At 48.8% G+C, this 1,080,462-nt stretch overlaps 368 protein-coding genes across 368 annotated transcripts in view; 180 read left to right on the top strand and 188 right to left on the bottom strand.

Annotated features, from left to right (window-relative positions):
* The window catches only part of N7498_007901 (glycosyltransferase family 32 protein), a gene marked incomplete at both ends in the record, with an annotated part of 1,088 nt that extends 813 nt beyond the window's left edge, over window positions 1-275 (top strand). The window contains one exon of the mRNA XM_058454963.1: window positions 1-275. This exon is cut by the window's left edge and continues 262 nt beyond it. Within this exon, the coding sequence (XP_058307212.1) occupies window positions 1-275 (275 nt within the window).
* A 1,467-nt stretch (window positions 276-1,742) lies between these two features.
* On the top strand, window positions 1,743-2,637 carry N7498_007900 (uncharacterized protein; the record flags this gene model as incomplete). The annotated part of the gene is made up of 4 exons (XM_058454962.1): window positions 1,743-1,857; window positions 1,905-2,056; window positions 2,125-2,385; window positions 2,578-2,637. The coding sequence occupies 4 exons, from the start codon at window positions 1,743-1,745 to the stop codon at window positions 2,635-2,637; spliced, it is 588 nt and encodes a 195-aa protein (XP_058307211.1).
* Window positions 2,638-5,546: 2,909 nt separating this feature from the next.
* Window positions 5,547-6,700, top strand: N7498_007899 (phosphatase PAP2 family protein; the record flags this gene model as incomplete). The annotated part of the gene is made up of 2 exons (XM_058454961.1): window positions 5,547-5,611; window positions 5,695-6,700. The coding sequence occupies 2 exons, from the start codon at window positions 5,547-5,549 to the stop codon at window positions 6,698-6,700; spliced, it is 1,071 nt and encodes a 356-aa protein (XP_058307210.1).
* Window positions 6,701-6,982: 282 nt separating this feature from the next.
* N7498_007898 (C2H2-type zinc finger protein) lies at window positions 6,983-8,045 on the bottom strand (the record flags this gene model as incomplete). Its single annotated transcript, XM_058454960.1, has 4 exons — window positions 6,983-7,544; window positions 7,606-7,685; window positions 7,743-7,934; window positions 7,992-8,045. The coding sequence occupies 4 exons, from the start codon at window positions 8,043-8,045 to the stop codon at window positions 6,983-6,985; spliced, it is 888 nt and encodes a 295-aa protein (XP_058307209.1).
* A 1,317-nt stretch (window positions 8,046-9,362) lies between these two features.
* N7498_007897 (uncharacterized protein) lies at window positions 9,363-11,470 on the top strand (the record flags this gene model as incomplete). Its single annotated transcript, XM_058454959.1, has 8 exons — window positions 9,363-9,596; window positions 9,649-9,677; window positions 9,732-9,771; window positions 9,819-10,098; window positions 10,155-10,268; window positions 10,316-10,644; window positions 10,695-11,090; window positions 11,141-11,470. 8 exons carry the CDS (start codon window positions 9,363-9,365, stop codon window positions 11,468-11,470), a joined length of 1,752 nt encoding a protein of 583 aa, XP_058307208.1.
* A 6,131-nt stretch (window positions 11,471-17,601) lies between these two features.
* On the bottom strand, window positions 17,602-19,366 carry N7498_007896 (uncharacterized protein; the record flags this gene model as incomplete). The annotated part of the gene is made up of 4 exons (XM_058454958.1): window positions 17,602-18,614; window positions 18,689-18,890; window positions 18,952-19,206; window positions 19,319-19,366. 4 exons carry the CDS (start codon window positions 19,364-19,366, stop codon window positions 17,602-17,604), a joined length of 1,518 nt encoding a protein of 505 aa, XP_058307207.1.
* A 4,260-nt stretch (window positions 19,367-23,626) lies between these two features.
* On the top strand, window positions 23,627-24,052 carry N7498_007895 (uncharacterized protein; the record flags this gene model as incomplete). Its single annotated transcript, XM_058454957.1, has 1 exon — window positions 23,627-24,052. One exon carries the CDS (start codon window positions 23,627-23,629, stop codon window positions 24,050-24,052), a length of 426 nt encoding a protein of 141 aa, XP_058307206.1.
* A 353-nt stretch (window positions 24,053-24,405) lies between these two features.
* N7498_007894 (uncharacterized protein) lies at window positions 24,406-25,653 on the top strand (the record flags this gene model as incomplete). The annotated part of the gene is made up of 1 exon (XM_058454956.1): window positions 24,406-25,653. The coding sequence occupies one exon, from the start codon at window positions 24,406-24,408 to the stop codon at window positions 25,651-25,653; it is 1,248 nt and encodes a 415-aa protein (XP_058307205.1).
* A 3,359-nt stretch (window positions 25,654-29,012) lies between these two features.
* N7498_007893 (uncharacterized protein) lies at window positions 29,013-29,854 on the top strand (the record flags this gene model as incomplete). Its single annotated transcript, XM_058454955.1, has 3 exons — window positions 29,013-29,133; window positions 29,185-29,493; window positions 29,541-29,854. 3 exons carry the CDS (start codon window positions 29,013-29,015, stop codon window positions 29,852-29,854), a joined length of 744 nt encoding a protein of 247 aa, XP_058307204.1.
* A 2,417-nt stretch (window positions 29,855-32,271) lies between these two features.
* N7498_007892 (uncharacterized protein) lies at window positions 32,272-33,306 on the top strand (the record flags this gene model as incomplete). Its single annotated transcript, XM_058454954.1, has 3 exons — window positions 32,272-32,353; window positions 32,503-32,743; window positions 32,814-33,306. 3 exons carry the CDS (start codon window positions 32,272-32,274, stop codon window positions 33,304-33,306), a joined length of 816 nt encoding a protein of 271 aa, XP_058307203.1.
* Window positions 33,307-42,351: 9,045 nt separating this feature from the next.
* Window positions 42,352-42,830, bottom strand: N7498_007891 (uncharacterized protein; the record flags this gene model as incomplete). Its single annotated transcript, XM_058454953.1, has 3 exons — window positions 42,352-42,355; window positions 42,403-42,614; window positions 42,666-42,830. 3 exons carry the CDS (start codon window positions 42,828-42,830, stop codon window positions 42,352-42,354), a joined length of 381 nt encoding a protein of 126 aa, XP_058307202.1.
* A 3,007-nt stretch (window positions 42,831-45,837) lies between these two features.
* N7498_007890 (uncharacterized protein) lies at window positions 45,838-46,638 on the top strand (the record flags this gene model as incomplete). The annotated part of the gene is made up of 1 exon (XM_058454952.1): window positions 45,838-46,638. One exon carries the CDS (start codon window positions 45,838-45,840, stop codon window positions 46,636-46,638), a length of 801 nt encoding a protein of 266 aa, XP_058307201.1.
* A 7,704-nt stretch (window positions 46,639-54,342) lies between these two features.
* N7498_007889 (uncharacterized protein) lies at window positions 54,343-55,018 on the bottom strand (the record flags this gene model as incomplete). Its single annotated transcript, XM_058454951.1, has 3 exons — window positions 54,343-54,738; window positions 54,781-54,867; window positions 54,944-55,018. 3 exons carry the CDS (start codon window positions 55,016-55,018, stop codon window positions 54,343-54,345), a joined length of 558 nt encoding a protein of 185 aa, XP_058307200.1.
* Window positions 55,019-56,618: 1,600 nt separating this feature from the next.
* N7498_007888 (uncharacterized protein) lies at window positions 56,619-56,957 on the bottom strand (the record flags this gene model as incomplete). Its single annotated transcript, XM_058454950.1, has 2 exons — window positions 56,619-56,862; window positions 56,923-56,957. The coding sequence occupies 2 exons, from the start codon at window positions 56,955-56,957 to the stop codon at window positions 56,619-56,621; spliced, it is 279 nt and encodes a 92-aa protein (XP_058307199.1).
* Window positions 56,958-58,377: 1,420 nt separating this feature from the next.
* Window positions 58,378-59,169, bottom strand: N7498_007887 (uncharacterized protein; the record flags this gene model as incomplete). The annotated part of the gene is given in 3 exon segments (XM_058454949.1): window positions 58,378-58,637; window positions 58,688-59,131; window positions 59,151-59,169. 3 exon segments carry the CDS (start codon window positions 59,167-59,169, stop codon window positions 58,378-58,380), a joined length of 723 nt encoding a protein of 240 aa, XP_058307198.1.
* A 2,674-nt stretch (window positions 59,170-61,843) lies between these two features.
* On the bottom strand, window positions 61,844-62,626 carry N7498_007886 (bZIP transcription factor; the record flags this gene model as incomplete). The annotated part of the gene is made up of 2 exons (XM_058454948.1): window positions 61,844-62,409; window positions 62,464-62,626. The coding sequence occupies 2 exons, from the start codon at window positions 62,624-62,626 to the stop codon at window positions 61,844-61,846; spliced, it is 729 nt and encodes a 242-aa protein (XP_058307197.1).
* A 700-nt stretch (window positions 62,627-63,326) lies between these two features.
* On the top strand, window positions 63,327-65,647 carry N7498_007885 (uncharacterized protein; the record flags this gene model as incomplete). Its single annotated transcript, XM_058454947.1, has 4 exons — window positions 63,327-63,434; window positions 63,480-64,117; window positions 64,169-64,362; window positions 64,410-65,647. The coding sequence occupies 4 exons, from the start codon at window positions 63,327-63,329 to the stop codon at window positions 65,645-65,647; spliced, it is 2,178 nt and encodes a 725-aa protein (XP_058307196.1).
* A 2,675-nt stretch (window positions 65,648-68,322) lies between these two features.
* On the top strand, window positions 68,323-69,372 carry N7498_007884 (DUF3431 domain-containing protein; the record flags this gene model as incomplete). Its single annotated transcript, XM_058454946.1, has 4 exons — window positions 68,323-68,402; window positions 68,498-68,569; window positions 68,634-69,215; window positions 69,276-69,372. Coding segments are annotated over 4 exons (831 nt in total), but the record flags the coding sequence as incomplete, so codon positions are not given.
* Window positions 69,373-72,180: 2,808 nt separating this feature from the next.
* Window positions 72,181-72,411, top strand: N7498_007883 (uncharacterized protein; the record flags this gene model as incomplete). The annotated part of the gene is made up of 2 exons (XM_058454945.1): window positions 72,181-72,242; window positions 72,285-72,411. The coding sequence occupies 2 exons, from the start codon at window positions 72,181-72,183 to the stop codon at window positions 72,409-72,411; spliced, it is 189 nt and encodes a 62-aa protein (XP_058307194.1).
* Window positions 72,412-74,392: 1,981 nt separating this feature from the next.
* On the top strand, window positions 74,393-75,217 carry N7498_007882 (glycoside hydrolase family protein; the record flags this gene model as incomplete). The annotated part of the gene is made up of 1 exon (XM_058454944.1): window positions 74,393-75,217. One exon carries the CDS (start codon window positions 74,393-74,395, stop codon window positions 75,215-75,217), a length of 825 nt encoding a protein of 274 aa, XP_058307193.1.
* A 9,461-nt stretch (window positions 75,218-84,678) lies between these two features.
* On the bottom strand, window positions 84,679-84,939 carry N7498_007881 (uncharacterized protein; the record flags this gene model as incomplete). The annotated part of the gene is made up of 1 exon (XM_058454943.1): window positions 84,679-84,939. One exon carries the CDS (start codon window positions 84,937-84,939, stop codon window positions 84,679-84,681), a length of 261 nt encoding a protein of 86 aa, XP_058307192.1.
* Window positions 84,940-94,363: 9,424 nt separating this feature from the next.
* N7498_007880 (uncharacterized protein) lies at window positions 94,364-94,828 on the bottom strand (the record flags this gene model as incomplete). The annotated part of the gene is made up of 1 exon (XM_058454942.1): window positions 94,364-94,828. The coding sequence occupies one exon, from the start codon at window positions 94,826-94,828 to the stop codon at window positions 94,364-94,366; it is 465 nt and encodes a 154-aa protein (XP_058307191.1).
* A 1,933-nt stretch (window positions 94,829-96,761) lies between these two features.
* N7498_007879 (uncharacterized protein) lies at window positions 96,762-101,859 on the bottom strand (the record flags this gene model as incomplete). The annotated part of the gene is made up of 6 exons (XM_058454941.1): window positions 96,762-97,637; window positions 97,689-98,381; window positions 98,436-99,056; window positions 99,112-99,774; window positions 99,852-100,671; window positions 100,733-101,859. 6 exons carry the CDS (start codon window positions 101,857-101,859, stop codon window positions 96,762-96,764), a joined length of 4,800 nt encoding a protein of 1,599 aa, XP_058307190.1.
* Window positions 101,860-103,314: 1,455 nt separating this feature from the next.
* On the bottom strand, window positions 103,315-103,581 carry N7498_007878 (uncharacterized protein; the record flags this gene model as incomplete). The annotated part of the gene is made up of 1 exon (XM_058454940.1): window positions 103,315-103,581. The coding sequence occupies one exon, from the start codon at window positions 103,579-103,581 to the stop codon at window positions 103,315-103,317; it is 267 nt and encodes an 88-aa protein (XP_058307189.1).
* Window positions 103,582-107,899: 4,318 nt separating this feature from the next.
* Window positions 107,900-108,906, bottom strand: N7498_007877 (uncharacterized protein; the record flags this gene model as incomplete). Its single annotated transcript, XM_058454939.1, has 2 exons — window positions 107,900-108,545; window positions 108,593-108,906. 2 exons carry the CDS (start codon window positions 108,904-108,906, stop codon window positions 107,900-107,902), a joined length of 960 nt encoding a protein of 319 aa, XP_058307188.1.
* Window positions 108,907-109,239: 333 nt separating this feature from the next.
* N7498_007876 (uncharacterized protein) lies at window positions 109,240-114,889 on the bottom strand (the record flags this gene model as incomplete). The annotated part of the gene is made up of 3 exons (XM_058454938.1): window positions 109,240-109,730; window positions 109,791-113,386; window positions 113,436-114,889. 3 exons carry the CDS (start codon window positions 114,887-114,889, stop codon window positions 109,240-109,242), a joined length of 5,541 nt encoding a protein of 1,846 aa, XP_058307187.1.
* Window positions 114,890-120,951: 6,062 nt separating this feature from the next.
* Window positions 120,952-121,593, top strand: N7498_007875 (uncharacterized protein; the record flags this gene model as incomplete). Its single annotated transcript, XM_058454937.1, has 1 exon — window positions 120,952-121,593. One exon carries the CDS (start codon window positions 120,952-120,954, stop codon window positions 121,591-121,593), a length of 642 nt encoding a protein of 213 aa, XP_058307186.1.
* Window positions 121,594-125,590: 3,997 nt separating this feature from the next.
* Window positions 125,591-127,225, bottom strand: N7498_007874 (ankyrin repeat domain-containing protein; the record flags this gene model as incomplete). Its single annotated transcript, XM_058454936.1, has 1 exon — window positions 125,591-127,225. The coding sequence occupies one exon, from the start codon at window positions 127,223-127,225 to the stop codon at window positions 125,591-125,593; it is 1,635 nt and encodes a 544-aa protein (XP_058307185.1).
* A 2,756-nt stretch (window positions 127,226-129,981) lies between these two features.
* On the top strand, window positions 129,982-130,770 carry N7498_007873 (FAD-dependent oxidoreductase; the record flags this gene model as incomplete). Its single annotated transcript, XM_058454935.1, has 2 exons — window positions 129,982-130,000; window positions 130,034-130,770. 2 exons carry the CDS (start codon window positions 129,982-129,984, stop codon window positions 130,768-130,770), a joined length of 756 nt encoding a protein of 251 aa, XP_058307184.1.
* A 2,311-nt stretch (window positions 130,771-133,081) lies between these two features.
* On the top strand, window positions 133,082-136,335 carry N7498_007872 (DUF3723 domain-containing protein; the record flags this gene model as incomplete). The annotated part of the gene is made up of 4 exons (XM_058454934.1): window positions 133,082-133,499; window positions 133,559-133,857; window positions 133,918-134,849; window positions 135,366-136,335. 4 exons carry the CDS (start codon window positions 133,082-133,084, stop codon window positions 136,333-136,335), a joined length of 2,619 nt encoding a protein of 872 aa, XP_058307183.1.
* Window positions 136,336-143,901: 7,566 nt separating this feature from the next.
* On the bottom strand, window positions 143,902-144,690 carry N7498_007871 (uncharacterized protein; the record flags this gene model as incomplete). The annotated part of the gene is made up of 3 exons (XM_058454933.1): window positions 143,902-144,161; window positions 144,212-144,367; window positions 144,468-144,690. Coding segments are annotated over 3 exons (639 nt in total), but the record flags the coding sequence as incomplete, so codon positions are not given.
* Window positions 144,691-147,551: 2,861 nt separating this feature from the next.
* N7498_007870 (uncharacterized protein) lies at window positions 147,552-148,107 on the bottom strand (the record flags this gene model as incomplete). The annotated part of the gene is made up of 2 exons (XM_058454932.1): window positions 147,552-147,827; window positions 147,892-148,107. 2 exons carry the CDS (start codon window positions 148,105-148,107, stop codon window positions 147,552-147,554), a joined length of 492 nt encoding a protein of 163 aa, XP_058307181.1.
* A 144-nt stretch (window positions 148,108-148,251) lies between these two features.
* N7498_007869 (uncharacterized protein) lies at window positions 148,252-148,836 on the bottom strand (the record flags this gene model as incomplete). The annotated part of the gene is made up of 2 exons (XM_058454931.1): window positions 148,252-148,573; window positions 148,646-148,836. 2 exons carry the CDS (start codon window positions 148,834-148,836, stop codon window positions 148,252-148,254), a joined length of 513 nt encoding a protein of 170 aa, XP_058307180.1.
* Window positions 148,837-149,143: 307 nt separating this feature from the next.
* On the top strand, window positions 149,144-149,608 carry N7498_007868 (uncharacterized protein; the record flags this gene model as incomplete). Its single annotated transcript, XM_058454930.1, has 1 exon — window positions 149,144-149,608. The coding sequence occupies one exon, from the start codon at window positions 149,144-149,146 to the stop codon at window positions 149,606-149,608; it is 465 nt and encodes a 154-aa protein (XP_058307179.1).
* A 2,175-nt stretch (window positions 149,609-151,783) lies between these two features.
* On the top strand, window positions 151,784-152,405 carry N7498_007867 (nucleoside phosphorylase domain-containing protein; the record flags this gene model as incomplete). The annotated part of the gene is made up of 2 exons (XM_058454929.1): window positions 151,784-151,946; window positions 151,996-152,405. 2 exons carry the CDS (start codon window positions 151,784-151,786, stop codon window positions 152,403-152,405), a joined length of 573 nt encoding a protein of 190 aa, XP_058307178.1.
* An 832-nt stretch (window positions 152,406-153,237) lies between these two features.
* On the bottom strand, window positions 153,238-153,752 carry N7498_007866 (uncharacterized protein; the record flags this gene model as incomplete). Its single annotated transcript, XM_058454928.1, has 2 exons — window positions 153,238-153,440; window positions 153,542-153,752. 2 exons carry the CDS (start codon window positions 153,750-153,752, stop codon window positions 153,238-153,240), a joined length of 414 nt encoding a protein of 137 aa, XP_058307177.1.
* An 835-nt stretch (window positions 153,753-154,587) lies between these two features.
* Window positions 154,588-158,468, top strand: N7498_007865 (protein kinase subdomain-containing protein; the record flags this gene model as incomplete). The annotated part of the gene is made up of 7 exons (XM_058454927.1): window positions 154,588-154,811; window positions 154,858-155,100; window positions 155,144-155,724; window positions 155,781-155,815; window positions 155,863-155,887; window positions 155,961-156,593; window positions 156,646-158,468. 7 exons carry the CDS (start codon window positions 154,588-154,590, stop codon window positions 158,466-158,468), a joined length of 3,564 nt encoding a protein of 1,187 aa, XP_058307176.1.
* A 9,203-nt stretch (window positions 158,469-167,671) lies between these two features.
* Window positions 167,672-169,388, top strand: N7498_007864 (WD40 repeat domain-containing protein; the record flags this gene model as incomplete). Its single annotated transcript, XM_058454926.1, has 3 exons — window positions 167,672-168,208; window positions 168,349-169,033; window positions 169,063-169,388. Coding segments are annotated over 3 exons (1,548 nt in total), but the record flags the coding sequence as incomplete, so codon positions are not given.
* Window positions 169,389-173,768: 4,380 nt separating this feature from the next.
* On the bottom strand, window positions 173,769-175,010 carry N7498_007863 (uncharacterized protein; the record flags this gene model as incomplete). Its single annotated transcript, XM_058454925.1, has 2 exons — window positions 173,769-174,721; window positions 174,773-175,010. The coding sequence occupies 2 exons, from the start codon at window positions 175,008-175,010 to the stop codon at window positions 173,769-173,771; spliced, it is 1,191 nt and encodes a 396-aa protein (XP_058307174.1).
* A 4,655-nt stretch (window positions 175,011-179,665) lies between these two features.
* N7498_007862 (uncharacterized protein) lies at window positions 179,666-179,896 on the bottom strand (the record flags this gene model as incomplete). Its single annotated transcript, XM_058454924.1, has 1 exon — window positions 179,666-179,896. One exon carries the CDS (start codon window positions 179,894-179,896, stop codon window positions 179,666-179,668), a length of 231 nt encoding a protein of 76 aa, XP_058307173.1.
* A 746-nt stretch (window positions 179,897-180,642) lies between these two features.
* N7498_007861 (uncharacterized protein) lies at window positions 180,643-181,450 on the bottom strand (the record flags this gene model as incomplete). Its single annotated transcript, XM_058454923.1, has 3 exons — window positions 180,643-180,871; window positions 180,925-181,217; window positions 181,271-181,450. 3 exons carry the CDS (start codon window positions 181,448-181,450, stop codon window positions 180,643-180,645), a joined length of 702 nt encoding a protein of 233 aa, XP_058307172.1.
* Window positions 181,451-182,089: 639 nt separating this feature from the next.
* On the top strand, window positions 182,090-184,734 carry N7498_007860 (ATP-binding protein; the record flags this gene model as incomplete). Its single annotated transcript, XM_058454922.1, has 8 exons — window positions 182,090-182,502; window positions 182,559-182,662; window positions 182,713-182,831; window positions 182,882-183,719; window positions 183,766-183,952; window positions 183,999-184,071; window positions 184,116-184,535; window positions 184,585-184,734. 8 exons carry the CDS (start codon window positions 182,090-182,092, stop codon window positions 184,732-184,734), a joined length of 2,304 nt encoding a protein of 767 aa, XP_058307171.1.
* Window positions 184,735-187,147: 2,413 nt separating this feature from the next.
* N7498_007859 (uncharacterized protein) lies at window positions 187,148-191,318 on the bottom strand (the record flags this gene model as incomplete). The annotated part of the gene is made up of 7 exons (XM_058454921.1): window positions 187,148-187,422; window positions 187,471-188,029; window positions 188,082-188,209; window positions 188,388-188,754; window positions 188,809-190,079; window positions 190,155-191,122; window positions 191,176-191,318. The coding sequence occupies 7 exons, from the start codon at window positions 191,316-191,318 to the stop codon at window positions 187,148-187,150; spliced, it is 3,711 nt and encodes a 1,236-aa protein (XP_058307170.1).
* Window positions 191,319-193,219: 1,901 nt separating this feature from the next.
* On the top strand, window positions 193,220-193,780 carry N7498_007858 (uncharacterized protein; the record flags this gene model as incomplete). Its single annotated transcript, XM_058454920.1, has 1 exon — window positions 193,220-193,780. One exon carries the CDS (start codon window positions 193,220-193,222, stop codon window positions 193,778-193,780), a length of 561 nt encoding a protein of 186 aa, XP_058307169.1.
* Window positions 193,781-202,230: 8,450 nt separating this feature from the next.
* N7498_007857 (uncharacterized protein) lies at window positions 202,231-203,635 on the bottom strand (the record flags this gene model as incomplete). The annotated part of the gene is made up of 2 exons (XM_058454919.1): window positions 202,231-203,255; window positions 203,311-203,635. 2 exons carry the CDS (start codon window positions 203,633-203,635, stop codon window positions 202,231-202,233), a joined length of 1,350 nt encoding a protein of 449 aa, XP_058307168.1.
* A 6,314-nt stretch (window positions 203,636-209,949) lies between these two features.
* N7498_007856 (glycoside hydrolase family 18 protein) lies at window positions 209,950-211,408 on the bottom strand (the record flags this gene model as incomplete). The annotated part of the gene is made up of 7 exons (XM_058454918.1): window positions 209,950-210,057; window positions 210,113-210,207; window positions 210,246-210,647; window positions 210,697-210,766; window positions 210,814-210,873; window positions 210,926-211,300; window positions 211,355-211,408. 7 exons carry the CDS (start codon window positions 211,406-211,408, stop codon window positions 209,950-209,952), a joined length of 1,164 nt encoding a protein of 387 aa, XP_058307167.1.
* An 8,563-nt stretch (window positions 211,409-219,971) lies between these two features.
* On the bottom strand, window positions 219,972-220,332 carry N7498_007855 (uncharacterized protein; the record flags this gene model as incomplete). Its single annotated transcript, XM_058454917.1, has 2 exons — window positions 219,972-220,234; window positions 220,317-220,332. 2 exons carry the CDS (start codon window positions 220,330-220,332, stop codon window positions 219,972-219,974), a joined length of 279 nt encoding a protein of 92 aa, XP_058307166.1.
* A 905-nt stretch (window positions 220,333-221,237) lies between these two features.
* On the top strand, window positions 221,238-222,575 carry N7498_007854 (glycosyltransferase family 31 protein; the record flags this gene model as incomplete). Its single annotated transcript, XM_058454916.1, has 1 exon — window positions 221,238-222,575. The coding sequence occupies one exon, from the start codon at window positions 221,238-221,240 to the stop codon at window positions 222,573-222,575; it is 1,338 nt and encodes a 445-aa protein (XP_058307165.1).
* Window positions 222,576-226,679: 4,104 nt separating this feature from the next.
* Window positions 226,680-227,447, bottom strand: N7498_007853 (RlpA-like double-psi beta-barrel domain-containing protein; the record flags this gene model as incomplete). The annotated part of the gene is made up of 1 exon (XM_058454915.1): window positions 226,680-227,447. The coding sequence occupies one exon, from the start codon at window positions 227,445-227,447 to the stop codon at window positions 226,680-226,682; it is 768 nt and encodes a 255-aa protein (XP_058307164.1).
* Window positions 227,448-235,460: 8,013 nt separating this feature from the next.
* On the bottom strand, window positions 235,461-236,078 carry N7498_007852 (uncharacterized protein; the record flags this gene model as incomplete). Its single annotated transcript, XM_058454914.1, has 1 exon — window positions 235,461-236,078. One exon carries the CDS (start codon window positions 236,076-236,078, stop codon window positions 235,461-235,463), a length of 618 nt encoding a protein of 205 aa, XP_058307163.1.
* A 2,472-nt stretch (window positions 236,079-238,550) lies between these two features.
* On the top strand, window positions 238,551-239,003 carry N7498_007851 (uncharacterized protein; the record flags this gene model as incomplete). Its single annotated transcript, XM_058454913.1, has 1 exon — window positions 238,551-239,003. One exon carries the CDS (start codon window positions 238,551-238,553, stop codon window positions 239,001-239,003), a length of 453 nt encoding a protein of 150 aa, XP_058307162.1.
* Window positions 239,004-239,843: 840 nt separating this feature from the next.
* N7498_007850 (DUF3435 domain-containing protein) lies at window positions 239,844-242,349 on the bottom strand (the record flags this gene model as incomplete). The annotated part of the gene is made up of 5 exons (XM_058454912.1): window positions 239,844-240,868; window positions 240,919-241,307; window positions 241,359-241,681; window positions 241,754-241,988; window positions 242,060-242,349. 5 exons carry the CDS (start codon window positions 242,347-242,349, stop codon window positions 239,844-239,846), a joined length of 2,262 nt encoding a protein of 753 aa, XP_058307161.1.
* A 14,771-nt stretch (window positions 242,350-257,120) lies between these two features.
* On the top strand, window positions 257,121-258,448 carry N7498_007849 (uncharacterized protein; the record flags this gene model as incomplete). The annotated part of the gene is made up of 3 exons (XM_058454911.1): window positions 257,121-257,238; window positions 257,305-257,460; window positions 257,553-258,448. The coding sequence occupies 3 exons, from the start codon at window positions 257,121-257,123 to the stop codon at window positions 258,446-258,448; spliced, it is 1,170 nt and encodes a 389-aa protein (XP_058307160.1).
* A 3,104-nt stretch (window positions 258,449-261,552) lies between these two features.
* Window positions 261,553-262,209, bottom strand: N7498_007848 (uncharacterized protein; the record flags this gene model as incomplete). The annotated part of the gene is made up of 2 exons (XM_058454910.1): window positions 261,553-261,938; window positions 262,065-262,209. 2 exons carry the CDS (start codon window positions 262,207-262,209, stop codon window positions 261,553-261,555), a joined length of 531 nt encoding a protein of 176 aa, XP_058307159.1.
* A 272-nt stretch (window positions 262,210-262,481) lies between these two features.
* On the bottom strand, window positions 262,482-262,679 carry N7498_007847 (uncharacterized protein; the record flags this gene model as incomplete). The annotated part of the gene is made up of 1 exon (XM_058454909.1): window positions 262,482-262,679. One exon carries the CDS (start codon window positions 262,677-262,679, stop codon window positions 262,482-262,484), a length of 198 nt encoding a protein of 65 aa, XP_058307158.1.
* A 5,042-nt stretch (window positions 262,680-267,721) lies between these two features.
* Window positions 267,722-268,705, top strand: N7498_007846 (uncharacterized protein; the record flags this gene model as incomplete). The annotated part of the gene is made up of 1 exon (XM_058454908.1): window positions 267,722-268,705. One exon carries the CDS (start codon window positions 267,722-267,724, stop codon window positions 268,703-268,705), a length of 984 nt encoding a protein of 327 aa, XP_058307157.1.
* Window positions 268,706-269,121: 416 nt separating this feature from the next.
* Window positions 269,122-270,450, bottom strand: N7498_007845 (uncharacterized protein; the record flags this gene model as incomplete). The annotated part of the gene is made up of 3 exons (XM_058454907.1): window positions 269,122-269,420; window positions 269,565-270,254; window positions 270,417-270,450. 3 exons carry the CDS (start codon window positions 270,448-270,450, stop codon window positions 269,122-269,124), a joined length of 1,023 nt encoding a protein of 340 aa, XP_058307156.1.
* Window positions 270,451-280,079: 9,629 nt separating this feature from the next.
* N7498_007844 (cytochrome P450) lies at window positions 280,080-281,475 on the bottom strand (the record flags this gene model as incomplete). The annotated part of the gene is made up of 2 exons (XM_058454906.1): window positions 280,080-281,232; window positions 281,291-281,475. 2 exons carry the CDS (start codon window positions 281,473-281,475, stop codon window positions 280,080-280,082), a joined length of 1,338 nt encoding a protein of 445 aa, XP_058307155.1.
* Window positions 281,476-282,094: 619 nt separating this feature from the next.
* On the bottom strand, window positions 282,095-283,601 carry N7498_007843 (uncharacterized protein; the record flags this gene model as incomplete). Its single annotated transcript, XM_058454905.1, has 3 exons — window positions 282,095-282,456; window positions 282,507-283,508; window positions 283,565-283,601. The coding sequence occupies 3 exons, from the start codon at window positions 283,599-283,601 to the stop codon at window positions 282,095-282,097; spliced, it is 1,401 nt and encodes a 466-aa protein (XP_058307154.1).
* Window positions 283,602-285,020: 1,419 nt separating this feature from the next.
* On the top strand, window positions 285,021-286,777 carry N7498_007842 (sugar porter family MFS transporter; the record flags this gene model as incomplete). The annotated part of the gene is made up of 5 exons (XM_058454904.1): window positions 285,021-285,352; window positions 285,460-286,058; window positions 286,119-286,270; window positions 286,329-286,390; window positions 286,453-286,777. Coding segments are annotated over 5 exons (1,470 nt in total), but the record flags the coding sequence as incomplete, so codon positions are not given.
* Window positions 286,778-287,864: 1,087 nt separating this feature from the next.
* On the top strand, window positions 287,865-288,558 carry N7498_007841 (MFS general substrate transporter; the record flags this gene model as incomplete). Its single annotated transcript, XM_058454903.1, has 3 exons — window positions 287,865-288,011; window positions 288,189-288,251; window positions 288,331-288,558. The coding sequence occupies 3 exons, from the start codon at window positions 287,865-287,867 to the stop codon at window positions 288,556-288,558; spliced, it is 438 nt and encodes a 145-aa protein (XP_058307152.1).
* A 129-nt stretch (window positions 288,559-288,687) lies between these two features.
* On the top strand, window positions 288,688-289,130 carry N7498_007840 (uncharacterized protein; the record flags this gene model as incomplete). The annotated part of the gene is made up of 3 exons (XM_058454902.1): window positions 288,688-288,710; window positions 288,793-288,826; window positions 288,852-289,130. 3 exons carry the CDS (start codon window positions 288,688-288,690, stop codon window positions 289,128-289,130), a joined length of 336 nt encoding a protein of 111 aa, XP_058307151.1.
* Window positions 289,131-289,796: 666 nt separating this feature from the next.
* On the top strand, window positions 289,797-292,342 carry N7498_007839 (C2H2 finger domain transcription factor; the record flags this gene model as incomplete). Its single annotated transcript, XM_058454901.1, has 3 exons — window positions 289,797-289,905; window positions 290,007-290,447; window positions 290,496-292,342. The coding sequence occupies 3 exons, from the start codon at window positions 289,797-289,799 to the stop codon at window positions 292,340-292,342; spliced, it is 2,397 nt and encodes a 798-aa protein (XP_058307150.1).
* An 84-nt stretch (window positions 292,343-292,426) lies between these two features.
* Window positions 292,427-293,686, bottom strand: N7498_007838 (alkene reductase; the record flags this gene model as incomplete). Its single annotated transcript, XM_058454900.1, has 3 exons — window positions 292,427-293,031; window positions 293,084-293,414; window positions 293,468-293,686. The coding sequence occupies 3 exons, from the start codon at window positions 293,684-293,686 to the stop codon at window positions 292,427-292,429; spliced, it is 1,155 nt and encodes a 384-aa protein (XP_058307149.1).
* A 417-nt stretch (window positions 293,687-294,103) lies between these two features.
* Window positions 294,104-297,467, bottom strand: N7498_007837 (uncharacterized protein; the record flags this gene model as incomplete). Its single annotated transcript, XM_058454899.1, has 10 exons — window positions 294,104-294,985; window positions 295,036-295,346; window positions 295,391-295,757; window positions 295,808-295,982; window positions 296,031-296,102; window positions 296,246-296,400; window positions 296,445-296,501; window positions 296,558-296,918; window positions 296,961-297,114; window positions 297,455-297,467. 10 exons carry the CDS (start codon window positions 297,465-297,467, stop codon window positions 294,104-294,106), a joined length of 2,547 nt encoding a protein of 848 aa, XP_058307148.1.
* Window positions 297,468-298,509: 1,042 nt separating this feature from the next.
* On the bottom strand, window positions 298,510-300,316 carry N7498_007836 (cytochrome P450; the record flags this gene model as incomplete). The annotated part of the gene is made up of 4 exons (XM_058454898.1): window positions 298,510-299,127; window positions 299,181-299,239; window positions 299,294-299,654; window positions 299,708-300,316. The coding sequence occupies 4 exons, from the start codon at window positions 300,314-300,316 to the stop codon at window positions 298,510-298,512; spliced, it is 1,647 nt and encodes a 548-aa protein (XP_058307147.1).
* Window positions 300,317-301,946: 1,630 nt separating this feature from the next.
* On the top strand, window positions 301,947-303,582 carry N7498_007835 (purine-cytosine permease family protein; the record flags this gene model as incomplete). Its single annotated transcript, XM_058454897.1, has 2 exons — window positions 301,947-302,399; window positions 302,455-303,582. 2 exons carry the CDS (start codon window positions 301,947-301,949, stop codon window positions 303,580-303,582), a joined length of 1,581 nt encoding a protein of 526 aa, XP_058307146.1.
* Window positions 303,583-305,491: 1,909 nt separating this feature from the next.
* On the bottom strand, window positions 305,492-307,199 carry N7498_007834 (uncharacterized protein; the record flags this gene model as incomplete). The annotated part of the gene is made up of 6 exons (XM_058454896.1): window positions 305,492-305,723; window positions 305,780-306,088; window positions 306,136-306,148; window positions 306,667-306,843; window positions 306,902-307,079; window positions 307,143-307,199. 6 exons carry the CDS (start codon window positions 307,197-307,199, stop codon window positions 305,492-305,494), a joined length of 966 nt encoding a protein of 321 aa, XP_058307145.1.
* A 972-nt stretch (window positions 307,200-308,171) lies between these two features.
* On the bottom strand, window positions 308,172-308,819 carry N7498_007833 (uncharacterized protein; the record flags this gene model as incomplete). The annotated part of the gene is made up of 3 exons (XM_058454895.1): window positions 308,172-308,354; window positions 308,410-308,586; window positions 308,658-308,819. The coding sequence occupies 3 exons, from the start codon at window positions 308,817-308,819 to the stop codon at window positions 308,172-308,174; spliced, it is 522 nt and encodes a 173-aa protein (XP_058307144.1).
* Window positions 308,820-309,462: 643 nt separating this feature from the next.
* On the top strand, window positions 309,463-310,907 carry N7498_007832 (SGNH/GDSL hydrolase family protein; the record flags this gene model as incomplete). The annotated part of the gene is made up of 4 exons (XM_058454894.1): window positions 309,463-309,546; window positions 309,586-310,061; window positions 310,112-310,222; window positions 310,295-310,907. 4 exons carry the CDS (start codon window positions 309,463-309,465, stop codon window positions 310,905-310,907), a joined length of 1,284 nt encoding a protein of 427 aa, XP_058307143.1.
* A 2,572-nt stretch (window positions 310,908-313,479) lies between these two features.
* On the bottom strand, window positions 313,480-314,910 carry N7498_007831 (uncharacterized protein; the record flags this gene model as incomplete). The annotated part of the gene is made up of 1 exon (XM_058454893.1): window positions 313,480-314,910. One exon carries the CDS (start codon window positions 314,908-314,910, stop codon window positions 313,480-313,482), a length of 1,431 nt encoding a protein of 476 aa, XP_058307142.1.
* Window positions 314,911-316,244: 1,334 nt separating this feature from the next.
* N7498_007830 (uncharacterized protein) lies at window positions 316,245-317,547 on the top strand (the record flags this gene model as incomplete). Its single annotated transcript, XM_058454892.1, has 2 exons — window positions 316,245-316,563; window positions 316,625-317,547. The coding sequence occupies 2 exons, from the start codon at window positions 316,245-316,247 to the stop codon at window positions 317,545-317,547; spliced, it is 1,242 nt and encodes a 413-aa protein (XP_058307141.1).
* Window positions 317,548-318,497: 950 nt separating this feature from the next.
* N7498_007829 (uncharacterized protein) lies at window positions 318,498-320,981 on the top strand (the record flags this gene model as incomplete). The annotated part of the gene is made up of 1 exon (XM_058454891.1): window positions 318,498-320,981. The coding sequence occupies one exon, from the start codon at window positions 318,498-318,500 to the stop codon at window positions 320,979-320,981; it is 2,484 nt and encodes an 827-aa protein (XP_058307140.1).
* Window positions 320,982-323,516: 2,535 nt separating this feature from the next.
* N7498_007828 (glycoside hydrolase family 28 protein) lies at window positions 323,517-324,914 on the bottom strand (the record flags this gene model as incomplete). Its single annotated transcript, XM_058454890.1, has 5 exons — window positions 323,517-323,778; window positions 323,837-323,921; window positions 323,984-324,113; window positions 324,173-324,595; window positions 324,663-324,914. The coding sequence occupies 5 exons, from the start codon at window positions 324,912-324,914 to the stop codon at window positions 323,517-323,519; spliced, it is 1,152 nt and encodes a 383-aa protein (XP_058307139.1).
* A 7,665-nt stretch (window positions 324,915-332,579) lies between these two features.
* On the bottom strand, window positions 332,580-334,183 carry N7498_007827 (glycoside hydrolase family 76 protein; the record flags this gene model as incomplete). Its single annotated transcript, XM_058454889.1, has 4 exons — window positions 332,580-333,155; window positions 333,263-333,712; window positions 333,765-334,012; window positions 334,081-334,183. 4 exons carry the CDS (start codon window positions 334,181-334,183, stop codon window positions 332,580-332,582), a joined length of 1,377 nt encoding a protein of 458 aa, XP_058307138.1.
* Window positions 334,184-337,213: 3,030 nt separating this feature from the next.
* On the bottom strand, window positions 337,214-337,866 carry N7498_007826 (uncharacterized protein; the record flags this gene model as incomplete). The annotated part of the gene is made up of 4 exons (XM_058454888.1): window positions 337,214-337,256; window positions 337,321-337,536; window positions 337,588-337,649; window positions 337,705-337,866. The coding sequence occupies 4 exons, from the start codon at window positions 337,864-337,866 to the stop codon at window positions 337,214-337,216; spliced, it is 483 nt and encodes a 160-aa protein (XP_058307137.1).
* An 818-nt stretch (window positions 337,867-338,684) lies between these two features.
* N7498_007825 (putative MFS transporter) lies at window positions 338,685-339,499 on the bottom strand (the record flags this gene model as incomplete). The annotated part of the gene is made up of 3 exons (XM_058454887.1): window positions 338,685-338,855; window positions 338,933-339,175; window positions 339,236-339,499. The coding sequence occupies 3 exons, from the start codon at window positions 339,497-339,499 to the stop codon at window positions 338,685-338,687; spliced, it is 678 nt and encodes a 225-aa protein (XP_058307136.1).
* Window positions 339,500-341,067: 1,568 nt separating this feature from the next.
* N7498_007824 (fungal specific transcription factor domain-containing protein) lies at window positions 341,068-343,063 on the top strand (the record flags this gene model as incomplete). Its single annotated transcript, XM_058454886.1, has 3 exons — window positions 341,068-341,837; window positions 341,921-342,189; window positions 342,672-343,063. 3 exons carry the CDS (start codon window positions 341,068-341,070, stop codon window positions 343,061-343,063), a joined length of 1,431 nt encoding a protein of 476 aa, XP_058307135.1.
* Window positions 343,064-343,868: 805 nt separating this feature from the next.
* Window positions 343,869-348,695, top strand: N7498_007823 (putative ABC multidrug transporter; the record flags this gene model as incomplete). Its single annotated transcript, XM_058454885.1, is given in 13 exon segments — window positions 343,869-344,072; window positions 344,137-344,181; window positions 344,232-344,394; window positions 344,445-344,692; window positions 344,757-345,807; window positions 345,869-346,816; window positions 346,864-347,039; window positions 347,095-347,188; window positions 347,247-347,554; window positions 347,613-347,855; window positions 347,868-348,042; window positions 348,100-348,539; window positions 348,597-348,695. 13 exon segments carry the CDS (start codon window positions 343,869-343,871, stop codon window positions 348,693-348,695), a joined length of 4,194 nt encoding a protein of 1,397 aa, XP_058307134.1.
* Window positions 348,696-350,276: 1,581 nt separating this feature from the next.
* N7498_007822 (uncharacterized protein) lies at window positions 350,277-351,349 on the bottom strand (the record flags this gene model as incomplete). Its single annotated transcript, XM_058454884.1, has 4 exons — window positions 350,277-350,561; window positions 350,617-350,847; window positions 350,896-351,104; window positions 351,166-351,349. 4 exons carry the CDS (start codon window positions 351,347-351,349, stop codon window positions 350,277-350,279), a joined length of 909 nt encoding a protein of 302 aa, XP_058307133.1.
* A 518-nt stretch (window positions 351,350-351,867) lies between these two features.
* N7498_007821 (uncharacterized protein) lies at window positions 351,868-353,419 on the bottom strand (the record flags this gene model as incomplete). Its single annotated transcript, XM_058454883.1, has 7 exons — window positions 351,868-351,961; window positions 352,032-352,272; window positions 352,325-352,389; window positions 352,453-352,832; window positions 352,887-352,960; window positions 353,015-353,246; window positions 353,318-353,419. The coding sequence occupies 7 exons, from the start codon at window positions 353,417-353,419 to the stop codon at window positions 351,868-351,870; spliced, it is 1,188 nt and encodes a 395-aa protein (XP_058307132.1).
* Window positions 353,420-353,674: 255 nt separating this feature from the next.
* Window positions 353,675-355,390, top strand: N7498_007820 (glutathione synthetase; the record flags this gene model as incomplete). The annotated part of the gene is made up of 4 exons (XM_058454882.1): window positions 353,675-353,755; window positions 353,808-353,894; window positions 353,957-354,502; window positions 354,557-355,390. The coding sequence occupies 4 exons, from the start codon at window positions 353,675-353,677 to the stop codon at window positions 355,388-355,390; spliced, it is 1,548 nt and encodes a 515-aa protein (XP_058307131.1).
* Window positions 355,391-356,146: 756 nt separating this feature from the next.
* Window positions 356,147-356,389, top strand: N7498_007819 (uncharacterized protein; the record flags this gene model as incomplete). The annotated part of the gene is made up of 1 exon (XM_058454881.1): window positions 356,147-356,389. One exon carries the CDS (start codon window positions 356,147-356,149, stop codon window positions 356,387-356,389), a length of 243 nt encoding a protein of 80 aa, XP_058307130.1.
* A 244-nt stretch (window positions 356,390-356,633) lies between these two features.
* On the top strand, window positions 356,634-358,574 carry N7498_007818 (putative MFS quinate transporter; the record flags this gene model as incomplete). The annotated part of the gene is made up of 5 exons (XM_058454880.1): window positions 356,634-356,911; window positions 356,982-357,171; window positions 357,234-357,291; window positions 357,377-357,447; window positions 357,498-358,574. The coding sequence occupies 5 exons, from the start codon at window positions 356,634-356,636 to the stop codon at window positions 358,572-358,574; spliced, it is 1,674 nt and encodes a 557-aa protein (XP_058307129.1).
* A 249-nt stretch (window positions 358,575-358,823) lies between these two features.
* On the bottom strand, window positions 358,824-359,492 carry N7498_007817 (uncharacterized protein; the record flags this gene model as incomplete). The annotated part of the gene is made up of 1 exon (XM_058454879.1): window positions 358,824-359,492. The coding sequence occupies one exon, from the start codon at window positions 359,490-359,492 to the stop codon at window positions 358,824-358,826; it is 669 nt and encodes a 222-aa protein (XP_058307128.1).
* A 603-nt stretch (window positions 359,493-360,095) lies between these two features.
* isn1 (IMP 5'-nucleotidase ISN1) lies at window positions 360,096-361,719 on the top strand (the record flags this gene model as incomplete). The annotated part of the gene is made up of 8 exons (XM_058454878.1): window positions 360,096-360,120; window positions 360,173-360,183; window positions 360,242-360,262; window positions 360,309-360,323; window positions 360,387-360,534; window positions 360,586-361,380; window positions 361,436-361,575; window positions 361,630-361,719. The coding sequence occupies 8 exons, from the start codon at window positions 360,096-360,098 to the stop codon at window positions 361,717-361,719; spliced, it is 1,245 nt and encodes a 414-aa protein (XP_058307127.1).
* A 566-nt stretch (window positions 361,720-362,285) lies between these two features.
* N7498_007815 (ATP-dependent 6-phosphofructokinase) lies at window positions 362,286-364,951 on the bottom strand (the record flags this gene model as incomplete). The annotated part of the gene is made up of 4 exons (XM_058454877.1): window positions 362,286-362,332; window positions 362,488-363,631; window positions 363,690-364,151; window positions 364,211-364,951. 4 exons carry the CDS (start codon window positions 364,949-364,951, stop codon window positions 362,286-362,288), a joined length of 2,394 nt encoding a protein of 797 aa, XP_058307126.1.
* A 1,762-nt stretch (window positions 364,952-366,713) lies between these two features.
* N7498_007814 (uncharacterized protein) lies at window positions 366,714-367,578 on the top strand (the record flags this gene model as incomplete). Its single annotated transcript, XM_058454876.1, has 3 exons — window positions 366,714-367,060; window positions 367,122-367,351; window positions 367,403-367,578. 3 exons carry the CDS (start codon window positions 366,714-366,716, stop codon window positions 367,576-367,578), a joined length of 753 nt encoding a protein of 250 aa, XP_058307125.1.
* Window positions 367,579-367,926: 348 nt separating this feature from the next.
* On the bottom strand, window positions 367,927-368,261 carry N7498_007813 (uncharacterized protein; the record flags this gene model as incomplete). Its single annotated transcript, XM_058454875.1, has 2 exons — window positions 367,927-368,099; window positions 368,147-368,261. 2 exons carry the CDS (start codon window positions 368,259-368,261, stop codon window positions 367,927-367,929), a joined length of 288 nt encoding a protein of 95 aa, XP_058307124.1.
* A 922-nt stretch (window positions 368,262-369,183) lies between these two features.
* N7498_007812 (NAD(P)/FAD-dependent oxidoreductase) lies at window positions 369,184-370,800 on the top strand (the record flags this gene model as incomplete). The annotated part of the gene is made up of 3 exons (XM_058454874.1): window positions 369,184-369,205; window positions 369,314-369,858; window positions 369,910-370,800. The coding sequence occupies 3 exons, from the start codon at window positions 369,184-369,186 to the stop codon at window positions 370,798-370,800; spliced, it is 1,458 nt and encodes a 485-aa protein (XP_058307123.1).
* Window positions 370,801-371,238: 438 nt separating this feature from the next.
* N7498_007811 (mediator of RNA polymerase II transcription subunit 17) lies at window positions 371,239-373,253 on the bottom strand (the record flags this gene model as incomplete). Its single annotated transcript, XM_058454873.1, has 2 exons — window positions 371,239-372,922; window positions 372,985-373,253. 2 exons carry the CDS (start codon window positions 373,251-373,253, stop codon window positions 371,239-371,241), a joined length of 1,953 nt encoding a protein of 650 aa, XP_058307122.1.
* Window positions 373,254-373,539: 286 nt separating this feature from the next.
* Window positions 373,540-375,422, bottom strand: N7498_007810 (glycoside hydrolase family 1 protein; the record flags this gene model as incomplete). Its single annotated transcript, XM_058454872.1, has 4 exons — window positions 373,540-373,626; window positions 373,731-374,638; window positions 374,695-375,178; window positions 375,228-375,422. The coding sequence occupies 4 exons, from the start codon at window positions 375,420-375,422 to the stop codon at window positions 373,540-373,542; spliced, it is 1,674 nt and encodes a 557-aa protein (XP_058307121.1).
* Window positions 375,423-376,885: 1,463 nt separating this feature from the next.
* Window positions 376,886-377,804, bottom strand: N7498_007809 (SDR family oxidoreductase; the record flags this gene model as incomplete). Its single annotated transcript, XM_058454871.1, has 4 exons — window positions 376,886-377,071; window positions 377,124-377,280; window positions 377,333-377,440; window positions 377,494-377,804. 4 exons carry the CDS (start codon window positions 377,802-377,804, stop codon window positions 376,886-376,888), a joined length of 762 nt encoding a protein of 253 aa, XP_058307120.1.
* A 468-nt stretch (window positions 377,805-378,272) lies between these two features.
* On the bottom strand, window positions 378,273-379,489 carry N7498_007808 (phosphatase PAP2 family protein; the record flags this gene model as incomplete). The annotated part of the gene is made up of 3 exons (XM_058454870.1): window positions 378,273-378,778; window positions 378,837-379,357; window positions 379,413-379,489. 3 exons carry the CDS (start codon window positions 379,487-379,489, stop codon window positions 378,273-378,275), a joined length of 1,104 nt encoding a protein of 367 aa, XP_058307119.1.
* Window positions 379,490-380,315: 826 nt separating this feature from the next.
* Window positions 380,316-381,583, bottom strand: N7498_007807 (zinc-dependent alcohol dehydrogenase; the record flags this gene model as incomplete). The annotated part of the gene is made up of 4 exons (XM_058454869.1): window positions 380,316-380,434; window positions 380,490-381,062; window positions 381,114-381,404; window positions 381,463-381,583. The coding sequence occupies 4 exons, from the start codon at window positions 381,581-381,583 to the stop codon at window positions 380,316-380,318; spliced, it is 1,104 nt and encodes a 367-aa protein (XP_058307118.1).
* Window positions 381,584-382,161: 578 nt separating this feature from the next.
* Window positions 382,162-383,657, bottom strand: N7498_007806 (glycoside hydrolase family 76 protein; the record flags this gene model as incomplete). Its single annotated transcript, XM_058454868.1, has 3 exons — window positions 382,162-382,731; window positions 382,790-383,493; window positions 383,549-383,657. The coding sequence occupies 3 exons, from the start codon at window positions 383,655-383,657 to the stop codon at window positions 382,162-382,164; spliced, it is 1,383 nt and encodes a 460-aa protein (XP_058307117.1).
* Window positions 383,658-386,370: 2,713 nt separating this feature from the next.
* Window positions 386,371-387,549, bottom strand: N7498_007805 (uncharacterized protein; the record flags this gene model as incomplete). The annotated part of the gene is made up of 1 exon (XM_058454867.1): window positions 386,371-387,549. The coding sequence occupies one exon, from the start codon at window positions 387,547-387,549 to the stop codon at window positions 386,371-386,373; it is 1,179 nt and encodes a 392-aa protein (XP_058307116.1).
* A 391-nt stretch (window positions 387,550-387,940) lies between these two features.
* On the bottom strand, window positions 387,941-389,612 carry N7498_007804 (putative carboxylesterase; the record flags this gene model as incomplete). Its single annotated transcript, XM_058454866.1, has 2 exons — window positions 387,941-389,317; window positions 389,364-389,612. The coding sequence occupies 2 exons, from the start codon at window positions 389,610-389,612 to the stop codon at window positions 387,941-387,943; spliced, it is 1,626 nt and encodes a 541-aa protein (XP_058307115.1).
* Window positions 389,613-389,932: 320 nt separating this feature from the next.
* On the bottom strand, window positions 389,933-390,320 carry N7498_007803 (uncharacterized protein; the record flags this gene model as incomplete). The annotated part of the gene is made up of 2 exons (XM_058454865.1): window positions 389,933-389,998; window positions 390,051-390,320. The coding sequence occupies 2 exons, from the start codon at window positions 390,318-390,320 to the stop codon at window positions 389,933-389,935; spliced, it is 336 nt and encodes a 111-aa protein (XP_058307114.1).
* Window positions 390,321-390,971: 651 nt separating this feature from the next.
* On the bottom strand, window positions 390,972-392,479 carry N7498_007802 (uncharacterized protein; the record flags this gene model as incomplete). Its single annotated transcript, XM_058454864.1, has 2 exons — window positions 390,972-392,329; window positions 392,386-392,479. 2 exons carry the CDS (start codon window positions 392,477-392,479, stop codon window positions 390,972-390,974), a joined length of 1,452 nt encoding a protein of 483 aa, XP_058307113.1.
* A 355-nt stretch (window positions 392,480-392,834) lies between these two features.
* N7498_007801 (aldehyde dehydrogenase family protein) lies at window positions 392,835-394,343 on the bottom strand (the record flags this gene model as incomplete). Its single annotated transcript, XM_058454863.1, has 2 exons — window positions 392,835-394,241; window positions 394,302-394,343. 2 exons carry the CDS (start codon window positions 394,341-394,343, stop codon window positions 392,835-392,837), a joined length of 1,449 nt encoding a protein of 482 aa, XP_058307112.1.
* An 896-nt stretch (window positions 394,344-395,239) lies between these two features.
* On the bottom strand, window positions 395,240-396,731 carry N7498_007800 (amidohydrolase; the record flags this gene model as incomplete). The annotated part of the gene is made up of 3 exons (XM_058454862.1): window positions 395,240-396,011; window positions 396,059-396,303; window positions 396,360-396,731. 3 exons carry the CDS (start codon window positions 396,729-396,731, stop codon window positions 395,240-395,242), a joined length of 1,389 nt encoding a protein of 462 aa, XP_058307111.1.
* Window positions 396,732-397,059: 328 nt separating this feature from the next.
* Window positions 397,060-398,163, bottom strand: N7498_007799 (glycoside hydrolase family 88/105 protein; the record flags this gene model as incomplete). Its single annotated transcript, XM_058454861.1, has 1 exon — window positions 397,060-398,163. One exon carries the CDS (start codon window positions 398,161-398,163, stop codon window positions 397,060-397,062), a length of 1,104 nt encoding a protein of 367 aa, XP_058307110.1.
* A 508-nt stretch (window positions 398,164-398,671) lies between these two features.
* On the bottom strand, window positions 398,672-400,033 carry N7498_007798 (uncharacterized protein; the record flags this gene model as incomplete). The annotated part of the gene is made up of 1 exon (XM_058454860.1): window positions 398,672-400,033. The coding sequence occupies one exon, from the start codon at window positions 400,031-400,033 to the stop codon at window positions 398,672-398,674; it is 1,362 nt and encodes a 453-aa protein (XP_058307109.1).
* A 758-nt stretch (window positions 400,034-400,791) lies between these two features.
* On the bottom strand, window positions 400,792-402,005 carry N7498_007797 (uncharacterized protein; the record flags this gene model as incomplete). The annotated part of the gene is made up of 6 exons (XM_058454859.1): window positions 400,792-400,861; window positions 400,919-401,204; window positions 401,269-401,408; window positions 401,456-401,611; window positions 401,662-401,818; window positions 401,870-402,005. The coding sequence occupies 6 exons, from the start codon at window positions 402,003-402,005 to the stop codon at window positions 400,792-400,794; spliced, it is 945 nt and encodes a 314-aa protein (XP_058307108.1).
* A 1,483-nt stretch (window positions 402,006-403,488) lies between these two features.
* Window positions 403,489-404,691, top strand: N7498_007796 (uncharacterized protein; the record flags this gene model as incomplete). Its single annotated transcript, XM_058454858.1, has 3 exons — window positions 403,489-403,647; window positions 403,707-404,305; window positions 404,355-404,691. The coding sequence occupies 3 exons, from the start codon at window positions 403,489-403,491 to the stop codon at window positions 404,689-404,691; spliced, it is 1,095 nt and encodes a 364-aa protein (XP_058307107.1).
* A 480-nt stretch (window positions 404,692-405,171) lies between these two features.
* On the top strand, window positions 405,172-409,557 carry N7498_007795 (putative RNA helicase/RNAse III; the record flags this gene model as incomplete). Its single annotated transcript, XM_058454857.1, has 6 exons — window positions 405,172-405,306; window positions 405,358-405,386; window positions 405,445-405,493; window positions 405,552-405,952; window positions 406,003-408,695; window positions 408,746-409,557. The coding sequence occupies 6 exons, from the start codon at window positions 405,172-405,174 to the stop codon at window positions 409,555-409,557; spliced, it is 4,119 nt and encodes a 1,372-aa protein (XP_058307106.1).
* A 207-nt stretch (window positions 409,558-409,764) lies between these two features.
* N7498_007794 (uncharacterized protein) lies at window positions 409,765-411,063 on the bottom strand (the record flags this gene model as incomplete). The annotated part of the gene is made up of 3 exons (XM_058454856.1): window positions 409,765-410,695; window positions 410,753-410,988; window positions 411,040-411,063. 3 exons carry the CDS (start codon window positions 411,061-411,063, stop codon window positions 409,765-409,767), a joined length of 1,191 nt encoding a protein of 396 aa, XP_058307105.1.
* Window positions 411,064-412,104: 1,041 nt separating this feature from the next.
* Window positions 412,105-413,229, top strand: N7498_007793 (uncharacterized protein; the record flags this gene model as incomplete). Its single annotated transcript, XM_058454855.1, has 1 exon — window positions 412,105-413,229. One exon carries the CDS (start codon window positions 412,105-412,107, stop codon window positions 413,227-413,229), a length of 1,125 nt encoding a protein of 374 aa, XP_058307104.1.
* A 504-nt stretch (window positions 413,230-413,733) lies between these two features.
* fphA (putative sensor histidine kinase/response regulator) lies at window positions 413,734-418,007 on the bottom strand (the record flags this gene model as incomplete). Its single annotated transcript, XM_058454854.1, has 2 exons — window positions 413,734-414,042; window positions 414,093-418,007. The coding sequence occupies 2 exons, from the start codon at window positions 418,005-418,007 to the stop codon at window positions 413,734-413,736; spliced, it is 4,224 nt and encodes a 1,407-aa protein (XP_058307103.1).
* Window positions 418,008-419,302: 1,295 nt separating this feature from the next.
* On the bottom strand, window positions 419,303-421,077 carry N7498_007791 (uncharacterized protein; the record flags this gene model as incomplete). Its single annotated transcript, XM_058454853.1, has 7 exons — window positions 419,303-419,503; window positions 419,554-419,961; window positions 420,011-420,380; window positions 420,427-420,585; window positions 420,632-420,756; window positions 420,807-420,900; window positions 420,950-421,077. 7 exons carry the CDS (start codon window positions 421,075-421,077, stop codon window positions 419,303-419,305), a joined length of 1,485 nt encoding a protein of 494 aa, XP_058307102.1.
* A 615-nt stretch (window positions 421,078-421,692) lies between these two features.
* N7498_007790 (M20 family metallopeptidase) lies at window positions 421,693-423,049 on the bottom strand (the record flags this gene model as incomplete). The annotated part of the gene is made up of 3 exons (XM_058454852.1): window positions 421,693-422,050; window positions 422,100-422,899; window positions 422,957-423,049. The coding sequence occupies 3 exons, from the start codon at window positions 423,047-423,049 to the stop codon at window positions 421,693-421,695; spliced, it is 1,251 nt and encodes a 416-aa protein (XP_058307101.1).
* A 756-nt stretch (window positions 423,050-423,805) lies between these two features.
* N7498_007789 (uncharacterized protein) lies at window positions 423,806-424,795 on the bottom strand (the record flags this gene model as incomplete). Its single annotated transcript, XM_058454851.1, has 1 exon — window positions 423,806-424,795. The coding sequence occupies one exon, from the start codon at window positions 424,793-424,795 to the stop codon at window positions 423,806-423,808; it is 990 nt and encodes a 329-aa protein (XP_058307100.1).
* Window positions 424,796-427,127: 2,332 nt separating this feature from the next.
* Window positions 427,128-428,684, top strand: N7498_007788 (uncharacterized protein; the record flags this gene model as incomplete). Its single annotated transcript, XM_058454850.1, has 5 exons — window positions 427,128-427,167; window positions 427,217-427,678; window positions 427,825-428,011; window positions 428,190-428,488; window positions 428,605-428,684. The coding sequence occupies 5 exons, from the start codon at window positions 427,128-427,130 to the stop codon at window positions 428,682-428,684; spliced, it is 1,068 nt and encodes a 355-aa protein (XP_058307099.1).
* Window positions 428,685-429,042: 358 nt separating this feature from the next.
* Window positions 429,043-430,471, bottom strand: N7498_007787 (uncharacterized protein; the record flags this gene model as incomplete). Its single annotated transcript, XM_058454849.1, has 4 exons — window positions 430,249-430,471; window positions 430,024-430,039; window positions 429,581-429,852; window positions 429,043-429,522 (listed from the first exon to the last, which is right to left on the bottom strand). Exons 1-4 carry the CDS (start codon window positions 430,300-430,302, stop codon window positions 429,043-429,045), a joined length of 822 nt encoding a protein of 273 aa, XP_058307098.1. The 5' UTR covers window positions 430,303-430,471.
* A 553-nt stretch (window positions 430,472-431,024) lies between these two features.
* On the bottom strand, window positions 431,025-433,458 carry N7498_007786 (anoctamin family protein; the record flags this gene model as incomplete). Its single annotated transcript, XM_058454848.1, has 5 exons — window positions 431,025-432,284; window positions 432,331-432,762; window positions 432,817-433,105; window positions 433,171-433,324; window positions 433,377-433,458. The coding sequence occupies 5 exons, from the start codon at window positions 433,456-433,458 to the stop codon at window positions 431,025-431,027; spliced, it is 2,217 nt and encodes a 738-aa protein (XP_058307097.1).
* A 394-nt stretch (window positions 433,459-433,852) lies between these two features.
* N7498_007785 (RTA1 domain-containing protein) lies at window positions 433,853-434,774 on the bottom strand (the record flags this gene model as incomplete). Its single annotated transcript, XM_058454847.1, has 2 exons — window positions 433,853-434,523; window positions 434,696-434,774. The coding sequence occupies 2 exons, from the start codon at window positions 434,772-434,774 to the stop codon at window positions 433,853-433,855; spliced, it is 750 nt and encodes a 249-aa protein (XP_058307096.1).
* Window positions 434,775-435,724: 950 nt separating this feature from the next.
* On the top strand, window positions 435,725-436,126 carry N7498_007784 (uncharacterized protein; the record flags this gene model as incomplete). The annotated part of the gene is made up of 1 exon (XM_058454846.1): window positions 435,725-436,126. The coding sequence occupies one exon, from the start codon at window positions 435,725-435,727 to the stop codon at window positions 436,124-436,126; it is 402 nt and encodes a 133-aa protein (XP_058307095.1).
* A 1,509-nt stretch (window positions 436,127-437,635) lies between these two features.
* On the bottom strand, window positions 437,636-438,860 carry N7498_007783 (palmitoyltransferase YKT6). The gene is made up of 6 exons (XM_058454845.1): window positions 438,805-438,860; window positions 438,673-438,731; window positions 438,590-438,613; window positions 438,152-438,521; window positions 438,009-438,101; window positions 437,636-437,957 (listed from the first exon to the last, which is right to left on the bottom strand). The coding sequence occupies exons 1-6, from the start codon at window positions 438,823-438,825 to the stop codon at window positions 437,922-437,924; spliced, it is 603 nt and encodes a 200-aa protein (XP_058307094.1). The 5' UTR covers window positions 438,826-438,860; the 3' UTR covers window positions 437,636-437,921.
* Window positions 438,861-439,157: 297 nt separating this feature from the next.
* On the top strand, window positions 439,158-445,187 carry N7498_007782 (RNA helicase SLH1; the record flags this gene model as incomplete). Its single annotated transcript, XM_058454844.1, has 1 exon — window positions 439,158-445,187. One exon carries the CDS (start codon window positions 439,158-439,160, stop codon window positions 445,185-445,187), a length of 6,030 nt encoding a protein of 2,009 aa, XP_058307093.1.
* Window positions 445,188-446,574: 1,387 nt separating this feature from the next.
* N7498_007781 (uncharacterized protein) lies at window positions 446,575-447,669 on the top strand (the record flags this gene model as incomplete). Its single annotated transcript, XM_058454843.1, has 3 exons — window positions 446,575-446,966; window positions 447,035-447,148; window positions 447,201-447,669. The coding sequence occupies 3 exons, from the start codon at window positions 446,575-446,577 to the stop codon at window positions 447,667-447,669; spliced, it is 975 nt and encodes a 324-aa protein (XP_058307092.1).
* A 1,018-nt stretch (window positions 447,670-448,687) lies between these two features.
* N7498_007780 (uncharacterized protein) lies at window positions 448,688-450,170 on the top strand (the record flags this gene model as incomplete). The annotated part of the gene is made up of 2 exons (XM_058454842.1): window positions 448,688-448,765; window positions 448,845-450,170. The coding sequence occupies 2 exons, from the start codon at window positions 448,688-448,690 to the stop codon at window positions 450,168-450,170; spliced, it is 1,404 nt and encodes a 467-aa protein (XP_058307091.1).
* A 1,627-nt stretch (window positions 450,171-451,797) lies between these two features.
* On the bottom strand, window positions 451,798-453,203 carry N7498_007779 (uncharacterized protein; the record flags this gene model as incomplete). Its single annotated transcript, XM_058454841.1, has 4 exons — window positions 451,798-452,424; window positions 452,483-452,749; window positions 452,817-452,921; window positions 453,030-453,203. 4 exons carry the CDS (start codon window positions 453,201-453,203, stop codon window positions 451,798-451,800), a joined length of 1,173 nt encoding a protein of 390 aa, XP_058307090.1.
* A 930-nt stretch (window positions 453,204-454,133) lies between these two features.
* N7498_007778 (uncharacterized protein) lies at window positions 454,134-456,140 on the top strand (the record flags this gene model as incomplete). Its single annotated transcript, XM_058454840.1, has 6 exons — window positions 454,134-454,420; window positions 454,506-454,619; window positions 454,692-455,155; window positions 455,216-455,239; window positions 455,303-455,628; window positions 455,703-456,140. The coding sequence occupies 6 exons, from the start codon at window positions 454,134-454,136 to the stop codon at window positions 456,138-456,140; spliced, it is 1,653 nt and encodes a 550-aa protein (XP_058307089.1).
* A 1,860-nt stretch (window positions 456,141-458,000) lies between these two features.
* N7498_007777 (fungal specific transcription factor domain-containing protein) lies at window positions 458,001-460,430 on the bottom strand (the record flags this gene model as incomplete). The annotated part of the gene is made up of 6 exons (XM_058454839.1): window positions 458,001-458,527; window positions 458,881-458,991; window positions 459,040-459,313; window positions 459,374-459,945; window positions 460,004-460,116; window positions 460,360-460,430. 6 exons carry the CDS (start codon window positions 460,428-460,430, stop codon window positions 458,001-458,003), a joined length of 1,668 nt encoding a protein of 555 aa, XP_058307088.1.
* Window positions 460,431-460,729: 299 nt separating this feature from the next.
* On the bottom strand, window positions 460,730-462,490 carry N7498_007776 (alpha-keto acid decarboxylase family protein; the record flags this gene model as incomplete). The annotated part of the gene is made up of 1 exon (XM_058454838.1): window positions 460,730-462,490. One exon carries the CDS (start codon window positions 462,488-462,490, stop codon window positions 460,730-460,732), a length of 1,761 nt encoding a protein of 586 aa, XP_058307087.1.
* An 814-nt stretch (window positions 462,491-463,304) lies between these two features.
* Window positions 463,305-465,186, bottom strand: N7498_007775 (uncharacterized protein; the record flags this gene model as incomplete). The annotated part of the gene is made up of 2 exons (XM_058454837.1): window positions 463,305-464,258; window positions 464,323-465,186. 2 exons carry the CDS (start codon window positions 465,184-465,186, stop codon window positions 463,305-463,307), a joined length of 1,818 nt encoding a protein of 605 aa, XP_058307086.1.
* Window positions 465,187-466,641: 1,455 nt separating this feature from the next.
* Window positions 466,642-467,945, bottom strand: N7498_007774 (bZIP transcription factor; the record flags this gene model as incomplete). The annotated part of the gene is made up of 5 exons (XM_058454836.1): window positions 466,642-466,678; window positions 466,807-467,130; window positions 467,184-467,696; window positions 467,754-467,808; window positions 467,885-467,945. 5 exons carry the CDS (start codon window positions 467,943-467,945, stop codon window positions 466,642-466,644), a joined length of 990 nt encoding a protein of 329 aa, XP_058307085.1.
* A 655-nt stretch (window positions 467,946-468,600) lies between these two features.
* On the top strand, window positions 468,601-469,845 carry N7498_007773 (uncharacterized protein; the record flags this gene model as incomplete). Its single annotated transcript, XM_058454835.1, has 2 exons — window positions 468,601-468,876; window positions 468,943-469,845. The coding sequence occupies 2 exons, from the start codon at window positions 468,601-468,603 to the stop codon at window positions 469,843-469,845; spliced, it is 1,179 nt and encodes a 392-aa protein (XP_058307084.1).
* A 2,476-nt stretch (window positions 469,846-472,321) lies between these two features.
* Window positions 472,322-473,044, top strand: pfy1 (profilin; the record flags this gene model as incomplete). The annotated part of the gene is made up of 5 exons (XM_058454834.1): window positions 472,322-472,349; window positions 472,416-472,431; window positions 472,533-472,617; window positions 472,707-472,841; window positions 472,913-473,044. 5 exons carry the CDS (start codon window positions 472,322-472,324, stop codon window positions 473,042-473,044), a joined length of 396 nt encoding a protein of 131 aa, XP_058307083.1.
* Window positions 473,045-473,571: 527 nt separating this feature from the next.
* N7498_007771 (uncharacterized protein) lies at window positions 473,572-474,277 on the bottom strand (the record flags this gene model as incomplete). The annotated part of the gene is made up of 4 exons (XM_058454833.1): window positions 473,572-473,874; window positions 473,993-474,045; window positions 474,114-474,140; window positions 474,247-474,277. The coding sequence occupies 4 exons, from the start codon at window positions 474,275-474,277 to the stop codon at window positions 473,572-473,574; spliced, it is 414 nt and encodes a 137-aa protein (XP_058307082.1).
* Window positions 474,278-475,003: 726 nt separating this feature from the next.
* Window positions 475,004-475,576, bottom strand: N7498_007770 (uncharacterized protein; the record flags this gene model as incomplete). The annotated part of the gene is made up of 1 exon (XM_058454832.1): window positions 475,004-475,576. One exon carries the CDS (start codon window positions 475,574-475,576, stop codon window positions 475,004-475,006), a length of 573 nt encoding a protein of 190 aa, XP_058307081.1.
* A 253-nt stretch (window positions 475,577-475,829) lies between these two features.
* On the top strand, window positions 475,830-476,323 carry N7498_007769 (DASH complex subunit DAD4; the record flags this gene model as incomplete). The annotated part of the gene is made up of 5 exons (XM_058454831.1): window positions 475,830-475,855; window positions 475,913-475,969; window positions 476,032-476,076; window positions 476,133-476,217; window positions 476,280-476,323. Exons 1-5 carry the CDS (start codon window positions 475,853-475,855, stop codon window positions 476,321-476,323), a joined length of 234 nt encoding a protein of 77 aa, XP_058307080.1. The 5' UTR covers window positions 475,830-475,852.
* Window positions 476,324-476,693: 370 nt separating this feature from the next.
* On the top strand, window positions 476,694-479,171 carry N7498_007768 (actin-related protein ARP5; the record flags this gene model as incomplete). Its single annotated transcript, XM_058454830.1, has 5 exons — window positions 476,694-476,889; window positions 476,948-477,268; window positions 477,317-478,257; window positions 478,307-479,083; window positions 479,142-479,171. 5 exons carry the CDS (start codon window positions 476,694-476,696, stop codon window positions 479,169-479,171), a joined length of 2,265 nt encoding a protein of 754 aa, XP_058307079.1.
* Window positions 479,172-480,763: 1,592 nt separating this feature from the next.
* N7498_007767 (MARVEL domain-containing protein) lies at window positions 480,764-481,528 on the top strand (the record flags this gene model as incomplete). Its single annotated transcript, XM_058454829.1, has 4 exons — window positions 480,764-480,910; window positions 480,993-481,096; window positions 481,163-481,285; window positions 481,366-481,528. The coding sequence occupies 4 exons, from the start codon at window positions 480,764-480,766 to the stop codon at window positions 481,526-481,528; spliced, it is 537 nt and encodes a 178-aa protein (XP_058307078.1).
* A 698-nt stretch (window positions 481,529-482,226) lies between these two features.
* On the bottom strand, window positions 482,227-486,826 carry nte1 (lysophospholipase; the record flags this gene model as incomplete). The annotated part of the gene is made up of 2 exons (XM_058454828.1): window positions 482,227-486,469; window positions 486,528-486,826. The coding sequence occupies 2 exons, from the start codon at window positions 486,824-486,826 to the stop codon at window positions 482,227-482,229; spliced, it is 4,542 nt and encodes a 1,513-aa protein (XP_058307077.1).
* An 809-nt stretch (window positions 486,827-487,635) lies between these two features.
* Window positions 487,636-491,414, top strand: N7498_007765 (putative vesicle-mediated transport protein (Imh1); the record flags this gene model as incomplete). Its single annotated transcript, XM_058454827.1, has 4 exons — window positions 487,636-487,758; window positions 487,809-488,262; window positions 488,328-491,322; window positions 491,372-491,414. 4 exons carry the CDS (start codon window positions 487,636-487,638, stop codon window positions 491,412-491,414), a joined length of 3,615 nt encoding a protein of 1,204 aa, XP_058307076.1.
* A 268-nt stretch (window positions 491,415-491,682) lies between these two features.
* N7498_007764 (GNAT family N-acetyltransferase) lies at window positions 491,683-492,275 on the top strand (the record flags this gene model as incomplete). The annotated part of the gene is made up of 2 exons (XM_058454826.1): window positions 491,683-491,722; window positions 491,791-492,275. The coding sequence occupies 2 exons, from the start codon at window positions 491,683-491,685 to the stop codon at window positions 492,273-492,275; spliced, it is 525 nt and encodes a 174-aa protein (XP_058307075.1).
* A 597-nt stretch (window positions 492,276-492,872) lies between these two features.
* N7498_007763 (uncharacterized protein) lies at window positions 492,873-493,975 on the top strand (the record flags this gene model as incomplete). The annotated part of the gene is made up of 3 exons (XM_058454825.1): window positions 492,873-493,018; window positions 493,066-493,350; window positions 493,402-493,975. The coding sequence occupies 3 exons, from the start codon at window positions 492,873-492,875 to the stop codon at window positions 493,973-493,975; spliced, it is 1,005 nt and encodes a 334-aa protein (XP_058307074.1).
* A 76-nt stretch (window positions 493,976-494,051) lies between these two features.
* N7498_007762 (zinc-binding alcohol dehydrogenase family protein) lies at window positions 494,052-495,274 on the bottom strand (the record flags this gene model as incomplete). The annotated part of the gene is made up of 3 exons (XM_058454824.1): window positions 494,052-494,640; window positions 494,690-494,948; window positions 494,998-495,274. The coding sequence occupies 3 exons, from the start codon at window positions 495,272-495,274 to the stop codon at window positions 494,052-494,054; spliced, it is 1,125 nt and encodes a 374-aa protein (XP_058307073.1).
* A 611-nt stretch (window positions 495,275-495,885) lies between these two features.
* N7498_007761 (cupin domain-containing protein) lies at window positions 495,886-496,331 on the top strand (the record flags this gene model as incomplete). Its single annotated transcript, XM_058454823.1, has 2 exons — window positions 495,886-495,911; window positions 495,965-496,331. The coding sequence occupies 2 exons, from the start codon at window positions 495,886-495,888 to the stop codon at window positions 496,329-496,331; spliced, it is 393 nt and encodes a 130-aa protein (XP_058307072.1).
* Window positions 496,332-496,792: 461 nt separating this feature from the next.
* Window positions 496,793-498,446, bottom strand: N7498_007760 (uncharacterized protein; the record flags this gene model as incomplete). The annotated part of the gene is made up of 2 exons (XM_058454822.1): window positions 496,793-498,173; window positions 498,229-498,446. 2 exons carry the CDS (start codon window positions 498,444-498,446, stop codon window positions 496,793-496,795), a joined length of 1,599 nt encoding a protein of 532 aa, XP_058307071.1.
* A 3,209-nt stretch (window positions 498,447-501,655) lies between these two features.
* N7498_007759 (MFS transporter) lies at window positions 501,656-503,340 on the top strand (the record flags this gene model as incomplete). The annotated part of the gene is made up of 5 exons (XM_058454821.1): window positions 501,656-501,947; window positions 501,998-502,327; window positions 502,379-502,586; window positions 502,636-502,997; window positions 503,051-503,340. The coding sequence occupies 5 exons, from the start codon at window positions 501,656-501,658 to the stop codon at window positions 503,338-503,340; spliced, it is 1,482 nt and encodes a 493-aa protein (XP_058307070.1).
* Window positions 503,341-503,753: 413 nt separating this feature from the next.
* Window positions 503,754-505,199, bottom strand: N7498_007758 (uncharacterized protein; the record flags this gene model as incomplete). Its single annotated transcript, XM_058454820.1, has 1 exon — window positions 503,754-505,199. One exon carries the CDS (start codon window positions 505,197-505,199, stop codon window positions 503,754-503,756), a length of 1,446 nt encoding a protein of 481 aa, XP_058307069.1.
* A 1,260-nt stretch (window positions 505,200-506,459) lies between these two features.
* On the top strand, window positions 506,460-507,304 carry N7498_007757 (putative short chain dehydrogenase; the record flags this gene model as incomplete). The annotated part of the gene is made up of 2 exons (XM_058454819.1): window positions 506,460-506,745; window positions 506,796-507,304. 2 exons carry the CDS (start codon window positions 506,460-506,462, stop codon window positions 507,302-507,304), a joined length of 795 nt encoding a protein of 264 aa, XP_058307068.1.
* A 255-nt stretch (window positions 507,305-507,559) lies between these two features.
* On the top strand, window positions 507,560-508,644 carry N7498_007756 (zinc-binding alcohol dehydrogenase family protein; the record flags this gene model as incomplete). Its single annotated transcript, XM_058454818.1, has 2 exons — window positions 507,560-507,896; window positions 507,944-508,644. 2 exons carry the CDS (start codon window positions 507,560-507,562, stop codon window positions 508,642-508,644), a joined length of 1,038 nt encoding a protein of 345 aa, XP_058307067.1.
* A 464-nt stretch (window positions 508,645-509,108) lies between these two features.
* On the top strand, window positions 509,109-510,652 carry N7498_007755 (purple acid phosphatase family protein; the record flags this gene model as incomplete). Its single annotated transcript, XM_058454817.1, has 2 exons — window positions 509,109-509,244; window positions 509,298-510,652. 2 exons carry the CDS (start codon window positions 509,109-509,111, stop codon window positions 510,650-510,652), a joined length of 1,491 nt encoding a protein of 496 aa, XP_058307066.1.
* A 328-nt stretch (window positions 510,653-510,980) lies between these two features.
* Window positions 510,981-512,063, top strand: N7498_007754 (alpha-ketoglutarate-dependent dioxygenase AlkB family protein; the record flags this gene model as incomplete). Its single annotated transcript, XM_058454816.1, has 1 exon — window positions 510,981-512,063. One exon carries the CDS (start codon window positions 510,981-510,983, stop codon window positions 512,061-512,063), a length of 1,083 nt encoding a protein of 360 aa, XP_058307065.1.
* Window positions 512,064-512,324: 261 nt separating this feature from the next.
* N7498_007753 (DUF3431 domain-containing protein) lies at window positions 512,325-513,401 on the bottom strand (the record flags this gene model as incomplete). The annotated part of the gene is made up of 3 exons (XM_058454815.1): window positions 512,325-512,382; window positions 512,459-513,028; window positions 513,088-513,401. The coding sequence occupies 3 exons, from the start codon at window positions 513,399-513,401 to the stop codon at window positions 512,325-512,327; spliced, it is 942 nt and encodes a 313-aa protein (XP_058307064.1).
* Window positions 513,402-515,199: 1,798 nt separating this feature from the next.
* N7498_007752 (fungal specific transcription factor domain-containing protein) lies at window positions 515,200-516,414 on the bottom strand (the record flags this gene model as incomplete). Its single annotated transcript, XM_058454814.1, has 1 exon — window positions 515,200-516,414. The coding sequence occupies one exon, from the start codon at window positions 516,412-516,414 to the stop codon at window positions 515,200-515,202; it is 1,215 nt and encodes a 404-aa protein (XP_058307063.1).
* A 1,223-nt stretch (window positions 516,415-517,637) lies between these two features.
* On the bottom strand, window positions 517,638-519,368 carry N7498_007751 (metal-dependent hydrolase family protein; the record flags this gene model as incomplete). The annotated part of the gene is made up of 6 exons (XM_058454813.1): window positions 517,638-518,007; window positions 518,067-518,268; window positions 518,323-518,506; window positions 518,558-518,618; window positions 518,671-519,085; window positions 519,146-519,368. The coding sequence occupies 6 exons, from the start codon at window positions 519,366-519,368 to the stop codon at window positions 517,638-517,640; spliced, it is 1,455 nt and encodes a 484-aa protein (XP_058307062.1).
* Window positions 519,369-519,700: 332 nt separating this feature from the next.
* On the top strand, window positions 519,701-520,210 carry N7498_007750 (cytochrome b5-like heme/steroid binding domain-containing protein; the record flags this gene model as incomplete). Its single annotated transcript, XM_058454812.1, has 1 exon — window positions 519,701-520,210. The coding sequence occupies one exon, from the start codon at window positions 519,701-519,703 to the stop codon at window positions 520,208-520,210; it is 510 nt and encodes a 169-aa protein (XP_058307061.1).
* A 536-nt stretch (window positions 520,211-520,746) lies between these two features.
* On the top strand, window positions 520,747-522,519 carry N7498_007749 (bifunctional fumarylacetoacetate hydrolase/alpha/beta hydrolase family protein; the record flags this gene model as incomplete). The annotated part of the gene is made up of 1 exon (XM_058454811.1): window positions 520,747-522,519. One exon carries the CDS (start codon window positions 520,747-520,749, stop codon window positions 522,517-522,519), a length of 1,773 nt encoding a protein of 590 aa, XP_058307060.1.
* Window positions 522,520-523,344: 825 nt separating this feature from the next.
* Window positions 523,345-523,809, bottom strand: N7498_007748 (uncharacterized protein; the record flags this gene model as incomplete). Its single annotated transcript, XM_058454810.1, has 1 exon — window positions 523,345-523,809. One exon carries the CDS (start codon window positions 523,807-523,809, stop codon window positions 523,345-523,347), a length of 465 nt encoding a protein of 154 aa, XP_058307059.1.
* Window positions 523,810-526,222: 2,413 nt separating this feature from the next.
* Window positions 526,223-527,491, top strand: N7498_007747 (uncharacterized protein; the record flags this gene model as incomplete). The annotated part of the gene is made up of 1 exon (XM_058454809.1): window positions 526,223-527,491. One exon carries the CDS (start codon window positions 526,223-526,225, stop codon window positions 527,489-527,491), a length of 1,269 nt encoding a protein of 422 aa, XP_058307058.1.
* A 1,221-nt stretch (window positions 527,492-528,712) lies between these two features.
* N7498_007746 (acetate uptake transporter family protein) lies at window positions 528,713-529,642 on the top strand (the record flags this gene model as incomplete). The annotated part of the gene is made up of 4 exons (XM_058454808.1): window positions 528,713-528,905; window positions 528,965-529,101; window positions 529,164-529,497; window positions 529,560-529,642. 4 exons carry the CDS (start codon window positions 528,713-528,715, stop codon window positions 529,640-529,642), a joined length of 747 nt encoding a protein of 248 aa, XP_058307057.1.
* Window positions 529,643-530,049: 407 nt separating this feature from the next.
* On the bottom strand, window positions 530,050-531,027 carry N7498_007745 (Rab family GTPase; the record flags this gene model as incomplete). Its single annotated transcript, XM_058454807.1, has 2 exons — window positions 530,050-530,915; window positions 530,982-531,027. 2 exons carry the CDS (start codon window positions 531,025-531,027, stop codon window positions 530,050-530,052), a joined length of 912 nt encoding a protein of 303 aa, XP_058307056.1.
* Window positions 531,028-531,636: 609 nt separating this feature from the next.
* Window positions 531,637-533,310, bottom strand: N7498_007744 (putative MFS monosaccharide transporter; the record flags this gene model as incomplete). The annotated part of the gene is made up of 2 exons (XM_058454806.1): window positions 531,637-532,513; window positions 532,568-533,310. The coding sequence occupies 2 exons, from the start codon at window positions 533,308-533,310 to the stop codon at window positions 531,637-531,639; spliced, it is 1,620 nt and encodes a 539-aa protein (XP_058307055.1).
* An 848-nt stretch (window positions 533,311-534,158) lies between these two features.
* N7498_007743 (uncharacterized protein) lies at window positions 534,159-534,578 on the top strand (the record flags this gene model as incomplete). Its single annotated transcript, XM_058454805.1, has 1 exon — window positions 534,159-534,578. The coding sequence occupies one exon, from the start codon at window positions 534,159-534,161 to the stop codon at window positions 534,576-534,578; it is 420 nt and encodes a 139-aa protein (XP_058307054.1).
* A 2,114-nt stretch (window positions 534,579-536,692) lies between these two features.
* Window positions 536,693-538,290, top strand: N7498_007742 (L-lactate dehydrogenase (cytochrome); the record flags this gene model as incomplete). The annotated part of the gene is made up of 3 exons (XM_058454804.1): window positions 536,693-536,801; window positions 536,851-537,164; window positions 537,214-538,290. 3 exons carry the CDS (start codon window positions 536,693-536,695, stop codon window positions 538,288-538,290), a joined length of 1,500 nt encoding a protein of 499 aa, XP_058307053.1.
* A 536-nt stretch (window positions 538,291-538,826) lies between these two features.
* N7498_007741 (Zn(II)2Cys6 transcription factor domain-containing protein) lies at window positions 538,827-540,272 on the top strand (the record flags this gene model as incomplete). The annotated part of the gene is made up of 2 exons (XM_058454803.1): window positions 538,827-539,048; window positions 539,124-540,272. The coding sequence occupies 2 exons, from the start codon at window positions 538,827-538,829 to the stop codon at window positions 540,270-540,272; spliced, it is 1,371 nt and encodes a 456-aa protein (XP_058307052.1).
* A 542-nt stretch (window positions 540,273-540,814) lies between these two features.
* Window positions 540,815-541,883, top strand: N7498_007740 (uncharacterized protein; the record flags this gene model as incomplete). The annotated part of the gene is made up of 2 exons (XM_058454802.1): window positions 540,815-541,166; window positions 541,225-541,883. The coding sequence occupies 2 exons, from the start codon at window positions 540,815-540,817 to the stop codon at window positions 541,881-541,883; spliced, it is 1,011 nt and encodes a 336-aa protein (XP_058307051.1).
* Window positions 541,884-542,055: 172 nt separating this feature from the next.
* Window positions 542,056-545,104, top strand: N7498_007739 (fungal specific transcription factor domain-containing protein; the record flags this gene model as incomplete). The annotated part of the gene is made up of 7 exons (XM_058454801.1): window positions 542,056-542,415; window positions 542,476-542,531; window positions 542,812-543,202; window positions 543,257-544,502; window positions 544,551-544,807; window positions 544,872-544,958; window positions 545,018-545,104. 7 exons carry the CDS (start codon window positions 542,056-542,058, stop codon window positions 545,102-545,104), a joined length of 2,484 nt encoding a protein of 827 aa, XP_058307050.1.
* Window positions 545,105-545,603: 499 nt separating this feature from the next.
* N7498_007738 (O-methyltransferase) lies at window positions 545,604-546,299 on the top strand (the record flags this gene model as incomplete). Its single annotated transcript, XM_058454800.1, has 1 exon — window positions 545,604-546,299. The coding sequence occupies one exon, from the start codon at window positions 545,604-545,606 to the stop codon at window positions 546,297-546,299; it is 696 nt and encodes a 231-aa protein (XP_058307049.1).
* Window positions 546,300-549,485: 3,186 nt separating this feature from the next.
* N7498_007737 (putative alpha-L-rhamnosidase A) lies at window positions 549,486-553,468 on the top strand (the record flags this gene model as incomplete). Its single annotated transcript, XM_058454799.1, has 6 exons — window positions 549,486-549,541; window positions 549,600-549,654; window positions 549,715-549,916; window positions 549,972-550,527; window positions 551,437-552,538; window positions 552,599-553,468. 6 exons carry the CDS (start codon window positions 549,486-549,488, stop codon window positions 553,466-553,468), a joined length of 2,841 nt encoding a protein of 946 aa, XP_058307048.1.
* Window positions 553,469-554,447: 979 nt separating this feature from the next.
* Window positions 554,448-556,161, bottom strand: N7498_007736 (MDR family MFS transporter; the record flags this gene model as incomplete). Its single annotated transcript, XM_058454798.1, has 2 exons — window positions 554,448-555,785; window positions 555,835-556,161. The coding sequence occupies 2 exons, from the start codon at window positions 556,159-556,161 to the stop codon at window positions 554,448-554,450; spliced, it is 1,665 nt and encodes a 554-aa protein (XP_058307047.1).
* A 2,850-nt stretch (window positions 556,162-559,011) lies between these two features.
* Window positions 559,012-560,829, top strand: N7498_007735 (uncharacterized protein; the record flags this gene model as incomplete). Its single annotated transcript, XM_058454797.1, has 5 exons — window positions 559,012-559,196; window positions 559,251-559,510; window positions 559,566-559,902; window positions 559,961-560,182; window positions 560,235-560,829. 5 exons carry the CDS (start codon window positions 559,012-559,014, stop codon window positions 560,827-560,829), a joined length of 1,599 nt encoding a protein of 532 aa, XP_058307046.1.
* A 1-nt stretch (window position 560,830) lies between these two features.
* N7498_007734 (GIY-YIG nuclease family protein) lies at window positions 560,831-562,081 on the bottom strand (the record flags this gene model as incomplete). Its single annotated transcript, XM_058454796.1, has 1 exon — window positions 560,831-562,081. The coding sequence occupies one exon, from the start codon at window positions 562,079-562,081 to the stop codon at window positions 560,831-560,833; it is 1,251 nt and encodes a 416-aa protein (XP_058307045.1).
* A 1,996-nt stretch (window positions 562,082-564,077) lies between these two features.
* Window positions 564,078-565,181, bottom strand: N7498_007733 (metallophosphatase domain-containing protein; the record flags this gene model as incomplete). The annotated part of the gene is made up of 1 exon (XM_058454795.1): window positions 564,078-565,181. The coding sequence occupies one exon, from the start codon at window positions 565,179-565,181 to the stop codon at window positions 564,078-564,080; it is 1,104 nt and encodes a 367-aa protein (XP_058307044.1).
* A 469-nt stretch (window positions 565,182-565,650) lies between these two features.
* N7498_007732 (serine/threonine-protein kinase) lies at window positions 565,651-567,647 on the top strand (the record flags this gene model as incomplete). Its single annotated transcript, XM_058454794.1, has 5 exons — window positions 565,651-565,865; window positions 565,931-566,748; window positions 566,801-566,882; window positions 566,928-567,162; window positions 567,210-567,647. The coding sequence occupies exons 1-5, from the start codon at window positions 565,702-565,704 to the stop codon at window positions 567,645-567,647; spliced, it is 1,737 nt and encodes a 578-aa protein (XP_058307043.1). The 5' UTR covers window positions 565,651-565,701.
* Window positions 567,648-568,271: 624 nt separating this feature from the next.
* On the bottom strand, window positions 568,272-568,790 carry N7498_007731 (MGMT family protein; the record flags this gene model as incomplete). The annotated part of the gene is made up of 3 exons (XM_058454793.1): window positions 568,272-568,446; window positions 568,497-568,623; window positions 568,676-568,790. The coding sequence occupies 3 exons, from the start codon at window positions 568,788-568,790 to the stop codon at window positions 568,272-568,274; spliced, it is 417 nt and encodes a 138-aa protein (XP_058307042.1).
* A 189-nt stretch (window positions 568,791-568,979) lies between these two features.
* cwc26 (putative cell cycle control protein (Cwf26)) lies at window positions 568,980-569,978 on the top strand (the record flags this gene model as incomplete). The annotated part of the gene is made up of 1 exon (XM_058454792.1): window positions 568,980-569,978. One exon carries the CDS (start codon window positions 568,980-568,982, stop codon window positions 569,976-569,978), a length of 999 nt encoding a protein of 332 aa, XP_058307041.1.
* A 457-nt stretch (window positions 569,979-570,435) lies between these two features.
* Window positions 570,436-571,896, top strand: N7498_007729 (putative nuclear envelope protein Brr6; the record flags this gene model as incomplete). Its single annotated transcript, XM_058454791.1, has 2 exons — window positions 570,436-571,497; window positions 571,546-571,896. 2 exons carry the CDS (start codon window positions 570,436-570,438, stop codon window positions 571,894-571,896), a joined length of 1,413 nt encoding a protein of 470 aa, XP_058307040.1.
* A 2,683-nt stretch (window positions 571,897-574,579) lies between these two features.
* On the top strand, window positions 574,580-575,896 carry N7498_007728 (uncharacterized protein; the record flags this gene model as incomplete). The annotated part of the gene is made up of 2 exons (XM_058454790.1): window positions 574,580-575,667; window positions 575,719-575,896. The coding sequence occupies 2 exons, from the start codon at window positions 574,580-574,582 to the stop codon at window positions 575,894-575,896; spliced, it is 1,266 nt and encodes a 421-aa protein (XP_058307039.1).
* A 563-nt stretch (window positions 575,897-576,459) lies between these two features.
* N7498_007727 (trehalose-6-phosphate synthase) lies at window positions 576,460-578,120 on the top strand (the record flags this gene model as incomplete). Its single annotated transcript, XM_058454789.1, has 5 exons — window positions 576,460-576,751; window positions 576,812-577,181; window positions 577,233-577,606; window positions 577,656-577,998; window positions 578,051-578,120. 5 exons carry the CDS (start codon window positions 576,460-576,462, stop codon window positions 578,118-578,120), a joined length of 1,449 nt encoding a protein of 482 aa, XP_058307038.1.
* Window positions 578,121-581,466: 3,346 nt separating this feature from the next.
* Window positions 581,467-583,432, top strand: N7498_007726 (amino acid permease; the record flags this gene model as incomplete). Its single annotated transcript, XM_058454788.1, has 8 exons — window positions 581,467-581,647; window positions 581,696-581,807; window positions 581,859-581,985; window positions 582,035-582,192; window positions 582,242-582,421; window positions 582,471-582,565; window positions 582,617-582,988; window positions 583,038-583,432. The coding sequence occupies 8 exons, from the start codon at window positions 581,467-581,469 to the stop codon at window positions 583,430-583,432; spliced, it is 1,620 nt and encodes a 539-aa protein (XP_058307037.1).
* Window positions 583,433-584,216: 784 nt separating this feature from the next.
* On the top strand, window positions 584,217-584,650 carry N7498_007725 (extracellular guanyl-specific ribonuclease RntA; the record flags this gene model as incomplete). Its single annotated transcript, XM_058454787.1, has 2 exons — window positions 584,217-584,231; window positions 584,285-584,650. 2 exons carry the CDS (start codon window positions 584,217-584,219, stop codon window positions 584,648-584,650), a joined length of 381 nt encoding a protein of 126 aa, XP_058307036.1.
* A 1,457-nt stretch (window positions 584,651-586,107) lies between these two features.
* On the top strand, window positions 586,108-586,905 carry N7498_007724 (class I SAM-dependent methyltransferase; the record flags this gene model as incomplete). The annotated part of the gene is made up of 1 exon (XM_058454786.1): window positions 586,108-586,905. One exon carries the CDS (start codon window positions 586,108-586,110, stop codon window positions 586,903-586,905), a length of 798 nt encoding a protein of 265 aa, XP_058307035.1.
* Window positions 586,906-587,017: 112 nt separating this feature from the next.
* On the bottom strand, window positions 587,018-587,653 carry N7498_007723 (WW domain protein; the record flags this gene model as incomplete). Its single annotated transcript, XM_058454785.1, has 2 exons — window positions 587,018-587,112; window positions 587,167-587,653. The coding sequence occupies 2 exons, from the start codon at window positions 587,651-587,653 to the stop codon at window positions 587,018-587,020; spliced, it is 582 nt and encodes a 193-aa protein (XP_058307034.1).
* A 944-nt stretch (window positions 587,654-588,597) lies between these two features.
* On the bottom strand, window positions 588,598-590,857 carry N7498_007722 (uncharacterized protein; the record flags this gene model as incomplete). Its single annotated transcript, XM_058454784.1, has 3 exons — window positions 588,598-590,004; window positions 590,051-590,796; window positions 590,854-590,857. 3 exons carry the CDS (start codon window positions 590,855-590,857, stop codon window positions 588,598-588,600), a joined length of 2,157 nt encoding a protein of 718 aa, XP_058307033.1.
* A 2,440-nt stretch (window positions 590,858-593,297) lies between these two features.
* Window positions 593,298-593,760, top strand: N7498_007721 (uncharacterized protein; the record flags this gene model as incomplete). The annotated part of the gene is given in 2 exon segments (XM_058454783.1): window positions 593,298-593,633; window positions 593,653-593,760. The coding sequence occupies 2 exon segments, from the start codon at window positions 593,298-593,300 to the stop codon at window positions 593,758-593,760; spliced, it is 444 nt and encodes a 147-aa protein (XP_058307032.1).
* A 574-nt stretch (window positions 593,761-594,334) lies between these two features.
* N7498_007720 (2,4,5-trihydroxytoluene oxygenase) lies at window positions 594,335-595,619 on the bottom strand (the record flags this gene model as incomplete). Its single annotated transcript, XM_058454782.1, has 5 exons — window positions 594,335-594,366; window positions 594,427-594,536; window positions 594,587-594,831; window positions 594,897-594,974; window positions 595,176-595,619. The coding sequence occupies 5 exons, from the start codon at window positions 595,617-595,619 to the stop codon at window positions 594,335-594,337; spliced, it is 909 nt and encodes a 302-aa protein (XP_058307031.1).
* A 582-nt stretch (window positions 595,620-596,201) lies between these two features.
* N7498_007719 (fumarylacetoacetate hydrolase family protein) lies at window positions 596,202-597,331 on the top strand (the record flags this gene model as incomplete). The annotated part of the gene is made up of 4 exons (XM_058454781.1): window positions 596,202-596,396; window positions 596,490-596,826; window positions 596,902-597,022; window positions 597,088-597,331. 4 exons carry the CDS (start codon window positions 596,202-596,204, stop codon window positions 597,329-597,331), a joined length of 897 nt encoding a protein of 298 aa, XP_058307030.1.
* Window positions 597,332-598,594: 1,263 nt separating this feature from the next.
* On the top strand, window positions 598,595-600,577 carry N7498_007718 (cytochrome P450; the record flags this gene model as incomplete). Its single annotated transcript, XM_058454780.1, has 7 exons — window positions 598,595-598,770; window positions 598,823-599,107; window positions 599,174-599,333; window positions 599,382-599,845; window positions 599,972-600,006; window positions 600,062-600,242; window positions 600,319-600,577. The coding sequence occupies 7 exons, from the start codon at window positions 598,595-598,597 to the stop codon at window positions 600,575-600,577; spliced, it is 1,560 nt and encodes a 519-aa protein (XP_058307029.1).
* Window positions 600,578-600,998: 421 nt separating this feature from the next.
* N7498_007717 (magnesium transporter CorA family protein) lies at window positions 600,999-602,166 on the bottom strand (the record flags this gene model as incomplete). The annotated part of the gene is made up of 2 exons (XM_058454779.1): window positions 600,999-601,584; window positions 601,634-602,166. 2 exons carry the CDS (start codon window positions 602,164-602,166, stop codon window positions 600,999-601,001), a joined length of 1,119 nt encoding a protein of 372 aa, XP_058307028.1.
* A 2,177-nt stretch (window positions 602,167-604,343) lies between these two features.
* On the top strand, window positions 604,344-606,738 carry N7498_007716 (anoctamin family protein; the record flags this gene model as incomplete). The annotated part of the gene is made up of 4 exons (XM_058454778.1): window positions 604,344-604,431; window positions 604,483-604,636; window positions 604,685-604,979; window positions 605,044-606,738. 4 exons carry the CDS (start codon window positions 604,344-604,346, stop codon window positions 606,736-606,738), a joined length of 2,232 nt encoding a protein of 743 aa, XP_058307027.1.
* Window positions 606,739-607,265: 527 nt separating this feature from the next.
* Window positions 607,266-608,732, top strand: N7498_007715 (uncharacterized protein; the record flags this gene model as incomplete). Its single annotated transcript, XM_058454777.1, has 1 exon — window positions 607,266-608,732. One exon carries the CDS (start codon window positions 607,266-607,268, stop codon window positions 608,730-608,732), a length of 1,467 nt encoding a protein of 488 aa, XP_058307026.1.
* Window positions 608,733-608,991: 259 nt separating this feature from the next.
* Window positions 608,992-609,632, bottom strand: N7498_007714 (uncharacterized protein; the record flags this gene model as incomplete). Its single annotated transcript, XM_058454776.1, has 3 exons — window positions 608,992-609,076; window positions 609,144-609,366; window positions 609,428-609,632. 3 exons carry the CDS (start codon window positions 609,630-609,632, stop codon window positions 608,992-608,994), a joined length of 513 nt encoding a protein of 170 aa, XP_058307025.1.
* An 834-nt stretch (window positions 609,633-610,466) lies between these two features.
* On the bottom strand, window positions 610,467-611,967 carry N7498_007713 (uncharacterized protein; the record flags this gene model as incomplete). The annotated part of the gene is made up of 2 exons (XM_058454775.1): window positions 610,467-611,236; window positions 611,298-611,967. The coding sequence occupies 2 exons, from the start codon at window positions 611,965-611,967 to the stop codon at window positions 610,467-610,469; spliced, it is 1,440 nt and encodes a 479-aa protein (XP_058307024.1).
* Window positions 611,968-612,563: 596 nt separating this feature from the next.
* On the bottom strand, window positions 612,564-613,224 carry N7498_007712 (uncharacterized protein; the record flags this gene model as incomplete). The annotated part of the gene is made up of 2 exons (XM_058454774.1): window positions 612,564-612,883; window positions 612,942-613,224. 2 exons carry the CDS (start codon window positions 613,222-613,224, stop codon window positions 612,564-612,566), a joined length of 603 nt encoding a protein of 200 aa, XP_058307023.1.
* Window positions 613,225-614,254: 1,030 nt separating this feature from the next.
* Window positions 614,255-616,789, bottom strand: N7498_007711 (threonine/serine exporter family protein; the record flags this gene model as incomplete). Its single annotated transcript, XM_058454773.1, has 1 exon — window positions 614,255-616,789. The coding sequence occupies one exon, from the start codon at window positions 616,787-616,789 to the stop codon at window positions 614,255-614,257; it is 2,535 nt and encodes an 844-aa protein (XP_058307022.1).
* A 1,011-nt stretch (window positions 616,790-617,800) lies between these two features.
* N7498_007710 (fungal specific transcription factor domain-containing protein) lies at window positions 617,801-620,246 on the bottom strand (the record flags this gene model as incomplete). Its single annotated transcript, XM_058454772.1, has 4 exons — window positions 617,801-617,869; window positions 617,938-619,545; window positions 619,608-620,148; window positions 620,215-620,246. 4 exons carry the CDS (start codon window positions 620,244-620,246, stop codon window positions 617,801-617,803), a joined length of 2,250 nt encoding a protein of 749 aa, XP_058307021.1.
* A 404-nt stretch (window positions 620,247-620,650) lies between these two features.
* N7498_007709 (MCT family MFS transporter) lies at window positions 620,651-621,977 on the top strand (the record flags this gene model as incomplete). Its single annotated transcript, XM_058454771.1, has 2 exons — window positions 620,651-620,965; window positions 621,018-621,977. The coding sequence occupies 2 exons, from the start codon at window positions 620,651-620,653 to the stop codon at window positions 621,975-621,977; spliced, it is 1,275 nt and encodes a 424-aa protein (XP_058307020.1).
* Window positions 621,978-625,799: 3,822 nt separating this feature from the next.
* On the top strand, window positions 625,800-628,696 carry N7498_007708 (glycoside hydrolase family 55 protein; the record flags this gene model as incomplete). Its single annotated transcript, XM_058454770.1, has 3 exons — window positions 625,800-626,308; window positions 626,359-627,007; window positions 627,065-628,696. 3 exons carry the CDS (start codon window positions 625,800-625,802, stop codon window positions 628,694-628,696), a joined length of 2,790 nt encoding a protein of 929 aa, XP_058307019.1.
* Window positions 628,697-628,944: 248 nt separating this feature from the next.
* N7498_007707 (uncharacterized protein) lies at window positions 628,945-631,209 on the bottom strand (the record flags this gene model as incomplete). The annotated part of the gene is made up of 15 exons (XM_058454769.1): window positions 628,945-629,120; window positions 629,190-629,309; window positions 629,362-629,436; window positions 629,496-629,635; window positions 629,690-629,777; window positions 629,839-629,892; window positions 629,957-630,011; window positions 630,068-630,237; window positions 630,292-630,329; window positions 630,383-630,448; window positions 630,502-630,579; window positions 630,650-630,696; window positions 630,753-630,780; window positions 630,834-630,927; window positions 630,993-631,209. The coding sequence occupies 15 exons, from the start codon at window positions 631,207-631,209 to the stop codon at window positions 628,945-628,947; spliced, it is 1,446 nt and encodes a 481-aa protein (XP_058307018.1).
* Window positions 631,210-631,446: 237 nt separating this feature from the next.
* N7498_007706 (TPR domain protein) lies at window positions 631,447-634,092 on the bottom strand (the record flags this gene model as incomplete). Its single annotated transcript, XM_058454768.1, has 4 exons — window positions 631,447-631,526; window positions 631,785-632,614; window positions 632,676-633,380; window positions 633,458-634,092. 4 exons carry the CDS (start codon window positions 634,090-634,092, stop codon window positions 631,447-631,449), a joined length of 2,250 nt encoding a protein of 749 aa, XP_058307017.1.
* A 1,634-nt stretch (window positions 634,093-635,726) lies between these two features.
* Window positions 635,727-636,272, top strand: N7498_007705 (putative GPI anchored protein; the record flags this gene model as incomplete). Its single annotated transcript, XM_058454767.1, has 1 exon — window positions 635,727-636,272. One exon carries the CDS (start codon window positions 635,727-635,729, stop codon window positions 636,270-636,272), a length of 546 nt encoding a protein of 181 aa, XP_058307016.1.
* Window positions 636,273-636,568: 296 nt separating this feature from the next.
* On the bottom strand, window positions 636,569-638,670 carry N7498_007704 (uncharacterized protein; the record flags this gene model as incomplete). The annotated part of the gene is made up of 5 exons (XM_058454766.1): window positions 636,569-637,349; window positions 637,397-637,624; window positions 637,673-638,160; window positions 638,211-638,420; window positions 638,467-638,670. 5 exons carry the CDS (start codon window positions 638,668-638,670, stop codon window positions 636,569-636,571), a joined length of 1,911 nt encoding a protein of 636 aa, XP_058307015.1.
* Window positions 638,671-639,029: 359 nt separating this feature from the next.
* N7498_007703 (putative GABA permease (Uga4)) lies at window positions 639,030-640,994 on the bottom strand (the record flags this gene model as incomplete). Its single annotated transcript, XM_058454765.1, has 8 exons — window positions 639,030-639,229; window positions 639,280-639,664; window positions 639,710-639,796; window positions 639,849-640,381; window positions 640,428-640,575; window positions 640,623-640,670; window positions 640,731-640,870; window positions 640,925-640,994. The coding sequence occupies 8 exons, from the start codon at window positions 640,992-640,994 to the stop codon at window positions 639,030-639,032; spliced, it is 1,611 nt and encodes a 536-aa protein (XP_058307014.1).
* A 950-nt stretch (window positions 640,995-641,944) lies between these two features.
* N7498_007702 (uncharacterized protein) lies at window positions 641,945-643,103 on the bottom strand (the record flags this gene model as incomplete). Its single annotated transcript, XM_058454764.1, has 3 exons — window positions 641,945-642,354; window positions 642,419-642,719; window positions 642,768-643,103. The coding sequence occupies 3 exons, from the start codon at window positions 643,101-643,103 to the stop codon at window positions 641,945-641,947; spliced, it is 1,047 nt and encodes a 348-aa protein (XP_058307013.1).
* A 1,982-nt stretch (window positions 643,104-645,085) lies between these two features.
* fhpA (flavohemoprotein) lies at window positions 645,086-646,345 on the top strand (the record flags this gene model as incomplete). The annotated part of the gene is made up of 1 exon (XM_058454763.1): window positions 645,086-646,345. The coding sequence occupies one exon, from the start codon at window positions 645,086-645,088 to the stop codon at window positions 646,343-646,345; it is 1,260 nt and encodes a 419-aa protein (XP_058307012.1).
* Window positions 646,346-650,965: 4,620 nt separating this feature from the next.
* N7498_007700 (uncharacterized protein) lies at window positions 650,966-651,950 on the top strand (the record flags this gene model as incomplete). The annotated part of the gene is made up of 2 exons (XM_058454762.1): window positions 650,966-651,223; window positions 651,273-651,950. 2 exons carry the CDS (start codon window positions 650,966-650,968, stop codon window positions 651,948-651,950), a joined length of 936 nt encoding a protein of 311 aa, XP_058307011.1.
* Window positions 651,951-654,844: 2,894 nt separating this feature from the next.
* N7498_007699 (uncharacterized protein) lies at window positions 654,845-656,637 on the top strand (the record flags this gene model as incomplete). The annotated part of the gene is made up of 4 exons (XM_058454761.1): window positions 654,845-655,051; window positions 655,134-655,391; window positions 655,450-656,005; window positions 656,057-656,637. 4 exons carry the CDS (start codon window positions 654,845-654,847, stop codon window positions 656,635-656,637), a joined length of 1,602 nt encoding a protein of 533 aa, XP_058307010.1.
* Window positions 656,638-660,346: 3,709 nt separating this feature from the next.
* Window positions 660,347-660,598, top strand: N7498_007698 (uncharacterized protein; the record flags this gene model as incomplete). Its single annotated transcript, XM_058454760.1, has 1 exon — window positions 660,347-660,598. The coding sequence occupies one exon, from the start codon at window positions 660,347-660,349 to the stop codon at window positions 660,596-660,598; it is 252 nt and encodes an 83-aa protein (XP_058307009.1).
* A 420-nt stretch (window positions 660,599-661,018) lies between these two features.
* On the top strand, window positions 661,019-661,941 carry N7498_007697 (uncharacterized protein; the record flags this gene model as incomplete). The annotated part of the gene is made up of 2 exons (XM_058454759.1): window positions 661,019-661,336; window positions 661,393-661,941. 2 exons carry the CDS (start codon window positions 661,019-661,021, stop codon window positions 661,939-661,941), a joined length of 867 nt encoding a protein of 288 aa, XP_058307008.1.
* Window positions 661,942-664,565: 2,624 nt separating this feature from the next.
* On the top strand, window positions 664,566-666,243 carry N7498_007696 (putative amino acid permease family protein; the record flags this gene model as incomplete). Its single annotated transcript, XM_058454758.1, has 2 exons — window positions 664,566-664,722; window positions 664,781-666,243. The coding sequence occupies 2 exons, from the start codon at window positions 664,566-664,568 to the stop codon at window positions 666,241-666,243; spliced, it is 1,620 nt and encodes a 539-aa protein (XP_058307007.1).
* Window positions 666,244-667,417: 1,174 nt separating this feature from the next.
* Window positions 667,418-669,277, top strand: N7498_007695 (S53 family peptidase; the record flags this gene model as incomplete). The annotated part of the gene is made up of 2 exons (XM_058454757.1): window positions 667,418-667,526; window positions 667,581-669,277. The coding sequence occupies 2 exons, from the start codon at window positions 667,418-667,420 to the stop codon at window positions 669,275-669,277; spliced, it is 1,806 nt and encodes a 601-aa protein (XP_058307006.1).
* A 1,053-nt stretch (window positions 669,278-670,330) lies between these two features.
* On the top strand, window positions 670,331-671,333 carry N7498_007694 (uncharacterized protein; the record flags this gene model as incomplete). The annotated part of the gene is made up of 2 exons (XM_058454756.1): window positions 670,331-670,586; window positions 670,654-671,333. The coding sequence occupies 2 exons, from the start codon at window positions 670,331-670,333 to the stop codon at window positions 671,331-671,333; spliced, it is 936 nt and encodes a 311-aa protein (XP_058307005.1).
* Window positions 671,334-671,764: 431 nt separating this feature from the next.
* Window positions 671,765-673,280, bottom strand: N7498_007693 (uncharacterized protein; the record flags this gene model as incomplete). Its single annotated transcript, XM_058454755.1, has 4 exons — window positions 671,765-671,842; window positions 671,903-672,273; window positions 672,333-673,159; window positions 673,243-673,280. The coding sequence occupies 4 exons, from the start codon at window positions 673,278-673,280 to the stop codon at window positions 671,765-671,767; spliced, it is 1,314 nt and encodes a 437-aa protein (XP_058307004.1).
* A 750-nt stretch (window positions 673,281-674,030) lies between these two features.
* On the top strand, window positions 674,031-675,916 carry N7498_007692 (putative MFS monosaccharide transporter; the record flags this gene model as incomplete). Its single annotated transcript, XM_058454754.1, has 6 exons — window positions 674,031-674,156; window positions 674,216-674,546; window positions 674,607-674,806; window positions 674,885-675,535; window positions 675,590-675,679; window positions 675,764-675,916. The coding sequence occupies 6 exons, from the start codon at window positions 674,031-674,033 to the stop codon at window positions 675,914-675,916; spliced, it is 1,551 nt and encodes a 516-aa protein (XP_058307003.1).
* A 1,075-nt stretch (window positions 675,917-676,991) lies between these two features.
* Window positions 676,992-678,856, top strand: N7498_007691 (uncharacterized protein; the record flags this gene model as incomplete). The annotated part of the gene is made up of 4 exons (XM_058454753.1): window positions 676,992-677,067; window positions 677,141-677,703; window positions 677,761-678,414; window positions 678,773-678,856. 4 exons carry the CDS (start codon window positions 676,992-676,994, stop codon window positions 678,854-678,856), a joined length of 1,377 nt encoding a protein of 458 aa, XP_058307002.1.
* A 3-nt stretch (window positions 678,857-678,859) lies between these two features.
* N7498_007690 (uncharacterized protein) lies at window positions 678,860-681,017 on the bottom strand (the record flags this gene model as incomplete). The annotated part of the gene is made up of 5 exons (XM_058454752.1): window positions 678,860-679,301; window positions 679,703-680,498; window positions 680,554-680,610; window positions 680,658-680,956; window positions 681,013-681,017. 5 exons carry the CDS (start codon window positions 681,015-681,017, stop codon window positions 678,860-678,862), a joined length of 1,599 nt encoding a protein of 532 aa, XP_058307001.1.
* A 521-nt stretch (window positions 681,018-681,538) lies between these two features.
* N7498_007689 (uncharacterized protein) lies at window positions 681,539-681,769 on the bottom strand (the record flags this gene model as incomplete). The annotated part of the gene is made up of 1 exon (XM_058454751.1): window positions 681,539-681,769. One exon carries the CDS (start codon window positions 681,767-681,769, stop codon window positions 681,539-681,541), a length of 231 nt encoding a protein of 76 aa, XP_058307000.1.
* A 27-nt stretch (window positions 681,770-681,796) lies between these two features.
* On the bottom strand, window positions 681,797-682,024 carry N7498_007688 (uncharacterized protein; the record flags this gene model as incomplete). Its single annotated transcript, XM_058454750.1, has 1 exon — window positions 681,797-682,024. The coding sequence occupies one exon, from the start codon at window positions 682,022-682,024 to the stop codon at window positions 681,797-681,799; it is 228 nt and encodes a 75-aa protein (XP_058306999.1).
* A 398-nt stretch (window positions 682,025-682,422) lies between these two features.
* Window positions 682,423-684,403, bottom strand: N7498_007687 (uncharacterized protein; the record flags this gene model as incomplete). Its single annotated transcript, XM_058454749.1, has 7 exons — window positions 682,423-682,740; window positions 682,790-683,165; window positions 683,213-683,268; window positions 683,320-683,715; window positions 683,762-684,112; window positions 684,159-684,211; window positions 684,259-684,403. 7 exons carry the CDS (start codon window positions 684,401-684,403, stop codon window positions 682,423-682,425), a joined length of 1,695 nt encoding a protein of 564 aa, XP_058306998.1.
* Window positions 684,404-690,668: 6,265 nt separating this feature from the next.
* On the top strand, window positions 690,669-692,060 carry N7498_007686 (ferritin-like domain-containing protein; the record flags this gene model as incomplete). Its single annotated transcript, XM_058454748.1, has 3 exons — window positions 690,669-690,936; window positions 690,991-691,592; window positions 691,719-692,060. The coding sequence occupies 3 exons, from the start codon at window positions 690,669-690,671 to the stop codon at window positions 692,058-692,060; spliced, it is 1,212 nt and encodes a 403-aa protein (XP_058306997.1).
* A 2,672-nt stretch (window positions 692,061-694,732) lies between these two features.
* Window positions 694,733-695,938, top strand: N7498_007685 (uncharacterized protein; the record flags this gene model as incomplete). The annotated part of the gene is made up of 1 exon (XM_058454747.1): window positions 694,733-695,938. One exon carries the CDS (start codon window positions 694,733-694,735, stop codon window positions 695,936-695,938), a length of 1,206 nt encoding a protein of 401 aa, XP_058306996.1.
* A 713-nt stretch (window positions 695,939-696,651) lies between these two features.
* On the top strand, window positions 696,652-696,978 carry N7498_007684 (uncharacterized protein; the record flags this gene model as incomplete). Its single annotated transcript, XM_058454746.1, has 1 exon — window positions 696,652-696,978. The coding sequence occupies one exon, from the start codon at window positions 696,652-696,654 to the stop codon at window positions 696,976-696,978; it is 327 nt and encodes a 108-aa protein (XP_058306995.1).
* A 1,586-nt stretch (window positions 696,979-698,564) lies between these two features.
* Window positions 698,565-700,661, bottom strand: N7498_007683 (GNAT family N-acetyltransferase; the record flags this gene model as incomplete). Its single annotated transcript, XM_058454745.1, has 1 exon — window positions 698,565-700,661. The coding sequence occupies one exon, from the start codon at window positions 700,659-700,661 to the stop codon at window positions 698,565-698,567; it is 2,097 nt and encodes a 698-aa protein (XP_058306994.1).
* Window positions 700,662-701,512: 851 nt separating this feature from the next.
* Window positions 701,513-703,616, bottom strand: N7498_007682 (fungal specific transcription factor domain-containing protein; the record flags this gene model as incomplete). The annotated part of the gene is made up of 4 exons (XM_058454744.1): window positions 701,513-701,965; window positions 702,017-702,093; window positions 702,394-702,786; window positions 702,836-703,616. 4 exons carry the CDS (start codon window positions 703,614-703,616, stop codon window positions 701,513-701,515), a joined length of 1,704 nt encoding a protein of 567 aa, XP_058306993.1.
* A 921-nt stretch (window positions 703,617-704,537) lies between these two features.
* Window positions 704,538-705,224, top strand: N7498_007681 (uncharacterized protein; the record flags this gene model as incomplete). The annotated part of the gene is made up of 1 exon (XM_058454743.1): window positions 704,538-705,224. One exon carries the CDS (start codon window positions 704,538-704,540, stop codon window positions 705,222-705,224), a length of 687 nt encoding a protein of 228 aa, XP_058306992.1.
* Window positions 705,225-706,115: 891 nt separating this feature from the next.
* N7498_007680 (Oligopeptide transporter) lies at window positions 706,116-706,559 on the bottom strand (the record flags this gene model as incomplete). The annotated part of the gene is made up of 2 exons (XM_058454742.1): window positions 706,116-706,262; window positions 706,317-706,559. 2 exons carry the CDS (start codon window positions 706,557-706,559, stop codon window positions 706,116-706,118), a joined length of 390 nt encoding a protein of 129 aa, XP_058306991.1.
* A 3,917-nt stretch (window positions 706,560-710,476) lies between these two features.
* Window positions 710,477-711,685, top strand: N7498_007679 (uncharacterized protein; the record flags this gene model as incomplete). The annotated part of the gene is made up of 1 exon (XM_058454741.1): window positions 710,477-711,685. The coding sequence occupies one exon, from the start codon at window positions 710,477-710,479 to the stop codon at window positions 711,683-711,685; it is 1,209 nt and encodes a 402-aa protein (XP_058306990.1).
* An 837-nt stretch (window positions 711,686-712,522) lies between these two features.
* N7498_007678 (NAD(P)-binding protein) lies at window positions 712,523-713,587 on the bottom strand (the record flags this gene model as incomplete). The annotated part of the gene is made up of 1 exon (XM_058454740.1): window positions 712,523-713,587. One exon carries the CDS (start codon window positions 713,585-713,587, stop codon window positions 712,523-712,525), a length of 1,065 nt encoding a protein of 354 aa, XP_058306989.1.
* A 388-nt stretch (window positions 713,588-713,975) lies between these two features.
* Window positions 713,976-715,057, top strand: N7498_007677 (cytochrome b5 reductase family protein; the record flags this gene model as incomplete). Its single annotated transcript, XM_058454739.1, has 3 exons — window positions 713,976-714,279; window positions 714,363-714,440; window positions 714,495-715,057. 3 exons carry the CDS (start codon window positions 713,976-713,978, stop codon window positions 715,055-715,057), a joined length of 945 nt encoding a protein of 314 aa, XP_058306988.1.
* Window positions 715,058-716,120: 1,063 nt separating this feature from the next.
* N7498_007676 (NAD(P)/FAD-dependent oxidoreductase) lies at window positions 716,121-718,064 on the bottom strand (the record flags this gene model as incomplete). Its single annotated transcript, XM_058454738.1, has 5 exons — window positions 716,121-716,524; window positions 716,581-717,120; window positions 717,200-717,628; window positions 717,766-717,890; window positions 717,940-718,064. The coding sequence occupies 5 exons, from the start codon at window positions 718,062-718,064 to the stop codon at window positions 716,121-716,123; spliced, it is 1,623 nt and encodes a 540-aa protein (XP_058306987.1).
* A 678-nt stretch (window positions 718,065-718,742) lies between these two features.
* On the top strand, window positions 718,743-720,594 carry N7498_007675 (major facilitator superfamily domain-containing protein; the record flags this gene model as incomplete). Its single annotated transcript, XM_058454737.1, has 4 exons — window positions 718,743-718,961; window positions 719,015-719,090; window positions 719,143-719,453; window positions 719,509-720,594. 4 exons carry the CDS (start codon window positions 718,743-718,745, stop codon window positions 720,592-720,594), a joined length of 1,692 nt encoding a protein of 563 aa, XP_058306986.1.
* Window positions 720,595-720,946: 352 nt separating this feature from the next.
* Window positions 720,947-721,657, bottom strand: N7498_007674 (class I SAM-dependent methyltransferase; the record flags this gene model as incomplete). The annotated part of the gene is made up of 1 exon (XM_058454736.1): window positions 720,947-721,657. One exon carries the CDS (start codon window positions 721,655-721,657, stop codon window positions 720,947-720,949), a length of 711 nt encoding a protein of 236 aa, XP_058306985.1.
* Window positions 721,658-722,192: 535 nt separating this feature from the next.
* On the top strand, window positions 722,193-723,201 carry N7498_007673 (metallo-beta-lactamase domain protein; the record flags this gene model as incomplete). Its single annotated transcript, XM_058454735.1, has 2 exons — window positions 722,193-722,327; window positions 722,407-723,201. 2 exons carry the CDS (start codon window positions 722,193-722,195, stop codon window positions 723,199-723,201), a joined length of 930 nt encoding a protein of 309 aa, XP_058306984.1.
* A 268-nt stretch (window positions 723,202-723,469) lies between these two features.
* On the top strand, window positions 723,470-724,654 carry N7498_007672 (NAD(P)-binding protein; the record flags this gene model as incomplete). Its single annotated transcript, XM_058454734.1, has 3 exons — window positions 723,470-723,701; window positions 723,762-724,102; window positions 724,157-724,654. 3 exons carry the CDS (start codon window positions 723,470-723,472, stop codon window positions 724,652-724,654), a joined length of 1,071 nt encoding a protein of 356 aa, XP_058306983.1.
* An 826-nt stretch (window positions 724,655-725,480) lies between these two features.
* nscA (non-reducing polyketide synthase nscA) lies at window positions 725,481-730,986 on the top strand (the record flags this gene model as incomplete). The annotated part of the gene is made up of 4 exons (XM_058454733.1): window positions 725,481-725,848; window positions 725,910-726,210; window positions 726,269-729,709; window positions 729,769-730,986. 4 exons carry the CDS (start codon window positions 725,481-725,483, stop codon window positions 730,984-730,986), a joined length of 5,328 nt encoding a protein of 1,775 aa, XP_058306982.1.
* A 546-nt stretch (window positions 730,987-731,532) lies between these two features.
* Window positions 731,533-733,375, bottom strand: phoD (phosphate:H+ symporter; the record flags this gene model as incomplete). Its single annotated transcript, XM_058454732.1, has 3 exons — window positions 731,533-732,242; window positions 732,296-732,795; window positions 732,861-733,375. 3 exons carry the CDS (start codon window positions 733,373-733,375, stop codon window positions 731,533-731,535), a joined length of 1,725 nt encoding a protein of 574 aa, XP_058306981.1.
* Window positions 733,376-733,716: 341 nt separating this feature from the next.
* N7498_007669 (uncharacterized protein) lies at window positions 733,717-734,103 on the top strand (the record flags this gene model as incomplete). The annotated part of the gene is made up of 1 exon (XM_058454731.1): window positions 733,717-734,103. One exon carries the CDS (start codon window positions 733,717-733,719, stop codon window positions 734,101-734,103), a length of 387 nt encoding a protein of 128 aa, XP_058306980.1.
* A 493-nt stretch (window positions 734,104-734,596) lies between these two features.
* On the bottom strand, window positions 734,597-735,998 carry N7498_007668 (SNG1 family protein; the record flags this gene model as incomplete). The annotated part of the gene is made up of 2 exons (XM_058454730.1): window positions 734,597-734,745; window positions 734,795-735,998. The coding sequence occupies 2 exons, from the start codon at window positions 735,996-735,998 to the stop codon at window positions 734,597-734,599; spliced, it is 1,353 nt and encodes a 450-aa protein (XP_058306979.1).
* A 1,428-nt stretch (window positions 735,999-737,426) lies between these two features.
* N7498_007667 (uncharacterized protein) lies at window positions 737,427-737,792 on the bottom strand (the record flags this gene model as incomplete). Its single annotated transcript, XM_058454729.1, has 1 exon — window positions 737,427-737,792. The coding sequence occupies one exon, from the start codon at window positions 737,790-737,792 to the stop codon at window positions 737,427-737,429; it is 366 nt and encodes a 121-aa protein (XP_058306978.1).
* Window positions 737,793-739,193: 1,401 nt separating this feature from the next.
* On the bottom strand, window positions 739,194-740,625 carry N7498_007666 (uncharacterized protein; the record flags this gene model as incomplete). The annotated part of the gene is made up of 3 exons (XM_058454728.1): window positions 739,194-739,694; window positions 739,747-740,104; window positions 740,162-740,625. 3 exons carry the CDS (start codon window positions 740,623-740,625, stop codon window positions 739,194-739,196), a joined length of 1,323 nt encoding a protein of 440 aa, XP_058306977.1.
* A 1,376-nt stretch (window positions 740,626-742,001) lies between these two features.
* Window positions 742,002-742,681, top strand: N7498_007665 (uncharacterized protein; the record flags this gene model as incomplete). Its single annotated transcript, XM_058454727.1, has 2 exons — window positions 742,002-742,209; window positions 742,350-742,681. 2 exons carry the CDS (start codon window positions 742,002-742,004, stop codon window positions 742,679-742,681), a joined length of 540 nt encoding a protein of 179 aa, XP_058306976.1.
* Window positions 742,682-743,104: 423 nt separating this feature from the next.
* Window positions 743,105-744,839, bottom strand: N7498_007664 (uncharacterized protein; the record flags this gene model as incomplete). Its single annotated transcript, XM_058454726.1, has 2 exons — window positions 743,105-744,279; window positions 744,338-744,839. The coding sequence occupies 2 exons, from the start codon at window positions 744,837-744,839 to the stop codon at window positions 743,105-743,107; spliced, it is 1,677 nt and encodes a 558-aa protein (XP_058306975.1).
* A 1,748-nt stretch (window positions 744,840-746,587) lies between these two features.
* On the top strand, window positions 746,588-748,375 carry N7498_007663 (uncharacterized protein; the record flags this gene model as incomplete). The annotated part of the gene is made up of 2 exons (XM_058454725.1): window positions 746,588-746,660; window positions 746,757-748,375. 2 exons carry the CDS (start codon window positions 746,588-746,590, stop codon window positions 748,373-748,375), a joined length of 1,692 nt encoding a protein of 563 aa, XP_058306974.1.
* A 446-nt stretch (window positions 748,376-748,821) lies between these two features.
* N7498_007662 (GNAT family N-acetyltransferase) lies at window positions 748,822-749,551 on the bottom strand (the record flags this gene model as incomplete). The annotated part of the gene is made up of 3 exons (XM_058454724.1): window positions 748,822-748,848; window positions 748,908-749,348; window positions 749,408-749,551. 3 exons carry the CDS (start codon window positions 749,549-749,551, stop codon window positions 748,822-748,824), a joined length of 612 nt encoding a protein of 203 aa, XP_058306973.1.
* Window positions 749,552-749,969: 418 nt separating this feature from the next.
* N7498_007661 (putative ribosome associated DnaJ chaperone Zuotin) lies at window positions 749,970-751,428 on the bottom strand (the record flags this gene model as incomplete). The annotated part of the gene is made up of 3 exons (XM_058454723.1): window positions 749,970-751,016; window positions 751,067-751,207; window positions 751,276-751,428. The coding sequence occupies 3 exons, from the start codon at window positions 751,426-751,428 to the stop codon at window positions 749,970-749,972; spliced, it is 1,341 nt and encodes a 446-aa protein (XP_058306972.1).
* Window positions 751,429-751,759: 331 nt separating this feature from the next.
* On the top strand, window positions 751,760-752,293 carry N7498_007660 (LYR motif-containing protein; the record flags this gene model as incomplete). The annotated part of the gene is made up of 3 exons (XM_058454722.1): window positions 751,760-751,832; window positions 751,923-752,099; window positions 752,199-752,293. The coding sequence occupies 3 exons, from the start codon at window positions 751,760-751,762 to the stop codon at window positions 752,291-752,293; spliced, it is 345 nt and encodes a 114-aa protein (XP_058306971.1).
* Window positions 752,294-752,537: 244 nt separating this feature from the next.
* slt11 (Pre-mRNA-splicing factor ECM2) lies at window positions 752,538-753,741 on the bottom strand (the record flags this gene model as incomplete). The annotated part of the gene is made up of 2 exons (XM_058454721.1): window positions 752,538-753,548; window positions 753,601-753,741. The coding sequence occupies 2 exons, from the start codon at window positions 753,739-753,741 to the stop codon at window positions 752,538-752,540; spliced, it is 1,152 nt and encodes a 383-aa protein (XP_058306970.1).
* Window positions 753,742-754,306: 565 nt separating this feature from the next.
* Window positions 754,307-755,551, top strand: erg6 (sterol 24-C-methyltransferase; the record flags this gene model as incomplete). Its single annotated transcript, XM_058454720.1, has 3 exons — window positions 754,307-754,510; window positions 754,568-754,602; window positions 754,657-755,551. The coding sequence occupies 3 exons, from the start codon at window positions 754,307-754,309 to the stop codon at window positions 755,549-755,551; spliced, it is 1,134 nt and encodes a 377-aa protein (XP_058306969.1).
* A 1,188-nt stretch (window positions 755,552-756,739) lies between these two features.
* On the bottom strand, window positions 756,740-757,807 carry N7498_007657 (uncharacterized protein; the record flags this gene model as incomplete). Its single annotated transcript, XM_058454719.1, has 1 exon — window positions 756,740-757,807. One exon carries the CDS (start codon window positions 757,805-757,807, stop codon window positions 756,740-756,742), a length of 1,068 nt encoding a protein of 355 aa, XP_058306968.1.
* A 1,877-nt stretch (window positions 757,808-759,684) lies between these two features.
* N7498_007656 (putative acid phosphatase) lies at window positions 759,685-760,987 on the top strand (the record flags this gene model as incomplete). The annotated part of the gene is given in 3 exon segments (XM_058454718.1): window positions 759,685-759,876; window positions 759,931-760,446; window positions 760,460-760,987. 3 exon segments carry the CDS (start codon window positions 759,685-759,687, stop codon window positions 760,985-760,987), a joined length of 1,236 nt encoding a protein of 411 aa, XP_058306967.1.
* Window positions 760,988-761,323: 336 nt separating this feature from the next.
* Window positions 761,324-763,126, bottom strand: N7498_007655 (MFS transporter; the record flags this gene model as incomplete). The annotated part of the gene is made up of 1 exon (XM_058454717.1): window positions 761,324-763,126. The coding sequence occupies one exon, from the start codon at window positions 763,124-763,126 to the stop codon at window positions 761,324-761,326; it is 1,803 nt and encodes a 600-aa protein (XP_058306966.1).
* Window positions 763,127-766,469: 3,343 nt separating this feature from the next.
* Window positions 766,470-767,249, bottom strand: N7498_007654 (VOC family protein; the record flags this gene model as incomplete). Its single annotated transcript, XM_058454716.1, has 1 exon — window positions 766,470-767,249. One exon carries the CDS (start codon window positions 767,247-767,249, stop codon window positions 766,470-766,472), a length of 780 nt encoding a protein of 259 aa, XP_058306965.1.
* A 414-nt stretch (window positions 767,250-767,663) lies between these two features.
* Window positions 767,664-768,660, bottom strand: N7498_007653 (serine/threonine protein kinase; the record flags this gene model as incomplete). The annotated part of the gene is made up of 2 exons (XM_058454715.1): window positions 767,664-768,367; window positions 768,423-768,660. Coding segments are annotated over 2 exons (942 nt in total), but the record flags the coding sequence as incomplete, so codon positions are not given.
* A 631-nt stretch (window positions 768,661-769,291) lies between these two features.
* On the top strand, window positions 769,292-773,756 carry N7498_007652 (uncharacterized protein; the record flags this gene model as incomplete). Its single annotated transcript, XM_058454714.1, has 3 exons — window positions 769,292-769,826; window positions 769,875-772,334; window positions 772,381-773,756. The coding sequence occupies 3 exons, from the start codon at window positions 769,292-769,294 to the stop codon at window positions 773,754-773,756; spliced, it is 4,371 nt and encodes a 1,456-aa protein (XP_058306963.1).
* A 651-nt stretch (window positions 773,757-774,407) lies between these two features.
* Window positions 774,408-775,769, top strand: N7498_007651 (bZIP transcription factor; the record flags this gene model as incomplete). The annotated part of the gene is made up of 2 exons (XM_058454713.1): window positions 774,408-774,513; window positions 774,589-775,769. 2 exons carry the CDS (start codon window positions 774,408-774,410, stop codon window positions 775,767-775,769), a joined length of 1,287 nt encoding a protein of 428 aa, XP_058306962.1.
* Window positions 775,770-776,696: 927 nt separating this feature from the next.
* On the top strand, window positions 776,697-777,764 carry N7498_007650 (alpha/beta hydrolase; the record flags this gene model as incomplete). The annotated part of the gene is made up of 1 exon (XM_058454712.1): window positions 776,697-777,764. The coding sequence occupies one exon, from the start codon at window positions 776,697-776,699 to the stop codon at window positions 777,762-777,764; it is 1,068 nt and encodes a 355-aa protein (XP_058306961.1).
* Window positions 777,765-778,359: 595 nt separating this feature from the next.
* N7498_007649 (Zn(II)2Cys6 transcription factor) lies at window positions 778,360-780,002 on the top strand (the record flags this gene model as incomplete). Its single annotated transcript, XM_058454711.1, has 2 exons — window positions 778,360-779,124; window positions 779,175-780,002. 2 exons carry the CDS (start codon window positions 778,360-778,362, stop codon window positions 780,000-780,002), a joined length of 1,593 nt encoding a protein of 530 aa, XP_058306960.1.
* Window positions 780,003-780,063: 61 nt separating this feature from the next.
* On the bottom strand, window positions 780,064-780,997 carry N7498_007648 (oxidoreductase, short-chain dehydrogenase/reductase family; the record flags this gene model as incomplete). Its single annotated transcript, XM_058454710.1, has 3 exons — window positions 780,064-780,304; window positions 780,356-780,392; window positions 780,445-780,997. 3 exons carry the CDS (start codon window positions 780,995-780,997, stop codon window positions 780,064-780,066), a joined length of 831 nt encoding a protein of 276 aa, XP_058306959.1.
* Window positions 780,998-781,609: 612 nt separating this feature from the next.
* On the bottom strand, window positions 781,610-783,223 carry N7498_007647 (aldehyde dehydrogenase family protein; the record flags this gene model as incomplete). The annotated part of the gene is made up of 5 exons (XM_058454709.1): window positions 781,610-781,720; window positions 781,784-782,201; window positions 782,249-782,721; window positions 782,771-782,933; window positions 782,985-783,223. 5 exons carry the CDS (start codon window positions 783,221-783,223, stop codon window positions 781,610-781,612), a joined length of 1,404 nt encoding a protein of 467 aa, XP_058306958.1.
* Window positions 783,224-783,425: 202 nt separating this feature from the next.
* N7498_007646 (type 1 glutamine amidotransferase) lies at window positions 783,426-784,262 on the bottom strand (the record flags this gene model as incomplete). Its single annotated transcript, XM_058454708.1, has 3 exons — window positions 783,426-783,722; window positions 783,770-783,993; window positions 784,040-784,262. The coding sequence occupies 3 exons, from the start codon at window positions 784,260-784,262 to the stop codon at window positions 783,426-783,428; spliced, it is 744 nt and encodes a 247-aa protein (XP_058306957.1).
* A 382-nt stretch (window positions 784,263-784,644) lies between these two features.
* On the top strand, window positions 784,645-786,196 carry N7498_007645 (glutamine synthetase family protein; the record flags this gene model as incomplete). The annotated part of the gene is made up of 3 exons (XM_058454707.1): window positions 784,645-785,065; window positions 785,121-786,111; window positions 786,166-786,196. The coding sequence occupies 3 exons, from the start codon at window positions 784,645-784,647 to the stop codon at window positions 786,194-786,196; spliced, it is 1,443 nt and encodes a 480-aa protein (XP_058306956.1).
* A 1,008-nt stretch (window positions 786,197-787,204) lies between these two features.
* Window positions 787,205-787,808, bottom strand: N7498_007644 (MARVEL domain-containing protein; the record flags this gene model as incomplete). The annotated part of the gene is made up of 3 exons (XM_058454706.1): window positions 787,205-787,441; window positions 787,502-787,723; window positions 787,773-787,808. 3 exons carry the CDS (start codon window positions 787,806-787,808, stop codon window positions 787,205-787,207), a joined length of 495 nt encoding a protein of 164 aa, XP_058306955.1.
* A 1,089-nt stretch (window positions 787,809-788,897) lies between these two features.
* N7498_007643 (uncharacterized protein) lies at window positions 788,898-789,628 on the top strand (the record flags this gene model as incomplete). Its single annotated transcript, XM_058454705.1, has 2 exons — window positions 788,898-789,312; window positions 789,381-789,628. 2 exons carry the CDS (start codon window positions 788,898-788,900, stop codon window positions 789,626-789,628), a joined length of 663 nt encoding a protein of 220 aa, XP_058306954.1.
* A 415-nt stretch (window positions 789,629-790,043) lies between these two features.
* On the top strand, window positions 790,044-791,447 carry N7498_007642 (D-serine ammonia-lyase DSD1; the record flags this gene model as incomplete). The annotated part of the gene is made up of 4 exons (XM_058454704.1): window positions 790,044-790,214; window positions 790,273-790,389; window positions 790,446-790,938; window positions 790,996-791,447. 4 exons carry the CDS (start codon window positions 790,044-790,046, stop codon window positions 791,445-791,447), a joined length of 1,233 nt encoding a protein of 410 aa, XP_058306953.1.
* A 212-nt stretch (window positions 791,448-791,659) lies between these two features.
* On the bottom strand, window positions 791,660-792,593 carry N7498_007641 (uncharacterized protein; the record flags this gene model as incomplete). Its single annotated transcript, XM_058454703.1, has 4 exons — window positions 791,660-791,835; window positions 791,905-791,975; window positions 792,024-792,182; window positions 792,247-792,593. The coding sequence occupies 4 exons, from the start codon at window positions 792,591-792,593 to the stop codon at window positions 791,660-791,662; spliced, it is 753 nt and encodes a 250-aa protein (XP_058306952.1).
* A 1,658-nt stretch (window positions 792,594-794,251) lies between these two features.
* Window positions 794,252-795,842, bottom strand: N7498_007640 (dienelactone hydrolase; the record flags this gene model as incomplete). The annotated part of the gene is made up of 3 exons (XM_058454702.1): window positions 794,252-795,057; window positions 795,111-795,548; window positions 795,596-795,842. 3 exons carry the CDS (start codon window positions 795,840-795,842, stop codon window positions 794,252-794,254), a joined length of 1,491 nt encoding a protein of 496 aa, XP_058306951.1.
* A 1,135-nt stretch (window positions 795,843-796,977) lies between these two features.
* Window positions 796,978-798,807, top strand: N7498_007639 (putative MFS transporter; the record flags this gene model as incomplete). The annotated part of the gene is made up of 3 exons (XM_058454701.1): window positions 796,978-797,170; window positions 797,223-798,447; window positions 798,501-798,807. The coding sequence occupies 3 exons, from the start codon at window positions 796,978-796,980 to the stop codon at window positions 798,805-798,807; spliced, it is 1,725 nt and encodes a 574-aa protein (XP_058306950.1).
* A 955-nt stretch (window positions 798,808-799,762) lies between these two features.
* N7498_007638 (uncharacterized protein) lies at window positions 799,763-803,005 on the top strand (the record flags this gene model as incomplete). The annotated part of the gene is made up of 3 exons (XM_058454700.1): window positions 799,763-800,698; window positions 800,759-801,609; window positions 801,661-803,005. 3 exons carry the CDS (start codon window positions 799,763-799,765, stop codon window positions 803,003-803,005), a joined length of 3,132 nt encoding a protein of 1,043 aa, XP_058306949.1.
* Window positions 803,006-806,591: 3,586 nt separating this feature from the next.
* On the top strand, window positions 806,592-807,131 carry N7498_007637 (uncharacterized protein; the record flags this gene model as incomplete). Its single annotated transcript, XM_058454699.1, has 1 exon — window positions 806,592-807,131. The coding sequence occupies one exon, from the start codon at window positions 806,592-806,594 to the stop codon at window positions 807,129-807,131; it is 540 nt and encodes a 179-aa protein (XP_058306948.1).
* A 1,576-nt stretch (window positions 807,132-808,707) lies between these two features.
* Window positions 808,708-810,420, top strand: N7498_007636 (putative phthalate transporter; the record flags this gene model as incomplete). Its single annotated transcript, XM_058454698.1, has 6 exons — window positions 808,708-808,913; window positions 808,964-809,003; window positions 809,055-809,183; window positions 809,233-809,350; window positions 809,398-810,223; window positions 810,297-810,420. 6 exons carry the CDS (start codon window positions 808,708-808,710, stop codon window positions 810,418-810,420), a joined length of 1,443 nt encoding a protein of 480 aa, XP_058306947.1.
* Window positions 810,421-810,961: 541 nt separating this feature from the next.
* Window positions 810,962-814,210, top strand: N7498_007635 (glycine decarboxylase subunit P; the record flags this gene model as incomplete). The annotated part of the gene is made up of 2 exons (XM_058454697.1): window positions 810,962-814,085; window positions 814,155-814,210. The coding sequence occupies 2 exons, from the start codon at window positions 810,962-810,964 to the stop codon at window positions 814,208-814,210; spliced, it is 3,180 nt and encodes a 1,059-aa protein (XP_058306946.1).
* A 994-nt stretch (window positions 814,211-815,204) lies between these two features.
* Window positions 815,205-816,849, top strand: N7498_007634 (uncharacterized protein; the record flags this gene model as incomplete). The annotated part of the gene is made up of 2 exons (XM_058454696.1): window positions 815,205-815,523; window positions 815,573-816,849. 2 exons carry the CDS (start codon window positions 815,205-815,207, stop codon window positions 816,847-816,849), a joined length of 1,596 nt encoding a protein of 531 aa, XP_058306945.1.
* Window positions 816,850-818,169: 1,320 nt separating this feature from the next.
* N7498_007633 (putative serine peptidase, family S28) lies at window positions 818,170-819,920 on the top strand (the record flags this gene model as incomplete). The annotated part of the gene is made up of 3 exons (XM_058454695.1): window positions 818,170-818,370; window positions 818,416-818,630; window positions 818,678-819,920. The coding sequence occupies 3 exons, from the start codon at window positions 818,170-818,172 to the stop codon at window positions 819,918-819,920; spliced, it is 1,659 nt and encodes a 552-aa protein (XP_058306944.1).
* A 307-nt stretch (window positions 819,921-820,227) lies between these two features.
* Window positions 820,228-821,894, top strand: N7498_007632 (cytochrome P450; the record flags this gene model as incomplete). The annotated part of the gene is made up of 3 exons (XM_058454694.1): window positions 820,228-821,335; window positions 821,383-821,649; window positions 821,722-821,894. 3 exons carry the CDS (start codon window positions 820,228-820,230, stop codon window positions 821,892-821,894), a joined length of 1,548 nt encoding a protein of 515 aa, XP_058306943.1.
* A 456-nt stretch (window positions 821,895-822,350) lies between these two features.
* Window positions 822,351-823,773, bottom strand: N7498_007631 (putative MFS monocarboxylate transporter; the record flags this gene model as incomplete). Its single annotated transcript, XM_058454693.1, has 4 exons — window positions 822,351-822,504; window positions 822,554-822,651; window positions 822,699-823,692; window positions 823,742-823,773. 4 exons carry the CDS (start codon window positions 823,771-823,773, stop codon window positions 822,351-822,353), a joined length of 1,278 nt encoding a protein of 425 aa, XP_058306942.1.
* Window positions 823,774-824,146: 373 nt separating this feature from the next.
* Window positions 824,147-826,282, top strand: N7498_007630 (Zn(II)2Cys6 transcription factor; the record flags this gene model as incomplete). The annotated part of the gene is made up of 1 exon (XM_058454692.1): window positions 824,147-826,282. The coding sequence occupies one exon, from the start codon at window positions 824,147-824,149 to the stop codon at window positions 826,280-826,282; it is 2,136 nt and encodes a 711-aa protein (XP_058306941.1).
* Window positions 826,283-826,587: 305 nt separating this feature from the next.
* Window positions 826,588-827,490, top strand: N7498_007629 (uncharacterized protein; the record flags this gene model as incomplete). The annotated part of the gene is made up of 4 exons (XM_058454691.1): window positions 826,588-827,147; window positions 827,209-827,225; window positions 827,282-827,286; window positions 827,341-827,490. The coding sequence occupies 4 exons, from the start codon at window positions 826,588-826,590 to the stop codon at window positions 827,488-827,490; spliced, it is 732 nt and encodes a 243-aa protein (XP_058306940.1).
* Window positions 827,491-828,030: 540 nt separating this feature from the next.
* Window positions 828,031-828,603, top strand: N7498_007628 (cupin domain-containing protein; the record flags this gene model as incomplete). The annotated part of the gene is made up of 1 exon (XM_058454690.1): window positions 828,031-828,603. One exon carries the CDS (start codon window positions 828,031-828,033, stop codon window positions 828,601-828,603), a length of 573 nt encoding a protein of 190 aa, XP_058306939.1.
* Window positions 828,604-828,728: 125 nt separating this feature from the next.
* N7498_007627 (DUF427 domain-containing protein) lies at window positions 828,729-829,193 on the bottom strand (the record flags this gene model as incomplete). Its single annotated transcript, XM_058454689.1, has 4 exons — window positions 828,729-828,760; window positions 828,821-828,901; window positions 828,951-829,056; window positions 829,113-829,193. The coding sequence occupies 4 exons, from the start codon at window positions 829,191-829,193 to the stop codon at window positions 828,729-828,731; spliced, it is 300 nt and encodes a 99-aa protein (XP_058306938.1).
* Window positions 829,194-829,697: 504 nt separating this feature from the next.
* On the bottom strand, window positions 829,698-830,738 carry N7498_007626 (uncharacterized protein; the record flags this gene model as incomplete). Its single annotated transcript, XM_058454688.1, has 1 exon — window positions 829,698-830,738. One exon carries the CDS (start codon window positions 830,736-830,738, stop codon window positions 829,698-829,700), a length of 1,041 nt encoding a protein of 346 aa, XP_058306937.1.
* Window positions 830,739-831,727: 989 nt separating this feature from the next.
* Window positions 831,728-833,130, bottom strand: N7498_007625 (isopenicillin N synthase family dioxygenase; the record flags this gene model as incomplete). The annotated part of the gene is made up of 6 exons (XM_058454687.1): window positions 831,728-831,805; window positions 831,878-832,049; window positions 832,111-832,247; window positions 832,316-832,735; window positions 832,805-832,912; window positions 832,975-833,130. Coding segments are annotated over 6 exons (1,071 nt in total), but the record flags the coding sequence as incomplete, so codon positions are not given.
* A 500-nt stretch (window positions 833,131-833,630) lies between these two features.
* Window positions 833,631-835,537, top strand: N7498_007624 (uncharacterized protein; the record flags this gene model as incomplete). Its single annotated transcript, XM_058454686.1, has 2 exons — window positions 833,631-835,247; window positions 835,448-835,537. 2 exons carry the CDS (start codon window positions 833,631-833,633, stop codon window positions 835,535-835,537), a joined length of 1,707 nt encoding a protein of 568 aa, XP_058306935.1.
* A 73-nt stretch (window positions 835,538-835,610) lies between these two features.
* N7498_007623 (GMC family oxidoreductase) lies at window positions 835,611-837,597 on the bottom strand (the record flags this gene model as incomplete). Its single annotated transcript, XM_058454685.1, has 4 exons — window positions 835,611-835,819; window positions 835,868-836,518; window positions 836,570-837,144; window positions 837,206-837,597. 4 exons carry the CDS (start codon window positions 837,595-837,597, stop codon window positions 835,611-835,613), a joined length of 1,827 nt encoding a protein of 608 aa, XP_058306934.1.
* Window positions 837,598-837,993: 396 nt separating this feature from the next.
* Window positions 837,994-840,330, bottom strand: N7498_007622 (uncharacterized protein; the record flags this gene model as incomplete). Its single annotated transcript, XM_058454684.1, has 1 exon — window positions 837,994-840,330. The coding sequence occupies one exon, from the start codon at window positions 840,328-840,330 to the stop codon at window positions 837,994-837,996; it is 2,337 nt and encodes a 778-aa protein (XP_058306933.1).
* A 1,612-nt stretch (window positions 840,331-841,942) lies between these two features.
* Window positions 841,943-842,386, bottom strand: N7498_007621 (RICIN domain-containing protein; the record flags this gene model as incomplete). The annotated part of the gene is made up of 1 exon (XM_058454683.1): window positions 841,943-842,386. One exon carries the CDS (start codon window positions 842,384-842,386, stop codon window positions 841,943-841,945), a length of 444 nt encoding a protein of 147 aa, XP_058306932.1.
* A 1,198-nt stretch (window positions 842,387-843,584) lies between these two features.
* On the top strand, window positions 843,585-844,236 carry N7498_007620 (Acyl-CoA N-acyltransferase; the record flags this gene model as incomplete). The annotated part of the gene is made up of 2 exons (XM_058454682.1): window positions 843,585-843,975; window positions 844,022-844,236. Coding segments are annotated over 2 exons (606 nt in total), but the record flags the coding sequence as incomplete, so codon positions are not given.
* A 1,296-nt stretch (window positions 844,237-845,532) lies between these two features.
* Window positions 845,533-847,925, top strand: cat1 (catalase catB; the record flags this gene model as incomplete). The annotated part of the gene is made up of 5 exons (XM_058454681.1): window positions 845,533-845,820; window positions 845,884-846,109; window positions 846,156-846,571; window positions 846,628-846,792; window positions 846,846-847,925. 5 exons carry the CDS (start codon window positions 845,533-845,535, stop codon window positions 847,923-847,925), a joined length of 2,175 nt encoding a protein of 724 aa, XP_058306930.1.
* Window positions 847,926-848,499: 574 nt separating this feature from the next.
* Window positions 848,500-849,148, bottom strand: N7498_007618 (uncharacterized protein; the record flags this gene model as incomplete). Its single annotated transcript, XM_058454680.1, has 2 exons — window positions 848,500-848,969; window positions 849,085-849,148. The coding sequence occupies 2 exons, from the start codon at window positions 849,146-849,148 to the stop codon at window positions 848,500-848,502; spliced, it is 534 nt and encodes a 177-aa protein (XP_058306929.1).
* Window positions 849,149-849,901: 753 nt separating this feature from the next.
* Window positions 849,902-851,431, top strand: N7498_007617 (beta-glucosidase; the record flags this gene model as incomplete). The annotated part of the gene is made up of 1 exon (XM_058454679.1): window positions 849,902-851,431. The coding sequence occupies one exon, from the start codon at window positions 849,902-849,904 to the stop codon at window positions 851,429-851,431; it is 1,530 nt and encodes a 509-aa protein (XP_058306928.1).
* Window positions 851,432-852,239: 808 nt separating this feature from the next.
* treA (alpha,alpha-trehalase treA) lies at window positions 852,240-855,663 on the bottom strand (the record flags this gene model as incomplete). The annotated part of the gene is made up of 4 exons (XM_058454678.1): window positions 852,240-853,457; window positions 853,512-853,799; window positions 853,855-855,594; window positions 855,652-855,663. The coding sequence occupies 4 exons, from the start codon at window positions 855,661-855,663 to the stop codon at window positions 852,240-852,242; spliced, it is 3,258 nt and encodes a 1,085-aa protein (XP_058306927.1).
* A 1,928-nt stretch (window positions 855,664-857,591) lies between these two features.
* Window positions 857,592-859,073, top strand: N7498_007615 (MFS transporter; the record flags this gene model as incomplete). The annotated part of the gene is made up of 1 exon (XM_058454677.1): window positions 857,592-859,073. One exon carries the CDS (start codon window positions 857,592-857,594, stop codon window positions 859,071-859,073), a length of 1,482 nt encoding a protein of 493 aa, XP_058306926.1.
* Window positions 859,074-860,914: 1,841 nt separating this feature from the next.
* On the top strand, window positions 860,915-862,157 carry N7498_007614 (aldo/keto reductase; the record flags this gene model as incomplete). Its single annotated transcript, XM_058454676.1, has 4 exons — window positions 860,915-860,970; window positions 861,026-861,167; window positions 861,221-861,595; window positions 861,648-862,157. Coding segments are annotated over 4 exons (1,083 nt in total), but the record flags the coding sequence as incomplete, so codon positions are not given.
* A 746-nt stretch (window positions 862,158-862,903) lies between these two features.
* Window positions 862,904-863,887, bottom strand: N7498_007613 (uncharacterized protein; the record flags this gene model as incomplete). Its single annotated transcript, XM_058454675.1, has 1 exon — window positions 862,904-863,887. The coding sequence occupies one exon, from the start codon at window positions 863,885-863,887 to the stop codon at window positions 862,904-862,906; it is 984 nt and encodes a 327-aa protein (XP_058306924.1).
* A 1,056-nt stretch (window positions 863,888-864,943) lies between these two features.
* On the bottom strand, window positions 864,944-866,076 carry N7498_007612 (non-structural maintenance of chromosomes element 1 family protein; the record flags this gene model as incomplete). Its single annotated transcript, XM_058454674.1, has 3 exons — window positions 864,944-865,207; window positions 865,265-865,890; window positions 865,959-866,076. 3 exons carry the CDS (start codon window positions 866,074-866,076, stop codon window positions 864,944-864,946), a joined length of 1,008 nt encoding a protein of 335 aa, XP_058306923.1.
* A 513-nt stretch (window positions 866,077-866,589) lies between these two features.
* N7498_007611 (putative C2H2 finger domain protein (Kin17)) lies at window positions 866,590-867,733 on the bottom strand (the record flags this gene model as incomplete). The annotated part of the gene is made up of 4 exons (XM_058454673.1): window positions 866,590-867,255; window positions 867,309-867,311; window positions 867,371-867,561; window positions 867,616-867,733. The coding sequence occupies 4 exons, from the start codon at window positions 867,731-867,733 to the stop codon at window positions 866,590-866,592; spliced, it is 978 nt and encodes a 325-aa protein (XP_058306922.1).
* A 419-nt stretch (window positions 867,734-868,152) lies between these two features.
* On the bottom strand, window positions 868,153-870,317 carry N7498_007610 (uncharacterized protein; the record flags this gene model as incomplete). The annotated part of the gene is made up of 3 exons (XM_058454672.1): window positions 868,153-868,712; window positions 868,766-870,134; window positions 870,198-870,317. The coding sequence occupies 3 exons, from the start codon at window positions 870,315-870,317 to the stop codon at window positions 868,153-868,155; spliced, it is 2,049 nt and encodes a 682-aa protein (XP_058306921.1).
* A 519-nt stretch (window positions 870,318-870,836) lies between these two features.
* On the bottom strand, window positions 870,837-871,683 carry nctB (negative cofactor 2 transcription regulator complex subunit NCB2). Its single transcript, XM_058454671.1, has 4 exons — window positions 871,554-871,683; window positions 871,464-871,490; window positions 871,063-871,322; window positions 870,837-871,006 (listed from the first exon to the last, which is right to left on the bottom strand). Exons 1-4 carry the CDS (start codon window positions 871,573-871,575, stop codon window positions 870,887-870,889), a joined length of 429 nt encoding a protein of 142 aa, XP_058306920.1. The 5' UTR covers window positions 871,576-871,683; the 3' UTR covers window positions 870,837-870,886.
* A 681-nt stretch (window positions 871,684-872,364) lies between these two features.
* N7498_007608 (SDR family oxidoreductase) lies at window positions 872,365-873,293 on the bottom strand (the record flags this gene model as incomplete). Its single annotated transcript, XM_058454670.1, has 4 exons — window positions 872,365-872,398; window positions 872,458-872,828; window positions 872,890-873,203; window positions 873,254-873,293. 4 exons carry the CDS (start codon window positions 873,291-873,293, stop codon window positions 872,365-872,367), a joined length of 759 nt encoding a protein of 252 aa, XP_058306919.1.
* Window positions 873,294-874,605: 1,312 nt separating this feature from the next.
* On the top strand, window positions 874,606-875,295 carry N7498_007607 (zinc finger CCCH domain-containing RNA-binding protein; the record flags this gene model as incomplete). Its single annotated transcript, XM_058454669.1, has 2 exons — window positions 874,606-874,906; window positions 874,967-875,295. The coding sequence occupies 2 exons, from the start codon at window positions 874,606-874,608 to the stop codon at window positions 875,293-875,295; spliced, it is 630 nt and encodes a 209-aa protein (XP_058306918.1).
* A 1,546-nt stretch (window positions 875,296-876,841) lies between these two features.
* Window positions 876,842-877,895, bottom strand: N7498_007606 (intradiol ring-cleavage dioxygenase; the record flags this gene model as incomplete). The annotated part of the gene is made up of 2 exons (XM_058454668.1): window positions 876,842-877,121; window positions 877,168-877,895. 2 exons carry the CDS (start codon window positions 877,893-877,895, stop codon window positions 876,842-876,844), a joined length of 1,008 nt encoding a protein of 335 aa, XP_058306917.1.
* A 493-nt stretch (window positions 877,896-878,388) lies between these two features.
* On the bottom strand, window positions 878,389-880,125 carry N7498_007605 (pentachlorophenol monooxygenase; the record flags this gene model as incomplete). The annotated part of the gene is made up of 3 exons (XM_058454667.1): window positions 878,389-879,421; window positions 879,480-879,785; window positions 879,920-880,125. 3 exons carry the CDS (start codon window positions 880,123-880,125, stop codon window positions 878,389-878,391), a joined length of 1,545 nt encoding a protein of 514 aa, XP_058306916.1.
* Window positions 880,126-883,842: 3,717 nt separating this feature from the next.
* Window positions 883,843-884,246, top strand: N7498_007604 (CVNH domain-containing protein; the record flags this gene model as incomplete). Its single annotated transcript, XM_058454666.1, has 2 exons — window positions 883,843-883,987; window positions 884,056-884,246. The coding sequence occupies 2 exons, from the start codon at window positions 883,843-883,845 to the stop codon at window positions 884,244-884,246; spliced, it is 336 nt and encodes a 111-aa protein (XP_058306915.1).
* A 1,179-nt stretch (window positions 884,247-885,425) lies between these two features.
* N7498_007603 (uncharacterized protein) lies at window positions 885,426-886,756 on the bottom strand (the record flags this gene model as incomplete). Its single annotated transcript, XM_058454665.1, has 2 exons — window positions 885,426-886,058; window positions 886,133-886,756. The coding sequence occupies 2 exons, from the start codon at window positions 886,754-886,756 to the stop codon at window positions 885,426-885,428; spliced, it is 1,257 nt and encodes a 418-aa protein (XP_058306914.1).
* Window positions 886,757-890,384: 3,628 nt separating this feature from the next.
* Window positions 890,385-891,457, bottom strand: N7498_007602 (acetate uptake transporter family protein; the record flags this gene model as incomplete). Its single annotated transcript, XM_058454664.1, has 3 exons — window positions 890,385-890,693; window positions 890,849-891,023; window positions 891,081-891,457. 3 exons carry the CDS (start codon window positions 891,455-891,457, stop codon window positions 890,385-890,387), a joined length of 861 nt encoding a protein of 286 aa, XP_058306913.1.
* Window positions 891,458-892,265: 808 nt separating this feature from the next.
* Window positions 892,266-893,418, bottom strand: N7498_007601 (Cytochrome P450 E-class group I; the record flags this gene model as incomplete). Its single annotated transcript, XM_058454663.1, has 3 exons — window positions 892,266-892,441; window positions 892,493-892,569; window positions 892,625-893,418. 3 exons carry the CDS (start codon window positions 893,416-893,418, stop codon window positions 892,266-892,268), a joined length of 1,047 nt encoding a protein of 348 aa, XP_058306912.1.
* A 2,370-nt stretch (window positions 893,419-895,788) lies between these two features.
* On the top strand, window positions 895,789-896,668 carry N7498_007600 (phosphotransferase family protein; the record flags this gene model as incomplete). The annotated part of the gene is given in 3 exon segments (XM_058454662.1): window positions 895,789-895,948; window positions 895,960-896,221; window positions 896,269-896,668. The coding sequence occupies 3 exon segments, from the start codon at window positions 895,789-895,791 to the stop codon at window positions 896,666-896,668; spliced, it is 822 nt and encodes a 273-aa protein (XP_058306911.1).
* Window positions 896,669-897,617: 949 nt separating this feature from the next.
* On the top strand, window positions 897,618-899,336 carry N7498_007599 (uncharacterized protein; the record flags this gene model as incomplete). Its single annotated transcript, XM_058454661.1, has 1 exon — window positions 897,618-899,336. The coding sequence occupies one exon, from the start codon at window positions 897,618-897,620 to the stop codon at window positions 899,334-899,336; it is 1,719 nt and encodes a 572-aa protein (XP_058306910.1).
* Window positions 899,337-899,490: 154 nt separating this feature from the next.
* Window positions 899,491-901,137, bottom strand: N7498_007598 (MFS transporter; the record flags this gene model as incomplete). Its single annotated transcript, XM_058454660.1, has 1 exon — window positions 899,491-901,137. One exon carries the CDS (start codon window positions 901,135-901,137, stop codon window positions 899,491-899,493), a length of 1,647 nt encoding a protein of 548 aa, XP_058306909.1.
* A 986-nt stretch (window positions 901,138-902,123) lies between these two features.
* Window positions 902,124-903,192, top strand: N7498_007597 (aromatic alcohol reductase; the record flags this gene model as incomplete). Its single annotated transcript, XM_058454659.1, has 2 exons — window positions 902,124-902,192; window positions 902,248-903,192. 2 exons carry the CDS (start codon window positions 902,124-902,126, stop codon window positions 903,190-903,192), a joined length of 1,014 nt encoding a protein of 337 aa, XP_058306908.1.
* A 328-nt stretch (window positions 903,193-903,520) lies between these two features.
* On the bottom strand, window positions 903,521-904,451 carry N7498_007596 (uncharacterized protein; the record flags this gene model as incomplete). The annotated part of the gene is made up of 3 exons (XM_058454658.1): window positions 903,521-903,661; window positions 903,695-904,331; window positions 904,384-904,451. 3 exons carry the CDS (start codon window positions 904,449-904,451, stop codon window positions 903,521-903,523), a joined length of 846 nt encoding a protein of 281 aa, XP_058306907.1.
* A 1,012-nt stretch (window positions 904,452-905,463) lies between these two features.
* On the top strand, window positions 905,464-906,206 carry N7498_007595 (uncharacterized protein; the record flags this gene model as incomplete). The annotated part of the gene is made up of 4 exons (XM_058454657.1): window positions 905,464-905,503; window positions 905,581-905,635; window positions 905,694-906,000; window positions 906,072-906,206. 4 exons carry the CDS (start codon window positions 905,464-905,466, stop codon window positions 906,204-906,206), a joined length of 537 nt encoding a protein of 178 aa, XP_058306906.1.
* Window positions 906,207-909,216: 3,010 nt separating this feature from the next.
* Window positions 909,217-910,257, bottom strand: N7498_007594 (DUF2985 domain-containing protein; the record flags this gene model as incomplete). The annotated part of the gene is made up of 2 exons (XM_058454656.1): window positions 909,217-909,908; window positions 909,960-910,257. 2 exons carry the CDS (start codon window positions 910,255-910,257, stop codon window positions 909,217-909,219), a joined length of 990 nt encoding a protein of 329 aa, XP_058306905.1.
* A 544-nt stretch (window positions 910,258-910,801) lies between these two features.
* On the top strand, window positions 910,802-913,558 carry N7498_007593 (glycosyltransferase; the record flags this gene model as incomplete). The annotated part of the gene is made up of 7 exons (XM_058454655.1): window positions 910,802-910,841; window positions 910,908-911,595; window positions 911,644-911,801; window positions 911,853-912,216; window positions 912,265-912,615; window positions 912,682-913,313; window positions 913,365-913,558. 7 exons carry the CDS (start codon window positions 910,802-910,804, stop codon window positions 913,556-913,558), a joined length of 2,427 nt encoding a protein of 808 aa, XP_058306904.1.
* Window positions 913,559-914,540: 982 nt separating this feature from the next.
* Window positions 914,541-915,078, top strand: N7498_007592 (FAD binding domain-containing protein; the record flags this gene model as incomplete). Its single annotated transcript, XM_058454654.1, has 2 exons — window positions 914,541-914,736; window positions 914,867-915,078. 2 exons carry the CDS (start codon window positions 914,541-914,543, stop codon window positions 915,076-915,078), a joined length of 408 nt encoding a protein of 135 aa, XP_058306903.1.
* Window positions 915,079-915,586: 508 nt separating this feature from the next.
* N7498_007591 (acyclic terpene utilization AtuA family protein) lies at window positions 915,587-917,835 on the bottom strand (the record flags this gene model as incomplete). The annotated part of the gene is made up of 7 exons (XM_058454653.1): window positions 915,587-916,137; window positions 916,211-916,350; window positions 916,416-916,619; window positions 916,695-917,332; window positions 917,403-917,581; window positions 917,649-917,723; window positions 917,778-917,835. 7 exons carry the CDS (start codon window positions 917,833-917,835, stop codon window positions 915,587-915,589), a joined length of 1,845 nt encoding a protein of 614 aa, XP_058306902.1.
* A 674-nt stretch (window positions 917,836-918,509) lies between these two features.
* On the top strand, window positions 918,510-920,389 carry N7498_007590 (CoA-transferase family III; the record flags this gene model as incomplete). Its single annotated transcript, XM_058454652.1, has 3 exons — window positions 918,510-918,520; window positions 918,577-919,441; window positions 919,604-920,389. 3 exons carry the CDS (start codon window positions 918,510-918,512, stop codon window positions 920,387-920,389), a joined length of 1,662 nt encoding a protein of 553 aa, XP_058306901.1.
* Window positions 920,390-922,639: 2,250 nt separating this feature from the next.
* Window positions 922,640-923,785, bottom strand: N7498_007589 (C-3 sterol dehydrogenase/C-4 decarboxylase family protein; the record flags this gene model as incomplete). The annotated part of the gene is made up of 1 exon (XM_058454651.1): window positions 922,640-923,785. The coding sequence occupies one exon, from the start codon at window positions 923,783-923,785 to the stop codon at window positions 922,640-922,642; it is 1,146 nt and encodes a 381-aa protein (XP_058306900.1).
* Window positions 923,786-924,878: 1,093 nt separating this feature from the next.
* N7498_007588 (glycosyltransferase family 4 protein) lies at window positions 924,879-933,617 on the bottom strand (the record flags this gene model as incomplete). Its single annotated transcript, XM_058454650.1, has 8 exons — window positions 924,879-925,532; window positions 925,581-925,791; window positions 925,840-926,299; window positions 926,347-928,111; window positions 928,161-931,456; window positions 931,521-933,348; window positions 933,396-933,485; window positions 933,549-933,617. 8 exons carry the CDS (start codon window positions 933,615-933,617, stop codon window positions 924,879-924,881), a joined length of 8,373 nt encoding a protein of 2,790 aa, XP_058306899.1.
* An 800-nt stretch (window positions 933,618-934,417) lies between these two features.
* N7498_007587 (spherulation-specific family 4 protein) lies at window positions 934,418-935,621 on the top strand (the record flags this gene model as incomplete). The annotated part of the gene is made up of 3 exons (XM_058454649.1): window positions 934,418-934,662; window positions 934,781-935,132; window positions 935,292-935,621. 3 exons carry the CDS (start codon window positions 934,418-934,420, stop codon window positions 935,619-935,621), a joined length of 927 nt encoding a protein of 308 aa, XP_058306898.1.
* Window positions 935,622-936,142: 521 nt separating this feature from the next.
* On the top strand, window positions 936,143-937,014 carry N7498_007586 (spherulation-specific family 4 protein; the record flags this gene model as incomplete). The annotated part of the gene is made up of 3 exons (XM_058454648.1): window positions 936,143-936,222; window positions 936,296-936,653; window positions 936,709-937,014. 3 exons carry the CDS (start codon window positions 936,143-936,145, stop codon window positions 937,012-937,014), a joined length of 744 nt encoding a protein of 247 aa, XP_058306897.1.
* Window positions 937,015-938,292: 1,278 nt separating this feature from the next.
* Window positions 938,293-939,552, top strand: N7498_007585 (NAD-dependent epimerase/dehydratase family protein; the record flags this gene model as incomplete). Its single annotated transcript, XM_058454647.1, has 1 exon — window positions 938,293-939,552. The coding sequence occupies one exon, from the start codon at window positions 938,293-938,295 to the stop codon at window positions 939,550-939,552; it is 1,260 nt and encodes a 419-aa protein (XP_058306896.1).
* Window positions 939,553-940,307: 755 nt separating this feature from the next.
* Window positions 940,308-940,997, bottom strand: N7498_007584 (uncharacterized protein; the record flags this gene model as incomplete). Its single annotated transcript, XM_058454646.1, has 1 exon — window positions 940,308-940,997. The coding sequence occupies one exon, from the start codon at window positions 940,995-940,997 to the stop codon at window positions 940,308-940,310; it is 690 nt and encodes a 229-aa protein (XP_058306895.1).
* Window positions 940,998-942,013: 1,016 nt separating this feature from the next.
* N7498_007583 (uncharacterized protein) lies at window positions 942,014-943,044 on the top strand (the record flags this gene model as incomplete). Its single annotated transcript, XM_058454645.1, has 2 exons — window positions 942,014-942,128; window positions 942,197-943,044. The coding sequence occupies 2 exons, from the start codon at window positions 942,014-942,016 to the stop codon at window positions 943,042-943,044; spliced, it is 963 nt and encodes a 320-aa protein (XP_058306894.1).
* Window positions 943,045-943,621: 577 nt separating this feature from the next.
* On the bottom strand, window positions 943,622-944,985 carry N7498_007582 (uncharacterized protein; the record flags this gene model as incomplete). Its single annotated transcript, XM_058454644.1, has 5 exons — window positions 943,622-943,642; window positions 943,716-943,996; window positions 944,100-944,291; window positions 944,343-944,429; window positions 944,490-944,985. 5 exons carry the CDS (start codon window positions 944,983-944,985, stop codon window positions 943,622-943,624), a joined length of 1,077 nt encoding a protein of 358 aa, XP_058306893.1.
* Window positions 944,986-946,347: 1,362 nt separating this feature from the next.
* Window positions 946,348-948,401, top strand: N7498_007581 (uncharacterized protein; the record flags this gene model as incomplete). The annotated part of the gene is made up of 5 exons (XM_058454643.1): window positions 946,348-946,422; window positions 946,509-946,897; window positions 946,956-947,160; window positions 947,224-948,159; window positions 948,210-948,401. 5 exons carry the CDS (start codon window positions 946,348-946,350, stop codon window positions 948,399-948,401), a joined length of 1,797 nt encoding a protein of 598 aa, XP_058306892.1.
* A 968-nt stretch (window positions 948,402-949,369) lies between these two features.
* N7498_007580 (MgtC/SapB family protein) lies at window positions 949,370-950,203 on the top strand (the record flags this gene model as incomplete). The annotated part of the gene is made up of 1 exon (XM_058454642.1): window positions 949,370-950,203. One exon carries the CDS (start codon window positions 949,370-949,372, stop codon window positions 950,201-950,203), a length of 834 nt encoding a protein of 277 aa, XP_058306891.1.
* A 211-nt stretch (window positions 950,204-950,414) lies between these two features.
* Window positions 950,415-951,593, top strand: N7498_007579 (DUF4419 domain-containing protein; the record flags this gene model as incomplete). Its single annotated transcript, XM_058454641.1, has 1 exon — window positions 950,415-951,593. One exon carries the CDS (start codon window positions 950,415-950,417, stop codon window positions 951,591-951,593), a length of 1,179 nt encoding a protein of 392 aa, XP_058306890.1.
* Window positions 951,594-952,066: 473 nt separating this feature from the next.
* N7498_007578 (uncharacterized protein) lies at window positions 952,067-952,375 on the top strand (the record flags this gene model as incomplete). The annotated part of the gene is made up of 1 exon (XM_058454640.1): window positions 952,067-952,375. One exon carries the CDS (start codon window positions 952,067-952,069, stop codon window positions 952,373-952,375), a length of 309 nt encoding a protein of 102 aa, XP_058306889.1.
* An 847-nt stretch (window positions 952,376-953,222) lies between these two features.
* Window positions 953,223-954,107, bottom strand: N7498_007577 (uncharacterized protein; the record flags this gene model as incomplete). Its single annotated transcript, XM_058454639.1, has 1 exon — window positions 953,223-954,107. One exon carries the CDS (start codon window positions 954,105-954,107, stop codon window positions 953,223-953,225), a length of 885 nt encoding a protein of 294 aa, XP_058306888.1.
* A 935-nt stretch (window positions 954,108-955,042) lies between these two features.
* N7498_007576 (class II aldolase/adducin family protein) lies at window positions 955,043-956,068 on the bottom strand (the record flags this gene model as incomplete). The annotated part of the gene is made up of 3 exons (XM_058454638.1): window positions 955,043-955,246; window positions 955,307-955,710; window positions 955,768-956,068. The coding sequence occupies 3 exons, from the start codon at window positions 956,066-956,068 to the stop codon at window positions 955,043-955,045; spliced, it is 909 nt and encodes a 302-aa protein (XP_058306887.1).
* Window positions 956,069-958,351: 2,283 nt separating this feature from the next.
* Window positions 958,352-958,678, top strand: N7498_007575 (uncharacterized protein; the record flags this gene model as incomplete). Its single annotated transcript, XM_058454637.1, has 2 exons — window positions 958,352-958,544; window positions 958,605-958,678. 2 exons carry the CDS (start codon window positions 958,352-958,354, stop codon window positions 958,676-958,678), a joined length of 267 nt encoding a protein of 88 aa, XP_058306886.1.
* An 889-nt stretch (window positions 958,679-959,567) lies between these two features.
* N7498_007574 (DUF1996 and WSC domain-containing protein) lies at window positions 959,568-961,256 on the top strand (the record flags this gene model as incomplete). The annotated part of the gene is made up of 3 exons (XM_058454636.1): window positions 959,568-959,917; window positions 959,970-960,522; window positions 960,576-961,256. 3 exons carry the CDS (start codon window positions 959,568-959,570, stop codon window positions 961,254-961,256), a joined length of 1,584 nt encoding a protein of 527 aa, XP_058306885.1.
* Window positions 961,257-963,602: 2,346 nt separating this feature from the next.
* Window positions 963,603-964,412, top strand: N7498_007573 (putative allergen; the record flags this gene model as incomplete). Its single annotated transcript, XM_058454635.1, has 1 exon — window positions 963,603-964,412. One exon carries the CDS (start codon window positions 963,603-963,605, stop codon window positions 964,410-964,412), a length of 810 nt encoding a protein of 269 aa, XP_058306884.1.
* A 673-nt stretch (window positions 964,413-965,085) lies between these two features.
* N7498_007572 (putative cytochrome P450) lies at window positions 965,086-966,527 on the bottom strand (the record flags this gene model as incomplete). Its single annotated transcript, XM_058454634.1, has 2 exons — window positions 965,086-966,365; window positions 966,419-966,527. 2 exons carry the CDS (start codon window positions 966,525-966,527, stop codon window positions 965,086-965,088), a joined length of 1,389 nt encoding a protein of 462 aa, XP_058306883.1.
* A 1,454-nt stretch (window positions 966,528-967,981) lies between these two features.
* On the top strand, window positions 967,982-969,019 carry N7498_007571 (uncharacterized protein; the record flags this gene model as incomplete). The annotated part of the gene is made up of 1 exon (XM_058454633.1): window positions 967,982-969,019. One exon carries the CDS (start codon window positions 967,982-967,984, stop codon window positions 969,017-969,019), a length of 1,038 nt encoding a protein of 345 aa, XP_058306882.1.
* A 773-nt stretch (window positions 969,020-969,792) lies between these two features.
* Window positions 969,793-971,275, bottom strand: N7498_007570 (putative cytochrome b5 reductase; the record flags this gene model as incomplete). Its single annotated transcript, XM_058454632.1, has 2 exons — window positions 969,793-971,096; window positions 971,146-971,275. 2 exons carry the CDS (start codon window positions 971,273-971,275, stop codon window positions 969,793-969,795), a joined length of 1,434 nt encoding a protein of 477 aa, XP_058306881.1.
* A 708-nt stretch (window positions 971,276-971,983) lies between these two features.
* Window positions 971,984-973,690, top strand: N7498_007569 (cytochrome P450; the record flags this gene model as incomplete). The annotated part of the gene is made up of 2 exons (XM_058454631.1): window positions 971,984-972,116; window positions 972,165-973,690. 2 exons carry the CDS (start codon window positions 971,984-971,986, stop codon window positions 973,688-973,690), a joined length of 1,659 nt encoding a protein of 552 aa, XP_058306880.1.
* A 2,131-nt stretch (window positions 973,691-975,821) lies between these two features.
* N7498_007568 (putative MFS transporter) lies at window positions 975,822-977,383 on the top strand (the record flags this gene model as incomplete). The annotated part of the gene is made up of 4 exons (XM_058454630.1): window positions 975,822-976,222; window positions 976,281-976,754; window positions 976,804-976,945; window positions 976,994-977,383. 4 exons carry the CDS (start codon window positions 975,822-975,824, stop codon window positions 977,381-977,383), a joined length of 1,407 nt encoding a protein of 468 aa, XP_058306879.1.
* Window positions 977,384-977,816: 433 nt separating this feature from the next.
* N7498_007567 (phosphatidylinositol-specific phospholipase C/glycerophosphodiester phosphodiesterase family protein) lies at window positions 977,817-979,019 on the top strand (the record flags this gene model as incomplete). The annotated part of the gene is made up of 2 exons (XM_058454629.1): window positions 977,817-978,007; window positions 978,056-979,019. The coding sequence occupies 2 exons, from the start codon at window positions 977,817-977,819 to the stop codon at window positions 979,017-979,019; spliced, it is 1,155 nt and encodes a 384-aa protein (XP_058306878.1).
* A 232-nt stretch (window positions 979,020-979,251) lies between these two features.
* On the bottom strand, window positions 979,252-981,170 carry N7498_007566 (uncharacterized protein; the record flags this gene model as incomplete). Its single annotated transcript, XM_058454628.1, has 10 exons — window positions 979,252-979,369; window positions 979,416-979,500; window positions 979,555-979,824; window positions 979,881-979,977; window positions 980,027-980,156; window positions 980,201-980,331; window positions 980,386-980,471; window positions 980,517-980,610; window positions 980,662-980,992; window positions 981,049-981,170. The coding sequence occupies 10 exons, from the start codon at window positions 981,168-981,170 to the stop codon at window positions 979,252-979,254; spliced, it is 1,464 nt and encodes a 487-aa protein (XP_058306877.1).
* A 341-nt stretch (window positions 981,171-981,511) lies between these two features.
* Window positions 981,512-982,413, top strand: N7498_007565 (uncharacterized protein; the record flags this gene model as incomplete). Its single annotated transcript, XM_058454627.1, has 2 exons — window positions 981,512-981,670; window positions 981,733-982,413. 2 exons carry the CDS (start codon window positions 981,512-981,514, stop codon window positions 982,411-982,413), a joined length of 840 nt encoding a protein of 279 aa, XP_058306876.1.
* Window positions 982,414-982,544: 131 nt separating this feature from the next.
* Window positions 982,545-984,547, bottom strand: N7498_007564 (3-oxoacid CoA-transferase; the record flags this gene model as incomplete). The annotated part of the gene is made up of 8 exons (XM_058454626.1): window positions 982,545-982,679; window positions 982,737-982,958; window positions 983,017-983,166; window positions 983,222-983,301; window positions 983,352-983,647; window positions 983,697-983,883; window positions 983,935-984,219; window positions 984,271-984,547. The coding sequence occupies 8 exons, from the start codon at window positions 984,545-984,547 to the stop codon at window positions 982,545-982,547; spliced, it is 1,632 nt and encodes a 543-aa protein (XP_058306875.1).
* Window positions 984,548-985,094: 547 nt separating this feature from the next.
* N7498_007563 (Zn(II)2Cys6 transcription factor) lies at window positions 985,095-987,559 on the bottom strand (the record flags this gene model as incomplete). Its single annotated transcript, XM_058454625.1, has 7 exons — window positions 985,095-985,786; window positions 985,836-985,909; window positions 985,963-986,039; window positions 986,089-986,227; window positions 986,278-986,802; window positions 986,850-987,332; window positions 987,381-987,559. 7 exons carry the CDS (start codon window positions 987,557-987,559, stop codon window positions 985,095-985,097), a joined length of 2,169 nt encoding a protein of 722 aa, XP_058306874.1.
* A 305-nt stretch (window positions 987,560-987,864) lies between these two features.
* N7498_007562 (uncharacterized protein) lies at window positions 987,865-989,097 on the top strand (the record flags this gene model as incomplete). Its single annotated transcript, XM_058454624.1, has 3 exons — window positions 987,865-987,990; window positions 988,157-988,725; window positions 988,788-989,097. The coding sequence occupies 3 exons, from the start codon at window positions 987,865-987,867 to the stop codon at window positions 989,095-989,097; spliced, it is 1,005 nt and encodes a 334-aa protein (XP_058306873.1).
* A 1,207-nt stretch (window positions 989,098-990,304) lies between these two features.
* On the bottom strand, window positions 990,305-991,681 carry N7498_007561 (uncharacterized protein; the record flags this gene model as incomplete). Its single annotated transcript, XM_058454623.1, has 1 exon — window positions 990,305-991,681. One exon carries the CDS (start codon window positions 991,679-991,681, stop codon window positions 990,305-990,307), a length of 1,377 nt encoding a protein of 458 aa, XP_058306872.1.
* Window positions 991,682-992,932: 1,251 nt separating this feature from the next.
* On the bottom strand, window positions 992,933-993,660 carry N7498_007560 (putative SNF7 family protein Fti1/Did2; the record flags this gene model as incomplete). The annotated part of the gene is made up of 2 exons (XM_058454622.1): window positions 992,933-993,523; window positions 993,616-993,660. 2 exons carry the CDS (start codon window positions 993,658-993,660, stop codon window positions 992,933-992,935), a joined length of 636 nt encoding a protein of 211 aa, XP_058306871.1.
* Window positions 993,661-994,060: 400 nt separating this feature from the next.
* Window positions 994,061-995,360, bottom strand: hacA (transcription factor HAC1; the record flags this gene model as incomplete). Its single annotated transcript, XM_058454621.1, has 2 exons — window positions 994,061-995,111; window positions 995,164-995,360. 2 exons carry the CDS (start codon window positions 995,358-995,360, stop codon window positions 994,061-994,063), a joined length of 1,248 nt encoding a protein of 415 aa, XP_058306870.1.
* A 2,781-nt stretch (window positions 995,361-998,141) lies between these two features.
* Window positions 998,142-998,339, top strand: N7498_007558 (uncharacterized protein; the record flags this gene model as incomplete). The annotated part of the gene is made up of 1 exon (XM_058454620.1): window positions 998,142-998,339. The coding sequence occupies one exon, from the start codon at window positions 998,142-998,144 to the stop codon at window positions 998,337-998,339; it is 198 nt and encodes a 65-aa protein (XP_058306869.1).
* Window positions 998,340-999,088: 749 nt separating this feature from the next.
* N7498_007557 (uncharacterized protein) lies at window positions 999,089-999,573 on the bottom strand (the record flags this gene model as incomplete). Its single annotated transcript, XM_058454619.1, has 2 exons — window positions 999,089-999,325; window positions 999,394-999,573. The coding sequence occupies 2 exons, from the start codon at window positions 999,571-999,573 to the stop codon at window positions 999,089-999,091; spliced, it is 417 nt and encodes a 138-aa protein (XP_058306868.1).
* A 1,632-nt stretch (window positions 999,574-1,001,205) lies between these two features.
* On the top strand, window positions 1,001,206-1,001,817 carry N7498_007556 (uncharacterized protein; the record flags this gene model as incomplete). Its single annotated transcript, XM_058454618.1, has 1 exon — window positions 1,001,206-1,001,817. The coding sequence occupies one exon, from the start codon at window positions 1,001,206-1,001,208 to the stop codon at window positions 1,001,815-1,001,817; it is 612 nt and encodes a 203-aa protein (XP_058306867.1).
* Window positions 1,001,818-1,001,999: 182 nt separating this feature from the next.
* Window positions 1,002,000-1,003,816, bottom strand: N7498_007555 (snoRNA-binding rRNA-processing protein ENP1; the record flags this gene model as incomplete). Its single annotated transcript, XM_058454617.1, has 3 exons — window positions 1,002,000-1,003,065; window positions 1,003,119-1,003,372; window positions 1,003,430-1,003,816. Coding segments are annotated over 3 exons (1,512 nt in total), but the record flags the coding sequence as incomplete, so codon positions are not given.
* Window positions 1,003,817-1,004,467: 651 nt separating this feature from the next.
* On the top strand, window positions 1,004,468-1,006,309 carry N7498_007554 (SPRY domain-containing protein; the record flags this gene model as incomplete). Its single annotated transcript, XM_058454616.1, has 1 exon — window positions 1,004,468-1,006,309. The coding sequence occupies one exon, from the start codon at window positions 1,004,468-1,004,470 to the stop codon at window positions 1,006,307-1,006,309; it is 1,842 nt and encodes a 613-aa protein (XP_058306865.1).
* Window positions 1,006,310-1,006,598: 289 nt separating this feature from the next.
* Window positions 1,006,599-1,008,249, bottom strand: N7498_007553 (glutamyl-tRNA(Gln) amidotransferase subunit HER2; the record flags this gene model as incomplete). The annotated part of the gene is made up of 3 exons (XM_058454615.1): window positions 1,008,105-1,008,249; window positions 1,007,720-1,008,044; window positions 1,006,599-1,007,655 (listed from the first exon to the last, which is right to left on the bottom strand). Exons 1-3 carry the CDS (start codon window positions 1,008,238-1,008,240, stop codon window positions 1,006,599-1,006,601), a joined length of 1,518 nt encoding a protein of 505 aa, XP_058306864.1. The 5' UTR covers window positions 1,008,241-1,008,249.
* Window positions 1,008,250-1,009,117: 868 nt separating this feature from the next.
* N7498_007552 (enoyl-[acyl-carrier-protein] reductase) lies at window positions 1,009,118-1,010,427 on the top strand (the record flags this gene model as incomplete). The annotated part of the gene is made up of 2 exons (XM_058454614.1): window positions 1,009,118-1,009,329; window positions 1,009,383-1,010,427. The coding sequence occupies 2 exons, from the start codon at window positions 1,009,118-1,009,120 to the stop codon at window positions 1,010,425-1,010,427; spliced, it is 1,257 nt and encodes a 418-aa protein (XP_058306863.1).
* Window positions 1,010,428-1,010,602: 175 nt separating this feature from the next.
* N7498_007551 (metallophosphoesterase family protein) lies at window positions 1,010,603-1,012,507 on the bottom strand (the record flags this gene model as incomplete). The annotated part of the gene is made up of 2 exons (XM_058454613.1): window positions 1,012,326-1,012,507; window positions 1,010,603-1,012,274 (listed from the first exon to the last, which is right to left on the bottom strand). The coding sequence occupies exons 1-2, from the start codon at window positions 1,012,493-1,012,495 to the stop codon at window positions 1,010,603-1,010,605; spliced, it is 1,842 nt and encodes a 613-aa protein (XP_058306862.1). The 5' UTR covers window positions 1,012,496-1,012,507.
* A 349-nt stretch (window positions 1,012,508-1,012,856) lies between these two features.
* On the top strand, window positions 1,012,857-1,014,221 carry N7498_007550 (pyruvate dehydrogenase (acetyl-transferring) subunit E1 beta; the record flags this gene model as incomplete). The annotated part of the gene is made up of 4 exons (XM_058454612.1): window positions 1,012,857-1,013,104; window positions 1,013,199-1,013,322; window positions 1,013,393-1,013,679; window positions 1,013,750-1,014,221. 4 exons carry the CDS (start codon window positions 1,012,857-1,012,859, stop codon window positions 1,014,219-1,014,221), a joined length of 1,131 nt encoding a protein of 376 aa, XP_058306861.1.
* Window positions 1,014,222-1,014,554: 333 nt separating this feature from the next.
* Window positions 1,014,555-1,015,273, bottom strand: N7498_007549 (putative C2H2 finger domain protein; the record flags this gene model as incomplete). Its single annotated transcript, XM_058454611.1, has 3 exons — window positions 1,014,555-1,015,136; window positions 1,015,188-1,015,214; window positions 1,015,265-1,015,273. 3 exons carry the CDS (start codon window positions 1,015,271-1,015,273, stop codon window positions 1,014,555-1,014,557), a joined length of 618 nt encoding a protein of 205 aa, XP_058306860.1.
* Window positions 1,015,274-1,015,510: 237 nt separating this feature from the next.
* Window positions 1,015,511-1,016,564, top strand: N7498_007548 (uncharacterized protein; the record flags this gene model as incomplete). Its single annotated transcript, XM_058454610.1, has 2 exons — window positions 1,015,511-1,015,718; window positions 1,015,780-1,016,564. The coding sequence occupies 2 exons, from the start codon at window positions 1,015,511-1,015,513 to the stop codon at window positions 1,016,562-1,016,564; spliced, it is 993 nt and encodes a 330-aa protein (XP_058306859.1).
* A 365-nt stretch (window positions 1,016,565-1,016,929) lies between these two features.
* Window positions 1,016,930-1,019,140, top strand: N7498_007547 (tRNA (guanine26-N2)-dimethyltransferase; the record flags this gene model as incomplete). The annotated part of the gene is made up of 1 exon (XM_058454609.1): window positions 1,016,930-1,019,140. One exon carries the CDS (start codon window positions 1,016,930-1,016,932, stop codon window positions 1,019,138-1,019,140), a length of 2,211 nt encoding a protein of 736 aa, XP_058306858.1.
* Window positions 1,019,141-1,019,448: 308 nt separating this feature from the next.
* On the bottom strand, window positions 1,019,449-1,025,216 carry N7498_007546 (trifunctional fatty acid synthase subunit FAS2; the record flags this gene model as incomplete). The annotated part of the gene is made up of 3 exons (XM_058454608.1): window positions 1,019,449-1,019,643; window positions 1,019,710-1,024,646; window positions 1,024,706-1,025,216. The coding sequence occupies 3 exons, from the start codon at window positions 1,025,214-1,025,216 to the stop codon at window positions 1,019,533-1,019,535; spliced, it is 5,559 nt and encodes a 1,852-aa protein (XP_058306857.1). The 3' UTR covers window positions 1,019,449-1,019,532.
* Window positions 1,025,217-1,026,251: 1,035 nt separating this feature from the next.
* N7498_007545 (tetrafunctional fatty acid synthase subunit FAS1) lies at window positions 1,026,252-1,032,572 on the top strand (the record flags this gene model as incomplete). Its single annotated transcript, XM_058454607.1, has 2 exons — window positions 1,026,252-1,032,044; window positions 1,032,102-1,032,572. The coding sequence occupies 2 exons, from the start codon at window positions 1,026,252-1,026,254 to the stop codon at window positions 1,032,570-1,032,572; spliced, it is 6,264 nt and encodes a 2,087-aa protein (XP_058306856.1).
* Window positions 1,032,573-1,032,878: 306 nt separating this feature from the next.
* N7498_007544 (transcription factor IIF subunit TFG1) lies at window positions 1,032,879-1,035,181 on the bottom strand (the record flags this gene model as incomplete). The annotated part of the gene is made up of 4 exons (XM_058454606.1): window positions 1,032,879-1,033,102; window positions 1,033,161-1,033,401; window positions 1,033,465-1,033,758; window positions 1,033,847-1,035,181. The coding sequence occupies 4 exons, from the start codon at window positions 1,035,179-1,035,181 to the stop codon at window positions 1,032,879-1,032,881; spliced, it is 2,094 nt and encodes a 697-aa protein (XP_058306855.1).
* A 352-nt stretch (window positions 1,035,182-1,035,533) lies between these two features.
* N7498_007543 (uncharacterized protein) lies at window positions 1,035,534-1,038,831 on the bottom strand (the record flags this gene model as incomplete). The annotated part of the gene is made up of 8 exons (XM_058454605.1): window positions 1,035,534-1,035,596; window positions 1,035,656-1,036,487; window positions 1,036,559-1,037,069; window positions 1,037,121-1,037,274; window positions 1,037,326-1,037,685; window positions 1,037,740-1,038,095; window positions 1,038,162-1,038,220; window positions 1,038,299-1,038,831. 8 exons carry the CDS (start codon window positions 1,038,829-1,038,831, stop codon window positions 1,035,534-1,035,536), a joined length of 2,868 nt encoding a protein of 955 aa, XP_058306854.1.
* A 422-nt stretch (window positions 1,038,832-1,039,253) lies between these two features.
* Window positions 1,039,254-1,040,581, bottom strand: N7498_007542 (protein HGH1; the record flags this gene model as incomplete). The annotated part of the gene is made up of 5 exons (XM_058454604.1): window positions 1,039,254-1,040,072; window positions 1,040,130-1,040,243; window positions 1,040,302-1,040,405; window positions 1,040,454-1,040,499; window positions 1,040,561-1,040,581. 5 exons carry the CDS (start codon window positions 1,040,579-1,040,581, stop codon window positions 1,039,254-1,039,256), a joined length of 1,104 nt encoding a protein of 367 aa, XP_058306853.1.
* A 324-nt stretch (window positions 1,040,582-1,040,905) lies between these two features.
* N7498_007541 (inositol monophosphatase family protein) lies at window positions 1,040,906-1,041,892 on the top strand (the record flags this gene model as incomplete). Its single annotated transcript, XM_058454603.1, has 3 exons — window positions 1,040,906-1,041,023; window positions 1,041,072-1,041,153; window positions 1,041,220-1,041,892. 3 exons carry the CDS (start codon window positions 1,040,906-1,040,908, stop codon window positions 1,041,890-1,041,892), a joined length of 873 nt encoding a protein of 290 aa, XP_058306852.1.
* Window positions 1,041,893-1,041,994: 102 nt separating this feature from the next.
* Window positions 1,041,995-1,045,188, bottom strand: N7498_007540 (lipase ROG1 family protein; the record flags this gene model as incomplete). The annotated part of the gene is made up of 2 exons (XM_058454602.1): window positions 1,041,995-1,044,902; window positions 1,045,004-1,045,188. 2 exons carry the CDS (start codon window positions 1,045,186-1,045,188, stop codon window positions 1,041,995-1,041,997), a joined length of 3,093 nt encoding a protein of 1,030 aa, XP_058306851.1.
* Window positions 1,045,189-1,046,429: 1,241 nt separating this feature from the next.
* On the bottom strand, window positions 1,046,430-1,046,763 carry N7498_007539 (uncharacterized protein; the record flags this gene model as incomplete). The annotated part of the gene is given in 3 exon segments (XM_058454601.1): window positions 1,046,430-1,046,445; window positions 1,046,458-1,046,473; window positions 1,046,535-1,046,763. The coding sequence occupies 3 exon segments, from the start codon at window positions 1,046,761-1,046,763 to the stop codon at window positions 1,046,430-1,046,432; spliced, it is 261 nt and encodes an 86-aa protein (XP_058306850.1).
* A 283-nt stretch (window positions 1,046,764-1,047,046) lies between these two features.
* Window positions 1,047,047-1,047,796, bottom strand: N7498_007538 (ATP-NAD kinase PpnK-type; the record flags this gene model as incomplete). The annotated part of the gene is made up of 1 exon (XM_058454600.1): window positions 1,047,047-1,047,796. The coding sequence occupies one exon, from the start codon at window positions 1,047,794-1,047,796 to the stop codon at window positions 1,047,047-1,047,049; it is 750 nt and encodes a 249-aa protein (XP_058306849.1).
* A 929-nt stretch (window positions 1,047,797-1,048,725) lies between these two features.
* Window positions 1,048,726-1,052,701, bottom strand: N7498_007537 (inositol polyphosphate kinase VIP1; the record flags this gene model as incomplete). Its single annotated transcript, XM_058454599.1, has 4 exons — window positions 1,048,726-1,048,810; window positions 1,048,872-1,050,219; window positions 1,050,314-1,050,558; window positions 1,050,717-1,052,701. 4 exons carry the CDS (start codon window positions 1,052,699-1,052,701, stop codon window positions 1,048,726-1,048,728), a joined length of 3,663 nt encoding a protein of 1,220 aa, XP_058306848.1.
* A 998-nt stretch (window positions 1,052,702-1,053,699) lies between these two features.
* Window positions 1,053,700-1,057,073, top strand: N7498_007536 (rRNA-processing protein UTP21; the record flags this gene model as incomplete). The annotated part of the gene is made up of 5 exons (XM_058454598.1): window positions 1,053,700-1,053,819; window positions 1,053,878-1,055,371; window positions 1,055,437-1,055,706; window positions 1,055,767-1,056,405; window positions 1,056,468-1,057,073. 5 exons carry the CDS (start codon window positions 1,053,700-1,053,702, stop codon window positions 1,057,071-1,057,073), a joined length of 3,129 nt encoding a protein of 1,042 aa, XP_058306847.1.
* Window positions 1,057,074-1,057,340: 267 nt separating this feature from the next.
* Window positions 1,057,341-1,059,101, top strand: N7498_007535 (uncharacterized protein; the record flags this gene model as incomplete). The annotated part of the gene is made up of 2 exons (XM_058454597.1): window positions 1,057,341-1,057,556; window positions 1,057,692-1,059,101. The coding sequence occupies 2 exons, from the start codon at window positions 1,057,341-1,057,343 to the stop codon at window positions 1,059,099-1,059,101; spliced, it is 1,626 nt and encodes a 541-aa protein (XP_058306846.1).
* A 548-nt stretch (window positions 1,059,102-1,059,649) lies between these two features.
* Window positions 1,059,650-1,060,510, bottom strand: N7498_007534 (rRNA-processing FCF1 family protein). Its single transcript, XM_058454596.1, has 4 exons — window positions 1,060,410-1,060,510; window positions 1,060,288-1,060,341; window positions 1,059,869-1,060,231; window positions 1,059,650-1,059,816 (listed from the first exon to the last, which is right to left on the bottom strand). The coding sequence occupies exons 1-4, from the start codon at window positions 1,060,478-1,060,480 to the stop codon at window positions 1,059,735-1,059,737; spliced, it is 570 nt and encodes a 189-aa protein (XP_058306845.1). The 5' UTR covers window positions 1,060,481-1,060,510; the 3' UTR covers window positions 1,059,650-1,059,734.
* Window positions 1,060,511-1,080,462: the final 19,952 nt, after the last annotated feature.

Below are 1,080,462 nucleotides of genomic sequence, written 5' to 3'. Positions count from 1 at the left end.
ACCTGGAGAACCTGCTTTATCGTATTATGATGGACGACCGGCCAGGTGCCGAGCCGTGGATCTTCTTTACCCAGGAGAGGGGAGGCTCATGGAATAACTGGGATAATCGCATGTTCCTGTGGATTGGAGATCACCTGGCTCTGGATATTATGGTAGGGGTTTCATGTATTGGGCTGCTCTTGTGGTGTTTCAAACAATGTGCGCGCAGCTGTATTCGCAAATGCCCCGTCCAGAAGGATTGTAGCAAAGTTCGGAGTGTGGAGTTCTTTGCATGACGATCTTTCCAGAACATCGCCATTGCGTTGGGAGGAGTATATCCTGTGCATCAAAGTTTTCAGAGGAAACAAAATCTGGCAGTGAGCTCAAAGCTTGACGTGTAGTGGACTCATTGTATATCCCTTGTTCTAAAATTATTCCAATCCACCGCCCGAGATATTCTTTCCCCTTCGATACATCACCGAGTCGGGCAACGACTCCGACATATCCATCATGCCGAGCACTAGCGATTCACCCGGTTTAGATCCACACTATAGATATTGTATCGATCACTCAGAACTGGAACAGTATAGAAGGGCCTCTTTTCCTGCTGCTTCACACACTGTGATATCATCAAATTCAAAAGACTGATTGATTCGCGGATGCAGGGGTATATGGTCGATGATCGAGGCAGATAATAGTATGCATTTGAGACTTTGATGTGCTCGCGCACCACATGCCGACCTGGGAACCAGTTAAATAATTAGAACCCACCTGGCCCACTACCCAACCCAACCCACGATGGGCTGGGTTATGGGCCTAATTCTTCGGCCCACCGTGGGTTATGAGTTGAAATCTACAGCCCGCATCAGCCCAATCGGCCCCCAGTGGGCCAAAACAGTGCAAAAATAGACGATTAGCTGTATAATTTATGCAATGTTACCTCATAATTTTGCTAGAACCTCCTATGAGGAACCTTCTGGGGTATTTGGGAATACGAGTGAGGAACACAAGATGATGCCTTGACCATATAAATGGCATCGGGATTATATTTAGACTAGTCGCTTTCTTCACAGTGGAAATGATGGGAAGAGAAGCGGGGTATCTATCACAGTGTAAGTATTTTATGACAGGGAAGTAAGTAAAATAACAAAGAATCTGGGCATGAATCATATTTAAGAGCAGGGTTCTGTATTTTGGGGGCTAGGGCTCTTACCAAGATAGCCATAGTATTTTGTGAATAATAAATGACCTTTATAGTATATTGAAGTTAGGACACTGTACCCAGTTCGCAATGGAGAGATGGGTTGGCTTCACAAGCCAATAAATAATAGGTGCCGCAGAAAAACGGTTCGGGCAATCAGAAGAAGTTGCCCGCCCAGCAAAACGACCCTCTCTCAGAGTAACCTTAGCCGCTTGCACGTGGGTCATCACAAGGCATGCACTCAGAATACGGTTCCCAAGTGACGGTAGCCGCATCGACACAATTTCTCGTAGACTGCAGAAATAGGTGATCAGAATTGAGACCCCAGCGCGTGATATCTTCTTCCTTGATACCCGTGGGAAGTCCATTTCGAGGCTTGAAGACACCTTACCCGCAAATCTGAGCTTCTTCAGGAACGAATATTGAATGATTTCTGGTAGCATCGTGTTTGGAGAATGAGTGACCAGCGAATTTGATACTGTTTGACAATACAGAATAATCCGATCGCACAGAACTCTTGCAGAAGATTTCGCCTGTTCAGTTTGAAAAGCATCACGATAACATGAAAGAAACCAGAACCCCTGGCACGGGCGAGTGGTTGTTACAAAACCCGGGATTTCAACGTTGGGAGGAGACCAACCCTCCGGTATTTTCTGGCTTCAGGGATCCCGTAATTTGTTGACAAGTTCCTCCTTTTATTTCAGGACGTGCTGACCTGAGCTAGCCGGTGTTGGCAAGACATACCTCACGTCCCGAGTCGTCGACCTTATCAAGGACCAGATGGAAGACCTGCCGAGAAATGAGGGATCTGCGTTCTTCTACTGCAACCGAAACGAGAAGAACCGCAGGGACTCGCTCTCTATCATCAACAGCTATGTGCGCCAGCTCTCAACTTCAGCAACCCCGATTCAGTGCGGATCAAATTGAAGGAACTGTGCAGGCAGGCCGAAGAGTCTGGAACCACGTTGAGCTTTGACGCTTGCCAAGAGCAGATTCTGGCTTTGTTGAATCTTTACACCAAGTCTACGCTTGTGATCGAAGGTTTCGATGAGTGTGATCAAGGCTCGCGTGATAAATTGATTGAGACTTTCAATTCTCTTCTGGCAGAGTCAAATAACACACTGAAGATTTACATCGCGAGTCGCCCGGATCCAGACATCCAAGCCCAGATTCAACAGGAGCAAAGAATCAGCATCACAATTCAAGTGAGCCAGAATGCACCAGACATCCAGTGATTCCTTGACCAACTGCTGGATAAGCTTGCCAAGAAGCCTGCTTTCATTGGTCGCATAAAAGGCAAAGTCGTGGAGAGACTACTTGAGCGCTGCCAGGGAATGTAAGCTTGAAGTCACATTATACCTTTGGATCGAATTGACATGATTGCTAACTTGAACCAGGTTCCAATGGGCATCACTGCAAGTCCACCAGATCACACGATGCAGAACCGAGTCGAGTGATTGGAAGCGACTCGAAAATTTGCCAGAGGATCTACAGAAGGCATATGATGCAATTTGGGATCAAATCGACAGCCTAGAGGATCCTACCCAGGACCTTCGTTCATCGTGCCTTCAAATGGGTTATGGCGACAACCAAGTCCCTGGACAGCAAGTGCCTTCTATCGGCCGTTCGCGTGGGCTTCCAAAAGGAGGGTGCTATACAAGTTCAAAACGTAGGATTTCGATCAAAAAGTGGCTGCATCTTGAGAGATGTGCATGCACTAACCAGAACAGGTGTATATAACAATATTATATTTAGATGAATCATCATTTTACCCAGCCAAAAAAGGGAAGACTGGGCAAATTTATGTAAATCAGGATCTAAACGGATTGATCCCAATCCGCCCTACGTAGAACCGCGGTGCGGATCCGGATCCAATTCTTCGATCCGGCAATCCGGTGGATCAGGATCAGGATCCAACTGTTGAATCCGGATCCGCCCCATTTCGAGGTCTACTTCGGACATACCACAACACAGAATGAGATATAAATGATACATGGGGAGTATACAGCATGAAAAATGAAATAAAAATGGAAAGCTCCATGGAACATATGACGGGCTTGACCTCTCGTCGAATCCCTTTCCCTGGGAATGATTCCTTCGGTGGGGCCATGCTGGAAACGATGGCGTAAGTGGGCTTGTATATCGAAACTCCATGACAGAAAAATGCGCTGCAGAGATTCAGGAGAAAAAAACACACCGCACATCACAGTACGCAGGGACGTCAGAGAAGCAGTCATCCGTATGCGTTGCATACGAAAGAGAGGGATCAAGAAAATTACGCGGGGAAGTGGTCGCAGTTGCGAATACACTGCAACCCCCTTGCCTGGCATTTTTCCGAGAGATGATGTAGTATACTCCCGGTGGGGGCATGAAACTTGCATCCGTGGAATAGTAGCTTACCCCTGGAAGATGAATAAAGATAAAGATAAAGGGTCTCTTTGGTCTGCCTTTATGAGAGAAAGGTAGTAAGAGAATAATTCAGATGAAAGCTCTTGTTTTATTCAGTCTGGTTTTTAGGCCATATTTATAGACAGAAATATTAAGTTCATCTAGAATGAGTGTGCTGATTGCCCAAGGTCATAGACGTCATAAAGTAAGGGGTAGGCCTAATAACCTCTGGTTATGTAGGCTGACGTAGATAGAAAGCATAGTGAAGGCTGAAATGTGAGATAATTAGAAGATCAGATGAAGGCGGTGAGATATGGCAGAACGGGAACATCAACTGGAACTTTCCATGTTGAATTGGAAACTCTGGAAATCTGCATGTATGAATCCATACACCTAAAATCCTGACACTAATCCTTAAGAAAGAGAGCTTATTAATTATAAGAGAATGCCTTTTATTCCTTTATGCGGTCACGTAGCGTTCGCTTTTATGTAGGTTCGCGGGAAACCCTCTTATGTGGCTTCTGATATACCTAATTAGGCATCTGAATTGCCTTATGTTGTTTAAGGGCCGTAACATTTGGGCCTCATTTTCTGGTGATCCACGTTGGACTGCCCTAATTCCTTTATTTGGCCATCCGGATTCACCGCGAGGGGGCGTGAATAGTATTCATATCCTCGAAACCTACCAACAGTGGTTACCGACATTAATATATGACCGATCTAAGGCTATATTTATGCATGATGGTTCCCGAACACATACAGCGCATCGCGTCCGCAACTGGCTAAGAGATGAAGAATTCTTTGTTATGGATTGGCCAGCTTATTCTCCGGACCTTAACCCTATAGAGAATCTATGGGCGTTATTAAAGGATAAATTATTAAAGATGTTTCCTGAGCTATATCATATGCCAAATACTGAAGAAACACGGTGGTTTTTAATATCAGCTGCCCAGACTGCGTGGTCTCAAATAGACCCTGATATCCTACACAGGCTGTCTGAGAGCATGCCTAGACGCGTGCAGGCTATTATTGAGGCCGAAGGCTGGTATACTACATATTGAAATACAAATATTTAGATTCTGCTGGCAGAAAATTATGTAATAAGGTGTGGGTGGGGACGGGGGTTTTCAGACTTCCTGGGACAGACTGTATGCACTCTTCCGAGCGCTGTGGCTGGAAGCATCCCTGGTCCACCAAAGATAGAAGGCGGTATTCGCGGCGAACAAGAGCGGTGTAAAAGGGGGTTGGGGACTTTAGCGGTGTCCACTTTATAGTGGTATGTAATTGGAATTACAACCAGGGTCCCGAGCAACCGTGACCAATGAAATATCCTTATCTCCCCACGTGCATGGCCCGCTCTTGATCCTTGTTATCCTATCAGTGCATCCCCTGAAGCTTCTCTTCCTTCAATTTCAATCCCTAAGCGCTTAAAGCGAGAGTCTTGACCATCCATGATACCCATTTGAACTCCGATAATCTCTCAGCATCAAATCAACAGTTATATTAATGCAGCAAAGGGTATTAGCGTGGGATGTCTCTATCTCGTTATCTTACAGCGGCGTCCTGATTAAAGTTCCGGCTGCCACTTCTTTTATATGTGACCAGTGCGGGGAGGCGATAACTAGCAATTAATAAAAGCCTAATTCTTATTAGTCAGTACAGGTTCAAAAATGCCACGTAACTGGTCCTGTTTTGTATCTATTAATAAGAAATTGCATGCGGGGTCTTCCCCTTTGTTACGTACTCCGTATCGTGGCTCAGACTAGTCTGGAAAATTGGAAAAAATTTCTTGGGGTCATCACGCCCTGTCTTCCCCAGTCAACTTGGTCAGGCGACAGTGCTGTCGGAATATCTGTGCGCAAATTTCTTCTGTAGTAAGGTCAACCTCGCTTCTTGTTCTCATTTTCATCAATCACGGCCACCCCGCTTCATCGCGGAGTTTGTCGGGTTTACTGGGTCGCTTCCAATTATGAGATACATGTCGGACAATGTCGAGGTTCGTCTGCTCCACATCAGGCAAACCTCCAAACGTTTGATATCTTCGTACGTGTTTGACTGGGTAATTATTATGTTTGTGCACCTGTATCTATTGAAAATCCCTTTCCCTTGCTAATTTTGCTGTCAAGTTTGGTCGCTGCTGCGGGTGGTGTTCTGTACAAAGTCACCGGTTACAAACATGCCTTTTCCATTGACGACCCGGCAATATCCTATCCGCTGGCTGCCGACACCGTTTCCATCACTATCGTTGGCATAGTCGCCTGCGGTATACCTGCTGTTGTCATCTTGGTTCTTGCTCTTCTCATCCCTTCTTCTAGTATTGAAGCTTCAGGGAAGCTAGGCACAGAGGGCACTTGGAACCGTCGGTTGTGGGAATGGCACGCGGGATGGTTAGGTCTTGGCCTCAGCCTGTCAGGGGCATTCTTTATCACTTCTGGCCTCAAGGATGTTGTGGGAAAACCTCGTCCTGACTTGCTTGCTCGCTGCGACCCTGATCTTTCCAATCTCGCTGCTCATTTGGTCGGGGGTCTTGGCCTTAAGGAAACATCAGCACCCATATTGGTTGACACTAGCATCTGCCAGAACCCAGATTCAAGTGTAATTAAAAACGGGTTTGCTGCTTTCCCCTCTGGTCACTCTTCCTTCTCTTGGGCAGGATTGCTCTACTTATCACTCTGGCTCAGTGTGAAGTTTGCTATCACTTTCCCGGTTCCCTTTCCAATGCCTTCACGCACCGGACAGGGAGCCGCACAGGCCGGTCTCGTTCACAATGCCAATGAAACAGGATCTTTTCGCTCTTCGGCAGCAGCCCCGCCACTTTACCTCCTCCTACTCGTTATCAGCCCGGTAGCTGCGGCTCTTTACATCTGCGCGACCCGCTATGCTGATTACATGCACGCTGGCTGGGATATACTGGGCGGCAGTCTAATCGGCATGGTTTTTGCTTATATGGGTTTCCGTTGGTATCACATTCCATTCGGTGATGGTGGATGGGCTTGGGCACCGCGGTCAGCACAGGGGGCGTTCGGGCTGGCTTTCGGGAGCTCAAATTTTGCCGGGAATGAAGGACAAACCAGGGACGTGAGGAGGAACACAAATGGGTACGAGGATTTAGAGCTTGGGCCTGTACGTTAAAGGGTATCAAAATGCAAAAGCATAAGTTCATGAAACGTGATAAACTGGGTTTGATTAAATGAGGCTAGACATGCTCCAAAGAAAGACAATAAAAGTGAAAATCCACAAATATCAAAGACCACTCGACACTGGAGAATAGAAGATGATATGCGAGGATCCTCGACTACCTCCATTGAGGAATATAGCACCAATGTCCGTTTTCATTAAAGGAAATCCTGTTACAGTTGAAGACGGGCATTAATGGCGTGAGATTCTCCAAAAAGATCAATGCGAAGTCTCCTCTTAGCCTACGCCCAGAAAGGCCCACTCAGTCCCCTCCGGCTGGTTCACAGTCCGGTTTGGGAGTTGGTACTGGAAATTAGAATGGTATCCCACCATCAGGGGCTGTCCTTCTAGCAGCTGCTGGCTCTGGAAAGACAGCTGTTCGGGCTGCAGATATTTTGAGGGCGGATTGACGCCGTAGCGCTGCTGCATCATCTGCAAATATTGCGGGTACGGGTGCATCCGTGGGTATTGCTGTGGCGTGGGCGGCTGCGGAGCATGTGGAATGTTCATCGCGGATGTGACGGGGAAGTTCTGCGTCACGATCGGAGGCCTGCCCTCGTGTACTGGCACGGAGCCCATCTGTGGAGAGTAGAAATCATCGCTTGGCGTGGCGGAACTCGGGTAGTAGGGCTGCTGAGCGACAAGGCACTGCTCGTTCGGACTTGGGATGGAGACGGTCACTGGAGGCTGGTGCTGATACGAGTGCTTCGAAGTCAGGTCTTCCGAGGATGGTCGAAGCAAGGTCCCCGGCGGATGGGAGCGGTTTTGGTGTTTTGTGAGACTATTTTTGCGACAGAAACTAGAAACGACAGCGGAGTGAGCTTGCTGATTCAATGTTACAACCATATGGTGAGTCTCACCTCTGTTCGCAAGTCGGTTCTTGACAAACATATGGTCGTATGCCCGTATGGATTCTTCGATGACGGGCCATACTGGAAGACTGTCGCTGTTGTCAGTGAATGGTGACGAGAAACTAAAAATTCGTTGCTGTGCTTACGTCTGAGAAAGCTTTCTGGCAGGTCTTATAGTCACAAACATGCGGCTTTTCCCCGGTGTGAGTCCGCGAATGCACAGATAAGGCACTACGCTGGATGAAGCCTTTTTTGCAGTCCTTTACAGTACAAAGATAGGGGCGCTCATTGGTGTGTATGCGATAATGGCGACGGAGGTCCGACTTGCGATTGAAAGACTATAGGGACGAGGTATTAGATGGGGGCCGGGAACCATCAACGACAGCAAAACATACCTTACCACAACTTTCCCAGGAGCAGTTGATATCACGCCCACTCCCACGAGCCATGTCGAGGTGATCAGCAAAGAGGTCACGGTTGCGGAGGGAAGAGAGCGGGGTGTCAAATGCAGGCGACAGCGTCGTGGTGATAAGCGTCGGGAAATAATGTCAGCGCGTGCGCGCAAATAAATGAGGATATACACGCATAGAGTTCCCTTTCTCTAAACCCACAAACTCTGTATCCACCAGATTACACCAAGCTCGCCTGTCAAGGACTCTGTAGAAGGATTATCACGTCGGGAGGGGCCAGGTATTTTCAGCTGGCGCTGGACTCTATAGAAGGATGGTTGGCAACCGAACTTAAGTGCCAGGGAATTGCGATTGCCTTGAAAAAGCAAGGACGCAGAACCCCACAGGTCTAACTTGACTCGACCAGGTTTTAGCCTCTTGACCCACCTGGGAAAGCCGGATGATAGTGGTAGGCTGGTCCGGCCTTGAAGCACCGGGATACGAGGTACATCGGTGGTTTTCAGCGGAAATAAATAGGAAATGCGGTGTTGGATCTCCTGTACTGATGGTACTGTCCTGTCACCATGATACGCACTATTCATGCACTATGTAGAATTAGACCTGTAAGACCTGTAATCTAGAATACTGGGTCGTGACCCACAGAACTCCATAATAATACAACCAACATACACACGCTACAAGATGGGGCGGACGCGGAATAAACTAGTCCTGGAGAGGAATAGTGGTAAAGCCATCACTCTCCATCTTGACACCAAGTTTTACTTGGCTATAATCGCATAACCCAAATAGGTAGCCCGTGGCGGTTTAATCGATCCATAGGTTCTTGATTTTTTTTCTATCCAAATCGCGCAGCCGTCCGATTCAACTAGCATGGGTCCTTTTAGTCAGATATCTGGTTTCTAGTTAATAGGCACGTATCACCGCCTTACGCTATAGCAGCAATGATGTGCACGGGTTTATAGAGCTCTCCTTCAATACCTCACTCGAAAGGCAAATTATTACCCCGCAAACATTATATTTCGATCCAACAAATCCCATCGCCTTGTGTGAGACTTTGACACTCTTACGGTAATATATGGTAACGGGTTGTCCATATACCAATACGGAAATGATAATCACCTCCTAATTTGTAATTTAGATTGGAGTGGGTGGGAATTGCTAAGGACACCCCCAACTTTCCTAGGGACACCCCTTTCTCTAAAGTTCCATTGACCCTAGTTCTTGTCATGGCTTGGGTCTTCAGCTGACTCTTTCGCCCCCAGCCCCTGATCCTGATCGCTTAGCGTGACAGCAGTCCAACGCGCACGTAACTACCCCCTGTCGCATGAAGCGCAACTCTTCAAAGACTCAAGAAGCATGGCCGACACGCTGCTGCTGAATCCGCAGGAGTACTACTACAGCCTGTCAGGTGACAGTCCCTCTCTGAAAGAAAAATTCCATGATATCGACGACAAGACCCACTTCTACAATGCCATGAACCGTCTGGAGGACCCGCACACCCGGAACTTTGTGCTGGACTTTGGCAACGAGGATGCCTGGAGCGGCGCCGATCTGGACACGGAGGAGTTGAAACTACTACTAAGCAGACCGGTATGTTGTTGTCCATCTCGGTGGTTTGGTAAAGAGACTGACTGGACCAAAGAGAGCAAGATGTTTTGGCACCCGGTGGATGTAAGCTCCCATAAGTCCAAAAGATGGTTCCTCGACTGACCATCGTACCCGCAGTAACATCTGGGCGCCAGAGGAACAGAAAGATACTATCAAGGTGTGTTAGCTTCTAATCTTTGGACCTTCAACCGCTAACTCGCCCAGGCCCTCACCACACACTATGGAGTTTCAGAACGACTACAGGGGATGATGTGCACAGAACCAGTCGTGGCTCTCCCAAAGCCCGTCGCATTACCGAAAAGAAGACATACGCGCGATTTCGACCACTCAGAGAAGCCAACGGGCGATGTTAAAAACGCAATTTCCCCCAAGGACCAGTCAGATCCTGATACATTACGGGATACCGCATCGTTCAAGAACTTGACCTTTTCTCAAGTCACTGATCAAATTTGGCATTTCTCGTCCGTGGATCATGGCCCTCGATGTACATCGTTGCCCGTGAGCAGAAAAAAAGACACAACGAGACTAACTCTTGAGCAGACACTTGCGTCGGCTACAATACGCTATTTGTGGTTCCGCACGTGAACATGCCGAATGGCAAAGACCTACCAGACGGGAGACGACTGTGGTCCTGGCTAATTCTTTGCGAAGACGGTTTGTGTCAATTAGATGTTGTGTTGTTAGTTTACTGACTTTGGCAGGCACTGTCATTTCAATCCAGGAGAAACCGTCCTTAAGAGCACAGACCCAAGAATCTATGGAGGACATGAAGCGCGTTCTCGAAATCGTGCGCCGAAACGTCCGCTTCGTCTTCGCGGGCGTGTCCCGGCAGTACCTTGCCATAACCGAGAGCGACTCGCTGGTCACCATTCGAGTGCGCCATTTCAACGATTTCGGTTCAGACCAGTCAAATATCAAGCAGGAGGATGGGCCTAGCCTGCTGTTCTACTATATTTTTGATGACTGGATGTCCAGCTATGGAATCATTGCAAAACGAGAACACAAATACGGAGTTGCCCTTGATCAAATGGTAAGCGAAGCTACGCACCGTGCTGGCATTTGGCTGATGTCCACACGCAGAGAGGGAACATGCTCAAGCAACCTGAAGTCGACTTGGTGGATGAGTTACACTGGCTAGGTCGCCGGCTGGCAGTCCTGAAGCGGCTCTATCAAAGCTACGGGCTAATCATGCGGCGTCTGTTACAGCGACAGCGCATGCTCCGCGACGAACTATGCCAGGTCCATCCGCCACCGTTATCGTACGGCGCCACATTTGGGGATATCGAGTTCCCCGACCTGCGGCAGGCGAACCTGGTCAGCAATCCCAGTCAGCCCGGCGCCAACGATAAGCCCGTCGGGGTGCATCTGAGCTCGGCAGCCGTGGCGCGCTTTGAGCGGCTGGCGGATCGCATCAATCTGTACTGCCTGAGCGAGATTGACAGCTGTCTCACGGAGAAGGAGTCATTGACGTTCGTGGTAAGTAGCCTGTTTTCTTGGTCATGAAAATCGCAATCTAACCGAGGCAGAACTTGAACTTGATCGCGCTCAAGGACTCGCAGGCCGTGGAGAAGTTGACACGAATCACGATCCTGCTGGCCAAGGCGACCATTATGTTCCTGCCGGTCAGTCTGATGACAGGATACTTCTCGACGCAGCTGCAGGGCATTAAAGGTGGCAAATACTCGGTGACGGAATACTGGGTGGCCTTTGCGGTGATTCTGGTGGTGTCCATTTTACTGCTGATGATTTTTGGGGTTGCCAGCGACACGGTGGAGGGCAAGACGATCTACCGGTCGTTGGTGAGAACGTTCTTCCGGACGTCACGCGAGCGTATGCAGCAGCGCCGGGGCGGATGATGATATACCCTATATGGATTTAATAATAGTCGATCCGACAGTTGTGGCGCAGGCCGTGAGCCCCCAACGAGTTTAGTTGTGTTGAATATGAAAGGATCGCAGAAAAAAGACTGGACCGATAAGTGTAGCCCATCAAGGAGAGATTGGCGGTCCCTAGCTGGAGCCGGGTACGGGCAGCACGGTGTCCTTTTCGGGATGGGGCGATTGACCAGGCAGGAATTGAGCCACCACCAAGCAGAGCAAGAATAAGGACACAACAACGGGTACAGTAAAAATTGGTCAGAGTCAGCCGCCGAGGACCAAAAGAGCGGGAAAAGCCAGATGGCCAAGTCACGGGCGGCCTTGTAACGGTGACGGATACATACTAGCGAGACCGTGCAAATTTTTGGTTTGGTCGGGTCGCACTCCACGATGCTGCGGTTGTTTATCAATGCATATCAATCATCTGTTTGCTCTAACGTTCTTTCTTCCCTAACAGTGCTTTCAGGGGAATCCATCTCACTAGTGCAGGAGGCATAACGGAGGCTGTGTCTTCGACGAATTCTTCAACAAACTACGAAAAATATCCTCCGGAAAAATGCAAGAGGAACTCATATACTACAGTTGCTTTTTGTACCAATTGCTGTAAGCGATTCGGGTATCTCATGATGCTAATATACAACAAATAATCGATGTTGTACGCTTGGGATCGTCACCCGAAGAGGTCCGAAATGCGGTTTGCCAACTACTGAATGACAACCCGCTCGTCTGGACTGCTAGCCGACTGACGCACGGAAATGACGTGAATCCATAATTATTACAGAAAAGTAACGGTTTCCTACTCAGGCGTTGGTCTGTCGATAGCAAGCTTAGTTGCCAATGTGCGTCGTGATTTGAGTAAAATCATTGGATCCACATGCCTGTTTGATGAGCAATTGCTTAGCTGTTCACTCATATGCCCATCTTTGAGTGATTACTTTTCTAGTCAATATCGGATCACTTTGTCGCATTCCCTGCCTATGCCACTGGTGTTTCAGCTAGTAAAGCTCTAGCATAGGTTTGGGGAATCCTCCAATATTATTATCAAATGCAAAACTGGCGATCGAGATGAAAGTAACCTCGTCAGGGCAGGTTACAGAACACAAGGGATATCTCCCTAACTTTCGGGTTAACCGAACGAGGTTTGGTTTTCCCGGTCGCAGGGAACTGTGGAACGGGCCCGGCGAGATAATGAATGGAACATGAGGCCCGAGAGGAAACAAGTCGGACTGGCGAATGATAACAGGGACGGCAGCCTAGGCTCACAAACTAGGGATACCCTAGTAGGAACACTCTTCTCTGTCATAGAACTCGCGGAGAGTCAAATGATCGACTGCCTCGCGTAACAAGGCGGGTTAAGGCGAGGAAAAGGACCAAAATGTCTGAAAATGAGGTTACTGCCCAGAGCCCGCCATGAGATAGAGACAAGAAATCAGACGGTTTGCTGGACTCTTTATGTTCCACGGCCGATCATGGTTTTAGGTACAGATACACTCCCACCTAGGCATATCGTATGTCCTTTACTCCTCGTGTATGCTCCTTGTATATCCCTGACATACACCCTAGGAGCCTAATATATCTTTCCTGGGAATGCTAATACAGTCAACTCCCGCGAGCTGCACACCCTCGGAGGTTTGGGTTTTTGCTTGCACACACCGGATGTGTGCAGCTCATGGGTTGATGATGTAATGGTCATATTGATTAGCTATATAATATATACACATGAAGCTTTTCCTATTTAGGTTTAAATCCCATCTCCATCAATGTCTTCTGTTTCTTCCCATCTACCTCAAGCTTCTTGAATGCACTGGCCAATGCCTCAATCGAGGCCATATTATCCTCTGTGCAGCCCTCTCTATGTGCAGCCCTCTCTATGTGCAGCCCTCTCTATGTGCAGCCCTCTCTATGTGCAGCCCACAATGATAGATCTGATAGATGCCGTAGAATCATCGCGTCGGATGGAATATCTGGTCTTGGCCCATATATATATTCCTCATCCGGATCAGGTAAACTGTCTTCGGTATCCTCACCACCAAAAGTCATGATGATGTCGTCCAAATCGAGCTCGGAGGTATCAATATTTTCATCCGATGGGTTAAGAAATTCCTCAAAAGGTAGTATTTCTTCCGCATTTGGTTGACTTGCAAGCTTTTCAACCACCTGATAATAAAGAGGCCTCAATCTAGGATCCAATGTCGGTAGGGTATCCTGTTTAGCCTGATCGTGATCAGATGTACGACGCCCAGGAACAACAGTACTCTTAATATAACAGTTCTGAATAGTCTCATGGCTGACGTTTGTTCGCCACGCCTGGGTTAACCAACGAAGTGTGTAGTTTAGACTCATGCGATCTCGAGGATCAATCCCCCGGTCAAGCATACCTATCATCCAATACATCCAGCTCTTGCGATAATAATGCTTGAGGTTTTGGATAATACCCTGATCAAGGGGTTGATAGAGAGACGTGGCGTTCGCAGGTAGGAAGACTATCCTGATATTAGATGGTGGTGGCGCCTTTTCAAGGGCCAGAAGATGTGCACTGAAATTATCCATCAATAGAAGTACACGTCTTTGCCTACCTATTCGTAGGTAAAATGTGCGTAACCATTGTTCCATAATCTCATGTCGCATCCAGGCCTTCTTGTTATAGCGCCACACACATCCAATAGAAGCCATATTCACCCCCCTTAATGCGTGGGGTTGTTTTGCAGTTCCAATGATCCAGAGAGGTAATTTATCCGAGCCTGTCGCATTTGATGCAACGACGATAGTCATCCTTGTTTTATCCCTCTTTTGACCGGGACGACCTTCAGATGTAAGACCACCGTTAGGCATACGGCGCCAGAAAAGACCGGTTTCGTCCATATTATAGATATCCTCAGAAGGATATGTATCGCATATAATTTGGATAGCTTTCATCTCAACGTGGATAGAATCAGATACCGAAGCGGCTTCACCATGAAATATATGCCATTTAATTGAATGTCGATGTTTGAAGCGATTGAGCCAGCCATCACTAAAGACAGGCATAGGATGATCTTTGTACATTGGTATTTTCTTCCAATATTCAGTAGCTTTTAGGCGAATCAGGGGGCCGGTAATTGGAAAGCCCCTCTGAGTATGACGTCGTTGCCACTCAAAGAGAGCCTCATCTAGCAATGGCCAGTGTGCGGTAGGCTTCCTCACTTTGGCCCTAGCTTCGCCGTGATCCAGATGGTTATATTGAGATGAAAGTATACGCGAGACGGTCGTGCGGTTGATCGTCCGGTTGAATTTCTCTTGAAACCATTTAGCACAAGCTCTCTGGGTAGGCCGGGGACGTGTATCGGACGCAAAGATACGTAGGGCTTTCCTCTGAATGTCGGTAATACCCTTATTTGGTTGTCGTGGATAAGGGATATGCGTTGAAAGCGCGACCGAAGACCGGGGGGCCCGGCGACGGCGAGGTGGATTGCTGCATCGTGATTGGTCGGTTATGCTGAATAAGCGAAGATAGAAAAGTGTGCACACAGTGGATGGTGCAGGTTGCGGAATTCTTATATGTAAAAGTGGAAATTTACTAGGCGGGGCAAAAAAAAGGGGTGCAGCTGACGAATGTGTGCACTAGGTGGGGGAGCGGCTCGCGGGAGTTGACTGTACGGGATGATATGTAAATTTGAATGGCACGCGTCAGCTCGCGCAACAAATTAGAGACAAGATCAATCCTTAGGCCACCGCTCCACACGGGCGATTGCCTAGAAATAGGGATGCGCGAATACCGCTCAACGCGCACAAGCTCGACGATCGGCCGACTGATTAATGCGTAATGCCGGCATTGGCCATAAGATACAGCATTGACCGAGGCCAGTGGTGTGCGGTATTTTCGCTATTGGCCTATATCACTGGGCTCTGCTTTCAAATATTTATCGACTGGATGTGGATGAATCGGAGAGACCGACGAGAACGACAATTGAGCGCCACGGTATTCGTGGCTAGGTAACGGAGAGCCATTCTGTGACGCCGGGGCTGTGCAGTGCAACCTTAGATGGGGCGGATGGGGCGGGGCATACGGCGTTAATAGTATGACGGCAATTTTCAGATATGAAGGAGGCCGGCGGAATCAGAGACGAACAAGGCACACTAGCAGACGTGACCTAGATAGCTTCGTAGCATGGCGCACAGTCACTCCCTTGGAGAAGGAGAAGGGGTATCGACCCAAAGTACAGTGACGCAGCAAAAGTATTAACACCCCCTGGACCCACGCCTACACCGCCCTCTCACCGCCTACCTAGGAACACGCTAGTAGTAGCTCAATAATCTCGCGTTTTTGCGCGTTATTCTGTTTATACCTCCTGAATCTCCTTATTTTGCTATCTATTATGGCACCGCGGTCTGAATTGACACCTGCGCTACGTGAGCGTATATGTGAGCTGTCCCAAGCTGCGGGATGGGGCTATAAACGTATTCAAAAGCGCTATCCTTGGGTCTCTCTTTCTAGTATACGCTATACTATTAAAAAGGACCGCGAACGACTCGATGGTGTCTCTAAACCACGCTCTGGACGCCCACGGAAGCTTGATGAAGCTGATCGTGAGCGTTTGTTAAACGCTATTAAGGAAAATCCTAAGATTACCCGCGTTGATTTGCTTACAAATGTGTCGAATAAGGTTAGCTATATTCCTTTAGTTTTAAATGCTTACTGACCTAAATTTTTGGTTAAATATGACTCGATCCGACGCCTTTTAAACGCCGAGAATATGCGAAAGTGGCGCTGTAGCTGGCGGCCCTATTTGACCGAACAAAATGCGCTAAAACGGCTTCAATGGGCGCATCGCTATCGACACTTTATTGCTGAAGATTAGGCTCGTGTCTATTGGTCTGACGAATGTACAATTGAGCGCGGTATTGGTGTTCGTCGTGAATGGACTTTTATTCGCCCTCGAGATCAGCCTAAGGAGAGACAATGTCAAGGTCTTCCTATAAAAGGAAACCAAGTTAAGCAGATGTTTTGGGGGGCTTTTTCTGGCAGCACACGACGCACTGGCCTTATCCCTCTATTTGGAAACCCTGAAGCACCTCGCGGAGGCGTTGATCGCTTTATTATTCGAGATTTATATCTCCGAATGCTGCCTACATTAATGAATCATGAGGGTGGTATCTTTCAGCATGATAATGCGCCTACACATACTGCACACGTTGTCCGCGATACTCTACGCGAGCTAGGAATTGAGGTAATGGAATGGCCGCCTCATTCGCCTGATTTAAACCCTATTGAGAACCTATGGGCGCTCTTGAAGGCTAAAATCTATGAGTTACGGCCGGATCTTATTGATATGCGTAATAATAGCGCGTCCTACGCTATTCTAGTGGAGACAGCACAGATAGCATGGGAAGAACTAGAAATACAGCACCTAACGCATCTATCTGAGACGATGCCGCACCGGGTGGAAGCTATTATTGAGAGCCAGGGCTGGTATACGCCCTACTAGATAGAAATTCATGGAGTTTTAGGCCGGCAGAATATTAGGTAATAAGGGGGGGTGGGTCTAGGGGGGTGTTAATACTTTTGCTGTGTCACTGTAACACGATGCCACCTGTGTGCTGGATCATCCCGGTGGTTCTGCTCCTGTGCGGGTGCCACTCTAGGTCAAGGAGCGAGAACGAGTCGGATCGAGCGGCATCTCCGGTAAGATGAAAGGGGCAGTGGGTCGGGCTGAAGGCCAAGGCGCAGGGGTCGGTGGGGGCCAGAGTGTAAGAAAGGGGGCGGCGATGAGTGCAAGATAGAGGCGTTGAGGGGAGGGAAAAGAGGGAGAGAGAGGGACAAGCGGGGCAGGTCGGGTCTATTATGTCGAGGCGACGGAGGGAGCGGTGACAAGACAGTGTATTGAGGCACTAGGCCGGTCTAGTAAATAACAGGTCCCAATATTACACTTCCAATCTAAACCTCATAATACAACAAGATAATTATACATAGAAGAAAACGTACAAAGGTCTCGCATTTCAACTCCAAAAGAACCATAAAATCAAATAAAATCAAACGCTGCATATAAAATGAAACCCTGAGCATAGGTTTCGCCATCTCTGAGGAGCTGAGATCGATTCGAAGCCCAAGGAACCCACTCAACTGCCGTCTTTCAAACAGGGTTGCTCAAAAAGCTAGGCTTCTGGCTCACTTGATACACCAACTTATCAGTCCAAAAGTGGGACAGTACAGCCTGAACAGCTGGAACAGGTCCATAAATAGTACCTGCCACAGGGAATATAATGCGGTCAAGAAGACAACCACGGTCCCAACTATTTCGGAATGAAAATCCGGCATCAACGACTCCTGCATCCATCATATCCATAGAGCGGGTGTTCACGCATAAATAGTGCCAGTAGTCATATACAAACATGCAGATATTCATCATGACAAAGGAGCAGACACGCAGAAGTGCAGTGAACTGGAATGCCCAATCTAGATCTGGGTGGATTTGGTTTGGCGGCGTAAGTGCGGAATAGATCGATGAAATAATCAATATTATAGTCAGAAAGCACGGAAGGAAGTGGGCCTCCCAAAGAAGGTGTGCTAATGCCCACTGCTTTCCGCGGAAGAAAAGTCGCCAATTAGGGCGCGAAAGGTTGCCAAAACTTTTTCGAATGGCGAATCCCGTATCTAGAGCACCCCACATATGGCGTAGAGCCTGAAGATAGCGGGCAGCGAGGATATCCGTAGTCCTTCGCCAGCCAAGATTCCCGTCGCTCGAGATGTTGCATTGGCTGGCTGCACTGTATACTGCTCGCGTGATGATATCGCCATTCGTGCCGAAGTAGCACTTGAGTAGCATATGCATGTCCTCGCCAATGGCGGTAGCATCACTATCCCAGCCACCAACCATCTTTGCCAATTGCAAGGGTATAGTATATACCGAGGTTGGAATCATAATCGGGGAACTGGGGTACATCGCCGAGACGCCAGCAAATCCCCACATCAGATCCGCACAACGGACCAAAATTGGTGTTTTAGACGAGTTTCGATCGAAGATGATGGGACAACAATAGAAAGACCGCTCGGAGCTGGCGATATTATCGAAGTGAAGGCGTCGGATCTCACAAAAATAATCCTGCAGTAGGTGTGTATCGGCTACCAATTCTTTCATCAGCGGGTCTGAAAACGTGTCGGATAACGGGGCTTTTTTCATAAAATACCGTCAATAACCGTGATCAATGTATACATCATACCGTCCTCTTCATCCCTTGCGTGTGTGTTGAGGATATGCCGGGCTGCAAATGCAACATTGGAGCTCTTGCCAGCGATTTCCCCTGGCAATCCGGCTGGATGGAAAGTAACTCGGACATGAGCAAAAGCCGTCTCAAATGTCGAGATCAACTCGGCTGCCTTCGTAGCTGCTTCCATTTCCTTTTGTTCCATGGCTAGGTAGATCTAGGTTGGGGTAAGTACGGGTCTCTCTCAATCATCTTTCAAAGATTCAAATGCAACGGACTTCATATTGGCTGGATGCCCTTGGATGGCTAGCCAAGACATGAAGGGTGGTTCTGAGCGTGTCGATATCCTCCTTGTAGTTTGGAAGAATAATTGCGTGAATGACCTCTTCACCACCGAGAAAGGATTTCGACTCCTCTTGGGACGAATTCACCCGAAGAACATCTAGCGCAAGATCGCCTCCCAAGACCTGTTCACCGTCCTCCAGCAGCTTGGAACCCGTTACCGAACGCCGCTGCAGCACCTTCTTTGACTCCTTTGATATGTATAGCAACGAAAAAAAGAGAGACGTATTGCGAAACCGAAGGCATTGAGATGAACGAAGATCGAGAGACCCATGAATATCTTTTGAGGCAGCGGAAGCGAACCCGGTCTGCTCCCTGAAGGGTGTACGTGACCTGGTGGTGGTGGGCCATGATACTGAGGGTGATTCTGGAGACGAAGAAAATACCCAACGTCAGTAAATGCCAGAAGGGAAAGCGACAGCAAAGCAATGATGCTAAAGCCTGGCACACAACGGGAGGCCCATTGAAGCATTTTCACCAGAGGCTCGAGACGTGCCCGGGAATAAACTATTCTAGCGGGCTGAAGATGTGTTGAGAAAACGAATGATAGATGTGGGAGTTCTATAGGAGCATCACAAAAGAATCCAGAATCTTCAGGAGAAATATTGTAGCCTATTGGGTATAAGGATTAAAGAAAAATACCCCGTAGCAACATGTGCCAATGGCTCCAATTGCCGTGCTTAGCTGCGATCCACCGAATCCCTATTTCAGAATCCTGGTAGCCCCACCCCGTTACTGTGCAAAGGGGTCGAGCTTACGACGCACCAAACCCTGTATTGCATGTACAAAAATGGGGACCATGTGGAGTGGAAAGAAAACGCGCCTTCGTTTTTACAGTTTGTTGGACCCCGTCTCCGTAGTTTGTCCAATGCGAGGGGTCTACAAGATACTATTCGTAAAATATAAGTATTTTTGCCGAAGTTACAATACTGATATGAACCTATAACCTATTGGAAATTTCCAGTGGGCTAGTGATGTTAAATACCGGAATTGGCCCACTCATTGCGAAATCCTTGAAATGTCCATCTGTCTTCCTTCACGTGGGCGATGAACGCAATTGCAATATAGGGTCGCGGTCCATTACCGACCCGCGTTTAATTTCACGCTTTTTACCCGGTATTTCCATTTCCAGTAAGTATGTGCGTTTCCTAAAATACCATTATGGAATATGCGTTGTAATAAAAGTCGGATAAATGAAATTAGCGAATACGCCGGGACCTTGCATTGGCAAAAAACTTAGTGCGGCAGAGGTCTTCCTCTATCGTATTGGTAGTCTAATGAAAAAGCTAGCAGCAAGTCAACGTATTCACAGTCTTTCCTGGTGGGCAAGTTCATGGTGGCGCACCTTTCCCCGCAGCACTCGACATCAAGATGAATAAACAGTATACGGCATGATAATCGCTTCCATCTGGCGGATGGCATCATAGCTGTGGACTTCCTAGCTATATTTAACATTTCGACCTCAGTACGGCTGGAAATCTAGCGATGGGGCTCTTGGTGTGACCTAGGTTTTTCGGATCTGTTACTGCCACTATCCTAGTCCCTAGTGCCTTCTTGGCCATTGATTTTTCTGGAGTTGGTATCGAACTTCACCGGACATGGTCACTGCGACCCCGGGATCACTTTAGCCGACTTTGGTTTGAAGTGATTATTCTTGCTGCCTGGAACAGAAATTGTGATGTTCAACTGCCTTCAGCTCCACCCACGCTTTAGCGTGCACAGACCCCGATCTATATAGCCCGTGTGGAGCGGTCTGGTAGGGGCAATCGGCAGCAGCAGGATTAATGAATGGGTTATAGAGACTATGTCTGTAGAAGCTAAAGTGTATCCTCTAGGAACCGATCCTCCATGTGACAGGCATGCTCAGGGGAGCGCTACCGTGACTTATATCCGGATTAGAATTGCCAGGTAATTCCAGAGATGTATCCACCCTCTGCAAATGTTCAACCTACAATCTAATTATAACCTACGTCATTCATGTGGCAGTGATTTAATTTGTGCCCTCCTACCTGAGTAAGTGCTCTGAAGAGAGACCTAGGCAGCGTTTTTGTCTCACTTTTCTTTTCTTTTTTTCTTTCTATTTCTGAAGATAATGTATAGGTGCTTGCACTGAGTTTCGACTCTGTCTTACACGCGATCGCAAGCCAGATCCATACTAGATATGATGCAACACTTCGGAAAATGCTTGCCCTACGTCGCAATTTTTATGATAAATTCCATGGATACTCTAATATTTCTTTCCCATGATCCACCGGAGGCTCCATCCACGTGCGATAGTTGGAACGGCTCATTGGTTTAGCGGGGCCCTTCTTTGTATGGAGGGTTTGCGGCGTTTCCCCACAAATTTTACTCCGTCATCAGCCGGAAGGCTTTGTGATCCATGATTCGATATCTGGTTTTGTGGAGTTTTGGTGGAGGAAACCGCTTAAGTCGGCATAAGAGCGGGGCCAGGCCCCACATGTCAGCTCTGTTTGGTGGGGTTAGGTAAGCCTAAGCCTTTTTGGAAAATCGGGTACAACAAATGCCCACGTGGTCAAGGTCCGTTGCTACCTCTATAATCGGCAACCATGGCCAACCTCCGGGAAAATACCGGGGTAATTTCGGAATTAGCAGCAGCATATCACGCATTCTGGAGTCCGTCTTATCAAAACTTACCTAACCCATCGGTTTCATCCATGGTTAATCAGGACTCATTTCGCGGATTCTATATTATATAGCGGGCGGTTATCTACAGTGACAGTCATGTGGTCCCGAGGACTCCCAGTTCTGTCTCAGATGAATCATGTTCAGCTTATTACCCGCCTGCCTCCAGGTCAGTGCACCACTTATGGTGAAGCATTTATGAGGCTAGCTACCTTCTATTCAAAGCTTCGGGCTTCCTTTACAAACTTGAAATCTGTGAAACCTGCTCACAATAAAATATTATGTCCACATACACCCGATTTCAGCGTAATATATAGCAATGGGTTTTCCTGTGATAAATACTATCACTGAGTATCAAGGGTATCAAGGGTATCAAGGGTATCAAGGGTATTAAGGTTCTTAATCATTTTTAGCAGGATTTGTTCTGAGCTAGCTCTTGCTGTATTTATATTCAAAAGAGCATCTAGCTAATCGCTCCTTGATCCTGAACTCCCTTAGTGTCGATAACTTAATGTATCAACGGTGATAATATCTACACCTTCACGGACGAGTATACGCTATATATAGTTTCGCAACTTACGAGGCCAATCTAGTGTACCTATATATCGGACTTTAAGGCTAAGCCTATAAGCTACCTATACGTATTGACGAACATCGGCGAGCTACTTATCTATAAATCTATTAAAATCTATATTCCCTATTACTATGCGAAAGTCTGCGGATATATAGTAGCTGTTTTGAGCGCTATAGTTTGAGTTTTAGGGGAAGTCGTTTTCGTAAAAGGTTAAGAGTTCTAAGAGCGGAGCATCGTAGAAATATCCCTAAAGGTGCTTCTTTCTAAGATATAATAGAATAGTATGTTTCTAGTAGTAACGATTATGATCGGACCTTATACGATCGCTAATCTATTAAAATAGGTAAGGAAGCTAGCTTCCCGAAGAGGCTTAAGCTATAGAATTAGCTAAGACTATACTCGCTCTAGGTTAGCGTCAAAGTTTATTAGTAGTATAAGGCTTTATATTAGATTATTAAGAAATACGCTTAAAAGCTTATTCTTATATAGATATACTTTATATAGTAAAGTTTCTAGTATATAGTTATATTTTTGAATTATTCGTAATAGAGGATTAATATAGAGATCCTAAAGGTTACTTACTCGCGATAAGATCTTAGGACTTAGCCTAACTAAAAGCTTATTTTTAGTAGGGAAAAGGGTCATTTTAATACTTATATAGCCTAAAGAGATCGCGGATTATAATAGGATATAATATCTATAGTTATAATATAAATAATAGGTGATAGGGATTATATTATATCCCTAATATAAGAATACCGAGAATTCGTTCTTAAGGATATTAAAGAACTTAAGGGAAGCACCCTTATACTCTCAAAAGAAAGCATTATTAGCCTATTAAGTATAGTAGAGAAGCTTAAAGATATCGCTAAATTAACTAAAGAAATTAGTTATATTTAGTATTCCACACGACGGCAAGCGGGGCGCCAGAAACGGCCCCCATTAGCCCGTCGCTCTGCCGCCTCCGACCGCCTACCAATTTCCGCCCTGCCCCTGCCCCTTCTAGCCTGGCGTCCCCTGCGGTCCCCCTATCGGACTTAGCGCGGCACTGGCCGCTTTTACCGTCCGGCTCCTCCGCCTTCCCTCTATAAAACACCGCTCGCCCTCGTCCCTAAGTCTCCCACGCACTTTCACCTCTCTTGCCCACCCTTACCTCTCTTTCCTTCTCTCTCGCCCCCCATCGACTCCCGCGCTTGGGCCTTTCAACCTGATGCACTGCCCCTTTCATTTCACCGAAGATGCCGCTCGATCCGCCGCCCAGGCTGTTCCAGCCGGCGCTGGCGGTGGCACGCTCTAGTCGCCCAGGGACAGAGGTCCTGGGATCATGATCCAGCCTTCAGCTGGTCGCCTGCTATCCCATATTCATTTTTCCAAGAGAGACGAGCAGAGGTTACATGCGACGAAACTGGCCGAATCGCCCTCGCTTGGAGCTCTTTGTCGAGCGTCTGCTGTTCCCGTTTTCGCCGACCTCCTTCGCCATCGCAAAGCCCCCGGCTACCATCCTCAAGCCCGGACACCCCGGTCTGTCGGCCCTGTCGTCCCCGTCTGAGGTTACATTGCACAGCCCTGGCGTGGCGATCCTCGGGTTGCCTACTCACGAATGCCTTTGCGCCCCGCTGGGTACATCGTCAGTCTCCACGCTCAACACCGCGTCGAGACAAGGAGCCTTCGATACCACACCTCGATGTTATGATGAGCCAATAGCGGAAATGCCGCACATGCGCCTGACCCTTTTATTGCATCATGCGGCCAGTGCTAACCACTACGAGACCCGACGATCACACCGACTCCAAGCGAAGCGAGGAAGGCTTGAGGACTAGCGTGGTCTTGAAGGTGGCGTGATCTATGGCCAGAACTATAGCCCTTGGTGATTTGAGCTAGTTTCAGTCGCGTCTTTGAGGCCGTGACCTGGGTTGCAGGAGTTGATTGGGACTTTCTGGACTGGGCCAAAGGCAGGATTGGCCTCGCAGGCAATCATAAAGGTATAAAAAGAGTGCAATGCCTCTCGAATGGCAACACTAAAATTCACTCGCTCCAAGTTCTCCCCTCTGCTCCCTCCCCTCCCAGCCCTCAGCTCCCCTCTCCCTCCTCCTTTCCTCCTGCTATCTGCCCTGTCTATGAGTTCTACTCATCGCCACACCCCGAAACCTTTCGGCCCCCTCTTGCGCACAATATGTCAAGCGCTACTTATCGCCTGGAGACCTTTCGGTCTTGGAATCCTATTCAGGAGAAAGCGCAGCCTTCGTGGAAGCCTCTCGACACCTGTCGCTACCCAAGTCCTGTCTCGATCATGACCACGCCATCTCCATCCAACCCTAGGGAGCCTCTTTTAGAGAACCAGAAGATTTATTCTCCTAGACCTCAGCGGCATCCCCTTCCTGTTCGTCCGCCGGCGGAGGTTTGCTTACATGGCGGTCTACAACCGGAGACACAAATCGCTCGAAGCGAACCGGAGGTTTCGGGGCGACCGTCATCCGTTATTGCAGGAGACATTGAGACATTCAACTTGGAGGAAATCCTACACGTGCAAGATTTACCAAGCTCTGGCAACGTTCATCATACACCGATTTTCGATGATATTGGTCGTGATTCTGAATACCAACTCCCCAGCTTTGAATCCGGCGACCCAGGGTTCGATTTCACTGCCGGTCAGCACTTTCAAGTTGGACCTCCTGAGAGCCCCATCCAGACTGGAGATCTTCCAGATGATGTATCAATTGATCCGGCCATTTTGGACAATTATCGTTTCCCGGATGTTGAGGAGATCCAAGCGGTAGAGCCTACGCCTCATGTTGCAGTCGGGCCAGCCAGACCATCAGCTGGTAAATCTCGATTTTTCGTTAAAGATGCCTGTCACCATAACAAAAACAGACCACACGGCTCGCAGAGGACAGTGAAATCTGGTCGGCAGTCCTCCAGAATCAACAAATTAGCAGTTGTCGTGAAAAGTCAACCCAAGGTTGAGACTGATCGATTCGCTGAAGGGCTTGGCTGCAAGAACGTTTCGTTTTCCACGGTTCGTGCTCAATTCTCTGAACTCTCAGTCGATGACCGACTACAGTTCCTGTCCTGGCTGTTTGAGAGTGCCTTGTATCATTGCGCTCCGGTGACAAGCGCAAAGGACACATCTACGTCAAGATGCATTTTGAAACATGAAAAAGACGTGGCGCCTACGCTTAGCAACTCAAGCACGAGCGGCAAAATGGGCGATACAGAGTACATATGTCCCTCCAGGAAAGGCCTTCCATATTCTGTGGAAGAGGATCGCCTACTGGTGATGCTTAGAGAAGAACAAAAACTTGCCTGGTCAGAAGTGACCAAGCGGTTTGCTCAAAAGTTCCCCGGGAGGAATCAAAGCTCCATACAGGTGTACTGGAGCACGACACTGAGCAAACGACTATCTTTAGCGAAAAACTCCTAGGAAAAGCCATCGATTTGCTGATGTAGCTCAGGAAGTTTGTTTTTTCACACGTAGACTCCCAAAACTTGGAACATTCAACATGGGAGATTTCTATATTTGCTTTGTGATTGTCTTCTACCTTACTTGAAAAATGGCCATTCTTCCAGGAAGATCTAGTTTTCAAAAGCAACACAGCCGCTTGAGTTCACAAAGCTGGGTACAGTAGAAGTTGGCTCACATCGCCCAACCCTGTTATGAAAGAACCCCATACGCAAAGGATTGGCAGCCTTGTAGCCACTCTGAGCTCCAGGAGTGCTCCAGGTGAGCTCCAGGAGTGCTCCAGGAGAGCTCCAGGAGTGCTCCAGATGAGCTTCAGGAGCTCCAGGTTAGCTCCAGGTTGCTGCAGGAGTATACTTCCAGCTCACGGGCAAATTCCGGTCCACAGTTCTTTCGAACAGCGGTCAAGAGTGACGTGATGTGTGTCCTCTTGAACATATCCGGCGAAATAACAGGATCGTTCAACATCTTGTCGACTCGGTCTTTTGTCCTGAGACTGAGAACCTGATTGGGATACAAATCTGCTCGCTTGGTTTAGGATAGTTAATAATTGAAATAGTATAGATCAATTACAACCGAGAATATGGCTAAACAACTCATGAAAAAGGTTGAGGTCCCAGTATTTGTGCTCTGCGTACATATCTTGAGTTGATTGCAAACGCTCTTGTTGACCTTAACCGCGTGAAGCCCAAATACACGGGCTCGTTGAGATCTTGTAATGCCAAAAATTCTCCTAGACCCCCGTTGACCTGCTCAGACCTATAATCACATCAATGGACGTTGGGCACGCTCCAGCACCCCGCGCTCCGGTTCTGCGCGAGCCGAAGCTGTTCAACAACAGGGCGCATGACTGCACGATTGTTCTTTTGGGCTAATGTGACCTTTTCGAGTTCAACAAATCTACGGAAACGACTAGTGCGATCCACGTAGAGAAAATGAATCTTGCAAGCCTGACTGTGCGGAAGATGTTCAGGTTGGGCAACCTCTGCACAGGAATCTACGGGTAGCTGGTCAAGCGGGAAGCGGGTTTGAACGTTTGCATGCGCTGTTAGCTTCAAAATAGATCGCAGTTAACATACAGGGGTGTCGTTGAACTAAATCTGTTTGCCTCGTCCTGACTAGTGGTTCCTTCGTGTTCACCAATGCCAGCCTGACAGGCAAGCTTCTTGCCAATGGGTTTCCCAGACTCAACATCATCCACCGGTGAATTCTCACATATCTCCGGTACAGAGGATGATTTGATAGAAATGAACACTTTCCTAGTGCGACGACATCTCGCTTGCGATCAGTTGAAGCCTTATCGCCTCGGTGCGTCTTAATGTCACCCCGTGTAAATACTCTAGATCTAGCATCCTTATAGCCAGTATAATGTAGAATGCTATTTTGAGTTGCTCGGTTGTTGACCATACCATCTAGCTCCCGCTCTAAGAGAAAATGCCTGCCATGGTCTGTAGAGGAAGTTCAACTATTGTTGAAGATCCGAGAAGAAGAATCAAATTTTGCTTGGCCGGAAGTGACGCAACGCTTTTCACAGCGGGCGTTTTGAGCGAAGAGTGGAAAGTGGAACCTTGCGAGTGATGGATGTCATTGAGAGACTGATCCTCTACGCAATAACTGACATGTCACTGGCAGTCTAGGCGCCATGAAACATTGATTCCTTAGATATACAATAGAATGATCATTTTTGGAACGCGAACTAGATAGCTTTGCCACCTTGTATAAAAATTCAAAGGTAATTAGACTTCGACTGTGTGTCAGGCTGCTTGTGGTAGTTTTGATGTACTCTCAGCCCGCCCGCTTTTTTGAATCTCTTTCTACACAGGCCAATATCACATACATGAGGCAAGTTCAAGTAATCTGAGACCTGCTCATTAGGTCCTTCGGGAATTTCTCCTGATGAAATCTAAACAAAAAAATTTATTAGACCATCCTGAAGGATTTGAAGATTGAAGCCTTGGAACAAACATCTAGAAAAGCAGAACATTTCGCTTTGGGGGTTTCTCCAGTCTTCTCTAACGTCTCTTGGAGATGATCTCGAGATGGCTTGAAATATTTTGTGACCATTGGAGATGATAGCCTTGCTGCCAACAGTAGAAATTCAGCTTCAACAAGAAAGTAAATGTGAAAAAAAAAGGCTTACAAGTCCCATTACTCCGATCAATTGGCTCTTCGTTAAGAAGCTCTGCAATCTTCTTAACCCTTCGAGGAGGCTCCCCGAGGCAAAGCGGTGAAATATGTGTCGAGGACGTCTGAGACATGAAGATTCGTCAACAGTACGTCCAAAAAATGGCAGGGCGGCTCTCATGTGGTTCTTTTGTACTTGGTGGCAATATTTGAGGAATGTACGTGAGGTGAGAGAAATATATAAATGACTATCTGGAGCTTGACATAATCCACTCCGGGAAACTCTTATAACTACCCAGGATAGATCCTGGCCAAGCTGTTCCACCAGGTGGGTATGGACTAATCACAAACCATGACTTGAGTTTCGTATCTATCGCATGTTCTTTATGGGGAGATATTACCTGTATTAGCACTCCGTCGGACCTCTGACGCACTTTCGCAGATCAATCCGTATTTAATTGAATACAATTTAAAAAGCGAAATGTAACATTACAGCTAACCATGTCCTGATTTCTCCCCCGTCTCTCCCCCGTCTCTCTATGACACTCTTCCGGTGATCTTCAGCTACTCTGACATTACTCGTCGGGGGGTGGGAAGAGGGTAGCTCTTACAACCTTCTGACACTTGTGGATGACAGTGATTGCGGTTGCAATTGTCGAGTGCTGTAGCTTACACTGGTGCATCGCATGATTATTCAGGCATCTTCGACTGACAACGCTGACCATGAATAGGAAGGAACGTCTTCCTCCTCCTCTTCTTCTTCTTCTTCGGGGCTCGAATTCAGCAATCTGCGCATAGTTGGAAATTTATTTGCTCATGTTTATTTGGCCGAAACATTACTGGGACCACACAGGATCGCTTAGTGAGTCAGTAGCTTGATGTACTTGAACTGTGCTTTAGATTAAAGGGGCAAACGGACCGTGGTAATCTTATCCGTATGTGTTAAGACGTGCTTCCCGAAAAGGAAGGAAATTTGTCGCTTATGCCCCACCTAAGCGGCGGTCACGCGAACTGATTACATAAACGGCCTTATGTCTGCGGAACCCCTCTCATTAGCTTCAGCCCCCATAAATGCAATGGCGGACTTGCGCACACTGTCACCACCAGGCCGCTCTTCTCGAAAGTCTCGCAGAGTCACATTTGATCCAGATCCTCGCTATACTCTCATAGAAAGAACCAGCGTCAAAAAGCATTTCACCATGGCATCACAATTCTACCAGAGTCTCACCGCAGAGAAGGTGACTGACGACATGCTGGCCGAAGCTGCGCATCTTTTCGACGAAAATTATGGAATTTGGGGGCCGCAGTCCCATAATCCGGGTGAGACAACACGATTCTACTTCCGTGGACATCTCTAATTTTCCCTGGCAGGTAATCCCGTTAAGCTGAGTGTGCGAAGATTGCGAGAACAATACCTTCTCCCACGCACCGACCAGAGCGAGAGTCTTTATATCCGAGTGACCGTTGATGGCGGTCTTGTTGGAAATGCATTTGCTTGTCGCTGGATGTGCAAGAGTCAGACTGTTTGTTGGATCACTCAATTAGTGGTCGACCAGCATCACCGCGGAAAAGGACTTGCAAGTGGTCTTCTGCGAACACTCAGGCAAGATTCTGATGACATGTACGGCATTATGAGCTCACACCCAGCTGCATGCCTGGCTGCCGCCAAAGCTTTCGGGAGTAAGTCTCACTCGGAAGTTAGATTGTTTAATTCTCATTTTGAGTAGAAAACATCGAAAAAGTGGATCTTGACTTCATTAGCAAGAATGCCAGTGAAGTCATGTCGAATTCACCAATCCCTTATATCCGTGATGCTGAGCTTTGTGGAACTATATTCGGTGCCGATGATTCAAATGGGATTGTTTCCGGCGTGAACACTAATTTCTTTGTGGACCACACCGAGCCATTAGAGGCGTTGGCCATAGTTGAGGGTGAATGGCAGTGGCCACTGGGTAAGCTGCCAGATGGTCATGAATATCTTCTCATATTACCAGCAAAACCGCGGCGTTCACGGTCGAGGTCGGCTGACGTTCATCGCTAATCAAGTTGGCTTATTCTGCCTGCAGCCGCGCGAAATATATTTCCGATCCGGTCACTTGATATCTCTAGTAAAAACCACGCGACAACTATATTTTTGCTATAGCTAAATGACAATCTATCCATCTTCACTCAAGTTTTCATATCGAGAGACGAAAGTTATTGATTATTCGCGGATGCTGGCTGCTCCTTCTGGACTATGCGCCGTACCCTGGAGTACCTGATCATAAATATAGGTCCCCACTCCCGGAATCAAAAATTGCCGATATCTCCTCCGAGATATTGCCGTTGCCCTGCGGAGCTTCTCAAAGCTATCAGTTGTATTTCCAAGGGCATTCAAGGCATTCGATATAGCATGATATGCGACGCAACAAGTAAAAACCTCCTCCTCTAGTGGATTGTAAAATTTGTTCCATGCCAGAACATCTGACCATCTTCGCACTGCATCCTGTGCGGACACTGACAAACGTGCGAAGGCAATCAGAGTCCTCACGTGTCCCAAGCGATCCACAATGTCAATCTCGCCCAAGTTGCCATAAATAGCTAATAACTCCGTGACACCATCGCTCGCCTCGCGGTAATGCCGTTGCCTAATCTGAGCTTCAACAAACGAAAGAAGCAGTCGCCGGTACCCTCTAAGATGTTGACGGGATGATCTCCTCAATTGTTCAATAGCCACCTCTACCATCTCGACCGCACGAGGGAGAAATGAATTGCCCGGCTCCTCTGAGTAGTCTAACTCACAATAGAGATCGGCAAGATTGGATTTGATAAGAAAAGTCTTCGTATCACGTAGCCCAGGAGATTCAAGACAAGTCTCGAAACAACGTTTAGCTTCCATGAACCGGCCCTGCCCTCGCAGGATTCGACCTATGCAAGATATTTGATCCCATAACAACTGCTCCTGTTTACCTGGAATATCTTGAAATGGTAACCATTTCTTGATCTGTTCGTGGGCTGACGAAAAGTTAAATTGATAGACATAATTGGATGCCTGTGAAATAAAGAGCGCCGCGACATGGGGGCCAGCTGAATTGTCTTGAAAGCCTGATAAACAGGCTTCAATAATTTGCTGAGAGCCCTTGATGTTGCCCGCCAGGCGCAGTACCACGCTCTGACGAAAAGTCACTTCGGCCTTCAATCGAAGGGAGTGGCAGTTTCTGGCAAGGTGCTGTGCCATGTCAAGGATGGATTCGCGGCCGCTTTTTTTCCAGCATTTCGTATCAGGAACCTTGCTGTTCAGCAAGTCGCGTTCTGCAGATGGCATCGGTCGGGTGAGATCAGCCAAATTGCGGCTGGGGGCCATGATCAGCAGCTCGCCGGTGACTGGGGCGGGCAAGTTGCTGGGCGCGCATGGGGGTAACGCTTTTCGTCTATGAGACTTGCCGAAACAAGAATGTTTGTATCTGTAAATTCTGTGACATATTTCACACTGCTGAGGAAATCGGATTCGACGAATGACAGGCCCGCTGTCCGTCATCGTTCGTTTGAAAGAAAAGGTTGGTCAGTGAGGTGTTGGGCGATGGACGCCTTTGGAATTCGGACCGGGAAAATGTTTCCCCAAGCACTTGGCTCTGCTTTCTCCACATCTGATAGGTGGGGCCATGAACTTTACCTAGATAGGCAAGAATTATGTCGCAGTACTAGATTAGTTACACCAAGGTCTAATCTTTTGCCCTTAGCCGTAATACTGGTAAAAAAAAATAGATCACCCCCCTTCTTTCCAAATCTGGCTAGGTTCATCATTCACCTAGACTGGCGATGAGTTCACGCGGCTGCACGCCACGCATTTTTTCTATTGGACCTTGTTTCGAGCGAAGTTATTATTGCAGGGCTCCCTTCCCCATATCGTGAACAATTTGAAATCATTCTATCTTCTCGACAGCATGCTTGTGCCTTACACATTGACCCCTTAGGTGGCGCTCGTGCATGGGACCTTTCCCATTGGGTAGTAATATCTACAGGGTCATAAATAGGAAGCTGTGACCCTGTCGTCTGGAGTACTTTGTTTATCCTCCGCAAATCTCTTTGGTTAAACATACACAAGCCGCTGAACCGGTTCATTGAAAGATCTCGAAACTTCTTGCTACTCCTTGTTTTCGCGCTGCGATATACATCCAATCTCTATTATTTCTTCAGACATCAATCTTCCACAATCGCTTTAAAGGTTCAATCATAGCGGGTAATACATCATGCACAATCGAAAATATCGGAATATTTTCCCTGGTTAGTGAAGTAGTGTGCGCTTCGTCACTTTTATTGACCGAAAGCTAGGCTTTCTCCAACATCCAGAGACATATCCCCACTGGGACCCTGCTCAATTCCATAATACCCCCTCCAATCCAGCGAGGTATCCTCAGCCTAGTCACCAGCCTCAGTACTCAGTGCCCAGCGGATGGCCATGTTCACAATACGGTTCAAATGAGAGTTCTATTCCACCAGGCTATGATCCCAATTCATCAAGGGAACATCAATCTGGATATCAACATCCACATCTTCACAGGTAAGACGGCGTGTCTTGTATTCCACTCTTTACGCTGCGATGAGGCTTAGCCCTAAGCGACTCATGATTACCCCAAAGCTTACGATCACGAAATTACAGACAATACTCTTTCAGTAAATCTGCCAGAACACCGATTGAGTATCCAATAGGATCCAGTGGTCTAGTATACCCCTATCTGCCATCTCCAAATCCCGAATTCGTGTTCAACCAAAACCCCCATCTTGTCAACTATCCGTCTCAAATTTCCGTCTATCAACAACTTCGATGTGAGCCGAAAGCTGCGAAACAAAACAGCATTTTGCCTTGTACGACATCATCCAAACCTCCCCAAGGAGTACGTCGCAAAACCCCACCGAAGGGGGAACTAATAGCGCACAAGAGGCACAAGAGGTACCGAAGCCTACCAGAGATTTGACCTTTCACTTTGATTAAGCAACTAAGAAAATACCCTTTCATATAGAGACATAGGTCCCACGACTCCCGGATCTGTATACACGAAGGATCGTGCACCTGCCAATACATCGCCTAAGCAACAGCAACCACCTGAGGCGGATACTAAAGTCGCGAAGGCATCACTTCCGGTCCATAAAGTCACGATTTTGCAGAATGTGAAGGAGCGCTACAAGGCGGTGTTTGAAAGTTTGTCCGGGAGGGAGGCCTCGGGGCTATTAGGAGGATGGATGAAAGATATGAATGACGGTGTATCTGTGGCCTTTGACCCCCCTGATTGTTGGCCGGAGACAGAACCGTTTGACCTCCCCGAGTATCTGGAAGAAGAAGCCCCTGGAGTTATAATCAAAGTTCTCCTCCATCTGGTTTGCGGTAAACACTGCCGAAAGGTTACAAAGCAGAAGCTCGATCAGCTTCGCAACACGATGGGAGGTCTTGACATTCAACAAGAAAAGAAGTCAGAATTGGAAAAGGTTATGGATTTGCACAAGGCAGCAGTATGAAGAGTCAAGGGTTCAAATGCTTTGCAAACCCCCCAGGGCTACTCATTTCCTCCTTATGGACGATCTCACCCTTTCAAACGATTTCACATCTTCCGCTTGTCTCACCTAGTACGAGATATTCCATGAACAGCAGGATCACGCAGATTGGCAATAAATCCAGTTCTTCAGTTACTCCTGTTTGCTTCAGGTCTATTTTGTCAACCCTCACATGCATCGATATTCTTGTTTTCTTGAAATCCTCCTATCTCGCTTCTTGTCAGCGTCCAAAGCCCGTGCTAAGCCGCTCTTTGTCGTTATTATTGATAGTCTTTTCTTATGCGTCTTGGGTGTATCTCGATCGATTTTGTTTCTTCGTCCGCAACTTCGTTGGGCTGACAGCACCACGATAGGTGCAAAAAGGATATAGGAGGAACGGGACTCGGAGAAAGGAACAAGGCATCTCTTGAGATGTTAAGCGCTTCTTAAGTCAGCAAGGTCTGCTCCGTACTGCCTCATGCGTTCTGGCATGCTCGGTATCAGTAGCTATATTTTGAGATGTGTGAATAAGGAGGAAGCTGTTTTACCATTCAATCTAGCAAGCCATCACTACCTTTCACGTCGCGTCATCATCAGGCATATGTGAGATAGCGTGTTGTGGTGAGGATGATCTGCTTAGAACATAAACCAAATCGTAGTTGTTTAGGTAGGTAGAGACTGTCGTGGGTGTGTGGGTGTGTGGGTGTGTGAGAGTGTGTGGAAGTGCGAAGGAGGAAAATTGGGAAGGGAGAGGAGGGCCGCTGGCTCTCTGCCTTCCGGCAAGGCCGATTTGTCTTTCTGCGCTGCTCTCCATCCTCAACTATCACACTTCCTAAGTTTCAGACTTTCTTTTCACACATTCGGCCTTTGTGCTATTCTACAGCAGGTTTTGTCTATCTCCAGCATAAAACCCGAAAGCTCCCGCTTTACTCCCAAGTAAAGCAGCAGCGTTCACAGAAGGCCCTTCGAAGGTGAGAGCTCCCTTGACGCTGCCATTATGACTGGCCCCCTAACAATATATTCAGAAACTAGGACTTCCAATGACAGGATCGATCTATCTTGCTTCGCCATTCTTCACCGTGTTTCGCATTACCACAGGGTCGAGCTCGTTGTCCTGACAAAATCCCCACGACCTAGGCCCTTCATTTTTATAAGTGGTCAACAGTGCAATGTTGCTTGCTTCAACCTCTTTGCATTCTTCAACAAAGGGCTCTCATTTATATCTTGTGGCATTTACTGGCTTGCTTATATTAGCACCGAAGGCCTCTGACAAGCCTCGCTACTTCTCCTTGTCCTCCTGACGAAGCTGTGTTTATCGTCATCGGATCACTGAGTCGAATCAGCTTTAAATAGTCTGAAAAAAGGAATAAGAAGCCAGCATTTGGTAGATCTTCAAACAGACTCAAATGTAGCATCTCAGGAGTACACACCAAGATGTTCGGACCTTCGTGGAAAGATGACCTTCCATATCACCGGTCGCTCATGGGTATCGTGACCCAGCTTTTCCCCTAGCACGGATATATTTCTCATGCAGAATATATGTTGACTCACAACACACTAGATTAAGTCAACTTCGGAGATATAACTCTATGTCATATTATATAGTTGGTAACAAAAATGCGACCCATTTGCCTAGCGGTGAAATCACCTGGTTTTATAACGACGGTCAATGCAAGGGGTTTGATGACTCAGGTCAGCGGTCAGGTGAGCTTTGCGAGATTAATAAACGGAAGTGGAACCTCAATCTTCCTTTCACACCGACGATTTCCAGACGGGACTTTCCAATGCCTTCTAAGAGGGTCATACTGCGACTCCGCGAAAGTGAATTTCCAGACATTGAACCCTCGGAGATTGTGGCATGTGTGCAGGCGCTCCTGACATCCATGAAACGCTCTGCTGAGGAGACACATCAAGGGATGCATTTTTGGCACTTCCACCCCTCAACCGGGAAAGCAGATGCGAGGTTTCATATCATCATCGACATCGATAAAGTCGATCATTCAGGCCCTATCAAGGAGGTACCTCACGATATCTATCGTGTCATAAAAACCGAAAATGAGATGTGAGCTAATATGTCGTCCTTGTGAAATGTGAAGAGCATAAACTGATAACTAGTCACAGACAGATAGCTAGTTATCGCCGCGAAGCAGTGCGGGATTATCTTTTGCGCACGATCCGCTCCTACTCTGATGCTTTTTATCCCTGGGGGCAGTGCCCGGATTGATTGTTACCTATAGGAGTAATTGTGTAATGGACACCACCCCAGGAGGTGGCTCGCATGGTATCATCACTTTCAAGATTGAAAAGGGGCAGGATAACTTTTTGCTGGAGCTCTGCCCAGTATTCTGATTACTATTACCTTTTGAGGCAGAATATGGCGACCGACATCAAACCTAGCAAATAAGAAGGCTCAAATTTGGTTACGGAAAGCGCTAGGAAACAATTTAAAGCACCCAGCGAAAAAAATTTTGATATCTGTTTCTTCATTCTCGCAGTAGAATCTGGATGTCCTGATCGAAACCTACATAACATGATCCTGCACCGGCTTTGTGCAACTGCTTTTTTGGGTTTATCCTGGTAGATTCAACAAGAAAATTTTACCTAGTTACAGTACACGACGCTTATGCGCCAATTTCCGACGAGTTGTCTTCGGACCTCCCTATACTTCAAGGTTCTCAAGTTGTTTGCGAAGAAGGCGGGGGTGGAGGCGGGAGCGCTAGTGATTGCGGGACGCTACGCGTTTGCTAGCTAGTCACATTAAACACCAGCCCCGGGCGATATACGGCGATGTTGTCATCAAGGTCAGAACACCCCTCTTTAATAGCTGAGTCATGCGCACATCTTGTCATCATATGTATTGTTGAGTGGTCTTAACATATCTTTTTCAAGGTCTTTGGGGAAAAGGTCAATGCCCTAGAGCATGAGAACGCGTATACGAGCTTATGCGATGTGAAGTCCGCTCATGTCCGCATAAGTCTGACTGGTGCTGGGAGGACCCGAAGGACAAGAAACATTACAAACTCAGGACCCCATATCTACAGTAGAACGGCTCATCGACTATGTCGATGACGGTGGCATCCTAGACGGTCATGGCGATGTTCCCAGTGATATTCGTCGAGATCTTACCTTGGAAAGCCAAACAGGAAGAAAGCCAAAAAAAGTTGATGTGTCAACAGCGGGACTTATGTATCCTCCGACAATTGTCAATGTTTTACCAGCACAAAATGGTAGTACGCCCCGTGATTACCTCATCCCTACCTAAGCCCTCATCTGAGGGGCGGCTGATAATCGCTGGGTCTCGTGAAACAGCTGTGAGAGAATATTGCAAATGGCTGGAGTCACGCGCCACTGAAGAAACCTATAAGGCGGATTTCCGTAGAATTTACCAGGTGACTTTGGAGAATCACCTAGATCTTGAACTGATCCTCGAGGACCCCGACTTTGGCTTCTTCGTTCAGCAAGGAATTCGGATTGGGACTGCTCGTCGCTTCCTACATGACATAAGCGAATGGGCCGAGGCGATGAAATCAAACGCACCTTGTGACCTGACTGCTGAATAAACTCTCAACGGTGCCGAATGGACTTGATGTCTGTTCACTTTCCAGTACCCTAAGTGTGGCTGGCTCCACAGAGGGTTCGTGGCATCATCATATTTCTTTGGATCCAGGTATACTGTACATCTTTTTGCGTGTTATGTAGTTACAGCACTGTGGCTTGATTTTGAGGTTATTTGTTTGTTAGAGAAACTAGGTGGTACGATCGGAACTCGGATAGTTTGTGTTGGTGGAAATCTCGCAGTTGAGGGTTCTGTTCTTGAGCTTACTGTCGAGCTGTCTTCTTGGTCCAGCCAGCCCGAGAAAGATCACGCTGGATGCTGGATGACGATGGAAATATATTGAATTCGTCCCATAGGAAATTAGCCATCTCGTCGACATACATGCCGGGTCTTTCAGCGAGGCGGTCACAAAGGGCGTCCAGCATCACAGGAGTGACGCTTGAGAGATAGTGGGGGGATTGGGACTGCCAAATAACCGCATCTTCTTGCGTATGTTAGTGATAGAACGCTCACTACACTTTGCAAGCTTGGCCATTTGTGACGTGGTGAGTCTGTTCTTGCTGCATATCATGTGTAAAATCATCTTACGCTGCTAGGTATTCAGGTTTCGTGCCATCTTGTAACGGTATAGGGGTTAATTCTTGTCAAAATTAGGACGCTTGAGTTAGGAAGATGACACAAGAAGTGGTTATTTTTAGATACGTAATAATACATAGCATTACAGGTTTCGTCTGTTTGGATTTCACCGCTCAAAACCAAAACATGATCTAAAGTATGGAACTACCCCAGCGTGATGATCTTGCCCACCACAGCTCCTAGGATCGTCTTGGACGACATGCCACGCAATTTCCGCAGTCGAAAAGCTAGTGGGACATGCATTAACCGAATTAGGATTAGTGCCATCTGAGTAGGGTGCTGAGAAAGAAAGCGTATGTGTCTAGGGGGGTAAACTGTTTTCGAATTCTGTATTCTTACACTAGGCCCCCATTTCTGCCCCGCTGCACGAACAAGTCCCTCCATCTCTCCCTCCACCTCTCCCTCCACCTTAGATGATCTATCGAGTGATAAACCGACAACCGTGCACGAGTTGAAACTTGAGGGTACTAATGGTATATATAGCCTTATGGATAGCCAACTTAAATGTAGTATGAAAAGTTCTTCAGGCACCTTCCCGACGAGATACTTGAAATCTTTCCAGCACTCATCGATCTACTGTAAACAAAGACGTTTTCTTAGAGGTATTCATTCGGATTTTCAGTCCTTCTCTTCAAATGCCATTCATTTAACTTTTAAATTAGATGTGTTCGTTACGGTATGCGACATTCAATGGTGCGAATGGCTGTGGGTGCACCTCCTATATTGGGATCCTGCGCTGCACTCTTGCCCAAGAGCGTCCAGATCAAGCCTTTTGCACGGATGAGAACGGAAAACTGCGAGATCTTGAACGAAAATATCGCGCTCAAGACAAAGGATTCCCTGGCAAATGCCCAGCATGCCGTGGCATCACTCCTAGCAGCTCTTGGGATTCCGAATTTGGAGAATGATGGAAACGGTGGAATTTCATCGGCGTTGTGCGTATGACTGTGAAAAGCCTCATCGCAATATTGCTATTCTGATTTTGGACCATTAAGTTAGTGGCAGAATGTGTTAGTCTCTGTCATCGTTGAAGACTCAAGCTCATTTCTGTTACTCGAGCATGTACCTGATGAGAATTTTACACAAGCCTGCGATCATACATTCAAAACACGACCGACATTGCTCTAGAATGTAGCATCTAGCGGAACTTGTGTGAGTCCTTAGCCTCAAACACGAACCATAGACTTAGACAGATTGAGTTCGTGTCTTGCCCACCTCAAATAATAAAAGACAACTTGAATGGCTTCTCACATTGGCTTCCAGTAGTTGCTGCATAGTTGTGAAGTATTGATAGTGAATAACGAGAAGACATCGTCTGTCGTGGACCGCCAGTCTCGATTCCCCCCCATCTGAGTCTCGTCTTTTTAACCGTAACACTTATGCCCAGAACCAAATATTCGTATTCGTCACTACCATTTAAGGGGTTTCATGGCTGGGGTATGATTGATTTCAAGCCTTGTCCATTCGGCGAGGACGGTGATGAGCCTCTTTTAAGATTCCAGCACTGCATGATTTGAGGAACTCTCAGTCGGCGACGGCTAAAATGACACGCCGTACAGATCCTATTAAAGATGTTTGTGTAGTGTCGTGTCGCTGCACTGGGTGTGAAATGGAGCTTGAGACGTAACAGGGGCTACCTGCCAGGACGATGTTGAATGTGCAAGGTCGATGAAGAATGCAATGCGAAAGATGAAAGCTTCAAAGCGAGTTTCATAGATCTAAAGGGTAAGTTGGGTGTGTGAGGAAGTGAACTTGTCGGCTCGAGGAAAGGGAGAGAATTGGCATCGGCTATTCGTCCGCCTTCGGTTAGGCCGATTTGTGTAGTCTTCACTGCTCTCCGTCCTCAACCATCTCGCTTCCTCCACCCCAGACCACTTTCTCACGCTCTTGAGCTTGAATATGTTATGCCCAGAGCATTTGGTGCCCACTGTGCACGATATTTGAATCTTGCGGTTGTGCTCCGCATCAAAGTGATGGTGTTCGCAGAAGGTCGTGGAAGGTGACAGCCCCCTTCACAGCAACGTCATGGTTGGGACATTACTATGGAGGCACCCACAACCAACAACAATTTTTTTCAGACTGTAAGTTCATTGGTCTGGTGTGCACGCTCTTATGCGTCGAAGTCACGGATCGACATCCGAGAAGAGGCCCTAACGAATGATTACGTGGGATCAGCATCTCGGCGGCAAGGCTCTGCGGTGCCAGCGTTTAGGGGTTCTGGACCGCCCCAGGTAAATCACTCAATCACTAACCTGCTTGATCTTGCTGGTCTCATGGTCCATCAGTCGGGGTCTCGACTTCAAAGTACATGTGTCTCTTCGGGGCGCTGTATACCGTCCGCTTCACTTTCTGTAATTGGTAAACACTGCTATGGACGGTATATTCTTCCTGGCCAAGGAACAGTGATTGTCATCAAGGGCAACAACCAAAGCAGGGCTCAGGTATATCTGGAGGATCGTCCTATTTGAAATCTCAGAGCCTCTAATAGAGTGTATATGTTGCAAATATCCAACTTTGGATTAACCATCGGTTGGCAAATGTGAGGAACTAGGAAGGCAGATGCTTACGGTACGGGAATGCAATTCAAGCTCAATATTATACGAACGTTTGTGCAACTTCTAAGTCACGATAAGTAACCCTGATTAAATCATAGCGATGTAAAACATACATTCAAAAGAGCGGAAAATTATAAGGGAAAGATAACGTGAGTCGAAAAGAGGGGAACCGCGACAAACACTTGGGCTGACATTAAATTTGCACCGTTTTCAAATCGTAATATGAATGAAAGGTTATTTGCATGAAAAATTTTCCGTAGTATACTGCTGGATTCACTAGCAGGCACTTCTTTAGTATTGCGAAGAACTGAACGAATCGCAGGACTCAAAGTGATACAGATGTTTGGAGGGTAGATACTTTGCCTAATGGGGTTTCTGCGCATATATGCGCAGAAACCCCATTAGGCAAAGTATCATGATCGATTAAAATTGTCGCACTAATCAAATGACCTCAGCTCACGGCCCTCCGATCTAGACATAGCCTGGTTCCAGGCTAACCAATAGTAGAACCCCGCGACCCCCCCCCCCCCAAACGAAAATGAGACACCCTTGCCGCTTGGTGTGATTGTGCAGCAGACTGCATCGGCCGTCACATGTGTGCATCGTTCCGCTCTAAATGAGGGCACAACGGCACCTTATATTCGCCGGTGCCGCATTGGGACTTTTTGATTTCCATTTTCCTCCGTTCCCGGGGCAATGCAACGGTCATGTCTCAGACTCAGCGTGCGTTCCAATTTGACGGCCCCGACAAAGACTACATATCTTTTCTTGAGACTCGTCTTTTGGCTGCATTGAATCAAGGAATTAGCCCGACCGTTAACAGCTCAGCGATCCCGCTGCCTGGTGCTTTCGCGTTAACATCATCAGATTCGCTGCCCAGCATTTCTGAAAACACCTCTGATTCTGAACATAACACTTTTACAACTGACTCTCTAGATCCTCAGCCGGGTGATTGTGATTCTGTGCTCCAAGCTTCTCATCCAACTGCTCCTAGTCGTCCTCGGCCGACCACTCAAGATCATCTCAAATTTTTTTACTATGACCCGATTAAAGGCCGTGACATCGACATGTCTAGTGAAGATATCTCCACATTGCCATCCTTCAGACAGATATCGATTGTTGAGCCCCAAGGCATGAAGGAGCTCAGGCATTTCATCGAAGAAATTACAGAGAATGCGCGTTGGGGGAAACGGAAGACAGAACTCGGATTGACCCGTCCAGAGGTCAACAAAGATACGATTGAAGCTCTATGTGGTCGGTCGTTGGCTTCACACCTGCGAGAAGCGCCAAATTCGTACCCGGACAATTGTCCATCAGAAAGAACGGCCTTGGTTCTGCGCGGGTGCGACTACGGTGCATTAGCAATGGAAAGAAAAATACAAGGAAACTTACTCCTTCACATTGCAAAATATCAACAGCTCATATTTGTATCATTATGTGTCGTCATGCTTGAGACTGGAACCCCTATTGATATTGTGGATTGGATGATGCGCCATTTTGTCAGTGACAGTAGCTCAGAGAGTCTTCGACGACTTCGATATGGGAGTATTTGGGTTAATCGCTGCATATCCAAGTTGTTGGATCAGAACTGGGGATTCCGAAGCTGGGAGCTTTTCCTCCTCTGTTGGTATTGCCGTCTAGAGTAGCTACCAGGGGCTGACTTTCTTAAGTTCCTCGAACCGTTCAACAATACGGAAGATTTGCGAACACAAAATACAGCTATGAAGTCTTTGCGACAGATACGGGGAATTCCGAGCCAACACTTCCCTTCACTGATAATGGGTTTATTCCATATTGCATTCCTTGTTTCATCAAAATGATCGCCGGCGATGAATTACAGTATGTTGACCACATGAATGCAGGAAACTGGCTAAATGGAACAGACTAGTCGATATTTGCAATATTTTGGGCTATAGCATTTTACACGTTTCTCCGATTTACGAAAACTACTTCAATAACGCCCCCCTGGACTTCGATCCCTTCATACACGCATATAGCGTACCGGTGGTGAATTTCAACCCTTTCACAGATGCACATAACCGACCTATGGCGGACTTCGATCCATTAAATAGTGCTTTTTCGGGCGGCGCAGGCGACTCGTGATTCGAAGAGGGCGATTCGAAGAGGATGACTCGAAGAGAAGCGGTGGAATTAGCCTACCAGCCGATAGGGGAATGACGAGAATCGGGATAGTTGTGGAAAGTATCTGCAATAAGAAGGAAGCCGTAAAAAGAGATTGCAAGGTAAAATTCGACATATGATGATTAAACTGTCCGTATGCGATCAACTTAGATGTGTTAGTGAGGTCAAGAATTGACCAGTTTGACTACATACCTTGAGATAGGGGGTACCGCAAAAATGGCCGCGAGTCTTGGCACAACGGTAACCTTTCCATCGGTTCGTCTCATCACGCCATACTTGAAAGCTCCTCCTGGTTCGCTTCTCGCCGAGTCCGATATGTTGCAAATGGGAATAATATTGACAGGGGCAGGTAACTTCTCCCATTTGAAAGATGTGTGCCACATCCACACCGTGAATTTCCAACCCTTAAAAACCGAATTAGCGGGGTACCTATCACTACAATTTTCCAACCATACCTTAAGGCCAACTGCTTCGAGAAGAGGCTCGACGAAAGGGGAGACTTGTTCGTGATCGAATTTTAGATTTCCTTTCCCATCATCTTGAGACTCTAAGCTAGAGAGAGCTTTCGCAAGTTCGTCTAGCAGCTTTTTTGCTTTATCGCTTAGGGACGAGTCTGTCATACTGAGCCGCGTCAGTGCGCGATGGACACGACGAGTGACGTGTGTAAATTCTGGCGGAAAATTGTAAGCACTTGCACGTCGAGCCGAACAAAGCGATCAGAATACACAACTGAGTGTTCTTAAGCTTTCAGGCTGGAGAAGTTCAGAGTGACCGAGGCGGGGACAGTAAAGAAATTACAATCACCTGAAGATGATCGTGGGGTAGGCGGGCATTTTAGTCTGCCACGTGACTTTTGCTGCCCGTCGTCCGCGAGTCCTCGTCAAAGTCGCAACCCGATCAGTTGGCATGTTATTTGCATGCCAGGCATTTGTTCGCATCTCTAGCATGTAAAGTGAAGCAATATATATATATATATAATTGACACCCGTAGACTTTCTAAAATAATTTTCCTTGATCACAGGGGGCCAATAGGTATCCCACAGCATCGATGAAACATGCCTCGGGCTTGGGCAACCGCTTACGTGATCCATTGTTATCTGCGCGTTCGCCACCGAGTGGATCATCCACCCACTTTTTCGCGTCCTGACGCGTCCACCTATCTTTAACCGCCCACCATGCCACCAAATCGCCTCGAGACAGTTTTTCCAAGATAAACCGCTTCCCGCTCCATACAATGGCTCAATTGCCTCAACTCTGAGAATGATAAGAGCTGTTTTACCTCGTTCACACACACTCTTTGTCATATGACGACTTGATTCTTTTTGGCTTCGGTTCCAAACATACAGGTGTGTCTTCCAAAATTCAGATACGGATAATCAACTATGATGGAGCCTGGCCCTGCCACACAGCCTTCTTCCCGTGATCGTTTGCAGGTACGACCCCTTAGATATTCTCAATTTTGAACCACTTTGAGACAACTCCAAGATATACTCTCCCGCAACCAAGATGATTGGCACCCACAGATCGGCGACGAAAGATACCCCGATATGAAACAGAGAAGCTGGCACGCAACAACCTGCGAGACACGTCAAGACTGGGAAGATATTTTAGCGAGTACCTGCTGCAGCAAAATCTGATCGATCGCATGATATCGAGCAAAGAGATACGCGGACATCTTTGCCAATCTCTTTGCTCTATTGAACAGATATCAGCGCAAGGCCTTAATGTGCTTTCAACCAGAGACTATTCCGGATATACTAAGTGCGGCGTTTTCCGAGAAGGCAAGCTTAACCCTGGTGTGTATCAGTGTATCTGTGAATGCGACGCCAGGTGGAAGTGTTTCTCTGGGGTCATTGCTCCACGGCCCTGGCCAAAATCTTATCAGAGAAATATCCTCGCAGCTACGTGCATCACCTTTGTTCCGGGATGGGATTTCGTTGCATAAATTGTGGGATGCATTTGCGTCTGGATATGGTATTTTCCTCCGGAGTGTACAGTGCTATGGACGGCGAGCCCTTCTCCGCAAGGCCTCCCTACGATCGGATTTCGAGGGTTGTCATGAGCAAACAAGAAAGTTGGACATATCGGTATGAATTTTCCGAGACACAAGAGGATATGTCACACAGGATCCACACTAGTTTGCGCGTCCTATCCCCAGAAGGAATCTCTCGTATAATCTTTTTCCCACTGTAATGAATTGCTTGTCCGGGGTATTATGACCGTGTAGGAAGCCTTGTGACGCCCTTGGGCACAGTCCCCTCACGGTGCATACAAGACCAGGGCCTAGCCTTGTGGAAACAAACAAACCCTTTTTAAATACGAGAGCCACTCCGGGAGCCGTCGACCCCTGAAGTCGGTTCACAGATCAAATGCCGCCCCAAATGAAGCACAACCAAAATGAGACAAGCACCACTGATGCATAGTTTGATGGCTATGCCCGATTATAAGATTAAAGACCCAAATTGGGTGTTGCATATGCAAATATAAGTGGGCTGCGATTAATCGCAGAGTTTAGGATGAGTCTCAGTTCTTCTGTTTCTCATATAGAGTCTTAGGGAATTTCGGCGTGTGAAGAGGCCGAGAGTATTTGTATGAGATTTCCATTCATACCAACGACCGCCTCTGTGCCAAGCTGAATGCTTCATCTACCGAGGACTTCTCAAGGCGTGGTGAGGCCCGAGCTCCCAGTATTCAACCTGCAGCCAAGTGTCCGTCAGGATCTCGGTGAGTGCCCTTCAGCCGTAAGCTCAGGTTTGACCCGCAATTCTATAAGCCTTGCATTACTGCACGAGCTATGTAAAAGGGAATTATTGACACATTGCAGGTTGCCCTCCAGCGCCACCGTAAGTTACCACTAATGCAGTTAAACCCATTTGTCTAGATCCACTGGAAATTAGCGCGCCAGCAATCCTCGAGCCTATGCGTTAGGCTATGTGATAGCTCAATAACCTTTCAAAACAGGAACATTGATACCAGCTCCAAGTACGAGCGGTGCACTATTAAATTAAAATGGAATCGCTTAGAATCAGAATACTCCTAACAGTCCTTTCTTGAAGCCTTCAACAGATCCCCCTCAGCCAAGTTTTGCCTTTCCAACATGGATCTGTTTCCGCCCAACATATGGATCCAAATCTCCGAGTACCTCATTGATTGGGACCATTTATATAGTCTGGCAAAGGCGAACAAAGACTTGCTAAAAATTCTGACTATTGAAAGGCGTCTGCTTTGTATTCATCAGGTCAGTGATCCGCTCGCAGGAAATTTGGTGCACTTGGCCCTGATAGAATCAAGATTCCTTTCACAGACGAAGAAGAGCCTTTCACGGACGAGGTAATGCAACGGATAGAGGCTAAAGACCTTTCAAATCTTGATAGTTTCTGTGGACTTTTTGATCTCACGGGCTGCCGACCTTATGCCCTCGCTAGACCATACATACGCTTGGTCGATGGGGTCCGCTGCATCTACAGAGATGACCATATATGCCGCGGAAACAATGGGACAATTTCTCTGTTTTCCGTAACTGAAAGTGGAAAAGACAGTCATCATGAAAGCACTCTCTATGTGATAGGGTTTCGCCGCCGTGCTCACGATGGGTGCGAGTCCCGGGAGACGGCAAGTGTGCAGAACATGAGTCTTCTCTATTATAGCCATTCCATCGCAACCTTTTGCTACCAAGATGCACAAAGCCAATACTTCACCTCGGTAACTCACGTGGATGGTGACTTGAAAGTTGTCTGGTCTCAAAAGCTAGGCCTCGGCTACAACAAGCACACAATCCGCAACGATGCGAAATGGCTTGTGCATATTTACGCCGATGACTCGCGGTCATACTTTCATTCTTACTGTTTGAACGGCAATTGGCGATCAGACATTTATCATCTCCGAACACTTCATCTTGGGGATATGGGGCATGATTCATGCTGTGAATTTCTGGGCTCAGTCTGTTACATGTTTAACCGGAAAATCAACAGACTAAACGGATCTAGCCAGTCTGTGGTGAGCTACTATGGAGCTGCCATGGGCGACGATGAAAATGAGCGCAATTCTCTTCGCGTGGACATACCCCATGCCTTTGTTGTCGACGGCACTGTTGACATTGCCGAAATGTCTTTACAACAAGACCCGCAAACAGGTTCTCCTGTCCTCATCGATGTGATTGGGGTGCAGATCGCCGGTTGTGCAAAACAGCACGAAAATATGCAGTGGTTATGTTTCTCTCAGGGGCTTAATCGCTCGCCACTAGGCAGAATGCTCGATGGTCCTGCTCTTCTGTTATATGTTGGCCCAATGTGCGAGGCACCGAGCCAAAAATGCCACACTTCCGCTCAGGCTGGGATTCCAGGAGGTACCTACAGCCAACGCAAAATACAGACAAGGAATGCTCACTCTCGACGATACCCACGAGCTGTGCGTCCTTTCTACCAGTAGTTATTATCACGGGAGGGCGTTGGTTATATTTGGGTCTACGTGTCAGCCTGCTGGTACGGGTAAAACTGAGAGCAGACATGTTCAATACATACAATTGGACCACTGGTTGTGAGTGACATCTGTATTGGGAAACGACAAGGAAACTTTACTGGATCATTGAGAGGTGAAAGGTTGAACTATCGAGGATGATCGGGCTGCGTAATGCGAGTTTACGCTTTGAACAAAACAGGCTTTTGTCCAACAAGTGAATAGCTCTTGTCCTAGCATTTTCGCCGAAGGTGTGTCGGAGCGGAAGAAACACATTCTCAATTTCTGTACTATGCAAGCTGAGTATTACATCGATCAACAGTGAAATAGTAGCCTCGAAACAAAGTGTGTGTGTCTAAGGGGTAATCTGTTCTCGAATCCTACTGTAACACATTCCTCTCCAGGTTTTCATTCTCGGGGCCCGCTTTCAGAACGAAACCCCCTTCATGAGCGCATGCTTCTTCATGTAAATGATATCCGCTGCAGATTTCAACCTTTCCAAAAACCCTCAGGCACTGTTCCAGCCACAGGCCGATGCACAAACAGCAGAGGCCCTACTCTCTCAAAAGGCCCTCACTGGCTGCCATCCCTGCTGCCATCCACCCTGTATCATCTCCCTGCCATCCCCACTGCCAATCCTACTGCCACCTACTTTTGTGACATGGAGTTTGGAAAGATCTTGTAACTACGCTAGGGCGCCGATCGGGTAGCTATGCCCGGTACGGGGCATCTGAATGTGACCTGTAACTGTAAATCTAAGCCAAGCATTACAGGCACATGACAGCGTATCATGGGTCAAGGTCAATCTCTCTAGCGGCGCTCTAGATGGACCGACCGGGGTTCACTGGCCGAAGGATTAGTCCCCCTGTAGGTTCGGGGCTCGTGAGCCCAGCTCTGGTGGCAGGCGATGCTTTCTTAGGGCCGACCCAAGCCGGCCGTCCTAAGCTGGCCGTACGTCAACATATAATGATTGAATCCCTCTTCCTCTTCTCAAGAGCTCGTTTCGCCATCTTTAATAAAAATTGGTCTGAACATGAAGTACAGAGAGGCGATTGATGACATCGAGGCCGACCAAGAACGCAGGCAAGGTATGTTTGACAACCAAGCTTTTTCTCTCCCAAAAAATCAACGCTCTAAGCTGACCACGTCTACTCAGAGCTGGACGGCTCGGCCTCATCTTGCAGTACTTTTTTAAATAGTGTCGCATTATCCACTACCCGTCAACGAAGCGACGTGGGTTGGACCATGAAGGCTGATGTATCTTTGTCCCTCTCATGGCCTTGGTCATTGCACAACGAAGCCAGTGACGCTGGGTCATTTCCCTCCAACTGCTACCTCTGGTCTGAGACAAACGACGAGCCCCTGAAAAGAGGTATTGAGGTATACCCAAAGTCAGAACGGCTCAGCGGTCCGCTCCACTGCGACACCCAGCCCGTCTTACGGTGCAGTGCCGCCACCGCCATTTGGATCAAAAACCAATCTTCCCTGATGATTTGGAAAGCATTGAAGGCTCAACACGGATGGCACAGGGCCGTTGTTGCCTTCTGGATCAAGAACAACTCTTTAGTGATATCACAGACAGCATTGAAGACTCTACACGCTTGGTTCCTGAGTGGTGATGAGCCTTTGGGAGCCACACGACAGCAACATCGACGACTTGATGAATTTTCAGACCTAATCAACATCTGCCGAGCCCTAATCAACACCTGCAGACTTAAAGAGCATGAAATCATTGACAAGACCATGCGCAAGACCTTGACGAGAAACCGACTTCTCCACCGCCATACAAAAGAAATGGTATTGGATTTCCAAGGAAAAGCCCGCATATTACTATCGCTTCTTGCTTGGCACTTTGACCCAAAAATGGCCTCAGTTTCCCACGGGCTTCTCCGTTTTTTTGACCATCCCCACGCGCAATTGGACGCTGTCTGCACAAACATATACCCAATATACAGCAAGCTCCATGAAGTTGAAAATGAGGAGCGCCTGTGGAAAGATTTGGATCGTCTCATAAAGCTGCTGCGATGGGCTGTTAGTGAGCCATGGGGTTTCTACTAGCCCTTCGTTAGCTACTTATCCATGGACGCTATTGGTGCAGTAAGCCTGAATCTGAAAGCAAAGTTTCATAGTGGAGGGTTCCTACGTGTACACTGGAATTCAGACGCGCGCGAACTAGGGCGCTTGGCATATATATTGATTTTTCTTTACATTAGCCACCCAAGCAATGGGCCGGATGCACTTTTGTTAGTAAAATCAGTTTATTTTTTAGATATCTTGGTTTTTTAGTATGCTTGTCTTCCTTTCACGGGAGCAGCCTTTATGCTATTGGTTCAGTCACCCATGGCCGAGGATTATCTCTCTTTTGATAGCGTCCCGGGCCCATCTTCTCCCATTCATGGCCCCGATTCCAGGCCAAGAGGATAACATTATAATCTCTCGAGGGATTAGCCTTGTTTTTGAAAAAGGGCCATTCATCTCCATCGCCCCTCTTTCTGCCGAACGTATCCACTTTATCAATACGGTACTCCCACTCAGGCCTGAGCTTCCAGTCGGGGTAAAAGATTTCTTTGTCGAGCTTTGATTGTGGAAGGTTTTCAGAAACCTTAAGAGTGAAGTTTTGATCTGGCAGAGAGTTGCTTCGATACTTTTTATTAGCGCCCGCTCGCCAAGCTAGAATCAATTAGTCTTATGGTCAAGGAAAATGAGACACGGTATCCTACGCATTATAATATGTAGAAATCTTCCCATGTCGTAGTGGTATATATCGTTCGGGAAGGGGAAGACTGAGCCTTAAGTGTGCTTTGGAATCGTAGACAACAAATTGGGATATAAATATGTCGTTGTAGGCACTGCGAGCGAGGACAATTGTAGCATATGTTAGAAACGGCCTTATTAATGATTTATTCGCGAAGAAAGAAGATAAGACTGCTTTTGTGCTGATAAATTTTATTGCCAGGTGGCAAATACTGGCAATCTGTTTAACTGCTTAATCCGTCGCACGCTCTTTTACAAAATTGTGAGTTACAGAAAATTTAACACACCCCTTCAAGGATAATGTATGGAAGTAGGCGATCACATTTCTTTGAACTGTCTTGCGCGAGCCCTATTTTCGCTCCATTCCAGAAAGATGAAAGTACTTGGCTATTGGCCATTGCAATATTTGAATTCAAAAAGGCCACCCCGACTAAAATGCCAAATGTTAGACAGTACCCTCTGAGAGGTCTTAGCAGCTACAAATTTCTTTCAGCTGCTTGAAAGCATTCTATCGGCGCTTGCAAATTTGTTGTTGCTGCGTCCGCTTATTTTCCCGGTCCAGAGCAGTTGTGGCCCTCGGCACCGGCAGGTCTGCAGGAAACCCCTTCATGAGCGCATGCGCCTTCATGTAAATGATGTCCGCTGCAGTTTTCAACCCTTCCAAAAGCCCCCCAGGTACTGTTCCAGCTGCAGGCCCGGTGCACAAACAGCAGAAGGGTCAACTGTCCAAAACGGCTCCCCTTGCTTTCTCAAAGGGCCCTCTTTTCTCACCTATAGCCACCGCACGGATTTTCGGGCGCCTGGTGCCTGTTCCCACTTGTCTATCCAGTTCTGTAGTGCCGCCGATTGACAGGCCTGGCTATTCTGCAGTGCTGCATTCAATTTCCTGGCACCCTTTAAAAGAAAGCCGCGGTTCACTGTCCCAGAATCTTGCTCGGACAAGTAGTCCCGCAAATATGACTGGGATTGTGACAGCAGCCCTCGAGATACCTGCGTAACGGCCAGCGCCAGTTCATCATAAAGATCAGAACATGCCCCGTAGAATTCGTTCTCCCACCGAATGCCTGTGAGTTCATCCAAGAGATATCTGCCACTCATGATCCGAGCTTGGCCGGTCTTTTTTGGCGATCTGCACTCGGCTGGCAGTGGACTCCAAGGCCGTGCTAAAACCGCGGGCATCCCCAATATGGTGGTCAGCTGCCGTGATATAAGGGCAGTCTGGCTCTGGGGGGACGTTCGATCCGGTTCGCCTGTGAACCGGAGGACCATGAATCTTGACGACATCGGTCGACTGACTGTACACGATGGAGCTCGCGGAAACAAGGAGCGTTAATCCAGGCTTTCTTGAAACGACGCTCAAATAGCCCACCAACACCCTCAAAGACCGCGTTAAACCGGCTTATTAAGGGCTGTCAGATCGCTATGCAAAACGGCATATTACTTGAGCAAGAAGTTAAGGAATTACGCGCTTCCAACGCAGTGCAGAAGCAAAAGCGCGCACGGGATAATAGATTTATAGCTTACGAAGCTGGTATGTCAGTGCAGGAAGCTCGGGAGTATTTACAAGCCCGTGAGCGTATTGTACAGCCTACGGCACCGTCTCTAGCAGCACCCGGGCAGCCTATTCAGCAGGCGGTAGCACCAGCCCGACGACGTCAATACACCTGCGGTGAGAAAGGGCATAAGTCCCCTACATGCCCAGTTAGGTAGAATGATTAATATAAAGGCGTTTTAGTTGAAAAAAAAATAGGGGTAAAATAGGAAGTAGTTGGTTAGGTGGCCGAGTGGGCGGTGTGGCCGAGTGGGTAGTGAATCACGTTAGCCCAAATGAGAATTAGAGCCCCACTTTCAAGGTCTTCTAGACTCAAATCTCCCGATGCAGGCTTTGACCAAAACTGCGAACTATTTCGTGCATAATTTCTCAATATCTCTTCCAGCACTCTGTAATTGAATATCCGCCTTCAACCCATTAATTTGATCCATTGTAGTAAGCCTCTCATGATTGAATTGGAAATCCCGCTCAAGATCCTGAGATTGTTTACTTGATTTGGCAGTGCTTTCTATCGAATGAGCTACAACCGAGCTAATGAATCATCGTCATGTCAATAGATCCAAGGGCACGTTATGATACAAAGACTTTTGCCAAGCTTGGGATGTATAGGCGCACTTCAGTCAAAAAAGTGAAGGCCTTTCAATGCGTAACATTTTGTCCCTCTTGACGCCCTTCAAGTCCTTCCATGGCACCAAGTCCTTTACTTCGATAATTTTCAAATGTAGCCGAAATAAATCAGATATGCGCCTTGGTCTTCCATGAACCCATGAACCGCAACGCACGATTTCATGAGTTCCGTTATGATACAAAACTGCAAGGAGTATATCCGGATTGTCAACAGTATTGTGATTGTACATCATGCCTCCAAAATAACGGAATTCCTTCACTTCGGCCAACAGAGCTATATTTAAATGAGTTATCTAGCGAACCATTAGAGATAGCCTTGATGCGGTGAGGCAAAAGAAAGGACATACTCCAGATCCGTTGACTTTGCGTTCTCCTGATGGATATTCAAGAAACGAACGCTGTTTGGAGGGCGTCTGGTCCCGACAGAAATCATCTTCGTTTGCCTCTATGAATATTCTTCCTCTGATACGAAAAAGAATACCTGCAGGTAAAGAGGGAAGCTCGACAATCCCACTGTCTATCATCTCGTCTGATTGCGAGGTGGCGGCGTGGTATCTGCTTTTTGAGGCTGCGGTAAAGTGAGAAGGCAATATCAAACAACTTGTATTCCGCAAAATAAACCCACCGGAACTTTGTTCAGCTTGGCGAGGATTTGTACTTTTACTCCATATCTGCTTTTCAGGTTCATTCGGGGAAACTGCGAGGACTTTATGTGCCACTTCATACTTCACGGTACTTGGTCGAAACATTGTGACTTGTATCCAGGGCCGGTGCACTGGCCAGGTTTACATGCAAACGTAATGAGAAATCAGAGGACAAAAAGAGACAAGGAGTTTCTGAAGCTGCCACCAATCTCGTAAGTTGCAATAGGTAATGTCCTAGGCTGACGAGAGTCACGCAACTTTGCTAGTAAAGTAGAGTCGAAACATGAATAAATCGGTTTCTCTGTTGCATTAAATAGGGTCAGAAACCCCTCGAGAAAGGGGCGAGGGTGCCCTTTTGTGACAGACAAGGGTATACGAATGACCATGACCCGATATCCTGAAATGGTATAGCTTAGAATGCATACCCTCCTCCTGTATCTTGAGCCAATTTTTATTTGTCACCAAATTCAGTACTCTGAATGTGGGATGCCCGCTCCTTCCCCAGTCAAAAGCCTGTTTCACTGCACATTTTTCTCTTTCCGGCCGCATGGTAGATAAGCCTTGGTTTGGTATGTATTAAGAACATAGGCTGATACAGCAGCTCCCTTGACTATTCAAAAATTGGCCCAAATCTTTCCACCGCTTCTTTTCCACCGTCAAACTTTTCAATCTGTGTATATTTCATCCACTTCCGTTCCTCTCTCCCTCCAGATTTAGTTATAACAAGAAGGCTTGCGGAACTCAAATCAAATTTCGGATACTGGATAGTCAATACTTTGATCACTCGTGTCTTTTGTGCCTTATGATTATTTGTTTCCTCTTGCGGTGAAACGAAAGGAGCTTTGACAGATGGCTTTGAAACTTTGCTCCGAATTGACTCCCTGCTAGATTCCCCTTGTGTTGCTGCCCCCTTGCACGCAAAGTGGCCAGGAAGCAATTTAGGATAAATCATTCCTGACTCAGAGTTTGGTCCCTCCACAAGGAAGGGATCTGTCGACTCGGTTGGATTGTTTGTAGCCTCGGCCTGAAATGTCAGTCTGCGTCTGTCAAAGAACATTTGAACATACCTTTGACAGCCTGAAGCATGCAGTTATTAACGCGAACACATTGACTCCAGAACTCTTCGCAAAGATGTTTTCCATGGTCGATATTTTCCATGGTCGATAAGCCTTTGGGCCTGAAGCTTCCTGGTTCGACCGAAAACGCGTGACTTATATACTAAAACAATGATCCCAAAGAGATCAGCTTCTAAGGGGAATGCGTCTACTGTCACACGGTCTGAGCAGGCCTGGGTTCTGATCAATCATTTCTTTGGGAATGCATTCTATCCTATACCCTTTTGGTTAATCCCCCAGGCTTCTGAGTCAGCCGCACGGGAAGGACCCAAGCCGCCTGGGTACGTTGGTCTCCCTCCACCTTCACATATCGATAATGCCAGCTCGCCTCAACCCACCAGTCACTGCAGGGGGTCTGCTTCATGATATTTCCCCTCAGATGGAACTTTTTTTTAAAGTTTTTGGAAACTGATCTCACCTCAGCTATCGTGGAAAACAGCGCAACCAGCGAAGGTCCAGATGTAGTGGATTTGATTTCGCATGCGGCGAGCTCACGCCCATGGATCCTGAGACTACGAACCATTCTCTGGTGGTCCTCCCTAGCCTTAGAGGAGGAAAAATGGCTAGAACTGCAAGGGTTGGACCGGGCATTTCCAGGTAGTCATATCCGAGGGGTCTGGACGATGCCGTCTTTCCTTCCACACCTAGGGCTGTCCAATGATCATAATGTTCGCAGTGGCCTTCAACAAGGCAGGAAGCTCAGGAGATTTGAGGGTAAGGTTGGCGCAGGAATTGCGCTTCTGATAGTCCCGGTTTTTCCTATCTTTCGACGGTTACCCTTGCGAGGAAGCTAAAGTCACACAGCTCCTGGAGACCGACTATTCTACCATTATTCTCGAGGCACGAAGGCTTCTCAATTTAAGAATGGAGTATCAGTTATTGGTAACTAATCCCGTTTTTTGTTGCTTCTCGTGACTAAGTCCATCTTGTCCCTAGGTTCCGCGTCCGATGCCTCCGATGCCGATGCCTTAAGAGTGCGAGCCGCTTAAATCGCCATGAATTCGAATATCTCTGAACCGTGTATGTCAGATCCTATTATATGATGACTGTTTCCTTGCCAGACAAAGAAACCCCCTGAAGGAATTTCTATCTTGAATCTGACCGATCCTTTCACAAAAAGGATTTCATCTGGGAGCAGCTTCCGCACAACGGGTCGGGTCTCAAGCGTTGTTTCTTTCGGTAAGTCCTGGGGATAAAGCTTAAAAGTCACTCTTGTTTCTTCGGTATCTGAAAGGTCTCGAAAGATCGACACCCCATTGCGAGATGGGTGCGCAAGTCTAATACCCCACTCTGAGTGGTTTTCGATGGAGAGAACAATAACGGGTCCCTGGCGGAGGAGGAAACCAACGTCACCGATGGCCTCCTGGATCTTTTCAGAGAACTATGTTCTGTCAGTCTGGTTCGATCCAGTTCTCTGGCATACCCACCGCGTTGCTTTCTTCAGTCCCGCATCGCAAAAAACGCTCACATGTTTTTGTGTTTCCCCTCCCGTAGACAAGGGGACCTTTTTCTATTTTCGGACTTGCGTACAGACACCGATTCACCGCCGAGTTTGTATCAGCATCATTAGATTAAGCCGAAAACACGATAGAGCCGGTGATCTCCATTTCCGACGCGTGGTGCTCAGCGTAACGAGGCGATATGATCTGCGCTGTTGTCATGTTTGCGTCGCTGTATGATGTCCAGAAGCTCTAGCTTGATTGGGAATAGTCTCGGATAAGAAGTCAATGGGAATGAAAAGTTGGAGGACTTCAACAGCGACGTTCAGAGCTTTATACTTTCTGACAAATTCATACTGAAAATTCTCCGCTCGGCTGTAGTCAATCCACATTTACCTCTTCGATGTCTAACATGACTCTTCTATTTAAACGCATATGTAGGCATTAGTCTCTGACAGAATCTAACTTTCTTAATTATTGGTACCTAATTGTTGAAAGCGATATTTGAAAAAATATAATCGCATTAGAATACATGTAGTTATTATGCTCCCAGGATCTACAAAGCGCCTGCCGAACGGGCCATATGATATACCTAGCTGCTAACGCACCCTTTGTTCTGCAGTATCAAGGGAAGCCATTGAATAGCTTTCGTCATAATGAGTGTCTAGCAGGCTCGACAGGCTTTTTTGTTTGGCATTGTTGCTAGAGATTGCCGTTAAATAAAGATGAAGCAATGCAGTGGTGAAAAAATTGATAGAGAAGTCTGATTGTTTTGACTTGGAGTCTAGACTCGAAGATCTTTATACAACCTAAGCAATCTTCAAATAACACAGGAGTAGAGAAGCTTATGTTTCCGCAGCTCGGCGCTGATGCGTCAGCATTACTTTGGCGGTGGAGGAGGGGCGCCTGGTTTTATGACCCCTGTCGTATCATATGCGCCACGTTTGTCACGGCTATAAAAGGTTAGCTTGGTTTTGATGTTCGCTGCCAGGAAAATGGAACCTACTCCATATTGAATGAATTCTCTTCACGATGTATCAAGATCAGTCTGTGCGCTTCGAGTGTTTGACAGATAGCGGTTGGTAAATTTGATCTATATCGAAGGACTTTATAAGAAAGATTGGTTCTTCTTTCTCAGCGATAGAGTCCTGCTAGTTATATAGATGAGGTAGGGGCTTACTACAATTTAAGGGCAAGGTATCACGTTCACTACGATTGTTCATATAGGGTTTAGACTAAAATAGTTTGAAAAGAGAGGTTTGAAGTTAAGTGTTAATGTGACAGATTAACGCTCTATTAAAAGAATCTTATAGATTATAAGCAATCTTTGACTGGTTGATGTGAGGGACGAGCCAAGCTATGCGTGAATTTTTAGTAAAGAAGCCTATCAAGGTAAAAGAGATTCTTTGCCAGCTAATACTCCCAACATGTTTTCTTGGCCTTCTTGGATCTGATATTGAGAAGGTGTGGTCTATTATTGGAACAATAACGTTTATCTAGAGCAATGGAATATATTCCAAGATTCTGCATCCTACTGCAAGAGGACATTTTATACGCAGAGGTGACTCATCCATTTATCCACCTAGCCAGTCTCTCATCGCGGCTAGTAATAGCTCCAAGGAGAGATTTGTTATGAGGATTAGTGAAGGAAATGAAAACATAACACAGACTGTTTGGGGCATATTGTATCGGGTGACTTGTGAGGTAGTTCAAGTGATGCCTTTGTGCGAATAAGAGCTCATCTCGAAGGTCTGTTCATAATCATTTAAAGAAATGGAGAACTTATTCCGCTAACGTGTGGATGAAATTGTTTGTCTTATAGCTACCTCAAATCCTTCTGCTGGCCTGGCAAACTCCTGTCTCCGTAGACCCTCCCAACAACTTGCTTCATGATCTCAATTTGGTTGTTATGGTCCACTCTGTTCGCCATTTGTGCTGTAGCGTAATACGGCTGTCCGTAACTTGATGTCCCGATGAACCGACAAATGCTATAATTTTTGGCCTGCGGGATAGTCTGCAGGTTGCCCTTCGTAAGAGCATCGCCGGCCGCGGAGAATTCATGGGCACTGGGACCTATGTCAAGACGATTTGTCATTTTGAAGGGGTCTTTGGAAATACATATTTACCGCAAAGCTTTCTTCGACAAGTCTTGGGATTCCATCTTGTGTTTTTGACTAGACTCCGTATTCCCCCTCAGGTATGAAGGTGCTTACTTTTCAGTATGAGGTGGGCGTTCAGGGGAGTTCTTCGATTACAAAGAAGCAGACCGGGAGAAGAAGAATGAGAGAACTTCAGTCAATGCTTTGATATTTAAGGTGCTGAATTGTACAGTCATCTGCACCATTTCCCAGGTCAGATATAGATGAACAAAAATCGGCAATGAGAACCCGAGACAAGCCCCTGATCTCTTCGAACCTAAGCGTGAATGGACTGATTTCTGTTAGCAGCCTAAATCGTTTCCAGCAGGGCTGAAGTTCGGTGCGCTCAATCTAGACGCTTGAACTATTGATTTTTAGTCACTCCCCTTTCTCATCGGAGATACTAGGCGAGCACCCGACTCGGAGGATGCAGAACCGTGACTAAATACTGATAATTCATTGTTCCATGAGTCGGTACAATAAGAGATGTCCTTAGAATGAATAGGTATGTATGAATCCAATATGTAGGATGGAGCAGTAATCAAGATTTGGCGAGGCCTTGGAGCAAGCTGCAATTTCCCAAAGGAGTAAATCTCTTGGGCAAACAAGACATTTACTCTTTTGGGAAAGTCGGGTGGGCCGCGAAGCTTTCCACCAATGGTAGTGGGCTGGCCATGCAGCAGACGGAGTCTAGGCCTTTGATCTACTTATGATCTCTCGCCACCAAAAGCAGAGCCCCTGCCTAATTGCTATCTTCGCAATCATTGATGGTACATCTTCAAGTGACGAAATTTAGCTTGCTAGACGCTTGGCGCTATCGCATGCTGGGCGCTCCGCCACTACTTTATTGTGTTTGAAGACGCGTAGTTGGCCTCGCCGTTGCTTCGGAGTAAGGCTATCGATCTTGGATAGCTTCCGATGGTTTTTTTCGGGAGCCTGGATGCTCTTCGGAGGTGTGTTTTTGACGCTATAGGACGAGAGCGCGGTCGGAGGTTGGTGATGGTGTTTTCTCTCCAAATGGGCGAAGATCAGCTGCTAGGAGCACTGGTAGGTCTATATTTGGCTAGCGAGCTTCTCGATAATAGCTCTACCGTCTGGTGGCCAAATCCCTCGATCTATCCACAATCCGGGTATTAGTCATACTGATGGCTTCCATTATTGGTTTAAATTAGTTATGTGCATCTTACGACTCATCAATTCAACTCTTTACTTACGCGTTGCTATCTTACCACCCACTTCTTCTCATCGTTTTAAGACTGATGCACGCATAGCGCGCGTCTTCCAGTACCATACAGCCCAACAAGGATTACTGGGGAAGCACTAAAATTGGACTAGTGCGGTTCAAGCTAGGGTTCGGGAATGAAGGTCTAAGAGTGTAGTGGTTTATCTGATTTCAAATACTACTAACACCTAAATTATGAAGCAAAACGGATCCGCTCCAACCTATTTTCTGGCCCTCTTGATCAAGCATTTGGATCTTCTGGGGTCAGAAGAGACGCCCTCGTCGTCTGCACATTTGCGTTTCGTTGATTCTCGATCACAAGAATCTTGCGATGGATCCCTCACGGTAGATATGTCAGTGCCGTATGGTCTTTCCTGCGTTCCAAATTGACCCTTCATAGAGCGGGTATCAGATGTATTGCAAACCGGTGTGGGCTCCTTGGCTTCGGGTAGGATGCCTTGGATCTTGCTTTGACCGTTTTCTACCATTCATTAGCCTAGAAGTGATCAAGGGTAATAGCCCAAGCCCTACCTGCTTGACTACTTTGAACGTCCCCAAGTACAGCAACATAATGATCCTCCGAGGCTTTGACTGTTTTTTCCTTCGTTGCTTCATCAGCTAAGCGAAAACTATCCACGGATGACTGTCCCAAAACTCCAAGCTCTTCTGGGTTCTCGCAGGCTGGTGGAGTGAAATCCTCCCAAAATTCGGGCGTACTCATGATGTCGGTGTCGTCACCAGAGCCAAGCTGTTCTGCCTCATCATGGCACCATTCCTCGTCATCATATATCACAATAGGGTTGGAAGCCGAGCCTAATGGAGCAGGATCATCTTCAACCACTATGGGGTTGCTCTCCGTACCCGGTTCGGGCAAATCAAGAACCTCGCGTACAAATAACTTTGCGGAGTCTGTAGACTCCCAACTACTGATTGAAGGTGATGCTTCGTGGTGTTCAGTAAGCAAAATTATACAAACTTCAATGAGTCCTCATACCTTGACTTGCTCCAGCCATGCCGAGACGAAAGTTTCCAATGGCTAAATCGGACAAATGTGATGGGGAAGATAAATGCTTCTTGCTTCGTAACAAAGGATAAGTCAAGAGAACGAGTTGGATTGAGAGCACGCGGCCTGCATAGCTTTATATGTTTTGTCCGGCCTGATATGCCTCGCTCAGGCTCAGCGTGGAAAGATAAGCCCCCCAGAGCAGAGGCTACCGCACGTAAGGCTCGCGTGCTCATCCATTTACTTCAATATCCATACCGCATTGACATTTCTATTCTCGGAGGATGTATATCGGCGCATTGTCTGAGCCCGTATCGTCATCGCCTTCTGGACCGATTGAGCTCTACCCGCCAGTCTTTTATGGTCCAAGTCCGAAGACGAAACGAGCAAGATGGGACCATCACGGAGATCAATACCCCCTCTTCTACTTCTAGTCCGTACGAAACTCTCGTTACAGGAGTAGAGCCCTTTCCAGACTCTTTGTATGTTATCACGCATACCATTCGATCGTGAAGTGAGCAACGCAATGTGGCATAGGGCACCTGGGAGGACAACGGTCGGTGCTGCATAAACTTCCGGGGTTTACGTGCTATCTTCATCCACGGCACTCGCGGGTGAACAATATTTGCGTAAGACCTGGATAAAAAATGGTCACTATTATTGGTGCCACTGGGCCTCGCTGTGCGACTTGAATAGTCAGAGAGGCGTCAAACACAGGACCATTGGACATTATTAGCGACGGTATGGAGGTAAATAGTGTAGCTTCGTATTAGGAGCAGCTGGTAGCCATTCAAATCCCCAGATCATACATTTGATGCCCCCCAATATTGACATGGACTCGCGTAATAACGACACAGCCGGGTGAAACTTTTTACAGGGGGCGATTGATAGCCACGTTGTAAAATATCGCATTTATTTTAGTGTTTCGTGGTGCGCCACTCGCTTGGGAAATACGCTGGACTCCATGAATGAGATCATGGGTTCTTGTGCGCAATAGCGTATGAATGTAATATTTAAGAGGAAGGTTGATTGTTATGCTTCAAAGCAAATAAGAGAGGCACCTGTGGATTCAACCAAAATATCAAGTCAATTTCCGACCGACTTTGTTCTTGGTATTTCCACAAAGATATCGGCATTCATTTCCTCATCAGCTATCGCCTGGCATCCTATCTCGAGAGCAAGAATTGTAGAAAGTGAAGCTCCGGTAATGGAAAAGAAGAGCGTAACAGTCTTGTCAAGTTGCGTAGAACCAGCCCCGTATGATGCCGGGCTCTAGAATATAATAATATAGCCAATGAAAGCCGATGACTCTATTTTGCGGAGGATCTGCCAATCGGATTACGGAATGGTATCCGAAGGTGGGTCTGCGGGTTCTTTGTTTGCAATGGCTGAACCTGTCTAGCAAACAAAGAGAACTGTGAGCAAGGATGTGAAAGAAAATTAAAAGTAAGCTGAAGGATTCCCCCTAATCTCTGGGCCTCACTATTTCCCTCATATTTTCTCATGTTCGGGGCGCGCTCTCATCTAAACCTCTCCATCTAATCCCGCGATGCCGAAGAAAAACAATCTGCGCCAGCTCCTACCTCAGGATAAGGCTTTCAGTGCCCAACCCCCGGAAACAGATTTGCCAACAAAAAAGCGACATAATGTTTCTTTGGCCTGCACCAAGTGTCGGAAGAAAAGATCCAAGGTCATCATCATCATCGTTCACGCATTAAAGATAGGGCTAATATATTCACTGTAGTGCTCTGGTGCGATCCCATGTATGAAATGCGCGACCGAAGGACACCAGTGCATTTATGATCCAGCTGGTGATCGTAGACGCAAGGCTCATACCGCCGAGCTTTTGACCTTCCGTGTCGCTTTTCGCCAAATGCTTGCCAAGCTGCGCTCTGGAACGCCGGAGGAGATATTATTGTTGATCTGGGAGATCCAAAACTTGCCAACAGATCAAGACGCGGTAAATTATCTTGTTCATAGATGCTGAATATATAGCCACTGGGAGATTTTTTACGCATGCTCATTCTTGGAAATCTAATCCTGTCTACAATTGAGATAGGAAAGAGCTTTAATAGTAGTCAAGGTAGCTAGCGCTTGTTGGAGAACGAAGCCCTCATCTGAAGGCAACAATCCGGGTCGGCATCTCTCTGTCCCGATGGCTGCTAATCGGTCAGCCGAAGCCCATGAAACTAGTTATTCGGAACTGGGCTGCAGGGTATGCAGTTTGCTCATCTACTTCACGTTCTTAGGGGCTCTCTACCCAGCCCCTTCATGGGTCACAGAGTAGCGGTGTGAAAGAACAATTTTATATACATTTCCCGTAGAAAATGGTTCTCAGAGAGAGGATATAAATATCCCCCTTGGAACGACCAGAAAATATTATCAGAATTTACAGTCAATTATATGTCCATTCTCTTTTCATCTGATCTCCCTTTATTTCTCAACGGCGCTTAGAGAGTTACCATATACAAGGGGAAGGAACTGGTGATTGCATTTCAAAAAGTGTTAATATATTCTGGCGTCAAGGGGAAAGTAAAAATCGACGTCTCGGGGGACGTCGAAACCGCGCGCTGATCATCCGAATAAGCGTAGGAAAGCGATGGCATCTGCAAGCAGAACACGAGAGATAATTAGCTTCTGCAGCCGCTTTTTTCTTTTTTCTTTTTTTTTTGGTGTGCGTCTTTTCAGCGAGGAAAATGTACCGAAAGACAAGGCTCCGGCTGCGACGGCTGCGGACAGATGTCGATGCCTGCGATCGAGGCGTAGCTCATACTGAATGGACTGATGATGTCCTCGTCGTACGTCGGTTTCCTGGCGCCTAGTGTGGACCCTGGGATCACCGGTACCATGGAAGGTAGTGACTCGCCGTATTCTGTGGGGTAAGACATCACATCGCCGTACGTGCTGGGCACGGTGTGATAGACTGGAAGCTGGCCGTATGTTGGCCGATAGGTATCGTACGTTTGCAGGGGTGGGTATGAAAACACCGGCAGTGGTGATGCAGAGAGTTGGCGAGTACATTGCTGGCCGAACATAGTTCGCTCATCCGGTGTGTAATAATCGTACGACGCCGGTCTCTCTGGCTGCGGGGCGTGCAACATGTGTGATTTAGCATCCGACTTGTTGGCTCGCTGTTTGGAGCGATTCTTGGAGGTGACTTTGGCAGGCGGTTCGGCATGTGACTGTTCTGGGGATGGGGAGGAAGCGGCGCGCCTCTCTAGGTCTTCCAGGCGGCGCTTTAGTTTCTTGCCTGTTGAATGAGTTAGAGGCGCTTCCAAGACGGTTCAAACCGTGCAATACTCACGATAGTTGCGCTGGGCAATTCTGTTCTGGATGCGACGGCGTTCCGCCAGATCAGAGATCTTGGTCCAGTCCTCGTTGGGGTTTGCGTTGGGACTGAAAACGCTGCTGTTGCTGTGACTGGAAGAACGCGAGCCCGAACGGGCATCGTACGTAGAACGATGCATGATTTGGGATAAAGTGTGTGTGAAGGTATAGAGGAAAGTGGAGTGAAGTCAGAAGGGGAGGGGGCCCCGGTGTTTAGATTGATTATATACTCGGGGTCGGAGATGGGGCTCCTAGTCCCGGACGATCTGCTTTGGACGGGCCTTGCAGACTAAGCCCCCCAGTCCCAAGTGAGTAGCGATAGCGAGAGTGCGTGGAGTCGAATGCCATGTGTATTTTATTCGGGAGCAGAGATCATTTTGGGCTGTTCAGCCTCGACTGAGAGTGGGCCCAAACCACCAATCTGGGCCACGTTTTGAGGGGCTTGTATCACTCTGGCACGGACTCTGGAATAGTGTCCTTGGATAGATTACTGGGTCCCCAACGTGGCCCCTTTCAATGCGAGCTTCGGTGAGCCGGTCGGTTGCGGGATCGGTTAACTCGCAGGGGCTTTTCATCCAATTATCTGTGGTTACTGCCGAGCGGCCCGTGCCATGATCAAGTTAAGAGTACCACTAATGAGCTAGGCACCAGTGAGCGCCGCGGATCCTTGGCCGCAGCTTTTGTAATCAATATGCATCCAATTCCACGTGATGGTTCCGGTGGTAGCACGCCTCCCCCTTCACCCCTGTTTTCCTTCCCTTCCCCGAGCAGTGCTCCGCCATATCCTGCGATTCTTCTTTACTACTAAAAGCACTATTTCCAAAGGGTGTTTTCCTCAGTATGGGTCTTTCCGAGAGTAAAGTGATAGCCGAGACTTTGTCTAGCGCTTGCCGCGACGCTGAGAATTCTGAGATGACCGATGTCGCCATTGATCTTTCCGACACTAAGGTATGCCGCTCACATAGTGTTGACGCACAATCTAAACGTTAATAGTTCCTCGATTCCCTTCGGAAGGTTTGGGCACATGTCCCAGATGAAACCAGAAAGCACATCAACATACGACCAGAGACAACAAGCTCCAAGCAGAAGAAACGCTCCCAGCAAAAGAAACGCTCCCAGCAGAAGAAACGCCTCCAGCAGAAAGAACGCTCTAAGCAGACGCAAGAGGCATTTCAAGGGCCGAAGATAACGGTTCCAGAGAGTCTGACGTCCATGATAAACCGTTGGAGTAGCAGGCCAATGTCGTTCTTTCGAGAGGAAGATAAAAACATCGAGCTAGATCTCGAAAGTTCGCCGATTGCTAACGCGTATAAATACCTTCAGCAGCTGGACACACGGAAAGATGTCGATATCATTCGCGAGCGCCTATTGATGATCGTCTTTCACCGGTTGAAGCAGAGACTTGGTCTACATTACATGCGCTCAGACGATGTTAACTATGTGGTGAGGATTGTACGGAGTTCTAAATTGATTGGAAGTGACACGAACCGCATTGAAGGTAACTTTGTTAAGTGGGCAGATCAAGGAGAGAGGATAGACGTATTATGTCGAAGTATTGGGAATCCTTCAGAAGGGGACAACACACACCTCGGCAACCTATTCTGTTTCCCGGTGGAATGGCATAATGATTTGTGCGTTACTCAGATCAAATATACTCAGAGAGCATCGCTGACAATTTAAAGCATAACACATTCAGTGAAGAAAACAGAACCAGTTTGTGAACAAGATGTTAAGATGATCAGGGACCGCGGCATATTGAAAGTGCAGGACAAGGCGAGGCTGGATAAACTTGCAGCCGATATCTTTCGTGATCTGTGGAATCCGATTGAAGAATGGCTGAAAAATGACCTCACCCAATCACCGGAAACAGGTTCAAGTGAGTAATAGCCCTCGGTCCGAAAACTCCTGCTGATAAAGCCATAGGACAAGGAATATATCCACATAACATGGGCGTTTTCCGAATAGAACCACAGCCCCTAAGAGATGCAACAGCAAATAAGGGATCCTTACAAGAATCCGACGCAAGTGAGAATAATATGTTTATCAATTTCCAATCACCTCTCCACACATCCAATCACTCTGCAGCGACCATTCGCCGTGATCTGCCACCGACCATCGCCCCGCTACAAGTGTCACATAGCCGTCCATTCGACAATAGTATTACCCCTATGGACGGAATTGAACCTCATAACGGACAAATATTATCTGATATGAGGAATCTCGCTGACCTGCACGGTATACTCCAACCAATCTTGCCGGTGCAAGATCGGGATTCTGTTCACGGACAAGTCCCAATCAGCATGGCCAATACCGACGTCCACGACATGATCCTACCAATCATTCCGTCTTACGGCTTCGCCTCGTCGAATGGGCAAACCATAAGTGATATGGGAATGGCCCCTGGACTGCCCACAATCAGCATGGCCAGTACCGACGTCCACGACATGATCCTACCAATCATTCCGTCTTACGGCTTCGCCTCGTCGAATGGGCAAACCATAAGTGATATGGGAATGGCCCCTGGACAGCCCCCAATCAGCATGGCCAATACCGACGTCCACGACATGATCCTACCAATCATTCCGTCTTACGGCTTCGCCTCGTCGAATGGGCAAACCATAAGTGATATGGGAATGGCCCCTGGACAGCCCCCAATCAGCATGGCCAGTACCGACGTCCACGACATGATCCTGCCAATCATTCCGTCTTACGGCTTCGCCTCGTCGAATGGGCAAACCATAAGTGATATGGGAATGGCCCCTGGACAGCCCCCAATCAGCATGGCCAGTACCGACGTCCACGACATGATCCTGCCAATCATTCCGTCTTACGGCTTCGCCTCGTCGAATGGGCAAACCATAAGTGATATGGGAATGGCCCCTGGACAGCCCCCAATCAGCATGGCCAATGCCGACGTCCACGACATGATCCTGCCAATCATTCCGTCTTGTGCCTCTACGCCTTCAAGTGAACAAATCAGGAACCATGTAGAAATGGCTAAATTGCGCTATACAATTCAGTACACACCACATATGCGAACAGGGTCAGCTGGTAGCCAGGTGCCGACAAGGGATTGCTCCCATGTGCCAACGACCGATTCTCAATCCATATATGTCCAGGATCATTCAAACAGCCCATTCTCCCAACCCGTCTTCGCCTAGGGGGCTGGGAGGGCCGAACTGGTCTATCAAGGAGAAGAGACATAAGACTAAGAAAGGGAGAGTGTTGACATTATCATATGATCTCACTTGGGTACAAAGTATATAGCTGCCGTTTGGGAATTAACCTCTGGATCAGTAGTAGTTTCAACATAGAACCCTTCCTGCGACGGTTCGTCTTGTGTCCATTCGCGTAATGTGTTCTCGGAAAGTGGGATAAAAAATCCTCTCTTTCTTGCATTTCCGACCGTCGTGGGAACTACAAAGTAAAGCAGGCGCCAACCCCAGTTCTAATCATGAATTAGTCTCACATTCATATCAACGAAGATCTTAACACCATACTTGCGGATCCGGGATGGGCAATTGTCCCGAAAGAAGAGAAATTTGCTCCGCGAGCAAGTCTCCTCCATAAGTTTTATTTCCATTCTTGTCTACGTTCAGAAGCTTCAAACTGCTTCCAGCTGGCTGATGTGACAGTTCGGGGATCATTTCCTTTATTTTGAGTCGAATAGGTTCGGCGGGGGGTGGGAGTTGTCGTGCATTCATCTTGACGAGAGTTGGGACAACGTGCGCCTAATCAGTTAACGGAAGAAGACCACTTCCTAAAATAGGAAAGAAGTACACACACCTCTGACACAGGAAGTAAGGATCGTATGGCGCAGTCCAACTCGTAGTTAAAAGGCGACGAGAGGGAAGGGTGAGAGGGGGAAAAGAAGGTTCCAGCGCCATTAGGCACCATAATCACGTGATGCCACCCCACCCTTTTTTTGAAGAATGTCTTTAGTGGCAATCTTACCAAAGGGTGTCAGAGGGCATTAACATATTCAGGTTATAGAAAATATAGATGATTGCGGAATAGAGTTCGAAATAACCACAGCTTAGTAAAGAGGTGTTATCTAGCCATTGACTAAACAGCTAAGTACTATCTCGGGCGCTTCGCGAAGCAATAGATATATTCAAATGAAGATATAATAATAATCCATGAAATATCAGCAATAGCCTTTTGACCACAGAAACGGATACAATTTGACTACGAGGACTGTATTTTAAGCCACATTGCGTTCTTTGCTGCTTTTGGGGACTATTTAATCAGAAAGCAGAATCTCTTTCAATCAATCGCCATGGCAAGCTATGATTCCTCAAGCGATCGTTTGCATTACCCTTGCCTTCACTACTAGCCTGGTCCGTCTTCTATCTCAATTGCGATGGACTTTTCTAATTGTAATGTGCTATAGATATCTAGCCTGGCAATTCAAGCAGCCCCTCCTGAAATATGAGGAAAGAATACGGTAGAAAGTCCCCTGAAACGGCTCTTCGAGACAAAAATCTTACCCGACAAATTAAAGATATCCAATGATGGCCAACCCGGCAGAAGTCCTGTCAGGCTGATGTCAATAAATCGGGAGCCAGGTAATCAGTAAAGATAAAGAGAATTGATCTCAACTGAAATCTTCCAGGTTCCAACCCGGCCCTTCACGGGCACTTTAAGACCCTCAACAAAAAAGAGGCATGCTCATAAACATCCTTAGGCTTCGATAAATGAGTCCATATATCCACTAGTACAACATGGTGCTCGAAAGCAACACCCGTATTAATTAGTTCAGTAGCCTTAGGTTTTTTATGCTTATACAGCAAGAGATGTGACAACAATAAGCTCAATTCAAATGAATATGCCGGAATTTTATCTAAAAGTCTCTTCATAAATGTCGAATGGTGCATTTTCAAAAGAAAAGCCTCCCAAGCGACGATTTACAATGTACCTCAATTGAATGCGGCACACTCAATGATTGAGTGGCGCTAAAGAATAAGCGATATATAATTACGCGCTGTTTTCATGATCTGTGAAACACGAAGGGAGAGGCCGGGGAAATTTACCCATATTTAGGTCGTTAGCTCAATGCTGAAAACATAGACGCTCATTTATGAGTGTCTGTCGCTGACAGTAAAACGCGAGATCCGCTAGAATGGTCCGTAAGCATTATGGAGGTTTTACACTTATGGAGGCGTACCGAAAACAGAGCACATGCTCTCAAGGCCGTTAGAAAGTGACAGGATTAAAGACTAAGACCAGAGTCGATAAGCTCCTTGGGGCTGGACGCACTCCTTCAAATGTCGATCTCGGAGGTAATATTACTTTACGCACGTTTGACGAATAAATGCCGGACCCACAATAATATACGAGTACAGACGAATCCTTTGAGGGGTCAAACGCACTTTAGTTTGCAAACAGGGTATCCGACGGAGCTACTTTGTGTGAGACCTAGGAACCTATTGACCCAAAGACTCAGAAATAAAAGTCTAACGGCATACTTGAGCTTTCTTGAACAGATTCACGTTATTCATACTGGGCATATTTAACCTGCATCAGGCTCATTCTTGGATGAATCCTTGGTGTTCATTGATCACACCGCAGCGCATCTAGGAGCATTTTCTTCTTCACACCATTCGAGTTGGTGCACCCAGTTGGCATTTGCTGAGATATTTCCCTGGACTTCAGTGAGCGGAGGCCATCCATTTATCATATTTGGTGGTAGCTCTACAGTACTACCTTCATTCAAGCACCCAACCATGAACTATTCAAGTCACTCTTGGACGGCTAAGACTTTGTTTCTTGCTTTGAGTGCAATAACATTGTTTCTTTTATACGACTTTTATGTGACTTATCGCTTCTCCACAGTCCTGCAGCATCTGTCAGTGACGCAACCGAAGGCAAGAACCCCGAAGTCACCTACGAAGTTGAACGGAAATGGCGACAACAGTATGTGGTCCCTAACATGTTGAGAACGACGTATAATCCATAACAGAAAGTGCTTTCCATATTGAAACAGGACTGATTCACCACCCGAACCCCAGAGATGTCGCCCTTGTTGTCGCAAAAACAGCCGAGGAATCAGTTGACTGGATCTTTTCGTACTGTGAAAATTAGTAAGGTTGTTCCCAGCTACCATTATTCAGTGCATGTATCCTAACAAGATACTTCCGCCATCAGCGGGTGTACCCCATACATCTATTCGTTGGATGATGAGCCGGAAGAAGGCTTCCTCATTCCATACACAAATAGGGGCCACGAAGCAGGTGCTTATCTTTCCTACCTCACGCAATACTATGATAGTCTCCATGATTACACCATATTCGTTCACGGCCGAGAAGAACATTGGCATAATGATGTTGCCGGGCCCAAGACCTTGAATCAGCTCCTTAATTTACGCATGCAAGCGGTCCAACACTTCGGCTATGTGAATCTACGCTGTTTACGCCGACCCGGTTGCCCGAGCAGTCTCCGCCAGGATATTATTGAGCAATCCGACATTGAGAATCAGAATCTGGTCGATAATTTTGATCTAATTTGGACCGAAATTATGGGGACTAGGGCTGGCCCTCCTCCTGACGATATCGGACATAACTGCTGTGGGCAATTTGCTGTTGCGAAAAATATAATTCAAAAAAGGCCCATTAATGATTATGAGCGATTTGTGGATTGGGTTGCTAAAACTCAATGGTCGGAGAATTATGGAATAGGCTGGATGATGGAGAAGCTATGGCATATCATTTTTCAGATGCCTGCTAATCAGTATGTATTTTTTTTCGCCCACTGTCGACGAGAGCTTGAACTGATACAACGGCTTCTTAGCTGTGCTGACGAGTTGCAATGCCGCTGCGACCTTTATGGGTGGTGTGGCCCGAACCCTCTTACTGAGGGTGTTGTCTTGAAACCTGTCAGCTCATAGTTGGTTATTTCTCTCACAGTAGTATTCGAAATCAGATTTACCACTACACTTTAGACTTTCATTCCCGAGCTCTAGCTTGAAATATATTGGTCTAATTTTAGCCATTCCCCAGTCATCACCGTTAGATTCTATTGTAATTCCCAGTGACGATGGATGAGTCATTGTTATAATACCGTAATTCGCCTTGGCATCTCCCTCACGTGACTATCTCCCCTCGTCACTTCATGGCAGCAACTTTCAGGAAAGCAGTAAGGTGATGCCATTGCGGTGCACACAAAAGTATAGACTCGGTTCCAAATTCTCCCAACATAAGGTTACGATGCGTAAGTCGTGATTGAACACGCCCTTGTTGACCATGGCCGTGTGAACTCCAGACCCGCAGCCTTCTTAAACTCCTATTGGCAAGCTTTCTCCTGGGCTATCATTGAACTGCTCGCGCGGATCTATGGATCACTTCAATGAACGCTGAACACATTATGGTCATCTGCGCAGGGTGTGGGGAATGACAGGGTGTAATCGTTCAACCGTGGCACGAGAGTAATCCCACTTCGATCCACAGTGGATGAGTGAGGCTGCAGAGACGGTGTTAGTGGGATTAGGTGCAATTTGCGGAGCTGTATGGCGTGGTCGACGAAATGGTTGGAATTAGCTTTCCACGGATCGCAGCTACGTTCGATTAAGAACGTATCAGTTCAATCGCGGCCCAAGCGGCATCCCACTTGATCAGAAATGAACGAGTGAGGCTAGAGAAACTACGTTAGTGTGATCCAAGGCGCAACTCACGGGCTGGCAGACGTGGCCGGGCTGCAGTAGGCAGAAAGCACCGCGGGAACCGCAGGAATGACGTCAGACACTGCCATCTGACCCAGCCGCTGCAAACTCTACACAAACAAACGTACAAACACGCAGTTCAACATAATATTGAGGGTTAACCCTCATCAATTGCTTATCCAAGAGCATCTGTCTTCGTGTCCAACACACGTCAACACAGCGTCCGGCGGCTGTACGTGGGAAGCAACTGTGTTGGTTCCTAGGCTGAATCTACATAAATGGAATACATTGCTACACGTGCCAAGTTGCTTGGCAAGTTCAAGTTCCACACAGTAGATTCATGGTTCACGGTCTACGTAAATGCCCTCACGGCATTGATAAGCCGGCTGATCTTTGAAGATGATTACACAATAGATCGAATTTTGTATCGAACAACTTCTCAGACCATGCAACTGCTGAGGTTGAACTTCCAGGCAGTTTTATCCTAATTTAATCCCGAACGCGGTTTCTGATAGCTGCGGGCCCGGATTTGAATAATTCGATTCTTTTTCTATTCATGTCTACAAAAGAAAGATTTTCTCTTACTGATTCAAGCTGTTGGAAAACTACCTGCCTATAATTGTTTTTGTCCATCGGAAAGGGATCCCATAAACTCGAAAGGAAAAGAAAATGGACCAGCACAGCGGTATATTTCTAAAATTAGATGAATCAACGTTGTAAGACTCAGACTGGCTGACGCAACTCTCTAGGAACTGATTCAAAGCCAACCGACGAGCAGGAGCAAGCCGTGGGTATTTCCCAAGAAGGTTTTAATTCAGATGAAGACTCTACATGGGATCAAATGAAATACTCCGAAGAAGATGACGACCTATTGAATATATGGGAATATGCATGGGACCTGAGAGATATGAGCAGCAGGGCATCCTCGGTATCTCCAACAAGCTCAAAGGTATTTGTGAGAGACGAAGAATTTTCGGGTGACTTGAGAGAGGTAGAGCAAGTCCGATATTCCTCGCCATGCTATGATTGCCATTTGACGAATGAGAAAACTGAGGGTAGGTTTCGTTTGCGGCTGACACAAAGTTTAACCCAGTTGAAACCAGTTGGTAGAGACTGACACATTATTGAAGATAGAGCAGAATTGATGCTTGATGGTCTTCCTTGGCTTTTGCGGAAACTGCAAATGCAGCACTCCGGGCAGAATGCCGTTCCAGACCCTCAAAGTACAACTACATTTGAAATGAGCCAAAGAGACATACTGCAAAATAATCCACCAGAGAACGGATCTAGCAACAGACCAGTTGTGGTCAGCTTTCGCGGCAAAAAGCCGCGTACCTCACGTGTAGCATGGCCGAAATAACCCCTTTCATTCATTCCTCGTTTCAGGGCATTAAGTTTTGACAAACAAGGGTAGCCCTGCGGGCGATAGTAAACCCTTCCTCACTTTGTTCGTTTCAGGGCACCGGTCATCACGGTGGAATTGTCACACTTGCACGGGGGCAACACCGAGTGGTGACCGGCGGGTTCTTCTGAGCCCGATTGGTTTACATAAAGGAAAAGTCAAGGAATGTGTCACAACTACTCATCAATGTAGACTAGGTTGTATGACTCAAATACATGAGGTTGTTGTAGCATCAGAAAGTCATCCCATAGAAAGGTAGCCATCTCCTCAAGTTACAGACCTGGCCTTCCAGTAGGTAGTGACAGAGCACTTTTAGCATTGTTGGTGTTAGGCTTCGTCTCCGATTGACACGGGTTGGGGAAGCATGGACGTGTCCAAGCAACATAGTCGGTGTCACCATCCTTCTTGCTCTTCCGCTTTTCTATCAAGGTGTTGTCGCATTTTCTTGGGATAGGAGCAGACCAGACCAACAATCGATTAAATTCAGAGTATAGTACTGCGCAGAAGCTTGCGCCTCAATTTACGGATTACGTGTAGCACAACCACTAGGACAAAAAAGGGAACAATAAAACTATTTGACGACCAAGGGCTGGACTGTATGCGAAGCTTAAAAGTAACTTTCCGTTTGTTCCAAGATGGAGGCCCCTAGCCGTGACCTTCTCATTACATCTTCAATCAACCCCTCAAAGGTCTTATCGTAATTTCAGAGCTTGAACTAACTTTCGTATTGCTGTCACAGACGCTTCGCGGTTCGTAATCTTTATAACGTCACTATCTTCTGGAAGGAAGACGGACAGATCCAGGCCAGCTTGTTCCATTTGTCTCTTGTCTTCCTCGCCAGTGGTCAGACTCACGGTCTCCAGTGAATCCGGGATTTCTTCTGAGAAGAGAAATGGGAGGTAGCAAATTGAGTCTTCCAATTCGATTGATTTCAATTGTGACAGGAACGCATTTGAATTCGCGGTGGATTTTATCGTACAATCCTTAGCTTCGAATGCTTCAAGTTCAGGTGCCAAGCGTATTATACTTGACTGAAATCTCTCTTCAACGTCAGAACAGGTTAGAGAGAGATATTTCAACGATTTGGATTTTCCAAGTAGTATCAAATTGTCGGCTTCCAAGAAACAAACATTCAGACGGGAGAGCCTTGGTAGCTTTTCCAAATGCACTGCCACCAGGCTGTAATGTTTTGAGGAAACTCTCCACGGGCCGTGATAGAAGTCCACTGTAAGAAGCCTGAGCGCTGGTAAGCCCGGAAGTGCCAATATATCAACACAAGAGTCTTCGATGACCAACTCCTGCAACTGGTTCCAAGAACGGAGAGAATTTTCCTCGCATATATTACCGCCAACGTACAAGCCTCTGTAATAAGCTTCGGTAAAATGCTTTGGCTTAACTACTTGGCTGCAAGCGATTCTGGGGCTAATTCAACATATTAGAGATATCAAAGGGATGTAGGTGATGGACACACCAGATACGCTCTAAAAGAGGCAATTGACGTAAGAATTCTAGCGCCGTGGGCCGAGATAGAACTTCCCAACAGTTAAATCCCAGATCTTGTATATGACCAGACCAATCTTTCAAAATGCGAGTTATTTCGGCTGGTGGAAGCTCGTGTCCGTTTAGTGTGCAAGGGACTGTAGACTCGAAAGAAATATCAAGGGTGAACTTGAGACGACTTGAGACCCAGAAACGCAAAGCTGTGCAAGTATTATAAAGAGACCAAATATCTCCGTGGTCTGAAACCTGAGAAGCGTTAACAATCCTCAGAAATCCTTTCGTAGGAATTATTTTCTTACACAATCCAATATTAAAAGCAAAACGTCAAGAGAGATATGGAGCAACATGTCCACTTCTGGACCCTGTGGGGAAAGCGTGAGCTTTTTCTATGGCCGTGGGCGTTTTATAAAAGGTGGCCCACGGGACTCCATAGAGCCAATTTTCGGAGGCTATATTTTGTCTTAAGCAACTTTTTGATTGTTTGATTGTATTTATTGAAATATAGAATGACGGGCCTCTAATAAAGTACTACTAATGTAGGAAAAATGACCGATACACCGTTTTGAACTTAGTTGAAACTTGAAATTTGCTCATCTGCCACAGTCTTTTTTGTGTTACAAGGAAGAGGATGCCAATCAATAGACTCGTGACTTTAAATATATAGCTAGGGTACCACATTGAACGCAAGTTAATAAAAAAAATTCCCAAAGCTGTATCTTTTAGACTGAACAAGTCATTACCCTTCAGGGTATTTTAAAACTGAGGAGAAGCTTTGTCTCGATGTATTGCTGCTCATAATCATCTTTGGAGGTCAAGATATTGTAAATCCTAAAGGTGAGCTACAGGTACTTTTTTTCAATTTCCTTGAATGTAGTTTAATTTGGTCAATTACACTTCAGTCAGCTGAGTATAAGAACAAATTTGCATTATGATCCTCTGCCGAGACAAGACAGGCCGTCATCAAAGCATGCCTATCAATATTATCAGCATTTTCCGTCAGTTATTTAGCTAACCATTTAACAGCCCTAAGTTTGCTTCTAAATGCCATGTTTGGAAGAGATAACACTATTTTTCAGTCACAATCTTCAGGAAATCCTCTATGGTTCATCCGGGTCATGACTATTCAATGCTGATAATAACATCAGAGTTATGTTCCGACAAGAGAACTTTACTCCAGCAGCATCAAGCGTCAATTGATAAGGCATATCTTAATATTTGAGAAATAGTTATGACCGGGCCTTGGGTGATAAATATATTATGAGATTACCTTGGACTTTGGTTGCTTATAAGGAAACCGAAAACAACAAAGTCAAAAAGAAAAAGCTTCTTCATTTATGTTTAGCAACCATGTTCATGATCGCCAAGGTTGTGATACTTGTTAGCTGCATGGTAACCTCGGTCAGAACGATGCTCCTTTCGGACAATGTTCCCAGGCTACAACAGGTTTCTAAGAAGCGTGGCATCGCCTATAATGCAGCATGTCTGGTGGACGCCTTGGTAAACAAAAAAGCTGATATGGTCTCGTGGACGTACAATTGGGATAGCAAAGCAAACAACGAGATGCTTCTTGATCTGGAATATGTACCAATGCTCTGGGGGAAAAAGGATTTCAGTGGTTGGAGAACTGCGGTAGAAAAGGCATTGTCAGGGGGTAGTTCCCATATACTTGGATTCAATGAGCCAGACTTAATGTCACAGGCCAACATGAGCTACTCCGACGCTGCTAAGTATTACAAGGAATTCATAACACCTTATGCTGCAAGGGCTCAGCTGATCAGCCCAGCTGTCTCATCTTCCACTATTAAAGGCCTAGGTCTAGATTGGTTTGAATGCTTCATCAGAGATTGCAAGGACTGCAGTATCTCCGGTCTTGCAGTGCATTGGTATGGCAACTCTGTCGATGAGCTCAAATCGTTTGTCTCAGATGTTATAAGCACAGCTTCTGCACACGGAATTTCTGAGATCTGGCTAACCGAATTTGCTTTGATATCTGACACCAATGGGGTTTCTGACGAAACCAAAACGGCCAAATTCCTCAATGAAGTTCTTCCCTGGCTTGACTCTCAGCCTGAAATTACTCGCTATGCGTATTTTTACTGCGCTAACGGCTATTTGGTTACTAACGATGCAGAAAACTTGATTGGAGAGATTTATATCTCCTCTTCTTCGTAGTCGTGAACACCAGAAGAAATTAATTGATTCATGTCAGACGTACGCATTGCTAGGCGTGGAGGGTGAATAGTCGAAATCTGCTGATTTTTATCGTCGATCATTTCCCCTTCTCTCGTCATTATCCGTTTGAGTATTGCTTTGTTTCGTAGGTATTTACCTCCAATAACTACACACAACAGACAAAGTAAGCATATTTACGCAGCAATAAGTTTTCCCTCTTCCTTTAGTCTCTTGCCGAAGCGACCGGCAGCTGACCATAACTGGGTGTCTTTAGACATATTCGTACATTAGACTGTGCCTCTTCCTGGGAACAATCTTATATTCCTGTTCCCGTTGTTAGATTTCCAGCAATGACATTATGACTGGTGCAGATCGCCGCCCTATAGTCATCACCTGGGTGGCAAGCGAGCTTGAGCTGGATATCGGACGGAATGGAATCATGGGTTAGGTATTGGGCCAAAAGTTTCGGCTCAATTATTTGTTACGGCGCAGTCTCTCCTAGAACCGCGATGGCCGCAGTACCACATAAATGGTTCGTGATCCCAGCACTATTATGCTATCGACCAAATCATCTCTAATTTCTATAAGAATACATGCTAAGCTATCGAGTATACTGCAGAGACCTTGATAGAATTTAGATAGCTAGTACCCGATGGTCTTTATGATATAGAGATAGGAAGAGCTTTGTGAGATTTATCGTGCACTCCCACCCTTGACAAGGCACTTTGGCTTGAAACCATATCTTATCCTAGTCCATAAGGAGTCAAGTCTGTTTATACCAAATCTCAGATATCGAGAAGAACTAAATGTAAAAAGCTTAGGATTCATCGTATTTGCAAGGATTTATGACTTTTTATTATTGTGTTCACAATATAGGGTCATTTGCGAAGCTTTACTGGCTATACTCGTTCGTACTTTGGTACTCTATCTTCATCTGTATGCCGTTTGCTATTCCTGTTAATGTTTAACACCGAGGCTAGGTGGCTTCAGTACCCTCAGAAGATCAGCAGTATTTTACAAGCAAGATGTCGAGCTTGGTTGAAGAACAATAAAAATATAAAAAGGAGAGCGCTTTTGCAGCTTCCTGCGTTGTCAAGCAGAAAAGTGGTAAGTCAACCATCTATTCATTTACCACATCTCTGACCAGGAGTGGATATGGCTTTGATCCATTGTGTGTTCGTCGCATGAACAAAAATATGACATGACTGATGATTTCGTACGGCTGCCATAAACCCTTGATTTCCAGGACTCTGATGATATTGCAATGACAAAAAAGCAACATTAAGCAGAAATTCGATCATCAACCGAAAAAGACGTGTCAGAACCGAATATATAAGCGTGTCGTGGAATACTAGTCAGACTTGTGACAAATAAGGAATGAATTGCAACCAAAAATTCCTCTGACTGCAAAGATGATGACTCAAAATTACTAATCACTACCGAAGCGAAAAGCCAGTTTCATAGATTATTGTTTCGATCCTACCTATACTAGCCTTCTTTCGTTAGACCATATGCTTCAGACCGTTGTCCGTTTCTCTCCGTACATTCTATTATTAGCTTCTTCTATTCTATTATCATTTGCTGGAATAGCATGTACGCATGCTTCAGCTCCTCAGAGCCGCGTTTTTTTGGTGAGAGTGCAATCAACAGTAGCAAGCCCATCAGAGTCTCTAAATAATGCAGGCAAAAATCACGACCTCGAACAACTTTGTTAAGATGCCACGGTTGGATCACATTTTACTCACGAGCACCGAACCTGATCAAACCAAGATCACTGGCGGCAATGTGTCACGCTTTAGCACTGCCAGTTATCCCTTAAGTGTTATGCCTACTGCGATAGATGGAAAGAAAGGAGTCCCTTCTCGTTACTCTGAGCGATCCATCTCCGCTGTTCCAGATTTTTATTTGATTGGCCTCTGGGGTTATTGCGAGGTCTGGTCTAATGCTTCAAGCTGGATCGTTACTCGTTGTTCTCCTCCGAATTTTCAATTTTGGTTTAATATCACGGCCATTCTCCCCTGGACAGAGCTACCAACTTCAAACTCGTTGTCGAAAGCTACGGAATTGTACCATATAGCATCGATATGGATCAAAGCAGCTTTTATCATTGCGTTCATGACTAGCAGTGTAATGGTAAGCGTCGGCATGATGTTTGGGCTTACAGTGCACAATGCTCCGAAAGGTAATCTTGTTATGGGCATAATCGCCAATGTAAGTGGTTTTGGTGTCTATAAAACTTTAGGTCTGACATTTGAGAGGAGGTGGCAGCAATCTTCACTTTAGCCTCCACAGCATTGGCAACGGTAGTATTTACTATTCTCGTGAGGCAAATAAATGCCATATCTGCCCAGAACGGGATTGAAGCATCCATAGGTCTCCCCGGTATTATAACTATGTGGCTCGGAGCATTATGTTCTTTAGTTGCTGGAATCACATGCATGTTTATCACCCGCTTCTCGAAGTTTAAGGTATTGCATTCGAGTTAGTGAGAGAGTATTTCTTATTTCATGATGACTATGGGCTACATAATATCCAGGTAAATATTTAATTTTGCTCCGGTTTTATAATGATTGCAAAAAGATTTTATGAGAAGAACTATCGTACAGTATCTATCAAGTCCTGTAGCTTTGAATACTTCCAGTCTTCCACCAACGCCTGATGCGGTGTATTGAGTACGCACTAATTTAACTATAACCATCCTTATGTAGCTCGGGCACCACTTTTCCTTCTAGAGAAACGGCGATCTTTTTTCATTTCCTCAGTATGGTTCTAGAGGACTCATGCTTGACAAACTGTACCTGACTAAGCCGTTCTGTATTATTCTCCGAATTGTGTGGCTGCTTTAATGAAAAGGGAAGTTTATTTGCCGGTCGACAGCCGATCCGAACTTATAGTGACGTCTAATTGTCACTTCTAAACAGGCATCTTGTAAACCAATCTCAGATCTAAATTAAAGCCGCCTCCAGGAACAAGATGCAGGTACCGGACGGCTCTAAAGGGAGCATGATCAGGAAAAATAGAGATTGAAAGAAGAACATAACGGGAGGTTTAGAATTACGTGTACAGTAACAAGTTAAATAGAATTACCCCAAATTCTAGATAGAGTTTCAATCTATCGAAATTAGTTGGTATTTCAGTATGCGATCATGAAACAAAATTTACAGAGCACTGAATGTGTGGTACAGTACAATATGAATGCTCCACCAGATACAGTATTATAGTCGTCTTCTTCGATCTAAGTTATTTCAAACACATGCTCTCAGCCTGAATTTGATTCCAATGCCAACTTACAGAGACACGACCTTGATCAAGATTGGCGAGCTGCTGGAAAACGCCAGGGCTGACATCTATAAGTAGATTGTTCTCGCTGTTTATACATAGCTCATCATAATAGGAATTTCTACAGAACCTGTAAAATCATCTTCGTGACGCCTTAAAGATGAATTAAATTTATGAACCTGTAGGTTCAGTTCGTTCAGCTCTTGATTTTCTTTGTGCATAGCTCAGATTACTTGCCTTAGAGGATAGGCCCTATTTTCTGCGTTCACCTTATCCCTTTGGACTTGCGATTGATTATTTCTTTTTCTCGAGAGTTCGCTTCATGCCTCACTCGCTTACCGATTACGTTAGGCCAGGCAGAATTTTAGGTAGTTAATGATTCTGGCGGTGAGAATAGCTCTATTATATTTATTTAAAATCTAGAACGCTCACTTGATTACCAACAAAGAAGAAGACTTGAAAAATGGAGAATTTGGAGGGCTTACATCTCACAAACCGACTTTAAAATCACTCTGAGGATTCATCAGGCTTCCGCTTTGGTTTAAATTGTGCCATCCGAAGATTGAGTAAGCTCAAGCCTGCCGCAAAAAAAAGAACATCTATTGAACATAAGATAAGTGGCTTCGCATATGATGATTGATATCGAGTCGCATGCGTTGTTAAGCTTGCATAATCCTTAGTATATAAAGACTAGAAACCCAAGTTGTTCTCCTGGCCGTAGTTTGCTTCTATTTCGAAGCCAACGAGTCCGGGTAAACAGCAACTATGGTTGAGATAGAACAGATCGTTAAGGAAATCGGTCGCTAATAAAGGGAAAAGGCGTACTAGCGCACATGTTACAATCTTTTCAAGCTATTACAAGACTTAGTGGCTCAATCTTCAGACGACTTACTTTGCTTCATTCTTATGGCCACTTATCGTCCTCAAAAGAAAGTCAATCCGTTCATTAAATCGCAGAAGCCCTACAACAGTCTATTAAAGATATTTACGACCGTGAGAATCTTGCAGAGTCAGATTTAGAGAATTTATATCCTTGCCAATTTTCGCGCTAGACATAGATGCATAATTAGGCCAATTTACCCCCATTTACAATTAATCCTCTTAAGCCGCTATTAGATAAGCCGTAGTTCAAGCAACATGGCATTAAGTAAAACCCTTGCTCGCAATCAGGTTTTGTGTTGAAAAGAAGTTACAGCACTGTACAGTAGCATCTTGTCAAATCTGCAAAACTATTTCTATTTCCTGTGTCTATCACTTTAATTCTAATGTTCAGATATGCGGATAATTACTGTACCAAAGACGAGATTAGTATCATATCATCCACTCAATACGAAAAATATGATATCTCTGCAGTTCTGGCAGCGACTGCCGTATCTGATGTTTATCTTTATAGGATGGCCTTATACTACAGTATTGTACAGATAGCGATGTCGAGCCTGCGTAAAAAGACAACAATGTTGATGTTGCTAACTATCGAGCCAGCTGACTAAATCGTGTTTCTTATCACCTCCTTCAGAGAAGAACAAACCATTTCTACAGAACCTGGCCAGCAATTTGCAAATGCCATGTGCTTTTGGTGCTATGATCATACAATATTCCGAAAGCATAGTAGTTGGCAAAACGACATGCTTTCATCAGTGCGCTTGTGTGATCGATAAGCTGCCCGCAATCCAAGTAGATCGTCCAGTCATTCTGCTGATAATCAACAAACTGCTCAGACTTTGAGTTTAGGATCAGGCAATACTTACGTCATTGCAAAAGAAGAGACCTGAATCATCCACGAAGGCAACTCGCGTGCAACTCCTTGGTGCCGCAACACACTGAACATCTTTCAAAGCATCAAGATGTTTGATATTTTCATTTGTGGAGCTTACGTAAGAAACGCCATGTGTCCAATCGCATTGGGGTAGATCGGACTGATGGTTGGTCAATTATTGTCTATGTACATAGGTCAAGGATAGCGGAGATCAACAACATCACGCTTTTTTATGAGAACATCATCAGAATGAGTGGGAACAGGGAAGCTTGGAGAATCAATGACCTACTTCACGATCAGTATTTAAAACCTTTCCATCTAACGGGTTTCCGACTTACTCCTCTTGGAGCTGGATGGTGCAATCCATGACTGACAGGCGCAGGCCCAGCAAGCTTTAAAGTATTAGCATGATATCCTTCACGCCATGATCTCTACTCACAACTTGCGCACCAAGAGCACAAGAGACAATGATTGCGTGGATGATAGCCATCTTTATGAAACGATTGATTCAAGAATTTGAGTTACTAGGTCTAGTGAAAAAGAATACAGTTAAGACAGGCACACCTCGATGTTTATATTTTATCTCTACCAAACCTGATTCAAAAAAGACTAACCACTGTTAGACTCAACAAGGAAAAAACAATGCAGATTTGAAAGCAGCGATTTATTCTGCTGCGAGGGTATAAATTGATCTTTCGTCTACCAGGAAATGATAGACTGATAGTGGAGGGGTTGGTTAATTTATTGAAACCGTCAATTACGGAGACCAGCCTTGTCATTCAAAAATGAGGTACTTTTTCTCTAATCAGCAGGGAAAAAAGAGCCTCGACTCAGGAATGCGTATCATATTTTTGGGGATCTATCTATGTTTAATCATCAAAGAATTATTGGCTTTTCTTCTTCTTTTCCTTGATCATATTTCTCTCCGTTTTCATGACCGTGTTAAAGTATATAAAGCGAGTTTTCCAGCAGTTTGTTCGCCTTTTAGAGTATTCAAGTCCAAAGGTGGTTTTCCATATTCTGTTAAAAATGCTCTTAAAAATTCTTCTCCTCTCCTGGGCTGTTATCATCAATGCAGAGACCCAAATTTATCAATTGTCTGAAAGTACCTGTGGGTTATTAAACATATGGAAGGGAAAAGGTTACAATGAGAGCTCTGCCAAGTATGTACTAGCAGGGCAGGAAGAAACGGTTTCTCTCTCATCCGATTGCAAGCGGCGTCTTGAGACAGCTATATCTAAATGTAAGCTTTATTAAAGATTTCACAACACCCCGACTGACGTTTTACAGGCTTGACCAGCTCTGAAGGAAATTGTAGCGAGTTTTCGCTGTTGTGGGCCAGCTCTACAGCAGCCAACCAGAGCCTCAATAGCGGAAGAGCGGTCAAGAGATCTCAACCCAGTCAAGGAAATGCTAGCTGTTCATGCGTAGCTCTTAAGTCATCTTCCACTGCCGCCTCGTCTTCCACTCCCGAGCCGTCTTCCAGTATCGTCTCGTCGTCTACTTCCCAGTCCTCCGCAACATCCATCAGCAATCTCCAGTCAAAAACCGTATCCACTACACCAAATTCTGTGATTTCATCATCTACAGCAGTTTTTGGTGGCAATAATTCCGGGAGTGATCCTGTCTGCATAATCAAGTTAACGGACTTCAATTCAGAACCTCGTGGAAGGTGCTATTGTTCAGACAACTCATGGAGAGAATGGGAGCTTGGCATTTGCGAAGTAGTTTCATGATAAACGGTGATAATATGCCTATTTCAAACAAAATGTTCGTTTGAATTGCAGAATTGATTTTCACTGATGAAATCTCGGCTCAGAATTCGAGCCAGTCAATAACGCCACCACCTCCTGGATCTGGTACTACACACTTCTAATTTCTGTAGATATAAGCCTTTTTTGATAGTGGCTATTGGAACTTGTGCGTAGGTTAATGTTCTATGGTCATGCTCTGTACATGGACGCCTGGTTATAGACCTGCGAGAAATGACTGGCTTTCTCAGAAAGGTGCTCAGTTTGGAAGTCCCAATAAGTTTGACGTGATTGATCTAACCCGTTTTCCTTAAACAATTTTCTTCTAAGTCTTCAATCAAGGTAAAATCAATCCACTTTTTCGCATTTAATAGCTTAAATAAGATAAAAGAGCACTCGATTAGTTGACGTATAGATTAATAAATATACGCTGATTGTTGTGAGATCAAATAATTCCTTATAAGTCAGAAAATTAGAGACATTATGATTTAATATTGTCCTTGTAAAAATATGTACTGCATTTTGAAGTTTTATACATATTTCCGCACTTCTGACGACAGTTTTGATCAATATTAGTTTTTACAACCCTAATACTGTAATATCATACAGTCTTCAAAGCAAAATATATAATATTACTGCTATTTATCAATTAGAAAGCAGACCAATTTCTTAATCTTTCATAAGGGAAAGAGGGTTCTTTTAGTTAGAACCACAGAGGTGACCCAAGAACCCATTAATGGCTGTTATTTTTATCAAAATTACTTCCCAAAGTGTTTTTATGTCCTGAGAATTTATTCAGGGCCACTGTTGACCTTCAGATCATGGATACTCTGGGTTGAAGTCAGAACTTGAACAATCCCTCGCAAAAATTTTCAAGGAGTCGTCTGTAATAAAGGCCTTATTGAAACTTCTTCGAAAACTGTTGAATACGCTGTGCAGCTTAATTAATACCTAAAGTCGCTCGATGATGTTGACCGGACACTTAATAGCTTAATAGGCATCGAGATACCTCAAGGCTCTATTGATGGCCCTTCTCCTCGCTATCTTCAGTGGTCCAAGCAGACGGCTATTTAATTCTCAGACCCTCCCAACATTTTTCTTTTAACACTTACAACTCATTCTAATAGTATGGCTAAGCTCTTTTCTCGTATTGCTCGGAAGCTCGGCTTTGTGGGTGTCCATATTACGGTTGTACGTCAACGCCATGGCACATTTAAAGTGATTGAATCTGCTTTTCCTTGTGAATTTGCCCTCAGAGTTTGTGAAGCCCTTCTAATAGGTGCCCTGTTGAAGCTGGACTGAACTGGCGCAATAGGTTGATACACATCTTTCCTTTCCATACGAATGCCAGCCTCTTGGCAAAATCGACCATGACGTTTCTCTAGAGGAGAAGAGTTTTATTTAAATAGATGCTGACTTAAGAACTATGATACGATATATGTATCAGGCATCAATTCAACGGCTGCAGCGAGTCCTATTGCGGTCCAGTTGACTTATTGTCTGTTAGCGCGTGGAATACAGATAATTGAGGTTCCTTATGCGTATTCACTCAGTAATTCATCTGAGAATTTCTGGTTCTGGAATAAGCAAATGCGGAACCCTGACATCGTTACACAATTCAAACTTGGGTCCGGGCTGGTAGAGCATGTGAAATATTTATGCTTGGCTAAATGGGCAGCAAATAGAGGTCTTTGAAGTTCAGAAGCTACATATGTACAATTCACAACGTGCACCATTTGGTAGTTTGACTTATACTAAATTTACCGTCCTTGGACAGGAAAATCTCCGCGGTAGGTGAATGCATTTCGGAAAAGGACAACATCGAAGGTTGTACGACCTACATCAGCCGAATGGGCATCGGTGACTGAAAGTGTTTCCGTATATGAGATACTACAAGCTTGACTAGAGTCTACAGAAATACTGTTCAGCACGAAAAGGTATAAAAAAGCCTGAATTCGCGTTTTTTGATATTAGTCGGTTAAAGAGGCAATAATCGATTCAAACCTGGGAAACTTTAAAATTGCATCGATGTCCCTGGTAATTACTTGCTCCATAAAAGTCTTTTTAACAGTATAAGAGAACGCAGAAACCTTATAAAAGTGACATTAGTGATAACTAATCGACCACACAGGATCACCGTGCTTCCCTATGTTCAGCGTTACCGCTTGTCACTCGAAGCCTAGCCCGACGACAGTTTTCGGCACCAGGTGAAAGTGTATTTGTCATGTCCCTTGTCAAGCTGTCACCATATCCTTTATACCGCTTTTTCCCCGCGGACAAAAGACCGAAGTTTTTGATCTACCGCGCCGGCCGAGGGGCTCTGGGCCGGCTCGCAAATGCGTGATTCACCTGGTCGGAAACTTCCTTGGTCCATGACGTGAGGTTCTCGAGATAATCGTGATTGCTGCCGATGTCGCGCTTAATCTGACTGCGCATCCGACCGCACGTGGTTAACAGACAGATTTGCAGGGTTTAGGATATAGAGGATGAGGGCCTAACTTGCCTGAACTCCTTTTGTTGTCTACCGATACGCTGTCAGTGAGGGGGTCTCCCTGTAGACTGAGCAGACTTACTGGGCAAATAACTTTTTGAGCTCGCTGCCGTACAATGTGAGTTTCGGCACGCGATGAACGGTAAAGTACTGACTCAATCTCTACTTGGCAGCTATATCAGGATTAATGACCCATCTTCTGCGGAGTGTCAGCAGATGTCCCGCACCTCTCCAGATTTTGCATCACTTGGTGAAGAGGCTCGTCAATCGTGAGACCGTTCGCGCTTTTATCTGCGTTGCTCGGGGTGTGTGTTGCTTCTACCTGGGTCTCATCGGCCTGCCTGGTGGACACTGTCAATGCTTTTCCCCATGACATTTCCTGCGGGGTCACGAACAGGGCTAAAGATAGCTGGTTTGGGCGTATACTGTCCTGTCCCAACACCATTGTGGCTGATGGAGGGGCATAGTCTCTAGTTATTCGGGAACCGGCGATCAGCGGCCCATTTAGCAGCGGACTGGCGCTACTGAAGTCGTACGCACTTCGATTCGGATCTTGAAACCCTACATAATTGATCATCTTCCAGGGGGTCTGCTAGCTCAAGCAGTTCTTCGCAGCTGGGATCCAGCATACTGATCGCGCGGAGATAACACAGCCACGCATCCGAATCATCAGGCTCCATTAGGGGATATATGCTGGGCTTTTGCCACAAAGTACTGGAAGATAAGCAATCTATTGCACAGGAATTGCTTCTTCGTGGGAGAAGAATGAATGATATGATATTAGACGCAGCTAGAACCAAAGATTAAATAGACAAACGCGCCACCATAAAGCCGGATATTTATCTTTGCTGTAAACTCTCAAGATTCTCCTGCCAACTTTCCTCACCATTGAACTGGTTGCCGGAGGAAGAGGGTAACCCATAGGGGGCACTTGCTGGTTGACGCAGGATCGATTTTGCTGGATGAACGGCATGTTGCCCGCGGGCTTCGGGATCACCGGAAACTGGGACGGAGGCGGCCGGTACCCATCCATTGGTCCAGCTTGACGCTGGTCAAACGGCCAGTTCCCAAATCTAGCTGGATCAAGTTTTTTTAACGGTCTATCCCCTACGACTAGCTTAGGTCCAAGAAAACATTCTGCGGAAGCTTACTCCTAGTTAAACCCTATTTGTATAAACACAGCAATTAAAAAAGAGGTTAGACTACAGTGAATTGAATGCTGTGAAGATCCTGTTGGGTATTGGAGCAAGAATTATTTCGACCGATGTCATCCATCTATAGCACAGAAAGATCCACGTGATCACAGGGCGGGATGGCCGATCGCGTCTAGATAGATTATTGACTCATCCAAGACCACGATACCCTTGCGGTAATTGCTATTGGGGAACTTTATCATAGTACCCCCTATGATTTTCCTGTCGGAGTGATAACTGGGCATCGGCAACCATTGTGATCAGAGGATGGTGGCAAAACTTATGTCAGCTTATCTCGGCTCTCAGTAGAGGTATTTCACTTACAGAAGCGTTTTACTGTAAGTGAAATACCTCTACCAGGTGTTGTAGGGCCATTTTAGCAAGAGGAAGTATGACAGTGTTTCCAATTCCGTCTAATTTCGTCTTTATCTACAGTATACATAGTGTACAGTAGTGTTCGAAATCAGCTATACCTCCACACTCTTCCAACTTGATTGCCGGAAAGTATACCCGGTAAACGCTAAACCCTTTTGGAGCACCACTCTGTTTTGCTGGCAAAACGGTAATGGTATTTGCTTTGCTAAAATCGATGAGTCATCGTCTTAGCATGGCATGGTATCATGTCCCACGGTGGTAATGTAAGTTACAGATACTATTTCGGCAAGCGGTCTGAAAACCCAAGGTCGGTTATGGTATCCAATCAGGGCTCGTTACCCTTGGAATTAGTTTCCGACAATTAAGTCATAAGAGTATAGAGGTATAACTGATTTCGAAAACTACTGTACTGTACCACAACTTCACTCCAATCGATTTCTAAACCCGAGAACCTGTCCTTTCCACCAAACCCACACTCACAATGGAGGATCTTCACGGCCAATTTAGCCAATAAACCGTCACCTTTTCAGCTCGAGACTAACACAAGGAAACGCTCCGCTAGCCGAACTCACAACAAATCCATATCCGCAGCAAAGTCATTGTCCAGATTCTTGACTTCGGCATTGCCCGCATTCTCGCGGTTCCTATCACAGCAAATGCGGACACTTGCCGTCCGTCTCATTCGCAAATTCATTAAAACTGCCCCACGAGGGTAGCCTAATATCGTAAATGGTAACAAAATCACGACCGGCTTTATCGGATGAGACTCGAGGTTCACCGTTCAGGAAGCTTGGAACAAATACAGTGGGTCTTCACGTATTTACAAAATTGTTGTAGCTTGCATAACGCTTGCAGCGAGGGGTCAGGGTAAATGATACACACACACACACAACCTGTACCCCGAGAACACAAGAGGAACAGAGTACCGCAGGCGTGGTTGTGTACCGAGCAGGAACTAACCAGAGCCGCGTAGGAGACATACTCATTGATGGCATCAGCCATGCAGAATGCCAAGGGCATGTTGAATGAATCGGGGTGGTCGAGGCCAGGGATAATTGGGCTCGCGTGCGTAAATCGTGATTGAACACGCCCTAGTTGACTATGGTCGTGTGGACTCTAGACCCGCAGCTTTCTTAAACTCATGTATTGGCAAGCCCTGGACTACCATTGAACTGCTCGCGCTGATCTATGGATCACTTCGATGAACGTTGAACACACTATGGTCATCTGCGCAGGGTTCGGGGAATGGCAGGGTGTAATCGTTCAACCGTGGCACGAGAGTAATCGCACTTCGATCAACAGTGGATGAGTGAGGCTGCAGAAACGGTGTTAGTGGGATTAGGTGCAATTGCGGAGCTGTATGGCGTGGTCGACGAAATGGTTGGAATTAGCTTTCCACGGATCGCAGCTACGTTCGATTATGAACGTATCAGTTCAATTGCGGCCCAAGCGGCATCCCACTTGATCAGAAATGAACGAGTGAGGATAGAGAAACTACGTTAGTGTGATCCAAGGCGCAACTCACAGGCTGGCAGACGTGGCGGGGCTGCAGTAGGCAGAAAGCACCGCGGGAACCGCATCCACTTATAACGTTACAAACAAAAGTACAAACACGCAGTTCAACATTATATGAGGGTTAACCCTCACCAATTGCTTGTCCAAGAGCATCTGTCTTCGTGTCCAACACACGTCAACACAGCGTCCGGCGGCTGTACGGGGGAAGCAACTGTGTTGGTTCCTAGGCTGAATCTACATAAATGGAATACATTGCTACACGTGACCAAGTGACTTGGCAAGTTCAAGTTCCACACAGTAGATTCATGGTTCACGGTCTACGTAAATGCCCTCACGGCATTGATAAGCCGGCTGATCTTTGAAGATGCGTACACAATAGATCGAATTTTGTATCGAACAACTTCTCAGACCATGCAACTCCAGAGGTTGAACTTCCAGGCAGTTTTATCCTAATTTAATCCCGAACGCGGTTTCTGATAGCTGCGGGCCCGGATTTGAATAATTCGATTCTTTTTCTATTCATGTCTACAAAAGAAAGGGTTTCCCTTGCTGATTCAAGCCGTCAGAAAACCACCTGCCTATATTTGTTTTTGTCTATCGGAAAGTGATCCCACAAACTCGAAAGGAAAAGAAAATGGACCAGCACAGAGGTATATTTCTAAAATTAGATGAATTAACGTTGTAAGACTCAGACTGGCTGACGCAACTCTCTAGGAACTGATTCAAAGCCAACCGACGAGCAGGAGCAAGCCGTGGGTATTTCCCAAGAAGGTTTTAATTCAGATGAAGACTCTACATGGGATCAAATGAAATACTCCGAAGAAGATGACGACCTATTGAATATATGGGAATATGCATGGGACCTGAGAGATATGAGCAGCAGGGCATCCTCGGTATCTCCAACAAGCTCAAAGGTATTTGTGAGAGACGAAGAATTTTCGGGTGACTTGAGAGAGGTAGAGCAAGTCCGATATTCCTCGCCATGCTATGATTGCCATTTGACGAATGAGAAAACTGAGGGTAGGTTTCGTTTGCGGCTGACACAAAGTTTAACCCAGTTGAAACCAGTTGGTAGAGACTGACACATTATTGAAGATAGAGCAGAATTGATGCTTGATGGTCTTCCTTGGCTTTTGCGGAAACTGCAAATGCAGCACTCCGGGCAGAATGCCGTTCCAGACCCTCAAAGTACAACTACATTTGAAATGAGCCAAAGAGACATACTGCAAAATAATCCACCAGAGAACGGATCTAGCAACAGACCAGTTGTGTTCACCGACAGTGGAAAAGACATAGGAATTGACAAAGGATAAATTATGTCTCACGTATTCTAGCCTTTCACTATTTTTCCATACAATACGTCAACTTTACATACAGTGGCTGATGGCCCCCTCCTCAGAAATCCTTGCTTGTACCATTTTATCGACAACGGTTGCGTCATAGGCTCTACGGCGGGGCAAGATCAGAAATGTCGTCTAACTGGTTTCCTGTTGAAATTTCATAGTCACATCTTTTGGCGTAGCAGTATGCCGACCTACTCTTGCTTCTTGATTCGGAGAAACTAATTCCGACATCCGCTGTGCACAGCACTGTAACATTACAGTACATGGAACCATTTAGAATTGTTCTGTGAGTGTAGAATCCTCTTCGCAGTAATCATGCGCCATCTATAATCTACACGAGTCTTCTGTATCAAGACTTGCTCCGAGGTGATATCATACGCTTGCCTCTTTCTATTAAAGTATTTTAATTAGCAATCTAATCCAGTTGCACCTTTTCTACCTAATGATAACGACCAACGGCCCCACCTCCTTTACAAGCTTGTGATTATAGCTCTAACAGCAATATACGCATGTGCTCGTCAGCTTCTGTCGAAGAATTTCACAAATTACTTACCGTCGAGGAAGCAGACCAGATCTGCCACCAATTCTATGGCGGTCAGTGGCTACCAGAATGCCAGGTCCTGTGGAGTGGACTACGCCGCCAAGTAAACAAAAAGTCACAGTCGCTGACCACTGAGCTTTCATCGAGCCAAGCCATCTGGGTATATCACCGAATTGGTACAATAAGATTAGGTTTCAAAAATGATTCATTTGCTGCCTGTCGAGGCACTGCAAAATAATGCGGGACGCAAAAAACATATTCGTCTTTCTTTCAACTTTCCCCACTTGAACGGTCATGCCACATCTGTGCTTTCGGTTTGGTTTGAGATTGGTACGGTACTCGGCAACGCATGATGAGCTGGCTCTTGGTTCCTGCACCAAAGTGGGGCGCTAATAGGAGTGGCCACCGCCTGCGTGTAAGAGCTTGCAGTAGATCTCTGTGTAAGGCATCAGATGAGGAACGGTCGCTCGAATTGAGAGTTGTGTCTTATTTCTCGTAGGGATGCGTTGACCTATTGGGGAACTACTTATTAGTGGCATCAGCCATGAAGAAAGTTCACGACGTGTTGAACGACTCAGGGTGGTCAAGTACCGAGATACATGAGCCCACGAGTTATGCACGCGATTACATACGCCCTTGTTGACCACGATCATGTGAATCCTGGATCTATACTTTTGTTGAACTCCTGTATTCGCAAGCTTTCTTCTAGGCCCGCGTTGACCGCTCGTACGGATCTATAGATCATATTAGTGGGCATTGAACACGAGATGGTTACCTGCAATCCAGCTGCGGTATCGCACGCAGCCGTTGGCCGACACAGTGAGTGACAGCAGGGTCGGCGTGACTGCATGGTTGACCCTGACTAGTGGACTATGTTAAGGTTGGTCAACCACGCACGGGAATGCACAAATAGTCCGTTGATCGAGCGGCGGCGCTGAACAGCTGCATGCGGCGTTCGCTTCGGCATCGACTGCGTTTAACGTATAAGCGAGTCGTTGAACTAGGACTTCTGCATCGTCTTAGCTGATGATCCCGTGTTCACCTATGCCAGCCGTACGGACACGATTCGTGCCCAGGCCCATATTTACCCGCGAGTAGATTTTTGCATCATTGCGAGGAAGTCGGTTGAACTGCCGAGGATGTTTAGACTGCGCTAAGCAGGTTTGTCGCATGGACGAGAAATGACCTATGTTCAATGGATGCGAGACTTGTGTTCTAGTGGTTTGGACCGCAGGTCAATGGAAATGAGAAGGTGTATATGTTCACTGCGCCGAAGCGGAGTCCAATTCGATCAACAATGGACGAGTGAGGCGAGAGAGACAATATTGGTGGGATGTTGGGTAGAGTTGTGGGGCCGGATGGCTTGGTTAACGCCGAAGTGGTCCGAGAAAGCATTCTACGGATTGCAGTTACGCTCGATCGAGAACTTATCAGTTCAACCACGGCCTAAGCGGTGTCCCACTTCGATCACCAACGTATGGGTGAGGTAGAGAGACTATGTTGGTGTGATCCGAGATGCAGCTATAGGGGCCGGGTGGCAGGATCGGGCTACAGCTGCACTCGACCGGGAGGATCTATGTTCAACTGCGGTCCAAGCGGGATGCAACTTGAACTTTGTTCCGGTCACAAATGGACCAGTGAAGCGGACGATAGAGTGTTGGTATGATCTCTACATGTAACTGCACTGAACCGGGAATGTCTATGTTCAACCGCGATCCGAGCGGAATGCAGCGCGAACGTTATCCCTGATCAACAATGACCCAATGAAGATGAAGATACGGCGTTGGTGTGGTTAGAGGTACAGCTTGCGGGGCTAGATGGCAGGGGCAATGACCAGGTCGTTCGAAATAGCATTGAACATCTACTAGACCCAGCTAACCAGATTCAAAGCATCTTTCTTGAACGGCGGCCCAAGCGGAACACAATATGAGCGCCACCCCTGGTCAACAGACAAATGAAGCTAGCGAGATAATGTTGATGTGATTGAGATGCAGCATGGGAGCCAACTTAGCCGATCAACCGAAACGCAATTTGAGCAGGTATGCTTTCGGTTTTGCGTGGGTCTACACTTTTGCGATGCATCCAACGCCCTCATGAAGCCCAAAGGATTTGGTGGCATATTCTGCACAGCACGGTAGCGACATCGATCCTGAAAATCCTATAGTTTACACCCAGGTGCGTTTTCTCACATGCACAGGCCCCCCTCAACCGTCCCACTCCTCGACACTAAGTCTTCGGCTAAGGGGCAGTTTGTCTCCGGATATCATATCCCACAGCCGACCCATCATAAAAGATCCATTGGTGGACAATTTTATTCTGCGATGACAGGGCCTGGAGCACGACAGCCGCTGTAAGTAGCCTTTCCGGGAACGCCCTTCGCCTCGCAGCGCAAGCCAGCCGATCCCACTGAGGACACCCTGAAAGTACTGTACTAGATCGACTACGCTCGTGTCTTTCTGCCGGATGTGCTTAGAGAGGAGGATACTACGGCATCGCCGCTCACTGTAGTACTGTACGTCCCTGGACTCGTAGACGATCATGATGGGCTACGGCAACGACGTCTGGAGCAAGGCAGGTTCCATCAACTAGGGTGTCAATCCCACTGCTCGCTGGCATGACTCACTCATATGCTGTGAGTGGTTGGCTCCGTTCCTCTACAGGACTTTGGTCGTCCAGAGACCCGCCTTTTGGCCCCAGACCCCGCTCTCTCCTCTTGCCCTTAGGCCTTAGATGGACTGGGATCAGATTCTGCGCAGTCCCAGGGCAGTTTCGCGAGCGACGCCGCCATTTGTCGTTCACTCCACATTCACCCTGTGCCTGTCTTTGATCTCTAATCTCCTCGTAGTCCCGTTATAAAGTGGTAGCGCCTAAGATTTAGCGTGCTATAAGCGACGCTTAAGCGCCTCGTGACGCACGCGTCTAACATCTTCCGAGACCTAACTGCGTGAATAGTTAGCTCTCTCGACCACGCCAGGGACGGCCTGGACCGCCGGCGCTCGTTTGGCCGATCAGAGATAACAGGCGCTGTGTATGGCGCACATCCCTTCCCACTAAGCCGGATCGGGTACGATCGTCCAGGCTCGCTCCGACGCGCGCCACCTCGGTACGGTTGGACTCTTGACAACTCCAAGTATAGTTTCCAACGAAAGCCACAGACGTGCACGGATCGCGAAAAAAGTCCCATGATTGGAAATCAGGCAATCTCCTGGGATACGTTGCGTGCGCCCTGTTCGATACCGCTGTTCAGCTGTGAGAGATACAGGGATCAATTGAAGCTCGAACGGCTGCCTCTCTACGATGCATTTGCGCGGCGACGGGGCAGTGCAGCTATGGCGAGGCACATAATACAGGCGTCATGCGCTGTAGATCATGTTCTCTCCACGACGAGCCCCTATCCTTGTCCTATGTCACAATACGCAACTACGGCACCGAAGCCTCTAGGGATGCGAGAAGTGCTCGTGCCTCATCAACAGACTCGAATTTAATTCTGTTGATTTACCAGTCACTATGGCAAGTCACACTAGATGCTGTGGCAATCACTCTTTCCCCTTCGAGCTCTCACCCCTGGCCGCCAGGATTACCATCCAATTAGAAGGCACGACGAAACGCCACAAACTACAGTATCTCTTTCGTCTCCTGGACCACAGGAAGAGGCTCTCAAAACTTGATTTAGGGTCTCGACCGCACCGGATCAGCGGACCTCCGTTATGCTTAACTGTACCGCCTACCGCTCGAAGCCTAACCCGATGCCAGGCCACGGCGCTAGACAAGGTTTTCGTCGTCATTTCCTATCACTCTTATTTTCGCTAAAGGAAGTTCGTTCTCGGATCTACCGTGCCGGTCGAGGGGCTCTAGGCTGGCTCGCGAATGCGTGATTCACCTGGTCGGAGACTTCCTTTGTCCATGACGTGAGGTTCTCGAGATAATCGCCGTCGCTGCCGCCGTTGCGTTTGATCTGACTGCGCACCGACCGCACGTGATTAGCGAACGGATTCGCGCGGTGATGAAAAGAGTGAGAGCGCAACTTGCCTGAATTCCTTCTGCTGCCTAGGTAATATAATATCAGTACGGAATCTCCCTGTGAACCGAGCACGCTCACCGAGCCAATAACTGTTTGAGCTCGCTGGCTCGCAACGTGCGCTCCGGCACGCGAGATAGACGGAAAAGTGCTAACACGATCTCTGCTTGGTAGCTGCGTTTAGGAAATAGTGGCCCATCCTCTGCGGGGTACCGGCGGGAGTCTCGCACCTCTCTAGCCTTTGCGTCACTTGGCGAAGACGCTCGCCCTTCCTAGGCTTTTCTGCGTTGCCGTCTACAGTGCCGTCTGCCTAGCTCGTGGTGTGCGTTTCCCTCATCTGGGTCTGATCGGCGTGTCTAGTGGACACTGTCAGTGGCTTTTCAACGACATTCCCTGCGGGGCCACGAACCGGTCCAAGGACGAATATATTGAGCCAATTGTTAGTGTATCGGCCTACGGTTCTGGATCCTGTCCTAGCACCGACCCAGCTGACACAACGGTATGGTCTCCAGATGTTCCGAAGCCAGCGATCAGCGGCGGCCCCATCTGGTGTCAGTCTCTTCAGGATCCGGCTAACCCTATCAGAATCGTACCTACGTCGATTCGGATATTGTCACGTGGAATAATTGACAATCATGCTCGGAATCTACTGCCTCCGGCAGTTCTTCGGATCTAGCATTCTGATCGCCCGGAGGTAACCCAACCACGCATCCGAGTCGTCCAGCACCATTGGAGGAGATGTTAGGCATTACACAGACTACAAGACGACCGGCGATTTATCAACAGGAAGTGTTTTTGTGACGGAGAAGAATAGACGATATGAAATTAAATATAGCTAGCACCAAAGAATAAGTAGACAAGCGCGCAAACGTGGAGCCAGATATTTATCCTTGCAATAAGCTCTCAATGCCTTCCGCCCAACCCTCCTCACTATCGAATTGGTTGCTCGAGGAATTTGACGGTTGCTCATAGTGGGCGTTTGCTAGCGAAGCCAGACCTTGGTTCTGCTGTATGAGCGGCAGGTTGCCCACGGGTTGCTGGGTCACCGGATGTTGGGGCGGTTGCGGCCAGTACCCGTTCATCGGCCCCAAATGATTTGGGTCAAACGAATGGCTGATGAACGCCGGTTGTACCTGGTTTGTCTGCGGGTTCAGTCCCCACGGTTGGTTCGGGTCCGAGATCGCGTTCTGCGGAGGCTGGCCGAGCTGAGACGTCGACTGTCTGTTGTTGTTGGCAGTGGAGACGGGGCCCGCGAGCTGATTCGGAACAGAAGGTATACCTATGCTCATGGTGGCTCGCTGCTTACCGAGCACTTCAGATGAGCTGCCATTCAATAAGTCGTTGACCATGGGTGGCGGCGAGCCCCCGCTGGTCTCGAATATAGGCGACTGTATCCCTAAAGCCTTCAATTTGGCGCCCAAAAGGGGATCCACGGTACTCGTAGACCTAGCTGCTTCGAGCTTCCTCAGGATCAGGACGCAGGCCTGCGTTGCTATGCGATACTTTCTCACGCATTCCCGGTGGCTTCGGAGAAAATTTATCTTGACGCGGATAAAACGTCAGAAATGGATCCCCCTGAAACGACTCCAGACTCACCACGTTTTCTTTTCCTCCAATCATCGAGCTTAAGTCATTAAGAAATGCTTCTCTCTGAGGAGAAAGCCTTTTTCCAGCTCCCGGTGATCGATCAGCCCGTACCATGCTGCGATTGGGCTGGGGGCCTGCAGTGTGAAGCAAGCTCGGGGAGACAGAGACTGTAGGTTCAATACTCACCTGCACGGGAACCATGCTCATTACGATGCCTAATAACCAATGCAAAACGTGACGCTCATAGACATTGCGTCCCAGGTGAAATTGCTACCCCGCTCCTTCTGCCAAGGGTCTTCATGATTCCGAAGACCTATTCGGTCTTGAGCTGGCCAACTGTTGGACGGTACGACGGGCTCGTGGTCAAAGCGCATCTGGGAACCCCCTATGCGATTGCGTGTTTGTGGCGCACATGTTGACCTAAGGCCTGGCAAATGAAAGTACTTCAGTAAGCGCCGTTGGTGTGACTATGTATCGTTCAAAATGAACCAGAGTAGAGCAGTTCAACACAGTGCGCCTTCAACGGTGACTTGATCTGGTGACCCGATGTCTGATTGAGGAGTTCCCGGGGACCTTGAGCTAGAACCTCTTTCGCCATCATATTTAGAATGCTCCCTCCTCTTCTACCCTATCGTGCTGGTTTCTACCTCGCTTGCACGCTGAGAAAACGTTCAAGTCCCTCCTTTTCTGTTTTTGCCATACCTTTCCAACGTTCCCGATCAAAAATCTACGAGAGGTGCTCCGTACAGAACGACCAGCTACAATGAAGCAGTGGACCGCAGAGGAACGAAGAGATCTGAAACCTTTTATCGAGACCACAGCTCAACTCTCCTGGCCGGAAAAAACCAAGAAATGGAACCGAAAATTCAACACTGGAAGAAGTAAAGAGGGGATTCGCGGACAGTGGAACCGAGAGAAGCTCAAGCTGGGCGTTGAACCTACAACCACGGCTACGAGGGCACATGTATCACCAGCACCGAAGTGTGGGCGAGTGCAAAAAACAAGACCGCGGGTATCCCGGCAAGATCACCGGCGCCAACGCACCAGCCCGTCAACTGCTTCTTTGTCCGGGCCAATGTCGGGTCTGCGAATTGACGATGCTGGGGCTGAACCACACAAGCCAAGAGATGGGTGGAGCTGTTCCCTGGATACGTTGAAGGCTTTCATGCTTCGTGAGTCATTTGCCATTCAAAATATCATGGGAAATTCGCCTAACCAGATTGGCAGTCATTGGGGCGACCATATAAATGAAGCCTGCTCAAAGCCCTGCCTAAAATTGCGCAAAAGCATCTCGCATGGAGAGTAGTCTAAGTCGGTTTTCATGTATTGACATATCTGGTTTATATCCATTTGTCACCCTATTCCCTTATCTTTTTGTTACACACACACACACACAATTCATTAACGCCCGGCGGCTGAGCCGAAAGGGCAACTATCACTAATCTACCAGTACATGCATGTTTGGGTATAAGCCGTGTCTCCTTGGAGCACATACAGTATTTCCTTCCGTATTCGCCATTTCAATTTCCAATCTCATAGCAGGTCCCTGTGGGTTAGTATTGGTTAGTAGACTGGCTTGAAGGCGCTTCTTCAAGTGTTCAACATCCTATCTTCGGCAGTTGAAGCGCGTCTACCGTCTGTCACAAGGGGTTGGGGTTAGAAAGAGGAGGGGATTTTGTCCGTTCGTCGGCAAGGCTAAGTGGCCTCAAGTCGGCCCGTAGCGATGGCAAACCGTACTGAGGCTCGCACTGCATCCAAATTGGGCGTCCACTTCTGGTCATCGGAGGGCGATTTTCCACCCAAGAAGAAGGAGATATTACTTCGGTGAGTGTGGGTACATTGCAGCATTTCCGTCCGGTGCGCGGTCCACTTCCGACATCGAAAGAGAAAGTGGTCCACCGTCTCTCTTGCTTGTCCACATGCACATTGATCTGTCTCGGCGGCATTGATTCGAAAGAGATATCCATTGAGTCTTGCCATGCCCGTGCGGAGCAGGACCAGCACGCTCGCCTCTTTCCACGATAATCGGTCATACAGCTGTCGCGTGTGTTTTCCTGGAAGGGCTTTATCCAGTCGTCTGGAATGTTTTCCGATGCTCTCGGGGAGGTCACTGCTGGGGATCGCTTGGGCACGCGCAATCTTTAGAGTCGTCAATTTCATATTGGGAACCTGTCTTTGCGGGATAGTATCTTCTTGCGTCGCAGCTCTAGCTTGATCTTTTGCGAGACCTAGCAGTTTGTTGTCCTCGCTAGTGGGGATCCACCGGATGCTAATATGATTTCCATGCCTCTGCAGTCGTCTCACAAGCTTGTAGATTTGACAGACAAATTCCTGGCCCGACTGTTGTCGAGGGTTCGTCAACGTGAGAGCCGCCGCTTTGTTGCTCGTGATCAGTGTGATCCTAAAGCCTTTCAATTCCACGAGTGTCTTGAGTGTATGCGCCATTGCCGCCAGCTCCGCGGAAAATGGATTTTGCTCTGTTCTCGCACTCAACGTGACGGACATGGTCTTCAGTCTCACTTTCCGATAGCGGGGTGGTTGTTTCTCGATCGCCACTCCAAACCCGACCAGCTAATTCCGCGCCGAGCTGCTGAACGCGATCTGCATTGATCCGCCTGGTACAATTGATCCCTCAGAAATAGGCTTATCAGTCTGCACGCGTGCTTCCCATGGGGCCAGTGTGAATGGGTTGATGGTTTCCAGTGATTCCATCGCGATGTTTTTCAGCGCGTCCGCTACTTGATATAGTGGCGAGCGGTGGTATCTCCTGAACTTCCGGATCCGATCTGTGTTTCTGCGAAGAGGATTGGTTTCTGGCAGTGTGTGGAGATCTGCCCACATCTTCACGGCTCGTCTCCAGAATCGGTGCTGTACTGTGGCAATATGGGCCTCGGCCTCCGCTACGCTGGTCGCAAGTGTGAGGAATGTTCCCACAATTGCTTGTGCTCCTACCCTTTGCACTCGGTTGATCGGTCCGATGTTCTTATTCTTGAATGCATGCATCCAAACATTCGACGCATAATCCACCACCGGAGCCACGGTCGCTGTGAAGAGCTGCCGTGCAGTCGCTGGGGAGAGGCCTCGAAGCCGTCGTAGCTCCATCGCGGCCTCCAAGCCCCTGGATGCTGCTCTTGCAATATGCTCCTTGTACTTCAGTCGCGTCTCCATCAGGACCCCCAGGATTTTGACCTTGTTCTTAGGCTCGACCGTCTGTCCCTTGACAGTGAACGGCTCTTGATCCACTTTGCGAGCCTTGGGTGCGAACTGTATGATCGCCGTTTTGTCTGCTTCAAAAGTTGCTCCGCTCCTCTTCTCCTAGTCGAGCGCTTCGTTGATGATGGTTGTGATACCTTCCCGATTACTCCGCACGGTTGGCCCTGTCACCCACGCGGTAAAGTCATCCACGAAGGCAATTGGTCCTCCTTGGCCGTCGATTGGTCTCTGCACGAGGTCGGCGTTGAAGAAGAGAAATAGGATTGGAGACAGGGGCGAGCCCTGAGGCAGTCCAGGCTGTGGCAGGTCCTGAACCTCCGACAGTTGCCCATTGATCTGGATGGTCGCCGTCCGTTCAGAGCAGAACGCCTCGACCCAGAGGAGAAGGCCGTCCGGTATGCCTCGTGCCCTCATCCTTTGCAGCAGTCGCTCTTTGCAAACCCCATTGTAGGCCCCTTTGACATCGAAGCTGATCAAGCTTAGGACCCGTCGGCCTCGCCACGCCGCGTAGATTTGCTCTTGCAAGAGCAGGAGTGCCTGCTCCGCGGACCGCTGCTTACGAGCCCCAAAGTGGCTGGTTGGGAGCAGGCCGTGGGTCTCCACTGCGTGCGAGATCCTTTCTGACACCACTGACTCCAGGATTTTGCCTAGCGTCGCGAGCAGTGAGATTGGCCTCCATGCCTTGGCAATGGTGTAGTCTTCCTTGTTCGGTTTTCTCAGCGGAATGATCTTTGCGTGTCTCCACTGTTTCGGCAGCGTGCCTTCTTCCAGTGACGCCTGGAAGATGATCGAGGACCCGGTGTTTGACCGTGGGCCAGGTCATCTTCCACACTATGGCTGGTAGGCCATCATCGCCTGGCGCCTTCCAAGACTTCGTTGCGAGCAACTGCCGCTCTACCTCTTCCATGGTGATGGTCGGCATCTCTACCGCCGCTCTTTGTGGCCTGGTTCCCTCATCGTCAATGCTGTCCGGCAGCGGCGGGAAGAATTTGGTTAGTAGTTCTTCTGCCTGCTCCCTATGATCGGTGGTAACCGTTCCATCTGCTCTGAGGAGCTGCGGTACCTTCCCGAAGGCTGTATCTTCCCCTGCGTTCAGATACCTGGCAGCTTTCCAGATGTTGTCGTTGTCGGCCAGAAACTCGTTCCAGTGTCTCTTCTTTTGTTTCCGAATTGCGTTATGGTATTGCTTCGCGGCGCTTGTGGCCATGTCCTCTAGCTGTGGCACCTTTCGTCCTGCGCGTCTTTCCGAGCGGGCGTGGTTTCTCCAGTATGTGTATATCTGACGGAGTTGCGTCAGGTCCGCCGTCCACCATCGCTTTGCATGCGGTGACGGCTTGGCCTTCGGCGTCAACGCACGAACCGCTTCCGACACCGCGCACATAAGCCGATCGGTCTTCTGCTGTACAGAGCCTTCCACCGGAGTGGCAGCTAGCGTCCTCGCGATTCTAGCATTGATCTCTTTCCACGGTGCATTCTTGAGTAGCAGTTTGTCCGTCTGCGTTGGAGCCGTCCAAGGCGCATCAAAACGGTCTCAATGGTGCCGTGATCTGAGCCGTGCTCCGTTCCATGGACCGCACATTTGATCATCGAGTCCGTCAGGTTTTCCGAAGCGAGAGCGAGGTCGATCGTCGACTCGCAGTCCCCCGAATATTCTCCGCCGTGCCATGTCTTGGTGCCTCGTTTAAGCAGGCTGCTGAGTCCAAATTCATTCATAAGGTCGATGATCGGATCCGCTTCGCCTTGCCTGGCCGGGGACATCTCGTCTCCTCCCCACAGTTGATCATGGCGGTTAAAGTCTCCCATAATCATGGTGTCCACCACCGTTCCCGAGTCTCGCCGTACTTTAGTGATTGCTTTTCGGAGGTGATCGTATGCATCGTCCAATGCGGAGGCGTCCCCTCCTTTTACATAAACTGATGCGATAAAAATCCGTCGCTCGGGAAGCCGAATAACGGCCGCCGTTAAGTCCGGCGACTCGATCCGCACTTGCTCCGCTTCCACATCCTTGTTGACCCACAGCATGCTTCGGATCGCCCATCTCCCTTCCCTCCACGTGGAGGGAACCATCTTGGTCCATTTATGATGCCCCATCGGGGTGGTCAAGAGCCGGCCTTGAATCCTCCTCGCCTGGGGTTCCTGGATCGCTAGTGCCACTGCGTCCTGTGTCTCTTCATCGTTCATCAAACTGTCATGCACTGCACCCTGTTTCCTCACATTAAGCCGCATCACTCGGAGCGTTTTATTCATTGCGTGGCGGGTAGAGCTTCCGACAACTCCTGCTGAACGATTCGTGAGGGCCCCCGCATAGAACGCACTTCGGAACTGTCTGGTCGCAGCTACTGTGGCGATGGCCTTCTGCGGCGCACTTTGCGCATCTCTGGGCATTCCTGCACTGGAAAGCCTTGTGGCCAATCTCTTGGCAGTTGTAGCATTGCATTGGCCGCGGCCGATACTCGAAGATGCTGGTTGTCCCGGATTCTCCTCCGACGTGGAAGTACCCATCAGCCAGGAGTCTCCGCGCGTCAGTTGATTTCGTTAGGTACACGATCATCGATCCATAAGGCTTCGTGGCTTCCTTGCTGCTGAGCCATGCGATCTTGGTGACCGTGGTTTCATTCTCTTCGCCCAGGGCTACCGCCGCTCCTGCTAAGACATTGTGGTTCTCATCCAGTACTGCCGCTCTCTTGACGCTATCGACCTTGATCGGGTACAACTCGTCCCGCAGCACCCGGGCTCCTGCCCCGATCTTCGTTTCTGCCACTTGTTTCACTAGCTGATGTTCGTCTTCATCACGGCAGGCGATTCGGATTCGGTTAGTATTTCTTGGATCCACCGTGACCGCGCGACAGCGCCACTGAGTGTGATTTTCCATTGTCCAGACATTGGTCTCGATTGTGGTCCTAATCAGGCCCGCGGATATTTTCTCGTTGTTCTCCTCCATCATCTTCGAGGTGTCTATCGTACAGTACAGCGTCTCTGTGAGAGTAGTTGGTCTTGTGTTCCGCGCTGGGGGAGCCCGTATGTTGTTCGGGTGGCTGAGCGGGGGAGCACGGGCAATCGCTGCGTAGGACGGGGAACTCGTGGGCGCAGGGACGCTAATTTCCTCGCGCAGAGTCTGGATCTCACGAAGAACCTCGTCATGATTGTCCCGAGAGCATGCCTCAGGGTGGATTTGTGGTATTGCGCATGTGTCTGTCAGCGTCTGTAGCTCCTGCCGAACTTCTGCAAAGGCGGCACTGAACTCTTCTTTGACCTTTCGAAGTTCTTCCTTGTGCGATTCGTCTCGTTGTCTGATCTCTCTCCTGAGTCTTACCAGCTCCTTCACGATACTGGCGATGCTCAGGTTCTCATCCTCGGCCGAGGAGTCGCCCGCAGTTACCGAGATACGTTCTTCTTGCTCGATTGGCGTCTTCTTCTGTTGGGAACGCGTCTTCCTCTGTTCGATATCAATTTCCTGCTCACGAGCGAAGTTGTTCGGTGGTCGGGTGGTGCGTTTCGGTCTCGCCAGTCGCGGTGGCGAATCTTCGCGTTCGTCGCGGTCGGGCGGTTCAGGGGTTCGCATCGCGGCCCGTCCCGCCATTACTCTCAATCAATACAGGTAGACGGTATTTTCGCCACGTAGCAACAAGGCAGTACCGGTTTGTTGTACAGTGAGTCCTCGGCTCGGATACTCGGGAAAGTACAGTACGTCCCGAAACTCTCTTTTTGTTACAGTACTACGGTCACATTTTGAACCTAACGAGATCTTCGGTGCCGAGAGCAATCTTTCGGGACCGAGTAGCATCAATGCTCCGATTGGACAGCACGTTACTGTATCGCGTAGGAAACAGTAATTTTGCGATTAGAAAATAAATGAGCAATTCTTGAAGTCAGATAATGCTTTGCACTTTCACAATTTATTTTCCCTACAAATAATTGAATAAGGTATTTTTGAAAAGTAAATATCGAGCCTTTTGAGACAATTCAAGTATCCGAACACGATTGATCGATGCAAATTTTCATTTTCACTCCCTTTCGGTTTCCATTGTCTTCGTTTCCTATCTAGGATTTTATGTACTAGGGGGATTTGTCTTAATGCGTTTCTGCAGAGGAAAATATAGTTTCCTGGGGATATTCAATACAAAATGTGTGGGCGATATACCAATTAGTTCGTGAGAGCATAGAAAATTCTAGCTATAGAAACAGAGAAACATTTTTGTCTACTAGGTTAGCTTGACAGAAAGAATATAAGCGCAGCTTCCGTATGCAGTAATGACTAGTGAGCTTAATACGGAGTCTACAACACACGGGAAGGGCTTACAGTACAGACTTTTCTGTCTGCCGGGGAGAAAGCAGGCCGGCGACCATGCTAAATCGCCCCTAGGTTCTACCAGATTCTATAGGGCATTACGGTATTATAACTATGACTCATCGGTTAGTTAAGACCAATACGACTACTGTTCTGCCAAAGTTACAAAGCGATAGTCTTAAAGCGGATTAGCGCATTTACGAATTTTTCCGGGAATGAGGTCGCGAGAGTGTGGAGGTATATCTGATTTCGAAAAGTACTGTATCAAGACTCTCATTTCATCACACATGAAAACAATAATGAGGCTTACTTGAGGCCGTAAGAAAGGACTGACCCAAATTGCAATTTCAAAGCAGGTTTTATCAAGCGGGATTCTTTCAGTCAGGTTTCAGTCCGATATCGAAACCAGTTTTCGCCATCCAATATTGAGTATATTAGTATAACGCTGTACAACTGGTCCTTCGCTCTGAGTTTTATCACTGCTCCGGCTTGCTATCGTGCTTGATATTCATGAATATTGGGTTGTTTTTTAACATAGCTCATGGGCTTAAGAGCTAAGAATAGAGCTCAGAGCTCAAATGAGAATGTTTTGAATTCCCCAATGTTAAGGTTGATATTCAAGCTCAATCATCTCTGCCCGATGACCTAGATACACCCGCATGATTTTTCGAAGCTCGTCTTGGAGATTACTGGTCGTGGAGGCTATGAAGTGAGACCTATCTTCAGCGCTTTCCCAGTCTTATAAATTCATGTAGTCTCACCAATCAATAGCATCCGGCCATTTCCTGCACCTTTCCCAGCAGATGTTTCGATGTCTCCCTTCAATACTTCAGCTTCAATGACACTCTGATAGTCTGGAGCGCCTCGATTGAGGATTGCCCGTCCATTTTTCCCGAATGGCACCATTGACGCATCAATACCCTCTTCGACGTGGATGGAAATGTTAAGAACCTGAAAATGCTTCTTAGTCATAAAGAGCGGGTACCACAGGATAACTAGCACTGACATAGCCATTGCTTGGCATATCATCTTTCAAAAGTCCGTTTACTAACTCTTTACCCGATTTGACATATTCTGTTGCTTTTAGTCGGCATCATGCGGGCTCGAAGAAAACAAAACGCTCACCCAACGACTCGGCATGCCAAACCAACTTCACGTGACGGACATTGGATGTGCGATTATCGTAAGCGTGAATTATTTCTTTTGCATAAGGAATAACAGCCGCAATTCCTGCTCCGCTCGCTACTAGCAAAATATTTTCGTATGAGCCCACTGGCTGGTTGATACCATGAGGTCCAGTATAAAAAGCAGGCAAAGAAACGCAATTTTTACCTGCTCCTTTTTCAAGAAGAGCGAGGTTTGCGGAAAAAGCTCCATTGGGGTGAATTATAAGATCAAGGACCTTTTGCTTTTTATCTGGCGACCACGATGTGACCATAAATGGGTGCATTTGTGCCCACGACCATAGACTGAGTGTAGGCAGCCATATTTTAATGTATTGCCCTGGCAGAACGTTGATTGGTTTGGGTAGAACTAAGCACATTCTGGTAAGTCTTTCACTTTGCGGTTGTATTTCTGTGACACTATTGCCGTGTTCTGTTGCTTGGTTATCTATTTCACTATTACCGCATTCTGCATTCGCTAGAAGAGCGCGAGGCCTACCGTGGCCAGATAATATACCGTTGCGATAGACGAAAATGGCTGTTTGAATAAGTGACGTGTACGCCAACCCGCCGAGGGCAATGTACAGGCAGGATCTGGAAAATACGCTATGTTTGGGGATATGGCACCAAATCCCATAGAGGCTTGCAGTTGTCAATGCCTGGTGAGATCGTAAGAAGAACTTATATGAAAGCCGCCTGAAATAAGGCAACGCAAGTATCGCAAGCGCACTCAACGAAGTGGCAACCTATAAGACTATGTGAGCAAAGAGCAAAGGTTTTTGGGGCATTATTCGATATACGATTATTTTCGCAACGAGTTGATCGTTGCTGCCAGTTGCATCGCTGCCAGTTGCATCGCTGCCAGTTGCATCGCTGCCAGTTGGTATGAGTGCGACTGCAACATGGAATATCAATGAAGTAACGACCATCCAGCCTACAGCCCGGTGCATGCGCTGACAGTTTTTGAAAGATACACCTAGAATATCGGCCATATAGCTCAAATGCGTAGATGATATCAGAAGTATGAAATTAATCATAGCAAGTATTCCCGCCCTTCGGCTGGAGTCAACTAGCGATAAGAAATGAAAGAATATAAGAAAAAGATTGACACCAGCGTAGCTCATGTGCAATACAATGCTGGCCCGAGTCCATGGGCCAAAAAGTCGATGGCGGCTAACCATATAAGGGTAGGTGAAATGCTGGGAAAGAAAAACATTGATCGTGTAAAAATGAGGTATGAGGCAGCGAATGGCAATTAAGCTTCCAAAAATTGCCCCCATTACAATAGCATAAATTGCGAGAGTATCCATGTTACTTTTTGGCAGTGCCTTTTGAGTTCAGAGCAATGGCACTATCTCTTCCAACGAGAACATAGAGGTGGCACACTGCAAGAGGCTTGCTGCCATGGAGGTTCTTTCACTAATATTACAGGTAAATCTGCAAAATATCTGAAGAGGGAGAGTGAATGACTGCAACAGCAAACAACTCTACACTCTCGACTACCATCGCACTTTATGTGCTGATCAGAACTCCTTAATAACATACCTGCTCACCAGATGCTTTTAATTCTACTAATACGAGTTGCGATTGTTTACAGAGTCTCGCCCACCTTAAATTTGGTCCTCATCTCCACATTATTTCACGCAAATTCAGAAGCTGAAATTATCACATTTTCACATGGCGAAAAGTGGCACTTCAAAGAAATTTCTCGGAGCCCTTAACATTGAATTTGGTAATTCAACGCATAATTAGATCTCTCATTTCTTTCCCGAAAAAGCGAACAATCCAATCCAGAGACACATTCGTATAACCCAACTTTTTCCATTATGAACATAATACCTATGCCACCGAAACGAGTCAGCTACTAGAATACCATATTAAATGCCACTTATTTATTCCACTACAGTATTAGTTAACCACAAGGAACTATTCTTATTCGAATTTCAGCACATTAGCCTTTCCAAATAGAAAGAATAAGATGTTCAAACTTTTAAGCCATTTAAAGCGCTATCTTATCACCTTTCCATAAAATACAGTTAGCTTAAGACTTCCCGTTTCGATGCTTGCTCTCATTCGTGACATGATACAGTAGAGAGCTAGTCTTTTGCAAACGCTAGAAACGGCGTGTTCTCAAAACCTGACAGTTCCCTCCACTTCGACAATTTTCATGACTGACTGGCCAAAAGCTGTGCTCACTTTCTTCTGTATCAGCCATCTGCTATTGAAGGAAAGGAGAGAGGGATTACAATTGATATAAAACTTACGGCTGTGAGCCTCAAATCCCGCATAGATGATTGGTTGATATGGCCTCAGAACTAAGAGCTGAAACCAAGTGCCTTGAGAATTCCAGTGCCGCGCTCATCATCAAAACGTGCGCTACAAAAGCGCTGATCTTGAGTTGAACACCGTAGCCCAGCCGCTCAGGTATTTGAAGACAGCGAACTATCCCCCCAAGGGCATTCAACAAAGAATACTTGACGTATTCTTTGGCAACAGCGTATCGACAAGCTGACGGCTTTGATGTCGCATACAGTGCTGGCAAAAGCACGAAGAGTCCGAGCATACAGCAGGAGAATGCAAAGTTCCAAGGCTCGTGTATAAGAGAAACAAGCGACAGACTCCAAGCAAATACCAACGTCACTGCCAGCAATAAAATGCACAATAACAACTTCGTATGGTAGAACTGATAATAAAGAAACGGCAGAGAGGAAGCCCAAATGAGAGCGAGAACACCAGCATATTTGATATGTCGCTTAACACCAAACGCAGAATAGTCGGAGATCGTGGCAGAAGAATGATTCAAGGCTCCGAGGAAAAAGCAAACGATAGGCAAAGTATCTAATACTAGGTCGCTCGCTTGGGACATCCTGGTTTGGAAACAGTCAAATATGACACGACAAAGAAGTAGAATAAAATAAAGGACAGTTATTAGATGAACCAGAACGACCAAAGTATTTCCAGGTGAATTCATTGTTTGGAGCCAGCTCATTTTGACTTGTCGATCACCTGATTCACGGTCGTTAAAGAAAGTAATTGGTTTTCTTTGATAAGAATTCTATAGAAGTATCGGCGGAGGAGATGCGAGGTCAAATATAGCACGACGAGTGCACGGGCCTCCTCAGCTGCAAGATTGTCCTCAGTATTTGAACAGCCCGTTCATTTTTTTGCAAAAATGATCACTTACCATAAAGCACCCTGTTCAACTGAATTTGGTCAGCCATATAGAGCCCAAACATTAACTCCGGTTCGAGCAAAAATTGTGAACAAGGAGGAGTCAAGAGTTCCCTTGGATGTATTGGCCTGTCCGATTAGTTATCACTTGAACCACTTTAAGAAATGGTTTCACCAAATACAATCTGCGTCACAAATCCCATGACCCATGACCCATGACCCAGCACTCCGGCCAAAGCAGTACGCTTCAAAGCTGGTACAGTGCGTCCCGAAACTGGCGCAACCACTTACACTCTTCTATTGTTTCTCCAGCCACAGTGCCAAGACCAGCTAGTAAGTTTTGGGAGTTCTGCGGGTACCCCCCTTTTAACTGGAAGACGCGCGCAGCGCGCGCATCGGCCCTGAAACGATGAAATTGAGTGGAAATAGAAGGAAAGTAGAGGGTGATAGAAAAGGTGAGTCGTAAGAGTCTACATGGTGGCATACACGGTAGCATACTCCTCGCATTGTGATTCGTTAACACTGCCGTGCGTGCATGACTAGCCGCACGTGATCTGCATGGACGGTGGTCGTTATCTAGATAGGGTCTGGTTAAATAATAGATTTCTTAAGTTGCGGTTTATCAGAATGCGCGGGGGATATATTTGTGCGCTTCTAGAATTCTTCGGTCTGTGAGTGATAAACAAGGGGTATTTACGGGAATCCTAGATGAAAAGATGGTGTTCAGAAAGAATCACAGTCCTCACGGTGAACACGAATAGAATATTTCTAGGAGGAAGTAATGTTTGTTTGCTGAAATTGTCATTTTCCCCTTTGAACTGTAATGAATGGATAAGGTAAAAAGGGAAAGCGAATGGGAGGTTCTCCAACAATAAGTTGAGACAGAACATAATGTATGTGAGTAATGAGGTGAAGTTGTTCGTAGGACTGAACCTGGAAGAGAGTATGAGGTGCGAATTGGGGAAGAGGTTTAAATTGTTGAGCTTTGAATGAGAAGGTTAGTTTCTGGGTCTTTTTCGTGATCTCTGGGAACGCGGCTCTGGTGTAGGAGTGCGAGGTTGTGGTAAGGGTTGACCATCGTCGGTCGTGTCCGGCCAGGTTATTAACGTTCCTTCGCCGTCATTGTTCATGGAAGTAGTTCCTGTGGGGCTGTATGACTGTCGGAGGGTTGGGATCGAATCATCCTCCAACACGGGCGCTGGCTTGAGTGGAGAACCAGTATTAGCCCTTTGGGACCAGCGGTCCTGGCGTTTCCGTTTACTAGCTGTCGGAGATGGTGTGGATGGCAAAGATTGCGGTTGGGTTGGAAGGAAATGTATGTCGTCCGTAATCACAGCTAGCTGGCGATTGTTCTTGGTGATGCCGAAAATACGCCCTGTCAGAAAAATGTTGGTGTTGATGCTCAGTGGTGGGAAGTTCACCCAACGTTGCCCGTTCTTGAAGTATGCAGTAAGGGGGAATGTGTTATGGCTCCGAGTCGAACTGTTGTAAACTGTAGATTGGAGACGGTAGTGTAGGAGAGTTGTGCCAGTATTTAGTTGACCTTCACGCTCAAGGACAGTCGCAAGGACGGTTACGACGGGCAAAGCCGCTTCAGGGCAGTGCATAAAATATGAACTAGTATCTTCTTGGTCGCCCGGGTGCCTAGTGTGGGTCAATTTGTGTGCTTAGTGATTGTGAAAATTACTAACCTCTCAACGCCATGAGCATGGAGAAGGATGTGGAAGCCGTCACTGTCAGAGGAGGTGGCGAGAAAAGAGCCCCACGCATAAATAAAAGCGTTGGATTGGTAGAGGTCCGGTCGGTTCCCTTCATTGAATAATCGAATTAAAGTGGGAATGTCGTCCTGTTCAACATCGTCTGATTGTATATCTTTGTCCGGTATATTGAGTGATACACGTAACTGCATGCATAGGCTTTTACCGGGGCGTGTTGGATCTTGTTCAACATGGTCGATGAAATCGCGAATATGAAGAATGGCTGGGAAAGAGCCTTGGGAAGGCATAATGGAGATGGACCGGTTTTGTGGGGGTTTGATAATCTAGTAGGATGAGAAGATATCGGTTATATGGGTTAATAGTTGAATAGAAGACGAAGATAGGAAGACATAGACGATAGTCTATATTCGTGTAGGTAGCTATATGGGTGGATCTGGCAGGGATAGCCCGGTCGATACTGCGATAGTGCATGAACATAAGTGCAGATACGAAACATTAGAAGGAAAGTTTCCTCACCGCTTCCCTTAGGAAGGAGGTAGGCACAGAAGAGACAGGGATAGGCCCGTGTTTATTAACTTTATCGCCTATATACGCAAGATACGGGAAAAAATGACTGGGCATTAGGTGAGGTATCTCGAGGTATCAGATTGCCATGCAGCAAGAGTGTTCAGTTCCAGTGCCCGCAGCCTTTGCATCTCACCGAGCAATTGAGGATCCGGGGCGTGTTGTAGGTCGCTCATTTCAATTGGTTGTAGGAGATGAAGACCAGCAAGTGAACGAAGACGGGATAGTTGCACGTAAGTAGAGCAGAATCTCCGGTGGGCGTCTTGGCCTCGAATTTTGCGATCATTCTTGAGATCCAGAATGGCGGATTCGAGGGTCGTACCCTGAATTTTATAGTCGGTGAGACAGAAGGCCGGGCAAATAGGGACCTGTCGCCGACGCACCGAGAACCCCTTGACAGTTATAGACGCCTCGAGTGGAAAGATAGGTAAGACATTTTCACTTAAAGAAGGAAGAGAAATCGATTTCGATCGGCTCGGTTTGAACAGGAGACACGCTGGAGGCTTTGTACAGAAGGTGTACAGTTCATCAAGCTCGTGGAAGTCCGCTAAACGCGAACGAGTCCTATAAGATAAGAAGCCGCATATATTAAGGGGGGTTGACGTACCGTCCGGGTCAACCACAACGCCCACAGCCTCTCCAGTCGCACCATTAACTAATCCAGCAGGCGTGCATATGTTTGTCAAAAGCATTGTCGGCATTGAAAGTGTATAGAGAATAAGTCCCGGAAAAGGGATCTTTGCTCCCTGCTCGGGAAGCCCGAGTAGGTCATCCGCGTGAAGCGTTAGATCGGTCGGCGCAGAGGACCTTGTGCGGGTGTGAAGCGCGGGGAATATCAAAATTCTCTGACGTTTTGACCGAGCGAAGCGCTCGATCTGGAAACGATTTATGATATGTCGGAGCGCGTTTAGTTTAACGACTGCCGTCGTGGCATGCAGACGCGGATCGTCGAGTGAAGTTATAGCCTTTGAGTTCAACACCAAAATATCATCGTGTGTAAGTGTGGCAGTCCTCGCACGAGTAAGTATGTTCCGATATGGTAAGTCCTCCGCCTGGCGCATCTGCTCGTCGAGGATAATGACTTGTTTAAACTGATTCCAGATAAGCTTCCCATCCTGTTCGGTCTCATTTCTCGGAGGTTTCCATAGGGGCTGGCCTTGGACAGGAGGGAATTGGTAGAAATCCCCCATAAGGATAACCACAGGTAAACCGCCAAAGAGGTCCGGCGATGACCTCTCAAGAGATCGGGCGATCTTGCAGTGGGTGTTGATGATGCTAAGCGCGGAGAGATCCACCATGCTCACCTCGTCTATGAACATAATGGTTTTTTGCGTCCATAGCCTGCGAACCCTTTGCCCCACACCGGTCCGTCGATACCGGTTCAGAGAAATGCCAAGAGACGTGTGGTAGGTGCTTCCTCCAATAACATCAGCGGCAGCTCCTGTTGGGGCCATCAGGATGATCTCGTTCTTGCGGTGAAGCAAGTCCATAGCAACGGTAGTTGCTTTAATTATCTGGCTTTTGCCCACTCCGCCTTCACCTCCTACGTAGAGGAGTGTCTGTTTTCGCTGTGAATGATCATACGGATGGTCAGTGCAGTTGAGGATCTCGGTCAGGACTTTTTCCACAACGATGCATTGTTTCTCGTTCAGGGGAATAAGCTCGCGTACGAGTGAAGTTACTGAAAACCCAGTGAGATTTTGTCCCACTCGCGAGCGAAGATGCAGCAAGTCAGGGAGTGCATCTGACCCAGCGAGTACAGGCAGTAAGACATTGTCGATAAGGTCGATATTGGAGTCATCAAGGTCTGGGACAGCGGACGTTGACGATGCAGTGTTTGGATCTTGGGTAGTGAGCCTCGTAAAATTCTTAATCTGGTCCTGCCATTCGTTCAGAGTGGACACCGGAAAGAAACTGAGACCAGACGACTGATATAATGTGCTGTCAGAAATGTGGAGGGGTCGGAGATTTTGTAGCTGAAGGGTTAGAGTGAAAGAAAATGAGGCGAGAGTGGTGATTTGGCGTTGAGCATCTTGGGCCTCGTTCGTCCAGCGTCGACTTATCGCCAGAAATGCAGCCAGAAGGGTTTCTTTGGTCAGTGAACCATCTAGATTTTGTGGCAGATGCGGATCCTCATTTTCTGAACCCGATGCGGGGTACGGAGGACTACCCAGTTCTTGGTCGATTGGGCTCGCGCGTTCATTAGTGCGGCTGCGAAGTATTGCATCAGCTTGGCAGTCACTCTTTGATTTGCGCAGGAGCTCAACGTTTTCCGCAAATGTACGAATATGTGGTGGAAGTGTTGGTTCAACACATGTCCAAACATGATGAAGAATATCATGTGTTGATGTGGCAGGAGGATGTGTTTGTTGAAAAAGTGAGGGCAGATTTTGCCAAGGAATGAAAAGTCCGAGGAGGATCTCGGCAAGATCGTTCTGAATCGCTGTGGTTGTGGGATTTCCATCTGGGACGGAGTCCTCCGAGGACTGAAATTCTGTCAGCTCGCCTTGTAGGGTTACTGTGGCCGTCTGAAAAGGAGACTGAGCCAGTCTCTGTATATGGGTTCGGTGTCTTGGATGTGCATCCTCGAAGGGGATGTCTTCTGTCGTCGCATCCTGGAGTCTCTTGGTGCGCACTACCATGCAGTATTCGAAGATGGACAAGGAAGATAAATGACTACCACGCAACTTATAATTGTCGAATATATTTGCCGGTGCAGTTGCGGTTTGCTCATAATTGCATGGCTCTTCTCCAATCGTATCTGATGGCAAGGTATCTCGACGAGACTGTCCTGGTGGAATTAACGAACGAACGTACCGTCTGAGCCACCAGAGATTAATGCGAGTAAAATTATAGTTGAGTGTGTAGTAGGAGGGAAGTTGAAGTAATGTGCTCGCCACTTGGACCCCGCTTATTTCACGATCTTGGGACAAGCTATTGAAGCAGCGGAGGGCAAACTTGTCCATGCCCCTTTGACGGAGTCTTATATCTACCGTGCTAGGAGTAGGAGCGGCGGCGGCATGTTCAATCATTTGTTTCAACAGCGCCGCTTTTGTGACCATGTGGCACGGCGAAACGTCATCCTTGGTAGCGTAGTTGGTAATGTAATACAGAAGGGACAACGACTTGGACACGGTCGGAATCCAGGAGATGTCATGATTTGAGCGGATGCAGGTGGCAATGGAGGGATTCCACGGATTAACCCAAGCATGGTTACGAGCAAGGTGAATGATGCCGTACTCGTCTACTTTTGCTGCGTCTAGAAGATCGCGAGGCATACCGAAGCGACAGACATGGTTGTTTGATCTTTGTGGGCGGTATTTAAAGCAAGTTGCCGTATGTCGCTTGGAGTGAAGTTGTTTCGTACGAGCAACACGGTTGCTATCGTAAAAAAGTTTCCGCATGAATTCCGAGTCTGTTTCTTGGCCAGTTGATGGAGGAGCTACGTTCGAGAGGGTTGATTCATCGTCCTCGTCAGAGCCATGTAAGCTATGCATCACGACAGTCCCCAAGAAGGTGATCATTCGATTTGCGAAATCACCGTCTGCGAGGACACGGTCACGCAAGCGGACGAAACCAAGATTTCCTCGAGTCCACACCAATGTGTGGAGATGTAACATGCCTCGTCCATTACTTTCCACCACGCCAAAGTAATTAGAAACGTCCCCAAGGATCCCAATGTCGGCAGTTTTGCTACCGAGAAGACCGTTAAGCACCGCCTTGCATGTGCAGTGGAAGAATCTCGCCACAGCCACAGGGTCAGACGTTGCTGTCACGGATTGGATGGCCGATGTCACGTTAGCAGGGAGGTCAGATGAACACTGGACGCCAGCAAGAACCAGAACAAGAGGATTCTGAAGATCGGAAGGGTTGATTGTTAGCCAGAACGCTGGCATACCTTCTCGAACGAGAAGACCTCGAAGTTCTGCCCGGATCTGTAATTTTTGGAAAAAGGATCCTGGTACTTGTACACCGATGGCAGTGATGTTCTTGAGTAGCCGTCGGATTAGCGGATCCGAGGTGGTTTGATTGGTGCTAAGCTCCTCAGCTGCCTTTTGTAGGCGATCGACATTAAGTGAGTCTAGATCCCTAGCTACCGAGGTCCACTGGGATCGTTTGATGAGAAGAGAGTTGCCAAGACATGAATTCCGCAGCTGTATGATGTCGTATAACAAGTACATGAACGTCCTGTGACGAGCGAATCTAAAAAATTAAGCTAACAGTTTGCACGGATAGCCGGAGAACAACTTACCTCCGGCTATGGTGACGAAGTGCCCAATTTGCGAAAGCAACAAGGGATACAGTTACAGCACGATCATCCAGATGACCTCCAATCCCTCCCGGGAAAAGCGTAGGGAAAGCAGATGTGAGATAATGAGGATCGTCCCATTGATTTAGAAGCGATACTTGGCCATGTATACGGTATTCGATCGTAGGGACCCGTTGATGAGCGGTAGGTTGTTGAGAAGAATGGCTTGCGTGGCTGGTGGGGGCAAATTGAGGTTGCGTTTTGAGCGGCGGGTCATTGACAAGGGTAAACACCGTGTTCAGCAGACGCAGGTCAGGGTTCTGCCGATCTCCATTCAAGTCAGTAGTAACAGAACCAGTGACTGGAAGAGAATCGTCGATGAACTGGTGGTTGTCCTCTGCAGCTTGCCAGTCGTTTTCGTAGTTACCTTCTTGCAAATTAACACTGTAGCCCGCCCGTTCGTGGTGATCCGTGTTGTCTACACATATTACTTGCTGCTGTATGTCTGAAGGTATAAACTCATCGGGCCAGTGATTGACAGCAGAATGATCAATAGTAACGTTGCCGTATAAAGGATTATGTCGCACGAGATAGCGAAGAGCAGCAAGCACCTTGTGCTTACGAACAGTGAAAAATGGCTGCAGATCAGCGGTGGTCGGGGAAATTTTCCCCAGCCAGAAGACTTTGATGAGTTCAGCGAAGTGCAGGTCAGGGCTTGGCAATATTCGAAGGAGAGGTTTTGGGTCTTGTGGTATAATGATAAAGTGGCCGCGTAACGCATAGTAGCTTGCTGGCGATGATCGGCCTCCAGGGCGCAGCTTCAATACGACCCCCACTGGATGGGACTTGGCAATCAGGTATTCTTCGGTAAGAGTAAGATCTTTAAGAGCCTCGGGGTAATGCTGACACAGAACAACGTTGATTTTGTTACCGGCGGAGAACTTCGGAACAGAGCCGCGTAGGAGTGGCGCATGGCATCCTGAGCATAGGTTCCAGAAGCCATCAATGTAGCCGCATCGATCGAGGAAGCCTGCCAATGGCTCCAATACAGGATCTCCATCAAGAAATCGACGCGTGTCATTGCTAGGAATAAGCATGCCGCAAGTGCAACAAGCAATATCTCGGCTGGAGACAGCCATTTCCTTCTCAAATCGAGCTATAGACTGGCGCACAAGTGGGGTGGATATGTCCTGTGGAAACATCCCCGAAGCACGCACGCGAGACTCATGTTCCTGGAGCAGGAATTCAACAGCCCGGTCGATAATGGGAGACCGACTTGTCGATGGTAGACCTGGAGGTATAGATCTTCGACGCTTGGGTTGAGGGGGGTGCGCGGGTGTTATTAGTGGAGGAAAAGAATTTAGGTTAGGGTCAAAATATATACCAATAGTCTGGCGAAAATCGGAGGGACGCTGCACCACATTCGATCTCCTCAATCTGCAGTTACGACAACGCATAACACCTGGTCGAGCGGCGAATGGAAGTCGACAGTCATAGCACGGACTATAATACGGATTTGAAGAGAGTAAAGCCTCGCAAGGCATGCAGCGAATATTTGGAGAATCCGCGGGAATTGGAACAAAGCAGCGTAAGCAGGGGCGTGTTTCCCGTATAGGTGGGAGCAGGGAAAATGGACAAACGGGACATGTTGGCGATTGAATAGTCGTAGACAGACGTACTTGACGCCCACAGCCAGAGCAAAACCGATTAGACAACATTCAGGGAGACGTAGACAAAGGGAAAGTGAGGGGCAACGGAAAAGACAGCGTTCTTTCTATTCGAAGAGGACATTACAGTGGCGATAGAAAGCATAGGGTTGCAATAAACTGGATGGCAAGAAGCAGATGATGAAGCAATCACAGTAGCGGGAGGTGCATAATTATGCAGAGCGAACCCTACAACCCTAAGCCAAGACGATCTAATCCGAAGAAAGCGACAATAATGCAGGTACGCGAACAGGCAAGGGCGAATGACAGACGTGCGTGGCAGAACAAGGCATATATAGTCAAGCCACCTCTTTTCGCAACGTCTCGCGCACACGTACATCCGTGTTGATTAAAACCCTTCCTCTCACTACGTTCGTTTCAGGGCATTTGACGTATATCACTGTGTTGTAACATGTGTATTTTGATTGTATTGTTATGGAGTTCTGTGGGTCACGACCCAGTGTTACAGATACAGGTCTAACCCTAATGCATGAGTAGTGCGTCTCAGGGTGACAGGACAATACCATCAGTACAGGGGATCCAACACACTGGTACGGAAATACAGATATTCCGGATATATTCCAAATTTAGACTAGTTTGTCTCCGTGTTATGGCTGGAAAACACACAAAAAGCGTAAGTGGTTGCACCGGTTTCGGGACGTACTGTACCTAGTTTTTAAACACTAAGCATGATCTCTACTATAGGCCTACAATATCAATGCGACCGGTAAAATCGACCCTTTAATATATAAGCAAATTCATTTCTTATAATTACCTAGTGGGTGGGCTAAATAAGTAGTGATATAACTTTGTTTAGACCAAAACATATTAAATAACAGTATATAACAGTATCTAATTAAATGAACCAGCTGGATTATGTACAGTACACCAAGACCTGTTTTTAATGCAAAAATGGGCTGAGATGGGCTATAGATGGTGCCGAATATCTCGGCCCATCGTGGGTTGTGGGTTGTGGTTGGGCCGTGGGCCTAAGGTTTGGGCCCATTTGCGGGTTTTTGCGCAGTCTACTAATATTATAAAAAGCTTGTATATATATCTATCTTTTGATATAATAGGCTAAATTAATATAGAGAGATAATATGTGGTATTATACAATACAAATGTATAATTTATCATCGTTTTACAATTGCGAAGACCTTGGTTTTATGTAGAGTTGGGTTTTCCTGGGCCCCAATGGGTACCCAGCCTGGGTCCTGCGGAAGCCTACGTGCACCTATCAATAGAATCATGCAGACAACCCCTAGCAAAGCTTGACAGATCTTCGTCAGATGGTTCGGTCATATCGCACCATCCTCGGTTGTCTACGTCAGTCATGTCTAGTGGTTGCAATACCTCGTCATAATCCAAGCCGCGCACTGTTTGCAACCATCTCTCGCTGATTGTCTCTAATACCTGCACCTTCTTCAATAACAGGTTGGCAATGTTGTTGAAAAAGCCAAGCACCCTTCGGGAGTCAGGGAAGACATTAATTAAGAAACTTGCGGAAAGCCGCAGCATTTGGGAGGAAAACCCGCTTTTGTTCCTTAGTTATAGCATTCATTAGAATGCGGAAGACCCTTCCAGAAGGAACACATACTCACAATTGGATATCCATTTCTTTATCGCACGTGACAAGTATTCCTGGGCCTAGATATATCATCATCTGCACCCATCGCTTCCCTCTGGACTTTTCTGTATGAAAACGTTGTCGGCAAGCTTGTTTCATATGTTCGTCCATTTTTGGCCAGTCGGTATGGAAATTTTGGAGCATGTAATCTACCGCCATAGAACGAAAATTGACACCCATATTTCCATGATCAGGTTGGGCAAATATATTCCTGCATTCCTCATACAACGAGAACAAGCGAACCCGCGCAAGCCTTCGTAATAATCGTAGAGTCTCTGGGTTGAAATTAATACCAGCACATATCATATCTGTAGAAAAATCTGCAAACAAAATGGACGAGGTTTCTGGTGACTGGGAGCTTCTTGGCCATAATCCACCTTGTAGCCAACATGACAGATGGTTGTCGATGAACAACTTGATATCTTGACGTAACCACCCTAGTCCTGCCTTGAATGTCATTAAAAGCTTGTCTTGGTCTTTCAATTCAACACCAGCGGCCAGATATTTTGACATTACAAAGTTAATAGAAGCATGATATTTTGGGTCGAGGTCATCTTTGAATGGGTTATACGCCTGGTAGTCAAAAAAAGCATCGAATGGGCTCTGGGAGTGCGCTTCATCGTTATGGTGCGACGGGCTTGAGGAAAGGCTTGCATATCTTCTTGCTGTGGGATTTACTCGTTGAGCGGAAGTGTGTGCCCTTTCAAGCAATGAGCTGGGGGGTACATGAGGTTTTTCTTGAAGTGGGGCTTCCGTCCCAGTGTCGAACTTTAGAGAAAAATAATGGCAGTGGCTCTGTAAGTAATGCGCTACTGCGGCTTTTGAGCCAGGCTCTAAACCGTCAAGGTGACAAACAAGCTGGATTAATTGGTCTGCGATCTAAAACACTGTCATTATCAAAGTATGCTAGTACTAGCTCGGAACATACAGTTTTATGTATGGGATCGGCGTCGGTATTGCCATTATCCGAAGGCGGTATCTATCGTGCGTCAGCGCAATCGAGGAAACTAATGTTTTTAGATCCTACGGATATTGTGAAGAGTAAGCTAAACATTTCAGTATTGCCTGTTGTCGTTATCTGACAGATAAAAAGTCAATATATAGATCAGAGGCGAGCGTTGATATCATCATTCACAGATATACTCTGAATGAAGGTAATCTGAACCATTGATGGGCTCTAGATATATTTATTTTGATCTTTGCGAAAATAGACTGTATTGTAGAGACCTTTTGGGGAAAGGTGAGAATTTGAGACACTAAATTAAGAAAGACGTTCAAATGCTTATTGACATTTCGCAATTGCAGAAGCCCAGAGTCTCTTGGTCATTCTAGGATTACATGTACTTCATTTATTACCTCAACTTTGTTGAACATCTGAGAAAATATGCGGGAAAGTTGTTCATTTCTTCGCTCGTCTTGATTTACACGGATATAGGTGAGGCTTGATGCCGGACAGATTAAGAGGGGCCATGTTGAGTCAATTAGTCATAGTATAGCCATTCTCGAAATCGGCTTGAGCAATGCACTCCGAGTAACTCTTCTCTGGCCCCGCCGCCAAGGCTTTAGCGCAGATAATTTATTGAGCGAGCCTCATCAAGATGAGGGCTGCAGTATTTTGCCATCTGTATTGGGGCGCCATATTGGACAATGACCGTTGAACTTACCGATCAACGTCCAAAAAGTTAAATTTGATTGCACGTGGCAGATTATACAGGACCATACTGCATCATTTACCACTTGCCCATCAATTTTTGAATCCGGCTTGCTCAATATTTTATGCGCGCTAAAGCCTTGGCGGCGGGGCCAGAGAAGAGTTACTCAGTGTGCATCGGTCAAGCCGATTTCGAGAATGACTGTATCACATTCTTTTGTTGCTAAGCGTATTGAAACCTTAACTTAATCGGCCTTTCAAAGTTTCTAGCATAATGATCGATCAAAAGGTTTCTATTATCCGCGAGATAGGACGACAACGTGCCATCAACAGATATTACAGGACCTGTTATTCTCTCCTACAAGAGCTGCAAGACACTGTCGCCAAGACAGCCAGCACCTTGCTTATGTTACATGAATCAGACAGCACCCAAAATCTTCATTGTCATTTTGAATCTCAAAAGATTATTCATGAGCTCAATTTGATAATCCAAATACTGCAAGAAACTGAAACCCAAGCTCTTGCCGCATGGAAAGCCATTGTGGACAAATGCAAAAGAGATAAGACCGACATTCCTCGATAGAATGTCCGAACAAGCATCTGTTAGTTGTTCCGCAGGAGGAATGGTTTCGGAGCTCCTGCTGATCTGACATCGCATAAACTCTTTCCAGGCTACGCACGTCAATAAATTAATTTATTGGCCTTTACAAATGTTGTGTTTTACCATTTCCAGGACGTCTAGAGGTAGTTTCACAGTACAATTTCCAATTTTGTCGGACACTCGGAGCCAACACATTTTACGTGAAATTAGTATTAGGACTATGTTTGCAAGTTACATCTATGTACAGTAATTTTCGAAATTAGTTATACCTCCAGACTCTTAAGACTTATTTATCGGAGACTAATTCCGAGGGCAGCGAGTCCTGATTAGATACCATTACCGACATTGGCTTTTCAGACCGCTTGTCGAAATGGTATCTATAACTTTACATTACCACTGTGAGACATGAGGCAATACCGTGCTAAGACGATGACTCATCGAATATTGTAAAGACAATACCATTACCGTTATGCGAGGAAAACAGAGCGGTCCTCCAAAAGGGTTTAGCGTTTACCGGGTATATTTTCCGGCAATCAAGTTGGAAGAGTGTGGAGGTATACAGGGTGACCAAGAAACAAACGTCCTTCTCCACAATAATTCTGCCATCATTTTGAAAATATTTGATGTATTTAGTTTGTATCATACCGCGTATATCCAGCTGAGTTTAAAAAATAAATGCGTTACGTATAGTAATTTCGTAAAGCGGTATGTAAGGAAAGCGATAAGGCGGTGAAAAAGAGGACGTTTGTTTCTTGGTCACCCTGTAGTTGATTTCGAACATTACTGTACTACACTTGAAAAATTCTTTTTGCCACTAAACTGCATTTTCAATTGTCGCGAAACGTGCGACAACGCTCGAGAATACCACTTTCGATGATTGTAGGTGATACTGTATCAGGGATGAACAAGCTTAGAAGGCGAGTCTTGGAGCCATGTCGCCCGGACTAACAACGGTGGTGCAGGAAGCCATTGTGCAGGAAGTGCTGATTGTCACGAAAGGAAGAGAGGGGCGATGTGTTTGCTCATTTCGTGTAAAATACACCACCCATGGTACTGGAGGCGTATTGTAAAATATATGGACTATTGTAGAAGCGGTCTAGATCAAAGTGTTTAAATTAACATCCAATCAGAACATATTTAGGATTTATCTTTTGGGAATCAAGTCTAAAGAGTGAGAGGTCAAACTGAATTCGAAAACTACTGTAGCCAGGTATGTTATTGAGCACTGTCGGAAATTTTATTGGAAGTTTAAAGTTCACCGATAATGCGGTGCATGTCGGACAGTCTACAGTAGTGTAACACTAACATGGGCGCTGTGATTCGTTCCTATCGGCAAGCGAGCTCAGCAGCGGGGTCGGAACCTGTCCTATAGACTTCCGCGTTAAACGAAAGTTTAATAAAAAGCACATGCGGGTCTCATGATGTTCTACGTCATGCCAAGCGCGTAATATTTGTATTAGGGTGGTTGTTCAACAAGGTTCCACCTTAAAAATTCTCCAATAAAGGAAAAAAGGCTAAAAAGACATAACAACAAACGAAAATTGCAGCCAGATCCGAGCTGTTTTACTGGCTTTTGCGTTGCACGTGGTCTCGATTTGGATGGAGTCGATAAGTAAACCCCTCAGTTCAGCACGGTCATGAACATTGATAAATGAGTGGCCCACTACAACCCTCACTTCTGGTGTTTTATTTACTAAAAGCCGACTTTTTTTTCAAAACATCCCTAGCATTGATATCGAACTCTTTAATTCTATTAGACGAACATGTCACAAGCTAAAAATCAACATATTACGGCCAAGCAAGAGGTGCAGCGTCAAGCAACAAAGATACTTGACCAACTAAGTCAAGTTATGGGTGGAAAAAATAACTTGGTAAGTCATGTTGGGAATTTCAGCTATACCGGTCGACTCCTGACCCCTACGAACCAGCAAGATATGTTGAACAATCACACACGATGCAATAAGGTCGTCGAATACCTCCTCAAGATCTGCGAAGATTGCCTCCGACGCCTGGAAATAATTTCAGGTGCAGTAGGCTTGGAACGCGAGCTAAGTGAGACACTAAAAGAACTGGGGATTGAGTCGCCATTACTCTGCCAAATAAGTGGTGTTGACATTGGGAACTCTGCGGAACAAGCCCATAGAAATGACGATCGGTGTGAGGGACTGGCCAAACAACAGTCTCGACCGACAGTAGAATTACCCTCTTTCATTACTCAATCCCACGCGCCCGCTGCCGCCAACAACAGACAGATACTGTCTCAGTTCAGCCAGCCTCCGCAGAACGCCATCTCGGACCCAAACCAACCGTGGGGAATGAACCCTCAGATAAAACAGGGCCAGTTAGAATTCATCAACTGTTCTTTGGGCTCAAGTCCTTTTGGGGCGATGAAAGGATACTCGGCACCCCCGTCCCAGCCTCCGATCGCTCGGCAATCCACTGGCAGCATGCCGTTTGTCCCTCTGAATCAAGGGTTTGCTCGTCCAAAACACTTCGGGGAACTCTCGAAACCCCCGAGCAGCCAATTCGATATTGGGGAGCTTTGGACAGAGGAGGACATTGAGGGCTTCTTGTGAACATAACTACGGCAGCGTGATTGTCTACTTCAACTGTTTGTTCTAGCTAAATTTAATTGCATATCATCGATTATTCTCCTGCACAGAAGTACTTGCTGTAGATTAGATCGACGGTCGTCTCGGAGTTGCGGTAAAGTCTAGCATTCCTTCCCCCGGTGATGCTGGACGGCTCGGGGTTTCTGGCTTTTTGCCGGGCGATGATTAAGGGGGATCCTAGCTGCGGGGACCTGTTCGAGGCAGCAAACCCGAAATTGACGACCAGTTGTTCCTTACACCGATATCGAATAGATAAGCGTACAACTCAATACTGTTACCCAGCTGCCGAGAGAGACTGATGCCAAATGGGAAATATGATCGTTGGATTCGGAACATCAAGGGACCATACCGCCGTGTCAGCCGGATAGTGCTGGAACAGGACTCAGGATCGCACGCCGCGTCTGTATTTGTCCGTCCATCTCGCGTGCCGGGGCTCACGTTCCGCGCTAGGGAGTAAAGCAGTGAGGTCCTCAGCCCAAAGGGAGATATCTCGATAAATCATCTTGCCCAGGCAGCAAAAGACGTTCAGTCAAGTTGCGCTCTCACCCCCTCTGTCTATCACGGCGCGAATTCGTTGACTAGTAGATGAACGGAATTTACTTGAGTTCGATTAGGCTTGAGCATTTCTCGCGTTCCCAGTGGCTTCAGTGCGGTAGTTGGGGTATTGTGACACAACGCAAGGACAAGGGCTCCGCATCAAATGGGGCTCCGGGGCGTGGAGAAGTCAAGATCCGCGGCGCATGACGTCTGCATCATGTGCCTCGCCGCAGGTGCACCTACCCCTATCGCCGCGCAGATGCATCGTAGAGTGGCGAGGCAGCCGTTCGAGTTTTAAATGACCCCTGTATTTCTCTCAGCTGGACAGCGGTATCCAACGTGGCGCACGCAACGTATCCCAGGAGACTGCTTGAAAATTTCCAATCGTGGGAGTTTTTTCGCGGTCTGTGCACGCCCATGGCTCGACTTGAGCTGTCAAGAGAAAGTCCAACCGTGCCGAGATGGCGCGTGTCGGAGCAAGCCTGGACGGACCCGGACGATCGTACCCGATCCGGGTTGGTGGGAAGAATGTGTGCCATACACTGAGCCTATCGTCTCAGGTCGGCCAAACGGGAGCCGGCAGTCAAGGCCGTTCCTAGCGAGATCGAAGGTGTTTGAGAGTCGCTTACAGCATCCAAATCTCAGGCGCTATTACTTTAAAATGGCACTACGAAGAGACCGGAGATCAAATAAAGGCACAAATTGCGAACGTAAAGGGGGCGACAATTGGCGGCATCGTTTGCGAAACTGCCCCGAGATTACGCAGGTGATGGCACAGTCACTGCGGCGCAGAATCTGATCTCGTCCATCTGTGTGAGTCCCACGGGGCAGGAGGAAGGGGGGCTGGGGCCTGACAAGCGGGTCTCTAGGTGACCAAAGTCCCGTGGCGGTTACATTCTCCCACGCAGTTTGGGCAGAACGGAGAACATGCTTGGGGCCAGTTATTTGCGCCCAGCAAGTGACAAATAGGATGCGATGATGGCGCAGTGACCATGAAGTAGTCTTCCCTAGATGCTGACGAGCAGTGAAACGGAGCCAACTACTCACCGCATGTGAGTCACGGCGTCCAGCGGTGGGATTTACACCCTGGTTGATGGAGGCCTTTGCGCTCTGGACATCGTTGCCCATTGGTGGATCATATTATTCTGCGTTGACAGGGCCTGTAGCACGACAGTGTCTGTAGGTGGCCTTCCGGGAACGCCTTCGGCCCCGCCGATCCCGTCTGCGGAATGGACCACCGAAGCCTTGCGGCGTCGTGAGGCCATTCAGCGGGAACGTCGGATGGCTGCAATGTGTCAAAGATCGAGGCCGACGGCTAAACCGTTCGCTACCCGGGCGTTGGATGCATCGCGAAAGTGTACACCCCAACGCAAACCTACTACTGCTGCCCCATTCGCGCACCAGTTCGAATAATTTTTTGATAGTCATATGTCAATGCGATCTCCCATTGCTGCATCTCAATCACATCAACACTATATCGCTAGCTTAATTTGACCGTTGTTGACCAGGGGTGGCGCTCACGTTGTGTTTCGCTTGGGCCGCTGTTCAAAAAAGATGCTTGGAATCTAGTTAGCTGGCTGGATCTAGTAGATGTTCAACGCTATTTCGAACGACCTGGTCACTACCCCTGTCATCTAGCCCCGCAAGCTGTACCCCCAATCACACCAACGCCGTATCTTCATTTTCATTGGGTCATTGTTGATCAGGGATAACGTTCGCGCTGCATTCCGCTCGGATCGCGGTTGAGCATAGACATTTCCGGTTCAATGCAGTTGCATGTAGAGATCATACCAACACTCTATCTTCCGCCTCACTAGTCCATTTGTGACCGGAACAACGTTCAAGTTGCATCCCGCTTGGACCGCGGTTGAACATAGATCCTATCGTAGTAGTACAGTACCACCACAGTCTATGGAGACCGGACTATTGGTTGATCCGATGTAATCATTTCTTATGTAATCAGTAACCCCCATAAATTGCTGGCCAGATTCAGGGGTATAGCAATACAGAGTTCTTTCCACCGCTGATTGGCCCTTATATTACGTGCTCTGACAGATTGACTTTCGTGACCCTTACGCCAAGATAAACTAGTCTATATTGGGAGTTCTTCCGGCGGTCGCGTGAGCATAGCTTGTCAGCCATGGGAGCTGTGTTGAAGGAGCCTTCTGATCGAAGCATGGCACGTACGTGTTGTCGTAACCACCAAAGATGGACGCGCACGAAGTTATAGCTATCGTTGTAATAGGAAGGAAACTGAAGAAGCGTACTGGCTTTGGACCCCACTAACCTCGCGGTCATGGGCAAGTTTGTTGAAACAACGCAGTACGAAGTTGGTCGCCCCCTTCTCTTGAAGGCGAAGGTCTGTCGCGTTGGGGAGCTCAGCCGTCTTTGCGCTCTCAATGGACTGTTTAAACAGGGCCGCCTTGGCGATTATTTGCCACGGGGAGACGTCATCGTTCGTGGTGTCGTTGGTAATGTAAAATATTACAATGATTTGGAAACTATAGGGATCCAAGAATTGTCATAATTGGATCGAAAACAGCTGGCAAGCGCCGGGTTCCACGGGTTGACCCAGGGATGAATGCGGACGAGATGGATAATGCCGAACTTGTCAATTGCAAAAGGAGAGACCAATTCCCGGGGCATACCGAACCGACCAGCTCATCCCAGAACCGCTGGGCTGGTATTTGAAACAGATCGACAAATGGTGTTTCAAATGTACTGTAACTGTTTCTTTCGAGCTACCGCGCGTTACAGTACGATATCAACTAGTCGTGCAAAGAACGCCTCGTCAGGCTCAGTTCCCCGGGCGAAAAGCGGCATAGACAGGTCGTTAGAATCGGACTCATTTGGAATTGTGCTGTCGGTGCTCTGGATAACGATGGATTCAAGATAATGGATCATACGGTTTGCATATTCGGGATCAGTGAGTAGGCGCTGGCGCAGCGAGGTGAAGACTAAGTTCCCCAAGAGCCACACCAGGGCATGGAGGTGCAGCATGCCTCTGCTATTTGTCTCGACTACACTAGTGGTTGGAGACGTTCCCCAAGATTCCCAAATCTCCACAGCCACTAGCTAGGAGCCCGCTCAAGACTGAGTCACCGACATGGTGAAAGAAGTTTGCAACTGCGACAGGGTTGGAAATGGCAACGGTCTCCCGAATGGTGACATTAGCACTGCTCAGAATGTCTCCAGCATATTCTACCCCTGCCAGAATGAGCACCAAGGGATTTCGCAAGTCGGATGAATTTATGGTGATCCAGAATGCAGGCATCCCATACTGTACAGTACGATTAAACAAGGTTTGCGTACACCCATAAGCTCGCAATAAGACAGCTGATTGGATTTTCTAAGAATCCAAGGCAAATAAATGCTTAATATCCGTAGCAAGGCCAAAGAATATCGAGTAGTGGGTAGATAGAAGTCAAACGGGGTAATGGCGGAGAAACAGGCGTTGAGTCTCCGCCCAAGGGCCAGCAGGTACCATATCATAAGGATATTTTCCATCATCAGACATGGCGCATCGATCGGCGCCAGCATTCAATAAATCTCCAGCTGTCTCCCATATCCACTCCCTTGCAACAGCTCTATGCAGTGGTGTATAACCAAAATTATCACGGGAATTCACGTCGGCCCCGTGTTGGATGAGAAGTGCAGCAAATTTTTGGACCATTGAAGCAGAACCAAAATTTGCCTCGGCAATGTGATGAAGGGGGGACTTTCCTTGCTTGTCTCGCGAATTAACACGAGCTCCGTGTTTGAGTAAGATGTTTGCAAGTTCGACGGAGCACATCTGCGCGGCAAGAGAGAGAGGGGTCAGCCGATCAATATTTTGAAAGTCTACATTAGTACCGAGTGATAGAAGAAGTTGAACTTTCTCCGCTGCTTTTGAACAAGGAGAGCCTCGCATCGCATAAAAGAGTGGACTTTCGCCATCCCTACCGCTGGAGCAATTCACATCAGCTCCACTTTCCACAAGCAGGCTTATCATATTGGAATGGCAGCTGAATGACCAAGCAGCCAGGTGTAGGACACTTTCTCCAAAATAATTCTTTACCGTAATGCTTGCACCGTATTCAAGGAGTATTTGAGCTTGCTTGGTAGCTCCCCGGGAGACCGCATATAGTAGAGGTGTCTCGTGCGCATAGTTGCTAGAGTCTACCGGCGCACCATGCATGATGAGAGTTCGAATGATGGTTCTGTTATCATTTTTCGTGCTTTTGGGTTTCAAAGCAAAGAACAGGGCAGTCCATCCCCTCCAATATTCACTCATATTTTTGAAACTTGCATTGGCGCCGTATTCCAGTAGTTTCCGTACAGCACGTATACTTGAATGAGCCACTGCCACTTGTAACGGAGTTCTCCCCTGTCTGTCGAGAGAGTCCACATACAGCCCAGCATTTAGTAGCATCTTTAGAATTGCCGGCGCAACATTCTTTGCAGCCGCAATATGCAAGGGACTCATTGCTTCTCGGCCATTCAAAATGTGTATATCGGCCCCATGCCTCAAAAGCACCGCTACCTTGGCTGTCTGGTTTGAGCGGATAGCCTCCACAAGCGGAGCACGTTTGTCAAATGCAACCGAATTCACCGCGGCTCCATGATCAATGAGCAGCTCAGTAATGAATGTGTCGCTACGGCCCCTCGTCGCCAAAGTCAAAGGCCTCTCCGAATAGAGATTTGCCGCATTTGGCAAGGCTCTGTTTTTGAGGAGGATTTGCACGATCTCAACATGATTGTAACGTATAGCTTCCAGGAGAGGTGTTGACTGTGCCCGACTTGAGTCTCGAAGGTTGGGATTTGCGCCGGCAGTCAGCATGTTTCGAACTCCTAGTCGGTACCCGTTTCTCGCGTACCACACAAGAGCAGATCCACCTTCGGACTTGACATTTCTCTCGTAAAGCTCGCTGATGAGGAGACTGTAGAGCTTGCAACTAGCTCGTAGAAGACTGAAAATATCCTTCGACGACTCCAGATTGCTTGTTATCAGCATGATAATCTCTGTTGGAATGGAGACTAAAGACATCTTGTCAGATTTCCTCCAGGTTGGATTGACCATGAAGGCTTTGAGGGTGGGGTTAAAGCTGTTGTTATGTTAGTAGGTTGTCCACGTGACCCATAAAGACAAATGTAATTAGCCTAACCTATGAATTGACGCTCAATGCGAGCAGAAAAAATTGCTTCGATAGCAATCCCTCGGTTTATGGATTGCCCCAGAGGCGCAGAGGCGCTTTTAAGTCTATGGAATATTTGTCAGATCTCAAGTTTAAGACTCCGGGTCAACTACTTAATCTATATTGCTCTAATTTGATGGAGAACTTTCACGATTCTATAGCCGCATAACAGCTAGCTAGCCTCTAAATCTAACGCAGGATTCACCTGTTCATAAGACTTCGAGAATATGTTGAAAGAATCGCTAGCGTGGGAGATTTGACTTTCTATTGTTGTTCAAACATGACTCAAGCTTATGAGAAATGATGATTTACGCTCAACACCAGCTCTATGCTAAATAAAGCATATGCATAGCCGCCTCCCTAGCAGATCTTTTAATGCCTATCAAAAGAACTACAGCTCGTCCGATGAGCAAGGCGAAGGATTGTTAGTCCATTCTTGCTATTCCCAATCGCAGTTCTCCAACAGCCTCTGGCTCAGCTATCCAGGGTGAGCGATCCGCGGTATAAACTGGTTAAATAGCGGGACAAGCTTCAGATTTCGAGAAGATGAGCGGCTTATGAATATTTGGATATCTTGCATAGCCAGATTAGCCATACTCGAATCCAGCCAACCCAGTAGAGACACCTGAACGTCAATCGCTGACAGAAGCGCCCAGGATGACAAAAGCATTAAGTATCGGATGGGCTTGGTCCTTGCACTACTATCTACAAACGCTTCATTAAAGACTGGTCAACTCGTTATCTAAGGTCAAATTCGAAAGTGTCGCTCTGTTCAACGATTGACCAGAGAGGTACATACAAGGCATTTTGTAGCGTCATTGCAAATGTACCTATTGGTATTCAACTACAAACGGATTTTCGCTTTGGTTCAATCCAATTTAACGATTGCGCTGACTGGACCCAAGCTACACATATGGGTGGGTACCTTTAAAAACCGGATGTTACAGCGCGGATGCTTTTTCATCACGACTGGAGTCTAGGAAGGAATCTGTGACAAACACAGAGACAGATTTTAGTGATCGCGGTCAATACTTCATGACCCAAACATGTGTTTCATGCCACGATATTACAAGCATAGACAGATCTTGGCTTCCTCAATCTCGTTTGGATTTTGAGTACTAAACTCCAGCACCACGAAAAGGTGTCTGCCAGTCGCTGAAGGCGGGGGAGGCAATGGTCATCCCCCATCCTAAATCCTGGTAACCTGGAAGAGAAGACAAAAGCCATTCCCGGGGGAGGCAATGGCCATCCCGAGTCTTCAAAAGATGGATAATCGTGGGCTTCTATGTCCTCACGCTCCCGAGCAGATAATTTTCACATGCAGTTCTGAATCCTACAGCAAGGACTTTTTCCGTAAACGGTTTCGTGAATGGTTTCGTAAGTTGCATGTGTTCACCATCAAGAGGTAGGCCCCTGTGGACTCCCGTTCAACACTCTACCGCTAGCGAACTCTCTGTGTATGGCTTCATTATTGAGCGGACGGAGTCGGCTTGAATGTGATTTATTCTTGTTTTAATTCTGGCGGGGCGAGGTCAGCAAGATAGGGTACCTAGTTCTTCGCGATACAGTGCGAGTACGACACGTGAACTCTGACTGGAAGCCTGGATGTGCTCAGCACTACCCTAACCCCGCCCCCTCCTGAAGCATCCCTCGACCAGCGCTTCGCACTATCTTCCTTTCTCCCACGTTCCACAAAATTGAGAGGCTAGTCATTACAAGGAGATTGACGCTCCCGCTGCTTAACGGATCATTACCCTGCGAATGAAAGAAACAAAGTTGTGAGCGAGCACAACGCCGAATGCTGCGACCACCATGGAGCAAGAAACTACAAAAATAAATCGTATTGTATTGTGATATGTACTGTATAGTTTGAGGCTGGTGTACAGTATATTATATCAATCACGTGGCTTTTCCATGGAAATTAGACAGTGTGTTCTGCCACGTACCGGGTCATGTCGAATATAGCGTCTACGGGAGTTGTCTTTATCCAAGAGAGGATGGACTGACGCGTGACGCCAACAGGAATGCTTGAGATTTACTGAATAACTTGAGGGAATACAAAAAAGCAACTTGATTAAGGAGATTAGCTCAGTCCGCTCTCTTCCTTCCTCAGCCTATACATAGCTGATTTCGAAAACTACTGTACAGTATCTTCATTGTATTGTTGTGAATCCCCACTGACCTAACCCCCCAAGCTTGGAAGGTCGTGATTTTCCAACTTGTCCGAGTTTTCCGACTTCCGCATGTGTCACATGCCATGGAAACTGGAGCCCTGACCTATCCGCACCCTCACCCAGTCCGCTTTATTTTCTTGCTTCCACGCTGTACTCACCAAGCAAACTTTCATTGCCCAATATCACTCTTTCATCCTCATTGCATTTTCTAATAGTCATGAATGAACCACTGCCAATATTTATCGTCGGCGCAGGACTCGGTGGGCTTTGTTTGGCTCAAGCAAAAGAAAACCGAGTACCTTTCAAAGTCGTCGAAAGAGATTCGATGAGAGCATTTCGGTTCCAAGGATATTGAAATCGCCTCGCTAGGGAGGGAATTCGGGCTTTGAAGTACTGCTTGACGCCAGAGCTATGGAATCGGTTTGAGCAAACCTGCGCAGAATATCCTAAGCAGGGAAAGCAGCTTAATGCAACTCGGAAGTTTTGGTCCGCCACCATGAACCCACAAATCGTACACAGTTGACCGATCCGGTTTTCGTGAGCTTCTCATTAACGGCCTTGACCATGATGTCTTATTCAACAAATGCTTAGACCATTACATGACATCGGACGGTAGCATAACGGCATACTTTACCGACGGATCAACCCTCAAAGCATCTTTATTAGTAGGCGCAGATGGTGCGAACTCCCAAGTTTGCCAGCAGTATTTGGGCCAATTCCCGATGATAGGTGCCGGAAGAACAATCATTTGTGGAAAAACGCCACTCGGCGAGGACCTCCAAGCTGTCATTCGTGATAGCGGGCTCGAAGGTTCTTCAATAGCAGTGGAAAAAGCTGCCGATCAAAAGAATCAGACTTTGCTTCTCGAAATAATTCACTTTGGACGGGGAGAAACACTCGGAACATTTTCACCTCAAGACTACGTGTACTGGGTGCTCATATCTCCCTCGGTCCTCAAGAAGGCAGGGGAAGGATTGCGACTGTGTTATGAGGAATCTGCATCCTTGTCACTCGAGTTGACTCAAGGTTGTGCATCCATATTACGTCAAGTTCTTGAAATGCAGGATAACAGCCAAACTTCAACTCTATGCATCTCTTCATCGCATCCCGATCTGCCTATTCGGACGTCTTCTGCTCGAGTCACCATGTTCAGAGATGCGATTCATCCAATGCCTCCTACAGCTGGTCAGGGTGCCAATACTGCCCTTCGTGATTCAGCTGAATTTAGCTCACATGATTATCGCAGCAGCAGATAACATGCATAAGAGAATAATTGGCCAGTATGAAGCGGATCTTAAAGAATTCGCTAAAAAGGCCATATCAACTAGCTGGGCCATTGGCTCAAAGGTTTTTGGCTTCCCTCCAATTGAGCAACGTGAGCAATTTCATATTAGCCACCTACTGTGGTATATGCTCTAGTCTTGAAAAACCTGTGAAACCGCGATAGAGTGATTGATGGTTGAGGATGCGAGGTTGCTGACCGGGCTGGGAAGAGGTAGCGCGTGTATAGTAGTTTCGTGTAAAATACATCCGTCACAGTCTTATACCCGCCCCAGGGGCCCTCATCGCTTTCCACGGTTCGGGCCCTCCCTGGTCTAATTATCACCCGGGTCTAATTATCATAAATTCCATTACTGCCCACCAATGAAGCTATTTACAGCATCATACCCTGTCTATCTATACAATACTCCTAAGAATCAAGGAACTATTTGCGGTTACACTAGGATTTGGGCGCAATCTCATGAAATAATAGAGCCGGCGGTGATCCAACATGCTTTGGTACGGCTACATGGCTGTCTGTGACACGGTAATTTGAACGTTACCCGGAGCTGCGGGAACATACTAAGCACGTATTGAAAATGAACGCACACTGGTCAGTAAATTTTGCTCGCTTAACTGTCTTTGCCAAAACAAACTCTTCTATAGACAAGTATGCTACAGTATATGGGAAATAACATAAACTACGATCTGTAGATATCCGATGCTCAGCCTGGTTTTGTGTCGCTACCCTCCATAAAACTCAAACTTCGGTTGTTAGAAGTCTAGAGAAACGAACATCGTAAGCTTTGATCATTTATATAGAGGTCTTGGCCAAACGTGATACTATTGATCTGATTTATAAGCATAGGAACAAAAAGTCCTTGCAGAGATGAGAGCAAACCACGCCAAACCGGTGAGTTCACTTTTGCACGGGAGGTTTTTGCTAATCAACGGATGCTGGACAGTGTGTCACAGAGAAATTCAAAATATCATGGATTTTTCCGGGCTTACCGCTTTTAGTGCGTCAATTGAATTTGCAGAGGTTGTGGTTGAGAGAAAGTCCACAGCGAGAGAGTTTGCGGGCCAACGCGTAAGGTTGTCAATACCAACTGCGTCCTTTTTGGCGTATTTCTGCAGAAGGACCATCAAGATCTTCCCTATGGAGTCAATCTCTGCTTTCTGCGATGTGTCTGGCTTTTTGCGTTCACAAAACTCTAGTCGCGCTGAACGCTACGGTGAGTTACTCTGTAATCATGAAAAGACTGTCAAAAGACGTCTGGACGTACCAATCTTTAATGTCCCGTTCAATTTCAACAGGACCCCAGAGCAATCTAGCCGGCTGTGGCTGAGACCTTGAGACAAGAGGAATGATAGACCATTGATAATCTGGCAGACGTCAGCTCAAAATTCCATCTCAAATCGTAGGCAGGAATCATGACCTGGCTCATGATGACCGCCAACTGACGCTCGTCAGGAAAGGCTGGACATGCAACAATATGATTCAGAGTTAGTGGAATGTATTCACCCACAGTGAAAAACATATCATCACTGCGAAGGCAACTCTGCAGGGAAACTATGTTTTCGTTGTTGACGGAAGAACCAAGCTTTAACATCTCTTCGGCTTGCTGGCTAGGGTACCCGCGTAGCGAAAAAAGCCCCTCCGCACTGGATCCTTTACTAACTACTGTCATCTCACCAGCGATATCACATTGGTAAATTGCTTTGAACGTTTTCCAGGGGGATTCGTTTCGGATAGAGATTTTTGATTTCCATTGACGGTCAAACTCGCTTTTGCTGGGAATCGACGTCTGCAGATAGCCCGAAGAGATTTCCGAAGGGCGCAAAGACGTCGGTGAACTTCTTTTCCTTTTGACAAAGCGGATACCTTCTTGTGAAACATTCCTGTGTGAAGTATCTTTGGGGGGATACCGGTTTGTTGCTGCCTGTGCTGCCTCCACCGTCTCGGCCTTTCCTGTTGCCCTTTTTTCTGTTGTCGCTCCACGTTTACCTGTCGTAGGAAGAGTATTAAAATCAAATTGTGTGACACGCTTTCCTCTATCAGCATTGCTTGAATTCATGCTCAAAGATTTAGAGCGAAGAAAATCAGCTAAGGGACTTCAGCGACTTAAAAGAACAATCTTTCTTGGAAAGCTTTAGTGTAATACGTGTTCAACGGCCTGAGTTCAAAGGAGCGCCAAGTTACGGGTTGGTAGTAGTTGAACACCAACACGTGAGATCTGGATCTTTCCGATTAAAAGGCTGCTCTCAACCCCTGGAACCCTTTTCATACTCTCTTTATCACACCCAATGCAGCGTAACGTGTTCACCGACGAGGAAGTGCAACTAGCCTCAGAACGTCGTTTGAAATACCTAGGAACAGCGAAGGTGCGACTAAATGAGATTATGTTTAATCCTCCTCTTCCAGAAGACTTGGATCCCAAGAACCTAGAACGCCTTCGTGAGATATTTCGAAAGCACCGCTGTCGTCGACTGGACATTGAAAACCATGTGCCTGCTATAGTATCTCGCGAAGGCTTTGAAGAAGCCCTTCATAAAGCACATATCTCAGCAGAGGACCTCTCCGCTAGTTCAGCCAATACGTTGCCTTTACTTCGATTCCCAGCCGGGGAGTTAAAGGGTCTTCATGGCCGGCATCGTGCGCAGGTAGGATCAGAAATGTTGGCCCCCGTGGACCGCTGGTGGATTGTGGATCTTTATCTGAACGGTAAGACTCCTAATGGTCAAATGGGGGTTTTTATAACTGATTCGATACACTTTGTGCAGATATTTGTGGTAATCTCCTGTCATCCTTGATTGAGGAATATGCCAATCAAAAAGCTCCAAGTGACGGAGAGATTTACCGAAAGATTCGTCAATACGAAGGTGAACAAAACAATCCATTCAGACAAAGATGGTTCGTACGCCTATCAAAAAATAATCAAGAGCGTCTGGACCAGCTCGACAACCGGAGAAATCGTCTCCTTCGGGCTGGATTTGATAAATTGCTTCAAATTCCCGGACTTTGGCTTCATGGTTTGAGAATTAGCATGCTACACCGCGTGATTGGCTGTGCATGTACAGATGTAAGTTCAATATCTCAATCAAACTACTTATCCTGCCTGGTTTGCCTGACTCTTTTGTAGGAAGTTCTGCATTATCTCGTGGAGCACATCTTCGGGTCCTGGTTCCTTTTTGTCGGTGGTGACCTGATGTCGCTCAAGAAAATTGGACCTGACACTGTTAAATGTCTGCAGTTACTAGCTCCGGGTAGCTCAAAAAGTGATGCGAAGAAAGCACGTGGGGCTATTCTCAGTGGCGAGGCTTTTGCTGAATTTAGTGATCAAGAACGCGCCGCAATCCTGAGCAGGGTTGAAGCGTTCAAACCTTTGATACCCTCATTATACACCTTTTTTGAGGATTTCAAATACCTCGAGAGCTGTAGCCAATGCGTCAAAAGACTCTTTGAGCCCTCTGACAAGACTATGTGGGAGTCAATGAGTCATATGTTTTCAATTGCCGAAGATTCAAATAATGGCATTCTGATACAGACGTCCGAATTTTCATATCGTCGCCAGAATGCAGAAGACTACGATTGCCTCAATATGGCGTATCGACAAATATGGCTTTATGCTATGCGACATTACCCTTGCATGCCAGCGGACTCCAAGAATGATGATGAACTCCTGGCCAAACCAAACCGCGCCAAGGCTGACGTATGTGCAATCTATGAGATGGCCGATCTGGCTAAACGACTGGGTTTTAGCTCAAATAAGATAGATGAGCTAACAAAAGAGTTACCGGACTATCAAATTGCTCGCGCGGCACTTTTACAAGCCCGGAAACCGAACCGGTTTTACTATGCGGAATCTACGCTCAACGATCTCATTAAAAAAGTTGCAAACTGCTTTTCAGCTGCAGTCCTGATCGAAGAAACGGACAATGCTTACGGCAGTGAACCGCTTCTTGCAGTATATTCCCTGAACCTCAAAGCTCGTTGTGGCATGCCACAGATGAAAGCCCATAAACAGGACAGCAAAAGACTATTTCTGGATGCTTTGCACGATCCAACATCTGAGTCAGAGTCTATCACGACATTCTTTGTTCGACGTTGCGTTTATTTTGCTTTCTTTGGAAATGCATCTTTCCCCCCTCCCACTACAAGAGCATCATCGCCATCTCCATCTTCACGAGATGCTTCACCGCTTTTCGTGCCACATGAGAGCGAGAAGCTCCCAACCAACAAAACAAGTAGCAGAAGATGGTTACAAGCACGCCGACAGATAACGAGGATGCAGCGAAGCAATGCCAAAAAAGCAAAACCAAAGTCCGAAGTGCAAGATACGCAAGATATCGCAGATGCTCGGAAAAGACGACGCACTGACAATGGCTTGCAACCCATCGACCCATTTGATGATATTATGTTGGAAGCGGGAATAGAAAGGCTTAGAAACCCCCGGAATGCAAGTGAGCATCAATCTCCGGAATGTCCAACGTCCGACGATATCGCACTCCCGATTGGTAACTCTGCACAATCAGATAACACACTATGTCGATCAAAAAGGAGAAGGTCCCGCTCACCTGGTACAACTAGAGAGGAGTCCCCAGTCAACATCGCTGAAGGTTCCGTTGAAGAGACTTCCGATGCGGAGCAGCAACCAACACCAAATGCTGGTTCGCTCGGATTGCCAATCATTGTCTTCCCGGAAAAACTAGATTATGAACGTAATGCTACATCTGACCCGGGAAAATCTGCGGAAGGTGAGTCAGAATGCTTGCGCGCAGATTTAATTCGCACCGCCCAAAAAGCCCAAGAACAGATTAATCTCCGCTCTTTGCCATCACCCACACCGAGAGCGCATGATTCTGCATCGCTGCCTGGCAGAACACAATTTTCCATGCCACAATACCTAGAGGGGATTGAAAAAGCAGACAGGGAACAAGAGATTTTAGACGAGAACATCGCTCGGGAAAGGCTTCAGCAAGAGTTCAATTTGCCAGACACGCACCTTTCAGATGCTCATGCGTCGTCGCCATCCGGCGAACAGAGTGACTCCAATGTCTTGAACATAAATTCCGATACGCTAACTGTCGACAAAAGCACGTGGCGAGACTACCCAATCACCTCATTAGACTCGGCGAGATTGCCTGAGATTCTGGCACAAAGTTCCAGCCAAGAAGATCAAAAAGAACAATATAACTCATGGAAAGCGTCCACAAATGCGGTGATAAGTGATCCTGTTGGAACATCCGCCCTAAGCGAAGTCAGTTTGGACTTTTACTCCTACGAGCGCGGACGACTGAAAGTCGTGGACCATGTCAAGGTCCATCCATCAGATACTTCCCGAGTGGAGTATATTGCACAAAGGTACTTGATGAGAGACTTCGGGCTATACGATAATAATCTGCAGGGACTTAGTGCAGACCAGTGTTACCAAGCTGCAACCGTGGACGGGCACAATGCGATCTTGGTTCTTTCCACGGAAGAGGCCAGAGCACTAGACACTGCGGCAGGGAAAGAAGCTTTGACAAATGTACTTAATGGAAGTATCTTTGAAATTTAAACTATGTATCTCCCACAGGCCCACTCTCATACGGCATTTGCTCATTTATAGCCTGACTTGTAGCCATCATAGACATAACTCAGACTTCGAATTAAGATTGAACTTCTATACCATGCGTAGGAATATGATGAGCTTCTCAACTAGGCCGTATAGATGAAAATCAAGATTTAAGTAGTCCTCCTTGAAATATTGAAAATGGGACTAGCGCCACAGCCTAAACGGGCCGTGAGAGAGTTTGACCTGGATAAAACAATCTAAAAGTCATCTCTTATCACCATCATGCTCCTGTGAAATCCCTCTTGAGACGGAGAAAGTCACATGGCAATCGGCATACGAAATCCCTCTTGAGACGGAGAAAGTCACATGGCAATCGGCATAAGAAATCCCTCTTGAGACGGAGAAAGTCACATGGCAATCGGCATAAGAGTTATGTCTCATCTCCATGATTTCCTTGAGTATTTCAACTTCAGAGGGGAAAGGGCACATGGGAAATGAGATAGACAATTGCAGCGCATAGGCAGAGATAATTCCTGGGAAGGCGGGTACATCTGCATGACCAACTCGGAAACGCTAACACAGTACTGAATATGCCACATGATTGAGCAATCAGATCCGTGTAAGCTTACTGAGCATTTCGATTTAGTGTACTCGCAATTAAGAAGAATACCTAAAATTACAAGAAGAATTTGTATAATCTATGCAACCAAAATCTCTAGCATGTTCGTCTTGTTTATTACCCAATTGGGTACCCAGCACTGAATCAAGATTTTGGACCCAGCCGGGTCTGGGTCTGGGTTGGGTCTAGGCTGGGTCCGGGCTGGGTCCGGGCTGGGTCCGGGTCCCGCTGGGTCGTGCGGAAGCCTACCTCTTCATCATTTTCTCAGAACTGCTTAACAAGGTCGACATGCTACATGTACTGAGAGCGTCACCGACCTTCGCTCAAACCTCCCGTCGCAGATCCCTCAGGTCTAGACAGTCCAACAAAACATGTGATGCTCTCGAGGTCTAGTTCCTTACAGTGGTGGTTGAAACCAACTTTTGTGAAAACATAACATATTTAAACTTGGTGAAAACAGTATACTAGAGACCATGGCTTTACATCCCCTTGATTGTTTTCAATCCACAAATTCTCACAATTCAGATAGATAAAACTTGATCACAGAATTGGTTGACAAATACTTTCTTCCGCGACTTTCAGGTACGCAAGTATTCGTGTTCCAAATGTATAGATGTTCTGATGGCAGATTAATTCCCCGCCTTTGTTCCAGACCTTAAACTGACCCGTCGCTCAAAGGCGGTGATAGCTTGAGCCACCTCAGCTTCCGTCTCTATGTCTTCCGGAAGAATAACTTGCATGAAAAACTTCCCAGTCGCGCCTCCGGTGATCTTACATTCTGTAGAAAACTCGCGCAGTTGAGATACAAGGAAAGCTTTCACTGGCTCCTCGGTAGTTCTACATCTGTGTGGTCCGTACCATTGTTTCTTCATGTTCGTTCGACGAACGGAACCTTGCGGGTAAGGAGAAGGAGGCCGCGACTTTCTTGCACAAATCCCTGGAGAAGGTTTCCTTACCCTTCCAAGCTCTTTACTTTTCGTGAGCGTCGGGGCGGAAGATCGGGTAATTGCCATTTTCAATATAGTTGTGTCTGTAATCAACGACTGAGGTAATTTCAAGACTGTTTCTGCGCAGACAACAACCACGAAGGTTGAATATATAGATCCACAATGAAAAAATGATAAATTTAGCTACATCGCGCATTTTAGATGCAAATTATATTTTTACACTTTCTGATATCCATCGCCTACTTTTTTTTTGGATTGTTGCTCAGGTGATTTATGTTGACAATGAGCGATTATTTGTCTTGCGACTTTTGAAACCCTATATTTAACAGTATCCCTAGGCCCTTTGATTATTGCAATAAAAAGTATTGAACATCAATGTACATTTTTGGCCTTGCATTTCAATCTCTACTTCTTGTATTGTCTATTGTTAAGAGTGGTGAACACTGGAAAGAATGTTTAGAACCATTTCATTCTCGGAATGAAGAGATAATTACCCGTCCACTTCAGAGCTCTTGAACGCGCCCCACTAGGGTCATTTCCAATGAGTTTTGAACTTGTTCAAGTCTTCTTGCAAAACACCCACCTGCTTTCTTAACGTAAGCAGAATTATGTTCAATAAAACAAGCTGGCGTTGCGTTACAAGAAACAAAATAAGATAGTACTCTACATGAGTATATTTAGTTAAAGATTGTCTACTTCCATTTTCTGACAGTACGTTTATCCCTGGTTCGCCAAATTCAAGCACAATGCGCTGTATTTCAGGGATTTGGTTGTGGGTTTGGTCAAGGTATGTCGAAAAAACCTTTCGCTGTAAATTTACTGATCTGTCTGAAAAGAAGACGAGCAAACTTTGGGTTGAAGGAAACAAACATTGGTCAAGGAAGTCCACAAGCGGGGGCTTCTTATTCGAATTTATTCGCTGGCCCTATAATGGACTACCCGCCCGCTTATTCCGATTGTGTCCAGTCGGGACCGAATGGATACACTTTGCGGTGCAACATGTGCCGGAGAAGACGATCTAAAGCGTATCATAGATGGCATGCACTCGACCCTTCCAAGTTCCCCCTAGGAACACCCTGCTCTCGCTCGAGTTGTGTGGCTGAAAGGATGGGAAATGGGACAGTGCATGAATTGCCAGCAATATGCGAGGTGTACTAGAGATTACTAGGCTTTCGCTTTGAGTACGACTTGAAAGCTCACTGAAAGTGCCTAGAGCTCTCGATAATTGTTTCGCGTTTTCTTTTAGGCTATATGACCTCGCCCAGAATTCATCATCCCCGTCTTCGTATCACCTCTTGGGTTGGAAGTTCTCAACTTATCTTCTCACACTTTTTGTGCGTGTTCAGGAAATACACATAATCCCAACCTATATATGAGCAGTATGCAGGGCACCTTTGTCAAGCTTGTTGTATATAACCTCTGTTCGACAAAGGAATGATGTATCATATTCCTAAAAGGCACGATTGTTACAGTTTGGCGAGTCAGCTTAAATTACAGTAATTTCCTTTCCTCGGAATCCATATGTTGAAAACACGCGGCGGGATCAATCCTTCACCGCCACGTTCACCGCAATATACTCTATTTTCCGTGAGACTTGCAATGATATTGAATGGTTGTGTTGAAGACTGGAGCCTAAGGCACCAACATGGGTCTGCCTCTCGGCTGCTGACTGGTCAGCCAAAGCCCATGGAGCTATTCGGAACTGGGCTGCTGCTCAGCGCCTGGTTATGCAGTTTGCTCATCTACTTCACATTCTCCTCGGGTTGCCGCCTAATCTTTCCATGGAACACCTAGTAGTGGTGGGAAAGAACAGATTTGTATGCGTTTCTCCTAGAAAACAGGTCTCAAGAAAGGATATAAATATGCCCCTGAGAACGACAGAAAACATCATCAGAATCAGCTATAGAGATCGAGTCAGGCCGTTTGGCGGCCTAGAAATTCTCTGTTTAGCTTATTAATGGCTTCAATTACGAAAACTCTAAAATATTTGATGTGGTCAACCATAGCTCTCGTCAGTCATGACCAAAGTACCGCCGTGGCTACCTACGTGAAAGTTAGTTGCCCTACAATGTGTTATCCCCAGACCTTGAACTCTGTTGGTTCCTTAGAAAAGGGAATCGTCACAAGCAAGTTGTGACTGCGGTTGCTAGCATGCCTGTACCGAAAATAAACAGTTTGTCTTCACTCCTCAACTATTACATACTCCACAAACTCAATCTAAACCTGTCGAATGTGGCTTGTTCTCGCTGTATTCCAACATTTTCTTGCTTTGTTTCTATTGACAGCCTCATGAATATATATGAGCACAGCAGGTCCTGGCTAATGCTCGCTTGCGCTTTATGCCAGATGATACAGGGAGTTTTTCTGGACTATCCTCCTTTCAGTCGAGCCTGGCATGTTGCTTAGCCTTCCCCTGGATCTATTCCTTATCCTGTTGGATTATGTAAGGGCTCTCGCTTTATCTTGAACATGCATCTTACTGACTGATTGAAGTTTCCAGACTCGAGGGACAATTGGGCACTTTTCAATACTTCCAGGTCCTTACGCCCTCTTATTGGGAGCCGTCTATTTGTCCAGATTACTATTTCATTTGCGTCATGCTCCTGCTGCTTTTTGAATGGCAGGAGAATGGGGCTAGGCAGCCTAACGCGCATCCTGAAAGATTGGTCTTTCTGGGTACAAAGCATATCTGTTGACCATTATGGTCGCGTAGCAGAGCCCACTCAGACCTTCGTCGCAGATCTCGAAAATGATTTGCGACATATCTGGTAGGTTGAAAGCCTAGCCCGAAGGAATTCAGGAAAGGAATTATCACAAGAATTCTGACACAACCCAATTTAGCCCTGCTCATCTGGGAGGGCCTGGCTCAAACTATAAATTCCCAAAAACAACGGCAAAATTTTTCTCTCAATTTTCGCATTACTCTCTGATATTTGCTCATCTGCCGCGACTCAAGAATCTTTCAATCAACTACAATGCTGATTCTCGCCGATATTTTTCACCCACCGCGTATTCAACATCCGTTGAAGTGGACTTGAATAGTCTGCCACAGTTATCTTGCCTCCAAATTGAGTGGCTTGAAAATGACAATATCAGGTTTTCTGGAGAATCTCATTCTTTAAAGAGACTTTCATTGTATTCTTCAATCGTTCAAGATGGTTTTGCGTATTGTGTCAAAAATTTGACCTCGAACCTTGAAAGACTAAGTGTCTACCGTTCAATATTGGCTCTCCAAGAGACGAGCATGCCTTTTCTTGCGCTCCCTTGTCTCCAAAACCTTCAGTTGATTGACTCTGTTTTTTTTATTCCATTCCTTTTTTCTTCTAGCATTCCAACCACTTTGGAAGAAGCAACGATCACGATCGGATACCAAGATTGCCATGAATTGCAAATTTCTTTGCTAGAATCGCTTTCCCTGATACCTGGGGGTCAATGTCAGATCAAAAAGAAGAGTCGGAAAGAGTGTTTATTTTTAATCCAGCACCTTCTTACATCTCTTCAAGCTGGATAAACGAAACTTACCATTGAAGCTGAGTGAAGTTACAGTGATTCATGAAATCCCCTTAACCAGTACACACTGAGAAACTCCTTGCTGGCCTCAATGCCAAGACTTGAGTGTATATCGTTCATTGAGCCGGCCACACTTAGTTGAGGGCCGCTGTACCATGCACCTTTTATGATGCATTTGTCAGATTATATCAGACACTGGGAATGTTGGTCGGTGAGCTTTGATAGTCGCTGTACTGGAGAAGCTGCATATTACGGCAGCCCTCAACTTGGCGTGACCCGCTCAATGAGCGATCTAGGCTAGGGTCTTGGCAGTGGACTTATTCCGAACGCCGATTATAATCGCTTCTCGAGGATACCAACACATAGTGTATTCCAGCTTCAGTGGGCAGCATTCTGCAAAGGTACATATAATATGTCAGTTGAAATAGCCTTGTCATTATTGGGAGATCAGATCGATTTTCACGAAAAGAATGTATCTTGCTGCATTTTTATGAGGTCGTGTCGCAAATGCCTTACAGAAGAACAATTTGCTTACAGCATCATGGATGTCTTATTTTGTTATATATAAGGATTCAGAGCACACCTCTCATAACCATTACTGGAGGAGTCTTCTCGAAACGAATTTAACCGCTGCATTTAAGAGAGACAACCGAACTGTGCGAAAGTTAAAGAATAAGCGAGCGCAAATCTACCACATCTCTCAATGAAGTTTCTCCACAGTAGAATAGCTCTCCGAACTTCAACAAGTGAAATGAGGGAGATAGAGCAAGAAAAGGGCCTCCATAAAATCTCCAGCGCGAGAACTAGGCGGGTTTCGAGACATGTCGGCAAGTGCGCTCTGTTATTAACTTCGATCCTTAGCTGATAGAGCCCAAGGTGTCACGTTACAAATTGTTATTGAAGCATGGAAAACGCAGTATTTTGGCTGTAATAATCCCTCCGCGATTCAACCTGAAGAATATTATGCCATTTGTTGGTTTGTCCAGAAAATTCTTCACCTTTCCCAAACGAGTCGAGCAACATTACTCATTGCTCTTTACTACCTTTACAAATTTGCATCACGCTGGCAAACACGCGATATAGAGCTGAACAGCTTTGGCAATAGTACAAGCTCCGCCTGCCGCTTGTTTCTGTCAGCATTAATGCTAGCGTCTAAATATCAGGAAGATTACACTTTTAAGGCTGCTTCTTGGGCGGCTATTTCAGGATTCTCCGTCCTTGAAGTAAATCAAAGCGAAATGATGCTTTTGGAAGTTTCTGCCTGGGATTTGCACATGACCACTGATACTTTTTGGAATTGGGCCCGACACTTGTCAATTTAGGCGCATGGTGCGGAGATACTGAATGGCATTTCAATCTCCCACCGACATTTTCCATCGCTGGGGAAAGTTTCTTCGGCAATTTCATGTAATGAAATACTAGTGATAGAAACAAAAGTGAGAATAATCCAATCAAGCTTCCTTGTATCTCGTAGAGATTCCAACGAGATTTTGGCATCCTATTACCGGAATCACGTAATGACTAGAATATGCTTCCATATATCTTTTTATTATATAATATCTCAGCAATGCGTTTGCATAGAAAGAAGCCAATAATCAAACCCCAGTATCAACATCAAGTCTTGTGTGACGTTTCCGATCTACTGGTTTCATCATATTTTTTAGTGCCATCTGCTAATCCACTGCCTTGAAGGCCAACTCTTGTTTCTTGCTTATGAAAATTTATTACCTAGATAGGAGATCTACCTATACCATTTGTGAGGGTCTGTAACCCGATTTGTTTGAGTTTATCGTATTTTGAGATTGTTTAGCTATCCTATTGGTATTGTAAGGAGGAAATAAAAGTTCAAGATGAGCACATGTTGATCTTGATCAAATACTAGATGAAGTGGCTTAATGTCAAGCGCGATTTTGCAGCACAGAACTCACCCCGCTCGCGATTTTGAAAGCCAGATTTTCTTCCTTTTATTACCACCAAATTTCACAATTTCGCTCCCTTATGGCTCGATGTTTTAAGAAAATAGAAAATGATCTAACAGCTGATTACGAACCGCCAAAAGTTATGCTAATTTTACTTATACAATTAGGGAATTGCCACGTAGCTTACCGCGTGCAGCAGCGAGTGTCCCTCGATTGTACGTGCGCATCCGCAAAGTCAAGCAGCTTGTCTACATTGGACGTTTTAACGTCGCGTGGTGTTTCTATTGCAGACTTAGGACGTCCCATACTCTTAATTCTTACTGATTTTGGTCACCTAGTTATTTATACTTTGCTTACTTACCATCCTCTTCTTTTCATCCTCAGGGCCGATGCGCCCACGCGCGTCTTCTAATAAATACCATACAGCCCAACAAGGATTACAGGGGAAGCACTAAAATTGGACTAGTGCGGTTCAAGCTAGGGTTCGGGAATGAAGGTCTAAGAGTGTAGTGGTTTGTCTGATTTCGAATACTACTAACACATGAATTATGAAGCAAAACGAATCCGCTCTAAACTATTTTCTGGCCCTCTTGATCATGCATTTGGATCTTCTGGGGTCTGAAGAAACGCCCTCGTGGTCCTCATGTTTGCGTTTCATTGGTTCTCGATCACAAGAATCTTGCGATGGATCCTTCACGGTAGATATGTCAGTGCCGTATGGACTTTTCTGCGTTCCAAATCGGCCTTTCATAGAGCGGGTATCAGGTATATTGCAAACCGGTGTGGGCTCCTCGACTTTGGGTAAGATGCCTTGGATTTTGCTTTGACCGCTTTCTACAATTTATTAGCCTAGAAGTGATCACTAGTGATAGCCCAAGCCCTACCTGCTTGACTACTTTGGCCGTCCCCAAATCCAGCAACATATTGATCTTCCAAGAATCTGAATGTTTTTTCCTTCGTTGCTTCATCAGCTAAGCGAGAACGATTCACGGATGACTGTTCCAAAGCTCCAACCTCATCTGGGTCCTCGCAGGCAGGCGCTATAGCGGGCCCATGCAGACACCAACTCAACATCTGCAGGATCGTCTTCTGGGACAACGAGGCTCTCGTGAGTGAAAGCCTCCCAGAATCTGGGCGTACTCATTATGTCGGTATCGTCACCAGAGCTAAGCTGTTCTGCGTTATCATGGCACCATTCCTCGTCAACATGGATCACAATAGGGTTGGAAGCCGAGCCCAATGGAGCAGGATCATCTTCAACCACTATGGGGTTGATCTCCGTACCCGGTTCGGGCAAATCAAGAATCTCGTGTACAGATAACTTTACGGACTCTGTAGAGTCCCAACTATCGATCGAAGGTGATGCTTCGTGGTGTTAAGTAAGCAAAATCATACAAGTTTCAACGAGTCCTCATACCTTGACTTGCTCTAGCCATGCCGAGACGAAAATTTCCAACGGCTAAATCGGACAAATGTGATGGGGAAGATAAATGCCTCTTGCTTCGTAACAAAAGACAAGCCAAGTGATTGAATTGGACTAAGAGCACGCGGCCGCACAGCTTTATATGTTTTGTCCGGCCTAATATGCGTCGTTCAAGCTTCAGGGCAAGGCAGACATGCTCAAGTAATTCTCAGATGCAGGCGGTGGAGTTCCGGGCAGCGTGCATTGGTCCAAGAAATAGCTGCCAATCGTCTCCGTTGTTCAATGCATATTGCATAGAGCTACCGCACGAAAGGCTAGGTAGCTCGTCCACTCTATCCATGGCCACACCGTAAAGGACCGGTGCTATTCGGGAGAGCTGTGCGTCTGCATATTATCCGTGCCTAGTATCATGCCACTGAATCTACTAAGCTCTGCTCACCAGTCATTCCATAACGGAAGACAGTAAATGAAACACTCAAGAGGGATCTTCTTTTTACTTCCTCACGCGACATTATATAGCTTCAGTTGACAATAGCCGATCTTAGTACCAGTCATTGATTTGGTGACACTTTCTACCTCAATATATGAGTCCCGCATGGGCAGTAACGACACGTTAGGTCCTCTCAAACTGCGTCGTTACACGAAAACACCGCAACTCGCGCACTGCTTTGCTTATTTCCTGCACAACAGGAGAAAGACCACAGGCGGCAACCAACGAGAAGCGAGAAAAGGCCCTAAAATGGGCGAATCAGATGCCAAGCGAAGAGGCAAGTTTGGCAGGGCAGCTTTCGCGGCAAAAAGCCGCGTATCTCACGTGTAGTCATGGCCGAAATAACCCCTTTCATTCGTGCCTCGTTTCAGGGCAAGTTATACACTCTTTCTCCCTTCCCCCGGCCCTGGTGGGCAGTTCTTACTCCCTCCACCGTCTGCAGTCAGACAGTTTTGTTCCAATTCGCACAGCTTGAACTGGTATTGGGTGATGGCCTCAGGATCGATTGCAATCTCTTGCCTCACAAAAACCGAGGCGTTGAACTGAAGCGCACTCTTTTTCGCTTCAAAAACACCCTCCTTGCCACACATTGTAATCCCCCCTACATTGTCAAGGCCTAGCTATTGTTTTGGATTCGGTTTGATATTGGGGACACAAAAGTGAAATTGAGAAACCAAGGCGCATATTGAACCTCCCCATCCTTTTTCTTTACCCGCAGTTCCCATTACTAGAGAAACACATCACGATATCGCTTGGGGCATTAACAAAATAGCGACAAGCTTCTTTGGAGACATTGCTGGAATCATGGGTGGGAAAGCTTTTTTTGAGTCTTGAGATGGAAAAAGGTATATATCACAAGCGATTAGACAGGGGTTTATTAACTGTTGACCCTACACTAAATGTTTTTACTCACTGAACAGTTAGTATCTTTTCACCATTAACGACGGCACCGAAGGTTAGTATATAATTCATTAAGTGTACTAAATTCAAGCGGGTTAGATGTTATTTCAATTCCGCAATTAGCCCTTCTCATATCTCTTCATATCTCAAGCAAAGGCCAATGGATAATGACTGCGAACAAAAATCATTCTGTGTTCCAAGTGATATCCAAGAATTTCCAGAGCCTGACAGTATAGATATCGAGTTTACTGATAATGAAACTGAGCCACCGCTCTCGGAAACCGAGTCTGATAGATTATTTGTCGTTCCAGACGACATTGAACAAGGAGCTTCTGAGTCAGAGTCAGAGTATGAGCCTCCGGACTTCGAAATCCATCAATTATCGAATGGCACAGATGAAACCGAAGTAAGTCTTATTTGCAGCACCACGTTTAGAAACTTTGCTTAAATTTCAACCAAGAATGACACTTCAGAGCCAGAAATACTCAAAAAGAGAGTGATCTATCGATCGTCAGGCCCCGTTGTCCAGTATCAAGTCAGATTCTGGACTAACAAGGACCACCTAGAGCTTCTTTTTGATTGGATTGATGCAATTCAGGAAACAAATGATTGAAATGAGAGTTAAAAAGAATGATCGATAGGGGTAGAGGACGTGATGTGGTGAAAATGCTCTCTTGTTTCCTTCACCGTTATTTTTAGGCAATGGTAAATGCGTTCGAATACTGCAATATGGATTACTTGCACTCCTAACTAATCCGAGACAATTTTTGCGCGGTAAATTTCAAGTGAAACTGTAGTACATTGCCCATATTTAGAACAAATTTTATGAATCAGAGTCAAGTATAACCTGCCATGGTTTGTATATACATCAGGGGCGGCAATAGACATTTTCTTGGGTGTCAAAAGTGTTGAAAAAGGGATCGGGAAGTGAGATGTCCAAATCGTTTTAGTTTCGAAGTGGTTCCTCAATCAAGTGATTTGCGGCCTATCATCCAATGAACTGATATAACATCTCTTCCATTAATGGTTACACTAACTTCATTACCACCGGTATACTCAAATTTTGTGTTTCCAAGGGATACAGTACAGGGCAGATGGAACCCGAGTCCAACAGGGAATTAGGGAAGATTGATGGAAATTAAATTAATACTTCTTGCAATTGTAATCCATTTCTGTAAAGACACAGCGGCTCTAAATGGCAAGTTAAATTTAACGACATTGGACTAGACCTATCTCTTTACATTCACCGCCACTTCTCGTACCGCAAACAAACTGAAATACTATATTCTCCCACAAAAAGCCATAGATAGAATGATCCAGTCGGCTTGTGGGGCAGGGTCTGCCACTGTCTTGGGATTTGCGAAAAGCGCCGATAAGACTTGCAAAGTATCCGACCGGCAGGGCCTGGCGATTACAGGAATTGAGAGTGGCCGCGAGAAGGCAGGCCCTCGTCTACAGGAGCATGTTCTTCTTTCACGGAGCCACAGCTGGCTGTGTCTGTTTTGCTAATCTGACACAGAGGGGGAGGTTCAGGAGACTCCGAGACTTTCGAAGAACCATGACCATCAGCGCAGTATGATGGGCGTTGCAACGAAAACACCGGTGGGCTTCGCACGAACATTCTCCGTTCAGCGTCTACACAGTAGTCCACTGGGGTCTTTCGAATCACCGGTAGGCTCCGTGCCTCCTGAAAGGTGAAACGGTGGTCAGTGGATTTGAAACGTGCGGGAGGCCTACCACTGTGCACTCACCAGGTCAGCCTCGCCAGGTCGAGCCCCTTCGTCTTTCGTAGCAAACGTGTAAACCCACCCGCTCGGCATCTGCATAGTCATCCAGATATCGATTCCGTAGCGGTCATTAAACTCCTTCAACCGCTTGAAAAGATTGTGCCGACGCTTGCGAATCTGCTCTTGCTGTGCCCGGTCATTTACCCGGATAGGGGCATTTTCGGGCCTTGGCCTCGGCATATTTGCAGATGATAAAATCCGTTATTTGCCTTCACGAGCGCATGCTTCTTTTATGTAAAAGATGTCTGCAATAGCGTTCAACCTCTTAAAAATAGCCGGGGCACTGTTCCAGCTACAGACCCGATCCATAAACAGCAGGAAAGGTCAACTGCCGGAGTAAAACAGCTCCTCTGCTTTCTCCAAAGGCCCTCCTATCTCGACTAATACCCAGCGAACGGATGTTTGAGCACCTGGTGCCTGGTCCCACTTGTCTATCCAGTTCTGCAGTGCTGCCGTTTCGCAAGCCCGGCTATTCTGCAGTGCTGCATTTATTTTCTTGGCCCCTTGTAGAAGAAAACCGCGGTCCGTCGTCTCAGACTCCTGCTCGAACAAGCAGTCCTGCAAATGCGACTGCGTTTGTGACAGCAGCTTCCGAGACGCCTCCGTAACGGTGAGCGCCAGTTCTTCATACAGACCAGAACATGCCCTGTATAATTCGTTCTCCTACCAAATGCCGGTATTCTCGTCCAGAAGAGCTATCTGCTACTCATGATCCGACCTTGGCCGATCTTTGTTGGCGATCTGCAACCGGCTAACAGTGGTTTCTAAGGCCGTGCTTAAACCGCGGGCGTCCCCAACGTGGTGGTCAGCTGCCCTGACATGAAGGCAGTCTGGAACTGGAAGACCGTGGATTTTGACGGAGCCGGTCGACCGACTGTACACACTAGAGCTCGCGAAACCAGCCGACATCTTGCAGGGCCGCGGAATTTTTGAAGGGTGTAGGAATAGTGGCGCTTTTCAGAAAGGATAAGGTATTAAAAGGAGGAGACAAGGTGCGAGAATCAGAATCAACAGCTGATTCAAAAAACACCACAACGGAGAGGCATTCAGGACGCTCGTGGTTTGAGGAACAGAGAAACAGTGAAACGTCCGGTCCAGCAGATCAATATCAACTATATTACCCACGGCTCACTTGCTGCCCCAACGAGCGTGCGCATCACACAGCGTTGCACCCTCGGGTAACCTTCGCCAACACCATCGCCCGTGACATATGGACATGTCGCCTTTTGGTCCTTCCACCGCGCCGATCTGCCATGGGGATGTTCTGGGCTCGCACGAGCCTGCGCCGTGGCGAGCTCCCGGTTCGAGCATAGGAGAGAGTAGTATACGCTCGTCAATCGACACATACGAGCAATGCTATGCTACCCTTGCCGCCGAACTGAATCGGTCCGCCGTCGCTTTGGGTAGGCTGGCGCCGGTGGTTGATGCTCTCGTTACGAGTCTCCCAGGACCGTTCTCGGCGATACCGGCTCTGGAGCAGAGCCTCCAACGCACTCGCTCCGACAACGCCTATCTGCTCGACTTTGTCCGTAGGCAGCGCCAGACGATCGAGACCCAGAGCCAGGAGGTCGCCATCTTGTCGCAGGAAGTAGCCAAGTTGCGGAATCGGCGTGTCCAACAGGCAAGCAGGGAGGCCGACGCTATGCACAGTCTCAACCCGAGCGAATCCGAGATAGAGTAGCTGACCGATGGGCTAGAGTTGTGAATGAGGCTTTTTGTTCGATTCCGTTTGTATGTTGCTTTGGTGCACAACAAGTTTCAGGGCCTACAGCGTGCGTCAGCGCGCGTCCCCTAGTTGTACGTGTGCGCGAGACGTTGCAAAAAGGGGTGGCTTAACTACGTATGGACTGTTCTGCCACGCACGCTTCCCATTCGTCCTAAATTGCTCCCGTTCCTGCATTATTGTCGCTTTCTTCGGATTAGATGCTCTTGGCTTTAGGGTTCCAGGGATTCGTGTCCTGCTCCTTGCCTATCGGTTTACTGCAACGCCCTGTTCCTACAGCCGGTGTCGAAACCAGATTCCCGAACCATATCCCCAAACAACCTAGTTTATATTTGATTTAGCCGCAGATATTCTTTTTCTAAGAACAGAGACTCATTCTTTAGGATGGTAATATATCCTATAATACTACAATTTATAGAAACTCTCATATATGTGCGAACTCCTAGGTTGTAGGCATCTCTGCCCACGCATCTGCGCAGTGTGGTACCGAGACTACCTACCCTTACCCACTTTAAAGCTATATATCATTCGTGATATAATGTAGAGCCGGTCACTAACTATATCTCAAGTGGCCAAATAGCTAAATACTAGAGATCACCGAGCTGTAATCACAGTTTTCTATAAGAGACCGTCGAGCAGAATCATTATGCGGACTAGGAAGATAGTAGCTTTGTCGCTACTATTTGCTTTTTCCACTTCCGTGAGAACCTTATAGACGCTAACTTTGTGCGACCATATTTGTCTCTATATTTAGCTTCAACATCCTCCCTTTGCACCAGCAGCTCCATCACAGCTTGGTGTCTTTCCATAGCTGCCCATGATAAAGGCGTGCGACCATCTTTGTCTTTAGAATCAGCTTCAACATCCTCCCTTTGCACCAGCAGCTCCACCACTGCTAACTTGTCACAGCTAGCTGCTATTGATAGTGGTGAATCGCGTGGACCATATGAATTTTTTGCAACATCATCCCGTTGACTTAGCAGCTCCACCACTGCTAGATGACCATGCCCAAAAACAGCGGCGTGCGATGGCTATCATCAGTTGAATCTGCGTCAACATCGTCTCGCTGCACCGTTGTCATTCGCGGCTGGGAACGGACATCTTGCAGCGGTAAAGCTTTTAGTAACGACCAAAGTCTTCGGGTATCCATCTTCCCCCTGCGTCTTGGTCGTAATCTTCCGCATCAGCCTTGATATTGTCTTATTGTAGCAACAGCTCCACTACTGATATATGTCCGTGTTCGGCAGCAAATAACAGCGGTGTGCGAAGGTAATAGTCTTTCGAGTTAAGATTAACATTATCTTGCTGTAGAAGCAAATCCACAACACGTATATGCCCATGTTCGGCAGCGAACGACAGCGGCGTTCGATCTTCATTATTCATTAAGTCAGGCTTAAGGTCATCTCTATCGAGCAGCATTTTCACAATGGAATCATGTCCTTGTTTGGCAGCCCACTGCAGAGGAGTCGATTTATAGCGATCAAGTTCATTGAGATTGACACTAGTGTGGGCAAGGAACTCCGTCCTTGATGTTTGTCCGAACGTCGTAGCCTGATCTAATTGTGTAATATCCTCATGTCTGACGGCAGATACACCAATTTAGCGAGAAACATTTTCATCAGTTTCTCATATCCATCCCTTGCAATAAGATGCAAAAGTGTTTCGCCATTTTCGCCTTTAATGGCAAGGGGATGGAATGTGAGAAGTTGATCAAGGCTTTTCGCTGCTTGCAAAAGATTCATAATGTCATCGGGTTGTAGAAATATAAAATCAATTCAATGGGGATGGAAATCGCATCTCTTGATACTACCGGCATATTCGATCAAAGTAGCTATGTCGAGGTATCCTAGTCAATAAACAAAACGGAGGTGCAGAATGAAGGGAATGACTCACGAGGTGGCAGGCCAAGTATCCACGTGACCAGATCTTACTAATTTGGTTAGTTCCGCTGTGGTCTACAATTTCGGAAGATGCGGTGTGAGGCGACGGGAGGGCACAAATACGATTCTCCTTTTCTTTGGTCTGTTTGCACAAGTAATCTATAGGTTTCTGCGAGGAATAACGGTACTATAACAATGACTCATTCGTAGTTACTAGTGCATACGATTACAGTTCTATAGGGATCGCCTGCCGATGGACCAAAATACATATATTCTTGGAAGTATCGGGGAACACAACATCGTTATTGCTAGCCTACCGACTGGCGGATATGGCAATACATCAACTGCAACGGTTGGAATGCAGTTGCTGTCTAGTTTTCATGCCATCCGCTTCGGTTTTATGGTTGGTATCGGCGGTGGAGTACCAAGCAGCTTACGCAGACATTCGACTAGGGGATGTTGTAGTGAGCCAGCCGACTGACACTTCTGGAGGCGTGATCCAGTACGATTTATGGAAAGCGCTAAGCGGCGGCCAGTTTAAGCGAACCGGGATGCTTAATCGGCTTCCTAAGGTTCTGTTAACCGCTCTCGCAACTCTCCAGGCACATCACCTCACAGAAGATAGCCGGATCGTCGGCTTTGTTTCCAACCTGCAAGCCAAACTAGCGCCCCACAAAGCCACTAAATTTACGCGACCGACGCAAGAGGACTCCCTATTCCAGGCAGAATATGATCATATCGCATTCGATACGTGTATAAATTGCGATAGGTCTAAATTATTTCCACGACCTCCACGCGAGCACCAAGATCCAGTAATTCACTATGGACTCATCGGATCTGCAAATCAAGGCGATTTGGAGAATGACTGTAACTAGTATTAACAGAGACATCTCCAGTCTCATGCGAGGCCACAGCAATATGGGCTTCTCAAAGCGATATTTTGCAGATGATCCCAGATGCCACCTTGGCCCAAGATGGCAAGGTAGAGCAACCGCCTGCTATAGGGCCGCTCGCTACAGTACAGTACATACCGGCAAAAGATATCATCTACGTGCCAACAAGTGTTGAGTCGAGCCCGGAAAATGAAGGGCAGGGCGAAGAACATAGTCCAGCGATGCGAGCATGTGGATAACACGGGCTTTTGCTCGTCCACTGGAGAGCACTGACACCCGGGATGCAGTGGAAGGTCTGTTGAGAACGGATCCAAGAAAACTATGACGGCTATCAGAGCCTACCAAGACGGGATTACCGAAGATGTAAAGCAACATGGCATAGAAAAACAGGCAGAAATGTTCATCAGCTGCTGCAATGACGTTCGCATTGGGGTTGCGAGATGGCTGTATGAAGTCCCGTCTAGTACTTACGTGGAATTCAACTTGAAGTTTAATGATTTACAACAGTCATCATATTGAAAGATACTTGAGTCTGAAACAGGAATAACGGAAGTTTCCATCAATCTGGACCAGAGTGCGGTAATATACGGACCCATGCAGACCCATGCATCTCGAGTGACGCTTCTGATAATCCTTCTATGCGCGGGAAGCTTCATTCTGAATTTTCCGCTGGCTTTTAGTCCTCCATCGGCGGTTGCATATATGATTGAATGAAGGATACGCGGCAGTGCAATCGATTTCGTCGGGATATGTCAAGCGGAAGGCAGCCTCTCCAGCCAGTGAGAACGGGGTTGATAGGTCAAGGTTGTCGGTTTCAGGGCTGGATTGATGGACGCTCACACTCGGGGCTGGACATATACTTCTCATAAATGCAAATGTCCTCAAGGCGCTCTTGCATCAATGAATTTAACTGGTTCACTTCTTCGAAAATGCAAGCACAACTTCTTTCCAGCTCTTGGCAGTACGATTCGACCCTTTGAATTTCAGAGACTATGCGCTCCTTCTCTTGCTGAAGATCTTGAGAAGGTATATGGTTAGATTAATGCTTTTCTCATCGATTTGGAGGACAGAATCTCGTGCATGAGATTTCATGTCTTTTATTCAGTCGACGAACTCACCCTTTGGCTCTGCCGCGCCTTCACGGTTGGCTCTATAGCGGTCGAGGTCTTTGTAAAACTCTGCCGCCCATGACTGAAGATCACCGTCAATAGGTTGTAATGCAGCTAGTAATGCCTCGAAGTCCACACGAACTTCTGAGCGGCTCACAAAGTCGATCTTCTTGATCCGCTTCACGGAAGGCGAAAGGGTGTCATCGAGCATGGGATTCATGTCTGTGACGATTGAAGCAGGTATTGAGACTCGTTCAAAACAAATCGATAGCAAAAAGGTTCGTGAAAACAGGTTCGGAGCTCTGAGATGATGTTGTGCGAGCGGAAGGGAGGAAAAAAGGAATTTCCTCCCACCAACCCAGAACTTTTTGAGCAGAGCCATGTGACCACTGCCCGCGTATACAAAAGTACCCAACGGAGACCTCGGGCGCCTTTGTTACGTAGTGTCTATGGCGTGGGCGTGCCACGCAATGAGCCTTTTTACGTCGTTGTCGTATTTCATGCGCCGGAAGAACGTTCTAGACAGGGTTCTCAGGGATTAAAAAGGGCCGGGGCAACCTACAGTAGCAAGTCTCGTCCTAGAGTCATCTGCATTCAAGGTGCTACAATGGTATTGTGTAAGCGGCTTGGTAGATGGTAGGAGCGGACCGGGCCGGCTTGAGTGGGAATCATTATTGCTTTGACTTTGGTAAAGCGAGGACAGCAAGATAGGGTACCGAGTGTGGTGGAGGGGGCGGCGGGAGCCACGGGTACAACTGGTTCTTCTACGGAACAACACAGGTACGCCAGGTGAACTCTGACTGGAAGCCTGAAGGCCTGGGTTCAGCCTTACCGTAACCCCGCCTTTCCCTAACGTATCCCACGACCAGCGATTCTCAAGATCTTTCTTTCGACTACGATCGCCACATATTGATAGGCTAAGCATTACAAGCAACTATCTTACTGTTACATTGCCAGGGCTCACTGTTGATGCACTGACTGCTCAACGCCTCATTACCTTAGGAACAAAGGAAACAAGGTTGTGACTACACACGAGGCCGAAGGCTACATCTACCATGGAGCAGGAAACTACACTGAAGCACGGCGGCGAGCCAAACCCAATTGACACTACGGGCCTTTGCCTGCTGTCCCTGGATGGTGGTGGCGTCCGAGGCCTCTCGTCACTTTACATCCTGAAAAGCATCATGGACCGATTAAACCATGCGCGGCAGCAGATCAAGCTCCCTCCGGTGAAGCCGTGCGAAGTGTTCGACCTTATCGGGGGCACAAGCACGGGTGGGTGAGTGGACATGTCATCTTTGATGCGACCGCTAACTGCCAGCCAGCCTCATCGCGATCATGCTCGGTCGGCTTGAGATGGATGTCAACGAGTGCATTGGCGCATATAGCGATCTTGCAGCAGCAGTGTTCGGTGAGAAACTGAGATCAGTCCCTATCAGCTTTAAGGGTGATATCACGGCCCGGTTCGACTCAAAGAAGCTGGAGAGCGCGATTCAAAAGGTGGTCGAAGACAGTCGTGCATCCAAGCAGGAGCTGTTTAATGATGGCACTGAACGTGGATGCCGAACGTAAGTGCGTCGCTGATCGGTTTAATATGTCTAACCTAGCCAGCTTCATTTGCACTGCCGACCGCCACACAAAGGACATTGTCCGCCTCCGAAGCTACAGCCTCCCTCACGAGCCAAATATCCGCGCGACGATATGCCAAGCCGCCCTCGCGACATCTGCTGCGACAACGTTCTTTGAGCCTGTCAGCATTGGAGACCGCTCATTTGCTGATGGCGGACTAGGCGCGAATAACCCAGTCGACGAAATGGAGGGCGAGGCGTCGAACATATGGTGCTCTGAGACGGGAGACCTGAAGCCACTGGTCAAGTGCTTTATCTCGATCGGAACAGGGAACCCAGGCAAGAAGCCGTTCGAGGGCAGTATAGTGAAGTTCCTCCGGCAGACTGTGGTGCAGATTGCAACTGAGACGGAGAACACGGAGAGGAAGTTCATAGCAAGATGGGCAAGACATTTCGACGAGAAGCGGTACTTCCGGTTTAATGTTGAGCAGGGTCTGCAGGAGATTGGGCTAGAGGAGTACAAGCAGAAGGGAGCCATAGAGGCGGCAACGGAGGGCTACCTCACGCACATAGCACAGAAGTTCCGGGTGCGGGACTGCATTCAGAACATGAGGCTCAAAGAGAGTGTGTATCTCGAGGACTTTGCATAGCGAATAATAACATTTCGCTGATGTTTGCAGACAAGACTGGATCGGATTTTTCCACTGTTATACACGTATGTTTATCATTGCCCTCTAGCCTGTTCCTCGCTAAAATGTACAGGAACATATCATTCCGTGGCAGTCAGGTACGAAGACCATGGGCTGGTAATGCTGTCGCTAACTCCTCGATTCACCGCTAATAGTCTTTTACGTGTATAGCTCACCGCTTCGATCTACCATTTGACCTTACCACTGTGCCGGTGATTGAAAATTTCCTGGGACGACAAGACGAGCTGGACCAGCTGTGGGAGCTTTTACAACCAACGGGTTCCCAGTCACGCAAAGTTGCGATACTCCATGGACTTGGGGGAATAGGAAAGACGCAACTAGCGATTCGCTTTGCACGAGACCACAAACACGATTTCACTGCCATCTTTTGGCTGAGTGGCAAGGATCGAGGCACCCTGTTGCGATCTTTGAGTTCCATCTTTCCCCGAGTGCCAGGACCGTCACAGAATACCGAGGCGGTCAATGAGGAAGAGGTAGAGCAACGAGCCAGGCATGTATTACATTGGCTCGCATTGGAAGGAAACTCACGTTGGCTTATCATCTTTGACAACATCGACCAGTACTCTCCCGTCAATAGCGCTACTGGTGACGCATATGATATCGGCGAATTCTTCCCTGCTGCCGATCATGGCTCCATTCTTATGACATCGCGACTCCAAAGGTTGACTGAGCTAGGAAAGTCTTTTCCGATCCACAGGCTTCACTTTAGGGATGCAATTCAACTACTGTTGCAAAGCTGCTATCTATCGCAAAGTACCATCGGGGAGCTTGAGAGCAATTCAGGTACAAAGGCCTTTGATACACAGATCTTTATTGATGATACTAATGTATGTAGATACTGTTGCTCTTGCAAGTCGTCTAGATGGACTTCCACTGGCAATCGTCATTGCCGGGGCGTTTATGCGTGAAACTGGAACCAGCATCACTGATTACTTGCATGATTACCAAGAATCTTGGTCTGAGCTACAGCTGCAATCAAATCCTGAACGCCATCACCAACAAGGTAACATGCTACAAACATGGATGATCTCATATCATGAGATTCAGAAACGGGACCCGCACGCAGCAAAATTGCTCCTTTTACTTGCACACTTCGATAATCGAGATATTTGGTATGAATTGATAAAAAGCAGCCAGCACAGCTCAAATGCTCCTGCTTGGCTTGAAAAAATTATATCAAAGGGACTCGCGTTTAGAACCGGCGTCAAAACTCTCGTCGGGTTCTCTCTGCTTGAGACCACAGAACAAGGAGGAAGTTATACGATGCACCCAGTGGTACAAGACTGGTGCATTCATCTTTCTAGCACAGACAGAAATGTGGATTCGACCCAGCTAAATAGACTGGCACTGATATCTATTGGATACACTGTTCCAAGTTCAAGTGACCGAAATTATGCGGGCCTTCAGCAACGCCTTATTCCACACGCGAATCATGTACTTCATGGGAATTGGTCAGGTGAAAACGTCGATAACGAAGTATGGGGAGCATTAACTCAATTGGGGAACCTCTACTCTGATCAGGGGAAGCTGAAGGAGGCAGAGGAGATGTACCAGCGAGCACTGGCAGGCAAGGAGAACGCCCTCGGTCCAGATCATACGTCCACCCTTGTTACAGTGAACAACCTTGGTGTTCTCTACGGAAATCAGGGGAAGCTGGAGGAGGCAGAGGAGATGTACCAGCGAGCACTGGCAGGCTACGAGAAAGCCCTCGGTCTAGATCATACGTCCACCCTTGATACAGTCCACAACCTTGGTCTTCTCTACGGAAATAAGGGGAAGCTAAAGGAGGCAGAGGAGATGTACCAGCGAGCACTAGCAGGCAAGGAGAACGCCCTCGGTCCCGATCATACGTCCACCCTTGATACAGTGAACAACCTTGGTCTTCTCTACAGAAATCAGGGGAAACTGGAAGAGGCAGAGGAGATGTACCAGCGAGCACTGGCAGGCTACGAGAAAGCCCTCGGTCCCAATCATACGTCCACCCTTAATACAGTCCACAACCTTGGTGTTCTCTACTCTGATCAGGGGAAGCTGAAGGAGGCAGAGGAGATGTACCAGCGAGCACTGGCAGGCAAGGAGAACGCCCTCGGTCCCGATCATACGTCCACCCTTGATACAGTGAACAACGTTGGTGTTCTCTACTCTCATCAGGGGAAGCTGAAGGAGGCAGAGGAGATATACCAGCGAGCACTGGCAGGCTACGAGAACGCCCTCGGTCCAGATCATACGTCCACCCTTGGTACAGTCCACAACCTTGGTGTTCTCTACAGAAATCAGGGGAAGCTGAAGGAGGCAGAGGAGATGTACCAGCGAGCACTGGCAGGCTACGAGAAAGCCCTCGGTCCCAATCATACGTCCACCCTTAATACAGTCCACAACCTTGGTGTTCTCTACTCTGATCAGGGGAAGCTGAAGGAGGCAGAGGAGATGTACCAGCGAGCACTGGCAGGCAAGGAGAACGCCCTCGGTCCCGATCATACGTCCACCCTTGATACAGTGAACAACGTTGGTATTCTCTACTCTGATCAGGGGAAGCTAAAGGAGGCAGAGGAGATGTACCAGCGAGCACTGGCAGGCTACGAGAAGGCCCTCGGTCCACATCACAGGAAGACGAGTTGGGTTAAAAAAAGATTAGGTAGGCTAAGAATTTTCAAGTGAAAATGTGCATTACCCTCCATACAGGAAATGTATCTCATTATGATCGTATTGTTTCCAATCTATTACAAAATGATGTTCTTGGATAGGTTGGGGGAGATCTGAACTTGCTAAAGAAAGGTCGCAATTTTGGAAGATCCATATTATACACGATAAAGATTGTAAGTTAGTCACTCAATATTATTAAGAACATGATCAAATAACTAGGCACCAGGAGACCCTTACGATGTTTACTGGAGATCTTTGCATTTCCATGCCATTCCACAAGATTCTTGGACGTATCATGTAATATAACTGAAAATACCGTACCATACACCGTCCATCTTATGATGTCCCTCAATTTTAATGCGGCCAGCTCAATAGATGATCCGCGCTAACGCCTTGGCAGTGGGCCCAGGAAAGAATCTCTCAGTGTATATTGGTCAAGCCGATTTCGAGCACGACTGTATAGCACTTTCGCGTAAAATACATCCTCAGCTGTCAAATCACGGTATTATGAAAAATACCTACTAATTCAGGAGGCGGTCTGCAAAGTGGAGCCTCCGAGGTCTATCCTATCAGGACCCACAGCTGCCGGGTTTATTTTCCGGGAACCAAGTCACAAGAGTGAGGTGGTATAACTGATTTCGAATACTACTGTAATGATCTAACTCATTTCACATCCTCCCCCATCGTCTTCGCACGGTATTGCCTCATGTCTCACAGTGCTAATGAACTATGGACTGCTGTGCGTTCAATGATGAATCCACTCCCACTCAACGGTATATACATCGCCACACTTGATCGGAAGCTCTTGGATACGCTGTTCCGTCTTGATCTCCTGGTTATTCTTCCAAACGCACTTTATGTGGCAGTCTTTGATCCGATCCCGGCTGCACTGCAAGCCCTTCACCACCCATTCCTCCGTCAACCCTTGCGGAGTGAGCCAAGGCCCGCAAACATGATCCATATAAAACCCCCGAGGGTCCTCGAACCGAACAGCAAATTTGACACCCATGGATTGCCGTTCAGTGTGTCTTGCTTTCCCCATCCTTGACCAAAAATACCGAGCAGCGATTGACGTGATCTTGTTGATTATGGAGACGTTGATTATGGAGGGCGGTGGCGGGTGTCGGACGCAGACGCAATTAAAGGGTAACGCGCAGTAAGGGTGTACTACACGAAGCTCGTGTGACGCTCGGGTTGATACGGATAGGATTTTGTGCAAGACAAGAAGGATTGTATGGAGGTTTCGTTGCGACGTAGAATGACGGTCGATGAAATCGCAGCTTTCTGAGGAAGGAACGAGAGACCGCGGAAAACGGGAAGGATGTCAAGACTCGTTGAAAGGGATGTTTAAAGATTGTTAGTGGAAATAATGATCCGAGGCAGGGGGCCCCTCTTTATAACCGATCTGCGTCCTGTCCTTGGACGCCTCATAGGAGCTAATTCCAGCGTCAATGCAGTGTGGCTTCACCCCCCGGCTGCGCGCGTATTGGGACTTGAATGAGCAAGAAATACTTTACCTGATGAGGATTTTAAGCTTTTCTTTACAGACCATTATGCACAGCTCTTCCAACTTACCGTCATCGCTGTTGCTTCCTTGAATTTAATGTGGTAGGGGGCATGTTACAACCAAATTTGTCATTTTGAAAAGGCTCCTAGGATGCCCAGGCAGACCTCTGACTTGATGCAGTGCTCCCTGCCGCTTCCGATGTCATTATTGAAAGGTTGATCTTTACGGCTTAGATTGCAGCTTGTCTTAACCAAGACAGACTAGGATTCATCTTCCAGGGCCCCTGTGCGATGTCACAGCATGATTGCGTTAAAGAAGAACATAACCAGCAAAAACTATAGCAATGCCAATTGTGTATAAGACTTGTGTGACATACATGTCAATATATATCAATGCCAATGCCGTCAAATAAGCGATGCTCAGTTATTCGCGAAGCCTTGCGCTCTTTTCTAGGTCTTCACAGGGTGTTAATTGGGCTTTAGATGACGCCCCTGGAACCGGAGCAAATAACCCGGCAGCTGGGTCTTCGCTTTTAGTCCTTATGGCAGTTTCAGTGCTGCTCTGGCGCTCGTAAGATGTCGTGACGGTTACAGGCATCCAATAAAGGTTTTTTGGTTTCAGTGTTCCTTGCACTTGAAGAGTCCCAACGTTGTCGTAGCAAGAAACGGTAGTCCTTGACCCAAAATTGCAAGACAAGAAAGCAGCCCCTGAAAGATTTTATGTACTGTATGTATAGGTTGAGGCTGGTAGAGATACTGTAAGGAACAAAGCGTGCTATCGGAAAATTCCGAGATGCCCATACGAAGAACCAAGTTGATCGGAAATCAACTAGATCTTCTCATTATTTATGTATAGTATAGCTTTCTTGTTTCTTCTGGGGTAATAAGCAGTCTTCCTCTTAATGATAACAAAAAGATAAGGGAATAGGGTGACAAATGGATATAAACCAGATGTGTCAATACATGAAAACCGATTTAGACTCTCCATGCGAGATGCTTTTGCGCAATTTTAGGCAGGGCTTTGAGCAGGCTTCATTTATATGGTCGCCCCAATGACTGCCAATCTGGTTAGGCGAATTTCCCATAATATTTTGAATGGCAAATGACTCACGAAGCATGAAAGCCTTCAACGTATCCAGGGAACAGCTCCACCCATCTCTTGGCTTGTGTGGTTCAGCCCCAGCATCGTCAATTCGCAGACCCGACATTGGCCCGGACAAAGAAGCAGTTGACGGGCTGGTGCGTTGACGCCGGTGATCTTGCCGGGATACCCGCGGTCTTGTTTTTTGCACTCGCCCACACTTCGGTGCTGGTGATACATGTGCCCTCGTAGCCGTGGTTGTAGGTTCAACGCCCAGCTTGAGCTTCTCTCGGTTCCACTGTCCGCGAATCCCCTCTTTACTTCTTCCAGTGTTGAATTTTCGGTTCCATTTCTTGGTTTTTTCCGGCCAGGAGAGTTGAGCTGTGGTCTCGATAAAAGGTTTCAGATCTCTTCGTTCCTCTGCGGTCCACTGCTTCATTGTAGCTGGTCGTTCTGTACGGAGCACCTCTCGTAGATTTTTGATCGGGAACGTTGGAAAGGTATGGCAAAAACAGAAAAGGAGGGACTTGAACGTTTTCTCAGCGTGCAAGCGAGGTAGAAACCAGCACGATAGGGTAGAAGAGGAGGGAGCATTCTAAATATGATGGCGAAAGAGGTTCTAGCTCAAGGTCCCCGGGAACTCCTCAATCAGACATCGGGTCACCAGATCAAGTCACCGTTGAAGGCGCACTGTGTTGAACTGCTCTACTCTGGTTCATTTTGAACGATACATAGTCACACCAACGGCGCTTACTGAAGTACTTTCATTTGCCAGGCCTTAGGTCAACATGTGCGCCACAAACACGCAATCGCATAGGGGGTTCCCAGATGCGCTTTGACCACGAGCCCGTCGTACCGTCCAACAGTTGGCCAGCTCAAGACCGAATAGGTCTTCGGAATCATGAAGACCCTTGGCAGAAGGAGCGGGGTAGCAATTTCACCTGGGACGCAATGTCTATGAGCGTCACGTTTTGCATTGGTTATTAGGCATCGTAATGAGCATGGTTCCCGTGCAGGTGAGTATTGAACCTACAGTCTCTGTCTCCCCGAGCTTGCTTCACACTGCAGGCCCCCAGCCCAATCGCAGCATGGTACGGGCTGATCGATCACCGGGAGCTGGAAAAAGGCTTTCTCCTCAGAGAGAAGCATTTCTTAATGACTTAAGCTCGATGATTGGAGGAAAAGAAAACGTGGTGAGTCTGGAGTCGTTTCAGGGGGATCCATTTCTGACGTTTTATCCGCGTCAAGATAAATTTTCTCCGAAGCCACCGGGAATGCGTGAGAAAGTATCGCATAGCAACGCAGGCCTGCGTCCTGATCCTGAGGAAGCTCGAAGCAGCTAGGTCTACGAGTACCGTGGATCCCCTTTTGGGCGCCAAATTGAAGGCTTTAGGGATACAGTCGCCTATATTCGAGACCAGCGGGGGCTCGCCGCCACCCATGGTCAACGACTTATTGAATGGCAGCTCATCTGAAGTGCTCGGTAAGCAGCGAGCCACCATGAGCATAGGTATACCTTCTGTTCCGAATCAGCTCGCGGGCCCCGTCTCCACTGCCAACAACAACAGACAGTCGACGTCTCAGCTCGGCTAGCCTCCGCAGAACGCGATCTCGGACCCGAACCAACCGTGGGGACTGAACCCGCAGACAAACCAGGTACAACCGGCGTTCATCAGCCATTCGTTTGACCCAAATCATTTGGGGCCGATGAACGGGTACTGGCCGCAACCGCCCCAACATCCGGTGACCCAGCAACCCGTGGGCAACCTGCCGCTCATACAGCAGAACCAAGGTCTGGCTTCGCTAGCAAACGCCCACTATGAGCAACCGTCAAATTCCTCGAGCAACCAATTCGATAGTGAGGAGGGTTGGGCGGAAGGCATTGAGAGCTTATTGCAAGGATAAATATCTGGCTCCACGTTTGCGCGCTTGTCTACTTATTCTTTGGTGCTAGCTATATTTAATTTCATATCGTCTATTCTTCTCCGTCACAAAAACACTTCCTGTTGATAAATCGCCGGTCGTCTTGTAGTCTGTGTAATGCCTAACATCTCCTCCAATGGTGCTGGACGACTCGGATGCGTGGTTGGGTTACCTCCGGGCGATCAGAATGCTAGATCCGAAGAACTGCCGGAGGCAGTAGATTCCGAGCATGATTGTCAATTATTCCACGTGACAATATCCGAATCGACGTAGGTACGATTCTGATAGGGTTAGCCGGATCCTGAAGAGACTGACACCAGATGGGGCCGCCGCTGATCGCTGGCTTCGGAACATCTGGAGACCATACCGTTGTGTCAGCTGGGTCGGTGCTAGGACAGGATCCAGAACCGTAGGCCGATACACTAACAATTGGCTCAATATATTCGTCCTTGGACCGGTTCGTGGCCCCGCAGGGAATGTCGTTGAAAAGCCACTGACAGTGTCCACTAGACACGCCGATCAGACCCAGATGAGGGAAACGCACACCACGAGCTAGGCAGACGGCACTGTAGACGGCAACGCAGAAAAGCCTAGGAAGGGCGAGCGTCTTCGCCAAGTGACGCAAAGGCTAGAGAGGTGCGAGACTCCCGCCGGTACCCCGCAGAGGATGGGCCACTATTTCCTAAACGCAGCTACCAAGCAGAGATCGTGTTAGCACTTTTCCGTCTATCTCGCGTGCCGGAGCGCACGTTGCGAGCCAGCGAGCTCAAACAGTTATTGGCTCGGTGAGCGTGCTCGGTTCACAGGGAGATTCCGTACTGATATTATATTACCTAGGCAGCAGAAGGAATTCAGGCAAGTTGCGCTCTCACTCTTTTCATCACCGCGCGAATCCGTTCGCTAATCACGTGCGGTCGGTGCGCAGTCAGATCAAACGCGACGGCGGCAGCGACGGCGATTATCTCGAGAACCTCACGTCATGGACAAAGGAAGTCTCCGACCAGGTGAATCACGCATTCGCGAGCCAGCCTAGAGCCCCTCGACCGGCACGGTAGATCCGAGAACGAACTTCCTTTAGCGAAAATAAGAGTGATAGGAAATGACGACGAAAACCTTGTCTAGCGCCGTGGCCTGGCATCGGGTTAGGCTTCGAGCGGTAGGCGGTACAGTTAAGCATAACGGAGGTCCGCTGATCCGGTGCGGTCGAGACCCTAAATCAAGTTTTGAGAGCCTCTTCCTGTGGTCCAGGAGACGAAAGAGATACTGTAGTTTGTGGCGTTTCGTCGTGCCTTCTAATTGGATGGTAATCCTGGCGGCCAGGGGTGAGAGCTCGAAGGGGAAAGAGTGATTGCCACAGCATCTAGTGTGACTTGCCATAGTGACTGGTAAATCAACAGAATTAAATTCGAGTCTGTTGATGAGGCACGAGCACTTCTCGCATCCCTAGAGGCTTCGGTGCCGTAGTTGCGTATTGTGACATAGGACAAGGATAGGGGCTCGTCGTGGAGAGAACATGATCTACAGCGCATGACGCCTGTATTATGTGCCTCGCCATAGCTGCACTGCCCCGTCGCCGCGCAAATGCATCGTAGAGAGGCAGCCGTTCGAGCTTCAATTGATCCCTGTATCTCTCACAGCTGAACAGCGGTATCGAACAGGGCGCACGCAACGTATCCCAGGAGATTGCCTGATTTCCAATCATGGGACTTTTTTCGCGATCCGTGCACGTCTGTGGCTTTCGTTGGAAACTATACTTGGAGTTGTCAAGAGTCCAACCGTACCGAGGTGGCGCGCGTCGGAGCGAGCCTGGACGATCGTACCCGATCCGGCTTAGTGGGAAGGGATGTGCGCCATACACAGCGCCTGTTATCTCTGATCGGCCAAACGAGCGCCGGCGGTCCAGGCCGTCCCTGGCGTGGTCGAGAGAGCTAACTATTCACGCAGTTAGGTCTCGGAAGATGTTAGACGCGTGCGTCACGAGGCGCTTAAGCGTCGCTTATAGCACGCTAAATCTTAGGCGCTACCACTTTATAACGGGACTACGAGGAGATTAGAGATCAAAGACAGGCACAGGGTGAATGTGGAGTGAACGACAAATGGCGGCGTCGCTCGCGAAACTGCCCTGGGACTGCGCAGAATCTGATCCCAGTCCATCTAAGGCCTAAGGGCAAGAGGAGAGAGCGGGGTCTGGGGCCAAAAGGCGGGTCTCTGGACGACCAAAGTCCTGTAGAGGAACGGAGCCAACCACTCACAGCATATGAGTGAGTCATGCCAGCGAGCAGTGGGATTGACACCCTAGTTGATGGAACCTGCCTTGCTCCAGACGTCGTTGCCGTAGCCCATCATGATCGTCTACGAGTCCAGGGACGTACAGTACTACAGTGAGCGGCGATGCCGTAGTATCCTCCTCTCTAAGCACATCCGGCAGAAAGACACGAGCGTAGTCGATCTAGTACAGTACTTTCAGGGTGTCCTCAGTGGGATCGGCTGGCTTGCGCTGCGAGGCGAAGGGCGTTCCCGGAAAGGCTACTTACAGCGGCTGTCGTGCTCCAGGCCCTGTCATCGCAGAATAAAATTGTCCACCAATGGATCTTTTATGATGGGTCGGCTGTGGGATATGATATCCGGAGACAAACTGCCCCTTAGCCGAAGACTTAGTGTCGAGGAGTGGGACGGTTGAGGGGGGCCTGTGCATGTGAGAAAACGCACCTGGGTGTAAACTATAGGATTTTCAGGATCGATGTCGCTACCGTGCTGTGCAGAATATGCCACCAAATCCTTTGGGCTTCATGAGGGCGTTGGATGCATCGCAAAAGTGTAGACCCACGCAAAACCGAAAGCATACCTGCTCAAATTGCGTTTCGGTTGATCGGCTAAGTTGGCTCCCATGCTGCATCTCAATCACATCAACATTATCTCGCTAGCTTCATTTGTCTGTTGACCAGGGGTGGCGCTCATATTGTGTTCCGCTTGGGCCGCCGTTCAAGAAAGATGCTTTGAATCTGGTTAGCTGGGTCTAGTAGATGTTCAATGCTATTTCGAACGACCTGGTCATTGCCCCTGCCATCTAGCCCCGCAAGCTGTACCTCTAACCACACCAACGCCGTATCTTCATCTTCATTGGGTCATTGTTGATCAGGGATAACGTTCGCGCTGCATTCCGCTCGGATCGCGGTTGAACATAGACATTCCCGGTTCAGTGCAGTTACATGTAGAGATCATACCAACACTCTATCGTCCGCTTCACTGGTCCATTTGTGACCGGAACAAAGTTCAAGTTGCATCCCGCTTGGACCGCAGTTGAACATAGATCCTCCCGGTCGAGTGCAGCTGTAGCCCGATCCTGCCACCCGGCCCCTATAGCTGCATCTCGGATCACACCAACATAGTCTCTCTACCTCACCCATACGTTGGTGATCGAAGTGGGACACCGCTTAGGCCGTGGTTGAACTGATAAGTTCTCGATCGAGCGTAACTGCAATCCGTAGAATGCTTTCTCGGACCACTTCGGCGTTAACCAAGCCATCCGGCCCCACAACTCTACCCAACATCCCACCAATATTGTCTCTCTCGCCTCACTCGTCCATTGTTGATCGAATTGGACTCCGCTTCGGCGCAGTGAACATATACACCTTCTCATTTCCATTGACCTGCGGTCCAAACCACTAGAACACAAGTCTCGCATCCATTGAACATAGGTCATTTCTCGTCCATGCGACAAACCTGCTTAGCGCAGTCTAAACATCCTCGGCAGTTCAACCGACTTCCTCGCAATGATGCAAAAATCTACTCGCGGGTAAATATGGGCCTGGGCACGAATCGTGTCCGTACGGCTGGCATAGGTGAACACGGGATCATCAGCTAAGACGATGCAGAAGTCCTAGTTCAACGACTCGCTTATACGTTAAACGCAGTCGATGCCGAAGCGAACGCCGCATGCAGCTGTTCAGCGCCGCCGCTCGATCAACGGACTATTTGTGCATTCCCGTGCGTGGTTGACCAACCTTAACATAGTCCACTAGTCAGGGTCAACCATGCAGTCACGCCGACCCTGCTGTCACTCACTGTGTCGGCCAACGGCTGCGTGCGATACCGCAGCTGGATTGCAGGTAACCATCTCGTGTTCAATGCCCACTAATATGATCTATAGATCCGTACGAGCGGTCAACGCGGGCCTAGAAGAAAGCTTGCGAATACAGGAGTTCAACAAAAGTATAGATCCAGGATTCACATGATCGTGGTCAACAAGGGCGTATGTAATCGCGTGCATAACTCGTGGGCTCATGTATCTCGGTACTTGACCACCCTGAGTCGTTCAACACGTCGTGAACTTTCTTCATGGCTGATGCCACTAATAAGTAGTTCCCCAATAGGTCAACGCATCCCTACGAGAAATAAGACACAACTCTCAATTCGAGCGACCGTTCCTCATCTGATGCCTTACACAGAGATCTACTGCAAGCTCTTACACGCAGGCGGTGGCCACTCCTATTAGCGCCCCACTTTGGTGCAGGAACCAAGAGCCAGCTCATCATGCGTTGCCGAGTACCGTACCAATCTCAAACCAAACCGAAAGCACAGATGTGGCATGACCGTTCAAGTGGGGAATGTTGAAAGAAGAAAGACGAATATGTTTTTTGCGTCCCGCATTATTTTGCAGTGCCTCGACAGGCAGCAAATGAATCATTTTTGAAACCTGATCCTAGAAAGTCCACTCTCAGTAATCTCACTATCGAAGCTTTTGGATGTTCCTGAAAGGCTGATACATCTTCGTCTAAACCAGCTGCACTCCGTACTTAAGGTGCCAGATAGCGAGGCAGTTCCAGTACGCCTTTTTCACCTGTCATTCCGTGACTTTCTTCTCAATCCGGAGACCCGCAGCAAAACACCTTTGGGGGTGAATGAGACAGAGATGCACTATAGGCTGGCCAGGCAATGTCTGCTGATGTGTCAAAATCTTCGGAAGAATATATGTAGACTGCCGAGTGATGGCACCCTACGTGCTGAAGTTGATCGTCGGACAGTTGATGCCTACATTCCCCCTGAGTTGCAGTACGCCTGTCGATACTGGGCATATCATCTAGATAAATGCAGGTACTCGAGTGATATGGTTTATAATGCTCTGTTATTTCTCCAGAGGCAATTTTTACGGAAACATTTTCTGCACTGGGTGGAAGCAATGAGCCTACTTGGTCTCACGTCGGACATGTTAAGTATTCTTGATCGCCTTCAAATAGCCATATCGGTAAGTTTGAAGATCGTCATACACAGGATTCACACTGACAGCTTTAGGGCAACAAATTTTCCCCAATTTCGGACTTCTGTCAAGACGCAAGGCGTTTTTTTTTGAAATATCGCCAAATAGTTGATCAAGCGCCTCTTCAGGTTTACTGTGCCGGACTTATATTTGCACCCCAATCGGCAATAATTCGTAGAGATTTCAGACAAGAGCTCCCTACTTGGATTTGCCAGTTTCCACGAGTTGAAGAAAATTGGGGTGCAGAACTACAGGCACTTGAAGGCCACTCGATTCCTGTTGAGTCAGTGGCCTTCTCGCGTGACGGCCGGCTGCTGGTGTCTGGCTCTGGTGATATGACAGTACGGGTCTGGGACCCAGCGACAGGCGCACTCATCCAGACACTCGAAGGCCATTCGGATTCCGTGCATTCGGTTGCCTTCTCGCCCGACGGCCGGCTACTGGCATCTGGCTCTGAAGACCAGACAGTGCGGCTTTGGGATCCGGCGACACGCACGCTCACCCAGACACTCGAAGACCATTCGGGTTCGATTCGGTCGGTGTCCTTCTCACCCGATGGCCGTCTGCTAGCCTCTAGCTCCGAAGATCAGACAGTGCGGCTCTGGGAAATAGAGACAGGTTCGCTTACCCAAACGCTCAAAGGTCATTCAAGTTTGGTTGAGCCGGTTGCCTTCTCGTCCGACGGCCGTCGATTGGCGTCTGGCTCCTATGATCAGACTGTACGGCTCTGGGATGCGGCAACAGGCGCGCTCATCCAGATACTCGAAGGCCACTCTAGTTGGATTGATTCGGTTGCTTTCTCGCCCGATGGCCGTCTTCTACAAGCTCTGCTGATTGTACAGCGCGACTCTGGGACACAGCGACGGGCGCCCTCACGCAAACTTGGAATATTGAAAATTTCTTCACTACGCTAGAATTTTCTTACGACGGTATTCATCTCTATACCAATTTCGGCGCTCTTGAAATAAAATCCAAGTTTGACATTTCAATGTCACATCCACCTCGTGCAAATCTGGGTATCTCTATTGAGCATGGGCAATGGATAAAATTAAACGGCGAGAGGGTTCTCTGGCTACCTGTAGAATCCCGACCCAGGTGTCTTAAGACAAACGGCAATACACTTGCCATGGGGCACACATCAGGGCGGATTTCCTTTTTCCGGTTTTGTATGGTAAATGATTTTTGTTTCCGCTCTTTCTTTCTATTTTCGAATCTCTGTATGAATTAAGGGCCTGCGAGAAAATGAGAATTTACTCGGCTCTATCCTGCCTATTGAATATTCCATAAATTTGCAGTACTTACGCTTAGAGTAGCAGTCAATGTGACTATATAGGTGGAGACTCTCCGCATGATTCGCAGAGACCCACCATCGGCTTCCATGGAATTCCATTGAGCTCTCTACGCGTGGTGTAAGTTTCCGTACAGTAGCAAGATACGGTACCATACATGGTGCATTTTACGTTGCTCCTCGATTTAACCTGGCCCCCTCAATAAATGATCGGCACTAAGGTCCTTGGCTGTGGGGCCAGGAAAGAGTGATTGAGTGTGCACTGGTCAAGCCAATTTCGAGAACGACTGTAAGGGCCAGGAAAGTCAATCGAAGAGTGTAGTGGTTGCACCAGTTTCGGGACGTACTGTATCATAAGTTACCTACTCATGTATTGTTACAGCTCTAGAAATAAACCACGCCCGCCCCATTCAGTTCCCAGGAACTAGGGACCAACTCTAGTCACCACCCGAAAGAATCCTACATTTATCAACCAGGACACATATAATTAGTCTTGCTTTATTCTTTCTCTTTGATGTGATTTTCATGTGAACATGGGTCATCTTGAGAAGCTACCCCTGGAACTTTTTCATCTCATAACGCTAAGCCTGGATGTCTACGATCTTTACCATCTCTTGGTCCTTTTTCATACACGCGATTTGTACGACCAGCTCCGCCGGGCGTTGTCGATTCAAGGACACCTGATAGCGCTACTCTATGCAATTCACCTAGGGAGCCTAGACCTCATACAACAGATTCCTAACGTATCTCAGCTCATCAGGAGGTTCGATGACTATGCACGCTACGCGGAACATTCCGACGAGAATTCGTTTTTTGGCGGCCATGATTCGATGGCCCAGAAATTTGCGGCGATAAATTTTCGAGGTTACATCAATCCTTTAATTATCGCGATCAACGCAAGATCAACCGACCCAGACGACATTATTATTCAATTTCTTCTACATAAGGGCGCCCAGCTAGATGTCCCTGACAAATTCCATCGCCGTTTCCCATTATACGTTGCAACAGATAATGGGGACTTTCATGTCGCCCGGTTGTTGCTTAAACACCAAGCACCTCCGAATTTGACTCTCGGCCTGCACTGTCGCGTTTCACTCGACGCTGCTGTTGAGCGAAACCACGTGGGATTGGTGAAGTTGCTTCTTAATCACAAGGGTGAACTCTGGTCCCACCCTTTCCATTCTCCATATTTACAGCGCCGCGAGAAATCATGCCAGTCAATGAAAATCCTGAATATACTTCTCACGAATGGAGAATACGACATGAGCGATGAAGCGATTTTGAAGGTATTGAGATGGAGATTCACTTTACCGAGCCGACGATCAACGAAAACGAAAAGAAACCAGAGGCCAATAGTTTTGACCAACAACGCTGCCGTTGCGCTAATAGATTGTATTCGATCTGAACATTTCGACACGTCGTGGCATAAGTTGTTGCAGCTTCATTCTCTAAATTGTCGTGGAGCGTTCATCGAAGACTTTTGTTCCGACAGCTACTCTCGAGTCGTGTGATGTTTTGAGTGCTCTCCTTTTGCTCTGCAGTGATAGGCTCGTAATTAATATATGAAAGATCATCAAGTAAATGATTCCAGGGAGGCTTGAGACTCCTACTGTGAATGAGGGCTCCCTTCTCCCAGGGTTCATTTCAGACTCGCAGATTGATACTGTAGCTCGCGGTCGAAATTTCAAGTCAGAGGGTCCAAATTCTAGACCCTGAAACTAGCGAGGGAACAACAGCGTAGAGGCGACGACAAGAAGAGCCGCGGAGCAGTAGTGCGATCACTTCGGTGCGGACGGGCTCTTCTCACGAGCTATTTATTCATATGTAGGACAATGAAAATAGTTTTATGAGAAGGATGGGGATAAATCTGAAGGCACAAGTCCGCTAGGATTCCCGACGATCGCTGAATTTGTCCTTGCCCCAAAACGCCAACAGAAGGTGCGGAGCAGGCACCAATCCGCGTTGAAATTCATTTCTGGGCTAAGGCCCCTAGAGAATATTTCTCGGGCTGGCGCGGTATTCTATCGAGATGAGATGCAGTAAGAGAAAGTGCTGCTGATCCACTAACAAGTCGGAATCTATTGGCTGTGTCATGAAACGAAAACCTTGGCCTTATGACCCGTATTGAGGAATTTCCCAAGAATGAAGATACTACTCTGCGCAGAACGCTATGATAGCAGGAAAGACCACTTCTTGCCCAAAGTGGCCCTCCCCCTGCGTGGTAGCGCAGCACTAGTAAACGTGGCCCATGAGAGGGCTCGTGATTCAACCCCATTGTGGACAGATGCAGCCCACTCAGGCTCCCTCCAGTCACTGGGGTCCGAGAAAGCCGACACGGCCTAGGTTCGTATGTCTTGCGCACATAGCTCCGGTCATACCGGCCCGGACTCACTAGTTCCAAGCCATTTTATCCATTGGCTCACCATGTCCCATCACAAAACGGAGGGTGTACTTTCCGCCTAAAGTCCAGGTCATTTGATCGGTAATGCTACATACGGGCCTTTGATCAAACCCAAGGCCTGCGACATTACTGGGTACGCGTAACTTATCGACACCCCGTCATTACCGATGCGGCCCAAGCTAGTAGAAATTGATTTGGGCGTATTTCTTGCCCTCCCTGGAAAACCTCTTCTCAGCCACCCCAATCTCCTCATATACCCCTCTTCATCTGGCGTTTGAAGTCTCATAGCCCCTCATTGTACGTGTACTTTCTATCAAACTAGCCCAAGGCGCAGGAGTTACAGTGCAAAACCAATGAAGATTGCGGTGTCTTATGAGAGAAGTAGATAGTACGGTGCAGTTAAATCTTATCTTTTTCCTTTCTATATTCTTCATGGTGGCCTTGTGTTGGCGATAGCATGATTGAAGCTCTAATAGAACACCAATTAGGGGTTTGGAGAGGCCGAATGGTGGCTAAGTAGACGACTGAAGGCTAATGGATTTTCAATCGGTGTTCTGGCAAATTCGCTCGAAGAATATTGTCTGAAATATCATTACTATTAGCTTTGGGCAATCAAGAGTTGACGATGCTTGGTTCCAGCGTAAATAGTGGAACGCGGGATGATTGGGCCATGGTGTTACGCGTTGCTAACTGGTCACGGTGAGTTGGGGGTGCGAAGGTATACGTACCGGGTGGCGGTAGATATTCTATTCAAGTAAAACACTTCTTTTCCTTCGCTCTCAACATTGCCGCTGTAAAAGAAAAGAAGGGGCAGTTAGCCCAATGCTAATGTAAACGGCGGACATATGAATTGCCTCGTCAGGTTTAGCGCTCCAATGCACTGTCACGTAACCTCCTCAGACCGCCCGACATAAAAGATCCGACCTCTCCCTCCGATTTCTCCAATTCTCTTTCCTCCTCCCTCCGTCCCGTTTATTTTGCACTCATTGCTGCGCCCCTTCATTTGCCCCCCAGCCGGAACACTTGTCCGCCCCATATCCCTTCTTCGCCTCCCCTTTTTTCCCGGTCGCAAATTACGGCTGAATCCTGGTTCTCTCCACTTTTGCAGCTCTTGCTACGCAGGTGACGTTTCAGGAGAATGGTCGGGCTTTGGAAGAGTCTTTTCACGAACAACGTGGTACATTAGTCTCACATTCATCTAGCTTATCTAGTCCCCTCATTCCGAACTTGGTGCTATGTTTCTTCAATTCGATAATCTACTCTTACCCTTGCGCCTGAATTTGTTCTGGTGCCACGTTCATGCGACCTTTCTCTTCAGCTATCCTCGTCGTCACTGCTATGTTCAGTCGCAGCTCGGTTGCCTGATGACCGCAGGCGCTGCGCCCTCTCGCCCCTATTCAATGGCCTAAATACCTCACTGAAGATCGTCTCAGGCAGACGTCACACCGGAGCCGTGTAATCAACCTCGGAGGGGCGGATATGAGGCAGGCGTACGGATTTGAAAGCATTAGCACCCGATTGTCGTCAAATCGGTTTTGCTTGCCTCTCTTGCATGACACAGATGCTCCGTGGCATCTCGGTAGCACCAGCCAATGGCGAAAAACCGCGCAGTTGGCCTGTCTTCAGCCGATAAATCATGCTCAATTTCTCATATGGGTCACGCCATCAACTCGCAAAATGAAACCGTCTCTCGTTTGGAACTGGCCTGATCTCGCGACTCATGCGCAAGTGTGGATTAGAGGAGCTGGTCAGGATAATTTTCGCCGAGCAACGGGCGAAGTTTGCCTTACGGTCGACCTTCGCCTAACAAGGGGAGTACAATTTCAGTCACATGGCAAGCCTATCATGATCATTCAACCTTAGAGACTGTGCCTATACCAATCGAAAGTGAATCCAATTTCCTCAGGCTCGCCCGAAGAAAGCGCATCAAGAAGTCCACGTTTCTCCAGGTCCTGACAGAACTCCTTTTTCAAAAGGAATTCTTCTTCCAAGCAGGTTTGATCCACAACATCACGATTATCGCCACTAGCTCGCCTGACGATTCTTGCCTCGCCGTGGACCCTCTGTAATAACGACCTCCACCACACTCCCAGGCCAAAAAATATTCCATGAATTAAGCGACCCATAACCATACGCCATCGTTCACTGAAAATCTTTTTGACAAGGGGTGCCACTTCGCTACTTTCCCTCTTTCTGCTTCCATTACTTTCCATCGGATCGGTTCTTTCGTCCAAGAGTGTTTTCGTGTGTGTGGCTAGTTCTGAAACTTTGACATATTTATTATGCCAACATTTGTCGATGATATCGTCAATCAGGGGATTGCCATCCAATCTCGGAAACTCCATATTCTGTAGTAAGTCCACGACCTTAGGACCATGTTCGTAAGGATCATCGGCAAGACAGCGATCGCCATAAACCTCAAAGCCGTAGTTAATCAAATAATACAAGGAACCAAGGGCGAACTGTTCTGTTCGAGGGCCAAGAAAGCCAGAAGTTCCACATTCTCCTTGGTCTGACTCCTCGTGATTGAGTATTCTGCCATACGGAGCCATGCAAGCTTCGTAATTTGTTCCAATTTTCGCCGTACAATCAAAATCGGATAACTTTAGTCGGTTGCGGTCAAGTAGAACATTTTCAGGTCGTAAATCACCATGAGCGAGGTTGAGGGATTCCAAGAAAGCGACGGCTTGAGCGAGGTCGTTCATCCATTCTAGTCGTAGGTGTAGAGGTTCCAACTTTTCCACTCTAGTAACCACCATAGTTTGCTGGTCTCGCGTGTGATTGTTTTGAATCCTAGAAGAAAGTGACATATCTAGGGAGGCAAATTAGTAGACAAGCTTTTAACTTCCAATAGGGGTCGCACCTCTCATGTACTCGAGGAAGATGCCACTGCCGGAAAAGAGAAAGCACTGCACAATAGAGGGACAAGGCGGGTTTTGCGAGAATACATGATAAATCTCGAGCTCTTTATGAAATTGTTGCCTCTCGAATTCCCCAGACTTCGGGACTTTGACCACGATGCGAGGGTGGACCTCGTAAACGAAAGAGATGCCTCCGCCCCAGATCCAGTGGACACTAGGATACTGGCGTTGAATATCCATGGTTGAGAAACATGTGAAAAGGAGAAGAAGGGATAGAAGTAACGTTCATGTATTTAAAGAGGAAGGGGCGAAAGGAAGGTAGAGGAGGGAAGTAACTAATTATTTAAAAAGGGGTGTGACATAATCAATTATGATTGGTTCTAAATTAATTAACTAGTTATTCATTAGTTGTTAACTTAGTCATCACCTCTTTCTGCCTTTCGTTTCAGGCAAGAAAACAACCGGCTTACAGTGACTTAAGTTTACCAGGGAGAATTTTTCAGTATACGAATAGAGAGACTATGTAGGTTTTGCATTTGAATACAGTGATATTCGAAATCAGATTTACCTCGATATTCTCTCTTGTGATCTCACAGCGCCCCGCTTTTCCATATTGGGTTAAGTTCCTTTAATCTATGTAGCCCTGATGAGTCATGCTAAATTACCGTAATTACGTGTCTCGCATGTGCTTCTTGCTCATCGGTCTAAATACCTCCAGTTTCTTGGCTTTGCACTGTACAGTGTCGTTGCAAAAGTTTGCAACCCCTGGCAGGAAAAGGGGATATTTATCCTACTCAAGTCTCAATAACAACAAATGAGTTAGCATGTAAATTAATAAATGAAATACACCTAACTTAGTAGACGGTAGCAAGGGCGGTCTCTGTGCGAAGCCTTGTCTTACGAACATCCACAAGCTGTATATCTAGGTGATCGGTCTCCTCCAACCGTCACTGAGTCCTTTACGTCGACGCAATCTTAGCTCTGCTGTCATTGCCTCATGGGGGCCACTAGGGGTTGCTCCTTCTCTAAGGGCTCTCTCCAGCCCCTTTAGATGATAGCGACAAGCTTGACGTGACCTTGGCCTATGACAACCAGAAAAATCGAATACCACTCCAGCTAAAACATCTAAAGACGCTCCTTTCGAGAACAGCCAGCGAAACTTCTCAAAGTCGCCCTGCTCGAATGCTTCGCAACAGAGCCTATCGATACCCCCTTGAACCTCTCGAAAAGAAGCACCGTGACCAATCATGAGAGTCAAGAGCATTTTGTAGTTGCGGGAACGAGCTGCGTGCTCAACCATATCGCCAGAAGGATGCTTCAAAGAAGCTTTCAGCTGCACTAGATCATCCATCTTTGGGACGAGACCATTCTTTCGATAAGCCTGGGATAAGATATGGCCTCGCGATATGTAATGGCAATCCTCGCACCGCACTTCCGAAGTATCGTTTTCAAGGGTCTGGATATTTTTCAAAATGGGTATAAGAGTCGAACAGCCGAACAAAGACCATGTCGTACAACAAAGAGCACGGAAATGTAAGTAATCAGAAAGGTAAAGATTCATTGCGATCGATTCCAAGATCTCCAGCGGGAGGTCGTAGAAAGAAGCCTTCCTCTTCTCTGTATATTCCATATTGAGGCTTGTATATGATATTTCGTAGTAAATGACGAATGTAGGTGATTTGGTCTTGGCTCAAGGTTGAAAGATGGGAGGCGCTCGAGTATCACCGAGTTCCTGGCGGCCTATTACTCCAGATCGTGGTGGGACAAAGCGGGTTATATCCAGCAATATTAGCGCGCTTGGATGTGGTGAGTTGTCATGCTGTACGCTATACGCTAGGGCAGGTTGGGGATGATGCGAGGAAATAATAGAATCTATGGTCTTAAAGGTGGGAGGAGTGGCGCTTTTATGTGTCCGAGAAGACGGAACGAAATGGCAGAATCCTTTTACTTGTTGAAGCAGCTGGGCTGGACAGACCTTCAGCAGTCGATTACTAATATTTTAGATGGGTGGCCATGGCGTAACGCCCAGGTGCGATTTACAAGCTGGATCAAGTGAGAATAGATTTTCAAACATCGCCTGAGCGTTGGGTTTCGAGGTTGATTCTCCATGTAAAACATGAACGCCATTTCGAATCGTGGTCAGTCTTAGGGTTTTTTGCCCAAGCTACCAGGGGTTGTATGTTTGGCTGTATAGTCAGTTCTCTCTTTTAAGCAAAGCAGTCTAGGCAGATGGGGGAAAGCATGCGTGAGACACTTCCGTTACAGTAATTTATCATGACTCATCAAGGCTACATTGTTTGTAAGGAACTTAACCCGATATGGAAAAGCGGGGCGCCGCGAGATCACAAGAGAGAATATCGAGGTAAATCTGATTTCGAATATCACTGTACAACTCCTGAGGATTCGAGTTTTATCGAAAGATAATTCCATAGTAAGCGCAAGGAAATATGGATAAGGTTCACGAAATTGCGCGAGACTACTTCCTATGAAGATTGCGAAACCCAAAAATCCACTAGGCCCTCTTCCAAACCCCATTGCTCTTCACATAAATACCATTGTCGATACAGTCAGGGCAAGGATCCCTTTTCGTCGTCTTGCCGAGGTGCTCTGTTTTCTGGATGATGCCGCAATTGTTGCAGCCATTAAGTTCCCTGATCCTCCCAGGAGAATCAACTCTATGCCTGCATAGGTGCTCGATTGTCTCAATGAGCTTCTGACACATGATGTCTCTAGATTTCATCCATATCAGCTAAAGCGACATGATCTAGTGATGATCATTGATACTCACTTGAAGATAAGATGTTATGTGGGGTTTACAAAAAGATTCCTCGTTGGAAGTAGAGGGTACCGGAGGAATGTGATTGTTGAGTGCTGATTTCGAAGCTCGATGAGGATGGAAAAAATGATCGGATAATATTGACGAAGACATTTATAGACTTTTCGGGGGGCTTGAGCGCTCATGATACGTCTTGGTCGAATACTCGCTCAGTGACCGAGCAAGACAGTTTGCATGCTGGCGACTTTCTCCGACCATTCCATGAACATGTTACCACTCATAGCGGCGTACGGCCAATGTTCTCTTAGCGCCCGACCCACTGTGGGCCAGCCTCGTTGACCTTGGTTTCAAGATCTACCAGGCTAGAGCCGCATCCTCGGATGGTAGAGCCAAAATCACCATTTATGATTGGCTTGAGAACGTCCGAGGTTAATGGTTGTTGATGACGTGGCCTGCACCTCGCGGTCTTGCATATGACCCGCCGAGTCAGAAATAAAGACCGGGGCTACATACCGTCTCATTAGTCATGAAACTACTTCTGTCCTTCGGACTTTGCTACTTTTGAGTCTCGATTTGCGGGTTTTCTGACCCCTTAATGTGCCTGCCTAATACTTCACCTACCTTCGACAGCCATGGCGCTCATTAAGGTCCAAGTGTCCACCAAAAGTAATCGAGGGCCTAGAGCAAGCGCAATGCTTTAAAAGTGCCTACGCATGAGGGATATCAACGAATGGTTTGAAAGGCAGTGTTGACCTGAAACAATATCTGCCAATGAAGGTTACTGTAGTGTCTGCATTGCGCTCTTTCCGGCAATCTCACCTGCAAGATTCTAGCTCTGCTTCCGTGCACACTCTTGGGCTTGTTACCTAATATAGTAGTGACCGGTTCCAGTGTAATTGCCAATTTTGGCAAGTAATCAACTATTGGGAAATTTCCTGTTTTGTACATTGCCGCTGCATGACGAAGTTACTGTCATGATCCTGGTCATTGTCAATGCCTTTGGGGGTTGGAAGGCATAAGGGCGATTAGACTAACCAATGTCAGATTGATTTTCGGGCGCGGCATGGGCGCGGGGTAATGTCTACTAGCTAACGTAGCCATCGTCCTCTCCAATCAATGAATACCACACATCTTCTTCTTTTGTCGGGTAGAAATACTTGGACTAAGTGTTTTTGGGGAGAAATCAGGTCTATTCATACATAATTCACCACCAAGAGAACGATTATTCCACATTCGGCTCTAGCTTCATTCTTATCGCTGCTAATTTTCAGGGTCCTGAAAGCATGATCTCCCATACGAGTCAGCATTATGAATATCATGACCAGGGACAGCTATATTTCTGGAATAGTTAAACATACTCGCTCAAATTTCATCCGGAATTTTTCCTTCTTTTCTTCCGTGGAATGATTTTTCAGAAAGCGCTCGCTTGGTTCCGCCATAACCGTTGCATTTGGGGCAAATAGATGTGCCAACCATCCCCTCGTCATTGCATTCAGAGCATTTTGGCATGCTTTCTATTCTTGATTCTTCTTCTAAGAGGCAGTGGGCCAAGAGGTGCCGGTACCAGAGAGAAAGAGAAAGAGAGAGAGAGAGAGAGAGAGAGAGAGAGAGAGAGAGAGAGAGAGAGAAGAGGCGTTGAAGGTGGAGAAAGGAAAGAAAAAAGAGGGTATTTATAGCCCGCCCCATTCGGGTATCCAACTATACCCAACTGGTTGGTGCGTCCCGTGGCAACCCGCGCCCCCTGTCGGGTGTTGCCACAGGGCAGTGCTCCCCAAATGACCCCGCCCGACCTACCGACTAGGCTCTTACATCTTTTTAACTCTCTGCATACCTAACGAGATGCAAAACACTCTTCATCGATTTGTTGCAGTCGACCCAAGTCGAAGAGTTGAATCGAAACAGAAGACGAGAAAATCACAATGCCAGACTTGTTTCGGTTCATTCGAAACACAACAAGAACTGCGCGACCATATTGCAGACTATCAGGCCAGTCAAGTCGTAAACCTCGATTTCATCTACTGACCTAGATTTATAGTTGGAGTTCCAGCTCTTGACCGCACGATTACTTGAGGTTCAGGCACACTTGCCCCGTAAACACCATAGTCCCGAACTCGGCGATCTACAGACGGGAGGTAATGAGGCAAATCGTATTGTCAGTGACTTGGACACCGAGGAGGAGAACGACGACAGCACTGAGCTCGTACAAAGCGGATACGGCGCCGAAGACAAAGACGAAGTCATTCCAAGCGATCAGGATAACGGGGCAAAGAAGCTTAGTTCGACGAAGTGCCCTCACCCAAGATGCCGTCACAAAGGGCGCTTCCTGAAGAGAGCGGGTCTTGAACGCCATTTTGAGTCACGTACGAGATTTGGAAGAAGCTGTTGTATTTTGATGCTAAATTTCACATTCCAGATGTTCAATGCCACGAGATTTGCATCTATTGTCGCCAGTTGTTTCAACAAACACGAAAATACATACGACACACGTGCGCCGCGAAGCAAAACGGTGAAAATGAAGCGAGGGAATTCTACAGAAAAGAGCGATATGCACAGCTCAAGAGAACTTCAGCCCAAAATTTAAGCTGGATGCTTGGAAGCACAAAGCACCAAAGTAGACGGCCCAATAAGCGAGGCACTGAATGTTGTGATGACCCAACAACCAGCCCCCGGAAACTGCAGAAGGGAAATGCAACGCATGAGACATACAACACCATGATCAGTGAGGGATTTGATGGTATTTAAACTCTGCGTCCTACTGGATAAGTATTAACCACTATCGACAGTGCATCCTTATGCAGGAGATGTTCCGCAAGCACCGTTCATCGCGCCACGTAACCTGAACTCGCTCCCATACCCAGCAGATCTTCCCAACATGGCTTTTCCATCAAATGCCCCCTCTACTGAGCATATGCAACACTCCTACAATACCCTCGTGCCACAGCCGTACGCGCCAATATTTGAGGATATCACTATCACACCGTGCTATGATTTGGTACAAGAGTCATATGCATTTTCGTCAACGCTGCGGAATGCTACTTATCTAACAGATAACAATGAGAGTCATAGCACTTTGTCAACTTCCGGGGAAAGAAGGAGCTAACCAGGCGGCGGGCTGACTTCGAGTGCTTGAGAATCATGTCTTTCATCGAAGTACGTAACGTTCATACCAAAATTGTCTCCTTCCATGTTGCTGACTACTGTTTGGAGTGACCTTGGAAGCTTCATTGGGGCCCACCATTTTTTCAGCACGTCTTCTGAGGCGATTCCAAATGTAATAGCACTTCCTTCCGATACTTCGACAAAGAGGCGGGTGTCACGGATGGAACTATTTGAAACGATCAGATATGTATCACTGGAATAAATCAAAATTTCACTTACAAACCTCCGTTCTCAAATGAAATCTCAACAGGCTCAAGGCCAAGCCTAGAAAGTGCCACACGAGGAGCTCTCCACAAATTATTTTCTCCCTTCATGGTAGCCACCTGCTCAAGATGCGAACCTTTCCAATAAGTAACCCTCGATCCCTTTTTCCAAAACTGTATCAGGAGTGATTCGGTCTTTGAGAATGGATCGCTCTGTCGAAAGGCATAATCGCCGGGCATGGCTCCGAAAGTTCGATAAAGCCCAAGTCCAAACCACGGGAAGCAAGAATCAAGGACCTGTCGTTTGCGCTTTGACATAATTAGCTCTCGTAGGAAAACAAAAAATACCATACGGCAAATACCGTGTCGTCGAGAACATTGCTTTTATAGAAATGCAATCCAGCTTCTGATGCAAAAGGTATGAGGTTTGCTTCCATCTCCTCGACTTGCTGCCCTGTCCCGGCATCTTTCTCGAATATGTATCCATCTTTGATGAAGTCATTTTTGTAGATTAAGCCTGACGTTGAACCGAGAGCTGCCATCGACTTGGAACGCGCCCCCTTTATGTTTGACTAACAAGTTCTGTCGCGAGGAGGGGTAAGGGAGAGAGGTGGGGGTCGGAAGTTGAATCTTCCGATCCGAAAGGAAGACCCGGTCGCCAGAGTGAAATCACGTGAAAAAAATTCAAAGGCCCTTCCAACTATTCCTAATTTGGAAATAACACGACAAACTTGACTTTCCTAATAAAGCCAAATCACAGCTTCAGTAGTAGTAACCGAATTAGGCATGACCCACAATTTTGTGCTGATTTTCGCACCAGATTGTTTCGAAAGTGCTGCCGCAGGGTCGCTCAAATCGTCGTGGGATCGTCATGAGAATCTTACACAGTAAGGTCTAGCCATGCTGAACGAGAGATAATTGGAGAGCTATTGTGGATAACGTATCCAATATCATGCACGTTACTGCATGAACTAATTTACATGGATAGGAATATGGGAAGTACGGCCCAAAACAGAGAATGAAACTGGCATGGGCTAACATTGCTACGAAAATATAAGAAGGCGCAACTCTCAGGGCTCTCACTGATTTTATACTTCATCATTGGCATTCCAGTCTCTTGAAACGACTCAAACAGGCTTCCCGTATTGCACTTATATTTCTCAATAGTTCAACTGCACAATATGGCGTTGGAAAAGACATCCTCTCCCTGTCACCAAGGTTTGACGCCTCCGGATAGCCCAACGAAGGGGTTGGATACGCCTCAAGCTACCTTGAAGGATTTGAATCACCTCTCTGATGTACTTAGAAGGGTGCTACACTCTCTCACCTACCATGAGCCTCCAAATACCCCAGTTTCCCAGGACTATTCTCAGCCAGGGCCCGACATGGTTCAGCTCAACCAGTTGCTGGTGAAGCTCGTCCACGATGCTTCAGTGAGATCCATTTTGGCAACTGATACCAGCAATAGGCAGCAAGGCGACGTTCAGGCAACAGATAAGGTTGATCTTAATCAACTGATTTGTACTACACCGGGTGATTTCAAGTTGTTTGAAAAGTGGGCATCAACACCGCAATTCAAAACAGTTATGGAAACGTATGAGCTATCCACTAGACCTTTTCTTCTTCGGATATTGCTGACATGGGACTTAGTTGGGACAAAGAGGCATGTAAATACAAGATATGTGAGCCGATGGAGACCAGCAGTGGCCCAGATGACTATGCTGAATATGCATTCGTCGTTCGTGAACGTGTTGGTACGAGGTAACTTTCCATGATGGACCTAAAAATACTAAAGTATGATTAGAACGGAATTCCGAGAAAGTGACTCCATACATTGATATCAAATCAGAAGGCCTGCGTGACATCCTGCGTGGAGAGCTGGACGGCATCAGAGCCGTTAGTCTGATGGAAGACAAGCCATCGGTAACCGAGACATATTGTTCCCTTGAAGGAGACTGCTGACGTGGATTCAGATCGAGCAAGATGTGCTTTTTCATTTCCTCCCAGGGCTTGACAGATGCGCTTATGTCAAGAATCACAATCCGGACTGCGGTCCTGCCTATGTTGAGCATCTCCGCTTGCTCATCGGCCACCTCAAGAACGTCCATGCTTCTACCTCCCAACGTCTTGGTTCAATGTTGCGGCACGGAGAAATTACCTATGACCTTCTATGGGCTCTTTTTAAGCCAGGGTCTCATGTTTTCACCACGTGCTTCGGTACGAATGAGCCTCGATGTGTCGTATTCGATGCGGGAGAAGAGATGACTCAAGAAAACATGACCTGGTATAACCTCGAGTGCCGATTTCTTGACTGTAACGGGGAGGTCTTTGGAGAAGCTGGCGTGTTTCTGCGTGTGGCAAAATTCAAGGGATCGAAGCCAATTGAGTCTCTGGAAGCCTTCCCTCTCCACCACCATCCTCGTTACGAACAAGTCAGGAGAGAATTGATTGAAAGAGGACAGAAGTTCCATGGCCTAGTAGGGTCGCACATTCAGCATTGTAGCGGGAGTGCATTCTTCATGAACAATGGAAAACCAATCAAGGTTAATATTGACAGTCGAGTGGGTATTGACGCCGCATTTTTCCATGCAATGCAACCAAATTACTCCCGGCCCACACTCCGTGAGATCTGGGCACAGAATAAAGATGGTATTTCGGTCATTAGCATGGACACACTGTTCAGCAGGGACCGTGAGCGAGAGAAAGAGAGAATGCAAGAGAGTTGCATGGAAGTACAAGAATTGAGGGATGTCGATTTCTTGATCGCTTGTCCCACAGTGCCCTGCTTCAGCTTCAAGGAGAAAATGTTCCGTGAGTTTCACAAGTTAATCACCATTTCTTTGCTGATTTGAGCTAGTGGAATGTGCGGTTGGTGCTCTTAAGGATGTCCACTGGTCTCCTAAGTCATTTGACTGTCTGAGGATTCCGCCCAAAACGAAGAACCTCCTCACGTCCTTGGCGAAGACCCGTTTAGATATAGTACAAGTTGTGCCATTTGACGATGTGATCGATGGAAAGGGTCGCGGACTCAATATCCTTTTGCAGTAAGCTGGGAAGGCTGCCCTGTTGCTACCTTTCTAACTCTCTTAGTGGTCCACCGGGAGTCGGAAAGACCTTCACCATCGAGGCAACTGCAGAGCATTTCAATCTGCCTCTTTACTCCGTAAGTATTGTGTATTCTATATGGGATCTCACTAACCTGCTCAGATATCGGCCGGTGAGCTTGTTGTCGACCACGGCGATTCCAACGCACTTGAGCAACAACTTGAAACTATTTTCAAGATTGCCAAGCACTTCAAGGCCGTACTTCTATTAGATGAGGCGGATGCGTTCATGGAACAACGTACATCTTACCACGACACTCACAATCGCCTCGTGACCATTTTCCTCCGGAAACTAGAATACTACCAGGGCATCCTTTTCCTGACAACGAATCGAATGATCCAGTTTGACGAGGCGATCATAAGCCGAATCCATCTGACCATCAAATACGACGGCCTGACAAGAGATTTCCGCCGAGAGATCTGGAAAAATCTATTATCCAAAGCACGCACAGCTCAAGGACCTGCCATGGTTAAAGACGATGAGTTAAAACAGCTAGACGGTCTTTCTTTGAATGGGCGAGAGGTTAGTTCCGAATGACCCGACTTATTTTTCATTGGCTGACCTAAACCAGATCAAGAACTTGACCTCTATTGCGCACGCTCTTGCCACTGTGGATGGAGAGCCAGTGAGCTACAAACATCTAGAAAGAGCGGCGGAATCGAGTGAAAAGCTCTTGGAGAAGTTTAACCAAGACAGTCGAGTTGGGCAAATGTATACCTAGGGCTGATGATCAGTCTTCTGGGATCTTTTAATGCAGAATAGTTTAATACACGACAGTACCAGGAGGTTTTGGCATAATGAAATGGAATTATTCGGAGTTTTGATATTCGCCATTGTCGAAAGGAAGAAAAAGACCTTGAGAGCTCAGCCTGAAGGACTGAAGGGGAGTTGATGAAGTAAAAGAGCGCATTTTTTGCCAAAGCCGTAGCAGTAAATTGACTTCAGGGCGCTCTGAACAATTGAGCGACAGAAAGCTAAGTTGAACATGAACCGAAGCAAAGCTTTCTTGGTATGTTTTCGCATGTCCAAGAAAATCCAATATATTATTTAAAAATAGACGAAAACTATCAAGAGAATACGGCGGACAGGCTGTGCCGTTGAGGACTTCTCTTGCCGAATCGAGGTCCATAACTCGTTAGTGCCATCGAGAACAAACTTAGTGTGGACGGAGAAGCTATTGGTTCCCCGCAGGATCAGAGTAGAGGACGCGAGCGTACGGTCAAGGTCAAGGCAAAGCCTACAAGCGATAGCGTATTGGTCGGAACAATTTCTGATGATAACGATGTGGCTACGGAGAGATTGGATTGTGGAATCAAAGTACCGATAGAAGAGGCTATGATGTCATTCTTACGTATCTGAGCTTCCCCATATTGTACTTCTAGTTTTAGCGAGAACATTGTATCTCGAGGCTGTTATGGTTATAGGCTGGGGGCTCAGCGGCATTGGCGTCCATCTGCCCGATGCAGTCGAGGCGTCCGGGTTGACTAGTGAGCCGGAAAACGTCTTTCAAACATACGGAGCCAGCAACCCTGTCCGTACGGACCAGCCACGAGCAAATTCTGTCATTAGTGATTGAGAAAATAATTGAAGATTTTGCATTATGGTACTGTACAGTACAGTATCTACTCGGTAATTTGTTCGCAGATCCGCCCATATATCGAATTGGATGGCTTCATCTAGCTCAACAACCTACAGATGGATGCAATAAACTGAATGACCTGCCATTTCCCCTTCATTTAGATCAGCCCGCCAATTAAATGTGGGTTGTTCGTAGCGTTGTTCGGCTTGTCTGGAGATCTGCCGACATGAATCTCAGAACTTGACTATACCTAACCCCAAATTCCGTCACTATACCCACTGCCAGCTATTTCGTGCCCATCTATTTCCTTTGAAATAATTAGCTTTTTGATGAGGTTCTCTGATCTAAAACGCACATTCACGGAGGTTTACCGAGTCCGCTTTCATAACATCTTCCCCAGCCATCTTCAAATCTTGGTCCGTGATTAGATAAGGAATTGGATAGTAGGAACCCTGGGAAAGTTAGCTTTTGTCGCTTGCCCAGTACCTGGCAGCGTACTAGTTGCGATCTGAGGAAATCCCAAAATCCTGAAGGATCCGCTGATAGGATATAGACTTGACCCGTCTCACGAAGATGAATCCCCAGACAGACGTCTGCTTCACACATCTTACTATATTCACATGCTTTTTTCATCAGATTAGACTTCCGACGGCTTTGCTTTTGGCGCAATAGGTTCTATATATAGTAGTTACGTAAGATATATTCCGTCATTTTCTTGATTCCTATATACTTATGTGTAGGTATATTATAGTGGCGTCAAATAACTTCTTTCCATAACGCCCGTGGAATATATATTAGTTTGTGGATTATTAGGAGTCCATTATTAAGTTGCGTTGATCTATTTCTCTATATATCTCCTAGGATCCTTTATAGTAGTTTTCGAAATCAGTTATACCTCCATACTCTTATGACTTAATTGTCGGAAACTAATTCCAAGGGTAACGAGCCCTGATTGGATACCATAACCGACCTTGGGTTTTCAGACCGCTTGCCGAAATAGTATCTGTAACTTACATTACCACCGTGGGACATGATACCATGCTATGCTAAGACGATGACTCATCGATTTTAGCAAAGCAAATACTATTACCGTTTTGCCAGCAAAACAGAGTGGTGCTCCAAAAGGGTTTAGCGTTTACCGGGTATACTTTCCGGCAAATCAAGTTGGAAGAGTGTGGAGGTATAGCTGATTTCGAACACTACTGTATGAATACCGACGGACCTGGAACACTCTATAACGGAGTGGGCAATGGCAACTGGGAGAATGGAGTATGGGATTATAAAGACTTGCCTTTTTCCGCTGCGCAAATCAACTTCATGGAAGAACCCGTCGCAAGCTTCAGCTTTGACCCAGTCCAACGTATGATGGTCAGCTACGATACACCGGAGTCCCCATTTCGACGCGTCCAAAGATACCGAGTCAAGATGTCGTCTGAAATTGAAAAGCTACGGCGCAAGCTAGCAGATGCTTAAAAGCAACTTTTGGCCTCCCAACAGCAATCCTCGACTCAGAAAGTGACAATAATTGGGGCTACATAGAGGATTAATAACCAGTTCAGTCTGGTGTGCCACTCTCTCCTTCCTTTAATCTCTTCACCATGAAGGGCTGTTCAGGAACGACATCACTGGTGCTCCTGCGCCGTTTCTTGATTTGCTGTCCACTTTCCCTCGTAAATTGAAAAATAGAAGCCCCGGCATGCTTGCTTATACACGATGGTAATGATCTAAGCACTTCATCGTAATCCCTGGCTTGTATGCGGTCAACAATCTTAGATGGAAAACCTTTACCCCGCGCAAGCTCTTTGGCTTTGTTCTCTTGATCAGGTTCCACTGCTGCTATCAGTCTGTGCTTGAAAAATGCCAAAGTTCTGAACTTACCACCACTATTCTTGGGTAGGCTTTCAGTTTCTTCAGCACATTGGCAAGGACCGATAGTCATGTCGTCTAGAGCCTTGGCTTGTGGACCATGCTCCATATCGAAGGCCGGCCTCCATTGCGCAGATTCTGCTAGTTCCGCGGCCATTTCATTCACTGACTTTGACTGAAAGTATGCAGGGGCAGCCAAAAGATATATTATGGGGACGCGCTTGTCTGGTTCGATTTCTGCGACAACAAGTCGTAGTTCAACGGAGTATCTCTGGCCAAGTAAGGCCAATATAGAGTTGACAAGGTCTGAAATATGAGTATTCAGTACTATCGAATGCAATTCCAGGAAGACAAAGTCTGGCTCTTGTAGAAAAACGCTGTCAAACAATGCTTTCAGTTTGAGAGGAGCCAAAACCTCGTCAGGCAATATGGTGAGGCTTGAAAGGGAATAATGGTCGTTCGGCATTCCTGAGGCTGCAATAACCAGAGGCGCAGTGGATTGTGTCTCATTCAGCACTGAGTCAATAAATTGCGTTGGGGAATCATAAATTTCAGCATGCGGATGAAACCTCTTTTTTATGTTAGTGGAACATGTTCATCATCTGCCAAGGGTTGGAACGTACCTTCCAAGCATCACTGTGACCGGAACAAAAAGCAATCCCTGCTTTTATATTACACCCTGCTTCTGAAAGCCCTACAGAAAGGCCAACGTCTGTCGGGGAGAAGTCCAGCACGTCGGGCGCAGAAAAGCCTGTGAGAGGTCTAGATAGATTTGCTCCTTTCTCTCCAACGATATTGGGGCTGAGGGGGCTCCAGCAAGCATATCTTTCATCCGTATCTCTCCGCATCGCATAACGGCAAAAATAAGACTTGAAGTCATCTGGAACCTGATAAGTTCTCAATTCCAAAACAAAAGATATAAGCCTTACCTGGAGCTTTTGCGGTGTGTTCAATAGCTGGTGATGACTTCCAAGATGACATATCTTTCATCAAGATGAGCTCTCCGTCCGCCGATTTAGACATGAGATTGAAATCATTAAAGTGAAGCAACAACTCATTGTTCAACCAACTTGAAGATGACCCTTGTCGTAGATCAGCATTATCGCAAAGAAATGTATACCTTGAAGCGATGAGATAAATCGCAGATTCCGAATCACCGTCTTCCCTCACTAGTATATCATGGATATAAAAGACACATCGGCTCCGAGGTGAGGGATCTTCATAAGTTGCCTCAATGAAGGCGTTCTTTTTCAGATCCCCAATTTCATCACATCTCTGGAAAGGCCCTTCGATAGGCTTTGGAAATCAAGTCAGTCTGTCATTCAGGTGAATCAAATGGTGGTATCTTACAGTGCATGGACGGCTTTGAGATCGGAAAATGTTGAATTTGGGATTGAACGCATCAATTCTGTGTCCTTTCATTTCTTTCTTCCAGACACAATATCCCTCCGCTTTTGTGGTCTTGCAGTCGTCCACATTGATGATACTTTCTTCCATGGCTTGGCCTCTCGTTCCGTCTACAGAAATTGACAGCTCGGGGTGAGCTTCAGCGATGATTGGAAGGGTCGGATCTGCTTCAGCGCTTCTCAGGGAGAACGCAGTCTCTATTTTTAATTCTTGGGCGGTTTGAGTCTCAGACTTGACATTGTCGTCTCCGGCCCGGGATACAGAGCCAAGGCCTTGTATAGACGATTCCGCCAAAGGAATCATCGCATTGGATACTTCAACCGCCATTTCAGAGTCTCCCTCGAGACGCGCAAGAGGGAGGGGCGGGAATCCGAATATGGCTTCGTCCTTGTGTCGAGCAACCATTGGAAAGCGAGGCTCTCCGTCTAATGAAGTAAAGATTGCAAATCCTTGCATTTGTGATACGTATTTTCGTGGGCACTCGCACAGAATGTCTTTTTCCCGAAATAATAGCGTTTCCATGGCTGCGAAGCAAGTTAACAAATGCAGGATGACAATATATTCCACCTGTAAGCCATACGCCCTTGAAAAGGCACGACTATGTCCATCATCCCATAGGACTTTCAAAGATTTGTTTTCAATTGTCTCAGTGCGGATGCCTCGCGGCATGTCTTGGAGTTTTCCTCGGCTGGTTTGGAAAATGATGTGAGGGGAGTCTTCCAGTGGTGAAGACAGATAGTTGAGTTTCAGCGGACGATAAATCAGTGCCAAAGCACGATGAAAAATCTCTTCCACCACATGTTCACAAAAGAAACCATCCGAATCGTCAATATATGTCGTGCTAGCCAAGCATTCGACGCCGAGGTGAGCACGTGAGATGTCCAGCCATTTTTCATGGACGTAGAGGATATTGCTTTCCTTAGCAAACACGACGCTTGTTTTCTCATCATCAGATGTAACGTAAACTATTCGCAAGCTTTGCGTACGGGGAATTGCGATGAATAGCGCACGCAACGCTCGGTCGATTTCTTGGGCAAATCTTGTTTTCGGTAGCTTGATAGCATTTGAGACTTCAAACAGCCGCTGGAGCTCTTCATCAGGCGTATGGACCAAGTTGTATTGATGAAGAAGTTGCCATAGGGAGCTTGATAGGGCTTGCGGCTTTTTCTTGAGATCTTTACGGATCGTTGCGACGTCCTTGCTATTTTTAGCTTCTGATCATCCATTTAAGTAAGGTTGGATACTGACCACGCTTTCCCGTCCTTCACAAAAGTAGAATAAATGCTCACTGCCCGTCTGGGCCTTTAATTCGGTCCATATCTTTCTCGCAGTGGCCTCGTTCACTAGCTGGTCTGCTCCTCTCACGTCTCTTGAATGTGGGTGATGCTGTAGCAAGTAAACATAGACTGAAAGAGCCTTTTGGTGCCCTTGTTCGATGGCACTTGCCCATATTTCAGCGATTGCTTTTGATTCTTGCTCGGGATTGTGAAGCTTTGAACGGTCACGGCTCAAATCACCGGTGGCTAGATTGTAGCCAACCCGAAAGCCACGGTCATCCATATCAGCAGACAAGACTTTAATGCCTCTCAAAAATAGACAGCCGCTATATTTGTCGTCCAGTATCAAATCACCTGCCAAAGTTCTCACCAGGTTTGCAGGAGGATTGACATCGATTGTGACTTGCAACCAGTGCCAAAATTCTTCTTTCGTAAGAGCATGCTCAATACTTGTATCTCCCTTTTTGATACAAATGGAAACATCTTCCCATATGTTGGCTGTAAACTTCCGACTTGAGCTTTTCCGGGAAGTTTCGAACGCTAGTTTCAGACGCTTGATTTTTTCAACGCTTGTGGGGGTTATTTGGCAATAGAAATTGCGGTTAGATTTTCCGCGAAACCCAAAGTTCCAGTAGCAGCTATTGGCACAGATCTTCACATGGTAATTATTGCGACTCAAAACCAGTGCGGCTATTTTCAGTCCTTCGCCATGTCCTCCCGTCAGGCGGTCATCATTGGTCTTGGTTGTGTAGCCTAAGTCTAGGCACTTTCGATCAAGAAGCGCATGGAAATTGGTAAGCTCCACGACACCACTGTGTTTTTTGAAAGTGATATATCCAGCACAGTCACGTAAGCTTGCTGAGATATGAGAGTCAGTGTTTGGCTTTGGGACAACGATGAGTATTTCCTGGTTAGTCTCTGTCACAGTCGGGCAAAACCCAAGCAGCGATAGACCATGGTTCTGTATAATGGAGTCCTTCCTATCTTAATTGTCAGAAATATGGCTTGAAACCTTGCTTGGAATTCATGGTACCAGTTTTGGTAGAGCTCACGAAAAGCGTCGTGTGAGCTCCAATTTTGTGCATAAGGTCGAGTAAGTCCGAGCGGTTGTGTTGTGGCTCCAGGTATGTCTCGTTCACTCGATACTATCTGGTGATTATCTTCTCTTTCATTCATTTTGTCGCGAAAGCGTGTGAAATGTGACGCCTCTGGTCTCCGGGAAATGGTCTTTAAAACAAAAGAAGTAGTATTTTTCTCTCGGCGGGAAAGGAACCCATGATTTTAAAGCCCATTTTTCAGGATTGGCTTAAGCATCATTGTTCAACTCGGTTTAAGTTTGAATGATTCTTTTTTGTCTTTCCTTTTTTCATCAAACAATGGTATTACCTGAACTAAGAGAAAAGAAAGAACGGGTGAACCGGGAATAAACAGATCAAGGTATTTTTCCAATAAAACCACTGTTATTTTCTTTTTCTTTATTTTTCCCCACTTTTTTACCAAAGTTACACCCTTTCCCCTTCTGCCGGTCCTGGTGGGTCGTTAATACTCCCTCCATCTGCATTCAGACGTTTTTGTTCCTATGCGCACAGCTTGTTGACCGGGTAACTTATTGGGTGATGACCCCAAGATCAATTGCAACCTCTTGCCTCCCAAAAACCGAGCCTTGGCGTTGAACTGACGCGCACTCTTTTTCGAATTAAAACAACTCTCCTTGCCACATGTCGTAAGTTCAACTGTACATCTTGCGAGCTATAGTTCATTATTAGTCAAAATGATTGATGACTTATAAAAAGTTAGTCCTGTTACACGCGAGCCTTGAAGACCAATAGAGGCGAACTGATAGCTGCTACAAACATTTGATGGAGGCTGAGCAATTCAAACATTTTGCAGCTAACAATAGCTCTAGTTGGCTCAAGCTAGTCTAAATAGCGATATTGGATTCACACCAAGCTCTCCCCCGGGCAAGAAACACTTCTACCGGGGGCCGTTTCTCGCCGACATAAGTCCTCTTAATACGCCTGCCGAGGCACGGCTCAAGATGTTGTTGTTTCCCGCCAGCACTTATTCTGCCTGGGCGCTCAGACAAAAAAGGGCATGTCAAACCGAGTGGAGGGTTACGCTGAGTAATCGGGTGGTGGCAAAGGACACGGATAAAGACCTGAAGAGCATAATGCATACGATCTAGCAAAATCTTTTGAACTTGCTCCGGAGCTATTGGTCATTGTATCAAATTATACTGCTTCAAGTCGATGAAAATGCTAAGAGGGGCGAGTTGACCAATATTATATGAGGGCTATTTACAGTAATTTGGAATGACTCATTCGATGGAAATATTGGATCGACATGGCTTAGCCCATGCCGGAACTTCTAATTACGGTAACTAGGGTGGTCTACCTGAGCCAAGAAAAGTCGGTGGGACTTTTTGACCGAATCCAGTTTAGCGCAACCGAAGCGGGGTGCTGGGAGAGAGAGTTTATGTATCCAAGGGCTAATCTGTTTTCGAATTCTACTGTATCTCCGAGGACACTCCCGGAAGATTAGGAGCGAGAACGGCGGACCAATTCAGTTTGGTGGCAAGTGTGTATATCATTTCCCGTATGTGTTGACTGACGAGCGCATACTACTTTATCCTATGCTCGACCCGGGAGCTCGCCACGGCACACGTTCGTGCGAGCCCAAAAGAACATCCCCATGGCGGACCTGCGCGGTAGGATGGCCAAAAGGTGACATGTCTATGTGTCACGGTTGATGGTGGTGGCGAAGGCTACCCAGAGTGCAACGCGCTGTGATACATCGCTCGTTGGAGCAGCAAGAAACCTGTAGGTGTGATAGTTGGCCTTGATCTGCTAGACCAGGCCTTCTCACTGTTCATCTATTCTTCAAGTCACAAGCGACTCGGATGGTCTTCCGTTGTGGGTTAATTTGAACCATTCATTGATTCTGATTCTCGCACCGAAACAGGCTGCAAGCTCGGTCTTTTGATCAAATCTGTTACTTTTATGCCCAACTATTAGTACTTTATCCTCCCTCGGAAACACCACTATTTCTACGCCATTCAATCTTCGTGGCCTTACAGGATGTCAGCTGGTTCCGCGAGCTCCAGCGTGTACAGTCGGTCGACCGATTCCGTCAAGATCCATGGTCCTCCAGTTCACAGGCGAACCGGATCGAACGTCCCTCCAGAGCCAGACTGCCCTCACATCACGGCAGCTGACCACCATATTGGGGATGCCCGCGGTTTTAGCACGGCCTTGGAATCCACTGCCAGCCGGTTGCAGATCGCCAAAAAAGACCGGCCAAGCACGGATCATGAGTGGCAGATATCTCTCTTGGATGAACTCACAGGCATTCGGTGGGAAAACGAATTCTACGGTGCATGTTCTGATCTTTATGATGAACTGGTGCTGGCCGTTACGCAGGCGTCTCGAGAGCTGCTGTCACAATCCCAGTCATACTTGCGGGACTACTTGTCCGAGCAAGATTCTGGGACAGTGAACCGCGGCTTTCTCTTACAGGGGGCCAGGAAATTGAATACAGCACTGCAGAATAGCCAGGCTTGTCAAGCGGCGGCACTACAGAGCTGGATAGACAAGTGGGAACAGGCACCAGGCGCCCGAAAATCCGTGCGATGGCTATAGATGAGGCAAGAGGGCCTTTTGAGAAAGTAGGGGAGCCGTTTTCGACAGTTGACCCCTCTGCTGTTTGTGCATCGGGCCTGTGGCTGGAACAGTGCCTGGGGAGTTTTGGAAAAGTTGAAATCTGCAGCGGATATCATTTACATGCAGAAGCATGCGCTCATGAAGGGGGTTTCGTTCTGAAAGCGGGCCCCGAGAATGAAAACCTGGGGAGGAATGTGTTACAGTAGAATTAGAAAGCAGACTTTTGCAATACGGAGCAGATCTCAAGCGATACAAGCGCGTACAGTCCTGTAGAATTTGAAACAGATTACTGTACCCTTGGACACACAGGCTTTCTTTCCTAGCGCCTTACTTAGATCGGGCTATGCTGAATTAGGTCACAGAAGGTCCCCGCAATACCCCTGAATGTATCCCTGGTATATCAACAAAGTTACCGTAAATACAGGATCTCAAAGTTAGGCACCGAAATAATCATGTAACGTTCAACGTGGCTTCCACGCCTTCCGGGAACATCAAATCATGCCTCCAATCATAATCGAGACCTTCAAATATTCCGCGGGGCATTATAGTGACTCCTTTGACCCACCTGAGCGAATTATATGGGTTCACGAGCTCGCGCAGTTGACCATTTACCCCTTGTCGCCTTTGAGTTTCTGATCTGGCATTACAGTCCTCACAACCCAGCAGAACTGGAGCATTGAAAGTGCTTACAAAAGACCAGCATAGTCAAGTCTCGCCAAAGTTTTTCAGACTCGTCACCATGTCCAGACCAAGTAACCAAACACGTTCAGCTGAAAGAGCAAAATGTCGAGAGGCGCTCTCTGAGCATATATGTGAGTCATTAGACCGTTTAGCGCCGCCCACCCAACATCAGATGACTCATCAAGTGTCAGGGAAAAAAACTGGAATTCGAGTTGATAAAGTGCATTTGCGACTAAAACCTAGACCGCAGGACACATATTATTGGAAAATGTCGGATGAAAGTAACGAACAGGTTCTGAGATTGTTCCAGACCGGCCCGAATCAGATCCCGCTCAGTGGGTTGACAAAGAGTGATCATCAAGTTCTTCAGCAGCACGTCGGAATAACGTTTGAGGCAATTCCAAAAGCGATATTGACGCCACTAGAGGGAAAGTCACTCGACACACCGGTAATTACGATTCGCCGTTTCAAGAAGAAAGAATAAGCATTACGGCAAGACTGATGGCTAAAGAATGATAGAAAACTACTTCCTCCGAGCTTCATTTACGTGAGATTATTGCCCGATTGGAAACAGAAGTGATCAAGAGAGAAGAAGAAAACAGCCAATTGTTAGCTCGCATGGAGACAATGAAGCGCGATAACTTCCTGAAATGGGAAACAATTACACAAGAACGGCTTAGCTGGGATGCAGAGCGAATTGGTCTTCGCGAGCAAATTGATCAGTGGAAGTTGGAAACGAATTTGATTCGATCCAAATTTGAAACCCTACAAGAAGCCACAGTTGCTGCCTACGATGCCTTATGCAACGTTAGATCTTTTTTGGTTAGCTAAATTAATCAATCAGGGCCTGCAGACTCAAAGAGAGAGATTTCACAGTCCCACAATTCCCGTCATTTGAAGAACATGGCCCATGGGACGTGCAGTAATTTTGAAAAGATAAATACATGATTAATTCCGAGAGGAGTGTAAAGTTAACAATATCTGAATTAAGAACTTTTCATATTATTGTGCCAGTCTCTTGAATGGACTCGAAACGTAGGATACGAGAGATACAGTGGTTGGTCTTATATCGGTTTTCTTCTTTTTCTAGCTGTGTCGTCGGCATGTTTCTCTTGAATGGATCTTTTACTCCCAGTTGTACAATAGCAGGAGCGTAATGGAGGCCAATTGTTCGTACTGTGGTCGGGTCGTCCAAACCCAGAGCATATCCGCTGACATTCCATAAGACGAGTAATTGAGGTAGGGAAACCTCCGATTTTTTGGCACCCTGTAGGACTGGAAATTTCTAGTGCAAACTGCTCATCGAGGCTGGAGATATCGAACGAGACTTGTTTTCGGTAGTATCCACAGCTTTTGCAACCATCGTGCTGTTGTAGTTGGCCAATAGATGCACCCATTTGGATAACAAATTGAGCTGAAGGCAGTTCCTTATGGACTAACGAGAGAATACCTCTAATATCGAACTTGCAACACAAGATCGAGCCCTTGCAGTAGTATCGCCCGCTGGACAAAACTGGCTCTTCGTCCAGTTCGAAAAAAAAAGAAGTGGCTAAGAGGGCACGGCATAGCTCGTCAGGGATATGACATTGCAGTCGCGAGAGTTTTTCCATACTGTGGATGTCGTCCAGCTCAGGTATACCGTCCCGAAGCTCAGTATCGAGGCGAAATACATCACTTTTCATGGGCTCAGGAAGATTATCGACTGTCTCTTCAAAGCCTTTGTTCCCATCTACGGCGGGCGAGAAAAGAAATGTACGTATCCCACGGCTTATGAAATTGTTTTTCAACATTCCTATGGGCAATTTGTCTTTTTTTTCTTCGGACAAACTGTCGAAACCTGTGCCTACGCTTACAACAATATCTGGCCCTTCGGCTGTAGGCCATAGGATTGAAGTCTCTCGTATCGCAGCTCTTAAAGGGCAGTTTGCGCGGACTCCAGCATCCTGTAGAGTTCCAATTCCATCCAGATAGTGTGTACGGAAATAGCTAGTCACGTAGCGTGTTCAATAGCAGGCTCAGGATTAAGAGTGGAATAAACTTACCCTAATGCAGCAACACAACACCGAGCCCTAGAGTATTGACATTTTTAGATGGCGAATCAACAATTCAAAGCAATGCACTGTGCAGTATAAAATGGAACCATAGTAGAAATACACTTACGCCTGCCAGAGTAGAGGTTCGTCATTGATATCGCGTGGCATAATCTGTGTATAAGAAGCGCGCTCTCGTAGATTTCGAAAGTGTCGATAATTTGTTAGTAGACACAACATCCCATCCTGTTCTACATGGCTTGTAGTTAATGCGATTCGGGCTTCAGGTTGTGCGCTCGGTACATCGAAGAGGTAACGATTGTGACTGAAGGCTTTTTGTAAAGTATAATCGAGGGTATACGAGTCATAAGCGGCATCGGCTAATAGATGACAAATAAAACTCCATGCTTTAGACACCCGACTCTCCTGATTTTGTTTCGAAGAGAATATCTCCGATGCAAGTGACTTGAACCTTTCAAGAGCGTGAGCAGCGCTGGAGCCCATGAGGAATATTTCTGAAATTATTAGACCCCCTGAAAATGTATTGTTAGATCAACTGCGCTTGGGATCGGGTAGCAGAACCTAGGATAGGTCAGAACCTACCGACGCTTGTGCCAACTGACAAATGGAAGTCGTTGCGAAGTGGTCTTCCTCCCCGCCTTCGCTCTAATTCCTTCAAATACGCAAGGCTTATCACGCCGCGTATACCACCCCCGTCAAGAACCAAAACATCTGGCCGCTTAGTTGGGGGTAGGCATCGTGTTATATATTGAAATTTCTCCTGGCAGATAACGCAGAATGATAACTCAACGTGATACTCAGCACCTGAAGCTCGCTTGCCCCAAATACGAGCGCATGTATTGCAGATAGCATGTCCACAAGGAAGCATTTCGTCGGTTCCGCGAATAAGACAGCTCAAACAGCAAATGGAGGATCTCAGAGGTGCCCAATTGAAGGCATTCTTAGCCAAAAATCGTCTTCTCTGAGTTGCTGTGCCTAGAAAACCATTAAGTCTGGTGAAATTGAGACAGAATTGAAGCTCTATTGCCTCGAGTCCCGATTGGAAATCTTCCGTTGAGACAGATCGCCACGCAGAAGAACAAGTTTCTGCATACAATTTCTTAAATATCAATTGAGGGTCAAATTCTAATTAACTAGTTAGCAGCAAGAAAAAAGGCGCGTGTTCCTAAGGATACCTACCATGCATTCCGGGGGGATATGCATTTAATATTAGGCCAGATGCAATATAAGCCGCCGTGGCAGACATTGTTTTGCCAGTTTTTCTTGACAACCTCATGAATTCCTGAAGGTGATGAGACGCATTTGGAGCTTCATGACCCTCTCTGGCGTACTTGATGACATCGAATGGGGCCTGAGGCCGTTGTGCAAAGTACACCGTCGCTGCACGAATAATATAGCGGAGATGCGCGGCAGAAAATAACAGATGCGCCGCTTCGTGCTGAGCACGTGAAGAATATATCGCACGTGATATACTGTCACGTAAGGGCTCGAATTTTGGCGCAGGGGATAAGGAGTGTCGACTTCTTAAATCCACCACAGTCAAAGTAGACAACACGGAAGGTACTAAAGCATCCAGTATCTCATTATCGATAAAATCGGAGGCACCGAATTGTGACTGTGGATCTGAAAGAACAATTATCAACTCAGGGCGGGACTGCGTTTGCTCATCCTGGTTACTTCTAGCCGAGAGCCAGGACACCAGCAGGTCTTTAGTTTTCTCTGGACTCCCAATGTCTTCTGCAAAGAGACAGATAACGTGTGAGAAAGAAAAGAAAAGTCGTATATATAGCAAGTTCCTCAGAATTTCGGACGAGTTATGGCCGTCTTCGGAACGTATTTGAAGACTTTTAGATAGAGATTGAAATCGCCCGCTTGTTTTGGATAAAGCTTTCACGTCTGAGTTTCCTTCAATGAAAAGAACTGGATATTTTGTCTCGATAGTGTCTGTGCTTATGTGTAGCTTGGCTAAACATGGGACGCAGCGCCGTTGCGTATTATTGCGCGGGAATATTGCCCTTAATGCCTGTGACTTGACGTGATTTCCAATAAAACATGCAAGAGTGGGGTATTGGTCTGAAGGGTACTTTAGGTCATCTACCAGCTCTTTGAAGCGGCCCGAATCATGTATATTCCAGCCATTGGTATCTCTGGTAAGCTGCAACCACTCATACATTCTTGAGTAATCATTAACCTGTTCTATGGTTGCAGAGGATAGATGTCTTGCTGTCTATAAATAGTGCTATTTGTTTATACCCTCGCAAGCTGAGCTCTAATTCACAGTTATCCAATACATATTAATAAAGTCTGAAATTGAAAGAAAAGTTTTTCCTATATATCTTTTTTGAGGCTCCACGAGCTTAAACCAGTAAAATATTCAACTCAGGTTACAACAGCGTTTTTACCATGAATGAGCTTTTTCGTTAGCCCTTTGGCTTGAGTTACATCTCCCAAAACCATTGGCAAGTTAAGTACAGGATTTTGAGAAGATACTAGTATACGTTTTCCGTAATGACCAACTGACTCACTCTGATTCGCCTGGACTTAACCTTTTCTTTGAGAATTGAAATTGACCTTGTATTTTTTTGACATGCCGTCAACTTGATTCCGAGTGTTATAAATGGGTTCTTGGTGTTCTAAGTAGATAAACTATGTTTTTTCTTACATCACGTCGTTCAAAACTTTTAGGTTAGGTGTCAAGAGATGTCGGCGCTTAAATATGGACTTTTTCACTTGCTCCAATTTCTGTGTTTAGTGAGAATCACCGCGTATTTTACCTCCCGACAACAGAAGTAAAAGCACATCCTCATAAATTTCCTCGTCATTGTGCAGCCTTTTCACCAAACCCCATGGCAAACTTGGCCCTGAAGCTTTCTGAAGATAAATTAATGATCACGTTTATTTATGAAATTACCCCCAACCCGGCCTGTGTTTAACTATTCTCTCGGTATCATTGACAATATCGGCCATTTTGATTAGTGAGAGAAGTAATAAAGGTTCGCGTTAATTCTATTGGCTTATACATTGATAATGAATTCGACTGAAGCCCCTCTATGCGTATGGTTTGAACTATATACCACTTATTGAGGTCAAATTAAGCATTCGTGTTCCCATTCCCTGATAATTATGGAATATGTGACAGGGGACGGTCTAAGTCCAGCTATAATGGTGGTCTACTTTTGATATTCACAATTTCTGCCATTTTCAAAGCCGTTGCAAAGTCAAGATTATTGGATATAGACCAGTGCTTAACTTTACAAAAGCTAATGAAGTTCAATAATATTGGATTTGCGATGCTTAAAATTATCTAAAACTGGGACTTTTCCTATTATGCACTTAATTGTTCAACACTACCGAAAGATGACCTCACTGACTCATTCGAAAAATTACGGCCAAAGGCCAAAAGCCGTCTCTCACGTTGAACAATCTTCCTGAGAGTATCCTTAGACACCGTTAACATTTTTGTTTGCCTCCACGCCTCTCCGCTTCTTTTGATTATGTGATAAGGGCCCAAAGCTTGAAACAGCTACATTTATAGGAGACCGAAGGCTCATGGCTTCTTGAGTACAATTTCTGGCTTTAACAAAGTCTACTTGGCAAGCTAAGCTTTATGGGTTATAAAATTTCATTGGTGCGCCTTTCAGGACCCTGAAAAAGAGCCAAGATCCTTCAGGATGGCAGTGTTAGAAAACAGAGGTACGTTCAGAAGATTTGTTCTTTTTAGTTATTTTTCTTTTATTCACGTTGCTTCCTAAATGCCTTATATTGGCACTGCCAAAATTTTTAGTATGCTCACTTAACTAGGAGAGGACGTGGCGAAAAACCAATCTAAAGCTCCTCGCAAAGATGCCCAGCAAAGGCGAAGACGCAGAAAGTCTCTTTTCAAGTGGACCGCAAAATATAGCATCGATTTTGAGTCTGATGTTTTCCTAATCATTCGCTCAAGAAAAGACGGCAAAATCTACTTAATGAACTCTGATGATTCATGGAAACAATGGCCCCTTACAAAATCCGAGTTGGTATGTCTTTAATCAAATTACAGTTGGTAAATACTGAGTCATTATTTCCTTAAGGACATTTGTTTCCCCGCGCCGGAAAAAATGACTTGCTCTGATGCGCTTATAGGACAATCTGCGCAAAAGAATTCTGCATCTTGATCTTTTCTGATAACTCATTTTTTTGAGAGTAGTTTTTCTTTCCTGTGTACCACAAGCCACGATATCACGGCCTTCATGATCATGGAACATGCTGGAGCTTTCACTTGAGCTTCTCTTTACCTGCACCCTTCCAGAGGCCATTGTCGTATCTCACAGAAACCTTGAGAATAAGGACATTCAATTTCATTTCATATAGCAAGAACATTGCCTAAGAAGACTATATAACACTTACTCGCTATCCATTCTGGTATGCCAAATGGTCCTACTAGCAAATATTAATCAAACTCATAGGCACAGAGCGCTGGAGATGACTGGTCCTCTATCATGGAATGAATTCATTTGTTCATTAATGATCATGAAGCTTTTAGATCCTCACTTGCGATGGAGCTCAGAAAAGCGAAACTGGGCCTTGAGGCAAGCAATACTTCATTTTCAGAAACCTCAGTCTGTTGTCATTGGGTGGCCGGCGAGCGAAAGACGCAGGATAGACCGATTGGAAAAAGCATCCCCCTCAAAACCTGCAATGTCGTCAGCAACTCACATTTCCGACCAGACACAACTTGCACTTCGGTCGGTGTCTCCTTTGAAAGCTTTATTTAGCAAAGACAAGAAGCTGTCAATTGTACGTCGTCAATCGCGACGCTACATCTTGGGTAGATCTCTGTTTTCTAAAGGAGCAGATTGTATCTTACCACTAGCGCTGAGTGGGAATAGGGTGAAACTGAGGTATTTCTTGTCTAAGGTCCATGAGATTCAAAAGCACCATCCGCTAGTTTGTTCGGCATTGCAAAAAACCCTTCGTCAAAGCAGACGTAAAAGAATTCTGATTTTTATGGGGCATTTGTCATATTTCGGGCAATTGGCGCACAACGTTTCCTGTATCTTGAACACTTTGGATGAGTTATCGAGGAAAGAAAACACGTGTGCCACAGATAAAGTATGATGTCATAAATTCATTACTTTATGAATTTTTAGGGTCCGAAAATGTTTCGAAAATATGATTATAGATTATACTGTATCTGTATTCGGAATCATGGTAGTTGTGTATACAGCCTTCCTATTTTTTTTATCTTGGAAGAGTGTGGAGGTATAGCTGATTTCGAACATTACTGTATTGTATATATGATTCTCTAGCGAGTTAGTGTAATTGAAGATCAGTTTTCTGTAATGTGCATTTTTTGCTTGCGTCCAGCGTATGTTTAAATCTATATCTGAAAACTCTGAGTTTGAAGGAAAACAAAAGCCATTTGAGAGATTTCTTTTGCCTATTTTTTCGAAAATATTCATCATGGATGGGAAACATGTACGTAGCGCCGCTAAGGATAAGTTACAATAAATGACTCAAAGGGCCTTTGCTATAGAACGATAATTTTAAAAAAAAAAAAAAAAAAAAGCAAAGATTGATGCGCAGTTCAAGTGAAATCCGTCAATTTAACTAAATACATAATATATTATCAACGTTCGTGATCACCGGTTATTGTCAGTAGACTGATTTGGCTAAGTAAAATGAAATGCGTAGAGAGATGATGGTACCATCATCTCTCTAACCTTTGAGGGCCCTCTGAAGTAGACCCATCATCTGGTCAACTTTCCCGTCGAGAGCTTCGACTCGACTATGGAGATCCTTAAATTGGCCAAATTTAAGCTCGAGTGCGGTAACTCGATCTCTCAATTCTGTAACAATAGATGGAGAAGAGAGCTCGGTTGTTTGCTGGGGTATCTGTACAATGCCTCCGGCTTTCTTTGTATCCGAAAGAGGTCTATGGCATGTCTTCACCACTGTCTTCACTGCTTGAGAATCCACGTCCCATGGTGCAGGAATTTTGTCTCTCTCGCAGCTTTTGGCAGTATAATTATTAGCCTCTTCGTCATTACCAATGTAGCGCTTAAACGTTCCGTCGTTAACCATTATCAGCCCTTCCTTTGAAGTAATAAGTATGTGCCGGGTAGGAGGACTTCTTTTTGCTGTTCCTGCTGTTCGTAACTTTGGTACATTATAGAAGCAAGCAAGGTGAAGAACCATGTCTCCAAGGTCTTCTCTCGAGAAGGATTTGGCTTTCTCTTCCGAGGGCCGATGTATCCATCTTTTACCCTTGATTTTGTTCCAGTCTTTGACTGCAGAGCTGATTTCCCGCTGGTTCACAGCTTCAACACACCAAGCCTTGGTGGCTGGATACCACCTTTGAACCACAAACTGGCTAACATACTCAACTTCTTGATTCGTATCTCCACGTCTCTTAGGTCTTACAGACTGTACCTCAGCAAGTACGGAGGTTTTGAGGTCATCGTCTTTAACCTGCAGTACGCAGTAGTCCGCCTGAAGCACATGCTTGATGATAGCGCGATTTTTAAGTTCCATTTTCAAGCCACCAGAAAATGATGTCACGTGAAGGTTACCGCGTCCTTTCTTCGGCTCCTCGGAGTCACTGGAGGCACCAGAGGAATCCTCTTGATCTTGGTCTTCACCAGAGCCATTCTCGTCATCACCTTCTTTTTTTGTCTTTTCAATGTCCGTGGCTTTTTCTTCATTATCTGTCACCCCATCTCCTTTGCTTGCAGATTCGATCTCTGTAACCCGAATTAGTAGAGATCAATATAGACTTTTACACGTGAATGGATGTACTTGATTTTATCTCATCAACGCTCTCTTTGTTATTGCTGGTTGCCCATGAAACGACGCTCCAGAGCAAATTTTTTACCTGCTCTCGGTCTCCATCGAAATTGGGAATGTTCCATAGTCCTTCTTCATCGGAACGGAGTATATGTTGATATAACTCTTCCAGCTTTTCATTGAGTTTGATCTTCTGGTTGGCAGATAGCTCTTTCGAGCCCGATTTTATGCCCTCGGGGAGCTCATCGGGCTTGACGGGCCTGTTTCCTTGACCAATATGGGTCAACAACTCCGCCGTGACAAGATCCCTATACAGCTCTGTTTCCCAACTGGACATGATGTAATTGCGTTCAAGTTGCCCTAGCTTGGTTTTTGTTTTTTGAAAATCAACTACAAGGCCACAGAAGTAAAAGCCTATATAAGCTATTATCCGTGACCTAATGAAGTCTTTATAGCTTCAGAAGAGCTGTGATTTTTTTTATTTGTGCGCTCTCATGATTTACCGTTACTAAATCAAATGAAGACCTTATTTTGCTAGTACTGAGCCCAGCAGATCTTCTCTACCATTCAAAATTTCAGCAGGTGACCGCACAGGCTTTGAGACTGTTTTATCTAGGAAGACAGTATTTGAACATCATGAGAATATTTGTTATCAAATTCAAGAGTTGAAAATAAAAATACAGAACAATGTATATTAGTTTCCCAAATTGATATTACCGTCCGATATTTCTTTTATTCCACCGCAAAGTTCCATGCTCAATGCACTGTCCTGCGTTAGGCTATTTTTTCGCCCACCTTACATTTGTCGATATGCCCCTGGTGGGTCGACATAAATTGCACTTGACCGATTAGCTGTTCATTGCACAAACGGTGAATAAGTCATCCAGACAGGTTCTCCTCCATGTTTGTCGTTGGGGGCTTCTTCTTTATCCTGTTCGCTATTGTCGAAAAGCGCTTTGCGAAGATGCCAATAATTCCGCTCCGTCTCTTTGGTCAGGCACCTATGTCTGTCATCTACTTCCAAAGTGCCCTGCTTCCAAGATGTGCGAGGCTACAGTCCACTCCAGAGTGCAGCCATATTTCTCCCATTATTGCTTCTGCAGCATCGCAGGTGTGATATCTGGACCCGTGATGACGAAGCTGGCCCGGTAAGTCTCTTTTTCGGACATGTGAAGCTAGTTGGCTGAAGATTGCCCCAAAGATATGCTCCAGTGTTGTACGTTGAACTGATGCTGTGGACGTTAGGTGCTGGTCTACAACTTTTGTTTTTTCGGACCACATCCACAGCGGTATACGTGATTGTTTTAAGAATCGAAGTGGCTGGCATCGGTTTCGATCTTTAACCTGGTAAGTGTGCCATTCATGCTGCATATCATGTGCTCGATAATAACCGATAGAAAGTCCTTGTTGCATTACAGGCCTTTTCCAAACCCGACGTGCCGTAGCAACCTCCACGCGAAACTTGCTGCGAATGCTCGGGTCTGTAGTGGGCATGGCCTTGTCGACCGCAGTTCAAAGCACAGTAATGAAATCAGCCTTACCTGTAGATCTGCCATCATCGATTCGCAAGCAAGTGAACAGTGGTAGCTGGGAACGAGGACAACTAGGCATGGGAAATTGGGACCACCAAATCTTGGATGCCAAAATGAAAGGTATTCGAGCCGTATTCATCCTGTTGGTTCCATTGGTAGGCTTATGTCTTCTCGGTTGTTATTTCATTCCCAATAGGGAACTTCTAAAGGACTCCAGGCGCAACAAGAATGCGGAAGCAGGTGTACACAAAGCGCAACTCCCTGAAAACGGAGTAATATGGAGCTAGCACCCACAATGGCGAACCCAAAGTGGTCTTAAGGTAAAGGCTCATAAGATTTAAATGAAATTATGGACGCAATACGACTTGTAATATTAGAGATTTCCATAGCCTCCTATATACCTACGGAGGGTAGGATGGCAATAGGTGCTCGCGGCGACAAACCCCGTTACCTTTAGTCCAATTAGCAGGCCATTTCGGATGCAGGCCAATCAAAAGGAGTTAAGAGCCGTGAAGGAGCTCGTTCCTGAGTCATTTAGCTTGGCAAGTCTTCTATGTGCGTACCGATGATTGCAGTCTCAGGCTTGGATTACAATGCACATAATGTGCGTGGTGTGACAATCACTATGACTGAGAGCCTGCTTAAGTCGTTCACATGAAAAGCTCTAGTTAGTTTCTTAACTCGATAAATTTAGGATTTTGATATATTTATGGCATCCACCCCTAGATAGGCATAGCGCAGTAAAATTATCCACCGTTTTCTCTACCGCTTTTAACATCCTTCCGCAACTATCTCGTATACTGTTTACTAACTCAGACGATGGCCCTTGAAGGAACTATTTACGCGGTCGGAGGACCTCTGGTAGACGAGATATCTCAAGAAATGTTTTTGCGAAGGGAGACAATTTCCATCTAGAAGCATTGACGTTTATTTTATTGATTTATAAGTTACAGAATTTTGATGCGCACGCTGCTATTTGGTGTATTCCGAATAATCAATCTGCCCGCTTTCCAGGCGCCTACGCTACTTCCCCATCATACAACGTAACTCGTGTCAGTCCATGTCTGATGGGGACTCGTACGGAGGAACTTAAAGAGGACAAAATTCGACATTCAGATCTGCATGGACGTCGCATTCCTTGGTAGCATAGTCGTCATTTGGACGATAGTAGACCATATCGCATTCTTCGTCATCGCGAGGGCAGTCGATTGTGGCACAACCCTTGAAGCTTGGAACAATTCGGACACCATATTGCGTGTCCCGTCCTGCGTTAATCATTGATAAGTCGTAGAAAACCTGGTTTGGGGGGCAGCAATCGATCCCGTTGGCATTATCGAAACAAGCGCTATACTCCACCTGGACAATATCTGAGCTCCCCTCGTAGGTGCTAATTTTCCAAGAGTTCCCAGTGCCATTGATAGTAAGCCGAAACGGTTCAGAAATTGCCTCTCCGGGATTCAATGTCTTTTTTAGATAAGTGTCTTTCGCAACTCCCTCTATGTATAGAGAGAAGTGGCAATTGTTGTGTAAATTTATACTCCCACGGTTGACATCAAGAGAGTGTACACCGTATCCAAAAAAACTCAAACCAAATAGCATACAGAAAAAGGTTCGAGACATATTCATGTTTGTCTGTGGAACAGAAACCTATGAAACGTAAACATTTGTTCTTTTATCAGCGAACTCTTATTCATTTATTGGCTGCTTTGCAGAGCCACCAATATGCCCAAATATTTTTGTACCTGATTGCTCTGATAAATAAAAGGCAGCTAGCCTGGCATGCTTATAAAGTCCATTAAATTGTCTGACTAAACAAAAAGTATTTTTTTATCCTTTTTTCATGGTAATAAGTTAGCACGAGCTAGTCCGACATTTGAGAAAATACGGGAATCTCAAGTAAGGACGATCGCTGCTTAAATTGTATGGCAAACATTCAGTGACTTTTCTGCGTATCTACGTTATCTTGTAAACGGTAAGCCAAAAAGGAAGTATGAGGGGCAAGGAAGTATGAGGAGCAGACAGAGACGAGAGAGCAGTAGAAGAAGTTCAGCGATAGGAAGAAATGCATGGGTACAATTACAAATTAATTAGTACATTTCTACGCAAACATTATTATGGATGATGCAAAGCGTTCAAGAGCAAAATATTAGCGCCGACCTGAAATCATCGGATGTCCAAAAGCAACCGTCCCAAACTTACATGAGGCGCTGTCTACGGCTTATATGAAGAAACTACCTGAAGCTGGAAATCTCAACTCCCGAAATTAGAGATTCAATAGGTTCGACGCATTATATAAACTGGATAATATCACCAGTTCAGTCTCAATGGGCTGTCCTCCACAGAACTATAGCACTTTTTGACAATCAAGTGACATGCGTTCCAATTACTTTGCCTTTTTGCTGAACGCGTTTTCCAGCACTGCCTTTGCAAGCTCATTGCTGGTATTTAGCAACAAGGGAGAATGTAGGATTTGGTCAGATGATAATTACGCATGCACGGGCTACTCCGCTCCATTCGCCAAACTTTCTGGCGCGAATGACTGTTCAGGTAAAGTTTTAAGGTGCCATTGACAGCTTCATTTAGTGACAACCTCATAGATCTCATCATCAACAGAGAATCAACTAACCAGGATGCACTGAGAGTTGACATTTGCGGGACAGAAAATGGTCAGCAGCTTGCTTGGATATATGTGAATCGAGATGGCACCGTTTCGTTTGAAAACAAGCAAGGCGACACTGCGACTTGCAAGCTTGATAGTGGTTTCCAGACCGGTAGCAAGTGTATTTCTGTTCATTCAGATACAGCTGATTTTTCTTCATCCCAATTTGCTACCAGGCAGTCGTCGACACCTGTCGCTGGCCAATCTTCGACACTTACCACCAGCGAATCTGCAGCTTCAACATCAAAGCAACCGCACAGCCGTCTATGCCCTCTGGCTGACTCGTAAGAACAGTACAAGTTTTGAACTTCAGCATTTCGTGTAACAGCTCAGGCCATATTAGCAAATTCAGATTACAATACCTTTGTCTTTGCCTTGGGTATCGTTGCGCTTGTTGTCGCCATATTGACTTCAACTTTTGATTAATCTTTAGACCGAGCCACTCTATCTTTTTGTGGTAAGTCATTACAATATTTCCAGAAGAACTCGGAAATCAATAGGGGTGTAAGAAGAAAATACAGTAGCATTCCAGTAGGCCATTTGTATTTGTCCTCTTGATCATGGCATATCAGAAACTCCTCCCAATAGTAACTTTCATGCTTGGGAGCGAACTCCAAAGTTAAGTTCGGGAGACGACATACAGCACAGACAACAGTAAACAGAACTATAGCTCCGGAAGGAATGATTAAAGACAGACCTTGCCAAGTATTGGCTCTACGGACTCGTTAATTACTTTATCGTAGTCTTAACTACAAGCACTACCGTCTGGTAGGAAAAATGGCAGTGAAGTTGTGGTGGATGTGAACGCAAAAAAGTTGCCCCTGCCAAGAGAAGATCACCCAAACCCACAGCATCTGGTGACTTACCTCAGTAAATGAAAGAAGGATCCTGCCATGTGCTTAATCACATCGAGGATAATGTCGTGGAGAATAGATGCATCCCGAAATTTATATGTGCTGTCCGCCAGTTCCGCCAGTTCGAACTCAACACCTAGCGAGCTCGCCAACTACCATTAAATGTCGTGATGGTGGCAAACATTGACACGGTGGGCTGAGCTCCTCCACAGGCATCCTGAGTGATAGAGATATTCGGACCAGGCTCGGTCATATAAGAACCGTCGTGGGGTTGTGAGTCCTCGTGGAAACGAAGGCGGGTGGTACCAGTTAATTGCACTAATTGTGGCGGAGGGCACAACCCGCCCAGCTGGAACTGACCCGTGAGATCGCGGCAATGAGTCGGTCAAGGCTAGCATTGGCAGATTGTCTGATATATTCCCACATCGCTTAGCACTCCTTAATTACAGCAGTAGTAACATACCGAGGCACCCGATAATCGTACTCAGCCAAAATATCTATTTAAACATGCCCCTGAAGATAGCAGGAGGCGACACTATCTTAACATCCTCAGCAGGCTAGGATTAATCCGGAAACAGAACCAAACGGGACGGGGACGTCATTTGAGAAGTTCATCAAACCCACAGAGCTCAGAAGAGGCCGCCCACGGAGATCACCAAACAGATCTGAGGGCAAAGCGCAGCTGCCTATGTACGTAACAAACTGACGCTAACTTCAACAACCAGCGATCTGCGAGTTACAAGCGGCGTCCCAGATGACCTTGTAGGAGCACGCCATTTCGAAGAAGCGCGGCCTGAGCGAGCTGGAGGACACTCTGGATCAACAGATGGACAATAGCAACTGGTTCGACATCCGACTCTCTCATATCGATTCCCTTTAGGATAATACTCCACGGAATACCTTTGAAAAAGAGCGATCTCAGTTCATCAATGTTGTCACAACAACACTCAACACAAATACTACGTCAGAACCTGGCCCTTAGGATCTGTACCCACCCATGGAGCCTAGAATATCAAAAAACTTTTACACTCAAATACATCCGAATGCAAGCGGTCCCAGTTAGATGCTCTCCCCCCGCAATCACGACAGTGCACCACACTTGGAAACCCCGACTGACGGTGTGTCGCGCGGAACCCGCGATTATACTATTGAGAAACTCATCCATTAGTGGATTCGTAGAAGATACTTCACTAGACGGCACATAAGTCGTGGTCTGTGACGGCCACTTTTCTCACGGAAAGGAAGGTCTGAGCGACTGGCATCATCGCGGTGCAGGGTGGCCAGGATTACGATCCAGCTCGTCACCGGCTACACTTTGCTTTCGTCCTTTACATTGTATGGAGAATAAAACTAGGGTATGATGTGGGAAAAAGTGGATGCAAAATTTCCAGCTGTGGGTTGCAGCACGAAATGGAAAAAAAGCAGTATTGCATCCGTTGAGGCCAAATTAACAAAGTGATTCGTGATCATAGAGTATTCTCCTCATCTACATTGTCTTGGTATACCAAGCCATTCCCATATTGATCGGCAGACTGGCGATCTGTTCCGCAAAGGAATTTCATAGGTAGGTAAACGTTCCACATAGTATTCATGTTATTTGAGTAACCTAAGATGACGGAAAACCATTCTTCAAATTATCAAACCTTGAAGCACCAAACTGTAGCTGATTTTGGCTCTGATCCAATGACTCAACGCCTCCGAAGGAAGTCACAACCTGGTATGAAGTTAGTCAATTTAATAGAGAGAATTTCATGTTCAATAGCACATACTGTTCTGATCAAACTATCAGGTCCAGCTTTGTCGCTGCTGCTCTCCCACCACATTGCACCGCCAAGTCCTTTGGTCACAATAAACTGTGCCTTTTCTGAGCCACCTCCGGTGTATCGTAGCTGACCATCATACGTTGGACTGGGTCAAAGCTGAAGCTTGCGACGGGTTCTTCCATGAAGTTGATTTGCGCAGCGGAAAAAGGCAAGTCTTTATAATCCCATACTCCATTCTCCCAGTTGCCATCGCCCACTCCGTTATAGACTGTTCCAGGTCCGTCGGTATTCATAAAGGATCTGCCGTAGAGTGGCATGCCAAGCATAATCCTACTTGGATCCACACCATTAGAAATGTAGTATTCAACGGCTTGGGCCGAGTTGAAAGGTGTACTTTTTGCGTTATCAAGTGATGGGTAAATGTTGGCGTCATGGCCAGCGTGAGTATCCCAGCTACCAGAATAATCATAGGCCATTAAATTCCAAAAATCAATGTATGGTTCCATGGCCGGGATGCGAAGCTTTTCGTAGTGTGTTTGTCCTGAGGTAATTGTCAATCATATGCAGTTTCCACATGAGACTTAACGTACCTGCAGGGCAGGCAACAGAAATCAAGAAATGATAGTCATCTGCATGCTTGGCACTATATGTATCTAATGCCTACGTATTGTTAGTGTAACTTGAGTGACGACCTAGGTAAGCCTTACCGAGCGCAGTTCTTGAAGAGCTGTCACCAGATTTTCTGCCTGGGTATCATCTGCTGGATACTGCCCTTGGATTTAATGGAACTTCACCCATTTGGAGTTTCAAGATTCATACCTCCCAATCAATGTCAATGCCGTCAAGTCCTAAGTCTTGAACTAGCTTCACGGCCGAAGAGACAAATTTTGCTCTGCCTATCTCCGTACCCAGAGCGCCTGCAAAATTGCTTGAATAGGTCCATCCTCCAATTGAAAGCAAGACTTTTAGCTGGCGGTTCTTTTGTTTCAAAAGAAAAAGCTGCTTGATGCAGCCATATACATTGCTTCCAGCGTCACTCCATACATCGCCCGGAAAAAGTTTCTCTTCATCAGCCCACAGGTCTGATAGAAAAACTTCCCCCGTTTCAATGTGCACATTTGCAAATGCGTATAAAATATGCGTCAATTCATTTATCGGTATATTTTCGGGATAGAAGCCCCTAGCGTAAATGGCCTAACGTGCTCAATATTGGTAATCGTTGACACGCAGTTTTGTTGTCTGACTTACCCAGTTAACAAAGTACGCCACGGAACGGTATCCAGAGCCTTGACTAGTCACCATAGTTGCAGTATCAAGCTGTGACAAATTCCCTCGACGGAATATCATCTCGGTTGTAGAAAGGCTCAGTGTCGCCATCAACGATACCAAACACGAGCTGAACTTGAGTGTCCAATGCATAACCAAGTCTATCTCAAAGTCCGAAAAATTGCCACGATAAAAATAATCTCGATTTTGCGTGTCTTCCAACTTTATCTATTATGGTTGGCGAAAAAATAATACTTACAATAAACAAATAGGTCAATGTTTCATTGAAAGTCATCCTGCTATTTGTTTGAGGACCTTCGCATGGTATTTGTTCAACCTTTGTTAAAATTGAATAATGAATCTCATCATCATTGGTGTGTTTCTGTTGGAGCACCTGAATAGTCCTGAACTTCATCTCTGTGTTTGACAGTGTCTCTGACACCGAGCGCCCCATTTTGGTTCAACAAATTCGGGACGAAGTGTGAATGGATATTAGGCTCCATTTTGCCTAAAATTATTGATTGAAACAAAAATTTAGTTCAACTTCATGAAAATGTAGATGTTAACATCATGGAACCTCACTAAATTAGTAATTTAGTTTTCTAGATTAATGTTTTATGTAAGCCTCAATGACTTCGAAGAGCTATTACAAGATCAAAGATATATTTAAAGTGATGTGTACAGTACTTTCTGACTATACAAAGTATATACAGTCAACTTCCAGTATGACATAGCCCTCCGTTCCAGAGAAAACGCATGACTAACTATTATGAGTGAATTAACTAACTATGGAAAACAGAAATGATGACATAGAACAAATTTAGATAACTAGCCCTAAGCTCTTATTTCCTATTTAAGAAGCCATCTAATGGCATGACCTGCGCGTCCTCTATAGGATCTACGAGCTTAGTAGTCATGTCATTATATAAAGACCTAAGATGAAGATCCTCATAATACCAGGGCTGCCAACCTACTCTGCCATTTGAACGGTAAGGGGTAATCTTTGAAACTGCAGAGATTTGTGCGCAATTTTGACTTAGACGGGAGCTTAGGTGGGTCATAATACTGCGGTGCTCACCTTGGTACTGCGTGCCTAATAAATTATCTGCGTTAAACCCCTAGCGGTGGGTCCAGGGAAGAGTTACTCTGTGTGTACCGGTCAAGGCGATTTTGAGAATGACTATCATGTTCAATATCGTTCGAATATAAATGGTGAATGATTCTCTGCATCAAGCACTGTACTTCATCGTAGGAATCGATTTGTTTCTGATTTCTATGACAGAACAATAAGCAATCCTTTCGACCGAATTCTCCGGTTCAAATTAGCAAGCTAGACGCCATACAGTCTAGAGCTGGCATGGCATGCAAGACGCAATATCATTCAAGATGTTCTGCCTTCTATGAGAAACGAGTGAAAAGTATCAAGAACATTTTTCCCGAAGCCAGAAGACCTCCCTCAGCAACCGCGTATCCACGAATGATACTTGAGAACCAGGATGTGGATTTACGGAAGAACATTCTTGCTGCGGCGTTCTCCTGGATTTTGCTTGCTGGATATTTGGTTTTTCCGAATACATTCAGCTCACTACGCACCTCAGACTCGCTTAGATCATCAGCAAGCAAAACAGGCATCGGGGAGGTCACATATAAAGTGGTACTTAATATTCCACTACTGACAGTTGCCGGAGTGGTCTGTTTCATCGGTTTGTGTGGCCATGTTTACCTCTGGACATATAATCACAATCTTTTGTGGCTTCAATCTAAAATCTTTTTGTAAGTTGAATATATTCTCGCAATAATTGCCTCAACTCAACATATTATAGACCTGTTCTTATTAATTCCCTGACGGGCTTTATCAACACTCTGATCAGTGTGTACACAAATCGCGCAGGTTCATGGTCGGCGACGGCAGCCACTACGGCCTTTGTTACCGGGTTTTTTATTTTCACAGCAGGCATGGGCTTCTGTGTGTATTACTATCGAATTCACTTGCTTAAACAAGCTTTCGTGAGTGAAGTCAAAAGAAAAACAGACGAAAGAAATGATTTGGAAAGGACATTTGTAGACTACCTAGATCGTTACAAGCGGTAGCCTCGAATAAATATCAAGTGTATGGGGAGTTTGTATGTACTATATTGCCTCAAGTCGTATGTTAAATTGACAGAATAATGGCTAGAGACAAATCAGCCGTTTGATTCTTTCCGTCAACAAATCTACTCAATGCCATCTCTTGCGCGATGAGGATATTTCAAACTCTCGCTGTTGGTAATAAAGTATTTTACGTATGCGCTGTGTTGATCTCCGTCGTATATAAAGAAGCTCTATATGTTTGTGCCCGGCGGCGAATTGCCAATTCTGACCAGGTAGACTGAAAGTATAGTAAGCGAGACAGAGAACTTGAAAAATAAGAATGAAGGTAACAGAGATTTGTCGATACTCCAATATGAATAATTGTGGAGTTTAGAGAAATGGTGCCGTTTTGTCTTGAACATCGTAAAATGAGCAAAAGCACGGGATGAGTATGACATTGCACGGGATAGAAGTCTTTTGAGACACTGAAAATCATACTGTACGAGCTGTAACAATAGAATTAAAACAGGCTTATACAGTATAGTTCAAGTCATAATTCAGTTTACCTAAAACAGTATTCTAAGGGCAGCAACTCACGTGATGGTGACGGTATTGGTCTCAAAGCATAGGAAAACTCAATAAACTGCACGTATGAAGAGGCTTAAGCACCCTGAGAACCATACCCAAGAATGACAGAAAGTCTCGCTAGGCCAGGGACAATATTTCCACCAATACCACCAATCTCAGCTTCTGTTTCTGTATAGGAATTACTGACTAGTGAAGCATCGGTGCGATGTAGGAGCAGATTTGGCCCAAATACTTCGCAGATTTCCATGCCCTGTATCTCGAACCCAGTTCTTTGGGCCGTAATGGCAGATACATCAAAATCCGACCATCCCGAGTTAATAGCGGAGGCAAGATCAAACTCCCCCGAAGTAGAGGCATATCGGCCATTTGAGTCCTTCGGAATAGGTGATCCTGGAGCCGCACCCCAACCGCCCTGGGAATCACAACGTATTTAACCTCCCCTGCTGCAATGTCCAACACCGTACAAGCTCTCCCGCACCACCCATTTATCACTCCTTCTGCACTGTACTTGTTCCAAATTGCAATACTCCATGGTTCTTTTTCAGATCCTTGAAACCTAACAAGGTATTTGTAAAAGCTAGTTACAAGGTGCCAGTAGGCCCTCCGCACATGATTTGCAGAGATCCACTATAGGTTTCCAACCGATTGTACTGAATTCTTGTCCTCATCATGCAATATTACGTAGCAAGGTATTGTACCATACAGTGGGCATTTTACGGTGTCCCTCAATGTAATCCCCTCAAATGACGGATCTGCGCTAAAGCCTGGGCGGTGGGGCTAGAAAAGAGTCATCATGTGTGTGTTGATCAAGCCGATTTCGAGAATGACTGTAACAGCCCGGGCTCTGAGATGGAAGGAAGCAAAAAGCAAGAATAAGTAAAAAAGTGTAAAATGTCCCTGCCTCGATCAGTCAAAAAGATCGCATCTTTGGCTCTGCCCTTTTCATATAGTCGCATAGTAAAACCTGAGCATCTTGTTCAAGTTCTTCTGTTGTACTGAATACAGTAGTTTTCGAAATCAGCTATACCGCCATACTCTTACTACTTGATTGCCGGAACATAACTCCGGATGACGCTAACCTGTTTGGCTCACCGCCCTTTAGTTCCAGCAGTACCGTTATCGTAATGATTGTATTGCCATAAATGAGTCATCGTCATAGTACTGTAATATTACATGGAACCAGCCAGAATTGTTCTGTAGATCTGGCGATCTGGCAAGATCGCCTGCTAGCTTTCCTCTCCCGTCAGCCACGTTTTGCCTCTTTCCCCTCATTCTTCCCGCATGCAGCGCAGTCATCGTCGTCGCTCGCCAGTCATAATTCAGAAGGCTGTGCTTATTCTGTAGAAAGCTAAACCTGGTAGGGAAGGATGTTTTTGTCTATCTCCATGGATTTTGCTTCCTACTACGCTTCTCATTCGTTACCAGCCCTAAATCTAACCTGGTTCTCCCAGCTAATGTGGGCTTTACAAGGATTGTGATTATTGTGAGATGAGCCAATATCGCCTCGATGACGCATCGCAGTTTACTGAACACGAACCATGGGAACACCACTGGGACTATGCCCCGACACCCGGCTATTGCGGCAGCCCCTACGCAGCGCTATCGACCCTGAGCCCCTCCCCATCGAGTGTAGTTGAGACCCATATCGATTCTACGAGTAAACCAGCTCCATGCACTCTCAAATTTCTTCAGCTGCGTGATTGGGAAGATGGGAAAGCCTACGACGAGGACCCGCCAACGTGCATCCACTACCGTATAGAGTGGCGAGTGACAGTCAATAACAGGGAGGTGTCGACGGACACGGAAGAGGATGTCGTTTTAGCGCCTAGCACCTTTTGGCAGCTGTCCTTGGAAAAAAAGCTAGAAAAAGCTCTACGACGCAAGACTGCTCGCCATCGCCAAGTGAGACCAGATGATACCGTCATAGTGGCATCAACAACCGATCGTACCAAGCGAAAATTGACCAAACGATTTGACGATACCGACATATCTTGGACCGCAATCGAAAAGCAGTTTCTGATGTGGTCAGATCTTTTACTCCGTGGAAAAGAACTTACGCTGAAAATCAGTTTCAACTATGTAGACGATCGTCATTCCTCTCCATCCGCTGGTCGGAAAGGGGAGAAAAGAGGGAAGTCATCTGTCACGCAAAGAATGCTCGGTGAGAGGGACGCACAGCTCGACGCAGAGGAAAGTACATCTGGCGGGAAGCCAATTTGGCGCAGCGTTTATAGCCTGATGCGATGTGACTCGTCAACGTGTCAGCATGGTCCCCATTGCTGGGTGGACCCAATGGGGAAAAAACACTACCCGCTCAAAGCTCATCACATCAAACGCCTAATCACTCACGTTGAGAAGGGTGGTGTGCTGGAAGGTCATAAGGACGTACCAGAAGCAGTTCGTGACGAGTTATACCGGGAAGAACAGGATAGACTGGGTAGAGACAAGCGCAAGGGAAGCCATGTCACTGGTGCAGGGTCACCATATCCACCTATCAACATTAATGTCTCGTCCTCGCAGCCTGCGCCCCAAGAGCTTGATGTCTCGGCTCCGAAGGCAGCAGATAATTTGCAGACTCTAAGCTCACTCCACATTCCTGGTCTCAGAGATGTAGCTGTCAAGGAGTACGGTGAGTGGCAGGTGTCGAATGTCGAGAATGACACCCTCAAAACTGCATTTCGAGAAGTATGTGATGTGATGCTCGAAAACGGTCTTGATCTTGAGCAGGTGTATAGGGATCAGGATCCCCATTTCTTCATTGAGAAAGGGATCAAGATAGGCATCGCTCGGCGTTTCGTAGAGGATATTGGGAAGTGGGTTGAAAGCGTCAAGAAGGTCTTACCTGTCCTTGAGGATTATTAGTCTAAACAGTTTGGCATTGTGACGTCAAGGCGTTAGTGATATCCGACCTTGTTTTCGAATATTGTTCGTCCAACACTAAGCTTCCCCTATTTATGTTACAGAGAACCCATAATGAATCATTTCTCTCTTCAGAAATATTTGATTTAGCGAAAATAATAAATAATAGAGGGCTTCAAGGTAGCTATTTATAGCTCTTTGAAGCATGCACTCCGGACGCCATTGAGAAAATGGGTCTTCACAAGGTCAACTACTGATGGGTGCGGTGGAAAATTAAGCTGGGCAGTCGAATTCTCCCCATCTAGCAAGTTGACCTCCGGGGTTTTCTGGCTGTTATTTATCACAAACCTCACTTAGATGATTCATAGAGACCCACATCTACGTCCGGCCAATGGCTGCGCGGCAGGATGGACGCTCGTCTCGCTACTTTTCTGAGGCCAACGCTTTCCACCCCCTCCCCCCCCACCATCGTTTTCCCATGCATTCCGGTGCGTTTGGTGTCCACTATTCGCACATAAATCGCCCATCTAAACTACTTAACGTCATTGACCAGGTGCTTTCTCTTAGTAATGGACGGTCCAGCCTTGGCATTTGCCAATCCTCTAATGAGACATCCTGCACTTCGAAACCCGCCTCGCTGCCTTCACTGTGGCCGATGGACCAGAGAAGATTTTTGTTCGCCTTTTAATAAGAAGGGCAATGGCGATCGTCCGTACTATGCTTGTTCTAGCTGTGAAGAATTTGCCTGCTTTGGGGATATGCGAGGTGTGCTGGCAGAAAATCCTACATGCTTCTGTGACCACGGAATGCAGTTTAGCAGACGAGCCATAGCAGGTACGGATGATGGAGAAACTAGGTTTCCGCGGTCGAAATTCTATCAATGCGCCACCGGAGGCTGTCTGTACTTCGAATACATGACAGACGAACACAACCAAATTTTGTTCTACGATGGCAGTGTCTCTCAGAACGTCCTGACATTGTTGGGTTTTTGATATTCCCATCCTTGCCGCACGGTACGTATGGTGAACGCCTAGTTGAACATCATGGCCGCAATGACGGGTTGGACGTTTTTATTTAACATCTTCGATATCTAGGAATATAACAAATAACAATGATACATCCGAAATCACAATAGCGACAAGTCATTGTGACATTGCCAAAGTCAATCCAATCATCGAACAAAATGTCAGACCTCGTTTCCATCTCGAGCCTTTCTCTTTCCTTGCTTCCTTGTACTTTTGTGGTCTATGTGTATATATTGCAGTATTTACCGCCTGTCAAGACCAAAGACTCAACCACCTAATACTTCTATTTTCAATCCTGCATGGCGAAAATGGCCTTTGGCACTCTCTTCTTTTGCACCCACCACATTGATACACCATTCGAGGAATGTATCAAAGCCTTGACCGGGGTCTCTCTCATAACGGCTCCAGTTACGCTTTATAAAACTTTTAAGCTCAGCAAAAAACTCTTCAATTGGGTTAAGGTCAGGCGAATAGGGCGGCAGATAGACCAATTTCACCCCAGCATCCGCGCACATTTGTGCGAGACGCTCTGAGTGATGAAATGATGCGTTGTCCATCACAAGAACGGATTTAGGTTCTGGCCATCTTCCACAATGCTGGAATAGCTGGGCTATGAAGTCCTCAAACACGATAGCATCCGTAGAGCCGCGGAACACTCGCGAGAGGACGATCCCATCTTGGGAATACGCAGGTAGTATCTGATATCGCTGATCGCGGTGGAACTGAGTAACTTGCAGAGGAGCTCTGCCAAGAGGTGCCCAACCGGTTCGCCTGAATCCGACCCTTTTATCGCAACCAGATTCATCAACATATACCAGGTGATACGACTGAAACTCCGACAGGTTGTGTAGGTAATAGTCTCTCAAATCCGCGTTCTGCTCTTTAGCGCGCTGCCGCGCTGCCTTCTTCGACCAACCCGCTGCTACAAGGGCTCGTCTAATGCTGGAGGTTGTAATCAAGGTTCGAAATTCATCCCACAGGAAGACAGCCATCTCATCGAGATAGAGACCTGGCTTTTCAGAAAGGTGTTCGCAGAGAGCTTCTATCATTAGCGGTGTCACGGTTCGTTGTCGGCCAGTTCGAGTTTGGGGAGCATAGATAGTTCCAAACTGGCGTAGGTTTCTGCGAATATTGATAACCGTAAGCTTGGTACATTCAGCTTCTTCGGCCATCTGAGACGAGGTAAAAGACTGGCTCTCTATCATGTCACGGATCAGATGAAGCTTCGAAGTAGAAAGCCTAGGAGCCATGTCGCTTGAAGTAACTCGGATACTGAGATTTCGAAGGCTGAAGGATGGTGAGTGGGAGAGGAAGTATGGCTCGTGCCATGAAATGGGGAGGGGCGCACCAGGTAGCGTGTGTATAGCACTTTCGCGTAAAATACATCCTCAGTTGTCAAATCACGGTATTATGAAAAATACCTACTAATTCAGGAGGCGGTCTGCAAAGTGGAGCCTCCGAGGTCTATCCTATCAGGACCCACAGCTGCCGGGTTTATTTTCCGGGAACCAAGTCACAAGAGTGAGGTGGTATAACTGATTTCGAATACTACTGTATATACATGCTTTTCCAAGCGTCTGTCTATATAATCATTTTAATTTTTGTTTGTGGCACTTGTAAAAACGTCGCGAAGATCAGGGTTGTATTATTTCAAGTAGAGAAACTCAATGAGCCAATTAAGCCTGTTCATGCAAGTGTTTCTTTGATCGGTTTCTTTTGATGCAACAAGGGTCAAGAATGAACATTTAACATAAAATAACTCGCACGGTTACTGTAGATCGATATCAGGCAAACCACTTCCAATTTTCTTTTCCCTCTTCTGTTCTCATACAATTTTCAGATTCAGTGCAGACCTGTTTTGTTTTGGGAGCCGTCGCCTGTGACGAATCTTTTCCAGTAGATCTAAAGAGCTGTTTTTCATCAAGGTCCGGGTTGGAGCTCTTCTTCGTATGGTACAATTTCAGTTGTTTCAAAGGTCGAGGAAGATTTTCAAACATGGTACCACATTTTGCTATCAACGAAGTATCAGCGTCTGTTGACCTAAAAGCTGCGTCTAATCAATACTGGTACTTGCCTTCAAAATTTTGTCTCTTTACGTCATCGTCAGCTCTGGTTATGGTATAATCATTTTTTGTCGCTGGGTTGAGTGCTCTTGAAAACTCATTGTCGCTCATAATGACAGTCGAGCTTGTTGACGAGGCGGAAGATGTTTCGCAGGTGAGCTGCCCCGGATTGTCAAAGTCTAATCCATTTGAAATGGTATTGTTCTGAAGATCCTCTTGAGCTTCATCGGCGAGAGAGCCACCCGTTTGCTCGCTACCTGGTTTTGCATACGTTTCTAGAAAAAGTTGTTCCCTGGTGTGAGCATAACCTGTCCAGTAAAAAGAGATTCACAAGCTTACTTTTGTGCCGGATCATTCTGGGTTTGCTAAATCTTTTATGTTGAGTAAGAGTGAAACTCGTAAAGGATCAAAGCTAAGGGCTACATTCCATAGCTTATATATAGATGAGTACATCAATATCTCTACAATACATATTGATTAGGTTTTAACTGAGTTATCTCGAGTCGTGCAGCAGAAATGCGAGAGGCCACTTCGCCCACATGCCATGCGGATATGATGACACGGAGTTGATTGTTTAAGTTGAAAGTTTCTGAGGCACTTGAACAAACATGCACTGCGAGTCCAACTTGAGCTGGCCAATAAGGCTCATTGCCGATATATCACTTTGTGCAAGTTCTGAGTATAATGCGCATTATAGGTATAGATTATGTTTGAACCTAGCTGTGAAAACGCTTTTTAAAATTTCTCTAGTCATAATAAGTCTTTCTGATAGTTCAACGAGAAAATACTGTAGCAAGGGAGACTATTTCCTGTCCGATCAAGGAATTCAACGTAATTTCCGCAAAGCGATTCATTTCGCAAATCAGGGACAAAGAGAAATCAACACACCGTACCAAGGGAAGAAAAGGTCATTCGATGATCGACTGAACTATTTAGTTTTGTTGAACAAGTAACCTTTAAAATCTGCCTCCACCTAATCCGAGTCGTAATAATCCATTTGAAACCCTATCCCACTGCATACGTTAACAATCTAATTGCGAAGCTTATGTAGTAACATAATTCCCAAGCGAGCGGCGCACCCACGCTCTACTTCTTACTCTACTTCAGTGCCATGGGAGGCTATCCGGCCCAAACGCTGAGAGTATGATGAACAAATCTGGCTGCATCGATACCTTCAGATAAGTAACAAAAGTCAAGACCTGACCCTTTTTATTTAGCTCTTGCGATTTTCTTAAATGTCACGTACATACTGGCAAGAACATGGCGCCCTATTACTTTACCCGACGACAACATAGATACATCTTCAGCAGTCTCCTCGTTATTTTAGTGTTGGCGATATTGCTCTTACAACCGAACGGCAACTTTTTACTCCGCAAAATCAGCTCACGTATCTCCCATTTGGAAGCCTTGGCTGCGAAAAGCGACCGAGGGGATGCTATTGGTTGTTCCGTTGATCTGAACCATTTGAAATCCCAAGGATTTGACTCGCCAGTGTTATATTCGCGTTGGGAAATCGGAGTGAAACAGTCCAAAAAATTCAAGACGTTTTCAGACAGTTTGAAACTGCCAATTCCCAGTTTCGAACTTGTCGACCTTGATGCAAATGAGAGCCGTAAGACTCTCAACCAATGCCCCCCAACTGTTGAAATTTCCGCCCCTTTGCCTGAACGTATCGACGCATCGCATATAATTTTTGGTGTCGCTACCTCTTTGGACCGGCTAATAGACTCATTGGAAGCTTTTTCGCATTGGGCCAGTGGCACAAATGCCCGGATATTCGCGTTAGTCGAATACGACTCTCGGAAAAACACTGTTCTGCAACAGGCTGTTGAGCTAGGCATTCGCCTTACTCTCATTGAATCGTATGAAAAAGTCCTGGATCGATATATATCACTTACTCGAGTTCTCTTTCGAAATATCGATGAGAACTCACAGTGGGGTGTCGTCATAGATGACGATACTTTTTTCCCGTCCATGTCAAACCTCATCAAGCGACTAGCCTCATATGACGCTACGGTACCACAATATGTCGGAGCTCTCACGGAAAACGTCATGGGCCTTTCGAACTATGGCTACATGGCCTACGGAGGTGCAGGGATTTTCCTCTCTATTCCCACTCTAGAGGAGCTTGATAAACATTACGACGAATGCACCAAGCTTACGGGATTTGGCGATAAACGAATATCTCAATGCATTTATCTCCATACTACCACCAAGCTCACTTGGGACCGAGGACTTCATCAATTGGACTTTTGGCAAAGTGACGGGTCGGGATTCTATGAATCGGGACGGGAGTTGCCATTGTCGCTGCATCACTGGAAGTCGGCCGACTGGTTCCCCGTCAATATTGTCGGGTTAAGCAAAGTATCTTCAGTATGTGGAGATGAGTGCCAGCTTCGGCGCAGGAAATTAGCGGGCTCAGATGACTGGTTCTTCATCAATGGGTTCTCTATCATACGCCATTCCTATCCTGTCAATGACACAATTGCGATGGAGCAGACGTGGGACCCAAGCTTTTGGGCACGAGAAGAGGGTTGGGCGTACAGTCTGGGTCCATTGAGGCCAAGGGATGACGAAAAGCTATCACTACGTTTATAAGATGCAACTCGAGACCACCAAGGTAGCATCCGACAGATCTATGCTGCAACAAATTCAGCACATTATGAACTGCGCCAATCTCATACTTCGAGATCTTCTGTGCAAATGTATGAGCTGTCTCTCAAAAAATTACCTATGTTCATTTACATATATTTCCATGCACGTTAGCGTTTAAGTTGCTTAAAGGCCGGGAGAGGTTGGGAAATGGCGGTTTCTGAGACATTCCTATCAATCTGGAAAAGATTTTAACAAACATTTAATTCAAATGGTTCAAGACTTGACAATCATTAAGCAATCGATCAAGTTCACTCAGTTCAAGCTCAATCTGTTCAGCGTCTCGAGTTACATTATAGATGCATGGCTCGTTTCTTATATAATACCGCCAGTGTCCATTAGAGAGTCTTATTGGAAACTTTTGTCTTCAGAGCCAACATTTCCTCTGATGAGGTTCTGCCCCAATATCCAACATACTCAACACTCAGGGTTTGTCTCTCTCCACAATGATTCCCCCTCATGTTAATGGAAAATTTAGCAATGCCAAAACACTCTGGGACCATGGAACATGAATTATACCCGATGGAGGCTCACAACAAATGGCATTCAGGTCATGACTGCACTGAATGTTTGTGTACCGGGAATAATCTGCAGTCTTTCCTTAGAGCACTGGCATTGCTTATCATCTTCTCCGGTTCAATATTGGCGGCGCTCGTTGGAGGGGGTCACATCCCTATTTACGGTAATTAATAACAGTATATGAAGGTTAGGGGTAATATACATGGTAGAATTCTGCCACAGAAGCGCCCGACATTGGCTTCCATGCTGCGAACATGTAGATGCTCTTTCAAACCCTAATCACATGATCCGTGAGCCCCAAAAATGATTTAGTTCCACTATTAAAATGCGCGCTGCGCGCATCGGCCCTGAGGATAAAAATAAGAGGATGGTAAGTAAGCAAAGTGTAAATAGAGAGTTAGATCGGTGGGTCATAAGTCGCATGCATATTAAACAAGATAAGACGAATGACGGAAGGCATTAGCATGACTAATACCCGGATCGTGATAAATAAATCAGTGTCGGAACGAACAGCCTATGGAGACCGGATTATTGGATAATCCGATGTAATTATTTCTTATGTAATCAGAAACCCCCATAAATTGCCAGATTCAGGGGTATAGCAATACAGAGTTCTTTTCACCGCTGATTGGCCCTTATATTACGTGCTCCGACAATCAGTGGGAATTAAGAGTATGGGACGTCGGGCAAGGGTCTTCGCCAAGTGACGCAAAAGCTGGTGCATGTGCGAAAGCGCAGTTGGATGTAAACTACAGGACTTCCAGGATCACTGTCGCCACCGTGCTATGTGGAATGTGCCATGGAATCCTTGGGGCGTTATGAGGGCGTTGGATGCATCGCGAAAGTGTAGACCCACGCAAAACCGACAGCATACCTGCTCAAATTGCGTTTCAGTTGATTGGCTAAGTGGGCTCCCATGCTGCATCTCAATCACATCAACACTATCTCGCTAGCTTCATTTGACCGTTGCTGACCAGGGGTGGCGCTCACGTTGCGTTCCGCTTGGGCCGCCGTTCAAAAAGATGCTTGGAATCTAGTTGGCTGGATCTAGTAGATGTTCAACGCTATTTCGAACGACCTGGTCGTTACCCCTGCCATCTAGCCCCGTAAGCTGTACCCCCAATCACACCAACACCGTATCTCCATCTTCACTGGGTCATTGTTAGACTGCGCCAAAACCCAAAAAAACCCCGCAAAAGTGGGGCTCCTGCGGGTTTTACTCATATTTCAACACCAGCAAACCTGTATAACTACATAAATTCCATAAAAATAGCCTAAATAGGAAGGTTACCTGCCTATTCGAGCTATTTTATGAATTTGCGGGTTTTGGCGGGTTGGGTTGGGTTTTGGTTCCAGAACCCATTGCGGATTTTGGCGCAGTCTGGTCATTGTTGATCAGGGATAAAGTTCGCGCTGCATTCCGCTCGGATTGCGGTTGAGCATAGGTGTTCCCAATTGAGCGGAGCTGTATGTTGTTGATCAAGTGGGACGCCACTTGGGCCGCGATTGATCTGATAAGTGCTTGATCGAGCGTAACTGCAATCCGTAGAATCCTTGCCCGGACCAAGCCAACCGGTCCCACAGCTCTACCCGACATCCCACTAATATTGTCTCTGCCGCCTCACTCGTCCATTGTTGATCAAATTGGGCTCCGCTTCGGCGCAGTGAACATATACACCCTCTCATTTCCATTGACCTGCGGCTAAACCACTAGAACACGAGCCTAGCAGTCATTGTACATAGGTCATTTCTCCTCCAGGACACAAACTTGCTCAGCGCAGTCCGAACATCCTCAGCAGTTCAACCGACTTCGTCGCAATCATGCAAAAATCCATTCGCGGGTAAATATGGGTCTGGGCAAGAATCGTGTCTGCACGGTTGGCATGGGTGAGCACGGGATCATTAGTCAAGACGAGGCAGAAGTCTTAGTTCAACGACTAGCTTATACTTCAAGCGCAGTCGATGCCGAACCGTACGCCGCATGCAGCTGTTCAGTCCCGCTGCTCGCTCAGCCGACTATTTGTGCATTCCCGGGCGTGGTTGACCAACCTTACATAGCCCACCTAGTCAGGGTCAACCATGCAGTCATGCCGACCCGGCTACACTCACTGCGTCGGCTAACGGCTACGTGCGAGACTGCAGCTGGATAGCAGCTGATTATCTTGTGTTCAACGTCCACCAATAGGATCTATAGATCCGCACGAGCGGTCAACGCCGACCTAGGAGAAAGCTTGCGAATACATGAGTTCAACAAACCTATAGATCCAGGATTCACATGATCGTGGTAAACAAGGGCGTATGTAATCGCGTGCATAACTCGTGGGCTCATGTATCTCGGTAATTGACCACCCTGAGTCGTTCAACACGTCGTGAACTTTCTTCATGGCTGATGCCACTAATAAGTAGTTCCCCAATAGGTCAACGCATCCCTACAAGAAATAAGACACAACTCAATTCGAGCGACCGTTCCTCATCTGATGCCATACACAGAGATCTATAGCAAGCTCTTACACGAAGGTGGCTGCCACTCCTATTAGCGCCCCACTTTGGAAAGGACTGGCATAGAGGAAGAAGCCACTCAGAGCAGGGATCACCGCCCGCATAATGTGCCTGCTCATACTCTTAGTTCAATGACCGTACCAGAACGATATTACTATTTCTGGAGAACTGCTGGCGCCACCACCAGTGATTTGATTGAGCTCTGCTCGACGGTTGTCATATGGCGCGAAGGGGAAGTTGAAACGCGAGACAGGATTAACACAGAGACAAACACTTCCTCAAGGTGGGCATCCCGACCTATATCAAGATTTATCTGCAAGAGAATGGCAAGCGCGTGTAATATTGAGTATTGTGTATATAAAAATCAAAGAACTGCTTGAAAACAATCCATACTCCTCGTCACAGCATTAGTCGCTCCCACGACGCGACTGTCGCTTCTCTCTTTCATCGCTGATTATCCGTGCAACACCATCATGACCTTTATATTTGGCGCACAATGTGGGCCAACTAAGATCACATTTTAGCCTTGGATCCCTTAGAAGGGCTTTGACCACTTCGAGATGTCCTTCAAAAGCCGCAAATTCTAGCGCTGTTTCATGGTTTTTGGAGGTAGTGAGGTTGGGATCTGTTTTGTCCAATGCAAGGAGAAGTTCTAAGGTTTCCAGGTGACCGCGCTCTGCAGCCACCATAAGAGCGGTTTTACGCTCCCAAATATCGAAGCGATTCACATCAATATTATCAGATCTTTGGAGAAGCAACTGTATAAGGTCGACCCTTCCCGAAGAAGCGGCTAACGAGAATGGAGTAGATCCGAGTTTTCCTCTTGCCTCGATGTCGATATCTTCCCGTTCGAGCAGCAGCTTCACCATCTCTCAATGATTCTTGCATGTATCCGATTCATTTTCTTGGCACGATCACATCGTAGCTACAATAAATCTATAATGTACACCCATTGATTTAAGCAAAACGTGGCGCAAGACGAAAGAGTCTTAAAAATTTAGCATAGGGTAATGTACCAGCTTCTGGAATTCTTTATGTGCAGTAGGGGTTCGAGCCACCTTGGCAGCTGGATCCTAAGGCGCAAGTAACGCGAGGGGTCCAGATACTGCCAATACACTGCTCAAGCACATCGCCGCTGCATCGCCATACATTGTTTGAACAAGTTGTGGGCATTACTTCCAGCTGGCCTTCTGACGCGCTATTGATCGTCAGGGCCACAGATTGAGCTAAGGGCTGTACCGTGGCGGTGTCGAAATCGCTAGATTCGGATGATGGGGTAGAGCCTGAAGGGCTGCCATGAAAAGTAAATATTGAGTCATCAAGGATTTCCCATGAAATGGCGATGTGGCCCTCGCTGCAAGCGTTACCGCCAGACAATTTATTTAGGACAGTATAGCTGAAATCGAGGCCGGGGGCGCCCTCTGCGTTCCAGGTATTGCTGGAGGAAGAGCCGATGCCGCAACGCTGGCAGCCATCCCCGATAAAGAGCTGCATGTCGGATCGCTGCCCATTAACTGAGATAATTACTTTTTTACCGCAGTACAGAGCTGGATCCTCTCCTAACTGGGTGCTGTTCATGGCAACAACATAGTCGGAGTTCATCTGATCAAGAGAGAGCAGGGTGGCAGAGCTACACATAACTCCCCCTTTGTTTTGGTTCGCAAAAGTGGTCCCGCATGCATCCACTTGCCCAATGTCGTAGTAGTATGTGCCGAAGCCGTCACCGCTTGAAATGATTAACTGTGCAGAGGCGCTGAGTGTAAAAAGAAAGCCAGCTGCCGCAACGGCTGGGAACATCATGATGCTTAATACTCGATAGAATAAGTCGCTATCCTGTGTCAAGGTTGTCGAATCGAGCCCAGACGATACACACAGTAAGCGCGCGAACGACCTATTTTATGAATTGGCGGGTTTTGGCGGGTTGGGTTGCGTTTTGATTCCAGAACCCATTGCGGATTTTGGCGCAGTCTGGTCATTGTTGATCAGGGATAACGTTCGCGCTGCATTCCGCTCGGATCGCGGTTGAACATAGAGATCATACAAACACTCTATCTTCCGCCTCACTGGTCCATTTGTGACCGGAACAACGTTCAAGTTGCATCCCGCTTGGACCGCAGTTGAACATAGATCCTCCCGGTCGAGCGCAGCTGTAGCCCGATCATGCCACCCGGCCCCTATAGCTGCATCTCGGATCACACCAACGTAGTCTCTCTACCTCACCCATACGCTGGTGATCGAAGTGGGACACCGCTTGGGCCGCGGTTGCGCATAGATGTTCCCAATTGAGCGGAGCTGTATGTTGTTGATCAAGTGGGACGCCACTTGGGCCGCGGTTGAACTGATAAGTGCTTGATCGAGCGTAACTGCAATCCGTAGAATGCTTGCCCGGACCACTTCGGCGTTAACCAAGCCAACCGGTCCCACAACTCTACCCGACATCCCACTAATATTGTCTCCGCCGCCTCACTCGTCCATTGTTGATCAAATTGGACTCCGCTTCGGCGCAGTGAACATATACACCTTCTCATTTCCATTGACCTGCGGCTAAACCACTAGAACACGAGCCTAGCAGTCATTGTACATAGGTCATTTCTCCTCCAGGACACAAACTTGCTCAGCGCAGTCCGAACATCCTCAGCAGTTCAACCGACTTCGTCGCAATCATGCAAAAATCCATTTGCGGGTAAATATGGGTCTGGGCACGAATCGTGTCTGCACGGTTGGCATGGGTGAGCACGGGATCATTAGTCAAGACGAGGCAGAAGTCTTAGTTCAACGACTAGCTTATACTTCAAGCGCAGTCGATGCCGAACCGTACGCCGCATGCAGCTGTTCAGTCCCACTGCTCGCTCAGCCGACTATTTGTGCATTCCCGGGCGTGGTTGACCAACCTTACATAGCCCACCTAGTCAGGGTCAACCATGCAGTCATGCCGACCCTGCTACACTCACTGCGTCGGCTAACGGCTACGTGCGAGACTGCAGCTGGATAGCAGGTGATTATCTTGTGTTCAACGTCCACCAATAGGATCTATAGATCCGCACGAGCGGTCAACGCCGGCCTAGGAGAAAGCTTGCGAATACATGAGTTCAACAAACCTATAGATCCAGGATTCACATGATCATGGTCAACAAGGGCGTATGTAATCGCGTGCATAACTCTTGAGCTCAATTATCCTAAGCATTGACCACCCTGGGTCGTTCAACATGCCGTGGGCTTTCTTCATGGCTGATGCCACCAATAAGTAGGTCTTCAATAGATCAACGCATCCCTACGAGAAATAAGACACAACTCAATTCGAGCGACCGTTCCTCATCTGATGCCATACACAGAGATCTATAGCAAGCTCTTACACGCAGGTGGCGCCCACTCCTATTAGCGCCCCACTGTGGTGCAGGAACCAAGGGCAAGCTCATCATGCGTTGCCGAGTATGCAAGAGATTCTCTTGGAGAGTAGAAGAGTTCCCTGCAAATACCACCCAGCTGCTCCGGCTCCTTTCGCCTCGCATCACTGTTCTCGAGGGTGAGAATGAGGGACCAGTCCATATTCCTTCGATGACACTAGAGTGATCCGCGCAAAGTCGTGACAAGATTCTAATTTGAGCAATTTGCTCTAATAAGCTTGTCATTGTTGATCGCACGATTGTTTTCACCGTCTACTACTGTATCGTCCGTGATTTGACTTCGCGGCGCGCGTTATCCAGCAAAGGAGATTTCTGGCCTTGGCCATTTCAAATATGTTTTTAAGCGACATTCTCTATGTTTAGTCTCTATTGCCATCTTCAGCAGACCATCAAGTTAAAATGACATGTAAAACCGCAATATTCGCACCGGGAAAGGACATGAACGCTCGCGACAGGTCCGCGGGCTGAAACCACTGGCCGCGGTCAGGGAGAGATGGTACTGTACACACACACAATTCATTAACTCCCGGCGGCTGAACCGAAAGGGCAACTATCACTGATCAAAAAATACATGCCTTGGAGCCCATACGGGATTCCTTTCAATATATGTCATCTCAGATATCAATATCTTAACGAGAGATGGTACAGTGCGTCCCGAAAATGGCGCAACCACTACACTCTTTGATTGTTTCTCCAGTCACAGCGCCAAGGCCAGCTAGTATGTTTTGGAAATTCTGCGGGTACCCGCTTTGAATTTGGCGCAGAGGCGCCGTAAACTGCAGATTCTCCAGTACATAAATATCAAAGCTCACCGGCCAACATCTCAAGTGCCTGATGTAATCTGATAGATGCAAATATAATAATACCATACAAGATGCATAGTACAATGAATAGTATACGCTAAGGTTTTGGCAGTGGAGCCAGAAAATAGTTTCTTGGTGTGTACTGGTCGAGGCGATTTCGAGAATCACTTTTAAGGGAGACTGCGATGACTTCCCGTTTGACAATCTAAGAGAGTTCTTCTCATAAAATTTGTCGGTATGCAGTTTGTGCCCCCTGCCGAATATTTTTCGTTCGAGTATCTAAATAAAACTTGGCATAAAAGCTTTAGAACGCCTCAATTCTATTGGCTTCAAGAAAGTGACCTTGAACCCATATATCTTGTTTGGGTTTTAATCTGGAAAAGAACCTAATTGTCGAGCTTAAGATTTTCTTCTCTCAAATAAAATCTTACTAGATTTTTTAGCGTAAATTCTAGATACACCGAAATATCCAATCTACCGGAAATCAATAATCGAAAACAACTTAACAAAGGCTTGCTTCTACTACTTTCTGATTCTCCTGATTTTAAAGTTTGTCCCTTACACTCCTCTAGTACTTTATCATAGCCCACACTACCCCTTACGCCAGAACTGAACGATGCTTCGAGAAAGCAATATTTTCAAACTACTCAGATCAACTTGGAGGGAACTTTGCTTCAATGATAGTCAACGCTGAAAGAAGACCAATTGTTGCTTTAGTGGCATTGGCATTTTCGATTATAAATGTGATACCTCTCACAATGATTTTTGATGGATGCACGTCTACATCTTCACCATCTAGCTTTCATTTCTTGAAAGTGAGATACAAGGATTCTTTAGGGGCTGCATTGTATTAATGAAACTCACAGGTAAACTTGACCGATTTTCCTGGCTTTAAAACGACTCATGTCCGTCGATTAGTCAACATTGGCGGAATTAGCGATTCCGATTTAAGGGATAACACAGCCAAGATCGGTGATACTGTGACGAAAATCGCCGCCAGTAGTATTTCGCAGGCCTCCGATGCCACCAAGAGTGAAGTAGATCAGGCTAGCGAAAATGTTCAGTCTTTGGCGGATGACTTGAAATCTCATCTTCCTGCTTATTACATCGTCGGACTGCGAAGCTATTGTCAAGTTGATAAGGATTCGTCTTCCCCCTCCAATTGCTCTGTAGTTAGCAACTCATTTTCTTTTGACATTTTCAGTCATTTTGGCTCATTTGAAAATGATATCAATTCGTTGCTTTCAAGTGACGTCAAAAAACATCTCGAAGCGTTTCATAGCGCATCACGCTGGGCTATTTCAGCTTACATAATTGGAACCACAGCGACCTGTGGAGCAGTTGTGTCAGCATCTTTCTGGCTTATTTTCCAATGGAGATTGATTATACATCCACCATTACTTTCCAAATTGTCAGGAATGCTAACTACCGTCCTCTCATTGGTAAGTCTGATAAAATCAAAGTCTGATTACGTACATATTTATGGGGTCTAGTTTGCCTCCATTTTCTTGCTGTGCGCCTCAGCTATTATCACCACGATTTACGTGTCTATCAAGTTATTCATTCAGCAGGACGCTTTGAGAAGTTTGGGAATACACGCAAGCTTAGGTGGACTACTAATTGCTGTTTGGTCTGCAGTAGTCCTGTCTCTCATAGCTTCTTGCCTATTCTGCTTGTCGAAAAGGCCTTTTTTAACGTCGGATGCCTTTTGATAACACGATAGCTCTTCGCAGTTTGAGTGTAAGGTCTTACCGGGAACAGCTTTTTCAAACTATTTGGATGATAAACAATTTGGCTTGCGATTACCTGTATGTATAGGTTACTAAGAAATGGATTCAGTTGGTTGCTGGGTTGAAAACATGGTCGGAATTTACCAGTCAGTCAATATATAAAAGGTTCCTAGCATAGATAGGTTACATGTACTTTCGATGAGGGGTGGGATGAATTATTAACACATTTACAGAGAATTTCGAATTCAGTTTGACTCCACACTCTTTAAACTTAATTCCCGGAAATTAAATCCTAAATTTACGAGTCCTGATTGGATACTATTCTAAGCATTTTGGTATGGACCGCTTTCCATAATAGTCTTTGTATCTTACAATATGTATCTATTACAATAGGGGATGTATTGTAACGAACCTTTCGTACACACCCGCCAGTACCCTCCTTACCCCTCTCCGCCCTCCTCTCGTGGTAATCTGCAACTTCCTGCACGGGGGCTTCCCGCTTCCCATTATTAGTCCAGGCGATATGGCTCCGAGACTGTCATCTTCAAAGCTTGTTCTTAACCGTGATATGATAGAGGACATGATTCTTCCGGATAGGTTAGCCACGGTGGTGGTTACCCGGTTACAAATTCCTGCACCAATGGGACGAAGATGGTTGAACCGCCGAGGGTATTTTTTGTGCCTTGAATGCAAAAACGGCCCAAGGTCAACAGCTGCTAGGCTCGTGTCCTAGCTGTGACGGTTGCAGCTACATGTTCAACCACGGCCTTAGCTAAACGTTATTTGGTGTAGCAGCATCTGATCATCAGAGCAATTGCCGGCGCCTACCTTGTATTGGGGCCTGGGAGATGAACTGTGTTCGTACTTTTCCCATATGTTTTTGCGTTTCCCGGTATTACTCTTTGCTATTTGCCTACTCAAAGGACTATAAAAGATCTGTTCTTTGCGCCAAATGTGATGCCCAGGCAACATAACACTTGTTAATATTTATTTTCCACCGTCTATGTTTTTTGACTGTTAGGAAACGCTCCTTAAGCCCAGAGGGATTAATAAATGGCTCAGAACAATGGTACCCCCCCTCTCAAAATACCATTCGAATACGACGCTCATACTAGCCGCAATATCTATATAGAAACTGATTCAAAGTCAATCAACGAGAAAAAAAAAACAGGAATTAATGACGACCTTGATTCTGACGAAGACTCTACATGGGATCAAATGAAATATTCCAAAGAAGTTGAAGACCAACTGACCTTATCGGAATGTGAATCAAACACAAGTAACATAGGCTGCGGAACATTCTCAGTGACTTCAACAAGATCGGAGGCACCATTGAGCGATGAAGCGTTCTCGGAAGATCAACATCGTACGATGAGCCGACCTAGATACCCTTGGTTATGCGACAACTGTCAAATGATCAAAGAGAAGTCTGAAGGTAAATGTCCTCTTTGAATAGCACATATTTAGGCTCCATTAAAATATTCTAAAACGACTGACACTTCACTGAAGATAAGGTAGAGAAGCTACTTGATGGTCTTGCCTCATATTTAGAGCAAATTCAGTTGCAACAACCAGTGCAAAATACCAGTCCAACCCCTGAAGAGACAACAGTATTGGGAGTGAATCAAGGAGTCTTGCCACAACAGGATACATCGGAGAGAGAAGCTAATACCGGCCTATGACAGTTCGTGGGCAAGAGGAAAGACTTCGATAACGGCCAATGAAATGAAAATGCTATTTATATCATACTGTATGTTAAGATGCTCCCAATCTCGCAAATAATGAGTATTGTCCTTGAGGAAAATTGGAGCTTGCGTACCACTTCCACCTGGTGTCGCAATCACAGATACACTGATACACGGCTTTTTTTCCTGGCTTTCATTCCTGGCTTTCTTCCGCGCCTTCTCTTGCGTCTTCGTTTGCCCTTCGATTTGGGCTTCCTGTCTTGCTTTGAGCTTCTCCTGGGTTTTCTCCGCGCCTTCCTTTGCGCTTGGGTCTGGGCTTTTTGCTTTGTCTTAAGCTCCTTCGGGGCCTTTTTCTGCGCTTTCACTTGTGCCTCCTGTTTTGCTTGGCTCTCCTTTCTGGCTTTCTTTTGCTCCTTATTTTGTACTTTCTCGTTTGTTCTGAGCCTTTTTCTGGTCTTTTCTGGTACCTTCATTTGCGCCTGTTGTTCTATTTTTGTCATACCGTTTGAGCTACAGTAGAGTACGGAGCCTTCAACTCGTCACTCCCCTTCAATTCATCACTGTTTTCTCGGGCCCCGCTGCAAAGGGTTTAGCGCAGGTTAATCAGGCCATACCAAGTTGAGGGTCATCGAAAAGTGCGCCGTATACGGTACTATATCTCCCTCAATAATGTTATACCCAGTACCGTGAGCGTTGCTTTGTAGACTTTGATGGCCTAGGTCCTGGCTGAAGGGCATTTCACGGGAGTCGCCAACTCAACGAGATCTAGTATATATTATTCCCCCCTAGAATTTCTCCTTTTCTTTCCATGTGGTATTTTTTGACAACCTCGAGCTTGTCGCGTTCTAGTCTCTTTCCGGTTATTTCAAAGATGCATCCTTTATCACTTGCAATTTTAGTGATTATTCACGCATGCACTTCTAGAGCCGGAACCTTTGAAGTCATAGATTACGATCGCCAGTGTTTGATATGGTCCAACGGCAGCTATGGCTGCACGGGTTACTTTGCATCCTTTGCCAAACTAGATGGAGATGAATGCCTAAGTACCTATTAACTACCACAATTGAAATATTATGCTGTTGCTAACAGTTTCCTAGAGCTCAGTGAGCAACACTCTGCGCTCAGTGTTGACGTATGCGGCACAGAAGATGGTTCACCAGTTGCTTGGATACAAGTAAACCACACGGGTCTAGTTACTTTTTTCAATAAGAATGGTGACAGCTCGAGCTGCGTACTCAAAAAGGGACTTAAGGCTGGTAGTTGGTGCATTGCATCTAAATCAGAAGTATCCACATCAAAAATGCTCTCATATTCCGCATTATCAACTGCCCTAGCTTCTGTCACCAACAAGTCACTGTTCACCATTCCCTCTGCCTCTACCGCCACTCCCTCTACCGCCACTTTATCTACTACCACAACGAAAAATGATCTTAATACTGTTCCTTGTCATGTTATGGTTTATCCATCATCTACAATAACCACTAGCTGTTCATCCTTATGGTTAAGAAAGATCAATTGAATAGAAAACTTGACTATCGAAGCTACCTATGCCTTAAGTCTATATATCCGCTTTCAAAATCCACATTGTTAAATACAGTAACTACTGTACAATGCGGTGCTATGGCAAAACAGGACCCCGTACCCAAAACATCGCTAAAGACCGCTTGCCGAAGGCATAAGACAGCAATGCTTGGTTCTCTACTTCGTTTGAATGGCAATATCTATAACTAGCCTAGGTCACCTTAGACCGCTAAATAAGAAACGGGCTAGGAGCAAGTGCGTATACCTTACTCACTACCCTATCCCTAGCGTCACGAAAAATAGAGTCCGAGAAGGGAACAAGAAGGTTAAACTAATACTAATAGCCAATAGTCCTACACGACTATAATCACGTACATCGACTATCTTCTCACATCCTAATAAACAGCTAGTTTCAGAATACAATTCTGCCGACCACCGCCGTGTAAAACGAGAGATAGCGTAGGTGTTTTGTAAATTAAAAATGAAATTCGGTATTAAATGCCTGCTGCTACCTTAAGCAGTAATAACTTCGCTGATATCTGTCACGCACTAGTGCCCTGGGCGGTGGGGCCCAGGGGAAGGAAAACAGTTGTCAGGGAGGAAGCAGATTCGCTAATTACTGTGCTACCACTGTAAAAGAAAGTATCAAGATACATGCAGTGGTCGCCCATCATGCCTGTGACGCACCAACTGCGTCTATAACAATTCCTGTAATATCGACATCCTTCCACGAAGCTGCGACAACGTCGAATTCCCATGGTCCTGCTTGCTTCATAGCGTCTAGGCAGAAAATGTCCTCCTCTGCTATATCTGCCGCCGGATCAACAGCGGTAAAAGCTTTCCATCGCCGCCAAAAGTACGAACGTCGATATTTGGTAACAATCTTTGTCTTAGTGAATGATCCTTGTACAGCAGCCTCAGGCGAGTAAACCTTTCGTGCGTGAACTTTGATATCTCTTTTTCGTTTCAATTCTTGAAAGAGTTTCCGCGGATTGTTTTTCTCGGCCACGATAAAGGAGATAAAAGGTCGTTGCCAGTGGTCGTAAAATTTGCCATTGTCTCCTCTATTGCGTTCACGTAAGTATGGTTGGCTGGACCACGTAAAAATCTGCCGGTCGTGTAGTTTCAACAAAGCAGGAACAAGGCTAAGTGTTTCCTCCTCAATGGGGCCGTAATGATAAGGAGACGATAAAATTTCACCTCGAAGAAACTTCTTATTCAACTTGAGTAGAGCAGTAAAACTCGTTGAGTTATTCCAATGTTGGACGTCTTGTGGGAACTCGGCCATGGTGGATATTGTGTCCAGTATCAAAGAAAAAGAGAATGGAATGATATTTAAATAGCACTGAAATACCATCGGCGTCCGTTCGTCAGGTACCAACAGAATTATCAATCACCACTCTCCCTCAATTCATCACCCTCCTTCAATTCATCACTTTCCACGAATATCCCGAGATGTTTCCAGAGTATCTTAGGTACTAAAGCAACAGTCACTATTTTAGACTATGAGAGAGGATTTCATTCTGGAGGATAATGTACCTTTGCCCATGATGAATATGAACTCTCGACAGTTGTGAGAGTGATGAATTAAGAATGGTGAATGAAGGTTTACCTTTCTTGATGCCCAAGAGATTATTGAGGGCATTTCATTATTTAATTTACATCGCACCTACCCAGGTCCTTGCGATGTAATCAATCACCGCACCCTTTCTCTTCGATCCCCTCTGCACAGCTGAAAATCTACAAATTCATCTCTCTGCTTCCATTACAAAGTGAGTCATCCAGACAGCTATGTGGCTGTTACCTGTGCTTCGGTTAACCTTAGCTAATACCCTCATCCAATAGATGTATTCCGGAAAAGAAATGCTCCGAAACCAGAACCGTCGAATAAAAGCATCATTCAGCATCGACGGCATTCTTTGTTCTTTCAGTGGTACCATATTACAGGAAGCCCCTTCCTTCTATGGCTCAGCTGTCTCTATTTCCTATAATGCCATGGCAGAGTTGACTGGCAGAAAAATATCTTTCGAAGGGGTGATTGGTCCATACAATGTTCGAATCTCAACTGGAGATGGAGTCATCGTCTCGGGACAACTCGACAGGCCCATAGATAGTGAGACTCAAATTTCTGGTAAATGCTCATAGGTTCAGATTTAGGCTTCCCATGGCATGTGTTATTGGCGATTTAACACGCAAATTTGAGGAATTTCCACAAAATGCAAGTTTAAATTCTCCTAACGGGCGACCGGAAAAACCTCCTAGCCATGCTCTATGATCATGTGATGTTAGCCGGAGATAAGAGACCGCGAGGTGTCTTGACCAAGAAAGCGGGTCACAATCTGTTACAGTATTTGTTTTACGTGGATCTCCTGCATGATCCTGCTTCCGCTGCCAATGGCAATCTTGGCAGTCTTTATCCCCACTCAAATTTTGATCGACCAATTCGTAAATCAGACCTACTAAGACCAATGGCGCAAACTGGCTCAGTGTGAGGAAAGCGGTCGGTATCAACAAGCTTATCCAAGGGATCCTGGTATGGGTAACCTCTGAAGATGCAGCATAGTCAGTGAAATGATCATGCTGTTCCGGTTGTGCCAACAACATCCTTAATTGCAGATTGTCTCTGCCAAGCCCCGTTCCTCTCCAATTTCTTTTGGAAATCTGCAATCCAAATCTCTTGACCAACTTGGGACTCTGATCCTCAGGCCACATCTCGTACGAGAAATTATTGCTTTCTGCCAGTGTTGGATGAACCATGAAAATGTTTCACAGCACCATGCCACCAAATCGCTCTCGATCAAGCCGAAATTCCGTCGAACAAGAAGGCTGTATTTTCCTAGCTATTCAGGGTTTAAAAAACGGGGGAAAAGCACCAATTCGTGTACTGGCACGGACTTATTTAGTCCCGTACTCTATTCTTCGAACGCGACTTCGCGCCCGTCGCGGGGTTACTGTAAATGTCGTTCTAATGTTCAGGCATGTATATGGTGCAAGATTACACCGCTTGATCGACAATGGACGAGTGAGGCGGCAGAGACAATGTTGGTGGCATGTCGGATAGAGTTGTGGAGGCCGCATGGCTTGGTTAACGCTGAATTGGTCGGGCAAGCATTCTACGAATTCCAGCTACGCTCGATCGAGAACATATCAGTTCAACCGCGGCCCAAGTGGCGCCCCACTTCAATCAACAGCTTGTGGGTGAGGTAGAGGGTCTATATTGGTGTGATCCGAGATGCAGCTATAGGGGTCGGGTGGCATGATCGGGCTGTAGCTGCACTCGACCGGCACGATCTATGTTCAACCGCGGTCTAACCGCAACTTGAACTATTCTGATCCCAAATGGACCAGTGAGGCGGAAGATAGACTGTTGGTAGGATCCCAACATGCAGCTGCACTGAACCGGAAGTATCTATGTTCAACCGCGATCCGAGCGGAATGCGGCGCAAACGTTATCCCTGATCAAAAATGAACCAGTGAAGGTGGAGATACAGCGTTGGTGTGATTGGGGGTACAGGTGCGGGGCTAGATGGCAGGGGTAACGACCAGGCCGTTCGAACTAGCGTTGAACACCTTCTAGATCCAGCTAATTAGATTCAAAGCACCTTTCTTGAACGGCGGCCTAAGCGGAACGCAACGTGAGCGCCACCCCTGGTCAACAACAGACAAATGAAGCTGGGGAGATAGTTTTGGTGTGATTGAGGTGCAGCAATGGGAGCCTACGTAACTTATTAACCGATTAACCGAAACGCAATTTGAACAGATGTGCTTGAAGCAGCAGCAGCATTTTTGCGTGGGTCTACACTTTCGCGATGCATCCAACGTCCTTATGAAATCCCAAGGATTTGGTGGTACATTCGGCATAGCACGGTGGCGACATCGATCCTGGAAATCCTGCAGTTTACATCCAACGGCGCTTTCGCATATGCACCAGCTTTTGCGTCACTTGGCGAAGACGCTCGCCCTGCCTAAGATCTTCTGCATTGCCGTCTGCATGGCTCGTGGTGTGCGTTTTCCTCATCTGGGTCTGATCGGCGTGCTTGGTGGACACTGTCAATGGCTTTTCACCGACATTCCCTGCGGGGTCACGAACCGGTCCGAGGATGGCTGTATTGAGCCAATCGCCAGTATCGGCCAGCGGTTCCGAATCCTGTCCCAGGACCGCCCCGGCCGACACAGCGGTATGGTCCCTAGATGTTCCGAAGCCGGCGAATGAAATTTTAATATTGAACTGCAGCAAGCTCCGCCCTCAGTTTCCTCTTAATGCAAAGAGCGTTGTGTTCAACGAAGTCAGTTTGAAGATGCACATTCGGTTATCTTGAAGCTCAAAAACTTTAATGAGAATATATCAAGTTGAACGAAATGTACTGAAATCAAAATGGCACGGTTGTGGAAAAGTCAGACACTACTTTTGGTCTATGTACGACGTCAAGCTGTATTTCATCTTCACGTCCGAGCAGTTTGGGTTGGAATTGCTAGCTCCTAAGACACGTTTTGACCCAATCAAAAACTTTTTCTTCTACGTTGAACATGCTATGGGGCTTGTGAGAAACACTGTCTCATTTTGTACCGGCTAGATGAGTTCCTGTACCTCCCAATGTTTGACTCCAGGTATGCTCCAGGTATGCTCCAGGTATGCTCCAGGTATGCTCCAGGTATGCTCCAGGTATGCTCCAGGTATGCTCCAGGTATGCTCCATGTATGCTCAAGGTGTAGTCAACATCGACTCAAGTTTCTATTTCAATGAAGTTTACTACAACCCACATAGTCTACGGACCCTAAAAGAGATTTTGAGAGATTTACAGTACCCCACCTATCGTATATACAGAACATATGTCCCCGATTCGACTTTTCTTCTGCTCTGCCTACACCTGTGTATGCTCGTTTTACTAGCGCAAATTTCGGTCTACCTAGCATACATATAGTGTTAAATAGTTTCAAGTTAAATCATACCGTAGAAAAATCCATTGATTCACTTAATTTCACGTCGCGGAATTAATTGAGCTGAAGCAGACTGTTCTAATGGCTGTACTCTGTCAAACATCTGCACATCGGTCTATCTGCCACAAAGAGGCCCCGTAACAGTCTTGTGAGAATCATTTGCATGCCGCTGAAAATGCATGACCTCAGTGAACTTCTCATCACAGACATTACATGCGATAATCGTGCTTTTCATGAATGTTTTCAAATGCTTTCGCTTGATATGTTTGGTGACATCTCCATGCGAGGAAAACTTTTGAACACGGCAAGAAAAGTCCAGGTCCGCTTGGCCCAAACATATAAAGCAAAACAAGGGCCGGTGATCCGTCACAACAGATTGGAGGGCAGATTCGAGTGTTGTTCCTGCATGAAAGCTGATATCCATTGCTTCTTTTTCCAACGGTTGATCATCAGAGACCTTGGTCTCAGCAATTCGGTTCTCAACTCGCTTATTCCGTGGCAAACGGCAGGTGTCGCCTTCTTGGAATTCACAATAAGCAGCCACTGCATCGATGGCTTCTGTCCGACGAGCCATCTCTTCCTGTAATGTTGGTCGAGGTAGAGTCAAAAGGCTCTTTATTAGTCGTCGTTGAGGGAGAGGGACCTCTGTGGAGCACTCCAGCAATTTAATCGTAGACTTCGCTGGCTGAGTACCGGATAATTGGCGTTTTATCTCAAGCATTGGTTGCTCTCGGTCATATTTGCTTTGGATTTTTGCGAGTAACGTGTCTTGTGCCCGCTTCTTGGCTCCTGCTAACTCCTGGTTTAGTTTCTTGTACATCTCGTACTTTGGTGTTCCTTTGTGTCTCGACAGAGGGCGCCCTAGATCATGACTGATCTCATCGCGCCGGCGTATCAAATCTGCAATTTCCGATTGGCGATTGACAGAAGATGATTGCTCGGTTGTTAGCTCTTGCGGCCTATCTGGGTCGATAGTTCGGCTCATCCGGCAAGCCGCGCGCATAATGTCTTCCTCTGGATCGAGGCCGCGAATAATCGCGGGTAGGTTTTTGTTGATTCTTCTACTGAGGTAGAATTTCAAAAATGTCCGTGTATCCGCATGGTGCATCACCAGATTGCGAAGTGAATCGCTGACGGAACCTGAAGGACGCTCAATTCATTGACATGACAAGATTGATCAGGTAACTCACCACTACTGTCTAAAGCTGTTCCCGCACCATATCGTAAACTATAAGGCCGTGTCACCTGCCGAATCCCTGTAATCACACCCATCTTCTTGACCCATGGCTCCAAAGTGGAATAAGGGAGCAGTTTGTTGGGTGAGATTTTGATTCCATCGAAAGTCCGCTCAGATATCCGGAAGACTGGCACATCATCCATCGCTGGGTCAAGCTGTAACCGCAACTCATTACACCCATCTCGAATTTGGAGTCGGGGAAGTTGACTTGCAAGGACAAGTACCTCTTCGCCGTCGACACGGTCGAAGGCTCGGTCTGCAAAGAGAAGTCCCAACAGGAACACGTGCGGGCTGAGAACCAAGGAAGGATCGAAAATTATTTCGGGGAGGATATACGTGTTTCTGAAAGATCATGTGAGCGAAAAAAAGCCGCGACTACTTCAGCGTACTTACGAGTCCTTAGCACCCAGCCACTCCTTAGTAAATTCAAATGTGAACTCAATCACAATTCGATGTGGACCGCCTTGCGGATCACGGAGGAGGCTCACTTGGATATGACGATATCGCAGATTGAGAATGGCTTGCGGTCGGTTTGTCGTGAGGCCTGCAAGTTGCAAGAACAGTCCAAGCTCAATACGGTGGCGGCCATGTCCGAACTTTTTCTTGGTTGTGCTGATGGTGGTCTCCACGACTTTTGCCAGATCCTCGACGTCCATAGGAGGTTTGTCTCGCCCTGAGATCGACAATCTGTACTTTTTGGCCAACCGTCGAATCACCTAGAATCGGAACCAAATCAGTCTCAGAGAACAGGCGGGGCCGGCTGGGCGGGGGAATAAGGGTCCGTATACTCGACGCATCCGGCGGTTCATCTTGTTGTCGATCTTATTTGAAGTAGATCTTTCGTAGACTAGTCGGAATACTTTCCAGAACGTGTCCAGAGAGCTTTTGCACTTGATACCCGGGAGTCTTCTTCCACTTTTACCGCGTCGTAAGTTAAGAGCCCACTCGAGGAAACTGTACAAAATCGGAATCGATATACGGTGGTATTCCTCGTTGGGATCCTTTCGAATAAAACAGCAGAACCTTGACAGTAAATATATAGTTTCAATAAATTCCAAGAGTAAGCAAGTTGACGCATAGGAGGTAGAACTTACTGGGACCATTTCTCCTCAACACGGTTGAGGAGAGCCGTAGTGCCCTTTCCATAATCTTCCTGAGTATAGACCGTTTCGTCAAAGTTTTGAAGTTGCTGAATGTAGTAGTCTGGGGTGTGTTCATTGTCGGCAAATAGTAAGGCCGCATCGCCAGCATGGCGTAGTTGATCGGCCTTATCCTCAGACTCCGTCAGGTCGGTGTCAGAATTGCTGTCTGCAATGCTTTCTCCCTCGGAATACTCGCTGTCGCTGGATGACTGATAGTCAGCTTGGCGAGAGTGGCGGCCCATGGTGACAAAGAATTTAGTGCACGACAGGACAAGTGGGCCTGACTGAGAGAGGGTCTTAAAATCGGCCTAATTGCAAGACTCGGGATGTTTCTGAGGCAAAGGCCAAGAAAGATTCTCGTCGCTGAGATATTGGGGAGAAGAAGAGTCACCTGCAAGGAGAAGAGAGGAATTGAAGTACAATCGCTGTTTTTAAAGAGCACAATTTTCGGAGGTGCCCTTTTTGGCGCCCTCGGGGACGGGGTATCAAGGCTCCGAGGAAGGCCGTTGAACCCGGTGGCTGCGACGTGCCGAGGGCCCAGGGACGGTGCGTGCCTGCAGTGGTCGGGTGGGTGGCAGGAGAGCTGGCAAATAGGCGGCCAAAAACGGCGTCACTTGCGGCCATTTCTGGCCGTCTTTTTGCCGTCATCTAGTTTATAGAAGTATAGAAGTGTAGGGAAGAGAGGGAACGATTATTACTAGATAACTAATAGCCCCTAATAGGCGCACTTTGTTACTTAATAAAATAGTGCTCGTTTCGAAAGGCAGGAATTACTAGATTTCCCACTATAAAGAGTATAGTCGGGCTTAGGCGAATCCCTCCTAATTCTAGCATTAGGCGATAGAAGCTCCTACGTATCCGAATTCCACCCCTATAAGGATTAGATATTGACATGGGTTGTCCATGGGTCGAAGGTTCGACCTATGACCCAACCTATAGGTTGCCCACGCTTGGACAGCGGACCCTTGTCTGTCTATAGGTTGGGTTGACCTAACCTATAGGCAACTTATGGACACCTAATCCTGCCTAATTTAGGATTTTCGGCCTGATTTGGCCTGATTTAGCCTAGAATTTTTGCATAATTTTTAGCTTATTTACTGTTTCTTACCTCTATTCTGGTCTAAACGCGTACTATCACCACTTTTTTCATCCTTCCCTAATATATTTATATAAAATAATATTATTTATATCTAGATAAGTACTATTTGTATCGGTCGCATAAGGAAGACTAATTATTATCGTCTATATTAGGGTGGTTGTGTATATTTCGATAGTGTAGAGTAGAAATATATATTTCCTATAAGGAAGTGTACTATCACTTTCCACTAGAGATTTTTCTTTTATTTTTCACTTACCTATTTTTAAATATTAAGTAATTATTTTTCTTATATATACTACCTAGATATCTATCTATATATTCTCCGAGTTTGAGAGCTTATACGCTTAATTTACGTAAGTAGTGAAGGTAAAGACTTAATATTAAACGGACTTAGAGAAATTAATTCTATAGAATAGGTATATAGGTCTAGGCTTAGGGTTTAGACTAAAAATATTAGATAAAAGGGCCTACTTAATACGCGTTATAACTAATTAATATATATATAGTCTTACCTACTATTTATTCTATAGTTTACTTCCTCCCTACTTCACCTTACTTTTATGTTCTTTTGCCTTATTATAGCTAGATCCTTATTAGAACACTTTAATTCTATCACGAGTGATAGTATCGACCCTCTTTTATCTAATTACTACTTCTCTATCCTACCCTCCTTAGTTCCTAAAAGCTAGTCTACTACGCCTATTACCACTAAGCCCCTATTAATCCTTAAATGCGTTAGGCCTAAGAGAAACTATATCCTATAGACTAATATAAATAAGGCTATATTTATCTAATAGTGCCTTATAATAATATATAGGTAGAAACTACGAGTAGAATATCCTTAGTGGGATAAAAGGGGCTTAATATCTAAGATTTAGATATATTTTAAATAGGGCGTAGAGATCTCTATTAATAAACTATATATTACCTATAAGGACTATAGCTAGATCTACGCGTATAGTCCTAGAAATAGGACGAATATTATAATAAGGTATAGAGAAAGATATCTACTAAATAATAAGTAGAAATAGATAAATATTTAGGCGATGATTCGTACCTAGGTAAGATAAGGTAAAAGAGAAGTGAAAGAGATATAAAAGAAAAGTGAAAGAGAAGTAAGGCTAATATTTCTTTATTTAATCCCTAGGCTCTATACGCTACTTTACCTAATATATAGAACGAAAACGACTAAAAGAAGTAGCTTTTAGTTATAATTATAAGCCTTCGTCTACTATTCTAGATTATCGAAAACTAGCACTTTCGAGACCTTTTACGCTTAACCTAAGAAGCCCCTTCCCTCCCTATCCTCTAAATAGGTAAAACCCTTACTTATTATCTTTAAAGCACTATCTAGGTCTAGTAGTAAGATATACTAGATATACTTCCGTTAGACGTAAAGCTATCACTTATACTTAACTACTAGACGTCGCCCTTTTATTAAGCGTTTATAGTAATTACTAGTTAGTTCCTTAATAAATAATAGGAATATAGGTAGATCCTACTTAGTTTCGAACCCCTCGAGGGTATATATACTAGGGAAAATCTTACTTTAGCCCTATATATAGTTATTAATAGATATAGGATTAAAGACTAAATTCTAGCTATCACTACTAATAATACGTTAAATAATAAGATAATATTTAATAAGGTCTAATAGACCTATCTAGATATCTCTATTATTTATATTCTATATATAGTGTATATAATTTAGCTTAGCCTTAATAAGCTTCTATATTAGATTAAAGTAAAGCTAAAGAACGATATAATAGATATAGTATAGACTAATAAGCTATAGAGGGCTTCTATCTAGCGAGGATAGAAAGGGGATATTATAAATACCCTTAATAGGGTACGCTAGCTTATAATATATATTAATAGTAGTCTATAGAGGCGTATAGAGTTCCTCTAGCTTTAATCGATAGAACCTAGTTGATTAGTCCCTATTTAGGATATCTAAACTTAGTGGAATTCCACCTATCTAATACTATAAAGGGCTAAACGACTATAGCCCTACTTTAATAGGTATTACTATATTAAGTGCCTAGATAACCTAAAGCTTAATTTAGAGGAATAGCGCTAGGTTAATTATCTTCTTTACCTTATAAGACTATTCTTTCTATATATAAGCACGTTTTTAAAAATAAAAGATATAACTATCCACTAGGTATTTAAGCTTTATAATAAGCTATTTAAACACCTCGAGGCGTTAATTAATTAGCTTAAAAAAAAGAAGGTACGCTCTTACTTCCCTCTCACTTTTCCCTTACTTTTATTCTAATAAATAATAGATTAAATAGAAGTAATAGATACTTATCGCTCTTAAAGTAAGCCTATAGAAGCTCTATAAGTACTATATAAAGACTAATTAGCCTAAGACTAATAATATATATATATATAGCACTATCCTCGCACTAAAGGATAAGTTATAATACTTTAAACGTAAGGAATAGTCTAATAGCCTAGAGGACTCTAAGCTAGGTTAGATATAGGCTAAATACTACTATAGTACCCTTTAAGATTAGATTAAAGCTTATTAATACAAAGAGGATTATACCCTTCTATCTAAAGCTTATATATATAGGTTAGAGCTTAATCGGTTACTTAAAGATAAAGGTGAAACCACCCTAGATTAGGATAAACTCGCATAGTATCTTTAAGCTAATAAGCCTCTTGATTTAAGTCTCCTTCACTCCCCTTTTTAGTTAGGTCGACTCCTCTTTCAAGCTTAATCCCTTATATTCTTAAGTCTAAGCGACTACTCCCCTAAGTCTAATTAACTCCTTCCCTAGGTCTAATCGACTCCTTCCCTAAGTCTACTTAACTCCTAATTTAAGGCTTCCTCGCTTATTATTAACCCTCTTTACCCTTTTTTCTTACTTCTCTTTCTCTCTAGGTATTATATACACTACCCCTTAGGCCTTCTAGAGGGACTATTAAGTGGAATACCCTACCTTTATATAAGTAGCCTATAATATCTTCTCTATCCCTACTATTAGTACGAGTATAGAGAGGCTATTTAATTTAGCCTATAATATTTATTATTATTATAGAGGTCGTCTAAACTTAACCACTATCTAGGATTTAATAATATTCTCCTGCCTTACTTAGTTTAAGATAGAAGACGAATAGCTTAAACTAGCTTAGGCTCTAGAGATTCCTAAAGAAGGTAAAAATAAAAAGATCTCACCTATATTAGAAGGGATTAATCTAATTAGTGATACTAAGGAAGGCGAGGATAAAGTGAGGCTATTTATAAGGGTAGGGAAGAGACGAAAGTGTATTTTGTCTAATTATAAAAGTGAGCAAAGTAATAATAATAAAAGTGGTTTACCCTTAATAAGCTAGGTACGGCATTCTAGAAGGGCAAGGAAGGCGCCTTAGATATATAAAGGGTTCGAACTTAGTAAATAGTTTAGTATTTAACTAATTTTCACTCTTTATTCACTTTATCTTCACTTCCTAATTTAATCTAATAATATTTTATCTAAACCTTACCACTCAAATACGTAAAATACTATATAAATTATGCAAATTATATATTCTAGTATTATAGGTTTCTTAGCAACCTATAGGTTAACCTATCTATAGGTAGCTAGACCTAATCTATCTATAGGTTTGGGGTAGTTATCTAGGACCTATCTATAGACGGGTTGGGTTCGACCTATGGACCCAACCCATAGGTTATGTCAATGTCTAATAAATACTATATAATAGGCTTCTATAGGCTATAACTAGTTTAGCTTCTCGCTTAGAATATAGGTAGGGTGCGATTTAGACTAGCCCTAGGGACCTATAGTGGCACGCTATAATTTATCCTACGTACTACGTTGTCGGCGATTAAATTAGTATATAGGACTATCCTATTCGTGGTCTACCTAGGTACGCGCAAAAAATATTAAAATACGACACTATAGGTCGACGTAACGTTTTAACTTAGTATTAATATATATATACGCCTATAATAGCCTCGTCGGGATAGTCTATATATTAGTGCGCGCGGCCTCGATGCGTAATAAATATCTAGCCTACTTAGTGATGCTCTAGCTTTTCTACGCAATAGCTAATATAGTATCCTAAATCACGCGTATAGTGGCCTTAGGACCCTCTATATCCTTAGCTAGGCTCTCAATATATATCTATAATTACTTTGGCGTCTACTTACGTAAATATATAGCCTATCTAGTGCGATCTAACTATAGATTAGCCTTGTCGATGGCCCTAGGCTAGATCGTCGTCTCGCCCTACTATTACTAGGTCTATATAGCTTCTAACTCGTCTATAGCGTAGGCTACTTAGCTCGCTAGGGGAATAAGTACGATAGGCTTATATATAGCCCTAGGCTAGCGAACCTAGATATAATACGACCTCACTTTGCTACGGAAAACTCGTTAGTAAACTACTCGCTATATAGCCTCCTCTCGTCTCTACTTACCTATAGCGACCTTAGACGGTCGTGGTTTACCTCTATAGCTATATATAGTAAATTAATACTCCTTATACTAATATAATTATATAGTGCCTATACTACGGAAAACCTCGTGATATATTATATATTATAACCTATCTTTATATATAGTTAACCCTAGAATAGGATATTCTACGTTAATAGGTAAAACGAGGTTATCGTTAGATACACTATCTCACTTAGCGATATTCTTAATAATATATAATACTTACTATATAATATCTTTACTAATACGATAGGTGCCTTTAGGGCTAGTTAAATAGCGGACTATATTATAGGGCTTTACGCTATACTTATATTAGCGATAAATAGCGACTCCCCACTAGTTATTACGAATAAAATATTAGTCAATAATAGTGGGTTCTTATAGTTCGCTTATATTAGACGTAGATATATACTTCGTAATGTGGAATATATAATAGATAGATACGATAGAAACCCTATCGCTAGAGATAGCTCGAATATTAATAAAATTGAAAATAGGAACTAATAGGAACCCCTAAATATATCCCCTAAAATTTAAATCGATAATCCCTACTCGTGCGTAGATAACGAATCACCTAGTGGTTAGTGATAGGGTTTATTAATATTGCTGATGGCCTAGCCGACCGTACCCTATCAAAAAAACCCCTAGATTTATACCTCTATAACCCCTTTATAAAATTATTAAATAGACTTAAAACTTAGGGGAAATCTAAATAAATAGCTAACTTAAAACTAGCTTAAATTTAAATGTAAAAAAACGATAGGAACCTTAATGCAGTCAATTCCAAAATATACTACAGTTAATTGTTTTTGTAAACCCTAACTCTATATTAACGACTACTAACTAAACTATAGTCAATTTAACTACATTTACCCCTATAGGATAGGGTAGCCTAAAATAACGTAATAGATCTACGTATTATAGCGTCTTTTTAGGAGGTATAAGTATAAATATAGCGTATATAGGCAGCTCATTACTTAGCGTGCTATTAAGCTAGTGGATTTTGGTATACCTAGGTTTTTTAGCGAGAATTATATAGTGTCTCTTAGAGTAGTGGTCTTAATAAAGTTAAGTAGTATACTAGAAAGTTAAGTAGTACACTAGAGAGTCTAGGCTAGATAGTTATACTAGTGTCCTATAAAGGCTTTAGCCTAAGTTACCTTATATCTTGCGCTAGAGACAGCGGTGCTACTACCCTTATTATTTATTAGAATATTATGCCTACTTATATTATTCTCTTAACTATTCTTTATAATTTAAATACTTAGTAGGTAAAACTATCTATAGAATTATTAATACGATTTCTGCTGATTTTCGACTATACTAAGAGTGAGTATTAAAGGAGATCGCGGATAAAGTAAAAAAGCACTCACTTTAGCTACTTATAGGTTCGATATAGATCGATAATATTATAGATCGCTTAGAGATCCTAGAGTATATATAACTAAGAATAAACTACTACTTTATAAAACTATAGAACTATCTATTTGTTCTCCTAGAGAGGTAAAGGGAACTCTCGGATCTAGTCCTATATATAAGTGATATTCCCCTTCGAATATATACTCTTATTATACTCGTCGATAAACTATATACCTATATAGTTAAAATCCTTTATAGCTATATCCTAGATATACTAGCTATAGTCCCCTCACTAGAGGCGGGGCTTTATAGTGTCCTTCGCGTATAAGGCGCTAAGTAAGCCTTTAGTAGTAGATACTAATAGAGGGATAGAAAAGGTAATATAAGTCGCCTAGAAATGAATTAATCTATCTAGGTTATAAGCGTAGCGACGTTAATAGATAATAATAGCCATAACGAACTTAGTGTTTAGATTATAGATAAGCTTAGTGGCTATAGTTTTATATTCCTTATTATTTATTCAATAGTAGCGAAAATTATTATTAAAGAGGGTTATAAGCGCTAGGTATTTAAGGTAGGTGCCTTTAATAGTATTAGGGAATAATAGATAGGGCCTAATATAGCGGCACTCTACTTAGAATAGTCGTTTTATATCCTAAAGGTTATTATAGCGCTTAACGCAATCTAGGTAGAAGTCTTTATTTAGTGGCTCGATTAGTGGCGCATTTATTATAGCGAAGGAAATAGTTATAAAAAAGGATATCGCGAAAGTTAGTTAATAAGGAGTAATTAGAGATAGAGAGAAGGGAATATAAGGGAAGAGAAAATTTATAGGAATTATAACTTATATAAATAATTCGTTAAAGGTAACTAGGTAATAATAAGAAATAAATCAATAAGAATTATTTAATAAGGAGTAAATAGTAGATAATAGAAATTAGTTAATAAGAATTAGTTAATAAGGAGCAAATAGTAGATAATAGAAATTAGTTAATAAGAACTAGTTAATAAGAAATAAATAATAGATAATAGAAATTAGTTAACGCTAATTAACTAGGCAATAATAAGAAAAGAATTAATAATAGAAATCGCTTAATAAGAATTGGTTAATAATAAGTAAATAATAGATAATAGAAATTAGTTAACCCTAGGCTATTAGGGAATAATAGGAATTTATTAATAGGAATTAGTTAATAACGCGAAAAGAGTTAACTATAGAAATTCCCTAAAAGAAATCTATATAAGCTTCGTACTTTAGAAAGAGCTTAGTAATCTAGAAGACGTAATAAGGATCTAGAGAGGTATTATTAACAATCGAGAATTTAAGTTAAGTCGAATAACCTAAGATTACTAACTTTTTGATAGGCGGCAAAAAGGGCAATAAATAGGCTATATAATCCGAAATTCTAATAGCTATTAAAACGTAAGAGGCTAAGTTTTAAAACTATCGTCTACCTTTTTAATAGTCATTAGAAAACTAGTGCCGTAGCTATAGGACCTTATTTTATATATATAATAAATAAAGGTCCTAGAAAGAGGCTATTATTAGAGGTTAAAGACCCTTAGAGATAGAGTAAAATAGTATAAAATATACTAATAAAGGTGAATGTAGAGATCTTAATCATAATATATATTTATATCTATATAATAGCGGCTTTATTATTATATAGAAAGTATAGCGAGAAAGGGCTTATAAGACTCTAGGTATAATATTATACTTACGGGCTTAATTAATTAATTAATTAATTAAAGTTTAATTAACCTAATAGAGCCTAACTAGTTACGTTATAGCTATATAGGCGCTTTATCTAAACCGAAGCAGAACTTAGTATCCTAAACGTTATATCTATAGAACGAGACCCTATATAAAGGAAAGCTAGCCCTTAGTGGGCTAGTATAGTAAGGAATATAAATAGATATATCTAACGCCCTTAATCCCGCCAATCCCGCGAATCCCGCGAATCCCTATATCTTATATCTAGTCTTCCTTCTCTAGTATCTTATATCTACCTCCCTAGCCCCTATATTCCGTCTACTCTATTCTTAATTAATTATAGTGGTATAGTAACTAATAGAGCCTAACTAGGTACGTCGAGGCTATATAGGCGCTTCGTCTAAATCCGAAGTAGAACTTAGTGTCCTTAACTCTAGACTAGACCTAGCACTCACCCACCCTATAGATCTAAGATTAGGAACCTCCCTCCACCTATACCTCTAAGGGCTAGGGTCCAACCGACCTATATAAGACACGCTTTACCTATTTAGGACACGCCTTAGCTTTTTATAATAAATGACTAAGTGGATTAACACCTAAAACGTCACTTTTTTCCTAAAATTAGTCACGTATAGACCCTTAAAGTGACCCTCGGAGGGTCGGGCACCTCTATATCCGACCCTCAAGGTCTAGAAGTCGGACCCTCCACCTATAAAAAGGAGGTGTGGGTGGAGGGTCTAGAGGGTCACCTATAAGTAAGTACTAAGTCTACTCTAGACTCGTGGCTTATAATAAATAGTCGTATAAAGAAAAACTAGTCTCTCATAGGAGGCTAGTATAGTAGAGAGTATCCTAAATCTAAATCCTATATATAATAAAGCCTATATAAAATTAAACCTAAAGTAATAAAGCCTACGATAAATCACTCCTTCTATATCCCCTCGTCCCTATATCATACTTCTGCCCCTCTTTTATTAGTTCTTTTCTCTAGGCCTAGGGAACTCCTAGCGCTTTAGATTCTTAATTAGTTATAGTACGTAGTGAATTAGTGTTTATTAAGTATCCTAGCTATTCTTAGTGGCCTAGTCTTAGTGTTTATTAGTAAATATATAGCGTCTTTATAACCTACCCTATAGCCATAAGGCCAATTTATTTATAGTCGTTATCTAGTTCTAGCTTAGCGTTCCGGAATTAGCCTAGGAGACTTATTTAATATATTATTATAGTAGCGTAGTGGGCTATATATAGGTATAATATAATTGCGTTATATTCCGTAGTGCTACTAAGATTGATATAAGCGATCTTATCTAGTATAGTTCGCTATAGACTATTATATAGTAGGCACTAAAGTAGGATATATCTTAGTGTCTAAGATCCTTAGTGATAGCTATAACGATCTATTTCCCTTTCTTCGATCTTATATAAGAAATGCCCTAAGCTAATACGCTTAGACCTTATTTAAATAAGAATCGATATATATAGCTTAGATAGTCCCTTAAATAGCTCTAAGGCCTTATAGCTTAGTGCCTTAATTAGGTACTTTGTTGGTTTAGCCGTCTTCTCTTTCTCCCACTACTTCTTCTATCTCTCCTTAATACGCTTATGCGTGTTTCGCTTCGCGGCGAAGGCGAGCTAGATAAAGTATTTCTCTAAGCCTACGCCTATATCTTCTAGAGAATCTCCCACTCCCTATAAAGCGGCTAATTTTATAGCCTTATCTATAGTTTTATTACTAGCAACCTCTATAGACTTACGGGCTCCTCACGGGATCTTAAGGTAGGTGAGTAATTAGGGTTATAAACCCTAGTGTTATATATAATCGCAAAATTCAAACGCCTACTACTACTTCGCTATCTTCTATTATTCACTAAAAGTTTAGATATAAGGTACCTACAGTGGTGTAACATAAGTATTTGACCTCGAGTACTTTAGGATCCACTTTTAGCCTGACCGCTTTATTATACCGCCTACTTTATTAGTACACCACACCTCGCGTTTCAACGCGCTTGCTAACATATACGCTACAGTTAACGCGTTATAGCAGTCTTTCTTACCTTATTATGCCTCCTATACGTGGGAAGAGAGGCCCAGAGCTTGACTGCCTTACTAGGGCCAAGATCTACGAATTACACGCTATAAATGGCTGGGGTGCAACAACTATTAAGAAGATGCGCTTTCCCAATATTCCACGCTCAACAATTCAATATACCCTTACCCAAGAGGCAAAGCGTCAAAAACAAGAAAGCCTTCCACGCTTAGGCGCTCCAAGGAAGCTTACTGAAGAGGATCGTGACTATATCTACGACACTATACAAGAAAAGCCATCGATATTGATTAAAGATCTACTTAGAGAGGTCGATTTTAAGGTCCATCGCTAGTTAATTTGGCGTCTAACCCACGAAATGGGTCTTCGAAAATGGAGGAAAATGCAGCGTCCGGCACTTACGCCTGAATATGCTACGAAACGGCTTCAATAGGCACTCGAATACCAACACTTCACTCCTAAAGACTGGGCCCGCGTCTACTGGTTAGACGAATGTACAGTTGAACGTAGAATAGGCCAGCGGCAAGAATGGACGTTTATATATCCAAAAGACTAGCTTTTTCAGCATTCAAAAGAAGGCTCTTAGGTTCAGATAGTTCCGGCGCGAGGGAAGCAAATTAAGTAGATGTTTTGGGCTGCTTTCTCTAGCTTACCGCGTCGATCAGGCCTAATTCCATTATTCGGAGATCCTACGTCTAGAAGAGGTAGTGTTTCTTCACGTACGATTGAAGAGCTCTATCGGCGTATCTTACCTACGCTACTTAATAGTATTGATAATAATGCTATTTTTCAGCAAGATAACGCGCCCGTTCATACTGCATATATTATACGGGAAGCTCTTAATGAGCTTACCTGCGAGATTATGGAATGGCCTCCTTATTCACCTAATTTAAACCCGATCGAGAACCTCTAGGCGCTGCTAAAAGCCGAAATTCTTAAGCGTTATCCTAAACTAATGCGCCTACCGAACAACGAATCTACGTTAGATCTATTGCTAAAAGCTGCACAGGAAGCCTAGGAAGGCCTAGATATTGAATTATTCAAGCATCTATCAGAAACTATGCCTCACAGGGTAGCTAATGTTATTAAGTATGAGGGGTGGCATACTAGCTATTAGACTGAATTGAATTTCAGAGGTTTCTGCCTGGCAGTATTAGAAAAGTGGGTCCTAGGCCGAAGTACTCGAGGTCAAATACTTACGTTACACCACTGTATATACTAATAGAGCATCTATTAAATTTTGAGAAACATTGGCTTAATATTAATAGAGAAAAAGGCATATAAGGTTTATTTAAATACGGTTAGCGTATATAAGGTTTATTCGAAAGCGGTTAGCGTTCGTGGCCTAAGGTTTAATGCCGCGCTAGAATGCGCGAACTTTAGAAGGCTATTGCACCACAACTAATGTATTAAATAATTATTAATTGACATTTTTATAATGCTCGAGGCCATGGGATTTTCATACAAGTAAAAATAATTTAATAAATCTAGATTGTGGTTGTACGTTGTTGCTGTAACTTGCCTAATATACTTTATAGGGTCTAGAAGTTAGCCTAGTTAACGTATTTCCCGGTTGACCTGCGCACCCGGTTGACCTGCGCACACCGCCTACCACTGTATTTTTAATTAGGATTTTTTCCACCTAAACGCCATAATATATTGAAAACCTATCGATTTTTATATGAATTGATCTTATGCCCTATATCTCCACACCCAGAACACTTTGGTTAAGTACGTTTGGCTGGCAGAGGTAGTAAATTAGGCTATTGAACGGCCGTAGGCGTAGGCGATTTAATGCGCTCTATAGCCTGTGTAGGAGGCTATAGAATCTGTGAGGCCTCAGCGACTGTTAGGCCACCTAGATATGCTATCTGCCTAGTTGATCGTGCGCGTTTCTGCCGCTTTTTCTCATTATGCGCGCGTAGATCACTAACTTCCTTCGCGAGTAGTGCTGTGTGATGCAAAGCAAGAGAGTGGCCTTTAATAATTTGGTCAAGCATAGTTTTGGTAGGACTTAGTGGGCTTTTTGAACGTTGCTTAAGTAGATCTTTAAGCGCTTTAGCCTATTTCTCTAATTGAATAGCTATTCTAGGCGTTTTTGGTGTAAAAACGCTAGATCTACTGCTTAGTCGGCTATTAGGAGGCGTAGGCGTCCGAAGCTGGATATTAAGCTTTGAAAGCACTCGTTCTGGGTCGAATGGCACTAAACCAGCTGCTGCGAAGCTATTTTGAATAGTTTCTGGCCTCAATGTATCCGCACGCGCTTCAGGGTAGGCCATTAAAAAATCGAGCTTATCGATATGATTATAGCCAAGACGCACTTGATTCTCCATAAGGCGGCCATAGGCGCGTTTTAATATAGCAAAGCAACCTACATCAAGAGGTTGTAGGAGATGTGATGAATGCGCTAGCATACAAAGCGGAATAATTGCGTTTTCAGTGCAGATTCGATCAAATTGCGCTATAAGATGGCTACCATAGCCATCAAGAATCAATAATCGATATTTTCCACGCGTACGCCTAGCGGTCGCAGGAATAAAGTGTTTTTCTAGCTAGCGTAGGCCAATCTCATCGGTAGTCTAGCCATTCGGCGAGACCTCAATACGCCAATCACACAGTAGGCCATCAAACCATCCTCTAATATGGTTTTTGCCTTTAAATATCATATAGGGCGGTAACGCCCTACTAGTAGCGTTGATTGATTTAATTGTAGTGACCCATTCACGATTTCCAGCTTGTAAAATAGCTCGCCGACCGTAGTATTCAGCGCGGGTAACGACCCTAGCTGTAGCGATTAGGCCCATCGCGAAGCCTGTCTCATCAAAGTTATAGATATCCTCTGGTTGGATACCGTTCTCTTCGATAACGCTTTGTACAGTCGTAAACCACGCGCGTAAGGCCTTTGGATCTTCGTTTAAGGCGCGTTGATAGTCATATCGTCTCGAGAATCGCGTACAAAGCTCTGACCGGCGGTTAATAAAGGCTGATGGCCAATTTTTGCCGACTGTAGGTGATGGTGTAGAGCCACGCGCTGCGAGGAGAATATTGGCCATTTCTCCTACAGTAGCTGGCCTAGGCGCTGCTCCACGTGTATCCATAGAGAGTATCCATTGTGTAAGCGAATCTTCCTCGGTTTAGGTCAATAGATGTCGTGGATGGCGTTTATCAGCGCGAAAGGGTGTTCCATTCATACGCGTACGTGCTGTAGTTTCAGGCACACCGTATTTAAGAGCCGCTGCGCGAAGAGAGGAAAATTGGCCATTTTTATAGGCCTGGATAGCTAGAAGGGTTTTACCCTCGCGTTCTAGTGATTTTGGAGCGTTTTGACCGCGTTTTGGTGGCATAGTAGATGGTTAAAGAAAGTAGGTGTGGAAACGCGACGCGTTTCGGGCGGTGTGCGCAGGTCAACCGGGTGCGCATGTCAACCGGGAAATACGTTAATAGCTAAGCCTAGTACTTACATAAGGGATCTATAGCTTAAATAGGTATAGGCTACCCGCGCGAAAAGGTCTTGGCATCCCCCATCAAAAATAATTCACGAAAACTAGACCCCCTTAGCCCCTACTATTCTAGGTTGAAATCCAAAAATATAAATAAGCCAAAAGATTAGAAAGGCTTTAATATTAAAAGATTTAAAAGACCCGATCGAAAAATACTAAGATTTGACCTACTTAGGTTGACTCGGTACCCCCCCCCTTGCCAAGACTTTTTAACTATGGGTACCCCCCCCCCTACCGGGCGATTCTATGTTTAGGTCGACTAACTAGTCGTGGGTCGGGTTTCCCAAATCATAACCCGCCCACATATCTGCTGATTAAGATCCAACCCAACCCGGAGGGGGTTGGGTTTCGCGGGCGGGTTGGGCGAGGTCTAGGCCCAACAGTCAAGGCAGCCTTACTGCACGTGGGTTGATATGCTAAGCTTCATTGGTGCCGTGAGAATCTCGGGTTCGAACAATTTCCCATCCTTTCATCTCCGATAGAATAACCGACATCGCTGGTGGAGATAGTATTGTCTGAGCACCTCTCAGAACGGATAGTCTGTCCCAAAACTGCCCGGTCACATTGCCACATCTTGAGCTCTCATTAGCTACAACACCAGCGAAGCTTTTTAGAAGCGAACCAATGCTTTTGCTCGTGGCATCCACTGTTAACGACAGGAATCAGGAATCAGGAACCAGGAACGCGACACACTTCGCGGTATCATGGTTGGATTCTGGAAGCTTGTCCGGAGGGACTTTCAGGCTCTCTTGATGCCTGATCCCAAATTCCCCATATAAAGGGCGAGCAGCCAAGGGATCAGCAGAAAATTGAGCACACAGCTGTCTGTCTTTCCTCATATTCAAGATGCCGTTCTTGTCTCGTGTTGCCCTGACCTTGGGTCTGAGCCTGGGTGCTGCTGCCGCCCCAAACTCCATCATTGCGCCTAAGGGTGCTGAGACCCTCACCGTGGGTATCCTTGGTGGTAAGTACTTGCAGTTTTAGATATTGGGACATCAAGTCCTCGAACAAGAATACTAACGAATCGAAGATTACGGCTGGACTGGTTGGCAGCCTCTGCCTTTGGATTTCTGCAACAATGCCTTGTTGAAGCTCGAGGCCGACGGCGTGCAGGTTTCCCGCCAGCTTCAGAATGACTGCGACCCCGGTGACCGCCAGGCCATCTCCAACGCCACTATCGAGGAGAGTAAGTCATCTATCTAATAGGTCACTTCACGAACCGGAAAAAGGAGAAAACATGGAAAGGGAAAAGTGCATATACGCTAACGTTCATTGCAGCCCGCACGGCTCACTACATCGAGAAGGTCTGCCTCAAGAAGAACTGCTCAGCCTTTATCTCCGTCGGCGATAACTTCTACGATAGCGGTGTCGACTTCACATCGGAAGGTATCCAGCGCTTCTACGAGGGCTGGGCTGACATGTACGTCGGCGAGGCCTTCGACAACAAGACCTGGTACCAGGCTCTCGGTAACCACGACATTGTCGCTGGCCAGGCCGGTGTTGATTTTCAAACCCGTCTTGCTCCCTTGATCGATGATCGTTGGTATTTTGGACACGAGCATCTGCCATATTACACCTACGACCTGACCGGCTCTAACTGGACCGCAACCTTCGTGGTCGTGGACTCCGATTGCTTTATCGACAATTATCAGAAAGAAACCTCCGTCTACAACACCGATTATGTGATCGCCTGTCACAAGGACACCCAGAAGCAGGTGGACTTCTTGCGCGAGTCTTTTGCTAAGTCTGATGCTACCTGGAAGATCTTGCAGATCCACCACGGTTACATCTCCTCCTCGTCCAACTACACTGAGCTGGATCCCCTGATGGAAATTGTTCGCGAGAACAACGGTGTCGTCGTCAACGGCCATGACCACTGCATGGCTCACTACCAGTACGAAAACACTGACTTTGTTCTCACCGGCGGCGCAGGCTATGCCGAGGCCGGCGACTGCAACTATGGTGTTCCTCTCGGCCCATTCGCCAAGTGGCTCGGTGCCGACGCCAACCAGGCCGCTAACGGCTTTGTGACTCTTGACATCAACTACAACACCTTGACCTTTGAGTACTACGCCCGTGACATGCGCCTTAAGGGTGCCGACTACTACCCTGTCAAGGACGACATGAAGCCCTCGTACAGCTTCGCCGTTACCAAACATGCGACCAAGGCTTAGGAACTGCATTTACATTGGGGCGCCAATGAGCGTGTGTTTTTGAATAGTGGGCTACTTTGTGTAAACTAAGTACTTACTAGACGATAGGTATCTCGATTATTTTATACTAGAAAGAGTTTAGGATACTATCTTCTCCTAGCGCTTTCCCTGCCTTTGCCGTCTTCACTGCTTCTTATATTTCTAGTATCGTAATTAGTGGGAATTCGATTGGTTGTGGGTACTAAAAGTAAATAGTGTCGAAGAGATCTACTAGCGATAGTTATAGGAAAAAGGCTATCTAAAAGGCTTCTACTTTCTAATCGACCGTTTCTACGAGCTTTCCTAGTATTTAAAGACCTTAGATCTTTAAAGATAGGGTAAGACCTTTATTATATACTTCGTTGCGATTCCTCGCCTATTTAGCGAGACGCTATATACCCTAAGGGCTATCTTCGATGATCTACTGAACCTAGCGCTAGTGCGCTTAGGATAGTGCTTTCTTAACTAGACGCGTTTTCTGATTGCGTACTTTAGAGTAATATATCTAGTTATAGGGATCCTTCGTTCTTATATATCTACATCGTAGACGACGGACTTCCTTAATAGCCGCTTTATACTCCTAATTAAAATTAGGGTTCGACTATATTAACGGTTTTGCCTATAGGGTTAAGGCTTTAATTACTAATTAGACGATATCTAGTAGTTTCTGATATTAGGCCTCGACCTATAGTGGGCCTACTTAGGATAGGTCCCTTGCTTATAAACCTTCCTCAATCTTCTAAATAAGCTTCTTTTCGTTCGTGGTATTCTAGTTTCTCCGCTTCTATTATATAAGTGCTAGGGTTTCAATATCTAGTATTATTCTAATTAGGAAATAGTTAGATAAGTATTTAATCTTATCCACTCGCTTATAGCGAATAAGCCTACTAGTGAGACTTAAACTAATAAAGGTGAGGTCGATTAACGATGACTAGTCATTTCGAGACTAGGTGGCCCTTCCTTCCTTAGTAATTAACTTAAGGTTCTACTTATTTATAATCTTTAGTAGTTCCCTAGCTTCTTTGTCGGTCTTAGTCCCTAGACCTCCCTATACTAGGTGGTATATATTTATATCCCTTAATACGACGTATTCTATAAAAGGGCGCCTTACTAGTTCGCTTCTTAGCTAGGCTAGGGTGTTACTACTAGGTCTATTATATATATTATATACGAATAGGTCCGTCTAGTCCTTGCCTTGATAGGCCTTTCTAAGCTTTAGTAGCTAATAGTCCTACGAGATAAGCTAGTAAAACTAGGTACTAGAGTCAATCTTTCTCGATATAAAGAAGCATACCCCTAGTTAGTAACGATCTAGACCCTAGTCTTAGTCCCCACTTTAGTCTATTCTACGCGAGGTTTCCTTTACTAGATATACTAGTTAAAATTTTGTAGTCGCTAGTTAGTGGGTTATATATTATTATTCGTTTCTCTATAGCTTCTACACCGCGACGATATCTACTACTAAGACGTTCCTATCCCTAAGAAACGTAGCTATCACTAACTATAACTTATATATATTATACTAAAGTATTTTAAACGACTTTATTAATATATAGATTTGTTATCACTACGCTCGCTAGCCTTATACTATATATCGTCAGTTAGGTCTTTAATTATAGGTATATCGGTAGTGATCGCGGGAGAGGATCTAACTAGCATCGCTTAAATTTAGTTATATTAGAGGGTAATAAGTTTTCGATATTTAGGGCTATCTAGGTCTAGATCCTCGAGGCTAGGTTTTAGTGTAGTGTTAGTGTCGTTAATCGTTGTGACGTCGTTAGTGAACTAAGTAAGCTCTTCTTCTAGGCTATCCTACTAGGGGATATCCTAAGGAGGATCGGCCTAAGAGAGTTAGATATCGAACTAGTTACTATTATCTAGCTATTCGTCTATAATGTCTCTTAGCTCGCCTATATAGCGCTTCTTTAAAATAGTGTATTCTTACGCGGTCGTCTACGACGTCGCCTAGGACCTCGTCGATCGCTAGTTTATCGATATTATAGTGTTAGAGGCGGTTACACTTAGTCTTTGGGCCTAGTCCTTAATCCCTTTAGGCGACTAGGGCCTCTTCTAGGTTTCGTAGGTTTAATAAGCTCCTTAAGTAACGTTCCTATTCTAGTTAGGTTTATTTCTAGGTTAATTATGACATACTAAGGGCGCTAAGAGATAGCTACCTCCTACTATCCTTTTGGAGTATATATAGATAGATCTAAGTCTACTATTTCTACTAAGTCTAGTCTTATTAAAGGGTGTCGGCGTATTAATATTTACTATACTTTTAAAATATAGTGGGTTATAGTAATACGTAGGGCAGTTAGCTAGCGCCTGCTTTACCTTATTTATCGCCGCGATCTTCACTAGGCAATCCTAGCTAATTAGGCGGTACCCACTACTATAATTAGCGTATTTTACTAATATCGCCTACCTCTATATTAACGAGCACTCCTAGGTTAGGTGCTCGTTAGCATAGTGGCTATATTTAAAGACGTTAGAATAGTGTGACTAGATATACCCTAGTTTTTGGCATTTTCTATAGAGCTTTATCCGTCCTTCGCGGCAGAAGCGTAAAGTATTATAAATTTGCTTCCCCTATACGACACTAATAATAATAGCACGGTTAGCTATAACTAGGCTAGTAAACTCGATTAAGACTAAGCCCTTAGCCTATATACCCAGTCGCTCAGCTAGCCAAGATACTAGATCTTAGCGCCTTCGCCCTAGTCGTTCTATCTAAGTAGTTTAGCTAAGACGTTAGCCATCCTCTCTAGGTGTTAGGACTGGAGTTAGACCAGGTAAGGGACCAGACGGAACTATAAGTATGTGGATGAGAAGTTCAATCCTGCGATTGTGACTGAACTAATCCTTAAGAAAGAGAGCTCATTAATTACAAGAGAATGCCTTTTATTCCTTTGTGCGGTCACGTGGCGTTCGCTTTCATGCAGGTTCGCGGGAAACCCTCTCATGTGGCTTCTGATATACCAGATTGGGCATCTGAATTGCCTCATGTTGTTCAAGGGCCGTAACACTAGGGTAACTTTCATCGACTTTACGGGGATATAGTACGCCACGACTCCCCACGAGGGCTCTTAGATCACCGAGCCAGGCCCGAATGCACTCAACCACTTAGGATACTTACGAAGGAGCTCAGCCCCGGCGGCACTGTTGGCCACCATCACCACATCGCCTGATGGCAGTTTTCGAGCTACGACGAAGGCAGCCCCTCCCGCTAGGGCTATAGAATTCTTCTGTCGAGCACTAGTCGTCTTTTGACGTTCTGCCCGTTCGACCAGCTCCCGCGGCGTGAGTCCGCGAATCTGTTCACGATTCGGGCCGACCTTCACGATTACCACTCGGTCTTCGCGAAGCTCGATTTCCGGTACCCCTGGAGATGACGTGCCGTTGCTGCGGGTATTCGGTGCCGCAGCCTTGGCCAAGCCGCGCTGCCAGTCTCTGGCTCGGAAGTCGCGCCACGCTGCTGCGGAACTCGCCGCGGAGGTGGATACATTGGTTGATAGGATACTCGTTTTTTTTCAATGGTATCAATTCGCTGGTTCAGACGTTCGGTGTCGGCGTTGATCTTGGTCAGCGCTTCAAGTACTGGTCATCCCCTGGCCGTCTCCCCGTTGGGCGTTGAGTGCGAACTGGCGGACCGCATGGATATATCCCGTGATGTATGTATCCTCTGAGCCATTGTTCTCGATGTAATTAGGCACGCGGCGGGCTCCCTCTGCGATGTCTTCCATCGACCGAGGTGGATCACCTGATGCTGTGGGTTTTGGTGTTCCTCTCCTGTCAGGGGGCAATCTCTGCGCGTTCGCACCAGTCGCAACTATCGCTGCCATCTCCCCTATGAAAAGGGTATCAGACGGTCGCGTTTGAAGTTACGACTACGATGAACTAATTCCCGAGGCCGTGGGACCTCTGATTGGCTAGATATTCCAAGAAAACGTTTTTGCCAAGAAAGAGTTGCTTTTTTCCGTCAGTCAATTGGCAAGTGATGAGATAAATCCGGTACTTACGCGTTCACTTCGTCTGTGGCATCTTTACCTATCATGTGCTTTATAGCTAGGGCGCCGCCGGGGTGGAATTTGATCCAGCAATCCAGTTTAATCACTTTACCGTCGAGGGTGATGATAGATTTGTCTTCGGCAATCATACCTTCAATCTCACGTCTCGAAAGGAGGATTTCCCTGGTCATAGCCTGGGTAGTCATCTTGCTCATCTGCGATGGTTGACAAAATCCGTGGAGGTACCAAGACTGGTATTGCAGAATTCGGATGGATTTTGGTCAGAAATTTGGGGAACAAGAGCTTTGAGATAAAGAGAAGGTAGGTACGAGGCACCTCTACGAAAGAATCCATTTACTCTGCTACCTAGAATTAGTGCCATAGCGCAAGACATCCCCTTGAACTAGATCTAATGGCCCAAGGGGGCAGTGTAGTGGGTCGTTTCGACAGAAAAGCGGAAACGGCGAGAGTCCCATGGAGAGGTGGAGGAGAATATGGTACTGGAGGAATGGTGGAGAGGCGTGTACTAGGTAAATGGTGTCGGGCTGGGACAGTTAGGGGTAGTTTCCACTCGAGGGTAGAAGTACCGGCATCCACGTGCGCCGGACGAGGCCTGCGATTGCAACAGGCCACGAACAAGCAATTTCCAAAGTCCGAAAAAAAAAACTGACAGCCAATAGCTCAGCCCCGATTGCTACATGGTGAAAACCGTGAATATTCGGGGACACCGTACATTGCTATTTAAGGATAAAAAGGGATTAGGCAGCACCATACAAGTGCCGGAACCTCGTGGGTGGTAAGTTTAGCTCTCGGCTAGATTTTCCGTGTCTCGCTACCTCAACTTCTTGCCTCGCCTCGATACGAATCTAGCATGCGTATATCGGGCGTCCGAGTGCACGGATACTTCAGAAGGCACAGATCCCGATACCCCTCTCCGCCAAAAATACAACAGTGACTCCCAAAGTCCTCCTACACATGGTTGGGAGGAGTCTGTCTATGTGAAGGCGCTCGCTCGGCCAGTTCAAGTCTGGCTCGCGATCAATTCTATGAAAAACAAATTGTTCATTCCATTATATCCTAGGACGAATTATGATTCCAAAGCTCTGCCTATCTACATCAAAACCACCTGGAGAAAGTCCCGCTTTCTTAAGCGGTCTCAGCATGAGTAGGAGTCTACTTTTCCAGAACGCGCTCCTCGGACGGCGTTCTGCGCCGGCAAAGCAACCCCGTGGGAGTGACTTCTCCACCTCGATATGTCAGGTCAAAGATAGACTTCGAGCGAATAACAATCTCGTCAATTTCTCGGGAATGCGGCCCTTTCGGCTGACCATTGTAAAAGAAAAAGCTTTGGCGGCGACAATGATCTTCAGTCGTGAATTTTTACTACCTCGACGGATTCTACGACCACAGCCATTAAGTCTTTTGAATAACCGGTACCTATTTGCTTCGATTACGCGGCCGCGACAAGTTTCCCAGGGTAAAGTCGAGGGCGTCGAGCCATGACTGCAAACCCCATCTCATTGGTTGGCGGTCCGGGATCGCCTCTTGCGGCAGGTGGGGGTCGAGTCCGATACGTGCAAGGCAAATAATTCCGGTGAATGACAAGTGCATCCCTCCCGTTCCTCTGGAAAATGAAAATTTACCCGAAAAAAGGCGCTGGTGACGAATTCAGCCTATGGGCATTGTAACGAGCCAATTCTTCGTCATCTGGAGATTTGCTGGGGGCATCTGCATACGAGCCGTGTGTACGTAGGGCCTCTGATTGGCTACATATGTCAAGAAAACGTTTTTGCCAAGAAAGAGTTGTCTCCAAGAAAGGTTGTTTCCCCTTTCTTGTCAAATTTCAGGCGACCTCTTTCCTAGTTAAAACACTGCTCCACGGATCGGCGTCCAGGTTGCTTCGCCGAACGTTTGAAAACGTGCAGCCTAGTGCAGTTTCTCAAAGCCGACATGATTCTATACAGTTTCATATATCAAAATATCAAAGCTTAAATGAGGCAGTCCACGAAGAAGCTCAGACCATTCCGGGGCGGGAGCGAGAACGAGCAAGAACGAGGATCCCCAAACTCAGATAGGTGTACCGAGTTACCCGGATGTTGTCATCGTTCACGAGCTTTTGCTGCAAAGCAATTTCCCTAGCGGCGGGCTTACCGGGCGGAGGCCGTATTTAAGAAATTTTGGCATCGTATGTTCATTGGACAGCCGGATACCCGTTTTTCAGGTTTCCTGTCAGTTCTCAGGCTCTCTGTCCATGGATATTTCAAGGTTTACGCGTACTGCATGCTGAGCACAAATGAAATTGGCCAAGGGTATTAAAGCCTCTCAATCACTCTCCGTTGCCGTGCAATTATATGGATAGAGTTTGGCTCGTCGTTATTACGTTTTAAATCCGAGAATTCATTGTTCATGTAAATGAGTCGTGTCACACAGCGACTTTCCGTCATTATTTAGAACAACCTTTTCAAAGGTAATATCATTTTCAAGGAACACGATAGTCGAGAGGTATCTCGCGCTTGCTTTTATTTCAGGCTTCAATTTTCATAATATTCATTTCTCACTAGTGGTCAACCGTACGAAAAGAGAAGTTTGTCTCTGCTGTCCGCCGAAGATGTGAATCAAATTGTTGTCCCACTTGGAGCACGCGGCGTGATCTCATTTTGTGGAAGTGCAACACACAGGTTGGAATTGAAGGCAAGCTCGACTTGTATTATGATGACGACGGCGACAGTCGAATAGCCTCGTTCTACTGGAAAGGGCCCTGGCCTCGGTTTGCAAATCGGTTCGAAATAACAAACCACGACACTAAAAAATACCTAATAATTATGTCACCTATTCACCGAAATTGCGTTTTGGGAGAGGTACCAATCACCGTGAATCAGGTTGGTCTTTGACTATTGGGTTTTTAGCACATCGTGTGCTTATTTCGTTACCTACTTGTTATGTATGATCCTGTGAATTCCAACAACTCTTTCTTGGCGAAAAGGTCCAATAAGAGGCCCCACGGCCTCATGAATTAGTTCATCGTAGTAGTAACATCAAACGTTACCGTCTGATACCCTTTTCATGGGGAAGATGGCAACGATACTTGCGACTGGTGCGAACGCACAGAGACTGCCCTAGACGACTTAAACTTCGCAACTGCCTGCCGGGTGGTATTTGCTGGGTTCCTCCGCCTCAGAGAGTTCACTTATAAAACAGAAGACCTCGGCACGTGTTCTATTATCCTAGCCACAAAGCTAACGCGCTCCGACGTCAGATTCTCGTCCTCGTTAGACCATGCGCAACTCACATTCAAGCGGAGTAAGACGGACCGCCGCCACGAAGGAGTACAGATTATTCTTGCAAAAACAAGAGATGGAGCATGTCCGGTAGACGCGCTGCAGAAGTTGCTACTTCTCGACCCCAGAGGGCCCAGTGCCCTGTTGTTCTCCTTCCATAGAAGACCATTCTGTCACAACAATTTTCTCTCTACCTTATCTACTAAGCTGAGAGCACTTTTGTTGCAGGCCGACAGCTACTCAGGCCACAGTTTTCGGAAGGGTGCGGCTCAACATGCGCACGAATGTGGGGATCCTCGTCGACCAGATTCAGGTGCTCGGGAGATGGACCTTGGAGGCATTCAGGATATATTTTACGATGAACGCATCCGTCTTGTACAAGCTCAATTATCAGTTTCAGACGGGCTCGCCAGCTCCGCTGTCTCTAATGGTTCCTTCACCGGCTCCTCCACCGTCCTAGTTTGGCCCGGGTCATTTGGGTCCTCTACGTTATGATCTAATGCGTTTACGTATATGAATTTAGCGACAGGTGACCCTTTATGACCAAACTATACATAATGTATCCCTCTTGACTGTGCGAGGTCACCATTTAAAGAAGCATAATGAAATTTTCGACTTAGAATGCTCCTTATCTTGCTTCCACGACCGAAGAAAGCCTTGCCAGAATCAATCAAGGCCCTTGAATTCTTTTTCCTGCGATTCATCGTGCTTCTGAGGGTTCCCATTCAACATACAAATTTGTTCTTCATCCACTACTGGCTTTGCCCCGGTTTGAGTCTTCCTCTCGCCCTCCTGATTCATGTGTTCAGATTTGTATCCATAATGGAGTCTGGGATGAAGTATTCTTTGCAGAAACTTCCTTACCCTGTGCTTTTCCCTCATTGGAGATCCTGTGTATTACGAACGTCAGAAACAAACAGTAAGCGATATGATTTTCAACTTAACCTTTTGACAGTCAACTTGAATGGACTTAATGAAATCTTGCATCAAAGCTCAAATTTCGAAGATATGATTACCTGAAAGAAAGCGAGTATTAAAAGAATCATTTCAATGATGGCATGAAAACTTCAACTCCGATGCGCATATGCCATATGCGTCAAAGGTCAATCATATCCATGGTTCCGCTGGAGTGGTTAACCGGAGAATATTAAACTTAAACCCATCTTCTCACTCATCAATTATCTCCCTCCTAAAAAGGGGGCTTTTATTTGAAATTTATTCATTAGGTTTTTGTCAACTCTTCAGATGTCGCTTCCAGAAACCATAAAGTCCAGAAAAGAGACAGCGCCGGTCGTGTCTTACTTAGTATGCAAATAATATCAGCCCCCAGACTTCCAAAAACACGCGTCCTACCACAGAGGCCGTAAAGATTATACAAAGAGCATCTGATCAGGTTATTTGGGTTTCGCCGATTATTGACTAACCTCGACTCAGGGTCAGCGAGCTCACTTCCAGAATAAGATTTAATTAAATGACGACAGCAACGCGCTAGTCGGACCCATGTCTTCCGCTTTGATTCCGTGAAAGGCGGCCAATAGAGAAACGCTTACTTCTGGCTTATTCAGCTCGGAGGCGTTTATGTCGGAAGCATTCAGTGATGATATAATTGATTATGCAGGATCAGAAGTAAAACCACCTGAGGAACAAGTATCGGAGACTGTTTAATTAGCTCTAAAAGTTCATTGACGTTATTTTAGAGCCTGAAACTCCTTTTTAAGAATTTCATAGGAATTATTATCACCAACACGAGACAGCTAGTTGGTTATCTCGATTCCAACAAATGCCAGAAGTTTAAGGCAAGAACTCCGGACCGAACGGAAGCGTATAATGTATTCTTTAGAATATGGAAATTAGTGCGCAATGATCATGTGCTTGATCAGTGACGTCAATGACCCGGCATTGAAAATTACTTATTAGCAATAAAGGTGCCGTCTAGCTAAACTAATAAAAGAGCAATGACGAGTAATCAAATGATACTCGTAGCCAATGCTAATGAGGATGACCAAGACAGCTATACTGCCGGCAGGATGGCAGGTTCCGCACAGGAGGAAGCCAGAGTGCTAGGTGCGTGGACACCATCCACACTGCATTCATCATCATATGAGAAGCTCGCGCAAAAGAAACCTAAACTTACGGATCATCTCTCAATCACCATAGGGCCCATTATGATCATAATATTTGACATTGTGGTCCCCTGCATAATATACTACATTTGGTTCGATATCCATCGATCCCACTGGAAGAGCGCCTGTCGATCCTACGAGGCATGCCGTTTCACGAAGCCTGAATTCGACAAGCAGGTCTTAGGCTACGCTATTATCTCCTTTGGCTTAGGCGAGCTCTACATTCTGATTGCCCGGGTCTGTCGCCTTCTTTGGCACCCAGATGAGTGTGCTCCTTTGCTATCACGCTCGCGATGGGAACTCGATGCTACATCCTGGGTATATGGTGTGGCCATGATTTGCGCCTTAATTCCATTCGTTATCGGTAGCAGCAAGGAACTCCCCGAGCTCTATCTCTACTCCCCGGGGGTCCTCATGGCATTTCTCGGAATCCTGATGCTCATCACTCTCATCCCGCTGAAGATTCCCATTGGTATCAACTCACAGGCAAAGGGGACGCCATTGCGGCCGTTGGTATACTACGCGGCTGAAGACTTCATAGCTGTTGATGGCTTGCAGGATCGCGAGTTCCGCATACGGTACAATGCACGTTATGATTCGTCAAAGGCTTTCAGGCGCATGCTTCTCGGTCTCACTATCTGGTGGATCTTTGGAGTCTGTGTCTATTTAGGGAGCTTATCGGCCATAATATGGATCATGGAATTCCACTATGCGTTTGGATTATCCCTAGGGATTCTCTTCGCGTATATTCTTATTTGGGCAGCAGTGTCATATATCTGGCTGCAGATCGGAATAAATCGAGAGCGCAAGGTACAGGAGATATCCGTATGATAGACCAGACAGCAGTTACACGGATAACTTGGATTGAACGGTTGTATTGTATCTATTAGATTAATGGAGATTTTGAAGAAGGCAATGCATTAATGATCGGTCAACCTAAAAAAACAACTCGTTCTTGGCAAAAACGTTTTCTTGAAATATCCAGCCAATCAGAGGTCCTACGGCCTCGGGAATTAGTTCATCGTAGTTGTAACTTCAAGCGCTACCGTCTGATACCCTTTCTGTAGGGGGATGGCAGCGATAGTTGCGACTGGTGCGAACGCACAGAGAATGCCCCCGGACAGGAGAGGAACACCAAAAGCCACAGCATCAGGTGACCGACCCACCTCGGTCGATGGAAGACGTCGCAGAGGGAGCCCGCCGCGTGCTCAACTATATTGAGAAAAATGGCTCAGAGGACAGATATATCACAGGATATATCCCTCGGCCAGGAGCCTCCGCGCGTCAGCGCCTTTGGTTAGGTACACGACCATTGACCCATATGGCTTCGCGGCTTCCTTGCTGCTAAGCCACGTCATTTTGGCGACAGTAGTCTCGTTCTCCTCACCGAGGGCTGCCGCCGCTCCTGACAGGATGTCATGGTTGTCATCCAGTACTGCAGCCCTCTTGACGCTGTCGACCTTGATCGGGTAGAGCTCGTCCCGAAGCACCCGGGCTCCCGCACCGATCTTTGTTTCCGCCACTTTCTTGACCGGCTGGTGCTCGGCTTCATCGCGACACGCGATTCTGATCCGGTCGGTATTTCTTGGACCCACAGTGACAGCGCGACAGCGCTAGTGAGTGTGATCGTCCATCGTCCGGATCTCTGTCTCGATTGTGGCCCTGATTGAGCCCGCGGATATCTTCTCACTTTCGCTTTCGGTCATCTTTGAGGTGTCTATCGTGCAGTATAGCGTATCGGTGAAGGTGGTCGGTGTCGTGTTCGACGTTGAAAGAGTCCGTATGTTGCTCGGGTGACTGAGTCGAGGAATACGGGCGACATCTGCGTAGGACGGGGAGCCTGTGAGGGCGGGAGTGCTAATTGCGTCACGTAGGGTTTGAATTTCGCGTAGGATGTCATCGAGGCCAGTCTGAGAGCATGCCTCGGATTGCGATACCAATGGTCTATCTGTCAGGATCTGTAGCTCGTGTCGCACTTCTGCGAGGGCGGCGCTGAATTCTTCCTTAGCCTTCCGCAGCTCTTCTTTGCGCAATTCATCTCGCAGTTTGATGTCTTTCCTGAGGTTGACGAGCTCTCGTATAAGTTCAGAGGCGTTCGGGTCCTCACTCTCCGTCGAGGAGTCCGACGTTACCGTTTCCCGTTGGGTTACTGGCTTGCCCAGTGTCTTCTTCTTCTGCTGCTGCTGCGAACGCGCATTTATCTGCTGGATGTCGATTTCTTGCTCTTGGCCATAGTTGTTAGGCGGTCTGGTGGTGCGTCTCGGTCTCAATACTCGTGGCGGTGACTTTTCGTGTTCGTCGCGGTCAGGCGGTTCAGAGGTTCGCGTCTCGGCCCGCCATTCTGGTTTTCTCGCGTTTCTCCGACAAAAGGTACAGGGAGCTAGATAAAGTACAGTAGTTCCCGACAAGTGTCGAAGATATATACCTTGCGTCGTGGTCCGGCACTGCCTACAGTCTTCTAGGTACAGTACAGTCGATCTCAGGATGAATACTGTAGTCGTTGGTCCACTCGATTGGCGATACAGTCTGTCAGGGTACACACACACAAACACATAATTCATTACGCCCGGAGGCATCAAGCCTAGAGGGCACCTATAATTAGTCTACATTGAACTATAGCGTGATTCTCCGACTTTACTAACAAAAGCTTCCTAGCGCTAAACCATAAATAGACTAGACTGCGCCATAACCCGCAATGCGGGTCAAGACCTTCAACCCGCACCCGAACCCGCAGCGGGTTCGGGTTCTAAGTTGTAACCCGGACCCAACCCAGCGGGTTATAAATCTAGATTTAGAAACCCGCAAATAACCCATCTCAACCCGAATTTACATAAAATTTAGGTCTTGGCATTCATAAAAATACTTAGTAATTATGTACGGTATTCTTTAATACACTTTATATCTAGTTATCTATTACCTTATATATATAAATAGATATTATATCGGCTATATATAAGCTATATATATTTTTATAATAGATATAAGGCTAGAATAGGTAAGTGGGGTAGGTAATTAGGTCTAAATTATATATATATATATTTCTCGGAGGGTAGGTGCACCACTTTTTCTAAGAGCTCTGTAATTTATTTGAAACCTCGAAATCTAGCTTTTATATATATATAAGCCTTTATATAAAATATATAGCCTATTATCTATATAAATATCTCTATATATACTAATATTACCTAGGATAATATAGTTAATACAACACTAGAACATACGTATTTTTGCATAATCTATATATAGCTCTTGCGGGTTGGGTTCGGGTTATGCGGGTTCGGGTTGGGTTATCTACCTCGACCCAAAACCCGCGTGCGGGTCCAAGAAGTCGACCCGAACCCAACCCATTCTAGCTACTAGATAGCTTAGGGGTAAATAGCTATAGGTTCTCCGATGCAAGGTACGGAATACTCTCTATATTATTAAAGGTAGATAACGGAAATACGTTAGAGTATTAGCTTTAAGATATATCGCGAAGTAAGAGGGTACTTAGGGTAAATAAAGAAATAAAGAAGATATACTAAGAGATTATTATAGGGAACAAGCTCCACGCTAATAGACTTATCGATTATTCACTAGATTAGACTAATAACTCTTATATTTCTTATATAATTAGTTTAGCGTAGGCATTTTTAGTAGGCCTAACCCACGAAAACCTATTTTAACCCGCGAGAATCTATCGAGAACCCACGAGAACCTATTATAACCCACGAGAACCTATTATAACCCGCGAGAACCTATTAAGAACCTATAGAAACCTATTAAAACCCACAAAAAACCTATTAAAACCTATAAATAACCTATGCCTAACCTATATCGACTATCTCTAAACTAAAAAAGTTTCACAAAGACTAGAGCTTTTTAACTTCATTTCTACTTCACGACTAACAAATATAGCTTAAGGATTAAATAAAATATATTTAAAATAAAATAGGCTATAAAGAATTACTTATTAGAGAAAAAAGTACATTTTATAGGCGTAACGTAAATAAAGCAGAGAAGATTTATTATCTTTAAAAGAGCGCACTACCTTCGCTCTATAATAGATATATATTTCTACAGCAATATAAGCTTCTTAGAATATATCAGGTTTCCATCATAACTCTAGGGCTATATTATATTAAAACTACGTAAATAACTAATTACCAATATTAATGAATATATATTTAAGTGAATTTCTTAAAGTTACCAATATATTTTAGAGGAAGTCGATAAATTATTATTATAGTTACAAAAACAAGTGTAAAAAACAGTATTAAATTAAGATGAATCAGCCAAATTATATACGCCAAGACTAGGATTTTATATAAGAATAGGTCGAAATAGGTTATTTACGGGTTTTTAACTTTAGATTTAAAACCCATTAGGTTAGGTTAGGTTCTAGGTGCAGAACCCAAAACCCGCGTTGGGTTGGGTTGGGTTTTGATTCCAGAACCCATTCGCGGGTTATGGCGCAGTCTACCTATACGTAGTCTCTATTACGCTTAATAGTATAGAATACGTACTTAATACGCTTCTTGCTATCCTTAGGGATATCGATGCCTAAGATAGGCGACTAGCTCTTTAGATAGCGTGCTAAGGATATACCGTGGGCTAGACATTGACACTCCCATGGGTATTCCCATTTGGGACAGTCCCGTCCCGCCCATGGGTGGGATATGGGACCGACCCTTAGTCCCATGGGTGGGACGGCCTTTTCCCTACCCACCTATGGGACTCCCATACTCCCATAAGTACCCATAATACAAGGAGGTATAATTAATGTATATTATGTAGGAATCTTTGGTATTTAGGTGGTAAAATTACAGTCGAAAGGTAATAAAATAAGAAAAACAAAGTGAGGTTTGAATGAGAGAATAGCACCTATATTATTCTATAGAATTTCAAAGCCCTCAGGCCCCCGAGGACGTCTTTTCACCCGACTAGAGGCCCGAATCTGGCTTTCTGGAATTATAGGCAAAGAGACCAAATCATCATCACTCTTATTAGATAAAACACTCTTTCTTCTCTTACTAGCCCGAACAGAAGATAGCCTAGAAACATCTATCCTATCTAGCTCATCTAGCTCATCTAGCTCATCCACCCTATCCGCCTCAGTATCACTAATTAGCTCAAAACCTTCTATTTGCTGAGAAGGTTCATCTGTTTCACCGTCCTCGTGGATAGATAGAGATCGGATAAAAGCTAGCTACTGATCTTCTATCTCGAACCTAGTCGTACACATAAATATCATTAGGTCTTAGATAGTTGAAGAATTCAGACGACCCCTCCGATAATAACAGATATCCTGGGCTAAATTAAATAACCTTTCTACACTAGCACTAGTAGCAGGGATAGAGAAAATATCCTGTGCTATATATGCTAGTGTAGGGAACTAATGCGTATGATCTTTCTAGAATAGACGAGGGCTAATTGGGACCAAACCTAAGTAAAACTAAAGAAATTAGACGAGAGGTAAAATGAGAGGTAAGACTAGAAGTGAGAGAAAAGTGAGAGGAAAGTGAGAGGAAAGTGAGAGGAAAAAGTAAGCTTACCTCCTTGGAGATATTAGGTTAATTCATCCTGATCCTTAGTGGATTTAGGCTTAGAAGCAAGCAATTGATTAAGCTTAGAAGCTTGGATAGAAGCCTAAGGTTTTGGGATTGAATCACTCTCTATTTGATATACTTTTATTCGCTCTTGAAAGCTCGCTCGATATAAAGAAGTATAGTCTTTATCTATCTAGTCGGGGCTAGAAAAGAACTGCAACTTATGCTAAGGGGCGAGGATTGTGCTATGCGCATAGATATCACTAAGTTCTAGATTATCTGTTTTTGCATAGTACTCTCGAAGCTTATTTTTAGCTAATTCAAGAGCTTTAAGCATCTGCCGTTTCCACCTAGCCTAGAAGTAAAGGAAAAGTAAGTAAGTGAGACTTAAATAAATCCCTTTTCCGCTAATTGTGACTCTGATTTTTCGCACTTTAACCCTTATTATATAGGTTGAAGTGCGAAAAATCAGAGTTATAATTAGCGGAAAAGGGAGAGAATATAGGAGACTAACCTTTTTTCGCCTCAACTGCCGAATCGAAGCTTCAAGGTGGTCAAAAAGCTTATTATAGATACTAAAAACACTGTGGATAGTAATATCCTTGGTCTTAGATAGGGCAGTGGTAAATTAGAAGAAAGGCTTAGTTAAACAAAGAAGATAATCAATCTAACGCCATTCCTCTAAATTAATCATTAACTATTTAACCTAGTAGGTGATACAGTACTAATTTAAATTAGATTGAAGCCTTTTAGCCTAGTAAAGCATTAGATATATCGAATTCTAACGCGTACGGACGTCCTAGATTAGGACTAATATAGGCTGATTAGTCTAAAGCTTTAGGAAGTTATCCCGTCTCTATAGGCTTGTATTAATATAGATAGCAAGACTGTGAGCCTTACGAAGGGTATTCGCAATATCTAGCTTTCTAGACCTCTGCTAAGCCCAAGTAGCAGCCCGACTATGCTCTTCTGTCCAAACCATTTCCACTATATTATTCTAGGGGTTTACCTTCATCTAACCAAGAAGCTATTTCAGACTAAGCTAAATCACATACGCAAGGCAAGGAATGCGGATTAAAGGTAGACTAGGATAACTAGCTTAGATACTTATAATTATCGTCTAGTTATTTAACGTATTATCCGTAGTAATAGCCATAATCTAGTCTAGAATCTGATACTTTTGAAGGGTATCAGTTAGGACTAACCCAAGATTCGTCCTAGTATATATTCCTTCTAGGGGTTCAAATCCTAGAAGCACCTCTTAGTAATCCTAATTCTAGTCTAGGAAATAACTAGTAATAGCTATAAATGCTTACTAAAAGGGTGATGTCTAGTAATCTAGACTAATTAAGAGCTTTGAATGGGGTGGAAGCATCTAAAGGGTGTCTTTCTGTCGGTCTTCGACTATATTTTATAGTCGGCGCTATATCGTGCGACCGGTAGGAAAGGTTAGGATTGAAGGGGCTAACTAGGTTAGGCGTAGAAGCTTCTGGAAGTGCTCGCTCTCGATGATTTAGAAGGGTAGGCGTAGGCTAGTGATAGTGGTTAAAAGCTATTGCTGCTAGAGCTCTTTAGACCAAGGTTAGGATAGATTGGAGTTGACTGCCTAGTGAGAGAATAATAGGTTAGTTTTCTCTTATTTTGCTCTCACTTTTCTCTCACTTTTTAGTAAACATACCACTTTCTATATTAAGTGCTTAATACTTGTTTGCTTACTTTTTATCTAATAGGCACCATTTTTTAGATATCGTCGCATCCTAGATGTCCTATCTTTTACTAGATGCTTTATTATTATACCACACCTTTTGCAAGCAACCATTGGTTTTCCTATATTAATATATACAACTTGGTCAAAATGCGTCTATACATTAGATTGATGGCCCTTTCTATCCTAATAGATATATTTTGCTTTGGGTTTTGTCCCATATAGAGTAGTAAGCCACTATTTAATAAATTCAGTCTTAGTCATTTCCGTCTAAAGTGCCCACTGTTTCGTCCGGTCTCCAACACGTTGAATAGAGGGTGGTAGTAGTGGTGGTGGTGTAAGCTTAGTTGTTTGGCTTTTAGTTGGTTCGTTTAGTTCAAAAGAGAAAGAATCAGATAGAAGGATAGGATCAATACTATCGCTATATATAGATTGGCTTATAGGGTCCGAGAGGTGTGCTATACTAGCGAAAGTGAAGAGAAACTAAGACCAAGGTAAAGAGAAAAAGCTTAGATAGAAGGTAAGGCATATTAAGGGCTTTAAGCACATAGCCTAATATTATTGGTTCTTTATAAGCCAATCACTACTAGGTAGGTCTACCTAGCCTATCCTATTGGCCTAACTCTCTATATTTATGTGGGTAGTCCTATGGGAGTCCCATAGTCCCATAGAATTCAGTAAGAGCCATGCCCCCTAGAAATTTCTTAACTTTTGCTCTCAACTCTAACCTTTTTCTCAACCACACACCCTACACTAGCAATTAGGTGTTTGCAAGATAAATATATATAAAAGAAGCTATAGTAATTAAATTAACTAGTAAAATAAGCCATAATAACCTAGTATTATAATATAATAAAATCAAAGGAAATAATAGCAGAGTGGTTGGTTGTATACAATAAATATATATCTTAGAGGACAAACTATAATTTCTACCACCGCTTTTTTACCTTTACTTCGATAGGCCTAAAACATTAATGCGACCGATGAAACGGACCCTTTTATATATATAAACAACTTTATTTCTTATAATTACCTAGTAGGTAGGTTAAAAAGTAGTGATATTACTTGTTCCAACCGAAACAGACGTAAATAACAAAGATTAGTCAGTGATCTTATGCACAAAATTCAGGCGAATTCAGGCGAATTCAGGCATAATCAGGTGTCTATGGGTACCCATGGGTCCCATGGGTATTCCCATGGGTGGGACTTGGGACGGACCTTAGTCCCATGGGAGTCCCATGTCAATGTCTACCGTGGGCACTAGAGGCCCTTAGAGGATCGTTATTCTTAGAGCCATCTCTTTCTCTAATATCGCTATCGTTGCCGTTGTCTTTATCGTCCTTAGAGGATGGGTTATCACTTCCGTCGTCAGAGGGTCTATTAGGCTACTATTAAGCGCTATCTAGTGCATTTAGCTACTTATAAGCCGTCTCGCGCGATATCTACGCGCTTAGTCTATCGTCTTCGGGTTCTATAAGCGTTCTCAACGACGTCTATAGAACTAGGTGTTGCGGAAATGCTCTAGCGGCAGCGGTTATAGCTATAGTATTAGCCGTCTTAGCACGGGTCGATAATAGCATAATACTATACTATCTATACGACTTGAGGTCTCTTAGGGGTGAGGTAAACTAGGCGGGTATCTAGTGTCTATAGTTTAAATAACCGGGCTTATAACCTATTAAGAAATAAAGGGATAGATAATCAGACGAAAAGAGGATGGACGGATAATTGATTGTAAATTCTAATAATCTTTTCTGCTCGTTCTCAGGGGGATATTTATATCCTTCTCCTGAGAATAGTTTTCTAAGGGAAATGCATACAAAAATGTTCTCCTACACCGCTGCCCAGTGTCAATGAGAGAACCCCCTAAAAAGAAGCAAAGAAGGTGATATAGATGAGAAAAACCCATATATACGGGCGCCCAATTTCAATAACCTCATGGGCCTAGCTAGCCAATCAGCAGCCATCGGGGCAGAGAGATGCCGACCGATATTGGCGCCTTAGGATGAGGGCTCCAATTTCCAACATGTGTGTGCTATTGAACGGAAAAGGCGTTTGCTTAAAATGATTTAACCATTAATATTGATTATTAATCGTTATCATCATTCTAGTTTCATATTTAGGAGAGCAAGAGTGGTAAGAAGAACACGAGCTACTAGAATTTTTGACGCATAGAGCAGCGGTCCCGTTATGTCTTTTACTTCTATCCGCCCTTCTTCCAGTTTTCTCACACGACCTAAGAAGCCGCCCCCGTCCATGTCCGACCACACCCTATAACCCCGCACTTTCCATTGCCCCTACCCCAGCGTTGACGCAAAGTACCACCTCGATGGCCTTACTCTCGCTTATCCTGTACCTTACGAGGTGGAAGAAGTCGACTAATATCGCCAAGCGGAATCTGAAAAGGAAATTCCACAGCGGCCAACATGAGGAATAGAAAAACATACCAGCCGAATAGGTCAGCTGCAAAGAAAAAGGCCCCGGCAGTCTAATTAAATGCATTTATGGATTAGCAGCTTTCGTTTTTAAAATAAAATGAACACATTTCAAACATACAACTTCGAGACGATGGGCTACCACCGTGTTGAGTTGGGCAAGTTCCCAATATGAGCCAGCCAATAGGCTAAATCCGCCTGTGAGACAGGCAAAGAGAAGAACATAAACTATATTAGTCCGCATAGAGCAGATAAAGAATATGAATGTTGGTAGGCCCATATAGACGAGGGCAAAAGCTTCCCATTTCAAAGATTGATGGTCAGTATTGTCGGAAATTTTCTTGCTCAGCGTTCAGATGACATACCAAACGAGTTATGAAACCCAGGGTTTGCGGGGTTGGAGGGATCATATGACGCCTGGGCATTATATAAAGGGGTTAAAGTAATTGCCTGGGCAATCCACCAGCCACCTGATCCATAGGATTAGTGAATGATATAGGGTTTTTGATTGGGGAATTTACCGTAGGTACCAAAGGCCACAAATGTGAAGGTATTCCCGATAATAAATTCGAGAATAGAGGCTATCAGCATGAGCACACCGCCCATTGCATACCATACACCACTGTAGGGTCAAAATTGTCAGCTTTGAATTGATTGGGGAAGAAAAGTGAAAAGTCAAACGTACACCTGAGATGCACTAGTACCAGCAACCCCTCTCCATCCCATCAACTGACAGGAAACTGGACCTAAAGACACACAGAAGCCTAGCAAGCCACTTTTTGAACTGATGCGTTAGCACATGCACCTTTATCGTAATCCCAAATAGAGCGGCTCCTGCACTCACAGTGGGGAAGGATTGCCGACAGTGGCCCGCAGGTTTCCTTTAACACGAGTTTTCGGAGCGAGGTATAACTTTTCAAACAGCTCTGGAGAGATTGAAAGGCTTCCAGCGGTTCTTATCTTTTGAAGTGTGTCATCGCGACTGTCTGAGGGTTGGAAGTCAAGATTTGCCGGCCCCTCGACCCCTTCGTTATGGCTAGCTTTTTTTTCAATATCCCACATGTTTTTGGCTCTGGATGGGTAAATAAGAGCACCAGTAGTTCACAATAGAGACGAATGGCAAGGCCTCGAAAACAGGTCCGGAAATAATTCAAAACTAAAAGTCTTTGGGAGCATATTTTTCAACGCAGAAAATAAGTACATTTTTGAGCATGAATATAACACACTATATAGTTTGTTAACCCCGCTCGAAATAATAATGGTAACCAATCAGAATAGCCATTGCGTTTACGTCAATGCTAATTAACTTGATTTGTGAGGGGCGTTCTCGTCATCATTCTCAGACAATGTTGTCATTTCCCCGCATTGATCTTCCACTGACGTTGTTGTGGAAGGGCATTCCGCAGAAGGGTCTGGAAAATGCCGAGAAGCACGGGATTAATGGGCTGTATCTTAATAAGACGTAGACCTTATCGAAATCATTGGCGGATAGTTCTCCATCCACCTAAACAGATTATTGTGAAGCTTCAAGGCACGTCCTGAATAAATGTGCGCTTCTCCGTGGACCTGGCACTCACCCGCCCTTCGAGTCTAAGATCAAGAACTTCCACCCAGACCTCCAAGGGTAAGAGTCTAATATACCCGCATAAGCCACGCTTTACCTTTGTAGGATAGATGACTAAGTAGATTGTATTAACTACGGGCCTCAGCAATATGAAGCTACTCGGATTCCCAGCCGGGTATGATGGGAACTCCATAAGAGTCTCCAGAGAACCTACATAAAAGCTAACGCAGCTTGATCATACCAAGGCATAAAAGGCACTCTCATAAAATTAACCATGTTTTTTCCTCAAGGATTGGTTCAGTCACAATCATAGTACTGAGTTCTCCATTCGCAAACTTACAGTTCCATCTAGTCCCTTACCTGTTCCAACCCTAGCCCTAACAAAGCTCATTAATTTTGTACCTCCGAAGTGGGAAAGGCGCAGGGAAATTATATATTTAATGGGACTTAGAGAGGCCTATATAAATCTCTAGGTGTAAGAGTAGTATGGTTTTATACGACTAGCCAAAGCGCACCCTATCAAAAAAATAAACTAAATTTTACATCCTTATAACTACCTTTCTAATGCTTGAACGATCTTTAAATTGAAACCGGGTATATTCTGATCGCTGACTTAAGAACTCCTAATCTTCTTAGAGTTGTCCGGCCGATAAATTTAAATAGGATGCACTCGCGGAATCCAAGTGGCATGCACTCACTAGGGCCGTCCTCCCCCACAATAGTAAAACAAAAACCGTAACTGGTACGTAGTGTATCCCACCAACCCCCAGAGGATCCGTCGCGTGGCCGATCTCTACATGTTTCAAAGACATCATACTCTAATATTGGGCCTTGGCACTGTTTCCTTTTTATACTTCGACAGGATATTTAAAGCTTCTGATGCCGTGATGATACGAATCATATATATATTCCAAGAAAAGGAGAATAAAGGCATACTTACAATCCAGCCACTTCTCACGACGCGAGCGCTCCATTACGCCTGCACATTTGGCTCCCTTCTCCACTGTTTCACCCACATATCCGCTGGGTTGGCATTGAATCGCTCGATCGTACTCAGCTCAAAGTCATCGCTCTTAAAGCACCAATCGTAACGATGGACCAGTGTCGCGATCAGGATTTGCTGCTCCAGGTATGCCAAGTTGCGTCCAATGCAGGCCCTCGGTCCGGTGCTGAATGGCAGCACATATGTCCGGCATTTGGGACCTTCCACTTCATCTAACCACCGCTCAGGTCTGTACGTCTCCGGGTCGGAGAAGAGCTCTGGATTACGGTGCAGTGTGTATGTCGGCACCGAGATCGTGATGTTACCGGCAATGTGATACCCTGCGATGGTCGCACCTTCTGGTGGCGTGATCCGTGGTAGCCCTAGTGATGTCGGTGGTCGCAGTCGCATGGCCTCATCCAGACACGCACGCAGATATTTCAAATCCTTGACTTGTTCGTATCGGGCAGCTGTGGCCTGACCGCCAAGGACCGCATCCAGCTCCTCGCGCAATTTCTTCAAAACGGGAGGATTGCGGATAAGGTAGTAGAGACAGTGGGTCATCGCTGTGGCTGTGGTATCCGAACCCGCATTGATCATGACGCCGGCCTCTTTCTCCAGCTCGAACATGGACAGTCCGACATCCTCCCCGTTCCGGTCTTGCAAGAGATAATGGAAGAAGTCGGTGTATCCTGCCGGCTTTCCGCTTTCTTTCCTTTCCCGAACCCTGAGAATTGTGAGAGCGGAGAAGTCTGCTCCGCCTCTGTTGCCAGGGTGCCATTGTGTCAAACCTTTCGTAAGCCAGAGAAGCTTCGGCCAATGGGCCAGAATCACATCGTATTGACTGTTCATATGAAAGGAGCGCATGGCGTGCATGTGATATTTCCTGCCGTCCCAGGTCTCCGCAGGCGCTAGGTCGTCACCCTGCTCGAGGAAGCCCATCGACTTGCCAAACGCAGCAGCGCCGATCACGTCGAAGATGAACAGATTGAGCCACCTCCGAACGTTGTAAATCGTCCCATCACCCGGACCACCTTTATTATCTGAGGGTGATGGGCTGCAGAAAGAGTCCATCTTGGCCAGAAATATCGCCACTTGCTGTTGAATGATTGGCTCCATGTCTACGATATTCTTCTGCGCAAACCTATGAGATCTCATTTAGCATATCATCCGGGTCTCTGAAAGTGGGATTGGCACCCTACGCGTTCGAGACATATTTTCGCTTCCGAGCATGTTCTTCTCTAGACCGTGTGCCGACGATCGAAGTATAATCACTGCTTGTGAATGTGTCGTAGAAGGGATCCTTTTGGATCTTCGTTGCAAACCCATAGATGTCTGTGACTGCCGCAGGAAGGTTGAACGAGATATGCTCCGGCTGGATCCGCATTATAGGGCCGAGCCTTTGATGCGCTTTGTGTACCTCAAGAGACCGCCGACCTTTTCGAAAATTATTTGCAGACCACAGGTTTGTGAATCCGGCTATGGATGGCGCGGGAAAGCGACGTAAGCTTTTCTCGTCTTTGAAGTATACGAAAATCGGATGAAAAATGAGATAGCACAGCACGAAGCTGGCAAGAATGAGTAGGACAATCATGTTGGACCTTCCTTCTTAGATTCCTTGGATTGGTTGCAAGGAGATTCAGGTCTTCCCGAACACTCTATATAATTTATCCCGCGATAATGGCTTTGCCCGACACATCGCGGATAAAATACTCCACGAATATCGTCATGCCATATAGAAAGACATGGAAGCATTTTCGGAGAAATCAGAAGCGATAGGATAGCTCTCCTCGTGATGTCTAAGGTGATAGGACTTGCATCGAAGACGACCCGACAGTTCATTTTCAGGACAGATGAAAATTGTCCGACCAATCATATCGACCATAAGACAATGCGGCAGTCCCCACTGTTCATGGATCGCTTAAACTTGACGAATGCGTCGTTTCAAGGATCGACAGTGCGTGCTTCGAATTACCCAATTTCCCATGTTTGAAGCTACTTCGGCTTCATCCCAACACGCGATGCCGATCATCCTGTTCCCACTCCCACTCCTCCACAGCAGCCAGTGCTATCGCTCGAGTCGGCCAGGAATTCTCACGCTCTCGGCGTCGCAAGATGCGGATAGTTTCCTCCTGATACGTTCGATTTGTGATCCAGGGTGCACAGATGCTGACAACGTGGCAAGCACCGAGCCTGGCCTGGACGTCGTCCCCGCAGGCGCTGATGCCGAACAACATAGCAAAATGAGCTGAGATCTCTGCCTCCAGGATCTGCCTGGATTCTCGGTATCCTACTCCGAGTCTGAGACGACTCGTGTCAGTTGCCAATAACAGTATCATCGCTGTGTGATAGTACTGCAGTCCGATCGCTGCTGACCATCAGCTCGCCATCTTACTCAAAATAGAAATGTTATCTTACCATGCCACGGTCGAACAAAGTGAACCTCTGGGAAAACAGCCCCTTGCGCAACGTGCAATGGTCTGAAGGAGTCTGGCTTGTGCCGCCACCAGTCTTCAGTCTTCGTCTTGAACTCCTCTAGCCGTGATTGAGACTTGTCTCTAGCAAATGCGAATGCGACGATTTCTGCCGTGATCCAGACTATCCGGTTAGCCCACGCCCAGTCATACCCGAGCACGTTCGCGTTCATTTGCGGAGCGAATGCGTCCAGATTTAATTTAAGTGGACGTTGATGATTCAAGGCTACGTCGATATCTTGTGTCAGAAAGATCCAAAACGAAGCTTGACGAATCCCTCCTGCGGTAGCACAAGTGCTTTCCGAGTTCATGAAAGCACTAGTTCCACTAAGATGCCTGGCGCAATCAGACCCTGTGATGGCAGATGACATCTGCTCGTAGAGCCGTAGGAGTACGGTTGCGGCAACGACTTCGTCCGGAATAAAGGATAGTTCATCCAGCAGAGGGATCAGCAGTTCCACACACAGTTCATGGTACATATCCGCGACCAGTGGATCATAATTGGTCACCCGTGACAGATGATGGGCGGACGCCGCCAGGGCAGCATTGAGGAGAACAGGCAACCGGGTTGCTAGGTCGGGCACTACGCTGCTAAAATGCCGGTGTGAATCGCAGACATCCAGCGCAACACCAAGCGTCGAGATATAGTGACGTAGCAGAAATGCTTCCTGTGGATCAACCAATTTCGGACTCTCGATGGGCAAAGTGGAGAAATAGCTGTAGAGGATGCTCGAGGGAGAGTGTAATTCAGAAGGGGTTCCATGGACCCCGCCGGCGCGGTCATGCGTGAGTGGGGAGCTGGTAAGAATGGTATCCTCAAACGATGGATACAGGACCGGAATCGTTTCCGCTTCCTTCCCGGATGGAGAAACTTGAGACGACTGAGCCAGTTCATCCTCATCCGCGTACCATGCGCGTGTTTCGCTGGTCTCATCCACAAAGGATACTGTTCCCGTAAGTCGGTACCTGCAGATCGTTGGTCTCCCGCGGCAAATAACATACGCGACTGTCCCCGAATCGGCAAGCACACGTCTGCCATGCCTCGAACAAAAACTCGGCGTTCTCATCCTTTCCCGTTGTACCGTCACGCCCATTCCTACTCATGCCGACGCCATGGATGAATCGAATGTTCCATCCCTTGACGCATTCCCTTCCCGATTTTACGCATCGTAGACAGTTGGGTTGACCTTCGTCGCCTGACCGGAGGTTAGTATAACTTGCTTCTTGGAAACAAATTAAGCTCTCAATTCTACATGTCAGGGTGAGACGTTTCTTCTCGCCATTTGCAATCATCTCGCGTGAGAGCAAACAAAGGGTGGATTATAAATTTCGGCTCGAACACCGGACACAACACAGCGACACATGCACCGTTTGCTTTCATAGACCTCCTTGGCACGGAGCAAAAGAGCTGAAAAGGAAGACTGCGCCTCGTCTGGATACTTCATTTTCTATTCGGAAATGATATTCTGATACGCGTAACAAAGATGGTACGTACATTTCACTCGACGATGGCGACACGTCAAACTAGATTCCACGACAGGGGAGATGAATTAGGTAAGCTTCAATGAACCTGAAATAGGACGAGTCTGAGGCAGGGATGATCGCCTGGCGTTCGTGTTGGCGATGATGGGGAAAGGGAAGGGAAGCGAAGAGAGAAGAGTGAGCAGGTGCTTACCATCCACTGCGTGTCCGGCAATGCTTCATCGTCGTTATCCTTATCTTATCCCATGCATCATCAATCGATCTGTCGGAATGGTACTCTCATAGAACAGAATAATTGTGAATTCGATATCATATCGACATGGCTGCCACTTCCGAAGGCCGAAGAAGGGGTTTTTGTAACCGAGGAAGACAAAGTTCCCTCCCGATCAATTCAAGAAACTGCAAGCGAGCATTACTCTGGTCGGCTTAGAGCTGTGGGACTCCCCCGCAAAAGTTAATTTAACAACATCCTAGGGATCCTAAATAAGCGTTTTGCCTAGTCGTGACCCAGTCAGCTGCTTTCCCCTGGTGCCGCATAAGAGTCAAACCCCTAGGATAATGGGCTCCGGTTGTAACTTACTGGATTCGTAATCAATCGACGTCAATGATATCATTTTGGACCAGGACCAGGTGACGTTGGAACCGGTTCAATTGCGGGGTAGCTCCAAGCGATCCACTTGCGCACGGGATTTCCTAGTGGAGGCAGTCGGGTACCAACACCACGCGAACGATAACCCCACGAGGTAAATCTTGGGGAAGCAAACAATGCTGGGACATATCACACATAGAAACCATATAAGGTGTTGGATCGAGCCCTGTTTTCGAAAATATCTGAAGCATGAGGTGGACACCTAGTACTCCGGGTCTTGTTGATCTCTTTCCGTTCTGGTAATTTTAATTCTTGACATAGCATTCACCATAATCGGGGAATATCGAAAACTAGACAAGATCCGATATCTCCCCGTACGAAACCATAATGGGATTTCGAACACTTCGAGGAGACTCCCTCGGGGTCGCTATCAGCGGTGCCTCCAGCGCTGCCTTCCTGCTGTTTGGATACGACAATGGCGTCTTCGCAGGCATCATCAACGCGGATTCCTTCCGTTCGCAATTTGGATATCCCTCTTCCTCCATGACCGGCACCATCGTCGCTGTGTACAACCTGGGTTGTTTCCTCGGGTGTATGATTGCGTCTCAATCTGGACGGAAAATGGGTAGACGCCAAACGATTATCGTGTCGCAGTGGATTTGTGTGTTGGGGACCATCCTGCAGTGTACTGCGTTTACAATTCCGCATATCATCGTGGGGTGAGTGGTGACAGGTGTGGCGACGGGGATGGTGACCTCGTGAGCATTCTCGTCTCGTTCCAGCTAAAATTCAAATTCAATTCGCCAATCTCATTATTATTTGACAGGACCATACCTAAATGGGTCTCGGAGACGTGTAAAGCAAATCGACGCGGTGCCCTCGTCGCATTTCAACTGGCGATCGTCAGTGGCGGGATTCTCATCGCCTACTGGCTCGACTACGGCATGCTCTATGCGACCGGACAGGTTGTCTGGCGCTTTCCCGTCGCGTTTCAGGCAATCTTCTCGATTGCCACCATCGGAATGGTCCACTTCCTACCCGAATCTCCACGATTGCTGTACGACAAGGGCCTGATCACTGAAGGCGATGAAGTACTGTGCCGCCTGAAGGATCTACCGTTGGAACATCCGGTTCTGCAGAAGGAGAGAGCGGAGATCTTCGCAGCCATTGAACTGGAGCACAACCAACCCAAGATGACATTGAAAAAACTGCTGTTCGAGGAATCGGAGCTCAAGCTACTTCGCCGCGTCATCATCGGGGTTTCCTGCCAGTGTATTCAGCAGCTAACCGGTATTGCGGTTGTGATCGGCTATCTGCCTTATGTCGCGCATAACGAGATCGGATTGAGTGAAAATCTGGCTCAGATCATGGGAGGAATTGGAGCTATCATTTATTTACTGGCTTCCTTTCCTCCGATGTATTTCGGTAAGACTTAGCTTTCTGCTTGTCAAGTATGATGAAACAAGGCTGACTAACTTTACGTAGTCGAACGGTTTGGCCGTCGGAAGTGTCTGATGGGTGGATCAGCAGCCATGACACTCTGTTGGTTCCTGTTGATTATTTTCCTCGCACATGGCGAGAAGAAGAATAACAAGGGACTATTGTACGCGGGGATCGTCATGATGTACATCTATCAGGTATACAAACTGCCTCCATCCGAAAAGCGCCACTATACTAATTGATACTGATATACAGATCGCCTTCGCCTTCAGCTGGCTGTCAGTGCCATGGATCTACCCCCCAGAACTCACCCCATTGTAAGTCTTCCCGCGTGCCCCCAGTCCCTGTCATCCAGCTCTGACGTATACGTATTATACAGAAACGTCCGCCACATCGGTGCTGCAACGGCCACATCCGCGGAATGGCTCACAGCTTTCCTCGTGCAAGAAGTCACCCCTATCGCCGTGACGAGCATCGGATGTAAATACTACATCGTATTCACCTGCGTCTGTCTGGTATCGATTCCCATCGTCTATCTATATTTCCCGGAAACCAGTGGTAAATCGTTGGAGGAGATTGATATGATCTTCTCGTCGGGGAGCTTGCATCACCCGGGAAGCTTGGGGTCGATGGACGAGATATTTATCAGTAATAAGAGAGATAAGGAGGAGGAGGAGGAGAAGCCGACTGTGGAGAAGATGGAGGTACTGTAAATATTTCTAGACTCTCCACCCATTGGGGGGGATATGGGTGAGGGAATGTGTTTTTCGAAGAATCGTAGAAAAGCAACGGAATGAACCCATTGACCGATCGATCGATTAATTTGGAAGGAAGTGAACTAGAAAAGTTGAAACTACCGAGGTAGCAGGAAATTTACATATATCTTCCCTTAAGTTTCCTTTGTATGATACTACCTAGGCACTATTTTTACCAGGAGATAGAAATTTGACGTACTCTCAACACCACTTTCCTCATCCGTCTTATTCAAGCTCACAGGGTGATTGTTCATTTGTCCATGGCGATGCGATTTCCATTTTCGTTACATATTTCAAAGTCAAGTGGAACCGACTATAACTTCTTCTCCAAAACGGTTAGCGCGGTTGGCCTCTAGGTAGATGCCGCGCCAAAACTAGCCAAGTTTAGAAGGCCATTACACGGAAACTAGTTTGTAAATAATTCTTAGTGTACATTTTTAATATACTGGGATACTAGGGGCCATGAGGCTTCGATACACCTCAGTATATTTCAAAAAGTATGTGCGTTGCGGTTATGTATTGTCGTTGCATTTCACCTAATATGATAAATCTCCACAGTAGATCATAGTGAACCCCTTATGGCGATAGGAAACCCGGGAAGAATACCAATGCTTAGCCTATCTGGACACTCATCGCGATTCGAAGACGAGATTTTGATAGGGGTGGTCAAAGGTGGGGCGGTAGTTAATTCATGGGGGTGCTGATAAGCCGGTCTGCGGGGAAAGTTGCGGCCTGGATTGCTTGTATTGCAGGCAATAGCAGTAATCGTTAAGTATTGAATACTTATTGGCTATATCTTTGAGCACGTACTGCAACTAGTAACTTCCACTGTTGTATACTCTCTAGATTTGGAGTAGATTATTATGGGCTATATAAACATGTATATGGGTAGAATAAATGTTAACTGCATTACCCTTGCCATACCCTAGACTGTCTTTGAACCAAATTCGTATTATGTTTCAGTACCTCTGAGCAGAGCAAAGCAATAGTTTGGAGCAAATCCGACGCGGAAAAAATATAGGAAACAATATAATCTATGGAGATTCCGTGGCTGAGAAGCAGTATCGTAGGAAAGTGGGACTTTTACGAGCTACTGTTGCTATTGTTGGTGAGAGCACCCCACCCGAACAGAAAGACACTCGACTGGTGTATACATATGAACTTCCTTGACTGCATGGATTGGGTAGGCAATCCATCTGCTCGCCTGTGCGATCAATACAACTCAACTAGAGCAACTTAGCTAATGCCAAAAATTGACGGCCTGGATGAAAAGATGAAAACTTGAATTTCCAAGGAAATGACTACTCTTTTCTTTGCTTTTTTACTGTGCATCCTATTTGACCTCTTCAATTTACCATAGAATCTACTCATCAAGAGATACTCGGGCCAGCTTATGTTTTCGTTGAGTGAACTGAGCAAATATGTTGGTAATGTTCTGACAGTCTACTCCATAGTGCCTTTTGTCTGAGAGCATTATTGCCATCGGTTAATGCACAGCCAAGGGCTTCGGGTCCCTCCTCGCCATCCAGATCATCCTCGGCGTTTTCGAAACCGGCTCCTTCATCGGTGGGACTGTCCATATAACAACGTTCTATAGACGCGACGGGATGGGATTATGTCTCGCTCTCGCCATTAGGCACTCATTCGCTGTCTTCGCATTGCCTTTCAGCTGGATGATCTCCTATGGCGTTCTTCAAATCAAGGACACCGCCATTAAGGGGTGGCAGTGATTGTTTATCATTGAAGGCGGCATAATCATCACTGGAATCATCGGCTTCTTTATACCTTCAAACTCTCCGGGTAGAGCGTGATTTTCCGTGACTGTTAAAAGGACGCAGCAGTGGCTCTCATGCTTTGAGATGTGTCGCCTGAGGTGGATGCGGTCTATAATTTGAAAGTATGTTTCCATTCGTCTAATTAGTTACAGATTCCTCTCTGGTGCATTATCACCTTTACATATCCAGTTACATAGATGACTTGAATGTATTAATCCCCCTAGTGAGTCCCCGGCATCGCCTTTCAGCTACTCCGTCTATCTGATACAGATCATTCAACGACTGGGATTCTCCACTGTCAAGACCCATTTGTGGACAATTACTCAAACCTAACCGGTGCAGTGGTATTGCCACACATCACCAAATCATCCGACTATATCTGCGAACGAGTATTCCATATTGTATTCGTGTTAACGGTCTCGACGGCGGCTATAATCATATCGAGGGCGATCGACATACTAGGCAATAAGGTAGTCGCATACTTAGCCTGTTTCCTGGTGGCAGCAGGCGCTTATATCCACTCCTAGCTCATCCACGCTTGGCATAATACTAACAACGTGCGCGCATCAGAATTTGCGGGTGGCTGATACTGGCTTCTTGTGGGCCTAGGCAATCTGGGCGGGGTCTTGAGCGCTGCCACCTTTCGAAATTAACCCAAGTGAGTTTTTGACCAGCCTACCAATACTTACAAAGCTATATAGATATATTCCCACGGTACTGGTAACTTAATGCTCCAATGCCGTTTGCATAGTATTTGTATTAGGACCGGGATTCTGGGTACGATTCGAAAATCAATGGAGGGATTGAGAACAAGCACTGAGAGCCAGAGAACGCGCGATAGATTCCAGCCAGATTGAAGAGGGCACAGACAGCCTGAATTAGCGTTTTCCTTCCCCTTTGAGCCACAGTGATTCCGGTGCTATAAAGTACCCCTTGGAGAACACTGTCGGATTTATGATAATTTTCATCCTTTTTATCTTTATCTCCGATAGACCCACTATAAAGTATAGTACCATTGGCTGGCTATCATGCACAGTGGGATGGACGGCATATCACTTTCGTTAAAGCCGCGCCAATCACCTGCTTCGCCTCCGCATCCTTATCAGCGGCAGGTGTCCCTGCCCCTACATATTATGGCACCCTGGCATCTGTGATTGCGTGCGTCTCTTTTTATACCATGTATTTGTATCGCAATGATAAGTCACACCTGTCAATATCCTACTTGTGGGAAACGATTTACTAGAGCTGAACATCTGCGTCGCCATGCCTTGAACCATGAGCAACCTCGGAATGACTTTACTTGTGAGCGCTGTTCTGTTCATTTTCAGCGTCCTGACCTTTTAGGCGAGATCATATTATTCGACCCGTGATCAATTTGATCTTTATTCTAATCTGTTGTTTAGTGAGACATATGATGCGGCATACGAAACGGGACGAAGAAGCGGGAGGGCCAGGAATGGGGGTGTTGAAAACACGGAAGAGAACACGGAGAGCGAGGGATGGATCTATTATTGTGCGCCCTTCACAACGAGAGATGCGCTCTGCGGCGAGATGTACGACGTCATCTGCTTGTTCCGACCGGAGGATGGAAGAGTATGAGGAGGGGATGGAGGGTGAGGAAGAAGAGACGCCGTTCATAGATGAGGAACCCCTCTCACCACCCATTTCTGGCACGGATCATAATTCTCTGTCCATCGATGGGAATGATTCGGTATTGGCCTTTATGATGCCTGGCGGGCCTTTTGAGCCCTTTGTTGAGCCTGTTCCTGGACAGTTTGACGCTGCCGATGGATCGTTCAACATGGGTCTGGATGGCATGAGTGATTTCTTTGGCATGGATACTGGTATGTATCTTCCTACTTCAGATATTCATTTATGTATAACAGATACAGCGACCGATTTCAATCTACCCTTTGCGGCTACGTGTAACTACAACTGGTTGTTCAATGTCAACTCGCTCGATGAGGCCTTTCACCAATTCGACTTTCCCCTCGGCTTCGACACCAATCCTCTCCCAGATAAAATCAACAAAGACGGTCAGTCTCCGGAAAAGTATGATGGTCCATCGATGCTGTTGGAGGGGGTTTCGATGATGAACAAAGTCCCAAGTTCACACACATTATCTCCGAACCCGTCCGACCTTATTGGCATGGACTGGATGTCTGGTTCGTCATATTTGGGTCCCAACTCTCCACAAAATCTGCCACAATTGTCCGATGATGCCCAAAGAGTCATCCTAGCACTCGTGGCTCAAACACAGCCTGCGGACAAAGACGGCCAACCGATGGCCCTCGATTCACCTTTGCTCACTCTACCCGCATTGCAAGGTTACTGCGATCTATTCTTTACTCATTTCAATGTTACCTATCCGCTCATCCATCAACCAACATTCAACCCAAACGTTGTCGACCCGGTCTACCTGGCTGCTATTCTATTTATGGAGGCTACATATGGCACCAGAGAAGCCCATCAGCTGGCTGTGGGCGTCCACGATAAACTACGAAATCAGCTACTATGCCATGTCGACTTCTCACCGCAACCTGAGCTCTGGGTACTGCAGACCATGCTTTTGATTGATTGTTTTGGCAAGATGAGGGCAGGTCCCAAGCAGCGAGAAAACGCTCAATTGTTCCATTGTGTCTTAATAAAACTGATTCGCCGGCGCAATTGTTGCAATATTCAAGATTCATTCGACCTAGCTAGTTTAGGGGACCTCGATCAGGCATGGAGACAAGCCATGAATGCGGAACAGCGGAAGCGTTTAGCCATGCATTGTTTCATGTGGGATACTCAGCATGCAGTTCTCTTCTCACAGTCTCTGTGCATGTCAGCGTTCGAGATCAGATCTTCCTTACCATGCAGCTCAATTACCTGGGAGGCATTGTCTGCCAGGGAGTGGGCACACTCCGCGGTTCGTGAACCAAAGCGCCAATTCCTCACCGTCCTAAGAGGGTACATCACCCCGAGCACAGTCACTCGACCCCGGGACTTGAATGTCTTCGCCCGCACAGTTATCTTGCACGGATTGATGTCCGTTTCTGCGGACCTGAAGCGTCGCGATCAGACTACACTTCGCTCAGAGACTCCGGAGAAAATCGGAGCATGGACTTCACGAATGGGTCGTTCATACGATTTATGGAAAGTCGACTTCGACGCAGATTTTCTCGCGATGAAACTGGCGCAGACTGCGGACCCCCGTTACTTCACGGGATTGAAAATGGCTGCGCACGCCCTTTACCATGCTGCAAGTCTGGCCCTGAATGTCGAAATTCTGGACTTGCAGGTTGTCGCAGGAGCCGTACAGATCCTGGGTCGCGTTGTTGCGCCTGCGGATCAATCTCGGTCTCAGAGCACTATTCTTCGTTGGCTTCATGAAGGGCCTGAAGCCTCTTCTGTTGCTGCGAGATATGCTTCACATCTTCTTCAAGATGCTGTATTGAGTCTGCATGATTGGGACCAGACGAGTGCTCTCCATTTCCCTTGGTGCTTGTATCTGGCTACGTTGGCGTGCTGGGTGTTCCATCGTGGAATAGATTCGTCTGCGGAAAGTCGGATCACTACGGATGTGTCATCTTTGATTGTGATGATGACCAATTGTCCTAGTACAATTGAGTTGGCGGCACTTTCAGGGAAGTATGATCCGAAACCGCTGGCGGCGGCGATGGCTCAACAATTAGCGACTGTCCGGTGGGCTGTTATACACGATGCTATGAAGGTCTTGGTGGGTTTGTCTTTATAACCCATAGGTATAATTGTTAGTCTGTTTATCCGTCTAGATTTGAATAGCTGTTTGATTTATTTGGAAGGCTATATCTAAATCTACTTATCCATAGATGGGGTAGTCTGTATATCCCTTCTGCGGAGGATCAGCCCCATAAAACGTCGTCCGATCGTAAGGAGTCAACAAGAAACCCTCCCTCAACCGCCAAGGCAGATCCGGGTTGGAGATGAAGTAACGTCCGAAAACAACTGCATCCGCTCCATCGCCAATCAGTTTGGGACCGGCATTCTTCGCGTTGAAGTTGCCCGCGGCTAGGAACAAAATGCCACTCTTCTTTAACGTGGATCGGAACACGTCCAGAGAGGGCTTCTCCACTGCGAGCGAATCGATCTTCGCGCTCTCATCCAGGACTTCGTCGAAGCGAGGCTCAAACATGTGTACGTAGGCAGGGCGTGACTCGGTAGCAAGGTTGGCAATCTTCGAGCACAGCAATTTCCAGTTAGCGTGGGGCCTGGAATCGCGGGTGTCTTGGAAGTAGTTGTATGGTGAGAGACGAATGCCCACACGGTCAGCGCCGATGGCGGCAGCACACGCTTTGAGGACCTCAAGTATAATGCGAGGGCGCTTCTCAATCGAGCCACCGTACTCATCGGTTCGGATGTTAACGTTATCGTGCAGGAACTGGTCGAGGAGATACCCGTTGGCACCTGCATTCCTTAGCATGTCTTGTCAAATGGCAATTAGAGCAGAGATGCCTACCATGAATTTCAACACCATCAAATCCTGCCTCGATCGCCCGCTTTGAAGCAGTCGCGTACTCCTCCACGACATTCTGAATCTCCTCCACAGTCATCGCGCGAGGAGGCGAAGCCCCATACTCACTACCATCCAGAGCATTACCACTGATAGGGATATTGCTAGCACCAACAGCCTGTTTGCCCTCAATGAAAGAGGGGACAGTAGCGCGACCAACGTGCCACAGCTGGCAGAGGATGAAACCACCCTTCGCGTACACTGCGTCGGTGACCTTCTTCCAGCCGGCGATTTGAGAGAGGGTAAAGATCCCCGGGACTCCTGGATAGCCAGCAGCCTAAGCGATCAGTCTCGTAATTTCCGCTATTTTTGTTGAGTATAGGAAAATACCAATCTGCTAATAGGAGTGGCCTCTGTAAGCAACAACCCGCCCTCCGATGCACGCTGTGAATAATACTCAACATTGAGAGCATTCGGAACAAAAACACCATCTGACTCCTTGCTTGAGCGCATGCGCGTGCAGGGAGCCTGAACAATACGATGGCTCAACGACAGAGCGCCCAGGCGCAGAGGCTCGAAAAGAGGATCGATAACATCGATTGAACCCATTTTGTAGAGAGTGGATAATGAAAGAAAATGCAGCGACTGTGTTTTATATTCAAATTTAATCCCATTCTCGGCACAAAAGTAAGATACTGTGGACGCTTACCGGAGGGGTGCAATCTGGTGTTCAAAATCATGTTTTTTTGACCCCCATTCTATGAGTGTGTGGAGCGGACGGTGATTCCCCCCACTTTCGTGTATGTGGACGGTTGGTGTGAGTTCCGCAGGTGCAGGTGAGCTACCGGTCGGCTCAAATTTATGAAACTAACTAAACTTAAATTGGGAAGTCATGGAGTTTCCTGGAGTTCGTAGTCGACGGTATGTGCAAAGGAATTTTGGCGAGGTTGGAAGGTTTAGACGGAAACAGTAATCTCAATGTTTATGCACGTAACTTATCCCTATTTACCAATGTGCAATGTTGCCCTACTGTAGCATAAACGAGAAGTAACCCTCTATACTCTTCCTAGCCTCTTCGGCTGCAGACATATCCCACTTATCGATGCCTCCAATATATCCATCCGGGCGCACAATCGCAATCCCCACTTGTTCCTTTCTAAGAAATCCGAACCACTTCACAGTACATCCAATTGTCTCAACATCATCGAGATACAAAGTCCATCGACTCGCCTGAAGCATGGGTGGCAAGTCTGCAAGTTCGAATTCTGACCTAGATGATTGGGTCACCATGGCAAACGTAAATACATTGGACACTGTCGTGTATCTTTGGAACTGAAAAAACTCATCCGCCGGGGCGATACCACGGGGCTGCTTTTCATATGTTGGATCTGTCCGAGATGATAGTGTTCCAAGAGAGGAGTCGCTGGATAGTCTTGTGCAGAGAGTACTGAGGAATCCAAGCGATGCTTTGATATCTGGCACAAAGAAGTAAACGCGGAACTGGCCGAGCAATGGAATATCCAGTTGAATATCCACTGGGTTGGAATCATAGTATCGAGTGGCTTTGGCTGGAATTTGCAAAGCACCCGGTTGGAGCGGAGTTGGCATAGTTTGGGCATGACTCAATAAGCCAGTGGCATATTCAGCACCAATTCCAGAGATGAAACGAATGTTATCATCAAAGTTCTTGGTAAGTGCCTCCACGCCCTTCTCAAAGGCTGCGCAGTGCTCTGCATCAAATCTGATCAGATCAGTTGCAATCTTGCGGCGTTCCTCTTCGTAAGTTGATAGCAGCGATGGGTTCGCAAGTCCCCGATGAACAAGGTTCAACTTCCATGCGAGATTGAAACTGTCGTGCATGCTTGTATTGGCTCCCTGTGCTGCAAGAGCAGAGTGACAATGCGCAGCCTAGATTTCATCAGGATCAGGGGCTCAATACTTCAAATGGGTCTGCATACATCACCGGCAATGAAGATCCTCGCGTCCGGATCCATGAAGTGCGTCGCCACCCTTTGGCCAACAACATAATTGCCAAACCACTCCACGGTCTTCAACTTAAGAGTATACGGGGCCATTGATTCTCTGGCTCTCGCCATAACATATTCCTGGGTAGTTTTGGTCCTGCCCGCCTTTTCGCCATCAGCCGAGCTGAGCTCAACATACAACCGTGTCATGCCCCGCTCTCGAGGGATCCAAATAATCGAGCCAGCTGTGTGACTACGCACGACTACTTTGCTCCAAAGGTCGGGGAAAGACGTTTCAATGATGCCTGTCGCTTAGCAAGGTTCCTATTAAATAGCGAAGGAAACTCACCATCAAGGACTCCCCAGGACGCATTCGTAATCTCTCCCTTCAGTTCCCCATCAGGGATGAAAGTCCTGACTTTTGATCTGGTACCATCGCATCCGACGAGATATTCGGTCTGAATTTTTCTCATCGTATTGGTCGACAAATCTTCAAAAATGACATCCAGCTGGCCGGTTCCCGCTACGGGTGAACAAGACACAAACTTGCTGTTCTGGACCACGAACTCACCTCGCGATTCCATATCGTCAATCAAAATCTCTTCGAGCATTCCTTGGTGGGCAAGCAGGATGTAAGGATCGGATGCGCCCACGAGGTGCTCGGGATAATGCGTCTGGCGACCGGTTCGCTGGAGGGGCTTGCCTGCCGTAGATTGCTGGACCTGTTAGTAAGAATTGAGATTGGCTCTAGCGAGAATGAACATACCCATAATGATATGTCATAGACACGCGATGCGTTTTTCAGCAATGAGTCTGCCAGACGCATTTGCTTGAGTGTCTCAATCGTTTTGGGCTGTATGCCATCCGCCTTCCCCGTCAAAGTCTTGTCCGGTCGATCATCAAGGAGAACGACGCCAATTCCAAAGCGAGCGAGGTTGCATCTGGACAAGACTTAATAAACCGTAGCTTACTTCCGGTGTTCGACTTACGTGAGCATCAACCCCGACGGCCCTGCGCCGACCACGACTACCGTGGTGAAGGCTTCAACAGGGCCATTGAAACTATATCTTTCGTTATTTGCGCCGAGTGACATTTTTGAAACAAGGTTAAATTAATACTCGTTAGATTTAGGAAGCTCTTTTCTTATAAACCGACACCCCAGAAGGTGGAGTAAACCCCCACCTTTGTACTTCCCGCTATCTACCATCGGGTGACTCCCCCATCTACTACGATATCCTGCCCCGTCATGTACGCACTCGCGTCACTAGCCAGGAACACACATGCCCCCATGATATCTTCCGGCTCCGCAATGCGCCCATTCATCGCCTCGCTCTCCCATTCTTGGAGAAGATGGGGGAACTATCCATTAGTTGGGATTTAATTGGAATACAATGGAAACTTACAGCTGCCGTCATTTCCGTGCGCACGTACCCCGGGGAGATTGAATTGACCCGGATGTTCTGATTCAGTGTTAGACGGCTTTACGTCGGATGGAGCTGCATTGAGAGAAGCTCACGTATTCTGCCATCTTCGCAATGGCCGGAGTCATTGATCGCACGGGACCCTTCGTACCGCAGTATGCGCTGCACAGCTGCGTGGGCACGGCGATGTAGCTAGCCATGCTTGCCACCAGTACAATACTTCCGTGTTTGGTTCCGTTGGCGATCATCTGCTTCGCTGCTAGTTGAGCAGTAAAGTATAGTCCTAGCACATTGACCGAGAGTAGGTCGTGGTGGTCTTCAAAGGTGAATTCCAGAAATTTCAGATGACGATTAATTCCAGCGCAGGGAACGCAAATGTCGAGTGCATTGTCGAAGTCCTTCTGGAACTCGACGAATCCGTTCGCAAGAGATTCCTGGGATGAAACATCCACCCTTCTGCAATTAGCCATTGAAAAGGGAATATCGTAGCTCACTTACTCATAATAAGCGGTTCGAATACCATAGTTCTTATTAATAGCCAGGAAACCTGGCTCTGCTGGGACAACGTCGAAAACAGCAATATTGGCACCTGCTTCGGCCAGACCGCGCGCAAAGGCGAATCCACAGCCTCGCGCGCCTCCGGTCACTAACGCTGTTCAGCCTTGGAGAGAAAACTATAGGAGTTAATTAAACCTTGAAAGATCTCAGGACTCTCACCTTAGATATAGCGTGATTGTATGTGAGTAGAATGGTCGTGTTATGTTTCGATCGACAATGGATTTTTGCCCCTCAAATATAGTCCCTGCCTTCAACCATAGCGGACATTGACAATGCGGCAGCAGCTAACCCCCACCTTTGAAGCTCCCGATCTTGCATACAGATCAGCGATAATAGATATCCCCAATATAGATTACACTAAATTTATCTAGTCCCAGGGTAACCTTTGCTTTACATCAAGCACACTGGCAAGGATTTATTTGGTATGCAGATACCCGTGGTCGCCATAACCGGTCTATCCGGTCGAACCACAAATTCTCCTGTCATAGGAGACGAAATATAGAACGCTGGCATGAGATGTCTTCCTCTCGTCCATGCCGCAGACGTGGCATGTGAGATATTTTAGCTCTGTTCTATGTCTTTTGCAAAAGGATCCATGATCTGGCTAGCTTGTTCTTGGAGCGCCGGGCCTATGTGTCGGCTGCGAAAGCATTGGACCGAGTCACTCCTCATTATCCCGTGAGGACAAGAGATTTCGTGATGGTTCGAAATTATTCTCCGTCATGATCCCACTGCTACCCAACATGGCCTAGAGATTGATGTGCAAGGAAACACTTCTCTACAAAGTCTTCGCTTTCTTTATGAATCAGATTTGTGCAACTGTGCATCCATTGTAAAACTAGGTACTAAATGTAAATCCAGTTTTATATCTCATTTTGAAAGTCATCAATGTATCGCTGCCCGGTAAGGGGTTAAAGGCTCCAGACATGCACTTTGAATACATACACAATCTCCTGTCAAGGCTCTGGTGGTCTTGTTTTTAAGGCGTTTGCACGGCACAGGATGCCTCTCTTGTATTAACTTAGCTTAACGTGAAAGCAACCAACCTCGAATTGTAATAGCTAAATCTAGGGATCTGGAATGTGTCATGCGGTTAGAGCCATACGAAGAAGTGAACGAGATAATCAACATTATGATCAATATCCAGCGCAAAATCATGGACGCGGACTGACAGGGAAAGAGCGAACTAAAGCCAGGGTGGAATTAGGATACATCCGAGGTAGGAGGACGGTAATTGTATGTATTGCAAAAATACTGATTTTCGAAGTATTTCGAGGGTTATTGGGATGGAAATACTTCCGCTTCAACCTCGTTTTGATGTATGACTTGAGGTTGTCACAGTGGAGTGCATCAATTCCATGGTCTCTTTGCATACATGACCAAAATTCGACCAAGGCCGGAAAATGAGTAGCAAGCCCTAAGTCCTCTAAAAAGCACATGACGCACAGCTTTACGCGTAGGAGATGCCCCCCTGAACCCTCTAAACACACTAGAGCTTTTCCTGGGCGGTAAATTCCCTCCAGTCCTTAGCGTACTGGGTGCTTCTGATACCCTCAGGGTATTTGCTTAGAAGCTCCTTGGCATTATCCCACGCCTTGAGGACACGCCGAGTCCGTTCAGGATCTCTCTCCATCAGTCTGTACGCAAATGGTATCGGTCGACACACAATCCCTTGGGTGACTGCTTCAGTAGATACCGGGATCATGCTGCCGTTCTCATCTAGATTATGTTCAAATGTAAACGCCCACAGAATATACGTGATACCTAAGAAGAGCGAACGCTCAGCTATATTTAGGCCTGGACATACGCGCCGACCGGCGCCAAAAGTGAAATGATCGCGCTTGTAAGGATCGTTCTGGCTGGCACTCTCCTGGGCCCGCATGAAGTCGTTCTTATATCTGTCTGGGTCAAAATTGCGGGGATTCGGGTATCTTTCTGGGTCATTATTCAGGGCCCACCCATTGATCATCATGCCAGTCTTTGCTGGGAACGTGTACCCATTGTATGTGTCTTCATTGGTCGTTGCGTGAGGAACGATGCCGAGGATGCTTGAAGGCAGGAATCGGAGTGACTCTTTAACAACGCCACGAATGTATTGCAAATTGGGCTATAATAAACGCTCAGCATAGCTCCACCATCATCGTTTTTAAGATTCCTTACCTCGTCAGCCATAGTTGGCAGTTTGTTGGGCCCAATCACACGATCAATCTCTTCTTGGGCTAGGAATTTTGATTAGCGATGATAGTTAACCTTTATGAGGAAAATCCACTTACCTTTCTTATGGACCTCTGGAAAATTGATCATAGCCACTGCGAACGAGAGGAAGATAGAGGCCGTCGTGTCAGATCCCGCTTCAAGAAGAGTACCGCTCACATAGCTTGCCCAGTCATCCGAGAAACCCATTTTCTCCTGTGACTTGAACATGTCTTCACAGAAGTTTTTGCTTGCAATCCCTTTTGTGATTCTATCTTTGACTTTGAGCATATAGCTCTTGTACAACGCTATCTCTTCTTTGTGAAGCTGCTTGCCCTTCTTCTTGCTAGGGTTGATGAAGTCGGGAAGATTTCGCAAAATCGGGAAATAATCTAGTATCGAGGCAGACACTTGCGATGCCACAGCAAACTCTTCGAACCCCTAAAGTCATGTAATATTAGTATGAGTAGGAGTGAGGTTGAAATTGAGTGTACCTCGTAAATTTGCTTAACGTCCGTGTCGTTGAAAGCTAAACTTCTCCATCCAAATGTCATGCTGGTGACTAGCGACGTGCTGTAGCGTCTGACATGATCGTGATATTTGTTGGGCTCTTTTATCATGTCTGCCAGCATCTGCCGAAGTTCGAGTTCTTGATATGGAATATAGTCGACCGCAGTTTTGATGTTGAGAAGGTTGTGGGTCATTTTGCGGGCTAGACGCCATCCTTCATCGTATTGCATGAGGACCAGGCGGTAACCACCCGATATCAGTGTCTGGCCGACATATATCTCAGGTCGTGAGGAATAGTTGTTGGAACGCTGATCGATCAAGTCTTTGACAACTCGCGGTGAATTCAGGACAACCATGCGTTGGTTACCAAGCATGACGGAATAAATTTCCCCATATTCGTCAGCCCACTCCTTGAACTTGACATGCACGTTCATTGACGGCAATTGGTGGAGATTGCCGACTATAGGTAAAGTTGGTGGTCCTGGGGGCATATTTTTCGGCCTTCTTCCGACTTGGAAGATTTGATAAATCAAGAAGGTTAGGCCGGCGATGCCGACAAAGGCCAGCCAAGGTGGTATCGCAATTGGCACCATCGTCGGGCAGAAAAGTTGGCAATTTTAGAAACTTTTTGTCACCTCAAAGCTTCAAAAGCTATTTTGGCCTTAAGTAATGAGAAGTTCAGGTCCGTCAGAGAACCCCGGAGGGAGAGGCGATGTGTTGTGTAGAGTAGTGGGTAATGGTAGGCTGTCGGCATGGTTCCCGGCCACTGTGCCATCATGAAAGTCGATTCGAGAGTGGGGGAGCTAATCACACCTATGTAGATAAACGAGTACTGACTATCCTTATCTTGACGAGGGTTTAGAAGATGGCAAATGAGTGGAAGAAGCGGCTCCCACAATCGGGGCCAACGTTTACCAGGCTGAATGGGTGAGTGATGCCATTCATCCGTGCCTGGATTACTCCCTATCATCTATCATTTCCTATTAAAACGACAAAATGCGGAACCACGTCCATACCGTCATGGATGATATTAGTCAAGGACAAGGATAGCATCCCCTTTATTTTTCAAACCGGGGACCAGTGGAGCTCCGAAACTCAAAGCTACGGCCAACACAATCTGTGCCAATGAAAAGTCAGATGGGCCACGTGTACGAAGATATAATTGGGTCGATGCTCTGGCCACCGTCCTGGATTTCAAGAATACAACAGTGATGGCTAAGAGACACCCCGTTAAGAGGGAAAAACCCAGGCGCCTCCAGAATGGCTGATAGTATGCTTCCCACGCTGCAAAATTGGGAGATCGAAAAATTTCAGCAAAGATGAATTGGAACTTAGGCCGACAACACAGTGGCGGGAATTAGCCATTTTAGCATTTAGCAAGATCAGGGATGACTCGGGCGCCATAAGAAGCATAGTTGCTGGCTGGCGCCGACCCACCTTGATACAAGCTTCCGTTTCTTATCTCGCGACTTAACGGAAGTTGACGAGCGCTGATCTGTCAATACTACTACTACCTTGTCCCTCAGTGAATCGCAACAATCTTCCAACAGAACAGATCACGTCATCACTGCTTTTCGTTCTGTGGCAGAACTGGCGTTCAGAGGTGGAGCACACTTTATCAAAAATAACACATCAGGTCATTATATTCTACTTTCGTCGAGTTCTTTATCTTGTAAAGCGTTCATTATACCCCACTCCTGTAAACTTTGTTGCCTGATTATACACCACTCCCACCCTAGCATACAGTAGAAAGTGGTCGTGGAGCAATCACTAGCGCAAGTATGTTTACAACATCCGAAGTTTGTCCACTTACTGCAGAAAGGTTGGTGGATCTGAGCTATATGAAGTTATCAGATGAGCTATTAATTATTGTAGCAGGAGTGGGGTTAGATCCACTCGCCCTTACCCCGCGTTTCAAAAATGGATTTTCTCCAGTGTTCCAGGAAGTTGTGACTATCGGTCATGGTGATATTGCTTCTAAGCTCGAGAGTGGGGGATAATATACACAGAATGGATTATGACGAGGATTGACTTTTTGGTGGTTATCATTGAGGGGGTCCCAGCCACAGGGATCCATATCAGATAGCCCCTGTGATCGACCATGCAGATAGCTCCCAAGCCACGCAACATCTAGGCTCTTCACATTATAAGTGTTAATTACAATTAATTTTGTTCCGCTCGGTGATATATTCTCTTCCCACCTTCCCGGCTTTACTATCCTCAATGGCCGACAACCGCATGTCTGAGACAAAGGAGGAGCCCCATGACGATGCAATTCTCACCAAGCCATTACCTCAACAAACTGCTGCACTTCGTGATCTGATGAATGCTGAAGAAGCTGGTATTGTCGCTGTGTACATTCGACCCGGAAACAGGGTGCAAAAATTGGTCGATAAACTCGAGAGCCTTGCTGGTATTGAAGCCAGAGGCATTGAACGTGTTCCCGACAGTATCAAAGCAGAAAAGACCACGACGGAAGACTACGTGCAGATGTGTTTAATCTGGCTTTCAGCTAATCTTACCGCCAATAACATGATGATTGGCATGCTGGGTCCCTTGACCTTTGGACTTGGGCTCCGAGATAGTATGCTTCTAGCCACCTTCGGGTCCCTTACTGGGGGCGCCGGGAGCTCCTATATTGCATCATTTGGGCCTGCCAGTGGAAACCGTACTTTGGTATGCTCTGTGTATGGTCTATGAGAAAAAATTGCTTTCTGACCCAACTCACCAGGTAATTGCTCGCTATACGATGGGATGGTTCCCTTCCCGCCTCTGCGTTGCCCTCAACATCGTCATCATGGTTGGTTATGGAATAATCGATATTCTTGCTGCGGGTCAGATAATGTCAGCTGTGAATGGTAAAGGGATGTCTGTGATTGTTGGCGCTATTGTAGCGGCAGCAATCTCGCTAGTTATCTGTGTTGTTGGTATCCGGCTCTTCCACATCTACGAACGGTGGGCATGGCTGCCTCAAGCTGTAGTGGTCTTGATTCTAATCGGCGTTTCTGGGCCTTATTGGAACCCAAAGTCTGTTTCAAGTAACACCGGAGCAGCCAAGTCCGCAGATCAGGCAAGTTTCTTCTTCCTTTGCCTGGCATCACCTCTTTCGTGGTCCCCTGCCGCAGCAGACTTTTTTGTCTATTTTCCAACCGACTGCAAGCGGTGGAGAGTTGCTGTTGCTACCACACTTGGCCTTGGAGGCTCATGCATGATTTCCTACTATATCGGTGTCGGTCTAGCATCAGGGGTTGCAGGCAGAGCGTCTTGGGCTACGGCAGCGGATGAAGGTCTTGGTATTCTCCTTGTGGAAGCATATCGTCCTTTGGGAGCCTTTGGTAACTTCTGCTCTGTTATACTCGCTTTGGGTGTTATCTCCAACAATATTCCTGGCACTTACTCAGCTGCATTGAGCTTTCAATTGCTGGGCTCCTGGATGCAAAAACTGCCTCGCTTTTTGTGGACTATTGTTGTGGTTATAATCTATACTGTTTGTGCATTTATCGGCAGAAATGAGCTTTATGGCATTATTCAGAACTTCGTGGTGATTATGGGTTATTGGACGGCGGCGTGGATCACCATTTCTGTTGAAGAGGAGCATATATTTCGCCGCCGAAATGGAGGTTACGACTGGACTGCATGGAACGATAAGAAGAAGCTTCCAGTCGGACTTGCGGCATGTACCGCATTCTTGGGTGGCTGGGCTGGTGCAGTGTTGGGGATGTGGCAGACGTGGTTTACTGGGCCCATTGCAAAACTGGTTGCCTCCGGTATTGACATTGGTATCCCTCTTCCTATGAGCTGGGCAGCACTTGTTTATCCTCCGTTGCGATACGCTGTACTCAGATACTTTGGTCGTTAAGTTTTGGTTATTTAGACAATTCTAATATTGTTTCCATGGTTGTTCAGTTCTAGAACTATACTACAATTCCGCGCAAAGATAACACCCATGTGTTGCTGTTAAACGTCATCGTACCAGAAATTCCAACTTCCAGCCGCAGTGTGCGACAAGTACGACAGCCATATATTTTGTATCTTCCTATTTCAGTAATATCTTCCCGGATATTCAGGCATATTTTCTTATACTTACCTGATTATTGGAAACTATTATATGGATTGTGAGTAGTTTGTGTGCTAAGGAAGCCTATACTAAGCTTGAAACTATTTTGGCTTTCTATTAAACGAGAAAATAGTATACTAGCCGTCGGTGGGCTTGGGACCGGGGGGAGTGGTCTTGACGCCAGGGGCATACGCAGACAAACCCAGCCCGCCGTTCCCCCTGCTGATGGTGGATCTCCAAGCCCTACAATGAGACGATGGCGTTCTTCTACAAGGGCCTCAATAATCTACTGAACACTGAAGGCATGTGGGAATCCTCCTGGAGAATGAGTCGGGTTATCAGCTCCACGTCGGACAAGGGTACTGCCTTCAATGGTGACAATAAGCTAGACAACTTGAACGGGTTCCACAGGCGGACATCTTGGCCGTTCTAGTCCTTGATAAATACCACTAAAATTACTTCAAAAATTAATAGTTGTGATTTACCATAGTAACCGTAAGTTGACTAATATAAGCAGAGGTAGAAACTCCTTAATTACGGTTTCAAAGGACCTTACGTTTGGCGCATCAATTTCTTCCGTGAGAAGATAGTGGATCCGAGAAAATTAAGTGGGCACATTGCGAGTTACTGCCTAATGACCTATCCGGAAGTGCCCTACTCAACTATTTGCGCATTCCAGCTACATAAGTTTAGGGAACCGGTAATCCGACCCCCCCCCTAGTAATCCGACCCTCCCTGCCTGGTGTCTTAGGTGTTCACTTTTATTTCTGGCAGAATTCTAAGATCTTTCATTTTTATTAGTTATTTTCTTAAAAAATGAAATTAATTTTTTAGAATACTATAACTTATATAGTGCTTGCTATATTTTATTAATTACTAGTAGATAAAAATATTATATAAGCTAATTAATTAGTAAAAAGGGACTAGAAGTATAGAAAAGTTTAATAAGATTTGTACCTATATTTTTTATAGGAAACCTATATTTTAAGAACATATTATAAATTGAATAAGTATTTGATTTGTATATATAGTAATATAAGTAGTGATTTTAGCTTGAAATAAAAGTTATTACAAAAATTGTAGTTTTGTAGGTAATTACAAGGATAGAGAAAAGGCGGTGTAGAGAGCGGTGATAAGACACCTAAAACTTTAGGCAAACTTAGGCAAAATCAGGCAAAATCAGGCAGAGGGGGGGTGGGATGAGGAACCAGGTGATCGCAAGTGGGCACTTATAGGGAGGTGACTACAGGTCACTGCACCCCGGTTTGAGGTCACTGCACCCCGGCACGTGACCTCCACAAACATATACAAACATTTTCTTTTCTTTTGTTACAGGGGTGTAGTGATCTTATTACCTTTACAGTACCTGACCACCAACTTTCTCTTCCGTTTACCTTACCTTACACCACTCACACCACTATGGCTCCTCTGGAGAAATCGGAGAGCCCTATCCTGATGAATCAGAGCAATTGAGAACTAATCCTGAACCAGTCGCACTACGAATTCTTTTAACCTACGAAACAACGGTAACGGACTGTAGATATCAAGAGTGACTGTAACAACTGTAGATAGAGAGATAATAATAAAAACGACTGACTGTAACGACAAGAACTAGCTAGGAACTAATTAAGAAAAGATAAGTGATCATTAAATATTATACTAGTGAACATAGCAAACAATAAATAGGTGAATGGAACTAGTTCTTAGCTTGTTAGGGACTAGTTCTCCCCTGTCTAATAATTGCAAGCTCTTCTTCGAGCTTCTGATTTTCCAAATCTATCTTTCTTCTCTTTAAACGTCGTTCCTCTCTCTCATCCTCTATCTCCTGACGTCGTCGCTGAAGCTCAAGACTCCTAAGCTCATTACTGTGGTCTTCATATAGCGCGTTTGCTGTAGCAGTACGACAGAGGCCGATACTGTTAGGCTCAGGGCTTGCCGGTGTTCTATAAATTAGTTAGTGACTAGTTACCAACTAGTAAAAAACTCGTTGGAGACAAACCGTGAACGACTAAGAGAGCGAGATAACCTCGGGCTGAACGGCTTTGGTGTTTTTGCCCTAGGCTTTACAAATCCTGAAGATGAGGCATCGAAGAGGATCTGGTAGTCAACATCTTCTTGGTCTTTTTGGTCTTGGAGCACTCTTTCTCGTTCTTTTTGCTCCGTTTCAGCTTTTAAGCGCTTTCTTTCTTCGCGTTGTATGTTATTCTTCCACTGAGTCTCCATATTATTAGCGTGATAGCCATGATGGATGCCGAATCTCTCTCGGATAGCGAATTGGTCAATATCTCGCTGATCAATAAACCGCGACCTAAAACTAGTAAGTAACTAATTAAGTACTAGTTGTGCCGTACTTACTTGATCACCGCGCCTAGTAAAGTGTCGTAAACTCCCAGAAAATATGATTTCCAGTGGCTTTGCTCAACAGCATTCGTGTGGGGTCTAAACATCTTGAAAAATTTAGGTTTGATACACGAGTAAGCCTGGCATAAACCCGCAGCGATTACTGGGTGTCTCTTATGCCGTACCTAGTGCTTCAGATTAGGGTCGTGACCTAAAGAATCAGTTAATAACTAGTTAAGTACTAGTAAAATATCAATTACCCTCGATAAGTTCAAGTAACTTATAGTAGTCGGCTGATGTTTTGCATGAAAGAAGGCTAACTAAGCGTTCGCGGGCCTCCGTGTGAGTGCCATCATACCTATCAGGGTAAATCTTAGACACAGTACGCATAAAGTGAATCGAGCAGAAGATCATAATATGTGTGAGCTGCTAGGTTCGATCACGTTTGTAGGGGTCTTGGTCACGAAGGAAATCCCCTAGGCCTAAGTACGCGATAACTATTTAGTGACTGGTTCATAATTAGTACGAATAAAATGATTTACTCACCGCACATTTGATTCGGATATATATCACCAACGATAGCCTTTATACCTTCACTATGAATAGACTCGAACCTAATTGGCTTTTGAATTGCCTGCGACACGAGCTCGAACACTCTTTGGAAGATAAACTTATATGCCGTTGGGTTTTCTTTGTCAGTGAAGACACGGCAGAGCGTAAAAACTAAATATTTAGTTAGTAATTAGTTAGTGACTAGTTAACTCAGGAGGTTACCACATACTCTTTCTATGTTCTGGTAGCATAGTGGCAAAAATCACCTCGTTCATCACCCCCTTCACACGTTTATAAGACATATCAACCTCGATAGCATCAAGAGACGTAAGGTACACAAGCTGCGTATGGAACGCACAGAAAATAAATGTCCCATCTAGTCGGTGGTGCGTTTCGCGGACGTATTGCTAAGTAGAACTAGTTAGGAACTATTTCAGGGCTAGTAGAGAACTAAGCAGTAAATACGATACCTTCAATGCAGGATCAATTAAGAGCTGATGACGAACACCCATTAGATTTTTGCCCATCGGGTAGTGTAATGCTCGTTGTTTCTAAATCATAGCTGCGATTTTGTCGCTCTTCGCGAAGCTAGAGTGAATCTGAGATAGCGTGAGACATTGCTTTGCCTTACAGTATTCGCGGAGTGCAGGACTGCGGAGAAATACGCCTTTAAACAGTTAGGAACCAGTTCTCAACTAGTAGAAGCTATTTAAAACTCACTCAGTGTCAGGTCAGGGTTCATATTCCTATAAATAATATCAAGGACTTCGCCCGCAATATCCTATGGAGCTTTCGCAGGTGGCGGAGGTGGATAGTTATGGAAACCACGCGAGTAGAAGATTGCGTATGGGTGAGTCTTGATGTTGTGGGGAATAAAAGGGTAGAACACAACACCGCAGGTGCTATATGTTTGAATCGAACCTTGGCCCTGGGGATGGATCATTCCTAGAAGTAGTTAATAACCAGTCGTAATCTAGTTAACTAGTTCTTACCGCATCTTGTCCTTCGAGAACCTTGCTGCTCGATCACACCATATGTTTTTGGGGCCGCATGGTGGCTAGATAGGAAAAGTTTCTTTAGAAGCGGAATATCTAGCGAGTTCTCGCGTGCGACTAGAGCCTTATGGAAGTGCTTTTGATGATTCTCCCGGGCTGCGTTGACACAGCTAATGTAATAGCTAGTCACGTCAGCGATATTCTAGGAACTAGTTAGTAACTAGTTCAGGACTAGTAAAAGGAAGGTCAAAGATCTTACTTTTCTGGGGTACGTGCTAAATGTAGGCCGACAGCTCGGGAGTTGCGGGCCTGGCCTGCAACTATTGTCTGCATCGAAATTTCCCTTAATTGAGTAGTACAACCTGCAAAAGATTGAATAATTTAGATCGGTATGCAGGGAACTAGATCATAACTAGTTCCAAACTAGTTAATTCATATGACGTACGCAGTGCTATTCCGCTGAGGAAGCCCGTACTCCTCGGTCTACTCTATCCGCCGCTGGGCCTAAGCAATTGTAGTGAAAAGGGCCTCGTCCGCGTGAAGGTGACCCATCCTAGTGAGCTCGGGGTCAAGGAACTCGCAGCACTTAACACTAGAGCAGGTGTAGCGTTTTTTCTCTGTTGTACAGCCAAGATACGCGTTGTAAACGTTTTTTGCTGCACCTTTACCGTGGAACGAGTACTGGACCTGGAGAATAAGTTAGAAAGTAGATCTTAAGTAGTAAAAACTATCCAAAACTTACCGATTTAAGCGAGTCTTTCACTTGATGGGGCTTGATATTTTCGAGGTTCACTACGTATGCGAATCCGGCGTCATGCGTTCGTGGATACTTAGGTAGTATGGCCACATGCTCAATAAATGCAGCTGATACAGGGTCTGATGTTCGTCCTGTTAAAGGAGTCGGAAGGGGATCTAGGTGCTAGAGAATTAATTGGTAGTTTGTGTCTAGTTATAGTGAATTAAGATGTATCGTAGTCAAGATATATTTACCTCGTTTGGGTGCGGGATAGCTATATAGCGATCTTCAAATGTACTATCCTCCTCGAATTCAGGGTCGCTATCGTAAGATTTTGGTTTAGGATCAAACTGTATAACATCCCCAAGTAAACGATTTGCATGGGTCTTCCAGATGGGATCATTAAGATGCGCCATGGTGGTGGTAATGGTGGTGAAGACTAAAAAACATACCAAAACAAATACAATATGTAGGTAAAATACCTGGTTACTATGGCATACCACAGCTGGTATGTGTCGATTCTGCTGGGTGCAGTGAGTTTTTCAAGAAAAGTGGGGCGGGGTGCAGTGACCTCAAACCGGGGTGCACTGACCTGTAATCTGACTAGGGAGGGGGGGTCGGATTACCGGTTCCCTAAATTTATCGTGTATCCCGCCATATCTAATCTATTCTATTTAGATAGTAGCTACTTGTACTCTGGGAGCCCGTTAATTAGCGGCTCTGGCCCCGTCATCGTCCGGTACGCATAGGCGCATGCTATTGAAATTTACAAATCTAATCTTCCTTGCTTGCAATAGGTCACATTCACCAATGCGGTCCTGTTGAATTTCCTACAACCTGTAAAAGACTTGAACTATGGCTCTGAATCTGCCGTGGTAGGCGGCAGATCGCCTAATCTAGGCGGACTGGGCCGCTTCGGGCGCCATATCCCTAATTTGCTAATTACCCGGGTTACATTTTACCATATTACCCGCCTAAATAGCTATAAGTCATTTCTTGGAACTCACTTCGACCGTAAAAATTCTAAAGATTTCGTCACGTACGTTCACTGAAGGCAACATGGATCAAAATAGACACTGGGTCCATACTTGGACCGCGATGCCCATGCCCACCGAACCAGACAATCTTCCCCCGAAAAAATTTGTAAGTGCTTACCTAAGACACTGAGAGTTACCTAAAAAGGTAATATTGATCAAAGTCTCCAAGACTCGAAACACGACAATTTTTCCCAATACAACAATCCGACAAACCGTTAAAATCACGCTCGGCACCGAAAATTTCTTTCGTCTGCGCTTATCCAACGCGTTTGGCACCGATTATCTGACTCTTTCCCAAATTACCATGGCCCTGGCACATGATAACATATCTGGAAGTAGCAGAATCAAAGCTAATACGCTGCGAAACGTTACCTTTGACGATGGGCTGGAAACGACGAATATTGTGTGCGGGGCGCAAGCGGTCTCTGATCCTATTAGTTTCGGGTTCCCCTTATCGCCGAATACAGTGCTCTGCATTAGTATCTTTTTAAAGGATGGGCAAGACAGCCAAACGGGAATTACTTCGCACCCAGGCAGCCGGACGTCATCATTTTGCAGTCTGGGCAATTGCGCTTCTGAAACTGATTTGATCGATCCTTCTGTTCAGGAGATTGAGCATTGGTCAGTCGATATGGTATTCTAGAAGGATGAATTCTTATTCATTGGCTTAGGTTTTACATCTCTGGGATTGAAGTTTTGGTTCCGCGCGAATGGGGCGCATTCGCTATTATTGGCGATAGCATCACGGATGGGAGATGCAGTACAACCAATGGGAACGACCGGTAAATAGAACCTTTTCATTTGAGATCGTCATACTTCCACTGCATATTTAGACTAACTCATCTGTATTTCAGTTGGCCTGATCTTCTATTTTCCCGTCTACAGTCCAATCCAGTCACTGCATTCATCTCTATACTCAACCAAGCAGCGGGTGGCAACCGTATCCTAGCAGACGGACTAGGTCCCAACCTTCTCAGCCGTCTCGATCGTGACGTCCTTTCTCTCTCTGGTGTGAAATATGTTTTAATATTCGAAGGCGTGAATGATATTGGAACCGCCGAAGCCAATGAAGAAAGCCAGAAAGTCATTGGTGATCGGATGATTGCCGGATATAAACAGGTCGTGACGAGAGTACATGCACATGGAATTTCTATATTTGCTGCGACTATCACGCCCTTTGAACGGAGGAAAGGGGAAGTCGTGGCTGATGCGGAAGCTGAGGGACTTTCGAGGTATTCGCATCCGATTCGGGCCCGGACGAGACAACGGGTCAACAAATGGATTCATGAGAGTGGTGTGTTCGACGCTGTCATTGATTTCAATGAAGTCCTTGAGGATAACGATGAGAACGGGCTGTTGAAGAGAGAGTTTGATTCGGGGGATCGTTTGCATCCTAATACGCAAGCCTTTAAGGAGATGGCGGATTTTTTCCCATTAGATGTTTTTGAGAGGGTTTTATTCTTTTAAATATACCGAATTGAACAAAGTGTTTGATTTCGCTGTTATGTGACGGTCCTAGCAATAGGTTTTATAGAAGTAAGGAATTGATACAGCGAACCACCCCTCCCCATTTCTCCTACCAACCTTCCATGCCTAATTTCTTAGGCCTCAATAACCTAATAGGATTAGCTTAATAAAATCCTCACCGCGTTTCTCACCGATTTTGACCATTTCTTTACATCTCAATCTCCCTTTTGTTATCTCTTTAAGGACAGGGAGGTCATGGAGAGCAGGGTCCTAGAGGGCGTGGACGCGCGGTCGAAGATCGGAGGGTACTACGCAGCAGTCAAGGTGGTCAAGGGATGCTGAATAATCATCATATAGGCATAACGTAACCGGTAAGCGAGCCGCCCATGTAAGCGAGCCGCCCACCCAACCATTTTTTCGCGTCCACACGCGTCCTTCTATTTTCTACCAACCACCATGCCTCCAAAACGCGGTCAATTAAGCCAAGATTTTATCGAGCAAGAGGGCCGCCTCGAATTAGCCGTTCAGGCTATAAAAAACAAAGAAATCAGCTCTATTCGCGAGACTGCGCGCCGTTTTAATGTGCCTCGCACTACCCTCCGCGACCGCGTTAATGGCCGCCTATTTCGCCCTCAAACACGCGCTAATAGCCATAAATTGACCCAAACTGAAGAGGAATCGCTAAAGCGATGGATATTATCAATGGACTCGCGTGGAGCAGCCCCTAGGCCCTCTATGGTGCGAGAAATGGCGAATCTTTTGCTTGCAAAGCGCGGTTTAACCCCAATCCAAACGGTCGGCGAAAAATAGGTCTATAATTATACCCAACGTCATTCAGAGCTAAAATCCCGCTTTTCACGTCGATACGATTACCAACGAGCAAAATAAGAGGACCCAAAGGTTATTCAAGAGTGGTTTAATCGCGTACAAGCTACGGTTCAGCAATACGGTATCCTACCGGAGGATATCTATAATTTTGGCGAGACGGGCTTCGCGATGGGCCTTACGGCGACCGTAAAGGTCATTACCCGATCGGAATACTACGGTCGGAGAGCGGTTTTACAGCCAGGAAATCGGGAGTGGGTAACTACAATTGAATTAATTAGCGCTTCTGGGTGGGCGCTTCCGCCGACGATTATCTTCAAAGGCAAACTATACAATCAGGCTTGGTTCGATGACCTCCTAGGGAATTAGCGCTTCGAAGTTAGTCAAAACGGGTAGACGACAGACGAGATAGGCCTTCGATGGCTTCAAAAACTATTTATACCGTCGACGAATAGCCGCACGCAAGGCCGATATCGTTTATTAGTCCTTGATGGGCACGGTAGCTATTTAACCGCCCAATTCGACTAAATTTGCTTAGAAAACGAGATAATTCCTATTTGTATACTAGCGTATAGCTCGCATCTTTTACAACCGCTTGATATTGGTTGTTTTGCAGTTTTAAAGCGCTCTTACGGAGGCTTAGTTAATCAAAAAACGAGGCTTGGCATCAACCATATTGATAAGCTTGATTTCCTTATAGCCTACCCAACTGCCCGCGATAGCGCTTTTCAAGCGCTTACAATAAAAAATAGCTTCGCAGCAAGGGGTTTAGTGCTATTTGACCTAGAACGAGTGCTTTCAAAGCTCAATATCTAGCTTCGGACGCCTACACCCTCAGGAAGCCGCCCAAACAGCCGATCTAGCGTTTTTACCCCAAAAACACCTACGACCGTCGCCAAATTACTTAAATAAGGAGCGTCAATCCAGGCCTTCCTAAAACGACGCTTATATAGCCCCCCATCGCCCTCACAGACCGCGTTAAACTAGCTTATCAAGGGCTGCTAGCTCGCTATGCAGAACGGTATATTACTTGAGCAAGAAATCAAGGAATTACGGGCTGCCAACGCGGTGCAGAGGCGAAAACGCGCACGAATTAGTAGGCGTATAGCCTTCGAAGCTGGTATGTCAGTTCAGGAAGCTCAGGAGCATTTACAAGCCCGTGAGGCTATTATACAGCCTACGGCACCGTCTCCAGCAGCACCCAGTCAGCCTATTCAGCAGGCGATAGCACCAGCGCGACGACGTCAGTTTACGTGTTCTTTATGTAATTAGGTTGGGCATAGGGCAAATCAATGTAATCAGAGATAATTTAGTGAATATAAAGGCGTTTTGGTTGAAAAAATAGGTGTAAAGTAAAAAAGTAGATGGTTGGGTGGCCCACTCGCTTACATGGCCCACTCGCTTACATGGCCCACTCGCTTACATGGCCCACTCGCTTACCGATTACGTTAAGAGCGATGCATGTAAAAAGCCAAAAGCGAGCGATTTAATGGGATAAAAACCAACTGTTTTACTATGTAAACCAACATTAAAAATCTCTACAGCTAAGAAAACTTCACCTTAAAAATTAGGCATGATTTATTCGGCAGAAATTACCTGTCTAAGAAATCAGGCAGGCGGGGGTGGGGGGTTCGCTGTATCAATTCCCTAGAAGTATTAGGGTATGTATTTACTAGACCAGATCAAGAGCTATACACAGCCAGCTGACGAATGGGAGTATGTGTCAAAAGTGTTGCACATCAATCAATCATGAAAACAAATAAGTAACCATAGACCGGGGAGGAACCTTAACCTGGAACGAGCCACCACTTGCCGACACGATGGGGGCTAGGAGCTCCAAGTCATAATCGTTGTTCGTGATATAAGGTTCAACGGACAAACCCGATTTGAGGCCAGTGACTTGTACGTTAACCTCAACGTCCAAATCGCCTTGGTTCAGCAACTGAGTAGCGATGCGTCCGTTATGGTTTTTGAAAGAGCTGACGGTGAGATTGGCATGTGAACTAACAGCCTCAATGCGACGAGCACCAGGACGCACAAACTTGCTGAACTGTGTGAATGCCCAAAATCTCTTGGAAGGAATTACCTCATTATTGATGAGGTTGATCAGGGCACTGTTCGTAGTCGAGTTCTCGGCACCAATCCAGTAGAGAAATCCACTAGTACCGGCATCTCTCAGGGCAACCTGAATATGATTGGCCCATGTCAGTCCCTCTCCAGGGCCTCCATTCTTGTAGAAAGTGTAGGGAGTAAAGTCGCCAGTGAGATCAGCCCACTCTGTCAACCAAGTCTTCTTATTGGTGCTGAGAGGATAGATGGGAGGGGAGTCGTATCCGTGACCTGTCACTACGTCGAGGTAGTTGATAGCTGGATCAGGGCCCGCTTTTAGACCAGCCATCATAGCTTCTTGGTCATCCCAGCCGATGCTATCGCAGCAGTTTATCTTGAGGTTAAGACCAGACTTCCTGACAGTCTTGGCAAGCACGCGAATAAAATCAGCAGCCTGTGTGCCATTTGAGAGCATACTGGCATAGGTGGCAGCAAACTGCGGCTCATTCAAGAAGCCCAGGTGAGTGATTTCCACCCCGGACTCTTTATAAAAGCGCGCATACTGGACGAGATAGTTGGCATAAGCCTGCATCCAGTTTCCAGTGGTACATGATTCATTGGTCACACCACAGAGGTATCCACCATTATCATTGTCATCGTCGGTCTTCATATAGCCCGGAGCAGACCAGGCATCGGCGTACAGAGTCTGGAGACCACGCGAATAGGCTTGTTGGGCTAGCGGGAATTGACCGCTGTCGTAGTGATCCCAAACATACTCAGGCTTTGCATTGGGACCCCCTGGGTTTATAGGCTCAATAGAGTTCATAAAGTTGCTGTCAGATGTGTTGCTAGACCCGATTCCGTTGCGTAGAATAGTGAAGCCCGCGCCGAAGTTTTCGTCATAGAGGAGGTTAAGAACGAGGGTCTGATTCACGACTGGCAAGCCATATTTGCCAAAGATATCTTCAGCACGTTGAAATGCTTGAGAGGCTCCGAACCCGTCTATTTCCTGGAATTGAACTTTGGGGTTGACGGAGACGGAGATGCGAGATGACACTGTGGGTGTTGCCCCGACTCTCGCGACCAGTGCATTGAGAAACAAGAGTTTTTCAATGACAGAGAACTTCATTTTGACACACAGAAGCAAAACAATTGAACTTGAATAACACAACACAATGCAAACCCTTCTTTGTCCAGGATATTGATCCGGTTTAAAACATAGCTAGTGCACCAGGATCTCGTGAAAATAAATTTGTATCAGTGCGGACAGCACCAAGTATCAAAGAATTTAGCATAATCTGCACACTGACCCTCATCTCCGGATAAAAGCGAACCCCGGATTTGGGTCTCAGGTTTTCCTAGTGCAAGCCGTCTTTCACTCCTGCATAGGCTAGCCTGAATCCTGTACGAGGGCATCCTGGTCGGTATGTTTTAGCCTAAAGCCAACTGCCAGATTATTACAGAAGAATGGAATATGCCTCCAATTTTGTTTACTATTCCTTGCGTGAAACCAACTTTACCATAGTTTGGTTAATCTGGAAACAGCGGGGAAGTGGGGGCAGCAAAGAACCTACTCCGTTCTTAGCTTGGCCTATATTTCTTTCAGTTGGTGGAGTAATATACCCTATAACTATTCGTGCTCCGAGATTCTTCCGGCGAAACCGTCATTTATTAGGCAGGTCATAGGCGATCCTTCTATTAGCTACGTGAGGAGTAATATATTGACAAATTTTTCCATGATGATCTATCTCCAAGACCCGAGGAAGTCTTCAGACCTCTCCAGGCAACGACACGTGTGGCGTAACCCCCACGGGTCAGCGAATCTGAAAACCACCAATCACCATCATTTGTACCCCCACCCTCTCGCTTGCAAGGCTATGCTAATGGCGCCTGTTGGGTTCAAGCTCTCGCTAGGTAGTCACAAGGCTAGACTAAGTTACGTAGATGGGAGTTATGAGGTCCGGTAAAATTGGCTATTCTAATCAGCCCATTCAAAAGCCACCCAGTATTGTTTTGCTGTAACCGTAGAATACCACGGGCGTAGTTAATAATAAGGGCTGCCCTATCCACTACCTTTTTACAGAGCGTTCTTGACCTATTCCTTCTCCTAATTTTCGCAATCTTAGCTCGACAAATTATAATGTCTACCGCACAAGCAACCAAAGAGGATAAGGGCCAGCATGTTACCCACGATTAAGTCGTTGCGCCAGATCATGAACTTCCGTGCTGGGTTGGATTGGCCGAAGATGGTCGCAACGCAACCGCTGAGGAACACAGATTAGGCTTCTGGGATGCTGTCAAGCTATACCCCAAAGCGTGTATGTGGACGATGGTGGTTTCCTTAGTTGTCATCCTCGACGGTTACGATACTGCTTTTATCGGCTCTCTGTTTGGTTTCCCTGCTTTCTAGCAACAGTTCGGCCACGAGACCAGCAAAAAGGTCTCTTACCAACTTGACGCCAAATGGCAGACCGCGCTCGGTCTTGCCAGTCCATTGGGCAACATCTTCGGAATTTATATCAACGCCTTCTTGACCGAGAGATGGGGCCACAAAAAGACCTGTTTAGGTACATTGGGCTTCCTGACCGGGGTTCTTTTCATCCCTTTTTCGCGAAGAATATTCAAGTTCTCTTCGTTGGAGGACTTCTCTGTGGTCTCGCATGGGGCGTATTTACTACCTTGGCTCCTGCATACGCCTCTGAAGTGGCACCTGTTGTGCTCCGTTCCTATCTTGAAACATACGTCGTGCTCTGCTGGGGCATTGGTCAATTCGTCGCTACCGGTATTCTTGGACAGTCTCGACCATCGGACGGACGAATGGGCATAGCGTATCGCTCTTGCAGTGCAGTGGGTTTGGCCCGTGATCATTGTTCCTGCCCTCATCGTTGCGCCTGGGTCCCCATGGTGGTTGGTCTGCAAGGGTCGCATCATCGAGGCTGAGAAGTCCATCAAGCGTCTCTCCTCTCAGGGTCCGGATCACGCTAAAATGTCCATTTCCCTAATTATTGAGACTACCAAGCTGGAGATGGCAATGACTGAGGGTGCTCCATTCATCGATTGCGTTCGGGGCACCAACGCCTGGTGCACAGAGATTGGCTGCATTGTGTGGACTTCCCAGGTACTCAGCAGCTTTGCTATTACCTCTTATGCTACCTATTTCTATGAACAGGCTGGATTGGCTACTTCTGATGCGTACAAAATGAGTGTCGGCCAGAGTGGTCTGCACTTCCTCTGTACGCTGCTGTCAGTCTTGATTACGGGCAACTTTGGTAGTCGGCCGGTCCTCTTTTGTGGATATATTGGCATGGGCACATCCACGTTGATTTTGGGTATTATGGCCTGCGTTCACCAGACTTCAGTCCTAGGTTACGGAGAATCTGCGATGTACCTCCTTTGGTATGTCTTCTACGAGCTCACCCTCGGCCCGCTCGCATTCATCATTGTCGGAGAGATTTCCTCTACCCGGCTGCGCTCGAAGAGTATCTCTCTCGCGCGTAACGCTTACAACGTTGCCAACGTGTTCAGCTCCTCTGTCGTCCCTTATACCCTCAATCCAACTGAAGGTAAATGGAAAGGCAAGACAACGTTTTTGGCCGCTGGTTTCACTGTCATCCTTACTATTTGGGCCTACTTCCGCCTTCCCGAGTCTCAAGGACGGACCTATGAGGAACTGGACATCCTATTCTCCAAGAACTTGAAGGCTTGGGAGTTCATGAATGCGCAAATTGACGATGATGCTGCAGAGCATATTACAAAGAAGGATTAAGAGAATTAGGAGGAAGGGGATGTATTCCGTGCTCCTATAGCTATCATCTCTTACATTTGAGCTTTTTAATACGATGAAGTTACTGTATGGTTAAGTTCACGGATCTATGTTAGGCGACGCGCAAGTTGGATGGATATTTCTGAAAATGCCTTACTTTAATTGAAAAGAAAACCCACTTTATCAGTAGAAGATACTATAAGTTTAGATTAACGTATGCCAAAGCCTGTTGTTTCGGCGGGTCTACAGAGTAGAGCAAAAGCATGAACAGGTAGATGTAAATTGTCCGGGTGACCCATGCACGAACCTGTGCAGACCCCCAAGTAGCGAAGGATAATACAGCTTGAAAAGCTCACTATGCGTCCAATGGGAGGAGTTAACCAAATGCGTGGTATAACGTAACCGGTAAACGAGCCGCCCAGGTAAGCCAGCCGCCCACCATAGTAAAGTTGATATTTTACAAAGTAATAACTCAACAACCATAGCTTATTAGTAGTCCATACTATGAATCTTAGCTTAGAGATATTTAATAGGCTGGTTTACAAAGACTTAAGAAAATTCGGAAAACAAAGTCGAGATATAGCTATTAATGGTATATTACAGCCATATTCTGGTAAGCTAGTCGAGGTGATATTAGATCATTCCGAAATTAATATACTTTACTTCATTAACTGAGGATAACCTATATATCTCATATCAGCCCAATAGATGGCATGATTGTTGAGTTATTGCGTTGTAAAATATCAGCTTTACTATGGTGTTTTGGGGTGGGCCGCTGGCTTACATGGGCGGCTCGCTTACCAAATACGTTAGCTTTAGCCTGAGACGGGTAAATCGATCATTAACCAGGATCTAATAAAAGAGTGCATGTCTACCCCGCCTAAGGCTCGCCTAGGGGTAGAACGTGAAATATATGACTCCCAACTGACATTCTGAATCAATTCATTCTCAAGATGGTGATAGACAATGGTCTTGAGGGATGGCTGCGGTACTCTGCACTTCCCGCAGTATTTAGCAACACTCAACGGCGTTATTCAAGCATCATTGTCCTGAACAAGGATGAGACGAGCCCTGTTTACACGGCCGGAAAAGAGCTACAAGATGGTCTGAAACGCATCTTGGGTCAACATGTTGACATTGATTTTGTATTGACCGGTTCACCTACCTCCATCGTCGTCGGCACTCTTGGCGCATTCTCATCAGCCGGTGGCGACACCCAAGATATCCCCGCACTTAAAGAGGATGGTTTTTGGCTCCAAACAGATGCAGCCAACGACTGCGTCCACATCATCGGTCAGAATGAGCGCGGTGCTATTTATGGTGCTTTTGAGTATCTGATGCGTCTGGCACAAGGAAACTTCACACCTGTCGCATCTGCAAACAATCCGAGTGCTTCTATTCGATGGGTGAATCAATGGGACAACCTAGATGGAAGTATTGAGCGCGGATATGCGGGTCCGTCTATCTTCTTCAAAGATGGTGAGGTTGTTAAGGACATGACCAGAATTTCTCAGTTCGCTCGTCTCCTCTCATCGATCCGGATCAATGCTGTCGTCATCAACAACGTCAATGCCAACCCCAAGCTTTTCAGCGAGACAAATCTCAATGGTCTCCGTCGCATTGCAGATGCTATGCGGCCTTGGGGCGTACGTATTGGTATATCACTATACTTCGACTCTCCCAAGGAGTTTGGTGGTCTTCCTACCTCTGACCCCTTGGACCCCGCTGTCAACGACTGGTGGAAGAAGATCACAGCCAAGGTGTACGAGAACGTCCACGATCTCGTCGGATACACAATCAAGGCCAACTCTGAGGGTCAGCCAGGGCCCCTAACGTATAAACGCACCCTGGCCGATGGGGCCAACATGTTTGCCCGAGCTTTGAAACCTCACGGTGATGGTGTTGTCATGTACCGTGCCTTCGTGTACAACCACCACCTCGACGAGTCTGTGTGGAAACACGATCGGGCCAATGCAGCTGTCGACTTCTTCAAAGATCTAGACGGCTTCTTCGAAGACAATGTCATCGTCCAGATCAAATGGGGCCCCATTGATTTCCAAGTCCGCGAGCCGCCCTCTCCCTTATTGGCCAACCTCAGGAAAACCAAAGCTGCTATTGAGTTCCAGGTCGCGCAGGAGTATCTCGGTCAACAGTCACATTTTGTTTACATGGCGCCGCTCTGGAGAGAGATACTTGACTATGACATGAGGATCGACGGCAAAGACTCCCACATCCGGGACATTGTCTCTGGCGAACGCCTTGGTTGGAGCCGCAGCGGCTACACCGCGGTCCTCAACATCGGAAGTGATACAACCTGGATTGGTAACCATCTCTCTATGTCCAACATGTACGCATACGGCCGTATTGCCTGGGACCCCCTCTCGGATCCAGTGTCTATGATCCAAGACTGGGCACGTCTCACCTTTGGCCTACACAAGATCATTGTTGATACAATTACCAAGATATCCATGGAATCCTGGCCCACGTATGAGAATTATAGCGGAAATCTGGGTATCCAGACACTCTGCGACATCATCTACACTCACTACGGTCCCAGTCCCGGATCGCAGGATGGCAATGGGTGGGGTCAATGGACCCGCGCCAACGCGCATTCAATCGGTATGGATCGAACCGTTGCTACCGGATCTGGGAATTCAGGCCAATACCCCCCTGAAATTGCCGCTATGTACGAGAATATCGAAACAACTCCTGATAATCTTCTCCTCTGGTTCCACCATGTGCCTTACACCCATCGCCTGAAGTCCGGCAAGACAGTTATCCAACATTTCTACGACGCACACTACGAGGGTGCCACGAATGCACAATCTTTCCTAGTGGAATGGGCGAAATTAAAGGGCCTCATCGACGACCACCGCTTTGACCATGTCGCATTCAAGTTGGAATATCAGGCCGGTCATGCACTTGTCTGGCGAGACTCTGTTAACTACTTCTATTTCGCAAAATGTGGGATTCCAGATGAGAAGAATCGCGTCGGAAATCACCAGTGGCGCATACAAGCCCAGGACATGCAGTTGTCCGGCTACAAGGTTGTCTCAGTGACACCCGTCGAGGCGGCGTCTCAGGGGAAGGCCATTATCACCAAGACGAACGATGCACCTGGTATTGCCCAGAAGGAACTTTCATGCCTATCTGGCACCTATGATATTGCAGTCAACTACTACGACCATCTTGGTGGACGGTCCAAGTATGAAATTTTTCTCGGAGAGAAATTGATTGGAGCCTGGACGGGTGATCTGGAAGATAAGCTGGGGCATGATTTCTCGGAGTTTTTGGATGGTCACTCTGCAACAAGAATTACTTTCCGCGGAATCAAGGTGGAAAATGGTGACTTGCTTAAGATTATTGGTCAACCTGATGGCAGTGAACTTGCTCCATTGGACTATGTTTCTGTCTTGCCGAAGGGTGCCATTGATTAAATGATGATTTGGGCTATCTATTTTTATTTCTCGAAATGGATCCATTCGACTTTACATAAATTGGTGATAGAAAATGGAGGAGGTGGAAGCCTGCGCCCTTGACACAAATTCTGAGCAGTTGTTCCAAAATAAAAAGGGAATTGTTCCACCCACCCCCTTTACTGCTCACAGAGGGCACAGGTGATCGCCTATATGCACCTGCTCACAAGCCCCCATGGCTCCATGCCTGATTTCTTAGGCTTCCTACGTTTCTGCCAAATAAATCATGCAATTCTGGTTTATAGAGTAACTATCCATTTTTAGCTTATAAAATCGCTCCATTACTATACAATCAAATTACTATATGTCAGAATTCTAGGTGTACGCATTTGTATACAGGGCTTTATATATTTGTTATGTTTGTTGACCCTCAAAATGTTTCGAGGGCCACCTTCAGAGGGCAGCATCCTAGAGGCAGGAAGAGCACGCCTTCCGAACGCAAAACTACGGGTCCGTGGGCGGCCCTCAGAGGGCGGTTCACGGACGGTTATGAGGTCTAGTGTAACATGCCACCACAGAAAGAAACCATATACAGTCACAAAAAATACCAAGTTGAAGAGAGAAGAAAGAGATAGAGATGGAGAGCCAGATAACACCTTATTGCGGGAAGCGCCATTCCTAATCTAGTTAATCCTCCTCTAATACACCGCCTTCCTCACCGCCTACGCGTCTAAGCCTTTTGTCCTCAGGACATGTATCACTGTCGGAGTACGCAATATAAGGGCCAATCGGCGGTGAAAAAGACTCTGTATTGCTACAACCCCTAAATCTGAAAATTTGTAGGAATCATTGCTCTCGGTGGCCTATCACTAGGTTGCGATCCTTCAAGTAGTTGGCAGCTGCAAGAGTAGAGCCAACAGTCTTATAAATAGTGCTATAAGTGTAACTACTGCATAAGAGGGGAGAATATCATCCCAGTAAAGCTCCATGGGTAGCCTGACTTTTTTAATTAACGTACAATTCAGTTGTAGACGAAGCTAGAGTTGTAAACAGAAGTTGTAAACCAGCCTTGGCCGAATGCGGCGGTCAGAGAGCAAAGCGGTGAAAGCTTCGTCATACTGGCCTACACCTTCCCTTGACGACGATTACGATTCTTATGTAACCGAAATGGCTTGGGAATGCCGCGGCCTCGTTATTTAATATCATTATCCTTTGATGGCTGGCTGTGAACACAGCTGGATGCCTTCATATTCTAAAGCCCGTCGGTTATGGAGGAAAGCGATGCAATCATTATCAGCACCGCGGTGTTTCTAAGCATCTCGCTTATCGCAGTCTATCTTCGGTGTTTCGTTCGTTTGAAGATTGTGAAAGCCTTTGGGCTAGACGATGCTTTGATGGTGGTGGCGACAGTAAGCCGTCACAGAATTTGTCCTTTAGGTCCTCTCTCGCGTACTAATCTTTCTTCAGATTTTCAACATCGGGTTTGCCACATGCGGAATAGTGGGCGCCGTATATGGGATGGGAAAGTCGCAAGTTTATTTAGCTCACCGACCAGAATATTTTCGACGTGGACTATTGGTAGGTCTTCCCGTATCATGACTTATGCCGTATCACTGACTGTCATGGCCACAGTGTTTTTGGTTAGGCCAAATCTTATATATATTTACGTGCACGATGGCTAGGCTGTCTATTGCCATGACTTTGCTTCGTCTTACAGTTCAGCGTATTCATTCGTGGATTCTGTACGGAGTCATGTGCTTTTCAACCACTATGGGGATGATCTTTCTCTTCTTCACCATCTTCCAATGCCACCCAGTCGCGTTCTATTGGAACCATTCGTTAGAAGGTGGCCATTGTCTCGACATAAATACGCTCCTCGGTATTGTTTATCTATACAGCGCGGTGGCCGTGGGATGTGATTTTACTATTGCTTCACTCCCCGTGTGTATGATCTGGGGGCTCCAGATGGATCGACGAACTAAAATTGCCGTGTCAGGAATTCTGGGAATTGCTAGCATGTTCGTCCACTCTACTTGTTCCACTCACCTATGTTCTATTCTCACAGAAAGCTTCTTCAGCGCGAGTGCCGCCGTAATCGTTCGCATTCCGTTCATACATTATGCCAAAGATCCAGACTTCCTTCGTGAGCCTAATCTGCCGTTACGTCTTGTCTCTCTTGATTCTAATATGGTAATAGAGGCCACAACGCAGATTTCAATATGGTCGAACATAGAAGCTAGTCTTGGTATTACGGCTGGTAGCCTCGCAACTATACGACCAATTATCCGAGTTTTATCAATTGGGGATTGATCCATCTAAAGCCAGCAACCTGGCAGACTCTTTTCCCAAAATCCAAGGAATTATGAGTTATTGGATCGTTACGGTCGCGTCCTGAATACCTCAAGGACCGTTCAATTTGTGAGCAAATTTTCCAGTAAGGATAATTCTCGCCATGCGCAACATTCACCTGGGAGAAACGGTACAACAACAACAACAACCCCCGCCCGCCCCAATGTTTATATTTCGCAATTCCGCCAAAGCAGCGCCATTGCCACATCACCCTTCAGAGCAGCTTGCAACGCTCGGAACATTTTCACAGCTGCTGTATGTCTTGCCTCCCGTGACATCAACCTTGCGCCAAGTCCAGTCAGAGCAACCAGAGCTGCCACAAACAATAACAATGTTGTACCCACTCGAGGAAACTGCATCACTTCCAGATACATTATCAATAGTCAATTCTGTGATCGGAATTCCACTCGAGGGTGTACCCCCATCAAGATCTCCACCGTCATAGTTCTGTTCAATAAGAATTCCATAACTACATCTTGCAGTCAGCATGAGTCTTTAGCGGAAGCTTTCAGGCTTTCGTAGCATACCCGGTAATGTTGTCGAGCGTGATCTCAGAGTAGGTGACACCCTTGATCTCACCGGTATCGCCTTCTGTAGCCTTGATGCGTATACCTAATTGGCCAAGGCGGATTAAACTTGATGAATAAGCATACCAATGTGTGAATGTTCCTTACCATTGACAGAATCTTTGACTTCACAGTTTTCGAAAGTGACTGTATCAACTGTATTATCGCTGCGGCCGCCCACGCTTCCTATAGAGAGTCCATGTCCTCCGGAGCAAACACCACCGCTGAAAGTAATATCCTAAAAAAGATATTAGATCCTCGGTTTAATAACATGCCGTGACTTCGACAAGACCATACTGTTCCAGAATTGACTGCAACGCAATCATCTTGATTATATACGTTGGCGCCAGTGATAACGACGTTTGTGCTGTCGCCGATGTCAAACCCATCGGTGTTATGACCACCCTCTGTATCACCGGCTTCATTGTTGATGGTCATACTCGTAATAACCAAGCCGTCACAGCCACTTATGCTCACTGCTTGGACCGGAGTATTCTCAATGTATAGGTCGGTGATTGTAGAAGATGCGAGATTATGGGCATAGAAGAATTTCGGTTTTGTTTTCCCGCCGTCAGATCCTTCGCCGTCCCACCAGCGCACTCCATCAGGGTTGAGATACGCACCGCTGGCCCCTTTGACAGTAATGCCGGTACCTGAGATTTGGAGCAAAGGACCAGACCATTCCTCGTATCCCCAGGTGGTCTCGCCTTCAAAAATAACCTTTCTCAGTGTTGTTTAGCATCATTCTTGAGAAATGATTACCAGACGCTGAAGAATTTCAGCTTACCGTAGTGTCGTCTGCAAGATCACTTAGATCTAGCGTCGTACCGGAAGGAACAGCCACAGCCGAAAGAATGATGGTTGAGCAGGATTTTTGGGACACACTGACTTGCGATGCACCAGTAGATCCAGAAAATGTACAGGTGGTCGCTCTCTTTCCAAGACTAGGCGCCTGGGTGATGGCAGGCTCAGCCATGGGCGAGCAGGCCACGCACCATGCGAGAGCCGCAAAACCGAGAGGGATGAAGAGCCTTGTCATCGTTGTTGGAATACAGCTACCCTTTGAAGAGGTGGCTTGAAACTCTGTTGATCGAAGAACAGTGCCAATTTATGTGGTTTCACTGGGCTGTCAGCTTGCGATCATCTACGCCGATTAATAATATCATTCCGGGGTCTTTTATTAGTGAACACATCAGTTGAGAATAACTTTTATCCTCCAATAATTTCACCTAGTTCTCTTCAGTTCCATATCTTATTGGTGGCCGCATCTATGTGCATGGCGGGGGAAAGCCGGTGGCGGTAGTGAGAGGCATGTGCAAAGCCGAGAATCCAAGCTAGTCCGTTGGTAGTCCATTTATAAGAGCGGATAACTTTGCGAGCCTAACACACGGGCGAGGAGCTTGTAATTCCCTTTTGGCCTTTAGTGAACGCGGTTTGTGGACTTTTCAAAAAGCCCTCATTTTCTGCAGGTTTCAGGTATGCCCTGACGCTTGTTACGGTGCTATTTTTTATCCTTAATATGCCACGGATCTACTGGAAATTAAATATGTCCTCGCAGCTTGTGACATGTGGGGGTTTATTAAGCCACCAATCATACGCCTCTTTTCGATTTTTCAAAAGACGAGCTGCCTCCATGCAGATCGGAGACAGCCTAACTGTCATAGAAACAGCAAAAAGTGGAAGAAAAGTATCTTTAATACCATTTCAACGATTTCCTATCTTTCTAGCATGTACATACTATTTGGGTCGAACAGTATAGTACGCGCTAAGAAGAGAAACAAAACCCGGTGGAAGGGAGCTAAGACTGTTCAGTTGATAAAGGGAGTCTCCGCAGAAAGTTAAAAAGGATTAGAGAGCAACTCATCGTCAGCTTTGTTCGTAATGGCATGTTAAGTGTGAGCTGACAAAAGTCCTCTCTTCAAATGAGGTTTCAAAATGATTGCCAGTGCCACGATTTGTATCAAATTTAACCGGCCCTGATTGGAGAACGCTGCGATTTTGTGCGTCATGGGATGAACATACCCAACTTGGGTTTTCTATGGTGGAAATAAAGAATCCCGACCGGAGAACTTAACTGCTTACTGGGCTTCACAAACTCTATTTTCCGTTCTGTCGTTTTCTTACCCGCGCGAAACCGACCCACAAATCACGCCGATCGGGATAGACAGATAGCTATCACGACCAAGAATTTCCGGACCCGAAATATACCGTCTACTCATTTGGTAGTCCTGATAATCTGAAGCATAGGTGAGCGAATGATGCTTTTCAATATTGTCCGCCAAAGAAGCAGGTCCCGCTATTCAGTAGTGCGGCATTGGCTCTGCAGCCACGCCATCCGGTTCAAGCAACTAGGTGTTCGGCCACGTATGCCGGGTATCATCTCTCCACGTTTTAGTCTGGTTTACAAGAAATTAGATACAACGGTAGAGCTCCAATCCCTGGTGGTGGTAACCGTCCCGAGACACTTACACCACTATAGATAGATGTAGTGCAGCGAGAACATGTTTGCGGGCCGCTCGCAAGGAACTCTTGTCTAGCCCCGAAGGTACATGGTGAAATTCTGCGTTAGCTAATTGTCTGGGTACCTGGTCGAGTCCCAAGCCTAGAGAGCTAGTTGGCCCTGCCGAGCTGTTATCTTCAAGCCTGTAATATTAAATTGAATTGGAAGCTTGGAAAGTTTGGAGTAAGATTTATGACGCATGAAAGTTTTCGCTCTGTCATACCCATATATGCCTTTGATATGCCTATGAGGCAAAATTCTCTCTGTGAACAGTTTTTCCTATTTACTTATGATAGGCAAGAATAATCCTGGGGCCTGATGAGCTTTAATACATGAACTATCGGCCGTCTCCCGATTACGGCGTTGCACATTGTTCTGTTAGACCTCATTATTCGAAACCCCGGAACTTAGGTAGCTGTACGTCGATAGTTTATACGAGTACCCTGGTATACCAAAGTAAAGTCTCTCTAAAAATTGGGAGCTAACACGACCATTCAATTCTGATAGAAGATTCCCGGCTGCCTGTACAATCACCTAGACATTGACACTCCCATAGGTATTCCCATTTGGGACAGTCCCGTCCCGCCCATAGGTGGGATATAGGACTGACCCTTAGTCCTATAGGTAGGTAGGGAAAAGGCCGTCCTACCTATAGGACTCCTATAGTCCTATAACTACCTATAATACAAGGAGGTATAATTAATATATATTATATAGGAATTTTTGGTATTTAGGTGGTAAAATTATAGTCGAAAGGTAATAAAATAAGAAAAGAAAGTGAGGTTTAAATAAGAGAATAACACCTATATTAATCTATAGAATTTTAAAGCCCTTAAGCCCCTAAGGACGTCTTTTTACCTAACTAGAGGCCCGAATCTAGCTTTTTAGTATTATAGGTAGAGAGACTAAATTATTATTACTCTTATTAGATAAAACACTCTTTCGTCTCTTACTAGCCTAAACGAAAGATAGCCTAGAAATATCTATCTTATCTATTATATCTATATTATCTACCTTATCCTTAGTATCACTAATTAGCTTAAACCCTTCTATTTACTTAAAAGATTTATCTATTTTACTATCCTCGTAGATAGATAGAGATTAGATAAAAGCTAGCTACTAATCTTCTATCTTGAACCTTATTATATATATAAATATTATTAGGTCTTAGATAGTTAAAGAATTTAGACAACCCCTCTAATAATAATAGATATCCTAGGCTAAATTAAATAACCTTTCTATATTAGCACTTATAGTAGAGATAGAGAAAATATCCTATAATATATATACTAGTATAGGGAACTAATATATATAATCTTTCTAGAATAGATAAGGGCTAATTAGGACTAAATCTAAATAAACTAAAGAAATTAGACTAAAATAAGACTAGAAGTAAGAGAAAAATAAGAGAAAAGTAAGAGAAAAATAAGAGAAAAATTAAGAGAAGAAATAAGCTTACCTCCTTAGAGAAATTAAGATAATTTATCTTAATCCTAGGTAGATTTAGGCTTAGAAGTAAGTAATTAATTAAGCTTAGAAGCTTAGATAGAAGCCTAAGATTTTAAGATTAAATTACTCTCTATTTAATATATCTTTATTCGCTCTTAAAAGCTTACTTAATATAAAGAAGTATAGTTTTTATCTATTTAGTTAGGGCTAGAAAAGAACTATAACTTATACTAAGGGGCTAGGACTATACTATATATATAGATATCACTAAGTTCTAGATTATCTATTTTTATATAGTACTCTTAAAGCTTATTTTTAGCTAATTTAAGAGCTTTAAATATCTATTGTTTCTATCTAGCCTAAAAGAAAAAGTAAGTAAGTGAGACTTAAATAAATCCCTTTTCCGCTAATCTTAACTTCGATTTTTAGCTCTTTAACCCTTATTATATACGTTAAAGTGCTAAAAGCAAGAGTTAAGATTATTAGAAAAGGGAGAGAATAGAGGAGACTAACCTTTTTTCGCCTTAACTACTAAATCGAAGCTTTAAGGTAGTTAAAAAGCTTATTATAGATACTAAAGATATTATAGATAGTAATATCCTTAGTCTTAGATAGGGTAGTAGTAAATTAGAAGAAAGGCTTAGTTAAATAAAGAAGATAATTAATCTAATACTATTCCTCTAGATTAATTATTAACTATTTAACCTAGTAAGTAATATAGTACTAATTTAGATTAGATTAAAGCCTTTTAGCCTAGTAAAATATTAGATAAGTAGAATTCTAATATATATAGACGTCCTAGATTAGGACTAATATAGGCTACTTAGTCTAAAGCTTTAGGAAGTTATCCTATCTTTATAGGCTTATATTAATATAGATAGTAAGACTATAAGCCTTATAAAGGGTATTTATAATATCTAGCTTTCTAGACCTTTACTAAGCCTAAGTAGTCTAATTAAGCTCTTTCGTCTAAACTATTTCTACTATATTATTCTAGGGGTTTACTTTTATCTAACTAAGAAGCTATTTTAAACTAAGCTAAATAACGTAGGTAAGGTAAGAAATATATATAAAAGGTAGACTAGGATAACTAGCTTAGATACTTATAATTATTGTCTAGTTATTTAATATATTATCTATAGTAATAGCTATAACCTAGTCTATAATCTAATACTTTTAAAGGGTCTTAGATAGGAATAAACTAAGGTTTAGTCTAGTATATATACCTTTTAGGGGTTCGAATCTTAGTAGTATCTCTTAGTAATTCTAATTCTAGTCTAGGAAATAGCTAGTTATAGCTATAAATACTTACTAAAAAGGGGATATCTAGTAATCTAGACTAATTAAGAGCTTTAAATAGGGTAGAAGCATTTAAAGGGTATCTTTCTATTAGTCTTCGACTATATTTTATAGTTAGCGCTATATTATATAATTAGTAGGAAAGGTTAGGACTAAAGGGGCTAACTATATTAGGCGTAGTAGCTTTTAGAAGTGCTCACTCTTAATAATTTAGAAAGGTAGGCGTAGGCTAGTAATAGTGGTTAAAAGTTACTACTACTAAAGCTCTTTAGACTAAGGTTACGATAGATTAGAGTTAACTACCTAGTAAGAGAATACTAAGTTAGTTTTCTCTTATTTTACTCTTACTTTTCTCTTACTTTTCTCTATCTTTTCTCTCTCTTTTTAGTAAATATACCACTTTCTATATTAAGTGCTTAATACTTATTTACTAATATTTTATTTAGTAAGCACTATTTTTTAGATATCGTTATATCCTAGACGTCCTATCTTTTATAGGATACTTTATTATTATACTATACTTTTTGTAAGTAACTATTAGTTTCCCTATATTAATATATATAACCTAGTCAAAATACGTCTATATATTAGATTAATAGCCCTTTTTATCCTAATAGATATATTTTACTTTAGGTTTCGTCCTATACTAAGTAGTAAGCTACTATTTAATAAATTTAGTCTTAGTTATTTCTATCTAAAGTGCCTACTCTTTCGTCTAGTCTCTAATATATTAAATAGAGAGTGGTAGTAATAGTAGTAGTATAAGCTTAGTTATTTAGCTTTTAGTTAGTTCGTTTAGTTTAAAAGAGAAAGAATTAGATAGAATAGGATTAATACTATCACTATAGATAGATTAGCTTATAGGGTCCGAAAGATATACTATACTAGCCAAAAGTAAAGAGAAACTAAGACTAAAGTAAAGAGAAAAAGTTTAGATAGAAGGTAAGGCAAGGTAAGATATATTAAGGGGCTTAGGCACGTAGCCTAATATTATTAGTTCTTTATAAGCTAATCACTACTAGGTGAGTCTAACTAGCCTATCCTATTAGCCTAAATCTCTATATTTTATATAGATAGTCCTATAGAAGTCCTATAGTCCTATAGAATTCACTAAGAGCTATACCCCCTAGAAATTTCTTAACTTTTTCTCTTAACTCTAACCTTTTTCTCTTAACTCTAACCTTTTTCTCTTAACTCTAACCTTTTTCTCTTAACTCTAACCTTTTTCTCTTAACTACACACCCTACACTAGTAATTAGGTATTTATAAGATAAATATATATAAAAGAAGCTATAATAATTAAATTAACTAATAAAATAAGCCATAATAACTGGTATTATACTATAATAAAATTAAAGGAAATAATATAGTAGGGTGGTTATATATAACAAATATATATCTTAGAGCACTAAGTATAATTTCTACTACCACTTTTATACCTTTACTTCTATAAGCCTAAAATTAATGCGACCGATAGAACCGACCCTTAAATATATATAAATAAATTTATTTACCATAATTACCTAGTAGGTAGGTTAAAAGGTGGTGATATTACTTATTCCGACCAAAATAGGCGTAAATAACGAAGATTAGTCAGTGATTTTATGTATAAAATCTAGGCCAATTCAGGCCAATTCAGGCCAATTCAGGCCAATTCAGGCCAATTTAGGCAGAATCAGGTGTCTATGGGTACCCATGGGACCTATGGGTATTCCTATGGGTGGGTATGCTAAGGGCATACCCAATTGGGTATTCCTATAGGTGGGACATGGGACGGACCTTAGTCCCATGGGAGTCCCATGTCAATGTCTACAATCACCTATCGATCTGTGGCTGGCATCTCTTCCTCTTCCTCCATTCCCATGTTTAATATTCTGGTTCTGCTACCACCAATAATACACCATATGTTTGGCCCTCATCTCAGGTAACGAAGCTTGTGACGTCTATCTTATCTACTAACTACACTTGATGAAGGTAAAATCAAGAGTCTCTCATTAATCATCGCTTTGCATCGTACATAACTATCTATGTGCGAACCTCACATTTCACTTCATCTTTTCATCGCGCATGAATTAGCTAGAGCCCATAATCCACATTAAAAACTTTTGTGATTGCCCCTGAGTCAAGAATCTCCCCTCAAACAATTGTCATTATCAGAACTCGATAGATGTCTATTCAAGATGGAGAATTCTCCCCGGAATGTCCATTAAACCGATGCGACAAAATGACGTGAGAGACTTGCTATAAAATACTTAGTCTATGACCTGCTATTATTTGAACTAGTCTGGGTTTTCCTCATCCCACAATGCGTACGATCCCTGTGGCCACCATTTAGTTTGGGAGTTTTTCGGTCTACGATTTGCCAACTTATCTTCAGCAGATCTGCAGCAACCCCGATATATGGAACTTCAAATTTTGTTCTCTTATTTATTTTCCTTCCCGTATATACAGAAGTTTGGCAAGTGTAGAACTTAATTAGCCGGCGGCTTCACTATTGTCATTGACGGTGCTAGTACTTTGGATACTGTAGTGACATTGACGGACCAATATCCCCACATCTCTGGTAACGGCGGTCAATATGACAACATGGATGTCGACTATAATGGGTTGAATGACAGAGATGGCACCAGGGGCTCAGATGAGATTGGTTAAGGTGAAACAGCGTTCAAGGTTCAGCCAGTAAATATAGAATGGATGATTGGGAAGCCGACCTGCAACTATATGAGGTAGTTTGGAAATATAAATTTGACCCTCGGCGACGTGGCGTCAATTCATTGAATGTAATCGCTGTCATTTGTAACAAGGCAGTGATAGGTGCTTCTTCCCTTTCAATCGTTCAGTTTTTAAATGTGGTAAATTTATAGTGTCTGGGTTGACACTAATGATGGAGATTTAATAGTTGATGTGAAAAGTTCTATCTTTCGGCCCCAATTAAGTCTCTCTAAAGAAAACATCATCGGAAAGGTGGGCCACGGCCCGATCCATGTCCTAAAGCATTGGCTTTATGGTTTAACGGCTGGCTGTTCCTGGCAGGAGTTCAGGCTGGTGGGCTGGAGACTGCAATACATTCGAGGAAAGCATTAAAGAACTTGGCAACAAGGCAGTTGATAGCCTCACTGCTTAAAGTGAGTGTATCACAAAACCATATGCAACTCTGCAATCGCATTTAAGCTAAAATATTTAGTAATTGTACCTTAATAGATCAAGCGCCACATCGAGGAAACTATTTCCACGTATTAATTCATTTTTATAGCCATAAAGGAAGACCAGTTCATAAATTTGGATTGGGGGCAAACTTATACACGATCACGATATGAACGATTGTATATATAGCTACTATGCTCCATAAACAGTAAACCAATGAATCGATAGCTCCACGGGGAGTAACACCAGATATACCCGAGCCATGAACTCCAAGAAACGGCCCCTAGGAGGAAATAGGCAGTGGTATGAAGACTAGCCTCCCAGTACAGTCCAGCCCATCAGTCCCACCCATCCGGCGACAAAGACAACAGTCAGGATGCCGGCACCAGCTCTCTCTCCCGCGGTAATAGGAACGTACGTCTCTGTATCCGAGCTGGTGTCATTCTCGCCCGCGGTGGGATCGCTTGTACTGTTACCACCCGTAGTCGAAGTCACAGGTGCCGAGCCGCCAAAGTTGATCATGTTTGCAACAAAGAGATCAGTGGCACTGATCTCTTCTTCCATTCCTATCCAGCCATCGTATTCGGATTTATACCAGCGAACTCCACATGTATTGTTGTTGTGCCCCGTGCAGGACAACGCAGCGGCTTTGGCGGATGTTTGTAACTTGGGCAAAATGGTATCGAAGGTTGATGGAACCAAGAGAGCTGTGAATGACAGCCAGGAAGATACAAGCCCCTTGAAAAGGATCTCATTGTCATTGCAAATCTCCGTCGGCTCACATGTGACCTCCTCGAAAATGCCACCGTTGCTTTCCGGGAAAAATTGCTCGAACGTTTTGTTCATCAAGCCGTTCACTGCACTGAGCCACTCAGAGCTACCATTTGTCTATATTCAGGACGCTTATAATTAGTGTACCGTCAGGAAAATGCGACACTGCCAGAAGCTTGAAGGTTTACTGGCAGGTGCCTATACATACATGTCGGCAAACTCACATAGTTGTACATATAGGCGGCACCCATCATGTAAGTTCCATAATTATATGACCATTGAGTATTTCCCTGAGTCGAACAATCGCTTTCGGCACTTGTGGAATCGGCAACATTCCAGGTCGAGTTGCTCAACAAAGGTGAGGACAGAGACCAGTCCCAGATCTTCTTTGCCCATTTAAAATAAGTATCCGACCCGGTGTAGCGGGCAAGACGTGCGGATAATTGAAATAGACCCCCGTTTGAGATCGAATTTTTCAAAGTGTAGCCAGATTCGTAGGGCCATATTTGCCACCTCATCCCTCCGTCGCAAGAGGAGGTGTCCCATCGGTTGATCTGAGTGTTGAAGACTCCCTGGGCAAGTGAGAGCCAGGAAAATCCATCAGAAACATCTGCAAATTGAAGTTCGGCCGCCGTCATTGCTGCAAGCCCCCAGAACATTTGGTCGTCATTGCCCTTGAAGGTCGATTAGCACGTGCCATATATTTTCTGCCACGCGACTTCTTACTAGATAGCTGCTGTAGTTAGCCGGCATGTAGTCGCCATCATCACCGGATTGCCACTCCAGTCCAACGCGCAGCTCGTCATTGTACGTCGTGTCGCCCGTGAAATGCCAGTACTGAAGCAATGCCATGAAGAGGGCTGATCCTTCCCACCATTTACTCGGAAATGCTCCTGGGATATGTCCGGTCTCATTTCCTTTGTAATAGGTCATCATCGCATAGACAGTTGTGCTGGCGGCGTTTTTCATAGATTCTGTCGTGTGAAATCCATTAGCGCAATGCTCACACCCGTGGGTACCGTGTCAAGATGGTACGGCATACGCTCATCGCTGATATCCAGATCAATCGCATCTGCCGGGTTAGAGATAAGGATTGAAAATAAAAGCCCCTCCAACAACAACCAGAGGCCAGGAGAATGCATCATGATTGAACCAGTCAGCCCTGAATGGTGTAGAGTGGGCCGGCCTATCACAAGCGGAGGCAGATCATCGATCGGCTGGATGGAAGAACGTTGATACACACGTTATTGTATCACTTAGAGAAGGCCGTAAGTCACTGGCATTTCGAAAGAAGGAAAATTTTACAACTCAAAAGAATTTAAGCGGGCGACCCCATTTGGCGCGCTGCGGATTTAAATATAGCGTCAGAGGCATGCGTAATCCTCGGCGCTAGCGTCGTCAACTTTCGCTGTGAAGACACGCCTCCCGGCACTCCGGCAATGGGCGCAAAAGTGGAGCCCGCCAAGCTCATTCAAGCTTTCCTGTTGCGATGATCAGGAACGGTACAAATGTATTAGGGCACCATTTCTATTGATTTCGACCAGGATTGGATCGGGGCCGGCGTCGCTCACCTGCTAGGACAAAATATATGGAGAAAAAAAGGTGTTTCAGGTTTGCTGACCGTCTGGGGGGTCGGGTGCCGCAATAATTCAATTGTCCGCATCCTGAACAACTCTTTTCTCTATTATCCGTGCGTACCCAAGATTTTTCATATACTACATCGGACTGTTTAAGTCGCTTTTTTTTCCTTTTCTGAAGCCACCTAGAGTGTTTTTTTCTAGCAATAAGCTGCGCGCTTTCTTACATTGGATCAGAAACGAGATGAAATGATTGATCAAAGGGAACACGGAAGCTCCCGGGATGAGCGTACTATCTTCAAATGACACCAGAAATCTTGCTTCAGCGTTTCATGGTACCCTGCACTGCCAATATAACTTCACTGGACTACAATTTCCTCGAAATTCTTATTGAATTCAGAAAGAGATTATTCGATTACTCGATTTGTCAAGACCCTTTTGCGAGTGGAGGCACTTGGACTTCCAGTTCATCCCGAACAGAAATAGTGCCGAATGAATTTCCACGCTGCCTCGAGGCTAGTTTTTAGTGCGGAGTGTGGCCCATTTCTATCGCTACTCGGCTTTTACCGTTGTCAAGCGGTTGACTCTCAAGTCGAAGTCGCCTGGCTCCCGAGCCCGGACAGTGAAGTTTGCCTGTAGCGATCGTCTCATATACAGACAGTTTTTTCCTTAATGCTACTTCCAAAGAGAGATGTCACGTCAACAGTAAGCCCCAATACTTAGTCTGTAATATGGAAATCACAACCTGACGAGACGAGATATTCGCGACGAGGAAAGTTTATTTAGGAGCCCACGCCAGGCAGCAGTCTGGCGGCAAGTCTGTGCACTGTACAGGCCCGGGTTAGGGGGTAAGCAGAGTGCCCGATTCGGTGCCTCTACTTCGAGGAGCCAACATCAATTGAGCTACAAAAAATGGATACCTGTGGGGTGTTATAAAAAGATGAATACGACTTCTGATGTTTATTCGAAATAAGGAAACGAACCAGGGTTTCATCTCCTTGTAATATTAATGTATTTATATATGTAATACTTGTTTCAAATATGACACCAGACCTACAGACCCCTATTCATGGAAGTTATTAGCAGGCCATAAGGCATGCTGAATGCCACTTGTATCTAATGCGTATTGTCCATTAGGCCACTCAATGCTGGTTTGTTTTTTTTTTCTTTTCAGACCTTTTTTGTGCCTTTTCAAACCCCATTCGCGCCACATATGACCTCTAAGAAGGACCATCCACAGGAGTGAGCTAAAGACGACCCAGAGGCCGGTAATCAATGCTGCCGTCCGCCCAAGGCCAATTGCATCGAGAAGGGGTGCCACAAATGCTGCGGTAGCAGTGCCCATTAAATCATTCGCAAAGCTTATTTGTTGCAACAGCTGGCGCAGCACTACGGTAGTCTACGTCAAGGGTGTTGAGCGTGTTGGATAAACCCGCGGGGCCGCAGTCGAATGACCCGTTGAAAAAAAAAAACATCACAAGAAATTTGCTTATGCAGTTCGAAACTGCATAAGCCAACCGTATGTGGGAATGAAGACAACTCCAAAATAAATATGGACAGGGTAATCATCAGTCGACCTCGTTCAATAATGGAATTTCCTATCTGCTCGGCCGGTCTCAGGAAGGACCACGAACAATACGAACAGGGCCCCGAAAGAAACATCGGAAACCAAGAAATCTCTCACGGACCAAAAAATAAAAAGAGAAAAAGAAAAGATCCAAAAGCCCGCCAACGACGGGGCCGAGGACAGGATCTAGTGCATTCCAATGCCACCATATTGGATGTATATTTCAGGCGTTCAGCTTGTTGCAAGATCCGCAACAACGGCACTGCCGGCAACAATCACAAACGCCTTTTCGCCAGAGCGGCAGAACACCATACCGTGTGATGGGCACTGGATCCCCTGCTTCTTTCGCATTGCCATTTTCAATTGTCTCGATGGTTATTTTGCTATTGGTTTCTCTGGATCCTGGTTGCCGCGACCCGATCAAATCTGTGAACATTTCTCGCTGAGGCTCCCTAATGGCTATTTACGCCCGTAACAAATAACCGCGCGAGTGCTTTGAGAGCCCGGTAAAGATTCGGCTAAGGAAGCACCACATCGACTGTCGATGCAATATATTTATTTAGAGCCACCATGGGCAACTCAAGAGCTCAGATGCTTTTTTTGTTTTGACACTGGCCACGGCCCAATACCGGGATGGGACCACATCTTTCATTAAACAGTGCTTACGCGGTCCCAGCGCTCGGCCTCTTTTAACATACCCATCACGTGAATCACCCCTTGTCTGCCACCGTCTAAGCGTATTCGGACGAAGGGACCAAGGGAATGGGGGTCTGAACATGCTTATCGACTGGCGCGATTAGTTGTCACTCACCTTCGGGCCATCGCAATATCTAAAGGCAACACAAGTCTACAGTTCCCCTATCTGACTTTTGGTAAACGGGTGAATTGGGGACCCGCACCCTCCCCCTCCCCCCCCGGGACTAGGGGCCTTTCACGGCCATCGATCTAGATCTCGGAGAGAAATCTACCAGAATGACGAAATTGACTTCGGGATAGTAACTGAGTCTGGAAATTCACCATTTCGATGCAATCTACACCAGGTGTTTCTCAAAGAAATCGGCCAGCTGCGCGTATCTAGTGGAAATTCGTTTAGTCCTACACAGCTTCCACTCGAGTCAAAGCTTCCAGGAATACTCACCCGCGAATATACTCAGCTCGGCCTGCTTCCGCAGCAAGATCGGCTCGCGCACCCATCCATCCATGCCACATAGTTGAGTAGGTTTCGACATGGCCGCCCTTCCCGTTCTTGGCAATAATGTCGGCGTACGCGGCGACCGCATCGACTGGCTCGTCTTTCGAGGCAAGGACGATGTGGGGGATGGTCAGGGCACCTGCATCAGCTGGGTCTATGAGACTAGGAGGAGTCAGCATGGCATGAATTGGCAAAAATTAAATGATCTCTTACCCAGGATGAACTTGGCCTGATGCAGTAAAAGGGGTCTCGTCACCTGATGCCAGAGCCGTCACCTACGGTAGGAACATGTCAGCAATACTTCCAGGGGGACCGGCTTGTATAATTCACCTTTCCCCCCCAGCACAGACCGATAGCACCCCACTTTCCAACCGAGGGGAACCGAGTCCGGTATTGCGAGACAGCGTCGACCAAGACGCCTTGGTTACGAGATATATTGGCCTTATTGGCCAAAAAGTCCCCGATTGTTTTCTTCGGGCGGTATGCAGTCATGGGACAGGGCGTCCCCTTCGAAGAAGTCAGGCACCAAAACAACGACGTTCAGTCGGGCTGCCAGAAGATCGGCACCCTGGACTGTTTGGTCGGACATTCCAAAGATATCATAAACGTCCACAAGCCCGATACCCACGTTCACATTGCCGGTGACATCTTATTTTGAGAATTATCAAATTTTGCGAATCCAAAGAATCGGAAGCAGACTCACAGGTATTAAGGCCAGCAATGGTCTCATACTGGCCTTTGGGAGTGTATCCCTCCATGATCACGGGGGTGATAGTACGGCACGCTTCGCACGTCATATTGGTGAAAGTTAACGGGACAGATGTGAGATCTGTCGGGGTCAGATGCAATTATAAAATCAACGTCCCGCTTCTCTCTTGCGGCTAGTCCCCGGGACCAGCCTGGTAAGACCCACCTCTCGGACTTTAGGCACAATACTCCGAGGGATCCTGTTCGGGGCGGACCCCTACATGTTTTCGATATTGAGGGCAGTAAATGGGGGGAAATAATGAGAAAAGATGTCATTCAAGAACGAAAACTACTTTCGATTAAATCCCGAAGTTTATGAAACCGTGGACCACGGGATAACGACCACGTGGACATTGTATTCACGAAGAATAGATTCTAATCACCAATAGTGAGGCCCCAAGTCGTCCCAAGATGTTATTCGAGCGATACTAAGTTACCTTCAAGGTCTCCGCCAAAAACCTGGGTTTCACCAATCCAAGTCTTGAGTTTGTTTCTGCGACAGACCTGACAGTGAGTTGATGCAGATGCGACTACGCCTCCAGTTGTCCCACGCCATATTTAACTCAGATTCCAGCCAACGACCAGAGTTGCGGTTTCCATTGCGCGGAGGTATTGGCGTTGCAAAGAGCACCGAAGGGAAATGTGCTACTCGGGATAACGAAGGTAGCTTCATAGCAACCCATGTTGTTCTTGATAGTCAAGGACATGATATGATCCGTAAGCATCAGCGGCGGCTGATGATGAAGCAAATTAATCGGTGATCAAACAGCCAGCTTAGGTACGGGAACAAAGCAGTGACGAAAGCACTGACGGCGTTTAGTGGGACTGTGTGAGGTTGCAAGAACACAACGCTGGAATTCGGATAAATCGTTTTAACGATAGTGGCGCTAGAAAATCCGAGACCCTGAACAGTAATGTTACTGAGCAAAAAGACAAACGCAGTGGTGAGTGTCACGTGAATGAAGATGCCACGCGGTGTCTTAGGAAGATCTAGCTTGTTAAGAACTTCGGTAGTGCCAATTCGTTCGGATTTTACTCGAGTAGTAGCCAGATCCTTTTCTTCTAATTAGAACCAGCGTGCTGTCTCGAGGCAATCTGTCTATGTTAAGAATACAATCAGGGCGTGTCCGACAGTGATGATTCCTTCAATCGCGGAAAGCATTCGCCAGGTGCCAAGACCTCCGAAATCATCGATCTTCAATCGAAGCCGAGATTCGACGGCGAGGTCAAACTCCACTAGGGCATGTCCGTGCTGATCTGTCGCCAGATTACCACGCTCGGCAGCATCATGAGCAACATCCGTCGTCAAAGCTCCCTTGTGCTGCGTGTCACCTTTCTCATCCGTGATGGACTCGGTGCCCACTGAGAGGGCAGGCATGAGGGATCTACCGATAAAGGAGAAGTGGCGACAGAAAAGCTTGTGAGAAGAAGAACAATTCGGGACATTCCAAGGCTGCGTTAGTCGAAAGAGGTCAGCCGTCTGTATAGTCAAGGGTTATCACTCAACAGTCAGGATTTGCTCGGAACCCCCTGTGCAGTCGCGGAGAAAGCCACAATGCACATGGAGCCGAGATTCGTCTCCAGGTGCATTTGTTCCAAGGGTCAACTTGCCGTCGCCAATAAAGGCGGGAGTCTCGTCTCTTCGGAAGTGAAATGGGGAATCGCTTAGCTCGGCTGTCACCGGAGACAGAGACACATTCCTGGTATCGGTGATCAGAAACCGACATTATGTGAGATTACCGAGACATTTCCATTTATGCCCGCGCCAATAGGCAAGGGTCTCTATTGTACGTCGCCTTTGAACCTGTTATGACAAAGCAATCTATCAGGTTTGCTGTAAAGTCCATACCCGAAACGGAAGGAGACCTGCTAGCAACGAAGTGATGCACGCATTCGTATTCCTCCGGAAGCCGCGGCAATAGCTCTTTCTTTTACTCCAGGGTCTGGGCGATGTGCAAACCCTCAGGTATACATCGCTAAAGGGATACCGATGGATCCGCGATCACGAAGCTTGCAGACAACAAGTGCCGACAGCTCCAGCCGACCCGGTGTAGGCAAAGACTTGCCAGTTCCAACCACCCAATCCACATGTTTTCATTGAGTCACTTTCATCAAAGCATGGCCGCCAACCCCGCGCCTTGGGGTTGTTCGGGGGATCTGAGGCTCGTTGAGAGACTATCGGAAACCGTCGGAATCGAGGGGTCAGATTCTATTGCTAGGCAAACGAGACACGGGTACACAGGTCAGCGTATTGCCCCACGCATGGTGGGCAAGGAGATTCTCTGGAGACAGATCATTACCGAGAAACACTGACGTGTATTCTGGCCACCAGAGGGGGGCAGAAATCAATAACAGTCAGAGTCTCGAAGACCCTGGTCCTTGAATTCGTAAATCCGCAAGAAATAATATGAAAGCAGAGATCTCGTCCGAGTCCGCGCCGTTGGGCAACGTCTGTGGATAAACACGAACATAGAACCACGTGACCTTCGGATATACCCTGCCGGATATAGACGGACATGCCGGATCAAAGATCGCAGTACAGAAAGAAACCAGGAGCACGATCAGTGCCGAGCGTACCCTACACAGTGGAAGTGTTCGGATATGGATGGATCATCAAGTTCTCCCAAAGCGAGTTGGCGTATCCCCAAGGCGTGCCAAGAGTGCCGAAAGCGCAAGATCCGCTGCAATGGCCTAAACCCGTGAGATCACTCAATCCGATGCCCGGGGAGCGTCACTAATGATCCTCGAAGTTGCCAAACCTGTGATAAACGGAGTACACAATGCGTGTATAGAGATGTTACTCGACATCGCAGGAAGAAACGTGAGTATCAAGAGTCTCGTCATGAGAGCCAACTCCATCAGGTTGCTCCCGGCTTGACACAGCCTTCTGATCGGCAGAGCTCATCTGTCTTGCGTAACTTCCCCAATAGTGTGACAGCAACACATATGGCATCGCCCTCATGTCAAATACAGCTTTACTATGGACCCACATCGCATTTCTCTCTTATGCAACACGTTTACCGGGATCTCGTCTCCCATCCTACCGCTCAGACTGAACCCTCGGGCGGAGTTGATGAAGCTGGAGCTGGCTTGGATCTCTTCAGTTTTCGCCGCATCTTTTTTGGAACCCCGGACACCCAAGAAGGCGTTAAGACATCCTCATGGGGAGATGCCTCGGTGATGTTCTTGCCATATGAACTGGCCAAACTATTCCTTTCGCGATTCTTAATGGCTCTCTATCATATGCTGCCACATCGACCCAAGTTATGGTGGGAGCAACGCCTAGAGGAGCTCTATAGCCCGTCACCCGCAATCCATCCAGATACATTAACTCAGGCTCTCTTACTGCTTGCCTTGGCAACGGGTTCGCTCGGCACCGAGTACTTTGCTTGGGGTGATGTGCTGCTAGACCGCGTCAAGGCCTCACTCACATCCTTCGATGATGTTGTCAACCTTCAAACCGTCCAAATATCGCTCCTCATGATAAGTCGGCCCTCTAGGCTTACCCCGCCTCCAGCCGTCGTACTGACCAACCAACACACAATTTTCCAGAACGAACAAGGTCGGCCAAATCCGGCTTTCTTGCATCTTGGATCGGCTTGTCGAAAGGCTATATCAGCAGGCTTACACAAAGACGTTCCCCGCGACGATGCACAAACGCCTGAAAATATTGAAGAGCGTAGAATGACGTTCTGGAGTCTTTATATCTGTGAAACGTAAGTACCGACCTCTTCGTTCTCAAGAGCCTCCCACTCATCTGGTTTTCGAGATGGTTTTGTTTTCACTCTGGCCATCCTAGCTCATTGTGCTTGAAAGATGTCGCCATTGAACACCCAAATGACTCTTTCCTCCGACTCCTGGTTCAGCTCTGCAAAGCCATATCTCGGTCTACCAATGAGATCTACGGTGAGCACCATGAGTCTTTGCTTCATATGTGGCGGGTTGCACGCTCCATCTCGGATGAACTTCGTGGGTTTCAATCCCAGATGCAGCATGCCTTGGGCTTCGGCCTTGATGCTGACGTCCAAAACGAAAGTATTGGTGTAAAACAAATCATTTTCACCACTTGTAAGTGAAACTATCAATTTCATTTTGAACCCACGATACTAAAAGTATGAAGTGTATTATCACACGCTCCTGTTGACCTTTCGTCCTTTTTTAATTTTTCGTGGTCATTGGAATCGCGATATGAAGGCATCATTTCACCAGCCTGGTAGTGGCACATCTAATCGCCCGACTGAAATGCCATCTTGGCTCAATGAAGCCTGCAAGCATGCGCTTACGGCAGCCCGACAGACAATACACCATATTTGTGGCGCATCCCGTACCAATGATTATGCCAAGGTAATGACATCTCATCCAATTGACAAACATTTGGTCACGGTTTAACTTGTATTAGCAACTGCGGTATCATGGTTACTTTATCGCTAGTTCAGCCTTCACCTTGATATATGATTTCCTTCACGAACCCAGTGCCGCAGCAAGTCATCTTCCTTGGGTATATGCCTCGCTGCAGAATTTTTCGTCTATGCGAACTGGAGATCCAATAGCGAGCACCATCTCCGCTATCCAAACGGTCCTACGGAACATCAGCCCGACTTACGAATGGATACCAGATCCCAAACCTGATAACAAATATTCCACTGAAACGGATGGGGGAACGGCAGTATCTCATGCATCTGGCGTTGCGGGTCGCCAACCAGGAATCCTCAAAGAGAATCGCTTTTCTTCAAACACCTTATTCGGTTCAACCTCTAATTTGCCGCCATCCCAATGGACTCTGCCGCAATTTGAAGGTCCAGAGACCGGTAGATCCGGTGGGTCGAGTGAGGATCTTCTTGATTTCACTCAATCCGACATGGGATGGAACTTTGACTTTTCTACGATGGATCTAGAGGCCTTTTTCTCCGTGTATCAGTCGGCCGATGCCTCGTTCTCCTGAATCATTGCGCCCAGCTGTTTGAGTTAGTCTGCTTCACGTATTCTTCGTCTGGTAATGGTTCTATGTGGATCAGTAAATGCTTTTCTGTGACCGCTTTGTCTGTATAAAGCTTTAAGGGAATAGAGACATCATTTCTCACTTCCTCTACCGAATCCAATGTGAATTTCGTGGAACCTACTTATCACATGACTAAAGCCTTCCTTTCAAAAAGCAATTTTGTCTCGGCGATCGAAAAAGTGAACAAAACCCAGAGAACTAGAAGATAAAAGCTTGAGCAGGGATGTTTACTAATTTACATGATGGAAAGGAGACACAATTATCTTTTGTCTGGCTGGTGACCTATGCATGTATAGGGAACAGACATGGCAACCTACGATGGAATTCGAGAAACACGAAGGGAATTCAGGAGAGAGAAGACCCATATTCTGTTTTGAAAACAAATCTCACATGCCAAGACTGTGACGTAGGTAGACTTCTGGAAGCATCTGCTGGCTACAGCAAAACGCTTAGCAAAAATAGGACGTATCGCTTTGAAAATTGACCCCGCGTGGAACTACCCTTTGTTCTATATCCGGCCATTTTGCAAAAATTCTACCGCCGTCCTGGCAGCCGGGACAGTGGGTCTGGTTTACGATTGGTCAACGATAACGAGAGATGAGACGAGAAAGATAGTGCCGTATTATGTTTCATTTACCCGAACACTCTCTGTGATACCATTCGCTCGGGCGTATTATGAAATGGAGCCAAGAAAGCGTTTTACTACTTTCGCCCGATACGGTAACACAACAGGAACATCGAGATCGCGATGGAAAGTCCATCATCCGGCACTGCTACTCCGGTCGATGTGGAAAATGGCTTTGGAAATATTCGAAAGCGTCTGACAGTGACATTTCGAGATCTCAACGTTCGAGTTACGGCACCCGATGCCGCACTTGGAAGCACATTGTGGTCGGAAATCGACCCTCGTCAGCTCGGCAGCCTCTTGAACCGAACAAAGAAGCCAAAGAGGGTATGAAATGAACAAATTATAACCAACAATATTATGCAAATGCTAATTTTTCTTTTAATCTTAGACCATTCTGAAAGACGTCTCTGGTCAAGTGAAACCGGGAGAAATGGTAAGCAGCGTTGGCCATTTTTCTGATCTCTTAACGGCTAATTCATGAAGCTTCTGGTCCTCGGTCGTCCTGGCTCGGGCTGCACCTCGCTTCTTCGTGTTCTTTCAAATGATCGAGACACCTTTGATGAAATCAGCGGTGATACTCGATATGGAAGCATGGGTCACAACGCTGCAAAAAGGTTCCGTCAACAAATCATGTTTAACAACGAAGGTGAGCTTTGCAGGGCTAAAGATTAGGTCTTCCTCATTGACTCGTGCCAGATGACCTCCATTTTCCTACTCTTACCGTCAACCGAACCATGAAGTTTGCGCTCCGAAACAAAATTCCCAATGAGCGACCAGAGGAGCTGACGGACCGAAGCAACTTCGTGCTGGAGAAGCGAAATGAAATCCTTCATTCGTTGGGAATCGGACACACGAAGAAGACTCTAGTTGGTAATGAATTCATTCGCGGAGTATCTGGAGGTGAACGGAAGCGCGTCTCATTGGCAGAGGTCCTGGCTGGACAAGTAAGGCCTCAATTCCGTCTCTCCTCGATCGGCGAACCTGGCGCTGATAACATGTCAAATATAGAGCCCTGTTCAGATGTGGGATAACCCGACCCGGGGGTTGGATTCGAAAGCTGCCGTGGAGTTTGCTCGCATGCTTCGACGCGAGGCGGACCAAAACGACAAGACCATTATCACAACTACCTACCAAGCAGGCAATGGCATCTATGACGTATTTGACAAGGTTCTTGTTCTTGCAGAGGGCAAGGTCACATTCTACGGCCCGCGCAGCATGGCTAAAGAATATTTTGAATCGTTGGGTTTCATCTGTCCAAAAGGTGCCAACATTGCGGACTTTCTCACCTCAGTCACCGTACTCACCGAGAGAGTCGTTCGCCCAGGATGGGAAGAAAAGGTACCCCACATCCCTGAAGAATTCGAAGCGCTCTATCATAGTAGCTCCATATACACCAACCAGATGGCCGCTATGGAGACCCCGGAGAAGTTATCCCACGAAACGGAAGATCTTGAGGTCGCCGTTTCAACCGAAAAGCGAAAGCAACATCTTCCTCGGACGCAAAGTGTTTACACGGCTGGAATCTGGCGCCAAGTTGCTTCCTGCACTGTTCGGCAGTTCCAAATCATGTGGGGTGATAAGTTCTCCCTGATTGTCAAGGTATTTTCAGCTATTATCCAGGCTCTAGTCTGTGGATCTCTCTTCTACAACCTCCCTGACGACAGCTCTTCCATCTTTATGCGCCCGGGAGTGCTATTCTTCCCTGTTCTCTACTTTCTTCTCGAGTCAATGTCCGAAACCACCGCGTCATTCATGGGACGTCCAATTTTGTCTCGTCAAAAGCGATTTGGGTTTTATCGACCAACGGCATTCTGCATTGCCAATGCCATGACAGACATTCCAGTGGTTGTTATTCAAGTTACTTGCTTTTCGTTAGTACTGTACTTCATGGCCGCTTTGCAGATGGATGCTGGTCGCTTTTTCACATTTTGGATCATCATCATTGCCCAGACACTTTGCTTCATTCAGCTTTTCCGCGCTGTCGGCGCCGTCTGCAAGCAGTTTGGAAATGCTTCCAAGATTTCCGGCCTGCTTTCTACCGTGTTTTTCGTCTACGGAGGTTAGATTATTGAGCCATTTTTCTACCTACCCACGAGACCTACTCACCACATGTTTGACAGGTTATCTGATACCCTTCCATAAGATGCATGTCTGGTTCCGCTGGATTTTCTACCTGAATCCCGGAGCTTACGCATTTGAGGCCCTTATGGCGAACGAATTTGTTGGACGAGAATTCCGATGCATCGAGCCTGATTATATTCCCTACGGTCAAGGGTACCCAAGCTCTGCATCTCCATACCGAGGATGCTCTGTTCTTGGGAGCAACCAAGAAGGCATAATTGATGGAGCGGCTTATATCCGAGAACAGTACAATTACTCTTTCGATCATATCTGGCGCAGTTTCGGAATCATCGTTGGCTTCTGGGTGTTCTTTATCTTCCTGGCCTCGCTGGGTTTCGAATTACGCAACAGCCAGGTCGGTTCTTCTGTTCTTCTTTATAAGCGTGGCAGTAAACCAAACCGACAAACCGACGAGGACAAGGTCATCAGCCGAAGCCCTGCGGATCTGGGTTCGGTTTCGGGCTCGGTGAAGCACTCAACGTTTACTTGGAACGAGCTCGACTACTACGTACCATTTAACGGAGAAAAAAAGCAGCTTCTGGACAAAGTGTTTGGCTTTGTCAAGCCAGGGCGTCTGGGTGCCCTGATGGGAGCTTCTGGAGCTGGCAAGACAACGTGGGGAGCATTCGGGTTTCTAAATTCTTCGATCAGTGCTAACAAGGACCTCGACAGGTTACTGGATGTTTTTGCTCAACGAAAGGACTCCGGTGAGATTACTGGATCAATCCTCATCGATGGACGTCCACAGGGCGTAAGCTTTCAGCGTGCGACCGGGTATTGTGAGCAGCTGGATGTACACGAGAAAACCGCAACCGTCAGGGAAGCACTCATTTTTTCTGCGCTTCTCCGACAACCCTCACATGTTTCACATGACGAAAAGGTTAATTATGTCGATCACGTCATCAATCTTCTGGAGCTTGGCGACATCAGCGACGCCCTCATTGGAGGTGAGTCTCTCAAACTAAAATTGGAGACCCTTGCTGACCATTCCAAGTACCTGGTGCGGGCCTCAGTATCGAGCAGCGGAAGCGTGTGACCCTGGGCGTTGAGCTTGTGGCAAAGCCTGCTCTGCTTTTCTTGGACGAGCCCACTTCAGGCCTTGATGGACAAAGCGCATTCAATATCGTGAGGTTTTTGAGGAAGCTTGTGGATGGCGGACAGGCCGTTTTGGTGAGCAAGAACAAGAACGATTGTCGGAGCAACGCACAATATTGACGAAGCAAAGTGCACCATTCATCAACCTTCTGCAGTTCTGTTCGATGCTTTTGATGGACTTCTTTTGCTGGCAAAGGGTGGCAAAATGACGTACTTTGGAGAAAGTGAGTTATACTGCAGCCGTTTTTTCGTTCGCTTGGCTGCTAACAGAGGAGACCACAGCCGGTAAAGATTCTAGCAAAATTTTGGAATACTTCGAACGAAATGGCGCCCCATGCCCGCCCGATGCTAATCCAGCGGAACATATCATTGAGGTTGTTCAAGGGGCCACAACTCAAAAGATCGACTGGGTTGACGTTTGGAAGAACTCGGATGAGCGCAAAGTTGCTCTTCAGGAACTGGAAGCTCTCAATGAATCCGGAAGAGCTGATCCCAACTATGTGGAGGATACCGCGGATTACGCAACTTCTCACTGGTATCAATTCAAGATGGTCGCTAAACGCCTCACTGTCCAAATCTGGAGATCACCGGTAAGATGGAAGAAGAAATCCCCCTCGAAATGACCACACTGAACTAACTTCTTCAAAGGATTACATGTGGAACAAAATAATTCTTCACATTTTTGCAGCATTGTTCAGTGGATTTACATTCTGGAAGATTGGACACGGAACTTTCTCTCTGCAATTGCGACTCTTTGCCATCTTCAATTTCATCTTTGTTGCCCCGGGTTGTATCAACCAGATGCAGCCTTTTTTCTTGCAGAACCGAGATATTTTTGAGACTCGTGAAAAAAAGGGTTCGTTTACATCCCAAGATTTTGGTCTACCATTCGTGTGACTAAAGTTTCCGGTTTCCAAGTCCAAAACCTACCATTGGATTGCTTTCATTGGAGCTCAGACCGTCACCGAAATTCCATATTTGATCATCTGCGCCACGCTCTACTTCTTGTGTTTCTACTTCACAGCAGGCTTTCAAACTCTCCCCGGCATTTCCGGTCATTTCTATTTGCAGATGATCTGTAAGCCTTCTAATGATGTTTTGTGTCATGATAGCTAAATACTGATTTGTGATGCAGTTTACGAGTTCTTGTACACTTCCATCGGTCAGGCCATTGCAGCATATGCTCCGAACGAATACTTTGCTGCTGTGATGAATCCTGTTTTGATCGGAGCTGGCCTGATCAGTTTTTGTGGTGTGGTTGTTCCATACAGTCAAATGCAACCATTCTGGCGGTACTGGATCTATTACCTCGATCCATTCACATACCTTGTCGGCGGTCTTCTTGGAGAAGTACTTTGGGACGTCAAAGTTCAATGCGAGCCGTCTGAATATGTTCAATTCGTTGCCCCTGCTGGACAGACCTGCGGAGGATACATGGCAGATTTCCTTGAATCCCAGACGGGCTACCTGCTAGACGCAAATGCCACAGGAACTTGCTCATTCTGCCAGTACTCCCAGGGTGCCGACTACGCCAAGTCCTTCAACTTGCGCGAAAAATATTATTCGTGGAGAGACGTCAGTTTTGTCCATTGTTGGAAAGGTTCGATTTAAATTACTAATACTTGCATCTAGACTGCCATCACCGCACTGTTTTGTATCTCGTCATATGCTTTGGTCTTTCTGATGATGAAACTCCGCAGCAAGAAGACCAAAAGCGCTCGGTCTGAGTAAAAGAGGCTCATTCCAAGGTTGGCCGCCCCGTGCGGCTCTAGAACGTGAACCAACCCAAGAGTCCTAAGGGTATGGGCGCGCCGGCAGTTTCAAATACTGGGTCATTTTCGCGTGGTGATATCTATAGGCATTCTTCACAACCCTCTCTTGCGTCAACTTCCTTCCGCCCCGCAATCGTTGTAGTGCGATTTTTCCCTTCTTTTTACTGATTCTTCCTTATCATACAGAATGTCGTTCACTTATAAGTTCCCAAGGCATAATAGATTTTCTTGAATTCGTTTGTATCAAAAAATGAAGTAGCGTAGCGACATCAGTTCTCCAATAGTATGTAACATTCTCATCAGACAATCGGATGCATTGACAATGTGAAGTGGTTTTGAACTCGTGCTAGGGGCAAGTCAATGTAAATGAATTGCTGAGTTTCTAAGTACACGATTTTGGAACAAAGTGGACTCGAATACCCTCACTAGAATATGGCATCCGCCAGGCCATCAATAAATGGCACAATGGCACAATGGCACATTCGAATCAGTGGAGTCAAACGTATCCTGTGCTGATAGGAGCGATACAGGCAATCAGAGACAGCGTACCGCAACATTGGTTGTCAAGCCACCTTGTAGTCCACTGGCCAGGCACTATAATACCTAATCAGCGAGGCAGTGCCATCCAGGGTGTATGCATCAGTGCTGCAATCCCATCTGCCGTGAGCAGGTGTGCATACACCAACGATATTGTCCGCGGTGGTGCTCGTCGGTTCCGAAAGCCAAACGAGCACACCTTCCTAGCCATGACAGCGACCTAGTCCTGTGGATGGCTCACTTTTTGGATGTCAAGAACTGAAAAGGTGAATGTCCGAGTCTCGGTAGCCGTGATAAGCTCTTGCTTGGTTTTACCATATTCGTCCATGGTTGGAAGGGGAACACAGCGATTCAAAATGTATAGATCAGGCCAAATCGCAATCCCCAGTGGTTCCGAAAGGTGCAATTTGGTCAAGATCGACAGCCATATCTGAGGCGGTAGTTCCCCGAGGTGATATCTTGGGTCGAGCGATTGTCGTGGGCAGGGTCGAGAGGGCCAAGAGCCCAGCGAAGAGATGAAAAAAGGATATTTTATTATAAATCAATAACCGTGCAAATCAACGGCATAGGTGCCAGTGCGCCTAGCGATCCTTGTTATATGTCCCCACCCCCCGATAACTTAATTGTATTTACCCGCTCAGGCAGGTTCGCGTCTATAGAGAAATAGCCCACCTCCGGCTCGGACGCTACCCGCATCTTCAGACCAAAAGCAGAATGGCGGCGACAGGCGCTCCACTTGAATGGGGGCCACCTCTGCAACTATGATCCGCGTGGGTTCTGGATCAATCTTGAACCGGTTTTGCCATGGGTTTTCTTGTTGTAACTCATTAAGTGAGTGGACTTGGATACAATTTACGTGTGAACCAGTAGAAAGAATAAATTTGTACATACATCTCCCAGCGACCAGAGTCCGCGGAGGAGATTGTATGTTGGGTCCATTTGATTAGCTTGCAGGATCATCTGGCGAGAGGTGAACCATGCACATGGAACAAATATCCATCAATCAAGGCAGACAGGTGAGCAGGTTAGTCAACTTTTTGAGAACGACTGCCTGTACTGTGGCATTGGCATCATCCTTGGTTCCTGCCATTCCCACCGACACGCTAGCGTAGCAACCTGACTTCAACGAAACCTCGATCTCATTCGGGAGACGCGAGCTACCGCAAGTTGTCACATCATCAGGGGTGATGAAAGGCACCGCAACATGGATACGTGAAAGAACGAATGAAAAGTCCTCTGCCTTGGCGCAATCAGAGGAAACAGAGTTGAAGTTGACATTGAGCCAGACCTAGCAAGTGAAATGTATTAGCAAATACGAAGGATTCGAGACAACCACTACCTACATCGTCGGGCAGATACGGCTTCCCGGAAGCAACCAGAGAATCGGTCAGGTTAAGCGAAAGGTCAGCATATACTTGAGTGTACTGCGGGAAAGTTGACGATGCACTCCAGGCAGTTTGTGACCCCGTTGCTCCTGAAAAGGCGATCGCGGGGATCCCTGCAGTGTGAGCAGCATAAGTGGCCGCCCCAGCAGTCCCGGACAGTAGAACGGCCAAGCCAATGTTATTGCCGACCTTCAGTAATCAGCAAGTTTCTTCGGACTCCATTTGCTTCAGACTCACATTTGGTCCAGCTACAGCAAGTTCAGGAGCGCCATCAAAGAATTGGGGGCCTATCGAGTTAATGCCATATTTCATCGAGGTGGCTGGGTACGAATTGACATAGTTAAGCCGGGGTTCCGACGCATTATGTCCTACGGCAGGACTGCCAGGTGGACAGCTATTGAATTCGCAAGCTTCGGTGAGGGCAGTCGGAGTCTTTTGGGAGGAGCCTGCAGTAGTTGCACAACCGATCAGTGGGGTGCTGGATAGCAAAGGAGCGGCGAAACCGACCAGTTCCGCTCTCGTTTTGAGCAGGAGCCGAGACGACGACCGAGTGGCCTCCGGCTATCAGTGACTGGAAGAGGGCACGGATGTTGACCTCGGCCCAGCCATCGTCGTTGGATGAAACAATGTTGATCGCGCTGGCAGGCCCGAAAGCAAGGGATGCCACAAGGGCAGCTGTGTTGACGCGCATGACGAATGATCTTAGAGGTGTGTATTTTCAAAAGACGCGACTCATTTTCATTCACTCCGCACAGGCCGGATCATAGTTATCTTATACGACTTCGACGGGTCTCACGGCTTTCCAAAGTTGTTAGATGTCTGGTCGGGTATGAAGATCACCGCGGGCGCCTTCTAAGCGAACCTGCAGGAGGAATGGCTCGGATGGACACGGCTCCGTTCGTGCACGCGATCCTGCACCGGGGCATTTGTGCATCCAACAGGAATCTCAGGGCTAGCCATGTGGTCGATCATTACGATTCTTGGACTCCATCCCGTCTTCTAGCCGACACTCTTTTAGATTGCGTGGTTTCTATACGTTCAGTACGCCTTGATGTGCATCATTAAGGGATAATCACGAAGAAAAGGTTAAACCTCGGTTAATCAGGATCGTTAAGAAAAAGTCGTGATACATGAGCGGTCGCCGCAAATCGCAACCCCAGTGCTTGGAGGTGGGATTCTGATCCCTAGGGTTTAGGACTCGAATATATTTTACGGTGGACGGTCCTTGTCGTCCTGAAAATCAGGAATACGGAACTCTGCTACACGCCGAAGTGGCAGCCCATCGTTATCTCTCTTGCGAATTCTATCCATATCAACAGTATCATCCTCGGAAACATCCGTCATAAATCTCTGGCACTTAACTCGCTGCCGACCGAATGTGTGCCGCGGCGACTTCTTGAATACCGAATTCGCTCGTCCCGGATTCGCGAAATGAAGACTTGGCCATGATCATTCCTTTAGAGCCATCGAAGCAGGATTCGCTCAGTCTTGTGATGCCCTTCCGGATGATTCCCATGAAAGGTTGGAATATAGGCTTTATGAGTAACAGACAGCCACAAATGATTGCCATGTCTAATTCCAAGATGGTCCAAATCAAATTTAACGAGCTGCTCACTGCTCATGACATCAGCACTAAGTATTTGCATCCGCATAAATGGCACTTTACCATTCAAATTGTCGGTCTGGTAGTATTTGAGCCCCACTAGTCCTAGGATGCTGAAAATGCAGACTCTGTGTGATGAATACGGATTAGTCCTGGTACCAACAAGGGAGGGATAGTTTGAACCATCTTACAAGCATCCCATTGAAAACAGTAGCGTGATCTCTATCTTTTCTCTTGTGGGATTGTGCAGACGCCACACTATTGGTAAGGGGAGGCAGAGAATGACCACATCCTCCACCACTGACAGCGACCCGATGACTAGGAAGAAAGTGTTTTGTCCGCTCATGCAGTGTCCCTCGATACGCTTAATCCAGAAATATTGGACTGGCCAGCATTGTAAAGTATTTCCAATTATGGCAGTCAGCCCCCAGGCAACGACGAAAATGATGACTGTCGTGGCGGCATGTCGAAAGCGCTTGTTGAGGCCAAACAGTCGGCGAAGAAATAACACAACCGAGACTTTCACGAAGACTTGGGCAGAGGGCCAGAACTTAAGAAGTATCCAATTGGCCTATAATGCCAAGATTAGCAATTGCTTCGAGCTGTGAACGATCGACCAGCGTACCAGTGTAATCCGCAATCTTTGCTCACGGGGCAAGGCCCATATTGACTGACCAATTCCAATGCCTTGTATCGCCGCTAGGTAGCGAAAACGTTAGGGTACCGCCGTCGTGAATAGACCCAAATACATACAGTATACCTGGCAGATGGCAACGCGGTACGTGCACAACAGTTCCATGCCCATCAGAAGGTCCTCGACGCGGAACTTTTGAGCCACGACATAGCGACAGCAAAGACGAAGGATGAAAAAGATTGTTGCAATAGCCGTTCCGATAATGGGAACGATGATCAGAACATTTCTCCAGTAGTGCGGTCCTGGCAGCGTCATCTCCTTAAGATATCGCGACCGTGGGAAACCACAGGCCTTGAGACAAGATTGTTCAGGAATGCGAGGATTCAAATCTTCTCGGCTGCGGGTATCATTACGACACGCACCAAAACCGAGTTACTCTTTGATAAAGCGTAGACATCGATTTTCTCCGACCATGTCGACCCGTGGCCGAAAGCCTTGTTCTCAAAACCCGAGATCATGCACATGGATGAATGTGTCGGCAGGGTAAGAACCGGTGGCAAACAGAATGAAACCTCCATATTTGCTGAGATACCTCAAAAAGGCTTGTTTTTCCGTGCGTATGCGTCACCTCCGTTTTCCCCACGATTCAATCGCGTGTTGTGGCGATGCTCGCTCGAACCCGCGGTTTAGTCCGAAGTGGGCAAAACGGCCCCCACATGAAGCAGATCAGTCCAAAACAAAAAACCGCTGGACAGTTCGCCTTTCACCTTTTCACCAACATGACATCACCAAAGCGGAAAGAGAAATACCCGCCTGATTTGAATGAGGAGCAAATGTTCTATCTAGTCACCCAAATTAAGGTTCCTACCTTGTTGCGGTAGATCTCGCGATTCGAGGCTAACCAGCGAGCAGGATTGGCAGATCAATCATGGATCATTGCTGAAGCTCGTTGAATCGGACATAGAACACAGTGTTCTGAGTCAACCCGTCGGAGTCGCCGTCAGTATCGCCGATTCATGAGATGTTTCAGAGGTTACTGACGTCGCGTCGAGGTGCATTAGTGCTTCCCTACGCTTTTCCCTCGAGCACGATTCCAGCAAGCGCTGGGGATCCAAGAGATTTATAATCGGCTTTACTGCTCCGTCGCTGAAGATGAGACATGGATTTTGGACGCTATTCGAGATCTCATACCCGTTGAGCCCCTTGCGGGTGCCCTCTGGGGGATCCATCAAGCCGCGAAGAAAGCGGGATCTATCCAGGATGTGCATCTGGGTATATTCCGGTCGGACTACATGCTTCATCTGAGTGGAGACTCGGCAACCTCCCCGAAAGCTTTGCCTGAAACAACTCTGAAACAGATCGAGTTCAACAGTTTCTCCTGTGCGGGCGCATCGCATGCAAACAAAGTAGCAAACATGCATCGCTATCTGACACGGAAGGGCGTTTACACTTTGGACGATGCTTCGTTTGACGTCGCGTCCCTTCCCGAGAATAAGACCATTAGGTCGCTCGCCTCCGCGCTTGCTTTGGCTCATAAAACCTACGGTCGGCCCAGAAGCAAATCAGCAAAGCGGACGGCGGTGCTGTTTATTGTGCAGCCGTATAATGTAGGTCTCGCCGCCAGGTCAGAGTCAAGGGCACACGTTTGACCATCTTTCTAGTTTAACATCGCAGATGAGCGACCGATTGAATATGCTCTGTGGAACCGAGAAGAGCCAGTGCCGGCTTATCGGCTCGATTGGGGCCCGGAAGTGCTTCAGTATACACGATTGACCGAGAATAACGAATTGCTTTTCCAACCGCCGTGGTTGCTCTCGACAGACCCGTTGGAGATTTCGGTCGTTTACTTGCGGGCAGGCTATGAAGCAGAGGAGTACAATCTAACCGGTTACGAGGCACGTCTTCAACTGGAGAAATCCGCCGCCATCAAGTGTCCCTCCATCCTGGGCCACTTGACCACTTTCAAAAAGGTACAGCAGGCGCTCACCCTGCCCGGCGCCCTCGAGCGTTTTCTCTCCACTTCAGACGCCGCCGCTATCCGTGAGACGTTCGTCCACCTGTATCCATTAGACGAGACCGAGGCTGGTCTGTATGCTCGGAGCCTGGTCCGCGATCAAGAGCGCTGTGTCAACTACATTCTGAAGCCGTCCCTGGAAGGAGGTGGCAATAATGTTTATGGGGAAGACATTCCTGGCTTCTTGGCCTCCGTTCCGGAATCGCAATGGTCGAGGTACATTTTGATGGAGCGGATCGATCCTCCGATATCGTCCAATCTTCTGATGAGCTCCGCAGGGATCAGTAGTGGAGACGTGGTGTCGGAGCTAGGCATCCTGGGATGCTGTCTTTGGAAAGCCAACCCGAGCGAGGGTCACTGTGACATGCTCCATAACTCAGTCGGTGGCTGGACTTTCAAAACCAAGTACGCGGAGGTCAACGAGATGAGTGTGGTGAAGGGGTACGGATGCTTTGATACGCCACGCCTGGTTGATACATGAGACGCTCGTACCCACTCCCAGGAGTCTCTCCAACTACTCTCACGGTTCGTTCGAAATTATCGCCGGGTAGCGGCAATCGGAGTTGTGCCATGTAGTTGGGGATTTCACGACTACAATGCATGGAGGATTAGTACGGCGCATTCGACGATTAGAAATGTACAGTGCCAAGATGGGGGCCAACAGCGACTCCGAGGCAACTGGAATCACCTCCGGCCATCGCACCACACTCAACTGCCGATCTACGGAAATGAGACCGGCACACAGAGCAAAATCCCCGGAATCGGCAGCAAACAGTGATCGACTAGCGACTGACGCCACACGCAGTAGGCCCCGACAAGATATGCCTCAGTGGCACCAGTGCCACGGTCGACGTCCGCTACTCAATTGGGCCCCGCTCAGACCAGATCTCGGAGCGATAGACCTTGGTCAATGCTCCCCGCCCCTCCCACGCCAAGCGCGCGGCGCATCTTAGCAATGCAGGCCAAGAACTTGGTGACGGGCCAATGACCGTCTCAGCATCTGTCATGGTCGAATTTCCCCAGTTTGACCCCCGCGGAAGCCGCGTCTTGGCAAAGCGGCTCGCATCAGCCTGCCGACGGACGTTTCCCGAGCCCTAGGTGGCTGAACTCTCCTGATCCGCTCGGGATTGCATGGCTTGAATGCAACAGGAACTCGGTTTGACCTCGGTCACTTCCTGAAAGTCAAAGCCAGAAACAGCGCTAACTACAGGGGTCATGTACGGCCCAGACATCAACCATGTGGCCTCGCATGGCGATGCAACATCCCCGTCAAACGCTAAAATATCCGACGAAGCCTGACGGCGAGGCCGTCGAATGGCGAGCCGACACTGAACTGGCTCGGGATCCAAGCTCCCTTGGCACTGCTCCCCAGGCCTTGGCCGACTCCGTTTCTTGTCCCACCGATAGCCGGCCCGCCGCGTGCTGCATCGCAAGAGGCCGGACGCTGGGTACTCTGGGGTGCATTGCCGGTAGAAAATGAACACCAGGCACTGAGGGCTCCGAATGTGCCCTGGTTCGTATTCTCGTGCAACTTTCCTGTCTTTGTCCGGGGCCCCTCAACTTTCCCCACAGCACGCGGAGAATTTCCCCGGACTCGTGCAGCTATTAAAAGGTCAGAAGGTCGTCGTATTTTTCTGCTCACTGTCTCACTCTCCCTGTCCCAACACCTACTCTTCTCATTGGGAGCTACTCCCGTTGATACAGATTCTAAGAGTTTGCCCATCATGGCAGGTGGAGCCAAGAAACCAGTCAACGTCTTCCGTCTGAGGAACTTGGGTGAGCCCAAGGAAGTCTTCAACTGGAAGTTGTGGTTCGCCGTCGTTTCCTTCGGTTTAATGGGAGCTGCGCGAGGTATCGATGAAGGTCTCATCTCCGGCGCTTTCAATTCCAAGGACTTCCAACGGTACATCAACTATAGTTCATACAGCCAGGTCGAGCAGACCAACATCAAAGGAAATGTCTCGGCGATGGTGCAGATTGGATCCGTAGGAGGTGCTCTCTTGTGAGTTGATCGTTCTTGCATCCCTACGGGTCTCTTTCGCCCATGCTGATTCGATTTCTATCGCAAATAGTGCCTTCGTTGTTTGTGACCGAATCGGCCGCATCTGGGCAACCCGTCAACTATGTGTGCTATGGATTCTGGGAATAGCAATCTTCTTGGGCAACAATGGCAGCCTCGGGGCCGTGTATGCTGGTCGCTTTATCGCTGGTCTCGGCGTCGGACAGACCGTCGTCGTCGCTCCCGTTTATCTTGCGGAGATTGTAAGTTGTTGAGGGCACGGCTTCGACTCGACCAAATCCACTTCTTATGCTGATCTTCTTAGGCTCCTGCTTCTATTCGAGGTCTCTGCACCTGTGTCTTTACGGGTTTCGTCTATCTCGGTACGTGCTCTACATAATGGGGCAATGTTTCTTTCCAGCCGGGTCACTCTCGGGAGGCTCCATTCGCTAATGCATCCTTTCTCAGGAATCGTCTTGGCCTACTTTGCGAACTACGGCTGCCAAGTCAACATGGGCGACAACACACACAAGAGATGGGTAAGTAAATATATCCGCTACCCAAAGCCCGGTACTGACGACGTGTGCAGGAGGTCCCCACCAGTCTTCACGTTATCTTTGCAGGCCTGATCTTCATCCTGTCGTTCCTGCAATACGAGTCTCCACGATACCTCATCAAGCGTGGCCAACCGGAGAAGGCGCTTGCCAACTTGGCTCGTCTCCGTGGCCTTCCCGCCGACCATGAGTATGTGGTGCGTGAGATCAACTCCATTCAAACGGCGCACCAGATCGAGATGGAGGCTACAATGGGATCCGGACCGCTGGGTGTCATCAAGGAGACCTTCCTAATTCCGTCCAACCTCTATCGGATCTACGTCGCCCTGACGGCGCAGGTTCTGTCGCAGTGGTCCGGTGCCGGTTCAATCACCGTCTACGCCACGGATCTTTTCAAACTGTTGGGCATCACGGGTAGCAACGAGAACCTGCTGGTGACGGCCATCTTTGGTATCATCAAGCTGACTGCCGCTATTCTCTGCGCTCTCTTCCTCGTTGATGTCATCGGTCGTAAGCGTGCGCTGCTTCTGGGAATTACGCTGCAGGCCATTTCGATGATCTACATTGCCGGTTTCCTGACCGCGGTGCCTGAAATAGGCACGGTCGACGGCTACAAGATCCCCGCCAACAAGAAGGGTGCCAGCGAGGGCGCGATTGCCATGATCTACATCTCCGGATTCGGATGGGCCCTGGGCTGGAACTCGATGCAGTACCTTTTGACCGCCGAACTGTTCCCTCTCCGCATCCGTGCACTCGCCACCTCCCTGGCCATGACTCTGCACTTTGCCAACCAGTACGGCAACTCTCGCGCCGTGCCCAACATGCTTCTCCCCGTAGCAGACGGCGGCATCAGCCCCAAGGGAACCTTCTGGTTCTTCGGTGTGGTGACCCTCATCGGCGGCCTCTGGGTCTGGTTCAGTGTACCCGAGACCGCAGGCCGGAGCCTCGAGAGTATGGATCAGCTGTTTGCTTTGCCGTGGTACAAGATTGGTCTGCATGGTAATAAGGATGCCGATGAGCGTGATCTGGTGATCAACGAGAAGATGGAGGCAATGGAGGCTGAGGGAACTGCCCATCATGTGGAGAGGCAGGATGCAGCCGCCCGGGTTTAGGGGCAATTTTCCTTTTTCCAGTGTTGCTGCTATGCGATCGTAATAAATGATGAATGCCAAAGGGACCTTTGTCCATTGAGCCCGCTACGGAAGTAAAAGTAAAGCCACACGTAACCCGTCGAACGCCGTGTACTCAGCCAGCGTTGATGATGATTAACAAAGCTATAAAACCAGGACACCGTCTTATAGTTGAGGAAAAAACAAATTCATCGGTAAGGTTATCTCCCGTTCTCCGCCATCGAAGTCCTCTCAGATGTTCACAGGAGATCCTTCCAAAGGAATAATCACAATTCGTGCTTTGAGAGCTGCTTTCTCACGGGCTCTTTCATCGGAATCTTTTGAAGAGCCATTCCTATGAAGATCCATTTTCCTCATGTCGTCGAGATATTCCTTTGGCAGATCGACCCGAATCAACACCCCTCTAGGTCGAAAGAAGGTCTCATTCCAATGCGAGATGTGACGGATTAGGTTTCCCCCACGCTCGCCAGCCATACTGGCGATGACATTTCGTTGTTCCTGGTGTTTCCGGGCCGTGCGAGCGATAAGAAAAGCCGGGATAGCGCCAAAGAAGCCGATCACGAGGCCGCCGATGGCAAGCGCACCGAGACCTTTGCCGATCACGGTGGTCCACTGTTGCGGAGAGAGCTTGGCTTCGTCTTGAATTGCTTGTGTGAATTGGCGCCAGTGTTCCAGAGTTATACCGTATCGAGTCAATTCATCGGGGTAATCGAACCCGGAACTGCAGGCGGCAGTGCTTGAAGGCACCTGAAGGCCTCTGGATAGAGTAGATGAAACCGCGAATCCGGGCTCAGCTGCCTGATGTGGAAGAAGGAATTCGGTATCTGATTTTTCACTGGCGGTGTCTTCAAAGGAAGAAGAATATGGCGGCGGCGCGTCCGAATGGTCGTCGCTCGCCATGGTGGATAAGGGATGGATGATCGTGTTGTTGCGGCCAGCGTAGCAGTAAATAAAGGAGACAATCGGCGAGTAGCGGCTGATGCCTTGAATGGGCTATCGTACCAAGATGTTCCCAGTTGACAAATGAAAAACGGCCTTGCCTAAGGAATAGATATAGAAAGTCCAGGCATCCATCATAGCGTCATAATCCAAGGTTTTCCTCTGGGAAGTATATGACTCCTCGCCAGGTGGTGGCAGTGCTGCCTGAGTCATGGCGTATCATTCTGAGTCCTCCGGTCATCTCGTATCTCACGTCCGGGCCGCACGATTCTGAGGTTTGAGGCGTTTAGAGGCCAATCCTGCCAAAACGCTCGCCTCACCGACACATCGCGACACATCGCGACACCCAATTTCCCTCTGAGGACGGATCGGGGAGCTGCCTAGAATACGGTCAGTCCCAAAGTCAGTCAATCGAAACGCGTGAAGCCCGGAAAAAAAGAAGTGGTCGGCCCAAAGGTCAAGGTGAGGCGACGTGACTCACGGGGACGTGCGGGAGGATTCGGAGACTCGGAGACTCGGAGATCGTGTTGTCAACAACCACCTTGGGTTGATGTGCTGAACACCATGACCACTCGTTATCGCGTTGAATGTAAGCTTTTCCATCTTGGGACCCCGATCTCTGGCCCTGCTGACCTGTCCAGATGCTCTCAAGGTACGCGCTCTCCCCAATGATCAATGATCGATGATCGCCCCTCGCTAACCCCGCGCAGACCCATCGGCGGGATCAACTGGTAAGCACGCTCCAACTCATGTACAAGTCGCCGTCTGACCTTCTAGATTGAATGGATCAAGGTAGGCTTGAATATCGCCTCGGGTGAGCCCGTTTGCCCGTGAGCGGCGGCTAAGAAGTGCCAGGGTCTGTTGGCCGTTCCCTTTGTGCTGCATTCCCAGCCGACGGTGATCTACCAGGAACATAGCGAGGGGCTCAAGCGTGTCGCCGCAGACACCCACCAGCGCTATGCCGAGATCATGCGTGATGTCGAGAATCTGATCAACGATCACAGTAAGTCGCAGGTCGCAGGCAACCCGATTTCTTCCGCTCATCACCCGCCAGTTCAACATCACCAACGAGATGCCCCCGGCAAATCCAAACTCAAACTGCTGGTGCCTACCGTTGGCTACTTTTTTACTCGGCTGCACTTGGAGGATGCCTTCAATTACCAGGACGAACACCGATTTATCAGCCGGCGAAGATTCGTCGCCCCTTCCTTCAACGATATCCGACTCATCTTGAACTCCGCCCAGCTACTGGGCCTGGTTCGCTCCAGTGAGGTCGAACTCGTCACTTTTGATGGAGATGTGACGCTTTACGATGACGGTGCTTGCTTGAATCCAGACAATCCCGTCATCCCGCGAATCTTGCGTCTGCTAGAGCGGGGGTGCAAGGTCGGCATCGTCACCGCCGCCGGATATGAAGAAGCACCCAAGTACTATGGCCGTCTGCAGGGCCTCCTCGATGCCGTACACGACTCCAAGACATTGACTCCGTCCCAGAAGGAGGGAATCATCGTGATGGGCGGTGAAAGCAATTTCTTGTTCCGTTTCGATCAGGACTCGGAGTCCCGATTGACCTACGTGTCCCGCAAGGAATGGCTGCTGGATGAGATGCGCGCATGGCGCGACGATGACATCAAACAGTTGCTGGATATTGCCGAGGACTCTCTACGAGCATGTGCGTCTAACCTTGGGCTGCCGGCTGCCGTGCTCCGCAAGGACCGAGCAGTCGGTGTATATCCCGTAAACGGTGTTCGCATCGATCGCGAGCTGTTGGAAGAGACCGTGCTGGTTGTTCAGAACACGGTTGAACGGTCAACTGTTGGTTCACGTCTTCCTTTCTGTGCATTCAATGGTATTGCCTCCCTAAATTCTGGCTACAGTCGCAGTCATGTCTAACTTCGCCGTAGGTGGAAACGACGTTTTTGTCGATATTGGGGACAAGTCGTGGGGGGTTCGGGCGTGTCAACAATACTTTGGCGGCATTGACCCGTCGAAAACCCTGCATATTGGTGATCAATTCTTGTCCGCCGGGGCGAACGACTTCAAGGTAAAGAAGAAGACTCCATTTGAGAATTTGCAAACTGATGCAAACGTTTCACAGGCTCGCCTGGCTTCCACGACTGCTTGGATTGCCAGCCCCGCAGAGACTGTCGAGCTCTTGGATGAGCTGGAAGCAGCGGTCAGCAAGTGACAGCTATATCTGGCACGTGAGTACGGGTCATAGTGGCATCGCAACGTGCTTTTCGGGCAAACGAGTAAGCTCATCGTCGTCGCCACTGTGATAGCATCCTTTCTATAATTAATTCATAACAACAATCTTTGAATTCGGCGACGCGTGCATCGATACCGTTACTGGCATCTACCGAACTAGAAAGCTACCGGGTGTAAGGCGTAGATTATACAAGTCATTGGCTAAGAGTAATGTGATCTAGGTCTACCTGACACGATCCAGGCGTCCATAGGCAAGATCCAGATAAACGCACGAGGATATGGAATATAAAATGAAGCCCAAACGCCCATGCCTAGAGATCGCCGAGATCTAGCACTGATCTAGGCGCTGCGTTGTGTAGCATCGTACAAACGTGAGGAGGCGTCCAGCGGTCACTCATGGAGCACGATGGTGGCCTTCAGGGGCGACAGTCTGGGTGGACAGTGTCAGTCTTCGTGAAAGACATCAATGTGGCGGCAAATAACTCGCGGTACCAATGCTAGTGTTGAAAAGAAAATGCTGCATGAAGCCATCAGGGAGTCGATCCTTCAAGGCGAGTTGGGGACCGACGGGATGGACTGGATCGAAGAGGGATCTGAAATGGGAGAAAAAGAAATTCGTTAATATCCGGAAACGCGGGAAATTAGGAACAGCATCAGGATCGCACGCAGCAGCAAGTCGATAAGTCGAAGGGGGCCAATACGCGGAGTAAACGAGATGCAAAATCCAGGGGTTGTCGCAATTACGTACTCTCGTAGCAAAACCAGCCCTCTTGGGTGCGGGAGGCCGAACGGCCGGAAAGAGTGTTGACGACGTCCTGCAGCTCCAGCCAGAATTCGGACTTGGGCCGACGGCGAGTCCAATCAGTCTCGGTCTCTTCCAAGCCCGAGTCGCCGCCCATCGGCGAGAATAGAACCTGGGAGCCCTTAACACCGATCACGGCACTCGACAAAGGATCGTTCGCAATGGCGTCGCGACTTTGGCCGGTGTAGGATTCGATGTGGCGCATGCATTTGATGGCCATGCGAAGAGCGCGGACACGATCCATAGGGGACGGCTTGCCACCCTGCTGGAAGTGACCGGGGACCGCAGCACGCGACTCGAAGCGGCCCTTGGCCTCCTCCTTGATCATGTCAGCGACCACCTGGGTCGTGTAAGTGCCGGAAGCACATTCGTTGCGCAGAATGATCTTGCCGGCACGGTTAGCACCCTTATCACGGACAAAGTTGTCGCGCAGGAAATCAATATCGCGAGACAGCATCTTGATGTCAATACCCTCCTCGGGAATGTACACCGCCACAGCACCAACGGCCAAGCCGGCCGTGGTCGCAATGTAACCAGACTTGCCACCCTGGGTCTCGATGACGAAGACACGGCGACGAGACGAAGAGGCGGACTGGCGGATGGCATCACAGAAATCGATCAAGGTGTTCAAGCAAGTGTCACTACCAAGGGAGTACTCGGTGCCGGGAACGTTGTTGGAAATGGTGGCCGGGAGGACGATGAGGGGGATCTTGAAGGCGTCGTACTTCTCGCGAGCTTGGCGCAGTTGGCTGACAGCAGTGAAAGCCTCGAATCCACCGACCACGAAGAGGGCATCGAACTTGTAGAGGTCGAAGCACTTGGCCACACCGTCCATGTCATCGGAAGGCAAGCTACGGTTGGTTCCGATATCCGAACCACCCTCGTTGACCCAGCTATCGGACTCGAGCCAGCGGACCTCCCGGACCGAGCTGACCGGCTTGTCATTGTGGTGTCGGACGAGGCCGGGGAAACCGTTGTGAATTGCAATTGGGGTGTGGCCGCGGGTCAAGCAGTAGGCCACAGCAGCCCGTGTGGCTGGGTTCATACCACCGGCGGGCGCACCGACGTGAATGATGGCAATCCGCATTCTCTAAAAAGTCACAAATTAGCATCGCCGGCACCTCTCGCACATATGGCTCCATTCGTACCTTGCCCTCCGGGAGATGCAACCTGGGGTGATCCGGGGTTGCAGTGTTGAGATAGGCGTCGTAGTATTCCTTAAACTCGGCGTCCCGCATGTCCATTGCGGCGTCGAACTGCTTGCTCTGGATTTTCTCAGTGACATCCTTGGTAAGTTGCACTGCTTCCATCAGAGGGGTGCGCATGATCTTGTTCTCGCGGATGGTGATGACAGGGACTGGGGACTGAGGTGTCTGCTCCAAAATGGCCTTAACGGCCTCGACGCCCTGTAGAGTCGACAGCCAACGATCATAGGCGCATGCGGCACCACCTCGCTGGGTGTGACCGAGAACGGTGGTCCGAGTGTCGAGTCCCAGCCGGTCTGTCAGGATATCCTTGATCTTTGAGCTCGAAATCTTGTTGAGATGGCGGTCCTGCGCTCCCTCGGCGACAATCACGATCGTACGGCGCTTGCCTCGGTCTTTGCGGTTCTGCAATCGCAGCCGATTAGCTCTGGGACAGACTGCCACTGGGGCTACCATCAACGTACCTTGGTGATCATGGAGCACATTTCATCCTCCCAGCCGTCCTGCGGAGGCATTTCGGGAATAAACAGCCAGTCGGCGCCGGTGCTGATGGCGGACATCAAGGCCAGCCAGCCACAGTGACGACCCATGACTTCTATAACGAAGCCTCGTTGGTGTGAAAATGCAGTGTCGAAAACGTCGTCAACTGCGTCGCAAATGCGGGTCAAGGATGAGTAGCAGCCGATAGTGGCGTCGGTGCCGGACATGTCGTTGTCGATGGAACCGACCAGTCCCACGATGTTCAACACCTTGTAGGGCTCGACCTGCTCCCGGGTCAATTCGCCGGCCGCAACGAGGTCCGACAGCAACGAGGGCCACTCGGCGCGGAAGACATCGGCACCGGTCAAACTTCCGTCACCACCGCAGACAACCAGTGCATCGATGCCGCGCAGAACCATGTTCTTCGCAGCCTTCATGCGGCCAGCACGCTCTCGGAAGGTCATGCAGCGAGCAGAGCCGATCAAGGTACCTCCGCGCGACAGCCAGCCGCGAACGTCCTCCCAGTGCAGCTGGCGGATCATATTGCCGCCGTTTACCAGCCCCTCGTATCCTTCGAAGACGGCGTAGGCCTCGCAGTCGCTGTGAATGGCCATGCGGACCACGGCGCGAACGGCGCCGTTCATGCCCGGAGCATCACCACCGGAGGTGAGCACGCCGATGCGGCGCTTCTTGGGCGGTTCGACGGGAATCTTGGCGGGCTCCATGTTGGAATCGTGAGTGTCGACCGTGTCAGAGGTCGCAGAGCCAACAGGAAAAATGAAGATAGAACGGTCGAATTGAATTGAGAAAATTACTATGCAGCGCGGGGAGCAATTAAGAAACCAATGGAGGGGTTGAACCCAATTCCGGTGAGATAAAACAGAAGTGGGGTGGTGAGGTCACAGACACGAACACCGTGAAGTCTTGAGTGGAGGACGTCCGGTAATGGGGTGTTGGGAAACCGGATGGCAGTTGAGAAGCTGAAGAGGATGTGACGAAAGGTCAATGCAAGACGAGGGTGGTTTCAGCCGAACTGCCAGCACCCGTGAATGCGAAACCAGTTGCTTGACCTTTGTTGAGCAGCGCGAGCGTGATGTCACCGTCGAGCTTCCAGGTTGGGACTAGTGCGGGCCATTTCACGTGGGCTTCCATCCCAATCGGGACTTAGGGCTCAGGGCTTGGGTGGGTCCGTTGTCGATACCTCATTTTCCAGGCATAAACATTCTGTCGGTTCACGTCAAGACACCATGAACAAGGACGGTGGTGCCTGGGATATGACCAAATTCGGAGGCCATCGAATAAGGGATGGGGAGGCGAGAATGGCATGCTCTTTGTCTGCCCAGTTGGATTTCTATCCTCGAGGCGGGCACTAAGGTGTAGGTCAGCGCTAGTATACAGAGTGGAACTTGATAACTGGAAGCGATCTAGCTCGACAGGATACAGTGATGGATATTCCTATGCCTACTGGGCCGACGGCATCGTAGATGCGACCTATACCGATGGTGTTGGTGGTGAATACAGTGTCACCTGGTCTGGGAATGTTGGAAACTCTGTTAGGGGCACATCCAAACCCCCCGTTACCAACGCGTCAACAAAGCATTGATTAAGGGAACTGCTACCTTCAGCCAGTACCGGTCGGCTCGCCATGCCAAGCGCGTCGGTGGTACTATTACTACCAGCAACCACTTCAGAGCCTGGGAAAAGCTTGGCTTAGAGGTTGGGTCCTTCTCATCATTGTTGCGATCGAGAGCTACAAGCCAGCTTCTCCTCGGCTATCACGGTGGGGTAATAAATAGTTTTTTCCCTTTCCAAGTAGCAGAATATAGACTAGTCCCGAGATCGCACTCTCACAAGCAGAAGGACCCGGGGGACTAAGGCTGCGAGGGAAAACTAGTCATTCCCAGGCGTGTGCCCGAACGTTCAAAAGCGCCATCAAAATTCAATGCAGAGGAATTGAAGGCAATCCATCTAATCAACACAGCGAGTCAATAGAGTATATACTGCCTTACTACTGCCCTACAGCTAATCGAATCCTATTTATTCGCGAGTTGCGGGGTGCTATGTGCTATGTGCTCTATGACGTAAGCCATTGACCCGCGGTTTGCTGATCTGGCGCCGCGGTTGGGATCCCGAACATCCCCGGAGACAACCCATTGGTAGCTCCCAATCTCCGATGCTTGCGCTCAGATTGCGTCGAGATCCGCTCGGGGGATCACCTGCCCCCCCCCGGGGGCCACCCACAGCTCAAATCTCGATTCTGAGACGTCACCTCAATTCCACCACCAGCTCCGTCAACCAACCACAATGTTTTCTCATGTATAAAGTGATGCAACCTGGACTAATTTCAGCTGCTACCCAGAACCCTTCATCGTAAATGGTGGGGCTACTGCGGTATATAATCAATCGCAATCTCCAAGTAGGCTTTCACTCTACTACCCTCGACACTAACCTTTCCTCAACCATCCGCACTACGAATTTCCCGGCACAATGGCATTGAACGGCAAGGTTGCACTGATTGCGGGAGGAGTGAAGAACCTTGGAGCCGAATCGGCTCGCGAGCTTGCTGGGGCAGGTGCTGATCTTGCTCTTCACTACAACTCCGCCAGCAGCAAGAATAATGCCGCAGAGCTAGAGACAGAGCTGAAGCAAAAGTACCCGAATGTGAAGGTCGCATTTTATCAAGGTGACCTGACCACCGCCAGCGCCGTGGACAAATTGTTTCAATCGGTGCTGAAGGACTTCGGCAAGATCGACATCGTGATTAACACGGTGGGCAAGGTGCTGAAGAAGCCAATTACCGAGATCTCGGAAGAGGAGTATGATTCGATGTTCGCGTAAGTGGTGATCTTTATAGTATACTGAGACCCGAATGACCGGATTGACGTATTAAAACAGGATCAACTCCAAGGCTGCTTTCTTCATTCTCAAGGCGGCCGCCACTCACATCGCCGATGGTGGCAAGATCATATCTATTGTCACGGCCCTGTTGGGAGCTTTCACCGGATTCTATACCTCGTATGCTGGATCGAAAGCGCCAGTGGAGCACTTCACCCGAGGTGTCTGCAAGGAACTGCAGGCGCGACGTGTGAGCGTGAACAATGTGGCCCCCGGGCCGATGGATACGCGTAGGTTTTCCATAGCATTTACACTCATGTCTACATGTTAACAGTGTGCAGCCTTCTTCTACCCACAAGAGTCGCCTGAGGCGGTCGAGTTCCACAAGAGCAACGCCATGGGCAACCGGTTGACGATGGTGCAGGACATCGCCCCGTTGATCCGCTTCCTCTGCACCGATGGAAAGTGGATCACCGGTCAGACCATTTTCGCCAACGGAGGATACACCACCCGTTAAAATGAGGGACTCGAGATCTTCCACAGCACCTGCTCCCGCTCCGTGGAATATTGCGATCGGAATATATCGATTATAGGTCAAATGAATTCATACAGAATGGTGTTCACCAAGTCTTAAGTATTGGATTCAACGTTAGGTAATTCTATCAAGTAAATGTGTGCCAGAGATTATACGATAATCTTGTAAATTTCTAAGCCTATAATCTTTCTAATGGAAAATAGCGCAATTAGATTTGGAGCAAATTAACCAAGTAATTTGGATGATGGAGAGGAAAAAGTTTATTTAACTAATTCACGGATAGTTTGTTAGTGAAAGAATATCAAGTATCCAGACATCATCAGGATTAGCTTACCCGTCACACTTGTGACTTCCCTCCTGCTCGGGGTCCTTGCACCCGCTCTGGCAGAGCTTTGGGTGGCCAACGATGCCGGGGTTCTTGCAATGGAACAAGATGTTCTTTAGAGGCTCATTCTCAAGATCAGTTCCCTTCAAGACGTCCTTGAGGTCCGCTTCCGTAAAGCCTACTTTATTAGTCGAAAGTCTTGTATCCATGAAAACGAGACCTTACCCTTGGACTTGATCAGCAAATCGGAGCAGTAATCAAAGCTCGGAGTGCAAGACTTGTCTGCTAGGCCAGTGGAGACCAAGGCGAAAAGGGCGAGAATGACTGAGGAGAACTTCATCATGGACCTGTCTCAGTAGATTTTTTGGGGAAACCCGTGGAGGATAGCTTCAAAACGAAAACTGAATGCAGAAGGAGGAGAGGGATTTTATCTTATGACCTCAGACATTGCGGGAAAAAATGATTCTTACATTCCAATCTACCCAAGAAGTTTGCTCCCGCATGTTCCGCTCCCGCATGTTCCTGGCGAAATGTTGATTGGAATGCAGTTACGCCATGCCTCATTCCGTGAGCCCGAACATCTGCATCTCCCCAAGTCAGCCCCCTTTGCCCAATAAAACAGCCACACGCAAGGGGAATTCTTAAGAGATCTTGAAGCCATTGGCGGTTGTTTGAAGAAACACAAGGAATCTGGATGGCTGGACGGATCTCCTTTGTTGTCCGCGGGGAAAACTTGCCGACCATGTGAAGCCTTATGCAAGGACCGGTCGATCCCCCAGAGAGGAACCACGCCCCATTCTCATGCCATCTAGTCAATCTCATTTATCTCCTTACAAAAACAACACATTTGGGATCTTTGCCATTTAAATTGGAGTTACTACCTTATCCTGGATAGCCCAGTCTTGGAACCTCTGGGAAGCCGACAATCAGCTGACTGAAAATTTAGTCGGGGCACTGCAACAAAACCGAAATCGGAACAGCATGTTAAGCTTATCACGAGGCTTTGAATAGTATCACTAAACAAAAGCCGAAGGCAGGACGCTACTGTGTCGAGGGCGTTGCAATCAGTGGCCCGTTCCCGTTGAGGCAGTTATAGCCGGACATCGTCATGATAAGATAGACCCCGCACATGAGCAGCCAGGTTGTACTGTGTATATTGACGAGGTAGCTGGATTTTCTATGCTTTGTAGATACTGTCTTCCCACTCAAACTCTTATTTTCTGTCCTCGAAACCGTACATTCGTTACACTTGGAGCTTCATGATGGCATCAGAGAAGGAGCTCGGTAAGTATTTCCAGATATCCATTCCGAGGCCATGGACACAGCACACTTGCATGGATTTCCCATCGATCTACATGGTCAATTGGCTTAAAGCTAAGCTATCCTCTATAGTCGCCAAGTTGGTTATGGCTGACCCTGGCCTTCCACGGCCTAATCCAACCCAAGCGTACTGGCAACACGTCCCCCATGCCCTCGCAAATGCACAATCGGCCAGCTTGCCCACGGACAGAGACTTTGCCGTTATCGGATCGGGGATCACGGGTCTTTCGGTGGCCAAAACTCTACTGGAACGTCATCCTGCGGCGACTGTCACTGTTTTGGAAGCTCGCACGCTGTGCTCTGGTGCAACGGGTCGCAATGGTGGCCAGATGGCAGCTAATGTGGGAGAAGAGTACATGGATTTGGCCGAAGTTCATGGGCCAGAGATGGCGGGCAACGTCGCCAAGTTCACCTTTCGAAATTTGGAAATGATGCGGGAGTTGATTGAAGAGTACGATGCAGTGGAGACAAGTGAGATGCAAAATCTCAGGAAACTGCGGGTCTTCTTGACCGAAGACAAGTTCAATGATTTCAAGAAAAGTATTGCACGTCTAGAAGCAGACCATCCCTCGTTGGGCGGACTATACACGATTTTGGACCGAGAAAGTGTGTTCAAGGTGAGTTGTACCTGCGGCCTTCGGAATGAAGATATATTCTAATAGAACTAGGACCACGGAATCCATGGTGCAGCTGGGGGTGCTTTGCTTCCAGCTGGCACGGTGTGGCCATATCGACTGGTTACGAAAATATTTGCAGCCCTCATGAAGAAATACCCAGATCGATTGGCCATTGAGACAAACACACGAGTCGAGTCCGTCGAGCACAGTGACAGTTTTGCCACTCCGATCACTTCCGTTTTCCCTTACACCGTTCGCACTTCTCGCGGACCGATGCGAGCAGGGAATGTGGTTTACTGTACCAATGGATATAGTGGGCATCTCCTCCCTCAACTACGAGGACGCATTCATCCCTTCAAAGGCACCATGACAGTTCAAGATCCTCAGAAGGCCATGCCTAATCAAGGAACTTCTGTGTCTTGGGGCTTCCACTACCCGCCAAGGTACGACCCGGAGACCAGAATATGTGGCCAGGGGTTGTATTACCTTGGCCAGAGTGCCAAAACGGGATACTTTTACTTTGGAGGTGAAGAGGCCCGGATGGATGAGACTATATCTGCCGATGATAGCGTTGTAGGAGAGCACTCGGTTGCTCATTTGCGCTCCGTGTTACCGCAGTTCTTTGGCCGGAATGGTGCAGCCCCGTGGAAACTGGTCAGTTCCTGGAGTGGGATAATGGGCCTCTCGTCTGATGGCTTGCCATTAGTCGGGCGCCTCCCATCGACACTTACCGGTCGGACAGGGACAGGGGAGTGGATCGCCGCTGCCTTCAACGGCTACGGCATGGCCAATTGCCTGATGAGTGGCGAGGCGCTCGCCTTGATGATCTTAGGGGAGGACGTGAGCGACTGGCTTCCAGATGCATATGGACTTGGTGAGAAGAGATTGCAAGGGACTCTGACGCCTCCAGAGGCAATCAAGGCGCTGAGTGCAAATCTGTAAGTCCCACGTTGTTGACTACATATTCCCGCTGTTTGGGGGTTAGATAGAAGTGAACATCAACAATCAATATCAGTGTTTTCAAATAGACTGCATATATGCAGTCTTGGTAACACGCAAGGGTATCTAACAGCTTCATAGCGCCATGTCAATGCATCGAAGATTTTATGAAAAAAAAAAAATTGGAAGGGCCCCACTCGGGATGCTCTCCACGCCTGTCAGATGTGTTTTCGACCACGATGAGAGTAGAGCACATCTGATTCTCGAAAGAACAGCAAAAAATGGACTCGCGGGGAATCGAACCCCGGACCACCCCCATGCTAAGGGGGTATTATACCACTAAACCACAAGCCCATTGGATGTGGGTCGGTATCCGGAAAGTAACTCAGGACGCCTGAGGGGGGGGGGGGGGTGGAAAGTTCGGCCCGATCATGCTCGGCTTCACTCATCGCGGAACGCCTGGGCAATGACGAAGTCCATCATGGAGGAGTTGTCATCAAGGGTACTGGTCGAAGTTGGGGGCGATTTCCATGAATGAGGCTGGGAATGGAGAGATGGGCGTTCCTGGGCACCTCGTCCGACACCGTCGATGTTGCGCACAAAGTAGCTCGAGAGAGCCAGCTCGGAGCGAGATAGGGAAACCTTGAGTTTCCTGTGTTTTTCGGAGTTTTCTGAGCTCATCAACAATTCCCCCAGATGGGGGTACACTGCATCCCATTTCCGCATCTTGGAGACTGTTATGTCAGGACTGTCCACATTCTTTGTCGAAATGTCTCTGGATGCAATGTTGGAAACCACGTCAAGAAGAAGTAGATGAGTGATTGCAGCCTCGACTTCATCTTTCAACCCAAGACGGCCAGGGGACTTGAGGTCGGAGACTGTTGACAGATCGAACGAGACGTCAAAAAGGGTACCGAGTGGTGGGCCGGATAAATTGGTCCGAATTGTAACGGCGAAAGAGCTGTTGGGTGTGAGGAGCTTCCCGCGAAATACGGACTCAATTGGTCCGAGGAACTTCTCAACGAGCGCCTCAACCGTAGGTACTGAAGGGGACAGGCGGATCTGTTTCCAGGTCGAGAATGTGTTGGCAGTATGCTCCGGAGGTTCCAATCCAGATGATCGCAGGACACCGAAGATGTCACTGAAGTATGATTCCAGCCATCGTACATTCGACAAGTGCTGCAGATAAGCTAGGGCGGGGCGAAGGAGATGGTATTCTGGAGTGTGTCGCCTCTTGGTAGTAAGCGGCGGTGGGGTTTGTGTCCGACGTTGCATATTCTGGCGATGAGCAAATGCAAGAAGGAGGCGGATTGAGTGTGCCAGACCGTCCGCGAGAACACAGTCCTGTTGCGAGGCGTTTTGATCGGCTTGGAGGCTCTCGTCATTGCTATCCACCAGGTCTAAGTGGATTTCCAATTCATCAGAAGCGGGGATTCGAATTAGATTCTCACGCGTTGTGACACCAGAGCTTGCCATGGATCGGGCCTCTCGAACCAGTTCGTGGAACAGCTCTTCCTCAAAAACAGAGTCACGCGCCTGCAGAATACGTTGCTCAATCGTCTCGGTATCAGTCGAGTTTGACCCGGTCGGATTGGAGCTGGTAGAAACACGAGACCCTTGTTGCACGCGAACTCGGACAAAACGAGAACCAGAAGGAACCAAGCCCTTGTCCAGGATCAAGCTTCCATCCTCGGCTCGCCGAAGAGAAGCAAGTCCACGGTCGCGGAAAACGGGTGTAGCTTCCAGAAATCCGTATTGCACACCCAACGCTTGTCTTTCACGAGGCAGTCTGCAGACCTTCCATCCTTTCTCCTTGATAGCCAGGACCTCATTCCAGTATCGAGTCTCCGATGTGATTTCGCCTTCAAGTCTTGAAGACGCATTCAACAGCTTGTTGGCTGCGGAATTGAAGTTCTGTGTCCTCCATCCTCTCGACACGATTGAAAGGTCCTTTGTCGCCGATTCAGGTTTTGGAGGAGGGTTGACGACTTCGGAATTGAGGGAACCGACGGGTGCGACTTGCTTCAGAAACGCGGACATGGAGGTTTCGGCCTGGCGGGGAGCATGTTTGGATAGCAACAAGGAGATGAAGTCAAGAGCGAACATGGTCTCCATATGAGATTGCCTACTCATATTCAGTCAGCTGCCACATACGACAAAAAATGCAATGGTGATAAGATGACGGACATGGCAAATTGAGTGATATCGGCACGCCGCTTGTACAGCTGCTCGAGGCGCTCGGTCGTGTCGACATCGGATGTTTCCTGGTCATCATCCTCGGAAGGCGCACCATCTCGAGCTTCCTCCTCGGCAATCTTCGAGCGAAGGACATCCTCATTGACATCGCGAAAGGAACCCCACTGCTTGTTGATCTGGGCGATCTCGACGGGGAGAGTATCGGGGCGGTCCTGCTGCTCCACAAGCGGGCGCAGGGGGATGGTGAAGGAATCTGCCATGATAGGTGCAGTGACAGTCCTCCAGCTGCGATCGAGTGTGACAGTCGAAGAAGAAGATGTGAGAGCTGAACGAGAACAAGGACGGATTGGCCCGCGGTGCTTCACTGGGTGCACGTGACTCGGCGATAATATCGACGCTCGGCGTTTGCGTCACTCGGGCAGTCGCACTTATTTTTACATCTACTCTTCAGTTACAAACTTACACAATACGGCAGCCCTGGTTTGTTTCAAGTTCTCTTTCTTTGTGCAATAGTCTCGTTATCCGAACACGCGATCTACCTCCTCCTCAGTTGGAGCGCTGGCGGGTCTTGACAAAGTCCACAAGATCGAAGAAACTCTTCTTGTAAAATCTTTGCTGAGTTGTTCGGTTCACCTGAGAATAAAATTAGCTAGAATCGCGTTGATAGATTTGGCGACCTAAGGAAGGGGCGTTGTTGCTATTGCGAAGACAAGGAAATCGAGAAATAACCAACGCACCTTCTGAACCCCAAACTGGGCTGAGTAGTCACCAAACTCCCAATTGTCCATGAAGCTCCAGGCCAGCGCTCCCATAACGTGTACTCCATCTTCATAGATGGATTTTAGGATCTCCTGCATGAAAGAGGAATAGTAAACGCTTCGGGGTGAGTCGAAGAGCTGATCTGATAACTCCTTGGTTGCTTCTCCGTAAACCGGAAATCCAAACTCAGTCACAAAGACGGGAGTCTTGAAAGTATTCCACAGATAGAAAAGGTACTCCCGGAAATAGGTTGGCGTAATATAGACATAGCTGGCCGATCTGTAGCCGATATTCCAGCCGAAGATGTTTTTTGTCTCCTGGTTGACACAGAAGGGGAACAAAGAGTTGGAGGACGAGAGATTTTTGGCGCAGGCTTCAATACCCTCATCGACGGGTGACACGACAGTTGCAGTATATGGATCAATGCCAAAGAAATCCGAGGTACCATTTATGTACTCCAGTTGCGTGCGGTTCAACGGCCTGGCGCCTGGCATGGTCTTCAAAACAGACTCCGGATATTGCTTTCCAAGGAAAATAGGGTTTGCAAAGATCCCTAGCTGCATTTCCTGGAATCTGTTGGCCGCTTGAACGTGAGAGGCGTTGTGAGGATCTTTCGGCACGCCGAAGTTGTCATTGAACTTGATACCGATGCTACCGGTTCCTTTCAAGACATCATGATAGAAGTGGTACATCTGGGCATGGGCGTGAACCACATTATCAACGCCTTGGAAGTTAAAAGAGTAGAGCAGAGGCTCATTGAAGGTTACCCAGATCGGCACCTTTTCGGCATAATGCGCGAGAAGAACTTTGCCATAATTCACAAAGGCATCCACGAAAGTAGAGTTCTGATAGCCGGCGTTGTTGTAGCCGATTTCCGGGTGCCTTGCTGTAAATTTATTAGAATATTCGATAATTCCGAGGAAACCCAAAATAGAGACATACTCATGTTGTCACCGGCGATGAACATCAGAGGACTGTCAAAGTGAAGCATGGTGACAATCGGTTGCATACCAGCCTTCAGAACGGTGTCAATTAAATCGGCGTAATGGTCGATCCCCTGCTTGTTGACGGGTGTCCCGGGCAAGACGAATGGCAGAATGCGGGACCAAGGAATTGTGAAACTGTAGTACTCGACTCCCATGGCTGCCATACGCTCAATATCCTGCTTGTATAGGAAGTAGTTCTCGTTGGTGACATAGTCCTTAGGCTCATTGTCAGGAACCAGCTTTTCTAGCAAGGACGGAGAGCGACCTTCAAGGCCGACTCCTCCCTCGATTTGAGCAGCACTACCAGCAACGCCAAACACAAAGCCGTCGGGGAAATCATAGCAGTCCATTGGAGGTAAATAATCGCTCGGTGGCAGGACCAACTCGCTGCTTGGAATCGGAGTAGGGCTGACAGTGGTGGAATATAAACCGGTAGTTGTCTTGAAGTCATGAGCATGCGGTCTCGCAGGGCTAAGATGGATCACAAACGTAGTTGTGCAGATCAGCCTGCAGCCACATTGATGACCATGCCGTCTGTCCGTACGGATCATCAGTATCGGTGGCGCTGATTCTAGTGATACCGGGAAGCCAACTGCCCCACGTGGATGTTGAGAGCGATGTCAAATGCTTGGCCGCATCTGTATAGGCGGGTGCATATGTTCTGGTCGTTGTCGGGGACGGCATGGACGTTGCATATCTTAACCGTAAGCGAGGAAACTCGAGTGAAGCAGTGTACTTACCGGACTGTCTCATTGAGTGTATACGAAAAAGGCTGGAAATAATAGCTCGGAGTCGCAGCTGCCTGGGTGCATTGAGGGCGAGCCGAGTTGCCTGTCGTGGTGAGGAATATCTCCTGTGCCCCGGCGGCCACCACGAGGCCGGCAAGATAGACCGTTGTGCCTAGCATCGTTTTTGTTTACGCATTATATGGTCTGCCCCTTCGGTGCCTGGGCTCCCTTTAATAATTTTCCTCGATCCTTGGCTCGTTCCCGGTCCATGACGCCCCACCCCCGCAAACATGATGTAGTAACTTTCGAGTACACGTCGATCTATCAGTGATGTCTAAATCGACTTGCGAATGGTATAGATCGGCAGCTCCCAAGAAGCCCGGTTACATAGCGCATCGGGAAAATAGGTGCTCCACCCCACAGCGGGGAATCATGCAGGGTTCCATCGGCGAAACTGGTTTCCCCGCATTTGTGAATGGTGCGGACTAGTGCGGATATTCCAAGAGGATAATCGGCATACACGGGCTCAATAAGGGAAACCCGTGCACTCTACGACTTGTCCGACATCCACGAGTTCGGAAATTCCGAAAGTGGATTTTCCCGTTCATTTGACTAGAGTCCAGCTATGGACTTGGCCCGAAAATAATGCATTGGCATCGAGTACAGAGAAAAGAACATCCTCGCAGAGCTTGTTCCTCAAGCTCCCTTTCTATACCCCTACGGCCTCTGCGTCGAAGACGTGGGACTGACTATGGTAGAGGAGAAAAAAGAAGAGGAAGTGTGTCGACGTGTCGAGGGGAGGAGGACGGTGTTCTATAGATGGATGGCAGCTGATACGGCGATAAAAGCGCCAGGGTTCTGTACTCAGGAGATGGCTTTGAGCAGGTTATTAGGAGCCCCGGAGCCGACTAGGATTCTCAGAGATGGATTAAGCCGCCCATGAGTCGACGTTAAAAAATTTGTGATGTCTACAGAGCTGAATGTTCATTAAAGGTCCGTCTTCTGTTACCTATTCGCAGATCCAGCAGGTAAACTCGAGAACACCTAGAGATTATTAGACGAGATCAAAAAGGCTGCTCCGATAATGCCAGTCTTCAAGATCGAATTCCGGGCAAGTCTCATCGAAAGCCAAACCTTATCCTCGTACCAGCCCTAATAGGGCAGGCCCGCACGTCATTGTTGTGCCTTCATTTTTATCGCCGTTTCTTCCTCATAATCACCTCTGTAGGGTGTAAGGCACGAACCTGCCCCTTAATTGCGAGCATGAAACCTTAGACTTGACCCAGATATGATTGACTTCGGGTTGGAGAATACAGAAGCTACCGATCTGGTTTTCTGGCAGGTATTTCGATTTTTGAATCATAAGCGAGCGAGTCAATTTGAATTGGGCGGGCGGTGCTCGTGGTTGTTCTTTATTATTTACCAAGGAACCTCGCCTCCAGGATACTGGTTATTTCCTTCCGCCTCCTCCCATCCCGGAACATGGATGTTGACGAACTTTCCATTCTGCTCGGGGGTTGTCTTTTGCATGATATCAATTACTTTCTCCGCTCCAGTCTCTACGGGGAGATCTGCGTAAGAGCTGCCGAGATCGGTCCGTAGCCACTATTTTAGTTAGCAACAAAGGGGTGGTGCTGCAGAGTTTCGCTTTACTCACGCCTGGGCTAACGGCGAGGAAGGTGAAGCCTTCCCCTGCATACTCTTGGGCGTATTGTACAGTCATCATGTTCAACGCTGCCTTGGAGATCTTATAGGCGGGAGAACGGCCCTGTGCGTAAACTTTGGCCCGGGCAATGGAGCCCAAAGTAGTTGATCTGGAAATTCATGAGCTACCATCATATTAATTGAATGGCAATAGATTCTCACATATTAATCACAGTTTTCTTCTCTCCCTTACGAAGAAGAGGTAGGAAGGCCCGCGACACCAGGTGGACTGCAGTGACATTCGTGTTGAAAATCTCATTCAGATTATCCCTGATTCCACCATATTAGAGTATGATTTTGACAGGAATCATGAATTGACTTACATGCTCTCCAACCCATCCTTCGACCAATCCATCACACCCGCATTGTTAATCAGGTAGTCGAGCCCCTTGCCTTTCAGTTTATGCTCAACCGACTTGACAGCCTCCTCAACACTGGTTTTGTCGGTGACATCTAATTTGACAAACTCAATTCGTCCCGATGATGCGTTCACAATCTCCTTGAGCTGATGTGGGTTGTCTTGGCGCGCGGTCGCAATGATACTTGCGACTTCGGCCTTGGGCAATGACGCCAGTCGGGAAACAAGTGCCAGACCGAGGCCGCGCGATGAGCCGGTAACCAGGTATGAAGCCATAGCGCTTGACTTGAAGTAACTCCGTTTGCGTGTTGGAGGTTCAAGGTACAAATTGCGGGAACCGGTTATTCTTAAGATGTGGGTTCGTCTGCCGTAGATCGACGTAATCTCCGGATTAAATCCGCTCTCCTCAACCCGAACAATCAACGAGTCTGGCCATTTTCGGCCTCGCTAGATGCCATTTGTAATCTAACTACGCGCCCCCGAAGCCACCGAAGCTCGAGGATCAACCAAGTTTGTGGTAATGTCGACACGGTATACGTGAGAACGGCATCGATGTCTAACCAAACAAAGCCACCCTTCTATTTGCTATACGGAGTCAAAAACTGAAAGAAGCAGATATATGGATATGAAATAAGCCATCATATTAAAACGACCTTCGATGATGGATCTGGTTATTTGTTCGATAATTTATATGTGCTGAGACTTTCGTGGAAGCTCAAGTGAGCTCCATATTATAATCTGTCGTCAGTAGGGTGTTGCTCCGGTTTGGTCCCGCATTGGAACATTTTCAACATCTGTTTCGGCGTGGAAGTCGTTGCGGACCTTGTCAATTTTCCGCGTATACGTCCAGCTATCCACACCGAGAGAACTAGGGAATCCAACACCACGAATGAAGGCCCTTCGCGGGCCGCGAGGTCCCCAAGCCCAGCCTGCGCCGCGCTGCATCGGAAGGTGGTACATGCGGAAGCCAATGTAGGCAAAGAAGATACCAACAGCAGAACCGAAGAGGATATCGAATCCGTGGTGTCTGTAGTTCATCCAGCGAGAAGCGGCAATAAAGCATGCCGTGGCCGTGGGCACAAATGCGAGGATCATCATGAGAATCGGAGGCGCCGCGCCGCGCGTACGGACCGAAGACCGGTCATCGCTAAAGTCTTGACCCTCGACTGGGTATTGCGGCAGATAAGGGAAAGCGATGGAAAACTTCGAGGCCAGCCAGAGTGTCAGGTATCCCAAGCCGGCGAAAGAGACTGCGAAAAAATGTAGGTTAATAAGTGCTCTTCTAACCATTCACGGGTCAGGATATACAGGAAGAGTGGCCGCTGGGGAAACTCGAGAACCCATCCACGCGCACCAGATCAGACTGATCTTGGCAGATCGTCCAGTCGACAAGAACTGCGGCGCCCTGCAGACGATCACCGAGTCCACCGACCACATGAGCAGCGATGTTGCTCACATCCGGGTTGCAACGCGCCAGAAGATCAGGACGGGGCTTTCCAGTAAGGTCCTTCAATCCCTGAGTGGACGTCCAAGCAGCTGCCAGCGCCAGAGCCAGGCCCAGCCAGCCTGCATTCCACTCCCATATTTTGCGACGGATCATTTGCGTCTTCAAGGCTTTCGCACCATCGGCCGTGGCGGTCCCAGGAACGAGCGCGAACGCACCGAGAAGGACGATAACAGCCGGAGCAAACAGTCCGACCAAGACCAGGGTTTCGGTCGTCACGGTCTCGTTCTCAGTATAAGGGAAGGAGATGCTCGGGTCGGCGAGGGAAAACGGGTGGTGGTTGGGTTCGACCTTGTAGAAGCCATAGCCGATCAATGCGAGGCCTCTGGTTTTCGAAGTTAATTGACATCCAAGGAATGAATCGCGCAGTTAAGACGTACACAATGAACACCCAGTCGACAACGTATGAGAGCACCAACAGCTTCGAGATACGCGCGATCGCGTCCACGGGCGACATCTCGGTGGACATGCGGTGTGTTGTTCTCTATCATATTCAAGGGGCGGAACCCTTGTAATATAGGAAGATCAACTTCATAATTCCCTAGGAATTGACTCCTGGTGACCAAGGAAAGAGGCAAACACTCGGCGCGTGCTCGGTCGGCGCTAGGCAACGATCGCCCTTTGAACTCGGTGGGCCTTGCGCCTGCCCCTTGTTCTGACACAGACGCAAGAATGATAGGGACTGAATTCAACGAAAGAATTGATGGACAGAGCAAACAGAAAGAGCGAAGGAAATGGTTTTTAAATCACAGCAATAGTGACGCTTTATTGTTAATACCCAAGTGATATATATCTTCGGCTACTTATATATTTCTCACTTCTTGCTTGCGTATTGAACTGCAGGTGAGACTAACAAACACCCAAGCTTCTAGTTTGTTTTTTTTGAATATTTGGACATTTTAGGGATTGTATTGCATAAGATATATCTGTTCCAAGGCCCCAAGTGACCATGAAATGGTTCATTCGTTGATGAAATGGATTTAGACCAGGTGCTGCAAGTCGGAGAGACACGGCATTACACAGAAATACCAGGTATTTTGAGTCCGCTCTTAGTGCGTCGATATAAAATACATACTATCCATTGGGCTTGTGGTTTAGTGGTATAATACCCCCTTAGCATGGGGGTGGTCCGGGGTTCGATTCCCCGCGAGTCCATTTTTTGGACCTTGGGTCACCAGAACACTTTTTGGAGATGAGTTTTTGGCATTCGCTATATATAATCCGAAAGAACGGAACGAATAATTGAATGTTTTGTGCGTCAATTTGCCTGTTTGAACAAAAAACTACTCCTCCCAGTTGAAATTGACCACAATGCGACCGGCAACTTGTCCTCGGCGCAATTTTTCCACGGCCTCGGGCAATCGGTTTATCGGGTAGACTTCGCTGATCTGCCGAAGCATGCCTTGGTAGCCGTTAGTGAACAGTAGCTAGGCCTGTCAAGATCTTATGGCACGTACCTCTTCTGGCAAAATCCAGAGCCGCGGCCGTGTCTCGTCGGCTGCCCACCAAGGTCCCCTTGATGCTAAGATTCTTGAAAATGTACTCACAAGGGTCGGTCCCGAGAATCATCGACCCCCTTTGCGGCAATCCAATACACATCACCATGGATCCGATTCGATCTCCGACGTAAGAGACTGCAGTTTTATATGCGGCTGGAGCCGTGACGAAAACCCCGTGTACCCCGACACCATCTGCGATATCAATTACGGATTTCGAAGGGTCCTCCGACTCCTTGAAATCAACAAAGGCTTCTGCTCCCATCTCCATTGCCAATGTGCGTTTTTCGGCCCCGGTGTCAACGACGATGGGGCGCATTCCGAAGGCTTTGGCCAGCTGCACGCCCTGTATTCCAACGCCACCTCCGCCGCCCGGGAAACATACCCAAGAGCCGGCTTTCAGATTGGATTCAATGATTGATCGGTAGATAGTGCTCGCGCTGCACATTACGGGGGCGGCAATCTCGTCCGGCACGCCATCGGGAATTGGAGACGCGTACCGGGCAGGGGACACGAGATATTGCTGGTACGTTCCTAACAGAAAGTGAGCCTCTTCCCAAAGATTCTTGTACATTATAAGCTTACCGGCCGTCATCAATCCAGTGTGAATGGCTTTCTTGCAATAACATTCCTTGTCATCCCAACAAAGATGACAGGCATGGCACGTGTCCATGAGAGGTTTGATACCAGCTCTGTCACCCAACTTGAAGGTCTTCACATTCGCGCCAACCTTGACGACGACACCCGCACCCTCATGACCCGGAGATCGGACACCGAAGGCTGACATAGGTGGCAGGCCTAGATCCCCCTGCATCATATGGATATCGGATGAGCAAAGACCGGTGAAGTTCAACCGCAACAAGACGTCATCCGGCCCTGTGAGAATAGTTCAGTGATTGCATTTCAACGACTGATAAATGTTCTGCAAATATACCTGGCTCAGGGACCGGCACCACTTGAACCTCGAGATGGAAATTTGGACCTTCATTGATGACCACGCCAGCCTTGCAGTGGGTGGGAATCTCAAAATGCGGAGTTTCAGTTGCAGAGCCCATCGTGCCTTTTGATCTTGCTAGATTTGACCAGTGAGCCCATCAACCGGTAAGTTCTGATTTCACGATGGCGACTCCCCGAGAAGAGAGGGGGTATATGAATCTCGGGGCAGAGCCGATCCAGCACCGAGGCTGACCGCGGAATCTAGCCGCTATAGCTGCCACCCCTCTTTCCGACCTGAGATCCTGTCATAATTACCTTGGGACTTTTTCAGAACCCCTCTTTTACGGTGCAGTGAAGATGGGGCTTTCTCTGTTGGAAAGCGGGGAAGTCGCTCTCCCCGTATATCCAAAGTGGAGAGCTCAAGGAATCATCTATACTCGGTAAAATAAGAAACAAATCCCCCGGATGATTGACATCTCCGGTATCCGCTTGGCATCGACCGCTGAAAGAGCGTCTATGTTTCCGACATGGACGGCAATAGCGGTCGCCACTGTACTTGGTCTGATAACTCGTCAGGTTTCAAGATTCGCGATATGTCAGAAGAAAGATAAAATTCTATTTCCAATCGCTATTCACAGAAACTGCATGTCACGCCAATCACACGAGCACATCGACAGAAAAAGCAAAAGAAAATAAATCAATCCCAGATCAACCATCCGCAGGATCCCCCAATCATGACCATCGTCATGGCTGTTAAGATACCGGCGCCTGCTTTATCGGCGGTGGTGATGGAAAATGACAGAGCCTTTGGCATTGGCTCCTTGGGTTTACCACCGGCATCGGGATTTCCTTTGCTGGTACCGCCATCGTGACTGGTAACGGGGGGAGCCACATGCGTGATGAGGTTCGCCTGAATTACGTCCAGAGAGGCCATCTGTTGACCGAAATCCTTGGTGTTATCCCATTTCTGTTCTGTCCATTTCAGGCCACAGGTTGTCCCTTCACTTCCACCAGTACAACTCTTGGCCGCTGCCTCGGCGGTGGCCCTCAGTTTGGGCATGATCTGGTCGTAGGTAAATGGCGCCATCTGAGTGGTGGCAGCCATCCATCGTGCGAGATAACCCTTGAACGAGCGCTGATCCACCATGCATGTGTTGACTGTTTCACAGGCACGCTCGTACATGACGTTTACTGGGTTCGTCGCAAAGAAGACGTCGGAGGCATTGAGGACCTGTTGAACCCGGTACTTCCACTTGGGGTCTTCAGTCTGTTGGAGAGTCAGCCCGTAATCTCAAAGGATCCATAATCTGATGTTCAGTACTTACTGCATTGTACATGCTGGCTGCGCCGAGCAAGTAGACGCCAGTGTTGTATGTCCACTCGATCTTGTTCATATCTTTGCAGCCCGTCAGATCGCTTGCGCCATCCCAGAAATGATAGGTGTCGGTCATGAAGCCGACTTGTTTGGTCCAGTCCCAGGCTTTCTCTGCCCAATCCGCATACGTTTGGTTGCCGGTATACTTGTACAGGCGCGAAGCGATATTAAAAAAGCCGCCCGTAGAGATGGTGTTCTTGTAACTATAGCCGTTGTTCCAGGTGAAGATCTGCCAACGAAGTCCACCACCGCATGTACCAGGGTCCCATCGTGACGCCTGCGTGTTGAAAACAGCCTGGGCCATCTCGAGCCATTGAGGCTTGTCGGCGGGAGGGTTGGGGAAGTTGCGCTCGGCAGCAGACATTGCAGCGAACCCCCAAAATGCTTGATCGTCGTTTCCTTCCGTCTTACTCTGGTTACTGGGCATGAAGGCTCCGTTGTCACCGGCCTGCCACAGCATACCCTGAATGGTGATGTTGTTCCATTGTGTGTCACCGGTGAAGAACCAGTAGTCGACTAGCGCGCCGAACATGGCACCAGCCTCCCACCAATAATATGGATCGGGCAAGTTACCTGGGTTATCACCAGGGTTCATACCGGTGTAGTAACTCATCATGTTGGTGGCGACCTGCTTTGAGGCCTTCTTGATAGAGACTGTAATACTAGTTAGCCGTCGACCACAGATTGTCTGACAACTGTTTGCACCTACGGTCGTCATCGAGATTTAACTCAACAGCCCCAACAGCCTGCAACCCCATAAACGAGGCTGTTAAGAGGCCCACCCATGAGGGGCGGGGAGCCCGTCCGGTCAGGCGCATGGCGGGCGATTTCGGCGTGAATCAGAAATGAAAGGTCGTTCCCGGATGTCTTGATGTCCTATCAGTCTCAATTCATCAAGGAATTGTTTTTGCGCAAAGGTCGAATGCTGATGACTTTCTTGATGCCGTTAGATACGACGATCAAGTATCTCCAGACAGAAGATTAGACATAGGAAAGGGAGATCTGGGGTGCAACTCCATTACCGTGATGAACGAAGAGAGGGGTTGTGTGGATCAAGCGCACACATTCCACAACACCAGGAGTGCTGGCATGGTAACAAGGCGTATATCCCTCGAATCACCTCGCGTCCTACACAGGAGTGTATGGGGCGGTAGGGGCGATATTCGACCGCATAAAGCCTTTCGATTGCCGTATCCTGTCAGTTCTGCCGGAAGGAGCCCGAGGTAGGTGAAAGTGCAACGTTGGACCTGAAATTCATCGTTCGTTCCATGGTTCTGAAGACTTTCGGTCCACGATAGGGATCGGCGAGGAATGCGGGCGGGGAGCTGTCAAACAGGGGCTGCATGATCTGTTCAGGGCCGCAAGAAGAGGAGACCGAGTGTGTGAGCCAATGTATTGGCCTTTCTCGGGATGAGATGGAGTCACTATGGAAGCGGCTCGTTGCCGAAAGCGAACGGGATGCAACTATCGACGCATGCCGATGTTGTAACCTTTACCCCTTCCGGCAGGGAGTGGTCGAAATTCCTGTGTCTCGTCCCTTTCCGCCCTGGTTTGACGAGTCAAATAACATGGACTCAGAGTACAATGTAATTGTCGCCTGTTTAATCTGTAATTAGGTTGATGTTAAAAACGTGTCGAAGGCAGACATGGAACCCTGCGCTGAAGGGTGGAGTGTTGACCTTGGAACAACGTTGAAACTCCCTGCCAAGAGAAAAGGGCTGGAGTGAGATAGATTAAACATATTACCTTCCATTCAAACTGTTCAAAGCACATGCGTCGGCATCTCTTCATCAATAATTAGCAACGATGTCGTATTAACGTCACTGAAGATGGACAAGGTGGGGCGTTTCGAAGAGATGTCGGCGTCTGTGAGTTTGGCTCATCATGTGCGATAAATAGAGAGAACCCAGGCGAACTCGAGATTGATCTGGTATCTCGGACCACTGGTCCGGCGAAAGACAAGCCATTCCTTTCCCATCGTAAGGGGATCTCCTCCTTCTGGCAAGATTCGTATCTAGTCTGGTGTGAGGTTGTAGTTGTACTTATTGTTAGGTGATGATAGAGCATAACTTTCATAGGTACTGCCAGTAGAGCGAACACTTTTATAGAGCTCGGAAACTCTATTGGCAGGCGCTAGCATCCCGTTAATGTTGATCCACCCTACGATGTCCCCTGCAGGCCCCGGGGGAGATGACTTAGCAGTGTAGACCGTCGATGACTTTATAGGAAGAGTGGGAGTATACGAGGATAGTTCGTTGATAATCTAAATATTGTTGTTATCATCGACCTCTACGTCTAACTTTTCCTGGTTGAGGTATTCTTCCTTAAGAGTCTATAACAGTGCCTCGATCGTACCACGCTTTTCTTCGTAGATTAACGCGTTGCGTAAGTTCTGAGCTTTTCTGCGGGCGAGAAATAACAATATTACTAGTCTATAAAGGATAATGTTCTCTAGCTAGTTCTTGCTTTCGAAATCGTAGTGCCGAATAACAGCGAAGGCTTTAGTGGCACTAAATATTATAGGGCGTTGTTCTAAGATAAATCTCCTCATAGCCTTCTCCGCTAGGAGTTTAACTTCCTAGCGGAGTTCAACGGAGATATTACTAGTGAGAACTATAATTACGGTTGGGACAGGGGATATAGAATACAAGAGAGGTGAATCAGAGAAAAGGATATAAAATAAAGATAGATTAGAGAAGGCAAAAGTTGGAAACTTAGGGATGGGTGGAGGAGCCCAAAGGTGCGCAGGACTCTTAAATACGTGCCTCCAACTTGCCTTCTCTCTATTCCAAGTCACTCTCATTTTCATTTCGCTGACCTTCGTACCGTGATATCTACGTGTCATGGCATGTAGAGTTTGTATGATGGGCGTGGTCCTACTTATTCTTTCTTCCCTCACTTTTCCTCTCACTTTCCCTCTCAATTTTCCTCCCACTTTTCCCTCACTATATCTCTCTAATCCCTGTGCATTAGCGAAATTTGACCCAAACACATATGGACCTTACTTGTTAAAAATGACAAGTTCCTGCTCTCGGGACGCTGGCTTTTGTGGGTGTTTCCACAATACGCAATGGTTTACGATCGCGCACTGAGATATCAACCCAAACCCAAAGATCTAAGATTGCGTAGTAGATGGAAAAAGCAGCCAGAGCAACAAGCTATCCTTGATGATAAAGGAGAAGGTGCAGATGATGGTTGGGTTTGAGGGAAATCTGCACGATTCTGCCATTGGGGTTACTGGGCGAATTTGAAGAAGCAGACGCTGACGCACTTCATCCAAGTTGTGTGAAGGTAAGCGCGGGATAGACCGTGACGATGTAAATTGCTAAAAGATATTGCCATGATCTTGTTCTACAACCCGTGAAGTAGTTTTCAATGTTCAAAGTAATAGCCTATGGTTGATATTGACAGCCAAATGACAAATTCAAGTTGTTTAAGAAGCACATGCGGATATGGTCATAGGTTCAAAAGAAATGCAAGTGCACAATATAGAAGGCAAGTATCACAATACAACCAAATCGTAGGGGCTATTCACATATACACAGCTGCAGTCTGTAGCAAACTTAGAACCTGTGGCACCTTCGATCCCGAATACTCTACCCCAAGAACCGAGGGACTCTTGATCGGGTTTTCAGCATATAACATGTGAAGTCGTTGACCCGGCGACTCGCAAATAATGGGCGCCTTGTGCAGATCCGGAAACGAGAGCACTTCCTTGGTCGGTGCACTGGTCCACAGATAATAGAGGGAGATACTCGTTAGCGCTGTAAAGTCTCGACTGAGCTCCTTGAGAATAGAGGTCCAGTTGTCATCCTGTGCTAATGAAACGTGGTAGAAGGTCACCGTTGCGAGATTCTTGCGCAGGCGTTTGAGCAGTTTGATGAGATCTGGAGCTCTCACCAGGGTTCGGAATAATGCTAATTCTTGAAGCTGGGAGAATGTGGCTGTCTCCGCTAGCTCATGCATGAACTCGCAGGCCAGATCATGAGAGCCGAGATTCAGGAGCAGGGTTTTCAGGTTGGGTGCGCTCAAGATTAATTCCAGCAGAAAGCCGAAATTGTCGAGAGTCAGATATTGTTCCAGAGATAGTTTCTGTAGATTTGACCAGACCATTTTAAACTCGGGCTGTCGGTATAACAGTTTAGGCAAGCGACGCATGTCCATGATTAAAGTCCGAGAGAATTTGTTTGCGTAGATGAGATGGAATGATGAGACTGGTAGTTGTGCATCGACGATGAGCGCAAAGAACACAGCGACCGCGTCGGTTATAGTGACGCGACTCATATCGGGATGCCCTTCGGGGTATCGACAGAAGATGAAGAACGAGCGACAGTTGGTTAGTTTATTGATGAGATTATCGCGCAGACGACGGATTGCTTCAACCTCCATCGGAGCCGACAATGAACCCCAGGGGTGACGGTCCCAGACCAGGCCGCGACCGACCCCATTCTGAAGCATAAAAGCTAGACCTTGTACATAAGGACGGAGGGCCGGGTGTTGTGAGAGAGCGTCGACTCGCTGGAGACTGTCATCGGAGAGGTCGGTTTTAATGGAGGTGAAGAATCGTCGCGCAAAACAATGGAATGTCTTTTTCTGCAGCTCGCGACACGTCAGGCGGAGGTCAAGTAAGCCATCGCCTTCGAGGTCATTTGCGATGAGCTCGACGAGTTCGACGGCTAGCGTAGGGAAAAGAGCCGTGTTCGATTTCATCTTCTGTGGGCTGTATGGGACTGTATGGGAAGTGGAGGGATGATCAAAATCACATTGCGACCGGGACAGATACAATCATCACTACCAAGTGGAGCAGCAAAGCTTCCCCGGATTCCAAGAAATAAGCGGATTATCAATGGCTACCCCTCACTTTGTCTGGGCTGGCGAACGGGATCAGCCGGAATGGGAAACCGTGGCGGAAGATGGGCACGGAGAGGGAAAAGGTGAGCCAAAAACACGGAAGGGTGGACTAGGGAGGAAGTTTCATTTCAAGATTGACGGAGCGCTGTTGAATTACTAGAACCCGCTACCAAGATGTCCCAAAAGATGCGCCCAAGGGATCGCCGATGACGTGCAAACGCCGCAAGTACAACTCCGTACAAATGAATCATTAATGCTCCATGGCCGCAGCTAAACCCATCCACATCGCACATCGCTCTGCCTGCTCCGGGGGAACTTCTTCCATCTTCGTCGAGTTTGTTTGTAGCTTCAACCGCTGGCCTTGGTTGTTCCCCCAAGCAAGCCATACGGGCGCATTCTCATTCCGATACTCGTTGGGATCGAGCGCCTTGATGAAACTGATGTAGTAGTCCATGGTGATGGGGATAATCGCAGAGTTAGTGGTGGCATAGGAGTACGTGGGCTCATTGGTTTCTCCGACTCCGAAGATGGCTGGCAGGTCAAAGACGTGGGGAACTCCCATTCCGTTTGCGATCTCGGTCGGGTCTTGCACGTTGAAGCGGTAGTTCCAGACCTTGCCGGGCGAAAAATATCGAGACATGCTGGCAGCCATATGATTTCCGGGGCAGGTGAAAGTTGACTCTCCGTAGGCTGCGGCCGCAGACGGAAAGTATGCTGCATGTTTGGGAAGAGGATCCATGACTGGATACGCCTTGTTGATGGTATCTAGCTGGAGGTCACTAAGACCTGGGTAGTTGTTTTTTATGAACTGTGCCACTTCATCTGGACTCGTCGCGTTGTATGCAAAATCGGTACCCTCGTTATTATCGTCGGTGACAACGAGAGGAACATGGATGAGCTTGTCTTGATCAAACGACGTGTACAAGCGATCCTGGACCAGCTCGCCATCCACAACTGGAAGGAAATACCACAGAGGAGCGGGATTGCTACTCCCACCGGGAAAAGGCTGGTCGACGTCGTATTCCTGGATCGTGTCGATATGAGCGGAGCGTAGACAGGAAAGAGAATCATCGTGTCCATCGCAGCCGACATCCTTGACGAAGCGCTCGTACTGGAATTGCATCTCCGCGACCGTCCGCTGCGTTGGCCAAAATGTGGACTCGGCCACTGCTCCCACGAAAAGATTGTCATTGCGACCGCCGTATGCAGTGAGATGATGCGCGACGGAGCCAGACCCTGACGAGTCTCCGTGGATCACGACGTGGTTCGGGTTGCCACCGAAGTGTCGAATGTACTTTTTCACCCAGAGGAGCGCCTTCCGCTGATCGAGCAGTCCTGCGTTGAGGCTGCCATTCTGGCGTATGGTTTCGCTCGCAAGAAAGCCCAAAGCACCAACGCGATAGTTGAAGTTCACAAAGACAATATCATGCCCGGATTGCTCCACAACATCGCTCCCGTTGTAGTTGGCGTTGGCGTTATTTGCGTATCCGCCGCCCTGAATGAACAGCCACACGGGGAGATTCAAGCCACTGGAAGCATTTGTCGGCTTCCAGATATTGATGAACAAGCAGTCCTCCGCTAGGGAATCACTGGGAGCCTGTCCGACACCGACACAGATAGGTCCGAACTGAACCTGTCAGCCAGTTCTGAAAGGATACACGCAGGGTTTTTACCGATGATGCATCCAGAAGCTTGCTATTATGCTCGGGATCCTCCGGTGCTCGAAATCGCAATTCATGCACCGGAGCTTTCGCATACCTCATTCCCAGATACTGGTCCACATCGTTGTACAGCGACACCCCTTGATAGCGGGTATACCCCAGGTCGAGAATCGCCGCCTTTGGTAGGGACGTGGGGGGCGCGGCTGAAAGAAGACCTCCAAAAAGGCCCACAATCAGCACAAGTGACATATAGATGGTCATTTGATTCTGTATACTTCGTGTAATACGAAGCTGTACGACGGACTACAGTAGTTGCCGTGTCTTGGCTGACGCCATGTGTGGACCTGGATGCCACGTGATTAACAAGGGTCATTGGAGTCCAACCATTTACGTATGGTTGACGACTGTTGACGATTGTTGATACGTTGACTGAACTGTGCTTCAAGAAATCTCTTAAGTGTATATGCTACAGACGTTGGTGAAGGTACTCAAAAGGCAATGCGTAATGTTACAATTATGACAGCATATGATACAGGGCCAATTTCCGAATCTCGTAAGTCATTAACTCATAACGGGCCTCTCTAGTACACTCGATGAGAATGGCTCCCACGACCATCAGTGCCATGCATACGGCGAGTTCCAGCGGCCTACATGAGTGGTTAGTACCATCCCCAAAACGAGAGAACACTAATGACATACCTTGACACCGGGACGATGAGTCAAACTTCCCTTCAACTTCAACATGGCCCCAGAGAACTTATCACCCATGGTAACCTTGCGGTGGTGGTGCTGAGGTCTAGCGGTTCCCCAGTGTCGCTTGGTGGTGCGGTGTGTAGAGGGAGCGTGGCGGGTAGTGGTGGTCTTGGTATTAACCGTTTGCTTCCGAGCACCGGGGCCACGGAGACGAGTCATCAGAGAGGGCTTCGACTCGCTGGTAGTGGTGGTAGTTGGGTGACGACGGTGAAACATTTTGATTTTGGTGTGATTGTTTGATTGATTGATAGAGAAGTAGGTATTTGATAAGAGAGCAGTCTTGAAGAATAATGGATTTGTGGAGGAGGCGACCGTGTTAAATAAACCGTTTGTTTCGATAGAGGCGGCAAACCTGATACCCCCATGACAGAAGCTAACGTGTGTCAAGTGTGCCATATCGTGGTGTAGATTGGAGTTGACAGGGATAGTATGGTGTGGCGTCGAGCCGGGACGTCATTCGTGGAAGATCAGCGCTGCCGATGACCAGTCTCCTCGACAGGGTGGAGAGCTACTGGTCAGCTCCACAGGATGATGTGGCTTGTTTGTACCCCGTGGCGAGAATCGTCATCAGAGGCAGGGGCTTTCCAATATCGAATTTGGCTCATGCTGTTTAATGAAAACTGTTGCCCGTGCGGGTGTGACATCATTGTAGCGGGACGTCACCGTAGGGCTCAGCTATTTTTATTTCTTATCTGCAAGAAAGCCATGTTGCAGAGCAGTACAGTAGATCACAGGGTAAGCCACAGTGGACGGATGGAGGGTGTACAGGAATGTTGTCGCCTTAGTGGACCGGGCCATAACAGCACTCGAATTAGAGTCATGACGTGTGGCCGTGCAGTCTAGTGTTTTTCGTCTTGGTTTTTGCGATCATCTATACTGTACATTACATTTCTGCGCCAGAACAAAATACCCCAGTTCCTGCGTGGCGGCAGGATCTTCCTCCGTCATCCCCAGCTCCTCCAGCAGCCGCTCAATGTTACCCAGCACCCTCGCATCCTGCCTCACGACGTATTTCATTCCCTTGAACTGGTAGCTGCTTCGGGCCCCGTGTTCCAACAAGCATTTCACCAGCCTTGTATTTCCCAACCGAGTGGCCGTACGTAATGGTGGCCCCCTTCTCCCCACTGCGTTTGGGTTGGCTCCCCCCTTCAGCAGCAGCATCGCGGCTTCCACCTCCCCGTCTCCGATGGCTCGCTGGATGGGGGTCTGTGAGGCTCCAGGATCCCCATTAGGATCGACCCCATTGTCAAGTAAGAGTTGGATCATTGCCAATCTTTTCTCGGAAGGACAGTCGTGTAGCGCGATGGATAGGGGGGTCTTATGCCTAGGAGAGGTCCGCGTTGCGACCGAAGATCCTTCACGACGTAGAAGCCATTGCACAACTTCCAACATCCCGTTCCTGACAGCGTCATTAAAGCAAAAAACCCAGAGAAGGTCCATATCCGACTGTGACCAATTCATATATTTCTCCAAGATAGGAACCATCTCGGTTTTGCCGATCCGTAGCACTCCCAGCACAGCCGCACGCAATTCCGAGAAGAGATTCTTCCCAAGCTGGTTCGCGCGCTCGCTCAAAAGGGTAATCCACGTCTCCAGCACCTCTTGATTTCCATGCCGCGCAGCTACAGCCAGCCCACACGTGCTATCATGACACCACGACGAACAAGTTTCGTAGCGGTTCGGACAACCGTTCTTCACTAGCGTCCGGATGACCTCTCGCGTGCCCACCTTGTAGGCCATATCGATCGGCACCATACCAAGAGTGTAATTCCAATTAAAAATCTTGGACCTAGCACCCTGATCAAACATTGCTTGCAGCTCCTCATGGTCCCCTCGGCGGATCGCACTGACGGCGAGTCCCGCCGCGAGTGCATCTTTTGCGGACTCCAGACGCTCATTAGAGGTGTAGGTGCGTCTTAACTTGCGAGCGTAGTCTCGATCGCTACGGAGTCCAAATAAAACCTCAGGATCATCGCGACTCCCCATCACAGCACCTACCATCTTATCGATGATGATATGTTGCTCTTCGTCGCTCATAAGCGCAATATGAGGCAGATCCAGAATGCGCTCAATCAAACTTGAAAAGAAAGATGGTCTCTTCTTGTGCTCTTCAATCAAATACCAAATGTATTTCTGCTTATAAGGGAAAGTACGCCATGACGTGAAAAGAGTCCTTTTATTGTCGAGATGGGCGTTTTTCGGCCAAAGTGCCTCATTAAAAGTGCCTAAAAGAAGTTTAGTATGTGCCCTACCGCGGTACATGACTTGAATGAAAACTCACGGTTGACGAGCCTGAATCGCAGAATGTCTCGGTAGGACAGGGTCTCGACCGCTTCCCGGAGTATGATCTCGAGAATCTCGAGCGGGACTCGCATTGTGTTGATCGGGCGTAGTACGGAGAAAAGATGCCCGGGAGTTTTACCCCCCTTTTATTCACCCGGCGTAAAGGTCCGATTGCTACTGAGTCATTTCGCTCCCACACGTGAGAATCCGTTTTGACTAGTACTAGAATCCTTGACTAGCTATGTAGAAACGGGTGAATTGTGGGGCGATGCGATGGTAATTTACAGCTTGTTTAATTGGTAAACATTCAGAGTGGAGATGGTACTGTAAAACGGGTCCAATTGTATTGACAATCTGCAAGAACAGCGGTTCTTTCGAGATCGCCCAAATCCAAAGGAAAAAAAGATTATAGCGTGCTTGATGTACCAAGATTGCGAAGAAGTGTCTCTAAGAGCTCTTCCTCAACCACAGCGTCTGCGAGTTGCAATAGCCCAAAAGACCGGTCAAGCCCCATTCCATGCCTATACCACTCTGCTTGTGACCACCAAATGGTGCTTTGGGGGAGATGTCAAAGTGAGAGTTAACCCAGACACTGCCAGCCTGGAGCTGATTAGCCATACGAGTGGCCCGATCGAGATCCTTAGTCCAGACCGACGCGCCCAGGCCAGTCTCCAGCGCATTCGCTTTCTCAAGGACATCGTCCTCGTCGGACCATTTCATGATGGGAAGAATAGGTGCAAACGGCTCCTCCTGCACGACCCGGGATGACTCGGGCGGGTTGTCAATAATGGTCGGGTGGATGAAGTAGCCGTGAGAGTCATCGGTCGAGCCACCCAGCACTGCCTTGAGCTTCTCGGCAGTAATGGAACCCAAGAGCTCCTTGGCCTTTTCAAATTGCATCTTGTTTTGAACAGGACCGAAGAAAACATCAGGTTCCGTACCGTCTCCAATCTTTAGCGTTTTCACGAACGCGATCAGCTTCCCCAGGAATTCGTCGTAGATCTTCTCGTGGACGTAGAGACGCTTGATCATCATGCAGATCTGGGCACTGCACAAATAGGCAGAGATGCCAACTTTGGGAATGACCGCATCAATGTCGATATCGTCACAGATAATGGCTGGGTCATTGCCACCGAGCTCCAGAGTTACTCGCTTGAGAGTCTTGGCGCAACTAGCCATCACCCGCTTGCCAGTCGCAATGGACCCAGTGAATGAGATCTTGTCGATACCAGGATGTTCTGTGAGCATCGGGCCAAGGCTGTCATCACCACTCAGGCACTGCACCACACCAGGTGGGAAGAACCGAATCGCCAGCTCGGCCAGCTTCAAGTCACAGTAAGGGGTGAAGGGTGAAGGCTTCACAATAACAGTATTACCGGTGTACACAGCACCGACAACCTTGCCCGTGGCAAGCAACACGGGGAAATTCCAAGGCACAATGGCACCAGCAACGCCCATAGGCACGTGGCGCTGAACAATCTTAAGATCATCCTTCTCCTCGATCACATTCTCTTTGATCTCGATATCAATCATGACCCGAATCCATGTAACGGCCATTCCCACCTCGGTTGCGGCCTGGTTCAGCGGCTTTCCCTGCTCCATCGTCAGGGTTTTGGCGAATCTATCAGCATTGGCCTCGATCGCGTCGGCATAAGCTGACAGAGCTGCCCGGCGCTCCGCGAAGGATGTCTTGGACCACTTCTTAAAGGCATCGCGGGCACACTTGACGGCCTGATCGACGTCCTCCTGGGTTGTAACAGGGACTTCGGGGTTGGGCTTGGAGTTTGCGGGGTTGATGCTGTGGCGAGTGGTGGCAGTTGACCTCAGTTCGTTATTGATGACATTGTGATAGGTCTGTTTAGTGAATTGTCAGCGACCAGTTCGCTTTCCACGTTCTAGCATAGAAATACTCACGGCGAAGTCCAGGGGACCGCTCTTGGTAGTGTCGACAGTCATCTCCAATAATTAAGGATAGCTAGAATAGCTCAATAATTGCAGAGAGTAATTCAGTCCAACGACTTTCAAGTATTTATAGAGGACGTCGGTGTAATTGCACTGGCGGCGAAGTGCTAATCAGCATAGGCTTTATTTATAGTCGAAGCCGAGCATCGTCACGACTCCTTTCAGTAACGTGAAACCCGTGAAATCATTCCGACTCGCCAAGTCCGTAAGCTTCTTTACTCCGCTTCATCACATGGATAGATGAACCAAAATCTAACTTTAAAAAAAGACCAAGAACCTAAGAGAGAGAAGAAGATGACGATCCCCCAGTTTTCCCCAATTTGGGGCCGAATCCCGGATCCGTTCGGGCATCGCGGGGAGCAGATCCGATGTACGGGGAGTTTGCAGAGAGTTTGCGGGGAGTTTGCGGGGAGTTCGCGGGGTCCATGGTCACGGGTCTGTGTTTCCACAAACCCTAAACTTCATAATTAGAGAGTTCCTTCGGGTGTGTTTTTCGGAAACTTTCGGGCCTTGAACTCGGCAGGCAGTGTGCACCGGGTTCGAACTACGGCATTTGGCCGGTGTAATGTGATCATTGTCTGGGGCCTGAACCGTGCACGGCGTCTAACTAGGCTGAAGATGGGTAGTTTAGGTTTAGAGAACGAACAAATTGATGGTCGGGATTTGAATTGCGTTTTGTAGGTGGCCGAGAGACGAGGTCCGCATATTCATCTCAACCCAGCTGTGGTAGTGGCAGATGTAGTCGGATCTGACCATGACAAGTTCCAAAGACTGGCCAAAATTGAAGGCTCGGGGCCCCGTGGAAGGATAGCAGTAATTTCAACATTGCAAAGGATATGTTCAAATTTCACCTAGTTCGACTTGGACTAGACAACCTAGGTAAAGTTTATCTATTCCACAGGCCACCGGCCCTGCATCTTGCTGGACAAGCCAGATCTCTCAACAACTTCCCGACTTCGCTTCTTTGCATCCTCGACAATCTCCTGCTCATTCATCGTCAGTAGCTCTCCACCTTGAACAAGGACCTTTCCATCCACCACTACGAGTTCAACATCTCGTCCCGTGGCAGTATACACGACAGCACTGGCCGCATTGAACCAGGGCTGACTGTGAATCCCACGGACATCAATAGCCACAAAGTCAGCTTTCTTGCCAATCTCGAGACTACCAATACGGTCATCCAGTCCAAGAGCTCTGGCGCCATTGATGGTAGCCATCTCCAGAACCGACTCAGCCGGCACAGCAGTCGGTTCATACGAGATACTCTTGTGGATGATCGCAGCAAGCTTCATCTCCTGCAGGAGGTCGCAGGTATTGTTACAAGGCGCGCCGTCGGTCCCGAGGCCGATGTTGACGCCGGCCTGCTGCATGTCAGGTACCCTGCAAATGCCCGATGCCAGCTTAGCATTAGACGTCGGACAATGTGCCACATGGGTCCCCGAAGCCGAGAGCCGCTCGATATCCGAGTCATCCAGATGGACCATGTGTACTAGTACAGTGGATGGGCTCAACAGTCCTACCGAATCACAATACGACATAGGCGTATGCGACACAGACGCAAAAAAGTCGCGATCAGCTTTGACTTCCGCACAGTGCATAGTGACGGGGATTCCCTTCTCCCGGGAGATCGCAGTCATCTCCTTATAGAGAGCATCGGATACCCTAGAAAATGTTAATGGTTTTAGGATCTATTAAAAGTAGGTGCCTACCCTCCAGGAGTACGAGCTCCGAACCACACGCGGATACGGTCATTGGCAGCACCGTTCCACTTCTCCCACATCTTGAGCGTTCCCAGCAGGGAAGTCTCGCGGTTCTCAACGAGGCCCGGGTGCATAGCCCAGGCGTCGTCTTTGGCGTACTTGGCGATGTCCATAACGATTTTGCCGAGACAACCTCGAATACCGGACTCTTCGACTGCACGGGCGAGTCCGTCGAAGCCGTAGCGATCGGCAAACTGAATTCCAATTAGCATGAAGCCGAAAGTATTCAAGACGACGAACAACTACATACCATGCTCTCGAGGAAGCAGGTCGTGCCCGACTTGAGCATCTCGCCGATACTCAGCCGAGCCGCAGCATACCCGTCAGCCTCGGTGAAGTTACCCTGCAGCACCCAGATTCGTTCACAGAGCCAAGAAACAAGCTCCAGATCATCCGCAGTGCCTCGCAGCAGCGTCTGAGCAGTATGCATGTGAGTGGAGATCAGCCCAGGGATGATGATGCGACCGGACAGATTGACCTCCTCATCATCGGGGTATCGCTCTTTCAGCAGAGACGTTTTACCAATGTCGGCGATCGTTTCACCAGTGACGCGAATGGCACCGTCGTCGATGATGCGACGGGTGCTATCGACGGTGATGATGGTGGCGTGAGTGTACAACATGATGGTGTTTTGGAATTGCTAAGTTGGTGCAGAAGCCAGTGCTAGGTCACAGTATGGCCGGGTTGAACAGGTAAAAAGAGGTTTGTCTTCTACTTATGCGAGGCGGGTAATTTGGCGATGCCCCTCACTGTGCGGGATCGACTCGGAGACCGCCGACGCACGAGGGGCAGCGATAAGAGATAACATGGACTCGGCTTCACGCATTGCAAATGGCAATTGCAAGCGTGGAGATCTCCGATATTTATCTACGTAGTTTCGTGATTCATTATGTCATTGATCTATTTCATAAATTAGCTCCTATAATTCGAGAAATTCATAAACGTAATATCTAAATATAGGTCCGCAAGTATTCCCCGAGCGCCATGATGGCCATCGCCTGCCCATAGGGCATGGAAGTCAAGGCAATGTCCTTGTAGAACTGCGAACAATCACCCATTCCCGTTCCGAAGCTGGTGTTCCGAAGCTCACCCTTGCCATCTACATCCTTCAACACAGAGGCGATGGCTTTTTCAGCGACAGGCCTGTATTGTGCGCCAATGTATCTCTTCCGAACAGCCTTCAGAATACCATAGGCGAATCCAGCAGTTGCAGATGCCTCGAGGTACGAATCAGGGTGATCAAGCAGTGTGTGCCAGCCACCAGACTCCGACTGAACCCGCTGGAGAGCCTCGCACTGCGCCTCCAGTGTCTCAATGAGATGTAACCGGATAGGATCGGTAGGCGCCAGGCCGAGCACCTCGATGACCTCCGGAATGACAATAGTAACCCAACTGTTACCGCGAGCCCAGCGCGCATCGGCAAAGTTGTGACCACCGTCCTCAAAAGTCCAGCCGTGGAAGAACAAGCCGGTCTTAGTATCGAACAGATACTTGATGTGGGTAAGGAACTGTCTCTTCGCCTCGGCAATATACTCAGGTCGGTTCAGGAGCTTCCCGATCTTAGCCAGCGGCATAACAGTCATCATGAGTGTATCATCCCAGAGCTGCTGATAATTCTCATCGATATAAGTGATGTGCTGCATGCCGCCGTAGCGTGTGCGTGGCAATTCGTACATCGCCCATTCAGCCCAGGCATCCAGCCAGGGGCGGTAGCTGACGTTGCCGGTCTTTTCATAGACGTAAGCGAGGGTCAGGAAGACGGCCATCGTATTGATGTTCTTGGTGGTGCCCCCCTCCGCAAACCGCGCGGCAAACCAGTCCTCGATGATCTTCACCAGCTTCTCGTCGCCGGTCATCTCGTAGTACTTCCACACACCATATAGGCCGATGCCGTGAGTCCATTCCCAGCCAGCCCAGGACTTTGTATCAATAACGCGACCGTCGGGGAGGGAGAGGAGGAATTTGCCATTTTCATCCTTGATGTTGACGAGATTGTCGATGAGGAGGTTGATCGCGCTGTGCATTTCGGGGGCGGGCAGTCGCGTCGCAGCCATGGTGGTGAGATCTTGGCGATGCTTGAGCACGGTGATTGATGAGAAGAGCTTAAGCCCAAGACTGTTCTCTTCGATGGCCAGAATCTTCAAGTCTAGTATTAAGTAGTTGCGGATGATTGCTGAAGAACTCGACGGATCCCCGCGCGGGCCTGGACCAGCTCGGGGTATCGCAGGCCGAATGCGAGTGGGCGCAGGTGCCGACACTGGGCAAATACAGGTACATCGAGGCGCTAACGAGGACTAAGGGCGCATCCGAGGGCAGGTGGATTCGCTCGGGACTTTGCTTCCCATATTTCCCCCATGAAGTGCGTGGGGGGACGTACTCGCTTTGCGAGACTCCGGCTGCCAATAAGCTAGGGAGAAACAGGCGGCGGGAGGCATTGCTACATTTCATATGCTGCTAAAAAACAAACTTCTTAAGAGAAGAATGGAGAGTTGATATGGTCATGGTACATGAGAGGAGAAATGCAAGAGGGGAGAGATCGTAAGTCATAAGTCACCGGTCAAATCACCATCGAGAATCCACGGGTTCAAACAAATTGCTCTGGTTCTCGTGTTCGGCAGGCATATCCACGATATTGATCCCGCGCTTTCGTGCAATGTCGCAAAGATGGTCACAGGCCTCGCGTGCCTGGCGCAGTACCTCATCCGGCGCTCTCTCAGCCTTGTTTCCCCACGATTCGGAAGACTTGGCTTTGTGGTGAAGGTCCAGAACAAATGCCAACTGTCGGAGATGCGGGAGGAAGGTCTCGGACTCGAACGACTTCAGCCAGTCTGCCCAGTGCTCTGACCGACAAAGAGATGCAGGGCCACGGAAGTACAAGGTTGACAGATTGGGCGGCAACACCTTGTAGAACGTGGGCAGGTAGGAAGGGTCCTCGAAGACTTCACCTACGGTCAGATTGAAGGTTTTCAAATTGTCAAGGGTGGGCAAAAAGTCTTGAAAGTGCTCCTCTGTCAGATAGTGAAAGTCTAATCCGCTTGTTGAGCGGATTTTCAGGGTCTGCAGGTTTGACACAATATGTGGGAGAGCTAAAGTCATGCGGCAAAACGTGTCGATGGCATCATTCTCAAAGATTTCCAGTGTCTCCATGTTGGTTGGACCTGTAGGTGGTTCATTTTTTGAGTCTTTCTTGGCGTCAGGATCGCAGTAGTGTTCATTCATGTACTCCGCAACCAAAGTAGGGAGGTAGCGAATCTCAATCTTGCGCTCCTCGGGCGTCCCCTCGTGAACTTTGATATGCTCTGCTTCCTTATCTCCACGTTTGATATCCTCCTGATGCTGTTTCACTAGCTCATCACTCGTCGGGCCCACAAATCGAAGACCGCATGTCAGAAGTAGGGTGAGATGTAAGACGCGGCCTTCCAGGATAAATGGGGTTTGGATCACCTCAGACACTGCCGAGCTCAGCTGAAGCCGTTGAAGGGGCCAGTGTAAAGGGATCTCGTCATTCAGATCCTCATTGAATCCACTATCGAGCTCCAGGTTCTCAACCGCGGTAAAGTGTGAACCAAGGAGGTCCCACTCATCACCGGAGGGGGCGTCATCGTCGATGCGTAGGTAAGGGGTATCTCGTGGAAGACCTTGAAGTTGGGTTTGGACATCAGGGGTATCATTGGGATGACCCTCAACACCCTCCCAAGGGATCCTGACGATGGCTGGGGAATCAGGCATGATGACTGGGGTCCGTTGGTAGGTCGAGGTGTACACAGATGCGTGAACAGAGCATTTGACCTCGACAGAGGTAAATTTCGAATCCAGAGGTTTGGTCGACTGAGAACGTGAGATTGGTGTCCAAAAGAAAGGTGAAGAGACGTGTGAGAAGAGAGGGCCTCGTGCTTTTAACGTTCGGCCAAGGGGCAGGCGCATTGCGTGACAGTTACGAGATTTCTCGGTTCACTGCCCTGGTCTTCAAAGAATGATATCACTCAGTGTTGTCAACGTTTCTTCTGAGCTCTTTTGGATTGAGATCTTGACTCATCTTTCCAGCGGAAGGTGTTCTCCTTTGGTCAGATTCCAATGAACTGTTTACGCCGGAAAAACAACCGCCCGGAATTGCAGGGATCTCGATAAATGCGACTTTTACTTGAAAAGCTTTATTTATTTTTCCGTTCTTAACGTTTGCTTTAAAACTTCATGAGTACAAATGGCTATGTTAAAAGAGTGCGTATTCTGCAACTTGATCCTTAGCACTAAGGTTCTCAAGCTCCAAGCTCAAAAGATTGAAACTTTCTTTCAAACCATTAAGGGCAGTTTAGTGTTAGAATCCTCACCCATTATCGGTTCATTGATTTGTTGTCATTCATGATCCGTACTAGTCAAAAGACAGCGCGCAGGGTGGTGATTTGAGAATGAGGAGGTAGCTTGTCGATCTTGGACTGGAACTGATCTACACCTCCAGCACTTTGGTCAGCGATCAACAACCAGACAGGCACTGACTGAAGGGCATGATATACGGCAACACAAGCCGAGAGCGTGAACCCACGAGGCCAATGAGGGGCTTAGCCACGACCGCCACAACTGTTCTCAACCCACTTGTTCACAGCTGTTATCGGCACTGCGAAAGTAAATACAGAAATCATGTTCGAATTTCGGAACAATTTTACAACTAAGACAACGTTTAAACCTTATTGGCTATCTCCCCTTCCTTTGAGCCGTCTATCCCATTCCAAATCAATTTCCCTCTCAGCGTCATACCTGGAGTAAATATTAGCAGTCACCCCGGGTAATATGAAAAAGAATAGAAAGATATACCCATAGCACCACATCTGCGTCGCAGGGTCACTCCATTGATTCGGGCTATGGGAGAAGGGTCGGCCCTCGACCTCCGGCCGCATAGCGGCGTCGCGAGCCTGTTGAGCAGGGCCGTCCGCGAAATGCCACAGCTTCCCCTGGAGAAGACTTGCTTCTTGCATTTGGTTAGCTCTCTGCATGCGAACTTTCTCAAAGGCCGACAGGGCATGTGGAATATGAGCTTTGGATGTGATTTTGCTCAGTGCTTGAGCGAGGGCGACCCCGTCTTCCACTGCGATTGCGGCGCCTGCAAAGACCATCAAAGAGGTTAAGTCAGGCTGTTATACAAACGGCGATCATTGTGTTCATACCTTGAGACATATATGGGAGCATTGCGTGCGCAGCGTCGCCGAGAACGACGAGCTTGCCTGATATCCAGCGATTCATGATCGACCCACTGAACAAGGGCCACTTGAGTGTCTTGTCGATCATGTTTATGATCTTGGACAGACTGAAGAGAGTCAGCAACATCATGCATAGAGATATTGCTAAACATACACTGGATCCCAACCCTCAAACTCTTTCCGCATGTCGGCGATCGTTTCTTCTTCAGTCGTATCCCAGCCGGAGCCATCATCAGGATGGGACAAAACCATGTTAAAGGTCTTTCCGGCTCCGATTGCATATGTCATAACATGCCGCTTGTCGCCAAGCCTGGTAAAGTCATTAGAAACAACCTGGAAGAAGCACAAGCTGATGCATACCACAGGTTAAAGGAAGGCTTTTCCAGTAGCCACGCAATGTCAGGGTCACCCTGCAAACGATCGATATCCACCACGGCCCGATAGGCGGCAAAACCAGTCCTTTGGGGTGGATGGTCGGTGCCTCCTTGAACAGTTCTCCGTGCAGTGGAATTGACACCTGTACACAGATTAGCCATGGGCCTTACATACGCATTTCCCGAGACGTTACCATCTGCAGCTACAATTAGGTCAGCGGAAACCGACGAGCCGTTTTCCAGTGAGAGGCTTGGACCCTCGACGTCGTACAAAACAACCTTTGAAGCCAAGTTGACGGCAACGCCTAAGTCCACGGCCAGCGCATGCATCGCCTCGTGGAAGTGAGCCCGATGAATTACCCAATATGGCGCATCAAATTCCTGTTCAAATTCAGGATCCAGACGCGTTCTGCCGATGACTTGACCGTTTTGCCATCGACGCATAAGAACGCTCTCTGGTTGTGTCACATGTCTTGCTAGATACGGCCCCAGACCAAGTTTGAGCAGCAAACGTGACGAGTTAGGGGGATCTGTATCCCTGCGCCAACCTACAAAGTACCGTTAGTTTGATGATTATGATGGCTCGCTGCATTTTCGTACTTCAGCCAGTCGATTTGCCTGCTCATAGATGGTTACATTATGACTCTTCCGAGCCAGGGCAATGGCTGTAGCAAGACCACCAAGACCGGCTCCAACAATAACGACATTTAGTTTTTCGCCGTTGCTCGCGGCGTCTGTGTGACTACGCTCAAGCGACCTCAAAAAGTAAAGGCAGTTACTGGGATAACCCGGCAACTGGACAGTGCATCAGCAACTCGTGGCCAGGGGCAGAGTAGAGAAAGAAAGCTACCACACTCGACAGAATACGGGTACTAACCTTTAGCCTGTCTTGACTACTTCCAGAACCTGTTTCCATTGCACCGATGCGAACGGAGGTTCCTGGGACTAGGTTTCACGCCAGAATATCGGTCTCAATTGAGTTGTCACACGTGGTGAACACGGAACCAGCAAAAAAAAAAAGGAACCAAACATTCCCGCGCAGTGCATGGCGTTTGGTTCCAGGGACTGAGGAATGGGGGGGGAGGAGGAAGTTAAACGCCACGGCATCAACCCGGGACTGCGCTAGAGCGTAGTGCCGGTTCACTGTTATTTGCCAGATCGAAGTGAGATGGCTGACAGGACTAGCTGTAACAATTGTGACAAATGAAACCTGGCAGTCGCTTTTCAGCGGGGCCTTCAGCGGGCCCCGGTAAGGCCACGGCGTGGAGACGACAGTCGAGTTCCCCACGGGGCGGATCGCATTCCGGTACGTGGCCCGACCATGCCTGAAGAGACTTGGTAAGCTTTGTCCAGGATGATTGTAACCCTACTGTAGGTATACGCCCAATCATGGCGGTGAATGGGGATGCAGCGCTGTGGTAATTCGCTGCGAGGCGGAGATCATTGCCTTCGGGGCCAGCAAGGCGACGATGCGTTGCAGGCGCACAGTCCTCGGCGGTAGTTTCGGCGAATGGAGACTTCCCGTGCAGAACCGGATAAATTGGGGATCACTGGAAACACGAGAAACGTGGAACTGTAAATGGAACTTGTGAGAGATCAGAGGGTGGTGGCGGTCCAGATTTGAGTTAATTTACAAGTCGAATAAGTTAATTGATGGATCCTGCGCAATAATACACTCCCGCGGTCTCGCATCGATCCCATGAGATGTAATCCACAATAAGGATAGACCCATATCCCCGCATGACTGCATCCGTGCCTCTTTCTCCCCTCCTTCATTCCTGTATGATTTTATAAGGCTGCGTGGCTGTGAGAAATGGCTCACGCAGCACCAGCCGGCTATGGCACCACTCTGCTGGTGGTGACTTGGGTCGAGGCCGCCATCGCCTTCCTGCTGCTGCTGGCTCGCGTGTACACGACCTGGCGGATTACTCGACATGTTCGCAGTGATCTGTTCTTGGCTCTGCTGACATTTGTACGGAAGATACCTCCTGGACAGCAAACACCGAAGCTAACAAATATTTTGATGTATAGGCTGTCGCCATGGCAAGCACGATATTCCTCACGGTCAGCATCGGCTACGGACTCGGCGAACACGTAGCTGCGGATGCCCTGCTACCCGAACAGATCAGCGCAGCCATAAAATGGAGTTGGATCAACCAGGCCCTGGGAATTTTTGCGATCGCGCTGGGTAAGCTAGCCATTGTCGCCTTTCTTCAACAGATCCACGGACCTGAACACCGAGGGCGAGTCTTGATGCTATGGGGCGTAGCCATCAGCAACCTATTGATCAACTCAATCACCATCGGCATGATCTACACTCAGTGCTCCCCTCGAGAGAAACTATGGAACGATGCAATTTCGGGATCGTGCGATGGGCGACGGCGAAACCAAACCACCGCGTACTTCCAAGGAAGCTGGTCGGCCTTTTGTGATCTCATTCTCGCTCTGTACCCCGTGGCTTTCTTCTGGAAAGTGCGACTCAGCATGCGCATCAAAGTCGGTCTATGTCTCCTGATGGGACTGGGCATCATTGCCTGTGCTTGCTCGATTGTAAAGACCACATATCTGCGAGTACTCTCTCAGACTCAAGATGTTACGTACTACATCGCGCAGCTGGTGACATGGAACGAGTACGTCTCTCTCCCAACGAAAGCACAGCACAAACTAATAAGACGATAGAACGGAGAAATGGGTTGTTTTAATAGTCGGGTGTATTCCGCCTATTCGTCCTCTGTTGATGGTCCTCTTCCACAAAGTTGTCTCCTCTGTACGCTCCTCTCCCGGACATAATAAGCACTACAAGGAGACCGAGCTGCACTCCTACTCTCAAGTATCCAGTCCAGCCGTTGGCTCACGATCCGACACTGCACGACTTCCAAGCGTGCTATTCGCAAAACGCAGCGAAGACAACGCTCTGGAAGAGGGAGCCATAATGAGAACCACTGATATCATTTTGAGCTACGAGGTTGCACATCAGCTCCTCGCACACCGCGCGCACCAAGCGACAACCGACTAGTGACTCCCCACGAAATATATAAAAAAAATAAGCTTAAGGAGCTTGACGCGGGTGTATCGACGGGACCAGGTGCGCCCCCACCGAGAGACTTCGCAGCGGCATATTTAAACTAATATAGTTCATTGTACATTTGGTTTCGCTCCCTTAAAGTTTTTCACCGATCCAAGGTTGAGAGCAGGCCAAATATATTTCTGAACACCAGTCATTTCAACCGCCCACGTGGCTTTTTATCTTGATCGAGTCTCAGCGGCCATGTGGGCAGACTAGGCAGAATCCCGAGGCCATAAGGTCTCAGCAGCTTACATTGTTCACATCGTTCACTGATGAGCTGCAAGACTCCCCTCTGATTGGCGAAGGGAAGTGCGGGAGGTTGACCCCACTCGCAACCAACCTTCAACTTCGTTTTGTTTCGCGGTTTCCCTCCGCATCCGATGCGCTGTTCTCTCGACTTCGGGCTTAATGCCCTTTCGTACTGACCGAATGGAGATGGACGAGATGGAAGACCGGCTTGTCACCACCCCGGAGCTGGTGGGCAGCAATGGCTCGTCTTACCGACCCCGCGGCTATCAGTTGGAGATGCTTGAAGCGAGTCGACAGCAAAATATCATCGTCGCAGTGAGTCGATTCATCCCTCTGATGACAGACCTCTCTAAAATTAGATCTTAGATGGACACGGGAAGCGGAAAGACTCACATGTATGTTGATCTTTTACTTGGAAGGTACGGTTTCGACAGATACTGATGCGGGCGCTAGAGCGGTTCTGCGGATCATCTTAGAATTGGAACGATGTGACCAAGAAAAGGTAAGAGCGGGCTCTCACAGTAAGCATTAATGGTTGGATTTGACGAAATTCAATACAGATTGTGTGGTTTCTGGCTCCGACCGTGGCGCTATGTCTCCAACAACACGAGATCATCGCCTCACAGATCACATCAGTGAAGACTCGAGTTCTCACTGGTCTCGACAACGTAGACCGCTGGACCGAGCAGGCAGTTTGGAATACTGTGCTTAAAGGTATCCGCGTTATTGTGTCTACCCACGCTGTCCTCGCGGATGCCCTCGGCCACGGCTTTGTGCGCATGCCACAGTTAGCTCTCCTTATTTTCGACGAGGCCCATCACTGCATGCGTCGGCATGCGGCCAACAAAATTATGCAGAAGCACTACCATCCGAGGCGGCTGAAAGTTGGCCCACATGCCGTTCCTCGAATCCTTGGATTGACGGCGAGTCCGATTGTCCGGTCTAGCAGTCAAGAGCTACAGTGTGTTCTCACAGGAGGCTTCTTCCCGTTCATGTCTGACGTTCATCTAGCTTACTCGAAGCGAATCTCGACGCGATATGCAAAACACCCCGTACCCATCGGGCCGAGCTTCTTGAGCATGTTCATAGACCGCATTTGGAGCGAATAAACTATGTGCCTTGCGAATTGGAACGCAGAGGAATTGGCAGTCGACTACTTCTCCCTTTGGTACATTGCATTCAGTCCTTTGACCTTAATGATGACCCGTACATAGAGATGCTTCGCGAAAAGCCGGAGACCCAAGAGAAGGCAGAAAGGGCGTTGAATACCGGCAAGACATATTGCAGCGAGCAACTCGCCAAGTTTCTCGAGCGCAGCAACTCCATCTATGAAGAGCTTGGTGGCTGGGCAGCCGACTACTTTATCGAAGCCTCGATTGATCAGCTGCGGAGATCCATTGAAAACGACACCTCATTGACAAGACTTGACCGCGCCGAGCGAGACTTTCTCCTAGAGCTTCTCCTTGGAATGGCCATACCCGTGGACACAACCGAAAGCACACACTTGTCCCCGAAACTCGAGACCTTGCTCGCCTTTTTGGAAAAGATGGATGGCCCTGGATTTTCTGGCTTGATCTTTGTTAAACGGAGAGCCACCGTTAGCGTGCTGACCCGTATTTTGTCGTTACATCCTGCAACCAAAAACCGTTTCCGATGTGCATCCTATGTCGGATGGTCAAGCATCAGTAATCGCAAAGACTCACTGGGCGACCTTCTCAGTCGGGATATGCAAAGGGACACACTCTCCGAGTTCAGAGCTGGCCGGAAGAATCTGATTGTGGCGACTGATGTATTAGAAGAAGGCTTGGATGTCAGCTCGTGCAGGTTAGTGATCTGCTACGATAAGCCATCCAATCTCAAGTCATTCGTCCAGCGCCGTGGACGTGCTCGGCACCAGGAATCGACATATGCTATCATGATATCCACCGAGGATGAGTCGGTAGATCTGCGCAAATGGCAAGAATTGGAACATGTTATGGTTGAAGCATATCAGGATGATCAGAGACGATCTCGGGAAGCATGGGAACTCGAGAGAGTTGAAGAGGTGGTTGCAGATTATCTGTTTGTGCCGTCAACCAATGCACGCCTGTCTGCCGAGGACGCAATGCAGCACTTACACCATTTCTGTGCCGTGCTACCCATTGATCAATATGTTAATAACCGTCCAATGTTTTCATTTGAAGAGGATGCCAGTGGACTCGTCCGAGGCACTGTCACACTTCCCAACTCTGTTCATCCAGCCGTACGCCGTACCCAAGGCAAGGCATGGTGGCAAACAGAACGGGCAGCAAGGAAGGAGACGGCCTTCCAGGCATACAAAGCGCTCTACGAGTATGGTCTTCTAAATGACAATCTGTTGCCATTGACTCGGAAGCCAGAGCTTCGATTTGCCGAGGAATCGGACTTACCGGCCATTGTGGACGGGTCAGAGCAATACGACCCTTACGTGGACTTGGCTCACGCTTGGTCAACGCCTCAGCTTCAGCTTTACAGGACCACTATAACAGTGTCGAACCAAGATACCGGAAGGATGGACGAAGACCTGTCGATGTCAATTGTTCTGCCAAGATCGACTGCCATGCCGGATCCTATAAATCTCTATTGGGAGAGTGATGTAACATTGATAGCAACATTCACACGACCGGAGCCACTTGACGGAGCCACGATTGACACGATTCAGACCATGAGAGAGATCACTGCCATCTATCTTCAAGCTCCCAGTTCCCGCATGCAACCGGCTACTCGAGACTATGTGGCCCTTTTTGCTCCTAAAATCCCCAGCGAGCAATTGAAAGCCTGGCTGTGTCAGTACGAAGGGGCAGAACAAGCTTTGGATGTGCACACTCGCGATGCCTCGACAGCCCCCACGGGAATCATTCGCGACAGGGCTAAATACAGTGAGCCTCGCCTGTTCAAAAAGTGGATAATTCCAGACGGCGACCCCAAACGTGCCTTGGAAGTCGAATGCCGGTCTATCCCACGACGACGCAACTTCTTGCAAAGTGGAAGTATTCCGGTACCTGGCGAAGATGGGGAGCCTGTATCCAAGATCTATCAGATGCCAGCGGTGGGATGCACGATTGACCGACTCCCCGCTTCCAAGGCCATGTTTGGGCTTCTCATCTCAGCTATTTTGGATAGATTTGAAGCTACTTCAGTCGCGCACAGGCTAAATGAGACCATTCTCAGGGGTGTTGGGATCCAAAACCTCAGTCATGTTCTCACCGCCATCACGACTCCCATCGCACAGGCCAACACGCACTACCAGCTGTACGAATTCTTCGGCGACTCTGTTCTGAAGTTCACTGTCAGCTGCCAGTTGTTCTTCGCACAGCCAACCTGGCATGAAGGATATCTGTCCGAGAGTCGGGACAAGCTGATCAAGAATAAGCGACTTGCGCGCGCCGCTCTGGACACTGGTCTGGATAGTTTCATTCTCACTGATCGCTTCACTCCTCGGAAGTGGGATGCTCCTCGGATTGGCCACAAATCAACGTACACACCGAAGAAACGCAAGATCTCAATGAAGGTGTTGGCCGACGTGGTTGAAGCCTTAATTGGGGCTGCATACATGGACGGCGGGATGCACAAGGCGCAAGCTTGTCTGCACCGATTTCTTCCAGAAATCAACCACTTCACCAGCAACATTTCATCCATGATTGGACCCGCTGACCGAGGGACCAGCAATCTCCTAGAGCCGCGTCGTCTGGCAAACCTGCTTGGATACACTATAACGACGCATCTCTCCTGACAGAAGCTATGACCCACCCGTCCTGCGAATTTGACACGACGACGCAATCCTACCAACGCATTGAGTACCTCGGCGACGCCGTTCTAGACATGGTAGTCGTGTCCGTGCTCGCTGCGCACCCCGACCAACTCTCACAGGGAACAATGACCCTCATCAAGCACGCAGTAGTGAACGCAAACCTACTCGCATTCCTATGCATGGACCACGCAGTACCAGACGAAAGCACCGACGTGACCCAGACCCCAACCGGAAATGTCGCCTTTGTCCCACGCCACGGCGAAATTCACCTCTGGCGCTTCCTCCGCTTCCATGGACCTGTGATCAAGACCGCACGCGATTCATGCGTCGAGAGGTATCATTCCCTACGTGATAGCATCAGATTCGCACTTGAACACGGCAATCATTACCCATGGGAACTGTTCGCGTCTCTCCGAGCCGACAAATTCATCTCCGACATCGTGGAGAGCACGCTAGGTGCAATGTTCGTCGACTCGCGCGGGGACATGGACCAGTGCTACGCATTCGCTGAGAGGATTGGACTCCTGGCATACGTGCGGAGGGTGATATCCGACGGAGTCAATGTGCAGCATCCTCGGAACGCAGCGCAAAACATAGTTAAGACGTCTGGGAATCTGGTATTTAAGACGAAGCGTGTTGAGAAGAAGGGTGTTGCGGCGACGTATCGCAGTTCGGCTGTGATCAACAAGGAGGAGATTGGGTTGGTGGAGGGTTGTGCCTCGGCTGAAGAGGCTGAAGTGAAGGTTTCACTTCTTGTTATTGAGAGGCTTAGCGCAAAGGAGGATGCTATGGAGTGATTGCGTAGCTTTTTGTTTTGTACATGGAGGCTGTGACCTCGGGATGACATTGAATGATCATGATAATGAATACCATGCGACGATGCTAGGATTGTCTTGCGAGTATTTTCTTTTTTCAGTAACGAGCCACAGACAAACACCGAGTGTCTGAGGTTTGGAGTAGTCTCAGTAATGATAATTGTAGTAATTGCACGATAGAACGCTAATTTACTGCTTCTGGGCTCCCTTGCGCTTCGACCGCCGCACAGGCTCGGATTTGGACTCTTCCTCCGGAGTATCCTGCGCCTCCTCGAACTCCTCGGAGTTTTGCGAGGGGGTGGTTTGTTCCTCGTGAGGAACCATTACCTCCTCGTCATCCTCCACGGATTCCCTCTCGGATAGAGCCTCGGTGCTTGCCAGTTCCAGATTCCTCTCCGGGGCCACAGTCTCCCTCAAGGTTGTCAAAATCCTATTCGTCTCGCTCTCAACACCATTCCAGGATCCACAGCTACCACAGCGCCAGCGGCCCAATTCCTCTGGGGTTTTGATTCCCGGCGGGGCCTGGCCATTAACGAGCCGGCACGAGGCGCAGATCATGGCCATGCGGTTCCGGGGTTGCATCTCGTCTTCGCCGAGCAGTACATCCAGGAGACGGTCATACCAGTGCGGCTGTTCTATGTATTGACCCTGCTGGCCTGGGAAGGCGTTAGGCGCGAAGCCGGGCTGGTCATTTGGCTGCTGTGGCTGTTGGAGATGAGGGGACGGAGGAGCATTGGGATAAGGCTGTTGATGGCCCGGGGTCTGGCCCGGGGTCTGGAAAGGGAGAGGCGAAGGAGGTTGTCCCGGTCCAGGCTGGGGTTGCTGCGGAGAAGGACGGCGAATGTTGGCCGTCGGTGGTGGAGGAAGCCCCGTGCGAGCTACATGAGGTTGCGAGGGAGTAGCAGGCTCACGCTTCTCCTCGGTCTTGGGAGGAAGGGACTGTTTGGGTGATTCGCCGCCATACTTCTCGAGGAGCTGCTGGGTGGAGTTGTATTTGGTGGCGGCCTTGAGCTTGTCGATGGTCTCCTCACGCTGCTTCTGCAGGCCGTTGAGACCGCGTTGGGTTCTGGAGATGCGATATTCAAACAGACGAGAGGCAATAGTTCGCACGGCGTAGATCCTGCCAGAGAAAAATACGTCAGTTACTGTGGCAGAGCCAACAGGGCACAGGTCGTACAGAACGGGCCCGCCGGCAATGGCGGCGTATTCCTTGACACCCCATGTCTCCCATCCTAGCACGAGCGCAAGCACGATGGAGTAGAACAGGTATGCAAAGGTCGAGTATAGGGTCCACAGAGCCTTGACGCGACGTGAAGTCTGGCGCTGCTGGTCTAGTTGTGCGGTGGCCTGGGTGATCTTAGAGGACAACGTGGACAGGGTCTTTTCGAAGGAGGCGGGAGAATTGTCCTGGCCCTGAAAGTGAAAGAGTTAGCTTGCGACAAGATAGCAAGAGGAATAGCATACCTTCCAAGGCCAAAAGGACACCATGACCGCGAATGAGTGCCTCCTTTGCGCGCGGCGGAGACTTGGAGGTGGAAAGCACGGGCCATCGTTTACTGTCACTTCCGACCGGATCTACTGTACATTGTGTACATTGTGTACATTGAACTCCACAACTACGCTCTTCTTACCGGACATCATGTTGACCCTGAATTCACATCTTCAATTCCAATTCCAAGGCATTTCGCTGGGATCTGTCAATTACGCGAGCTCAGGCTATTGCTTATGGACAGCCCGACCCAGCACCCGTCTGCAATCCCTGTTCACCAGGGTCAATCTCATTGCCACTGGTTGACGATATCAGCTCTTAAATATTATTGATCGATTTCTGTGAACGGGATAGTCTGGTTCGGGTCTGGACCTGCATTGAGTACGCCACCGACGAGTACAAATGGACAGGTGCGTCAAATGTTACGGGGATTTCTTTGTGATGCAACGCCAAGCGCCGTGGAACCCTGTCTGCGCCTCGATAGCTCGTTGTTCCACTTCCCCGGACTCACTGCCCACGAGTTGTGCCCAATGAGTCGACCCATGTGCTGGGAATTGCCAAAGATTGTCCTAGTCATGGTATTTTTCACCTAGCGGAAGGGTCATTCTTACGACCGTCCCCGAGCAAACGTCCCGTGGGAAAACGTGGGCATCCCGCCTCCTGGCTATCGGCCTGTGCTAGCGCCATCGATCACATCAGGGTCAAGGCAGATCAGTCCCATATCCGAACGTGATCACGTCGGTTCACCCGTTAGCTTCAAAAAGGGGACTGGGCCTGACTCGAAGCGATGTGCGCACGAGCAAGAGCCATTCAGCCCATAATCATCAAGAGGTCGTTCAACTTTATCCTCCCTGGGCCAAAGAAACTCCCCAAACCTACCGGAGTCCCATGGCTTCCTCCGCCTGCTCCCGCCGGCCGTGGTCTGATTGGGTATCCTCAGTCCTCCAGCAAGCCCATTCTCTTTTAACGCTGGCTTTTCCCTTTGAAAGCCCTTTCTTCCGAAGGACCCTTCCTTACACTACAACCCTTCTTATGTCACCATGGATACAGCAATGACCAGCCTCCCCCCGGGGGTGGGCAAATTTCTCATGCAAAACATCGCAGTAATTGAGATCATATCCATGTTCGCAATTGGCTCATACAATGCACTCGAAGTGGGAATTACCACCTTCGATTGCTTCAAACACTACCGCGGACTATATTTCTGGAGCATGCAGGTTGCCTCGTGGGGAATCCTATTACATGCGATCCCCGCCCAGGTCCGTTACCTTTCAGTAGCACCCAACTTGCCCTTGGTTATTCCATTCATCATCGGCTGGTATGCCATGGTGACGGGGCAGGCAGTCGTGCTATATTCCCGATTACATCTTGTCGTTAACGATGTGAGCAATTTACGCTGGGTGCTATGGATGATTATCTGCAATTTCTTCGTGCTACAGGTCCCAATGACAGTCCTCTTTTTCGAAATGAACTTCGGAAATACATCCCTCGCCCGAGCTGCGGCAGTCTACGACCGCATCCAGTTGGTGGGATTCTGTCTGCAAGACTTCATCATCAGCGGAATCTACATCCGCGAAGCCTTGCGAGCCCTTCAACCGGTCTTTGAGATACGCGGCCGCGAAGGGCGCAAAGTGATCCTCAACCTGATCGTGATTAACGTGATAGTAGTGATAATGAACGTCCTACTACTCGTGACCGAGTTCAGGGCGCACTTTATCCAGGTCAGCTTCAAAACAGTGGTCTACAGCATCAAGCTGAAGCTCGAATTCAGCGTTCTCACTCGTCTTCGGAGCCTCACTCGAACATACCCTTGCGTCTGCCAAAACCAACCCGGCAGTCCGCGTCGATCGAATGACGTGAATATATTCGATATGGTATCAGCACAGTCGCGTGCAATGCCAGATATTGAAGCACCATCTATTTCCCCGCCGATCGGGCCCACGCGGCCGTCTTCCATACACAATGCCACCCTCGACTTCCACGGAGCGCTGCAACAGACAGCGTCGAATGAGAACAATCATTTCAATCTCCATTCTCCCACTGGATCCGTTCTCTCTCCTATTTCTCTTTCTCTTTCCTCGGGCGGTTCCCCAACACATTACTGCGTCGGTTCTGGGTCGACAAGCTCGACGGTGGAGATGTGTCTACTCGAGACACTAAAATAAGCGTTAATATTTCGAAAATTCGGTGGATTTCTGTTTTCATTCCTCGGCGGGTTATTGTTTTCTTCGTGCTCTATACCCTGGGCGGGTTTCTTATTTGTGGCTCTATACCTCTCGCAACACCTACATTAAGGCAATTTACCTCTAATCTTGAAAATATCCCTCATGCAAAATGAACGAAACCAATGATACCTAGGTGTTGTATAGACAACCTCGACGAAATGCTTGCCAGCCCAATATGATACAAGTTATGGATAGATGATAGGATATCACAAAAAGGGTGCAAAACATGGACTCAACTCTAGCCCCGAGATGAAAACGTAAGAAAGACCAAAAATGGGTATATGTATTTTTGCCCACGCAGAATGAAGAAACACCGAAAGAAACACCCAGGACATATGCGTATACAGGCCCGGTTATGCAGAGCAGGCAATGACAAGAAAAGGAAATCGTGATATCCGTGAAGACCATTCAAGATGGAATTCAAGTTGAAGAAACAGCTCTCGTTTATTGGTGATCGAACCAGCCGCCATTCTCCCACTCTCCAGGCCTATATGTAGCCGCCTTCCTTGCCTCCGGGTCAACAAGACCACTCAAAAGCACATTCAGCCGAGCGAAATTGATAGGCTTCATGACCCAGCCGTCGAAACCAATTCGGATGTAATTTTCCTTCTCGGACTCGAGGAGTGAGGCAGAAACAGCAAAGATAGGAACTCGGGTGTTTTTCTTGGCCTTTTCCGAGAGCACATCAGCTGACGTCTTGGTTTCATACCTTCGGATCATTTGAGTGGAAGTCATGCCATCGACGATAGGCATCTAACTCGGTGTTAGTGGGCTGGTAGATACATGGCGCCGACAATACTTACTTGGATATCCATCAAGACAATATCAAAAGCCTTGCTCGCAATGGCGAATGCGGACGCACAGGCTTCGCCATTGCCAGTCAATTTAACTGTATGTCCGAGCTTGGTCAGACGCTTTTCCACGATCTTGCTGTTAATCGGATCATCCTCTGCCACAAGTACCTGCAGCAAGTGAGGATTTGCCGGATGTACCGAAGTAGGGGTGGTGGACGCTGCATCCGCCGTTGATGGAGGGTCTGAAGGTTGACTTTTGGACGCAGATATTGGTGGAAAGTAGGACTGTTCCATCAATTGCTCGCTCTGCTTCGAGGGTTGCTTGAAAGCATGCTTGGGAATGTGGAGAGCGCCCATCGGAACTCCTGAGTCCGTGATGTTCGTTGTACCTGGTGCGGATGGCGTTTTTAATGATTGCAGCTGGATCGACGGTGTGCTGGTGACCGTGGAGAGACTGGCCAGATGGTCTTGTGTGGTCGATGATCGCTTCATTCCAGTTGCTGTGGGCGATGCCACCGACTGAGAAAAAGAAGAATTGTCTGTGTTCGGCGAGCCGGCAAGGAGCTTCGGGCTTCTCAGATCGAGGCTCTCGCCCCGGGCCTTGCCAGAAAGTGGAGGTTCTTGCATGGCACTGATCAACCGATCGGCTTGGCTCTTTCCGCTGCGAGAACTACCTCCACTGCGAAGACTTTCGGAACTCCTGCGTCGTGCATCCCGGGTCTCTGTATTCCCACGGACCAGCCTGAATTCCTGATCAGAAATCATAGGCGTGTGTGGCACAGTGACGGGACCAGGGGTGGTGTCCGAGGCTGGGGTCTGTATTGGAGCCCCTTCGGGCAAGGGAAACTGTAACAGGACCTTGAAACGACTGCCTTTGCCTTCCTCAGCCTTGACCCCAAGCTGGCCCTGCATGCTGTAGACAATTCTTGCCACCAGGGCAAGGCCTAGACCTAACACACGCTTGTTTTCCACCTTTTGCGAATTGGAAGGATCTTGCTGATCTTCCTCCTCCGGGTAATAGTTTTCGTCCGTTGAAACCTGTTCAAGCTCATGGAAGAGCGCCTCCAACTTTGACTTGGACATGCCGGCACCCGTGTCAACAAACATGGCCTCTATGGCAACATGACCATCTACACTCTGGACAGGGGAGCGCCACATTTCAGCGGTCACTGCACCCGATTTCGTCTGTTGGATGGCGTTGGCGATAATGTTGGAAAAGACTTGTCGCACACGGCGCTGGTCACCAAGGACCAAGGGAGGAATCCCAGGTTGAACCTTCACAGTGTATGAAATGTTCTTGCGCTTGGCTTCGCCGGCGAACATGTCAGTCGCTTCCTGGAATGTGGATTGAAGGTCGAATGACTCGTCCTTGATTAACTCTTGACCCTTCTCGGTGTTTGTGAGATCGAGAAGGTCATTGATGACATAGATCAAAGACTTCGAAGCAGAGTGCGACTTAGTCAAGCTTTCACGTGTATCAGTATCAAGCCTACCCTCTAGGGCTATCTCAAGGTAGTTGATGATTGCATTTAGCGGAGTGCGGACCTCGTGTGCCGAATTGGCGAGGAGTAGGCGAGTAAGCTGAGAGTTCTGCATGGCAGCCTCCTTCTGCCGCCAAACCTTGATGAATTTACCGTAGACAAGACACAATACGGCGGCTGTCTCAACATCGGATTCAGACCACTCGCGAGATTGACTTAGGACGGTTTCACGCCAGGTGGTAAAACTGCTTCGCGGTTCCAGGTAACCCGCGGTTTCTTTCCGCTTCCTAATCTCGTACGGATTGCCAGCCCATTTGATCTCCGAGAGCTGACCCTTGCGAAAAAATACGATGAAATCGCTGCCACCAGTTGAGAGAGGCACGTAAAGCAATCCCGAAATCGCCTTCAGTCCAGGCGGATAGTGCAAATCGGGGAAGTCTTTGATGATATCGTGTGAGGGAACAACTGAGTTGATCTGGCGCATGCGCAGGAACTCCAATAGAGCAAGCACTTCCTGCGAGTGGGCATTGCCGCCAATGACCTTGGTCTCGTCACGGATCGAGAGCGCACCGTAGTCCGCATCGAAAAGTTGTAAGAGGTCGTCAGAAGAGGCAATGATGTAGCCCGATGGGTTTGCCTCGGTGGGTACGGTGTTGATCAATTTCCGAGCTTGCAGACGCGACGCGTAAGAAAGTCGCTCGATATTCCGGGAAACAGTGTCGCCCAATAGGCGGCACATCTTGCGTATCGGAAATGAGACACGCATACCGTTGTCTCCATAGGAGTGGCATGAGATCAGACCCCACAAGTCGTTGAACGCATTGACGCTGATTGACATTGATGACCGAACCTTCATATGGGCAAGGTACTTGATGTGAATCGGCGACATCGCCCGTAGATAGGCATGTGTCATATCCAAAGGGGTTTCAAGATCCTCCAGCGTTCGACATACCAAACGAGAGGTCTCATGGTCTCGATCATAAAGAAGCCGTACCTTGTTGATCTTGTATAATTCGCGAGCCTGCGCCGGAATGTCGGATGCCGGGAAATGCAGCCCCTTATACAGGTCAATCGAAGCCTTTGGATCGGCCAGCTCTGCAACGACGAGGCCGTTCCAGCTGCTATCGAATTGATAAATCAACACTCGGTGGAAGCCGGTCAACTCTTTGACAAGACCGGTCGTGATATTAAGCAGACCGTCCAGAGTATTGGCCCTGCCTAACTGTTCTTGGATTTGTGTCAAGATGCTGAAGACTTCCATTGCAGCTGCCTCGCCCCTTCTCCGCCTCGCATTCCGAAGAACTCGGAGTGGCTGGCTGAGGTTAATTGTGCTGGCTGCAAACTGTTCCGCGCTCGGGAAGGTACCCAACGTATCGATCGGAGTGGCCGGCGTCGCTTGTCCCCCGGCATCCAGCGGGTTAACGTCGTCGTCTTCCAGTTCCAATTCGCAAACGATCAAGTCTTTTTGGGCCTGGCTGATATGCACCGCGCACCAAAAACGCCGTGCCTCCCCAGACGGTGACGGGATAGACATGACAAACACCTCCGGCCCATCCAAGGCGGGGTCATACGCATCATCACGGACAAAATCAATGTGATCCAGCAACGCGTCCGCTTGGTCATCCTTCAAGATATCACAGAAGTTTTCCAGCTCAAACAGTTGCTTTGGTGAATAGCCCGTGAACTGCTCGGAGTTTTCACTGACCACCCGGACGATAAGCTGGTTGGGAGATTCCTCCCGCATTGCAATCATCACACCAAAGCTCTGAATCGCCCCGGGGATGTGAATGGGCTCATCCTCACAGTATTGAAACCTGTTCCCCTCGCGCCCCGTGATGACTGCGTGGCCACCATCGGTCATCACATGTCTGAAACGCGAGGTGACCAGGTCATGGGGATCGCTGGTGGAAGGCTGGGGCTGCTCTGGTACTGGTTGGGTAGTCGAGTCTGTCGCGGAATGGCTATCGCTCTTGGGTTCGGCGTACAACTCTGGATGCTGTACGACCTCGTTTGCCTGGGAGTGTGTACCTAGCTCGGTCTCATCGTTGGTGGCGTGGGTCTCATGGCGATCAATATCGGTTGGAATGACAGGCTCGGGTTCGGGCGGAGGGTTCTGCTGCGACTGAGACTGGAGGTCGTTCCACGTCTTGGAGTCGATGATGTTATATGATCTCGGGCCGCCCTCGCCGGTCGGGGAGGTAGGGCCTCTCGCCAGTGAGGAGCCACTATTCTGAGGACCAACGCTGACCACAGACCGAATGGGAAACACTCTGTCGGTCGAGGTGTCAACCTCCGGGTGTGTGAAAGACTGTGATCGGTCCCTAGTCTCCGGTCCGCCTTCAGCGGCTACCTTTCTCGAAAGTGGTGGTGAGGGATGCGCCACACTCTCCGCCCGCTTTCGCGGGGTCGCGGGTCGACTGTTATGCGGGCTCGACGACTCCATTCAACTCGAAGCCGGTCGATGAGGGCCGGCGCTCGGCTAGAATTCAGGGGAGGAAAAGCGCGCCGTAGGGGACGGTCGAGATCGATCGGAGGTTTCAAGGCCGTAGGTAATTATGTGTCAAATTTGTACGTAGATGATTTGAACAACATGGATAATCGCGCCGCTGAATCGGACTTCGAATTTTTTTTAAACGAGCAGACACGAAGACAATCAACAATGATTATCGAATATCCAGGACGGCAGGAACTTGAACGTGGATCCCTAACGGTGATCTCATATCAAGGATCCAAAATGTGAATCCCACCGCTGATCGCAGTGTGCGAGAGGACAAGTCCCGGTGGTGTGGATGGGGACGATCTGATCCGGAGGTGAGGGAAAGCCGAAGTGGAGAGAAGCCCTACATGGAGGGGCAGGCGGAGAGGCGTGCGGTTCTCAACGGCAAAGGGAAATGATTTACAGGTCTCCCGTTACTGGTGTGTGGCTTCAACGGTGGAGCAGCCGCATCCACTGCGTCGTCAAGGTGTGACAGGGGTCCAAGTGATGGAACGCCGTGTATTGGCTGTGCAGTAGCTGGGCCGGGAAAGTACTCGGTACCGTGCAATCGGCGTGAAAACAGGGATATGCGCGCGTAACGGTCCTTTCGGTTGGAGTGGAGTTCTGTCAAGGAGCATTCCCATGTCTATGACATCACCCTGAATGAGGCTCCGACCGAGCATTCTGGGAGATGCGCAGCGGATAGATGAGTGATTTGCAGGTACAATGCAGCATGACATAGCTATCGCAAGGGCTGTACTGTACATAGAAGGAGAGCATAGAGATCTGCGGTCCAAAGCGACGAGCGAACGGTCGGCGGAACCTGCGGCCGTGTTCATTGGGGAACCGAGGCTAGGAGTTTGCCACCACATCGTCAAGCTCTAGGAAGCCCTACAGTGGGACCTGAGACTTGGAAGAGGGAAAACCAAGGAGTCAGAAATGTTGAAGTGTGCCCAGAGAGAAGCAGAAGGCCCAAGTTCCCATGTGCCCAGGTCCACGAGTGGCTGGTGCTAAGAAAGGTGTGGCTGCGTCTCTGCTTCAGAGCCCTGGCACATCTGTACATACACTATCTAGTTAAACGTCTGAGAATAATATCCCGAAGCGAATATCACAATGCTTGCATTTAATTTGATTCGGTAGTATCGGCAGCCAAGACATTAATATCAAGAGAACCTGTCCTTCATCGAGCGACAAGTTGGATACACAAAGACGTAGCTGGCAAAAAACACTCGAGGTTGAATGAGCAGCGGGAAATTCCAAACTCAAAGAATATAGCGAAAACTTTCAATCTGTCTATCGGTCTTGTTAGACAGCTCATCCTGAAGCTCGGCTCCCACAGTGATTGTCTCCGCCGATCCATACAGCCGATCGCGTCGACGGTTCTCATACGTATAGTACAGGTAAAGGGCGAAGAGAAAGCCAATACTCAGGATTAAACCTGACATGGCCGCTTTCATGCCCGTCTGAAATGTGTTAGCTCTGATACAAAATGGACCCAATGAAGAAGACTCACCGGGTACGAAGGCTCTTCCGAAGAAAGGAAGAACTGGGGCCCGACCATGTTTCCAACACAGTATGAAACAAACACCAGTGCACTCACGACACTCTTCTTGGAGAAGCCCGCGACATTCGACGTGACCACACTCAAGGAGATAGGCATGTTAATGGCGTATACAACGGCTAGAGTTAGGCCGACCGTTCGGCCAGCTTGGTTATTGGGATTCAATTTCCAAACGAGGATGAGACCGACAACGGAGACCATGGTATTCAGAATCATCGCGATGATACGGGATTTTGGGATAAATGTGGTGGCCAGACAGGTGAGACTCAGAAAGACAATTTCTGCGCCGCCTAGTGGCATCTGCAGCAGGAGGGACTTGAAGTCGCTGAAGCCAAATCCTGCTGTGATGATGGCCGCGAACTGGAGAAATTGTCAGAAAATGCCATTTTCATGGGAACACATTACCCACAGTGGTAATCCCGCCGTTGCACAAACTTGACGTGAATGAGTTCAAACCCAGGAACCATGTTTGGGGATCGGTTAGGGCATCACGGGCCTGTGACCACTTGAACTTATCATTATCCAAAACGCCAGTCTTGTTCTTCAGTGTTCGTTGAACGGCAATGGCACGCTCATTTTCCTTGAGGAAAACAGCCTTAACAGGTGAGTCGGGCAAGAAAAAGAACAAGACCAGACCGTAGGCCGATGTGGTAGCACCCAGAATTAAAAACAAGAATTTCCAATGCGCCATGGCCGAGGAGTTGATATGCCCAATGGCGTAGGCAATCAAACCACCTAATAGAACAGCGATGCAATTACCGAAGAACCAGGCCGATTGACTACCCAATTTAGTAAATACTTGAACAACTCCACGGAGGCACGTACCGAACTGGCTGCTCTTCTCGCTTGTAGAACATTCCGGTGATCAAAGTGAAGCCGGGAGCAATAGCAGCTTCACCGACTCCGAGGAAAAACCGAGCTACCATGAGTCCCGCAAAACTGGAGCAGGCAGCATGGCACATCAAAATACCACCCCAGATAAACCTATTCGCTCAGCAGGTATTCACACTGTGCCCGAGGGTGAACATACACCGAGACGGAAAGGTACTTCCCAATAGGAAGGCGAACGATCACGTAGGAACTCGGGAAACTCCATGCCAGGTAACCGAAGTAGAAGATCGCGGAGGTCCAAGAGTACTGATTGCCGTGCATGTTCTGTCTCAATCAGTCGCGGGGTCATAATCTCAGCTAGGGAAGTCTGCTACCAGGTCCTGGCGTAAATTGAAAAGAGTCGCTTGACTCAGAACTAGCTTGTCGAGGAACTGGAGGAAGTAGGCGAATCCCATCAGTGGAATCAACCTGGGGTATCATTAGAAAGACGCCAACAGAGTAGGAATACACAACTTACACAAAGTCGAGCTTTCGCAAGACTTTTCGCTCCTCCTCGGGCGTCGACTGCACCGCGAGCACCTGCCCGAGCTCAAAGTCATGACCGGTAGTCTCGACATCACGCTTAAGATCATTCTCGTCGCCCATGGTGAATTTTTTTATTTACTCAACTGAGACACAAGGGTGGAAAGCTCAATTGATGGAGCAAATGAGCTCTTTTTATCAGGTTCATGTACATTACGGAGGCAAGCGGCGAAGTGCGATCTGATCCCAAACCAAAACACAAGTCGGCACCGTTAGTTTCCTCCGATCGTTGTACGCCCGCGAGTGGAGTCGCTTGAACCTACCAATACAGCAGTCCCGCGATCGTTCCGCAGTGGGGCCCTTTTAGCAAACGAGGAAGCTTAAGTGACTGGGCCAATGAGATATTCGAAGATAGGGTTTTTTTCTGGTAATGGATACCGTTTCCCCGCGAATATATGTATATCCTATCTTTGTGGAGACGCTGCAAGGTTGATAGGTAATCTTGCAAGTCCGGGGATCTACTCCACTTCCCCCTCACGGCAGCCAGGTTCGGCAGATTTCCGTGATCTAAGATGACTGCCGTATGTTATCTCGCTATTGACCCCTACTGGCTGAATCGGCAAGCCAAACTCAATTGTAGCGACTGCCACCAATCCACATGGCTTGATGTCAAGATCCACTTTATGCGAGGCCTTATCTTGAACCACGAAAGTTATTGATTGACAATCCAGGTCCTATCTATGTATCATTCTTGAAATCTGACTTGACTCCAGCAGCGAAGCCAGTATCCGCCAGCACCTGACAAGCAACAACAGCCATACCGGCCGCACAATACAAAGACCGCCTGAAACCCTCCTCGGAGCCTGCACCGGCGGTAAACTGTGGAGTATGATTGACCCCGTCTGCGTGAATATAGAATCCGCCGTGGAACCCGGGGACTTCGTTAGAAACATTGCCCATGTCTGTAGACCCTCCACTAAGCCCGCCCTCTTGGCCGGCAGAGTCGAAGATAGTGCTATAGCCCATTGCGTTCATGACAGCGGTATAGCTGTCGCAGATGGGGCGGTTGATTTTCATGTCCTTGTACGAAGGTGCCCTATGTTTCAATTAGAGGCTGAGGCTGTATCGTGAGGAAGCTTGCTTACCATTCATACTCGACCGTACAGCCAGTCGCAGTAGCTGCAGCATCGAAACACTTCACGACTCGCTCAGTAAGTGGTTTCAATGTCTTAGCGGTGTCTGCTCGAACGTAGTATTCCACAGTTGTGGAGGCTGGGATAACGTTTGGTCTCTCACCACCTCTCAGCACAACACCGTGGATTTTCTGCGTGGGCAGGATCTGCTGTCGAAGCAGGGAGATGTTGACATAGGCAGCGACGACTGCATCCAGAGCATTAACACCCTCCCAAGGTGCAGCAGAAGCATGTGCCGGCTTGCCAGTGAAGGTGACTGAAACTTTATCGTTGGCCAGATACTGGCCGGAGCAGGAACTCGAGCTGAGAAGATCTGGTGCTCCAGAGAGAACGGGGAATGGGTGCACCATGAAGCACGCATCGACGTCCTTGTATGCCCCCGCATCGATGAGATTCAGTTTTCCACCACCACCTTCCTCGGCAGGAGTACCCAAGAGACGCGCAGTAAACCCAAAGTCGTCAGAATACAATGCAGTCATTGCCTCACAGGTGGCCATGAAGGCAGCAATTGAGCTTGTGGCAATCAAGTTGTGGCCACAAGCATGGCCCATACCAGGCAACGCGTCATATTCAGCATTAAATGCGACAACTCGACCGCCCTCGCCCCGTGTATAAATCACTTCAAGCGCGGTCCCAACGCCATATGCTTGACGCTTGACCTGATACCCATCTGCGGTGAGGGAGTCAAAGAGCTCGCAGATATTGTCGTGGGCACTATGTTCTTCGAATGCCAACTCGGGCTCCGACCAAATCTGTATTGTATAACTCTGTCAATGTGATTCCTAAATCATAAAATTATACTAAATTACCTTTTGATTGATCTCTGCGAATTTTGACTCATGCCTCGCTAAGGCCTCGCGAACCTTCTGAACAAACAACTGCTGATTGTAACCGAGCTGCATAATTGCGACGAAAATAAATTACACTTCCAAACACTAATAGCGCCACGGGCAACCTTGACTTAATAAGGCATTGGAGGTAGATAGAGGACCGTTGCCGATCGGCAAAACCCCCCGCAAACAAGGTTTAAGTCCAACACTAAGTTATCAATACAAGATGCATTCCGCAATTCCGCTGTGGAGATGCGATTATTTTACTGTAGATACCCAGTAGACAAGTCTATTCGGACTCAGCCTTTCTCGCAGATTCACCGTACACGGAATGCAGCGCCGCAGCGCGGGCCTGTACCGGGACTCGGGGGATAGTTTTGGATTTGGATAATATTGGAGATCAAATTTCATATTGGCATTATAATTTATACTTTTACATAAATTAGCACAGCCGAGGCTGGCAATGGGATATAGTAGAAGTATTCACAAGAAGGGTTAGACGTAAGACGAACTTATCTGAGTTATGTCTGGACGAGTTGTCGATGTAACCATGTGAAGCATGAAATCTACCTGATGCCGGAATGGAGCCACACGTGCGCTGCCCCGCGGGCGACGGGGTGTTTCGTCTCTGAATTTGCGGTCGGCATATGCATACCGCGTGTCACAGGACTCAAGGAACAACCAGAATAGGATCCTGGGCGTACTCTCCGGTTCACCGGGCAGGTCGTGCACAGCCAGGCATGGGCGAATAACCCCGTCAGGGATCTGCCAGTGGCTAAAAGTGCGGAATGATAAGTAGAGGGATATGCAAGTCGTGGACTCTCCCACTCAAGGTGGTTGTGCGCTGTCGGTGGAGTGCGTCGATAAACGCGCGCGCTCCGACATTGGTACGCTCTCCAAAGAGATGTTGCTCCAAGCGCTCATGCCACGAGGCACGCGCGACTCAATCGGCGGTGCGTGTGTGACATCCGACGTAAGCTGGGACGGGTCCACGAAACCCGGATATTCTTCATTCTCGTTGGACGTGGGTTGCGAGCGATTGGTGTGCACGAGGGAGACCAGCTTGCCAAGGACACCAAACTCGAGCTTCAGCTTGATACTGTATACCATGGGCTTCATCGTCGTCTGCAACGAGTAGTAACCAATGTACTCGACAACGAGTAGCGCGACGTCTAAAATGATGATGATAAAGTTGATAGCCAGCAGCTCGTACATGATCTTGGATCGCCGCATGTCTTTATCCGGCATCAATCTGAGCAGCTTGACCGTTTCCGAGATGTAGATTCCCGAGATTACAAACTCCTGGACGCAGAACCAGGCTAGCTGGGTGCGCTCCATGACATTGTAACCTCGGATGAAAGGGAGTGTTCGAACGTAGGCAGTGGAGAATGTGAGGACAGTGGTGGGTATCAGGAGAATAAAGGCGTCAACGATGATCAGCCAGAGAACGAATCGCAGGACCCGATGGTTTTGGCACACCAAATGAAGACGAGAATATAGAACCACCGACTGACCCGGCACCATGACGTAGAAGCCAATGGTGGACAGGGTAAGCGACACCCATAGTGGAGCCAGGGAGAAAAACTCGAAGATATAGCCGATTGTATGAGGTATAACACCGAGAACGACGGAGAGTAACAAGGCCCAAAAGTAGAGGCCGCGATAATGCTGAAAAGTCAAGAACAAGAGGATGAAAAGTTCGATAGCATTATACAATGCGATAGATGAGAAGACGATCATCAAAATCCGCACCGTATTATTATGACCGTGATAGCCACCGATGAGGCCATCGGGCGGCGAGTTGAGCTCGTCCGGCATGGTCTCGGCGTGGCCACGTTATGGAATGCGCGAGCTGCAAGGCGTTGGATATCGTCAAGCCCCGCTTGGAAAACCCCCCGGTTGAATGGCTAGTTTGTTCCAGTGGACCGATCTCACCGCCATTGTCATGCTAGAGGCCGGACATTCAGGCGTGTGTCGATTCCGACGGGGTCGAGGGGGTTTGGCGCTGGCTGGCGAGTTTTGCGCGAATAAGTGAAATTTTCTTTGGCGTTCACGTCGCACAATGTCCCTTCGCGCCGATTATGGGTGCGAATGTAACTCAGCGACTGCCGACAGCAGTAGTAAGGTCAAGATCTGAACAACGAACAACGAACAACGAACAACGAACGACGAAGACTTGGGAGGTCGCGTGGGGAAGACGAGAGCACCAGACCGGAAAGGCGGAGGAGAGGAGCCCGCAGTGGGTTCGTCAAGACCCAGTTCGTCTGTATTTCCGCACGCACCGTGAGTCGAAAGGGGAACCGGTGCGAAAGAGTGCAAGTAGCAAAGGAGAGGACGCGGAAGACAAATGAGCGAAATATGAGGGGAAAAGCAGAGTTTGCAGTGAAACTTTTTTTTTTCTGGGGAAGCCGAACCACCGAGAAATCGTCGCGAGGGCGGCAACTTTGGCTTTCGCTTTCGCTGCTGGTTCGCCACTGTCCCTTGCCGACCTCGGATCCCATTATTTGATGGGAGCTGCAGCTTGCGCCGTCGCCCTAAACTACATCGCCGACCTGGCGCCTCGGGCCATGGTAGATGGTGAGCTCTTTGCCTCTGTCCTACCGGCATTCCTGGTATGCGGACTTCCGTAATCCCTTCCGCCCCCTGAAGTGGCGGTTGGTCACCCGGCGCTTCGTGACGATCGTCGCGGTGGACCAACCGACACGACATAGCAACCGTGGATAGCTAATCCGTGGCTATGGTTTGTGGGAAAGGATGGGAAGCGGAGAAGACAGCGGTAGCAGCAGCAGAACGATGGCAGGCCCCATTGTGGTCATCCCCATCACGCGTCCCCCCGGACCCCGGCGCGTTTAAATAATTATTTCCTCCGATAGCGCTCGAGCGCACTCCTGGATATTGACAATAGATGTGTATCCCTCGTCTTCCCCGATCGCAACGTTGATTCCCCTTCAATGCACACTTGAGATTCGGTGACTGGGTATTTTGGCCGTGGAAATGGCCTAAGGACGAGGAGTATCGGCCAACAGCTTGTTTAATGGGAATGGCAGCAGGGTCAGCGAGGACAAGTCCCAGCTGCTCCGGAGACTAGCGTCAAGGGCAATAGGTTGTACGAGCGATTGGACTTTCAGACCGTCAACTTGATGGAGCTCCTGCCAGGCATGACAATCTAACAATCTAGGTCATGGTTTGGCAGGCTTCGGATACAAAGGAGGGATCGGACAAAGCGACCATCTCAGACATGTTTTGGTAGCATCTTTGAGCGGTTCCGTGTAAAACCATCGACTCGCCCAGTGGATACTTCGCACCTGCCCATGAGTCCTTGAGTAGATATCAAATTTATATCTACGGTCAATCCCCAGGTCACAGCGGGCCGCATTGCTCATCCATTGGATCAGCCAACAGAGCCGACCCTATTCGCACGGGCCAAGCGAGTGCCACCTGGGCCCCCACAATTACCCCGCTGGATCCACTCGGGATTCTGGACCATGTAGAGCAACTTCATGTTTCATCAAGTCCTCACTGCAAATGTGGTGTATTTTTTATTGGACCGAGAGATCTCGTTCATCGTAACAGAAATCTGTTGAATAGAGTAATGTAGACGCATCCCGCCGATCATGGCGCGCCTGATGGTCTGCCTTGCATGAGATCCCGGTCGAAGAAGGAAATCCTTAAGCGAATTAAACATGTTGACAGGGACATATAATATGCACGGCAGCCCCAACGGGAGAAGGGTTGGAACGTCGCCCAATTGCTGACTACTTGCCCCTCGCCTACAGTAGGTGTGCCCAATGGGGCCTTCTCAACCACTTGTATATCCATTTTCACCCAAGGCTGCATCTACTGGCGTCCAGCCGGTGGCATTGGAATCTAGTATCTACACACCGTCAATCAACCTTTCCCGTTGGCTCTACATAACGTACCGGCCCATCTGACCCACCAGACTTGCTCTCAAGACCTGGGGCTAGGCCCGTCTAACGCAATCAAGTCTATCATCAAACTAGGCTGGCGTTCGAGGTGACAAGGCTGCAGAAGAGGGGAATGTCGAGTCTGATATTTCTGTTAAGATAAGGTTATACGTACCAGATTTCCTTAGTATTCAAACCTGGTGTGAGCTTGCCGTCACCATACCTTGCAATTGGAAAGGTTCAACATGTCATCCGAGCAGACATACGATTTCATCGTCGTGGGAGGTCAGTACTTGCAACTTCTACGATCAAAAACTCTCTCACTTCATACCAGGTGGTCCGGCTGGGTGCACTCTGGCCTCGCGATTAGCACAATTGGCCGGAAAACCAAGTGTGCTCCTCCTGGAAGCCGGAGGTCGAAATGACGACAGGTCACTGCGCGTCGATGGTACCATTCATGTCGTTGAGTACAACAAGTATGCCTGTCCCGCGGCCGGTGATCACGGCACCAAGGGTGTTCTGGGTATTGGCTATGCAAAGGAGTGGGAGCAGGACTTGCCTTTGGTGCTGGACGCCCTTGAGCAGGCTGGCTTCCCAAGAAACAACGATCATAACTCGGGCAACCCAATTGGAATGGCCCTTTCCATCAACTCCGCGCGCGAGGGGCTACGAACCACTGTCACCGATCTGCTTGCTGCTGCCCCCGCAAATCTGGTCACCATTACCGAGAGCCCGGTGCAGCGCGTTATTATGGAGGGAAAGAAGGCTGTTGGTGTCGAATCCAACGGCAACCAATGTAAGTCGCACAACAGCGACTTCATGTATGTAGATTGAACATAGAAACCGATCACGAAACCAAGGAAATTATCGTCTCCGCTGGATCCCTCGACACGCCCAAGATCCTGATGCACTCCGGGATCGGTCCGACAGACCAGCTCACAGTGTTCAACATACCAGTAGTCCACGACCTCCCAGCCGTAGGCCAAGGCCTACGCGACCACCTCTTCGTCCCCGTGGCCGTAACACGCAACCCAGAGACCAACGACCGGAACTCCTTCTTCAAACACCAAGCCGCAATGGCCAGCGCCATGAAGCAATGGGAAACAGACAACACCGGCCAATGGGCACGGTACGGCTGCCAATCTGGAATCGGATGGTTCAAATCCGAGAAAATCACATCTTCCCTCGAGTTTAAAAAAATTACCAGCAACCGTGCAGAACTTTCTAAACCGGGAGACGATCCCGCATTACGAGATAATCACTTTCCCAATGCACTTTGTCTTCCCGGATCTATTCCAGGATTACAGCTACTTGAGTCTAGCCATGATGCTAATGAACGAACAATCTGTGGGAGAAGTGCGACTGCAATCATCGAACCCGGACGACCCTCTTCTCTTCGATCCCAAGTTCCTGGAACATTCCTTCGACAGACGCGCCTGTATCGAGATCTACAAACACCTAATGGAAGTGATGAACCATCCTTCATTCGCGAAGGATACCGTTTCCACAATCCAAGGCCCCTCTTCTGAGTCCGACGAGGATATTCTCGAGTTTTGGCGGAACAACCTGTCGTCTACGTGGCATATGACCGGGACTGCGAAGATGGGTAAGATAGGGAAAGTGATGCGGTTGTTGATAGTCACTTCCGGGTTATGGGTGTTGAGGGTTTGCGTGTCTCTGATACGAGTGTTGTGCCTGTTTTGACGAATAATCATACTCAAGCTACGGCCTATGTGACAAGTGCTACGGCTGCTGATGTTTTGATTCGTGATTATGGGTTGGATGAGAAAGCTCGGGTGTGAAGGTGGAAATAGCCTGGGAATGTGAATCATTCGATTTACGGCTCTTGTCTGTGAGAGATGTTATCTCGGTCTACTCTCTCAGTAGAGATTGGCAATGGTGCATGTTTGGTATGACATGTATATGCCTAGCCTAAAATTGTTGTGATACTCCGTAGATAGCAGTTCGGCGCAAAAAAGGAACCACAAAACACCGTTGAGCCACGCAAGCTAGAACTGAAAGTCACATATCGCGCCACACACCGTTACTAAATAACGAAAAGCAGCCAGACATTAGGAAGGGTAATGAGGAGGTGTAAGGGGTAGAGTGGGCAGTGGAATAGACTAGGATATCAACACAGGAAAATAAAAGAGAAAATATTCAAGCCATGGGGAGGCCGTGACCTTCCTGCTTGGCGACCACGTCGGAGCCATCATCCTGACCTTCATCACCGCGGACACGCTTGTTAGGCTGGAAGTTATTGCCCATGAAGTTGCCATCGTCGGGGTGTTTGCGCATGCCGAGACCAGCAACGGCGATGCGGTTCAGAGAGTTCATGTCGTCGTTTGCTGGACCAGGATGCTGAGGCTGCTGACCCGCACTGGCTGCAGAAGCTCCACCGCCGAGACCGGCTGCGAGAGCAAGTTCATGGCGAGGGGGTTGGCTTAGGTCGATGTTGCCAGGGATTTCGGGAACCTCCGCCTGTAAATCCATGAGGCGAGACTGCAGATTGATGACGTACTCGCGCAGCGAGTAGTTTTCGCTGATCAAGTGCTTGAGCTGTTCGCGGATGTTTTCTGTTTGCTTGTTCTCCTCTTCAAGCTTGCGGATATATGTCTCTTTCCGCTGGCGGAAAGCGCGCTTATGGACAGTGAGCGGGTCGTCCAGTTTGGAGAAGGGCGTGGGAGTGGAGGCATACCTGGGCAGCACGGTTCTGGGCGGCACGCTTGGACGTTGACAGCTCGCGCTTGCCATATGACTTGGGGGTGCCATCGTCAGGCGATCCTTGATGAGGCTGAGTGGGTGTTTGGGGAGCCGCACTCAGCATGGCAGCTCCAGAGATAGCGGGGTCAATGTTGGCCTGGTCGCGCGTACTGGCAGTATTGGGCTGCAGATGCTGTTGTTGGGGACCGCCTTGAGGGCGCCCCTGTTGCAACTGGTGCTGAGCAGCTAGGAGCCGATCATGGAGCACTGTATCAACAGCAAGTTAGCTCAGATTTACGCGTTTATCTAGTCCGTCAACGCGATCCGTTCGCCACATGAGGCGAAGGCTGGAGTCTGGCGCAAGTCCACGAAGCTACCTCGCCCTCGCTTGCTGGGTAATTGAACATTCAAAACAGTCGCACCGACAAAGTTACGTACCCTGATCGGCGTGGTCCTATAGTCGAACGTTAGTACACATCAATGCACGCAATGCACGAAACCGGAGGACGCGGGAAGGCACCCGGGGGCCGGCGACGCGTCTTCAACACGGTGGCATGTTGACGAACACCCAACATGAGCAGAACGAACTCCGCGACATCGTATCAAAGTACTCGGCGCGGGAAGACGATCTGATGACAAACGCGTCGAGGATAGGCTGCTTACCTGAGCAGAAGACTGCATACTGGGATGCGGCGCTGGAGCCAGCGCAGGCTGCATCGAATGAAGAGGAGATCGGGTAGACTGGTGGAGAATTGGGCACTGACTTAGCAGCGCACTTCCAATTCTCTGAAAAAGACTGGTGAAGAGGGCTTTTTTGATGTAGAGCTGAATGAGGTAAGCAGTTTGAGATGCTGTAAGCGGAGGTGGGAAAGAGAGATTACTAACTATTCTGACTCAGGGCGGGCGGAGAGGCCGTCTTTGAGGCACGGAGCGTTTTACGTAAGTGCGATGGCGTAAGCGAGTGCCGCATTAGGTGGGCGGTATAATCAGCGGTAGGATGTTTCCGGTATTCTGCCGATGATACTTCTAGAGCCTCGGCTCGGGGACTAGGGTTTAGGAGGTGCCTAAAGCAAGCTAGTGTTGAAAATTGGAGCGGCTGTAGCCTGTCTCATATCTAACGGTAGCCTCATGATCTATCTCCATACAATGCTAAATATCAAGTTCACGGTGTTGCTTATCGTACGCTGCATGAAACCCGGGCTTCATTGTCCCGAGGCTCATCATGACATCACAGGCCACGGTGCCTGAGGTTCTACGCCGGAGCAGATGCAACCTTCATAGGATACAATGCATTGGTGATAAGTATATCCAAATTCAATCACCGAGTATACACAAGCCAGGACGGTGTAACAATAGCAGGCCTCGTGGAACCCTTGTACTACAATGCCTCCCCTGGTAAACTTCAACCCCAAAGACCCAAGTCTGACTGTAACAGAACGCTACTGTTGCTTCTTCGCACTTCCACTGCTGGGCTGGGCGCGAATAATCCCAGCACCCACCTCAGCTGACTCCGTCCAGCCATGCTGACGCGTCCAGAATCGCTCAGCGGGGTCTGCGTCGTGCATAGATGAGTGCCGAGCATCATCCTCGAGAGCGACGCGTGAGATCTCCGGCGTTTCAGGCAGTGTGTCATCTTTAACCTGCTGCAAGTCTTTCTCCGGGTCGGCATTAATAGTCGAATCCAAGTATCGCTTGCGCACGAGGTAGCGCTCGGCACGTTCCTTGCGAGCGTGAGGTGGCTCGAGCTTGGCCATGGCCGTCTGTACCGCATACCGCACTATCAGGTAGAGATGCTCCGAAAAGAAGATTGCCAGCAGAAGTGACCAGCCCCTGATGTCGGTCGCATCACCATTAGGACCGTGCTGTGGGTTTCCACTAAACAGGTATACGAGAGCGGCACTCGTGATGCTGCCGACCCATGATAGGAAGCCGAGGGTATCGAGCCAGGGACCGATAGTGTCAGCCCGCAGTGGTGTGGGTCGCTGGAACTCCATGCAGATCTTGAAGAAGTCGGATCGCAATTCGATCCAGTTGTTGATGAAGAATGACACAGGGACCAGGGGCCACACGGGTGAGAAGAGCGCCAGATAGCCGAACTGGATGCACATCTCACGCAGATCATCTGTAACCTCGTATTCAGACAGCTCGACCTCGTTACGAACACGCTTCAAGAAATCCTTTTCCTCGATAGGGTCATCGTAGGTCATGATCGGTGACCGCTCGGGAGAATCCTTATCGCCATTCTGTGCGGGCTTGCCATGGCGCTTTCGGTTGTATTCCTTGTACTTACGGAATGCATGCTGCTTCAGGTACGGCACGATGGTCTCCATGGCAAACCCGACGATTTGAGCAGTGACGGTGAAATAGATGACTTGGTTACGCAGGCGTGCAGGGTCGATCTGGAAGTGCGACTTTTTCGAGTCGCAATGCTCTTTGGACACGAACGGGCGAACAGTCAACCGGAACACGTCCAGGTACGGAACGATCCGACTGGCAAAAGGGACGTAGACAAAGGCTGTGAGGAAGATCGGGAGATACGAGGTAATGAAATTGATGACGAACATCTTCTGAGTCAGCGCAACATCATATCCATCATTGGTCTCGTGGTTCTCGTAGTCGTTCAATTTAGTGGCAATTGACATGAGTACAGCGCTAATGGTCGGCACCAGTGCGGAGACCAGGATAGTCGGAATGAAGATCTGGATCGTTAGTTATAGTCAAAGTAAAGACAAATGAACTGCATACCAGATATGACTTGAAAGGGCCATTATACAGTTCCGAGATGAAGATCTCAATGGCAAAACAAGTGGCGATGATAACTCCCAACGCAATCGCAGCAAGAAATGCAAATGGGATCTGCAAAAGCTGCCGCTGCATTCGCTTGGTTGCGGGGAAGATCCCTCGCATCTCGCCGGTCCCTTCATCGCGGACTTCCTTCTCGGGCTTGAACTCGCGTCGAGTAGTCTGAACTGCCGAGACACCCTTAGTCTGCCACCTACAGCTCAGGTCCACCTCCTGGCGCTTCCAGTACTCAACAAAAATGATGCACCAAAGGCAGTTGACGGCAGTGTAAACAATGGAATAGCCGCCGAGGAAGAACCAGCAGGAGAAGCCAAAGACCGCGGGGAAGATCAGGAAGCGGAAGTAGCACTGTAAGAACGAGAAGTAAAAGCCAACCTGGAAAGAATGTCAGCGAGCTCCTAATAGCACGTCGAGGTGATGTGCGCATACACTCTCTCCGAACTTATCCCGGATCTGATCCAACTCTTCGTTTGAGAGGAACGTCTTTTTACTCCATTCCCGCATCCATTCCTTATTGGTCTCCTCATCGTGGAGGGGGAAGACATTCGTGACGTTCTTCCACTCGCCGTGTTTAGGGGTGATTCCGGCGCCGCCTTCCTCGGTGGGGAGAGTAATCATCTGGTTGACCACCCGTAGACGCTCTGCCTCCGTGGCGGGCTCGATAGAGCCGGCAGAATCGGGCTCGGAATTGAGGATACCATAGAGCCAGTCACGTACCCTGGGGGGGCAGTAGATTAGCGCTGTTGCTCAGTCGGCGCAGCACAGCGTGGGAGTTCAACTTACCGTGACCGATACACCGCCCTTTTCAGCCGCTTGCTGGTGGCACGCACGAAGACAAGAAGAGAGGTTTCGTCGCCCTGTCGCACTTCCGTCTGCAACCCAACGCTCGCGAGCGTCCGGAGTAGCTTCTCCAGTTCCTTGATTGCTTGCGATTGATCTGCACGGCCAGTTAGCACCGATCGGGCGGCAACCATAAATGCTTCACTCACCAACATCGCCAAAGCTGTAGCGGACGACGTAGTCTACGTCCAGGTTATACCCGAGGGCATTTGCCTCGGTCGCGGTCGCCATTGCGGAAGTTGTGGAAGGGAAGGGAAAAAAGGCGGAGTGAAGCTCAAGTCCGATCGGGCGGTTTAACGACGTCACCGGAAAAGCTTGGCCCTAGCCGGTCACAGTCTCGGTGTTGCCCTGCCCTGATCAATAGCGGCGGCCTTCTTGCTTTTCCGCCTCTATTGCTGGCGTGGCTCATATACTTTTCTTGGCAAGATGCGCTATTCCACGAAATCTAGGATGTGTGGCTTGAAATATATGCGATCGTCATCGGCGCAACAGGTTTATTCTTATCGCCCACCGCTTCAACAAGGTAGCCTTACCGCCATTCTACATCATTTCTATGTTTCTAGATACACAGCCTTTCACAAAATTACCACGGCCTTTGATATTGTGAACTATATCCAAGTCAGGGCTATGAGGGTGACTCCCTGCTGAATAACTGAATGGAAGAGCGTCTTCTCCCATGCGGGAGCTCATGTGGATACCAAATGTAGAACCCAACCATGAGTAGAAACATCAAGGATCCGTCAAACACATAAAGAGGCCACTCGGTGGTGAGAAGATAGCCATTTTGGTCCACGGACTGCATCGCAAATTCAACAACTCGGTAGATGTTGCGCACCAAAACAGAAATAGATGTCACGTACAACATATTGAGACAGGACTGCCAAGGCACGTGGATGACTGTGCATGATTCTGCGGTGAAAAGTCGTATTCTCTGGTGGAAAATGCCACAGCAGGCGAGGAAGAAAACAAAGATCATAATCTGCAGGATAAGACCAGCGATGATGATGTAGTCGGCAATCAAGGCGAGGTTCTCATTCCCCAATAATCCTGCCGCGTTGCCTTGGATCATGAAACAGGTATAGTCCCCGGTGACGAAAATGCAGGTAGCCCATCGCATGGGCACGGGTGATAGGTGTTCGCCGCGAACGGCGCGAACGATGCGGGAGTAGACCATGTAGAGCGTTGCCGCAAAGCCGAGAGGAGGGATAACCAGAAAGATGGATGATAGAAGGTACAGTATCAAGCTGCCGGTGTTGGAAGAAGCAGCCGCTCGGGTAATGTAGCCAAAGATCTCACCTGGTAAAAGAGGAAAGTCAACAAACGTTCGTCAATTGATTTGTGCAAGTTAATTGCGCGCGAGTAGCGCGGTGGAACTTACAGAAACCACCAATTATGAACGGAAGCGTAAACCAAGCCCTGGTTTTATATAGTCTCCAACAGTGACATGCAGTTGTAGTAGAAAACAGACCCAAAAATACCAGTGAGAGCGGTAGACTGGGAATGTATTTCCACAGGTACGCCCCTTCGTACGTTTGAAGTGTCGGCATATTTGGCCCAATGGATTGGAAGAAGTATGTGCGGCCCTGGAGCGTTGTAGAGCAAATAGTGGCGAGCAACCCGCCTTTGTTAAATACCACCAACCAAGGTGCTCGGGGTAGAACTGATTTCCCGTGTTAAACTGAGAAACTCAGCAAGCTGCAGCCTACGTGTGTATCCACTCAAGCTAGCCCAGCCAGGGGACTAACGATGGGATTGATCTGTGCGAGTTGCGTATATCTTGAATCCCAAGATCTACTTTCGACCTTTATAGCCGTAACAGGCCTGATCTCTTTATGCCATGTCCGGTCCTACATACAAAGGCGGAGCTGAATGGGGAGCAATTTTAAGACCCAGAGGTTCTACAATCCATTCGATTTGGATAAAGTCATCGGCAATACGCGTGTTAGCTAATCGATCCCGACCCACTTTAAAGTTGATGGGTTCTAAAAAAGCATACACTGAGTGACTAGGAATCTCCACCAAGGATAGATGAGGTGGGGGCCGAGTTATGTAACACGCGTATTCGGACGCAGCCCGATTGGGAAATGTGACGGCCTGTGGCCCCGTGGATTCGAATCGGCACGCGATAGAGTCTCTGAACAAGTCACTCTGTGTCGTTCTCAGTGGTGCCCTGTGTATCCAGGCCAGGAATACCCCCGGGCTTCGATATGCTGCGTCGCAGTCACAAGAAATCACGAGGCGGTTGCCTAACATGGTGAGTACCTGAGAACGCCCATCTGATGGCGTTGACCTTGATAAATTTCTGGCTTGCGGGGACTAGATGAACTAATTTGCTTGTAGCAAGCAACGCCATGTCAAGGTAATAATCCCCTGCCCGGGGATTGGCCATCTGGCCCATCCGTGATAAATATATCTCCCGTATCCGACTCGCTTCCCAAGACTAATCTAGATGCGCCGTTAGTGTGACGAGGGCCGCCCAGTATGTCTACTCTGCACCATGTCGAATCGAGAATGTACCTATGAGGCGCCAAATGGAGGCACCAGCCAATCGCCGCCTGCTCCTATTTCCTCGGAGTCTCAAGAACTTGAACCGTCCACCGCGTCAATCGAGAATAGATTGCGCGGACAACGTCATGTAACCAAGAATCATGAGTCCAACGGTGTCTTATTGGAATCACAACCATACATTGGATCGCATCAACAGCAATCCCAGCCCACCCAAGACAAACAAGACCACCCAAACTCTGAGCAGGGTTTACCAACTGATCTTAACATCCATCATATGGAACTACTCATTCACTTGACAATCGACAGCGATATCTTCTGTCTTAGTCTCGGCGACGACGCATTCACTAACCCTACCTTTCTTTCCCTTGCTCTGAAAACCGGTCTAAAATAACCCTACCTTCTCCATGCACTACTCGCAATCTCTGGGCTTCATTTGGCCTCCCTGAATCCAACACGGTCAGATTTCTACTGGCGTCAGGCCATTACTCTACAAAGTCAGGCCGTATCTCTTTTCAACTCTGAGTGCCAAGGTATCAACGCATCGAACTGTGTTGCCATTCTCTTGTTCTCTTCCATTCTCGGCCATCATCTCCTTGCCGAAACACTAGCCAAGCGGGACCCAGGTGGTCTTCAGGCCTTCATGGAAAACTATATCCACTGCATTGAGATCCACCGAGGTATTCACACAATTGCCATGTCTGCTTGGCCGCAGCTGATGGAGTCGGAGCTTGAGCCTATCCTTTCATCAAGCTCACTTTTTACCTCACGTCCGCCAAGAGGTAATGATTGCCGAGATATCAGTGAGCTGATTGATGCCACCGAAGCATTCAATGAGGAGGACAAAGAAGCCTGTCAGCTTATGATTCGGCATCTGCAAGTCGGGTTCGATGCCGCTGCAACAGAACAACAGCAGGGATACCGACACTATATGATCTACATGTGGCTGATGCTCGCTCCACCAAAATTCATAGATCTGCTTTTGAAGAGGAGACCGGAGGCTCTGATATTATTAGCATATTATGCAGTGTTGCTGCATTATGGCAAGGATCTGTGGCAAGTTGGGGATTCAGGAGTCTACGTCTTTTCCATAATTCGTGATTATGTTGATCTTGAATGGCATACTTGGCTTCAGTATCCACAGGATCTGATATTGAAAAGAAATCAAGGGATCACGGGATAATTTGGTATTTCATAAATTGTTCGAGCTCAATGTGCACATGAAAGTTTCATGCATTTGCCCGCATAAAACTCACGGATTCGTCACAATGTCAATCTCAGCGGTTTTCAAAGAGTCTAATTGCATATATTCACGAGCGCGTTGGCTCGTTCTATGAGGTAGAGTTCTGTTGGTTCTGTGGCGTCGGACTGAAATGCCCCAAATATAGTTGAACGATAGGAGTGAGTTCTTTAATAGCAAGAACGGCGATGTAGAAGGCGATTGCTTTTACGAGGGCCCCAATGGCCCCTTGATGCTCGTCGTTCATTATGAAGAAGGTCGGCCAAATTTGGACTCGAGCTGTGCTAACAGGAATCTGAGACCATAGTTAGACAGGGAGCTCAAGAGATGTGATCTGAGCTTGCTGAATGTCCTGTAAGATTGGCGTGATGTTGGATGCGGTGGGATGCGCAATAACCAATGTCCTTGAAACCAATTTCCTCTGATATCATGGTTACCACGGTGCGAGCTGCGGCCATCTTAATCAGCTAGGACGCTGATTAAGATCAATCTATAACTCAAGATAGTTAGAGCATCTTAGGATCATGTGATACTGGCCCTTTTACAGGGCAGACAGGTTCTAAATAACAGGGTGTCAGTCTATGGGAGTCGAGGAATGTTATCTCCGAAATTTCGTGGCATTGTGTTCCAAGGAAATGCACCAATTTATTTGCTATTGGTAAATACTTGGGCGGCTCGCAGAATCAAGAGCTATTCATTGCTAGTACCATCTATAGAGAATGTTTGCACGGTCGTCACGGGAAAATAATGCATGTCGGGTCATCCATCTGAATGACAGAACCAAATATCGAGAAAAGACAGGCAGAAGCCTCCAGGCAACAGTAAATCCATGGGGGAGCATAGGAGCAAACATGTAATAGCTTCGAGGTTTGATTACACGAATAAAGTTGAACCCAAGAGAAGAAAACAATTGCAGTGACAGGTCGAATTCACATCAACGAGCATCATCTTACATGACAACGCAGCAGGAGTTTTGTTTCTTGGCCTGGAGGGGGTCAGACAACGGATGCAGAAAGGGATGTAGCTGGGAGCATACCTGGGTATAGAACATCTTACTCTGGGCAGACAGCCCGTCACTCTTCTGAACAAGTGAGTCAATCTTCTCACCGCGCTCAAGCACGCTCTCAATCTAACTTTATATCAGCACTGTATCTCGACCACTTAGGGCTCGTCACATACGGTCTTGTGCAGCACAATCTTGGTCTCGTCCAGCTCCTGTTGGATCTTCATAATGCTATCGGCCTGGCTAGGGTCCTGATACTTGACAATGTACTCCTTCAGCGCTGGTAGGGGGCAGGCGTTTTCACGGAGTGAAGGATCAGAAAAGGCCGTGCGAGGGTGTTTGGCGAGGAACTCATCCACGATTTTGCCGAGCAGCTGGTGGGCAACCAGAGCGGGATACTCGCCGTCGGTGACGATCACACCGGCAACTCCCTCTGTCCGACCATAGGCGTGGAATGTGTATGACTTTTCTTCGATGTCCTGGCGCTGCCCAGGCTTCGTGCGCTCCGCGACCGTGCGGCAGAAAAGCATCAGGAACTCCTCGTAGCTGTTGGCACCGTGGGGTTAATACCGAGCATGGAAAGAAATTCGCTCGAGAACTGGAGGTAGACATACTTCTGACGGGTGAAGCGAGAGAAGCTAGATCTTGTTAGCTCGTCTCCTTCGAGGGTATCAACAGTTTGGCGGTAAAGACGCACCTAGTAAGGTCCTTCTCAGCGCATAGCTGCAAAGCGGGCTGAGAATCGTTCCGAAGAACCTGCGAGAGAAGGGAAGTTAGATAATGCGCTTGATCGGGTGCAAAACGAGCCGAAATCCCTAGCAGAACGTACGCCCATATAGAAGATCTTCATGGTGGCGGGGATGGTAAGTCGTTGGCCAAGGGGGGAGAGGGTGACAAGCGCAAAGTCGGGGGGAACGAGGGAGTTGGTGCAAAGGTGTAGCTTTCAAACTATCAGGCAAAAAGATTCTCAGGCAAGTCAGGTGTAAAGACAGGGAACGGAAGAAAGCAACGCCTCCTGATAACCCGCGATGATGGCACCGGGTCTCCGCAATTCGGCCTCAGGCAGAATCCACACCGCTCAGGCGACCCGTCGAGCCCTGCACTGCTGCCCTATTTCCTCTTCTGTCCACGAATGTACTTCAGTTTAAATTATTGTTACTGGCGAAACCATACACCGAAATAATGGACTCCTCCTCCGAGTCGCAGTGGCTGTCCCAGCTGGCAGCCATGCGCCAGGCTATCGCCGATTTGAAGCTTCCGAAAGACCTACCCCACGATACTGTCAACTACGGCAGTGACGTCGAACTCGACATCGACGATGACTACGCTTCTTCCGGCACGGCTGGCACGGTCGACGATGTATGGGACATTATCAGCTCCGACAACGAGACCATCGATGATCTCGACGACTTCGACCGTTTTCCCCTCTCCCAGACCTCCCTCTACGACCGACTCTGGCTGGATGGAAAATGTCAGGAATTGGCGGTCCGGAACTCGAGCATGGACGCAGCGGAGCTGGCTCAGCAGATTACTGCTACGCTGGCCGCTGATAGTGACGATGCCGAGCTCCAAATGTCCCTCGCTGAAATTGTGGGTTTTGACGATTTGGACTTGGTGATCGAGCTCATTGCGCATCGTGCGGAGATTCTGTCGGATAAACCACATCGGGCCGAAGACCAGACCGATGGTCTAGCGGCAGGCAAGCTTCTTACTCGAGTTGAGAGGGAGCAGGCCTTGCGTCAACGGGACTATGACCACAAACATGCGCCTTTGATGGCGGCACAATCTCGATCCGAGCCTGTTTACCCCCATGTGTTCAAAGCACACAGCACTGGAAACACCCTCTCCGCGAACGGCAAAAAGTACGGCCTACCGGTAGGCAGCAAGACCTTCGAAGAACCAAACTACACCGAATATGAGATCCCTGCATCAAAAGTTGGGACACTGGCAAGGGGCCAGAAGCTGGTGGAGATCGCTGGATTGGATGGTCTCTGCCGTGGTACATTCAAAGGCTATAAATCTCTCAATCGTATGCAGAGCTTGTTGTACGATGTTGCTTACAAGACCAGCGAGAACATGCTTATTTGCGCTCCCACGGGTGCGGGTAAAACGGACGCCGCGATGCTTACAGTCTTGAATGCCATTGGAAAGAACACGGTGCCTAATCCGTTGGAGGAACCCGATGCCACGGAGTTTACTGTGCAGGTCGATGACTTCAAGATTGTCTACGTTGCCCCGATGAAAGCTCTGGCGGCAGAAGTAACAGAGAAGCTCGGGAAGCGCCTTGCGTGGTTGGGGGTGCAAGTCCGTGAACTGACTGGTGACATGCAGTTGACCAAGCGGGAAATCGTGGATACTCAGGTCATTGTCACGACTCCCGAGAAATGGGATGTCGTGACGCGCAAGAGCACGGGTGACACGGAGCTTGTCCAGAAGGTCCGACTGCTCATCATTGATGAGGTCCACATGCTTCACGACGAGCGCGGTGCTGTGATTGAGTCCTTGGTCGCTCGAACACAGCGTCAGGTTGAAAGTACCCAGTCTTTGATCCGGATCGTTGGTCTGTCTGCAACACTCCCCAATTATATTGACGTCGCCGATTTCTTGAAAGTCAACAAAATGGCGGGAATGTTCTTCTTCGACCAGTCATTCCGACCAGTACCGCTGGAGCAGCATTTCATCGGTGTCAAAGGAAAGCCTGGATCCAAGCAATCCCGTGAAAACATTGATCAAGTTGCGTTTGAAAAAGTCCGTGCCATGCTGGAAAGAGGCCATCAGATTATGGTCTTTGTGCATTCTCGCAAAGATACTGTCATGACTGCTCGCATGCTCAAGCAGATGGCAGCCGAAGACGGTTGTGAGGACCTGTTCAGTTGCCACGAGCACGAAGATCACTCCAATGCCCTTCGAGACATGAAGCATGTCCGTGCCAAAGAGCTGAAAGATCTTTTCGCCGGTGGGCTCGGAACACATCACGCTGGTATGAGCCGGAGCGATCGAAATCTCATGGAACGCATGTTCGGCAAGGGCCTGATCAAGGTCCTTTGCTGTACGGCCACTCTTGCTTGGGGTGTCAACCTTCCGGCTGCTGCTGTAGTCATCAAGGGCACGCAGCTTTACAACCCCCAAGAAGGTAAATTCGTCGACCTGAGCATTCTTGACGTGATGCAGATTTTTGGTCGTGCGGGTCGTCCTCAGTTCCAGGATACAGGTATTGGCTTCATCTGTACGACTCACGACAAGCTCTCGCACTATGTGTCCGCAGTGACCGCACAGCAGCCAATCGAATCTCGCTTCTCGAGCAGGCTGGTTGACAACTTGAATGCTGAGATCTCCCTTGGCACGGTTACTTCCGTTCCCGAAGCAGTCCAGTGGCTGGGCTACTCGTACTTATTTGTGCGAATGAAGCGCGAGCCTCGGAACTATGGGATCGAGTATGCCGAGCTTCGGGATGATCCAATGCTGGTTCAAAGACGTCGTCAGTTGATCATTCAAGCCGCCCAAACTCTTCAGAAGAGCCAGATGATCATTTTCAACGAAAAAACCGAAGACCTTAAAGCCAAGGATGTTGGCCGAATTGCCAGTCAATACTATGTCCTCCAAACTAGTATTGAGATCTTCAACTCCATGATGCGCGAGCGAGCAGGAGAGGCAGATGTTCTCAAGATGATCAGTATGAGTGGCGAGTTTGACAACATCCAGGCTCGCGAGAGTGAGTCGAAGGAACTGCAACGCTTGAAGGATGAAGTCGTGCAGTGTGAGGTCGAAGGTGGAAACGACTCCCCTCATGCCAAGACTAACATCCTGCTGCAATCATACATATCCAAAGCAAGGCTTGAGGATTTTGCTCTTGTCTCGGACTCCGGATACGTCGCTCAGAACGCTGCCCGTATCTGTCGAGCTCTGTTCATGATTGCCCTGAATCGCAGATGGGGTTACCAATGCCAGGTCCTTTTGTCGCTGTGCAAATCGATTGAGAAACAGATTTGGCCCTTCGACCATCCGTTCCACCAATTCGATCTTCCACAGCCAGTCTTGCGGAATCTGGATGAAAAACTGCCATCTTCATCTATCGAATCTATGAGAGAGATGGAGCCCGCAGAGATCGGCTCTCTTGTTCATAACCAAAAGATGGGCAAGGTGCTGTCTAAGCTCCTGGATAATTTCCCTACTATCAGCGTCGAGACTGAGATCGCACCCCTCAACCGGGATGTCCTCCGCATCCGCCTTTCCATCTATCCTGAATTTTCTTGGAACGATCGACACCATGGAGCTTCCGAATCTTTTTGGATCTGGGTCGAAAACTCGGAAACATCTGAAATCTACCATCATGAGTACTTCATTCTAAGTCGCAGAAAGCTGTACGATGATCACGAGCTCAATTTCACAATCCCGCTGTCGGACCCGCTCCCTAGCCAGATCTACGTTCGAATCCTCTCCGATCGCTGGCTTGGGGCAGAGACCGTTAGCCCGGTCTCATTCCAACACTTGATTCGGCCGGACACAGAGAGTGTATACACAGATCTTCTCAACCTGCAGCCGCTTCCAATCAGTGCGCTCCAGAACCCCAATCTGGAAGAGCTGTACGGACAGCGCTTCCAGTTCTTCAACCCCATGCAAACGCAGATCTTCCATCTCCTCTACCACACCCCGGCAAATGTTCTTCTCGGATCTCCGACTGGTAGTGGTAAGACTGTGGCAGCCGAACTGGCAATGTGGTGGGCATTCCGCGAAAAGCCTGGATCGAAGGTGGTCTACATCGCTCCAATGAAGGCACTTGTTCGCGAGCGTGTCCAGGACTGGCGCAAACGTCTCATTGGACCGATGGGTCTCAAGCTCGTTGAGTTGACTGGTGACAACACTCCGGACACTCGAACCATCCGCGATGCCGACATTATCATTACCACCCCTGAAAAATGGGATGGTATCTCGCGTAGCTGGCAGACTCGTGACTACGTGCGAAAGGTCAGTCTAGTGATCATTGACGAAATCCATCTTCTGGGTGGCGACCGAGGACCCATTCTAGAGATTATTGTTTCTCGAATGAACTACATCGCCTCGCAGTCCAAGGGATCCGTTCGTTTAATGGGTATGTCGACCGCTTGTGCAAACGCGAGCGACCTCGCCAACTGGCTTGGTGTTAAAGAGGGGCTCTACAACTTCCGACACTCTGTTCGACCTGTTCCGCTAGAGATTTTTATCGACGGCTTCCCTGAACAACGTGGTTTCTGCCCGCTTATGCAGTCCATGAACCGACCTACTTTCTTAGCAATCAAAAACCACTCCCCAGAGAAACCTGTCATCGTTTTTGTTGCCTCCCGCCGACAGACCCGTCTTACTGCCAAGGACTTGATCAATTATTGTGGCATGGAAGACAATCCTCGCCGCTTTGTCCGCATGTCCGAGGATGACTTGGAAGCCAATATTGCCCGTGTCAAGGATGAAGCCCTGAGGGAGGCTCTTAGCTTCGGTATTGGCTTGCACCATGCCGGTCTGGTTGAGTCCGACCGACAACTGTCTGAAGAGCTCTTTGCAAACAATAAGATCCAGATCCTTGTCGCTACAAGCACTCTGGCCTGGGGTGTTAATTTACCTGCCCATCTGGTGGTTGTTAAAGGCACACAGTTCTTCGATGCCAAAATTGAGGGGTATCGGGATATGGATTTGACCGATGTTTTGCAGATGCTCGGACGTGCTGGACGTCCTCAGTTCGACAACTCTGGTATCGCTCGCATCTTTACCCAAGACTCCAAAAAGGCATTCTACAAACATTTCCTCCACACTGGTTTCCCCGTGGAGTCGACGCTACACAAGGTTCTGGATAACCACCTGGGAGCCGAAGTGTCCGCTGGCACTATCGGGACGAAGCAGGACGCTCTGGATTATCTGACCTGGACGTTCTTCTTCCGTCGTCTCCACAAAAACCCATCCTACTATGGTCTTGAGATTTCAGCAGAAGAACAGAACTCAATCGCTGCCCAAACCATCGCCCAAGACTTCATGATTGATTTGGTTGACAAATCCCTGGATGACCTGGCGGAGTCGTCTTGCGTGATTGTGGATTCTGCTACTGGCGAGGTGGACTCGACGCCCTTCGGCAAGATCATGAGTTACTACTACCTGTCACACAAGACAATCCGATACTTGATGTCCCACGCCAAGCGCGACCCGACCTTCCAAGACGTTCTGAGCTGGATGTGCTCTGCCACTGAATTTGACGAGCTACCTGTGCGGCATAATGAAGATCTTATCAACGCCGAGATGGCCCAGCATCTGCCGCTTGGTATAGACTGCATGGGTGACGTTCCAATGTGGGATCCCCATGTCAAGGCTTTCCTCCTGCTGCAAGCATACATGTCGCGCATCGACCTCCCAATTACTGATTACGTGGGTGACCAGACATCCGTTCTGGACCAGGGCATTCGTATCATCCAAGCATCTATCGACGTGATGGCAGAACTCGGATATATCCCCGCTTGTCAGATGTTGATGACTCTGCTGCAATCCATCAAATCCGCCCGCTGGCCCGAGGATCATCCGTTGTCCATTCTCCCCGGCGTGGAAGTGGAGAAGCCTATCGGTGGTCTTCCTTCGTCTTTGGTGGCACTCTGTTCACAGCCCGTGTCAGCAGTTGCTAGCCTGGTCAAGAGACTGAACCTCCCGCCGCACTTCACTAGGATAGCTTCGCAACTCCCACAGCTTTCAATCTCCGTTGGTACTGTGTCTTCCAAGGGCATGGAAATTTACCTCACCCGGCAGAACCCGGCCACAAACCCCGATTACAAAATCTATGCCCCTCGTTTCCCCAAGCCTCAGACCGAGGGTTACTTCCTCATTGTGTGCAGTGCACGACCCGATGGTGGCGACGACGAGCTGCTGGGTTTGAAGCGCGTCTCTTGGCCACCTCTCTCCAAGCAGAGAGGCGCAAACAGGGGTCGGGGAAGCGCTGGTCCCAGTCGTGGTGGATCATCCAACTCTGGAGGCAGGAACAACAATGCCCCGCTCAGCGTTCGCTCCTTGGTTAAGTTCCCTGGCGCTGCTCTTGCCGAGTCGTCCTCTGTCAGTACAGCTGGCATTGCCCGGGTGAATGTGAGAGCCATTAGTGACTCTTATCCTGGAATGGCATGGATGTTGTCGAACGTGGAGGTAGAAGTGGGAGTTGGCTCGGCTACCCAGTCTGTTGAGCCTTCATCAAGCGTTCATTTGAAGTGATGATTATAGAGTAGAGGTAGATTATCACTGCAGTTTTCGAAACCAGATATACCCTTAACTCTTGGAAATTAATTCCCGGGCAAAACAAGGAACGCGTTACAAGAAACCCACTAGTCCCAAGCTCATCCATGGCCGCTTTTCAGACGGCTTCTTAAAATAGGAGTTGTATCTTACAATACGGTTGTGATACCTCAAATCATGTATTGTACACGAAACTGCCACACTTCATTCACCATCGTGCCCGTAATTCAACCCAGCGGGTCATCTAAGGTTATACACGTCAGTCCACATGAGATGGCTCCAATGCTACTCGCCTCAGACCTCTATCTCACCCGTGTTTTATCGGCGTGGTGGTCTTTGCAATTTGCCTTGATGGAAATAATACAAATTTAAAAGTGCTGTGTTGAATCAGCATCTTGTTCCGCGTAACTAAATGGTCACATGAAGCTATGTAAGTCGGGGTTTAATACACCACCTGATGTTGCTGTAGAGGAAAGTGAGAACATATGAATTTGGTGTTACGGTTATTTCAGCTTGTTTTGATTTGGCGCCCATAATACGCCATTCACGTAACCTCCCCTGCGCCGCCCACCTCCCACGATGACCTTCATATGTCGAACTCGCCCTGCCTAATTCGCAGTTCTCCGTCTTTCCTGTCTCCGTTATCTTGCTAAGAAGAGACTTTCTGATACTTTTTAAACGGTATATATCTTCATACTTGGGCGCCATGGCACAGACTTTGTTGACCGGAATGTTGGCCTTGGAACTCCGCGGCTAATAATCTCTTGTGGCTTGTCAATTTCCCTATGCTTTTCAAGACTTCTAAACCACCTAGGCATGTAACACCTTCCTTTATAGCCCTATCTATTTATAATATTTGATGAGGCAAGTCATGCTAGGGTCTAGGGCTGTGGCGTTCAATTTGAATTGCTTCTCCATAAGAGAAGAGACCCCCGGGCTTGTCAGGCCAATGTGAAGCTTGCAAGATGGTTGACAAGGTAACATTCGTAACTGTCCGTAAAAACCCGAATTATTCACGCGATCAGTTACGCCATTACGAATGTGCTATGGGTCGAAGACTTTAAGTCTCGCCACTGTACGTACCTGTTTGTAAAGCAAGGTCCGACCCACATCCCTGGATTGGTATTCGGGAAACATGAAAGTATGAGAGATGTCGCACGTCCACCCAATGTAGAACAAGCTAGTTCATTGCTAGTTAGCCAACCAGGCTAAGGCTGTCGGCTGGAGGGAGAAGTGGAAAAAGGCGTCTGTCTCATCTGGACTATTTAAGTGTGGTTTTCCCTCTTCTTGAGATCTTTTCTAACCGAGAATTTCTCTATCCGGCAGTTTCCAATTTTTATTGCCTAGCTTTGCTTGCGCTGCAACCATGCTTTTCAAGTCCGTCGTCGTCGCGTTGGCCACGGCTGGTGCTGCTATTGCCCAGCGCCCAGCTAATGAATCTATCTGCGACTACTACACGACGGCATTGTTGAAGACCAACAATGCCACCAACCAGTACACCCTCCTGACCCTGCTTGTCAACACCGCTGTTATCGGTAACTACACTCAGCCAAATGTTGGTGTTAGTGTCCCGGGTATCTTGAGCTCGGATGGCATGTACAACGGCACCAAAGTCAACCTGATGCCGTATTTCGATGGTGGCCTCGCTTCCAGCAACAACGGAGGAAAGATGGGTGTCGCGAAGAACTTCCTGGATGGAGGTGCTGCTGCCCCTCTCATGAAGAACATGCCTGCCAATGACATGTCATCGAACCAATAGTTAGTCATTCTTTTCTATCTCGTCCCAAGCCCAGGAAAATGAACTAACATCAAAACCCCTTCATCAGTAAACTGATGACTCACCTCTACCAGTTCTTTGGAAGCTTGCTTGGCTGCTCCGGTGTTGGCATGACCGGGTTCTCTGCTTATTCTGGACAGGGGAGCATGTACGAGGTTCACAAGTGAGTTTTTGGTCTTCGCCTAGTGCTACTTGTGCTCACATCACTTGCGCAGGTTTATGGTTCTCGACCCCTACCAGGTGGGCTACTTCATTGAGCAGGTTGGCATGGCTGCTGCTTCTTTCGGTGTCGCAAAGTCGGACATCAACGCCGTCGCCACAGCCCTTGAAACCATGTTTGACTATCGCTGCGAACCCAAGATGACCGCCATCAAGGCACAAGGCGCGCAATACCAGAGCATTTGCACCGATGAGAAGTGTCCGAAGGCCATGAATTCTACTTGCGAAGCTCAGCCAGTCATGCTCCAGCCTCTCGTCGCAAACAAGACTCTGGCCGATGGTGAGGGTCGCACGTCGTCCACATCTACATCTACATCAACCTCTGGTTCTGGATCCGGATCTGGATCTGGATCTAGTTCTGGCTCTAGCTCTAGCTCTCCTAGTGCGACAGGCAATGCTGCCGCTCAGTATCAGCCTGGACTGTTCGCTGTACTCTCGGCAGTTCTGGCCTTCTTTGCCCTTTGATTTGTCCTTTCCAAATCTCCACTACAGAAGCATTGAAAGATTGGATTTTTCCTTTACATAATTCCTCCATAGTGCTACCCTTCTTCTGTTGGCCTAAGTGAAGGCATTGACAAGCAATTTTGTACCGCAATTTTGTTAACCCAATTCTTTGATCAATTTCAGCTCGAGCAAAGCATTATTTTCCATAATTCGATTTCCTTGATTTGTGAGATGACGTAAGAAAAGCGCCTCACCTCAACATGCAATCTATCCTCCAATAAATTACAAGATGTTGTCATCATATTCAGTCGAACTTCCTATTGGAGATGTCGCACATGACTCTAAAGCTAAATCGCGATCTCTAGAAATGGGTCTTCAAAAGCCGAGCGCCTCAATATTTGAGAAAGGCGGTCCAGGAACAAGCGGATCCCGCTGGCGAATCATCAAAGTCCAAAAAGGGCGGATTAGAAATCGATCGCTGTCTACAGGTGAGTCGGGCACCTGTTTACTTTGCGGGGTTCATTCAAGAAGACCAAAACCGGGACGTGCACTCGCTCGCAACCGTTCTCGCTCGTTCTTCCCTCCGATTTGGCCGGCGGAAATCGAAAGGTGGAGCACCATCCGAACCTTATTGTTTTGCCCCCAAAGGTCTGAGTAAGTTACCACTCGAACTGTATTTTACACAGTATTGTTATGTAACGTACCTCGAAACATCATCATCATTGATAGTTACGCTGGGAACCGGCACCCGTTCTCGCTCTCGCTCTCGGTCGGGTGAATAAGTCTGAAGTGGTCTAATTCATGGGTTGCTCACAGCAATTATTCCAATTTAGGTTTTCGTGCGAGATGAGATCCATGAGACCTACCACCGGGGAAATTAGTAATAGGCGATACTAGTCCCCTGACTGAGAGGATTTTATATGCCCCAGAATTGTGTGGGTTCTGTCAGGGAGAGATTTTCTGTTTTACGGGCTAGATAGAAAAGACCGCAAGGGATAGAAACATCTCACCATCCACTACTTCTCCCGTCTCAACGACAATGAACTCGATTCCTGTTTCCGCATCCCAGAGAAGGCGCATCCTTACAACGCTGACTATTTCTCTGCTGCTAGATTTGGTCAGTCCGAATTTGCTCCTGAACAAAATGATAAAATTTTCTTGTTCAAGTATTTTTACTCATTACAGTGTCTAGCTAGATCTCTTTCACCTTGATCCTCCCTCTCTTCCCATCCGTGCTCAGCTACTATCACGCAAAAGAGAGCTCACCTACGAGCATACTCAGCCGAGTGTTTTACTACCTGAATGTGTACAAGAACTGGTTCTCGAAGCCAATAGACTCGAGCTATGACATTGTCCTACTTGGCGGCGCCTTCGGCTCGCTGTTTTCTTTCTTGCAGGCTGTAGCCTCTCCCATTATCGGACGGTTTTCGGACCAGCATGGCCGGCGCAAAGCTCTGCTGTGTTCCATGGCTGGCAACATTTTGAGTGTCGGTCTCTGGGTCGGCGCGACAGACTTTCGGATATTCATTGCGAGCCGCGTCGTTGGTGGACTGAGCGAGGGCAACGTCCAAATAGCAAATGCAATCATCACAGATATCAGTGATGAGAAGCAACGGGGATCGGCTATGGCTCTCGTGGGCGCATGCTTTAGTCTCGCATTTATCTGCGGTCCGGTGCTGGGTGCAACGCTCGCAAATATACCCACGACTGCTTCGAACAGGTTTGCTATGGCTGCTGGTGTCTCCCTTTTTCTGGTCACCCTCGAGACAATCCATATTTACTTTTTTCTCCCGGAGACACACCCACGTCTCAGCCTGCTCCACGAGCCTGTTTCTTCTGCGGCCAAGACAGCCGATAATGACAAGACCTGGCCCAAGGAACCCACGATGGTCAATGGTGATGCATCAAAAGCCTCAGTGAACGGCGACAAGTCGTCTCCAGTTCCTCCTCAGAGCCAAACCATCAAGCCGAAAATCCGCAATGAGCTTGTCTTGAAGTTTGTTCATCTCTTCTTTCTGCTCCCATTTTCAGGCCTTGAGTTCTCGCTCCCATTTCTCACTGCGACGCTATATGCCAACCAAAAGTGTACCATGAGCCCCTCGGCCTTGAATGGACGTCTTCTTTCCCTTATGGGCCTCGTTGCTTCTTTGCTCCAGGGTACTATTGTTCGCCGTCTACCACCGATCGTGAGCATACGCCTCGGCGTGGTTGCTTGCACGATCTCATTTTTTCTGCTCGCTCACACCTCTTCAATGAGCGGTGTATATGTCGCGGGAACCTTCTTGGCTGTCACCTCAGCAACGGTGGTAACGAGCATTAATAGTCTGGGTAGCTTAGGAGCATCCGAGGGCGACCGTGGTGTTATTCTCGGCCGTCTACGCAGCTGGGGGCAGGTCGGCAGAGCCGTGGGTCCATTTCTTTTCTGCTCCCTCTTTTGGTGGGCTGGAAAGGAAGCTGCCTATATGACAGGAGGTGTAATGATGATGGGCGTTGTGGGAGCGGTTTTCACTGTGCTTAAGTAGCGCTAGCATATACAAGTTACGGATGAAAGGTGCCTGTTGTAGCCTTATTCAAAGCGGTCATTTTCGGTGATAATTTCACACGTCCTCGACGTTACGGCATTACAACGATGCCTCACTATAATTATCGGTCCTCGCATTGCCATGGTTCCCTTTCTCGCTTACTCTCATGCAGCACAAGTATTTGTACCGCAACACATCTCGGCGTCACTCCTTCACGCTGTCAAGTATATATTGCTGTTGGATATGAAGCAGAAGGGGGATTAATCGATCTTCAACCTCGACTTCCAGCCTGCATGGCGAAAATGGCCTTTGAAAATCTCTTCTTTTTCGCCAACCATCGATACACCGCTCCAGGAAAACATCAGAACCTTGGTAGGGATACCTTTTATAATGGCTCTAGTTTCGTTTAATGAAAAAATGGATTCAGGTTCTGACTATCTTCTATAACTTGGGTCATGCCAGAATTGCAGGCCCAGATCATTTATTTTTAGGGCAATCTTTTCTTCTCCGATACCAATGTTCTCTTTTAAGCGAAGTCAATCTTTCTGTGAAGCAGCTCTTGGGTGCGCATCCAGACCAGTACAGCTCATGTATACAAGTATCCTCTGCACCTAACGCATGCTCCCAGGCACAATTTATTGAGATGTTTTTGCCCAGTCAGTAGTGGCGCTCGACCTGCGTCCTCGAGTAGGGGCGCATTGGAGACTATGTGCACTGACACTTTCCCTGTTTTTAAATCAAGGGAGAAAAGGGAAGGATATAGCACGCAGCCGCATGTTATCAGACTGCCACTGGGGGATGAGTTGATAGTGTGAGCTCCTCATATTAATTGCGAGACACATAAGCAACGGAAATGGATTTTCAGCGCATCAAATCATTTGCGAGACTCTATATAAGTCGAGACAGTAAACCAGACAGCGTGTTGCGGGCTAGGATGGTCGAAGCTGTGCTATTCCTCATGAAGGCGTCACAGCCTTTATACGTTGTGCGCCAATAGGGCAGCTTAATAATGCGAACGGAGATCAAGCCAACTGTTCTTGACGAGGCTCTAAGGTCCTCTTCAGGAAGTGGTACGCTCTATATGTATGTGCATGGATATTTATAGCTATATATAGCTGTCGTAGCTTGCATATGGCTTTGGTGAGATGCCGGGATGAATGATTTACAAACACACACACAGACACAGACACAGTGGGCGCGCGTCCGCAGTAATCTCAAACTTCTAAGGATTTACTGCGTAAAAGTTCTATAACAACCATTGGATGAGTGGTTACAGGGCCTGAGCACTCACAGCAGTTTGTTGTGCCATCATAGTTATCAATAATAGTAGCTAGCAAGGTAGTGATTTGCATATGATGGCTTTTTTTCAACAAGTCAATGTGCTCTATCCCCGTTTTCGTAATCTATGTTCACCCAAAAGATATGGTTATTTACTAAGAAGGCAGTGTGTATATAGTAGAATTCGAAAACAGATTAACCTCCTAGACACTCACGCTTGATTTCTCGGTTCGAACCCGAAACCCCGCTAATCCGTATAAACAACGCCTACTTAGCCTAACGTGGTATAGAACGTTGCAAAGTATTAAATTACAAGAGGCCATGTCCATGACAACCATTATGTAGATAATTAAATGCCATCTCCCAGAGAGTGCATTTCATAGTCCTCCTCTACGGTCCATTCACGCCTCTGGTGAATTATCAGACGGTGTGAGTTCTGGCTATCCCGTGAATGCCGGGTAACAGTCAGATTGGCCTCGTCCTCCTCCCCTTGGTTAGTCGTGTAGGCTTGAGATCGAATAGCCGATGTGCTCTTCCCCGCAGGGGTAAAATAAGTATTTTCGCCATTCCTATTTTTTACACCCTGTCCCCATCCTGTGTTGAATGAAATAACAAAGGGTTTCAGACATGGCACGGTAGCCATCATGATACTGCAGTGGAGGAGGGCGGCGGTGGCAATGATTGAATCCGATAGACGCAACGGCGCATCATGATGGAAAAGTGAGCGATCGAGAAAGACTTGTCGGATTATAGTTATTATGATCAACCTAAATATCACAAACGAAATTAATATCCATTTCAAGTCTTGTTCTTTTGCAATATCAGGCACGCACAGAGTTCTAGTTCCAAATGCAAAAATCACTGCCCCTTTCTCCTTCCGCTGCATCTGAATACCCCAGACTAGTAAAATACTCATCCCAAAGGTGAAAATTTCTGTGATAATGTCGAACGCAGTAATTGCCTTCCAGGCGGTGCCCTGTTTTTATTTTGTCAGCCAATTCATATATGTTAGCGTGAGAGGACACATCACCCACCACATTACCACAGTGCTGAGGCATCATAAACTGATATTGCGGGAGACAACTGGTTGCAATCGCCAACATCGAAGTGACTGTCCACACCACCACCGCGCCCAGAAGAATCTTAGAACAGAGCAAGTAGTGCTTTTGTCTACCTAGCCGTTGGAGAAGCAAACACGTGGAGATTTTGGCGGCACCGTGACCGGCCAGAAAGAAAAGGTTTGCAGCATAAACCCCCTGAACCCAATCTCCGTCAGTTTTGTAGTCCATGCATTTTCCGGTCTCACTTTGTTTCCATGAATTCATAATGATGACTCGTGAGATGTGGTGTGGAGGCAGGGAATCTAACCTTCCCAGCCTGTTTCAAATCCGATAACATGCTCTCGTCTTGCGATCTACCCAGACCGTGGGAAATTGCACCCATAATTGTTCCTGTATGGGCGACAGCCATTACCTAAAAATTGAAAATCGATCGATATTAGCGAAATGCTATGAACTCAAGACAACAAAGGGGGCTTTCTCGAGAAGGATCATCAACAGATAGCAAGGAAGAGAGTCTTACACTTCCGATGAACACTATCAAATCATCAATCTGCAACGGCCCATTGATGGCGAGGCGCAAGTACAGTCGGATCAGAGTTACTAATATCATCCACGACATGAACAATGTCTCGACGATAACAATCGAACCAGTTTGATCTCTCACTGAGATAGCATAGGGGGCGGCGGACTCCATGATTAAGGAATCCGTGTAGAAAACAGAGATTTCACGATGTGCTGTGCCATGGTTTTTAACATTTGTACAATGCCTGCCTCTTACCACCATACGACCATAATTTTATTGGAATATTTAGGGTCCCGGGGGGTGAAACCCGACCCGCGTTTTGGCGCAGTTTCAAGCATCACGAACAGGGGGTTGGCTCATCAGGTCATCACGTCGCGCCGCCCTGACCTTGTGGCCTAAATACTCCTGTAGCTCTCCCGTCCCCGCTCTCCCGTCCCCGAGGTTCGGCCCAAAGATCCGGCCCCATGGGCGGGGGCCAAGCCTCCCGACATCCACCCAAAGGTTTGCAACTCAATATACAAATTCGTCCAATCATATTATCTGAATTAAAGAGGAAGGTGGGATTGAGACCCTGAACGTGGCAACAGCTAGACACCGACGATCCCATCCCGCCTTCGAATATTCCCTGCAAGCAATAAATTGCGGCATGACTCTAGATCAAATTGAAGCAATAATTGAGCTTCAATAGATCCACTTCGTGGGTCCAGAGGGTGGTTTTGGTTTCTTAGGGCCGGCGCAGCTACTCATGCTACCGTAACGCACTGCACTTTGGCCGTAGCAACCACTAAGCTTGCTCGCTCACAAGGCTCACAAGGCTTGCAAGGCTTGCAAGGTTTGTGAAACTCTAGTTATATTACTTCCCCGCCCTTCTAGCAAAGGAAATGTCGCGCCTAGCCTCGGTCCCACTGTCTGCAAAGATTATAATTTTTTAACTGAAAGCATAGTTATAATCTTGCTCTTTGGTCTATTACTAAGTCCATATCTTCAATTCCCCCATCTTCCCACCCGTTCTTCCTTTCACTATCTTTATTTCTTTCAGTTTTCGATAACTACCTTTTTTATTTTGCTTCGACGCATAAATTGAATCGACAAGTCTTCATCATGGGGCACGAGGACGGAATCAAGTTGAATGTCCTAGAGTCCACGCCAGGGGAAGTCCACTCCCGGAAGGCGGGAACTGCGCGGGACAGACAAGATATGGAGCGAGTTGGGCGAACTCAGGAACTCAATGTACGCGGTTACGAGGCGTTATTAGACCCAGCCGACCCCTCCCGTCCAAAGTATACAAATGAAAAGCAAAAGCTGACGTGCCAGCAGAGAAATTTTCGGTTTCTTTCAATTCTTGGATTTACAGCGGTGTTGATGGGCACCTGGGAAGCTGTTCTTTTGTAAGTCTAGCTTGATCAGGGTTTGTTACTGCGAAGGAGATTCTCATCGCATCATATCGGATCATGAGCTCACGTATCAAATTAGCGGTTCATCCTTCGGCTTGACAAACGGCGGCAAAGGAGGAATGATCTATACCTATATAGGCGGCCTGGCAGGGTTCAGCTTTGTGATCCTCTCCATGGCCGAAATGGCTTCAATGTATGTATATTGAAGATCCTTGTCAATTTCGTGCGGATTACGATTGCTGACCCCTCCGACTCGACTGTCTAGGGCGCCTACGTCTGGTGGTCAGTATCATTGGGTGTCCGAGTTTGCACCTCCTAGGTCACAGGCCCTGTTGAGTTATATCACTGGCTGGGTTTGCGTGTTGGGCTGGCATACCGGTATAGCATCAGCTTGTTATACGGTCGCTAACACGCTGGTTGGTGTGGTTGCCATCAACTACCCTCATACATATACCTATGAGCCGTGGCATGTTACGCTGCTCGTCATTGCCATGGCCATAGCAGCCTTGATTTTTAATACCTTCTTCGCGCAAAAGCTTCCCTTGATCGAAGGAATTATCCTTATTGTGCACTGCTTTGGTTTCTTCGGCATCCTGATCCCTCTATGGGTACTGTCTCCCACTGTACCCGCCTCCGAAGTTTTCGGCTCTATCGAGGATCGGGGTGGATGGGGAAACAATGGGCTCTCATGTCTGGTCGGAATAAGTGGCCCTATATTTGCATTGATGGGTATGTCGACGCGTTGATGGTCCTTACTTTTGAATGATCCTAACAATGTCTCCTGAAAAGGCCCTGACTCAGCAGTTCATATGGGTATGTATACCACTATTTCCCAATCTATGGCTGAAAAGAGAGAAGACTAATACCGTAACACAGCTGAAGAAATCCAGGACGCGTCTCGAGTCCTCCCCCTGGGCATGGTTTGGACGCTGATTCTTAACGGGTCCACGGGATTGGTCATGGTCATCACATACGCATTCTGCGTGGGCAATATTGACGAAGTCCTTCAGTCTAAGACAGGTCTCCCATTCGTTCAGGTCTTTCTTAATGCCACAGGATCAGTCGGTGCTACAACCGGTATGACGGTTTTGCTTATGATTTTGCAATTCTGCGGGGCAATCAGTAATGTTGCCACGACCTCTCGTCAGCTCTACTCCTTCGCCCGCGATAGGGGTCTTCCTTTTTCCAACTTCTTTGCGCAGGTGAGCTCCTTTCTATACTCCTCGCCACTCGAGTTGTTTCATGAATTTTGCTAACAACAATGAAACACAAACAGGTTCACCCAACCTTTGCCGTACCAATAAACGCCCTTTGTGCGAGTCTCGTTATCGTCTCCCTCCTTTCTTTGATCAATATCGGATCCTCTGTGGCTTTCAACGCCATTATGTCCCTCGGCCTTGCCGCCCTTCTCTCCTCCTACATTATTTCCATCACGTGTGTTCGCATTCGGCGGTGGCGTAATCAGCCACTGCCGCCGGCGCGTTGGAGTATGGGCAAGTTTGCTCCCATTTGTGACACCATTTCTATCCTGGTCTTGCTGGTGATATTTGTATTCACCTTCTTCCCCCTGACCAGTACTGTGGACCTGACTACCATGAACTGGAGTATAGCTATCTTCGGGGGAGTTGTTACAGTTTGCGTGAGTTACTATGTGACTACCGGTCGGAAGGTCTACAAGGGTCCTGTAACGCGGGTGAAAATGATGCAGCAGTGATAAAAGGACACATCATCTGGTTATTTCGCAGGGGAGGAGAAATTCAAGGATTATTTGTTCCATTTCAGAAAATGGAATGGAAAGTGTTCAACAAGAGAATTAGTTTTCATATGATTGAATGAACAATAGAGGAGATTGTAAAATTTCAGTGCTTCCATAGCGAAGTAGATCACTACTGAATCACTGTAAAAATAAACGAGAACATGAACCTGGTGGGAGCTGCAAAGCAAAAGACTATCATGAGGCATTTTTATTATTGGCACCGGGATGCAAGGATATAACCATTTCCAAGAGTAACCTTACCCCACTTTGGGGCGTGGATGATACTCACTAAAACGCCTAAAATCACCAGGTTTACTAGAAATACTAACATTTCCACTTCATTGGGTTCTCGGGGTTGAGGGCAAAAGTCTAAATTGGCTTTCGGGCCGACAACAGGCAACTTAGTATCAAAATCAAACCTAGGAGTTTAACGCGTAATGATAAAATTGTTAGTTTCGCCCCGGGCCGGCAGTGGAGACGTGTATGTGGATGCGATCGTGGAAAATCAGAGGAGATCCGTGGCCGATCGTGATAGGGTACTGAGCGTTCCCTTAGAGGCCGCGCGGGACGAAGTGCACACGGTTGATGATCATGACATGGGCCGAAGGATGGGTCAGGAACCCTGTAAGAAATTGTAATTATCGGACAGACACGACCACTCCAAGGTTGCATGAAAGGCCAATGTTTCATAGGCGCTAAGGGGTCGCTAGAGCTTAGGCGCATCTTAGCTGATTGCATGTCGTGTATGAGACTGGAAGATTTTCGGGAGCCCTGGCAGGGTCCCGCCACATGACGATCTTGCCCAATGTGTTGCGGCCCTCCGAGCAGTCATAGACAGGGAGTGTTGGTGTCCTATGGGGTTTGCAAGGGGGCGAGTCCCGGAGGAACGCGGCGCACGTAAAAAGTGGCCGGGAGATTCCTCTAGTAGGTGTAAGTTGAATAGCTCTGAACTAGACACGCAGGTCTTGTCTCGTAACTCAAAGCTCGAGCAACTCGTATGTCGACAAGGGTTACCCTCAGGGTCCCCACGTGACTGATTTTAGGAGAAAAAGTCATATTTTAGGTTTCAATCCACTTAGTCATCTATCTAAAATAGTAAGGCGTGTCCTAAATAGGTAAAGTGTTTCTTATGTGGGTTGGTTGGACCCTCAGTGGGTGACCATCAAGGGACCCTTGGAGGGTCAGGGTCAGGCTTGGTGGGGTTGGACCCTGACCTTCGGAGGTGCGGGTGGAGGTTCCGGACTTTGGACCCGCGGGGCGGGTGAGTGCCAGGTCTAGGGTGACCTTCAGCTCCGCTTTGGTCACGCTGCATTGAGTGTGCCGATCTCCGAGAAACAGCTTGAGACTTGGGATCTTGAGAAAATTATTATCAGGCCACTCGATGGGGGCAGAATCTGTGAGAGTCTTTCGCTCGCCCCCGTTACCGCAGAAAGTTGATTTGTCGTTTGAGAATAACATATGGTCCTGGCATGCTTGTGTTTGCGAGAATATTGCTGTCATATCTTGTTCCATCTGTGGACTGCCGCCCGTCATAAGCATACTTCCAGAGAAAGTAGGAAGTAGTATAGTACAGCACTATCTGTAGTTTGTTCAAGTGTGAAGGTCAGTTGCTCTAGTATGTAAAACCCACGGTGTATACAAGGGGTGCCGGCAAGAAATAATCACGGAGTCTCTCCGAGATAGACGAAGTCAACAAGATCCACTCTGTGGTAGCCATTTCTATACATCTTTCCTTGTCCAAGCAAGTGAAGTGCTGGAAATCGGCTTGACATGAAGTTATTTTCAAACAGATTGTTTCGTATCTTTTGACTATCAGCTCTAGGTATCACCCCCAAATAAATGCCGCTGTAGCACCTCAAAATCAGCCATATCAGCTCCAGTCAGAACGAAATCTTCATCATGGTACAAGGAGTATACATCATGAGGATCCGTCGGAAACTCAATTGGCAAAGAGCTCTGGTCCAATTCCTCCATCGAGGCTCCACTCATCCTGATACTCGGATTGTAGTTTTCAGGGGAGTGAGTTCTAGCGACAGTTCCTTCAACTTGCGATAGTGAATGAACCCTATCTGGATCATTTGCATCTTCCGGCAAATTTACCGCCTCCATCAAAGACGGTATGCGCCTGTAAAGTCCCAGCATCTGCTGCATGCGGACCATTGCAGCACGGTTATGGAGCCCAGACAGCCACTCAAGTAGCTGCATTGCCTCGTATATACCTGGACTCGGTTTAAGACAGGCCGGATTAGGGCCATTGCTGACACCGGCAGCGTCGATGATCGCCGCCAGTAGCATGATGAAACCCGCAGAGAATATCGAATCGAGATCAAAAAAGCCGAAAATTGCTTTTGGGGGTTAGCTTTAGTTCCTGGTGGGGTCATTTTTCAGAAATGACCTGCCTATCATGTTTTCCTTCTGCGCGACTATCATAAGCTCCAAGCACCTGCGTGCAGCTTCAATGCATGTGTGAGTCAGGTGCTGAAAGGCATGACTACTCTTGACAAATGTAATATCACGATCGAGTATTGATTTGGTCAAGTGAAGTACGATTGGACGCAGGGTCAAAATTATTGACTATCAATAAGGTTCAATATGCTGTTTCGCAAGCTGGAACTTTGACTGGGTAGCAATACCTGATATAATATTGTGTAAAGTGATATGCTGGTCCGTAGCTGTCTCCTGGATGGCTGCGTCGTACCAAATGAAGAATTTTGCTCGATTCTCGCCGCAATTTCGTGAAGTGAGGAGATGATGCCTTCCACATTCGCGAGAAAAACGTTGTTGGGGCAAGATTCATTGCTGTATATGACTTGTAATAATCAGAAACTGTGGAAAAAAGTGTTTGTATGATGCTTACCGGAATATATCCGACTTTGAATTTGTGCAATATCAATATTGATCTGCAAGGCGGATGGATTTGGGAAGCCAGGGGATTCAGCCAAAGAACAAGCGTCGACAGACCTGTCGTCTAGACTTAGTGAACAGCCGGTAGCTATCATCAATCGCTTGTTATGTGAGTGTATCGTCCACCAAAGACGGCTAACATGCGTTACCTCCGAGCGCCGAAGATGCTTCATGATGGCTTTCCGGTGTAGTTTATGTAGCATCGCTAAGCGAAGGGCGAGCCCAATCTGTGAAGGCGGGTTTGTCAGTTGGTTAGGCAAAGGAACGTGAATGAACGATGAGCTTACATAGGTAGCGGCGTCCTCCGTTTGATCAATATTCTGCAGGTATATTGCGATGATTGCCAAAACCTCTATGCCCGGCACGCCATGAGATCGAAGGTCTTCGGGGTTCGGTAGGTGATCTCGGACAAATATGAATATTCCTGTTCCTGGAGGTTGGCCCAGATGGTCTTCCTCGCCTCGAAGCAGCCTTCCAAGAGCTAGAATGACAAGTATTTGGAGAACTCGGATATTGGGATGATCAAGTTGTTCACTCTGATTTTCGTAGAATGACGTCAGTCGATCAGAGACATCCCGGGCGTCGAATAGGTGCTGAGGCTCTTCGAAATAGAACAAGACCGTATCGAGTAGTTGGAATGCCTCTTCCTCCGAGGGAAGTTCCAGATCATCGCGCCCGCTGTCTCCTCGACTCTCCCTAGGCCGAAGTGGTCTTGGATTTTCGGGAAAGAGAGATTGCCTTGCTGATTTGAATGATTGAATGCTGGATTCGGATATTCGGGTCGACCTTCGCTCAAAGAGGGTTTGCACTCGATCTCCAAACTCTTGGCTTGAGCCGATGTCGCGCTCGGTTGAGATCCCTATCACTGAGTGTCAGTGTTATAATCAACCCCCTTCCTTGGATAAAATATGGCTTACGCTGTGTTGCCAATTCTTCACCTTGGCGAGGGGATGGAGTCACGGCAGTCGCATTAGGGATAAAATTTCTGGGCTCGTACAATGCGAGGCGAGATTCAAGTTCTTGGATTCGCCTGGATGAAAGTTAGATGAAATTTCTCACCGACAATGGACCCCTAGCTCATAAACTTACGCCAGTGAGTGTACCCGTGTATCTCCCGAAGCTGGAAAGGTGCAATGTAGCTCTCGGCGGGTGCAATATACGCATGGGTACTCTCCGGAGCATTTGACCTTCTTTGCCTTGCAATTCGCGCAGCTTCATGGATCGTTAACGACGTGATATGGATCAGAGATGGGACTGCTAGGTATAAACTCACGCCGATGCCACTTTTGTAGTAGCGCCTCGGCGACTGGGCGTGCTCCGTGGCTCCGCTCTGGCCGGTGGCATTTCAAATCCGACGTGTTGTTCGGAGGTGATTCGGAGACATCCGAACCCTCAAGTGAATGTCATTTGTGCTCGGGCCGACCTTTCTCCGCGCCACCTTTATCAACTACACATTCTATACAGCTCACCTTTTAGATTGGTTTTAAGCAACGTATTCCTTACGCTACATGGGAAGCGCTATGAAGATGGAAGTATTTTAGTTCGGCGCTCGCAGGAGGAGCTTTTCGCAATGAACTTGAATTGAAAGTTTTGCCAACAAAATAGTCAACATTTTGGAATGTTCTGGGATGTTGCAAGAGCCGTTACTCCTCCTTGGTGTACATTCCAAGAAGGTCCTTCATATTTTGAGTGCAATCCTTGTATTCCATCGTCAACTCCACGATGCGAAGCCCACGTCCATCTTTGAACGTCGTTTGATTCGTAATGGAATCCAATTCACGCCATGTCTTTGCACTTGCTGTAAAAATGGGATACTCGGTATCGCAGTTTGCGCCAAAATAAGAAGGAGAGTCGAGATACTTCCAGGCAGCGACATCATTATAATGTTGCTCTGGGCCGTGGATGAGACGCTCAATGGTGTATCCGTTATTGTTGACGATGAAAATGATCACATCAAGCTTCTTGCGAATGATCGTACTAATCTCTTGCACAGTCATCTGGAAACTGCCATCCCCCTCAAACAAGATAGTTCTACCGGAGGGAGAAGACGTGGATGTGGCGAGATGTCGTTGAGCGAGGACAGCGCCTTGTGCCGCTGCAAGTGTGTATCCGATTGACAGCCAAACACTCGAGTTTATTAGAGTCGTGCCTTTTGGTAACACCATGTCTCGTCCTCCAACGCTAGATGTCCCAGTTTCAGTCAAGATGATATCGCCAGAACGGAAGAAAGTTGAGATTCGTGACCAGAAGACATCTTGCGTGAGCTCGGAGTCCCGATCAATGTCAAAAATCTTCGGATTAAGAGCTATCCGTGGCAGATCCGGATAAGGGGCAAATGGGGTGATACCATCACGAGCCAAGTTATCCAGTACTTGTTGAAGTAGCGATTTCGGCTTCAGATTCTGTGCGCAAGATCCAATCATAACGTGATTTTGCTCAAAGACGATAGAAATATCCTCCTTTGGAACAGTCGTAAAATAGTAGGTGTTCACATTGCTATGCATGGGCCCGATATTGATGATGAGATCGCAGGCCTCCACATAGGAGACATAGTTCGTTTTCCCGATGGGTGCATAAATTCCATGGAAATTGGGCAGACCCTCATCGATAATTCCCTTTCCGAAAGGTGTTGTTGCGGTGGGAAACCCAGTGACTTTTGCCAGCTCATGTACCTGCTCAGACATTCCGAACCGCGAGGTGCCGGCGTCTACCAGGATCAATGGTTGCTTGGCTTTTCTGATGCGGTGGACGATCTGGTCCGCGATTTCTTCTTCGAACAAAGGCTCATTTGGATGCGGGGATAGAGTGGCCGCTCCATAGCAGAGAGTATCAGGTACCATCATAGATCGATTGAAGCGAGTTCTAGGTACCATCTCATTGACCATATCCATTGGTACTCGGATATAGACAGGTCGGGACTGAACAACGCATTCACGAATAGCTCGGTCAATCTGCATAGGAGCCGTGGAGAGATTAATCAAATTCTCCTGCGCGACTGTGACTTTTTCATACATTTCGGCGAAGAGCTCAAAGTCACGCGGCGTGCCTCTGCACAATGAGTGGTGAAGACGGGTGCCTGAAGACTGTAGCTTTCGGTCCGGAGTTCCAACAATGTGCACCACGGGTGCCATTTCAGCATAAGCACCAGCGATCGCATTGATGGCAGACAGCTCTCCCACACCAAATGTTGTGATCAAAGCGCCGATTCCTTTGATTCGAGCGTATCCATCGGCTGCGTACCCGGCGTTCAGCTCGTTGCAGTTTCCGACCCATTCCAGACCACATGGGACGACATGATCGAGTAGAGTGAGGTTATAATCTCCAGGTACCCCATGTACTGCCAGAACACCAGCATCCCGGAGGCGATAGAAGAGATACTCGGCAAGAGTGATTTGCGTCGACATCTCTGAGCGTACCAGACAGAAGGATGAGCAGTAAATTGACCGAGTATGGCAAGTGATTGGGAAAGGGAACAGGTTCAATCTCCAATGAAGAGAAGAGGATCAATTTACTGAAGAATCCCTTTCGAGATTAAAGAGGAGACAGAGAATATTTAAGTGGTCGCCAAACTTACTGAGTGTCCTGGACCTCTCGGTACAAACATCAAGCCTGAGCTTGGTGACCAATCAGTTTTCAAGACCCCACAGACATCCCGGAGCCGCCGAGGACGTCCTTGACATAATGAAAGAAAAAATAGTTGCCGCTTCATGCACCTGCATGAAGTGATTGGTCTTGCTACCTCGGTGGGTTCCGAAATCTTCTCCACTTTTCGGAGGCGCCTCCGAGCCCTACAAAAAACGACGCTCCGGGTTCGTAATTGCCAAAATATGCATATCTCCATGAATAAGAATCATCCAAAGAATTTGAAATTTGGCATTGCTGAAGCAAGCACTGTTTGTTTCTGCGCAATTTCTTTCGATCGCTTCCCTCCTGGGATTGGAGTCGTGAAATGCCAGAGTTTCTCGTAGAACGAACCTCAGAATTGTAAATACGAGTCGGCAACGAATCTCATGTAACATCCAAGAGCGGGATGTTAAGTTTAGAAGGTTGCACGAAGGTGACATGTATTGAAAATGTAAGTCTGAAGAAAAGAAATTATGTGCTTAGGTATAGAGAAAGGAGGAAAACACCCTATCCACATGCAGAAGCCCAAACGCTCAGACAAAGCAAAAGAAAGGTGAAAGAGTGTAAAGAATAGGAAAAAAGGCTGGACAGGGATCACAAAGACTCGATCTGCAATTCCTGTGAGACAGCATGCTTATGTCCATATTGCACATCGGTAATGCGCGGCAGTAAAGCCTTTCGGTCGACGAGCCTCTCGTTCGCGTTGAAATGGTCTACCCGAGACCCGACGGGAACGAGCACCTGTCGCTTGCCACTCTTCAATGAGATAGATCGTGCTGTGGAGACTTCAATTGTTGGGATCGCCACGTTGGTCTCCTTTGTGTCGAGTTGCTCGGGCTCAGCCACGGGCGGAATTCGGATGGGTTCTGCCCGCGGTGGGTTTGGTAGGTCCGGTTTGGGGTCTGAGGACACCTCTTTTGGGGACGCTGTGATGTTGACTAGCTCCGCTGTAAATTTGGACGGGGGAGCAGTGCTGTTCAGCGATGATTTGGACGGGGATTTATCCTTTGCGTCTTTCGGGGGCGGCAACGGTGGCTTTCGTCCAGTCTTGACGGTCAGGTTCCGTCGCTCCCGATCAGACCTTTCCTTTAAAGTTGAATTTTTGTTTGTCTGCAATGCTTTTTGTTGCTGCTGAAAAGAACTTTGCACTGCTCGAATGTCTTGCGGAGACATTTTTCGCGATCTAGGGTGGGGGTTGATAGGTGGGAGGGGCTTGTCCTCCCAGCGAATGTACGAATTAGATGATTGAGGAGTATTGGAAGACTCATTGAAAATTTGTTTCGTGATGGGCGACTCGAGAGACGAAACGCCATTATTATTAGGGATTGCTCGGAGCGTTGGCTCCAGAGGCGACCTAGATGGGCTTTCCACAGGGACAGTGTTTGATCGGAGAAGAGGACTAGGCCCTCGAGAGAAGTTCTGTGTTCCCGGAATCTGCGCAGCTTTTGAAGGCTGAGAAGTTGGGAACAATGTGAAACTTGATCGTGCTGGGGAGGTGGCTCGTCGGATGAGAACCGGCGGCGGCTTGGCAGTGGCAGCAAAGAATAGCTATGATATGTTAGACATTTTCGTTCCAAGTATATACTGGCATCAACGAGACATGCTAACGAACTTGGTTGCTGGGTACACTGAGGCTATCCAGAGTCTTTGCTCGCCTGGCCAGCAGATTGGGCCTCTGGTTCTTGTTCATCACATTGCTGAACATCACGCTGTATCGCTCCATTTGGATATCCGGAATATCAAGTTCCAGCCGTAGACTTTGATTCTCCAAATTTTCTTTGGTGGGTATTCTCTTTGACAGCGAAAAATTGCGGCTTCGCTGCGAACTCGAGTTGTTGCTGTCGGCTTTCGTTTTCGGGTCGCCTCCAATCCGTGGCCGTTCCTCATTGGAGCCCTTCCGCTTTTTCATTTGCTGCTGTTTTGCCGATGGGATTTCCTTTTGTCCCAGCTGTTTTGATGGGCCCGGATGAGCACTTTGAGTCGGTGATGCAAGTGCATTCTTAGCCCTAAAAAACCCTCCAATCTTTTTCCACTTGCTTGATTTCTGCGGCGGTGTTGGCTGTCCGGTCTGTGTCTGCGCAAATATTGAAGTATTGAATCTCGGAGGGGGCAAAGCTTTGGAATCAAACATGTCCGGGCTTCCTAGTGCGATGCCTATCGTTTGTGAACCGAGTGGACTCCCGCCCGAGGGAGCGCCGGAGGGAACTGCTTCGTCCGGCGGGGCAGTCAACCTAAAGTCGAAAGTGGCCCCAACACCCGGCGGTGCCTTTCTGTTCGTTCTAGTGTCTGCTGTTTGGGGTCGAGGGAAATCCCACTGTGCAACAACGCCCTGCTTGGGTAGCCGTTGGGAAGTAGTCTTGTCAATATCGCGAAGGTCATCACGCGGCGCTGCATCGGAATAGGTCAAGACAGGAAATGAGATGGTGTCCATGGCCGGGTTTGTGCGAGACTGGACGACCGTCGTAGTTTTTCCCATGTTATGATGTCACGAAACCCAGTCCGTAGCAACAAATAGTAATGAAAAGAATTGTAGAATAGGGAGATCAATGAACGGACAGCCTTCCAGAAGGCCTGGTGCCAAACAGAAAGAAAGTAAAACAGAGTCGCACGACCACCAGGGGTGGCCCTTCTCTTAATCAACCAGGATCAGGAGGAGTGGCGGCGGGGGACGTCTCATGAGTGGAGATACAATTACGCCAAGCTGTGTACATGAGACACTCGTAGCCGGCAGGGTCAATATAACGCAATTTAACCCCCGATCGCAAAACACATCTCGGCTGGGGTCAGACTCAACCAACGAGATAGCAGAATTGACAGGGGCGGGGCGGGGCTGAAACTAACAGGAGCGATCGCATAGCACCGATTCGTTTTCACAGGATCGCAGAGGCCGGTTAGCGCCGCAACGGTGGCACTTCGCGGGCCAGTCTCATCGCCGGACTGGAAACAGGAGGACAACCACACGGGCCAAACCAGGACCCCTCAGGGCCACTCAGGGCTCGGGCTCGGTGATCAGCAGACGATGCTTAATTCGGGTGGCGTGAATAAGATTGGCAGTGAGATTATCAAATAGATTAGTTCGCTACCACGTTCTAACCGGACCGGGCGCATTGACCCTATATGCAGGAGGCGTGTTTCACCTCAAACCAAGACAAATCACTGGTCGCACCGGGAGCCTCGGCTCTTTCCACGCATTGCAATTCGGTTCCCGCGCACTGACGTCGCATCATGTTTTTCCGTTTGACTGTGATGCTAAGAACGTAGCTATTGCCAATGAGTTGGATGTTTGGTGTTTCATACCCCTGAGAACGGAGTTTGTGATTTTCATCTCTTTGAGTGATAGCATTGAAAGGATCGGGAAACGATCAGCAGAAAGGAACAAAGAGGAGCAAAAGCGGTGAAAAGGGGAGGTTATACGAGATCGGCTGAGACAAAGGCTAGACACCTCAGGAATCAGGAAATATAACAATCCTGATCTGACTCCGTATGCATCATTTTTAGATTGCTTTACATCATGTCCAGCAGTTCAGAGATATGCCTCACACTCTACCGAGCAACGTGCGATCAAATACAATGTTCTCTTCATTAAATTGCCCATAGTGTTAGAAATAAGAAAGCCACCAAACCACTCACCCCGCCACTCCTCGCTTCTCGTAATGATCTGGAAGACTTTGTCCTTGATATCCTGATTTCTCGGGTCTCCTTTTAGATAAAAATTTGGACTCTGGTCGCTCTTGCGGATAAATGCACCAATGCAACAATAGCAATACAAGTCTCCACCTCGAGGGAAACCACCATTTCACCCTGGTGAGGCTGTTTTTGGGCAAATCTTGCATCCAGTATTAGCGGCCACGTTCACTGTTCCTGGAAAGAACGGCATGCTTGTAGTTGGCTTTGGAAAAGATGCAACCAGAGATATGAACAAGTGTTTCACTTAGACACCGTAGCGACTTGCTTTGATGGTTGAAGAGCTTTGAAATAAAATAGCCTCAAATGCATCTCTCCTCATTACGGCACCGAAACTAGCGCCCCGCAACAATTCCACATCAGTAAAAAAATATAAAAAAAAAGCAAATACCTCATCACGGAATACACATACCCATGACATTTGATAAGCTTCAAAAGTGACGCACTCAGTTCTCTGAGTTTAACTCCATCGAGATTATTTACCCACGACTGTTGGAGAATATAGCACCAGGCTTGAGTCGGGCTGAGTTCGTCATCAAGAACAAGCTCTTCAGACAGGGCAAGCAGTTTGTCAAAAATAAATGCGGGATTATAAGTCGATGGGGCATACTTTGATAACATGGACGAGGCGTATTGATGGTCATGCGAGTGGACGAGGGTGGCAGACGTGAGCAGAGAATGGCCGTTAGGCTTATCTGGGTGGCGCTCTAAATGCGGGAGGCAGGGATGTTCGAGCCTGTAATTCCGTTAGGAACAGACAAAGATGCATGCTAAGGAAATATAACTCACGCCAAGACAAATTCCATCCCCATGTCAGTCATCTTTTGGTTAGAAGACTTTTCAGCGCATCTTGACTGTGGTTCCATTGGCTGAAATGGAGAAGTGAAAGCTGGGGCACGGAAAGGTAGATCCGGCTGTTGACCGTTTGCTGACCCGATGAGCTGGCCATGTGAATTCGGGTAAATGTTCTCACCGGACAGACCCAGAGGGGAATTGGTCTCTTCAGACTCCGTCCCCACTCTGGATCCCCAGGAACTAATCCCATTTTGGATATTGCCATGGTATTGAACCGGGGAGGTTGCTACAGTCAGGCCTACTCCAGCATTCTCCGCTGCCTTCAAGTCAATGAAGGGCGCTGCTGGGAGTACGGATAACTCTTGTTTATCCACAATACCGTGGAGTACGTCGATCTGACTGCGAAGATTCTGAACTTGAAGGACCAACTTCATTTCGTTTGCACGTAGACGCAATACTTCACTCTCTAGATTCTTGAAATATTGGTCCTTGCGTAGGCGGTGCGTGCTGTTGAATGATCAGCCTAGCCGGAGATTGTAAAAAACAATGCAGACAACTCCATACCGCTGGGCTTTTCGCAGCTGTTCTCGACGCTTAAAGAGAGTTGAACTAGTGCCGCCTGTGATCAGAGATGAGCAGGTTTTTTAAGCATGAAGGAAGCTACTCCGCTACGAGTAAAACCGGTGCGAACTGACCTGATTCGGACTCTTGTCGATCGGACCGATGACCGGGTAGGAAGGTAAAAGCTTTCTTCATGTTGAATTGAAGGGCGCGTGTTGAGAGAGTAATGGTACTTTGCAGAGGTATGAAGAGTATGGTTGGATCTTAGAAAATAAGCTGACAATCAAGGAGGCGGTCATTAAGAAAGCCATGGCCCGGTATCCACTTCGACTTCATATCATAGGCTCTTGCATCTAACTAACTTAGACTAGCGGCAATTTAACTCCGATGCTAGACCCAGTTTGTGGAGGGGACTAGCGTAACATAGCCCATCTGTGCCCAAGGAGTGGATTGTTGACTTAATCATTATTTCCTATTAGGGCTAGTGCAAATATTGAGTTTGAAGACAGGTCCATTCGGAAGGGGGTTAGGGATTGCTGACTTGATCATTTTTTCCCTTTCAGAACAACAAAAAGTTGTCTTCAAGTCACGATCGGTTATCCATGAATGTTGACTTAATCATTATTTCCTCAATGTATCTAGGTACTTCATCCAATGTGGCAGGAGCTCCCGGCTGTGCTTGCCAGAGAGCGCTATATAATGAAGAACCCGTCAGAACGGATGGCAACTATCATCCACAAAACAATATTCGTCTGGTCTAGGGTGCAGCAAGCTTTTCCTTGTCGAATACACTGATTTGTTCCGAATTCTCAGCATAATGCGTTGTCATTTTTCTTCCGTCTGCCTGGGGATGGCTTCCGTGGCGGGTTGTGTACACGCCAATGGCACGAATGCATGCCCCTCGGGTTCTGGAGAAGCATCACAAGTCGGCAAAGCACTCTACTTCCAGTCGAACGAGCAACAAAACTCTATTGTTTCAGTTCCTATCGGGCGTGATGGCAAGCTTCATGGCGGTATGGTCACCGCCACGGGCGGCATGGGAGGGGCCATCATCGACGGGGCCACCAACAAACCAGCTGGTCCAGACGCGCTCTCGTCCCAGGGCTCGGTGGTAGTAATTGACAAGGTAAGTTTCAAGGCACCATATGGCAGCTTCATTCCCGTGTCATTTTCATTAATCAGCTCTCACTAGTATCTTTTTGCCGTGAACGCCGGATCAAATACTCTTAGCATGTTCAAAATTGACGAGGCCGATGCCACCAGCTTGTCCATGATCGGGGAGATGGCCGTTGTTCCTGGCGATTTCCCCGTGACTGTTGCAGCCTCAATGAAGCGGAACGTGGTATGTGTCGGATACACGGGGGCAAAGGCTGGCACTTCCTGTGCTTCGTTCACGCCAGAGGGACTCGGTCCGATGAAGCAAGTCCTTGACATTGAGCTAAGCCAGACCACACCTCCTCAAGGACCCACGAACACCCTCGCGCAAGTATTCTTCACCGCGGATGATACTTGCCTGATCACTACTGTCAAGGGGGATCCAAATACCAATAAGACGGGCTTCGTCTCCGTTCTGCCGTTCAAGGATTCATGGTCATCTACTTTTGAGAGTCATGATGTCCGAAGCTCCCCATCCGGAACCGCAGTACTCTTTGGTGGTGTCAGTATCCCCAATACTTCGGATCTTTTCATAACGGACGCATCCTTTGGTGCCGCACTTCTCAGCCTCAACCCGACTACAGACAATGTGTCTCTTCAGCGCAAAATTGTCATCGAAGGCCAAAAAGCAACATGTTGGGCTGCTTATTGCCAGGCAAGGGAAAGTGTCTTTGTTACGGATGCGGCAGAGGACCGACTGATTGAGATCAGTGAAGATGGATCCAAAATCCTGTCAATCCTCGACTTGAATAACGGTGATCCTGGACTCATCGATCTCCAAATCTCTGGTCGCTTTGTTTATGCACTTTCTCCGGGCAATGATACGACACCTGCCGCAATCACGGTGGTGGATTCGTTCCAGGGTCGGCAGATTCAGCATTTTATGCTGGAGAAGCTTGGCGCGGGAAAGCGCTGTCAGGGTATGGCTATCCTTCAATGAGTGTATTTCATGGAAAAGAATATGGCGGCGAATGTCGTCGTTTGCCCAGAGACGAACCATAGTTGAAGATAATTCCGTCAGTGTTCTTATTTCTGCCTAGGTATAGAGGAAATCGTGATAGGGTTCACCGCTTCCTACTCTTTGATTATTTACGATTCGCGCTCTGGACCGCGCTAGCTCCTCTGTGTTTTGGCTCATTTTGAATTTCGAAGAATAATGCAGATGAGGATATATGATAGATGGCGCTGTAGATTACCTTAAAACCCGAGGTTTAAGACGTACGGAAAGAAGAACCCTGGGATTTTGGAAGGATAAGTTAATAAATAATTCAGCAATTCAAACAGTCAAATCAAACAACAGTGATGTTTCTATCTCATTGGTCCGGAACTCCATTTAGAGGGCAATAGTCAGCAAATGCAGTCGAAGGATTTCGAATTCCCAAAACAGTATCATTGTCATCCAATTGCCCCACGCAGGTTGGCGGCAACAAGGGCAGCTAGGGGTCGTCAAGGGCCAAGGATGGACACATTCCTGGTGAAACCAATGTTTGCAGGGCAAATACCATAATTGGGCGTCGAGTTCCACATCTTCCAGATAAAACCCACACGTTAGATCTTCAGTGTCAGCCAGCATCATGTCATCAACGGTGCGCTCATTAACGCTGCAAGTGACAGGAGGGCGCGGGCAAATTGTTTCAAATATCTCGGTGAGAGTCTCTTCAACCGTCGCCAGTGGTTGCCCATTGTCACTGGAATATTGCCCAATAGACCGCCGAAGATAGCAAAGGACAGCAAGATATGCCCAAAGCTCACGATGGCCCGGATCTGGCAGGGTGTAAAATAGATCCGAATAAATTGGCAAAAGGACAGCAATCAACGCACTTTCGAACCGTTGTTTGCCTGTATCAAGGTGTCCTTGAATGACAGCCATTGTCCTTCTAGTAAGCTCGGAGCTTTCAAGCGAAAAGAGCCGCGCAAGATCTGATTCAGCTTGCCAGGGATCTTCGAGAAGACCTCTAAGAGAAAGGTAATTAAAGCCTTGCGGCTCCATGAGCCACGTACCTTGAATTCCTGTATATATTGGATTTGAATGGGCAGCTGTTGAGGATATGTCTAAGACGATCCACGGCACCTACATGTAGGCTTTTTGTCGTAGGGGGATTTCCAACAAAATTCACGTCCTAATCATAAAACAGTCTCGTGAAACGAGTTTCGAGAGTTCCAAGCTTCTTTGTTTTCTAAGTAAGACACGACAATACGGCTAACTTGGAACAAGAAAGTATCGGGAATGGGGCTGTCAGATGATATCCTTTCTTCTGTGGAACAGCCGAAGAATTCATTGACTTTTGAATCTATCGCTAATCTACAGCATTGTATTTGTTTCCGTAACACTCCTGATCCACATTTCTTCTGGATTGCGTGACTCCTCTCTTTGTGCCTGAATCTGCTTCGGCCACATGGCTGCGTATCGACCGTTCGAGGGGAGTAGTAAGTCTAAACGCGACATTTTCTCAACGATTTCTCATGTTAAGTCTGTTCCGGTGATTGCAGACACTTGTGGCGTTCAAATGCACGCATCCTGCCCGGGTAGGCAGTTCTCGCCATATGAGGATGTTGAGGATTTGATGTCCAAGTCCAATCCCGACATGATAAAATAGTGGCTGCGTGGTGCACACCCTCGAAGCTACCCTGTGGGGCTTGTAGAAATTGAATTTTTAATGGATATGGAATGTCCGGTCTAAGTTATCATATTATATAAGTAATCGAGGTCAAATCTGCAGTCGCACTTTTTAAGAGCTACGTCTCCGAAATGAATCAAACAGACACGTAAGGCGAGCCCTATTACAGAGAGGCTTATTCTCGGCGAATTTTTCCACACTAGCTAGAACAAAGAAAACATAATTTCAGGCCTAAATCATATTGCGAATATGGCGCGGAGCTAGTTGTTTACACCGCTCCACTAGTGGCCCCCATCAGGGACATCTACATGTCATGAAAATTGAGTCCAAGAAACCGACGACCACTATTAGGGATGAGTGCACGAGAACAACCAAGCTTAAACAAGCGCTGGAATTCGACCACGTGCACAGTTATGACATGCGTAGCGCAGATCGCTATGCAGAATGCGCGAGGCCCTGACATGTTGACGGCCGGTCACACCAGGGGCATCCATGGGGGCTTTCCAAGCTTTAGCGAATAGAATTCAAGTAGAACAAGCCCAATCCCGCTGGATCGAGCAAATTCCGAACGAGAAGACGGAATCCCGGACGCGACGGAGCGGGAGTCCTCTCACCTCCCGTTCTCGGCGGGATCGACGGGAAGCGCAGGTTTGGCGGGGGCTAAATTGCCGCCAACACAGAACCCCACTTCGACCTCCTTCACCTCCCACAAGCTTCTTATATTCTCCCACCATCTTTTCTGCCTCTCTCCTCACTCCTTACACTTTACCCCCCTTTCACACACTTACAACCGCCACCATGGGCCAGCACTCCGCAATTTGGCAGGGTACGTCCCCGTCTGACCGCATCCGTCTACAGCTGTCTCCCTACTAACGATGACTCCTCTATCCAGGCTATGTCGACTCCAGGTACATCTGATTCCCCTCCGATCGGCAATACTTGCGTCTCTGCTTTCCCCGGCATGAAGCTCCGATCATGACCATACCGCCTGCTGACATGCACTCTCCAGCCTGATGGGCTCGGGTCAATTCGACAAGGCCGGTATCCTGGCCGCCGACTTCTCCGGTCTCGAGGCCCAGTCCCCTGGATTCACCGTACGATACTGGCCCTACAAATCTTCTCCCGGGCATTCAAATGCGGGGTACCCGAGCCGTGACACCCGCTAACGCGTACTGTATTGCAGATGACCCAGGACGACATCAACACCCTGGCCGCGGCCTTCACTGACCCCGATTCCGCCTTCGCCAACGGCTTCTCCGTCGGTGGCGAGAAGTTCGTCTGCATCAAGGCCGATGCGCGCAGTCTGTACGGCAAGAAGGTACGCCACCTGAATACCAGAAAGCTCGGAGAAAGGAGAGAGAACAGCAACTGATCAAGGAACCTGTACAGGGGAAGGAGGGCGCCATCATTTCTCGCGCTTCCGCATGCACCATCATCGCCCACCACGGCGAGAGCGTCCAGACCACCAACGCGGCGACCGTTGTGGAGAACCTGGTCGACTACATCAACAACCCCCAATAAGCAGGTAGCTTCGAATTTACAGATGCGGATGAATGCTATGAACAGGAGCCTGTGAAGAATAGGAAATAAAGGAGCATTGAAATTGTTCGCGTTTTTGCAGTTGCTTAACAATTCCCAAATATATTACGAAGGCATAATGTGCCGCGGGTTAGTTCTGGTTCCACTTGAGTAGCTTACTGTGTAGAGATATCGTGTACCAACTGTCTGAGTGGGTAGCTACTGAGGTAGGATTTTCGTGGCCGTGTGTAAAGGATATGCTTCTATGCTCTATTATATACGTCAAGTACTGACGTTCCAGCAAACACAACACCGTGTCACTTCGCTGGAGAAGGAAAGGTCATTAATAATTACATCAGGGTCCTAAGGCCGTAGAGAGTATCGTGTCATCCCGTCACACCACGCGACGCGCATAAACCAGTCGAACGTACAGATATGTACAGACATGGACCACCTCTCAACCAAGTAGACCGGGAATAGATCGGAATCACATCAAGGACGTGGCTTGAAAAATCGACGTTGCGCATTCCTCATACAGGCAACTCAGCATTGCTGCGACCACCGGCCAAGACCTCAAGGCCACGCCTGATATACGGTCCAACGACAGGGATGTTACCCGCGAATTGACCAATGGTGACCAGAAAATCGCCGAAGAGGATAAACAGGCCGTACAGCTCGATCAGGAAGCCCGTCAGTGGCCAGCGGAGAAGAATAAGGATGATCCCGGCGGTGAAGGCGACGGTTCCCTTGAGTTTCTGGGGACGAGTGAAGAAAACAATGGTCTTTTGGACGCCGATTATGAGGGTGAGGCCGATCAGGAAGAGGATCTGGGACTATTAGTTAAGGGGCCGAGGAAAGGAGTGGGTGCGCGGCGTACGTTGCCCATAGCGAGTCTATAACATAGTGTTAGGATTCATTCATCGCAAGATCATCACCTCGAGGGAAAGGGACATACAATGATCGGTCAAAAAACATGATGACACCTCCAATCAGGAATAGGCCACCTAGACGCCAAACAGGCGAGATTAGTACACTGCCGTGGAATACAATCGCGTAGACCAGAACTGCATACCTGCAGAGCAGAAGACCACACCGATCTCTATACACAAACGTCAGTCAAGGCCCAACATAATCTCTCGAGCATTACGCCACAAGGACATGCGACACAAGTCGCCAGTCGCCAGAAGCACTCGAAGGGAACTCACTCTGATTCTCGGATAACCACATGCTAGGCATTTCAAAATCGCGCAACGGGGCAAGAGGAAAGAGTATGACGAGAGAAAAGAAAAGTTGGCCAAGAACAGAAGCGTCGTGCCCAGTCGCCGTAAACAGAAAATCGGATTCTGCCTGCCACACGCAGGCGGTGAGGGTGTTGCTTTAAGCCGCCCGAGCGGTCGACGGGTTTTCTTGTTCTGTGCACATTCGGTGCGAACCATCAATTTCTTGATTACGGGGATCCGGAATGGGATTTGGTCAATGTGGTGATTCTCATTATTTTGGGGAGTTTCAGCATGATGAAGCTGGACTATCTATGGCAATTATCGTCCAGTGACCACCGTCACTGACACGGATTTGTGTCTACACCCATTGCACCATTTCCTCCCTCCTCCCAGAGTCAATTATTATCACAATACGCCGCGACGACAGCACCTTCGGGGTGCTGTAACTGATGCTCTGTCCTGTGGAGCTTCGGTAATAGTCGAGTGCCTAGCACGAGGCGAAGAAAAGACACCAACGGTCACGAATAAGCCGGAGCGCTTTCTTGAACCTGTCTCGAGAGGGGCACGGTGGGATGGAAAGGGCTTGACTGTGTTGGCCGGACATATGCCTCGTAATGGATGTGTCTAGATAGTTAATAGCTTGTTAGCGAAATGGAATTCTATCCTGTGTGCTGGTCGTACCTTGAAGTGGGTATCTTTGCATTGATGAAGTAATAAGTAGATTTTGCCATGGGCGGCTCCTTTATTTCAAAATTGTATGCGCACCGCGTGCCTCGAGGTAGGTTTCTGGCACGCCCTGGGCCAGGGTGCGGATGACGCCGAAGATCTCCTTGTTGTGGTACCGTAGGCGGGTCTTCGGATCGGTGTAGGGGCCCGAGAGACCGGTGAGATCGCAGTAGTTACGGTGGTAAGATGGATTGAGAGAAGGCGCGGACTCGATGTTCGTGTAGGTGACAGTCGGACCAGACGGGAACGTGGCGCGGGCGTTCTTCTCAAGGACCAGCGTGGAGAGGTTCTGGGCAGCCTGCGCCAGGTTGGGAGCTTTACCAACTCCCTCGGCAGGTGTCTGTGCTCCATCGGTTGTCACGGCGCCAGATGTAGCGGGATAGGGCGTGGTTGCGCCGGAGTTGGCCTGGGTAGCCATCACGGAGGCTTCCTTTCGTGAGGTCTCGGAGACGATCTGCTTGACGTTCTTATTGCGGCGTTGGGAGGGTCTCCAGTTTGGGTTGCGGAAAGGCTTGGCAACATTTGCAATGTCCATCTGATTGAGGAGCAGCTGGTGCGACTCGTCGTTGGCGGGTGTTGCGGGAGGCATTGCGTGTGGTGTGTATGAAGGGCGGCGATTAAGCAGGATGATAACTGCACGCGGAGGGGAGGGGCGTATACAGCTGCGTATATATCGTAATTAAAGAAGTCTGACGGCTCCCGGGGGTGGTATAGTCAATCGTATGGGGATGGTTACTGGACGTGAGAGACGAAATACGACGACCGTGGTTTGGTCTGTATACAATCACGTGATTGCGGAGAAGGCCCAAACAAAGCGTCGGCGTCCAACTCGACGCGATCATCACCGATATCTTTGCCTTTCACCATGGTAGCTATATCCTGCAAGACCACGAAGTTGAGGACAGAACAACTAACATTCTTCTAGGAGAGCCCTCATGAACACCAGCAGTCGGTGCTGCTGTCCCGCATCATCACCAATGTTGTATGTCCTATCGACGTTAGATACTAGGCTGGGACGAATGATTTGACTAATAATCGGTACAGGAAAAGCTGAATGAAGCTGTGATGGTCATGAACAAAAGCCTCCAGGTAATCAAAGAAGTCTAAGTTGCCTATGGTGCCGTCCATCGTTAACATCCAGATAGGAGGTCAACATTCAAAACATGAATGTCGAGCTGGTCGCGCAGATGTTCAAGAACTACCAGTCAAACGTTCTCTTCCACCTTGAAGGTACGCATCCATTTATCCATGTGCTACACTCATGCTTTACGCTCGGTGCTAAGATATCCCAGCCACGGAAAACCTGAAGGAGCCTGCGCAGAGCGAACAGTCCTAATGAGTTTTTTATGATGAATGAGAAAATGCATGTATTAGATACCACTTGAATATTAGTACCTTTTTTTCGCAACCAAGTTCTGTTCCGTAAGATGTGACCTCTTTATGTCTGGGCGCGTTGAAGATAAAGCGCGGCGTATCGGCGCAACTGCGGCTTGGCACAACCAAACCTCCAACCTTCCACATTTACGGTAGCTTGGTACCGCCTCTCCGTCACGCCCGTCTTCTATCTCTAGTGGACGGTCTATATATCCAATTCTCATCTCTTTTATATCCCCCACCGTCGCCCTGCATGCAGTAAACCGCCAACGCGCCCTTGACCAGATCTCCGATCCTCAAAGCTCCTGGTTTCCGCACCGGCGCAGCCCACCATGACCATTTCCTCCGTGCAGACCCTCCTGCCGGGGCGGTATGCGATCAATGCAAACGAGAAGCGCGCCGAGAAACCTCCACCCAAGACCTACAGTGTTCAAGAGTTCCCTTTCAAGGGCTACCAACCTCCGCTGTCGGACGGCTTTGAGAAGAGCCGCGCCCGTCCCGACACCAGTGCCATCGTCATTGACAATGGTAAGCCCTACTATAGCGGTTCTCAATGAGTTGGTACTGATCTTCATTCTCTATGCAGGCTCCCATCACGTCAAGGCCGGCTGGTCTTTCGACCAGAACCCACGATTCGTCCAGCCTCCCATCATGAGCCGTTACCGCGATCGCAAGCTGGGCCGCCAGTGCCAGTTTATCGGATATGATGCCTACGCCGATGCGACGACCCGCGGCCAAATCCGCTATGGATTCGATCCGGGATCCAGCGTTGTCGGCAACTGGGATGTGATGGAAGGTGTTCTGGACTATGTGTTCCTCAAGCTGGGAGTGGACGGTGCCAATGGCAGCGTTGACAGGCCAATTGTCATGACTGAGCCGGTTGCGAATCTCGGATACCCGAGAAAGAGTATGTTTGTCTAGATGTCCGGATGGAGGAATTGCTGACACGTCCCAGTGATGAACGAGATTCTTTTCGAGTGTTACGGTGCACCCTCCGTCGCCTACGGTATTGACTCGCTTTTCGCCTACCGCTATAACAAGGGGACGGATGGATTGATTGTGTCTTCCTCGCACACCTCTACACATGTCATCCCCGTGCTCAACTCGAAGCCGCTTCTCTCGAACTGCTCGAGACTGAACTGGGGCGGCCTCAACAATGCCGAGTACCTGATGAAGCTGCTGAAGTTGAAATACCCTACATTTCCAGCGCGCCTGACCGACTATCAGATGGAGCAATTGGTGCACCAGCACTGCTATGTCTCGCAAGACTACGACCGCGAGCTGGCCGGATACCTGGATTGGACCGGACTCGAAGACCGAGATCATGTCATCCAGTACCCCTTCACCGAGCACATCGTGCAGGAAAAGACGGAGGAGGAGCTGGCTCGGATTGCCGAGCGCAAGAAGGAGAGCGGCCGTCGTCTGCAAGAGCAAGCGGCCAAGATGCGGCTTGAGAAGCTGGTGAAGAAGGAGCAAGAACTGGAATACTGGAAGGATCTGCAAAATCGCCTGGCATCGGAAACGAAGAAGGAAATCCGCCGGGTGTTGGAGTCGGAAGATCTCAAGGACGAGGTTCATCTGGAACGCATGATCCGCGACTTGGAGAAGTCCATCAAGCGTTCGCGCAACAAAGACCTCGGTATCGAGGAGAATGAGGAACAGCAGGAGGAGATGACGTTCCCCATGCTTGATATCCCGGATGAGGAACTTGATGAGGCTGGACTGAAAGAGAAGCGGCACCAACGTCTCATGAAATCCAACGTCGAGGCCCGAGCTCGTGCCAAGGCTGAGAAGGAGCGTGAGAAAGCCCGACGAGAGGAAGAAGAACGTGCCGACCGCGAGAAGCGCGAGAACCATTTCGAAGACTGGATTGAGGAACGACGTACAAACCGTCAGGTAAGTTCCACCGCGTGCGAGTAAGCCTCTCTTTCTAACGATAGTCTAGACTATTCTCCAAAGAATCAAGGACCGGGACCGCTTCAAGGCCGACCTCGGTAACCGCAAGTCTCTTGCCAGCCAGATGCGTATGAAGACCTTGGCCAACCTCGCCTCCGATGGCCCGAAGAAGCGTCGCCGCGGCGGAGACGATGATGACTTTGGCGCCAACGACGAGGACTGGGGTGTTTATCGAACCGTCGCCAAAGATGAACAAAGTGACGAGGAAGAGGAGGAGGATCTGGGCGGCATGCTCAACGAGGTCGAGCAAGAGTTGCTCGAGCACGACCCCGAGTTTACTGAGAATCACACATTGGCGGCACAGTCCGACTGGACCAAGAGCTTGGTGCATGCTTTCCTGCGTGGCCCGTGGCCATTTGACCCGGAGAGCCAGCGCGAGGCACATCAGATCCACCTGAACGTGGAGCGGATTCGTGTGCCAGAGGTCGTTTTCAAGCCATCCATCGCAGGCGTGGACCAAGCCGGTCTGATCGAGATCGCGGCCGATATCGTCAACCAACGGTTCTCCAGCACGCAGGACCGCAACCGCCTGCTGAAGGACGTCTTCCTGACAGGCGGCAACACCCTCTTCCAAGGCTTCGAAGACCGGTTCCGCACCGAGCTCCGCGGAGTTTTGCCCATGGATGCAGACTTGTTCGTGCGCCGGGCCGCGGATCCCGTGATGGATGCGTGGAAGGGTGCGGCGCAGTGGGCTTCGGGAGGCGACTTGGGCCGGGCATCCGTGTCGCGGCAAGAGTACATGGAGAAGGGCAGCGAGTATATGAAGGTGAGTACTGAGTTTATATGATTTCCCGGGGCTTCTGCTAATATACATTGTTCTACAGGAGCACGATCTGGGCAACGTTACATGGTGAACGTGAAGCTGAACGTGGAGTCCAAAAACACCAGGCGCAATGGAGTCGAGTCGCACGGTCTATCGGTTTCCGGGGGCGTGTTTTCGATTTAGCTTAGTCAATTGAAATCTTGCCTAGTGCAGCGGTATACCCGAGTAATCATCAATGGGGATTCCCTATCAATCAGGATACAGTAGCATTCCTCCACCTTCAAGTGGCGTGGTCTCGGCGCTCGTCAATGGTACCTGATAGCAAGGAGTCAACATCTATTGTAATATCCCGACACGCTCCCTTGCGTCGCCGTTCAATATTTAATTCCCTTTCGGCTCCAGGAAATACAACGCGACTGACAACCGAGACATTTCTCGATAAGCCCCAACGTTATTTTTCCATCTTTCGTTTCCCGTGTTTGCCAAGGATGATCGCCCTCCCGCAGCACACCACCACCACCACCACCCATGCAGTAGTGCATTGGCAAATGGACGATCACATTTGCTGAAGAAACCGGTATACATCCCGGGCTTTACCGGAAATTCTTGCGTCATTCATGGCACGAATAAGAGTTGACGTTGTATCATGCTTTGCCGGCGATCATCCCACTTTGATCGACTCGCAGGTGGGAGTCTATACAAAGTTGGTCTGTGACGTGGACAGGAAATGAGGTCGGCGGGGGTGGGTAACGACAGCCGCTGCTATCCATGGATAGAGAATATTGTGTCTCACCTTGGCACTCGCGCGGAGCTTATCTCGAGCCGATATTCAAAGCAGGCTTCAAGGGTGTTGTATCCTGATGCATCCCTGGCATCATCAAAACAAGCGCACACTGCCGCAAAGGAAAATATCGTAGATCCCAGCCCAATCACGGAGGGTCCGGCGATAGTATCGGATGTCCGTCGACGAGTCCAGGTATTTGTTGTTCTCTCGATTGATCGACTCCTCACGTGGGGTGGTGATTGGCCTCGACCATCATCCAGGGATCATCATGCCATCTCCACTGCGCTAGATCTACATCCGCTGCGTGCCGAATGGCATTCTTACTCCTACCATACACAGCAGTTCCTTTCTTGTCCATTTATTGTCTTGTCCATTTTACCGTACACCTAGGTCATGAGATAGTGAGGAGGGCCGGTACAGGGATGATTTGACTTGTCGGGTAAAATGAACCCTCCTTGCGCACGAGGATCACCACAGATCCCATCCTCGGCGCAAAGCAAATCCTATAACTTCGGGCGTCGCTCTTCAGGGTTGGAAAACAGGCAAGGACCGTTCTTTCATTGAACGAATAATATCGCAAGGCTGAACCAGTGGTGTACGCTGATTCGCCGGAACCATTGACTTCATGCATTGTCCATCATGACGCATCTGGGGAAAATGGCAAAGCGGCAGCGCATTTTTGTTTTCCTTTCCGGGTCTGGCCCTTGTTTGTGTCTCATGACTCTGACGTTCCGATGTGCCGGCGAGATATAAAGACGGTTCCTTCGCGCAGCGGTTGAGGTTCCTTGCATTCTTCGAACATATCAAGCTTCAGTTTACATACTTGCGCCTGTCACTTGACTCGGTTGTGGCGAGCTATATACCCCTGTCTGTATAGTTGCTACATACACACCATCGCCATGGCCTTTTCAACAGCCATCTCTCGTCCACTGCAGCTCGCCACTCGTGCATTGCAGTGGTGCAGTGCCGTGATTGTTTTGGGCTTGACTGCATACTTCATTAACACGGGTCCTCGCGGGGAGCACATCATCTACCAGGAAGTCATTGTACGTAACGGCGTCTCCGGCTCTTCCACCCGACTCGAAGAACTTCGGGTGTATGGGGAAAAAAACTAACGGTTGAATCCAGGCCGTTCTCTCCGTGGTCTTCTTCCTTCCAGCTTTCATCTCGCCCTTCCTGCCAACAACACTGAGCAAATTCGTCCTGATAATCGACGTCATATTCTCCTACCTGTACGCCTCCCCATTCCACCCAGACCAGTCCAAACCAGAACCAACCCGAAACTAACACCTTAACAGCTGGCTAACCTCGTTCATCTTCGCGGCCCAAGACTACAACTGGCACTTGTGCTACTTCCACGCCCCACCCGGTGTATCCTGCAGCATCAAGTATGCCAATGAGGCTTTCATTTTCCTAGCTTTGTAAGTACACCCGAGGTCCCAGCCTAACCCCCAACAATATTCAAAACATTGGAACATACTAACGTATTCCACCCGGACAGCATCTTCACCTTCTTCGGTGTCTTCCTCGAGATCGCTGCCCTCTGGGCTTATCGCAAGGGAAATACCGCCGGCCCCATTCACGAGAAACACGGTGCTGGAGCCGGTGGTCGTGCGCCGCTCGATGCGCCTGCTGAGCCTGTTGCTCCGGCCGGAACTGTCTAGGTATCCAGTGCATCTGAACAGGCAGATAGACCCGGATTCCACCAAGGCCTTATTGATTTGGTTTGGTTGAATCGGTCTTGTCTAAGGGGATGAATGACCGATATCTCGTTACGATTGAGATGGGGTGAGATGTACAGTAATGTGGACGGATAGTAGAGACTGGATTTCCAAGGACTTCCAAGGGGGAGGCGCCGCATTCTTTTGTGCTTTTTTTCTTGGTCACTATCTTTTCTTTTATTTACTTAATGTTAACGTCACCTGGACATGATGTGTTTATACCGTGGAGTCTGCAGGACGATGTACTGAGGTCGTAGAGAATGTACTGACAACGTTCGATTTATAGCCGGTGAGTAGCGGATGTTAAAGCCAAGTGCATAATCTTGGACGGTGGGGGAATGATGGTGGCTTGAAGAGGAATCCGGCACCCCTCTTGATCTAGATACCGTCATACCACAGGTCAATGTTGAGTGGCATGATCTCTATCTATTCTACAACACACCACACTCCATCACAATGCAGATCCATCAAGTTCTCGTCAACAATAGTATATTTCTAATGTCTATTTACATAGCAAGATGCAAGCAAACAGAATGACTGTTGACGTGCAAAAGGGTGTATCTCATGCAAAGAAAGAAACAGACAACACCTGATAAGCAAAAAAAGGGCCTCCCTCGTGTACAGCGAGGGTAAATCATGATTTATATACTGGCTCGTCGGGGAGCCATCGTCCGCTGCAACTTGCGCTTCTCCTCGGTCTCCTCGGGGATCGGGAGAGACCCTTCATTCTTCAGCTTGTCGAGGAACTCTTTACCATAGGCATAGCCGACTTGGTAGATCTCGTCAAACTTGCCGAAATCCAGTGTTCCATAGGGATCGATGGGAGGACGCATGTACAGACAGCCGGGGGTGTTCTTGGCACGCTCAAGGTTGTCAATAGAGGAGACGTATGCGAGACGGGCTTGGATCTCGGACAGCATAGGAGGGTTCGGGATCGAAGAGAAGGGGTTCCAGCGGTTGAAGGCGGTCCAGAATCCAGAAAGCGAGTCACCGTAGCCTTGGGGAGTGTTGTCGTCGATTGAGCCGACATCCACAGCGAAGATCACGTCTGCGCCGAGACTCTTCATGTGTGCCACGGTCAGGTTGTCGATGTACCCGCCGTCCAGAAGCATGCTCCCCTCGTCGCAAATGGGAGGAATGAGACCGGCCAGCGACATAGATGCGCGCACATACCGCCAGACATAGCCGGAGGAATGGTATTCGGCCCGGGAGCGGCTGATGTTGGTCGTGTTGCAGTAGAACTCGAGCCAGAAGTCTTCGATCTGACTATCGCCAAATGTCTTGAAAATGCCGCGGTTGAACTCGTGGCCCGTTGTGTAGGAGACACTTGGGTAGGTCAAGTCCAGTGCGAAGCGCCACATGCTACCCATGCGACCGGAGAACTTCTTCGCACGGCCGTACATGGGGACGACGTCGGCGTCGCGCGCGTATAGAGCACCGATGAAAGATCCAATAGATGTGCCGCCGATAATGTCAATCGGAATTCCAGCCTCTTCGAGAGCTTTGATCACGCCGACTTGGGAGATACCCCGGGCTCCACCGCCGCCTAGCACGAGCCCAACGGACTTGCCGCACAAGCGACGAGCTAGGCGGTGGAAATCACCCTTGAACGGAGTTTGTGGCGAGTATAAAGGCGTTTGTTGGATGCGACGAGAGGTATACTTCTGGATCTCAGCTTGCAGGATTTGAACGCGCTGCTTCAATACTGTGCCGAACTTCTTTGTCTGGGGATTAGAGGGCTCAGCGGTCAGACGGAGAGCCATTTGGATATGGTGATGGCCACCATTGATCCACACTCGGTTCTTCAGCCAGCGCCGGGTCAGACCGGGGGAGCAGTACCGCTCAGAATGCAACAAAACCAGTTCCTTGCGTGCTGTAGTCTTCATACCAAGTAGGAAACGCTCATATTCACCGATCCGAGGAGACCCTTCAGCGAGGCCAACCAGCAGGATGGAGTCAGCCTGTGCAATACAAGTCTGCGTCCACGGCGAGTTGACATTGGTGTCGGCGATGTACAATACTAGACCGTACTTCTCCTCAAGATCAGCCAGGTACTGAGACAGTTTGAGTTTTCCCATCTTGCTAAACGCATGTCGGCCTAAATGGTTCAAAATCGCGGCTTGGTTGAGGGAAGTAACGCCTCGAGTCACGCCAATCTGGTGCAGTGCATGGAGCAAGCGATGCCCAAATTCAACCACAGGAACACCCGCAGTGACCGGGAGAATTGCGACGGTGCGGAGGTTGACGGTAGAGGTCGCAGTCTGGACGCCACCAACATGACCTTGTTCAAGGCCCTTGTCAGACATGGGGTGCTCCACCAAATCGCGCATCCGCTGGGCAATCAATTTGGAAACTTGGATAGTGATGCCCGGGTGTTCCTGCGCGAGACTATTGAACAGCGAGCGAGGGAATTTGGCCAGCTCAGTGTCACGAATAGCATGAAGTGTAGCAGGGCGAGTAGACTCTGTCATAACCTCGAGCTCGCCAACACTCTCACCCTGACCGTATTCGCTAATGACAGACATCTTGCCATTTGAATCCTCCAGAACGGACCTCAGACGGCCGTTGAGAACCAGATAGATTGCGTCACTTTCGTCTCCTTGGTGGTAGATCACCTGGCCTGCGTTGACCTGCACCCACTCGAGAGCAAAATCAATATGAAGCAGCAGGCGTGGCAGCAGACTAGTCAATCGCTTGCCCAGTGTCAACAAGGCAATAGGGTAGCGATCAGCAATACGCTCGAGAGATGAACGTGGAAGGAATCCCACATAGACATCAGTCTTAGCAACGACGTCTGTATAGGAGCGATAAGAGGCAAGACCACCAACGTATCCGTGGATTCCGCCTGGTTTGATCAAATAGAGAGACTTGCGCGACTGGGGTTTGCGGCGGGAGTCACTCGTGCCGTTGCCCGAAGTCCGAGAAGATCCGGTGGTGGTGCGCCGGAGCTTGGGGAATAGCTCTTCCTGGGCCGAGCCCGACGGACGAGAAGTTCCAACTAAATCATCACCACGCTCGTTGATCGGAATACCTACATCCAAGAAACCATCAATCACGTAGTACAGACCCGGGTGACGCTCGCCCTGCTCGACAAGAACCGAGCCCTGAGGGAAGTAAACCACCTCGATGTCATAGCGTAGGTCTTCACGGAGATTGACGACCGGGGACGTTCCACCGGCACTTGTCACAGACATGGACATCATAGACTCGGTCTCACCATCGGCGGATCCTTCGTAAGGGTCGATGAACCCGAATGCATTGGAGAAAACGGCCTTCTGTCGGCGCGAGTCGTAGGAAAGTAACCTCGGGGAAGCGTCGCCAGACACATTGTTACTCTTTCGCAAAGAATCGCTGGTGCCCTCGGTCAAGCCAATGCCTTTCATAATACAATCCAGGATGGAATCGCGGAAGAGAGTGTCCTCGTCTATCGAATCTTTGCGCTGGAAAGTCAACGGCCGGCCATCCATCATGTTAGAGGGGCGGAACAGAGGGCGTTCACGCTCAGTCAAGGGACTTGAAATTTGCGGTCCTAGGTGGTCATATCGTGGTCCGAACCGGGAGAGCTGAATGGTAGAAAGCAAATCACCAGGACTAACTCCGCCAGTGTCGCGATCATTGAAGCCACTTGATTGCTGTAGTGGTTGCCTTTGAGTTGTGGGTGTAAGGGCAACAGGCCGGCGTTCGCTGGCCAGACGGGCTTGCAAAACGGCATCCTTTTTGAGAGAACTGCTCGAGCGCCGCCGGCCGGCTGACGGGTTGTGAAGGGCAATACCCTTGCAAACTTCCTCCGGACCAAGGCGGTCTCGCTCTCGCATAAATTTATCCTTGAGACGATCAAGGGCGCTTCCTCGAAGGTCGTTGGGCAGATCCCAGCTGGTGAACTTGGTCATCTGCTTCTCGATACCCAGAACGTCTGTGGTCAAGCCCAAGTAGGAGTGGGCCGTTGCGAATGTTACGCGTTGAAGGCGCGTCAAGATAACCTGTACAATATGGGCCGTCGCTCGTGGGTAAACCCGGGTTAGACGGCGGAAAGCACTGGCAGGGATGATGGCAATAGTCGTATCCACTGTAGCACGGGCGACGATGTCTGGGTGGACCGACTTTTTGCGTCTCTTATTTTGTCTGATCTCCGGCTGTGGATGGCGATGGGGCATGCTGTGGCTTTCTCCGAGGTGCAGTGGAGGGACGAACGGTAGAGAGACTGGATGGCCATTGGTAGGCGTCGGTGAGCCAAGATCTCTCGCAGTGGTCGGGGGGCTGTCAATAACCCCAACGCTAGGGCTGACAGGTATAGATTCAGGAGCTCGAGCGTTCATGGGCTCCACACTAGAGGTGCTGGAACTGGAGCTCCGCGATGTGCGGAGTTGAATATCCTCGGTGAACAGCGACAGGATGGAGAACAAAGACGACATGGACGCGCCATTCTTTACCTCTGTCAGTAGCTGGTAGCCCTGCCGGCCGTGCAAGGGATCTCCCTCTTCGTCAGACGTGACGTCGTCCAAGTGTAGGTCCTCCTCCGCAGTCGTCTTTCCCTCCCGGGTCGACTTGACGAAGATCTGAACCAGTCCGTCCACCACTAAGCAAAAGCCTTTTTCTTCTTCCAGCATGAGAGTTTCTCCGGCAATTAGCTTTCTCGTCTGCATAGTCCGCGTCAACTCGTGGAAGACCGGCCGCTCGAGATAGCCGAACACCTTGATGGCGCTGAGGAATTCATCGAGGTAGTTGGCCAGACCGGGCTTGGAGTCGCCTTCTTGGATATCGGGGAAGAGATCTATCTGAGCTTCTTTGCGTTGGGGCTCCGGAGGTAAACGGCTGTACATGTTCAAGAACCGGTATCGAATAAACCAGCTGACGGTCGAGACCAGGACCAGGACGATCAACATGCTAGGAAGAAACTATTGATTAGCTACCAGCGACGGCAAAATCAACCAGAAAGACCTACAGGGTGGTGAAATTCATGGTGAAAGTCAAACTCATGGAGAAAAGCGTGAAGAGCCATGTAGGAACCGTGATAGTCGAGAAGGTAATGAGCCAGTACAGGCCGCGGGGGACAACCTGAAAGGCAAAGGTCAAAACCCAACCGATCCACCCCGCCATAGTTGAAGGAGTCGGGGGGAGGAGGGGCGGGGAGGAAGAAGCAACGGCGGATAAAGCGGTTGACGAGAGGCGCGTAGAGGGTGAGGTCGCCGTGGTTGCAGCCGTTAGGCTGAGGGCGAGGGACGGAGCCAATCCGTTCGCCATGGTTGGAGGGGTGGGGCTCCGCTTTTGCCTGAACTTGTTTTTGGCCAGGGCCCGTCAAAGCGAACTTAATCCCGAGCCTTTGGGCCAAGTTAGGCGCAGCATCGGAAACGTGCGGGCCCTGTCATCGGTGGATGGAGGAGAAGGGAGTGAGGGGAGAAGTTGGCCCGAGCAGGGGATGCATACGGCCTTCCCGAGGCAGGCGGTGCAGATCCCAGTACTTTCATTCTGGGTAGCGAAAGCAAGATACTGTCCCATGGAATGGCCTGAGGGAAGTTTGGGGCGAAACGTGCTCCACTAAAGGTGTCTCGTAGGTTAGCCTGTTGCTGGGACCGTTTGGAAGAGTTGGGCCTCGTTTCTACGGTGTACTGGGCCGGTCTCAATCGCGCGCCGCTACTGCAACACCATGCCAATTCATTTATTCAATGTGCTTATTATTCAGCGGTCCCCTAGTGTCCACTTTATAGATCTAGATCCTGATATCCCTGCCTTGGTGGGCAATCGTATGCATAATTTGAGCTGCAACCAGCCCTGACTACGGCTAATCGCCGCGATATATATATACATAGTCCATTTGCATGCGTTGGCTTCGAACACTGATCGGTGGGATCACCCTGGAACTGGAACCCTGAGTTGTACGAAAGGATGACAATATAATTAAAAAGACCCGAAAGACATAACGAACATAACGTGCAACCGCTACCCACTATATCGAAACGAACATGTAGTTGCCATGCACCTGGCACCGGCCCGAGCTCCGGGCGGCGTTGTCGCGCGGCTGAGGCCAACTTCAATTGTTTCTCCGCGCTTTCATGGTCCCCCTCACTCCGTTCCCTCACCACCTTCTGCTCTTCTTCATCCATCTTGCTCTCCTCCCTCTTGCTTTCATTGAATTGGTGGTCCTGGTCTATAGACCTGTCGCGGTCATGTTTCAGGTTTGCTTCCTCCGCCCCCCAGCCTCGGTCTTGATTGCTGATCTGTTCAGCGCTTCCGCGACGCCATCGACTCTCGGATAGCAGAGGAACAGGCCCGCCAGAAAACCGCCCAGGACAATATCTCTCGGTCCAAGTCCGCTCGTCGTCCGGCCGCCAGTACCAACTCCCCCGGCCAACGGCCTCTCCCCAGACGAAACAGTGGCACCCCCGTTCGCGGACCCGACCCCAACGAATTCGAGGCTGAGTTTACCATCGGTGACGATGAGGAATCCAGTCGCTCGGGCACCCCTCGCCCGGAGACCTCCGACTCCGTTTCAGAAATGAACCCCCCGGCGGAAGGCAACAGCGCGGAGAAGGTGGAAGGCTCGACTACCACAGACTCAACGGAAAAGAAGACCGGCTCGGGAGCGGACAGGGAATCCAGCGATCAGAAACCTTCCGAACTACCGGCAGATGTCAAAGCCCGATTACGGAGGCTCGATAAACTCGAATCGCGATACCATGGTATGCCGTCACGCGACAGAATGCGACAAAAGGAAGACGGATAAGACTAACCGCATCGTGTTTAGAACTCCTCAAAGCGTACCGTGTTGCGCATTCACGCGTCCTTTCCATTGAACCGTTCGAAGCTGCCCTCCGCGAAAACACTCCGCTCACCTCGATCGGCGAACCGAAGGCGCTGACCGAGTATCTGAACCAGATGTCACTCAAGAGCGATATGGTGGTGGAGGAGCTCAAGCGCGTCACGACCGACCGAGACGGCTGTAAAAAGAAGATGGAAGAGGCACAAAAGTCCGCCAAGGATGCATGGGACGAGGTTGCTGGGCTCAAAAAGCAGGCGTCTACGAAGCAAGAAAAGAAGTCACCCGACGAGACTAAGGAGACCAGCGAAGAGTTCTTCTCCTTCGACAGTGAGATTCCTCGACTGGAAGGAGAACTGAAGGAAAAGCAAGAGGAGGTGGACACTCTCAAAACCGAAGTCGAAAAGCTCAAGAAGGACATGTCCGTCACGCGCGAGTCCACGGAGGGAATGGTTCAGAACCTGGAGACTTCGACTCGGGAGCTTGTTGAGTTGCGCGAAACCAAGGACAAGCTGGACGCGGAGATTGAAACCCTGAAGGCTTCGAAAGGCGAGGTCGATGAGCTAAAGACCAAGCTTGCCGCAGCGGAATCGTCGCTTGAAAAGACCGCTGCGGAGGCTGAGAAGCTCAAGAGCGAGCTCAAGGAGAAGAGCGACGAAATCGAGAAGCTACAGGCCCAGGCTGCTGATGCCGAGAAGACCAACAAGGCTGAGCCAAGTCCCGAGTTGGTGTCCCAACTCGAAGAGGCCAAGAAGGACATGGATGCCAGCGAAAAGAAGCTGGGTGTTGTGCAGGGTCTGGTGGACAGCCTTCGTTCTCAGCTTAAGGACACCGAATCGAGCGTGTCGGACCTGAAGGCAGAGATCAGCGAAAAATCGGAGAGCTCTACCAAGCTTCAAAGCATTGTCGATTTCGTGGACGAGAACTTGAAGGATATCACTGCCTGGAAATCCGCCAAGGAGAATGTCTCTGCTGGAAAGAAGGCCGATTTCGACGAGATCCGCAAGAGCCTTGCCCCTGCTGAAAAGTCCACTGAACCGAGTACAACTGCTGCCGAGGAAGAGCCCCAACCTGCCGCAGCAACTGGAGCTGCCGGTGGCGGCGGCGGCGGCGGCGGAAAGAAGAAGAACAAGAAAAAGAAGAAGGGTGGTAACGCAGCAGCAGAATCCACGAAGCCCGCGGAGCCTACCTCCAAAGAGCAGCCATCTCCGGCAGAGCCTTCCCCGGCTGCCGCAGATCTTGAAGAACTCAAGGAAAAGATTGAATCCCTCACCAAACAACTATCCGAAAAAGAAACGGCCATCGATCGCCTTAGCGCTAAGCTTAAGGGTGAAGATGACCTCAAGGAGGAGATTGAGTCCCTACGTGATGATCTGATCAACGTTGGACAAGAGCACGTTACAGCCAAAGACAAGATCAAGGAGCTCACAGCTGAGAAGTCCGCTTTGGAAGAGACCATCGGCAAGCTGGAGAAAGAGCTCGTCGAAATCCGTACCAGCCACTCCTCAAACACCGCCGACTCGGAGAAGGTGCACAACGATCTCAAGGATGAATTTGAGCGTGTCAAGGTCCGCGCCGCCACCCTAGAGACGGACCTGTCCGCCGCGCAGCAGCTCGCAGCCACTCGGTTCAAGGATCTCACCGACCTGCGTGAAACCCTCCAGAAGATCCAGCCCGAGTTGCGTAACCTGCGAAGCGAATCGTCCGAACTGAAGACCATAAAGGAGACTCTTAGCGGAAAGAACACCGAGTTGCGGGCGCTTGAAGCCAAGCATGAGGATCTGCGACAGGAGTTGAAGACCACCAAGAATCGGATCACAGAGCGAGACTCTGAAGTCAACACCTTGAATAAGAAGGTTCGTCAAGAGACGGACAGCCGTCTCAAGGCGGAGGAGAATCTCACCGTTGCGCAGTCCAACCTGCGCACCGCCGAGACTAAGAAGCAGGAGGCAATCAATGCCAAGGATAAGACTGCGGCAGACCTCACGAAAGCACAAGACGGGCTCAAGAGCACCCGCTCCAAGATGCGTGAGATGGAGGAGCAGATGTCCCAACTGACCAAGGAACTGGAAAGCCTCCGCGAAGAGACCCAGTTGAAGACTGCTCAGGCCGCCAGCGCACAGAGTCTGATGAACAACATGCGTGATCAGACGTCCGAGGTCGCCATGCAGATGAAGGAGGCACGCGAGAAATGCGAGAGTCTAGAGGAGGAGCTCTCCGATGCTCACCGTCTGCTGAGCGAGCGTACGCGCGAAGCCCAGACCATGCGCGGTCTTCTCAACGACATCGAGAGCCGCGCCGAGGCCAAGGTGCGTGACTTCAAGGAGCGCATGGAGGCAGCCATTGAAGAGCGAGACCGCGCCGAAGATGAGGCCAGCACCCAGGGCCGTCGCCGGGCACGAGAGCTTGAAGAACTCAAGGCCAAGATCCGCGAAGCCGAACGGGCACTCCGCACCGTCGAGCACGACAAGGAAGAGCTTGAAGACTCTCAGAAAGATTGGCGTCGTCGTCGTGACGAACTAGAGGAGATTTCCGAAAAGTCTACCCAGGAAGTCAACGAGATCCGGGAAGCCATGGCCGGCCTGCGCGAGCAACTCGACGAGAGCGAGAAGCAAGTGCGCGACCTCGAGAAAGAGAAGGCCGAGTTGCGCCGCTCAGTCGAAGAGACCAACAACCGACTAGAAAAGTTGCGACGATCGCACAAGACGCTCGGCGAAGACGTCCGTTTGCGCGGACTGGATTCTGGCCGGCAATCGTCACGGTCATCCATCGATTCCGGATCTCGACGTGGTCTTGCGTCTCCGGTCGCTCAGGATCGCAGCACCTCCAGCCGCCGGAGCGAGACCCCCTCCGGTGGAGCCAGCGGCGGGTCCATTGACTACATGTACCTGAAGAACGTCCTGCTACAGTTCATGGAGCAGCGGGACAAGAACTACCAGAAGCAGCTGATCCCCGTATTGGGAATGCTGCTTCATTTCGACCGGTAAGCCTGAACTACCTACCGCTGGGTGATTACATACTGACTGGCGCAGAACGGACGAGCAAAAGTGGATGTCGGCCATCATGTCCAAGTGATCGCCCTCGATGAAGACCCTGCACATTTGATTCTCGCTCTGTACAATACCACCCGTTGCCATAGTATTTATAGCACTCTCCACCGAGATAATACCCCGTTATTTCTCTTCCCACGATCCCGTAGACAGCTACAGCAGCTATCCCGAGTCATTTCAATTGGTCAATGTGGGTCATGTCATATCTCCGGACCGAACATGTCAAAATCCTTGCTTTCTTACGCCCTGTGACTTGCGTCCTACACAATTCCTCCATCCCTGCCAATTCCACCATGGCCGACGCACCCACGATCCGCCTCGCTACGGCAGAGGGTAAAATATCCCCTTACCGCTTGGCGTACCGCGCATCTATATCACCGGCCCCACTAACAACGTGGTAGACGTCCCACTCATCCTCCAATTCATCCGCGAACTCGCCGACTACGAAAAGGCCCTACACGAAGTCGAAGCCACCGTCGAATCCCTAACCGCAACCCTCTCCTTCCCCAACGACCCACCCAAGCGCGGCTCCGTCTACACCGCCCTCATCACACCCCCGGCCGATGCCAACAATCCCACCCCGAGCCCCGTGGGAATGGCCCTGTACTTCTACAACTACTCGACATGGCGCTCTGCACCGGGAATTTACCTTGAAGACTTGTACGTGCAGCCTGCCGCCCGCGGCCGGGGGTACGGGTTTAAGTTGTTGAAGTATCTGGCGAAGCAGGTGCTTGAGGTACTGGGACGGAGATTGGAGTGGAGTGTGTTGAAGTGGAATACGCCTTCGATTCAGTTCTATGAACAGGTTGGGGCTAAGGGGATGGAGGAGTGGATGAAGATGATGGTTGAGGGGGATGCGTTGGGGAAGTTGGCGGAAGGTGTTTAGATGTTGATTGAATGTTGACTATTGACTATTGGCTTGATTAGATATGATCAAAGTTCACCTCCACTTCAACGCTCCATTCAATATGATCAATACATCAGTGGCGCAAACGGGACAAGGCGTGCAAAAGCTTGCGCACAATTATGGCTAATCGGCAGGTGGGGTCAAAAATAGACCCATGCGAAAATCGAGTTCGTCCGGTGATCTAACTTGGGCCTCGCAACCCTTGGACCGCTTCAGCCTCAAGCACCACTACTACAACCACAGACTCCTCGGTTACAGTAGCCGACCGCGAAAACGTAAGACGGATATTTACAACCGCTGCGCGACGGGGTCTCCGTTCCTGGCCGGGCACCAACGAGGCTTTGACAATGGGGCCAAAACAGGCTTGGCGGGGACCCTGACTCGCCCCGAATTGGAGCCTCTATACGCGCCAGACCATATATAGGAAGGCGTGCGGACATAATCCCTTTTTCTATCGGCCAGTCCAAGCCTGGAATCGGACTAAGCGGAGATGTAATTTCCTTTATAGGGGATTGACACTCCCGCTGGACTTTTGCGTCTGCGGCCATCCTTCGTTTTTTCCCCACCGCAGACAATATGCGCGGATCCCGGTATATTCAGCTGGCCGTCGCCAGTCTATGGACGACGCGGGCTCAAGCCGCAAACGACACAAGTTATGATCCTTCGTTAAACTTCCGACCAAACAACGTAACCGAGAATGGACTCTACCATTGGATCGGATCGTGAGTTCGCGGCTTGCTCATCATGAGATCCATGCTAATCGAAACAGGTACTATAACGGAACCACTCGAATCGAATTCACACCGTTCGGAGGCCTCTCATCGGATGATGCCGACGATGAATTCTGGGAATCTTGTCCCAAGCTGCGCGGCAAGACGATCACAACCAACTACAACACGCTCCTTGCAGTCACCGAGTCCGGCGAATACAACCTCGGCAATAACCCGATCAATGCCTACCTGACCACCTGGGCTCCCGATTTCAATTTCAACTCTTTACTGGAAACGGAAACGATGGCAGTCATGCCGATCAACTATGCCTTATTCTCGGCCAAGTCAGTCCCTTTCTCTCAATGAACATGCGCCTGAATACTAATGCCATCTAGTCCTATGTATACTTTCGACGACATTCTTTACGTGAAAAACAATTTCAACTTCACACTCGCCGCGACCAAGGCGGCCCCGTATAATCTCTCGAGTACACTATCCGAATATTATGGAGACGGAGCTCTCGATTTCAACATGACCAGCTGCGACGGCAAAGACACCGTCGAATGGGGTGGTTACCTGATCAACGAACTCTGGTGGAAGAGACCCAGCTACAACCATTCTTATCCCGACCCTGTTCTCAGCCTGCAATTCGACGGCCAGACTGCCAACCTGACGGTGGATGGTTACTACCTGGCAGAACCGAAACCGGCCGGACATAACACCTTTGACACTGTCAACGTCGAGGTTCCAGGCACGATGAAGATCTCGTTTTTGGGAAGAATTGACAGTTATCATTCCGACGTTCTTGTGAATGATAGCTCAACCCCAACTTGGAAGAGGTCCGTCGGCTTCAATAACAATACCTTGAATGTTGGGGACACGAGCTCGAGTGGAGCTCCTAGTCAACAATTTGGGACTTGGGGGATTGCTCTTGGAGCCTTGATCTCTCTCGCTACGTTGTATATCTAATGTACTAATACTTAATGTAACTGTCACCGACGTTGATGAATCTGACGATTTTCACTGGACTGTGATTTTTACACTCTCAAAGCACATAAACTAATTTCTTCCCAAGTGCACGACCATTCCGAACAAGGTCAACACCTTCCAGAATACCCTCAAGACCCCCATTTCTCACCTCCACAGGCATCAGCCGAATCTTCCCCAACGGGATCATCTGCTCCACACACCGATAAAAATACGCCATAAACTCCCTATCCACAGCCGATGGCTCCCAAGTCCGATTCAGACCGTACTCCTCATTAACGATTGTAAACCGTCTCCCAAAGCAAGTATAAACCATACTCCACTCCGCACGAACGACAGCTGTCTCGGGGATCATTCTCGGAGGCGGCGGGAGATTCTTCACCGGCATCAGAGAGGCATAGTAGAAAGTCCAGGGAGCGTTTTCTTGCCCGGCGCGTAGCGGGGGCGCGAAGCACTGGTAGCAGAAGGCGGCGGCTCTGTCTGTGGAGATACAGTCTAGAATTACCGATAAACCGCAATCTTCAATGTGGCGGCGGACTTGCCGGATTGCGTCGACGTGGTTGTAGTCGATTACTTGGTCTGCGCCTAGGGAGCGGAGCCAGGGGATGTTCTTTTCGGAGCAGGTTGTTATCACTTTGAACCCGGATCTGTTCAGTTGGTTAATGTGTTACTTGAGGATTGGCGTCGGCTGCTTACAGCTTGGCCAGCTGGATCGCCAGACTTCCAGTTGCGGTGCTCCCGCCGTATATCAGAATAGTTTGGTCTGTGTGAACCGATGTGTTACAGGGGACGGGCAGTGGCAGATTCTGATAGAGTTGCTGTGCCGCCGTGCTAATACCCATACCAATTGTCGAGGCTTCGACGAACTCCAAGTCGGACGGCATATGAATCAAAAGGACCGCATCCGCAGTCAAATATTCGCGGAAAGCCCCAATTGAGTAGTTGGCGGCGTGGCCTTTTGACTTGTCAGTGGTCAAATTTTTTAAATGGCTCAGATGCCTTACATGCATGAACAAATCCAGCCACACGATCCCCCACGGATCTCCAGTTCTGAGCGCTTTCACCTATTTCTACTACCGTGCCGGCAAAGTCGAAGCCCATCCCAGCTCCAGGTCTTCCAAGGCCGTCCGGTGCCATCCAGTCAGATGGGTTTAGAGACACTGCTTGTACTCGGATTAATACCTCGCCAATTCCTGGCGATGGAATGGACAGGTCATTCACGACGTGTGCTTCGCCCGGGCCTTTCATGATTATGCCGGACTGGAGCTTGATTTCTGACATTTTGAATTATGCAATGAACAAGCTGTTTAATAGTGGATTATGATCCTAGTGGTAAATGCTCATGAAGTCTCTAAGCTTCACGGACCCTTGCAATCGATAAAAAAGAGTAGCGTATTGAAAATAAGTGAAGTTTGAACAGTGGCATCGCCTAGGCTATTGGAAGTGGCAAATTCGAGCAATTGAGCATGATTCCGCTTTACGGGCCTCGTGGTAGGCAGCATATACATCAACGAAACTACGTCAATGGAAGTCACGCCGATTGCCCCCCTCGAGAATCCAGGCGTGGCGACGGGTATCACTGGATAGGCTATCAATAGCCTATCGGACCTTATCGCGGGGACCGCACCATCGGGACCGCCGACAGGCCCTCTCCAAGGAAATTAAGCTCAGCGAATTTCACGAACCTATAGCCTATTCGGAAAGACGTATTCCCAGTGGTCTTATGGATTTTCAACGAGGCGCCAAGATGAGGAAAGCCCGTAGACCTATTGCTATAAAAGCAGGACACCCCTGTGCTTTGGATTAGATCACTTACCACCAAGCCCTCCAGTCATCATACTTCACGCGAAGAATACCGCATATATCTCCATAGCCTGAAGTGTCTGATCACAATGGAAGAACCAACCTACGACCCCAGGTTAGCTACCCTCCTCCCCCCGTACACGACTCATCGCTTCTAACGAAACCCAGCCGCCCAATGCCGGCAATCAATATCGCCTACCAATACAAACTAGACAACTGCCCTGGAAAAACCATCGTAGGACTCCGCATCGAGTTCAAACCCAACGGATCAACCCCTCCACACCGACACGGAGGCTGTTCAGTCTCCGCCTACTTGATCAGCGGCACACTGCTGAACAAGATGAATGACTCTCTCATGAAAGTGATCGAGACGGGCGGGACCTGGTACGAGGCGCCGGGTTGTCATCATCGGATCAGCGATAATGCGAGCAAGACTGAGCCTGCAACCTTGTTTGCTAATATGGTGGTGGATACTGATGTCTTCGAGAGGGATGGAATGGATGCACTGCTTCAGATTGACGAGGAGTATCGTTGAGAGTGTGTATTGTCAAATGGGAACTTTGAGTGTTTACAGAATGGAAGAAATACGGTTGTTTCCTTTCCCGACTGTTCGCATTTCTCCGGGTCCTTGAAAGCGTACAGCGTGGAAGGTGATACTCAGCAGCCGAGGAGTCGAAAGGGCTAGCCTGTAGTCACCTCTCCTTGGCAAACTGCAATTTCCTTCCACTCTCTCATCTTCGCTTCTGGGGACTCATCCATCAAAACGGTCCCTGCTGGTGATTTTATCGTTGACTCCACTACACCCAAATGCCCTACCTGAGATCTCATTCTATATTTGTACTTTATATCGAGTGTTCTTTCAGAGTATGTGATGAAGTCATTTTCAAAATCAAAAGTTCCAGAGGTGGTCAGTGGTCTCTGGCTGAGGTTCATCTTGAGAGAGAATCAAGTGAAAATAAGATTGAATTGACTAAAACACTAAAACCTAGGTGGCCTTCATATACCGGCTGTCTGAGTCAGTGGATCAATATCTTTCTCTATAACCACATCGCTCCTCCATTTCTTGAAAGCGCGAGTCTTGAGCCTCAATGCAAACATTCGATCGATCTCCATAGGCGACCGACCCTTCATCTCAGGCACCCAAATCCATGTCGCCGCGACGCCGACTGCTGCAAACCCAGCCATGACGAACCCAGTCTTAGCCTTAAGGTCACCTGCGCCCAAGTTGTACACATACGGTAGACTGATGGCGAAGACACCCTGAGCAATACTACTCACAAACCAGCCGATACCCTGGGTTTTGGCACGGAGTTGAAGAGATGAGGTTTCAGCCGCGACAACATGAGAGGCCGGCCATATACCCAAACCGCAGACCATGGTGACAACCATCATCGTCACTGAAGTGTACCAGATCGTGACAACTCCCTGGAAACATCCGGCAATGCCCATTGCCAACCAAAGAACGACTGTTGTCCCCAGACTGAGTAGTATCAGGAACCGTCTACCAAACCCGTTCAATGCCCACAAACTGCCGACGTTCGCAAGAAGACCGAGGCCAATTCCAAGGATAAGGAAAATGAGGCTGTTGGAGGAACTCATACCGACGATTTGTGCAAAGTAAGAGGCATTAGCCAACAGCTGTAGGCCGAAGAGCTGTGGCAGAATATTTGCCAACGCGACAATCAAGGTTCTGCGCAAGTTCATTCCCCGAAAGCAATCCATATAAGTGCTTGTACCCCGCTCCTCTTCCTCCGCCAGGATAGAAATCCGCAAGTCTTCGATAATGGCCTCGGAGTTCACACAGGGTCTTTCTAGTCGTTTCTGTGCTTTCAGAGCCTTGTCCACCCTCCCTCTTCTCATTAACCAAGTCGGGCTTTCCGGCAAGATAACGGCGAGGAGAAATGTAACTCCCGAGAATGGCCATTGCGAGGCAAAAGGGATTCGATAACTATCCTCGAAAGGTAATTTCAAAGAAGTATAGACCACAACCGAGCCAATAAGCTGACCCAGAAGAGTGAAGATTGGCATGAAGGCGATAATCGGTCCTCGGAGCAGGACGGGAAGGACTTCGGACATATAGGTCTGCACGGCGCACAGAAGGATACCGAGGCAAGTTCCTTGGAAAAACTTTCCGACAAAAAATACACCTCTTCGCGCGGTGATATCGTCAGGGCGATCAGCGACGTAGCAGATAGCAACAGCGATTGCTGATAGGAAGGCACCGACTGCGAGGGAAATCCGTCGTCCACCGCGATCTTGGAACTGGCCACAGAGTATAGATCCGATCATCATGCCGATTGGACTCGCGACGTTCCAAAGTGAGAGCCACATTGTCGGAATGATGTACCTCTTTCCGTATTGCTCGCCGAATTTGTGTCTGTAACCCCAAACGTTGTTAGTGGATGCCGGAGAACTAGAAAGTTCAAACGTACTGGAATGCAGGCATGGCCGAGACGGTTCCCACGATAACCAGATCATATCCATATAAAAGGATAGCAGAGCTCAATGCCAGACAATATAATATAACTCTGGGCCATTTCTTCACCGACTGCAAGAGTGGTACGTGCTTTGTCTGGGGATCGTTGTTCGGAGGCGCACGCGGCACATCTTCGACATATTCTTGAGTAGATTTTTCGTCTGAAACAGCCATGGTAGCTTCAATACACCCAATGCCAAATCTACGAATGCTACGAGCAATCCATCATGCTAAATACAAAGTCGCAGCACAGACGTTGAGGGGTAAGGTAGATCGCCAAGGTTTGCCGCTCAAAGGTAGTTTGAGTTTGGACATCAGGTGTATTATGTCTAAGCGAGCACTAAGATGGAGATAGAATAGGCTCCGTCGAATAAGAGCTTTTAGGGAGACGGCAAATTTCAAAGTTGATTCGGAATGACCAGCAGGGGTTCCCGAATCTAGTGCCAATCAGGAATGCGCAAGCCGATCACCCCGCACGCTTGCCAAGTAAAAATCCGGGGTTTTAGGTTGATTCACGAAACGCTCGGCACCAGCGTTGCAGCCAGCTGAGACCCATCGCGTCGAGACGATACGTTATCATGTGTAGGACCTCGATTGGGAGATCGCGGATAGTGGTGGTTTGCGACGTCGTAGGATTATTTGTTGTATGTAGGCTCCATTGAGTGTTGAAAGGGGCAGATATGACATAATACTTTTTGAATCCAAAGTCGCTGCACGTAAATAAACAGTATGAGTTTTGAGTGAGGATTGAGTTTGCAATGGTGTTCAGATGTTTGTGAGTGCTGGGAGTGCTGGGCGAGGGAACCTGAGTTGGGGTCACATCGAGCGGGGGCGATTTACCGCCCGTCTTCAGCCCCTCATTGGTTCTGAACCATTCGGGTTATCGAGAATACTTTCTCAAGTTATTCAAAAGTGTAAAAATATCGGCGTGCTAGTCCATTTCTCGTTCGCTTACTCGCTTAGGATCTGGAGGAAATCGGAAATGCATACCCGTTCCCTTTGCCAGTCGCTCACGCGCCGTGGACTAACTCACGGCATATCGTTCCCCGCAATGTCATCTCCCGATGGAAGTGCACCGCTTTGGTCTTCATTGGATGAATGAGCTATTGGGTCGTTGTAAGGATAACAAGTGCTCGTCAATGAAAATGACGGATCTCGATAAGATAATGCTTGATCTCTTCGAGAAGCCTTCTCTCTAAGCAGGCTTTGGGTAGGGAGGGGACCTCGAGTACCGTCAAACTCAAGATCTTCTCTTTGACTGGTGGTGCAGAACTGATCTGGAGAAAAATGAGCAACTATATCTCCATCTTTGGTTTCTTTCCAGAATGCCCAGGGTTCCTTACCATATTGGCTTGTCACTTCTCTAATCGGAGCACCATCTTTTACAGACCACCTGATAAAATGCCATGAACCCCGCCAGCTCTACTGGTGGGTTGTCATAGTCGATGTAGCCACGTCTATCCCGAATGAGCTGCATCACGGCTCGCATATTGTACGAGCATGAAAGTGGCAGCGAATCAATATGGTCAGGTACAAAGCGCTCCAGATGGTCGTGCGCAACGTCAACCATCATCCTGGCTAATGTGTCCAATGCAGAATGTGAATAGTCTTGGATTATTGACTGAGAGGGAGCGGTATCCACTTTCTGACTTAAGATGGATTGATGTAATCGAATCAGGGATCTTTATTATATGAGCTGCATGCTGACCACATTGAAGGATTGCTAGACTTACCGAATGATAATTCCATTGGCGCCGCACCGATGCGATTCCACAGGATGATTCATCAAAATCGATAAAAATTCTCGGAGCCTCTCATCCAACTCTCTGATCTCGGCAAATTGGACTTGATCAGTTCTGGTGATGATGGTTTCAACCTGGGCCAGCAAATATACCGCCTGGGCCTGGCGCCCAAAGCCGCTCACATCACTTAAATGCATATCGCCGACCGTAGGGACCTTTATCTGATCGTCTGATCCAAAAGAATGGTCACAAATCAGATCAGATGGCAATTCCGTCTCTCGACTGGGCAATTGCGACAGTGGGCGCAGGTTTCCCGACGGACATTCGTGTGAGATCAGACTTCGAAAATATTAGTCTTCACTCTTTATCCCACGGTTCCAGGAAAAGCAGAGTCAACATACCGTTCTAAGATAATTATGCCCCACCAAATGTTTCTTTCTTCAAGTGCCTTCAGCCCCGGGGCAGGATGTCTGTTGGATCTCTCTTTTGAGCTCTGATCATAGTTGATTCCAAGTATAGACGCCATTTGCGTACAGGCTCCAGTTGACAGGTATGCTGCATATGGCCGGCCACGTGTATATTCAAATGAAGCCAAGAGGAGACCTGTTTGTATGAGACCCTTGGATGGGTAGGCCGTAGCCTGTGCTCGAGCCAAGAGCATCTTTAACTCCAGATATAAGGTCTGTGGGGATATTACTTGGGTCACTGTATCTGGATCAGGTTTTAGTGTTACCAAATACATGGCCAGCACTAAGAGGGAAAAGTCCATGGGAGGATAGCTGTCCTGATGCATTGCATCCATCTCATCAAGTAGCACACGGGAGACGACTGGAAGCCATCGATGGTAGCTTTCAAAATACTGGTCACAGACACCTGAGAATGACTGGCCAGTGATGTGGAAAATGTGCAAGACCTGGAGATGAAGTGCGCAGTCGAATGGAAGTGGTGGATCAGACGGTGAAGAATGTAAGAACGGGTTCGACAGTTGGGAGAAATTTATAGCCGCGCCGATACCCTGCGGGAAAGTTTTATTTGACGGAACATGTCGGGCTTCGGGAGAGAGTTTGTCTTCACGAGGGTAAAGACACAAAAGCCCCCGTTGGGTACAATAACCTTGGCCTCGTCAGTATCGGCAGCAATCCACAGGAGTACAGAGAACATTTCTCCCATGCAACTATTCGGTGGGACAGCAACTAACCACATCGGGGAAGAGCTTTATCACATCCTTTTTTGCGGGCCTTGCATGTTGTGCAAACGCGTGATGCCCGTTCCATTTCCAGATTCCGATATAATTACTTCTCCAATCGGAGTTCTCGGCACGCAGCTGGACTAGTTTGTGGAACGGCGGCCGCCAGGACAAAATTATCAAGGTAGAATCGGCTGGGAAAGGGTACCTTGGAAGAAAATAAAATCCATGTCGGCCGCTGCTAATGAGGCATTGGAAGAAGTAAGAAGTGAAGAGTCGAACGGTGAGAATTGCCGTGGGGCCGGCGGCCGCCACTAAGCCTAATGCGGGTTGAACACTAATGATGTATGCGGAGTCACTCTGGTCTCTTCCGTGCTAACATCGGTATAAAGAGAACTTCCCTTTGTGGTAATTGTTGTTTTTGAAGCATTGACAAAGCATTCCAGTGACTCAGAATGGTTCCTCTGAGCCCGGGCCTCGAGTCCAACAAGGAATCTCAGTTACCGACTAGCAAAGAACCGACAGATGCTCTTGATTCGTTCAAGGTTCAATTTGAAGTTGACGATCCGGAGAACCCAAAAAATTTCAGCTCAACCTACAAGATATGGCTTGTGTTCCAGATGAGCATGCTTGCATTCCTTGGTGCACTTGGGTCGTCCATTATTGCACCTGCCGAAACGGCGATTGGAAAATACACAAACGTGAGCAGCGAGGTCACAGCTCTAACTGTGGCTTTGTTTGTCCTAGGTAGGTTTCAATACTAAAACCATGGAGATACCGGAATAACATATTTTAAGGCTGGGCATTCGGCCCAATGATATGGGGTCCGATTAGCGAGGTCTACGGTCGGCGCATGGGGATGCTGCCTGCGGTTTTCATACTTGGGCTCTTTAGTATCGGTACAGCGACGAGCAAGAATGCAGAGAGCATTTTCATAACGCGATTTTTCGGTGGAGTTTTTGCCTCGGCACCAATTAGCAATGTACCCGCCGCCTTGGGCGACATGTTCGATCCAGCGACCCGAGGAAATGCCATGACGTTTGTGTCATTGTGCATCTCCGGGGGGCCAACAGTCGGACCAATTATTGGCGCTGCATTGTCACTCAATTCAAGCCTAGGGTGGCGTTGTAAGCTTATCCCGAGAGCCATCATACCTCAGAGCTGACAATGTTTCACAGGGACAGAATACCTCGAGGCTATTATCGCATTCTTCCTTTTTGCGCTTTGTGCTTTGTGTTTGCCTGAAACATATGCCCCCGTTATACTCAAGGAAAAGGCACGAAGACTCCGGAAGCTCACAGGCGAGCAAAGATATTGGCATCCCCATGAGCAGGAGAGGATTGATATCCACAACGCCCTGACCAAACATCTTGCTCGTCCCGTGCGGTAAGATTTATCACTGAGTTTTATCACGGGAGATACTAATTTTCCATAGAATGTTGGTTACGGAGCCGATGGTCACATACGTTGCCCTCTATGCTTCTTTTACTTATAGTCTGATCTACCTGACTTTGGAAGTTTTCCCAATTGTTTTCAAAGAAGACAGAGGATGGAGCTTGATCATTTCAACTCTCCCATTCTTGGCGATTTTGATTGGTATACAGTTTGCTGTCGTGATCAATTTTGCCAACTCCTCCTTCTACAAACGCGCTTTGCAGGCCAACGGAGGTAAAGCGGTTCCCGAGGCACGTCTTCCCCCAGTTGTACTTGGGGGAATTCTACTTTCAGCGGGTCTTTTCTGGTTTGGCTGGACAGCCGCTCCTAAATATCACTGGGCGTTGCCTGTCGTCGCAGCTGGTGATTACTACATGATCCTTTGCATAGTTACTTTTGCTGATACTAGAGAACAGGCTTTATCGGTGCGGGCTTTAACGTTGTTTTTCAACAATGCCTCAACTTCCTGGTCGACACATATGGAGTCTATGCCGCTAGCGCTGTTTCTGCAAATACCATTTTGCGCTCCCTTCTTGCGTGCGCAATGCCCCTAGCTGCTCGGCCCATGTTTGAGAGTCTGGGTGTAGGGCCAGCGTCCAGTCTACTTGGTGGCATTTCATGCTTGGCATTGCCGGTACCCTTTCTGTTCATGAAATATGGCGCCACGTTAAGAAAGAAGTCAAGGTTCGTGCCTGGAGAGGCTTAGTTTCCTCTAGTCTGAATTTATTCCAGATCGACCCGGCCCGAGAGCCTAAAGGAACAATGTCTGCTTAGCTATAGATATTACCAAATGTGTACTCGACTTTTGAATTATTCCAATTGTGATGTTGAGATGATGTTCTATATAGCTATTTCGAGCTCGAGTGGCCGCTATAAGAAGATAAAGACTTTTGACCAGACCACCACGAAATGAATGGCTTTCTACACCTTTGTGCCCGATATAAATGATCTTTTGCATTGGGTTATCCCCCAAAAAAGGGCGCGCAAAATATCGTCAACGAACTACTCATCACAGAAATGACTTGTGGGCTTGTCTATATAGCTGCATATTATTTCTGATTGCTATACATGAAAATATTACGGGAAAGGGTTTTATATGAAGGATGTAATTGCATGAGCTCACTCCTCGGCTTCTACTGAAGCGGTCAACGCGGTAGTCTCTGATTGTGACCGAGCATCCCTTCTCTGCTGCAACTTTTCAAGCTGAGTCTTGGTCTTCTCTATCTCGGTATCCAGCTCGGACGTAGTCGCCAGTTTGTACTTCAGCGATAGAATGCCCGCTGATATAAGCAGTAGAGCGATTGAAACCAGATATGACCATTGCCCCACCTGCTGTGGATGCTCCTGTGAAGGGCCATCATTGTATATCCACCACTCGATCCACACGACAAAGGCGATAATTGTCAGTGGGCTGATAATCATGCTGAACACGAGCCCAAAAAGAATCCACCCATCTGTAACTACGCGCAGAAAGGCCTTCAAGAAGCGAAGGGTAAACACAGGCCGGATGCGACTCCATCGTGAGGTTTTGTGTCCAGACGAGGTTTCAATCTCCTTCTGCGCCGCTTGTTCCTCCCTGGACATGGATAGTGCATCCTTGAGCTCTTGCTTGAAGCAGCGCAAAATTGATTTCCTCTCTTTCCAGATCACAACTATCCGGGCAGATGGTATGCGAGATTTGTACGGCAGCCATTTGAATGTCAGATGCACAATGTTCAGAAAAAGGCAGATGATGATGAGGCTGTAGATGTAACGATTCGAGTAGATGACCCTATTCCAGAATCGGTTTGGATGTGCCAGTTCAGAGTCGCTGGAGGTAAACCATGACTGCAGCGAGGTAGATTGTCTGAGAATCTGGCTGGAATTGAAGCACGGGTTGTAACAGATGTCGCCGATTTGACCCCAATTCGATATGTTGGAGAAGGTACTCCAGATGCTGGTGTTCCACGACCCGGTTCTCCATCCATCCTGCCATCCATCACTGGATGTTTGCTGGAGGGGTGGAATGTCGGGGTAACAAAACATGTACTGGGTGGGGGTGTTGTCCTTTTGGCCAGCATAGACCAAGGAGCAGATGGAACCCGCCAGCATGAGCATATTCCACAAATAGAACAAAACATTCCGGGCTCTTTCATGCGTCAAAACCCGTGACCAACATTGGAGAGGTAAGAAAACAAGGTAGCCAGTGACGACGATTGCGAGAACAGCATCCCCGTCCAGTTCCAGTGCCGCCGGCTGAACCGTGATCTCTCGTGTCTCCGTGATAAGCTGCGGGAAACTATTCCACAAGGTCGTATCGTTGGAGACAAATGGGATAGTCACGAGTGAAGGAGCCTGCTTCTTGGCAGGATTTGCAACCAAGATGAATGATTCAATCGCAGCGGTACCTGCATACGTCGCAGCGGCGCCCAAGAAGACATCGGCAAGCCAACCCGTCCAGCGAGTCAAACAACTGGCGAGTAACAAGGCGTAAAAGAGATACCGTGGGCATGAGTCGTAGATTGTGCTGATTGGATATAAGCACAGAGCCTCCTGAGCAACGAAGAGAGGGCCGCTGTTGTCCATGGTGGACCGTGATTGGTGTTTCCCAGATTCCTCATGCAGACCCTGAATCCAAGCCGGCGCAATCTTTCCTCATTTAACCAGTCCCGAGGTCGATGTTGTGACGCGCATCAGAAAGGATTTGCACCTTTTGAGTGTGAATTTTACTGTGGTGTTCCTGCTGCTGCCTTGAGTAGAGTCCGACTCGTGTAAAATATGCTGACGTCATCAACTTTTGGGATTGCCTCGAAAGTGCCATCAAACATGTAAACGCTGTGGAAATGAAGAATAAACACCAAACCACAATATATTAGCTTTGTATGAGGTCGATATTTTCCTCTCTAATAAGAAAATGGTAGTTCACGGCGCGTGGGTCCTACGAGGTGTGTTCTTGGCAGAGAGGCGGGATATATTGTGACTTCGATTTAGATAAAGCTAAACACACCACTTAGAGACGAGCAACATACTATCATTTTGAAGGGACAAGATGAGCCTTGGGCTTAAACACACGAGTAAAACAATAGCTGGGCTATTCCCGGAAGCACTATGACACAGGCCCAGAAAGGACTGGACTCACAGGAGGAGCCTCAGAATATTACTTTAGAATAAGCGTTTTAACCAGTACACCTAGGTAGCTTACAATGGATTTGAATATTCCAACCCCGCCCTGCATTACCGAGCAGTTGAATACTCGAAACCGCATCTCGTTTTATTCGAATCCATACTCTTTTTGGAAAAGAAAGGGGGCACACCTCTAGGATGAGAGGCTGGGATAGGGAAGTAGAGCCTCTTTATCTCACTTTTGTGATAGTCCATGGTTTATTTTCTTCTATTGTTGAAAAATTGCAAAAAATAACACATTTGTATACCGGGATTGGTCTTCTGAATCCCTGCGCCGGAGGTATGTCTGATTATTGCAGCTGTGAAAATAGCTGCCGAGAATGTACAGAAAAAGTTGACAATAACCTGCGGTGAGCATAATGACTGGAAAGCCACCCAACAGCTGTGTTGTCCATTTCGCGAATGTCAATGTGCTTAGTTCTCTACGAAGACTGCGGGATTATCGCCGGCCTTTATTTCCTTATATCCGCCACAATATCGAGTACTGGCTGTATACTTCGAGAGCCGGGTCTATCGGTATTTGGAGAAAAGGCGATCATGAGAGTATTGAGCAGCTGTAAAAAATATATAAGAGGCTGTTTCAAGGTGTTGTAGTCTCTCCATGATACACGAGCTTCGTCACGAAGAGCATCGAGAAATCACCTCACAACACGTCTCACCGCAATGACCTCACCCAATATCGTTCTTGTCACTGGTGGAAACGGTGGGCTTGGCTACGAGGTTGTGAAAGCTTTCTATGAGTCTGACAAGGCATACCGCATTTTCATGGGAAGTCGATCCCTAGACAAGGCAAAGGAGGCAATCAAGAAACTAGAAGAACAATGCCCTGGAGCTACCAACACCGTCGAGATCGTCCAGCTGAACCTTACCAGTGATGAGTCTATTGAAAGGGCCTTTGCCCAGGTTCAGACCGACGTGGGGTACATTGATACTCTGGTCAACAATGCCGGTGAGTAACACCAACAAAATGCAGAACCAGAAGATCTCATCAAACATCAGGAGCGACCTTCGATCTCGAATACCTCGGCGGTCGTGTCTCACTCCGGGAGTGCTTCAACAAAGCCTACGACGTGAATGTAGCCGGTACGCACGTCATGACCGCAAAATTCATCCCCCTTCTACTGAAATCCACCGATCCGCGTCTGATCTTCGTGACCGGGCTATCGAACATCAACCAAGCCGGCGAAAAGTACTTTCCCACTCCACCACAACCCGCAGGCTGGCCTAAGAAGATTGAGTTTGAAACTATTGGATATCGATGCAGCAAGGCAGCGCTAAATATGCTCATGCTGGACTGGAACCATAAGCTGAAGGCGGATGGGGTGAAGGTTTGTTGCGTTGCACCCGGAATGCTGGCTACCAATTTGGGTAACGTGCCCGAGAAGGCCAAGGAGATGGGGGCTAAGCATCCTAGTATTGGTGGGCGGTTGATTAAGAGGGTTGTTGAAGGGGAGAGAGATGATAGTGTGGGTAAGATTGTGTGTGCGGCGGGGATTATGCCGTGGTGAAGGATTTGAATGCGCACACTTTTTGAATATGATCAAGCAGTTTCAACTAACTCGAATATCTACAATTCATCGTTAATATAGTGATTTATAATGTATAGTGATTTATAATGACTTGAGTTAGTTAATTGGTGTCTCGGTATCATTAGTAATTGTACACACCGACCCTTACAAATCAAGCGCGGGGAGCTTGTTGAGCAGCTTAAATCAGTTCCAATTTCACTACTCAAAACATCAAAACACCAAGCTCACAACAAAATGAAGGAAGCCATCGTTGACCCCGATCTTACCGTCTCTATCCGCGACACCGCCATCCCGGTCCCTGAACCAGGTCAACTCCTCATTCGGGTTGTGGTATCCGGCACCAACCCGAAGGACTGGAAAATGCCCCGCATTTTTACGAAACAGTCCAGCAACCCCGGAGATGATATTGCTGGGTACGTCGAGGCCGTTGGAGATGGCGTGGTCGGCTTCAGAAAGGGCGACAGAGTGGCAGCGTTCCATCAGATGATGACTCCAGGCGGGAGTTACGCCGAATATGCAATCGCCTGGGAGGATACGACTTTCCATATTTCGGAGAAAACAGGGTTTGAAGGTAAGTTTTGTGGAGCATTTGTGAAATAGCCAATAACCCTTCTTCAGAGGCTGCTACGCTTCCCTTGGCTGCAATGACAGCTGCTCTCGGAATGTACCAGATCCTCAATCTGCCACTACCCTGGAACCCAACCAGCGAGCCACTTCCTCTGGTCATTTATGGTGGCGCTACAGCCGTTGGAGCCTTTGCGCTGAAGTTTGCCAAGCTATCGAACATCCACCCTCTCATTGTAGTGGCCGGCAAGGGTAGCGCCTTCGTCGAGACGCTCATCGATCGCACCAAGGGCGACACGATTATTGACTACCGCGAAGGCAACGAAGCCGTTCAAACCAAGATCAAGGCGGCTGCGGGTGGAAAACCGATCCATCACGCGTACGATGCGGTCTCCGAGAAAGGCAGCTATATGAATCTGAGCGGATCATTGACCGCACCGGGCAAGATCACCGTGGTGCTCCCGCCCAAGGAAGAGGACCAGATCGCCGAGGGAATCACAGTCGAGCGGACCTACGTAGGATCGGTGCATAATCCACCCGCAGCGGGGAAGACCATTGGAGATCGCGAGTTTGGTGCCGCCTTCTTCTCGCTTATGGGGCGGGGTTTAGCTCAGGGGTGGTTCACGGGACATCCGTACGAAGTGCGCCCGGGTGGACTGGGTGGGCTCCAAGGGGCACTGCAGGACCTGGAAGCCGGTAAAGCGTCCGCTGTGAAGTATGTAGTTCGAATTGCGGATACCGCGGGCGTGCCGTAGCCAGACACGTCACAAGCTCCGACGGCGTTGCATTCAGATGACAGTCGGCAGCAGGTTGTTGGCATTAGCTCCGGAGTAGTAGCAGCTTTTGAATAAATACATGACCGAAAGTTCCTGGAAGGATCAGAACAATCACAAGCCAGACATTAGTCAAGGTTCGATGATCGGCAATTCACAGCCACGCGCGGGTCCACGTGCCAGGGGGTCCCGGCACTCATGTGGTCCGAAGCCCGGTAACGTGCGTCTAAGCGAAGCCCCGTGGCTGCATGGAATACGAATTGGGACATCGCTTTAGCTGCAGAATCGCATGTCTACTATGGCATGCGGCGTGGGTTGCCTGTTTGGAATGATTGGTCTGAGTGATCTGCACTGCACTTTCCGCTGTCATATAAAACCTCGCTTGACATCATGGAAAAAGGTATACAGCTTTCACGACTATCAAAGTCGAGTATTTACTGCCTATCATGGTCGGTTCTTCTTCTTTGATCAAGGCGCTGCCTTTGCTGGCTGCCTCCGCTTTGGCGAGCGTCAACTATCCTCCTATTCCGGAGGACTTGACTACCCCATTCCAGCAGCGACTGGCGGTCTACGGGCCGAATGGTAGGTCGAAGAGAAGAAAAAAAAATCATAGGGCAAATACTAAGATCGTATAGCCATGTCCGTTGGATGGAACACGTATGAGCAGCTGAGCAGCAGCTGTGTTCAGTACGGCACCTCTGCCGACAACCTGGGCTCTATTTCATGCTCGTCATCCACGCCATCAACATATCCCACCTCTCGGACTTGGTCTAACGCGGTTGTCCTGAGCGGTTTGACCCCGGCCACCACCTACTACTATAAAATCGTCTCGACCAATTCGAGCGTGGAGCACTTCCTGAGTCCTCGCACACCGGGTGACAGGACTCCCTTCAACATGGACGTGGTCATCGACCTGGGAGTGTACGGTGCAGATGGGTTCACCACCAAGAAGAGAGATGAGATCCCAACCATTCAGCCCGAGCTGAACCACACCACCATCGGCGCCCTCGCGCAGACCGTCGATGACTACGAGATCGTCATTCACCCGGGCGACTTTGGCTACGCCGATGACTGGTACGAGAAGCTCTCGAACCTTTTCCATGGAACGGAAGCATACCAGTCCATCCTTGAGCAGTTCTACGACCAGCTGGCACCCATTGCAGGCCGCAAGGCGTACATGGCCAGCCCGGGCAACCACGAAGCAGACTGCAGCGAGATCCCCTACCTTCTGGAGCTGTGCCCCGAGGGCCAGAAGAACTTTACCGACTTCATGCACCGCTTCGAGAACACCATGCCCAGCCCCTTCGCCTCGTCATCGTCCAGCACCACCGCTCAAGGCCTCGCCGCGCAGGCGAAAAGCTATTCCAACCCGCCATTCTGGTATTCCTTCGAATACGGCATGGTCCACGTCGTGATGATCGACACGGAAACCGACTTCCCCGACGCGCCGGACGGAACAAACGGCTCCGCTGACCTTGACAGCGGTCCCTTCGGCAGAGCAGGCCAGCAGCTCGCATTCCTCCAGGCAGACCTCGCCAGCGTCGACCGCAGCGTTACACCCTGGTTGATCGTCGCCGGCCACCGACCCTGGTACAGCACCGGCTCGGACAACAGCTGCGGGCCCTGCCAAGACGCATTCGAGGGCCTGTTCTACCAGTACGGTGTCGACCTCGCTGTGTTCGGACACGTTCACAACTCGCAGCGCTTCCTGCCCGTGGTCAACGGCACTGCTGATCCCAATGGTATGAACGATCCCAAGGCTCCCATGTACATTGTTGCTGGTGGTCCTGGCAACATTGAGGGTCTCAGCTCTGTTGGGAGCGAGCCCTCGTATACTGAGTTTGCGTATGCGGATGATTACAGCTACGCTACGCTGAAGTTTTTGGATGAGAACAACCTCCAGGTTGAATTCATTCAGTCTTCGACTGGGTCGATTTTGGATTCTAGTACTCTGTACAAGAGCCATTCCACCTCGTTTGTCGTGCAATAGATAGATATCATTAGAGATGGGGGGAGGTGGTAATTTGAACCGGCCGAGGTGAAACGTTGCTAAATGTAAATCTTACACTTCAATCTTGGCCTTTTAAAAAATTCATATACATCAATCAATCATCCCTTCTCAGTATACACCAGAGTCGAGTATCAAACCCGAAGTCCGGAGTGATTTGCCAAACTTCGATAACAAACAAGATAAATCGGAACTCAATCGGGAAACAGATCGGATCGTCAGGGCCCGCGCGGCATGACATCAGTCGCATTATTTTCGCGTCTACACATCTCACGACGCGTCCACCAAACCACCATCAACCATCAATGCCATGGCAAAGCGCACGCTAGACGCATTCTTCAAACCAGCCGCGGAGACATTATCCAAAAAGGCCAAAACCAACCCTAAAACCACTCCAGAACCCACAGGACCACCCGACAACCACCCCAGCTACCCAATCCCAATCCCACCACTCCTCTCCCACATCACCGTCAGCTTAGAACATGGAACGCCCGCGCGGGAGGGCCGCTCAATAACCAACCAACCCGACCTCGACCTACTCTACTTCCAACCATACATCACGCGAACAACGGCAAACGAGCTATTCAAATTCCTCCGCCGAGAACTCCCCTTCTACCGAGTCCAATACAACATCAAGCGAAACGGGACCGACACATCGATCAACACACCACGCTACACGACGGTATTCGGAGTTGACGAAACAGCCCTGTTCGCAGCACGCTCCGAAGTGAAAGACGACGACGACGACGACGAAGACTCTAGAACCCAAGTCGAGTCGAAATCAAGCACAGAGGACCTCGTGCTCGTGAACGCATCCAGCAAAACCCGAGTATCACCGTCCAGATACCAATACACGCCGCGACCCATCCCAAGTTGTCTGGACACGCTGCGCAAGCAAGTGGAAGTAGCAACGGGCGCCAAGTACAATTTCTGTCTTGTGAATTACTACGCAAGTGGCGAAGACAGTATCGCGTTCCATTCGGACGACGAGCGATTCCTAGGGAGTGAGCCGTGCATTGCATCGCTGAGCCTGGGCGGGGAACGGGACTTCCTGATGAAGCATAAACCTGAACCCGGTGGAGGGTCAGGTGTGACACGGTCCAACGGCGCACAGACGGGGCAGATGAAGATGCCGCTGGGGTCGGGTGACATGGTGATAATGCGGGGACCGACGCAGGCGAGTTGGCTGCACAGCATACCGAAGCGGAAAGGTCGCGATGCAGTGCGGGGACGGATTAATATCACGTTTCGACGGGCTACCATTCCCGCGGGGACGAACAACTATTATAACTATAATGTAGGGTGCGGACCGGATTATCGATGGGATGACAGGAGACAGGAGATGGTGAAGCAAGAGGATAAGGGAGATATAGTACGTACATGTCGTTTTTAAAGAAGAGTGGAGTGGAGGCTACGTTACACGAGCATTGATTGGAATGATATCATTTACAGCCATAACCAAGCACAAGCGATGCTCAGGCGAAAAACCCTGAAACAGAAAGGAAAACTCCATGTACATTGCACCCAAATGAATAGACATAGAAGGAAGTCGTCATGTGCATTGGCGCTGTTCATCGTTCCCTGGAAAGAAAAAAAAAATACAGGGTGGTTCTATCGAATACAAAGGTAGAAGAAGGGTAAAATAGGGAGGAAATCAATAGATGACTTCCTCACCGAAGACGTCGGCGTAGCATTGGAAGACATCAGGGCAACTGCAGTCTCAATCAGCATGTGATCGACGGAGTGGGCACAGTGGGCACCGCAGTGGGGAGTGGGACTTAGACTTACAAGATGGGGTCCTTGCCGAAAATAATATGCCACATGTACTCCATGATATTGGAGGTGACCTCGTCGGACAGATCATTGTTCAGCACCCAGTTATACATGCGCAGGTAATCCGCGCGCGGGCGCTGGAGAACCTGTTCGCGGGAAACGGCAAACTGCGAACAACACGGGGCAGCGATCTTCTCAGGGACCTTGGAATTGCCGAAGATTTCCTTCCAGGCCTGCGCGTAGTGCTTCTCACCCGTGTCGCCAGGTTTCGGGGGGTTGCGGAATGGCTGCATCTCGTCAGGGCAGCCGGGCGACAATTGACACCGGAGATTGACGAAGCCTTCCCGCTGGACGAAGTCGTGCTGCAAAGCGCGGATGGAGTCGACGTTGTTGAAATCCATGGTATCGACGTGCCAAGCCGTCTCGTATGTACCGCGGTGCGCGTGCAAGAACACGACGACGGCGGGGAGGTCATCGTAGTGGTCGACGAGGAATTGGAGGTAAGGGAGAGCCTCGCGGCCCTTATTCTTAGGGGTGTGATTCGGAACGGAGGTGTCGTCGACAGTATAAATGAAATTGCGCCATCTGAAAGGTATTCCATGTCAGCTTGGCAGCCCCTGACAGCGAAGGACCAAAAAACTCACTCTGCAAGCTCCTGAGACACCCAGGTGGTGTCCTCTTCGCGCAACTTGCCAATGACGATAATGCCCTCGTCGGGGACTTCAATGGGGGTCTTCTGGTAGGTCAACTGGACCTTGTGGCCGGTACCGGCGCCCCATTTCCGGTGCGAGCTATCCTTGTGAGGCCGCTGGGGATGGAACACGGAACGGAAGTCGGTAGTGTCGAAGTGCCAGAAGGAACTGGGCAAGGGGGCCTTGGGTAAAACGCGGCGATTAAAGACGATGAAACCGAGGATGATGAGCAAGGCCGCGGAGCCGATGCGGAGTGATAACCTCATGGCATGCCGTGGTGAGCGCGCGCGACACTCTCGAAGGGTAAAGGGGGGCGGAGAGGGGGGAAACAAGAAGCCTAAAGTGAGAGACGGGGGAATTCCAATCGTGTATGGCGGAACCCCATACGGAGATGAGTTCGCAAAGCACCGACAACCGAAGAACTTCAAAAACGAGGGACGGTGGAAGGAAGGAAGAGCGAAAAACGAGTCGAAAAGGACGCGACGGGGAAAGTGTGGGTTCGCATACATTCAATTGGCCGAGTGGTACGGGCGATCCACCTGTAAATCAACCCGAATCCACCGTGTCTGGGCCCATCTTTATCTTGCCGATCGACCCCTGGTACCTTCATCGGCGAAGTGGCCCTTCGGTACCACCCCTCTGTGACGTGGTGAATATATGAATATTCCTGGTGACGGATATCTGAATTGATTCCGGCACTTTCGCCACCTTCTAGATGACCGGGGAATTTCCATCGTAGCAAAGGGGGGTAGTGGCCTTGTGGGTCATGACCCACGCAGGGGGAATGCTACATTCTATTCAGGGACAATGTGATTGAGCGCTGCTGTCAGATCGACCGGTGCCCCACGCATAGTGCTGCGAGGGGCAGCCTCATAGAAGACGATCCATGAGCCGATCGGTGATGGATTACACAGTCCTCCCTTCTAAGGTTGGGTAAAGGTACACGCGGTAGTGATAAGCATGGATCCGATCGGATCGTCACATGGGTCAGGGGTGAAAACCTTGACCAAAAAAAAAAGAGAGCCGGTGAGATTCCCGAAAATCAAGGCCAACCGCCCGAGCGCCTCTATCTACCTATGTACGTTTACTCTGAGCGCAAACCCGAAATAATCAATCATTAGGTGCTGGATGCGCAGGCGGGATATTAATATCAAACTCCGCGTCTTCATCCGCAATCATCCCAACAACACACCTCGTCCTCTCCAACAAAGCCGCGGCATTCATACACCGATAGTTTACTGCCAAATGCTCCATAAACGCATCTAGGGAATCAAACTTCAGAGCAGGCTCGTTCTCCTGCGTACAACAAAAGATACACCCAGAGGAGCCTCGCACGTAATGAGCCATTTAAACATCAGCCCTCTGACACTCGATATGGCTCTTCGCGAGAAAAAACCAGCGATACCGAATACCCATGGTGCTGTCATTAAACCCTTATAGAGGTCAGTCATCTCATGGCTGCTATCATTTCTTCAACTCGAATATCATGCGATGTGTATCGGGCCACCCGCCGATGGGCCGGACCGAGTTGGGTTGCAGGGCACAAGCCCAGAGGATGCAAAGTACATTATCATTCAAAGTGTCATATCTCGATCAATCATTTCCCCGCTAGATAGACTAGATCTCTCGAGTAGATAACTGCCCGTCAGCAAGCCAGACGACTCGGGTGCAAATTCCTCACCGCCCACGTCAAACACCGCCTGCCTCGCGTGACGAAAGGGGACAAATCGGAAGTATGCTTTTGCAAAGGACCGAGTTTAAGGGCAAGAAACTGCATTCTGGAAAATAGAATGTAGCAAAATAACGTAACTTACACGTATTTGACCATTCGAGTGTCCCACGGTCTAAACCTGGCACTCGCCCTCAATTTGGACCCGCCAAGACGCCAAGAAGTGTCCAAATTTAGACCTTAGACCTTCTTAGGTAATAAATTAAGGCATAAATTGGCCTTGTTTAATAGTCCCTTGGCGGGCGCAGGGTCCGGACCTTGAACTCTCCGGCCGAGTCTAGTCCGACTCCCACCCAAGCCATCTCGAAACCTTTTTGGCAATCAGATATCCCAACTCAGAGATGCAGAGCATCCGCCCACGGGAACCCCGCCGAAGATAGCCACTGCTCGCATGGAATCTTGGAAATCATTTGCTCGAGGCCTTCTGCCAACGGCCACGCATTGGGATCGAAAATTTCGCATTCTTCACCCGCGTTCATAGCCATGAACTGCACACTGGCATCCTTGGAACCCGTGCTTGCTGGTGTAGCCGAGGCCTCCCCGGGCGACGTATCCGATTGGCAAATATTGCCGGTAACCAATGGAGAGAGTATAGAATATGCTCGATTGCAAATTTCGCTGAATGGCGTCGCTTCTTGAATTTTGCCCAAACAGCTTTGCACGGCTTGGACGATGACTTGCTTCGAAGCAGCGGTTCGTTTGGTCTGGCCCAGCATGACCAACAAAGTCGACATTGCGAAGAAGGCATGAAAGGCTCCGATGCCGTGGGTGTACCAGCTGTAGGATCTGAACTCCTGCCGCGCGTGAAGATTTTCGTAATTGGACAGGACGGCATAGGCCGCCTGCTCACATCGCTCGTAGCCCGTGCTTATGATCTCAGGATCGACGGAGTCATTGGTGGTAAGAAATGACCGATGCAAGAGTAGCATGAGGTGGTTGGTGTAGTTATCCAGAATGAATGAGTGTGCCCGTTGATATATTGGAAGATCGGGATGCCTATGGAAGCGCCGAATTTGTGCTCTCTTCTCGGCGCCAATTCGGTCGTTCAAATTGCGGATTTGATCAAGCTGGGGCATGGTCTGCGACGAAGTCAAGCAGCAGATATCGGATGCAAGTCGATAGAGCCGAAATTTGAAAAGAACATATGACATTTTGGTTGGCGGTCTATCGTCTGAATATGGGTCCACGATCGTCAAGTCGTCCAGAGGTAAGGAACGGGACATGATTTCGTCATCTTCCATGTCCATCGGAAGTTGGACGTTATTGGTGATTTCAAATGGAGCTATGCTGCCTAGGCAGGTGTTTTGAATTGTATATAGCATCATCAAACCAGCCCAAGCTCGGCGTCTCTCTTCAGCTTCAACAAAGGTGACGTTTAGCAGAGCCGGGTCAACATGGCATCCGATTGCCACTGCAATACTGAGCGTCGTTCCAAGAAGCGACCACGCTGGGCCCTGTGCGTGGTTGATCGCATAGATAAGTAGGACAAGACATTGCAGCGTCTGCAGGTTGTGCTGCCACAAGAAGTCATCCGCTGCTAAGCATTTCATCGCGGCTGATCGATATTTTGCAGCAAGTGATTTGGCATTTGCTGCCGGGGAGGCCTCGCCGCCTAGATCTGATAGGAGGGGATTGTCCGGATGGAGGGCGGTAATGGCAAGCGCCAATGCTACAAAAACCAAGCCAGTAAAGGCTTTTGGCGCAGCCTGACGGTTTTGCTTGAATTCGGCATATGCTAGCTGGAATGTTGGATCGTGGATAATGTGAAAAAGAGGTGAAAAAACGTCCAGAAAGACGGCAAGAAGTTCATCACATTGGCGAGACGGTGGAAGTATATCCAGAATGACTTGACTGGACCCAGATATATCGGAGCCAAGAAGAAAACCCGATGTGTTTTCTATGTGACGTGGGTTTTGGAACCGATCCAGCAGGTTCGCATCGCGCTTTGTATTGAAAGGAATGTAACGAACGTGACCTGTAGGAGAGGTAACGATGGTACCCGATGAATCAAGTTGAGGCCTCAGAATACCATGCGGTAGGCCAACACTGGCGTTTGAGATCGATGTGGGAGTCTGGTTGGATATATCTTGAGGCACAGACAACCCACTCTGGGATACAGGGGATAGCTGACAGTGATTCTGTTGCAAAGAAATGGTGTTGGACGTCAATTCGATATTTCGCTCTAATAAAGCTTCCAAAGTCGAGATTCGCTGGAGTAGAGCATCCTGAGAGTTTTCTCGACTAGGTTCTGGGTCGCGCTTGAAATGGCACGTAAGCGCCACTCCACGTCTTCGGCAAGTGTCACAAGGAACGCCTGAGCCTAGACAGCGAATTTTCCTTTGGCGACAATTTTCACAGCTGAGAGGAATTCTTCTAGCCATAGCTTGCAACCAGAAATATTTGTTGGGTTTTCAGGAGTAAATGATAGATATATTACAGGTTGATAGGGGAAGTGGGAAGGAATGTGAGAAAAGGATCGGAGTTCCAAGCTTTCTAGGTAACGGCCAGGTAATAAATGTCTGGCACGCGGAGATGGTCTTTGTCTCCGACCCCACTTTTACATTCGGATGCGGGGAAAAGCTAAAGTGCACTAAATATTATCAAAGCAAATATGAAAAAAAAAAATTCATTTTGCTGGAAGAATTTCAGAAGTACATGAATATCAAATTAAATGGACAGTGCCAAATTTCCAAGTGCTAAATAGGGCAGTACCGGTCCCTATCAACGGTTTCGGAAGACATCTTCTCGCCTCCTCAGACTCTTCCTAGAATTCTTAATGGGCCACCTCCATTTTCGGCTGAACCATTTCGTTCGTCATCGAGTGGACACCAGTCACATTTTGCGAAGGGATGGTATATTCTTTGGCTCCCGCCTTATGAACTCGGCCATTGATGATGATGATATTCAATCGATCATGATCTTGCAGGAGGTGAATATTCTCCAGCGGATCTCCATCGACGACCAGGCAGTCAGCATAGTTGCCCTCCTTGATCTGTCCCATTTCGTGAGACCGCATGAATAGTTTTGCCATGCCGTAAGTCGCAGCAATGATAGATTCGTGGGGAGTAAATCCAAACCGCTCGACAAAATGGGCAAGATCACGAGCGTAGGTACCGTGAGGTGTCCATGCAAATCCGTAATCACTATAGATCAAAGGTCAATTCTCAGTCCTGGCTCTAGAAAGAAGTGAATAAGGACTCACCCTCCAGGAAGTACCACAATACCTCTACGGTGCATCTCCCGCATAGCACGGTCGGCAATTTCAAGTTCCTTCCGGTAGCCCACTTCTTCTGCTTTCTCCTTGGAATATCCAAACATCCCGGCATCGTACAGCGTCGCGACCAGCCAATTAATGGCAGGGGCGACAACGTGCTTGGACTTGTTCTTTTCCAAAGCGTCCATTCCTGAGCATGGTGTAAGTCATATGATCGCTCCCCGATCTGCAGATAGTAGCTCACCTTTTTCGTCGACGAAAGAAGCGTGGTAGATTACGTCCACGCCGTAATCGATACTTTGCTGAACGGATTCTTTTGATCGAGCGTGGGAACAAACTCTCTTTTTGTGTTTGTGAGCTTCATCAACGCAGGCCGCCGTCTCCGCTGGTTCAAAGTAACAGTCCTCTGCATCTCGAATTTCCGTGATCTGATACAACTTAGTCTCAGTCAAATGAGGGAAGACAGGTAGGTGCCTTACATTTTCTCCAGACATCGAGAGCTTTATCTGATCAACACCCAACCCGATATGTTCGCGGATCCTAAGAAAGGATTAGTGGTCTCGAGTTTTGGATCTTCTGGCTGAAAACTGACACTTGGCGCATTTCTTCAGGCCCATCTGCAAATGCAGTGATACCTTCAACCAGTTCACCTCCTCGTCGAGCCATTTCCTGGCCATTAGCGAGGAAACGCGGACCAGGGATATCCCCTGCGTTGATGGCATCACGGATCACAACGTCAAGACGCTTTTTCGCCGATGCTGCTCCGAAACACATGGTGTACCCTGAATCCAGAAAGCACTCTGCGCTTCTAGCAGTAAGGAGCGTATGCTCCTCGACTCCGAGGTCCGCAAGTTGGCCAAGGTCCCCTCCGTTCCAAGTGAAATGCGTGTGAGCATCTCCCAGACCGGGCATCAGTGTGCGGCCTCTTCCATGGAACACACGGACGCTGGAATCGCGCAGAAGATCATCCTTGTTAGGAACCTTCCCGACGTGAGTGAATCGCTGACCTTTGTTCAAATTAATCAGAATCTGAACTGTCGGCTATGGTATGAGCAAGAGACACTCACTGGCGATGAGGACATCTCCTTTGTATGACTCCCGACCTGTGGCCTCCAGGATATTCACGTCCAATATGAGTATTCTGGAAGACGTGTCGGTGCCAGCGATCTCGCTGTGCTTCGGTTGAAGATCCGGGTCGAAAGACAACTGATCAATATAGGCAATGTTGCGCGGGGGCCCGTCGTATTTCTCAACCGGATAATCCGGGGACATCCAAGATATGTTGGTCATGGTATAGTAAGTATTCACTCAACACAATAACTCGAGACTAGGTCACCAAAACGTAGTGGAAGATGTGGCATGATCCGCTTCAAATATTCTGTTGCGCATAGCTTATACAAGTGTTGATCCCGTGTCCAAGTGAAAGGAGACAGTCAAGTTCCCCGCATTGAGATTCGCATGTAGATCCGAGTGAACATACCTGGGGGCCAATCGGAGTTACTACGCCGTCGAGGTAACTTTACTTCCCCCCGATATCCGCGCTTCTCCGTCCTCCTTTGTCACCTCGGTCATAAAATTGAAGCTCAAGTTTCTTGCCTTTCTGCGAAAGTACAATTTCAATTATGGGCTGGCTAAGTCTTCGGCGCCGCGAACCCGCACTCTGCCCGTCTAGTGACCAATACAAACCGGTCACCGATTGGAAGGCTTCCACCGAACATGTCGAGATTATCGAATCCGATTACCCCAAGTCTGATCAAATGACACGGGGGGTCATAACCGACGATCAATATCCTTTACAAGATGTGACGACCTCCGACGACTCTCTCCCATTCATCCCACCAGCGATTGTTCGGTCACAGCGGTCTCAAATAAGCAAACAACACCGTCGCATCTGGATAGTCATTGATAATGTCGTCTACGACTGTACAAATTTCATCCACGACCACCCGGGCGGCGACACCGTGATTCGAAGTTTTATAGGAGAGGACTCCTCTTGGCAGTTTTGGCGATTTCACTCTCGATCTCTCATGGATACTTTTGGACGACCCTTACGGATTGGCCGAACTATGGGGGTAGAGAACCGGTTCAAGGAGCCACCGAGATATGTTGGAGGGTCCAAGTCACGATGGTAACTTTGATGAATAAACGAATATTACCAATCATGTTTGGCCATATACGATGCATATGATCTACAAATACTCCATTCGTATGAACCTTGATGACCGTAGCTTCCCCATGTGTTGTCATAGAAGGTCGTGCCACTGGGAGTTCGGAGCGCTGTGCCGGTTTCGGGTAAAAGGGAGAATGCCGACCATTTGAATGGGGAAGTCATTCGCTGTCATCGAGAGAATAACGAATGAGACCATACTACGAATGGTAGATGCGGGGAAATAGCCTAATGCAGGACTGAGCGGAGACACACGGGGGCGAGGATCTACGCGGATGCGCGGAGATACGCGGGGGTTGGGTAACTACGAAGGATGATGCTATAATCCCCGCATCTTGTGAATTGGCGAAAATCTGCGGTAAGCAAAACCGCACTTCGATGACGCCAGTCGACAAACGTCTGATGTAGACGCATTTGTCCTTTTTATAAGTACCCAGGTAGTATCGAAAGTTGTTGAAGCCATTGGCTTTGGTAACCTTGTCTTTGCTTCCAGTTTCGAAAATGACCATCAACAACACCACGAACGGCGCCCTCGGCAAGCTTACCAACTATGTCGCATATTTGGACCCTGCTGTATCGCGCCCTCGCATCGGTCATCTCGACTTCGATGCATCCACCATTACACCTCTAGCCTTCAAGTCAGGCACTCCGCTCACCGACCTTTACCAAGTGATCGCTGCCGGCGAAATCGGGGTCTCGGTCGGTGGTGAGCAAATTCCACTCGCTGGTGTCAAACTACTGCCTCCTGTTTCCGGTCGGGATGTCCTGGCCGTCGGGAAGAATTACGTCGAGCATGCTCGCGAGTTCAACTCTTCCGGATACGATGCTAGCGATAAAATGGACCAGCCGACTCATCCTGTGATCTTCACCAAGCGCGCAACATCGATCATCGGAACCAAGGAACCAATTCTGCTTCACCATAAATTCACCAGCAGCGTCGATTACGAAGGTGAAATCGGTGTCATTGTTGGCAAGCCCGGATTCCAAATTTCCGAGCAAACCGCCATGGATCACGTCTGGGGTTTCACCATTGTGAATGATATGACTGCGCGTGAGCGACAGCGTGACCACAAGCAATTCTTCCTCGGCAAATCTCCAGATACTTTCTGCCCTATGGGACCTATTGCGGTGCCCAAGGAAAGCCTGCCAGAGAACCTGACCGTGCAGACCTTTATCAACGGGGAAAAACGACAAGAGGGCAGCCTCGGTGATCTGATATTCAGCATCCCCACGCTGCTTGCGACCATCAGCGCTGGCCAGACGTTGCAAGCCGGCGACGTTATTGCCACCGGTACCCCTGCCGGTGTTGGTTTCGGCTTCCGACCAATGAAGTTCTTGAACTCTGGAGATGAGATTAGCGTGTCCGTGACAGGGCTGGGGACTTTGACAAACAAGATTGCTGCTGTCGACGCTGTCAATACCACCATCCAGCACGCGGAGTCTCACATTCCCATTGCTAACCAAAAAGCGATCGGTAACGTGGGGTTGACAAATATAAACGGCAAACCCCTTTTCTACCAACGGTTAGGCGTTGGAAGTGGTCCTCCGGTCTTCTTCATACACGGCCTAGGCGGGTCTACAAACTACTTCTGCCCCCTTATTGCGAAGCTGCAGTCGACACACTCTTTGCATCTACTAGACCTTGAGGGTCATGGACTTTCACCCACCTCGGCACTCAGTACCGTTTCTATTGCGTCGTTTGCAGAAGACTTTTACCAAATGTCACGAGTTGCTGCAGTCCACGAGCCCGTGACTGTGATCGCTCATTCCATGGGCTGTCTTGTGGCCCTCAAACTCGCCCTGGAATATCCTGACCTTGTGTCCAAACTTATTTTGATGGGTCCTCCGCCGAGCCCACTTCCCAAGCCAGGAAGCGAAGGTTCCCACGCTCGAGCTGCATTGGTTCGCAGTAAGGGAATGTTGGCGGTCGTGGATGCAATCACCCAAGCCGGAACTTCAGCCTATGTCCAACAGAACAACCTTTTGGCTATCGCTGCGGTCCGCATTTCATTGCTAAGTCAAGATGCCGAGGGATATGCAAAGGCCTGCACGGCGCTTGCTCGATCCGCTCATGATATCCTGGATGTGAAGAGCCTCAAGATGCCCGTGTGCTTTGTTACTGGCGAAGAGGACAAAGTTAGCCCACCAACCCTTTGCCAAAAGTATTCTGAAGCCACAGGAGGAGGACATATCGAGGTCCTCAAAGATGTGGGGCATTGGCATCTCTTTGAGGATACAGACCGAACTGTGAAGGCGGTTTTGGCGCAGATTTAGTAATCACGGGCTTTTCTGTCTTTTGTCGGCATGTAATTTGCTGTTTCCTATGTCGTTAGATCTGGCCAGTCCCTTAAATTGAGCTGAGAAATTAGATGTGAACTGAGTATGTTTCAAGCCTGTTTTTATCTTGTCATACGAAGAAAATAAACCTTTGTGGTCTTTCCCAAGTAGATTTAGATTTTACATAAATACAGGACTACAAGCAGTTTCACCGCGCTACGCGCGGCTAGTTGGCTTTGCCAAAGTTTCCCTTTCTTAGTTAGCGTCCTAAGCCTATTATTACTAGTTAGCTTCCTACGCGAGCCTAAGTCACTTTAACTCTTAAGCTAATTAGACCTACTCAACTTCCAGATCCCACTGTAGGTCTTACTAGAGCTTGGGGATATGTTCTCCAGTGTTGTGATAATCGGTCACCGGCGCGTAAAAAGTATTCGAAAACCTCAAAATTAGAGAAAACTTAGCTCTCTAGAAAAATTGGAAATTAAGTTCCGAACTGGAAATAAAGAGAGAAATCAATGGAGGCCTCTTCGTCATGTCATCTTTCTTCTAATTCAAACGCCATGGTATAGGCTCTCTTTTCTTTTGGACTGTTTTCCTTTGCGGACCTTGCTCCCTTTCCCTTCACTGTCCCTGATCCTCGTCATTCTCACCGACCATGCTCGGAAGTTCGTTCTCGGTAATCTCTTGTCCCTGTCCATCTAATTTGGGTTCAAAAAGGCCCTAGGCGCATTTCATCGCTGTGATGTCCTGGGATAAGTTTAGCTTTGTGAGGTGACTGGAGGGAGCGAATGCCGAATTATGAGACTTGCCTTGTTGACAGGACTAGGACTGGTTAGAGGAAAGTTGACGCACCATCCCAGTCAATGTCTGAATGTCCTTCCTCAATTCACCGACTTCCAGCTTTGTTGTCTGGGCGACAACATTCAGTTTGTGGAGTTTATGTCCGATGATCTCGATCTCCGACTCCAGCTCTCGCCTGTCGCTCTTCTGTTTCTTGTAATTCTTGACTAAATCATCAAGGACAGCTTGTTTCTCTTGTTGCTTTTTCCGTCTGCTACGCAATGTTGGCTTTTCTGGTTCGGGTTGTTTTCTCTGTGCGCGATCGTAAACCATTCCGTACTCTGGGAACACTCGCAAAAGCCGGTGTCTCGAGAGAGGGAACTTGTCGTTTTTAACAACAAGTAAGGTCCACGCGTACTCGGGTCGAATTTCGCCTGCGCACCATCCACCACTGTAGAACACATTGTCGTGGGCGATCATCTCGTTCCGGCTGCCCTTCTCGGCCATAATGCAAATTTGCAATGGCGACAGGCTAGTCCTCAGTTCCCATTTGAAACATTTGGAAGGCAGTGCCGATTTAGTTGTTTGGTCGACAGACCCTGTAGCTTCGAAAAGATGCACTCTCTCCTTAATTGGAGTTCGCGCCATGATTGGATATTGCTGAGATCGAACGAGGATATCCAAGACTGGGACAGTTATATATCCATCCTAAGAGCATGACATCTAAGCTTCTAAGCTTAATTAATTACTTACTTCTAAGCCTAAATCCACCTAGGATCAGGATAAATTAACTTAATATCTCTAAGGAGGTAAGCTTACTTTTTCCTCTTACTTTCCTCTCACTTTCCTCTTACTTTCCTCTTACTTTCCTCTCACTTTCCTCTCACTTTCCTCTTACTTTCCTCTTACTTTCCTCTCACTTTCCTCTCACTTTTTTCTCACTTCTCTCTTACTTTTCTCTTGCTTCTAGTCTTACCTCTCATTTTACCTCTCGTCTAATTTCTTTAGTTTCACTTAGGGTTAGTCCTAATTAGCCCTCGTCTATTCTAGAAAGATTATACGCATTAGTTCCCTACACTAGCATATATAGTATAGGATATTTTCTCTATCCCTGCTACTAGTGCTAGTATAGAAAGGTTACTTAATTTAGCCTAGGATATCTATTATTATCGAAGGGGTCGTCTAAATTCTGTAACTATCCAAGACCTAATGATATTTATATATATGACTAGGTTCGAGATAGAAGATTAGTAGCTAGCTTTTATCCAATCTCTATCTATCTACGAGGACGGTGAAATAGATAAACCTTCTTAGTAAATAGAAGGTTTTGAGCTAATTAGTGATACTAAGGTGGATAGGGTAGATAAGCTAGATGAGCTAGATAAGCTAGATAGGATAGATATTTCTAGGCTATCTTCTATTTAGGCTAGTAAGAGAAGAAAGAGTGTTTTATCTAATAAGAGTGATAATGATTTAGTCTCTTTACCTATAATTCCAGAAAGTCAGATTCGGGCCTCTAGTTAGGTGAAAAGACGTCCTTGGGGGCTTGAGGGCTTTGAGCTTGTTATCGTTCACAAAGTCTCTGAAATTGCGAATATCGCCAGACGCGTGGAGGGCAGCGATTGTGTGAGTGACGCCATTCGTTTTGGCTCTTTTTAGCACACGCTTGAAGAGTCTGGGTTCCGAGCAGGCTCCAATTAGGAGTAGAAGAAGTCGCTCTGAGTCTGAATCCTTCTCTCCGGTGACCAGGAGGTTATGTAGGAAGTGGTCGCAAACGGCTGCAATGTCACAACTGTTAAAGTGGATCGGAAAGGATAACTCGAGAAAGCGAGACACGGCCTTGGAGGCTTTCACATGAATTTCGTTGAGGTTCTGGTCTTCCTCCATTATGAGAGACTGTGAAGGAGGTGGAATCGGCAAACAGAATGTAAGGGATAGAGAGGTCGGAGTTAGGCAGAACACTGGACTGAGATCAGTAGAGACTCACACGGACAGAAGATATGAGTCAACTCACGTGTGTGCACTAGCTTGAGTGGGACGAAGGAGTTGTAGAGGAAGACGAAGTTGAAGAGGTGGTTTGGCAGAACGCTGGACTGAGAGATCAGTGAGGATTCACCCAGGCAGAAGACGTGATGATTAAAATGGGAGGCCTCTCGTAATGTATGTGAAGCTCCACCTTGTACTGATAGGGAGCCAACCTATGGGTCGACAACTATGTAGAGACGGGGAGAAAGAAAGGCTGGATGCAGGTGGTCATGGCTTAGCCAGCAGAATACCGATGTGGTGAGGTGGCGCGACACACTTCCAGTATTTTATTCGGGCTAACGTGGTGTCATATTGTACTCGTCGTCTGATCTCATCTGAATTACCCTCGACTCTTTTCACTACCCCAAGCTCTGCTCTCCATCTTTCCTCTCCTGATCACTCCTCCGCTCGACTTGACCACTAACTGTCTCCCCATTAACACCCCGCGACTGTTCGCCCACCTTCATCTTTCTTCAACGCTCTGACGCTCTGATAGCTGCCTCCTGTTAACTCTCTGCTCCATCACTTCTCCTGGACGCCAGCTTCGAATGAGCGCCAGCTTTGAATGAAAGCTCAGTGGAACTTCAGAGGCATTCACAAATACCGGACAACAAATTGCGGCTAGAACCGTTCTTCCTACGTGGCTGTACTGCCTCTAGTCCGCGTCCGGGGACTTTCCTGCGAAAATAGTCTCACCCAAAACCAAGGGCTCCTCTGTCCTGTTACTGCCAAAGCCTCTCCTCTTCGTCCTGGTCTCTCTGTTTCATCTCTCCTTTCTCATAACCTCATCCATCCCCATTTCACAAGTCTCGCAGGCTGGAAGTAGGAGATTCTACACCAAAATAACGCTATGGAGATACCACAAGCCCCACTCAAGACGAGAGTCCGGGTGATCATGGAGCGAGCCTCTCGTGGGGAGTTTCCTACATCGTTCACCTGTAGAGAAGCCCTCGACCTCGTCCTTCACTTTCGCAAGTCTATCTACGAAAGTGACGATCCGGTCACTGGCGAAGGATGTCCCGAGCATGCCCTTCTTGGTCTTCTGATAGCCTCTATGTCAGGATCGGCCGCTGTGCAGGAGCTCTACAAAGACATCGAACACAACGGCACTCGGCTCACCGAACTCTGCCAGCCTCCTCATCTCAATCAGTTCGAGGAGAAACTCGCTGATTCATTTGGCAATGATTACAGGTTAACCTTGGTTGGCCAGCATGATGAAGTAGAAGTCCAGGAGGATGGCTCTTCCTTTGACCTGCTGCCCCCCGACCATGTGCAAACGCCTGGGATCCCGATCGAGTTCGATAATATGGCTGAGGCTTCCCCGAACTCCCAAGATAATCAGGAATTAGTGACTGAAAGGGATTCATCAGCCAGTGAACTTCCTCGAGACCATTCTGATCTACCAATGGATGATACGGGATACACCCACGTTACCTACCCGCCGAAGGGGTTAATCCGCCCCAAATGGCCTCGGCCCGCAAGCAAGAAGCGCGCGAGAGAGTGTGTCAGTGGCGTTGGACGTTGCGGTCGAGGAAATAGGCCCGAACCACGGGGCCCAAATAATGGAATGACTGGGCTAACAGTGGACGAGATTCGTGACATCGCCGAGAGAGGACACATAGATGAACTCCGTGATCATCCTGAAGTCTTTATCAACAAAAGGGGCAAGTTTCGATTTGAAATACACCCCGCATACGCATGGACAATCCTTGAGGTGGTAGACGGCCAATGGCCTCTCTCTAAGGACCAAATGGAAAAGATGTTTCCCGAATTCTTTATTGTGTGGCTCCGGAATGATCAATACGAACCTAACTTCGATAGCGAGTTCTCTTCCGAAGCCGACATTGAGGTTAAGGAAATCAACGAGAAGTTGGATATTGTCATGGAATGGCTCAAGTCATCTCCGGTCGATCAGCTAATGACTGAACTTCAAAAACGAGAAGATCAGCGATGGGCTGAACTTCATGATATGATGGACAACGAGCGAGAACGCCAGCGTGAGCCAGCGTCGTCTCCCGAGGTGACTCTCGCCGCTAAGCACCAAGAAGGTGAATCCATTATGGCCCAGAGCATCGAATACATTCGGCCCGCACAAACCCGAATGTCATCTCCAGAGATGACTCTCCCCGCTGAGTGGCAAGAAGGTGAATCCGTTGTGGTCTAGAGCATCGAGGACATTCGGCCCGCACAAACCCGACTGTCATCTCCAGAAATGACTCTCCCAGCTGACTTTTAAGGGATGTGATGGACCTGGAGAAGAGACTAACATGTCCTTGAAATAGTCAATAGTTGCTCTGCCAGTCAAAAGTGGCCGAGAGAACAAACTAGAAAATTACCTCTATCCAACTCAATCCCCCTGGACTGGACATTTATCCTGAGATCCTTGAGTTCCTTTTTACTGCATCTTATTCCAATAGCATATGTTGGTTGATTTTTAACAACGTCAAATCCGTAACTGCTGCTACTAGTCATTGATGGTTATTATTAAATAGGTTTGTCAATAGGTACATACATGTTCTTGGCTGTCTCATTTGGCTGGGCTATTCTGATGCATGTAATTTGCCCTTTCTTATGTCGTTAGATCCCGCCAGTCCCATGAATTGAGCTGAGAAAATTAGAAATGAACTGAGTATGTTTCAAACCTATTTCTGTCCTGTGTATACGAAGAAAATAAATCTTCGTCTCTTTTTCCTAAGTAGATTTAGATTTTATATAAATACAGGACTAATCAAAAACTATCATATGTTTACAGAACCTGCCATCGAAATGGCGATAATGTGCGGCGCGCCTATGTTCATGGCGACCACCTTTTCAAAGACAATGAGGCTAGCTTGAACTCTGAGCTCTACCGCAAAGACATCTACAATTTGGAAAGAGGGGAATGACGAACAATCACTATCATAGCCAAATGATCAACACCACATGACATTACGTGCGGAGATACGCGGAGAAAGACGGATCTCTGCCACCAGTTAGAGTTGGCCTGGAACCTGCTTCTCCGCGCAAATCCGCCATGCCGTCGCTCCAGGCCTTTGGAGGAGGTCTATTGTAGAGCCCCTGATTTTGTGAATGCGGGGGGCAGGAAGCTAGCCATGTTACACCACCGCACCAAGGATTGATTTAGCTTTATGCGGGGCCTCCCAAATGCTCGTATCGTGGGGACTCGGTATTGCATCGCAGTGACACGCTCAAGTGCTCAATCCCCATGTTTTTAACTTTGAAGTTGCTATGAACTTGGCAGTAGCTGCTCGGTAGCGAAGCAAGGTTTAGATATAAAATCGTGCATATCCAGATCCCTGTGAGAACTTCATGAAGATCTCCAAATCCCTGTTCCTCCATGGTTCCTCATCAAGAATTGACTCGAAAAGAACCGTCTTCAACCACCATGAACTCCAACGACTTTGCAAAGACAAACTCAAAAGAAGGGCATGAGCTGGCTTCTTCACCTTCAGCAAGCCACCTTGAACGTCTACACACTGCAGGCGGACATGTCGAAGATCGAAGTCAACCTGCTCTTCCAGTGTATCATCGCACATTTGCGAGTCCCTCCCCATTGGGACTGATATCATTTGCTACGGGTATGCCATTCGTATTCCTTGCTTGATCCTTGCTTGAGAAAGGTGGAATTAATTGTTAGATATGTTCCTGATCTCTGTATTCGGCTTGCACGCCAGAGGAATCACCGCTCCAAATGTGATGATTGGTTGTTTGATCTTCTACGGCGGTGTCGGTCAATTTATTGCTGGAATTATGGAATTCATTACAGGGAACACGGTAAGCTCTCCTTATTGATCAACTGGCCTGGGCAACAGCTGACAAGAGCCTTGGGTTTACAGTTCGGTGCCACCGTCTTTTCATCCTATGGAGCCTTCAATTTGTCCTACGCAATGATTTATCTTCCCGGAACAGGCATAATGGCAGCATACACGGACTCAACTACCGGTGCGGTAGATGATAGCTTCGATCAGGCTCTGGCGATCTACGTGTGGGCATGGTTTATTGTCACGGTATTGTTCACTATTGGCGCAATGAGGTCGTCTTGGATTCTCTTCCTTGCCCTGGCCTTTTTGGACATATGTCTCATTTTACTGGCGTGTGGCTTTATGGTCCAAATGAATAGCCTTCTTACCGCCGGATACTCAGTGGGACTACTGGTGTCCGCTCTTGCTTGTGAGTTATCCCTTTCTTTGATTGATCATCACTGTTGATCAAAGCTGACTATTGACTATTAGACTGGGCTGGATGTGCTGGATTATGGGCTGGTGGAGTTACGCCAATCAATTTGCCTACATTCAGCATGTATTCGGCAGTTTAAACTGCATTCCTCCCTTGAGACAAGAGCCCTTGACCGGGAATTCTGTGTTGAATAAAATGCTGCTGTTATACCTATAAGTCAACAAACATATATAAATCTTAGTTTCGCAAAACATCACATCCTCTGAAGACGCGGATGTCTATTTACACAATCTGGAAGTTGTTCCAACCCGGTATGCGTCGTCCGCTCGCCGCGAGGAATTACGGGTGACTTTCGGCGTCAATTTCACAGATCCTCCGGTCCTATTTGTAAATTTCGAACAGGTTTGCGATATATGCAGTCAAATGGTGGTGGACAAAGCAGGGTCCGAGCATGTCTGTAAAAAACCGGAAAATATCAAACTATAAATCAAAGTGCCAACCCTGGAAGCAACGCCAACCCGTAATGCAAACATGAAAGTCAAGGAATCAACAACACTTCCCCTTCTTCTGAGCAGACTGTATAACCTGCACCTCCTCTGCCTCGCCAACAGTAGGAGTCGCCAAACCAAGCCAACTCCTCCTCTTATCACCCATTCCCAGCCTAAAACTTCCCCCATCCATTGTCGCCGGCGTAAACGGACTCAGACCATCGGGTAAGGGCGTCCCAGCAACCGAAAGCATCGACTCAGCATCCCTTCGATTCCTCTGCTCAACCAACTTCCTCGTAATCACCCTAAAAACCTCGTCAATGCCCTCCCCATCCTTGGCACTGATCTCATGACAACAATCCCACCCGATTTCCTGTCCCCAGAACGCCGAGCTGCGCTTGGAATCCGGACTTTGCAACGCACTTGCCCCAGAAGACCCCGCACTCCCAAACATACCAGTCCCGAATCCAAGGCCCATAGCCGTAGGCGGCGGCGTCGATGCCCGGGACGGATAAAGCTGGTCTGCGACATAGGCAATAGTCCTTTCGAACGGAACGCGTCTCGCGCTGGGATCCAACGCAACAATATCGGATTTCGTGCCCACAACGTGGATCACGAGCGGCTCGTCGCCCTCGCTGACATTCTGCCTCAACTCGCGCAGCCAGCCCGCCATCTCAGTGAAAGTGTTCTCGTCGGTGATATCATAGCAGAGGAGACAGGCGTGCGCGCCACGGTAATAAAGACGAGATATTGAGCGAAAGCGTTCCTGGCCAGCTGTATCCCAGATTTGAAGACGGACGGTGGTGTCGGAGGTGGAATCGAGAACGCGTTTCGTGATGAACGACGCGCCGACGGTAGATGTTGTCGTAGCGGGCGTGAAAGCGTTGCGAACGTATCGATGGACGAGGGAGGTTTTGCCGACTCCTGGTAGTTTGTTTGTTAGTCCAGGTTCAGACGTACGTGGGGGCGGGGGGGGAGGAGAGGGTTCACCCTGCGCGCCGAGAACGACGATCTTGGCCTCGAGGGAGGAGCTCATGGCGCGGGGTTGAGCTGGGCGGGGGATGTGGGGAGCTTGGGCATGATCGAGGGTGTGAGAGCAGGAATAAAGGTTATTATATTAAGGGGAGCTGGTGATTTTCAAAGGGAAAAACAAAAACAAGGAACCAAGCGGGATCAGCCGATCGGTGATTGTCGTCAGCTGGTCCCTTGCGATCCAGGGTTCCCGCAAGGCTGCGAGTCGGTCTATTTAAGCCTCACGTTCAAGGTACAACCCCTGCATATTATAGTTTAGACCTGGACTTAGACTTATGAAATAACGAGATTTACGTTTGTAAAAAATATATGAAAATCCGAGTTCTATATCGGTACAAAGCCCATAATATGAATCATGACAATCCACATGCCAGACCGCAACATTAGAACATGAAATCATGAAGCACCGCACTTTTGAAGCAATGGGTATAATGTGGAGAGAGTAAGAAAAATAAGAAAGGCATCAACAGGGAGCACAATCTGCCGCCCTGAAACCAAAAACCGAAGCGAGCAACGACTGGGGCGTCAAGGCAGCGCGCAGCGCTGTCTCGTCCGGCATGAGACATTGACAGGCATTAACATAAGGAAAGAAGGAAATCAAACTCCAACAGTTCTATTCCTGGTTGGAGCTGGAGAAGGTCTGCGTGTTGTAGTTCTCGTCGCGCTGCTCGTCAGACGAGGAAGGGGAAGGGGTGCCCTTCTCGATGTCGCCGGGACCGGCTGCCTGGAAGCCGTATTGGATGGCATACTGCTCAATCTCATCGTCGGTGAGGCTGGGCAGCTCGCGGGAGGCCTTTACGTAGCTCATGTTTTCGACATAGCCCTTGGCGAAGATAAGATCGATCTCCTCGAGCGAGCGACCGGCGGTCTCGGGGTAGAAGAAGTACATCGGGGGAATGAAAATGGCGTTCATCACGGCGAAGAAGAGATAGGTTCCCCAACCGATGTGGGCGACCATGACGGGTGTGATCATAACAACGGTGAAGTTGAACAACCAGTTGGAGCAGGTCGAGACAGCGTTGGCCTTGGCACGAGTACGGATAGGCGACATCTCGGCGGGGTACAACCAGGGCAGAGGCAAGATGGAAGCACCGAAGAAGGCCATGTACAGGAACAGACCGAACACGGCACCTTTGGCGGGCTCGGGAGAGTTGGGGATCAGGCAGCCGAAGACGATGATCATAGACACCATCTGGCCGGTCATACCGCCCAGGAACAGCTTGCGGCGACCAATCTTCTCGATGAAGAACCAGGAGAATGTGGCGAAGATAGCGTAGACGATCATGTTGACACCGCCGATAATCATTGCCATAAACCGGGTTTGACCCAGGGACTGCTCGAGCAGGACGGGCAGGTAGTAGATGACAGCGTTGCAACCAGACAGCTGCTGGGCAATCTGGGACGAAGAGCCGATAAGCATACGGCGCAAGTGCTGAGTCTTGCCGCCAGTGAGCAGATCTGAGTAGCCAGCACCCTCAGCAACGCCAGCACTGGTGAGAAGTTAGCAAAAGAACACACACTGAAGTTTAGGAAGAAAAACGTACGCCTCAATGGACTCGATAACGAGCTGCTTCTGCATCTGGGTCTCGTGGGTGTCGATCTCCGTACCAGCAAGGGCTGCCAGAACGTACTCACCCTCGTGGATCTTGCCCTTGGAGATCAGGTAACGGGGAGAGTCGGGCAAGAACCACATGCCGACAATGATCATGAGACCGAACACGATCTGGAAAGCGATAGGGAAACGCCACACGAGGGCATCAGGGCCGTACGAGGCACCAAAGTCGATCCAGTAGGCGATCGCAGTACCGATTGCAATGATACCACCCTCGATACAGATGAGGAGACCACGGTTGCTGGTGCGGGCGCACTCGGCCTGATAGGTAGGAATAGTAGAAGTATTCATGCCGTTGCCGACACCAGTAACAACACGACCGACGATGAACTGGGCGAGGGGGACGTGACCGATGAAAGCAGTCACCTGGATAAGGACACCGACGATCATGATACTGGCGCCGGTAATAATCATCCACCGACGGCCCATACGGTCACCCATGAACAGAGCCCAGATAGCACCGAACAAACATCCCAATTCGTAGACGGCCGTTACCGTAGCCTGCATTGTGTCGTCGTTCTTGGTGGCCGTGAAGATGTCGTTGAAGGCGGAGGCAGAGATAATACCCGACATGACACCCTGATCGTAACCGAACAACAGGAAGCCCATCGTGGCGATGGTCGACACTGTCAGCGACAGCGGCCTGCCGCTCATCCCGGCATAAGTGGGCGCCATGGTGTGTAGTTGTATATGACTTGTCCTTATAAACCCTTGAATATAATTCCAGTGAGAACAAGAATCTACCCCAGGTGGCACGTGGGAATAGAAAAGAAAGGGGTATGAAATAAAGTAAGTGGAGGAAGACAAGGACACGCGGAGAAGTAAAAGAAAGGGAGTGAACCCCGGGGGGAAGGGGACGGAGAGATATTTGAATGCTTCACACCGACGAACGTGGCAAGGAGATGCGTCGTGGGTCTCTCCAACACCCCATACCCGTGTCTCGCACTCAGAACTAAAGGGCACGGCAGGGCGATTGGGCGTCAAGCCGAAGAGGAAAGCCGATTCCTGGCTCCGATCCACCATGATCCGCCGGCTGTGGAGCCAAGCCACCGGATGCATCAATTATCTTCGATTAAGCATTTTTCACGGGCCCACTCACCCCGGCAGTAGAGTGCGTCCCTGATGACATCAGGGAATCTCATCATAACTTGGAAAAGTTTTAAAGAGTCGGATGATCTCTGTGAGGCGTGATTGGGAAAAGATGAGCCCTGGTTGACCTACTCCATGAGGAAGGCTCGCGGGTTGCGTATGCTCCCCATCTCGCTCTGGCCAAGCATATTGTGTTTTATATTTATCCGGCAGCGAAGATTAATCCGGCTATGTAGAAAATCCATTCAAGGGCTGGAGCCGAGATGGAAAAATGTAAAAAAAATAATGGACTTGAGAAAGGGCCGGTATTTACTCGGGCGGCAAGGAGCCGCATTATGCGGAACAGGCCCTACCCCAATTAGTCCTTGCCGAACCCAGAGAGGAAGGCGAACCGCCAAAACAAAGAAGTCTCCAACGGTTCGGTAATCGCCACAATGCCTTGGGGTATCGATTCGCGAGGTACCGCCACCGTCATCTTCAAAGCGCCGCACTTTTCACCAACACGCCAAGGCGGAGAGATGCAACGGCCCCATCGGTCGGATAGAGAAAGGCCGAAACACCACTCGGCCGGACTGCACTCGGGAAGCCGTCACCGTATCCCGAATGGGGCAGACGGCCGTGAAAAGTGGGCGATGATGCAAGAATGCGCCGTGCGCAACCTAGCGGCATCCAAGGCGGATCAGTGGATCTCGCGACCCACATCGGTGGAGCGACTCGATCACCATCCCCTGCTGCGTATAGAATGTGCGAAGCACAGAACTATCGAGGCTCGAGGAGGCATCCTTGCTCAGACCACGAACAGCCGACCCCGTGCTGGATTGGCTCCGCGTTACCTTCTTTTTCTCCACGTTTGAAGGGGCTTGGGGAAGCGGAGAATAAGGCCAATCCCGTACTTGTCATCTCCTGTGATGGATTCTGCACGGGTCCGAATGCATTAACATGCCCGAAGCCGAGCCGCTACTTCAATTTGTTTTGTCATGCCATACTTTTTTATCCTTTTTTTTCACTTTATTTTGTTTTATTATTTGCTTTGTTTTATTATTTTATTTTTATTTTCCCCAAAAGTCTCTTTGCTTTTGACTTTCCATCTCTTTTTCTTTTTCCATTGGTCTTCAGCTGACGAATAACTGTCAGGCACCAAGTTTACCGACCCACCGGGTCCCCTGGTCTCACGCAGCAAAATCTCTTCGTCGGAAAAAGCGACACCAGGCTCCGCAATGATGCTTTGGATGTTTTCTCGAAGCGAGAATGACGGGGTGGCAGATTGATGGCGCGAAATTAAACTTGGTTCGCTTCGATTGATGTAGAAGAAATAAGGAATTGTAGGGACGGGGATAGGAACATCTGTTACCGCAAGAACCAGATGCGAGAAGTGTCGGGGGCAGTCCGTTGTGCGACTCCCATTACAATTGATCCAGGGGCGGACAGTGCGGGAGACATTCAGGCTAAGGTAGCTGCATGATGTATGATGCTTGATGCGTGCGTGCTGATCTCTCTCGACTTATCTTCCCCTCAGATAACGGCTGATCTGGACATCTACAGAGATCTCGGTGACATGGCCAAGAAGTGCCATTCCTGTATGTATGACATCGAGATGCATGGTCCCCCACGCCATGCTATCCCCGCCAAACGTCATGGCCCGACGTCGTAGAAAACGCGGTCGAGGCATAATTCTCCAAACCTCGCCATTTGCAGGGTGGTGCATTCATAGGGTACCGGCCATCGGCTTACCAGCACCAATTACCATAAATGTTATACGCCATCCCTAAGGGTTGGAGACGAACTCCGAAACTCAAAGCCAAAAAGCCAAAAAGCTAAACAATGTGGCAAGAAACAAGGTCGCGCCGGGGATTGACGGGGGAACGCCACAGCCGTCGTGGGCGCATTCCTTCCAGAGCCATTGAGGAAACTCGCACGAGCCCCTTCGCGTGGCCGCGGCCGTTGGAGGCCACGGACCAGGGAGGGAGACGATGATCTAAGCGTGGCGGGAGGACAATCGGAAAATTGGAAAATTCGATCCTATGTCAGTGTTGCACTGGAACTGAATGGCGATGTCTGCTGCGATGCCGAGAAGTAACAGTAAGCTTCGGAAGGGTTTTACGGTAGCCTTTTAGTTTGCGAAAACCTGGCCGAGGACGATCCCAGTCGATTCCAGGAAGCTTAACTATGTGATCGACAGCGCCGAGACGCTTGATCATGCTTTTGCTCGTGAACCACAGTTCAATATCTCCCCGGTTTCGAGACATATGTCCATGGTACAAATGAAAGTTCCATGTGTGCCTTCGCAAATGCGATTTGATCCAGACAGCACTACTGCCCTTGTATTTGGGGTTACACGTTTGCGGCCTCGACGATGTAATGGTTGCACGTGATCTTTCATCATCGACACCTGAAATCCAGGGCATGAAGGCATAACTCGCCACGCCTTCCCGAAACTCGCGCTGCCTGCCTCGTTGAGGTCTCGGGCATTCCAGATATGCAGGCAGCATAACTCCAGCATTACGCAGAATGGGTCTGCGCTACCATTAATACATGCAATCTGCAGAGGGCAACCGCATTCGAAAATTCCAGATGTTCCAGATGTGTTCGGAGCTGCACCGGTACGTGTAATCGCAGGATTGCGAGTGGTCAGCGACCAGCCGAGGCGGAACGTTGACCGACGAGTGTACAGTAGCGCGAGCACCATGAACTGCCACTATGCCTGGCAGATTATACACAAACACCGTTCACTAGCAATACAATCAATAATGACTACGGTTAAAATGATACCCCTCGGAATAAACACTGACACTAATCGCTGTACAATGACTGGCCGCCCGCCCGAGTCGGCCGAGAAGCTCCCCGCAACCTTCTCCCCGGACCCCATTAACCCGAGGTCTTTTTTCTTGCTTAACTTCTTGACTGGCCTCCCTTCTCTTTCCTTCTAATTCTCTCATGCAATAACGCATCTCTACAATATCTCTTCACAATGACATCCGGCAAGCTAACCGGCGCCGCCGTCGCCGAGCACAACTCCAAGGACTCGTGCTGGGTGATCGTGCACGGCAAGGCCTACGACGTGACCGAGTTCCTCCCTGGTAGGTCTCCTGCACCATCATATCCTGCACTGTCTCTAACTCTCCCTAGAACACCCCGGTGGCTCAAAAATCATCCTCAAGTATGCCGGCAAAGATGCGACCGAGGAATTCGACCCCATCCACCCTCCCGACACCCTTGACAAGTACCTCGATCGGTCCAAGCACCTCGGCGAGGTCGACATGGCCACCGTCGAGCAGGAAGAAAAGGCTGTCGATCCCGAGGAGACCAACCGCCTGGAGCGCATCAAGCGTATGCCCCCGCTGGCCGCCTGCTACAACCTGATGGACTTTGAGGCGGTCGCTCGGCAGGTCATGAAGAAGACAGCCTGGGCCTACTACTCCAGCGGAGCCGACGACGAGCTCGTGAGTTCTTTCCTCCACTGGATGGACTACATAATACTGACAAGCCCAGACAATGCGCGAAAACCACGCCGCCTTCCACAAGATCTGGTTCCGACCCCGCGTCCTCGTCGACGTCGAGCACGTCGACCTCACCACCACAATGCTGGGCACGAAATGTTCAATTCCCTTCTACGTGACCGCCACAGCCCTCGGCAAACTAGGTCACCCCGAAGGCGAAGTCGTGCTCACCAAAGCCGCCAAGGAACACAACGTAATCCAAATGATCCCCACCCTAGCCTCCTGCTCCTTCGACGAAATCGTCGACGCCAAACAGGGCGACCAGGTCCAATGGCTGCAGCTCTACGTGAACAAAGACCGCGAAATCACGCGAAAGATCATTGAGCACGCCGAAAAGCGCGGCTGCAAGGGTCTCTTCATCACCGTCGACGCACCCCAACTCGGCCGCCGCGAAAAAGATATGCGCTCCAAGTTCTCCGACGCCGGATCTGACGTCCAGTCCGGCGACGGTAGCGTCGATCGGTCCCAGGGCGCTGCCCGCGCAATTTCTTCATTCATCGACCCGGGACTCTCGTGGAAAGATATCCCCTGGTTCCTCTCCATCACCAAAATGCCAATCATCCTAAAGGGCGTCCAATGCGTCGAAGACGTCCTCCGCGCCGTGGAAGCCGGCGTCCACGGCGTAGTCCTCTCCAACCACGGCGGCCGGCAACTCGAAACCGCGCGCTCCGGAATCGAAGTCCTCGCTGAAGTGATGCCCGCGCTGCGTGAGCGGGGCTGGGACAAGCGCATCGAAGTCTTCGTTGACGGCGGTGTGCGTCGCGCAACTGATATTATCAAGGCGCTTTGCTTGGGTGCCAAGGGTGTTGGTATTGGGCGGCCGTTCCTGTTCGCTATGAGCTCTTATGGGCTTGATGGTGTGAATCGGGCGATGCAGTTGCTCAAGGACGAGATGGAGATGAACATGCGATTGATTGGGGCTCAGAGGGTTGAAGATTTGAATCCTAGTTTGCTGGATATTAAGGCGCTGCTTGGTGGGCATTCGGGTGTGATTCCGTCGGATACGCTGGGTCTTGGGGCTTATGATCCTCTTGAGGCACCGAGGTTCAATGAGAAGCCGAAGTTGTAAATTTTGCATATTGTCAGATACGTTGGACGCATATATATACCCGTCGTCTATACTGGACATTGGTGTCATGAATAAATGGGACATCGTCGAGGATGGAGGAATGGAGAAATTCTCTCCTACTCGTTTGTCTATTTCATCTTTTTCTGTCGTTTTTCTTTTTTTTGAAGATAGTTACAAACCTTGCAAATGAGCTCGGTAGGAAAAAGCGCAATGGACATGTTCACGTGCTTCAAAGGAAAATTAAAATAGAATTTGGAAGAGCAGCCTCCCAGTATTATGCAGGAAGACGGAAATCCGCGCGGTGTTTGAGTTCTTGTCAGAGGAGCGGAGGCAATGTTCCAACGTTTGAAGATGGATGGGGGCTCCAAAATGGAATCCATCCGCATTGGTCTCGTATTGCCAGTTTGGGTAAGTCTGCGCGGGGCCTACGGAGTTAGCCCACCAAAGTCCGCCTGCACATCTGATCTTTTAAGAAACCATGACGGTTTCAGAAGGGCGATACGAACCTTGATCAGAACTGCAACTCCACATCCGCCATGTTCTCCATCCTATCCCCGCCCTCTCCGGCTCCTCTCCCGACTCCGAGGACTCCATCATTGGGTGACTTGACCAACACGTTTATTCTGTCATCAGGACCGAGCTCGAAGTTCAAGCTTTGTCGAGTACCGAATAGCCTGAGCGATGACCCCTCACGGCTGCGCAGGGCGCACCAAAAGTCCCCCAGGGGCTGCCAGAGCTGCAAGAGGCGAAGAGTCAAGGTATATATCCATTACGCACGCGGCTGGCTTGTTCGCGAACTGACACCGGGAGCTAACGAAAGGCGCGCTTTGTAGTGTGACGAGAAAGTCCCATGTGGCAACTGCTGGCGGCGGAGGGAGCATTGCCATGTCGGACAGCAGCAATGCAAGCGCAAGGCGCCACTGACGCCTATGCCAACTCCAGCCCTACTACCCAGCCGCAAGCCAGCTGATGCGTCCGTCAATCTGGATCACCTGAGGCTCTTCCATCACTTCAAGACAAGCACACAACAGACGCTCCTGTTCGAGCCGGGCATCTGGGACGCCGCCCTTCGGCTCAGCCTCCACTTCGACTTCCTCATGAACGCCATCCTCTGCGTCGCGGCACGGCACCTCGACTGTCTGCGGTCGACGCAGGCGACGTTGCCGTCGTATTCCACGACGGCGGCCCGACACCTCGGTTCCGCGTTGACGGGGTTCCGGCGACAAGTCGCGGGCAGCTTCACGTCGACGCACATCGACGTCTTCGTTGCTACTTCGCTGCTCCTCCAGTATGATGTGTGGAGCAATGTGGATTTCCTCCCTGCCGCCCAACGAGGGGACCGTGACACGGGGTTTGGTCACTCAGCTGATTGCTTCTTCAGCTTCAGCTCGAGCCTGAAACATGTGTTCCTCAAGAGCGTGCCGCTCATCGCGGGCCAGCCATCATCATTCATGCCGGAGGTCCAGTGCAACTTCCCTGAGCGCGTCATTGCGGCTTCGAAACTTCACGCAGACGATATGGAGACATATCAAGAGTTCTTCTCTTACGATCGACCGATTGACGCGGAAATGCTCGCATCACCTCCGCAGCCTAGTCGGGGCGGGGGTGTCATCGAGGAAGAGCCATGGCAACATCACAATTTCGAAGTCGATGATGCGAATCCCATCAATTCGGGGTACGTGCCGGCCGTGGCTCGACTCTGTCTGATAGCATCTTTCATCGGAAACACAACGAGGCTTCGGCCCCAGGAAGCCAAGTGCCTGGCCCGGTACGTCCTCTCGTTTCCCATAATGTGCCGCGGCGCCTTCGCCGCGATGGTGCACCAGGATGACCCGCACGCCCTGTTGGTACTCTACCATTTCTACCGCGCCGTGAAAATGCTACTTCCGGAGAAAGAGTATTGGTGGGCACATAAGAGGGCGACGATGCGGGAGAGCGAACTGAGAGAATGGTTGGACGGGGTGGTTGCCGAACAGACATGAGCGCTAAATATAGATTCCAAAGAATTTGTGTATTGTGTCTGAATAACACATTTTCAATCAAATGCATACATAAAAGGTTTCAGGATTAATAAATATGCATTGATGTGGTCCTCGCGTGTTGATAATGCCCTGCGGCGATAGATGGAGACTTTGTGTACGCTCATAGTATATACCGCAAACATACCCGTGAAATTGACAAATGTTCATCCGTCCGTAATGTAGCTCGAAACCTAAAACCCGACTTGTAACATCGAGAACCAAGATCCATTTGCCGAGACGGCTCGAAGTGATCCTGGGCTTCAGGTGTTCCATTCTTGGTCTCGTATCGCCCAACTCGGGCTAGCGTCGATGAAGTACACCGGACCTAGTTCACGGCGTAACTCCGTGCGACTTTCCTGGCAAGGAGGCAGGCTTTCCGATGAGACGGCTGTTTCCGTCTATGATCTGCCAAAAGGAAACGTATAAAATGGCATTGCCTTTTCTTTGAATTCTTCTCATCTGGTATCGGATGCACAGCAGCTTGCCAACCACCTACCACCACCATGATTCCCCTTCCGGAAGTCACCGCATCCAACAAGCGCATCGCTGTCAGCCTTCCATCCGGCCTTGTCGCTGTCTTCGTCGGCGGCACCAGCGGCATCGGGGAGTACACCTTCCTCAAACTCGCCACTTACGCCGTCAAGCCCCGCGCCTACATCGTCGGCCGTTCGCGTGAGGATGCGGACCGCATCATTGGCGAAGGCAAGCGAATGAATTCGGGCGGTCGCTTTGAGTTCATCCAGGCGGACGTGAGCATCTTGAAGAATGTTGACGACGTGTGTCGCGTGTTGAAGGAGAAGGAGGAAGCGATTAACATTTTGTTCATGAGCACGGGGAGCATGGCCTTCAAAAAGAGTACGGCCGTCCGCTTAGAAATTTCCACTCCATGTCTGTGCTGATTGCTTTCCTGTAGAGACGGCCGATGGTTTGAACCTCCCATTCTGCTTGTACCAGCACAGCCGCACGCGCTTCGTCCTCGGCCTCCTGCCCCTCCTCCAGCGGGCAACATCTCTTCGCAGGGTCGTCAGCGTCGGTGCCGCCACGCTGGAGGGCGTCATAGATCTTGCCAACATCACCGGCGAGGGCTTTCCCTTGAATCAGTGGCGCGACCAGGGCGCTGCCATCCACACTCTACTTTTAGAGCATGTCGCGCGGGAGGCCCCCGATGTGGGCTTTGTGCACGACGTGCCTGGCGTCGTCAAGAGCAAGATCACGCGCGACGCTGAGGGCTTCGGGATGAGGCTGCTGATTGCGGTGACGGGCGTTCTGGGCCCGCTCATCCGGACCCCCGTCGAAGAGACCGGAGAGCGGCACCTGTTCCTGGCTACCAGCGCGCTGTTCCCGCCCGCAAAAGATGCTGCTCATGCCGGGCTTTCGTTTGATGGGCGGCTGGATGCCGCGAGGGGAACGGATGGTAAGCTCGGAAGCGGGGTATACTCGGTGGACAACAAAGGTGAGAGCGCATCGACGAGAGTCGAGGAAATTCTCGCAACACATAGGAAGGATGGCACCGCGGACAAAGTCTGGGAGATTGTGTCTGGCGACTTTAAGAAGATCTTGGGGAGTGTTTGAGTGAGACGGACCCGATCCTTGGGATAAGAGGTTGGACCAAAACAAGGCCTGCGCTCGTAATGGCCCGGGCCGGAAGAATCCAAATGATGGTTGATCTAGTAGTGATAGTATTCAAAAACGTTTTGTCTTAACAGCATCAGGTGCCTGAGCTCGATGACGCCGCTGGAGTCGCATGGCCCGCTCCATATTGGAACAAGCCGTAGTTCGTCGTCTTATCCCCAATGACGCTAAAGTATGGCGCGTACAGCGTCTCGCGCAACATGTCGGCCGGTTTTCCGCCCATGGTGATCACCATGCCCTTTTGGCAGACATGGTGATTGTCGAGTGTAAAGGAGTGCGAATGGCCGACCAGGTTTCCACGGTAAACGACCGCCTGCCCAAAATCTTCACATCGGTCCTTGAGAGACAGCTAAAATGCGCGGACGCTGCGGGAGGTGAAGTTTGCGAAACCGATCCATACAATTCTTTGTGTCACAGCCTAGGCCTTATTCGGAAATTAGGCCACACTGTGTTAAAGAATGTAACGACCTTGGTAAGAGATATAATCTCATCAGAAGAAAGATAAGATTTAGGCAGCTTTGCTTCGATGTAGACTCTGCGATGCAACATGGTGATTCGAGGTTCCATTGACGATGTCTCTGTGGTGGGGTTCGGAGAAGCTCGATAACCGAGCAGATCTCCGCGCAATCTCCGACAGCTCCGAGGTTACCTCAGTATCTCCGCGCCCATTCCCATCTCCGCGTTCTTGATTCAATTTTATCTGATCTTTGCTTGAGACTAGCTGCCTAATGCCTTCTCCGGTGAGACAAGGATATCCATCCTCGCCACAAATACCGTCAAAGCGCAAGAGGAAACAATTCTCTTGCTACGAATGTCGGCGCCGCAAGTTGAGATGCGATCGAATTCAACCTTGCTGCAGTCGGTGTAGGAGCCAGGCAGTCACTTGCACATACAACGATCCGCCGGACCCGTCGCCATCCCAAGTCGAAAGTACTGGCCACCCCGACCCGGAATGGAGCCTTGCCCGAACGTCGGCTGCATCCCACCCGAACGCCACGGCGCCTTCTAGCAGACATGTCAAGTCCGCGCCAATCAGAGATCCTACTCTACAGGCTAGTCAGAACCAAGGCTCCTGGGGACTCCTTAGTGACCAGGCAGCGACACAGATGTTCTCTCACGAGAGGCCAGCCATCAGGTCCGATACACTAGCGCTTTTGGAGCCTGAACAGCCTCAGAAAAAAGAAAATGTGATCTTCCGAGGTAAAAATTTCAAGACCCAATACTATGGAGGGAGCAATCCCGCAACCTTGATCGGTGATGTAAGTGCCACGATATCCACCGCTTCAATCGACTTTTCTTTTAACTGTTTCCAGTTCCCCGAGCTCCGTTCATTCATGCGAGATGGTATCAAGCAATATCCATCTCTCCCACGGGTTCAACGCGAACTCAAATCACTGCAAATGAAGTGGAAAGTGGAAAAAGCCTCTGCATTTGTATCCGTCAATATGGAATTCCTCCACGTCTTCCCAAAGCAAGAGATCGCAGACCAATTGATCCATATCTACTTCGATATAGTGGAGACCACATACCGGATTGTGCATATCCCCAGCTTCTGGGAGGAATACAAAAGCTTTCGGGAGGACAATTACTCAGCAAGACCGGCGTTCTTAGTTCTCATGTTGTTGATGATGTCCACTGCAAGTTGTCTCTCAGAAGAGAACGTCACATACGTTGGCGACAGTGCCGTGGCGCGCGAACGTGCGGCAATATGGATTGAAATCTCCGAACGGTGGCTTAGGATTCAAAGCCAAAAGAGAATCTATCTTACCATATGGCAAATTCAATGTCTGTTGGTTCTTTCGAAACAGGTCAACGTGATAAAGAAGAAACGCATATGGACGGAGGCCGGCATACTCCACAGACAGGCCATGGCTGCGGGATTCCACCGAGATCCAGCGTTGTTCGGAGAGAAAGAATTGGCTTTCGATCAGGAAATGAGACGCCGGCTGTGGGCGACCATTACTGAGTTGGAACTCCAGGCTTCCATTGACCGGGGAATGCCCTCTGCTTCTGCCAGCATATTCTCCGACTGTGCATCCGTTCTCAACATCGACGACGCGGATCTTACAGATGAAGGCGATAATGAGTCTGGAGCAAAGGACTGGAATGAGTTCTCAACAAGTTCATTCCTTCATGTTTCGAGATCCAGTTTTGCCCTCAGAGTCACCTTGAACTCTGTTGTGAACGATCTCGCCTCCCCTTTACAATGGGAACAGATCGTAAGTCATGAGGAAATGGTGTCGAACGAACTTCAGAAGCTTCCTACGTGGATACAATCAGGAACACATAATTACGCGGAAGTCTTGCCTGCAGCGCTTGCTCAGATCCAGCTGCAGCAATTTTTGATCCTATTACATACGCCATTCGCGAAGAAGAGAAACTCCGACTCTCGATGTTCCGTATCGCGCATGATTTGCTTCCAAGCGGCGACCAAAATCTTGGAGCAAGTCCAACAACTATCTCGGCACAATTACTTGTTCGTTATTCTCTTTCGACATGAGTATTTCCGAGCAGCCCTGGTGGTGTGTCATAATGCATTTGTCTCTTATAATGTACCAGGTATGTCCGGGTCTCCAATCTACCTCGTCTATTCTAACGAAATTCAAGGCGATCTCTTCGGCGCAAACATCACATCGTTCATCCGCTACCTTGAGGATGCTCTGACCCTTTTTGAGGACAGAATCACTCGACTCGGCACAGATTTCACGCGGCACTGGTACATTTCCGCAGCCCGTTCCTTGCTACGCTCAGTAGTCGACCCATCCGATGCAACGACACAGGAGCAGCAGGCGATTGAGCATGTCGCAAGGCAGTACTATCGGGTTCGCGCATCACAAGAAGACATGCACTCTGCAAAGGAAAAGGTATGTTTAATTTCTTCTCTGTGATCTAGGTTTTATCAAAGTCGACAGCTAACAGTAAGGGAAGCTCAATTTGACAGAATCCCCGGCTCAGAATTCAAGTAATATGGCAACCATTCCTGATCTCCCATTTCATAATGGAACAATGGCGCCGGTAAGTTTGTACTACATTTTCTGTAACCAAATGGATTTAGAAATGCTGATATAGAGTAGATTGACTTCCCTTTGGAGGCTTTGGAAGAAGAGTTCTTCTTTGGGGATCCGGCGGCATGGACATTTGATAATTTTGAAGTGATGTAAATGAACACTATGGACATACTATAACTAAAAGTGGACGTGCAAGTTGCACGTGAATAGTTTCTAGCTGGAGGCCCTAAACACGCTGTTGTTGGTAATTCGGCGATAATGGTCCTGTCGTACGATGCGGAAGAGCCGACTCGGAGAAGTGCGTGCCGAGGTGGCAGCCTTAAAATTACCCGTCCAGTAAAATCAGATAAACTGAGAATCAGATAAGATCATCGCCGAGATGTGACCAAGTTGCAGGGTAGTGGGGTTGGCAGCGTAATCTGATCCGCGCATGATTGTATGTCCCAATCGGAGCTCATCTGGAGATCCGAGCCGTAAAGCCGAGCTGGTGCCTGGAGCTCCGTCGTGCGGAGAAGCTGTTCCAACGTCTGCACTATAAAAGGTCCGCTCGCAACCTGGAAAATGAATTAAGCTTCACAACTCTCAACCATCAATCTCGCTATTTCAAAGAAACTTGCCTTCCACAGTCAATCCACGCCAGTCAACCCTCAAAATGCCTCTCGAGCACATCGACCAATGTAAAGCCGTTGACGCTTACGTCAAACAGCACCTCATCCCAGCCGACAAAGGCCTCGAGAACGCCCATACCAATAGTACCAAAAATGGCCTTCCTATGATCGCCGTCTCCCCGATCCAAGGCAAATTCGTCTCGATGCTCACAACCATCGGGTCAGCCCGCAACGTCCTGGAGATCGGCACGCTGGGAGGCTACTCCAGCATCTGGTTCGCGCAAGCGATGAAAGGGCGCGGAAAGGTGACCAGTATCGAAGTCGACCCGCACCACCGCGATGTCGCTATCGACAATCTGCGGACTGCTGGCGTGCAAGTCCCTGAAGAAGTCGACGTCCTCCTTGGAGCCGGTCTGGACGTTCTGCCCAAGCTGGCGGCGGAGATCGAGAAAGGGGAGCGAGAGCCGTTTGACTTCGTATTTATCGATGCGGACTGGGAGAACCATTGGAACTACTTTGATTTTGGAGTCAAGTTGTCGAAAGGAAAGGGTGCCTTGGTTTATGTTGATAATACGGTGCAGAACATGTTGGAGAGTGGTATTGTTGGGACTAATGAGCGAGAGAAGGATGCTGTTGACCTTGTGGCTAAAGTTGGACGAGATGATCGTGTGGATGCTGTTGTTATGCAGACAGTGGGCGCAAAGAGTCATGATGGTTTCCTGCTGGCGGTTGTGAAATAGAAAGTTTTGTACTTGGCCAGTTCGAATGGCAGATGTACAAACCAAGTCTTTCAGAATCAGCTTGCAATTCTGTCTTAGTCAACCGTCTGAACTGGATAATGTCTGGCAGTGAAGGCCAGGTACGTATACTGATGATCCGGTGGGTGTCTCATATAATCAGACAACTACAAATTGCGAGAATAAGGGATATAGCAATGCAGAGGTCTTTTCACTGCCTATTGGTCGATATATTAGGTACCCCGGCAGTATGCTTTGGACTTTTTATAGAAGGTTTTCCCTTTCCCTCTTACCGCAATAATCCCGCCTCTTTCATACGCAATACTGTACTCTTCCTATTCATTTCTCGACCCCACCACGTATATATATGTATTATGTTATGTCTGTCCTAAATAGGATGACTCCTCTTCAAGACCGACCACCCTCTCGACAAAAGGACCTTATTTTGATGATCCCTCGAGTAAGGCCAATAGTGAATAGGAGCAGATCACACAAGACCCAATCGAGCGACGAGCATTTAAAATAGTGCATTGAGGATAACCTCATTGAGCAAAAATAGGCGATCCGATGTCTAGATGCAGCTCAAATGTGACACGGCAACAGTGTGAACCCATGGCGTTCTCATCGACTGAATCCAGATCGGATCAGCTTGTCTATGTGGGGCTTGTCCATGCAGCTAATGTCAATAGTTTGAGACCATTGGTGGATTGAGGGCTTGCGACATGGGAGTCCGATAACGCTGGAGACACTGGACAGAGATTTCGAAGTGCTGATCCCCGAGCATGGCCGATAGGGTGAATAATCAAGTTCGAAGGCCAATTACACTTGTATTCTGCGTAGACTGGAAAGGGTATTGCGGGTACTACTCTCAGTTGGGTGTAGCATAGCTCCTCGGTAAACTCTAGTGGGAAGCTAAAACTTGGCTTCTGAACTCTAATCTACCCGAGATTCGACCGATTAAAGGATGAGCATACTCGATCATTATGCTTTGGACAATTCGATTGTAAGCGAATTCTACGTACTGATACGGACATAACCAAGCAGGCTTGATTCGCGTCTGCCGAAAGATGGTTTTTAGAGCACGTGTTAAGAATTGTATTACCAAGGGTCTCACCTATATCGCCATGGCATGCTAATACGTGCTACTGCTATGTAAGTCTTAATTAAACTTTACGTGAATATCAGACGTGTGGCCAACACAACCTTGTTCACCGCCATTTGACTTTCTGATGGAGAATGAATGAGAGGGCGCAGCTGAAAATTACGTATTAGCTGAACTTCCATTCACCCCACTAGAGCGCCTTAAAATCGACCGATTACCGCTTGAAAGTAGCTATCATTCTCACTTCACAGAAAAAGTACTCCAAGCTTAACCCCTAGCTACGCTATCATCATGACCTCCGAAACCCCCTATTTGTTCAACATCCGGACTTGCGATTCAGCAGGGAAATCGAGGCTCACGAATCGCATTACGGCCAAAGCAAAGATTCCCGATGATGCTACTCTAGCGACCATTCGCAAAATTCTAGCCGATAAGAAAAAGCTCGACTCGGGAAAGTAAGAATCCCATCTCTCGAATAACGATATAGCTATCCACGATATAGCTATCCCTTACCAAACCACATCATAGAGCAAGACTTGCCTTCTGTACCCAAGATGGGGCCCGCATGGGAGACGACACGGAGTAGAACATTTACAAAGAGCTAACTGCCGAGAGCCCCTCCAAGGCACGCTTATACTATACTCAAGGAGTTGCGGACAATCGTTAACATGTTCCCTAGGAGCCTGAAACAAAGGCCACAAGCAGTATCACTATACATGATATTTATCTTGAGGTGCCTGAGGAGCAAGGCCTCAGTAAGCAGGCAGAGGAACTACTCAACAGCACTCTGGACATGGACCTTGTGGTTCGTAAACAAGCTCTTCCTTGTCTCGTCTTGGAACCATTGAATTGACAACAAATAGAAAAATAAGCCTGAACTGATTAAGTCGACTCTCAAAGAGCTTGCCAGCACCTACAACCATCAGAACTTCAAAGCTTCTTCTAAGGGCGAAGTTGTGTGAGTGAAATATTCTAAGCCTTTGGGCATAATATTAATTATAACTTTACCAGCACTGCGGGGTCTATGTCAGAGAAAGAATGGGATGATGTGCTCCGAAACACGCATTTTCTAAATGGCCACAGACTCGTATTCGCGGAAAAGATCCACGGAACCAAGGCCTTCCAAAGAATTGATCGAGCTCCATATACCGGTATTTGAAATGCTGAAAAGGATGTGTTTATTATAACTGACACTCGTTTCAAGCATTTGCTATCAACCCCAGAACAATCGATGAGGTTGCAGACAAATCAATCACTCTGAAGGTACGAATTGAACCCTCCGATGGCTTAATGTGCCCCTAAAACTTACACAAAATAGGAGACATACAAAATCCCTCAGTATATCACCGCTGATGATTCATATGTCAGTGTTTTTGAGACAGCTAGCGCATTGTCCAGCAGCGTTGCATCAAGCTCCTTTTCTCAGACCGACATCGAGGCGTCAGCGTAAAGTTACCATTAAGGATTGCTATGTATAGCTCCATCTGCTGACCTTGAAAAGCTCCGGAGGGTTCTTTGGAGCTAGCTTTGCGGCCCGTGTTGGCTTTAGCAAAAGTGAAAGCGAGGCTGTCGATCAGTCATCTTCGAAGTCGGAGAGGACTATGACCATCTCATATAACGTAAGTGTTAACATGCTCCTTAAGGATATATTCTATCAGAATCTGACAGTATGATATAGTTTCCACGGGTGGTTTTGCACCTAGATCAGGGTAACTTACAGCTGACTAGCCGCTGTAAGAGAGCTCTGGATGAGGTCAAAGACGAAGAAAGTTTGATCCGTTTCCACCACAATTTTGGTTTGTAGCTTTCCATATAAGTTCCTGCGGCCTTCTCTAAACTGGAGGTTGTTCCATAACATATATCTAATTCGCGCAATAGGCCACTTTTTCGCAACCAACGTTGAGCTTGGTGGGAAGTTGTATGCCTCCGAGCGTTTCACGTCCTCGGAAGAGGGGGAATCCTCTGAAAAGGCAAACGCAATGAAGGCCAGTGCAGGTGCCTCGTTTTCAGGATGGGGTGTCAATGTCTCCGCAAGTTACAGCAAAGAAAAACAAGAGAGAAGCTCTGAGCAAACTCAAAAAAGTTCGATGCAGAAATCGCTATCCTGGGAAGCCCAGGGTGGCGATACGGTTCTTTGCAATGAGTAAGTGGCCATCAAGCAAGAGAAATTGCAGTTATTGATAATTACTGCTATTACCTAGTCCTCCAAACTGGTGCCCTACGGTCAAGCCCTTCAAAAATTGGAGAGTTGTGAGCGTGAGTCTGAACCCTCTTTAAAATGACATCTATGATCTAACCTGCTAAAAACATCTATAGCAAAAGGATGTGATTCCAATGGGAGACTTTATTGGGACTTTCCCGGATTATAAAGACATCCCAGAGCGATTCAAGAAAATCAAGCTTCAGTCGTTGACACCTGTTGCTTGTAAGTTCCGTCTGAAGGCCATGAAAGACGGTCCACATGTCCGTGACGATGAATATTACGGCGTTCGTAAGGCCGAAAACAGGAAAAGACTCGGTAAGTTGAGCCTTAAATTGACGCGAGTTTACAACCATATCTGATAATCAACCAGAACCATTAGTTGAGCAATACAAGAAAGAACTGCAAAAGAAGTACCAGCCTGCATCTGGCCAAACCGAGTCTGATGCAATGAAGCACTGGGAGGCGCTCGAGAGGCGCGTCAAGTCCGGGGGCTATACCAAAAACTATACGGAGTATGTTGGAATCGACAACCTGAGCGACGGATGCAACTTCGAGGTCGAGGTTTTGGCTCCTGCAAATAGAATCCCAAAGGTGATATACTGTATCCATTCAGACAGTACGGGTGATGCTAATTTTATCCTGAAGCTGCAATTCAACGTGCCATATATCATCTATAATCCCGACTTCGATACCTATCTATCCGCGGATACTAGTGGCACATACAACAACAGATTTTTTGGCTATATGTTCTATGCCAAAAAGAGCCGCGCAAGACAATTCATGTTCAGGAAGAAGGAAGCAAGAGGAACGGATGGCGATATTCCAAATGACGTCGAGGTTGAACTTACACTTTGTGATGATAGTGGAGAACCTATTGCTGTAGTCCACCGCTATAGCGGTGACGGCTCCACATTGATGGTCAGTAAGTATGGGGTTGAGCACATAGATGACTTCAGTGTTCCCAATAACTGTATGGTTCAATATCAGCCTTAGGGGGATTTGGACACGTTTTTGCGATTCTTTCTGTTAATGTTTTGTGTGTGTGTGTGTGTGTGTATTTCATTTACCCTGACTTCTCACGGGAAGTTGAAACTATGAATTAAGGCACAAGGGCGATAGCTCTCCGAACTATCAGAGGGCAGGTGCCGCTATTTGTAGACCTGCTGTAGCTGTAGAGGCAGCTACCTCTACACGTGACCTGGGTTCCAACTACCGAAGCGATATGTAGTCTACCTCATAGATACTGTTGACGTGCGCTGTCGCACGCTTGTATGCCCTGGAACGGTATAATATGGAAAAGCGGAGGAGTGATAAGCACATACCCCAGTTTACACATACTACGCTTTACCCGATTTCTGGGTCCCGCTCAACACACTCTTTCACTCCGTTCTTTCGTTTCAAGGCACACAACGTTGCGACTGCTTTAAGGGGAAAAACACTCGTATATGGTCAATTCGGTGCAAATCATACATTTCGGCCTTTTTCTCTGCGGAGTTCTCACCGGGAATGGCTTGAAATGGCTTGAAATGGCTGGAAATGGCTGGAAATGTGGGGATGCACGGGGTAACCCCACATCTCCTCATCCAGTGTAACCGCGTCGGTGTGTTGATCAACCGACAGGATGAGAAACAAGATTCCATAGCGCTGCAGGCAAAGCTCACTACTCTCAATTTCGGACTGAAGTAGCCCGAGAATGTGTTTCTGAATCTCTGGACGTGCATAATGATGACATCCCCATCCCCATAAACATCAGGGGTTCCTGACCAACTTCCACAATCGCCTGGTCCTACGATCAAAGTCAGAGTATTTGGCAATCCTTCTAATTCACGAAATAGCATTTTGTCCTCCTCCATGCATTTGATCCCCTTTTTGCTACCACCGGTAGTGGCCGCGTCTAGCGTGCCATACCAGGAGTACATACTCGCCCCAACTTCACGAGACTTGGTACCTTCCTTTGTTCATTCGGTCAACGGTTCCATCACGAATGCAGCAGCTTTGACACAAGCCTCAAGCAGCGGTACCACATTTAATGGCGTTTCCTCGGTGACTTACGATTTCGGAAAGGACGTCGCGGGCCTCGTTTCTCTCGATGTTGGCTCGTCTTCCTCCCCCTCTGCCTTTTTTGGTGTCACTTTCACTGAGTCTAGTATTTGGATCAGCAACGAGGCTTGTGATGCTACCGGTAATTCTGGCCTTGACACGCCTCTGTGGTTCAGTGTCGGCGAAGGGGACGGGACATATACTCCCGACAGCAAATACATGCGAGGTGCTTTTCGCTATCTCACAGTCGTGAGTAACACTACTGCAACGGTGCTTCTCACTGGTCTTCACGTGAATTTTACTGCGGCACCAATTCAGGATCTTCAGGCCTACACGGGTTGGTTCCACTCAGATGATGAGCTCATCAACCAGATCTGGTATTCTGGAGCATACACCAATCAGCTATGCACTATTCCACCCAGTCACGGAGATGCCATTACCTCCCAAGCGGACAACATTGTATGGCCGGAGACGAATGACTGGTACAACAACTACACCATCACCAACGGAAGCAGTACCATCACTGATGGTGGTAAGCGCGATCGGCTTGTGTGGCCAGGAGACATGTCAATCTCTCTGGAGAGCATTGCTGTCAGCACCGGTGATCTGTACAGTATTCAGATAGGCTTAGAGTCACTGTACTCCCTGCAGCTACCGGACGGCCAGCTCCCTTACGCAGGAATTCCCTTCAACGGTACTGTGAGCTATACCTATCACCTGCACAATCTGATTGGCTTGTCCTTCTTGTACCGCTTTTCGGGCGACAGAAATTGGCTGTCCAGTTATTGGAATCAGTACGTTCTTGGCATCCAGTGGGCCCTGGACGCTGTTGACAGTACCGGTTTGGCCAATGTCACTTGGAGTGCTGACTGGTTGCGATATGGAATGGGCGGTCATGTAAGTATTTCCGAGCGTCATTATATTTGTTCTTCTATACAGTCAGCTAACGCGTATCAGAATATCGAGGCCAACGCAATCCTCTACTTCGTGCTTCAGGATGCACTGAAGCTGGCACAAGATCTCAATCAAGCATCGTATATTGCCAATTGGTCCAGCACTGCTGACAAAGTTAAATCTGCCGCCAACAGCCTGCTATGGGACGCCCAAGCAGGATTGTTCCGGGACAACGAAACAACCTCCCTGCATCCCCAGGACGGAAACACCTGGGCGATCAAGTCCAACCTGACGACTTCTGCTAGCCAGAGAGCCACTATTTCGGGCGCCCTCAAGGCCCGCTGGGGTCCCTACGGTGCCCCCGCCCCAGAGGCGGGTGCGACTATCTCTCCGTTCATTGGCGGATTCGAGCTCCAGGCACACTTCATTGCTGGTCTACCCCAGAATGCCATTGACTTACTGCGCCTCCAGTGGGCCTATATGCTTCAAAACCCCAACATGACTCAATCGACCTTTATCGAGGGGTACTCGACTGATGGATCGATCCACTACGCGCCGTACAGCGATGATGCGCGCATATCTCATGCTCATGGTTGGTCGACTGGCCCGACGTACGCGCTGACAGCCCATGCCGCGGGCATCCAGCTCACTGGACCCGCTGGTAAAACCTGGCTGATTGCTCCTCAGCCAGGAGATCTGACCGAGGTGGATGCGGGCTTGACTACGCCTCTCGGAAAGTTCTCGACTACCTTCAATCTCACCACTAGCGGTAGCTATGACCGGTTCTCGTTCAGCACCCCCTGTGGGACCACTGGACAAGTAAAGCTGCCGGTAAATGGAACACTTGTATCCTCGAAAGCACAGCGGATTGCGATTAGGAATGGTGTTGCAGCAAGGGTGCCCGGAGGCAACTGGAAGCTTCAGCTCCAGTAAATCTCCTTTGGGTAACAATTAGTGTACCTTTGGGCTCTTGAATGCCCCGCAAGAAGGTCAATTAAAGCCTGCGGGTTAAGTTGTGTATATTTATCTCTAGCAGATTCATCCTTCTTTATATACTTTAAATTCATGCAGCATCATATTTTCAAGCTTGTGGCCTATGGTACTGTCTTCTTGGGGCCCACAATAGGTATAAGATTACCTTAATCATCGCGCACGTTTCCAATAGGCAATTAAAGCCTCACCTGGTAAAGAAACACGCACCGCGGATTGGAGCACGGAAGTTCTCTCTTAGGATACGCTGGTTACGGCCCAATGTCAATTAGCGGTTGGTGGAGCATTGCGGAGGGAACGTGGAGGCCCCAGGTTATCTCTTCCTCTACATTCTGCTCGCCGCCGGATCTTTTCATTTCTAGGCAGTCCGCAGTTGTGAGATCACGGCCCAAAGACTGACGCGCCGCCAGCCAAGGGTGCAACAGCGGGTCGTGCTCGACGACCCTAGTCCGAAGCCCACTTTTGCAGCTCTAGGACTACAGTCCGCTATACTTGATCTAGAATGGCATGGGTTTGCCTTGATGCGCACACACAATATTGACCCCTCAGCAATGCTGCGAGGATTTATTGCGGGGATTAAACTGCATCTGCTAGACGTAATGGGAGATTGCCAAATTGAAGCTGTCCAGAATCCGACTCTCCATTCATTCTATTACGTGTACCACAACTCCCCGCAACTTGCCTGGACCGTGTTGGGCATGACCGAAAGAGCTACATATGCCCTCGATCTACAGATCACTTCAAGACGAGCCTGGTTCAGAGACAGACTCCCCACTACCCCTTCACTAGGTATATAAAATGTTATCAATTAGTCTATAAATAGTCACTTCCGTAAACATTAATAATATTGTACATCAAGAGAAGGGATTATGTCTCCAATATTGCTCATTTGAGCACTCTATCATCGAGCCCAATAATCTCGTCACAGAGCCGGAACAACTACCTCATTATTATCACCACCGGCCTTCTTCACACTCTTCCACTCCAAGAAGAGACTGGCCACGAACGCGGCAACCATGAGCGCCAGACTAACACGGTAGGTATCCTGCAGGCCACTCATGTACGCCCTGGTGACGCCGTCAAGTTGATCGAGCTGTCCAAGCTGGCCAAGAACGTGTCGCATCTCAGTTGCACCAGCACCAACAATGGCATCGGGGTTCACGCTTGGGGCATAGGTTCTAATACCATCGATCAATCCATTCTGGAAGACAGACTGGCCAACTGCGATGAACAAAGCACCGCCAAGGGTTTGGAAGAACATCACCATAGCTGTTCCCACCGGGATGTCAGATGGGTCAAGAACAGTCTGGACAGCGGTCATGGGAACCTGGAATCCGGCGCCGACTCCGGCACCAACGACAATTTGGTACCCGATCCACTTTCCGGTGGAGATGTCGACGTCGAACATGGTGATGAGACCCGTGCCGATGGCAGCGATGGCAACACTTCCGATTAAGAAGGGTGTGTAGTATCCTGCGATGGTGATCAAACCACCACAGACGACAGAGGAGACGACAGTAGCCAACATGAGGGGGAGAAGCTGGATACCAGATTTCATAGCTGAAGAGCCCTTGACACTCTGGAAGAAAATCGGCACGTAGTAGACGAGGACGAAGAAGGCACCGCCAAAGAAAAGGGCGAACAAACACGCGGACAGAACAGTGCGCTTCTTGAGGATGTGAGGTGGGAGGGTTGCCTTTTCGCCGAGATAGACCTGCGACACGATAAAGAGGATGACCATAAGACCGAATCCAACGAACAGTCCAATGATACGTGAGTCGTTCCACGGGTACTTATTTCCTCCCCACTGAAGAGCAAGCAGCAGACAGATAATAGCAGGGATGAGCAGACTGGCACCGATGAGATCCAACTGCTTGATCCGCGACAGAATGGAACCAGACTTATCGTTCTTCTTCGGGAGACGAAGGAAGAGCAAGATGACCACGATAGAAAGACCACCAATCGGCAGGTTAATATAGAAGCACCATCTCCACGAGACGCCGTCTGTGAAAGCACCGCCAAGTAGCGGGCCTGCGATGGATGCGATTCCCCAGACCATACCGAACATTCCAAAGACAAGAGGGCGCTTGGGAAGGGGGACTGTAGACGCGATAATGACCATGGCACCTGAGAAGATACCTGCGACGCCGATTCCAGCAATGGCGCGTCCGACGATGAGGACTGTGCTGGAGGGAGCGACGGCGCAGAGGAGCGAGCCGATCTCGAAGATGAGAACTGCTACCAGGAAGCCCCATTTTACCTGAAGGGATATCAATGTGGGTTCATTTGATGAGGAGGGTTGAACTCACGCTGAAGATCTTGTATATCCTACCATAGGACGGTTGTAAAGCAGTGGAAGTCAGGAAGTAGGCACTTCCATACCAGGCGATGTCGGAGATACTCTTGAACTGATCCGTGATCTTGGGAATGGCGACACCGATGATGGTTTGGTCGAGCGCGACTAGGAAGACGGCGAGGTAGAGAGCCAAGATAATGATGATAACCTTGGACAGAGGTGGGTACTCCGGTTCTTTCGTGACAGTCTGGACATCGTTCTCGACATCTTTCTCCAGAGTTTCCACATTAGTGGACTCCGACATTGTCCTTGACTCTGTGCTCGTGTTGGGCTCCTTCATGGTGCTGGCCTCCGTCATTGCGTGAGGATAAAAAGTATCACAAAAAATCCCGAGATTTAAAGTGATAGGCGGGGCGGAAAGAAAATCGGACCCTGACCCTGAAACCAAAAACTATAAAGCCTGAATTCATGGTAGGCGCACCAACACGATTATCTACTCTGGCTCGGGGATCGGAGATCGGGGCACAGTTAGGCCGAAGGGCGAAAAAAAGGTCCAAAAAAAACTCTTCGGGGATAAACGTGGATAGGAGGTGCAAAATACGAGGCGGGCTTACCGGATTTTGGCGGACGGTCCAATCAAGGACGCGGGTAGTCCCGAGTCTTTCGCTGCAATTACGCGGACCCTGAAAACGGGGACTAGTTTGGGCTAGCTTTGCGGATATGACTGATCGTACTGAGTCACGATGTTGACCGAGTTTTTCCGTTGATAGACGCGCTCGACCTGTTTTTTGGTCTAAAGCAGGGAATTGATGAAAGGGCAATGTTAAGATGACACACCGCTTGGCCAGAATGACACCCCACGGCATTTTTTTAGTGTCTACCCGTCCAATTATACAGGTCACTGCATCTACCCTCAGAACTCGCTGCACCTAGGCCCACCTAGTGATATTGTGGAGCAAAAGACGGTGCACTAGTAAATTTAGCTACAGAAGGGATGAAACAGGTGCCGAAAGGCGGTAAAAAGGGGCCAAAAAAAAGGTAACGTGGCCGTGAACTTGTAATAAGCACACGGTATCAGGATAGCAATGCCCCATTAGCCGTAAAAAGGACTTAATAACTTGTACAAGAGCTTCGCGGACTCATCGAATATATATAGAAGAAAGTGCATCTACTTTACCCTTCCTAGCCTACTAACCTGTTCAGTTAAGTGAGAACATAATTCACATTACAAGATATGCCCATCCATCTCCTCAAAACATATTTCATAAAAGTGGTGGAAGGCCAATTCACACATACCTTTCTGTGTCCTTGCTCCGTTGCACTAAGCGGTATATTTGTTCGTCCTGTGGCTCAACGGTCTCTCCTTTCGATAGGAATGAAGCGAGAACCAACCAGCTCACGGCGTTTCCAACAGTAGTTACCTCATCCCAAATCTTGTTTGGCATTGGAATTCCTTTCTGCTGAGTTGTATGTCTGCTGCCCGGATGGTGTAAACGTTCTCGTTGTTTTGCACAAGCGACTAATACAGTCCCAGTGGCCTTGTCCGTAGAATGGGTTTGTCTTTTTGAACCGCCTGCAAAAATCTCTTCAAAGTCCTCACCCTCAGGGAGCAGAAGTATAGCTTCTGCCTTGGACACAAGAGTATTCTACATTTGGTCTGGAGGTCCGATTTGTTTGACACAAACTTGATTTGTGAGATCGGTCATGTGCAAGGCCACGTGTGAAGCAACAGAGTCGTGGAACTCTTCATGGCTATGGGCTCCAAAGTCAGCAATACATAACTTTGGGATATGTAATGCTGGGGTAGCGACTTTAAGGATTCTGTAGTACTCCCGGTAGGCTTCCAAGGCAGCACGAGAATGCTGAAACCTTGAGGTGTTCGACATCTGAACAAAGATGCATTGGTCTGTATAATCCACTCAGCTGATAAACGCAAGTTGATTGTACCCAAGATGAGAGGCTTACCGTCTGGATAATTAATGGTTGCTGTTTCTGATGCCCTACCTGGCGCATTGAACTGACGGCCATAAGAAGAATAATCCCAATTAGTCATATCTGTGTTGAGTCCATCAAATCTGAGATGATAATGTTAGTTAAACATTTCTCACTTAACATATGTTGCTTTACCTGTTGACACTGGCCAATAGGTACCCAACTTTCATTCCGGGTATCAAATTCGACTCTAGACTTTTAGGCTTCTGGCATGCCAAAACGTTGACGTGCTTCAACGTTGACCAGATGAAGTTGAATTCTTGGCTTTGCTGGCTGTCAGTGGATGCAGGTGAGTTGAAACGTACATCAGTATGAGTGTGAATGACGACTGGTCGTCTCTTAGGATCGTGTTGCTCTAATATTAGAGCCAGCGCCAATAGAGATGCGTCCTCGATAATAAAGACACGCACACCCCCATCTTGAGGTTGACGGTGAGGGCGTTTGTTACATGACAAGTGGTGTTCTGCATTTTCATGCACCGAATTGAGTACTTGCAGCTTTTCATCTGTTGTGAGCTTTACTTCGGATGAAAAGCTCCCTTGCAGCATCTTTTGCACTTTCCAAACAATAGGAGATACTCGAGGGGACGGGTCAGGGGTATACCTCAGCTAATGAAGTATCCAATCGATCAACCATTCTGCACAAGAAGACATGCACGGGAAGTGACTTACCACCTGATATCAACACCCAGACAGCGTAGTAATCCGAGTAAGGAAATTCTGGTGCTCAAAACCACCCTGCTTCGCAATATGTGTGAACAGACCCATACTCAGTTATCAGAGGTAATGGACAGCATAGATACATGGAAACATAATCACTAAATGGTTATTTATTCGTTATATTTGTTACTGCTGACGGTAAGTCCCAAAGACATGCGTGTTGCCCGTTTTCCCGAGTGGCCTGACTCTCCAGCTAGATAAGTGCAACCAGATGGACTCCGGAGACACAATGGGCGTCTCCGTCAGGATTAAGCTATCGCCATCAGCCACCAAAATTCTTCATAAGAGTTTTTGGTTAGCGCTTCCCCATCCTTGCAGCGATAAGATTACGCAATTGTGGCTTCGATGAGCATCAAATCAGAGAAGAAAACGTACTCACAGTGCATGAAAAATGCGAAAAGGGATTTCGATTCCCTTTTTCTCTCTGATCTTGCTGTTTCCTGCTTTCTTGCCCCCCAGATATTCCTGTTACCAGCAAGATGAACTCCTCTTCAGAAGAACCGGTCGAATCAAACGCACCAGTCGCGGACGATGTCTATCGCAAGTCTCAAGATAAGGGTGATGATCGGCGCCCAATGCCTGCGGCGGGGGAATTGAACTTCGACGAGTCCACCCGTGGAGGACTTGGACGACACCTGGGAATATTCTCAACCATTTTCCTAATGTAAGTCGCCGTCCTCCTGCAAGGAGTCTCTGTTTATTGAACTCCGTGTGATAGTGTGGGTCGCATTATTGGCACAGGGATTTTCTCAACCCCTTCGTCGGTCACGAGCAGTGCCGGGAGTGTTGGTGCGGCCTTGCTTCTATGGGTAGTGGGTTTTCTTCTTGCCGGAGCTGGCCTTTGTGTATGGCTGGAGTTCGGCTGTATGATGCCACGCAGTGGAGGAGAAAAGGTTTATCTCGAAGCGGTCTATCGCAAGCCAAAGCTCTTGATTACATTGGTCTTTGCAGTTAAGGCGATCGCACTCGGGTTTACAGGTGTGTTTTCCGTGCATTTTCGTACTTATTATACCGATCTCACCTGTTTCACTAGCGTCGGGCTGTATTGTTTTCGCGTCGAACATTGTCGTGGCAGCAGGCAAAACAACATCAGAATGGGAGGAACGAGGGATTGCAATTGGTGTGATCATATTTATCACTCTTCTGCACACACTTCTCCCGAATTGGGGAGTTCGAGGCATGAATGTCATCGGGGTAATTAAGGTGATCCTGTTGTTGTTTATTGTAATCACAGGCTGGGTGGTTCTCAGTGGGCGCGTGTCGAGTGTGAAGAACCCCTATGCCAGTTTCCATAACTCATTTGCAGGATCATCAACATCAAGCAATATGTATGCGACAGCATTATTCAAGGTTTTGAACTCATATGCCGGGTATGAACATCTCGAGTCGTTCCCCGACAAAGAGTTATTTACTGACCGTGGACGCTAGATGGTCAAATGCTGAGTATGTTCTGAACGAGATTCGAAATCCTGTGCGCACCTTGAAGATCGCCGCTCCTATCGGATTGTTCATCTGTGGTACATTGTACATTCTGGCGAATGTGGCATATTATGCGGCGGCTACACCAGAGAAGATTGCAGCGAGTGGCGTCACTGTTGCTTCTTTCTTCATGGGAAAGGTCTTTGGCATCGCAGCTGAGCGCGCCCTTAGGTGAGTTGGAAGTCCTTCAATTTATCTCCGTCATCCTAATCATGCCCAACAGTGTCTTGGTCGCGATTTCCGCGTTTGGGACTGTCATGACCGTCACTTTTGCCCAAGCAAGAGTGAATCAAGAATTAGCGAAAGAAGGAGTCATTCCTTTTCCACGGTTCTGGGCATCAAGCTGGCCTTTTGGATCCCCTTCATCCGGTCTTCTGCTGCATTTTATTCCTTCGTTTATCGTCATCGTAGCGATCCCATTTGGCGATGCCTACGACTTCATCCTTGACCTTGAGGGGTATCCGTCAAGCATCATCAACTTCCTAGTTGTTATGGGTTTGTTCTACCTTCGTTGGACCGCAGCAGACGTACCTCGACCGTTCAAGGTCTGGTGGCCCGTCGCGGCGTTTTTCATGGTAGGCCAAGCGTTTCAGCTGGTTGCACCCTTCATTAGACCACCAGGAGGAAAGGGTGATACTTCGCTCCCGTACTGGCTAGCATCTGTGGTTGGGATCGTTATCATGTTTGCGGGTGTTGTTTACTGGGCATTCTGGAAAGTAATTCTGCCGAGATTTGGGAAGTATAGATTGGTACCAACGCACGTGGAGCTGTCTGACGGAACCACTGTTGTGGTTTATGAGAAGGATAAGGAGCTCTAAATCACACATCTTTCGGCATTTTCCGGACTTTCGACTTCGCAACTTTCAATTGTTCGAACTGTGCAGACACCAAGGCGATTGAGTCTTGGAACTTTTTATGGGATGTCGATTTGGAATTCTCCGAATCCGACTCGTCCTCATCAGTAGCCGCTTCGATTTCATCAGAATCCGAGTACTTGGCGGTTGATATTAAGGAGTTGAGGCGAGAAATCGATGGTCCAAGCTGTGAAGACTGCCTTTGCCCTTTCGTAGGAGTCGAGTTTGTATCCCCGCGGGGGTCGCGGCTCACATCAGGAAGGGGTAACACGACCTCTTTGTACAGCTTCCCTTTTGGGCTATATGGATGGGCTTTGACAAACTTAATCCACTTGTGTACAGACACCAAGAGTGTTTCTCGGTTAATCTTAAGCCATTCCCCGTGAGAGGAAACGCATTTTTGACAATTCTCTGCCAGTTTGTAGCGCACGTTTCGGAACTCTGCCAGGACTAGCTGCTCCACGCGATAGGCGTGGGGTATGCACTTCGCCATAATCTGATCGACTACAGGGTAACAACCTTTGTGGGCTCGAAGACGTTGTAGCTCGGGAGGATACTTCGAGTATCCAATTTTAAGCATTTCCGGCGTATTGGTCGAGAAGATGTAGATGTACCCAGCCAAAATGCTCCGGACCCCAAGCGGACGCTTTAGAAGCTTCGTGACTTTGTTGGCCACCACGGACTCGGGTACCTCAGCCTTGTGGCGTATGAAAAGTATCGACGATGATTGAGTGGAAAGGACGGAATGGTCCTCCTCAGAATGATCGTCCTCAGAATGATCCTCCTCAGAATGGTCCTCCCCAGAATCCTCCTCGGAATCCTCCTCAGTATACGTCTCTGTTCCAACATCACACACCTCCTTCAATGTGGATGAAATATGAAGTGCCACCTCCTTGTCACCAAGCTCCCTGAGCCATTGATCTCTGGCTTGACCAGAGTAGCGTGAATGGTTACCACAAATAACAACCTTTGCAAGCCCGTCAAGAACATCGGACAGTAGATTTGTGTCGCCGGGGACGTCAGAAACCTCAGCGAGGATGTCGAGCAGATTGGCAAAGAGCAAACTTGCCGCAGCACAATTCTTTCGAGTGATTTTCTTACTGCAAGGGGTTTTGGTGTGCCGTACGAGGTACGCGCAGGGAACAACGGGAGGCTCGCAATGAGTCCACGCCAACAGTTTCGACAAGACGCAAAAGCTTGCTACTGAGGAAGCCATATCCCGGAAGTACCTCAAATAGAGGAAATTGATCAAAGTAATTGACAAAAGTAGATTGAAAAAAAGATAGTTTTTCTTCCACAGAAGAGACCTGATAATGATGCAAGTAATCGCGACTCTTCGATGATCGAGTTTCAACATGAGCTCAAAACCGGAGATTTGGCCGATTTTAAAGCAGAAACCCTGAGTCTAGGCCACCGGAGCACTCGGATGTATAAGGCAATAACCCCTCGCGAGTTTGGGGTCCATTTCATGCATGATATAAGGCATTGAATTCCAAATGTCCTCGTGAACGACTGCGCCGGTCTTAGGACAGGATGTATGGGGCCGGGGTATAGATAGTCCTTACCCAATGTGGAAGGAGGGCCAGAAATGTGGGGATCGCACGATCTTTAGTTCGCGCGTCAAAAGTTCATTAAGGGGGTAGTGAGCTACGATAGAGGCGGCCCATGCATTGGTTTGGCGGCTAGACAGGGATTATCAGCCGCTCTCGTAAAAGATGTTTCAGGTGCTTGGGGGCCAAGGCCCACTTCCCAGAGCTGAGATCTAAGCTACTGTAGCTATATAGGTCTTCGGGCTTTAGACTGGAAATTGAAGAAAGGTCGCCGTTCTCGGTGATCAATCATTTCCACTTGCCATTGGGATGTAGTTGAGCAAGCAGTGCAGACACTAGGAAGATCAACCTTAAGGATCTCATGCGATTATTTATCAGATCCTGATTTGCAGTTCTCTGATTTTGACGTGCGAAGACCAACGTCGTCCGCTCTTCCCACTGCCGCCCTCCACATTTTTGAATGCGCCGCATAATCTCCTCCACACCCTTCCAAATCAGCCGCCAATTGCGCAGCCTCCTGAGCCAGCCCCAATTACGCTTGATCCGTGTATAAACCCGGTGCTAATTCGTATTTGCCCTATACAGCCTGATTCGATCTGAGACCGCCCCTTGGTAGAGGAAGCAGGTAATCAACGATCTTGTCCGTTGGCATATATTGATCATTCAATAGCCTGGAATAGTGCTCCTGTCTCTGATTAAGTAACGCGATTTCGTTCGCGGTCACAGTGTCCAGGGAGAAGGGATGTGTGTAGATTCTGCCTCATCCCATGCTTCCCATAACCAAGGCATTTCTTCGCGTACAAATCGATACCACACGCTGTTGGGAGGTTTCGTAAATGACTTGGAAGCGATGCATAATTTAGTAGTATCCACCGGCCCCAGAAGCCGACACTATAGAGGCGGATGTCTAGGGAAAAGGAAGCCAGAAAGTCGTTCTGGATGGTTTGCGATACAGCCGGCATATTGCTGATAAGTTGGGGCGATTCAAAATCTCTGCAATACAAGAAGAGGCCAATCCCATCTTTGACCGTTTCCTCGTTGGCCCCGGTCAGAATAGTCCGTGGGCCTGACCCATAAAGAGGATTGGCAGCCAGATACTCAGCCCCAGAGTTGTGACGCCAAAACTGGTCCTGTGCCACAAAGACGTCCCCTGCCCGGGGAAATTGCGGAACTCGTCCAAGTTAGACTCAGAATTGCGCCACTTCATAAGCCCCGAGACGTTGATGTTCTTGAATCGGGCCCTGGATTATCGACAAAGGATATCAAAGCACCAGCTAGTCTGTGCATGCAAGATGGGCCCGCAAAGGCCAATCATCTCAGGGTCGTAAGCACCGAAAGATCCGAAGAATGGCGAGTCCTGCCTGGATTGCTGGATACGGATGGTGCATTACCTTCTATGATATTTTTGTCGACCGTTTGCCTTGGCTTAGCAGTGGCCATGGGGCTGCTGACGACACACTGAATAATGATAAGTGAGAAGTACGCATATCCCTGCATGATATTGGCGCACATAGTACAAGCACTGCCAATGACGTGCATTACATTTGAATAAAAAAGGACAGGGACAAGCCCTTCAGAGCTATGAGAGCTTTCGTATTTACAGTGAACGGCCCTCGATGCTCGCAAACAAATAAGCAAACGCCATGCACGCTTAGATACAAATCACAAATTAATAACCCGGGGCGGATTCCCGAGCTTTCCACTGGCACGGTACATGCATGCAGCATTAACCATCCAGCCACCATCTCTGGTCTCGCCGCCCCAGACCTGCGCCCAGATCACCCCTAGAACACCATACACCAGGACCTTGGCTGCATCCACCCATCCCGATGGATCGAATAGATCACGCCAGAGTCCAGCCAGTGCCATGAAGCGACTATACCGGGCGCGGGGGCGGCGCGATGCGCAGAGTCGCTCCCAGGCGAGCTGGGCATTGTCCCAGAAGACGGGTTCGCAACCAGCGGACTCGTGGATGTGTCCGAATACGTGGAGAGCTGGGCGCACGCGCCATGCTTCGGCAAGTAGGTTCGGACAGCCGGTTGAGTAGACTGGGGACATGTCGAGGTGGGCTTGTGGGGGTGTATGGGTGACGAGGATGTCTGTTTCGGGGGGTACGGTGCGCGACCAGGCATCGTGATACGGTGGGTAGGTGAAGGCATGTTCGGGGCCGAATGAGACGAGCGCTGGGATCTGAGGGGCACCGTAGACAGTGATCGACCGGGAGTTAGAGCTCGTGAGGGGAGTTGTGGAGGATATCGGGGAGGTCGAAGGGAAGGAGAGCTCCACGGAGGAGTGTTGGAGGTAGTGGATGTCGCCCCAATCGATGCGCGATGCAGCATTCAAATCGTCCAGCGACCGGATTGAAGCCGTTGAGGAGGACACGTCCGCAAAGGAGCCATTCTCCTCACGGTCCTCATCGCAACGCGATCGCGCATCAAAGTAGCTATCGTGGTTTCCGCAGATCACGACCTTGTGCCGGTGAGGTAGAGAGCGCAACCAGTCGACCGCGGCTTGGATTTCGCGCACGGAGCCATCGTTGGCAAGGTCTCCGGCATGAATTAGCAGGTCGCCGTCCGGTACATCGGGCCATTCGAGCGTGTGGGTGTCGGAGATGCAAACAACCCGGATAGGCTGGACACCCGGAGGAGGGAGACGGGGAGCGCCTCGAAGACGGAGAAGCAGCTGGTGGAAAGGATAGAGAAGCGCAACCAGGGGCGATGAGAGGAAGTAATCAGGCAGAGGACGCCTGTGGTAAGGGCTGTACATGGTGCCAGCGCACAGTTGTTACGGTATAGATCTGGGAGAAGTCAACGAGCGGGGAGATCAAAGCGGTGACATCAGGATTTGGTCTCGATCTCAGCGATCCCCGTGAACTGTTGGACTGGGAGAGACGGTATGAATAGCAGTAAACACTATCGAGTATGGTGCACTTTTGACTACCTAGGCATTCACATGTAAATCGAATCTAACTAAAAAGCAAAGCATCAGGTCGGACGGTAAACAGGCGTTGGTCATCACCAGCCACCTATATACACAACACACCGATGCGTCTTCGCCACATCCGTCGTCTTGGCTGCTTGCGGAATCTCTCCATCCCGATCTCAGATCGCAACCTCATCTATCCTCGGGAATTATCTAGGTATTTCGATTTCGATTTCGACTTGGAATTCGAACTTCTGCAAAGTTGCCCCTCTGCCGCCCTGGTTTTTCTCTTCGCGACCAACCAACTCGCATCCCGGTGCCCCGCCTCTCAGCTGTGGTCCCCAACACCTTCCAACTCCACACCATGGAGGGCGTTGATCTTACTAAAGCCATGCTGAACAAGGGCAAACAGATGGCCAGTGTTGCTGCGTCCGCTGCCAATGGCAACGGTGGAAAGAAGAGGAGAAAAGGCACCGACTTGAAGCCCATCGTCACCAATGAATCTGCTGCTGGCGAGCCGACAGAATCGTACGTGATTTTTTTTTCCCACCTCACTCTCTCACAATTCAACTCTTTTCTAATCACTTTTGCAGAACTGGCGCCGCGCCGACCAACGCGAAAGCTACCGGAGCGACGGCATCGCGATCGCCCTCTGCTTCATCGAGCGATGAAGTGGAAACCACCGCGGAGGAAGAGGACTCCGAGGACTACTGCAAGGGTGGCTACCACCCAGTGGCCGTGGGGGAGACTTACAACAATGGTCGATACGTGGTAGTGCGCAAGCTGGGATGGGGGCATTTTTCGACGGTGTGGCTGTCGAGGGATACCACTACTGGTAAACACGTCGCGCTAAAGGTAGTCCGATCCGCAGCCCACTACACCGAGACCGCCATCGATGAGATCAAACTGCTCAACCGGATCGTGCAAGCGAAACCCTCCCACCCGGGCCGGAAGCATGTGGTTAGTCTGCTGGACTCGTTTGAACACAAGGGACCGAACGGAGTCCACGTATGCATGGTATTCGAGGTCCTGGGTGAGAACCTGCTGGGTCTGATCAAGCGCTGGAACCACCGCGGTATCCCCATGCCGCTGGTCAAGCAGATCACCAAACAGGTGCTGCTGGGCTTGGATTACCTGCACCGGGAGTGCGGCATCATTCACACCGACCTGAAGCCCGAAAATGTGTTGATCGAGATCGGCGACGTGGAACAAATTGTGCAGGCCCATGTCCAGCAAGAAGAGGCGAAAAAGAACAAGGAAGACAACCGGAATGGGCGACGACGGAGACGAACCCTGATTACTGGGAGTCAGCCGTTGCCCAGTCCGTTGAACACCAGCTTTAGCAGCTTCGACTTTAAACACAGCTCTTCCAACTCACACAGCAGTCTCAACCAGATGGTGAACGAGTCTGGTGAGTGAGCCAACGCGCATGTGCTTCTGAATGTGACTAACTTCTTGAATAGCACCGGCAGAGCCGCCGTCGATGAAGGAGACCCTTGGCATCAAGGAGGAGGAAGAGAAACACAAGGAGCGAGAGAAGACAACGTATGTACTTTCCATGTGCGGAATTACTCGACTAACACGTTATAGCGATCTCCTGGAGAGAGAAGTGTCCGGCATCTCTCTTGACAAGACCTCCTCCAGGGACAGTGAAGACGAGATCGATGCCAACATAATTTCCGTCAAAATTGCCGACCTGGGTAACGCATGCTGGGTCGGCCATCATTTCACCAACGACATTCAGACCCGGCAGTATAGGTCGCCCGAAGTGATATTGGGAGCGAAGTGGGGTGCCAGCACCGACGTTTGGAGTATGGCTTGCATGGTAAATCACCCCTCCCCGGGTATCTCACTCTATACTAACCGCCACAGACCTTCGAGCTGATCACCGGAGACTACCTCTTCGACCCACAATCGGGCACCAAATACGGCAAAGACGACGACCACATCGCCCAAATTATCGAACTCCTCGGCCCATTCCCCAAATCTCTATGCCTATCCGGCAAATGGTCTCAAGAGATCTTCAACCGAAAGGGCGAACTCCGCAACATCCACCGCCTCCGCCACTGGGCTCTCCCAGACGTCCTCCGCGAGAAGTACCACTACACAGTGGAAGAAAGCATGCGAACCAGCGAGTTCCTACTTCCCATGCTGGACCTTTCGCCCGAGAAACGCGCCAACGCGGGCGGGATGGCCGCACACGACTGGCTGAAAGACACACCCGGGATGAGCGAGATCGACCTGGGTATCGCGCCTGGGACGCGCGGGGAAGGAATTGAGGGATGGGCGTCGGAGTTTAAGCGGCGATGATGGGGGTGCTCGTCTTAAGTGATAGCGTTTTCTTTTCATCTTCTCGACATTGCACGAGTCTTGGGCTGCCCTAGACGGGATGAGTCGTGGATTTGTCGTGTTATGCTGGACCCGATGCCCTAGCAATGTGAGTTTAACGATCTTTTTCTTCCAATGACGGGATTTTGATTATGGTTGGTCTTCTGTTTTTCGTTGCCGGTTACGGTAGTTGGTCGGATTGGGGGGCATTCTTCTACTCGTACTGTCCCTTGCCCTTATCTCCATAGAGCTCCTTTATTTTGTTTTTTGTCTCGTCTATATTCTAGGGATCTCGATGGTGAGATCGGTAGATCGATCCATCTGGATCCTGGGAAATGAGAAACGAATGGATGTGGCTATTTGGCGTTCTAGTAGGACCGTTCTGGATCTATGTTCACGCGGTGGGAAAGAATTCTTATCTATTTTCTGAAACATAGTTGATGTGTTGACTACATGGTAAGATGGTAGGGCGAGGCAAGTTTCCAAGTTGGTCCTTGGTGCTGCCTTTGCCTATTGACATCGAGCTTTGACCGCGGAGAGTTGAGCAGATAGTTGGATTGGGGCATCATATTATTTTCAAACTGATACATGCGCTTGAAATTCATATCATTCGGAGTCATCGCTATCTTCACTCTCGCCATCTCCCTCCTCGCTGGGTAAATGCTTGGGAAACCATCCATAGCGCGAGAAATCGACGTGAAATTCTCCCATCGAGTCCGAGCGCACCTCAACGCCCTCAAGTCTGAGGGCTTGTGCCTGACGCTCTGCACTTCCAGGACCGCTAGACCACATTAGCCATGATCACACAGTCTGAATATCAATAGCAAATACCGGTGCGAGATCATTCCCTTGGTGTTGACCACCCGCTGCCATGGCACAGTGGCCGAGTTGTAATGAAGGCCCGACTCTGCATTTGGAAGGGACTTTAAGCACACACCGACCTGACGAGGTCTCTGGGCTATTCATTCAAAGACCGTTAGTTGAATTCCACCCGAGGTGGGGTTCCGTACGTTCACCCAGAAGCAGGGCGATATGGCCGTACGACGTGACTTTGCCGTAAGGAACCTCTTGAATGGCAGCGTAAACGGCATTCGACCACGCCTCGGCCTCTTCAGAGCGCGGCATGTTAATGTTCGTGTGACTTTCTGCTGTTGCCTTCTCTCGTATGCAGAGGTGAAGGCTCAAGTAAATCAACACGAGCAACGCGTAGCTACACTTCGGGCAAACATTCCTCCGGCTATCGATAAGTCGCAATCCAAGTTCATTTCTACCTAGTTCACCAGGAAAGCTTCCACAGCCTCCAAATCAGTAACTATGCCAGGCTCACTAGCCGACTACCTCGCGAAAAACTACCTCAACGCCGACCCGGCGACCGAGCGGCCCAAGAAAAAGCGCAAGAAGACCAAGACCACCGACACAGCCAGCTCCGGCCTGATCATCGCAGACGACGACCCTCCAGATCTCCGCAACACCGATGACCAAGTTCAAGATGACGAGGACAGTCCATTCATCGACACGTCCTCAAAGAGCGCCGAGTTCCGCCGCGCCAAGAAATCCAGCTGGAAGACTCTCGGTGGCCCTGCACCAGACAACAACCAAGCGGCCGCAGATGCAATCCTAGCTTCAGCTGCCGCCGAACGGGCAGCACACGCCGACGAAGATGCCGACGCGCCGACCGTGGAAGGTATGGAGGAAGAAGGGCAACGAATGGAGTCCGGCGCTCTAGCTGGTCTCCAGACAGCAGAGCAGACAGCAGCGATGGTAAAAGCGCAAGAACGACGCAAGAAAGCCGAAGAAGCACTATGGCGTGACCCTCAGTCCACAGCTGCCCAAACCCAAGAAACAATCTACCGAGACGCCTCAGGTCGAATCATCAACGTGGCAATGAAACGCGCCGAAGCCCGACGCGCCGAGGAAGAAAAGAAAGAAAAAGAAGAACAAGCACGCCAAGCTCTAATGGGCGATGTCCAACGCCAACAACGCGAAACCCGAAAACAGGAACTACAGGAAGCGAAGGCGATGCCGTTAGCTCGAGGTATTGAAGACGAGACCATGAATGACGAGCTACGGGCGCGTGACCGGTGGAATGATCCTGCGGCAGGATTCTTGACACAGAAGGCTGCGCCGGGAGCTAGCGTGACTGGGAAGCCATTGTATCGGGGCGCGTTCCAGCCGAATAGGTATGGGATCCGGCCGGGGCATCGGTGGGATGGGGTCGATCGGGCGAACGGGTTTGAGAAGGATTGGTTCGCGGCGAGGAATAAGAAGGGGAGGATGGAGGCGTTGGATTATCAGTGGCAGATGGATGAATAGGGATGTGGTGGTAATACTTAGTCGAAGAGTGAGAATATACTCTGCATGATTCGGGTGCTGGCGCCCTGGGATGTGATCATTTCGTTACTTTACACGGTAACCTCCTATACAGCAAGTTCTTGTACTTCTCTGGAAAGAGACTTGCGCGACAGCAGAAGACATCAGTCGAAGACGGTTGACACTGTTGTCCCATGGGGAGGGTCCTAGAGACACCTGCATTCTACGGCAACAGGACCACTGGTGTGAACTTTGTGCATTGTTGACAATTGTCGAGGAAGCAGAGAGTATGAGATGAAAGCTGTAGTCTACGGAAACCATCCGCAGCAGATCTCCATCTTTGTTCTACATACGTAGTCCACCGTGCGGCACTTGTATAAAGGCGGAAGGCCGTTGCCGCGGAGTCTGTTTACCAAACAAAAAACTTCCCGCTCCTCCTTCTCCCTCATCACCATCCACCATGGAGAGCCCCATGGAATACCAATGGACCACGGGTCCTAAGATGGACCCTGCGTCACCATTCAGCCATCTTCAGCAGGAGAGCAAGAAGCGTACGTCCAGTCAAAGTGCCCCGACCAAGAAGTCCTGGGATTACCTCCGCCGAAAGCACTCTAACGCAACCGTCAAACCAGGAACACATAGCGCCTTCGGTTCACCAGAGAAGAAAACAGTCCCTCACCTCCGCGCCCCGAATTCGCAGCCCTTCTATTTCTCCCAGCAACAACAGCCCGCATCCCCCGCTCCCACCTCCGTCTTCGGCCAGCCCGCTTTCACAACACCGCGCAAATTCGATGTCGATTTCTCATCAGGGGCGGAAAATATGTCATCTCCAGAAAACGCGGACAATGAGGATACACCGGAGCAGGCCAAGTCGGGGAAGCGCAACTCATTATTCCAGATGTACGGACGCTTCGCTCCCGGGCGAGGAGAGATCCCGCGTGCGAAGCACTACTCGAATGCTCTCGCTCGGAGGGTTGAAAAGCGGCGCCGAAGGGATAAACAGCTTGGCAGGCAGATCCAAGCCGACAGCGACGACGAGAGTGACCGGCCGAGCAGCAGCGAGGGACGGATAGAGAAATCCAAGAAACGAGGGAAGGGATCCGACTCAGAACAGCCTCAATCTCGAATGTCGAAGTTCTCCGAGTTCTTCGCCCTGTTGGAGAGACACCCCAACGTCCCTAGCATCCTCTCGTGGTGGGCCCAGCTCTTGGTTAACCTGTCGCTCTTCTCGCTCACCGTGTACGTCGTCTTCTCAATTGTGTCAACGATACGTGCGGAGTTCGACCAAGCTGCGCAAGTGGCCAAGGACGAAATCCTAGAAACAATGTCTAGATGCGCCGACAATTACGTATCGAACAAGTGTGCCAGTGGTGACCGACTCCCCGCGCTGAAGGACCTGTGCATGAACTGGGACCAGTGCATGTCCCAAGATCCAGACAAGGTGGGACGCGCCAAGGTGTCGGCGCAGACCATGGCCATGATCATCAACAGCTTCATTGATCCGATCAGCTGGAAAGCATTCGTACGTGAGATCCGTCCCGTGTTGCAAGACCGCTACTAACAATCCCAGATGTTCTTCCTCGCAAGTATCGCAACCGTGACAGTTGTCAGCAACTGGTCCTTCCGCTCCTTCAGAAACCGCCTCAACCAGCAACACTGGTCTCCATCTCCCAATTACAACCATCCTCCCCACGGCCAACAACCCCAAATGCACATGCCCCCACCACTCCACCAAAACCCGAGCTTCGGCTACTACAACCCCCAGCAAGAATCACAACCCGCTAACGGCTACGCCGAGAAAGAACCGCAATTAATGCTCGAAAGCGCGCGGTCAATGGACTTTGTCACAGAACGAACGCGCGAGCGCGAGAGCCAGCTCCGAACGCCGAGTCCAGCCAAGCGCGGCCGTCGCTTTGCGTAGTGTTTGGCAAGATTTGGCGTTTTGATCTGGTGGCATATTGGGCTGGGCTGGCGGTATTGGTGTTTGCATTATCATTATTGTATACCATTGTCATGGTTTTCTTTCGGTTCTTGTACTTCCTAGGTCTCTTTGAGAATGACATAAGCCAGCGAGTCATAACTAACGTAATTCACAAGCGAGTGGCTCACACAAGCGAGTGGCCCACCCCATCCAAAATCGCTCACTCAAACCACCTACCTCAATTCAACTAGCTACAATGCCACCAATTCGCACTGAATCTTCGCAGAAATCGACCAATCAGGAGGGCAGAATCTTATTAGCCCTTTCCGATGTTAAAAGCGGCCGCGTTGAATCGTTGCGCGCAGCAGCGAAGCTATACGATATCCCCGCTAGAACGCTATCGCGGCGGGCAAAAGGCACAATGTCACGCGTCGATACACGCCCAAATTCGCATAAATTGACTCAATTGGAAGAGGATTCGCTTGTCCAATGGATATTCTCTATGGATACGCGTGGTGCAGCGCCTAGACGTGCTACTGTACGAGAAATGGCCGATATTCTTCTTGCAGCGCGTGGAATCACCCCTCCGCCGACCGTTGGCATTAATTGGGTATCTAATTTTGTTAAACGACGTGATGAGCTTCGAACACGCTTCTCTAGGCGATATGACTACCAGCGCGCCCTTAACGAGGATCCAAAGGCTATAAAAGAGTGGTTTTTGATGGTACAACGCGCGATTGATGAGAACGGTATCCAACCGGAGGATATCTACAATTTTGATGAGACTGGATTCGCAATGGGCCTTATATCAGCGCAGAAAGTGGTTACACGAGCAGAATACTACAGTCGGCGATCACTTCTACAGCCAGGAAATCGCCAATGGGTCACTGCGATCGAAACGATATGCGCTGACGGCTATTCGCTGCCGCCCTGTATTATATTCAAAGGCCAGGTTTATATCGCTGGTTGGTTTGAATCAAATCTCCCTAGGGATTGGCGAATCGAAGTATCGAATAATGGCTGGACTACCGATGAAATCGGCCTTCGCTGGCTCCAAAAGATCTTCATTCCGTACACTAATTCGCGTGTACGAGGACGATTTCGCCTATTGATCCTTGACGGGCACGGTAGCCATCTTACACCTCAATTCGATCGAATCTGTGCCGAAAATGATATTATACCACTGTGTATGCCTTCACATTCGTCTCACTTACTTCAACCGCTTGATGTTGGGTGCTTTGCAGTGCTTAAGCGTGCGTACGGTCGCTTCGTGAGCGATTTAGTCCGAACAGGCTATAATCATATCGACAAGCTTGATTTTCTAGCAGATTATCCTCGCGCACGGCTAGAAGCTTTCCAGCCGCATATTATTCAAAGCAGCTTTGCAGCTACTGGTATCGTACCAGTTAGTGCCGAAAGAGTGCTTTCTAAGCTTAATATATCGCTTCGAACGCCTTCACCACCATCAAGCCGACCAAGCAGCAGATCTAGCTAATTCACACCGAAAACGCCTAGAACAGTGTTTCAGCTAGAAAAGCAAGCTTCTATGCTTGAAGAGCTACATAAGCAACTATCGAAAAGCCCTCCTACCCCATCGAAAACTATGATAAATCAAATTATCAAAGGATGCGCAATAACGATGCATAGCGCTGCGCTCCTTGCGAAGGAGAACGCCGATCTACGCGCAGCGAATGAAAAGAAACGTCAAAAGCGCACTCGATCGACTAGGCAGATTGCACACGAAGAGGGCCTATCAATCGAAGAGGGCCTACAGCTAGCTCAGCAGCTAATTCAGCCAGTAGAAGCTAATGAGGTAGTATCGCATGAGCAGGGCGATTTACCTAGTCAGCAGGATCAGCCACGCAGGAGGGCTCCACCAAGGTGTAGTGGATGCGGAACGATTGGGCATAAGATCAATCAATGTAATAAGCGATAGATTAGGATTAATTAATGCGATCCGGTTGATATATTCGCCTTTGAAAAATGGTGATGAGATTGGTGGGCCACTCGCTTGTGTGAGCCACTCGCTTGTGAATTACGTTATTACAATCTTTGTCAAGTTTGGCGATGTATTATCCTCGTGGTCATAGCTCGAAGTATCCATCTTGGACTCCACAGTGGATACTCGCGACATCAATATTCTCCGGCCACTATCCTCCGGTCATGGCGTGCCGAGTTGACTTGCATTTCTTGTCCTGATTGTTGTCATGTTTTCGGCATAGATCTCGGTGAACCCAACTCCGGCCTCCACCAAGTTCGCCGAGCGGCCGTCGATGGCCGAGGCTTGGCATAATCGCCGCCGGATCCAGGCCAACGAGTCCACTATTATAGTCGGGTTATAAAATTTTTCATCTGAATCGCATGGATCTGTTTGCTTTTGGTCGGGACCCATCTCTCGGCATGCCAGAGACCCATTACAATCTCGCCTATCCGCGGCGTAGTCGGCTTCTGTGTGCAGTTATCCTCGGCCACCGACCGACGGAACCACCCGATGGCCGAAGTATAGGAAAATTTTATCAGATGCGTTCGGTGTAGATTACGTATGGTGAAAGAGACATTTGCCTATATAGAATAGACACAGCCTTGGAATCTGTGTGACTACTTCACTCTTGAAAATACTCAAACAATCTTCGCAATTTCATATCCCAGCAGAATCCTGACAACAACTCCATCAGATCTTCAAATGCACCACGAACCCAAAACCGATGCCACCATCTACCCGGAAGGCGGCTTCCGCGCCAACCTAGTCGTCCTAGGCAGCTTCAGCTCCATAATGGGCGGCCTAGGCCTGATGAACAGCATAGGAATCTACCAAGCCTGGATCTCCACGCACCAACTCGCACACCTGTCCTCGGGGCAAATAGGATGGATATTTGGACTATACAACTTCCTTGTCTTCTTCTGCGGAATCCAAATTGGACCCATCTTCGACGCGAAAGGACCTCGTTTCTTGATGTGGTTTGGTTCGATTCTCGTCGTTTTGACGTTCGTGTTGATGGGCTTTTGTACACAGTACTGGCATTTCATCGTTGTTATCGGTATCCTCGGTGGAATGGGAACGTCTTTTATTTTCATCGTTCCTGTTGCTAGCATTGGGCATTTCTTTTGTCGGAGACGGGGTGCGGCGACGGGACTTGCGTTGTCGGGGGGAAGTATTGGGGGTGTTATCTTCCCGCTGGTTTTGGAGAACTTGGCACCTAAGATTGGATTTGCTTGGTCGACTAGGGTTATTGGGTTGATTACGCTAGTACTTCTCATTCCTGGGTGTGTGCTCGTTCGTGCGAATTTCCCGCCGAAGGATCCTTCGCCGCCGTCAATCAAGGTCTTCTTGCCTGATTTGTCGATTCTCAGGGACCCGGTTCTTGCCTTGACGACTCTGGGTGTTTTCTTTATTGAGTGGGGTTTTTTTATTCCGCTTGAGTATATCGCCTCGTACTCGCTCGCCAGTGGGATTCCTCGCCAGTTGTCTTATCTGATGGTGGTGTTCTTGAACGCGGGCTCCTTTCCAGGACGTTGGCTACCGGGTATTCTGGCGGACAAGATCGGGCGATTCAATACGTTGATCCTCACGAATGTGCTGTGCCTGATTTCGGTTCTTGCCATCTGGATCCCAGCAGGCGGCAACATCGTGGCAGTCATTATCTTCTCCGTCGTCTTCGGTTTCGCAAGCGGGAGCAACATCAGCTTGGTTCCCGTGTGTGTTGGCGAGCTTTGTCCCGTACAGAATTATGGAAGATACTATACAACTGTATATACTATTGTCAGCTTCGGGTAAGTGCTGTCTGAATACTTTGGTGAATGTGTGGCTAATACTACCTTTAGTGCTTTGACGGGCGTTCCTATTGCGGGTGAGATCCTCCACCGCTGTAACGGTGCATACTGGGGTCTTATTTCGTTCGCTGGATGCGCGTATGCAGCTGGACTAGGTTGCTTTGCTGTTGTTATGTGGTTGCAAAGGCGGAGGGCTAATATGCGGTCTGCCGACCTCGGAGGTGTTTAGGTTGACATATGAATGACGAAATATATAGAAGGCAGCACGAACATAAAAGTAAGATATACAATTTAATTGAGAAAAGCTTCTGAAAGTAAGCATGAATTATACTTCTTGAGTACATAGGCCCCCCAATTACTGTTTTAAGTTCCAGACATTAATCATAGAGTCTGCGGGGACCTACCATGGGAGTGCTGTGGCTTAGGGTGTTGACACCATAGGTGCGTTTGGGCGGGTATCGTTCTCTAGGGCCCTAAAGGCTGAACATGAAAATTTCGCTGCGGTGAAAGCTCCAGGTTTCATAATAGAAATATGTTCTCTGTACGCGACCGACTGAATTTCAGACCGAAACATGCTCAAAGTCGCGCCGCCGCAGATATTCATTCTGACGTAGAACCCTGGAATTTGCCATACAAGCGGCAAGAGGCAACGGCAACAAACGCCAGAACTAGCACCTGTGCCACGCGTAGTCAAATATAACATCCTGTTGAGTACTTGCTGAAACACCTGCACCCATTTTGGATCGTCTGCAATCTTGGAATTCTATACCGCGGTAAACATCCGTCTCCATTATGGGTTACTCGACCGACGCGAAACGCAATCTCATCATCGTTTCCAATCGGCTTCCCTTATCCGTCAAACGCGTTGATGGCGCGTTTGAGTCTTCGCTCTCGAGTGGTGGCCTTGTCACAGCATTGTCGGGGCTGACCAAGTCTACCCAATTTCGATGGTTCGGCTGGCCCGGTATAGAGGTGAAGGAGCTTCAAGATCAAAAAGAAGTGTTAAAAAGCTTGGAACAACACAACGCAAGCCCAATTTTTCTCGACAGTGATCTGGCTCATGAGCATTACAATGGATTCTCAAGTAAGTCAACCTATTTTGTCTCGTACCCGACACCCATTCCTTACTCATTGACTGGTATAGATCGCATCCTCTGGCCGATCCTCCACTACCAATCCGGCGTGCTATACGATGATACTCCGTGGCAAGCATATAAACGTGTTAACGAGCTTTTCGCCGACGCAATTGCCGATGCAGCAGAAAGCGGCACGTTGATCTGGGTACACGACTATCATCTCATGCTTCTCCCCGAATTGCTCCGCAAAAGACTCCAAGATCGGGGAAAGGCCTGCGCAATCGGATTCTCTTTGCATACCCCATTCCCCGCCGGTGACTTTTGGAGGAATCTTCCAGTTCGAAAGCACTTGATTGAGGGTCTGTTGTCGAGCGACTTGATTGGTTTCCATACCGATGAGTATAAACAAAACTTTATTGACACGTGCGCAAGTCTACTGTGAGTGCAAGTCAGCTTCCGTGATTCAATTCAGAGTTAACCGTGTCGCAGAGGGGCGGGGACCCAAATCCCGAATCAAATCCAGTACAAGAATCGCCTCGTCTGCACAGATAAGTTCATTGTCGGTATCGATCCGCAGAAGTTCGCCGATACGCTGAAGACCCCCGAAGTTCAGGACCGAATCAAGACACTTAAGGAGCGGTACAAGGGGATGAAGGTCATTGTCGGGGTGGATCGATTGGACTATATTAAGGGCCTGACGCAAAAGCTGAAGGGCTTCGACTCGTTCTTGGAGGATCACCCGGAGCTTCGGACGAAAGTGGTGCTTATCCAAGTTGCTGTGCCTAGTAGAGAAGATGTGAAGGAATACCAGGAGCTCGAAACGGAGCTTTGCACCATCGCGGGCAAGATTAACGGCAAGCATGGTAACTTTATCCACCTTCCAACCGCAGACACACTCACTGACTTGTACAGCAACCCCGGAGGGAACACCGCTGCTATATATGCACAGATCGGTCCCATTCACCGAGTTGACAGCGTTGTACTCAGTTGCAGACGCTTGCCTGTTGACATCGACACGAGACGGGATGAACCTAGTCTCTTTCGAGTATGTCGCATGTCAGGAACAAAACCACGGTGTGCTTGTGTTATCCGAGTTCGCTGGCGCAGCGACATTCATGAGAGACGGGAGTATTCCGTTCCACCCTGCGAATACCACGGAAATGTCAGAAGCTCTCTTCGCGGCGTTGAATCTCGACGACAAGGAACGGCAGCGAAAGTTTGAGTTCCTGTGGGATTTTGTCACGAAGAACACCAGGTTTGTCCTCTGTGTATCGGGGTTTCTTGCGGTCAGCTGATAATTTTTCCAGTGCCAAATGGGGTTCTACCTTCATCGAGAAGCTTTCACGTCGGTGTAGTCACTCTAGTGCTCCATGCTAAGCCCGGCGGATCGGCTTCATGCTTCCCTACCCTTTCGGATTCTTGCAGATAGTCAATCAACGACCAGGGTAACCAAAATTTTCTCAAACTGATACAGCCTGAATATTTGCTTGTCAACAGTGCAGTTGCTTCCTTTTTTTAATGAAGGCAGAACTCATTGTCCGTCATGTGTCTGGAGCCTATTGGAGACTACGGATAGAAATTGCCATCACATTCCCCAAACCCATTCCATTGTACTCTGCCCCCAGGAGATATTCCGGATGTATCTACTTGTCTTTATCACTCTGGTTGTGTGGACATGGTAGCCTGATTCATTGTAGGCGTACTCATCCAAGGCATCTAAGGTGGCCTGGTATTACTGTATTCCCTTGACGCCGTTTTGAGAATTGATATGGGACATTTGTAGCATTGGCATAGAACCTTTAGTAGGTAACTGATTTTTGAGTATTCATTCAACGAGACCATGCGTTTCATGACTCGGAATAGATTGAAGTTATCCATCTTCTGACCCACAGATGCCCGCAAGTATTCATCAACGAGGAGCAGAATCTAGAGAGAAATTTTGTCAGAATACAGTCAATCAAAGAGAATCATTGGGCTGTATTTTTCTTGGCTCAGACCCTCAATTGTGATGCCAAAAGGCAAAGTGTGACATTGTCATCATTGCCAGACAATATAAAATAATGCAGATGGAAAGGAAGATTATTCGTACCACTCGTTGATCAATGTTCCATGCAAGTCGGACAAAACCCAAGAGGAAACACCAATTGGCAAACAGGGCAAACTGTATGGGCCGGGCGTTGAAAATGTTGCATGTTCAATGCCTTCATACTGTCTCTGAAACAAATGAGGGTGGATTGGAGGGCCATATGATGAGCGTGAAAGGCCTGCAAACATATTTTGTCAGCGGAATCCAGACATGATACATTGAAGTATCCCCATGGAATCATCAAAGTCGGCATGGCATCACGCTGCTTGTCTCAGAACATCCGTGCTGTAATGCCAATGGGCAACTGGCGTAGTTTTCATCATATCAAGCGCGCACATGCATCATGAATAGGAATGGAAGAAAGTAAGACAGGGCATGGAAAACTCACCACGCTGGAAGTTGTAACGGGCCCAATCTACCAAGGACCATAGAAAAACGAGGCCAAAGAAGGAGAGGAGAGTCAGGTTTAGTATAGATGATGAAGTATGAAAAGCCTTGAGACAAGTTTCAATCAGCAGAATGTTCCTTGGAAGTTGTTACCGTTTTCAATATCAGGCAGATTTGGTGTCTTGACAAGGCGACTGTGCACGCTAGTACCCGGCGGCGTTGGAAGGCGTGGAAGCAATGGAGTCATCGATTGCAAGGTAGACTTCAGAAATTGGACTCATTTCATGCGAACAGAGTACCCTCAAATGCAAGATGTGATTTCTTTCATCATGAGCCAAGCTGGTGCAATGCATGAAATGAAAACTCCGCAGGGCTGGTGATCTGTATAGCATGGTGAGTAGAACGGAGTACACAATTGGGAAGAAGGGTTGAAGCTGTAAGGGAAAGAAGAAATTCATTCACTGTTCATCATACAAACGTCGCCTCTTCTGGGGCATTGGGGGAAGGGGGGAAAGCACGAAATCAGACAGATGATTGTTGCCCGAGACCGAGGTTTCTGGAACAGATCAAGTCATCATTTATCATGAGAAAGGAGTCAATGGACACCACAAGAGTGTAAGGCAATGTCCACCGTAGTCCTGCGATCCAAAAGAGGAAGACAGGATGGAGTATCACTACTCAAGGCCAAAAATTGCGAAGGGTCTCTAAGACCACCTCGACTTGGGGAGGCCAAGCAATCTTGAACGCTTGGATACCTGCCGAAGGTCAGCAAAAGACCAGGGAGAGGAAGACGAACCTGGGGATGTGGGTGTGAAGAAGGTCTTGGTGGGAGGGAACTGGAATATTTATAGAGAGGGCCTGGGTGGTCCCGGATCACGGGCTGATATGAGCCGTCTGATTGGCTTCGAGCTTTGAGATTAGCGAGGTGAGGGTGCAAGCCTTACCGGATTAGGGAATTGTATAGGGAGAACGGAGTTCTAATAGTTTCAAACCACTACGGTACGCCGGTGCGAATTCCCTTGCTGTGATCCTCGACGCCCATGACTAATTGAAGAAAAAAGCCTTCGTACACGTACAAACATGGCTCTTATAAACAAGAGTCCGAGCGGGTAAAAAAATATCTCCAAGAGTTCGTGGGTTCACGGGTTGTGCGTTGGGGTGGACATGTATAGACGTTGCTGAGAGCTTTGACTTGGCGATGGTGGGTACTTACAGCTTGAGCAACCAACACAGATTCCCGAACCTCCGCAAAATAGTTTAACAGAAACCTCCCTATAAATAACTCTTTACATTCTGTTCTTTAATGCTATGAAGACTAACTTGCGGGTCAATGCTAGCAAGCATGAAGCCACTCCGTCGTGCGAATTGTCCACCAGGGGTGCGAGTTGGATGAGACAGATGTAGGTCTTATCACGTATCCCAGTATTACAGTTATTTGAAGGCCGAATTTGCCATCGCCTTTCGCTTCAATACTTTCCGTGGTGGCAGGGTGCATGTAGTTTGCGATAAGCTTAAATTAGAGCCCCACATCCCGATGGTCGGGATCTCGCAGGCCAGAGAGAGACAAGCAGTCCGATTCAAAAGATGTGGCATGATGGGTTAAAGGGACTTCTGGATGATGATCCGATTGGTGATTCTTAGGTACTGACACAGTTTGCCCAGGAACCCTGCAGTTCTATAATGTGTCGGGGCAAAGATCAAGCAAGTTAAACACTTTTTCGACAAACTGCTTACGCTACAAGATGTACGATCGTACCTGAATCAATTCGTGCCTTTGTGCCCTATGTATACAGTAGCAAGGGCCCAAACATGGTCAACTTAGAGTGTGGCTTGATGGCGTGCCCGGGAGAAACTTCACCCTCAGGAACGGCTCCACTTTTTGCAGATCCTTTCGCGCTCTCACAATGAGTGCGAGCAGCATCGGAGAATTATTTGTCGCTTCTGACACGTTTTGGAGATGACAGCTCCCTGCTCTCTGTTTCTCCGCTTTCTATTCTCGAATTAGCAGGTCATTAACCCGATCGGCATTGGCTATCGTCAGAACGTCCCGACGGTCCTTGCGTTGCAAACCGCCCTTATCGCGACATCATCAGCAAATAAGAATGGCCCGATATAGCTCACCGAACCTGTTTCATGTGCTTTCACCCGCCACGGTCGCATGTGGATTTTTTGATTGCACATTCTTGGCACATTCCAACGCGACTGAGATTTCATCTTGAAATTCAGTCGTGAATTACGCTCTGGTCATCGATGGCAGAAACAAAAGATCTTGATGCCGGCGTATACCCGGCACCAACCAATGATGAGGATAAGAAGAGCTTCGAATCGAGCGATGGGTCGAAGCCGAGCGATGAGTTTGCATCGGATCCGTTTGAGGTGCCGTTGAAGCGCCAGCTCAAGTCGCGGCACCTGCAGATGATTGCGGTCGGAGGTGAGTTTGCTCAAGAGGTTTCGGAAGGCCTAAGCTGATGTTGGAAAGGGATTATCGGTCCTGGGTTACTCGTCAGCTCCGGAAATGCTTTCCACGAGGGAGGGCCCGCAGGCTCTTTGATCAGCTTTTCCCTTGTCGGAATCATCGTCTTCTTCGTTATGTGAGTGCTCGATACGCCAATGTTTTTTTGGACGTTCCCTAACCGATGCAGGCAATCATTGGGTGAAATGGCAACGTTAATACCCATCTCCGGGTCATTCATTGAGTATGCCGAGCGCTTCGTCGACGATGCCCTAGCGTTCGGCCTCGGATGGGCATATTGGTGGCTATGGGTGACCGTAAGCACCCCAAACCAGGATCGTTTGCAGTCGCTAATGAAGAACGCAGGTCCTCGCCAACGAGTATAACTCGGTATCTCTCGTCATTGGGTACTGGACGGAAGCCGTACCACAATGGGGGTGGATTCTCATTTTCTGGTTCCTATTCCTTGGGCTATCCAATCTCGGCATTTTAGCATACGGAGAGATGGAGTTTTGGCTTTCCTTGTGAGTGACCTGTAATGTCGAGGAGAATCAAGCGCTAATAATCATCTAGAATCAAAGTACTAGCTTTGATCGTATTTTTCATTCTGGCCATTTGCATCAGCGCTGGTGGCATTGGACCCCAGAAGATTGGCTTTAAATATTGGCATGACCCGGGCGCATTTGCAGACGGGATCAACGGTGTTGCCAAGACGTTTGTCGTGGCCGGGACATTATACGCGGGTACTGAGATGTGAGTTATGAGACTTGCCCAGCAATATTTCATACTGACTTTGAGTTAGGGTGGGTATTACCGCTGGAGAGTCGGCAAACCCTCGGACAGCTGTGCCTCGAGCCATTCAGCAGGTGTTCTGGCGCATTCTGATTTTCTACATCGGTAAACACATATCGATCACACTGCTTTCCAACTAATCTAACGAGTCTCCAGGCACCATCTTTTTCATAGGAATTCTTATGCCTTACAACGATAAGTCATTGCTGGGTGCAACTTCCAAAACCGCCAGCTCGCCTTTAACGATTGCGCTCACCGAGGCGGGTATTCTCCCCGCTGCGCATCTTATCAACGCCTTGATCGTGATCAGTGTCATCTCAGCTGGCAATAGCTCGCTATATGTCGCATCTCGTGTCCTCCTTTTCATGTCGCGCAATGGCAAAGCTCCCAAGTTTATTGGACATGCCAACAAGGCAGGAGTCCCGTGGGTTGGACTCATCTTTACAAATATCTTCGCCTGCATCGTTTTCCTCGGGCAATCTTCCAGCGCAGGAGCGGTATACTCTGCTTTGATCACATTATCTGGAGGTAAGTCAATCGCAAAGAATCGTCAAGTACCAGGCTAATCGCCCTACAGTGGCAACATTCCTCGTCTGGAGCGTCATAAGCATCTGCCACATTCGCTTCCGACACGCCCTCGTGGCACAGGGTCAAGACCCATCACATCTGCCGTACAAGGCAGCGTTCTATCCGTGGGGTACATACCTATCACTCGCAGCCAACATCTTCCTCGTGTTTTTCCAAGGATACACGTGTTTCCTCAACCCATTCAACGCGCAAGACTTTGTGATCAACTATATCCTCCTACCTGTGTTCGCATTGTTCGTCATTGTTTATAAATTCTGGAACAAGACGAGCTGGGTCAAGCTGGAGGACATGGACATTTGGACTGGGAGGAGGGAATTCGTAGAAGAGGAGTCGATCAAGCCGAAAACGTGGTGGTCACGCATTAGCGATATTATTGTGGGATAAGCAGGTGATTGTACATAGCATCCTCCATTTTGAGTTTATTCACAAAGAGATCTGCACACGGAACCCGTCGGAGACCCGAGGTTCGGAGACCACCGACTCTAAGTAAACTCATGATAGGCCAGTAACGCATCGAATATACGACATGAATAGAGTAGAATCACTCAGGAGAATCCACACTAGGAACAAATCACAAGCCCAATACAGTCCGGTGCATTCCCTCAACTACACCATTCCACCAACTCCACATCTCACCCACCGATCTAACCGTTAGATGAACATCGTGGCCCTGACTACGCACCCCGATTGGCCCGATAACAACAACACTACCCGAGTGCAAGGGTCCATCTCACTGCATCGTAAAACCCGGCGCCAAACCCGGTCGATCCTTCTCTCTGGAAAAGTGCAACCACTCAATTCCTCACGATGTAAAATCTCCGGCTCAGCCCGCGCTCGTACCTAAATACGAGCATACGAGCGCCCCTGATGGTCGGCAGACATACCGTTTGGAGTATAGTCATCTTCAAATGCTGATAGTTTCAGCCATGCAGATGGCTTCTACCAATGAACTCATGTCTCTGGGCTGAAGAGCCGGATGTAACATTGTCCAAGTCGGTATTCCTGGACTGGGAAGAATAGAACGAGGGCGGGAGAGAAACGAGGAGCATTGGACCTCCAGCACATCTATTTAAACGGCCAACAGCCCTGTTGATCATTGCTGAAGAACATCGCAGATCCACCTATCTCAGTGATCCCGTCGTTGGTTCCAAACTCAATCTCGTCCAAGATGCAGTTCTCCCAGGTACACCACCCACCCCAAACACAAGCTTGAAACGCCAACCCTAACAAAAACAGCTCTTCGCCCTGACGACCCTCCTCGTCACTGGAGTCGTCGCCATGCCCACCGAGAAACGGGACTGCGCCTATACCTGCGGTACCGTCTGCTACACCAGCAGCGCCGTTACCGCCGCCCTGAATGCAGGCTACAACCTGGAGTCCTGGGGCGAGGAAGACGATTCATACCCGCACGTGTACCACAACTACGAGGGCTTCGACTTCCCGGTCTCTGGAACTTACTACGAGTTCCCCATCCTCAGGGACGGATATGTGTATGACGGCGGCTCGCCCGGTGCCGACCGTGTTATTTTCAACGATAATGATCAGCTTGCGGGTGTGATTACGCACACCGGGGCTAGAGGCGATGACTTTGTTTCTTGCTAGATGCTCTACAGAGACAGTAAAATGAAAGACATCTCAATTGAACCAACTACCTCGAACGCATATTCTATGAAATGTAGGAAAACCATCTTTCACGTAAACACAAACGGATCATCGTGTCAACATGCTGTGTAGGTTCCATTGCTTTCGGTACTTAGAGGCAAACAACAATCGACACCCGCACAAAAGCGAAAATGTGGGAACTTGTCGTCGTCGGGGTTTGATACCCTCGCCTGGTACAGCGGACTTTACTACCTAGTATACTTCCGAGGTGTTGTTCGAAGAGACGCCGGATCGATCAGCCAGGTTTTGCATTTTCGTATTGTCGTGATGCCTTTGTTGTCTCCAAATATGATAACCTGTACGGGACCGAATCGAATCGACGACGACGACGTGAGGTGGAGCGCATTAACTCGAGTAAATCGTGCGAAGCGAGGATCGAGGCAGGTGTGGGCTAAATATTGTTTTTCGAAGGCTGTGGTGCTTCGTGATTCATAGAGCCGATTGAATCCATTGGTAGGAAATGAGTGTCACCATCTTAGAAGAGTAGAAAGGGGGGAAATGAGGGTGTGTGCGCTGGGCTTTATGTGTCAAAGAGTCGCGGAAAATCTCCCGACCCGCCCCCGGATTGCGGGGTTGCCAATCAACTGACACATTGTATGGACTGATCTTCTTGGTCTTCTGACTATGGTCTGAAGAAAGGGACGAGGCGACCATCCAGAAAGATGGTGTTCAGAGAGCTAGAGAAGAAAGAAATCATCTACGAATGTCAAGGAACGAAGACGTAGCCGGAAGATGTCATAGTGTTTTGCACAATGAATGTCCTAAGCATCCCGAGGTCTCAATATTTGAAATGGATTATTGATTAGCTGTAGCTTTGGGGGTGGCAATATGCTCTAACTGTCATTAGTCCAAGTGACCTTTTATCCCAGTTCAGTATCAAAGTTTGGGAGGCAGAATCACTGCCTAGGTGCGTCGGACCTTGAGCAGATTCATAAGGGGTCTCGTTGTTCATGGATTACGCCGCTCGAGTCTAAGCTGTACCGGTCGCATCCGAAACTCAGCAGGTTTCCTGAATTTATCAGGACATATGAGTGCCCCCCACGGGCTTGATCGTTTACTCTCGATAACTGGGGCAGAAGCTATGACGTGGCTTAGCCGAAATCTATTCCATACAATTGGAGTCCATTGCATTTGTGGGGCACCTCAGCTTGCAAAGAAGAGCGAGTTGTCAAGAATAATGCTGTCAACAGAATATCAAATTCATAAATGCTGGATTACGCGGACGACGGTTGTCAACATTGCAATCCGCGGTCCAACCCGCTCCAGCCCCGCGATCGTCAGCTCCGAACTCCGTCCGAGCTTGACCGCATTCCACATCCAACTATAAAACAACCCGCATCTCCATTTGAACCCCCATCTCAATCCACCAAACAAGACATCCCACTCAAACAACCAAAATGGCAGTTTACACAACCGATCACTCAGCCTCCGTCCTCCAAACTCACGGCTGGCGCACCGTCTCCAACTCAGCGTCTTATCTCCTGCCACACATCAAACCAGACATGAATATCCTCGACATCGGCTGCGGTCCAGGGAGCATAACGATCGACATGGCAAAACACGTCCCAACAGGGCACGTAACGGGCGTAGAATACGTCGCCGACCCACTCCCAGCTGCGCGCGATCTTGCAACGTCGCAGGGCATATCGAATATCACGTTCCAGGAGGGTGATATCCACGCACTGCCCTTCGGAGATGAGGAGTTCGATATCGTGCATGTACATCAAGTACTTCAACACATCGCGGACCCAGTGGCCGCACTCTCGGAAATGAAACGCGTCTGCAAGAGGGGCGGGATAGTCGCTGCGCGAGAGTCGGCGGGGATGAGCTGGTACCCCGAAAACGAGGGGATATCTAAATGGAAAGAAGTTACAGAAGTCATGGGCCGTGGAAAGGGAGGGAATCCGAATCCCGGGTCTAGGATCCACGTTTGGGCGATGCGCGCGGGATTTGATTCTTCTATGATTGAGAGGAGTGCGGGGTGTTGGTGTTTTTCCAGTCCCGAGGAGAGAGCGTATTGGGGTGGTAGTATGGAGGAGCGGGCGCGGTCGAGTGGGTTTGCGAAGGGAGCAGTTGACGAGGGTTATGCGAGTGAGGCTGATTTGGAGCTGATTGCGGCCGGGTGGAGGAGATATGTTGAGGATGAGGAGGGGTGGTTTGGGATGTTGCATGGGGAGATTCTGTGCCGGAAGTAAATTCATAGGAAGTGGTTAAGGGTGGAAAGAATATGCATTGTAAGCCTGAAAGAACCCTAGAAATATCCGATATCTGATGTCGGGATGCGATATGCAATAGAATTAGGAAAAATCACCAGCCCTCGTCGTACTCCTGTTGGTCCTCGCGGCCGTCGTCGTAGCCGTCTTCTCTAGCGTCGCGAATGTCGTCTTCCTCGTGGTCCTCATCTGATCTGTGTTAGGATACCTTTCAAACAAACAACCAAGTGGTTGGAAACTCACCACGTTCATGCTCAATAAACGCTCCAGCAAGTCCACCCATGGCAAGACCAGCCGCACCAGCAGCGAGATACTTGCCAGCATTACTCTTCTTCTCCTGGGGCGGCTGATATCCACCCTGGTCGTAACCACGGTTGTCATAACCGCCTGGGGGCCCAGGCGGAGGCGCATAGTAACCGCCCTGAGGCTCAGGCGGGGGCACCGAGCGTGAACCATCATAGTATCCCTGATCGGGTGGTGGGCCGTAGGGCGGCTCCCACTGCGCGCGGCCAGTGGCATCCTCAACCCAGAAAGCGCGGCGCATGTTGGGCTCCCATTCTTGGTGCCAGCCAGCAGGCAATGGGGGCGGGGGGCCTGGCGGGGGTCGGGCCATGGGAGGTGGTGCGCTGTATGGGCCGCGCTCATAGGGCGGGCGGTCGTAGGCCGGTTGGTCGTAGCCGGCTGGGGGGCCGGGGGAAGGGCGACCGTAGGGGTCTTCGTAGTAGGACATTTTGTGGGAGAGGTGTGGTGGGGGGAGGAGGAAGAGAGTGAGAGAGGATGACAGAGGGGGAGGGTGGGTTTTATGTAGAGGGGGGGGGAACAATCAATCAATTAAGACAGCTTTCCGTCCAGAACCGAACTCCATCTCCACTCACACTGAACACAGTGAATGCTGTGGAGTCAACTGGTACATAGCGTGGAACAAGCCTTGTGCGGCGACTACTCCTGGCCCGGTCCGACTAGGCAGCGACTATCATTTACCCCTGACGGTCCCTAAGGTGTATGCTTGGATTTGATTCGAAAGCCCTGCGACAAAACACCCCGCTAGCAGGCGCCAAGTGTCGTCGTGTCACGGCCAAGTCTGTCCGGCTCAAGCCATGCAAGAACACATGCTCCCAGGAACATACAAGGCGAAAAGTGCAGAGAACAGTACCACGGAACTCCTGATCGGCCCGCTCCACACAAGCTTGACGAGCTCATCACTCCCTATACGGAAACAATCCTCACACCCCACAGCCCCGGGGACAAATGACTCAAGTGGATCCAGGAAGTCTCTGAATAAATCTCGCACGTTCTCTCAGAATAACTCCGAGCGGAGGCAGAACTAGTTGCGTCGTGCGGCACTAACGGCTGCGCAGAGCCACGATGTGGCTCAGGTGTGGGACACAGCCACTCGGTGTGTCACACGTGGCTGGATTTCGCACTGACCCGGTGTGGATTGTACTGTATCTACCTGGGAGTGTGGGCCTGATGAGGAGAAGATGACGAAGGCCGAGAGTCTCGGCGTTACGGAAATTATGGGTGTGGAGAGGTATCAGATTAGGGGATTGGGGGAGCCCCTTTATCCCTGATTTGTTCAATTCAATTCAATCGATATGGATGACAGATAGTAAAAATGTCCAATCTGAAAATGATTACAGGAAAAGAAAAGCTATATTATGTGTGAAATTAACCCTAGGAGCCGGCGAGATTGCTCGACTGGTTGCTGTTCGGGTAGAAGAACGCCGCCAGAGCGATGATCACGTAGGCGGCGATGAGCAATGCACCCTCGAGGTAATTACTCCGCCCGTCCAGGACGAGGAAGTTCACCACGAAGGCAGTCACGAACAGACAGATGGTCTCGAACAGGGTGAAGTAGAGAGACATGTCCTTGTCCATGGCCCAGCCGAGAATGACGACGAGAGGGGTGACGAAAATGGCGATCTGAATACTGCTACCGACGGAAACACCGATAGCCAGATCCATCTTGTTCTTGGTAGCCACACTGACGGCAGTAACGTGCTCGGCGGCGTTACCGACAATGGGAAGAATAATTAAACCGATGAATGCCTCGCTGACGGACGAGCTCTTGATCATGTCGGGAATGGCATCGACCAGGAACTCGGCGCAGACGGCAACCAGGGCGGTGGACAGCAGGAGCAAGACCACGGCCGCGGTGCGAGACATGTTAGGCTCGGGTTGCCGGTCTGCAGGCTCGACAGCGGCAGCGTCACCGGCCGTAGGACCGCGGGCAGCACCGCGAGCAAATTGCACGGCATTGCCGGCTGGCGGAGCGCGGCTGATGTGTGCGGGCAGTGAATTGCTGCGGGAGATGCCGGGGTGAGAAGCAGCAGCGCCAAGACGAGGCGAGTTGTTGGGAGACTGAGAGCTGAAGACCGTGCTAGAAAGCAGAGACGGGAAAGGACCGAAAGGCGACCTTCTTCTGGAACCATCGACTTCCCCAGCGCCTGCCATACCGGCGAAGGTAGGTGCGGACGCGAAACCCTTCATGCCGGGACCGTTATGCTCATACTGGGCAGGTTCTACCTCTGTGGGCTTAGGGGCCTTCTCGCGAGCCTTCTCGCGCTTGAAGCGACGCTTTTTGCGCTCCTTCTCGCGCTTCCGTGACTTGTCGCTTTGCGCGCTCGCAATACGACTGGCCGGGATACCGAAATCACGCGAAAGGAAACCCGAAGGATGCTGCGCATCGTCGTCGGCTTCATATCGGGTTTCGTCACCAAAGTCGATGGCGCACGAGCTGGAGTCGTTGGCGTTGCTTGTAATCGAGTTACCGACCGAGCTCTTGTTCTCGTTGTCCATAACCTTCTTCCGAACGGAATTATCCTTGGAGCTGGTGCTGGACTTGCGGTGCCGACGGTGTTTCATGGCTCTCTTGATCCGCTTGGCGGTACTCCATGAGTTAGTTGTGTCGACAGACTCGTCGCTGGAGCTGGAGGAGGATTCGGAGGAGCTGTTCATGAGCTCGGCCAGGATACCGGGGTGGGACTCCTCATCGATGATGCGTTGAGGGATACTGGCGTAGAGGTAGGAGTGGGACTTGAGCTGGAAGAGGATGTACAGTATGTACACAAGTAGCAAGACCTAATCCGTTAGCTTTGTTTCGGTGTACTCCTGGGTGTTGACTTACCACACTGGTTCCACGGCTAACCTTGAGAGTCTCGCGATCGGCATTGGCGCTGTTCGACCACGAGGCATGGAAAGCAGTGGGCAGCAAAAGACTCGTCACGCTCAGACTGAGCAGACAGGCGCTCATCTGGGTAACGGTACTATTGTAGATCTGCTCCTGGAAACGCAGGCCACCAAGAAGGAAGGCCATACCCAAAATAAGGAGCAAGTTCGCCAGGATGGAACCCAGCAGAGAAGCCTGAACGATGCGAATCTCATTTTTGACAAGAGCAATAATGAAAATGATCAGCTCGACGGCGTTACCAAAAGTGACGTTGATCAGAGCTCCGATCGTGTCACCCAGGCGAGAGGCCACGCTCTCGGTAGCGTGACTGAGTAGTCCGGCCAAGGGGATAATGGCCACGGCGTTCATCGCGAAGACGATGGCCGGGTTCAGGCCGATTGCCTTGACGGCAATACCGACAGGCACGAAGACCAGCAGGACGTTGACCCAGCTGTGGAAGATGGCGTCCTTGGTGTGGTTGTAGAACCGGCCGCTGCCATTGCGCATACGAATGAGCAGGCCTGGTTTGGTGTTGTCTTTCTCGGAGGGACCTGGCGCAGAGCCGGAGCCCTCGACTGTATCGTTCATCTGTACATCTTGAGAGGAGGAAGAGGTTTCGGCGATAGTGTCGGCCTTCAGGTTGGGGTTGGTTTGGCTTTGGCCGCGAGAGGATGCGTGAGCTTTCGCCCACGAATTTATCCGGTCTGGGGGTGGGTCAGTCTAGACCCGGGAACGAGGAAAGTCAGCAGGAGAGAACGCACGCATGTATTTCAAGAACCAGCAGCTGATTCAAGGCACAAAGGAGGCCTGGGGGGAAAGTTGAAGAGGAGAGAGTCTGGACAGACGCCCGTGGTAAAACAGGGAAGTGAAAGATAAGGGGGGGGGGGGGGGGGGGGACGGTCTTATTTATGAGCTTGGCGATCCTTGGCACAGCGATGGGAAAAGCATGGGAAACTCAGAGTCGCGATCCGCCGATCTGCAAATAGTTGACGAAGGCTACTTTGACAGCCGCATCCTCCGCATTCCTAGTATTGAGGCCTCGTAAGCGGATCAGCGGTATCCCTTGTGATGTCACACCCCTTTTACTATCTACACAAATAACTGCTCCGAAAAAGACACTCCCAAACATGGCAAGTGACGCGTTCTCCCGACTCTCCCGATTGGGAAATACCAAGTTGCATCCTCGCATAGAATCCGGATCCACCGTGGACAATGTCCGACAAGGCGGGTCTCGTTATTGGCGACACCCGCTGATGATCGACGACTCCGCCCGTCTGGTCTACGAGGGTCCTGAATAGCCTCACTGAGGCGAGCACGCCCTTCCCAATTTGGGAGTGCAGCAGTCCGAGACCGAGACCGAGACCTATCCCCGAGTCATCGTGTTCGACCTTCGAAAAGTCCGAGGACATCGCAACGATGCCCGAGTCGGGCTCGTATATGCTTATCTGATACGAGTCCAGCTAGCCTGACGAGTCACAGCCCAGACTCCACGCTGGGCAAGCCCACCAATCATTGTGATGTCATCTGCCGGGGCTATTTATCGTGTCAAGTTGGACAGGTGCACGAGTAGTCAGGCCTTTGTTGGGCTGCAAGCAGTAACTCTGCACAGGGATAATCCGTGGTGACACTTCTCAACTGTCTGTGTGTGTGAGAGAGAGAGTGTGTGTGTGTGTATGGACGGGACTTGTCTCCGCTCTGTGGGTGTGGCTGTGCCCATTGCCACACTTGCGTTTGAGTAGCGTCTGACTCATTTCTACGTGGGGATGCTGCATAATGGTACAGAATACAGAATACTGACTACTAAGTAGTGGGAGAAGTAATGCTCGAATATCCGATTCGTGGTTAAGCGAGGATGGAATGGCCTAGATGTGTGGCGAGTGTCCTGCTACCTACGGGGAGCAACCCTGCTGTAAATCGTAAGCCCGGCAAGTGCTCATACCGACTTTTGAGTGGATTAATAGCTTCCTAGTGGATAGTTTCTGACATTTTAGTTCCTAGCCTTGAAATCAGGCGCTTCTGCGAAATTGGATGTCCAAGTGCCACGCATATATATTTTACCTACGATTCGTGTTGCCTTGGGGTTGCATATGGCCAGGTCATAAATTCTCGGGGACAATTGGGGATCATTGTCATCGATAAATCTCAAACATACAAACTAGGCACCCTCGATAAACTAAATCGGCGGGTTCTGGATAAAACAAAGTTGCTCATCGGTGAGTTGCTGGCGGCTCGGTACGGCTCGCTCGCACGGCACCCCGATCCGTATCCAGGTACTGTACTTGGATATTCCATCAGTCTGAGTTTTGCTCTATTTACTCCCAAGCGATCTCCTTACTGCCATTTTCGACATATTATACTATCGCCATGAGATTGCAAGATTTTTGAGTGATTACTTGCCTACATGATCCAGTCATGGCGATAGCTGACAAGGGAACCCGGCCATCTCGGGCCGGGCGCGTGAGGTACATATTATCCGAGACCGACATAACAACCTTGAAACAACCAACAATGCCACAGTATACTTCAGAATGGCGAAAATGGATAGACTTAGACTCCGCACTATGCTCTTGATACTCAGAGGCGCACTGGCCCCATTTGTCCAGGTACACATTCCGATGATCGCCGTTGATCATCCTCCAGATACCAGAGCACATATATATCCCGAGGGCATCATGACCACAATTGGCGCTTGTTCGATGTATTTTCCATTTTTTCTTCCGTCACCATCATCCGCGCGGACATGTTCCCGAGTCACTTGCCTGGAATTTGTAGCCCGTCTCTTAAAAGGGTTCATGATCGGCTTCATGATCGGCTTCGTGATCGCCACGGAGGTGTCCCTGTCGGCCTACCGATTACCAGGAGAGAGAATGTATTCCATGACATCAAAGGGTACCTCCTATCCGCCGAATATGTGCTGCAGGCACAAATCCCTTTGCAGAGTGAAACACATTAACCGGACTATTCATTGGAATAGCCCTGCTGCTCCGGGCACGGACTGCGATGGACACTTGATTAGCAGGAAGGCGAAACAGATCTGCAATCTAAGCAAATAGATCCAAACTTGCATGACCAAGCTCGATGGGCTACACCAGCAAATTTCACGCCAATCTCTTCCACTTCAAGGATGAGATAATGGACCAAACCGTTAACCGACGACCTAAGCGCCGTTGGATACCTCCGCAGTCTTCTTCTGCCGCTTTCTGGAATGTCGATGCGGCCGGAGACCCTGGAGACAATAATAAAGAATGAAGGACCGCATGAGGCTGACGACGCGCCGGAAGGGGAGATGAAACATTCGGAGATTCGAAAGATAGTGGAGACGCACCACGCAGGGCTGGTTGACGCGGCCGAGCTTGTTAAGCTAGGACCATCTCATTTTCTCCTAGAGCTGGAGCCTAACAAGCCTAAGCATTTGGACAAGCAACAACGGACGCGCGGTGAGGCGCAAACCAGGGACGCCGAAGCAAGGGGTGGAGCGCTAGTCCGCACCGGAACGACTTTGCGTCACGCTTCGAGCGGGAATGGCGCCGCTATTACTCCGGTAAGAAACAGGGTCCCAGGTACCCGCGTCGTTTGAGGCATATTTGGCATCTGAAAAATCCGGTGATGAGTATCGCTTTACGACAGATCCTGACGTACGTCAGAATTCTTCGGGTTTCTCTATGTGAGCCATTCGCTAGTGATCTGCTCAATGCGACTGCAATTGGTGTATTTTGTGGATGGGAAGCTTATTGGTGGTACGATGAAGCGTGGGAGATTGGTTTTTCCAAAGAAAAAGTTTATTCGAGTGGTTCTCGCTCAGTAAGAAAGAGCAAGGCAAATAGGACAGTAGACCCTCGTCGCATGTGGATCCGACCACGATTCACACAGTCCATAGTGGACGGTACAAACAGAACTCTATGGACAGTAGCCGAAGTGAATAGTCTCCATCGCACCATTTATTGTGGTGCATGATGCGTTGATCGTATTTGCGCTGCTGTCGGTGTGCGAGATCCTATCTCATCCATCCAGGGGAATTCTATTTACGTCCACAGAACGGGGGCGACAATCGCAAAAACACGCCTTTTGGAGTATAATCAATGATATCAATTGGTGAAGCAAAGGCTTTGGAAGTAAAAAATCATTGCAATAGTCAGAAATCGATAGACTACGATCAATAAAGTCTAGGTACGGTGTCGTCTCTAACATTCCGGCCGTAAACAGAAGATAGGGCGTAACCAAGAATACTCAAGTGGCGTGAATTTAGAGTAGAAATTCAGGGGGTAGATCAGGGCCTGTTGGATAATTGAAAATACTCAGTTTCGTTCTTTTCCTTGCAAAAGAATGATACTCACCCCAGACGTGCAGGTTGTCAGGGGATGCCTGAGACCGGTTTATTGGATGCTCATCATCCACCAAATCGCCATCCACGTAGTGTTCAAGGATAAAACGCGAAGTATCGAACCTGCAACCGTCAGAAATTTTTCATAGAGCAATTTTTAGGACACAAAGTACCAGTAATCGAAGATCTGAGAACCCATGACGTGTCGTCCTACACCCCAGCAGTTCTCGTAGCCTTTGTGGCGGAGCCAGTCGTGTCCCAAGACTTGAGTGTCAAAATTGTGCGTTTCGAAGTATGAATGATGTACATGTGATTTGGAACCTTCGAAGAAGAAGAAGCAATGGTGATCTACTTTCTCTGAGTCACGGTCAAGATGAAGGAACGTGGTAATATCGCGCCCATTCCCGTCATAGACCAGCTGTGCTCACATAACTCTGTCAGCACACTTTTTCCATTGAAATCATCAGAAATGTTGGTACTAACATCGCTAGGCTTGAAGTTAAACCGGGTTGTATAGAACTCAAAAGCTTTCGCAAAGTTGGTCACACATGCCAAAGTGCCCTATTTTGTGCACAGGTGCTGGACCTACATTCCTTCGGAGATTAGTGGCAATTGTTGCCGACAGATATTTGCTTCCACTGACCTTTTTCAAATCTCTGGAACTTGTTTCTGGGTCGGTATTTTTCGGTTGGCTTCATAAATAAGTAGGATAAATTAATAATGAACCAGCAGCACGAGAAGGTGACGTTATAGAAAACTTACGAAATTGAACTTCAACGGGGGAAAAGTCTTGACGTCGTCATGGCATTTCTGTCCATAGACAAGGTGAAAAGGGAAATTATCAGCAGGATCCCTGAAAGTCACGTAGAGCCCACTTCCGGGCGCATCAGTGAATTCTGTAATCTTACTGGCGCCAGGCAGTGTCCGAGAAGCATATTCCAGGTCTTCCTCGGACTCCACAGTGAAGGCGGCCCCCCCAAATTCATCCTCATCACCCTCCCGCGCACAATAAACGAACGGCTCAAAGCCTGTGCCACGATAGTAAGTATCTTTTCCGACGCGTTTCACTTCTTGGAATCCGAAGTCCTCAAGGAACTGTCGTGCTTTGTTAATGTCCCTGTGGGTGTAGTAGACATGTGAAATGCGGACTAGGTTGATACATCGTAGTCCAGAATTGTTACTATTATACGGGATGGAGTTGGTCATCTTTCAAATGAGATTGGGTATTTAGGGCGGTTCAATTGTTGATGTAGAGCAGACACAGCGAAATGCAAGCTCCATCTTCGCATATATAACCAAACGGTAGCTTGACTTGCTCTACGAGATGAACAGGCTACCACTTGATTCAAGGCAAGGTCTTGGCCGCTGTAATTTGCCGGGGAGTTCGGAATATCCGGGGAGGTCCCGGGCCATCCTCGGTCAGTCTCCCTACCGCTCCGCACCCAATACCAGTCCGAAAATAGTCCCCTTTTCTGATCTCAAACGATGCTACTTTCCACATTTAACAAATCGACACAACCTATTAGGCATGATGTAGGTGCAGACTCCACGCATAGCTCGGTTGTTGGGTGGGAAATAATCCTACCGAGATCTCACCGAAGGCTACAGCCATTTGGAATCGTAATCTTCGCAAAAGAATTCTTCCATATGATTGAATATACGGAGAGTCCACTCGAGAACTCCCTGTGCTTAATACGCACTTGAACTGTTATTGAAGTTCTCTGAGAGAATTTACTTCCGGCTTCATTCTATTCGGTTTTCAGCGAAGAACAAGACCAGAGCGAGAAGATGGCACAATATTGGACGCATCTCGTTCGTTTCATCGCTGAGGAAGATGGTCAAGTGCATCTGGGACAGGTAGACTCTACACAATTTCCCGATGTCGGTCTCGCCATGTTGAACGGCGAAAAGGTGACGGTGAAGGAGATCAAGGGGTCTGTATTCGACGGTGTAGTTCAGAATAGAGTTCAGAATGTCTCTCAGGTACGTCAGCCTACCAAAACTCAGCATGGACTAAAATAGGCACATCCTGGACCTCAATACTGATTAAGAAGCATTATGCAATAGATCCTCTAGCCTATCAGTATGGAAGATTTCCCTCTCATTCGCTGCATGGGGCTCAACTACCGCGATCACGCATTAGAAGCCAATATGCCGATTCCCGACGTGCCTGTACTTTTCATTAAGCCCCGTACAGCTCTGAATGGGCCACAGCCAGCGAGAATCAATGTACCGAAGATCGCGCAGGATGGCACGAGCGACTATGTAGCGGACTTGTCAATCATTATGTCGAAGACAGAGAAAGACATCCCCGAAAAAGATGCTATGGATTATGTGCTTGGATATACCTCCAGCAACGACGTAAGCGCGAGAACACAGCAGTGGAAAAATAGCCAGTGGTCAATCGCTAAAGGTATGTGGTATTACCTTGCTCTCGGAAACCCTTTTAAACAAAGACACCAATACTGAGGAAAATACTGAGGAACAGGATTTGATTTCTCCTGTCCGATCGGCCCCATTCTTCTCGCTCCATCTGCCATCAAGGACCCGCATCAACTTGCAATTAAAGCAATCCATAATGGTAACATAGTCCAAGGTTCAAATACCCAGTAAGTAATCAATCTTCAAACTTCTAATTGTTATTTCATCTTGGGCTAAGCATTGAATGTAACAGGGAAATGATATTTACTATACCTCAAATAATTTCGTTCCTCTCTCAGGGAACAACTCTTGAAAAGGGTACGATCATCATGACGGGAACTGGACCTGGTATTGGGGCTATGCGGGACCCCAGAGTTGTTCTGAACCACGGTGATGAGATTCGGGTGGAGATTGAAAGATTGGTACTTTGGTTAACACAGTCTACTATGAATAAAGAACCCATTTGTCGTGTCTTATCATTATCATCTATATTATAATGTATAAAATGAAGTATAAGATCACTTGTTCCCGAAGTACAACTTGTCATCTTTAATTAATCCTTAGTTCCAAGTCCTAGCCAATTTACTTAAAGATTTTTGTATACAGTAAGATCAAAATAATTTACAGAGTTTTGCATATAAAGAACGATACGGGAAAACATTGATCTACGACCCGTCTCAGTAAGTAAAAAATAACTAAAGTAAGTCCCAGTCGAGCCGTCTACTCCGAAACACTATATTAAATGAGATTACACCTTCATATTTCAACAACCACGTATATTTAACATAAAGTATTGAAGTACTGTGATCTAAATAGTATCAGTTACTTATTGAATAATTAGACTCTACATTTCTTGGTGAGTTTACCTTTAACCTCGGGCCGGAGGGTTCTCGGTGAAATGTGTAATTAACCCGCAAAGTTGCATTGATATTCAGCTTGTTTTACTGTAGAGTTAGACTATAATTGTCTCATTATTTCCTCCTCTGGTGATTGTCTAACGGACGCAGTGATGTATAACCCGAAATTCCAGCGAGAGGGGCCGGGTGATATGCATTATTACGCCGAACGTAAATTATTATCTCTATCTGTGTGGGGACCCCAACTATCTCAGTCAGGGGATCCAATTGAGGAGACTTCTGCCTCGCCATTTTATAACTCGAACTATCTCTCTTCCAAGTCAATATAAATTAGATTCAGCTAAATGAATAACGTATTCGGTGATTTCGCAGCCTAAGGCCTGGAAAGCAAAACCACTCGTCGACTAAAGATTGACGGTGGTAATCTAACCGGACGTGCGAAAGGACCCCAAAAAACTTTCAGCAAAGGAGTTTGATATGGAGCACATACGCCAAACGCAAATTTTTGCGGACCAGCCGCCGAACCAATCTGACCTCGCGCATGCATTCGACCAGAAGGTGAGCAGCAATTTGACTTGACCTAGTACCAAACAACATAATTTCTGAAATTCTTTAGCAGTTTGCGACCGATTTTGGCGCTGTCTCCTTGGCTTGTTTGATCTTTGCGGCTGTTTCGACGTTTGCTTTCTGGAATCGAAAGCCCTGGAAGCAGAGCGCAGGAAAGGCATCCAAAGAGGATAAAACAGTTACGAAAACGGGAAGATGCGTCATTCAGAAGATGGAGGAAGAGGACACGAACTGTGTCATTTTTTTCGGTTCCGGCGTCCTGAGATCATGATTTTTCCCATCATCGTATTTCGGTAATCGGTCTATTTTTACGTGTCACCGTGATTGAGCGTCAACATGGTATCTATACTATCTTCAAATATTGTTTTGACGGTAGCTGGCCTACTCTTTGTCTATGGCATTTACCGTCTATTCCAGGTTGGCAAACGGGACCCACGACTACCCCCTGGTCCTCCAACGGTGCCAATTCTCGGGAATATGCTGGATATCCCTAGCACTGGTCTGGGCAAAAAGTAAATCCGCATTTCTTTTATTTAGCAGACATCCGATTTAACATGCTGGCAGGTTCATGGAATGGTCGCATAAATATGGGAATATATATTCCCTCAAGGTCGGATCGGGGACCATGATCGTTATTTGTGATCGCAAAGCTGTCCATGAATTGATCGACAAAAAAGGCAGTATCTACTCTGATAGGCCACCTAACATTGTTCCGCTCTTTATCACTCGTGGGAACCATATGACCATGGAATGTCAAACTCCCTCGTGGCGGGAAAAGCGAACGGTTGTAACAAGAAACCTCAACCCCAAGTCGCTTGATGAGAAGCATTTCCGCGTTCAAGAAGCCGAGTGGGTTTTCATTTACCAATTACTTCCCATATTAGGGTACGGGTGCTAATCCGTCTTGAAATATAGAGCCGTCCTTTTTTTGAATCGATTAGTCGAAGAACCGACGAAATTCTTCCCCTATGCTAGACTGTATGCGTCATCGGTTGCGGCGGTATTGGCTTGGGGTTTCCGTGCAAAGAGCCTCGACTCCTTCTGGTTCAAAGATGTGTCCGAGATGATTGAAGAGGTAAGTCGCCAGCTCTCCGTGATATTAGTCATTAACCAATTCATATAGTGGCTTGAAGCAATTGAGCCTGGAGCAAACCCACCTGTGGATCTAACCCCTTGGTTGTGGTATATGCCAGGTAGTTGGAAGAAGCGCGCTTACCGTATGCGTAAAAGAATGGACACTATATGGGGTAAAGCGCGTCAGCTGGTGGAAGAACGTCGCACCCGTGATGACAAACGTGAGTGTATGATTGACATGAAACTGGATGATTACAACAAGGATGGTTGGCCGATGAGCCAGCATGGTTTCAACAACCTCTTTGGCGAGCTTATGGAGGCCGGCGCCGACACCACTGCGAATCAGATTCTGACCTTGATTCTGGCCTTGGCTAAGAATCCCAAGATCCAAGAAAAGGCCCGCAAGGAGATTGATGCCGTTTGCGGGACTAAGCGAGCTCCGCTATTCTCCGATTTTGAAAAGTTGCCTTATATTAACGCTATTGTGAAAGAGGGTCTCCGCTGGCGCCCTACGTGGGTTTCTCTCCCCTAGAAAAACATACACGCACTCACTCCCACTCACTCATAAACACATACGCTCACCTAATACCAAGATGACGTGAATACAGTCTTTTTGCTGACCCATTCATGAGTATGCAGATCCGACCTGGGACTTCCTCATACAGTCACAAAAGGTGAGTTTTTAATCATATGCCATGTAAATTAACCACGGCTAACTCAAAACACAAGATGATTGGTACGATGGCATGCTTATCCCCAAGGGAAGCACGATCTTTGTCGGCGTATGGGCTATGCACCATGATGAGAACTATTACCCCGACCACGACACCTTCAACCCGGACCGATTCGTGAATCACCCGAAACTGGCAAGCGACTATGCAGTCGGCTCTAACTATGAGAACAGAGATAAGTGATGTCTTTCAGATCAACCGTGCATGTTGACTAACATCTATTCCACATCATTATGGCTACGGTGGTGGACGAAGAATCTGCCCTGGCATTCACCTGGCTGAACGTAGCATGTGGCATCTTGCTGCTAAGCTACTCTGGGCCTTTGAATTTGAGGAACCCATTGACCCGAAAACTGGCAAAGTTAAGCTCTTGGACCCCAACGCATATACATCCGCCAACCTGGTATGCCCTCTCCCGTTCGACGTGCGGATAAAGCTTCGTAGCCCGGAGCATGGCGAGGTGATCAAACGGGAATTGGCAAACGCAGAAGAATTTTTGTCTCAGTACAACTAATCCTGCATACTGTCAAGACCTTTGCCCGTAACTTGTTGAGGGATATTTACCTGTATATTCTTGGCATCGGCGAACCACGGTTGGGAAGACAATGAATGATAGCTGAGTATTTTGAATTTTACAGAGCGGTATAAGCGACCTAAGGTTAATAGCACATTCATTGGCGGTTCTTCCTCCATGCCATATAATATGCCGGTTTCACAGCTGGAATAACCAGGGACGGTTCTTCTGTCGGATAAACTTACAAGAGTACAATCTACACGCAATGGGACGTCCTAGGCTTAGAAGTCCTATCATATGAAGAGGACGAGTAGTTGGAGACTTGTGTTGAATTTTATCGCTATCTGGAGACGATATACTGGGTTAGACCTTTATGCATAATACTGGGTCGTATTTCGACCACAAAGCATCCCTCCACACCTCACAGAAGCCTAAACTTAGCCGCAATAGCCAAACAGACAACCATAAACACAACAAAACTGCCAACGATCCCAAAGAACCACGACAACCCCGTTGTTTCCTCCCCGGGAACCTGAACGTTCATCCCAAACAACCCCGTGACAAAATGACACGGCACAAAGATGGTTGCCAGCACCGTAACCTTACTCATAACCGAGGTAATCTTATGACTAACCCTTAGATTCGTCGCACTAAGCTGCGCCAGCGAATTCGCCTGACTCCGACCGATAATCTCATCGATATGCGACAGCGTCGATAAAGTCGTGACCAAATGGTCCTGCACGTCGCCGAGGTAGAGTAGCAGTTCGCCGTCTGGGAAGACGGGTAGTTTGTCGGGGCCTTGGCATCGTTTCACGAAACCGTTCAGCACGTCCACTTTGCCGTGTAGGCAGCGAATGATGTGGGTGATCTTTTTGCGGAGGACGTCGACTTGCGGGATTAATTCTTTTACGTCGTCGATTCGGGCAATGTAGACCTGGTCTTCTATGGCTTCAGATTCGATTTCTGCGGCGCGGGTGAAGGGTTCGAAGCTGTCGACTATGTCGTCGCTGGCTTTTGTTAGTTGAGTGGCAATCGTGGGGATGAGGGGGGGCGTACATGAGTGCGTAGCAGATCCAGTCACTGGAGAGAATGGTCGGATCATGCATCTTGCGAGCTCGTTCGCGGACTCGGTGGACGTGCTCGCACCCGCTTGGAGAGAAGGTGACGACGCCGTACTGAAAGACGAGGATGTAGATCTCCGCAGTGGCTGGGATGTCGGGTCTCTCGCTTTCGCTCAGGTCTCGATCGACAAGAGTCAGGAACGAAATGAGGTAGTAGTTCTTGAAAACCTCGACTTTCTCGCGAGGCTCGCGGATGGTAATGTCCTCCGCCGTCAGAGGATGGATGGAGAGCGCCTGCGAGACCACACTAACGTCCGCTTCAGTCGCATCGCGGATGTCGAACCACCAGGTCGGTCGTGATGGGTCTGGCCGACTCTTTTGGGTCTCCTGGAAGATATGGTCCAGGTTACCGTTAGGGAGGAGGTCGTCCCATGTTGGCGACGTGGTTGCTTTGAGAGTCTGCGAACAGAAGAAGCTGAATCGGTCGGGGGCTGTCTCGACGGTCCTGACTTCGGTTTGCTTCTCCATCTTTACAGGATAGATGCAAAGTGAGTAGTTGGGTCAGAATATCCACCTGATGCCATGAGTGGGCTCACGGCAAGAGATGCTCTCTAGGGGCGAAGGCTGTTCATGGGACGGCACGGAGTGAGTCTCTCAACCCATTCCAATGGCACGGAGATTGAAGGCTTCCCGAGAGCAGAAAAGAACATGAGTTGAGACTGGCGAGGGATCAAGTGCCAACGGACTGTGTTCATGGGGTGAGAGGTATCAAACGTGGTAGAGGCGATAGAGCGAAAAATCCCTGCAACCCGACTTAGTCACAAAGGTACGAACCCCTCTTCTCTGCCCAGCCCTACCCGTTGACCCACGTGGTGCGAGCCAAGATGTGGGTATGCGAAGGTTTTGAGCCAATCGCGTGCTAAACTACGGCGTGTTCCAGAGTTTTTGAAGTCCGGCGCAAACACTGGCACCGGATGGGCCCGGCCTCGCATATAGTGGCTAGGCATCCTCATTTCTAACTTGTTGAATTCTACCATAGCTATCTCCATTCGCTTTTGGAAAGTACAAGCTGAATAGGCGTTGATTGAGGTGAGGGTCTCGGAGGTTCATTATATCGGGATAAGGACGCGTATCCAATTTTTACCTGAAACGAAACCGACAGGACTACTGTAGGATGAAATCATCGCCAAGTCTGAACGAAAACTCCCTGAAACATTTGCGCAAGCTGTCCCAACCTTGAGCTCGGATCACTATGCATTTCCCATAGACTCCGTAGTAATGCTGGCTGCTATAGCGGCCTGGAACGAATCAGCCTCAACGCTCACACACATCGACGAGTCGCACGCACCAAATCAAGACGCATCGATTTTCTGAATGAAACCCGACTTACGCAGTCGCGGATAAGCCAACAAGAAGAATGCGACCACGGCGAGCAGCACGAGAAAGGTCGGCAAGAACATGAACGTGAACAGAAAAACGCTCAGCCCCAGGGTCAAATTCTGACCGTGAAAGCGGCGGACCATGAGGTCGATAATCTCTCCGAACATGAGCCAAGAGCCAAGAGTAGATGATATTCCAAGGTCTATGCCGGAAGCCGTAGGGACGGGCACAAGGAAGGCCTTGCCAACTCGAGTCACGGTCGCAGATCTCCAAGTGCCAATGCCCATATATACCTTCACCGTCAATGGAATCATCGGAATCCCGGAAGGTGCACAGCCATCCCGTAGCCCATTCGCTATATCCGAGTCGAATCAAAGGCCGAATGTTGATGCCTACGATTGGTTGGCGAGGGCATGTCTCGGTGCCGTCATCGACCCAACGGGCATGATCATCTCCACTCTTGGCAACGGAGTAATGGACCATTGCAATGGACCGTGTGTAATTGCATTTCGAATTACCGGTCCCTTGTGGTGTATTTCCGACACCAAGACGGCCCAGAGGCAAGGCGGAAAGTGGAATGCCCCATTCTTACGCTGAGAGGGCGTGGCGCAATAGCTTCAGGCAGCAGTTTTCCCACCCGCCCTGGGAGAGTTCGAGGCTAAGGAAAGGATACCTGCACCTGCAGATACACAGAAACACTTTTCAATGCCGTGACCAAATCACTGGTCCTTGTGTTTTCATCGCTGCAAATGCTATGCACGATGCTGCTCCCGTGCCGTGTGGGTGATTCGTGAGCCGTTCAAGAGAGTCTCCGCTGAGGGGCGCGACTCAAGTTGCAATTACTGCCGAGGTGCAGATTTGTACAGGGTGGGCGGTGGCGGCACTCATTTGCTACAGTCCATAACAAATGAGCAGGCTAGGCTGAGGTAACAGCGAAATCTCGTGAAGGGGGGAAATTACCGCCGATCGGTAACAAAGACGTGTAATTCGACTGTCCCGTAGGGCTGAAGCTTGGCCCGTGGATCCCGGTGCGTTTCGCAGCAAGGCACAGGGTGGTATTTAATCCAGGCCTCAGCTATCTCGGTAACGATCGAGTTCATTTAGTTTCGGGGTGTCTGATGCCAAGCCAATTATGGACGGATGAACTGTGTGATCTGGTCCAGCCGCTCCGATCGACGGTGCAAGTTGTCAAACCGGATCGTCCAGTGGACCCGTGCAGTAATGATGACTCGGAGTAATTATAGTATAGCGCCCTAAATAGCCTGGCTGGGTTCCCCCACATTTCCCCTTCTTTTCCCACACCGTGTTTTCTCTTCTCTCCAACCATGTCTTGGCTCGCAGGCCAAGGTTCCGGCGAGGAGAACGATAACCTCGGCGTTGATTGGGTACTGCAGTACGACTTCGGTGACCTTGGTACAGTCCCTGCATGACTTCCACTTCTGGACAGGTCGCTGACGATCGCAGATCAAGCGCAAGCGATTCTTGAGTTTCGCACGCTCGTTGCGGACTTGCACGAAGCCGGTCTTCGTGTGCAGGTGCGTCATGGCCACGGTTCGTCGCTATTGGTGTGTATTCGGGTGCCTAGGGACCACCTTGGCCAGATGATTCAAAAGTCGAGGTTTGTCATTTCCATGGGAGGGTGTTGGAAACTTGTTAACGAGGGCAGGATTAAGGATTGGTTGTTTGGAATCACGCATAGTCTGCCGACGGGCGACGAAAACACAACCGCCGATCCCGAGACGCCTGCGGAGCAGATCCGCTCGGTTTATCACGCTGTCACTTGGCAGAAGAAACTGGGCGGCGCGGGCATCACGCCGAACCATGGAAAGTGGAAGAACGTGACTGCCTCTTTCCCGCTACACGATCAGGACGCGTGCTCTGAGTTGCTACGACAGTGGAATCGCAAGACGGTGTTGACGACTCAGGATCTCGACACCATCCGCGCGCTCTTTGGTGAAAAGGTTGACCTCGGCATCGACATTGACATTCGATAATTATCATCGTTAACCTTTGAGTTTCCTGCAGGTCGCTTTCTACTATGCTTTTATCAACTGTTACTCGCTCTTTCTGGTGGTGCCGGCCGTTCTGGGCATTTTCGGCTGGCTCTATCTGGGCCCCTACTCAATCATCTACGGCGGTGCTCTATGCATCTGGTGCGTGGTATTCGTCGAGTTCTGGAAGATCCGCGAGTCCGATCTGGGCCTGCGATGGGGGGTCAAGGGCGTCGACAGGCTGAAGATGGATCGGGCGCAGTATGAGTGGGAGAAGGAAGTCACGGACCCCATTTCAGGGCAGGTGGTACACGTCTTCCCCGGGTGGAAGCAGTTCCTGCGACAGCTGCTCCTGATTCCCTTTGCTTCAATCGCTAGCGTCGCTCTTGGAGGCTTGATCTGCGCCACGTTCGCATCAGAAGTCTTCATCTCGGAGGTGTATAAAGGTCCTTTCAAAGGATACCTGGAATTTCTGCCGACCGTTCTCTTCTCGCTCTCGCTCCCCGCCATTAACTCTTTTCTCACCGGCATCGCAACCCGCCTGACCGACTACGAAAACTACCGAACGCAGGATCTGTATGACCTCGCACAAACCCAAAAGACCTTCGTGATGAACTTCATCACTTCCTTCCTGCCGACCATCTTGACCGCATACGTCTACGTTCCATTCGGCAAATCCATCATCCCTCTCCTCGATATACTCCGATGGACCGGTCTCAATTCAGATACCGCCAAGATCTACCGTGAGTTTGAGGTGGACACATCTCGTTTCCAGCAGGAGGTTATCTACCTATCGATGACCGCACAGGTGCTCAGCTTCGGCGAGGAGATCGTCCTGCCATACGTGAAGCATTTCCTGTGGCAGAAATGGAGAAACTACCGGGACCGCAAGGCTGGATTAAGTCGCAAACGCAGCTTGTCCAAAGCCTCAGACTTGCTATTGATCGACCCTCTGGAAGAAGCATCGTTCCTGAAACGCGTGCGCAGCGAGGCCGACGCCGATGAATATAAAGTGGAAGACGACATATTGGAAATGTGTGTGCAATTTGGCTATCTCGCCCTATTCGGCGTTGCATGGCCACTTGTCCCACTGGGCTTCCTACTGAACAACTGGCTGGAATTACGAGGCGATTTCTTCAAACTTACCCTGGAATGCCAGCGCCCACCCCCCATTCGAACAGACTCCATCGGACCGTGTCTCTTGGGCCTGGATTTGATAGCCTGGATGGGCACACTGTCCACAGCAGCGATTGTCCACCTATATCGAGGCCCCATGTCCGAAGTCCGGCTATCCTACCTTCTCTTGACTATTTTCGTGGCGGAACAAGCATACCTCGCCCTCCGGTTCATAACCTCCACAGCGTTGCAAAAGATCTTCTCCGACGCACTCCGTCGCGAAGAAGCCCGGCGATACGCAGTGCGAAAAGGCTTCCTCGAAGCCAGCACGTCGCCCGCCGAGAAATCAACTTCACCTGGTGGGCGGGTCCGCCAGCGTGTGCGTTTCCACGAGCGGGTCAACGTCTATCCCTCCAGCGATAGCAATCATTCGCCCGACGGCAGTCCATCACCGACGATTGAGGAGCCGCATGATGATGTTTTACGTGGATCCGACCGTGAGGCGGAGTTTTGGGCTGGGCCGTCGAGTGACACTGCGGAGGCAGGCGTTAAGCTGATCCGTGCGCTGACTTCGAAAGCAGGGGATGATGCCAAGTGGACTAAAGAGGCATAGAGCATAGCATTTATAGCGCGGCGTTTTGTACAGACTCGAATAAACTCAAAATTTCGCATTTTACAGAGTTACGCGTAGTGTGGAGTTCCGCAAAAAGTAGAGTGGCAAAGATCAAGACCAGGGCAATTCTCACTCGCGTCCCTATTCTATGAATAGAATGACAGCGGCCCAGTCTCTCGATCCTCGACAGAAAAGGGGGTCTATAATTTCAATGGTAATCAAACATGCTAGGACGCTAGGCTGCAGGATAAAGGAGCGACTAGTGAAAACCGAAAACTGGGGAATGTTCAGCCCTACAGGGCCACGCCTTGGCGCAGATCCACCGGTTCCAAGTTTCCACTTGTTCTCCGTTTTCGCTCTTCTTCTCGCCTTCCACCTCCTTTTCTTCTCCCTGAGGTGCAGGGTGCACCGTACACCTTACACCACACGCCCTCTCTTGGGCCACACCTGACTTCTTGTCCTTGTCACTTCGTCAGCCGTGCAGACCGAGCGACATGTGTATAGTTTTCTCGTGACCACCTCTCACAATGGCTCTCCACGGGGACTCCTCCGACACGCTAATCACCACTCCCTCTCCGGCACAACTTAAGCTCTCGCAAATGGACTCTGAGCTAGAACTCTCCGTCATAGAGTCCGCTCCGCCCATTCCAAGAATCCTCCGTGAAGCCAGCGATATAACATGGCAAGAATCCCTCGAAACGCAAGACACGGTGACTCTGCGTCGCCGTGGCCGCGATCGATTCAAACTTCTGCACCAGCAACAATTCCGGAACAGTCTTCTCGCTGGTGTTGGCTACCTCGAACTCGCGAATGCAGGTGACTTTGCTGCGAATGTCTGGAATGACATACCCGTGCCTACCTTTGCCGCCGTGCTGATGGGTATCGGTGGTACGCTGGCGCTGGGCATGGCGTTCGTCGCCTTTCAGGATTTCAGACTGAGTTGGAGGAATGTCCGATTGCTACAAGACGAGAAAGAACACCTCCTGCGCCTGCGGCAGTACCATGCCAAGAACCCCGAGTTGGCACGTTTGCTTGACAGTCGCCTGGGCGTTGGGGTGCGTGAGATCGGTACCGAAGTCGTTGACCGCATCTTCATGGATATTCTCCTAGGCGGTGGCTCGGTTCTTGTTGGTGTCGGTACGCTAATGGCGATCGGGGGTGCAGATCCGCATGTCTTTAAAGCGAGCAATCTGCTCTCCGGGTACATTGGCAATGGGCTGGCTGCGGCGTTCGGTCTTTTTAATGCGGTCTGGTCGTGGTTTCTTATCCAACGGTTCAGAAAGCATGACACTGCGGTGCGGAGGAGCGAGCCGAGTGATGATATTCATCGGCGACTGCATACGCGTTTCCGTCGGTTCCAGTGGCATGCGTTGATCAATGGGGTTATCGGGTTAGTTGCTGGCGCAGCGTCGATGGTTACAGCCACGCGCTGGTGGGGATACGTGGTGTTGATCCCCTGCATAATCTCACTGATCTTTTGCAACTACTTCTGGCGCAAGAAGCTCGGCTATGACCGTCCTGTCCTGGGCCATGTTTCTCTTGCAAGAATGCAGTTGATGCCTCTTGTCGAAGATCTCGAGTATGCGATTATCGTGCAGCGCGGTCTGTCTGGGCAGGAAATATCTCTCCCGCAGACAATTCTGCAACCCGAGTCATTTGAGTCCATGCTGCAGTTTATTGTACGCAATCGCATGCTCGAAATCTATGCCGTCTCCCTGGCCCAGGATAAGAAAACTCGATCGATTCTTCTTGAGATTCCCGCTTCCACCGAGCCAGATCAAATAAAAATCACCCACGACATCCTCCTGCGCCTTTCTTCTCGCCATAAACATACACAGATCCTACTGGATCACGCAAAACGCTTCCTCCGCACCGAAGGCGTCCTCATTTTTACGCATCGCGAACGACATCTCTTAGAGTTACTGGGTTACGCCGTCTGGCATGATCAGACGGTCACGGCCCCGACGCAGGAAATTTCCATAGAGATGAAGTAATACTTAGATTTTTGGGGCGAAGCTAGCGACTGGTCGCCTGCTGACGTTGCATGGCATTAATTAGTAACATAGATATGCTGGCCATGTTAGACCTTCTGTTCTGTCTGAGACATCGAATTCATTGGATATGCGAATCGATTTGGAATGCAATTCTTTTTATCACCTTATTCTTCGCTTTCTAAAGATCTGCATATATACATTCGTACCGAGCACCTATGATAATCAACATTGGAATTGAATCGGTTCAGACCACCACAACCTAGGAATCCAGCCCAGGGCAGTTCTCACTAGTCTCCGAAGTGATGGTGTTATAAGGAGAGGGATCGGTCCAGATAATGTTGAAGCTGTAATGAATTAGCATTTTCCATTCCCATCAACCCCCATTTCCCACCCAAGAGACCGAGTACATACCTATCATCAGGATATTCAGGGGCATTATCATCACCCAGCTTCTTCACAATATCAGTAAGAGCATGATGCTCCCAGCAAATAAGAATATTGCCACTGCCAGTATACCCATCAACAACATCCTTAACACAACCAGAATGATCCCGGCCGCAGGAAGTGTCAACTGTCAGACCAAGGTCCTTAGCCAGGGGCTCGACGGTGTCGTAAGGACGCTGGCGCTTGCCATCTGCAACATGTCAACTTCCTTCTTCTCAGGACCCCGCATTAACAAGAGATAGAAAACCCACCACTCTTAGGCTTCTCAGCCATGATATGTCCGATGTTATAAGACGAGCTAGCGCCGAAGACATTGCGCAGACACTGCGCGCGCTCCAGGCCCTGCGCATTCAAGCCGTTTCCAGAAGCAGGCTTCTCGCCGTGGCGGATGAGGTAGACGATGGGGTCAGCGACGGCGAGAGTCGCCAGGAGAGCGAGGGGGAGGATCTTGAACATCGTCGTATTGTCTTTGTTTTTGTTCTGTTCAAACACGTAACAGCTTCCTACCGTAGTGTATTTATACTTTACATCACCAGATACCCACCTAATCCCTTTCAGCCTTGAAGGACTGCGTATTACGAGCTGGAAGGTGAATACTACCTTCCCCTGTGATCCATCCGGCCAACCCCGATGCGGCCGAGCCATACGTCCTTGTGATCAGCGAGTCATGGGTGGATTCCGGGCTTTTATTCGTGTGCCGATCATGGGGCTAAACCGCTCTGGGGAAGTGCAGCCTGCGCCCCGTGCCGCTCCGCTTACGCTGTTGTCATGCTTGTAGGGACTTGTTTTGAATGAAATGTTTTTTTTTGCTGCTGAATCGAAGAAATGCAGTATCTTCAAGAGTGGTACTTTATTTGATTGTGGAGTTGTGGCTTTTTGTGTTTTGCGATCGTAGCTCAGTAGATTCATACCGCGGCTAGGTAGATATTTCCGTGGTAAGATGACATCACGCACAATTAGTTTAGGCACGAGTATTCTCTATGAGGCTAGGCAATCTTGAATATAGATCCCTGTTGTCCAGGTGTGGAGATGTATACCCCTGCAGCCACATCTGCAGCACACGTGGGCTTAGTCTCCGAGATCGGTCGGCTTCTCGCGTGTCCACTGTAAGCTGTTGCGAGCTAAAATGCAAGATACTATCTTCTTTGTCCCTACCAGTTCGGTGCGGAGGCCGCTGACTGGGTCGTACATCCGATGATGAATTTGACCTGTCAGAAAGGACGTGGTGATATATGGACACTTATATAAGATTCAGCTGATCTTTCGCTAAGACAGGAGCAATGAGCAGCTTCATGAGAATTCTTGGCAGTCTCGGGACTTGCCAAAGTCCGGCAATGCCCAATTCTCGATCCACCTACATTTAAGTATCTCCTGTACAGTTGGCCGCTTTTCTGGCCCAAAAGACAATATCGAGCTTAGCATATCCATAACGGCAGCTTTCTCTTCTACATCAAAACCTCGTATTCCAGCGTCCTGCCGTGGGAGTTGAATATGCTTTTCAAAGCGGTCTTCCCAAGACCTCACCTGTCGGCCACGATTTGGTTTCCCATTTTCCTCGAAATATTCGTGTCGCGCCTCCCATTTCTCCCACCACTGAGGAGGCAAGTTCCCTCGAGTATCAACTTGCTCAGATGTTATGTCGTCCGGCGTAGCAAGGATATCCTCGAACAAGGAACGCTGACCTAGTATTATCCATATAGAACACCCGAGTGTCCAAATGTCAGTTGAGAAAGAGAGGCTCCGTTCTGGCTCAAATCGGGCTTTAGGTGGCACAAAGGATAGCGGGGCATGCGAACCACACCGATGCTCTGACAAGGGTCTATATGCTTCTCCAAAATCACTCAGAAAGATTCTAGATTCTGATGGGGAGAATTCCTCCGAAGCCTTCCCCAGCCAGATCGGAGGGACGGCACTAGATGGAACGCCAGGTTGAAGGGGTTGACCGTCAAATCGAATAATTGGCTCTGACGCAGGCGAGCTATATTTCTCGTATAACTGGTCAATTGAGAGCTGATCAAATTTAGCTGGTAGATGCAGAAGAATGTTGCCAAGGTGGATGTCTGATGTTAGTACTAATTTAGTATATGGTTGAAAAAAATAGGAGGAAGAGTGTAGGCCGACCTCTATAAACAACTCCTTTAGAGTGAAGGAACTCCACAGCTAGTACGAGCTGCGCAATAAGTGAGCGAGCTGTTCTAGCCTGAAATATGCGTCTGTATGATGCATTCTTCGCACCGGAGACATTGCACATCGCTAGATCTGTCACATAGCAAGGGTGGGTGCCATTAACCCCATAGAGGATGAATCTGTCTTTAACGGAGGGTATAATTTCCCTGCCTGGGCGATCAAAGGGAGAAGCGTGGTTGAGATACTCTAGAACATCGGCCTCTCGAGCACTTGACTCCGCTGTTCCAACTTTGACTGCCACGTATGTATTAGACCGGTAGTCTCGGCAGAGCCAAGTGGTGGAATAGGTTCCGTAGCCTAGCTTGTGGACTACTCGGTACCGGGATTGGAAAACATCTCCTATCATGATAGGGTGGTATCCACCGGGCTGGTACTTTTCAAGTCTCTCGACTTCTTCTATCGGTACGTATTTGAGGGGAAGTGGATCAGAGTCGGCGCTGGATGAGAAAGCCATGGCCGACCTGCGTGCGAGTGCACCTAGCGAAGTTTGCCAAAGATAACGGTAGCAGAACGAAGACGATCGTGTCTGATGAAAGCAGATCTGGTATACAGAGCTTTGATGACGCGCCCAGAGTAAATTTTGTGACCTGACTGCGAAGGCCATTACCGGAAGACGTCAGTTTGGTAATCGATTGGCGGTGCAAGGTTCGATGAATTTCCTCCGGCCATAAGGCCCCTGAAAAGGGCAGCTTGCCTGCAATTACTTTGTTCGTGATAGATTGCGCGCTTGATGCGTGACGAACCGGCATCTAGAGGATTCGTCAATGGGGAAGGGGCCCGTGTTGTCTTGGCCCGTCGCGGTCGGACCGTGCGGCCGAGGGTTGGGGGCGTACATAAGCCACCCCTTAGATCGGCATGTCACTCTCTGCTTCAAAGATGACGTCCAGCTTGCTACGAAAACACGCCCCGCTTCTCATGGCTATTTCAGGGGCCAAGATGAGACTCTCTATGGCCGAACGCGATCGAAAAACGCGGAACGTTTGAACATGAGTCCCAGACCGGAGAAGTTGAGAGCAGACATCCTGCTAGAAGCATCGGCACTATAATTAGAGATGGAACAAGCACCAACCATAAATCATTGTAAAAAAGCATGGTATATCCTAATAAGCTAATAACAATATGTACAGTCTCATCATTCGGCATAACTATCAGTCCCCAATTCATCCCATTCCCCCTCATCCATCGTCATGTCCGCATGTATTAAACAAAACTGCGCTCAACCTGCACCTTAACACAGCTGGGGTTCTGAGGCTTAGCAGTAGCATCACCCATAACCCAGTTAAGGGTGGTATAGGTGTAACCAGTGTAGTAAGTCTCACAGACATACCAGTTCCGCAGAATCTTAGGCGTGCCACCAGTAGGCGGGGTAACGGTATCATCAAGGTAACTGTAGATACCCATGCGGTTCTGCTCGTCGAACATGACCTGCTGCATGTTATAAGAAGGCTCGAAAATGGGCATGGCCACGTTGGTGGACGGGTCGTTGTAGAAGCTCATAGGCTCGGACTCGTAGGCAGTTTCTGTGTATTGTTAGAAGGGGATTCCCAAGAAAGAAAGGAATACAAAGGGTTGACGTACCACCGTTCTCGGAGTAAGGCAGCTTCCAGACCAGAGTACCTGCGGGGGCCTGGCCCTTGATCGGGGACTCCTCGCCGGTGGTGGTGTTCAGGTTGAACTGGGAGCTGGATCCGGCCAGGCAGAGTGATTCAATGGCGGCGCCGGAGTGGCAGGCAGCGAGCTTCTCGCCGTTCAGGGTCTTATTGGCAGATTGGATCACCAGGTAGAAAGGTTTAGATTGAATCTCCTGTGCGGTCGCAGCTCCGAGGAGCAGGAGGGAAGAGATAGCGGCGATGGCCTTCATGATTTGTGATTGTGAGAATATTGAGCTTGAAAGGTGATGTGATGTCTGAGAAATGAAGAGAAAGTAGAGGTAGCACGGTTGGCTTTATACTTAAACCCGGTGATAAAGTCCGAGCGTAGATCCTGAGACATGCGTGTCTAGCGCCATCGCGAACATCCAAAATCGTGGCAGATCGTCAGGTTAGTTGCAACTTTCCCGGACCTTCCGTTCCACGTAAGCTTTTCAAATTCGTCAGCGACCGGGAATTTGACAGTAGGATTTTTGGGGTTTTCTATTATAACTGCATTTCCTGCATCTACACTTTAGCGCAGAGCCCAAAACGGGAGTAAACAATGCTGCATGGGGGAAAAGTGCAAGGTTGGGCAGCGGAGCGGGGTCCTCGGAAGGGCCTTGCCACCGCTTTCCGCGCTCGTACACGAAAACGAGCGTCATCTGGGTTGTCTCACATACGATTTTCCAAACTGGGAAGTTCGTAAACAGGCTTTTTTGCAAAACAGCATGGACTCTGGGTACTACCCTGACCCGGGCTATTTTTTTACTTAAGTTTCGGGGAGGCTGGGTGTTGGACGGATATTTCCGCCGCGCTTGTCCTCGCTTATCCCGTGCATAAGCTACCTAGGCTTTTTTCTCAGCCGTTCTTCATACGTTTAGATGGATAAAATGTAGGCTGCTAGAATTGCAGTTATAGAATTGGTTGCGACAGAACATATTGATCAACGGATTACTAGGAATCCGAAGTTAATAACTATGAGAACATGGCCCTGTTCTTGAACGGCCCAAGCTTTGATCCCGTCGGGTGGCTGGCCCACGCTAGGTCTCAGTCCCCACTTGTCAATCAGCGAACCCTGCTCACGAGCCACTGCTGGTCCTTACACGGATCGATTCTTTGCATAGTGCCGAGTGTCCGAAAACCACTTTCAATTGTTGCGGCCGACCATTAGGCGAATGGCCCAAGCTCGGTTGGAAGCCTCAATCCCAGGTATATCAGTACATCGTAATTGAACGTTGCAGCCAGATCCAAAGAGATCATTTAGAAGCTGAAGAGCCCACTTCGACGCTTCCCGTAAGGATAGACCACCAACGCCGCAATAAAAAGCCCAATCGTAATACCGATCGCCACCTGAATCATGCCGAATCCCAGACTAAACACCGAAGTGCTGGATAGCCCAGCTCCCGGCGAAGAGCTAGGGGGGCCGTGCGAGGATACGTTCTGGCGGATCTGGTCTGCGGATTGGACACCCGAGATCAGAGAGCCTGTAGCAGCGAGTCCGGACGGCACTAGGATGAAAATTCCGGGTAGAATAGCGGTTGCGGCGTGGCCGTGCCAGAGGCGACTGTACATGTTGCCCAAGATGCCAATAGTGAATGCGCCGACGGTATTGGCTACCTGGGAGTTGGAGCCAAGGCGCTTCGTGCTGAAATAGTTGGAGATGTATCCGCTCATAGCGATGAATGTCATGGGAGGTAGCTGCTTCCATTTTCCTTGGTTGATGATTAAGAGCCACACGGTCATGATGGCCACGAAGGGGAATCGTTGGAGGTAGGGGTTCTTGAAGGCCCCCTGCGCAGGGCACTGGAGGTCTGACACGGCTCCATTGTCCATCAAACCGTAGATTGTGGTGCCGACAGTGATACCGTAGCCGAGAAAGAGGGAGAAGATGATAGCGTAGACCATTCGAATTGAGCCGGCGATGATTTGGTGAGACTGAAGTTCCAAGCTGCTGCACAGTACAAGGAATCCAGGCAATATCAGCGCAATTGAGGACTGGGCGATGGCTGAAAAACAGAATAGATACTGTCTTTTGCCGTTGATGACAGTCCGTGGGATGCTGCCAAAGGCACGAGCCAGAAAGGAGGTCATCACGGTCGATGTCACCTCAAAAACATTTGAATATAATACCGAGCGGGGCGCTGCCAGATGTTGCATGGCCCCAACGCAAAGACCGTTGATAAAGATTATGGGCATGTCAATCGGACGGGCATTGAAGGCGAAAGGACCGACTGTTGCAGTCGCCAAGCCATAAACTAACACAACCATCCATTTGGGGAAGCGTGGCTTCTTCTTCATCACTTCATCCAACTCCTGCACTGCTTCTTCAATGCCGATGACGTCGTGGATCACATTCTTGTAGATGAGATGCGTGTCGGAGAGTCGAGCGAGATCAACACCTTGTGCCGCCCGGACAAGCTTGACATCCGTAGTTCTCGTCGAAGGATCATCGAAGGCCATGATCATACAGCCTGGAAGGTACAGGAACTGACTGTCAATTTCGAGCACCTTCGCCGTCATCTGCATATACTCTTCCAACCGGTGGGTGGGAGCTCCAAATGTCATCAGTGCCTTGCAAAGCTGCATGATGTACCGCTGTCGACAGATGATCTCGGCAATGTGGACCGTCACTCGAATTTCATCTTCGAGTTTTACATTGCGATTCGACTGCTTTCCTTGTCTTTTCTCTGCTGCAGATATCACTTCACTGGAGACCGGTGTGCTTGCTCCGCTCATGTTCCCTGAAACACCAATCAGAGTTGACGTTGAAGTATTGGGAGGTCTCTTGTACCATTTGACAGGCTTTCCCTTCTTCCCTGTCGGATCAGAACCCGAGTTGGATGCATCCGAAGCCGGACTCGCCTGTGAATCAAACGATGACTGACTTGGTGTCCGCGATTGACTCCCATCCTGTTGGGTTTGACCTCCACCATTCAATTTCATCAACTGCGACAGAATACCACCACCACCAGAGCGATACCGGAGTCCGGAATCCAAAGCCGACTCATTTTCTTCGCCCACAAATTCCTTCCCACTTTGACCGTACGGCCGTCCTCGAACCTTACGCCGCTGCGACGACTGGTCCTGCGTCAGATCACGCACTAGCCGATGCGCCTCGGAGCTACTATTGGCCTTGTTCGCCTGCTTCTCTTCGTCTGTTTTGTGCTTGTCGTCTGTCATGTCCGACTCCGGTACCGCATCGCCGGTCGCCCAGTCTCCATGGTAGACACCAGAGGTGAGGTCATCACCTCCATACTCCGGCCGGCCCAAGCGAGTGGCTAGTAGTGATGCTTTGCGCTGTAAATTGAAAGATGCAGAGAGTAATCGTTCTCCTACAGATTGGGTGGACCTTGGGTCCGGCAGGGCTCTTTGTTCCTGGTCATCTCCTTCTGTCCGGCCCGCAGGGCCCTCAGGGCCCTTTTCATCTTGGGCCATCAAGCGGGTGTCTTGTGATTGGAATCGTACTTGACGAGGTTGATCGGCGATGTCCGCAGACTCGTGGGTGTAAGGCATCGTTGGCCGCTGCGGCCGGTCTTCTCGTTGCGCTGTCTCCGACTCTGCGCGGGGTTCTTCTGGCGGCGATTCTCGAGGGGGGCCACGCAGGGACATGGCATTAGTTCTGAAATGAACACGAGGCGCCGGTGAGCCCCCTTCATACCTAATATCTTCGGGTGCATCATGGACATTATGCGTCTCGTAGACGTCCTCTGACCTCTCGGAAGGGTCGAGGGGTCTAGGGGTATTGTGGCGGTCAGTTTCAGTTGAGACTGAGCTGACACTTTCTCGATCAGACATTAGGACAGTAACGTTGGCCTGGAAGTAAGTTTCCAATTACTTCGAAGACATTGGGTTGGGTGATGCTGTTTCTGAAAGAGGAAAGGACGGTCAGTGCCAGTCAAGAGAGACCGCCACTCCAGCACGTACCGGCTATTAATGCAGTCCCCCTGCTGAAAGCCAGTATACCGAAAAGCTGAAGGGCAGAGTATATGTACCACCTGAAAGTTGAAACAGTAACCTCAGAGCTCCGGGGCTTATCCGCCCGTCGCAAGTGGCCATTCCTGTCCACAAAATGAGATCATAGAGGCGGGCTTCGGATATACTTCAGAAACATGGGTCCAGTGTTAACAATTGGGTCAATGAGGTCAACGGGAAAAGGGTAAGTGACATCTCACAACTACGGTTGACCCTCTCGCCCTATCGGATTGTTTGTCCGAACTTCAGACTTCCCGCGCCATGAACTTTGCCGTCACTTAGGTTCATGGAGTTATTTATCTAAGGGATATGGTATCCACGTGCCTCTGGCTTGAAGGATACTGATCTGCAGAAACGTGTGCGGCGCTTGAGACCCTTGAAGTTGTGAATGTTATGACCGCCGGGAGTAAGTTTTTGAAGTGCGCCATAGTGGAAGACTGCCTGTTGCTACTCTACCAGGGCATCACCAGTTGGGAAACGACCCTTGACGTACGCATTTGCAGAACCCTTTTGGGTTTCCATATGCGAGCATCCCCGTCTTTCGTTTTTTCGTAATAACGGTTCATGGAGGGAAGTTGTACACTATCTCTCTTTCCGTAATCCATTCCCACCCAATTAGAGGGTCGGCCATTGTCAACTGAAATCTTTTCTTCATCGGACCGTGAATTCTTAGTCCTTGAGTATGCCATCAACATCAGAGGCTTGGACGGAGTTAATATAAGGCCAGTAAAGTCCGTGTGGTAGAACCCTGCAGGGCCAACTTGTCGCGGCCAGGTAATTCAGGGTTGCCAAAAAATCGGATCAAGGATATGAGGCTATTTATCTGAAGCTGTTTCATCCGAAGCCACTATACACCCAGTTCATTGGCTCTGATATACCAAAGTCAAACTGGCTCTCTGGCATCTAATAGAGATATTGTCAGCGATTTGTTCCACCCAGTAGTTCCCAGTGAGGACAGGGATTCGGCTTACCATCAACGCCCAATCACCTATCAGATCCGGCATAGCATCGACAGCCAGGTCATCAATCTCGTCCAGTTTCGACCTAATATCCTGACTCTGGCCCGCTTTCTCTTCCAGGATAGCCAGACACGTGGACTCCGCATCTTCCGCAGCCTGTAGAAGCATGTACGGGAATTGATCTTTAGGGACGCCCGTCATCAATGCATTGATCTGTGCAAAGACCAAGCAAATAAACAAATATCCCTTCGTGTTGGTCTCTCCAGCTTCAATGCACTTCAGGTTCCAATATTTAGCATCCTCAAGCACCGAGAGAAGATCATGTCGCAGTGGAACAGGTCCAAGGCTATCCTCTTCCTGTAGCTGTGTCTTCAACTCCGTTGCGATGAGAAAACATGCCTGCATGGAAGCAGTTCGAAACGGTCCAGACCCGCAACAGGTCAGCCTTGTCAGTTCTTCTTGCGCTGAGGTTTGGCCTTCGTTTGGCGCAGTCGACACGCGTGATGAGGAGGGAAAGACGGCACTCCAGAGGTTGAGTAAATTTTCAACGACGACTCGCCGGGAAAAGGCGTAAGCTGTCTCGTTCACAGCCCCGGCAAAAAAGGGCATGTGTAGCGCGACTAGGTTGCGACGTATAAGCCAGTCGAGTGCTCGTATTCCAAAATGTGGAATCCCACTCCCAGGCCGGTATACTTTGAAGGCCTGACAGATAGCCTTGTACGAGCTGCGCAGCTCTGAATCCATATGGATGGTCTCTTCGTATGTCATGTAGGCACCGAGCCCGTTGAGCGATCTGGCCATGGCTAGACGCAGTGGAAACAATTTCCGGAGAGCCAGCGCTATAGACACCTGGGTGAATGCCTCTTCGGGCTTTGGTACCGGATCATTATTCATGATCTGCTCGTCGTCGAAGTTGCCCGGCGGATGGGTGTCGAAGTCGTCTAATGAGAGAAGGGGAGGTCCACCAGAGACCATGCTTGTGGAAACAACGATCTCCAAAATTGTGTTCCAAAGCCTTCGCCGAGTCTCAGTTGCAAATGTTGTTGTCTTTGGCAGGTGGATGGGGTCTCGGTGCAGTCCCATATACACTGCCGTTCTCAGCAGCTCTCCCGTTGATATCCAGATCAACCCTCCGTCGACACCAACATATTCTCGTGCAAGAAGCAGTAGGATGGTAGTCTGCAGGAATTGAGTGTTCAATCTGGATTTGAACTCCGGCTCCGATATCCATGTCTGCGCTTCGTGCACCCATCGAACGGCTGAGGGACGTAGGGAGAAGTTGTCATCATACATCGTTGCGCCGATCGCGAAAACCAGTTTCAGCTGCACCAGGAAAGCCATATTTGATGTTGTATTTGACACCCATAACATATCGTAGTCTCTTCTAAATGTTGGAATATGCACTACTCGGTAGACGGTTTCGTATGTCCGCAGGTAGATATCAACAAGGGCGTCTGCCACATCTTTTGGTGGCAGCTCGGCGGTCGGCGGCGACGGCCACGGAGGTTTCCTTTGGGCCTTTATGACCTTTCCCAGGTACTTGCACTTCTGCAAGTCAATAAAGACTTTCGACGTCTCGTTCTGAACGAGTGGTTCAAGTGTCTCAAGGATGTCCCCGAACTGATCGCAGTCAGTCCTTCATCCTTCACCCCTTTAAAGCGAATCCACGTTCTGGGTCTTACCTGAGCGACTCCGTTCATCCAGTGACTCTGACCAAACACTCTCGTCTTGTGCATAACCGAGCGTGATATTGTCGGCGTACGGCCATCAGCAGGGACTTCACCCTGCACGTGGAATGTCCCGGCGATGTGGGACGTTGTCGTACTGATGTTGTAACTCGGGCTGGAGGCACTCAACCCGACCGATTTTCGATTCGCACGCGACAGTTGCTCTTGAAGCTGCTTGATCTTGAAGCGCAGTGTCTCCACTTCTCGAGACGGCGATTGACTGGCCGGTGTCAACGGACCTGCAGAACCGGTTACTCCCAGCGTGGAATTTGACTGGTGACTTGAAGCTGTGGCATCATAGTTGGTATGGGAAGATTGGTCTGTCGGCACTGGGAACTGGTAAAGTTCAGGCTCTGGCCGGTCGAGATCCAGTTTTCGACCATGACGAGGGCGTCGCGATGGAGGGGGCGACAGATTCTCGTACACGCAATTGCCGCTCTTCGATCGAACGCAGTTATTGCAAGGAGATGCGCGATTGCATTTGATTTTCCGCTTCCTGCAAAGAAAACATGACCTGATTGCCTTGTCAGCTCCACTCACTCACTATCTCCGATCTACATACACTGGGGGCCGCCGTCGTCGGCGCTCGGGCATGACGGTCGGCGAGCAATGCAACACGTTCCCCACTGAGTCTTCCATGTCTCACATGTTACGCCTGTATATTTTCGCGTTCCTGTGCATTTCAATTCTCCGAAATTGGAGAAAAGAAAAGAAAACGGAAGAAGCACGGGCTGTCAGATCTGATTACGGGAAGTGCGCGGTTGGTCCTTTGCGCCCGCCATTTCCCGACTCCGAATCCGACTCCGAGTCCCGCGCAGCCTCCGCGGCGCCCCATCAATCGTATACACTCAACGCTCGTGAATTCACTCGTATAAAAGTAGTCAATTCCCACTTGGAAAGCCATCATGTCGATCAAGATCATCTCTTCTCGCACGGTCCATATCACGTTCATTTCTCAAAGTTTCCATTGCCCAATTGGGTGATTATATATTGTCAACATGTCTCCCTCTGATATCGAACAAGGACTCAATCCCGAAATCACCGACGTCTCAAACGAGAAAGACAAAGCTACCGCTCATGAATACCCCGATGGTGGCATCCAAGCATGGCTCGTGGCAGCTGGAGGAGCATGCGTTTTTTTCTCAACTCTTGGCTTCGCCAATTCGTTCGGTGTATTCGAGGAGTATTATCTCACACACCAACTGAATGACAAGTCCGCCGACGATGTCGCCTGGATCGGATCTCTTGCAGCATTTCTCCAATTTTCAGCCGGCGCCATCGGAGGCCCATTATTCGACAGATACGGCGCATGGGCACGTCTTACCTCGGGCGCAAAAAGATGAAAAATCACTAACAAAATTCCAGGTAATCCGCCTAGCAGCGGTGCTTTCCGTATTTGCGATCATGATGACGAGTCTCTGTGACAAATACTGGCAATTTATGCTTGCGCAAGGACTGCTGATGGGCATAGCGATGGGCCTGATGCAGTCTCCATCGATGGCCGCAGTGATGCAGTACTTTATGAAGAAGAGAGCAGCGGCGTTGGGACTGGTTGTCTCGGGATCATCGATTGGAGGAGTGGTCCTTCCGATAGCGCTTTCCAAGATGCTTAACAGCACGTCTCTGGGATTCGGATGGTCCGTACGGATCATTGGGTTCGTACTAATTCCGCTCCTGACGTTCTGGTGCATCACTGTCAAGTCTCGACTGCCGCCACGAAAGACCAGTTTCTTTGTTGGGTCTGCGTTCAAGGATTCCCGGTATATCCTCATTATTGCGGCGATGTTCTTCATGATTGTCGGCATGTTTGAGCCGCTGTTCTACATTCCTACGTACGCCGTCAAGAGGGGGATGAATGCCACGCTCGCTTCATACCTACTCGCTATTCTCAACGCAGCCTCCAATCTTGGTCGCATTATCCCTGGGATACTAGCGGACAAGTTCGGGCGTCTGAACGTGCTTATAATCGGTGGAATCACCACTGGTATCGTGGTTTTCTGCTTGAATGAGGCTAGGTCTACGCCCGCTTTGATTGTGTACTCGCTCGCTGTTGGGTTCACATCGGGGACTATCGTCTCCGGAGGGGGTGCTGCTTTGTCACTCTGTATCAAGAACCCGCAAGAGGCTGGTGCATATATGGGCATGGGCATGGGAATTGCTTCGCTGGCGGCGCTGGTTGGGCCTCCTATTAGTGGTGCGCTTGTGAGTCATTACGACAGTTTCTCTCAAATGTCCATCTTTGCCGGTGTTATGTGTGTTGTTGGCGGGTTCATTGCGCTTGGAGCCAAGGCTGTCAGTCCGCAGGGTGTTTTCGGAAGGACGTGATTAGAATGGTCTGGTTAGAACTGCCCAATTGAAAGCGAATGGTTAAAAAAAACCGGTTGTAGAATATAGACAGCCAGATGAAGAATGTATTGGTTCAAGATTAATTTAATCAAAATGAAGATAATCGCAACTCTGGAAGTGTGTGACAGAGTAAACAAACAGGCCACCCCAGTCTGTTGTGCATACCGTAAGGTAGTTGCAGCGGTCGCGGTCGCGGTCGCGTTGATGCTTGGTATACGGTTGCGGAGTCGAGGTGAAATAGCCGGCATGCTGTAATGTTGTAGGGGATGACCGACGTCCTAGAAGCCGAGAGTGACCCGTGTGCCATGTGGCAATCATCTGAAAATTCCCCGCAGTGGTCAAATGAGGGATGGCTCTGTAGATCAGGGATGGCGATCTTCCAAGGTCGCAGTCGGGGTTTACCGGAGGACGGAGTGGGTGTATTTCCCGTTTTATGTAAGTGAGCAAGGACTCGGTGTCTCTTGCATATGACAGGAACCAGCGACACAATAAATCCGTGGGTTTCAACGTAGAAAATATGGCCTCCACGATGGACGACTACTGTTCTCGAAGGGATTCAATCAATGCGATCGCTCTGTTCTTGGTAATTTACAGGTAGATCGAAAACTCCGATGACGAAAAAAGGCACGCTTTAGGGTGGAGGCGGAGGCATCGTCATGTCGTAACAGGCTAGATCTGAATAGAAAAAGAGAATCAGTAACAGCTTCCATGGAACATGAAGACGACTCACCCAGCTAGCGAGAAATAGAGTAAGAGCGAATCTGTACCCCATTCCCAGGAGCAAAGCACTTCCTAGGTGGTAAATCCTCAAATGCCTCCCCTGCGCAATAATCCTCCGTATAGGCAGTAAGATGCACCGTGTCGTCAAACTCCCCTGCAATTGCCATGTCGAATCCCTCCTCTATTGGATAACAATGTGACTCCTTAGGGTAGTCTCCAACCTTAAAGCGCGCTTCACCCGCGCACCAGTCGCCCGAATAGTCGTTGTAACTCCAAATGACCCAATCAGACGCGATCACGGGGACGGCGAGAGCGAGAAGGAAAGGTAAGTTGAATCGCATGGTGGGGGGAGAGATATTGACGTTCCAGCCGGGAGTTGCAGTCAATCAACGGAGAGTTGGGGCGATGAGGGGACTTCCCCTTTTAACATGCTGTTGCCTGGGATCAGCGATTCAGGGTCCGCCCGGTTTGGGGGTTGTTGGTTTGAAATCGGTGAGCTTATTCGCTGCGTATCACGTAGGAGGCTGTGCCCACCCCACGCTGGTTGGGGTTCTCGGCGAATAGAATTCGCTAGGCGAGTAAGGGTCCATAAATAGGAGATGAGGGAAAAGCTTGGTATTCGGATGGGAGATCGAGGCTGTCAAGCCCCTATTATGGTAACCATGCATATGTGGAGTCTAACTAGAAAATTTGATCTCATGTTCGTTGAATAGAGATGATTCTAGGCCCCGGGATTGATTTTCGGTGGAAAGGGGTCGACTCCAAGCGTTCGCCCCCGGAACGGCTCGGCTCTGATAGCCAGGCCTAGAGGAGGGGGCCGGATGGGAGATCCCCGTTAGGCGCTTCAAAAGTACGTTCAGCTGAAGGCCAAATTAAAGGCATAGTAAGCCATAGCTTAGTCTAAACATTTATAAAGCGATGCTTTTGTAACAGCCAGGCCTCCTCTGCGTATCGCGTTCACTTGCCAGCCCAGAAACCCAGAAAATGTTTCATCTTGTTCTTCGAGGGCGGCAACTTTTTCTTGTCCTCAGCCGGCGGCAATCCATCTTACCAATGTTAGAGACGGCATTCTGCAACTTGCCTAGACGGTAGCGATAAGAGAAGTGAGAGCCAGGAGCAGAGCAGATGCCGGCCAGTGAAATAGCGCCCTACGGTAAGCCAGGACATCACCAATACGTATGAGGTCATCGAACGGATAAACCTTGCGACCGGAGGCATGATATCCCAAAAATACTCTCAATATTGGTACTGGTCCCTTGCGACCGCGGGTGTTCGCGCAATTTATGAGGTGTTTGATTTGACCAGATAATGGCAATAATGATGGTGGGTCTAGCGGTGGAGGCCGACAATGGGGCGGATACGGACGGGGCTAGATTGAGGGTGCTACCGTAGTAGCGTCAATCTTAATAGCTCCATCGTTTGGCGATGTAGACGTAGCAGCCCCAGTGGAGACCTCGGATGCTGCTCGCGATAGATGCGGAGTCAGTAAAAAATAATCGAGTTTATCGGGAAGGAACTCACGCATATAGACGCTGTCAATGACGATGGGCATCACAAAACAGCCACCACCTCTCATGGCACTGATGATATTCATAGTGATGGAGAGCGTTGATAGAACGGAATAGTAATGCCTTGTAGATGATTCGAGTATACACTCATGAGCAGACCAGAACTGAACCTGCGACTAGCCAAAGGGACTGGCGATTAGATTTGGCTTCCCGGCAGACAGCTTCAAATTATGTCACGCCTAATGATTGGAGGGCGTCTCGAATCGTTGATTTGGGGCCCTCGTTGTCGCTTGTAGAGTTGTCCAGCAGGAGCAGCGACCCTGGAGCTAACTTTGCCGTCTGCAGACATGGCGGGACGCGATCTATTGCTGGGATTTCCAAGAGATATTACCACTTCCATAGAGTTACGACGGGGTCCATAGGAGTTCACAAGTAAACGTACGCCTATAGCGCGCCACAGAAAATCAACTCGTGAACCAATGATCTAGTCTAACCAGATTAATTCCCACCAACAAGTTTTCCTCACTCCATCAACGGGTTCTTTCCGGCCGCTCGCACTTAATTTCCTTCTCTATGATAGTATTAGCCTATAGGATAGTGCTAGGCTGAGCTTCGAATACCAGTGAAATTTCTATTTGTCTCGCCGATAGTCAAGTGAAATTTCATTCTTTGGCGGCGAGACATTCTTGGCACCGTAGGCAATTTTTCCTAACATTTCTAGTGTGCACTTACTCACTCAGTGTGTCTGACTTGTGGAGAACTTGGGGTGCATTGGTCCATGCTGAAGTAAGTTGAATAGTGGCCGAAGTGTCGGCCTAGAAACCGGGCTTTACACAAGCCAAGGGCTTTCTTCAACGGGCTTCGAGGACTAAACATAAGGTAGAATAAATAGGACACCATTTGCATTTATCTATGTACATGATCTGGATAATTCAATTGAATTAATTGTTAATGACATTAATATTGATCGGCCAGGCCTGTCGAAGGTCTATGGCTGCACGGCTATATGAAGTGCGTATCGGAGATTTCATACCTCTGGCCCGCTTCCTTGTCATATTTGATGGGCCATTTCACCCTCTGATGATTCATTATTCCCAATAGCCCTCTTTTGCAACTGGCTTGGCCGAGAAATAAATAAATTGGAGAAATCATGTTTACATATCCCAATTGCCCAATCCAGTAAGACCAAAAATAAACATCAACCGAACGAACACTCCATCTTTATACAACAGCACACACTATAACTAGAGAAATAGCATGCACAAGAAATATTGAAAGATATCGCTATCTAGCGAAAATCAAACTTCATTGCCCTCGCGAGGGTCTGGGCACGTTCCGAAATCCTGGATTTCGCAAGGGATGTCGATCAACAACAGCCAGGCCGCGGCCAAACAGCCGCGCACCGACCGCATTCCAAATATACAATGTTTGGCACGCGCCCATACCAGTCGCTTCGGCCATCGCGACGTGCGCGTTCCATGAGTGGCCATTCGGGTCAAGATTCCTTTACACATCCTTTCCCTTTCTCACCTCCTCTGCACCTCCTGGTTGGCGTTGAGACTCGAGGACCGGGATGAGGGGTTCATTGTCTTTGGCTGCGTTGGCGGCTGTGATTGCTACGGCATCGGGTTCTATTATTCCCCTTGATGAAATCGGTCTTCCTGTGCATCCCCCCTTTTTACCGGAGACAGGGGTTGGGAGTGTTCCGGACTGGTTTGCGTCGTTGAGGGCTGTGTTGCAATCGCCGGACCCGAGTAAACCGAATTCGATATCATCAGATCAGAGTTCGAGAGCATCGACCGCGACATCTAATACGAGCTCGTCGAGTTCAAGCTCACCGATTCCGACCCCCTCGACGCTAACTACCTCGGCCATCGTGACCACTCCAACTTCGTCTACTTCAAGCTCATCCAGTTTGAGTCCCTTGGCACAAGCCATCTCAGCAGTGGTTGGGAATCCGGCACCAGTAACGCCATCTCTTAGCACACCCAGCAGTCAAACCACGACTTCAAGTTTGAGCGAACTTACCGGCGAGCCAGTGACGACCGAAATAACACTTACACCGGTCGATACTCCGACATCGTGAGTGATATCATGTCGTCTAAAAGTGACCCTGCTAATATCTGCTCCAGGTCGAGCTCTAAATATGCTGCTCCTGCCACGAAGACATGTGCCGCTCCTCTACGAACAGCATCCGATGGATACTGGCTCAATGAAATTGACCACAACCAACAGGGTGCCGGCCTTGCGCCCTATGCCAATAACACCAACCGATACGCTGTGTACCGCAATGTCATGGACTACGTAGTTATCAACGATGGGTCGGGCGACCAGAAACCGAAGCTTCAACATGCCATCGACGATGATAACAATGGCGGCACCCGCAAGGGCAAGGGCGTCACACTCTACCCAGCCGAAGTGTATCTGCCCGGCGGCATCTACCAGCTGAAAAGCACTCTGAAGCTGACCGTTGGAACAATTATCGTCGGCAATCCATCCAACCCGCCAATCATCAGAGCAGCTCCCGATTTCCAAGGTCAATACCTCATCTTGGGATACGATGAGTCGGCCGGCCATCCTGAGACCAGTTTCATGACGCTGGTCAAGAACGTTATTCTAGACACGACAGCTGTCTCGCCTCAGCAGTCTATCACGGCGCTTCAATGGGGGGTGGCTCAAGGCTCTGGACTGACCAATGTGCAAATCCGCATGCCTGTCGGGGCTGCGCAACACACTGGTATCGACATCGTGGGAGGTTCTACCATTGCCGTGACCGACGTGGTAAGTCAATTCAATATGTGTTTCTATCGAGCACTTGACTAACCTACCCTACACTAGTCTATTTATGGCGGCGCGACAGGTATTATCAACTCTAACCAGCAAGTCAACTTCAAGAATATCTACTTCGAGTCTTGCGACACTGCCTTCAACGCAAAGGGCGGATGGACCGTTCTTCTCCAAAGCGCGACCTTTGTCAACTGTAAGCTAGCCATTGATATGGGTAGAAATGCCCTGGGAAGCATGGTCCTTCTCGATTCAAAGTCAATAGCTGCTCGCGGCCCTGTGGTTAAATTCTACGACTCGTCCCACGACAGCGGAAACCAAAACAGCCAGCTTCTCATCCAGAACCTGGTCCATGATTCTGCAACGCCTATTGCAGTTGACGTAAATGGAAACACGCAGCTGCCCGCTACTGCACATGTTGATACTTGGGCTTGGGGTACTTTGGTTCCTGGTGGTTATGTCACCGGTGCAAGCTGGACCACCCCGCAGCCCGCCAACTTGCTCGTCGGTGGCAAATACTTTATCAAGGCTCAGCCCACGTACGCTGGTTACGACAGCTCGGATATCGTGAATGTGAAGACTGTTTCCGAGCACGTGGTTATGGGTGATGGCCGAACCGATGATACCCAAGGAATTAATGCCATCCTGGCTCAGAACGCTGAGAACTGCAAGATCACCTATTTCCCCTTTGGAGTGTACCGAGTCTCGGATACCATCTTAATCCCTGTGGGCACTCGCATTGTCGGCGAAGCATGGGCCGTCATCTCGGGCTACGGTGACGGGTTCAAGAATCAATCTGCTCCAAAAGCCGTCGTCCGAGTCGGTAACCCCGGCGATGTCGGTATTGTCGAGATCCAAGACATGCGTTTCTCGGCCGGTGAAATCCTTCCCGGAGCCATAATTCTCGAAATCAACGCAGCTGGTGAACAGCCCGGCGACGTTGGGCTATGGAACACCATGGTGACAGTGGGCGGCACAGCTGAAACAACCATATCAAACATTTGTACCTCGCAAGACGCGAAGGACTGCATGGCTACCTACATGATTATGCACCTCACAGAAACCTCGTCCGCATACATCGAGAACTTCTGGGGCTGGACAGCCGACCACAACCTCGACAGTTCATCCATCCTAACCATAGTCTCGACCGGCCGCGGTATCCTCGTTGAATCAACCCACGGAACATGGCTCACGGGTACAGGCTCTGAACACAACTGGCTCTACAACTACAACTTCCACCACGCTGCCAACGTCTACGCAGGCCTCCTGCAGACCGAAACACCCTACATGCAAGGTTCAGGCGAGTTCGAAAAAGCCCCGGCACCCTGGACAGTAAATTCCAAGTTAGGGGACCCGGATTTCTCATGGTGTGGCGTCGATGACGATAAATGTCGTTCTGCACTCGCGACGAACATCGATGGTGGGCAACACATTGCCCTGTATAACTCCGCTGCATGGGCCTTCTTTGACGGCTACTGGAACGGGCTGTACAATGAGCCTTGCAACGGAACATGTCAGAGCAATATGATGCGTGTGACAGGTGATCCGGTGAATTTGGTTTGGTATTCTATCAGCACGCGCGAGACGGACGTAATGGTATTGGATGGGAAGACGAATCCCAATGAGGCGAACCATGCTGGTGGATGGGGGGCTATAATTCAGGCCTATCTGCAGTTTGCGACTTAATTGTGCGCTGTCTGGCATAGCCTTTGGACATATGCATCATCTAGACTAAACACGATTTATAATGCCTGTTTTCAAGGTTTCAAGCCCGCTATTTAAGATGTGTAATGAGATTCTTATTGCTCGCAAAGACCAAAACTGTTAATGCTTAATGATTTTTGGACTTTGCTCAGTCGTTTAGAATTTACTGCTGGGAGCATGAGCGGTGCACAAAGACTCAACTTTCTTTCCACACTTAGCCCAAACGCAAACTATTTTGGAAGCTGCGTTTCCACGATAACAATGCCCTTTTCGTTGCTCAAACCATCTCCTATCTGTTTGGGGCACTGCTCTTCATCATTCGCCCGAGCCAAATGGAAATCACTTTTGTCATGTTCAACGGGCTGGTGGTCTCTGAGGACTAGCCAGGTAGGTAGGATTGCAAGGCCTAGATTTTGAATTCCAATTAGCCCTATGTTAAAATATCATCATTTTAAGAAACATTTGAAGCACTTACCAAGAAGAATGGTATTGACGGCAAGGGGAACTCTTCCTCCATACCAATCTTTGGCGTTGATGCCGTATGAAACTGCTTGAGAGAAACTCTCTTGTCCACGCAAGATACCCGACAGTCGAGCTAAACGCCATTAGTATGCAAATATCATGCAGAAAATCCCATGGAAACCTACAAAGCTCCGAGATATTGTCTGTCATCGTAGAAAGGAAATAATAGAGCCAGTTCTGCAACGCCTGTCGGGAAAATTCTGCAGTACAGCCAGTCAGCGACCAAACCAAAATATGACCAGTGTACACAGAGCCTTACCCCAGAGAATGACAACAAACAATCCTTTAGTGAACCCTTTATCAGACCAATCATATGTTGGCGAGGTTACAGTAAACTGCTCCTGAACCACCCAGGCGTAGACCCAAGCCACGACATGTAACAGAACGACGTAGTAGAAGCTGATAAATGTATCAGCAAAGACATAAGAATGGTAAATGAGGTAGATTCCCTACGTATATGTGAGTCGGCTCTTGACCGACAGCTTCCGATAATCAAGAATCCAACTGATACTCCAAGAAGAGAGGAGTGTTCCGAGAAAGCCTAGCAAATTGATGACCAGTCAGACAGTCTATTTTAAGCTTCTTAGAGTGAAATAACTCACTGACGAATCCAATCAGTGCACGGGCTCGAACGCCAAAGTAGTAAGTCTCGAAGTCTAGGTTCCCATGTCAGTGATCCTATACATAAACACGTAATTTTGGCCTTGAGTATGAACATACTCCCTTCGTATTGATTGAAGTATGAAGCCCAGAAGACAGGAAGGAGGAGTAAAATCTAAACGGACTATGTCAGCGACCACGATTTGTTGATGTAGAAGCAGCAGAACTGACGTCTTTCCGGCGGGAAAGTTTCCAAAGCTCCAGCATTTCAGCCTTCCACGAATCTTGACGAACGATCTTGACTTTGCTTCCGTCGCTTCGCTGGACCTTCTCGGGGCGGGTGAGGAATATCGCTAGCGGGACAGCAAGACACTGCAATGCCACGAAGATGAGATATGTCTCTGGTTCAGCCAAGGATTAGCGTGCATCAAATTAAAGAAGTGAGATCGACGTACCCGACCCGAGTTTCCCTCTGTTCTTCGAGCTGCCAGAACTGTTTCGATGTAAGCAACTATCCCCCGTGCTGGCTGCTTCGCAGATTCTTACTGATTCAGCCCAAGCACAATAGCGCTTCCTAAAAGGGGTCCTCCTGTCCGGAACCAAAGCCAAATGCTATAGACAGTCAACACTGGTATCACATTGTTGTGACCGATTTGTGCACTCACTTCATATACTGGCCTCTTTTAAATGGCTCGGGATAGCCAAGTGCCACTGCACCTTCGGATGCCCAGAAAAGACCAGCCCTAGGATTTTTAGCCATTTTGACAGTTTAAAGAAGAGGTTGGCCCGGGGGATAGGCAGCATTAAACTCACGATAAACCACACGCAACAGCACCAACTAGTACAAACCACACATTGCCCTAAAATAAATGGTCAGTAATGGTCTCGTGGCGCGACCGCTCTGGTTCATATTCACATAGCGATTGTTCGTGTACAGCGCCGCTCTAAAATACGAATTAGTGAATTTCTCTGTTTTGAACAGCATATTGACACCCACGAGTAGACCGGATAGCCAATTGCACCTAGCAGAAGGGTCCAATTCAAGCCAATCCGATTCGCAATCGGGCCACCAAATAGACATAGGATGCCCACTATCCAACGATAGTCATTAGTCCTTGTTGGGTGGGTTACGATAGGAAAAATTAAAATGACATACTCAGAGCAAAGACCAGAGCGTTGGCAGCATTTATCAGAAAGGGTGATTCCGCACCACCAGCGCCCAGTGAGTTCATGGCATTCCACAACCCAGGAGCCATGAACCCAACGCCGCCAATAATGAATACATTGAAAAGCGTGGTACGATACCAGATGCGCTTTGTTCCTTGGATAGATCCGTGGTCGGAAGATCCAGATGTCGGATTTGAGTCGGCCATAGTGTTTGCGAGAACTTTGAAAAAGCCTCGAGTGATGGAGTTGCGGTTATCTTATTAAATCTACAACATCTGGCCTTTCATCTGTTTCTATATGCTATTATCCTGTAGCATCAAAAGATCCTCACTAATGAGCGAAATTGCGTGCTAGAAATATGGTGTGCTGGTTCATGTCACCGTCGCAGACAGACCGGCTCCACTACGGACCCGTAACTTCGAGGTTCACCAATCATTCCCAAATTAAAAGCTCACGCCGCTGCCAAGCTGTTGTTGAGTTTTCTTGTTGTGATTTAGTGCTCGGTTATTGCCGCTTTCTTTAGCTGCGACAGATCTAGCCTTCATATTCTGGGAGGGGAACTGTTGGAAGCAGGTCCTGATCGACCCGGAGTGGGTCAAGCCCGCGGCGGAAATTCGGAGATTGTCACAGCCGCTACAAGACGCCGGTGAAAAAGCAGCCGGTTGTGGGCCGAGAAGTGGTCATTTTCAGCGCCAATTTCACATGTCTTCATATTGTATGTGTAAAAAGAAATCCTAGTATTCCCAAGCAAAATGTTCTCTTCGAAGCCGCGAATCTCTACCGTAAAGCTCATCAAACGTTTCGTCTTCCCCAACACAGATCCGGTAGGTAATCTTGGCATACTTCTTTGCTTGATCTTCCAGGCCAGGGGCCACCTTGCGGTAGCAATTTGCTAGACTCATCCAGCATGGCACGAGACTATCCACCGCCAAACCCCACTTCTTCACAACCAGGGGCGCTTCCTGGATAAGCGGAGGACGGCCACCCTCAATAATGTAACCGAGCGACTCCAGAGCTTTCAACGCAAAATCGATGGCCTTCTGCGGTTGATTTCGCGTCGAGTAAATCAGCGATAGAGTCAGACATGTATCCCACAGACAGAATCGAGGGACCTGAGATGCTGGATGGTTGTATGTCTCTGCAATGGTTGACAGAATAGTCTCGACCCGAGCCACATTCGGTTTTTGTGGGGACTTAAAACTTTTCTCCAGACTTTCTTGAAGTCTTTCTCTCTTCGTGACAACGCTTTGTGGGGTGTTAAGAGCATCTTGGCAGATGATACAGCTGCACTTGAAGCCCCAGTGACGCAAATCCATTCTCTTGTTCTTTGAATTGCTGCCTGCGGGTGATTGGTACCAGAAATTGAGCTCTGTGTTTGGTTCGAGGTCTTGTGTGGCTCGAACAATCATCATGTCTCCGATAAATGAGCGTCGAGCATTGCTGTAGCAAGAGTGGTTGATAGAGGATGCCAAAGGCCAAAGGCCACAGGAATGGAATTTGGTAGCGTTTTTATCTAGCTGAGGTCTCTGGATTGTGACCTGCTTATGGGACTCGCGAGAGGAAAGAAGACATCCAAAACTATTCAACGACATGATGCGTTCAACGAGGAAGCTTGAATATGTCAGCATCACTGGAGTCTGAAGTCAAGTAGGATAGACAGTGGGTTCCTTACGTATCCACAATCGGTGCGCCGTCTACTTCCGAGGCACCAACAGGTTTGTATGAGCCATGGTACAGATCCGTGATAGTTGACATGAGAGACGGCGACTTGTACAACTTTTGAATAATCAATGAAAGAAGATCTGCTTGGGTGCCCACTATCATGGTGTTTCTTTCCGTGTTCATCAGTAGGGAAAGACCTTGGATGGGGTTAATCGCATCATGGAAGGCATATGCGAAGGCCTTTTCACAGAAGAGAAGGTCGCCTGCCTTAACTGCTTGTGTCGTGAATAATCCTCGTCCATGAGAATCCGTAGACCCTACAGATACATGGCCAACATAGGTGGCGTGGTCAAGATGTGGTGGCCGGTTTTCTGCTGCTTCACGCTGCAGTAATTTAAACTGATAGTCGCCACGTTGTTCCTCTTTAAGGCGTGAAATAGCCCGGTTGAACTCACTCTTGGCAGACTTGAGACCTGGATATTGTTTAGAAAATTCCGTGTAAACGTCACAACATTCCCGAAACCTCTGAAGGTGGTAGAGAGCCTGAGCCTTACGGAAAAGAACCTTCTCAGAAAGGTGAAAAGTCGAAGATAATTCCTTCAGGTCGTGGAGAGCCGCATCAAACTGATCACGTTTGAGGAAAGCGAGGGCTCGATTGAGTTTAATCGTAAGGGCTTCTTCGGCTGTCGGAGCGGACTTTAGAGCCTTGGAGTAACTGTTATCGCGATTAGCTTCGGTACAGACACGATCATTTACGGAAACATTACCACTCGATGGCCCGGGAATGGTCACCCTTGTTGAAAAAGCTGTTCCCTGTTATCTTCCAATCGTTGGCAGGGATGTCTTCTTCGGTAACCCGTTCTCTCCAAGAAAGTGGAACTAGCATCATATGCCGGAATAAACCTGACATCGGACAAGTGATCAACTCGGATTCCACAGTCTCCATCTGCCATGATCTTCAAGTAGGGCTCCTTTACAATCAGGATAGTTCCCTGAGTCAGACAATCCGTAGCGATCTCCTTTTCCTGATTGTACAGCTGTAACATGAGAGCCCGATTGTCTTCGTCCTCCACGATGGCCATGATCGCAGTCATGATATCTGGCTGGGAAGCAGTTCTCAACAGAATATAAGACCCACGATGATGGGTTTCAAGAGTAAGGTCTTTGATCATGATTTTTTTGAGGTCGGTCAAAGGAAGAACACTGGGAGGGTAGGCCGAAGGGATGAAGGCTGAACGGATGGAATGGGGGCCAACTGGTCCTTGATTTATCATCTGCCGAAGCATAAACTGCGCGAGGATCTCCTCTCGGGACTTCATCGCCTTGGGACGCTGGCCCTTTTTGGACTGGGCATTTCGAAGGGTTCTCTTCTGCCCTTGTAGAATTCTCAGATACTCTGGCACGTCAGAAACGTCGTAGGTATCCATATTGCACGTCTGAAGAGGGAGATGGGAGATAATAAAAGGTTTCGATAGGAATAGATTTTGAAGGCACTATGAGATAAACCAAAATTCAGGTAAAGGTCGGAGGTGACAAGAAGAGTAGAGAAAGCATGCGTTGTTCAAAGAGGGGCACACGCAGGGGTACAAAGATACTTGCATGTTCTACAGTAACAAACAAATGGTACAAACGGAAAGTGCCTACCGTAGAGCGAACTGATCTCCCATCAAAGGGATGGCTTTGCTAGGCTCGAATCTATATACTTGCTTAGTATTCTGGCCCGGGTCTCGGAAAATCAAGGTTGGGTTTCGCGCCGTTCGGGCCGTGAGCGAGCACGAGGAGAACAGCAATATCGAAGTCGAGTGCCAACATCGGTTTTGAAAGACGATTGGAGAGTAGAGATTGTTGGTACTACGTAGAGAGTTATGGGTAGAAAGGCGACAGCTTCTGGCCTCAAACGCGGGTCAGTTCCAGCGTTGATTTTACCGGTCCTGGGTTTCTGTAAATCTTGTAAGGTGTCTGGCCTGGGTGATATGCAGGATGTGTTAGATGTAGATTGGCTGTACCATGATAAGCTGCATCGGGTCTGCGGCAGGCGATCTAGCCCTGCAGATCTTCAATGTTTCCATTACTGTACAGGCATCATGAGACAGCTATTGGTTTAGAGAGCCCGGATGAGACTTCAGGCGTCCGAGTTCTTTTTTTTAGAAACACGTGACCTCGGCCGTGGCTGTGAAGTTCTGCCTAAGGCCGCGGTGTAAGCCGAGAACTTCGCCTCAGTGGCGTCAAATATCCAGTCCACTCTCTACTCCGTATTGTACTCCGTATCAGTCTAAGTCGACGTCATTCTCAAATTTTGGCCTTTTAGAAACAAGGCCCAGTCGAATCCCAAGCGCGCAACCAAACCTGGACGGGGCTGCGCTAGCCAAGAGCCCAAACAGTCACTACGGAGTAACACGGTCATAGACCCCACACAATAGGAGATGCCGCGGTCCACACATACAGCCTGAAGTGGTTGATCGGTGGAGATGTTCCCCGTGGCTCATCCAGTGATCTCAGGGGCTTTTCGGTGTGGCGGGTGGCCTTGCCGTGGAATTCCGGCTGGGTTGGGGTTGAAGGCAGCAGGATAACCAGCTGTGGAGTTTCTATATTCAGCATGCATTGCCTAGCCATAGCTATGGCCATGTGAACGTAAGCTGTTGCTTATGCAGATCCTGGCGCAGCACGAGATCTCCTGCACAGTAATCTTCCAGAAACCCGGGACAGTGGAAATTAGACTCAGGGGAAGGCCCCCGGTCGTACAAGTGGACCCTTGAAATGACGATTGCTCGAAAGAGTCTCCACATCGGGCGCAGGTTACAGTATGGCTGATCGTCATGGGTGTAACTCCGTGTGGATTCCAAGGGTAGCCTTGCCACTGCCGCAGGGAAACTAAACTTAGCATCTGCTTTTGGGGCCGCAATTAAATCGCGTGGATCGTCACATATAAAAGAGTCGTGCTCTCCCCGGGTTTTATATAGAACTATCACTCTACCAAACAATCAACTCAAGTCTTCAACCCTCATCACCTCACACCTCAATACCACACTTCAACTCCACCAGCACCTCAACAGCCATCAAAATGAAGTTCTCACTCCTCACCACCGCTTTGTTCCTCTCCGGCGCTGCCTACGCTACCCCGGATGGCATTGACGTGGGCTCGATCATCTCCGCCGCCGAAGGCGCGGCCGCAACCGCCTCCGCCGGCGGCGAGTCAATCGGCTCTGAAGCCCGCGCGGGAGCAACCTCCATCGCCCACGCTGTGGAAACAGGCGGCTCAGCCGCAATTGCGAGTTTGACTGGCGACGCCGCCTCGATCGGATCCGCCGCCGCCAGCGCCGCCAGCACGATTGCCTCGGACGCTTCCTCCGCGGGTTCGGATATTGCTAGCAAGGCTTCGACTTGGGCTACGCACTTCACTACAACTGATGCGCAGGGCCACAAGACTACCGAGACTAGTGTTATTACAAGCAAGGCTAGTGCTGCGGCGAATGCTGCCACCAACACTGGCTCTAGCTCTGCTTCGGCCGCCTCCTCTACTGGTACCAACGCTGCTGGTGCCGGGCCTCACGCCATGGGTGCTGCTGTTGCAGGCCTTGGTATGCTTGGTGTCATGGTTGCCCTGTAGACCCTGTAAAGAGTACAGGTGTCGACTCTCCGCCGTCGCCAAAATAGTCAAGCATGTGGGGGACTCATGCTTGTCTTCATGACTTTCCTTGACTTTTTGATAAAAATCCAGATGGAATGGGTTTAATACCGGAGTTTTGTATATATACTATTGTGAATACTATCATTCAAACATTCAATCTCCTCACCTGATATTTCAATTGTAGATTCCCCGTGCTCTGTACTGGGTATCATTTAGAAAGTATTCATCCCTCCACATGTTCAACCTTGAAACCAGCCCCGTCCCCTCGAGTCCAACTATCGACTCTCCCAAAACTGCGCATCCATAGCAACCAACCGATTAAACAGCTGATTCCTCGACCTCATTCCCGTCAAATGATACGCCTGCCCTTCCTCACCACCTGTAACGACTAACCCATCAGCAGCCTCCTTACTGCCAGCCGTCAACTCAACAATCAACTTGCCCTTCCACCCAAGGCCCTCCGTCTTCTTCAACTCCTTAATCTCGGTTACCGGAATTTGAAAGAGCACGGACCCTTTCTTCCGACTCTCAATCCTGAGATCATCAAGACCCGCAGACTGATAAGTAGTAAAGTACAGAATAGGCGGCTCCTTCGACGAATCAATAACCGCGGCACCACGCTTCCGCTCGAACTTCGCGTCGAATTTCAGCGGGCCGAAGGGTTTAGAGATGAAGCCTCGTTTTTGGAGCATGCTGAGCAGGTTCTTGGTATGTGCGGAGCCGGCGATGGCCATCGCACGGTCCATGGCGATGTGGCCACGGATGGCGGTTGCGATGGTACGGCGGACGAATTTGAGGAGTTTGAAAACCCAGCGGCGTTTGGGTTTGGGTGGTGGAAGGGGGTCGGTGAGTGAGCCTGCTTGGGATGCTGTGTCGAGGGATACGTTGTCGCTGGATAGGGGGGTGACAGCAGGTTTGGACTTTTTGCGGATTGGCCAGGCTCGTTCGTTGTCTTCGGCGCTTGGTGGGGGTGGGAGGGGTGAGGAGTTGATTTCGCCAATGCGGAGGAGGGTTAATGTTAGCTGGGCGTTTGTTGGGACGCCCTTTAGCAATGTTCTGGTCGTTGTTAGTTAGGGTCGTGAATGGTGGAGTTAGGGACGTACTTCTGCATGTCGAGCTGGTCTTTCCAGTTTGGAATCTTGCGGTTCAACATGTCCAACGTGTAGGCGAATATTGGGTCACCGAAGAATCCAAGACCAATGGCGAAGCCGATGCCCTTTATAATCCAGTAGCTGGGTGCAAACGGTATCACGACGGAAATCACAGTCAAAATGCTAGAGATACGGAGTCGAGAGGAGACCAGATAGAATGGAGGAGTAGGAGAGAAAAGACTATTCTCGTGTTAGCGATTCCCAACTATGCAGAAGGGAGAAACCCACTTTGCGAATTGTTCGTAAACGTCTGTGATATCGCTGACAACACGCATCGCCTTGTCGGTACCCTTTGCAGCCTTTGACCTCATGGGTTTTTTCGTCTTGTCCTCGGGAGAGTCCTCGGGCTGGCCAGCCGGTGCGCCCTCAATGGCCAAAAGAGGCTCTGGTGTAGCGGGCACCTCAAAAGAATCCTCGGCGACTGTTTGGCCATATCTGGCAGCGGCGCTTTCCACGGCCATGGCGGCAACACTGTCTACTAGATGCTTCGCCTCCTGCTCGGCTGCTTCACCCTTGTGATTCTCTGGGGCTCCAGTGAGGCTATCATGAGACTCGGGCTGTTCACCCGAGCTGTTCACACTTGAAGCATCTGAAACTGTTTTTGCCGGGGCCATTGGGAAGAGCAATGTCCGGACGGGCGGGAACATTATCAGAGCCACCAAAAGACTCAAAATGGCCGGGATGAGAAGGTCCAAAAGCCATGAAGAGAAATAGACCTAAACAAATCAGTCTATCTGTCAAAAGTTGGAATTGGAAGAAGACATACACTACAGAATATCGAAGTCCGAAGAGGCTCCTTCCAAGACCTCAACCTCCCAACATGCCGAAAGAATTCTGTCAACCCTACAACGACAGACGTGTAAAACCTCTCAACGGTCATGCGCAGCTTCTCAGGTGGAAACTGTTCATCATCCGCACGATTGAGATCAATATCCCTCCCCTGCGGATCTGGCACCGCTTTCACATGGTAGATTTGCTAGTCACATGTCAGTTCTGACATCCAGCAACCGCTGCGAACGTACCTTATTAAACCGCCGAATCAGCATCCACAGATCCTCATTGGAGAGCCCCTGCGCCAGGGTCTCATCCACCGTGCGTGATGAGGGCTTCCATTGGAGGGCTGGCTGCCTGTCGGTCACTGGTTCCGGCCCGCTTCCGGGTACCTGGGGCAGCTCGTAGCTGTCTGTGTCTTCCAACTCGCGGGGTATTTCATGGTCAAGACTCATCTTTTGATGAGTTGGAAGGGGATGGTCTTGGCAAGGTGATTCCAAGACTAAGAGAGGGTCGTGATGTTGAGTGAATGTCATTAAATTCGAGGGGAACCCCGTGCTTCGCGTTGATTGATCGGAAATTGTGGGGAAAGCGACGTCATTCTCGGGGTATTTTTAGCGAGCGCCGCGACCCTGCAGATGAAAGGATTTAAAGTCTTTACTTGAGGATGTTGTTGTTTATTTGTTCTTTAGGACGGTGAGTTTCCAGCACTCCCAGAATGGATTCAAATTGAGGATTTTCCCTGACATAATGCACAATGCGACCGTCATGAGGCGGATAAATAGCATTTTCCACAAACACAGTCACAGGACGATTACTCTTCCTTACCACTGGCAGTAGTGATCCCTGCAGAAGACTCAGTTTTGTAAGCAATGGTGTCTGAATCAGCAACTCTAGCCTCATCAACCGTCATGCGCGGACCCGTATACCATCGCCGCGCGAAGAGGAAGTAGTAGCTCATACATCCGACCCACACAAACCCATTAATCACGATAGTATAGTTTATGTCCGAGGCTACCGTCATCAGTCATCTAATTCTGAATAGTTGAAGGACACAAACTCACCAGAAGGGTTCGGCCCTGTAGTTGGGAACATGGACAACACAACGCCGAAAGCCAAGTAGACAACAGCAACGCATCCGATAGCCTTGCTAAACCGGCCGGTATAGAACTCCCCAGGAATGAATCTCTCCTGGCCCCAGACCAGACGACAGAAGATCGGCATACCCCAGGATAAGTAGTTGCTCGCGACAAATAGCGAGAATAGGGCAGTCGCGGCGGCACTGTTGATTAGACATAGAAGGCCAAGTACGATGGAAATTACCACCAAACCACATATCATGCGCACGGGCTGGAATTGTATTCTGTTGCTGACGTGACGGAAGAAGGTGGAGAATGGGAGGGCCCCGTCGCGAGAGAACGCCCATGATTGACGAGAGGCGGCGACGATCTAGCTTGTTAGAAGTGAAGTTGTAGATTGACCGGAGAGAAATACCAGGCTGAGGCCAATAAGAAATTGGATAATGCAAAGGACAGTCATGAAGCCGAGGGCGCCGTTCTTGCCTAACGCATCGTAATAGATCTGGAAGAAGTTAGTTAGGATCAGCAATGAGAGCTGGATAAGGGATTATTACCTGAGCCATTGGCTGCCCAAATGTACTCCCAATAGTCGCCGACACATTGGGATTCATCGTGGCAGCAATAACAGCCAGCACCAAGAACCCAAGCACACACGCCGACCCGGCAGAGAACATAATCCCCAGCGGTACTGCTTTTGCAGCATGCATGGCCTCCTCACTCATGTGCACGCAAGAGTCAAACGACCCAATAGACCAAATTGGGGAAAGCCACGCAAGCATAAATACCCAGCCGGATGGCCATTCCGTTTCATTATCCAGGTGGCTGAAAACATAGCTCCCCGAGTTCAGCGACTCGCCTCGCGTTGCCTTCCCAACCGGCAACGCGACTACAGTGGCGATTACCATGGCGATGTTGATGTAGATACAAGCAGTTTGGATCTTCGGCATAAGGCGACCCGTTAACGCGCCGGAAAGTCCGTGAAGGAGAATCACCCCGACGTATACGGCGTAAATGACTCCCCGCGAAGCGGACCAGTCTGAGTCACGGGAGATGGAGACGCATGATAGGATCATTAGGGAGAGTGTATCTGCGAAAGTCAATAATAGATCTGATTGAATCATCCATAGACTCACAGTCCACAGAACAGATACCACCGATCAGCCCGAGCGTGTTGCTGTATCCGATGAGGAAACTGAGAGGCTTCTTGTATCTCTCGTCGGCGAAATAATGCGTCCACCAGTATAAACCACCAGCCGTAGGCATCGCTGAGGCAAGATCAGACTGTAAAGTCATTACCAGGCCACGGGGAAACCGGAAATTGATCATACCATCGCCAACCCGACAATAAAAATGAAGATACTAGCCGCGAACCACCCCTGCACAGGTCAGCGTATCTACACAACACTACTTTAAAGGATGGAAACACCCATCCAAACCATCCCAACCGGGCCAGCAGGCAGGGAAAATGCAAGAGTTGATGCGATACTCGGGACGAGCCCCATAATACTAAACGCGATCGCAAACACCTGCACGGTGGAATACTGTCGTTTGAGTTCCTGCTTATACCCCATTTTGGCTTTCCCAACCTAGGCCATCAGCGACCGTTTCAATCAAAGAGCGCTCGACATACCCAGTAACTGCGAATCCTCAGGATCCGCGAGCCCGACCCCGGGCGGGGACGCCTGGTCTTCTCGGTTCATGGTGAGTGAGGTTGAAGGTCACGACATGGCGGGGATGAGGGATCAGAGTTGGAGTTGCACTGGGTGTTGGTCCTGCAGGGGTGGAACTGATGAGCTGGAGGGGAATTGACCCGGTGATAGGGCGATAGGGCGATCGCGTTGATCCCAGATGCGGTCTTAAACTGTCTTTCAGGTTCCCAGCTCGCAGGTCATGCTGGAATTCGCGATCCTTGCTTCATGAAGGGGATCGTGATTCGCCAATACTTCCACCCCTGAGAACCGTGATTGACTGGAATCTTGAGTGAGGAGCCAATGATCTTCCCATTCTTGCTCTGCAGCTTATGGACCTGGCCTGCATCTGCAGACTAGGGTGGGAGATCTGCCGCCTTCTTGGATGCGCGATCCGGTGTCGATCTGGCCTGGCCCGGGGCCTGCACGGGTTGTTTGCCCTTTTCAGAAATTTCCTCGGCTTTTTCTTGAATATTTGGTTCACAGCTTGAGGAATGTCCATGTCATGGTGGAGGGCGAGACAGACGTGGCGTTCGAACGTGCCAAGGTCCAACCAAATTCGCGTAGCCGACACTCGGGTATGCCGAAGCCTGCATATTCGCTGCCTACACTTGCAGCTCCAGTCGGTGCATTAAGATGGAGGCGCTATTTTCCGTCAATTAATGTGCGTCTTTTATCATCTTGCCTTGTATTTCCACCATACTACCTGCAACTCCACTCGAGAATACCAACTCTACAATAGGGTCTATTGGAGTTAATAAAGTTTTAAACCATCAACCGCAAAAATATAAACAGAAAGAAGAGAAGATCACTGTAACCGCGACCAGATCGCGGAACAACGCTTGTGAATGACATCGAAACAAGGTATCATATGCACCGATGATCCAACCATGCCACCACTAACTGATACAGCCCACCACACTCTCTCATACACACCAACAAGATTGCATCTCAAGATCATATTAAACCTGCTGCTCAGGAGAAACTGGATCCTTCTGAGGCACCTGGCTGTCCTGGTCCATAGTAGTAGCATTCGGAGCATCCTGATAAGTACCAGCACTGCTGGGAGGCTGATAAGTCTGACCCCTGCTGGAAGGAGTCCGACTATAAGTGCCATGAACATGATCAGTCATAGTGTTATCAGACATCGCAGAGTCCGCGCGCGCCTTAATCTCCCACTCATTATAGTCCTGGCCGGGGTTGATGTTCTCCCAGCGGACAAAGCACAGCAGGTGGTAGAAGCCAGAAGCCAGTAGCGATCCGAGTAGAGGGCCGACCCAGTAGATCCAGTGGTACCCAGGGAACTGGCGGTTGATCACATCCGGACCCAGGGAGCGGGCGGGGTTGAGGGAGCCGCCGGTGAAGTAGTCACCTAGAAGAGAGTGTATTAGAGATGAAGACAGCAGGTTGTGCAGGGATTGGAAGGGTATACGTACCGACAAGTTCGCAGAGGAAGAAGGCGAGTCCGATTCCAACGGGTGCCAGGTAGGTCGACTTGTGCTTCACGACAGCCAGCATGATAATCACGAAGACCAGCTGCGCCGTGAGGAACATCTCGATGAACAGACCCTGCGCGATGGAGGTGCCACCACCCAGACGAGTCTTGAAGTTAGGTTCTCCTGGGAACATGGCACTCACCACGCCCGCAGCGGCAATGCCGGCAACGAGCTGAGCTGGGAACACCATTAAACTGCGCAGCGCAGGCATACCACCAGTCAAGCATAGCGCGAGCGTCACCTAACATAATCAGCCACCATCCCCATCGCATTCTCATTGTACACTTACCGCAGGGTTGAAAAGACCACCGGTGACACGGAAGAAAGCCCAAACATTGACAGTCAACGAGAAGCCGAAGCACAGAGAAGTGTACAGCAAGTTGGACGTATTCGGAGGCGATCCATCAGGGGCCATAGGCGTATTGGAGACCTGGGTACCGGCAAAAGAGAACAGCAAATACATGAAGGTGCCGACGAACTCGCCAAACACGCACAGCAGGTTATATCGAAACTTGTCGGGCATCTGCAGCATGGGCAGCTGGCTCCGTTGGCCGGGGCTAGATGGAGGACCCAGTGTAGTTTCCGACATCTGTGAAACACCACGGTTATGTTTGCTGAAAATCATCGTGTCAATTGGCCTTGTACAAGCTTCTTGGGGATCAGTTGGAAAGAGAAACGAAAAACCTTCCACAAGTCAAAACTACCTCGAGTCCAACCCAGATACGGGACTAGGTCCCCTATTAAATACGAGGGTCCATGGCAAACGTCACCACCAAAAAACCATACTCTCCCAAAAGCCCGATCCAAGTATCATCGACCAACTCTTGGCACGGACAGATCGCGACCAGTTCACTGAATACCGCAGAATAGACTTTTTTCGAAGCCCACAATCTACCACATATGGAAAGCAGTGCATGTTCATAATCGGGCCCGAATTGGCTCGATCCAGATAGTGATGAGGTCAAGATCTAGATTGTCCCATGTTTGTGGAGGCGGCAGTGGAGCAACAATGGCAGTTCGTTGTTGGACGGGAACACCCGGCCTTCCGCAAACGGATAGTCCGGATTGTCTAGACCTGTCATGGCCACCTGTCACTGGCTATCCGGGAAATAATCGTCTCTACTCGCGTGTGTATGGACAAATCATTGATCTTCGGATTTTTTTGCGGGGCACTGTCCCACGTTTGGGACGGAGATGGACCGCTCATAGAATCTGACCTGGTGTTGACCTCGGTTAGATTGGAGGTTTTGGCTGTGGAACGAACAAGCGAATGCCGAGTTGGCGTTTTAGAAGTTTTTTAAACTTCGTGACTCGATCGGTATTCGAGGGTTGCCAGGACAGGGCTGGGACCCTGGTTCCCCCAAGGGGCGAGAGCTGAAGTTGTCAACGAAGGGGCGAAATTTTCAACTTTTCGCGATGGTAGCCATTGGTTCCCATTCATTTCCAGAATCTATTGTTAGCTTGTTCAATTGGAGCCATAAAGGTTATTCTGTACGCTGATCGTGGAGATAACGATGAGTGGCTGCGAACGCTCATCTTAGCGTCGACAACCATCATCGCAGGGCTATCATCCTCAACCTGGATCTGCGTGCGGGTGGGTATGTGTGTGTGTGTGTGTGTGTGTGTGTGCGTGTGTGTGTGTGTGTGTATTTCCATTATACTCTGTTTTATCCCCGTGTGGCGATATGTCAGAGTTTCATCGATTTTATAGATACAGGCGGTGCGTCCTTGTGCGTGATGGGTTACACGAAACCACAATTCTGTGCTGTTCCACCACTAAATTGTGGCGTTCATCCACCGTGGAAACCGGTGCTCCTAAGGGAACCTGGATACCGAAGCCATGTATAGTAGGCTGTAAAATTCATCGGATGACACCAAGTTTTCGCTGCGCCACCGGTGGCTTTTCGGCACGGGGCCGATTTCCCTAAACGTTCTCGTTGGTGGGCTGACCGGTCGGGAGTGGGCGGAATGTGACCGAAAGCTCTCTCGACCAAAGTCTTCATGAGACATCGATGTGGCTATGCACGGGTCGGTCAAGAGGACTCTGTTTTGGGAACCAAAATGCCATTGACTAGCATATTTGCTATCAGCGGCTATCTACCGAGCCTGTCTCGAACATGATCGGCGCTTTGACAGCTGTAGACCAACCTTATCACGGCCACCTTCTGCCCCATCTATAAATTACATCAGACTAAAACTCGACACCGGGATCTAAAACAAATGACAATCTCTTTCTTGAAGCCGAGCCGTATAGCAAACCCCGAACGGGGCGCCGAGAAAAGCCCAGAAAGCCGAACATCGAACCACGTGCTGTTCCTGGAATTTTCTGTTTCTGCTTGTATATCTCCGCGGAAATGCTTCGCTTTTTCGGAGCAACTCGCCGCTGCAGTATCCGCAATGTCTATTTACAATTACCGTCATTTCCAGATGTAGGCTAGACGCCGCGGTCTCGCTTACGTCGCAGGCCGATTACTTTCAGTGAAGATAAATAGCCAACAGCCAGCCTTCAATTACCGATTCTTCTGCATCGATGGCTTGACTGCACTTAAAGCGCACACTTTCCAGATAATTATATTCAAGCATTGGTCGCATCCGCATACCGTCATCATGGGTTCCAACGCTGGCTTGACAGCGGATCAAATCAATCTGATCAAGGCCACTGTGCCCACTCTTGCCGAGCACGGCAACTCCATCACATCCGTGTTCTATAAAAACCTTCTCGATGAAAATCCATCCTTGAACAGCATCTTTAACATCCCAAATCAAGTCAACGGCCATCAACCGCGAGCCTTGGCCGATGCACTATACGCATACGCCGCGCACATCGACGACCTGACAGCATTGAGCTCCGCTGTGGAGCTGATCTGCAACAAACATGCATCCCTCTACGTCCAACCCGAGCATTACTCGGTCGTCGCCAAATATCTCCTCGAAGCAATGGGCCAAGTACTCGGCGACGCACTGACCCCGGAAATCAAGGACGCCTGGGCGACCGCCTACTGGCAACTCGCAGATCTGATGATCGCGCGCGAGAAGCAGATGTACCGGCAGGGTGAAGGCTGGTCCGACTGGCGCGAGTTCAAAATCGCAGATAAAGTGAAAGAGTCCGATGAGATTACTTCCTTTTACCTCGCGCCAGTCGATGGCAAACCGTTGCCTGCCTTCCGTCCCGGCCAATATATCTCGGTCCAGGTATATGTCCCCGAACTCAAGTACATCCAGCCGCGGCAGTACTCCCTCAGCGATAAACCATCGCCAGATTACTACCGCATCAGCGTGAAGAAAGAGACGGGAATCGACACTACAGACCCGGGTGCAGCCGCTTACCCAGGCTATGTATCGAACTTGTTACACGACACATTCAGGAAGGGTGACACGATCAAAGTGTCCCACCCACGCGGCGACTTCTTCCTCCCAGAGACCGAGGACAACTCTCCAAACCCAATCGTGCTCATCTCCGCTGGAGTCGGTTTGACTCCGCTGACCTCGATTCTCAACACATTGACCTCGACCTCAACAACCCGCAAAATGCATTTCATCCACGGCGCCCGTACATCATCCGCGCGAGCATTCAAAGACTACATCTCCACACTATCGTCCCAATATCCCAACCTTCAAAAAACGTTCTTCACAAGCCAACCATCCTCGTCCGAGAAGGAAGGTGAAGACTACACTTTTGACGGACGCGTCGACCTGAATAAGCTGGACTCGAAGGACCTATTCCTCGACAACCCAGGGACCGAGTACTACATTTGCGGACCGGAGAAGTTCATGACAGACATGGAATCAAGTCTACAGGCGCAGGGCGTTCCCGCTGGCCGGATCAAGATGGAGCTGTTCGGGACTGGTGGTGTTGTTGCAAAGTAGATTAAGATCTTTTTTTTCAGCATGGCGTTAGATTGATACGTCTCAACTCATCAATACAGAGCTCATTGCAGATCTCCCTTTATGTTCACTGGATAAAGTACATAAGATACCCTGAGTTAACGAGCGCCAAACAGATTCGTCCCCGAAGTACGATCTTCAGGCATTGGGCGTCGCGGCGCTACTTTAGGGTCACTCGTGGCTTGGCTTCTACCGTTCGCATAGAGATGGGCACGATCCTAGAACCAGAGATCTGTATTTAGAAGAATGGAACACGGGCAGGAGCTTTCCGGTTGTTTCGTGGCAGAGTGAGGATTTGAGCTTGGATCCTGTGCAGCAGGAGCATGGTGGGCTATATATATTGTCACATAGAGCCTAGGAGGTGCCTGTAGCTGTCTCACAGTGATGTAATACAGTCAACTTCCAGTATTGACATAGCCCTCCATCCAAGAGAAACCATATGTTATAAGTGATTTATGTAAAGCATGGTTGATGACATAATACAAATTCAGATAACGTAATTCACGGCCAACCCGTTAACACGGCCAACCCGTTAGCCCCACCAGAAATCGCGCGTCCAGTCCTACCTACCATCTTCAACTACCCACCATGCCACCAAATCGCTCTGAATCCTGGCATAAATCTGCTGAGCAGGAGGGCAGGATCCTATTAGCCCTTCAGGCGGTGCAAAAGGGCCAAATTAAATCTCTCTACGCCGCAGCGAAGCTATACGATATGCCCTACACTACCCTCCACGACCGCGCTACCGGAACGTCTCCACGCGTCGATAAACGCTGGCATAGCCATAAAATGACACAATTAGAAGAGGATTCGCTTACTGAGTGGATCATCTCTATGGATTCGCGTGGTGCAGCACCTAGGCCCTCTACTGTGAGAGAGATGGCTAATATCCTACTGGCCACTCGTGGGATTCACCCTCCGCCTACTGTAGGCGTGAATTGGACATCATCCTTCGTTAAACGCCGCGAAGAGATCCGCTCGCGCTTCTCGAGACGCTACGATTACCAGCGCGCCCTGAATGAAGATCCGAAGTCGATACGAGAGTGGTTTAATACCGTAAAGCGCGTGGTCGATGAGAATGGGATACAACTAGAGGATATTTATAACTTTGATGAGACGGGCTTTGCGATGGGCCTTATATCGTCACAGAAGGTGGTTACGCGAGCTGAATACTACGGTCGGCGCTCTATCTTACAGCCAGGAAACCGCGAATGGGTTACTGCTATCGAGGCTATATGCGCCGATGGCTACGCACTACCGCCATGTGTGATATTTCAAGGCAAGGTTTATATTGCTGGCTGGTTCGAATCAAATCTGCCTAGCGATTGGCGGATTGAGGTCTCGAATAACGGCTGGACTACCGATGAGATAGGCCTTCGCTGGCTACAGAAGCACTTCATTCCATATACGAATTCGCGCGTACGAGGTCGATATCGGCTATTAATTCTTGATGGCCACGGTAGCCACCTTACACCTCAATTCGACCGAATCTGCGCTGAGAATAATATTATACCGCTCTGTATGCCTTCGCATTCTTCGCATTTACTCCAACCGCTTAATGTTGCGTGTTTTGCTCCGTTGAAGCGCGCATACGGTCGCTTCGTGAGCGACCTCGCCCGATATGGCTATAACCACATCGATAAGCTCGACTTTCTCGTAGATTACCCTCGGGCGCGTATCGAGGCGTTTCAACCGCAGACTATCTAGACTAGCTTCGCTGCTACTGGTCTTACACCGTTTGACCCAGAGCGTGTGCTTTCTAAGCTCAATATCTCGCTCCGAACGCCAACACCGCTAGGAAGCCGACTAAGCAGTAGATCTAGCCAATTCACACCAAAAACGCCTAAAACAGTGATTCAGCTACAAAAGCAGGCTACCTTACTCAAGAATCTATTGAGACAGCGGTCAAATAGCCCTCCGTCACCCTCAAAAACTGCTGTGGATCAGATTATCAAAGGTGCTTATTTATCGATGTATAACGCTGCGATACTAGCGCAGGAGAACGCTAGTCTACGTAGAGCAAACGAGAAGAAACGCCAGAAACGTACACGGTCGAATCGACAAATAGCACATGAAGGAGGCCTATCTATCGCAGAGGGCCAACTGCTAGCTCAGCAGCCAGACCAGCCAGTTGAAGATAGCCCGGTGGTATCGCGTGAGGCAGGCGAATCAGCTAGTCAGGCAGATTTGCCACGCAAGAGGGCTCCGCCAAGGTGTAGCGGGTGTGGGGAGTTAGGGCATAAGATTAATCGTTGTAAGAAGCGCTAGTTTGAGATGAATTTATACTTTCTTGGTGGAGTTATCTTGAATAGAAAATTGGTAATGGAGGTGGACTAACGGGTTGGCCGTGTTAACGGGTTGGCCGTGAATTACGTTAACGTATTTCACTACCGAGTGGGCCACACCACCGAGTGGGCCACCCAACCACTTTTTCGCGTCCACACGCGTCCTTCTATTTTCTACCAACCACTATGCCACTAAATCGCTCGCAAACAGGCCGAAAGTCTATCGAACAGGAGGGCCGCCTTTTATTAGCTATACAAGCTATTAAAAATAAAGAAATCGGCTCTATACGCGACGCAGCAAACCGATTCTAAGTCCCTCGTTCTACCCTCTAGCGCTAACTACGCGGTACTACAAATCGCGTTGAATCTCGCGCTAATAGCTATAAATTGACCCAAATCGAAGAGGATTCGCTTAAGCAATGGATATTATCTATAGATACGCGTGGAGCAACTCTAAGGCCCTCTATAGTGCGCGAAATAGCGAATCTCCTACTTCTTAAGCGAGGCTCGACCTCTATCTAAACCGTCGGCGAAAACTAGGTTACAAAATTTGTAAACCGATATCCTGACCTTAAATCACGCTTTTCACGACGATACGACTATTAGCGAGCAAAATAAGAGGATCCAAAGGTTATTTAGGGGTGGTTTGACACTGTTCAGCGGATAATTTCTAAGCACGGTATCCTACTAGTGGATATTTACAATTTTGACGAGATAGGCTTCGCGATGGGCCTTACTACGACCGCGAAAGTCATTACTCGCGCGGAATACTACGGTCGGAGATTGGTTTTATAGCTAGGGAATCGAGAGTGGGTAACTATAATCGAGTCAATTAGCGCTGCTAGGTGGGCGCTCCCGCCAACGATTATCTTTAAGGGCAAACTACATAATCTAGCTTAGGCTAATGACCTTCCGAGAGATTGGCGCTTTGAAGTTAGTTAAAATGGATAAACGATAGACGAGATTAGCCTTCGATGGCTTCAAAAGCTATTTATTCCGTCAACGAATAGCCGTACGCAAGGAAGATATCGACTTCTAGTACTCGATGGCCACGGTAGTCATTTAACACCGCAGTTCGACCAAATTTGCGCAGAAACTAATATAATCCCAATCTGTATGCCGCTATATTCCTCGCATCTCTTACAGCCGCTTGATATTGGGTGTTTTGCGGTTTTAAAGCGATCCTACGGTCGGCTTATTGAGAACCAAATGCGGCTCGGTATCAACTATATCGATAAATTTGATTTCCTTACAGTATACCCACAAGCGCGCGTGGATACGTTTAAAACCGATACGATTAAAAATAGCTTCGTAGCAGCTAGTTTAATGCCATTCAACCCAGAACGAGTGCTTTCAAAGCTCAATATTTAGCTTCGGACGCCTACGCTGCCCGGAAGCCGCCTAAGCAGTCGATCAAGCATATTTAGTCCTAAAACACCCAAAACCGTCGCTGAAACACTTCGACAAGCTTCGTCAATTAAAAGACTACTACGTTAGCGCTTATATAGCCCTGGAAGCCCTACTGAACAGGCGCTCGACCAACTTACAAAAGCGTGTCAATATGCTATGAATAGCGCTATTATCTTAGCACAAGAAAATAGTGATTTACGCGTAGCGAACGAGAAAAAAAGACAAAAGCGCTCTCGTCCTAATAGGTATATACCTACGCTAGCAGGCCTATCAGTCCAGGAAGCCCAGGACCTTACGCAAGCCCCTGAGCCTCCGATACAGCCTTCGGCATCGTCTCCAGCAGCACCCAGCCAGCCTATTTAGCAGGCTGTAGCCCCAGCGCGACGGCGTCAATACACCTGTTCTATATGCGGTGAGAAAGGGCATAAGTCCCCTATATGCCCAGTTAGGTAGAATAATTAATATAAAGGCGTTTTGGTTGAAAAAACTAGATGTAAACTAAAAGTAGGTGGTTGGGTGGCCCACTCGGTGGTGTGGCCCACTCGGTAGTGAAATACGTTATGTTATAAGCGGATTATGTAAGGCATGGGCATGTCAATACTGGCAGTTGACTGTAGTACATTTTGGGTAGACTTCAATATGAAATCGACAGTATTTGGAACCTCTGGGGTAATTCCGGGCTTAATACCGGGTTAATCATCGACTGCTTGGCCCAGGGTGGAGCGACCGAAGCAATTTATAAGCAGATGCCGATCAATTCATATTGCCCACCGCGGAGACACAACGTCATTCAAGACTTCTCGAGGGGACAGAGGTCACAATTGGAATATTCCGATTAAAAACAACCGCATTTTCAGTCCGGCGTGACAACCCCAAAACCATCATCACAACACCAACGCATTTTAAGATGTCCAAGATTGGAGTCTTCCCCGCCTCCGGAGGCCTAGGTGGGAGCATCGTCAAGCACCTCTCAAAGCTAGTCCCAGCATCCCAACTGATCCTAATCGCGCGCAAACCCGAAAAGCTCGCCGAATTGGAAAAATCCGGTGCCACAATCCGCCAAGCAGACTACGACTCGCCCGCGACTCTGAAAGATGCATTCGAGGGCGTGGACGTCCTCATGCTGATTTCATACGCATCTATTGAAATCGAGCACCGGATCAAGGTAAGTATCACTCACACCAAATGACAATAAACCAACTAACTCCGACCAGGTCCACCGTCTCGCAATCGATGCCGCCATCGCAAGCGGCGTCAGGCACATATTCTACTCGTCGCTGGCATTCGCCGGCTTGACGGACCACAGCGTCGCGCACGTTATGGGGGCACACCTCCAAACAGAGGCATATCTGGCCTCTCTCTCAAACGAGATCTCTTACACAGTCGTTCGTGAGGGAATATACTCAGAATCCTATCCCATCTACACAAACTGGTTCAACCCCTCAAAGCCCGTCAACGAAATCACCATCCCGCACGACGGCTCCGGACCTGGCGTCACTTGGGTGAAGAAGGATGACTTGGGCGAAGCGACAGCACGCCTGATTATCTCCTACACGGAGAGTCCAACGGATTTCAAGTATACGAATGAAAAGGTTCTTCTCTCGGGGCAGAAGGAGTATTCGCTTTCTGAAACGATGGAGATTATCGGTCGTGTGATTGGAAGGGATTTGAAGATTAGACAGATCTCGGTTGGTGAGTATGGAGCGCTGTCGCATGGGGGTTTGCATACTTACCACGGGGTTGATCTTTCGAAGGGGTGGGCGACGGCTTGGGAGGGAATCAGGCGTGGTGAGACTGCTGTTGTGTCTCCGGATATAAGGGAAATTCTTGGAAGGGAGCCTGAGAGTTATGAGACCACTATCCAGAAGTTGATTGGGGGTTCCAGAGGTTGAACCTGAATATAATGGGCGTAGTCTCTATGTCTCTATTCTTGCTTAACCTCAATTGAGAACAGGATCGGACGTCATTGCATTTACGCACAAGTAGCTACCGGCCCTGTTGGACCCAGACTATTGATAGCTAGTGATCGTCTGAAGAAGTGAAACATATCTTGAGACCCCGCAAAAGTCGCATTGTGAAGAGTACACCGTCTTTTATACGAGACGCTAATATGGACATCCTCAAAGGTCAAGAATTGTACTTTTTACTCAACAAGAGTCTCCTGGACAGTTCAATTATTTCGATGGCTATCACGCACACAAAACCTACAAGCTACATTCATTCACACGAAAACCTCAGACCCTGTGACTGACACCCAGGAGACGGCTTTAATCGACTTTCAGAGCCAAAATGTTGAGGATCAGCCACCGCTGATCCTTCATTGGCGAATGGAGCCGATTCGGGGCATTTCCGTCGTGATATTCTTAGTAGTTGCACCCGGAAAACCAGGTTACCAGGCGTTGATCGCAGACGGCGTAATTCTGGGTTGACTATTTGTCCGACGTCCTGTGGTGTTGTTGCTATTTGATCGCATTTTAGGTGTTCGGGCCGAAGATCGCTGGGCTGTGCTAGGTTCGGATCTATTACTGGTGATGATTCTCGCCGCGGGAAGGTTTCAACGTCTTTTCGGTGAAGAGGCTTTCCTAAAATGCTTGTTTAGGTGATGAACAGGACTCTCGGGAGGAAAGTTATTTGATGACATCAAATCGCTACCGGACTTCTAAACTGGCCTTATTAAACCTGCAGTCGAGTTCGGCAAGCCGCGTATGCGGGAACCACGTGGGGACATTTGACTCGGACGGTAATTCACTAGTCTGCAGACTATTTACCCTATTGGCGCCTAAGCTGTCCTAAAAAGTCCACGAATGAGCGCTTCCTGAGGACTCCGGCGATGATCAGCCGTCGTTTCGTCACGGGCTTCGATTTTGAGATCCAGATCCATAAAGGCGGGGCTGACGAGGAAGGCTTAGCGATCTCATCTCGAGTATAGAGATTTCGGGCACTCTGTTGTCAATCAACACCTTGCATTTACTGAACCTACATTCCTGTTGCACGGAAGGTCGGGAACGCGGAATTGTTCTACTTATCCAGATGACAGACGCACAGCTCAACCAAGAAACCAACAATGCTAATTTGACTCATAATCTCTCGCGTGTCAAGAGGAAAGACGGCTCGGCCATAGAACCAACGCTGGTTAGGTTGATCCGCTTGACGTATATTTTCTGGACCGGGTAAAGAATTGTCGGAGTGGTTGATTCAGGCCTGATCTCGGGCTATCGTTAGCTGTACTGTGGTCGCAGTTAGCTGTACTGTTAATGCTTATTCAGTGGATGGCTCTACGTATCGGATTTCCTGTCAAGTGCCCTCGGGTGGGGCTTTCCTATTTGAACTGCGCCCGCTTTTATAAAAATCAGGCTCGCTCCTCACGGCTAGGTAAATCCAGTCCGGGACCAACCTCGCGTGCACGGAGCCACTCACGGTCATCACATGTATGAATAAAATGCACGTTTGGGGACCATCTCCGATTCTACCGTCCGGCTTCGAGCCCTTTTTTCCCTTGACCACGGGTTCCGGAGACCACGCGTTCGCGCTAGTCCTTTCGGAACAATCGACGCCGATCTCATTTCCACCAATCACAGTAGCAAAAGGCGACAAACCCGTTTGATTGTTTTACTCTTGACATGTCTATTGGACATCTCAGGAACCTTATTCGGAGACCTAAACCGCAACGGCCCAGTCATATGACTTATCGTCGTGGTGTTAATATCGCCACCCCTTAAGAACCAATCAACCGAAACTCCGGACGCGGCTAGGTCTAGCGTCCAGATTCCACCAACCAACGACCGAGCTATGCAAGGTCGGACCTTGTTTGAGTCAAAATTCCGCGGCCTCGGCTTATTTCACCTGCTGTATTCTTGGCAAGGGGTAATGAAGTCGGCCCCTTAAAGAAGCTATTAATCGGTCTCAAAACGCCAACTTCGTGGCGATACGTACATCGGAATACACTATAATTTAACTAACTACCCATGCGGGCGAATCCAGTCAAGGTGGAAACTCAAATGTCGCCCGCGGAGGACATGGCAAATAAGCACTAATAAGCACCTGTTGTCGCGGGGCCCCGCATCCCCAATCGACATTTAGCCTTGACATGGAGAAACCCGAGTGGAGGGTAGCGCACAGCTCATCAGCCTCGTGGCCAGTATAAGCGCTAGGGCCCCTGCAATTCAACTATCTCACCCGCCTGCCCGAGCGCCACAGCCCCTCTGCTCGGACCAGTGGTCGCGCCTTGTCTGGTCGTAGCTGAAACCCCAGTCCAATAGGGTAGTTCGAATAACGCCATTTTTAAGTATGTTGGTTCGGCGTCGTGGAAACGGGAAAAAGCCCGGCGGCACAAGGTTACACCCCGGCTTCCCTTTCGGAACGTTGCTACTACTCTGTTGAATATTTACCCTGCGTTATGTTTGGACTCTGATTACATACGACTCGTGCACACATCACGCGCATGCCGTTGGGAGTGAATGACCATCTACCGTAGAGGCGCAGATGCAATAGGTGTCGCGTGTGCCGGAATAAGAACAGCGTGGAGTAGATTCATAGAAGCTGTAATGAGAATATGAAATATGGGAAAGGATAAAGCCCGATATCAACGAACAAGTTGTAAAGTGAAAGATAGAGGCGAGTCAGTGCCTGAAGATTCTGGCCCCCCTGGAAGCATCCCTGTTAAAGGATATAAGACCCCAGATCGCCCGCATTTTTCCTCAATTGGTTTCCCACTCTCTTCCCTTCCCCCCTCCCCGCATCTGCTATTCTCTTCGTTTTGACAGGGTGACATAGCGAACAACCCAAGATGTCGGACTTCACCCCCAAGGATGAAAAGGATGAGTTAAACTCGCGCGGTAACGTCGAGGTCCATCATGACGAGGTCTTGGCCAACCCGGATCTCATGAACGATGCCTTCGATGGAGAGAACCTTGAGCATGAGATGGGCGTGTGGACGGCCGTCAAGGCCCACCCCTGGGCCTGTCTGTGGGCCTTCACCATGTGTTTCACTATCGTGAGTCTATTTCCCCGCACTCTCCGCAGTTCGCATCGGATCGCGGAAGATCATTCCCGTATAGAGAGCTAATGTCTATCAGGTCATGGAATCATTCGACATGTTCCTGAACGGAAACTTTGTCGCGCAGTCCGCGTTTCAAAGGCGCTACGGTGTCAGTGTTGGCAATAATGAATGGGCCATCCCGACCAAATGGCAGAGTGCCCTCTTCCAATCCGGTCAATGTGGTGCTTTTGTCGGTGTCTTTTTGTCCGGACCTGTCACCAACCGTCTTGGCTACCGCTGGACAACCATTTTGGCCCTAATTTTCATGAATGCGACGATCTTCATTTCCTTCTTTGTGAGTAGCCCAGTTTCGTTGTTGAGCTTATCGCCTGACCAGATCATTGTTCATTTAGGCCGACTCACTTACCGTCCTTACGGTTGGACAAGCGTTGGAAGGTGTCCCTTGGGGATTCTTTATTGCGAATGCCCCCGCATATGCCAGTGAGGTCGTTCCTCTCGCCCTCCGAGGTGCTTGCACGGCTACTCTGCAAATGTCTTGGTCTATCGGTTCAATTATTGTCGCCGCCGCCGTCCTTGGCTACAACAAGCGCAATGATGAGTGGGCTTGGAGAATTCCTCTTGCGTTGCAGTGGATCTTCCCTACCCCTCTCTTAATCCTCATCTTCTTCTCCCCCGAATCCCCTTGGTGGCTCATTCGTCGTGGACGCAAAATGGAGGCCCTTCGCTCGATCAAACGCCTTGGTAGCAAAACCGAGGAGCAAGCTCACAAGTCACTTGCTATGATGGAGCGAACCGTTGAGATCGAAGCTCAATTAGGCGGAGCCCCTAATCTGCTCGATCTGTTGAAGGGTACTGACTTGCGACGAACCATCATCACCTGCTTGATGTACGCTTCGCAGAACTTTGCTGGTAATCTGATTGCGAACCAGGCAACCTTCTTCTTTGAGCGTAAGTAGGTTCTCTCTAAGCTCCAAGGATAGATGGCTAACCTCCCACTAGAAGCCGGAATCTCTCCAGACAAGGCTTTCCAGCTCAACCTCATCAACTCATGTCTCCAGTTCATAGCCAACGCACTGTCTTGGATCCTGAGCTCCTGGTTCGGTCGTCGAACCATCTACCTCTGGGGCACAGCTACCAATATCACCCTGCTCTTCATCCTCGGCATCTGCGCTTCTATCCCACAGAGTGTCACGACCAACTACGCTCAGGCCGTTTTGGGAATCATAATCTCTTTCGTGTTTGCTGGTACCCTTGGACCGATCTCGTACACCATCATTTCCGAGACGTCGTCAGTGCGTCTTCGTGCGCTGAGCACCGCTGTTGGACGTGCCGCCTACTACGTTGCCGAGATCCCCATGATCTACCTCGCCTCCAAGATGCTCAACACCACTGGATGGAACCTTCGAGGAAAGTGTGGTTACGTCTGGGGAGGTACTGCGTGCGTTTGCTGGCTGATGGCCTACTTCTTCCTGCCCGAACTTAAGCACCGCTCTTACCGTGAGAGTGACATTTTGTTCAACCGCAAGGTTGCGGCCCGGAAGTTCAAGTCTACTATTATTGATGTTCGCGAGAACGAGTAAGGTATGGGCATGGTGATCGACAAGGAACAGAGTACATCGGGGGGTTGCCAGGTTCTGATTACACCGTTTCTGGACTTGGTGTGCTCCTGGTGGGTCATTTTGCGCAGTTGCAAATTCCCTGTCCTACAAAATCTCCGTCACGGCGTTTAGTAATATCCATGTTTACGAAACTATTATGCGAATCCAAGTATGCAGTTCCAATTTCCAACATCAAATAACCGTATTCAGAGACCGCATCAACGCAGTTACTCCTTGTAAAGATAAAACTAATAAACACCGGCTTCCGAAGTCTTAGCATCCATAGCCTCAGCCAGCAAAGTATCATTCACGTAGCGGAAGTAATCAATAATGGAGAAATCATCACAAACCATGGCCGTCGAAACAACACCGCGCCATTCAATCTGTCTCAGCTTTACTCAATTCACATTAGCCTCTTCATCTCGACAGTTGAAATTAAAAGAGTAAACTCATGCGCGCATGACCCCAAGACTCATTCCAAACCCTCTCTCCATCCTCCTTATATATCATGATCGGATCAACATCCGAACCGTGTCATCAATGCACGCCCTCTCCGATGGCCAACCCTGCCACGATCGCATATAGCGAGGCTGCTTCTCGCATGTGCCATGTGTGCGTCACTGCGCATGTTCATCGTCGATTCCTTCAGCCTCTCTCATACGGCATAGGTGCGGATTGGAGGAGCTGGTCGGAATTTCTTTTGCTGAGCAAAACGCGAAAATGGTTGATTGCCCGTGCGGGACTTGGTAGCGTGCACGCTCGGAAATTTACGACGGGATATCTACCTAGAAGCAAAGGGCATGAACTCTGCATGACAGCACGTTCATATAGCCAATTTTCGTTCTTGCATGACGAGCCATTCTAAGTAAAATTTAGACTGTTGTGCTTAGGATAAATAATTGCTCCTCGCAATCACAACACGACAGCGCTCTCTGGACCGTGTTTGTCGGTTTATTGTTTTTCCACGCAGCCTCACGTGAGCGCCAGGGGCCTGCTTTATTATAAGCCCTCGAGGTGGCTTCGTCCTCTGCCCACCATCCACCATTCTTGCCATGTTATGCTATCCTTGCCATGGATGACCCTCATCACGGAGGCCAAATACGTGACAGTAATCTTGTTGCAAGTCTATGTCAAATCCTGAATTCTGCAGCTGTACCAAACCTTCTGTGGGGCAACTATTTGTTGACTGCCTATGGGGTCCCAACTATCGTTGACGTCGGTATTTTCCATTTTCTGTTGAAATGTTAGCTAACTTCGTCATAGGATGTGGCTTTTGTCGTGCCCGATGATTACATTGGGACAGCCTCGTCTGCCCTTCAAGCAGCCAGATATGCTTTATGTCCAAAAGGCGTGAGCTGCCCTTTTGTTCACGGGATTCAAACGCCACCTCCGTCAGAGCACTTGCACATCGATCAAGATATTGCCATATCTTTGTACCGAAAATCTGAAATGCTTTGGAAGTTTGAGGACTTTGAAATCTCTTGTCTCAAAGATTCCGTAGATGTCATGAGCGCTTCAGACCTTCGACTTCCGCCATCATACCCAGGCCGAGGCCGAGGACGATTTTCGCCAGAAATTTCATTTGTCAAAATTCCAAGTGCTGTGAAGTACTGTGAAGCTTTGATTCTCTTGCTCTGTCGAGACCATGACACTGTTCATGAAACCTACTGGTTGGCGATTCTTAGCTATATTTTAGAATATGTCGACGGAACGGATTTCTTTGATGGAAAGGACTTGGGTGACGAATACCGAAGGTTTTATTACGCTATTAGAGATGGCGACTCGGCGATGTATTCTCTTCTGGATGAACTTCGCCATGATTTCATGTCTAAGGGTTGGCTTCAAGCGTTGATTTAAAAGAAAGAGACCACAAAAGTAGACATCCATATCAGAATAGCCTATATTACAACTACCTTGGCACAGTCAGACCCTGCAGCCTGAGAAGAGTAGTAACCTCTTTGCAGATGAGATGAAGACGCGGCTGCGACGAGAGGTTTCCGATGGGTTTACTTGCGTGTTTCCTTTCTTGCCTCAAGGATTGGAAGAAGTGACGGACAGATTGGTTCCGAAACTACAGAAACGTGGTCTGTTCCGTGAAGATTACACAGGCTCAACGCTGCGTGGGCACTTTGGTCTGTCGAGACCAGAGAACCGGTTCTTTAGCGAGAAAGTAACTCCGAAGGTATGAATCCGGCAGAGTGAAGAACTGCAACATTTAAGAAGTGTTCCCATTCCCATGATTGATTTCATCTGCGAACCAATATCCATGTAGAGCTTATTCACACTGCAGAGTTTGAACAGGCATATCCCTGCTCCCCATCAACCAAGCGGTTCAAAATGTGTCCCCCTACACCCATTCATGATCTACGCCGGGTCACCTCGGCCAAGAACTCAAGCTGCCGACGTAGATCCCGCTCCGGACCCAGAAATCCGGGGAAGGCTGAAATCGGCAGTCAGACCCGGGTGCAATCCGAGATGACATGCAGGTGTCAAACTATTAGTCTCAGTAGGCAGACCGGGCCGACAGTTAGCCGCGTGGACTGACCCTGAGGGTAAGATCCGGGCTACGACGGAATAGTGGAAAGGCGGAAAACGATCCGCTCGAAGCTACTCTAGATTAGCGTGTCCGATCTACCTCCGTATGTGGACCGGCTCTCAGCTGACTGAATAGGTTGATGTTCTATTTATAGTCTGGTCGGTTCAAACTAACTTTGGAAGGTTGTGCCATTGCGGAAGAGGCGCCAAGGCAGAAAGCCACGTTCCGTACATTCGTAGGTGGTAGATAGTCACTGCACACCTGGTTTTGATGCAAATATCTCGAGGTCTTTATTGCAGTGGATCGTGTCAGATCACGGAAGCTGGATCTTGATGCAAATCGATCTCGCCAGCTAGGAATATCATGATCATGCAAAGCAACTACAGAAAAGCTCACCGAAAAAAATACTCAGCATTGCATCCCGTTTACATTTCGTGCTCCAAAATATGCGACGTCACGAGGGCAGATACGAGGGCAGAATTGTCTCATAAAATCGGCAGCTACCGGGTCCAATAAAATGACAAGGGTCAGGAAACTAAAGATCCGGATCACTCCACGACCCAAAGTGGCAAGGTGGGCAGCGGATTCGGGAGGGAGTGGTGTCAGCGGGAAATGCGTGGCTCGTGAGTGGACGGGACGGGACCACAACGGTCGCTTTAGTTTGCGCCTAATCTTTCTCTATTCCTTTGGTTCGCGATTTGCGGATGCAAGACCTCGGAACCGTCCAGTAAAGCGCTAAATTGGAATGTTGAGCGGCACGTGGAACTGACACGTCGAGGGATTTGCATGCATCCTTGTGTACCTGGACGTTGTGGCTCGGTTTGCGTAGCATCGTCTAGCTTGCCTAAATCGATCAAGGGCCCTACTTTAGACGAGGGTGACTTGCAGGAATCGACCAAATTCAGGTGGAGCGCAGGAGGTGACTTCGGGGTGCTTCTAGGTCAACACCTGGGCGCGTAGAATATGCACAACAATGAAACATAGCTTGCATCATTATCAGCAGGTATGCTGTGCATTCCATGGGTTCAGGTCTGCGACCCAATGGTTGTCGAAGGAATTGCTGTGCGTAACCTCCTGCCGCAGCGGATCGACGTCATGCATATGTGTCAGCTAGGCTAGGCGGGACGATTGCGGGCTTTCGGTTTCTAGACTGCGATGACTACGCAGGAAAATGAACTTTTCCGCCAGCTCGCAGCAAAGACCAAACTGTCATTGGCGACAAAAGTACTCGGCGCCGTGGTAACCGGCTCCGAGACTCGGCCGGCGGTAGCTTGGCAGCCACGGCCCACTCGCTCCCGCAGCTCCACAGTTGACATCTGCCCCGTTGCTCGTCTTTTCTTCAACGGTTTCACAAAGCTCGTGAGAAGTTCGGAACACCTGAACGTTTCGGAGCCGGCCGTGGCCTAAGGTGATCTCGGCTCGATTTCACCGAGCGCAAAAGATCAGTCTGCCCCCTGACTACTCCGTTTGGGGGGAGGAGCGGGGAGCCCAAAAGGGTCTTTTCGTCAATGGAGCTAAGCGTTGACATCACAAGTCAATCCCGGCCTCCGCCTTCGGTCCCATGAACTGCGACAGCCATTTCGTAATGAGACCCAGCGGCCGGCCCCTGTCGGGCTTTTGCGCTTGACGAAATGCTCTTGACGAAAATCCTTAGGAGCTATATAAGCCGGCCCGGTCAACGTAAACTCGCCTTGTTCCATGGTAACACGCCTTGCCATCGATTTTGTATGGTTATAACCATTCATTCCTTCCGCCACATTCCTACCAGCGCATAAATATTTTATCGCACCCAGGGCTCTTTGATTAGCACATCACGAACATTTCACGATGGCATTCAATCGACCGAATACCCTTTCGACTCTCACATTAGAGGACGAAAGATATCTCAACCAAGATCTCAGCCCCCAGTCCCGTCCAATGGATATGTTCAAAGGATCCGAACTCCTGCCAGGCAACTGGACCTATGGCTGTGCAATCGACCTTTTCTCTCTGAACGCAACCGATATGGATCCCGTCTCATTCGACTTTGCCAGCAGCTTGACAACCGCGGACACCAAAGACCTGTTCATGAATCCATTCGGAACAACAACTGCCATCGATGGATTCACGATGCCCATTGCCGAGGACGCAGTCTCTCTGTCATCGGTATGACAGCTTTCTCCAAAGTCAAGTTGAGCATGAACGTGCTGACAATATAACAGGACCTAGACAGCGACGATCAGTCCTGGTCAATAGGGATGCGCCAATCCATCGACATGGCCATCCACGAAGAACCCATCAACAAACCGTCCAAACCCAACACCCGCAGCTCCTCCCAACGCACCTCCTCCTCATCGGCCTGGTCCTCCAGCCCCGAAATCAAACCCCAAGAATATCTCACCCCAACACCAAAGACAACCGGTCGGAAGACCCGCAGCCTCTCCCACGACTCCAACCGCTCCTCAAGTCAAGACCCACAAATACGCAATGCAGCCAAACGAGCCGCTCACAACGTGATCGAGAAGCGTTATCGCACAAACATGAACGCCAAATTCCTCGCCCTGGAAAAAGCCGTTTCCCCAGCCGGAGCCGCCAAACAATCCAGAGGCGCGGGCTCGCTTAAGAAATCCGAAATCCTAAGCAACGCCCTCTCATACATCGAAAGCATTCAGCAAGAAAGCGCAGCCTTGAACAAGGAACTCGCTCTCTTGAAACAAAACCTCCTGCCCAGTGCAATGTGGCGACAGAATCAGCACCGTGCATCAGCGTGACTCGTCTCGCTTGCCTGCACTGATGACACCATGTACATTTAGAGCCGCTTTCGGCTGGAGTTTGCTGGAGTTTACTTGGGTAATGGAGCAGGGTCGGCGTTTCGATATTTTCACATCTCCCATCCCAAATGGTATCCGGGTCCTGGTGACGACAAAAGTGTTTTGTGATTCCCCATGGCTGTATCCGATAGTGAAGCATTAATGCAATTGCCAAGACTCGGGTGATCCTTTTCTGATATGAATCTCAATTGTGCTCAATCGTGAGGTGTTCTCGAGGTATTGCCCCGATGGGGAATGGGATGCGCGAGATCCTGGGCGGCGTGGTGGGAATAGTCGCGACTCGCTTTGCCTAAAGTGGAAGGTAAACGGAAGGGTTTTCAAGGGTCAGACCATGTGAGGCTTCATAAATAGGTGTCGGTTGCTTGCTCTTTCCAGCTGGCTGCAGCTGCAAGTTCAAAGATCGAAAGATGAAATCGAGTCTGTGTTGACTTTTCGATTTGAGGCGAAGGCTCGTCGAGAACCTCCGTCCAGGGTGTGGCTTTGCCTTCATCCACTCGACGGGACATATTGTTCAAGTCTTTCATCATTGGGATGCATGAGACAAGATGAATCCTCGAGATTCTGGAGTATGCCTTCCTCAATTTCTACAGTCAAGGCCGGGTCGAACAATGCTTTTGTGGGAACACAGCCCTTGTCGGATCACAAAACTCCGGGGTCAACGTCCATCCCAGAAAACATCGCGCAGGACGTGCATTACCCCGGAATCGGAGAACATTCGATGCGGGGAAACAATATAACGCGTTAGTGACTCGTCAACCTGCCAAGTGAATGAGCATTCGATTGATAATATGTTTCAATCTTGGGCATTTCGAAGCGACAGGGTGATCATCGGGCATCACCGCCGCGCCCCGGGCCCAGGCAAGCCGTGTCAGATGGAAAATCCGGGATTGAAACCGCCTCCGTTATTCGTGCCATTAGGAAATGAAAACAAATCCCTCGGCGAAGCACGGTCAAGAAGACGCCGGCCCTAGTGCCGATGCCGCTTCGGGCTGAGCCTAGCCCGGACGATCTGGCTCTAAATGCCTAAACGGGTTTGGTCCTCTGCGCGGTTCCTGACTATCAACAACAGCAAGCCTTATGAATCATGAAGTTTACGGCCGGGGATATCACAGAGATGTGAACAGCCACAGACGAAAGCTCATGTCATAACATCACTCCGCATTTGCGATCTCTCGACCCGACTTTATCACAACTCTATCGAACTGCGTCTGGGGCCCACAATCCCCACCGGGAAAGGAAGGAGCAGGAGATATCAACACCGAGCGGCGACCCAGGCCAATAACTACATAACGTGGATGTGAGTTCTCGGGCAAGTCAAACCGGATCAACCAACACCACTTCGCGCGCGAGAAAACCTAGTCACAAGCCAAGCTCTTACTGACTATTCGCCACGTTCCACCTCCATCCTCCTGCGGAGGGTGGACCCTTTTCCCCAGCATTTCACCAATCCAATAAAACAGCCTAAATCCCTCAGTCGTCTCGTCTTTCCCAATTGCTCATGCAGAACCCGTACAGGATTCGGGAATTTCACAAGACTAGCTCATCCAGGTCCATTACTCTGGGGTTCCCCTCGGAGGATCTCGCAATCGAGTTCAGTCCACCCGCGTGACGATAATCCGGCATCGGCAAAAGGATCTCCACCGTGGAACCCGTCAGATATGGTTCAGATATGGAATTCCAGCGGTGGAATTACAGTATATTCAAGCAGGCTGAGATGTTGTCACGGACTCATACATCCAGCGAACTACAGTCCACTGATAGCGGCTCCTTATCAAACCGCAAGGACTTGCTATTTTGGGTAATGGATTGCCACCGATGACCCATCGAGCTTCCACGGCTTCCATGGCTTACATGGAATGAATAACTTTTCTGGCTGCAGGAGGCTTTGACAGGGATGTGTCGCACATAGGTTGAAGGGAGGCTTAAAGCCATTTTCAACGTACAATTGAAGGTTTGCAAAGAATATAGTATCGCCACCCGAATCCTACTTTCCATACACGGTCGGCAATCATCAGCAGGCTCCAGAACTCCATGGCTGTACTTACTTATATGCAATAATAGTCAGAATGATAATTACACTATTCCTACTCAACTGCATAGCAGTACACAGTAGAACTACCTCAGTTACCAGGTACCTCTGGCGCTTATCAGCCGTGGACCCATTTCACTGGGGGCGGCCCACAGCAGCAGGTCCACCCGAGATGGCGACAATCCCCGCAAAAATTAATACTGAAAAAAAAAAATCGCCCCGATGATTGTTTCTATTACCAACGTCTGCGACATTCGTGACCAATCCACCGAGTATCCACCCGTCAAGAGCCCACAATCCAGGCCGGTCATTGGCCATATCTCTTTTCCCCAGCTTTATCTGCCGCCCCGTATTTACCTTTGCCGGAGATACGCCCATGAGGGGTTCGAGGACCTCGTCCAAGAGATATAGAACAGTCGCTGTGCCCACTTTCTTCGACTCATGCTTCAGCAGAAAATGGGCACATCTCCCACTCAGCTGAACAAAGAATTCATCTTTATTGCCACGGGCTGAGATACAGATTGAACTACGAGACATGGACGTCGAAACGAACTCGCTTGCCCTCAAGCCGCCACTTGAGAATGAGCAGGATCTCCAGGATGCGACAGACTTGGCGGCGATGGGTCACGCCCAGGCGTTGACCCGCAAATTTAATATTTGGAGCATGCTCGCTCTTGCATTCTGTGTTCTGGGTATGTTTGCCACCCTACACCTGGGAAGAGACTCGCGACAGGACACTGACCGTAGCAGGAACCTACTCTACCTTCGCGCAGGATCTGAGCTCGGGTCTCACCAATGGCGCCTCCATTACCATCCTCTGGGGCCTGGTGCTCGTCACGGGCTGTAACCTGTGCGTGGCCGTCTCGCTAGGCGAGTTGACCTCCAGCATGCCGACGGCGCTGGGTCAAGCATACTGGGTATACAGACTGTGGCCGACGCCGTTGGGCCGCTTCGTCTCGTACATGTGTGCGTGGATCAACACGTTCGGATGGTGGACCTTGACTGCCTCGCAGGTTGCCTTCATGACCGAGTTCCTGCTTGGCATGAAGACGATGTTCGATCCGGACTGGACGGGTGCGAACCAGGGGTGGTTGAATTTTGTGGTGTATATTGGTGTTGTGTTTGCGTTGACCCTTATCAATGTGGTCAGCTGTCGCAAGGAGCAGGTTCTGCCTTGGATTAACAACTTTGTTGGGATTTGGTTTGGGGGGCTGTTTATTGTGCTCTCGATGGCTATGTTGATTTGTGTTGGTGTTAAGAGTGATTTGTCGTTCCAGTCTGGGGCATTTGTTTTTGGGAACTGGATGAACCAAACGGGGTGGAGTGATGGTGTTGTGTGGTTTACTGGCTTAGTGCAAGCTGCTTATGGTTTGACCGCTTTCGACTCGGTGATTCATATGGTGGAAGAGATCCCTGATCCGAGGAGGAATGCTCCTCGTGTGATCTGGATGGCCGTTTTGTTCGGTGCAGTTACGGGTTTCATCTTCATGGTGGTTTGCCTGTTCTGCATCCAGAACCTCGACAAGGTCACCAACGCTGACCAGCCTTTCATCGAGCTCATCCTGGAGACCGTCGGCCTAAAGGGCGGCGCCACTCTCATCGCCCTATTCATCTTCAACGGGCTGGGCCAGGGAATCAGTGTTCTGACCACGGCCTCCCGCCTGAGCTGGGGCTTTGCTCGTGATGGCGGTCTTCCCTGGAGCAGGTACTTCAGCCACGTCGACCCCGTCTGGCAAGTCCCCGCGCGAGCACTCTGGGGCCAAGGCGTGCTAATCGGCATCGTCGGCATCCTATACCTCTTCGCCAACACCGTGCTCGAGGCCATTCTGAGCGTCAGCACCATCGCCCTAACAATCTCCTACGCGATGCCCATCCTCGCACTCCTCGTCACCGGCCGCGACAAGCTAGTTCCAGGCCCCTTCAAACTCGGTCGCTGGGGCCCATGGATGAACTGGATCAGTATCGTATACTGTGTCATCACCACCATCTTTTTCCTGTTCCCCGGAGCGCCAAACCCGGCTCCGGCCGATATGAACTACGCCATTGCAGTCTTCGGCGTCATGCTTGTTATTGCGGTTGCCTTCTGGTTTATCCGGGGCAGTCGGACTTACCTGCAGACTGAGGATGCTATTGCGCAGATGTTCTATGCGCAGCACTTGGAGAATGCGGAGAACTCCGACGTGGCTATTCCGCCGCCGATGGATTACAAATGATGAGTGAAGCCGAGTACTGTATATAAATAAGCTTTGTTTTTGGCTTTTGAGCCTGTTGAATACATTAATAGATATCCAATGCCTCGCCAGTGTAATTTGCGTTGTAGAGATGTGGCACGTGCAACCCATTCAAGTCGCGTTCTCGTTCACGGAAAGCAGGATTTCGTGAACAGCACAGATCTACTACATCGTGTTACACCAGCACTCGTGGGACCGTTGATGATTCGGGTGGGTCACTCATGCGTCACTGCACAGCTGCAGCTAAGCTGTCCGTGGTCATCTCCGCAGCCGGCGACTTGGCGCAATATTGAGTCGGCCGCGCGGGGTACGGGGCGTTTGTGAAACTTGCATGTCGAAAGTCTGGCTTCACCGTGAAAACAGGAAGTTTAAAACCCGGATCTTGAAATTGGGTTTCATCCTCGATCGGTCCTTGACAATGCAATTAACAATGCGCTCGTCAAGGAGTTTGAGGAGGCAAATTACAGGTTCGATCGGCGGATCGGGTCTTGGCAGGGACTACGGGAAACAAAACACCAAACAATCGGAGAAAAGCACTCACTTCTGTCACCCGATCTGCCTTCTCGAAATCGAATGCAGCACGACAATGCGAACCCAGCCCCGTCGGAATCCTGATGTTCGCTGTCATGGTCACGCCTTACCGTCACCCCCAGCTTAACGCCAACCTCCAATAATTGCACCATAGTGGGTCCTCCCCTGCCGATCCTGAAGAAAGCCACCGCGCAGTACTCCGTATATGTCTCAACGAGAGAGGGGTGACCTCCATGCCGATCACATCACTGGCTACCCGAGCCCGTCACTCGGAGACCGAGGTACACAGTCAAGACATGGCTGCAGGACGGACTCCCGCAGGAGATTAGGGTCTCGATCCTACCCCCATTGGACCTGATCGAATGGAACCTCAGTCGATCCCGACGGACACCCGCCACGCTCCACCAGTGGAACCCAGGGCCAAGAAATGCCCAGGTGGTGACTTGTCCCGAGGTGCACCCCGGAGTCTTTCTTGCAACGCATTCCTGTGTCCATTCCCCGCCCCGATGCAACCATAAATAAATACACGGGCCGCCCCATTCCGCCCCAAGCCTATATATTACTTTGATCTCCGCCCGGGCTTTTTCATGCTCCGGCTGGGAGTCTTCTTTCGCTCTTTTTCACCATGATTCCTTCGTTTATGAACCGGGGCGCGCTGTCCCTCGTGGCTGTGTCGCTTCTTGCGTCTTCTGCTGCGGCGGAAGTATTCGAACGCTTGTCTGCTGTTCCTCAGGGTATGTTATTTCTCTTGTTTTCTGGGTAGACAGTAGCTGATCGGTTGATTGTAGGATGGCACTATTCCCGTACTCCCCGAGCAGACCAACCCATTAAGCTGCAGGTTGCCCTGGCGCAGGGTGACACAGCCGGTTTTGAAAACGCTCTTTTGGACATGTCCACCCCTGGACACGAAAACTACGGCAAACACTTCCGCACACACGATGAGATGAAACGAATGCTTCTGCCTGAAGCTGCATCCGTGGAGGCTGTCCGCGAGTGGCTGGAGGATGCTGGCATCACCGATATCCAGGAAGATGCCGACTGGATGACCTTCCACACGACAGTCGAGACGGCGAATGACCTGCTGGATGCCAACTTCCAGTACTATATCAATAGCGTGAAGCATGTGGAGAGACTGCGGACGCTGGAATACTCGATCCCGAACTCTCTTCTGTCCCACGTTAACCTGGTAACTCCGACTACTCGCTTCGGCCAGCTGCATGCCAACCGTCACCACGCGCATAGCAAGGCTGTTGCCGCAGATGAGGCCTTCACGAAAGCCGTCATGAAAGCCGAGCATGACTGCAACAGTGCCGTCACTCCCCAATGCCTAAAGGATATCTATTCCGTCGGTGATTACACGGCCGACCCCAACAACGGCAACAAGGTCGCCTTTGCCAGCTACCTGGAGCAGTATGCACGGTACGCGGACCTTGCCGAGTTCGAACAGAACATCGCCCCCTGGGCAGTGGGCGAGAACTTCTCCGTGATCGAATACAATGGAGGTCTCAACGACCAAAACTCGCCCAAGGACAGCAGCGAAGCCAACCTAGATGCCCAATACATCGTCGGCGTAAGCGCCCCGGTCCCCGTCACGGAATTCAGCACCGGCGGCCGCGCCCCTCTAGTCCCGGACCTGGACCAGCCTGATCCGAACAACAACAACAACGAACCATACCTCGCCTTCCTGCAAAACGTCGTCAAGATGTCTGACAATGACCTGCCCCAGGTAATCTCAACCTCTTACGGCGAAGACGAACAATCCGTGCCTGAGAAATACGCCCGCAGTGTCTGCAACCTGTATGCACAACTCGGCAGCCGCGGTGTCTCTATCCTGTTCTCTTCAGGCGACTCGGGTGTCGGCGCAGCCTGCGAAACGAACGACGGCACGAACAAAACTCATTTCCCTCCCCAGTTCCCCGCCGCTTGTCCGTGGGTTACTTCCGTCGGTGCTACAACCGGTAACGCTCCCGAGAGAGCAGTCTACTTCTCTTCCGGCGGGTTCTCGGATATTTGGGACCGCCCAGCGTACCAGAATGCTGCTGTTAGCTCTTACCTCCAGAAGCTGGGAAACAAACAAGCAGGCCTTTTCAACCCCAACGGCCGTGCATTCCCCGATGTCGCTGCGCAGGGTGAGAACTACGCTATCTATGAGAAGGGGGCTCTCACCAAGGTCGACGGTACATCTTGTGCATCGCCCACTTTTGCGGCTATCATCGCCTTGCTCAACGATGCCCGCATCCAAGCCAACCAGGCTCCTATGGGCTTCTTGAACCCCTGGTTGTATGGCGATGGATTGGCTGGTTTGAATGATATTATTCATGGTGGAAGCACGGGCTGTGATGGAAACTCCAGGTTCGGTGGTGCTGCGAATGGGGGTCCGGTTGTGCCGTATGCTAGTTGGAATGCTACGCAGGGCTGGGATCCGGTCACCGGGTTGGGCACGCCTAACTTTGCGACTATGAAGAAGATTGCTGTTGGTAATTAGGATCTGTTGGCCTTGTGATATGGTCGATTGGTCTCCATATATATTTGAGTGCTTTCTAATATATAACCATATTTTTGTGCATGGTTCGTTCTGGTTTTTGTGCAGCCGTAGATTGATTTGTTGGGTGATTTATTGTAGACATGATTGAGAATTTAAATGGAAAGAACTGTATTTATCGAACCAATCATGGAAAATTTCACCCCCAACCCCACAGGATCAACATCCATCCTTATTTAGCGTGGGCGCTTTGGTCCTTGATCATGGACTACAGGCAGCTCTTCTAGTGCCTCTCGCTTCTGGTATGGTCAAATGCAACGCTGAGCTTCTTATATTCTGTTACAGCCCCTGGCTCTAGGAGTGTGGTAAGGAGGCTCAGAATCTCCATATGAATACTACGATCAGGTTACCTAAGCCACCAATTCGGTTTTGAAGATCACCAGGGAGGGTAGCCTTGTTCAGAAGGACTCGAGGAACCTTTGTATCCACAAGAACGCTAATGGTGGGGCCTCGTGTTTACCGATTGGAGAATATCATCGGCTTGGCACTGCCACACGGGGCGGAGCTGAATGAACAGGGTCTTTTTTTGTCCTTGCTATAGGCTCCGCGTAACGCACGGACGTGCGAGGCTGATTTGGCAATCTCGGATTCGCAATTACCTCCGATGTTTTGTTTTGAGATGGTCCAAAATTGGCTGGAAAGCTGGGAAGCTGGTTAGGTCACTCCGGGTTTTTCTTCATGGCTTGATCTCCAGCTTGGAAGCTGACCTCCGAAGTGCGAATTATGAAGTCCTCCAGTTTTCCGCACAGTTTTCCGCAAGCGAAAAAACGGGAAGAATCCGGAGATCTCTACTTAATCAAGTTAAAAGCCGCTAAGGCCCCGTCGTACTCGCGTTCAAGCAATCATATAGGAGTACGGGACCAAGTCGCTGGCCCAAGTAGGATCCACTAATGGATTCGCTCGTTTCGAGCCTCTTTATCTTAGCTGGTTTCAATCAACCTCTTCGCACACTCCTCCTCCCACTGCCTACATCGGAAAGCAGCCATCACCATCACAATGTCACGGCGACCAACACTTGTCTCGACTCTTAGACAAAACGTGCTGCTTGTCTTGGTGCTTTGTTTACCTGCCAATGCCCTCTACGTCTTCAGATCCCCACCCGCTTACCTTGAGGGTCCTGAAAACCAAATCGACGACCCGACTTACCATACTGGATCTGTCTTGGACGTTGTGTGGAGTCAGTCGCAGGCAAACCCGGTCTCAATATATTTGTGGTCAACAGGCTCGGACCCTACATCACAAATTGTCTGTCGTAAGTTTATAAGCTCATTATGGAGTGTTCCTGTATTCGCGCTTTCTCGCTCATCTGGATCCCATAGAGCATCCCATAGAGCACACTACTGGCTCTGAATCGTGCAAATGGACCGTCGAAACTTCGCAAGACCTAACAATCTCCAACAAGTTCTTCCTTATGATGTACGTTAACGGCAAGGGACGCTATGTTGCCAGAACGCATCAGTTCGTAATCGAAAGAAATTCATCAAGCGCAACTGCGACAGCACAAAAGTCTTTACCGAGCGCTACAGATATATCACTCAGTACCAATACCGCTCTTTCCGTTTCCAGTCCCAGTCCCAGTTCCAGTCCTAGTTCCAGTCCCAGTTCCCCGGCTGCCACTTCAAGCTCGTCTGTTTCAAGCTCTGAACTCTCTACTGGCGCCAAAGCAGGCGTGGGGGTTGGAGTGGTGGTCGGAGTGGCGGTTATTGCTGGAGTTGCCTTCATCTTCATCCGCAGGCGACGTCGCCAACCCAAATTTTCCGAGGAAGCAACCCAACCTACCGATAGACCAGTTGAATCCGGACGTCATGGGATATATGAGGCACCGGGCTCAATACCAGAAATGACGGCCGAGCTTGACAATGAGGGTGGAGCGAAGTTCGCGGGAATCGAACCCAATGTTGTGAAAGACAAGAATGAGGGAGGGCCACAGGAGCTTTATGCACCCGTCGAAAGAGAAGCCCACGTGGAACTACCGGCAGACCAAGAGAGACGAACCTGATGCGTGATTGAGCCGCGAAAGGGATAGGTAATCTCTTTCGACTGGCTATCTTGCATAATACCCATGTACATAGCGCGAAATAATACCCCATTTGCATTTTAACCGGCATAGTTCAGACGAAATACTTGGGAAGACTTAGTGAATATATTTAACTAAGAGGTAACCAAGATATTTGTACTATCTAGAATGTCAGAATCTTTGTCTTTAATAGGTATTACTAAGTTTTGGCTTTCCGATAAGGTGTTGCGACCTCGACTTGACAGTAACTTACTGTCAGTAAATTACCGGATTGGTGACTAAAGAAAAAAGCTTGAACCATGGATGTTTGCTTCCATTCCATTGAGAGCAGCTATTATCGTAACCTAATCAATGACAGATCGGAGGTACGAAGTCTCCATCATCGCCAATAAGTGAGCTCGTCCTACAGTATGCTATGTGTTGCACTGAGAAGGGAGAAGAATCATCTCTGTTGTGCATTTCACATCCTCCTCAGGGAAATCTCCCCAAAACTGTCGTCGATATCAGTGTCAGGGTATCCTGTTGGGAGGGGGAGGTAATGTTCAACTCACCTGAGCAACATGCTGTCGGATGCGATGCATGTTCTTGCCTGGCTGGATTTGGCCCACCAGCCCTGGACGGTCCGACTCGGTCCTCCTGGGCACAATCATAGGTCGTCCAACGAAGCACTCGAGTGTCAGTAGTGCAAAGCCGAGTGCTTCTTTTGCGCCGACGGGGATCCCAATCTCGGAGATGGGGACGATGCGAGTATTGGGCAAGCGCTGTTTCAGGTAGTTGATGATGTTGGGGTTATACGATCCACCGCCGCCCATGTAGATCTCGTCTACGCCCCCCGGTGGACCCCAGCGCTCGTAGGCATCGGCCAGGGACTTGGCTGTGATGCGAGTTATAGTAGCAACGCAGTCCTCTGGCGTTGCTCCGCCTGCAACGCCACATTTTGTCAGCCGTAAACCCTATCTCGATTAGAGTAGTTAGACTTACGGGCCAGCATCTCATCGCAGATATCTTCCGCCATTCGATCACCAAACGTCTCTCGGCCAGTAGTCTTGGGTATATCATGCACGAAATACGGCCCTTGGAGCACTTTGTCTACAACAGACTGGTCAACCCTGCCCTTCTGGCCCATGGCACCATCCTTGTCATATTCCTGTTGACCGCCGGTGAAGTACCGCACGGCCGCGTCGATAAATACGTTGCCCGGTCCTGTATCGAAGTCGTAACATTCTTCAACAGCGCCTCGGGGTAAGATCGAAAAGTTTGCGATGCCGCCAATGTTCTGCACGGCGCGGTTGAGAGTCGGGTGGCTTAGTAGGAGGGAATCGAGAGCCGCGAATAGCGGGCAGCCTTGCCGGCCGAGAGCCATGTCTGACACCCGAAAGTTACCAAGCGAGGTGACGCCAGTGCTAGCGGCTATGATGGCAATCTCAGCCATGTCGAGATGTGCCCGGCTTTGGTTGCCCTCAAAGAGCTCCGGCAGCGGTAGGTGCCAGATAGTCTGGCCCTGGCCACCGATCAGGTCGACGTCCGTTGCCACGCTAAAATCGTTCTTCTCCGCAAACCAATGGACGGCGTCGGTAATGACCTCACCCAGCTGGATGTTGACGATGGCCAATTCCTCGGGCGTCGTGGTGTTCTCCTTAATAAGCCTCATGACTCTTGCCTTGAGTTTTTTAGGCATCGGATACTCTCCATAGTGCAGGAGCTGCATCTTTAATGGCGCCGTCGGGCTATCCTGGGTGAAGTGGACGTGAACGAGGTCGACCCCGTCCATGGACGTTCCTGCATTGTGGCCGACGACCTTAAGAGAACTGTTCGAAGTTCAGCCACATGAAAACCAGTCTTAAGGACAAAGCGTCTTTGAGAGGCTTGTGATGCAGGTATTAACACTTACAGTGGGCCGCCGCAGGAGTGGTTCAAAGCGGAAGGCATCGTGTAGTCCAGAGTTGAGGGAATTCGCAACTTGAGACACGAAACTTGGAGCAAAAGATTTTTCTGCGGACGAGCAACAGGCAAATCCATGTGCTTTACATGATTTATATATCTTATCGGGATTTCTCCCGACAAAACTCTGCTCCACTTCGCCCTCAACAGCGGCACATCGGACTCGGTTCCCTTCCGGAGACAGAGTCATTCCTACTGCCATTTTCGCACTTACTGTTTCAATCTTATTGGATCTTTTGGTTATTGGAATCTTCGGAACTTCCCAGAGCCAACGTGGATGTGCGGAGACATACCCGAACCGCGGGGGGTCAGGTGTGGATCACCAACTACGAGGATCGTCTCCGGAAGGCAGTTGGCTCCGATGCATAGGGTACGTGCCTTGCATCGGGATTTGCTTCCCCACACCAATGACGGTGATCTACTCTCGGCGATGACTGCCTTCCGCAAAATCCAACCCTCTTGAGCAATTTCTCTGCAAATCCTTTCCACCCCCACATTCTTGGCCTTGTGAAAGGCTATCGGAGCTGGATACCTTCCTGATAAATGTAGTCTTAAATCCCCGACCTTGGCTTGCGGTTTACGATGCCTCATCAAATCCTATTCTGCAAAACTTATAAATTCACGTTCGAATCAGGACGCTCAGGCTGCTGCTATGGGAGATGCATTAAGTCCGAGTCCATCTAATTTACATCTAACCAAAATAATATCCAGACCACTTTCGCTTTCAATTTCGCAACGATGGCCATCTTCCCATTAACGAAATACACAACCCACATGGGCGCATCGGGTCTGAAGCTCAACATCCTCGTTGCCGGCGTTGCGACATGTGCATTTTGGCTTTTCGGCTACGACATGAGCATCATGGTATGCTGCCTCTTGTTTAGCTTTCTCACATAATATGCGCAGTCTAAAAACAAATACAGGGCGGCCTCATTACCGAGAAGTCTTTCATAGCTGTCTTCCCCGAGATGAACAACGCAAATGTCCAGGGCATCGTGATCGCCTCTTTTGAACTCGGTGCTCTTTTCGGTGCCCTCGCCTGCTTGGACCTCGGCGACCGCCTCGGTCGTCGTCTGACTGTCTGGTTTGGCATGCTTTTTATGCTGGTTGGCGGCACGCTACAGACCAGTGCCTGGGCTATATCTCAGCTGGTATTGGGTCGCGTTATCAGCGGCATCGGCCTCGGCTTACAGGTCGCCACGGTACCATCATGGCAGTCCGAGTGTGCGAAGGCGCATAGTCGCGGGCGTTGGGGTGAGCAGTAATCCTCCACACTTTTTCATATTCGAGAACTAGATGACTGACTTGATCTAGTCATGATTGAGGGTGGTTTACAGACATTCGGCGTTGCTTGTGGTCAGCTTGTTGGTTACGGCTTCTTCTTTGTAAAGGGCCAAGCGCAATGGCGTACACCAGTGGGCATCCAGCTCATCCCGGCCTTTATCGTCTTCATATTTATCAATTTTCTTCCTGAGTCTCCCCGTTGGCTGATTAAACACGGCATGATTCAAGAGGTGTGTTTCGTTTTTTGATTGTCGTACCCTCGCCTTTCTGGTCGGTGAAATCGCCTTGCTGACAGTACGTGTTTGTAGGGCACATACAACCTGTCGAAGCTTCGCGGCCTGCCTGATACCCACCCAGATCTAGTGTTTGAGCGCGAGGCAATCATCGCCTCATTCGAAGCACAGATTGAACTCGCTCCGTTCTCATACAGGGAAATGCTGGACATGGGAAAGACCAAGACGTTCCATCGTGTTGCCATTGGAGTCTTCATGCAAGCGGCACAGCAATTATCTGGAATTAACTTGGTCTCGACGTACGCCAACAAAATTCTTCAAGAGTCGTTCGGTCTCGACGCCAGCACATCACACCTCATCGCTGCCATGGGCGGTTTGGAGTATGCCCTATGCTCGCTTCTATCGGTATTGCTCATTGAAGGCCTCGGGCGTCGTCGGGCTTTCCTGTCGACTACGATTGGCATGTCCTGCTGTTTTGCCGTCATCGCTGGGCTTCGAAGCACCGATTCGCGCACCTGCCGACTAACCGCTGCTGGATTCCTGTTTCTCTTCAATACCTTCTTCGGTCTCGCCTGGGTTGGAGGACCGTTTTTGTACAGCGCCGAGATTGCACCCCTGCGATGCCGCGCGCAGGCTAATGCTATGGCAAGCGCTGCCAACTGGTTGTTCTGTTTTGTGGTGGTCATGATCATCCCACCCGCTTTCCAGAATATCGGCTGGAAGACGGCAAGTCCGATTCTTTGTGCATTGTGATCCGTGGTCAAACTAACGTGTGTCTAGTACATCATTTTTGCCATCCTGAATGCCTGCTTCGTACCCATCATCTACTTTTTCCTGGTTGAAACCAGAAAGAGAAGTCTCGAGGAGATTGTGAGTACAATTGAAGGCCAAGGGGCGAAAATTGTCCTTGGCATTCCATGAAGAAACCCAGTAGGCTAATATTTTGACTTCCAGGATGTCATCTTCGCTGCGGGTGGTGACCCGGTCAAAAAAGAAAAGACGATGCCATACAATATACCAATTGACGAGGCTCGGAGGATCCTTGGGCTTTCTGAGGATACCAGTATCACTGAAGTACTAGAGGACGATGCAAAGATGGCAGATTAAGAGCAATTTTCCCATGTTGAAGGCAATGAGGAGTGGCTACCTCTTAACACGGGTTTTCAGTTTGCAAGATGGTTTCAGGAAAAGCAGTCATAAGAAAAGAAAAAGAAATACAAGGACCAAATAAACGGAGACCATTTATACCGAAATCACTCCAATGGACAGAAGCAGCTGTATACAGTCAAGGATTGAGATGGTCGAAAGGAACGGCCGCAGCTCCAGGCAGTAGTGATCATTTTCCGTGGATCGGTTACATCTCAAAAACACGACTAAAACGAACAAAAGAGAATAGACAGAGCAAATTCTGTCAAGCAAAAAAAGAGAGAAAAGAGAGTGGATTCATAAACAAAGTTGATAATGACGATGCTAAATGCAAGGTGTTTAAATATTTATCCGAATGGTAGAAAGGCATGCTCACCTAGGCATCACGCAAATAGCCTAGTATACACATACACATTCCAGTCGAATCAAGAGATTCCCACTACTCTACGTACAGAAGAGGAGCATTTATTTATATTTCGTGTTGAATGCAAAATTGGCAAGGTGCGGTGATTTGTAAGCTCTGTCGCTGTTCTCGATCCATTTGAATCTAAATCCAAGTTAGGTATAGCCGGCGGGGAGGCGGCGGGGTTGGGAGCCGGCGGGAACTCTAGACTTCTCATGCCTTCGGACTAACGCAACCTTTTTTCTTTCTCACGGACCAGGTTACCAAAACTGGTCCGCGCATGCTGTTCGATACTATCTTCCAAGAAAACATGCAGTATTTTGAGGCAACGACTGGTTTGATTAATTCTCATAATAATATATGACACACTCAAATACGCAGAAATACGCCATCAGCTCTCGGCAATGCCACCCTTTCGGGAAGTATTATCAAAACACGTGCGAGGGCCTGGCTCGAGATCAAAGCTAGGTAGGCATTGAAGCATGAGATACCATTATCTTTCATAACCGGGACGCTGACGTTTGATGTCAAGCCTGCGAGCAATGTCGCAAAAGCCACGTCAAGTGTGATCAATCGCGGCCTTGTGCTTTATGCAAGCGACGACGCATTGAGTGTTCTCTTCTTCAAGGGGTTATGTTTACCGCGCTGGAGTTCAAAGCACCCGGCCTGTTAGAGGACTTTGTCTCCTCAAAGACAGTAAAAGGTCCAGGTTAGCAATACTCACCCGACGGTGGCTCTCAACGCGAGAAACAACTATCGGTCTAACGCCTTTTGAGTACCAGCGACCTTTGTGGATGAAACACAAGAGGTCTCCGGTCTATACCAGGTCGTAAGAGCGAGCGACGAGAGCGACGAGGCCTCGAGCGTCTCATTAGACCAGCATCCATCACCACGGGTTGCACTATCCGGCCATGCTGCTCCCATCACGGATCCCACTGACGCCTTTTTCCTCTGGCGATACGTCGACTTCATCGGCCCGCGCTTCGACATGTTCGACGATGCACCGCGATATTTCTCGACAGTCGTGCCGCAGCTCGCTCTAAACGACAAGCTTGTCCTGTTAGCCTGTGTCGCGGTTGCAGCCCGCCAGTACTCCCTCGTCAATGACCAACAGCAACTTAGTCATGAGCAGGCTTTAAAATACTACAACGCGGCTATCCATCTGCTATCCAAGCGGCTCCAAGATAGCGGGCCAGACCCTGCGGTATTTGCAAGTTGTTTACTTGTAGCTCACTGCGAGATGGTCGAGAGCAAGGCCACGGATTGGGGCCTGCACCTCAAGGGGACGGGAGATCTTCTCAAGATGCATGGTTGGCATGGGGCGAGTGGCGGGTTGGCACAGGCTGTACGTCCCGTTCATCATGCTGTGATTATGTTCGCTAATTTGAATCTTCATCTACAGTCATTCTGGATCTACTGCAGGATGATTATCCTTGCCTCTCTCTCTGCCGGCAAGCCAGTAGCATTAGAACCTAAAGAATGGATCCCTGGGGGTGTATTCCCTGATCCTGCCACATGGACACTCGAATCATGGCAAAAAATGGTCGTTTTTCTTCTCGGGATGGTTCACGATCTCTGGAGTCGCACTCCTGATGGCATCGACGAACTCTCTGTGCGACTTCACGCTGCCAGATGGAAGGAGCTTGAAGCTGAGCTAGTGCGCCATCAGAGCCAAGCGCCAGCCGTGTGCTCACCACTCAGTATTCTACCTCCGAATGGAGAGGATAATCCCTTCCAGGCCGTGCGTTACTTGAATGGTCCCGTGTCCGCCGCGTGGCAGATGCTGCATACTGCATTTCTCATTCTCACCATTTGCACGCCTTGCTCGCAAACGAGTCGCCTCTCAGTGCTCTCCAGCCCTGACCTGACTTGCCAAGCACAGATGTACGCACGCCAGATTGTCGGCAACTCGCTGGCAAACCAATGCTCCATCGCATGGGCGAATGCCGTCCAACTCCTTACACTTGCAGGTCAGTGTCTCGTGGTAGAGCCGGAGCGGAATGCGTGCGTCCGTATTCTGCGAGAGATTCAGCAACAAACGGGCTGGGACACGCGGGTAAGCGTCGATAGACTTGGCGCAGCGTGGGAGAATAGTTGGAAATATAAGTCCGGGGGGAGGCACTCGGCGGTCAGGCAAGTAGATGCTGGGAAGCTGTTGTATCATGTTTGGCTTGGTGATGAGAGAAGTCCGAATTAAATGATTTGGGCTCAGATGTGGTGCTTGACTTGAAATATATATTTGTCCAGTGATCAAAAATCTCGAACTTACCGCGCACTACTTTCCTCCGAGCCCTCCCAGTTCCACTGTTCGGAATTTAGTCTCATCATTTGTCAACCATCATAGAATACAGCGAGTAAGAAATTCAATTGCGGTGATATTCGATTCATGACTATCAACAACTAATATTTCCTAGCAGAAAATCTACAGGGGTGGTTTAAGATCTGACATATTCCGGCAACCCGTTTCCACGGTCTTCACGATCGAGCAGCTTGACTAGCATCTAATCGAAGACACGAACTCCAACAATATCAGGAGCATAAGTCTGGCTCACATCTGTGGAGTCATAATTGCCAAGGACGACGACGTTGTTACCATTCTTCCACCCACCTACAAGCAATCCCAGAGTTGCAGTATCCCACCAGCCGAGTCCAGGTCCGAAGAGCTCACTATGACGACCTGAAAGAGGAACCTCCAGGCGAACAGGTTCTCTGTCGTTGAGGGATATGGTCAGATTTCTGGAGTTGGAGCCCCATCCCCATGAAGTCGAGAATGCAATGTCGTTGTTGATATAGTCAATTTCCAGGTATTTGGACTTCGCGTTTGAGGCATCAAGACATGGTACGCTGGCTGGGATAGCAATCGTTGGAGGTTGCTTGCGTTCAAGTAGCCGATCTTCGAGCCAACGGGCTTGCAGAACCCGTCGCCACACTTCGTCAGGGACGCTGATCCCGAGAGGGAGAATTCGGGGGCGGCGTAATATGTCCCCATGGGAGAGTGGATTTGGATTGATTTGATTTGATTGGAATGGAGGAGGTGAACAGGATTTCGTTTGCGGATCCTGCGATCAAAGATACGCTTGATTGTACGGTTTGGCGTGAAGCGGGTACTTGAATCGTCCGAGCTGTTTGGCTGGTGGAAGGTTGAAGCGTAATTTCGGTAGCCGATGCTGAAGTGTGGGAGAAGACAATAGAAACAGTGTAGTTGGCACTCGTCGTATTGGCGTAGATTTGCTTGAATGACAGCTTGTTCCTGTGGCAGACGATTGAGCGAGGGAATGAGAAGAGACTCCACAAGGTAGGTAAGAGAGACAAGTGGGGGAAAGTACGTGACGAAAAAAACATACCCGTTCTTCGTTGCGAAGAGATCAGCCGAGTACACTCCAGCTTGGATCGTACTGCTTAGCTCCAGAAGCATGACTCCATGAGCAGAAACAGTCGACGTATAACCCGTCCGAACATTCTCAGCAACCTTACCAGCCCACACATCCTTAACCATACCCGCAAACTGAACCCCAACAACGGGCAAGTCCAACGTCAATTTCCTGTCCTCGTCATCCCAATTAATCAAAGCCGCAACCATCCTCCCGTTCTCCAGCGGTCCACTCCAAACCTCATACCCCTCTTCCGACCACCTGCGCCTCAAGTTCGCACTAACACCAAGCGCATCCTGATTGAACCCAATAACATCCTTATTCCTCAAAACCCCAAGTGAAGCCTCACTAATACTGGTGAACTCATCCTTCAACGCACCTCCAATAGTGAGTGGACTCTTCAAAATAGCCCACATACTAAAATGCGTCTGCTCCTCCACGGTGGTCAAAGCATTCGTACCAATCTCCAACATGTCAAGATCAGGCCATTGGCTCGGTCCTGCAAAGGCAGTATTCGGTACAGCCTGGTTCAGTGTCCTGAAGATCGCTCGCCAGGCGGGGATGATATCATTCCCGATACGCCATGTCTGTCCGAGAGATGGGGCCCAGCGGGCGGGGAAATCGACGCCCCATTCGCAGATTTGGAAGAGGACTGCTCTGTGTTGACCCAATGCATTGGTCATATTGGCGTAGCGGAAGCGGGGGGATGTACTCGGGGTATAATCGGCGTCCGGATACCCGGCCGCTGCATTGGAGAAGCAGTTATCGTCTAAAAATGTCAATTAATTAATACCGATCTGAAAATGCAAGAATGCGGACGGTACATTTGAGAGCATCAATATTCCACTCGGCAAAAGTGGTCGCATCGTGCTCCTCGTGGTCTGTTTCGATTAGCACGCGTCGCCAAGCACAGATCTGTGTAACATACAGAGACTTCCCGCCTGTTCGATATTAACTTGGCATGTACGAATGCCCGCGTCTTCGTAGACTCCGAACAGCAGACCCAGGTCATGGATGTACTCGCCCAGAGCGGGGAACCCGGACGGGAAGAGTGTTTCGTTCCACGTTAGCGAGCCATCGGGCAGTCTATCGGCGACTGTCCAGCCGCAGTCGGTTGTGACATAGCGGTATCCCAGATCCGCGAGGCCCAGGTCGACGAGGGCTTTCGCGTTGGAGTGGACAATTGATTCGTTGGGGCTGCACGAGTAATAGTTGTATGTATTCCAGCTGCAAGGATTTCCAAGGTTAGTACATTTCTGTTTCAGGGAAATGAGATCAAATACCCCATCGGCGGCGTCTTTGTAACTCCATTGTCGAGTCTGGATCGCAGACTACCGGCATGAGCCAACGGCAGAGCCTGAAGAAGAAACCAAGCAAAAAACATCTCTGATCGTGCAACCTATCCGTATGGAAGGCTACACTGAGATTTATATCCCGCCCGCCTCACCAGGCCCGACCCGGCGGGGTTGAACATGCAAGCAAAAACGTACAACGGAAAATTACCTGTTCGGGGATCGCGTCGTCACTAAAGAAATTGTCCGAAGAATGCAGGGAGGACTTAATTCGCCAGTGGTGGTGTCTATGATTCACAGGGAGAAAGCACGGTCGAGACGAAAATGTAGGTTGAAAATTAAGATGTATATTGCTAGTGATACCTGTACATGAAAAAGAAAAGAAACAGCTCGAAGCAAAGGCCATGAACTGATTAAAGGATCTGCCAGACAGCAAAGGTAAAAATAAAGTAGATCAATATGCCCCGCATTGGCATTCCACCAATCATAGAGTTTGTTAAGGTTTCAAGGCTGCCGTTTAAGCAAAGACACCCATCAGCGCAGAGCAGAACAGCATCGCAATCACACCCACCCCACCCATCGAAAGAGGCGCATTCGGGACAGCCGCATTATGAGTCGAAGTTGAAGTCTTCCCGCTGGAGGTCGAAGTGCTCGTGCCAGTGGACTTGGTAGTTGTAACGGCAGCAGTAGCAGTAGCATTCTGCTTGCCCTCACAGAAAACATCCCGATAGTTATTGGACTTGCTCATGAGGCAGTCGGAAAGCTCCTGGACGGTCTACTCTTGGGCGAGGCAGTAGATGCCGCAGTCGTTATCGTATTTAACGGGGCTGTCGCCTTTGCAGCAGGTGTCGAAGACGGAGGACATGTTGCCGCTCACTTTTGCGCCACAGGCTGCGTCGATTACCGGGATTTGGTAAACGGTTGAGCCACACACGGTAGCGGTAGCGGTCGCCGCGGCAGTGGCAGTGTCCGTGGCGGTGGTGGTGGTGGAGGATATGTCCATTTTGAGGGGTGAGGTTTGAAGTGGGTGATAGATGTGAGATGAGGAAGTTGGGGAGAGTGAAGGAAGAAAGTGAGTCGGGAAGTGAACTAATTTATGTGATGGTTCAGAGTAAGACAGGACGACGACGGAGCGTTGTGACTGGTCTCAGTCCGAGACCCGAAACCAGTTATGGGGGCGCTTGTGGGGATCGGGCCCACTGCGCCTTGTGTGACTATTTCTGGAATGATCCATCATATTGTGTGACGGATCGCATACACACCGACTGATGCTGCAGAATACCACCAAGAAGAGTTACGAGCCACATGGGGAGGAATGAAGATCATTGAATTTTGGGTGTCGATCCCCCGCGTACAAGTGGTATTAACAAGAATCAGGTATAGGGTATTGTATCTCCTTGCTCACTGCAGCTTGGTCTCCACATGCTCTTCACTCTGCACTCCGTCAAACTTCTTCTCACTGGGCGTTTCCACACCGACCAGCTCGAGGAGGCCGAGCTCACTCTCGATGCGGTGCTTGCGTTCGGCGTCGGCTGCGGCCACGCCGGCTGTTCCAAACAACTCATCCATTTCTTCCAGGGTACGGCCCTTGGTCTCCGGGACCATGAAAATGACGTACAAGATGCCGATGACGGTGATACAGCCGAAGAAGATGAATGTTCCGTAGGCGGACTTTGAGATGAATGGGGATGTAGCCGTAGCGACGGCGAAGTTGTTCAACTAGACAAGGATTAGGAATGACGGGACGATCGAGGATCGATGAACTCACCCAGTTACTGCTACCACCGATACTAACACCCTTGGCACGCATGCTGAGAGGGAAGACCTCGGAGGTTACAATCCACGCGACGGGGCCCCAGGAGTAGGCAAAGTTGATCACAAAGATCCATACAAACACGATACCAGTCCAACCGGCCGCACGGTGATCCTTGAACTGGCCTTCGTAAGAACCAATGATACCGGCGACGATGAAGTGGCAAGTCGCCATGCCGGCAGCACCCGCGATCAGGATCTTCTTACGACCGATCTGGTCAACCCAGAGTACGGCCGGGATAGTGAAGAGGAACTCCACAATGCCGACCACTCCGGTTGCGAGCAGGGTGGTGGTGTTTCCGGGCAAATCCATATTCTTGAAGATGAAGGGACTTTGCAATGTTAGTGTTACTCTGAGATAGGCTTGGGTCGGACTCACGCGTAGTAGTTGATGGCGTTGATACCGTTCCACTGCTGGAAGACCATGATCATGCACTAGAACAGTTAGCAACTATCCCAATCTTATAGAGTGAGGGGGGTCCATACAGCAACACTGGTGCGCTTGAAAAGCGACTTGTTCGTGATCAGCGACAGATAATCGAGGCATCCAATCTTAAAGTTACTCTTGAAAGATCCATCCTGGAGATGAGGATACTTCTCGGCCGCAGTCTCGACTTCAAACATGTGCAGACTCTTGATCTCCAGGAACTCAATGCGAACCAGGAGATCCTCGACAGAAGCACCGCGAAGACGAGCTAGTGTATGTAGACATTCCTCTTCGCGACCGGTGTTCATAAGGTGACGAGGTGACTGCGGCATGAAGAGCATCATTCCAGCGGCCAAAACAAGAGCGGGTAGCAGTTGGATGCAGACAGGGACGAGCCAGGCAGCGTCGGACTGAGTAGCTCCAGTGCCACCGATGTAGTTCGTTCCATAGCCAATCTTGATCCGTTAGAACAGCACATGCGCCGGAAAGGAAAGAACTCACCCAGAAGCTAACCATGATACCGAAAGTAATGGCCAACTGCTGCACAGCAACCAGCGAACCACGAATCTCCGGCGGTGCCAATTCTGCATTGTAAAGCGGCACGATCATGGACAAATTACCAACACCGAGACCGGTGACGAATCGACCAGCGAAGATATAATCCTGGTTTATTGTGCAAGCCTGCACAATTACACCCACGCAGAACACCACAACGGCGACCAGGACAGTCAGGCGACGACCGAGTCTATCGGCGAGATATCCGTTAATAAGGGTTCCGACCCAGGCACCGAGCTCCAGAACGGATGTCAGCATTCCCTGCTTAATACCCGTAGTCGCGGCATAACCGTTTGTCTAGTTATATTAGTGACAGCACGGAAGAGGATCCCGGTGGACGTACGGCATCTTGGAAAGAGTGCATGGTCAAGACCTGCGCGAACATTCCCTGGTTATCTTGTCCTGTCAGTTCATGTCGCAACCTCATCTTCGAGTTAACTCACATCCATAAACTAAACCACCTAGCGACGCGAAAAGCGCAATGAGAAAAGTCTTCTTGTTACTGATCAAGCCACGGGTACCGCCTTTGCCGGCCAGCTCGGCACGCTTGGCCGACACGATCGTCTCACCAGCTACATGAGGAGCCATGATGAAAGAAAAATTTAGGATTCGTTACGACTGAAAGTGCAGCGGATCGTCGCTCCTTTTTATCAGCTCGGATCAGCCCAACGTTCGGGGTATTTTCCCCGGCCCTTTGGCCTTTATCCCCATGGGGGCCGGCCAGGCGTAGTCTCGGCCACTCACGTCGAATGTCTCCACGGTCATCGTGTTAGCCGGATCGGCTCCGCCATGGACCTAGAAGGCCCCTGTATGGTGGCATTTACCCGACGCCGTGAGTAATGCCGGGTAAATCGGCATGGGCGCTGCCGGCGGCGTAGGCTTAAGCTTGGTTGACGCCGTGGCTTGGCGGCAAACTATAAGCCATAAAGTACACTTTTATGAATCTTGAATCTAATGATCATGGCAGAAGTTGATTCACCCGGTCAGACCATGTCAGCATGAAGAATCCAAGGGTGACTGCAATGGGACTACCCGCCACCCACATCTCCACAATCCCGGGGTCAGACCCCGCGCTTTCCCACACTTACGCCTCTACCTTCCAACCTTCCAACCCAGCTCGACCACCAAACCACGGTTGACCACCAGACCTAACTCTGGACCCAACTCTAGGCCCAAATCTGATTAGCCCCTCAAATCAACTCAACGCTCACAGGACAAAAACCGTAGCCAACCCGCAAATCACAGACAAGACCCAAAACACGTCTGATCTCAAACCCGTCCCCACATAACCCCGGATAAGTACTACCAATTTAGCCTGATAAACACGCATTCGCCCCAGCCCGCCACCCACGCCTCTTCCGGATGGCTTGACTCTCAGACAATTCGGCTTCGGGCGGAGCTCAAGGACATGCCGGGGCCCGGGAGAACGGGTTTGTCTTCCAAGTGGGTTACATATCGGCTTTTGCGGATGGGGTAAAATGGACTCCCGTTCTCTGGGGTATTACCCGGTTCTCATCACACAGGCTAAGGGAGCTCGGAAGGCATAGCAATGGATTTTCCCTCGGGTTCCTCTCGGAGATGGGTCGGGGTTGGCCAATGCTGTCGGGAGGCCGAGGCCGGTGAAGGGAGGTTTTGCGAGTCTCGGCGCGTGACGCTCTGGTGCAAACCGCTACTAATTGCCGGTTTGTTGCACTGTACGAAGTAACTAGCGGATAGAGGGATGTAATGTTGATGTTACCGGAGCTACGTGAGAAGTAATGTCTATGCTGCTGGAGATGGACTAATTCTTGACTTGACCCGTCGGGCTTCTTATTCTTAAGACAGGCATTGCCTTGAGGAGATCTAAGCCTAACCAGAAATATCACGGGCTAAGAAAATGTCTAACCAAAATAGGTCCAATACCCGATAAATGCCATAGCCTCTTTGAAACTAATGTCAAAGCTCACATGAATGACTCTTCCTGACTCCGTGCTAGGCCACGTGGGCAACTCACCTGCCGCCCCTCTTGTTTAATATATTCGACCTAAGTGCCGACAGGGGTCCCTCGCAAAGCATCCTATTCCGGTGTGCCAAATTGAACGTTTACTGTACCACCAAAGGCATACCATACGCCAGATAGCAAGAAGTCTGTCTCGTAAAGGCCGTGACAATTTGTGAGATCGGCAGATTCTGATCCTGTTGGATCACGTGGAGAAAAATAGCACCTGATCCGGAAGTCGCTTTGGAGATGTCGTTCCTGACTGACCTGCGATTTTCTCGATGTTTCCTTGGAGTAAGTTGGTAGGCAACGTTCTCCGTACGAAATATCTAGTGTTTACACGAAACGAAAATGCTCTTGTAAGCTCCTGTGATGCATTAGTGCCTTTGAATGCGGCAAATGCACGTCATAATGCAAATTAACTCATAGTGATTCCCAAAATCAGGACCTCCGGATGGGGATGGCTGAGTGAGGTTCCGAATTAAGAAGGGTTGCCCATTCCATCCAAACCCATCAGTGCTACATTCATGAGGAGCCAAGAGACCACTGGGAAGATGGATAAAGCCCAGTAGTTCCGCATGTGGATTTGCTGCACTTCAATCTCCCCGTTGCCTTTGATGGTCTTGTTCAGCAATCACCGTTGCGTATTTGCTAAAGCACGTAAACTAGATGATCGGGGGGAGACCAAAGAGAGTATATCATAGGAACTGCATGGATGGCAGCCAGGATCTCGTCGAGCCCTTCCTTGCTAACTGCTACAGCGATTGTAATTCGCAGCCATTATAATACTAGAATCATGCTTATGGTAGGCCTTCGGAGACATGGTTCGAACCCCCATTTCGGCTTATCCTCACTGGCCATTTGGTCAGCTACATATAGTGAACACAGTAAGCGCTCACGACAACAAGGATGGCGCTGATAACCTGATGACCAAGAGAGCATATGTGAAGAGCGAAGGGCCAACTCTACGATAGAATACTTGATGCAGCTACGAATCGTAAAGGGCGGCATGTGAGTTCACCGCCAACGCTTCATAGGTACCATGGACTCGACATAGCCCCATGTGACATCGAAGCTTTTCAGAAGAGACTGGACCGAGGAAAAGGACCGAGGGAAAGGGTATGCGGCACAGCGGTCGCACCTAGCCTATAGGTTATTTTTAGTGCCTGTTGATGATTTTCACAATGCGTTCATGTCAGGCTATAGGTTTCCGGATCGATATATGTGACTGCGATCAGAAAGCAGGCCAGACGAGACGCCCGGGTTTGGCCAATTTGTGAGCGCAGCTGGTAGTTAGCAACGGCGAGAGTGATTTCAAAGGACAATGAGGTAACTCGAAGGCCCTCGAGGGCGGACTGCACCCCGAGGTCGCAGCGATCACTTCACCGTCTGGCGTATTCTCTTTTCCAAGATCGGAGTATTCCAAACTGTGCGATCTTGCGTCCATGGATATTGCATCCTCCCTCGTGCCTGTCCGATCACTGGCAGTGCCTCTGCGGTGGTGTTTGGAGTTTGTGATGCCGTTGAAGTCATTGCGAGTGCTGGTGTCCGGGCTGAAGGGCGATGGCTCTGGTTCCACCCCGGGTAAGCGAGGGTCTCGTCGCTCCCGAAGGGCGATTTACTTTGTGAGCTCTTTCGGTGCATAATTTATCTCTACTCGCAGCAATGCACGCAATAACTCAGTCGATGTAAACGGATGGGAGTTCGGTATCGGAGCCTGCAAGTGTGAGCGGAGAGCCTTGTATTGATTAATGCGCGTTCTTCCTGGGCTCTTACGCACAAGAAGACTTATCATGTCTGCGCACACGAAACATCTTCATGTGTTAACTGAGCTTTCAACAGCTACGCGTGACCATTGAAAGCCTTGGGTGCGACGGGCTCATCACTGAAGAGTGAAAAGTCAAGATATGGATGACAAAGAACAGTTGTTGATTTCGAGGGCTTTCAGGGACTATCCCATCACTGTATTCTACCTGTCTCTGTCCATGCCGCCCTCATTCTTCCTATGATCTCTGATGCTAGCCTTGCATGACACCCCCTTCGGACAGTTTCATGGCAGAATTGTTCTCTACGTCGTTGTGTATTATCATTATACAACAGTAAAATATAGACCATGAGAGACTATTCTCAGTAAGAGGCCAGGGGCCTTCTCCCGAGCATATGACCGCAAATTAAATTGATTGCATATTTTTATCGATCTATCCCTGCGTGAGGTGCTCTCTCAGGACTATCCGAGAACCGGCTATGCATCCAGTTGACACGGTATCGACATTCCCCCGAAACCGTTAGACAGGGCACCATCTCCATTGTTTATTGATTGGCCGTTACGAAAAATGCGGATGCTCGATAGGAATTCGAATCGAACCCGGACACCCCGTTCGTATTCGCGTTTGGTCTCGCTCCCGCTCGTCTATAGATATGCCCGATTGGTTCCGCCGCATAGTTGGTATGCGGGGAGCGCCCCTGCCCGCTCGGGACCCCCGTGCCAATGACACCTTGCGGGGACTGTGGGCCTCTGCCTACGTGCACTGTTTTTAGACGCCAGAATTTATCAGAAATCATCTGGCAGAGATCTAACGGTGATGTTTTAAAGCGATGAGGACCAAAAAGCACTTGAATTGTTGCTGTGTTATATGATAATGGCTGAAAATTTGCCGTTAATTAAAGCATTCAGCTAGCTCTTGACAGAAAAATTAGAAGATAGGTCCCAATCTGCTCTGCTATGCCGTGATGTAGAAATCCGCGAGTGCCTACGCAAGGTTTGGTGGAGACCAGTTAGAAGCGGCCGTAATATTTTACAGCAATGTCGTTGAGCCGGCTCGACTCTGCTGCATCCATCTCGGAAGTTTCACGCTTTCATTACAAACCCTCTGACCTTCCGGACATTAGCATGCGACAGTAGGATCTGAGCACCTACTTCGACGTCCAAATCTCACTTGAGATTCGGATTTGGCATTCTTTCATCTGGTACGCACGCTTTCGCAAGTCTAGATCATAATACATTTTTGGATGGCAAATGTCGATCCCAAACGTAGGTTCTATTAAAGTCCCTTGTTATGTTTCCGGCCTAAAAAGGCATACAGAATATCTTCAAATACAGAACCGGAACCGGCTTATTCTAGCCTAATATTAGGCCTCAGCGCGCGCATATCGAGTTGACTGCAAACTCGCGTGACTATATCAGTGTCCTCTTCTTGGTTCATGCCAAAGATATTACCCACGCTTCCGGGGCAATGAGGCGTCGTTATGCCTTGCCAGATAGCAAACCTGATGCTGCTCCCAGCTAAGCAGGCGAAAGTCAAACCTTACCCCTAGCTCAAAATCAGGTCTCTCAGCCCGGGCTCGGTAAATTTTGTCTTCCAACGGAAGGCAATAAATCTAAGGCGACGATCATGGAATGATAGTCATTGATTGGGCATATTGCTACGGATGCAATGTCGGAGAGGCCCTTCCCTATATTGCGAAAGGGAAGGTTCATCTCAGACTAGGGAGTGAACCACTTGTATATCTCAAGCTCTTCAAGATCTAAATAAAGTGAAATCAATGAATGTTGTTTTTTTTATGTAAATGTAAATTTTGACACAAGATTACCCAGTAAGGTTTGTAGTAATCGTAAATCTCCGGGGTTTTATTAATATTAATTTGGCTAGCCATCCGATTGACGCAAAATTTCTTGCAATTCTATTGTTGACTTTTTGCCCATCGTTTCTTTTGCTATTTTATCCATTAAAACCGCCACCGCCTCTCGTCTATTGTACCTACATAGGGCTTCCTGAAGGACCTCAATGTTACCATGGCTCCCGCATCTCACTCTTGTGTTCGCTCTCGTAAATTTTGACTTAGCAGGAGACCAACCAGTTGAGCCGTTGAATATGGAAAACCCCTAAAAGCGGAATGTTGAAAGAAAGATCCTATTTCGTAAAATAATCCTCTTTTGTAATAAAATTTTATAGGGCAGTGTCTATGGAATGCTTCACCAATTTCCAATTTCGGCAATGAAACTTCGAAGGTTGGCTTGAGACCCACATTGCGCGGATCCGCTCGATTTTATTAGAAGACATACCCGAGCTCCATATATACCGGAGGCTTGTTCTTGGTACTTAGGATATTTATGAAATTGGTCACTTTTTAGATAATTTACGCTATCAGCTACGTAGACAGGTCAGTTAACGCATACGGTTATTATGAAGAAAGCAATACCTTGTGCCCGACAGCACGATCGCGAATCATCGTTGATAAACCAAATACCACAAACACAACTTGCGATGAGACACCAGCAATAAGTCGATTGTATATGTTGCCAAAGTGGAAAGACCCACCGGTTCTGGAAGAGGAAAGGGCAAACAAAGAGCAAACCAAGAGCAAATGGAGAGTCATGCGGGAGAGAGGAATCTAGACGGGAACGACCTGTCAGATATCTTACTTGGGAATACGGTAACGTTAACGGCACATGTCCTGCTGACTAAGCATACCGGGGGCCAATCAGCGCCCGTTGACATAGGTTTTGCTAACCGGCTGAAAACTGTTTCCGGCATTTCTTTTACATAGATGCTATATGCATTTTACGCATCATTTTTGGTATACACTCTTTGCGGAGAAAAAAGTGGAGAAGTTAGATGCAGACATAATGCCCAGAATGCAAGAACGAATATGTTTTCAGTCCGTCTGGGAATGGATCCCGGCATGCAAGCAGTCGTGGGGTATTGAGCTTAGCCATGAAATGCATGATATCGCTTTTCCATTGTCGTCGGTGTTAGGATATATAAAACCTTTCAAGTTCCATCTTCTGTCCCAGCCTCATCCTTTGTTTCGATTATCCCCGTATTATTCATTACTTTTTCCAATCCTCCTTCATTGAGGTCATCAACTCTCAACATGAAATCTTTTTATCTTGCCCTTGCAGTCGCTACTAGCATTGCCCAGGCTAACCCTGTGGTCAAGCGTGCTGTCACCGATGCCGAGATCCTGAACTATGCTTTGACCCTCGAACACCTCGAGGCAACTTTCTATGCAGAGGGTCTCAAGAACTTTACCCGGGATGACTTCGTTAACGCCGGATATGCTGATCCCTTCTACGACAACCTTAGGACGGTTGCTTCTGATGAGAAAACGCACGTTAGCTTTTTGACTAGCGCTCTTGAAGGTATTTTTTGTTTGTTAGATGGCTTGAAGGTAGCTAAAGCTGACATCTGAACAGCTGCGGGTGCTTCTGCCGTCGCTGCTTGCACCTATGACTTCCCAGTCACCGGTGTAAACAGCTTTATCACGGTGGCCAACATTCTCGAGGGAGTCGGTGTTAGCGCCTACCTCGGAGCCGCTGCATCCATTATGAACAAGGAGTACCTCACTGATGCTGGTTCTATCCTCACCGTCGAAGCCCGGCACAGCTCTTATCTCCGTGCTGTTGCAGGAGAAGTTCCTTTTGCCCAGCCATTTGACAACCCTCTTGACTTCGATGAAGTCTACACCATTGCGTCTCCTTTCATTGCGTCTTGCCCTAGCACCAACCCGACGCTGCCCGTCAAGGCTTTCCCCTCTCTGACAGCTACCTCTGAAGGTACAATCCTGGCTGGTTCAGAGGTTTCCCTTGCCACTGGTCCCGGATTTACCGCTAGCGGGCCCGTCTATGCTGCTTTCATTACCGTCACTGGTCCAGTTTGGGTCCCTGTCACTCCTAAGGATGGTGGCTATTCAGTTAAAATCCCTACCGGAATTGCCGGACAGAGCTACCTCGTCCTTACTTCAAGCAAAGACAAGGTCTCCGACGATACCGTCCTCGCTGGTCCTGCAGTTATCGAGGTAAGTTGACAAAAAACCAAGCCCACTTCACGCTTTCATCGCCCGGTCTATACCTTTCCTTTTTTACTCCTTCGCTGTTCAACGTTCCATTTACACCTTGCTAACCTGCAATTCTTATTCTCACAGATTGGGGCTAAGAACGGCCGACTGTCCACTGAATGCACTACTGGCAGCAACAGTACTTCTTCTGGTGAGGCTGGTGAGGCTGGATCTTCCGGTAAGGCTGGCTCTTCCGGTCAAGCTGGTTCCTCTGGTCAGGCTGGCTCTTCTGGTGAGGCTGGATCTTCCGGTGAGGCTAGCTCTTCCGGTGAGACTAGCTCTTCCGGTGAGGCTGGCTCTTCCGGTCAAGCTGGTTCCTCTGGTCAGGCTGGCTCTTCTGGCTCTGGCGTCCTCTTCACCGGTGCCGCCTCAAACGTCCAGCCCACCTTTGCTCTACTTACGGCTATTGGTGTTATGGTTTTCCTGTAAAGAATTGAGGATATGGAAACGAAGGTTCAATCATCTATTGATCTGATTGCTGATGTTTTCTATCTCTCATGGGGGATTCTAATGGGATTGGACCAATAAATAGTACGGATGGCTTCAAACACATCACCTGTGGACTTGCCAGGGCTCGCTGTTTAATGTTTTTGTGGGATCTCATATTTTTTGTTGTTTTGTCGGCACTGTGTTTTTATTTTTTTTATTTTTAACTGTATGAAGCAGACACTATAGTAATAATCTTGACACACGAGAAGACTATTACAGCTAAACCGCCATTTGTACTCATGAAAAGAGAAGTAATATCTCGCCCGGTATTGCTATACTGGTGGGTGCGTCCCTCACTCAAATAGTACCTTGGTACTGAGCGGTTCTAGTCATCGCTGTATGCACTGCCATCCAGTGACTATTGGTAAGTTGTCTATATTGTCTCTAGACAACTTTCTGCACTACATTTTTCTCATATTTAATTATAGAGTTGTTCACTACTTAACGGCAAAACACCCTCGTTATCCTCTTGTTGAGAACATCCGATCCGGAAACCCCAATCTTCGATGGTGAAGCTGGTTTTGCACGCGGTTATATGCTAAATCATCGAGCAAATTTCCCGGTGGTTGGCAATTTGTGGGGCACTGAATGGGTGGACATCGTAATTGCGACCATTGGCAATTGAAAAGCACGCGTCCCTAGACTGTATTGCCAAGAGCGGGAAAAGCAAACCGATGATGGAGAAAAGATTTTGAAGGAATTTAGCAGGGACCAGGTAGCCTTATCCACTACGGAGTAGAGGTAAGCTAATTAATCCAGACAGATCAACCAGAGAGGCCCGTTGACAATCTCTACAATAGATTGTTTTGGTGTATTAGTTAGCTCGTTAAACCATTTAATTATGTAGATCAATAATGCACTTTCCGGTGACATTGTGGGCATGGGCTTCTCATTGGCGGAATCTTAGGCCGAAGTGAAGGAGTTGCAAACCAGCAGGTTTGGAATGGTGCGATTAGGCCTGGCGATCAACCGGCTTTTCAGAAAACTATTACTGCTCTTGTCGGTCGCTCTGGCAACTGTTGAAAAGTAAACAGTTGAAAAGTAAACGCGCGACCGTGCGATTACCGAATCCATCCGGCCGTCCCTGCATACAGCTTCCAGAAAAGCTAGACAGACCAACCCCTCAACCCAGTTAGCAGGTCACCTTACAGGTTTTTCATAAATCAAAGATCATTGATCAAGAAAGTCATTGAATTTACCCTGTCAATTGATTCTAGGTATGTGACGTCGGAGATCTGCGGATCGAAGTTCGCCTCCTTCCTTGATCAAGTGTATGAGGCAAAATGATGTAACAAGCAAGCTTACCTCTCCCAATTCATTTATTTGGCCGCTGTCTTAATTTCAATTTCCAAAATTGTCTATCAACATTTAGATACCGATACCATGAACTGCATTCGATCTACGACAACGCGAGCAGCCACAATGAAGCATTCCTTGGCTGGAGCTACGAGAGGAAAGCCGTTGCCGCGAATGCCTTATCGGATGAACTATGCCACTGGCGCTGGCGGACAGGGAAGCAGTGCTTCCTCCAACAATTGGTCAGGCAATCTTCCCTTCATTCTCGCCCATCGATAAAACTAACATGAGTGTTGTGTAATAGGCTAAAGCTATCGATCGTTGTTATCCCAATATCATATTTTCTTTGGCAGAGATCCCAAGCACCGACATCCAAAGAAGGTGCAGAGGGCAATCAACCCGCACGTGATTACGACCAGGTAAGTCTCAATCATGATTCTTTGGGGCTAGCTGCCAATTTAAGCCACTAATGCATATATAGCCTCGTTCAAGGGGAGGGCAAGGTGGACCTGGAAGTATTTCATTCAAACAGGAAGGCCTTTCTAACACAGACACCTCAAACCCGTATGTCAACGAGCCAGGAAAGTCTCAGAAAGGAGAGGGAGAAACGGAGACCGCGAAGGTGAAGGGCACAGTCCAACATGACCGTTCTCAAGTTTGATGTGTTCAGACATTGTAAATAACAAAAATCAAATTGGCTGATAGCCGATTAAATCTTTCGTGGCAGTATATTCACCTGCATATTCTTCAGGAAATCTAATCTAGGGAGTAGATTGCAGACCAAAATCGTGAAAAATCCCAAGCCAGTATTTACAATTGCAGAGTCCCGCTCTGAGTGGACTAGTGACAACCTAGAAACTTCATCTGCTTTCTATTCCTAAGCGTAGGTCTGATGGTCACACAACTTCTGTCGCAGGTTCAAAAACGATGCACGGCCACCATGAGGCTCTCCTAAGCCATGAACTATTTAATTTTTGCATAAGCTGCGTTTCAAGACGAACCATAGAGGTTGCCGGTTCTGTCTGATCTTCTCCGCAACGGCGGCCAAGATTCGGGTGTTCCCGTTAAGATCAAAATGATGTCACTATGACGACATGACCCTTGATCGAGCTTGTCCAACTTACCCTTTTAGGCGTAGTGAAGAACCACTGAGTGCCTTGTTTCGACCATCCAGCTTTTGAAGAGACTAGCTACGGTATTTAGAGGAACCTGGTCGCCCCTGTAGATGCCACGAACGACTCACTTCATTTTCCTACTTTAGCTCGATCTTCGAGTTTTATTTCCTTTTCTCGGGTTCCATCGCAACAGTATTCATTATGCTCGGACAAACTTCTAGGTCGGCCGTACGCGCCATAGGACCGCGCTTTCCCCGCCAGTACAATACTCGTTTTCTCAACTCTCGCTTTCAATCCACCGCATCCGGATCCGCCTCGTCTGGTAGCAGCCCCGCTCTAGTTGGTGGTGTCGCTGGTGGCACCGTTGCTTTCATTTCGGGCTACTTAGTGTACTATTTCTCTGGCACTAAAGCGCTCGTTGACACCAACAAGCAAGCCAAGGTGTATGTCGAGCAACTTAAGCAAAAGCTCTCTGAGGCGGCACCCGAACCCAACCAGGCGTATTCGTGGTTGAAAAATACAGCCAATGGCTATGCTGTCTTTATCCCTGGCGCTCGCGGCTACGTCGACACTGCTTTCAAAGACCTGGACCGCATCAGGGACAATCACGCAAATGAATTTGACGAAGTGGTCAAAGATGCATACAACGAGTTGAAGGATGTCTCAAAAAAAGGCGACTTTGATACCGAGACGGCTTTCGAGGCATTCCACGTTTTGCAAAAACATCTTAACCGACTCTTCGATCTAGCCGGCGATGTTGGTGAGGATATCTTGAACAATCATCCCCAATTGAAGGAGAAGGTTGGCGGCAGCTTTGACCAGCTCAAGAAGATGGGTGATGCCTACGGGCCACGCGCCAAGGAGGAAGCGAACAAGACCTGGGAGCAAGTCACCGACATTGTGAAGCGCGGGGCTAGCATTGACTCGGTTGCGGAGATCAAAAAACTGATCGATGAAAAGAAAGACAAATTCCAAAAGCTTGGTGACGAAGCATGGCAGAAGGGTTTCGAAGAGTCACAGCAATTTCTGGATAAGAACCCGAAGGTGAAGTCCTTGGTAGAAGACAATGCCGATGCTTTGAAGAAGGGAAATTTCCAGGAGCTGTGGAATCTCGTCAAAGAGAGCGCTTCTTCGGGAAAGACGGACGATGTCGAGAAGTATGTTAAGGAGAAGGTCGACCAAGCGAAGAGCAGCGGGTTCGGTAATCTGGACAAGTGGCTGCAGGCAATTCCCGGCGGTTCCAATATTCTTCCGCAGTTGCAATCACTACAGAGCGTTGCGGAGAAGAAGGGTAGTGAGGCGGAGCGCATCGCCAAGGAGACTTTTGAAGAGATTCAGGAAGTGTTGAAGAAGAGAAAGAAGGAGGTTGAACAGCTTGCCGAGGAGGGAAAAAACGAGAACAAGTAAGCTTTCAGTAGCGTCATCACATTCTTGTATAATAGAATCATCAGTATATCTCTAATGGGGAAATTTTTCAACTGGCTACAGCAATCAGTAGACCTGAAAATTAGCTGAGATGGGATAAGTCGTCGTATAATAATACGAGCCGTTGCCGATTTCATTGAATGGGCCGTCCTTTTAAAATTGTGGATGAAAACCAATTTTTAGATGTAGAGAACACTAAAGCCTCAAGAACAGCTTGTCATTTCTGAGTTGAGGGCCTTAGCGATGATCGACAATCGACGAGTTTTATTTTCGTTTTGCAGTGGCGATCTACGGGTATGATCTACATGTCAAGACGCGGGTGGGAGGGGTCTCAGAAACTCATTCGTCAATGGTGTCTAATATATCCGCCATCGACGCAAGGTGAACTCAAAGTGCCCCTTTATAGGGCGCCCAAGGAGTTTCCCCGTCCATGCGCAGTGTGGTGTTTGCGCCACCACTTGGCGTGATGAATGGCGCCCCCCTTGCGTCAGACGTCATGATGAGTTAAAGGGGCAGTCAGATATAGTGAACAACCCACCAATAAGCAAAATGAAGAGTTTACCTACCGTATAAATGGCGTTGGCCTTATTTATTGCACCTTAACCCCACGCTATGTTCCTCGCGATACATATGAAACACTTTACGATATTCATGCTTTCATACTGCTACTGATCATCAACATCCATACCTGCAAAATGGACCATCGACCTCGAGTCATTCAAGAAGCAGCATCTACCAACGAAGTCCCAACAATGAGCTCAGCTGCTTCACTTGCACGCTCTGCGTCGTATCCTGCGCCTACTCAGGAGGCTTCTCAGAAGGCTACCACAACAAAAGGCGCGAACGTACAAGATGAGAACTACCGACAACGACTCAAGGCGGCTTCGACTGAGCTCCTCAACGACAATAGAGTGGGATCAGGTTCAAAGGCTGGGAGATCCCTCCAGAATGTACTTATGGAAACTGAGCATCGTCTGAGAGAGCAGCGAAGGCAGTCTCTTCACAAAAAGGCTTCCAAGTGAGCAGGTCTGTTTTCTCTGCTTTCATTATGTGACGATCCTCGACCACGCCTTTTGGGAGATTTTCAAAACAGGACTGTTGAGAAGAACTCGGATTGCTACTGTACCTTTAGGAACGTGGTTTACTGCACCTTCCCCTGAGTGGTAGGGGAAGCCCCTGTCGGTGGGGGTGGAATGATCGAGGCACAAGGACTGATTTCGGTGCGGGATTGTTCTTTGGGTACAGTTTGTGATGATATATGGGAGCATTGGCAATGCATTCTATTGTTTCCCTGCTTCATTCATACGATCAAGGGAAAGACGCGTCAGAATTTGACTGATGCGACCGCCGAGAAATGTATAATTCTTCTCCGAAGGCAAACTCATCTTTCTTATTGACCACGCGGCTCACGGTACGACAACGCCTTCACACCGGCATCCCCTCCTAGACCTGGCACGCACCCGCGGGTGACCCTCCGGACCCTCCACCCGCTAAGAGGAGGTGCGGGTGGAGGGTCCCCATGCGACTGATTTTAGGCAGAAAAGTCATATTTTAGGTGTCAATCCACTTAGTTATATGTCCTAAAACAGTAAGGCGTGTCCTAAATAGGTAAAGTGTGTCTTACGCGGGTCGATGATGTTGGACCCGATCCTCGGAGGTGCGGGTGAGTGCTAGGTCTATCCTCTCCTAGCTTACTGGCCGCTATGTCTACCTCAGCGTAATTGTTCGAATCATCTATCCATCATTGTCGCTTTTCTTCGGCCTCCTAGAATGTAGGGTAATAGTACATGGGGAAATAACTCGAATTTCCGGACTCGAGATCTTCTAAACGGACCGACTGGGGTTGGCGCTAAACCAATTCGCTCGATAGGCTGACGTTTCCCCGCCCCAATGGACCCCGGTGCTAATATCAGAAGAAATTAGAGCCGGACGATAGGGCGCAGCAAAGCAATTAAAGCGCAATCACAGTCTGCCAGCCGTGAACAATGTTTTACCTCAAATAATTTTGCAGGCCTTTGCGAAGCGATCAAAGCCTGCCAAGCTCTCTTTTACTCTGATTAATATCAGTTTCACATTTGTCAACAATATGGCTGAACTAATTGGGGTGCCGTCTGGCGCCATCACATTCGCGGCCCTTGCACTCCAGGTCGGGAAATCCATTCAGACACTTAAAGACTTCAGGGATTCAATGCGCGACGCCCCCGATGATCTCAACTGTCTAGTGTGAGAAGTTGAAGTGTTCGGCTCCATAATGGCTGATATTGACGCGGACCTATTGTAACATGGCAATCTAATTGTAAGGCAGGTATTATGACTTTATCTCACACATGACTGCATTTATAACCTCTGAGACTCAGGACAATGAGATGAATGGTTATTAGTTGCATACTCTTCTAGAATGCTGTAGCTTACGGGTAAATATCGGTGTCAGAGATGTACCAGGCGATGGAATTTAAGTTCATTGCAACTCCTAGTACTCGAGTTCGAGATGTCTCGCCTCAAACGCAATTCAAAATACAAGTTATATCTCGGTCAAAGATAACCTTGTAAAATCCACCGCACCACATTCCGATATCTAGACCATGAAACCGTAGGGAAAGTCCACGCCTCACAAAATAGCCTTTGGCTTGTCATCACCATGCGCAGGATGTTCCAGCCGATCAATTGATTGACGAATCCGACGCAGACCGCATGATGCACAGAGACGCGATTCACGATCAAACCAGACACCCGGAGGACTCACATCCGCCATGTTGATCCGGTCATTCGTAGTCACGGTACAGCCGCATGATTCACAAGAGAAGTGGCGTAGGCGATCGGGTGCTTTGTTGAAGCTTCGTCGAAAGATTTCTTCTCTAGGTTGTTCAGCCCGTGGTTGGGGGGTTGGAGCAGATGGTTCCCCCCAGCCGTTTGCCTGGTCGTGGGTGCTCCGGTTGGGGGTGTAATTGGATGCTGGACTGGTAATTGTCGGATTCCAGGGGGCCCAGTGCACTCCCCTTTCCCATTCATCGCTCCGGGTTGTCGTCTCCGTGGGTACTAGACTCTCGGCTCCCTGGCCAGAAACGGATCCCCAAGAACTGGCTCGGTTGCCCGATGAATTGTCTCTGATATCACAAGACATGGATCGGTTACCCCAAGCGTTGTCGTGGTGATCATAAGAAGTATGACGGTCAGTCTGACTGAAAGGGTCGACACAACGCTTAATCTGGTGTCCCCAACTCTCGAGCGAGTCTGTCTTTGGATCACTTTTGCGCTCTTCCCACATGTCGCGCATGTACTGGTCGTTGATGGTCTGTTGGTCACTCACCTCTTTGCTCGGCGTTTCACCGTATGAAGATGAAGTTCCCCAGCCTAGTTTAGATTGCCCGGATTCCGCGTCAGGGTGTGCAGAGTCTCTGTCAGAGTCGTCGAAGTCATACTCGGTATTCGGATCAGCCCAGCGCAAACGCGAAGGCCGCACGGTGGTGATCCTCTCGAGTGAATCATCGAGGATCTCGCTAACCGTACTCCTAGCCTTAAGGCGCCCACGGGTAGCATTAAATCCCTTCTGCTGGCTTGATTTCCAGTACTGATTCGGGCCAGAGTCAGTCTCCTTGGTGTCAACAGCCTTGGCATCAGCAACCTGAAAGACCATCTTCTGCTCCTCATGCTGTTCCTGATGCCAGGGAGTCGAGTAATGCTTCATCTCCCAGTAAAGCGTATCCTGAGCACGCGCGTCCTGCTTATCCATCCTCTTATTCAAGAAGGTTGGAAGCACACGCAGCGAGTGGGCATGATCATGCGCGAACACCATATACTCAAGATCAGAATCCAGAGCCCAGCGAATGACAAATCTCAGAAGCGCAAGGCCAATTCCCTGACCGCGATAGCGCTGTTTAACAGTCCACGCACGAATGCAGATCTTCTTCCGAAGATACGTACTCCCGAACTCCGATGACCGAGCCGATTCATCCTTATCCGGATCACGATCCCAAGTATCCACAATGCGAATCACGATAGCAGCAATCACTTCCTCGCCGAGCTTCGTAATGAAGACGTGATCCGCTTTAGTGCTGAGCGCATTCCAGCCTATACCTTGCTCAGCCTGACGAGTCTTGCGAAACCGGTTCTGAATCCATCGATCCCCATAAAGCCAACTCCAGCGCCCGACACGCTCTGCGGCCTCGATGTATCCGTTCACGATGATCTTGATAACTGTCATGATGAAGGTCGTGATGCAGGCCATTGTGATTACAACCACGAGCCACTCCGAGGAGTCGTGGGCTCTTTCGACGAGGAGGTATGGAATGCAGAGGAGCATCGGTGCCCAGACAATTGGGTGCAAGATGAGGGACCGCGCGGCGAGCTGGCGCTGTTGGGCAACAGAGTCAGAGATTAGCCGGAGGGCTGGGATCAGGTCTGAGTCAGTGCGGGCGATGTAGGTGCTTGTTTCATCGGTTTCGGGGGAGGGCGGCCGACTGGTCCCTTCTGTGGCTTTGATGGTGGAAGTCTGACTTTCATGGGAGGTGCACGGGGTGGGATTAACTTGCTGCTTTGGTTTGTTCTGGATGATCGTAGTATTGTCGTATTCTGGAGGAGGAGGCTGGCTCAGTGCGTCTTTGTAGGATCGCTTGGATGGATTAGGCTCGGGCCGAGTGTTGTCTCGAACGGCTGACACGACGGCCCGACCCTGCTGTGCAGCGGGGATCACCGCCGGACGCGCCATCCTATTTTTGTAAAGTCCAGAGATAGCACAAGGTGGTATGAAGGTGATGGAAATGGAAAGGGGATGTGTGGGTTGGAAGAGGTTGATGAGAGTGAGAGACGACGGATGAAGTGAGCTCACAAACTCAGTCAGTGAGAGCCTTCGAGGTCTACTCTGAATACCTGGGCTTTTCCTGGGACAAAGATACCAGAACTGAGAGCATGGTCCTTTAACGAGTCTGGAGAATTCGAGATGAAATCAAGACCAGTAGGATGGTGACTATTCTCTGGCCCCGGGATGAACATCCAATGTAGCTGTCATAAGCCACGTTTTCCCCAAAACCAGCCAAGCTCTCTACCAGGCACCCAGAACCTCTCATGTGGTACAACCATTATTCCAGTCTCACAAGAATCGAACCATACAGTACTCCTCGAAACTGGTGTCACCATCTACACTCGTCGAGTTTCGCGAACCCTAATGCGAAGACATACGATACTATATTGGAAGTTTTTCCGGAGTATTCATGTCAGTGGGACCTATATTTGGTTCTAGATTACCTGATTGTGAGGGTCTGCGTCCATATATCAGCTCTCACTGGTCACGGGTCTGATGTTATTCTACATCAGACTCTAACAGGACGCCCTGCGAAAATTTAGGGCCAATGATACGCTAGACTAAAAGGGTAATGATATTAAGAGATAGGGAAGATGCAGGGCGGTGTCAGTGATCTAGTCTTCTTTCAAATTTGACACTCAGGTCTCTGGCGTGCAACGTCCCTACCAATGCCCAGCAAACAAAGCTCCATCGGCGATGTTGCAGTGATTCCGGCGGTATGGAATCACAATTTGCGTGTACGTAACTTTCAATCCTCACTAGCCAACATAATTGCCTGTCCATGTGACATTATTCAACCAACCAGAAAGATCGAAGTCGTCCAGTGCATTGCTGTTGAGCAAGTCGAAGTTTGGAAAACCAGTCGTGTCAAGACTTGGCTGCAGGAATTGGGAAGGTGAGAAAGGCGTGTCGAGATCATCGCAAGGCATTGACGCTGGTACGGTCATACCAGGTGTCGTGCTAGACATGGAGGGCGGCTCGTCGAGCATATTGTCCAGGGTGCGAGAGATTGCTTGTGTGGCTTGCATACACGTAGAATGAATTGCCTCGCCCACATCTCCGATACTCTCAAGGTACGAAGTGAATACCATTAGACTTCGGATGAGCGCTGAACGACTGAGGTTTTGTGGCAATTGCCGAGTTCGATTCCTAGTGCTGGTTTGTAGCGCCGCAACCAACGTAGCGGCGCTAGGAAGACCGTAGTTGACTACCTGTATATTGTCAGGACTAAATTGAACCGAACTCGCATGAGAGCCACTCACGACGTAAGGAAAGTCGAGTCGCGGAAGCACCGCTTTATCTCGCGATTTACCTAGCTGTATAATAACTGCGACGATCTCTGCCGAAACGCTTAGTAATGCTGGAGCAGAACTTGGCTCATTCCTCTCAAGAAGTCGCTATATCTAAAACTCATTTTGTAGATATGACAGATACACAATCGTGAGCATAAGGCATACTGTAGCCTCGAGGCCTGAGGTCCAGCATTGATGTGTATACTTAAGGTGCTCGGGTAGTGACTTCCATGATTGCTGGCATCTTTCTAAAAGATTCCTGTTATATCCGTTAGCTTCATTGACCGAAGAGAACCTGAGATTTCGCTTAGATACTTGCATCAGCTTGACTTTATTTTCGGCCGTACGTGGGCGAAATGGGACCTCTAAGATTTCTTCTCGGAAAACGCTGAGGACGTAGCGAAGCCGCGCCCAAGTTGAGCTAGCGTAGCGAGGTGTAGCACTCCATCCCTCGGGGTCTAGTATAAGTCCTACTCGATCTACTTCGTTCGTATCTGCTAGGATTTCGTCGTCAGCAAGATCAAGTGGCATCTTGCAATCAGAGTAGCGCCTCAAAATTCTGGGAGGTCTATCGAAAAACGTGCAGATTAGTTTGTCGACCTGATAGGCCGCGGCAAATGTTCTCCGCCGACACTCAGAAATAAAAAAAGGCATCTTGCCTGCGTGGGTGGACTCGCGATGAATACCAAGAGCATACACATCGGTTGTTAGGTCACCTAATCGACGCCATACATTAGGACCTATAGAGTAGAGCGAGCAGTATTAGTATGTAATCGCTAACTGGCTTACGAGCCCCAAATTTGTCATCGTGTAACTCACTTGCATCTCCTTGTATGGACATTGTCAGCAAGAGATTTTCGTACGACAACCACACCATTAGGTCGTTAATCTGCTGAGCAATTTCACGAGCAATCTGCATGCAACATGTGCTGCATCGAAACATGGTATGAACGAATTCATCCCGCCGATCGTCTCTACTAGGACCAAGCAGACACGAGCGGCCTGCGAGAGCAAAGATCAAGCCGACGACTTCGAGACGAAGATTTTGACCAGTGTAAGATGCGCAAAGCCTTGACGGTGTGGACGTCAATTCGATGTCGATATTCGTTGATGTCGACTGAACAACGCTTTCCGCGATCTGCAGGGTTGTGTCATCAGATCCAACCCGGCCAGGTGCCGAGCGAGATGAGATGTCGATTACGTGCGTCCGAAGTGCCGAGAAAGCTGGCAACAGGAGTGGTCCTGGTACCAGAGCCGCAGGACTGTGATTGTAGAACTCGTTGAGCAGCCTTTCTATCATGTCAAGGTGTTTGAGTCGAATCAGCATCTCTACCACAACGGCGACATGCTCGGCATGAATTGCTCCGAGGCTTGCATCTAGCACAGGCAACCGAAACCCCGGGTGATGGGCATCAGTGGCAATCGATGGCCACGGAAAGGTGGACCGGCCTGGTGCGACCTGATGGGTGAATGGAGGACCGTAATTATTCGTGTTCTCGGTAACCAAGGGTTCAAGATCCACTAATGCGGTCTGCACTTCACCAACAGCCCATGCGTGGCGCCGTGTCATCGGAGCCGGATGGTAGAAGCAGCTCGAGGCCAGCCTGCCGTTTCTCCGGCTTGTGCTCGTCATGTCGCTGTACCTCTTTGGTCGGGCCGGTCCATTATACAGGCGGATATAACCCAGGTGCAGCAATATATTTGGTCCAACACAACCCAAGGATTACCAAGAATTGGGCTGCGCGAGATGTTTGCTTGTCACCGCCTACACCCCTGTTCACAAGGTACCAAGGCTTCCCCACAACGTCGTCATATTCTCGCTACGGGGACGGAAACCACAAATTGCGTGCTACGCCAAGGCTGGATGGCCGAATCGTGAGGCCTTGGCCTAGCGTTGCATGTCGTCAATTGCATATGCAGCTTTCTCGGCACGTGACCGCTACTGTAAAGTGAGCGGTACGATGTAAGTTACAATTCGACCATTCTCGGCAAACACCCCAGACGCGACAAGATAAGCGTCATGAGAGCACACCTTAGATTATGCACGCACTTTCAGATTAACCATCAGTGTATTCCTGGCGTATACGTCGACTTCTGTACACGTAAGTCTGGTACGGCGCTCGCCTATGGCTGGCTTGAGTGTACCGGCCTTTTTGAAGCTGATGCGCGCTGACCCTGTTTATTGGCTGGCGGCACAAAGATCCTATGATGACGGTATATGACGTATTCGCAATTTCCACCACTTACACAACATAATAGGGATAAAGATGGTCAACTTGAGCCCCGTATCAGCCTGGTTGTATTATCGGAGGATTTAGGGGCTTGATTCACGTGGCCAGGATATTCGGCCAGTTTCGTCGTCCTAGTAGCTATCCCACCCACTACGTGAGAAGCACTACCTACTTAGGCTTTCTTTTCCCATCATCATCTATTCGCCATATAGAAGGGTCATCACGGTCGCCTTGGGCTACCCAATCACACCCGCTCCAGCATGCCACGGCCCGACAGACATGATCAACTCCCTCGACTTACGCGCTTGATCAATTGGGAATATCTCGGCTCGATGACAGACGGGACTGATGTGGATTTGGCATCAACAGCCAGAGACTACGGCTTACCGATCCTCGGCACGGATTCCTTGCCATTGCCGCGCGGCATTCCTGATGCCGCCAGAGGGAGCGGCCTTTTTCAAGACGCTTCTCAAGCACAAAACTTCGTGGAAGCGCCCTCGGACTACATGGGTGCGGCTTTAGAATATAGACCAATACAGAGCATGGAAAGCGTATCGGATACGAGGCTTTCTCGAGGCCCATTCCATGACGAGAGTATGAGCGGCCGTCTGCAGCAGTGCTTACATACGTTACATTCGGTGGGTTTCTCATCGGTCGACGAATTTGCCCTTGAATACTACACAGCACGCCTGGGTTCCTCGCCAGAAGCATCCATGATAAAGCAGCCAAAAGGCCTGAGTACCCTTGGTCATTTGGTCATGGTGCTGGAGAATGCTTCAACACGAATGGGCACTGTCGAAGCGGCGGGCTTACACCATGGTATCGCAAAGGCTGCCCGCGATCTGTATATCTCTGAACTTCGCGCCATGGATTATACATTATACAATCCCGAGGAAGCAGAGCATCAAGTGGGTCGCCCAATACGCAGGTTTCATCTGTATAGCTGACAAGACACTCTTGCAGTTGCCGCAAATATACCTTTTGTTGCACGATCTAGTGACTCAGGTCGGGTGTCGGCCTGACTTAGTTGACGCAACTGTTCGAACCTCAATTCAAGGACTGTTGAACAGCAAGTCGTTTTAACTGTACGGCGTATATCCATGCCGGATAGTCTGCCTCAGGCAAAAACTGTACAGTCTGGCAATCCTAACTATCTCTACTCATTACTGCTCCTACTTGCGTGCTCATATTTGCTTCTGATACTTTCTATCAGCCGAAGAGTGGTTGCATCCCCTCCCACTACCGTGGTTTGACGAGCGCCATCATCTTTTAGCGCTCCTGCGTGAGCATGATAAAGAGATTGGATCAGGGTACTGGAATATCGAGGATAAGATATACTACTCTGAAAAAGCAGTCTTGAACAGTTAATAAATAAAAACTGTGCTGCCTCTTCAAGTAAAATCGTCTTCATTGTCAGCATAGGTATCTTCAACCTGTAACTCAACACAACATTGCGTCATGAACGCCATGCATGAAACGCCTAACCCAAGGCCAATATAGCAGACTACGATGAGAATAATAAGCATTGATGGTATTTCTGGGAATGTACAAACGTTGCTCAAGGAAACAGCAGCTTTCTTCTCATTAAATTTGCCAGCATATTACTGGTTTGAGCATAGAGATATTCGCATACAAAATGGGTCCAAGTCTATCCTGGCCACTATGATTATGGCGCTTGGAGATCACCTGCTCATAAAATTCCGTTGCTAATAGCAATTGGCACACATCCACCTCGATCATCATGTCACCCAATACTCGAATTTGTGTCTACCTCGGATGTGTCTAACCCGCCTCTGTTGCTGTTAAAATCCCGCTTGTTCAGCTCAGCATCTTCCGCATTATACTTGAAGAGTAGCCAGAATATCACCGTTGCCAGCGGATGCGAGAGCGGTGTACAGCAAGAACGAGAACATGTACGATAGGTTGCTAGCCTTGCTCTGGCCCAATCCGAGCGCTCCTGGTCGTAAAGGATCATCTCGCTGATTCTGAAGATAATTTTCTACTCTCAATGTCAATGGCGTGGAAATATAATCACACACCACCATGCACTCATGGAATGGCTCGCGAATTCCAAAGAAAGCGAAGCGCTCGAGCGTGCTGATCAATATGACAAGCCAGACCGAGACGGGAATTCTATCTGCCACGTGAGGCAGGTCTTCGTCTTGACTGCTTGTTTCATTCGATCCAGTCGTTTCCGGGGCCTTTTCATTTGTACAAGGTGATTGCTGCGTAGGTCGAGTATCCGTCGGCAGGCGATCCCCGATACCGACAACTTCAGACATGGACCCTATATCCAGATCTTATGTCCAGATCCTTAATCTTCGTGCTGGTGTAAAGTGCAAGCCGACTCTGACGTGTTCAAGCTGTGGTATATATCGGATTGGCTACGGATTAGGTGAGCTCGTGCGTGAAAACAACGATTCTTGAGGCGGGGTTTTCGACTGCTATTGAGCTTGGTTAAGCCCAATCTGCGTTTAATGGCCTTCCGATGTGCCATCCGCGATCTTTTATATCTTTCGCACCATGAATATTCTCATTGACAAAAGATCCGGACTAACGGCGGAGTAAACCACTGTTATAGGACTAGTGATTCCACTAGGCGGCTCCCACGATCCTTGAATCCGGCAAATCTTGTCCGCTATTCATGCCATTGGTTACTCTACGATTCATAGAGGATTGATACTGCCAACACCCCCCATCCTCCTACTAACGTGATCCACGGCCGCGCGGGCGACACGGTCGCGCGAGCGACCCCGCCAAAATTGAGAAAACCTACAATTTTTAGCCGCTACTGAATCCACAATAATAACATAAGTTTGGCTATTGAACACGGGTAGGGCATTTGGAATATGTGTGACCTTTTATCCCACAGCTAGAATATGTCACCTGCCGCCGAACCAAGGGCATAGATGGTAAAGCTGGCTCAGCAACCGGTTTCGTAGGCGCTTTTGGTAAAAATATATCTCTGCTTCTATCTTCGTCTTCAACGACCACATCATCTTCACCACCTTCTAGACCCCCAAAGATGCCTTTCTGGGTAGTAAACCTATGTTTGGTCTCTCGTTTTCTGGTCTGTTTCTTGTTGGTAGCTTCTAATTAGGTACAGCGATGCTGGAGAAAAATGTGGCGGTGGACTACTTTTATAGTCATTTGGTAGGTCTTCTCAATCTCCCTTTTTGTTGGTGAAGAAAGCAATGAAGAAGAAGATTTTAGACCTTTTTTGATCCGAGATTGCGATTTTGTGAATTTTGAGAGGGTCCAGAGAGTATTTAGGTCACTGTCGCTACCAAAAGAGAGTGGTCGCTAGGTGAGGGTCTCTAGAGGAGGAAGAGATTCTAGGTATATATTTAGCTTTTCCAAGACTTTATTAGTATCAAATAGTGCTAGTTCAGTAGCTAAAAAGCTATTCTATATAGTGGAAGTCTTAAATACGCCTATTCTCGTATCTACGATTAGTTCTAGGAAATCTTCCTTATTAATAGTATTAACTCTATTCCGCATCAAAGTTAAAACCGCTCCTCCATAAAGTCTCTTTAAAACTAAGAAACAACCTACATCTAAAGGCTATAAAAGATAAGAAGCATACGGAGGTATATAGATTACGATAATTTAGTTTTCTTCACAAACTTAGTTAAATTCTAGGGTCAAATAACTCCTATAACTATCTAGGACTAATAAGCAATATTTTCCCACTCTTATCCTAATATTAGGGATAAAATAATATTTTAACCACTATAAACTAATTATATTAGTAGTCTAACCATTAGGGCTTATAGTTAGACGAGCTCCTTTTTGATTTAAGAGAAGATAGGGCCATAAATGCTCTAGGAACTGTTTTCCTTTAAAAACGAAAAGCGAAGGAAGAACACTTCTAGAAGCTCTAATACACTTAATCGAAGTCACCCACTCCCAATTTCCGGCTTACAATAGTGCTCTTTTTCTATAGAATTCCGCTAAAGTGATGATCTTTTATGTTGCGCCAACACCTATAGCAAAACTAGACTTATCAAAGTTAAAGATATCGTCTAAAGCGACACCCCACTTTTTAATCGTACTTTGGAGCAAATTGAACCACGGTTCAATAATTCGAGGATCTTCTGAAAGGGCTCTCCGATAGTCGTATTTACGTGAAAGCCAAGTAGAGAGATTTAGGTGTCGTTTGACAAACTGAGAAGGCCAATTAATACTAATAGCAGAGGGTGTTTTTTTCCGCGCACGAAGTAGAAGATTGGCCATATCTCGCAATATAGGCAAAGTCAGAGCTGCACCTCTTGCATCCATATCAAGTAGCCAATTCTCTATCGATTGCTCTTCGATCTAAGTGAAAATATAACCAGATGGCCTCTTTTTAGTAGTAGATTTACGCCCATTGATCCAGGCCTTCAGAGTTAAGACAGGTACCTTAAAAGATCGTGCAGCAGCTGCAGCAGAGGGATATTTACCATCTTTTATGGCTTTTATAGCTAATAAAAGGCGGCCCTCCTACTCTGTCAACTTTTTCTTTTTATCAGAGCGTTGGGGGGCTATTGTTGTTGTGGTTAACAAATATGGATTATTGTTGAAGTGGATTTTTGATGGGGCCGCTCGGGCGACCGTGGATCACGTTAGCCTCCCCTACCTGATTTCTTAGTCACTAACGGCCTAGTTAGGAATAGCTTAATATGATTCCCACCGCCTTTTTCACCGCTTCTGACTATCTCTATATTTCAATCTCCCATTTATTATTTCTCTTGCTATATCTAGCCACTATAACCTCTCTACCTCTCTACATCTCGGTCTTCTCTTTTCTGACTCGGCCGTTGATGAGGCTAGATTAGCTTGGTTTTCTAGCTAGAAGTATAGCCTATACTAACTAAATATATATCTTAAGTAAGGGGTACCAGTCGTAAACTCCGGACCTCGTGCCTGCTGGAGACACATGAACCTCAGAAGAGCGCAGGGAAAGTTCGAGTTCCGGTTAGCATGGACCCGGAATGGGGTGTGATTTCTGAACCAAGTCGAAATGATTTCTTAAAAGAAACCTAGGGGTGTGAAACTATTAGGAGATGCACGGACCTGCGTTTTGGGCGGAGAAAGGCTCATGGTTCAGCCAATGATCATGGATTATTACGATCTAGTACTTGCAGCCTGGGAGATACGCATCAGCTGAAAAACGCATTGCTTATCGTAGTTAGCTTGAATGATTACAAGGCTGTAATAACGTAATTCACAAGCGACCCACCCACCAATGTAGCCTGCGCCAAAATCCGCAAAACCCAGAACCCGACCCGACCCGCCCCAACCCGTATGCGGGTTCGGTTTGGGTTTTGCGGGTTTTGGCGCAGTCTCCACACAAGCGACACGCCCACCCCAAAACACTATTAAATGCTGCTTTTCACAATCGTATATCTCAGCTACTCCTTTTATAGATAGCAAACTCTAATATAGTATTCTATGTAGTAAAAATCGTATCTGAATGGAGTCTAGGGAATTTTAGAAGAGGGGTATTTGTAGTGTATACAGTGACGCGGCAAAAGTTTCCGACGAATCCTACGTGATTTTGGTAGAAAATACGCAGATAGCATAGAGAGAACTAGAGCTACGGCATCTAACTCATCTATCTGAGACGATGCAGCACCGGGTGGAAGCTATTATTGAGAGCCAGGGCTGGTATACGCGCTACTAGGTAGATAGGTAGAACTTCATGGAGCTTCAGGCCGGCAGAATATTAGGTAATAATAAGAGTGTAGGGCAGGCGTATCGAAGCTTTTGCTGCGCCACTGTATATTTCTAACTTACTTAGCAAAATTACCATGTAATTTATAGTATTACCAAGAAATAACATTTCAACCGGCCTAAAAATTATATCTACTATAGAGAATGGTTATCAAAACCATTACACTGATCCTAGGGTAGATTAAAGCGATAATTGTTGAGATACACGATTGTGAAAAACAGCATTTAATATGGTGTCTTGGGGTAGTCAGGTCGCTTGTGTGGCTGGTCGCTTGTGAATTACGTTGGAAAGCAATGTCTTCATGTGCAAGTAGCCCCCAAATCTCACATCATTCTGAATTCCGAGCAGACGTGGCGTTAGCTGAGTAGAGTTAGCTATAAATACTGAACTTTCAATTTGTTATGTACAAAGTCAACCTTCTTTGTGCGAAAGCAAGATTCGCAGGGACCAAAGAAAACCACCAAGGAGAACAATTGAGGAAGCATGGCCTCACCAGTCTCCCGCAGTGTCTACTTCACACTGCAGCATACAGGGACAATTTTGTCAGCCACGTTTGAAAACGGAAAGATAGTCAGTCAGGATACACTTTCTGTCGGCATTTACCCTCAAAACTGGGTCGATGCCCTGTTAGAGATGGAAGTAACTCTCGGCTGTTCCAAAGATGTCGACTTTGAATTTAATATGTTCAACAACCAATCACCCGACCTAACAACTGCGAGCACAACACCTTGTTTCGTGACCCCAGACCGTGCAGCTACCCCTGTCGATGACTATTTCAGCGCCCTCGAAGAACCACTATATTCAAAATGGATCCATCCTAATATGCAGATGCATCAAGGAAACACTCAGTGGCTATCCACAAAGAAATCGTCTCCAATGCCTATGCCAACACCAAGCTCGGTCATTTGCCCCTCCGGAACCATAAATTCACATCAAATTCCTGGGGAAAAGGAGCACTGTTGTTCTCATGCCCCAATAGCACAGAAAGCTCCCGACTGGAGCTCCAAGCGGATGACGAAACTACAAAATCTATTGACTGCTATTTGCAATCACCCTGTCCCAACAATATCGGAGCACAATGGTCAAGTCGAAGGACTGTACAATGGCTCCTGTCTTCCTTCAACTCTACATGGAATGTCCAGCGTGCAATTTGCAGGAGCTCTCAGTCGGCTTGGCAATGTCTCAAACACGTTGGGGTTTATATACGGCATGCTTAGCTGGGAGATTTTCAAGAGAGAAGAGGAAAGAGTGATTAGAGAGGAAAATCTTTCTCCTGTCCTTGCTGCGAAGAAGGTATGGGTCCCCCTTTTCCGCTGGTCCCGTTTGTGGATCTCAATACCTAATATTTGCTCTCAGGTAAACCGACAGATGTCAGAGCTTCTGAAGCACTCGGGGAAAGCAAAGGATTGGGCTAGCGATGGTCGAAAAGCCGCTAAAATAGTGTTTGGGTCATTGGAAGGATGCAGCAAAGCAGTCAGGTCATTCGCTCTTTTCCTGCTCGGCAATGTTTGCAGCCTTGACAATATGCTCAAGATTGCCCACTTCCCTATCATCCGGGAAAACTTCCAAATGAGCTTTGCGCAAATTGTTGCTGAAAGGACACCACAATGGGAGGCCTTGGAGGCCAACAATTACAAGGTCTTTGACTATGCTGAATTTCTCAGACTTCGCGGACCCCCGGCTGGATCGTAAGTTTCTTCCATCTAATTCTTGGTTCCGTAAAAGTCGTATTGAGGCTAATGTTCGCAACTAGAATGCATCAATTTAATAATCTACTGAACCTGGGCCTTGAAAGCATGACACCCATTTCTGCATCTCGAGATGGCTCGGTGTATCAGGGATCGGATATCGATCCGTCATTCTTTGAAGCTGACCTACATGGGTCAATACCAACAATTCACAACGCGGAGTGGCAATATATGTAACCACTCAGGCATGGAATTTTACGAGTTTTCTTTGTTCCTTATTAGCAGGACAGTGTTTTATAAAGGAGCATGTTTGCGCATCTTTTTGCGTTGACTGGCAGTTAAATCAATAGATGAAAAAAGAAATTGCATTTTCTCCACCATCTCTTTGTCTTTTCCCTTTTTCCATTTCAAGTTAGATCAAACCTTCAGGGTTTCATTCAATCTTCGGGGGGCCCGAGGTCGTCATTTGATTGCTTACATCAGATTTGATATAATCTGGCGCCCACCGGCGAAGGTCCCGGGTGCCTACATTTTTTTCACTATTTCTGTCAACATGATTGGGTACTTGCTGTTCCGCAAGACGCGCACTAGTGTTGTACGACCTTGCAGTGAGGCTTAGCGGGCGGGATCGGAAAGTGGAGACCACTAATGTTTGAACCTCCGTACGGAGTCCCGCTTCTTCGGATCAGATCAGCCCCCACCCTGGTTTTTCAGGGAAGCGGGCCCTTCAAGTCTGTGATATCTGGCTAGGAATTTGTCTAAGGGGCTGTATTAACCTCTATAAGTACCGTGGGGCCAGAATAAAAATAAAAAATAGAAGTAAAACAGTGTAATTGTAACGCTATTGGAGCTCAATGTACTGCGAGATCAGATCGTTGATCATTTGTTCGAGGGTTTTAAATTTCCACCCGAAAGTGACCTCGGTAGAGGATGAATCAATAGGAAGCGGAAATGATGCCTGCTCCCCCAAGACAGTAACGCGACCGTCTTGACATTCCCCAGCGAAGTTTTTCCGGATAATTCCCGGAATATCCTCGTAAATACCGGGTGTACTGGCAATGAAACTCCGACAATTCCCGGGCTGCACAATGTCTGCCTTCTGCAATGACTGGATCTGCATACGAGCAACATCATGAACATCAACAACAGCACCCATCATGGTGGGATACTGTGACTTTTCGCCCTTGACAATCGCGTTGAGGACCAGTCGGTTGGTGGTGTTGAACAAGCTCTCCACATCATCGGCACACTCGGCCCGACCCATAACCCAAGATGGGTGGATATTGACGACACTGAACCTGGGGTTTGTTTCTTTCACCCAGGTCTCGGTCGCTTCGAGAGACGCCATCTTGGAGGCAACGTAGGCCACACCCGCGTGCGGGAAAGGCGGTGTCATCAATGGCGCCCGGCTGGTAGGAGTGAAGGGATGCTGTGGATCTTGGCGTACCAGTCCCATAAAGATTTTCGGCGACACAAATGCCGCGACCGAACTGGTGATGACGACGCGTTCGATGGAGGTGGTTATCGCAGCGGCTTCAAGCATTTCGAGAGTCGCCCGCCTGGCGGGGGCTAGGAAGTTGGCCTCCGCATCGAGGTGGCCGTTCGGTTGAGTCGATGGGAGAGGAGATGCGATGTGGATCACGTAGCTTATTCCCACTATGGCTTCATGAAAGGCCCTCGGAGCAGCCTGGTCTGGCACGACGACAATTTCCACGGGTGGTGCTTGGTTGTCGGCTTGTAATAGCGGTTGTAATGCTGGCTTTGATAGGAGAGTCTCCCCTTTTGCTTCACTGCGAACTGCGCATCGCACTCGGAATCCAGCTTTGAGGGCATCCAGGAGCGTTTGGAAGCCGATGAATCCTGTTGCACCTGTCAAAAGGACAAGCTTTTTATTGGATGTAGGCATGTTACTTTTCATTCGTGAATTATGTATCTCTTCTCACGCGACTATTCTATTCTAACAGTTATGTATATTTTGTCTGCCAAGCTACCTGTAGCTATGCCAATGATGCAGTCGCAAGTTGGGCATCATTGACTCCGTGTTCAGCACGTAGCTTTAACCTGTGGGGCCCGATGGGTTGGGGGCCGATCAATTAGAGCCAATAATCACACTGTCTTACTCCAAATTCAATACGAGTTCCACGCTAGCGTACGCGTTGCGCACAAAGCCTTCGAAGGTTGTCAAGCAAAGCCACAAAAAGCCTCCAAAGGCGTGACGGCCCAAAATCAGATGACCCGACCCTAAATGAGCACATTCTTCCCAACCTCCTTTCTTTTACTCTACTTCCACAACAATGTCTGGATCACGCCCATTTCCTCGAAAGACTGCCGCCGCCATTGCTGTGGTCGGTGTGATTGGTATTATTTCCGTCCGAAAAGCCTCGTTCCGCAATGAAGCCTTTGCGGAGCATCCAAAGCCATGTGGGGGACCGGGGGGGCCTTGGGGCCCAGGTCGTGGTGGTCCCGGTGGTGGTCCCGGTGGAAGAATGGGATTTTCGACCCTGCTCCTTGAAAGCTCCCAGCAAGTGAACCACAACACTAAACGCCTCCGCTTCCAACTATCAGACCCAACCTCCAATGCAGGACTAGGCTTAACCTGTAAGATGAGCCCTTTGCTTTCCAAGCACCGTTGTATTTCGTTATATTTTCGCAAAAGCGACCTCTAGCTCACACTTCTTTAGCATTCATTCTGACATTACATAAGCCAAAGGACGCTTGGTTTCCGGTGATTAGGCCTTACACGCCCATTAACAATTTCGGTAAGTCCTCGGACGCAATATCTAATAATTTTAGTGCTGACACTTCCTAAACAGATGAACCTGGCTACATTGAACTCCTGGTTAAAAAATACCCCAATGGCAGGGCAAGTTCATACCTGCACTCTCTTAAGCCTGGTGACACGCTGAATATCCGCACGCCCATGAGTAGCTTCAAATGGAAACCCAATGAGTTTGAAAATGTCAATCTCATCGCCGGCGGTGCCGGAATCACACCTATGTTCCAGCTTATGCAAGGCATCCTGAACAACCCCGAAGATCGAAGCAAAATCAAGCTGATCTTCGGAGTCAACACGGACAAAGATCTTGTGTTGAAACAAGAACTTGATTTCTATGAACAAAATTTCCCTGACCGTCTCAAGGTTGTCTATACGGTTTCGGATCCTGCTGAGGGATCACCCTTCACCAAGGGCAGGGTCACGAAGGAATTGTTGGAGAGGGAGTTGGTTGGCGCAAAAGATAGCAAGGCAACCAAGGTCTTCCTTTGTGGACCTCCCGCTATGGAAGCTTCGATTTTCGGAAGTAAGGGGTGGGTCTGGAATCAGAAGGGTTTCCTGGAGGAACTTGGTTACACCTCAGACCAGGTCCACAAGTTCTAGTGTGCTCTAGGTTGTTTACTTTGTTTCCCTTCTTTTCCTTATTCTTGGGATTGCAGGTATTTCCAATACAATTTCTTTCGTCAACAACTCTGGAAGAAAGTAGTAGCCCAGGTTATATGTATTTTGGGTAGCAACAATGTTCATCTGGAAACTTGAAAGCCAACCTGTGTTTTGTGTAGCCAACTAATTGGTCAATTTTGCCACATGTGCAGTATAAATCTGGATAGAGCGTTCTTATACCTAGGTATACTATCGTTGGTTGTATAAGTTATCTAATTCAGGAAAGAAGCCCAAACCTGGCCATGGAAACTCGGAATATGTAATTGTCAAAGATGAGGTGATATTCACGTGATGGGATCCCAAGGTTGTAGTTTACCTAGTAGCCCGCTTTCTCGCTTTCCTTTTTTCTCTGTCCTTCCAAGGTCGAAGTCAAAAAAACTGCAAAAAAGACAAGAATATACAACAGTGAGTATTCCCTGGTGATCTCCCACCCAGCGACTAGCTCACCGGCGTGTGGCTTAAGTACGACTGAGCGGACGGGAAGCCCTGCTTTCCACACCCTATGGTCGTATGTACATACTTAGTTTAAAATGAGAAGGGTCGGATATAGAGGTGCCCGACCCTCCGACTGTCACCCTCTGGGTCACCGTCAGGCTCTCGACGTGACTGATTTTACGAAAAAAGTCATGTTTTAGGTGTCAATCTACTTATCTATCCCAAAATAGTAAGGCGTGTCCTAAATAAGTAAAGTGTGTCTTATGCGGGTCGGGTTTTGCAAAATATCCGAATCGTTTTTTTTGGTCCATTTCAAGGTTTCAATCACATAATCAACACACCGTGTGATCTCATATCAAAAGAGTTATGTGGAAGATTCACATTTTTGCCGGAATTGTCCGATTGGACACAGATTGTACATTTTGTGAAAGCTTGGAAGAGATTTTGGTGGTACCTATTTATGGAAGAACTCGGAGAGACAATGCAAAAATATGAAGAAGTACGTAAAAAGGAGATAGTATATTTTTGAGGCTTGTAGGTGCCACGTTGAGTCAAATAAACCATTTTTCTAGTAAGAGAAGATGGAGACGGATTGCTTAGTATCAGCACCGGGGGCCTTGATCTGAGCCTTTGCAGCATCAATAAGACCCAACTCTCTGCGCTTCAAGTGAGGAATCATTCCATCGACAACATCGACACTGAAGTTATCAATGTGAATCAAGTCCTCGGTTCGGATGGCGTTCCTGGCTCTCATGGTTGTCAAGATCCGCTGCTCATCGGCGGAAAGTGTTTGTTCAGAAAGAGCGGGGTTTGAGGAACCACTAGCAGCGGCACTGCCAGTGGCCAGCTTATCGAAAATAGCTTCACGCTGCTCCTTGGGTGCTGGGTGGAACGCCTTCATGCAGAAGTCGATTGTTTGTGAGATCTCTTCTGGGGTGAGATTGCTCTTCACATCCGCACTACCTTGGATGACTGAAAGAGAAACGGTTAGATTCATTTGCAGAGAAATAGTGAAGGGAAGAACTTACTAGGCTTGAACATGGAGAAGGCTCGGTCAAAGCTCTTCTCATCCCAGTCGCCGATAACAGGTTCCTCTGGCTTTGTGATCTGCTTCAGAGCACTCATAACAACGACCAGGAAACGGGTATATCCAGTTCCGACCTTGTTGGAGTGCCAGTTGGCAGCGGCAGGTTCCGTGATTTGACCCTTCTTGGCAGCACAGATGGTGGTGGCAGCCGAAAGGCCGGAGGCCAACGCCAAGTGAACTCCAGAGGAGAAGTAGGGGTCAATAAAGCATCCTGCATCACCCGCAATGCGAATGTACGGGGTGGCATAGGTTGAGGCACTGTAAGACCAATCGGAGGCGGACTTGATATCAGATACAAGCTCAGCATCGGCAATGAGGTCGTAAGTCTCGGGAGTGGATTTCAGGGTGTCGAGGTAGAAGCCCTTTGTAGATGAATCCTCCATGGCCTTCTTCTTGGTAGTCGCGGTAGCCTGGTTCATAACAACTCCCACGGAAGTTTTGTTGTTATGCAAAGGAATGGTCCAGACCCAGCCACTAGCATCTGAAAATCCAAAGAAATCATGTTAGCAACTTTGAAAGACAATAGCCCACAGGCTAGATAAGACAAAGACAATTTGTACCTTGCAAGGCCTCAAAGAAAGGCTGGCCCTCTCTCTGGGTACCAGGAGCATGAATCTTGGCGTTTTCCCAGTAGCCCCAGCTTGCAATATTCTTCAATCCCTGGTTGTACTTGCGGTTCTTGTAGTATTTAGTGCTCACCAAGCCAGCACGACCACTGGCATCAATGATGTATTCAAACTTGGTAGTACCGGAGCTACCATCTTTACGGGACCAGCCAGCAGAAATAGGTCGTCCGGGGTTGGGGAGCTCGGGGTCAGTTTGGCCGTTTTGTTCATCCAAAGGTGTGAATTCAATCGAGGTGACCTTGACACCGTCGAAAACCTTGGCGCCACTCTTGCCAGCGTGCTGGAACATCAGGTTGTCGGCTTCAGCACGATCAACATTCCAGGCATAGGAATCAGGACCACCGGCAGCCACGAAATCCGTATCTAGTTCAAATTGTTAGTATTATCCGTGGGAATGACGAGCGAAGTACATACAAGCCTCGGGGAACGAGTTCAGTTTGAACGCAGCGCCTTTCTTTTTCGCGTTCCGCGCGGGTATTAGTCGTCAAACGTTTCTATACACGTGGTTTCATAAAAGTGGAACTCAACCTTTTGCACAAATCCATATTTATCAAAGGTCTCATCAAGGTCGATGAAGCGGAGGAAGTGACGCATTGACGGAAGCATACTCTCGCCGATGTGGTATCTACTCACTGTCAGTCCGACTACAATAGCGCTTACTCACACAGACACACCTGGGGAAGAGATCAGCCTCCAACAGCACAGTGTCGATGCCCTCACGCGCCAGAACGGCCGCGGCGTATGAACCCGCAGGGCCACCGCCCACCACCAGAACGCTTGTTTGTTCAGGAATTGACATTCTGATGCAATGGAAAAATAAAGATGTAGAAGATATCTGGAAAGTGTTTATGAGGACTACTGAAGTCGAAATTGCTTCATTGTTCAATCTTTTCAATTCGATCTGCCCGAGGAATCTTAGAAGTGTCATCCGATTTAGAAGTAGTTAACCTTGAACGACGTGCGAGAACGGCGTTCTCACAACGAAGCACTGAAAAGTTGAATATCGTAAGCACTAGTTGCAAATTGTTAGAGCCCCCGCTTTCAGCCCCCGTGTTACAAGCATCCTAGCATGTTTTCCCTTTTTTACCTTGCGGTGAATTAATTGGCTCCACCTCTACTCCTTAAAACCGCATATGCACCTAGTTGCTTAGCGGAGACGCTTGTCTCGTAATTACAGAATATCCCTGTATTTTCGATGTCAGCCACGGAATTTTCAAGCGCCGCGATGCCGCCCTTCCTGAAAAAATTGCAAGCACAGCCGAGGCGAAGAACTAGTATCTTGAAAGGTTTTCTTGTCGGAGATCTCCCGGTTTTCCCTGAAACATTTTTCCAGGCGAAGACCCATTTGGTTTTGGACATAGCAGCCTCCCCTCCCCTTCCACCTGTTGTTCCAAAGACGAAATCTACTGCTCGATAACGTTGGAGAACAAAAAGTCATACAGAACTTCCGCAGTTGAGAACTCTGCGAGTCAACGTCATGGCCAACGAAACTTCCAGAGACACTGGGTCGGTTGTCCCCGAGAATGCCATGGATGCGTCAAATCAAATGTCCAGCGCATCTTCATCGACCGTATCCGCTCAGGATCCCGACGAGAACTTCACTTTGAGCAAGCGAGGTACTTTGATCTTCGTCATTTTGGCTGTCTTGACCTTGATGGCTGCTCTTGATGGTACATCTATCTCTGTTGCTTTGCCGGTATGATCTTGAATATAGTGAACCTGCAAGACTGGCTCTCTAATGCAATACAGATTATATCTAAAGAGCTCAATGGAACCGCGATCGAAGCATTTTGGAGTGGAACCTCATTCCTCCTATCGTCAACAGGTAGGTAGATTTGCCTTTTTTCTGGTTGTTCTTCAATTGACTTCAAAATTAGTCTTTCAACCAAGCTTTGCATCATTCTCCAACATTTTTGGGCGTCGACCCGTTATTCTGGTTGCAATAGCCCTCTTTTTGGCGGGAGCTATCATTTCAGGGGTATCCAATGACTTCACACACCTTCTTGTGGGGCGTTCCATCCAAGGTGTCGGTGGTGGAGGTATTATTGCACTGACAGAAGTGGTTGTCACTGATATCGTTCCTCTGAGGCACCGCGGCCAGTACTTTGGTGTTTTCAGCGGCATGTGGGCTATCGGCTCAGTTTCTGGCCCGATTTTGGGCGGCGCATTCTCTCAAAATGTCACTTGGGTTGGTGAAATCTTATTCCACGAAGGTCTGAAATTCACTAACGGATTGATTACAGCGTTGGATCTTCTATATCAATTTCCCCTTCATCGGTGTCGGGGTTGTCATGGTATTGGTCTTCATGAGGCTTAATATGATCCCTTCTTCGCTAAAGGAAAAGCTCCGCAAGGTCGATTATATTGGCACTATCATTTTCGTTGCTAGTATGACTTCGTTCTTAATTCCGCTCACATGGGGTGGTGTATCCTATCCATGGAGCTCGTGGCATACCCTTGTTCCCCTTATCATTGGTTTTGTCGGACTTTGCTTCTTTGGTTACTATGAGCATCGCTACGCCGTTGATCCTGTCATCCCTCCCTCTATCTTCAAGAACAGAACCGCTACTGTGTCCTTTATTGGAAGCACCCTGCAGGGTCTCGTTCTCTGGTGTACCTTGTACTACCTGCCTCTTTACTACGAGGCTGTCAAGGGTTACAGTCCAATCCTATCCGGAGTTGCTCTTTTCCCTGAGACATTTACTGTCGCGCCTAGTGCTATGGCCGTCGGAATCATATCTTCAAAAACCGGAAGTTACCGATGGGCAATCTGGCTAGGCTGGGCCTTCTCAACGATTGGTTGTGGAATTATGTGCTTGATCAAGGTAAACACTAGCGTGCCTGGATGGGTCTTCCTCAACTTAGTGGCAGGCCTCGGGTTAGGATTCTTGTTCCCATCCCTGGGCTTCGCAATCCAGGCATCTTCTACAAACGAAAACTTAGCCACTGCAGTGGCAATGTTCAGCTTCTTCCGCGCTCTTGGTCAGGCCCTCGGCGTTGCTGTCGGTGGTGCAATCTTTCAAAATCGCATGTATCAGAACCTGCTGAAATACCCGGAGTTCACTTCTCTGGCTAGTGAATACAGCTCTGATTCGGCAGCCCTTGTGCAAATCATCAAAGCAATGCCTGATAATGTCCACAAATTACACCTGCGGGAGGCATATACCGATAGTTTGACAACTGTCTGGGCAGTTTGCTGTGGCGTTTCCGCTGTTGGACTCCTGCTCAGCTTCTTCACTAAAGCCTATGACCTGAATCAAGCTTTGGTTGCCACTCAAGGCCTGCAAAGGGAGAAAGATGCTCCAATGGAAGAAGAGCTCAGTCAGTGAAGGAGGGCCTTTTGATTGTGATCTGCAAGATATTGAACAAACTGCCAAGAGATATTATTCAAACATGCTCCCGGCGCCCCGAAGGCTTTAATGACTGACACGATTCTTCAAGATTTGACCCCAATCGCAGATGCGATCACCATACAGAGAGATAAGCAAGGCTGAAGCGTTAGAAAGTGATCTCCTTCAAAATCTTTGGTACGGCCTCTGGCGGCAAGCTTTTTACTCTCTGACATTTACAATAATTTGAACATTTTTTGGCCTTTTAAGCAACCAATTCTCTGATTTATATCACGGTTCACTTATTTACCAGTCTGAAAACACTTTAGAGAAAAGAAGAAAAGATACATAATCAGAATATAGGACCAAGGGCCTTGAATACAAGGGATACCCCGATAACCTCCACCTCCACATGGTTGAAATTCTCGCGCAGGGCGTTGATAAAGGTCTCCGCATCATCATCAACATTGTCGAATACCCCATCCGCCACACAATGAGCCCGAACACGTTTCCCGATGAAATTGTCCTGAATTCCCTTTCCCAGGACAGTGGCTCCCGTCAAAACACCGTCCGAGGTCATACAATTCTTGATATTCTCGAAAACAATGGGTTTGTTCTTCACAGGTCCAGGAACGCAATGAAGAACGTAAAACATTGAGACAGAATCGAACTTATCATATTTCCCCTCCGGTACGGGAAATGGCTGGGTCACATCCCAAAGTATCTCTTCGGCATCAGGACGCCCGGACCGAAGTTTGGCCACACGGATAGCATTTGGACTCAAGTCACAAAGAGTGAGTTGCACCGATGGGGCAATCTTGGAATTCTTCAGATAGTAACCAGTGCCGACGCCGATATCGAGGTGAGTGGTACGGATGTTGTTTTTGAACAGCGGTAAAAGGTGTTTATCGGTTGGACAACGCCAAGCAAACCTGTTGACGAAGCCCAAAACAAAGAAGTCGTAGATATACATGATCCAAGTCTCATAGCACGCGGCACCGCGTTGGGCTGCGGCTGAGGTCTGTACCTCTCCATACTTTTGGTCCATGATTGAGGCAGTCATTGTTTTTCGCTCGCGGAAAAAGTGGGAGTATTCTTGAAGTCGGGAAACGCTGCAATTCAAGCAGTCTAAGGAGTTGAAAAGGGAGAAGTAATGATTTGAGATTCAAGAGATTCAAAAAATGGGATTGAGAATGGATTTGGTCGGTTTTCAGGGCGATCTTGCGCTCACGTTATATAAAACACGAAAAAAATCATTTCCTGCCTCTTTGACTTAAAGCGCATCGTATAAAGTTCGCTGATTGCCGTGCTCAGCCATAATTTCATGGTGCGTATTTTCATCAGCGAGCTGAAGAAATTCCACTCCAACGCCTCCTGGCTGTTTTGCCATATGAGGAATAGTCATTATTGCTGAATTGCTCGAAAATGTGATTGGTGTATTTTAATTACTATTACAGCCCCAGTAAGCAGTAGAAATAGACACTCCGTGCTGAACACGAAGCAGGGCTACACTAAAATCAGAACACATCATTTAACTGGGAGGTCTTCTTCCGGTCTCTTCAACTCGAGTCCCAAGAACCCCCAACCATTTGACCACGATGTCATTGGCCAGTTTCAACGAAAGCATCTTTCATGACTATCTTGCAAGCCAGGAAGCGCGTTTACCCATCTTACCAGATGTCGGGGAAATAACGCCATTAGTCACTCGAGTACTAGGGGCCAACCCTGGAAAGGTGAGAGAACTGCCTCTTTGATTTGTGGCCCAGGCAGTCCAGCCATTAGAGCATGCTGACATCTATGGATCTGATTAAGTTTCAATTGCAAGGAACAAACACCTATCTCATCGGAAGTGGAAAAGAAAAAATCCTGATCGACACCGCTCAAGGCGAACCAGAGTGGATTGACTTCATTTCCTCGGTGCTAAAAATAGGCGGCTTCACAATCTCACACGTGCTTCTTACACATTGGCACTGGGACCACACCGGTGGTGTACCTGACCTTATCAGGCATTATCCGGAACTCTCATCCGCCATCTACAAGAAAAGTCCGGACGTTGGTCAATTGCCTATTGAGCATGGACAAGTTTTCAGAGTAGAGGGGGCCACAGTGAGGGCAGTATTCACGCCTGGGCATGCCAATGATCATATGTGCTTTGTGCTCGAAGAAGAAAGTGCTCTTTTCACGGGCGATAATGTCCTGGGGCATGGCTATACCGTTGTTGAGGATTTGGCACAATATACCACATCTCTTGATACCATGGCAGATCAACAGTGTCGAATTGGATATCCTGCCCATGGGGATGTTATCACAGGCCTTCCGGCGAAGATTTCGCAATACAAAGCACAACAAATCCGAAGAGAGAGACAAATAATTCTGGCGTTGAAAAAAAGCAGAGAAAGCCAAGAACGAGAGGGGAAGGGGGGCAGAGGCAGTGTTACTATCAGAGAAATTGTCACTGCAGTGTATGGTAGTGTGACAGAAGATGTGAGCAAGCTAGCTCTGGAGCCGTATATGAACGAGGTGTTGTTGAAGTTAGCTCAGGATCGGAAGGTCGGGTTTCAGTTTCAACGAGGCTGCAAGAGGTGGTTTATCAATCCTTTAGTTTAAGTAACATTAAAGCTTGGAATATGATGTTGTTCTCTTTTCATTTGATCACACTAAAACCAGAAGCTAACGAATCTTAATCCCTATTTTGTGTCATGAAAACGTGCATTGAGTCGATGTAGTCACGGGCCACTCAGAAAATCACTACCACCTGGAAATTTAATTATAAAAGGATCTCCCCCACCCACTTATTCTCTCTTGTATATTTATTGATCGAATTTCCTCTTTATTTTTGATCAGGTTCCTGTTATCGGCTGCCTTCTAGATTACAATGTCCCCAATGTCTCGCAAAATTATCTTGATCACGGGAATCAACGGATACCTGGCTTCAAATACTGGCACGGCTGTGTTGCAAGCAGGTCATATTCTACGTGGCACATGCCGCTCCCGTGAGAGAGTAACAGCTTTGCTGGAAGGGCCATGGAAAGAATATGAATCCCAAATCGAAATCGCTGTTGTGCCAGATATAAGTGAAGTGGATGCGTTCGACGAAGCTGTTAAAGGTAAGAAAATGCATGGCTTACTTCAAATCTTGACAAATAATGGAGACTGATCAAGTTCAGGGGTATCCGCGATCATTCATATGGCTGCACCAGTCATCAGTCCCGCAATCACCAAGGCTTCGACTCAGTTGATCGAACCTACAATTGCCGGAACACAAAACTTGCTCAATTCGGCTACAAAGTATGCTGGCAATCAACTGGAGATATTTGTCTTCACCTCATCCGCAGCAGCCTGCATTAAGCCCGGCGCCCAACCCCCGCACGTTTATAATGACGATAGTTGGAATGTCATCCACCCGGCGATCGTGGAGAAGGAGGGCGACAACGTTTCTATCTTCACTTCCTATCCGGTCGCGAAGATCAGGGCAGAGAAGTACGTTTGGTCTCTCTATGAAAGAAAGGTATTTCAAATCCGATTCCTAAATACTTTCTACCTCTGAAATAACTTTCTTCAGGTACCATTTGCCATTGCTTCTATCTGTGGATCCATCGCGACCGGTCCGCCAATTGTTCTCCCGGAATCTGAATCTGAGATTCCATCGACTTGCAAGTCCATCCTGAATGCTCTCCGAGGGCTGGAACTGCCTGGGCCCCAGGATCATATTGCCAAAATTGCCGGAGCCGCCCCATACTCGGATATCCGCGATATTGCCAAAATCTACCTATGGTGCACTGAGAACCCTAAACTGGCAGATGGGCAGCGATATTTGGTTGTCGCGGGGCATGGACCACAGAAGGCAATCTATGATATTCTCAAAGAAGCCTATCCAGAACGCGCGCATATCATCCCCGACGGCAACAAAGCTTTCCGCTATAACAAGGACTGGACCTTTGATGAGGGTGGGGTTCGATTTGACTCCAGCAAGGTACAGAAGCATGTCGGATTGACCTTCAAGACGTACAAAGAAACGATTCTGGATACTGCGGAGGCTTTGGCCCCCTACTGGAAGTAAGAGTTGGTATGGAGTAGTAGTTTTTTAAACATTGATTTGGTGATTTGAAACAAGACAACCGTGCCTCGTTACTGAGATCTACAGATTTTAGTTTGAAGGGTTATCTTATACTATCCCACCAGATCATCAAATCGGGGGTGAAGCCGAGTGCTGGGTAATTTATGCACAGCGCCGTGGACAAAGAGAATCATCAATATTATGTGGTAAATAGATTATCTACGTCCAGCTTAAATAAGGGAATATTGCCAGACTACTGAATATCTGCCTGTGGGGTCGAATTCAATGCATATGGTAGCCTTTTTTTACTGTAGTAAACATTTTGACCAATAAAACAGCTTTTCTTGGCTTCTGAGATAAGAGAGGGGAGCATCAGGTTTCATACTCTTTAGATCGCTCTAATACGCTAAATTTCTTATTTTCGTCAATGCCAGATTCATTAAATCATGTGGATCTAGAATACCAGAGACGGCAAAGGGCAAATGGTGAGTCTAATGAAAAGGGTACTTTGTCTTTTCCGTGTGAAGCACGACGTGCTTGATCTAGCGCCCATGGCGCTCTGTGAACAATTTACCATTTCAGCCTATCGTTCTTGATCCACTAAGTGCATCAGCATCGGGTTTTGCCTCGGGTTTTGGTTTCGCAGAAGCTTACATTGGCTAGTGCGTTCTAAACCAGCTGAAATTATATAATGTTCTTAAGAGTATAAAACAAAATCAGAGTCCTGTATTCGACATTTCTTCCTTTCATTCTTGGTCAACGCGATCAACATTGTCCCTTTCTTTGTCTTTTGGCGAGTGAAGATCGTTTCAACCAATCATTTTTCATTATGAATACTCCCTCAACAGCTTCGGAGTCATCGAGTGATTTTATCAACGATTTCAATACCAATGGCCTCACAACAAACTTGATTTTCTTCAGCAATGAGTTTCCCAATGATGACCTTAAAGATATATTTCGCCGTCTCCACAGGCATAGCAAGGACAGGAGGTTCACGTTGTTGGCCACGTTCCTGGAAAACTGCGCTCGGGTCCTAAGAGAAGAGACTAGCCGTTTACCGCAGCACCTGAGAGAACTCATTCCTCCGTTCGAGGACTTATTCACATTGGTAGACGGTGGACAGTTTCGTCTCGGTCCACTAGGAGCGTCTATGGAAAGCGCTTTCCTCTGTGCCCTTCAAGTGGCGATGCTTATTGGGTAAGTTCTGGAGCTAATTGAAAGCAAAAGGCAGAAGCTGAATATTAACTGTTACTGTCAGTCACTATGAAGGCCAGCACATTGAGTATGATCTCACCTCCGAGAATACTGTTTTGGCTGGATTGAGTATCGGATTACTCGCCGGTGCTGCTGTGTCGCTCTCGAGGACTCTCCATGACCTCACAAGCACAGGTGCGGAGAGTGTTCGAGTTGCTTTCCGTCTTGGGGTCTATATCGATGATATCTCCCGGAAAGTTGAAGCTCGAGATCCTGCTGCCCCTCCCCAGAGCTGGGCCTATGTTGTAACTGGGCTGTCTGAAAAGGATGTTCAACAGGAGATTGATAAGTACAACGCCGACACTGTACGTTTTTTGAATGATATCAGATCGATGCGTGAATCAAGCTGATCAAAATATCTAGTGCAACACCGAACTTACAAAGATCTTCATCAGCGCTGCGGATAAGATCTCCATCAGTGTCAGTGGACCACCTTCCAGGCTGAAGGATATTTTCTTGCGTTCGCAGAAGCTTCGGCATTCCAAGTATCTACCTCTTCCAGTGTATGAAGGCTTGTGTCATGCACCTCATTTGTACAACAAGGAGGCCATCTGTGATGTTGTCAGCAAGCCCGATCCGCAGATCCTCCGCAACAAGCGGGTTCGGATTCCGTTGATCTCCTCGGAAACAGGGAAGCCTTTCAATTCATTGCTATCCGGCCTGCTTTACGAAGAAATCTGCACTGAGCTTCTCACCGGCTCTATATACGTGGACAAAGTTACTGCTGGTATCGTTGATGGCATCTCCAAGTCTGATTCACTTAGCTGCCAGGTGAACTTCTTCCGCACGACCCTTGTCTTCAAGGGAATCATCTCCGCCATCGAAACAGAACTCTCCCAGGTCAGCATCAAGCGTCAGGATTTGTTGGACTGGGTTCCTCTATCCTTCGGATCTCGTCAGCCACGTCATTTCAAAGATTCCAAAGTGGCAATTGTTGGGATGGCTTGTCGGATGCCTGGAGGTGCAGATGACACCGAACTGTTCTGGAAGATAATGGAGGACAGACGGGACACACACACGAATGTGCCTGCTGATCGATTTGACCTCGATACCCACTATGACCCTAGCGGAGAGACCGAGAACGCAACACAAACGCCATTCGGTAATTTTATCGATAGCCCCGGTCTATTTGATGCTGGATTTTTCAATATGTCTCCCAAAGAGGCTGAGCAGACCGACCCGATGCAGCGCCTTGCATTGGTCACTGCCTACGAGGCTTTGGAAATGGCTGGATATGTGCCGAACCGTACCTCCTCCTCCAACAGCAAACGCGTTGGTGCGTACTACGGGCAGGCAAGTGACGATTGGCGTGAACTCAATGCCAGTCAGAATCTTGGAACATATGCCGTTCCAGGTGGTGTACGTGCTTTTGCCAACGGTCGCATCAACTACTTCTTCGGGTTCTCTGGTCCAAGCATCAATCTCGACACTGCTTGTTCAAGCGGATTGGCCGCTGTTCAAGCGGGATGCTCAGCACTTTGGGCTGGTGAAGCCGACACCATCGTTGCTGGTGGTCTGAACGTGATCACCGATCCTGACAATTATGCCGGACTCTGCAACGCCCATTTCCTATCCAAGACTGGCCAGTGCAAGGTTTGGGATGAGAATGCTGATGGCTACTGTCGGGCTGATGGTGTTGGCTCGGTCGTTCTCAAGCGACTTGAAGACGCCCAGGCCGATAATGACAACATTCTGGGTGTTATTCTCGCTGCAGCCACCAATCATTCAGCTGAAGCGATCTCAATCACCCACCCACATGCCGGTGCTCAGAAGGACAACTACAATCAAGTCATGCGGGCTGCCGCTGTCAATCCTCTCGATGTGAGCTTTATTGAGTTGCATGGAACTGGCACTCAAGCTGGCGATTCGGTGGAGTGCGAGTCGGTTTGCGAAGTATTTGCCCCTGTATCATCGCGCCGTCGTGATGATCAATCCCTTCTTCTCGGTGCTGTCAAATCGAACATTGGTCATGGCGAGGCTGCTGCAGGCATTGCATCTTTGATCAAGATGCTCCTTGTTTACCAGAAAAGCATGATTCCTCCCCACATTGGCATCAAGACCGAAATAAACCCCGTCCTTCGCAAGTGTCTCGAAAAGCGCAATGTCGGGCTTGCCATGGAAATGACTCCTTATCCAAGACGGAAAGGAAACAGCCGCTACGCCGTTGTCAACAGCTTTGGAGCCCACGGAGGCAACACCACTGTCCTTCTTGAGGATTCGCCTGAACGCGAGGTTATTGGCTTAGACCCTCGGTCAGCTCATGTTGTTACAGTCTCTGCAAAGAGTAAGGGATCTATTAAAGGCAACATCGAAGACCTGTTGTCATATATCGAGAAGAATCTGGACACCAGCCTCGGTGATCTCGCTTACACAACCTGTGCTCGACGCATTCAGCATAACTTCCGAGTTGCCACTGCTGTGTCTAGTCTTGACCAACTTCGCCAGTTCCTCGAAAAGTCCGTGGATACCGTCTCTACGCTACGTCCCATTCCACTCAATGCTACCTCGGTCGCATTCACCTTCACGGGACAGGGGGCCTTCTATGAAGGAATTAGTGCTCAATTATTTGAGCACTTCCCCTACTACCGTTCCCAGATCATTCAGTTGGATGACCTAGTGCAACGCTTTGGATATCCGTCGATCGTTCCTGTGATCATGAACAGCATTGAAAAGTCCGATGTCTCCCCTCTTGTTACCCAGCTCAGTATTCTCGTGGTCGAGATTGCTTTGGCGAGGTTCTGGGCCTTTTTGGGTATTCACCCTACTGCTGTGATTGGACACAGTCTGGGTGAATACAGTGCTTTAGTTGTCGCCGAAGTTATCTCCGCAGCAGACGCGATTCTGCTTGTTGGCCAGCGCGCAACCTACACGATGAGCAAGTGCGAGGCTGGAACACACCTCATGCTCTCTGTTATGGCTAGCTTGGAGGAAATCCAGCTGGCTATCGGAAAAGATGCCAATTACGAAGTCTCGTGTCATAATGGTCGTTCTGATACAGTCATCAGTGGTACTCGCAATGACATCGAAGAAATCCGCCAAATTCTAGATGCCCGTGGTTTGAAGTGCACTCCACTTGACCTACCCTTTGCATTCCACACCAAGCAGATGGATCCTATGTTGGACCTCTTCGAGCAGACTGCCAAGAACGTCTCATTCAAGGCTCCCAGTCTTCCCGTTATCTCTCCTCTCTTGGGCGCATGCGTGTTCGACGGGAAGACGATCAATGGAAATTACCTGCGTCGTGCCGCACGTGAGCCTGTGAACTTCGTCGGCGCCCTCGATGCAGCCGAAGCAATGGGTATCATCGATCCTAAGACCGTCTGGATTGATATTGGACCGCATCCCATTTGTGCCTCGTTTATCGCCAAGCATATTTCTGGTGCAACGGCTTTGCCGACGCTGAAGAAGAACGAGGACAACTTCGCGACTGTTACCAAGACTCTTGCATCCCTGCACACTCTTGGTGTGGAAATTTGCTGGAACGAGTACTACCGGCCTTACGAGCACGCGCATACTCTACTCAATCTCCCCCACTACCACTGGAATGCGAAGGACTATTGGATTCAGTACATCGGAACCTGGACACTTGACAAGGCTTTGTTGAAGTACGGAGAGACGAAATCTAAAGACGTATTCGACATGCGCAGCAGCTCGGCACTCCGAACTTCCGCTGTGCACCAGATTACTCTGGAAGAGATTGGGCAAACTGCCGGTCAGCTGAAGACTTTATCTGATGTGATGCATCCTGATTTCCTCTCTGCGGTGAAAGGACACACAATGAACAACTGTGGCGTGGCCACTTCGGTACGTAATCATTATTCTTTTGCTCGCTTCTGATTATAGCTGACTTATCTGATTCGCAGTCCATCTGGTGTGATATGGCATATACCGCTGGAGAGTATCTCTTCAAGCGTATGAACCCTACTTGCAGGAAGGTGGACATGAAGCTGGCAAACATGGAGGTTCTCCATGCCACCATTGCCAAGAAAGCCTCCAGTGGTCCTCAACTGATCGCTCTCGAGTGCAATCTGGACATGTCTTCCCGCGCAATGACTCTTGCATGGTATCATGTTGCCGACAACGGTACTCGCGACGAGGCTTCCTTCGCAACCGCCAATATCTTCTTCGAGGAAGCCGCAAACTGGCGCGCCGAATGGGACCGCATCGCCCACCTCGTCAGCGGACGTATAGAGGCTCTCGGTCAAATGGCAATCGCAGGAGACTGCAACAGAATCTCCAAGAACATGGCCTACACTCTGTTCAAGAATGTGGTTGATTATGCTGACAAGTATCGCGGCATGGACTCGGTCGTCCTGCACGAATATGAAGCTTATGCTGATATTTCCCTTGTTCCCGAGACCCACGGCAACTGGAACATTCCTCCCCATTGGATTGATTCTGTCTCTCACTTGGCCGGCCTCATTATGAATGCCAGCGATGTCTCCAACACCAAGGACTTCTTCTACCTCACTCCTGGATTTGATACTCTCCGCTTCATTGAGCCCCTTTCACCCCATACAAAGTATCGCAGTTACGTTCGCATGTTCCCTACGAGTGATGTCAACGTTCGTGCGGGTGATTTATACATCCTCCGCGATGGCATCGTTGTTGGCATGCTGGGCCAGATCAAGTTCAAGCGAGTCCCCCGTCTTTTGATGGATCAGTTTTTCTCATCCGGTGAAAGGGGTGCTTCTGTTCATGCCTCCTCGGTGCCCCCTCAGCCAACACGAATCACTCCTCCCGTTCCAGCTGCGCCTGCTAAGAAGAAAGTTATAGCACCAGCCCCACCCCAGGTGGTTGAGATCAAGATTACCGAGCCTGTGCAACAGGTAGTGGCCAAAGTTGAGACTGAAACCGGTGTCATTGGCGATTGTGTCAGCCTCATTGCACGTGAAACAGGTCTCGAGGTCTCTGAGATTACGGATGAGACTACCTTTGCGCAGATTGGAGTTGACTCTTTGATGTCGCTAGTTCTTGCTGAGAAGTTCAGGAACGAACTACAGCTCGATGTCCGGAGCTCTTTGTTCCTTGACTGTCCAACAATCGGTGATTTGAAAGGGTTTATGGAGCAATACTGCTGAGCAAGCTTTTGAGTTTGTTAATATAGAATGAAATTGTACAGATAACACAATGGAACTTGCTTTACATTATTTTCTTCTCGTATTGAACTCCTCAGTAAGAACAAGCGATATCAAAGAGTCAATCCAAATCTGCGCAAAGGTAGTCTCCCATTCAGGTGTATCAGATGGGAACCTACATGAATATCAGTCCAGATTAACCCTGATGGGGGCCTCGTGGTCAAACGTACGTAGTATCGTCGCGTGGTATGCATGCCATTGTACAACCCTAAAGGTAAATCTCCTCTTTTTCAAGTAAGTGCAAGTGCCCCGCCGGGACTCTACTAATCTCCTTATTCCACATTCGTACAAAACAGTATTCAAGAAAGGCGTTTTCATTATCAATTATCGAGAGCTACGTGTAAGCATAGCTGGGGACATTGTAAAACCCCGACAGGGGGTTCAATTAAGCGCATACGAAATAAATGACGCAATTATTGCCCCGTCATTTCTCTGGAAAACCATCTCCCTCTCTCCTATGCCCTGCAGTGTGCTCCGTTACACGTGGGTTCAGTTGCCGTTCCCGTTTCCCTGGACGGTGGTCATGGTGGGATTCTTGGGGCCACCAGACTCGCCGAGTTTGTCGGGGTCGGTATTGGTCATTTCGAAGGCGGAATTGTTGTAGTAATCCTCGCCGCTGAGCTCCTCCAGAGATTTTCGCTTGGTCTCTGGGATCAACAGGGTGGTGAAAATTCCGCAGAACATAAACAGAGCGAAGATCTGCATGACATGGTTCAACCAAGGAGAGTCGGAGCCATCCTTTTTTCCACCGCGGTGGACCAAAGGACCAAACACGCACTGTGCAATGATGGCGCCGATCTTTCCAGACGCTGCGCTGATACCGTGCGACGTAGAACGGTACCGAGTTGGGAAGCACTCGCCAGGGACGATGAAGGTAGTAGCGTTGGGTCCGAAATTGAAGAATTGCGCAAGAATGTACATTGCCAGCAGACCGTTGTCCGAATGTTTGAGGGGCTCGAAAGCAAAACCGATGATGATGAACAAGATTGTCAAGAGGATAAAGCCGGCCAGTTGGATTGGCTTGCGCCCGATGGTATCGACTGTGGCTACAGTGACCCAGTACCCAGGGATGGCACCCGCGCAGACCAGGATAAAGTTTCCAACGGCGTTGCGGTAGAAAGTTTCGTAGACGTTCTTTCCCCCAGTCCAGCCGATAGCACTGAGGATAATTGAGTTATTGAGACCCAGACCGTAGAAAGCTAGAACCACGATTAGCACGTGAGCATATTCACCAGGAAGCGGATGAGCTTACCAACATCAAGGAAGAACCAGGAACCAGCAGTCCCAAGGAGGACCTTGCCATTCTTCCAGTTGCCATAGTGGTTCCAGAAGTCGGCCATGCTGGCCTTGGGGGCCAGGTACTCGATGCTCTCGTTACGAAGGACCATGATGCACTGCATATCATCTGGGTGGCCTTCGGGGTGGCCCTTGATGTAGGCGCGGATGTCCTCGTCGGCCTTGACAATGTCTCGGTTCACATCAAAGGTGTAACGAGGGGTCTCTGGGATGGTCAATCGGTAGTAAAGAGCAGCACAAGCAGGCACTGCTCCGAAGCCGATCACCACACGCCACATCTTGTCCACTGCAAGCTGGCAGGCCCCGGTGCAGTGGCCGACATCCTTGAAAGACTCCAAAGACTTGCGGAAGCCTGCAGTCACGATGAGAGCTATTATGGCAGCGGTAAACTGGCCAATACCCTGCATGGCGAACACGGCACCCATCATGGCACCACGCCACTTTGTGGTTGCGAACCTGGTGTCACGGGTTAGTTCCGTACCACCACATGGAAGAGAAATACTTGGATCAATTGAACTTACTCGGAAGTAATGATCGAAGACAGTGGGTAGTCGCCGCCGATACCGATGCCCATGATGACCCGCCAGAAGATGAGGAGACCGGTGATGGAGATAGCGCGAGAGGCAGAGGAAAGCGCCTGGGCAAGAGTGGCCAGGATGATGATCATGAGCTCGATTCCGTACATACGCTTGCGTCCAATGCGGTCCGCAAGCCAACCAAAGAAGAGCTGGCCGATGACAGTGCCGCCGGAGGTTGCAACCTTGATGGCGGTGTCGGAAGACGAGGGGAGCTTGCCGGTGCCAGTTTTCGCATCTTGCCAGTAAACAACACCGAGCATGGAAACGGCCAGGTTAATTGCAAAGATATCGTAGGAGTCAGTGAAGAAACCAACGCCAGCAACGACGACGGCGCGGACGTGGTGCCAGCCGAAGGGAGCATCATCAATACGGGCGAGAGCCAGGCGACGGCGCTCGAAGGGGTCGGAAATGCTGGAAGTCTCATCAGGAGAGATTCCAGCCTCCTCGTGGTGATTCATTTTGCGGACTTGTTTTCGTTGACAGTTCACATAGAGCGCTTCGGCGAAGCGATGAAGGTCCAGCTTGAAGGCACCGAACAGAAGTGATGAAAGGGAAGCAAGTTGTAAGGTTTTAAGAAGGAAAGAAAGAAAGAAGAAGAAAAGAATAGAGACGGAGGATATCCACGCGAGGGATGACCGTTACACCATGAATCCCAGAGGGACAGAGCTGGCATCCAGGTACACTTTGATACTAGTAGATGCCCATAGTGTAACGGTGTACCTGGGGATCAATGCCGATCCAACTTGGGGAAGAAACTCTTATTTTGGAATGAGCCAATCACGGATTCAGACCGGAGCACATGTTCGAACGAGCGGACGGCGGTGCTTCGTCTCCATCGATGTTTCCCCGGACGTGGATCGTGGATCGTGGTTCCTGCCAAACGGAGCTTACCTCAGCCGCGACACTCACGTTGCCGAAGTACACGCCGTACACTAATGGGGATACGATGTATGTCATTGCGGTCTTGGGCTCGTGTTACCTGAGTCGGTCACGGGGACGTGAGGTCTCGGTGGTCCTGTCCACCTTCCTCTTCTGGAAGTACACCACATCCCATCACCACCTTTCCAGCATGGCACCTTTGATAAATATCGCAGATGCTTTGATGAGAGATACTCTAGAATGGATCATACTCCTCGTCATCAACGCCAACATTATCCACGGGCCACAACCAACCTCGGCATTGTAGATCACCTCCACGTCACAGTGGACACCGAACGGTCTAGTACCTCCGGATCACCCATTCAGAACGCCCAATTCCAGAACCCAAATCCTTCTTCATATTTCATCCCGTGGAAACGTGCAATACAAGATCGTGCTGTCATCAACGCATCACAGCGGCAAGGCCATCCTCAGCCACGGGTGGCGTATCTGCATCCTACTTATAGTCCGCGCCCACGAAACTTTACAGGAACCAGGGGATGGAAGTCAGGAGTGATTCAAACAAAACACCAAAAGTTTATACCGATCTCTTCATGGAGAAGCGGGCATCGGAATTTCAAACACAAACGCCCAAATTCAAGGTCCATCCTGAGGTCATCAACATGGTCCAGTCTATCGATTGGTACCTCCTCTTCTCCTGACCACGTAGCGCTAAGTAGAAAGTATATATTTTCTATAATCGTATTCTCGAGGTATATACAACATTAAAATTTGCAGCCGCTTCATCCATTCCAGGCACCCTACAGCCCCCTCTTCATCTTCCAACGCATGATAAGCGACGCAAACGGATAAAACGCCAAAGAAACAGCAATCCAAATAAAAAGCACCGCGAAATCTAACCCAATCCTCGAATGCGTACCGAACAAGATTGTCCGCAAAGCCCCGACAACTGCCGATAGTCAGTAAACTCCCATAATAACCCGGGAAAGGAAACTCACTCCGATGCAGCGGCCAGGCATAGCCCCACCGATAAAACCCAGGCGCGAGGTCAATGGCATAGAACCCAGTCGCCACGTTCGTAATAACCCAAAAGATGAGGAAGAAGGAAGACCACGGCATACCCAGAATCATGGCCATGTTCTCGCAGGGGAATCCCAACGCAGCCATGCCGACCCAGTTCAGCATCCAGAATACCACGAACGAGCCCTTGCCGTATGCATTGGCATTGCTCGCGGAGACGACATCCGGGGCTGGATCATTGCTAAAAGGGATCTCGAAGGCGAGGGACACGAGCGAGTAGAAGAACGAGAGGAAGAAATACGCCGCGATGTTCGATAATATGCGCCACAGTAGCCAGTGCGGTACCTTCAGCGGTGGATGGCCAGCGGGTTTCATGAACTGCGCGTGGATGGGCATGAGGAATGGGAAATTGAAGAACGCGATGATAATCAGGTAGATCAAGCCGATGGAAACAGCCGGCGCGGTGATGACGGGGGTGAAGGGGCGTAGGTCGATGTGGGTGAATCCGATGCCCGGGTTTATGGCCTGTGGGGGCACGGTTGAGAGATCGGTAGTGGCGGCGACTAGTTCCCGGGCCCACTGTGGGCCGAAGGACGCGACGATGCTGGATTGAAGGACTGTCAGGCCGGGGAGGATGTAGTTGTAGTATGTCGTTTCATCGCGGGCAGAGATGATGATTGTTTCGATGGCGCCGGTTGGATCGTAGGATTCATTGTGGTTGGTGACTGCGGCGCGGAGGAGGAGCGTTGCGTTTGCATTGACGATGACGGCGGCGTAGGCGTGTTCGTCGTATATTCCTTGGCGGATTGTCCAGGGGTCGTTGTTGAAATCTGATGGGGAGCGGACCTCGAACCCTATGTGGAGGCTGTCCGAGGATATAATTTGTTTTGTCGCGTGTGTGACAGCCGGGCCAACGATGGGATTATCGGTGCGGTACGGTTCGGTTTGTCCATCCAAGTCGACGACCCATACTGTGAGCGCAGTGAAATTCTTTTCGGTCGCGAGTTGGGAGCCCCAGAAGATTGATAGTACGCCGAAGACGAAGATGCAGAGGATTAGGACGGTGCGGACCCATTGGATATACACCGTTCGTCGCACGTTCTTGAGCGCAGGATCGAAAAATGAAACTGCCGTCGGAGGGGCGTCGCCGATCACATCTGATTTCTCTGCTAGTTCAGACATTTTTGAGCAGTTTTCAATGACTGCTGATGGCGAACGGAGTTCATTATCCACATATCTGTTTTATGAGGTCGCGAGGTCGTGGCGTACCATCCATCCGCTTCCGGCGTAGTCGGCATTCTTCCGTTTCGGGAAAGGCCCTGACTTAATTCCGGGCAGAATCAAAGCTGACCTCAACATTAGGTCAACTATAATGGCAATTTATTTACAAGTGGGATCATCTCGGTACCGAATGGCTATCGGTTTGGGAGTTGAAAGATTGAGTGGCTGATCTGGCCCATCAAGCCAAGATATATATATTCGCGCATTAGTGTCCCTGGCCTATCTTTCTCGTCACGTTGAGATAAGAAACGCAAAATGCATTGAATTTTGGATGATTTCGCCGAGGGATGGTATATATATCTCTGTGATGCACCTAATTATTGAACCGTGCATTAATGCTAGTCTTTGACGAAGTCCTTTCGAAGCTTGGTCGGCACCCGCGCACGTCCAGGTGGGTTGGGACTTGGCATGTCTCCTTAACAGGAACACTATTCGCCCAAGGGGTTTGACATGAACTGAGAATCAATGTCGATTGCAGCGGTTCAGACTGCACAGACAGTCCTAATCTGCCTTGTCCTGGGTACTGCGAAGCCAGCCGTGGAGGTCGCTACAAAGAAGCTTCGGAAAGCCATTTGGCAGACATAGACCGCGACTAAGCTTTGCCAAGGGTGACAGATACTGTACCTCTGTCAGAGAAACAGACAGGGGCATGTATGTCTTCCAATGGAGATTATCATTTGAGGTACCAGATACGTGCCGTTCGTAGGTCTCGTATAGATTAAAAACAATTCCCCCTTGCTCGGCAGCCCTGCATCGGTCCCGTAATAAACCCCAGATCAACTACCACCCCGATCGGAGACCCGATCTCAACGATTCTCCCATTGGCTCGTCAAATTAAACAATCAAATGGCGCAGTACGGAGTACGGGGCCGTGTTTCGGGTGTATCACACCCCCTTGCGACACGGCTCGCCTCCATCAAGGATCCCCGGATTTCAGGATGGTTGGGCGCGAATCCCAAGCAGGCAAGTGGTGTGAAGCACACGAAACACGAAACGCGAAACAGTTGCAGTGAATGGTGAGACCGTCATTGGCCGCGAGATTGCGGGCCACTTTAATCCCGGCACGGCGATCAAGCTCTCCACGAATCAGAACAGCGGACGCGCCCATGTTACAATAAAAGTCGTAGTGATATTCGTCAATCATTGAGTTCTGTTCATCTATGGGTATCGTAATCAGTCTATCTGGTCGCCGAACAGCAATCTCTGGCATTCGTGTCCACTTTGGACAGGCCAAAAAAAAAAAAAGAAAGAAAGAAAGAAAGAAAGAAGGCAGCAAAAAGCCAAAAAAAATCCAAACTCAAGTCCAGCCCGAGTTGATTCCCGGTCTATCTACGCGTCACAAGTAACCTGGTAAGAACCGTACCGGTGCCCCGAGCCAGGAAAGCGACAAGTGTCGGCGGTAGTCAAAGGGCCAGGGACGATGGACATCTCGGACTCGTCGCACATGGTGTTGTCAAAGAGCTGGATGCGACAGCCATCAGCGATGGAGTTCAGTCTGTACGCTGCGGCTTCGGTGGGTAGGTTTGCGCGACAGCCGGTGCTGCCTGAGCCGGTGTGTGCATTGCCGGTGCCGTTGCATCGCGCGGTCGGGAAGAGATCGAAGTTCCATTCCATGGCGTCGCGGACGTGCAAAGGGAAAGCAGAGGCGTTGACGAGGAGGGTGGTAGCCACGAGGAAGCGCACGAAGGATGACATGGTGGATAGAGGTAGAATGAACGGGTGTCTTTGGTCGGTTAGAGGTGAAGTGATTGCCAAGCAGTAACAGTGAAGCGTACCAAGCGCAGAATTCCTAGAGGAGAAATATTGATAAAGGGACCTCGTTCCTGATAAAAGTGGACAGTGGACAGACAAAGGATTTTAATATCGCTTGCCCCACGCCACTCGAGATGACCTTGTTTCAGTCCTGCGCAGATCTCCCCAGCCGAGAAGATGGCACTGTTCCTGCAGAGGTACGTATACTTGGTCTTGGCGATCACCTGTCGAAATCGGGCAACTGATCCTGTCAGTCGCTGCCGGCAACCGCTAAAAAGGTTACCTTTTGTACATCGAAAAGTGTGTGGCGGGGGTTGCCGACAGCGAACGCCGGCCATTGCAGATGACTTCATATCGAACTTCATGTTGATCTTTTACTGAAGTTGAAGCCACGGTGGAGCTGATGAGACGCGATCCACTCCCGTTACGTAGCGGCGTACGTAGACGCTACCCGCTTTGGAATGTATACGTCGATCGGGTGGCAGGGCGGGTCCTGTCGCTCGATTTCTCCGTTCTATTTCTGTATGTGGAGGCTCATTTATCCATTGATCCTTGGTTCGCATGATCTACAGTATGCTGCTGATTGTCTAGACCTTATGTGTTATATCCTATATCGAAGACAAGGGTAATTTTTTTCTTATGTGTGAGCGAAATGAGCCACCCGGCCATGTAAAACTACGTGAAGAATTTGAACGCGCTCGCTATTATCCTATGCTTATGCTGGATTCTCTCCAAGTTCCAACCAAAGAGGTCCAACCCGGTACTTTTCGGTAGCTATTCCCAACCTCCCATGGCAATCAACTACTGTATGGAGGGGCTGGACCAATGGGCTTGCAGTATGCACTCATGCGCTCGCCTCCGATTACGGCGATAACGACCTTGCTGCAGGATCTACGGTCACGTTACCCGGTGTTTTGCCCATTTTTACCGCCTTACTCTTTCCATAGCAATCTTTGCCAACACACTGGCCCGGAATCTCGCTACGCAGTTAATTTGAGATATCCAAGGAGGTTACAAGTGACGGATTAGAAACAAAATCGCGTTCCACTCAGATCAGGCCTGTGCATTCCTAACTCTCGGACCCCGCGCCTACAGCCTTGTTGGTTATCGTTTGGGTAAATTCAACCGAGTGTAAAAAAGGGATTAACTACTCACCACGGCAGGTTGTTTCCACGTGATCAGCTATTTGATAAAGCAGGATGAGACTCTTCTTGAACTACCCTACTTTCTCCAACGTTAGATACATCGGGGGGAGAATTCCCGCAGCAGGATTTTCCGAGGAAAAATGTGTTCTCGTATTAATTCTTCATACCCTCTCCTGCCATGTGTACAACGTGAGATTAATTACTGTACATTGACCATGGTCACGAAGCTTCTTTGGCTGCCATCATCTTCCTCATCCGTATTCGTCGCCATTCTAGCCGCCTCAACTTCTTCGTCAGTTGGCAGGTTTACAACCATGAGATAAAGAACATTCTTCAAAATCTTTCTGAACATCATTTCCGTTCCTTTTATCTGGGCCTGTAGCTGGTCTTGTTGCAGTTGGAATTGCTGCTCGTAGGCTGAGATATACTCGTGTTGCTGTTGTTCGGAGAAGCCCATGGCTTGGAACTGACTGCGGAGCAGCTCCAACTGGCTATTTTGTTGCTCAATAATAAGTTCTGCCTGCTGCTGATATAAATTTTTCGTGTCTTCCATTGTCTTTTTTGGGTCCCTTGTGAGGTGCCCGCCTGAAATCAAGCCCAGAAGACCCCCATTATTGGCCGGATGGTTAGGATCAAGGAATCGATTTTTGAATTTAGATTCGGGGGCTGAGGATAAAACGTCATTATTGCTTTCACTGGCCTTTTTCAATTTGTTACTGGAAGCCTTCCCGATGGAAATTTGAGAGACTTACATATCTTGCCCGGGCGCGTTTATCGAAGTAATCATTCAACTTGTCCCAAGGTTTCTCTTTCTTTTTCATTTGAACGTTCTTATCCTCATCATCCGAGAATATTAGGGGTGCAATCTCAGATGGTAAATTTTCCTCTCCTTCTGCTGCAGCAGAGAATGGATTGCGCAAGTTTTTCTTGACTTTCTCCGGCCATTTGTTTCGAGATGGGCCGGGAGCCCCGCTAGCAGATGCTCTGTTTATCGAAGTATTGATGTCTTCCTGCTGTTGCCGTGGGAGAGGGTTGTATGTCACAATCATACAATAAAGTCCTCGAGGACAGAATAGTTCTCGATTCGCCTTATCTATAAAGCTGTTCACTCTGGCCAGGGAGCGTTAGACAAAAGATATGTTGGAAGGGTTTCTGCGCCAGACCTACTTCCATCTAATTTGTGCCTTTGCTGCGACTGCTGATACTATCTGTACTGCCGCTGTCGCACCCATAGAGATTTGATTTGGCACGAACGAAGCCCCTAATGCCGCAATTTGCACCGCAACAATCCATTTAGAGGCCTGGATTGCTTTATTCAGAGTGTTGATGAAGTCATGGAAGTGTTCTTGGCTGATATCACATTGGGATAATATTGGAGCATACGCCTTCATAAAACCTCGCTCTTTGTTTCCGGGTCTTCGTTGAGGGACCACGACAGGGCAGGGAATTTGCCCATAAGAAGGAGCTACCGGGATTCTGGAATTGCTTTCAATGAACGAGGTGATTGCTGAGTCGGCTTCTTCTTCTGTTGCGGTATCAATCGGTGTGGTATCCTCTTCGTCAAAGTCTGTAGACTCGTGGAGTTGAAGGGAATCTTCGTGATTAACAAAATTGGGAGAGTCAGAAGCCATTTTCGATTCAAATACGGGTTATTTTAATGTAAACCAGCAGCGGGGCCTTCCTTTTATACCCTAGGACATTCGCGTAAGCTCGATGTACAACATGGTAGCTTCACGCAGCAATGCCTCCATTTGGAAGATAGACATAATAATTTGGGGGCCAGGAATGAGACCTAGCCAACTAGAGCTACCGCTTACTTCCCAATTTAGGACTAGTGCTGGTGCTCTGTGGTATGGCTGCGCCTCTGACGTAACCAAGTACATTAGCTTCATGATGTGTCCACAACAAGCTTTCACTAAGACTCCAAGTAAGCTGGTAGACGTGTTTGTGTGTTGATCTATGTATCTGTAGTGCAGGCTGAGATAGGGAAACCTAGTGTATAGCCCTAATGAACTTAATTCCCGGGTTATCCCCTCGGGTATTGCATTGTTACAAGGGCCGTACATGTAGGGATTCGACAAGATCTATGATATATTACAGTGTTTCACGGCAGCGAATGAATTGCAGTAGAGAAGGAGTCATGGAAAGCGCACATATGCATTGGCCTGCCAGGATTAATAATCTACAGCGGCAAGGGCACGGCCTTCGTAATGTAAGATAAGTTACGGCCCCTGCAATAAGAAACCACTTGAAAGGCTGTTCAATCAACGATATACTACGGAGAGCCCAGTTCCCAAGAAGTAAGTAAGCACTTAGGCGCACAGCCTCAAGTCACATGCAGCTCATCATACCTCGCCGTCCCCAGTGTCTACGACCTTGCTGAGGCGAAATGATTCACTCCCCGTTGATGCTCGGCAGCAAATCTATCGCTCAGCTCACTTTGGCGTGTCTTCTCCACTATGTGCCTCCCAGCTGATAAAGGGCTCTCGAGAGTTGACGTGCCGCGAAACCGATTTGGTCCCAGTTGTTGCCCTCGAGGGTATTTCAGTTGCGACCAATGTTATGCCTTTGCGAGTTTGTGAGTGTCAGCTACTAGTCCACATGGTGAGCACTAATTGATGGCTGTGGGCCCCCTCCACCTCTCCCTTCCCTCGACCGGCCGCAGGAGCCGGCGAGAGGCTGCATATCTCGCTCGGCGCAGCCCCCACTCACAGAACATTACACCGCGTCGCCCAGTCAGCCTCCTCATGATGCGTCGTGCGCACCAGGGGTACTACAGGGCGCTTCAGTATTCAACCAGCCAATTAATTATAATTCCGCGGCGTCATGGTAACTACAATTGAGACGCTGAGGGTGGAAGCCGACACCACCATGGTGGCGCTAAGCTTTCCGGCGTTATAATAGGCTTGACTTTGTTTTGCATGGGCCCAACCTTCAGAGAAAGAGGGGGAGGGCTTCCGTCCCCGTCATACTGAACATGTCAATTCGTCGCTTCGCGAGTGCTACTATGAACGCAGAAGATTTAGCAGCGCGCGGCTTTCCAGATACCAACTGGGCCGATTACAACCTTGACGAGCTTGATACCTGTTTGTCGGACCTTCGCTCTTCTCGCCAAGTCCACAATCTACACCTTGTTTACGTCAAGCCAACGAACTTGCAGCCTATCAACATCCTTATTATCTGGATTAGCGGCTCCAGCGACGAACGCTCCCAAGGTGAGTTCTCATACTTGCCAAGAAGATGTTACCTCATGTTAGAAGTAATTCATACTCACCATACTCCACTGGTTAGCTCTTGCATATTTCACACGACTCATCAACGACCGAACACTCGACGAAAACGAGGGTATCCACAGCCACGGTGACTCGTACATTGTCATTCCTGACTCTCCTCATTGGAGCGACAAGCTCCGGCACGTTCGCCGATTTGGAGAGTCTATGTGATATCATCGGCTTTTATACTCAGCTGGAAGGCGCGGCTCTCAAGCTTAGATCAAACGAGACCCGCGCATTTGATTACTCGCTGGTTTACGACGACTGCAAGTCTATTTTCAAGGGGAAGATATCCTCTTGCCAGATCAGGCGCCCCGACGGTGAGGGTGGTGATGACTGCTTTACAGAGGAGTGGATCAAGGTGAGCCAGGCGGGGAGTCTGAAGTATGGCTACAGCTATACTCAGTTTTATTAGTTTTATCAGAGGCTTTGCTTGCCACATACCTGCGGGAGTTAATTTGTGAGTGACACTCGTTTAAGATCAGCAATCAGCAACCCGTAGGAGAATGGATGTAGAATGCATTTTCAACATGGCTTCAACAACATTAATATTGCAAAGATACGCATAATGTGGTGCAGCCCGAAGACAGTGACTCCGTCTGCTTTTTTCTCCCTATGAATGTTGTCGTTTTTAACAAAATGGTCTCGCACAGACTGCGGCATAACTGAAACTTTTGGCCACCAAACCCCGTACTGGAAACACTTGAGAGCCTGTACCGAGCAGCTGCCCTACTCTTCCTCCATCGCAATTGATGGGACATGGCCTTCACAACTAGTTGCACCGTGCTCGCCAATAGCTTCGTGTGTGGAATGACGATGGGGTATTGGACATACGCTCTCACGGACCCGGTGCGCGTTTGGCTTCGCAGTACCAGCAGCTGCATTCACTGTATATGCCGCCGTTGGTAGCGCGATAATACATTTCACTGGTCCATTCAAAGCTTTCAGAGATATTGCACTCTCTAGGTGTGTAATCATGGTCAATGAGCTGGCGACAACCACGACATACCCCCTTGGTCGTGTATTTGTAGTACTTTCTCGGCTGAAGCTGGTGTGTGAGCCAGGCTAGGCCAACATCCATCGTCGGAACGGCTGTTTTCAGCGGGTTTTCAAGTTTGATATCAATGAAAATCTTGTATTTTTTGGTCAAGCGTCTGCTAGTTTCCATCACGGTCGGCGAGTGCAGCCAGTCGATGTTGACCATATTCTGGATGAAGGTTCCCTGGCCGATCACAGCGCCAACTAAGTCGAGCGCGAAGTAACTGGTATTGCCCCAATAGTGGGACATCATGCGTCGGAAGTGCTCCCTCTCGCCAGGAGAGAGGCTTTGGAATTTACCTTTTGCCGCCGTCAAGGCATTTCTGTCGCGAACCGTGACTTCCATCTGGGTGCGAAGATCATCGATATTCTTGCACCAGTTTCCGCAAGGGTCAGTAAATATAAGCATGTCGTTTCCTACAGCCTGTACCAACCGACTTGGGAAAGTCATATTGTTCCAGTACTGCGGATTGCGCACGTTCTGACGGCCTTGGGGAATACCGTCAATATTGCAGATCGATCCCGGCATAGGATGGTTTGCTGTCAAGAGATCGCTAACATCCTGACGGAACTTGGCCACCATAAGTCGGCTGTGGTTGATGGTGAACCTACAGTTGTTGCATCTCGTCTTAAATGAGGCGTCGGCTATGCCGGTGTTCTTTTTGAAAGCTTCCTTGAGAGAATGTCCAATCCCACCTTTCGTCCAGGGTACTTCGTTGGGCTTACTACAGCGAGGGCATGCGAGCTCTTTGCTAGGCGAATCATCAAGATTGTCCCACCTTAGCTTAATATGTCGCTCAAATGCCTGTTGACAAGCCTCGGATGGTTTGTATTCTAGCATTCGATTATCAATGCAGTTGTTCACGGCCTCGAAAGGGAATCCTGTGCTCCAGGCGCTCAATTTTCCGTAGCGGATACAGTCCTCAAGGAAGTCTCGAGGGTGGAGCATGTGAGAGTGCCATATCATCAAAATGTCTAAAAGTCGATCAGCTTCTATTCATCTTCAAATTAAGTCTTCAAGTCTTCAACTCACCAAGCGGTGGCACATTATCCGCTGTCCATAAGATGCGTGTGTCACAATCAATAATACTCCTCTCGTATTCGGGATTCTCCAAATCTCTCATAGTGACTTGCGGTCGCGATATGGGGAGGAGATCAAACCACCATTTTGTGTACCGTTCAACCGCGCGTGCCGTATAGACGGCCCAACGCTTCTCGCGAATACGAACAAGAGCTTCGTTGGTTGAAGCAGGAAACCTTTCAGCTTCGGAATCGTAGATTCCAAAGATACCATTTTTATTTGAGACACGCCATCGTAGATCCTCCAGAACGGCAAGAAACTTCAAATGAGCAACGCACTGGTCTGGAGAGACAGGCAGTGAATCGGAGTGTGTCTCGCCAAAATTCAAATTGGGCAGCCCAAGCGCGATCTCATTGACCTGTTTGTAGGAGGGCGGGCGCTCGTCGGTTTTCTCGTCTATCGCAATAACATAGGAGAGTGCCTCCTCGGGCTTGTCGCCCGCGGTCACATCCATGCTTGTGTTTGACAAAAGGTGCACACAGCAAAGTTTATCTCGAGTGGAATCGGTGAGAAGTATTTGAAGAAGGCAAACCAACTGAAATTGCTTGGGCAGATGAAGCTGTAATTTTTAAATGACAACGTTGATGACGCCTATGATGTAATACAAATCGTTCACCTCGAAGGGAGGCTCCGTTAGGCTCCGTTGAGCTACACAAGTGAGGCAAACAGTATCTCTGGGAAGATAAATGCAACACGAGAAGAATATATGAGATTCGAGATGGTCAAGTAGTGTTTTTGTGAAAAATGAAGTTATGTCTGGTGTTATTTCGCAGCTTCCAATAATTCGCAGCTTGAATCAATGAAACAACCCCAATACCAATGCTATACTTCATATAAAGTATTCATAAGAGAATCTGTTTTCGAAATATGTACAGCTGTTGATACGTGAACCATCCCGGGAACTGCCGACGATCACCGCCTCTCGACTACCCCGCGCCACTAGATAGTTGTGTTTTCAACCGTGGGCTACCGGTTCATCATATGAGGTGGGGGGATTGGAACGTTATTTTCGCAGCCTTTGAAGGGTCCTATTGGTAAGAACGTCCTTACTGAACGCATGGCATGTTATAGGGGCTGAGAGTTGGAAGATGGCTGACCATTGGTGAAGATGGGCTAGACTCTCATCGCCAAATAATCTCACCACTTCTAAATAATGGTGGGAAAGAGGAAGAAACACCATTGGAAGTCTACCTCTTCCCACCCGAGGAACATTATGAGGCTAGAGGAAAGGCCGGTTCACTCAAGAGTATACGGACTCTCACGTAGCTTGATCACTGTTAACTAAGGCGGAGACAGGACGCTTGCCTATCATCTCTATTTTTAAAGGCCTTAAAACTCTGCAGTCTGGTTCCAATAGCTCTAGCCATACGATCATTATTAAACTTAATTTCAAACACTGGCTCTTCTGAAATACAGCTCCCGGAGGCGGGCGGGTGGGGCCCGTGGCTGTCACTGGTATAACCATGGGCCTGGCATTTTATTTCTATTTCCGGGCCTACGCTTACTCTGTCGGATAAATCATGAGCAAAATGGTGCCATAAGCGAGTATAGGATGTGCTCATACACGTCATATGCCAAAGGTCAAAACAACATGATCTACCTCTAACCTAACACAATACCCTTTCTGTGAGAATTTCTAAGGAAAACGCATACAAAACTGTTCTCTCACACCGCTACTCGGTGATCCATGAAAGAACTGGACAGATAAACCGGAGAGAAGGTGATGTAGATGAGCAGACTGCATATACGGGCTGATTATGGAGCCCAGTTTTCGAATAACTATCCTCATAGGCCTAGCTGACCAATCAGCAGCCGTCTGGGTAGAGAGATGCCGACCAGTATTGGTGCCTTAGGATGAGGGCTTCAATCTTCAACAAAATAAGCGTAAATATGTGACTTGGGCTTCTCTGAAAATGTATGTTAAATAGGATAAGCCCTGGATGACTAACAACCTTGACCTAGGGCGCGAAGTTCTACGAGAGAGCGTTTTTTCGGAAGGATTAGAATGATACATTTTACTAAAGGCATCCATGATAGTATCTTTCTTATCGGACAAAGAAAGTTTATGATCTGACTACCCCGAATCCCCGCTATTACGTTATGGCAGAGCGGCATTCTGACCGCGGAGTGGATCTTGACTCATGAACCGTTATCGCGAGCTATCGCGAACAAACCCCGCTTCATCAACCAATCCAACGCATAATGTCCACAGAGCAGCATCCGGGGGCGTCAGAGTGCTTCGATATTCATGATGTACATGAAGTGAACGATAACTGTCCGTGCGCCCGTTGCGATTGACCGAGGATTATGCTGACCTCAACAGTTACATTCGCACTAGATGACATTGACATTGACATTGACATACAAGCAGTCACTGAGCAGTGTCTGGATTCAGATGTTAAGAATAATGTCTACGATATCTCTCCATCCTTGATGAGGCTAGCCTCTACACCTGATCCAACAAACGACTTCTCGGCTTCATTTCCTTCCACCGAGCCATTTGCTGACTACCTGAACACTCCATCTGTGCAAGGTTCGTGGAGCAGTCAAAATGAGTTCCAGAATGATGTTCTACCGGCCACTATATCGAGAGACTCTTCGTGGGCCTCAGCACCCAACTTAGACACTATCGGCCCATGTACAGCTTTCGACCCTGCTCAAACAACAGACACCGTACCCAGTTTCCCAGTGACTCTTTCCCAAGCTCTACATACTCCCCCTAGCAGAAGGACTTTGCCTCGTCGGAGGAGTCGATATCATATCTCCCGGTCAGAGCAGAAAGCGACTCCGACTTATACTCCCATGTCATCTTTCCTAGATCCGATGCAGCGATGGCAGGAATCTCCACCAGAGGATGAGCCAGCATCCCTGACCGCGATCATGAATGCAATGGGTGATATTCCATCAAGTTCAAGTGCCAGTCCACAAGACCATGGTAGATTGGCGAACACATTTCAGCATCACTGTCGGGCCCCGTCGACTACCAGCGCCGAATCAAGCCCGTCCTCCACTGACTCGGCTTGGTCATCAACAGGTGGCTCGACATCTCGATATGGTCGAAACCGACGATCTCGCGTAACCAAAAACAAGGCAAATGATGGCAAGCCCCGCATCTTCTGTTGCACGTTCTGCTGCGACCGCTTCAGAACACGATACGAATGGGTCCGCCACGAAATGACCCTCCACCTAAATCTAGAAACCTGGTACTGCGCGCCCCTCGGCCCGTCAGTCTTCTCCCCAGTCACAGGAAGACAACACTGCGCATACTGCAACGCACTGGACCCATCACAGGCTCATCTGACCGAGCACAAATACGACGCTTGCCAAACACTATCAAAAGAACTCCGCTCCTTCAATCGCAAAGACCATCTCGTCCAACACCTCCGCCACTTCCACCACGTCCAAACAATCCCGCTCATCGACGACTGGAAAATCGAAACGAAGAATATAACGTCGCGATGTGGATTCTGCTCCGAGACCATGAACAATTGGGGCGAGCGAACAGATCATCTCGCGAAGCATTTCAAGCGCGGATATACAATGAAAGATTGGAAAGGAGAACACGAATTCCCACCATCCATCACAGCGCATTTGAAAAATGCATACCCGCCATACCTCCTCGGATGGGAATCCGAGAGTATAGTTCCTTTCTCTGCAACCAGCACGGATGTCCGTCATCAATACGCGCAGGTTTCTTCAAGGGTGTTCGCTGCCGAGAGGAAAGAGGCTGGAACTAAGGGCATTGTATTTCCAGATCCAAATAAGTCGGAGTTTGATAACTTTTTGAATGTCTTTACCCGGCACCTGGGTCGGTATGCTCGAGGGCAGATGGAGCTTGGGGTTATTCCGACCGACGAGATGTTCCAGAAAGAGTCGAGAAGGGTGCTTTTCGATGGTGAGGATGCTTGGGATCAAACTATTGCTGATAACCCGGACTGGTTGTCTGCGTTTCGACGGCTACATTGTGGACCGGTTCATGACAGCGGATGAATCAATGAGTCCATGAAAAGTGTGAAGTTAACAAATTGATACCTTGACGCTACGCATTCGATGTGCGAATTTTGCCTCCAACAAAAGCCTTGTGTACGTGCTTCAGCCCCAACACACTTGGGGCTTAACCTGTGCAGATCTCAATGAGGTTCAAGTCCCTTGCAGTGCCTCATGGCTCTACTTCACAGCATAAAGTGAACACTCGGTCAAGTACAGCTTTTTCAACCTCCTTATCCTCCATGTTCCATATACACTGCAGACGATAATGGAAGATCTCAAGTCTTGGTTTATAGAGCCAGAGTATGATGCAATTGAACCGTACAGTAAGCGGCCTTCTGAGCTGAAGAATGAAGCGTGGAAAGAGGGCCAGGCGAATGTACCAAGATTAGAGCGAGCTTTTATATATATTTTTGTAAACCGTAGCAGAACAGGGCACCCGTGTGGACTCAAACCCTCGAACCAACAGGCAAAACCTATAAATCATCAGTACAACTCAACCACGTATCCAAACCAAGGTTGAAAAAGTACATACCATATCATACCACCCACCTCCCGCAAAGCGAACCTCACTCACCCCCAAATTCTCAAACCCTGCACTCTCATAAAACCCAACCAAATAATCATGCGCAATAAGCGCCACCCGCTCCCCATCCATATTATCCTTAACGTACTTCACATAATCCTTCACAAGCGCCCTCCCGATCCCACCGCGCTGAAACTCGGGCGTCATGACCACAGAATGCATAGCGATGGTCTTTCCGTTGGGATCGTTGCCGATGAGTTGGCCGCCAGAAGTCAAGGGCTTACCGGCCGGTAAGGAGCGCCAGTGTTCGGGCATAAGCATTGATCCATCAGTTATGACGGGAGAGGATGTTCTGTTCCCGATAACATGGCCGATTAAGCGGTCGTTGCTGGGTTCTCTGAGGAAGAGGCCTAGGCTTAGGGTGGGGGATTGGGTGAGGCGGTAAGTGAACTGAGAGTTGTTAGTTCACTGATACTTCTGATGCAGATAGGGGGATTGGATGAATGTACTTTTTCTTCGGAACATCGCTCTTGTTCCGGGAATGCGGATTCGACAATCACGCAGGACTTGACGTCTGCGATTGATAGAGGACGGAGGTAGAAGTCCAGGCCCGATAGGGCAGAGCATTGATCTAGGTGGGTAGTTGAGGGCATTTTGAATTATCAGACGTTAATCCCGGTCACATTGTTCTGGCAATCTATGGGATCTGTTCTGATTTTATAGAAATTGAATGAGGAGTCATGGTTTTACACCCTACGGAGCGCACCCTACGACCCACTCCCGGGATCCACTTTTTGCACCCTACAGACTGGGGTCCGAGGGTCCAGGTAGTGGGTAGCTAGGTAAAGAGAATGATCGGGCAAGCAAAGGCGATAAAAGGTAACAGGCTAATCGAGTTTCGAATCCGGTCTGTCTGATGCTAGCAGGTCTTCAAGGCGAGGTATATATCTAGAGAAGCTACGTCCGCGCAAGCTCGAAATAGAATTCATGGACGATATTTTATAATGCATTCGTCTTCTATAACATAAACACAAGTCATCACCCGGCCAAGCCGGTCATCAGGAATCTAATTTAAGCAAAGACCTTGACATCACCAGCCTTGAGCTTACCAGCCTCAACGAGACGCTTAGCCTCAGCAGTATAAGCAGCCTTGACAGCACCGCCGTCCTTGCCAGCAATAGTAAGCTTCTCGGCCAGAACAGCAAGCTCATCGACATCAATCTTGCCCATGATAAGCTCAACATCACCGAGCACAGAGTCAACCTGGGAAGCAGAGGCCTCGCCATCGGCAAAGTAGTTGACCTCCTTGACGGAGCCCTTGAGAACACGCTTGTTCTTCTTAGCGGCGTTCTTGGCAGCCTCCTTGGCCTTCTTGTTCTTCTCGCGCTCGGCCTTGGCGGTCTCCTCGGCGTCCTTCTTGCGCTGCTCCTCTTCAGCCTTGGCACGCTCCTTCTCCTCCTGCTGGCGCTTGAGCTCGTCCTCCTTGGCCTTGCGCTTTGCGTCCTTGCCGGCACGGGCCTGCTGGCGGAACTTCTTGATACGCTCATCCTGAGCGAGGACCTCGTCGACCATCTCGCGCAGGCGGGCAATGTCCTCACCCTTGCGCTTGCGACGGGCATTGGCGTTCTTCTTCTCGGTTTGACGCTTCTGGTCACGGCCCTCACCATCATCGGGAATATCCTCGTCGAGGTACTCGAACGAGCGCCACGAGTCGAAGTTGTACCAGAAGTTGTAGAAGGTCTCGACTTCCTCCTGGGTGCTGTCCTCGTTACCGAACTGGGGAACGGGCTGCTTGTTGGAGAAACGGCCCTCGGCGACAAAGACGGGGCTCCAGGCCTTGTAGAAGCCCTTCTTGGTGAGGTCCTTCTTGCTGGGGGTGTCGACGTCGGCGGCCTCGTCGACGGAGTCGAATTGGCGGCGGCGGGTGGGGTCCAGGAGCAGCTCGGTGGCCTTCTGGATACACTTGAAGAAACGGTCGTCCTCATCGGACTGGCCCATGGCGGCCTTCTTGTCGGGGTGGTGGCGGAGAACCTTCTTGCGGTGGGCACGCTTGATCATATCGGGGGTTGCGCGCCAGCGGTACTTGGACAAACCGAGAACGGCGTAGTGGTCCTGGCCCTGTTGATTGTTAGAGAGCTCCTATATCGTCGACTGATAAAGAAACTGACCTTCCAGTCCTTGGCCTCACGCTGAAGCATCATGGGGTCCTCATTCTCAGAGAAGTCATCGTCATCATCCTCCTCGGTCTTCTTGACGGTGTTCTGAGCCTGGATGCGCTCATCCTCGGAGAAAGTGCGGTGGTGACGCTTCTATAGGGGGGTCAGTAACGAAAGAAAAGGCTGCCCGCATCAGCAGGTAGATAACGGAGATCACATACGCGGCGGGCGTGGGCAAGGAAATGCGGGCCCACGGGCTCGATAGTGCGCTGAGTGGCAGGGGAGAGGCCACCGACGGGCTTGAAGTCCTTGTCGGCAGTCCAGCCCGAAGGCAGAGACGGGAGAGAAACGTTGACAACCTGAACAGAAGCCATTGCGTTGGATTGTGATGGACGGACAAAGCGTTGTGGGAGCGGCGCTGGATTTTTTTGCGTACCTTTTTTTTCTGCCTCGAATGCCCGCCCGCCAATCACAACTCGGATGATCGGGATTCGAGTTACTTCGCTACTTTTGACGTCGTCGGATCTTGGTTTTTGAGCTTTCGTGGGGATATTCTTGTTCTTTGACCCTTCTTTGATTCTCTCAGTACTTCGTTTGCTTTGAGCGACTCATCCGACCTTCCATTTACCACCTGGGCTCGCCCGATCACATTTGCCTCCGACCAATACAATCTCTAAGAGTCTCCCTGACCTCACAATCTCTACAATGGCTACCCCCAGTCTCCCTGCACTTAGCGCATACCGTCAGATCCTGCGTGCTACCCGCGTGGCCTTTGCAAGTATGTTACAGCCCATACTCTATGCGCTTTGCGCTGCGACACGCCAATGCAAGCACGATAACGAGAACGAAATACTAACAAACTGCCTAGACGACTCCCGTGTCCTCCTGGCCGCCCGTGCAGAGGCCCGCCGGAACTTTGATCAGAACCGCCGGGTCGGTGTCGACACCGGCATGCAGATCAACCAGGCCATCGAGGTTGCGAGCATTCTGCGCCACAACATCGTCCAAGGATCCCGTGAGGATGGAAACGAGGATGCCAAGTGGGGTATGTAGTGTTCCCTGTGTCAGAAAAACTGGCAACACGTCTATGGTTATCGGTGGACAATGCGTTGACTGGATGAATGCTAACGGCTGCCGACTACAGAGCTGAACATCCACGACCAAATCGAGCGTGGCGACAACGACACGATCAAGGTTGGCAACAAGGACGTCAAGATCCACAAGGCCTGCTCATCGTGATTCCAAACCCCCTTCGCATACATACTACTTCCACGACATGCTACAAGCACAGCTGTGAGAGACAAAAAAAGCCAGCGCTGCTGGATGTGTATTATACTATACCCAACTCTTTTGTTACATTTGGCGTCCCCGGGGTATTTTTAAGATAGATACTGCATAGAACAATCCTGAAGAGAAACATGAACCAAGCCAACGCCCGCTGTGTATAACCATGCAACTTCCCCTAACTTAACTCCAACACTTTTTAATCGCCGTTCATACTGGCGTACTGGACATCGCTGGATCCTGGTGGTGGCGCCACAGCGTAGCTCTGGGCCTTCTCCTGGGTGGTAGCGTCACCAGCAGCCGTAATGGCCTTCCTATCGGACTGGCCCTTGGCCGGGGCGCCGACGGCGGCTCTGCCCTCACGAGCATTTTGGATTCGCTCCTCGCGATCAAGGTTATCAAGAGGCTTAGGCTTACCCCAGCGCACGCGTAACGGGCATCCTTGGATAATGGCCTTGCCTTGACACTTCTCTGCAGCGGCCTCGGCTTCGGCGCGGTTGACGTAGTTGACGAAGGCGCAGTGGGAGCGGTGCGAGCAGACGAGCGAGCGAAGCTGGCCAAACTCTGAGAAGAACGATCGCAAGGCGTGTTCCGGCAGATCGTCCTCCACGCCGGTCACGAAGAGAGATGTAATATTGGGGTCGGAAGGAGGCCTGATGTCTGCGGCCGACGGCGGGAGTTGTGCAGTGCCGGGGAAAGCACGTCCGCCGCGAGCACCACCGCGTCCGCCACGTCCGGGTAACCGATTGCCCAACCGACCCTCACTCGTGCGCGTAGGTCCCGGCCCATTTCCATACCGACTATGTGTGCGCGGCTGGTCCTTCGAGCTAGACTCTTCCGCCTCATCTCCCTCCGACGGTCCCTCAATCCGTCGTGGCTTCCGGTAGTAGGGTTCGCTGTTGGCCAAACGCCGGAGCAGCTCGCGCGCCTTGTCGTCGGTCTTCTCGTATTCCTCGATCGCACCGAGTCCCTCTTCGATTTCCTTCTCGTGGTTCTGCGCATAGTATTCGCGGTTGATAGAGCTCTCGGGACCAGGCGCCACCATCTTCAAAGCGGCATCACGGACCACGATCGGCAAGCCGAAAGACAGATCCAGCATGCAGCATTGGCAGCAGTTCTTCAGGCGCGCGCAGGTCAGGCAAATGTTGGTGCGCTTCTGGCGCGAGGTACGGTCGGCTTTCCAGCGGAAGATGGTAAAGGGTCGCGTACACTGGTCTCGTTAGCTTCGCGTCGAGGTGGAGGGGCGGATGAGTAAAACTTACAATCTTGCATTCTGCGCCGTGGTCTTCCTTGATCATTTGCACGTAGGGGTTTTCGGGAAGACAGTTTTCACAGACGGATGGAAAGTCGGTCGACTCCCAGCCGGAGCGGTTGAGGTCGTGCTTGATCTGTGGTGCCGCCATGTTGTGTGGAGAGAGCAAGACGAGATCTTTCTCAGAGAAGTTGATAGTACGGTGGCGGTGTGTGGCTGGTGAGCCACGTGACTTTCCTGCGTCGGATCACGATGCGGATCACGGTCTGTATTCCAATGGGAAGGGCCCTAATAATGACCTGATGGCTATCGGATGTATGCCATTCGATCCGAGACGGCCCATCTGCGTCATGCCTGATGCCTGACCGACCCCAGATCACCGCGACCAACATCAGGTCACCGCAGGCAGAGACCGGAGGGGCCACAGGCCGAACCCGCCACAACACGGAACAGCGCGACTCCGCTGCTCCAGACTCGACTCGGTCTAGTTTAGGGGCTCCGTGATTGGCAGAAAAAGTTGCTTCTAATCTCCTTTCGCAACCTCCCTTTCTTCTAATTCACTTCAATTCTCTTATAATTCTCCTTCTACGCACCGTCGTTCCCTCAATTGCACTTTCGCATTCCTTTTCGTGGACCGGTGTCTTTTTTCTTTCGCCGCTTGTTGAATTCTCCTCCTTCCCCCTTTTAATCCCCACATTTTCTCCAAACCCTTCGCAATGGCTCCTACTGCTCTCGAACGCGAGGACGTCTCGCGCGATGCTGCCTTCAACCAGGCTCTGCACGGCAAGTCGGCCAAGGCCCGTGGTGGTCTGACTGCCATGCGTGGCAAGGACGCTGCTGCCCAGAAGGCCGCCGTCGACGAGTACTTCAAGCACTGGGACAACAAGGGCCACGCCGACGAGACCGACGCTGATCGTGAGGTATGATACTCTGTGCAGGTCCATCCAGTGGCACCGCTAACATTGTTATGCGCGCAGGCTCGCCGCAACGAATACGCTACCCTGACCCGACAGTACGTGATCCCCTTTGCGCAAACCACTGCACCAAGATACTAACTTCTCCCCAGCTACTACAACCTGGCCACCGACTTCTACGAGTACGGCTGGGGCTCCTCCTTCCACTTTTGCCGTTTCGCCTACGGCGAGCCCTTCTACCAGGCCATCGCCCGCCACGAGCACTACCTCGCCATGCAGACCGGCATCACCGAGAACATGAAGGTTCTGGACGTCGGCTGCGGTGTCGGTGGACCTGCCCGTGAGATCGTCAAGTTCACCGGTGCCCACGTCACCGGCCTCAACAACAACGACTACCAGATCGACCGCGCCACCCACTACGCTGAGAAGCAGGGTCTGTCCGACAAGATGGCCTTCGTCAAGGGCGACTTCATGCAGATGAAGTTCCCGGACAACAGCTTCGATGCCGTCTACGCCATTGAGGCCACCGTGCACGCTCCCGAGCTGGTCGGCGTCTACTCTGAGATCTTCCGCGTTCTCAAGCCCGGCGGCACCTTCGGTGTCTACGAGTGGCTGATGACCGACGAGTACAACAACGATGACCCCGAGCACCGCCGCATCCGTCTCGGTATCGAGCAGGGTGACGGTATCTCCAACATGGTCCGCATCTCCGAGGGCCTCAAGGCCATGAAGGACGCCGGCTTCGAGCTCCAGCACCACGAGGATCTGGCTGCCCGCCCCGACGCCACCCCCTGGTACTACCCGCTGGCCGGTTCTTTCAAGCACATGGGTTCCGTCTGGGACTTCTTCACCATCGCCCGCATGACCTGGTGGGGTCGTGGTCTTGCCCACCGCTTCGTCGGTGCCGGTGAGACCATTGGTCTCTTCCCCAAGGGCTCCCAGAAGACCGCTGACTCTCTTGCTCTGGCTGGTGACTGCCTGGTTGAGGGTGCTCAAAAGAACCTGTTCACGCCCATGTACCTGATGGTTGGCAAGAAGCCCGAGTAAATTAAAAAGGCGGTTTCATTTTGTCACGTCTCGCGGCTTTTTGCTCCAAATTCCCAAGATGGTTTCACTTCTGCTGTTCATTATTTTGCCCTATGCCGCTAGGAGACGTCCCTTTGGCGTTCTCACCGTGCCCGATGGCGTTGGTGCTGATTTCTCTTCTTTTTGTTTCTTTTGGATCGAGATAGATATGTAATAGTTATTGAGGCAAGAATCATGAAGCAAGAATAGCATTTTCTCACATGTTCTATTGGAATTGTATGAGGTAGCAACCTCGGTAGACTACATTCTCTACCTAGTCTTGATTTAAACTGCCCAGCCGAAACGCATGGGCCTCGGCACTGAAAAGAATTGCTTGAAATATCCAAAGTTCATAGCCCCCCGAGGTCGGCAGATCGTGTTATATATCTTGCCAATTGTACCATTTGACCCTATCACCACCGCCCTATCTTTCCACAGTGCACAATCACTCCTCATGGGCCACATCTACATAGGCTACGATAAGCTTGTGGCTTACAACGCATGAAGATCCTCACCTGTTAAGACCCTTCCCGTGGGGGCCAAATGATCCTAGTAGAAAACCACGTGGGAACGAGGCTGGGACTCAAACAATCCCCTGTTTCCTTGCCGAGGATACGACTTTGATCTGAAGTCAAGGCAAGCCTGTCTACTGTGTCAAACCTAGGTCCGTACGTTGACTAACTCCCGATTCTCAAATGCGGCTACAGACTCCCAACCCACCAAGATGTACAGCCCCAGCTCCGGCCCACACCCGCCTCAAAATAATACAGATACACTCAAAGAAATCGCACCGCAAGATCGTAGACACCGAGGTCACTGTGGTTTACAGGTCAGCTATAGGGACTGCACGCTGTATTTCGAGCTAGAGCCCTAATCTGACAAAGCGGTAGCGATGTATTGCGTCGCCAATTGCGCACCGTGGTCAATACGCTGTCATTTCAGATGGTTGTGTTCTTAAGATAAAGATGGAATTATTGACAAAATGACCAACATGATACGAAAAAGAGCTCGGGGGTGTTTCACAGACCTACTGGATCATGACATTGTTCCGAGGAATAGCATTCAAATTCGATATGGACCTATTGAGAACTTCACCACCACAGAGCTAAATCCATACTCAAGGGCTTTCCGTGTATTCCCCCCTCTCATGACCAGCGACAAAATCATATCCTAAGAAAACACCTCCATCACAAAGTTCAAGGTCTCGACCAAGAGCCCCTTAGTGGGCATACCCCCTTCCCTCATCACATTTTGGAAAATAGCATCACAGATATCATCGGACACAGCCCGGGGCCCGTTCTCAGCAAACATGGTGACATGCCCGGGTGTCGGGAAGGCGTCGATGGGATCTCCCCATAGTGGAATCCGCTGGGTTACAAAGATGAAGACGGTCATTCTTGCTATTGGGGAAACTGGATCGAGGTATCGGATGTTACGGATGAGCCACTGGATATCATCCATGAGAGCCAGGATGTATCCGCACATTTCACGGCGCTGCTCGCTGTTGGGTTCGTTCGAGCCTTGGCGTGATTGGTGCTTTGTGTTATTCTGCGAAGATTCCTGGTCCTGGGTTCCGCGACCAGACTTGAAAGTCTCGATAAGGGAATCGATATCGTCGTTCTTGCCTTCTTCATCTACTTGGAGGACCCTTGCCCACAAAACTTTGTGTATCGGGCTCGGGTGCAAGGCGAGGATATGCGCCCACATTCGAGTCGCCGTCGGTGCTCGGGAAGAATCAAATTCGGCCATAGTACCAGACCCTGGGGGAGAATCTGAATCTGATGGAGGATCGGAGTCACTTGGAGAACGCGACCGAAGGCCTCGTGGTGGCACTGTTTCCTCAAGGTACCGGTTCACCCGCCGGTACTGCTGACGGCCATTTGGTCCCTGAGAACTGCCAGATGCATGAGAGCTGTCTGATCCGTTAGATCCGCGAGAGCCGTGGGATATGTGAGATTTGACGAGTTCCAGGTAGCTGGTAAACTCCTGGATAACCCATGCATGAGCTTCCCATGAAGTTAGTCTCTCTGGCTCCGATGGGCTCCAGGGACAATACATATCACTGCTGCGGTGGGTGGGAAAGGGAACATGGTTGTCGTCGACGATGCGCCAACCAACTGCTTGCATCACTCGACAGTGAGGAATCCTCCCTTGTATCCATTCTTCTTGTTCATTGTCATCTTCGGATATCGTGGCCAACTGAGATGGTTGAAGACGTCTGAAAGCGTGGCTTGGCATGTTTCACCGGGATGAGGAGGACAGTTCGATGATAGTGGTAGTTTAGATAACTTGACGCGTCGAGACTGTATTCAGGATTTCACTCACGAGATGGAACGGTTGAGTCGAAAGGTAACAACAGGTGGGGGATGTAAAGGAAGCGGTTCAGCAAAAGAAGATGAAAGGAAGATAGACACAAATTAAGACGCGTGACAAAGTCTTTGATGAGGCTTGTCATGCGAGTTTGTTGTGAAGCAAGATGGTGGAGATGTAGGATGCTCAAATTTCGAGTAGAGCCATAGGCATGAGGGTTCACATCGATAACTTTGCGGCACTCGAAGTTACCCTTTTCCATGAGGTATGAATATAATTCCCAGTAAAGCACTACCCTTTGCTACAATATTTACTCTTATTCGAGTGCATAGTTTATTCACCACCTCAAAGTTCAGATACCCATCACCGACGACCAAGGATACTACTCATGGGAGGAATGCACTGAACTCACTGAACCCTTAGCTCTCGACAATGCAGATTCATATGCTCTGTGGGTAAGTTCCCAACGAGAGGTCTATAAAATGTCCAACGGTTTCTAACAGAGAACCAGATACTTTTTTTATCACGTGCAGAGCAGCAATTATCAAGAATGACGACACGTTAGACTGGGCTGAAGACGAGTTGTTAGCGAAAAAACGAACTTTATGGACTTGGATTCCCTGATTGTTTATCCTAGGAGTGCAACGTATTCGGCATGGTCTGGCATCTGTATACTGTACTACATACACGCCGTGGCACGAAGAATATTGTGTGGCTTACCTGCGATCCATTCCTGTCCCTTTTTGCCGAGCCTCTGAAGCTAGCCGTACTTGTACTGCTCTCCGTCGGCCGCAAGGGTAGAGGTGGAAGAGAAATCCGAAAATGGGAATGTGCTCCGGGGACTAGACATGGGATGGGTCAACGTTAGTGGCACTTGAGTGGGAACGTGAGTTATTCTTGCTGCGTTAGCGTAAGCTGGGTTAGTTGAGTGCCGGATGATGTGATATATGATAGAGAGTCAATGCCGCGAGCCATTGTTGATTAAATAACAATTCAAGACGCATGATTACGGAGAGTAACAAAGGGGACCGAGTTAGACCGTTTCATTTCGAGCACCAAATAAACAAAGAGATAACAAAGAATGGTCGAGTACCAGTTCAAAGAGTTGAACGAAGGTTGAATTCTATTCTATGGGGCTACAACTACATAATTATTTGTCGGATCTAGACCGACAATGACGCTAAATCTTGCCAAGTAGGACGTCAACCATGTTCCCCATTCGACATGTTCCATTCGCCACTCGATCTTCTATGCTTGTTCTGGAATGCGTTCTAGCCACGTATCGGCACTCAGTGTCCGACAGCTCGGGACCTGGCACGCGGGACTTAACCCTACGGGGTTAACCCCAGACAAAGAACCAACCACGGGACAAGTATTATACGATGGCAGGTCTTGGGGAAGCTTGATCGGCCTTTTTTCCCGCATTTCTATACTACTTCTGCCGAAGAAATTCCACTCAATCCGCCAGTCACGGCCGCTGTGGGGAAAACGTGCCAGGTACACGAGACCCACCGTGGATACCCACGAATCGCACCCGATCGTTTACTATTTAGCGTCAACAACTGCGGACGCCTCATCTTCAAACATCGACCACTCAGCCTAGCCTGGAAAGCAACGTGCAGAGCCATGCAGTGTGATATCGCCTCCTGCCTTGGTATACTTGTATCTACTCTCTAAGCGATGGGGCCGGGATCGCAATGTTGGATTCTTCGACGCGGCGGGTTGCGCCGCCCTGGGTATAAGATCGTGTGCATTCCTCCACTGATCGTCCTTTTTCTGCACCGCATCGTCTCTTCAAAGTCACAATGTTCACTAAGAAGTCTCTCGCTGTCTTCATTGGAGCTTTGGCTCTGGCTGCGGCCGAGACCACCACGGTCGAATACCCCACTGATGCGGAGGTCGAGGAGGCCGCTTCTACGGTGGTGCCCTTGTCTCCTACTTCCAACGTCCGGGGTCTGGCCTTTGACCGCTTCGTACAGGTCTGGATCGAGAACACAGTATGTCTTCTATGGGAAATTGAATTGGTGGAGCATCGCTAATATAAATTACAGAACTTCCAGACCACTGCCGACGATGCGAACTTTGCCAAGCTCGCAAAGGAGGGCATTCTGTTGACCAACTACTATGCCACCACTCACCCCTCGGAGCCTAACTACTGTGCTTCCGCCGCCGGTGATAACTTCGGCATGGATAACGACAACTGGCATCAGATCCCCGCCGATATCTCCACCATTGCCGATCTCTTCGACTCCCGCGGTGTCTCCTGGGGCGAGTACATGCAGGACATGCCCTACGCCGGCTACCAGGGCTTCGTCTGGCCCGATTCGGGAGCCAACGAATACGTGCGCAAGCACAACCCCCTCGTGCTCTTCGACTCCGTCACCAACTCCGACGAGCGCCCCCGCCAAATCAAGAACTTCACCGGCTTCTATGAAGACCTGAAGAAGGAGCGTCTGCCTCAGTACATGTTCATTACCCCCAACATGACCAATGATGCCCACAACAGCAACATCGAGGTTGCTGGCAACTTCCTTGCGGACTTCATCCCCCCCCCTCCTGGAGAACGAGTACTTCTCCAAGGACACCCTGATGCTCGTTACCTTTGACGAGACCGACACCTACGACATCCCCAACCGCGTATACAGCTTCCTCGTCGGCGGTGCCATCCCCGAGCACCTGAAGGGAACCACCGACGACACCTTCTACACCCACTACTCCACCATCGCTTCCCTCTCCGCGAACTGGGGTCTTCCCTCCCTCGGTCGCTGGGACTGCGGTGCTAACCTGCTTAAGCTCGTTGCTGAGAAGACTGGCTACGTTAACTGGGAAGTTGACGTCAGCAACCTTTTCATCAACCAGACCTACCCCGGCCCTCTGTCCGATGGCACTTACTCCACCTACAAGGCTGAGTGGCCCATTCCCGCTACTAGCGGCGCTTGCTCTGCTGGCCACGGCATACTGGATACCGTCAAGCGGACTTACTTCGGCAAGGAGCCTAGTCACGACTACTCCAGCCCCGTTCCCTTCGACCGTGCTAGCGGTATCAATGTCGGTGTTAAGTACAGCCGTACTGAGTACGGCTTTACCGAGACTCGCATCACCGAGTAAGCTTTGCTCGCGAGTTAGTTATTGTTATGATGTAAAACTGTTAGTTTAGATTGTATATACAAATTGAAGGGAATATAAATTTTATTTCCTGGGGACTGTCGAACTTCTAGCTTGTAGGAAGTAAGAACATGTGAAGTACTGACGATTACCTAGGTAGTTTAAAAGTATCAACCCACATCAATCTACATAAAACAAAACAGAGCAAAGAATGCAACGCACTTTTGGTATTCAACCACTGGGATATAAACATTACTCATTTACAAATAAAAATGCTATGCAATATGCGAATGCAACGCCAGAGAAACGTCAAAAAGCCGCAGCCAAAACCAAACCCATCTATCCAGCAGCATAAGTACTCTTCTTGCGCAAAAGCTGCCCATACTTCCACAAGAAAATAGGCGCCGGAATGCCGAAAACAAGCGCAATAATTGCCAACACGCTATTTCCCCATCCGTAATGCAGAGATTGATACATATACGGCGCGAAAAGCGGGAACCCGAAACCCGCCAGCGAGCGCAAGAACGAACCAGCCGCCAACGCACTAGCCGCGAAGCGAGTATACGTATCGACCATATACGTCTGCATGCACTGGAACGAGACGATCGTGCCAGTACCGAAGAGGAAAGCACCGATATTGGGCGCGATCCAGTGGCAATGCGCTTGGGCAGTCCAGCCGTAGATGAAGAGGCCAGCTGGAATGAGGACTGCGCCGACGCCCAGCAGGGGGACTCTGAATTCCGGACGGCCGGTGTGATTGTTCTGGGCTTTGAGGCGGCGGTAGATGCGGTCGTTGAGCGGGGCGCAGATCTGGGAACCGGCCCAGAAGCCAAGGCCGAGGGAGATGTAGTTTAGGCCGCCGATGCCGATGGATTCGTTGTAGTATTCTGGGCTGGTCCAGAGGATGGGGAATGTTGAGAGCACCAGGTACATGATTCCGTAGATGTAGGCCATGTAGCATGCTACGCATTGGACGATTGGTTGAGTGAGGAGGAGGCGGAATGGGCGGATTAGGGCCCCGCGCAGGACCTGGGCGAGGGTCTTCTTTTGGAGCTCGGCTTCCGTTTGGTACGAGTCGTCGCCTGTTTCTTTGCGGAGGCGCTTGGCGCGGTCTTTTAAGAGGCGAGGGCCGTAGGTTTCGCGCAGGAAGAAGAGACCCATGCATTGAATCAGGCCGTCTGCGATTGAGGTCGCGTAGAAGACCCAGCGCCAGGTTGTGTTCTCGGCGATGAAGCCGCCTGCGATTGGGCCTAGGGCGGGGCCGAGGAGGGGGGCTAGACTGTAGATTGCGATGCTCTTGCCTCGCTCTTCGGGGCGGAAGCAGTCTGCGAGAACGCCGCCGCCGACGGCGAGTGGTGCACTACCTCCTAGGCCGGCGAAGAAACGGCAGACTATCATCTGCGCTGGTGTTTGCGAGACTGCGCATCCGATGTTGAACACGAGGAAAAACAAGTTGGCGAGTTGGAGGACGATGACTCGTCCGTAGATTTCAGATAGTGGTCCCAGGATGAGGGGGCCCACGGCATATGCGAGGACGAAGATGGAGAGTGTGAGTTGGGACAGGACTTCATCCGTGATGTGCAAATCTGCTGCAATGGAGGATAGAGCAGGTGCAACCATAGACGAAGACACTGGAGAGATAAAGGTGAATAGGGAGACGGTGACAGTCGCTGCCCACTTCTTTTTGTTGGGCCAGTTCTTCGGGTTCTCGGGGTCATCAGGACCATCCCAGTCGACCACCTTCGAGTCTAGTCGAGAACGAGCAGACCGTGCAGACTTGGACTTTTTCAGTTCTTGTGATTGTTGGTTTTTCTCCAAGTCGATATCCCGCTCGTTCACGATGCCGCCTCGCACCTCCTGTACGGGTTCGGTCTCTTCCGGGTAGGACTCACTGGGCCCGTCGTCGTCATCGCTGTCCACGCTGTTGTCACTGTGGTAGACGGAATGGTCGTTCAGATGTGTGCCGGAGTAGACTCGATCCAGGTGAGGTGCAGCGGCGGTGGCGGAGGATGAGGATCTTTGACGTGACCTGATAGATCCTGCAATAGCTTGAACGTGATGCTCGGAGCTACTGTCTGAGCTTGAGCTTGAGGGTGAACGAGACCTGCTCGCACCGGAGCTTTGGTCTTGTTCATGCGACATGGTTGTTGATCATACACCAGTGTCGAGAGATGTTGAAAGACGAAAAAAGATCTATTAGATACACAGGACAAGAGCAGACTATGTGCACGCGACCCTGGAAACAAGAAAAGTTAGCGGGGGTGCTACTTATATACGGAGTTACATCACGGAGAAGAAATCACCGACGCGGAGCGCATAACATGCACCACGGCATTGCACACGGTGATAATCCATTAACACCGTGTGGGTCTCTCCGGCATCCAAGATTTTCAGCATTTTCACTGGCCGATTTCAATGCTTGAACGAGGACTGACCCAGGGCCAGAACAATGAGGCCCCACTCTAGCATAGAATTTGGCAAGAGAAGCGGCCTGAACCGGCATTGCCAGGGCGGGCCACCGCCTTGGCAGGCGTTGCAGAGTGCAAAACTGTGTGAAAACGGGTGAAAAGTGGAGCAGGAACGGACTCCGCGCGCCGGTTCAGGCGTCGTGACTCAGCACTTCGGGTCTTCGGCACGTGGGCACGTGACTGTGTCGCGGAGTTATGAACTTGGTCAAGGCTGACATGTTCATCTTTGATTATTTGCAGCTCTCTCTCTCTCTCTCTCTCTCTCTCGCGGCTCAACGGATGGCAGTGTATTCGAGGACTTTATCGCCGAGCTTCTTCAACACTGCGAAAGGTGGCCGGAACCTAGGTCCGTTATCGTCATGGACAATGCATCGTTCTACGGTTTGGAGAAGTTCATGAACAATGTGTACCGACGCGGTAGTGAAGGTATTTTATTGGTCACCCTATTCGCCTTATTCAAATCTTATTGAAGACTACTTTACCGAGTTCAAAGGCTTTATCAAACGTAATTGGAGCTAAGTGCTATGAACTAGAGCCTGACCAAGGATTTGATGCTTTCCTCGAGTGGTGGTGCATCAAAGTGGTTGGTGCAAAAAAAAAAAAAGCACCAGAGGCCATTATCGGCACGCAGGCTTGGCTATTGAAGAAATTTAATAGAGGGTTTACAGTTGCAGCTTTCACTGCCTTCGTGTTGCTAACAAGAAAACGTGCCATACGTGGGGGCTACAGTAGTAGTAGTAGTAGTAGTAGTAGTAGTAGTAGTAGTAGTAGTAGTAGTAGTAGTAGTAGTAGTAGTAGTAGAAGAAGAATTAAGTTACCTGTCCCCATGCCGATGTTGATTTTACCACTAAACCAAAATTCAAATCCGTACCAAGTATGGTATGTGGTGGACCTGGTGGTTTGTACATATCAACTTCGCGAGGGGTTGGGTAAATGAAATCATCCATCCATACTGTAATGGAGGCTCTAGTTTGTGCCGCTACAGCCAATGAAATGGTTGCCATGAGCGCCCCTGTGGGTGACCTGACCGGCTTGCTGGCAGTCTGTAGTGACTATGACATAGTCAGGACCTGGTCTGCCTGTACAGGATTAGCTTTCTTTGTCTATCCTTGTGTAGGGAAAATTTCTAGCTCTTACCTCCAGAATAAATTCTGTGAGACGAAAGCATCGGAAACAGGTAGAAAGGGCCTTCAAGGCCATGGAATTCGAAGCCCTCAAAGTTTCTGTACTCATGGGGGAAAGTGGAGTGTCCAGCCGTGCCACCGTTTTGGATGTAGTCGCAAGCCGCTGTTGATGCACGATTCACGTCAACAGCGCTGTATTCGACACTACCGCATGACGTTCCATGCTGAGAAGCGCTAACGAGAGCGAGAAGAGAAAGAAAGGCAATAGAAAAGTGCATTCTATGAGATAAGAAGATTTTGATTACTGATACTGTAAACTTTGTGTGTTGGTGAAGCGACCGGTTTCAGAGAAAGCGATTATTTACATCAATGAGGGTATTGCGGGACCAAGACAATATATAAGTACCAAGGTATCCGTGAAATGTGATTTCCTTTCCCTAAGGCCGCGCCTCAACAGCCCCTTGCTTCTTACACATCCCCCTCACAGAAGATCGCCCTTTTGGCACCCTAGCTCGATGCACGTTGCAAATATATCTAACTGATCTGCAATAATTTGCAGAACAACGAGGAGCTAAGAACAACTATGTGTCTTCGTGAACTACAGTACTATGAACTGTAATTTTCTGATTGGCTTACTTATTTTCTATTTCGAAAAACAACCAGTGACCGATTCCAGATGATTTGTAATCTGTTACCCGGTAGTTAACTTAGCATACTCTAAGGAAAGTGCTTTTTTCTAGAACAGGGGGTACCAGTTTCAGAGCGCCAATAAACCCCAATGAGAGTGGAACACTGGGAATGGTATCTCGTAACCTCCGTCAATGAGGCTTATGAAAATGGTATCTTCCAATCGGGAATCAATATAAGGATATCAAAGATTTATTGGACCGATAGTTTAACGATCACTTCGTAACGAACCATGTAGTTAGGGCCCGTGCATATACACCCGCTTTACCCCTTTCCGTCCACCGGGTGGAGAAGCGCGATCCTCTATGTAGTTGCAACGAATGCTCCATCCGAGTCTTTTGCATCGAAAGAAATGGCTGAACCACATTCAGAGCGCTTTTTCGATCATAGTCCAATCAATTTCACTCTCGTCGAAGCGCTTTGTGACATCACGTCGAGAGCGATCGTTGACCAACAATCTTCGCGGTGTTATCGGCCTTTACCCTTCGATTGTGGGAGCTTCTCGCGAAAAACAGAATTAGCTAGCTTCTCTGCGAATAACAACAACTGCCAGTATGCGCCTAAGGCCAATACCAGGTCTTCTTCATTGTCCCTCACCTCAGCCTTGTTGTTGAGGGTGACACGCCATTCTATGCAGTGGTGAATACAACTTGGCGGATCCTCATCGTATATCTTGTCCGCATCCTACTCAGATTCCCAGAGTAGAGGTATAGCAGTCGCTTGAGGTCGGCTTATAGGGCTAGGTGCATCTTCGAGCGAGACCGACGAACTAGAGTCGGACTGTGTAGGAGGTGAATATTGCGATTCCTGTTCCCATAATTCGAGCTCGTGGGGCTGAGGCTTATTACATAGTCATCGTGATAGATCCTCAGGAACAACGGCATCAGAAAGCCGAGTCTTTGACATATTCTTGTCTTGTTCTGGATTTGTTGCAGACTCTATATCTATCAACTGCTTCTAATTGCTTTATTCGACTCAGAAGACGGACTTTTGTTCTTTTTGCGCCTGTCCACTCGACCTCCGTCATCGTAGACTGGTAACTTTGCTTACGATGAAAGAGTTTGATTTCCATAGGATTGATTGTTCCCCTCCTTCAACCCCATTTGCTCGCTCAGTCTACCTGATTCTGAGCTTTCCGTAACCGACACCACCTCTAGCTGACATCTCGCGCGTTGTGTACTATCGCGATTCTTACTTCTTTCCCGGTCAAAAGCTCTCAATCTCAAGAAAAAGCCCAGGCAGGAGCTCAACTTGTCCACTTTTCGATCCTTTGGATACCAGCTTAATGGCGCCCTCTCCACTAGAGAGAGAAACTGCATGCTTCCCGGTCGTCGAGCCGGAAGGGACTTCGTAATTCCAGGCTCCACCAAAGATCGCATCATACACTGGTTTTAGCTTCGATGCCTCTCCAGGAACCTGCACGGACACCGAGGAAACACCTAGCACACCGCTGGGATGTTGAGTAAGATGCGGCTCCACCTGATAAGGAACGCGCCTTGCCCGAGGCGTTCTGTCAAGACACCAAAAAGGTATAGATCCCGGAGGAGCCGCGTCTCCTTGGGCATCGTTAGGTATACAGATCGCCCATTTCAAGATCGTGCCGTCTGGCTTCGTCCGACCTCCGGGAATAGGGTCTGTATAAGAGACCCCGGTATCGGCGGTCTTGAGGCGCTGCTGGACGGCAGCAAAGTCGCTTTCCGAGGGCAATGTGAAAGCCCAGTCAATTATTGTGCCTTCCTTCTCATTTCCCCAGCGGTGGTTGCGGCGTATATCGGGGTCGACATCATCGAAGAAGGCAATGAACTCAAGGTAAGAGCCATCCGCGAGGAGAATCAGCTTGTTTGTCGTGAATCCACCGGCGTGGTTCCCGCCAGGCGCCAGAATAAACTGGTCCCCAATGTGGTTCGACAGTCCAAGGAGATCTTTATGGGAAACGAGGATGACAAAGTGGTCGAGAATGGGGGGCTGTACAGCTTGACCAGACATGGTGAAATTGCTTAATACCTCGGTCTGGTAACAAAATTCAATATAAACAACGTGTAAGTTACCGGGGAAAAGATGTACACATGATGTGGGAGTTGACCCCGCACGAATGTTCCCCGCATAATCATTTATACTTGAGAAGCCACCAAATGGGGGGACATCTGGCTGACAATGCCATCGTAGTCCCATCGAACGCTGTACCGAGCAAATCTGTAGGTGTCTTTGGTCGGACAATCTTCCCTCTGGTTGGAACCAGCAAAAAAAATAAAGAAAAGAAAAGAAAAGAAAAAGAAGCATGCTGAAGTCGGCAGGGTGCCGGGTGATGGACTTGACAGCAATGAAAATAGTCTTAATGTTGGATGGCGTTTGAAGATTGTGCGGAAACAATAAAAGGGATAATTCTGTAGTTCAAATCTATCAAAAGAATTCCTCATGATCCTGAAATGGCCAGCCCCGCTCGATTTTCTCAAGCTCGTCTGCACTACCACCTTCAGAAAACTCCGCCTTAAGGGACTCGTTTCGTTCAACCGCATAGTCGTACTGCTCAGACCGGACCCACCCTTCTTCTGACAGCCCCCCTAGTTCATCACGCCAATGATTGACGAGCTTGTTCAAGTTATACCACATTGGCTCGTTCTCAGTTTGCTCTTTAATTTCCTGCTTCGAAAATGCGATAGAACATTCATGCTGTTCGTCCTTTCCCGGAACGTGCTGCCAGATGTCACGCATGCGCATCAAAGCTCCTCGCAATGTCATGAGGTTGCCTGACCATTGTCGTCCCGCAAAATCGACGAGATGCTGACGTGACAGAATCAGGGGATCTTGTAGAGCTTGGAGATGCACTTTGTTTAGTCCCTCATTGAAGACGCGGTAAAGATAAAAGAGGCTTTGTCGCCGGATGAGCTCGTCAACTTGCGCCTTGTCCTCAGAGCTCATTGTGTCGTAGTCTTCTGGATACTTCGGTGGGACTAAGCCTGTTGAAGGCTCAGGATCAGGGTTCTCGAACAGCCTCGGGTAGCCAGCAGCAAGGAGCAATGGGATAACAATTGTGTGTTGCCAGTCAATAATACATGTGACGTTGAATGTGTCTGGACACACGAAGACGTTGCTGGGAGTAAGGTCTTATAAATTAGCCTCTATAAGTCCAAAGTTCATTAGAGGGTTTGGGAAACCCACCAGGATGGCGAAGGGTAGGTCGGTTCAAAATGTCCCCAGGATCTTTTGGAAGAAGATATGGAGCAATTGCCAGATACTTCTTAAGGAGCTCCCGATAATCCTGGGGGGAATTGACTCCAGGAAAAACGGTGTTATGTGGAAAGTCGCATTCAAGCGGCTTCCCAAATTGCTCGGTTTTTCGCGCTTTCCGCCTTGAACTCGAAGGTTCGAAATTGGCAAAAAGAAACGCCTTAATTATACTAAGCCAGAAGTAGATGATTCGCCGAGACATTACTCTTCATGATGCTCATTTTTACTAATGAAAACATTCGGCCCCCAAGGTATGTTCCCTATTGGTCCTGTGCATGTGTTGTACATGCGCCTAGTACCTCTTCAACTGGTGGTTCGACAAGGGCATTTCCAGGATGTTCAGATTTGCAGGGAAATGACGAACTATAATGGGATTCCTGTGCAAACTGGAAATAATGCTTCCCCATGCCGACTTCCCTCAAAGTTTCAATTAAGTCTCCGCGAAGCTAGTTTCCATAAATCTTCCAATTAAATAAATAAAGTTGAAAGTTGAGCAAGCACCACTTTTGTTCGTTGATTCGGGGCCTGAGAATATGGCTGACGTTATCGATTTATTTGGCTGATTTGGCTAACTTTGGCTGATGAGAGCCACTGGCTTGGCGGACTGGACCCTTTGTTTGCATGATTAGAACCCTAAATAGTTATCATGGATCGCGTTATCCATCATGCTCTCAGCCAAAAAGCCAGGAGCGACAGCAAATGGGGCGGCCGTTGCTTTATCTAATGGGACCCCCGGGGCTTCTGGTTTGTCATTTTGACACTGATTTTTATAATATCTCCCAAGCAGAACACCAGAAAACATGAATGCTGACGACGAGGTCGGTAGCACCTGCAGTCCCAGTGTAGAGAAGAGGGAAGCAGAAGTTCATCAGCTAGCCAGACACCTTACAGGGCAGAGCATCTATTCCACCACGGAGCAAAATCCCTTTGCTGCAGAAGCAGGATCGGCCTTGGACCCCAATGGCGAAAAGTTCAATGCTCGGGCGTGGTGCAAGGCCATGCTGCAGATGCAAACGGACGACAAGCAGGCACATCCGCTGCGAACCCTGGGTGTCGCCTTCAACAACCTCAATGTGCATGCCTTCGGTTCCGACACGGACTACCAGAAAAGTGTCGGCAATGTCTGGTTAGGGGCCCTCGGTCTGGCAAGAAAAGTCCTCGCTCCAAAGCAACACAAGATTCAGATCTTACAAAATCTAGAAGGACTGGTGGAGGCTGGAGAGATGCTGGTGGTTCTTGGACCTCCTGGATCGGGATGCTCGACTTTCTTGAAGACTATCGCTGGAGAAACCTACGGCTTCCATGTCGATCAGTATTCAACACTCAATTTCCAAGGTATGCTTGATTGACTCGAACGTGCGAACATTTGTTGATTACCGTCAGGTGTGAGCGCAAAACAAATGGCCCATGGGTTTAGAGGAGAAGCCATCTACACCGCGGAGGTCGACGTCCACTTCCCCAAACTCACCGTCGAAGATACTCTCTATTTTGCCGCGCGCGCTCGAGCACCACGGCACATTCCTGGAGGGTTGAGCGTAACCCAGTATGCAAGCCACATGCGAGACATGATCATGGCCATGTTCGGTATCAGCCACACAAGGAAAACGATCGTCGGAAATGACTTCATTCGTGGTGTGTCTGGTGGAGAGCGCAAGCGGGTCACTATCGCCGAAGCTTGCCTGAGCAACGCGCCGCTGCAATGTTGGGACAATTCCACCCGTGGTCTTGACAGTGCGAATGCAATCGAGTTCTGCAAGACTTTGCGCATGCAGACAGACATTAATGGCACTACTGCCTGTGTCTCTCTGTACCAAGCTCCTCAGGCCGCCTACGACTATTTCGATAAAGTCCTAGTTCTCTACGAAGGTCGCGAAATATACTTCGGACACAAAGCAGCGGCGAAGCAGTACTTTCTCCATATGGGCTTTGTCTGCCCCGAACGGCAAACCGATGCCGATTTCCTCACTTCTATGACTAGCCACCTCGAGCGTGTCGTGAAAAAAGGGTACGAAGACCGCGTACCTCGTACACCCGAAGAGTTCGCTGCGCGATGGAAAGCCTCTAAAGAGCGAGCACAGCTCATGCAAGACATAGAGAGATATAATGCAAAGTTTGCAGTAGGTGGTAAATATCTGGACAAGTTCAGGGAGTCTCGGCGAGCTCAGCAAGCCAAGGCTCAGCGTGTATCATCACCCTACACTCTTTCCTACGTGCAACAGGTGAAACTATGCCTCTGGCGCGGATGGCAACGGTTGAAGGCTTATCCCAGCGTCACAATCTCTTCGTTATTTGGAAATACTATTATGGCCTTGGTTATCGGAAGTATTTTTTACAACCTCAGGGCCGACACAAGCACTTTCTTTCAGCGCGGTGCTCTTCTCTTCTTTGCCGTTCTCATAAATGCCCTTGGTTGTGGCCTCGAAATGCTGACACTGTACGCCCAACGGGCGATCATAGAGAAGCACTCCCGATATGCTCTCTACCATCCATCTGCCGAAGCATTTGCATCAATGATCACGGATTTGCCCTACAAGATTCTCAACTCCATTACATCGAATTTAGTTCTCTACTTTATGACCAACTTGAGAAGAGAACCCGGTGCTTTCTTTTTCTTTATCTTCACGTCGTTCGTCCTGACTCTCACCATGTCCATGTTCTTCCGGTCTATGGCATCGCTCTCAAGGTCCCTTGTTCAAGTTCTACCCTTCTCCGCCGTTCTGCTTCTCGGTCTCAGCATGTATACTGGATTCGCTATCCCAACAGGGTATATGCTTGGATGGGCTCGCTGGATTGCTTATCTCAACCCTATTAACTATGGGTTTGAGTCTCTTCTGATCAATGAATTCCACAACCGCGACTTCCCGTGCATGAACTTTGTCCCGTCAGGTCCTGGCTACGCGGATCTCGGGCCTACCAACCATGTCTGCTCCACCGTCGGGTCAGTACCCGGACAGCCTTCTGTTAAAGGCGACTCCTACATCGAGTCAGCGTATGGATATACCTTTTCGCATAAGTGGAGAAATATCGGAGTCATATTTGCCTATATGTTCCTGCTCGGCGCTGTCTATCTCGTTGCCACCGACTTTATCACCGAGAAAAAGCCGAAAGGCGAGATCCTTGTTTTTCCTCGCGGACACAAAGCTCTGAAGAAGGGCAGGTCAGGTGAAGATCTTGAAAGGGGCAGTGGTTGCAACGTCTCTGTCAAGAAGACCGATTCAGACGACCTTGTCATGATCGAGCGACAGACCGCAGTCTTCCAGTGGAAGGACGTCTGCTTCGATATCAATGTTGGAAAAGAGAACCATCGCAGAATTCTTGACCATGTTGACGGATGGGTAAAACCAGGGACTTTGTCGGCACTTATGGGGGTCTCTGGTGCTGGAAAAACCACTCTCTTAGATGTCCTGGCTACGCGGACCACTATGGGGGTCATCAGTGGAGAAATGCTCGTCGATGACAACCCGCGTGATGACTCCTTTCAGCGCAAGACCGGCTACGCCCAGCAACAAGATCTGCACTTGGGTACTGCTACAGTGCGAGAGGCGCTTGAATTCTCCGCTCTTCTACGTCAACCTGCTCATGTTCCTCGTCAAGAAAAGGTTGACTACGTGACGGAAGTAATTAAACTTCTTGACATGACTGAATATGCTGACGCTGTAATCGGCATTCCTGGCGAGGGTCTCAATGTCGAGCAACGAAAGCGTCTCACAATCGGGGTCGAGCTTGCGGCCAGACCGGCCCTGCTTCTTTTCTTGGATGAACCCACCTCAGGACTTGATTCTCAGACATCTTGGGCCATTCTTGATCTCCTCGACAAACTGAAGAAGAATGGCCAAGCTATTTGTAAGCTTCTGATCATGCATTCATCAGTGTCACTAACGTGTTCCAGTGTGTACCATCCATCAACCGTCCGCAATGCTGTTCCAGCGCTTCGATCGTCTCCTCTTTCTTCAAGCGGGTGGTCGCACCGTTTACTTTGGAGAAATTGGCCAAAACTCAGAAATCTTGATTGATTACTTCGTCCGCAACGGTGGCTCCCCATGTCCTCCAGCCGCCAATCCCGCCGAATGGATGCTCGACGTGATTGGTGCCGTTCCTGGAAGCCACACCGACATAGATTGGTTCGAGACGTGGACTAATTCCCCGGAGTACGCACGAGTCCGAAAGCACCTCGCCGAGATGAAACACGAACGTTCCCAGCAAGCCAACTTGTCCCTCACCACCTCCGACCAAAAGCACAAATATGAAGCCAGCTACCGTGAATTCGCTACTCCTTTCTGGACTCAGCTCCGCGAAGTCCAAATCCGAGTCTTTCAGCAAATCTGGCGCTCACCAACCTACATCTATTCCAAGACCGCCCTCTGCGTCTTGTCCGCTCTTTTCGTCGGATTCTCTCTCTTCCACACACCCAACACAATCCAAGGACTCCAGAACCAAATGTTCGGCATCTTCATGCTTCTCACTCTTTTCGGTCAACTCATCCAGCAAATCATGCCGCATTTCGTCGCTCAGCGCGCTCTGTATGAAGTCCGCGAACGCCCCTCAAAGACTTACTCCTGGAAAGCTTTCATGATCTCCAACATCGTTGTCGAACTCCCCTGGAACTCGCTCATGTCCGTCCTTATGTTCCTGTGTTGGTACTACCCGATCGGTCTGTATCATAACGCCGAACCGACAGGCGCGGTGACCCTGCGGGGAGCGCAAATGTGGCTGATGATCTGGACCTTCCTCCTGTTCTCATCCACCTTTGCGCATTTCGTAATCTCAGCATTCGATGCCGCCGAGAACGCTGGAAACATGGGCAATCTTCTCTTCTTGCTTTGTCTCCTTTTTTGTGGCGTTCTGGCGACACCAGATCAACTCCCAGGGTTTTGGATCTTCATGTACCGCGTTTCGCCGTTCACATACCTGGTCAGCGGGATGCTGTCTGTGGGTATATCGAACACGGATGTAACCTGCGCAGTCAACGAGTATCTGCACTTTGACCCAGTTAATGCGACTTGCGGAGAATACATGAAATCGTACATGTCGAACATGGGTGGGTATCTTCAAGACGAGATGGCAACTTCTGACTGCAGCTTCTGCCCGATCAAGGAGACGAATGTGTTCCTCAGTCGTGTTTCGTCAAGCTACTCGAATATCTGGAGGAACTTTGGGCTCATGTGGGTGTATATTGTTTTTAATATCTTTGCGGCGTGTTTGTTATACTGGTGGGTTCGTGTTCCGAGGGTCAAGAAGCCAGTCGCTGAGACCGCGCAAGGATAGGTCCCAAGGTGTTTTCCAGTTGTCTTTTTGACTCTATTTCATGCGCATCTAATTGGCTCCGATAGGTCTTCGGTATTTTTCTTCTCTTCATAATTCAATATACTGATTCCCCGTTCAATAGCTATTGGAAAACAGCTGGCGTCTGTCGAAGGGGAATCCAACACTGAGTGGCCGGGTGGCTTTTAAATTATGACGATTCTCCTGGATTCCGTATGTAGAAGCACAGGATACCTAAAAATAATGGATTCCTAGTATCTTGTCTATCCTATTTCGTATTTTTGTTTGGGTCTCAATTCGAAGGAGGCACAAATACTGTATAGTTGCAATATATATATCAATAGAAGGTCCGCGGTTTAGTCGTCTTGCAGACATCATCATTCTGTTCCACCGCAGTTAATGAGATTTCCAGGAGCTGCCTTGGAAATTAACTCGCCTCTGAGGAGATAAGAGTAGCTGCAGTCATGGTGTGATAATCTGACCACTGCCCAAAACAAGTACAGTCGGTCACTGTGGCCCGCCGTAGACAGCCGCCTTCACAGGTCAACTTTCTCCGCACTTGGCCGATGCCCCCCTAACTGCCCCGTTCATCGAACCATTTCCGCCAAAGATAGACACAATTTAACAACGATACACACGATACCACGGGACATCATGGAGAAAGCACGGAGCGAAAGGGTGGGAAAGGAGAAGCGAAAACCCGTCCGTCGCGATCCCGAAAAAAGGCGGCAACAGAACATCCAAGCGCAACGCAGATACCGTGAGTACAGGTTGATTTTACCTAGTAGTTCGAGGAAAGACATTGCGTGAAAGATATTGATGTTGTTATTTCTAGGCGAAAAGCTCCGTGGACGAATGGAGAACCTCGAAACACTCGCAGCATCGCTGACGCAGAAATCACCGACAACAGGCGCAGTCCAAACCGAGTCGATCCCAATTTATAATATTTCGGATACATTGATTTACAATTCATCAACGGCGACATCAGAGGACTACCAAAACCTTCCACTACCAGACCGTACCACATCAGCACTGAATACCTGGGACCCTGCAACAAGTCTGACAACCTCAGAAAATACGCCCTCGTCATTAAGCATCTGGGATTCTACGATTTGGGGTCACGCATCACATCTATCGCATTCAAATATTTCTCCATCAATATCAGCCAATTCAAACTCCACAAAACAAATCCCACACTCGGAAACTTCCTCCTCGGCACTGAATGTATGGGTTCCTTCAGCTCACGTTGATCCGTCCATTTTCATCCACGATAATGACCAAGATGGCCTTGATCAATACGGAATGACAACAGCCGTCAAATGCAATTGCTCTAGTCCACATATCCAGGTGGAAACACACTGTTCTGGCCCGTACAGCTGCCCCGAGGTCAGGATACTCAGGATTGGAACGGTCGCACCTGCACCGGATCTATACGCCAACCATCTTCGCCTGGAAACAATCTGCACGTTAGCTGCAATGGATGCACTGAGAATGCATGTCGGCCTTACGGAGGAAATGGTGTGTGCCACAGACTCTCCTTCGCCATTCTATCGGTCGATCAGATCAGCGGCGGATGGGACTGCCAAAGAGAATATGATATGCACAGTGCAGAGGATATTCCAGACACTGAAGCCAGACTTAAGGCCAAGCAGGGATCAAATTACTGTCAATCATCCTCCATACATTGATGTTTTGCCATTCCGGACGTTACGGAAGAATCTCATCCTTCACCAGCAAGACGTGAATGGGGGCGAATTCCTCCGCGATGCCGTCACCGGTTTAGTTTGCTGGGGAGGGGTAGGAGTTGGGAGGAAAGATCGAGATGCCTCCACTGGGTATGCTTCCACTGGTACTCCGTGGGACAACCGCAGCTGGGAGGCAAAAGTGTGGTTTCTGAGGAAATACTGGTCTTTGCTAGGTGGTGAGGAGGGGGAACTTGTACGACAAAGTGAGTGGTGGCGCAGTATCAGAGGGGAGGACCTGATAGACATAGAGGCGCTGGCACCAAATGAGTAACTTGCCCTTCTATCTACCAATCTATTTCTCTAGACCTTCAGCAACTCTAGCATCACTCTCAAACTCTACTTCTCCGACTTATTTCTTCAACACGCAGTGCAGTTCCCGGTCCAAGCTGCAATATGGATGCTGACAGAGAACGGTCACTTTATCCTCGTCCCCCTGTGGGGAGATCCGCCTGCGTTGGCATGGTCGATGCGCTGGCTTAGGTTTTCTCGCTGCTAAGCAAAATTGAATTGACGTTCTTCGCTTCCTTGTCGAGAAGAGATGATGAGTTCCTGGTAAACACCAATGGATCTCGCCCGTGCATTCTGCACATGAATTTGAGGGCCAAAGCTACGGGTCAGGGTTGGTGAGGTTGGGCTCTGAACCTTGGAGGTACGGGTGAAGGTTCTTAATTTTGGACCTGGACCGCGGTGAGTACTACTGTACGTCTAGTACAAACCCGTCAAACTTTACCCCTAATAAGGTTTTCCTAGCTGCCTAGGCCTCGGCGTAGAACCGCGTTAGAACCACATAGAACCGCAGCGCGGTTCGGCTCTAAAGTTTAAAAGCCCCAAAAATATAAGGTGCGATGCGCGGTTTTACGTGTTGGAACCGGAACCGCAACATGCCGAGGCCTATGGCTGCCAGTGGACTTGCAAGAATGGGAATAGTTACCGATGTCGACGTATCACTAGTGGTGCCTTGAGACACAGACTTACCCAGCCGGAGTCTGTTAGCCCGCCGGACTCCGGCTGGATAACACCGTGGACTAGTTCGACGGGATAATATAACTCTGCTCACGTCATCCGACCAATCTCGATAGCCACCAGCAGGCAACTATCTGCCGTCATCAACTCTATTTGTCTTGTCATCTGGAATCCGAGAAAAAGAATTTAATCGCAATGAATTGTCCTTCCCTCGCAGGTATCCAATCAATCCATCATGTCGACTCCGGACTACTTCACCAGCGACCCGGACTGGGAAGCATTCGCCACTAAAAATGACATTCCGCTTCCCTCGACCACTCCCCGACCACCGTCGGCCCCAATTGACTTCACCCAACTTGATTTCGCTTTGATTCGAGCGGACGAGGCGACATCTCACGCCGAATGGGCCGAAACACACTCTTTAGAGGAGGTCGGCTATAGTGCAAAGTCGACCACAGTCCGAGCCCGCGACGGTGCCGATATCGACGTGAAAGTGTCCTTTCCACTGTCCGACCGTCTCCACGCTAGAGGAAAAGATAAAATGTCTCTACCGGTCCTCTTGGTCACGCATGGTGGGGGCTGGATTCAAGGCAATCACACCTTGGAGGAATTGTGGTTCTTATACCCATTGTACAAGCGTTTCGACCTCGTGATTGTCAGTGTGGAATACCGTCTGGCTCCGGAGAACCGCTTCCCGATCTGGATCGACGATACCGAGAATGTACTAGATGCCCTACTCGATTCCCCGGAGAGCCTTCTTGGTTTGGATGCAAATCTCAAGGCCGATCTCAATCGACTCATCCTGGCCGGTTCCTCTGCTGGAGCAGGCATCAGTGCCGCTCTCTCTCAGATATGTCGTGACAAAGGTATCCCCATCAACGGTGTCATCCTCAACGTTCCCATGATTTGTGACCCTCGTCATTTCCCGGTCGCCGAGTACGGTCCCTCTGAAGAGCACCTTCGCTCGTACACCCAGTGCAAGGATATTTTCATGGGCTCAGATGGGATGATCGGCGTTTGGAACCTGATTCATCCGGATCCCTCCTCGGGCTTGAACAGTAAAGCATCTCCGTTGCTTGGGGATGTGGAAAGTCTTCCACGGCATTTGATCTTTGTCGCAGGACAGGATCCGTTACGAGACGAGGGAATCGCATATGCCAGAAAGCTGGCAGAGGGAAATGTACCGGTTTCGCTTCATGTCTATAAGGGTGTCCCGCATAACTTCGGACATTATTGGGAGTTACAAGCGACAATGAGGTTTTGGGAGGACTTGAGAGCTACTCTGGAAAAATGGTTACTTTAGCTGAGCGTTAGCGAGGCTATTATATGTTAAAAAATCATAGTGCTGAGTCAACCTAGTTAGTGGCCTTCAAGTAGACAGTGCACCTAGTATCTGGGCTTTTCCATTTGACAACCGTTGCCATCAAACCATAATTCGGCCTCAAATCCTCAAAGGTTGCGGATCGGGTTTGCCATCAGGACCGGCCCTGGTAATGATTTGATCGGGTCACTGCAGTAGACTGAGGTCGACGAGACACAGCATTGGAACGGCAATCTGGAAACCTAGAACCGATCAGTCGATTTTCCACGTGTTTCTCCCGCCAGTTGCACAAGTCAGATGGGTGCAACCACAATGACTCAAGCCCAGATGGAGCGGCGAAACGGTGGGAAAGATGAGATCACCGGCCTGCAGCCTGCCATTGCCATGACTCGTAATGTAGTGGATGACCCCAAACCCCGCGAGCACAAGCCTATCAGACCGGAAGACACGCTGATTCGAAGCCAGGAGCAAGAAAGCAATAGAGTTTTACCCCACATGGACCACGGGACCGGCTCTTATCATCTGCGCCCCGCCCCTTGCCGTTGCCGATAGCGCTTCTTTTCTTCCCTACTGCACAATGCCGGATCGACGTACAACGCGAATCGTCCGCGTCCGCACTGGATGCTGGACCTGCAGGCGGCGGAAGAAGAAGTGTGACGAGACCCGCCCGATCTGCGGCGGTTGCCTGCGCAACGATTTGGGCTGCTCTTGGCCTTCCAGCGTTCCAGGGAGGAGCAATTCGGCCACGGAGAATGTGGAGAGAGTGATGGAGGACCGGCGGTCGAGCCTCTTTGAAGTTGGCGATCTGGATGGAATGCAGCTGCCCGCCCGCCCGGCTTCAAGGCATTCGTCCGTGTCGTCGGTTGGAGGGCAATCGACAATCACTGGGATAGGGCTCGACGATGCGATGCAAGAGGAGGGAATGGAGCGTCGGGCTTCAGTTGCGAGCAATGATAGCTCCGTGGCGGCAATTCCCTTTGGCAATCTGGTGCCCAGGACCATGTCGATGCTACCTGGTTACGATGCTGATAGCTATCAACTGCTCAGTCACTACTTGAGCACGACTGCCGACTGCATGGCCAACGGTTCAACGCCCATCAACCCATTTCTCGTGCAGATTGTACCGTTGGCGTTTTCAAGCGATCTTTTATTACAACTGGTCATCACGCAAAGTGCGGCCCACCGTGCCTTTCGACGCCGCGATGAGTCTGACGCGATCGCCCACTCTCACTACACCAAAGCCATCCAACTGTTTCGACATGGAGTCACCGAGTTTATCGATGGAAAAGAGCCTAACCCGCTCATGCTGCTGGTTGGCGCTCTCCTGATGTGCTTCACGGAGGTATGGCCACTACACATCTTCGTGGAGAACAAACTAACTAACAACCACAGACCGCGAAAGGAGATACGACTGGAACAATATTCGACCACTTGTCCGCTGCTAATTCCCTCCTTGTCAAGCTGCTGGCACAGAGCGACACCGCCGTTCCGAAAGAACTAAAGAATTTCGTCATCGAATACTACACCTACACCGCGACTGTGAGCATGATCTCCGTCGACGCCCGCCTAAGTGGGCAACTGTTCTTGAATTTCGACCTCGAGCAAAGGGCACGCGAACTTCTGACTAACCAATACGTCGGCAACCTCTGCGGCTGCTGGCTGGAACTTCTGCTCCTCATCCCCTGCATATTCGATCTTGGCCGACAATGGATGATGGACGAAGCACAGAGCATCTCCCCAACCGCAGATGACATTGCAATGTTTGCCTCCATCCAGGCCCAAATCCTACGCTGGTCGCCCTATCCACATGTCATCCCCGAGGTCTACCTAGCGGGCTCGATCTTCCAGCAGGCCATGTTGATCTACCTTTACACGTCACTGGGCGGGTATCAATACGCGCCCGATGGAATATACAAAGGCCTGGTCGAGAATGCCATCACGGAAGCCATGGGCTATCTAAACGAGTTATCACCGCAAGCCCGTATCAACTCGGGCCTGTGCTGGCCGATTGCAGTCGTGGGCTCATGCCTTTCAACGCCAGTGCAAAAGGCGCGCCTACGAACCCGATTAAACGAGATGTCATCCCACTTCGGTCTTGGCAATATGCACCGGACTCTCCTGCTACTGGAAGCAATGTGGCAGCTATCCCCATCCGAGGCGGGACCTTGGAATATCTGTCGAACGATGCAGCAGAACCAGATTTGGATATCCTTTGCTTGAACAAAGAATTGAACACAAAGAAATAATTCATTCAAATCATACATAATGAACAAGATATATTCTATGAACCCAAGTTCTTTGGTGCCGCGGTCGCCGGTCCCTCGGGCGTCACATATGCCTTTGTTAATCCGCCGTCGACGACAAAGTCGGTCGCATTCACGAAGGATGATTCGTCGCTGGCCAGGAAGACCACTGCATGGGCCTGCTCGATAGCCTCGCCGAAGCGGCCAGTTGGGAAGTGAACCTCACGACGGAAGCGCTTTTCCTTGTCATCACCAAGCCAGTCCTGGAGGAGAGGAGTGCTAAAGAGCTGTTAGCAGGGAGTAACCAGCACAAAAGGGGAAATAACATACTTGAGAGGCGCAGGGCAGAGCGAGTTAAACCGGAATCCTGCAATCGTCAGCAAAAGCGCCCACAAAACAAACCATGACAAAAGACCTACCCTCCCTCGCATGAACAATAGCAAGCTCCCTCGTCATAGCAAGCACAGCCCCCTTGCTAGCAGTATACGCCAACTGAGGCGTCGCAGCCCCAACGAGCGCAACCATACTAGCAGTATTAATCACGCTCCCCTTGGTCTTCCCATGCCGTCGGAAACTCTGCACGGCATGCTTACTCCCGAACCAAACACCCTTGACATTGATATTCTGCGTCAAGTCCCAAATCTTCTCCGGCGTCTCGATCGCATCCGCGTCGTCCGCGTGCATGATTCCTGCATTGTTGAAAATCACGTCCACGCCGCCCCAGCTGTCGAGCGTTGAGACCATGGCAGCTACATCGGCCTCCTTGGATACGTCGCAGCGGATGGTTTCGACGCGCGGAGAGGATGGCACGACTTCCTTGACTTTGGCGAGGGCCTTTGCTAGTGCGGGCTCGGAGATGTCGGCCATGAGGACGGACGCGCCTTCACGGAGCATGAGGATCGTGGTTTCCAGACCGATGCCGCCGGCAGCGCCGGTGATGATGGCGTTTTTGCCTTGGAGACGGCCGACCATGTTGTATGTGGTGTAGTATAGGTTGTGTGGATGGGAGATGGAGGTGAAGAGGAAAAATATATGCTAGAAGCTCTTTGGATCCTAGGATTCCAATTTATAATCTATCTATCCTCCACACTCTCCACCTTCCATCGTCCCATGACCTCCCATCTCCAAGTAGCTCCGAAGTCTTACGCGATAACCCACAATACCGCTTGGAGGTTGCGGTTCGAAACATTTGCTCCCTCCGCGGTCTACCCATGGAGCGCAATTTGCATCGCCTATCGCGCTCCTAGTGTCCGACACCGATCCGACGGCGCGGTACTCTGGTGAGGGCGTGTCACGAGGGGCAGTTAATATGCGGTCTAAAGTCTAAGATAACGGCATTGCAAGGGTCCGCGTGTTAGGCGAATCGTACGTTTGCCGCGCTGCGGAGACCCGCAGCGCGGTCTGGGACCGCGGTGTGGGGCTGCGCCTCGAGTTGTGATTTGTTGGGCTTGCCAAGGGTATGCAAGAGGATTATTGGAGAGGATTTGATGGAAGCTGGGCTGTTTTAGTTGTAGTATAGCTATACTATTCACGGATGTATGAATGAAGAAATGCTTCAATTGGAAGGTCTATCTCTAGCTTAATCTAAGAAGAGTACTTGACGTGGTAACTCTTCAACTTGGTGAACCCGTCATAGCCACGCGGGCCCAATGTACATCCCAGACCGGAAGTCTTCCAACCAGTCCATGCGAGATCCTATATAAATCCCATTGTTAGCTAACATGCAATCGGAGATCCAGAGACGCGGAATAAACTTACCGGAGCAGGGTAATCGCAACGATTAATAAACACCGTCCCAGCCTCGATGGAATCAATCAACTCCTCTCCACGAGCAATATCCTTAGTCCAAACACTCGCAGTCAACCCATAGTCACTATCATTCATCAATGACACAGCTTCCTCGTCGCTGGATACCTTCATAATAGGCATGACAGGACCGAATGTCTCTTCTTTCATCGTGATCATGGAGTGGTTGACATGCGTCAGGACGACCGGAGCGATGAAGTTTCCTTTCAATGCCGTCTGTGCCAAGGAAAAGGTTGCATTCTCCGGGGTGACGTCGATTGCGCCCTTGCTCAGAGCGTCGTCAATGTGGTATTGGATCTTGACCTTGGCAGGTGCCGAGACCACGGGGCCGGTTGTTGTAGTGCTGTCTTGGGGGTCGCCGAGCTTGTATCTGTAAAACGATTAGATATGCGCGATGAAGGGGATAAGTGGACTTACGTCGCCAGTTCCTGCTGGACACAGCGCACGAACTCATCGTGGATCTTTTCGTGCACGTAGACACGCTCAATGGAGCAGCAGCTCTGGCCAGAGTTGAAGACTGCACCGTCGACCAGGTTCTCGGCAACGCTCTTCACGTCTGCGTCGGCGCGAACGTAGGCGGGGTCCTTTCCTCCAAGCTCGAGGTTCACGGGCTTGACCTGCTTAGCCGTTGCTTCGCGGAGGCGGATACCGCCTGCGGTGGAGCCGGTGAATGAGATCGACTGGATTTCGGGGAGCTGAGCGACTTGATCGAGGACGTCCAGGCTGCCGATGTGGACTATTTGGAGGACGTTGGGGGGGAGTCCTGCTGCGGTGAAGATCTCCAAGAGTCTGTTTCCGAATAGAGGGGTTTGGGGAGAAGGGCGGAGGAGGACACTGTTTCCTGCCAGGAGAGCTGGGATCAGGGCATTGACGGTGGTCAAGTAGGGGTACTGTGTGCTCGTTAGTATATCGTCCGATCATGTTTGGTACATTACTTACGTTCCAAGCTCCGGCGATAAGAATAGGTCCGAGAGGAACGCGCTTGACCATGCGCTTGAACCCAGCCTGGGGCTGACCGGGCAAATCAGCCAGGCTCTCTTGAGCAATCTGAAGCAAGTACTCCGCACGAAGCACGGCAGTCTTGATCTCTCCAACACAGTATCTGCGACTCGTCAGTCAACTTCACCCGACATATCCAGCGGGACCAATGTACCTAATGGGTCGGCCCATCTGCATGGTCAGCTCCTTAGCCAGCTCATCGTACTTGGTAGCAAGAATTGCAAGCGCGCGCTTGACGATATCCTTCCTCTCCCCCAAGCTCAACTTGCGATAAGACTCAAATGCCGCCTCGGACGCCTTCGCGATCTTGCTGGCATCTTCGAGCGAAGTGCCAGGCTGGTCGAAGATCACTTCATGTGTGGCGGGGTTGATGGTACGGATCTGGTTCGACATTGTGAATTGAACTGCCGGATTGCAATGCCTGGTGGTTCAGGGAGTTCCAAAAGTTGGAGGGGCAGATCGGGTTTTATAAGCGTGTGATGTCAATCTCCGCTTATCGCGTTCCGCCTACGCGTTTTCCCCCACTTTGGAACTATGACCTTTTTGGACGGGCTTGTGCACGATACGAAGAACTTTTTTGTCATTGAATAGTAATTTATGCTACTGAGCTTGTGATGAATTCCATAATTTTCTTTGCCACCAGGGCTCCGTCGTGGTGGTTTCCTGCTCTTGCAGCTCCGTCTTTGTAAAGCTCATCGTTGAACAAACCGCCATCGTGTCTTGCCTCCACGAGTTGAGACATGATATACTCATTGAATTCAGGGTGGGCTTGAACAGTCAACAGGCGCCCGGGAATGTATAGACCTTGAACTGCACAAGGGGCGCTATAGCCGAGATTGATGCATCCCGCCGGCACTTCGTAAACAATATCGCGGTGCATTTGGTGTAGATGCTTCCTGGTGTTAGTCCGGTCATTTCCCAGAGTGTCACTTTACTAACCAATTGATCTTGTCCAAAAAGCTTCTTCCCAGCATCAGTCAAACTGATCTCTGAAGGCGAAATTTCCCACCCATCGCCTCTGCCAACACGCGCGCCCAGCGCCCTAGCAAGAACTTGATGCCCAAAGCAAATCCCAACAACAGGCTTCTTGTGAGCTTTCAAAACATCCCGAATATACTCAGTCAACGTAAGGATCCAGCAATCATCACCAAACGCATCATGTTCTGGAAAGGTTAGCCGCGCCCTTACGTACAAAGAAAGAAACCATACTGCTGCCTGTGAGGAGGTACGCATCACACTCGTTGGGGTTGGGATAGATAGGGTTCTCCACAACGTGCCACTTGCTAACCTCGATGCTAGCAGTGGAGTTGCTCGCCTCCAGACCCTTCTTCAGAAGTCTCTCGAAGATGTCTCCATAAGTACCGAATTTTGCCTGCACGGGCGGGATCGGAGTGTCGCATTCGAGAACGGCGATGCGAAGTGGACGTGCCATGTTGCCGAATTCGGTTTCGTTGATTAGGCGTTGCTGCTGCGACGGTCACCTCGCTCGGGGGTTGCTTTATGGATCGGGAGCCGATGGTTGTCCCGCGGTGAGCGCGCGCTTGGCCCCACCGCGCGGTCCGAGGGAGTTGCCGACGCAGCGGCTTCCGACGGTGGACACGAGACCTACCACAGACCGCGAACACGGTTTAGCACCGCAAGGCTGTGTTGGAGACTAGGTTTATTTCTAGAGCGCGGTGTTGATTGACCGGTGCCTCAAGTTGCGACGCGACGGCTATCGTGACCCGCACTCCCAAATTTGTATATTAGAATCGGTGGACCTCCAATAGAACGATTTTCCCCAAATCATTCTTTCACTCATAGCAAGTTACAGAATGATAATTCCCAAAATGATCACAGTCGAGAACCTTCCTACCATCCTCGCCGACGACATCAAAGTCAAAGTCGGCGGTATTGACGCAGATGGCATTTTGCGTGGGAAGGTCATGGCCAAGGAGAAATTCCTTGGAATCGCAGAGAAGGGTTTTGGTTTTAGCTCTGCCGTTTTCGGCTGGGATATGCACGATATGCTGTGGACGACAGATGCGCGAATCGCGCCTCCCGAGACTGGGTATGCAGACTTTCTTGCCGTTCCGGACCTGAACACTTTTCGACGGTTACCGTGGGAGGAGGATATCCCCTTCTTCCTCGTTCGATTCATTAGCAATGGTAAAGCTGTTTCGGCAGATGGCCGGAGTATGCTGAAGGGCGTGTGCGATCGAATTGGTGCAGAGGGCTATCAAGCGCTGGCTGGAGGTAAACATCACAAATATCATACGAATGCGTTAAAGTTACTGACGACGCGCTTTAGTTGAACTTGAGTTCATGAACTTCCAAACGCCGTCAGAGGATGGATACAGCGGGGGATCAAGACACCCCAATATCGCCTCATACCTTGAACACAATGCACCAGGCAGTCTTCGGCAATTAACCGCAGGCAGCTTTTCTTACAGCTTGACACGCCCTGTTGCCAACAAGAAGTATTTCTATGACATCTTCAACACAAGCGCAAAGATCAACTGCCCCATTGAGGGATGGCACACCGAGGGTGGCCCCGGTGTTTACGAAGCCGCATTGAAAGTATGCGAAGTCAGTGAGATGGCAGATCGTGCCGCCATCTTCAAGTTCCTCACAAAGTCTCTCGGCTCCGAATACGGCGTCACTCCCTGTTTCATGGCCAAGCCGGTACACGGGATGCCAGGCCACTCAGGGCACATCCACGTCTCCCTCGCCGATAAAAACGGCCAAAACCTCTTTGCCAGAGAACATTTCGACCCCAACGCCAAATGGTCCGACATTGAATACCTCTCCGACATAGGACGACACTTCCTGGCAGGCCTCCTAGAAGCACTCCCAGATATCATGCCTCTCTTCGCACCAAACATCAACTCCTACAAACGTCTCGTCGAGAACTACTGGGCACCGGTGCATTTAAGCTGGGGACTTGAAGACCGAATTGCTTCTATCAGACTCATTACACCGCCCGTTTGCAAGCCCGGTGCTACGCGCTTCGAGGTGCGCATCCCCGGAGCGGATTTACATCCCCATTTTGCGCTGAGTGTTATTATTGCAGCGGGCTGGAGGGGTATTGAGAAGAAGCTTGAGATTCCGGTACCGCCTATGTCGGCGAGGAAGTCTGGGGAGCCGTTGGAGAAGTTACCGAATACGTTGGACACGGCACTGGCAAGATTCTCGGCCCCGGGTAGTATTGCGAGAGAGATTTTGGATCCGGAGTTTGTGGATTTCTTTACGGCGACGAGGCAGCATGAGCTGGGCCTTTGGAAGGAGGCTGTTACTGATTGGTGAGTTTTCTCCTGGGTACTGGAGACTGGAGTGAGGTTGCTAACGATTTGCAGGGAGGTGCGGAGATACATCGAGACTGTATGAGAGCTCGTCGGAATCGACCAATGTATATTTGAACGTTTTCAATCGACAACCAAATGGAATTGAATCAATGACCTCACCACACGCATACTACTGCTTCAAATCCCCAAATGTAAACTCCACTATTATTCTCTTCTTAAGCTAGAATCGTAGTTTATGAGCCCGTGGAATAAGCAATCAGAAGTCCTTGGTAAATAGCCTTCAAGCGATTCCAATCAGTGGATGTCTGCCCTCGTCGGATATCCAGCAAACACATTGGCAAAACCTAGTCTCTTTCTTGAAATTGCTCATGAAGCCGAACCTGGCGATCCTTTTCATGAAATTAGTCAGTTTGGCCGAGTGGTTAAGGCGATGCACTAGAATTATTCTACTAGACTGAGCACAGTCTGGATATGCATTGGGTTCGCCCGCACATGTTCGAATCATGTAGCTGACGATAAAATTCCTTTTTTGTTCCTTGTGTGGGTTGTGAGGGGCTACAAAAATTTTTATGTAGCCTTCCGACCAATCAGACAGGGCTAAGGCCAACAGTGGATTAATTGGTAGCGTCTTGGAATCGTGAAGACAATTGGAGAGTGTTTGAAGAGAAATAATCTTTTTTGGTCGGTTTGCACAATTTATTACGTTTTCGCTGGCCTGTGAATAGTGTGATTACCGGGACATCAAAAAGCACAGTGGGGCAGACGAATTGTATAATGGAGATAAGGCATTTTTCGGCCATCGGAATTCTATACATAACGTTGGGCAGTCTGCGAAGATCGCTCTTGTAAGAAAGTATATTGACTTATCGAAAGTCTCGAATGGATTTGTTCAAAATATCACCATGCTAACAAACATCCAATAGACAATATATAACTAGGGTATTATGGGTATAAAACGAGTGAAAAGTGAAACCCATAATCCTTGAGATCCCACAAGGCGTAAACATCATCCACGGTTTACCGTCATTCATCGCTTAGCAACACTTCAAGGCTACTTGGAGTATGTAGGGAAGCAGGCAATGGTCTTTGTTCAACGGCGGCCGGAGAGGAAGGACCCGATCAGGGCACCAATGCAAGCGATGAAGCCCAGGAACATAAATGCAGTATCGGCTTCAGCAGAGACACATCGGCTATGCAGCTCATCCTTCCCCCACCAGCAACCCTTGTCACCTTGGTTATCGGACCAGCATCCTCCATTGAGGAGGACATTGTTAAAGGTTGTCCATTCATCCCCACAGTGAACACCCTTGAGAGTAACGGCAAATACCTGTGGATAATGTTAGCTACAATGATTGCCAATTTCGTGTACAGGAGTATAGGTACATACAATGCCACCAGCGAGAAGTGCAAGAGACGCCACTCCATCGACAAGCCAGGTGATGACGCCGTCTGACTTGTCGACGAAGAGTGCGACACTGCCGAGGAGAGCGGCGATGATTCCAAAAGCACCGGTAAATGCAGCATAGCCAGTCTGTGCTGGGGCGCTACCAAAACCTTGACCTTTGGCGAGTGTGACGGACAGACCAAGGACGACGATGCTGAAAAGGAGCTGAAGACTAGTTAGCGCGAGTCAAGCCTCTCACCAGCAAACCTCTTACTTGAGCCGCACGGGCAATGGCAGTAATAATCTTCATACTGTTTGCCTTTAGTCACTTTGCTGGAGGCCTTACGAAAGTAGTTGAGAAAGGAAAGCCCTTGGGGACCAACAGCTAATTTATTCCCTAGCAACAGCTCATCGGGTGGGGTTGAAGACATGGTAGTCTGCACTTAGTGTGCTGTATGATACAGCCTTGTCTGCTCGAGCCACAAAATTCAGGATATGAAGACCGGCGGCAAGATTTGGGGGCCAAAGGAGCCGTGGGGGCCATTTAGGTGCATGAAACGAGCCCCTCAGCCCATCGGGAGGAAACCTGATTTGATGGCCTTTACAAGCGTGCCAGTGAAGTCGCCCAAAGAAATTGACGATCTCTATCGCTTGCTTTAAATAAGCACTGAGGCTGTCGATCCGGTGAGACACCTCTCGACTCCAGGGCGGCCTGTCACCGAAGAGCCGCTTTCAGGAGTAGGAAAGTATTCCAGGACTTGACCTTCACCTAGGCATTCGCACACAAATTAGTTAGCGACTTTTTCCTCCATGATAAAAACTTCTTCATTTATATGTATACGGAGAATCCGGGGGAATTTAACAATATTATAGTCTGAGTCACTTCTTCCCCCCGAACAGCCAAGCACAGCCCCCAACAGCCCCGAAGCAATCTGGCATCACGGAACAGCCCCAATCTGAATTTTGACTCTTCTCTGAAAGGGATGTATGAAGTACTGTGCATTCGGGCATGGCATCGGCCTATTAATAGTATCTGGGTCAGCCTTGCGACCGTGCCTCATGTTGAGTGCCAGAATAATCAGGCGTCCCGCAATGGCTCGTGTGATTGATTCCGGGGTGAAATTCGCCGTCACGACATGAATCTGACCCACTCGGTAAAAAGTTCAGTTGCAACCTGACGTAAGAATTGATGGCTTGGGCGTTACTCTTTGCGGATAGCCTGTCGTCGGTAGACAGAATGATAGGGGCTCTGGTCGGAGTCCGAGACGGGTTTAGGCTGCAATGGGTTAATAAAGGACAGCGAGCGCATCGGGCCCTGACTCACGGCCTCAAGAAACTATTTATTCCTCAATCCACCCCACCCCACACCACTGTTCGTCTATAATCATAAATATTCACCATGGCGGTCCCAAGAAAAGAATTCAAGATTGTCCCCGCCACCGAGGAAGATGCCGTTGCGCTCGCGGAAGTGGAATCCATTGCCAATGAAGAGGCGAACCTATCCCGAGGACAGAAAAATGTCTCTCATGTTATCTTCGGGCCCCCTAACGAAGTTAAGCATAACTTCCGAGCCAAGGGACTTGTTGAAAAGATGAAAAACGACCCCTTTGTACGAAACTGGAAAGCAGTCGTCGAAGAAGACGGCCAGGAGAAGATTGTTGGCTGGGCAAACTGGTTCTTTTATACTGAGCCGCAGCCTATTGAAACCAAGGAGATTGACTGGCCCGCCGGAATGAATGCAAAGGGCTGCAACGAGTTCATCGGCGCCTTGACGGCCATGCGAGCGAAGTACCAGACCGGCAGAAAATTTGGCTGTAAGTCAACCACAGTTTCAGCCCCCGCCCAATTTGATTATAGTTACATTTTTCTAATAAAGGAACAGACCTGCAAGTCCTCGCGACGCTGCCGGGGTACCGCGGAAATGGAATCGGCTCTGGTCTCCTGGAGATCGGTCTTGCCGAGGCGCGCCGTGCCGGCTTGAATGAGTTCTTCCTCGAGGCATCTGATGATGGACACGACCTTTATGCGAAGTTCGGGTTTAAGGATCTTGAGCGTACTTTGATAGATCTTGTGCCATATGGCGGAGAGGGCCAGGCTCAAACTCGGGCTATGAGAATACTCCCCAACTAAGAGAGCAGTGCTCTCAATTGTTAATACTTGGGTTCCGTTCATTTTTGTCACATTATTCTTAGATACTGGCTATTTGATATTAGTCCCCAAATAGCGAGAGGTGTTCCAGCTGATGAACCTTATCTTCAAATATTGGCCTTTTCTCAAAGATGGTGAGGTACAAAACAAGCGTTTTCCAGACTCGTCGCCCAAAGCATACCTCAAGTTTCTCACTGCCCCGAGTGAGAGGTTGCATCAACCTGCGTGCACGGAACTTACCGACACGCAAGGGACGGCCAGAACGCATCCCCGCAACCCCCACTCCCCCCACGTTCATTATCAATCGATAAAGGCGACCCACCGCGGTTTCGGCTCCACGGCTCCAGATAAAACCCCGACTCCCCGGGATCTTCGATTATGACTCTTCAATAACAAAATGGACTACTCACTCCAAAACCATAAGTCCTATATCGGGCGGCCGATCACGGAACTTCCAACCCCCTCACTCGTCTTGAGTAAGCCTGTTCTGGAGCGCAATACGAAGCTTCTGCTTGAGGATGTGAAGAAATTGGGGATTACGTTTCGGCCGCATGTGAAGACTTTGAAGGTATGTGAGTCAATTGGGTGATATGAGGTGCAGTCAACTGACTGAATTGTATCTGCAGTGTACGGAAGTTACTCGGATGATGCTGGGCGATGGCCTTCATCGAAAGATCGTGGTGTCTACGCTCTGCGAGATTCGGGGTGCGTTGGAGCTGGTGAATGAAGGAATCCTAGACGAGGTTAGTAGATGACGTGGCTTCGGTCTCTCAATTGCTTGTTAACGACGTGTACACAGTGTCTTTACGGGTTACCCATCTTCCCTGGAGCCCTTCCGCATCTCCACAATTTATCGCAGTCAGTCAAAGTTCAGCTCATGATTGACAATGAGCAACAAGTCGACATTCTCGAGAACTATTTCGAGAAGATGTCCCCGAAGGCCGCTCCCTGGTCCGTCTTTGTAAAGATAGATGTCGGGTCCCACCGTGCTGGCTTGATGACAGAGTCGCCCTCCCTACCAAAGCTTATTCAACGGATTGAGTCATCACCGGCTGCTACCATCCATGGATTCTACTGCCATGCTGGTCACTCATACGCTTCTCGCACCGAGGATGCCGCAGCAGCGGTCCTCGAGGCGGAAGTGGAGGGAGTGGGTAAGGCGGCGAAGTTCCTGATCAATGAGAAGCCAGATCGTCAAATTGTCATTTCAGTAGGATCTACTCCCACGGCCCATGTTGTGAGAAGGCTACAGGCTACCTTGCCTGAAGTGATGGAACTGGAGCTTCATGCCGGTATGTGAAACGCGCTCACCCGATCACAATACGTGATGGATGCTAATATCAAGACAGGTTGCTACCCATCTAATGATCTACAGCAAGTCGCAACATCACTTGTGACCCCCGAACAACAAGCAATCCGTATTCTAGCAGACGTCTGCAGCGTTTACCCCGGACGTAACGAAGCACTAATCAACGCTGGAACCGTCGCACTTTCTAAGGAATCCAGCGACTTTCCAGGCTACGGGACCGTGGTTGATCGACCCCAGTGGTGTGTTGTTCGCATGTCCCAGGAGCACGGTATTCTGGGCTGGGCGGAATCGGAACAGACCACCCGGCTAATGGAGCACACGGGGTCAAAGTCAAGTACTGGTGAGAAGGCGGAAAGTGCATTCAAGGTCGGCGATAAAGTTCTCCTGTACGTGCAACATGCCTGCATTACTTCGGCGCAGCACTTTGTGTACTACGTCGTTGATGAGCAAGACATTGTGCGGGAGACTTGGGTTCCGTGGAAGGGGTGGTGATGCTATGGACTTGGACCTTTTTCTAAGTGGACAAACCAAATATACCTAAGCACATAAGGCAGCCTGGCTGAACGAATGGTAGGGTTTGGCATAGATCAAGGGGCTTTTACAGTCGACAGTCGATCGTATCCGAGATTCAAGTTTATTTTATACCTAGGCTGTGACTAAGACTATCACAAATGAATGAGAGCCAGCGGCAAATCGAAATCCCCTCAGCGAGTGGTATATCCGCCGTTGGCAAAGATAGTCTGGCCAGTAATCCAAGCACCATCGGTACAAAGGAAGCGAATGATAGGAGCGATATCCTCAACCATGGTAAGGCGGTTGCCCATGCCGTTTGATTTGTGGTATTCAACGGCTTCCGGGGATTCTTGGGGGTAGAAGAACGCTATCGGCGGTATCTTTGATTAGATCTCTGGAAGGTGGAGAGTATATTGAGTATGCGTGAAAGACTTACGTGTGTCCATTGGTCCCGGTGCGACATTGTTAACACTGATCCTGCGAGACTGGAGTTCCTTGCAAACTCCGCTATGGTTGTGTCAGCTGAGAACGGTGAAGACAGACCTAACAACATACCGAGTGAAGTGTTCGACAGGAGCTTTGCTACCAGCGTAAGAAGTATAGTAGCCAGTAAACGCGCCGAGGAGCGCAGTGACAATGCTGATGATCTTTCCGCCATCGGTCACATGAGCAGCGGCTTCCTTGAGAACGAAGAACGCGGTCTTGGAGTTCACTCTATAAAACACCTATTTAGCCAATGGTAACCAGGGATCTTGCAAGGTAATTCCAAAACACATACGCGAACATTGTGTCATATTCCTCCTCGCTGATCTCCGTGATGGGTTTCTTCAGCACTTTGCCGATTGTGTTGACCACAATGTCAACGTGACCGAAGTCCCGAACAACATCTTGGAACAGCTTCGTCACGGCACCTGCAGAGGTGAGATCGCCCTGGTAGAAGGCGACCTTGATTGAAGGGTTCTTTTCCTTAAGCGTTGTCTCCAGCGTGGCTGCATCCTTTTTGCCGCCGGCAGAGTGATAGTGAAGGGCAAGATTGGCACCCACGCCAGCTAGCTCAATGGCGCATTGGGCTCCAAGGTTCTTCACACCACCGGTGATAAGAGCAACTTTCCCAGTAAGAGCCATTTTGGTAATAACGGTAGGTATTAGCGAAAGAGTAGTGATAATGATAATGGAGAAGGAAATCCTGCAAATTGAGTGAAAAAAATCGAATCTTTGGGCAAGGGAACTCTTTATTTATACCCGGGGGCACACAGCTCAGCCTGTCGTGGTGTAAGAGCAATAGATGACCTAGACTTCACATTAGTATGCGTTATCTACAATAGGAAATATGTGGGGCGTGAGAGTATGTACTTCATCTCATTGGTTCATAAATGTGGGTCGGGCTTTCGATGTGATATCCCGTTTCGGAAGTCTCCACCAAAAACTCCGATCTGGCTGCATGATTGGCTCAAGGATGGATAGCAAGAGAGAGGATGATCACGAGCTTCCGAGAAAGTGACCGGGGTTAGGATCTGGAAACCTTTCACCCGGCATAAAGCTATTCTCTGCGAAATACATCGCCGATCCTTGCAAAAAAGCGGAATTGTGGTCAATCCAAACCACGATCCGTTCGAGCAAGCCATTCAGACCCAATGACGCAAGGCCCCCTCGTAGGCTAATGACACGCGCGAGACCCTGCATATGGACATTGTAGTTCTCGAGGCTGCCGAACATGGCTTCATAACTTGCCATTTTTGCTATGGCCCCTATCAACGCATCATTTATAGCCTCGGACTGCTGGGTTTCAAAGCAGCGATTGATGGATGATACAGCTTCATACCGAAGACCGAGGAGGTCTACTTTCATACTGCCAGGGTGGTCCTGTAGAGAGGCATAATGCGATGCAGCGAGAAGCATAATGACGGAAAACAAAGCGGGCTCGGTCATCACCAAGGGAAACCAACTGGTCCTCAAGAGTCCATGATTTCCGGGCAGGTCAAGCTCGGGAACATCAACTGCCATGTGTATCAAGTCTTGGTATATTAGATTAAATTCATTTTTCCTGATTCAAAGTGAAAATGACTTACAGTGATCGACAAGTAGCGGAATCCAAGGTTGACCCGAAACAGGGTATGATCGGAAAGGGTCAACTCGGAGCCCGCCTATTTGAGGTGATATTGGGATTGGCTCCAGAGAAGAAGACTTTGTCACGGGGTCGTTGTGACTTTCAACACCATTCACATCTTGAGATGCTACCAATGCTTTCTTCTGGTTTCGCTTGTCTCGACGCGCAAACCGCTTCCATTGATAACGCGTCACATGAGACCGGACCTTGGTTTCTTTGGCAAGCTGAAGAGCGTCTTTTGGCTCTTTGACGTTAATGAAGACAAATTTCATCTCCATAATTCCATAAAATGGCTGTTTTCCGGCTTGCGTGGCATCTCCAACCGTCTCTCAAGTGCTGGCAGAGGTGAAGGTGAAGGCGCAGATGTGATGGTTTCGCCGTCGAAGGGTCGGCCTCGGATTTACCTATTCTCCGCCACACTCTAAATACTGCCTCATTCTTACGGCAACTTCAGCTAATTAGGGTCTTCCTGTTTGTGTCGGACTTAAATCAAATATAGTCTAAAAGAACTGGTACTGTGCTAATTACTGGCCAGGGGCGAAGTACGGCAAACATCTCCAGTTGACGAAGGCGCTTAACCTCCACGTGCTCCACTCCTTCCCCTTCCCCTTCTACTGCTCTGTGTGGATGTAAAAAAAGTTCATTATCATCCTCAATATTCAATTTCATCTCACTACTACTCATCCCCATTCTCATCCCCATCTTCAACAGTCACCGAGTGACGCCCATTCTCCGGGTTCGGCTTGGTAGTCTCAGTCTGAGTCGCATTTCCATCATCTTCCTCCTCTTCTGGCTTGCCCTGTTCCGATTTCTCCGTCACAGTCCTACTCAGCGCAGGTCTGTTCTCCAGAACAGTCTTTCCCTTCCCGTCCTTCTTCCCAGGCAGCGTAATCTCAGCTGCAGACTCATCCGCCTGAGAAGCCTTTGAGCTGTTATTCCTACGGGCCCGAGCATTCGCACGACGAATAAGCCGGTTGTGGTAATCTTCCTGCTCGACTTCCGGATCTTCATACAGGATTCGACGCGCAGTCTCCCGACCAACAACGGGCAACCGATCAACACCCTGCACCGAGCCAGGGACAAGCTTTGGATCGAGAAGACCGACTTGGACCAGGACGCTTGCTTGGTCCCAGTATGTGTGCTCGGAGTATAGTCGGCCGCCGCGCATACTCACAATGCTGACGAGCACGATCTCCACGCGTTTGCCCGTTGGCGGGACGCCGGGAAGCATCCAGGGAACTTCCTGGCTGTGTTCGAAGGACACGTACAGCTCATCCACGACTCGATCTGGTCCCGCTGTTCGTGAAATAAGGCGGATGCGCATCGACGGTGGGAGACGGCCTAGGAAGTGGTTCTGGTAGAAACGCCGGAGGGCCTGCGCGCCAATGCCACCGCTGACCGTTGGACCGTACGTGACGCTTGGTGTCTTGTCCTTGGTATACCCCTCCATGGTTTTGGATAGGTTCGTGCTGAAGTATTTGCCTAATACGAGTCAGCTCATGTTCTCCAGGAACAGTGAAATAACGATGACCTACCTTCTTGATGTTCCTCCCAGCGTCGCTCCAAGTCCACATCTCTGCGGAAGCCTTTACGCAGTGTCTGCACAGTCCTCGTCCAAGCGATATCCGCCGCCAAATGATCGTACTCCTCCATGTCATGCTCCGCGAACCCAGGCTCCGCATACTCATACGTGAACGCTGGATATGCCAAATTCATGCGTTCGCCAGTGCCATTGCCGGGGTTAATTGGCTTGGTCTTGCGACGTCTCTTGCCTTGCAGCCCAGCCACCTGGGGCTGAGTGGTGACATCCACAGACTTTCCTGCCAGATGCACCAGAACCTTCAGCGATTGTGGGAACCGCAAGCGAGTATCGGGGATGTTGCTTGGGTAGTACGCGACGAGGGCGCAAAGTCGACTAGAGTTCATAGGCTTCATATAGTAGTCCAAACAGTAGTTTGCCGCCTCGCCGTATGCTGGTCCGGGTTAGTTGTCTGCGGTGGTATTACTGGAGATCACATACCAATTACAGCGTAGTTCTCTCCTACGCCACATCCTTCTTTGACTCCCATGAGTCGACTCGCATAGTCCTTCCCACCGCCGTTGAATGGAAGGTAAACCACGTCAAATCCTTCATCCTGCCAGTCTTGGATCGTCTCCGTATCGAATTCGTTCGTCTCAGAGGTAATGCAGACTCGCGCGTTGTTGTCGCCATTGTTGTATAGAAGGCCAGAGCTGAGCCCCGGGGCGTTGATTGAAACTAGGGCCATATTGTGATCGTATGCGACCGAGGAGTTTCGTTATTGTTGTGTTTCACTTGTCGGTATGTCTTCTCTCCGTCTCTGGTGTCACGGGCTTGAAGATATGGTGTGCTAAATCGATAAACAAAATATTAAAAATCAATATTGAGATGATAAACTATCAACCTGTCACAATGGGATACAAAAAGAGGAGAAGTTGTGCCATGCCGTTGACGGCTAACGGGCGCTACGTCATCGGCGTTGCCATGTTCCCCAACACGTCATTGCAGTCGCAAGCCATGGAACATGGTCCGATGCATACATATATTAATTTGGCCACGTTAATTGAATTGTGGCGTGAAACAAGGGGGTCAAGCAGGTAAAGCTTCTTCCATGTGGGCTATTTTAGGCAAGGCGCGACCGTGGAATAGGATCTTGTAGATCGCAGTTTAGTCTTAGATGGGGGAAGGTGCTATAGCATCTTTATTCTCCGAATATCTGACCCTGTGGACATATGGACAACGATGCGCCTACATAAGTCCACGGGTAAGTATTGGCTAGTTTAAATCTCGGGTTTCTAAGAATATGTTGCTCCCTTCTTCCGCGTTTCAGAAATGGCACTCCCAACGATTGGTATTTGATGAAGGTCATATCGTTCAAAGTATGCGAGGCATACCCTTGAGTATCCCCTAGCCTGGTTTAAATAGCAGCCATTACCTGGAAGCAACCCGTTGCAAGCGTAGGATCGTCAACGAGACTCGCCGCAGCATTCCCGACCGTGAGACTTATCTGTCATACGACTTCGGGCTCCACTTCCCAGCCCTTGATTGGTGTCCAACTAGAGTTTGACAGTACCGGGTTAGCCCAGGAATAAAACTGTCATAGATCGATGCTTTAAGCACTCGAGGTAGGATTCTTCAGGGAGCCCTATAGCTTCCAGAATGTCTGCAGTGCAGTAACAAATAATTTTAAATTCCATAATAACACTTGCCCCATACCAGCGCTAGGACCACTTGAGACTAGAACGGTGAGCGATTATCGGTGAACGGTCAAGGGCCCTCCCATGTGAAGAAGCTTCGAGATAAGGTCTCCGCTTCCCCTCCTTCCGCATATCTTCAGCACACCTTCACCCTTCCACTCCGACTCTTCTGTTCAACACAGTAGGATGTCTCTGGTGCAGCATGTCTCTGCTCTTGAGGGAGTTGACCGTGAGCCGGATACTGATCTCGATGACGATTTTGTGCCAATCGCGCGCAAGATCAGTTACGATGTGCTGTATCCGGGTCATGATGCATCCGCCGCCGAGCAAGCTCCCCAGGCTACACCTGCATACAATCACTCCACGGTAAAACGAGCAGGTATGTGCCCTGTCTTGTAGATGGTTATGGGCATTTTGCTAATGTTGTACAGCCCAAGTCGCGTTCACGATTTTCGCGTGCTGGGTCGCGTCTGGCATTGTGTTTGGATTCGCCGCGCTCAAGCCTGTTCTTGTCGAGGAGGGTGTTTACCATGATAATTGTTCTAAAAGTGAATTGCGCGACGGAGTTGAGCTCTGCTTGAAGCAAGATCTCAGACTGAATTTTTTCTTCACCGTCGCGTCGATCACGGCAAATGTGTCCGCGCTCCCGGTCGGAACAATACTTGACCGATATGGATCGCGTCTCTGCGGTCTTATCGGCTGTTTTCTTCTTGCCCTTGGCAGTGTACTGATGGTGCTCTCGTTCCATCTGCCCGGCTTCGAGGGATTTATTGCTGGCAACTTCTTCCTCGCCCTCGCTGGTACATTCATTTTCGTACCATCTTTCCAAATCGCCAATGCGTTTCCCAGACATGCCGGAAAGATTGTGGCCCTCGTGACGGGTGCTTTCGACGCGTCGGCTGCGGTCTTCCTGTTCTATCGATACGCATACGAGGCATCCGGCAGAACATTCACACCGGACAAGTTCTTCACGGGATACCTGGCAGTTCCGGGCGCTATTATCCTCGCACTCTTAACTTTTATGCCAAAGCGCGACTACCAATCGACCCTGCAGCTCGAGAGCAGAATCGAAGAAGCAGAAGACGCCACCCGAGACGTGCACTCATCTGATGACGAAATTGAGAATGCACGCGAGCTAATTCGCGTCCGGAACAAGCGCGCCGACCTTCGAAAGAAGAAGATTAACCAGATTAACGAAGTCCTCGGAGGCGCAGATGTGAGACAACAACGTGCAGAGTGGGAAGAAGACCGCCACAATATCAGTCAAGTGTGGGGTATACTGCATGGCCTGCCAGCCCATAAACAGATGGCTACGCCGTGGTTCATTTTGATCACTCTCATGACCGTCTTGCAAATGGTACGCATGAACTATTTCATTGCCACTATCCGGTCGCAATATGAATACATGCTCGGCTCCGAGGAACTGGCTGAGAAGATCAATGACTTCTTTGATGTCGCTCTGCCTGTTGGTGGAGTTATGTTTACACCCTTCATTGGGTATCTCCTTGATCGATTGAGTGTGCCGGCTATGCTGGGTGTCATTGTCGCTTTCACTACAATCATTGGTATTCTCAACTCCATCCCTGCCTTGTGGGCTGGATATATGACGGTCATTCTATTCGTGCTGTTACGGCCGCTCTACTATTCTGCAATGAGGTATGACCCCTGCTTGAAACTCCGAGCCAACCCAATTCTAACTTCGAAACCAGTGACTATGCCACCAAGGTCTTTGGCTTTGCCACATTCGGGCGCGTTTACGGTTCCATTATTTGCTTATCGGGACTTATGAACTTTTCACAGTACGGGCTGGATGCTCTTACTCATGGGCCATTTAAGGAGAACCCAATCCCTATCAATGCGACTTTGGCAGTCGCTGGGTTTGTGGTTGGCGTCATCCTCGTTACTTTTGTGTCCATCGCAAGCAGACACCACATCGCCCAGGAAGAGAGTAATGAAGATGAAAGAGAGCCACTGCTTTTAGAGGAAGATGAACTTGAGTATGGGTCGACCGTTTGATGACAGTTTAAGGCAGCCGCCTTGTGTGGGAATGGTGTTTTCACTAGCTAAACTAGATTGTGTGCTTGAAGATTTCCCGGTACAGAGAACCAGAAAGAGAGAATGTAGCGAGAATGTGAACAGTTAGTTTTATCATTAATGCCATCCAGCCCTACCTCCCGTTATGTGAATTTACACGAGATCCCCACGTGGGGCCAACACCTCCTCATCCACCTACGCCTGCTCTCACCGTAGTCTCCCTACTCTAATCACCAATTCTTAGCTTATGATTCGCGAACCGACTCTATAGCAGCTATGTACCGCAGGCATATTGCAGAGGTGATATTATTTCGTAGCCTTTGTCAACAAAAATGGACAGCCAAGATGGGACTCACACATCATGCGATCATGGGCATGGTGAGGGGTTAGGAGATACCCATCCAGTCCGTGGAGTCGGATTTGATTCCAGACTCAGTCCGGGTGGCAGCTCTTTAAGAATTAAAGTTCCCGTCCTCGTATACGTCCATAAAGTTTGACTGGGTCCGGCAACTACTCTTTACTTAGACTGTTCCAACTTTATCATGGACCCTGGGAACCTCCGTTTAGGGCAGGTGACAATGGATGTCAGACTGATGATCAAATTATAACACAACCATTAGCAAATCCTTCCATAAAGATATATGCACCTACTCACATAGGATAATGTCCGCCGGGCGGGGCTTTCCTGTCTGGACTGCCGCCGCTTTAATGAGGGGCGACCAGGCTCACTGAGTAAATATTAGTGGAACTAACTAACTATTTCACTAGTTAGTTATTAGTTAGCTCAGTGCTGAATAAGTATCGTGGAATTTGGGGGCCAAGAATCGCAGCTGAACAGCGCTAGTCTGTCTCGTGGTCATTTTACCAATCCCATCACCCCCTTCACCAGTCACATCATCACCCCCTCTGGAAGATTTACACTAGCACTTTCCCACATATGTATGACCCCAATGATTATACTGTGGGTTGGATCTGTGCTCTACCTACCGAGTACGTCGCCGCCCAGGAGTTTCTTGACGACGAGCATGATAAGCCGGAGTTCTTGCCAGTTCACAGCAAAAACCACTACGCCCTAGGGCGAATGGGAAGGCATAATGTCGCTATTGCCACATTGCCACTAGGGGAGTATGGTATTACCTCTGCTGCGCGTGTAGCGGATGACATGCTCCATTGCTTTCCGAACATCCGCATCGGGCTGATGGTTGGTGTTGGTGGCGGTGTGCCAACTCGACATGATGTCCGTCTTGGAGATATTGTCGTCAGCACTCCTCGAAATGGTCTGGGTGGTGTTCTTCAATACGACTTCGGTAAGACCATCCAGGATAAAAGCTTTGAGTTTACAGGCTTTTTGGATCAGCCGCCCACCATTCTGCGCAATGCAGTCGCTGGACTCTTGACTCATTATGAGCGCAAAGGTCATAATATACAACAGGCAGTTGAAGATGTCATCGCAAACAACCGAAGATTACGATCGAAATACCAAAAACCGGATCCTGTTAGTGATCGGCTTTTCCAAAGCGATCACACTGGCGAAGATCTATCATTTCTGGTTCAAAGAGAGGAGCGCGATGAAGACCTTGACAACCCAATGATTCACTATGGCCTCATCGCATCAGCTAGTCAGCTTATGAAGGATGCTCTCATCCGTGACAAACTTGCAAAGGAGAAAGATGTCCTATGTTTCGAAATGGAAGCAGCTGGACTGATGAATCACTTCCCCTGTCTGGTTATTCGTGGCATTTGCGATTACTCCGATTCGCACAAAACCGAACAATGGCAAGGGTACGCGGCAATGGTTGCGGCAGCATATGCGAAGGACCTTTTGTCTGAAATCGCTCCGCAGCAGGTTGAGAGAGAGAGAAAACTCTCTGAAGTTTTGAAATCTGGCTAGTTGATAATATGAGTATGTAACTTCAGCTTAGAAATTGACTAGTACTTAGTGGAAAGGATTGAGAAAACAGTGAATGATACTTCCTCCGGTATGGCAGACTTGCTTACGGCCCAAGAAGAAGAAGATCGCCGATCAATTGCTAAATGGCTTACACCGGTCAACTATGCCGTTCAGCAAAGCGATTTCTTAGGTCGTCGACAAAAAGGAACTGGGACCTGGCTCTTAGAATCAAAGGAGTTCCAGTTGTGGCTCACTCAGCCACGTGAACATCCTACGCTTTTCTGTCCAGGTATTCCAGGAGCTGGTAAAACTATAATTACATCAATTTTAATTGCGTACCTCCAAGCCCATTTCCAGACTGATCCTAGAGTTGGTATTGCCTACATCTTCTACAATTTCCGGCAACAAGACCAACAAAATTTGACCGACCTCATCGCGAGTTTACTGAGGCAGCTTGCCCACGGCCAGGGCCTTGAGCCTGTGAGAAAGCTTTATAAAAAGCATAACGAGGATCCACGAAGCGAGACCTATGCTTCACTCGAAGAACTTCGCGATACATTGCATGCTGTCGTCACCTCCTACTCCCGAGTCATAATTTTGATCGATGCCTTGGATGAATGCCAAGTCCACGACAGCCGTGAAGTGTTCCTCCGGGAGCTCTTTAGTCTCCAAGAAAACGCCGGGACAACTTTAAATATTTTTGCGACATCAAGATATGACCAATCCATCGAAATGTTTTTTGAGAGGAGCTTGAAACGAAACATTCACGCCGATGAGGCAGATGTGCGAAATTATATCGACGACAGACTGCACAGATTTCCCTCTTGGGTGGCAAAAAACGATTCCCTGAAAGAAATGATTAAAGAAACAGTTACGAGGGCTGTGGATGGAATGTAAGTTCTCTACCAGATTCGAGGATGACTCGGTCAATTGACACTAGACAGGTTTCTTCTTGCGCAACTCTATCTTGATAGTTTGGCTTGGGAGACTACACCTAAGGGTATAGAACAAACCCTTGCAGGCGTTGTGGAAACTTCCGACAAATTGAACGACAGAAATGAGAGCAAATTGAGAGCACTGAACAAAGCATACAAAGTGGCCATGCGACGAATCAAAGGCCAAGCACCACAATACTTCAAGTTGGCCAGGAAAGTCATTTCTTGGATACTTTGTGCCAAGAGACAGCTGACCCCACTAGAGATTCAACACGCTGTTGCTGTGGAGCTTGGGATGCCGAAGTTTGACGGAAAAAATATTGCAGATATCGAACTTTCAATCTCAGTTTGTGCTGGGTTGGTCATCCTTGACCACGAAACCAATGTCGTCCGCTTTGTGCACTATACAACACAAGAATATTTTGAGCATACATGGAAAAAGTGGTTTCCTGGATCGCACATTCACATCGCAAAAGCATGTGTCACATACTTGTCTTTCGACACTCTCGATATTATGGGTCCGCCAAAACTTGGGAACTTCTACTTCGAACGAAGATCGGAGATATACCCTTTTTACCAATATGCTGCACAGTTTTGGGGCTATCACGTTGGAGAAGCACAAATGGAAGAGGAGCAAACCACTCTAAACATTCTTCAGAGTACGGGAATTCCCTCAATTTATATCCCAGACATCCACGGGTTTGCTTTCGGGGATTTCCTTACGACTGAAGTGACAGGCTTGCACGTTGCAGCTCCCTTTGGGCTTCTTAAGCTTATGGCAGACTTCCTGCAAGCCACCCCCATCAATTTGAAGGATCAGCATCATAGGCAGCCGCCGCTGCATTGGGCCCGTCATAGTGAAGCGGCGGTGAAGTTACTGATCGATAATGGGGCTGACATGGAGGTGACAAACGGGCGCGACGAGACGCTATTAACTGTAGCCATCGAAGAAAAAAGCGAGGCTATAGTGAAACTGCTTCTCGACAATGGGGCAGATGCTAATGCGAAAAATACCGTAGGGTTTCATCCGCTGAACACAGCGGTTTTATACGGAAACGAAAGGCTCATAGAGCTACTTCTTGACAACAGAGCCAATATTGACGGAGATAGCATCAAGAGATTCGAAAAACCTGTCAGGCCTGGAGGGTTCCATGACACGCCGCTAGCAGTCGCCGCTGGACGAGGATATGAAAATATAGTGAAGCTGCTACTCAAGAGAGGAGCCAACATCGAGGCAAAATCTTATTTTGGTGATAGCCCGCTGATATCCGCTGCTTCACACGGATTTCTTGATATCGTCAAGTTGCTACTTGAAAATGGAGCTGATATCGAGTCAATGAGTTATTTCCATTGAACTCCGCTGTCGTATGCAGCTGAACGCGGGCATTATGATGTCGTGGCATTCCTACTCGAGAATGAAGCTAGAGTTGAATCTAGGTGTCCTCTTGGTCGCAGTCCGTTATGGTATGCTGTCTTTGGGCGGCGTCTAGATATCGCGAAGCTACTTCTTGATAATGGAGCGGAAATTGATTCAAGAGAGGAACATGGCTATACACCGCTTATCATAGCGTCCAAAATGGGACACGTGCCAATGATGGCAGTGCTTCTCGAACGCCGGGCAGATATTGAGGCAAAGAGCTATAGTGGTGATACCGCATTGCTTGCAGCTATCGAGGGAAATCATGAAGGAGTAGTAAAGTTGCTTCTCAAGAACCATGCAAACGTCAAAAGAAAAGGCCTCGCCGGGGGCAAAATTTCTCCACTTTCATTGGCACTGAGGAAGGGAAATTCGACGGTACTGGAACTTATATAAAATGAGCTTTCTGGGCTCTCCGCAGGGTCGGATTCAGATTCGGATCCAGAGCTAGGAGATCCAGATTTTGTCTTTCCCTATACACAGACACTGACTTGCAACTTCCACTACCTTTGCCCAAGAAATTTGCAAATTTCTCGACTTTGCAGCGGCGCAGCCTGTCGTATCATCCGCAGACACGGGATAATATGTACTTTTTGGAGAAGATAATGATCGGGGAAGCGCCCCCGGGCATAGACATTCGACCAAACACAGGCTGGTCGCCACAGCTCAAAAGACGAAGGGAATCCCCATCCTCCTTTATATCAAGAATGCTGTCCTCGAAGCGAAGACGGAAGTGGCCACGCGTGTTTGATCCCATATCGAAGACGAACAAGCGACAGAACGAAGGGTTTCCAGGCTTGGGCCATTCAAGGAGTCCACGATTCCACAGGTGACTGATGCCGAAGAGTAAAAGTTCTCAGGAAGAAGCACTCAACGTTGGCACCACGCTCATTTCCTTAGATCATACAACACTTTCTATTTTCATTTAAATTACCGAAATATAGTAGGATGGCCAGTATTCCACGGCATATAGACAAAACAAGCTATACATGAGACAGAAACGACAGTCTTGTTATTTTTGACGGCCATTGTTCTTTCTTCCGTGTCGCAATCCATTGGATGCTTGACTAAACTAAAGAATCTCAAGCCAAACATGCGCAGATTACATTTGTGGACCAACGAGAATCCCTCCTCCAATAAGTTGACAGACTTTCCGGCTACCAGCCCAAATTTCGCAGATAACAGACACAATTCGAACCCGACGCTGCACTTATACTGCCGCTCGTAAGGACAAGTCTCTCTTAATCCTCGTGAGTTGTTTCGTATTGCAACAAATGTTCAGGGACATCAGAATCATCAATATCATCATCCCACAAAGTCCAAAGGTACCTCCGACTCTCTTCAGGAACTGTCTCGTTCACGTTGAACCACTTGCTCCCAATTTCAATCATATCAGGCTCGACGGTCTCTGTACATTCCGGAGCAGTCGCTGGGTCAAGTGTCCCTTCGGTACCACAAAGTCGACACCAGCTATGTCCTCGCAGGTTCGAACTGCCCGAAATGCATCGATTACCGTTGGTGCTGGCTTTTGAAGTACCACAGTAAAGATTGTTCTTTTTAGTCCATGTTATTTGGAAGTCGGTAGAGGTGCAACCAGCGCAATTGGCTGAGGCAAACACGCGAGAGTGGCTTTCACAGCATACGCGAGGAGCTATGTTTGAGCACGAGGCCTTTTTTCCGCCACAGCTGTGTTTGCTAAATTGGTTGAGGTTGACGGACTCTGTGAGAGCACAGAAGCCAAACAGGAAGATTATGACTTGATAAAAATGCATTTTTGGAAATGTGGATCAGGATGTCCAAGCACGAATGTTTTATTTTTGGATGTTATATTTTAACAGAAGAAAATATTGGCCTTTTATATTAGTATCCTCCCTTGACAGCCCCTCACCACACTTTTGCAACGTTACATACGTATGCCGCTTAAATGCACAATATATATGCTAGTAGGGATGTAAACCGGATTTGTCAAGCATCTGCAGCGATATTTGGCATACTAAAGAAATGTTGTTGGGCTTACATCGTTACATCCGCGACAAAGCGACAGTAGATGAGTTCTCTATGAACAGGATCGACATTCTTTCAGCCTATCATAGCTGGCTGTGTTTTAGCCATGCCAAAATAAGGCCATGCTTCACCATCAAATGCAGGATGTCATTGGATCCATCACCGTCCAGTCAAAAGTGGGTGGCCTTAATTTCGTTAGTAATCAATCATCCGCCTTCTGTCATCGCACACTTTTCCAACGGACTCGGCCACTTTACAGTACCCAGGGGTCTAAGAGGACGACAGTCTCTGTCAGACAAGACGAAAAATCTAGTGGGATCGGTTCAGGAGGTTTTTGTTCTTCTTCTGTCATTAATCAGGCCATTCGATTTCCTATGATTCACTTTTCATGTGCCTCCTGCACGGCACACCCAGTCTCACTTTTCACGAGCGGGGAATGGCGGGCGTCATTGGATATCGTACCCAGGTGCAAAGTTATACTCAGCCCTAGGGAAGACATTCTGAGTAATCGCTAGTCTTTCCAGCAAAGATATACGATACAGTACTTTGAGTAACATACACGACTGATTTCTGGCTATGAAATCTGATCCACACTTTTTTTACCTTATTCCAGGTGCCGAATTATACATTCTAAATGCACAAATGTAACATTTCAATGCCGCAGCCCTGCCAAAGCGTGCGCGATCTGGATGATAGGACGGACATATGTATGCTCCGGGATATGTTGCAAATGTGCGGGGGGGTATGTGGGTCTCGAAAGTCCGTTATTATGATTGGAACTCGGATGGAATTTGCCGTTCATGCAGGGTCATCACATCAAAACCGACCGTCAAAAGAACTGCTGGTCCCGACGAGGCGCAGATGTGATCAGCATTTTGGTCCCTTAAGCGGTATGACATGGCACTTGCAAATGCAGATGCGGTATCATCGCATTAAACAAATTACGTGATAGGTCTTTCATAGAGCCAGGTGTGGTAGCACTCTTGTCGTCAAAGGGGGTCTGGCGTAGCATTTTGCTAATAGAGTTATTCAAGCTGACGACATTAGTGCCGAGGGGTCAGGAATAGTAAGAAGGATTGAACAAACAGATCACTGCCGCTAGTCGTTGGTTATCCCATGATGGCTCACTGCTCTCAGCTGAGCGTATCTAGGAGTCACCTGTCACAAACATAACCCCTATTCGTCGAGCAATACCAGATTTTCCTTTAGTCGACAGAACCGCTACATCTTCACTGTCCAGCTTTTATGCAAATTCCATGGAAAGGCTATCTTAGGCATATAACAATAGGAAGTACCACAATAAGAGAATTAGATGTTGTTCATAAGATATGAGTTTGTCTTTTGCTCCGCCACCTTTTGCCGTCCAGTCACGTCCATCGTGCCAGTCCTTTCCGACTCCTCAAATCCGGTTTCGGTGACTGGTAATTCCGACCGTTGATAAATATCGCGTTCCCTTTATCTCAGTTTGTACATGCTTTTAACGCAAACCAGCTTCAGATCTAAATTCGATCAAGACGGGATGGCCAGCGACATACTCATCGCCGTGAATGACCAGGGATCTCTCTCCTACAGCCGCATCGATCCGGTCAACATGACCACTATCGAGATACCAGTCAACAGTATCCAAGATTCGCCGTCGACGTACACGTTCGTTTTCCAAGATCCCAAAGCGCTAGAAAAGATTTTCAAGTGTTCGACGCCTTCCAATAGGTATTTGGTCGATGAAATGCGAAAGCTGCGCCTTGACATCCTGCAAACTATCTCGGCGGCACAGTTGACTCCTCTAGAAGAGAATGGGGGTATCGACGGGCCGAATATGTCTCCGTTAGTGGAGAATTGGAGGAGCGCTTGTCGAAGTATTCCGAAAGGCCATCAGATCGAGGAAATTATCTTCAACATGTCATGCGGGCAACAAATCGAAATCAGACACATAGTCAGATTACTGCAGCAAATCAGCACCACGATTATGATTAAGGGCAGCAGCCCATTTCGCTGTCAAGTTCAGGGTTGTGATGCCGAAAAGAAAGCTTGGTTAGAAGCGAGTCTGGTCAGTGCCTGAACTTTCTAAACTGTACGACCAAAAACACGCTATTTGAACGGAGGACGCATAAAGGAAGCTGGGAGGATGACACTGGACAACGATTACCTATTCTGGACGAGACCCTCATCTTCAAACTCAACATGTGTTCCCAGGGCATTATTATATGCAAGTGTTACTGCCTGAATTTTTTTGCTTCCAAGGGAGGAGCGAAAAAGGCGCCTTTCTTCCGAGGCCCGACTTGCGTTATGACTCTTCACCCTGTCACCTGAACACATTCGACCTCGCACCCTGTTCGACTCACCTTGAGCTACTTTCTAGTTTTTGTTTTTGGTTTTGGTTTTGTTTGTTCGGCGGTCGTTTACCAATCAAAATCAATCAATGGTTCATTTGCCTGATTTAGCTTGATTTAGATACAGCCGCTATGCGAGTGCTGTCAGGCATGCTTGACACCACCGTCGTCTATTCTAAATCTATTAAACTTGTCACCAAAGCTTGTCCTTTGCGATCAACCTCGCAGCTAACTCATTTCTTACTGCCGAGCTGGGCAATCCGTCCACGGTTCTAGTCGCGTCGGGCAGTATTCTCCGGTGGGAAGGGATATTGTCCCCGTAGTCAAGCAAAACGCGCTTTGACTCAACAGCCGGGATAGTATGTTGTGGCAATAGCGTATGAATTTCGTTATATAGATAAACTCTCAATTAGTTACTATGCGTTCTTACGACTCCACGGGATTGTTTAGATCAGGCTTAGTGAGTAGATTGGTTTGATTACGGAATGATCAGTGACCAGCTCAGATTGATCAGGGACGTGTTCAATTGCACTCAGTGAGCAAAATCGGCGAGAGGATGAGCACTAAAACAGAAGGGAAGGGCCAAGTGTTGCCGGACACTGTCCGGTCTATATGAACAGTGCCTTGTCTTCACACCGCTGGACTAGACCCGGTTCTCAACTAAAACAATAATAACCGGGATAACTCCCGAGAATATCGCCAACAGTTCTTGGAATACCTACCAGCTGACGTTTCTCGCATAAATTCAACCAAACGGGTGAAACATCTGCATTCCGGAAATCGTGCACTGGATCCGCCAAGGAGCCAAGCTCCCATCCCCGCATCTTCTCTATCTCTTCCCCAGATCAGGGCTCGACAACCGCCACCTGCCGTGCAGAGAGACAGATCATTGACTCGTACAGCTCAGGTGTGGGGTTTTTGCCCCTCATCACTCGGGACTTCTGTTTCGTTGCGTGGTCTGTTGCCAATACTGCAATGCACCGAGGCATCTTCCTCATCGTCGGCTATTGTGCTCACGGTTGGAGTGAAAAGCTGGGCATTTCTCGGCAGATGAGGTTTGACGAGGCTAGATGAACTCAATCATGGAGAATGCGCGTGGGTAGGCTGTCGTCCGGGGTAATAGCTCTTTTGAGAATCTAACCTAGATAGTCTCCCCTGGGGCCCAGAAGACAATAAATGCGAGTCTGTATCCCTGTTTCTTTACATTCTACTCTGATACTCGTATCCTTCCTCTGCCATTTCATCCCAACATTTTTCCTGCCATTAGTTTCATTCCCGTTGAACCACCACCTTCTTGTAGGCACAATGCCTTACGATGACGAGAAACCACACGGCGTGGAAGGCATCGAGGATATCGCCGAGCGCACCAGTACCGAAGATGAAGAATTCACTCCCGAACAGCAGAAGAAGATCATCCGGCGTATCGACCTGCGCCTGGTGACTATGACCGGTCTCGCATACTGCATCTCGCTCATGGACCGGACCAACCTGAGCATGGCTGCCATCGCCGGGTATGAGCTCCATCGCAGGTTGCTATTTACAATCCGGCTGACCGGACTAGTCTGAAGAAAGAATTGGGATTGAGTGTTGGCAATCGCTACGTAAGTTCCATACCGCGACTCCAAGAGCATTACTGACATGGGATGGAACAGTCAATCGTCGTCATGATGTTCTTCGTTCCATATGTCATATTCCAGCCGCCCATGACAATCATCATTCGAAAAGTCGGACCGACTTTATTCTTGGGAACGATTGTCATTACATGGGCTGTGATCATGATTGTACGAACCGCCATTACCCATTGGACTCCAATTGCTAAGACTAGCGTAGGGTACAGGATTCGTCAAGAATTGGGGACAACTAGTCGGCCTACGCGTTCTCCTCGGTATCCTGGAAGCAGGTTATTTCCCAGGCTGCGTCTACCTGCTCTCCTGCTGGTACACTCGCTGTAAGACTCCCGTCAGCCCTACCCAATCCGAGACTAAGGTCTAGCAGATGATGTCCAAAAACGCTTCTCAGTCTTCTACCTAATCGGCTGCGTTGCCTCCGCACTCTCCGGCATCCTCGCCTTCGGCCTAATGCAGCTCAACGGAACCCACGGCCTAGGAGGCTGGCGCTGGATCTTCATCCTCGAGGGAGTAATCACGGGCTTCATCGGCATCCTCTGCTTCCTCTTCCTAGTCGACTTCCCGGACCGCGCACACAAATCATGGCATTTCCTGTCCGAGCGTGAATGCGCCTTTGTAGTCCGCCGCATCAACAACGACCGCAAAGATGGGAACCTCGAGGCTTTCTCCCTCAAGAAGTTCTTGCGCCCGGCTTTAGACCTTAAGATCTGGGCTTTCGCTATGATTTTCTTCTGCCTTACCACGGTGACCTACGCTATCGCCTACTTCCTCCCCATCATCCTCATGGAGGGTATGGGCTTCGGCGTCGGTGCAGCGCAATGTCTCGTTGCACCGCCGTACGCATTCGCTGGTATCGTGATGTTCTGCGGTGCGTGGATCGGCGATAAGTATCGCGTGCGCGGCGTGATCCTCGTTGGCAATGCCCTGCTTTGCATTATCGGGTTGCCCATGATGGGCTTCGCCAAGGGAGATGCGACGCGCTACGCGGGCGTCTTTTTGACTGTTGCGGGCGCTAATGCGAATATTCCTTCTTGCATGGCTTATCAGGCGAATAATGTGCGCGGGCAGTGGACGCGCGCGTTTAGTTCGGCGACACTCGTTGGGTTTGGGGGCATTGGGGGCATTGTCAGTTCGTTGGTGTTCCGGGAGCAGGACGCGCCTGGGTATCGACCGGGGATGTACGCCGCGCTCGCGTAAGTGTATTCCCGATGTTGTCACGTGGGGTGATTATTTTGGTTTTTGACCGATGCTAACTGCTGTTGTTAGGTGCAACATTTTGATCGTTCTCATCGTGTGTGTTCTCAGTGTCTGGTTCTGGTACTGTAATCGGCAGGCTGAGAAGGGGGAGCGCGTGATTGAGGATGAGCCGAGCTTCCGATATACTATCTAGTGTTATCGTGCTCTTGCGGGGCTGACGGGGCGCTCAATGGGCATGTTAGGAGGTAACAATGCAATTTTGACTTGTATGGTTCAATTGGTTCCAGACATTGCCAATGAATAGAAAGAATTAGAGCCATGTATGGCACGGAATCCCCGGTAGGTGTCGAGGTCGACACTCCGAGGTGAAAGAACCCCTCGGTCTGAGCTCCAGTGCGCGATCACGGAGTAAGAGGGGCTCCGCAGTGGAACTCTTTAACGGTGAGTTTCCCGACGGAAAACCCGGGGAGTCTCGCCCGATCGCGCTTGGTCGGTGGCGGTGGGCCGTGCTATGTACCTTTATTGGCCCGATAAAGCATCTGCTATCTGAAACCAGCGAGTTTCCCGCCCGCCGTCGGACTCAGACGAGGAAAACCATTGCGATCGGTGTCATTAAATATTTAATTTCTCCGGCCTTTTTCTTCTTCATACTATTTTCACATCACACGAAGTCACGGAGTTCTGTGTGTTGAGGTGCTCAATTCCCTCCTCTACATCCCTCGGTAGCTTCATCAATGGCGGCCTCTTGGTTTGCCCTCCGCGGCGGCCGCCAGCTTGCTCTGCGCTCGCGCGTGCGTGCTGGCCCCTCTGTCGCGCGGACAGCTTCCCTCCCCTTGAACGCCTCTAGGCGGTTCTTGAACACTTCCACCGCCCCCTCTACTCGTCGCGGTGTTTACACCAGCTCCGTCGACGCGCATGGAGACCCTCATCCCCATGATGTCTTCCAGCCTCTCGATACCTTTCCCCGCCGCCACATCGGGCCTTCTCCCGATGCCGCTACGGAAATGCTGGCCGTGCTGGATCCCCCGGCGGCCTCCCTGGATGAATTCGTCAAGCAGGTCCTGCCCGAGGACATTCTCTCCAAGAAGGACATGAAGGTCACCGAGCCCCATGCCGATATCAGCCTGTACCGCTCCAGCGTGCAAGGCGGTCTGGGTGAGACCGACATGCTCAAGCTCCTGGACACCTACCGGAAGCAGATCGATGTCTCGGGCAAGACCTACATCGGTACCGGTTACTACCCGACCATTGTGCCCCCCGTTATCCTGCGCAATGTCCTGGAGAACCCCGCCTGGTACACCAGCTATACCCCTTACCAGCCCGAGATCTCCCAGGGTCGTCTGGAGTCTCTGTTGAACTTCCAGACCCTGACTGCTGATCTGACCGGTTTGCCTTTCGCCAATGCCTCCGTTCTGGACGAGGCCACCGCCGCCGCCGAGGCCATGACCATGTCCTTCGCTACCATGCCCGCCTCCAAGCAGAAGAAGGCCGACAAGTCCTTTGTCGTGTCTCACCTCTGCCACCCCCAGACCATTGCCGTGATGCGCTCGCGCGCTGAGGGATTCGGAATCAACCTGGTTGTTGGTGACATCCTAGCGGATGACTTCAAGGTGGTCAAGGACCAGGGTGACCACCTGATCGGTGTCCTCGCCCAGTACCCCGACACCGAGGGTGGTGTTTTCGACTTCCAGTCGCTCAGTGACTCCATCCACGGCCAGGGTGGTACTTTCAGCGTTGCCACCGATCTGCTTGCCCTGACTCTCCTCAAGGCTCCCGGTGAGTTCGGCGCCGATATTGCCTTTGGTAGTGCCCAGCGATTGGGTGTCCCCATGGGCTTCGGTGGTCCCCACGCTGCCTTCTTCGCTTGCGCCGACAAGTACAAGCGTAAGGTGCCCGGTCGTGTTGTCGGTGTCTCCAAGGACCGCCTTGGTAATCGTGCTCTGCGTCTGGCTCTGCAGACCCGTGAGCAGCACATTCGTCGTGAGAAGGCCACTTCCAACATTTGCACTGCTCAGGCCCTGCTCGCCAACATGACTGCTATGTACGCTATCTACCACGGCCCCGTCGGTCTGAAGTCCATTGCTCAGCGTATCATGTCCATGACTTCTCTTCTCCGTGAGAAGCTGGCTTCCATCGGCTACAACGTTCCTGTGCGTTCCAACACTGAAGGCGGTGCCGTCTTCGACACTTTGGCTATTGAGCTCGACAGTGCTTCCGAGGCCGATGAGGTTGTTGCCAAGGCCCGTGATGCCTCTATCTACCTCCGCCGTCTCACTGGCAACAAGGTCGGTCTTTCCCTCGATGAGACTGTTGGCCGTGACGAGGTTAAGGGTATCTTGGATGTCTTTGCTGCGCACAAGAATGTCGCCCCCGTCGAGGTTGACGGCACTCTCGGTGTCACTCCCGTCCCTGCCAGCCTGGAGCGTACCTCGTCCTTCATGACCCACCCCGTTTTCAACACCCACCACTCTGAGACCGAGATGCTGCGGTACATCCACCACCTCGAGTCCAAGGATCTGTCTCTGGCCCACTCCATGATTCCTCTCGGATCTTGCACCATGAAGCTCAACGCTACCACGGAAATGATCCCCGTCTCCTGGCCCGAGTTCTCCCAGATCCACCCCTTCATGCCTGCGAAGGAGGCCAAGGGCTACATCCAGATGATCGATGACCTGGAGCAGCAGCTGGCCGACATCACCGGCATGGCCGAGGTCACCGTGCAGCCCAACTCTGGTGCCCAGGGTGAGTTCGCCGGTCTGCGTGTTATCAAGAAGTACCAGGAGGCCCAGGGCGACTCCAAGCGTAACGTCTGCCTGATTCCCGTCTCTGCCCACGGTACCAACCCTGCCAGTGCCGCTATGGCTGGCATGTCTGTCGTCACTGTCAAGTGCGACATGAAGACCGGTAACCTGGACCTAGCTGATCTCAAGGCCAAGTGCGAGAAGCACAAGGACGACCTTGCCGCATTCATGATCACCTACCCCAGCACCTTTGGTGTCTTCGAGCCCGGTGCCAAGGAAGCCATCCGTCTCGTCCACGAGCACGGCGGCCAAGTCTACATGGATGGAGCCAACATGAACGCCCAGATCGGCCTCTGCTCCCCCGGCGAGATCGGCGCCGACGTCTGCCACTTGAACCTGCACAAGACCTTCTGCATTCCCCACGGCGGTGGTGGACCCGGTGTCGGCCCCATCGGTGTCGCCGAGCACCTGCGCCCATTCCTGCCCTCCCACCCAACAAGCGAGCACCTCCAAGCCAAGCGCGGCGACAACTCCTCGCCGCCCATCTCTGCCGCACCCTGGGGCAGCGCCTCCATCCTCCCCATCACGTTCAACTACATCAACATGATGGGCGACCGCGGCCTGACCCATGCAACCAAGATCACCCTGCTGAATGCAAACTACATCCTCTCCCGGCTGAAGCCCCATTACCCGATCCTCTACACAAATGAGAACGGTCGCTGCGCTCACGAGTTCATCCTCGACGTGCGCGGCTTCAAGGATACCTGTGGTATCGAGGCCATCGACATCGCCAAGCGTCTCCAGGACTACGGCTTCCACGCGCCTACCATGTCCTGGCCCGTCGCCAACACCCTCATGATCGAGCCCACCGAGTCCGAGAACAAGGCTGAGCTGGACCGTTTCTGTGACGCCCTGATCTCCATCCGTAAGGAGATCGCGGACGTCGAGTCTGGCAAGCAGCCTCGCGACGGAAACGTCCTCAAGAACTCTCCCCACACTCAGCGTGATCTCCTCTCCTCGGAGTGGAACCGTCCTTACACCCGTGAGGAGGCCGCTTACCCCGTGCCCTGGCTGTTGGAGAAGAAGTTCTGGCCAAGCGTGACTCGTGTTGATGACGGTAAGCATCTCCTCTTTCCCCTGCAAACCTTCTACGCATATTTATGAATACGTGCTAATTATGTGACAGCCTTCGGTGACCAGAACCTGTTCTGCACGTGCGGCCCCGTCGAGGACTCCGAATAGATATGATACCCCTTGCATTTTCAGCCGGACTCTTTTAACATTCTGGTCTGGTTTTTATTTCTGTGTATACATTCAACATTTTTCTTTGTACTCCTGTACTGTGATGATCACGATTTTACTTGGTTAAAGTAATTGATTCAACATATTAATTTACATTCCCATCGTTGAGAGAATTGTGTACTTGGGAGAATCCCTCCTGAGGTGTATGGGCAAGCTGTGTTCAATTGCAAGGCTACGCTAAATCATAGTTAACCAAAGTAATTTTTTTAACCCCAAATCTCACGCTGTACACTCGCCCAAATCAATCTGGAGGCCGAAAAGCGATTCACCCTTTTCACGAATGATGAGGAGTCATCGGAAACCCCATAGCGCTGTAGTTGCGGTGTTCTCAAGACACATGGTTGCTTTTATAAGAAATGACGGAAGTTATGGGATACCCCATGATTGGGGAGCACCATTGGATAAGCCTTTATACCTCTATCGCAGCATAGGGTGAATTGACCATCTCGATGTTCCTACATCTCAATCCGACGTCTTATCTCCATTTTATAGAAAAACCTTATCATTGCCCCTCTTACAATACCTGACAGTACACCCGTACTCACCCGCATACCAGAGTCAACACTCCCCCGCCAAGCCCCACGTAATTTTCGAAAATACAAGTAATCCTGCGGAGACAGCCGATCGCCGTCCTTTGCGAAGTGAATGTCAAGCCCTGTTGATCCCAACACCTGTCACCTCGGGACTTCACTGATCACCGTGTGATACTACGCAGACTAAACAAGCAGGAACAACCTTGATATTCCGTCAGTGCTGCGCCTGCCGTTTCTGTTGTTGCTATCTGACCCCTTTCGAGCGGCTCATATATCAATCTGCACCCCGGCTTCCACATGGAGTGATTTTCCGTTGTGGACCCAGATCTGCGCATATTTTGTCGTGCTCCTAGATCTATCTTAGACTTTACCTACTTGAATTTGCGTTCGCTTGACGCATCATGGCCGAGTCTTACGAGTTCACTGTCTATCGAGGCACTTTCATTCAGCTTCCCCGGGTGGACGTCAGCCGAACCAAGCCGGAACTCGTTCGCAATCGCGGTGCCCTATGGGTCTCGTCTTCTGATGGTCGTATCAAGGGCTTTGACTGGCAGGTTCGGGACGATGCAAGTTTTCAAGCGCTGATGAGCCGCAATGGCTGGGTCGACGTTGATGCGGCTGTCAATGGCAACGGCAACGGCGTCACTGGATCAACTGTCAAAGTCAAGATTGTCACTGCCACCGAAGACAGGAATGAGTTTTTCTTCCCCGGATTCATTGGTATGTACCCCTTCCTCTTCACTCAATATCACGCGCTGACCACGACCAGATACCCATATCCACGCGCCTCAATTCCCGAATGTCGGGCTATTTGGTTCTTCCACTCTTCTAGACTGGCTGGAAACATACACCTTCCCCGTGGAGTCAGGATTTGGCTCTAAATCAGACCCCAAAAACCAAGCCAAGAATCCCAAAGATGCACCACCTTCTGCTCTGCGCATCTACGATCAGGTTGTGGCTCGCACTCTTTCCCACGGCACAACCTGCGCCTCCTACTTCGCCACAGTCCACGTTCCGGCAACCAATGCTCTCGCCGCGCTCTGCCACTCACGCGGCCAGCGCGCCTTCATCGGCCGAACCTGCATGGACAATCCAGACTTCTGCCCAGAATACTACCGCGACCAATCGGCCGACGACTCGATCAGCGCAACAAGATCAACAATAGAGTACATCCACACTCTCGATCCAAAGGGAACTCTAGTCAAACCAATCGTCACACCTCGCTTCGTGCCAACCTGCACCCGTCCGGCCCTGGAAGGCCTGGGCAAACTAGTCGCAGAGTACAACCCACCCCTCCACATTCAAACGCACATCTCCGAAAACACAAACGAGATCGCTCTCGTCAAGGAACTTTTCCCCGAATGTCCCAGCTACGCCTCCGTCTACGACACGTACAACCTCCTCACCCCGCGTACAATCCTCGCCCACGCAGTCCACCTAACAGCCGACGAGCGTGCGCTGGTTCGCAAGCGCGATGCTAAAGTCTCCCACTGCCCCGCTTCAAACGCAGCTCTCGGCTCCGGAATCGCTCCCATCCGCGTCATGCTCGACGAGGGTATCACCGTCGGTCTCGGAACTGACGTGAGCGGCGGATACAGTCCCAGTATCCTGGAAGCCGCGCGCCAGGCTTGCCTCTCATCCCGGCTTCTGGGCCATACAACCGGCCACGTGGAATGCAAGCCGGTGAATGGATTCGAGAAAACCGAGGGAAGAGAAAAGCTCTCCGTCGCTGAGACACTGTACCTTGCAACCCGCGGCGGCGCCGCAGTCGTTGACATGGCGGATGAGATTGGCGGGTTTGAGGAGGGCATGATCTGGGATGCGCAGCTGATTGAGCTTGGGGGTATGAAGGATCTGGGTCATTGTCCGCTTGATGCGGTTTCTAATGGCAGTGGAAGTCTCGTCAAGCCTGGCCCTGTGGGGAATGTTGATCTCTTTGGGGCTGAGACTTGGGAGGAGAAGATGCAGAAGTGGGTTTGGAGCGGAGATGATCGCCATACTAAGGCTGTCTGGGTTGGTGGACGGTTGGTTCATCAGAGGGCTTAGATAAAACCCAGGTAGGGTTTTGGTTATGAGTCCATGACTTTTTTTCTTCCTCGGTTTTTGTTTCACGTGTACATATGGGGTTGTTAGAGCGGGATGTTGAGCCGTCAGGCACTTGTCATAGTATGATAGATATTTCAATTTACTACTTGATAACTCATAAAGAAAGTTGTTCTGCTCTACTACAGACGGCAATATATATCCGGTCCAGGTACAGTTTTGATCATGTCGGTCGATCGCTCAGAGATGGGGATGTCATTAATATGTGTCACGGTAGGTTTGAGAACCAATCATGAACCTACAAGGAAAGATCTGTTTTCGACATTTACTGCAATTTCTAAAAATCAACCGGGCAATCAAGTCTTGCTTGCCTGCGCTTGGCGATCCCGAGCATTCCTGATCGTTGACTCTTCCGGACGACTCCGCCGCTCGCCGCATCCAGCCAACATTCCGTAAAACAAACAAGGGATGACAATCAGAACACCCATTCTGCCTAAATAGTGAATCAATCAATGAAGTTCGCAAGGCAGGAGAACAGGAAAGTAATGTTTAATTGCCTGTGTACCTGATCCAAGTAAACAACAATACTAACGTAACCCATGGTCCACGCTAAATATTGTCGGCGCACTGTGAATGGCTCGTACATTCAACCCGCTGCAAGATCTCGGCAAACTTCCGGTTTCGGGATGCAAGTTACCGTCACGAGTCGGTCGCGTGGTATCCTTTCGAGCTACCCTTGTTTAGGAGAGTAAGGTAGTCCCGATTCGGAAATCACCGATAAGCATCACCGCCACACACGCTATGTTTTGGGCATCATGTCTAAGCTTGGTATTCCTCTTGGACTTTGCGACCAAATTTCCCCGCCGTGAAACACCGACGGTGTCCGAATAGGAGACTCTACTGTGTTGCATGCACCACGCCTGCAGCAATATATAATCCAAGACCAATATGGAAGGTGGCCAACTGCCTGCCCCGCGGTGTAGGCTGGGCAGTGGGTCGAGATGATCCGAGCCGTTTTGATCGAGCCCTGAAACATGACGCCAAGGCCGTGGAATCCCAGGGTTGCACCAAACCGCACGCGATGAGATCGATCTCGGGTGTCCCTGACGGAGTCCCGCCGGGCCAGTTAAATCTCGAATCCACCTGGTTAGCTGCGTCTGCTACGTGGATGCAAACAATACTTGTTTTCATATTGTTCACCTTGGGGCCCACTATTGGTCTGATTGCATATATACCCGGCAGAGATCTTCATTATGTTGACTGCCTACTTCTCTCATCTTGTTCCGGAGGATCTGTTTGATTTTATATCGTGATACCGGCAAGATGCATTTCTTGGCGATTGCTGCGGCGCTGGCCGCCTTGTCGGGCACGTCAAGCGCTATGGGGTTGACATCGTTTAGACAGGATATTACGCTGGCTTCTAAGATGGGGATTGACTCTGGGGAGTTGTTGCAACGGCATCAGTCGGTTCATGAAATTGCTATGGAGAGATCGGATACCACTCTCACTACTCAATATGTTTCGGTATGGTATTTGCTGATGTTCCGGCGGCTCTTCTAACGTGACCAGATTCCAATCGACCATAACGATACATTCGTTGGCATGTACAACAACCGCTACTGGGTCAATGATGATTTTTATCAGAGAGGAGGACCAGTCTTCATCTATGATGTTGGCGAGTCCGACGCCGAGGCATCTGCCAATGCTGTTTTGGGCAATTCGACCTCTTTCTTGATGGAGATACTAGCAGAGTTTGGCGGAATGGGAATTGTGTGGGAGCACAGGTCTGTCGAGACCAATCAGCTTCCCATACTGGACTAACAATTGGTAGATACTACGGAGATTCCCTTCCATATCCCGTCAACACCGACACACCCCCCGAGCACATGATTTACCTCTCGAACGAGCAAGCGCTGGCGGATATCCCATACTTTGCGCAGAACTTCACGCTTGAGGGTTATGCCGATGTGGACCTGGCACCTTCCAAGACGCCCTGGGTCATGGCTGGAGGTTCATACTCCGGCATGCGAGCGGCTTTTACTCGAGAAAAATACCCCAATACCATCTTTGCGTCATGGGCATCTTCAGCACCCGTCCAGGCCAAGGTCGACATGAGCATCTATTTCGAGCAGGTCTATGCTGGAATGGTTTCCAATGGTTACTACAACTGCACCAGAGACATCAAAGCAGCACTGGAGTACATCGATATGGAACTCTCCAAGAATGGTTCTAGCGCGGCAGCAATCAAGAAACTTGTCTTCGGCGAAGGCGCGGAGAAGAACAACAACGGGGACTTTACCGCGGCCCTGGCTGGGCTCTACGGCTTTTTCCAGGCAGAGGGTCTCGGCGGCGGAAAGGGCAGTCTTGCGAATTTCTGTCGTTATCTGGAGACGGATCCAGTCACTCAGATGACGGCCGGACCGCGTGGATTTGCACCCTACCGCGGCAGAGAATACGTGGGCAGACGGCTCGCATCGTGGCCCGCCTGGGCAGAGCTGGCGAACCTTAACTACAAGACCAACTGCGAAGGACTCGACGATTCCCAGCCACTGTCTTGCGAGTTAAACCCGAAGTTCACGGACGTCACGAACATCAGCTGGCTCTGGCAGGTCTGCACCGAGTGGGGATTCTACCAGAGCAACAACTTCGGTCCTCACTCGCTTCTCTCCAGGTACCAGACTCTGGAATACAATCAGCAGCTGTGCACGCGACAGTTTCCCGAGGCTGTGAAAAGAGGCATCATCCCCAAGTCCCCCGAGGTTGCCAGAATGAACCGAGAGACCGGCGGCTGGACAATACGCCCCTCCAACGTCTACTGGAGCGGCGGCCAATTCGATCCCTGGCGAACCCTCTCCGTCCTCGCCACCGAAAGCTTCGCTCCAAAGGGCGTAGCCTTCTCCACGGAAATCCCCGAATGCAATGTCGGGACTGGCGAGGACTATGTCTTCGGATACATCATGCCAAATGCCGAGCACTGCTTCGACATGAGACTCGGTTTCGCTCCGGGAGAGATCTCACGTGGATACTTTAAGCAGGCGTTGAAACAGTGGTTGCCCTGTTTCCAGGCCCAATAAAACCAGTCAGACTCGCAGTCTGGGGAAAGGGAGGGGGATCGGCACGGGTGCGTTCCGTGATGTGTAATGAACTAAACCCGATTCATAGAAGCTTGCGATCTCCACGGGTTTCCGACTCGCACATGCGGGTCAACCGAGGATAAGTCCGGGCACGTTATTATCGTCCTATCATCAAATCGCATCCACTGTATTTCAACTTACTTCATTCATCATTCATCATTCATCATTCACTATTTATTCAATGCTCGCACTGCAGTCTGAATTAGAATCTCCCTAAGTTACACTAGATCTCAGATCGGACTCCGACATGCTAAGCCCGACCGTGCTTAAGGTTGGTGCGCTTCTAGCCGCCCTCGTGGTCGTGCGTTATTTAGCCCAGTCGTACCACCACTACAAGCAGGCCAAATCCTTGCGCTGTGTATCTCCACCACATGGCGCATCCGGCTTCTTCGGTATTCCGGCTTTCTACCGCCTCACGCAAGCTGTGCGTGAGAAGCGCTGGATCGACTATCTTTGCGATCAGTTCGCCATTAATGGAAATACCTTCCAGCAGCAGTTCCTGAATCGGAAACTATTGGCTACCATTGAACCGGAGAACGTCAAGGCCATCCTGGCGACCCAATTCCAGGATTTCTGTCTCGGCACTCGACATGAGCAGTTCGACCCCCTGCTGGGAGATGGTATCTTTACTCTGGATGGTGCGGGCTGGTCCCATGCGCGAGGACTGTTGCGACCGCAGTTTACCAGAGATCAGGTCGCGGATCTGAGTATGCTGGACGACCACATCAAGCACCTGATCGCTTTGATCCCCAAAGATCGAACCAGCTTCGATATTCAGCGCCTCTTCTTCATGCTGACTCTGGACTCGGCCACTCATTTCCTCTTTGGTGAATCTGTCGGCTGCATGCTTCCCCCGTCTGAGACTACCGGTGTCCTGGAGAAGTCCGCCGTACGCAGCGCCCAGGGTTTCGCCGATGCGTTCACCACCGCGCAAGACTATTTGGCCGCCCGCTCGCGTGCTCAGGGCCTGTACTGGCTCGTCAACCCTAAGGAGTTCCGCGAGGCCAACAGCCAGGTGCATGAAGTTGTCGACCACTATGTTAACATCGCGCTCGAGGCAAAGAGAAACCCGGACAAGAAACAGGATGACCGATACATCTTCCTCCACGCCTTGGCGGCCGATACCGATGACCGCAAGATGCTGCGCGACAATATGCTCAACATTCTCCTCGCCGGACGTGATACAACAGCCAGTCTACTAAGCTCGACTTTCTTCTACCTCGCCCGACACCCGGCCGTATTCGCCCGTCTCCGCCATGAAATTGTCGACACCTTCGGCGACAGCAAGACCTCCATTGAGATCACCCAGACAAAGCTAAAGGATATCCCCTACCTCCGCTACGTCCTAAACGAAGGTACGTTCCACCACCACGAACTTTCGCGCTTGAACTAACAAATCCAGTCCTCCGCCTCCAACCGCCCGTCCCCGTAAACTTCCGCGTCGCCACAAAAGACACTTCCCTACCCGTCGGAGGAGGCCCAGACAAACGCTCCCCAGTCTACGTCGAAAAAGGCCAAATGGTCGCCTACAACGTCTATGCCATGCACCGCCGCACAGACCTCTGGGGCTCTGACGCTCGTGCTTTCCGGCCCGAGCGCTGGGAGGAGAACGCTAAGCACGGATGGGAATATTTGCCCTTTAACGGTGGCCCGAGGATCTGTCTTGGTCGTGAGTTTCCTCGTTACCCCACCCTAATCTCCATGTGTATTGTTAGCAGGTGACTAATGTTTTGTGTTTCAGAACAATACGCCCTCACGGAGGCTAGTTACACCGTTGTCCGACTGATGCAGCATTTCGATACCCTTGAGAATGCGGATCCTCACCCACGCCAGGAACCTATCAAGCTGTCTAATTTGACGATGATGCATGATACGGGTGTGCCGATTAAGTTGTATTCGTCAGAGGCGAATTAATGATGGATATGTATATGATGTTTTGGTTTTGTATATGAATTAGATATTATGCGCAGGTTTTGCAAGTACTCACGTTTTCAACTCTTAAAATTCCATGGTTAAAGGGCAAGCCAATTTCAAGTTGCCCTCGGAATACCACCGGAAAGGATCAAATTATTGGTGGGGCCGGCCTGCTTAGTATTTTCCGTGGGATGTTGATAAGATAACGGAGGATTTTGATAATTTGTCGGGGATGATGCGGTCTATTGGTCATCAGAGTGATAGGAAGGTGGAATACTCGATGAAGTCCTCTACGATTGCCATCTACGTATGCGCGAGGGTTTCACGATGGACGGTCCGTTTGAGACATATTCCGGCCATCTGCCGAGGCTCCCAAATAACACATTCAATATCTATTACCTTTCTAAACATGCTTCACTTTTCGTAGATACCCAGAAACCTTCTCAATGAGGGTTCCTAAACAATTGCAAGGAGACGTCGATCCTGGATCAACCGAGCAGCTATAAGCAAGACGCCACCAAGGAGCAACGACACCCCCGAAAACAGGGACAGAGAAAGATATCCGTATTTCTCTGCCAGTGCACCACTAATGGGAACGTTTGCCATAGCACTAGGAGCAGATTAGCAATGGTTATGCACATAAGCGAGAGAAATCATACGAGAGTGACACGGAAGCCGACACGGTCCCGATAGCAAGGCCCATAGTAGAAGGTGTAGCAACCTGAGCTGCACACGCTTGCTGAAGAGAAATGATTCCCTAGACTCGTCAGTAAATCAAATATTCAACTTGACGAGTCAACTTACACCCGAGGCAAAGCCATATGCAGCCGACCAGACACCCAAGCCAGCCACCGAGTCCACCTTTGTCCAGCACAATGCAATAAGACCAGACAGCAAAGTGGCGACAATGCAGCAGTTGAACTTGCCGTACTTATCAGCCACAATCCCGGGAACCACACGACCGAAGAAAGAAGCTCCATTGACAATGGATACAGTGTAAAAGGCGAAACTCGAGGAGAATCCCTTTGCGACGGCGTATGAAGTCGTGTAGAAGAAGGGCGAAAACATGCCAAAGTATGTAATAAACATAGCCAGAGAGAGTAGTTGCAACGCCGGCTTTTTAAAGAGAGTGACAGCTTCCGCCTTGCGATCCACTTCCTTCACCGGAGGAGCAAGATCCACGTTGTCTTTATCCTGCTGCTCACCATCAACAGTAGCGACAGTCGGCGGCAACTTCGCAACGAGACATGCAAAACCAAAACACGGGATCATAATAAACCCCACTATCCGCATAGTCCACGGAAACCCAATCCCCTTCTCTCTCAACAACTTGTTAATAGCAATAGGCCAGACCACACCACCAAGCGAAGACCCCGCGAGAACAATACCGAGCGCGGCACCCCGATTCTCCGCGTTAATCCACTTCCCCACAAGCGCCAACATGGGCCACGTAACCAGCGCCATTGAGATACCCAGTAGTATTCCCTGCGCGAGAAGGAACTGGTAAAACTCTTTACAGAGCGAGGTCATCATGATCGAGAACACGGTGCCGATTGCACCAGCCCAACACAAGAGGTTGGGCCCGAATTTGTCGACGATGGCGCCGGAGACAACTGAGATTGAGAACAGGAAGAAGATTGCGACGGCACCCAGCCAGGCGATTGTTGATTGAGGGCTCTGGGAGAGTTGATCGGAGGCATAGTATTCTTCGAATATGCCGAATGAGTTTAGGAAGCCCACCGTGCAGAAGAGGCAGGTGCTTGCACCAGTTATGACGAGCCAGGCGCGGGATTTTGGTCTGCGGGAGGTTAAGGATGTATGAATGTGTAATTTGGAGAATTGCTTACATATTGTTTTGCGGGGCATTTGTAGTAGACATCTTGGAGATGTTGAGAGAGCGTGCTGGCGGTGGTTGTGTGAATGGGATTAATGTTCCAAGGGCTTATGGATGGTAGGAAGCCTGGACATACGCTCTGTATGAGGGATGTGAGCCGGATGATTAACGAATTTTTGATTTATATAGGAATTGGGCCCCTTGGGGATCAAAATATCTGCCATCGTGGAGTCTCCGAGTTGTAGAGTGCATGGAATCTGATAAGCCAATCGAAGCGCGCCAAGCCCGGACACTCCGCGGACACTCCGGACGCACCTTGAGATGTCCTTGGAAGCCCCGACGCTCGTCTTTGTACACAACTATGGGCATGCATGATCACCCGTGACAACTGCTTTTCCTCGTTCAAACACTCGCGGTCATGAAACGCAGGTCGACAACCAATCCAGGACCAAGTCCCTCGAAAAAGCAACCCCGACAAGACCCCGTATCCTGCGAGTCATGTCGAAAGAAGAAACTAAAATGCGACCGCAATATCCCATGCAGCAGCTGTACCACGCGCAAATTACCCTGCAACTACCGAATTCATGGCACGGAGTCGGCCAGCCCTGCCGTGAAACAGGGGAGCCGAACAGAAGAGCAGCCCTCGTTAGACAACAGAACTGTACCACAAACCCAACTCACGACTCCCAACATCGAGCCTCGGAACAGCAATCGAGATGACCCTCTCACGACGGCAGACTGGCTCGAGAATATTGTCATGGGTCATCGCGTTCCAAGTGCTGTTCCCGCCCCTCTGAGAGACGAACTGTCACAACACTCACGAGTAGCCGTGTCTCAGCAGATCCCCATTTCCGGAAGCTTGCTGTCTCTCATTCGTGGTGGCCGGTTTGCGTCTCATGAGAATGCGGCGACGATTCATCTCACGTCTTTCCTACCGGCAAAGGCCGAGGCAATGAGTCTTTTACAATATTACTGTAATCATCTCGACTACCAGTACCATATCATAATCCCGAGTCGCACAAAACGGGACATCAACGCCCTATACGACAGACGTGCATCCGATGATATAAACTTGCAGCACCTTGCTCTTTTGTTCGCGATTGTCGCCACCGCGTTGTTCTATAAGCTCTCATCGACTGAGTCGGCCGAGTTTGCAGATATCTGCAGTCGAGAGACGGCTTTCTTAGCAGGTGCCGCCTTGGTCCAGAGCAATTATGTTGCTGATCCTAGTATCGAGGGGCTACAGGCGACTATGATCATTGGCCACCATTTGTCGATCGCGACTCTCAATCCGGCTGTCAGCTCACTGTTTCTTCACAGCTCTCTTATCAGCCAGGCTAGGGGCCTTGGGCTTCATGCTGTGGATTCTTCGAGGCCGGATCGGAATTTGAACGGGTGTGATAGGACAGCGGTTGAGCTTAGGCGGAGACTGTGGTGGGATCTAGCTTCTTACGACTGGTATGTCAGTTCGGTACATATTTCAGATTCTCTTCGCTTACGTCTGCTCAGGTTACTTGGCTTTCTCAGCGGACCACAGGAGTGGACATACACGATTAGCCCCCATCAAATGATCGTGCGAAGACCATGGAACGTCGAGGACGAAGATATCGAGAGCAGTGATACAGAAATGCCGCTTTCAAAACCGACCTGCATGTCCTACACACTCCACCGACTGCGATTAGCCGAAGTATGCCGCGAAATCGTCGACAGCACCGCGGCCGAACACCTTCAAGGCCTCGAAATACCATATGAAAAGATCTTGTCACTAGACCGCAAACTTCACGACGCATACTCCGAAATCCCAGCATTTTTCCGCTTCGACCAATCATCTCAACGTGAATTCGCAGCTCTCTATCGCGAGCGACCGACAATCGCCTGGCAACGCGCTTTCATTCAACAAGGATACCACTCGCGTCTTTGCCGCTTACATCGACAGTATTTCATCCTTGGGGCTAAAGACCCTCGATACTCGTATTCGCACGTCATCTCTCTCCAATCCGCGCGAAAAGTGCTAGAAGTGAAGCGGATCATGGATGAGAAAGAGCCGCTCTTTGAGCCGCATAGCTCCTTGTTCTGGGCGGTTATGCACCATGTGTTCATGGCCGCCGTTATCTTGCTTATCGACGTGTGTTTCAACTGGGATGACATTCTTGCTGAGAAGCGGAAGGAGGAAGTTCTTGAAGCCTGTCGTATGCTTAGTCGTGCTCAGCAGTCGACTTATATTGCGAGGGAGGGGATTAATGCTATGATGGGGATCCTGCGCAAGCATTGGAAGCAGGAGAGGAGACCGCATGAGTCGCAGGCTGATCCACTGGCTTCCGAAGATCATACACGCCCTGCAGTACAAAATAACAACCTTCAGAAAGACATGCAGTTGAAAAACCAAGCCCACAACTTCCCTTCAACATACCCTGCGGTACCCGAGGTCGGCCAAACCCCTCTGGAAGATTTATGGTCTGAGATGCTGGACAGCAGCGGCCATATTGAACTGGATACTCCCGACTGGATGGACCTGCTCACCGAATTGACCAATGCCACTGCGCCGTGCGAATGAGCCCGCCTGCTCACACATTGGAAGGCAGCTCAGAGACACAATTCTCAGTGACAGGACTCTCAGCCGCCTTTGACTTTCTGCGTAGGTGCCAATACACCACCAGATCATGCGACTCACCCGCAGATGGTGTCGGAGATCTGACCGCTGGACTAAAATACCTACTAGTCACACAATCTCAATTTTGACAGATGGGGCAGATCATCGCATGATGTGACAGAAAAGTGTAGCAGACCCACTCCATGCCAGACTTACCCTTACCATCATCATTCATTCAACTGTTACGGTCCATCAGCACATCCTTTTTGATGCCGTCTCAACAGTCCTGGTTTAGCCAGGGTTCTATTCGCAAGGCTCTCAAACCTGGCAAAAGTATCGCCCTCACTAAACCTGAACCAACTGAATGGAAGATCCTCGAAGCTATTGATGAACACAACTTTCAATTCTCCGAAGAAATTGTTCAAAGAGACTCATGTGTCTCGTACGCCTCCATCAAGCTCTCTTGTATTGAAGCCAGCAATCCCTCCAAGCGGGCCATCATGCGCGTATATATGCAAGTTCCGTATGACAATACGGAACTAGAAGACCTTCCAACTCGCGCCCAGCAGGCCACAACATTCAGGCCGAAGGAACTTACCGCGCTCCTAACACTTCGCACTTCTGCGTACGCACCTTCCCTCCTCGGTTACGACGAATGCCGTCAGGGTACAACAGGGTTAGTTCCTGGCGGGTTTCTTACCTTTCTTGTGTGGGAGATTGTTCCGGGACTATGTCTGGGTGACCAGTATCGAGAAGGTACTATCTTCTGGCATAGACTGAATCGAGAGGAACGAGATATGGTTCGTGAGGCTTTTCAGAAAACCCTTGTGTAAGTCATCTCGCCATCCTATTTCTCGTGTCATGACCACTCACAAAATTACCGCGATTAGTGAAATCACCAAGATGGGTATGTGGCCTGCTTTCGTTGGACTGCACAATCTGGTCTGGCACCTAGATACCAAGACCCTGTGAGTTAATCTCTGTATCATACGCACATTATCCTAGCTAACTATAGATTACAGTTTCTTGTGGGGTTCCGAGACTGGGGCAAAGTCCCACCACAAGCCTTCAAAACGACCTGGCTGCCCCTTGTCGGTCTGGTCAAAACGCCTGCAAGTTCTAGATGGTCGGACCACGACTGGAATGGTGATACTTCACGCTGGGAGCTTTAACACGGTATCTAGCTATGTTGCTTTTGAAATGAGCTTCCTGGGGTCTAAGGCTGTCTCTTTAATTGCTTTTTATTCGGAGTTTTGTTTTGGCTCTACGGAGTTTGAAGATGGCCCGGGTCTAGATGAGTGCATTGAAAAAATTGCGAGTACGATGAAGGATAAGATGGAAATTTCGAGTGGGCATAAACGGATGCTGAAGAATCATCTCAGCAGCAAGTTTGCAGATGTAATGGCTAGGCCGCCGGCTCGGCTTTGACCCCTGGCACGAATCTACGATTGAATGAATATTCCATGACACGTTTAGTATGAACCATAGCTTCCTTGCCACGTGCTTCGGATCAGGTTCGTCATGCGGCCAAGACGGAAGCCTGGCTCGGCTCGGTTTGGAATACGTGGATGTGATGCCATCATGATGCGACACGCAAGTTGACGCTCTCAGCTCATAGTCTCAAGTTTAGATTTCACCCGGTCGTATCTCCTCACGTACTCCAATTTTTATATTTCATTCAAGGCCTGCACAAATGACACCCATCTCACACAATGCCAACACACAAGGAGAACAACCTCCCTCACATCCACCGCTACATAACAACCCACAACACCGACGGCGAAGCAGTATTCGTGTCCCATGCACAAGTACCCGATTACATGCCATCGAAGCCAGCCGGCGAAGATGGCGAGATAGCGCTCCTCTACGCGACGACGAGCACCCCCACCATCGTTGACGACGAAGCCGACATCGCCATGTACGACGAGTTCCTGCACCAGCCACCCGGCCTAACCACCGAAGGCGGGACTACTTTTCGTATGGTGGATATTCGGCCTGGGAAGGTTACCCCGATGCATCGGACTGTGAGTCTGGATTATGGGATTGTGGTGGATGGCGAGGTAGATTTGATTCTTGATTCGGGGGCGAGTCGGCTTATGCATCGGGGGGATGTCTGTGTACAGAGGGGGACGGCACATTCGTTTAAAAATAAGAGTGCTACGGAGTGGTGTCGCATGCTTTTCATCTTCTTGCCGATGCAAATGCTTACTATTAAAGGGAAGGCGATGGATATGGAGGTTTATGATGACCCTTACGAGAAGGCGGATGGCGAAGAAAATAAATAAATAGACCGTGTCTGGCCCGCCTTATAAATTCAAAAGGCCATTCTCTCACAAAATCATGAAGGCAGCTGGTGTTTTTGATTCAAAATTGGGATTATTTCCCATTCGATCAACATCCTCCGGGTGTCTTACTCGACCGTGACCTGAACCTTGGTCTTGTCTAGTTGGTAGAAATCAGTCGCCGTCCAACTCGATGGAAATGGAAATGACTGGAACTCACAAAATGCTACATGATCCTTGATATTCAACGCCTTCTCATAAGGCTCGGGGTAATACCAGGCCGCGTCTTGTACGTCCTTATCTAGCAGAGTCATCAGTATCTTCGCTATCACGTCGATAGGGTCACTCACCACCGAGTTTGATCGTGTAATATTGCGCGTGGCCCTTCCACGGACAGAATGTCGTCGTATCAGTGCCCACAAATGATGATTTGTCTTTGATAGCCGATGGCGGGAACTTGAGTCGTAGCTTGTCAGCTGGAATCCTCTGGTCCGGAAGAGATGTCACCGTACATATACGTTCCCTTCAACGGTCTCCCAGACGTCGGTCTCGGCAAGGACAACGTCGCCTATCTTTGCTCTAGCGGTCGACATGGCTTTAACTTGCAGAACTTTCTCCACAGGTAGGTTGATGGTTGTCGCTCGTCCGTTCCCAATATGGTGTCGTCACGGTGCTGATGCGGGGAAACAACCAAGTTACCCGGCTCACTCTGTGGTGGATCTCCGCCGGCGGGGCTTTCCTGTCTAAGCTGCCACCACTTTTCTGAGGCTCATGTACTGCTAGCGCTTTGGTCTGCCTATGAATTGTAAGAAGTAAATACTGTGTGGATTAATTCAGCAGCTACAATGATAAACTAGAGTGCAAAAGTACATTCTCACACAAGATTGTAATTGTCGAGAACTCAGATAACCAACATCCCGCAATGTATCCTATCCACCTTACACGTCCCACTACCGGCAGAAATGACATTTGTAATGAGTTTATGCGAACAGCCTTGGCAAATTTGCAATTGTATTCTGTTTGAATCCATCACATGTCGTTCCTCGTAGCCTGACTCTCATTCCCTCTTACTAGTCATTTCTATGTGATTCTGCGCGCTACGAATTGTCGCGAACCAAATCTACTGTCGCGCAGTGGAACGAGCCTCCGATGCTATTGACGTGCTTGAATGGGCACATGATACACTCCATGCCGAGGGACTCGTACCACTGCGCCGACTGGAGGTCGCTGGCTTCGACCACCATGCGCTTCCCGTCGAGGACCAGCGCGTTGAGACAGAGCCAGGGGCTAGTCATATATAGCGGAGGCTCCGTGGGGGCCTGCGGGATGAAGGGATACGGTTGGAGATCCCACGAGGCCAGCACCGCATGTTGGCGCAGCGCTGCCTCGGTGATCTTCATGGGATTATACACCAGCAAACCGTCGCGCAGCGGGAGAATTGTTGCATCAATGTGCATCGCGCTCGGGTCATTGACCTCGATCATTTCGACCTGGTACCCCTTGGGCAAGTGCTGTTGGATGTAGTCCACACCGGCCTGGTTCGTGACATGGCTGTACTGACCGAGGATGGTGTGGCCGAGCCGCATAAAGTCGGCAGTATCGAAGGCCGGCCTGCTATTGTTGATGGCCCACTGTCTGGTGCAGCTGTCTTCTTCATCAAGGAGAGTGTTGGCGAAAGAACTAGCCGGGCGCCTGACGATCTGTACTCGGGTGTCCTTGGACACGGCGTCCAGGATGGAGGTATAGGCGATCTCGATCTCACGCGAACGGCAGGGCCAGGCAAAGCACGCCTCGATCAGCGTGTTTCCAACACTCATTAGCCCGTCTCGGGGCATGGCGCCCGTATACCCTTCCTCGGCCAACCAGTCAATCCCCGCCGGAGGCCTGTAGACTTCAATGCCTTCGGCTTTTAGAATAGCAGCGAAGTAGTCCAACTCTGCCTCGGCCTTCGCAATGAGTTTTTCGGGGAATGGAGCCTTTGGCTGGAATCGGTGGGCATGAGCAGAGGGCATGGTTGCCTCGATCATTTTGGCTGGAGCGCTGGGGAAACAAGCACGGCCGGCACGGCCGACGATGACAGCTCGGAGAGGAGACCATTCGTCGTCAGCCTGCACGCCGAGGACAGGCTTGATAGTCATGATGGAGGTTGATGAATGAGAACCAAATCCTCATGGGCCTTCTGTGTTTTCGTGCTGAAATCAACGGCAGAAAATCGCGCTGGAGATGATGCAGATCAATTGACTAAAGCTGCTCATCATCTGTACGCTTTAGTGATGTATGTGGTCCAGATGGTCATCGGTCATGTTGCACGACATTTGGTCGTATGCAGGCCCCTAGCTAGTGCTCACCGTGCCGTGCAATGCGTACACGCCATTGGTAGACACCGCCAACCCCCGCTGGTAGATGCAGAAGCCTCTTGTGCTGATATTTCTGGACTGCTGCGATCGAGGCCCGCAGGTAATAATAAAGGTTCCGCTGCCGCGGTTGGGTCGACCCAATTACTCTGAGTATAGTAGTAACTCGTTGAATATGTCCCTCGTACTCACGGGGTGAAAGGTATCTGCGTAGAGGTGCCTCCATCGGTCAACCGCGCTGTCCCTTTAGACCGAGATCTGGGCACTGGTGCAGAAGGTTTATGCGCAGGTGTCTCCCCTGTCGTGCAACGTGAAGTGGATTGCGGGGTCACTGGCTGGCTGAGACAGCACCCCTGAGGCATGTACGCGGGGTGTCACCCACCGGAGAGAAGAGCTGCTTGGTTCATTTCCATGGGAGACAATGGCGTGCTATCTGTATACGTGAGCCAAGTCTGACCAAGGCTTAGAATGTGCGCCATCTACATCACGTTCTGGTGGACAAACGCAGCAAGAACAGGTTTTAAGCTGGTTAGGTGCCAGCCATTGAGGCCTAGCGATGATTTGCTAATACGTCTAGCCTGTTAGAGATTGACAGTACCTGGAGTACAGTACTTTGGCAAGATAAAAATGCTCAGATTCCAGGTCTAAAAGACTATGCCCGACTAAGAGTAAGAGAAAAAAATCATCTTTCCAGGCACACTCCCAAGCCACAAAAGCGGCACGATGACGCCCGTTCGTATTCTCCTCTCCAGCTCATTACCTAAAAGCTCACATTAAGTAGCCTTAGAGTTCACGGCGGGAGGCTGCATGTCATATCCAATGAACGCTCGGGATAGCTTTTGGCGCACATACTGTAAGTGTCACAGGTCAGCTACTGGATTTTCGAATAATCATACCATCACCCATCTTCTCTCTACACTCACATCGCCTGCTTTAAACGGTACCTCACAAGCCGGCCGATCATCCGAGGTGCAGCTTTCCAAGACCGAAATCGTGACATCGTAGTCCACGCCAAAGAAAAATGGGACGGTGTATCTCTCTTCCCCAGTCAAATTGACTACACGATGTATGGTTGATTTAAATCGGTGGTTGGTCCTGGGTGAAAGTTAATGTTCCGTGCCCATCAACCCAACAACAACTCCAAATGCTTCATTACCAGGTGGCCAAACAGTCCCCTATATTCACCACAAGTGTCCCAGGAATAGGCGTCGCAAGCACCCATTCACCGCGATTATTGCGGACTTGCAATGCCGGCACATGACCTTGAGATAGGATCGTCAAGCACTCATAATCCTAACGACGAAGCACGGTTGCATGAGCCCAGTGACCTGACAAAATGGCCATTAAACAGGACTTCTTACCGTGTGAGCTGCCAGCCCAGCGGTCAACTCTCCGTTCGCTGGTTGGGGCGGATAATGCATCAACCTCGACATAGCTCCAGGGTACTTCATCTTGTCATCGAAGAAATGTTCTTCCAAATCTAGCGCGAGCGCAAAAATCCTCATAAGCTCTCGGGAGAGATCTAGTGCTTGGGCGTAGTATCGGAGAAAGGTTCCTCGAAAACCCGGCAGGATGTCTTCGCGAGGCCACTGGTTGCCTCCGTAGAGCTCGTAAGGGTCCAGAGGAGCGGGATCATCGGCCGCTTTCTGCGAATCGCCAAGGGTTTCGTAGCCGATATCGAATGCTTCGGAGAAACTTGCCTGAGAAGGTCGGTCGGCGGGGTCATCCAAATCAGCGCCCGTAGACAGCTCGGCGAAGAGAGGGCTAAACCCGTGAAATTTCTGCCCATTTTGCCAATTTAGATAATTCTTTCATATATCGCATCCCTTACTTCATCCCCGGTGAAATACCTTGGATTTCCCTAGATAGCACTCCATCTTATGTTCCTCGGGGAGGGAGAAGAATTGTCGAGCGGCTTCATGAACGGAATCGAGGAGCTCTTCGGCGATGCCATGATTCTAATAGCATGTGAGCTTACAGAATCGTGGAGCTATATCTAGCGGCAAAATGAGGATGTCACCTTGATATAGAAGAATCCGACGTGAGTGCACGCTTCATAGACCTGGTGGGCAAGCTTCTTGCGCTCGATTAGATTGGAACCCTTCAGTGTAGAGAGGTCAATGAGGGGAATGTTGTCGAAATCCCCCTTTTGGAGGGAGTTTGCTGGGATGGGATTCTTCAAGATCGATTGCCATAGTTACGACCACTATGGGGTTGCTTGGGGTTGACCTTCACCAATTTTGCGGGTTGCTATCAGTGAGATTCGAAGCCCAACTGGAGAGGGATCACTTAAGAGACTAGCTAGATCGAATTGCTCACAATCTGTGACAGATCACATCTACTCGCATGTGGGCATGGTCCAAGGCTGCCGGATGCAGTAGGTCGGGTCATCTGTCGGCCCGAACCGACCTGAATCCCACCGCGCCGACCTGCCCAGGTTCTTCGCTTGACAGTGCGACAAAGCTACGGTGCCTCGACTTGCACCCTCTCAGCTTGAGACAAACCACGATATTATCAGTGGCAAATCGCTGGCTACTTATCAGATTGCCGAAGCGGCTGGCTGCAATTAACGTCCAAACTTTACCACCAGTGATGTGAGCGTGGGGTAAACAGACATATCCCGTCACCTTCAAGATTTCTCCCTTTTTTAAATCATATTAATTACCATTGCCCACAATGTCCACCTCAACATCTTCGCTTGAGGCGAACCTCGCCTACAAGCCTCAAATTCTCAAATTCGGCACCAGTGGTCGACGTGGCTTGATTGTCGATTTGACCCAACTGGAAATTTACATCAACGTTCTTGGTGAAATTCGCTATCTTCAAGCCATTTCGCCCTCCGAAGGTGGCATCGAGCGTGGTGATGACTTTTACTACGCCTACGATTTGCGCCCCAGCTCAATTAACTATGTTGAGCCGAACCGCGGCGGTCTTTGCCAGGCCGTCGAGAAGGCCCTGAGAGATGCGGGTATGCGGCCTATCAGCCTAGGCGCGATCCCCACACCCGCTCTTACTCTTTTCGCTTTGCAAAGAGGAAAGGGAAGTATCATGGTTACTGGTAGCCATATTCCTTTCGATCGCAATGGCTACAAGCTCAACACCTCCAAAGGAGAGCTGCTGAAAAAGGACGAGCAGCCCATCAATGAGTCCGTTGAGGTTGCCCGGAAAGAGCTTCTTGCACAGCCACTTGAGCAGTCTCTTTTCAACGAGCAGGGAATGCTTCGTGCTGCCACTGTGACCCTTGAGACTCCCATCCCCGAGGGCAAGAGTGAGTATATTCAACGGTACCTTGATTTCTTCAAGGGCGATACTCTGCAAGGCATGAAGCTACTGGTGTACCAGCACTCTGCTGTCGGGCGCGATCTCATTGTCGAGCTGCTCGAACTTCTTGGTGCCGAGGTAATCCCCGCAGGCCGCAGCGAGACTTTCGTCCCTATCGACACTGAGGCTATTGACCAAGCTCAACTTGACACTGTCCAAGCTCTCTCCGACAGCACGGGACAAACCTTCGATGCGGTGATCTCCACGGATGGCGATAGCGATCGTCCCCTTCTCCTGTCGCCTGAGGATGGCAAACTCCGCTTCTTCAGCGGAGATCTGCTAGGCATGGTTGTTGCCGAATTTCTCGGTGCTGACGCAGTCGTTGTCCCCATCAGCACCAACGATGCCATTGACCGTGGCCCTCTTGCCAAGGCCCTGTCGCCCAAGACTAGAATCGGCAGCCCCTACGTGATTGCCGGCATGCAGAACGCCGCCCTTAAAGGACGCAGCCGTGTTCTAGGATGGGAAGCCAACGGCGGTTTCCTCACCGGCTCCGATATCGAGCTTGATGGCCGAAAGCTCCCTGCTCTGCCTACACGTGATGCAGTCCTGCCATTTCTTTGCGTCCTGTTTGCCGCACGCAAGCGTCAAACCAACGTCCCGACTCTTTTCAAATCTCTGCCCGCCCGCTTCAGCAAGGCGGCGGTGATTCGGAACTTCCCTCGCCCAACGAGCGCAAAGATTGTTGAGCGCTTTTCGCCTATCGACAAGGCAGATCATGAGATTCTGTACTCTAAGGAGGGCATGCGGAAACTCAATTCTAATGGAGAGTTTAGAAATATGGTTACTGTGGGAGATGCTCGCCATATCTTCCAGATTCGTCGCGAACTTGAACAAGTATTCTCTGCTGAATCTGGCTTTACTCCGGTGAAAAAGACAAACTATACCGATGGAGTCCGTATTACGTTTGAAAACGGTGACGTCGCTCATATTCGCCCTTCTGGCAATGCCGACGAGCTTCGGATTTACTCTGTTAGCGATACCCAGGCTCGTGCGGATGAGATTTGCAGTCAGGGTATTGAGGAGCCCAATGGCTTGTTGAGACAATTGGCAAGCATGGTCTAGAATGTTGGTGCCTTAGATGAGGGCTCCAATCTTCAACAACTGGAGGTGTATCAGGGCTGGACTGTTTATCCATCAGTTCTCATAGATCACTTACACGTGCCTTGCAGCATGTGGTATATAAAATTGCCATCTGCCACCATTTAAGCATCTTCTGCATTGTTGTGTTGATTGAGCAGATCAAGGAAAGACTTGCTTGAATTGCTTTGTTTTATTTAGTTTCATCCATCTCGGATCTGAATGTAATTAGACTTCTAGATGTCGATGGTCTCTTTACGTCGAGTCAGACCAGTCCTCTCGAATCATCACAGCTCCTTTCTCCGCAATAGCGTAGACTGTTGCCTGTATGTGCGCTCCAACCTGCAACGGCATGATACTTGCGTCGATAACTCGCAGACCACGAACCCCGTAAACCCGAAGACGTTCATCAACCACCCCGGTTTTTATTCCCTCCCGGCCCCCCATGGCACACGTGCCGACAGCTGGTATAATCGTTAGTCACCCTTTGTGAGCAAAATGGATCCACGTACGATGCCAGTCCGTGACAGTATAATTCGTCACAAAATCCTCATGGGCTTGTTCTTCACGGCCTGGCTCCGCTACCGGAGGTAATACACGACCAAGGATAATCTTCGAAAGAGGCTCCGTAGAGCAGATCCGATCAGTCATTCTCTGCCCCAACGCCATCATCTTCTTGTCAATTGCTCCATGTTCTAAGTAATACCGTGGATCAATAATGGGCTCGTCATCAATCGTAACTTCAGAATCTCCAGTTCGGGGAGGAATATGGATCGATCCACGAGAAAATGGATACTGCAGCATTTGAAGCATAGTCGCGTACTTCTTTCCAGGCTCGGAATTGTGATATGGACTCCAGTTTCCAACATCAAATATGTACTCGATCTGGCCTCGATTGTATCCGAATTGTTGAGCGATAAGCCTATCGCGTGCTAGTCCAGTCTGCCGTGCGATTCCATCAGCGCGAGAGGATAGATCGGATAATTCCTGTGGTGAAATCATTTGTGATAGTGAGCAGTATGCGACGGAGCAGGGCATCACTGTCCATGGTCCTGTCTGCGAAGCGTGGTAAGCACGGTCGGCAGCCTCGCTCAAGATTGGGTCGCTGATGATGTCGTCGCGAGATGACAATGTAGGGAGAACTTCGAAAATAGTCGCAGTCACTGAAATAAGTCAGTATTTTATTAGTAAAAGCGAGAAGCCGCACCTCATACTCATATGGTCTTGCAAGTTCTCTCCCACATTGGGACTGTCAACCTTCACTTCAACGCCAGCAGCTTCAAGCACATCTCGTCGCCCGATTCCCGAAAGTTCTAGTATCTGAGGTGACTGTATACTACCTGCGCTTATGATCACCTCTCGTGCAGCTTTGATATCCATCACGACCCCATCGTGTCGCACTCTGACACCGGTCGCGACCCAGGAATTTTTCTGCTCTAGGAGAACTTTCATAACCGTCGCCTCGGTAAGAACATGCAGATTGGGACGTGATGCAACAGGCAAATAGTAAGCCGATGCAGCATAGCTCCGTTCTTGAGTATCGGGGTTTATCGTGCAGACCAGATTCCAAACCCCGCAATTGGAGCCCGCAAGGCTTTCAGGATTGGAAGGGACATCCAGTGCGTTCAGAGTCTGGTGCCAGTACTGATGTGTTGGGCCATACTGCTTGATGTGTGTGGTGTGCAGTGGACCATGTGTTCCATTGAATTCAGACTGATAAGCAGAGTGATAATGTTCCTGGTGGGCGGCACTGGGAGGGTGAAATGTCTCGCTACGTCGAAAGTAAGGACTGCCACTGTCAGCACCGATAAACCGAATACCATAAGGGGCCGAAATTCAAGTATACACACAGCAAGTCGTCCCATCCCCACCCGGTATTTCCCAGCTGAGCCCAAGCATCGTAGTCCTTGCGATGGCCGCGATTCCACGCCATGAAATTCAACGCGCTGGTGCCACCAAGAACGCGTCCCCGCGGCCAGGGCAGCGATCGCCCGCCTAGTCCTGGCTGGATAGTTGTCGTGAATTTCCAGTCGTAGTCGGATCCGATGGTTTCCCCATAGCGTCCGGGCACTGTGATTGCCCCATCATCGCTGTTCAGGGCGGACGGTCCCGCCTCGATTACTCCCACGTTGACCTGGGTATCCTCGCTCAGTCGTACTGCCACTGCTAAACCTGCGGTGCCCCCACCCACGACGATGTAATCAAGGGGTAAATTGGCGAAGTCTTGAATGGATTGGGTCATTTTGTTGTTGGTTGATTATTGAAGTGGGGAAGGTGGAGAGTCGCAAGTTGGCTGGACTTTCGCAAGGCTGTTATCTTCATTAAGCACAACGCCTGTCAAATTACTGTGTTTTCATTTGAAGAGATAGATTGACGTTATTAGATGTCCACGAAGATTTCAAAATGGAGGCAAGGGTATCTTGACGCCCGCTGACAGTTAAACCCCTCCTTTCCAATAGGAGGAAACGAGATAATACAGTGATGCGCTAATTTTAAAAATGCGACATTCAATAAACTGCTTCCGATGGGTTTTGAGCGTAAGGGACACATTAAGCTGAGCGTGGAGTAAGCCCACTAGCTCGGGGAAAGAAATATTGACGAAAAGATTAGTTCTATTGGTTCAGCCTATTCACAGCTATCAGCCACCGCGCCTGATCGTGAGGGCCTCCTCGGTCGTCAAGGGTTCATTGTCTCCTTGATAACATTCATATCTCCGGTTCATCCGCAGGGGTTTACCTTCCCCTAAACCAATTCGACCAATGGGTATAATTGCATCGTCAGCAACACTACCAACTTCACGAACCACACCAGAAACTTCGTCAAGCTCCTTGACATGTTGGGTTTTGCTTGTAACTAGCATCGGGAAAACTCCATTTCCGTAAGCGGCACCAAAACGGAGCATGGCGAAAGAGTCCAGTCGTGAAGTCCAGCGGTAATGACGACATCCATACAATGACAGGGCCAACAGTATGAGGATGTACAGGCCCAGAAATGCGGAAACCACAGCCACACCGGCCACACTGGACTGCGGAACCATCATTTCAGAGCCGAGGTCTTGGTAAATACCATACGAAGAATCCAGAGATTCAACAAATTGCTTGTTCGCAAGGAACGCAGCAGCATTCAAGGCGTTGGTCAGGGTTCCCGTGTTGGAAAACGTTGAATCAAGCCACTGGCCGACTAAATAGTGGGGGTTGGTAGAGTAATAATAGCCTCCGGACGCAGTAAGAATAGTTGAGACACATGAATCTGCTGAAATCTCAGAGTACATTGCGCTGGAAAACATATTCGTGAGAGGGGCAATCTCAATACACATGGTGGATAGGCTTAAACTCTGGTTGATATCAGCGCCCATTATGTTTTGTTGAATGGTGTAATATTCAGGGAAGAATGTATTGAGAAATGATCCCGGGCCAAAGATGGCGAGTGCCGTAGTCAACAGAGGTCCCTTATTTGAGGTGAGCATGGGGGACCATGGAAGGGTTTGGTTGGTAGTCATGGTCGAATTGTTCGAATTGTCGGATGAATCACTTTGGCGTCGAACTTGCCGAGCGTAATCAAGATAGTACGTAGCGGCCTGTTGGATGCAGCTATAACCACCCTTGTCACAATTTCCCGTTGGATCCTTGTCAAGCAATGGTCCTGCAGTTTGGTTGTTCATATAGCTCGGAAGCTCAAAATAGCCGGCAGTTGTATGGAGCTTGACTTCAAGAAGTGTCCCATTATTCAGGGGCGACGATGGATACTCCCTATCTTGATTGGATGCATTGATATAAAGCACTTCGTAAAAGTCTTGGCGATCTCTGGTTGCTGACCAAGGGGAAGTGGTGTTTGAGCTAAGCATGCAAGCGGAAATAACCCAGGTCGAGGTAGTAGAGTATCTGCTCCCAGGTAAATACGCGTAGACAGACGAGTAGTTGGCGAAAAAGTTGGTAGGGTCAGAATGGCAGTTTGACGGATATTCATTTTCCTGGATAACCCGTACAGAGGTATTTGAATTGATGCGTGGAGCATATTGGCGGAGCAACCCGGTATTGAAGCCGTTCGGCAAAGGAGAAAAGAATGGATCGTTCATGGCAGACAGGTTGACGAACGTTGAGAATCGCTGGTGGCCTCCATACTCCCAGAGCTGTGGGTGCCAGGTGTGCATGTCTACCCCAGCGAGAGCATTGCGAGCTTGGACCACGTCGCTTCCAGCAGTAACGTCGTATTGTTCTCTCATATGCGCAAGATCACTTATCTGACCCATTTCATTTGGGTAAACAGGAACATGAATCGCGTTGGAGTTGATCACAATGGACTGGATCGGATAGATGATCAGACCGAGGAAGTGAAGGAAGATGGCTAGGGCCAGCAAAGCACTTCCATGCTGTTTCCAGCTTCCGGCAATTAGATCAGGAATCAATGAAATATCCATCCAACGACGATCTGCCAGATTCATGACTTGTCGCATAGTCATGCTCAACCCATCTTTTTGATTCTGGACAAAAACCACTGCTGCATAAGCGCAGACAGCTGAGGTCCATGGTAAGATGAGCACGCTGACGATGGATTGTATGATTCTCGCCGAGCGATATAGCTGCGCATCGATCGAATAGTCTAAGTTTTGCGGGTAAATGCCATATTGAGTAGTATATGCTTCCCAGCTACGCGTACTCATCGGACGAAATGACAAAATAGCCAGCACGACCCAAGAGTAGACTACCAGCGCGGCAAAAAGGATCGTGCCAAATAGAACCCATGGGGAATGATGAAGGGTTGCGCTGTGGCCACGTCCAAGGGCCTGGATCCTCGGCGCAGCTCGCGAATATGCGGGCAGTTCATCGTGCGGTAGGTGAGCTGAATCGGCATCTGGAGGCACGTCGAGAGCGGAAGGCTCTCGGGTCCTATCTTCTTCGGTGCTGGAAGCATATTCAGGTTCCGTCGTGCGTCTCGAAAGCGCCTGTAAGGCGATTTGGCTGTCATCCTCCTCCATTCGCAGTGTGATACCCCCTGGTGTTAACTTCACTTGCGCGGGTCATAGAACGAGAATTTTTATGGATGCGGGGATCGACCCTTTAAGTGCCCCTTTTATTCGCTGTTAAGGCTGAGTAGCTTGGCGGCTGGACACGGATAGTTGGGGCTGAGCCGAGCTTCCGTTGTCCTTGGGGCAGAAAGCAGCCTCACAACCAAATGAACAGCCAGGAACCTGACCAGTAATGGTGGCCTCGGACAGCCACTAGCGGGGCGCCATCATGCCTAGCGAGTCGCCCACCTATACGCGAACGGTCCGTGCCAGCAATCGACCAGTCATTTCTTCCCTCACAGGGCAAAGGACTTGGGGACGAGCCCCGCGGATGGCACAAACTAAATATATTTGACCGGATGAAATTCCTACCAGATTCCGCTACGTACACATATAGTGCCCATTTAACTAGGATGATCTTGAGACACCGTTAGTAATAAGGATATTGGCAGTGGCGGTTTCCGTGAGTCCGAGGTAGTGCGAGGTGGGGATTAGCCGACTAGTGGGCCGACGGGCAATGGTAAAAGGTCCGTGTGAACAAACAACAAGTTGTGCGGGGTTACACTGACTATGAACGTGCGAAGCTCAAAGTCAGTGGACTGCGTAACTAGTAAACTCTCATCTGATGGCGAAGAGACTTCTGGCCGTTGTGAATGAAGCAGAGAGGAATGTTTCGGCAAATTCTGACGCTCGATACACTTTTCGTGAAGTAACTGTTCATTTGTCAATCCTGAAGGCATTCCAATCACTAGAGTCTTCGGAAATATCGAGTCAAGAACCCGGTGAGAGGCTAGATTGTCTGTTGGCGGGACAGGGATGCAAATTAAACTCGGTATACCTGGATCAAAAAGAGGCGAAAAGATCCAGCCGCCACTACCAGAAGAACGTGTTATTTTCGCTATCATGTGATTAGGGTTTGAATCCATCTCTATGTTTCCGACATGGAAGGTGATATCAGGTGCTACTGTAAAAGTAAAATAAACGAGCCATCTACTATCACAGCTAACCCCTATACATTTCTCGAGCTCTCAATTGCGTCGATACCCACACCACAGGCGACCTCGAGACGTCACTGGGTCCTCACATCACAGGGCCCCCCGAGCGAATTTCATGGCCCATCCGCACCGAATCCGTCATTACCACCCTCCACATGACAGTAGGGTGGTAATGGTTATGAAAAGGAGATTATTACTTACTGGCAAAGTGACGGTGTGGCGCTAGCTTGGTTAGATCGCGTTCACAAATTTCGTGATTGCACGTGTTCCCAAACAAATCGCTCACCCGGCAAGAGGCATCATTTCCTGTTCGGCAATCGCATATTTGAACTAATCTTTTCGCGCCAGCTTTCAACCTTACAACTTATTTGCCTTACTCCGAGTGGTTGACTGATTCAATCGCGAAAGACTTTGCCCACGAGTGAACCGTAACGGTGATCGATTGAATGAAGCATAGTGTCATCACAAGGAAATTTTTTAATTGCATGTTTATGCTTCATAATTCAATACATTGTTTCATAGCGGCGGACATTGTTCATCAAATCCAACTCAAGATTGACCCGTGTCCATGACTGACCTCCAAGCATCTAGGCTTCGACCAAGGTAAATTGCTCACTCAGGCTGTCGTCATACCCAGCGAGCTCCAAGCTCCCATGCTCGGTGACGCGCAAAAGATAACCACTTCCCTTCGCAACAAGCTCATACTTGTTTTCACCTTTGTACTCGGGCATAAAGAGCTGAGGCTCCTCGCCCGCAAAGCACATGGAGCCTTCCTCGGTACCGCAGTTGATATTCCCGCCAAGGTGGTTTTCGACTTCCCAGTAGCCGTTGTCTCTGGGTGTGAAGGACCAAATCTGGCCAGGCTGGCCATTCCTGGGGTCAAAGGATAGAGGCGCTCCCCTGTGGGTGAGGGTCTCGGTCAGAACCAGGGACTTGCCGAATTTGGCTGATTCGATCATGTAGGTCCCTTCCCTCAGGCTGTATGCTGACTGGCAGAGGGCTGCGAAAGTAAGGACGAAAAAGGCTTTCATTTTTTTTTTTTTGATTAGATAGGTAGCTTGGACAGAGAAAGAATGATTGTTAAACGATGCAAAGGCAGATCTTCGTTTTGGCTGAAGTGAATGGGATTGCTGGTCTGCCTTTCATTGCGGTCGCAATTCCCCAGTATTTATAGCTTTTCGTGTTTCGAGGAGAGGCTGAAGGTCAACAATGCATGGTCGTAAACTTTTCCAGGACTGTGATCGCAAGGTAAGGGATGCATAGACTATTGTCATGCGCATTGGGATATCTATGCAGCCCAATTGCATGTTATTGGTACTAAACGGTGTGAGAGATTGGAGCCCTCATCCTAAGGCGCCAACATCGGTCGGCATCTCTCTGCCCCGATGGCTGCTGATTGGTCAGCTAGGCCCACGAGGATGGTTATTCGAAACTGGGCTGCATAAACAGCTCGTATATGCAATTTCCTCATCTATATCACCTTCTCCTTTGTTTTTCTATCTAGTTCTTTCATGGGCCGCCGATTAGCGGTGTGAAAGAACACTTTTGTATGCATTTGCCTTAGGAAACAGTTCTCAGGGAGAGGGTATAAATATCCCCCTGAGAACTGTCCATCTTCTTTTCGTCTGATCACCCCTAGTATTTCTCAACAAACGGTTCATCAAAAATTCAGCTCACAGTTAAGCCACATGCGCTATATATTCCGCCCAAGCGGGGTGAAATCGGTCGCGATTGTTTCCGCGGGTACTCCTTACGGGAGTACGGGTTGTTTGGACGTATCGTGCAGGATCGACACTAGCTGATCTACACGAGTCGCAGACAACCATGGGATCTTCTAATTGCTGCACAGGCTGGTTAAAATATTCGCTCAATTGGAGGTTGGGGCAGAGAGAAACTGTTCGAAATGCATGTAGGCAGTCCAATAGTACACTTTTTACTTTTTCCATCAGATAGGCTGGGACCTCAGACAATTTGATTCCCTGCCGAGAAAAAGAAAAACAAATTACTGAATAATCAGCCAGCCCCGGACCCAGCCGCATGATTCAACTCTGTAAATTTTACCTTCGACCCGTTTTCCCAATAGCTTCCTAGTAGCTAAGCAGGTTACATCGGCCATAGACCGCGGAGATTAGCGACCGCGGAGCCCCCACAATTCCCATCGGGACTACACAACCGTTCTCACCCCGCCGATTACAACACAGCTCTTTTTTCAACCACCACGCGGACAAGATGGCAATCGGTTTGCTTGTCCTACAGCCAGCTACATTGGATGATATTCCCGAATTGACCGCACTATGGTTTGAAGTATTCACAGACCCCGCTATGCGGCAATTATGGCCCGACACGCCCGGTACCCGCAAGTGGTGGGAGGAAGCCAACCGCGGGGACATGACCGAAAAACCGTATCAGAAATACGTCAAAGTCATTGACCCGGAATCGAAAGATGCCAACGGCCGACCGCGGATAGTCGCGTATGCCAAGTGGGATCTGGCTATGCCCGACGAACGAGGGCCTCGGTTCCCGCCTTGGCATGAGGATATGGACAAGCAGGAATGTGATAATTTCTTCAATCCGATGGAGATAAATAGGAAGCGTATCTTCGGTGATACGAAGCATTACTGTATGTCGCTAATCTTTTCATCCAGAGTTGCGTGCTAATTGTGCAGATTTGGATATGTTGGGTACACACCCCGATTACAGAGGACGCGGGGCTGGGTCGATGCTCATTAAATATGGCTGTGAGCTTGCCGACAAGAATGGTGCTGGGGCTTACGTGGATGCTAGTAAGGCTGGAGCACCGTTGTATGCCAAATTTGGATTTGTCGATGAGAGCGGGCCGGATGGTGGAGAGGTTGCTTCAATGGCTCGCCGATGTGTCAATGTATGATGCTATCCACTTCTACGATCTAGTCTATAATACCGCCGCCTTCATCTCTTTGCGACGACGGTATCGCTTGAACCAGGCACTTGGAATTAACCTGATACTTCAACCGAGGATATTTCATTTCCCATGCCAAGAGTCTCCGCTCACTACCTGCAACTCCACGCAATCTCACCAACAAACAGCCCAAAGCAGCACCCAACCCGGGCACAAGACTTCCAAGAGTCTAAATTTATCACAACCCCCTGCTCCCAAGGCTGCGGGGGAAATTATAACTCTTAGCTTTCGGGTCTGATCAAGCAGTCACGGCAGAGCTAATCTACCGACCTCCGACCGGCCGAAAGCCAAGGCTGGCAAGACCAGGAGCGAAAGTACATGCTCAGAACGGGGAAGATGTGCGCTGCAGGGGTTACATTGCAGGAACCCGCCAAGTTTACGATTCCTCTGCGTGCCTTGCACTTCGGCCTGCACTTCCAAATACCGCCTATGTAACGGGTACTCCGTATATGGACGCGATCAACGTGAGACACCTCCCTGTCTTCGCTGGAAATACAAAACGCCGAAGATTTAAGCTCCCCAAGTAGGCGACGTCAGACCTTTCAAACGCGACTGTTTGAATCCCGAGATGCCAAGACCCTGTTTACAAAGCGAAACCGTCGTATGGCACGATCTTTGCACATCACCCTTGCTCCAGGCGCTATTACCAAGCATCGCGGCCTCGACCACTCGCTTCAAAAGCAATCGTCCCCGCTAAACAACGTCGCCAACTCTGCCAAGACACTAACGCACTCGTTCTCTTCATGACTCGGTCTTTTTACTCGATTTTGAGTTTTCCGACTTAAACCCGCCCGTCGCCAAGGTCTCATTGTCACATACCTGAAGCTCGACGATCGCGTCCACATAATCTCTCCGGCTTAGCCCATGTTTAGGTGATCATGCAGCTCTAGTCCAATTTAGCATTCGGGCCACTTACGCCATGATCGGTGCTAACTACCCGTTCCGGGGGCGCATTTTCCGACACCTCTATTATCAACATGGAGAGGGGGTCCACCGGTCCACCCCCGTCACACAACTAGGATTCTAAGCCGCTGTGCTAGGTATAATCACATTGACTTGATTGGATATCTAGCTTTATCCATGTGGTGCCTTTTTTTCTTCCGATTGGAATGGCCGTTGGCTGCAAGGGAGCTAGCAAACAGGCCCATCTACCAAAGTCTATGTATTTAAACGGAACCTCGTGCCCGGGCTTTAAACTCTCGGTTGCAACCTTTCTTTTCCCTCGGATAATCTCTTGCAATGCATGTGCCGAAGCTCCTCGTGGGTCTTGTTGGCGTGGCCAATGCAGCTTGTCCGTACATGACGGGTGATACGCCCGGTCTTGAACCTCGTGACGGTGGAGACGCTGCTTCGGACACCGAAGACTACCTCTCCCAGTTCTATCTGGATGACAAAGATGCCTTCATGACATCGGACGTTGGTGGTCCGATTCCAGACCAAAACAGTTTGAGTGCTGGTGAGCGGGGCCCGACCCTGCTTGAGGATTTTATCTTCCGTCAGAAGATTCAGCGTTTTGACCATGAGCGGGTATGTCCCAATGAAGAAAGACCGTGATCGCTGTTTACTGATAAAGTATGCAACGGCTTATAGGTCCCCGAACGCGCCGTCCACGCACGCGGCGCCGGTGCCCACGGAGTCTTCACATCATACGGCGACTGGTCAAACATCACCGCAGCTTCATTCCTCTCCGACGAGAATAAGGAAACACCAATGTTTGCTCGCTTTTCTACCGTCGCGGGCAGCCGCGGAAGTGCCGACACAGCGCGTGATGTGCATGGGTTCGCGACGCGCTTCTATACGGACGAGGGAAATCTCGGTACGCTCTATATGGTCTGTTGTTGAACTCCACCTGACATAGCCAGATATTGTCGGAAACAACATCCCCGTATTCTTCATCCAAGACGCAATCCTTTTCCCAGACCTGATCCACGCAGTGAAACCCCGTGGTGATAATGAAATTCCCCAGGCAGCCACTGCACATGACTCGGCCTGGGATTTCTTCAGCCAGCAGCCAAGTTCATTGCACACTCTATTCTGGGCGATGGCCGGACACGGTATTCCCCGATCATTCCGCCATGTCGATGGTTTCGGGGTGCACACTTACCGCTTCGTGACTGATGACGGGGCTTCGAAGCTGGTCAAGTTCCACTGGAAGACTTTGCAGGGTAAAGCTAGTTTCGTGTGGGAGGAGGCTCAGCAGACTGCTGGCAAGAATGCGGATTTCATTCGTCAGGATCTTTTTGATTCTATCGAGGCTGGGAGATATCCTGAGTGGGAGGTGAGTAACTATCCTGCTATATCATCAATCTAGATCAAGGCACTGACACTGTTTAGCTCGGCGTTCAAATTATGGAAGAAGACGACCAACTCCGCTTCGGATTCGACCTCTTCGATCCAACCAAGATCGTACCAGAAGAACTCGTCCCCATCACCCCTCTCGGCAAGATGCAACTGAACCGAAACCCACGAAACTACTTTGCCGAAACCGAACAAGTCATGGTAAGTCCATCCACCCCATCCCTCAAACCCAAACCGCAAACTCACAACCACAGTTCCAACCGGGCCACATCGTGCGCGGGGTCGATTTCACCGAGGACCCTCTCCTCCAAGGCCGCATCTTCTCCTACCTAGACACCCAACTTAACCGCCACTCCGGACCCAACTTCGAACAACTCCCGATCAACCGCCCACGTGTCCCAATCCACAACAACAACCGCGACGGCGCAGGACAGATGTTCATTCCCCTAAACAAAGACGCTTACACCCCCAACACCCCCAACGCCGGCTCACCCAAACAAGCGAACCAAACCGTCGGAAACGGGTTCTTCACGACCCCCGACCGAGGTACAAGTGGCAAGTTAGTCCGTTCCGTGAGTTCGACATTCACAGACGCCTGGTCCCAGCCCAGATTATTCTGGAACTCGCTCGTTCCAGCGGAAAAACAATTCGTCGTTGATGCGATGCGCTTCGAGAATGCGAATGTCGTTAGCCAGGTGGTTCGGAATAACGTGATCGTCCAACTTAACCGCATCAGCAATGATCTTGCGAAACGCGTTGCGGAGGCTATCGGTGTTGATGCGCCGTCGCCGGATCCGACGTTCTACCATAATAATACGACTGCGCACATCGGTGCGTTCGGGCAGAAGTTGCTCAAGCTTGAGGGGTTGAAGGTTGGACTTCTTGCTTCTGTTCAAAATCCCAGTTCTATTGCCCAGGGAGCGAAACTCCAGGGTTTACTTTCGAGTGCTGGTGTTGACGTTGTCGTGGTGGGTGAGCGTATGGCGCATGGTGTGAACCAGACGTATTCTGCGTCGGATGCGACTAATTTTGATGCGGTGCTTGTTGCTGATGGGGCACAAGGGCTCTTTGGCTCCAGCTCTGAAGGTGCTAATAAGGGCGCAACGTCATTGTATCCGGCTGGGAGGCCTGTGGAGATTCTAGGAGATGCGTTTAGGTTTGGGAAGACGGTTGGTGCTCTCGGGAAGGGTGGGAGTGCGCTTGATGCTGCGAATATTTCGCAGAAAAGGGAGGGTGTTTTTGTTGCGACCTCTGTTGGGGATGAGTTCGTTAATGGGTTGAAGGAGGGATTGCGTACTTTTAAGTTCTTGGATCGCTTTGCGCTGGACGCGTAGGAGGTTCTTTGTTTATAGTTGAGTGTCCAGTATATGATAGCAGACACGTACATTTTCTCGCCGGAGTTGCAAGTGAAATCCAAATAAATCAACTCTTTGTTATGCAAATAATAATCAAAACGTCGAGTCGAGTATATAGAACTTTCGGAAATTGGTGTCCCCATCTACACTCTTTCATTGTTCCTCGGGCCTTAATGCCTAGAAGAGCTAATCTATTCTGGCGTAGTCCCAAAACACCCCTGGGCTCTAGGCCTTGCATTGTAGAATACCGGAATATAGCATGAGGTGAATCTTTATTTAATACCTGTTGCTTTTCTTTGGTCGTGTGAAGGGGAAAAGCCTCAAGTGAGTGTCCGGCCTCCACCGCCTTCCTGCCTGTAGGATAGACATACCGGGCCGAACCGAGTCCTGCAAGCCATCCTCGGGGTCGATGCCGTCGGGGGCTCTGGAGTTTAAATGTCAAATGGATACAGACACGATTAAAAAACCAAGCGTACGTCAGACCAGGGAATGGAGGATCTATAGCAAGGATGGGAGCCAGAAGTGGCGGCCAGCAACGCTACCAGTCTCGCCCTCAATACACCCCGTCCTGGACCTCATTCGAGGCATCTTCCATGTACATCCCGTCGCCCAAAGACGTCCACAGCCGTATTAGATTAAAGACCGAACAATTCATCCACCCTTCAAAATCGGTCTCTCCTTCTTCGAGTTCCGGAAACGCCTCCACAGCTGGAAGGAACCTTTGCCGCAGCTCTATATAACAGCGCTCCCCATGCTTCTCCCGGTGCTTCTCTGGAGTCATTGCCTCGCCTAGCCGTTGGACAGCCGCCTCATCCATCACCAAGCACGCGCGGTACTTGTTCCATGCATCTTGCTTATCTTGGGCTTCTACCCAGCCTTCAAAATGCCCCCGCATTACGTCCAACGAAGCCCCGTCCAGCGTTGCTGGCTCCTCGATCACGGTTAACTGATGGCGCGCCCAGAGCTGATCGTTGGGCGTGGGATCCGGGTTTTCCAAGCCGTACTCGTGGAGATCTTCGTAGACTCCCGCCTTGATCCAGGAAGTGAGGATTTCGATTGCTTTGTGGAATGCGGGGTCGGAGCGGTAGGTTGTGCGGTAGACGGCCCAGCTCTTCGCGCATATCCTGGAGCATGCGACGGGAGGTGCGGTTGAAGTCGATGGACCTTGTGGTCGCTTCGTCGAGTTGAGGCGGTCCAAACATGATGGATAATTGGTCAAGAGATGTGTATCGGGAAGAGAGAGAGATCCAAGAGTCGCCACTAGTATCGCACTCTTTGCCTGTTATGCACAAGCTCGAGGTCTGATCTCAACTGTTTGTGGTTTATTTTGCATATTCTTTGCGGGGCTGAGGAGGTGAGCCTCGGGAGCCCATAGCTAGTTCAAAATAATAGAAAATTCCGGGGTCAGACGACCCTCATCGGGTTGATATTTTTCAAACATCCCGTAGGTCTCCATCTAAGATTGAGAATATTCTGGATTTTCAACCGCACACAAAATACGTACCAAAATTGTTCTACCTCAGTTACCGACTATTCAAATAATGACGAGTAGTATGATCTCCAGATTTCATGGGCTTCAGTTCATGAAGCTAATCAGATTCCTGGTGCTCACTTTTGCGTTCCTTCGATCCGTCACAGCGGAAAGGGATGGACACTCGTTAACTTCTTCATCTTCTATTTCTGAATCCTCACCGACCCTTTCTTTCAGCCATTTTTCTTATACACAGGTCACTACTGAGCGGTATGGCAAACCCTTGCCAAGTCCTCTCAAGTTCAAACCATATGGGCCACATTTTCAAAAAGCGTCCAATTTACTACCCAACCTCACTTATACGACTTACTCATTGGATCGCCAGGCAACGGCGACTCACGATCATAACCAATACGGGCCAAGTGCCTACGCTGCTTTGTGGCAGACGTTGTCATATTCTTCCAGTGTCCCTTTCACGACTACAATGTCTCCTCATCCCATTCCCACGAGCGAACTAGTTTATCCACCGCGGCTGTATAATCCCCTGCCCGGTGCGGTGGATGGCTTTCTTTCCATAAGAGAGCAAAATTCTAACAGAAAAGGTCTTCAGCTCCCCAGCAATTTCATGTGGGGAGTAGCTGGCAGCGCCTGGCAGACAGAAGGCGGGCTGATGAGCGAAGGCCGAGGCCCAAGTGTGCTGGATTTTATTGGGGCGCTCCCGAACAAAGAGGGCCTCAACGACTCAGTGACAGCCGACATGTACTACTTCATGTACAAACAAGACATTGCACGTTTGGCAGCAGTGGGTATACCTTATTATTCCTTCTCCATCAGCTGGACACGCATTGTACCATTCGGAATTTCTGGCTCGCCCGTTAATACAGAGGCTCTGGAGCATTACAATGATGTAATTAACACATGCATAGAGCATGGTGTTACTCCAATAGTAACACTGTTGCATGATGACTCTCCAAATGGTATAGACTACGATAACGCGACGTCTTTCGGCGCAGCATTCTTATACTATGCAAAGATCACCGTGGCAAATTTTGGCGACCGCGTACCTGTGTGGATAACCTTCGGTGAACCAAATGGAGGAATCGGCATTTTCTTCAAGAAATACGACACGTTCCGCACTTTACTCCTCGTCCACGCTGAATTCTATCACTGGTATCGTGATGAGTTCCGCGGCACAGGCCAGATTTCTATCAAGTTTGCAAACAACCTGGCGACGCCCCTTCATGGGCCGAGCAGTGCTGTTGACGTGCGTGCCTCACTACGTTACCAGGACTTCCTCCTAGGTATCATGGGCAATCCAATATTTCTGGGTCAGCAGTATCCAGCAAGTGTGCTGGATACCCCCGATTTGAATTTAACGCCCCTGACAGCCGATGAGATAGCATACATCAACGGGACGTGTGACTTCTTTGCACTGGACCCATACGTAGCTCAAATTGCTACGGTCCCACCGAGGGAAGATCCCAACCACGCACCCGACGACTACCAGCAGCTGAGGGATTGCATCACCAACTCAAGCAACCCACTATGGCCTCAGTGCGCAGAAATCACGAGCATACAGCAAGACGGTTGGCCCATGGGATACTTCTCAAACGCATATAGCAAAGTGGCACCTAACTACGTTCGTCAACAACTTGGATACGTGTGGAACACATTCAAACCACAGGGCGGAATCGCTATTACTGAGTTCGGCTTCAATCCTGCTTTCGAGGAGCAAATTTCTGGTGAGGCACAGCGTTTTGACCTCACTCGGTCACTATATTTGCTCGAGTTTCTCGACGAGATGCTCAAGGCGGTCCATGAAGACGGTGTCAAGATGGTTGGTGCCTTCGCCTGGAGCGTGTTCGATAATAATGAGTTCGGCTCTTTTGCTCAACAATATGGCCTGCAGAGTGTCAATCGCACTACTGGAACGTTTAAGCGCAGGTATAAGAGGAGCATGTTTGACTTTGTTGATTTCTTCCATGAACATGTCGCTTCTTGTGAGCAAGTTTAGCTAAGCTCGGCTGTTGCTCGATAATCAACAAGAACAAATGATTTACTTCAAGGCTGAGAAGGGTTTGAAGTCGAAGGAAAGCTAATTATCATAAAGTTCTGGTTGATATTTATTTCATTGCTGCAGCCAAGCATTCAACGCAGTATAGTAGACAACATATTTGAAATAACGGCTGGCCATCGCTCATTGGGTTTTAGGTACCTGTATAGGAGGTTTCTATCGAAAGCTATTACTTTCAGGTGACCTTGATAGCCTCATGTAATCACTGCAGCTGTGCCAAGCGATCAATATTCTACGGCCGTCTTATCACTTTGGCGCCTAGCCTTGAAAAGTGCCATTTTTACCCATCTTGCTCTGTTTTTTGTTTGAAAACTGGGCAATTCTTCCTATCGCACTTATATCTTCAGGTTTGAAAAAATGAGCCAAAAGCTCTTTGGCATGCACGAAAGTTGCTAGGTAGGTAGATTGCTCTGAAACGAAGAAGCGGAGTAAAGGGTTTACAACCCCGCGCGACTCGCCGCAAACATTCGCTGGCTTCCCTATTCCCTGCTATTTTTACAAATGCCATATATGCGGCTGTCACGCTTTCGCTCATTCCAGGGCCGCAGCGTGCGAAGCGCCACCAGTACAATACTGCGGATAATGACAGGGTAAGTCGGAGATTTTTCAAAACAGACTAGCTTATCTTAGCACTAGGATCCGAGAAGAAATCGAAGATTGCACTCGGTGACACCGATTTTCGGAAGTACAGTATATAGATCAATGGGATCAATCAACTATTTCCACTTGCCATCTTCAGGATATTGCCTTAGTTCGTAGGCACAAACTGCTGATGGCGCTTCATGAAAGACCCCTGGTCCGCCATAGCTGCTGCCGCGTGCACATTGATCGCTCTCGGAGCGTTTTGAGATGACTTACCCTGACCACTCTTCCCCTGGCCAATAATGCCCCACTCCGCAACAGTAGCACCGGTGCCATTCCCGGCCGCCAAATCAGCAGCATCGAGTCCCTGATTACCAATAATCAGGAGGGATGCATACTGCGCGGCGGGCACAGGGTTCGAGAGTGTCACGTTCGTACTGTTGCTGGTAGGCATGACAATGGCATCGAAGTTGGTGGTCTTCGGGTCATATGGGGACGAAATTTGAACATCATTCAGAGACGTCACCACCTGGAACGCGGAGCTCTGGTTCGAGGCCATGTAAGCCATGGCGGGGTTGTCAAGGGTCTGGTTGTGGAAGAGCACGGTCACATTGACAGGGGGTGCTTGGGCCCAGTCGAAGTAGAAGCCCGTGACCATGGAGCCGGCCTCTTTGCCAAGCGAGACTGTGACTGCACTCAAGTTGACCGCGAGGGCTGGCTGCCATTTGGTCGAGGTTGCACCGTCGACCACTGAGATTGGGAACTGGCCGGGTTCGTAGGCGTCAGTTGACTGGACAGGCTGGCACTGCACCAGGTTACCATTGATCGTTTTCATCGAAGAAATCTGGCGATTGGGAAGAACGATGGATCGGTTTGCAGGAAGACTGTACGTGGTCATGTTGGCTTCGCTGCCGGACTGCACAGTAATTGTCGTGTTGGCGAAGCGCTGGTCCGCAGTGTTGAGAGGCGGCGTGTCAATGGCCCGCCTGATTGTGGTGTGGGTGTAGTTAGACCAAGCGTTGATGGGCCAGCCACGCCAGTAAAACATCCGATACTTCAAATATGGGATTTGAATTGGCAGATTGGGATCCACGTGAAGGATGTCATCAGGCTTCAGACGAAGACCCAGGTAGCCGAACAGAGCCACCTGGTTAGCACCACCGTGGCCAGTAAGGAACGGGAACGCCGGATGAGTGCCTCCATTAAGCGTGGCATTGTCGATCAACTCCTCTGACATTTGGAAAAATGGAGGACGAGCATATGGGAGGTATGAATACTGCCCATAGGTGTAGGCTGAGCAGCCAGAGGGTGAAACGTCATTTGCCACGATCGAGAAGATGGCCCATGTCATGGCAGGTCCATCAGGCGACTGCTTATTTGCGTACTATAGGAAAAGTCAGCATAAGTGTTCAGTGATGTCTAGTTTTGAAATACTCACGTAATCCAGGTCATTCAGCGAATCTTGAGTGGTGTAGTTGGAGGTGTAGTCCAGTGGATAAGTGTCGAGGACAACGTCAGCCTGCTTGACCACGGTACTTCCATTCATAGTCGTAAACTCTAGAGTCACTCCGTTTTCGCGAAGTACCAGTACATCATCTGCCATCTCGCCCCAAGTTGAGTTTTCCTCAAGGCCAAATTGTTGGCGGAAAGCATTGCTATTTTTGAGAGTCTTGGCGATGAGTGGCATTGTGTAGCCACCAGCATTGATCATGTTGGCGTACTCATCCTAAATTAATTAGATCCACGTCGAAGATACACAGAACGCAGCTTATAGTACTTACCGGATCGGTCATGTTCTTGAGGGTCCACTTAGACCCGTTGCGCACCACCAAGTCTGCAAAAAGAGTAGCAGCGGAGTCGTAGATCGGGAAGTGGATGTCCTTGAAAGTTTGCGTGTCACCACTGGTAACCCATCGGTTGATCAGAGAAAGTCCGATATCACCATTAAGATGATATTCGTAGTCCCAGCAAGGACCAGTGGCCGTGCAGTTGCCGAAACGGCCACTCGTCCACGGGTAGATGGCTGCCGCAGATGAAAACTGGGTCTTGTTCTGCGACCCCGCATAGTTGGTCTTGATGTTCTCTTGAGCCATTCCATACTTCTCTGCACGGTAGTTGGTAATGCGATCCGCAGCTTGCGGGTGTGAGGTGGTCAGACCAGGCTGCATCCAGACATCAGCATCCCAGAAAATCAGCCCAGCATAGGAATCCGAGGTCAAGCCGCCAACGGAAATGCTGTCAACATTCACGGCGGCTCCACCGGCCTGTTTGATGGCATTTTGACCAACGGTATTTTGCAGCAGGTAGTAGGGATTAACCACCGCAATCACGGACGAGTCAACGATGTAGGTATCAGCTGGCAGACTGCCATTGCCAGGGAGAGCATAGCTATCAACCGAGTTGTCGGGCATGACACTCGCCCACTCTCTAAGATGAGCGAGAAGGGACTTGGAATATCCATTCGCCATCCCAGATGTGACCGCCTCCTTGGCTACCTGCTGTGGGTCGGCGAATGCATCTGTGGATGCTGCGCCAACGTACTTTGTAACTCGTACCGCTTGGCCTGCCTTGAAGTTGACATCCACGGACTGAGCAATCGACGACTGGTTGGCACCAATATACGGCTTATCGGACACAATCTTGCGAGATGTCAGGTTCACATTCGAGTTGCCTGTCAAGTTGGCATAGATGAAGGCTGTGACGTTGGCAATTCCGTTGGGTCGTACTGCCGAAAAGATTGCACCATCGTCTTCACCGGAATCCACAAAGTCGGTTCGCACAGCAGACGTTCCGTCGAGCACATTGACGATTGTGGCCTGAGAATCAGAAGAGGGTACAACTTCCATGTCTACCACCGCCTGGTTGATGTAGAACTTGTTGGTGAAAAGGCGATAGGTAATCTGAAATGAGCCTTTGTCACAGGTCGGCGTCCATGTATACGTCCAAAGCAAGAGTCCTGCTTTGAAATCGTATGTTGTGCGAAAGTTGGAAATGGTGCTGTTGTCGACCATTGCATTCAAATAGGTGTTGTTGCCAAGATCCAAAATCAGTCCGCTCCAGTGAGGGACACCGCTAATAACACTTTCGCCCCCATACTGGTAAAGCCAAGGAAAGTTGGCTTCATCGGTTGTAGGCTGGTAGTCAAAGAAGCCAGCAATAGTCGCAAACGACTGGCGTCGAGAGAAGAGAGGCCAGCCACTGATCACGTCGCCACCATCCGCCGCCTGGTCCATTTCAAAGAACGGGCCAACACTTGCAACGTTGATTCCCAAGTATCCGTTTGCTACGGAGCCGCGCGATTGAAAGCGGCCCGGCTCGAGGTTGCTGGTGGAGAGAAGCCAGTTTTCCTCGTCCCACGTCACGCCATCGAAGCCGGTCTGGTACACCTTGCTGCTAAAGTTGCCTACGGGACCTGGGCCACCGTATCTTTTCATGGACTTTATGATGCGGCTTTTCGAGGAGGCTCCATCGGCAAGTGCGCTGAAAGTCAAAAGCAGAGGCAAAGCCGCCCATGCGAAAGGCTTCAAGTGTATTAGTATTCAACACTATAGAGAGACTGCTGGAAGGTCGATGCTTACTTTGAATTGCATCTTGCCAGGTTCTCACCCTAGCGGGCGCTAATATCCCTATCCCGGGCGAGTGTCTGGTGAAAAATTTCTATGGACACGGCAGTCCGATCTATGTTGAACAACGGTCAGGAAATGTAGGCAACGTTCGGGAAAGGCAGTCAATTTAAATGAAAAATACGGGAGGAGACGCACGGATGGCAAAGAATTTAAGTGAATCCTTCAACCAAATGAAGCGAAAGGGAGTGCCGATCCAGGAACCGTATGGCGGCGGTCGCTCGGGCTCAACGGAACCGGGAGCTCACGGTGTGGGGAAGCAATCGAAGCTTACCGTGCCGGGGTGCAACTTCTTCCCCGTTTGAGGAAGGCTAAACGAAAATGACTAGTGGAGCCGGGCATCGTTCAGGGAAGATGATGGAAAATGTCGTATGAGGCTGCTTTGTTCGAGGCTGTGTCAGATGAACGGCTGCGGGGAAGCGCAAGCCATGCCAGCACTGTGGCGCTTCATTTGCCCGCGACCGAGTCTGGGGACGGGAACCCGGGCAAGTACTCGCCGAAGTTGGAACCGGCGTGCCGTGCGCATCGTCATCGAGTCCAAGGTTTGGCACAGAGTTCGTGTGGGGAATCCTGGAGCCGTGGTTTCCGGTTGGGGGCGAGGTCCCGCAGTTGGCCCGGCAAATGGCCGTCCTGCCGTGTAAGGCAGGTCGCTGAGCAGGCAGCAGGTATGGAAATGGTACTTTGGGGTGTTGAGTGGGTTGGTGGAAGATTGCTGTGGTGGTTTGCGTCAACATCCCCTTTTTGGCCTGAAGCCTCAGGCATCAATTTTTCTCAACATTGACACACTATACTTCTTCACTTGTTCAGTTCTGATTCTGACAATGGGACTATCAGAAATCATTCTTGCTAATGATGTTCTGAGATTCAATTCTGTGGCTCAAAAAATCACGTCATCTGCTAGGTTAACACCCACCTACCCCTGGCACAAGCAGTTGGCAGGATCATCAGTAGAAACTTACAATCTCCCATTACGATCAGCATCCCAAACGCTTGGCACATCTAGCAGATCTTTGCACTTATGTATCAGTCGGGAGATCTGGGGTAAATCCCCCACCCGGCAACGTGCGAGACCCTAGCGAGACCCGAGCCGAGACCCGAGCGTTCCTTATCAAGTCGATAATTACACCGAGCAGCCATAGAATAAATAAAATACAAGAGTCTCTGACTCTTCGAAAGGCTCAGCGACCTCACGTGTTCATCATTATAATAAACTTTGTTCCATGCGTGCTTTACTGGCATTCTACTTGTTTGTCCAAGCACTCGCCCTGGTATGATCGGCATTATATTGGTGGTTCCGTCCATTAACACTACGCATAAAACATTGGTGGTACCTCACCGAAGGGAAACAAAGATTCGTTCCTCGATATATTTACAACCAAACAATAACCTTGTTCAGCATTGCCTGGCCGCTTCTCACAGTGTATGTAGTTTGAGAATTGGCGATGCTGGCAGGGTTCCTGAGTTACTTACGCAGTCGGAGCATAAATGCGCTCGGTGCAGATGAGGAATAGCTCAGAAAAAAAGCAGAAACACCTTGATGCAAGCCTATCAAGCGTGGTTAGGTATGAAATTGCGCGGTGGAGAATGCCAAGCCCAGGGCTACGGATTGGGTTAAATCGCAAAGCCATTCATTTTGACTCATGGTGACTCGTGGTGGTTCGTTCGCGTACCTTAACCGTTAGCTTATGTCGGTCACAGCTGGGAAGGGCTTTTATAGGTGCATCCATATTCATAGTATAAGTAATGGGACTCCAAAGGAAGCCCAGCGCACTTCTTTTCCCTAATTGCTTGTCTAGCATTTCAGTCTTCCGAAAGACGTGTTTACCTTTGTTTTCTGCACGTATCCTCACAAGCAAGGGTTGTCTCCGTCTATTTGACCCGCACAGCTCACTGTGATGGGATTATGGAAATGGCCCGGACGTCAACATGAAAAGCAGGAGGCTACCCGACCCAAACTCGTGGAGCTAAGGTCATCGCGATGGTTTATTACTATTGTCGTGTCGTTCGCTGCTGCGACGGATGTTTTCATGTATGGCCTGATCGTGCCTGTCACCCCCACTGCACTACAGAATAGGGTACAGCTTCCTGAAGGAAGTATTCAAGGCTGGGCGTCGATCCTTCTGGCTTTAAATGCGGCTGCTTTGTTGGCTTTCTCGCCTATTTTTGGGTACATCGCTGATCGATCAGAGTCTTGTCGATTTCTTTATCTCCTTGGCCTGGTTGCGCTGGGCGCAGCGACGGCCATGCTGTGTGTTGGGTCGAACATTGGACTTTGGATTGCTGGTCGGATGTTTCAGGGTGCTGCGGCTGCGATGGTTTGGGCTGTTGGAATGGCGCTGATGGTTGATACTGTTGGGAAAGACGGGCTTGGTCAAGCTTTCGGTTATGTGTCGATGGCTGTCAGCTTCGGGGCAGTGGCCGGGCCCCTTCTTGGAGGTGTTCTTTACCAATATGGTGGATACTACGCAGTCTTTGGTATCGGTTTTGGGTTTATTGGGCTTGACATCTTCCTTCGGTGGATGTTAATCGAGAGAAAACAAGCGATCAAATGGCTCATGCCGGATATGAGGCCACTCGCAGCTGAGCAAGCCTCGCAAAAAGAAGGAGAAAAACCAACAAACCCACCGGCAGTTGGTAATGGCCCTTGTAATCGACAGCCCCCAGAATACCCCCCTTCACGAAGTGCGCTAGGGCTTGTCGCTTTTCTATTAAGCTCACCCCGTCTCATCGTGTCCCTATGGGGAAACCTCATTATTGCACTCGCCCTAGCTTCATTCGATAGTGTCCTTCCACTATTCGTGCGAGATATGTTCGGATGGCAGCAAGGTGCCCAGGGGCTGATATTCATCCCGCTTATGGTACCGCACGTATTAGGCCCAATAACAGGGTTCGTCATCGACAAGTTCCCACGGTCTTGTCGCTACATTACCACGGGGGCATTCCTATCCTCCACACCCGTTATGGTTTTACTACGACTTGTTACGGAGAATACTATGCAGCACAAGGTTCTTTTGTGTGCTCTCCTCGCCCTCCTCGGTGTCTGCTTTTCTTTGGCATTACCCCCTCTCAATGCGGAGGTCTTCCATGCCGTGAAAGAAAAAGAAGACCGGAACCCAGATATTTTTGGTCGTGGTGGAGCTATGGCGCTCGCATTTGGCCTGTCTAACATGGGGTGTGCTACTGGATATCTTGTTGGGCCCTTCTTTGCTGGCTTCATTCGTCAGCAGGCTGGCTGGGGAACTATGGGCTGGGCATTAGGACTGCTGGCAGGTGTATCGTCAATCCCAATCTTTTTGTTTCTAGGCGGCTGGATATTGAGAGAGCCTGTGAGGTCCCAAGGTGAGGCTCAAGTTTCAGAGACCGCCTCTGGTGTTTAAGTTTTAGAGTTGGAAAAAATGTATTTATAAAGTGATATTCGAAATCACATTTACCTCTACACTCTACACAGTAAGACTTTCATTCCCGATCCAGCCTAGGCGTGAAACCCGTAGAGTCATGTGACCTAGCCGTGATGCCTTACTGCCTGTCGCCCCACACCTTCCTCGATAGCTTCTTCATCACATACAGATCTTCATTCTTCCATCTCCTCTAAAAAATCTTCTTTATCATTCTAAGTGGCAATTTTGTACCCGAATAATACTCTGATCCGATATACGAACCATGCCCGACACCCCACAACCCAAGAAGAATGTTTCAAATCGTAGGAGAAAGCAGAATGTTCGAGCTCAACAGCGATACAGTATTTACCCCATCTGTGTGTCTCCGACGACTTGATTCTTATTTTTTATCTAGGAGAACGGCGTAAACGCCATCTGCAAGCACTTGAGGCTCTCTTAGCTTCTCAAACCCCACATACCGAAAACGGCGTTATCCTGCCAAATAACCAAGAAGAGATTGATCTACACGATCGCTTGTTCCAACGCACACCAGGATACAGCACGGCAAATATTGCTATGTCACCCAGTAGTGTTCTTGGACCTAGTCTCAGATCGGCTGAAGATCATCCCATGCAAACCTTGGCATTCATTGTCAACCACTTGGGTGGGATTGACGAAAGCACAAGCGTGCGAATCAGATCTGGCGAAATCACAATTCAAGATATCCTGCAAGCCGGGTTGGATTCATTAAATTTGCCCTCTGGCGATTCATCAAAAGAAATTTGCGCGAACGACAACGGCCCACCGTGTCCTGCCTTGCGCACCGACAAAATCCTCATCCTTAAGAGTAGAAAGCTGCTTCATCCGAACTTGCTGCCCTCTGTCTACACCAATAATCTACGACTCAAACAATTCTCTACTATTTCCGCCCTTCGAGCAAATGCTGAGAGGTTTGGCTTTACATTTGAAGAACTCATAGACCCTGCAACGGGCTCACCATTCTACGATCAAGCAATTGGGAGAGATGGCACAAAATCGATTTCTCCTAAGTTGCTCGAGTCGATGCCACATCTTAAACCGATAGACCTGCAGTTCAAACATCCCCATCACGTCTACATCGACCTTATTCCATGCCCAAAGTTTCGTCAACGATTTATCCAACTCACCACCATGGAACCCCCAATGATCAATAAGGGCGAATTTTGTGCTGATCTTGAAAATGACGGGCTCATCTGCTGGGCGTCGTATACTGGATGTGACACTGAAGTGAATGGGTCAAGTGTACCATGGGATATACGAAGCTGGGAAGCTCAGCCGTGGTTTTTAAAAAAATGGTGGCTTGTCTTGGGAGGGGAAGAGAGTGGGATCTTTCAGCAGAGTAAATGGTGGCATGAATTTAGAGGGGATCATTTGCCGCCTTTTTGATGACGTCAGTTATCTTAGCGGGAATCTTAGTCTATCACGAGTCCGAATACATATCCTTTCCCTAGGTGGCCATGGTGAAAGGAATCCGAGCAAAGAACTGAGGAGCGTGAAGAGCTGATTGTTGGTTTGGATAGCCAAACTGACCAACAGCCCTTCAACGCGTGCTGAGTTGAGCAAATAACCATCCCGACCAATCGGATGAGAGTGTTTGCCCAGCTTAGCTGCTATGCTCAACTCAGCATGCTCAACTCAGCATGCTTAACTCAGCATGCTTAACTCAGCATGATCAACTCAGCATATACTTCGCTTCCTTGCCTGGGGCCTTGTCCTAAATATGAAAGTGCCGCGACGGATACTTAAAAGGCCGAGTTTCACTCTTGGAAGACAGAATTAAATTCCTCAAACAACATACATAGATGGACAGTCTCACTCTTCGACCTGAGGCCCAAAATGGCGCCATGGAATACACTCGGTAAAGCATCATTCTATTGAAACGAAGTATGCTCTTAACGACCTGTGGTATCTAGACTTGGGCGATCTGGCCTCAAAATCTCCAAAGTGGTTCTAGGTGCCATGTCTTTTGGCAGTGATGACTGGATGATTCCCGAGGAAAAAGCACTGCCAGTTATCAAGCATGCTTTCGACAACGGCATGAACACATGGGACACCGTAAGAAGACCGGAGCCGTTTGCCTTGCAGACCTGATGAACTGATCGTTTTAGGCTGACATCTACTCTTTCGGCGAGTCGGAGCGCATCATAGCCAAGGCTTTGAAAACATACAACATCCCCCGCGAACGAGTCGTGATCCTGTCGAAATGCTACGGTGGGGTCCCTAACCCAGGTGATTTGGACGGAATGTCAGATCAAGAGAAATTAGCCCAGATGGCTGTCAATGACGGTGTCATGGTGAATCGCATTGGACTATCGCGCAAGCATATCTTCGACGCGGTAAATGCTAGTATTGAAAGACTCGGCACGTATTTGGATGTTCTCCAGATCCATCGCCTTGATCGCGATACTCCTCGTGAGGAGATTATGAGGGCACTCAATGATCTTGTTGACTCCGGGAAAGTACGCTATCTCGGCGCAAGCTCGGTGAGTTGTCCCACTGCTGATGGATGACTATCTTCGCTGAATTTCTTTTTAGATGTTTGCTTGGGAGTTCCAGGCTTTAAACAACATTGCGGAGAAGAATGGGTGGCATAAGTTCATCAGCATGCAGGACTACTATTCTCTCCTACACCGCGAGGAGGAGCGTGAAATGCACCCATATTGTCGCGATGCCGGTGTTGGCCTTATTCCATGGTCACCTTTGGCACGTGGTCTACTAACACGGCCATTCAAAGTCGACAAAGCGCAAAAGTCTGTACGTGAAGCTTCTGATGTTTACTCACAGATGCTGATCGGTGCGACTACGGAGGTTGATATTTCTATCATTAACCGCGTGGAAGAATTGGCCAAGAAGAAGGGTTGCAGCATGGCGCAGATCGGACTGGTATGGTGTCTGAAGAAAGGGGTCAATCCTATCGTTGGATTGTCTAGCACTACTAGAGTGGATGAGGCTGTGCAGTCCGTGAAACTGTTCAAGGATGGGGTGCTCTCCGACGGAGATGTCCAGTATCTGGATGAGTTGTACGTCCCGAAGGCTGCTTTGACGGGTGCGTGGTAATGTGTAAGAGCAGGGTTATCTGGTACAGAGCGTCATTTTGATGTAAACTTTCTTACATACAAATGAGTTTTATTTCGCTGGATGACCGCCATCACGTTGAGATGAAAAGGGATCCCTTCGGTAGATCATGTGAATGGGGTGAATAATTTATGAAGAATCTGATATTGATTTCACCCGAAGTCCAGCCATTAAAAGAGACTTCATTTACCAGTATTTTGGAAGCTTATTAAACCAGCTAGTGTTATGGTATTTAACTTTGAAGATGATGCTTGGTGAAAGGGCAAAACCAGCCACTCTCATTGACTCAATACAGTGTTTCCTAGAATCGGTGTCGCCAAACCTCCCTTTTGTTTTCCATTGAATTTCTTTTCTTTTTTTGGGAAGATATGGTTTGAAGCTCCACCACTTAAGTATATCTAATTAGTCAATCATTGAATGACTTGATGCAGCACCTACAGTAGGTAAGGGAACAGGCCAATCAGAGGCCACCTAGGCACTGTATTATCTGTCGAGTATACGGTTTCTCTTCTAGGAACAAGGGGATCGACGGATATACTATATCGGGATTAGCGTATTTAAAATTAGAATTCGGGAATTAAAGTCGAAGAGTGTGGAGGTAAATCTGATTTCGAATATTACTGTAACATTCTAGAACATCATGACTCCAATACACATATTTAACAATGCTTATACCCCGAAACGAATGAAATGAGAGAAAGAACCCTTGGAAGGCCTCACTTGCCACGATAGCTCATGAAACTCCTCATAAGCATCTGCTTCATATAATGATCAATCGCCGTCAACGGATCCGTGAAATACCCAGTAACCTTCCCCCAATTCTCCACATCATCAAGAGCAACAAGCTCCCTCGTAGGATACAAGGGCATTCCATTATACCTGAACTCTACAGGTAGTAGCTCATTAGCCAAGATCAGCTTCTTACGCATCCTCGGCAACATATTCCAAGGCTCATCAAGCCACCTGGGCAGGCAGTTAAGCTCTAACCAGAATGAGCGGAAGTCAGGACGGAGTGGCCGCTCGGCTTCTTCTCGGTAATACTTTCCGGTCATGGCGTAAATTAACTTCTGCCAGTACTTGAATCCGCTGTTGGCGTATGGCTGGTCTCGGCAGAGTAAAAATATCAGAGCCTCTATGAATGCCGTTGGCTTGAGAACCTTGAATGGGTACATACCTTGCCAATCTGCTGACCAGGGGCGGTATTCTTTTGCGGTCATCATGTGGATGTTTGTTTCGGGGGAGACAAAAGAGAAGTCCGGTAGCCACCAGAGGACTTTGGACTTGACGAATAGGGACACTGTGTCGATTCCGATGACATCTTGATCGTTCAGAATATACTGGAGGTTCATTTTCATGGTAGGAACGGGGATCTTGCTGAGCCACGGGGTGTGGAAATGCGCATCTGGAACCGAGGTGCCTTGATGGGCCTGTAGCCACGCGCAATTTGGATTGAGGCAGAGTTGGTGGTCTTCAAAGAAGCCAAGGGCTCGAATGGCTGTGTCAAGCGCCTCGTCAGGAATGACGAACTCAAGACTCCTCGGTTGTAATGCATTCCGTTCCCGGTCATTGAAAATGTCAGCGGCTTGTTCACCCCAAAGAACATTAGGTACTCTTGCACCATCCAAGATGCTGGCAAGAAATCCCGCAATGTCCGCCCGCAGGAGCTGACATCGGTAATAGTTTTGTGAGGTAGTAGTCATTGTCGACTGAGGTAAGAAAGTACTCTGAAAATGTTTCTGGAACGAGAGGACAGTTGCTGGCTGTCACGGATGTGGAAGAAGGCTGTTGCTGAAGATCTAGATACCCAGATGCATTGCTCGACTTTATATTTTCGACTCCATCCTGCGGACTCATATCCCTCTCGATATACAAGACAACATCTTGCTTCCCGTGTTTGGAGTATTTCTGAAACAGCATTCAGGCATTGTAAATGAGGTCTCGAGTCAAGTAGTTTGCAAGTCTGCCGAAAATAAGTCTTTGTTAGTAAATTCAAACATTAAGCACCTGGGGCTAAGTTTGATGATATTTCAGGACAACGAGTGCGAGTGGAACAAAAATATGAGGCTTTGCGGTAGGCATTCATGCCCCTATTCTTAGCACGTTCGAGGAACAAAGGCATTCCTGGTCATTCTTCGAGGTGCTGGATGAGACGTTTCTTTGTCGAGTTTGGGGTTGGTGGTCCTTATTCGATAAAGAGACTCGCCTTCGAAACGAGAGATAATTAAAATGATATGTTTCAATTTATTACGCTAAATGCCCGTACTATGCTGAGAACGAAGAGTTGAAGACGGTGGAACATCGTGTTCACAGTTCTATGGATGAGATTTTGTTCAAGTGTTTGGCTCGCTACCCGCCAATTCTTCAGTGGACATTCTGGCAAATCGAGCCTTGACGCCGATCATGTGCAATGTCGATAAGCGAAGTCATTCGTTAAACGTTGGTGACTGGTAATCCATTATACCAATTTTGTGATCAATCGGAAAGGTCAATCAGTGATGTGGCCGAGAGTGCAGGTTTGCGATTGACGTGCGAGTGTGAAGGTTCGCCAAGAGCCTCATCAGGTAGACAATGCAGCAGGTGCTTGAATCAATTCATTGCACTCGTCAACGAGGTGCCCCCGGTATCCATCAAGCCACGAATCATCCTGAACAAGCCGGCAGTTCTGTATTGAGCCAAGTAATGCGCAAAGGGCTGTACATTGCAGTCAAACGCACATGGCTCTTAGATTCCGTATGCAATTCAAATGTTCTTATATTTCACCCTTCATCCTCCCCACTTTCCTCGTCGGAAGTCTCCGTATGGCCATTCGGAGCATTTGAAGGCACCTGGCTAGTCTGCGGAATGTTGGTCGTCTGCCTCCGGTTCGTCGCCGAGGTCACAGCCCGCTCACCCACGAACTTATCCCCAGGCCAATCCTCTTTGCAAACGGGGCACTTCTCGGCCTGCTGTACGCGGAAAAAATTGCGCATGCAGTGCTCGTGAAGTCGGCCTAGGCAATCACGGTCGCCACATCGTTGACCCTGTAAATCCCAAGTCAGCTGTAATTCTCAGTATCCTCTCACGCAGATAATCCTTACCACTGTGACAATATCCCTGCAAGCAGCACAAAACTTGATGCGCTCCACTTTCCGCCCATTCTCATTCACGTAGTTGTACGTGTCGATCAGCCAGCTTCGCAGCTCCATCAGCGCACGCGGTGTCAAGCTGAAGAAGTTCTTCCTGCTCTTCTCCAACCAGCCTTCTACAAGGAGGTTTTGCATCATTGTCTCGGCTTGCGTCATGGTCAAAGACTGTGCTGCTCCGCCTTGGTTCTGCTGTATCTCGGCATTTGTCGACCGCCGACGGTTTATGTCTGCCGAAGAAACCTTGGCCAGCTGGGTGGCTTGGATCGGCGTGATAACCATTGCTTCTGTTATCTTCGTGTTATTCGTGTCGAACATGTAATCCAGAACCCGCTTGACGAAGGCGATCTCGTCGGGGGAGTAGGTGGTTGCGAGTTGGGTAAGGGCATCGACGTGGACGTTGACAAGAGCGTATACCCGCTCAGGAGGAGTGTCAGGGGTATTTTGATCGGAATCTTTTGTGATTTGGCGTAAGGAGCTTCTGATTTCGAAGTTGAAGGGAGAGATGGCGGTGTTGGCCGAGGAAATGTAAGAGGAGAGGTGTTCTTGAGTGATGTCGTCTGGGTCGATAGTGCGGCCCTCTATGGAGATTTGAACGATCAGTACACTTTCAACAAGCCCGACTCAGTTTCAAGGGAGAAAAACACACCATGGGCAGAAATTATGGCAGCCAGCACTGGCTGCGCTTCCTCGAGGGTCATTGATGAGCGAGCCATGAAGGCCTGCAAGAAGGCGCGATTGCAGTCATTGTAGCTGGAGTTGTCCATGCTGCCGAGATGATGGGCCAGCAGCTCGGTGTAGATCTCCAAGACTGGGTGATATCGTTGAGTTGAGGCACAGGAAAATGAAGTTGGATGTGACGCGATCCGACGCGCCGCGCGAAGGTGCCAAGACTTGCCGATAACCAGAACTATGCGAGTTGGAGCTTCTCTTTCAGCTTGGATTCCCTATCTATTTGAAATTGTATTGTAAAAATCAAGAACATGAACTACTGAGGGATTTATTCGCTTCTACTCGAAGGCTCGGAATATTCTTGCCACCGTCTTTTACACTTCCTCAGCTTCTTCAGCACTGTGTCTGGGAGGCACTCCTCCTCAGGGCTCATTTCAGTAGCTAAGGCCTGCTATTGAAAATTCTTCGATACGTGAATATGAGAGGGTTCACAAAATTGTGAATAAAATAGTCTAATCTTTCTAGCAGCCGCGAAGAGGTGGCATGGGGTATATAAAGAGTCAAAGGTAGCGCAACAGCCATATTGCACGATCGTGCGATCATACAGTTCACTTCAGCGAGATCTTCGGCCGCTTATTATTGAAGCCAGAGTCCGGCCGAGACCGCTTCTTCTCATTAGCCTCCATCTCGGCTTTCATGATCCTCTCCTGCTCAGTCATCTTTTTCTGGGGAGCCATCACAGGCCCCTTCTTCCCCGCGAGAGGATTTTTCTTAGCCGCCGAGGCAAACACGTTCTTCGGTTTCTGCGCACCAAAGGACATCGAGATCTTAGGCGCGGCCGGGGCAGATTCGGCTGGCGTTGGCGTATATGTCTCGTCCGCAGCGATCTCCTTTGGCTCGGCTTCCGTCGACGGAGGTGAAGCTGACTTGGTATCTGCTTTTGGTTTTGACGCAAACCCAAAGTTTAATGTCACTTTCTCTCCGTCTTCGCGTTGTAGCATCTTATCCTCGGGGTTCGCCTCTTCTTGTTCCTTGGCCATGGCCTGTGCCCTTTCGATCTGCTCCCGAATCAATCGTTGTTCGCGCTCCTCGTCGCCTTTATCTTGTCGTTCTTTCTTCATGACGGCTTCGCGCTTGCGCATCGTTTCCGGGCTGTTATCGATCCATGAGACGAATAATCCCTTCTCCGTTTCCTCAACCCGACAAATGCCTTCTTTTCCAAGGTGGGCTGCAAATTGTGACAAACTCTTCCATTGTGTCGCGTTCATGTGAATCTGCAAGTTGGTTAGGTATGCGCGAGGATGCACCGAGGGAGAGGATAACTCACGTGCTGCGAGAAGTTCAAGTTAGCATCCACGTTCCAAAGTTAAACAGTAGGTAAAGACTTACCTCTTTCTCCGCGATAACTTGCTGGTAGAAGTGGTTGATATGAACCTTCTTCTCGCCGTGTGTTGTTTTCAGCAGATCGACGAAATTCTTCTGGAAGTCGCGGCTGAAATCCTGGATGTGGCGGCGCGGGTCTTCGCCGATTAGAAGCATTTGCCGGACATGGCTTTCACTCGCCACATGGCATTTGAATCCTGTTAGGAAATCATCAGCGGTGTGAAACGTTGCAGGGGCCAGACCGGACTCACCGTTCTCGTCTCTCATCTGCCTTTCGCAAGCCTGGCAGTACCATCGCAATCGACCGAGGCCCTTCGCCTTGATCTTGTTGCCGATGGCTTTTGTTGAGCCTGCTTCAGCGCGGGGCATGTTGGCAAGTAGCGTAGTGCTGTTGGACTTGTATAATGGGGGTGAAAAGTTGCCGGGGAAGGTGAAGTAAAGGCGAGTCGAGATCGCGACGAGAAGATGCGCCGCCTGGGACGATAAGGACCCGCTATCACGTGATCGTATCTACATTACTCATCGGGTTGGTCCTCCAGCGCTATTGGGTTATAGGAATCGTACACTCGATTATCTTTTGAATGAAATAGAATGGAACTGAATCTCAGTTGTATTTGAAAAGCCAAGGCAGAATACGAGCCCAACTCCTCCTCACCTGCACCAGCGTTCCTTTTCTAGGAGGCATAGAGTACAAAAAGAAAACATTAAACAAATCAACCCCATCGCCCGAATGAAATCTTTTCAAACCCAGAATTCGTGCGCTGAATCGTAGAACCATCATCCTGCTCTCACAGAGTGAACTCATGGATGGCTGATGGTCCGTTATCGTTGTACTCCACACGGCTCATGTAGCCCTTCGTAAGACCCTGGTCGAGAACAAAGAAGACCTTAGCAGCCATCTGGGCGCCGAGGAAACAGGCTTCTTCGGTACCATGGCCACCCTGCGAGGCGCCGGATGGGCCTGCACTCGCCCCGGGAGCGTTGCTGTTGCCTTGGTCCTTGAAATCAGGGAAGTACTCGGGCAGCCGGAGGGTCTTGGCGGAGGTAGGGGTCTGGGAGTGGCCGCTTGAGCGGTAGTGTTGAGAAGCGACATTGGGGTCCATGCCTGGAGTGCCTGGCATCATGCCGGGGTTGTTGTGCGTAGCAGCCACGAGGAGAGGGTTCACACCGTGCGCGGCGGGGTGGTACATTGGCCCGGGTTGGCCCTGGCCCATAAGGGCGGGAGTGTTGGTACCGCCGGTCGGGAGAGGGGTGGAGAAGGTGGAGGGGATTTCAGATGTGAAGATGGTGGCAGATGGAGAGAGGATGAACTTTTGGGTGATTACGCCAAGGAGAGCCTGAGTAAAGCCTGTAAAACAAGAGTCAGCCATGAATTGAGCGTATGGAGGGCTATGAACTTACCTCGAACTTTGCTACCACATCCGACAATGATGAGGGAGTCCCAAAGCTCGCTGCGCTTGGTAGCATCCGGCACAGCCAGGATGGTGTGGTGAACTTGAGTTGCGATATCCTCCAAAATGCCGCTAGACAGACGGTCTCCGGTTTGCTGACTGGGCGATGTCAGAAGGAAGCGCTCGACGCCCACTTCGATTTCCCGGTTATGACGCGTGTAGCGCTTCGCGCCACCGGCTGCACTCTCTTCCTCCATTGGCACAAACTCCTCGAACTGGAAAGCCGCCTTCTCCTTCTTGTTATTGGGGAGCTTTGACCTGGGGTCAGCAGCACTCCCCTTCTTGGCGGACTTGTCCTTCTCCATGTTGGCAAGGTACTCGGTAGTGTTGCCACTAACAATTGCTGCAACGTCAAGGACACCCTCATCTTCCTCGCCGTTGGTCTCAGTGCCAGTCTGAGTGCCCTCGCCAGGCCCGCGTGGGGCAGAGTCGTTCCCGTCTACTCCAGTAGTGGCGGCAGTCGCGGGGTTACTACCCTGGCGTGCGGTAGCTGCTGCACCAGGCAGCGGAGTACCCGGGGGCACGATCTCGGTGATGTTGCTGCGCTTAAGCTGCTCACACATCTCTCTGGTGAATCCCCTGGGACCAAGCAACTCCAGAAGGCGGTCAGTCATGGCATCGCCGCCGCACCCTTGCAGTGCAATTCCTCGACCGTGCTCGTTGACTGCAAAATCTGTAACTGCGGTCACGTCCACCTTGCTCTTGCCGACATCAATAACTGTGGCTGTCTGTACACCATAACCGTAGCATGCAGCAAGGGCCGAGTCGATCAGACTGAATCCAGGAACCTTGAACTTCTCGAAGATGAACTGGGTGATAGCCTCTCGATCGCGCGCAGACCAGACAGGCTGGGCAATCATAAGGATCGGAGTGTGGAAAGGCGGGCTCAGAGCATTATAAATGTGAGTCAACAGAGCGTAGAAGCAGGGCCAGTCGACGATGCGCCCATCCTGAATCGGATAGACCGCCCCTTCTTCAGTGGTGACATCCTCCTCGTAGAGAACTTCCTCGATAACTTGGGTCGTCTCCTGAGGCTTCTCAGCCCCGTCGGCACCTTCACCCTCAGGCTTGTTGGCAGCACCATCCTGACCAGCAAACTCCGCATCTTTCATCTCCACATCCTCCTTCGGAGTCTCCTTGGGCGCACCATTGCCATTGCTGATCTTGACTTCGTTTCGTCGTTCACGGATCCGGTAAGGCTCGTACTCACCCTCCTTTTGGGCAGGGAACATGCGCGTAGGGAAACGGAATCGCGCAGGCGTGAATGTTTCGGGCAGGCCGAGCTGCGCCAGGGTCATTTGCGAACCCGGCGCAATTAACTGAGAGAGAGATTAGCGGAGGTCTTTAAAGAGGAAATAGTTGACACGTGGGGTCAGACATACCAGGATGTGCTCATCCTTGAATGGCGGCATCTTGGTCAATTGGCGATCAGGATAAATGGGAGCTGCGCGAGCCGCCGCGGCGGCTTTGCGACCTCGACCAGTGGTCGGGCGCCTTCCCATTGTGGTTTAGCGTGACTTCAGGCTTGGCGTGGTCACGGGATGGGATGAAAGCCTGATTTGTCGGGTGTCGAGCTGGAAGCAACTGGGCGATGTGCAGAGCCCTAATGGAACAGAACAAATCAAGTGAAAATCAGTAACTCGCATTGTCGACATTTGACATGTGCTGTCACACCCTGTGAATTATTTCTCCAGGGATTTCAGAACTTATTCTCCAAGACCCCAATATAGACATCTACGATTAACATCTGACTTTCAAAGCCAATTAATGGTCGGGTGCTGCATTAAAGTGAAGACTAGTAGCTTACTGCATTCTCTACAACACCAAAGAGCACAATCTACTAGAAATCATCATCCAAGTTACGCGCAGGTGACAGACTTGGAAATCAAAGACTATATACCCAGCGTGCATAAGATGCCGGGCATGTCATTAGATGTATCGCCTCCATCCGTCGCCGAGTTGAAAATTAAGAAAGACCGTAAGAGAACTCCAATCCTCGCCCCCGTGAAACACGCAAAACGCCTGGCGTCTTTTTGCTCTATGACCAGCATGAGATCTCGCCCAGGCCATCTTATTCAGGACCCTGGTTGTACTTCTCAGTAGCGGACCTGAAAAGTTCCTGCTGTTGCCGAAGGAGCTCTTCTTCAGAGAGTCCACTTTGCTCCATCTTGCTCTGCTTCTTCTCCCGAGACTAGAAATCCACCCCGTTAGCTAATTTATCGCACACCAGGACATAACAGAACACACCTTCAGCTGCTCTTTGTGATCTTCAGCAACAGCCAGGACATCGGGGATATAGTCGGCGAAGCCCAGGTCGCGCAGTGCCTTCTCCACATGCTCGCATGCTATGGTCTTCTTGGCTTCTTTCTCACTGATGTCATTCGCTTCGGATGAAATCAAGGTGATGAACTCGACACAGCATTCCATGAGCAGATCGCGCGCATCTTTGGAAAATGTTTGTCCTGAGGAAGGAGGGAGGATCTCGGTGATGATTTTTTGGACCGTCGCTGTGTCAAACACGATCAGTGAATGTCCATCAAACGCACGCGGGTCCACCCGCGGAGTCTGTGAAGCAATTCGTCTCTCACGAGATCGCCGGTGTGCCACATATAAAACAGAGGAATTAGATGAAAGCGAATATTCCATACCTTTGGGAAGCGACAGGTCGTCGTTTGCTGGATCAATGGAGCCATGTCAGCAAATGCGCGTGGCGTACCAAGAGGGGAAAGAGAACTCACAGCTAAACTCTCTGTCAGACATGACTGAAAGTGATGCAATAAAGGTCACAAATATAAGCTGCAGGCCCGGTAAATATAGGCCAAGAGGCAAGCTGGCAAGGATATTTTAGAGATCCGCGTGGGGCCCGACATGAAAGCAGACCAAGTCTCCGTCGCGACACGGCTTCCTATATTTTCCTGCCGGCAGGAACTCACCGCCCACAGCTACTTTTATTCGCAGGATTTTTTTCGGTACTTTCTCTTTTCTTCATCATCTTGCAGAGTCTTCTCGACTCCCACTTTCCTCGGGATGGAATTGATTTTGTTTCATCCCGAGGATTGTCACTAATGGTAAGCTCCTCTCACTCTGTTTTCTTGCTTTCTACATGATGAACCTTGTTGTCGCCCCTATCATACAAAACCATGGTGACCATACCTGTCCTAGCCAAACGGACCAACTGATATTATTTTCACTGCTTGCATTGCACATGATTTCGAGGTTGAACGCTGTTGCTAACTTCCTCAAGAATAGTAGGAACAGTATTGACTACGTCTCTCACTCCGCACTTGCCGACTCCCTGGATACAAAATTTCGTTAGGTACGGGAGCACTCCTTCACAATCGCAATACCCTCTTTGTATGATGATCACCCTACATTCCATGCTAAGTATGAAGGTGTTCTGCACCTAATGCTTATAAAATGTAATGCTTTTCATCTTTCGGCTGATTACAATTTGTCAACTGAAAATTTGCACTCATGACATTTTGTGGCATTCATACTGATTGCTGTACAGTCTCCATTCTCTTATATATCAACAATGAAAATCTAAATCTACTGGAAAGCCTCGAGCTCCTTGTCGTTCCACCTATCTCTTGTTAGCATCATCCGAGTCCTCGCCGTAGTTGGAGGGTATAATAGACGTACGATAAAAACTTGCCGCTCAGCTCCTTGGGCGCATCGAGCGCAAGCTTGGCTATAACATGGCCCGGCTGCTCTGGCTGGACGAGTTTGCCGTCCTTGTGCGCGCTGGTAAATTTCGAGTGTGTCTCCGAGTCCATATTTGTTCCGTGGATGTCGCGCAGCTCGCGTTGCATCTCGGTGTCGACCATACCGGGCCGGATGGACACAGACGTAACATCGGGCTCCTCGTTACCCAGGGTCATCGCTAGGCTGTTCATGGCTGCCTTGGTGGCTCCGTACAGGCCCCATGCGCGGTATCCGGCCACGGCGGCGCCAGAGGAGGTGAAAATGATTTTTCCCTTGGTTTGGCGAAGAGCGGGAAGTCCTGCCTTAGCCTGTAAATTCATGTTAGCAGTATGCTTTTTAGACATCTGAGTGCAGAATTGAGTGACGTACGAAGGCAACCAAGCTGATGAAGTTGATATCAAATCCTTGCTGCCATTCCTTCAGGTCGGCCGTAGCGATGTCGCCTACTTGGCCCAGGATGCCATGGTTCAGGACTATTCCATCGAGCTGTCCGAAGGACTTGATGGCGGCATCGACTGCCTTCTGGGCGAGGGAGAAATCTGCCAAATCGCCGTTCACCACCTCGACCTGCTTGCTGTACTGCTCTTTGAGCTTCTGGAGGGGCTCGACGCTACGGGCCACCACCACGACATTGTGGGGTTGCGATGCGGAGAGAAGATACTTCGCAATAGCGAGGCCAATGCCTGGAGTGATTGTGAATTTGGAGCTCCGACAGCGGCATGGTGGGCCTTACCTCGAGAGGCACCTGTGACGATGATGGTCTTCGCTGCCATGTTTGATGCTGTAGAGTCGGTCAGACAGGGGGTCTCAGAGGGTACGATATGTCTGTGGACAATTCAAAGGCGGGCTGGGGAGGTGATTCAAGAGGGCCGGCTTTTGCTTCCCTGGGGGAGCCCGTTGTTATCAAACATCTCCGGCACACTCGGAGCCTCCACCACACGGAGCGATTGGCCGAAACCTTGGGAATGGCACGACCTTACTTTTTCAGTTTTCAATGCACGAAAATCAAATGATAATTGCGAGGCTCAATATATCCAGAGGAACTGGAGCTGTTCTTGTCTTAAGTCCGAGGGCGTTCGGTGCGGGGCTTAATAATCTTGCCGGGGGGGATGGGCTCTGCGCAGACGTCATGCTGTTCAAGCTACAAAGTCAATTTTCATTGACATAGCTTCAATCAATCAGGACGAATATGAGACTGACTCACGCTCTATGTAATTTTGCTCTGATAATGTATAAAAGTTCTATCCGGCGCAGAATCATCCTACAAACCCTGGCCTCCGGGCCGTGACCACCAGTCAATTCGGGTAAACACCCGCGCTCATTTATAAGCACCCAGTCATGTTCCCCTAGCCCGGGTTGCACATCTGCCGTACATTCATTTTCGGGAACCGTGTATAGTCCAGCGAGTACCGAGTACCGAGTACCGGTCCATTTCTGTCATTCGAATAATCTAGAGACATTCCGCTTGAAGAAATCACTCAAGATCCACCCAAGATATATATTACTGAATGAATAATGGAAGATGCCCTCAACCAGCCCAATTCACGCCCCACTGTGACCTTTTTGCCGAAATAACCCCTTACACAAGATGATTTTACTTAGAGCGATAACGGGAGTGAAATGGATCGATTCCAAGAAGGAGTCGCTCCTCCTATGCACAAATCTGACCCTCATGCGCTAGAGGTACGCCCTCCGGTTTCTAAAATGATTTCAGGAAGGACAAGTTAGGGTCAAATAGGACATAACCGATTTAGATTACATATGGAATTTCTCTTAGACAACGATAAATAGCGTTACTTCTTGGCGAAAAGGCCAGTTCAGACTGATTCAATCCTCGATGCCCTATTTGTACATCGGATAATTGTTGTTCCGCACCCGTGGGATGGCAGCTCTCCGTATTTAGTCAGCACGCCACTGGAGCTCTCCAGAAACTTCAGGCATCCGATATCACCAAGCAGTCGACCGCTCCCTCGCCGCATCCTTCACCTGTCGCCTCTTCCGTTTCACCTGCGCGGATCTCCTCTCCCTCCCTCAACTCTCACCCCCCAGCAGTTGGTGCACAATTTGCTTTGACATCCACCCACCATGGCCAACTATCTCGCCTCCATCTTCGGTACCGAGCAGGACAAGGTCAATTGCTCCTTCTACTACAAGATCGGCGCATGCCGACATGGCGACCGCTGCTCCCGAAAGCACGTCAAGCCGTCCTACTCCCAGACCGTCCTCATGCCCAACATGTACCAAAACCCTGCCTACGACCCCAAGAGCAAGATGAACCCAAGCCAGTTGCAAAACCACTTCGACGCCTTCTACGAGGACGTATGGTGCGAGCTGTGCCAGTACGGCGAGCTCGAGGAGCTAGTCGTCTGCGACAATAACAATGACCGTAAGTTCTTTCCCGTCCCTTTCCTCCCAGTCGCGACAGTTACTAACGCGCTTTACTCAGACTTGATCGGCAACGTCTACGCGCGATTCAAATACGAAGAGGATGCCCAGACAGCGTGCGACACACTCAACTCCCGCTGGTACGCCGCCCGACCGATATACTGCGAGTTATCGCCCGTGACAGATTTCCGAGAAGCCTGCTGTCGACTGAATAGCGGAGAAGGGTGTGTGCGAGGTGGATTCTGCAACTTTATTCATCGCAAGAATCCGTCGGCCGAGCTGGACCGGGAGATGCGACTGAGCACGAAGAAGTGGTTGAAGGAGCGCGGCCGGGACGCGCGCAGCGTCAGCCGCAGCCCCAGTCCCGAGCCAACTCGGCGGAGGTTTTAGGTGATGGGTGATGAGTGATGGTGTTTTTCACAAATTCTGGTTTGCTTTGGTGCCTTCGTGTTTCCGTCTTTGGCGTTGGGTGATGTCAGAGGTGGTTCAGATCCTCTTCCTGTGTGGTGAAGCGCCTGGGACCGAGGTTTCGCCTGCATCTTTTGCTGATTCGCATTGTATTCTATGTCATGATATCAGACCTGCGAGTTCATCAATTTTTGACATGATCATATCTTTTTTCGACATGCGAAGGCAACTGGCTCGTAGACTTAGGTCTCGCAATCACGTCGCACCACTCGAGGGGTCATGATCCGGTGCCCGGTAGCGACCAGCACATTGAATGTGTGACTTTCAGCAACCCGCGAGTGGCGTGCCCATGTAGGAAGATGGCCGATCGCCTCCCGAGGCCCAGAGCTGGTCGTTCTCGCCCTTCAAGTTCACGTCCTGAAGGGGGTCGCACGGTTCGAATGTTGATCCATCTGATGTCTACAGAGGAACCAAGTAAGTAGATACTACAAGTGCCCCGGGCTAGTTCGCAAAATAGTTTGTGTTATCCCATGTACATTATTAGTCTGACAAATTCAATAAGTAGATTAATGAGACACCTCGAAAAGGGAATAAAGGGATTTCCAGAAAGACGCTTGAAGAAATGCCCACGAAGATATTTAGAAGAATAAGGGAATAAAGTGTTGACAGCCACTTACAATATCTCTTCGATATACTGTATCTTTATCGAGCTAACAGGTAGTGAGTGCTGCATCCTCCCTCCACAGATGTGTACCTCAATGATCCTGGCTGACACGTGATCACCACTAGATTCGAGACTGACTTTGGGCCTGCGATGACTCAAGGCGCTGGCGGACACGGGCATCTTCAAGAAAACACACACTGGTAAATTGGCCAAGCTACTGTAGAACGTAGTCATTCCAATGAAGTAGCATTACCGCTCTCGACAACGATTGGCCCTGATACAGACCTAGACCCACACCGCGACCCACCGCACAAATTTTTCGACTTGAACCCAGAAATCGTCAACCAATACATGAACAGCCCGGGTGGTCTAGTGGTATGATTCGCGCTTAGGGTAACCTAAGCACTCCTGCGCGAGGTCCCGCGTTCGATCCGCGGCTCGGGCCTGTTATCTTTTTGCTTTTTGAATGTGATTCCTGCACGTCTAGGGCCTTTTTTTGGTGGTGGTGCGGCGGGAGTGGTGCACGCACACACAGTGGCACCCCTGTCTAGGGAGGGGGTGACGCGCTTCAACACATTAGCAAGGGGGCATCGACCATTTTAATCAATGGTAGTTATCATGTGAGAAAGAGATGGATGTTTCCTATTATAGTGCTTAATTGATATTCAAAATCGGATTTGCTTTTATAACCAGGCGTACGTGACTACGAATAACAGTGTAGAGAAAAGACCCTTCTAAAATTACATGCAGTGAATGAATAGAGAGAGCTTCTGGTCTATACCTTGCGAAATCAAACCGCATGAATCAAGGAAATTATCCCTGACACCTGGAAATCATAACAATAAAGCTACGCGAAGCCTGCATCTATTGACCCTCAGTTGCAGGCACGGGAAGCCCATTATGCCAAACCACATTCCGCTTCTGTTTCTGCATCTCCTCAATAGCCCTCTGCTTGCGCAACTCCCGGGCTTGCTGATCCGTCAAAAGGACAAAGTCATATTTGAGCAATGGAGTATCCATCTCAACGTCATACTGAGATGACATAGCCGGGTCTGTCACCTTGGACAAGTCCACGATCAAAGAATCTTTAACTCCAAAAACCGGGTCTGATGTCTCATACGGATCTCCGCGAGGATAGAGAGCCCTTGCAAATTGTCAGTCGCTATTTTCTTCACAGAGAGACTACTCACGTTACCAACAGGTCGTAGCCAGGCTTATCAAGCATAAAGTGCACATGTCCAGGACGATTCGGATGGCGCTCAAGTGCCCGAAGCATCTTCCCCACAGGTCCATCCATGGGAATAGGATAAGGAACGGGCACGATGGCTTTGAAAAAGAAGTGGCCATCTCTATCAGAATGCAACACACCGCGCCCGTCAGGACCCGTCCGGTTCGGATCCTGCACGTCGTAGAATCCCTTCGAATCTCCTTCCCACACATCAATCTTGACATCCGAGATAGGATTCCCATCTGTATCTTTTACCGAGCAAACAACGAGCAATTGCGTCGCGTCGGGATCATTGTGCAGAACAGCTCCATTGTCTTTCTCTTTTGCATCGTGCGTATGAAATGGCCCCAGAACCGTGCCTTCCGTCGCAGGCTCGTGTCGTGGATGATTGATCGAGTCAACTAGAAGACTCACGCCCAGCGTATCGGAAAGAAGAATCATCTCGTGCCGTAGGTCGTCACTGATCTGGCCAATTTCAGTCAGGAATTGGATCCCCGATTGCCATTCCTCCGTAGATAGCCGTGTTTCGTGACAGAACTCGTGGAGATGGGTGACTATGCATGAGAGAAGGTATCGTAGACGTGGATCGCGGCATTGTGAGTTGACGATGTGTACGTTTTCGGTGATGTTTTCGGTTGTCAGGTCTTTCATTGGCGGGATCGCCGTTGGTGGGGGCTCACAGCGACTCATTTTTCAGGATTTGATTGAGCCTTAGGTAAAGGAGGAAGATGTTGAGAGAAAGTTGAGTTTCTAGGGTTGGAATTTAATATTGGGGAAGATAGACACCCCACAAGTTACTTACACAGGGTGTTGCAGCCCCATGTGGGGCGGTCTTTAACCCCACATTTCAGAGGGCCTGAGGCGGAAATAAGAGAGCAGTGAATAATAAAGTCGGAGGAGACTGGGTTTATTAACTGATACTTGGTTTAGAAGTAGATTAATGATAAAACAAATAGCGCGGTGTTGGGTTGGGATCTAATTCATCCGACATCGATCGATCAGCCTCGGTGGGTCCGCAATTGAAGGATGTCTACATTATGGCGAGTTGGAATTCACGTATCACAAAGCAAAGCGGACCAGAAGGTCTTCTGTTTTAAAAATGGTATGTACATAAAAGAATCACGTCTAAGTAAAAGAAAGAAATGCCGTATTTCTAACTTAAGAGTGACTGGCAAAAACATTACTAACTTGCTTCTTGAGACGTCAAGAACCACTGCTTCATGTACTGGACAACCTTCTCCCACTCGCCAGGTAGACAGGCCATTCCGATATATAGATCGGGACGAACGAGAACCAGTCGACCTTCTGAGCCGATCTTATATCGTTGCGTGAACTCGTCAAGTTCATCTAAAGACTGGTGATCGAAGTCGAAGCGTGGGTCAGGGCTGTCTGCATTGATGACAAGATATGTTGATACTTGGCCCAAAAACAGTCGGTCCATCTCATCACGGACTCTGGCGCCAATGTCGATCACATCTGTTGCATCCGTACCAGGGGCCACTATAAGGGAGAACTGTGGCCGCCGGAAAACATCATAAATGCGTCTTTTGGGTTCTTGAATCAGGAGCGCATCCGGTGCACGATCCCCAGCCTGAGGGCCCGGCACGGGAGTAAGGTCCTTCGGCAGGTTGGAAACGCCACTGTAATTGTGCGAGAGGCCGCTAACAAGATTGACAGTCCGCAACTCCCATCCAGGTTCTCGCGTAAGATGCAGGCGATCTTCGGGCGGGATACCAAAACCCATGACAATTTCATGCGTGGACATCGCACCTTCGCTGATTTGCTTGCCAATCGGTTTGCGCTCACGTTCATATGAGTCGAGTATGAACTCACTCGCCTGCTTCTTGTAGACAGCCGCAAGTTTCCAGCCTAGATTGAAGGCATCCTGCATGCAACCATTCATGCCCTGACCTCCCGAGGGGGAATGAACATGGCTACTATCACCACATATCAGCATGCGACCGGCGCGGTATGTTTCCGCAATATGATTGCGAACGTTCCATGCAGTTTGCCAGTGCATCCGGCCGACCTGGAACCCGATCCCCAATTTATCAGCAACTTCCTGGTATGCCTTCTGCTGATCCGTAGCAAAGACATAATCCCCTGTCGGCTCACTCATGTAGATTCTCCATAGCTTTCCCGGCATCTTGGTGCAATTCATAAAAAGGTCCTCATTGAAATAGTAGTTCATCCACCGATCATCAAAATTAACATTTCTAATAAAGTTCAGTATGAGTAAATAGTTTGGCCTTTGGGATATTCTCTCCAACTTACTTCAGTTCCAAATCTGCCATGCTCATCACCGCCACTGTATCACCCTCGAACTTGATCCCTGCCGCATTTCGCACGAAGCTATGAACCCCATCACAACCCACCACCCATGGGTACACGGTGACAGCTGTTGTACCATCTGGGTTGCGAATGGTGGCTGTAACAACCTGAACATCTTGCTTCAAATCAATGAGCTCGGTTTTATACTCTGGACCAATGGAATATTTCGACAACATCAGTTCACGGAGAGCTAGTTCAAAATCGTTTTGGCTGATCTTATAGTAGAAAGGGTATCGGGTTGGCAATGGCCTGTATGGAAGGTCAGGTAAACTCCCAGGTATGTGGATGTGGTTTCTTCCAACGCTCACCGGTAGTCAGTCCGAGGGCATTTGTCCTCGGAGAGTTGTGGAAAATGGTAGATATTCCCTGGGCATTCTAAACACACTTCTTCAAGCCGATTCGCCAGACCCATATGATCGAACATTTCCATCGATCGAGCATGAATAGTCATTGCCCGGCTTGTGTGTGATGGACCGGGTCGCTTTTCGATGATGCGAACGGGTATTCTGCGGCGGAGCAATTCATGGGCAAGGAGTAGTCCAGACGGACCACCGCCAACGATCAAGATTTCATTAGAAATAGCCGCCATGATCGTGCCAAGCAGTTCCTGCTTAAACAGTAAGAATTGCAAGGAGCTTAGTCTTCTGTCTTCTGACTATGTTTCCACTTCATTTAAGTATTCGACAGGAACTCGCTTACGTGGGGTCACGTCGTATGGCACTAATAGGAGTGGAGCATCAGCTATCTATCCATGTGGGAACCAGCGGGGGATGCGGAGTTCAGATACAGTGTCAGTTTGGATTTGACAAGACCGCCCCAGGAACAAGGAAAAAATAGCAGTAGATAAACGACTGAGATTCGGATGATTTTATTACGCTGTGTTTTGCGAACAGCATGGAATCGTTCTTAAATCTTCGCAGTGGCGTGAGTGAGGTGCAAGACCATGACAAACGCATTGATGCCGGCTTGTTTTGATCCTAACGTGGGTCTATCTACTAGCAAAATCTGGAGTCTGCGGGGACCCCACATTGATATGGAGGAAGAAATTTGGAGCTATGTTTACAGTGGACCCGTAGCTTTCCTGACCAAAAATGTGATCGGCCATGGTCGGACATTGTGGGGTAGGGGGTTCGTTTAGATCTTTGAGTTCGCGTCATGGTCATATTTGTCTTCGGAGTTGACAAGGCCTTGGCCTACTTTTCCCAGAATAGAAAATGATATGTTATAAGATCAGCACTTTCAGATATTGGCCGCCGACTCAATTTCAAGTTCGGCAACGTGAGCATTTTGCTTGATGCTCCTATATTTCAAGGATTGAATTTAAGTTTTGCCTAGCTTAATATGGTTGAATGCCCCTGAAATGAAACCCTAAGACGTAGACCCCCCGCCCCCACTACTCCGAACCATGCGAACTTTATCAGATCCCCCGTAGTTCTGGTGGCAAATTGATTAGCATTTTTTTAGTCAAGGAATGGAGCAGCGGAAGCAGCAACTTTACCCTCTCAATCTCAGCCCAATTCAAGCCCCACAATCACTTGTTTACTTGATCTGATCCTTTTAGTTCTGAATTGTGCCTTTTACTTGTAAATGCTCCCTGTGGAAGCAGCATCTTTGGTTTCTCAACCACAGCCCCACATCTCAAGCCCCACGCGCGCTTGTTGTGATGGCGAAGTGGTATCGAAACGTGCCGGCCTCGTGCTCTATGATTTGCATATATGGATAGGCAGTTTGCGACTATAAGGGCACCGTCACTGATGATGGCTCTGCGTATGACATCACGAGCACCAGCAAATCGACCAACCCTCTATTTCCGGCACGGCAACCTTCAACCAGTACTGGTCCATTCTCCAGAAAACTCGGTCTAGTGGTACCGTGACCACTGCCAACCACTTTAACGCCTGGGCTGCGCTCGGAATGAGCCTGGGTACCTTTAACTACCAGGTTGTCTCCACTGAAGGATATGAGAGTAGTGGGTCTTCGACGATCACAGTTTCCTAGGCATAAGGTGCTTCCACGGAGCTTATGAGGATGCACCGCCACTACTACCTCCCCTCCTTTCCAACAATTATTTTTGGAGACCTGGCCTTGGAATAGACACAGAACAAGTAATATCGAGGCCCCAATTTCTATAATCTGTAAATGACCCACTTTCATAACATTAGCATTGGCCAACTCTTCGAAGTTCTCCTGTGAGATCCTCAAATGTGTAGATAAATGGCCTCACATTCTTTGAATTATACGTAGAAGCAAGTTCTGGTAGTAATTATCGTCAGAAGAATAAGATGGTTTCGGCATTCAATGCAAAGAGGATGCCAAGACATGTAATTAAACACACTCGGGGAGATTGTAACGAGCAAACCATTCAGTCATTGTGAGCTTCCACTTACTCTGATTCTCTGCTAATTTCTTTAAGCAGTCTTGCCAGTCGTATGGCGCACAAAGCTCCAATTGACTCCAATCCCTACTGCTTACCGGTTGCTCCCATGGCGCAAAAATCTCCTTTAGCTTTTCATCATCCACAACCTTCTCCACGAGATCCCATGCTGGCATGTATATTATCAAGCGCAGCTGGCAAACATTATGGAAGGTATGTTGAAGCAGATCAAGCAACAGTGGATACACCTTGGGACACGCCTTAATCGAATGCCAAGGTTCAGTTGTGATATCCATAGATGTGATGAGAGAAGTAGAGCATTGTGGCAAAAGCCTGCGCATATGAAACGGAGGAGCCAGACATTCTGGGACGAAGGTGTTCGTCCCGTAGAGAAAAGTCAGTCCTTCTTCGTAGCTATGTAATTATTTTAGCAAATGTTGTGCGTCTTTAGGTCAAAAGAATTCCATATTTATGAGAACTTACCCTAGCTGACAACACCCCAACCACTGGACACCCCCAAGTTTCGTCCTCGGAGGCAGACTCTTCAAACCCTCTTTCCACGCCTATCTCTCATCATCCCAATTCCAGCACCGAGGAAGTCTCCAAACCTCATTAATAAAGAAACCACCATCTCTCTGACAGATGTAATGATACCAACCCTATCGTCTTCCTCCTTTTAGCGTCTATGGCCCCCACGGCGCTAAAAGACTAGGTTCGAGCTTCAAGTGGAAGCTTTCTCGTGGTAGATTCGTTCGGTTGACACGGTTCAACTCTAGAACAATGACTGCCAAGCCCTGTATTATAATAAAATAAAACAAATTGAATTTGCGACGATGTGTCAAGTATTTTCATTTGACTACTGTCTTGGTAGTGGGTCCCAGAAACAATTGAAGTATTCTTTGGTGAAGCTGGCTTTGATTCCGTCTGTACATGTCTCGGGAAATGCCCTTTCGAGTGGTTAAATGCTGTCAGAGGGTTTTCCCATGGCAACATGGCCCAAGTTCGTTACCGAGCTACAGTCAAGGTCAAACATAGGGTAGTAAGCCTAAGCTAAACCAGAAATTAGTCTTGGCTAAGTTGGAAGTTAAGCATAAGCTAAGTAAGTAGTAAGTGTAAGTCAAGTCCTTAACATCCTTCGACCTCTTTTTCAATTGCGTTTTTTCTCCAGGGTTGGGAGGATTCCCTTCCGCACCACCCATTATGAGTCTATATTCGCAGCATAACTTGTCTGATAAGAGGCTCTCCGCAAATATTATGTAACCGAGTTAAGGAATGCGTTGCGTTTGCTGACACGGGAAAGGGGGGAAGCGGCAAGACATCGCTTGCCCCCAGTATTAAGCTCCATAGTACCATCTACCCTATATTATATGTAACCCTAAGCTAATCTGGATGAGTAATCTTGGAACTCTAGAGATGTGCTTGAAATTTCAAGGTCAACTGGCCCTGACTATGCTTGAATACTAGCGTGGCCGGCTTTATGACCTGCATTTGCTCGATATAGTAGTAGCACGACCTTCGACTCGTCGCCTAATTACGCGGGACTCGACCACTGTAACACGGGGTGATCCCTGATTGTTGGCGAGGAATAGCGACTTTGGCAGGTGTTTTAGTTCCTGAGTGGACTACAGTGGCCTCGTTCTTGGCTGTTTTAGTAACTGGAGGTTTATAACCCAAACCTCGGGCGGTAAGCCGTTCTTCGTGGGCGACATTAATCACCGCCGCACTTGGTGGCAAATATATCCTAAGTAAGGTAGTCACCTGCCAACAACCGTCGGCCAGCACGTCATGTTTAGGTAAAACATGGGAAGATTCGCCATACCGCCACGCGAGCCATCATAAATTATCCTTCCTGTTAAATAATCGACACATCGCCAATCTTCTACCCAAGACCCTGTTCAAGTCGACTCCACTACTTACATCCAACGACTCACAATGTTCAACAGAACGGCATGCGATGCTCATCTGAAGCTGGATACCTCGCCAGGATCAACATATCTCGTCGCAATTTGCAACAACGACGAGGGAACTGGTGTTGAGGATGACCTGCTCCTTGACAAATATCTTGGAAATAAAGATGGTCAGTGGCTATCCAGATACCTTGCAACTGACTTTTCGAACAACAAGGCTAATCTTATTCATCAACAGGACACTTTGATTTGAATGGCAAAGGATTCAGTACGGGTGCACGAAAAATAAGCCTCACTACGGAGGGACCAGAACACACCCCTATTCTTCATTCCGAGCTCAGGGACTCGTCAGGACATTTTATCTCCAATGATCTCAATTTGTCGACACATATCGCAAACCAGGATGGAAAACTCGTTTTTATTGAATAAAGACGAAGGAAACCCTGGAATACGCTGGAGAGCTCTTAATGGTCACAAAAGCAACTTGATATTACCCCCAAAAAAATGCGTCGATTTGGGTGATTTCACGAACAAGTCCATTTTACCCCACACGCCCGTAGCAGAGCAGTTTTTGTGATGACCCGTGGATCATAGCTTCATAATAGCTCTTGCAAAAATAGCCTATCATACCTTATTCTTTTGTGTGGTACGCGGGGTAAATATCGAAATCGTGATGTCATGTTGTTCCTCGAGAAGTCTATTATTGCCTTTAAAAGGACAAATTGGTCCTCGGCCCTTGGAAACGTCGTGGCAATTTCTCAACGCCTTTTGAACACCGTAACTGCTACTCCAAAGACATTATCATCCAAAATGAGAAGCTTCATGTCATTGAAGTCCTGCCCACTTGCAGCCAGGACTATAATCTCCACACAATCGGGTTGTTTGCGCACGACACGCCATGTGCAGACATGGGCCGATCAGATAAAAGAGCAGGCTCTACTCGAGAGACAGTTACTCAATCCCGTACGGTCGGAAACTTGCCAGTCGGGCACAGACGACGAGGTAGCGCGACACAAATCACCATATGACCCATCCCCATCCAAAACAAGAGTTGAAGAGGAGGTTTTGGCTTTGAGGGAAGAATACAAACTGGAAGGGGATATCCATGACCCACTCCTTGTTAGTCCTGCAAACGAGGAATGCAGTCTGATCTTGGACCCGATGCTAGGAGGAGCTGTTCACAATGCGCAGACACTGCGGAGTGTCAAAGGGTGGAGCAACAAGCACAAACAAGTGCTTCTTCGAAGAGAGCCATATCAAATCAGGAAGTACGAAGATGTTTTCCTTGCACTTGGGAAATACGAAAAGGTTTGCAACTTACTCTAGCTTAACGTTTATTTGAGCATGACTGACTATTCCCGAGTCACTTAAACGACACGCCATCGACCCTTGGAAGTAAATCATGTCACAGACCTTTTGCACTCTCTGCAATGTCATGTAGCAAAGGCCCTATAGGGGCTTGCATACAGGTGAAAGTGATGTGAACGATGAGTGGTGGTATTCGGTAAAATATGTACATGAGAAAAAATTCCAAAAGAGGGTATTAAACAGGGACAGCAATAAGAAGTAGGGTATCGTATACAAGTCTTTCATCAAGGGGTGAGTTTATTATAATTGCCGCTCGTATGCAGGTTCGTGCGTTATTGTGATGGTCGTGTGCTGGTACACGTGGTCTGGCGCGGGCGACAATTCAACGTCCCTCGGAACAATATGATCGGTGGAGTCGGTGCCTGGCATAGCAGCACAGACAGTGGAAACGGGGCCTTTGTCTTCGTTCTGGGAGTATAAGTTGCCGTTCCTGGACTTCTTCTGTCCAGTCGAGAGGTCGTAGTATCCATCGTCGCGCTTCTTTGATCTGGTCTCTGCATCCAATACAACGCTCTTCCTGGTCATGGTGTATTGAAGCACGTCGCAGAATCCGGATAGTGTCATCAGAGCACCTGCAACACAGAAGTATGCTACACTGGGACCCTTTCCGCTGACAGATGCCATACGTCCGGCAGACAGTGGCAGTGTCAAAACAATATACACAATGGGGTACATAACCATGTAAGAAACGACTCGGTTCAGGCGGCGGAGACTCTCGGTGTAACTCTTTCCCAGGATCTTCGATTGGGCCATCTTGCGTCGGAGCTGGACGAACATGACTGCGTAAAGGACCAGGTTCAGGAATTGAGCAGAAAAAATCCAGAAATAATGTGTCCAGAGACGAAGAGCGGGGTGTTGGGTACTCATCCAGCACTAATAGATCAGAAGCAGTCAGCAAGTTGTTTCAACAGCCTGAAGGGGGTCGGGAATAAGGAATAAAAACATACCCATGCCACGGAAGGCACCCAGACATATCGGCCGTAGACTGCGATAGGAATGATAATAAGGATCACTCCAAAGACCCATAGACCGACCACAATAGACACAAAAACCTTGTGGCTAATCTGACGGCCAAGACTGACATGCATGAAGGTATGCAGGGCGATGGCAAGCACGAACATTCCGCTCATAGGATCACCGATCTGAAGCCAAATCCCCTGCAAGAAGCACCCTGTGTCTGTTGCGTGAAGAGAGTTCTGACTGATCCACCGTAGACTAACGATGAATCCCAATCCTTGTATGAAGTCGGCCAAAGCCAAGTTGTACATGAGAACGACATATTGGTTGTATCCAATGTAGCGCTTGTAGTACTTCTTCCAAAATATGAAACGATAAGTGAAAAAGGAGAGCAAAGAGAACGTGGCTGTCAGTGAGACAAGTGCCAAGCTTGCGACCGCAATAAGACCACCTCGTTGCAGCCCGGGTAAAGGATCGATAACCCACGAGCCAGCCGCTGAGTTTGCCGAGTTGGCTGCAACGGTTTTGGCGGAATCATGTTCACGACGCTGGAGCATTTGTTCCTCAGGAAAAGCCCGAGGAGCCAGCATCCATGACAACAACAAGCTCGACATGACAGCTGTGGGTATGTGAATCACGCTGTGATTCAAGGGTCGGCTGAGGTCATTAAAAGCTCTGATTCGGAGACGGCAAGGGTTTTATAAGGAGATTTCTTCACAAAGGCCATTTCATGGACTGGCCCCCTGAATATCCACTATCAACCAACCCCGAGCTCCCCGATTTGCATAGAAAGTTAAGAAAGCCGGGACGAGGGGTACTGATTTGACACGAGGCACTAAAAGTGGCCCTCCGCTCTAAGAACCACTAACATCCTGCTATCGAACCTTGTTCATATTTTTTCACCTCCGCGGCCCCTCAACAGTGGAGACTCGGGCGTCTTCCATGTGGTGCTCTGCTCCGCTAGTGTTGTTAGAAAAACCTCACTCCTTATTAATAATGTGTAATTCGTAATTGCTTTTGCCACTGGCTCAACGGTCGGCGGATTATCCGAGAGTCATGATTTTGAGGGCTATTCGAGGCCGTGGCGGAATGACGAGTTAGGAGTGAGCGTTCCTGAGCGTATTAAGGCTTGTTGATGGTGAAACTTGAATGTCGCGATCCAAGAGTCTCAAAAATTTAACTACTAGACTTGGCGTATAGAAAAAGTTGGCGTGTAGAAAATACCCCGAAGCTCTATGGAAGCCAACAATCGCCTTAAGTGTGGGCGCCTCGTTGCTGTTGGGAACCCCATTTTATGAACGCACGAAATGTTTCTCACCGGGAGACCGAAGATTATGGGTCCATTAGGCGATCCACTCTCGTTGAGGTTAGGCCTCGGATCGACGGGATCAAAACGCTTCGAGGCCACGCAGGTTTTTGAAGCGGTGATCGCCAAAGCTGATAGAGTACCACCAATGCTCCCATATTGTCATGGATTGCCCTTTATCGATTGTAATAAATTATAATATGGCTATTCAATCGGAGAAATCCCTGTTCAGTCTTGCAGGCCATTGCAAGATTGGGAAGTTTTACTCCGCCGAACTTCTCCTCGCGGTTCGCGAGATCTCTAGACTATGTCTGATAAACAGAGACCAAGCGCTTAATATTGTCACAAGTACGCTCGGATCGCTATATACTCGCTATTTAAAGACACTCGGCAGAAACTTGGCTGACACGGTCGCAGTGAAATCGAAAGGAGCTCTCGGCAATGGACGACGGTATTCGAAAGTGGGTATACGAAGGCCCACCACTCAGTTTTGGGACAGTATTACGCATGCCAAATTCCAATTGAAAGGTGGTTGAGAGTAAGCTAAATCATGAAAACTCCACAAATTCCACTTATGACCCACACAGCCTTTTAGCCGCCTCGGTATTTAGACAGAGGATTTTGCCGATAGGTTATTTCACTAGTTACTGTATGTAGCCCTGCGGAGTAATTGTCTCCTTAACTCCGTTTATCAAATGCCATGCCTTTGTCTCGAGTTCAACTATCTGAGCCGACTGGCCCACTGTTTCTATATTTGACAGTATTTCGTCTCCTATCTCCTAGAAACACAGTCAATGTGCTCTATTAATTGAAGGACAGTTGCTTGGTAGCCCGGACCAGGAACCTTTGTTGGGGGAGGAGCATTAAGCGCGCGATGCTTGCGCACGACATGATCGCTTATACCATTTTTAACTGGTAAAGTACATACCGTGGCAATTGATGGTCAATGATTGATTGTCACCTATTTCACACCGTGGCCGACAATAGCCACGATCATGAAAATTTTGCGAAAGAACATGTGTGCCTTGATGAAGTGGCCCGTCAAAAGCAGTCTTGGGTATTGTCTAGAATTCAATTAGCACCCGGAAATCATCACCAGACGAGCATGGTCTAGACATATTCAGTGGACAGCTCGCTCATCAAGTGTGCACAGACTTGAACCCGCAGATCTCAACAGAGGGACTCGGCCGAATGAGGAATTTACTATCTACCCCGACACCGCAGGAAATATTCAAGGCACAATCTACCTTTAATTTAACTGTTTACGTTTTGAAATATCCACTTTGGACTAAGGTTTATCTCAGCTGTCGTCCCACTGTTTCATCAAATGGTTGTTCGAGGTAACGATCGACAACCAACACTGACCCACAGTAACATTTCACCAATAAAATTCCTGTACAATGTCGCGGCCCCTGATTCGGGATCCCCGATTCATCAATGAAATGATCAACGAATCCGGGCCCAACTTTCCAGGGCTGCGAGGTTGATCAGCCCCTATTCCCCTAATCGGTTAGTCTACTACCTAATTGAGAAACTGGTCAAGCAACTTTATGGCATTCTGTACATTCTGTACACTACATCTTGCCCCTTCGAGAAATTCATCACTCGTATTCCATCATTCTATTCGATGATTCTCTGGAGTTACAATGTCAGAAGAGTAGGCGGATGCCAGCTGCTGAAATGTATTTTGGAGTGATCGGAAGTCCCTACTGTTATAAACTTGACTATGTTTCTGCTCATAGAATGCTTCTTTTCAAATGATTTCACCGTTCAGTTGTCCCGTCCTTCAATCACGATGGCTATTGTGAAGTCTGCTGTTCTCGCTGTGCTGGCCGCAGCAGCCACCGCGAATGCCCAGTCCGCAAACCCGGGCGTCGGCACAAACCCTAAAGCCTAGGGCGCGACCGAAGATGTGACACCAAGCACTGGTCCTAACTGGTATGCCCTCCAATTGCAAGAATCCAAGACAGAGTTTAATTTTATTGCAGATCCGAAGACTGGCTGAACACCGGCATCCCTGGCGGCGGATGAAACCGTCGTATAAACGGCATCGGCTCCTCCTGCTCACAGTACGACAAACAAATACTTCCAGAGCGCCGCATCCAAGTACAGTGTCGACCTGTCTTTCCTTGCAGTGATCGCAATGCAAGAGTCATCCTGCAACGCAGATGCAGGTGGCCCGACTCCCGGGTTGATGCAAGTATCATGCGACAACCAAACGGCTAGTGCACGGATTCGATCTGGGATAATGTGGAAGCGGGCACGAACTACCTGACCTCGCAAATCAGGTCCACTGGTGGAAACGCGATCGAGGCATTTGGGTCTTACAATGGGTGGTTCACAACGAATACTGGATCGAGTGATAACAAGGGCCTTACAGAGAATTATCCTTGCTCGTCAGAGGGTCAGTCCAATGGCGTTCCGCAGAATATAGACTATCTGCACCAGGTGCTGAATGACTGGCTGATGGGGTTGGATGTGTATGGTGATGATAACTGGATCGGGACTTACAAGTGTGACCAGACTTGCAGTCATGGTAGCAAGTGCTGACCTTGTACCGCTTATCGCTTAAAGTTTTCAATAGGAAGCTTGCTCATGGGATCTGCCAAGTAGAACCAAGAGATCGCAGGAATTGTTCTGTCAAGTATGCCACTTTCTTGGAGAGGGTGATCAAATGGTATTGTTAGGTTTTAGGTATGTCGCTGAAAATTTGGGTCAGAGTTCCAATCTATAGAATATGATCCACGATTATATAGATTGAAAATATGAAAGGACAATTCCGTGCCGGAATGTGCACAGCCTATCTTGGTATCAAATCACGACCTTAATCATGATTCATACCTTCTGGCTCTGCTTATGGATACCAAGTCAACACAGAGGCCAGCTCGTGCCCATTTGAAAGTAATCCGAAACATAAAGCACGACATGCAAATCACTCATTGCTTTCTCCGGGAGGCCTTGCCCTTGTCAGACCACGGGAAGTGCCAGACAGGAACAATGAAGAAGCTGTTGCTAGTATCCGCGACACCGGCGAAGGCTGCCCACCAAGCGAGAAATGCGGCGAGAAGAGCGAAGAAGCCACCAGCCGTGAGGATCTTCTGGTTAGGATCTTCCTTTGCGTCACGAACTAAGTAGCCTATTCCGAGAAGAAGAAAGGCAAGATCAACGCAGAGGAAGAGGCTAAAGAAAACGACAGTTGACTTCATGGTGCATAACATCATCAAGAAAGTGAAGATGAACCATCCCTATGACAAAGGCGAGTTAGTACAGTTTCGTTGAACCCATAGGTTTCGAAGGGGAACCAGAAAGCTGGAGAGATATGGAGCTATATAGAACTGACTATATAGGCTCTATTTTTAAACAATGTGGGATTTGCAGGCGAGGGGCGATATGAACTTACCATGAGGAAAAGACCGAGAGAATCATAGAACATCCCCATAGATCCATTATCGGCTTTGACCAGCTCTTGTGAAATTTCGAACCCACCCGGCGTGAAAGTAATTGCCATTGCGATCCAAAATCCACCGTATGAAGTCAACGCGGTCGCGCCAAACGTGTTTCCAACAGCCATTTCCCTACACACGCCAGGTTAGTATTTATCCAGCACTTCACACCTAATGATCTGCACATACCACATCCCAGAAAGAATCTGAACAAGACCTCCGTAGGCATACGCAGGACCCACAAACATATAAGGCTCGGTGATCCCACGCGTTTTCATATTGATACAACCCAACACGAAGGTTGTTAGGGCGAAACCGCATAGGCCCAATGGAGCCGGATTGGCGATTGTGCGCCGCTCCACGGGGCCAGGACGGAACGCACCCGGTTGAAATTGTCCTGCAAATGGAGGGTAGAGGGTTCCTGCTGTGTTGACCTGTGCGAGTGGGCCATAATGGTTATAGTCGAATTGTGTAGACTGGTTTGTCTGTTGGTGTGTAATGGTGTCACCATCGGCGATGCCGGCTTCCAGCTTGGATGGGTCTGACTGGGAGTCGGAATTGGCCATTGTGGATTGATGGCGAAATTTTCGAGGGTATTTGGCCTTTTCTTCCGGATGAGTTGGTGTGGGTTGGTTGGAAGGAATGGTCTGGGGTCTTTGTAGGGGTGCAGCTAAATACTAAAGCCGGGCATAAGGAGCAGTTAAAGTTCAGGAGAATCTAGCCAAGAGCTACACGCTCGCGCGATCAGGCTTTTGGAGGCGATCGGCGATGGAATTGAGGACCGTGCCGAGATCTGGCGGTAGAGAAGAAATGACGACGGATCGATGACGAGGTGAATAGGGCTTGCGATTTGGATGCGGGGGAAACGTGAAACAAGGCACAACTCCGCAACAATGCTAGACATCATAGGCTGACGATATTGAAGAGCATTACTGCATTTGTCCAGAACCGACCGGGATGCGGAGATCGGTGTGTGGGGTTTCTCCGAAACTGTCGGTTCGGGCCAAAGAAGCTTTCGGGGTTTCTCCACGGCTCAGTCGATGACCGAGCGTATTGGCCCGGGGAAACTCCATTGCGACTGAGTAAAGGTCGTTTCTGTTCATTGTTGGGCCACTGTTACCCCAAGGCGCCGGGGGGGGGGGGGACCCGTCCTTGGGTGCTGAATTCAGGGCTCAGACTCGATTACGCATTTGAACTGGCATCATCAATGGTCGACGCGGGGTAAAAAAACATTTTCATTCGGGCCCATTCTAAAATACATCCGAGGTCTCCTCCCAGAGGCTCGGTTGGGGTATGACTCCAAGTTGGTGGCAAGTGTGGTATGGTATGCAATGATCGTCTCCAACCCTACTCCAAGGTTATCTCACGCTCCCATCAAGTCTCGATCAGACAACGATGTCCCTCTGGTGCCATCAAAAAGAAAGACCGCATTACCATGTCCTTCTCGGACATTCCCTCTTTGTTGGAACGTCGAGCATTTGGGAATTTTCGGAAAAACATGGTTGTTCCCAAACGAAGCTCCATGCGAGCCAGATGCAATCCAATACAGACTGTGGATAGGGTTAGCTTATGTGTTATATGAAGATCCCTATTTGACTTACTGCGTGACCCACCGCCAAACGGTATGTAAATATCCTTCATTTCCTTGGTTGGGTTCTCCCATCTCTCGGGATTGAAACTGCATTTTGGTTAGTAGGCCACTTTAAGGCACATATAGTAGCTCATCATCTTACTTATAGGGGTCGGGAAAAATTATAGGATCCCGATGTAGACTGTAAGACTGTGTAGACACGGTCGCTCCACTTGGGAGGAAGTATCCGTTGAAATTGGCACCTTCTGATGGCACAGCCCGAGGCAAACCAAAAGGAACAGCAGTATGCAAGCGCAGTGTCTCGCTAATAACCATGTTCAGATAGGGCAAATTCCTAAGGTCATTATCGTGAATCGGCTCAGACAAGGCTGCCACCTCAGCGACCAGCTTGTCCCGAACTCGGCTGTTTCCACAAACGGCGTAGACAAGGTAGGTTAAAGTGACAGCAGTGGTATCACTTCCTGCAACAATGTATCCTTGAGCTTCTTTTTTGATCTCGTTAAGTGGCAAGCCGCCTTTCTCGGTATCGAATAACTTGGTAAAGAGTGTCTTCTTTGGGTCCGAAGGGTTTTCGGCCATGATTCTCTGGTATCGGTCGATGGATTGGCTTGCATACATGCCCATTCGTTTCCCACATGCCATAGTGCGCTTGAAAACAGGCAAAGGTAGGTATTTCCCGAGGTTGACCAGGGTGGGGAATGTTGTTCGAATCGGTTGCAGGGCTGAGACTTGCTCCAGATCTAAAGAATATTGGGTTTTCTGCATTACAATGTTAATATTGATGTCGGGTTCGTAATCCAGTAGATTGCTTACTTCGCCAGCTTCGAGCATCCTGAATGACTCCCCAAAGCTCAATTCGCCAATAATGTCGGTCGCCATGAACAGCCACCACTTGAATACATCAACGACACCACGATATTGCGTTTCTTCCGCCATTCTTGAGATAGCCATGTGTACCCGATCCGTAACTATTCCTTCATGCTGATGTAGTGATGTGTCAGAAATGGGCGATCCCAGCAGACGACGGCGTGTAGAATGAAAATGTGGGTCTGTGGTCGAGAAAACGTTTTCCATGCCGTTGGGAAGAAGTGTGCGATACCAAGCAGACTTTAGGAATCGAGAGTTGGTCTTATGGATTTCTTTCACGGCATGGAGGTCGCAAATGTCGACCTTGTTAAAGCCGGTCCTAACGATCGGGCCTTCATACGCCACATGTCAGCAATCTATTCCGAAGGCTTGGGGCTATTTCTACGTTATCCATTTCGTGACCTTGGGATCAAAAAGATACTTACCATATTTCTCATGGAGTTCATGGATATAGTTTGGGACTTCCCCGGTACACCAATAGTATAAGTAAACAAGGTCGGTCCACTTGGAGATCGTAGGACCTGGGATCCGAGAGAGCGGGCTGGAAAGCCGGCTATAGATGAAATGCTACCACTAGAGTTAGCCTTAAAAATGATCATCTCCAAGACTGGCACAAAAAATCTCCGATAAGGTGGAGACTTACAAGACATAATATTCCAAAAATGAAACTAAAAGTTGCAGGAAGATGGCCGATAGACTCCATGGCTATGGTTTGTTGAATATTTCACTTGACCCAATTTATGCTCTCCCCAGGTTGTCAAGGTATTTATATTCAACCACCAAAATAGCGGGGGAGGTGTCAGCCGGTCGGAGCTTCACTGCCCGAATTCCGACGATGGGTGCGGCCATTCGGGTGTTGGTGAATTACCGAGGGAAATGATCGGCAGCAGGGTATGTTGTACTTCGCGAATCGTCGGTTTTAGGAGGGTTTAGAGACGGGAATATCCCGGAGCTAGTGAAGATTAATGACGAGATAGTGTAACACTTTGTTTAAAATTAAATTGCACACGTGGTTTAGGAGATCTCCCTGCAATCGAGAAATCGAGAATCACCCACATCAGCGGCATTGACCCTTCCCGTATCCATGGGCATATTTTCGCCCTCACTCAGAACGGCTAGTGCGCGTACGAGCTACAAGATAGGAGTCTTCCAGATCTGTCTAGCGTGGGACCTGGATTCTATAATGAATTCATTGCGTATATTCTCAAAACAATCTAACCAGCCTTATTGGCCTATAAGTCCTTAGCTGCAGAGATGATTCTATTGAGGAGCTCATTATAGATAAAGAAACTGTCATGGTGGATTCGCTTTCTGTGAAAAATACCGTGCTGACCCGCATTATAGGCTAGAAATCCGAAATTTCCAATGGCAAACCACGTGTTTGCGCATAAAACGAAACACATACGAAAATCAACACAGGTAAGCATAGGGTCTTCAATGCAGGAAAGCCTATTCTTAAGTTAGAGAATGTCGAGGACTTAAAAGCCGCTCTTGCTATCGTTGGCGTCCTTTAGTGCTATATTTCTATCTAGTTGCCAAGTGATGTTCATATACTCTTTTCTCTCTAGTTCATCCAATCATACCAAGTCCGTGAACCTCGTGGGAATGAAAGTCTAAGTGTGTAGAGGAAAAACTAATTTCGAATACTACTGTACCCCTTTGTGCCGTCTTGCAGCCACGAAACTTTCATCAAGCAATTCATTAGATGTTCGGCGACACCGTCGGAGCACATGTTGATCAGAGATTCGTCAGCGTCTCGTCAATTGGCAATTTCTTGGGCTTCTCGGGATGAGCAGCTTGCTCATCTCCATAGTTCAAGTGGGCCTTCAGTTTATAATCCTCAGGGACACCCGCGAATTTTTTTATGGCTACTTCGATGGGCGGCGATGGGCGGAATAGCATTCATGTGCTGCAAGTTGGCGCCCACTCCCTTCAGTTCCAAGGCAGTCCAGACAAGAATCTGGTGGATGCCCTGAGCGTGTTTACCCCACTCGCCAAACATATGATCGGTAGCTTTGTGTGCCTTCTTAGCCTCTTTAGTGGTCTGGCTACGCTCCCAGGAAATTATCTACACCTCGTTAGATAGTCTGTGTGTGAGTCAGGAAATTTGTTGACATACGGGACATTATAGAACAGAAATGTCATCTAGGCATAAGAGCATTATTTCCTTAACTCGCGCATGCTGCAGTTTTATAAATACTAGAACATGAGAACCTGTGAAACCGACACGAAAATGGCTGCTTTTGAAGCCAGAAACGGCTGTCTTTCCACCCGTAACTTTCAGCGGCGAGTCACCGCTTGACCACCGCACCACGGCGGACTCAAGAACAACCTGCCTCGCATCACAGCCAACTTCGAGTTTTCCCACATTCGAATCCGCTGCTCCAGTGTTTATGAGAACCGTAGTATTGCTTCCGACAAAACACTTAAATTGTTTCAATGAGGGCCTTGCCAAACTCCAGCTTCTTCCGCGAGCGACGCGCGAATGCGCTTCCATCGCCCGCTGAGATCCGAGCCATCAACCAACAGTCTGGCAAGGAGGAAGACTTCTACCGGTCCCCGCCCGTGGAAATTCGCTCGATGGGCTTGTTTGTGTCAAGTATGGGGCAGATGTCACCATCATCGAGGCTGAGACGCAGATCATGCTACGGGAACGATTCCAAGGTCGTCTCCCCGTGCCAGAAGTCTTTGGCTGGGCGGAAGATGGTGGCCAGACCTTTGCCTACATGGCGCTGATCGAGGGTGAGGCATTAATGGCAAGATGGGGCAGCCTGGATGACAATGAGAAACAGGCTATCCTCAAGGAGCTTCACTTTCTCATCAAGCTCTTGAGGACTCTGAAACAAGATACTCATGATCAGTACATTGATATGTCCGCACTTATATTCATGTTTTCAATCTCTTACTTGTTATAGGCAGTCTGGGCAAGAAACCACTGAACGATCTCTTAACAATCAGTGCAAGAGTTACCGGACCTTTCTGCGGTCTAGATGCTGTCCAGCAGTTCCAAGATGCCTGTGGGATTGAGATCGCCCATCAAGCGCCTATTGTCTTCACTCTCAATGCCCTCCTTCCACCTAACATCATGATCTCCGCGGGACCAAACCCTAAGGTGACGGCACTCCTCGACTGGACCCAGGCTGGATGGTACCCTGCGTACTGGGAGTACTGCAAGGCATCTCGGATCTCCGTGAATCCAAATAATTTCCCCGTGACCTTTATGGACGAGAGGCATAGTCGCTTGGATATGATTCTGGAGCGAGTGGAAGAAGCAGACTACAATCCTTGGCTTTATTTTCTTTTATCCCGAGGTATCTGATAAGAAGGCATGGACTAGTGGTATCCGAAGTCAATCACACGATTTATTAACGTGAATAGTTCTGGTTATATACATGAAGGGTCTCCAGGGTCATAGGAACACTTGGTATATCAGTCTTTGTTCGTCGTTGGCTCGACCCAGGTCTGGAACAGCACTCACAGCATGCTTCCGGATATTATCAACATTATCAACGCCGCTCAGCCTAAGTGCATTCACGGGTTGGGCTATAGATATTCAAAAACCTTTTCCGCTTGGTGCAGTCACTATAGAAGTATGCTGTGCAAATTTAATTGCATTCACTGTAGTATCGACATAAAACGGTAGGGATTTCTTTCTCACCAGACCTCAACTCACTTATGCTTCTGCGCGCGGTGGAATAATTTCGGAGTCTTGGAGAGTTATCTCCAAACTTCAAAGGTAAAGCTTTACTGGATATTGACGTCGTCAAATGCTGCTGGCAAAAGCAAGTGTGAAGATTCCTAGAACAAGGCGTCGCAAGCAGCGAATAACTCACGAGAATATGTTTTGCATTCCGTCGAAGGGACTACGTGGACTACCATCTTCTGAGGACCAAGCAATCTACATGAGATTTTTCGATTGGACGTTCAACATGTCAAGAAACTAACTGGAGAGGCTAGGCTATTGGTCACATAGTTTCTCGCGGGTCCCTTCCCAGCCGAACGCAGGACAAGAACACTTTAGATGTAGATCGATACAGCACGGGGGTTTTCGGGGCTTAGTTTTACTCTACTGATGAATATCGCCGCAGCGGTAATTCAATTTCGAACGAGAGGAACCGCTGATTCAGACAGAGAATGTATCGGGGTGGGTCCCAAATTCCTCCCCTTTTCTAGTTTAGCGCTCTTTCCAACATCGCCACACCCGAACGAACTACCCCTAGCCGTCTTGTGATAAGCCTTCAAGATTATGACATAACAACTAAATAGTCATGTCCACGACAAACAAGCGCAAGCGTGCAAGGAAGGCATGCATACCTTGCCACCAACGGAAGCGAAAATGCGACGGGGAGTATCCCTGTGGCACGTGCACCACCTACGAATATAATTGCAGATACGCCGACGACGACACCACCAGCACGGGTGAAAGCTGGCACGCTCCACCCATAGCCAGGCGCGTCATTCTTGACGGCGGGGTCACCGGCAAATCGCGCAGCCCGGACGGCCAACCTCATGTAGCAAGAGCTCCCCATGGAGCTGACAGCACGTCGACAAAAAGTTCTGCCATCGGGGCCGGCATTTTTGACGTGCAGAAGTCCAGATACACCGGAGCCTCGGCAGCCATGGCCTTCCCGCACATCCTGGGCATGGCTCTTGGCTCTGACAGCCCTCCCAAAGTCAACTCGTTCGCTTACAACTTTGGGATCCGCCCCGAGGAGGCTTCCAATACTTGTGGCTTCCTAGGGAAAATTATTTCGGAGGACAACCTCGCCTTCTACTCGAATGTGTACTTCTCTGCAATGGGCTCTGTTGGCGACTATATGGACCCGAGAATCTACGCCCAGCGATGTCGGGATTATTATCAAGGTTCCGCCAGCAACGCGGTCGCCTTTGGTGCCATAGCGGCTGGCGTCGCCGCTGCTGGGTCCTTCCTATCCTCAACCAGATACCCGCGGGAGTCTGACCTGCTGCAGTACTCTAAAGCTATTCTCGATGATCCAGCCTCTATGCGTACGCTGAGCATTGACCACATTATTGCGTGGGGCCTACGGTTATTTTATCTACGGGCCACAACCCGCCCCAGTAACGCCTGGGTCGCGTCGTGCACTCTTATGCACCTTTGCGAAGTAGTCGGGCTGCACAAGGAAGAGAATATCAAAAGGATGGCGTCTGTCGCCAGCGCCGCTGTTGTTGGGTATGATGCGGATCGACTGAGGCGAATTTTCTGGTTCTCGTGGGCCGCGCATCATATTCTGTCCTATGAGTACGATCGTTCGGCTGTAACATTTGGGGCCGTGACTTGTCAGGCTATCATCCCGATACCAGGATCCGTTGTCGATCAGTTCGTACAAATAGTCCAGATCCTCCCATCTCCCAACTCGCCTTTCCGGCTCGAATGTCAGCCTCTGACTCCGAGGGAGGAGCTATTCGAGCGTCTCAAGGCATTGAGTAAACTCCACGTCATCCATCCGTTCCTGGTGGTGACTAAGGCGGACCTTGCGTTTTGTTTCTATCGACGCATTTATCAGCTCAAGGCAGGCATTACAGACGAGATAATCCAACTCGTCATTGATAGCGGTAACGACGCAGTAGAAGCGGCTCAGCAGCTAGCCAGCCAGGGCCGTTTATTGTGGAACGTCATAGGCAGCGTATTCCAGTATGCCTGTGTCTTGTTGGCCATCGACACGCCGGCCTCCTCCGCTCACATCCCAGCTGCCTTCAAAGGGTTGGAAAATCTTGTTAAGGTTGCAGACACAGGACTGACCCGTCAGGCATTGTCAATAGCGCGACATCTTCTCAGCCTCAATATAGCAAAGAAGCGAAAGGAGCTTATCCAGCTAGAAGCTGTCGATGCGGGCTCCGAACCCTTCCAGGCGCCGCCGGAACCCGAGGCCAACGCCGATTTGCCAGACATGGGCTGGGGTGTGGACTGGGATCAGTTTTTCATCGAGCCATATCCATCGATTTTTGGTCTCGACATCCAGCTGTAGTAGCGCAGGCACCTGGGGCGGGGGGGGCGGCGTTGTAAAATGATTTAATCCACTCAGCGGCAATTCAACTCATCAAAACATGGCGTGACACTCTAGAATGGTCTAATAAAATTCAGTATTACATTTATGCAGACTTGCCATTGAAGATACATATCTAAACACATTCTTCCTGGGTGTCGCTCATTTCCTGCGCCGCCTTTTCTGGCGTCTTGGACTGATGCCGTTCCACAAAACAGAAAATTAGAGCTACAGCTACACCCAAGCCGGAGAGGCCGACACCCATGTAAAGTGCGCCCCGGTATCCTTGTAGAACGTCCTTCCCTCCATCATTGACCTGTCCCTCAACCGTGCCGGCAAACCCGAGCCCAATGGAGATAGAGTAGTTGACAAAGGTAGTGACCAGCGACGCGGCGAGACCCTGATGCTGCCGCGGCATAGCTCGACTTAGGATTATGGTGCCAGCGGGGAAGGACATGTCCATCCCCCAAGGGAGGATGATGATACCCACGAAAGTCTGCGCCCAATAAGTCTGGTGGACCGGTAGAGTCGCAAAGATGATGCCTCCAATGAGAAAGAAGGTCATGGACATGAGCATGACGGTCGAAATGCGGAAGTGACTCAAGATCAGACCGGTGGTGCCCGCTGCAAACAGCCCACTTATGGCGACGGGAGTGAACTGGGCAGACGTGAGCAGAGGGGTCTGGCCCCTCAGGACTTCGAGGAGATTCAAGGTATAGAAAACATAGATACCGAAGCTGGACCAGCCGGCGCTGATGCAGGCTAGAGTGAAGAGGGATTCTATGTGCAGGACGCCCAGAGGGATCAGAGGGTTGCTCGCCCTCTTCTCGATGAGGACGAAGACGACGAAGATGAGGATGCCAACAATCATGATGCTGTAGGTGTAAGGTGTCGGCCAGCCGACAACGGGGCCTTGGTTCCAGGCGAAGTTGAAGAGGACCAGGGCGGCTACGCCGGTGATGGAGCCGAAGATATCGACACGCTGCCAGATACTGGGACTTTCAGGCTCTGAGTTGCTTGGTACCGGGGTTGCGGGAATGACAAAAACGGCCAAGGCGGCCGGCAGAAGGCACGCAAAACACAGGACCCAATAGGACCAGGGCCACCATGTCATCTGGGAAAGCAGGCTGGAGAAAACAGCGCCGAGTACAAAACCGCCGGGGGCAGTGGCACCGAACAGACTGAAGATCATGTTCTGGCGAAGCCCCGGGTTGTAGCAGCGACTGAGGATAGCGATGGCGTTGGGTAGTAAGAAAGCCGGGCCAATGCCCTGAATGGCGCGGCAGAAAATGAAGAAGCTAGGGCCACTGTAGACGGCGACACCGGCGAGGGCGGACCACAGGCCGAACCAGACGTAGCCGCCAACGAAGAAAGTCTTGTGGCCGAAGACATCACCAAGGCGGCCTGCGATAAGGATGAAGGTGCCGACGGTGAGAGAGTATCCAGCGGAGAACCAGCTCAGCTGGCCAGGTTGGTCGTCGATGCCGAACGAGCGACCAATGATGTGCTGGGGCACGATGCTGAGGGCAAGACCGGCTTGAGTGAGGAGCTGGGAGGAGCAGATGACCGCGATGAAGAGGGCTTCGCCAGCGACAGACTGGGGGCGTTCGACGTTGCAATTAAAGGGTTGAAGCTGATGGCCTTCGGTGCTGGTGTCGTGGGCCTGGTCGGATGCGCCAGTTTCATAGTCCTCATCCGAGGCTTTGGGGGAGGTCTGCCCCTGTGTTGAATGATCAGAAGGGGCCTCCTCGCCAAGCGATATGTCTTCTTTTTGGAAAGACATTTTTGTGGTCAATAAGGCGAACTGAGGCTTCGAGGACCAGTAAGCCCTGGTAGTAAGACTCCTCGTAGTCTGGGCTTTGATAAGCCAGTATGATGATGATATTGTCGACTTTGTGCCTTGGATCTGTATGTCAATGAGTCGCCACGAAGTATATTGATTTAATTCGTGCTCCTTGAGGTTCGAGGCTGAGCTCCGGCACGTAAGGTTCTTGTTTTATCCGCATAGTGATTTTCAAACTGATCATCTTGACACGGGGGTATAGAGGTCTGTTAGTCAGGAGTTGAATAATATCGGGCTATGCTGTCTTAACGCCGCGTCAACATTGGTGCGGAGCGGTGCGGTGCGGCTACTGCGGAGTTAGTCAGGCCGACCGTTGTCGGGTAGTGCCGGTGTTAGTCAATGGGGCCCCGTGTGCGGCTGCGGCTGAGAGGTGCGGGATGATCATCGGTAACCCGCTATCTCCGTCCATAGGAGGCTTCGCACTCTGACAAGGATTTCGGTCCCTCTGGCGGTCATGCTCGCCGCAGTTGCCGCGGCTATTTTGGAGCGGCCCAGGATCCACCGGTAACCGTGCAGCTGCCACATGCACGCGTTGTCTGACTGATGGTTGATTGACCTGACTCGCGGCTTTCGGGGCGCCAGTATCTCCGGGCGAGTCAAGTTCGAAGGTCTGGCCAAAATATCCCGATATGCGAGCTGCCCGGAATTAGCTGTTCGGAATTAGCTGCTCGGAGTTGCCCAACCCGACCCGGAGTGACTAGGCTGAGATGGAGAGAATGGCACAGAAGTATGGTTCTGTCGAGGTGTCGAGACTGGGTCTGAAGTGTATAAATAAACAGGCATTCTCTGCTCCAAGGAGGAATAGCCAGACACCCACAAGTTCACACAGCAACAACAGCTATATCGCCTCGACCACCACTCTTGACCACAATCACAACAATTAATACACAATAATTATCACTTCAATATCCAATTCAAGAGCCAAAATGTCCGAGTACGCCAAGAACCAGCCCACCGGCTTCAAAAACGCCATTGAGAGAGTGGCCATTGTCGGTGTAGGTACATCCTTCCAACATTACCACGTACACAACAACTAACGAACGCTCTTAGGCTGGAGGCACTGTTGGATCCCACCTCGCCGCCGCTCTCCTTAAAACCGGAAAGCACACGGTGACGGCCCTCTCCCGCAAAGATAGCAACAACAAACTCCCTGAGGGCGTCATCGTCGCCCCAATTGACTATGACGACGAGGCCACTATTGTCGCTGCCCTCAAGGGCCAACAATTCTTCATCATCACGGTATCCCCCACTGTGCCCCGGGACACCCACAGCAAGCTCGTCCAGGCGGCCGCCAAGGCTGGTGTTCCCTACATCATGCCCAACGGGTACGCTGGCGACATTGACCAAGTTAAACTCGGAGAGGAGGTAATGCTGGGACCCGTGGCCAAGGCCAATAGGGACGAGATTGAGAGGCTCGGCATGAAGTGGATCACCGTGTGCTGTGGGTTCTGGTACGATTACAGCCTAGCGGGCGGTGAGGCGCGCCTCGGGTTCGACTTTGACAAGCGGTCTCTGACGATCTACGACGATGGCAACACCAAGAACTCGTTATCGACCTTGTCGCAGGTCGGGCGCGCCGTGGCCAAAGTGTTGAGCTTCAAGCTGCTCCCTGACGACGAAAACGACAAGAGTCTTACTGTTTCGAGGTGGCTGAACAATAGTGTGTATCTCAAGAGCTTTGTGCTCAGCCAAAACGAGATCTTTGAGAGCGTCAAGCGCGTCACGGATACTAGTGACGCTGACTGGACGATTACTCACGAGGATACCAAGAAGCGATACGCAGATGGCCTGGCGCTAGTGAAGACTGGTAACAGGGCTGGCTTTGCTAAGCTGCTCTACGCAAGAGGTTTCTACCAGGATGATGCGAGTGATTGCTCGGCCAAGGCACATAATGAGCTGCTTGGTTTGCCGGAGGAGAACCTGGATGAGGCTACCAAAGCCGGGGTAGACATGGTCAAGGAACTGCAGCGTCGTGTTGAGCGTATGAACTCATAGAAAACAGCATTTACAGAGCTTGGATTCAATTACGAGTGCGGTTGTATGGGCACCTGTTGACACAAATAGAAAAAGAATGGAAAATGAAACTCTTCACTCAATATTTCTAGTGTCAGATATTTCTAGTGTATCCGGTCGCTATTTGCTTCCAAGATCAAATCTATCCCTACTGGGTTCGGGTTTATGGATGGGAATCTTGTAGATACTATTTCCGTCTGCTGGCCTTATAGATCTAGGCGCTAGAGGTGGGTGCTGCAAAGTACTAGAGAATTGAATTTAGTAGAATCAATATTATGCTACTTGTTAAGACGTAATTTCTTTAGTTCTCTCAGTTGTAATTAAGCCACCCTTCCTGATAGGCAACCCACGATCCTAACGTAAGGGTTTGCGTATATAACCATATTTCCAAGGCTTCATGACGATCTTGAACTACCGTAGATGCCATAGGCTCCGTTAAATCAAAACATACCTGTAAGTGCTCGAGGGTAGAAGACTTGCGGACAACGATTTTAAACCCGCCCGGTGTCATGGTAGCTATGCGACACTTCCGCCGCGCCTTTCGATCAATTAACAGGAGGACAAATTGCTCAGCATCCAACGAACCACCCAGTGCATTTTCTTTACTCCGCTTTTCCCATTGCAGGATTATTCTGCCTGGGTCGGATATATCTCTGTTTTCGTCGTTGATGGTGAATCGGTAAGTAGGTGTCGATTGAGCGAGTCCAGTGCTTACGCTGGTCTGCCATCTGCATCGCGCATCGCGGAAGTAAATTGTTGAGGTTGTATTGTCGTTCTGGCATATTGCTGCTATAATTCTCTTCTCCGGAGTGGCACCGTCACTATCCTGCTCCGCGTTGGAAAAATCTTTCTGTCGCCCAGTCGAAGTGGTAATATACGACTCATCGAGAGTCGCATAGATATCACCCGACCTCAACTTGACTTTCTGATGAAAGTTGCGAGTCAATTTCGACTTCTGAAATGGTGGTTGCCACATTTCCAGTACTGGTACTGGTCGCTTATTTTGCACGAGTTGTTGGATTTGAAGAAGCAGCTTAGGAGCAAGACCAAGTGAAGATTTTGGCGCAGGGCGAGCGATCTGGAAAATCGCTTGAATTTCAGTTCGTGTGGGCTGAGACGTTCTAGAGTTCCGTCAGACAATGTCAACTTTCAAGTTGGGGGGACAGGGCGTACCGCTCTTCGCTTCTAGTGTCACTTTCATAGACAACTGACTGCGAGCTCATGCTGGGCTTAGGCGGCATGAAGACCGTGATGTTTTAGTTCAACCTGTCTGGGTGAGATAGACAGGAATTTTTTCTCTCATTCACTGACTCAATGGATGCCTCGGACATTCTTATAAATAGTTTTTCTTGGCCCAATGGGCCGTATCCGTATCTACCGTAAAAACGGTTCACAAACTGTGTGGGGGCACGGTTCAAGGCTCTCACACGATTCTGAGGCAGTGCCATTTTTCTCCTGTCTATCGCTATCATGCTAAGAGCTCCAGATGTCTGGAACAAGTACGGTATGATGTGATTGGCTCTTTCGTAAGCTCGTGAGGTGGTTCGGCGAGACTGATTATTTCCAAACCAAGAGGGAACTTAGCCATTTTGGGAAATATTCGAGCGTGTGGGGTTCTTCCCAAAACGACTAAGCGCCCTCTCTTAATTCATGCGCTGATTACTCGCCCCACAAAAAGCTCCACTTCGGAAAGTCGTAGAATGGTTTCAGCATTCCATGCATTCGTTAACTTGAGGCTTCAGTGTTAGTTCTTGCGGTTAGAAAATCTTGTATTGCGACTGTCGAGATACAAATTATCATCGGGGAAATTAGTAATATGGATTGTCAGAAAATTCCTGTACTTCTTAGCCTTTTGTCTTACTCGCCGCTGTTGATTCTCATCGATCAGCCGAAAAGGGTTGCGTCTCCACTGGACGGGCCAGCATCGCACTAAATCAGGCAATAATTGAACGCACTCATAGCCTACGCTCAGTCAGGCTATGGTTAGAAACTCATGACTCTGGTCACGTCACAAACTTACCAGCCGGATTGTTGCTTAAGCCTCGATGTCTTAAAACGGTATCTATTGAGCGCGCCATGAAGTAGATGCAAACTCGGTTTCTGGAGATGAACAGTCTTCGCACGCATGCCCATGTGTGAATTGTGGAAGTATAAAGTGGCTGACAGCCCCAGGGACAGGACTTAACAGAAACAACCTTTTTCTTTTCCAAAAGTCTCCTGCTTCCATCAATCATCAGTTTTCATTCTCGAACCATGCTTTTCCTTCAACTACTTTCCGTCTCGCTTGCAACTGGTGCGCTGGCGGTCAGAGACTCAAGTTGCCCTCCGTTCCCTTCTTCGATGGTCGAATTCTCTTCTGAATTCAAACAGCCAGTCCTCCTATGGTAAAGGCTGAGGACGGAGCCAACTTTATCCAACACAAGTGGTAGGCGACAAATACTGATGCCAGCCCTGCTTTTATTGTCAAATTAACAGAGCGACAGGAATCAAAACCTGTCGCACATCACGACTGGTTTCATCAATAATTCGCCATCTCAGAACTTCGTTCGAGTTGATGAAGCCTTCAACGGTAGTCTGGCCTCGTCCTTCTTCAATTACGCCAACTCTACCAAGGAAGGGCTGGTGGACAACACTATGACCACATTTGGTCACAAATCTAACGAGCCAACTATATGGAAGGGATTCGTCAACTCAAACTTCCCTTTGTTTCCTGAAGACATACTAGTCAAAAACGGTGCTGTTTTTGGCGGACTGGTTCGGCGACAGTTCAATGAGGACCTTGTAGCAACTGTAAGTAGCCTTTTCCAGGTTCCACTTATTAAATTCAGCCACAGTACTGAAGCTGAAAATAATATCATCAGTGGAATATTATGTACCAGGGAGTTGTTCCTGTCACAATCTACGTGAGCAACTGCAATATCATGGTTGGTTACGACTATTTTTCTCCAGTATTGCGTACCAGAGTTATTACTGAATACTTCAACATCCAAGCCTAAGCTGCCTCTACGTCATGGGATTGTCCTTGAGCTATTCGCGCCAAACAGCTGCGGTGGAGTTTCTATCGTCGATTAGTGTCGAATCCAGTCTTCTCAATGATGTAAACAATAAAAAAAAATGGGGCGAATCGTCTGAAAGAACAACGCTCATAAATTTCGCTGTAAATCACGTAAGGTCCAATAAAATATTTTTCATTTTATTCGAGGACTAGCTTGTTAATACACAGGAAGTTATCATCAAGCCGCGCGCCGTCTTCGCGTTGACTATTGTAATTTGATTTTTTCTTTCGGACTAGATGATTTTTCTTACCCCCTCAAAGACTCTGTCGAGTCCTTCCCCGGTTCCACTGCATGTAGGAGTGGCGGCAATGGGTATGGGTCACGTGCCATTGTCAGCAAGCCCGAATCAGAGACTTACAGCCCCTGTTAATCTGTTCGATAATTTCTGACAAATTGAAACATGGCAGCAGAGCTATGTGTACGACCAAGTGAAATCACTAGACGTACTATTGGACCTCTAGACAAGCGCAAAAACACAACGCGCTGTCAGTCTTGTGCGAACCGACGGGTAAAGGTGCGGGCAATCAGCACTCTCCTTCAATGAGATTAGTCAAACTTACGCGACATGTACAGTGTGAGGGGGGAAAACCCTGCGAAAGATGTGTCCGGACAAAGAAGGTTTGTGAGCCGCAGCGGCTAGAGCAGACAGGAGTGAAATTCGTCCATATTCCGGGACATGTTTTGTCTTGTACAATTCCCATGCAAGTGAAGAAGCATAATGACTCCATGTATCTGGATCATTTCGCATCCTTTCTTCAGCGATGCCATTTTAGCAAAGAGTTTGCCACCACAAATGCAGATATAGTCACTATCATTGGCAAATACCCTCTGCTTTGGCATATCGCTATCGCAATCGGAGCTTTGGACGCCAGTAGGAAAGGCTCCATCAGATCATTTGGTGAGCATGAGTCTCCTCAGCATATTGCATTCCGGGCTTGCGGTAGATCAATACAAGATCTGCATTGGGCAATCTCAACGACAAATCCAGTCTTTAGGGATGACGTGTTTTGGAGCACATTTCTCCATGGTCTTTTTGAGGTATGATTTTATTCATAAAATCGAACATGCCACTAACCATCCACACAGCTGATGGCTGAAAAATCTGCCGATTCATTCGCAAAGCACATGGTTTTTGGTACATCCAAAATGCTGCTCTTGTTGGAACCAACAGATCCGCTTTCGCTATCCACGAGGAGCTTGATCGATGCTTTCTGGGTTCTTGAGACCAACAGAGCCATTCTTTATGGCGACAATATTTTAATTTCTCCAGACAAATGGCAGTGGAGTTCGACGCGAGAGAGCTGGCCAGATTCCATGAAGAAAATTCTCATGCTCATGGTACAAACTTCCGCATTTGCTAACAGGCAAGTCAATTTTACTAACTTGATTTATGGATGCCGCTAAACCTTTTAGGCTGTTTGACAAGGTTGAGAGTATTCCTCAAGAATTGAGATCCTTTGATCCTGGATTGGACTCTCTTGCCCTAAAAGGTCTCGAAATCAAAGAAAGACTTCTCAACTGGCAAGAAGGAAGCTATTTGGAAAGGCTACCGGTGGATCCTTTTACCAAATTGGCCGTCATCGTTCACCGCGCTCTTCTTTTATATCATTGCAGGAATTTCACTTTTTATTCATGCTGGATGACACGGACAATTCCTCAGCTTAACCAAAATGAGGTCGACAAACATGTCGCGACAATTTTGGATCTGTCTCAAAGTCTTCTCTCGGATACATTCATCACGGGAGTTCTCTTGTTATTTCCTTTGCGAATGGCCGGAGCCCACACTTTTGAGAGTCGTGCGCAGGAGGAAGTATCGATTACTATTCGCAAAATACGGCAAAAAGGCTTCATCGTTTCAGAGAGAATCGAAGTCGATTTGCAAGAGTTTTGGCATTACAAATTGGGGAAAGGAACGAAAGCGAATGAATGCGAGTGTGAGATATTGTGAATCCTGTTCCTGTGGTTCGAGCTCTTGGGGGCACGCAGGGATTCAAGGAACTTGGTGTACTCGTCGTCATTCCTTTGGAAGTCAAACAGTTGCTTGGTCATCGTGGTGCCAAAGGATGGGTGGTTTCTCTTTCCATAGCCGGGGCCATTGCCCTTTTATGCCCTATAAATATTTAGAATTGAGTAAACTTTTCCAATTATTTACATTTTCATTTGACCACCTGTTTGAGCCTAGACCGCGAGCTGTTATGTGGCATAACTACATGAGTGGTCATTCATTTGAGTCGTATCCAAAGTCAGGTCGCCGCTCCGAGCACGGTGCTAGATATTCCATCCATTGTCGGGAAGATACTTGATTCTTTGTATGTCTGCGGGCAAGGCTGCGCACATCCCGAGATTGCATTCAGCGCGCTGCCAGAAATGCGTCATCGGGGCTCTAGCAGAGAATGATATTTTTCATGCTATCGGATGAATGGCCTGTGGACTGGTTTGCGACGGAGACTCTATGTTTGACACATTAACGGACAATGGTTGCAAGTGATGTGGCCAGTCTACCGTCTTCCATCAACTTCAATCTAGGTACACTCAGCCCACTGAGCTATCCCTTTAGAACCAAACTCCCACCAGTGCCTGGGCCTAATTTTTTGCCACAACCCTTTTTTTGGAATAAATCCTTTTCCAGGGAAGTTTCCTCACTGTTCAAACCATATTAGCTGCACCGCCGTTCGAGGGAAGTAGTCCAAGCCGTGAGGGACACGTCACAGCTCTCATTCCCGCTTGTTCACGAAAAGCAGATAAACTTGGTTCGCGCAAGGTCTGCGATCTTGTATCAATAACTAAGAGTTTAGTGTGTATTAATATATATGACGCTCAAAAAACGCGGTCGCAATTCGGTTCCTCGATGGCCCTGGACAGTAAAACGATTCCACCGCAAGCTCCAGCAATATGACTGCCGGGCCGACATACTTGTCACATATGGTACCCCTTGCCAGACCGAGGTGCCTCACAGCTCGGTTTTCCTCTTCTTTCCGTCCTCTTTCCTCTTTTTAGACTCCAAGTGGTCGTCCTTGATATAATTGCAGTTCAACACGCCACGCTCCCGGTCCTTTTCACTGACCGGCACACCTTCGACTCTCTTGACTGTGTTCCCCTCAAGGTACATTATAAGGCCTCCAATGGCTGCGGCAATACAGGCTAACACCACGAAGAGGCCCGTGGACCAGCTGGGTCGGTCGTACCTATTCAAGGCCCACATGAAGCCACAGAGACAGCATTGAAGGAGCGTGTTCCACACCATGAGCCAGATGACCAGGTCGAGCTTCCACAGCTTGGTCGGCTGAGCCCGCACTCCAGTAAGAGGGGTGTCGGGAATCGTCTTCTCCGGGAAAGGAATCGCCGAGCGAGGCACTGCCTGTGACGGCTGCTCGTCAATATTCGTTGGTCCCAAGTTCACAGGAAGATCTGCGGAGCCCTCCAGCCTGAACCATCCTCTGTGAATACCCGCAAGACGACGTAGGGCTACCGGCTTGTGCAGCAACCGGTACTGTAGCAAAAAGTACAGATCTCGAAAACGCCAAGGTGCGAGTCCGAAGCCTGTTACGCAGAAGAGCGCATTCAGAATCTGCGAGTCGATTTCAGTCCATATCCGCCTTGGCGAGTTAATATCGTCGCATGTTGGGTGACACATAACTGGTACTGAAAGGTACGTTAGACAAGGCTCCGCGCCAACTGCTGAAAGACACTCACCAGCGTTGCACAGTAAAAGGAAGAGCATTCCACCCCATGCTACCACATTGAGGCCGTAGAGGGTGACGAAGAACCCCAAGGGCGTCAGAAAATAGTTCCAGAAGGCTAGACATCCTAGCTTCATCGATTGTGCAAAGGAGTGTTTTGGTGGGAACTGATACCCGCTGGGGAAAGGGATGGGAGCGGCAGGCTCCCCTTCCAGTTTGAAGGTCGCCTGGGATGTTGTGCTGATATTTGTTTTCGTTTCCTGGGTACCCTCTTCCGCGACCGGTAGGACGGTGTATGATTGCTCTGGCATCGTTCCGCTCGTCTCGGGCGGTTGTACAGTGGTGAGCTAATGGAGGAGGAAAGGGGCCGCGGCGCAGCTTGGCGCGAGAGGATTGACGATACGATTCCACTCGTCGCAGCGAAGAAACTCCAGCAACTCGCGAATGACCTAAGATCAGGGACGAGGTGTGCAAGCGCTCGCTGATTGAGGACGTCGCGGCTGGACGATTTATCGTTTCGTTCCGAGCATCGTCAGCCCTAGGCAGGTTTACGAGCGACTTCCGGTCTGACTTGCTGACATCCAAAATGAAGCGGGCACCCCGCCGCATCAAGAAACAATCGAGCGCACGTGGAAATGCGAGTCAGGGTCACTAGATACAACGCAACGAAGTGGAGCATCTGACTAAGAACGCGTGAACTTTGACGCTCCGGCTCTAACTTAACTGGCATCGAAAACAAAGTGGACACCGCCGTATTAGGAAATAATCGAGCGCACCTGGACATACAAGTCATGGCCACCACCAACGACATTTTTATATCACGCTTCTCCAGCGTAAAGCTAGTTGTATCTAACAATGTCCAGCCGAGGTGTGCGCGACAGTGTTGGCGTTACTGGTGAGTTGTTGGATTAACAGCGTGGGTTCGCAGGAGAGTAGCTGTCAAACGCTAACCCTCTACAAGCTGATGGCCGTATTACCATTGATATCAGCTCCGACCTGCACAAGCAATTTTCTGCATTGAAAAAGCTTCAAACATGTACGACACTGCTACCAACATCCGCATCCCAGTCAACGCCTATCAAAAGTCGCCCAAAGCTAAAACTTAATATCGTCATCCATTGCGTCGGAAGCCGTGGTGATGTCCAACCGTTTATTGCTTTGGGTAGCAGATTGCTAAAGGATGGCCATCGCATCCGTCTTGCGTCTCACGACTTATTTGCCGAGTCGACGCGCGCGTCTGGCATCGACTTCTTTCCGGTGGGAGGCGATCCGGCGGATCTGATGGCTTATATGGTCAAGAACCCAGGTCTCTTGCCCAGCATAGCGAGCCTGCTCAAGGGAGACGTCCAAAAAAATCGGTCTATGATTGCAGGTATGCTTCAGCGCTTCTGGAGGTCCTGTATTGATCGCGACCCAGTCACTGGGAAGCCGTTTGTTGCAGACGTCATCATAGCGAATCCCCCTAGCTTCGCTCACGTCCATTGTGCTGAAGCTACAGGCATATCCCTTCATATGGTGTTTACTATGCCTTGGACCAACACCAAGGCGTTTCCGCATCCTCTCGCTAATATCACACATTACAACGTTACAAGTAGAGAAACTGCCAACTTGATGTCGTACAGTATTGTCGAGTGGATGACATGGCAAGGGTAACAGCTTTTAAGAGATCGGTTCGCACTGATGCTAACTTCTGTTAGACTTCACGATGTCATCAACAGCTTCAGAAGATCGCTCGACCTTGAGCGTATTCCTTCATCGGCAGGTCCCAATCTTATTACGGAGCTTGCTGTCCCAGTTACTTACTGCTGGTCACGTTCCTTGATACCCAAGCCATCGGACTGGCCGGCCCACATTGGTAAGTCTGTTGCATTTGTATGAGATGCTAGGAAGCAGCTAATAGGTCAAGATATTTCTGGCTTCATATTCCGGGAACCTCCAGACTACACACCCCCTTCAGACTTAGACGCTTTCCTCTCCAGTGGACCGGCACCAGTTTACATAGGCTTCGGCAGCATCGTCATAGACAACCCCGAGCGCATGACACGCATTATCCTTGACGCGGTTCAGGCGACGGGCGTTCGCGCTATCATATCTAGAGGCTGGAGCAACCTCGGAGGCCCGCCAGTTGATGGTGTGATTTACATTGACGACTGCCCTCACGAGTGGCTCTTCCAACATGTTGCTGCAGTAGTGCACCACGGTGGTGCAGGGACAGTCGCATGCGGCCTCCGCAATGGGTGCCCTACTCTCGTTGTGCCCTTTTTTGGCGAGTGAGTAGCCCATGGGAGATCCATGATTGTAGACTAATCTCTTGTTAGTCAGCCTTTCTGGGGAGAATCCATCGCTTCTGCAGGCGCAGGGCCAAGACCAATTCACCATACGCAGCTGAATAAGGACAATTTAAGCGACGGTATCAGATTTTGCTTGAGCCCAGGTACGACGAAGGCCGCCAAGCTTATATCAGACAAGATAAGAGACGAGTCTGGTGCGGATGCTGCTGCTGCATCGTTTGGTGCGCATTTACCATACAAAGTTATGCAGTGTGATTTGCTCGAGGATCGTCCAGCCGCGTGGTCCTACCGCAAGCGCGGTCATCGTGTCAAACTCTCTGTCGCTGCAGCGGAGATGCTCATTCGAAACGGGTCAATCAAAGAGAAGCATTTGAAGCTGTGAGTATCCAACCATAGGTGATTATGACCCTGACGCGAGTGACTGTAAAGTTGACGTGGTTGAAGTTATAAGTCTTGCAAAATCGACATTGAGAGCCGGAGAGTCGGGCCCATATACGGACCCACCGCCGCTCTGATCCGTACAGTCGTTACGCTGTTCATGTTACTATTCAACATGGTCCTCAAGCCAGTACATACCTGGCGCAGCAGAGAAAGAGTGGAAACGGCCTCGACCAAAGACATACAACTCCGCCCGTTTAGTCGCTCGGGCTCTGGGCAACAGCAATCCAACGACGAAGAATCCTTGATACCAAAACAAAGGAGGAAAAACAAGGGCTTTCTCGCAGTCAAGAATTTGTTTCTTGTCATACTATCATTCCTGATGGCCGTGGTTGAGTTCGGCGTTTTGTCACCTCTCTACTGCTTCAAAGGCGGCATGGTTGACTTTGCCTTTGCTCTAGTCGAGGGACTGCGTGGCGCACCACAACTCTGGGGAGAGGAAAGGGTCAATTACGGGCCATTGCGGAACTGGATAGATGGGTTCAAATTCGCGGGGAAGTGCTTTTGGTTCGGATACATGGATGCCATTTGCGGCTTAGTGATGCACCCTTATGAGGGAGCTTACTATTCAGGGGTACTGGGATTCTTCACCGGGTCCCTCTTCGGGATCCTTGCTTTTATCGCAAAGATCGGTTCCTGTCAGTTTCTATTTGGGAACCATAACAGCATTCACTAACTGTGGTACCCAGCCTCGATAGGACTTTACGCGTATCCGGCCATAGGCATATCTCGGAGTATTTCGAAACTCTTTCGACAGCGGACCGCCAGGAAGTTGAGGAAATGTCGACTTTTGGAAGGAAAAGATCTTGTCCAACGGGCCCAGACTACACAACAGAAGCAAGAAGCAGTCATCCTCAAGTTTCGTGACATTATGGGGGAGTAGTTACAGTACATACAAATTGATTACGCCCGGTGGTTAGCCAGCCAATAGGACAACTATTTGCTTATTATAAAACTCCATTTCTCAACCGTGGACAAACTGATATTTAACGAATGGTCTACCTTGGACTCTAGGGATGCCGGCGGGGATGCATTATTATCTTCTGTCCGATCAACGAGAGTATCTTGTCGATCTAGCCCCACAATTAATACTCCTTCGTCCGGATCTTGCTCACCCTCATATGAGTTCAAGTAACTTGTAGGCACAGTAACCTACCCCTAGCAATATGGCGTTTTGCTGCTACTGTTCAGTCTGCGTCATCAAGAACAATAGCAGGATCTTTACCGCCAAGCTCCATGAAGATCGGCTTCAGGTATCCGGAGCAGAGTTGGCCAACAGTACGTCCAATAGCAGCACTTCCAATAAACTCCACCTTGCGGATAGCAGGATGGGCAATCATAGCTTCAGTCACCTTGGCGGCCATCTCCCATCTCGCTTGGAGATTATCAATGATGCCTTTGGGAAGACCTCCTCCTTCGAAAAGACTGACAAGGAGGAGGTGGAGCTTGGGGCAATGCTCCGAAGCTTTGAAGATGATCGAGCAATAAGAAACGACAATATCTTATCTCAACTGTGTGAAAAGAGTGGGAAGGCCCATGAAAGCGGGGAAGAAGAGATACTAATATCGGGAGAGTTCGGATATAACATTTACAACATAAGATCTTACTCTCATCTATAAACCTAGCGGCCCCACACTTAGCGGGGCAGAGGACGTGGGGAGGAATTACCCTTTTGGCCAGGGGTGTGGGCATATGCGCTTAAAGTCTTTTGGTGAAATTTCGAGGTTTGGGGCTCAAATTTATATCAAGAAGACTTCAATACTTGTTTGCCTGTGGCTACCATACCTATTATTATTTTTCTCATTCCTCACTTCTCACTTTCTGAAACCCAAGCCTTTGAATCAATTTGAATAGAGCCTCTTCAAATGCTCTCCTGGGGTTTTCGCTACCTGCAGCAAAGCGACACCCAATATGAAAAGGCTCGATGTGAATCAGCCTGGAACGGGTGTGTGCCAGATCGCTACTCGGAGCTGATTGACTACCCCAAGAATGACGACCACATTCAACATATCGTTATTTACGCCAAAGATAAAAAGAATGGTCATCGGAACAAAATCCGGTGTATGTGAATAGGATTCAAGTGGATTCACGCTAGAGGTCATCCCTGAACTCATTGAAGAGTTGTGGCAAGATTTTGGCCAAATCTAAATCAAATATAAAATCAGTCGTTAAATCAGCTAATTACCAAAAGATAGTAGACTCACGGGGCATCTCAGTGCCACAATGTACACAAATGTCATGGGCAACGCTTTCGGGGATGCCTGGTCCAAGCCAAAACCTGGATCTCATCTCCCGGGTGCCATCCGCTTTACGGCGAATTTGATGAATAAGATGGGAGACTCCATCGAAACCATCCGTTATGTGTGCTATGAAGCATTTCAGAAAAGTTCATTTGGCAAATGATTATGAGAATATACCTCCAATTCCCACCCGAGCTACTACCATAGTCTCAATGCCGAGAGCTGGCCACATGGACTTGTCGATTCCTAGTTCAATCGGATCGATAAAGGCGACGGTGACTTTTGCATGGTCGCCACCGATATATTCATCGATGAAAGAAAACGTGTTGTAATATCGCTCTGCAAAGGATTTGTTTGCGATATCCACGGCTTCTGAGTGGCGTCAAGAGTATTGGTGGGCAGTCGGATACCAAAGTTTGTACCTGTGAAGTCATTTATTCAGCTGAGAAAGATTGCCTAAATGCCGATATAGCTATGGCGCATCTTAATTTGACAGAATAAATCTCACCTAGCAGATTCAACAGAGTGCCATGCAAACCACCAGTCATAGGCCTCTCCAGTTACTAAAAATGAACGTCCTACTCATTTGATATATTCACTATGTAGTTAATCTTCGCTTTCTGGATCAAAAGTTAAAATATAATCTCGATTATGATAAACCACGAAGAAATCTAAAGAATATCGACTGGAACATCAACGAACTTATCCCGAACATAATCCACGAAGCCCTTTCCAAATCCATCTAGGCGGCTAGAACTACTCACACCACGGCCCAGAATACCATAAACAACAAAGTGGACTGCATGGATACGAGGGAACTCAACACGCTCGATGAAAAAGCTATCATGCCAGTCTTTACCGAGGAGTTGGCGCATGCGGTCTATGGTCATATAATCCCGGAGCCAGGGCCAGTGAGCGGGGTTTGTAGGGAAGAATCCCACGTTGAGGTTTCCTCCCTTGTCACCCGATCGACCGAGGGCGACATCTCCGAGGCGCATCTGTTTATTTTCGCAGTTGTATGTTTGTGGGTCTTTAGGGTCGTAGCTCTCCCGAATGCCAAGTTCCTCGTATAGAGGTGGATGGCCGGTTTCGAAGGAGATCTTGTCGGATCCGTCGATGAAGTTGATCTTCTCATTGATATCTGACTGCTTGATCATTGCAGGATAGTAGGCAAGGAAAGGTCGGGGAATTGCGGTTCGCATATCCAATGAGGCATGGAAGCCTTTATTGAAAACCCGTTGTTAGCCTTGGTTGCTTCTTGAAGAATGAAGAGACGCAAGAAGTTTTGCGCGTACCGGAGAAATGTCTTAGAGAGATGTTTCCCATCGCCTTTGTTACAGCGAGGACAGTTGCTTGATTGTGAGAGGTATAGTAAACTCGAAGGTAGCTCGTGCTCTCCAGCTGAGAGCTCGGGTTTTCAGCGGGAACTCCAACTCTAAAGTGAAAATTAGCATCATGCCAAGGCCGACTGGGAAGAAGAGGAGTTGCTCAGTTTCCCACCTTTGGAATTCCAAGGTTTCTAGATCTTTCATGGCTTCTGCCGGAATTAGATAACGGAGTTGTTTATCGATAAGGTCCCATTTCTTGGCAGTGGCATATCCAGTTGCGTTGAGCAGAAGCTGGGCCTCATATCCTCCTTGATAAAAGACAGCACACTTGGTGGTTGATGGTGGCGGGGCTCCTCGAACGCCTGATACGCGCACACTGTAGTTATCGACTGTCAGTTCAAGTATTCTACAATGAAAAAGTCATTGCGATGCCCGCTAACAGCTCACATACCGATCCTTTCCGGAGTCTTCAACGACTAGGTCGGCAATATGGGCGCTGACATCACTGTTGAGGTAGGTGGTTCCTTGCAGCTCGTATAAGAACTGACAGCGGACGGTATCCACGTTGATAAAGCCGTCTGTTCCGGGATGTTTCGTAATAATGCATGTGCCATCGGTGGCAATTTCGGCGATGGGGAAGCCTGGGGCCACCAGGCTGTCCAGGTCATACTTATCGAAACCAGCAAAGTTGCCACCAGTTACGTACGCCGAGCACTCAATAAGATGACCTGCGATCAGAGATCCTGCTATCTGATCGTAATCAGTCTCGGCCCAATCATGCCAGAACCAAGCAGCGGCAATCACGGGGCTGGCATCTGCCACTCGTCCACAGATGATAATATCAGCGCCACGTCGAAGACCATCGACAATTCCACGAGCTCCAAGATACGCATGCGCAGAGACCATGGGAACCGGAGTGCCGTCATTGTGAAGGAAGGCATAAGTGAGCTCATCTGGGACGGTGGAGGGGTTGCGTGAGTCCAGATGAAGCAGTTCGTGCTTTGTGGTTGGCATATTGGGACCGAGAGAGTGATACAAATCGTCGCCTGAGAGATAGGCGACGCGCAGATTGAGCCTCTTCTCAAAAGCCTAGTCATCCCAAATTTCGGTGAGTGAAACTACTGGCCAGACGTTGACCGGGTGAGAACCGTTCACTTACCAGCGCCTCTACTTTCAATGCAAGGGCCTCGGGATCCAAAGCGCCACCGTTAATCACCACCCGGATGCCTTTTTGGGCAATTATATCGATCGTCTGTTGAATGCCCTCCCATGCGGATGGTTCATAGCCCGGATGGTGTCCAATCCTCCAAGCCTGTGCGTTGTTGGCCAAATTGACCTCTGAATCCATTCTTTCAGCTTTCTTGCCGATAGATTATTGGAAAGAAGTGGCTTGGAATGGACGTACCTGCAAGATAATCACCGGTGATGAAGTCGACATCGCCCAACGTCGCCTGGCGGTACATCTCGCGAGGGGGATCACCTGTCATGCAAGAGTTAGAAACCGAGGAAACTCAACTTGAGCATGTAGATATACCGTGATAGCCGGAGCAGTTGGCTACTCGTACAGGTCGTGCTTCAATAGAACGCGGCATTTTGACGGCGGGGAATCCCAATCTGGTCTGCGTCAGTATAGAACTACCCGAAATGAGTATAGGATTGCATACCTTTGTGGTTTAAAATAGGCAAATAGGCCAGAGAGTTGAACCAAAAGGAGGTTCGCCAGGCGATATATGTCTCGGGCTGTTCTTATGTGCTTAAGTTCCAAAGTTCCAATCAGGAAGAGGTTTGGGTAGAGCCCCACGGAATTCCGTGGCCCGTGGACCTCCGCCCATTTTCCACAGCGGGGTCGTGGAACGCTAATACGCCTCTCCACTCGGAACTCGGCTAGGGCTGGTGTGGAAGTTAATGATCCAACTCCGTGAAGAAAGGGGGAAACGTTGATGTACTCCAATAAACTAGAAGCCTGTGATTCAAAGGTACCAACTAAGATCGGGTTTAAAATGATGTTACTCGGGACAAGCGAAAATACGACATACCCTCTGGCGGGTAGATTGGGGGGTATTTGCTCTATTGTTAGAAGCGATAGACTAAATCTTTTGGCAGATCCAACTATGAGACCGAGGTGAAAAAAAAAAAAGAAGGCTCGTTTCAAAGTTTGGCTGGTGCAGGGGAGTTCGGCAATTCTTCCCGTGGCCCGCGGAACAAGTACCCCACGGCCCCTCATTTTGCCAATATATTCGGTTAACTTTCTCCTTCGGCGTCTTCTATGCCATCTTTGTTTTTTTGTTTTTTTCTTTTCTCTCGGCCGTCAGGATCTGATCAACACCCATCAGTCCCGTCCCGCCTACTATTTTGGTTTCCCACGAAACAATTTCCGGCACGGATGTGTACGGCCCGGGCACATTTATTGACAAGAAGATCCTCCCCGTGCCCGAAGATGCCAAACGGGTATTTGAACTCCTCGCTTCACAAACACCTGGCTTCACCAAAAACAAGGCTGCATGGGATACAGTCCATTTTGAGGGGCTAACCAAGCCCATGATCCCGGGGCCCATCAAGTTCTCCGTTACGGCATCAGCTCTCCATGCTATGGCAGGCCTGGTTGCCAACGAGTTGCTGGAACTTCGTGATGGAAAGGCTGTCACAGACAGCAAAGTCACGGTTGACACTGATCACGCTGGGCTTTGGCTTGGCTCGGTGTTCATCACTTACATCGATGGCTTGGATATGTCGGCCTTGATGCAATCGGGGAAAATGGGCTCCTTGTTCCCGCGGAACTATGAGCGCGGCTTTGGTCAGGGCATTGCGGGTCGAGCCACAGCGATCAATCAGACAAAGGACCCTAAAGTCTGGTATCAGTTGCATGGTTCTTTGGACGCGGAGAAAACCCTCGAATCTATGGGGATTGACTCCAGCGTGAAGTTTGACAAGCCCCAGGAATACTATGACTACATTCAGAAGCATGTTATTCAGTGGAGTCCGGACGAGCTTGAGATCCACAACGTGCGCCACGGTTTATGTGGAAGTATTTGCTACTCGCCCGAAGGTTGGAGAAAGACGGAAATGGGAAAGCGACTGAACAGCCACCCCTTGGTCAATGTCGCCGAGCAAACGTACGCCAAGTCCACGCCGCCGATCCCTCTACTCAAGGATCTCCCTGATCGTCGGCCGCTTGCTGGCATCAAGGTCCTGGAGATGGTTTGAATTATTGCCGGTCCCCAAATCGGCGTTACGCTGGCCTCCTATGGAGCCGACGTCGTTCGAGTGAATTGCAGTAGACTGGTCGATCTTAATGTAAGTTGCACCTCATGTTCCACTATAAGATTAGAACATATGACTGACAATATACCCATTATGCAGGTCTTGCAACTTGTGTTGAATGCGGGGAAACGGACCATCGACCTTGACATTACCAAATCGGAAGACATGACTCGTCTCCACGAGCTCCTTGCCGACGCCGATATCTTCATTCAAGGATTCCGGATGGAATCGTTGAAGAGGAAGGGTCTCGGCCTTCATGATCTTCTGGAAATGGCCACAAAGAGAGACAAGGGAATTATTTATGTTGACGAAAACACCTATGGGCCAGATGGTCCGTTCCATGCGCGCCCTGGCTGGCAGCAGATTGGAGATGCTGCATCTGGCAGCTCATATATCATGGGTCGGTCCCAGGGACATGAAGAAGGAAAGAGCGTGTTGCCGCCTCTTCCGGCATCTGACATGGTTACTGGCATTGTGGGCGCGTTGGCAGCCATGATGGCGGTCCGCGACCGCGCGATCAAGGGTGGCTCATACCACGTCACAAGCTCTCTGGTTGCTGCAGATGCTACTGCACTGGAACAGGAGGTTGGATTGTACCCGCTCGATGTTGTTGCAGAGACTGCTAAGCGGCTTTCTTTCCCTGACACTACTCCGGACCAGTATGTCTCAGACATTCTGGCCTCGGTTGTGAACGGGTGGAAGAAGGCTCTTCCTGGTTATTTGTATGAAGACTCGAAGTTAATGACCACCTTTGAAGGAGGATTTTGGGGACGCCAGACAATTCTGAAGCCTGTGGCGCGACTTGACGATGATGAATCAACACCGAGGTGGACCTCTCCGCCTGTGCCACACTGCTACCATGACCGCTCAACAACTTGGCTATGAAAATACACACCTCGGGATATGATGTGTCTTGCCTAGAGCAATATATTATATGGTTGTATATATTTCAGTGAGAGACTAATGTGCCATAAAAATGTTGAAGATTTAAGCCCTCATCCCAAGGCGCCAACACTGAGGATAGTTACGTGCTTAGTAATAACAAACAATGGTCTAACGTAGTTCCCGGCCAAGCGAGACACCCGGCCATACGAGACACCCCATCTAAAATCGCGTCTTCCTACCCAGCTACCTTCTTCCACTAACTACCATGCCACCAATTCGCTCTGAATCTCAGCAGAAATTGGCCAATCAGGAGGGCAAGATCTTATTAGCCCTTGACGATATTAAACATGGCCGTATCAAATCTATCCGCGCAGCAGCGAAGCTATACGAAATACCGCCTGCTACACTACACCACCGCGCCCAGGGGCGCCTTTCACGCGTCGATCAACGCGTACCTACCCATAAATTGACCCAATACGAAGAGGATTCGCTTACTGAGTGGATTATCTCTATGGATTCGCGTGGAGCAGCGCCTAGGCCATCTACTGTGCGAGATATGGCCAATATCCTACTAGCTACGCGCGGTAGCCACCCTCCACCTACAGTTGGCAAAAATTGGCTATCAACCTTTATCAAACGTCGCGAAGAGCTTCGCTCGCGCTTCTCGAAGCGTTACGACTACCAGCGCGCCCTAAACGAAGACCCTAAATCCCTACGTGCGTGGTTTGCGACCGTGCAGCGGGTTATCGATGAGAACGGTATACAATCGGAGGATATCTACAACTTTGATGAGACAGGATTTGCAATAGGTCTTATATCTACGCAGAAGGTAGTTACGCGATCAGATTACTACGGTCGGCGTCATCTTCTACAGCCAGGAAATCGCGAATGGGTTACTGCTATCGAAGCAATCTGCGCAGATGGCTATTCGCTACCGCCCTGTATTATCTTTAAAGGCAAAGTTGCTATCACAGGGTGGTTTGACGACCTACCAAAAGATTGGCGATTAGAGGTATCGAATAATGGCTGGACTACCGATGAGATAGGCCTACGCTGGCTAGAAAGAATCTTTATCCCCTTTACCAATTCGCCCGTACGCGGGCGATTTCGGTTACTGATTCTTGACGGCTATGGTAGCCACCTTACGCCTCATTTCGACCGAATCTGCGCAGATAACGATATTATCCCTCTTTGTATGCCTTCGCACTCATCGCATCTACTACAGCCGCTTAATATAGGATGCTTTGCACCGCTTAAGCGTGCGTACGGTCGCTTTGTAAGCGATCTTGCGCGTAGGGGTTATAACTATATCGAGAAGATTGATTTCTTGATTGACTACCAACGCGCGCGGCTAGAAGCCTTTCAACTAGCTACTATCCAAAATAGCTTCGCAGCTAGTGGCCTAGTGCCAGTTAATGCAGAGAGAGTGCTTAATAAGCTTAATATCTCTCTACGAACACCATCACCACTAAGCAGCCGGCCAAGCAGCAGATCTAGCCAGTTCACGCCAAAGACGCCTAGAACCGTCGTTCAGCTACTAAAGCAAGCTTCGATGCTTAAGGATCTGCTAAAGCAGCGGTCAAATAGCCCTCCAAGCCCATCAAAAACCATACTAGATCAGATTATCAAGGGCCACTGCATATCGCTACACAACACCGCATTACTAGCGCAGGATAATACGAATTTACGCGCTGCAAACGAGAGGATCAAGAAGAAGCGTAATCGATCGACTAGGCAGATACCCTGCGAAGAGGGTTTAACCGTCGAGGAGGGCCTACAGCTAATTACGCAGCTAGGTTTGCCAGCAGAAGCACCTGCGGTAGAATCGCATGTGCAGGGCGAATTGCCTATTCAGGCAGATCAGCCAGCTAAAAGGGCTCCGCCAAGGTGTAGTGGATGCAGGGAGATTGGGCACAGGATCAATACATGTAAGAATCGCTATATTTAAATTAATTAATGCGTTTTCGTTGAGATAGTCGATTTTGAAATTTCGTAATGGGGTTTGGTGTCTCGTATGGCCGGGTGTCTCGCTTGGCCGGGAACTACGTTAGTTCCAGGCAGCTTTTCTCTATTCCGCTTAGCTCCTCTGGCGAAGGAACGGTATTTTTGTCATTTCGTAAAGGATACTTCTCTCAAGGTGCGATTTTGTAGCAATTCCTTTGTTAGCTGCCATTGATCTTCATAAGCTAGTTGCACCCCCGTTTAGCATCAATTGTTCCTGGCCCCGGCGCTACCATCCTCCGATCGATTTCATTGACGCTTCTGCTTCACATCGTTCATGTCAGCAGTGGCAGTACCCTGCTCTAAATTCCGCCGTCTCACACAGTCTTCCACCGCTTTCTTTAAACCTTCCTCGAGCCCAACCAACGGCTTATACCCGAGCCTTTTCTTCGCCTTATCGATACAGAAGTATCTCGTCATGCAGCTGAGGCGGACCTTGGTCCTTGTCAGAGATGGTTCGCCTAGCCCAAATGCCCAGAACACCCACTCCAATAGGCCCGCCAATAGTAATGCCCACGGTCGAGTAATCACCCACACCTGATCCGGCCGCGTTGTATCCCCGGCGAGACCCCAAACCAGCCGCGTGAAGTCCCAGAAGTATCGAGGCTCACCGTTTGTGATGAAAAAAGCTTCTCCATCCACTCTAGCGTCATCTCCAGGCGTGTCATTCTGGAATCTGGCTAGCGCGACAGCAGCAAGGTAATGCGCGTGCGCCACGTTCGTGTTCTCGGTAAAGTCGAATAGGTTTCTATTATTACCAATTTGTACCTTTGTCTGGCCTCGGAAATAAACGTTCAACATCCCAGGTAACAAGACGAGGTCGCCGACCCCGAAGATACCAGAGGGGCGAATGGCGCAGGTCAGGAAGTGCTGATGGCCGTCTTTCGCTCGGTAGTTTTGTGTCAGGACATATAACTCCGCAAGGGCTTTAGTATTCACGTAAAATTCCGGTTGTTTGTCACCGACTATCACAGGAAATGTCTCGTCGGCATTCTTCAGATCGGCCGTGCCGTCGGTGACGACGCTCGCGGAGCTCGTGTACACGAAGAATCGGGTTCCGGATTCTTTTGCGATTTGGATCAAGGTCTTGGTGCCCTCCACGTTAACTTTGTACAAGATATGGTTTGGGGCATCGAATTTGGGACTGGCGGCGTGGATCACTACGTCGGGTTTCACGTCTTGGAAGATTCGGCGGATTGCATCAGAGTTGGTAAGGTCTCCAATGTGATACGTAACACCCTCGAGATGACGAAGAGGCTGTCGAAGATCAATAGAGTGAAGATGTTCGCAGCCACGCTGCGAGAAGAGCTGGAGGATCTGGCTAGCGAGACCGCCGCTGCCACCGGTGACGAGGACCGTGCCTAGGCTCAGGGAATTTTCCTCGGGCATGGCCATTGTTGTTGTCGGCTTGTATGTTAGAATAAGAGTATTAGTAGATTGTAGACAAAGTCAGGGAGAATTATGGAGAGGTGGTGTAAGAGCCTCGAGCACACGACAGAATTGTGCAAAAAAAGGAGTAAGCACTAATTACCGGAGCAAACTGTGCCGACGCAAGCCGGGCGCACAGCCTAACTGATGTACAGGGATCATTCCAAAACGCCATACCTAGTGGCGGGACGCCTGAAGATGGCAAACTGAGGCATTGAAAACTGCGCGTGACTTCGGCCTGTTTCATAGTCCATCTCCGACCTACGGTGCCTCAAATTTATGACCCGGCCAGAAACAACTCTAATAGGTTAAATTGTGGTCTTATTGGATATTTTCCTGCAATATTTTTGCAGCGTCTAGTCCAAAGTTATCTCAATACTCGCCCAAGCAAAGAAAGGCCTTGAATGGCAGTGGAAGTTTAGTCTAGGTATACCCTCTTGTTTGCAACACCCAACGAATTATACACGCTTTTTCAAAACCGTAGACAGGAACACCAAAGTCCACTCAAGCGCCGAGGTAGCACATGTTTCTAGTCCATACTCCTGACTTCTCGGTGGTATCGTATGATCCTCTCCCCTGGACAACATTCCACGCGTCGAATAAGCGCATATGAAATCGCTAACAATTTAGGCCACTCCGACGTATTCCACTGAGTAGCAGACTAGATTTAATTGTATTAAGGGTTTCAAGGCAAGCTTGAGGTCTACCCGGGAGGATCTCACGGAATTCACAACATCAATATTGACGACGTGAACAAGGATTCGCTTAATTTTCCCAAGTCATAGCCTGTTGTGCTGCCAATCTTGGAAGAATGTGTCAAGTACTCTCTGATTCTATATCACAACGAACACGGAATTTGATGCGTTATTTTCTGAACTCAAGTGTAGAATGTGTTGACCAGAACTTTAATTATTATTATTTTATATCCATGCAAGTGACGACTGTCTGGTACTATCATGGGATAGCAATGAAAAGAAAAGGTGACATAGAAAGAGTAAATACGGCTTCAGGAAACAAAGCAGAAGCATTTATATATCAATCCGAGCCCAATTAGATTAGATTAAACTGGTGTTTGCGTACCAGATGAGCCAGACGAGGCCGCCTGCTGGTAGTCGCGCATTGCCCTCCACGCCCTCGGAGGCATAGGTTGGTACACTGAATTCGGCGTTGATGGTGGCGAGGATAGGTACGAGACGCGGTGTTGGGCAGTCTTCTCCTTGAGAAGAAGACCACTAGAGTTGTTCGAGGACACTGCGCTGCGGGAGATGTAACTGTGGCTCTGGTACTTGCCAAGCCATAGCATTTGCTCGTGCTCACGGAGGTACCGGTGGCTCGAGAAAGAATTGAGAACATTATCGCGACCCTTCATTCCGAAGCGTTCGCGTTGTTTTTGCTTCGCATACATGCGCTTAGAAATGGCGCTGATCTGTTCGGGTGTTGGGTGGAACTCCAGTTTGGGCACCACGTCTCCTTCCTTGTCTTCCGCGAAGGGACTCCATTGTTCTAGGAGCGCAAGGACGCGAATCTGTGCTCGGGCAAGAGAGTCATAGTCATTAGGGGCGACGACCTCGCTGAAGCGCTTGCCTGTTGCTCTGTCTGTCACGACACAGAACGATGCACCAACGTCTGTGCAGACCACGGGGACACCAGTCAATGCCGCTTCACCCATGGCCAAAGGAAGTCCTTCTGAAATTGACGAGTTCATGAACAGCCACTGGGCCAGTTAGCACGGTACTCAACGTGGTATAAAGGAAGAACTTACGGCGTCCTGAAGCACAACAGATGGGTTACCCAGACCCTTGAGAATGACGTGCTCGCGTAAGCCCTTGGACGCGATAACTTCCTGACACTGAGACGCGATAGCAGGCGCACGTTCCATATCTCCGTAGATGTGGAGACGATAGTCGTTGAGGCCCCATTTATTGACGATGAGGTCTGTTGCCATGATAGCGGTCTTGATATCCTTGACGTAACTGCAAAAGTTAGCTAAAGTGTTAGGCGCGAAGGCTAGATTTACTTACCGAACATGAGACAGCATCACCACGGTGGGTGTCTTAGTTTTGATCTCCTCGATAGGTTTGTACTTCTCCATGTTCGTGATACCGTTGACAACAGGATCGATCTTGCGAGCGAAATTACGACGATGCTCGAGGGCACCCTCGGCTGTTCCCAGTTCAATTTCCCAGCCAGGATTGAAATACTCGGCACAAGGAAGAACCACATCAGCGTGATGCTCGATGAGCACGCACGAAAGATGACCAAGAGAGAGAAGAGTGCTGTTTACAAAAATTGAATCAAAAGACACAGCAGCCGACATGAAGGTAGTCATCTCCCGGAAACTGACGCAATGGTCCCAGACGTGCAGAGCGCACTTACGCTTGGCTTTGCAGAGGACACCATATGTTGCGCCCGTGAAGTGGTGAGAGACTTGGAAGACATCCGGAATTCTCTCTGGAACGGGGATGGAGAAGATGAAAAGGTCTAAAAAGTTAGTATGAAATCTGCTGAGAAGAAAATGCTCAACTTACATCGATGCCACATGTCAAGGGCGTTATCGAGCTGATGAAGCGACGGAAATTCGCAATCCCACCACTGTGAAACTGGAATCGCGTCTTCAACATCCTCAGACAGCCACAACTGGCGCCATGCATTCTTCACAGTGTCGCTCATCCACACATCATTCCAGCTACGGCCAGACTCAAAATAAGTGTTCAGGTCAACAAGAGCATTGGTTGCCTCTTCAATGTGCTGGCGGGTCAGGTTGGTTGTGCGAGCGCAGCGAACTAGCTTTGTGAGAATGGGGAGGAAGTGCTTCTCGATGTCTTCAGTCCTCGTATCCTGTGATTTCTCAACAACGGCAGAGTCAAGGCAGTTCTGGAAAACCCCGTGAGTCGGATTAAGGAAATCGAGACCCCATTGGGGAAGGACAGTCAAAGACTGAACATTCCTCTCGATCTGGAACTTGGGGACTCCGTAGTCATTGGCATTTTCGGAGATGATGTGCCATCTGGTATTCTTGAGGTCGTTAATCATGTCACGACGACATGCAGACACACCACCAGGCTCGTTGGGCCAAGTAGCGGTATCCATTGCGAGGATGTGGAGCTGAGTGTCAGTGTCTTGGAGCTGGGTTGAGAGTGTTCGAGTATTGATTCTGGCATCGCCACCCAGACCAAAGCTGTACAGATCACTGATCTTAAAGGCCATAGGGGTCCATGAGCTAATATCTGGATCGATGTCAACTCGAGCCAGAATTGTATCTACTTGCGCGTCGAGGTAGTCTCCAGCTGCTTCCAGGCGGCCGAAGTCACGCTTTCTCCAGTAAGGACGAAGAACACGATCAGATCTCAGAAGACGTTCATCAAGCCAGGTGGTGGTGACCGCATCAAAATTCTTGCTTCCCTTCCAGGATTTCCACAGATGCGTACGGGCGCGCGCTGTGGGGATTGGACGTAACTTCACGTTCATTCGCAACAGGCGAGTTATGAAGTTTGTCTTGACCGACTTGAAAGAGAACAGCGGGTTGTCATACAAGAAACTGCTCTTCGTTGGCTTGTCCAGGACATGGAACCAATCTTCGCGAATCATGACGGGAGTAACAACCACTTTACCATTGAGAGTGGTCGCAATGACAGGGTGAAACTTGTGATCATACGTCCATTTGGCATAGTATGAATCGGAGCCCTGGATGAAGGTTGCTTCACTCACCCTAGGGTAAGGGATCCAGGTGTTTTGGCGCTCAGGTCGACGTGGGGGTGGCATGCACCAGGAGACCTTGATCTGAATGTGAGGAAAGGTGTATTCGGCGTGCAGAAGCTCGTCATCAAACTTGGCGTTCTTTCGGAAGAAGTATTTGACCTGGACGGGATTGACACCCTGCATGGCAGATCCAGAGACTATATACCCGCGATCATCGTACTGGACGCATTGACCTTCGAGATCTCCTGAGGTGCACTGCCGCTGGATCGGGAGTTTCCTTCTCGCCTTGTTTCTATTCTCAGGATACTCGTATGTAAAGTCATTGATGACCTTGCCGCTCTTGTACTCCTCGCGTCGGCGAAGGACAAGCTTGCTTGAGTACGTGTTGATGGCGAGCAGCTGCGACTGGTCCTCCGGCTCCTGGTCATGATCACCAGAGTACTGGTAGAGACGTGCGCTCCCGTCAGGCAGAGGCCGGTAGAAGCAGGTAACAAGTCCGTTGAGACTTTCAATGACGATGCGATCCTTTTCAATGATGGTCTTCCAGCCGCGCGTAGCCTTGTACAGGTTGGAGACATTCTCGCGCCCGTGAAGCTGAATATGGTCAGTGTGACTCTGGGAAAATTATTCGGGTAGGTCTTACCAAGACAAGAGGGACAAGGATCCGCTGAAGGAGTTTGCAAAATGACCAGATACTATTGAGCAGCATCTTCGCTGGCTCGGCGAAGATCAAGGGCTGTCCTCGAATCATGTAGTTAAGCTCACGCTGGTACTCAGCATCAGCAACAAGAGCGATGACAACGAACTTGACTATTGTCTTGATTTTGTGCCGCAGTCGAGTAAAGGAGAGCGTGCACGCCTCGATGAAGGTCAAATTTGCGCCGATGGGTGACGGTAGAAGTGCGTGGAAAGGCTTTTCAAAGGTCGAATCAATGAGAACCGGATATTCAGGATAAATATCTTGATCCATCCAGTGCTGAGCGAAAAAGTTGATAGAAATGGACATGCCAACACCAAGGTTGTAGCGTGCGACATATACGCCAACTTCTTGAAGATCCACAGCACCAGCCCGGGTTTGGAGCCATTCAAGCTCGCTGGATGTGACTTGGGTAGGCTTCCCTGCGCAGCGACGAATGAGGAATGATCGGGCACTCTCTGGGAGATTGTCCCATTCCAGATCAGGTTCAATACCGAGCATAAGATGGCGAAGGAAGGTTCTCCTGCCATACTTAGCAACGCGTGCACACTCAACCGCGTTCCGCTCGATCTGATACTTGACACCTTCAGGAACGGAAAGGTCAAAATCATCACGATGTTCGACAAGCAGGAGCTCAGCCATTGTGGAGTGATCATGAGAAAGACCTAGTTTGGCTTCTGCAGTGGCCTGGACGACAGCTTCTGCAATCGCCTTGCAGTTGCGACGGATATTAGCCGTCCAGTCCATTCCAACGAATCCAGGGCCAATAATGACGAAGACGTGAAGCTCATCACCAGCTAGACGAGTAACCACTCTCACTCTCTGCTCCTTCTGGAGGTGCTCGGCAGAAACAAACTCGACCACCGTTTTGCCAGTTTCCCAGAGACGTATTGTTTCACTGAGCAGATGCTCTCCATTAGGAAACGCAGCCTGTATCATTATCGACTTCTTCAGACCCCAGCTAGATAAGATGTTCTCTTTAACTTCAGATCCAGGGTGCGTGAAAGGATCAAGGCAATAGCGGAGATCATTGGGAAGCGCATTAATGCTGTCAAAAGTTTGCGCCATAGTGGTCTGGGAAAGATCCAAGTAGGGTCCCAGAGAGCTACATGTGTAAGTTTGCCGAGCAGACACAGAGTCAGTGGGCACCTTGACCTGGGGCTTAGACTTGAAGGTGGGCAGGCCAATGTCCGACAAGAACATCGAGTAAATAGCAGCAGTCCATGTGCCGGTGCCCAATCCAACGACACTGCTCCAAGTGAAGGCAGGAATGACAGTGTGCAGAATGATGCCAGTGAGGAATCCAAGGATGGAGCCCAGGGTGAGACATCTGGCTGCTTTTGATCCCGTGAAAATTCGGTTGTACTGGTAGAAGAGCAGTCCACTGTAGGCACCGGTGTATGCAAGGTACATAATGGTAGCACGTTCCCTGGACTCAAAAGCCCACATGAGGGTCAAAGTAATAGATGCACCCCAGACATGAAGGAAGAAAAACTTGGTGAGGTTTTTCCAATATAGCGCTTTCCTCTCTTTTGAGTTATGAGATAACACATCACGCAGGCTGCTCAATGAAGAGATTGCCTCAGTGGTTCTTTGAGTGACAGAGGTCCAGAGTGGCTGGGAAACTGCGTCGAGGATCACAGCGCCGGAAAGATAGTATCCCAAGCCAAAACCAACGGCAAGGCGGAATTCAGAGCTTGATGCAGTTGACAGGCCGACTAGCGCTTCTCCGGTGAGCAGTGCAGTCCATTTATCCATCAGGGCAATGATAAAGTAGAGAATACCGCACCACACGTCGGCACCAGTATGACGCCAATGAAGAAAGGCATTATGCATCTTGAGACCCTTCTGCATGTCTCCCATCGTGTCTATCGCAGCTTTGAGCTGCAGATTCCACGTAGGGCTGTAAGGAAGAGGGATTTTGGTACGTGAGTACCGACAGAACCAAACAAGAAGAAACATTGTGGCCGAGTGCCCCTCTGCGAGTCTCCGAACAAGGGGATCATTTGTTGCTTTCGTCCAAAATGAGCGCTTGCGTTCCTTATTCACCGTTTCCACCAGAGTAGTGCGAGGAAGCGAAGAAGATCGGAGCTCTTGAAGCAATTCGGGGCTTGAAGATTTCTGGCTTTCAACATACCAACTGACCACCTCGGCGTCCGTAATGGAAGGGATGTTCCGGTACCAAGTGTTCCACTTCGAGATGACACGTCGTGCCCCGAGAAGGAGATTTGTCAGGAATATACCAATGACACAGAGATAGATCACGGAGTCATGGCCGACCCACAACGTAACGAGCGGGGAAATGAACAGAATTGGAATACAGGTGATGATGATCGTTCTTCCGGATTGGAATTGGAATCCAGGAAGCTGATAAATGGCCAGCACCGAGAGAAGCATGAGATATGAGGACAGGAAAAAGAAGTACAGGAAGAACAGAATACCAGCCGCAAAGCCGTGGATGCAGCCGATGACGATCATCGCAATGATTCCACCCACTAAGGAGACGGCAAGTCCGGCAATAAAACGGGTCATGATGAACATGCTCATAGCAGGAAATGCCATGGCATAGAGGTAGTAGCTTCCTCCGGAACTGATCCAGCTGCCAAATCCACCACAGATCAGGAGGGCTACCATGAGTCCGGTCGTAGCCAGTGTCTTATCAATGTCACTCATGAAGGTAGTGAGATACAGGCCACGCCCAACCGTCGTCAACATAGTGATATCAATGAGAGCAGGTAAAGCGAAAATTCCCAGGAAGGTAACCCGGTAGTAGAAGGGTATCTCGATAGAGTCGCCTTTGGGGTCCAAATCAATGTCCATTGATGCGTAAGCTGTCGGCAGCTCAGTGAATACTTCACCGCGCCGTGTGGGCTGATTGACTTTGTAATACTCGCGATAACGATGTGCGATAATTTTGCCCAGCATCATTGGGGTCATATCAAAGAACATATCGCAACGCGCACCTAACGCGAACATCTCCGCGAAGCAGGAGGCTTGAACATCGTGGTTGTTGGGAAGAGGATTCCTGTCGAGAACTTCCAAATAAATCTCATTGAGAGCAACTCGACGGAAGGCACAGAACACCGCCAAAGCAAATATATCAGTTCCAGCGTCAATGCTGTTCTTCTGGATGATTCTCTGGATGACCGCGGCAATTTGCTCAACTGTATTTGAGTCCCGTGCCATCAGAACCTCAGGCAAGCGGGCATCAATTTCCAAGAAAAGGGCTTTGGCAGCGGAAGCTTCAGGGGCCCCAGCAACCCTGTTGACGGTACCAAGCCAAGCGAGAATCAACCAGGTCCTCACCGGATATCTTGTTGCTCAAGTACTCGCTGGAACTGAGGGTACGAAGCTGAGTGAGAGAGGGAACTTTCATGAGCTGGTGCTCAGTACAAGCGCGAACTTTGGCCACGAAGTCGGAGGATTCCAGGCAATGTGCAAGGGACAAGCGTCTGTACCAAAGCAGCGCCTCAGTAGGAGTAAGCTGCTGGATATCGTTGACGATGCGGGGAGGCAGATCCTTCCACTGCTCGGAGAGAGTTCCTTCGGCAGTAGCTAGGGAAACCTCAGCCATGAAGCAGTCGAAGCGAGAGTATCCCCTGCTGGACATGTAGGTATGCAGGATTGCACCTGCTCGGCCCTCTTCACATTTGCCAGAGAGGTAAATATCGAGAGGTCCAAAGCCAGGGGTCCTGTCGTATATGCCCCAGACTTGGGTTTCCATGCGCGTGCGGAAGCCAGAGTGCAGTCCTGAGTAGATTCTAATGCAGTCGTTCTCGTTGCCTTCACAAGCGATAAGGATATCGTGCAGCTCTGCCGCCGCCTTCGATCCCTCTCCCTTTGAGTCTTGCAGAAGCTTGAGTTGACCAGCAATGCGGCGAAGGTCCGCTTGCTTGACAGGATCCAGCAAATTGAGATCGCGGACCTGCCGCTGGGCCTCGAGGAGATCTTTGATGTCTTTCGCAGTGAGGTCCAGTCCCATCTGAAAGCATCCTAGTCCCGTGTAGTCATCGCCATCTGGAGATGTCAAAAAGGGATTCCGCGCGACGGGTGCGTTTAGCGATGGCCACTTCAGCTCATCCAGCACGATCACTTGATCATCTGCTTCAGGCTTGGGAGCGGGAGGGAATAAGGCGAGTTTCCTCCGCAGGTTGGGGACGAAATACTCGAGAGAGTCAAATACGCTCTCATGGCCGGTGGATGAAAGAGCGATATTCTCGTTCTTCCTCCAAATGTCGTGTGTCTCCAGAGTTTGCTCGTCCTTCAACCACATCATGGCTCCGATAGGCTCGTGGATGACAGTCTTTTCCGATGCGATTTTCGCGTCTCTCAAGGCAGCCCTGGGAGCAATCCAACTCATGGCACTGTTGTAATTGCACCACTTGTAGCTACGATGAAGGACCTCGTGGCTGACCTCTACACCATCGTCCACGGTGTCCCACATCGCGAGGGTGGAGGAGCCAATGGGTTTCTGTGCCGCGACAACCCTCATGACCGTCCGCATCTTCTCCATCTGGAAGTAGTTGCGTCTATCGCCATTAGGAAGAATGGTTCCGTTGCGGTAAATAACACCCCTGACTTTTAACCAGTTGATTTCGCGACACTGGCGCTCACTGAGGTAGTCTGGGGGTCCGAGCTCCATCCAGACATCGAGACCGAGACCGTTGATAAATGTCACAACCTCGTTCAAGACAACCGGCTGGAGATGCTCGTGGCAGTCCGCCAGGACTACACCAGTGAAAGGGGACCGGGAATCCTGGGGGCGCTTTAGGTAGCTCCCAATCGTCGCAGTGAGGACATTGATAGCACGAATAACTTCGTCGCGTTGTGAGCCACTATCAGTTGAAACCAGTTTGCGGATATCAAGCCTTCCGAGGGTGTGTGAGGCTGTTTCCTCCCGAGAGAGTGCATTGAGTACACCGTCCTGCAGAGGATCTAGTACAACGACATCCCATTGCGATAGGATGCGGATTTCGTCTGCCGTTGGAGAGTCGGAGAAGCTTCCGAGGTAAACACCGAAAGCCTTCGGTTGCTTCTCGTCCGAGCGAGATGTGTAAAACTTGGGCGTTTCCGTCTTTAATTTCTCCAGGTGCCGTGCGACAGCAGAAGGTATCTTTGAAAGCTCATGTCGTGTCTAAAATGGTCAATTCCTGATTAATGTAGGGAGGCACCAACACTTACTCGCCAATGCCGATATAGTGTTCGGCTGATAAGAAAAAGGATGTAACAAGATCCAACAACAATCGCGGTTAATAGACAACCCGCCAGCGTCTAATTCAAGTTAGATAACTGAAGAACTTCAACTTCAAGATGTGTATCAATTGATAGACTCACTCTATCCCACCAGGTAGAAGTCATGAGACTCCATCCTGACACGTCCAACCCCAGGTACTCCGCACCCATGGTGACGGGCAGAGTAAAAATTAAAAAGATAACGAGCGAATAAAAAAAAAATGGGGTTTGGGGAATCAGGAACCCGTAGCGATGGAAAGTCTTGTCAGAGATAATGGATTATGTATAAAGTCCCAACCCTGGGAACCAACAAACACTGCTGCCACCTGGTTGATTCGCCCGCGTAGATTCGCCAAAGTAGGAATCTCAGCCTCACGGAAAAAGCCGAATATATACGAACAAGTCATCAATTGAATACAGCCACATGGATTTTATGGGTCACAAAGGGTTGGGAACCCCCAATGGGCCTGGGCTTCGGCCAATCCGTTCATGTCTCATCGCCTAATCTCGCAGCCAGCTGGCAGCACGCCAGAAATAGATTATTATTTTTTTACGAGAAACTTTATGCAAGATTCAGCTGTTCCGGCGGCTTCGGCTAGTCTTGTTAGACATTGAATACGTTCTAGGTACGTGCTGACCGACAAGTGGGACGGTTCTGTGGCGGGACAGGGGCTTTGACCGAAGAGAAAGTCGCCTGGAAACCGATTTGTCTTGTCTCATGCGTACAAGATGCTCCGAAACTTTGGGAGAAAGACAACGAAAGCCGGACCTGTTCAGATAATCTTGGCGGCTTTGTTCTAGCCTGGTCTGAGGGACCGTGTATATTCTGTAATTCTCTACTCGAAACGGTTGAATCCGCCTCCCTCCTCGACTAGTGTGCTATAATACCCATTCATTTCTACAGCCCTGTTTCCTCCTTTGAGTGATTATTCGTCTGTCTCTTATTTTTATTCCCCCTTGGGTTCTCTCAAATGGAGTCTCTTGAGCAGAGGAAAGAGGGTTCCACCCCAGCTTTGCGCCGAAAGTGCAACCTGCGCCGGCCTTGGGTCATCGCAGTGTTGGTTGCCGCAATCATAGTAGTTATTCTCGTGATAGTGATTCCATTGGCCATCATTCTACCCAAGAAAAACGCGCACAAGGGCAGGCCTTCGACAGTGCTGTTTCCAGCATATATCTATCCGAAGACCAACAGCACTTGGGATCCGTTGTACGAGGCGTAAGTCAAGTCTTTCTATGGCCATCTCTTTGAATTTCATATTCCAAAATCTACAATGAAACATTGACCTCACTGAAGCACCTACCACTTTTGGTTCCATCACTGACTCATTGACCAGCATTACCACGTTTCCTGAGCTCGAATTTGTGGTGATTGTGAACCCATCGAGTGGGCCTGGGTCCTCTCCATCTCCGAGCACGCAATACGCAGTCGCAGTGCAACGACTCAGTGCTTACTCTAATGTGCAAAAAGTGGGATATGTCCGCACCAACTACGCCAACAGAAACATATCCGCTGTACTTGCAGATGTGGAGACTTATTCCAACTGGACATCCCAGTCGACTAGTCTGGCGATGGACGGGATCTTTTTCGACGAGATACCGTATGATTACACGTCCGAAAAGGCCGAGTATTTGAGCCGTATCAATGATGCAGTAAAAGCTGCTACTGGTATCCAATCACACCGCATGGTGAGTGTTTGAGAGGTGGATCTGAGTGCAACAAGCCTCGCCCAATATCCACTCTAGACATGGGCCTCTCGATCTTGATGGCGTCAAGTGGAGCTGATTACTTTGCGCCTCTCGCTTGGGCGGCTTAGCATCTGTTCGTTACGCTGACAGTTCCGGCAGGTTATCCATAACCCGGGTACTATCCCAGATTCACGATTTGACATGAACACGACAGACGTCACAGTCGTCTTCGAGCAGTCGTACGACCTTTACGAAACTAAGATAAAGATTTTGGCTGAGACATTCGATGTTTCTGACCGCGACGCCAATGCGTACATGCTTCATTCTGTGCCTACAATGACAAACAGCAGCCTCAAAGGCTTGGTAGGTGACCTCAGCCAACGTGCGTCGTATCTCTACCTTACGACCCGAAGCACGGACATATACGAGGCGTTTGATACCCAGCTGGAGCAGTTCTGTAGTGTGGTTCCAACAGAACTTAACAAATGAAATTGGACCCGCTTGTGCATAGTTAGTACAGTTTGATGCGATGGGCTTACGAGATTTATTGGATATGTCAGATAGCAGCGAGTGAGACATTGCCGCGATACGAGGGTTCTAGACCGTTCGTGGCGTCTGTTGATGAAGCATGGCAATGCGCCGGCAGAAAGTAAGGCTGAGAGGCGCGGTTGCTGGGAGTAATCAATTATATGACTGGTCGAGCGCATAAGCGGCACGAATAATTTTCATCTTATCTTTCGATATTACCAGATACTTTAGCCTAGTTAAGCTTAGGCGTCGATTTCGGCTTAGTTAGCGGCTGTACTAAACTTTTGGGGTTAGCTTATTTGCGTTTTCCTTTGGCACCGGTCAGCACTAGTGCGCCAGGTACCCATATTATAAATAGTGCGCAAGATCGGGGCCACGTAAGAAAGATCGAGCTGCTCCCATTTCCCAGCACGGATTAAAGTGATTGGTTCTCTTCTGTTCAAACGAGAGAAGCTTTTTTCTTTTGTCTCCCCCAACCCAAAATGCTTCCGAAATCGGCCGTGGTAGTGCCTTTGTATATCTATCCCTTGACGCCTGATACCTGGGCCCCGCTCTACGCAGCGTAAGTCACTGACAAGACCGTCAAAGAAAACAAGGGGGTGAAAATAAGAAGTAATAATAATTTTAATGCACAGAATTGAGGCCAATCCCAACCTCAACTTCCTGGTCATTGTCAACCCCAACAGTGGCCCCGGCGACACACCGCTCCCCGATGCCAACTACTCCCGAGAAGTTCCCCGGTTGAACGCTTACGGCAACGTGTACACCGTGGGCTACATCAAAATCGACTACTGCAGGAAGCCCCACTCGGAATCCTTCGCGGAGGTCGCGCGGTACGCCGGTTGGTCGGAGCAATATGAGACGACACGTCTCGGGGTCCGTGGGATATTCGTGGACGAGACGCCCAATCACCACGACGCGGACCGAGCCGAGTATTTGTCGGCACTGACTCGGTTCATAAAGAGTACACCGGGTATTCTTACCGACCGTTTTGTACGCCTCTTACGTACTACACAACTGTCAGACTGATCACTAACCATATTTTCAGGTCGTTCACAATCCAGGAACACCGCCTGACGCCACAATGGTCGATGCTGCGGACTTAATATTTGTTTGCGAAGAGCCATATCCACGCTACCGATCAGAGGAGGTCCAACATCGGCTGCAGGAACTCCCATACGATCGAGCTCGCGCCGGCTTTATGATCAATGAGGTGCCCATAGACAACTTGCAGGAATTGGTGCATGAACTGCGCCATCGCTCGGCCTACTTCTTTGTAACCGAGATCGCTGGGGATTTCTACGAGCGCTTTGGTCCCCGCAGCTGGGGACAATTTATGCAGGCCTTGCAGTAACCACGCGCCCGGGGATAAATAATATTTCTGACAATAATACCATTCGTTTCATAGGAATGTACAAAGACTGGTACTCTATTCTCTATCATATTATTCTCATCTTTGAAGTACCACTTGAGTACATGTCAGAATACATACTACGGCGGTGTATCATACTCTACCGTGGCGTCTCAGTGGAACCAAGCCTTCGGGATTCCAATTCGTGACTCCGGCGGCTCTGATAACGGAATCCAGGCTGACGGTATCTCTTTGCCGTCTTAGTGCCGGAGCAGTGCAGACCGACAAATCATACCAAATGGCTCTCCAGGCAGGTCCTGATGGCTTTTCCTACTCGTTCGGGTAATTTCTCCCGTTACTGCCCCTGGTGCCTTGAGTTTTTACCCCTGGACGCCTTTGTCGCTTTCGACCAGGATTACTAGTCCAGAAGATCTAAATTCCCAACAATCTCCATCCCAAGGTTAGGCTCGATCTTAGACCGACTGCCAATCGAAAAATGGACCGCGGAAATCAAACGATTGGTACGATCCACGTCAACCTGGAGATAATTTCTGAAACATGTCCTATCACCTCGTTTTCCCGCAATGCCTAGTGTTTCCACTCTTGAAAGGACTTGAGATCTATCGTAAGGCCGAGCCAAATTCGGTGGAGAGTACTGTATACGTCACGACATGTAACTTGCTCGAATACGAGGACTATTTTTTTTTGGGCTGACAACTACAGCAGGATAATGTCGGTGAATGGAAAAAATCACGTCAACCGCAGGGCTACCGCACTAAGAATGTGCTAGCTGCCAAAGAAAACGCCTTCTATTTTTGACACGTACAAGCTGACAACGCCGCTTCAATATGAGCCCCATTGTTCGGTGACTCCGTCGCTCAATCCGAATCGAAGGCTTAAACACGGGGCTAAGCAAAGACAGTTGGCAACCTTGTATGATTCATAAAGGGCCAGGCGATTCGGTCCTACACTGATAAGGAGTGAGACAGGCGTACGAAGCCACATGCAGCGATGCAAGACCGTATGAGGCGAATCTCAATTCCAAAGTTTCGCTTCGAATTACCCTCCGGGTTGAACCCTGCAAAGGTCCATGGCTGAATCTAGAGGCGAACTGGCTCCAGGAAACTGTAAAGGACGTAATCAAACCCATAACACTAGCACCAGGTCTCTTGAAATTGCCCATATATTTTAATTTGGCGGATAAGTGATTATGTACGCCCTTTAAACGAGTCATTGAAGTTTTGGTGGTCATTTGTCCTCCCCTGCCACTATTTTTCCACCATGTATTCTCCCGCTACCTGCTTTTCTGCAGGAACCAGCCCTCCACAAATTTGCTCGGATCCGTCTACTCCTGCTACTGACCTTGAGGACCCTTTTGACATTGTTTCTCAGGATGAGGACCAATATGTCCTTGTCACTGGCGGGCTTGGGTTCATTGGGAGTCATACATCGCTGGAGCTACTCAAGGCCGGGTACAATATCATCATCGTGGACAACTTGAGTAACAGTTTCCCAGATGTTTTTGATAACATTCGCAAGGCTGCCAAATTGCATTGCGAGCGCATGGACGTCCCCTGTCCTAAGTCTGAGTTGTGCTGTGCAGACTACCAGGATACCGCCGCAATGAGCCTGCTGCTCACAGCGCACTCCGCTAGATTTCCCGGAAACGCACAGCGACAGTCAAACATTACAGGCGTCATTCACTTTGCAGCCTACAAAGAAGTTGCAGATAGCATCAAGCACCCGCTGAAATATTACCGAAACAACGTCAAGGGCTTGATCGATCTCATCAGCCTACTTGGCGACCATGGCATCAAATCGTTCATTTTCTCCTCGACTGCAGCAGTATACGGTACCCTGGCAGAGAGTACGCCACGGCTGCGGGAGGAGAACTGCGTCCACGAGCCAGAAGCTTACTTCGAATCCACCGGCGAGCGAGTCCACACCGAGCAGGGCTGTACCGGAATCACAAACCCCTATGGTCGCAGCAAGTTCTTTGGAGAGGCCATACTCGCAGATTTATGCGCATCAGATCCCTCATGGACAGTTCTCTGCCTGCGGTACTTCAATCCCATCGGCTGCGACCAGTCCGGCCTCCTCGGCGAGAACCCAAAGGACGGTGCATCGAACCTCTTCCCTGCTGTCCTCAGGGTATTGACCGGGGAAAATCCAGAATTATACATCTACGGCAACGATTGGGACACACCCGATGGCAGCGCAATCCGCGATTTCATTCACGTTAGTGATCTTGCGCGAGGCCATATCGCGACGTTGTCCGCGGCTCAACAAGGGCGCATCACAGGCTCGTTCCGCACATTCAATCTGGGAACAGGATCTGGACATTCAGTCATCGAGGTGGTTCAGACGCTGGAGTCGGTCACGCAACAGGCTATTCCTGTTAAAACTGTTGGTCGAAGGAATGGAGATGTAGGATCGTGTGTTGCGGTTCCCGGTCGAGCTGGGTCCGAGTTGGGATGGAAGACGGAGAAGTCATTGCGAGATGCGTGTGAAGACCTGTGGCATTACCTTAATTTTAGATAGTCGCGCATAGTAATAGTTGAACGTGTTGAATAGAATGTTGTGATGCTGTCCTCCTCTACTCCTAGTGTATTGATCATATCATGGGGTGCCAGCCAAGTATACGCGGGACATGTTCAGTACGAGTAAGTCACCCAAGCACAATTATGACCTGGTGCAGTACCCCTACGAAACCTCCAGCGGGCCAAGGAGCTCTGGCAATGACCTAAGAACCAAAAAATCTCCGAAGAAATACAAACTGAAAACGGCGTCTGGTCGTGGTTTTTTATCCTGATGTTCTCAGGATTCGTAAATCCGGCAGTTGGAGTCCTCTGGTCAGTGCTAAGTCATAATATAAATTGCAGGTGTTCCTTTGGCGCTCCTTATATAGTCTCTTAGCGGTCCATGTCTTCACGAGAGCAGCTTTGGGACAGCCATTTTGTACTCGGGATGGCATTGATACACGCAGTCGATAGGGCAGGTTTTGTTAGACAGCTTGTTAATTCTATACCATTCCACTATCAATACATCTTTTTTTAATATCAGTAGAGTACACAAGCATGGTGTGCATGCGAAATAGAGTCTCAATCCGAGCCCAAAGACCAATTACCATCACCATATGTGGCCGTCACGTCCTTCCGAACCACGTCCATGTCCACATAACCCAGCCAGCTGCTGTTCCAATCCAAGAACTCAGGAATAGAATCAAATCGTGGATGCCGACCGTAAAGAGTCGCAGGATTTTCTCCATCGGCCTGGAGGACAACAATACGCCATGCCTAGTCTTTGAGAGTTTCGTCATGGGATTCATCGTCACTCTCATCGTCGGATCGACGGCAATAGAGATAGGTACTATACCATGTGTCGTATTCTCGGTGACTGCCGAGGCCAGTCTGAAATCCAACCTTGACCTCTAGGTCCCTATCCAAAGTGCCATCGATGAAACTTTCGTCGAGGATATAACTTTGTAGGTATTCTTTCAACCATTCCCGAGAGACAGAAACATCGGGAGCAGGTAGTGCAAGCACCGCTGGGTGATCTGGAAATGCATATTCCGGGACACCAATAGGAAAAGCTGGCTCGAAGGGACAGATACCGGAGTTGGGAAAATCCGGATCTTCGACACCGTCGGCATATTTAATGAAGTGGCCTAGTTCATGGCACATAGGGACGCGAAAATGCTCGTCTTCTTTATCCTGAGTTGCTGCCTCGTCGCAAACACTCTCCACAACCTCCAAGAACATCTGCCGCCATTCGTCTGTCACCAAGGTTGGTGGCATGATGCCATCTATATACTGATGGTATACTGATTGAACATCCTCTAGTCGTGTAACATTTTGCGCCTCGCGAGATTGTCGAACGGGGCCTGGAGGAGCGCAATCATCCCACTGCTCCTCGTGTTTACTGCCTAACTCAGGCCAGTACAAGCGCATTTTTTCCAACTTCTGTTCCTCACTGGCCAGACCCATTGCTTGGATCTCATCGATGCGGTCCTGCAGAAATCATCGATTGGAAGACTCCATTATAGTACGGAATCGTTCCACAGCTAGACGCATAGTTTCATCTTGGTCTGCGTCTGAGCTTTGCATATTGTGCGTCATGGTTAATAATGAGGGAGACACAAGTCTTGGTTTGTGTAGGGGAGAAGCACCGGAGTACTAAGCGAGACCCTGAAAAGTAAGTGGAGACCCTATTCCCACCTTCCTATTTAGGGCCATGTCTCCATTCCTTGATTTTCGGTACACCCATGTCAACGCGGAAGGGGAGGCTCTGAAGGCCCTCAGAGCCGAGGTTATTTGCCATACTACAGACATGAATTAGTGGACTGACGGTTCGTGCCTTTTGGTGTGTTGCTTACATGTTACCACGATGACTGTGTCAGGACGCTCCTGGACCCTTGTGATATCGCCTTCGAATGCGCCCGTCAAACGCAAAGGCAGTTCTAAGTTCATGTTCGGGAAAATCATACATAGTATTTAATTGCACAAATTGAGTCAAATGATTAGATTCCCGCTGGGCGAAACTAACAGTTGATCACCACTTGCATACTATAAGGTCCCGGTAGGCCCTGCTCACGTGAAAGAGGGGGGGGCGATTGGGGGGGTTGTAACAATTCCCAAATTTTAATCTAGAGGGCCCCGTTTCATCGGTTTCTGCCATTGAACTTTAAAATTATCTCTGTTGATCCTCATGGGGTATCTCTAGCATAAACGAATGAACCCAAATAGAATGCCAAGGGAGAATAATAACGATCATAAATTTCCTACCGAGGTCTGTTTTTGCGGTACCAAAATCGAGCTTCAAGGTTTCCGTGAAGATCTTCGATCAACCTTGGTTATTGACTGTTACGGTAATAGGCGGAGAGATAATTGTCCCGAACCCCCCCACTATATATCTATCACAAGCTTCTGCTCCCTATTGCCCTCCTGTTCATCAACTTTAACTACAGACAGACACGACATAGCGTCCTGGTCTATTCGATAATATGGCGAGCTTTGTTGTTGCGAATATAAACCCACTGAACCATTTCGGTGGAGTTAGTTTCGTCCCCGATAGAGATATCCCGGATTTATCGGGAAAGGTCGTGCTGGTAACAGGCGGTAGGTCCAGATTCATGTTCTGCGTGTTCGCATCATAATTATCGTTCTGATAGTCTAACGACCTGCAGGAAACGCCGGTCTGGGCAAAGAGTCGATCCTACGACTAGCAAAACACAACCCGAAAAAGATTTTCCTCGGCGCCCGGTCGGAGTCTAAAGCGACCGACGCCATTGCCTCAATTAAATCATCCGTTGAGAATGTTGAGATCAGCTGGATTCCATTGGACTTGACATCCACTAAGTCGATTCAAAATGCAGCCGAGCAATTCAACACCCAGTCGCAACGCCTGGACATCCTAATCCTCAACGCTGGTGTTATGGCTCTACCCCCTGGAGAAACGGAATTAGGCCACGAGATTCAACTCGGCACTAACCACACCGGCCATTTCCTCTTTACGCAGTTGTTATTGCCTACGCTACTTCGCACTGCTGAAGAGCCTGACTCCGACGTCCGGGTTGTGTCACTCTCTTCGGTGGGCCATCACCTTGCACCGTCCTTTGAGACAATTTTGGACCAGGAAAAGCTTAAGAAAGTGAATACCAATACCAGGTATGGAGCTTCAAAGGCTGCGAATATTCTTTTCGCTGCAGAGCTTGCCCGTCGTTATCCCTCCATCACGTCCGTGTCTGTCCACCCGGGTGTTATTTTGACGGATTTGTACAACTCAGTGAGTGGACGTTCGTTTTTCCATGCGCTGGGGCCGAAGGCACTCGGTGTGATTGGAACGTCAGTTCCCGGTGGAGCACGCAATTCACTGTGGGCTGCTGCTGGCGCGAAGAAGGAAGACCTTGTAAATGGGGCGTATTATGTGCCCGTTGGAAATTTGAAGAAGAACAATTGTTATGCGAAGAGTGAAGACATGGGCAAGCGTCTGTGGGAATGGACTGAGAGTGAGCTCAAGAAAGCAAACATTTGATGGAATGTTGTACAGCGTGTCTTGAAACTGGTGGCACCACTTACACTTTTCGATTGTTTCTCAAGCCCCCAGTGCCCACAACCACCAGTATGTATATGTATGAAAAAGGACCGGACTATAGATAGTATTGTATTGGTTCTAATCATTACTTGAAATTAATATATCGTAATTGTGCAGAAAGTGATCCATAGTCAGCCGAATTGTAGTTTCCAAACATGTCAAGTCTAAGACTTGCGACAGAGAATGATCATATGCAGGATGCTACAGGAAATAGCCAGGAGGACGACGCTCATAATTGGAAACCTAGATTGTAACACAACAAGGACGGATGGATACAGTTGGCAACTCCTTATCTGGAGTGACTCATGGCCGGCAAAATTCAGACAGTGCGCAACATCGAAGGTAGCCTAGAATTTTCACGGTCAATGACTTCACCTGAACACAATACTATCGTGATCAAGTCGAGCGGCTGCAAAAAAAGAAAGGCCAGAAGGCACATGAGTCATTTCGTATGGTACATTACTATATTAAATATGTTACAGCTGCCATCATCAATACCATTGGCAAGGCGGGATAATCACGTCGAGGAGACAACACTCTATGGCAGCGGATATTAGATCCAGCTCAAAAATCGATATCAGCGACCTTGGAATGCAGATTAATCAACTCACAAACTCTTTCACCGTTTTTATATCTCCTTTCAGCTCATAATCCTCGGCACTACCTTGAAATTTTTTTTGCGGCGAGGCTGCCGATTCATGCCCTCCCGTGATATGTACGTTTTGTTCATAAATCTCATTATCCAAGTTGTGGTATATGCTGCGGTCCTGCAAGGGCAGAGCAAGCTCGCTCCAGCTTGCAGTATGAGAGCGCCTCGTCAGCCTTGTTGAAGCATTGCGGTTATATGAGTCCGGGTTAAACCCCGATGAGCCGTAGGTGTATGATCCCATGCCTGATTTACTTGAGATCAGAGTTTTAAATGGGGGTAGGCATCCCACTACCACTGCTTTTTGGGCGTCAATATTTGCTCAAATAGTAGTGGAAACTTGACTCACATATTGATGATTCGGCGATACTCCACACAGCAAGAGCTGCTTGGTCGGAATATGCTTTGCCGGAGATTTCGACAGCTCGGATGATTGCTGTAGCGATGATAATGAATCCGAGCGAAAACACAATAACCAAGCCTACTTTTTGCTTCGAATTGATTCTTGCATTCCAAAGAATGCGGAGAGGGAGTGACATGACTGCGGCTCCACGTTAACTCGGATCTCTCGTGCTCAATTGTCCAGCCATACTCAACAAGTCTGTAATAATGTCCACCGCCGTGCTATAGCAGATAGAGATGACGGATCCTCTTCGATCAATCGGCTTCATGCATTTCCCTATGGAATGTCAACAAAGTCCAGATCGAGAAGTTCGCGACAGAGAAGTCGGTTTCATACCGAATTTAAAGTAGTCCGATGCTGGATGGCAAGTAAACACAGATGCAAACCAGCATCCGATATAGGCCAGGATCGCAAAGATCGTCGTCGCCCACCATGCCCGGCGATATTGAGGCAGGCCATCCGAGATGATCCAGAAGAGTGCAAGGAATGATCCCTTGATGGCCCAAAGAACAGACCAGAAAACGCCAATGATAGCAAATTCGTAGCGTGTGTAGAGAGTAACGTGATACACGATATCTGGGCCTGTGAGGTCCAGGGCCAAGTAGTAGAGATGGGGCGCCTGTAAGGTCTGCAGCACAGCATTGCCGATAAGGAAAGTCAGAGCCAAGAGTACAAAGTAGTCATCCGTCAACAAGCATTTCATTTGTGTTAAGCGGATGGCGATTCGAATTGCAGTGAATAGAATACCCAGAGCAGCACCAGTCCATGTAACGGCAACGAGGCCATTAGCGGATAGCGTGGTTGCAATCCCTTGGGGTGCCGGGACACCCATCGTGACGATGTTGCAGGCTGGTGAAAAGATGAGCCTCGACTTTGCAGCACATTTGCGGCGACCAGAAGATGGGCGAGCGGAGAATGTGCAGGACTGGGATGCCTCTTAAAACTAGAGATCACATCGGAATTTTCCAAAAATATAAGTTATGGGATCCTTGCTTTGCAATGCACAAGGAATAGACTATTAGGGATGGGCATTGAAGGCGCCTGCAGGCAATGGCCAGGATCGCTTTGTGAGCAGAAGTCGGGGTGTAAGGCCCAATGTACATCGGATTCGATCAAAACAAGACCCACCTTGTGTTCATGGATTAGACCAGCGCGTGAGCTCAGGAATGCGGACTGCAATTGAATTCACTTATGGAATGGACTCAGGGCTGTACATAGATCGTGCCAGACTTTTGCAAACTCAACATCTTCGGATATGCTCGGCCAGAGTCAAGATTGAAGATTCACGTGCAGCCATAATCCACTTCGCCAGCAGCTTCGAGATCCTTGTAGATGCACTCAAGAGATCGAACTCCCCACTCTCTGGAATGGAATCACATCGGCCCCGAATCAAGGGGTATGCCATATGCGTTGGTGATTGGTCAACCATCACATTCGGGAGCATCCCGGCGCGTTTTGGATGTGTTACAAAGGATCATCGTATCCACCTCATGTCTGACCGCTGACCGCTCTTGTGCACCTTGGGGTATGCCAGCAGGAAAAACAACAATTCGGAATTTTAATATCGACTAATCGGTGGGTTTGGGGTTACGATCTGGATCGCACAGGCGGGTCGGAGAAATCAAGGGAGAGCGATCATCGATCAACTCAAATCTACCCCTCGGTCTTGACGGACATTCGGTTGAACTAAGGTATGAGCGTGGCTTAAGTAGCTCCCTTAGTGGCTCATATGTGGATTTCCCGTCTTGTACACCCCTTCCCAGGGGTATTCGCTTCACTCTCCCCTGCACATGGTCTCGGTTGCGTGTTTGTGTTCAACCAGAACAGCCGCTAAGATCACCCAAGAAAAGCTCGCTTACTCACTTACTCTACAAGGGCATGCGCTAGTTCCAAACGTTCAATAGACAATACCCCCCGATGCTGTGCCAAGCCAAATGGCACAGACCGAGAAGGGACGACATTTTCTTACAAGGGGTTCATGAGATACACGCGACGAACTAGCGTGGCGTCTTCCTATCTATCATTCGCTCCTTCGTAGAATCTACGCGAAAACGAGACGAGCCTCATGCAAACCGAGCCGGACGATCAGTGCCCCTCGTCATGCCGTCGGGTGAGGCCGTTTAAATGATGCGAAGTATCTCGCTTTGCCCAGATCGCTTCTGACAGCATTTCCCTGGGAATGTTTTGTTTCATCATGGTATCAACACTGTTAGCTGTCCTGGCTCTAGCGGGCCTTGGAGCCGCTAGCTCGCAGGAATCCTGCAAATGCGTGCGTTTCACCTTGGCCAAAAAAATGCATCACATAATTTTCCTTTCTTTCCGATCGGAGAATAACTAATGACCGTTCTCTAATAGACACCAGGAGACCCGTGCTGGCCATCTACAAGTGCCTGGGATGCCTTGAACAACACAGTCTCAGGGAAACTCATTCGCAACCTCCCAGTCGCTATCTCGTGTTATCTCGGCCCTTATCACAACAAGGATGAATGCGCCAATGTCTACACCCAATGGTATAATTCCACATTCCAGGAACTGTCCCCGGTTGGGTACTGCTATCCGACCGATGAGCCTTGCCCACCGGTTGATCTGAGCAGGGAGACCCCTGGGAAGTGCACCCTGGGCCCCGCTCCGGTGTATACCATCAACGCGACAGAGTCAGCGGAGCTCGCAGTGGGTATGGCCTTTGCACAGAAGCATAATATTCGGTTGGTTGTAAGGAATACGGGGCATGATATTCTGGGAAAGTATGTGGTGTGCATGGTACATGCTTTGAAGTATTCTAACAGTTCCTTGCTACTTTAGATCTGAAGGATATGGTGCGCTTCAAATATGGATCAAGTACATCCGAAAGGGTATCATGATCCAAGACGAATATAATCCTTCCGACGAATGCTGTGACAGTGACTGGACTGGCGCGGCGCTTACAATCGGCGGTGGCTATGTCTGGGAGGATGTGTACGATTTTGCCTTCAAGCGTAAAATTACGATTGTTGGAGGAGGTGATCCGGTATGTCCAACATAGTTGTTAAATCTGAAAGAGAGCGAAGGCTGATGTTATGTCTACTCAAAGACTGTGGGCTGCATCGGTGGCTACACACAAGGTGGTGGCCACTCGCCCGCAAGCCATAACTACGGCCTTGCCGCTGACCAAGTGCTCGAAGCCCAAGTTGTGCTCGCGGATGGCTCCATTGTCACGGCCAGCCCTTGCCAGAATCTGGATCTTTACTTTGCAATCCGCGGTGGTGGAGGTGGGAGTTACGGTGTTGCGATTTCCATGACTGTCAAAGCATACCCTTCGAAGCCGGTCGTGGCTCAATCACTCACCATCATGCCACTCGGGAACGATACAAAGACACTGCTTGATGTCATCACTCAGTTGTGGACAGACTACCCCCGCCTTATGGATGCTGGTTTCTCGGGTTATGGCACCTGGTCCATCGATAGTCCCAAGTCACTCTTCGCAAACCAAACAGTCGGCTATATCCATGCTATTGCAGCCATGAGCATGTCACTCAGTGATGCCAAGGACACATTCACTCCTCTCCTCCAGAGACTGGAGAGGTACAACGGAACCTCGCTCTGTGTTTCTGTCTCTTGGTTTCAGTTCCCCACATATGCAGCTTACTACCGTGCCATGTCTGGCGTCCACCAGCCCGTCGGGTCGCCAAACTCCGCATTGACATCGCGTATGTTCAGCAAGGCCGCTCTTACAGAGAACAAGTCCGGCCTCCGGAAAATGATTGGCATTATCGCAGGAAAGCCAGAAGAAAAAACCATCAATAGCGTGGAACTCGTTGGCGGTGGCGAAGTCATTGCCAAGAAAAACAATAAATACTCAGGCCTCAACCCCGCCTGGAGGTCGACCTATATTGTCAACGTGGTTGCCCGAGCCTGGGCTGATGGAACCGACGCGTGCGCTGCTCAAAAGATAAAGGACGACATCACTTACCACAAGGGCGGCGCAATGAGATTCCTCACGCCATCCGGGGGAAGCTATATGAATGAGGTAAGTGTATCTTCGTCTTTCTTAGAAAACCCCTCGGGCTAACACGCTAGAAGGCTGATCGGAACGACCCGTATTGGGCCGCTGACTTCTATGGTTCCAACTACCATCGCCTTGCCCAGATCAAGAAAACATATGATCCGAATGATCTCTTCTGGTGCCCCACTTGCGTTGGCAGCCCGTCATGGTATCAATGGCCATTGGATGGCAAGAACTACGGCCCTCTCTGTCGGACTGGACAGTGAATTTATCAACGTGAAACTGACAGTGGCTCATCCTGTATATACATATTCCTTTACATTATTCTTTTCACCTGAAGATTTACATGTACAATAGTACTGGGCTAGAAGGAAGTTGTACTTCTATACAGTAACATTCGAAATCATATATACCCTCACACTCTTAGATATCAATTTCCGAACCATGGTTTGAATAGAATGAGTTGATATATTTTCTTGGGTCTGTTCGTTAATGTCAGTCATCCTTTAGAGCCATGATGTTCAGTACCACTACAGCTTTTCAAGTGAGGTTGGACTCCTTGGGAATCTCAATTGCTTCCAGATTAGCTTGCTTGAGCTAGTTGAACGGATGCTCGAAAAACTGCAGGTTGCCTGATAGCTTAGAAGGACGTGTGGTATTTTGAACAAATGTGCGCGCCCATTGCTATAAGTAGGTGACAAAGGTAAAGCATTTAACTACAACTCGTCGAGTGTTGTCGACCATCGCTGTGGTATCGGGTATTGTTGCGGAAGGAATAGCAACTCATCTAGGCCTACTAGGTATCAAAGCCGGAAGGCCAGCTCAAAGCCATATTTATTGTATAGTTGGGATGCATCCATCTGTTTCTTTGCTCTTTCTTTTGAGAACATAAGGCGCAATTTTCAATTATGCTACATTGCATCCAGACACTTTCACCCCAGGAGCGCTTTGCTACTTACGTAACTAGTATTGAAAATCGGGCAATGGGTCGGCGATACGAGACTCGCTAAGCTTTCCGGGCCCCATTTTTTACGTCATAGGAAGCCTGGCCTCCTAGGCAGCGACAAAACCCCCCAGCGCAAGAAATGACATAATTAGAGACAGAGAGTGCTAGGCCCAGATACTTAATATTAGCTGACCCTGTGGGATCTTTGAGAAAACTTCGAATTGTTACAAGCTTTCACGATTGATTCGATTTAAAAGATAAATCAGATCCTCAAGAAGAAGCGAGAATATGGCAGTGTTCAGTGAGCCCAGTGGCCAAGAATGGCAACAGATCTGTCAGCTGCTTCTCGCCGTTGGTCTTTCCGCTCTAATCGGGATCGAGCGCCAAATACGACAAAAAAGTGCCGGACTGCGCACCAACACTTTGGTCGGGATGGGTTCAGCCTTATTCATGCTGGTTTCGAAATACGGCTTCATGGATGTCCTGTCGAAGTACCGAGTCGTCGTAGATCCATCGCGAATCGCCGCTCAGATCGTTTCGGGCATCGGCTTTATCGGCGGCGGCATCATATTCAAACAACAAAGCGATATTCGAGGCCTGACAACCGCCGCCGCAGTCTGGCTCACTGCTGCCATTGGATCTGCATGTGGAGCGGGTCTCCCGATACTTGCTTCGCTTGCAACCGCTCTGTATTTTGTTACCGTCATTGCCTTTCCTTTTGTCTGGACGTTTGCAAGGAGAATTCACAGTGCGAATGAAGCCTTGGAGGCTTTGATAACTGTTCGATATCGTATGGCGGACAGTGGGCTTGAACCGATCTTGGATGTGGTACTGAAAGCGGGAGTCGACACCGTCAATGTCAAACGGATAGAAGAAGTCATGCTCTCTTCTTTTCAGAGTCCGGTCATGGCAAGCAATATGGATCGTCAATCGACACGACAATCGGCACCAGCTGACTCTCCACTCCCGCCGCCGATGACGACACCGGGTTATAGCCGAGTTTTTGACGTGCAGATCCAGATATCTGGACACAAATCTCCAAATGAGGTAGTTCGCTTGTTGTCGCAGCTGCCTTCCGTGACAGGTGTGTTGATAGACGATGAACCGAATGATGAGGTTTAGGACGCGGAGGTTTTCATGGTTCCAAGTCAAAGGACTGGTCAGTCCCAAAGAACGGTGTTGCTGCCTGGAAACCTTGTGAGGTCCAGGGACTTACTTTTCCTATTTCAGTCATCGTGGCTTCCTCAGCACTTCAGTGTTGGCTTTGGAGCGACACTGCCCTGGCGTTTCTATCTCATACCTAACCAACTACAAAACAACTGTTACTACCAAAATGCCAGTCACTTTGAAAACATCAGACACCGAGCCTGTGCCATGGGCACGATCCGAGGCTGCCACATCCGAGGCACTACTGAGGGGTTCCTGCAAAGAAGAATGGATGCGTGGCGGCAAAATCATTCGGAGCTCCTTCGAAGAGGCGTTCGATGACCCACACTCTCACATCAGCCCGAGTCGACATGGCTTCGTCTATGCAGCATGGGATTCTTACTCAAACCACCACAGTCTTGTCTTGCGACCAGAAGATATTTGGTTCTCGATTTTGGTCCAGCTCAGCTTCTACATCAACGGTCATGCGGAGGAACTGCGATCGCATTTCGTCTCCCACAAGGGCACGAAGGAGCTCGAGGTTGAGAGAGATGGATCAATAAAAACCGTCGACATTGGTGAAATGGCGATCGAGATGACAGAATTACTTCAAGCAAATGTACATCATCCCGGTCTACGTGATTGGATCATGCCCTCTTTCAGCACCACCACCAAGTCTGACAAGGCTGTTGCTGCGATTCTCATGATGGGATCATTGCAGAAGTATTTTGCCATGACAATGGTCCTACGATGTGGAATACCCAGTGTCACTTTGCTTGGAGAGCGCGATGATTGGGTTCAAATCCAAACGAAGATCGAACTGCTACCTTTTTTCTTCCCTCCAGAGGCCAGTAAAGAGCCGACCAAGTTTGCGTCCGCTCTGAGGCCAGTCCTGCAGAACTTCGTGAGTTCTTTTGACAAGCCAAACTCAGATTATCTCCGGAATTTCTGGAACTCTTGCATCAGCCAATCCCAAGAAAGTGGCTTGGTCTACCTCACTGGCTGGGTCACCGTCTTTTGCTTCTGGGATAATAAAGGGAAATGTTTGTACAAGACCCAGGACTCTACATTACACCCGTCTGGTATGACCTTCCCCAATATATCCACGGGTGACATTGCCCCTGGATATGCAAGTGTTCCTGTTAAGGTCGTCGACCGTAACCAGTATCTCACGTTCCATACTTTGATGGTCGCGGGCTTGGTCGGCATCGAAGTTGACGGAAACGATGCAACCTCCATCCGGCCGTACTCTGGCTGGTGGATGATTGAGAACGTGGAGAAGAAGAAGGGAAAGCATAAAGAAAAAACGTTTGAACAGAAACAGCGCGGAGTGGCCCCTAAATGGATGGACATGGAATGGAAGTGACAATGGAAGTGCAGTAGAGATAAGTCCTGAATTGCTTTTCGCTATTAAATAACAGCTATCAACCTCATTATTTTATTCCGCCTAAGGTTACATCAATCATGCGATCAAGCCTCTAGACCCAAACAGTACAGCCTTGCTCTAAGTAGACATTTAGTCCGTTAGCTTTGACTTTTGTGGCTGTAAACATATGAAGAAATAGGGAAAAGCTCAAAGTCTGGAATTTGCTGTAGCCTAGCCGGCGCACTAAGGTTACATCAATTATGCCTGATACCTGGGCCCCGCTCTACGCAGCGTAAGTCACTGACAAGACCGTCAAAGAAAACAAAGGGATGAAAATCGTCACAAAGGAAAACTCCTGGAAGCATTCAGCCTTAGAGCAAAACAATCGAGTACAAATAGACCGTATCACATGACACCGCATCAACAAGCCCTAAATGTTGTCCCAAACTCTTCTTCGTGCACTCCTCATCGCCATGTCTTTCGCAGATTGTGCAATGGGCCTTCGCCCTCGGTCTGCCATCCATAAGGATGAGCTTGACTGCTACGACGCTTTTCTCTCCAATGTGCAGGATACCCAATTTTTGCATATGTACCTCGAAAACAGCCAAGTGAAGATCGATATTTACGATTACCCGTCCAACGACCTTGCACTTTCCCAGACCTTCACTCCAAGCGACACTGCAAACCAATACTTTGACCAGCAGTTGCAGCGTGCTCAAGAGATGCAGCTAGCAACGGCTTCGCCCGACACGGTACTTGACTCGACGTTGGAAAAGAGATAGGACGGCTGCCCACCCGCTGACAGTTTGTTGAACAGGGACGCAACGGTTCTTGAAAAACGCGTCTCTAGGTGTTACCAGTTCTGTGGAACGGTTGCCCACTATCGTGGAAACAATGGATATCCTCGCTGCCACGCTGTTAGACAGGGGTGCTTGTGGCAGAAATGGTACCGTTAGGTTCAAGGGCAGCGGTGCTACCTTGAAGGCTTATGGGGGATGATGTGTTTGTTACATAAGTTCCTGCGACTGCAGACTTGTCTGATGGGTTGCATCCAATATGCAATAATCAGTATCATCCATTAAAATCTACGATGCTTTGTCTGCTCCTTCCTGACCTTGTAATATAGAAGTGAAAAGGTCTGGTGCTTACTTGAACTCTGCTCAGCTCTTTGATCAAATGAGGGCTGATCGGCCCGTGCGGGGCCGACAGCGATCCTACAGCAACAGCAAAAAGTACAAAAGTTAAAGTCGCCCAAACGATGAATAGTTTTTCTTAGTTCCTTGGAACAGCCACTATCCTTTCTTTTCTTAGTTGACTGCAGACAATCGGAATTATCATCAAACGACCGCCCGAAATGGCCGTCCGTGTCCTCGAGTTCGCCTGTCGAAAGCCAGGTCTCAGTCCGAGCGAATTCAAGTCTCACTACGAAAACACTCATAGGTGCCCTCAATCAACCCACTTGCAGGAGACGACATTCCTACTCACATGCGTCAATACATCGCGCGAAGTGACAAGCACAATTCCGATGGCGATTACCCCGCATCTGTCTCCTTGTGTACTAGTCATCTCCCGCATGCAAAATAGTGCGGCATAAGGGAGGATTCGTGCAACGGAAGTGCTTTGCTGTAATCATGTCTTTCGAATCTTCTCGTACTCAGGCAAAGCCCACTTGACCATCCATTCACATTGGAGAATCTGCTTTGCAGTAGACCGTTTCTCAGGTTTGAATTTGAGCATTGACTTCAGCATCTTGAGGATAGCATCCATCTCGGCTGGTTCAATGAGTGGCATCCCTTTCCTTTGTCGAGGCTCCTGCATATCTTGTTCGAACCTGTCCTCCCACGACCGGTAAGGGTTCCGATTTATCGGCTTCCCATCTTCCGTGAATCTACCATGTCGCCCCTCCCATTTGAACCACCATTCCGGGGGCAGTACACCAAGTGCATCGACTTGCTCGCAAGTAATGCTATCTTCGGTTGCAAATATGCCGTCAAAAAGTGTATTCTGCCCTAAGATGGTCCATAAAGAGCATCCAAGGGACCAGATATCTGATGGGAAGGAAAGAGGCTTATGTGGTTCGAACCGAGCCTCTGGTGGTCGTCCCACAAGCGGAGTGTGTGACTCAAATATCTGTTGCTTGGCAGGGGAGAAAGCCTCACCGAAATCACTGAGCAGGATTTTGGCTTCTTGGAGTTTGAGTTTGTCACTTGCTTCGCCAAGCCAGATTGGTAAAACGGCGCGTGAGGGAAAATTTGGTGGAAGCGGTTGGCCATCGAAACGTCTTATTGCTTCATATTCCGGTTCTCCGTATTTTTTGTACAATTCCTCCACAGAAAGCTTGCTTAGGTCAAATGGTAACCGGAGGAGAACATTTCCATGATGAAGATCTCCGTGAACGAATCCCTTGGAATGAACATACTCAACTGCAAGGACCAACTGTGCCGCCAAGGCCCGTGCAACATCCAACTGGAAAAGGCGGTTGTATGAAGCATCTTTTGCCTCGGGGAGACTCATTCTTGCCGGAATTGTCACGTAGCAAAAGTGCGTACCATTCGGTCCTTTGATCTCGAATCTATCAAGTACCGAAGGTATCATTGTCTTCCCTAAGCTAGTGCTTTGTTGCGGATTGGAAAGTTCCGAAAGGACGCTGAATTCATGTGGGTTAGAATCCGCGGTACACACTTTGATGGCGACGTATTTGCCATATTTTCGATCTCGGGCCAGCCAGATCGTCGAGTAAGTGCCGTGGCCAAGTTTTTGAACCACATGATAGCGACTGTGAATATGATCTCCGATTGCTATGGAGTGATAGCCTCCCACACGATAACTTTCCAATTTTTCCACTCCCTCGATGGGCTCATAAAGGTGATGCGAGGAATCATCGCCTTTGGGAGGGTGAAACATAAGAGCAGCAGTGAAGAAACACTTGCGAAGTTGTTTGTGGTAATGCTGGGTCTTTCGGGCTTGGCTGAAAGTGGAATAAAGATGAAAAAGCAATAAACGCGTCTGGAAACGCCGAAATGGGGGTGAGGTGAGAATCTTCATCGAACAGCTAGCTCTGAAGCTGAAAATCACTCATGTGAAAACAAGCATTACAAGGCTGGGGTATAAGCCTGCCTAGCTGCTTCTCGAGGCCTAGATAAAAGGCTCATTCGAGGTTGCCTGAAGACACGCGCCAATGGATGACCGGAATAACCGTATTATACAAGGACTCATTGAGCGCTGGGATCAATACGTCACAAGACGCGATATGGCTAAGCAGGGGTTGTTTATCAAGTAACCTAAATCGGACTAGCGTGGTTGTGACTCAAATAAAATAAAACAGATACTCAGTGATTGGGGGTATCAAGGCGCTGATGAGCTTGTGGGTACGGATAAAAAAGGCTTGTACAATCTCAATTTCTATCAGGTTATTGGAATGGAAGTCACAGAGAACTGAAGAACGCAATCTAGCCTAGGAAGTGGCCATTCGTCTTGGCGAGCTGTTCGTCGTAGTAGGGTTGGAATGCCAGCCATCCCTTGTCAGGTCCACCAACATTCGCTTTCGAGTATTCTGCCTCTTCATCACTGATAGTAATCTTCTTGTGGCCAGAACCCGCTGCTGCTGCATCGGCTAGAAGCTGCGCCTGGCAAGTCTTGTCAAGACTTATAAACTAGAAAACGTTAGATATCGATCTGGTTTATTTAACGCTCGGGCTATGCCAATCTCTTACCCAAAATGCGGCTTCGTCAACTGACTGACCCACAGTCAGAAGACCGTGGTTTTGCAATATGACTGCTTTGCAGTTTCCAAGGCTTTTGGCGATACGATCTCCCTCCTCCTTGTCTACCACCACGCCGCCGAAGTTATCGTAGACGGCGTGATCTTCGTAGAACCTGAGAGAGTCCTGTGTCAACATTTCAAGCTTCCGACCGAAGCACGAGAAAGCCTTGCCATAGACACTGTGGGCATGGCAGGCAGCGTGGACATCCGGTCGAGCCTTGTGAATAGCCGAGTGGATGGTAAATGCAGCGGTGTTTATCGGCTGGTCGCCCACTACTATAGCACCGTCTTCATCAACGAGTATCAGATCCGAGACCCTAATCTGGGAGAAATGCATCGACAACGGATTGAGCCCTTAAAAGATACTCCAGTCAGGTCTCTGCGCTCAAAGGCATCTGCGGACATGCTTACAAAAATGGTCTGTGAGAATGGGATCGCGAACGGAGATGTGGCCGGCCACGCCTTCGTCAAAGCCCCGGTCTGCGAAAACTCGAAAGGCGGCGGCAAGATGTTGCTTGCGGTAGACACGCTCTTCCAAAAGCGATTCAAATTTGGGATAGGTGCGTATCTTCAAGGCTCTCCCATCTTTAGTCTTGCCCATGGACTGGACCTGTTCAGGCTGTGTACGGGAAGGCACCGCAGCCCCTTTCCCAGAGGAGCTAAGGGCGCTGGGAGTCTCGACGGGATTTTGTGTGGCGGCTGATGGAGACATTTTAGTATAACTCTTTGTGATTGAGTTGTATGATTGAACAGTGAAGGGACAGGGATACAATCAACAAATAGCACTATAAGTATCTGACCATCGAATAGGGCGGGGGAGCCTCGGTATTAAACCTGATTAACCCCGCAAATCTCCAACTTTCGGAAATGATCGATTTTCTATGTTAGCTCGGAAATATATCCGAATCTGCAAACAATGGAGAAGCACATCTACTCTGATGATGTAAGGCGGTGAATTATGGGAAAGTAGCTGCAGCTTAGACCTTGGGGGTCTGCAGGCGACATCTCAATGAATTTCCGGTCAGCTTCTAAACTAACTTTAAAAGGGTTCACATTGATGGGTTTCAAAATAGAACTCCCGGCCCGTTTTAAGAACTGCCGATAGGCCTCAACCCAACTAACTGGAGAAAAGTCAAACATGGGACCGCCAAAAAGCACGGTGGTGTTCGTCCAACAACCACTGATTCGGTTACACGGGGCTTTCTGTCCCTTGCAGTCTACCTCCAATTAAGTTTTGCTGTAGTTTTGTCTCATGTTAATATCTTCATCCGTGCTTCGTCCGCCACAAACCGGCAAAGAAATGCCGCCTGGATGGGGAACCGGGCGGGCGGGGAGATACCATATCAAGTACCGAAGTGGAGATTCTTGTGTTGACCCTGCGAATACTGAGCTGTTCGTCTTGGATGTATTGCTCGGTCGGCAGATCTCCCCTGCCTGTTAAATTTAACGTATCACAAGAAGAACCTTGTTCAACACCGGAGGTTACAGTTGCATTGAGAATTGGTTCTTGTGCTTGCATTTTTGTGAAATTATCCTTGATACCGGGGAGAGCATGTCCTACTGTGCTGTTCAAGAACTCCTCGTCAAGAGTATGGCACGTATTCTCAACAGTACATGCTTTTGAATTTAGTTTTTATAAAGTCAAGCGCTCTGAAGGTGTGTATACTACGTTCGCTAGCCGACTTCCCGATGGAGTAAAGATTCAAGGTATGGTACTACCAAGGATCGATGTTCTGAATGTAAGGCAATTCTCGATATGGGGTCTCTCTAAGCAGAAAATGCCATTCCGTCATAAACCTTACGTTCCCCCGTATTTATATCCAAAAATATATATCTGTGCTATGATATTGCTCTATTGAACAACCCACTGAAAAAAAATCTGCCAAGCAAACACTTGAGGCTACACCTCAAATATGAAATTTCAAACAGCATCTGGTCTACTCTTCCTTGGCGGCTTTATCCCCACTCTTTTGGCTGCCTCTCATGGTCCTGAGCTTTCCAATAAAGATCAGGGTATCGCCCTTATTCATTTGAGTTGGCCTAGAATTTCGGACTTGGAAAGCTCCATCAAAGCCTATGAGTTGTCGAAGCACCAAGCCCAAATTACTGTCAATTGCACTCTGCAGGCATTCACTATAGGGGCATACTGTAGTAAGTACACCTCTTACATCAAGCGCTCGTTGTCAACTAATCATTTTCATCCACAGCCAATCCTGTTAATTGTACCATTGGACCTACCTCGTTCCAATTTGTGTGTGCTCAGCCCTAGGCTAGGTTTCAAAGGAGCCAGGACACTCCATGTATTGCAAGAGGAATCATTCCTTCCTTCTATTTTGATTCCACTTCCACATTATCTCCAGTCATGAAATTTTATCATCAATAAATTACCCGTACTCCGTAGAGGCAGTTGAGTGACTCAGAATCTAATGGTTACGGCTATTCAACCTTGACTCTGACTATGATGTTAAGAAGCAAAGCGACCGGAAAGTACAATATTCAGATATGTTCCAGACACTTCGGTTCGAATTGTTCAAGGGCCAAGCATGTGAGAATAGTGAATGTTTAGTTCTTGTAGTTATTTCAGCCTTTAGCTCAAATTATACTTTTCTCAATTATTCTAGTCAGAAGCCGTAATGCGGCATTTGTGATCTAGACCATTCTACATAGCCGAAGCATGCACGTACGACAAAGTAAAACGTGCAGGAAATAGAAGTATTAATTGCAGTATTGCAACTTCGGCAAGAAGACTCGACGTCTAGGCCCTAATGTCTCTCCTTTCCCTCGGGTTATACAATGTGACTTGTGTATGGAACTGTTACCCAAGACCCGAGCTATTGAAAGATTAATACATGTGAAGAAGAGCTCGACCAAGATATAAATGAGCCAATTCCGCCCGGTGCTCTATTATCTCGCTACCCAGTCAAGCACAGCTCCAGTCTCAATCACCCTTGAATACACAGCTCCACGCTAAAAGTTTTCTAACCAAAACATCAACATGAAGTTCCAATTCATTCTCGGTGCTCTGGCCCTCGCCATTACCACCTCCGCTGCTCCCACTGCTGGCGCTGTCGACAGTATTAAGCTCAGCCAGGTCCAAGTCAAGAATCTCCTTGATGTCCTCAAGGTTCAGGGCACGCTTTCCGCTGATCAAACCATCAGCTGCTCTGTTGCCTATTCTCTGGCTCTGAGTAAGTTATAATGCCCTTTGCCCACTCGAATCAATAACGCTGACGAAAGGTTATATCCAGGCACCACTGGTCCCCCCTATACCATTGATCTGACCACCCTTGATCTGTCCAACTGTACCTACAGCGGCCCCTAGGCCGATTGTGGGATCGGAACCACTGAAGCTTGAATTGTCCCTGGATCTCGGATAATCAGTCGCCAAGCTCATCATGTTTGTGGTTCCATTCTAGCAGCCAATGGGCTGCCACATATGATGATCTATTCAACATATGTCTCTAAGCAGAATCAATGAGAATCATTACTCTATCTGTTGCTTTTCAATGTAGAATGTAGTTATCTTATCAACTGGTAAGAAAAGTCTTGCATGCCAAGAAGACAGCCAACTCGACCATAACAAACATACCTGGTCAAGTTGATCGGCATAATAAAAGATTTTAATGAAAGAACACAGTCCGATTTTAAAAATGGGTGACATGGTATGTAAGAAGGGCAACTACCTAAACGGGTTAGCGACCTTGTTTCAAATAAGTCAATCTTGACAGCGCCCCCTAATCCCCTCCTCACAATGCCACTACTTTTCGATGGGTTTCTACTAATCTCAATGTATCCAGACTATGGCGCTCGAGAATAAGCAAGCTAACTCGAAATCGCAGTGGCGTCGCCCCTGGCGCTACCATCTTAATTTACTTGAATGGAGCATATCGCTCTCGGCATAAGCGGAGAGTGATGCTTGAAACCCGGACCCGGTTTTGGCTGCGAACTCTCCTTCAAGGGAAACTGTCCAGCGAGTCCACTTTCACATTGTAATATTTTCGTACTCATGTGGGGACTCCGACCGTGCGATCGGAGTTATAAAATGTTTCTTGCCTCCTTTCTCATTTTGAATCTTCACCGGGACTTTCATTCTTTTCTCTTGAGTCTGGATACTCGGGAATCACGTTCATTCCATATTATACTTCGCTAGGCGCTGGGTCACTGCCTCTTTTCATTCTTGCATCCAAATTCATTCGACAATAGCGTCCGAAATGCATTTCAAAATTATAGCCGCCCATTTGGCCGGCCTCCTCGCGGTAGCATCAGCCAAGGACTCTCGAACCTTTGCCGTGAACCACTTCTACGGCAAGGGTCCTCTAACTGAGGGCCGTATGGATCCCATAATCAGTCCCGGCACCGCATCGAGCCATGTGCACGCCATCCAAGGTGGAAGTAACTTTAATTTGACCATGGAAAACAACGCACTGCTCGACTCGTCCTGTACCTCTTCCCTGGTCGAGGCGGACAAAAGCAACTACTGGACTCCGACTTTATACTTCCAAGATCCTTCCAATGGAAGCTTCATCTCGGTTCCCATGTTCTACATGAATGTCTATTACTTGTGTGTGCACCGAGTCCAACCATCATTGAAGTCATGACTGATTCAAATACAGTTTCGAGCCAACCGATGATGAAATTAAACCTTTCCCAGTCGGCCTCCGCATGGTCAGTGGAAACAACAGTCTCCGGACTCCACCACCCGGCGGTGCTGCCAATGTCCTAGACACGAACGCAGGAACCATCCAACCCGTTCAGTGGACGTGCCCTCGCACTTCATACGACCCGCCTTCCTATCCCGCAAACTCCGACGGTCTCTACGGTGTCGGCATCCAAGACCCGAACAACGCCGGTGCTGGTGCTGGATTCCCAGATATGAACTGTGATGGATATGCATCCCCTCTGCGGGCTGATATTCACTTCCCTTCTTGCTACAATCCCCAGGCTGGTGTCGATGCCTATGAGAGCAATATGTTGTTCCCGAGCAGCAAGGGCACTACTGGTGGCAAGATGAATTGCCCCGAGGGGTGGATTCATCTTCCTCATATATTCTATGAGGTTTATTGGAATACTCCTCTCTTTGCGGATTTATGGGAGCAGGGGCAAGGTTGGCAACCGTTTATATTGTCAAGTGGGGATCGCACTGGGTATTCTCTTCATGGTGATTTTGTGAGTTGCGTTACGTCGATCGTGGGTAGCATTGGCTGACTGTGCTTGTGTAGATCGCTGGCTGGGATGAGGATGTCTTGCAGAAGATCATCAACAATTGCGATGCTGGTGATTCGGGAATGGACAAGTGTGCTGACGCTGGCCCGATCAACAACTCTGCTGACAGTTGTAATATCCCCAACCTGGTCCCCGAGAAGATTTTTGGTGTTTTGGAGAAACTGCCCGGCAACAACCCGCCAACTGGATGGGGTCAAGGAGAGAGTGCTTCGTCTCCGTCGCAGACAGCAAGCACCAAGTCTACAACCAGTGTGCCGCCTGTGTCTCAGACCGAGACCGAGGTAACTACCACGACAGTCTCTGCGACTGATTCCAAAAGCACCGGCTGGTCGTATCTTGGATGCTATTCTGACAACACATCTACCCGTGCACTGACCGGTATCCAATTCGCTGACTTGGGTATTGGAAAGGTGACTTCAACCGGCTGCATGGAGTATTGTAACAATGCTGGATTCAGCTTGGCAGGTACTGAATACGCCGGTCAGTGCTTCTGTGGTAACAAGCTGGAGGGCAGTTCCAAGCTCGAAGCAGACAAGTGCGACATGAAGTGTGAAGGTGATGCCTCTCAAATCTGCGGTGGCAGCTCGGCTTTGAGTGTGTTTGAGAAGGCCGGGACAGCTGCATCGAAGAGGTCGAGTGCGCACTTCCGTCGACATGTGCACGGAAAGCATTCTTGAGTGTGTTATTCGTGAGACTTCAAGTTTTATGTACTATTACAGTCCGGTTGTACCACAGGGTGATATTTAGTATCCTTGCAGCTATTTAGGGGCAATCAATTGAGTCATCATTGGTTCTGGAAGCTGAGGACGACTATACACTACATCGCATTAACTGACCGGTGGAGTTCAGCAGCCAAATGAACCATACGTCCCCTGGGGGTCAATGAACGAGATCGCTTGCTTGCTTATCGTGCATGACTGATTCGCAGCAAGCACAGTACCCAGTGACCGAACAGCATCCTCCATATGCTGAGTAAGTCTCGATTCTCACAAATAACATCAAGGACTGCTGCTCACAAGCACAGAACTCATCATTACCAGGCCTCTGGTCACCTCATTTCCACAAAGGCAAGACCCATTTCTCATTCCTTGGGAAGTGGGTGAAGGGCTTTCACGTGCCGGCGAACACAGTGACATCACAGCACTACCAGTTTCCTCGGGAAGGAGCTACAGAACTCGAAGTTGGACTCGCACTCGACCTTCACTAGAAATGCCAACCCTCGCAGCCAGCTCTAGGCCTTGGCCGGCTGAAAACTCCGCAGTCCAGACTTTTCAAGCCTTCCAAACACCTCAGTGGGACGGAGACGTGTGCCGAGTCGCAACACTCGCTCTCGAGCCCTCCACCAGGCCGATCAAAGCCGTTGAGAGGGACAGGAAAGTGGGTTCGGAGCCGAACGAACAGGGCTTTCACAGGAATAAACGGCGGCCGCTCCTGTTGGGTGGGTTTCCCATTCGGGTATCCACCGCCTTTGTCTAGACCGATGGTTTGTATTCGGACCGGAGATCAAAGACGAGGCCAAGAGGAGTTGCCAAGATGCCATCATGGTATTGGCAGGTGTCATACCTCGTCCAAGACCGAGGTGTTGTGGTCATTGATGGCCATTGAATACCCAGACTCGCACAGTGCGACTTGGACTCGGGCTTGGGAGTCGATGGGGTCAGGAACCACGCGGTTCCCTGGTTGCGCTTCGTGCTCATTAAACTGCGTGGCATACAATGCATATGATTGGAGGAGAGACACGCATGCCCTGCCAAGGCATCTGTAAGTAACATCATTGGCTGGTATTTCAGGAATTGTATCCACCGTCGGGAGATTACCGTCCAATCATGATGCTTTTCGCTTGCCCTGAGCCCCACATCACAAAATCCACGGGACACGCGACGAACTTGAAACCGAGCAGAATTATCGTGTTTTTGTGCCTCAGGGGCTTCTCCTTGTAGCGCTTTGTACGTTTCATTGCCTTGATACCAAGATCTATTCGGTTATATTTAGAAGGTAGCAGGGCATGTGGAGTTCACTGCCAAGTCCACTCGGGCCTAGAACCAGTCCGATTCACACTAGTCTCCGGCGAACGACCGGATCGCCGGCTCCATTGCCGACAACGCAACCCCACCGACCTACGTCCACTTAATTTTGTAGTCGACCTTGACCCATTCTAGCCAGTTCACTTAAAATGTTGTTCCCACGTACAATGGGGCTTGGCCGTGGTCAGCTTGAACTCGTGTTTCATGCGCCCCGATCAACGTCGTCCTCATACAATGACCGGCCTTGCAAACCAAGGGCCCATTGTCTCCAAGCCAAGAAAGTGGGGAGAACAAAGTTATCTTTCGAATCTAGGCCTCAACCTGGGTACCGGTGCGGCCCCCCTGACCGTCCACTACTGGCCGTTCCCAGGTCAAGGAAGAGTCCCACTTCAACGGTCTGGGACGCGAATCATGTTCTCTCCTGCATTCTACTCGTCGTGTGTACTTGCACTCGACACTAATCACAGTCCAGCCCCACCAACAATGGACCCGTGGATTGCATCTCCCCCGATCTGATCGCCAATAGTCGCACTTTTATTTCATGTGTGGAATCCACCGGCCCCAGCAGGCCACACGTCAATCCACGGCGGCCCTTCTGGAACAATGGCCTAGGGCACACTCCGGACGAGGGCAAGGCTTCTTCTGTTCCCCAATTCGCCGCCCTTGACGTATGTGCAGTCCCCACCGCCGGTTCCAAGCCGGCTTTCCCATGGATGTCGTCCTCCAGGTACCAGGCACGATGGCTCGTGAATGGCTTCCCTTGTTGGCGCTCGTGGTGGGACCGTCAGAGTCTGCTGGTGTGAAGTTATTTAAATCTCCTACGTCTCCCTTTCGGTCTTTCTTCCGTCATATCACTCTCGCTTCAAAGAACTACACTCCTTTATAGTTCAACAAGTTTCTTGTTACTCCTGTCATTCCTTCCGACACACTCTTTTCATATTGACTACACTCTCTCTCTCTCTCTCTTTTACGGTCTTCCACCGAGTCAATCCCTCAAAAATGCAGCTCACTCAGTCTATTCTGCTGCTCGCAGCCCTCACTACCAGCACCTTTGCTGCTTCTCCTCGCCCCCAAGGCTTTGAGCGCCGCCAGGCCACCGCCACCACCACCACCTCTTATTACGCTTCTTCTTCCTCTTCTTCAGGCTCCGACTCTGCCTGGACTGACCTTCCTTCCGGTGCTGCCTCCACCGCCGGCTTCGGCGGCGTCACTGGCTCCTCCGGATCATCCGTGACCTACTCTGGCAACGTCGGCAGCCCCTACGGCTCCAACATCATCGAGGTCTCCGCCGATGAGGCCAGCCAGTACAAGTTCGTCGCGCAGTTCCAGGGCTCCAACACCGACGACTGGACCGTCGCCATCTGGAACAAGTACGGCTCCGACGGCACGATGAACGGCTGGTACGGTAACGCCTGCAAGACCTTCACTCTCTCCCCCGGCTCTACCGTCTACATCGCCTTCGACGATGACTCCCAGGGTGGCTGGGCCGCCGCCGAGGGCTCCACCATTCCCACTGATTCCGACGGTGGCTACGCCTCCACCTGGGGTGAGTTCGACTTCGGCTCCACCACCAACAACGGCTGGTCTGGCTTTGACGTCTCGGCCATCCAGGCCCAGAACGCCGGTCTTCCCGTTCAGGGTATGGAGATCTGCGATGCTATCGGTGGCACTTGCTCTTCTATCACTGCCAACGCTGCTTCTGTCAACAACGCTTACACTTCGGCTGAGGCTGCCGTCGGTGGTATCGGTGGTAACCTCGACTCCGGCAACGGTGTTCGTCTGGCTGTGACCATTGACTACAGCGGCTAAAATGTGGACGAGTGGTTTAGATATAGACTTGCTTTTTTTCTGGCTGAGGTTGAGAGGATTCGGCCTATACCCCACCTGTTACGGTTGCGGATTTTTACTTTCTATGTTCATATAGGAATCATAGGCTGGTCCTTTTTTTGTGGTTTTACCCTTTTATCAATTTCAGACTGGTTCGAATTATTTTCTTTTCTATTCGATTATTTGAGTAATCAATTGAGTATGAAGAATTTACTGCCCTCAGGTGTCGACGTGGCGTGCATGACCGCATGATTGCATACTATGGGTGTCCGCCATGACTTGCCCTTTTCGTGCTAGTGCGGCGAACTCGTCATTGTGGGATCACAGAGGCACTTTTTCGTCTTTGAGGTCTAAGAATAACGCTGGTTCATGTTTTTCTTTGTTTCAGAATGGTGGCACTTCAAGGTAGCTTACGTCGTGCTTTGGCGTTGTGTTCCAAATTCACCGTGTACCCAAAGCCAGTGTTGGTGGTTTCAAGGAAAGAGACCATACGTCGTTCGATAGTTCCCATTTTGATCATACAACTTCATTAAGCAGAAACTTATCAATTTGCCTCATTTCGAGACCTTCATTCTTCATCATAAGCTGTAGACAAAATCATTACCGACAGTTGTATCCGCTAGCAACCAGTCCGAACAGAAAATCAACCCATCCCTTATTTCTGGCGAGGGCTCATGAGAATCCAAAAGTCCAGCGGCTTAATACTGAACGCGCCGTTGGCATGCAGCTGGTAGTTCTTGTCGTCAAACTCAAACGTGTTCTCCTTGATGATGCTCGCCAGAGTGAAGAACGACCACTGCCACGCCCAGAGCTTGCCGGTGCACTCGCGCTTGCCGTTGCCGAAGCCCTTCTTTGCGGCAGCGGGCAGCTGGTTCCACTTCTCGCCAATTACGCGCTCTGGTCGGAACTCTTCGGAGTCTTCGCCGAAGACGGACTTGTCTCGGTTGACGGCGTTGAGAATGGCGATCATGGGCTGGTTGTGCGGAATTTGATACTCACCGCCGCCGAGCAGGACGGGCGCCTTGTTGTCGGAAGGGATGGACTCGATGTTGAAGCCGGGAGCTGTGGCGGACAGGCGGATGGTTTCGCGGAGGCAGGCTTCGACGTACTGCAGCTGCTTCAGGTGCGCAAGATCGATGGGACCATCTCCCACGATGGAGTCGATCTCCTCGCACGCCTTCCCGTGGGCTTCGGGGTTCTTGATCAGGTAGTAGATAGCATAGGAAAGGAGGTTGGCGGCGGTGGCGGCGCCAATAAAGATGGTGATGATCTCGTCGAGCACCTGGGAGTCCTTCAGCTTCTCGCCGCTCTCGGGGTCGACCCCGTTGAGGATCGCATCCAGCATGTCCTTGCGGGCTTGTTCGGGATTGTTCTTGCGGCTGTCGACGATATCCTTGGCGTACGAGCGCATAGTCTTGGTCAGGCTAGAGAATCGGCTCTGGTACAACCAGTTGAGCACCTTCGGGCGAGTAGGACGCTTCAGCGCCTCCATTGTAGCACCTTCCCAACCCTGCACCATGGCCCAGCCATTGGTGGCATCTTCACCCTTTTCTAAGACGTGAACGCGCTGGTTGAAGAAGCACTTCATGCAGGATGCCAACAAAATCAGATCCAGGTCGTCGGATGCCTTCACTCGCTGCTTGGGGCTTGCGCTCCATTTCTTGGTCAGGTCCGGAATGACCTCGGCCATGTCGTTAAACATGGCATCGGTCGCTTCCTGGGTGACCTGCGGATACATAATGCGGTGGGCGATGCCCCAGCTCTTTTCATCATCGTACGCAGTGAACAGGCTGTCGTGAACTGCATATCGGATCTCCACCACAGGGCCCGTCACACACTTTCGGAATCGGGTCTGGTCGCAAATCTCTTCCAGGAGAGCGACGTTGCCAATAAAGACGATCTGGTGACCCAGCACGCTGATCTTGAAAATGGGGCCTATATCAGTCATTAGTTGAGTGACTCAACACCACCCCGAACGAGCAACTCACCATACTGGGCGGCCAGCTTGTTCAACGAGCTCCACGTATCGTTGGGGTTGACGTCGAATATATTGCCCAGTAGGGGAATACCGGGCGGCGAAGGGATTTCAGTAGGCATAGCGAGGGGGGTATCACGATATTGTACAAACAAAGCAAGCAGAGGGAAGAAAAGAATTCAGAGAGCTAGCTGTCGCACAGGAGGCGGGGGGGAAGCAGCTAAAAAGAGCTTTCAGGTGTTAGCCAATCTTCAGCTGGCCACCCGATTGACAGATCTCATCGAGCCCGCTCATTGGGCCCAGGAGCATGGCGCCTGTCGAGTCTCCATCGTTCGACACAGGTCCGGTCTAGCTGAAGAGATCGGCACGATCGCGATGTAATAGCGCAGATTTGGGGGGGCTGATCGAGCCCTGATTGGCGGACGGGCAGAGTATCTGGAGCCCATCTGCAGCCAGCTGGGGTTCCATATGGAGAGACCTGCCGCACTACGGGCGGTAGTGCAACCATCGCGGGCAATGGGGTTCATTACAATTGTCAGCCGCCAACTGCTGCAGATTTTTGAGCTGCAACGCGGTTGCTCCATCCGTCCCGACGCATCTTGACCGCCCCCCTTGTTTCCCTGGTTTCCAAATCCCCCCTAGTTCTGTGCAACGTTGTATTGTGCTGAGGATCGCGGGGGAGGTGATTGGCAGAGTGGATCATAACAAATCCCAAATCAAGGATGGTCTGAGTGGCTGTTACTGGAAGCTCGGTGGGTCCGTGGCTGGGAAGATTGACATCACGATGGCCGAGAGGTCCCAAACCCCTCCAGGGTGGACTGGGTGGATTGATCATGGTGCAGCACCAAGACAGGGTAGATCGTGACCTGCGGGGGTTAGGGATCGAGCTCTCGACATTCCGAAACCATACCCATATCCATACCCTATGATCCCCTTCGGCTGTGTGGATAGTTTGAAGCCGCCGAGCTCTATCCACTCGCCCAGAGAATTGATTCTCGTGTCCAGTCATCTCTCTGTTTAGAAAACCATGAATGTACCCGTGTTGACAGTTCTTTGTGCCATTTTTAGCCAGGAGCGCACTCGGGTGGGGCCTGCCAGATGTGGCCGCTGCTAAAGCGCGACAGGCACCGTGAGCCTCGGCACTGAACGACTGCTTCGCACGAGTAATCGATCCTTAGCGCCCTGCGCCTTTGTGTGTGAGACCGAAGTCAATAAAAGGACAATCTGGGTTGTCGGCGTTGGGCCAAATGTACCGGTGTGCGGCGGGCGGGCGGACGGGAGATCCACTTTCGACCGGAATCTCGGAATATCTGCTGCCTCATGACGTCGCAGGTGTATAGGGCAGTCGCCAGGGTCATCTGCGGCTCCGCCTCAAATGGTCTTAGCCCGCGGACCGGAATCCGGGACAGCAAGCTATAGGCAACGCACATGTGAAAAGCCTCGAACGCCAAGCCCGTATCCCATTTGCTGTATGACTCAATGGCGCTGGCGATTCCTCAACCTGTCTCCCGCGCACATACTTTTCCCAATCATCCTGCTTCGGTTGCTTCTGTCAATACATGTTGGTCCAACAGAGATGTCATCTCCTACCAGTGCCGGCGTCCTCCAGACACACCAACTCATCGAGAATCATAGCATCTTGATCCGAGATGAAATATACGGAGAGGAACTGGTCTATGAGCCAGTTCTCGTAGAGCTTCTGCAAAGCCCGGAGATGCAGCGACTGCAAGGCATCTGCCAGTATGGAGTCACTGGAATCTTAGGCCTGACACCGCGAGTCACACGGCTCGAACATTCGGTCGGTGCATTTATACTCGTGCGAAGAGTTGGTGCCACGATTGAAGAACAAGTCGCTGCTCTTCTCCATGACATCTCTCATACCACCCTGAGTCACGTCATGGATCACGCCCTCTCCAAGCCTGGGGAAGGAAGCTATCACGAGGTACACAAGACACGGTATCTTGAGATGACGCGGCTGCCGGACATCCTCGCCAGACATGGGATCAACCAGAACGTTTTCGAAGAAGAACTGTTCCCTTTAGTGGAGATGCCATCCCCTCAACTGTGTGCCGATCGCCTAGACTATGCTTTACGCGACGCCGTCAGCTTCGGCAAGCTTGCCTTGGAAGACGCCAGAAGGGTGGTCGGCTCACTGAAGGCGTTTCCCAGTGCTACAGCGACCCGCCGTCTGCTGGTTCTGGACGATCCCTATGTAGCGCTGATTCTTTCTCGCGCATACATCACTACTGACAAAGATGTCTGGTCAAGTCCGGCCCACATCGACATGTGTCAGCGGACGGGCCGGGTGATAGGCGAACTGGTAGAGGCAGGGTCTATGGATGATAAGGTGTTGTGGCAAGTGTCCGACGCAGAATTTTGGACTTTGCTTCGTCAAGCAGCGAATCCTGAGCATCTTCGCGCTATCGAGAGACTGGAAGAGGAAGGGATTCCAGAGGACAACGGACTCCGGTTGCCACATTGCGCTAAAATTCGCACTCTCGATCCAGACGTTTGGCAAGAAGGAGAAAAGCAACCCGCACCGTTGTCGATAGTGTTGCCAACGTGGGGATCAGAGCGACAGCAGTACATTCTCAGTCGTAGTCAGAATCGATGATGACTATTGCATCGTAGATAGCTATGGCCGTCTGCAGGCGCTGATAGAGAGTCTACAACTTGAACGTATCGCAGCACGGCGCAAGCCGTAAAGTCGATGAATATGAGCTTCTTGTGTTACATGTGGCCATGAGCCTGCCAATTCTGGCGGCAAGGCAGTCACAGGTAACCTATAAAAGGTGCACCATTTTACTACCAGATAGTCTAAATAAACAATCTACAGACTACTTTTATAGCACCAGCGATTCTTCGAAACTTGCTTGTGTTTGCGCGGCAATTGATAACCACGACGAGACGTCAAGCTCTAACTCTTCTCAATGTCAAAGTTTCTCTCGCGGCAGACTTGAAAAACCGCAGGGTTTCAATTTCCTTCCTAGGTCCACACTTTGAGCCCCTTCGTATTCTCGCGTTCCAGATTCTATTTCCATTCTTCGAAAATGAACCTCGGCTCAAAGCATCTCCTTATCGCACCCTATCTTAGCCCTGTATAAAATGGCACCGTAGTCTCGGCATCCCTTCGGGAACCGGCCAAGTGGAGTGTTTCGGTGTTAAAGAGGCACTCGGAGCGCCCGAGACTCGGCACAATTTCTGTTGGGCGTCGGACACGAACGCTTCAGGGATAGCGTTCGAACGGCTTCCCTCATGGGTTTTGCAGCGACTGTGATTTGTTCATCTCTCTACAATTGATAAGAAACGGCCCACCGTACAACAAAAATTAACTATAGCTTGGAAATCTGATATATTGCCTCGGCTCTTTCCTTTCTGGGAAGTACGCTAGAAACAGAAGATCTCATCGCTCATCTTCGATACCGTCCCGGGCTTCCGGAAGCCAAGCGCTGCCAAGTTTTTCTTGGTTGCGTTCACCATGCCCGGTGGCCCACACAGGAAAATCTTCGTGTCTGATGAGTGCGCTGGTAAGTGCTTTGACAGGACGGTCTGGTCCACGTATCCTGTCCCGTAGGCCCAGCCCTCTGGTGCGCTGTCCAGCATGTACCACAGCTTGAAGTTCTTGGGGTAGCGTCGGGCGAACGTCTCCAGCTCTTCGCGGAGCAGAATGTCTGACTCGGAGCGGTTGGCATAGATTAGGCTGATTTCGGTCGTGTCGGTTTCGTTCTCGCAAATTGCCCGGATCACTTGGTACATTGGTGTGATGCCTGTGCCGCCGGCCACCATACCGATCTTGCGGCAGAGTCCGTTGCTATAGCGCATGGCGCCTTTGGGGCCGCGGAATTCGACTTCGTCGCCGATCGAGAGGCCGGCCAGGTAGCACCCGCTGAGAAGTCCGTCCGGGTAGCATTTCACGACCAGCTCGATGCGTCCACGGTCAAGGTTGTTGGAGGTTGGTGTGTAGGATCTTGTCACAGTGGTACCGTCGACGACGGCTCTGATGGCGACGTGCTGGCCGATGGGCAGGCCGAGAACGCTCTTGGCATCGGGCAGAGCAAAGACGAAGCGGAATGTGTTGGACGATAGCTGATCCTTTTCGACCAGGGGGATGCGCTGGTAATTTTGGGGCTCGAGGAAGCCGCGAGTAAGATGCGGGTCAATGCGAACGACCTTTTTGGTCTTGATGCGAGGCGGGTATCGCATGAAACCGGAGTCGATCTTGGTGAATCGGCTGGCCTGCTTGGCTACCATTACACCAATCGTGCCAGCGACGGCGCTGGCTGCCAGGAAACCATTCACAAAGCCACCGTGCGGTAAGCGTAGACCCTTCAGTTGACGGGGAAGCAGCTGTGAAAGACCCATGCCATTCCAGCCGTGGACGTTTCCTCGGGTGGAGATGTAGATCACTGGGAGCATCGTGACCAGCGCACCGGCCACGATTCCAGTGGTTCGCAGTGAAGATGATGCTTTGCTCTCCTCCGGCGCTTTCTGTGATACAACACGGACTGCCTTGGGGCGGAGATACTGCTGAGCATCCTTGAGAACACCGACCAGGTACGGCTGCATGATCTCGCGCGCATCCTCTGAATGTCCGACATCCTCGTAGGCAGCGGTGGCATCAGTTCCAGCCGTTTCAACGAGAACGTCAGCACCTCCAGGGTGATCTTGGAGATATTCCGTGATATCGAATACTGCTACCGTTAGCCAATCAATCTTAATGCTCTGGTAGAAGCGATTTACCTTGTCCGTGAATCACAATCCACAAATCGGTCTTCGTGTTGTGTGCAGCCACATCCTTCATGGTATACTCGGGCAGCTCAATATCGCCCTTCCATTGAGCCTTGAGCTCTTTCGTCTCTGGGACTGCCATTGTGCTCGAATAGTATGGATTGTAAAATAATACACACGGCAAACTGCGAAAGCGACAATTAAAATAAATACAAAGTCGGGACCATCTACCAGACACTCCACCGATAAAAAGAACAGCCAACAAGAACCCTCCGATACCAAATCGGACAACTTCCATGCATAAAACGCATTGCCCCTTTCGCTTTCCAAGGAAATCTCAAGTTATGCCTCGGAAATGGTCCCGTACAACAAAGGTCGAGACCTGCAGCAGCGAGACCAAAGGACGGGACGGGCGCATATCCTCTACGGCACATAGAACCCGATGCCGATAAACCGCGAACCCGAAAAACAGGGACATTGTCTTTCCTTTTCAGCCCAAGCGGGAAGGTTTGTCACTGCCGATACCGAGAACAGCGGGTCTGGCGTGCTGATCGTAACTGTGAAGGGAAACGCGCGGTGGAGCCGCGATCGTAAAGATGGAAAGTGCCTCGGCAGGCAATCGGGCTGCCCGGTCTGTCGCGAATCGAACGTTCGCTAATGAAAATTCGAGTGAATTATGCGTTCCGTCTGCGTTGTTTCGATAAGGCGTGGGTCGGTGTTGGGTTGGACTGGAAAAGAATAGCTCCAAGGGATTTGTGTCGGTTTCCAGATTTTGCTATGCCGCTATAAATAATATAGTCCCTCCGTCACTGGTCTGGAGTAATTTCTGTCATTGGCATCTTACATCGCAATGGCTATTAAACAATTTTATTTGCTGGGAGAACCCAGCGCATCAGCTCGGGATGTCGAGATGGATTCATCACTTGACTCTGAAGGGCTTCAACATTTGATTGCCGGTCATTTTGCCATTGTTGAGCCTACTGGTGAGTACCTCAAGCTTTCCCTCGCCTTTAAATACTAACAGCATCAAGGCATTGCCTTCCAATCTGAGGACTCAACATTGCTCACCGTATCAGAGGTTCTCGCCAACGAGAGCCCCGTCGCGATCACGATAGATGGCAAGGCAGTTCGAGAGATCCCCGGCCCGAAAGGTCTTCCTTTCGTAGGAAACTTCTTCGAGATCTATCCCGATCATCTGGGTAACCATCAGCGCCTGTTCGAACAATATGGCCCCATCATCCAAACCACCAACATGGGCCGCACGATATACCACACCAACGATCCGCTCTTGTCAACGATCGTCTTTGCCGAGTCGGACTTCTTCACCAAAAAGATCAACGAGGCTCACCCCTTGTACCCTATTAAGAACAAGGAAGCAGGTGTGTTCCTGGGTGATACAGATACCCCCGAATGGCGCGCTGCGCACAAATTCCTGCCGCCGGCGTTAGGACCCAAGGCAGTACGCCATTATGCGCCGACTATGCAGGAGACGGTCGAGGATGCTTTCCAGGTGTTTGACCAGCTGGATGCGCAAGAAGAGGCTTGGAATGTGTACCAATACATGCTGAAGCTGGGCTCGCAGGCCGTGGGCAAGCTGGTCCTGGGAATTGACTTCAAGCACTTTACCTCGCCTGATACTCCACTTCACGAGCTGGTGTATCGTATTGCCGAGTCGTTAGAGCTGAACAAGAAAGTGACCGCTCGTGGAAACTGGTATGCCAAGCTGCCGTTCGGTGATCCCCAGCGCCTACGCGATGCTAGATGGCGGATTGCGGAGATGGTCGAGGAGTCGATTCAGAATGCGGCTCGGGGTGGCATTGAGGATCTTCCTCTGCAGGATGCAGCTTTGCAGGCATCCAACATGATCGACTACGCTATTCGTGCAACCGACAACAAGGGCGAAAAGTTGCCCAAGGCAAGTTTGATGTCCGCCTTAGTCGTGGCCACCGGCGCCGGCTTCACCACCACCAGCTCGCTGCTGTCCTGGCTGCTTTACTCTCTCGTCAACTACGAAGGCATGCAGGAGCGTCTCCTGCAAGAATTGATCGACCACGACATCGACGCGGACACCCAACTCACCGCTGACCTCACCGACAAGCTCACCTTGATGGATCACTTCATCAAAGAGACCCAGCGCCGCCACAACCCCTCCTACCAGCCCGCCCGCACAGCCAAAGTCGACATGATCTTGCCCGGCGGGTACAAACTGCCGCAGGATGCAATCGTCATTCCAGCCCTGCACCACATCCACAACAACCCAGCCGTGTGGGACAATCCCGCGCGGTTTGACCCCGATCGCTGGGACACGGAACAGGTCAAGAACCGCCACAAGGGCGCGTACATGCCCTTCGCGGCCGGCCCGCGTATGTGCATCGGCTTCAACTTTGCTCTGCAGGAAGTCAAGGTCTTCCTGCCCAAGTTGGTGTACCGGTACAAGTTCACCAAGGAGAATGAAGGGGCCGTCGAGTACGACCCCATGTTCCAGCTCATCCGCCCGAACAACTTGTACGTGCGCGCTGAACGCCGCGTGAAGTGGCCGCCCAGGACGGAGGCGTGAGAAAAAAAAGTCTCTATCCACTAGTCAATTGTAATTATAGTATACGGAATACAAGAAATGACATTCATAGCCAAGCAATTTCACCCAATCAAGTGGCGCACATGGCGCTGCCTAGCGGGTTCCACTATTAGTGCCTCGTAATAGCGCCCCCCACCTGGCGGTGAGGGTGCGCTGCACCGGTAGGCCCATTTTCAGCGGTAGGCCCAAATTTTCCATTATCCATCGTTTTTCATCATAACCAGCCACCACCATGCCTAACCAGCCCGAAATTCCGGAATCTCGTGTAATCGAGGCCTGCGAAGCCGCCTATGCCCAAAAAAAGCCGAATTTGTCGAAGATCGCCAAGGAATATGGTGTTTCGTATTACGTGCTGCGGGGACGCGTCCGACGGGGTAAACTGGCTCGCACTGCCCAGAAACCGGTTAATAAGGCTCTTCAAGACTATCAGGAGGAAGCTTTGACTCACTGGATATGTGATATGCGTGATCGCTATCTCCCAGTGACGCCTGCGCTAGTAGAGGAGATAGCGAATCTCTCGCTAAAGCGTGCGGGTGTCGAACCCAAGCTAGGCAGTACATGGGTGTATCGCTTTATTAAACGACTTCCTCAAGGCCTTGATCTTGCCTCGGTAAAGCAAAGAACGAAGGAGTATAAGCGGATCTAGGTAGAGGATAGCGGAATACTAGAACTCTAGTATTCTCGATAGGGGAACGTCGTTAAAAATGTAGCGCCACGGTTGATATATAACGTTGATGAATATAGCTTCTAACCCAGTCGAGGTAAAGCGTAGACGGTAATCGGTGGCCGTATGATGCCTATCCCTGATCTCTGCGAAGCTAAATGTGGCGAAACTATTACCGCCGTCGAATGTATCGCTACTAATAGTTAGTAGATAGATCCACTATTTATCTTTAAGGGCTCGACGTATATAGAGACTTAGTATCATAGCAGCGAAGCTCCTCCACCGCGGACGCTTACGGCTATGTCTCTAAATGGCTGGATCTCTAATAAATTAGCTATTGAATGGCTTCAATACTTCCACAAGGCGACGATTAGTCGTACGTTAAAATGGGAGAAACGTATCTTATTATTCGATGGCTATAGTGCCTACTTCACGAAGGAGTTTCTATAGAGATACGAGGATTATTAGCTTATCTACTTTGCTTTCGAACCTCATTCAACGCACCTCTATTAATCGCTTAATGGAAAGCCCTTTTTAAGCTATAAGCAGCACTTCCGAAGAGAGAATAATAACCTCGCGTTCCTCGCGGGTGAGCCTATCGGAAAGGCTAATTTCCTACGATATATCGCAGATATACGACGACGAGCATTCAACGCATAGATTATTCGTGAATCCTTTAAAGAACGTAGCATTTAGCCACTAAATAGCACGTATATCATCGAGAAGCTTACTAATAGCCAGCTAGAGCTACCAGTGCTTTTAGCGCCTGATCTCCGTACGTATAGGGAACAGACACTATCACCGCCGCCTACATCCTTAAGCGTCGAGAATACACCTCCAAAGAGCATCCAGGCTCTCGAAAAGAACCATAGGAAGCTATCGAAGATAGAAAACCTCACCCCGAAGCAACGGCGAGGCCTACTACGCATCTTCCAGCACAATAAGGTCATCGCGGAACGGGCAGCTCTCTCGAACGACATAATCAGCCAAATGACAGCCGCTCGCGCCCCTCTACGACGGAATTATACTAAGCGGCATATTAAACCACTCGGGCACACTGGTATCCTTAGCGTTCGCGATGCTAATCGGTCAATTATGGATAGGAAGGCAAAAGAGGCTATTCAGGAGAAGAAGCGGCTGGATAAACTACACACGAAGGTCTATGGTAAACCGCCACCAAAACAGCCTACCCAGGAGAGTGAGGCATCTATAGAAGCAGCGAGGGCAGGAGAAGAAGCAGGCGACCTTTTTTACCTAGATCCGAATCCAGCGCAGTGATAATTAGCTGAATAGCATGGAATTGGGCCTACCGCTGAAAATGGGCCTACCGGTGCAGCGCACCCTCACCGCCATGTGGGGGGCGCTATTACGAGGCACTAATATCTCCGAACTTCGGGTTCGGATATATTCACTTCGTTGCTTCATCTCCGTTTTCCTCATCAACCCACCATGGTAGAATCTACGTCTCGGTCGCGCCCGGCGCGCGTCATCGCCAATGCTCTCAACGAGCTGGGCCTCGTCACCATGTGGCACTCCTCGCGCGACGTCAAGTTCCTCTGCGCCCAGCGCTTCGTGCGCCTCTTCGCCTACGGCGGATCCACGCTCATTCTCGCGTCGTACCTGTCCGCCATTGGCATTTCCGATGATCGTATCGGTTTATTCATGACTCTCACGTTGATCGGAGATGTCGTGATTAGCTTCTTTTTGACTCTGTTCGCTGATCGCATGGGCCGCAAGGCTGTGCTGTCCCTGGGTTCGGTGTTGATGGCGGGTAGTGGCGTGGTGTTCGCGCTGTTTGGGAATTACTGGATTCTGCTGGCTGCGGCTGTCTTTGGCGTTATCAGTCCCAGGTACGTGTTTCTTGATCTTTCTTTTGGTGGCCGTTATCGCTCACGGACTTCCCCGCAGTGGAAATGAGATTGGGCCTTTCCGTGCCGTTGAGGAGTCCACGTTGGCTCATCTTACGGCAAGTGAAAAGCTCCCCGATGTGTTTGCGTGGTACTCGCTAGTTGGAACTGCGGGCACTGCCTTGGGACAGCTGATCTGTGGTTGGGTGCTCACCTCGCTGCAGTCTCTGCACGGATGGGAGTTTATCCCCTCCTGCCGGATTATTTTCTTCGTCTATGCGGCAGTCGGCGTGATCAAGTTGATTTTCGCACTGGCACTGAGCGGCAAGGTCGAGTATGTGAAAGAAGAGCCCGCCCAGGAGCAGCAGAATGACGAGACTCGGCCGCTGTTGCGAGACTCTGCTCAAGCTCAGCAGACGGACTCCCCTAAGAAGAAGGGCTTGTTTGCGTCCATTGAGAAGGACCTGTGGTCGCTCGTCATTCGGCTGTTCATTCTGTTTGGATTGGACTCTTTCGCCTCGGGATTGGCATCTCTGTAAGTCATGTAAGCGTGTTTCGGTGAACTCGTTCCTGACTCGGACCAGGTCCTGGATGACATATTTCTTCCACCGCAAGTTCAGCCTACCCGAAGGCGAACTCGGCACTATCTTCTTCGTGACCAGCAGCATTTCCGCCGCATCCATGCTGGTTGCATCGTCGATTGCTAAGCGCATTGGCAACGTGAAGGTAAATCATCATTTCAGGCAATCAAAGTTCATAGCTGATTGTTTTTAGACCATGGTGTTTACCCATTTGCCCTCGGCTGTGGCGCTGTCCCTGATCTCCGTTCCGAACAGCTTGCCATTGGCACTAACCTTCCTGGTCCTGCGCGCTTGTTCCCAAAACATGGACGTGGCGCCTCGATCGGCTTTCCTGGCTGCGGCTCTGCCGTCCGACAAGCGCACGGCCATCATGGGAGCAGTCAACGTGGTCAAGACCACCAGTCAGAGCATGGGACCCCTTCTCACGGGTATTCTGGCTCGGAATGGCATGTTCGGAGTTTCCTTCATCATTGCGGGTATTCTGAAGGTCGTTTACGATCTCGGCATGCTGGTCAGCTTTGCGGGCAAGGAAGCCGAGAAGCGGAAGCAGACCGCGCAGGAGGACGACGACGAGGCTCGCTAAGCTCAAGCATTTTCAGAGTGTGTTTACGAATCCAGCCTGGTGGTTGCGTTGCCAGGCCCACAAAAGCGTGTTTTTCCCCCATTGTCACACTACATTGTAGATGGGACCCCGGTATTTTTAGCCGATGAGAATATAAGACCATACATGTGAAACCTATGCATCGAATTGAAGGGTCTGCCCTGAAAAGAGCAAAGTTTATGGAGTAAATCGCAGCCTTGCACTTTAAATCAAGGCTCCCGCATAACACCGCGTCCACGGATCACGTAGGCAGACGCGTTCTCTCCAGAATTCCCCTCGGCCCGCTTTACCCAATCCGCCCGATTGCAAACGTGGGGACGAACATGTCCTAGGCAACAGACGATAATTATAAAGGGATCGACCGAAGGAATGCCAATCAAGCTTCCTTGGCGGCATTGTCGTCATGAAGAACACCATGTCCGACCCGGAGGTTGTCCTTTTCCTCGACCCTGAGGATCTGTCGGAGCCGGGAAAATCATCTTCGATGAAGTCGAGATCGCGTTTGTGGAAGTGCTCGCATGCGCGTTGTGATGCGCGGTGTTATTCGAGGAAGGCGCTTGTTTGTAGGGCGATCCTCCGGCCTTTCTATGTCCTCGTCTTCATTATGTATGTCCCTTCAATTTTGTGCAACATTACACTTCTAACTATCTACAGCGGCCTCTTTAATCTCTTCAGTTTCACTTGGGGTAGCCTACTCTCCTTCCTCGCAGATGCTCGCGATACTCGTCTCTTCCCGGACTACCGGCCCTCACTTTTCTCGCAGTGGCTAACCCACGGCGTCAGCCCGGTTGCCTGCCACTCACACAACGATTACTGGCGCCATGTTCCCCTCTTCTCGGCCCTCGCGGCTGGCTGCATCAGCGTCGAAGCTGACGTCTGGTTGCACGGAGATGAACTCCGAGTCGGCCATACACCTCACACCGTGCTTCCGGGGCAGACACTACGCAGTCTCTATCTCGACCCTCTGCTGGAGATGCTTCATAAATACAACACGGCTGTAAATGGATCAACAGTCGCAACTGATCTCATGGGCGTCTTTGCTACCGATCCCATGCAGACTCTTGTCCTTCTCGTCGACTTCAAAGCTGACGGAGAACTCATCTGGCCTTATTTGATGGAACAACTGGAACCGTTGCGTGAGAATGGATATTTGACTTACTTCAATGGCTCGGAGGTAATCAATCGCCCCATTACAGTTGTCGCATCGGGCGACGCTCCTCTCGACCGCATCCTCATGAACGCCGCCCACCGCGACGTATTTTACGACGCGCCCCTAGACGTCCTCGCACACTCTGCATTCTCCACCGTCAAGGATATCAAAATGGATGGCTCCATATTCAACGACCATAATAGCTATTACGCCTCGGTCGACTTCCACAAATCCATCGGCTCCCTCCCTCTCAGTCGACTCTCGCAAGGCCAGCTCGCTAAGATTCAGAATCAGGTGCGTGCTGCGCACGAGCGAGGGTTGAAAGTGCGGTACTGGGGCACGCCGAAATGGCCGGTTGGGCTGCGGAATTATGTCTGGCGGGCTTTGGTTCGTGAGGGTGTGGACGTGCTGAATGTGGATGATTTGCACGGCGCGACAAAAGTGGATTGGAGCCAGCGTAGCTGGTGAAGTTGACACTGGATTCATTTCTTGCTTCGCAAACCTCGTATTTCTTTCGACGTTTAATGATGAATGACTCAAAATACTCCCAATACAGTATAGCTTTGTAAGGATCATCGTGTTTTCGGTCTCTTACATACTCGTACACAGGAATGCGCAACGCAACATGAATCATGTAGACACCGGGTCTGCCATATGTCATATACAAATTAAAAGTCATAACCCCCATTCGATTCGACCCCTAAAGAACCATCTTGAAATCCGGGTTGCGGTCATCATTATACCCTGCATACTTATCATACTTTCCGTTCCTCTTGTCACGGTTAACCTTGGCGCAATAGAGCACATTAAACAGAATCCTGGAAATGTTAGTCGTGAAGATCGGAGTGAAATTGATGCACTCACATAAACCACGCAAACACAAGTAAGCCAAGGATGATAGTGTGTCCCCGGTGGAACTGCGGCCCGTCGCGAGAGGGGTAGTTGAAGGCTGTAGGTTCAATGTCAATATCATATAGGTAGATAAGAAGTCAGGATAGCTCACTAGCTACAAATCCTCCAGCATTCGCAATTGCCAGCTGCAATGCCGACGTCGTTGCCCGTTTATAGTGTCCGGCGGAGTTGTTGGACATCCACACCAGGATGCAAGGAACACTGGCGAACTGGCCGGTAGCCATGAGGAACGTCATGCCGTATTGAACACGTGCGTCGTCAATGTTGGCAATAGCTGCGTAGCCGGCGATTGCGATGGGGAGGGTGAAGAGCATTACAACGCCGCGCAGGTGCAGGCGATCCGAAATAAACGCCACGACAACTAAAAAAGTATGAGCATTTTGGAAATAGTATATTGTATCCTAGCATAGTACTCACCGGTGATGACAGCTGCAACGGCATATGGAATGACCGACCAAAGTTGCACTTCGTTGGCATCTTTGGCAAAATCCAGGCTTTTAATGATTGTCGGCAGCTGGGATTTGTTAGACCGTGTCTTAACCACATGTAAGGAATTGGCTTACAAAGAGACCGAAGGAGTACAATCCGGATAGAATCGCAAAATATGCAGTGGCAGAAAGCCACAACTGCACATCCAGGACACCTCGTCGAACTTCAGACCATTTGAATGACTCCACCTCGGTGGCCAATGTCCTGTTTCGGTTAGTATAAGAAGATCGGGCTGCTGGAATACATACCCATTGAGCATTCTAGGGTTATCCATGAGAAGTCTCTCGCGTGCAAAGTCTTTTTCTTCCCTCGTCAAGAACGATGCCGACTCCAATGAGTTTGGAAGAAGGAAGAAACTCAGTGCACCGCAGGCGACGGTCTATATATAATATGGTAAGACGGGATTTCAAAATGAACTGTGACTTTGACTTACCAGTAGACCTTCGATAATGAAAATCCATCGCCATCCCTCTAGCCCTCCTCGCGGGGCAATCGCTGCGAGACCGCGGGCAAGAAGACCTAACATGTTTAACGATCGTCGTTGAGAGCAAGTGATCTACTTACCACCAAAAGCTCCGGACAAAGAAGCTGCTGTATAAAACAGACCAATGCGCAGAGCCAAATCTCCACGTTTATAAAAAGACGACAGGTACAGAACCTATTCGTGGTCAGGTCTCAGAACCGATTCGATCATTTCCAGATGACATACCATGCCCGGTAGCAATCCACCCTCGGCGATGCCCAAGATAGACCGCACACCAACAAATCCGCCATAACTTCTCACAAATCCCAGGCACATGGTAATAATACCCCAGAGGATAGTCAAGAACGGTAGCCACAGTTTAGGCGATGCCTTCTTGAGTATGAGATTGCTCGGCAGCTCGCTGCAGATGTAGAAAAGATAGAACACCGTCAGACCGATATCGTACTGGTGGTCGGTAATGTTGATATCCTTTTCCAGGCCGATGATCTTGGCATTTCCGACATTCGTGCGATCGAGAAACGAGCATAGAAAAAGCAATGCTAGCGTAGGCAGGATCCTGACTTCATTAGTTAACTGCTGGGTGGCTTCGAACGGAATACTCAGGATACTCACCGCGTGTCTAGCTTTAGCAGAATGCGGCGCGTCAATTTATGTTGGTGCTGCTGATCGCCAAAGCGATTGAGCTCGCCAGTCTTGGCTGCTTCGATTTCGATACCCTCGGGTTTGGGTTCCATGATTGACTATGGACGAGGCTAGCGATCCAGCAGACGCAAGAGCAGGGATGCAGCAGACGCAGCAGACGCAAGAGCAGGGAGGACGAAGAAAACATGAGTTCGGGCTACAGTTTTGAGCCCGAGCTGACACCTGCCATGCATGTTTCCCCGCAGTTCCCTGGATTTAGAGTTGCTTGAGGTTTACTTGGCTTTTTATGTGATGCGAGGGTATATTTCGTATCACGCGTGTCATAGACGCCCCGACCGTCGCGGTGTCTCGGTGTTCAAATTTGGATGCCGACTCCGGGACCTCGGGTCTTCAAATGTTCGATGCTCGTCACTTCTCGTCTGCAACTCACACCATGTCGAGGCTCTCCAACAGTCTGAAGGCATTGATCAATGCCCCTGCCGCACGTCCGTCTACCGTGCCGGCTCCGCCTAACATCTCTTCGGTCTTCCGCAAGATCGCGCAGACCGCCCAGGCCAAGAATGTCTCGCAGCCTTCATGGCTCGCGCTGTCTGTAAGTCGAAGCCAACCCTCTCAGCATTGCAACGGAAGCGCAGTAGCTAATGGATTTCATAGACGGCAGCAACAATGACCATGAACTCGCCCGAGTCCCTGGCCGCCCTGTACCAACTGGCCTCCAGCACATCCCCCAACCACGTCGAGACCGCCGAACTCATGCGCGAAGTCGGCCTCAAGTGCATCAGTTTCAACGGTATCCCTCGCACAATCAACTGCCTGGGCGCCTTCAAGGCCAGCCTCCCCGAATCCATCAGCGCCCAACTCTCTTCCACCCCCACCCGCGCCCCAACCCCCGAGAACATCTCCGCTATCAGCGAGCGTGGCCGCGCCCTCTGGACCTCCATCTACCGCCCCTTCGAGAACAAGCTGTACAACAAGCTCGCTGACTCCCACCCGGATCTGCCGGTCGTCATCCTGAACAGCCACTACGGGTCCCTCCTCTCTGACCCCGCCCGGGACACCGGTGCGGCGGCCGGCCGGGTGCTGACGTCCATCGTTGCCGTGGCATGTCTGCGCGCGCAAACTGGCGTGGGCCCTCAGGTGACGTCGCATGTCTTTGGACTACGTAAGGCTCTCGAGGATGGGTCTTGGGCTAGTGATGTGGAAAGCGAAGAGGGTGCCCGCTGGTTGGCTAGTGATGAGGGTAACGAGTGGATTTTGAATAGCGTTGATTCTATCGTTGAGGCCATTAGCCAAGGCTCCGGCTCGACATATGCGCCTGGAAAGGCTAAGTTGTAAAGTTCTTAGTTGAAATTTGTATATACTATCATGATAGAATGATTGCAATGTCATCGCGATGTTTTGCATTGGACTGAAGTCTGTATGTTCCAATTTGTTTAAATTTCTCTATGTGCAAGGTGTCTATGTCTCTACTCCATGATCTCCAGGTTCTCAGCCACATTGAACTTGGCGTCTGTCTTACTGCGCACTTCTTCCACCTCCACGCCGGGAGCGAGCTCCGTCAAGGTGAGCTGGCCAGTGGCTCGGTCGACCTGGAAGACGCACTACGAGTACTGTCAGCTGCGTTCTGATTCACGGGATACTTCAAGAATTCGACTTACCAAATCAGTGATAATCGTGCTCACGACGTTGGCTCCCGTCAACGGCAGGCTACACTTCTGCACGACCTTGGGGGATCCATCCTTGGCGACATGGCTGGTGGCCACCACGATCTTGGTCAGGTCCGGGTTGGAGATCAGGTCCATGGCACCGCCCATGCCCTTGAAGACCTTGCCCGGGATCATATAGTTGGCCAGATCACCGTTGGCGCTCACTTGCAGGGCCTGTACAATAGGTTAGCAACGAAAGCAACGAGAAAGTACTGAATGGAGGTGCACTTACGCCGAGAATCGACACATCCACATGGCCACCACGGATCATACCGAACGACTCGGTACTGTCAAACGTGGCGGCGCCGGGCACCAGAGTCACGGTCTCTTTGCCGGCGTTGATGATATCCGGGTCAACCTCTTCCTCTGTGGGATACGGGCCCTGAATCGAGTCAGCATATGAACCTCACCTCAATTCTCAATTCCCTGAGACATACCATTCCCAGAATTCCATTCTCCGACTGAATCCAGACCTTGACGTCCTTTGGCAAAAAGGATGGTGCCAGGGTGGGGATACCTTGAAAATTGTCAGAGAGCAGTACATTCAACTCGGTTCTCAACACTCACCAACGCCCAGGTTCACGTAAAATCCCTGCTTCAACTCCTTGGCCGCCCGTCGACCAATGCGCTCTCTCTGGATCTGCGCCTCGCCCTTTGCTGACTCGCCCGCACCCTCGTTCTCACGCAGCTTCTTGATCTCAAGGTGCTTCTCGTCCGTGGCAGGAACAATCCGGTCCACGAAAATACCGGGTAAGTCCACATCATTGGGATCGATCGATCCAATAGGGACGATATTCTCTGCTTCCACGATAGTCAGAGTTGCAGCCTTAGCCATGATCGGACCAAATGCCTTGGTGGTGTATCTGCCGACGTCAGCAACTGGAATCAATTATAAAAGCACGGCAAACATACCGGAAAACACAATTTCCAGCCTCATCGGCCTTCCACGCCCGCAGAATTGCCACGTCTCCCGTCAAGGCAGTCTCCATCAGATACGTCTTGCCGTTGAACTCGCGGGTCTCGCGCGGCTTGCCCGACTCTAACACCTTGCCAGCCTCGTCCATGCGAACGGGAATCTTTCCCTCCTGGATAAATGTGTCTTCGTCGATATCAGCATATAGCTCGGTGTCATGCAGCGGAATAGACTTACGAACTCCGGTCGGAGTAAAGAATGCCGGGATCCCTGCACCGCCGGCACGCAGTCGTTCAGCCAGTGTTCCCTGCGGACAAAGCTCGATGGCGATGTTCCCAGATAGGTACTTCTTCTCCAGGGCCTTGTTATTGCCCAAGTATGACAGAATCAATCGATTCAACTGCCCGTTCTGAGACAGCGTCGACAGCCCGCCCTTGCCCGCCGCTCCGGCGTTGTTCGAAACTGCCGTGAGAGAGTGCAATTGGTCTTTCCCACGGCGGCCCATGGCATTGATCAATGTTTCTGGTCACCTTGTCAGCAGAGTCCATCCCATCCATCGATCATGCAACTCACCCGCAACACCGCAAAGCCCAAACCCAGAACTCAAGATCGTTGATCCACTCTTCACGTCCTTAACCGCCTCGTCGGCATCTTTATACAGTTTTGATCCACCCCTCTCAATCTTCGGCGCAAGAGTCTGTGCCGGTGCAGTGGAGTATGAGTATGAGAGTGTCTTCGGGGTTGCCAGTGCCGGGCGCAGACCGGCGCGAGCACCGAGATAGATGCGGGGTCTGCACGACACGAGCGCCTTGCGCGAGAGTGATGTCGTGGTAACTCGCAACGCTGCCATTATGTGCTCTGCGAAAGAAGGTGTGAAGATGGGGCGCGTTCGATATTAATGCTGAGCTACTTGCCGGGTGACGACACTTCGGAGCTACTTTTGAGCGCCGAGTGGCGGGTGCCGCCCTCCGAGTCAGGTACGCTTTCTTCGGTTACTTGGGTCGTACGGTATTCGGCTCTTGATGTAGAAATGGAATAAATAAAGATCTTGAGCTTAATAATTATCAGACAGATGGTTCAACCGCGAAGTCGCCTCCGAATGCGCTCCCATTTTACGCGTGTATGAAATTTGCTGTTGAGAATGGGACGCAGAGGGCAGTTCAAGTGGAAGTAATTTCAGTCATTATCATAAGGTTTTCATGTGCAGGTCCTTGCAACTCTTGCTATATACATTCCGGTCGCCAAGAGTGATGACGTTAAGTGTCGCAGGCGGAGCCTCTGAGCCTCGCTGAACGGTGGGCCACCCATTCCTGGTAAAAGACCGTCTTGGCTGTCCCTAGTTCCTGCCCCAGAGTCACTCATGCAGTCCTGATGGAAGGTTAAAGCCGGTCAACGCTCTAAAAGTTGAAATCGGGGTTGGCAAAATCAAGCCAGTCCCAACTAAGCATATTGTCGAAAGGAACGTCTGGGATCGATGCTCCAAACGCACTGCCGGCACGATTGACCGCATCGATAATTTGATTATCGGACATGGAGGAGAACTGCATCGGCTCGGTCCAGAGATCTCCTGGAGGGAGAGCCTGCGATGTTGCCAACGCCTGCTCACCCAGACTGGTGGGTGGTATCACCGGATCTGGAATATCTAGTGGCCGACGATTAGGTCGCAGCTGAGTGTTGGGCATATTGGGTCCTCGTCGAATCAACTCGCGCAAGAATCTCCCATATAGCACCGACGCCCCGCCACGGTGACTCGGGGTGGCTCCAATTCGTTCCAGGACTCCTGCGGTCTCTTCGATCAGAGTTCGGACACTCGGAGCCAAACTCGACCGACTGTCGCCTGGTGTCACGCTGAGACTGAGTGCTGAGCATGCCGCGAATGAGATCATGATGACCGTGTTGTTCGGCATGGATTTGAGTCGGCCTTCGCCTTGAATGGCGGCTCGGAGAACGTTGAGGGCGGAAGATAGTCCCGCTGCGCGGAAGAAGCGCTTTACTTCGAGGGGCGCTGTGGGGTGATTGATGACACCGCCGTAGGTGGATAATTGAGTGTGCGTCACCAAAATCTCGACATATGGTGGAAGAGAACGCGCTGTAATCTGTCAGCTTTTGTAGATATGATTGTTCAGACTGGAACCTACCTCCACCTTCGCCAATTGCTAATGCCCACGTTGCGTACCAGCGCTCGTAGAAACTTTCTATGGTCTTCTTAATGCTATCAAAAAATCAGCTGTGTAAAACGTGAGATAAACTCTTCCGGTCACATACGTTTGGGCAGCTTCAGATCCGGTGTCAACGATCCGATAGCTATCACAGCTCGACTTGACTTTTCTGAATAGATCATCCTTCAGGGTCGTTAGCACGAAGATCTATACTTCAAATGGTGGTACTTGCCAGATCTCTTCGCAGGACTGCCATCGAGTTCATGGGCCCGTCACGCCGATCTGCAATGTCTGTCCGATGCCATGTATCGCAATTCTCAATAAGTGATGTTGAGGGAACAGTATAATTTCGCCCTCGAGCAAGGCAAACACTGGAACCTGGTCAGAAAGAGTAGTTAACTTCAACGGTGGCCAGGCTTACCCTCTCTCAACAACGAACAACGCAATCCAAGTTCTCTCTCGTCTTCGAAGCAGTCGACGACCCCACTCCGAGTGAGGGTCAACATCGTCGAACCCATCCATGTGCATTGCTCTCTTCGCATCGATGCAGTCGGCCCGAGGAAGACGGTTCAGGAGACTTAAATCGAAACTTGAAGACGGCGTGACGATCTTGTTCAACGACAGGTCCAAGGCAACGGTGAGTGCCATGGCTATATATGAGCAAGTATCGTCGTCTCCTAGTCGGTCTCCGGGAGGCATCCACGGGACATTCACCATGAAGGCGAGCACTATTTCCACTGACCTATAGCGATGGGTCACCACCCGCTTCGCAAGCCACTTGCAATGTCTTGATAGCCTATTCGACAATGCAGCGGCAGAGGGCAAGAAGAGCGCTGCGACAGCCATAATTGAGGTAAATAGGAAAGCGGACTGAGCGCGCACAAAACGTGGCGTGTGCACGAGGGGATCCAGGCCCCATCGTGTATGCGCAAGGTTCTGGTAAAAGCTGAAAGCCATTAGTAACCCTCGTCGTTGCGGGTTCAAAGAACTTACAAAGAGAACAAAGATTCTGCCTCGTCAAACGTAACAAGCCCCAAATCAATAGGGTCCAATTCAGTCCCAATATCCAGGTGAGCTCTGGTTGGAACGAAGAATGACTTTGCACTCAGCTCAAGCTCACTGCTCTCCTGTGGCAACGACGCTACCGACGGAAGCGGAGACTTTGGGACATGTCGCACGCCTGTGGGAGACAACTGAAGATCCGATGCTCTGGCAAGGAGCTGGAGAGGATTCTCCGCATCATCGAGAGCAAGACTTTCCTCTGCACTCGTATCCCGAGACGGAGGTGGCAGATTGCGAGACATATCAGGGCTCTCAAAAGCATCTTCACTTTGAAGCTGCCCCTGGAACCGAATGAGCAGTTCCTGCAGGCCCGAAATGGCCTTTTGTGCATCATCCGGTCCCGACGCATCGACCTTTGGCCGCTTGATGGCCTGCTCGATCTGATGGATAGCCTTCTCGAGGCCTTTTCGCTTGCTACCAAAGTCAACTTACACGTCTCTATTTTAGGGCAAATACACTTACTTCTTCACCCCCTTCTGCCGCCCGAGATGGTGGCTCGGCACGATGCAGTCGGCATCCGCCTGGCGACACTTCTCGCACCGCGCATGGCCCGCCGGTCGATTGCAGCGGATCTTGCTGCGACGACAGTTCAGACATGCCGGCTGTTTTGAAGGGCCGGTGGAGCTGCCCTGTCCGTCCATCGGTGCGCTGTCGAGCCTACCATTCCCCTCCCCTCCCTGCCTGATCTCTTAGGCCAAATTACCTAAACAAGCTTAGGCTAATAAATATATCACCGCTTTTCTCACCGCTTTAATTATTCTCTAAGTAATTAGGATACAAAAGATAAAGCCGAACAGACTTATAGTTGTTGTTTTTTAAATATCGCATTTACTATGGTGTTTTGAGGTGGCCGGCTCGCTTACCGAATACGTTATTCACATAACCCACTCCTATTCTCCAAACTACTTCTTTCTCCATATCGAGGACCCAACACTCAAACACCTCAATGTCAGCCGTCTACTGGCCCGGGGGCATTCCCCGCGAGATCAAACATCATTCTAAAGCAGATCTATCTCAAGACGAGCTCAGGGAAGAAGTTAAAGGCTGGCTACTCTTCGTTGAAGAAAGCTGGGTTCCACGCGACCAGGCCAATACCAGCGACGACGACAAGGAGTACGAACTACGCTAACGCCGAGCCCTAGTTAAAAAATGGGCTTCCGAGTCGCAAATTTTTCGTGATGTTAGACCAACCCCATTATTTTCAAGCGTTTATTGAACGGAAATTGATGCTATGATAGTCGTTCCAAGACCGCGCCTCTGGCAATGATCTTAACTACCCGCCTGAGGCGTTAGAACATGTGTCCGATACTCAGCAGCCTTGTGAAACGAGGCATGTCATTTCTATTGCACCGGTTGATGAGTCGCATCCCGTGAACCGGGCGCGATGGGTCAAACTCGCGATTCTGTTTTATCGTTACGATATTGAATCGGGGCACTGTCTCCCTTTCGATAACGTCCTCCCCACGGCGGCGGTCTTAAACCCAGAAACTACCAGTACCTACTCAGTTGAAGATTTTCTTCCCTGGTATTGCTTTGAGAATGCCTACTCTCCAAGTATCCTGATGGAACGCACTGGAACGGTAATCTATCGTCCTCATGAACGATACTTTTTGATAGTTGATGAGGAAGGTTTAAAAACCGGTCGTTTCGCAGTCGTCGATTTTAACAGTGATGGGACCGTTAAGGACTCGGTTCCCCTGCGTCCTTTCAATATGTATCATTTCGCAAACGATGTCTTTTTACATGGGAGAGCAGGTGTGCAAGAGATACGTGAGAGACCAGGTGGTCATGGACATCAGAACCAACCGTGCGTTTCGCCTTGCGCTTTCCCTTTTTGAGCCCCTCATACTAACGTAGTGGTGGAAATAGAATGGATATGGATCTACCTATCGTGGATATTCTAGTATCAGTGGCGGAACCGAACGGCCCACCCGCTCCGCAAACGATATCCTGCGACCGTGAACAGTTCACGAAAGATATTGAATTCTATGCGCCTGGATACTTGGCACTTGAAGCAGCTGGTAAAGGCGGGGAGTATGATCTCAGTCGCCTGACTGAGCCCGACGATATCCCATTCGATAGGAAGCCGTCGTATCAGAGAATGATGGCGGATCTCATGGCTGGCGGACGCCCCCTTTTTGAAGACATCTTCGGTCTTGAACTCTCTATTGGTTTCTAGTTGGCATCGTTATAATGAGAACTTCAGACGGTGCTTTAACGATAGTAGAGTATACATGGACTTACAATTTTATCAAGAATTTTCACTAATGGTCGTTTTGTTTTCTGTGTTCGTTCAATTCGATGAACCTGGGCAGACTTTGTGCTTCTGAATTATATTACGCGACGCGCGAGTTGTTTCAATCATAGTAATATTGGCAACGTTGGATCCAAGCACTTTCATCCCTGAAATGGTAGAGCACAAATGTAGCAGAACTAGACAAGCTCGGGTTGTATCGGCGACGGGCGTGTTTATAGTCTTTGAAACTGTGATCACCGCGATTGCCCCTCGGAGGTCGTGAGATACCTAGCTCAAGGTTTGTCAACTCCTGGTCGTCGCCTATAACGATCGCTTTGGAATGACTTGACATCGTGATCCTAGTCGGCACGCTAAGGGGAGAAAAGTTGATACAAGCTAGCCTAGGAAGAGGGAAAGATAATATTTAAGTATGCTCCCACTAGGAATGGAGGCCTTTTATATGCCTAAGAACCGACGGGTACGGAGTCAGCGACGGTAGGTAATTGGACACTGGTACGATCGTAATATTTCAAGCTATACACAGCTGCTTCCCCGGATCGTCGCACGAGTCAGACTCGGTTATCGGCTGGTCAAGGGGAGCTCCAGTCATCCTTTTTTAATTTTGGTTTATAGTTCCATTTTTGTCTGGAGCTTTCACCAAGCCCTGCCGGGCTAGCTCAATCGGTAGAGCGTGAGACTCTTAATCTCAAGGTTGCGGGTTCGACCCCCGCGTTCGGCTATTCCTACAAATAACCTGAGATATTTCTTTTTTGCCCCTCTTTTTTTGGTTAAGTCAAGTGCGATTTCTTTTGGGTAAAAAATGTCAAAGGTATTTTTTGGGTCTCGATTGAAATCAAGGCAGTTGTCGAGAATATAGTTGCTAAAATGGAATCCAGGAAACGTGTCGGAAGCATAAAAGTGCTATGAAATCGACCGATGGTCAAAATGTATATATTCTAGGTAAGGATCCTTCATCTAGATTGTCCATTATAAGGGAAGACACGAGAAGAAATCATATAATGTAACACATTAAAGATTAGAAAAACTAGCTATGAGGTATATAAGTCATAAGAAACGTGGGTGGAGCATGTATATCGCTCGATATTATAAACAAAGCATCTATCTCCCTTTTCTCAAAGACTGAATTGAATCAATGCGCCCGGCCAATCTCTTCACCCTGACTCGCTGCTCTTTCCGGGCTCACTGATCCATCCTGACTCGCTTCTCCTCGACCAACTGCCCCATTTCGGCTAACTTCTTCCTCCCGACCACCAGACGAAGCAGCAGGAGGCCCAGGAACCAAAGGCACCTGAGTCGGATGCTGCACAGGACTCGGCCCCTGTTCCATCTCCGGCCCAGCACGAGCGCCTGCTGCCATCGGAGACCCCCACATAGCAGACTGAGACGGCGAAGCATTCAGCAACGGCGGCCCAGCATCCTTCCCAGGCCTCTTGCTCTGCTTAACACGCGCCGGCGCAGGTCCAAGCACATCGGGATACTTGAAACGGAAGCCCCAGATGATGAAAAGCTTAAACTTCGTCCATGCACTCGTATCCCTCCACTTCTGCTGCAAGAACGCCGCATCCGCTGCATTGCGCGAGCGATAGCCCTTGCGGAAACAGCAGAGACAGAACAGCGAAACGGGTATGAGCATGAACGCCCACGAAATGGGGAAGCCGCGCCGCGTCTGCCAGCCCGTCATGAGGCGTCTGAAGCGGAACCAGGCTTCGATAACGCCCAGGAGGAAGAATAGGCCTACCCAGCCGAGAATGCAGATGAGGATGATTGCCAGAGGGGAGATGCCCCACCACGGGTCATTGTACCAGGCTCCGTCGTCGCCGTCGTCGCCGTAGTCATAGCCGCATTCGCCGCTACTCTTGTATTGGCACTTTGAGCCTTCGTATAGGCCTGTGGGACGGGATTGGTCGCTTAGGCAGGCAAGGCTGGCGTTGGGGATTTGAGTGGGTTCTACCCAGACGTAAAGGTAGGTGTATGTGGTAGGCGAGAAGAGAGTGGATGTCTTGTCCACGGAAAGAGAGGTCGATGTGGCGGTCTGCGGTAGCAATGCCCCGACAACGGTGTCGGGGGGAGTCACCGTGGCGGTGGTTGTAGTGGTCCATTGTGTAGAACAGCCTGTAGGTGCGGTGTAGGTGAGGTTGACCACGTAGATCGTACTCTCGTAGAGGCTATCCGCACCACCGTAGGCGAGGTCGTAGGCGGGCGTGCCTATGGTAGCGGTGTATAATTCATTGACGATGGTGACATCGCCGTTGTAATATCCGCTGTCGATGGAGCTGTATTGAGATACAGGCTCGGGCAGCGGAGTGATGGTCGGTCGAACTTCCTGGTTGACGGTGGTCACGTAGGGCGTAACGGCCGCAGAAGAATAAATATTATCATAATCAAAGGGATAACTGGTGATGAGTTCTTCTTCCCAGTAATCAGTCACGATCCAGGGAGCTGCGCGAACGAGTGAACTGTAGATAACGAGCGTCAAGAAGTACAGAAACGAGCGTGCGGGCGCCATGATGAGCCCTGAGTTTTCTCCAGCAAAAAGCAAGCCACGGCGGCGGCACAGGTTTTATTGCCAGTGCCATCAGACGCCAAGGTATCGCGGGACCCCAACTAGGGACTAGGGGGCCCTATTTTGGTGGTCGTACAAGCCTCAAAAAATCTGTTTAGGGTATGGTGGAAATCACACGGCCCGTCCTATTGGCCTATGCAGGGCCCGATCCTACCTATCCACCGCCACGGTCTCGGAAGTCCAGCCCGTTCTGGATTTGTGCCTCTGCGGCTAGTGCTCGCTTACTTTTGCCTCGGAACGAAATGTAAATTTTCTCGACTGAAGAAACCGGAAATAGACATTTAGACCTACTCTGAATTGTGATTTTCCTTGGGGCAATTAATGGTGCAATACTTTCCTAGTAAAGACTCGTGGGTGGAATTGCTAGCATAAAACTAAAACGTCCTTATGGGAAATACCGGCAATAGCTGTCACTATGGGTAGAAGTTCACAAAGGCTGCCTTTTAAATAGTGGAATATCTTTTTGATTCGTCTAGGAGGATGTGTAGAGAGATATTGAGAGAGTTCTGGATGTTTAGAAATCTATCGAGAAAGGAAAGATTCCCTCAGGGCTAGAAAGACACCAAAGAAGAAAGTGCACCGGAAAAGCACTATTCAAGTGCCTCCCAAGACGTCCACTGGCTCTCACTAGACCTTCTACTCTTTGGCCCTTCATTTTCGGGTGTGATAGCCTGGGCATGTCGCTTTTTGTTCTTATATGCTCTCTCATACCGCTATAGTATAAGAATGACGGCCCTTTCAGAACGCATTACAAGTTGGGCTTGAAGGCCAATGATGATGATTTTGGAAGGAGGAGCACTTGCTAAATTCCACTTACACATAGTACTATGGTATTCCAGGAGAAGACCATAGCATGTCCTCTACGCGCTTTGGGCCGGGGGGCTAAACAGAGCCAGCACCCACTGTCTTGAGATCTCTTCGGTCGACTTTGTCATGTTGAGTGAGTAGAAAATCGATGGATAGAGTATGAATAGTATGAATATGAATATACAGCTTTCTTTCAACGCCAATATCCTACCAAGACAGCAAAACCGGGAAATAATCAAGACCACTCCCAAGCGCGCAAAATGCCATAACATCGTAAGTTGAGACCGTGATCCTGCTACCGTCAGAACCTCCCGTAATCCTCTACATGAGAGGATGTACGCACAAATCATCTAGAGAGAAAGAGAACCGGTCATCAGGACAGTCAACTCAGTTGGCAGCCCGTAACGCCCGCAATCTCGCACCAAGCCCGTCCTCAGCCTCCGCATCCGGCTTGACGGGCTCAGCCTGCTGCTGGATCTCCTCGGGTGCCTTGCCAGACTCCAGCGCCATGCGCATATCAACTCCCGCATCGTCTGCCAACTGCTCCATCATCCGATCCACCTCCGATTCTCCCTCCGCACCGTACTCCTGCATCGAGACTCCCTGCGCAACGTCCTCGATCGCACTGCTCGCAATCTTAAAGTCTTCGGACCGGGCGAGGAAGTTGTTCGCGTGCGATACCAGGTGCTCCAGGTTGACACTCTTCGAGGCTGCGTCCAGACCCCGCGAAGCGAGCGCCAGTGTCCGGGATGTGTCGCGCGTGCTCTGCGCGGCTTTGAGCTCGTTGATGATTACGTCGGCTCGGGCGGCTTCTGATTTGAGGGTCACCTGGCGGCGTTTCTCGCGCACTGCTGAGGCCGCGTGGATTCGTGCGATTTGGAACTCGCGGTTTTTCATCGCCTTGTCGGCTTTGGCCTTTTCAGATTTGAAGGTTGCCTCGGCCCGTGCGGCTTCTTTCTTTAGACGATTGGAATGGAGCTGGATGGAGCGGTGTTAGTGGTGAGGCTGGGTGATGTTTGCGAGCGCAAGCGGAATCGGTGCGATGCGGGGGTGGGGTGGATGAGACTTACCTTGACATTGGTGCGGGCTTCGAAGATGGGATCTTTGCGGACCATGGTGCCGGTAGTGTAGGCAATGCCTTTATATTGTAAAAACGAGGAAGAAGAGAGTCTGGGGAAGATGAGAAGACCGGGGCCGAGAGGGGAAGTGAAGGATAGCGCGTGGCAAACGTCACCGCATTCAGCGCATTCTTTAGCGTCGCCCTATTTTCGCTCGCACGATTCCACGCGGCTCCATAGGAGTCATTTCTGTCTCCGTTCTAGCGAGACTTCGTTTTTAAAGACTTAGGCAGCGATATTCCCAAACAGCTCATATTCGCCACGGCGGTGGCCGGACTCAACGCCGCTTCCACCTCTACAAGGAAGGTCTACAAGCCTACAATGCAAGAACAAAACATTCCGGTAGATATCAAAAAAAAACGAGCCAGTCATTTTTTTTTTTGAATGGTAAAAATCACTAGTGTACAGTAGAACTCCAGGAACTCCCACTACTCCGTTGAACCTTTCCGTAACTGCGTCGCCGGCCGGATTTGGACTTCATGGTGAGTGCCCGACGGTGCCGTCGCGACTGGTCGAGTCTATCGATTGCCCAAGCCAATGTCAACAACGACTCCCAACTCGGTCGGCCCTCCGGGGCGTCGACCGACCGAGTCTGCGCGGAGAAACGCTCACTAACCGCTAGCTGCAATGCTCTGCCCGTCGCATCGCGAAGTGGACGCGCCAAGGCTGGGCTGCACGCTAGCAGTCGAGTGAGAAGTCTCATCCGGAAGACTGGTCGAGTCGGCACCTTCGAGGGCGACAGACTCGGGGTCGAAATCAACCAAAGAATCAAAGGGAAATGCTGATAGATCTCCTCCGTCGAGAGGGCCAAAGGTAAACCCGTCTTCAGGGAATGAAGGACTTGACTCAGAGGGTGAATTACTGTTGAATAGGCGGCGGAAGTCATCGTCAGAAAGAGGAGCTGCAACATCATTTGCAGCGTCAGGTTCGATGCCCGATCCGAGGTCGAAGAGAGGAAGGGCGCCTCCAGCTCCTTCGAGGCCGGCGACGGACACTGCAGGTCGCACAACACCGCTGCAGGATGTTGTGTCACGTCGGAGGCCTCAGCCAGAGTGGAGGGTTTGAGGGTCGGGGAGTAGTCGGTGGCGGAGGGAGTAGGGAAGGGGATGCGTTCCATCGGGAGGTCTTCGCCTTCCTGCTTGAACAGGGTGGGCGTGAGGGTGGGGGATTCCATGACGGGCGAGCCCGCCTTGGGGGTGGTGCTGCGAGAGCCGCGCACCTCGGCGGAGAGCTGGGCCACCTGTTGGGACAGGCGGTTGTTCTCGGCCTCCATCTGCGACAGGCGCTGGATGAGGAACTGGTTTTGTTGTTCCATGCGGATCTTCTCGGTCTCTAGCTTCTCCATCTCGAGTCTCTTGCGCTCGCGGGAAGTCTGAGCCGCAGCGCGGTTCCGTAGAACGCGCTCGATCCGCCGTTGTTCCTTCTCATCATCTGTCTTGGCACGTTTTCTGCAAGAATTAGCGGATGCTCCTCGAAGGAGTGGAGAAGAGCGGAGCATACCGTGGTGGGAGGTTGGTCTTGGGCACTGGGAGTTCCTGACCCCAGGACTTTCTCTTCTTCGCGGGCTTTTTCTCATCTTCCAGGATGTCCTCCGGCTCCGGCGAGTCCAGTGATGTGTCCGCGGGGGATACCGTCAAGTGGAGCTCGGGAGACGGGGATACTGATAATGACTCCATGGGGTTGATTGTGTCTGTCATGGTGGATGGCCGGTGCCAGTCTGAACGAGGGGAGAAAGTGACTTTCTATGCAGAGCAGTCAAGGCCACGTTGTCATCACGAACAGGCACCGGAGATCCAAGATCCGGGGAAGGTGTGAGTCAGCGCGCGAGAAGGACACTTGTTCCTTGGGGTGAGGATGGGCTGAAAGCGGGCGAAGGCAACTGTTTAAGTAGAGGCCAGCGTGGTCTCAGCCGACTTCATCCCTGGTCCGCCGGTGGGGGGGGAACAAAGGAGGCCGGGTACTTCTGGCTCCATAGTTAACAACGTGTAAACGGAGGTACCTTTCACTCGTCAGCGCGGGCCCCCTGCGCCCCTGGATTCCACGGTTCGCGGGTCCAGTCTCACCTGTCTCTCTTGTCACTCGTCTGTCGGTCTCCGTATTGGTACACCACTTGGCCCTACTATGAATAGCTCCTGGCCCCGGCCCCCAGGGGCCCCCTAGGCCCCCAATTCCCGATGTTGGGTGTCATCCTCGCTGGGAGTAAGAGTAACACTGCCACCCTCGTCACTACGGACTTTGTCCTAGAAATTCGATTGTATCCGTCTCTACAGAATACTGTTTTGCGACTGTATCTGGAACGAGGTGGAGCCCGTGTTGCGCACTTCCTGAAGTCTGCTCGAGTTCGCCTTCATCTCCGTCCGGAGAATGTGTCCCCCCTCATATCGCCACCCTGACCATCCGGCCCCCGTTGGACGGTTGGAATGCAACTCCTGAAAAGGCCCCCTATTCGCATGCACATTGGCGGAGTCACCTCACCCCACCGAATGGCGTCGAACGATGCGGAACCCTCGGCGGGGCTGGATCCGTCTCAGTCCCTCTCCCAGGACTCGTCAACAGAAAAGGAGTGACTCCTCTACGTAGATGACGAGCAGATCACTTTATTCTTGGATGCTTTTTTTCAACGATCAGTCAAGCTGCAGGTTATTGCGACTTCACTCGTCCAGAACCAGGGAAAATCCCACAGTGACGAGCACGGAGTACCTTGAAGATGTTGTCTCAGCATTGACCCCGTCGGAATCCGTTCGATATGGTGGGATTCATATGTCGCACTAGAATATAATCTCGGCCTGTTACACGCCAATACTAGACCTCCGAAAGGTCCGTTCTTTAATTTAACCTTTTGTTAAGCGGGTCTGTCAAGTCGGTTGATATTTAAGTGTCTGAGTGCTCGGAGCTATGCAGTCCGCGTCGACTGCGCCATTAATTCCACGTATCATGCATCATAGCCATATTGGTGACCCATCGATGCAGTGGGAAGCAACCTCTCATTCGTACATATGAACTTCCCCCTGCATTAGTTTCAACGCATCTACAGTACAGTACCTGTAGTCGCCGAGCAGACCTGGGCTCGTCTCTGAGGAGACCAGCGCACGGACCGGACCAATGATCATTATGTAAGCTCGTTGATATGCTCTCTGAGCAAGGGCCGAGCAGTCTGATCCACTCTCTAATCCTGGCCTGAGGGCTCTGATGTACTCTCTGAACGCAGCCTAAGCAGCCTGCAAGCGTCTAAAGAAGCTACTTCGATAAGTACACGACGCTATCCCCGACACAGGCAATCCCTCCTTTTTAGTTTGCCCTAATTGTGATACGGCATCGTCAACAGGACCGTTTATTCTCGTAAAATTACTTCATTCGAAGAGGGATTAACGGCAGAGTGCTTATGGAAAAGCCATAAAATGTTTTGAAACTCCTCCTCTTGCGTAATTGCTCTTTCCATGATGGCTACAAAAACGCTTCGATTTTTGACGGTCTCTCAAGTCCAGCGACTTCATGCGAGGTCTGTCGTCCCCAATGCCGTTCCGTTCCAGCCAAGCATGCTGGAGTCTGCAGTCCATTCACCAATGAACATGAAACACTATGCAAAGGGGGAAGATGTTTTTCGACTTGCTCAAAAAATAATGAAAAACCTTGCCTTTCAGGACGGGAACAAGCGCCTTACTGGCCGCTGATATGTTCTTAAAAATCAACGGCTTCTTCCTTCAGAAGGTACCAAATACCATATCAAATGGCGGCTGCAGAAAATCTACCTTGGCGTCACATATCCTTCAGCTGACGGAGTACACTTTTGAGATTCCGTCCAGTAACGCTTGCATTCTCAGCAAAATTTGCTAAATAGAAATTCTAATCAGTTTCCGTAAGAGGAAGGATTGGTGACTGGATTATACCATCAAGAGTTCCATCTAGAACTATCTCGTGCATCTTTCCGCTCAAGAACAAAGTTGCAGGGCTTGTATTTGACTCTGTTTGGCGGGGAATTTGGCTTGGGGCGTAGAGGCGGGGATAAGTTGATGATCCTAGTATTGAACACAAACTATTAGCCTCAGCTATAAAACCCTCGCACTATAGCAACTTACCAGACCCAAAGTGCTGAGAATCGTGAAAGAATTTAAGTTTACAACGGTCCTCAGCATAAGCTGCAGAAGTTGATGTAGAGGGACTGGCAGCACGGAGTGCACTACCAACCCCTGGATCAATCAAAACATAAGCTTGTCCCGGATTACCAACGATAACGGGCACCTTCCTGGAAACCAAACTCCCTCTCGCATCGTGGGTAATGAAATCTGTTATGACCCGATGAAAATGCCGCGCGGTACGAGCGCTTCTGATGTACAAGGAAGAGAAAGGTCGTGAAGCACTGCGAAACATATGGGTTCGGACTAATTGGGGGCTAAAGTTAGTGAAGTGATGTAATGAGACAGGATATTTACTTCGCATTTGCGCATTTGCGGTGTATAATGAGCTCTCTAGATAGCAGAATGCATACTCATGATGAAGGCTTATGGGTGGCTCGACTAGCCCCAGTAGTCCCAATGGGCCGCGAAGGTGTCCTCTCTGCAGTGACGTGGAAAGAAGTCGAGTGGCCGGTCTTGGAGCCGGCCCAGGGCCAGATGACTGGCTGGCAGCTGCCAGCGCCCAACTGCGAGCCGCGACGTCCCCGGCAATGGACCGTTTAATTCCGATCCTGACGTCTACGACCTCGCCCAGGAAAGTGCTATTTTTCGCAACCTGGTTTACTGACGCGTGCCAGAGATGGAGGTAGCTATGAAGCAGATAAAGAGGACGCTATGAGTGCCTAAACCCGGACTCGATTACCATTTACGCCCATCCCGCTGTCATAGTCATTGAAGTCCAAGGGGTAGGTTTTGTGTGTTATGACACACATGTTTCGAGACTACCCGGGTATCATAAAAATACAAAGGAAAACAGGTACTCCTTTATTTTTGTATTGTTTATCAACCCGCGGGTTCAACCAACAACCGCCGAGGAATGGAAACGGCCCGGACCCGCCCCGTTTACCCACGTGGGTATTCCCTTAAGCGGGGCATTGGAAGCGGCAGCGGTGTTGGTGTAATTCATAACCAACACCGTTTGAGCTGTAGAGCTCCAACCGGTACGTCTACAAGGCCCGTCTACAAGGCCCGTCTACAAGGCCCGTCTACAAGGCCCGTCTACAAGGCCCGTCTACAAGGCTTAGAGCTAGTTGTTTAGATGTCATGCATTCCATTCATATCTCCTCATCGTCCCCGAATTCACAACTCGATGGCAAACCCCATTTCTGTCCATCATCCTCTTCCGCTGTGAACGCATATCTGAACATGAAGCTTCCACCAACTACTCTTAGAAGCCTTACGGAAGGATACTTGCCCCGCATCAGCTTGGCTGGTGGGGAAGACCTAAGGGCAGTAGAGATTTCCTAGGAAATCTAATCGGAGTTGTCATCCTCGGCCTCATCGTCGTCCACAGCAACCTTCTCTTCCTCATCAGAGGGGGTAGGGGTCTTGGCCTTCTTGCGGCCAGCGCGGCGTATCTTATTAGGGGAAGGGGAAGCACCCTCGATGGCGTCAAGGGAGTCGGTGAGCTTGCGGCGGGCATTGTTCCAGACGGTACGGGCTCTGCCGGGGGTGTAGCCGAGCTTGCTAGCTAGCTTTGCGTAGTCGACCTAGAGATGGCATGTCAGTATTGACTGAACAATATCGACTATGGTATATTCGTGAATAGGGTTCTTACCCTGATCGCCTGGTCGGTGTAGAGCTGCCCGATCAAGAGGATTCTGAGCTCGGCGGGCTTCAGGACTTTGATGGCATCATCAACTGTTTTACCGGTCTCTTGAAGGTTTGTCTGGAGGCTGGACTTTGAGTCCGCCTTCGAGGCCGACTTGAGAGTCGACTTGGCGGGAGAGGAAGACATTGTCTCGATGTTGGAGGCGTTTTGGAGATAAAAAGAGTAAGAAGAAGATGGGAATGGTGGGTTCATAAGGGTTGAGGGTATGAGGAAGAAGAAAAGAACGTGGGTTGATGTGGGAAGTTTCTCTTATTTTATACGTAAAATGTTCTTTGAGAAGTGAGAGAATGTTCCTGTTGCTCAGTGAAAACGACGTTAGGTAGGAAGTAACGAAACTTCTTGCTTTCGCTTCACTACGCTCTGAAACCTGGACTAGTCTCGGCTAGTCACCTTTGATTGAGAAGAGCCTTACTTTGATAGTCATAGGCCCCTGGTTTTGTTTCTACAGCCTACGTCTTCGTTCAAGGCTACATGACGGTAAGAAGATAGCTGGGACCGTGGAAGAGGAACGCGTCTTCTACCTCCTTCACGATCTCCTTTCGGTAAGGTATCCTGGATAATCGATTGTTTCAGGGTGCTAACTATAATCACCACAGTTCAAGCATGTATATATCATAATGCTTTCTGGCTTCATAACCATGGGCAAACTGGCCTTGTATAGGGCAGAATGTAACAATAGTCAGATGACGCCAAACCAAGAGCTACAGCTGCAAGATTACCCGCCATCAATCGCGATGAAGAATGGAGCCGATCGGGATGTGCACGACACGAGCGCAATGGAGGGCATAGACTGGGTGTGATATCATTTCCATGGCTCCATTGCTTCATGCACAATGAGCTTCCAAGTTTTGTATCAAGTATAGTCCTTCGTGAGAGAGGCATACGAACTTAAAATAACAGAGTCTTGTGATTTAACAGAGAGCATAATGCTTGCGCTAGTTCAGTAGATTCCAACAGCGTCATATCCAAGGGTAAACTCATAGATCGTCAGCCCGGTGGGTCATCTGTTCTCAGCCCCAGGAAAAGTCAACATACCCCGGTGGGCTATTTTCAAGGATAGATTATTAGTTCGACAAATTTCAAGAGACATCCGACATCCAAAAACCAAAAATATCCCTTGGAAAAGGAATACAATGATTTCTAGAAAGTTGTTTAAAGAGGTACATAGGAAGATATTTATTTAAGCCCACTCACAGTATCTGCTTTTCCCCTGTGGAGGATGGTAGACTAATTTTTGAGGGCCAACTCGGGTCTGCCCCTGATTGGCCTTGCGGAAGTTTCCGTACCTGAAACATTTTTTGGCCCACGTTATCCACAATACGAACTGCGATCGAATCACGAATGCCGACTTACCCGCCACACGCCTGCAATTATTCTTCAGGATTGAAGCAGGAAAGAAAATGGAGGAGACGCAGATATCGCCAATGGCAGCTAAGCGCTAAATAGGAGTCAGTGACACATGCTCAAAAGGTAGCGTCTTCTGTGCAGGCAATCAACCCAGTTCGTGTCGTGACTAGCTCGACTTGGCTGGTTGCCCAAAGCCCACACTGGATCTAAATTAAGCGAGGCTAAGCAGGTAGCATCGGGCGTCTGCGCTTAAAAAGTTTAGGTTGTTGGGGGGGTCGATCTCCTTGCGTAGGCTTTTTTTTATGGAGCTGGACCAGGTTTCATTTTAGGAGTCGATATTCTTTTATTAATCAAATCCCTGCCGATCTCTCAGACCTCGCCGAGTATCTTGTCTTCACTTCGTACTTCACTATGCATTTCTCGGCTCTTTTGGTTCCTGTTCTCGCGGCCGTGGCTGCTGCTGAGAGCACCACGGTCATCGAATACTTCGCTGCCACCTCGACCGTCTCTGGTCTCAGCGTCAGCTTCACCTCCTATTCCAGCTTGGCCGGCACGGTCCTTGGTTCTGATGCGGCTGGGACCACCTACAGGGTCGGTTGTATGAGCGACGCTCCCAAGTCTGACTGCAGCATCGACCACCCTTTCACTATGGTTGCCGGTGAAAACACTCTCAGCTACTCCAAGGCCCTGACTGCTGAGCTCGGAGGCTACACTGGCCTCATCGGCGAGGATGTTCAGTGCTCTTTCACTCACTCCACCGAGTCGGCTGCGTGCACCTTTACCATGGATGTCACTGTCTCCTCGGACGACGTGACCACGTCCACCCAGACCACCACTACTATCAGCTACCCTGAGAAGTCCGTCACTTATGACAAGCTGACTGTCGCTGCTACCACCACCGGTTCCTCTGATGCTTCTGCAACCGGCGCTAGCTCTACTGATGCCGCTGCTGGCCATAAGCCCAGAGCTACTGCTGTTCCGTTGGGGGCTGCGGCTGCCATTGCCGTGGCTGCGCTGTTCTAAGCGAATCTCTCGTGCCGATTGGCGTATTTATGCATTGAGCATGTTGGACACGACATAATGTACAAATTCACAAAATGTCAATATATTACGAACTAATGAAAGCAAGCACATCTCGGTGTAGAGCAGTTATATCTTTTGCTTCTCTATCAGGAGTAAGGGAAGTGTTTTACTGGAGAAAGAGATATTCATAATGATTTTGCTTTTTGGTCCATAGACTCTGTGGTATCTATCGACTCCACTAGTTCCGACACCAGGGGAATTATATGCACAAGTAACACAATAAACGCCATCCATCAAGTACGTGCTCGTGACCAGGTCGTAGGTGGTATATGCAGGGAGATTTCGTGACAAAAGGGAAGAAAAGCTCAAAGAGATCTTTACATGTCCATGTCCATCGTGTCATCACCGGCATCGAGGGCATTCTGCCTTTCGGGGTCCGGGACCACCACTCCCCGGCCACGACCGGCAAGCAGTTCACGTCTGACTTCGGGTCCAATGTCCTTGTGTCCGCGGACCAGAAGCAGATCCAAAAGTGCCTCACGCTGGTCCTCGGTGATGTCGTTGCGGTATCGCTGGGCAAACACCAGCAGAGACTGGTGCCACAGAACGGGCAACCTGTAGGCCTTGGTGCTACCGGAGGGGCCATTGCCCATCGAGGTATCCTCGGAAGGATCGGCGGCACGGAAGCGCAGGAAGTGGAAGACCAGAGCGTCAATCACCTTGTACGGCAGAGCATACTTCTTCTCTAGGAAGACTCGGATGAACATGTTGACGGCACCCGTACTCTCGTAAGAGCGGCTCGACATCTCCGCCGATAGATCACACATGCGGAGCAGCGCCGCAGCAGAGTGCAGCACCGGTATAGACACACGAGCAATCACCGAGGAGACGATGTGTGCCTCGCGCAGGGTGCAGGTGCCGCTGGAAACAAGAGGGAAAAGCAGTCCCTTGAAGAAGCATGCAGGCTTGTAAAGGGCCTTGCGCAACGAGTTGTAGGTGTGAACATTGAGCTTCTTCGTCTCGTGAATCTCCTCGCGCACGCGGTCCAACAGCACGGTCGCAATAAACTCCTGGGCCACATGAGGCTTCGACGAGATGAAAATTCGAGTACCAGCGTAGACGGCGTTGGCGGTCCATCGCTCGGGCTGCGTAATGTCGAGAAGGGTCGGCCAGTTAGGGACTGACGGAAGGATCTTGAACGGCTTGGGAAGCGGGCCGGACTTGTAGCGTGAAAGGATCATGCCAACCCTGTAGTTGCAAGTTAGCGCAATTCTTCCAAAAACCCAATAGTTGTCACATACTTCTCATATACCTCCACGGCCTTGGCTGGGATCTGAACGGCGTCCTCCGCGAGCCCGCCACCTTGGATGCGCGCGGGGTCGACATGTTGGCCAGCCTGTCTGGCTTCATGCTCAGCGATCTTCTCCAAAATCAAATCCGCAAGGTTCGTCGTTTGACCCTGGGCTGAAGGGTCTCGTGAGCCGAAAATAGGATCCTCCTCGTGGCCACCGGGGATAAATTTGTTGAACATATCGAGGTCATTGGGATCAATCTCCTGCAATCACGTTAGGATTTTTCCATAAGCAGCCACGTAGATCTGATGATGGCTTACAACTTCCTCAACTTCCTCGTCAACCCAGTCATCATTCTCAAATTTCTCATCGTCTGACAGCGGCTCCTCCTCGAAACGGGTATCGAATTCGAAAGCAGCATTCGACTTGGGCTCCGCGGTACCCATAGCAAGCTTTTGTTCGGCGGCATCCTCCTCTGCTAATTCTTGACCCATCTGCAGGATGTTGCGCGACATCTTCGCATCAACATAGCGCTGTCCATTTTCACCCTCATCATCTTCCGACTGGTGCTTGCCTTTCTTGCTGCTCTGTGTCCGAAGGTGCCCCACGGCACTGATATCCTCTGCAAGAGGGTTGTGTCTGCGTGCCGCGGCGGCGCGGGAGCTGGTAGCCTTGGGCATGGTGAGATTATCCTCTGCCCAGTTAATCCAAAATCAAGTAGAAAGGAAACCTGTTGGTCTGCTCGGAGATGTGCACCGCGAACCGTCAAGCAGTTGTGTGTAAATTTTGGGATCATGTGATCTAATCAGTATTTTTTTTCTGCCGGGCGGAGACCGTCGATCTGCACCGCCCTCTCGAGTTCACCGCCATGGCCGATGATTTTCTGCCGCGCGACGCCTCGCTTTCTCCAGGACCGCGTGCTCTCACAAGACGGACGCAGTGCTGATTGTCTTCTCTGCTGGTGTGGCTTCTGCTTTTGAAGCTTGAATATGAGCAGATGAGTGCGAATCTCAGCTGAAGATTTTCGGAGAATCTCATAGCACTTTCGATCGTGCACGATCGTGCACTTTCGTGCCTCTTGAAATAGCTCCGTCCTTAAGCGATTGATTGCGCGTGCATGATTTGAGGGTGGTAAGTTTCAGTCCTTAATTCCTCGACATCATGTTGAGCCGGGTACTCCTTGGAAGCCTCGAAGGCTGGTCAATGATTGTCTGCGACTCCCATTCAATGGCTAACGGAGAGCTTGTAGGCACCTGCCTTCCGTCAGAATCAGTCTTCGATAACGACATTTTCAAGAAGCTCCTGGGCTCCATCTCTTTATTTCTTTCTACCAACCTGCTAGCATTCACGACTTCACCATGGCATCCGGCCAGGCCCCCGGGTCATCCGCACCATCTTCCAGCATCAACTCCCCCATCCTTCCTCCCGGCAATGGGCCCCTCCTCAACGGCGCATTATCAGATTTGAATTCGCGATCCTCCCCAGCACCGGCAAGTAATCTTTCGGCGCAGGGAGACAGCGCCCGTGCAAAGCGGAATAAGCGTGATAGTCGCAAGAAGCGTGAAGCCAAAGGCTTAGATACTGAAAGCGCACCTCCTCCGAAGAAGCGCGCAACCGCTGCAAGCACCGCTCGTCCTAGCTCCGAGCTGTCTATTCTTCGCCCGTTACTGCTCGCCGAACCCCATCACTCGGACAAGTTTCCTCCCCAGGCTCGCCAATTGAATCAGGTCACTAGCAAGACCTCTAGCGTGTTGGGTCAAAGCTGGGATTTCTATGAGGTGGTTGATAAACTCACCAATAAAAATGGGTTCCGATATTCCTACGCTATAGCCGACCCGGGATTTCCGCATATTAAGTACCGACAAACTGATGTGAGACCCTATCATGCCCGTTTCAGCTTTGAAGACTCCCCTGCGGCCATATCCTTTTCCCAGGATGCCACGGCTGTGACTACTAGCGATGCATGGCACACGGCACGCGCAAACGTCTGCGCTCGAGAGGGCTCATACTATTACGAGGCACGAGTTATCAGTGGTGTGGTCAACAGTGCCCAAGATGCTCCACAGAATAACTCCAGTGCTCCATCCCGTGGCCATGTCAGACTTGGATTCGCACGCCGTGAAGCCGATCTCGATGTCAACGTCGGTGTCGATTGCTACGGGTATGGCATCCGCGATGTTAATGGCGAAGTCGTCAATCGTATGAGGTGTGAGTTCTTTTTTCCAAAGGGTGAAGCCATCAACGAAGGCGATGTCATTGGCATGCTTATTACCCTTCCGCCCCTGTCCCTCCACAAGAAGATTGTTGAGGGCACCTATGACCCCGCTGTGGATGGCGACGGTTCAGATCCTGCGTCTCGGACTCCCATTGCTGCCAACATCATCCGAGATCGCATTCCTTTCCACTACAAGTCCGACTTTTGCTGGCAACAGTCCAACGTTTTCTCTACTAAACATCTCCGCGACTACGCTTTCAACTTGAAAGAAACTCCGACATTCGGTCCTCCTTCTCCGCTAAACAGCGAAGATGCGTCTTTGCGCACACTTCCTGGATCTAGCATCACTATCTTTAAGAATGGTGTTAAGATGGGCACCCCCTTCAAAGAACTCTATGCTTTCCTTCCGCCGGCTAGTCGCCTCGCCAACGGCACAAATAACCTTGGTATTGGCGAGCGCGAAAACGCCGACGACGGCATGATTGGTTACTACCCAGCCGTGAGCTGCTACGGTGGCGGCGCAGTCGAATGCCGCTTTGAAGGTCCGTGGTGGGTTGGTCCACCCGATAGCACTGAGACCGGTGAGCCGATTCGGCCAATCGGTGACCGATTCAATGATCAGATCGTCGAGGACGTGGTCGCCGACATTGTGGATGAGGTTGAGGCCATGTTCACTTGGGGTGGTGTTGACGGCGACGTGATTGGCAACAACAGCGGGGAGGTGGATGGCACTGCTTCCGGTGCAGTTGGGGGTTCGGAGGTGCTCAAGGGAGGTGTCGGTGCTGCGCTGGACTCGGCTGTTTCAGCCCCTGGGGCCTCTGAATCTGCTGCGAATAGCAACCAACCAACACCGGCTGCCACGGGAGACGCTGCTGCAGGAAATCCAGCGTTGGAGGATACCATGAGTATTGGGACCGCTGGGACTCCGAACCCTGCGGTGGAAGCCTCGGTTGCCGGGGCTGATGAAGATGTTGAGATGACTTGAACATCTAAAAGGGCCAGCTTGCTCTATGTAATAGGGCGAGTGACAATCGCTCCAAGGACTGGCAAGGCGTTCGGGGTGTCTTTTTATCACACTGTATTGATACCAAAAATTTTAATGAATCTTGAAGCACGTACTTGTTCTTATTTCCGAAGTAGTGAAGCGCTGTAGGGATACGCGGCCCGGTTTGAGGTATGAATGATAATGAAATGAATTGATGTACAGGGTAGATGGTATCATTGTACTGTGTAGTTATACAAAAATGGAACATGGCTAGGCCAGGATCGGCATGCTATAGGCTGCTCTCAAATCTTTTGCCCTCCAATAGCTCTCCAACCTTCATCACCAGCTCGTCATCCCCATACTGGCCCACGACTTGGATACCAGCAAGCTCACCAGCGCCCGAATTTTCTGAAGACTCGGAGGTCACCGGGACAGAGAGAGCTGGCAGGCCTGCCAAACTGGCAGGAACCGTAAAGACATCGTTGACGTAGGCATCCAACGGTGATGAACCACTGGCCACGGTCACGTCGGACAGTCGTGGCGGTGACGACGGTGCAGTAGGGCACACAAGAATATCAACCTGCTCCGCTTCGAGGCGACCTGTGTCCTGCGTTGCAGCCAATGGATGCTCGGCAGCGAACACGGTGTTGAAGTCTCGCTGGACCAGTCGTCGAACACACTGTGCCTGAATGAAATAGTTGTCCATGGCATCGGCACTCAAGCTGAACGTGCCTAGCAGAATGCGTCGCTTCACCTCTTCGCCAAACCCGCTTCCGCGCGTGTTAGCATAGAGATAGCCGTCTGGCTGTCCGTCACTGTCCGGCCCCTCGGCGCGAGTTCCGTACCGCACGCCGTCGTATTTGGCCAGGTTCGAGGAGGCTTCGGCAGGGGCGATAACATAGTATGCTGATAGTGCATGCTTGGTGGCTGGTAGGGAAACGGGGTGAATGGTATGTCCTTGCTCCTGCAAATGCACCAGGGATAGTAGCCAGGCACGGCGAACCGACGGGGCAAGTTCGGAGATGTTGTATTCTATCGGAACTCCAATTCGGAGAGGTTTTGATGTCAACCGAGAGGCGAGTCGTGGTGACTGGAGTTGGGACAGAATCCGGGACCTCGTAAAGGCAGAGAGACTGGTCGGGTCACGCGGGTCATGCTGGTTTAGAATACGGAAGATATCCTGGACACTGGAGGTTTTCTTCCCTAGAATCCCAACCGTGTCCAAAGAATTGGCGTAAGCGACCACCCCCCATCGCGATATTAATCCGTAGGACGGTTTGAATCCCACGGTCCCCGTGTATGCGGCAGGAAGTCGGACAGAGCCTCCGGTGTCTGTCCCAAGTGCACTGCGGCAATGCAACTTCAGTCAATGGTGACTCTTAATCCTCATGATATATTTTCGGTACTCACGCATAGCATTGATCCGCTGCCACCGCCACCGCACTCCCCCCGGAGCTACCACCGGCGGAGAGATCTTGTCCGCTGGCATCACGTCGCAAGTTCTTCACGGGCCCAAAGCGCGAGTTGGTAGAATGTGACCCCATTCCAAATTCATCCAGGTTGGCCTTTCCAGCCACAACAGCCCCGGCATCCTCTAATTGATCAATCACAGTCGCATTGAACGGGCTGGTGAACTTGCTCAGAATGCCCGAGGCACAGGTCGTCGGAAGGTCACGCGTGCAGATGTTGTCTTTGATGGAGATCAGACGGCCATCCACGGGAGATTTTGGAGTTCCTGTTTCGGTAAATCATCTGTTAGCCGTGGGGGTTAATAGATTGAGATTCGCGGACACACCTTGCTCGCGGCGCCGGTCTGCTTCCTTCACGCGGTCCAACCACCGTCCCGCGCGGGGCAGTGATGTTATGAAAGCATTGAGGCCGTGTGATTGTTGGTTAGCGATGCATTTTTCCGCTTCACGTAGAAGGGACATTTAGGGTCGAGAATCGTGAAGGCTTGAGAGCGTTGAGCGCGGGTGGAAACCGATAACCTGGGATCCCGATGGTCCGTGCTTCCGGCCCTGCATTGAACTATGAGAACGTTGTGCAATTCTTGGAGCCATTGCATAATCCCCGATCCCATGGGTAATTGGGTAGATCTGAGTATGTAACAGAAGAGCGTATATTGAAAGCTCCTTTCAACTGATTGTTTCGATATAGAGCATAGTATGGATTGAGACTCGCATACAGGGACCATTCATCACATCGCCATAACATGCGGGATCGAAAGAATTGGAACGGGCCCGGTCAAAACAATCCCGAAACAAACAACCCGTTGTTTGTCCCCTTATCCTAGGTTTGAGCCGAATTCTTGAAGCAATCCTCAATCTGCTAAGCTGTTAGAAATGGACTGCGGGGAGTTTGAGAGTTTCTAATAAACATCCTTGGGAAAGACACTGATATTTAGGAGATAAACTCTGTATAAGGGAGCACTACGTCCTCATCTATAGGGCCAGTGAGGCTCTTCGTCAGAATAATAACGAATCCTAAGATGCAACACAACACCCGGCGGGTCGGCTGCTTGACAAAGTGGACCTCAAAAGCTTGAAGCCGAGCTTTATCAACAGGCTGCAAAGTTGGACCACAATATAGCGAAAGGCCGATTGTTTGAGTATTGTGTTAAGAGAGAGCCGTAGAAAGATAATAACATCAGAGGAGAACTTTCATACCTTGGGGTAGACTTCAAGGCCGGGACAAGAAATAGCCAGAAGGCTTCCTTCGGCCCGGGCCAAATCGCCGAAAAGACGTCATTCACGCTCGACTCCCTTCCGCCGTTTTTTCTTCCTACACCACCCTCCACCTATACTCAATATGCTGTCGCGTGGTATTCTAAGAGCTGCAATCAACGGTGCTCGCCACTCCGGCGCAGCTCGAGCTGCGCCCTTCCCCGCGGTCTCCGGCAAAGCTCAATGTGCCAGCTCCACAATCTCCATCGACGGCCGAAGGTGCATCTCCATGTACGGCTACACACAGGCCAAGGCGTTGGTCTACTCGAAATACGGCGAGCCTAAGGATGTTCTCAAGTATGATTAGCTCCCTACAAAGCTCCCTGGTCATGGAACTGACTCCTCCCCAGCCTTCACAAGCACTCGATCTCGGCTCCGCATGGCACCCAAGTGAACCTTCGCCTTCTCGCCGCGCCAATGAACCCAGCCGATGTCAACCAGATCCAAGGCGTATACCCCAGCAAACCTCCGTTTGAGACTTCGCTGGGAACAGTTGAGCCATCGGCTGTCGGTGGTAACGAGGGTGCGTTCGAAGTCATTTCAACGGGCGCGGGCGTCAAGAACCTGTCCAAGGGTGATTGGGTCATTATGAAGCGGACGGGCCTGGGCACATGGAGGACGCATGCTCAGCTGGACGAGTCACAGCTTATCCGTATCGAGAACAAGGAGGGCTTGACCCCGCTGCAGATCGGCACCGTCAGTGTCAACCCAGTTACCGCGTATCGGATGATTCGTGACTTCTGTGACTGGGACTGGATGCGTGCTGGCGAGGAGTGGATGATCCAGAACGGCGCTAACAGTGGTGTCGGACGCGCTGCTATCCAGTTAGGCCGTGAGTGGGGTATCAAGACGCTCAATGTTGTCCGCCAGCGCAAGACACCCGAGGAGACGGAGGCGCTCAAGCAGGAGCTGAAAGAGCTGGGTGCCACCGTCGTGGTGACCGAGGAGGAGATGTTGACCGGCAGCTTCCGAGATATGGTCAAGGAGGTTACTCGCCAGGGCAGGGAGCCCATTCGTCTGGCCTTGAACTGCGTCGGTGGAAAGAATGCCACGGCTCTGGCGAAGACCTTGTCTCCGGACTCGCACATGGTGACCTATGGAGCCATGTCGAAGCAGCCGGTGGCGTTACCCTCGGGCCTGTTGATCTTCAAGAACCTCGTGTTTGACGGGTTCTGGGTCAGCAGATGGGGCGACAAGAACCCGCAGCTCAAGGAGAACACCATCAAGGATGTGCTCCAACTGATCCGCACGGGCCGGTTCAAGGACATCCCCGTCGACAACGTCGAGTGGAACTGGAAGTCCGAGGGTCCCCAGCTGGCCGAGAACGTGCAGGGCACTCTGGGTGGCTACCGCAGTGGAAAAGGTGTTTTCACCTTCACGGGCGGCGACGAGTAGAAAAGCTCGATGTACCATACCATATTTTCAGGTGGTTAATTCTACAAAGGAGTGTTATGACTACCATGTTGCCAATGACGGCAAATCCCAAAGAAGAAAAGCGTAAGTTAGTGAACTGAGACTTTGATGGACGTTACATCTCGAGGTCATAAGAAAAACTCTATACATAAGTGGATCATTCACACTTCCAGTGCTTCTTCACCCACGCTAAAAGCAGGTCCGTCATTGTCGTAGATGACATGTACACATCGCTATCCTGGAAGAAATCGACATCGAGCCCCGCAAATTTGGCAGCCAACGCCAAGTGCGGCTGAATAAATTCAATGTAGATTAGGTCGACCGTCTCTGGCACACCCGAGGTGTTGGCCGACAGCAACGCTTGGATGCAGTTTGGCACTTGGTAAAAGGAGATAGGCGAGTGGAGGGTGTCATCTCCATCCGTACCCGCATCATCCTTGGTCGTATACCCCGGCACAATCTTGTTATCCTGTCTGTTGGTCGAGATCGGAGCCTGATGCAACGCAGCCATATCATAGATTGGTGTATCCAGGGATTCTTCTTCTTCTTCAACAATGAAATCTTCCATGCGCGCCAGATTTTCAGGACGCGGCAAAGGGGGGAGGGATGAGCCTGACTCGAACGTATCTAAGATCTTAGTCTGTTTGTTGAGGACCTCCATGATCAGTTGCACCTTTTCGTACGGAACGTCCTTGACGTAGCGGAAACTATTGGTGAACGGTGAGATGGTCCATATGGTATCCTGCGTAAACTGGCCCTGGAAAATGTCGAATCGGATGGCCCCCGTATTCAGAATGGCCACTGAAGGGACCTCACCGCGAGATTCATCTTTGAGAGAATCAGGCAGCACCTGGGTCTGCAGCCAGGTGAAGACACTGTCTTTGTGTGGGTATGGCACCCGGGACATCCAAAGGGTTCGCGGGGCGCAGCCATGGACCCGGTCCAGGCGAAGAGCACTTCGGGATTCAGTAATGAGCTGGGAAACGTTGCGGCCTTTTTCAGTTGGGAAGGACTCTTCATCCAATCCAGTGTGGTGGTAGAAAGAGTAAAGATTGTTATCGATGTATCGGCGCTTAAAGACGGGGCCCGATGTGGTACTTGGCCGATCGCTGGTGGAGAGACCATCGATCGACATGAAACCGATCGTCTCCATGAATCGCCCGCTGGCAAGAGCGAAGGCCTTTGAGTCGTATTTCGCATAGTCGCGAATATGCTGGTGCCCACCAAAGAACTGGATCGGAGTGTCCCAGCGGATTCCTCGAATCTCTTCAAAGATTGCCCGATATTCCGGCGAATGGGCCGGGACATGGCCGGCGACTAGGAACAGATCGACATCTTTGTCCCGGATGGCCTCCTGGAACCAGTCCTCCTTGATCGTTTTCTCCACCGGTTGCACCACGGTATTATTATAGTTGCCGGTAAAGTCAAAGAGGAAGCCGAACGCTACGATACGGATGCCCTGCTGCTTGGTGGTGAACTTCTTGAATCGCGGCGCGAGCGGAACTAGTTCGTTAGTCTCGGGATGAGTGATATCGATATTAGATGCAAGGTATTTGCCGCGGAAATTAGGAACCGTGGTCAGGAACTCGGCTTCGGACGTGTTCTGTTTGTATAGTTCATGGTTTCCCGATGTGATCACATCGATATGTTGATGTCGGAGGATCTCCGAGAGGTAGACGCCTTTGGGCGCGGAGGAGTCGTAGAGACCGTTGCCTTCGACGCGATCTCCGGTGTCTACGACCAGCAAGTCTTGGCCCTGAGCCTCTACCTTCTCCCGCATGCGCGTCGCGAACGACACATAGTCCCCCCAGTCCGCCGAGTAGGATGGTCTGCAACGCGCATCAGTCTAGAGCTTACAACCGAGAACCTCCGGAACGTACTCCTGTAGATGGCCGGCTAGCCAGCCATGGGTATCGGTAGTGTGGAGGAAATTCAGTTGCCCGAACTCGAGCTCTCGTAGGGAAGCGGAGATGGGAGCGGGCGCGGAGGGCTGAGCGGCGAGCGCCGACGGGAAGGGGGAGAAGATCCAGGGCAACACCGAAAGCAACATGATCCTTGACCCCCTTGGATATCAAGTCATGAAGTGACCTGGCACTCTAACTTATGATAGAAGTAGATCTCGTGAAGCAGTGACAGAGAGAAGAAATAGAAAATAGAGAATAAGTACAGCACCAAGTTGAGTAACTTGGGGAAGCTCTTGTATGGTTACGGAAGCAGCTGCCGGTGAGCTGCTGAGTCAGCGCCCAACATCTTCGGATTTGCATCTCAAAGATTCAAGCGCGATCTTCCCGTTTCCCAACCTTTGTCCTTCTGGTCTTCAATCGCCTCTGCGGTTTCCTTGAACCTTGCGGACCTGTCAATTGTTTCTTTTCTTTATTCTCTCCCTTCGACTTCTGTCCTAATTCCCCGACATGGCCGCTCCCCGACTTTTCCGCCCAGCAACCCGGCTGCTCTCTTCGCGCCTGGCTTCCTCCCCTCTTCGCCCTGCTTTCGCCAAGTCGTGCGCTCCTTCATTTGTTCGCGCCCGCGGTTATGCTTCGGAATCCGGTACCAAGGAGGTCACCGTCCGTGACGCTCTGAACGAGGCTCTAGCGGAGGAGCTGGAGATCAACCAGAAGACTTTCATTCTGGGTGAGGAGGTCGCACAGTACAACGGAGCGTAAGGACACCCTCCTTTTCATTCTTCCACAGGCGGAAGAACGTTATCGTCTGTTCAAGGAACCTGAACGCTGACCTGGATCTCTTTCCCGCAGTTACAAGGTGACACGAGGTCTCTTGGACCGCTTCGGCCCCAAGCGGGTTATCGATACCCCCATTACTGAGGCTGGTTTCTGTGGTCTTGCCGTCGGTGCTGCTCTGGCTGGCCTGCACCCCATTGTGAGTTATTCCGGATACTCTAATCGAGCGAGAAAAGACCGGGGAACTAATTTGTTGAATCACGTTCCAGTGCGAGTTCATGACCTTCAACTTCGCCATGCAGGCCATCGATCAGATCATCAACTCCGCCGCTAAGACTCACTACATGTCCGGTGGTATCCAGCCCTGCAACGTCACTTTCCGTGGCCCCAACGGCTTTGCCGCCGGTGTTGCCGCTCAGCACTCCCAGGATTACTCCGCCTGGTACGGCAGCATTCCCGGTCTGAAGGTTGTTTCGCCCTGGAGCTCCGAGGATGCCAAGGGTCTTCTGAAGGCTGCTATCCGCGACCCCAACCCCGTCGTGGTTCTCGAGAACGAGTAAGTGGTGGTCCGGACAAAATTATTTTTTTCGGAGATCGGCACGGGGAAACTAACACAGCGATTACAGGCTTATGTACGGCCAGGCTTTCCCGATGAGCGAGGCCGCCCAGAAGAGCGACTTCGTCCTGCCCATCGGCAAGGCGAAGATCGAGCGTCCCGGCAAGGACCTGACCATCGTCTCCCTTTCCCGCTGCGTCGGCCAGTCCCTCACCGCTGCCTCCGAACTCAAGCAGAAGTACGGTGTTGACGCCGAAGTGATCAACCTGCGCTCCATCAAGCCCCTTGATGTCGAGACCATCATCGCCTCCCTTAAGAAGACCGGCCGCCTGATGGTCGTCGAGTCCGGCTACCCCATGTTCGGTGTCTCCTCCGAGATCCTGGCCCTCTCCATGGAGTACGGTTTCGACTATCTGACTGCCCCTGCCGTTCGTGTCACCGGTGCTGAGGTGCCCACTCCCTACGCCCACGGTCTGGAGAACATGGCCTTCCCCCAGGAGGACACCATTGTCAACCAGGCCGCCAAGCTGCTGCGTTTGTAAGTGGAGCGCGTGAGCGCGTAACAAAACCATGTGCCTAGTACCCTTTCATCTGTCTCATTTTATATTGTTCGTTCCCCCATCATGTCGTTATTTATTCTCGCCTAGGCAGATTCCTGGAAAGCTGTGTACGATTACCTTCCTCAGGTCTGTGCCTCGTTCTTCACCCAGCGTAAATGCTTTGTGTTTGTGTCTTAGATTGATAGACATTGGAAGTTCCAAGTTTCTTTCCATTCAGATCAGTCGTAAATGTAGTGTCCAAAGAGAAGGTATTGCCGAAACGCCATGCCCATGTCCCAACGCCCAAAATGCACATGGAGTATACAGACGATATGATTATGTGGAAGCCTGGATTCCCCCAAGACCAGCACATCCCGCAAAACAGCCCGTTGGCCGTCGAGGATCGTAGTATCCGGCCCCGTCCTGATCCCGCCCATACTCTTCGTCTGTATCACTTTCAGCATCGTCTCGCACTTCTTCGGGTACAGGCTTCGAAGCCGTGCTCGGTTGGTCTTTGGCGGCAGCGTGATCCTCTTCGTCGTCGTCGGCGTCATCGCCGCCTAATACGTTCTTCTTCACGGGTGCCGCCGGGCCTTTGACAGATGCGAAAGAGCTCTTGAAGCCGCCCTTTTTGAATCCTCCCCCACTCTTCCCACCAGCACTTCCTCCACTTGGGTTCGAGCTAATGACAGGTGCATCAATGACCTTCAACCCGGCCTCCGCATCGGCTTTGCGCTCAGCGCGGCGGGCCTTCTCCGCGGCATTTGGATCGCGTGAGAGCTGTTTGAGGTCCTGGAGACGTTTCCGGTGTTGGTGGTCATAGGAAGAGATATGTGCCTCGTATTCCGGGTGTCGCGAATATGATTTATTGCAGAGCGTGCATGTAAAGGCGCTGAGTGCGGACCGCGCCGACTCGGTCTGTTCGGGATGTCAGTGGACGGGACTTATGGGGTTGATCATGAATCGCACCTTGGGAGCAGGATTAGTGAAGCCTCGCTGTTTGTATATTAGCATCCGATCATACAGCGTGGTTCCAGGGGAAATACCGGCGCCATTGCTGCAAAGTCGTGAAAGAGGGAAGACCGAGCAAGTCGAAGGCGTAGACCTATCAGAGGCGCTGTTTTGGGCGGACTCAGCAAGATCGCCCGTCCCCGACTTTTCCTTGTTTTCTTTTGTCTTCTCTCCAGCTTCTTTTTTGGTGAGCACGACTGGCACGAGTGATGATTTCCTTGTAATAAACGATTTTCTTTTTTTCTCTTTTCTTTTCATTGCTACGAAAAAATCAACACACAATGGATGTCAAACTGCAGGACATCGACACCAAGTCGGTCATCTCCATGCAAGAACTAGACCCTTCTCCCGTGGACGACTCAACCCCCGATCTCGAGAGCCTTGAGGATGGCGAATACTTCCCCAAGCCAGGGGAAGACAAGCCAAAGCGCACCTGTGGATTTCCAGCCCCGAAATTGGGCCTCCGAACCCACCGGTGGGATGCATTGTGTATGTTGCGCCCAAACCCGCGCAGATCTCGACTTGGACATGTTCTGACCAAACCATGCAGTGTCGGGTATTCAGAAATACTCGACTTATCCACCGACGGCTTTCTTCGGGCTGCACTTCGTTAATACTGCGCTCTTCCCACTTGTCACCCGCTCCGTAGCCGCGAGCGAGCCCTATCTCCTGCTCACGCGACCGGTTTACCAGGCTCCCGGTCTCGAGCACCTCGTCCTCACCATCCCCGTCCTCGCGCACATTATCTCTGGAATTGCTTTGCGTAACATCCGTGCTTCGCGACGCGCTCGCTTATACGGCGCGGAGACACGAGCTCAGCGAGCCTTGCTACCCTCCTGGCCTCGGTTTTCTCTTCAAGCCCGCACGGGATATCTCGTTGCGCCATTGATTGGTCTTCATGTCTTGGTAAACCGTGCTACACCTTTGATCGTGGAAGGCGGTAGTTCCGGTGTGGGTTTGGGCTATGTTGCCCATGGTATTGCGCGCAGTCCTGTGTTTTGGAATATTTTCTACCTGATGTTTGTCACCGCGAGCGTGTGGCACTTTGTGGGCGGATGGGCCACTTGGATGGGCTGGAGAGTGACCACGGTCAGGAAGGAGCGCAACAGCAAAGGCTCGCTGGAAGGCTACCTGGGCTATCCGGCGAACCAGGATCGCGTGAAGAGGCAGCGCAAGATGTGGTGGATGGTGAACGGAGTCGCTGCCGTGGGTGCTGCTCTTTGGCTGGCTGGTGCCCTCGGCATCGTCGGACGCGCAGGCGAAGGTGCTGGATGGGAAGCGCAAGGGTGGAACGAGATGTATAGCCAGGTGCCGGTCATTGGCGACTGGTTATGAGGTGAGAATGGAGGATGGTATGAACATATACACTGTACTTTAACATGTAATTATGACCACTTATTAATTCTATTAATTGTACCCTTCAACATTTGACCGTAATACTTTAAGATGCTCCCATCACATGAAGAACAAAGGCTCCCAGCACACACTTAAGACGTCTTGCCAAATATATTTCGAGATTTATCTTTTGACCTATTGGTATTTACATAATTTTCAGAGCCCAGTAGCTATTTAGAGTTTGAGATCTCAATCCAATTTCGCTTTTATAGTTCTTGTATAGCGGGCGGTGACGTGGTCCGTGCGAGAGATCTTTTTTCCTCCGACGCCGCGCATTTTCGCTTTTCACGCTCTTCTCTTCGTCCATGACCTCGCGGCGCCTCTCGCTTTTCACCCTGGCTCGACGATACGTGTTTGAATTTGCTATTATCCGCACACAATTCCTCCGAACAACCAGCCCCACCTGGTCATTCCCGAGAGCATTCTGCCATTCGTCGAGGACCATGGAGAGACCGGTTGATCCCTCCAACCTGGTGCAATTCCGCGGCACGGACTATCAGGTCATCAAGGAGGGCCGGGCGCATATCCTCAACCCTCCTGCGCAGGAAGCCGCCTCCAAGGCAACGAGGAGGGACCTCAAGGACGACGACGAGTCGCAATCAGTTTTCTACAACCCGATTCAGCAGTTCAACCGTGACTTGAGTGTTCTGGCTATCCGTGCCTATGGAGAGTCTCTGTTGGACTTAAAGAAACAGAAGTTCAAGAAGCGCACATCGGGGAAGAAGCGGAAGCGCGAGGCGGAGACGGAGGACCAACCATCCAAGTCGGCCGCGGAGGGCACCAATGAAGCAAAGCTGGAGGTCAGCGACCAGACTGGCAATGGACAGTCTGACTCCACGACAGAGCCTTCGTATACCATCCTGGATGCCCTATCTGCAACGGGTCTGCGCGCACTACGCTACGCCTCAGAGCTTCCCGTCTCTAGAGTCGTGGCCAATGACTTGTCGGCCTCTGCAATCAAGTCAATGAAGACGAACATTGAGTATAATGAGCTACAAGATCGGATTCAACCCAACCTCGGTGATGCGCGTGCATACATGTACGGCCTAAACGCACTTCAAAAATTCGACGTGATCGACCTGGACCCTTACGGCACTGCATCCCCGTTCATCGACGCCGCCATCCAGGGAGTCAGGGACGGCGGTCTACTCTGTGTCACTTGCACCGATGCTGGTGTTTGGGCCTCGACTGGCTATCCGGAAAAGGCATTCTCTCTGTACGGGGGTGTGTCGATCAAAGGCTCGCACTCCCACGAGGGCGGACTGCGACTGATCCTGAACTCACTTGCCATGTCGGCTGCCAAGTATGGGCTTTCCATTGAGCCTCTGCTTTCCTTGTCAATTGACTTCTACGCGCGTGTGTTTGTCCGCGTATACCGCTCTCCCGCGTTAGTCAAGTTCACTGCCGGCAACTCGATGCTTGTTTACAACTGCGATGCCGGATGTGGTGCTTGGAGTACACAGCCCATCGCCGCCACGAAGCAAAGGCTTGACAAGAAGGGAAACCCCTTCTATCACTTTGGTCTGGCGCAGGGTCCTTCGGCTGGCCCGCACTGCGAGCACTGCGGCTTCAAAACTCATCTCGCGGGCCCTATGTGGGGAGGTCCGCTGCACAACCCTCACTACATCCAGAAGATCCTGGCTCTTCTTCCTACACTCGATCCTGAGATCTACCAGACCATTCCTAGAATCGAGGGCATGTTAACCACCGCTATGGAAGAAGACCTGGATCTCACTCCTGTACCGACCAAAACCGGCAACCAGCAGCAGAACACCGAGGCTGAGACAGCGAAGACCCACGCCCAAGACTCTGAATATCCTGCCATTGTTCCGCGTATGGACCCTGCTGCTCGGGATCCGTTCCCTTTTTACTTCACCCTCAGCGCTCTTTCTAAAGTCCTCCACTGCTCTACCATCCCCATCGATGAGTTCCGCGGCGCCATCCGCTCCTGTGGCTACCGTTCTACTCGGAGCCATGCCAAACCGAACTCGATCCGCACCGATGCCCCCTGGAGCGTAATCTGGGAGATCATGCGTGAATGGGTTCGCCAGCACTCCCCCATCAAGGAAAGCTCCCTGAAGCCCGGGACCCCCGGTGCCGCGATAATGGCCAAGAGCCGTGATAACCTGCGCAATGTGCATGGCGGGGACCAGTGGCTGGCGCTGATGAAGAGGGATCTCCTCGATGCCATCGAGTCTGGGAAAGATGTCAGTGACCTGGTTACCAAGGTGGAAGCCTCTCTGTACCGGTCCGGATCACGTCAGGCATCGAAGCTCGCAGCAGGCTCTTCGGACGAGGTGCTCCCCGATGCTGAGCCCCAGCCTGCCGATACCACGAAGAAACCCATTGCGCGACCTTTTGAGCGGCCGCATCCCAGCACCCTAGAAGTCAGGTTTGACGCAGCTTTGGGGCGCGAGGCATCAGCGGCGCACACGAAGAAGCGTTTAGTGCGGTATCAGATCAACCCGCGTGCCAATTGGGGCCCGCTCAATCGTGCTGCCGTGGCCTCAAAATGATAATGTTGTTGTGTATGTCTAGTTGCTGTAAATAGCGAGAAAGCTCGTGTGTAATTGCTTGTCTGAATAAAAGTCACTATCCACCTAGATCTATCGTCTGTTCTGTTGCTCATCGCGTGACTTTGCCCATGCTTAATCATGGTTTGGCACTTCTACGTCTACGCCGGAAGAATACCGAGACATTGAACGAGATTATGGCATATCATTACTTCCATTATAAACACCAAACGAACCAGGAGACGAAGCTGGCCCGACTCTAAAAAAAAGAAACAAACATAAATCACAATCATCACGTCTCTGAAAGAGAAAAAAAAAGCCAAGAGAAAAAGCGTCAACGGCGATTCTCATCAGCGTCTATGTAAACAACCCAAGATCAAGAATGTATGGCGACCTCAGAGCTGCGAGACCGCGACGGCCACGGCCTGTGAGTCACTGTGGCTGATGCTGACGTTGATCGACTTGACGCCGGCTTGTTGAGCGGCAGCGGCAGCGGCACCGTGAAGCTAAAAGAAAACCACCCGTTAGCGTTGTTGATCATCGGAGATTGTAAAGGGATCATCGATACTTACAGTCACCACCGGAGCGCCATTGGCATCACTTCCGATCTCAATCTCCTTCAAAGCAGCGCCGGCACCCTTGCTGCTAACACCCAGCGACTTGAACACGGCTTCCTTCGCGCTCCATCGGCCTGCGAACGAGGACTGAGGCGAGGCGGCCTTGCGGCAGTACTCCTGCTCGCTAGCAGTGAAGTTGCGCTCAACGAAAGTCTCGTTGGAGATGTTGATCGCGTCGATGTTCTCAACGTCGACACCAACCTTAGAGTTCTCCGTGGCATTGGCCTTGGCCAGAGACTCGACCATCTGCCGGGTGCTCTCCGCACTGTCAGCCTTGGGAGGGGTAGAAGAGAACTTCAGCTCAGAGGTCTTCTTGTCGACGCTCACGCGGTAGTCGGGGTTCAAGAAGACCTTGCTCTGCTGGTCGTCCTCGTAAGGAGCCTTGCTCTTAGCAACGAAGATGCTGTTGTTGATCAGGCCGTTGTGGAAGTAACGGTAGGCCTTCTTCTGGCGAGCCTCCACCTTCGTCTTGTAGGCCTCGTACTGGGCCTGGTCAAGAGTGGCGAACAGGTACTTGGGGTGGATACCAATGACCTGAGCACCCTTCTGGCCGAAACCGAAGGAGGTAACGGAGAACGCCTTGACACCGTCGGTCTGAATGCTGCGACTGGGGTAGACGATGTAGTCGAACTTCTCCATCACTTTGTCGACATTGTCCGCGTTGCGGTTACCAGGGACGAGGCCGCTCTCCATAACCTGCAGAGCGCCGTTGAACATCCAGGCACCGGCGGCACCCTTGGGGTGACCAGTGAGGTACTTCTGGAAGATACCCATAACGGCGTTACCCTTCTTGCGGCCCAAGTGTTTGAGCTGCTGGCAGATGACATCCGACTCGTTCTTGTCGTTGGCAACGGTCGAGGTACCATGGAAGGAGGCGACGCCAATGTCATCGACGGTGAGACCCCAGGTGGCCATGGCACCGCGCAGGGGAGCGATACGCGAATCCTGCTTCCAGAAGTTGTTGCCCAGGCTGAACTGCGCATCCTTCTCCTGGCGAACGGCCTCGCGCTCAATGTGCTGAGCCCGCTCGTGCATATACTCGGAGACATTGAAGCTCTCGTCGCTCTGGGCCTTCATAGCATCAACCTCCTCCTGCAGATAAAGCAGTTCGGACTCCTGCCATTCCTTGATCTGCTTCTTGCGCAGGTCAAGCTGGCGCCGACGGTACTTGATGTCCAGCAGAGGCGAGGGGAACTTGCCAGGGTTCTCACGGGCAGTAGTGAGGACACCCTGACCGGGGGCAGGGACGGACCGGCCAATCTTGTCAGTAGCGGTGGTCGTCAGGGCAATGATACCGTGGATAGGCACACCCATGTCAAGGGCGAGCTGCGCACTCATGATGAGCTGTATACCGCAACCCTGTGACTCCATGAAGCCAGCACGGGTGGTGGTAGTCGGACGGGACATCTCCTGCGGGGTGCGGCCGTGGGCGAATTCGTCCTCGGCGTTACTGGTGGCCTTCATGTTGGCGAACTCGTACGAGCCCTCCTCCTGGAAGTCATCAAAGCCACCGACGAAGCAGACGCGAGCCTTGCCCTCGACAATCGTCTCGTAACCGATGTCAACAGACTCGACGGCAGTGGCACAGGCACCGACAGGAGTCTTGATGGGACCGGTAGAAGACAAGAGCAACATGTTGACCCAGGCACTCATAGTGTTGATGAAGGACTCCTGCAGAATGTCCTTCTGCACCGGCTTGTCTAGGTAGCGGTCCTTGTACAAGCCACGCAGGGCGTGGGTACCACCGATACCGGAACCAATGCAGTTGCCAACCTCGGAGAGGTGGACGTATTTGTAGAACTCGTACGGGTCGGTGATACCGGCAGAAAGCATGGATTCCGAGGTACAGACAAGAACGAACAGAGTGACAGGATCCACCTGTTCAATGATGTCCTCGGGGATACCATATCTGCGAGCATCCCAGCCGGTGGGGATCTGACCGGCTACAAGACGGTCGAACTGCAGCGCCTTGGGAATGAGCAGATTGGCGCCCTTGCGAAGACGAACGGTGTACTCGCCAGACTCTGGGATCTCGAAGATCTCGACCTTGTCGCCGTGCTCGCGCTTGAACTCCTCGGCGGTCTCCTTGGAGGCCTCGAAGGGCTCCAGGTCCTCCTGGATGACGATTTCCTGAAGCAGCTGCTTCTGCTTGGGGTCGTAACCCTTGAACAGCTCGGGTTCGATAAGACGGATACCACTGTGCTCCAGGATGAACTTCTCGTACTTGGACTTCACGTCCTTGTCGTCGACAGGATCGCCGGACTTGGCATCAACCCAGCCGGAGTAGGCCTTGCCCTTGAGGGGGCCGTTATGATGCTTGATCAGACCCATGATCCAAGCCATTTCGACGCAGCCCTCGAGAGAGAACTTGCCATAAGCCTCCATCTGCCAACGAGTGCGAGAGTTACCCCAAGGTCCAACCTCGGAGAAACCGGTGACAACAACCACCTTGTCCAGGTTGACCATACCCTTGAGAGACTCGTTGATGGGCTTGACCTCCTTCTCCCAATCAGGAAGCGTGGGGAATTCGAACTTGATGTTGGCACGAGGCTCCGCAACAACCCTCTTGTACAAAGCGCTGCTGTCCTCGCCGTTGACAATCTTGTTCTCGATGGCAGTCTCCTTGATGACAGCCTGGCGAATATCACTATCCGCCATGATGTCGGTACGGAGCTTCGTCATCAAGCCCTTGAGATCGGGAATGAACTGGAGGCCACCATTGAGGTCCGCGAAGACGGGGTCAAGCTGGCAGAGGTCGACAATAGCCGGGGACATCAGACCGAGAAGGTTGAAAGCCATTTCCTGCTGCGAGAAAGTGCGGACACCAAGTTTCTCGACACCTTCGGCGACCATATTGTTGCCGCTCATCAGACCGGTGCCACGAGTCCAGCCGATAACTGCACCGCAGATGGTGAGGTAGTTGCTCCAGTTCTCCGAGTACCAGCGGTTGAAAAGAGTCTCCAAAGCCAGCTTGGACTCAGAGTAGAGACCGTCATTGCCGAAGGTACCGTGGTTAGGCGACAAGGGCAGGACGACTTGGGCGGGACGAGTCTCGAAGCCATGGGTCTGCTTTTGGGTTTTGATAGCGCCAAGGAGGCGGAGCAAATTGGTCAACATGATGCGGTGAGCCAGCTCCGACTTGGAGTCAATGTTGTCGATCTCGCGGCCGTTTTCTGGAATGGCGGCAAACGGAACGACGAAGTCCAGGTCCCATCCAAGACCCTTCTTGGTGTCGTAGACATAGTCGATCAGAGCCTCCACATCCTGCTTGCTACCTTGGTTGAATGGCACGACAACAAGCTGGGAGCCACGAGCGCCGTAGCGAGCATACATAGCCTGGTAGTACTCAGTCACCTCGCGAGAGAAGCGGCTGGTGGTCACAACCACCTTGGCACCACCGCTGATCAGACCCTGAAGGACTTCGGCACCAATGGAACCGGCACCGGCACCAGTCATCAGAACATTCTTGCCCTGGAAGGAAAGACCATTCTGAGCAGCCGACTCCAAGACCTTCAGGTAGGTGCCGGTGAGCTTCTTGTTGTAGTCCCAGCCGTGCTCGGACTTCTTCTTCAGGTGCAGGAAGGGAATGGTTTCCACCTTACCGGGGCGGTTGGTGGTGCGTTTGAGACCATTGCGGCCAGATTTCTTGGCGCTACCGTTCTCCTGAGGCATGATCTGGTTCTCGTTCATACTAAGAGCGTGCAAAACATCCTTGTAGAGAGCGTCAAACTGGATCTGTGATGCCTTCGAGAGACGATGCTGCTTGCGGATGAGCTTGTAGACGTTCTTGAGGTCATTCTGCACCTTGTTGCGGTTGCTGTACTCGGAGATGGGACCACCCTCAGCCATCTGCTTGACGTAGTGCTCCAGCTTACGGGCACTGGCACGGGGAACCTCCTTGAAGCTGATGTTGCCTCGCTCGTCAAGGGTAGTCTGAGGCCCCGTAGGAACGGCGACATCCTTGTAGACGGGGGCGACACCCATCACCTCCCGGCAGTTTTCAATGAGCTGCTGGCCTAGCTCTTTGGCCAGCTGGTAGGTCTCGCCACGCTCAGTAGGGCAGTTGTCGATGTGGTACTGCATGAATTCGAGAAGAAGAGGGTTGGAGCGGTTCATAATGCGAATACACTGGCTCACAATCTCACGGTCAACAACCTGGAGACGGCCAAAGATAATGTCGTAGTACATGCTGAGGGCATCCTGGCGGGCCCAGTTCCACGAGGAGTCATACACACGGGCCTTGAGCGGATCGAAGGAGGGCTCGATACCCGAGGCGTAGAAGTCGCCATGCTCGGCCTGCCACAGATCAATCTGTGCCTGCAACGCCTTCTGGGTCTCTTGAGACGTAACAAAGGCCTTGTCACCGGCACGGAGATCCATCTTTAAATAGCGGGCAATGACCTCCAATTGCTGCTTGAACAGAGCTCGCTGGTCCTTGGTCAGAGCATCAATGGCCGCGGGGTCCATCATCATGCCACCGCCACCGGCACCAGCGTCGGCGCCGGCTGCGGGGGCCGACAGGTTAATACCGGCGCTGGCGGCGTACTTGTTGGTAACATCGTCCAAGAATGCCTTGGCATCAGTCTCCGAGCCCAGACGAGAGGCGGGCTCCATGGTAATGGCCAGCAACAGCACACCGTCCTGGCGGCCCGCGCCCAGACCCCACCGAGTCTCCAAGTATTTCCGAACTGCCGTAATGTTGAAACCACCAGGCATCTTGGAGGAGACCATTCGTGCAATGAGGGAAGACGATTGCTTGCCCAATTGGCCGTTGAAAGTGGCCTGCATCGCCGCACCCAACTCATCCAGAGGGGTGTCTTCTGGCTTCTCCGGTGTCGACCCGAATTCCTTGCCCAGGTCTCCCAAAATTTCGTTTTGTAATGTGGATTTACCTTGAGATATATATTAGAATTTTGGATTGAATCTTTTGCCAATTGGTCGAGAAACTTACCTCCAACAAGATCCTTAATGGCTTTTGACAATGGCACGTCGGCCAGACTCTTCTTTAGCTTCTGCGCAACCAGAGACCGCAGAATATCGACTGCAGATACTGGGACATCATCTACGGCCGCAGCTGGGCCAGCACTGGGAGGCGGGGGGGCGGCAGCAGGTGCCGCACCGGCCGGAGCAGCAGCAGCAGGAGCCGCAGCAGCGGGCTCGGCGATGGGCTCCTCCTCAATGGGATCGACATCGTAGTAGATTTCCTTGGCATCCTTGTTGTAGCAAAGGATTTGACGCTGCACGGATGTGGCGGCATCGTATGCCTCGTACTTGGAGGCTAGCGTCCGACGGGCCATTCCTCCCAGAGTATCTGCGGGACCGATCTCGACAATGCGCTCGGTGCGCTGTTCGGCGAGGATAACATCTTGGGTCTCAATCCATCTGACCGGGGAGGCGAATTGGTAGGCGAGCAGCTCCACCAGCAAGGTGTGAGCGAGCTCCTGCTCAATCTCGGGACGCATGGTGTAGGGGTATCGTTAAGGTATTAAGGTAGGAGCAGGACGCACGTCCTAGGGGTGCGCGACGAGGAGTCGTCGCTGAATGCCCGTGAAAGGCTTTCCAAGTAAGAAAACACAAGAAGAAGAAGACAAGGAAAAGAAATGGCAACAATGGTCTGGAGGAGAAGAGAGAGAGGTTTAGGTCAGGGCCTCTGAGACAGAAGGTTTGCAACCAGAAAAAAAAGGTGGGAAAGCGATAGGCCGATAGTCTGGTAATACCAAATACGTGTAATTTTGCGATGACTGTTGCGGGTCTCTGGCTTTTCGTTGCTTCCCGTAGCACCCCTCAATGTTTCGTATTATAAATCAGAAACTCAAGATCGAGGAGAAGGGTGAGGGTATTCAATTGTTCGCCATGGTTGCATCGGGGCATGTCGACGGGGGGTGTAGTGATCAGTAATCGGATAGAAGGGATGGGCCAGAAGAGTTGAGGCCGTTGGGGCTCCCAAGCACCGCAGCTCCGGATCTGGCGCGAGCGGCAGATGCGCCGTCGGCCGAAGACGCGGCGCCGGTGCGAGTGGACAGCGATGCACGGTGGGGAAGGTACCTGACATGCGCAGTGCCAATGGGGAGATGCCCAACACCCCATCGTCCCAGCTTCTGCTCCACCGCGCCAGCAATTCCCAGCAGTTACATTCGTTACCTCCGGAACCGCCAGTTACACCAAAAATACATGTTGAACAGCGATTGGGGCGGGTCACCGCCCTAAACCACTTTGAGCCGGTTGCGGTTCAACAGCGGATCTTTTTTTTTACACTGAACGTCTCTCTACCTTCCCTTGTGTACACACCCCTCTCCCTCTTTCCTTGTGACGTTCTAATTTCTCTTGTTATTTGATTTTTTAATTAAGTGTCTTGTTCGGACACTCATTGAATTGAGGATTGTAGGTGTTTTCCTTGACTCCATCTCCGCCCAAGTCATACTCATGCTCATTGCTCTTCAGATCCTCGATTGACCACGAGTCCCGCCCGGGTCTCCAGAAGAGAGAGGACTTTCATCATGTACGGCACATCGACCGGTCCTCAGACCGGCATCAACACCCCCCGGTCCTCTCAATCCCTCCGTCCCCTCATCCTTTCACATGGCTCCCTCGAGTTTTCCTTCCTCGTCCCCACCTCGCTCCATTTCCACGCCTCGCAGTTGAAAGACAGTTTCACTGCTTCATTACCCGAACCCACAGATGAATTGGCCCAGGACGATGAGCCCTCCTCCGTCACCGAGCTGGTGGCCCGCTATATCGGCCAGGTCGCCCGTGAGGTTGAGGAGGGTGAGGATGATGCTCAGGGTAGCTATCTCGAGGTCCTCAAACTCGTCCTGAACGAGTTCGAGCGTGCCTTCATGCGCGGCAATGACGTTCACGCCGTGGCAGCCACTCTGCCCGGCATTGTTGCCAAGAAGAACCAGGTGGTTGAAGCCTACTACGCTGGACGAGCCGCCGCAGGCCGGCCCACCAAGCCCTACGATTCTGCCCTATTCCGTGCGGCCTCAGATGATGCGGCTGGTATCTACACGGTCTTTGGTGGCCAGGGTAACATCGAGGAGTATTTCGACGAGCTGCGTTCGATTTACACTACCTACCCCTCCTTCGTCGAGGATTTGATTGTCTCCTCCGCTGAGCTGTTGCAATCGCTCTCGCGCGAACCCGAGGCGAGCAAGCTCTACCCCAAGGGTCTGGATATTATGCGATGGCTCAAGGATCGCGATGCTCAGCCCGATACCGACTACCTGGTGTCGGCCCCTGTCAGTCTGCCTTTGATTGGCCTGGTCCAGCTGGCCCACTACATGGTGACCTGCAAGGTCCTGGGCCGTCAGCCTGGTGACCTCCTCGAGCGCATCAAGGGTACCACCGGTCATTCCCAGGGTGTGGTGACCGCCGCTGCCATCGCCACGGCGACCAGCTGGGAGACCTTCGCCAAGGCCACTCGGGATGCCCTGACGATGCTCTTCTGGATTGGTCTGCGCAGCCAACAGGCCTATCCCCGCACATCCATTGCCCCCTCGGTGCTGCAGGATTCGATTGAGAACGGTGAGGGTACGCCGACTCCCATGCTTTCCATCCGGGATCTGTCTCGTACCGCCGTCCAGGAACACATTGATGCCACCAACCAGCACTTGCCCCAGGACCGCCACATTTCGATCTCCTTGGTTAACAGTGCCCGCAACTTTGTGGTGACCGGTCCCCCAATCTCGCTCTATGGTCTGAACCTGCGCCTTCGGAAGGTCAAGGCCCCCACCGGCCTGGACCAGAACCGAGTTCCCTTCACCCAGCGGAAGATTCGCTTCGTCAACCGCTTCCTCCCTATTACGGCCCCCTTCCACAGCCAATATCTCACCTCGGCCTATGACCGCATTATTGAGGACTTGGAGGATATTGATATCCCCGCCAAGTCTCTGGCCATTCCCGTTTTCCACACCCAGTCTGGAGAGGATCTGCGCCAGTTGGGCGACAAGAGCGCTGTCCCTGCTCTGGTCCGCATGATCACTCACGACGCCGTCAACTGGGAGCAAGCTACTGTTTTCCCCGGCGCAACACACATTGTTGACTTCGGACCTGGTGGCATCTCGGGTCTGGGTGTTCTCACTAACCGCAACAAGGATGGTACCGGTGTCCGGGTCATCCTGGCTGGTGAGATGGACGGCACCAATGCCGAAGTTGGCTACAAGCCGGAGCTATTCGACCGTGATGAGCACTCGGTCAAGTTCGCCTCCGACTGGGTCAAGGAGCACGGCCCGCGTCTGGTGCAGACTTCCACTGGCGAGACTTACGTCGACACCAAGATGAGTCGCCTGTTGGGTATCCCCCCTGTCATGGTGGCTGGTATGACACCTACCACTGTTCCTTGGGACTTCGTGGCCGCCACGATGAACGCTGGCTACCATGTTGAGCTTGCTGGTGGTGGTTACTACAACGCCAAGACGATGACGGAGGCTATCACCAAAATCGAGAAGGCAATTCCGCCGGGCCGTGGTATCACGATCAACCTGATTTATGTTAACCCCCGTGCCATGGCTTGGCAGATCCCCCTCATCGGCCGGCTGCGCGCTGACGGAGTTCCCATTGAGGGTCTGACCATTGGTGCCGGTGTGCCTTCTATCGAGGTTGCCAATGAGTACATCGAGACACTCGGTATCAAGCACATCGCTTTCAAGCCCGGCTCCGTCGACGCCATCCAGCAGGTGATCAACATTGCCAAGGCCAACCCCAAGTTCCCCATCATCATGCAGTGGACTGGTGGCCGTGGTGGTGGTCACCACTCGTTCGAGGACTTCCACCAGCCCATCCTTCAGATGTACAGCCGCATCCGAAAGTACCACAACATCGTTCTTGTCGCTGGTAGTGGTTTCGGCGGAGCTGAGGATACCTACCCGTATCTCTCCGGTACCTGGTCCTCCAAGTTCGGCTACCCTGCCATGCCCTTTGACGGATGTCTTTTCGGCAGTCGCATGATGATTGCGAAGGAAGCGCATACCTCGAAGAACGCCAAAAAGGCCATTGCTGATGCCCCCGGTGTCGACGATGAGGACTGGGAGAAGACTTACGAGGGTGCTACTGGCGGTGTGATCACCGTTCTGTCCGAGATGGGCGAGCCTATTCACAAGCTGGCCACCCGCGGTGTTCTCTTCTGGCAGGAGATGGACCAGAAAATCTTCAAGCTCGACAAGGCGAAGCGTGTTCCTGAACTCAAGAAGCAGCGCAACTACATCATCAAGAAGCTCAATGATGACTTCCATAAGGTGTGGTTCGGCCGCAACGCCGCTGGAGAGACCGTGGACTTGGAGGATATGACTTACGCCGAGGTGGTTCACCGCATGGTCGATCTCATGTACGTCAAGCACGAGTCTCGTTGGATCGATGCCTCCCTGAAGCGCCTCACTGGTGACTTCCTACGTCGTGTTGAGGAGCGTTTCACCACCGCCAACGACCAAGCCTCGAAGCTGCAGAGCTATTCCGAGCTCGACACCCCTTACCCAGCCGTCGATAACATTCTGGCGGCTTACCCCGAGGCTGCTTCTCAGTTGATCAACGCACAGGATGTGCAACACTTCCTCCTTCTCTGCCAACGCCGGGGACAGAAGCCTGTTCCTTTCGTTCCTTCTCTCGATGAGAACTTCGAGTACTTCTTCAAGAAGGATTCTCTCTGGCAGAGTGAGGACCTCGAGGCTGTCGTGGATCAGGATGTCGGCCGTACTTGTATCCTGCAGGGTCCCATGGCTGCTCGCTTCTCCAACATCATCGATGAGCCCGTGAAAGATATTCTCGACGGTGTTCACAAGGGCCACATCACCGGCCTTCTCCGTGACGTGTACGGCGGTGACAAGACGAAGATCCCTGTGATTGAGTACTTCGGTGGACAGATGCTCAGTTCCGAGGACCAGCAGGAGCTGGAAGGCCTCACTGTCTCGCAAGAGACCAACAAGATTACTTTCCGTCTGTCGTCGTCTTCCTCGGTCGAATTGCCCGAAGTTGACCGCTGGCTCCGTCTTCTGGCCGGTGACTCTTACTCTTGGCGCCATGCCTTGTTCCTAGCCGATGTGTTCGTCCAGGGTCACCGCTTCCAGACCAACCCGATGAAGCGGATCGTGGCGCCCACTGCTGGACTCTACGTGGAGATCACCAACCCTCATGATTCCGCCAAAACCGTCATTAGCATCCGAGAGCCCTATCAGTCGGGCAAGTTGGTGAAGACCGTCGAGGCCAAGATGAACGAGAACGGTCAGATCAGCCTGACTCTCTTCGAGGGCCGTACCGCTGAGGGCGGCGTTGTCCCCTTGTCCTTCCTGTTCACCTACCACCCGGAGACCGGCTATGCCCCCATCCGCGAGGTCATGGGAGATCGCAATGACCGCATCAAGGAATTCTACTACCGCATCTGGTTCGGCAACAAGGACGTGCCCTTCGACACTCCCACCACCGCTACTTTCAACGGTGGCCGGGAAACCATTACTTCCCAGGCTGTTGCCGACTTCGTCCACGCTGTAGGCAACACTGGTGAGGCCTTTGTTGACCGTCCCGGCAAGGAGGTCTTTGCCCCCATGGATTTCGCCATCGTGGCGGGCTGGAAGGCCATTACCAAGCCTATCTTCCCTCGCACTATTGACGGAGACCTGCTGAGACTGGTTCACCTGTCCAATGGCTTCAAGATGGTCCCCGGTGCTCAGCCGCTGAAGGTTGGCGATGTCCTGGATACCACTGCCCAGATCAACGCCGTCATCAACCAGGAATCTGGCAAGATGGTCGAGGTGTGCGGCACTATCAAGCGGGATGGCAAGGCCATTATGCATGTTACCAGTCAGTTCTTGTACCGAGGTGACTACTTGGACTTCGAGAACACCTTCCAGCGCAAGGAGGAGGTCCCTATGCAGGTCCACCTCGCCACCAGCCGGGATGTCGCTATCCTCCGCTCCAAGGAGTGGTTCTGCATGGACGAGTCTGACATGGAGCTCCTGGGCCAGACCATTACTTTCCGTCTGCAGAGCTTGATCCGCTTCAAGAACCAGACTGTATTCAGCAGTGTTCAGACCGTCGGACAGGTCCTGCTTGAGCTTCCCACCAAGGAGGTCATCCAGGTTGCCTCTGTTGAATACCAGGCCGGCACTTCCCACGGTAATCCGGTGATTGACTACCTGCAGCGCAATGGAACTTCCATTGAGCAGCCAGTCTACTTCGAGAACCCCATCCCTCTCAGTGGCAAGACTGCTCTGGAGTTGCGTTCCCCAGCCTCGAACGAGACCTACGCTCGCGTCTCCGGCGACTACAACCCTATTCACGTCTCGCGTGTTTTCTCAAGCTACGCCAACCTCCCGGGCACCATCACGCACGGTATGTATAGCAGTGCCGCGGTGCGCAGCTTCGTGGAGACCTGGGCTGCCGAGAATAACATCGGCCGTGTTCGGGGCTTCCACGTCTCTTTGGTCGGCATGGTGTTGCCCAATGATATGATTACCGTCAAGCTCCAGCACGTCGGTATGATTGCCGGTCGTAAGATCATCAAGGTCGAGGCCAGCAACAAGGAGACCGAGGACAAAGTTCTCTTGGGTGAAGCGGAGGTTGAACAACCTGTTACCTCCTACGTCTTCACCGGTCAGGGCTCTCAGGAGCAGGGTATGGGTATGGAGCTTTATGCCAGCAGTCCCGTGGCCAAGGAGGTCTGGGACCGCGCCGATCGCCACTTCATTGAGAACTATGGCCTGTCCATCATCGATATCGTCAAGAACAACCCCAAGGAGCTCACCGTCTACTTCGGTGGCCCGCGGGGCAAGGCCATTCGCCAGAACTATATGTCGATGACCTTCGAGTCGGTGAATGCCGATGGATCGATCAAGTCGGAGAAGATCTTCAAGGAGGTTGACGAGACTACCGCCTCGTACACCTACCGCTCTCCGACCGGCCTGCTGTCTGCCACTCAGTTCACTCAGCCTGCGCTGACCCTGATGGAGAAGGCCAGCTTCGAGGATATGCGCTCCAAGGGTCTGGTGCAGCGGGACAGCAGCTTCGCCGGTCACTCCCTGGGTGAATACTCGGCTCTGGCTGCCCTGGCCGATGTCATGCCCATTGAGAGCTTGGTGTCCGTCGTGTTCTACCGTGGTCTGACGATGCAGGTCGCCGTCGAGCGTGACGAGCAGGGTCGGTCCAATTACTCCATGTGTGCCGTTAACCCCAGCCGCATCTCCAAGACCTTCAACGAGCAGGCCCTTCAATACGTCGTCGAGAACATTTCGGAGCAAACCGGCTGGCTTCTGGAGATCGTCAACTACAACGTTGCCAACATGCAATATGTGGCTGCTGGTGATGTAAGTTTACTCATATTCATGTTTTGAGTGTCATATTATACTAACGTTTGCTTCCAGCTCCGTGCTCTCGACTGCCTCACCAACCTTTTGAACTTCCTCAAGGCTCAGAACATCGATATCCCCACTCTCATGCAGACCATGTCTCTGGAGGATGTTAAGGCTCACCTTGTGAGCATCATTCAGGAGTGTGTCAAGCAGACTGAGGCCAAGCCGCGCCCCATCAATCTGGAGCGTGGCTTTGCCACTATCCCTCTCAAGGGTATCGATGTGCCCTTCCACAGCACTTTCCTGCGCTCCGGCGTCAAGCCTTTCCGGTCCTTCTTGCTCAAGAAGATTAATAAGACCACCATCGACCCCAGCAAGCTGGTCGGCAAGTACATTCCCAACGTGACTGCTCGTCCCTTCGAGATCACCAAGGAGTACTTCGAGGATGTCTACAAGCTTACCAACTCGCCTCGTATCGCCTCGATCTTGGCCAACTGGGACAAGTACGAAGAGGGCAACGAGTCCGCTGCCCGTGCAGCCTAATAATGTTGTGATTCCCCCTCGTCTCTAATATGTTTATTCTTTTGGTTTCTAGATAGAAAGACCTTTGTTTATTGCAGGTCGTGATGTGACATGTCTCAAACTTGGCGCAGATAAATGTATATGTTTTGTTCTAGTTCCGTTATGAATTGGATTCTATACAAATTTCCATCCACCTGTGTGCGCTATTTAGAGACGCGTCATTCACCGTGACGACTGTTAATATCCATTTGTAAGCTAAGACCGGTGTGTATCATACACACTTCTCTATCATGGCAAAATTCCAGTGGAAAACGGCAGAGTATCATCTCAAGTCTCCTTCCAAGGGCCGGGACGCAGCATACGATCTTCTTTGCCGTACACACTGACTTTCTTGACAATCTCGATGAACCGCTGGTGGTTCTCCTTGGATGGACCAAGACGAGATCGGAATGCTCGCGAGAGATCACCGGTCAGAATACCCGACGGCGGAATAGCCGCATGAACCTCTGCAGGGGTAGGGAATGATCCAGTCGGTCCAGGCGTGCCACGAGCTTGTACAGCGCAGTCAGTATATCTCATAAACAAGGTTCGTGTCAACAAGATACGTACCTCGAGCGGTTCCCTCGGGGCTGCTGGCTCGGCTGCCGGAGAAGCTCCGGTTGCCGGCAACAGGGCTTCCAGCTCGGGAGCCATGCGGTGTACCTCCACGGGAGGCCGCCGAAGGTGGGTTCAACTTGAGCTTCTTGGTCTTGCCACTCTCGCTCATTTCGCCTCCAGATCCTGCCCCGGCATCGACATCGCTGCCAGACCCAGATCCACCCAGGATGTTTCGAACGCGCTTTTTGCCGGCCTGTAGAAAATATATCATTAGAAACAACAGGATCCCCTGACAGAATAGTCACCTTGCACTTGCCTGCGATGCGGATGGAGAAATAGGGCGAGAAGTGGGTTGAGAAGTTGGCTGCGAGGACTGATGCTTGTTCTTCGCCTTCTTCCGAGAAGTGTCTGTTCCACTGGCATCAGAGGCATTGGGTGACCCCAGCCTCTTCCGAGAAGCGGCCGACTTCTTCAGTGGATCGGTATGTTTCGGTCGGCCCGATGGTGTGTTGGAGCCCTTGGAAGACGAGGCCGATTCCTTCTGGTTCTTTTCTTCTTCGGCCTTGCGTTCTTCTTCTTTCTGTCGCTCGGTTTCGCTGTCATCAGAGCTCTGGCAGTAGAAAACAATTAGCATTGGGAAACATGTTAGTTGGGAAACATGTAAGATAATGAAGCTCTCATCGAAGCTTTCAACTTACCTCTTCGTCAGTATAAGGGTTCGCATCGGAGCCGCTGCTGTAGTCATAGTTCCTTTCTCTTTTCTTGAGAGCCTTTCGAACTTTTTTGCCCAGGACTTTGCGAGCTTCACGCTCCTTCTTCTCGCGCATCTCTTCTTCCTCGTAGTCTTTCTCCTCCTTGAGGTCGAATACATTCGCCTTCAATTGGTCCTCCTTGATTCTTTTTTCGGCGGCCTTGGAATCTTCGTCTTGCTCGTTGAAAAGGTCGTCATGCTCTTCATCATCTGCAAATCGATCCTCTTCAAAGTCCATCTCACTAGCCTCAAGCCCCTCTCGTCCAGCAAGGACGCCTTGCTTTCCAGCAAAAACCTTTCGGTGTTTGGCATACTGCTCTAATTCCTTCTGCTGTGCGATTTCTTGTTGCTTCTCCATGAACCAGCGCGGGTCCTTGACTCGCTTTGCCATGTACTTCTCTGCTTCCTCAATTGTCAAAGCCTTGAATTGGCTTTTGGCACTAAATTTGTACCACTTCTCGGCAGGTATCATTCGCATCTTGCCGTTTTCAAGCACAAACACCGCGTGGGTCTCTGACAGCGCTGCTTCATAGTTACCCACCCAGATATTCCGGTTATCGAAATCCTCAAGGTGCCATGGAAGCGCCTCCTCATACTTGATACGAGCCTTCGCGATCTCCTCGGGCGTCAAGTCCGACTTAAAGACCTGTTGCGTTTTCTGCTTAGGAGCATTCGGTCGTTTGCCGACTGATCCCACAGAAGGCGCAATCTGTGCCAGATTTTCTGCGCGCTCCTTCTCTCGGGCCGCTCTCCTAGCATCCAGTGCCTCCCGCTCTGCCTCATCGAGTTGTTGACCATCGGGTCCCAAGATCTTATCAATATTCGGATCCTGCGACCGCGTCCGTGGATCCCGACGATGTAACCTCACAGGTCGGGTGAATTGCGATTCATCGCGTGGGTCGACACTTCGTTTCGAGGCAAATCGAGCGATATGGTTTTTCAGTCCCTCTCGCAACGCTCGTTTTGTCGTCACCAACGGATAGTCGACGTATTTTTCGGACAGTAAAGGGCCGCTAAACCCGTTCACGGCATGTTCTGCCTTCACGGGAGGCGCAGGTAGCACCGCAGGCTGAGAGGGCTGCTGGGTGTTCGAAGTCGGGGGTCGCGTAGGCAAGGTCTTAGTAGCAGTGCTACCGACGGGAGGAGCTCCAGCAGGTCTCACTGGTCTTCTCTTTGGGCGAACCAGCGGGTCTGCTGCCCTGGGCCGGCGGATTCGCATGGGGGGAGCTCCGTTCGACCCCGTTGGCGTCCGGCCATTCGAGGGGTTGGTTGGAGTCGACATGTCGCTTCAGAGAGAGCGCAGTGTCGGCTTCAAGTGAGAGATGGAGTATCTGATCGCATGAACCAGGAATATCGATGGCATCGAATCTGCTAAAGAGAACAGAAACAAAGAGACGATGAGAGGACAGGCCGATGAGGTCAACGTCGGGGGGCTGAGGTAAGCCGAGGCTTGGCATTTTCGACGCGCTCTTCTTAAGTCATTTCGACTAAGCTTGCGGTTACACAGATCCTCGAAAATATCCTTCTCGGCCTCAACCTAAAAATTTAAAATACCCAGAAATATGTCTAGCGTCTAAGTCGTATTGTTCAGTCACTCCTCTTTACATGAACTCTGATTTTTTTCTATCTTCGCTTCATCCCCCGAATGTTTGCCCCGGCTCCAGCTGCTTGTAAGGACATGCAATCCAGTCGCATCCCTATATGAAAGAAAATTCAAGTCAACAAAGATATTCTCAAAGGTAAAGTCAGTACCCACCTGTTTGTAGATCTCTGTCCCCCACCATCGGAAGCCTTCGACCCAGCCTGGATAGATAAACGCGAAGAAAACAACGATCACGGCAAATGCCAGTCCAGAATCCAATGCTGCTGAGAGGGTCATCGCGTATTTCTCCCACCAATCCGTCTTTCGTCGCCGAATCACGTAGTTGAACACGAAACACACGAGAGCCCAGATAGAGAAATTTAACCCCGTCGCCGGCGGGATCCAACTCAGACTGCCAAACAGAATAGGGAAATTGATCATGCGCCAGATGTTCTTCTTGCTCCGTCGGCCAAGGATCCAAGCTCCCACGGGTGCGATTGCGCCTAGCAGAAACGCCCACACGAGGGGTCGATAAAGGCCCCCCGGACCAAAGAAGCGCTGTGGTCCAACCACTCCCCAAAGGATACTACCATTGAAGTGTACCCGCGCAATAGGGCAGTTGAATCCATTGATTGCCTCCGGGGTGCATAACCCCGGAATGAAGGCAAACATCCAGTTTAGAACGCCGATCTGGGTCAGACTGGATACCAGGGTTGCCACCATTTGCACACCAAATAAAATGCGAGGGGGAATCTTCATGTAATGTCCAAGCTTCAGGTCCGAGGAAAATTTAATGCCTTGGGCGGAGCTGATGTAGGAATAAGTCACGAATATCATGTTCGCAACCGGTCGACCAGGGAAGACGATGCCGCAGAGGAGCTGGCAAATCAGATAGAGACTGCTATGTTGATTGGTGACGGCCATAATGATGCCGACTGGAATGAAAAACACACTCGTGATAGTCAGGGCTAGAAATAACCCATACCAGGGCAAGTGGACCGGGTAGCTTCAATGAGATGTCAGCATCAACCAAAATGTAAAGGACAAGTTGGTGAGGGGGTGGGGGGGGGCACTTACTGCTCCACAGTGTAAGTGGCGATGGCCAGCATCGTAATAAGCACAATGAGGTACCATGTGAGTGGAGCATCCTTGTAGCGCCTCATCAAGCGGCAATGGACATCCTCCAGACCCAAGGGCAGCTCCCGGGTCAGGTCATGGGAACTGGCCCTTGACATGTCATTACTGCGACGAGCAGGAAGGGGTCCATTGTCCGTCCGGAGGGGCTGATATGTCTCGAAACCGGGCATTTCTCGTCTTTCCTCGAAAGCCTTCCGGGTTTGATGCAAGATGTCTTTGCCGTACCAGCAGACAGTGTGGGTGACCAAAGAAGTCAAGGCAGCAAATTGGACACCGTAGGATAGCACGTAGGTAATAGGAAGGTAAACCGGCGAATATTCCTCGTAGGCCTTCTGGTCAAATAGGAACTCGGGAGTCAAGATGCGGCTCACGTTGTATAGGTGTCCGGTGTTATCAAACACCGCTGCAGACAGGATGGGCATGTAAGAAGAAAAGAGCACATTTTTATAATCTTTCATCCTGTCAGTCTTGTGCGTGCAGAGAATGGGGAGCTGAATCTTACACAAAATAGGAGCGATGATCCATATCACGACCACGAGACCGGTCACAATGTTGGCGGCAGCCCACCAGGGGGTGAGCAATGGGGATCCAATATACGCGATTTGAGCCCAGTCAAAAGTCAAAGGAAACATCCCGAGACCCGAAGCAACACCGAACTAGAGCACAGTTAGTAACACGATCCACATCGAAGCAAAGAGAGTTCTCACCAGATTCGCCACGACGACGCTCTTTGGAGCGAGCCAAGTAATGACGTTGAAGTAACTGAGCGCAGGCATCAGCAAGCCGGGGACAAAGTACCAAGCAAAAGCACCTCCCCATACAATAATAAAAAATTTGTATCGGGAGATGCTCCATCCATTGGCTTTCTTGTTGCTGGTCTTGTGCATCGTGGAAAACATAGCAGTTGACATGAGGGTTCCCGGCCAGATCATAGCCGATGGGCGCACAAGAAACCGTCTGGTGAGACCAGCAAAGGCATAACCCAGGACTTGAGTGGAGACGATGAGCAGTAGTTGGTACATTATGGGGACATCCTGCTGGTAAAATTTGTGCTGCTCCACGATCACCTGCTCTCCTGGTCAGCTATGCAAAAATGGAATATAGTCTTGATCGGAACTGACATCAGTTGCAAAGGCAAAGCCGAAGGATACATTGCTGCTGATGTAGACGCAGGCATGCTCCTTCTCATTCCAACGACCCTGCGCAAACCACAGTCGAATCCTTGAGGTCCAGGGAATCTTCGGGGCATCGATTTCGCCAGAGAGCGACTCTCTGTGATGCAGAGTCCCATTTTCGAAGACCTCGAGGGGGTCGCCCGTTCTCTTCAGAAGGACATCCCAAAACTTCCCAAGCGGATGGACTAGAACCAGTGCAATAATGGGCGTTATGGCGACACTAGGATAGCGAAGAGAAAAGAAAAGATTGGCAGCAGAACCTGTCAACGAGAAAAGCAACGAGAGAATCCACATGCGAGGGGCTATAAGCGCAACGATTAGTACAAGGTGACCAAGAGGTTTCAAGATCCTCCCAGACAAAAACTCACTATTGATTGAAAGAGAGATGTCGTCTGTCGCGGGGACAGTGGCTCTTACTTGGGCATATCTAGGGCATTATGCCTTATTAGCAATGCCTTCACGGGAATCGACAAAATGCAAGTTTCGTCTGAATTATCGAACTTACGGGGAGTTGTCAGGCGGGTCTTCTTCGGCCGGTTTTATGTCCTCATCCTCAATATCCAAGACATCCTCTTCATCATCATCACTAGTCAAGAAGGGCGAAGATACCGGGGTCTCTTGCATTACTGGATTTCCCGGCACGGCAAGGCCCGTCGCAAATGAGTATTTAGAATCAGCACCCATTCCAACATCTGAGGTGGCAGATGAGGGCCGTCGATTGTGTCCTTCTGTGTACAGTTCACGGCTTTTTCGCCTGCTTGAGGAGTGTGATCGTTTCGGTCTTGAGCTTCTTCTTCCATCGTTGGAAGGGCCCCCGGGGCAGCTCTCATAGCTTATACGTTGAGTCCCGTTGGACGCTTTGCGTGCGGCTTTTTGCTGGCGAGATGCAAGATTTGCATCGTCGTCAGAGTCCTCTTGCGGAATGCGCACCGCGCCGTACGACGAAGAGCCCAGCGCGGGCGACGAGCGTATCAGAGGAGCGCGCGACATGAATGCCCGGAATTGCTGAGCGAGTGACGGATGGTCGGGCGGATTCATGTCGGGGTCACTGGGCCAGTCGCAGTTTCCATCGTTGCACCCGTCAAAGTCGTGCTGCTCAACTCGGTTCGATTCGGCGGGAAGCCACTCGCCCCTCGGGGTCGGGGGACAAGACAGCTTCCGCGTCTGCAGTGGGATGTCGGTCGTCGTAATGGCGGGAATAGGGCAATGATGCAATAGTGTCAATTCTGGGGCTGTCTGGAAGCTCTTTGGGGCCTGTTCGGGCTTAGAGCGTGCAGTAGTTCCGGGCCAAGCGAGAGATGAGGTTCAGCAAGCAAGGAAAATCGGAGTGGAGCGGGCCCCACCGGGCAATCGGTATCCCACCAAAGGATCAACGCAATGCCCGAGCTACATCGACACTGTGCAGTGCTCAATGATCTATGAGGTTTTTGTATTGGTATCTATAAAGCGATGTCTCCTTTTTAAAACAGTTCCGTCACCTTCTCGTCCTCATCCTCGGGCTGGCCGCCTTCGATCTGATCCCGAGACTTCGACAGCTCAGAATCGGTCTTTTGTCCCTCGTCTTCCTCATCCCGCATAATGACCTGAACAAGTCGGTCACAGGCTTCTCGGACATCTTCGTCCTCAACATTAAGATGGCATTCCCGGATGACGGGGTACACCTGTACGGCGCGCATCCTGTCTCGGCCCTCCCGGGTCGTCGTCAACAACAAGAGAGTCTCCAGGTGTGTTGTAATGATAGTCATATCACTGTCGCGCTTCTTATCCGGGGGGAGCAGCTGGAGGTCCGGCAGCATCGACATCGACTCTTCGTCGGGGAACTCCTCCGGGCCCGTGATGGGTAGCAGAAGGTAAGGCAACAAGTTGGCTCCGTCCTCGGCAAACAACATAGGGTGAGAGGAGACGTCGAATGCCACATTCTTGATGGTAGATGCCACGCCTTTCCGACGAATGTCACTTCCGTGTTCCGTAAAAACAGTTAGCTTGGTGATTGGGACGACTCCATCGTACTCCTGGCGCGTGGTGAAGTACGCCCGTCCCTTATCGGATTGAGACAGATCGGCGAAGAGGTAGGACAGATAGTCGAAATTGGCATGTTTGTTGAGACCGCCCTCTGCACCCTTCACGAAGCAGTCCATCAGCTGGTCGAGGGCATTCTCGGAGGTGGAGACGGACTCGGGGGCTTTGCGCTTCAGCAAGTGGAGTTTTTCGAGGTGTTCGGACTTGACGAGGTTGGCCAGCAGCATGGCCACCTCGTCGGCATTGGGCTCTTTGACATTCTGGCGTTGCGCATCTCATCAGTCGGGCTCGCCTCAATATATTGAGAATAGACTCACCGTCAATTTCTTCAACAGCGTCTCAATGAATTGGTCATCTTCGGCTAGCGTTTTCAACACCTCTTCATCGCTGGAGAGATTGATGAGAATGGTCAAGGCATTCTTCGCAATAGGCTATAGGAGGGCTCGAATCAGCGAAGCGTTCTCGGCGGAGGAATCGGATCGCACGCACCGTATAATCCCGGGTTAGGAGCTTCAAATCTCGAACGGGAAGTAATTGCTGGTGCTTGAATAGGTTGGGTTGTCCCGTGGAGAACCCGACGAGGGTCTCACAGGCTAAAGACGTCAGGATCATCGCATTCTTCGCTCGCGGAGGGACCTTACCGATCTGTCGAATCTGAGTGTTTCCGTGGTGAAGAAACTCCACCAGCTATAGAGAGGATTAGAGGGTCACAGGATTGTTTCACGGCAGCGTATAGTCGGAGACACACCTCTTCAAGCTCTGTCGGCATCTTGTTTGCAGGGGTTGAAGGTCAATAGTTGACCGAGCCCGGCGCAGGAAACTTTTTTTCTCCCGGAAGTGGGGGTTTTCGACGTCACCGGCGCCGCGGCTCTCAGTGCACACTTGGTGTGCAGAGCTTCACACTCGAGTGTAATGCAGGGTTGCAATTTCGAATCGCAAGATGTGTCCCTCTCGTTTTACACGTTGCTGAGTTGCTGAGCGAGTGGCGGAGGTCGGGGGATCCCCCGTGCCCCTCATCTCTAGCGTAGTCTGGGGCACTCTCGACTCCCGAAGCTCTTTACTTCTCACATCCAGCCCTCTTTCCGAAACAGCCATGGTCGCCCCTAACCTTGAAGAGATCCATGATTTTCTGGTGTCACTGGCCTTCAAGGCCGGGAATATCATCACGAATGCCCTCCCAGGCACCGGTGGCACCGGATCGAAGAAGAACAGTACGTTAGCATTCTCGTGCAAAGCAAAGCCGAAACTGATCCTTCCAGGTGCCGACCTCGTAACAGAATATGATCGTGCGGTCGAGAATATGATTTCGACCTCTTTAAAAGATAAATACCCCGATTATGCGTAGGTGGCCACTGCAGCAATGTGTCAGGTTCCGAATCCGAATGCTCATTCCGTGTTGCTGAGCAGATTCCACGGCGAAGAGACCTACGACCCGGCGCGTCCATTGACCGATGCCCCTACCTTTATCGTGGACCCGATCGACGGAACCGCCAATTTTGTTCACGGCTTCCCTTGCGCCTGCGTCTCGCTCGGATTCGCCGTGGGCCGGGTACCGGCGGTCGGTGTGGTCTACAACCCTTCTACCAAGAACCTCTACTCTGCCATCAGGGGGAAAGGAGCTTTCTTGAACCGTGAGACTCGTCTTCCTTTGAAGGGCGATCATGCGGAACCCCTGTCGGGCTTGACCAATGCCCTCATCGGCATCGAATGGGGCTCCGATCGTAGTGGGCAGAACTGGGAAACCAAAGTCCGGACCTTCGAGAAGCTGGGCCAGTCAAAGAAGCTCGGCGGTGCAATGGTTCGCGCCATGCGCAGTATGGGGTCTGCCGCCCTTAATCTGTGTGCGGTGGCAGAGGGCACTCTGGATCTATACTGGGAGGGCGGATGCTGGGAGTGGGATGTTTGCGCCGGATGGGTAATCCTGGCCGAGGCTGGAGGCATCATGGTCGATGGCAGCCCGGGAGGTTGGGAGACCCGTCTCGATGGGAGGAAGTATCTGGCAGTCCGCGGCGCTCCGGCAGGTCAGAAAGAGATTGTTGAGGAGTTTTGGAGCTACATCCAGGGCAAGCTGGATTACTAGACGGCGCTCTGAGGCCCATTCGCCTTGTTCTATAGAATCAATTAATTACTGGGTATGTTTCCAAGCTATGTACAATCCTCTGCCGTGCGCTTCCTCGGTGTCTCAGGGGTTTGGTCGTGGGGACCGACGAAAGCCTACCTCGTCCTCTTCGTCCAGTCCGGATTCGCAATCATCATCTTCACCCACCTGCCGATCAGTCCAACGTGCTGAATCCTGTCGAGAGACGTCTGTATACTGGGACCTTCCGAGGGTACTCGCAGTCTTGTAAGATTCATGTTCTGCGGGAAAGGTGTCCGATCGCCCATGCGGCTGAGACAGATCGGGGCCATGGGAATGCACCGGCATGGTGCAACGGCTCTTTGCCGCATCCCGCTCAACAAAATCACTTTGGCCTTCGACTTCATCACCCGAGCTAGTCGGTCCAACGTTCGGGGACTTGGCACGGTCGACGCTTCGTTTCAGCGTATCATCGACCTCGACGGTGGGCGAGTGGCCAAAGTGTGTATCAACAAGATGCTTTACCACGGGCCATCCATAAGCGTTAGTGAACATACGCCGCACAATGATATTATTGTGTGCATCGGGTTCGAGGCGAACGAGCACTTTGCGCCAAGACAGATCACGGTGGTAAGCTCTGGCGATTTTTTCCTCGACTTTGAGCCCACTTTCGTGGCTATTGGCATTGGTTTCAGCGCCGGAAGGAAGTTGAGTAGCCGAATTAGGCGATGATTTTGAACTCTTGTTTTGTAGTGAACCGAACGCCAACGTTCGTCGCTTTACCGGTAATGGATGGGGGATATCTTCGGGATGATAAATGCGATCATGGAAAATCGTCCGAGGGCGAGCAGCCGGGTCCAGGATAAAGTCCGTTGGCGGTAATGGCGGCATCAGCAAGTCTCCTGCCGATTCGAAAAATGTCGTCTTCGGAGGCGTATGGACCCCTTCCTCCTCGTACATAGAATTTCCTCGGACGATGGGTGCCGGCGATTCATTGGGGTCGAACGATGCAAGAGTCTGGCTGCGCTTGTAGATTTTAGAATGTTTGCCGCGGGGGGAGTGTTTAGGTTCTTTCGGACGAAACAGAGAAAGGAAGCTGTTGAGGGGGCCGGATGTATTTTCATGGACACTCTCTTTCAGCCCTGTCTCCACCGTGCTGCTGCCACGCGAAGAAGGCCTGCGTGCCAGAAATTGACCGGCGGCTGGCGACGATGAATCCTCCACGGCAAGAACTCCCTGCCGCTGAGAGGATTGGCCTTCATCGGCGAAGCTCTGGTAGCTGCTTTTCATTCCGTCACTGGCATCGCCCGGCGAGGTCGCCATTCGCGGAGACTTGGAATTCGCCCCCGTCAATTCAGCCCAGCCCCATTCGGCCATGGTTCCCACAAGACCGTTGTCTCTTCTTGCCTTCTCAACTCGGTCGAGGCCACGCCAGTCCAAGAAAAGGAGACACGATGTCCGGAGCGGAACAATCCCATCGTTCACTACATTTGAGTAGATGGTGCGGTGATGGAATTTGTGAAGGACCTCGTGTGCAGGACCACAGGGCAGGATTCGTAAAAGTGGCTTTGCACCGGGATCTGCCTGGTTTGGGTCATTGGCCGAGTCTCCTCGGCCACCGATGAGGGCACCCCAGCCACTTCGCACCCTCGGCGCTGTCCAGCTGAGGCCGAGGTCTTGTCCAGTTCGTCCAACAAGGCCCAGATCCAGAGCAAACCGGACGTACATTGGATTTTCATTGCTAAGGCCCAGGAAGGGAGATGCTAGAGCAATGAAGTTCACCGGTCTGATTCGGTCAAAAAACTCGGGTGAGTGTTTGTGGATGTAAGCGATGGCATATGTTTGAATCAGACCACCAAGGGAATGGCCAATAAAACTGATGCTCGTGACTTGGTAGGCGTTGTTGTCCCCATCTGCGAAATCATCCCGGTTCATCGACGAATGGGGTTCTAATGAGGGCTCAGCCTGATCTTTGCGAGCACTGAATGGGCGAGGGAATGACTTCGACTTGGAGCCCTTGAGGGGGAAGTATGGTTGATCAGGATAGGTCATGAGCAAGACATATTTAGCCAGGCGTTTTCCGAGATATTGAATGCCGCGTTCAGTTCGCACGGCATTGCCAGAAAAGCCTCGGACGATGACCTGCTCGTCATCCTCCTCTGTAGTTTTCTGGCCACCGTTGGCGTTGCTCGCTTGCTCCTTGGCCTTCTTGGCGGCGGCATCAATGCTTTCTTTCAGATAAAGCATATCTGCGCCCAGGTTACTGTGCAATCCGTGGGTTATCACCACCAGATGGATTTTCTTCTTGGGTGACTTGTGGGCTTGTGTCTCGCTCGCATACTCTGACCCTTGGTCTTCACTTGCATTGATGTCCGCTTGATACGTTTCTGGCCTGTCATCTGCTGGTTCCAGTGTTCCGGGTGGTAGAGGCGGAGTGTTCCACAAGCTAGTCGTGTCGTCGACACGTAATGTGATTGATTTGGAATACACCCCAGTTGTGGTAAGAACCTGTTGACCCTTGATGCCTGGGGGCCAAAGTTCATGAAATTTACCAGGAGGACCAAGTCTAACCGAGGCGGCGCCAGCCGAAAAGTACTCCACGGATTTCGCATCGCGGCCGACGAGCAGCTCAAAGTGAACCGCCGCGCTATTCGAAAAGACCACCTGGGACACAATCTCAATCACCCAGGTCATGCTTCTGTCTCCGTCAGGTCCAAGCTGCCCAACTGCAAGATTGTGGGAATCTCCGAACCGCGTTGGCATCTTGATAACCGCATCCCAGTTGCCTCCGGCTTTGAGATACGGTTCAAACTGTGGGGCTCCCTCGGTGTCCTGCCGGTCATACTTGCTATTGGGGTCGAATTTGAAGGGGTAACAGGCTGCATAGAGCGTATATGGGCCATGGAGGTACGCGGCTCGAAGAGGGATCGCGGACGAATTCTTTACCCTCACATGGAGTTCGGACGGAATGGGCAAGATCGGATCGGCAGATGGTGTGTAGGTCAACGTGTATCTGCCAATTAATATATGTTAGCCTTTCGCTTGACAGGGCATCGTTGCATGCGGAAGAGTCCGGAGCCGAATCATTAAGAACATGAGGTCTTTAGGACTGACCGTGCTACCTCCCCTACGCGAACACTGCCGACCTGATGAATCAATAACATCTCCGCGGCTGATCTTGCATCCACGGGGCTTTGGTGCCACCCGGCAAGTGTATAGAAGCGGGACGCGCCCTCGACGCGGGAAAAGGCGTGGTCTGGCGTCTGCGAAGCGAAATACGTTCGAGGCGTGATCAGCATCGGATGTGACGTGCAGTTCCATAGTCCGACAAGGCCAGGTTTGAAGCAGGTCTAGCACATATTGGCACGTCCCATTTTGGTGTGCGCTGATAATTGATCAAACGTTGGTGTTGGTGTCGGTGTCGGTGTCGGTCAGGGAACGATCTTATCGGACTTCACCCGGAATATGGCGGTCATCCCGCATATACGAGCCGACGATCGTCATGCTTTTGCACAGCCTGTGGGCTTGCTCCCGATACATAATAAATATACGCGTAATTGGGTCGGTCGAGTTTGGATCAAATGGACTGCTATTGGGACCACTATCGTTTCCTGATAAAGGATAGCTTCATCTGTTATACCTGTTATATATAACACCCAAGTATTGGTTTGGTTTCTACAGTGGTGTAACATAAGTATTTGACCTCGAGTACTTCGGCCTAGGACCCACTTTTCTAATACTGCCAGGCAGAAACCTCTGAAATTCAATTCAGTCTAATAGCTAGTATGCCACCCCTCATACTTAATAACATCAGCTACCCTGTGAGGCATAGTTTCTGATAGATGCTTGAATAATTCAATATCTAGGCCTTCCCAGGCTTCCTGTGCAGCTTTTAGCAATAGATCTAACGTAGATTCGTTGTTCGGTAGGCGCATTAGCTCAGGATAACGCTTAAGAATTTCGGCTTTTAGCAGCGCCCAGAGGTTCTCGATCGGGTTTAAATCAGGTGAATAAGGAGGCCATTCCATAATCTCGCAGTTAAGCTCATTAAGAGCTTCCCGTACAATATATGCAGTATGAACGGGCGCGTTATCTTGCTGAAAAATAGCATTATTATCAATACTATTAAGTAGCGTAGGTAAGATACGCCGATAGAGCTCTTCAATCGTACGTGAAGAAACACCACCTCTTCTAGACGTAGGATCTCCGAATAATGGAATTAGGCCTGATCGACGCGGTAAGCCAGAGAAAGCAGCCCAAAACATCTGCTTAATTTGCTTCCCTCGCGCCGGAACTATCTGAACCTGAGAGCCTTCTTTTGAATGCTGAAAAAGCTGGTCTTTTGGACGTGTAAACGTCCATTCTTGCCGCTGGCCTATTCCACGTTCAACTGTACATTCGTCTGACTAGTAGACGCGGGCCTAGTCTTCAGGAGTGAAGTGTTGGTATTCGAGTGCCTATTGAAGCCGTTTCGTAGCATGTTCAGGCGTAAGTGCCGGACGCTGCATTTTCCTCCATTTTCGAAGACCCATTTCGTGGGTTAGACGCCAAATTGACTGGCGATGGACCTTAAAATCGACCTCTCTAAGTAGATCTTTAATCAATATCGATGGCTTTTCTTGTATAGTGTCGTAGATATAGTCACGATCCTCTTCAGTAAGCTTCCTTGGAGCGCCTAAGCGTGGAAGGCTTTCTTGTTTTTGACGCTTTGCCTCTTGGGTAAGGGTATATTGAATTGTTGAGCGTGGAATATCGGGAAAGCGCATCTTCTTAATGGTTGTTGCACCCCAGCCATTTGTAGCGTGTAATTCGCAGATCTTGGCCCTAGTAAGGCAGTCAAGCTCTGGGCCTCTCTTCCCACGTATAGGAGGCATAATAAGGTAAGAAAGACTGCTATAACGCGTTAACTGTAGCGTATATGTTAGCAAGCGCGTTGAAACGCGAGGTGTGGTGTACTAATAAAGTAGGCGGTATAATAAAGCGGTCAGGCTAAAAGTGGATCCTAAAGTACTCGAGGTCAAATACTTATGTTACACCACTGTACATAACGTTCATACTCGACAGATTTACGACTAGGGATATGGGCGGAAATATCGATAAAAAGATTGTTCGAATCTCTACATTATTTGCTAGACAGGTTCACCGTGAGTCTGAAGGTCACGACTTGATCAAATTCAACAGCTGACGAGACTCCTTGTGAAGCTCCATCCAACCGCCTTCCTCGACTGCTACAATCTTCCCGTCGATACAAACTCGCCTCCATCGTTCATGATGTTCGTGGAAATCGATTCGTACGCGCTCCACCTCGATATATGTGACGGTCGCTTCGCGCACATGCTGACCTCCTTGGTAAGCCAAGGTCATGAGGCGCATCGCCTCTTCCGCAGGTAGGGGACCGAAACGCAAGAGCCTCATTTGTCCGCCGAGGGGTTCCGAATCAGGCGAAATCAGGAACTCCTTCTCTAGCCTAGGAACAAGAGTTGCGAGTACATACATATGCTCGTTGTCCTTCATTGGCTGTTGGTTAAGATCCCCGGTCTGGCTGTTCTTTATAGCCAAGGTGATCTTGCCCTGAAAGCGGTGCGGATCTGTACCGTCCGATGGGTAGAGGAGCTCCTTCGCCGCCATCTTGAACCGCTCGGATCCGAATTGGCGATACTCAACAGTATCACTATCCGCGACTAGCGCCGCATGTAGTCCCCAGCTCGCCACGACTGCACCGTACATCGTTCGGTGAGATACGTCGGGTTCGGCATCTATCGGAGAACGCTGGCGACCCTCATCAATGACAAGCTGGCTATTAGGAGAGAAGCGGGCAGCAAATATGGGCACTGGAGCCGGTCTCCCCGGAAGAAGTCCAGTGAGGCTAGAGGCTGGGCCAGATCTAAGTCCAATCGAGCTCGCCATGGCGTTCCCTGTTCCACAAGGGATCAAGGCAATATGCGGTGAAACATGGATCTTGTGATGGGCCCTGTAAAAGGTATCGACTATGTCGATAAGACCACCATCCCCGGACAAAAGAATGATAGTTTGGGGTATTCCCGCGCAGGCTCGCTCTAGGAATTGGGATCGAGATAGCTCGAGGATCGTCTGAGCCGACTGGGTTTCATGAATCTGGTAAGAAATACCCAGATAGGTAAGAAATGGCCGTATAGTCTCGTGGAAAACCGTCTTCGCCGTGCCCGTCCCGGATTGCGTCGATATCACAACCTGCACGGGGTCTCGTTGTTGGAGATAGCTTGGAATCTCCGTCAGAAACGGGGACAACCCTTCCGACAAAGATGATATGCATATTTTTGCTAGGCGGGCGCAGTTATCATCACCATGATCTTGCGTTTTGTCAAGAAAGAGCACCAGGTATCCCGATTGATTTCCCGGCCGAGGTAATACACCCACAATATCAGTCAAGTCAACATGCCCCTCGCCCCCTGCCCGCAGTGTGTACTTCAGCACGTTTCCCACCACATCGGCACTGCACGCGAAATTCGGATCAAAACCAGCTGGTGCCATTTTGGGTTTTCTTCACAGTGTTTGGAGGAAGCGATGCGCTCTCCCTGCAGTCGACAACGTGATGTTCTTCCAATTGATAAGCAGTAGTAGGTGGGGTCTGTTTCTGAACCCGGTTGATCTCGGAAGGACGGTGTAAAAAATCCACCTCCTCAACTAAATATACTATCTCTTACATCTACTGAGCCAGAAAAGTGAGACTTGAATTTACAAGAAACGAAAAAGTGCGGTACATAAAAGTATACAATACAATACACATGAGCATCCATTGGCCTCAACCGACGTCTGCCACCAACTCGACATGAGACTATGTCTGCGGTCAAGACGGCTTACACGCGCTCCTGTTCTTCCGGTCGAGCAGAAACGTGCTTGTCACTCAGATTGACCGCGATGAACGACTTCGGAAGTTTGACCCTACGATGAATGGTCAGCTCGATTCAACAGGAAACGTCACATCAACCCATAGGCTACTTACGTGTCAAACTTTGCCTTCAAAGTTTCAATCACTTCTTTCCAGTCTTGATGGGCAGTCAAGCTGCGTCGAGGAGCGCAGCCGATGGCATGCCGAGAATCAAGTTGCACGTCAAGCGGGTCGAATGCGTGACAACCGGGGCTGATGGAAATTCGGATCGAGTAGGAATTGACGGCTGATTCGCTGTCCCGTGCCTCATAGAGCTCAAAGCAAATCTGGGAGAGATAGTCAAGCTCTGGAATAGCGCGGCGAGCAATCTTAGTCTGGATGCCACCCTCCAAAATGCAATTCAGAAGTGTGTAAATGTGAGACTCTTTCGTAAAATAAAAGAAAGACTTCGCATCCGCAGATGCCTGAACCTCTTCAAGGTCACGAACGATTTCTTGAAGTAGCGGGAGGGAGGTGAGAAGACCGATCTCAAGTTTCTCGCTGTCGGTGATGCCGTATTCCTGAGGTGTCACGTAGTCAAATAGCACCTTGGCCAATTTGTACAGTTCTCGGAGCTGGGAGAGTCGCTCATCCATCTTGCATTTATTCGAGTTAGAGCCCGGGAAGAGTTTGAAGTAATGATCGTAGGAATCGTCCAATGCCCGAAGATGTGGTAGCGACTCGAGCGCTTGAAGTCGCTTTCTCAATCCTAGACGATGGGCAAATGTCTGATTTTCCGTACGCTCTTCGGCCTTTTCGTTTGTAGTGTCAGTGCCATTTCTGGTACTCTCTGTAGTTGAGTCGGATTTTGCGGAGCTCTTTCCCTTGACACTGCCCTTCTCGTCGTCATCGCGGTCACTGTCGGGGGGCATGAAGATCCATTCCAGGAACTGTCGATTGTGGAGGGCATCAAATTTCATGCTGTCGTAAAGTTCAGATAGTTTGCTGGGATCCACCTTTTCGGTGTCGCAAAATTCTGCAAAGAGCTTCTCCCATCTCTCTTTAAAGAGTCGCGGGTCTTCTCCTGCGCACCAACGCCCCTGGACACTGGAGATATTACAGAGGTCAGAGTTTGGATCCGGCTGAATCGGCAGGCCGATATCCTCAGAGACTTTGGAGGTCAATGAGGGTTGTGAGTCACTCAGGTCCAATTTCTCAAAGTTGTGGCGCATTACACTTCGATGGAACTTCATCAGTTCCACCACCGTTGCGAGAACAACTGAGGGTTCCGGGATATTGCTATCTTTGGGCCAGGCGAATTGTGAAGGTGCGGACCCTTCTCGCAAAAGCAGCTTGAGCTTCTTCTTGACTTTGTCCATCACGTCTTTTGCAGCATTGGAGTCATCAAGTAGATCCTTTCGGACTTGAATGAGGTCCTCGGGTATCTCCTTCTGGTCGAGGAATGAACATGCCCAGATTTGTGCTGGAAACCCCGTTGTCAGTCAGATATCGTGGGAAAGCCCTCCTTTGCCCTGGCCGCCAAGCAAGTAATCTTGTTTAAGGAACCTTTCACTTACCACTTGTGCTCACTCTCCGTTCTGAACTTGTGAAAAGACGAACATTGTTCAGGGCCTCCTTGTTCATCAACTTGAGGTCGTCACGCATGTTCAATCCAAGGTCTTGCGATTGGTAACGTGCTGCATGCGTTGGTTCTCCTCCCCACTTAATGACAAGTTGGAGTTTGTCTAGGATCAGATCATTCTCCACGGCCGAAAACCGAGAGAAGGTGGCCCCGGAGATCGAGTCGCTTCGTGTTTGGGACCTGCGGAATGGGTCATTATCGGGCACAGGCTCGCTTACCGCGGGTGAAAGAGGCTCCTCGGAGGCAATGTCTCCCGGCGGCGCCGTCGGGGTAGTAGGTGAAATCTGCTCTCGCATCTCTTCCGGCCTCCGCTTCCGAAACATGGGTTTAATCTGCACCTTCGTCCCAGGCCACCCCCCTTCTTTTCAAGAGATGTGCGAAGCAGTTTTAGTTTCTCCATATCCTCCAATTCTTGTTCCATTGCTAGTTTGACCGCATTGGAGACACTCGACAGAGCAGCCTCTCCTTTGATCACCACCTCTTCCTGATGCCCCTTGAGGAGATCCACGAACGGTTGGCTGTGGAATGTAAACTTGAATTTTTGCTTCGGAGTGCGATCCGCATGTCGAATGACTGCCACCATCCCTTTCAATTTCCATGAATGCTTCGAAGCAGGAAGTGGCGGAGGGGCTCCATCATTGGGGTGGTGCAGTGACAAGGCTGGAGATTTTGTGTTAGAAGGACTATACCCCCGGGATTCGGAGCGCCCGTCCCGAGAGTTCAATTTGCTGAGAGTAGCTCCGACATCGTTGCTTTCAAAACCCGAGGATGATGCAAGTGAGGGAGCACCAGTCGATACATCCGAGGGGACAGGCTCGTGGGCCTTTTGAAGTCTGGATGTGCTCGGGGATTTAAGGAGCGTTTTCAACGCTTGTCGATGAGAGCCGGCCGTGCTTCTTCGGGATGGATCCATGTCTGGAGAAGGAGGTTCAGAACGCTCCACCGACCCCTCGTACTTCCGCCTTTCGGCCAAGAATATGTCCCCAAGGATGTTGGCACACTTGTCATAATAATCATTGTTGTCCTTCACAAAACTCCAGCCGTTGACATCGATGACGTAGCTTTTATCTCCAACGCGAAGCATATCAAATCCACAGATCCTCTGACCAAATCCGTTCGAAATCTTGGAAGCGATTGCTGCCTCTTCCTGACTCAATTTAGTAATGTACCGCAGCTCTTTCCCGTGGGTATTGCGTCGGACAAGGCCATCGACCACGGGAGACTTGCGTGTCTCTGCATGGCAGAAATCAGGCCCAACTGTGTATGCTTTGACGTCTTCAGCATTGTCCACGCGCAGAAATTGCTCGTACAGATAGCTCGTCCCTTTCTCCGTGAGTGACCGTGGCACGGATAGGGTAGCATCGTATTCTGAGCTTTTATTCCCAACCTTTCGGAAAAGTTTTCGTCCTCCACCATCGTATTGTTGATCCTTAGGGAAGTAGATGTGGATGTTATGATCCTCGCCGTTCACCGGCTTTTCCACAAAGGGCTTCCGGAGAACTTTGCCGTCCACCACTAAAGCTTCTCCATCTTCGGACATTGATACATGCTGGGTTACCGGGGCGCCACCACCGGTGCCATCCTCTGGGCCCTCCAGTTTCACACCGGTGAGTCTGTAGATATGCTGAGCAAGCTCGGATGACTCCAAGACCGGCCCGCCATCGCGATTCACCTCCATTCTCTTAGGGGTGGGAACTCCCATTTGGTCCAGAATTTTCAGACACAAGCGACGATCCCACAGCACCTTCTGCATAGGCAAATCATTGACGCAGAATGGTTTTCGCAACTTGGCGTATGCGATCGCTTTGTCCAAAGGAAACCCATCCGAGAAAAAAGCAATCAAGAAATCACAGACAGGCCAATTCTCCACCGCCTCGTCGAGGATGACCTTGTCGCCAAAGACAATGACCTCAAAATCGCCCTTGGACTGAAGTCTGGTCAGGATATTTTGGCTTGGCTTGCTGCGTGCTTTGACATCCAAGGCACACACCCCGATCCTCCAGGGTCTCGGCGTGTTGGACTCCATCTCGCTGATGGAGCTGGCGGCGGTACTAGCAGCTGTGCTGCCGCTAAATCTGCGAGGGGCCCGGCTGGATGAGCGTGTAGAGTGACCGAAACGAGGAGCCGAGCGAGTATCCGCCTCCGTCTTACCCGGCTTCACGGGACTGTACTGGCCATTGTGCTTGGTCGATGTCGAGGGCTCCGTCTGTGGAATATCGTTCTCCCCCGGTTCCATGCTCAGTGAGCCCACGTGGTCGGGGCCCCATTTTGAGGGGCCGCCATCCGCGGGGGAGCCGCTACTCTGGCCATTGTCGGGATCCATGTCACAGAGAAGGTAGAGGGTAGAAGACAGGAATCGGGAGGACGGAGGGGCAAGGTGGGGTTGGCGATGAGGTCGATTCCGGGGCGAATCAATTACCCTTGCGTTCACACAGGATAACGGGCGAAGGCATGCTCCGAGAGGTAGGCTTTATCGATAGCTCAGATTAGTGAAAAATCCAAGGTTGCGGGTCTCGAGGCGGAGAGAGTTGAAAGTGACGGGACTCCGAGAAATGCTTGCGGCCACACACAACTACCCGACCACGAACGACTATGGTTGATTCCGGGGCTATCGGGGCTAGACCTTCCTTTCGGTCTCTGTCTTTGGGATGATTTAGGGAGCTTAGACTTACATTAAGTCAATAGCATGTAGAGCTAGACGCTCGGGAGTATTGGCGGGGGGCCGAACGAACGGGTTATGAACCGTACGGTCATCACAGGGACCAGTGCAAATTTACAAATTACTTTCTTTCGTTTCCTCTCTCTCTCTCCCTCTCTCTCTCTCTCTCTCTCCCTCCATCTCTCCCTCTTCTCCCCTACCTCCCCCTCCCTGCTCTGCTCTTCCAGACACAGCTCCTTACGTATCCAACTCGGAGCTTCTCGGCCTGGGTATGCAGGGGAAGGGGACACTTATCATCTTTCAACTCATATCACCGTAGTTCATACTATTCGCAATCGTGCTCGAGATAGGAAACCGCTTCAATTTGATCGTCTTCGTGACTTTACACTCCGCGGTGCTCATAGGCCAAAAGGCGGGACGGAGGGCGGTCAGAGCTTTGTTGCGGAGAAAAAAAAAATCACCACGCTCGGCATTCAGAAGGAACTTTCGGCCTGCGAGAAATGTCGAGTAGCTCATCCTCGGCTTAGATTCCTTGCATTCTCGTTCTTACTTGACGTTCTGTTTTCTGCTGTTTTCTGAAACATATCGAGATTTCATAAGTCTCGTTGTCCCTCGTTCTACGCGCGGTCGTTGCAGCATTGCATCTTGCCCGTTGCGACAATATGCCGGCATTGGCCAATGATACATTCGGCTTGCCTCTGGCAAAGAGGCAAAAACGACTGTTTGATGAGAAACCTGCGGGAAGCAGCCGTAATGGCTCCAAAGTCTTCGCTCCCTTTCGGGTAAGTTGAGAACGAAAGCTCAAGACCGATTCCTTTTGCTAACTTGCTGCTTGTAAAGACGTTAGGGCTTGTGTCACCGACCCCCGTGCCCTTTACCAGCGTGCGCCTGGGCAAGTCGACCTTCCAAATTACAACTTCCGTGGGCCATTCGCTCCAGACGTATGACTTGCGCCGAGGCCTGAACCTGATCTTCTTGAGTCGACCGCAAACACCCGAGATTATCACCGCCACCTATGCCTGGCAAGACAAGGTTTTCGCCGCCTGGGGCCATCTTCGTCCTCGTTCTTCTGGGGGAGTCTGGGTGTTCAAGCGCGGCAAACGCGTTGCGACCCTAGATAGTCCGGCGCTAGATGGACCCATTGAGCGGTTGGTCGTGTTTGGCTCGTGGGTGATCGGCTGCTGGGCAGGCGGCCTGGAGATCTGGAAGACTGGCAGCTACGAACACTATGCCAGTCTACGACCCCGATCAACTCCAGGTTCATCAGGGGAGCAGGTCTATGTGGGCATCATGTGCAATATGCCGACATATCTCAACAAGATCTTCGTGGGGCGCAGTGATGGTGCGGTCGATATTTGGAACCTTCGCAGCGGCAAGCTCCTCTACACGATGCCCCCGCCGCCGTCAGACACCGGACCGGTGACTGCGATGCATTCGACTCCTGCCTTGTCTCTTCTGGCCGTTGCACACAAGAGCGGCTCCTTGTCAATCCACAACGTCGATTCGGGTCAGTTGGTTTTGTCGCTGAGGACCGCATCAACTCAGGCTCTCCCGATAACCTCGATCACATTCCGTAGCGATGGTCTTGGTGCTGGCCACGAGGGCCGAAAGGCAGGCGTGATGTCCACTGCCTCTAGCGGAAGCGGTGATATCACTATGTGGGACCTAAATGATGGGGGCCGTGTGGCAGGTATCCTCCGCGGCGCTCATAGAGCCTCGAACAACGAGACCGGCATGGGTGTGAATCGCGTGGAGTTTTTGGACGGACAGCCGGTGCTGGTATCATCTGGAGACGACAATGCCTTGAAAACTTGGGTTTTTGATGAGGCGCCGTTTTCCCCAACCCCTCGGCCACTTCATTCCAGGGGCGGTCACTCTGCTGCTGTCAGCGCCGTCGATTTCCTCCCCGCGTCCTCCGATGGATCCGAATCCGGTGGGAAATGGCTGCTCAGTGCCAGCAAAGACTGCAGCCTCTGGGGCCTTAGCTTGCGCAAGGACAGCCAGCACACAGAAATTTCCCAGGGTAATCTGGAACGCAAAGCAAAGAAATTGGGGCCTTCCGGTCATTCAAACTCCTCCGCCGTGGAAACGCTTAAGGCGCCCGAAATCACCTGCCTAGCGTGCTCTCTGAACAGGGATGGAGGCATGGGCATGACAACCTCGGGTCCGATCTGGTCCAACCCTAAAGCTGCAAATGCTGACACCTCCAACGCAACTGGTTGGGAAAGCGTTGTCACCGGCCACCGAGGTGATAGATATGCTCGAACTTGGTTTTGGGGCAAGAAGAAGGCGGGACGCTGGGCATTTGCGACTAGTGATGGAACTGAAGTCAAGGTACGCAGCTCTGTGACCTCGGAGAGAGAAAGGAAATGGCGTCGCTAACGCATATACGTAAACAGAGTGTGGCTATGTCTCCTTGTGGGACTTTTGCCGTCGTAGGGTCGGCAGGCGGTTCCATCGACATGTTCAATATGCAGTCCGGCCTGCACCGCCAGAGTTTCCCTTCTCGCTCGCGCAGGTCTCGGGGTACGAGATCGCGTGCCAGTGAAGATTCCCCGGCACCGTCTGCTTTCACTGGGGGTGCGAGCCATACCAAGGCAGTCACCGGGCTGATGATTGATAACCTCAACCGAACGGTGATTAGTTGTGGCCTAGATGGGAAAGTCAAGGTACATGTTCTCGGCTTCTCTCTGTGCATCTAACATAACTAACTCAACTTCTCTCTGTAGTTTTGGGACTTACTTTCGGGTTCGTTGATAGACGAATTGGATTGGCATCCAATGGCGGCCATTACGGGGCTTCGCTACAGCAAGACCAGCGAACTGGTCGCCTTTAGCTGCGATGATCTCTCAATCCGTGTGATCGATCTGGAGACCAGAAAACTTGTTCGTGAGTTTTGGGGTTGCGTGGGCCAGGTCAATGATTTCATATTCTCCAACGATGGACGATGGATTATTGCGGCTTCAATGGACTCCGTGTTGCGGGTCTGGGACCTGCCCACCGGTCATCTCATTGACCTTTTCCGGGTGTCAAGCACCTGCGTCTCGCTGGCCATGTCATCCACCGGAGACTTCCTCGCCACCGCGCACGCAGGTAGCATTGGGGTTAGCCTGTGGAGCAACCGTAGTCTTTTCATGCCGGTGTCGACCAAAAACATGGACGAGGACGCTATCGAGGATGTCGGTGTGCCGACCTCGTCCGGTGAGAGTGGCGCAGGCCTCGTTGAGGCGGCCTTCCTCGATGCGCCCGAACAGGACAATTCCGAAGGACCGGTGCTAGCGACTGACCAACTCCGACAAGATATGGTGACTCTCAGCCTGGTTCCTAAGAGTAGGTGGCAAGCACTGCTTCATCTGGACTCCATCAGGGTATGTATATAATTATTCTCATCTCGCTGGGCTGTTTGTGGTCTCACTAACGTCATTTTCAGGAACGCAACCGGCCCAAGGAAGCCCCGAAGGCCCCTGAGAAGGCGCCGTTCTTCCTCCCTTCGCTTCTTGGTACCAACGACCCGCAGTCTACGAACGCGGCCACTGCTGATGCTGCCGAGCTGAATTCACTTACGCAGGGTGCGGAAGCAGAGCGTTCGCGGGTTTCTAAATTGCAGGCTGGGGGGTTGAGCTCCTCCGAGTCGCCCATTACTCGACTCTTGCAGTCCGGTCATCGTTCGGGCAACTTCGATATCTTGATCGAGCATCTCAAGTCTCTACCTCCAGCTCGTGCGGACTTGGAAATTCGTTCTTTGGATCCACGAGTGCGCAATGGTTTCTCTGAATTGTCCGGATTTGTCAAGGCTCTAACAATGCGTTTGAAGCTGCGAAGGGACTTCGAGCTAGTTAATGCGTGGATGGCAGTCTTTTTGAAAATCCACGCCGATACTGTCGGCCTGTGCTCTCGTCGAGATGAGCCTGAATATCGTGTTTTGCAGGAAGCCCTAGCCTCCTGGGCTCACGAACAGCATCAAGAAGGGAAACGCCTGGCCGGATTGGTGGGATACTGCCGTGGGGTGGTGGGATTCCTGAGATCCGCACGCTAGCTTGCACGCTGGTTTTGTTTCCTTTTTCTTGTATATATCTATACCGCATGTGTAGTTTCACACCAAAAAAAATTCGCTTTTGATCAATTCTCATTCATTCTCTCTATATAAATTTCGTACTGAATAGGTCGACTATCTGTGATTTATAAGGACATGTGTACTCGAGACATCTACAAAATGGTTGCGGAACGTCTCCGGCCTGACTAACTGATACGATCAAGACGGGGAAAATTCTTCACCACTACAACTCTCGAGTCTGCTGCAGCGATGGGGATCTCGTACTTGATCAAGCACCTAATACCCTACGCCGAGACTGTCTCGCTGGGGAAACCGACGGACCAGGGCCCTCCGTGCGTGCAGTCGGTGGTGATTGACGGGCCGAGTCTGGTGTACCACGTCTACTACCGACTGCTAGCGTGGACAGACCCAACCTGCGATGTACTGGACATCCAGCCAACCTGCGACGAGGTCAGTCGCGGAGTCGTAAGTTGTCTTTTGCAATTGATCGATCTGGGCGTTGAAATGTAACAGCCGTGCTCAAGATGCCAAAGATAGTCAATGTTAACCGTCGGTGACAGATATGAAATATGTTTTGATGGCGCTTTACCCATCTCCAAGCGGGATACCCGGCTTGCTCGGATCGAAAAGTCCAGGCATCGGCTGGAACTGGCTAGTCGCCGTAATGTTTCTCCCGAGCATGAGTATCGCACAGAGACTTTGTTCCAGCCTGTGCAGCTTTGGCAGACCCGAAACCTTCCCGCTCGGTGGAGGAACCTTCCCGAAAACCCGTTCATGGTCTCCGCGGTGTTTGAGGACTTACGGTTCCGGTGGAATAAAAGAAGCATTCTGCAGGAGTTTGAACATCGGTCCGATCTTCCTCTGGCAGAGGCTGAATTCCCATGGGCCGGGGTCACCGTGATGGTCCCCGGGGAAGCAGATATCGAATGTGCCCGAATCTCGAAACTGCATGGCTCGGCGGTCTTAACAAATGACTCGGATCTGTTGGTTCATGACCTAGGCCCCCATGGTGCAGTCGTGCTCCTCAACTCGGTGCATATGATCGCGGGTGCACCAGACCTGGCTGGATCAGAGATTCGGGGGCTTCGATTACATCCCTCGAGACTCTCTGATCGGCTTGGATTTGTCAACCTGCAAAGATTTGCGTACGAGTTAACACGGGACCCTCATCGGAGCTTTGTAGAGCTTCTGCGACGGTCCAAGGAGGACTCTGGAAAGGTCGAACAGTCTGCCGCCTACATAGATTTCATCCGAGAATACCAGCACAATGAGCCGACAGGGGCGGAGAAGATACAACGTGTCCAGACATGTGATCCCAGAGTGTCTGAATTATTCTGGCAGTACGAGCAGCCGGACGTCTATTGCTGCGCCGAGCAGCCCCATATGTACCTCGGAATCCTCCACGAAGATCACTCCAGGCGATGTGCCTGGGAACAAGGGCGCTTCTACAGGGCTATCGGGTATTCCCTTCTCAACCTGTCTCGATCAGACCCCCATATGCTATCAGTTGTTCATGAATTCGTTCGCAGGGGAGGTAGAATCGTTGCTGAGCGGGTCACTCTCGGCCGGGCAGAGACGACGGCCTCCGACCTGAGCATTCTTCAAAAACGTCTGGATCTAGCGCAAACAACCTTTGGGCAAAGGACTCAATCCAGCTTCTGGGTATTGTTTGCCCTATCCGAGATATACCGTGATTCCTCCAACGCGACTACGATACCCGACGCGATACATCTCGGGCGATTTCTCGAGAAAGGATTCATGGGCAATCGAACTGAATGGGCTGACATCCATCTAATGGCCCAGATACAGGCCTTGCTGTATTCCTTGCGAGTTTTGAAGCAGCTTGTTGAAATCACAGCCGAGAAGATCTCTGTTCAACATCGATTTATTCTCGCAGACTTGCCTCCGCTGCATGTTCTTATGAGATCGCGGCACCAGATTGTTGAATGCTTCTCTATTAACGGATTGGCCCATAATTCGGTTTGCCAGCTGCTCAAGGTGTACGGTTGATACGGTGTGAAAATCAACAACTCCACATACAACCCTCTAGTACGCACACCGTGGAGTCTACCTTGCGCTCAAAAGTGGGTGATTTGCGATTTCTCAACCTCAAGCAAGCCATATACACATATACACCCAGAGAATCAATCTAGTAAAGGACCGGGGTCCATTTCCTGTATGCCTTTGGCAATGCCTGAATAAGCCCGGAAAGGCCCAACCATTGGGGATCGCCCTTGATCCCTGAAAATATGGTATGGTTTGTCTATGTACATAGCGTGGTACACGCGGACACCGAATGGAGCGCACATCAAACGTCACGTAGCTTGGAGACCATTGGTCCTCAAGCATCGTGAGTGAGTGCCTCTTTCATGACCCCCGCGATTAAAGTTGACCCACGGAAGCCCCAGGTACCGAATTTGAAGAAAATGTTTAAAACGCTCCCTCCAGCGACAATTTTAACGCCATTGTGTAGGTGAAAATGACCACCCGAAGTCGTCGTCCAATGCGGCGCCAGCGCTGACTTTGAACGGGCTCGTGAGCCGGGAGTACCCAGCCAAGTGAATGATACATTAACCGACCTGTCCGATAGCATCGAGCAGTCCCAACCAGTGTAAAGCCAAGGTTAGTGGGAAAGGCAGTGCCTCACTTCTCAGGGGCATCGGGGAGTCGCTCGATGACGTATTTTCCACGGGCAACGCTCATGATCGGTGCTCCAGGAATTTTGCTACTTGAATGTGAGAATCATAGTTACATGTCGTTGGGAGAGGGCGACATACCGAATGCGTCTCTTCAGATCACGATCGTTGGTCGCAACAATGTACACGCGGTGCTTGATTACTCGATCGACCAGGCAATCATCTGCATATGTACCCTTGTGGTCACATCTGATTCTTTCGAAGCGGGGGTCTTTCGCAACACGCAATGCAAGTCGATATTTCTGGCCCAATTTCTCTAATTCGGCAAGCACGCAGTCGGTAATGACAGGGATACATTTGGCATATAGGCAGTCCATCATGGTAGGAATGACCTCGAGTTTGTGCTGGATGGTGTGGGAAATGAAGTTGGTGTCGACAAGCACGGAATACGGTGGAGCGAGAGCTGTGTTGTATTGGAAGAAAAGCGACGATGGAGCCTGCGGACTGTTGGAACGTCAGCAGCCTGGCCATGGGATTATAAGGTTCAAGGGGTTTCGAACGCTTCTCTGACAACTTCATCCTTGCCCTTTTTGTCTGTCTTCTCATTTTCTTTCCTGTAACTGCAAGTTAGCAACCAGCAGAGGGGGGAAGGGCGGGTCGAGAGCAGGAAGCTGGAACACACAGGCGATTGTCACGAAGAGAGATTGCTCTCTTTGCTTGCGCAAACTTGCGAGATTTCTTCTGGACACCCATGTTGGCGTGGAGAGGAAGGATGAAAAAGGAACGCGGACGGTGGCTCCAAAAATCTTTTTGGTTATCAACTCTGAAGAACTTCAGGCGGTGAGTCTTTATCAGCCGATGACTAATAGGATGGTTGTTTGAGTTGTGTCATAGCTCACCGCTTTATTCCTGAATTCCGCAGAACCGCTGGTTGTAGTTCCGCCGCTTGTGCACAACTGGGGCGGAAGAGAAATTGTCAGTTCTCATTCGATTATATTTTACTATTCAGATTATTATTGGAGCCAAGATTACTTTGATAATTCAGTAATCATTATTGTCAGGATTTTGGTGCTTGATCTATGCATTTTCCAAAGCTACCATTCAACATAAGAGGATCGTTTCTGCCATCTATGGCCGCTTCCTTTTATCTGAATTGCCCAATACATAGTACACCTCACTCTTTTTACCTGTCATATTGATATGATTTCCTCTCAACCAACCTACATTACCTCGTGACGGGAATGGTAGTATATAAGATTAGACTGCGCCATAACCTGCGAATGAGTTCTGGAATCAAAACCTAACCTAACCCAACGTGGGGTTTCAGGTTCTGCACCTAGAACCCAACCTAACCTAATGGGTTTTAAATCTGAAGTTAAAAACCCGTAAATAACCTATTTCGACCCATTCTTAGACTGCGCCAAAGCCCACCGGGCCCATGGGCCGGGCCCAACCCAACCCCCTATGGGCCGGGCCTTGGGCCTGGTTCCCGGGCCCATCGATGGGCTATGGGCTGGGGTAGATAGCCCATGGGGGCCCATTGGGCCTAAGTGGGCTACAAACCATGCAAACAAATGGTATGCATTATTTATACAATATGAGTCTGTATTTTTGGGTATTTGACTTGCAATTAGCCCCTCTTTGTACGTCTATTTTTTCTGATATACGTTCGAAGAATTTTTAAAGCTACGGCACTAGAATTCTGACGGCCGTCAGAATTTTAGGGGTATTTAGCTATGGTTTTGGCTTTTTTGACGGCCGTCAGAAATGCAGGTTCAATTCGCTATAGTCTTGATCACTAATGATATGACCATTGATCGTCCTCCTGTCGAGGACGCTTGCGAGATCTCTCAGATATACGCCGCGCCTAAGTGCTTTCCATTTCAGGAAGGTCATTATCGTCACCCTCATCATTGTTTGGCTGAGGTTCATCCTCGCTCTCCCCCTCAGCTTCCTGGGAGCCTTCTTCGTCTGAACTAATTGGATCAAGCCCGAACTGGTCAGGTGTATCCTCCCTTTGCTCTTCTTTTGAGAGATCAATCTCCTCCGCAGTAAAAAACTCCTTTAAGAGGGCATTCTCCTCTTCCTGAAGATCAAACTTTGTTGAACAATAAAACATCATTAGCTCTTCAATTGTCTCCGTCCTTAAGCGGCCTCGTCGATAGTGGCATATATCCCGTGCGGTATTAAATAGACGTTCAACACCAGCACCTATAGCGGGAACTGCAAGGATATCCCGCGTAAGTGCACTTATCGCTGGGAACCGGTGCTGGTTCTCTTTCCAGAAAGAAAGAGGCTGCGCTTCGATAGTATCTATAAAAGGTAAGTAAGTGTGTAGTAAGGAGTTAGGTAAAATAAAAGACATACCACTATTAAGGTACTAAGCCATTTCGTCCCTTGGCGGAGCTTTGTAGCCCTTGCGTCCACTAAGCATCTGATCAAGCCGCGATCCCTTCTTTGCTGCTGCTTGAAGCGTAGGTTGATCTTATTGCGACTTAAGACGTTCCTGATAAGGAAGAAGGTACTCCTTAAAGCTCTTTCGGTACCTCTCGCGCTACTATTTATCCCAATCTATGGTCATAAAGAATTGGAACTTATTAATAGGTGCTAGGATTGTTCCAATCGTATAGAGATCACCCCGAATATAGTCAGTCTGGCTATAATATTTGCTTAGCTTTTGTTTCCTAGCCTCAAGTGCTATAAGTATATTCTGCTTCCAAGGCACTTTCTTCCGTCGAAGCTGGTTAACTAAGGACTCGAGATGCTTAAATAGCTCATTATAGATTAGAAAGACAAGATGTGTAGTTGCGTCAGTGGTCTTTGAAAGCTCAAGGGTAAAGTCAAAGAATGGTTACGTGATCCATAAAAGGTAATCAATTTGACGCCATTCGTCCGCATCAAGTATCATATCTAGCCGATCAAACGCACGACAGAAGTCGGTTAATGCCGGTCGAAGACGCTTTGCGCGTCGAAGCATTAGAAACGTAGAGTTCCATCGCGTCTTGACGTCCTGAAGTAGCAGTAGCTTACTTTCTTCAGTCTAGAGGTCGCGAAACGCCTCACGGCGCTAGGAGCTATAATTGATATAGATAGCAAGGTCGCGAACCTACTATAAAGTGAGTTAAAGGCTAGAAGTAAGAGAAAGGAAGAAATACCTTGCTTAAAGTGTACGATATCTGTCGCTTCCTCGCACTTACGGTTGCATTCGCCCGAGCCCTCTGGGACCGCTCAGTTGTCTAGCGTAGCTCAGTTGTATCATTCTCTAGGGCTGCATTCATCCTATTAAGTAGCTCATTTAAGCTTAATTGAATAACATAGGCAAGGTATAGGACTCGAATAAGATCTATAGAATCCGGTAATGACTGCTGTAACGCAGTAAAGAGAGTCTCGTTGTTCGATGCGTTATCAGCGGTAACTGCAAAGACTCTATCCTAGATCTAATGCTCCTTCAACACATCTAGAAGTAATGCACAAAGGTTTTCTCCCGAATAGACTCCGGGGGCTGGCTTAAAGCCTAGTAGAACCTCACGATATTGCCAGTCCTCGTTAATAAAATAGCCAGTAATAGCCATAAATGATTGCTTAAATAAGGATGTCCAACAGTCAAGGGCAATTGAGATCTTCGAATGCTCTAGAAGCCTACGTATGATACTCTAGTGCCGTTCTTTGACTATTGTCCTAAGACGACCACGGATAGCCTTTGCTTTAGGCACTTTAGGCATTAAAGGGGCAGACTGTGTCATTTATAATAACCGGTGGAACTCAGGGTGCTCAATGAGGCGAAATAGGAGCCGAGCGGCAGTGACAAAGGTAAGGATTTGCTCTTCCCACGCGTCTTGCGTAAACGCTTTCTTTGTTGCTAGGTTTTCTCTCTATTAAATAATTAGTATTATATTCGTCGGATAGTAGAAGACTTACTGCTTCTTGAAGAAACTTAGTAATCGTTTTTGTGGTACCGATTGCCCTTTGACATACGATTATATCAAGATGTCTTCGATGCGTCGAAGTTCCATATCGCGAGGTACTAGCAGGAACAAGCGAAGATGGATGCTCAAGAATCGTCCCACAGCGCTTACACATAAGCATTGGTGTGCCCTTAAGGGCGTCTGCCACCTGCTCAAAATAGTTCCAAATTAAAGACTGATGCCTACCATCCCAGCTGATTTTGCTTGTCCTACCCCCGTCGGTTTGAACCCACCACTCTGCCCATTCGGAATGCATTGTAGGGTCGTAGAGAACGTATCCCTTTATACGAGTAGGTCCAACACGCTTAAATATAGAGGGAGGGTGTAGTGGCGGTAGTGAGAAGGCTATCTCGTGATCGAAATCAAGTGCTAGTTGGCTCCCTCGCGAGAGAAACGGGATACTTTCTGTATCATCGAAGTTAGATGACGGAAAGATATCAGAGTGTTGGCTTTAGGACATTATAGCAAAAGATAAGCTCCGTAAGAGAAAAATAAGAGAAAAGTGAGAAAGAGGTAGGAAGAGAATAGAAACATACCAAGTGCTCTATATTAGTGTTAAGGATAGACTTATCACTAAGTCAGATCCTAGACACTAGCTATGATTGGTAGACTCTAATAACCTAATATAAGCCCGCCCCCCTAAAGCCCACCAAAGCCCACCAAAGCCCACCAAAGCCCACCAAAGCCCATCAAAAGCCCACCAAAGCCCACCAAAACCCACCAAAACCCACTAAAAGCCCAACAAAACCCACTAAAAGCCCATACCCAGCCCATTTGGATTAAGTTTCCCCTCAAAAATTTACAACTAAGTTCAGTATCTCTACCTTTAATCCGAATTTATAGCCTACGCTTTGCCTATAATAATGTTAAATACTAATTAATAATAAAAGGATCCTAATAGATTTAATTCATCTACCTAAATAATAAATTTAACGAGTTGTTAAGGCTAAAAAAAAATAAAGTGAGTTTCCTTCTAAAACACACACTACCTTCAGTAAGGAAAAATATATATTTCCACTTCCACGTCACTAGATAGGACGCATTATAATAAAAAACTCCCTTTTCTACCACAACAGCTTTATATAAGTACGGTTAGAACTGGTAATTAATAAATTATCCCTTAGATTATTAATAGATACACTTAAATTTCCTTTTGTTTCAGTAGTAAATAAATAGAATTAAAGGGTAAGTTAATTGGTGACCAGAACATATATAAATAACAGAATTTAAATACGATTAATCAGCTAAGTTATACACGCCAAGACCATGATTTTATGCAAAAATGGGCCTAAATGGGCCTGAATGGGCCGAAACCTTCGGCCCATCGTGGGCCGTGGGTTGGGTTGGGCTTTTAGTTTAAGGCCCACGGCCCATGCGGGTTGGGCCTTGGGCCCGACCTCTGGGCCCATGTATGGGCTTTGGCGCAGTCTACCCATTCTTACATAAAATCCTAGTCTTAGCGTATATAATTCGGCTGGTTCATCTTAATTTAATACTGTTTTTTACACTTATTTTTGTAACTATAATAATAATTGTCGGGATTGGTAGTATATAAGATAAGAGAGATAAATAAATGCCTAAGGGTCCCTATGCGGCAGGGCAGTCCTTAGGACAAATATTTGTAGAGAAAAATACTACCTCCCGTAGAGGTCGGCTACTACTGCAGCGTAGTAGCTTACCCCTAGAAGATGGATGAAGATAAAGATAAAGGTAGAGATAAAGGGTCTCTCTGGCCTACCCTAATAGAGAGGAAGGGTAGTGAGAGGAGAATTAAGATGAAAGCTCTTGTTTTATTCAGTCTGGTTTCTAGGCCATATTTATAGACAGAAATATTTAGTTCATCTGGCTAATTACCCAAGGTAAGCGCAGGCTGTTTGCCCGAGGTAATCTTGCCGTAAACGTGCTATTGGCCGAGGTAGGTAAACGTGCTATTACCCGCGGCTTATAGACAGGATAGGCCTAATAACCTCGGTTCGGTAGGCAAATAGAAAGAGAAAGCATAGTAAAGGCTGAAGTGAGAGCAAAGTGAGAGATAAATGAGAGATAACTGCAAGATCAGATAAAGGCGGTGAGAAATGGCAGAACGGGAATTTCAGCGGGAACTTCTATGTTGAATTGGAAGCTCTAGAAATCTGCAGTTATAAATGCAGACACCTAAAATCCTGACAATTTCTCTTCTATATAACTACGTCCCTAAGCTAATATAATTATATTTTCTAATAGCTATTAGAAAATACTATTAAGAATAGTATATTTTTTAATAGCTATTAAATAAGCTATTTTTAATAGCTATTAGAAAACTATATACTTCTTATATTATAAAAGAAATACTTAATATTATAGCTAAAAACCATATAAATTATATAGTTATAGAAAGTCATAAGTCTTAGCACGTCTATTATATTTATAACCTAAGTTAGGGCCCTAGACCTAATACTAGGTCGGAACTTACGACCTAAAACCCAACCTAGATTAAAGAACTCAACCTAAAACCTAACCCAGCCTAGGTTAGGTCCGGGTTAGGTCTAGGTTGAGTTAGGTTCTGCGGAAGTCTAGTTTTAGGTGAGAGAGCATTTAGGCATTGACATAGCCCGCCCGTGGGTAGGAAGTCCTACCCATAGCCCGCCCGTGGGTATACCCGTGCGGGTATTGTCTTTGCCTACCCGCCCGTGAGTCATACCCGTCATACCCACGGGTACCCGTGGACACCTAATTCTGCCTGATTTGGCCTGATTTGGCCTGAATTATTATACAGATTCTGCTGATTAATCTCTGTTATTTACGTCTGTTTTGGTCGGAACAAGTAATATCACCACTTTTTAGCCTACCCACTAGGTAATTATAAGAAATAAATTTGTTTATATATATTTAAGGGTCGGTTTTATTAGTCATGTTAATATTTTAGGCGTAGAAAAGTAAGGATTAAAAAGTGGTGGTAGAAATTAGTGGTGAAGTAAAAGATATATATTTGTTGTATGCGACGGCACCACTACTTTTCTTAAGATTACCCTCACCAAAATTTTACTTTTAAAATCACTTAAATATCACTTTTTTATCTTGTATTTATAAACTAGTAGCTAAATTATTTTAATATTTCACTTAATTAAGGAAAAATTTAATTATTTTATCTAATTTAATCGCGTTGTAAAAAATTAGTTAGTAATATTACTACTTAAATACCAAAAATTACTACATAAGATGCATTAATTATACCTTTCTGTATCACGGGTTTCTTGGCGGCCCGTGGGTATACCCACGGGCGGGCCTACCTACCCCTACCCGCCCACGGGCTTGAGGGTCCTACCCCTACCCGTACGGGTATACCCACGGGCATGTCAATGTCTAAGAGCATTAATCTAGAGGGTCCTTACCACCTGAATTATAGGCTGATATTTTAGATAGCCTAAGTAGAAATATGTCTGTGGAAAAGCAGCTATGCGGATAGTCTAAAAACTTATAACTGATTTCCTTATGCCATAGGATAGGCGAGATACTCGTGTTGCTTAGTGCTAGGCAAGCCTAGGCATCTGACGAGCTAATAGGTGTAGTGCAGGCATCTGCACTACTGAATTCTGTTCGTCCGAAGGGTGTAGTGTAGTCATCTACACTACTGATGGTTTCAGTAGGGCTAGCGTCTGTGATTCTGACGTCTATAGTGTAGGTATCTGCACTATAGGATTCTGCTTTTCTGCTAGCTGTTCTGCTAGCTGTAGTGTAGGCATCTATACTACTGGATTCTGCTAGTCTACTAGGTGTAGTGCAGGCATCTGCACTACTAGCTTCTCTATAGGTGGTCTAAATTCTGGCTTGACCACTATAGTAGCTATAGATATCATAATAGGCCTATCTAGCCTACCTGGCTTAGGTGGAATAGATAGCTATTTATTCCGCCTAATATAGGTAATGCTATAGTCGTCATTTATCCTGTAGATAGGCTAACAAGCCTGATTTTCTAAGCAGTTCTTCCTGTTGTCTAGGAAAATGCCTGCCTTTTTGGCTTTCTGAGCTGAAATAATATTTGTGTGGAAACCTAGAATATAGAAGTATTCCTTAAGGTCAAAACACACGTTTCTGATTGGGTGGGAGAATCTAGTAAATCTAATATCGCCTTTAACAATAATAGGTGCTTTGGTATATCCTATTAGGACCTCTGATTGGTAGGGCTTATATATAATAAATTGGCTACAGTCATTACAAATATAAAGGTCCGCGGCCGTATCGAAAGCCCATAGATCTAACGGTTTGCCCTATGCTAGGTAGACTACGCTAAAACCCGCAATATAGGTCAAGATCTTCAACCCGCACCTAAACCCACAGCGAGTTTAGGTTATAAGTTGTAAACCATACCTAACCTAGTAGATTATAAATTTAGATTTAAAAACCTATAAATGACCTATCTTGACCTAAATTTATATAAGATCCTAGTCTTAGCGTATATAATTTAGCTAATTTATCTTAATTAAATACTATTATTTATATATATTCTTGTTATAGTCCTCCTAAGGTTTTAACTTTAGCTCTAATCACTTAAAATAAAATAAAATTCCTCTATATATTAATTAATTAACATTAGTAATTAGTTATTTATATATATTTAGTAGGATCCGTCTAAAGGGGTATAGTGGAAGCGTAAGAATATTAGAATAGCCTTTCTATTCTATAGAAATATATATCTAATATAGAATAAAGATAGTATACCTTTGAGGAAATATTTTGCTTTTATTATTTTATCTTATATATATCTTAATTTTATTACTTCCTCCTATTAAATTAGTCCTATACTTTATTTTATTATAAATATAAGTGTATTTATAATTTATTTAGGGATAGTTTCTATAAAATAGGATTAAATATAGTAAGTTAGAATTAAGTTATAAAATTTTAAGGGATAAATATACTTTTATAGATTAGGTATAGAATTATCTATAGATTATAAATAGGATTTATAGAGATTATCTATAGGTTCTAAATAGATTTTATAGATTATTAGTAGATTTTATAGATTTTAAATAGATTCTATAGGTTATACTCTACTTAATATTTCTACTATCTACTAATTATAGAACTCTTCTAATCTAAAATAATAATAAATTAATAAGTCTACTATATTTAGCGCTTAATTTCTATAAATAATCTTTAATAAATCTTTATTTCTACTTTTATTTATCCCTTACTATTCCTTTATTTTATAATATTATATCTTAAAGTTAAGAATTATAATATATTTTTATTATTACTCTATAATAATATAGATAGTATTCTATATCTTATATTAGATCTTCTATAGCTATTTATCTCTAATCTAAGTTTTCTAGTAATTAGTAAATATTTAACTCTTTTAATTAAGGCTTTATTTAGCTATAGCTTCGCCTATTAATTCTATTTACTTTAAAGCGCGTTAACTTTAAGTAATGAAAGAACTATATATTTTATAATTATATAATATATATTAAGTAAGTAGATTAGTAGATTAAGACTAACTATAGAAAGATTAGTAAAATCCACTAAGATATTAGCTATTTAGTAGATATATAGTAGTATTTTAATTAAATAGTAGAGTTGTAATAGCTAGCCTAAGTTATATATAAATACTATAGTCTAATCTTTAAGTATCTATCTTCTATTAGGACTCTTAGTGCTATAAGTTAATAAAATATCTTTATATTACTATATATTAATAATATATAAAGAATATTTAATAAAGAGCTAGTATTACTAGATTTCTATAAGATATAGTAAGTTCTACTATATTTAAAGATAGAATCTTAGAAATCGCTAATAAATATAATACTTTAAATAGAAATATATCTAATTTATAAAAAAATAGTTTATCTAAGAGGCCTAAGAAAAGAAGCTATTTATCTTTTTTATAATTATATATCTTCTCCTTTAGCTTATTAAATATTCTAAGTTCTATAATCTAATTTAAATAGCTTAATATATCCCTTTTAGTCTTAAGATCTCTTTTATAAAGACTATTTATTATCGCCTATAGACTATAATAAAGAATAGTACTAAAGTATCTTATAAAAGCTCCTTAGTTATATAAAGATATTAGTCGCCCTTAATTATTAGATATCTCCTTTTTCTTAAGTATTTATAGCTATTACTAGCTATTTTATTATTAAAGATTAGTAATATTAAAAAGTTCTACTTAACTTTTAATTACTTTTTAGAATATACTTTAGTAAGAATCTTAGCGCTATATTTCTAGATATATTTATATAGTATTAGATTTAGGACTAAATATTTATAATAATAATTAATAATATATTAAATAATAATATATTAGTTAATACCTTATAGTAATCGCTATTAAATATAACTATTATTATTTAAGTTCTAATAGATACTTTATATATATTATCTATTTAAGCTTAAATTTAAATAAGCTACTTAGATAGATAAAAGCGAAGCTTATAAATAAAATAACTAGGATATATTAGATAACTAAGTGATCTTAGCTTATAAATAATTAGGATAATTAATAGCGTAATTAATATCGAAAGAGCTTTAAGATAACTCTATCTCTATACTAAAAGTGTCTTTATTCTTAGTAAGGCCTCCTCTATCTCTTAGGCGTTAATCTAATTAGACTTATATCTTTTTTACTATATAGTAGAAGTAAACGCTAACTATTATCGCTTGAGAATAAGATAATTTAATATCTTAATAATAATATATCTTTTTATCTTCTCTTACTTTCTCCTCTTCTTAATTAATAATAAATACTATTAATTTCTTATTTCTATTTTAGAAGGAGAATTGATACTTTTTTCTAGCTATTATTATATTTATCTAGAATATCCTTTTAATCTTAATAATTAATGCTAAAGTTAAATATCTATTTAATATAATATAGGATATCTATTATTATTATTAAAGACGCTTAAATAGTATAATAATCTAGAAACTAATAAATCTTTTTTTTAATTCAAGGTTCGATCTCTAGGAAGACTATAATTTTAAAATAGTTTTTTATCCTTGATAAAATTAAAGTATATAAAGAATAAAAGAGAGAGTTTATACCTGATTAGATTAAATTTAAGCTAATTAGTGATAATAAAGAATAGGGTATATAAGAGGGCGAGATTTAGAATAAAGAGGACCTTCTATAGCTAGATAATAAGAATAATAATAATAAGATAGATCTCCTTTAATTAAAAAGGACTTAGGTATATTATATATCTAAAAGATTACGTAAGCATCCTCGTTAGGAGGATAAGTAATAAATATATTAATGTAACCAGTAAGTGAGCTAGCTACCTATCTATTTTTTTGCCTCTATACGCGTCTTTATATTTCCTACTAACCACTATACCACTAAATCGCTGCTAATCGAAGTAGTATTTAATTAAGTAGAAGGGTAGGGTCCTACTAGCTATTTCTACTATTTAGAAGTATAAAATTAGCTTAAGTAGCACGCTAATTTAATATCTTACGCTCTACGCTTCAAGAATAGCTATTTAGTTATATAAACTACTCTATATTACGCGCTAATAGCTATAAATTAACCTAAACTAAACAGGAATCTCTTAAAAAGTAGATATTATCTATAGGTATATATAGAGTAGCCTCTAAGCCTACTATAGTGCGAGAAATAACGAATCTTTTCTTTATAAAGCGCGATTTCACTCTAATCTACATAGTTAGCGAAAAATAGGTCTATAACTATACTTACTATTATTAAAATATCGCTTTTGACGTTAATATAATTACTAATAAGCAAAATAAGAGGATCTAAAGATTATTTAAGGGTAGTTTAATAGTGTATAAGCTATAGTTTAGTAATATAGTATTATAGCCCTTAAATAACATAAGGCAACTTAGATACCTAATTAGGTATATTAGAAGCTATATAAGAGGGTTTCCCGCGGACCTATATAAAGGTGAACGCTACGTAATTATATAAAGGAATAAAAGGCACTCTCTTATAATTAATAAGCTCTCTTTCTTAAGGATTAGTTTAGTTATAATTATAAGATTAAAGTTCTTATCTATATACTTATAGTTCTATCTAGTCCTTTACTTAGTCTAACTCTAGTCCTAATAGTTCTAATCATTTTCCCCCTAACTACCTAAGGAAAAGATAGTCACTATATAGTAAAATATCTTTATATAAGAGTCCATTAACCTAATTAGATCCTCTAGCTAATAACCCCTACGTTAGTAAAGATCTCTTAAGATCGCTAGCTTAATTAAATATATATAAGCTAAAGAATAAGAGATCTAATTTTATATCAAATATCTTAAGAAGCTCTAAGTTTATTAATAAAAAGCTTTCGAAATAATAGTAAGAATATAGTAAATCTTAAAATATATTTATAGACTAAATACTCTTTTCTCTATAAACTTTCACTAGCCTTTAGGCTAATATCTAGAACTATATTAAGAAAGCTTCTTAATTATTATACTAAGATCTTTATAAATTCTACTCTTATCTCTATAGTAAAAAGCAATATTTAGACTATAAATTAAAGCTAAATTACGCTTTTACTTTTTTTATAAAGCTATAATCTTAACTAAAGAGAGCTATCCTAAATTTTAATATCCCTCTTTACTAAAAATCTAAGATAAAAATAATTACTATAATAATACGCTATTAGAATCTTATTTAGCCTATTTTAGTATCTAAATAGCCTTATAATAATACTAATATAATATTATAATAGGATTAAGACCCTAAGCGCCCTAGATTTAATTAATCTAAGCCTTATAATTATTACTCTTTAAAGGGAAATAATTAAAGTCTAAGATAATCTATATAATCTAGAAACCCTTTATATTATCTATAAAATATTACTAAATAAAGTGATTCTATTTATTAATATTTTATTTATAATAGCCTTAACTATTTTAAACTAGACTATATATATTATATTTAGATTTAGGCTATTATATAGAGTATAGACTAGCTAAGAAATAATATTAAATTAATATAAACTCTATAATAATAACTTAGTATCTATAAGTAGAGACTATTATCTATTTTTATACCCTAATTACTATTTAAAATAGTATTAAAATACTTATAGACTTTAATAGTTATACTAAGATTAATATAGTTAGCTACTAATTTATATAACAATAATATTATAAATAGGCTAAACTTATAGAATCTATTATTAAAGCTATAAATTATCTTAATACTTCTTCTTATAGTGTCTAGAAAATACTAATTATCGTTATAGACTCCTAAGGAAGAGCCTAATTCTTTATATAATCTTATATAGCTATTAATCGCCCTCTCTTCTTAGAAGTAAGCCTAATTCTTTTATTAATAATTATACTTTAGAACTATTCTATTATTCTTTTAGTAATAAATTATAAGTAGTAGCACTAAGTGCTTTTATTTAAAATATATATATCTAAATAATTTACTAAGGATTATTAAAATTAAGTATATATATTTATAGTAATTAAATTACTAAAAGAAATTTAGAAACTAGATAATATAAATAAACTACCCCTTAAAACCTAATAAATCCCTCTTAAACCTAGAGAGTTTAAGGACATTTTTAAAACTAAGTAATCTAAGATTCTTCTATCCTAAAAAGTAACTAACTATACTATTAATCTCAATCTAGATAAGATAATCTTATATAGGTCTATATATTTTTATCTTAGATAGAACTTTAGGCCCTATAAGAATACTTAGATAAAAATCTTATAGCTAAAAGAATTTAACCTTCTAAAAGCCTAATAGATACTTCTATCCTTTTTATTTCTAAGAAAGATAGTGGCCTCTAATTATATATTAATTGCTAAGGATTAAATAAGGTTTTAGTTAAAAACTAATATCTTTTACCTTTTATTTTAGAGATTCTAGGTTAATTAACTAACGCTAAATTCTATAGTAAGATTAATATTAGAGATATCTACTATTATATCTATATTAAAAAAGATAATAAATTAAAGATAGCGTTTTATATTTATTATAGCTATTTTAAGTATATAGTTATACTATTTAGCCTAATTAACATATTTATTATTGTCGGGATTGGTAGTATATAATAATAAGAGAGATAAATAAATGCCTGCGGGTCCCTATGCGGCAGGGCTGTCTTCAGGACAAATATTTGTAGAGAGAAATACTACCTCCCGTAGAGGTTAGCTACTACTGCGGCGTAGTGGCTTACCCCTGGAAGATGAATAAAGATAAAGATAAAGGGTCTCTTTGGTCTGCCTTTAGGAGAGAAAGGTAGTAAGAGAATAATTCAGATGAAAGCTCTTGTTTTATTCAGTCTGGTTTCTAGGCCATATTTATAGACAGAAAATATTCAGTTCATCTAGCTAATTACCCAAGGTAAGCGTAGGCTGTTTGCCCGAGGTAATCTTGCCGTAAACGTGCTGTTGCCCGAGGTAGGTAAACGTGCTGTTACCCGCGGCTATAGACAGGATAGGCCTAATAACCTCGGTTTGGTAGGCTGACGTAGATAAAAAGCATAGTAAAGGCCGAAGTGAGGGGAAAGTGAGAGATAAATGAGAGATAATTGGAAGATCAGATGAAAGCGGTGAGAGATGGCAGAACGGGAACATCAACTGGAACTTTCCATGTTGAATTGGAAGCTCTGGAAATCTACATGAATTAATGCATGCACCTAAAATCCTGACAATTATCTTTTAGAACTATATTTATATAGCCCTATATAGACTATTTAATATCTACTATATTATCTATCTTATTAATATCCTAATCTTTTTACTCAATTAAAAGACTTATACCCTCTATATTTAATAAGTCCTAGGATAGATATATAATATAAAGCTATTTATAAAGCTAGATAAGTATATCTTTTACTAGAACTATATAGAATTCCTTAGATATATTATCTTATAAGATAGTATTTTAATAGACTCCTAATAGATTAATATTATTATTTTATAGCTACTTTCTAAGAATTATTATAGTATCTAACTATTTATTAGCTTCTATAATTTCTATTAATACTTTATTTAGGACTTCTCTAGGATTACTTATCTTCTAATATCTTTATTAAAAAAAAGCTAAAATAATAAAAAACCTAGGAAAGTCTAACTATCTTATAACAAAAAGGTAGCGTTTCGCTACCTAATCGCTACTTTTTAATCTACTTCTTTACTCTAATATTTTAATCTATAATTATCTATCTAATTTAAGCCTAGCGCCTTAAAATATAAGATAGCTAATATAATATTATAATCTAATAAATAAAGCTATCAGTATTTTATTATATTTTAGTCCTAAAAACTCACTAATATAGAGGTAAACTATACAATACCTAACTAGGAACTATTTATAATTATATATTCCTTTAAATATTAGTAATTACTAGATTAAGATATTATTAGATTACACTAATCTATAGATATTTATATATTAGCCTAAGCTTAATAAGAGATAAGTTAGATAGTATATATTTTTAATACCTTTTAACTTTATTATTAAATATAGATTAGGGAAAACTAACTTAGTAGATATACTATTAAGAATATTTAAATAGATTAGGAACGTCTAAGATCCTAAACTTATTTCTTTATTAAAAGAGAAATTAGCTAATAAAAGGGCACTATTTAGCTAATAGAATACTATTATTTAGATATTATATTTAAGAGACCTAATTAGTATAAAACCCTAGTTTAAGGCTAAAGATAATAAAACTATTTAGAGGGAATATCTATCTTAGCATCTATATTATAAGAGGGAATCTAAGAGAACTATTATAGAATTAGCTAACTAGGCTATCTAGGATAACCTAAATAAGGATTAGAGAGTCTCTTAGTATTATTTAAATATAATAAAAGTATTAAAGAATATAAGTATTTTTAAGATAAAAGTAAGCGCTAACTTATAGATAGAAATCTATTAAATATAGAGTAAAGACCTAGAGATATAAAAATAAAAAGCTATAATATAAGCTAGGTCTATAGGCCTAAGAGATTAGTAAGTAAACGCTAATAAGTTAATTATATTTTATAATTAATTATATATTCTTATAGTAAAGAACCTATAATAGGCACTTTTAAAACTCTATTATAATAATTTATTAGCTAGGTATTTTAGATAATACTAAATAATTAAGCTTTAAAAACGGAAATTCTGCTAGATAAATCTAAAAAATAATATAGAGAAATATATTAAAAGATACCTTATTTATTAAGAGGCTATAGCCCTAAGATATCGCCCCTGTAATAAGCTAGAAAATCTATTAATTCCTTACTAACCCTTTACTAAATTAATAATAGATTTTATTATAAGACTCCCTAAAATAATATAGAACTTAAATATAGTTAATACTATCTTAGTTATTATAGATAGATTTATAAAATACTATATATTTTTCCCTATCTTAAAGATAATTAATATAGTAAAACTAGTAGAATTATTTTATAACTAAATAGAACTTAAATTTAGACTTCTAAAAGGTATTATTTTAGACTAAGGATTAGTTTTTACTAGTAAATTCTAGTTTAAACTATGCTTCCTATTCTATATAAAACTATAGCTTTTAATAGCGTTCTACTTATAAAGTAATAGCTAAATAAAGTATATAAACTAGACCTTTAAGTATTACCTTTACTACTTTATAGATTTAACCTAAATTATTATATAGATTCTACTAATTAATCTCTATTATTTATGTCTATTTTAGTTAGAATAAGTAATATCACTACTTTTTAGCCTACCTACTAGGTAATTATAAGAAATAAATTTATATATATTTAAGGGTCGGTTTATTAGTTTTATTAATACTTTAGGCCTATAAAAGTAAAGGTAATAAAGTGGTAGTATAAATTATAGTTAGTGCTTAAAGATATATATTTATTATATACGACTATATTATTATATTATTTCCTTTAATTTAGTAATTTTATTATAGTATAATATAAGGTTATTAGGGCTTATTTTATTATTTAATTAAATTATTATAGCTTCTTTTATCTATACTTATCTTATAAATACTTAATTATTAGTGTAAGGTATATAGTTAAGATAAAAAGGGTAGAGTTAAGAGAAAAAGTTAAAAGTTTTTAGGGGGTATAGCTCTTAGCGAATTCTATAGGCCTATAGATATACCTATAAGTATACCTATAGATATATAGAGATTTAGGCTAATAGGATAGACTAACCTTATCTACTTAGTAGTAATTAGCTCTTAAAGAACTAATTATATTAGCGTATATATTAAAATCCTTTAGTATATCTTATCTTCTAAGCTCTTTTTTTTATTTTAGTCTTAGTTTCTCTTTACTTTTAACTAATATAGTATACCTTTTAGACTCTATAAGCTAATCTATCTATAGCGATAGTATTAATCCTCTTTTATCTAATTCTTTCTTTTTTAAACTAGAACTATCTAAACTAACTAAAAGATAGCTTAATAAGCCTAATACTACTTAACTACTATTATTACCCTCTATTTAATATATTAGAGACTAGAAGTAATAGTAGGTACTTTAGATAAAAATAATAAAGGCTAAGTTTATTAAATAGTAGCTTATAACCTAGTATAGGATAAAACCTAAGATAAAATATATCTATTAGAATAAAAAAGACTTTTAGTCTTATATCTAGATATAGTTTAATTAGATTATATATATTAATACTAGGAAGCCTAAGATTATTTATAAGTAGTATTATATTAGAATATCTAATCTCTAATAGGATATTAATAATACGTAGATATTAGAAAAATAGCCTATATTAGAGGAAAACTAAGTAAATAAATATTAAGTATTTAATAGAGAAAGTAATATATTTACTAGAGAGAGAAAAATAAGAGAAAAGTAAGAGAGAAGTAAGAGAGAAGTAAGAGAGAAGTAAGAGAGAAGTAAGAGAGAAGTAAGAGAAAAGTAAAAGATAATTAATCTATTATTCTCTTACTAAGTAATTAATTTATATCTATCCTAACCTTAGTCTAATAAGCTTTAGTAGAAATAGCTTTTAACTATAATTACTAGCCTACGCCTATCTTTCTAGATTATTAAGAATAAGTACTTCTAGAAGCTTCTACGCCTAACCTAATCTATCTTTTTAGTCCTAACCTTTCCTACTAGTTATATAATATAGCGCTAACTATAAAATATATTTAAAGACTAATAGAAAGATATCCTTTAGATACTTCTATCTTATTTAAAGCTCTTTATTAGTCTAGATTACTAGATATCCCTCTTCTAGTAGATATTTATAGCTATAACTAGCTATTTCCTAGAATAGAATTAGGATTATTATAAGGTACTACTAGGATTTAAACCTCTAGAAGATATATATACTAGACTAAACCTTAGTTTAGTCCTATCTAAGACCCTTTAAAAGTATTAGATTATAGACTAGGTTATAGCTATTATTATAGATAATATATTAAATAACTAAATAATAATTATAAGTATCTAAACTAGTTATTAGACTGCGCCAAAACCCGCGCCAACCCGAACCCAACCCAACCCGAACCCGCAAATGGGTTAGGTTTGGGTCGACTTCTTTGACCCGCACGTGGGTTTTGGGTCGAGGTAGATAACCTAACCCGAACCTATATAACCCGAACCTAACCCATTTAGGTGGGTCCTTATCTTAGTATTATTTATGAAGTATTAGTCTATATTTTTAGGTATTTAACTTATAAGAAAGGTCTCTTTCTATAACTATAGTGTATGATGTAGGGCTAATGAATTCCTAAAGCTATAGCACTAATTTTCTAACGGCCGTTAGAAAATAGGGTTATTAAGCTATAGTAGTGGCTTTTTTGACGGCCGTTAGAAATTGAGGTTTAATTAGTTTATAATATTGATCACTAATGATATGCCTATTACTTATCCTCCTGCCGAGGACGCTTACGCGATCTTTTAGATACGTGGCGTGCCTAAGTGCTTTGTAATTGAGGGAGATCTACCTTATCGTTATCACTATTATCTAGCTATAGAAGCTCCTCTTCGTCCTGATCCTCGCCCTCTTATATATCCTATTCTTTATTATCACTAATTAGATCTAGCTTAAACTAATTAGGCGTATACTCTCTCTCTTCTTCTTTGCCTACTTTAATTTCATTAAGAGTGAAAAACTCTTTCAAAAATATAAAAGAGTCTTCCTAGAGGTCGAACCTTAATATATAAAGATATATTATTAGTTCCTAGATTATTATGCTATTTAAGCGTCCTTAGCGATAATAATAGATATCCCGTGCTATATTAAATAGACGTTTAACTCTAGCACTAGTTGCTAGGATTAAAAAGATATCCTAGGTAAGGGTAGTAATAGCTAGAAAGCGATGTTGATTCTCCTTCTAAAATAGGAGGGGTGAGATATTAATAGTATCTATTATTAATTAGGAAGAGGAGATAGCGAGAGAAGATAAAAAGATATATCGCTATTAAGATATTAAACTACCTCGTCCTTAGGCGATAATAGTTAGCGTTTACTTCCACTAAGCATTAAATTAAGACGTAAGCCTACTTAGGTTAACGCCTAAGAGATAGGGAGGCCTTATTAAGAATAAAGACGCTCTTAGTATAGAGATAGAGCTATCTTAAAGCTCTTTCGATATTAATCGCGCTATTAATCGTCCTAATCGTTTATAATAAAGAACTAAAACTTATTTACTAGCGTAAGTATTATTCTAACCGTATAAAGATCCCCTTAGATTATGTCTATCTACTAATAATAGCTAGCGAGCTTCTTATACGTAGCCTTAAGCGCCTTATGTATTATCTTTTTCTAGGGACCTTTTTTCCGTGTAAGCTAGTCTATTGACCGCTTAAGGTGTTCAAAAAGCTTATTATAAATTCAAAATATATAATAAGTGGTAGCGTCCTTTATCTTTAATAGCTTAAGGGTAAAATTAAAGAATAGCTACGTAATCTATAGAAGGTAGTTAATCTAACGCTATTTATCTATATTAAGCACTAGGTTAGTCTAATCATATTTAATATAAAAGGGATTAAATATCGATTAGAGCCACTTTACTCGTCGAAGTATTAGAAATATAGAGTTCTAGCGTATTTTAATATCCTATAAGGGTATAAGCTTAGTTACTTTAGTCTAGAGCTTAGAAAATGTATCACGGCGCTAAGGGCTTATATTAATATAGATCGCAAGGTTGCGAACCTATTTAAGATAGATAATTAGTATAGTGAGAGAAGTAAGAGAAAAGTGAGAGTTATTTAATGTCTAAGTAATATCCCGCTTCTTTATCTTTATATTTATATAGGTAAGCTAAGACCGCTTAGTCGTCTAATATATCTTGGTTATATCGTTCGTAGGCTCCGCTTTTATCTAACTAAGTAGCTTATTTAAGCTTAGTTAGATAACGTATACGAGGTATAGAACTTAAATAATAGTGGTTATATCTAATAGCGACTACTATAAGGTATTAACTAAGATATTATTATTTAATGTATTATTAGCTATTATTATAAGTATCTAGTCCTAAATCTAATGCTACATAAGTATATCTAGGAGTATAGCGCTAAGGTTCTTACTAGAGTACGTTCCAGAAAGTAGTTAAAAGCTAAGTAGAACCTCTTAATACTACTAATCTTCGTCGATAAAATAGCTAATAATAGCTATAAATATTTAAGAAAAAGGAGATATCTAATAATTAAGGGCGATTAATATCTTTATATAACTAGGGAGCTTTCGTAGGATGCTTTAGTGCCGTTCCTTCACTATAGTTTATAGGCGACGACGAATAGTCTTTATAGAAGGGATCTTAAGGGTAGAAGGGGCGCGTTAAGCTATTTAAATTAGGTTATAGAACTTAGGATACTTAATAAGCCGAAAGGGAAGACGTGCGA

The sequence above is a fragment of the Penicillium cinerascens genome, assembly GCF_028974065.1.
Source record: "Penicillium cinerascens strain IBT 15544 chromosome Unknown contig_9_segment0_segment0, whole genome shotgun sequence".
Taxonomy (NCBI): Eukaryota; Fungi; Ascomycota; class Eurotiomycetes; order Eurotiales; family Aspergillaceae; genus Penicillium; species Penicillium cinerascens.
Note: the sequence above shows the minus strand (reverse complement) of the source record. Positions and strands in the feature narration are given on the sequence as shown.

Bases quoted from the DNA above. Each gene is read 5' to 3' on its own strand.
- N7498_007783 (XM_058454845.1), bottom strand. From the start codon at position 438,825: ATGAAGATCTTCTATATGGGC. The intron at 438,732-438,804 runs GTACGTTCTGCT...CTTCTCTCGCAG, and splicing joins TGAAGATCTTCTATATGGGC to GTTCTTCGGAACGATTCTCA. The intron at 438,102-438,151 runs GTATGTGACGAG...ATATAAAGTTAG, and splicing joins AGATTGTGCTGCACAAGACC to ATTGAGAGCGTGCTTGAGCG.
- N7498_007534 (XM_058454596.1), bottom strand. From the start codon at position 1,060,480: ATGGGTGTCCAGAAGAAATCTCGCAAGTTTGCGCAAGCAAAGAGAGCA. The intron at 1,060,232-1,060,287 runs GTTCGAAACCCC...ACGTTCCAACAG, and splicing joins GATGAAGTTGTCAGAGAAGC to TCCGCAGGCTCCATCGTCGC. The intron at 1,059,817-1,059,868 runs GTATGTCGCCCT...ACATTCAAGTAG, and splicing joins GATCTGAAGAGACGCATTCG to CAAAATTCCTGGAGCACCGA.
- nctB (XM_058454671.1), bottom strand. From the start codon at position 871,575: ATGTCTGACAGAGAGTTTAGCT. The intron at 871,491-871,553 runs GTGAGTTCTCTT...CCATTGATCCAG, and splicing joins GTCTGACAGAGAGTTTAGCT to CAAACGACGACCTGTCGCTT. The intron at 871,323-871,463 runs GTATGGAATATT...TGTTTGACACAG, and splicing joins CGACCTGTCGCTTCCCAAAG to CGACGGTCCAAAAAATCATC.